The following is a 1,027,712-nucleotide window of genomic DNA, read 5'->3' as shown; positions in this document are numbered from 1 at the left end:
TATTACGTACTCTCCTAGGCACCCTCTTAAGATAGTATTAATTTATTATTAGAATACTACTAGGGCGTTAGTAAGCCTAAAGGGCATAACTTTATATTTAAAGAGTCCTAGCTTAGTTTAGAAGGCTATTTTCTATTCCTTACCTTTCTTTATCCTAATTTAGTAGTATGTATTTTTAATATCTAAGTGTATAAAGATCTTTATATCTTATAACTAATCTTATAGGTCTAAGATTAGTAGTAATAGGTATTAATCCTTCTTAGTTATAGTATTAGTTTTCCTAAAATCTATATAAAACTATAGTTTAGGGTTATCTTTCTTCTCTGCAAACGTAACTCCATAAGCTATAGAAGATTTAGAAGGTTAAATATATCCTTATTTAAGATTATTTTTAATATATTATTTAGTAACCTTAAATTCCTTTTCTATAGTCTTATAAACTAGTCCCTATATAGATTATTTTCCTTCTTCTAGCTTAATTTTATAATCCTAGTCTATATATTCTAGTAAGTAACCTTCTAGTTTATTAAAGATGTCTGTAAATTCCTAGTACTATTCTAGGATACCTAGAATTTATTCCTTACTAGCGGCCAGCTAATAGGGGTACTTAATTCTTCTAGTTTCCTAATAGATAATTAGATTAACTTACCTTAACTATAGTATTCTAAGGATTATATCCTGTTAGTTATCTATTTTAGCCAAATCTATAATAAAATTATTAATTATTAATCTATCTAATAGGAAAGTACCTAGTGTAGTTTCTATATTAATTTACTTCTAGAATAGTAGCCCCTTAATATTATATAGGGTCTATTATTCTCTTTTATTTATATAGTAGAGCCCTTCTTCTTCTATAAAATTCTTTAATATAAAGTTTTAGGTAGCTCTACTATTAATTATAGCTTAGATAGATCTCCCTTAGTATTCTCTATTAAGTATTATATATAGCCTAAGTATCCCTCTAAGGGCTTCCTTACCCTTTAGCTAATGCTTAGTCTAGATTTTTATCGCCACGTGCTTTAGGCACTTATTTTCTAGGTATTTATACTATAGTTATCCCTTAATACACTTATATAGTAGGAGGGGTCCTAGAGCTAGTACTAGGTATCTACTAACCTTTTTTTTTAGATGCTATCCGTATACTTTATCCCTTTAGATAAGGTTATTATATAGTTTATCTATTATTTAGATTAGGAAGGCGTAGTATTTCTTCTTTAGTACTAGGTATATTAGATAGTTATCTACTATATATAATGTCTATAAGAGTTTATAATGCGCTAGATATTTAGTTAGTATTTAGGGGTTATCCCCTTCTATAGGTTTAATTTTATTCTCTAAACGTTCTTCTTTAATTAGAATCTAGTATTTTATTATAATTTAGGGTGTGTGTGCTTTATCTACCTATCTAATTTTATTAGCTATTTAAGTCTAGGTTTGGCTATCTAGTATCTCTACTACTAGAATTATATTTCTTTTAACCTACTTATTAAAGCTAGTAAACTTAGTATTCCTTAGGAACTAGATCTTCTAGTTCTTATAAACTTTATAGATTATTTCTCTATATAAGTTTCTATAGTAAAAGTATATTCCCTTAATTTATTATCTAAAATTAGCTAACCTAATTATCTTAGCCACTTTAAGGGCTAGTCCTTCTAGCTAGAAGTACTCTATTTCTTTAATATAGACGTTCTTTCTAGGAGATATAGGTGCTTCTTATATAGGTAATAAGGAGAAAGGTTCTTCTCCTTAGAGAGTTAACTAGGATAAGGTATTAATTAATTTATCTAAACTACTCTCCTATTCCTTATCCTCTAACTTACTATTTAAGTTGCTTATATTAAAGAATTCTAAGATTTAGGCATTTTATTCCTTAAGCTATAGAGTTATTTATCCTTTTTAGGTTACTACTAACTTTTTACCTATTAGCTAGTATCCTATATCTTTCTTTATTTTTATATGCGATGTGTACATATCCTAGGAGCACTTAGCCTAATAAGTAGCCTTATATTCCTTACTACTAGCTAGTTTCTCCTTAGTGTCCCTTAAAATTTCCTATTTCCTTAGTTCCTCTTTAGTACCCTTTATAGACTTATCCTAGCTTTTACTTAGGTAGTTTCTAGCTATATAACCCTTCTTACTATAGCTAAAGTAGGCGCCTTCTTTATATTACTTTTCCTTTATTATATCCTAACTTAATCCCTTTTCTTTATTAGTATCTAAGACTATTAGGTCCCCTTTATTATAGGTTTTATAGTTTTAGCTATTTACGCCGTATCTACTCCCTCCCTTATTATCTTATTTCTATAGGAATAACTTATTATCTACTTAGATAGCTTATTTAATTATTATAGGTAGAGTTATTAGCTTCTCTATTCTAATTATTTTGTACCTAATATCTAACTTTAATCCTTTATAGAACTTTTATATTAGGGCCCTTTCTCTATAGTCTAAGACCTTATTAGCTAGCTACTTAAATGCTAATACGTAAGCTGCCACTATCTTAGTTTATTAGAGTTTTAAAAGTTTTTATTTAGCTATACGTTCCGCATTAATATTACTAAAGGTTAGCCGTAGTTTTTCCTTAAAGTAAGCATAGCTTATAAAGATAAGGTTAGTTTCTATTTTTTAGTTATTAACTTAGCTCGTCCTCTAATCTATAAGGTAACTATTAAACTAGTCTATTACTTTTCTAGTAAAGTAGGTTACTATATAGGCTACCTTCTAGTCTTCTTCCCTAAGATATTCTTAATTTAGATCTAGGTAAAGAGATATTAAGGCTAGGAATCCCCTAAGTTTAGTTTAAGTACTATTAAACTTTTCTAGATCTATAAGTTTTAGTAGTCTATTCCTTATTTAGAGTTCTATCTGCTAGATCTATTCCTTTATAGTATTATTAGCTCCTCCCGCCATTCCTTCTAACATAACTCTTACTTACTTAACTAATTACTTATAAGCTTCCTTAGCCCTAGTATTCTCTTTATTAAGGTAGTTAAGTTATTCCTTTATCTAGACTAGGTCTATTAGGTCTAATAATATTAGTTAGTTTACTATAGGAGCCATTATTAATACTAGTAATCTGGGTACGTACCTGTAGAGACTCTTAAGATATAATTATTAAAGTGTAATAGGGCCTCTAGGACTCTATTACTAGACGTGGCCCTATTAGGATTCTAGTAAGAGATAAGTAGCGTGTAGGGTAGTATAGATTATGTAGGGTATAAATATTAATTAATTACTACTATAAGAGTGTATTACTAAAGACTTAAGAGTAATCTTCTATAAGGAAACTAGATATAGAGAACTATATTATAGATTAATAATAAAGGCTTACCTAGTAGTAATCTATTATCTCTATATACTACTATCTAATAGTGGCTCTATAGGCTCTATCTATAGATTCTATAGATCTAGGCTCTATGGCTCTATTCCACAGATCTATAGATCTAATTACGTGACTTTCTTATGTGCCTATATTATGCTTAGCATCTAACCCATAATTATATTCTTCTCCTATATAATCTAATTGGTTGCTACTATTATTAACGTAAGTCCCGTAATTCTATTGCAGCGTAGTAGCCGTAATACCCTTACTTATTAGTTTAGAAACGTTATACTTATACACTAAAAGTTAAATTCTAAAGCCTTAAGATATTACTTAGTTATAAGCGTTATTAGAAGTTAAAACTCTACTATTTTATAGATGCAACCTTAGGTTAATATACTAGTTATATCTTAGCTTATGCTAATTATAGCTTATAGGTCCCTAAAGACGATTAGACCTTAGTTTATAAAGAGAAGAAGTAGAAGTAGTTAGCTCTTCTTTAGGTATATACTAAAACTACCTACCTTAAACTAGAATTAGCTAAGGTTAAGATAAAGGAATATTCCTTTACTTATTATAATCTCTAGGTTACTAACGCAATAGATTAGTTATAAGAAAAGGGCTTAGTAGAGGGTAGAGCTTCTAGTAGTACTTATATACTATTACTATTTTTACCTTTATTTACTAATCCTATCTAGCTATAGGCTAACCCTTCTTTTAATCTTTTAGCTTTTACTACTACTTTTTCTAACCTAGTTCCTACTATACTAGTGTATAATCTTTCTAAGGGTGTCCCCTTTCTTAGTAGAAGTCCTCTAGTAATTTCTTATAATTTATAAGGTTTCTTATTAGCTCCTATATATTATACTATTCTAGCTATCCTTTCTATTTAACTAGGTATCTCTACTAACCTTTAACTATTTTTAGGTCCTTAATATTCTTAACTTTATACTTATTATCTTCTAGTTCTAGCTAGGTCTTAATTAGAGCATCCAGCGGTACTAATTCTAGGAGGTTTTTATAGAAGGTATTATATACTTTAGTATCTATAGGTAGAAGTAATTTGTTTATAACTAGTTCTCTAACTTCTTATATTTTAAAGGGGCCTACCTATAGGTAATCTAGTTTTTTACTTTACCTTTTAGTTTTTAGATTTTTTTATAATAGGAAAACTTTATCCCCCTTCTTAAAGGTTAGTCCCTTAATCCTTTATTTATTTACGTTTTTAGATATTAAGAGGGATTTTTATATAATTCTTTTACGTAGGATTTTATAAAGTTCCTTTATTTTCTAAGCTTTATTATAAGCTCCTATAGAAAGACTTTCCACATCTCTAGGATTCTAATAAATAATTAGTTTATATCTATAGTTAGTATAGTGTAGAGAGTACCCTATTAAGCCTAACCTAGAGCTATTATACGCTAATTACGCTATAGGTAAGAGTTCTACCTAATTATCTTACTATTTATTTATGTAAAACTAAAGGTACTATTTTAGTATCTAGTTTATTTATTCTATTTATCTATCTATTTAAGGGTAAAAACTTATTAAGAGTTTTCTATATATTCCTAACATTGCGGTAAACGTATTCTAGTATTTAGACATAAAGAGTTTATTATAGTCTATAATAAATTCTTTAGGTAGGCTATATTCTATAAATAGCACGTTATCTACCTTATATGCTAGTTCTTCTACTAATATAGACTCTTTTATAGGTCTAAACTTAGTGGCTTTTATAAGTTAATCTACTATAACCATAATAGTATTACATATACGTTTTATTCCTAGTTATGGTAATTTTAGGAGCTTTACTATAAAGTTTATTATTATGCTTTACTATAGCCTCTTTACGGATAGTAGTGGTTATAGGAGTCTATAAGGCTTATATCTTTTAGGCTTATTTTTATAATATGCTAAATAGTTACTTATTTCCTTTATAACTTTTTGCTTAAGTTTTAGGATAGTATATTTATTTATAATGTAATGCATTATTTCTTTAATACCTAGGTGCCCCTATTCCCTAGATTTATATAGCTTCCTAATTAAGATAGGTGCATATTAGTCTCTAATAATTACCCTTTATTAGTGGTCCCTCTAGATTTTATTAAAACTATTCTAGAATAGATTATACTCTTCTCTTTATTCCCTAGAGAGTTAGGAGTAGTTTTATAAGTTATATACCTCTAGTCCTATATACTAGAAAGAGGCTGCTTAAGCTTTAATTTTTAGTTAGTTATATTCTAACGTTCTATCCTTATGCGCTTATAATATAGTATTATAGAGGTTAGCCTTATCCTCTATTAGGTCTAATCTTTGGCTTAAGGCGTCTATAGCGCTATTAAGCGTTCCTAGTTAATAGTAAATAGTAAAATTAAAGTTTACTAAGAACTCTACCTATTATACTTATTATTAGTTAAGCTTCTTAGTTAATATAAAGCTAGTAAGGTTTTAGTAGTTTATCTATACCTTAGTTTTAAAGCGCACTCCTATAAGTTAAGCTTTCTATTATTTAAAGGCATCTACTACCCCTAGTAGTTTCTTATTATAAATATTATAATTAAGTTCTACTCTTAAGAACTTTTATAAATAGTAGAATACTAGTCTCTACTTCTTATCTCTATTTGGCTATAAGAGAATTACTCCTATTATATAGTTAGATATATCTATTTCTACTCTTATAGGTTTTCTTAGGTTAAATATCTAGAGTAAGGGTACTATAAGGAATATTTCTTTTAGCCTCTTAAACGCCTCTAGAGGCCTTCTAGTAATTAGCTAAATAGCCTTATTATTCTTTTTCTTAGTAAGGTCTATTAATAGTACTATTATTTTAGAATAATCCTTAATAAACTTCTAGTAGAAGTTAGTAAACCCTAGAAAGGACTAGATGTCCTTTACTAACTTAGGAACTAGCTATTCTTATATAGTAGCTATCTTCTTAGGGTCTATAGACACTTCTTCCCTTAAAATAATAAATTCTAGATATTTTATTTTTATAACATAAAACTTATATTTATCTAGGTATAGGAGTAACTTATACTTCTTTATTTTCTTAAGTACCTTCTTTATATATTCTATATATTCTTCTAGCGTTCTACTAGAATAAATAAGTACGTTATTAAAGTAGGCTATATAGAATACGTCTAAGTATTTATATAGTGCCTTATTTACTACGGCCTAAAACGTTATAGGCGCGTTTATTAGTCTAAAAGGTATAACTATATATTTATAAAGACTAAACTAGGTCCTAAACGTAGTCTTTTACTTATGGCCTTTAGCTATTTATATACGATAATAACTATCGCGTATATTAAATTTAGTAAACTATTTAGTTCTATAGAGCCTATCCATTAGCTTTATTATTAGTAGTAGAGGGTACTAGTTCTTAATAGTAGTATTATTTAGCTATCTATAATCTATATAGAGCTGTAGCTTACCGTTTTTCTTAGGTACCTATAGGATAGGGAATACTATAGGGCTCTAACTATCTTAGATATAACCTCTTACTAGGTTTTTCCTTAAGTATTCTCTTAGTTTCTATTCCTAATCTATAGATATCGGCCTTAGCCATTTTAGTTATAGTTTTATACCTTCTTCTAGTAGTATCTTATAATTCTACTTTTAGTAGTTAGGGAGTTCTTCTCCCTTAATTTCTTTAAAGAGTTCTATATACTCTTTATATTCTAGTAGAATAGTTATCTCTCTTATTCTTTCTTAGAGATCTAAGTGTTATATCTAGATAATTCTTACTTACCCTAGGTTTTCTTTTAGAATTTTAGCTATCTAGATAGCTAAGATCCCCCTAGTCTATCTTTTAACCTACTTATTTAGAGTTTCTAGGGTTATAGGTTATACCTACTTAGTATATTAGGTACTAGTAACCCTTAAGGTTACTCCTTAACTCCTTATAGTCTATTTTACCTAATCTATATTAGGGTTATATGTAACTAGCTAGTTATATTCTATAATAGCTTCTAGGCTTCCTAAGTCTATTATTATAAAGCTGTGTTAGCTTTTAAATCCCTTAATTCTAATAGGTAGTGGCGTTATTTCTAGGCGTAACTAGCCTCTACTATAGCCTTAGGAGAGCGTACTATCTACTATTTCTAACTAGGCTAGTACCTCTTTATTTTTATATAGTAGATTATATTTTTCTACTATTTCTAGTAATATTAGACATTCTATTATGCTAGGGTTTATTAAAGCTTTTACTTAGAATTCTCTAATTATAATCTACTTTATTATTTATAGTTTTATAGTGCCTTTAGCTTCTACCCTATAAGCCTTTAGAATACCTATACTAGCTTAGCTCCCTACCTAGTAGTATACTAGTTTTTTAATTACTTTTATTCTTAGTTATACGTGCCTTTATAGTGGTATTATTTATATAGTAGGTAGTTAGTCCTTAGTTATTAGAGTACTATCCTAAAGGGGTTTAATACCTTTCCCCTTAGGTATTATACTTTAGACCTTACTTCTAGGGCGTCCCTTAGGTATTCTATTATTACTCTCCTCTATTATTAGCTTACTATAAGTATACGTAGGCATTCTAATTTCTTACCTATTTCTTTATACTACTAATAGCCTATTATCTTACACTTCTAGTGTAGTATAAACTTATAATTTAGATCTAATAGATCTATTACTATAGATTCTTTTTTACTAAGGTATCTAAGGTATTCTTACCTTCTATAGTCTATCTATTCTTAAGTTCCTACGTAGTCTATATCTTTTTACTTAGGATACATGTCTGTGTATTTATATTATAGGGTTTTATTATGTTAATTAGGGCCCTTAGGCTAATTACCTATTAAGTATTTCTAGTTCTAATAGATAGGGTAGCTATCTATATAGTATACCTCCTATACTAGGGGCCTATAGTCCCTTTTCTAGACGTTAAATTAGTATATATAATAGTTCCTATCTTTACACTTATTTTTTTCTAACCTATAGTGTTCCCTATCCCCTTAGTTTTCTTATACCTAGCTCCTTCTATCCTAGTAGTAGAAGTAGTCTATTATATAATATTACTAGAACTCTTTCTATATATATATATTAACTATTTTAAGTTACTAGGTAGGGTTCTATAGCTTCCCTTAATAGGTTACTACCTATTTATATATTTAGTGTATATTTAGTTCTATAATCTTTATTTTTATATAGTATTACCTAGCTTAGTGCCTAAGTTCTCTATAGACCTAGTATTACTACTTAATTACCCTATATACTACTATACCTCCCTTAGTAACTTAGTAGCCGTCTTTATCTAAATACCCCTTAGGATTAGTTAGTTAGGTTTCCTAAGATTTCTCCTTAGAATCTAGTATTATAGTATTATTAGGGACTTTGCCTAATTCTAGTATCTTTAGTTATAGCGTTACTATAGCTACCCTAATTATATTAGCTCTTTTACCTTATTCCTTATAGTTAGGGTAGTTAGCTTTAAAATAGCCTTACTTTCTATAACTTAGGTAAGCCTTATCCTTAAAGTATTATTAGTAAATCTTATCCTACTTCTTTTACTATAGGGTATATTCCCTCTTAGTTTACGCTTTATCCCCTATTATTATATTACTATTCTTATCCTATTTATCCCTATAGTTATACCTTTTTTAAGTATTAGCTCTCTAGTAATATATAGGCTTAGTTACTTCCCGCTTTTCCTAGTTTCGCTTATATAGGTAATTATCCACGCGTATAGCTAGTTCTATTAGTACTTCTAGGTTATTAGGTTCTATATAGTGTATAAGGCTATCCTTTACTAACTCTTTTAGACCGTTATAGAATACTAATTAGAGTGGCGTATTATCCTAGTCTATTTTAGCTTAAAGTTATTTAAATATTAAGGTATACTTACCTATTAATATAGTTTATTTTAGCCTTTAGATCTGTTACTTAGCCTACTTTACTTTATTAACTTTACTAAATATAATAGTTATCTATTCTTAGAATAACTTCTAATCTTTAAAGACTAGTTTAGTGTCCTCCTAATATTCCTTAATATTATCCTTATTTTCTATATAGTTATCCGCTAGGGGTTATATTTATCTAGCGGCCTATCCTACCATGTGTATCCTAGTAGCTAGTATTTAGTCTTATTTTTTACCTATAGTGGTTTTATAAGAGCGATTATATAGCTCTATATTAGTAAGGAATAGTTTTAACTTTTCTTAGTCTCTATTAAAGAGTTCTAGGACTTTAAACGTTCCCTTAATTAGGGTAGTAACTATTACCTATCCCTAGAACTATTCTATTAATTATGCTAGTTACTCTTAGAGTTATTAAATCTAATTAGCTTAGTTAGCTATAACTATAGCTGCACTAGTCGTAGGCCTAGAAGTAGAACTTCTAGCCACTACCCTTAATGCTTATAAGCTAGTTAGTGTTACTATTATATCTTATACCTTTAGGTAGTTAAAGTGTTATAAGGGGTTTCTACGTACCTAACCTAGGTTATACCTTATAGGTATTTAGTGGACGAGAGTGGATAAATAATAATAAGGGAGTAAAAGAATATCCTAACCTTACTATAGAAGGCAAGGTAATAATTATATAAGAAGACTAATAGATCTTAATATAGAAGAGGTACTCTAATTTTAACTATAGAATTTTAACTATAAAGAATAGGAAAGATTCTAAAGTCCCTTTAGACTATATACTATTCTTTATTATCTAGAAGATCCTACCTAGACTCTAAGGTCCTAGGACCTCCTAAGGTCCCTAGGGTCTCTAAGGTCTCTAGGGTCTCCTACTTATACTAGACCTTATTACGTAATAAATAATATAAGCTACCTATCTAGCTAGCCTATAGGGCTTAATCCAGCTTACCTCTATTACTAATATCCTAAGTATAATCCTCCCTACTCGCCTTACTTAGTCTTGCCGTAATTATAATATATAAAGCGTGCTAGTTACTATATTTTATATATTATTTATACTTAGGAAGTATAACCTTTCTCGCTTATCCTATAGATATTTATTATATTTATTAATTAGGTAATTATACTATTCCTAGTAGCATTATTATTTATTTAGTAGTTATTTACCTCTATATAGCTCCTTAGCTCTATAGTAGGTTAGGCACTAGTTATGTCTATATTTAATCTATTAGATATTTAAGTGCCACGGGTTTTAGTGGTCTAGGTAGTACTTTTATAAATAGTCTAGGTTTTTATTATAGAAGTGTTTACTAGGGTTTTATTATATATATCTATAATCTGCCTATTATCTATCTTTCTTTATAATAATTTCTAGTCGACGTTTATTATAAGCTTCTGGTGGTATAGAGAATAATAGTAAGATTATTATAGGTAATAATAATATATCTCTATCTTATAGCTAGATTAGTGGTTTATCTAAGTATTCCTATATATTTACTCTATTAGTAAAGATTACTTCTTTACCTTTAAACTATAGGTAAGGTATTAGTGTTTACTTAACTTCCTTATCTACTATTTTAGATTATTCTTCTTCTGTGTCCTTATAAAGTTATGAATTAGTTAATAACTCTAATCTAGATTTATTATTAAGTGTAAGGTTATTAATAGCGTTTATAATAGTCTATTCTTTATCCTTAATTTCTTTTATTAGAATAGTAAGTATATTTAACTGCCTAATAACCTTATTCTTAGATCTATAGTTCCTAGTAATATGGCCTAGTTTACTATATATAAAATATATATAAGTCTTAGTCCCCTAGTATTAGGTTCTATCTAAGATACGCGTGTTAGGCTTATAAAAGCCTAGTTCTTTTCCTTTTCCTTTACCTAAGTAGTTAAACTAGATATCTTCTATTAGCTAGTATCTATAGGAGTCTTATAATATGCGTTAAGGTCCTTTTAGTGGCACCCTATAGACTATAGGTACTAGTTATCTAAAACTAATATTCCTTAGGTTACGTTAAAATTCCTATTATAGTATAAACTATTCTCTATTAATCCTAATTAATTTATTATATAATTTATTAAGGGTTCTAATAATTCCTTTACTACGTAGAAGTTCCTCTTATAGGGGTTTTTTAAGGCCTTATTTATATATTATTATTAGTGACTTATTATCCTAGTTAAGTTATATAGCGTTCTTACAGAACTCTACTATATACTTAGCTACTAATTATTATTATATTATGGTTTAAATATTTTATGCTATAATAGGTACCTTATTAGTAATTCTAAATATCTATTTAAGGTATTTCTTAAAATTAGTATAGTCTTTAATAATATTAACTATATCTACATAGTTATCTATATATTCCTTATTTTTGTTATTATAGTCTATTTCTAGATACTTAGTTATATAGGGTTAAATCTATTCTCTAGCATTACCTTATATATAAGTGGCTATAAAGATAACCTTTTATTTATCTTTAGGTTATTTATTAAGTTTAAAGAAGTAGAGGTCTAACTAAAGAAGCTAGATATTAGTATACTTTCTATTACTATAATATAAATTAGGTTTATATACTTTACTCTTAGAGTTACCTATTAGAGTAATAGTATTATTATCTAAAGCTATAGAAGAAGTAGGAGTCCTTATAGTTATATTAAGGGTGTTTAAGATATTAAATCTAGAAAGGGTAGCTAGTCCTAAATAGGTTAAGGTTAGTTCTTAGGTGTTAAATCTAGAAAGGGTAGCTAGTCCTAAATAGGTTAAGGTTAGTTCTTAGGCAAGATTTACTAAGGGGAGGAAGAAGGGGTTCTTATTAATATAGAAGTATCTTATAAAGTATAATAAGTTAATAAGGGAGGCCTAAGTAAATCTAAATAATAGATTAAAACTTAGGTTAAATATAAGAATTAATAGTAATTCTTCTATTCCTATATACATAACTAATCCTATAATATCCTATAGTTTTATAAAATCCTAAATATAGAATCTATAGAATCCTATAGTATATTATATAACCTTCCTATTACATAGTCCTAGTGTCCTAAGGCTTAGCGTATAAAACACTATAGGATATTACCTAATCCTTTAGTAGGGCCGTGGCCACCTTTTATTATAAGTAGCTTTCTTCCTATATTAGATCCTAGATTCTAATATTACCCCCTTTCTCCCTTTTACATGCCCTTATATAATAATTAATATCCTCCTATAGTACTATCTATTATTATACTATTAGTAATTAAATAAACGCTATTAGGTGGATTGCTATAGTATCTTATAAATATTACGTTAAGAAGGGTTTGGCATATAGGATGTTATTATTAAAGGTATAGTATAGGAATTACTATAAAAATAGTATTTCTAAATATAAGCCGTCTAAGCTAGTAGTTCTAAATTTCTCTTAGATTAATTCTAAAATTAATTATTTTAAAAAATTAGAGGAGGCTATAGCCGTAGAAGAGAAAGTAGTAATTACTACTCTATAAGCTATATAAGTAAAGTATAATTATCTATTAAAATAGAAGCATCTACTTAAGGAGTAAGAAAATAAGTTACTAGAGAATTTAATAAAGTTTATAGAAGAGATTAAGCACCTAGAGGGGCTTAAGGCCCTAGGGTAGAACGTTATTTAGTTAGAGAATAGTCTAATACTAGGTATTTTTATATTAGACTAGTCTACTTATCCTCTGCCTATAGATTCTAATACTCCTAAGGTTGCCTCTTAGGTGTGTTTTTTATAGTACTATTTAATTTTCTATTAATAGTTATTTAGATTATTAATTAGTTCCTATATATCCTTACTATGTGGGTATCCTTTCTACTTTATAAGATATAACTATTATTATTAATTATAGTCTAGAATTATTTTAACTTCGAATTTAGTTTCTTCCTCTAGCTAGTAGTAGAAAGTAGTTTTAACTAGTATCTTAGGGTCTACTAGTTCTAATAGTAATATATAGAATATAGGGTATATTCTTATATCTAGTGGTAATTCTAATCTATAGTTTACTAGTAATATTTATTTAGAAATATAAAATAGTCTAACCTTAATATAATCTAGTTTCTTATACTTTTCTTTTAAGTTTAAAGGTTCTTTATAAATAGATATACTTTATCCCCTTCTTTAGCTAAGGTGCTATTTTTCGTTTCTAATTTATATAGGAAATAGTTTACTATTAAGCTTTCTTAAGGTTTTCTTAGAGTTTATTATGTATATTTTTTATGTTATCTACCATATCTATAGCTTCTTTTGTGTTAATATTCGTTGGTAGTCGTTAGTTAAAGAGATTTAGATATTTTCTATATATAGTATAGTAAGGTGTTTACTTTGTTACTATTAATACCTTATTATTATATGCCAGTTATGCCATAGGTAGTAGTAAAACCTAGTTATTTTTCTATTTATTATAGTATATTTATAGATATATTTCTATAATTTAATTTATTCTTTCTATTTTTCTATCCGTCTGTAGATAATATGCCGTGGATAGTTTTTATTTTATTCTAATAAGTGCTATAAATGTTATCTAGAAGTTTAATATAAAGAGTTTGTCCCTATTACTAATAATTATCTTTAGAATACTATAGTGTCTAACCTACTTATCTTAAAAGAGATAAGCCAGCTCTTTAGCTATTATATTCTTTAGACATAGAATTAATTTAATATAGCTTATAAATTAATATATAATTACTAAAATGCTATTATATAAGGTTTTTATGGCTAGTTTAATTAAGTCTAGTATTCCTATAATAAAATCTATAGTAATATCTTTAAAAGGTATTATTAGTATCTTAATTAGTTGCATTTCTCTATACTTAAGATATATACTATATTTGTTTTTCTAGTAGTCTACACATTTATAGATATACACTATTATAGTTTCCTTAATTCCTCTAAACGTATAGTTCCTCTAAATTAATTCTAATATTTTTATAATGCCTAGGTGTCCGTACGTTAGGTTATCGTGGTATTATCTAATAATCTTAGTTTATAGTTACTTTAGTACTTCTTAGTTTATAACTAAAAGTTAGTTAAGTTCTACTATTAGTTTAAGAGATCTATTTTTATTTTTATAAAGAATTACTAAGTAGGTTTTAACCTTTTCTCCTACTAGATTACTTCGTCTACTAAGTGCGTTTACTTATCTATTTTCTTTTCCTACTATAGAGATAATTTTAAACTTATACTATCTAGTGGTCTATAACTATCTTTATTATTATAGTGTTAGTTCCTTTATTATTATAAACCTAAGTAGGTTTTTATAATCTATGTAGATTTCTAGCGTTAAATAGCTAAGAGTATAGATTCTCTAGTGTTTTAAGGCTTTAATAATAGCGTAGAGTTCTTTATTATATATATTATACTATATTTCTATATTATTAAATTTGCATGAGTAGTAGGCTATTAGATACTATTTACTATTTTATTCTTATTTTATGCATGCTTCTAGTATAAGATTACTTACGTTAGTTTTAAATTATAGTAGTTTATTGCTCCTAAAATAAACGAGAACTAGTTCTATTATATATACTATTTTAAGGAGTTAGAATAACATTCCACACTTATTTATCTATTTAAAAGGCATGTCCTTTCTAGTAAGGTTTATTAATAGTATTATAACCTTTACGTAATCTTTAATAAACTATTAATTAAATCCACAGAATCCTAAGAATTCTTAGATATTTTTTATAGTTTTTAGTATAGGCTAGTTCCTAATACTCTCTATCTTACTTAGTACTATCTTAATTCCTTCTATAGTAATAACGTGTCTAAGGAATTTAAGTTATTTAACGTTAAATTAGTATTTCTTAAGTTTAATCCTTAAGTATACCTTATCTAGTGCTTTTAGTACTATCTATACGTGCTTAGTATAGTTAGATTTATTCTTAGAGAAGATAAGAATGTTATCTATATATATAATAATAAATATATCTAAATATTTATATAGTACATTATTAATAAGTACTTAAAAGGTTACTAGTGCGTTAGTAAGTTTAAAAGGTATTACTAGGTACTTAAAGAGTCTATAGCATAATTAAAATACTATTTTCTATTCTTTACCTTTTCTTATTCTAATTAGGTGGTATCTATCTCTTAAGTCTATTATTATAAAGACTTTTATTCTTAAGAGTCTATCTCTAAGCTCTAAGATATTAGGTAATAGGTATCTATTTTTAATTATTATATTATTAATTACTTAGTAGTTAATATATAGTCTATCTAATCTATCCTTCTTTTTAATAAACATAAAGGGACTTACTACTAGTAACTTTAATAGTCTAATATATCCTTTTACTAGGTTTATTTTAATAAATTTATATTCTTTCTAGAGTTCTTCTCCTATCTTACTATATAGTAGTCTAAAGGGTGGCGTCTTCCCTTCTTTTAGGTTAATTATATAATCCTAGGGTTAATATTCTAGTAGGTTTACTTTTTCTTTCTTCTCTATAAATATATATATCTATACTTTATACTCTCTAGGTACTTCTAAGGGTATACTTTCTTTCTTCTTCTTATACTTTATAACCTAGTAGTTCCTACTAGTGTCTACTAAGGGTAATTTCTATTTTTTAACTTTCTATTATAAGTTTATATTATTAATAACACTCTTATCTACCTTTAATCTCTATTATCGCGTAGGCTTAGCTTATAATACATATTTATAGCGTTCTAAGGATAGCGTTCTTAAACCCTAATTAATATATAGGTTATGCTTCCTTAACTAGGGTAATCCTAATATAATATTATGCCTAGATCTATTTAGTACGTTAAGTGTGATTATCTCCCTATATCTATAGATCTAAAGTATAGTAGTAACTTTATAAGTAATATATAGTATATTTAGCATTTAACTTCTATTTATAATATAGATAGAATAAGCTTCGTCCTTAAGTATTAGCTAGAGTCCTACTTATAGTGCTACTTCTTAGGATATAAAGTTTTCTAATATATCTAAATCTAATAGTGCCTTAATCTATATTTCGTTAAGCTAAACTAGTAGCTTAATTAATGCCTTACTATTAATAGTATTTAATTCTCTAATAGCGTCTTCCTGCCTATCTATTAGTTTTTAAGGGTTTCTTAGGCCTTATAGGCTAGGATTTAGTCTAAAAAAGAACTATTTCTCTTAGGAGCTAAATAGTCTATATTCCCTTATTATTATTCTTTCTATTCCTACCCTTCTTTTCTTCTACTATAGTTATTCTTCTACTATAGTTTCTTTTTAGAAGCTTTACCTTTCTATACTATACTTATTTCTATATAAATGTTAATAATTATTCTTAGTTAGTTAGGGTTCTTACTAAATCTATAGATATATTTATTATCCTAGTATCTACTATAATTAATATTTAAGTAAGTTTACTATCCATCTTAAGTGTATATCCTATTATAGAGTGTACTAGTTACTATATTTTATACGTTATTTATGCTTAGGAAGTATAGCCTTTCTTACTTATCCTATAGATATTTGTTATATTTATTAATTAGGTAATTATACTATTCCTAATAGTATTACTATTTATTTAGTAGTTAATTACCTCTATATAGCTCCTTAGCTCTATAGTAGGTTAGGCACTAGTTATATCTATATTTAATCTATTAGATATTTAAGTGCTATAGGTTTTAGTAGTCTAGGTAGTACTTTTATAAATAATCTAGGTTCTTATTATAGAAGTTTTTACTAGGGTCTTATTATATATATCTATAATCTACCTATTATCTGTCTTCCTTTATAACGATTTCTAGTCGGCGTTTATTATAAGCTTCTAGTGGTATAGAGAATAATAGTAAGATTATTATAGGTAATAATAATATATCTTTATTTTATAGTTAAATTAGTAGTTTATCTAAGTATTTCTATATATTTACTTTATTAGTAAAGATTACTTCTTTACCTTTAAACTATAGGTAAGGTATTAGTATCTACTTAACTTCCTTATCTACTATTTTAGATTATTCTTCTTCCATATCCTTATAAAGCCGTGAATTAGTTAATAACTCTAATCTAGATTTATTATTAAGTATAAGGTTATTAATAGCGTTTATAATAGTCTATTCTTTATCCTTAATTTCCTTTATTAGGATAGTAAGTATATTTAACTACCTAATAACCTTATTTTTAGATCTATAGTTCCTAGTAATGTGGCCTAGTTTACTATATATAAAATATATATAAGTCTTAGTCCCTAGGTGTTAGGTTCTATCTAAAATACGTATATTAGGCTTATAAAAGCCTAGTCCTTTTCCTTTTCCTTTACCTAAGTAGTTAAACTAGATATCTTCTATTAGCTAGTATCTATAGAAGTCTTATAATGCGCGTTAAGGTCCTTTTAGTAGTACCCTATAGACTATAGGTACTAGTTGTCTAAAACTAATATTCCTTAGGTTACGTTAAAATTCCTATTATAGTGTAAACTATTCTCTATTAATCCTAATTAATTTATTATATAATTTATTAAGGGTCCTAATAATTCCTCTACTATATAGAAGTTCTTCTTATAGAGGTTTCTTAAGACCTTATTTATATATTATTATTAGTAACTTATTATTCTAGTTAAGTTATACAGCATTCTTACAGAACTTAGCTATATATTTGGCTACTAATCGTTATTATATTATAGTTTAAATATTTCGTGCTATAATAGGTACCTTATTAGTAATTCTAAATATCTATTTAAGGTATTTCTTAAAATTAGCATAGTCTTTAATAATATTAACTGCGTCTATATAGTTATCTATATATTCCTTATCTTTATTATTATAGTCTATTTCTAGATACTTAGTTATATAGGGTTAAATCTATTCTCTAGTATTACCTTATATATAGGTAGCTATAAAGATAACCTTTTGTTTATCTTTAGGTTATTTATTAAGTTTAAAGAAGTAGAGGTCTAACTAAAGAAGCTAGATATTAGTATACTTTCTATTACTATAATATAAATTAGGTTTATATGCTTTACTCTTAGAGTTACCTATTAGAGTAATAGTATTATTATCTAAAGCTATAGAAGAAGTAGGAGTCCTTATAGTTATATTAAGGGTGTTTAAGATATTAAATCTAGAAAGGATAGCTAGTCCTAAATAGGTTAAGGTTAGTTCTTAGGCAAGACTTACTAAGGGGAGGAAGAAGGGGTTCTTATTAATATAGAAGTATCTTATAAAGTATAATAAATTAATAAGGGAGGCCTAAGTAAATCTAAATAATAGATTAAAACTTAGGTTAAATATAAAAATTAATAGTAATTCTTCTATTCCTATATACATAACTAATCCCATAATATCCTATAGTTTTATAAAATCCTAAATATAGGATCTATAGAATCCTATAGTATATTATATAACCTTCCTATTACGTAGTCCTAGTATCCTAAGGCTTAGCGTATAGAACACTATAGGACATTACCTAATCCTTTAGTAGGGCTGTAGCTGCCTTTTATTATAAGTAGCTTTCTTCCCATATTGGATCCTAGATCCTAATATTAGGTAAGACTTACTAAGGGGAGGAAGAAGGGGTTCTTATTAATATAGAAGTATCTTACGAAGTGTAATAAGTTAATAAGGGAGGCCTAAGTAAATCTAAATAATAGATTAAAACTTAGGTTAAATATAAGAATTAATAGTAATTCTTCTATTCCTATATACTTAATTATATATAGCTACTTACTAGAGAGCGCTCTCTAGAGAGTACTCTCTAGAGAGTAGTTACGTAACCTCCTAAAGCGCCCTAATTCTTAAATAGGTATTACCTATAGTTAACACGTACTTATCTAGAGGCTCTACTATATAATAGGCTATTCTACTACCTATTAGGTTCTAGATCCTAATAGTTTCCTTTTTTATTACGTCCTAGCTATTTAATTATATAGTAGTTCTAACTATTTACTAGTTAGTATTTATTAATACTTACTACTTCCTACTCTTTTTACTATTCCCTATATATATCTATTTTATAAACTATAGGTTCTACGTTCTATAGTGCCTTTTCTAGTAAGGCTATATAGAACACTAGGTGTATTTTTATATTACTTAGGAGTTATAGTTTAAATAAAACTAGGGTAATCTATTTAAGGATCTTATATAGTTTAATTTTTAGGTAGTCTAGTTTATTTAATAGTTATTTACTAGTAATATTTTTTTATAGTAGCTAGACTTTCTCTCCCTTCTCTAGCGTAGGCGTAGGCTTATACTTAAAATTATAATATTTACCTATTTTCCTTTATAGAAATATAGTATCCTATTAGAGTTAGGTATAGATTTATATAATTTTCTTTACCTAGTCTTCTCCGTCTATACTCTAAGACCTTATTATTCTAGGTACTTAGTATACTACTAGATTAAATCTATAATTTATAAAGAATAGTAAGACTCTAGTAGCACTATATTATAAGCTATTATAGGCTAACTATACTATAGAGAGTAACCCTACCTAGTTATTCTATTAGTAGTTTAGGTAATACCTAAGAAACTATTCTACTATCTAGTTTATTCTTTTAGTCTAGCTATCTATTTATAGATAGTATACTGTAGATATACTATATTTAATACCTATAAGGGTAAATACTATTTACTAGAATTTAGATATAAAGTGTATATCTCTATTAGTAATAATCTTATTAGGGGTACTATGCTATACTATTCCTATAGAGGTAAACTAGAATACTATATATTCTACTTTACTAACTTCCTTATATAGTAAGAAGTAAGCGTATTTAGTTATTTTATTAATAATAACTATTACTCTATTATATTTAACTTTATTATCTAGATTCTTAGACTTTAGTAATCCTATTATAAAGTTTATTATAATAACTCCCTATAGTCTACTTAGTACTTCTATAGGTTATAGTTACCTATATAGTGCGTACCTATTTAGTTTATTTCTATAGTAGTCTATATAATCCCTAAGGACTTCTATAACTATCTGCTAGGCTTAAGGGAAGTAGTAGTTCCTTATTAGTTATTCTAGTATTTACTTAATCCCTTAATAGCCGTATACTAGCACCTTATAGAATTATTATATAAATTCTCTCTAGATTTTTACTAGAATAAAGATTCTATTAAAGACCTTATATATATTATCTTTATACTTTATTTCTACTAGTAAGTAGCTTATACTTTCCTTATTAATTATAGTTTTATAATGGGGCCTCTAGGACTCTGTTGCTAGCCATGGCCCTGTTAGGGTTCTTGTGAGAGATAAGTAGCGTGTAGGGTAGTATAGATTATATAAGGTATAAACGTTAATTAATTACTACTATAAGAATATGTTACTAAAGACTTAATAGTAATCTTCTATAAGGAAACTAGATATAGAGAACTATATTATAGATTAATAATAAAGGCTTACCTAGTGGTAATCTATTATCTCTATATACTACTATCTAATAATGGCTCTATAGGCTCTACCTATAGATCCTATAGATCTAGGCTCTATAGCTCTATTCTATAGATCTATAGATCTAATTACGTAACTTCCTTATATACCTATATTATACTTAGTATCTAACCTATAATTATATTCTTCTTCTATATAATCTAATTAGTTACTACTATTATTATTATAAGTCCTATAATTCTATTATAGTATAGTAGCTATAATACTATCTCCCCTTTCTAAGTCTTTAGCCTAAAGATTAATCTATTATAGGGGTAGTGCTATATTAGTAAGGTAAGCCCTATTATAAGTTAGGTTATTATTACCCTCTATACCTTCTTATAAAACTAATAAACAACTTACACTTACTAATAAAATTAGTTATTATAGATTCCTTACTATACCTTACTCTTACTATAATTAGTTAAAAATTCTATATAAGCTTTCTCTATATAATACGCCTAGGCGTTCTACCTATAAAGCTTATATTTATTTAAATATCTATAGTTCTTATAATATTAATAGTATCTTAGTGGCTAAGAGTATATTATCTACTACTATTATTTTATCTATACTAATTATTTATAGTATATAACACTAGTCGCTCCTAAGCTAAAATTTAAGCTAAACTTATTAAGGCTAAGAAAGCTTAGAAGGAGATTCTAGATACCCTTACTACTACCTAAGCAAAGGTATTATAGTTATAGAAATAGAAGGAGCTTCTTAATAAGTAGGAGGATTATTAGTTAGCGTTCCTAGAGGCTAAGCTAAATTAGGAAGAAGTAGAGCTAAAGACTACTAGTCTATAGAATAGTTCTAAGGAGGGTAAAGTAGTTTTTTAAGATATTACTTATACCTTCTCTAATAGTAGTATTCTTTATAATTTACTATAAGGTAGTTTAACTCTTAGTTTAATATCTCTAGGCTTTCTTTAAGAGATTAGTTTAACTAAAATTCTTTTAACTTCTTAGGGTAGTTAAGATTACTTTCTAGCTCCTAGGTATTATCCTATAGGTTTCCCTTTCTATTATATCCTAGCTATTTAACTTTATAGTAGTTCTAACTATTTACTAGTTAGTGTCTATTAATACTTACTACTTCCTATTCTTCTTACTATTCTCTATATATATCTACTTTATAAACTATAGGTTCTATGTCTTATAGTGCTTTTTCTAATAAGGCTACGTAGAATACTAGGTGTATTTTTATATTATTTAGGAGGCATAGTTTTAATAAAACTAGGGTAATCTATTTAAGGACTTTATATAGTCTAATTTTTAGATAGTCTAGTTTATTTAATAGTTATTTACTAGTAATATTTTTTTATAGTAGCTAGACTTTCTCTCCCTTCTCTAGCGTAGGCGTAGGCTTATACTTATAATTATAGTATTTACCTATCTTTCCTTATAGGAATATAGCATCTTACTAGAGTTAGGTGTAAATTTATATAATTTTTTTTACTTAATCTTCTCTATTTACGCTCTAGGATCTTATTATCCTAGGCACTTAATAGGCTACTAGGTTAAATCTATAGTTTATAAAGAATAGTAAGACTCTAGTAGCGCTATATTATAAGCTATTATAGGCTAACTATGCTATAGGGAGTAACCCTACCTAGTTATTTTATTAGTAGTTTAGGTAATACCTAAGAAACTATTCTACTATCTAGTTTATTCTTTTAGTCTAACTATCTATTTATAGATAGTATACTATAGATATACTATACTTAATACCTATAAGGGCGAATGCTGTCTACTAGAACTTAGATATAAAGCGTATATCTCTATTAGTAATAATCTTATTAGGGGTACTATACTGTGCTATTACTATAGAGGTAAACTAGAATACTATATATTCTACCTTACTAACTTCCTTATATAGTAGGAAGTATGTGTACTTAGTTATTTTATTAATAACTACTATTATACTATTATATTTAACCTTATTATCTAGGTCCTTAAACTTTGGTAATCCTATTATAAAGTCTATTATAATAACTTCCTATAGTCTATTTAGTACTTCTATAGGTTATAATTGCCTATATAGTATATACTAATTTAGTTTATTTCTATAGTAGTTTACGTAATCCCTAAGGACTTCTATAACTATTTACTAGGCTTAAGGGAAGTAGTAGTCCCTTATTAGTTATTCTAGTATTTATTTAATCCCTTAATAGCTATGTGCTAGCACCTTATAGAATTATTATATAAATTCTCTCTAGATTTTTACTAGAATAAAGATTCTATTAAAGACCTTATATATATTATCTTTATACCTTATTCCTACTAGTAAGTAGCTTATACTTTCCTTATTAATTACGGTTTCCTTCTAGATCTAATTAAGCTATATACTAGCTTATGTTTCTATTATTACTATAAGCTTAGATACGTTATATATAATAGTACTATTAGTGTTAAACTTAAGTAAGGCCCCTAATACTTCTACCTTTCCTTAGAGGTTTAGTTATCTACTTAGGGTATTAGCTCTAAGGTTTTCTATTTCTCTAGTATATATAATCTTAAAGTTATATATTAATAAGGTCTATGCCTATTTTACTTATCTAGGGGTAAGGGCTTTATTAGTTATAAATCCTATTAGGTTCTTATAATCTAAGAATATAGGTATCTAATATTTAGCTCCTTAGAGATACGTTCTCTATTCCTTAAAGGCTTTAACTATTACTAACATTTCCTTATTATAGATATTATAGTTAAGTTCTATAGCCTTTATTTTTTAGGAATAATAGCTATATAGGTGTTTTTTATCTATTTTTAGGTCTTACTAGAGTAAGTATGCTCCTATAGTAAAATTTAATATATTAGTTTTAAGTATTACTAGGTAGCGTAGGTTAAAGATCTATAGAATAGGTTCCTTTATAAACTCTTCTTTTAGCTAATCTATTACTTATTAGTACTTATCTATCTACTTAAAAGGGACTTTCTTTTTAGTTAACCTTATAAGTAGTTCTATAATCCTAGTCTACCCTAGGATAAACTTCCTATAATAATTATAAAATCCTAGGAAGAACTAAATATTTTTAATATATTTAGGGGTTCCCTACTTAGAGACCTCCTATAGTTTAGTCTATTTAATTTTAAGTTTCCCTAGTTTAACTATAAACCCTAGGAAAATGGTTTAGGTTATATAGAACTTATATTTCTTAAGCTTAAGGTAGAGCTTAGCCTTACTTATTTATTTAAGCACTTTTTTAACATGCCCTTTATATTATTATTTATTTATTAAATAGATTAGTATATTATCTAGGTATACTATTATATATTCTCCTAGGCACCCTCTTAAGATAGTATTAATTTATTATTAGAATACTACTAGGGCGTTAGTAAGCCTAAAGGGTATAACCTTATACTTAAAGAGTCCTAGCTTAGTTTAGAAGGCTATCTTCTACTCCTTACCTTCCTTTATTCTAATTTAGTAGTATGTATTTTTAATATCTAAGCGTATAAAAATCTTTATATCTTATAACTAATCTTATAGGTCTAAGATTAGTGGTAATAGGTATTAATCTTTCTTAGTTATAGTATTAGTTTTTCTAAAATCTATATAAAACTATAGTTTAGGGTTATCTTTCTTCTCTACGAACGTGACTCTATAAGCTATAGAAGATTTAGAAGGTTAAATATATCCTTATTTAAGGTTATTTTTAATATATTATTTAGTGACCTTAAATTCCTTTTCTATAGTTTTATAAACTAGTCCCTATATAGGTTATTCTTCTTCTTTTAGCTTAATTTTATAATCCTAGTCTATATGTTCTAGTAAGTAACCTTCTAGTTTATTAAAGATGTCTGCGAACTTCTAGTATTATTCTAGAATACCTAGAATTTATTCTTTACTAGTGGCTAGCTAATAGGGGTACTTAATTCCTTTAGTTCCCTAATAGATAATTAGATTAACTTACCTTAGCTATAGTATTCTAAGGATTATATCCTATTAGTTATCTATTTTAGCTAAATCTATAGTAAAATTATTAATTACTAATCTATCTAATAGGAAGGTTCCTAGTATAGTTTCTATATTAATTTACTTCTAAAATAGTAGCCCCTTAATATTATATAGGGTCTATTATTCTCTTTTATTTATATAGTAGAGCCCTTCTTCCTCTATAAAGTCCTTTAATATAAAGTTCTAGGTAGCTCTACTATTAATTATAGCTTAGATAGGTCTCCCTTAGTATTCTCCCTTAAGTATTATATATAGCCTAAATATTCCTCTAAGGTCTTCCTTACCCTTTAGCTAATACTTAGTCTAGATTTTTATTACTATATACTTTAGGCACTTATTTTCTAGGCATTTATACTATAGTTATCCCTTAATATACTTATATAGTAGAAGGGATTCTAGAGCTAGTACTAGATACCTACTAACCTTCTTTTCTAGATACTATCTATATACTTTATTCCTTTAGATAAGATTATTATAAGGATTATCTATTATTTAGATTAGGAAGGCGTAGTATTTCCTTTTTAGTACTAGGTATATTAGATAGTTATCTACTATATATAATATCTATAAAAGTTTATAATACGCTAGATATTTAGTTAGTATTTAGGGGTTATCTCTCTCTATAGGTTTAATTTTATCCTCTAAACGTTCTTCCTTAATTAGAATCTAGTATTTTATTATAATTTAGGGTATATATACTTTATCTATCTACCTAATTTTATTAGCTATTTAAGCCTAGATTTAACTATCTAGTATCTCTACTACTAGAATTATATTTCTTTTAACCTACTTATTAAAGCTAGTAAACTTAGTATTTCTTAGAAACTAGATCTTTTAGCCCTTATAAACTTTATAGATTATTTCCCTATATAAGTTTCTATAGAAAAAGCGTATTCCCTTAATTTACTATCTAAAGTTAGCTAACCTAATTATCTTAGCTACCTTAAGGGCTAGTCCCTCTAGCTAGAAGTACTCTATTCCCCTAATATAGATATTCTTTCTAAAAGATATAGGTGCTTCTTATATAAGTAATAAGGAGAAGGGTTCCTCCCCTTAGAGGGTTAACTAAAATAGGGTATTAACTAGTTTATCTAAACTACTCTTCTATTCCTTATTATCTAACTTACTATTTAAGTCGCTTATATTAAAGAATTCTAGGATTTAGGTATTTTATTTCTTAAGCTATAGAATTATTTATCCTTTTTAGGTTACTACTAACTTTTTACCTATTAGCTAGTATCCTATATCCTTTTTATCTTTATATATAATATATATATATCTTAGAAATACTTAGCCTAGTAAGTAGCCTTATATTTCTTACTACTAGCTAGTTTCTTTTTAGTATCCCTTAAGGTTTCTTATTTCCTTAGTTTCTCTCTAGTACCTTTTATAGACTTATTCTAGCTTTTACTTAGGTAGTTTCTAGCTATATAACCTTTTTTATTATAGCTAAAGTAGGTACCTTCTTTATATTACTTTTTTTTTATTATATTCTAACTTAATCCCTTTTCTTTATTAGTATCTAAGACTATTAGGTCCCCTTAATTATAGGTCTTATAGTTTTAGCTATTTATACTATATCTACTTTCTCCCTTATTATTTTATTTCTATAGGAATAATTCGTCGTCTACTTAGATAGCTTATTTAATTATTATAGATAGAGTTATTAGTTTCTCTATTCTAATTATTTTATACCTAATATCTAATTTTAGTCCCTTATAGAATCTTTATATTAGGGCCCTTTCTCTATAGTCTAAGACCTTATTAGCTAGCTACTTAAATACTAATATATAAGCTACTACTATTTTAGTTTATTAGAGTTTTAAAAGTTTCTATTTAGCTATATATTCTATATTAATATTACTAAAGATTAACTATAGTTTTTCCTTAAAGTAAGTATAGCTTATAAAAATAAGATTAGTTTCTATTTTCTAGTTATTAACTTAGCTTATCCTCTAATTTATAAGGTAACTATTAAACTAGTCTATTACTTTTCTAGTAAAGTAGGTAGCTATATAGGCTACCTTCTAGTCTTTATCCTTAAGATATTCTTAATTTAGGTCTAGGTAAAGAAATATTAAGACTAGGAATCCCCTAAGTTTAGTTTAAGTACTATTAAACTTCTCTAGATCTATAAGTTTTAGTAGTCTATTCCTTATTTAGAGTTCTATCTACTAGATCTATTTCTTTATTATATTATTAGCTTCTCCCCCTATTCCTTCTAATATAACTCTAACTTATTTAACTAATTACTTATAGGCTTCCTTAGCCCTAGTATTTTCTTTATTAAGGTAGTTAAGTTATTTCTTTATTTAGACTAGGTCTATTAGGTCTAATAATATTAGTTAGTTTACTATAGGAGCTATTATTAATACTAGTAATCTAGGTATATACCTATAGAGACTCTTAAAACATAATTATTAAAATATAATAGGGCCTCTAGGACTCTATTACTAGCTATAGCCCTATTAGGGTTCTAGTAAGAGATAAGTAGTGTATAGGGTTATATAGATTATATAGGGTATAAATATTAATTAATTACTACTATAAGAATATATTACTAAAGACTTAATAGTAATCTTCTATAAGAAAACTAGATATAGAGAACTATATTATAGATTAATAATAAAGGCTTACCCTATAGTAATCTATTATCTCTATATACTACTATCTAATAGTAGCTCTATAGGCTCTACCTATAGATTTTATAGATCTAGGCTCTATAGCTCTATTCTATAGATTTATAGATCTAATTACGTAACTTCCTTATATACCTATATTATACTTAGTATCTAACCTATAATTATATTCTTCTTCTATATAATCTAATTAGTTACTACTATTATTAATATAAGTCCTATAATTCCGTTATAGTATAGTAGCCGTAATAGTAGGGAAGTTTAGGTGCTTATAAAGATAGAAGATATAAAGACTAGGGTTATAATAAGATAAAGATATACTAAGTTACTTAGATAGTAGTTACGTAACTTATTTAGCTACTTAGGGTTTCTAAATAACTAAATAGCTAAGAACTATTACGTAACCTACTTAGTTATTTAGGGCCCCTAAGTAACTAAGTAAAATCCCTATATAGAAATATAAGGATAAACCTTTATACTTATATTTAACCTAAGTTTTAATCTATTATTTAGATTTACTTAGGCCTCCTTATTAATTTATTATACTTTATAAAATACCTTTATATTAATAGGAACCCCTTTCTTCCTCCCCTTAGTAAGTCTTACCTAAGAACTAACCTTAACCTATTTAGGACTAGCTATCCTTTCTAGATTTAATAGAGCTATACCTTTAAATCTATAATTTTACTTTTTATAAATATCTTATAGTAAGCTAGAAATAATTAAGTTCTTTTTAATTAATTCTAAATCGATTCTAACTTAATTTTTAGATTTTCCTAATATTATACGCTAGTAAGAAGGCTGTGTACGCACTAGCTCTGCGCTAGTTGCTTAGGGTGGCATGAAAACTTCTCGAATCCTTGCTGTAATTACTATTACTAGTTAGGCCATGCCACCTCTTGGCACGCCCTTGGTCAGATTACCTGCCACCACGTGATGCAAGCACGCAAACACCCCTACGTCATCTCCTTCCTGAAGGTCAACAAGATAGCCCGTTTGCAACATCGACACTCTCACACCTCAAATCACATATCACTGTCACGATGTCTACCATTCTAATTGTCGGCGCCACTCGCGGTTTGGGTGCAAGTCTAGCAAACCTCTACAAGTCAGATCCGAATAACCACGTCCTAGCAACCGCACGAACAACGGATCCTCCGCCTAGCAGTATGCAATTTCGTCTCCTTGATTGTATTGTTGATCTGCACTTTCCTTTCTCTCATTTTGCTAATCACTAACGACTTCATCTTGTAGCAAAGAATCTTACCTACGTTCCTGATATCGACGTCGCTTCTCCAGATGCTGGCAAGAAGCTACTCAACTTCTTGCACGAAAAATCTATTTCTCATATCGACATTGTGATCGTTACCGCGGGATACTTTGCCACCGAGTCCTTGAAGGAGCCGTCATTTGAAGCAGAGGAGAAGATGTACCGCACCTGCGTCATTGGTCCTACCATCCTCATCACCACTCTCGCCAATGATTTCGACATGCTACTGAACAAAGGATCTAAAGTTATTTTCGTTTCATCTGAGAGTGGAAGCATTACCCTGCGACACGAAAAGGAGGGCGGCGGCAATTACGGGTAAGCCATACCTACCTTTCTTGAACAGCTGCTCACTGTGTCGAGGCACCATGCTAGCAAGACCGCATTGAACATGTCCGCAAAACTACTCAGCCTAGATCTCAAAGATAGGAGTGTCGCGATAGCTGTCGTTCATCCAGGGTTCATGCGAACAGAGATGACGCGTGGCGTGGGGTTCGACAAATTCTGGGATGAAGGTGGAGGTAGGTTGCGCACAAGAACATGACGACTGAGAAAGCTAATATAGCTCAGCTGTGACACCGGATGTTGCTGCAGAATCACTCCTCGAATGGATCGAAGCCTTCGACATTTCGAAAACCGGGCAGTATTGGGCGCCTCGGGGGCCGGCGTAAGCATTATTGCGTAAACACTCTGACGCCGCTAATATGTAAATCAGGGATATCGGCACCGCGGACGTAATTCTTGGGCCCAAGGACCAGCTTCCCACTCCCCTTCAACTTCCCTGGTAGAATAGGCGCGCTATATCATGCGCTTGCGAGCCTTACGTTTGTCCTTGTAAAACAAGAATGGAAGATCGTAGTTCATGTTCATTGATGCAAAGCGTACAACAAAGACCTATGTGAGGCCATAAACAATGCGCCTTCAAATGCAAGCAGTCAAACGCCTGGCCATGTGACAAAACGCGAAATCCAGATCGACTTCATCCAGACGTTGGTAACTCAATCTTAGGTGGCTGATCGTCATTACCAGCGACCATACTATCGCTCCTCTTTCTCGCCTGCGGCATCCAGGTTTCGGCATCGCCCAACCGGTCCGCAGTCAATCCTTCAGAACCAGGCTTCCTCATACCGGCCTCGAGCTGACGTTGGTAGCTGACGTTCCTCAAGCGCTCGGCCTCCTTTGGTGTGAGGTGCAACTGGTAACAAATCAGCCTCTGGTCTATGCTCAAGCACTGCATGATCGAACTTACATAAACTTCAACGCCGATAGCGTGCATGGCCAATGCCACCCAAAGAGCCATTCCGAAGCACATATTCAAGCCCGCGCCAATCTCAGTGGAATGCCCACTGTTAAAGCTGGCGTGGACAACGGCTTGTTGATGCGGATTTGTTCCATTGACAAAGGATGCACACTCCGGGTATAGTGCCAATGTGGCATTATCCGAACGCATTGTGAAAGCAATCTTTGCGCACGGCCATGCAGTATAGTAAGAGTCGATGGACGATATGACGCTCGTAGCGATGATGAGGATGAAGCGGTTGGTGACGATGGACCCAGCCTACTTCGCGTCAGTGACCATCTTGCACAACCCATGATCGGAGGACCACTCACATAGAACCAGCCTCTCAGCATCCATGCCCTATGCTGCTCGATCTGCAACCTCTTCACGTTCCAAATAGACAATACGAAGCAGATAGTACTGCCGAAACCCACAAGTCCAACCCAAGCCTGCGTATCAAGGGTGCCATTGAACGCGCGTCTTGCGATCATCAAAGCGCCGACTACGCTCACCGTCCATAGCAGCATGGCGAACCAACCACTGACACGGTGGATGATGATAGCTTTGTGGCGTATGATGGGCGTAAACTGGACGACTACCAAGATGCAGGCGGGAAGAATGCCAGCTAGGTGCAATATGATGCCTGCCTTGTACCAATCGTAGGTACGATACCAGTAACACTCACCAGGAGCGGCGGCGTTGGGGCCCCTGGAGCCAGAACTGGGGCAGAAGATGCCATCAAAATTGAGATACGTGAAACGGGCTAGAGTGACTGTACGCTTTGTCAGAGATGCAGCAAAGATAGGGATTGGGACCGGGGAGACATACAACCGAACAGGGCACCAGCGAAGATGAACCATAGGATGAAGTTGTAAGCTTTTGAAAAACCAAGGGGGTTGTAAATTTTGCGAGCGAAGGCGTTGAAGCCGTTCCTTGGGGGGCGAGTTGGCTGCACCATGGTGAGTATGTTTTGCGCTTTGTCGAGCTGCTGGGTAGGACGGATGCAAATAATAGAGATGCCGAAGCCTGGATATAGGGGAAGACTCTTTGGTTGTGTGTATTGGCTGGTATACAGACCATCTACTCAACGAATGCAAAGCTTTATATCATCTCAGCCTTCGCACGGCTTCGAGATCAATCACCCCGACTCGTTCACATGATCGCCCATGCAGCCCTTCGCCATGGCTGCTGCTCGAGACACAGCCCTACCAGTCATGGTGTACGCGCGAAGAAAACGCACACAAAGCACAGCGCTACGGTCATACCAAGCTGTCCAAGGCGCCGGTTGATGCTCGCTACAGCGCGCAACCAGCCTTTCACGGTTCCAGAGTTCGCCCGTGCCGTTAGTACCAAAATCACCCTCGCTAACAGCCGTGGAGGCGGATCAAAGCGAAGGATGCGGAGCGTTGTTGCGCCGGGGTCGATGCGCCGGGGTCGATGCGAGATCGACGCCTGCGTCATAGACTTCGGACAGACCAGTTAACACTGAGGTCATGAAATAATTCGTGCACGCTGAGGTAAGCGAACATGAAACCTGGATTATGGGCATGTCCGAGCTTGAACTTCATATTGAGCAAGGCTGGGGATAGGAGCGAACCGGGAAATAGACTTTGCATAGAGAAAATTGGTGTTAGAAGTCTTGTTGAGACTCCGGATACACATTGACGCGCTCACTAGCGCTCTCACAATACCGGGGTGTCGGCTTACCTCAGCGCGCACGAATTATCTCCTTCCCTGTTGCAGATTAGCCAAGCGACGATGCGGGGAGTAGGGAGCTCTTACAACTGAAAGGCTTGGCCGTATGACGAGCTTGGCAAGATGGTCGGGGTACCAGGCAGGAGCAAAGGCTGCGTAACGTGCCGCAAGCGAAAGAAAGGCGTAAGTCTTCGAGCCGATGCTTACAGACGGGAGTGTGGCAGTGCTGATTTGCACAGTGCGATCTCAAGTGGCCTTCCTGCGGGCAGTGCGAGGCTCGTGGTGTTGTGTGTGATGGTTATGACCTGGATAGAGTTTTTGTTCACACCATCGCAAACTCCACCTCTGCATTAATTGCAACAGTACCACCCAGCAGGGGACATCCAGGTTCTATCAATACATCGACGCAACTTGACCGCGTCGAAATAAGGACATTCAACCCATTGCAGTTCAATATCTGCTTACCGCATGGCCTCGCCAATTCAGCATACCGAGAAAAGACACTGGAACTGTTCTTCTCCATGTACTTGCCGCAATGCAGTCATGACAACCGCGACCACTTCGTACGGCCAAACAACTTTACCTCTGTCATCTCACGCGCATACGCGCGCGACGAAGCCCTCAAGTTGGCAGTCATAGCGCTGGGCACTGCCATGTTGGGGAAAGTACAGGGAGAGGAAGAATGGATGCGACAAGGTAGAAAACTGTACGGACAGGCACTACAAGAGACGCGCAAGGCATTGCTGGACGCGAATAGGGTGAATTCTGAAGCCTTGCTCCTCGTCCCGAGGATCGGAGCATTATTCGAGATACTTTTCGGCGCCGACATGGACCCCATCATGCAAGCACAGAGCTGGCGCAGCCACGCAGAGGGCGAACTTGCGATAATCAAAGCAAGGACACCATATGGGTTTCAGGATGATCTCTCGCACCAGATCTATGTGGACGGTCGACTCCCGCCAATCATTGCGGCTATACGGATACGCAAGGCCTCCGTACTTGATAGTGTCGAGTGGAAGACCATACCCTGGGATATATACCCCAAGACGCCCAAAGATAGCCTGATGGACATCCTCGTTGGTATTCCGGAGGTTCTCGAAGACATCGACAGTCTGCATCCCAAGTTTAGTGATGCGATTGAGGCTGCTGCTCGCGCAAGCATCGCAATCAAGTGCAAAAAGCTGGAAACGCAACTTCAGTATTGGGCTACAGTACATGAATGGACCTTGCTTCATCCAGACACAGAAGAGCCTGCTGAAATAGCATTCAGCGACATCTTAACTGCGTATCTCACGCTTTACTACTGGACTGCATCCCTGTTCGTCTACGGCGCGCTGGCGGTTGTCTCGCCACCAAAGGCAGTAGCGTCTCCTCAGGCATTATTAACCACGTCAACCGATGCGCTTCTGTACGCACGCCGTATTGCTCGAAGTGTCCCGTACTTTCTCAACCCCTCTTGCGGCATTTGGGGCGCCACAACGATTTCGTTTCCGATGGGCGCGGCATTGCTATGCCTGATACACAATGGCAAGGAGGAGAACAAAGCGTATCTAGGATTGGCGCTCGCAGCTTGGCACAACCCTGCCTTGCCGTGTGCAATTCGGGATTTCTTGAACAGTATGCGGCGCGATGCGGCTGGCGAGTTAAAATATGGGCGGCCGAGGTTTGGTGGAGAGTTGGGGATATTCTGAGATCCCACTTTGTCATTGTAATGATGGAGAACGCTGTCCTAATGTCTCACGGGAAGACGAGCCGGTGCTTATTCGAGGGCTCCAGCTCCAGCTGTACCAAACTCACGTGACTGTGAGTATGCCCAGGTGTATCAGCCTACGGACCACCCGTCTCACTCGACGTGTACTCATCATTTTGGGGAATACATTCAGAGACAGCAACAATGATTCTGCTTTAGTACGTTACAAAAAAAATCATTTTGAGCGCGCGAAGCGTTCTATGTCGTCAGCGGCAACTCCTTGGGCCCGTGCCTGAAGTTCTGGCTGGCGACAATGAAACGAAACAGCAGTACATTCCTCCCGGTAGTCGGCAGCAACTACTCCGCTTTTTGGTAGTCTTACAACAGCGGCCCGCCGTATTTGCCTCCCGTTACTCGTCCACGGTTATGTCCCGCAAGGCGAGCTATCCGCCGCGTGGCAATTTTGGTACGCTTTCATGTTGAGTGCGACTAGTAATTCAGGCATCAGTTATAATAAATACTGGTCACGAATGACCCATGACACGAGTCGCGTACACTTCGCTATGGTACCTGCGTCCTTCCCTTGTTTCCGGCGGCCTGGTTTGTTGAGGCTCAAGATGGTGAGGGAAAGGCGCCCAGCAACACCCTGGCTAAGCATCGTTCTTTGAGATGGACCGCAAACGGCTACTCAGAACAATTCGTTGCGTGAACCCTGCGCCACCCACATCAGGCCGACAGAACGTTCCTAATCGCGCCTAAACACCCGCCGCTGAGCCGTTTCAACAGTCTCGATAAGCACACATTTCTCGAACAAGCCGCTTCGTGGCCACTAAAAGCTTTTGACTACGAGAGCTTACAAAATGGTACGCCAATGAGGAGTAGCGTTGAGGCTATTCTCGGAGCGGACCTATCCCTCTTTAGGTTTCAAAGGCTCCCATAGTCATCACCCAAATCTAGCGCCCCCTCTTGCATCAGCACCAGCACGACATTTCTGATGAAACCATTCGGTTACCATTTTCTCCGAAGACTCTGTGGCGCAGACTTGTAAGAACTGCTTACTCTTAGAGTCAGCGGATCACGATGGAACACAGCGACCCTTTCTGACCTCCAGGATTACAAGGCAATGCAACGCTTTTGTTCGTTTGCGGATGCTCAATCTAGGTCCGGCTCACTTGTCCAGCCTTCTATATAATACTGTAGATCTCTTTGTTGAGTGAAGTATCATTGCAGCACTCGCTTCACATTAAGCACTACACATCATCATTATACACTCACTATTTTTTTTATACACCTTCACATTAGCCACTATGCGTTCCGCTTTCCTTTTCGGCACAGCAGCCCTTACAGCTTCTGCTTTCGCTAGCCCGATCATCAAGCGAGACAACGACCCCAGTGGCCCAGGAGGATCCGGTCACGGTGCAGGCGACCACGGGAACCATGGAGGTCACGGAGGCAATGATTTCCAAGACTTCTCGCCGTCCCTCCCGGACGACTTCCCAAACCCGAGCCAAGACCAGATCGACGATATCCAGGACCGAGCTCACGGCACACTCCCCAACAGCCCTCTTCCGACGGGTTTGAGTGACGACGGTATCACCAACTTCAAGCTTATCGCCTTTAACGAGATATTCGAAGTCGCGTTTTTCTTCGAGCTCGTGCAGAACATTACCCACAACGTCGAAGGCTACCAATTCGGTGAGGATAAGGACCAGGTCCTCGAGAACCTCAATGTCATTCTTGCCGTAGAGGAGCTTCACGCTCTTGGTGCAAACGCTATCCTCCAGGCCAACCACGTCGATGCTATAAAGCCCTGCAAGTACAACTTCCCGGTCTCCGACTTTGAGAGTGCGATCGCCCTTGCTGCCACCTTCACCGATGTCGTCCTCGGCACGCTCCAGGATGTGAACGACATCTTCGCGCAGAACACCGAGAACGGCCCCGTCCGTCTAATTTCCTCGGTTATCGGCAACGAAGGCCAGCAAGAGGGTCTATTCCGCATCATCCAGAAGAAGACCACGCCCGCACAACCCTTCCTCACCACCTCTACGCGCGACTTTGCCTTCACCGCCATTCAGGGCTTCGTCGTTCCCGACAGCTGCCCGAACATCGACACCATCCCACTCAACACCTTCAAGCCCCTCAACGTCCTTACCCAAAACATTGAGCCCAAAGACCAGAAAATTGAGTTCAGCTTCAATCTCTCGGAAGTCGATGTCGATGTCGAATCCCTCTCATTAGTCTTGATCAATGCGCAGAACAAGCCTATTGTTGAGAAGCTTGAGGATATTGAGGTCAAGGATGGCATTGTTACTTTTCAGGCTGATTTCCCTTTCGAGGATTTCCTCCTCTACGGTTTGACTATCGCGGCTGTCACGCACAGCGCGGAATCCTTTGACAGTGCGGACGATGTAGCTAAGCAGACCGTCTTCGGTCCTGGTCTTATCGAGGTCAGTTAGATGGCTGGAAGATTGAAGACCAACAAAATGGTGCTATGAGTACTAGAACTTCTCATGTTCTTTTCTTCTGATTTGCTCTTCTCACCATGTTCAGTTAACCGCTAGACCTAGTCAATTATTGCCACGTCTATTTGATCGTTCAAATACCCAATCTTATGACGAATATAGTCACACTACCTGTACATGCAAACTCTATTTCACTTCACATCACTTCACCCATCTTCTGCCCCGGCAACTCATCCAACCACCCATCAACATCCTCCGTCACCTCTCTTACCGCCTGACACTTATTCATCTCCTCCACCGTTTGAGTCTTGAGTATCCCCTGAACCCCCGGGCTTCCACACCCGTGAAACATACACGTATCATTCATCGCTCTTTGCAGGCTGTCCCCCTTCCATCCAAACACGTAGTCCGCGTGCGTCCCGTAACCATTCCCCAAGAACGACCACACGAAGGGCTGCGACCCATCCTTGGGCCACATGTCTTTAAACACGGTGGTGTTCCACATGGTTTCGTAGGCGACTTGTGGGACGCGGACGGGGTGCGAGGCTGGGCAGCTTCCGGCTTCGAGGAAATGGCCGCGCTCGGTGGAGAACATGTGGGATTGGTGGTCTAGAAGACGATCAGCTATGAAAAAGAGCGGAACACTAATACGCACCTGGCGAGTCGAGGTTCTTTCCGTCCCAACAGGCGGGGAAGTGCTGGATTGCCTGGGGGTGTACTTGGTAAGCTGGAATGTAGAATACGCGGGTGTAAAGTAAATCTTACCATGATACCCGCTGGACATGGTTCTTTAGGGAAGTCTGGAGTTTCAGAGCCGCGCGTCAAGATCGACTGCAAGCATGTGTACGCCAGTCCAGGATTTGTCCCATTAGTCTTGTTGTTAATCGTAGGACTACCAACAGTCATGCGGAAACCCTGTATCACACCAATGTTAGCTTCGATTCCGCTGTATTGTTTGATGGTTTCGGTGCGTTACCGGGGCAAATGCGGTGATGTACTGGTCTCCGTCACTAACGAAGTCCTTCTCAGTATAATAGATCGTCATGCCGCCTTTGATATCGGTAGCGTTCTGCCTACCCAAGAGTTAGTGCTGTAAAGCTTAACAAAATACGCTGAAGACTCGCACCCTTCATATCCGAGTTGCGCATTCGGATACTGCGGCACGCGCTTGTAGCTACCATTCTCGTGCCGGAAGTACATCACTGCAGTCCAGTAGTTACTAGGTCAACTTAGCTGATTGTACCAGTGGTTCAATCTTCGACGGTTCATTACCTGAAGTCCTCTGAATATGCGCAGGTCGTGCAGTTCGCTTGCTCGCCAATGTCGCCCTTCATTGTTGGCGCGAAGGCATTGCCTCCCACGATCTGCTTTGGTGTTAAGACTAGTTGTGAGGGTACCATGAAGGACTGACTTGGTGAACATGAGACGATGGATTTGCTCCAGGCTCTACAAGTGGGTCGAGACGTTGGACAGAGACCGTGGAGCAGCCGAAGCGCAGTGCGGCGTGTGCAAAGCTCGCCTGCAAGAGAACGGTCTTGTACTTCATGTTGTAAGAGTAGCAGCTGACAATTGCGAGTCAACGTGAAAAGAAGATTGCTGGAAATCCAGAAACCAACCGTAAGCTACCGCAAGTTACGACAGGTACAAAGGTATTCCAGGCCGGTGCGATATGTACGCCTCAAGGACCAAGCCCGCAACTCTACGCCCCAATACCGCAATTCAACTTATTGCGTTCATATGTTAGGGTCTGATAGTGTAGCGAGCGTTCCAGATGGTGTTCATTTCCATATTGATTAATTTACCCTTTCATACCCGGTACTCCGGTACAGCGTCCTCGATAGAAACGAGATCCCGTTGCCGACGACTTGAATCATCCTGTAAGAGGACTCCGAAGCGGCCAAGAAGCACATCCACTCCTTGGCTCGACCATCTGCATCTCGCGTGGTCTTGGTGATGGAGTGGGGGCTCGCGGCGCAGAGGGCAGAGGTGGGGCGTTTTGTATGCCCCACGCATATCTACAGAAGCCGCGAGATATTTTGCTGGGCTACTAATCATGGATACTGAGATATCGCGATTTAATGCTGCGTGCTCAACTCCTGGCAAATCTTTCGCACTTACGCATCTCTTGCACACTCCCTTCTCTCGGTCGGAGCACATCTCCTTGATCTCCTGCGCCACTTCGGTGCCATTAGTAGTATCAGTAGTCTCATACGACTTGGCCCTTCGCAAATGTATGCGCTCTACTGCATCAGTGTCTCATCAGTCCAACCAAGCCCTGGGCATACCCAAATGCCGCCATCAGGCGCCACCAGGCGCGCGCAAACTCATCAAATAGTTCCATGAGCCAAATGTACATCCTTGATCGCGAGCAAAAAATATCAGGTCCACACTCGATAGTCGTCGGGAAGACCGATATGGAGTTCGGCCGTTTGAAGTGACTTTGGTAGGCTGACATCAGGCAATCGCAGTCGCATCTACAGAGCTTGAGATTAAACGCGGCTATCAAAACTGTACTTTGAGATGAGATTGGGAAGCTCGATGAACCATAGCGAATGGTATGGACGACAAAAGTTCAGCTTATGCAACCTATACCGCAGCCACTTAGTATTCCTTCATCTTCGGCGCAGACTACCTAATCATTGGCAATGCTTGGTGAGCAAAGTGCGAAGAAGAGGAGGAAAGAGGTCACTGATCTTACGTGAGGTACTGGTGATGTATTGTCTGCGGCGGAAACGTACAATCGATCACTCGCGGTTGCTAAGTCGTACGCTTCGCACGGCCCTCTTACAACTTTGCGGCCGCATTCACATATAAAGTCGCGTTGTTCAGCGCAACGACAGTCTCGTGCACAATCTCATGCACAATCTCACTGGCAGACTGTCCAGGCTTGTTCACAGACCCTCCAACTACGCCAATCGGCCTACAGACAAAACGTCAGCAACAACACCGGTTCATCAGATACACCGCAACCACTTGCCTCAACGCCGCAGCGTCCTCAATCTCCTCCGTCAACTTTCCTTCTTTATGCAACCTGTCCAACTCAAATTCCAGCGGTACAATTCCCTTGTCTGAAAGCTCTTTGATTTCTTGTTGGCGGTTAACCTCCCAGTCCGTAAGCCATGGATTCCTCAGTGCCCTTAGCGGCCTTCCGCTCCAAACGGTCAACTTGACCCAACTATCGTAATCCGCAGCGATGACCTGATCTTTGAAGGTTTGCGGTGCCTTGCTTTCATTAGAGACGATGAAGCGTGTGCCGATCCATACACCACTTGCACCGAGCATGAGGGCCGAAGCGACGCTGCGTCCGTCATTGACTCCACCTGCTGCGACGAGGATTACGGGTTTGGAGGTCAGCGGAGAGGCGTATTGTTTGCAGATGTCAGCGCAGGCGGGAATCAGCACACTGGTTGCAATATCGCCGGTATGTCCGCCTGCTTCGCCGCCCTGCGCAATGATAATGTCTGCGCCTGCGCGGCAGGCTTTGTGGACGTGCTGTGGCCGTAAGTACAGATTTAACAATTGGTTCCGTGTGGGGGATCATCTTGGATACCTTTGGATGGCCGATCATGTTGCCGCTTAAAACTTTCAGAATGTTATCGATGGGAAACCAGGACTTGCTTACTATAACACTCCCCCCTTGTGTAATCTCTTTATTGCCCATGGTGGTGGCACGCCCACGGCCGACACGAAGAGCTTCGCACCACTTTCAATTACGATGTCTAGCAGCTCATTCAAATTCCCCTTCGTATAGTCATACTGTCGTTGCACATCAGCACATCCTCATTGTTTCCAGCACCCCCATCCCGTTTCTTTGAATGATCAGTGAAATGTACTCACATTCGTCTTCCGCGCACTTCCACCGACCTGCGGCAACAACAGATCCACGCCAAACGGCGCGTTCTTATCCTTGAGCAAGTCTTTCATCTCTGTGATCATTTCCCGCAGCATTTTCGGCGTGTACCGTGCTCCACCTAAAGTACCAAATCCGCCAGCGTTTGTTACAGCGGCTGCGAGTTCAGGACCAGCCACTTGGTCCATGCCTGCCAGCATGATTGGGTGCTGGATGTTGACGAGAGTGGTTAGAGGAGTGGACAGGGGTGAGGGCGCCATGGTGTGCTGTCAATTTGCGGTGTATTGGGGAGAGATGAGAAGGAAGATCTCAGTTTTAGCTATCGGGAAGTGAGCATTGGAAAGAGTTGATGATAGTTGTGCCGCGTGTTGCCTCGAACGGTTAGCGCGACGCGTGATACCGCGGCTGGGGTTTAGTGCTGACTCGAGGGGTGGGGTTCGGGGATGCGGGAAGGAACATTGAAGCGCTCAGGGAAGGCTGCAGGTTATGCAGGGTCGATCGGAGAATACAGTAATAAGACCAAGTTTTGAGCCTTATTTGCAGTGTAGGCTTTGTTTAACTGCTCTACTTTGCGCAATGTTTGCGATACTGGCGTTTCTGATACCACGATTGTAATTTTACCGTGTTAAACTCTCTTTCCCTATAGCAAGCATTGACAAGTACGTCTACAGGATTGATTGCCCTTGTCATCGCCGTCGTCTCTCATCTAATTTCCATTCCCTCAGATGTCGCCCATCGTCGACTTAGAGGTGTGCATCCCACTAAATAACCCAGCGCATCCAACACATTCTATATATCACTGTCAATTTGAGAGCGTCGTGGGGTCAACCTGTCCAGTGATGCTACGCCGGCTACCAAACTTCCGAAGCAAAGCTCGCTAGACGTCGATTGTCTCTGGGGCGGCAGGTGTTGGGTCTATGTAAACGCTTTTCCGTTTGTGGAGGCGGCAAAACTACCTACCGTAAAGGCTAACAGAAAAAAGTATCATGACATAGCAGACGGGTAGAACTGCAAAAATCCGGACCCGACCCTTGGTCATGCTTAATATGTCATTTTTTTGTGTGTTGGTCATCGTTAAAATCTGCCTCCGTTATTCTTGGGAACCTGAGTGCGATGGGTGGGTCAATTGACCTTTCCATGGTTCGGGCCAGGCAGCAACCCGTACGTATTAACAAACAGTATAAAGCTGCTTTGAGACTCCTTCTTCGCACTAAGTATAACATCAGCTTTGGCAGACAAATAAGACACTTTACTACCCAATCTCAGTAGAAGTGCCACGGCTAGTATCACAGGATGCCTGTCACAATCAAGCCCTCGCCCGAGAAGGTCGGAGTCAACACCGATACAATCGCGACAAATAGAATCGACCTGCTTGAGCAACTTGAGCGGATGAAGCATCCCCACGCTAGCTATGCCAAGCCAGTATACTCCAATATTTCGTGTAAGCCGATCATGCACAGTTCATTTGAAGACATTGGGAAGGGCACTTCACCCAACCTTATCCCGTATGCCAACGGCTTCTTCGAAGGAATCGTTCGCGCCTACCAGCAAGACCTGCACCTTGTGCTGCGCCCAGACGATGTCTGGCAGGCGGTCATCACCCAGTTCAGCTTCTACGTTGTTGGTCATGCTGAAGAGCTACGCGATAAATTTGTCGCTCACCAGGGCAAGAAAGAGATCGTGCTGAAGCACGCGGGTGGAAGCCCATATGCGATGCAAGTCGATATCGTCGCAAGAAAGCTCACTTGCCTCATCGAAGAGCAGCTGGTCAACAAACAGATCCGGAACTGGATCATTCCTGACTTCAGCACGACAACTGACAATGACATCGCCGTTGCAAGCATGACCATGATGGCAACGATGAAGGAGTACTTCAACTACAGAGGGAATACGGGGTGCGGGTTCCCGTCTGTCACTCTGCTGGGAGAGAGGAACGACTGGGCCAATATGCGGAAGCGTCTAGATCAGCTGCCAGGCTATGGCGAACAGCCTGCAGAATGGGCCAAGTTACTTGTACCTGTTTTCGATCGGTTTGTCGCGACCTTTGATCGACCCAACGACGAAGCCCTTAAAACATTCTGGTTAACTATTTGTCACGCCGAACGTAATGGAAGTGGCTCGCCTGACACGTTCTCCGGCTGGATGACAGCTTTTGTTTTCTGGAAAACCGATGGTTCTCGCAATCTTCTCAGTGGCTGGCGACCGCCGAAGCATCAAATGGTAGCACCTCAACTGTCACTAGATGGCCAAGTGTATCCGAGGACCCTACAGGAGAGCATTCCACAAGGCGTTGTCGAGGTTCCACTTGTCGTTCGGGACATGGCGAGCAGGGTGGACCTCTATACGCAATTGGTCGCTGGTAGCGCTGGTATGAGTATAGTCGCCGAAGACGAAAACTCGACGACCGTACAGCCGAGAAGCGGTTGGTGGATGCTGTTCCTTCGACAGAAGGCTTTTGATCGGGGCGACATGGAGTGCGACCATAACCAGCCTCAATAAGATCACCAAACTCCAAACTCGACAGCAGGCCGCCGGACTCCCGGGCTTACCAGCTATCCTGTCCTTACCAGATTGCACTTTCGACTCATCTCAGCATCTTGTCAAGCACTGTAGAATTTTGCCCTTTGAATTGAATCAGTCTCACTTGCTCGCGTTCTGCTTGTAGACTATGTGTTTAAGCGTTGATAGGATACGAACAGAAATTGCTTGAGCCCCCACAGAATTGACTGGTTGTCACACAAGTTGTGCAAACGGAATGCCCAACTACTCTCCTTAGTATGTTTGCCAGATGCCCAGCTGTATTCCCCGTACGCACTTGGGTCCGCAATCCGACCAAGCGCTAATGGGTTTGCTAACACAACGGAAACAGATGCATATAGGCAGAGATACGGGAGAGTGGCAGTGCAAGCCCGACCAGACCACGAGCGAAGAATGTGGAAAGTACAGTGGCGAGATCCGCACCGAATATCGAGACGAGAACGGCGCGGTCGAGTCTCAACACCTTCCGTAGGTTCACGAACAAGACGTGAATGAGGACGCATAAGTCGAGAAGACGTAGTATTCGCTCCGGAAGGGATGGAAGCCTATCGGCTGGTGGTAAGTGAAGGGAGACGGACGTAAATAGCTTTCGTTCTATTTGGGGAATATGTTACCGTCTATACTTACTGCATGCCTTTTTGTATTAGTAGCTCTTTCCACTACAGATTCTATTTAATGCGTAAACAATGTCTCAGGTGCTTTGTAGTCTTCAAACACAGCCCCACTCATTTCATACTCGTAATCCAAGTCCGGCTGCAACTCCCAATACAGCGCCTCCGGGTCACTCCCCATTTTAAACGTGTACGCTGCTGCCTCGTCATCTACGATGATCTTGGGAATGCCGTTGGCGGCAGCGGCTTCAACGCGGAGTTGCACATCACAGGACTTTTCCATGAGGGTGTAGAGGTAGGCTGCTTCGTCGACAGTGGAGCCTACGGTCTGGGTTTGTTAGCACATCAACGTTCTGAGAATTAGCAGGAAAGGGAATGGGAGCGGCGTACCAATAACCCGTGATTTCTTAGGATGAGGCCTTTTCCTTTCGGCCCGAGGGCGGCAGCGAGTTTTTTGCCTTCTTCTTCGCTTAAGACCACGCCACCGAAGTCCTCATAGACTGCTTGAGCTTCGCCATAGAAGTATGTGACGTCTTGATTGATCATCTCGAGTCTTTTGCCGAAGGCGCTCCACGCTTTGCCTGCAACGCCGTGGCAGTGGCTAGAAACGAATTAGCTGGCATCTGAGTAGCGGAGATTGGTAGCTGTTCATGCCCTCCTGGATATCGGGGGTATTTCCTTCCCGTGATGAGCTTGAACCTCCACAGCCACCTGTACTCACCATGCAGCATCCACATCCGGCCTCGCCTTGTGCACCGCACTATGAATCAAAAATCCCGCCGCATTCGCCGGCCTGCTTTGGTTCCCACCGACAACCTTTCCATCATAATCTACCAACACCATATCACTCGCCTTCAGCAGGCCAAAGTGCCGGCCTAGAGGGTTCGTCCAGAATGTATGCGGGTACTCAGGGTCGCGCACGCTAATGTGGCCCGACATGCCCTCCGTGAAACCCTTGCGCGCGAACACGCGGAAGGCGCCCGCCATGTGTGCGAGAATCCATGCGCGGTGTTTGTCGTAGGAGGAGAAGAGCGGAATGCCGGGAAGACAGACACCTTGTGAGATGGCTTGGAGGGCGGTTTTCTCCTTAGTGGGGTCGTCTTTGGACTTTGGTATCACCTGTTTGGTCTTTGGTGTAGGGACGATCTCGCTGGTAGTGATTGCGGATGGGGCCATTGTGTGAACTAGATTACTGAATCTTATAGAACGCACAGTTGTAATGAGAGTTTAGGTTGCGGTGAGGTCGGTTATTACGGTTGCCAGATCTAGTGTCGCCCGTCGGGAAAGATAAGCAACGCCCTTTAGTCGACAATTGTGGGCCGTGAGGATGCCCTAAAGATGGTCATCTCCGCGTTTAGCACCATAGCGTGGGGTGGCTTTCAAAAGTGGTGTCGTCGAGAGGTTGGAATAACCTGCCACGGTTAGTGCGGGGCAAGAACGCAGGCAAAGGATCTGAACGACTGGTTGTCTAGTGGCGTGCGCGAAACAATTGCATGTATGTAAGGTTGAACGCTGTGGTCAAGAGATGTTAGAAGCCCGTGCAACGTGGACAAGTTCATAGTAAGTGGGTTATTGTTATGTGAAACAGTGGCCCTTAGGAATTCAGTGCGTGGGGTATCTTGGTGTGAAGTTCGTCCCAGAGCCGATACGTTGGAAGTCAATTAAACCGGTAAACATAAGCCATGCCCGAAAATCTTTGCGCTGAATTAACAATGGCGGGCTAGTCATCGCGATGCAAGAGCTGGGTTCCCGTGACCTGAATTTTTTAATGTCTATCTTTCTTCTTAGCATAAACGGGCTAATAAAGATTCGGAGATCAGACATGGAGCACATTCAACTCGACAAAAGCGCCACACAACATCGCCTTACGGTTTATTCTCATTCGTGAGCAGCCTTTGGATCTTCCTATCCCGGTCTGCCTCCGATGTTGATGCGCCCAGCTCTCCTCGCTCATATTCTGTAGCCAACTCTTGCGGACATTCAGCATCCAGTTCCATATGTCGGTATGATTCCTTCTCGTAGGCCATGGGTGCTCCAGAGACCTCAGTTGCTTGGTTCTCTGCAGATGCAGGGAGTTCACCTGGATTATGAGGGTTTCGTGTCCGACGATGGAGGTATAGCAAGAAGCCCACCAAGCCTAGTGCAATGGCGACGACAGGAACGACAACGCCAGCGGCGATGGCAGCGGTGTTGTCTTGCCCCTCGGGCTCGGGAAACTCACTTGTCTGCGAGCTGGGATTGCCAGTTGGTGAGGCGGTTGACGAGGCGGTCGTTGTTGCGGGAGTTGATGCTGGAGAAGCGAAAATGCTTTGCATTGATGATGCTGAAGAAGTAGGCTCAAATGTTTCGGATTCTGCTATCCACTATGAGTTGGTATTGATATCTCCGGTCTCAACGCAACACCCACCTGTTGTGGTGACCTTCTCAAGATCTGCCAACTGACAATATTTGCTGAAAACTTCAAGAGCGCTGTTCTCTTGGCCGCGGGTTTTAGAGCAGGCCGAAGTTACCTTTGTGCTTATCATGCGACTGTAGTATGCGGAGGACTGGATGCAGAAACAGGCATATGAGGTCAACTTCGAATCGTCGCCGCAGCCGTACTGGCTAGGAGTCAATAATATAGTACCGACAAGCAGACGTAGAGACTTGCCTCCATGCTCCTCACGATCAAGGAAACTTGATGCTCTGCGCAAGACTGTAGAAGGTCATATTCCGGCACCGAATCGATGTAAACTTTGGTCGGGCCAGAAGCTGCCGCAAAGACGGCCAGGAACCAAACAATCAGACACGGAACTGGCGCGACATGCATCTTCAGGTCGCGAGGGAGGAGAAAATGGTATATCATGGTGAAGACAAAAAGCTGCGACCTGGTGAGGCAGGCTGAAGAGTTTGTTTGAAAAGCTTCTACGACCCCTGATGCATGGTAGGTGCTGCTGCAGACGGATTACGGAGTGCGCCTTTTGACCTGGGTCCGCTTCACAGTGGGACTAAGAAAGACAGATCCTCAGCCTGGTCTATCAGAATGCTTCTGAAGTCTGATATCGCGAAGAGAGCAGTGATCGCATCCGTATTGGCGGATGCCATGGTTGAGGTAAATGAGTCAAAGTCATATCAGGCTTCAAGTAGCGGTTTCATTTGTTGGTGTGCAAGATCACAACTGAGACATGGTATGTAAGGCTGAAGTTCTCGCAACGTGGAATTGCCTGATCCGGGGCTGAAGGGGCGAAGGCGGGAAGGCGCGGCTTCACAGTCGCGAACTTGGGCGAGCACCTTATCCGTCTTTTATGATTGGATCAAAGACTATAAAAACAGCTATTGGCAGTGCGTACCCTGAACGTGCGTTCGTATCGTCAAGGAAGGACAAAGTATGCGGAATTGAGATGGGTGTCAGGTATCACAGCTGGAAGACAGTCCGGAAGAGTGCAAAGAGCCCTTACGAGGACATGAGAATTGCGTGCACGTTACCAATGTGTTGTCTAAGGTATTTCGTGATACCTAGTTGGAGAGCATGACTTTGAGGGTTTCTCCGACCCTAGCGGCTTGGCAATGAGTGAACGATGATCCTATGCGCGCTGTATCGCGTCGAACACTCAGCATTGCCGGAGGCCCAATTGCCAATCATGCGGCGTTCATACACCTGCCACAGGTGTCTTTCGCTCATACAAGCCTCGCGGCCGCAATTGCGACCCTCGTCCGTACTGCGCCTCGCCCCCCAAAGTTTCTCGCAGCGAAATCACTCCACCTGCAAAGCTCCCGCACAACCCAAGCTCTCTCTACCAAAACGAAGCATCTCCACGACCCCGACTCGCAATTTCCAGGGCGCCTTCGAGCCTTACGAGTATGTCGACCCGGAAGGAATCCAACGAAAGCTCGTCCTCACCGAGGACAACCTCTTCCACTCATTTACACACTCGCCCATTCCCGAAATTCGAAAGCGCGCAGCTTTCATGCGACAACATGCATACTGTCCGCATCCAGACCACAAGCCTACAAGAGCTCCGAACAATCCCAATGATCTCGAGGCGCGCAAGGATTCTGAGTCTGGCACGCCGCCCGCTCACGTAAACTTCGAATGTCCCGATTGCGGAGTCCCGGTATACTGCTGTGAGGAGCACTGGGCAGACGATTACGAGGCACATTTGGAGGTGTGCGATGTCTTGCGACAGGCTAACGAGGATGACCACGACCTGCGAAGTGGTCGATTCTTCAAGGAGTTCCAGTTTGCAGAGCCGCAGATCGAGGAGATCTTGACCAACATGAGCAGCTGGGACACATACCTATACACACGAGACTATGATGCCCTGAACAAGGACCGGGAGATGCGCCAGGCTACGAAGCTCCTGACGTACCCAATGACCATCGCCAGTGTCATCAACGAGCTGAGCCCGTACAACATTCGAAAAGGTGGACGCATGACGCCTGAAGGCCTCAAGAGCTTTGGCGGTATGTATTGAACTTCCTCCGCGCTATTCGGTCTAACAGTGATAGCTCTGCGCCACACTCTCCATCCGCCTAGAACCGGTGGAGGCGACACCTGGAAGAACGCCCGTCTCGCGCCGCCTTCAGTCCGGCTCTTCATCCTCGGCGCACGAGCCGAATCCTCCCTTCCGCGAGACACATGGATGCAACTAGCATACCTCTTCCACCGCGTACAGTTCTCGCTCCACTTCATTGGCCCGGAGAGCATGGCAAACCGCGAAAACGAGTTTCCGCTTCCCGAGCGCACGCCCATGAACCCCTTCGGCGCCGTAGTAGAAGACCGCATCTCCAACGCTATGAAGATCAGCACCTTCGTAGATTACTACCACAACATGCACAAGACTGGCCACTTCTACCCTTACGACCCGTACTTTGACTGCTTCGTATGCTTCCACCCGGGCTTCGGCAACCCGGCCTCGATGCATGAATGGGAGGAGACAATTCCGCTACTCTTAGAGACCAAGGTACCCATTATCGCTACAGCCTACTCGCCAAACGACCTGCAACAGGACGTCGAGTATCTTGACAAACGTTATGGCAGCGAGATGGACGTTTTGCTTCACCCTGGCGAGAACATCTTCAGGAGCTTGAGATGGGATCTCAACGATATGGATCCGCATGACGTAACGTGCAGCAACTGGGGCCTATATGCGTTCAGAGGAAAGCGGTACGAAGCGACGAAGAAGGAAAAGGAAGAGGAGGTACACAGCGAGCGCACTGAGTAGATCCCTCTACGTGTACAAAGTCTTGTAAATATGCTTGTAGAATGTACAGTATTGTAACTGTAGGGACTTGTTTCCGAAATGATGTTGGTGAGTTGATGCTGTTTGGAGACACCTGCCGTGGACTGTGGCACGAAAGAATTGAAGAGCAGTCACCGCATGACGCATCGACACCCTGCCTGCCTCATTCCTCCTCTTGTGGCCAACTTTGTGTATTCTCAGCGGATACGTCGATGCATAAATTCAACCCTACATCGCTCAGTGGTCGCGGGGACAGTTCCAGCATCGTGCCACGACGGCTGTATACCTTGAACAAACGAACGGCAGCTGGGGTTGAATTGACTTTGATTCAGTGCGGTATGCTCACTGAAACCAAGGTTTCGCGCGTCAAGGCAATGTCGATTGCAATTGCTGTTCTCAGCATCACCATTCGCCGAAGCTTCCTTCAGCGTCACTAGAAATCTACCAGCGAATGGATTCACTTTCAAACGAAGCTAGAAGTTAGAGCTGCTTCGCAATCAATAAGGCCGTTGACTTTATTGCGCAAACCCAAAATCAGGTTGTGTTCGTATGAGGTTATCTTACTTTACTGTTGAACAGGGATTAGAGGTATAATCGACCGCGCAGTTTTCACGATTCTGCGGAAAGTGACACATAATTTGATATGTTATTCGGTGAATGTACGACAGCTTCAGAAGGCGAAGCTTCTTTCTCGTAGCTTTAGTCTGATCAGCTGGTCCATAGGGGAGTTTCAACTCATAACCCCTTTCGCCCACCGTTTGTGCACTCATGCCGTCTTCTGCTCTGCCTTCGCCTTCTCCTCCATCTTCCGCCTCGCCGCAAGGATCATCTCTTCCCTTCTCCTCTGTAAATTTACTTGCCGCTCGTTCTTATCCTGAGACCACGCCTTGGATTTCGGCTGTTCTACCGCAGTCGACTCGGCTGATGGACCGACCTTAGATGCGAGATTGTACCGTGTTATCAGGTCCGGCTGCGCAGGCTTCGCTGGCTGTCGGTTTGCTGTCTGTCGCTGTGCGCCGGATGGTGTACCTGTTCGCGAGGGCGGGAGTTGGAATGACGTCGGAGGCTACCCATGATCAGCATAATATCCTTCACAATTTAACCCTCCTCCGAGATTCCCTCTATTGCCCCCAGAAGTTGATGATCTTACCTGCTCCAGCGCTCTTCCCCCAAGCACCGTCTCGGTAATCGCCTGCGCATTGCCCCCGTTCCTACTCAAGTTCCAGGCAACTGTCCGCCGGTCCAGCTGTGGGAACATCTGCACCAGATGGTCTATTTGCGCGGGGTTTATTCTGGTGGCGCGGTTTCCGGCAGACGTAGGGGTGCCGGCGGGGGCAGGCTTGAGGAACCATCGTACGACGAGGACGGTTACGGCAAGGAATACGATAATTTGTGGTATGTTTAGAGTCTGCTCGGCCATGGTGGTGGTACGGTTGGATGTGTCCAGTTGTGTAGTGGCAACGGTGGGAGCCACCAGCAGGTGGGATTTACAGCGGCGAGGATGATTTGCGGCTGTGCCGGGGGATTTTCCTATGGCGATTCGGGGCGTTTATCCAAGGTCGCGTGAGGATGTTGAGTTTGGCTTGCGTAAGTGGTGAGTGATCATGTTGCACACAAACAGGCGGGAGCTGCGATTATCTCGGAACGCCTCGGTCAACAAACCGAACCATCGCCGTGAACGCACGCCCCTTTCCCTGACCTTGAACCTCCATGACCCGCATGCTCCTCCGACGCTCTCCTCACGTCGCGTACGCACCGCAGTTGCTCACGCCGAAGTATTGCTTGAGGCTTCCGCTCCTTACACCATGCTATAGATTGTAATTCTTGTGATACCCTAAGTTTTGTTCGTAATATTCGGCTATACATATACACAATTCACCGTAGCGCGCGCGACTCACTGCGCGATACACGCGCCGCAATGGTCACCAATCTGGAGGAATCGAAAGTGCCGGGGCCTGCGCATGGAGCGCAAGACAGTGCATATAACGCGCCAGACTGGGAAGTGCCGGAAGCAAGTACAACGAGGAGGAAGGGACTCCGCCTTGGATCGACATCCAGGCGCTGGGCCGTTGCCGACCGCTTCGACAGAGTACTGCCTCCATACAAGCGCTACATAGGCCTCAAACGACGCGCATTCCTTCTCGCCGTTGCAGCTGTATTACTCGCAATCATTGCGCTCGCCGTAGGCCTCGGAGTTGGCCTGGGCAAGAAGCACAAGTGAGCCAATACTCAATCCGAATACTCTTCCCAGTCGCTGACTCGAGTGTTTGAAGGGACCAGAATCTCCCGCTACCTAATAATTCGCAAACCTTCACCGGTGACTTGACATACTACAGCCCCGCGCTAGGCGCATGCGGCGTCGAAAGCAACGACGACTCCCCCATCGTCTCTATATCACATTTCACCTTTGACGCAGTACAGACTGGCAGCGACCCGAATCAGAACCCGCTTTGTGGGAAGAAGATTAGGGCTAAGCGGACAAGGGAGGATGGGAAGACGGTTAGCATTGATGTGACTGTTGTGGATCGCTGTGAGTCTTTCTTTGTGATTAAGATCGACTTGAGGGCATTTGACTAACAAGAGATAGGTACTGGGTGTCAACCCACTGATATTGATGTTAGTCCTGCTATGTTTGATAAGTTGGCGGATCATGGATTGGGAAGGGTGGATGTGACGTGGGCGTGGTTGCCCTAGCTGCGCTGTTGCGCTGAGTCACTGTGGCATCCTAGCCTTGCTGAGTTCGATATTTTCCCAGTCCTTCATCATGAAATTTTGGTCCATTGAGTCTTACATTTGGCGAAGAGATTGTTCAGTATCACTTCATAGACTACAGCACTCACAGCAACACTGGAATCTATAAATGTCTCCTCGTGGCCTTTACATGGAGCCTTCGTGGAAACTTCAAGGAGACCGTTAGCTACATCGAAAGAACCGCACGACGCATGAACCACATAGATTGTCCAGAGCCAAACACGATCAAATCCGCCGGCGGGTCCGTCAACAAACAGAACATAGGTTTCAACAAGATGACCCAGGGAAGCACGATAACTCCATTGCAGGACATTTCGCCAAAGTTCAAAGAAGCAGAGCTGAAACGAGCTGCTCGGCAACAGGAACGACACACTCCGGACTACCTCAAGGAACATACCCAAAATCGCTCGCGCAGGCGCAGTGAAGCGCTGTGTTCGAGTCCTCCGATGTCACCTATGGTTGATGATCCTTCACTATCTGGGAAACAGCGCTTCGGTCGGGCCTCAAATCCAGGAGAGTATGGACCCCGCTTCAATGAGTACTCTGATCGAAGTCACGCCGCTGGAGTCTATGAGAACCATCCGACAGAAGTCCATGAGGTCCCTGATCACATGGCTTCCTTCGGCACACTTCACCACAGAAGGTTCATCGACGTCGGCCTGAGCGACGAGAAAACCGCGCCCGCGCCTGGAGAGCATCTCGACCATCATAATGACCGGAACTTGCCGCCAATACCGCCACCTGTTTTACCCGAGCCTCGCACAACTTGGACCCCTCAAGCACAACACCATCCATACCTACACGACACGCCCTACCGAGCCTCCAAACCCAACCTCAGCCCCTCTTTTCTGCACAACACCTTCTCCAAAATCCGAGGAGACCCCAAGACTACCTTTCTGTATCTTGTTCTCGTTATCCTTTCCACCTTCCTCATCTACGCAATCGTCTACGCAATTATAAGACTCCTCCCACTTTACGACAACCTGCGCGACTTGAAGGACAAACTAGCCTCAATCGACGCCTTCAAAGACAAGGTTGCCGCCAAGTTAGGAGCTTGGTTAGACGACGGAAAAGACTTGGCCAAGAACGTAAAGGACCAGGCGAAAATATATGCCGATACAGTGGTGGATGAGGCGAATAAAGTGCTGGGCAAGTTCGGAAAAAAGCTGGACCATGTTGGTGTTGAGAAGAGGAACAGTGTGGCGAGTTCGGTAGGAGCGACGACGACAGCGGTGCTGTCTCGGTCTTCAACCGCGTTACCGAGCACCTTATTACCGAGCTCATTAAAGACACGCGAGGCGTTGAGGTCTGAGCTGCATGAAAATAAGGTTACGACGAGATCCAAGAAACAAGAGCTAGAAGCAGGCGGCTGCGGAGGGCGGAATTGTACAAGCTTTGCGCTTGGGCGGAGGAACTATCTGCCTTGGCCAATTGTCATGGTCGGAAGCCTGGTCGGACTTGTGTGCGGCAGCCCGATCGGGTGCTCGACGTCGACAGTGACCACGACATACACCCTCTATCCCACACCTTCGATCCACCCCCGAACGTTTGACTTCCAAGACTTCGATTCCATAAGCAACGTAGCCGAGCTGTCAGCCTGTCTAACCGATGAGAGCGCCAAAATTGATTCGACGCTCAGTGAAGATTCTAAGGCGAGTGGGACTTCCGCAGTTGGGGCGACACCTTCTGCCGAGACAATAGAGGCGCGTGATGACGGGTCCCTGTGTAGTCTTGAGCTGTCGGTGATTGGTGAGTGTTGTGATGATTTACCAACTTTCTTTGAGCAGGTAGTGTGCTACGATCACTTCCGCGAGACAATGCAATTGTCAGGACCGGAAGCTGTCTGAGATATTCAGACAGCGAATCGTCTATCCAATTAACTATTACTTGCTCCATACCTTGCCAATATCTACGTTGCTACGTGACAAGAAACCTAACAGCAATAGTGTTAAAAACATTTCCTACCGTGCAATGCTGAACTTGACCGGCACGATTACGCTGGTGTACTTCACATGCGTGATGGCAGCAATGTCTTCGTGATACCGTATGTGCCCTCATCATTGAATTATTGATTATAAGCCATGCGTTTTACGGTCCTCTCTATCCATGAGATCCGCGAGCCCTCCTCCCACGACTATTTCCAACAGTGGACTGCGATAGCCGCGTCCCATTCTGAGAGCGAACAATCGCACAGCCCAGATGCCAAGGCCAACAGCTGATCCGATTGCTATGTGCTGACGGACTTCCGTTTCACCTCGTCTCCTTTCTCGATCGTGACTCCAGCGGGGAATGAAATTGCGGTATTCGAGCCCCGCGGCCTGACAGGCAAGGACTGTTGCCGGTAACAGGAATGCAGTATATTGTAGGGCTGATAATGTCCTCGCGTTGCGAAAGATGGATGCCGGAACAGTCCAGCCCAGATTGTGCAACTGACTTAGATGCGCCACACCGCCAGCTCCACAGACAAAAGGCACCGCGTCCACGATTGCAGCGGCAAGATCTAGCCCAGGCCGTTGCGGAATGACGATATCGGACTTTGCGCTGTCGTATCCAGGTCTTGGACGCCAGTCATTGTCTGATGGTGTCTTCGTTTTCCAGAATAGGACATGTTCGAGATTCATCTCGGACTCAATGGCAATATCGGGTATCTTGACTCCTGTAACGTAAGAGAAGATACGTTTTAACAAGTCTGCATAGGTAATTCTTTCAGTCGTATATGTCAAGACAGAATATGCAGGCTTCCGTGAAAGGTTGAAACTGTTGTAAGCAGAGTCGTGAGTTCCTAAAGTCAACGGGTCACTGTTGCCAACCTGGGCCTAGCGTAAAATTGGCGGCTTGCGTTCACACTGCGCTAAATAGTACAGTAGCTAAGTGTTAAGCCAGCCAGCACATTGCCGAAATCGAAGTTGTCTACTTCTACTAAATACTACCATACGGGTCCCTCTCCAGACTCCCAGCCAAAATCCCCTCCTATTTTAATCCTCACAAATCTTCCCAGTTCACTCCACAAAAATCGCTCGGTTTCACGTTCCTGTATCCTCAGCATTCTTCCGCAATTTGTTCTATGACTTTCGACTTGGGAGGAAAAGACCTAAATACAGATAGAATACCCGAGTTGCTACGTAAGGTCAATACTAGCGGAGTGATTTTTGATGTTACCGCCGTTGGAAAGAGACTTCTCAGCTGTCCCTAAGAAAACCATGCTTCGAAGCTGTGTGATCTCAAAGTGCTATATGAATGTAAGTACTTAAGTCCTTCGAAGTGCAATGCATCGATTTTTCGTAAAGATGGGGGAGATCGATCTCCTCACGGATCGATGATTGTAGTATGCTGCAAGATCCTAGATAAAATCGTACCTATGGTAGTAAACCCTCGGTGTCCGCCTGCCTTCCAACCTTGTAGAACTGCTAGTAACGTACTGGTAGCCAGCTCGACCGTCCTAACCTTCTGCAAAATCCATACGCTCCCGTGCCGTGCTACGTTCAAGGACACAACAATCAACGTCGTACATACTCAATCGGATCGGACCGACAAAGGCCATAGTTCACGCCAAAGTAAGCCCTAACCAATCAACTCCCACTCGCATACCCCCGCCTCGAAGCAGCATACACACGCGACTCAACCGTGCCGCTACCTTCCCGCGGCACCACTTTTAGCTTCCCGCGGGATCATTTCTCCTCACCTTTCGCATATGCCATCCTCTCTGACTACAATACCAGGCCAATGGTTTTCACATAATCCTACCCATCAGACATGCCTAGACAAGGAAGCAGAAGCCTGGCGAATGGCATTAGGACGGTAAAGCAACTGTCAGCTGAGAACAGTCCGTGGCTGCGCAGATACGCTTGGTATGCGGAGACCCGCGGGGATGGGGACAGGCCGTTGTGCGATAATAAGAAGCAGAGCTCTGCTTCAGCGCTGCCCTTTCATACAACAATCTTCTGATCTTGAACACTCAATTTTGATCACAATACTACTACGCGCTCAACAGCCCCAGCGCCACAACTGAATACACGTGACTGCTTTCATTCATAGTACATCACACCACACCGATCCAACCTCCACATCTCCACCATAAAGCCTATTTACCCACCATGTCTGCCACAACACGCACTCTCGAAACCATGATCCTACAAGCCCACCGTGCAAAAGGCATCCGCTACCCGACCTCGTCTCAAAAGCAGTCCTTCAAGACATGGTACGCGTACGCTCTACGTAGAGGCGGGGCTGAGAAGGTCGAGCCGCAGGGTCTACTGGCATATAGCCGAAAGGCAAGGGATCTCACGCCCGCAGGCAGGACGTATCTATAGGTAAGTGTAATGTGAACGCTGAGTTGCAGATGGATGCTTATGTCACCAGTGAAGGTTGAAAGTGGTAAACTTCGAGGGGATTCGACGGCCACGTATGGGCAAGGTCAAAGTTTTGTAATTGGGTTATGCATATGTAGGACTACGATGTGGTATTGTATTGGTGTAGGCGTTTGGGCACGTAATTGGTCTGCTTCACTTCGTGGCCACAGAATGTACCTATATTTGCGAAGATCAAGGCAAGTGCAGCTGTCTGTTTCATATTCTTTAGTAGTAAACATACTCCTAATTAAGCTGCAATTGCCAGGCACCACGCTATCATCCCGCACCTACCTACACGTCTACATCATACCTCAGATTGTTTATTTGAGGTGTAGAGTAATATCATCATTCACACCTTCTACTTTGGTGTTTACTTTTTAAATTCCTGATTTTTGAGAACATTCGTTGAATCTCCATCCCCCTGGCGATGTTCCCAAGGGCAAGCCATCTGTACGCCTTCCGTCGCACCCTCCGTCTCTATCTAGGACGGTTTCACGGGGTCATTACCTTGTGTAGCAAACTGAGCTTCTTTTGCGATGTCAACCGCAACGACCTCGACTCATTTCATGCGAATTTTCAGAGGAGGGAAGAGTTGATACTTGCAGCGAGGTAGAAATTGGAGGAGAAGGCAAAGGCAGGATAGAACGCGGCGTGATCGTGCGGCTGGTGGGTAAAGGGGTTAAAATTCAGGTTAGGGCAAAACTATGCTCTGCGACGACGCCTATGGTAGAGTGAAAACCTTCGCTATTCTCGACTGTACATGCTACAACATCTATATTGTCTACGGTGTAAGAACGCCGCTACGTCTCCGTCAGCCTACTCGGGTCCGCTGGGCTCATCATTCTACCGTTCACATAGCAACGTGGTAAGCGAGGAGTGTCCGCTGCATGGCCCCTACTGCACTAGAGTACTTCATATAGGTCTTATGTTGAAGAGACCATTGGTCGCTGGCCTTCCCCTCCAAAGAGTGCGCTTCTCTGATCCTTGTCATGGTCGCACTGCGGCGCTTTTGGGCCTACTCTTGATTCCAGTCTCAAACCTCGTTCCGATCGTGCGAGTATGTCTGTCGTCTTGCGAGTCGGCCAACAATAAGCTAGCTTTTTCATGAGTTTTCTTTTTGCAGGACTACTGTCCGCATCAAGCTTCGCGATCTCATCCCGGGTCGCGAGCCTGATACTTCTCGAGCAGGTTACGTATATCTCTCGATGCAGACCGCGGCACATCGTCCATGTTGATCCTGGCACCCAACTTCAACAGCGTCTTGACGAAGGTGTACTTGTCTTCGTTGACCGCAATCCAAAGCGGCGTCCGCCCTGGCCCACTCTTATCCTTGATGTTCCAGTCCGCTCCTGCACGGATAAGTCTTTTGGCGCAACCAAGGTTGTTTTGCTTGACGCAGTGATGCAGAGCGGTTAAACCGGAAGCATTCGTCGCGTCGATGTGTACACCATTAACATCGAGGAGACGTTGAACAATGTGTTCGTTGCGTGTTCCCGTTGCCATGTGCAGGGCCGTCAGGCCCCTTTCACCTACGACGTTAACGTCCGCGTGCTCAACGAGCAAGAAGTTTACCACCGCTGCGCTGTCGATCTTGACGGCATGCATGAGTGGCGTGAAGTGGTTTGGATCAAGCCAATCAATGTTGGCGCCATGGTCTAGCATCAATCTACAGTAGTCAAGCCTCTGTTTCTTGACGGCGTACACGAGAAGCGCGTCTCTGCTGACCTCGAGTCGAAGCAGTTTGTCGACAATGAGGCCGCACCTCTCTCCTTGCTTGCAATGCTTGCAGTCCATCGCGAGCATTGTCACGGATTTCCCGCCACTAGTTTCTTCCAGCTCTTTCAAGCTCATTCTACCCATTATAGCGACCACATCGTCGAAATGAGTGTTGTGGTCTCGAACGGCATCGGCCAGACTTGAATGGACGCTGGGAACTAGGGAGCGAGACATAGACGAGTTGCTTGTTGAAGGAATTGTGAGCAATGGATTTTGGCGGTGTCCGTGGTCCAACAGGTATAGATCCCTGTAAGTCTCAGCGTAGATAGACTTATCTCGGAATCTATTATAGACACCGAAAAGAAGAGATGCGGTCTGCTTGCAACTGTCATCATGCATGCCGTATAGCTCTCGTCTGATTCGGAAGGCACGTTTGGCATGCTTCTCGGCTTCTCGGAGGCGGTTCCAATAGACATTTTGGCCGTCTGACGATGTATCCGGTGGGATTTTACTGTCGTCAAATTGCTTCAGTAGAAGCTCTGCCATCTCATGACTGAAGTCGGCTTCGTGAACCATGTCCTCCCCACCCTCTAATACAACGCTCTGTCTGACAAGGCCAGGTTCATACGCGAGGGGTGCTCTCCGCGAATAATTCTCTTCCAGAACCTGTCTTGCATCTTCGTACCGACCCAGCTCCTGGTAGATCTTTTTCAACTTCATCCGCATCTCATGGTATGTTTCGAAAGGAACGTTATAAACGTCATGAAGTTCCTTGAAGCATTTGATCGACTCGAGTTGATAGCATCGGGCGTCTTTGTAGTTTTCATGCTCAAGGTCGAGTTCAGCTTGTATTTTGAAACGCTGAGCAAGCTCTTGGAGCGGCTCAATATGCGTAATGTCTTGAACCGAGCCATCGGGAGAATGTTCTGTGTCGAGGTCTGGGTGTGTCGGCGAAGGCTCACTTTGCAGATGTTCATGGGCTAGAGAGCGAGCCGAGTACTTTTGAGGGTTCGAAAAGGAAGCCTGAACATCTATAACTATGCTGTTCAAGTGGGTGCTGAGAGTATCGAGCTTATCGTCGCTGTCGATAAGAGTCTCTTGCGACGGTACAGATGCTGTGTGACCGAAACGTGCCTGCTGTTGCTGCGTGAATCGATCGTTGATTTCTTTGATGTTTTGAAGAATGGCATTGATCTTGTCCTCTTGAGAGTCTCTCATGCCACGAAGATCCGCATGCATGGAGTTCTGTGACACAGCCAACTGTCGTTGAGAAATGCTAATATTGTTGTCAGACTAGGTTGAAACGCTTTATAGACTGCCGTCCTACTCACAGGATGAAAAGCAGCTTGAGCCTGTCCAAAGCCTGGATGTACGTCCTCATGTCTTCGGCCCGCCGTGTAATATCCGCTGGGATGGCTGTAAGGGCCTTAGACCTCTTATGAAGTATCTCCTCGAGTCGGCTATCGAGCTTGACCAAGTTTTTGTGGTAAATCTTCAAGACCGATTCCATGTGTTGCCATAGAGCTGTTTCGGCGGTGGTTGGGGCGTGTTCATGGTACTGTTTACGGATATCCTCAAGGACGTCGGAAACACTGTTAATGGTTTCAGTGAGCACATCGACTCTTCTCTGTAGAGCGGCGAGGTCATGGTATGTCCTGCGGCCTTTTTCCAAGCGAGCTGAGCATTTCTTGGCCAGCTCGATGAGACTTGCGGCTACACCGACGGCTCCGAATATCTCGAGCCCCGACATGAAGAGCAGCAATCGGAGCGTCGGAATGCATATGGAAGACTGAGCACCGGTGGAGGATGAGAATGGGCGAGGCTAGCATCACTGAAGTTAAAGGTGGGCTGGTGTGGCGGCCGGAGGATGACGAGCAGACTCGAGACCACGCTGCGGAGGGGCGGGCTGAAGGGCTATGCATCGTATCTTGATGTGCGCACAGAATGAGGCAGACAGCACGGCTCAATGTTGGGTTGCATAACGACAGGTGTGGGTGAACAATGGGGCACCAATAGGGCTAGCTCATAATACCCGCACGTAACGCATTCAGGGAAAGTGACGGAGGCGGCGCGCTAACGGGCCCACAATTCGCCAAACGATGCTGGTCCCAGTGCACTCGGCACCTTCACCTCACCGATCATGTAATGTACGCAGCTTTGACCGGTGCTTTGTGATACCGTCCGTTATCACACAGTCACACACAGACCATGGTCTTGCATATCCGACCCCGCAATATGCTGTTGCCTTCTGATCACTTCACCCATGCCGATCCCGCCTCTCAGCCTGGTCCGGATACGGACGGGCACTTCTCTTATATCGCGCCGAAATCTTGTGCATCTGGGCTAGAGTTGCATCCTCTGATGATCTGTTTCCTTCAATATGGCGCCGCATCTGAATTACGAAACCAAAAATGAAGTGCCAGTGGCAGGGTCGGCACCGACTCACAACATACAAACGCCCACCCACCGTCGTCGCTCTACGTACGTAGACATTGACAATCCTCTACGTAATGTCGAAATAGCGCCTGCTGTCAAGCGTTTCGTGGCCATGACTAAACTCAACGACATCGCTGACCTCCTTCTTCGCGGTGCTTATCTTGCTGAGGATCCTGACGATTATGTCAACGTCGATGGGCTTTCTGAAACGGATCGAGCAGCCCTGAAATGGGAGTATGAGGAAAACAGGGCCTGGAAGATAATTGTCAGAGTACCAAATGCTCTCCGCACTATCATCATATCCTGCAGTTTAGCTGCCATCACTCAGTCCGTGGCTCCTTCTTGTTGCATGTCCAGCTACTAACCTGTGGTTATTGTAGAGGGTGGGATCAAGTATCCATGAGTGCAGCCAATCAATTCTGGCCGCCTGAACTTGGCCTTGATCTTGAAAGAAATCGCGACCTATGGCTTTTTGGCTTCATCAACGCTTGTTCTTTCCTCTTTGCAGGCCTTGTGTAAGGGATCCGCCCTCATATTCAACTTTTATCCGCCGCTGACTAGTGACACCAGAGGAACGTGGCTTAGCGATCCACTCAACGAGCACCTTATGGGACGACGCTCGGTGATATTCTTCTCCGGAATATTTTCTCTCCTCCCTATGGTCGGCGCTGCTGTGAGCCAGAACTGGTCTCAGATGTTAGCCTGCAGACTCTTACTCGGAATCGGCATGGGCTGTAAAGCTGCTGTTGGTGAGCTTTTCCTGGTATACGTAGGGAATTTCGGGCTGATTGGTTCGCAGTGCCTATATACGCGGCCGAGACTGCCCCAACGAACATTCGAGGTACGTTTTCCAACGATATCGAGGAACGTTTCGGGAACATACTTTGCTGTTCTAGTAAATCAGGTATGAGTTAACATATGGCAGGGGGTGTCGTTATGAATTGGCAGTTATCCGTTGCCATCGGCGGCGTCCTGTGAGTGACAAGATTCCTCGTTGTTTCGAGTGCTTGGCCCGTACTCACCTACTTGCAGGGGAAGCTCATTTAATCTGGCACTTTTTGATATCGAAAAACTGAATTGGAGACTACAACTAGCCGTTGCGGCAATTCCAGCGATCCCATTGCTCTTTATGATTTACATTTGCCCCGGTTCGAATGCCCGTCCACGCCAATGGCGCCTCAGTTTTACTGCCACTAACTAGTACGCAGAATCACCAAGGTTCCTCATAAAGCGAAGAAAGTGGAAAAGAGCATTTGAATCATTAAGACGCCTCAATCATACTGATGTTCAGGCAGCACGAGAGCTGTTCATTATCCACGTTCAGAATGAGCTTACGAAGATCAGATGGTATGGTGGTGAGAGAGCCGATGAGCTGATCAACGAGCTCTTTCCATCTTCCGCTGATGCTGAGCTCTCTTCAACCACGCAAAATCTGAGCAAAGCGCCACTGTCACGCAAGTCCATGGTGAACGAGCATGTCAGCACTTATTTTAAACGACTTGCGAACCTCTTTAAAGTACCACGCATACGGAGGGCGACTACGGCAGCTGCGGTCGTCATGATCAGCCAACAGTTGTGTGGGATCAATGTGATTGGCTTTTACTCGGGGACTATACTTCCAGCTCCCGATTCAAGCAACCCTGAATCAGTCAAGAACAGTAACAGGAACGGGCTCTGGTTGGGATGGGGATCGTGGATGATTGGCATGCTGTATGACTTGCCAACCTCGCAATTGCCGTTTGACCCGAGCTGATATACTATAGCATGGCCGTTCCTGCATTCATGACGATCGATCGGTGGGGTCGCCGGACCTTATGTCTCTTCTCCACTCCCGTTCTGGGTCTATGTCTTTTTGCCGGAGGATTCTGCTTTTGGCTTAAGCCCGAGACGCCAGCTTACCTTGGAAGCTTGTTTTCCCTCATTTTCTTGTTCACGGCCTTCTATCCACCAGGTAAGATGAAGTCATGACAGTCCTCATCTGCATTGTGCAGTTGGCTAATGTGATTGCAGGTTTAGGCGTAGTGCCTTTCACTTACTCTGCGGAGGTATTTCCCACAGTCAATCGAGGCAAGGAAATCCTGTTATTCATTGCTTCAGGAACCTATCAGCTAACCAATTCATAGAAGCCGGCATGTCATTGGCAGTCTTCATCAACCTCTTCGGTGCCGGCATCCTCAGTTTGTTCATCCCTTTTCTCCAAGACAGTCTTGGACCTTTGGGATTGTTTGAGTTGTTTGCGTTCGTGGCTTCACTCTATCTCTATAGACGAATGATAGCTGACCTGTTTAGTGGTCTCAATGTAATAGCGTACATTCTGATCTTCGTTTTCGTCTATGAGACGAAGCAGGAGCGATTGGAAAAGCTCGACAGTATTTGTAAGTCAAAGTACTACAATGATGTACTACTCTTACTGATAGCCCTGTAGTCGACATTCCTGTTGCAGTACACTTGAAGTACCAGTTTACGGCCGTGATCCCATGGTGCATTAAAAACATGTTAAAGAAGCGACAGGAGCGGAGTACGTTGGACTCGCTGGTACTTTGGAACACAAAACGGCTGCATCATGTCTCATCTGATGATGAGAGCTCTATCACGTCTCGAGAGAGCGAGTGACTTTTAGCAAGGCAAGACTAGTTCGAAGCGAGGTCCTTCACGCTGTCTGTAGGAGTAAGTCAGCCACGTCCAGATTTCGGACCTTTGCCGCTCTTCTTCGTGAGAGTGCTCGAAATTTACGGCTGTATTCTGGGTTCTCCTATCGTTGACGCTTATGTATTATAATCTTGACGTGTTTCGGTAGTATAAGAGTTTTGGATAGGAGCTACTTGGTGGGATACACACCCAAGGGGAGAAAAAGTCTAGCGTCGCAATCAAATGATGTAAAATTGCCCGGCATATTGTTGGATTGATTTGACAAAAAGTTCCGGTTTTAGGAACCCGCACGGTACGAACCTACAGATTGTGCCAATATCTAGCTCGTCAGTCCACCTTTAGGCTCAGCTTTGGTCGTGATAAATATCCGAATATGGTCCCACACCATTTGAATGCATCAAACGCACCGTACCGGCCTGTTCAAGCTCAGTACCATTCTAAGTCTCTTCATCAGGTATTCACTTGATTATCAATAGCCACCCTATCTGCAAGGTCGCAGATAGAATACTATGTAAGAGGCGAGTTTGTATATATCACATCTATGCGGCATCTACGATGGCGGCGGGTTCAGATCCAAGCCATCCACCGCCAAGTGGAAACTATCCAATCTTCCATAACTTCCTGCCACATCTAGGTCTAAGCGCCCTCTTTCACAGTCTTCGAAATCAACTTCCTGGATGAGCATCTCATCTTCGGTCTCCCACAATGGCCCCGAAAGGATCTCGCCGAACGGTGAGATGATGCAGGAGCCACCACGAGACACGAAGTCGTCGACATTCGGGTCTGCCTGAGCCTGAGCTGTGGAATATGTTGTAGACTGCGAAAATTTACTTTTGGGCATTGCAGTCCGGATAGCTGTTTGAGGTTCATCTTCAATGGCTGAGCTATCGCCGTTTGGCAGGGACTTGCCACCGTTTGACTTCTCTTCGGCAATGGGCCAGCATATCTCATGCTTGTCTTCGGTGACTGTGATGGTGCTTCTTCTCCGGGATCTGTTGTGACCAGGCTCTGCTGTTGCAAGTTCGGCATCGCTGACCTGGCCCTCCGTTGCCTTGGTCGCGGTCTCTCCAATAATCCACTCCGGCAGCTGACTCTTCTTAACGCATTGATTCGCACTAACAACCACGCACCTCCCCTCGATCCCAATCGTCCTCATCAAGCTCGCCCAGCTATCCCTCGCATCCGCCGTCGGTGCGAACCACAAATTCACATTCTGACTATACAGACTCTGTCTCAGAAGCGGCATGTAGTTTTCCCAGCAGATTGCAGCCGCCATGGTTAGCTTTACGCCCTTTATTTCCGTCGTAACAGCTCTCAGCGTACTCGGACTCCCCTGTCCCCAAATCATCCGCTCACTTCCCGTAGGCATGACCTTCCTCCTCTTGCCCAACGCACCCGCCTTAGGACACACATACAGCGCACCACAATACAGCGTTCCAGCACAGCGCTCAACAAGTCCCGTGACGATGAACACACCCGTCTCACTTGCGATGCGCTCGAGCTCTTCTCGAGTGCCATCACCGCGGTACTTCTTGCCCTTTGGCAGCTCAAGACGTCGCTCTAACCAGTCGTATCCGGCACCGGAGGGGGTGTCGCCTAGATCGACGGCGGCGTGGAAATAATTGAGGAATTGGTCGCGGCCTTGAGATGTGCGGCCGCCTACGGCGTTTCCGAAGGTGCAGGTGCGTGGATAGCCGCCTAGGTAGGCTTCCGGGAAGAGAATGATGTCAACGCCCTTCTCTGCGGCCTGTCTAGTCGTTCTTTCAAGGGCCTGAAGCGTTTCTGATGTGGTTGAGAGGGTCCGGCTTTGTGCGGATGCGAGTTTCAATATTTGTGGCATGGTGGGAGGCCAGTAGATTTTGTTGGCTGAATTGGTTTACCAGATGGAAGGACGATGACTCGCTGGGTATAATGCAGTGCTCACTGTGTGTGCATACGCAGTCTTTTGAACAGAGGGATCATTGGAGCCTCTAGAGCCGCAAGATCCGCCACTTCCACGGTCATGTCTAGATGCGGGGAAACAGCCGCGGTCAACCAAAAGAGGCAAGTCTGATTACGTGTTGACGGTTCATCCATTGGGAACTACACCTACGCTAGAAAGACACCTTGATTCATAGCTCTTGCGCTACTAGCCGTGACTATTCAGCTTCGGTACGACGGGCCGCGATGTCTACAGAATCTGGTGGTGATTAATGAGAAGCCGAGAGGGGTATGGTCACTCGTGGGCGGAGCTGTTGTCAACTTACGATACAGCTTGCCAAAAGATGACTTGGCTGGGAATCCTGATATTTTACAACTGCTCTCTAGGGCATAGGAGTGACATCTGAACTGAATCTGAAGCAGTGGCGCTGCTAAGAGAGCACAAGTGTACACATGCCCAGCACTAGGCGTACCTCTGCGCCACATTCGCTACACCGGAGACGAGGCTGCGCCCTTTGCGCAACTAGTTAAATATCGCCAACGCCCTGCGGACCGCAGTGCATATCTCGTTATCAAGAGTCTACTAGTTTCTGCATACTATCACATTTTCGTTTTCACACGCCAACATCTCAAGTACCTCGCGACCTCAAATAACCACCATGGCCCTGTCCAAAGAGCAAGAAGCCCGAGCCGAAAGCTCCACGTATGCCGAGGCAGAGTAAGTCATCCGAGCCCGGGTCGGCCCCAATGACTCTCTAAACACTGGTGCTAACCGAGCGTCAGCGCCCCACCGCCTCTCTACACCGGCCCGCCCACTGCAAACCAGCGTTCCCTGGTCGAAAACGTCACCGCAGACATGGCGAGTCTCAGCACCGGTGATCCTCAAGAGACCATCTCCGTACCAATGGTCCACAGCGCCGAAAACATCAACTGGAAGAAACTGTGGTCGAAAGATCGCAAAGTCGTAACGCATTCCGTCATCGTGCGCAAGATGCCACGAGAGTGGTATCTGAAGCATTATGCGAAAGATGCGGAGGGGAAGTACGTTGGGACAGAGAAGCCCGCCGTTGATGCAGGTCTTGTTTTCGTACCATCAAAAAGCACCCCAGAAGACCTGCTGCAGCAGGTGGAAAAGGTTGCGTTCGGAAAGGAACATTACGCCGGCGACTTCTCTGCTGGAACCGGACTCATGTTTGGGCTGGGTGATGGTCTTGCGTTATCGAGTGGTCCGAGGAAGTAGTTCGATCGATCTTGATACCATCGTGCATTCTTCTTGTAAATTATTTCATGTATGAGTAGCTCCAGCCTATTCAAGCATCGTGCGCATGCTTCTCGATATCAAGTTCTTTGTCGTGCCGATAGGCTGTGATGACTGTGCGATTTCCGTTCCAGATCGAGGGATTTGATAATCTCTCGTCGTTGTGTACAGGTAAGGGTAATGCAGTCGACGGAAGCGCCGTCAAATTCTTTGTGCTCGAATTGCTCCCTATGCTTACTCTTTCGTCCCTGTCTTCTACGATATTCGTGGTTGTGCTGACTTTGATGCGATTCATGGGGACAAGGACCGGCTCCCATTTGCTTCCTTCGACGTTGGAGGTGACGAGCGAGTTCTCAGGACTAAACTTGCCGTATCCAGGTATCCTACCTCCGCTTGACTTTGGGTGCCGTGTACCATAACCGTATGCGCCACTGCGGGTACTGTTGAGGCTGAAGTATTTCTTGAAGAAACCCTTGAGAGCAGGCGCACAAGCACACATGACGCCAAGCTGTGCCTCGAGAGCTGTCCAAATCCAACCGTACCATGCGTACCAGGTGATGTCGTATGTGTAATAGTAAACGTAAACAGCGTAGTAGGCTCGCATGACACCACATACACAAGTCCTAGTATGGGTTAGGAAAAACGCAGTACACTGTTTGCAAGATCACGTCGAAAGGGTACTTACAAAAGACCCAAGCCGAAGATTCCGCAAAGTCCAGCCTTTTGTCTCTTCGAAATCTGAAGGTTCCAGATAAGCACGATTGGCAGTGTGCATAGGAAGAAGTCTTGCAATGTGCTGATGACAACTACAGTGACAATCTGAGCGCCTTCGTTATGGCACTTGAGTTCATGCGTGAGTCTCCAGGAGATGTCGAAGTAGTGCCAGTATCCCTCGACAGGCGAGCACGAGAAGATGACTACGAATGTGAAAGTAAAGAAGTATGCGATAACGAAAACGATCGAGCACCAGACCCAGTATACGAAAGTCTTGGATATCGACCCGTTCGTCATCCGTTTATAAAAGCAGAGGATGGATATTTTGATCAGACTTGTAGTCAACAGATACAAGACCTCGATGACCAAGATGCTCTAGTCAAGTCAGCGGTTGTATATTCTGTTTCGAAAAGTGCATACTCGCCTTCCTGGAAGATACTAGTGTTTCCGAGGTCTGATCCCATGCATGCCATTGGAAACCATATGTCCGACATCCTATAGAAACGTAAGTCAGACCGAACCCCAGCCAAGACGAGCCACTGACCAAGTATCACTGCGATAGCTGCTCCGATCAATGGCATGATTGCGGCCGTCATGATCCAATCGTCAAGGCCCGCGTTCTTCGACACTACCACCCTTGCCCACATCCGCGCGAGGTACGTTAAAATGGACAGCGCCAGGAATAAGATCACAAAGATAGGCCCAGCATCACCATGTGTTTCCGGATCGATGTAGTTTGGTGCCGGCCAAGACAAAACAACATCTGACGGCGGTGCGAGTCCTCCACCCCGGCGGAAGAGGTGGGCATGCGTCTTCAGGCCAACGACGTCGGCCATACTGCACGGTCGTTGCTGCCTGGCAAACACTCTTGGAAACGATGAAGGGTGATGGAGGAAGGACGAGCACGGCCAAGCTGCATCTAGAAGGGACGGGAATACCTTAAAATCCGCATTGCTGATTGACCTGGGAATGGCTTGTGTCACGCATGTGCCTGTGGGTCAAACTTTCTTTTTCCATGCAAATCCAAAAAAATGATCCTAGCGCTTTTGAGACGAGACCATGACTTCGTGGGGAGGATGATCAATGAACAGGGGAAGCGTGCGATTTGCTCGGGACATTCAGTAAAAGACGGGTCGCCGAACCTGACACGCAGGCGGCGGTATTCAAGCGCCCGAGGTGGGGATGCTAGGAACAATCTTTCGTGCATCACAACCATTTCTCGGTTGCTCCTTGTCGATAAAGAGTGGTTGAACCAATTGAGATTTAGTCGCAAAGCGATTAAAGTTTGGTGGGGGAAAGGCCCGCTGTTGCCCAACGTTGTAGGCAGGATGTCCGAGGTAATGCCAGACTCAGCTTCGATAGGGCTGCCGCTCATGTACCACGCTCTGGGCAACGCGTGAGTGAAAGCCGTCCGCAAACGCACTCGCTACCTTTTTAGTTTGCCGATTCTGGTCTGGATGCCGATCAAGCCCTGATACGGTATTCTTGGCCGGTCGTTTCTAGATGACCTTTTCTACAATTTCAAAAGACTACGATCATCAGCGCACTCATCTCGCAAAGTCTGGTTCACTAGTCAAGTGTCCTTTGCGGCCATTTCCCTTCGGATCGGTTCCTTTCTAGAATGATTCTTTTCGTGGTGCCAAATATGGACGAGATGGAATGATCATTTGCCAGTGACAACGATGCCGCGAAGCAAGCCCTGGCTGTTGAAACCCTGGTGTACACAGTAAGTCCCGAGGTCCACGTGGACGCACGTGCGCGGTCGGAGCTTTCTGTCACACGCGGGGATAGGAGTGTACGCCATGACAATAGCGTCCAAGTCAAGCGGCTTGTCCACCCGCCGATTCTCGAATCGTTACAAGCTTGTGAGCCAGGGGGTTTGACGGGAGGATTCACTATCACCTCTCGTTCGGCATGTGGGAACCCGGCACATGCCAAGGTGGATCTTCTTTGCGCATACAATTCTCCTTAAGATCGAATGGGAATCTGCGGTACCGTTGCGTCCTTGAGCCAAGCCACGATCGATTGAAATTACGAATACGGATGCGATGAAAATGCTTGCGGAGTAGAGTGACAGAGGAAAGACCTCGGGATGTTGCCGTGAACGTGGTCTGTTTGAGGAAGCGAGCGAAGGGGGCAGTCGCGAACCCACACCGTGCACGGACTTTAACGGCTCAATCGGCCACGCACGTCCCTAAGAACATTGAGTTCGTCTAACAAGGGAACGTTTGAAACTCGCAACACCTGCATATCAGATGATCAGTCTTTCGAGAAGGATTGTACTCGCCCACTGGTGTGGCCTCAACCATCGGCGACGTTTCCCCTCCCATTGCATGGCAACGATGAGCTTGCGCCAAATTATCTATCACTTCCAACGCTGTGTCTGGAGATTCAAGCTCTAGGTTAGCCAAATGGTGATCGACCTTTGCGGCAGGACATCTAGACTAAGCGACCTAAAGGACCCACAACTAAGATCCAGACATTGATCAATGCACTTATATCACGAACGATATGCGCAGAGCCTCCTCCTCAAACCTGGGGTATAGGACCTTGCGTTATAGCACGAACGTGAAAGCGACGCTTCAAGAGCAAGCCATGCCAAAAACGACATCACGCAAAAGTTCCACCCTATTCATCGTAGCATATAGGACTTCGCCATATAGCCTTAGACTTCTTTGGAATAATGTGGTCGAATCGACAGCTGCGTGCTTTGGTTGATAGAAGTAATCTGCCCGAGCGAAGCAACCACCTTCAACATGGGTACAACGTTGACTTTGACCGCAATACGGAAAGTACACATAACCTTCTGAGCGAGGCTCAAACTCTTTGGCGCTTTACAAGCCTAAATCGTAGCGTAATACACAGACGCGAAATGCTTTGAGTGATCGCAACACGCGGGTAGCAATTTCTTCAACAGACTTCTACCATCGCCCCTCAGCCTTCAACTGCCCTCTTTCCCTTCTGTGGTTTAGATACCGCTCAGCCTCAGCACCTTCAGTAAGAAAGCCACCTCCCCAAGTCCCATGATAGAACGACGTGTTCAAAGCCAGCTATATCCTCCTTCCTCTTCTCCTCTTTCTGTGGCCTTATCGAAGATACCCTGGCACGAGTGACTCTAGCGCCGGCGGTCTGAACGATGCTGGTTTTGTCCTAAGCGGCTTTGGCATCTCCGGCTTCGCCTTGGGTGCTTTTGCTGTTAAGGCTTTGGCGACTGGTGGAGGTTCCTGCAAGTCGAAGCTTTTATCCGCGTCAGGGACCGAGGATCTCTGGGGGCGGTACAGGCACTCCTCATGTTGTCGTGGTCATTCATGAAGCCGCTGGAAGGGACCAAATTTATGAAACAAATTGATGCGTTCTAGGTATGTCTTTCCACGCACCAAATCCTTTAGAACACAGCGTCTAAATGTCTATATGATCGCCTGGAGTCCTGATAATCAACAGTCGGCAAGTCGACGACCCATACACGTTCTGAGTTGTGCGGTCATCGCGTTGACTCGAGATATCTAGGGTCTCACGGAAGCGATGGTAGATAGTCGGTCTGAATCGCGGTAAAGATTTCGTGACTTGGATAGCATTATCATGTTGGAGAGCGCTTTCTAAGGTTCATGGATGCTTCAATTTCGGTAGGGCAGCGCGTTGCCCACTAGCGCTGTTGATGTGCTGGCGCTCGTCCAATGCGTTCCTGACAAGGGAAGCGGCTTTCTGAGCATGGCTAGTTCACATATGATGTCTCGCGACGTTTCGTTCGTCCTTCAGTGTGTCCACCAGGTCACCATGGCTATCCTCCGTTCTGCATGCTTTGTGCACATGGAGCATAATAGTTGCTCAAAGTTGGATAAAGTATGCACGGCATTCAAGACGGCTTTCGGCACGGAAGCACTGACGTCCAAGCCAGGAGCAGGGGCAGCCCACGCCGAGCAGCTGTTGACGTGCCACAGCGATGCGCCACGAAAACGTCTCACCCCGCTCAATCAATTGTACGTCTGGAATGTGTTGTCCACCTCCTCGCAGCATCTATCAGTCGATCTTCGCGCCCTTCTCCTCTGTCCGAAAACAACGAATCACATGCTGGAGCAAGCCCGCAGACGCGGGTGATCAGCAAGCGGAGCACCAATCGCAAGGCTAGCATCGTCCTGCACCGGTGACGTCTAGATCGGGATCCACTTAAAAACAGCCGCTCATTTGTCACACCCCGTCCGCCTTGCTTCCTCGACACCTTGCTTGCGACTGCGACTGCGACTACTCTCTAGCCTTTATCTCTTCTTGTTCTGCGCTGCGCAGGCAACCGCGCAATCATGGCTCAACGAGGCGAGGCCGCCGACTACTACAATGGCGCGTCCCAGCAAAACAACAACTATCAGATGCAACAACCGGCGAACTACCCACAACAGCCGCCGCAGTACGGTGACAATGCAAAGTATGGGCCGCCTTCCGGACCCCCACCACCGAATGGACAGCAATGGGGAGGAGAGAAGCCAAATTTCGATCAGGCGTTCAAGGTTGAAAAGCCCAAGTTCAATGACATCTGGGCTGGCCTTTTGGTATGTGCGCGTACTCTTTTTCATGGGTGTCACTAACGTGCGCAGCTCATCGCTGTCTTTCTAGGGTACGCGGCGGTCTCGGGCATCGTGCTTCACGGGTATTCGGAGACAATTGACTTCAATGGAGGAATCTACGGGAGCAAGAATACGTTTGGGTTGGACAGCAACACGATCATCCTGTTTGCGTTCGTTCTGGTCATGGTGAGCCTATCTGGAGCGCGCAGTTTTGGCGCCTATACTTATGCGATCGGCAGGCCATGATACTCAGCTATGCCTATATGTGGTGCGCGCGCGCGTTTACCAAACAATTCATCTGTAAGGCGCAACCAGGGCTATATGAGATCCATGCACTGATGTGAGGCAGGGATTACGGGCATCCTAAACATCGTCTTCGGTTTCGTCACCGCCATCTATATGCTCTCGCGCAAGTACTGGTCCGGCGGTATCGTCTTTCTTCTCTTCTCCGTTTTTTACGTCTTCTGCTTCATCAGCTGGATTCCGCGCATACCTTTCTCGGTCCTAATGCTCCAAACGACCATCGATGTGTCCAAGAAATTCGGACATGTCTATATCGTGTCCCTAATCGGAGGGATCCTCGCCGCCGCGTTTGGCGCGTGGTATTCGGTGACCTTGGTCGCTGTCTATGTGAAATATGAACCTGGCAGGAACCCAGCGTGCAACACGGGCGCTGGAGGCTGCAGCTCGGCCAAGGTGATCGGCCTGGTCGTCTTCGTCACGTTTGCGATGTACTGGATATCAGAGTAGGTGATCATCTATGTAAGGTGGGAAATGATTTGACTAATCGCACTTAGGTGGCTCAAAAACACTATTCACGTCACGATATCAGGTGTCTATGGCTCTTGGTACTTCATGGGAAACAACAACTTTCCCAAGGGAGCTACCCGCGGCGCGCTCAAACGGTCCCTTACATACAGCTTCGGCAGCATCAGTCTGGGAAGTCTTATTGTGGCTATTATACAACTCCTCAGGCAAATTTGCTCGGCTGCACAACAGAGCGCATCGCAGGACGGTAACATTGTCGGTACCATTGTGTTCTGCTGCTTGCAGTGCTTGATCGGCCTTCTGGACTGGGCCGTGCAGTTCTTGAACCGCTACGCATTCTCGTACATTGCATTGTATGGCAAGTCCTATGTCGCAGCAGCGAAGGATACTTGGAAGTAAGTGTACTCCTGTCTCCTCAAAGTTCCTCGGTTGACATGGCGCAGAATGATCAAGGACCGCGGAATCGACGCGCTCGTGAACGAATGCCTCATCGGACCGGTCCTGAGCATGGGTGCCTTCTTTGTCGCCTACTCGTGTGCGCTGCTTGCGTATCTATATCTGCTCTTCACGTCCCCAGCCTACAACAGTACGGGCACATACACGCCGGTCGTTGTTGCATTTGCGTTTGTCATCGGACTGCAAATCTGTCAGATCTTCACGACGCCGCTAAGCAGCGGCCTGGACACAATCTTTGTTGCGATGGCTTGGGACCCGGAGGTACTGATGAGGGATCACCCAGATCTGTACCACCAGATGGTCGCTGTATATCCGCATGTTCAGCAGGCGATTCATGCGTAGATGGAGTCGGTGGGGGGGTAGGAGGAAATTTTTCAAGGACAAGACATTGAAGCAGCAATAACAATCGGATATTATTCAACAAATCGGAGAACAGAGTCCGGATTGTCTTGCGATCTGGACGCGCCATCGACGTTCTGCCAAGCATTGGGCGAGGATACCCCCTTGTAGCACGTCTTCGCAGGCCAGTCCGGTGCGTTTGGTGGGGTCTAGCCTACGGCTGCGGAAGCTATTGGGGACCTAAGGTTCCAGTGACGTCGTCGTACATGACTTCCGCGACATCATGGTAAAGAGACATGCAGATGGTACCATTCTGGCCTGAGCGGGCGCGCGCGGCCGTGCGGACGTGTTCACGGCCGAGTAATGGGCATTGTTGGGCTGCACGCATGAGGCATTAATCAACGCAGCGGCAGCGGGTGGTGGGGGGATGGAAGGCTCTGTTTGTATCCAAACAGACCCACGCGCGTTGCTAGACGGAGCACAAAAGCTGTCACGTTTCCGTAGCGCGCTGCCCAGGTGTCCTCGCACGCCAGCCCTCGCACCAGGCACTGCTATTGCTTTTGCTAGAGTCACACGGCCTGCGACTGCCTCCCTTATTACACAAGGAAGCGGCGCCCAATCGCGCCCCTGCTCACCACCTGCAACGTCACCGCTTAGCGGGGCCCTCGCCTTTTGTTGTCGACAGCTCACCATCGTGCCCCCAACATTGGCCATTCCCCTCTCATCTACGCTCTCCTGCACCCCATAGCACACCGCCCCTCTTTCTCCAGGAACAGACGCTCCGTGAGGTAAGTGAGTCCCAAGATACCCGGCCCGTGCCTTCACTTCAGCCCCGCGCCGCGTCGCTCCTGCCCGCTCCAAATACCCCACCAACGCCTTCCAACGCCTTCCAACGCCTGTTCCTCCACACCAAGCCTTCACCCGTGCCTTACCTATAAATCTCACCCTCCCCCCTTCTTTCTCTACCTTCCTTACCCTCAATTAACCTTCGACCACCAGTCAACCACCTTGCCCGCAACAATAACAACAACCTCACATACACAAGGTGCGTACTAGCCGAGGGCATCCACCACAGGGCCCAAGCCATGGTGCGTAGCCGATCGACTGACACACGGACAGACATCACAATGGCCCCTACCAAGAAGGCAGTTCATTTCGGTGGCGGCAACATCGGCCGTGGCTTCGTCGCCGAGTTCCTCCACAACTCTGGCTACGAGGTCGTCTTCGTCGATGTCATGGACTCCATCATCAACTCCCTCAACGACGCGAAGTCGTACGTCGTCACCGAGATTGGCGCCGACGGTGAGCGACAATTCACCATCGACAACTACCGCGCCATCAACTCCAAGTACAACATGCCCGAGGTCGTCAACGAGATTGCCACCGCCGAGGTCGTCACCTGCGCCGTCGGCCCCAACATCCTCAAGTTTGTCGCCGAGCCCGTGGCCAAGGCCCTCGAGGCTCGCTCCTCCGACCTTCCGCCGCTTTCCGTCATTGCTTGCGAGAACATGATCAACGCCACGACCGCATGGAAGGGCCACATTGAGAGCTACATCAAGGACAAGCTCAACGCGGAGACACTGAATGGCATGGAAAAGCGTGCCCGGTACGCCAATTCGGCTATTGACCGAATTGTGCCCCACCAGGACGAGGGTGCCGGTCTCAACGTCAAGATCGAGAAGTTCTACGAGTGGTGCGTTGAGCAGAAGCCGTTCGAGAATGGCGGCAACAAGCCCGCTATCGAAGGCATCCACTACGTCGACGACCTCGAGCCGTACATTGAGCGCAAGCTCTTCACCGTCAACACCTCACACGCTACGGCCGCCTATTACGGTTACCAAAACAAGATTCCCTACATCCACGAGGTCCTCCAGGACAAGAAGCTCCACGACACTGTTCGTGCTGCAGTCAAGGAGACTGCCGCTCTCATCGTGACCAAGCATGGAATCTCCCAGGAAGACCAGGACAAGTACGTCGAGACCATCATCTCGCGTATCTCCAACCCTACACTCAAGGACAAGGTCGAGCGTGTCGGCCGCGCCCCGCTCCGCAAGCTCTCTCGGAAGGAGCGCTTCATTGGACCCGCTTCCCAGCTGGCCGAGAACAACCTCCCGGTCGACGCTCTCCTCGGTGCTGCTGAGCAAGCTTTCCGGTTCCAGAACGTCGAGGGTGACGAGGAGTCCGTCGAGCTCGCCAAGATCCTCAAGGAGAAGTCCGCTGAGGAGGCCACATCCCACATCACCGGTCTCGAGAAGGATCACCCGCTGTACGAGCGCGTCGTGGCCGTCGTGAAGAAGGTGCAGGGCGCATGAAGGCCCCGCTTGTGAGGTGATTGCTAGCCTCGAGGGAAGCGGCTCGGTTACTTTCAAAATTTGAAACTTTCAAGAGTATGGATTGGGGAGATATAATAAACGGCGGCAGGTGGGGACGCCGGCCCGATGGCCACATGATGGAATAGTTGACAGCACAGACGGTGTCTTTGCCATGTCCACTTCACGAATAAAATGAGATACGATCAATGAACGATTACACGAACGTTTTCTCTGACTGCTTGTGATGTGCTAACAACTGCACTTAGTTGCCGTCTTGGATGAGTGTCGCATGCACGGCCGCCTTTGGGGTCAATTTCATTCAATTGGGTTGACTATCGGGCCAACCCTTCGTCGACTTGGCCTACTTCTATGACCTCTTGCAAGAACATCACACATACCTATGATGATCTTTCTCAACGAAAAAAAAAAGAACTCTATAATGCCTCATAGCTAAACACCGCCAGTCGTCGCATTCAGTCTTCTATCCCGTCCCGTTCCTCGACCGCCCAATCCCATCTCATACAATTAGTTTACCAGCCACCACCGCCGCCGCTATCCCCTCCTCCTCCGCCGCCACCACCGCTATCACCTCCTCCAGAGTATCCCCTCCTCCACCGCTATCTCCGCCTCCGCCTCCGCTAGACGAATATCCGCCACCTCCGACATGGCTATGCCCACCTCCGCTCGAAGAATGATGGGCCCCTCCGCTGGGTGTATCGTGCGAACGCGAGTGGTGCGACGTTTTATCCGCACTCGGTTGATCATACATATATGTGTTCATCATGTAACTTGTGGTGTCCACTGCCGGCGTGGTTGTTGACGCGGCGTGTGAGGTACCACCGGCTGCACCTCCGCCTCCACCGCCTCTGGTCTTAGCAGAAGGAGGGGTTTTGTTAGATGTGGCAGGAGGTGGTTTCGGGTAAGGTTGGGGTTCTGGAGGTGGGCTGGAGAGGGAGGTGTGTTCGATTTTGCCCGGGTTGGTGGGCTTCTTGCGGCGGAAAAGAGAGGGAAGGCAGCCCATGCTTGCGGATGACGATGATGAAGCGATTATGCTGAGTGTGCTGTATGATGTACCGCACTGAGGGGAAAACATGTAGGGAAATATATACGGTTGATTCTCTCGTACAGAGTGGAGCGTAGGTGCCTTGTTTGCACGTGCTTCACCTGCTCTGCGGCTATGGCTATGCTACAGGGGCAAGCGAAGACTCTAAGGCATGCTACTTACTGTTCTCGCAACCGTATTTGGTGTGCCTGCGAAGGACGAAGAGAGGCAGCGTAGGCGATGCTCGATGCTGTGGCTGTGCTTCCCTTCGGCGAATTCGACACGAGGTGTGGAGTTCGCGGCTGTGCTGACCATCCCGCAAACGACAAGTGCAAGCGACGGTGAATCTTTGGGGAAAAGGTGGATGCCATAGCGCAGGTTGCGACATCACGCCGTAGGGAAATTCTTCGCACAAAGTGCCTCGGTCAACTTGTTTGAGCTAGATGGGGGCCGGAATGTCGAATGCGCTAGTCAGGTAGACGGACGCTAGATGGGTTAGAAGGATGGCAACGAGCAAGGCAGATATCAGGGTGGAGTGAAGCGAGTGACATTGACGTGGGCGGAAGAATGCGGTGTCCTACGGGCGTGATCATGCCGTTGCTGCGAGCGAGGCAGCCTTCACCGGATTTCGCCTTACCACATGCCGTGGATAAACGTACACTGATGTTGCGCTTGGGATGGGAATTGTTTTCACATCCCGACGAAGTATTAGGTGCCGCTGCGAACTCGGACGAGATAGATTAAAGCCGCCCGTGATGTGGCAGAAACTGTGTTATCAACCGCCTCCTCCGCCTCCTCCGCCTCCACCGTCACCTCCAAAGCCGCCTCCTCCATCGCCGGCATAGGTATGATGTCCGCCGTGCACGCCACCTGCCGTGGCATGATGTCCATGACTTCCTCCACCATAATCAACAGCGACCGTACCGCCTGGATAATACCCAGCCCGACCACCAGGGTCATCTCCTGTTTTACTATTGAAACAGCCCATAGCTCTGTTGAGGCTGGCTTCGGCGAGGTAGTTTTGTCGATGATCGTCGTGGGCACAACTTTGGAGCATCAGTGAGTATGCGCGCATACAGCGGGTGAGCGGGGGAACACATGAATTACCAGGTGGTAATGCTGGTAGAATAGCAAGTAAAGCTGATTCCGATCGGTCTCCGCTGGTATGTTGTAATGTTGGTGCAGAGGTGGTCAAGTTATGTGTTGGCCGAAGAAACCTCGAATAGCGGAGGGCTGTGCATGGTCACACGGGCAAGTGTTAGCGAGACAGCAGTTCAGTCTCGCATTCGTATCCAAGACACCGAACAAATCGTATTCTGGAGTCTGTAGTTTCGCGAATTGGTGGTGCTTGCAGAACAGGAATATACGCGCAGAACAAAGAACATTTTGCTTGTCCTTTCTGCGGGGTAGTAGAACAGGACGTCCCGAGCGGACTTAGAATGTTCTTCGCAAGTGAAACATTACAGAAAAGGAACTAGCCAATACAAGATTTTCGAAAACAAAGAGGGTATACGATGCAACGTAATTCGTGATGTAAATGGGAAAGAAAATAGCGAACACAGGCTGCATAGTTGAAAACATGAGGTAAAATGGCAGATTAGGAAAAGCGCACTGTTCTAGTGCACGCAATATTGAACCAAACTGTCCTCACGATCGTTGTGTAAACTGGACGGTGTTTGTCCGGAACAGGTACCCAGGGCTCAGACACGGTACCCATCTGACTTCGTGATGCAACCCAGCCAGATCTGGCGAGCTAGATGCCAATGCCATGTCACCCAGGGTTAGGAATGAGAGGAGTCCAACCACGTAAAGTCAATTTGGCTAGGCAACGTGCAGACGCTGTGCTCGGTGACAAAATGTTGCCGAAGGATGCCGTCGGTTGCCGAGGCGAAGCCATCGTCGTCGAAATGGGTGTGTACGTACGAGCAAGAGTGACATTGTGATTTTGTGATCGAAAACTCAAAGAGCTCCCAGGAGAAATTTCCAAAGGAATTCCTGGCTGCTGATATCAAATTGTGGGCTCACTTTCCAAGGTACGGGCAGGGGATCCGAACCGTTGACTACACCATTAGGCTTTAAGGGGGGCAACTCTTGCAGGAGAGAAACTGTCCTACCGGAACCAGTCGCCAACTCGAACGTAGATCCGTTGGGGCTGTTTCTTCCAGGTGCTGTTTTGACTGCCACCTTCATTATCGCCGTGATGCGTCTGAAGCGCTCGAAAAGGTCCTCGCTGTGATCTTGCGAGTCGTGTGGTCGTGGCATCTGAGCGGACAGCTGATCGCGGAAATACTCAAAGCTTTTAAAGATCTGTAATTCTACGGGATCCCAACCTGGCATTGGCGAGGAGTAAAGAGCGAGCTTGGCCAGCATGGTCAGACCAGCAACGAGTGCGAGCCAGTCGGTTAACGACAGCAACTCATACTCGGTACTGGAAAACTGGAGACTGTAGTCCAAGAATTGTTCGACGCACCGTAGGCATGTAATGCGTTGCGACAGTTGGAATCCCGACACCCATGGCATGCTGTCTCGATCATATATGTCGAGGGATGACGTTGCTTTGTACAGATGTACTCGGGCTACAAGCTGAATCCACCGCAGTGTGCCTGATATGATGTCAGCCTATTACGCAATTGCGATGATTGTACTCACGATAATCGTTTGCCTGCGCCTTGGTTGCCGCCTGCATGTGGTCCCATTTTTCGCTAAGGCGTTTTAACTGAGCCTTCGCGACTAGTGCAGGCTCAGATTGGCTTCCAAACGTTTCTTCGACATCTTCCATAAACTGGCATGTGTCGATGAGAATCGGCACAATGGCGTCAGAACGATGCTCCCAAGCTTTAGCGATGTCTCTCGCAAACACTTGCAAGGTACTTGAATATGACATGCTTCGCGCTCTGCCCGAGTCTAGTAAGCTCAAGCTTGACGCGAGAAAGTAGCACCCTAGGTAGGCTCTCTTCGCCTCTCTGTGCCAAGCATCATCTTTCTGCATTGGACTTCGCGATGGAGATGGGATGTTGTCGAGACCAAGATCGCCTGCAATACCAACGCACATCTGAAGGAGTAGGTGCACTGAAGCAGCATGGGGATCCATATAGTGGTGATGCCACGCTATGAAAACAAGAAGTCCCTGCAACAGATCCAGGCTCTTCTCACCATTCATCAGTTTGACCATGACTACTTTGCGAAATTCTTTGCTCAGGGAGGTCTGTAGATGATACGAGTCAAACGACGCTGCAGTAAGCACTGCGAACAAGAACATCGGCCTCTGCTGAATCAGATCGCCGCAGAAACATTCTCTAGGCAACAAGACGAACGGGAAGAAGTCAATCATTGTCCGGTAAGTCTCCAGTAGTGACTGCATGTGGACGATGCCAATGGACCGGATGACAGGGTCAAGACGCTCGAGGCCGGACACAGCATCATTCATTGACTCCCAAAATGACAGTGCAGATTCGGGCGTGGAGCCAGGGTTTGGGAGAATTGGAGTCTTGACAACTGGTAAAGGGCGTGCAGATGGCACGACGGGCGCTGGGGTTGAGGTCCGTCGTGATATCTCAGCGGTTTGAGAAGGGATGGTTGCTACAGGTGGTAGAGCAGCTTGCGGAGTAGAGTTCGGCACGCTTGGTGCCGTGGTAGAGGTGACGATGGCGTGTAGCTTCTCGATTCTCTTCTCCATCTCAGCGACCTTGTTTGTTGGTTGTACCACCGCCCTTGGTTTTGCTGGTCTCCGTCGAGCAACATGTTCGATGCACTCGACGCGAGCCTTCTGGCATCTGTAGCACGTGTCAGGCCGAGCCTGTATGAGCTACTAGTGATACATACCTCTGGCAGATGCCTGCAGCTTCGGAAGGTACGCATCTGACCTTGTGTTTTCGACACCGTTCACAGGCAAATGCGTTCCCTATCCTTCCCTCTCTTGCCTCCATTGTGATGGAGTGGGAAGGCGTGGAATCGCCCGCCGCGGACTGGTGGGGAAGTCCGATCATGCCAAGACGGAGTCAGATTTGTGAGGGCAACGCGTGATGAGTGGCCGCGAATGCTAGAGACGCGCAGGCGTACCAGCTAGCACACAGAAACACTACCTAAGCAGCCTGAAAGCTTCCATGCAGTGTCAGAAAGGCGCATACGACAAGCAGGATCTTGATGGGGAGTCCGGTTCCCGAGGGTCGGGACAAATCGATCCGACTCGAATAACAAGTATTCGGCAGCGTGATTCCGTACAAAAAGAAGTTTAGCGTACTGAGGCGTCGATGTCAGTGTGTAAACATGGAGTGTCCGGCAGATGCACAATCGGCGGCCGATATATAGTCGGGGGCCCTAGCGAGCGCTATAATATGGGGTGGTCCGAAGTCGTGAGACGGCGATTGCTTGCAACTGACCAGCTTGGGCAACGATGGGCGGCAAGGTCCGATGGAGAACAGGCGTATTGCACAAGCTGTAGGGTGTGCAACCTGGCGTGGGCAGAAAAGGTCAGATGCAGCAGGAGACGGGGCTGTTTCTTCATCGTCATCTGCGCCGCGCACCGACAGAGCAGGTTCGCCGGAAGGACGCGTTAATCCCCGCCTCCGTCCGGGGCAGGCTGATCACTGGTCGGAGATTGACGTGCTGCCGCGATGGGGCAGTACATAGCCGCGAGCGCAGGTCGTGCGGTTGCGGTTCGACCGTGGTACATAACGGTCCACAGATAAGCCATACGGCACGTCCTGTGATGGCACTCATAGAGCACGCAAAGGGAGGTGGCACGCACACACAAACGTGGGCATGGCTGCCGCAAACTGGTCAGAGGGCGATTATCCGCGGGCCGAGGAGCGTCCTGTGTCTCCGATCCAGGGCTTGGGCGAGAACCGCGGGCATGTCGCGATTTGGAGCATTACGCGGGTCTGGCGCCGCGCATCTCGGGGTTCAAGATCTGGGCTAGCCAATGGCATCGTTCCTGGCCGACGTGACTGGCACGCGAGGCATGGCTCTTCGCACTGCAGAGAAAAGCGAGCGGCCAAAGATTGCAGTGAAGACGAAAGGGCATGGAGGAGGGAGTGCGCGAGCGAAGGCTAAGAGGCCAACAGCGCAGGTGTAGCTGTTGGGTGTCGGCTAACAGCGACCCGCTGGACGGAAGGCGCGCAGGGGTTGCGCTTTCCGCGTGGGATGACGCAGCGATCCCATCTAACAATGAGCATCGTGTATATCCCAGCTGTGCATGAACTGCTCATGAACTGCTCTCGAAGATTGGAACAGTGTATCGCGACAGATGCCTACCTGACGTCGGTAATTCTTCCCTGCAAGTCTGGGGTTTAGGCGGCTCCGCGCTTCCGGAACACACGAGTCACGACCCACGACCAACTCAGCGGAGTTAATGATCGGAGGCTTCTCTACTGTATGTCACGACTTCCTCATCCAGTCTTTGATCAACGAGGTTCGTAAGGAGAGACGAGTATCTCGACCCGCTGTGTTGCCACTGCTTCAGCTCGCCACACTGTGGTAGGCGCGCTTTCCATGGGCTTGATTCGAAAACGCTCTTTGAATTGCAAGATTCCTGATAACACCTGTACCTCCTTTGCAATTCTTCCTTCGCAGCGCAAGTATCAAACATTTCCCAAGACTCGTCGTTTTGGCATTACTTGGAGTTCATCGAACCCAGTGAGCAGCATATTTTTGCAAAGAGTGCGACACTTCCTATCACGATGCCGGAGAGAAGAGGCGCGAGACGGGGTTCCGCACTGGAGCTACGCAGACCGGCCGCTCCTCAGAAGAGACGTGGCATGGCAGCTGCAGAACTCGAGCCTCTCGAAGACGAAATGTTCCAGCTCTGGCTGCGCGAACAACATGGGGGAGTTCTGCCACGAGAGTGGTTGATAGTATATCTCTAGGAAACAAAAAATTCCAGGCATATGATAGACAAGGAGATAGAGGAGGGCCGGCAGCGTGAAGAGCTAGAGGATCCACCGAAAGACCAGCCCCAGATCGTTGAGCGAGATGAAGAGGACGCCCGGCGTGAGGAAAGGTGTTTCAAATACGAACGTAGCAGAGAGATAGATCGTAGGAAAGAAACATGTGTTGACGATGGATCGAAAGCAGAGGCAGCCCAGGTCTCTGCTGATCTCCCAAAATGGTCGGAAGCGGCGGCACAGAGGCAAGAGTGAGCACAAGCAGAGAGCAACGAGCAAAGATGAGGAAGAAAGCCTGCGTCCCTTAATCCAGCCACGACTTGTGGAGTACGTCTCGAGACTGCTCGACAATACCTCCGAGGAGCTATACATCTAGTAAGGCGGCGTAGGGCGCAAGAGTCAGATGGCATGTTCAAACCCATGTTTGGATGGGAATAGGTAAAGCACCGCGATATTTTGGCATATGGTCGACAATGAAAGGTGTTCAGCACCTGGGCATCCACTAGACTCTATTATCTGGCGCAACTGGATAGGATGTAACAACATGCTAGTATCGTCATCAAGTATACGAAAGACGGCAAACCAAGAAAAAGCAATATTCCACCATCACACGGCCCGACGATGTACGTACTGAGAGAAGACTATCCCATCGATGCAAAAAGGAAGCCCGACGTGGGGGTCGAACCCACAACCTTGAGATACCGAGTAATCGAGTTGTTAGACCGTGAATGCTTAAGAGTCTCACGCTCTACCGATTGAGCTAGCCGGGCTAGTCAGTGATTTGATGAATCACCTCCACTCGTCGACCAGTCTTATAGTTGGTACTTTGCATCACGAGATATGGCCTCTACGAGTTCGAAGTTTTTCAATGAGATTGGTTTGGGCAAAACTTTTCATGGTAAGTGTAGTAGTAGGGCTGGATGCAGAATTTTACGCGCGAAGCTTCTACGTGTTATCCACAGTTGGCCGGTCGCCCATACGAGAAATTGAACTTGTACGCTAGATCATAGGACAGATCGGCCTGTAATGCGTGCACGAGACTCTCCTCATGTGGTCTATGGCTCATAATCACACTGGTGCAAGAGCTTACTACATGAAGTCCGATTTTCAGTATCAGCCACTATAGTTCCTGAACTACGTATCTTATTGCGAGGTAAACTTTCCGAAGCTATTACCTGGCCTCCAGAATGTTCATTAAACATACAATGGAGCTTTGGGTACAAGGTAAGGCTTCGCTTGAGTCGACATGACTCGTGTAGCCCCCACATCGTGCGTGAATAGAATTTGCACCTTTACCCACCATCCTAAGGAATTTTACGTTGCAAGCGAACCGAGGCCTCTTGTTGATGCGTCATATGCGATGTCTATGCTGTCTCTGAGCCTTCATTCTTGGGTATATTATAGTCAGAAATTCCAGGGCAGCCATCTAACCAATCAGCTCTTCTGATCTTTCATCGATTGAGCAACGGTCTTATGGTCTAGTGGTATGATTCTCGCTTAGGGATCAAGTGATCAACACCTGAGCACATTTGCGAGAGGCCCCGCGTTCGAATCGCGGTAAGACCCGTCTTTTTGGCCCAATGAGGGCCGGTTTTGGGGCACTGTGAGCTCCGAGGCGCTCCTAGCATGCTTTTTGGACATACCTGGCCAATACTAGCGAGCTTTGTATGTAGGATAACCTGCCAATAACCGAATCGAGGTATGATTCGGCTACTTGGTGACGTTGGGTGAATTGGCGGTTGAAGAGCACAGTGAGCTCCTACGCGACCCCATGCCACCAAGTACCAGTATTCAGTCGTATCATTGAATTGCGCGTGCGACATGATATCGTGCACTAGGAAATAGCCTTGAGGCGACATCTAATCAACCTTGCCAAAACGGGGGTGAGACTCCCTTTTGTCTGCACCAATGTGTACTTGATATGATTGAGACTCACTATGTAGATTACTTGCAAAAGCCAGCATTTCTTCTCACTTGGCTTATGTTCTGAAACTCCAATGAGGCTCGAGCATCGTGTGGTGCTGTAGCTTACTCGGGAGAGGTTTGTAAGTAGTGAATGCATAATGGTATGCAAGCGAGCAAACGATCTTAGAATATGAGGGAGCACGATCGACATTAGCCTTACTTCCATCGCGAGCGTACACATAGCACTTCATCGACGTGTCGCTTTCTCTGCAACTCCATTACCTAGGAGTTTAGTTTACTGTCGACCACTATGCTCCCTAAAGATCCCCGAGAATCGCCGAATCTCACTCGCGCAAGCACCTCTCACCACACCTTCCCTTTTCATTTCCCCAACTTCACCATAACAACCTCAGAATGACTCACATCCTCCCAAATGTGCACAAACCGCCCTTTTCCATCAACGCGAGGCGTCGTGCTCGGTGTTTCGGAAATGACGTATGATTTCAAAGCAGCGATGGATTACAAGCCAATAGCCAAAACGTCCGTGCGCAGCGGTTTTGCAGCCCGTCAGGGTTAGTGTAAGCAGATGTTGTGCAATATTTCGAGGTGACTTTGTAAGTTTGATGAGAAAATAGCATGTAGAGTCTTGGAGGAATTATTGATGGGGGAATATAAGAGGGACGGACGTGGTGGTGTGACGGGAAAGCATATTTGAACGTACAAGCTATTACTGTCCACTATCGCCTAGATTCCAGCGAGATATTCCACAGAGAGTACAACCTTGTTTAAAAAGTACAAAGAAAGAACTGCAAAATGTCGGTAGCTGTCGTTCGACCTGTCACCACATTGCCTTCGAGACCACGCCGAAAACCCCAAGCCAAATCACCTCGGGATCTCCAACGGCTTCTGGTCCAACTCTCCGACGCCCAAGCCACATATAGCACCTCTGCCTTCGCACACAACATCGAGAAGCAACTTCTCGGCCTCACAAAGTCCTCCACCATACCAATAACCCGCATCGTCTCCCTCGGTCTCGGCTCCCTCTCCAACACTGAGAAAGGTCAGACGCGGCGAATAAAGCAACTTGCCATTCTCCTTACCATACGCGAAAGCCTGCAAAAGCACATGAAAGCAGGAGTGGTGGAAGTCTACGCGCAAGACCCGACTTTCACCCGCCAAGACGAAGCACTTCTTTCGAGCTTCGACATCCGGATACTGCGGACGGCGTCTGGGGCTAGCTTGGGTGAAGCGGCGGATGTTATCGATGAGTCTACGTTGGTTTACTCGCCGTTCTTGACACTGGAAGCGTACGAGCAACTCCTCGTGGGATCGAGGCAACTAGTGCAGTATCTTATTGGTGACGACTTCAATGCTTTACTGGAGAAGTGGCCGAAGTATAGTGCCGAGCGGATGCAGGTGCAGAAGGTGACAAAGGCGGCACTGGGACGGTATAGGCGGAAGGCTATCTCGGGGTCTGGATTTTGGGAGGAAGCCGATGGCGCATATCCGATGGCCGTTTATGCGGCGCAAAAGAAGGTGAAGGAGAAGGCGAGGATATAGACGCTCTGTGCCGTAATATAGATCTGAGATACCCAATAGACCAGCATTTGCATTCACAGTGGCCAAAGGTATGATTCGGACTTCTTGCTGCAGCTCTTCTTTCTTATGAGCACTGTCCATGCAGTATATAGTCGTAAAATCAGATATCGTTATAGAGTGAGTTACTCTAAGGTACGATCTTCCGCGGTTTATGCTGATATTTGTTTGCTGGTAGCCACTTTTGATCTCTTGCGAGAGGGGATTTACTAAAAGGGCGGGATTCTCATCGACTTTTGTGATCGTTAGATTCGTGCATCCAGAATGGCATCGTGCCGAGCCACTATCCAAGCATCTTGCTAAAGCTCCCAGCGATGCCTGCTGCACTAACGCTCAAACTGAGGCTTAATCGCAAGCCCTTCGACTGCGCGCGGACTTCTTGCTTTCTTTCACCCCAATCCCTTCGCAAAGTCGCTTGGTGTTGCATGTTAGGTCTTCTCGGTACACTCTCGATCCTCCTTTGCGACTCTTGCGCCTTCTTCTCCATCTCTTTCGTATCCTTTAATATCGCAGCTCTGATTCTTTCAACCCCAGCCGCCTCATGAGGTGGAACGTTCTCACTAATCAAAGTTCCGTTCATCGACAGTGCAACAAAGCATTGGTACCGATAAGGATGCAGCGTTACGTTCCGCACATCGGCGATTCCCCTAGTCTGCGTGCGCGAGTACTCCAACATCCGTGAGATAGTGTTGTAGAAGCCTAGATCCCATACTGCAGCATGTTTCTCTGTTATTAGTAGGAAGTTCGAGTCAGCGCCCAGAGCAACAATTCGCGGTCGATCTATCCAATTTCCATCCTTGATCCGGGCTTGGAGTGCTGTTAGGAGTTCAGATGGGAGGTTCATCCAGATGTAGGAGGCTGAGTCGTGGACGAAGAAGGAAGAGTTGTGGGGGCCCAGCGTAAGGCGAATGGCGGGGACGTTCCTTAGAAGGCGGCCTTGAGCATTTGTCGCGTACAAGAAGTTGGTGAGCTCAGTAGGCAGGCCTTGGGATTCTGATTGATGTTAGCCATGCACATTGCTTAGCGTGGAGGTGTAATGGAAAGTACCGATGTGATCGCGGCCATGCTTGTCCCGCCACGTCAGCAAGAAGCTATCTTCGAAACCGAGGGCTAGATGATGTACTTCCTGGGACTGCGCAGATGTGAGGAGGAATGTGAGTTTCTTCGGCAGACGAGTACTACTTCAAGTCAGTCTGTGCATTGTTTTGGGAGGACAACAAACATACTAATCTCGCCGAGACGAACTCTGGAAGTAGTGGTTTCCTCTCTGACCGAACGTAAAATTCGTATCGCACATGATAGCGCGATACTGTTATGCATTAACCTTCTCTTTTAGCTTTTTTCGATGTGTGAAGTGTAAGTGCGCGATCTCACACAATCAGACGTTCACCACCAGCGTGGCCGCCAAGCGATCGGCATCCAGGTTCGTACCAAGGAAATTACCATATCATGCACCAACCACCGTAAACAACATGTGCTTCACGCCCATTATGCGCCGCACTGTTTTCAGCCTCTTCTCAGCCACACCGTCTTTCTCTTTTCAATCTCATTGACTTTCTTTCGTGCGTTGGGCCGGCGTTCTCGAGGTGTTCATCGAATGACGTCATTGCATCACCGGTCCAATAACAAACAAGCATGAATGGTACATCGAGCCCTACGTGCTTCTTCTCCTTCGGGCCAGAGGACAGCTTTATATCTAAAAGCTACGAGGGACTACGATAGTAAATTGCACTTCAAGTTCTTGCATGACCTTGCACTAACATCCATAGTCATGCCCTCCCGCCTGCCCTTCTCGCCCTCATGACGGGCGGCAGCGTCCTGGACGTTCACTGGGCCTCCCTAGGCACCATAACCGATTCCTGGATCCTCTCCTTCAAAGATTCGTCCGGGACGCAAAATCTCGCCTGGGGAGCATCAATACCCAGCCGACTAGAAAAAGTCCTCTCCAAACTCTCCCCCTCTCAGCACCTCCGCGTCTTCTTAGGCCCATCCTCCTCCTACATAGCATGGGATCCCACCTTAATTCGCTGGTCCTCCCTCCCCGCCTCGCTAGAAGACACCCTGCAATCCTGGCTCACGCCGTCCGGGTGGCGCGCCGGGGCCCCACGGATGGTGACATGGGGCCCGGACGATGCGTTCTTCGCGATGAGCGAGTATGGGGATGTAGCGTATCGTCTCGGGGATAAGAAAAGAGAGGATTGGGCAACATGGAGGGAAACGGTAGAAGATTGGAAAGCTGAAAGGGGGTTCAGGTGGAGCGAAGTAGCGTATATTGCGCTAGACCCCACGACGCCCGACCAGTTCGTCGCGATACGCAACGACGGTACATGGTCCGGTTCTATATCAGACGAAAACTCGACTGCGCTGGAGGCGTTCGCGCATAATGTCTTCCGCCTCGCCAAACCAAAGTCGAAAACGAAATCTCCGCCGCCTCGAGCACACCAGCAGACCAATGGTCACACGAACGGCGCTATAGCACCGGAGGACGACAGACCAGATCCAGCGACCAAAGCAGCATATGCACAATGGTCCAATTCCACAAACCTCCTCTTCGCCTCCGCCCTCGCAGCCACAACGCCAAAGCGTGCCCCGAAGAAACTCCAAATCCGCTCCCAGTCCTCCACGGCCTCTATACCCAAGTCCTCGACTGCCTCCCCCTCTCAACCACGACCCACACCACACTCTAACCCCTCCACGTCTGTTCCCCACGCCAATCTCCTAACCTCCTTCCCTATCTTCCCCATCCGCCACGCTATGCCCTCTCCCAATCTGCGCCCTCCAAAAGGCGACCCCGCCGGTCTGCGCGCCTGCAAACACGACATGGAGCGCTTACTCCGCGCAAGCGGAATTACGGGTACGAGTGGCTGAAGAAAGAGCGGTTGCGGTGGCATCCTGATCGATTTGGGCGGCTGTGCGAGGAGGGGTGGAGGGAGGAAGGAACGAGGCTGGGTGGGGAGATGTTTAAGATGATAGATATACTTCTGGGGATTTGGGGCTGTGAAGGGTGGGTAAGGGAGGATTCAGATTTAGATGGAGATAGGAAAGGTTAGTGGATGGGCGAGGAGGGCTTTATGCCGGGGTATCAAGGCTGTTTGTGCTGCTAAGAGAAAATCAAAGGGTGAATGAGTTGCGGGTTGATAGGTCAATTTTACCTGATCATCCTGAAGGGATGACCTTCGGTGCTGAAGACCCACCGATCCAAGCTCGCGATATTCGCATCGCTGAAAGTAAGCCAGAGATACTTCAGCGTCTCGGCTGCCCAGAAGCTCTCCTGCATATCAATCCACCTCCCTTCGCCCTCGCCACTCCATTGTCCAAGTTCCACTTTGTACACGTCTGCCAGCTGCGCATATCCGTATGGCGCCTTGCAATGCTTCTCCATCGCCGTAAACGCATCCCATGCCCATTCGCGGAAGCGTGCCTCGCCCGTAATACGATGAGCGTAAAAGAGGGATTCGATATACTCAGGACGTCCTTTGTACCGGGCGTCTGTACTCCAGAAACCGCTCGCGCGCCACTCTTCTTTTTCGCGATGGGTGGTTGGCGAGTAGATGGGCTCGTCATAGCCGAATTTGGGTATCCAAGACCAAGCTTCCGGGCCAATCTTCGAAGGCGTCGAGTCATACGTATGCCGACAGCCTTCCAGGAGCGCGAGGGCAAAGATGCCGAGGTTCTCTTGAGCGTAGGCTTTAGAGGCTAGGAGAAGGGTGCCGGGCGCGAAGCAGGCGAGGTGGCTTTGCTTGTTGAGGAACCATTGATCATCATCACGAGCAAGGAAGAGATGCTGCATGGTGTGGTCCGGAGCAGAGGCAGAGCGCGAAGCGTAGTGATTACGTAGCGAGCCCGCAGCCAGGCTGAATTTCTCCCGGTACCTGGAGAGGTACGGGTCGAACGTTGGAGCGAGAAGCGTTATCTTCATGAGGTACTCGTAGTACGAGTCGTGCCCTCCATCCCAGTGCCTCTGGCGGCCCACAGGTGCACCGGTGATGATATCGATGGGAGCCTCGATCATGCCATTGTATTTCCGATACCATTTTGACCAGACTAACGGAGCCCATGCAAGCGTCGCATTCTGAGCATATATTGGATCGCCGGTAAGTCGCGTCAACACGCGATTCTCAAGGATAGAGGAGCCAGCGCGGGCAGGTCCAATAACAGGATTCTCGTATTTCGCATACTGAGAAGAGACACTTGGCAGATCAGCAATACCCTTCGACTGGGCGAAATCAACACGAGGCCACGGCATGCCGGTCGGTGTGTCATAAGCCGGTCCTAACGCATTCGCAAGGGCGACAGCTTGTTGGAGTATGGCGTCGCGTGCATCTTTCGAGACGGCATTGTCCGGTATAACACCCGCATCGTACAGATCCACCAGCGACACCAACCCTCCCAGGTATCTGATAGTCGTTTCAAAGGGATCCACCAGATCGTCGGTCTTGGTAAAGTCAACTGTGACAATATGCTCCACCGAAAGTGCTAGCTCGTCCCAGAGGCCCATCAGCACCAGCGTAGTCGCGGAATCCACGATGAAAGCGCCCCAGCCATTGCGCGACGAAGAACTACCTCCAGATACGGGCAATATATCGTCGCTACCCCAAGCATTCTCGCGGTACTTCCAAAAGGTGTATTTCATGGCCTCGCGCACCTTGTCTGCCTTCTCTTCATCTGCCCTCCCCGTGCCGTTCGTCCAATGTTCACATTGTATTTTCGCGCCATACTTGGGGACGCTGCCATTGAATCTGACAGTCGGGTCCTCAAACTCCTTTATGATTAGGTAGAAGGTGATCACGAGGACGGCAGCGAGGAGCTTGAAGGTCCCAGTGGGGTTCTTATCGAACTTGGATTTGCTCCAGCGACGGAAGCCGGGCATGGCTAGCGGTGAGGTATGCGAGAAAGACGAACGGGTGGTAGCTGTAGAGAAACCATGAGGGCTCTTCGAAGTCTGGCGCTCAAGTTACGGCTCTCTTGAGGTAAAGCGGACTTCGAGTGACGAGGCGCTGTACGTGGAAAGCAGGAGTGCGGACAGCTATGGGCTAGCACAGCATAGCGATGAGAGTGGGCGGTCGCAATATGTCGCAAGGGGCTTGGAGAGATTCACATGTGCTAGTGTGTCAACAGTACTCGTTTCAAACAATTCAAAACAGCAGGTGCAGCTTGGTGGTGCTGTCGTGGCCTCATCTGCCTGAATCGAAGTCGCTTTGACGCGGGCTTGGCACCTCCGCTCGCCGCTTCCTTGTCGCGCGAGCTTTCTGGAAAGCAAGCTTGCACCCTCCTACATATCACTGTTGCGCCCACAATGTCTCTCTGGCAGTACGATTCTGATCAATTGATTCTTTGCGATACTTTGCTAACGCTGAACTAGGTGGTACAGGAGCATCCCGCCCAGGACGCGCATGCTTGTAGGCGTTGGCGTCATGAGTTACGCCGCTGCGGCCATGTTCATTACCGACAGAGTCGAAGAAAAACTCGGTTTCGTACCTACCGAGAAGGACAAAGAAGATCTTCAAAAAGCGATACCCAAGATTACGGTGGTGGATAGACCGAACAAGGATTTGTAGAGGGTAGAGCGTCTGCAAATACAGGAACGTCTGCGGCCGATGGGGTTCGAGTACGTCTGCTTTTCCCGGTACATTTGGTTTTCTGACATGTATAGGGAATCACTTTCTGCTAGAACGAAACAATATCAAGCACACGTCGCACCGTAGTTACCGTCGAAACGCTTCGCAATCCGTATGTCATACAAAAGTCGCGGCACTACTTCTGTCCACGAGTTGATATTCGTTATTCGGTTCATCATGGACTGATGTAATCTATTCAAGAGTCGAGTTCATCTGGTAGTCGCAGATCAACATCAAAATGCTAGCTCGAATCATTCGCGAGCAACACAAAGCGACACAACCTCTATCCTCGCAATCGACCCAGACTTTTTACAGCTCCTAATTGGCCCTCTCCATATATACTCCACTCGTCGCCGTCTCATACGAGAAATTCGTTGGCGGATCGCTTCCAACTCCCACCACCTCAAAGGCCACACTCCCCACGCCTGCCGGAAGCTGATAGGCCTGCCACGTACTCGGTCCTTCCCCTGGCTTCACAGTAGCATCCCCGAAGTTCTGCACATAAAACCTGGCAAGATGTTGGTCGCGATTGTTGGACCCAATTCCATCATTTGGCGGCGTCCTCGACGAGCTGTAGATATCGACAGCGGTGTTTTTGGCTACGCCCCCGTCGTTGTACCAGAAACCCACTCTCACCTCCTTCCCAATCCAATCTGTGGGGAGGTTGAAAACATGAACCTCGGACGTGGACGTGGCGAAGTTGACCAGACCCTGGATCTTGGGGATGTAGTCGGGTGGTGGGTGAGTAGAGGTTTGGTGGTAGATGTAGGAATTGGACGGGGTGAGCACGGAACCTGAGGGCCAGCGTTTTTCGACTGGGGTGGGAGCAGCAGCCACAAGGCTGGTTAGACCGATGAAGAAGGCCGAGGTGAAGAACTTCATTCTTATGGTAGAGAGTCCACTTGTCTCGCAAGTAAGTCAATGTAGAATAAAGGCGAATTCTGCGTTGCTAAATACATCTGTCTCGCTCGCATTCGTCTCTCATTCGAATCACACCGATCATCACTCTGCATATACGATACACCCGAATACGATTTTGCTCAGCTGCACCATCACTTCAATCGCATCTCCAATCAGGCTCCTTGCAAATCGTGTCATCTTCAAAGAATGGAAATACTGCCAATACTCTCTTCGTGACAAAGAATCGATGGCGCTGGTAATATATCGTTTTTCGATTGTTATGTTTGTGGGATGATGAACACATGATCTGATCACTGTGCTGCCTTTATCCTAATTTACCCTCCAGTCAAACCAATTCTATATCATCTATTGTTAGAACTAGTGCAACCACTTAGCACTCATGTTCTTATTGAGGATGGTACTGAGACACATTGATTAACGCGGCACTGAAGTAAATGTGCGATTATGTATTAATCCAAATCAAGCAACGCTTAAGGAGAGACAGCTTGCCAGTGACAATGACTTGGAGAGCTAGGACTCTCCCCAAAATGTCTGTGATAAGAGGACATGGCAAGAAACGACAATAGACCACACTCATCGCTCTCCAGACCCGGCTCACCATTACCATTTTCTTAAACCTGCTTGAGATACAACCCCTCGGTCCTTGTGTCCCATGTCACATCTGTTGGATTCTGTACATAGGTTCCCACAATGTTGAAAGCATACTTCCCAGGGTTATTGAAGGTCACCGTCTTCCATAATTGCGACTCGCTAGGTGAGATCTCGACAGCATCACCAGTGTTCTGTGCAAGGAACGATCCAAGGAATGCGTCACGGCCGTTCGACGTTTTAGGAGGCACCCGGTCAGCAGTCTGCGGGACATTGTTGTTGGTGAAGATTTGGATGGCTTGCTTGGGCGGACTGGTGACGTGGTTGGACCAGAAGTGGATCTCGAAGGTCTTGCTTACGTCGACGGCGGTGATGTCGAAGGTAGAGATGGTTTCGAGAGCCGCTGCTTGGGACGGCGCGGCCGACGTTGTCGATGGCGGGCATCCAAACGTTGTTCTGCCAGCGGTGGGAGAAGATGGGAACTTTGGTGGCGCTGCTGGGGAAGCGCTTTTCGATGTCGAGAGCGGGAACTGGGGCGGCGGTTGCGGTGCCAATGAGGGTAGTGAGGAGGGCGGCGGTGAACTTCATATTGTTGGAGGTGTTGGAGGTGTAGTGGGTATCAAGAAGGGAATATCGCATATGACGAAGAAGAGATAGCTGGGAGATGCTTCTAACGTCTCTTTGTCTTCGGTTATATAGCCCTTTTGCGCTCTTCAGCCTTCCTCTCCATCACTCAGCTTGATATCCCAAGACTCACCACCAATATGCCCAATCTGGTTGCCTTCGCACTCACTGCAACCTCGTCCAGCTCTGTCTCATCAGCCCAAGTCCCCCACCGTGCGCAATTTACTGCCTCTGTTATCCTATTTGCCCAGCGAGAGAGTCAACCCTTCAATACGTGAGGCGGATGATGCGTATTCTAAGACCGTCAGATCTGGGCAATGGCGCCCAAACGCCATTCTGTGACGAATACTTCTGATGAATGAGCGTGGTGCGTTGCCGAGTACAGGCTTGAGTAAGCCATGCATAAAGTAGAGACACAGCTAGTGGCCCTCGTGACTGAAGTCACGACGCCTGCGGGTAGGTCAAAAGTCTCGCCCAAGTTTGGGCAAAGAGATGTTTGGTTCGGCAGATTCCATGTCTATCGGCCAATCCTCCATGAACCGGTAGACTGCTGGATGTTGATACAATGCCATATATCCATCAAGTTTGGAGCTGCGGGCGATAAGCTCGTGTTCGGATGTAGCCGGGGTGTCGAAACGGCGTGAAAGTTGGCGGCTGTGGTTGGCTATGCATGTGCTTGGATTTGTCTTTGCTAATGTACCCCACTTGGTCAACGGGTTGGGGGGAAGCCGATACATGCAGAGTATAATTCACTGAGGTATTGTATCATGTGTTGAACTAGCAGCTGTGGGTACTGTGATGCACATGTTCATGTTAAATGTTGATGTTCTTTTCCTTGTAACCTAAGGCAGCTTGCCATGTACTCTTCGTGCTACAAAGAGCATACATGTTATGCCGGTACCGCGTAGGATGATGCGATCTCGTGTTCAATATTTAGAAAGATGCAAGTTGTGCACGTGCGGCAGGTAAGCTCGGCAGCTGGGGGTTGGTGGTACTGAGTTTGTGGTATGCGGCTGAAGACACTAGAGGCGTCGAACACGAAGCGGCCTTTTCTACTCGTGAGTGTGAGCTCCTGCATTTCTTTGAATGGGAGAGTTCTCGCATCTGAAGCTGTGTCTTGAGTTTCCAGCTGGTGATGACACTTATTCAACAGCAGACTCCGTGCGCTCGCGTTATTGTATGCCCCTACTGAGGTCCACGCGTCAGCACAGTCCAAAACGTACAATAGAGTAAGCAGGCTCTTCACCTGAGATTTGAGCAAATTGGAGTGGGAATGCAAGTGCCATTCCGTGCTCATAAGGTAAGGAGGTACGGAAGGGCGTTTAGAATCATGATCGGTCGTAATTGATACCTGGGTAAAGATTGTCCGTTGTGTATGCAAGTGCCCATGCATAAAAGTCAGATCACCGCCGTATCCTTTGATCTACCCTTTTGCCATGACCCAAGTTATGCAGTATGGAAAGTAGCGAGCGTGTTCAATAAGAATCTCCCCCCTTCCGGAGTACCCTAAGCATCGACTCATGTCATCCTCACCATTTTGCTTATTCCCATCAAAGCAAGTGTGGGTCAACTTCCACCACAGGTCCATTGTAGCTCTTTTTCGCGAACAACAAGTAGTATCCAACACTAAAAGATGCTACGCCAGCTGTCACTACAATAGCCCAGTTCATTTGCGAGGGGTTTGCGATCTTGAAGTTGCTCGGCCAGAAACTGAAGAAAATCAGCAAGAGAAGGTAGCAACATGCAACAATGTTGTTCACGACCCCTAATGGGCCTTTCAGCCTCCATGGGCCCCAGCCCAAGCTCCTATCGTGTAGCTCGTCGGCCTGCGCGTTGGAGCTGAAAGCGGTAAGACCGGAGTTGGGGTCGTCCATGTCACCGCGCAGGCGTCGCCACAAGAGAAGGCCGATCGCTAAGAGGTACGAGATGTAGAAACCTTCGAGAACAAGGGAGATGGTGCCATTGAAGGCGGCGTTGTTGCCGATGTTGATGAGGGCGAGGAGGGCGGAAAGCGTGGTTACAACGAGGATGGCGACTACAGGAATAGTTGTGCGTTTATCGATCTATGCTACGTTAGCCAAGTCTCTAATGTATGGGATTATGCTCACCATGCTAAGAGCCCGCGAAAACGGCAATCCATGGTCTCTTGCAAACGACCATGTCATACGCGATGCTGCTGCCAAGCAACCCATTGCACTGCAGAACTCGAGGGAGATGATGATGACTGTCATGATAGTCGCTCCAACAACGGATCCGGTGCCATACTCAAATATACGCATAAAGATCGGAGTGGTCGAAGACGCGTCATTTACCAACCCCATGATATCGGGAGCACTGAATAATACCGATATGAGCATGCCAAGAGCGAGACAGCCATTGATACCAAGACTGAGAAGCATCGAGCGTGCAACGTCCGTACTGGCGTTCCTGACCTCCTCTGACATCTAATTCTGTTAGCAGCTATTGTACGTGTTCAATTTGTTCACTTACATGCACCGCAGAATCGGTTCCAACAAACGCAAGAGCATTTCCTTGTAGGCCGATGAAGAAAGCCAGTGCGTTCGTTCTCCAACCTCCGTGATTATTGAACGTGGTGAAGATTTCCTTCGCCGAGTGGTGTGAAGCTGTCAGGTAGACCAGTGGTATGAGAATACCAAAGAAACCGAGAACATGGATGACAAGCACAATCACTTCAATGGTGGGCAGTGCTCCGCTGACGAATACGTTGATGAAGACGCATAGTAAAAGGACCGCCCACAAGAGCAGTGTACCGTGCCACAGTTGCCGGGTGTACTCGGGATGACCGAGGGAAACAAGACCCAATGTCAGGTCCGCAACGAAGAAGCATACAGATGTCAACGCAGCAATCCACCCAATGACAGTGAGCCATCCTGGAAACGTGATTTAGCTTCTCGGTTAATCGTCAGTAGCAGGGGTAAGCTAAAGCTTACCGGTGATGTAGCTGAAGAATCGTTTACTTGAGCGCGGTGCGAGCAACGAAACCCAGTGATATTGCCCCCCCGCAGTGGGAATCGCGCTCGAAAGCTCACCTATGGCGATGAAGACCGAAATGTTTCCGAGCCATACAAGAAGAAAACCGTATATTAGGCCGGCAGGGCCGCCACTGATGCTATCAGCGTTATGATCCACACCATAGCGCGCAAACTCACTTCTGGAAACCTATTGAAAATACCCTGGCATGAATTTAGTCTATCGCCTAACAATTTGCTATGCAAGGTCATACACTAATATGCTCTCCCATGTGCACATGAGACCGCAGGACAGTCCTGTCATGCTCACCAATCCGAAGCGGCGCTGAAGTTGTTAGTTCCTTCCGTTTCTATGAGTAATACTACTGACTGACCTTCAAGACTTGCTGTTTTCCCACTCGAGCGAGCTCATATCTGTCCCGGTCAAAGCTGACGGGCTTCATCTCTGAGATAGAGCCGCCACCTCTTTGACGGACTCCATCATCGTCCAATGTCTGGAATTCCAATGCCTTCTCCATGATGAAAAAGGTACGCAGCTCACTGTGAGCCTCGTAGACTGAACTTCAGCGGCCCCGAGGTGGAGGATATATCGGCGACCAGGCACTAATGTTCGCCTCGTGGACCCTATCAATGACGAAGGGGTGAAGTTGCAAGGAAAATACGAGTGTTATGTCGTACAGAGCACATGCAATGCAAGTCAATCTGGAGTCGACGGGATCTATCCTGTCAGTTCAGAGGTAACGTCAACCATGTGCGCCGTCAGCTCATTTAAACTGCGAAAGAAGCCCATGACACCGCTCGGCAGGAAAAAGGGCACGTACTCCACGGACTTTTGCTAAGCCGGATACCCACTCAGCTGCGTAAAAGCGTGGAAGCGTGGGAAAGCCGCAGACGACAGGTAACAGGCCTGACATATCGTACTGCGTCTTGAGACCTGTATCGTTACGCCATAACAGAAGCTGATTTGCTGATCGCGTTGCACCACTAGGCGCATCGACAAGAGCACTTTGCGATGGCATGCATCGGAGGATATCCCTTGCTCATCTCGAAGCCGGTCAGTCTCATCCTGCGAATCATGTAATTTCCCGACTGCGTTAGTGAGTACAAGACATGCTTGATGACCCCAAGCAGCACTAGATCGCGCTTCTGCACCATTGCACTGCGGAACTGAGGGGTTGAGGCACAGGTCTAGCTCATCGCGAATAGCTACCGATGACAAAGGGCAAATTCTACTCCATCTCTGTCGCACACTTCTGGGCCTGTGGCATGTTGAGCCGTTGCTAGGCACTCGGCGCGTCTGAAAACAGTAGGAAAGATACAAAAGACCCACAGATAGAAGTGGTACAAGAGAGGACAGATTCTTGGGTCCAGGAGGTGGTTGGAATGAGGATGCGGAGAATTAGGAGTGATCGGCTGCAGGCGTTGTGGAATAGGACTGGCTAGCATTCGATCGCGTTTAGCGTGCCACGTGGGAGACACCTTCACAATCTGGGCCAAAGCGCCACCACATGCGCAACCCCAGTGTCCTTCATCGCCAGGCCATTAGAAACGGGACCAGTCTTGTCGTCTGCATTCACGGCTAGCTCGGCCGATGACTGCAGTACGAGTAGCTACATGAGAGACCGTTGAGTGAGACTGCTACACATGGGGATGACGAGCGCTTCCTCACAAGGCAACGTTGGGGTAGGTTTCATCTGTTCTGATTTGTCAAGGGCGTCGTTCCATCAGGAAACACATCAAGCCATACCGTCAAGTTGCAACAATCAGCTTCAGGTACACGCCACTGGCTGAAAACGCCCAGGTACCAAGGGCTTCATGTCTTCGGCTACTTCGACGCCGAGGCTGCTGCAGCAGAGTGAGAATCGCTCAGTCAATACAGGACCCCTTGTTGGTGCATTGTCTAGCTTGCAGTGCCTCTAACAATAGACTTCGCGTTCGAGAATGGAAGCCTCGGATAAGCCCGGCGTTTCTTACCTTGCCATCAAGCGAGTTCGTTAGTACATCGTAGAACAATTGCTGTTCATTTCCTTGTACGTGAAAGAGGCGCGCCGAAAAAATTAAACCGAGAGATGAATTTGGCAAGAGCAAGAGCAAGAGCAAGGGCAAGCGGCTACGGGACAGTGTACAAGTAAAATTCGTCTATTCAGGCGAATAACACCGCGCGCGACTGAAAGGCATTGAGAAGGAGGTGGAAATCGCTGAAGTCCTTCGGGAGATATCTGTTAGCAGAGCGTTGGACAGCAGGCGAAACTCCTCTCCCAAGGGAGCCTAGCTGGGACCCGTCCTCGCCCAACACTGGCCCGCCAGCAGATACCCGTGGTATCCATGACTTGCAGACAGGTGCATAGTCCAAGCAGAACCAGATGCGGAAGTTGGGAGCGGACTCAACATTCAACATTAGCACAAGCCACACATACTGCTACAATGCGCTACTAGACACTATATTTTCACACCAAAATCATGTTTCCTCAGCACTCCAATGTCGTCACTCCCACTCTCTCTTCTCTCGCTTCTCCTGTCCTCCCACTCCGCACAGACAACCGTAGTCTTCACAATCTTCGCCTGGCTTCCCGTACTCTCTACATCCCACCTTCCCTCCCCGCCATTTACTTCAGCACTTATCTCCACATCTACATTACCATCAGTCCGCTTCGGTCCACCAGGCAGCCCACTTGCTGAATTCGCATGGCTTGTGTTTTCGCTCAGCATCGGCAGGAACCTTCGTATCGCACTCTCAGCTTGGCTGGGCCGATGTCTCTTCTCCGGGGAATGTGCGCTCATGGAGTGACCGGAACTAAGCTTGAACGATGATGCTTTACTGCGGTTGCGCGAGTAGCCTAGCTCGGAGGGTGTACCGCGACGACGTAGCTCGTCCGCGCCGTACATGCCTGATGGGAGTGATTCAAGAAGCGGGCGCAGGTAGGGGACGCATGATGTGAGGATTGTGACGCATTCGATGACTTGAGCCGTAAGTGTCCACTTCCATAGCGCGCGGGTGGTATTAGGGTCATCGAAAGCTGGCGCGTAAGCTAGTTGGATGGCAGTGGCTACGATGTCACTGTCTCATGTCAGTACACACACTATGCTCCTACGGTGATCGCCTAGTGAGGAAGACATACAGCGATCGCGCGCCGAAGAAACCCAAGATTGTAATTTTCGTCCTGGCACTCATCTGTAGTGTAAAGATAACATGGACCGGAAAGAATATCAGACACAAGTCGGTGATGATGTTGAGAGCTCCGAAAGAACGCCAGAAACTTGCCTGAGTTCTGTCAATTGGTGATTCAGGCACACTTGGGTCTTTGGAAAATATACCATGTCAAGACAGTGAGCTTCTTCACCCAAAAACTGCCATGGCTTCTGCGTGCCACACTGAAACGCAGCGATGAATTCGGTGATCAAGCCCCACAGAGCGATGAGCATCGTGAGCGCCCATCCAAACTTACGGTGCAAATTCGAAGCTGTGAGTATCATGAGAAGTGAAATAATTGACAGCTTCGCCAAGGTAAGTGTCGCGATGTAGAGTAGTTTGTTCGCATATTCGGCCTGCGGACATGAGCGTTGGGTTCAAAAGCGGACATGCTGTCGGGGACGGAACGAAGTTCGGTTGATATTATGCAAGACTGGAGGCTGAATACGAGGCCGTAAGCAAACATACCTTTTGGTACGCCACAAGCCCCTCATCCGACAGCCATGATATGTTTCTTCCAAGCCCATATTGTGTTTGCATGCAGACTGCCACTCCAGAGCCGACACTTGCCATCTACACACACACATCAGTACACACAGAGTCACTAATTTATTTTTTGAAGCTCGGCGATCAATGTCCCGATTGACCCGATCGTCATAAGAGAATCATTCAACGTACCAGCGCACCAACGACCAAATAATCATCAACATCTATTCTCCTTCTCAACGCTCTCTTAGTCCCGAGCCTTGTCGCGACCGCCAAAAAGCTCGTCACAAGCAGCACCCACGTAACAACATCAAGGAAAGGGCCCAAGTCTCTTTGGGAGCCGGGATGTCGCGCCACGAACGTCTTCACCTCGGCGGGAAAAGCAATCATAATCGCATCCTCAACGCGATGTGAATCATGCCAAAGCGCAGCCAGCTCACCTCAAGCTGAGGTCAGATCGGAGGAGATATTCTGGGATATGGGTATTGTGCTGAGCGGATGGGGTACTGGAGGCGCTGGAATGCGAACGGGAGCTGAGTGGCAGGTATGGGCGAGGCGTACACTAGCAGGCATGGCAAGGGGAAGGGCATTTCACGGCGGCAAAGTACACGCCGACCTGTGTTTTGAGCAGTCAATTCAGATTGTGCTGGGTGACTTGTTTGAGTGACGATGGCTGGAAAGGAAAGGGATGGAGCATCGCACGGGAATACTAGCGAGGCGTCATGGAGAGACGGCGACGTCGAGGGGTGAGCGTTGTACGGCGGGTGTTGTCGATAGTTGGCATGCAAGGACGGCGCAAGGTCCGGAGGTGCGATGGAGAATGTCGTTGTCACTGGGTTAGGCTTGTGCGACCGGCGACGATCTCCCAAAAGTCCCCTCGAGAGTCGTAAACTTATCGGCATTCCATGCTTGCAGCCGAAACCTTCAGCTTCCACTAGCTATCTCGGCTGGTACCAGACTCCCGTATTCAAGCGCTGTGTAGCCAGTGATGTATCACCGCATCTGTATTGCGAGATTGGAGGGATAGGAGTGGGTCCCAGCTTGAAGGTCGTGGAACATACCAATGCAAGTACAAGCTAACGTGGGTGCTCTAGCGATAGAGTGTCACTTGACGTCCGATCACATGGCTCTGCGGTCCAGAACGGTGGCAGAGTGTCAGCTCATCAAGGACGCGGGACTTTGACGAAGTCGCATCTGATGTCTGCCGAAGTCAATGGCAAGCAAAGTAACCTCCCTACGCTCGTAGAGTATCCCAAAAGAAGTGATTGTGATTTCATCGGTAGCGACAGATAACAGCCATCCAATACCACAACATATCCCGCCGCTTATACATCACCTCATAGGGAATCATCGCCGAAGTTGTGACAGGACGCACAATTTCTCCTCCGTGTCTAGTAGTATCTGTCAGCTCGGTCTGTAGGTTTCCCCGACTAACACTCACTTAGTCGCGTCCCTCAACGGGACTATTCATTCCGACTCCACAGCAGGAGCATGGCGGCGATCGACATTCTATGAGCTAATTAGTTGTGCGTCTATAGTGGAAGACCCGCTCTATCCACGTGATGAGAGCCCTCGAGCTCTGCAAGAAGTATGCTTCTCGAATTCACGGGATGCAGACTCACAACGACAGCTTCGGCAGAGGGAACATCGCGTCCGTTGACATGACCCGGCGGTTCGATCTCATGATGCCAGTCTGGAGGTGCGCGACGGTTATTGTTGGGGACAGGAGCAGCAAAGCTGTTCACGAAGAGAGCGCCAAGTGACAGCAAGATGGCGATGGAGCGCATGGTGACTGGTTGACAATATCGTTTCTTTGAGATTCAAGGTCTGTCGAACGCTGGAATACGTCTGATGCACTGGCTTTTGAAGACAATGCTCAAACCTTCTGCCGTCTAGCAATGATCTTTCAGCTGAAGCCTAATTTTTCAGATAAATCGAGGAGTGCAAGGCTGCAAGTCCTGCCGGTATCTCACAGCCACCGAGAATAGACCCGGCTCCATTTAGCTCGCGAATCAGGCGATATATCGGAATCCAGTTGTCGCACAACGATATCCCACCCCACGGTACAACCGAAAGTCCAGATGTGAGCTATTTTCTAATTGGTGAAGGCGAAAGTAAGATACCGAACATAGAAACCGGGGGCGGAAAGCTTCTTCTTCAATGCCGGCAACGCTTGGAGTCGGTGACGCTGGTATCCAACGTTGCCAGTTTCAGTGCGGTACGGGGAACGATGCGTGGAGCATACGTCTGGGGGCCAGTCATTGGAAAGCACTGCCTCAATGATATACGAGTTCACTCCAGCCTTCACTCTATACGAAACCAACGGATGACCTCTCTCGAGCCCCCAACAGCTACGGCATCACTGCTTTTTCGTCTTGTCACCTTGCCGCGTTGCACCATTGTATCCACATCGGAATGAAAACCAGGCGTACTATCTCGACGAGAATATCGACGAATGAGTGCATCACAACTCAGAAAACGACCCTGTCTCCGGAGTCCTTCGGCTCGTAAGGATCTTTGTGACCGTGATACTGGAAGTAGGCCTCCATCACCGGGCGGTAAGGCGAGTCTTGTGGGCAGTGCCCAAATACTTCGAGGGTATTGGTAACCTCACGGTAGTCGTCGAAGTCATGGCAAGCATGCTGATCGGGCTGTGTCGCCCAAGCCCTCAGCTTGCCCCAATCGCGGCACTGCCTCATCTGCCCGTCACCAACATGATGCTCGACCAGAGCGGGCATGGGTGTATCGTCGGCTGTGCACATGACATCTTGTCGCAGTCCATCTAGACAGTGAAATAGATGGCTTAGGGTGAACGTCTGGTTGGATTGGTTGTGCTTGGAGACGATAGCTTTTCTGATGAGCTTTAAGCAGTGTAGATCGTGAAAGCCTTTGATGTAGTAGATGCTGCGCTCAGTGTCCCAGGGAAAGCGCGTAGAAGGCCCAAGACCGACTTGACTTGCGAAGTCGTCGTGTAGGGAGATGGCCATTGGGTTTGTGTCAATCGTGTCCCAGGCGGCATCCGTATCTTCGTCACTGATATTTGGGTTCCAGTACTTTGAGTAGGAGTGAAAAGGGACCATGCTATCGAATGTGATGCCACCTATGATGATTAGAAGGAATCAATAGATACGACTGTAATACACACTGTACTTTGTCTTCCCGCGGTCTTGGGTCGTAGTGCGAAGCCGTGTATTGTCAATCGTCAATAGAACGTTGACCACAAGAGATATTAGCAAAGCTGTCGCGAACACGGTAATAGCCGACCGAGAATTTGAAGATTGTGGAACAAGTTCGCCTGGGAAGGAGATCTTGGTCTGCCCATGGGTTTCCTCGTCCCCTCTCAGAGGCTGATATTGCTGGTGCATCGCTGTGGACAGTCCTTGTCTGGTGACGATGCACCCGCCGGGGGAAATTCAGCTCAAAGCCATGCTCTTGCGCCACACTTCCATCCGCGCCACAGAGCACTGAGGTCAGGTGTGGCTCATTAACCCTAATCGATGATCAAGCTTTTGCAACCTCCGAGCTCGGACCACAGATGAATAGCTTACGCGCCGGTATCGGCTCTCGCTCATCGCGTCGTCCCCTCGCACTCGCCAAACTTACGATCAAAACGCAAGGGCCCGTAAGTACTCCCATTGCCCCTCACGCTGTGCTACGTGCGTAACCAACGGTCCAGACTGTTGTAGTGTGAGGGGGTCGAACGCGCGCGGGCGTAGTCGTGAAACGGTGTTCTCGTCTGTGTGCAACAGCGCTAGCCTCAATATAGCAGCTGCCTTTTTGAGCTTGTGCACCAGGCGTGCAACCTTGCTATCTACACACTTGTACTCCGCGTGAGCTTCGCCTGGGCTTCGCGCGAGAGCTGTGCCTCAATTCGGCAGTAAAAAGGTCCGAATGACCGGGTTGCCAACGTCGTTTACGTCAAACCGATACATGGTGAAGGCCTGTTATCGCGAGAGGTCATTGCAAACCAGTTTACTCTTGTCTGCCTGCTGTTTTGAGTGCGTCTTGTGCGTGTGTCCGACTGAGAGTCAATTTGGAAGTACTCAAGTTATTCCGCGGAGAAAATAGGACGTGAAGGTTGACGATACATTCATAAGCCTACTCAACGCTGCAGGATGGGATTGATACTGGAGCACGACATGGCGGCCAAATACGTCGTAAAAGAAATGAAGAGCAAGGTCGAAATGGACGCCATCATGGACGTTATCTGGGCCGCGAACTATGACCCGTACGATACATACGCTCAGCTGTTCTTCCCTGTTCTAGGGTATACGCCTACCGCCCGCGAGGATGCGATCACTGAGTCGAAGAATCGTTTTTGGGGCAACCACAACAGCACGCCTACAAGCAACTGGTACTATGTGGAGGACGTCACGAATGGGAAAGTAGTTGGATGCGCGCAGTGGGAGGTTTACACGCAGAATCCGTTCAAGAATGGACCACCCACCTTGAGAGCACCATGGTGGCCAGAGGGTGAATACCAAGAGTTCTGCGAGGAAATCATCAGGCAGGTCTATACGCCGAGGACAAACTGGATGCGGAGGCCACACTTAGGTGAGTATCTTAGTCAGATTGTTGGACCCTTCTAACGACCTGTAGCGCTCAATTGGATGGCGGTGATACCAACATACCGTGGAAAGGGTATCGGATCGCTTCTCATGAGTATTGGGACGTCTCAAGCGGATGAGCTTGGCGTTGAGTGCTGGATGGAAGCTTCGTCCATGGGAAAGAAATTATACGAGAAGCACGGCTTTCGTTCGCTTTTTAAGATGCAATTCGACATGGACAGGAAGAACGCGAGCGATGTGTGGAGGAAATGTGTGCATGAGCTAACCCCGACTACAGTCTACCCTATGTGGAGACCTACGCACGGAATTTGGGAACTGGAAGGAGATTCTATCAAATTTCCTTGGGAGCGTGGTGCTGCCTGAGAAATAGACGGTCTGCAAACAGGAGTCTGGCGTTCAATCGTGTTTCATAGTTTGCCTTACTTCAGCTCTGAATACACCACTTTTAAGTTTCGAACTCACCGTCTTCCCTTGAAATCCCCTAGTACCTCCCATACCATCTCTAAGCAGAAGTACGGAGATTTTACTACCTAAGCAACCCCTGTCACCGCAATGAAACATCATGCACAGGCGTTTTATCTCATAATCTGTCTCATCGCATCGTTGCTGTGCTTGCCATCGAACGTAGTAGTAACTTGCAGGACTCAATCTCATTCGCATGACTGTACGTGAGTATAGCAGGGGTCGAATCTTAATATACGAATATAACACTGGACAAATTTGGAGAGGGAGAGGTGGTGTGGTACGTGTATCTTAGATGTACGCATGCACTGGAGCGATGTAAGAGGGCAACGAATGATCTGGATGACGGTGAAGCGAGCAATAGGCTATCGTGTCAGGGCATCGCGTATAATTGAGTGCAGAGAGACATCGTGAGTATTTATCCATTGAAGTCGCTTTACCTACGTAGGGTATCATCAACGCACCAAAGTGCAGCGCTCACTTGACGCTGATGTAACCCATAGCGGGAAAAGTATATCGTGAATCCCTTGACTCTTGCATACTAATGACGGTGGAGAACCGTCTATCATGCACTGGCCCAACCATGACGGCTGCCAATGCCATCTGGAAAACTCGATCGTGATGTGTAAACTTGATCAACGGAGCAGAAGCCGTATTGCTGGACCTGTGTCAATGAAGGAGAGGAGCTTTGTGCTGGCTTGGCCGTCTAACACAATTTGGCCGTCGGAAAGTTCTCAAACACAAGTCCCAACGCTGCAAGACTAGAAGGTCTCGCAGCCATTATCGATAATGGCCTTGAACTCCAGACGCTGCTTGCCAGCGCGGCTCTTCGCACGAGGCTTCGCATCTGGCGCAATGTAGTGGTCTTCAGTGTCCACTGCAGCCTTGAGGTTCAAGATGAACGGCTCAAGAGTGTCGGCGCGCAGTTGCATGGCTCCGTCGTCTTGCGCAGAGTCGTACCAGTGGATCTTGACCTTCTTGAGCTCGGGAGCTCGGAGTAAAATTTCCAGGATGAAGTCGACGCGGTCCTTCAGAAAGACGGGAAAGACTGCGCCAGCGAAGCCGCCAGATTCAGACCGTATCCAGGTAGTATCCCAAACAAAAGTGATCTCGGCGTTTTTGATGTTCTCCATGGGGGAGAAAGGCGCTTCGGCTAGCTTGTTCAGAGCAAGTTCAAAGAAGGTAAAGTGCAGGAATGAAGCGGTGGCGTCGATCTTCAATGTCGCCACATCGTAGAACCACTGCTTGGCTTCGATGTTGAGCTGCTTTGAGATAAGAAACAGGTTGGCCAGCGGCGGGCACTGCGTGAGGCGCATGAACTTCGAGACATGGCGCCACTTGCTGTTGGGCTTGACCACGATAATCTTAGGCTCAGGGGGCTCCGGGGAAGCGGTCGCAGCAACAACGTTCTCCCCAGCAGCAGTATCTGCCCCAGCAGCGAGACCATTCCCAACAGTGGTGTAGTTTCCGCCCGCGTCAGCCATATTTGCATCGTGGACGGCCTGTGCTGCCTCTGGATCTTCTACAGCATTCTCGCTCCCGTCCTGAGCATCTGCTGCCTCGGCCATGGCGATATTGGCGGCATTGATGGCATTCTGGACGTCATGATCGAGTGGATTATACTCTGTCTCGGTGTCCTCTGTAACGCGCTGATTGAGATTGGTGGTCAGGATCGTATCCGTGAAGGTAGTGCCGTCTTGCGCAATATTAGCCGCGGCTGTAGCTCCGTCAGCAGTCGCATCCTGCTGGCCAGATATGTCCTCGTCTTCGTTGTCGATGTTGTCCTCGTCCTCGTCCGCAGCATCAACATCGTGTCCGTCTTGCTCGTCCTCATCCTGCCCATCTTCGTTCTGCTCCTGGTTGCCATCGTCCTCGTCCTCATCCTGCCCTTCGTCACTATATATTACATTAGCTGGAGCTCAAGAACTTGAACAGTTATAGCCCAGCGGGTCCCATGCAATGTGTACGGACCATTGACCCGCGGCTGTATCGCACAGTTCGGAACTATTCTAGACATTATGACTCACTCTTCATTCTCTGCATTATCGTCTACAGCCGCATCATCCTGCACCTCGGGCTCCTCCTCCTCGTCGTCGTCGTACCGACTATTATAGCCGGCCGCATACGTGACGTTCGCGTCCGGGTCGTTCTTGAGGTGATCCGCAATCTGCTCGTGGATGTCGGCCTTCTCGAACCAGTAACGCAGCGTGTAGCGCGGCTTAATATCACGAGCGGCAGCGACATGGCTGAAGATGTGATGGCGAAGTTCGAGCGGGATGTCCAGCAAGGGTGAGGGGCCGCTGTTGGCGCGCGAATGGGCGGATGACGACATGTTCGCGGTTTGAAATATGCTGAGGATATGATTGTTAGCCTGGTTATTCTAATATAGAAGAATTGACAAGTTGCTGGGTGCAGGGCTGCTCACCTGGTGGTGAGGTTGAGAGTGAGTAATTGTCGGCGGGCGCTCCTCAAAGCGGACAATGAAGCGTTATATAGCGACCGTCACAGCACTTCTGAGTGAAAGCAGAGGCTCGAGCGCGCAGCGGGCAGGCAAAGTTGGCGTGTGAAGCCCGTAGCACGAGGCTGGCTGGCCTGTTGCCTGGTCGGAAGGAGCCCTACGCGGGGTGCTGGTCACGCGTTTGCCAGGCGGGGTGGTGGGAAAAGACGCGAAGGCGTGATTGCGCGCAGGAGCACAATGGAAGCTTTTCGACGTGTATTTGCATGGCGGCGGTTGTTGGGCGCGGCCTCGTCGCATGCGTGTCTACCGTGGACGTAAGTGGGATTTGTGGCTCTTTCCTTCCAGCATCCGCGGTTCGTTGCGCTTTCCTTCGCGCGAGTGTCGCCGGGTTTGGAAATTCAACCTAAACGCTCTCCAGATGTAGTTTTTGTATCCTCTTCATGAAGACACAGACGGAAGGTACATATGCATCGAGACTGCATGTGAGATCATCGTGACTTCCCTGAACAGCTGGTGGCCCAAGCTCCTCTTAGCGCGCGTCGCGTTCAGGCGCGTCTTCTCTCAACCACCTTGATTGTCGTCAACTCCTAGACGGTCGGACTTGCATCTATCGCACGACATCCTCATGATCTCTGACCGCATATCCGGCATTGTGCCCATCGCAACGGCCGTAATGGTAAGAGGCCTTAGCTGCGTGAGTCAGTGCCATCATCATGTACGAGCATCCGGACATCATCGTACCAGAGAGGAAACCCGCCTGTATAAAGCATACTTGAAGAAACACCAAATATTATCATTTCATAGTACAGACCTTGCCTCCTACTCCTCCATCTCATTCTTCAATCTCATTGTTACTCTGCTGTGATTCATTGGTCAAATCATAAAGCCTATTATTCACTCAAATCTCTAAGCATCCATCCAAGCTATGGCATCCAAGTCTTCACCCGCCATTACCCTTTACCGCGGCTGGAACACACCGAATCAATACGTCTGGTCTCCCTTCGTCACGAAGGTCGAGTTCCGCCTGCGCACTTCCAACATGTCCTACACCTGCGGCGTAGGAGGGCCGCGCTCCGGGCCCAGAGGAAAGATTCCCTACCTGGAAATCACACGTCCTGGGTCCGCTTCTGAACTCCTCTCCGACTCCACACTCATTCTGAAGACCTTGTGCGAGCGCGCTATTGTAAGAGACGTCAATGCAGGTTTGGAAGGGATAAAGACAGGCCAGGATCTCGCCGTACGAGCCCTACTAGAGGATAGATTGTACTTCCTCCAAGGGCGCGAACGCTGGGTGCAGAACTACTACACCATGCGCGACCACGCGCTGTGGTCAATCCCCTATCCCATGCGTGTCCTCATCGGCCTGCTCGCCTTCCGCGCCAACGTCAACAAATTCTACGAGCAAGGCGCCGGCCGTTTCTCTGACGCCGAGACGCGCGCCCTGATCAAGGATGTGTGGGCTGGGGTGAGCGGTTTGCTGGAGGAAAGTAGGAGGAAGGCGCATGGTGGGGAGTGCTTCTGGGTGCTGGGAGGGAAGGAGCCGACGGAGGCGGACGCGACGGTGTTTGGGTTTGTGGTCAGTAATCTTGTGTGCGATGCGGCGCCGGAGACGAGGGGATTGTTGAAGGAGGACTTTGGGGTGTGCGTGGAGTATGCGGAGAGGGTGCATAGAGCGTGGTTTCCGGATTATGAGATGTGGAGGTGAGACGCTGAGGACCGGTAGAGATAACAATGGTGCAATTCGTGGTTGTAGCGAACAAATCTCTCGAAAGTAAAGAACCGTACATCCTAAATCTCGCGGATCCCGAATTGTTCTGTCGCGAGGTCTGAAGTGAAAGACGCATCACATCGCTCTTCTGACGCTCGCGCGCCTTCCCTATTCAACCTTCCTTTCGTCCTCGATTCTCACCCACTCCCTCCCCTCGCGCGCAATCCAGACCATCACACACCCGCCGGCCCTCCACCCGGTTCCTCACCACCACCATGAAGCTTCCGCTCACCCTGCTCGCTATCGTCTCCTTGAGCGCCTCCACGCTCGTCCCCGTCGCCGAGGTCGAAACCGATACGGGCCCCAACGTCGCCCACCTTGCCAAACGCAACTGGCCCAAGTTCGTGGAGCACCTCCGCGGTATGTTCTCTAGACCCTGCCACCCGTCCTTGAGCCACCTGGCGAGCATTCATCTCGATCAGTCTCCCTCAGACTGCGCGTACGGCGGTGGGGAAACACAAAGGCAAGACACTAATTCATACTAGGCCCTTGTAATAAAGACTGCGCTGGCCATTACGTCGATTGCAAGAAGGTGCGTATATTGGCTAGAAAGCTCAGTCGGGAAAGGGAAGGAGGGAGCTGACATGCGTGTAGTGGCATTGCATGGTCAATGAGTGGGGCTGCTCCCAGTTGTGCTACATGGAGATCTGTCACGCAAATGAGAGTGTAAGTGTTGTATTGAGAGAGCGGTAAGATAAGACAATGCTGATATGGAGTAGCAATGCAAGGGCTGCCACTACTGCTGAGCATGCGGTGCGGTGGTGCGCAGCGGCCGCAGTGGAGAGCAGGGGTAGAACCGTATGCTTATGGGCCATCGTATTCGGGAATACGTAGCGATGATTCCAGAGCTCCGTGGACTTCTCTCAATGATGGACGGTTGATGGCAGGTGGATAACGTCCTGAACCTTCCCGGTTGTGGATCAGCATCATCGCACTAGTGTGCTGATACTGATTCTCTATTTCGACCTTCAATGGGAACAATGAGGTGCAAGTATAATCCACATTGAGCCACACGAAGTCGCTTCCCTGATGTAGTAGACTCTCCGTATCAGAATGACATCATCGGCCCCTCAGGTACACTGTCCAATCTACACACATGTCCCGTACATCCCAATTCACTCCAAACAATACCTTCCAAACCCAACGTCGTGTAGTGTATATCTAAACATGCCATCCCAGCGCAAAGCCATACATGCCCTGGATGCCCCAAAGCCCAATGGCAATTACTCCCACGTTGTCCGCGAAGGCAACACACTGCACATTGCAGGCTGGATGGGCGATGATCCCACGACAGGCACCATTGTCGAAGGAGGCATAGAAGGGCAAACAGTCTGTCTCCCGTTCCATCTTCTACGACTACAGCTTTGCCTTCACCGCCATAACTGCTCTCAAATCTACCAACCCTGATTCTTCGATCACGCAATGCTGCGCACTAACGAATAGGACAGGTCCAAGCAATCAAAAACATCCAAACATGTCTCGAAGCTGCAGGAAGTAGTCTGGATAAAGTGGTCCGGAGGAGGATATATATCATGGATATGAAGGAGTTTCGAAAGGTGGATAAGATTTGGGGGGAGTGGTTTGCGGAGCCGTGGCCGGTTAGTACATGCGTGCAGGTGAGTTGCATCAGTTGAGAAAGAGAAAGGGACGGGGAATAGAGGAAGAGGGAGGGAAGGGACGGTGCTAATGTGCGGTAGATAAGTGGGCTGGCGAAAGAGGGTGCACTGGTGGAGTTGGAGGTTGTTGCTGAGGTATAATGAAGTTTTGGCTTGGGTTCTGTACGGATCAGCCATCAGGGTCTGGCGTGGGTGAAAAAATGAGATGGGTTGGGTCTGAGAAGAATGGTAATGGTGGCTGGATAGATCGAGAAACGAAAATTAATTAGAATGAGCATGAAGAGGTTGTTGCAAGTGCTGATTTAGTCCATTCATGCAGTCATAATGTCTCGCCGCAATGTCGCGGACGTCCCAGACGAGCCAGACCAACAGTTCTGTAAGCTCTCATTGTTTCCATTCTTTTGTAACTACCTGACCACCATGAATATTATCTACATACTGTTCAATCAACCGTCAGCACACCTGTAGCACAGAGCAGTAAAAAATATATTGTACATCATACCAGAAGAACAGTCTGTGATCTCGCGAAAGCGCAACCCCTTGAAGGATCACCACCTGCAAAGCAAGCTAAACTGAACCTCAAATAGCCCTTCACCTTGGAACGCTGGGAAAAGTCATTAATAGAGTCCTATGAGAACAGTGAAAAAGAACTAAGGCTCGCATTTCCAAACCTGTGGATCACCTTTGCGATTGCGAAGACAACGAAAAAGAATCACCTCTTAGAGAACCATGTTCTCCGCTCCCAGAATCGAACTAGGGACCTTTCGATTACAATTGATATTACAGTCGAACGTGATAAACCAACTACACCAAGCGGAGGAGTACGCTTACTAAGCGTGCTTGATGGAGGAGAAGTCAATTGTACAATATATATCGCTAGCCGAAAACGACGCAAAAGAAGAACATTCGGCAATGCGGCGGCTGAAATCGTTTATTCGAGGTAGATTCTGCTAGTGCATATCCTGTTAGCGGACTTTCTCCACATTTTCTCCACAGATGAGGTCGGATACGCGAACTGTTAGCGCAACAGAACACTGGAGCGCTATGGGGGAAGGGTCGCTCAGAAACTCCATTTCTGATGTCAAGCGATGTCAAGTGGTGTGTAATACTTTGATGTCTTATTTGGTGATGCTAGTATGCTATGCTTCATAATTCTAGTGCCGCTTGAGGATATGCTCTGAACAGTCCCAATAGTCCGAAAAAGAACTGAATATCCATCATGCGCTCTCACAACCCTTCATGGACTAGGCTATCATGGAGCATCTCGTTTTGGACCATTCTAGACGCGGTTAAACGAGTAGCGAACCATTGCCCACGCATGTAAAATTCTCTAGGTGGAGACTAGCGCGAAGTCAAACGAGCATCCCACCTCCACCATCGCATCTGCTTTTGCCCCAAGATGCCTTCATTATATACTGATAATGTGTTGCGATTAGTCATCGAATTAAGCTCGGGCTTGTGGTTTAGGGGTATAATGTAAGCGCTATTCTTCCCCCAACCCTCTCACACATAACTAACAGTCAATAGGTTCGCTTCGCATTATCCAAATGTGTCTGCGAAAGGTCCTGGGTTCGATTCCCAGCAAGTCCAATCCATTTTGCGTGCGCGTTGTAGTGGTGGCCACGTTTTTACAGCTCCAGTGCTGGGGTTGCATCGATTTTTGAGACATGTCAGCTATCACGCACGTGTCATTGAAAGATTGACTTCATCCAAAGCACATGGCATCTATAGTGTCTTATTACCCCTCAGCTACCCTGGCTAAACCGTCATGTTGCCGTCAGCACTCCTCTGAGGATATCTCGGACCTGTACTAGCTCACTGTGATCTTCCCCGGTCTACTACTATGTTTCTATCCAAGACACTGGTCAATTCCGTTCCTAAACTCATAATAATGTCAGCGACCTATAGCCAGAGAGAATAGTACATAGCAGGTCCATCTCTTCGTGGGCATTTCGTGGCGTAGATTGAGATTCCAACTCCTTCGCCCTTGTGCACCATATCGTTCGGCAAGATCCATCTTTCGGTCAGTCTCAATCACTGCATCGCACATGGCATCTTGCGTTCTCTTCTAACTCAAGTACATTGGGGTCGGACATTGCGTTAGGGTGTTTAGAAGCTGGGCGAAATATAGTAGTAGCTCAGATATATGCCTTAATCACCTCTTGGTTGCGTGTGCGTAGATGGTATGACGACTATCCTCCAACTGCCTAATAGCGTACGGGTAGATATTGCTAAACTCCCGGGTGCTAATTTTGACGCGAAGTAGTGCTGAAGCGCGTAGTAAACACTATCAAATAAAACCGCACCTTGTGCACGGAATCCTATGATCGCTTTATCGGCCAAAAGGTAGAAATTTCCTTGACTATATTCGGGGAAACAGCTGCTTAAATCTTTTGACCCTCAAAGTTTGAGGCTTAAGGTAGGGCAAAAGAGCGGACTGTCCTCCTTGTAGAACGGTGAAGTTTCGTATGCGGGCAAATCTTCAGCGGATGAGGCAGATCTTTCGGATGTTGGGCTTGAAAGCGGCGAGGTGGGTGAGGGTTCACATATTCGTCCTGGTTGCAGTGGAAGCTTTGTCGTCCCTATGCTGACATCCTTTCTTCAATATCAGAAGAGTAGTAAAGTACAGCCGGTCGAATGTCAGAACTGTGGCAGCCGTGTCCTTGAGGTTTATGTGAAGTCAAAAGCCTGATCAATACCTTCGACCAATGTGTATACATTCTTTTGATCGTTATTTGGAGTACATAGTCTATACCTAGGTAGAATGACCACAGTCTTCGCATCACGTTGTGCCAGATACCTGGATGGCAAACCCCCACCATACCGGCGAGATAGTAGACGGACCGATAATCTCCGTCGAGTTAGCTGCTGCTATTTTAGCTCCGCGGAGCCTCGAACACGGGAGAGTGAACAGACCATAGGCTCTTGTCCGATTGCAGGGCTGTCCGGTTCGGGAGCAAAGATGCTCCGAGCTCGACTGCAAGGCGAATGATACGAAGACCTTGTGGTCTAACAAATATCTTATGTAGATACGACAGAACTAATGTGTTCGCGTGCGGGAGGCTTCCACGACGAACGGGTGGCCCGACGATGGCGCTTTGCGCACTAGATCTACACAGGCGACCGAAAGCGATACCGAAACTGCGACAAGGGCTTGGATACAGGGAACCCACACTTGAGCCGCGAAAAGTTACATGTACTACCTCAGTATTGTCCATTCCACCACATGCATAAAGTCGCAAGAGCCTCCTCATCAAAGATCTGTTTGAATAGTGCCACTATTATGACGATCCTGCCGGGTTCGTGGTTTGTGGAGGTGTCAATGGCTGAGGAGGCTGGCGGACCGTACCCTGACATCGCTTACCCTTGGAGATACGGAAACCCATGACCAAACACATTTAAACTCTTGACCTTCCCCTCTGAGGAGGCACTGCGAAAGCCCAGAGCTAGCAATGTAAGTACAATCGCTTTGCGTCTAGGTCAGAAACATGACTATCTAGGTATGTAGCTGCCCTCATGACCTGTTAACCCTGCCTGGTTGCGATAAGAGGCATGCATTACCTTTGAAGCCAACACGCTGAGTACCGACAACTACCTCAGCTTCATAATCAGCGCTTTTATGTAGCTGGATAGAGTTCTGATGTTCTCCCTTCATATAGTTCGGACCAGGAACCCTTCGCCAACATTTATCCGCCCAAGCAGCCCAGACCTGCTCATCAATGGTTGTGCAGGATCGATTGAGACGGCCAATCATTCGATATCTCGCACGCACTCCCTGCTCGTGCCCAGAACCGGGGCTTAACTCTCCTTCCCGTTCCGGCGCCGTAGCATTGGTACGGCACTTGCTGGAGCCGGGCCGGACAAAGGGCTCTGAGAGGAAGGAAAAATACAATCAGGATCACTCTCGCGTGGCATGCTTGAGGTGAGTGAAGCTGCGCCAAACTTGCTGGTGGACCTTGTGGGGCTTGGTGGGTGCGGGGAATTGCGTGCTAGCTACCCGGCGTGTGGTTCCCGCGTGGTAATCCGTCGTATACTGTAGGCATATTCTGTGGAGCAAATCCAGTGCGATAAGACGGTCAAGTAGCTGGAGAAATCGGAGCCTTTCTTGATGCTCGGATCGACGTCGAGGGTCATTTCGGCATTCGCGTTCTCAGACAGTGATTTAGATGCAGATTCTGGCCCCATGCAGCGCCTGTCTCTTGCCCCGTTCGCACCAGCCCGCACAGACACTTGCCTGATCTTCAGTGGTCGCCGTCCATCCTCCAGATTCGCTCGCCTAGCCAAAGTGCCCCTGTCCAACCCATCCTGACGGGATTGGTACCCTGTTCCTGAACCAACCGACTTCCGTTTTCGACGCCGTGGCTGCATGCTCAGCTCGTATCCCTTGAACTCGGCCACTGTCGCCCGCTGGCTATGGCGTTCGTACTTGAGGGCTTGAGATCGCTCTGGAGGCGTTCAGGTGTGGCTCTCTCCTCCTCGGACCCTGCTTCCTGGCGTAGGAGGCTGTTCGACGACCTCAACGCTAGAAACAAACGATTGAACGGCCGATCCACTTACTCCGCAATATCGACATTGCCGTAAACGACGAATGTATTCCGCACATCGGTGACCAGCGCTCGACCGTGATACCGTTCCACGACAGCGACCATGGCACCGCGCCCACTGGATCAGAATGGGGCTCCGCAGCAGCCTACGCAGCCGGACCACGCTGCACCCTCGCATACGGCATCGAGCAATCCTATGTCTTCGCCTTCGGTGGTTCAAGCTGGTGAGATGATGCTCATCATCTCGCTTGTCCTAATTCTCTTCGTCGTCTGCGCGGTATCAGTACATTTCTACTTGAAGCGACAAAAAAGGCGACGTCGGAAGAAATCCCCGAAAAAGAAAGCAGGAAAGGATGTAGAGGGGCCAGACGAGTTGCAGTCGAAGGAAAAGAAAATGTCTGAGCTGGTGGGAACGCCGCTTTGCGAGTTGGGCGATTCAGAGCCGAGGCATGAGATGGAAGACGCGGAAGTGCTCGAGAGGTATGCCATGACCGAGCCGGAGCATCCGCAAGAGCACCCAGTGCACCTCGTCAGCCCACTCACACCTAATTACGATGCTGGTCGGATGTTCGGGGATATGTCTACTCGGTCCGCTGCGCAACCAGAAGCAGGCGTATACGCAGCCTACATGATAGGTCTGGCCCGATGAACAGGGAAAGGAAGGAGGATTATAATCATCTTTGCGATGCGGATACCAGGCTAGGAGGCTGTTCCAGATGGCACCTTTGCAAACACGTGCTGAGGTATCTGGACATCTAAGTCAGCAGTAAGTATTCGCCATGGCCCTTACAATCCCAAACTGACCCATAGCAGTGATGCGTTCAACACTTGATCGTTGCTGTTCGCCACAAGCTGTCCATAGTCGCAGTGCTCAGATGTCTTCGTGGATGAGGCCAACGCACGCAGTTCACATTCGATATAGAGGCAATCTAAAGGCCAGTCGAGCAGTGGTAGGAAATACTTTCCGAGGCATAGTGCACGCTGTCCACGACTGAGGAACGAATGAGGCCAGACATCGTAAGTTCGTAAGGAGTAGACTAGGAGGCACACCCGCCAGCAGTAATACTCTGGAAGGGTTGGCAGTGAAGAAGGAGCTGTATGGTGTCCGTGCGACGATGCCGTTATCAAAGTCAAACAGTTGCTATGTTACCACGACTGACTGTTTATGCCATGATGGTCAGGGGTCAGGTTGTGCATCTGGGAACGTCTACAGAACAACAAGAGACCAAGAAACAACTTGGCTAAGATCCTAGTGTGCTAGTTCACGACATCACGGATTCCACCCTAGCAATAGATACCAAAGCATCCGACGTGCGCATCAAGTTCAAAATTTTAGGCGAACGTCAATGAAGTACCGACAACTGGACTTATGTGTCCACCCGAATCTGTCCACATTACCACCACATCACACATGCACCACTCACATTTGATCATGTCATGCCCATCAAGTATGCTAGAAGAGCAGCAACCACCTAAGCTCAGAAGAGCTCTTGTTGAAAGAAAATAAAATCTTAAATGATTAACAAATCCTATACACCAGAACACCAATATCGCAGAACTAAACGAAGGGGAACGTTCCCTCTTTTCGCACACGTCTAATGCTCCATTTCACACAAGCTGTACAATTTTGCCCATACATCAAACCACAGCAAGGTACCACAACATTCCACCCACGCTCATTTCATCGCACATCCTTCTTTCCCTAAGAGCTGACCTAGACAAAAGTCTTGATCGCATCGGCCATGACTTGCAACTGCAAAATGTCAGATAAGATTCTTCATGACCGTGAGAAGGGGTGCAACATACCTGGTCCTTAGCCTTCATAAGCGTAAAGTGGTTCCCGTCGACCTTCTCGAAAGTGAAAGCGCTGTCGGCCAACAATCTATCCCACCCATTCGGCCCAAAGTCCGTCCTGTTGTTCAACAACCACTTCATGCTCTTGCTCTCGTCGCCCCTGACCTCCGGGCGCGGAGAGTCAGGATACCTACACACCCCGTGCCTCGCCCAGATTGCCAATACCTTCGGGGCGCGGGCCGCCGCAGAAGCGGGGACGGGCTGAGGCTTGTACTCATCGAGTGCTTTGATGCTCGAGCTGAAGTGCGGAAGCAGCCAGTCAGGGATCTTGGCGCCGTCGTCGCTGCCAATCAGCCCAATTTCGGCGAAGAAGTCATGGAGGCGGGCGGGGAGTGGCTCAATATCGATGGGGCATGGGGAGTCAAGGAGGACAAGGGAGGAGACTTTTTCGCCAGCAGCGAGGAGTTGGAGCGTCATTTCGTAGGCGATGACGCCACCTGCGGACCAACCTCCAAGGTGGTAAGGGCCCTGGGGCTGGCGGCGGCGGACTTCTTCGAGATACATGCCGGCGACGCCGGAGATGCCGTTGGTCCACTCGGTGGGAGAAGTCATGTAGGGGCAGTTGAGGCCGAAGACGGCGACGGAGGAGTCGATGGCGGGGATGCTGGCGTAGGATGTAGCGGAGCCGGAACCATCGGGGAGAAGAAAGAGGGTCTTGGTAGCAGTGCGTGGCTTTCCTTGCATGAGAATAGACACAGCACGGCGGGCGGGGCCGGAAGAAGCAGTTTTGGAGCTTGTCTTGCTTGATGACTTCTTAGGTGCGTCTTTAGCAGTTTTCGGGGCTTCTTTCTTGGGATTGAGGAACTCGGCGATAGCGTCGACGGAAGGGTGAGTCAGGAAGAAGTCAGCGTCAAGCTCGATCTCAGTCTTCTCTCTAAGGACACCGCAAAGGGTCAGATTCATGAGCGAGTCGATACCAAGGGACAAGAGGTCGTTCGAGCCGACGACCTCCTCAAGAGGAACACCCATTTGTTCGGAGATGGTCTCACGGAAGAGCTGCAGCAAATCACCCTCAGCGGAGGGCGCGTTGACTAGTTCGAAGTCGGCTGGGGTAGCAACAGAGGCAGGTGTAGCTTCACCTGGGGACGAGTCATTATCACTGACTAGTACAGGCTCTTCGTCGGAGGCAGCGCCTTCGGTGGCATATGTCTTGTTCAGGTAGGCCTTGAGCTCTCCGATGGTTTCGCAGTCCGTAAACACGTGGGCGGGAAGGTCAAGGTCAGCAGCCTCGCGAAGCTTACCAAGAATCTGGAGAGAGAGCAGTGAGTCAATTCCCAAGCTTGCGAACTCGCAGTCGTCGCCGAGTTCCTCCTGAGGAAGCTCAGACTCAGCTGAGATGACATCCATAACCTTAGAGATAATGTCAGAAGCAGAGGCGGACGGGGCAGCGGGTTTGACAAGCTTGGCTGTGATGGCCTTGTTCAATTTGCCAGCATCAACGGCGGTTGGGGTTGGCTTGGTAGTCACAGCGACCGGGGCCGCGATGACTGGCCTGGGAGCAGCAACGACCGACCGAGGCGCAGTGACAGGCTTAGGAGCAGCGGCAGCGACAGGCTTGGTGGCGGTGGCAGATACACCTTGAGGCGGTAGGAAGGTGTTGAGCACGGTACGAGGGATACGCTGGAATTTGAGACCAGCACACACACCGATGATCTTCCCGCTCTCGAAGAAGTAAACATCACCAGCGATGACGTTCGCCTCACCAGTCTGCTGCATCTTTACATAGGCGTTGTAAGTCTTGTCCTTGGAGAGCGGCTCTGCGAACTTGATGGCCTTCCAGCCGTGAGAGATGTGCACAAACTTGCTGGTGTCAATCGCGGTAGTGCCGTTCAGGATGAAACCACCCAAGTGCGCAAGACTGTCGATCCAGAACGGGCTGACGTGGTAGTTGCCATCCTTCTCGGTGGTCTGAAATTTGACGGTCGAGGTACCTTCAAAGTTGGCTCCGTCGATGATGACCTCTTCCATACCCTGGAAAGGAGCCTTGTAGTCGACGAAGGTGGAGAACAGCCTGTAGGCAAGGCCACGAGACATCTTGTCTGCCTGATTCTTGGCCAACCTCTCCTTGAGAGTGTCAATGCGGCCCTCGAGGAGGTAAGAGATCGAGTTCCAGTTGTTGGTCCATGCTGCGGGATCCTCGTAAGTGACGACACAGTTGGCATGTAGGGTAACTTGGTTGTTGGCGTTGGTGTCAATGCTCTGGAATCGGAGCTTGGCCTCGCCCTTGGTCAGGTCTACATTGGCAGTGACCTCTAGAATGCGACCTTCTGCCTGGTTCTTGAGAATGAGAGGCTTGAAGACCTCCATGTCATTGCAGCTGACGCCAGGAACAGCGGTTCCAGGATTAATCTCCTTCCAGGCATAGTCACCAAGCGTGAGTGCCATATCAGCGTAGATGGAAGAAGGGCAAAGGCTTGTATTGTTGACCTGGTGACCAGAGAGAGCAGCACGGAATACTGGGTCGCTAACGTCGCTTTCGGTTACGATCTTGCCGGTGGGTCCGTCGTAGCTCTCAGAAACGATTCTGTGGACTGAGCTGGTCGAAAGCTTGGATCGAGCAGGAGCAGCGGGCTGCGCGCTTTCGATCTGCTGGACAGTGGTGCGTGGCTCAACCTTGTGCAAGCACCAGTCGTTCACGTACTGGATCCAGTAATTCTTGTTGTCGAAGCTGTACGTCGGCAAGCTAAGTAGCTGGTGAGCGGCGTCAAAGTCGCGGTGGAACTCGCCGAAGTCGACGGGCACACCCGCAGTGTGAAGAGAGACGAGAGACTTTGAGAGGCTCTTCCAAGAATCCTCGCTCTTGTTGAGCGAGCCAACGGTGCTGATGGATGGGGAGAAGGTGTTCTTGACCATGCCAGAGCAGATAGGGTGAGGTCCAACTTCAACAAAGATGGTCTTTTCGCCAACAAAGCCTTCATGTTTGGCAGTTTCAAGAGCTTCGACAAAGTTGACAGTCTCCCTTGCGTGACGGCAAAGATAAGACGCATTGAAGACGCCCTGGTCCTCAACGACCTCACCGAGTAGCGGCGAGATGACAGGGATGGTAGGAGCACTGAACACAACACCGCTGGCGAGATCTTCGAAGGCGTCGAGGATAGGCTCAACCTGAGCAGAGTGGAACGCGTACGGAAGGTTGAGACGAGTGGTCTTGATTCCATTCTTGGTCAAAGTCGCGATAGCAGAGTCGATCTGCTTCACGGCGCCGGCAACCACCGTCTCGCTGGGCGAGTTCAAGCAAGCAATCTCGTACTGGGATCCTTGCAGAGTAGCCTCAACATCCGATTGTGACCCCTTAACAACCAGCATAGCGTGGGTGTTCTCAGTGCACTGCTCCAGTAGAAGGCGGGCTCGGGCTCCGACGAGGTAGATGGTATCCTCCATCGTCAAAACACCTGCAGCATAGAGAGCGGCATACTCTCCGAGGCTATGACCGGTGACAGCGGAAGGTTTGACGCCCCAGGAAGTCCACAACTTCAGCAAGGCAATCTGCACAGACACCAAAGCAAGCTGAGTCTCGAGGGCAGTCAACTGCTCTGTAGGAGTGCCGTTGAGCGCAGGAAGGAAAGAACCAAAGCCTTGGCCCTGTGCGAGCTGGTCAAGGTGGAGGATCGTGGACCGGAAGATCTTGGATTGTTCAAGGAGAGTTTTGCCGAGACCAGCATAGTATGCTCCTTGACCGGTGAAGACAAAAGCCGTCTTGGGAGTAGCCGAGGGCACGGGCGAAAAGTTGCCTTCGTCCGCCTTCGCCAACAGAAGCATCTTCAACTCATCCAGGTTAGACGCAGTGACGCCAATACGGTAGTTGTGGTGCATGCGGCGCGCGGTCAAGGTGTAGGACAAGCTCGCGAAGTCGTCGGCCGAGGCATTAGCAGCAACAGCAGCGAGAGTCTTAGCCTGTCGTGCGAGCGAGGAGAGCGACTTGGCGGAGGTGACGAAAGGCAAAGACGTGCGTGGGTCCGTACCTAGAGGTTTAGTCTGGGCAGGTCCGTCTCGGATGAGCATAGCAGTGTTACCACCAGCGGCACTGAAGTTGTTCAGGAACACAGTTCGGCCCTTGCCCTCAGGCCTGGGGTAAGGAGTGTTCTCGAAGGGCACCTTGATGTTGCGGACGACTAGGTCGGGGAAACCAGGGTTAATGTCGTGCTTGATGCCAACGTGCTTGGGAATAGTGTTCTTCTGCAACATGAGAAGCACTTTGATGAGTGCTCCAATACCAGCAGCAGCTTCACCGTGACCGATGTTTGATTTGACGGCTCCGATATGCAGAACATTCTCAGGACCAGTGCCACGAGCATGTTCGGGCGCGAAGACGGTCGTGACTGAGCCAATTTCAGCCATATCTCCGGCCTGAGTTCCGGTACCGTGCATCTCAACGTAGCTGACGTCCAGGGGGTTGACGCCCGCCTCATGGAGGACGCTCTGGTAGAGATAGGCCTGGTTTCCAGCGTGAGGGTGGGTGATAGAAATGGCATCGGCGGAGTGATTAGTGGCAGTACCTAGAATAACACCAAGAATATTGTTCTTGTCGTTAATAGCGTCGTCCAATCGTTTTAATACGACCGACCCAACGCCATCAGCTCGGCAGTAACCATCTGCCTTGCTGTCCCAGGTCTTGCACGAGCCTGTCTTAGAAAGAAACTGACCGCGACTGAGACCCGCAAAGATATCAGGCGCAGTGAGGACGTTGGCTCCGCCCGCAATTGCAGTATCACACTCACCGGACCTCAAAGATGAGCATGCGATCTGAATGGCCGCCATACTAGAGGAGCAAGCTGTATCGACACTGTAGCTAGGACCACGGAAATTAAAGTAGTAGTTGATACGCCCAGGAGCAAATGCTCGCACACCTCCGGGGATAAAATATGTCCCGATGTTTTGCGCTGCGTTGACCTCACGCCAATCGTCGGATGTTTGACCATAGAAAGTACCGACACGATCTTGCTGCGATGACGGAGTCGAGTTGAGTACGAAACCGGATTGTTCAAGCGCCTCGTACGCGGTAACAAGGGCCAAACGGTGCATCGGATCGGTCTGAGTAGCTTCCGTTGGAGACATGTGGAAAAAGCGAGCATCGAATAGACCAGGCTCCTCGATGAATGCACCGAACGGTGTGTGACTGGTGTTGTTGACCTTTCCGTTCGGGTCATGGTGGGTCTCGGGGTCAAAGCGGTCCTTGGGGATTCTCTTGTGCATATCCTTGCCCTGCACCAAAACTTCCCAGAGCGCTTCAACGTCAGCCGCACCGGGGAAGCGACCGGACATTCCAACGATGGCAATGTTTGAGGTATTCTGGACAGGCTTTGAGCCAGTGTCGGCCGTTGACCACCGCTCCAAATCCTGGACTGCAATTGACTTGCCTTCAGACTGGATCGCAGCCTGCAGGCTCCTGGATGCTTGTGACGTCTCGAATCCGGCCAGTGTTGCACCTTGCGAGAGAAGCGAGTCGCTCGCTACAGTCTTCGTGATGGATGACCATTGTACGGGTTTTCGAAGGATGTCTGTGACTGCTTCTGTGAAAAGGGCGCTTGCGGTTGTGGCTTCTGAGTGCTTTCCAGAGCTGGCGGATATGGTTGTTCTCCTAGGGGCAGGAATCTGCTTCAAGGCCTCAGACCGTGACTGTGTGACTTCGGATACCTGCTCCTCGCTGTAGATGTCGGCCGAGTGCCATACGCCCACGCTTTCCAGCTCTTGTATACCTGAAGCTTGGAAAATCTTGGAGCTTCGCTTGAGCCAGTCAAGGCGTGCAGGGCTTCCATTGATTGTGCTTGCAAATTCGCTAATAGTCGAGATAAACGCACGGCTGGTGACCGGTAGATTCTAATTGCGTCAGTATTGATTTATTGCACTGTTTGTTTGGAACTCACAGCTGCTTCTTGCAGACTATGGACCTCCGTCTGAATTTCTTCGGCAGAGCCTGGAACAACGAGGCTCCAGCTGGCATCCGACTCTCCAGCACGTCGAGCTGGAATTGAGAAGTTCTCTACTACTGCTCCCGTGCGAAACGCCAGTCGCACTGATTCTACGGCAATGTCTGGTAAATCAATGATGTTCGCCGCGCAAGCAACGGCGGCGGCAGCCAGCTGGCCCAGACCAGTGCCGACCAGGAGGTCATCTGTTGTATCGAGACTGCGGTTGTCCTGCTCATGGTGGCTGCGATTCCAACAATTAGCTTACACCACCGCCTGTGCTTGGTCGTTGTTTGTACATACCCGATAAAGTTGGCTAGCTCAGCAATTACTAAAAGTGCGCTGGAGACTTCCACGCGCTGGATCTTAGAGGCCGCATGCCTCTCACTCAGATCATATACGCTGTTGAACGGCGGTATTTGATCTCTAACATTCCTGGGGAGATTCCATACCTCCGCCCGGAGCGCGGAATATGCCTTCTCAAAGAAGGACTTGACAAGTACTGTCCTCTTCTTCGCTTCGTGCGCTCGTCGAATGAGGCTTCGGGTATCTGGGAGCTGGTCTGGAAACAAAGAAACAGACATGCTTAGAAAAGAACGACGAGATGCAGAAGCGAGAAGCCAGAGAATGTAGGAGATGAGTACTGTGACAGGGTGGCGTGTGAGAAGTAGACGAGCAACAGAGTAGCCAGACGGGATATATGGCATGGTCTGCGCTGGGAGATTTCTTGCGTCGGGTTTGGGATTACAGCATGTTGTGGGGTTGGTCCCGGTACGCTTCCGAGATACAATGTCCGTCAACCACAATCTGACCGTTGCCACGCGAGTTTTGCGGCTCTATGCCAAACTCGCACGAGCATGAGCCTCAAGTGTTGTGGTAGATAAGCTTGGACACGAAGTCACGTTGCTGGCCATGCTGATTGTGGGGAGCCTCGCACGCATTGGGGTCCTCTGTTTCGCTAAGCCCTTGACCCGCCTGTGCGACTGGAGATGGTCTTTCTGACGATTGTATCAATTGTCACTCTTCGGGTCATTAAAGGCGTAACAACTTGCCAAGCAGCGTGGTGTCAGAAGCCTACGCTAGCCGAATGTGGCATGTGCAGACTGTGTGGGTCTCTATGAATAGTCGGATTCCGAAGTAAGCGAAAATCGTAGAGCGCAGAGAGCTTCGGGATACCCGTGCACCCGGTCAAAAAGTGAGATAGCGAATCAAGATGACATGTCATGCCATGGTGTAGGTCTGTTCATGTACCGAGCGTACCTCCTAGTCTGGGGGCAAAGCTACTAAGCCCATCAAGGCATTTAGTATGCTTGATGGAACAACGCAGGTCTAAAGTCGAGGATCTCATAGTATCGAATGCTACGTAGAGATGCGCAACATACCAAAAAGTGTGATATGTTCCAGTGATCATGGATCATTATGTCGTAACGTGTATTGAACGCGCGATGGCGGTGCCGTTGCGATCGCGATCTACGGTTATTTCGAAGTTGATCGGTCGATGCGACTGCTGCGAAGGATACATTACTAAAGATTCTCACACCGTGAATTGCACCCTCTGTAAGATACATCCGTGAAGGGTGGCAATGCTCGGCTTTCGGTGAAGCTTGGGTTCTGACAGGGGGTTTACCGACCGTAGACAATTGAAACCAACAACAACGCACGAAGGCATTACAGCCTATGGTACGATGATCAGGAGACACAACTAGTCTAGGTCAACATATCAACGTGGTCCGTCTCGGTGCATCCTGTATACTTCCATCAACATACCGTACCTGAGCATTCAACATCAGTGCTTCTTCAAGCCACACCAGAATCAACAAAATGGCTACACCTAACGTGACTGCTCTTGCCGCGCAGTTGCGGAGCACTTTGAAGAACTCAACCGTACTGACGCCCGACTCCGAAGGTTATGCCCAGGCCATCATAAGATGGAGTGACGAGATGGAGAAGAGGGCCGTAAGTGACACTTGCCTTACCGTTGCGATGGTACGGCATTCTGTGTTCTCGCTGTATTTGCTAATGGTCGATGTCAGGGTATCGTCCTGTACCCAGAGACAGCAGAGGATATCTCGACGGCGGTCCTGTTGTCGAAAGAGTTCTCTGTCCCGCTTGCGGTATGTGGCGGCAAGCATGGTTCAAGTGGTGCAGCTTCCATTGAGGGTGGACTCCAAATTGACATGGGACACATGCGGAACGTGTCTGTAGACTTAAGCAACAACACCGCCAAGGTACAGGGTGGCTGCATATGGAAAGATGTTGACGAAGCTGCTGCACCTCACAAGCTTGCCATGATAGGAGGTACCATCAACCACACTGGTGTCGCTGGATTGTAAGTGCGACGATACCAATATTGCATTATTGCATATCCCTGATGGTTTATAGGACTCTTGGTGGTGGCTACGGGTGGTTGACTGGCCGTCACGGTCTCACCATCGATGAAGTTCGTGCGGTGACCATGGTTCTCGCCGACGGCCGCATCGTTACTGCCTCGAGCGACGAGAACCAGGACCTTTTCTGGGCGGTTCGTGGAGCTGGGCACTGCTTCGGTATTGCCGTCGACTTCACCTTCCAACTGCACCCTCAGGAAAACCCCGTATGGAGCGGACAGATGCTCTTCCCGGCATCCAAGGACCTGACTACCGTCGTAAACTTCGCCAACAACCTCGTCGCGACCACCGACGGCGCCTCTGCCATGGTCATGGGTATCACTCAGCCTCCATTCATGCAAGAGCCTGCCGTTGTCACGACGGTATTCCACGACGGCCCAGAGGATGAAGCCAGGGAGATCTTCAAGCCCCTGTTGGAGCTAAACCCCAAGATCAACACCACCAAGGTGCGCCCTTACGTTGAGCAGAACAGCCTCATGAACGGACCCGTCGACTACGGCAACCGTAAGCTGTCCAAGGGTGTGCCATTCACGCTGCCCCTTGACCCCAACTTTGTTCATTCGCTGGTTGGCGAGCTGAAGAAGCTCCACTCGCAGGTTGAAGGCTCCACCAAATCCATTATGCTGTTCGAATTCTTCCACATGGGCAAGGTCTTGAACCCATGGCAAGATATGGCACACGCCATCCGCGGCGAGCATGGCCAGGTCATGATTGGCCCATTTTGGTTGAAGGCAGAGGATGACGCGACGGTTCGATCGTGGGCGGCTGATGCTGCTGTCGTGGTTCGCGGCGAGCTTGAGCGTGTGAACGGCAAGGAGGTCGCCGACTCAATAGGCGAGTACGGAAACTACGATGGTAAGTCGTCTACAACGCGTGCAGAGAATGAATCTATGACTAATGGCTCGCCACAGCGTTCTTGGTCGACCCTCGACGAATCTTTGGCAAGAACCTGCCGCGTCTCGCAGAGCTTAAGCTGAAGTTCGACCCAGAAAACGTGTTCAACAGGTCGTACCCGCTTGTGGCCTCGCCGTAATAGAAGAAAAGTTCTGGCTTCGTGTAGATAGAATGATAGACTGAACGCTCATGCGAAATGAATCATGACATATATGACTTGCTCCTTGTTATTGTACATCTGCAGTGGTGAAAAGAAAGACGCGTCCACAAGTATTAGCGCGTCACGTCAATTAGTCAGCCCCCACTCGCGGCTTCGCCTAAGCTACCCCGTCACCCCGCCTGCCCTCCGCCTCTACATGGAAGCTCACCCCAGCAGCCACAATCTGTCCAACTTCTAAAGAGTTACTTTTTAAGACTGCACATGTGGCTACTGGATCAGAATGGTGCTGATCCTTCCGTCGTAAAAAGGGAAGTCAAGGTCTGTAAGAAACTGCTGCAAATGTCCGTTCATCTGAATATTTACACCTGCTACGAAGCGTATCTTTGAAATCTAAATCTACCACCTTAAAAAATATCTAGCGTTATCCTGGTCTCGTCTTCATCGGGTCGCGTGGGGGATCTTATCGCGCTGCTTCGCCTAACTCGCTTTCGCAGTGAGAGCCTGGAAGCTCTCGAAAGCACTGAACGGGTACAGTGGCTCGCCATCGTGCCTCATGTTCTGGTAACTCCACGACGGTGTTGTCCACGACATCCAGCCCAGGACCCAAACAAAGCCAATGATTTTCTTCCACAAAGCAGAGGACTTGCCGTTGCTAGGCCCTGCGACTCTGCGGTAGGCGCTTTCGACGAAGTCTTCTACGGTGATACCAATCGCCGACGTCACAAACAGTTTCCACGCCGTGTTCTTCGCGAGCGGAATACCCGCCGTATTGTCCATCAATGTGTGGACCAACCCGGATAGCGCAAACGTCAAGTAAGCACTGGTGTAGCGGCCGAATAAGGACCCCTTCTGCAGGCGAAACACATCGTAGGCGAAGAAGTTGGCGGTGCTGCTGAGCGGGTTCCGCAGACCGGTGTGCCAAAATACCCTACAGTCTGGTCAGCCAATTTTTGGGTGGATGTTGTCTCAAACTTACGACCAGAACCTCCGCAGGTTGTACGAATCGAACACGCTGCCAAAGTAGGGCGGCCAGTCGGCGGGCGATGTGAGGAACGTCGCTACACCAAACCAGCTGAAGAGGTTGTAAAACAACCCAATGTTGAGGCGCAGAATCGTCCACCAGAGCACGGTGCTGAAGACGCGCGCGCCAATGGTCGCGCTATCGAGTGCATGCGCAGGTGGGAACAGCAAAGCTTTCTCTGCTGAGAAGACCTCAGGATCAGGCTTAGGTTGATGGCCGAGGAAGTCAATGACCAAAAATGCGCCCACGACAGCAAGACCTCGCTTGACGAGGAAAGCTGTTCTAGAAGGCACGTAGCTGGGGTCTTTGTTGGACCACTTTGGAATATTGGGCGTCTGCTTCGGCAAGCCGATAGCACGGTAACTGAACACAACTTTATGCGCCCATCCAATTGCTCTCCAAGACAGGATCCCGCTCGTGTCTTGCGCATTGGCTTTGGTCTTGCTGTCTCCCCGACTTACGAGACGCTCGGACTTTTCCTTGCCATCCTGGCCGAGGTAGATGCGGCGCAGTACCAGCGCATCGATCGCCGTGAGAAACAGAAGATAGAATGGGCCTTCCGGGAAACTGGCTCGTGACCTGTTCTCGATGAAGCGAGGCACCGCGGTGCGGTACGCGAAGTAGCCCAGGGCAACGATCGGAATGATGGCCAATCGCAGGGGCGAGCGGGGATGCAAGTACATTATGCCCAGCATGGGTAGACAGAAAGTGCCCGCAATAAGCTCCAGTGGATGCGCGGCATAGAAGCTCGCGACGGATTCTGGAAGGCGGCCATAGAGGCAGAGAAGAAGGGCGGGGACGTATGCACCGAGCACAATGGTCAGCGCTTCGCCCTTTGGAATTGGCACATACGGCGCTTTGGAAGCCTTGGAAGCCATCGCGAGACACCTGCAGAAGCCACTTCACGTGACTTTGAGATGCGTAATGCGGCAGAAATGAAGACAAACAAAGAGATGCAAGGGCGCGTCCCCAGACCGTGGATCACGCAGCTCTTTTACCAGCCATGGCGACATTCTGCTCCAGCCGCTCGCGGTCAGGGTGGAGCGTGGACTTCGGGCGTCGCAAGACGCTGCGATGTCATGTTTTGGCGGGATGCCAGCGACGGAAGAAGGCTCACATATTGCAAGACACAGGATGCATGACGGAGGTGGGGATGGTGGGTGGGCGCCCGCTAGCTCCGTCGATGGGTAAGCGCTTCGGTGTGTCGCGCTTTGTGCCTTACACAGTACACTGTGCCCCTGCATGGCTCCACCAACGAACATGCTTGCCATCGATCAGCCGCGTCGGTGTAGACTGAATCTTGATCCCCGAAGCCGTCGTTGCCAAGTCAGCCAGATTACGGCACGGGCATGAAGAAGCGTGGTTTACCTCAGTGCTGGATGCGTGCTTCCCTGCTAAGGCAAACGCCTACCCAATCCGGTCGCGGAGTGTAGCCTATTGTCGGCGTTGAGCAAGACGCGAGTGTCCCACGCATTCGTAACTACGCCTCACGCACGACTCAAAGAAGTTCAAAGAACGTCGCGGCTGCATATCCGCTCCACCACGCTGAAAAATCCTCTCGCGCTCGCCCCAAATGAAAGCCTTCAAAAAGCTGCTCGGTCGCTCCTCCAAGACCTCCAAATCAAGCCCTCAATCCACAGCAACGCCTTCCAAAGCACCAACGACAACAACAACATCTCGACCTACTCCCGCCACAACAACTCCACCTACAACCACCACCATGGCTAAGCAGACCATCGTCGTCTTCGGTGCCACTGGCAAGCAGGGAGGCTCCGTCGTCAAGACCATCCTCGCCGACCCCAAGACCGCTGCCAAGTACCACGTCAAGGCTGTCACCCGTGACACCACCAAGGAGGCTGCACAGAAGCTCAAGGAGCTCGGTGCTGAAGTCGTCTCCGTACGTAAACTTCACAAGCGCTTGGAAGTCCCTCAGTACTAACAAAGCCTAGGCCGACTTGAACGCTCCCGAAACCATTGCCCCCGTCCTCAAGGGTGCCTATGGCGTTTTCTCCGTCACCAACTTCCTCGAGAAGATGGATGCCGCGCCTGAAATTACCCAGGGCAAGGCTGTCGCCGATGCCGCTAAGGCTGAGGGCGTTCAGCACCTTGTCTGGTCTTCCCTCCTGAACACTACCAAGCGTACGTCTACCTAACCACTCCCCCAATAACTCTCATTAACACCATGACCAGTCACCAATGGCAAGCTCACAAACATCCACCACTTCGACAGCAAAGCCCAGGTCGAAGAGTACATCCGCGAGCTCGGAATCCCCGCCACCTTCTTCCTCGCTGGTTACTTTATGTCCAACCTCCCCGGCATGTCTATCTCAGAGCAGACTGGCTGGACACTGAACCTCCCCACCTCCAAGAACGCCCCCATGCCCCTCTTCGATGCCGAGGACGACACCGGCAAGTTCGTGAAGGGCATCTTCGAGAACCGCGACAAGCTCCTTGGCCAACGCGTCCTCGGCGCCACCGCCTACTACACCCCCACCCAGATCGTCGAAGAGCTCAAGGAAGTCTACCCCAAGACTTCCGCCTCAGCCGCCTACAACGAGCTCCCCGGTGACGTCTACAAGGGCATCCTCGGCAGCTTCGGCCTCCCCGAGTCTTTCCAGCAGGAGATGCTTGAGAACCACCAGCTCTTCGATGTATCGGGATACTTCGGCGGAGAGAAGCTGGATGCCAGCCACTCTATCGTTGATGAGCCCCTCACTACCTGGAAGGAGTACATTGGCAAGAGCCCTGTTTTCACTGCTGTCAAGAACTAGAGTGTGCCAGCTTTTGAATGATATAGATATCCCAAATGGGCTGCTGTTAGGGTAGCTTAGCGCTAGAATAATGACAATGTGTTGAATCGTATTCCCAGTGTGTCATTTTGCGTGACTCGTGGCGCTGTGTGATAATTCGTAGTACTTCAAGATAACTGTTCATGCGGCTACTCGGTTCGCGTATAGTGACACGAGTCATGATAGGATACCCAATACCATGACCAACAAATCACAGATCTATCCTCTTCGTACACATGTGTCGATTTTTCAAGACTTGGTACTGCTCTAGAAGAAGGGTCTTACGGCGAGAGGTATCCATCACCGACGAGGGTTTGAGCCAGTCCTTCTGCGCAACTCCAATCTGGCATAACTTGATACTTGACATACCGCAAATGTCCATTCAACTCAAGTTCGTAAATATATAATATTGACTACCAAATAAATTTGAATATTGCAATCTTGCGCCTCTTTCTGGCACGCAATAGTGGTATGGTGAAGTCGATGCTCAGAGTGACCATTTACCGACTTGACTCCATGTGCCATAGATCAAGTTGCACAAGGACACCCCTGTCTGGTCGTGAGGGCATCGCTCGAAGCGAACACTGTGTAAAGCGCCGATCCGATCATGCGCTAAGCCCCTACGGGCTACCTTTCCACGTTAATGCCCGTACCTCGCCCCGAGACTTTACAACATCAATATCAAGCTTGTACGCCATCTCGTCATGGAGGCACTCTAAGCTGCATATGGTGGTTTGTGATCGCATTTCAGGCCAACCGCGCCTCCCAGAAGCCTTCGGTGCGTCCTTCCATGCATGTGTGCGCCTAACCCGAAGAAAGTTCACGAGCGTTGGTTAATTCCCGAGCACCGCTACCGCTTCCTACTTCCGCCGGCCTCAAGCAGGGATAACAATGGCCGACATTGGTAGACCAAGTTGGTTCCTAATGGAATGAGTCTTACAACTTCGGCTGACGCCTGACACCCAACAATGCCACCAACAGCGAAAGTATCGCCCGCATCTCATCGATTTCGGTTTTCCGGGCCCCCGGCTCAATCCAGAACGCCTACGATATCGACAACCGAGTGACGCCAGGCCTTATCTCGTAAGTCCTTTGGGTACAGTGTGTTACTCCGAGGTCTACTGGACAGAAGTAGAGTTCATGGAAGCCGACGCCATGTTATGCACATGCAGCGGAGTGCGAAGATCTGACGAACAATGGGAAACGCGTGTAGACGCCGCCGTGGGACTACCGAAGATGGCAGATGCGAACGGCAATCTGCGTACAATAAAACGACTTCGCCAGACAGTCGACTGATCTTGTTCATTGATTAGGCAGTGGGATTCGCTTCTCTCATCTCGAAACACCCTATCCAGTCCGGCATTTTCTGAGTTTTCTATTTCTTCATCTAAGTACTTGTTTTATACCCATAGACAAAATGTCTGCTCTTACCGAGCTCGCGGCTATCGCCTCTACTGAGGCTCAAAAGCTCACCAACTACATCAAGAGCAACAACCTGCCCCTGCCCAGTTTCGAGGTCGACGCCCCTGGCGAGCTCCCGATTCCCTCAACGGATGAGGACCTCCAGGCTTCCAAGATCAGACTGCTTAAGGCTGCACAAGATCTCCAGGCTCTTGCTCTAGGTCCCGCTGAAGATCTGAGGTGGAAGGCATGGAACCAGTACAATGACAACATCTCTCTTCATGCCATCATGCACTTCCGTCTGCCGGAAGCTGTGCCTGTCAACGGCACTGCAACTTTCGCCGAAATCTCCCAGAAGACTGGTCTCAAGGAGCCGCTCGTCATGCGATTCGTCCGCCACGCTGCCATCTACCACGTCTTCAAGGAGGTCTCCTCCGGCGTTGTTGCCCACACTGCTGGTTCCGTCGCTCTGCTCGATGGCTCTAGCGTCCGTGATTGGCTCGACATGACCTTCGAGGAGTGGGCCCCCGCCTCTGTCTACGCTGTCAAGCAGCTCATCCAGTCTCCCGACAGCGGCGAGCAGAGCGATGCCGGTTTCGGAATTGCTTTCGGCGGCCAGACCATCTTCGAATTCCTTGCACAGAACCCTGACCGCGCTAGAGTGTTCGGCCTGTCTATGAGCAACTTCTCCAAGGGTGCTAGCCACAAAGTCGAGCACCTCATCACTAACTACGACTGGCCGTCTCTGGGCGAGAGCACCGTTGTTGATGTGAGTCTCTTCGCTATCTAAGTCAAACACGAGAATGAACAAGCTGACAATAGTAGCTCGGCGGTTCCCACGGTCACATCTCCCTCGCCATCGCTAAGGCTCACCCCAAGTTGAAGTTCGTCGTCGAGGATCTCCCCGGCACCACCGCCCAAGGCGAGGAAATGCTTCCCGCCGAATTCAAGGACCGCATCTCCTTCATCGGCCATGACCTGAACCAACTCCAACCCTACAAGGGCGCCGACGTCTACATGTTCCGTTCCGTGCTCCTCAACTGGCCCGACAAATACGTCGTCAAGTTCATCAAGAACCTCGTGCCCGCGCTGAAGCCCGGCTCCAAGGTGCTCATCAACGAGGGTGTGCTACCCCGGCCCGGAGAGGTCTCTGACTGGGACTACAAGGTTCTCACTTCGCTCGACTTGTGCATGTTGGCCATGTTCAACAGCAAGGAGAGGACCGTTGAGGAGTGGGAGGGCCTTTTCAAGGAGGCTGACCCTAGGTTTGCGTTCCAGTATGCGAGGAAGCCCGAGGGTTCGCTGCTGTGGATCATCGAGGCTGTGTGGCAACCTACTGAGAGCCCGTAAATGTACCATAATGGCTTGAAGATTACGAGAGTATGACCTTAAAATACGAACTATTACTAGAGTGCATGCGTGTCTTGTAGCTCATTCTCTGTTCACGGAAACGAATGCAAACATTGCTAGCACTCAATCAGAAGGACCTGAAATGCAAAGGATCTGTTCGGCTCCCACGAGGTCTGTTATCCTGACGCTGTCACGTTCAATTCGTACACGGAGTAGCAATTTTCTGACTTGCCCGAGGTAAGCTTGCAGTCTTTCGAAGCAAGTTATATGACCCCCTCAAGATATTCTCGGTGAGCCTGGCTTTGGCTTACAGTGTTTGAATCGCAAAAGCAATGTAACTCTCACTAGTCTCGCCTGCTTTTGTGACCATGTCAAGAAGGTGAAGAAACTTTGTTTGCTGTAATGCTTGAACTCCTTATACTGTACCAAAAAAAAGAGTTTCGAACATGCTGCTACAGTCTGTATTCTGCACTTTCAACGTGAACACCATATCAGTGTGTGAGCCAAGAAAGTTGACGAAATAACAAGAGCTCGTTGCACTGGACCCTGTTGAAGATGCATGACGAGATTTAGAGTTCATGTTCCCTAATGACCAGACTCTCCAAGACCTGCCCCCAAGCTCAGACTGCGCACGATACATATGTAGAAACGCTCGAATAAAGAACATCAACGATAAAAACAAGGGGTATATTTTACGGTATATCAATACAATTCGCCCTTCCCAGGCCTCTACTACAAACGGTAGCCAGCCTCTTCAGCGCTTCATAATTCGCACCCAAGCCCTGCTTTAGGTACGACACAAGATCATGATGTAGCTTTGTCTGACAGAGCCTCGCTTCAAAGGCCTCAATCAAGGCAGTGATCTTGCTCAACTCGATCTTGAGTAGGCTAGTCTGAAGGATGAATTCATCACGCTCATCAAGCTCGTACGTGCCGAGGCTGAGACGGACAGAATGTGTGGTGCCTTTCTCGATGGTAGGGCTGAAGGAGTGTACTACGCTGCCGTTGCGAGGGGTGTTGAGGCCACTGGATGCGGTGGTTCCGGGTCTGCTGCCCTGTCTATGAAGATAAAGTTAGTCTGGTCCATACTGAGAGGGTTCTGTACCCGGGCTTCACTTACACACTCGCCGGAGGTGTCATCAATTCCAACCCATTGAACATGTTGAAATTCGTGTCCGTGCTTCGTCCTGCTGATCCTACGCTAATGCTCTCGGGAGGGCTTCCGATGGGGCCGCCTTCGCGCGGTTGCAGCGCCTCACGGCGATTGCGGAACAACAACTCAAACACTTGCAGAACGTGCGCAAGCAGCGCTGAAAGAGTGAGAATGAGCATGACGTCGTCGCTTCGCGCGCAGGTCGCGCAGTCGAGCGTGCTGGTGCAGAGAGCAACGATGGCCTACGTGTTGTTAGCCTCAATTCACCGTCGCTAGCTTTGTCTGGCACTTGTATTGTGGCCAGAGTGAGTCCAGAATGGATGATGTAATGGCCAAAAATATCGTGTCCGGGACCAACGAAGCTCATGATGGAAGGATGACAAGAAATGAAGCACTCACTCGATTTTCTGACAGTGCACGGTCGAACGGCACTGACGTATTGCTGCCCGAGGACGAAAGAGATAGTTCTGAAAGTTTCGAAAGAATATGCTGTTGACAACCGCATAGCTGTGCTGTTGGTCCAGAAAGTGATGGTGCAAGACGTGGTGCTGGGGGTGTACTTGCTGTAGTGTTGGCGTAGGCAGTGAAGTTTGTGGGTGGCAGGTATGTGTCGGATACAAAGTAGTCGTCGAGATTATGAAGGTCAAAATTGACTTCCGACAGTGCTGATAAGGAGTCAAAGTCGTAGAGACTTGTGGAGATGGCGGAGTCTAGAGTGGCATCCAACCCTCCTTCCAAGCCAGTACTAAGCGGCAGCCTGGCTATATTGGTATCGATACTGACAGAACCTGTTGGCTGAGTATTGGTCGTTGAGCTGACACCGGATGGTCTCTTAACTGTGGGCGCTGTGCGACCGTCGACGGGCCGTTTTGAGCAACGCAACGAAACGCTGTAGACACAAAATAATTCTTTCCTTTGGCATCGGCGGCAGCAAGGGTGCTCTTTGGAACATTTAACTTTGGCGGTGTTGCAAGAGTCGCAAGAATTGCGGAGGCGTGCTTGCGTCGTTGGCAGCGTAGACTTCGTTGGGACGACCGCCTGATGATGTGCTTGGGTGGTGGTGGGCATTCTGGATCTCAATTACCTTCCAAAAGGCTTGGCTTTGGTTCGTGGGGGAGTGGCTCGTTTGTGCAGGTACAACACCCGAAGAGACGGAAGAGTTTGTATCTCCTGTGGGGACAATGTGATATTGAGAGCTCGAAGATACAAAAGGTGACGAGACATTTTAGCTCCAAGTGAGATGGTGACAAGCAGTGTTCGCCTACTATCTCTTGTGGTATGTATCCGGTATCCGGACTTTTACTGGAGTTTAGCATTACCAGAACATAATCACGTTGTGGAAGCAAGGGCTCAGCATGGCTCGGACTCCTTATCGTGCAGTTCGAGCAACTCCGTACATGCATCAACTACCTGTTGGAGCTAGACGAGGAACAGGATCCAACCATTTGGAGTAGCTTAACGAGGAGTGAGACCCTGTGTGGAGCACGCAATCAGAATGAGCGTTGAATGGTCTGGAAGCCACATCTGTATGTTCAGACCTCATTGCGTTTCCGGGGCCAACCTTTGCCTTTTTTAGCTACCAGATGTCATGTTAAGATCCATCAGGCCCAAAGGATTGCGCCTTCTAATGTACCCCAGTGGTATACTATCCCAAATTACACCTCGACATTAGTGTCTGAGCTTGATGTTCCTCCGGCGACTCAACAATTTGACTTCCATGTGGTACCCAATAGTCTGCAATCAGTTAGCCAGCCAGCGTTCTGACATGACAAGGTGCTTATGCCTGACAACTTAAATCGATATAAGGCGTTTCAGCCACTGCAAGCTCCCCACTCATGGAGATGGTCCCGGTCCACCCGGGGACTATCTGCCCTGCATTAGCGCCACAGCCAACTCCGACCCCAACACTATATGTATGAGACGATCGTATCGTGATTTTCTGACCGGTCCTCGGCTCCAGCGGTATCAGCACCACGCTTGATCGCATCGCAGAGCTGTCCGCCTAGCCCGTGGCTTCGTAGCTTCACCGTGAGTACGTGTTGAAGATGGCACATCATAAAGACCACCCTACGCGCAACGATGTGAGCGTTCGAAATCTGACCGATTTTCTGACAAAAGAGCACAGCCTCCCAGGCGTCCGCCATGACCGCTGACGTAGCTTCCTCCAAGCCCGCCGTTGTCCTCGGCACCGCCTCCTTTGGAACAGGCACGCCACAGGCGAAGTTCAACTCCCGCGACACTGCAGGCCCGTTGCTCGAAGTATGCCAGAACCGTGGGGTGCTGCAACTCGATTCTGCGCGCGCGTATCCCGTTGGTAACCCAGGATCTGCGGAGAAATTATTAGGCGAACTGAGCGCCGGATCGTGGGCAACTATTTCGACAAAGGTCACTTCATGGGCCCCTGGATCGCATTCTGCTGAGAAGATCGCAGAGTCAGTGCCTCTGAGCTTGGACGCCCTGGGTGTTGATCATGTGGATATCATGTACCTGCACTCGCCGGATCGCACCACACCTTGGGAAGTGACCGCTAAGGCAATGGATGAGCAATATAGATCCGGAAAGTTCAAGCGCTTTGGATTGAGTAACTACACAGCAGAAGAGGTAGAAGAGATCTGCCAAGTTTGCGATAAGAATGGCTGGAATAAGCCAAGTGTGTACCAGGGACGGTACAACGCCATCATAAGAAGCGGCGAGGAGCAACTATGGCCAACATTGAGAAAATGGGGGATTTCGTTCTACGCTTACAGGTAAGTGACGGTTTTTCGGGCTCGCCGATATACTTCTGACTTGGATAGTCCTTCTGCCGCCGGAATGTTCAGTGGCAACATCAATGCAAACAGTGTAGACGTTGCAGGTTCAAGATGGGACAAGAACGTAAGACTTCATATCGAATATTTCTTCTGATGCTCATATTGTCACAGACTCGCCTAGGCCAAGCTTACGAGGAGGCATACCTCAAACCTGAGCTTATTGAGGCTGCTGGCCGCGTAGCTGACATGGCTAAAGCTGCAGGCATTGGTGGCCACGATGTCGCATTGAGGTGGGTCATGTACCACTCCATATTGAGTGGCCAACACGGAGACGCTGTCATTCTTGGCTGCTCGAGCGTGAGGCAAATGGAGGCAAACCTGAATGCGATCGATGCGGGTCCGCTGAGCAAAGATTTGGTGGACGTTATCAACGGCGTGTGGGACGTAGTTAAGGATCATGCTGCATCGTACCACTTGTAGAATATATTACAGTATGCATTTAGCAAGGTCCATGAACTCGATCAAAATTGCAACAAAAAGCAAAGAATACTTCTTCATATTGCACTAAGTAGTCTAAACAAGAGTTAAGATTTTTACTATCGAGCGTGGGATGGATGACACCTTCAACAACATCAGACGAAGTCCGCATGATGCAGTGTGTTCGCCACACATTTTCTAGATCTGACCATAGGGTAAGAAGCCTGTGAATTGGCGTTATGCATCCTGCCGGAAATGTTGTATGCGCTTAGTTCGCCACTGAGTTCGCCTCCTCACCAACACCCTGCGTGATGACAAGCCCGTGAGTGTGCAATCACGTGTTAAGTGATTCCACACCATCCGTGAAAGGTGGGTCCTGGAATAACTCAATGAAGAGTTCACGCATTGATTGTCCGGCTGTTTGTCACGCCTGATATATCGCCCACCATCTGTGCTTCATGGGTTATACTGCGATATTTGAATTGTATCAACCCAGAAGTCAGGTAAAAACATAACATAACAACGGGTGAGAAATATCAAGAGAGTGCCGCGAAACAAGATGTATGTATTGTAACCCAATGGTTGTGATGAATGTTCTAAAGTACATTTTCCACAGCTTCCACCCTACGAATTAGGAGAGTATGTACATGAACGGTCTAAGGGAGATTCTATGAGTTTCCACAGGTCTTGACCTAGCATCCCCATGAGGCCTTGGCTTTCGGGGGCACAGCTCCCGGGTTGTAGAAGACGAAGTTGGGGTCGAACTTCTGGCGAGCCTTGACAAGACGGCAGACATTGGGACCGTAGTTGGCAGTGATGATGTCACCAGTGATCTTCGAATCGACGTATCCAGAGTATGTGTAAGGACTGTGTATAACATTAGCGCTGTTTTTGTGAGGTTGCACGTTCAGTTTGATACTTACCCAACACGAGGACGGAACTCCTTCTCAAACAGCTCAGAAATAGCCTTAGACTGCGCCTTTACTGGGTCCTCGTTCTCGACCTGCATGCGCCACAGGGTCTTGGCCTTGTCTGACCACGGGAATGCAGAGTTAGAGGCTGGGGTAGAGACGTTGAAGGTGGTAACCTCGATCCAGAAACCCATCTCCGTGGGAAGGTTCTTGGTGTTGTCGACCAACCACTGGAGATCATCATCACCGAGAAGGTTGTCCTTGGTCTCAACGAAGGTCTTCGTGTAGATGTTACCACGCTGCCATAGAGCGCCACGAGCAATATCAGGACGAGCCGGTTGGGAACTGATAGCAGAGACGGCTACCTGTCCGGGCAAAGGGGTAAGGGCGTCAGGGGCGACATTGTACTGCCCGTAGAAGGCGGCGCTGGCGGTAGCATCGTCAGTGCACTCGTCTTGGGTGTAGGTCCAGAAATTACGAGAGTTGGCCGTGCTGCAGTTGCCGGAAACCTTGATCTGGGCGTTGGGAACAGAAGCGAGGCCGGAAGTAGCGAGGATAGCCTCAAGCTCGGCCTTGCTTTTACCGAGGTACCAGCCGAGAATTTGAGTGCGGTCCGAGTAGAAGTTGAATTGCGACTCGAAGTAGGGGTCTTGCTTGGGAGCCCAAGCGTTGTACTTCTTCAGGGCTTCGAAGCGAGTGGTAGCGTTGTTGAAGTTGGCGACGAACATGGCAGAGCGAGGGAGAACAGCGGTCTCTAGAACAGCCTCAACAACGATACCGAAGGTTCCACCACCGCGGGCAGCCCACCAGAGCTCTGGGTTGGATGTCGGGGAGATGGTGACAAGATCGCCAGCAGCAGTGACAACCTTGGCAGACTTCAAGTGGTCGACAGCGAAGCCCTGGGTACGCATCTGCATGTTGTAGCCACCAACTCCAAGATATCCACCGACACCGACGGAAGAGCAGATACCAGCAGTGAAAGTAACGCCATAGCCCTCGAGAACGGAGTAGAGAGCACCAAGGCGGGCACCGCCACCAACAGTAGCGGTCTTCAAGTCCTTCGCTGGGAGAACATAAGAAAAATTCTCAATGTCGATAACAAGGGAACTGTTCAGGGAAGACCAGTTCTCGAAGTGATGTTGTCCAGTGCGGGGCGAGACCTTGAAGCCATACTTGACGGCGCACTTGACAAGAGGGCCAACCTGGCTTTGCTCCTTGGGGTAAGTAACCAGAGCAGGGTATTGGCTGTCGTTAAGCAAAATAACACCGGTACGGGCAGTAGTGTAGGACGGGTCCGAAGGAGTGACGATTTGAGAAGCAGGCAGAACCTTCTTGGCGCAAGCAAGAAGATCCGCAGCAACGTCCCTGTGGTGCTTGGGAGCTGCGACGACCGAGGTCGTGAAGAAGGGAAGAAGAGTGAGAAGTGCCTTTGCGTACATGTTGAACGACGACTTTGGTGATCCCACTGTGTGTTGCTGAGGACACAAGAGCCAGTGAGTGACGAAACGAACGGAACGCGAGATGTCGAAACAATTATACTCCCACTCTCCAGCCCTACTAGTCATGCGTATGCCATCTCCAGTGCTCACATTTTCGCATAGGTCGAATCTTCTTGGCCTGGTCGTGGCGCACCGATACCAACCCGACCAAGGATTGGTAGGATCCTTCCCGCCCCCACCATAATTGGCCCAGAATCTTACTCCGAGCTGGACGCGTCAGATTCACCGTGCGCCTTCCTGTCTTTGCTCTGGTAGCTCAATACATTGAGGCTGCGATGGTCATAAAATGCCGTCAGTACCATACGTAGTCGAGGTTTGGGTCAGCTAGCTGCTTATGGTGCTTACTTTCTCGCTTGGTTCCTGCGCCGTTCCTGCATGGCACCGTACCCACAAATGTCTTCCACGTGCTGTGAATTACACACCTCCACAAAATGTAACCAACAACCGTAGTTCTGGGTCTATTATTGTCTAACTGAGACACCTAACCCTATACAGCCAACTGACACACGTGAATGTCAGGCGACGAAGAACACTTTCCCGAGCTGGCGGTCACCTTGGCGGGTTTCAACGTGGCGTGCCGAACACTTCATGCCGACTTCCAGGGGGGAGCCGGCGTACAATTTCCAAGATTGCGGTTTGACAGCCTTGGAAGATCCATGCACCAAAGAATTGAACCCTTGGAGGCTCTATCAATTTCGGTACACGAGGAAATTGAGCTATGAATAGATCATGATCATGTGATGTCCTCCTCAGTTAGGTGATCAGAATGGCACAAATGGGTACGATAACGTGGATTTGCCCTGCTACGTGTGATACTGAATTCATTCTTGCGGCTCTTAAGGCGCAGCCTCAATGGTATTTCCATCCTGGTCAAACTTTCCTGCGGATCCAACGAAAACCCTCTCAAATTCATGCTCATTGAAGTCAACCTTGGTTTGGATTCCAGCCCACTTCCACTCTCCATCAACTTTCTTGTAGAAAGTGGTAACGAGGCCATGGCCATGCCCCTTGGCAGCAATATCTCCTCGTCCTTCCTCCCATCTCTGGTGAGCAGCCCGAGACTGGTGCTGGCTCTTGATCTCAGTGTCGGAGAGCTTCTCCCACTTTGAGAGGCCAAGGAGATGCTGGGATTCAATGTTCTTGTCGCCCAAGAAAAGCGGGTTCTGCATCATTTTGACGAACTCTGCAGCTGGCATGGCGTCTGCCTGTGCGTTGTTGACTCCACCGTAGTTGACCTAATCGCAGGGTTCGACAACAGATCTGTGAATAGATATCCAACTTACAGTGACGTTAGGTGCGAGCATGTTCCCCAGTCTTTCCCAGTCCTACAGAATGTTGTCAGGCTATGAGTGAGCATGTTGTTCTAGTCTGGAAATCTACCTTCTCATCGTAGCTCCTAGCCCACTCGAAAGCTAGTTCACTACAGTCCTGCCATTCTGTGGCAAAGTCAGACTTGGTCGTGAGATTCCACTATCGACCAATTTTACCTTCAAAAGTCGGCTTGTTCGCTTTGGTAGCGCCCATATTTGGTCAATAAAGAAAGTTAGATCACGAATAGGCGGACAGAAGAAAGCAGGCAGAAACGAAGACAAACTACTATCGCAACTTGGTGCGGGGTTCGTACGCGGCACTTCTCTAGTATCCCGAACGTGTGATGCAACACGGGTACTTTCGTTGTTGGAAACGCGGTCTACAGGTCAGCCGGTCATCTCATGCCAGGTTGCACGGGTACGTCGACGATCTAAATCGTTGGGCAGGCCCGAGAAGCCCGAGATTGAAGGCGATAACCCCCCAGACAATACTTAAGGTCATCAAGCGTATCCGGATTGTCCGTAATCTCAAACGAGCAGCACATCTACCGCCGATACTTACAACCATGGGGGCCCACAACGCTACAAGCAATGGGACCACGGCATCACCGCCAAAGACGCTCGAAGGCAAGGTGGCACTCATTACCGGATCCGGCCGCGGTATCGGCGCTGGCGTAGCTCGTGAGCTGGGTGCGCGAGGAGCATCGGTCGTCGTCAACTACCGAGGCAGCGCTGAGGCCGCTGAGACCCTGGCCAAAGAGATCGAGGCTGCCGGCAGCAAATCGATTGCCGTACAGGGTGATATCGCCAACGTGGAGGATATCAAGACACTTTTCGAGAAGGCGAAGGCACACTTCGGCAAGATCGACATCGTGGTGTCCAACTCTGGCGTCGAGCACTTCGGCAAACTGGACGAAGTAACACCCGAAGAATTCGACAAAGTGTTCGCCGTGAACACTCGTGGTCAGTTCTTCGTCGCCCAGCAGGCGTACAAGCACCTAGAGGACGGCGGTCGATTGGTCCTAATGTCGTCGATCTCGGCGCACAATTCGATCAAGGAGCACGCCCTGTATGCCGGCAGCAAGAACGCCGTCGAGGCTTTCGCCAAAAACTTTGCAAAGGACTTCGGCCCAAGGCGCATCACCGTAAACACCATCGCTCCCGGGGGTGTGAAGACCGACATGGCCAACGATGTGGGGTGGAAGTACCTGCCCAACGCCGATGAGACATGGACATGGGAACAGGTAGAGACAGTGGTCTCCAAATGGACGCCGCTCGGTCGCATAGGCCTGCCACAGGATATTGCCCGCGTAGTGGCTTTCCTCGTCGGACCTGACGGCTACTGGATCAATGGTAAGTAGCGCCGGGCTGTATTCATCGAGATGCAAAGCTGACACTTTCTCGCAGGTCAGAATATCACGATCTCTGGCGGTGCCGGTGGTTAGGTTACGGAATCCGACTTTCGGTGCGAGAGTGCGAGATGGACGGGTGACAGGGCTTGGTGTTGGGTCCCGCTTGACCAACGGTTGGAGATGTGGGAACACCGACGCCCATTGAGTTCACCCTCGGTCCCCGCATTGTAGCGCCGATAAGTGAGCTTTCTTGGCATCGGAGGGATGCGTAAATGCGAAGCGCCGACGCCGAAGTGCTTAACAATTGGCGTCGTCGCTTCGTCTCGTCTCGCTTAAGACGGCGTCCAATGACAGCGTCGACCTCAACAAGGGCTACGGGAAACAACAATGCATTCACCATATCAAACGAGCTTCGGGTCTCGCGCTGTACTTCGTGACTAAAACCACTATGCTTACAACACACCGGCTTGCGTGCTCAGTGAGGGCGGGTCCGTCCATCTCGCCCCATAATCTGTCCTGCAAGCAGGAGGCGTAGTGTTGTAACACGTTTTGTAGGTATCCAACCTCATGAATATAAACAGCACCCAACGCCTGTCCTCAGTGCTCAGTCACTTACGAACTACAACATCGCAAGCAGCCTCTAAACACATACACACCGCAATCATGGCTAACCAGGCTTCTTGGATTCCCGCACCCACCAAGCAGGTGTCTGTTGGTCCTGCCGAGACTTACACTCCTGGCCCCAACGAGCTGCTCGTCAAGATCAACAGTGTCGCCTTCACTCCCATCGAGGCCAAGATTCAGAAATTTGGCACCCACCCCATCCCTTACCCCAACATTCTCGGTACCTCATACTCTGGTACTGTCGAGACTGTCGGTGAGGGTGTCACTGGCTTCGCGAAGGGCGACCATGTCGCAGCCATCCGATCTGGAAAGACACTCGCAGACCCCCGCTTCGGTGGCTACCAGAAATTTGCCCTTGCGCCTCTCAACTCCACCGCCAAGATCCCCAAGTCCGTCCCCTTCAACGGCTCCTCTTCCACCATCATCAACCTTGCCGCCATCACCTCAGCCCTCAGCATCCACCTGGGCCTTGAGCGTCCCCCTCTATCCGGCACCGCCTCTCCCAAGAACAAAAAAGTCTTGATCTACGGCGGCTCCAGCTCCTGCGGTGGTCTCGCCGTCAAGTATGCTTCCACTGCCGGCTACGAAGTCATCACCACCTCCTCCAGCCGCAACAAGGACTTCGTGCAGTCCCTGGGCCCAGCCACCATCATCGACCACGAGCAGGATCCCGCCTCCGTCGTTGCCGACCTCAAGAAGTACGGCCCGTACGATGCCGTCCTTGATACCATCGGTCTCCCAGGGCCCACTGCCATCCTTGTTGAGTATTTCGAGTCCCTTGGCGGTGGCGCCTACAACACTATGATTCCCCCGATCCCAGGAACCCGCGCCATTCCCGACAATGTCAAGAGGATATTCGCGCCCTACAGCTTTGCCTTCGACGAGCCTGAGCACAAGCCCCTTGCTCAATGGTTGTACGAGGAGTACCTCCCCAAGGGTTTGGAGAGCGGTCTTATCGTGCCGACTAGACAGCACGTCGTCACTGGCGGTTTGGAGAAGGCACAGGAGGTTCTTGACTTGATGAACGAGGGTGGTGTCAGCGGAAAGAAGCTGGTCTTGGACCCTTGGGAGACCAGCGCCCCGTAAGGGAGCGAAAAGGTTGCTTAATGAAAGTGCCGTATGAGCACGAAGAAATATAGACATTAGAGAGAAAAAAAACATCGCGTTCGTAAATCACAGATATCTCACACTGAAACTGCATTCTTGCTTGAGTCAAGTGCTGTGCCATACCAGGAAGTTCACTCGCCCACTCGTTAAGCCTCTCCTCGCCCTTAGTGTAGTAACACAGGTTCATGTTTTTTTGGGAAACACGGTGACGTCTCGTACCTTCCTCAAACTAAGGCAGGAACAACAATCCATCGACAGAAATGAATTCCTTGGCAATATGGCAGCAGTGAGGAAATGGATCATGAGACAAAAATCGCGCAAAACACTCCCGCACATTGCACACTATTTGGCCGTAAATGCACAGGTCTAATCTTATAACTCATGAACTCATGAAGTGGGTATCTCAGCAACCGTCTCCTCGCTATCAAATGCCCAAGCACCCAAGACGCCGTTCTATGCAATGCTCCCTTCTCATCTCGCAACAAATCTACAAGTCAATCAAATCCGGCTCTCCCGAGCCAACACCGCGCAGCAAGACAATCATATTGCCTGTCTGACATGGCTCTCCGATCTTTTCGCTGAACTTGAGCAGCCTGCCTCCTTCCACATGGAACACCCTCAGCTTCTCCTCCTCGCCGCCACCGTGATTATTTACGTTCTGCACCTGCAGCGACTTGGCCGCCATATCCAGCACCCGACCCACAGTCCACTCCTTGTTGTAGTAAAACTTGCCCGTTGGGTACTTCGCTTTCGTAGTATCGGCTGAGGCTTCAACATGGAGGTAAATGCGCTTGTCCTGCGGCACCGATGCATCGCCCTTCGCGGTCCGCTTCAGCTCGTTCGCAGCGGCCAGCGCTTCCCGTGCGCCTGAGGAGCTCTTAGATCCTAGGCCGAGGAACCCCGACTTCTTTGTGCTCTTCGCTGCGTCTTTTGCCCGTTTCTCCTCGGCCCATACCTTGAGCTTGGCTAGAGTGGATAGACCGCGGTCGCGCTGTTGTTGAAAAGCGCCTAATCGCGCGCCTGCGGGTTTTACGTTCTTGCAGTCGTGGTCTTCGGGGAAGCGGTGTGGTAGGCAGTACGATCGGTTACAGGTCGAACACTGGTTCGCGGGCATGCGGCTCGTGTTGATGAGCGTCTTGCAGGACTTCTCGTAGCATTGTTGGTCGTGCGAGTAGAGCGACGGTTTCCCATTGACTGAACTAAGTGTTGTGGTGCCGTCACGGCCTGCTTTCCGGCGTGCCCAATCGCCTTCTTTAGGGCACTTGTGTGCGTGTTCGGATCGGTGATCGAGACAGTAGGTTCCTTTACAGCTCTCGCAGCGGAAGGGGAGGAAGTCGAGGACATGGCAGTAGGGCATTTGGCAGTGAGCCCCGATATCCTCAACATCGCGCTTCATCTCGGTGTAGCTTGTAGCGCTCGGCGGCGTGATTTTAGGTGGTGTGGAAGCCATGTTAGGCGATGTGGGACGTTATAGAGAGGGTGTCTGCGGTAGTGAATGTCGCTGAGAAATGCTCAGTAGCAACTTAAGAAAGTACCAGAAGGCGGCGAGGCTCAGGCAGCCAAAGCTGACGCCGCAACTGTGAAGCTCAATCAGAATGTTCCAGATGACGCCGCGGCCAAGCCCCGACACGGAACAGCGGCTTCTTACTAAGCGACACGGGACCGTCTCTCCCAAGACCCCGGGTCCAGGGTCATGGATCGTGCTTTCAACTGTACGTCTTGGTATGGAGATCATGTTTGTACTTTGTACGATAGTGTTGTTCCTTATGACTAACTCCTGGGGTATATAGCTCTCGAAACTCTGCAGATCACCGTTGGTTCGTCCATTCATCAAGCCTCACGCTGTTTGGTCTTCTTCTGGCAGCCTCGCCCTATTGCATTGACCTTCCCGCTGTGCACACATTAAGTGTTCATCGCATTGTGTTCCTTCAGCATCCTCTCCTTCATCTCATTTCACTTTTACCGTGCCGCCCCAGCACCATGCCATTTGTCTCGAGTAGTCTTCGTCCATCTCGGAGGTTCAATCATTCCATCGGGGTGTGAAGCTGAGATGGAGCATCCAACAAAAGCTTTAGCCTAGCAAGTGGACGGACTGCTGTCGTCCTTCCCTCTCGAACGGAAGCTGCGAGCACGTGGCTGATCCCGATAGTGGAGGACATCGTCTCGACTGGAAAAAGCGATGGGGCGATTGGAAGGTGCGCCCGCGTTGGGTGCCCGTCTGGCGGGCCACTCCGTCGGTCGAGCTGATCGTTGATTTATCGTCGGCAATATCGGGTCTCATTTTGTACCATTTTGTTTTGTTTCATGCTTCAGTCGTCGTTGATGCACCGGATACCATGGACCCTTTGTGCCCATCCAACTGTTCCAAGATTGTTGGTTCCACCAGCGACTGTTATCATCGCGTCTTCCGAGCCTGTGCAGTCGAAGTTACTGCGCATTCCATCAGCATATCTCTTCACAGACGCCGAAAAAGACCTACTCGTAAAGTATGCAGTACCACTCATCGTCCCTCTTATAGACGTCCCAAATGTCGTGTCCACCAACAAGTACACTGTGCACCTTGCCATCTATCATGTTGTTGTCCAGACTCAGGCATGTATTGTTGTGCAGATCGACTGCAACCTCGGAGAAGTATGCTGTTTGGCCGAAGAGGAACACGCGAATGTGGTCCGTCGCGACGTACTGTGCCTCCACCCAGGCACCGAGTAACAAAGCGAGAGATACAAGAGTCGCGATCCCGAGGTTCATCGTTACGGTCAGAACATTACATCAACACAGGCACGCGAATACGTGGATACCGGGTAGGGAAGTCAATGCAAGCAAAGCAGTAGGTATGTGGTGCCGAGAAATAGAAGAGAGGAGCCTGATGAGGCTGCAGAGGAAACGAAAGCCCGGGCCGGTGAATGATGTCGTGGGGTGGGCGCTGATTTGCTGGGTGCCGACATAGCCCCAGTGTAAGCCCCAGTGTACGCGTGGAACGTGGCTGCGCTAACGCAGAGAGGGCATCGCGCACAACCGAGCCTCAGGCGATCAGGATGGTGAGTGGGCGATGGCTTGCTCACGGATGACGTTTCCGTTTCGTTTCGAAACACTTGCGATGGAGCGGTGTGCGAGTGCGAGTGCGAGGGTGGAGGCTTGCGAAACGAAGCGTTCGCAAAGCGTCACTAAAGATAACCTATCCCAGGGTGACTCTAGCTGTGACGAATGTTCAGTATCCAATGCCGTGTCGCGGGTGTTCACTGGTACGCAAGGTGTAGTACACAGTTGGAGCGACGCCGGTCGTGGTCACGTCGGAGCGTTGGCACATGAACATTCATGTTGGCAATCTGCTACTGTTATATTACTCCAGCATCGCATGCTTTCCGGGCTGGAACATTTGTACGATCGAAGCCCGATGTATCCGAAAACTGCATGGGGCGTGGTTCTGCCTCTTCGATTGAAACTAACTGCGGGCCGACTCAGCAGTGCTTTATGCACGCTGCAAAACAATGGGCACGGGACATGCATCCAAAAATGACGCCCTTCCACAGCTTCGCGTCTGCCATCATGACTTGCATAGACAATTGTCTCGTACCTGAAGGTCCAGGCGACATTTCATGAATAGAATTCTTGAAAATTTGCTAGCTGCTAACCTGTTGCTCTTATGCGTGCTGGGGGGTCCCTCAGGATCGCGAAGAATCATTTAAATTTTGCAGTAAGACAGAGTTGTATCAAACGAAGGAAACCATTTCTCGGGAATGCAAACTTCTGAAGGCCATTCCACGAGAATCAGAGTTACATGCTGTGTCTTTGTATAAATTCGCCTAGATGATTGAGCGATCGCCTCTTCTTCCCTTGCCATGACGCTATTCTGAATCAATCGCTGTAGATATCTCGCGACATCGTCTTTCAAGTCTTCATCTTCGTTTATGACATCCAAATCATCGACATGCTTTTGAGTTGAGTTGCTAAAGAAGCTGGTCGCTGTCTTTGTGTTGATGCAGAGCAGCTTTGGGCGCTGGAATCCATGTGCTGGCAATGCCCGCTGGTCACCCGACCAGATAAGGAAGGCAGGCTGTCCCTGTGGGAATGAGCGAGGGCTCCAATATCTGCTGTTCCGGATATAACACGAATAACAACGCAAGGTGCTTCGTAGGAAGCTCTACACTTCGTACTGGTACCGCTAAGTTCGGGCTGACGGTAACGAGAGCGTTCCCTCAGGCGCAGCAGCACCAGCCGGGAACGAACCAGGTCGTCCCAGGAGAATGTCAAATCTTTTTTTGTTCCAGAAAGTCCGAGCCAGGAAAAAGGCTTTTTGTCTGATCATTTTCAATGTCCGAGTCCTCGAGGTCCCAATCCATTCACAAGGCATCCACCAGTGAATCGACGTCGTGTACATCGTAATTTCTCACTACATCTTTGAAGATCGCCAGGAAAACTCTGCTGTTTAGATTTAAGCATAGCGAAACATACCTGTAGTGAAATTGAGAAGCTGCAATAATGTTCACTCGCGTTTTCCCTAATATGGCAAGTCCACATGAAAGATGTGGAGCAAGTTGCAAAGCTTTCCAATTCCTCATGCAACCATGCAGCTTTGCTGAGTACCATGGTATTGAAAGAAATTCAGAGGGATTGCCGTATCAAGTGTGCATAGACATAGAAGCATCCCTTCACATGGTTCATCGAACAAATCAGACAGGTGGCTCGCTTTTTTGCGTTCTTTTGCTTACCCTTGGCTCGTTTTGGAGGTGCGAACGGTGTAATGCAACTTCCAAATGCTTTTTTTGAAACATGTCTCGTGATACTCCGGTCTTTCTTTGCATGCTATTCAAGAAGCAAGTCTCGTGCTTTGCAAATGCTCGATCGATGGCGAACCTGTTGTTAGACACTCGTTGCCCTGCGACGTAAATTCGAGCCGTCTATACTAAACTCCTCGCTCGGCTTCGCTAAACCTTATACATACGATCGAGATTATATGCTAGACCGTGCGGAAAGGTAGTGAGGATGTTTGTGAAGCGCAGTACGCGGTGTTGGCACGCTGCTTTCAGCATGCCACGATACTACTTCATTAGAAGTAGACTGCATGTCTAAGTACACAATTTAGGTAGAGGTGTGAGTGATATTCGGCTTGCGACTGACACTGTCAGTAGTAGATAAGCTTGGGTTGTATAGTTGAACATCGGAGCCTGGAGAGCCCTGCATCATGCCGATTGAGTTCTGTGGAAGTGGGTCCACAGAAATTTCAATGTGTTATCTGGCTGCGACTCTTCTATGTTCTGGACCAGCTGGAATGGGCGCTCATGAAAGCCGACATGAGACGAATCGAAATTGTGAATCAACTTAAACCTATCATTAGGAGCTAACGACCTCGCCACTTGTGGTTCCGCACAGTGAGGCAACGGCTGAATGAGCCGGTCGACATACAAGTTATGATTGACATGGGCGGTAGATCGTTGGTCTCGAAGAAGCTGATCATGGAGCAGCTGCATATAGCTCTTGGGGTTCCAGTCCCAGGTGTCAGAACGTGAGATTGCAGATGAAGCCCTTGATGAATTTTGCGACTATCATGGCATGACTTGACCCCCTTCGCAAAGTCAGGGTATCTGTCTATCTCAACGTCCTTCGCACCTGTATACCGCTCAGGAAACGTTGCTCGAAAGCTGGGCAATATTTTGAACATACCACTTATAGTTCCCCGCAAGTCTTCCAGTCCAGCTCGTGATGTCTCTGGTTGAGAGGTTCGCGAACGCTGGCAGTGAGCTGCACTGCATTCTGTGGATTGTGGGGCCGCAACGTGGTCTTCGAGCTACAGAGATGGCACCTCGCCACTAGGCAAATTGAGCGGTTGCGGTGAGTTTGCCTTGATTGATCGTGGTGACTAGATTATAGCTATTAACGATCTCCCAATCACAAGCGTGGAGGTAGAGGCACCGGTACGCTAACGATTCTGCCGATTAAGCAGACCCCGCGAAACAAAAGACCTGTATAGTCATACTAGAACATGTCGGCATTTGAGACCTAGGTAGTAGGATGTTCTTATAATGTGGTGGAAAATGCAATCGAGTCTCTTGACAGCACCATCCTTTAACGCAGTGACATTCAATCGCGCACAGTGCCATTGCCATCAACGATGAAAGTTCTCGTTGCAATTGCAGCCTTAGTAACAGCTGCTTCGGCGGACTGTACCCGTGAATCCCTCCTCGCCTCCGCTCAAACCTACATTGATGCTCAGAAGGCGGGCAGTACCACCGGGCTCAAATTGTCATCCAGCTTCAAGTACCAACAGAATAACAAAGAACGCGCCATATCAGCAGGTCTTCTCGCTACGCCCTACAAGCTTGATCTGGTGCGTTCGACAGCTGACACTGTCGCATGTGCCTCGTACACAATGTGGATCTCTGCCTCTGGCAGCAAGCCTTACGTTGTCGGCACACAAATCCGTCACGACGGGAACGACACATCTACCATTAGCCTCATTGATACGGTTGCGGCTACGACGGGCGATTTGTTCTTCAACGCGAGCAAGACTCTGGGATATATTCAGAAGGAAGATTGGACGCCCATCAATAAAACGGAGTCGATGCCCTCGCGGGAGCTGCTCAAGAAAGTAGGCGACGCGTACCTGGACATGTGGACGGATTCCAAGGCTGCAGATAGCATCCCATGGGGCACTGAGTGCGAGAGGGTGGAGGGCAGTCAATATACGAGTCCATGCGGACAGAGCTTGCCTCACGGGGGGAGCTCGAAGCCGAATGGAATGAGGCGGTAAGTACGAAAAGGGGCAGGGTGGGGAGAAAGGCTAAATTTGAGACAGATATGTTATTGATGAGGTAACGGGTAGCGTCGATGTTCTGTGCCAGTTTGATAGCTTGGGAACGATGCCGGATTCGCATGAGATTCGGGTTATTGATGGGAAGGTCAAGTATGTGCATACCATAACCGCGCTGAAAGTCGGTTGAAGGAGCGAAAGCCCCTAACGCTTCCTTCGCGATCCTGGATATTCCTATGTTTCAACGATGAATCCTATGATCATTTGCGCAAAGCTTACTTATTTGATATCCGCGCTCTTCACTACGGTGCCAAAAACATCTGCCAGCTCCGCAAGCGCAACCCTCGTTACCTCATCGCCCTTCACACCCGGGATATCGCGGTCCCCAATGCCATCTTCGACGAGAACGACATCGTATCCACTCTGGTAAGCTTCACGCGCAGTGGTTGACACACAGACATGTGCCATGTAGCCCGTCAGAACAACCTTCTTGACGCCCCATCCCTGCAGGGTCTCGTGCAAGTTCGTCTGCTCAAAAGATCCGGGGAACTGCTTCCAGATTGTTGTCTCACCGTCCTGTTCTCGTTAGTTCATCTTTTCCAAGCAACTTGAACGGGAAAGCACACCTTTGCTTTCAAGGCCTTGAATTCTTCCGCCAATTCCGTGCCAGGCGTGAAGATGGGCGCCCCTTCAGGCGTCTTGTGTAGCACATGGATCACCTTGCCTCCCGCCTTGCGGTACTTCTCAAGCAAGTCCGCGATGACCTTCCCACTAGCTTCTGCATTGGTCACAGTCAGTGCGCCGCTGGCATATTCATTCTGCGCGTCGATGATGAGCAGCGCGGAGTCGGAGGTGGAGGCGGTGCTGGGCGGTATGCCAAGGAGTTCGCGGAAGGAAGTGGTGGCCATTTCGAAGGTTACAGAGTGATTATGATTGGAACGAAGAGGTGAAATGTCTGAGGATATGTAGTTGTTACAGGCCGATTAGTGAACGACTGAAAAGCATAGCCGGAAGCCATTAGTCACAATTGCAATGGGAGTAGCAGGCGGAATAACCCCGCTCGGCATTAGGTCGGCATCTATGACGCTGGGTCGGCATCTAAGATGTGCTTTCGCGAAGTGCAGCTGAACAAGCATAGCAAATTCTACAAAATTCTAAGATGTCAGTCTCAGGGCGTGATATGATGCACAGGAGTTCATAGCCATGCTCCAGCCAATGTCAGATGCTGATGCAGGCGGGGCTCCTTCGTTTCTTGGGCTAGTCCCCTGAAAGGCTAGCGTTGCCGGTAATGTAAGTCGTTCACAGTGTTATTAGTGAGAACCACATCAATTGCATTGTGTAGATTACGCGGCAAGACGCAAACATTCACGGCTCAATATCCACTGTTTCAACACGAGAAGGAATTTCTTCGCATACAGATCACCATTTCCAAGCGAGCCAAATGACACCAAAACACCAATTCCAACGAATCGATCCTCTAATAACGAGTTCAAGTAACCCCCAGGCTCAAGTGCTCCCATCACAAGGAAAGCAACAATCCATATTCTTAACAGCAGTCTGACTCCCAAACCTTCCACAGCTACTCCCCTGTCTCGGATCCCACCCACCAACACTGCACTCTCCTCCCCCATTTGGAGCATTACTCGCCCAACTCAAGCCCCCAATCGTGAACTGCACATAATCATGTTGATGCTCGCCCGTGATTACCAGCTCGTTGATCAGCTTCGACTTGAAGTGGTACGAGTTCCCGTCATCCATGCGTTCGCCAACCCCGCCATTGCTGGTATCCGTTTCGCCGATAACCTCCTTTTTGTCATCAAGGAGACGGATGATGCCGCGGAGATTGTTGTCATTGTTTACACAGGGTATTTCGGTCTCGGTGAGGTGGAAGCAGCATGTTCCGGGGTTGTATGGTGGTGGCGGTGGGGGCGTAGGTGTGGGTTCGGGTTCGGGTGACGGAGAAGGGGTGGGTGTGGGTTCATCTTCGACTTCGTCGTCGGTATCTTCTGTGCCGGCTGTGCCGGGAGGTGGGTCAGTGAAAGTGCATTGCTTGCGCAGCATGTATGCTTCCTGTTGATTGTGATCAGATTTCGGTCAGGCCGAGGAGAAGCGAAAAACTTACGGCGCCTAGGTAGGCGTAGTTCTGCGCGTTGAGTAATTTGTCTGATCCTTGCAAGTTGAAGCAGTCGTAGGCGCCATTGGCGGTATCCTTGATGTGGTTACCTAATGCGGCGTCTCCGACTTCTTTCCAATGCCTACAAGACGTAATAGTCAGCGCTTATGGTGACCATGACTTAGTGAGAAATCTGTGGACGTACGTAGCCTCGTGGAGCATCGTGAAGGCAACGCTCTTCATCTTCTGAGAAGCAAAGCCGTCGATATCAGTGCACTTCAAGTCCCGCATGTTCGGCTGCGCGATACCCTTCGGACAGATATGGAAGAACCCCCTCTCCCATGCCGAATACGCATTTCGAGAATTAGTGCCGCACCTATTGTAATCGTCGTTCCTCAAGAGAATCCAGTCCTTCATCAGCTCCGTGGCCTGACCCACGCCGGATGGATTGAACATTCTCTCCAGGACCTTGACAACATTTCCGGAATCACCCTCATCGAACCAACGCTTGAAGGTATCGCTCTTTGCGTTGGCTTCTTGCCAGGCGAAGTAAACCATGTTGAGCATGTCGTCGTAGGCGTTATGGATTTTGACACCTTCATCCTTTTGCGTGCCTGTGTCATTTGGATCCCACCCCGACCAGCTGAATTCATTGGTTATGGCTGTGCCGTACGGGTAGGCGGAAGGGTCTGCATCGACACGCTTGACGAGATCTGGAGCAGGAATTGTGGTGAGGAAGGGATGACTGAGCTCCTTTTAGCACTTGTTGTCTCTTTAAGGCTGAGTGAACCTACAATGCCGCTGGGCTAGCGACTGTAAACACCGCAAATGCTAGTTGACAATATATGAGGCTCGATCTCAAGCAAGGCATGATAATCAGGCTTAAAATCCCTCTGACGGGGAGAGTTTGGAGAAGACGAGTTTCTTTATTGCTGTGGGTAGCGAGCTCGATGCGTTGTCCTGTGGTCTGGATATATGTTTCTCGGTGGGCCGACTATTGATCTTATACAACCCTGTGGTCAAAGGATAGTAGCAAAACCTCAGGCTTACGAAAACATAGCCTCCACGGGAATTCCCTTGCAGGCATGTGTCGTTTCAAGATACATGATCGTTACTCATGACCCAGCCGCCACAGACTATTACTTCGCCAGGCTAAAGTGTTTATTTTAACACTGGGCTACCAAAAGTCGCATCCAGATGAAGTATTCCGTTTGAGCTGACCTTGTTTCAGCAGCATACATGTTGGCTGATGTTGGATAGATTTGGGGCGGTCTTACGCTTGGATGGGGAACTCGGTGCGCCCGGGGCCAAAGCATGGCGTTCCGAGCGATAGATGGAAATGTGGAAATTGCCCATGGTACACGTGTGCTGATCAGGAGTGGCAGAGGTACGATGCCTGGCCCAGAACACTAACACAATATTACGTACTGAGGCGTTCCCTTCGTTACCTTACTGTGAGCGACTAACTTACCATGTCGCCTCAATCTGGGAAAATCGATCGTGCAAGCGCTTAAATCTGAGATCCGTTCCATCCTTCTTATTCACGACTCAGTCGGAAACGCTCCCTGAGACTAGGGGGCTATGGTCTAGGTCAAGGGGTCGGACAATTCGCATCCTGAAGCCACATGTTAATGGCTGGCTCTTGATAGCGTATGACAAGGCAAATTGATCAAGAATAGTTTACGCTGCGGTTTTCAGACCCCAAACTTGGCCCGCGGGCTGAAACAATTGTCGCGATTACGCGCCTAAGCCTTGTGGCTGGTAAAGTCATACACACCTACGTCATCGGTCGGCACATAGCTACCAATTACTAACATCACAACCTGATAGTAGAATCAACTCAGAGTGGTCGGAGGGGTAATTTGAACTTCTTTGGCGGCACCACCTCTTGCATATGAACATTGGCAACACGTTATTACGTCGCGACGTTACATACTTATTACAGAGTGAGTTGCCCTAGGGTCCATATCTCTAGAAGCTGCTTGCTAACCTTTCCTCGCTGTATAGCCGACCTACGAGACATAGCGCCGGCCATAAAAGCTCTCGTTCTTCCTTCGGCTTCTGTGACTCGGTCTCTTCGAGAACTTCCAGTAACTTTGTGGGGAAATTAACAAGCACCACACAAGAGTCAGAATGGCTCCTCCCGGACCACGAGTCGAGGTCACCCTGAGAGCAACTCGAATCTGCTTCCTCTCCAATTCGCCAACCTTCAATTTTGTCCTCCTACTCACTCTCCATAATAGTCCCTTACCAGTGACATTTCTCAAGGACGGAGCGGAAGGTCTTGAAAAGTTTCAACCGGTCAACTCGGACCAGATCGTTCAGTGCTTCGACAGCGACACCGGAGAGCAAGTGCACATCATCCGTTCAAGCAAAGAGTATTCATTCCTGCGACTTGAACCCAATCGCGGAAACTATGTTACTTTTACGACGTCCAAGAGTCGCAAAGATTACGAGATGCCGTTTGTACTCCACGAGCTGCGTCCGGATAAGAAATACAGGCTGTGCTTTAGACCGACATCATCTATCACACACTGGTCGTTTGACGATGAAAACACTCTAAATACCACGACAGCCTCCGAAGACAGTGCGACTCCGCTCCCCGACCCCTCACCCACACTCATCCCATGGACCATCGTCTCCAGTCCTTCTAGCCTTATCTTCTCGACCCGCTCCGCACCCCTCCCGACCCCAACCGCCTCCGTCTCCCTGTCCGCGCCTTCAACATTCTCGCTTTCGCAAAACCCACCATTCAGATACACACTTACCTTCTCCACCAGCGCGCCAAATCCCATCAACGTCCTTGCAATGCGCGAGGCAGTGAGATCAAGCGACGCCGACATCGAGCTCAGGGACCCATTATCAGGCGCACGTCTCGGACCCGAGATGCTCGACGACGGGAACGAAGATGGACCTTACCATCCCCGTGATTTCCTTAGACTCGACGGCGCGTATACGGAGCACAGGGAGTTGGATCTTACTTCACCTCACTGGCAGGACGTTAAAGGAAAGCTAAGCGTTGGAGAAGAGTATGTGCTCCGGTATGTGGGAGGGAAGTGGGAGTGGTGGACGGAGGATACAATTGAGGAGGTGATGATGTATGCTGGTGAGAGGGGGGGTATGGGGCTGACAGAGAGCGGAGGTATTGAAATTGAGGGAAGGGAGTGTCGATTTAGGGTGGTGGAGTAGAATTTATGGGAAGCGGAGTTGGAGGGACACGAGTTTGTAAGAAGTCATGAACAAGTCAGATAATAATGAATCTGCTGCATGTGCTGCATCCTGAGGGTATCAAGTCCCCACACATATTGTACATGTGTTGTCAAACGCCATATGCATACCCGTTCTGCGCCGTCTCTCCCAGCACACCCTTCAAACATGCCTTTGCAAGAACCCTTCTATCGCACGGCCACGCCCACGAGCACCGCCTAGCCTTCAGTCGCTCCACCCACCAGACACCTTCTTCCTTAACTCTATCACGGGCTTCCCCTTTCCCCCATCTTCCCTTCGCCAGCCTGCCATTGCCCAGAGCCCAGTGACCACACCCTTCTCCTCCTCATGTCCCCGCAAGCTAATCCGCTTCTCGTCTAGCTGGTGCCGCCGCAACTCGTCGTACACACCGACTACGCTCTCCTTAAACGCCTCCGATGGTTGGCCGGCCCAGCCGCCGCCGATCTTGTTGCAGCAGCGGTCTAGGATCTGGGTCCGAGTCGGACCCGCGTGCGTGGGTCGGGAGTGCACGATGTTCTGGCTCAGAAGAACCGTATACAGATGCAGTAATGGGAAATATCGGGGGTTGGTGAGGTGTGCGGCCTCGCGAAGATGCGCCCAGGAGATGTCGAGCGAGGTTGTGCCTAGGCAGGTGTTCGCGCGCCAGAAGAGCAGCGAGGTGCGCTGAACGGTGGTGATCCACTTTGGCAGGATGCCTGAGGTCTGCGTCATCATGCGCGCGAGGCGGACAAGCGGGATAGCGAGGCCGGACGCGGTGTTTGGGCGGCCGAGAGAGTTCCAGCTTGAGAGAATGAGGGCGTGGCAGTCGTGAAATGCGCCGCGGGCACCTGCGATTTTTGATAGAGCGGGGATGACAGCTTGTCCAAGAAGGTCGCAAATAGTGAAGTTGCCGGTGGGATCATCCGCGAAGAGCGCTGTGACGCAAGACCACAGCGCGATCATAAAGGCGTGGATGCGGTTGGGAGACGAAGCACAAAGCGCGGTCCAGATGGAGGCGGAGGTGAAGGCTTGGGAGTCGGAGGGAGCGTAGACCTCGCGGCGACAGACAGGACAGCTGTTGTTGGCGCCGCGGCCGCTGTGCAGCCATTTCTTGATGCAATTATGGCCAAAAATGTGGTGACACTGAAGTGCGACGGGTTGGTGGTCTGCGCTGAAAGGGTCGGTGCAAATGATGCAGCTGCCGCTTGGTTGCAGCTTGCTCCGGATGAAGTCCTCCATGGTAGTGGGGGAGCTGGACATCGGAATTGAGGTAGAGGAGGTGCGCCTGATCTTTGGAAGAGTGTGGCGGCGTACCTGCTTTGAAGCGTTGGCGGGTTTTGAGGAAGAGTCCACCCGCCGTGGAGACGACACTGCATCGTCAGTGGTGTTTGCGTCTGTGACGTTAGCGCAGACGATTGAGTACAGCACATTCACTGTCTGTGTAGACATTCAACGTAAAGCAAATAAGGTAAGCAGTCCTCACATGCAGAGCGTGACCGTACTTGCTTGAGGTCAAGGGCATTATTGTATAGGTGGAGTCTAAATTTCCACCAAAGACAGCTCTAGCCGAGTATCGGTGGCATCGTATGTCTAGACCACAGATTTTTGGCGCTATCTGGCCATTTTAAGACGTTGTTTGCACATTGAGGTGTAGAGGTCAAGATCGGCGCTACTGGCGGCAACTTGAGCCTCTAGCGAAGAAAGAGCGTGGCGGTCGGTCGCGTGTACTGTCACCTGATGGGTATGTCGCCCGGACGGCAAGGCTGTTGTCAATGCGTTGTCGGGGTGTAAGATAGGGAGAAGAGAGTGATTGCTACGTGGGCTGCGGCCGTCCTATGAGAAGGGTGGAGCTAGATGATATTACATAAGCTACTCTGTGCTATTCTTCAGGGGCGTGACTCGGAATATCCACGATAACTTCTGTTTGTTTGTCTTAACCTCCTGAGATGCAGCCATTCGGATGTACTTTAGTCGCGAAGTGAATTTAGAACATCAGATCACAGAGTGTGCAACTTCCATGAAAGGAACGGCATGAATTCAGTGACCAGGCCTCCATCCCAGACGCCTATAACCCGCCCTAGAGTACATAACGAACGAGGAGTGAGTCTACCTCCAAACCCCCAACCCACGTGCAATCAATCGAGCATTTCGCTCTACCAAATAATACATCGAAATAAACGAGGTCCACGGAAAGAAGCATAAAGGTGTACATAAGAAGTATAAGACATTAGATGCTCTTAGTGCGAGCTTTCGACGCCCAAAACATTCGCTCTCTTCCCATGCAGACTCTCGTTGACCTTATTTCGCAGGCCCTTGAAGTTGTCGGCAGGTGACTGCGAAATGCTAGATGCTTTCCGTCGCGTACTGCGCGGTGCAGAGATTTGTTGCGGTCGCGCGTTCTCGTCTGTCTCAAGCGCAGACGTTACTGCCGGCCCAGGTCCTGCCGGCGATGCTTTCAGTTTGTTCTCCTCCTCTTGAGCAACCTTCTGTTCGGCAGTGCGACGCGCGCGCTCGTACTTCTCCTTGACATCGCCCTTGTACATGGTACCGCCGATCCTGTCCCAGTGGGTGAAGAAGGGTTGCGAAAAGTTGGTTTTGATTCCCCAACTTTGGTGGTGGATATCGTGATAGGCGGCATTATTCGGGAAGATCCAGTGGAGCGGGTCATATGGGAATGCATAGCCGCTGTGGTCCAGTACGGTTTTGATGGTCGATCCCGAAAAGAAGAACCAGGATTGTCGGACAGTCATACCAGTGATGAGGTAGGCAAGACCGGCGCCGAGCGTGTCAAGGAGGAAACCCTCGAAGGGGTGGTTGTAGAGAGCACCGTAGGCGTAGGGTACGTACAATCGGTGGTGGCGGGAGTGAAAGGTAACTGCGACACAATTAGGGGAAGCAAATGGGCAAGACAAGGCGAATACATACCATAGAGCCACTTGTTCATGTGCATTGCGCGGTGAAGCATGTACTCCCACGAGTCGATGATGATGATGCCAGCCGCGAACTGCAGCGCCGGAATGGCATACCAGTAAAGAGCACTCGCGACGGCCAATTCCCAAGATGCGAAAGCCGGCGCAATTGACTCGCTTGCGTAAGGGCCACCCCGAAGGATGCTTGCTAGAGCTGGTTGCGATGCTGCCACCTTCGATGCCAATGCAGCCGAGTTGAAGCCCACACCCGACAGAATCACAGGAACAGCCCGCTGAGCGAGTCGCAGCTTTTGGGCATACCAGGCGATGTCGTAGTCAGCTTTTCCGATTTGCGCCACCTCATCCCACCATGACAAGGCCAGTGCAGCGATTGTCTGAATGACTTGTTGTATTATGACGTCTCGGAAGACTTCGTATCGTGTGACATGATTGCGCTTGAGCACTTCAGCGGGCGTGTGCAGTCGGTATCTGGCGAACAGGTCGTAGACATCAATAAGGTGGTATATCAGGGACACGGCCCAATATGCGACAACAGGGAGTGCGGCTGCCAGTGCTTCGTCGGAAATCCAGGAGAAGAGTGGCGGTAGCGGTTTGAGCGTGTATTCAGGGAGCGGCGGAAGCTCGTATGACGTGTTTGCGGCCGCCATTGTGCGGCACCGATGTGCAAGAACTGTTTAGAAGAAAAAACGCAGTTATTCCGGCGGTTTCAGGAGGGATAGTCGTGAGGAGTGAAGGTCAAGTCCAAAGGCTGAGAAAGAGGCAGCTGGCGCTCGGGTTCGGAAGCCGCGGGTCAGGAGAAATTACAAATAGAAGTGCGATGCAGACGCGTTGGATGGGCGGTCTCGCGGTATACAAGTGCCAGGTGCAAAGGAGAGACTCGAGTGGGCAGAGTGCGCGGCGGAGATGGTGTGAGAGTGGTGCAGCTCTCCTCCCAGGCGCATGTCCGTCACCATTTCATGCCGGGCCCTGCCGCTCTTCAAATGTTCGCCTCCCGCCTCCTTGGCCCATGCTTTCAGCCTTGAAGGCTTAGCGTTCGAGATCCCAGCGCCGCCCGATGCGGCTTAGGGCGCGCCTGCCAAATTTGACCCCGCCAAAATTCCTACCCTCTCTTCTGTCCGTCCGCCCCACGTCCAACCTTCTCTCCAGTCCTCTCTCCTCCCCTTGACACTCTTTCCAGGTTATTTTTTGATAAGCCGATACCATGATCATCTACAAGGTGCGTCAAAGAAACGCTGGCTGGCTGCGCCTTTCTCTACCCCGCCTACCCCTCGGCGCCGTCCGCAGTCCCAATTTGGACCACTTTCTTAAGTGGCCGCATGACTGACGATCCCGCAGGACTCCATCACCGGCGACGAGATCATCTCCGACTCGTACCCTCTCAAGGAGATCGATGGCATCGCCTACGAGGCCGACTGCGCCAAGATCACTATCGGCCAGGACAACATTGGTGCGTCTTCTACGCTCGCGGACTGTGCTTCAGGAACGTACTTATATTAACGTGCGGCAGACATCGGTGCAAACGCCTCTGCTGAAGGTGGAGATGACGATGGTGCCGACGACACTGCCCAGACTGTTATCGACGTTGTTCACTCCTTCCGTCTGAACGAGACCTCTTTCGACAAGAAGTCGTATCTCACTCATCTTAAGGGTGTGTACGCCCTGAACATATGCTAGTGCGCTCAATTGACCAGTTCCAGGCTACATGAAGGCTGTCAAGGCCAAGCTCCAGGAGAAGGGTGCCAGCGCTGACGAGGTCGCCACTTTCGAGAAGGGTGCGCAGGGCTTCGCCAAGAAGATTGTTGCCAACTTCAAGGACTACGAGTTCCTGATCGGCGAGTCCATGGACCCCGATGGCATGGTCGTCCTTCTTAACTACCGCGAGGACGGTGTCACCCCTTTCATCACCGTCTGGAAGCATGGTCTCGATGAGATGAAGGTCTAGGCTCAATACGAGCGGGGAGTTGTGGGTGACGAAGCATGACCTCGGAATTGGATTTTACGACTACCTATTGCATCAAGGATATCCGCCATCGTGCCAAAAGCGATCATGAATCTACATGAATCTAACCTTTTCATCTAGTGTGCAGTTGAGTGACTTTCGCGTTGTTTTGGTGATGACGAGGAAGCCTTTTGACATCTAGAGCCTCTTTCCCTTGAACAATGCTTTCAACTTTCACCGTCCGTTACTTTAAAAATGCACCCAACACTCAAAGGCTGAGCTATGCACACACCACTGTACAGACATCGTTGCCTAGATGCGATCTGTTGCTCCTATTCTTCCATGATCAGATTGCCTAGAAGTAGGCCAGCCGGTAGCTGCTCTGGTAGCTGCTGAAGTCTACAATTATACAAGAGAGACATGAGGAGGGAGAAGGCCTACTTATCAATTCGTCAACGGTTGGCCTCAGAATCTTTGTGCTGGTTCCGATGACTATGATACCGGTCTAGCAGTGTACTTTGCCGCGCTTCGCAGTGAGATTCCGTTCGTCAAATTGCTACATACCTTTGGCATCCCGCTTGACGATGAGTACGACGATATTGGCCGGTATCGTCTTGAGGGCGCCGCCTGGGTGAGAAACGTGAACTCCTCGAATGGCAATGGCATCGCAGGAAGAAAGAGTATCTCTGTCCATTAGCCATCACTGCTGCGGTCCCTGGCGATTATGTCGAGGCATTGCACTTCTTGCAAGCAAGGATCACTCGGAATTAAACCGATTATAGGTGGGCAGGTTGGGCATTGGAAAGCGTCAGGCTAGTAAGCTACCTCGCAATGAAGTACATATCTCGAAGAAGCTAAGCTAATCGACATGGCAGCCTGCCTTCGTGCAGAGCGCACGCGCATATACGGATATCTTCTCTACGTCGCTGCCTTCAAAGTGATGAAGATGCTTATCGGCCTGGGTATGCCATTGGACCAGCCAGTAAGTGGATCTAGGGTGGCGGCCAAGGACCGGGATATTAGTAGACTTCTATGACATGGGTGCACGCCTCGAAGGCGTAGAGAGGTGTAGCAGCTGCCGTATGAGCGGGGGACCGATCCAGTCGATGTGAAGGTATTGGGAGTTAGCAGCGAGCGATTTGAGAAGGGGAGCTTCTGGAGGCGGACTCCGTCTGGAAGTTGATGTTCCGACCTGGAGTGGGATTTCCGATATGACCTCTAAGTAAGCTGAGTATGTCAGCATAGCCGGTAAAATTTGTGCAAATAATGCACCTGGACGATGGGTGTGATGTGCTAGCCGGTAATACGGCGGCAGGCATTGCAACTGTAGACCTGGAGAGGTAGGACGCTGAGTGGATAGAGCGTTGAGAGACTTTTGTCTGTAAGGGGAGCAAGTGGAGCATGATTCCTTTGAGCGGTTCAGGGTAGTTAACAAGATTCCAAGGTTAGGCGTAAGGCATGTGATGGAGCTGTCAGGCAGGTGGGTGCCCTATGAAGGCTTGGCGCAAGGCTCTTGGTAGATTCCACGTCAGTCAAGAGGCGCATGCGACGCAGGATACGACATCTTCTCGTATAGGAAGCGAGGTCTTGAACAGGCACACCGACTTAGAACGTTGGGATCCATACTCGAGAGCGCGCTATTGCGATTTTCAAAAAAGTTGACATATCTATAAATCCCCTTGCACTGATACTGTTCACTCCGAAAGTCTGCTCTGACTGTTTAAAACTGTGTAGGAGGATCGAGCAAGAGGGATCGACGCCAGACCTCGTGATCACGCGTACTCGCGTAACGCACTGACCATTTTCCGTCCCGGTACCTGCGACACCCTGCAGCCTCAGGCACCATGTCTCAGCTCACAGCCCCTCCGCTCGACAGAATATACGTTCAGATCTTTGGACTTCATGTCTGCCATTTATCACATTCTTCCCACCAGTTCTGCCGGCCTATAGCCGCTTCTGTGTCATAAGCGGCGCACAATGGCCAATCCCCGCCCGCCGCCGCAAGGCAACCGCGGACAGAGCGCGGGTCTAGCCCATCCCAGCACTCCACGAAAGAACGGCGCAGAGCTAAGTGCTCTAATCCACTCGCTCGGCCAACAATGGCAATTGGGACTTCCCGTTCGCGACAAGAATTGGTCTCCGTTGAAGAGCAACAAGGAACTGCCGGATAAAGTGTACGGGCAGTTAAAACGGCTGTACTGGCAAGGCGACTTCCATGAGGCCATTGGACGTTTCGTGCTGCAGGCGAAGCTTCCCTCGCTGTCGGATACGCAGTCTGCGAGGACTGCACGCTTGACGCTGCTGCATGAGATTATTAGGGATATTGATGAGGCGCAGGGTCGGGATCCTGGTTCGCGGGCTGGTACGCCTGCAGGCGGGAGAAGAGGGTTGAGATCGGACCAATCTTGTGAGTCTAAATCCTATTTACAGAAATCTAGGGCTACCCGAAAGCAACGATCCACATGTATTGCCAGCCTGTTTTGCTCATGACCACTTCCATTTGCTCTCCTTGATATTGCTTACAGCATTTGGTCAAAACTTTGGGTACTACAGTGCTCAGCCTTGGATAGCACTAAGAAATGAAGCTTCTAACGAGGTCCTGTACCTCGACGTTCCGACAGTAATATCTCACACGATCTCGGATATACTGGCACTTTAAATGGCTACCTATTTACCACGCTGTCTTACTTTCCTTCCCATTCGCTTTGTTTCTCAAGAGCTTGGCGAGCCGCCATAGCTGGTTTACGAACCGCACCAGGTCGGCCCTACGCTATTATGGTTTTCATAGTCAATACTCTGTCACTCATCTCTCGTTAGACTTGTTGTTTCCATTCTCATTCTAGCGAAACCTTACTCACCAATGTTGCAGCCATCTCACGGTTACGCCCAACCACACCTTCTTCAGGGCTGTATCATACCTCCCATAACGATAATGGCGATACTCATGCAATCGCTCCGGACCCTGGATCCCCCACGGATGAAGATGAACCTCCTCCGTCACCCATCACATCGTCGAAAGCCGCACAACGACGCGTACAGGCAAGTCCCCGATTCCAAATGGGAGCTATAGCCAGGAAGCGCCCTTCAGACAGCTCCGACTCTGGCAACTCTCCGAAGCTTACAAGAACATCCAAGGGGAAACAGCCGTCCGATAGACCGCCAGAACCGATACCTACCCCAATATTCAAGAAGCCTTCGCTTCCTGAGTTCCGCTCGCACCAAGGGAACAAGTCGTTCCCTACAACCGCCAAAACGGCACCTTTGGAACAGACCGATTCATTCCAAGCTTCCAGTGTGAACACGTCGTTCAATACAATTTCTTCTTCGCAAAGGACGCTAGTTGATACTGCCAATACGTCGTTTGCGTCTGATGTGTACGATTCTGATATCAAGTATCCTAAGTTGACTCGGACCAGTTCCACAACATTGGGCTCGCTTGACGATCAGGACCTGCTAGATATTGAAGACCCGGTTGAAGCTCAACTGAGGAGAGAGCTGGCGAGAATGGAGGAGCTCAACCACGGCTCACAAGATCCTCCACCTCGGAGCTCGTCGGCCTATGGATCTGTCGACGAAGACGTCATGCTGGAGAGATCATTCACAGTCGAGGTTGAAGAAGATTACGACTTGTCAGCCCAACAGAGTTTAACAAGATTACCCAGACCCTCCGGCCAAGGCCCAAACCTGGGCAGTCCTGTCAGAAGGGCACATTATTTGCAAAGTCCTACCGCTGAACGTTCGCCTTTCAATAACCCACCCCAAAGGACTACCAACGGTGAAAAAGTTGCGCAGTCCGGCCGTACGACGTCTGGTACCTCGCCTGCCAGAGCACCGTCACAGTCCCCATCGAAGTCCGCCAACGACTCGCCTTCTAAGCTCCCGCACTATATACGAAACATTCCTGAGCAGAAACTCTTTACTGCGTTACTTGCTGAAGACCTGAAGGAATTTCCGTACTTTGTACTTTTTGTCTGTTCGGGACTAGCAAGCGAGCATAAAATACCATTATCCATGTTGCTGCATGGCATACATGCAAGCTATGCTCTTAGCGATCCATCCAACTTTTTGGAGCAGATCTGCGTTAATCTTGACATTTCGTTTGGTACGTTGAGAGACCAACAAAAGTATTGGTCAGCCTTCAAGCGTGGCTTTGAAGGGTACACGTTCAAGGCCCGGATCGAATATAACAACCCAGATTCACGTAAGTCTGGCTTACCCCTAAGTTGAGCTTGCGCGTTCGTCGGTGCATTGACACAGTCCCTTGACACAAGTTTCTGTACTCTGTATGACCCCAACCTGGGCAATGTAGCACCCAAGCTTTTGACCTAGTACTGTAGAGATGCATTGTGTAGCTGGCGAACCCTAGCAACATTTTACACACGCTAATTCATATCACAGAGAGTTCATCAAGTCCAGTCTTTAAGTTGAATGTGCTTCCGATCCAAGTGGACAGGTCTTGTCGTTTTCAGCGCAAGTTTGGCTCAGATCGATTTCTCTATGTGAATGTGCCGTCATTTGATCCGAGCGAGAACAAGCCGTCGCGATTCAACAATGAAGACTTGAAGAACATTGAAGAGCAATTCAAATTATGGTGCGCACGCGAGCACTCCTTTCTAGGTCGAACATGGAAAGCATTCCATGTCGAGCCTGTCAAGAAGAAGAAGAAGAACGGTCGCACCACGGACGATCTGTCAGACAAACGTATCGTATTGTTCGCTATCGACGGACTCGGTATTGGCAAGCCAATGCTCATCGGGGAAACCATCAATTGGTTCCTCCCTTTCGAGAAAAACATGCATCAAGCCTACACCAAAGCGAATGCGCGTTTGGATCTGGGTCTGTCGCGGACTATTCCCACAGTCACATTCAAGCCTTCTCAAATAATTTATGTCAAAGACATGACCGCCGATAAGACACCCGAGGATACGCATTTCAACGATGAGACAATTGACTCATGGCCACAAACTTATCCAAGAGGCACCGTGATGAATGATGGATGTTCCCTGATATCAGTGGGCGCAGCGCTGCTCATCTGGCAGAAGGTCAGAAAAATCACGAATTCCGACGAGCCGATGCCGAGTGCCTTTCAAGCTCGGATCGGGGGCGCAAAAGGTGTCTGGATGATCAGCGGAGAACCGTACTCTGCGAGTGCTGATGATCACAAAATCTGGATCCAGATCTCTGAAAGCCAATTGAAGTTCAAGCCCCCTCGGGAAGACCGGTCAGACGGGCTAGCGTCTGATCCTCACCGCTTGACATTTGAGTACGTCAATCACAGTCGTCCACCCGTTCCGTCGGAGCTACACATATCGTTCATTCCGATTTTGGTAGACCGTGGAGTCCCGAAGGACCATATTGCCGACTTGATGGTGGAACAACTTGACGCCAAGAGGAACGAGTTAATCCAACTGCTGCCTACTACAGAACGGTTGTACCACTGGATTCATCAAGAAGGGCCTTCTAGCTCAGGATTTGAGAGTCCTCGATGGCAGGCTGGAATGTACCAATCGCTGCCGGATCAGATTAAGCACTTGTTCGAAAGCGGGTTTGTACCTGAGCAAGAGCCCTACCTTGCCGATTGCCTTTATCGCTTCATAAAGCGACGTCAGCTATGGATGGAGTCAAAACTCCGCGTACCTCTTTACCAATCTACTTTCGTGGTGGGAGTAGCTGATCCTTTCGGCATCTTGGAGCCTGGGGAACTGCACATGGAATTCTCAACGCCTTTCACCGACGAGCTGACCGGCAGCCGACTACGATCGTTAGACAACATGGATATACTTGTCTCTCGGCAACCAGCTTGTCGGCGTTCTGACATACAGAAAGTTCGTGCTGTCAAGCGTCCGGAATTATCTCATCTTATCGATGTGGTCGTGTTCCCCACAAAAGGTCAATATCCCCTTGCCGGAAAGCTCCAAGGAGGCGATTACGACGGCGACATCTTCTGGCTTTGCTGGGATCAAGCTATGGTGAAGCCTTTCAAGAATGCTCCAGCACCTGTTGAATCACCGGACCCCGCACAGTATGGGATCGAACAGGATACCCGAAAGTTATCTGAAGTCATGGACTCTAGAGACCTATCGACGGTAAACAACCTCCTAAAAGAAGCGCTCGAATTCCGCTTAACACCATCTCTTCTGGGTATCGTAACGAGCCATCTGGAGAAACAAGCCTATTACGAGAACCAAGTCTTTTCTGATCGCTTGGATGCTTTGTGCGATATGCATGACCTTCTTGTCGACGCCCCGAAACAGGGCTACAAGTTTACGAACAGAGACTTTAAGCACTATATTGTCAACGTCCTACGCTGCGGAAACCCCAAGGAACCTGCCTACAAAGAAGCCATGAAAGACTGCGAAAAGAAAGAGACGGATGAAGGAGACAAAAAGCGAAAACAGAATTACAAGCACAAGAAGGAAAACATTTTAGACTATTTGTACTTCGAAATCGTACGCAAGCACGACGTCGCAACACTTAAGCAGGTAAAAGACTTCTTCTCGAAAGATCTTGGCCAAGATCCGGATCCCGTCTTACAATACCCTTACCTCAACCACCGCGAACATGGCAGCCCCTTGGTGCAGAGGGAATTAGACGCCCTCGTGAAAGGACTCAAACAGGTGGAAAGGAAATGGCTGGACATAACCATGGCCGAAGACAAAGACAAGAAGACGGATTGGTACAGCCAAGCGGTCGACACGTGCTACGCCAAATACCGCTCTATCTTACCTGCGGAAGTCGACCATCCCGACATCAAACCCTGGATCTATCCCTTCCTGCGGCCGCAGTACAGTTACTGGGAGGAGATACGTGCTTCGACGTTCTACGCGGTGTTTACAAGACGACACAAGCTTGTCTGGGCTGTGGCTGGGAAGCAATTGGCCGAGCTCAAGGCGGCATCGTATGCGGACTCGACGGCGGTTGTGCCTAGGATCAAGACGATCATGAAGCCTAAGGCTCCCAAGGCGCCGAGGCTAGAGGAAGATGAGAGTGAGGACGAGTTCGAGGACGCACTCGAGGAACTGAACACATAGGACGTTGTGTGAGGTGTACCAGGGTGCAATTTTCCTGTCTCAATTTCTAGACAGGTTTTATCTCTTGCCATTCTCTATTCGGAAAGCCAACTGTTGTTAGAGATGCGAAGGTCTCGTCTGATTTCTTTCCGACGAATATCATCTTTCCAAGGACCCCGATACATTTCGAAAACCCGTTGTCGTTGTTTGTTCGACTCCTTTTTCTTTTATGAGCACCTTTTACCGTCAGCAAGCGGTTTGCTCGATACCCGCCTGACGAGCATACTTAAAGTCAGAATTTTGACTTCACTACAATTAAGTCCTAGCGTTACGTCTCTTGTCTCCTTCTCTGGCTAAATGTTAGATTAACAATGCTACACTGTTACGCGCGGCTTGCGACATTCATATGCATGCATATACCCGCAGGGCACGTCAGGACCTGTATGCTACCTTCGACTGGAACGATCCAGGAGGATTTTCGATTGACAAAGTCGCGAAGTCGCAGACACGAACAGTTTTCAGTTGAATTTCGCGCGTTGTTGCGTAGCGGCGGCGTGTTCCGCTTTCAACTCGGCTCGGAGCGACGTGTAGACGATCTTGAGCGGGGTAGCAAACAACTTACCCACTTTCTATGTACATGGCGACGTTACATAGGGAACGCATCCCGATGCTACACTATACGACTTTCCACTCACTGATAAAGTCAGCGCATCCAATGCATAGCCTCCAGAAAATCACCATCCATCCTCAATCCCCAGACTAGCTCCAGCTCACAATGGCAACCGCGACCGAGACCTCCACTGCACCCCCAACCTTCGCCGAAAACCACATGAACGACGTGCCTTCCTCTCTACCTAGCACTTCGAATCCATACCAAGCAGCTCGGGAAGCCCTCGACCGCGACGGCTTCGTCGTCCTCCCTGCCTCCCTCTTCCCCACCTTCGACCTTGCCAGCCTCCGCGACGCAGCCTCCACCCTTACCGCGTCTGCGCGCTCAGGGAAATGGCCCTACATCCGCACCTTACCAAAGCAGTTCCCACCCTGGCCCTCAAAACCTGGTGAACATGGCATCTGGGGTGTCCAGCACCTGATGCACCCACTCAACCCATCTCACGCCACATTCGCGCGGTCCTACTTCGACGCCGAGCTCTTAAAATACGTCTCTGTGCTGATAGGCTGCAGCGAGGAGGACTTGACGATGGAGTTGTATAACATGCTTGTGCGGCCGGATGGCGAGTTTGCGTTGCGCTGGCATAGAGACGATATACCACCCGAAGCTTCAGATGTAGAGGAATTGGAAAGGCTGGGGAAACCTGGCTTCCACGCGCAATGGAATCTCGCTCTATACGACGACGCCTCGCTCGTCGTAGTCCCTGGTAGCCACAAGCGTGCGCGCACGTCATTCGAGCGCTCGGCAGACCCCTACGAACCCAATATGCCGGGCCAACTCGTCGTCAAACTTCAAGCTGGGGAGGTGGCGTTCTACAACAACAATATTCTGCACCGTGGGGTGTACGACCCTACTAAGGAGCGTATGACCTTGCACGGGAGCATCGGGACGACACTGGGGAGTAGCGAAAGGGCGCGCAATGTGCTGCAGCATGGGGTCGGGGCGTGGGCGAAGGAGTATGATTTTGAGGATTTTGAGCCCGCGATGAGGGAGAGGGCAAGAGCGATGAGGGAAGCGCTAGTAGAGATGGGGAAGAGCAGTGGGGAGGTGGGTTTTTATTCGAAGGATGAATAGGGTTCTACTGAAGGATCCCTGCAGTCTAGCAAGTGCAGCTAAATGATGCGTCCTCGTAGGGTTGCGTTGTGCTGAAGTAAAACAGCCTCTGATTTCTAGTGATCTTGAGTTTCGCCGAGCATGTATTTGCCCAGATATTCGCCAGTGAATCCACGTTTGGCCAGTTTTGGTGCGTGTATTACTTTCAAACCCCGATCATTCTCGAGGCGGCTGTCTGTTTTGTATTTTCCAAGCAGCTCTGTGTAAGATATCCTGACCTTTATTTGTCGCCCACTTTAACCAGCTCTATCTCGTCATCTTCAGGCTGCTTGTTGCGTGCAACAGCCACCCTCTCCCCGGACTTCAAGTCGCTTTCCGCATCTATGATGATATCTATAAACTCAACATGTGGGCTGCTCTCGCCTCCAGTACCTTTGCGAGGGACATGCTGCTGTGGATAACGGTTCGAGGAGTCGGCTGTAGGACCGAACATCTTCGGTAGACATCGCGCCAGCAGCACACGGAGCGTTGGCATACACGCACAGGTGATCCCTACATTGATCTCGATGACCGACCATCGTGTAACATCCCACTGATCCCATGTAGGATTCGTCGAGTTTGCGAAGGCGACCAGAGACTGCAGTCGGAGGATCGACACTACGGTGACACTAGACTCTCGTCAGTCTTGCATGGGGCGTTGGCTGCTGCCAGGAACTGCCAAAGCTTACAATGTACCGACAAGGAACATGGAAGTCACCGCAATCTTCTTCCTTGCCGCCATCTTGAGGTGGACAATCTGCGAAAGTGGAATCGCCAACATCCAAAAGTCGACCGCTATACTAATCGCAGCGTTCGCCCATGCCAAGGCGTTGAAATTCAAGCACTTCCCGCTCTTTTGCTCTCCATCCCATTTCGTCCAATAGTACCGTATAGGCTGGCATTGGAAGATACTCGCCGTAGTAAATGCTACGCCGAACATGATATTAAACGCGATAGTGCCCCACAATAGCTTCTGAACCCCCGCATACGGAAAGATCTTCTTGTAAAAGAAGAGCAACGACAGCTTCAGGAACGTGAGCTCCACGAAATATACAATCTCCATGATGTAGAAGTATTTCCCAAAGTTTGTAATGCTGGAGAAATCCAGTGTCCAGATGTCGCGTCCCAGACCAGAAGGTATGGCCCCGCGATCAATCACAATCGCACACGCGAGACCGACGTAGCTCGATACCATCAACGACAAGTCGTCTGGATCGAGACTCTGACCAGGTGTGATGATTTTGTAGGCGTAGCGCGTGGTGCCGGGGATGATGGAGAGGATGGCCATCAGAATGTTGATAGCTTTCAAGCTACCACTTTCATCTCGGATTGGTGCGTCGCAAAGCGAGGTTGTGATGTTCTTGGTAATGAGGCCTTCTTTCATGGTGCAGGATCCAAGGACACATATCTCCACCGAGGATTCGAGCGCGGCGTTGGTGCAGACGCACGCTTGGTCTGTGGGGGCGCAGGGAGATTGGGATATTCCGGTCGTAAGGCATTCGAGCTAGATTGTGCTGTCAGCTCCATGAATTGCAACGTTGTAGCTGTCAATCGACGCATAGGTATGCCTGCACCGAATATGAACTTGGGTGAACGTACTGCGCAAGGCGGCAGAAGTGCCATGGCAGATAGCAGGGCAGCATTCTGAGCGAGCGTATTGGAAGCAAGTAATAAAGGTATAAGTATACCGAATGCCTTCATCGTGGCTTTCCCGGACTTGGAAGTTGCCAACGATACGCCTTGCACACTGATCGGAAGGAGTGTGGAGCATCTAGCAGTACTTCATGATTACCTCGGTCCATGTGTTGGAGATAAATAGGAAAGCTCGATACGAACATGGTGTACCAGATCTGCAAGGGGCAAATCTTTTACGGCCTGACAATCACTACGGGTTGCGACCAAATATTTAGCAAAAAGCCATTCTGGTGAGCAGTACCAATTAGGCTGTCAGTCTAATGACAGTGCTAATCGTTATGGCTGTTGGCTCGGCGATAAAGTTTGAGCGAGTGCCGCGGAGACGCCTCATCAAATCAGATCTCTACGCTTTCCTTTCCGCGAACGCTAAGTAACGCGACAAACTTGCCATAACGGAGTTTGAGTTCTTACCAAGTCCTGTTGTCGTCCGCAGTAGATGCAGGGTAAACTTGATGCGGTTGGGGAACATGACTTGCGGATCACATTACAAGACGCAGAACCTACCAGGCGTTTTGGCACTTCGTATAAATGTACGTATCTAGGGGTATATAGCGTTACTTTGAACCATGACCAGATGTATGCCTGAAGGGCAGATAGTCCTCGTATGCATCACCTTCGACGGTTCCTTCATCCAGCTCAGGACGTAGACTTGGTGAGCACGAAACCAACCCTCGAATCTTTCTCCTTGAGCAGATTTAGGAACACATCATCATCCACAGCCAACGCCATCGCATCAGCATCTACGGAACTCTCTCTAGCTTCTTCTCCATTCAGCGGATCAACGTCCTTGGCGTTCTCTTCATGCAGGTGCTTTGTGTCGATGTGTCGATACTCCATCAACATTTTCAATTTTGGCTGCTTGGCTTTGCGTCGGCTCTTGATCCGCTCTTCCTGGTCGTTCATGTCCACCTGGCTAGCCGATCCGAAACCACGAAGAGAACTGTCATCTTCCTCTTCCTCGTCCTTGACCTCAATTGGAGGTTCGATCTTGGTTTCCGGCGAACCTTTGCAGTCACACTCGCAACCCAAGAGGTCATGCGTCTGACAAGTCTCCCTTTCATCGAGCCGAAACAGATCCTTTAGTTCCTCACGTGAGAAAGACGAAGCACTTGCTTTATTGTCCACCACCGCGTTGGCGAGACCCATCTTCATGATTTGCCTTTGGTAGATCTTCTCATCGAGCCCGCCTTGAATCATGAACCTGTAGATCTTGCAAGGCAGCTTCTGTCCGTCGCGGTGGATACGCGCCATAGCTTGCAAATCCGTGGCGGGGTTCCAGTCAATGTCAAACAGCACGATACGCGACGCGCCTATCAGATTGAGTCCAACACCACCAGACTTGGCAGATAGGAGGAAGGCAAAATGATTCTTCTGTGAGGACCTGTTGAACTTTTCGACGAGCGGCTGGCGATTCTTTGCGGGCGTACTGCCATCGAGACGACAGTAGGTGTACGACAGAGAGACTAAGAGGCGCTCGATCATATCAAGTGTCTGCGTATAGTTCGAAACGATGACAATCTTTTCTTGTGTTGTAGTGTAGATGCGATGGACTAGGCTGTCCAGCACGCGCAGCTTCGCGCTCGAAGCATTTGAGTTTAAAACGTTGGGTGGTATCAAAGGTAACAATGACTGAAGCATCTCAGAAGGAGTGTCGCCGGCATCCTTCTTCGACTTCAGTAGGGCAGGACTGTTGCAAATCTTCTTCAACACATTGATGAGCTGCAGAGCCATGTCCGTATTACCTAAAGCAACCGCGAAGATAGGAGACGTCAGGATAGCTCGATATGCAGCAGCTTGTGCAGCTGTAGGCTTGCAAAATACGATGTGTTCGGTCTTCGGTGGCAGGTACTTTGTTAGAACTTCTGCAGTTCTTCGGATCATGAAGCGACTGGTCAGAGACACAAGCTCTTTCCATCGAGCTTCTCCCTTCTCAAGCTCGGATTCGCTTGCGTCAGGTTGTCGACTGCGTACAATGGGGCCTTCGAAGGTACGCTTAAACGCTGAGCGTTGTCCAAGAAGGCCTGGGTTGACGAAGTCAATGGCTGTGAAGAACTCACCCAGGTCATTTTGTAGTGGAGTACCCGAAAGAATGACACGCCTCTCGGTGTTCAACGACTGGATAGCTTGCATGGCCTTGTTATTGGCAGTCTTCAACCGGTGGCCTTCGTCTGCGATGACGATATCAATGGTGCCTTTCTGCATCTCTTCTTGGACAGTCCGAAGCATCTCATAGCCGATGATCATGACGTTGTAAGCCTTTCCCATCGTGAAGTTCGTGATCTTCTTGTTTTTGGAATCAGCAACGAACACTCCGATGCGCTCATTACCCAGCCACTTTCGGAACTCGCGACGCCAATTATCGACTAAACCGGCAGGACATACGACCAGAGCCTTCTTCACAACAGGCGGGTTCTCGTAGATAGGGTTTTGCTTCATAAGCGTCCATAGCAAAGTTATCGTCTGCAGAGTCTTGCCCAGTCCCATCTCATCTGCCATGATGGCTCCCTCGCCCTCGCATCGCATGCCCATGACGCATTCGTATAAGAACTGTACGCCTTCTCGTTGGTGATCGCGAAGATGCTTGCTTAGGACAGGGTCGACAACCACGTCCACTATATGTTTGCCTTTTGGAGCAGAAGCTGGTCGCTTCATAATGAGAGCCTTGGGTTGAGTGGGGTCATGTCGCGGCTGTGGTACTGAGAAGTTGGTCTTAGGAAGAACCGTACTCGAGAGCAGTGGTGTCTTGAAGGTCTTGCCTGGAGCTGCAGGTTTTCGGTCTTTGAGCGGGCTGTCATCACTCTCGCTAGGGACTCTAGTGGGCTTGTTGCGGCCAATGGACGGTCCTTTCACGGCCACCAATGGCTTGTAGCTGGGTTCTGCGCTCTTCATCTGTTCCGTAGGTGTATTTCCAGCTGTTCCGAGGAACACACGGCCCGACATGTAGTCCTCCTTCTTAATGACACCATCGATCTCAACCTCCTTACCGCAAAGCGAGAGCGCAGAGCCAGCTAAAAGGGGCCGAGTGCATGCTCCTTTTCCTAGCTCTTTCCCTGTGTCACTATCGGTTAAGGTACCGTAGCCTCCCTTAACAGCAAGCAAGCCATCGCCGTCCCAATTCTTGTGTTTCTTGTTCGTGTATTTGCGCCACAAGACCGTATAGTACCGTTCATTCGGGTCGTCAGAGTGCGGTTGCGGCGCACGCGCGGGAGCGGGGTTTTGAAGCGTAATGAGGGGGTTTGCGGTCGCCCGACGCGTGCTTTACGGGCGCATTTACAGACGGCTCGAATGAGATCCGCCGCTTTTTGGCAGGCGGCTCGTCGCTAGGTGGATTCGGCCGAACAAATGACGGAGGTCGAAATGGTTTGCTAATCATAATAGGCGATTGGGGAGCGACATTGAAATCAACATGCCATACGATGTTGGCTTTCGTGAAGGTTGAGGCGGCGTTAACAGAGTTGAGATGGCAGTCGCGGTTTGGAAATGCGCGCTAAGAAAACGCGCTATCACGTGCATTAAGCCGCACGGGCATCTGCCATAGGGATCGTCAGGCACCACCCACCGACGTCATGACTTTGTGTTATCCATCTCTCACCGACGCTCCTCCTCGATGTCTATCGAAACATTATCACTGCGAATAGGTACTGTCGCATTTTGAGGATACGTTACCAAAGACAATCTCGAGGAAGACACTTTTGCTTAGGGGGGCGAACAAGTCTTCTATAGTATTAGGCCAAAAGCTTGAGGACTGCATTGCTCATCCTCGATAACGCAGAGTTACTAAACCTCTAACCAAGCTCTCTATACGGTTAGAGCCACTATGGCAAGAGGAAAAGCAGTACGCTCAAGTGGCTCCAAGACAACTTCAAAAGCATCGAACAGAAGCAGATCATCGACAACTGTGAAGGCAGAACAGTCGCCCACCAAGATCAAGCAGGAAAACAGTTCTCCCACGAAGCCAATTGACACAGGCTCAAAGCGTTCTGCTCCTTCTAGCTCTCCGCGACGAAGTAAACGTATAAAGACCGAGGACGATCAGCAAACAGGGCTGCCGTCGCCATCTGGGTCCGGAGATTCATATCCAGGTTCAGAAGTGGATTTAAAGCCCAATACGAAGGCCAAGGGTCAAAAGAAAAGTGGAGAAAAAGAAGAGATCAAAGGCCTTTCATCGAAGAAGTTGGACGCATACTTCAAGAACGCAAATCAATCGCCATTCTCGACATTCAAGCATCCCACCAAAGACGAAGCCAAACTCGCTCATCGGATCCTGGCCTCCCTGCACGGTGATCGCACACGTCCAAAAGAAGTCGTCGCGAGCAAGGACCGCGCCGGATGCGGGGACTCGCCATCCGTTCTGGACGCATTGGTACGCACCATTCTCTCGCAAAACACAAGCGACAAGAACTCGACGCGGGCCAAGCGAAACATGGATGAAGTCTACGGCGGCTCCGATGAATGGGATGCTATCGTGTCCGGTGGCGAGGTCAAACTACAAGAGGCCATCAAAAGCGGTGGCCTGAGCGTAGTCAAGTCCAAAGTCATCATCTCGATCCTGAAACAAGCCAAAGAGAAGTATGGCGAGTACAGCCTGGACCATCTGCACCAGGCCAGCAACGAGGACGCCATGCGCGAGATGTTAGGTTTCCAGGGCGTGGGTCCCAAAACAGCAAGTTGCGTTCTGTTGTTTTGTCTGCAGCGCGAGAGTTTTGCTGTAGACACCCATGTTCATCGCATCACGGGATTGCTTGGTTGGCGGCCCAAGAACGCAAGCCGCGATGAAACGCATACTCATTTAGACGCCATGATCCCTGACGAAGATAAGTATGGCTTGCACATCCTTCTTGTTCATCACGGCAAAGTGTGCGGCGAGTGTAAAGCGGGAGGCAAGAATTTGGGGCAATGTGAGTTGCGCAAGGCGTTTCGGCAGAGTAAAATCAAAGGTGAAGCTGGGGAGGACATCAAAGAGGAAGAACTTGAGCAGGTGAAGAAGGAAGATCTATGACATTACACGCAAACAAGGCATACTCTGCTTTAACCAACGACTTCCTAAACCCTCTTTGATCGCGACCGCTCACTCCGGTGCTACATTCATGTGGTCTTCTACCCCCGACGCCTACAAAGTCCCCTCACCCAAGCATCTCGGCAAAGGAAACGCATCTCCAACACAAAGACTGATCACCCCATCCACCCACTGCATCTGCCCAAAAGCCTTGTCATCAAAGCTATCTGCCTGGTAGCTCGTCAACGTCCCCTCGCTCCCGACCCTTCCCTCAAATACATTTCCGCTCTTCCTGTTCGTCCAAGGATTGCTTACGAACGCGCCGTACTTGCCCGCTGGCACCTCACCAGAGAATTGCTGCGACTGCGACGACGTCCAAGACTGGCTGTAGTCGATGGAGTACGAGGCAGAAAGGAAGTCTTCGACGATGGTGAGGGAGGCGGATGTGCCGACCGAGATGCTGTTGGAGATGTCGTAGCCGGTTGAGACGGTTACCCTGGTAGGTGCGCCTTTGGTGACTTGGGACATCTGGACGTCCCACCCAAGGAAGCGCGAGTCGGGGTTGGGGATGACGATGGTTGAGCCTGCCCGCTTCTGGACGGAGCGGCTTTCTTTCTGCGTGTTGTTGGTCGCATTGGGACCTGAGGTAGTGACGAGGTTTGAGTCCAGGTACCCGGGCATGGGTGGGACGGTGGCGTTCTTGCGGAAGGCCTCGAGTTCGTCGAGGTCAGTGCGCTTCATGATCTGGTAGCGGCCGTTGCCGTAGAGTACCACATCATCGGCGCGAAGAGTGATGGTCGAAGGGGCTGCCAGGGCTGTGGTGCTCATGGCAACCATGGTGAGAAGCTGGGAGGTGCGCATCTTGAATAAAGAGTGACTATGAAGAACCGAAGTAGCGAGCGACTGTGATATCTCGAATGAGTGGATGAAGATAATGAGATTTTCTTGCTGACATTGGGCCAACTTATATCAACTCCTCCCGCCTCTACCTCGTATCAAAAGTAGCCATTCCATTCCCTCAGAACATCATGCAGCATCCTCTTGGCAGGACTGCCAGTGGAGCAAACAAGGTACATTCATCGGTCCGAACTAGTCTCATGAAGCTACACTCTTGGTTTCCCGCTGGTAGACCCCTTTCCGCTTGGCACGTGTAAGCACGTTAACCGTTGTCCGGCCGAACGATACCATATGCGTCTCCTTCCGAATTTCCCTGATTTAGGATAACCATACGCGTAGTCACTGATCGTAGGCTTCTGATTCGCCGCCTGTGTCTACAATTCCCACGTTGGTGGGTTGAAACGTGCGGCCCGATTCGACGGTCCGACTCCGCATAAACCGCATGACAACCACGTCTCATCTGTTCTGTTCAGTAAGGAGCCCACTATTACTTTGAAGATGGGGGCGCATGATTTCTTATCTCGGTCTTTCTTTTTGTCTTGGACATTCTAAATCTAGGCGGGCTGAGCAAACGATTGTCAAAGCGCATCAATACTCGGTGTCTACACGTACCATTTGCGAGTAATCGCTGTTTCGAAATGATGAGAATCGCCACCATACCACCGAGATACACCCGCAAAACAACTTCTCCTCGCTGAATGTGGGCTGAACGTATTCCTGCACGTCTTGGCAGGACATGATGGTGCCTTGGTGTGCCGAGTGCCTCCTGAGCGAGCAGTACAAGTACAACGTCACCGCACAACGTTCTTCTCTCACTACAGCTCTCCAGCTCTCAACCCACATTCTTTACCAGTGCTGCCCACACTCGCTTTTCAATCTCGTCATTCGTTTGTCGATTATATTCACAATAACCTTTTGAATCCACCAATCAACATGCATTTCACATCCACCATTTTCTTCGCCGCGACGTTGCTCGCACCTCTCGTAACAGCCGATCTTCATTGGAGCGGTCTCTGCACCGACACCGTCGGCGGCCAAAGCGTCTACAACGACGCTGCGACCAAAGCTGCATGCACGGCCTATGCGGGGCGGAACACTGGGTCCGAGCAGTGGGATACTTGCCCGGATTGTGCGATGGTGAGTGACCCATAATTTTCGGTTGTCAAAGAGAGGAGATAGAACAAAAGAGAAACACGAGCTGACGCTGAGAAGCAAACGGTCGGAGGACTTCCTTCTTGCAATTCACCCGCGAAGCATATTGGTGGCGATGAGTTGAACTATTACTGTAAGAAGAACGGTGCCGGAGGATCTATTGCGGACTAGACGGTGTAGAAAATATGATCTGGTTCGAAAATCATAAGATTGTAGCGATAATGATGGCTTACGGTGCGCGCGACTTTTCAACTCAGATATGGTTTATTTCTTCACACCATAAAATTGGTTATAGACAAATTTAAGAAAATCGAAGTGTACCTTGCGCGTTCGCTATACCGTTTCAACTCAGCTACGCTAGTTTCTCTGTTCCTTTTTTGCACGTTTCATCGGCCTGGGTAAGCGAGAGCCATGCTCTCGGGTCAAGATGAAGGTCGGCTATGATTTTGCCAGCTAAGAATCTTTTGTAAAATCAACTTTTTTACGTATCTTAGGGTACCTCGCCCTATTGCGTGTTCAGTGTTATCACCCTGTCGATTATATATGCCCAGATTTCGCATAGTAATATAGCAGCCGCGCACTGCCCGAGACCCACTACATCTTCCCCCAACAATTATCCTCGAAGACGCTGAGCCAGACCAATGAGGGGCCCGCGGAGGTACGATGCACCTCAATACTTGTCTGCTGCAGGCCAAGCAACAGATCCGGGATCTCATTTGTCGGGCAGCCGACATCCCGTCCCTGTACTACCATAGGTATGGTACCTATGATACCGTGTTGCACTCGACCTCGTATGAAGACTTTTTCACCAATCTATACGTTCACAAGAGTAGGCACAAATGCAACGAGAGTTGGTGTTGGCGCTGTGGTCTCTTCGCCGGCCACAATATCTGAACAGGATTTCCTGGCTTACATACCAGCAGCAGATCCGCTACGTCTCAATCAAAGAATCGGGCAAGAAGGGGACGAAACCATCTCATCTAAAAGCCCAGTCTCAACCTCCAAGAGCTCAGGCATCCGCCAGAGCCGCCCCGAAATTGTTCCAACGAAGTCGAACTCCACCTAGACCTCGGCCTCGTGAGGATCTGGCTCATCAGAAGAAAAGAGCGCCCGCTACAATCACCGAAAGCCGAGGTGTCAACGGAGAACGCATCACGCATCTACCGCATGTCATCTATCCAAGGGACACGAATGTTATAGAGCTTCTGGATGGAAGAAGAATGAGCTTCGCGATGTTTGGACGGCTAGATCCTAAGCGCGAACTCATCCCACTTGTCTTAGAACCTGGTACTCCTGGTACTCGTCTGGATGGCCATGGCCTTCATCATACATGGGGCTGGGATAAGTTTGTTCTCATCATTTGCCCTGACAGACCTGGCATGGGCTGGGCTACTCTTACGTCAGGGATTACTTTGTGGTTAGCCATGCTCATGACTTGAGATTCTTGGTAAGTCCTTCTTTGCTACCAAGGTGCATATAAAATGTACTAATGTGATAGATACGTGCTCTAGGCTACAAAAAGTATCGAATCCTAGGTGTCAGTGGCGGCGGACCTTTTGCCTTGGCCGTAGCCGCTCTTGCACCCAGAGGCGAAGTTCTTGTCACAGGTATCATGGCCGGTGCAGCTCCCTTGGAGGCGTCTCGACGGGGCGGGCGGATGCAGAAATTAATTGCTGAGATCTCCATCAGATTAGCCCCATGGTTCGCAGAGATGGTACAAAAAGCAACGGCGGCACGTGTTGCACCTCACTTGCAGCGCGAGGCCGCTCAGCTTCAAGGCGATGCGCAGAGAGTCAAGTTGGCCCAGTTGGAGACACACCTTCATGATGGTTCGAAGGGCTACGTGCAATATTGGAACGCCAAGAACAAACACTGGGGTTTTGATCTTGAGGCGCTTGGAAGAAAGAACCCGATACACATGGTTTATGGCACCCGAGATCGGAACACACCTTTAGCTGGAGGTCGCTATATGCAACATCGCATAGGCGCTAATTGCACTATGAAGGAGATCGCTGGGGCAGACCATTTTACGGCACAACGAAGCGGAAATACACTGGGACTGCTTGAGAAGCTCAGAAAGTATGTCTAGAAGACTAAGCAGTAAGCTCAATCGCAATACCTACTACATTAGCTCGACTAGAAGAGATCATCACTATCGTGGTGTCGTGAAAACCATCGTATCCTTAGTATAGGCTCATTAGCCAATCACCTCTTTTGCGAGCTCCCAATCTGTACATCTGAACCCACACCAGTCCCTCAGCACCGTTCAAACTCACATATTCTCTTTCCACTAGATCCTTCTCCTATCCTCAATCGACCGCCCTGTCGACGTCCTAGCCGCGACGGTTACACAACGCGCTCCTCGCGTCCCTCCACCTACCAAGGGATAGACACCCATGATGCGCACAAAACTCCCTCACCATCCCACACGAAAAAATACCTCACTCCGCTCTCACATTTAACCCATCATGAAGCTCCTCTTCCTCGCCACCTTCTACGCCACCGCTCTCGCCCTACCCATTCTCAACTTCCGGTTCACCACCACATACCCAATCACACCCACATTCCTCACTAACAAACGCGTAGAGACGATCCACCGCCCGCGCCCGCACCCGCGTCAAAGAACACCCATCTGTACATCTGTCCGGACGCAGGTTTCAAAGGCGCCTGCGAAAACCTGCAGGCCGATTTGGGCAAATGCTGTACTCTTCCCTACCTTTTGATGCTCCTTTGGGGGTAATTGACAGTGGAGTAGATAACTTGGGCGACAACTGGAACGATAAGATCTCGTCGGCCGGGCCGGACAAGGGTTACTTCTGCACTGCGTATCCGTATGCAATACTTGTGAAATGGTAAAGCGAGGTTTGCTAACGGGGTGAAGGGACTTTGATTGCAGCGGAAAGGCGTTCCCGTTTGTCAATCCGGGAATATGGGATATGGCGAATTATGGGTTTGGGGATATGATCAGTTCGTATCGGTGTGATGAGTTGGGTGGGTTGGATGAGTGAAGCACAGGGAAAGGATGAACGCCGGTGCCGACTGTTCGCAATAGAGGCAATCGAAACGTACAGTCGATCACTGAAGATATGGTATTGAACTTCAAATCTTTTGGTATGCAGCCAACTAGAGAACCTGTACCCGTGCAACGCCCGTAAAACGCCGGCCTATCCGAGCTGTCGGTACATAATGCAGCCCACCTGTCTCGTAAAGCATGAAACCCGCACTTCAACCTCTCACTTCTATGACGATCGGTGGTAGATACCGGCCACGAGGGCGTGGTCACGCTCAAAAGGCTCGAGCGTCAGCTGCTCCTTAGGTTTGATGCCCATTTCCCTCATCTTGTTTACCTCGGAAGCGAATACGGCTTCTGGCGCAGCAGTGGAGTCGATGCAGTTGGCCTTGATGGAAATAAGAACACCGCCACCGACCTTTAGGAAGAGACTGGCGTTGAGTCCAACAATACGCGCTTGATCTGGGAAATATTAGAAAAAGTTCTTCAATGTGGAAAAAAGATGTACATACCGGGCTGGGCAACGTCTGCGAAGATGCAGTCGACCATGGGCAACAGCATACGGTATTTCAGCGGGTGACGGGCGTCTTCGACGATGGGGATCACGTTCGTGCGGTGTGTAGCCATGTTGATCAGATCACGGCCAGATCGGTGTGAGAACTCGACAGCGTATACAGTGCCCTCTGGGCCGACAATGTCGGCAACGTGCGAAACACTGGTTCCAGAAGCGGCACCCAGATACAGGACTTTAGAGCCAGGCTTCATGTAGATATCGTCGACACCACCCAAGATACCTAGACAGGTCAGTATAAGTCGGAAGTGAGATAAGATACGTGTTATGTGTCTGAGACATATCCGGTTCGTACTCGGACGTTACTTACCAGCAGCAAGCTTAGATCGGAAAGGGTTCCACACGCGGTATTCGGTCGACGTTGCGGGAGCGTCTTCGCCGTTGGTAGGGTTCGCGCTGTTCGCAACGCTGATGCGCTTCTCTCCGTATACGCTTTCTCCCGGAGTCAGGTTCTTGGTGAGCAGAAGATCTTCCTTGCCACGTCCCACGAACACGCCGGCGTGGCGATGCGGCTCAACAATGACCTTGCTATGCACTCTTTAGCCCAAATTCAAAAGAACTGTTCACTGTTACTTACGCGCCACCACGGGCACCTCCAGCACCTCCCCGTCCGCCAGGGCCTCCACGCCCGCGAGGTGCACCTCTTCCCCTTGCGCCGCCTCCCCTACCTCCACCACGTCCACCACGGTCACCAAAGCCACCGCGCCCTCCTCTTCCGCCTCCGCGGCCACCACGATCTCCTCCAAAGCCGCCGCGACCACGCGGGGCGCCGCCACGACCGCCTCTAGGTGTGAAAGCCATGGGCAATGTTGGTAGAGCTATAGCTCTTCGTTGCGATTGTACGTACGTTTGTTATGAGCACGTTGCTACCAACGATTGCAAATGCAGTGGAAGCAGCAAGAAGCTACTTGCCAGAAAATTACTTCGGTGGGCGCACTGCTGTCGGCGGTTGCTGTTGCGGTGGAGCTCTAGAGCTATGGACGAGAACTTGAAGTTCAGAATATTTTTTCGGCAGCACTAGCGCGCGATGCTCAAAGCAGACTAGCCGCCAAGAGTCTGCGCTAATCGCCCACACAGGCTTCGAATTTGCTTCACGAACATCGACCTCAACTAACCACACAGGACACCCGCCGCACATCACGATGGTACGTCGCCCGCAGCCTCTGGAATTGCGCACAGTCTCTCGATCATATTCCGCGCACACAAATCATTGCGACACCAGCTAATTGGTATCGCAGGTCCGCTACGCAGCCACCTCGATCGACAACGCAAAGTCCGCCAGGGCTCGCGGCAGCTACCTCCGCACCTCGTTCAAGAACACCCGCGAGACTGCCCAGTCTATCAACGGATGGCGCCTTGAGCGTGCCCTTACCTTCCTCGGCAATGTCATCGAGCACAAGGAGGCCGTTCCCATGAGGCGGTACGCTGGCAGCACCGGCCGCACTGCGCAGGGTGAGTGGCTGGCGCTTTTTTTTCTCTTATAGAAGGATGCGAAAACTTTGAGATGCGACTGGAACGATTCTCCAGGCGTCGAATCTGGGATTCAGTTATGCGAGGAGCGGGGCTGACATGCACACAGGCAAGGCTTTCGGCGTCTCCAAGGCCCGCTGGCCCGTCAAGAGCGCCGAGTTCGTTCTTGGTCTGCTCAAGAACGCTGAGGCCAACGCCGACACCAAGGGTCTCGACACCAGCAACTTGATCGTCAAGCACATCCAGGTCAACCAGGCCCCCAAGCAGCGAAGGCGCACATACCGCGCTCACGGTCGTGTATGTCACAAATGAACCTAAACACACTTGTACCATCTCTAATAACACGTGCAGATCAACCCCTACATGTCGAACCCTTGCCACATCGAGCTCATCCTTACCGAGGCCAACGAGACTGTTCAGAAGTCCGAGCAGGTCGCTCACCGCCTAAACACCAGGCAGCAGGGTCGTGCGACCCGCCGGGCCATCACCGCCGCGTAGAGGAGATTAATCGGGGTCGGCATGATGTCTAGCGGGAAGGAAACGGAGACGGCATGGGCACGGTCTAGGCGTCAATGAGCGATGATCATAGGGAATTTCATACCTTCACGTGTACTCCAGCTGATTGGAGGGTCATTATACCGGTGTCTGCGATAAAAATTCGAGGCCACGGCCTGTTCCCAATCTCTGATGAAGAGACGACAACCTGTTGGAAGTAACAATCCAACACAACCTCAACTACCTTACCAAATAACGTCAAGCATGCATTTGAGAACTACCAGTAATTGCTGAACCACAGTGCAGTCAGTGACAACAGCAGCATCAGCTGCCATTCCACCTGCAATTGGTTCCCCGCGCCTTGACCCTCGCCCTTTTGTCCCTGGATGAACCCCTGCTGCTCTCCGCCCATATACAAAGCCCCCAACTCCGTCAACCCCCCATCATCACCGAACAAAGCAACCCCATCGCCCGTCCACTCATTCGCATCCCCCTCTCTGAAAGCCCCAAACCACGCATACCGCTCCACATACTCAAGTCCATCTAAATACGGCAAAGTCAAATTCATCATCTGCACCGTCGCCTCCGCATCCGCCTGAGGTAGCGCTAACTCCGTGACCCAAATCTTCAACCTCTCTTCTCCCTCCCTCGAACCATTTGTGTTGTAGAACTCATCCAACGTTCCTAACCACGAAGCGAGCCCGTCAAATGCCCCATACCAATGCGCAGCTACGAAGTCCGTCGGACACCCATTTTTCTCGTCTATATCGTAACACGACTCGTTGAACTTCCTCAACCACTCCAGTCCGTTCTCCGACCCCGTCACGCTTGGGTGGCTTATCTTCCACTTCCTGTTTTCTGAGCGAAACGGCGCAATGTGATCGATGTAAGATTTGGCAGCATCTTCAGGAGAAATACTGCTCCCACCGCTCTCGGTAGTTCCGTCTGGTTCGTTAAAAGCCAGCAGATGTGTAGAGGAGTCGGGCAGGTTGGAGAGTTGCTGGGATATCGAGTCTGAAGAAGCCTCATCCAATCCATGGATCAGTGGAGCGAACTCGAGATTGGTGGAGGGGACCTGGGATGGTGGAGATGGCGCCCAGTTGTAATACCATTTTAGGGGGGTTTTGGAGGAGGTGAGGAGGTTGTTGTCGGCTTCGTGGGCATCGCCGACGTAGGCGAATCCTCTTTTGCTGTCTTGTGCTAAGGTCTGCAATATGACTGTGCTGAAAGCGATTGCAGTGAAGGCTTTGCATGTCACCCGATTTCGTCCGGGTCGACTGTGGTTTTTCATGGTTACGAGTGGTGTACAGTTGACGCTTGATGACTATTCCTTTTTGAGAGGTGTACAAGTGGGCTACCAAAGATCGGGTCCTGGGATTTCATGGCCATCATACGGGCATGTATGTAATTATGTATACTGTAATTTGAAACTGATAAGGCTATTGAAGTGGCGGTGCCATGCTGTTTCCTCAAGTGCTGCTAGGCCTACGTCATGACTAGGATAACTTGGCAAGAACCATGCTCGCATGGAGATGTTGTTGATGGAAAACAATTCACGATGTTAGACATGAGTTCCGATTGATCAGCAAGGTCCAAGATTGTGAAAAAGCATCGCGGAGCTTGCGTGGTGTTGAGTTGGAACCGTCGATGCGCGGTTCAATGGTGGGTAAATGGAACAGAGTCTAGCGGTAACCTGTTTGGGTTCGCGCCACGCAGGCGCACTTCTTCTTTAGCTGTTGTCACTCGCACAAGAGTACGCCTGTCCTGTAAACATCAGATGCGTATTTGTCGCGGTAGATCATTGATCCCAGAGTCCCAAGCCTCTTGGAAATGTGTCGCCCCGCATTCACCGCGCTTGTTGGAGGTAAGTCTTGCCGCTAACCCCGCAGGGTGAACGCCCGTAGTACTCGTACTCAGCTTGGACGTAGTGTACTACTCATAACGCTATTTTTTGTGCTCTTTCAGGATTAGAGATGCTCTCGAAAGCCTACAATCTCACCCGCAATGCACTCATACCAGCAACTTGCTACTCGCCTGTGAACTGTTGAAGGGTTCGCAGGATTCGCAAAACGGCCCGCATTTCCTGAGCATCTCCAGATCAATACCCCGCCAAACCCAATGCAACCCACTTTACCCGCTCTGGGGCTCAACGCCGTAGACCTTGTGACACCACAACATCAGCGACCGCTCAACTGACTAGCTTTTTGGGCATCTCCATCGCGGCAACAAATCACGGAACAATCTCGAACCCAAGGCCGAAGACGTCCCGCATTCCCAACACAATGAGCAGGCCATCGTCCCGGGAGAGGGTAGCAATCCTGGCTAACAGCACATGTAAGTGATCTCGTTTGGTAATTAAAGCATGTCAACAGCACCCTCGTCATACTCAGGCCGGTGCTCACTAAGCTTCGTATAAGTACTCCTTCGCACCTCTTATGGCTTCCTTCCGCCGCCACTTTCCTTGTTGTTCTATATTGCACCGACCTCTGATCGTGCACAGCCAATAGACCAAACTACGGTGCCATCACATCGGCCTCCAGCAGCACAATGGCCGCCGAAATTGACAATAAGCCTGCGGTCGACGAAACATTAGACGATGTCGTGCCGACGACGGAACCCGGGCATGGTCCTGCGCATGGTAAGTTGCAACCGCCACCGCTTGTCGCGGCGATGTCGCAGGAGTATCGCGCCGAGGCAGAAGCCAAGCTGCGGAGAAAGATCGACACGAGGCTGCTGCCGATGATTATTCTCATGTACATCATGAATTATCTGGATCGCAACAACATTGCGGCTGTGCGATTAGCAGGCTTGCAAGATGAGCTCAATTTATCGAGTACGCAGTATCAGGTTAGTCCGCAGTCATTATCCTTCCAAGTCGTCGCATCAAAAAGGTTTGGGAAGAAGTTCACTTCGTCATCGCGTATTTCCGATATGCCGGTTCGCGCCCGATCAGCATCTGTCACTGGCTCAGTACTCTGTACTGATTTATGATATAGACAACCGTCTCGATTCTGTTTGTTGGGTACATCCTCATGCAGGTACCTAGTAACCTACTTCTGAATAAGACTGGAAAACCAGCGCTTTTTCTTCCTATCTGCATGATCATCTGGGGAATCATCTCGGGTGCGACGGGCGCTTGCCAGAACTTTGCAGGCCTCGTGGCGTGTCGATTTTCCCTCGGTTTCATCGAAGCCGTATACTTTCCGGGTTGTCTATTCTACCTCTCGTCATGGTACACCCGAAAAGAACTCGGCTTCAGGACTGCGGTGTTGTACTCTGGCTCTCTCATCTCTGGCGCTTTTGGTGGACTCGTCACCGCCGGCATTACGAGCAACATGGACAACACAAAAGGACTCCGCGCCTGGCGCTGGGTCTTTATAATTGAAGGCGCGATTACCGTCGTCATCGCCTTCGGAGCCTTTTTTGTGTTGCCAAACATGCCTCGGACCACGGCGTGGTTGACCGAGGAAGAACGCCAGTTAGCATCTTTTCGTCTAGTAGAGGACGTCGGTGAAGAAGACTGGACATCTTCAGAATCACAGACTCTGTTTCATGGGTTCAAGCTCGCGATGGCTGACATCAAGACTTGGATTCTTACGGTTCTCCTCCTGGCAATCGTCTCGTCGGCGTCTGTCACAAACTTCTTCCCCACAATCGTGAAGACGTTGGGATACGACAATGTGAAGACTTTGCTGCTCACTGCACCGCCCTACGTTCTCGCGGTGATTACAACGTACCTCAACGCATGGCACGCCGACCGAACCGGCGAACGATTCTTCCACATCGTACTCCCTCTTTGCGTCGGAGTCGTGGCATTCATTCTCTGCGCCGCCACGCACTCGACCGCACCACGCTACGTGGCTATGATGTTGATGGTACCCGGCGTGTACACCGGCTACGTCGTCGCGCTCGCCTGGATCTCGAACTCCCTACCTCGTCCGGCATCGAAGCGCGCAGCTGCTCTCGCTTTCATCAACGCTATCTCCAACGTTAGTTCCATCTACGCGAGCTACATGTATCCGCAGCCGAAAGGCGGGCAGCAGCCGAATTTGACGGTGCCGCTGAGCGTCGATTGTGCGACGGCGGCACTGGCAATCATTATGGCAGCTGTAATGAGGCTGAATTTGGGGAGGCTGAATAAAAAGTTGGATAGGGGGGAGCATGTGGAAGGAGCAATCAATGCCGTGCCAGGGGTAGCGCAGGAGAACGGGTTTAGATTCTTAGTGTGAGTACGTCTAGCTTAGGTAGTTGTTGAATATGTGTGAAAGACATAAGGATACCCTGAGTACAACCAGCACATCAGTAGATTTCTTGCCGCAAGCATACCGTCCCACGATACTAAGCTTAGGCTATGGGCATTTGCCAACGGGCGTCGACCACGGTGGCAAGTACTTCGTATACGACTCTCGCGCTCGAGGCCCCCCTGGTGTGATTGTGTGCAACAAAATCATCTCGTGTTAGAAGGTCAAGGCAAAGGATTCTGTAGCGCATGGATCGCGTCAATGTACTGTTAGCAGTGAATATTCGGGTAGGGGCGTGCCCGCGGGCGCGTGAAGGGCACGTGTTCAGACTAGCGCCGGGCGCTCGCGCTATTTTGAGCCCCACAGTTGCGGATCTTGAAACTGCAGGTGCGTCCCATCCGCGTTTACGTCAACGGTCAACCCTCACCCACATGCACCACCGCCCCGTACCCTGGCTTGTCCGCGTCTCCACATATACGCGCCCGGCTTCACTACGCGCGATCCCTTTGTCTATCGCTATCGAACAAACATACCTTTCTCAGCTGCTGAATGTATGGTAGCCGCGGTGCTGCTGTCGATATTCACTTAGCCAGACCTGCTGTGGGCGCATCATGCATTCACGGAACCAAGACTAAAAACTCGGACACCGATCTTTCCACTGAATTGTTCTATCAGTCTATTCTATCAACTCGACCACAGGGCAAGCGCCTAGGTCGATCCACGCAGCAGGCAGCAACTCCGCTGGTCAGCTGACGCCACCCAAATAACTCCACCATTACCGCGTTCTCGAGATCCTCATGGACTTCTCAACCAACGCCTTCAGGCCGAAAAAGGTCTCTTCAACACTTTCCACAGACACCATGGGCCACGCGCAAGCAGTGGAAGCCTGCCGTTGGGGCTGGGCGGTCGATCCGCAGGTTACAGGGACGCCGACGCCACACGCGTCTGCACCGCCAGTGCAAGCGCGCCCAACCACAACTTCTGGTGTCACGCGTCCAAATCGCCTAACACCCTGCCGCGGCCGCCTGTACCATCAACTATCCTGTTCCCATAGGATTCGAACCGACCTAGTCGAGGACTGTGGTTCAAATTGTCTGGAGCCCAACGGCCTTGTGTCAGACATCCCATTCCTCTGCCAAGAATGCGTCGAACTGGAAGCAAAGACCATCTGGGCGACTCGGGAAGCAGAGCACAATGCCTTGTACCCGCCTCTAGCTGAGATGACCAAAGAGCAGTCCGACATCTGGTACGATGAGCGCCGCAAGCTCGAAGCTTCGTTCACACGGGACCGCAGAATTTACGAGATGGAGCTCCGCTCGACTACGCGTCCCAGCAACGTATGCTCAGCGCTGCAGTACAGTGAGGAAGAAAAAGCGTTCGCAGCCGAGCTGGATTCGCTCTCCCTCGCAATGATGTCTTCGAACACTGGCACGATTACCGAAACGTATTCCCCCACCCGCAAGCGAATCGGCCTGCCAAGCGACGCGTCCGAGCAGATTCACTGGGGACTAAACTCGCTGAACATCGACCGTGGATCGTGTGGTCCGCAGTTCACCGCTGCTCAGCCCTCAAACCGCATCCCGCCGATGCAAGCCATGAGCGAAGAGGAGCTTTGGGGACGCCCTCGAGACCGCAAGTGAGATGGCGTGTAGATCTGGCTGTACGATTCTGAATGGGGAGTTTGACTTCACGGGATCAACTTGTATTTAGCGACATTAGCATTGGTATCGGAGTTTGAAGAACATGAGACGAACAACGGAACACGAGATGTACTATAAATATGGCGCAAGGGTGAGCTTGTATGTCTCAGGACTGGATGGACAGCGTGAACGCAAATATCATGACTCATTTATCTAATCTGCCCAACTCGTCATCTTGACTCTGCGTTCAAATCGTCAAAATGACTGCCAAATTACCTTTTATGCGTTTCCTTTCAGTGTTTGAGAGCTACGTATGCGCAGCTTGGAACTCGGTCCTTTAAGCAAAGCAAAACATATTAAACCATGGGAATCCCCGGCCGACACTGGCCCGGCTTCGTTCTCGCAATCTGCAAAAGTCAATGAGATTCTTCGCTGGGGCCTCTGCGGCAGCCGATATCGTTTCCGAAGACGCAAGGCTCATCTGCTCCAAATTCTGATCGTAAATTGAAATCAGTCATCTCATAGAACTTTCAGCTCGACAAGCTCTATGGTCGTTGTAACAATGTTGACCTACTGCGCAGAAACGGAGTTGATGCTAAGGAGATAGAAGTCCCAGGAGACTTTGCGAGGGGTTTTGTTACAATTGACAGTGAATAGGCTTTTGAGCTTGGTCATTGCGCCATGGGAAGGATAGCGCAATATACGATAGTTGGGTGTCTTTGGAGGGCAGATCATAACCGAAGCTCTCCTATCTATGCTAACATAAGGAGGATAACCATTCTAGATAGTTAGTAATTGCGCGGCGCAGTGAAGTGGTTGGATGTCTTATCGTATGATACTCATGAGAAACAAGCTCCTCATAAGCATAAGGCAGGGTATCCTAAAAACCTAAATTATTAGTAAGTATGAAAATAATATGTCATCTATTCGGTAGATGCTTGAGAGAAGATTGGCTAAGCAAATGTTCGTAGAATTTCGAAGATGCCGCTCAGTTTCTCAGCAAAATGTGCGACTTGATTGGATGCAAATTATATGGCTGCTTAACCACCATTTGATCAATTGTCCCAACGTCTGGCGGCTTCAAAAGGCTCTGAACCATCATGACATGTATGAACCATTATTTCCCAAGAGCAAGCCGCAACCTTCCATGCTTGCGGTCTTAATTGTGGTGATCTATCGATCATTTGAGGCAGCATATCAAGCAACGCATCGGGGACGCTTTCGAGTGAAGAACCAGCTTGAGCGGCACAATTCTCGAACCAGTGTTGGACCTGAGAAATGTTGGCTTCATAGGAAGTTTGTTGCCTATCACTACCGTTTCTGAATAGGATACTCTGCAGTTCTCGACGTTTGTTCAGGTTTGAGTGGTTTCCTCGACGCTTGTTCAGGGTTGCGTGGTTTCCTGAGGCTAACGTAGCCACCATCTCCATATATACACAGCCGAGAGAAAATATGTCTGCGCTGAGGCCCCGCTTTTCCTGGGTTACGACCTCCGGTGCAGCGTACGTTCGGGTGAACGCAGTGGGTGATTCGGTATCAGCCTCGGCAGCTGTCTGGTAGGCGCGAGCTATACCAAAATCCGCAAGGTAGACCTGATGAACGCTTTTGTTAGTTGGTTGTATCAAGGAAGGGAATCCCTTCGAAAGCACCGATCTTGGTCATGTACCTTGTATTTCGGAATAGTGGAGCCTAAGTGTCTGACTAATACGTTCGCTGGTTTTATGTCCATGTGCTTTACATTCTTGTCGTGAATGAACTTGACTGTCTGAGCAAGGCAGCCAATCGCGACACTGAGACAGTCGCATCGCGAAGTCCGTTCGTCTGACTGTTTAGACTCGACTATCTCATCCATGTACTGCTCAAGGTTCCATTCAGCGGCCGGATAAAGCAATATCGCCAGATCTTTCTTCAATGTATAGGTCCCCACAACCCTCACGATATGGGAGTGAGCAAGTCGCTGAAGATGTTCCACTTCGTTGATAGCATCTTCTCGGGTCAATCTTCTGCTGCAACGGACAGTCTTCCTGGCTAAGCGAATTCGGCGACACATGACGCTTTCGACGAGTGCGGTTCCGCTGTGACCTAGAACCTTCTCTGTTCGAAGTGGTATCTCACTTGTCTCACCAGCCGCATACTCAACGTGTTGCCCCCGACTAGACCAATTGAGTTCGTCTTCCGGATCTGAAAGGATGCCTCTTACACGGAGATGCTCTAACCAGTCGCTGCTGAAGACTTGCGGTTGTCGTACAATCTGGTTATTTCTGTACGCTGCCACATGTACGCCTATCACCCACTTAACATAACGTTTTATTTTGTCTGTTTCGTACTTCTCATCTGTAGACATCATTCGCTTTATTTCAACAACAATCCTCTCAGATACCGTGTCCAAAGACTCAGGCTGTCGTTGTCCCTTTAGAGTATCCATGTACGTCACAATGCTAGACACAATGGGCGTCCAATTTGTATCCAACATATAGTTGGTGTTGATACGATGCCCGGAGCCAGCGAGAGTATATGCTTTGGAGACGATGAGTTTCGCTAATTCCTGAGCATCAAGTGTTACTTTACTGATCACTTGATGCGAACTCTCCGCGCCGTTTTTTGCTTTCCTACTGGAGTCGTGTGGAGAATGTTCAATACCAATACCGGTGAACGTTGAAGGTGCAGTCCTGTAGCTAGAAAAGACAGATCGAGCAGACTTATAGCTTGTGGGGCTGGCAACTTCCAGTATACCGGGCCTTGAGGATTCGGATTTATCGAAGGAGCCGTCAAATTTCCTAGATTTTGGAAAATGCGAAGCCATATCAAATTGCATCTTCCGCCATTCAGCTACGCTCGTAGGGGGTCGGGACGAGTAAGCGGAGGAGTACAAAGAGTCGGACCAGGTGTCGAGATGCCATTGGCCGATTGGATGATCGAAGTCCTGCGGGCTGCAGGGATACTCATGGGTGTTCTTCAGACCGTCGTTGCCATCGATAGATTTGCCGTCATCGGAATCAATTGCGTCATCGGAATCAGATGCTTCATACTCATCACCACTTCCACAATCGCTCGAAGCTCTTCGCAAGGGTTTGGGGTTCCCTAGTCTCCTAATAGGAACTGGCAGGGCGCCTGCGCTGTCCTTTTGGTCACCGGTTGCAGTAGGATGCAATGGGGCTTCACTCCAAGTATCGCCGCTTTCTGTAGGATATAATGCGTACTCTACAATGTCACTGCTTGGAGTGACGTCTGGTATTCTCGCGATGTGTGAGCTGAATATTTCAGACGCCTCTGGGCGAGATTGCTGGAGGTTTCTTAAGTCGACAGCTATGCGCTCCGCAAGGGACCCAGGGATGGTCGGACGGGACATTTTTGGGATCGATGATGCATGTAAAGATGGCTGAATACATGGATGAAAACAAGGCTGAGGCTACTAAGAAGATGAGAGCCTCAGCTCTAAGTTGAGAGAAAACCCAGAACGCCTTCACGAGGATTAGTCGCAAGTACGGCTGAGGTCGATTAGCATTGCGTCCAGACGATTTGTCTATGATTTGAGGAAAGAAAGTAACGTGGGATTAGGTGATGGACAAAAGTGTAGCCTTGTTGCGCTCTTTCCAAACGACGCCTGCGCATTGGGGCTGGGCATGCAAGTCGGTCAGGGATATGGTGGCAGAGCAGCGGCACCGAATGGGGCCAGAAGTCCAATAACAGCAAAACCCTGATGTTGATGTTTTGGGATCAAGAAAGCAATCAAAGAATGTCTATGCGACATATTGTATATGGTACATCATTAGGCACGTAGATGCGGTTCGTCTGTGTCTAGATGTCGGTAGCGGTTGGCACGGATAAAGCAACGCAAAGATGCCTAGGATATGGAACTTTAGGGTTGTGAGCGAGCGACTTAGTGCTGTGGGTTCTAGATCTTTCTCGATAGCAGCCTTGAGAACGATGCGATGAAGAAATGGGTTGACGCTTGTCAGGTTTGTTGGATGATTTCGAACTAAATGCTGCGTTCGACGCTAGCAGCAGGAGCCCCTCTTTCCAGCGCACGTGTGCAATCTCCTGGCACCATTCCCAACGCAAATGTATTTCATTCATCCGACTCATAGACACCGAGGCTACGTGTTCTGTCACGACGTGCAAAGCCGGAAGCTCCCCGCCTGTGGATGCGCTCTCAGCTGGCGTAGATAACTTCTTTCGCTTCCGGGGACTCTAAGCGGAAACATGCAACCTGAATGGAGGAAAGCGTGAACAACTCGACGCGCCAAAATAAGCCACCTCGCGACGGGCCGCGCTCTGGAACTCGAACCATGCATACTTCTGGTACAGACTTTGCTGGGCCGGTGCTAAATTGGACAGACTTACCTATCGGAGCAAGACCCTTCACACGCCTAGCTAGAAGGGAAATCCCCCAGCTTCGGAAAGACCGATTATACGAGCGAATTATCCATTTCTACTCCAAGTATGGGCATTCCACCTTTCAGCTTGCGTGTGGGCGCTGTTTCGTTAGTTTGGCTGGCTGAAACACACGCCATCCTAGACAGCCAACGCAGATGTCGAGTTATAAAATATAGCTAGACGTCTTCAATCAAACCGTCACCTTCATTGAGTGCGATCTGTACTCATCAAATCCCAAATATGACCGAATCACAATCTAACAGCTTTTCCCAAACCGGTTTCCAGCCTGAGCCCAATACCTTCTCACAAGGTGGCTTCCAACCTATACCGAACAGCATCTTTCGGAGTGGCTCTCAGCAGCAGGATGGTTTCTCACAGAGCGGATTTAGAGACGAAGACGGCAATTTGCTCAATATTCCGGAAGTCGAGGCCTTCAAGATGCCGCCCTCAGCATCAAGGGAGAAGCGTCCAGCGCCTCTGCAGCCAAAAAAGCGCATTATCATCTGCTGCGATGGAACATGGCAAAGCTCCTCTCATGGCACGCAGACCATTCCCTCCAATGTGGCGAAGATGAGTCGCTCTATTGCCTCTTGGTACGTGGATGAGAATGGATTGAAGGCCCCGCAGCTCGTGTATTACGACGCTGGTGTCGGCACTGCCATGGGCTGGCTTGAAGCCAAGTGGACTGGTAGGTTCGACTCTCAAAATAGCGTGGCATAAGTTGACAGCTTTTAGGAGCATTTGGTGGCGGCCTGGATGAGAATGTCTGCGAGGCATACAACTTCCTCGTCAATAACTACAATCCTGGTGACGAGTTGTTCTTCTTCGGCTTCTCCCGAGGAGCATACACTGTTCGTGCTTGTGCGGGCCTTGTGTGCCGAGCCGGTATCTGCAAACCACGAGCAATGGGACAATTCTGGGAGATGTACGCCAACTACAAAGCCATCGATTCGACAACACCCCTTGAAAGCAGTGCCTGGGGTAAGCGATGGGACGGCGAAGGCCCACCACCAAAATTCACCATCAAAGTCAAGGACGAGGAATGGGAGTTCAAGACGGGTTCTGGAGCCGACTGGCTTGATAGTGTTGTGAAGGATATCAAGATCAAGGTTGTGGGTGTATGGGACACTGTTGGAAGTTTGGGATATCCTGACAATGTATGGATCGACACTAAGGCGAAAAACAAACCCTACGGCTTTCATAACACGGACATTCATCCACGTAAGTGACACCGTGACCCCTCAATCAATGCCGCTTACGCTACACAGAAATTGAGAATGCATTTCATGCCTTGGCTTTAGAGGAGCATCGGAAAGCTTTCGGACCGACGCTATGGTCACTCCCGGAAGGTAGCAACACCAAGCTTATACAATGCTGGTTCCCAGGTGTAAGTGTTACATCGGTCACCTGTTCATCTAGCGACTCATCAAGTCTTTAGGTCCACATTAACGTTGGAGGCGGCAGCGGCGATGGCATGAAAGACATCAAGCAGGGAAGTGACAATCCCGATGGTCCCAAGAGTGTGGCAAAATCCGGTTGGTTTGGCTCGAAAGCGCCTGAGAACAGCAAAGGCGACTTAGAGATCATGAGCATCACCACGTTCTTCTGGATGGTAGACCGTTGTGTTCCTTTCCTGCGCTTTCAAATCGAGGACCATATAATGAGCGACTACGCCAAAGCTCTCGATAAGATCATGCAACGATCGAAGGAAAATCATGAAACTCATGGTCACTACGGCGGGTGGGGTATTGCACCCATTGTGGACTCATACGAGGGCATCATGACGGCCGCTGGCTCGGAACCTCGCACACCTGGCCATTATTTCTCACATAACCCTGAGCCCAAGGACAACCCTGAGCACAAGCACAACCCTGAGCACAAGCACAAGCACATCCACAAGCAGACAAATGAGTGCTTTCACCCTGTGGTCTATCACACGTATCAACAAGTGTGGAAAACGGACGACAAGGTACCTGAAGCGCTGAAGGGCTTCAAGCGCGAGCCGCTGGGCCCTGGCCTAGGCCATCACTGGGTTAAGACATACAAGAATCAGCCCGGAATGCTCCAACGCGGATGGTCCTACGTCTTCGGTAAGGCCACGCCATCAGACAGCGAGGATGACTTTGTCAAAATCCCTGAGTTTGTGATTCCTGAGCAAGGCTGGCACAAGGAGGGGTTTTACTGGATGCCTTATGAGCGCGAATTGATCCAAGCGGCACAGAACCGTAGCATGAGAAGAGGTGGCTACATGCCGCCCGAAGAAAGGGAAAAATTGATGGAAGAGAAGGCGGGCGAGCTTAAGGTCGATGGTGAGGGCGCCGAGTTCCTACGACAACTGGATGAGGATAACAAGCACATGAAGGAGTTCCGCGAGTGGAAACAAAGGGAGGACTTCATTCCGACGAATCCAGACTATCAAGAATGGTAGTCCTTTCCAAATGTATTCCCTGTTGATCGTGTGTCTACGATCATTGACATTGACAAGTCATGAAAATGCACTACTGTACCGCCACCTGACTCGACATGACCAAGCGCAACCATGATTGCAGACTGTCTGGTACATCAGCCGAGAATCGATACGAATCAGTTCGTTCTTTCAGGCTGTAGACGGTTCGGAAGCTTTCCTGTACGCTGGTGAGGCTATAACGCTTCGCTTGCAAGTGAAATAATCCCACATCGGTCCAGAAAGCTGACTAGTACCCTGCATTCACGCTTTCTTAGCGCCTTATTCCAATGTCCCGAGATCGGGCATCGAATTTTCAAAAGGCGATGAGCCGGGAACAGAATTTTGCCCTTCATTTGGGAGTTTGCGCTCCATGCTTTTGCTCCATAATTCACGTCGCTTAGAGAACTCTCGCTAACCGAGCTTCAATTTGGATCTAGTATAATTGACAGCGAATTCTTCCGAACCTCGGTTCCGGCTTTGCTAATGCGATGTTTCAGGATGTCGCTACATTACCTGAAAAGATGGAGAAGTCATTCGACCCATATGGACTGTGGACGCATGAACTAGGAAGCCTCATTAGTATTCAGGGCGAGTATGTTACCGTCAGCCCCGGGGGCGCAGTCCATGTCGCAAAGCATGTTGTTCCTGCCGCAGCTGCAGATGGGATGAAAAGGTATGCTTGGACTTGGCGAGAGCACCGATTACGTCCACGACGTAGAAGCCCCGAGACGTGCGACATTATCGTGTGCCAGAAAGCTTCACGATGAATTAGAAATATGTACATGAATTATGGGAGCTGGCGCTCGCTAAACATTAGAAATCCTGAAACCTCCTGGAAGCAACCTCTGGTAGATGCCTAGAGGGTCGTACTTCTTTGCGACCTTCTTCATGAACGCCACCTTATCAGCTCCATAGGCGGAAAGAGGATCTTGGTCCTTATCGGCATAGTTGAGGTAAAGGTATTCCACTGCAGTGTCATGCTCCTCCGTAAACTTCTGAATGCCGTTGGTCAATGCGAGACCTTGGTTGATGAAGAGCTCATCATCCTTGGCTTCAGACCAAGAGAGATACGACTGATACATGTCGAAGTTCTCGGTATACCGCTCCATACCAAGCACGTTGCCTCCCCTGGCTGTGCTGTTCGCGGTGTAAAGCGTGGACCATACTTGATGTAGGCAAGAGATACGCCACGAGCCGGATGCCTTCGCCTGAATTTCTGCAAGCATGATTTCATAGAGACGGGCTGTCTCTTGAAGAGTAGCGAGGTCGAGTTTGAAAGACAGAGTGCGGAATTGGACCCTGAAAATTACGAAAGTGAGTGATAGGCAATGCGAGGAAGATAGAAAAGCTTACCTGCTAGTGGTAGTGCTGCCGAACTCTGCAGCGACCGCGCTCATGGGTTGGATTTTGGTGGTATCGCTGATGTTGTTGGTGATGGCATAGAACTCCTTGTAGGCATCTGGGCGAGCAACAGGCTTCGTATAATCGAAAGCAGCTCGCACAACATTCGTAGGGCTCGCAGTCGAATAGCCTTGGAAGACAATCAACGCGGCATTGGGGTCGCGGTTTGGGTCCAAGCCGAAATCAACAAAAGATTTGAAATGCTGATCGGCTGTCGACGCTGGATAAGTGACGATGCCTCCCCATAGATTCTCGTTTTCGAAAGTCTCCATATCGTATCGCGTCACGATGCCGAAATTGCTGGTTCCGCCCTTGATGAGATGTAAGTTACATTTACTTTTTTAACTTCAAGAATATAGTTTACCTTGAGGGCAGTAAAGAGATCGGCATTGGTGTTCTTGTTGGCATTCACAATGCGTCCACTAGCGAGGACGACCTGGAAGTTGACGACGTTGTCACACGACAATCCAACACGAGGGGCAAAGTGAGATATTCCACCACCTATGAGATAGCCGCCAACACCAACGGTAGAGCCACGACCGCCAGCGACCATTCGTCCTAGCGGCTCAAGGGTCGAGTATACGCCGGCCCATCGTCCACCTGGCCCAATACTTGCTACTTGCGTGTGGGCATTGTACGTAGTACTGTTCATGTGCTGCAGGTCGATGGTCACACCGTCCTCGATGTCGTTAGAGCCCGGGATCGGAGTGTGACCACCGGATCGTACGGCGAATTTGCAAGGCTTTAGAAGGCTGGCAGCTGTGAGGACCTTCACTGTTGTAGCAACTTCTTCTGCGCTAGTCGGTTGCACAATACAATTGGGCGTCAATTTACTCTTGACATCGAAATACGAGTCAACACTAGTATTGTATAAACTTTGTCCAGGAAAAGCGACATGCTTGGCTACGGGGCTGAGGGTTAACACAGTGCACTGAAAAAGTTAGAAGAGCAGAGTGAAGCGGTAAGCGACTTACGCAGTAACTATCTGGAAATAGAAACCGGACTGCAGATTCGATCTCGGACTCGTTCTGGGCTTGTGAAAAATTGACGAGAGCTGCAGCAAGCAGTGCGAAGCTCAGACGAAACATGACGGACCGTGTGGTACCCAGAGGGACGGTACGTAAATGTCGCCGCAGAAGGTCGATTAAGTTCAGACCCGTGAAAGCAACCTCCGTCTTTTAACACCAGCCGTGAAGGACGGATACCGACTTCCTTGCGAACGAATCAGCGAAAGTAGCGCGAACGACTTGTGGATTGCTCAATCTCTGGGCTTCTCACGACTAGTCCGGCATAGGTTTCTGCACCGGCTGCACAGACAGAAATGCAGGTGATTCTAGATCTTGCCACGAACGTGATGGTGATAATCATTCTTGAAGGAGCATAATCGCCTTGACCGTCTCATTAAGCTAGTTGTCTTGGCTTATTCCCGCGGCGAATTGTTGTGCCCGTTGACGCGGCTGCAATCACCCTTGCCCCACAATCTGGTCGCCTCGCTTCCTTCGCGCTTCCCTCGCTTGCTCCCCAAACCGTGTAGGCCGGAAGATTATGCTCCACGTACGGGACGTACCGCGAGGAACTGACATCAATGTTACACATCAGGGTATCGTTGGTACCCGGATGTGCCGGCTCATGACCAGGGGGAGAACCTGGCTCTCCAGAAAGAGACTTGGATCTAAAGGTGGATATCCGTCACGTGTGGGTATCGTGACTGGTCCTTGCTTGTCCACAGCATGTCCGATCCCCACAAGTTCTTGCGGCGATCTTGTGACGGTTCCTTGTGACTTCGGACGAAGAAAGCTTCAGGCGTACAATCCACAGAGATTGATGTGCGAACCAGCATATCTGGGAATCTCGTGTATGTGCGTGGGCGGGCAAGCAACCCGCGAGATTGGGATGAAAGATGCCTCGTTGCCCAATCCTCAGGGATGTGGCTCACGGGCTGGGAATTGATCAACATGCATCGCTTAAGCGGAATACCACCTGTTCGGAGCTTCCCTTCCCAGCAGTCAGTTTCGAATCCTATGACCTGAAGCACAATAGTCAAAATGATGTAGTGTCCCTGTCCCCCGATCGTTGCGCTTTGAAATGTTCCTGCCTTGAAGGCGACCTGTACTTACACCTTCTCGTGCAACGATGGATCTCAACAAGCCCATCGTTCCCCCGCCGGCCGGCTATGTTGTCGATCTGGATAATCCGCAGCGACGCGGCGAGGCTGTCATTACATGGGTCGGAATCGTGGGAATGATCATTGCGACGACACTTCTATTCATTCGAGCGTACACCAAGATGGTGGTCGTGAAAAAGCTGGCTTCTGACGATTGTGAGTTCTGGCCCTAAGAACCTGCGGTGAAGGAATCTAACAGATCTAACAGGGTGTCTCTTCCTCGCATGGGTAGGTGCTCAGAAGAGTTGTGATCACCGTCGTCCTCTTGACTGATATGTTGCGATCGGCGTGGTATAGATCACCTCCATACCTGTGCAAGCCTTGATTGTTTGTAAGTTATCGTGAGCGCAGCATTGAAGTTGCAGGAGCGACCGTAAGCTAACGGCTGCGCTACAGATCGAGCTCCGGCGGGCTTGATTGGTATACATGCTTGGGAACTTACTGGTCATCAACTCAACAAGATCGCGAGAGTGGGTTTTTCGCAATTTATGAGTGTAATAAATACTGCTTGCTGACCGCCGGTGTAGATAACTTTGACAACAACAGTGTTATATTCGCCAGCCCTCGCCTTCGCAAAGATGTCTTTCCTTTGCTTCTATCTGAACGTGAACCCCGATCAGACGTTCCGCGTTGGCGTATTCATTACCATGTTCGTTGTGGTCGGGTCCTGCGTCGGCGTAGTCGTCTCTCTACTTGCAGCCTGCTCACCATTCGCGAAGAACACCGATGTCACAGTTAGCGGAGGGGCGTGTATAAACAAAGCATCGTTATACATCGCTACAGGGGTGCTCAACATCGTTACAGACATAATGGTTTTGGTCCTACCCATTCCCATGGTTCTGGGACTACAGATGGTCCGGTCGCGGAAGATCATGTTGATCTTACTGTTCAGCGCCGGCTCTATGTAAGACATCACCATGAGCTATGACGCGCATAAACTGATTCATGAATTAGTACATGCATTACGAGCGCCGTGCGCGTCGCACTGCTCCCTCCTATGCTTACGTCGAAAGATTCCTCATGGGACACTCTGTATCCCAGTCTTTGGATGTAAGCTTCCGCCTTCTTACCCCTACCCAATCTCCACTTCTGAGGAGACCCCACCGGCCCTTCCTCGGAGGACTTTCTAACGTCTTCTCCTAGCCTGATCGAAGCCAGTCTCATCATCATCACTGGTACACTTCCGACAATGCGCCTATTCTTGCGGCATGTGGCGCCTAACTGGATTGGCGAATCGGAAGTTACTCAAACATTGACATCCCACACACCGCGTACACCGCGTCGTGAGCCCGGATGGGAACTCCAACATAACGGGAAGCATGATCCCTACGACGTTGGGGATGAAGGCTCCGAAAGGGAGATATTCGCCAGCAGGAGCCATGGATCTTAGGAAAATGTGAATATTTACAAAAGAACAATCTTGGCCAGTGGGTTAACGACGCACGGGCAGTGGATGTTGCCAGGGCCAACTTCCTCGATGAAGACCTAATAAGTATCAGGAGCAACATTTTCGATCATCGGTCATCGGCTACAGCGCAAAATATGCACACGAGGCCACGAAACATTCGACGAATTGATGAGTAACGAAAATAACCAGAACGAAATCATGATGTTGGACATTACTGCTGTGCTACCCCGTGGGGATTCGTGAGCATCGGCCATAGCTGCGCTACTACGAATGCGAAACGCAATCAATCTCAAAGCTAGCGAAAGCCCACAGCCACACCTCTCTCCTGAGAGTTCGACGATGAGTGTGTTTGCTTCGCTAGGACAGGGGCCAATATCCCTGGTCGAACGACGAATGGCAATTCGTCTAAGTGTAGTCCTGAGAAATCATGTCCCGGTCTCGCGACATTTTCGATCCTGAGTTAATCTACCTTTTTGTGCGTGGAAAAATCATATTGCCGAAGATCGGTTGCATGGACAAAGTGGGTATCAACACAGAGATCTATGGAAACATCAATGGCGAACAGAGTCTGAAATGATTCTCTTTACGACCGCCGTTGCACCTCATGTACCTGATCAACGACGATGCCTGCGACATAGGCGGCGGCCCGTTCAGCTTGGAAATAGAAAACAAATTTGCTCCACGCACAATCTTAACAACGAAGCTCGCCCCAGCATCTATTCCTTCTTCAATCTCAGCCGCCAATACCCATCGTAAATAAAAGTTGCGTTTCATCGCTATAGCTCTTGTAAACCAACTCATTATCTCTCGCTTTTCTCCACACATTTACCTTGCACGTAATCAGTCCCCCAATCGCAGTTCACCATGTACTGAAGCTAATTTGCGCACGTCGGACTACAATGTGAGGTTTGTGGTCGTGGAAAGGCACGTTGCATTAGCCATGTTGTCCGTGTTGTTCTAGTCTACTTGTCCATATGAGCTCAGGTCTTTCCAACACGCGGCTCAGAGGGAAGAGGCCTGGAACCGCTTCTTGCTGGCCTATGTCCGAGTGCACATCTTGTCCGCGATTTAAGGTATTGTTTAGAACAAGCGATATGTTTGGGGAAATAGGCTGGTCGTTGTTCGCATATCGTGTTATTTCATACAAGCTATGTCAATAGATGAGCCGAGGAGGCTTCGGTGGATTGATTAGTTGCTGATGCACATGCAGTGGTGACCATTATGGGCTAACGGCATGTGAATACAAGATAAACATAGTTCCTGTAGGGAGTAGGGAGTAGAACATCTTCAAGTACAGTTGAGAGGGTGCGTCAACCTTCTCCGCGTCAATACAAAATGGGACAGTAATATTGTTGGCCTCTTGTAGGCAATTATACAAATGTTACAATATGTCTGCTTATTTAGCCTTCCCCAAGTAGCCCCAGCCTACATCTTGTCGGTCACAACCCAAGATCACGCGGTCAGAATAAGCCCTTCACAATGGGCTCCACCTTCCCATACAACTCCCCGCCCTCCTCCTGTCCAGTAGCTCTCTTGGTGATCACCGGAATCTGATCCTTGTCGACCGAATAATTTCTGAGATCGTGATCAAGCCCTAGCTCCTTCACCAACCCAAGTATACGATCCCCAACTTTTTCAGCGTCCTTTTTATCATCTCCCGTCCTTGTCTCGCCAATGAAAGGCAGAAGTCTCGCTACCTGTGTTGCAGCGCTTGGGTCTTCAGCCTTAAGCCTAACGACATGCCCCAACGTCAAACAACTCGTAATTCCATGCGGAATACTGTAGGGACTTCCCAGCGCATATCCCAGCGCGTGCGAGAGCCCGAGACCGCCTTTAAGATTTGTCCCCAGAAACCCAAGACTGGCGAATGCCGCTAATTGCAACTTCGTCAAGTTATCCTGGTCCTTAGGATCCATCTTATACTTCACCAGACCTTCGAAGAACGACCCTGCGGCTTGAAGACATGTCCATCTCGCAGGCATCTCGGAGGCCGTGGGGTGGTATAGCATCTCGACTGCGTGGTCTAGCGCGCGTAGACCGGTGCTGAGCCAGAGTCTTTCTGGAGTGTAGGCCGCGAAGGCGGCGTCATACAGCACGACATTCGGCACAAGTTCTGGCGCCCTCACGCCCGTCTTCACGCCGTCGGACTGCGTGAAGCCAGCCATCATCGTACACTCGCTCGCGCTCAGCGTTGTCGGAATTGCCACATGCCACAGCCACTTCCCCTTTTTCTCGTGCAATCTATAGCTTATCGCCTTCGCAGAGTCGATAGGCGAGCCCCCGCCGATACTGACTACCGTATCGATGGTGCTGTCTTTCTCCACCAGCCCCGTAGCCTCGTCTAATTGGGCAATCGGGGCGTGTTCTCCGATGTTAGAGAATGTGCCTACGTGCTGCTTTCCCAATAATTCTTCGACTTGCTTGACCAAGGGCGTCTTACTAGCCAGACTCTTCCCCGTAATAATGAATGCTTTGCTACTCTTGCTCGGCAGACAGTCCAGGAGATATGTTTTCACGGTGTTAGGCCCGTAGAAGAGTTTGGAAAGCTGTGTGGGCTGCCAGAGGCCGCTCATAGGATTGTACGTGGCGTCTGTCATTTTCTTCTTCTCTTCTCTTAACCTGGCTGTAGAAGTGCTGAAGGACGTGTATCTTGACCGTGGACGAGCCTGGGAGGATGGAATGTGGGGCCTTGATCTCTGGCTCAAGCCCAACGAAGCAGTGAAGCTGTATGCTCTCGGGACGACGCGGATAGATGAGATAGGTATGCGAGATAGTGGGAGTAACACCAAACGCATTGGACATGTGCTCAGACCGTATTGCTTCTTTACAATGGGTAGAGCCCACATACCCCAGTATCAGAAGTGGAAGTGCCGGCACCAGATGTGGAGAAGTCTTGATGACGTAAAGGGCGCCATTCCTAATCTTTATCTCCGAACCGAGGTGGGTGGAGTAGCTTCAAATCGGCACTTGTCTATCTCACAATACGATAAACACGGCGCCAGATATAAACAGTCTGGTGCCCCAGTCCAAACAAATATTTGCGTTTTATTAATCTGAGACTATCGTAGATGTGACGCAGCGCCGTTGAGGGGCTGGTCGGGTATCTTTACGTACTTTTAGTGCTTTCCCAAGCCCTTGCAATGCCCTTCGTTATCTCATCAGGGTCGTCAGGTTGAAGCGACGCCGTGTATATGCATATACAAGACTCTAATATGCAGCCTTTCGCCGATAATCAGAACGCCGAGCTAGGTCAAAGAAGAATCCCAACATAAGAAAGAGATAGTTGCCGGCCGCGAGTTGAAGCGGAGTTGTGTGCGCATGCGGTCGGGCTGGCTTGTTGAATGCAAGATATCAAGATGGAGCGTCAAGATTCGTGTCGAGATGAGGGGTTTAGGCTGTAATGCCGTTGGTAACGGTGGACGCGGCCGACTTCGCTGCCTCGACAAGGTCATTCAAAGTCGACTTCCCACCATTGGTAGGTCTGCTACTAGCAGCTGAGTCGCCATCTGTCGTCTCGCCGTTGGTAATACCTGTCGAGTGGAGTTCCTTCTCCATGTCAGTCACCTCGAGGCCGTCGAAGAGAGGGAAGATGCCGTTGTCCTCCTGGAAGTTGTTGTGGACAATGTTTATCAGGTACCAGGTGTCCATAATGTCCTCAATCACGTAGCGCGAGGGGCTTATAGAAGCGTGGCAGTTCGCCCATTGCTGACCCAACCGGTAGAACTCGTCCTTCCAGGCCAGGAAGCTGACAGCTTCGACGATAGTCGGCTGCACGATTTCCTTACCCGGGAAGACACCCCAGGTGACGGCATTAGGTCCTTCCGGAGAGTTGGTCTTCAGGTCTCCATCCTTGTTCACGGCGTAGTACGTAATTTCGGGATCGCGCTCAATACGAGTGATCAACTCTGCGATGTATTCAGGCGAGACCAGAACCTCTAGGTACGCCTTCTGGTAGACGTAGCCGTGTGCTGGACCCCATCCGTACACTGGATGGTTTGACTTGGCGCCATTCACAGGAGGCTGGGAGTTGATCGTGAAGAAACCACGACGGTTCAGGTCAATGAGATTTTGCTGCAAGGTATCGGCTTCCTTGGAGATGGCCGACTCGCTCCAGGGCAGAGATTCGAGATCGCCGGACATGTACTTGACGAAGAGATCGGAGAGGTCCTTAACGGACGTCGGCTTCCCCCAGAGCTTGATGTTCTGCTCGTTGCTGCCCTTCAGGCCGATACCGTACGCGTCGAATTCGCCAAAAGCGGGAGATCGAGCATCACCCCAGCGACCGTTAGGGAACTCGTCCCAATCCTGCGTCCTGGCAATGTACGAACGGTTGCGGTTGCGCCAGAAGATGGGTCGGACGTTTTCTTCGCGACGCTTGAGGCCAAGAGACGGCCGCCACGGAAGGGGTTTCTGCAGTGGGCTTTCGACGTCGGGAAGAAGGTCTAGCTCCTCAAGAACCATGCGGCTGGACTGGGCCAGGTTCATCGTGTAGCTTCAAAGGTTAGCCTGAATGTTAAAAGAGAGGTGCAGGCCTGACTTACAAGTGCAAGTGCAGAATACCGGCATCGATCAGCTTGCGGCACATATCGGCTATCAGTCCCTTTCCTACCTCGCGGACTTCCGAATCGTCGTTCTTGATGGGATCCAGAGCTTTGGTCCAGGGTTCGGGGATCTTGATTTTGGACCATTTCGCCCGACGGAGAAAAGCAGCGTGCGTAGAAATAGGCATGATGCCAGGAATGATGGGGACGTCAATACCCTTTGCACGGACCTTGTGTACCCAGTCGATGAAGATATCTGTGTCGTAGAACATCTGCGTCACGACGAAGGTACCTCCGGCATCCACCTTCTCCTTGAGATGGTCGATGAGTTCATCGACGTTATCGTTGTCATCGCTGCCTTCCGGAGTACCCCGCCACACCGATGTCAAAGTGGTCCCCATACTTCTCGCGGATATATTTGACCAAGTCCTTGGCATATCTGAATCCACCCTGGACCGCCTGCCACTTCTCAGACTCCCTCGGCGGGTCGCCGCGCAGCGCGAGGATATTTGTGCACCCCGCTTCGTAGGCCGTCTGCAGCGCTTCGTCAATCTTAGACCGCTCCATGTCGGTGCATGTAAGGTGCATGCATGTCTCGAGGCCGTAGACGCTCTGGGCGACCTTGACCATCTCGCAGGTCAGGTGGGAGAGACTGCCGCCCGCGCCCCAGGTAACATCGATGAATTTGGGACCCAGACCGTGCATGCGGTCCATGCGATCGTAGAGATTCTGAACACCCTGCGAGAAATCAGCTCCATGTCGGAGGGTTGCAGCTTCATGGCGTTGTGATTACCTGAGCGGTTTTCGGCGGAAAGAATTCGAAGGAGAAGGTGGGCTTTCCCTCCTCCTTCGACTGCGCGAGCATCTTGGAGATATGCATGATGGTGGCGCGGTAGTAAAGGAAATGCTCGAAGGAGAAGTGAATTGGACACTTCGTATGGTCCTCTCTGTTGTCTATGCAGTGCCCAGGTCAGCGCAACCCCACAGCAGTATATGATTGTCACCCGGAGGTTTTATGACATACACCGGAAGCCGAGCAGGCAGACTTCGGAACAGGAGATGCAATCAATAGCTATACTAGCTATCCAATGTAGCGAACGCGGGCCCAACGATCCGCGAGCTGGCGATGCATGAACCACGAGTGGTATATAAGAACGTGATTAGCGTGCGTCTGCGAGTGGGAGGTGCAGTAGAGGGGAAACAATGGCTAGCGGCGGCGGTTTGAAGAATCCACTGTCGGCGAGATCGGCGCCAAGATCTGACCCCTTCGAGCGGTCATGCTCCCGATTTCGTTTGCATTGTCTTCACTTCCCTCTGCATTATGTTACACGATTCCATTCAAATGTCCACCGCTCGATCTCACACTATGCGGGGGAAGCAATTGGTGTCGGCGAGATACCCCGCTGCCACGCGACCCCTGCCTCGTGGGGTGCATCAGAGTGCGCGCGGCGAGTTCATCCCTCTAAAATACCTCATTAAGTGTCCGGGTGATCATTCTGCAAGTCTCACAGGGCAATATTCTGGATTGGTATGAGATATTCGTGTCCGGAGACATTGCCGTTCCTGTTCCTGTTCCTGAACACCCCGCCGCCGTGACCGATCTCGGGCTTGCCCCTTGCAGTAACCCTTGAGCCCCTCACGACGTCAGTAAACATGTTAATGTGTTGCTGCTGCTACGACACCATGTCTCTGCATACCGATACTCCAACGACAGCAGCTACCTCTCGCAGACCGCAGCAATGCCGCCCGTCAGCCGCCCCCGCCGCATCGTCGGCGTTTCCTTGAAGATGTACTTCGACCTCCCCTCCACTCTCTCTTACATCCGCGGCATGCTCCAGCTTGACGGGCTTGCCTGGAACGCGCGCATCGACCTCTTCGTCATTCCCGACTTCGTCTCCCTCGTCTCCGCCGCCGACATCCTGCAACCCTCCTCGATACTCCTCGGAGCGCAAGACACTCACTGGGAAGACAAAGGCGCGTACACGGGCGAAGTTTCACCCGTTGTCCTGCAACAAGCAGGCGCCAAGATCGTAGAGATAGGGCATGCAGAGCGGCGTAAGCTATTCGGCGAGACGGATGAAACCGTCGCGAAGAAGGCGGGAGCTGCGGCGCGGAATGGGTTGATCCCTCTCGTGTGCATCGGCGAGCGCACGCACAACACCACGTCGCCTTCAGCAGCGGTCGGCGCTGCTATACAAGAATGCACGCCTCAGGTTACATCTGTGCTTGCTGCAATGCCCGACGACAGCGAGGTGATACTGGCGTATGAGCCTGTGTGGGCGATTGGCGCCAAAGAGCCTGCGGATGCGGATCATGTTGTCAACGTGACAAAGGAGCTGAGGCGGTTGGCTGGCAGCCGGAAAGGCGTCACGAGGATATTGTACGGAGGCAGCGCGGGACCGGGCACTTTCGCGAAGATCTCGGAAGGCGTGGATGGGCTGTTCCTGGGGCGGTTCGCGCATGATATGCAAAACCTTAAAAAAGTCGTTGAGGAAGTGGGTGGAGCATGATGGACAATAACTGGTATGGGTAGGTAGAAAATCGAGATCGACGGCTGGAGAAGACGGAATCGAAACGTCTTACGATTTAATGAGGAAGGAACAATACCAGTGAGAAAACAAACAGCATGACAAAAACCAGATAGGACTGTTATACAACGACCAAATATATTAAGTACTGCTCGGCAACTGCATCTATCCGTCCCCAAAGTCGATATCGTAAGGCCCTGCTATCTCCGCACTCGCAAGGAACGTCAAGGTTAACAACCCGCCCTTCAGCAGGAACCTCATCAAATATTGAACAAATTGCCCAAGCGTCATCCTCCTCCACCATACCTTCTCCGCTTTCCCATCAGCGTATTCCCCTGTCCCGTTCAGCCAGTTCCCCGCGCCGTCAATGTGTTGTACCACACTAGCAGCAAGGAACCAGACTGCAAGGTGAGTCACATTCGATAGGGGTATGAACCCGAACACCCAGATGAGAAACAGCCGGCTGCGGAGGAAGTACGAGATGCCGAGGACTGATACGATTTCACTCTGGATCCACAGGATCACGCAGCCAAGCATGAGGCACTGACATACGAGGAGGTAGACGTGAATCCGGTACCAGTGGTAACGAAAGAAGGAATGGAAAGGGTACTGAGGCAAAGGAGCGAGGAGTTTACTGGTTGGGAGATCGGGGAGGTATGGTCCTGGGATAGAGGGCACAGGGGTTGGCGATGTCGTCTTCTGAACGGAAGAGGTGTCATTTTCATCCAGGCTGGTATTAGCAAGGCGCGGCGGGCTTGTGCATGGTTCGTTGTTGCAGCGCCTTATACTAAATAAAGTGGAATCGCGTGCCCCAGGTGTCTGTTCGTCCTCTGTTCTCGTACCAGTGCCCACGGTAGCAAGCCCGACCGTATGCACATGCTTACTGTCCTGTGTGGTCGAAGGTGTGTGAGTGGTACGGACTACATCTTGCGCTTTTGCATCATTGTCCACTATATCTGTTAGCGTTCAGTCTGCGCTTTCCTGTAGTGGCGATCACTGACGATAAGATTGGAACATGGAAAGAATGGGTAACAGCAAGAGAACCATAGGCAATATCTGGCCAAATGACCATGAATCGTCACCGGTGGCAGTATTCTTGAACCCTATAGTTCCGTCATCGAGTTGCGTGGCCCATGCCAGTGCTCGAGTATCCCATACTTTAAGTGTACCCCATGCCTAGAAGCAGCAGTTGATTAATATGTATCTCTGATGGAACAGAGTGGAATTGCCTACTATTGCGAACGAAAGCCATATGATCTCGCCGAGCATGGACTCAGCTATATCGTACATTGCACGAATTGACGCAAATCCGATGAAGACGGCCAAGTATGGTATCGTCCAAATGGTAGCCCGGATACCTTGGCGCATAGCTTTACGTTCCAGAAAATAGAGCAGCCTCTTGACGCGCGATCCTGGAATGGCGCGGAAATGCTTTCGACTGAATTCAGCAGTAGGATCGAACAGTCTGATGCCAGTGTGCAGGTAGGAGAGACCGACGACAAGCACGGAGAAGACCATCGACCACATTCTGGGACCTCCTCTGCTGTAGCTGGACAAGGATAGCCTAGACATCGAACGAAAGATCAGCGCTGAGTGGGAGTCAATGTTTCCATTGACTTACTGTCTATAAAAGCACTCCGTGTCGAGACCAGGATAGAGAGGACCGGCTTCTCTAGCTGCATCCAACCAGTTGCGACTCCCTGTGGGCAAAAGCGCAGCTATTTGGAGCCCGCCCAGAATGCACATGAAGAAGACTCGGATCAGACGAAGGTTGTTGTTCGCCAGGAAGAATCCCTCCAGAAAAGCCATTGCCGATAGAAAAGTGAATGAAGAGAACCAGGCGACGTAGACCATGATCTGCCAATGGTAAGAGCTGATCCCACATGACAACTGCGAATATCCGGCTATCAGTATGGCGAGACCAGTTACTAGCTGCGTGTCGCTGAGAATGAGAACCGACTTCTCCATGGCATATTCGAAACGCCGCTGAGGTGGGGAAAATCAGTAAAAGATGTTAAAATCCTAGCCCCAACTACTCACGCTTGGTGTCCATGAGATTATTTTCCCATGGACAAAATTGAGAAGGCCATTATCGACCGGATTCGTATGTTTCCTGCCCACCTGGCCACTTCGGTGAGGGTCATAGACGGTCAGGTAGTGGAAAATCAGAAGAGCAACGGTCAAGTAGGCAGTGATGGAGAAACCCAGAATTACCTGATACACGTAGTTAGCGATGATAGGGATGTAAGTAGGGGACTCTCACTCCTATACCTGAGAGCTCAGGATTCGGTTCTAAGGCAGGTGGTTCTTTCAAGTCGCGCAACGATGGCAGTGATAACCAGGAGCAGTTGGGCTTGTGGCATGTATCGCCCATTGTCGCAACACATGGCCAATCGAGGTGCTCCCAGGATCAAGTATGTGTTAGGAGGAACAAGGAAGCGAACAGTGTTTGACTTGAGTCGTCCCTACTATGGTGAATTGAAATGGTCAATGATGGGTGCACGCGGGGAAAGGGCTAGAACAAAGCAACGTTGGTACCTAATGGTACGAGCGAACCGCGTTGGGAAAGAACAGGCTGCTTGCAAAGACTTTGCACAGTTCGTTTCCCAGCCAAGCCTCACAATCAATGGGTGCGCTATACAAAGTTCGGGCGGTAGAAGGTCCTCGTTCGGCGGATTGGATGAGAAATAACATGCTTGCAAGAGCGGTGCAACATGAGACGACAAGTGCAACTCAGGTACAGTCTTGTCTCTAGAGATTCCTCGGAGGCAAGCGGCATGTACGAGAGCAGAAATATTTTGAACGCATTATCGCAACGCGCAGCGAAGCGCAGTTTGGCACCTTGGACTGAAGAATCACATGACGCTGGAGTGTGAGACGGGTTAGAAAGGTATACAGGCTGTGCAAGTTGATCCTGGCAAAATGCCATAGCTACGATTCAGAAAGGTGCATGGATCTTGAGTCTGAGAGGGATGCAGACGCAGTGATGGCCCGGAGTGGTGTTGAACCACATGGTAATGGAGGAAAGCGGGGCGCTGCTGCCCTGAATGGACGGCGCTCGGTTAGTGGGCCCCTTGCTAGCGCAGAATTTTGGCAAGACAAAATTTCTGGTATCGATACGCCGCCTCAGACCGCTTCTGTACACCAGCACAACACAACAACTGTGTCGCTGCAAGCATGTCGAAAACACAGTGGAAAGATATCCCCGTCGTGCCGACGTCGCAGGAATTCCTCGACATTGTGCTCTCCCGAACGTACGAGTCCCGCCCCAGCAGCAAGTTGCGCCCCGCTAATTGTGCGCAGACAGAGGCGACTTCCCACACAGATCCGCTCTGGCTTCAAGATTAGCAGAATCAGAGCCTTCTACACCCGCAAAGTCAAGTACACGTCCGAGACCTTCACCGAGCGTTTGACCGCCACCATCAACGGTTTCCCGCGCCTCGCAGACATTCACCCGTTCCACCGCGATCTTTTGAACACTTTGTACGACGCCGACCACTTCAGAATTGCGCTGGGACAGCTGAGTACGGCCAAGTCGCTTATTGAGGCCGTCGCTCGTGACTATGTCCGGCTCATCAAATATGGGTACGTGGAATACAGTGGTAATAGCGTTGGCCTGTGCTAACCTTCCCACAGCCAGAGTTTGTTTCAGTGCAAGAACCTCAAGCGCGCCGCCCTCGGTCGCATGGCCACAATCTGCAAGCGCCTCAAAGACCCGCTTGTGTACCTTGAGCAAGTGCGACAGCATTTGGGCCGTCTACCCTCGATCGACCCGAACACCCGCACGCTCGTCATTTGCGGTTACCCCAATGTCGGTAAATCGTCTTTTCTGAAGGGTATCTCTAGGGCCGATGTTGACATCCAGCCCTATGCCTTCACAACCAAGAGTCTGTTCGTTGGACACTTCGACTACAAGATGCTGCGGTTCCAGGCGATCGATACCCCCGGTATTCTCGATCATCCGCTCGAAGAGATGAACACCATTGAGCACCAGTCTATCTGCGCAATTGCTCATTTGCGTGCCGCTGTCCTCTACTTCATGGATTTGTCCGAGCAGTGCGGTTATTCTGTCTCTGCCCAGGTCTCACTGTTCAACTCTATCAAGCCCTTGTTCGCCAACAAGCTGGTGTTCGTGGTCATTAACAAGATCGATGTTACTAGACCGGAAGACCTGGATCCCGAGAGCCAGGAGCTGATCCAGGGTATGCTCAAGTCGGGTGAGGTCGAGTTGCTCCAGCTCTCCTGCACTACGACCGAGGGGTTGATGAACGTCCGTAATGAGGCCTGTGACCGCTTGTTGGCCTCGCGTAACGCCGAGAAGCTCAAGGCAGGCACCAACAGCTCGGGTGAGCCAACTGGCAGGCTTGGTGACCTTCTTCGCCGCATTCACGTCGCTCAGCCAATGGGTGGAGTCACCCGCGAGACATCGATCCCAGATGCTGTCAAGAACAGGAAAAAGTATGACTCTGCTGATCCAGAGCGGATCAGGCTGGAGCGCGACATCGAAGAGGAGGAAGGCGGTGCTGGTGTCTACAACTTCAACATGCGGAAAAACTACCTTCTCGAAAACCCAGAGTGGAAGGAAGACAGGATACCCGAAGTCTACGATGGTAAGAACGTCTACGACTTCATTGACCCCGAAATCGAGGCCAAGCTCGCAGCGTTGGAAGAAGAGGAGGAGAAGCTTGAAGCCGAGGGCTTCTACGAGTCTGACGATGATGTTGAAGATGCCGAGGAGGCGGACATTCGATACAAGGCAGAGCTCATCCGTGAGAAGAGACAGCTCATCCGCAACGAGGCGAAGATGCGGAAGAGTCTCAAGAACCGGGCTGTCATACCTCGTTCTGCTAAAGCGGTCAAGATGTCCAAGATGGAATCTCATCTTGAAAGTCTTGGCTACGACACTTCCAAGGTTGCTGAGCGCGCTCGAAGCCAGAGTCGCGGCCGTAGCTTGGCTCGTGGACGCTCAGAAGGCGTTGACGGCGATGCTATGGAAGTTGATACCCCCAAGGCTGCTCTTGAACGGGCCAAGAGCCGTGCTAGGAGCCAGAGCACCAACCGCAGGACAGATGGTGTCACAGACGAGGCATCTCGTACAAAGGCTGAGCGCCTGGCTAAGCTGTCCCAGAAGAAGATGAACAGGATGGCCAGACAAGGTGAAGCCGATAGGCACCAGACTGGATCGCTGGTCAAGCATTTGGTGAGTGATGTTCCCTCCCTCGACACGTTTTACGACACTAACAGCAGCACAGGTTGTCGGCAAGCGTGGCATGGGAAAGACAAACAGGCGGTAAAAGCATTCATTGGTTCTGTTGTGTGCGAACTCGGGCGTTTAATGATGCAACGATTTTGTGGTGCATGGGCATTAGATCATCTAGCGGCGTTAAGGGTCGTCTATCTTCGATACCAAGCTTCTGTCAGATCGGGAAAATGCTCCACGGCGAGAATTTCCCGGTCATCTATTTTGCACAAGAATTTAGTCCGACCATGTGTCTTTCGGCTACTCATTTGCTACTCCTCATTTATTTGCAACCCACAATGGCTTTCCGCAGTGAGCGAGTGTCTAGCCGTGTTGGGTAAAGGTAATTTCCCGGCGCTTGCCGTCCCCTAGCTCAAGATCCTTCTCCTCGCATGTCGTTCGTTCGGAACTCCAACACAGCTTGTGTCGCACAGCAAAAGGAACAGCAGAAATCGTATGACAAGTCTGGGGCCGTTCACGTGGAGGATAGGAATCGCCTTGGAGACGGACAGCTTGAGCAGTGTGCGAAATGGGCGATTCGCAGTGCTTTTAAACACGCTTTATCCCAATCTTGCTGGAGAGGTAAGAGTTCAGCGAACTTAGGGCCCACTGTCAGCACGACTGCACGAGCAAGAGCTCGTTTGTCGCCGTCTCAGCGCAAAAATAGGAATCGTGCCTTAACTCCAGGGCGCCAAGCCAGATCGGAATGGGGAGAAACGAGCATGCTCCGGGGATCCCTGGCGCGCATTTGTCATGCAAGCTGCAGCGCGAACCACATCAGGTGAGGCTTGTCGAGCGAAGCTTTTAACGCTCTGCCCTAATTGTGGCCCCCAACGCTGCCGCTCCATCGCAGCATGCGTAGAAAAGCGGTCAGTTGCGAGAAAGAAGGGCGTGATGGTGGACGACGCCCCGCATGTATGCTCTGACAGCTTCGTGGCGAGAGTACGGAGGTAAGGGAGAGAAGGGGTACGACGTTATTCACCCGCCATCCTTCCACTTGAGACGCAGTCTCACGGGAGGCCTCACGCTAATCTGCAGCCGCAGCCACGAGCCTATGCAGCCTCAGCCTTACCGGTCTTTGCAAACCACTCACACGGGACGCTCGCCCCCTGCAGACCATGTTAGCCCGAAGGCTGGGGAGCGCACTTGGCTTGTAGGGGCATGTATCGACGCTCCAGTGTGCAGAATGTGTTGGTGCGAGCTCCAAGCCCAGCGGCTCCAAGAGCCCGTCGGACTTGGACTTAACCCTCGGTGATCCCTGGCAGCGGCGTGTCTCTGTGCTGTCTCGTGTTTCTGTTGCGTCCTTGTCCGTGTCCGACAGGATACCTGAAGGTCACTGTCGACTTCAATTCAACTGCTTCGTAGATCAACCCAGGGTCCTGGTGTGGTTTGGATATGATGGGGTTTCCAAACAATGGGAGTCTGCTCGCTCTTCTGTTGGCGAGCAGGACCTTGGCCACACCACGTAAGTCGTTGCGATGCGCTGGACGATGGAGACATGGAGGACTGACACGCTGCAGTCATGGAATCATTATTCGGTCGCGATATCTCGTTATCCCCTCGCGCTGATTCAACATGTGTCACGTCGTTTACATCTGGCAACGGCCTGAACTTCACAAACATACAATGCAACCAGAACAACCCGTTCAATGGTGAGTCGCATCGCCACACTCATAGCAGGTCCCATCTAATTATGAAGTAGATGCACTCGCTCCATTCACAGTCGATACCATGTCAGGATGCATGGAATTCTGCTCGCGATTTTGGGGCTCAGGCGAGGGCTGCTTCGGCGTCGTCTTCAGAAGTAGCGACAACCAATGCTGGATGCGCAATTCAACGACTTCTCGGCTCTCTTCCAACAAAACCGTATACACCACGCTTCCCCTCGCCGACGAAGATGGCACCCACTCCGCCCTCGTCGACCTGAACCAAATGAAGCCCCTCGACACCGATTGCCCGGCCGCCGATAAATCGCATCACAGCCTCGACGGCTACGACGGCATCTCATACACAGTACAGTGCAACAAGGACATCCCCGGCACCTACGACGCCCATTGGACCTACGAATTCCACGACAACCCCTTCCAAGCCTACTACCACGCCACCTCCCTCGAAGACTGCCTGAAGGATTGCGTGAACGAACACCCCCTCTGCCGCGGCGTCGTCTATGTTCCCGGCCTGCAGGGCGGCTACGCGAACTGCTGGCCCAAGACTGGATTCCCTTCGACTCTTAGCGCGTCAAATACGCAGCTCAAAATCACGCACAGCGCTACTATCGACTCGATTACGACGCCTGATACGGACTGTAATAAGAACGAAACGTACACGAGCACACAAGATGATTCCAAAGCCTTCGCCGTGCACTGCGGGCAAACGAACCAGGGGACGAACATGACCTTCTTACACAGACTGAATTTCACGAGCTGCATGGAAGAATGCGCGTCTAATAAGAACGGCTGCGTCGGTGTAGTCTACGACAGCACGCTCCAGCACGGCTTCAACAACTGCTACCTCCAGAACACGTCGAGCGTGTTCGACGACGTGTCGACTAGCATGTACGCCGCGCTTTCTGCCGCGAAGCCAAAGTCATCTGACTCCGCCTCCTCCGGTGGCTCCAACGGTGGTTCAAACAACGACGACGGTTCTTCCAAAGGCGGCAGCAAAGCATGGATCGCCGGCGCAGTCATCGGCCCCATATTAGGCATCGCACTCATCGGCGCCGCGGGATTCTTCCTCCGCCGACGCAGGGCCAATGCCGCTCCTGCTGCGCACGTTACCGAAGCCGACGACGGCGCCGTGAAGCACAATCCGTACATCAACAATGGGCCTGCGCCTGCGTATGCGCAGATCCCGCAGTATAGTCCAGGGGCTACGCCGAGCGAGCTGGGAAGCGGCCAGGGCCATCAGATGGTAGAGATGAGCGGGCAGAGTGCAGCAAAGTATGCGCACAAGAGCGGCGGACAGCCAGGGGGAGATGTCCACGAGATGGGCTAAGCACATGTCCCAACACGGTAGAAAATGCGGCGGTGGTTCAAATCTTATTCTTGTGCGTTGTAGCTTAGCGATTAGCATTCTGGCATCGCATCGCGGGCGGCTTGTCGGCGAGCCGCATTCTTCGCTTCGCTGTGTGATTTTTTGTCTATGTGGGATGGAAGGATGTAAAATGTTTGGACGATGGTTTTGGACGCTTCGATATCCCCTTGCTGTACTTCAACCGCTTTATTCTATTCATAGATAATATACTTTTACGATAGCATAACGCTTTACGGGTTGGTGATACAGTGTGGAGCGTCGACGGTTGAATCTGTAAATTCGAAGCTTGCACCTCTCAATCACATGTGCTGCTGAGAAGGGACCGAACACAAGGTCGATTTAAGCTCGTGTGGCGTACGGGCATATATTTACGAGGCGGGACCTGCTGGCGTCAGCTCCGTAAACCTGGAGTTGGCTGTCTGATGCCTGCAAATGCATACCCCGTTACTGGTCTACCCGACCGTAAGATCTTGTCAGAGGCCTTGTCAATGCAAACTGAATGCCATCAACATCGCTCTGAGCTTGTAGATCTGGATGTGAAACACCTGGTAAGCCACGACATCGTGCGGAGAAGTTCACGATTAAACATATTTGTGATATTTTGATAGCTTTTATCGTTATTCTCACAGCTCATGGTCTTACATGCCGAATGCACACCGTCGCCAAATGCTTCCGTATCCCATACATGGATATCACGCGTCCTGTCCGGCCCATGTCTTGAAGCCGTCTAATTTACAATATGGGACAACCCATAAGAGTGGTGAGCAAGAAAGAGTAAAAGGTAGTAGATGCAATAAAGTGTCAAGTTTTGAAGAGAAGAACGCGACGAGCCCTGCCGCTATTGTAAACTCGTATTCGGTTTTGTTTCGGCTTTTGCATGTTCGCTCGTACGGTCTCGTGCGGTCGTGGACGTAATTATAACGAATGGGATGGTTTATTCGCTCTCGAAGTACACCTTGCGGAAGAGCTGAATGTCATTAGTCTAATCCTCCAGAAACGAACAAGATGTTGACTTACCGCCCACGATCCCGCAACACTGGCAACGATACCCGAACTAATGGCCATTGGCCTCACGCCCCGTGTGCTCTTAAAAATCGCGCCGCTCAAAGCTCCTGCCACAACGCTGTTCGTCGTGTCATGCTTTCCCCGGTAGTATCCAATAGTGCTGTTGATACCATTATACACCATGGCCACTACACCCGCCGAGTTACCCAGGAATGGTCCCCTTCGCGTAACTGCGTTGAGCACACCGTTGAGCCGTAACCGCGCCGGCATCGACGAGGGGTTCTTCTGCAAACCCTCGGCCAAGCCCCATGCGCCGCCCACTGTCAGAGCGGAGAGGTAGGATATGCCGGTTCCGTAGCATAGATCATCGGACCAGCCTCGGGAAGGGAGTGCAGATTGTGAGCCGGGGAGATCAGAGAGGACTGAGTCCTCGAGCTGCAGGTAGTCGAGCGTATCCTGGTTCAGGCCGGCGAGCGGGTGTAGTTGTGTGGGGTCGAGGATGAAATCTGAGGGTTGTTGTATGGCTGTAGACGGGTCGAACGGCGCGGGTGAGAAGTTATCGTGTGGTTCCGATGCAGGCGTCGCTGTCTGCGTTGAGGACTTGCGCCCGGTTAATGTGTCCCAGCTAAGATAGGGCTATTAGCATGGCTTTGGAGTAATGCCGATGCAGATTGGAGGCGTACATGGTCATGATGGAGGTGTAGTGTGGAAGGCGCGAGGCAGGTTCGCTCTTGGAGGTGAGGTATTGCTTAGTTCCCAAACGCCCAGAATGCGAGAAGAAACAGAATGCAAGGAGAAAAGATGATTAGGCCTTGCTCGGTGGATGCGCAGGCGATGGCGACTGGTCGGGGTCTGTAAGGGTGTCGCGATAAAAGTTTCTAGCCAGGAGTGACGACTAGAAGGCGCTCGGGCCATGTGCGCCGGTCCTTCCTCACCTGGTTCCGAGCTCGGAAAAGAAATCCTCAAAACTTTCCGCAACAACTGTCAACAATACGTTTACGCACAACGAATCAAGATGTCGCTCCCGGAATACAAACAAGCCTTTCTCAAGGACTGCGTTGAGGCAGGCGCCCTCAAGTTCGGCACGTTCACCCTCAAGTCCAAGCGCATCTCGCCCTACTTCTTCAACGCGGGCCTGTTCCACCGTGCCGACCTCCTACGCTCCATTTCCTCGGCATACGCCCACACGCTAGCATCGCACTCCAAATCAGATCCGTCCTTCCAGTTCGATGTTCTCTTCGGCCCGGCCTACAAGGGCATCCCTCTTGCCGCTGCCGCCGTCGACAAGCTCGCCGACCTAGATATATCCAAGTACGGCAAGAAGAGCTACAGCTTCAACCGCAAGGAAGCAAAAGACCACGGCGAAGGCGGCAACATTGTCGGCGCATCGCTCAAGGGCCAGAAGATAGTCATTGTCGACGATGTCATCACCGCTGGCACCGCCATCCGCGAGGCCATTGACATTATCAAAAGGGAAGGCGGCGAGCTCGTCGGTATCATCGTTGCGTTTGATCGCTTGGAGAAGACGCCGAGTGCGACTGACGACGACGGACAGCCAAGACCGAGTGCCATTGGCGAGGTCAGGAAACAGTACGGCATTCCCGTGCTCGCTATTCTGACGTTGGACGACGTTGTGGAGTACTTGCGGGGCTTGGGCAGTGCTGAAGACTTGAAGCGGCTAGATGAGTACAGGGAAAAGTACCGGGCAAGTGATTAGATAGGCAACGGTAACGATTTCACGATGTTTGATGATCGAACGGGCCAGAGAGTCTCTATAAGACTCCTGTGGTAGAAAGGCCCAATACTAGGGAAAGTATGGAGCCGAATATGTCTTTCAACTTGCTTCTAGTACCTGAATAACTTCAAGAAGGTGAGCAAGCAGCGTGGGTCAAGGTGTGAGGTACTGGTACATGAGCGGATCAAAACGCACTCAACAAGACCCTGTTTCACCCACCATGGTGTGACGACTCAGATCTCATCTCGCACAAAGCAGCCTAAGTAGTACGGACTGTTTGCTTGCAGCGTGGTGCACGCTGGCTGATCGACTCGACACTGTGGAGGTAAGCTCAAGCGGCGACACTTGCCGAGCGATCAATAAAGTGCCATCTAAAGGGCGGCATGCTAGTGGTCCCTGGCACGCGCAATGCAACACAGTCTCGTCCAGCGTCTCCGCATACCGTAAAGTACCCATTTCTATTAACTAATCGTTCCGCTCAAGACACTCAAAGAGTCATGCTCCTGCCTTCTCCGGCAATGGCTACTCAGGCTACTCAGCCCTGCGCGCGCGCACCGCTCTGTTCATCTTGGCAGCTTAGACGAACAAAACCTCCATTGGACTTCCGACGCCAATGTGTCCTCTTCTCTCCTTTACTGCCCCAGTGACTCGCTCTTTGACTAACACTTAGGTGTGCTTGCGTCTGCAGCTCCTATGCCGCATCTTGCATTCGTTGGCGTTGCGTACACCGCTGTCACCGTCGACTCGAGTGACTACGGGCGTGAAGGTGCCCCTAGCAACTGTGCAGAGCAATAACGAAGACCAATCCGCATTCGAGCCTTTCAATTACTACAGGAGCAGTCGTTCCTTCCTCTCCTTATCTCCACCATGCGCCCCAGGATAAAGATGCCGCGCCGGACGGCAACGAACCAGCCATTGTCGCGCCGGCACAAGCGAAACCTCTCGTACGCCTTCGTCGTCGCATTCATCTTCGCGATTATATACGTTTTCAATGGGCCTGGCGACCCCATGGCCGTTCCCTTCGGCCAACACGAGGCATACATGAACGAGCGCGCAAACGTGAACGGCTTCGTGGTAGGAGATTCGTACGACTGGCGGACCGCGCCCTTTGTGCATACGATCTCTGAATACATACAACTGCCTATTGGCACCCCGAAGGATCTGCCGAAAGTACAATACGACTTCCCACCGGAAACATCATCGCAGAGGGCAAGGCGAGAGGAGCGACGGGTCGCTGTTAGGGAAGAGTTTCAGCGCAGTTGGGAGAACTATCGAACCTTTGCATGGGGTCAGGATGAGCTTGCACCAATTACCGGCAAGGGCGCCGAGTCGTTCGGAGGCTGGGGCGCGACGCTCGTGGACGCGTTGGACACGCTGTGGATCATGGGTCTCAAGAACGAGTTCTACGAGGCTGTGGGGGCTGTGGCTGCCATTGACTTTGGCGTGTCTGAGTCCATTACAATCAGCGTGTTCGAGACCACGATTCGTTACTTGGGCGGGTTGCTCTCGGCATACGATCTCAGCCACGAAAAGGTGCTGCTGGAAAAGGCCATACAATTGGGGGAGATGCTGTATCGCGCATTTGACACGAAGCCCAACAACTTCCCTCTGGACCGTCTCATGCTGGAGAACGCGAAGAACAAGGGTGGTTTCAATGCGGACAGTAGCATCTGTTTTGCGGCCCTGGGTTCTCTGACCATGGAGTTCACGCGGCTGGCTCAAATTACACAGAAGAACAAGTACTATGATGTTGTCGCGAAAGTCACTAATTTCTTGGATCATGCCCAGAATAAGACGAACATTCCGGGGTTATTTCCAATCTGGATCAACGCATACAAGGAGGAGATTGTCGGCTCGTCCTTCACGGTCGGTGCAATGGCGGACAGCTCGTACGAGTATTTCCCAAAGATGCATGCTTTGCTCGGAGGTCTCGAGCCGGTATACGAGAAGTTATGGAAGGACTCTAGTGCGATGATCGACAAGCACATGCTCTTCCGGCCCATGCTTCCTGACACCGAGCCAGGCAAGGACCTCCTCTTCAGCGGCGACGTGACAATCTCTGGCGAAAACATCAAGCTAGACTCGGAGATGCAGCATCTGACCTGCTTCATTGGCGGCATGTTCGCACTTGGTGGGCGCCTCATGCCCGACCAACACCACGTCGACCTTGGCGCGAAGCTCACCGAAGGCTGCATCTACGCCTACCATGCGATGCCCAGTGGCATTATGCCTGAGATATTCGACGCCGCGCCCTGCGCTTCACGCACGAATTGCCCCTGGAACGCCTCCTTCTGGGAAGAAGAAGTGCTCCGCCGGAGCTACAACAAGGACCATGCCGACTTCGAGCGCGTCGTGGCGAAGGATAAGCTGCCACCGGGCTTCACGTCTATGCGCGACAAGCGCTATCTTCTACGTCCCGAAGCCATTGAATCCGTCATGATCATGTACCGCATCACTGGCCACGAGGAGTATCTCGATCACGCATGGAATATGTTTACCTCTGTCGTCAGAGCGACCCGGACGCCCTTCGCGAATGGCCAGGTTTTCGATGTAACTGCCGATCCACCAGCTGAACCGGAGAATAAGATGGAGAGCTTTTGGTTTGGGGAGACACTGAAGTACTTTTATTTGATCTTTAGTCCGCCGGATATGATTAACTTGGATGATTGGGTGTTCAATACTGAGGCGCATCCATTCCGTAGGCCGGTCCTTCAGAAAACAGGGACTCGAATAGAATAAGCGATGTAGGTGGTGGTATGGATGGGGGCGAGAGGAAGGGGTAGCTTTGGTGGTAAGTTTTCTGCTTGATACCCATTCGGAGGCAATACTTCTGAAATTGTCGTTCTTGCATAAGGAGATGTAACTGTACATTATAGCGGCATTAGCATGGCGAAGGCGTTTTGACGGGGACTCTTGTTTTATATATTGGTTCCAGGGGCATATCGGACGGACATAGCTTACGGGCGTACTGCCTCTGTACATGTATATTCGGTTTTACACAGGTTGGGTGGCGCACCCTGCACAGCCACATCGATGACGTTGCTCCGGTGAAGAACCTCATAGAACGCCCCAACATTTCGCGCGTGCTATTGGACCAAGCTGTCCACGCGGAAGGTATATCACGAGGTGGCGTGGCGCGCAACAACCTCGTCAAAGCGCACGGCTGCGTCAAACAGTCCTCCAACAGTCCCCAGGCAGCAGCTTTTCTGATCTCCTCCCGCTCGCCACGCTTAGTTTCGGTTCGCTGTGCATATCGCTCTGACACCCACTCGGCGCGGTTGGGGCTACTCAACTCAGAACTTCTGGATCCGTGAGAAAGAAATCCCAGGCCAGGAACTAAAATGGACATGCCCCGGGGCCCGCTTCCCCTCAACGAAGCCGACTTTCTCGACTTCATCTACAATTACTTCAAAGCCGAATACGCCCCTATCCGATGGATCTTCGCCTCCACCGCCGAAGCTGTCCCCCTTCAGCCAAAGCGCTGGCTAGCAATGGGCGACCAACTCTCTCCTACATCGTTCCGACCCGCTGACCCAAGGGCCCATGCCGACCTTCAATCCCTCGAGTACTGCATTAGAAAGTGGAATCTGGACCCTGTGTTTGTGAAGGGTATCGTGGTGAGATATAGTAAATATCGGGTTCATGAACGCCTAGAAAAGAAGTTGTATGAGCATTACAGAGGGGATCTGATTGTGCGCAAAGCGCTGAAGGAGAAAGCGATGATTGACTGTCTTTGGCCGTCCCCAGCGCCGGCTAATCTTCCCAAGGAGCTGCTACAGCAGGGCGTTCAGGTACGGCAGTGGTACGGGTTCATGTTTATGAAATACTTTTCCAAGCTGAGAGCAGAGGATGACTTCACGTTTAGACCTGAAGTCGCCCACACGCTAAAGACTGCTGGGACACTTATGTTGGTTCCATACGCGGACCACATCACTGCTGGGCCGGTGGAACCTATAAAGGCGATTGTGAGCAGTGGTGCGGGGTTTGTGAATGCACCCGCAAGTAGGAGGAATAAAGAGAATGTGGCGAAAGGGTTCGGGGAGCCAGATCGCTTCGAGATCCGTTTTGATTCTCCAGGGGAGGTGCAGAGTACCGTGGCGAGGAGCGTGATGCGGCAGTGTCGGTGCTTGAAGTGCGGAACCTTCAGAGACGTGCAGGTCGCTGTGTTGATCGATCCGACGCCAGGAGGCGTGGCACCACAGAGCGCGGAGAGGCCGAGTAATCCGAATACGTTGGCACCGAGACGGGGTCATACGAGCAAGGTCAGTCAGAGGTATACGCCCGGTTACGACATGCCCGGCGCCCACGATGCAGCGAGACAAGCAGTCCCCCCACAGATGGAAGCGCACAATGCCACTGCAGGCGTCCGGTCGCCATCACCGGTTCAGAAGAAGCAGTGCCCCGCGTGCACGTTTTTGAACCATCCTGAACTCACGGCTTGCGAGATGTGTCAAAACGAGCTCCCAGAGACCTTGACTACGAAACCGCCTAGTCCTGTGCAGCAGAAGACTGCGAAGCCAGCCCATGCGCACTCGGCGTCTCTGCCAGCAAATTCCGGAACGGAGGAGAGACCGGGACTGTTGAACAAGGTGAATAGGTATAGTCTCGGCCTGGGCTCGACACTTTACTCTATCTCGCCGTTCGCTGCACAGCAGCAGCAGCCACCAACTCGTATCATTTCCCGGCCACAGCAGCCGATGGAACAGATTTCCAAGCTCCCGGTCAACGAACCACGCGTCAACGGTCCTCTACCAGGCGAACCACACACATCACAGGCACCGCAGGCCTCGAACAAGGAATTAGCTGCCAATCAGGTACCGGCGTCCAAACATCGCCGTCGCGAACACCCCAAACCACAAGCACCACCACCGCCTAAGCAAGAGCCTCCCATACCCCCAATCTCATCGCCCATCGCGCCTGATCCCGCCCCTCGCACTCCTCCCGAGAACGACCCGCCGCTCCACAACCACCCCGAACTCAACCTTCTCCCGCTAAGTCCTCCTCCGACTTTTGACCTCCGTCCCACGCCCCTAGGTCTCCCGCAGAACCTGATGGACGACTATGTCCCCATTTCCCCGCCTTTGGCGCATGATGGGGAGGTGGAAGATGCAGGGTGGGGAGAGGTTAGTAAGGCAGAAGCGAAGGGAGATGAGAGTGAGGACGAGGAAGATGGTTATAGTGGGGCGATGGTGGATCTAGATGAGGTGGCGAGGGAGGAGATGGGCGTTTGGGGAGAGCGGGAGGACGATGATTAATAGGTAACACCTGCCCTGTGCATCGTGGCAGGCTGCACAAGACGCTTGACCCGCCACCGCAAACTCAGCGTTCTGCATATGTTAATACTTTGTGGTATTTGGAGTGCTGTGTTGCATATGAGCGATGAAGAAGCGAACCAGTCTTATCCGGCGAGGGGTTCATTGGCATTTTTGCTGATTCTTGTAGCAATCTTTGCATTCGCATCCCTTCTCATGGCTCACTCTTTCCACGTATTTGTATAAACATGATCAAGTGAAGGTTACGAAACGGAAGAGACAAAATCAGTTTTTGTGCTGTTCTCGTGTGGTCAGGCGTTTAACCTTCGCACTGTCATTTATAGTGATTAGCATTTGCATCGGGTGTCGCAATGCGCTCAAATCAGCATTGTCATCAATGATTTAAAGCACCCTTCCGTCCACGCCTCATAGCGCTAGAATTAGTGGGGGGTATTGGTAAGGACTAAGCAAGGCAACTAGGGCTGAAATCTTAGATAGATATATCTACGTATTAACTATTTAGCCCTTGGTAAAAGAATATAGCACAAGAAAGTGACAAGTCGAAAAAGTAGTGCCTCCAAGATGTCGCGGCTTCTCGCACATAGGCCGCTTATGCGAGCTGACCACGAACGGCACCAGGGACGAACTGGCGGGTGTGAGTGTCGGTGAAGAAGGCACCGGGGTTAGCGACGATCTGGCGAACGTGGAAGCCAGTGCCGGTGTCATTGCCATCAGTGCCGTTGATGCCAGTCTTGAAGGGTCCGGTAATGCAGCCAGTAGAGATGCGGCGGTCATCAGGTCCAGCAGGGTTAGGGAAGGCAATACGAGGAGGCCCTGCGCGGCCCTTGGCAGCTTCGTGGATGTGCGTGGATGTGAGGGCTGCAGATTGGTACTCGCCGGTGACGCCGGAAAGGGTGATGTTCTGGTGATTGTTAGTTGGATTGGCAGGCAAAGAGAGCCAAAGCGATCACTTACGTAGCAGATAGTGTTGTCAGCGATGTTGATGCCGTACTTGAAGAGGCCCTTGGCGCCGGGCTGGCCAGGGGCAGGAACTTGTTCGGGGTTGATGACCTGATCAGGAGTCGCCTTCACGACGTACTGGGCATCGAAGTAGAAGAGCTTCTCGTGCTTTTTCCAGTCATTGGTCTTCTTGTTCCACTTGTTCTCAAGATCCTTCTTGCAGTCTTTGATGTATGCCTTCTTGTCATCGTACTTTTGGTTGGTAGGGGCAGCGACAGCAAGGGTTGCCGCCAGGAGGGTAATGAAAGCGGGTGCGGAGAAGTGCATTTTGAATGTAATTGATGGATCAGCGAAGAATTGTTGTAGTGATTGATTGTGGGTGATCGAAGTGGCTGGTGGTTTAATTTTTGAAGGTACTTTAGTCCTTCTTTATACGATTATGAAGCCCCTTTGCATTATCGATATGATCCCAAGGCACTCAAGTTGTATGGGTGCCATTACGTCGGTGTACCACAGGAGGGCTTGGGTGGAAATCGTAGGGTCTTGGTTGTGATGGCAAGTGCCTTGGTGTATTCCGAACGGCCATGAAGCCAAGGCTACTACCATCATATGGCTTGAGGCTGATAGTCATGAATTGTAGTGAGCAGCAGCAGCACGATGAGTAGAAGTCCAATGAGCGTGAAGCATTATTTGGGAGACGTCTCGCCGTCAAGTGCCCTAATAGACCACCGCGAGATTTTTATGTGTAGCCAACGGGAGCACTTCAATGACCATTCCTTTGTGCTTCGGCGAATAAATGCGAAGGAGTATGAGCCAAACATACGGCGGCTTGGCCTTGGATGCAGATGAATCTTTCCTGCGAAGTACAAGGCCTGGTAAGCTTGTTTGTCTAAGAGCCGTGATCGCCTCCCAAGATATCGCCTAGATGCCTTGGTACGGAAGGCCCTCCTTCCGTAGCGTCTGCATTCCAGAAGCGCATTGTCTTAGCTTACATCGAGTCTCAATCGAGGCAAGCACAGATCTTAGATTACCGCATTCGGTCGCGATGTGAATGTCAAAGTGGCTGTGTCGGCGGAAGTTGGGTTGAAAGCCAATAGCTTGGCTCAGATCTCCTTGGCTGGGCTTGCGCAGATACTGTGGGTAACCTGTGCTGGGCTGCTGTCACGAAGTGGACGTCAAAGCCACAAGCGCGGGGCTAGGCCGGGTTCTGCCGATGGCACTGGAAGCCCACGCCGCATCTCTGTAGTGCTACTCCTAGGGTTTTTCTCTTTCTTTGTGGTCTCCGATATGGGAATCAACCCGATACTTTTCGCACAGACGTCATCGCACCGCGACTTCTCCGGAATAGCGCGGAGCTCAAACCTACGTGCCTACCTACCCAGGTCACCCTGCAGGCCAGCAAGCACTTATGATTAATTGACGATACGATGTACCTGTGACTCGTAAGCAGCGCGAGGGGACGGCGCGATGCGTTTGAGCCTGCGCTTGCTGTTAATCATTGAGTATGCCTAGGTACCATAGGTACCGTGAAAGAAGCGAGATGCAGCTTGCATGTGTCGACAGCTAGCATGTTCTATCCAGGTCGACTTCATGGGTCCACAAGGAACGGATCTGGCATTTTTCCGAATGTGTTCAGCGGCAAGATCTAAGGTTCGGTAATTGATCTGCCCTGGTCATGTTGATATTTGGACGGTCGTACCTTACAATTTCGAAAGGGATATATGTATGCTTCTACGCAAGTTATCTAAATGGACAAAAATTGAGCTGTAGGTCGTAACTCTAGTCCGTTGTTGTTGGAACGTGGCTTTTGCCATTGCCGTGGTGAGAGACCTACCCAGGTAGGCGGCAGCAAACGTGATCGACTTCCGCATTGCTCGCAAATGGTTCCACACCACCTAAAAACAGTAGTCTATGCATTGGGGTACTGCTTTTGGATGACTGATACAGGGGCTAGTCAATACCATGTATAGGTGGACTTGTTGAAAACCTTTCTAAGTTGTGGGCATGGGCAGGTAATGCAGCTATTCTTTCAGAGCACCAGTATTGATAGACCAACAACTATTTTCTTTTTCTGTGGATATGGGGTGATCGGACCTGGTTCTCGGTTGGCGAGCGGGAGTGTGGGCCGGTGGGCATGTGGATTCGGTTGACGTGGGTACGGGTTGATAAAGTGGGCGGATGCGCGCTGATGGTGGGTGGTGCCCGTGGCGCCGGGACAAGGGAAGTTCAGGAACATCTATGGTATCCGTATCGCGAAGAACCAGTGGACTGGACAAATAAATCTGGGCTGGGGAGGTATGCTCGTGGAGGGTGCACATTGCTGGGCGTAGTGACGGGGATAGGCTGTCGAACGGGGTGTAGATTGGGCGAAAGCCGGTGTTGGAGTTAAGACTCATGAGTATTATGCAGGGAGGGAGGGAAGGGGAGGATAGCAAACAGCATTCACGCTTGTTCCTTTTCCTAGGTGACTGCAAGTTACGATCGATCAGTCAATCTTGTAGAAGAGCTGGGCTGGAAAATACACGAGCGCTCGGCGAAGAAGATCTCCATTTCTTCAATCTGAAGGATCAAATCCGCATGATTCTTGAAGGGCCCTCAGTCAGAAGACTCAGTTCGATAGTCGTACCTTTACACACCTCGTTCTGCACATGTATGCTTTTTGATATTGCCCATGCGTACTCATATGCTTTTGTGGCGACGGCAAATTCGTTTAGTTAAGCACATATCGGCCAAAACTAGGCTTCCACTTCTACTTCTAAGAGTTCATGCAAGTAAATATGTGACTTTCACGTCTCTTCTTGACTGCAATGTTTCGTTCTTTCGCTTAGCCGAAAGCCATCCTTATCTACTAGTGAAACTGGCGAGGCCAAAGCCCCATGTCAGCAGCGACAGAAGGTACTGTTGCCCTAGAGCGTACAATAATGATTCGACATTGTCAAAAGACAGTAGCAGTATGAGATAGGTGGGAACTCCGGCTCCGGTAAGTACCACCACCCTAGAAGAATTGCTACTGGATGGTTATAGCGGAGTTGGGTCTGCCTGTCGAACCTCTTGCGTAAAGCCCTTCGTGGGAGATCCTGATCTAAGTCGCTCCACCACACTGTCAGGTTCATGACGGCGTTTCACACATTCTTATCAAAGAGAAATCGGGCATGCAAGAATGTTTAGCCCTTATTGTGTCAAAACCTCATTATACCAAATTGAGATGACATGAATGGATATGGCGATAAAACTAGTAGGGCTTGAGATCATCGCTCAAAAATGTGGAGGTGATTCTGGGATGTCTGCGCTAGATGGTGTCCTGGTCGCTGGGTTTGATTCAGCGGATATCTGGTCATTCCCTCCTCGTCCCTGTACACCTATACGGTCCCATGTTTGGCGCATTTTCGTCCAATTATGCGATTAGAGATCACGACAGGTAGCTTCAAGATTTGGACGCCAGGCGCATTTTGTTCCGGGTGACATTGATGACTGAGTCTCTTAGGACCGATGGCCATCTGATCATGTCCTCTCGGGCTTCGCCTTACGGTGATACGATGTCTCTTATATCCGCCATGTAGGACAGGAATTGAGACAGCCCCTCCTTGATCGACAATGCTTGAGCAGGTAGTTGAAGCGCAGCTCTGGAAAATCCTATAGTCGCCCAACCAGGCCGCGCTAGCTTAGGCGCCCGCGGAAGACGCACCTTCGGATGACCGCGACGCAACGACTCGCCAGCTCACCATCACACCACCCAACCTCCCGGAATCACCGTTTGCCCGAGTCCAGCACGGTCGCCCGCCGACGCAGCGCCGCAAGAGCGAGCGTTATCGCTTACAAGGTTTGCCGCTAGCCCAGATGAGAATCTTCGAGGAGGTTGCTTCCGAAGGTAATGGACAACAATAATACACCACAACGTTTAGAAATCTCAGGGACACAAGTTCTGTATTGTTCAAGGATTGGCAACAACGTGCGGAGTAACGCTTGCACAGCTTCCAGTTTAGTTGGTTACAGCCACATCATCTTCCCCGCAAACCTCCCCGGACCAAACAAGGATAGAAGGATCCTAGTCACCTAGTCTACATTCTTCCTGCGGCCAGCGGATCTGGCCATCGCCCGTGCTATCCCCAGACTTCCAAGGTTCTCCGCGTGCTCGCGACTCCACTCACACATCTCCGCACCGCCGGCTCTAATGCCCACATTACCGATCGAGGTTTAGCCTTGTTGTCATCCGCATCACCCAGTTCGAAGATGCATGGTAGTTTCCAAAACACTATGCACAGGGTTTCGGGCGGAGTCTCTGCACGCTCCGTCTATCGACTTTTGAATACTCATCACCAGTTGCAATAAGTAATCTGGCAATGCTGGGTATAAGTAACACCATCCGGCCTCGACCTGCACCATAGAAGTTGGTCCACGAGGTCAAAAGGAGGTGAACCTTCAAACGCTAATGCCATGTCGGACCATGACCATGCCATCTTTGCCGAAGACGCGTAGCCACTCACAGCCAAGATAAGGCCTGGAGTATACTAGATCAAAGGTCAGCCCCTCCGCCTAGTCTCGCCGTTGGTCCAGGACAAGAGAAATCTGGGCTGATCGCCGCCATAAGGGGACAATATGCACACCTTGGACGGCTCCGCTCCTTGCCGTTGCGGCACCGCTTTCGAAGTATTTGAGTATGGGGCAGAACGGACTTTGTTGGACTTCACCATTGGCAGTCTGATTTCACTCCGGCTTTTGTACAACTTGTTGTGGTGTTTATTGATATATCGAACTCCCTTTGGCTCCCCCTTGGATTACGCCGTTAACGATTTGAACGTGTCTGCTGTCATCTCAACATGGCCAATCAACATGAGAACCTGCGCGAGAGGACGCTCAACAACGAGAACCTTGCCGGCCCCGAGGTCAATCGAGGCGGTGTCGGGGGGAACCACGCGAATCTCATGGATCGGACGCACAACAATGAGAATCTCACTGCGCCCACGCCAGACTTGAGCGCTCCCTTGGAGAAGGACTTTAGCAATGGTAGTAAAACTTCCGGCCACCTTCCTCCCTTCGACGTTAATAGCCAGGCAGGCGCGTACAGCAACGGGTATCATCAACATCTGGATGCCAGCCATGACTCCGAGACTGCACTCAGGAAGATACAGACGGCCGGCAGCATATCGATCACACCTGAACTCTTCGAGAAGCTCTATCTCTCGCCGCAGACCCGCGTCCATGGTGATCTGCGGAGAACCGTCGGCAACCCAACGCCTCTGTAAGCCCGTTTTTGGTCCCAATTGATATCACTGCTAATCTTTCAGGGCTCTTCTCGGCTTTTTGCTCTCGCTCATGCCGCTGAGCATGGATCTGATGGGCTGGAGGGGCGCGGGTGGTAATGGTGAGTCAATGCGAAAGATTTGAGATGGAAGCAAGCTCTACTGACCGCACGCTTCCGCAGGCGCCGCCGGAACTGGCACATACTACTTCTTTGGTGGCCTTCTGATGATCCTTGGATCTCTCGGCGAGGTACACCCTCACCATCATCATGCTGCGTGTCATCTTATACTAACTTTTGCAGTTCCTCATTGGCAACACGTTCCCTTTCGTCGTGTTTGGTTCCTTCGGCGCCTTTTGGCTCGGCTGGGCAGCTACCCTCCAGCCCTTCTACAATGCCTATGGCGCGTACTCGACTACCGACAATCCCGCAGACGGACTCGCAACCGTTGGCTTCCGCTCCAGTTACGGTGAGTCATCAAGTCTCCTCTCACATGTATGCTTACGCATACTAACCTACTCGACTAGCATTTTTCTTTCTCGCCATGGCTCTGCTCTGCTTCATCTACCTTATCTGCTCCCTCCGAACCAACATGTGCTTTTTCATGATCTTCTTCTCGCTAGTCATGACCTTCTGCCTGCTCGCTGGATCGTTCTGGGAAGCGAATAATGGGAACGTCGCTCTGTCTGGAAGACTGCAAAAGGCAGGCGGGGCGTTCGGTTTCGTGACCACTCTGTTCGGGTGGTGGATCTTCATTGCTATCATGCTGGCTAGCTTGGACTTCCCGTTCGAGATTCCAGGTAAGTGAATGTGGGTCTAGAAGAAGACAGGGTTGCATGCTGACGTGGATACAGTCGGTGATCTTTCAGGGTTTATCAAGGGTGCTACAGAGAGGAAGTCGAAGGAGAGCGTGTAGAGGGTACGATGCTAAATCGAAGGAAGGACGAGGGTGGAGCGACGAGGGGTGTACAAACAACGACGTATACGCAAGTCATTTTGATGGACTGCATCCCTGTTCCAAAACGAAGATTGGGTTTATCAGATAGGGCGCTGCTGCTGCTTCGATTTCGATACCCGCGTATGTCTGCGCGCACGGTCTCTTACCACCTGCTCAAAACTAATCTCACTGCATCTACAAACCTTGCAATCCTCAGCCAAGTGACAAGAAGCAATGACAGCTCTACATGATCCCCCCTACACCTGACCATCTCCACTCTGATTCCCATAAACGAGCCTCTCGGCCCTGCATCGGCGCAGCCTCGAGTACGCGCGCCTCCGGGCATGCTCGGGAAAAAGCACAACTGCCATCAAACAAGCGGCCAATGCATCGGTTGTTCGCAAAGTTAATGTTGCTGTACAACACATTCACCGCCCACAGCAGGGTAAACAACGCAAAAGCAGTGAGCAAGGAGCAGTAAGCGGACACGCAGTCATCTTTTCGGGACAATGACGCCAGACGCACGCGCAGGTCCGGCGGTCCCGCCTCGTCGCGTGACAAAGCCAGTGAGGTCCGATGCTCGCAACTCCGGATTCCTCTCTTATACACCAGATGGATGCCTCCTAGAGCACTTCTGCTTCACCTTTTGAAATTGACTTTTGCCGTCTTTTGAAGCGTCCTGGTCTTACGTTGTCTGTCTGTGCAAACGGGAAATAGACGGGTTTAAGAACCGAGGTCCAACTGGGGTTCAGGCGAAACTCGCCTCTGACGACGCGTGCAGCTGAAACGCATACGACTGTTGACGACGAATGCAAGGCTGCAGAGTCTGAGGCAGCAAGAGTATCTGTGGAGAGTCCGAGTTCCAGAAAGCGACCTCGCATTGAGGTGCAGGTACAAAGTCGGCAGGGTGTACACTGGATGACACCGGGAGAGGCGTGACGCCTTTCCTATTCCGGATCTACTATTCCGCGACTCGACTCGACTTTCTACGACGACCACATATCCACAAGAATAGAAGATCAAAATGGCGCAATTTTGGGATCTCCCCCGCGAACTCCGCGACATGATTTACACCGAGGTCCTCCTCTCCCAGCGCACCCGGCCCTCGCTCTCCGGCGAGAAGTTCATGACGTACGATCCCAGCATTAACCAGCGCTTCAAGAAGATCTACGAGCCGCAGAGCACGCTGCGTGGCGAATTCGGGTGTGCATACGCGCGCGAAGCAATTCCTCCTACCAGTGCATCCTTTCTGTGCTGCAATCGCCAGGTCAACGCCGAGATGACGGAGACATTGGCGCGGCTGAAGAAGAAGGCGTTGGTGAGCGTTAAGCTGGATTGCATTGCCGAAGATGAAAGCTTCCACTACTTCACCTGGCTGGGGATTCCGCTTGTCTCCACTTCGTGGACTATGCAGTCGCAGAGCGCAAGAGGCATGCTGCCAACTTGGCTGGGACGACTGCTTACGTCCTCAAACGCTGGACCCATGAAGCCCACCTCAACGACGCGAATTCCGCGTCTCTGGATCGACGTGCGCATCATGGGCGACAGGATGAGCAAGTGGCGCCGGAACAGCAGTCCCGCAGACCGTACAGGCTGGGCCATCTGCGCAGCGCTCAAGCGCCTCTTCGATAGGGGCCCGTATCTCGCTGCGGAGCGGGATCAGCCTGCCTCTCGTGTGCTCAGTGTAGACGAACTAGTACTGAACGTCATCCCTCCGCCGCCGACGGCATCGTTGTATTCCCCTACTGGCATGGCGCCTGCGAAGCTGCTAGACGAAGACTTCCCGCTTGATGGTGTCAAAGAGGGGACTGTGCATCCGAGGACGGTGGCGAAGGAACTGGTGAATGTGTGGGGGAAGATCTGGGCGGGGGATGAATTCAAGGGGATCTTTTATGGTGGTCTGTTGGAGAAGATCGGATGGGTAAGGATTTGTGTCGGTGGGGAGACGTTCAGGGTGAGGGAGCTGAGAGGGGTATTGGAGAGAGGGCAGAAGGAGAGGAGGAGGATTGCGGAGAGGGTGGGGTGGTGAATCGTAGAGTAAGCTGTAGAGGATTGTGGGGGCGCATCGCCGTCTGCTTTGATAATGTAGAGGCTTGTGCACGTATTGATAGTAGACGCAGCATATAGACAACCAAAGATTCAGACATGACAAGAAAACCAGGGTCCTGCTTGGTGGGGTGGTCGCACCGAGGCGTGGCCGTGGCTTCTGTCTGGTAACCGTTGGGAACGGTTTTGTGGGGTGGTTAGCATGTCGCACCGACTCATGAGGGTGCCATGTGGAAAGCCATCCGGATACACGAAGTTGCCATGGATGTGGTGAAGGTTAGCAGCGTGTTCTCGCTCTAGCCAGTGGGAACGTATACGCAACCAACTTCGTCTTACGTCTAAATGCTTGTATCCCGCACAGCCTCTGAACATCTTCGCCGGCGCCATGCAGTGAGCAACCAAAAGGCAGCTGTCCTCTCGTCAGGCAAGCCCATAGAACAGAACGGGAAAAAGACGGTGTCCCGAGCTCACGGACTCGGCTAGCGAACACGTATAGTCAGCACCTTGGTCCCCGAATCGGTCGGGGTGGCCCACGCCGATGCTGTAGGCGTCCACTGCCTTCGCACAAGTCGTTCTAGAGACGCATTCTAGAAATCCGCGAATCCAGGCTGCTGAGTGTGGCCAGCCGATCGGCGCAGGCTCGACCGCGTCTCGATCCGATGGAGTTGCTGTCAGAGGAAGTGTCCGATCAAGACCCACAGGCGGAGGGCTTGGCCCTTTTGATGAAGGAGGTTGGCGGGCGCCATTCGCTGCGGCGCTCAGGGGTGTCGTCGCTGCCGTGGCGGGCCGACGCGCACAAGTCGTCCTGTCGCTCCTGCAGCTCTCCATTCTCCTGCCCACAGTTGTCCAGACCGTGAGATGGTCTGGCGGGTCCACTGCAACGTCTGCCTCTGCCACATTCTTGCGCGGCCTCTCGATGCTTCCAACATGCAGCAACAGCGTCTGCAGAGTCTTCATGCCAGCTCCCACGGATCACGCTCTTGCACCGAACGAGGCAATGGGCGTAGCCTTTCGGGGCTAAAAAAAGCGCCTCTCGCAGCGAGGCTTACGGCACGCCAACGGTGCCTGCGCTCTCGTGCATGCGGCAGGGCTTGGCCGTCCGGATTTGTTTGATGAAACATGTCTCCGCGTCACAGCCCCTTGCCTATTCACGGCGAGTGGCCGCCCGCCATTGGCCCTCGTTCACTGTGCGCTCCAGGGGTGCAGCGACGCGGCGACGCAGGGGCCGCTTGGGGACATTGTGCACGTCTGACACCACGGGGTCGCACCAGAGAATACGCGCAGCAGGGGGCCAATCTTTTTCCCATTGAGAAAACCCTCGTCGCTATATATTCCTTCAATCCCCATTCTTTCCTGTCAATCGCTCTTTTGCCGTGCCATCCGCTGTCCCCTCCTTCCTGTCCACTTTTTTTTGCTCCGCATCCCACGCGCTGAGCGAGCACGTCCACACGCGTACCTTCTTTCTTTGTTACATACACCTCGACTGCTGGACGGTTTTTCGCCTCTTTGAGCAGCAAAACTGCCAACATGGCATCCACCTCGACTGATGGCAGCAAGACGCTGAGGCCGGGAACAATTGAGATCCCCACCTCTCGTGGCAGCGCAGACGCTCCCATGTCGCCGCGCTCGTGGAGGCACAGGACCACAACCTACCACCCTCCTTCAAGGCAGCACACCGCTGCCTCATTAGATGCCGAAGACTACTTTGTGCGTCAATTTGATCCTCTAAATGCAGCATTGACTGACTGATCCAGGTTGGTCCCCGTGACATGTCCAAGCACTCCAAATGGCCTTTCTTCATGCGCATGCACGGCTCGGTGCTTCCCAAGATGATTCTTCCCTTGACCGTCGTCACTCTCTGGTCCACGCTCATCACCTGCATCTGCGAGTTCGTTTACGAGCTCAAAGTCAGCAACTTGTTGCTTACTGTCCTCGGTTTCGTCGTCGGTCTTGCCATTTCTTTCCGGACTTCATCTGCCTACGAGCGATATACCGAAGGTCGCAAGTACTGGTCGCAACTCCTCCTCGTTGGTCAGAATTTCTCGAGGACCGTCTGGGTACATGTCGCCGAGCGAGAAGGTGAACTCGGAAAGGAGGATTTGCTCGCTAAAGTGTAGGTGGCTTCAAATTACCAAGGATAATTGGAACTGACAAAGTCGCAGTTCGGCTCTTAACCTCGTCACTGCCTTCTCTCGCTCCCTCTTGCACAAGCTCCGATTCGAGCCCGGCATTGACTATCCCGACCTCAGACCGCGCGTCGAGTACCTCGAGACCTTCGCCAAGGTTGCCGAAGCCGAAATTCCCAAGCCCAAGAAGCCGGGCAAGATGAAGGCTGCAGGAGAGTCCCTGGGTGTCACTTTCGCCGAATCCAACCCTCGCAAGAGGATCAAGCGCTCCAAGAAGCCGCTCGGAAACCTGCCTCTCGAGATTCTCAGTCACATGTCCTCCTACGTCGAATACGTCAACCAGAACGAAACTCTGAAGAACGGTCTCTATCACAACCAGTTGAGTATGTTCGTCCGCATCGCAGTCTGAAGGCCAATAGCTAATTAGCAACAGTCACTTCTGTAGTAGCATTCAATGATGTTCTCGTCGGTGTCGACCGTGTCCTCAATACCCCGCTCCCCATCGCCTACTCTATTGCCATCTCCCAGATTACCTGGGTCTACGTCATGATGCTTCCTTTCCAGATGTGGGACGACCTTCGCTGGGTGACCATCCCCGGTAGCATCTTCGCCGCCTACATCATCCTTGGTATCGCCGCTATTGGACGTGAAATTGAGAACCCCTTCGGTGAAGATGTCAACGATCTCCCGCTTGACTCCTTCTGCGAGGAACTCGAGGCTGATATCGACTACATCATGAGCAACCCGCGCCCGCAGGTTGCAGAATTCTTCCGCAGCCCTTTCAACAAGCCGCTCAACCCGCTCAGCGAGAAGAGCTTCGACGGCTGGATGGGTCGCAGCAAGCAGGATATCCGCGATGCGCTCATGACCAAGACCAAGTCAGATATGCGCATCCGCAACAGCTTTGCTGTGGGCCGGAATCAGGAGGAGAACGAGAAGCATCCTGGCCAGTCGCAGCCCAGTCAGCAACAGCAGCAGCAACAAGAGGCACAACACTAGTCCATTTGCGTGTTCGAAGCTTTATACCCCGTGAACGTCGTCACGACATTCCCAGATTGAGCGATATCGTTGCCTCGAAAGGCGTTGCTATTTTACACTGCATAGCGTGGGATCATCTTTCCTTACTGTCCAATTTCCATCATCTGTTCCATTCAGCGGCCCGGAACGGCGTTTCTCGTTTACAAAGTAGTATACTCGTATTGCACATAGTGTCCCGTCATCATATCAAAAGTTCAAGTTCGTTATACATTGCTTTATTTTATCTGAGCAAATCGTCCAACACATGCCTCCAGTCCTAGCTTCACAACCAGAATCTATGTCATTCTCACCATTTCCTCAGATCTAAACGTCGTTTACAACGTAGTATACTCCTGTTGCACATAGTGTTCCATTATCATATCAAAAGTTCAGCTTCGTTATACATCGCTTGCATTTGCGCAAGTCGTTTCTTTTGATTCCAAGGTTTTGCACATGCCTCTGCCTCCAGTCCCAGCTTCACGACTAGCAATTTTATCTTTCTCGCCGTCTCCTCACGCCCAAACGCCTCGGCAGCAACAATCGGCACCGCACATCCTGCCTTCGCATAGAACTCTTGGTCATCCACTGGGACCCCGAACCGCGCGAGCGCTTCCAGCAACGCGAAGTTGCCTCGTTGGGCAGCGACCATCATGCAGTGTGCGACCCCGAAACCGGTGTGCTCTTCCACGGTCAACAGTTCTCCACGATGAACCGCTTTACGCTGCAGTAGGTAGCACGTCCGCTGTAGCACGCCGCACTTCGCTTCGTCCATGGGCGGCCAGGGTGCAATCGATGCGAGGAGCTGCATTGCTGCGACGGCGGAGAGTGTAGCCCCGGCATCGAGGAGGACACACAGCGTGTCCATGGTGCCTGTTCTTACGCAAGGTAGCAAGAAGTCATCTACTGGAACCGCATTCTTCAGCTGCTTGGTCTTCTCGAGGAGGATCCCGAGGGTGGAAGCTTGGCCTGCGGCGCATGTTGCGGTTACGAGCTTGCGGAGGGGCGGACCCGTCCAGCGATGTCCCTTCGCGTACGCTGCGGCTTCGATGAGTCGAGGTACCAGCTGCACCATGCCGCGTTCGCAGGCTGAGAGAAAGGGGTTGCGCAGGTAGTATGCCAGGCTGCCGTGGCCGAAGGCCTCGCGCTGGGTGTCCAAGAGGTGCATGGCTACGTCTTCTTTGCCGAGTTCTGCGGCGTCGCCGATGGCGTTCGTGACGTCTCTAATGGAGGTCCGTAGGATAGATTGGCATTCCTGGTGCGTCGCGAACACGGCGAGTAGGCGCGGCGCGTTCGGCGCCCGCACGACGTCCTTCAGCCATCCTGGGTACTCGAACTTCGCTCCGTGCAGCAGGAAGCGGCGCACGAGATTTGCGTCGTTGGTGGCGATGGCGGCCTGGACGGGAGTGCCGAAGTAGTCACTGTGGGTTTGCGAGAGGTCGGTTTGCAAGCAGAGCAATTCCGCCAGCACGGAGAGCTGCTTCAGATGCGTTGCAGCAACAAGCAGATGCTCTTTGAAGTCTCTTCTTGAGGCATCTCCGATGGGTTTCCTGACAAGAAGATGAAGCGAGGACCTGTGGCATAGTGTCGTTATCATTTGCGTTCGGAGTGCGGCGGTCTGTGGCCTGAGTCTGATGATGGTGTCCACAACCTCGTTAATGAGTGCAGGAAAGTTGTCGTTCCAACGGGCATCCTCCTGGTATGGTCTAAGGAGAACATAGCGCGCGATGAAAGCTGCGTATTCGGGATGGAGATCGAACGATGAGGATGGGCGCGAGTCGTTGGCGATGAGGAAGTTGTCCTGCTCCAGGATGAGGAAGACTTCCCACTCGAACACGGCTATATATTTAGTGGTGTTCGTAGTAAAGAGTCGGAGGTCTTACTATTGACACGAGCGAGGCTAATGACGTCGCTGTTTGTCCATTTGTGGCATGCTGAGTAGCATGTTGTTGCGTTGTTGCAGTTGGATGGTTGGGAAACGACGTCTCGAATGATGGGGCGGAGGAGTTCGATGGGGAGTTCCAAGAGGCCCATGTCATTCGTTGGTGCCTAATATTTTTGAGCTAAATTTTTCTCATTGCTGTTGAGTTGTGTCGAGCTAGGTGCGAGTGATATGTCCGTGGTTGCCTTGTTCGTGTCCACCAGGCACACCACATTTGTACCGACACGTAAGGCGCAACGTCACCACAGCAGAGCAAGTGCATCATTTTTCCACGAGATCAATCTTGTTGTACCCGTCGATGTGCTAGTCTAGGAAATATACATGCTCCCGTTGATGTGTCAAAATTTTAGAGCGTGACCGAGTGTACTTCGACATCCTTGAAACAAATTGCTACCTCCGATGTTTTTTCTACAATTCTTTCCTCTTATCAAACTCTCCCCGGATACTCATCGAACTCCAAAGCTTGCCAAGAGTAGTGTCGACTTCGAGCTTCCACTAGCTTCATTGGGATATGTCTCTTGGGTCATTTGTCGGCCGGCTGGCCTTCACGAGCAACAGCATTGGAATCTCCATTCTCATTTCCGGCTGCGAGAATTGTGCGTAGCACATGACAGGACTGACTCGTTAGTCTGCTGCTGAGGTGTACCGTTCTATGGCCACTGCATGCTCGAATCCTACAGTTTTCCTCCATGAGCGTTAGCCGAATCAGGGCAGCCAGCAGATCGCACCTTTAGAACCAATATGAACGTTGCTATTCGCCGGGTATATTGGCGTATCCTGCACTAGACTATCGAGTCAATAAATTGTCACCCTGTCTTAGCTGAAACAGCAGGGCTGTCGTATTTGTACCCCGCATTTTGTTGTGTGGTGGAGAGTCTTCAGGTACCACGCTTGGGCCGAGGCACTACACTCCACACTACTCAATCTGGATAGCTCTCAACGGCAGACTTAGTAAGGTTTGGTTTTCGGCGAAGTGACTTGGCATATGAAAGCTCGGTAGCATGCAAACTTACAATTGATTCATGATGCTTGGCTGTAAACGTACAAACGGATGGCGTGGATGTACGTCGCCATGAAGGTTTACGAGGTTTAAAGATGGCATTCCCACATCGCGCTCACTGTAGACATTGAGTCACCGCCACCATGACTTTCTCTCGTACTTTTGCTTGCCTGTTTCTGTTTACTACCCTGTCCACCTTCTCTGTCTCTGTCTCGGCTGTTCCTCTCTCCAATCACGAGAAGAGACAGGATGCGACATTCGACTACGTGATCATAGGTGGCGGCACTGCGGGACTCACCATCGCAAATCGCCTTTCTGAAGATCCGAATGTCCAGATTGCTGTCATTGAAGCTGGTACTTTCTATCAGGCAGGAAATCCGCTGCTCTCGTCTACACCAGCGGGAGATGTCATTTGGGCAGGTGCAAGTCCATTAGATACAAATCCTCTAGTTGACTGGAACTTTGTGACGGCTCCACAAGCGGGTGCAAATGGAAGAGAATTGCATTATGCGAGGGGAAAATGTTTGGGTGGAAGGTATGTTCGATATGGACGCACCCCTCGGATAGTAAGCTAACAAGGGTGCAGTTCTGCGCGAAACTTCATGATCTACCAACGTGGTGACCGCGGATCTTATCAACGCTGGGCCGATCTCGTTGGAGATGATTCCTACACCTTCGATAACTGGCTACCTTACTTCAAGAAGTCGACTCAATTCACGCCTCCTATAACCCCACCTCGCGCGGCTAATGCATCCGCCGAGTACGCTGCCTCCGCTTTCTCATCATCCGGCAGTCCACTCCAGATCTCGTACGCGAACTACGCTGGTCCCTTTTCCAGCTGGATGGAAGCTGGTTTGAACGCCATTGGACTGCCGCAGGCCACGGATTTCAACTCGGGAACCTTGAATGGCAGTCAGTATTGCAGTTCAACAATAAATCCAAAATCTCAGGAACGAGACAGTAGCCAGACAGCGTACTATGGAGCAGATACGCAGAAAAGAGCGAACTTAAAAGTGTACACCGTCACGTTGGCCAAACAGATTCTCTTTGACTCGAGTAAAAAGGCTACTGGTGTTCGCATAGGCTCTGGCGCAATTCTCTCCGCACGAAATGAAGTTATTGTGTCCGCCGGCGCATTTCAGTCCCCCCAGCTCCTCATGGTCTCTGGCATTGGGCCCGCCGCCACTCTCCAACAATACAACATCCCTATAGTCGCCGACCGTCCTGGCGTCGGCCAAGGCATGCAGGACCATATCTTCTTCGGTCCCACGTACCGCGTCAAAGTCCAAACCCTCACTAGACTTGCCAATGATCTTCTCTATGTCGCCGATCAATTCGCAACCGATTACGCCCTTCTCAAACAAGGCCCCCTCACCAACCCTGTCTGCGATTACCTAGGCTGGGAGAACGCACCCCGAGACCTCATCACACCTGCCGCCGCCGCCGTACTTGACTCTTATCCACAATCCTGGCCAGACATCGAATACCTCAGCGGACCTGGCTACATCGGGAATTTTCAGGACCTTTTACTCCAGCAGCCCAAGGATGGCTTCCAGTATGCGACCATTCTCGGTGCTCTCGTCAAGCCTATCAGCAGAGGAAATGTCACCATCACCAGTGCAGACACCAGCGACCTTCCTCTGATCAACCCAAACTGGCTCACTGACCCTACGGACGTCGCAGTTGCACTGGCAACCTACAAGCGTGCGCGTCAAGCCTTTCAGTCGTCAGCTATGCAGCCGGGTCTTGCAGACCCAGTGGAGTACTTCCCGGGTCCTGAGGTACAGACTGATGCGCAAATCTTGAGTACGATTAGGGATACGCTGCAGACAGTCTGGCATGCTAGTTGTACGTGTCGTATGGGGAAAGAGAGCGATGTAAACGCTGTGGTAGATAGCAAGGCTCGAGTGTTCGGGGTCAGTGGATTGAGGGTTGTAGATGCGAGTTCTTTTGCTGTTCTGCCGCCGGGGCACCCGCAAAGTACGGTCTATGCGCTCGCCGAGAAGATTGCAGATGACATCAAGGCAGGTCGTTGAGTCTAATTTCGTTGTACGTGTGCAAGGATACATACGACGCCGTGGGTGGCTATGTACGTAATGTAGTGCAATCACCGAGCCGCGCGAATGAGTCATGTACGAGCTATTTCATGACCTATCAACAAGAACAACTCCTTGGGAATTTACCACGCACTGTTCAGAACATTGCCGCCTCCTGTTGCTTTACTTCCACTTCACTCTCTTTATCACTGCGACTCGCAACCCGACGTACTTCGAGTATTACCGGCTCGTCATCGGTCAAAAGCGGGGAGTTACTACTCCGGTAATCCTTAATTGAGGTCCACCATGTACTGATTAAAGCCCGACATGTCTCAATAAATGGTTTCAAACCGACCATAGAGGTACATATAACACCGACGTTGAGCTCAGCTGTAGAGTATAGGGCGGCGGCCGCTTGGTAATAGGCGACGTCAAACTCGCCGACGTATTTATATACGTAGATGATGCGTACGATGGATATGATGATCACACTAGATACGCTGTGAGCTTCTGAGATGCATTCGATGTAGAGACTGACTGACCCTGATCCAACGGAAAAGATGATGCCGATAAGGATCTTTTGCTTCAGATCAATCTGTAGCCTAAGAAGTATATTGATGGGCATGGCGATGATGCACACGTCCGTAATGATATTCACTGTGCATAGTCAGTTGCATGAAGTCATTTCCCCTTCGAAAAACATACATATGGCCATCGCTAAGTTGGCATCCTTCAAGCAGGTAGGGTCGCTGTGTTTGAGTAGGTTGCAAGGTCCCACAATCGTAATTGTGATCCCAAGATTATATCCAAGGATAATAGCACATAGTATCCAAACTCCCGTTCGATTCCATCTATCGGATAATATGCGATAGTACAGTGCGAGTAGTGATAACTTCGACAGCGCGGGCGTCCAGACGTACACGATGCTAATGCCGGTGAGGATTTCAAGGTACTTTGTAAATTGTGTTGTTGTGATGTTCCACATATGTTCACCGAAGCCGTATTGCATTGCTGCAATTGATCAGCACTCATCTGGTAGAAGAGATGTAAGCGAACCTACCGCTCATGCATATAAAAATCCATGCGATGCATCCAAGCCAGCCCAGGAAAACCAACACATCATCCCACCCCAGATTTTTCGTCAAAGATAGGCGTGTATATAGCCTCAGGAACACGAAAATCGTGGAAACCGCTGTCAGTGCCGGATATACCATGACGGTCCTAAGAGCAGTGTCACAAGGTCAGCATATTCGACTGCGTGTAATATCTGATTTGAACGATCGTGACGTCGATTGGTGACCATGAAAAAATACATCACTTACAGTTCTTGTATCTTGGTTCTCTCACCACCGAACTCCGGCGTTACGCCTAGAGGTGGAGGCACAACACCCTGCATCGCGAAGCTCCTCCACTGTGATGTTCGACATCCAGGCATCGTGGCACTCGCGCTTAAAGCGTAAAATAAGTGTCGAGAGATTAAGCGCCGCAATAGATCTAGGATATTAGGATAGAAAGAAATGACTCCCTCGCACAGTCATGGTGCCAAGGTGTGCACGAGGAGAGGTTGTCGTAATGCGGGTAGCGGTGAGACCTCCCACTGGCTGTTCGCTCATGTAGTACGAACTGTGCCACCTACATGCTGAAGGAGTTGCAGCGGAGGATTGCGAGTTTCGGCGCTAGCAACTCGGCACGATGCGCCAAACCAGGTCCGCTGTGCAGGGAAGCCTGATACCTACCACTTTAGTACATGGCAGCGCGGAAACTGCGGCTCGCGGCGCGGATGCATATTACTAGCTACCGATGCGTGGGTCGTTGCATCTGTACAGCGGTGACATGGCCTGATCAAGGCAAGCGATAAACACCACCTCGCCATGGGTTCCGATATGTATTTAGCGATCCCGTCTGATATCGGAGCTTCTCAGCGCTATCATGACTTCTCTCTCCATTTCTGTTCTACTACAACCGCTGCTGTTGGCTATTGCGCTACACGAGTTTGTTCTGCGTCGTGTAGAAGTCGATCATCTCGTCCTCCATGGCATTGCAACCTCCGCAGCTGGATTTTGGATCCTCGTCTACTGTATCGGACTCGGTGATGCATTCTCTCTAGCGACGATATTTTGGGGTTCTCTTTCGATCTGGACGCTGTTATATCGTGCTTTTTGGCATCCACTCAACCGGTTTCCCGGGCCGTTTGGGGCAAAGTTATCGAAGTGGTGGACGACGCGAAAAACATGGGAAACGCAGTGGCACATGCATCGCGTGCATCAGGCTCTACATGCCAATTATGGGGACTATGTAAGGACAGGTATGTTATTTCAGTCTATGATGAAGCTGCAGACCACGATGGTAAAAGAAAAATACTGGAAAGATGCTGACTTGGATCAGGACCACGAGAAATCTCTATATACGACCCAGCGGCGATAGTACCAATCCTTGGACTTTCGTCGAAGTCCCTCAAAGGCCCGTTCTACGATATAATGGAGGATACTCTACACATGACTCGCAATCAAGCATTCCACAAGCAGCGTCGCCGTATCTGGGATAATGCAATGAAGAGCTGTGCGTACACTACTGGTCCTGGACTTCTCTCGTCGTTCCGGGAATGCTCATATCCTTAGCGCTGTCTGATTATGCCACACGCATCGAAGAGTTTACCGATCAGCTGCTCACTCGGCTGCGCGACGCAAACGGGGAACCGGTCCCACTACTCAAGTGCTGCGCTCACTACAGTTACGATGTCATGAGTGATTTAGCATTTGGGAAGCCGATGGGATTTATTAAGGGTGAGCAGAGCGATAAAGCCGAGAGTATATTGAAGACATTGTCTGATGGCTTGGATGCTATGGGATTAATATACCACGTGCCTTGGTGAGTAAACGGATGCCCCGGATCAATTGATTAAATCAGAGACATTGCAATCCTTTGCCGTATCACTATTACAACTTACTATTACCTCTAGGTTCATGAATGCAATTAGTGTTCTCACATCGGTTGCTGGACCTTTGAAAGCATGGAGAGAATGGAGCGTGCTTAACATGAGCGAGCGCATGACTGTAAGCCTTGTGCCTTTCCTTCCCCAATCACTCTGAGACTAACAGCCTGTAGCTTAGCAAGCAGGAGAAGCCCGATCTTGTTGAGCATCTCATTAATTACACGCCAAAGAATCCCGAAGGTGACGAGCTTCTATATGGAGAGTCGCGTCTAATTATCAGTGCTGGCAGTGAAACGACTGCCACAGCCCTGACATTCATACTCATGCAGCTTGCCACGCATCCTGCTATCATGCGTGCAGTGCGTCAAGAATACCGTGATAGGGAGGCTACATATCACTGTCAGCGACCACTTTCTCTACTCGACGCCGTAATTTCTGAATCATTACGTATGTGGCCATCACTGTTTTTCTTAGGCCAGCGCGTAACCCCGACCGACGGCTTGCAAATAGGTTCCCAATTCATCCCTGGCAACACAATCGTTCAGATACAGCCGTTCGTGATGAATCGGGATCCCCGGAACTTTTCGTGCCCGGATGAATTCATACCTGAGCGGTGGACGACACGCCCCGAATTAGTGATAAACAAAGAAGCCTTTATTCCCTTCAGCACGGGGCCGTATGATTGCGTTGGTAAAAGGCTGGCATACATGGAGATGAGGAGCGTTATTGCCAAAGTGGTAGGCGAGTTTGATGTATGTCTTCCGGAGGGGTTTAAGGAAGAGGTATACTGGGGTGGGGTTAGGGATCACATCACTGCAGCCGCGCCGCCGAACCAGGAAGTGATGTTCTGTAAACCGAGCACCCTGGGTTCGGCCGCCCTCTGAGTACTCCCCACGTTGTCACGACGTTATACGCACGGCACGCAGAGTCTTCCATGACTTCAAAAGCTTCATAAAGGGTCTAGAGGGGTATGATACAAATATTAGTTGCAAAAGGAGTCGACCCCAGCCACATGTCTCGCTCAGTCAAGTCGCACGCGATTGAAATGACCATTACGCTGGGTACGATCCAGCGGCGCAATCCGCCTTGCATCCGAGGTGAAGCTCGTCGGCCTTCTCGCTAACGTCCCAGTCTTTGCTCCAAACAGTCTGATCGCCCTTGCCATCGTGGAAATCACAGCGGCGACGTATATAACCGTGATCAACCTTGACCGTCTGACTGCTCCAGATTGCATGGCATGCGGTGTCCTGCCATACACAGGTGCTCTTGGTGGTGACCGACTCACACTTAGACTCCCCATAGCTATTCGTAATACTGGACGAGACCGAAAAGATGTCCTTGAGGATGCCGACCTCGGCTCCGACTTCGATAGAAATGCTCCAATCGTTGCACGTCTCTACGCCTTGATCGATTCCTGCTTCACACTGGGATGTTGTCCCGCAGTCAATGGAACCCTCGCGCTTCCAGTCCGTTTGCTTGTAGGAGGACGATACGTAGAAAAGGTCGGTCCAGCATTTGTCGCCACCCAGGCCGCCATATCTGAACTCATCGTCTGAGCGGACATAAGAACCAGAGTCGTCCGGGTAACTGCTCCATTGCCCTGTGTAGTCGCCGTATGTGTCCGTGGGACCACGCTTTTTGATGGTTCTTAGATTGCGTTTGGCCGCTGGAGTGGCCTCGCCTTGGTCGGTCGTCCCAGGTAGGACGATAAGATCACGCCGTGAGAGTTCTTGCGGGGCAGTGTTGACTGCAGGTGCGGCGGCGGCGGTCGAAGCCAGAGCAACAACAACTGCAACGGTCTGGACTGTGATCTGCATCTTGACTATGCAATTTGCTTCAGGATTAGGTTTGTATTGATGAATCAAACGAAAGACTTTTGCGAAGATTAGAAGCTATGTTGAAAGAAGTGAGAATGATGTGCTTCTGCTGTGTAAGAAAGCAAGTATTAGGGTGTGTTGTCCCCTTTATGTACTCTAGCACCATAACTTGCAATTGATCTTAGAAACTTATCTGCAACGCTAACTCTAATATTGGAGCATCTCGTAACATCTGCTCTCATGTTCCACCTAGTATGCGCTGTTGTCTACCCAACTCCGTAGCTTTCAAAGCTTCTCAGGTCGACTTGAGCCTCAATCTCCGATATAACAGCATTGCATCTGCACATCACCCTTGGCATGCTCAATAAGCCACACCATTGACGTAATTTTGGATAGAACAGATGTGAATACGAGGTGGCGACCAATCAAAGTACTAAGCACGCATGGCGGCGGTTACAACAAGCGAGTCCGGTTCGCTTGGCCTTGTACTATGTAGGGCACGGTACTTGGGTTGAGTATTGGAGAACACTTCTATTGCGACGTGCTAATTCTAGTTGTAGATTTGCCATGGGTCCTTGAGCTTCGTACGGCGGACATCCTTGTGCTCACTGATTTCGAAGACCAGAGGGTTGCGAACCACGAGGATCTGGGACTACTACATCGACAATGCGTGGTCACGTAAGCACTTCCGAAAGACAAAGTTAGCATCACAGAAAGAGGGTGAAATTGGTGAAAGGAAAGGTCCCAGTAATACTTTTGTTTTCATTCAAGGACGTTTTGGGTGTGCTTTCGTGGCGCATCCCCTACAATGATCCCTTCTTCGAATTCTAGACAAATTGTCTAACTCCTAGACTACGGTCGTCCAACACGAGCCAATACACCTTAGTAGTCCTCAATTCGGGGTTCCTGCACGAGGGAAATCCGAGTAAGGTCTAGCGCAGAGCAATTCGGGAAAACTCCGTGATCTGCCAGCGTTATAATCCCAGTAGCCCACTTGGTACAACACTAGGAGAATCGCTTGAATTCGCCACGAAAACATGAAAGAACGTAGGCACAAAGTCCGAAATAACGATAAATTATCAATCATGAACTCTTCAAGAGGCTCATTGAGATTCTGGGATGTGTTGTAGATTGTTTGGACGTGACTAGAGAACTGGATTCCCACTATGGGAAAAATTTCGGACACAACGAGGTTATTCGTCGTGTGCCCATATATGATATATCATTCAGTTGTCTGGATAACGCATGGCAGTCACGAGGGTGGGATCGAAAATCTAATCCTGGTCAGCTGGATAAAATCTTACGGACATGGCGTCTTAGAGCTATCCGGCAGGCATCCTGACTTAGTAGATGTAAGCTACCTTAGTGATAGATCTGCGCGCAGATCAGAATAGAGGCTGAGCTGTGCTGAAGGCACACTTCTATAGTCGTTTGAAACTTGTATACCAACTGAGTACCCTTAGTATACTTATCTTGATGGTTTAGCGCATTCTTTTCGTAGACTTGATTAGATTTCACTATTTGCGATGAGAGGAATTTTATTATATATGGCTTTAATGACGAAAACAAGGTACATAGAGCTATGGGAAGGTGAGGGGGAACTCTTAAAGAGCACTAATATCCAGTTCAGCTACATACCAATCGCGTGCGCGACAGGAACGAACGATACATAACGCAAAAAAAACAACTGAATTTGATATATACCCTCTAAAGTTTATTTATGGTAATGGGAAGCTTGGAATTCTTTACGCGATCGTCCGAAATTAGTATTTGCGCAGGAAACCACTCCTCCAGTGACCTTAAATCTTCCACACTTTTCCCATCCTCGCCGCGTATCAGAATAGCCAACGCCTTTCCACACAGCCATGCATGGACCATACCCTCTCCCGAGTACCCCACAGCCGCCCACTCACAGCCTCCAACTTTGCTGGTACACGCAGACTCCCGATGCGTGAGGCTCGCGGGCAGCTTGCCGACCCAAGGGAACCCATCGGCGCTGAAGCCCATGATGCCAGTCCACATATACTTGACGCTGTTACCTTGCGTGGGGCCCCAGTTCCCGTGGCCAAAGACTGCGCTCAGCGCGCCCGAAAGATGTACGTCGATATCCGCGCTCAACGCAGAGTCGTCTGCTACTCCGATTTCTGCGAGACCCTGCCTGCTCGCGGGCGCAATGCCGCCGCCTAGCATCATCTCGCCGTGCGAGGCAGGCGGCGCCACAGGAAGCTGGGTGAGGTAGTCGAACTTGTCGCCGTAGTTGATGAGCCAGGAGTGCTTAGTGCCCTGGAAGCCGAAGGTTTGACCGGGTGCTTGCGCGCTCATTTGGCCTCGCAGCGGGAATACCCGACCACGGAAGCCGGGTACTAGATGTCCTACGTACCCATTTGTTGCGTGGACAATGTGTTTCGCACGGAGGGGGCCTCGGTTTGTCTGCAGTACGTGCGGGTACGCTGCGTCTGTGTTGCTGTCGATGCTGATGGTTTGCACACTGGTGCCGGTTTCTAGTCGGAAGTGCTTTGGATATTTCGTGCAGATGTCGGAGAGGATGGCAGTTGTGAACTTGTAAGGCCAAAGGGCGCCTGCGGGCCCAGTGATGGCGCCTGTAGCGTACGCTAGCCCGAATTCCTTCTTCGCAGCTTCAGCTTCATACGCCTTGAAAGACTTTGTTTCCTCGGGAAGATCTTTTTTCATCTCTTTCAGGCTGGCGCAGGCGTCATGGAACTCATGCTCATCGTGGTACACACTGACAAATTGCACGGCCCTGGCTTGCGACGCTTCCGCGACACCGAGACGATCTGCAAGATCGAGAAGCGTCTGCACATGTGCAAATCGAAATTTCAGTAGTTTTACAGCGGCTCCCTTGCCAAGCAGGCCTTTCATGGCGGAGTACTCTTCGCCAGTGGGCAGGATGTGGCCGCCATTGCGACCTGTCGCTCCGCTACTCGTACTTCTCGCTTCCAGCATAACGATGGAGAAGTCTGGCACCTCGCCATGGCTCTGACGGGAATGCAGATCCAGAAGATGGTATAGAATTGAGACTGCCGTGATTCCAGAGCCGATAATGGCAATGTCTGCCTTTTCTGGCAGAGTTGACGACTGCGCCTTGTCGATTGTGGGATGCGGGTCTTTCAACCAGAATGATTTTGACGTGTTGACCGCGCTCGGAATGCCTGGATCACTATGGATGCGGTTGAGCACCGCTTGTTGTGCGGGTATGATTGAGGAAGGGGATAAGAGAATGTCAATAACGGGAGTCGCCATTGTAGAGATGCAGAGCTCTACTCGGTGAGGATTTCTAGCAATGTTTGTAAGGAACGCAGGGCAAGCGTTCAATTAGCAGCCCTCTAGTAATATTATGATTCTATGTTTCCACTTCCTCGTGCTACCGGGTTGACATGCCGGGGCCGACTAGAAAGGTACCATAGAAGAGTAGGCCAAGCGCGCCGAATCCGTACAATGGACGCGCCGCTAGCAAACTTCTAGATACACTTACGCGCATAGATACCACTCTAGATGCGATAGACTACACGCAAAGTTACATAAAAGGTCGCAATCACTGCAACCCGGACCTATACTAACAGTATTTCGGACCAATTCCTATGGCATCTCCCGGCAACGACCTGTTCCCCGCCTTCACGGCCATGCGCCAGCCCCAATTCCGCTTCCTCTATCGCATGCAATGTCAAGTCGCAAAAGAAGAATTCGACGTCGGCGCTCCACACAAAACAGGCTGGATCCGCAGCATTGTTAACATCCTGTCAGGCCAAATCCGCGGGCCAAATATCGAGGCTGAAATCCTACCGGGCGGCGCTGATTGGGCCCAGGTGGTCGAGGGTACACATGTAGGCCGCTCCAGCGCAGATTCCCGCCTTCCTTTTTCTAAAGACAAACTGTACAGTCCATGAAACTTGATGCCCGCTACGTTGCCAAGACTAATGACGGCCACTATCTTTACATCGAAAGTGCGGGATTGTACCGCCCCGGCCCCGGCACGGCGTACGCTCAGTCGGATCAGACTCAAGCTCCGCCACGTACAGTGACACAGGACGATGTAGAGTTTTTCACACGTGTGCGCATTGAGGCTGGTCAAGGCCCTTACAATTGGCTCAATGGGCTTGTCTCCTTTGGGGTGTTGGTCTGCGAGGGCGAGACGATCGTGCTGGATGCGTATCACTTGACGAATTTTGCTGATAAGAGCCCGGAGGATGTTGTGGCAAAAGCCTCTCGATAAGGTCTTTACCATTATCCTGATTGTATGAATGAGCAATGATGTCTTTCCTCCGAATAGGCTGAGTGCTGTACACATTAGAAGTCACAATTGACCTATCTGATACCATGAAACACGCACTATCATGCATGATGGTCTTTGGTCTACTTAAGCCTTAGCCTTCGATACTCCCGTCCTCATCCTCTTGTTTACGATATCATCTACACCCCGTAATAACTTCAGCCACGTATGTCCGTCCCCAAGGCTCAAGATTGCTTTGAATCGCGAATAGCGCCTAATTTGTTCGTCTTCTTCCTCTGTTTGAACTCCAAAGTTGCTGTTTTGGCCCCAGACCATCCAGTCTGTGGCGCCAGTTGGCCAGGGCGATTCTCCGTTTGCGAATTTGATCCATGCTTCCGCAAAGGCATATGCCATTACTTTCTCCGCGGAATCCAGCTGGTTGTTGAGATTGAGAAAGAGGTATAATAGTTCGTGGGCATGGTAAGCCGTGTTTTTCAAATAGTTGTCAAGGCGTGAGCGTTGATCGAAGTGGTACTTGAACAGCTGGCCTTGCTCCTGAAGAACTTTGGAAGAGGCAGCAGTGGCGTAATTTGGAATCTTGAAGACGAGATCGCCAGCCAAATGCTCTAAGCGAGATACGAGAGTATCATCAGAAAGATTGGGAAAGATGTCGTAAAGCGTGAGAACGTGCTCAGCCTGCTCTGCGCTTTCCAGGTGTTGAGCCAAAGTAGAGCAAATGAAACTATAGTCATCGTCAAGGATGCTCTCATGGAAAATGATGCCCTCATGATACGTGTCGCCGAGCATGTAGCCGCGAAGCCAGGTGGGTGCGCCATGCAGGACTCTTGGGTCGACCGCGTGGAACCAGCCATCATAACAAGGGTTGCCGGTACCTGATCCCAGTGGCAAACCGAAAATAGCCGCACTGGCATCCGCGACATCCTGCTCGGAAACTCCGCGAAGGGACTCGAGGGCATTTACTTGCGTAGAATCTATTCCAAAATGGGCACATGTTGCTTGGAATTGTTTCTCGTGCTCTTCGAGCGTCCACGCCGGGATGGAACACGCCAGACCGGACATGCAGATAGCGCGGTGGAAGACAGGAGGCCGAGCAGACAGTAGTTGATGGCTGACAGAAATACCACCGGCGGATTCTCCTACGGCCGTCACATTGTCTGGATCACCCCCGAAAAACGAAATGTATCGTTGGATCCAGTCAAAGGCTACCTGCTGGTCCGTAAGACCAAAATTGCCGCAGCCCGCGTAACCGTCGGCTGCGAGCTCGTCTTTGATGCACTTGCTAGCAAGAAAGCCCCCCAGACCGACGCGGTAGTTGATGGTGACGGCGACCATGGGCTTTCCGAGAGCCATGCTGTGGGTGACGAGGTTGACGCAGTCAAAAATGGGAAGATGAGAGCCCCCGAAGAGAAGAGAGCCGCCGTGGATGTAGACAAAAACAGGAAGGGGCTTGTCCGTCGTTGGAGGTGCAGTGATGTTCAGGACAAGGGCGTGTCTTTCATCAGTGAGGGGCCAGGTATGATGGGCGGCTGCCGGGACAGGAACCATAGGATCAGGGTCGCTCGGGTCCATGTCAAAGGATGGGTTGGGGCATGATGGCCTGGCCAGCGTGGTCAGAAACTTCGGCAGTTGTGTGCGTGTGGGTTGGACATGATTACCCGTATTGAGTCGCGTCTAAGACGCCCGGCTCCCACGTCGTCTTCAGGCATGAACGAGTCCAGCGTTTGGACAAGGTGGCATACGGGATGCCTCGAAATTGACGGACACGGTTGGGATATTGGCGACCCTGGACGCGGCCGAGGCCCGTGATGTCGGCGGTGCAGTAGCCGTTGGGGTTTTGGAAAGACATTGGGCGGCGACGCTGTCGCGGCGCAGACGGGTGTTGCTGGTACTTAGCATGGCGGCGTGTATGCGATGACGGAGCATGGTGACGGCTGGAGATGAAGCCTTGACCAAAACGACGACCGATTGTGGCAGGTCGACGCACTGGAGGCGGCTGCAAGCCAGGGTCCATAGCGCGAGATAAGCGGCACCGTTACCCCGCATAAGATACGCGGGCGGGACCTGCGTCTGGGGTTAGGCGCGTCGAGCTGCTGCATTAAGAGCGCGATTCCGCTCAACACCATACACGTCCATCTCCATGGAGCTCGATGGCCTCCCCTGAGGCCCCCGCGACTCGCTCTCGCGGCGCCTGCGCGACCTGCAAGCGCATCAGGCGCAAGTGCGATGAGGCCCGGCCGGCCTGCGGGCGATGCGTGACGCGCGGCGTGCCCTGCGCAGGCTACACGACAACACTGCAGTGGGATGTAGGCGTTGCTTCGCGCGGCCGCTTCCGTCATGCAACCGCCCTCGCAGCGCCCGCCGTGCGTGTCCAGCCCAAGGGCCGCCAGCGCGATGTTGCCCAGCAGCTGCTTGCACAGTGTCAGCACCCCTCAACTGCCGTCCGAGCCCTTTCGTCTCTCGCTCACCCTGCTTCGCAGTCCTGGCATCTGGCCACCGCTTTCTGTTTAGTACCAAGCTCGACGAAGCTCCGCTTGCGCCTTTCGTCGCAGATCTTTCGCGCCTGTCGCGCGCCTTCTATCATCTGTGTGTTGCCTGCCAGGCTATGCTCGACGACCTGGGTAGCGTCTTCCACCATTTCTACGACATCGGGCTGACAGCTTTCCGCGCCGAGCTGGCAGAGAGTGCAGGTAGCTTCAATGAAGGCACGCTCGCTGCAGGGCTTCTGCTCTGTACTGTCGGCATCGTACAAGGCACCCCGTGGACCATTCACATCGACCACTTAGACGATCTGTTTATTGCCCCTCAGGAGACTATTGGCTTTCGCAATCTGTCCGCCTACACCTCTCATGCCATCGAGGTGGCCGGTGTCATGGACCTTCCCACCTATCAATTGGGCCGGCCTTTGCCATGTCGGCATATCTGGCGAAGGTTCAGAGCCTATCAGGCCAACACAAACAGCCTCAAACCTGGAGTCGAGCCCGTGTCTGGGCTCCCACGATCTCTTCTCGACTGTTTCGCTCGCATTGAGGACCCAGATAGCATCGATAGCTTCTGGCTCTGGCCCGGGGAACTGGGAGAGTCTGCGCAGTGCCTACTGTGGGAAGCCTATCGATTGGCTGGCGTGCTCGTGGCCCTTCGTCTCCATCGGACACTCAACCCCACAACTGCTCCCGTGACTAAGTTGTGGAGTGTACCGGATCGCACGATTCTTGTGAATCGACTGATTGCAAACATTGACTCTGTGCAGCGGAGCGTGTCCACTCCTGCAGAAAGCCAACTGCTCGTTACGAATGCCCTTGTATACCCAGTGTTTGTTGCAGGCATGCACGTAACGTACATGCACAGGTGGCCCAACTGGAAACAGGTTGTCCTGGATTTCTTCACTATCTCCATGGCGAACGACAAAATCAATAACACAAAACACGTCTTGGAGATCCTTCAAGATGCCTGGGCACATGATAATCATGATTTTGACTTTGATGATGCCGCAAAACGCAAGGGCCTCGAGATAGCTTTACTCTAGTATTCCTACCTATCATCTTCATTTTCGGAGCATCAGCCAAATCGTAACAGCTTCTGTTTTCTCTGACTCGCTAATCGCGAGTTCTGTCTGCTTGACCACAGAGAAGCCGAACCTCTCGTAGAACTTGATATTGCTCTCATCTGTACATTCCAAGAAAACTGGCATCGACCCAATGTCCGATAGAATATGTCTCATCATTCTTCCTCCCAGACCTTGACCTTGATGATCAGGTCTTACCGCCACGACCTCAATATAGTGCGCCGGGCCTCCTACTTCGATAAGGGATCTTCCTGCCGCATGATTGTCTAGCATCATCGTCACTCGCTACCATGTAAAGGTTAGGTCGGGCTATTATATCGACTATCTCACATACCTGCATATCTGAAGCCCCATCAAGGGCAGGTCGAAAGAAGTCCAGCAATGATAACCACAAACGTAATATTGGTCGTTGAAAGCTGCAAAACCTTGGCTCTGGTGGGTGGACAATTGCGACCGCCGCGTAGGTTGTATTTCGATGTGTTGATATGTGTTCAGCGTTTCGTGTTTGAATGTCTCCTTCGTGCATTGCATTGGCTCCAATCTGCGGTGTTGCAACTATCGCGTATACCGTCGATTCGGCAACAGCCCTGAGGACTCGTCTTTGCTGCCACCTAACGGACGGCGTGTCAAGATCTGCCCATGATGGGCCGGCTGGACGAAGCCAAGAGATAAGGGGATCAGAAGCAAATGCAAGGCTTATCGTTTCCGCCACAGACGAAACTGCCTTAGAATCTGGACAGGTTAGAGGTTGTGTCTCGCGCATCGTTCCGTGCTGTGTTGGCTTACCCCAGCAAATCTTCAGCGCCATCTTCCAACGTTCATCAAAAAGACTATTTGACTTCAAAAGAGAGTGTGGGTAACTTAGAAACAAGGAGTGTCGGATCTCAATTGATAAATTCGTCGGTAGACTTGCACCCGATGTTTTGGTCACAGCTTTGACCCTGCTCCAGGCTATCCCAATCGAGCAGGCCGACGCACCCCTAGACCCCTCACACTAGCCCATACGCACTTGTACGATAAGACTTGTATGAATATAGAAGATTGTACGTCGCCGTCCCAGTCCTTGACACAGCATACTGCCTTTCCTTCTGTGGGGTTCTCGCCATAGCCATTTTATGTGGCATTAAAATCTAACATTTCTCTCCCATCATCAATATCGTTGTCCAACATGAGCCATCACATCGAAGCGCGGCTCGATGAACATGGCAATCGTCTGCCTCCTGGAACTTTCCTACTCATCAAACGTATGGAACACAGTCATACTGAGTCGTTGAGGCATTAGAGCTGACGAAGCGATACCAGCCGGAGAGGTTTCCCAGCGAAACCAAAAAATCATACTCGAGCCACAACCAGACTCCAATCCCAATAACCCCTTGGTACGCGTTTGTGGATCTCGGCCCTGGTGGTGCGAGCAAACTGACAAGCATTCATCAGAACTGGACTCCATGGCGTAAAGCGTACAATTATGGGCTTGTTCTGGCGAACACGGTCATTATTTTCACCACGTACGCTTCTTTGTGGTCCCTTCTGCGCGCACATGCTTACCCAGTGGAAGGCTATCGACCCAGATCAACTTTTGGCAGCTGATGGGTCCTGACATGAATGTGACCCTTGCAGAACTCAACAATGCGGTCTCAGTCAATTTCGTGGGACTGGCCTTGGGCTGCGTCTTCTGCATTCCCTTCACTAAAAAGTACGGGAGCAGGTCCACCTATGTGCTTTCCACAGCCGTCATGGCTATCTCGTCGTGGTGGTCGGCAAAGATGAACACAGCGGCTGAACTCTATCTCACCAATCTCATTTCCGGCTTAGCGGGGGCAACCAACGAGACTATAGCTCTGATGACAGTACGTGTGCCTGCGTCACTGGGATTGTAAATCACTAATTTAAAGCCAGGTTGCTGACCTATTTTTTGTTCACCAACGCGGAACCATGAACGCCTTCTACCTTACAGCCGTAATGATTGGAGTAAGTGTTGGCACGCATTATCATTTTTTATACGGTAGCTGACATTCATTGACAGTCGTTTCTCACAGTGATACCTGCTGGCGTACAGGCAGTCAACCAGGGATGGCGAGTGTCATATCTGACTCTTGCCGCTTTCAACACCCTACTGTTCGTTCTATTTCTAGTCTCTTACGAAGAAACCAAGTATACGGCTTGTGTCGAGGGGCTGTCACGCCAAACCTCTACGAACAACGACGATGTCGTACCACACCCAAAGCAGGATCTTGATAAAGTCGCCACCAATGAGGCCGCCATGGAACTGGCCACCGAAGTAACCACTTCAGAACCGCTACTCTTCACTGCTGGGGAGAAGTACGTCGACAGAACCATCCCCATGCGCTCCAAACGCCAGCGTCTTCAATGGATTACCCCCACCGACGAGTCCCTCTGGAGACTCTTCTACACACCGGCCCTCGTTCTCATAATGCTTCCGCACGTCATCTTTACGGGCTTCCAGTGGGCACAAGGAGTCGTCTGGCTCACTCTTCTCGCCACCATCATCTCCATCGTCTTCTCGGCCCCTCCTTACAATATGAATGCTGCCGGGCTTGGCTACCTGGGCATCGGCCCCATGATTGGCAACCTTATCGGCTCCATCTACAGCGGCGTGTTGGGCGATCGTGCCGTCGTCTGGCTCGCAAAGCGCAACAAGGGCTATTTCGAGCCCGAGTTCCGCTTGTACACGCTCATTCCGTCCATTATCGCGCAGGCTGTTGGCCTTGTCCTCTTCGGTTACTTTATACAACGGGTATGTAACCTCGAGCCATGCTCTCAATCTCGTGAGTGCTAAGTAGTGTCCAGGGCGCCCACTGGGTCTACCCCTCTATCGGCGGTCTTCTCTTTGGCTTCGGCCTCGGGTCTATTAGCGACGCTTCGCTGACTATGGTCATCGACTGCTATATCGAGGTACTGCATTCGCTCTCCCTTAGACCACACATACTGACATGACACACCTAGCTGACCGGCCCATCCTTCGTCGCGATAACCTTCATTCGGAACGCCGTCAGCATCGCACTACCGTTCAGCGTCACGCCGTGGATGACTGCGATGAATCTACAAAACATGTTCATCCTTAGTGGGGTTATTTCATTCGTCGTCAGTAGCACAGCAGGCTTGTTGGTTGTATTTGGGGAGAGAATCCGCATGAGGCTTGCGCCGCGGTATTATACATTGGTTGAGCGCCAAGCTCGACTGTAGTAGATACAAAAGGAGACCAGCTCAACATACATTATCTCTGGTGTAGGCAGTCTATCATACAAAACGGTTCTTGTGGTAAAAGTGCATGAGTAGATACAAGACCAGCTTGCGTCGCTCCCGAACCTCACGCCCGCATGAGGTTCTCCATCCAGTGCTCGATGAGTGGTTGCGTCAAGCCAGTCCAGAGGCCGTCGTCCACGTCCATGTTGAGTGGAAGGTTTTCTTGATGCTTCTTCGCGGAGATCGTGGACTTCTTGATGTTGGACCATCGGCTCGATGCCGTCAGCGTCGTACGATTTGCGCTTCTTTCCTTGAGCTGAAGGTAGCCGAAGGGGGTCTGGTCCCAAAACCCGGATGCGGATGTGGTGTGGATGGAAATTTCCAAGCGCGATCAGCGCTTTCTCGCACTCCTTTGTGTATTCACGCTCAGTCATGAGCGAGGGGCGCAGGCGGGCCTGACCGAAGAAAGTGGTTTGGATTGTGGTATGCATCTTGGGTAACTTGATTTTTGATGTAGAAGTGAAGCTTGGAGCAATAAGCTGGGAAAGGTTTTGAGAGTAGGAAAGGATGAAACTGTCTGGAAGTAGAAGAAAAGCAGAATTCGCAGTATTTGTAGGCTGCGCGCAATCATGGCTTCACGTTAGTCACTTTGGAGAATTCGAGGAACAATAAGAAGAGCGTATTGTGTTATGAAGGTGAATAAGGCGGGAAAGCGGGAGGCTGGGTGTGAGCGATAGAAGTGAGTGAAGCCGGGAACGTAATTAGAGAACAGGTGAACATAGTGAGCGACATAAAAAACCGAACATGAATAGTGCCAGACTCTCAGCTCCCTATGTCGGGACATTAGATAGTCGGCTGCAGGCTGAGTAGCTATAGTATAGCCTAGGGTAACTCATCCTACAATACGTGTTCAAAGTTATAACCTGATGTGATATGGCCGTATCCCACGGTAGCGTAAGAGCTGGTTCAAATGTTATTGTATTTCCAATCCTAGCATAAGACAGAATACTCGACTTCCATCCAGAACCATATCATCTCCACGGCGTTGCCATTCATCGCGTTCGACCAGACCAAGATACCAGATAATTTAATAAGAACGTGGGTATAACCTCCGAACGAAAGATAGATATCCCTACTAACTCCTGCGTTTCTCACGAGACTAGATGTACTCGTCCCGCATGATCTCACAATATCTCGAATTGACCATGAAAGCCCTACACGGGTTGAGGAACGTATTACAACGGATTAGTATAGGGACGGAAAGGAAAGGCAGCGAGCCAAGAAGATCAGACTTAAAAGGCATCATCTTTGACCAGCGAATTTGTTTCGTAAGAATTCCCGTTACCTCCAGTGGCAGGGGATTGAACACGCTGTTGGGCGACTGGGGCATTGTCTTGTGCTTGCGCTTGAGCTTTTGCTGCTTCATTGGCGGCCGCAATGGCGGCGGAGACATCGTTGTCGAATTTTGATGGAGTCGAGGCAGATATCGCATTGCCGCTGCTCGCTGGACGAGCATCGGCACCCTCACGCTCGCCCACCGCGGCCGCGGCGAGATGTTGAAGACCAGCCAGATGTTGGGAAGGGCTTGTCTGTTCGGGAGCGCTGTGTGAGGGATTGGGGCCCTTCTTTTGATGCAAGAGGTCCCGTATTGCCGCATCCCAACCAAGATTGTCGCTGCTCGCGTTGATAATGTGTTCGTTTGCTAGTCCGTCGGCCATTTCTTTCATAGCGGCATGGGCCTCAATTTGGGTTTCCAATCGATCCGAGAGATCGCCGAGAGTGGTGGCGACCAAACTGGCGAAGATGTGGTGGAGCGGTGTGACTCGCGGATTCGCAAGGTTTCGAAGAAGGTCCTTCGTGAGAGAAAACAACTCTACAGAAGAACTGTAGTTGGATAATCGTGTAACAAACACACGGAGATACTGATAAGCTAGGTATGGGGAGGCATTGCTAGGGAGGTTGCTGATTTCGATTGACTCTCGGAAGCGCGAGAGTTGGCCATTCAAATACTTGGTTGCAGGTGATGTTACACTTAGCGCTGCGAACGCAAATGGTGAGGCAGGGTCGAGCTCAGGAACATTGCCAGCCCTTGAGATAGAAGCCACTTGACCGGCGATATCTGCTGCGCCTACACGGTGAGGTTAGCATAAACCTAGAAACATGATTAAAGACGCATGAAATACGCGTGCCGTTCAGACTGGCGGTCTGACACCATGGTGACTGAGCAGGAAAGCATGTCTACTTACGAACAAGATGATAAGCCTCCTCGCCGAGCAGCTTGTGATCCTCTCGGGATGGCGAGCCTTCATGTATAGGTAGCATGAGATTCTTGGACCTGCTGGAAGCGTGAAATCTATCCAATGTAAAAGCCACCCAAAACGTTTGGCGAGCGGCTTGGTATAGCTCTAGATCTTGCTCGCGGAGGGATGCGAGGGTTTTTGCGTCATCGAGTCCGATCTCAGTAACAACGCCAGCGATTCTGCCGAGCAGTTCGGCAGAATTACCGACAGTTCCTGGTTTGGGACGATCTGAAGCGATGAAAAGTAAGACGAGGGACTGGCAGTACACCAGGTTATTGAAGAATTGGCGAGCGTGGTCTGAATCGTCCAGAGTATACTTCGCTGCATCCACAACGTCGAAGCAATGGTGCAGCATTTCATTGACGCTGGTTTCGGAGGGTGGCAACGATCTTGGTGCGGACGAGCGGATGCTGCACTCTAGTGCCAGGAAGAGTGCTTCTCTCAATTTGGATGGACAGTGCGTAAGGCGGTTCAATGCGGATGATTCCGAGGAGAGAAGAGGCAAAGTCGAATGCATGGTATTGTAGTATCTGTTGAACAGTCAGTAAAGGTCAGACTAGCTATCACGCTGAGAATATTGCGTTACCCGACGAGTAACTGGCAAATCAACAAGACTCAGACTTACGCTTTGATGATGGCCTCATTGGACCCCGTGATGAGGCTCCCAACTAATGTCCACTCTGTAAAGGAAACGCGTCGATTGTTGTTGTTACTGTCGTTGGCGCCGTTCAAGGGTTGTTCTTCACGAGTCAGTAAAGGGAGGGCTGAGGGATCTTCGGTGATGTATGTACCGCGGTCTTGTCCAGACCAGCTTGGACGGCTATACGGTTCTCCGAAGTTCTCAGACATTGAGTAGGTGCGTTTTCTTGAAAATTGGGATGGAGCATCCAAGCCCTGGTCGATAGGGACAAAGTCATAATTTGCAGGTTGGGCTTGCGGCTGCTGGATTTGATTTTCGAGCGAATTCAACCGATCAGCTAGCTCCTTGATATAGCTTCGCGACGTGTCAGTTGTGTATACTTGGATCTTGCCCTTCTGCTCGATCGGAACAACTCGACGGAACGGAGCGGATTAACACTCACCCTTTGCTCGGCCCGCGCTTCATCGGCTGTCTACTAAACTGACACCGCGCGCCAGTGCGCTTACAACTCGAACATGATTCCGGACCGTTTTCGCTGGTCGCATCGCATCGAATCTACGCCGGGTCAGATGCGCGACCGTGGGCGACACAGACAGCACACGTACCTTCTTGCGCCGGCACTCGTCGCACGCCCGCGAGACTTTTGAGCGCTTTCGCGTTGCGCCGTCGTGATCGACAAACGCGTTGTGGTCGTCGATGCCCATGACCGACTGCGCAGACTGCGCCATGTGTTGCGGCGAGTGTACCGGGCGCGGCGGCGTCTGGAAGTGGTGGTGCATCGCGTTCGTGGCGCCCATCTGCTGCAAGTGGGGAGCCTGGTGCATCATGTCGTTGCCCTGATGCATCTGCAGCTGTTCGCGCAATTGGAGCTCGGGATCGGTGGGTATGTGCTGCGGTTGCTGCTGCTGAGGTGGCGTGCCTCCATTCTGGTTCACGAACATGTTGGAGCTTCCGCCCTGCTTCTCCTCCGCGTCGCCGTACGGAGCCGTCGAGGCCATTGTGGGAGGAGTCGCGCGGTCGGCAGTGGGCGATGCGAAGCTGCGCGGCCTTCACTCGAGCGGCAGCGGGGGAGCTGGAGACGGCGCGACGCGGGTGGTGTTGCGAACGAGGACGTGCAGCAGAGGCCGAGGGTTTTGAGCCGCTTTACGTTCTTCGGCACTAGCGTCGCAGGCACAGGAAGAACATCCAGAAGCAGTGGGCAAGCGGGCGACAGCATGGTCATTGCTACGAGCCGTGAAAGCTTCCATACTGTTCCGTTAGGCTGGTTTGCATGCAGATCTGAGATTCATGAAGTTCCATGTGGTCGCAGTTCGGACAAACCTGAGCTTCCGAGAAGCCCCCAGTGCGCTTGCACCCTGCGGACGAGAAGATCAACACACCAGATGCACCCGCTCCGCAAGACAGACGCCGGCTGTGATGGATTGCCAGAAGGCGGTGGTGGATGCGTGCCTGGCGCCCACACACACGCTGCTGCTGCACCGACAATGCGCCTCTGTCCGCTCCTCGGTGGGTGAAGTGGTAATAACACACCGTGGCTTCTGGCGACTCTGAGAACATCTGCTCTGTAGCCAAAGTTCGCATGAGAGTGTTGGACGCGTTCGAAGCCTTATCCGCAGCTGCAATAATATGAGTATGGCATGCTCGGTCGAAGGGCGATGGGGCCGGTGCTGCTGCATCACACATGCTTCCGACGAGATCTGCCATCGCACTCGATTATTGGAAGAATGCAGTACGGGTTGCAGAGGCGAGTGCATGCCCAGCCGCCTCACATGTCGATATGTAGTCTACCAAAAGGGCCCTGGATGTTGAAGCTTTCACGAGTCGGCCATCCGATCATTCGTGCCACTGTTGGCGTTCTCCCACCAGAGTCCAGCCTACCCCACGGAAACATGCAGCAGATGCCAAACGCAACGCCCGGCCGTCTCGAATGCCACGACAACGAAGCCGCCCCGAGACTGCGAAGAAGCACCGTGGCATGCTCAACTGGGCGCGAGCGCCGCGGCAGGTGACTGAGCGGGCGTTTCGAGCTGGAAGCTGCACACAGTGGCACTTGTCGATCAAAATCACAACTGCAAATGTCCGATGCGGCAGCTGCTCGAGCAGGCCCGACTGCGATGCGATTGCGCAAGCAGCAGACAGCTGGCAATGTACCTGAAAGTGAGGGTCGTGCTCAGGCGGCTCATGTCCCGCTGGGCACTATAGCTGCACACAATACGATCATCGACTTGGCAACGGGCCAGGGCCGTCGGCAGCCAGAGTGAGACGAGGCGACAGCGAGTTGCGCCGTAACAAGTCGCGGAGAGACGCACCGCGTGCCTGGAGGGCAGAGGGCGATGTGGCGGCCAGCGCCAGCGCCAGTCGTCGTCGCCGTGGCATCGCATCGCATCGGCGTCGGCAGGCGACCAGCGCGAGGGCAGCGCAGCGGTGAAGGCGCCCGCACCAGGGCGACCGTCGAGTCCCACGCCGGCTTCGTGCGCAGCTAGCCAAAACAGCCCGCAGATGCAGCAGCAGGGTTCGATGCTCATCATCGTAGAGCAAAAGCATCGGTGGGCCCGTGCGCATGCGAGAGCGAGTCTTCTTCCCCCATGCAGCATCGCTCCAGCGCAACGAGCGGGTCGTCGCGTAAGTGTCTACTTAGGCCTTTCCTCGCCGCACTCGATCCTGTTCTCCAGACACTTCCCCAACGTTAACCACACAAATCTGCCGTTTTGGCCTCCCCACGCCCAGAAAGAACTCGCGTTTTACGGCCAGCGCCTCACGGCTCTGTGCTCGGTCTCTTCTTCCTCTAACTCTCGCCCCCAACCTCTCCACTCCACCCTCGTCGGCGTCTTTGCGGTGTTCACGGTGTCGTCCAACCAGCCCACCATTTCTACCATTGGGAGATACCCCTTCGAAATACTGTATTGCTATATTCTTTCTGCGCTTTCTTCTGTTTCCTTCTTCGCACGGCTTCCCGCAGCTTGCTGTAGGCTGCCGTCTGCCTACCTTCTCTTGTGCGGCTCCATTTGCAGTAGTTCGCGCCACCACACCGCTCGGCTGTCCCCAGCCTGGTGCGACGACCGCAATCGGCCGTAGTTTCTCAAAGGCATGCCGATCATTGATGGTGAGAAGTATGCTTGCCAGTCCTGCATCAAGGGCCACCGCGTGAGCGGCTGCAACCACACTGGTACGTTGCCCAACAAGTCCCAACCCTACGCACATGTGCTAAGGCCTCGCACAGATCGCGAATTACACCACATCAACCCCAAGGGTCGCCCAGTCAAGCAATGCGAGCACTGTCGTGGCGCCCGCAAGTCCAAATCCCACCACGCCAAATGTGAATGCGGCGACCGCAAAGACAAGCACAAAGACAAGGGCGATTCGAAGGGTGAGCAGCCAGTTGACGAGGGCACCGGCGAGATTTCTAATCCTGCCACAGTCCACGACAACCACTGCGGCTGCCACTCTGGAGCTAAATGCATATGCGGCATCAAGAAAGAGCCGGCTGACCTGAGACTCGACACCAGCAAGCAGACCCTGCACGATGTGCGAGCGAGGCCCAAGGTCACCGCAACCCACTCCGAGAGCAACCTGACTGTTTTTGCGAACGGCCATCACCGACCATGCCACCGCAATAACAACACGGCCCATATCTCAGGAGCGCCTTATAAGATTCCGCGCCCACATACCCTCCATGGCTCGGCCTTCGAGCAGTACATGAAGACGTCATCTTATAGCCAGCCAGAAGCTCCTGCTCAGCGTTCTGCGGACACTTTCTCACTATCAAATCGCGACTTCTATACCATGTTGGGCGCCGCTCCACAAATCGACGCTCTGCCGTTGACACCCATCAGTGGCAGTCTCGACACAAGCAATTATCAGGAGTCCATTTTTGCCAACCGAAGCGCAGCTTTCCCACAAGAGAATTGTTCTCCGACAGAGACGCACTTGACGGATGCAATCGGGGCACCGCAATGGCCTTGGTCGAACAGCCTTGCTTCTGTCACTCCTAACTTCGGCTACGGAAGCCTATCGACCTCACCTTCGCAAGACTGTCTCTCTAATCTCGATACCGAGTGGCCCATTCCCTCTGCTGGCTTGACTCATCCTACGTGGTCCGCTGGAGACCTACCTTTGGATACTAGCAACCTTGCCGACTCTGTAGTGCAACCCATCTCTCACAGCGGTGAATCCAAGCACAGCGCCCCTGAGCTTTCAACCTCATCATCCCCATCCGAGATTGGAGAGCAGAGCTTGTTCTCTGATATTGGACCTGCCTCCGCTGTAAGTGAGACGCTGTTCTGGGAAGACAAGATGCCCGTCTATCGTCCGACGCTGCCCAACGAGGTTCGCCCGCCGACCTCAGCTCCTCAGTACTCTGCTTCCGAAACTCAAGGACTAGAGCTCGATTTGTCAAAAGCTTTAAGCTCTGTAGCGCCCATGCCAACATCCACCGTTGGCGACGTGTATGCTGAGACACCAGCCATTGCTATGCCCAATCCCATTGATGAAGTCGCCTCTAATGACCCTTGGGCGTTCGATCAAACCAACTTGGCCTTTACTGGGTTCGATACCTTTGACATACCTTCTACATTTCCAAACTGGATCTAGTCTTCCCAAGACTGGCACCAAAGCATGTATTTTCACGACGCCATGACTCATGACGCCTTGTGGCACCTTCCACGTATTGGAGTCAATCCTTAATTTAGTTCAAGTTGTCTGCCAGCGCCAGCGGGCGACATACCACTTCCGACCGTTGGTCGCCTGTGTATAGTTCAAACCAGCCTGAACGTTTCTCTACCCGCGTTCAAGGCTTTGTTTCATAGATACTCGCGTTGGCTATGGGTGGTTTAGCGAGCGAGCGTTTCGTACATAACGTTTCTTCAAGATTGGGCGGTTGTTTGGTATGCATGGTGGGGGTGCTCAAAAATCCTAGACTGGGCATCGGCGTTTGTCCCTCGAATAGACCACATCGGTTTTTGTCATACCGTCTTCTGTCGTGCCTTGACTTGCACAGTATTGATGCTTCACCCCATGGAGAGCACCGCATCTCGGGAGTTTTCGTTGACGCTATTGACGCCGGGGTTTCGCCCACAGCTGCAGGGCTGACGCGAAGTCACCGGCCGAGCGATGGTCACCCGCACATGGCCAACGCAAGCGCAGGCAGAGATTTCGCGAACCCTGATTGACTGCGATCGGCCGAGGGTCCTTCGCCGGCCTTGAACCGCTGCATCATGGTCATCGGAAGGCTGGCACTGGCTAGAAACCTCTGTCCGTTGCTTTTTGAGGCGACGCCCGCTCGCCAGCTACGGCAGATGCGCGGACGTGACGATTGCAGACTTTATTCCCAAGCCGTACGCAATGAGAGAGTCTGGGCACCATTGCGACTTGCTCTACCGTCACTCCCAGCATGGCTGTCAGAAAAGCCCATTCGGAAGGCATCTGACCTTGCGTCTACAGCTTCAGTGTCTGCACTTTACCGCTTTCCACATCCTCAATTCCCATCACCATTCCTCCATCGCCTCTGCAGCGAGGCACAGCCTTTCTCAATTGCTGGAGCCGATGCATCACCCAATCAGAAGCGTGCTATTCTGCCCAGTCCGCAGAGTGGAGATGCTTGGATGCGGTATGGGCAGCGCGCAGCATCTCCAATGGCGAAAATCTCTCACTCGCATAAGGCTCTAACGACGGATGCTACGCCCCATGCGAGCGCGATACGCTCGTGTATTTCGTCACGCAGGACCGCAGATATCACGAGGAGGAATAAGTAGCTTCGTCAGGTTGTGCTGGCTGCGACGTGAGAATTAAGCTACCGCCCACGCCGCCGTAGCCTTTGCTCAAGGTCGAAAGGGTCTGAATGAGCCACAGAGCCGATGTCATCGCAGCTCGGATTGGTGGTAATACTGCGAGCTTAAGCCACTGCGAAGCTACGGCAGGGCTTCCTCCGTATCGTCTGAATGGTTGCATGTGGGATTCGTATCGGTGATTTCGTAACAGAATAGTCCCGTCGTATCTAGCACGCATAGAGGCTGCTTGAAGCAATCCGGTATTTCTATTCGAAGATGTTGTGAACATTGTGCATGAGTGCAGGGGCGTGTGGGTTTCTCCACGCTGTGCATCCCACATTTGCCCACCTCCAGTGTCACCCCACAGGGCTAACCCCAACAACAACACCGAACCGTGCACTGGGAGCAGGGCAGTGAAGGCCTCGTCACCATTGCCACTACCAGGATTCGACCATGAACGCTAAATGATCACCAGCCTTGGAATGGTATCTGGCTATGGTTATCATGAACGAACGCGGACCGTGAGAGTGCGCAGAGTTGGGCGAGGCGGACTTTTGCCTGCCTGATGTCGCACGGCAGTCGTTCACCGGCCTATGTCCAACCTTCCGGTCCTCGCTTCGAATACCACTTCGAGAGATGCTGTCGATGCTCCTGTTTTGAAGCTTGTAACTGTTGCATAGTTCTGTACCTTTCGCCACAATCACCATCGCAAGGCTGTCTCTTCGGAGCCATTGTTCCGTTCATTGGCCGAGAGGCTGCTGAGTGAGACAGATGCGAGCGCACCCCGTGGACTCCACCGGTGAAATAAGCGATGGCCACTTCTGTTCCGAATCCTACGAACGGTCTTCTAGAAGGCGACGAAGCTTCTGTTGCAGATTTACTGCAGCCTCCATGATTGCGGCGCACCCGTATCTCAGACTGGCTGGCGAGTCCACCAACGCATGGGAGGCGCCGCAGCGTGCAGGCCATCGACGATCGCTGGGGTTGATGAGGTTTGCTCATGAAAGCTCACTTTACTATCAAGGATAGATATCAGATCAGCTTGACAGAACGATTGATGCGGACCAACTAGCAAATCCTTCGTTCAGCCTATCAGTCTAACGTATTGTATGGCGGCGTACATTCTGGATACTATTGCATATGTAAAGATATACGCGGACAAGGCTAATAAGAACGTCTACGCCAATCTCGAGAATCCCACACCGGGCATCTGCAAACGAGACCCTGGATGTCTTCGCATACACGGCCGCCTACCCGCATCCCCGTCAACGCACAGATCTCAGGGCAGCAAATGACAGTACATGAAGTGTCCAACACCGCTAATGCAGCTGTATCCTACTTGCTGGGTCATAATCTCAAGACCTTTTATCATCAAGAGCCATGGTGGAAGCATGTCACTCGTATCGTCGTGGTGATCCAGATTATCCAACACTGCCGCCTATATATGTGTTGAATTAGGACTTACGGTTGGGTCGAGATATGGTGGTGATCGAAGCTCTGCCCTTGGATTGCATGGGACACAACCTGACGATTAGCAGGATCGGAACATATATGACAGAGTCCGGAGAGCATCTGGATACGAAAGGCAAGCTGACGGGTTGGTAAACGGTGCTCAGTGGCTGCGTACGTTGCGTTTTCTTGGAGCTGAAGTGATTGTGATGTTGATGAGTAGTTAGTCCACAAGAATAATGTTCGAATTATGGTGTAATTTTGGCTGTCACGTAGCTCGTGATATAATCCTGAGCACAACCAAGTTCAGCTTGTTGCTAGCAGGCACTATTGGAATTACAATATATCCCTTCTGCCGCCGCTTACCGAGTCAACCGTACGCACGTGCAGCCCTGAATAGTGTCAGAATAGGCACTGTGCGTTATTAAGATTCTTTTTAGAGACGGTGGTCGCCCAGCGTTGATGTAAATAATGACTTGTTTTCTATTTTCTGGCACTCGAATGAGTGCGCTGCTAGGTATCCTCGTTCCTCGTTCTATCATCATGTAAAAACGCCAGTCATGCTGTATCCATAAGTCATAGACTGCACAAGCTGTGCAGTGCAACCGCAAACGAAACGCAACAAAGAAAACCGGAGAAGCAGAGTTTACTGCAGCAAGTGGTCGCGGAAATGCTTCTGGAAGTTGGCACGCCTCTCGTTGCCAGCCTGGTACTTTGTCCTTGCACGCAGCTCCCGCTTCTGCTCCCGCTTCTCGACAGCGCGGATCTCAGCCTTCTTCGAATCGCTCACGCCAACCATACCAAGGCCGCCATTTGCGCGGGTGATGAGTTGCTGTCGGCCACGTCCGCCATCTTCCATGTCGACGTCTCCGTCTCCGTCTCCGTCAGAGTCGGATGAAGCCGCACCTGCGATGGCGCGTCGTTGGGCAGCCTCCATGCGCTCAGCGACACCGGGATAGTTGCGTAGGTTCTGACGATAGTATTTGTTGAGCGACCTGTGGCCTGCAGTGCGACCCGTCGGCAAGTGGAGCTCGTAGTCGTCGTGGTATACAGCCACTGGTGTAGCATGCGCATGCGAGTGGAAACCGTCGGCACTCTTGTGCGGCCGAGGGTCGCCATGGGCATGGTGTCTTGACTTGTTGAGATCCTTATGGCGGTGAGTACGGTCGATCGGGACAGCGGTGATCTCGTCTGTGGGCACACTCGATACGGTGCTGTCCGTCTCCCAGCCCTCGTCTTCCTCTTCTCCCGAAATGACAGCATCGTCATCTTCGGTTCTGGTGACCGTCTTCCGTGCTGCGCCCAGCTTAACACCGCCGCCCGCCGTAGACGTAGAGTCATCCGAATCCATATCTTGCTCCATCTGCTGGAACCGGTCCGCGTCCGGATACGAGCTTCGGAAGTCGTAGAACTCGCCAATCTCCACCAGCTCTTCGTCGGTCTCGAACCCGATCATGCAATGGCCTCGGTCGCGCATGTGAGTCTGAATGCCATGTGCAGAGTGTGCGTGCTTATGGCATTTCAGACATTCATTTTGTTCGTAGATCTTGGCGTGCAGGTGCTTGATGAGGCTCTCGGGCTCGACGAGGAACTCTTTCTCCGGGATGAACATGCCGTGGTGGCGGCCCATGTGGTGCAGATTGAGCGAGAAATTGGGGGAGCGGTAGTTGCAGAACAAACAATCCTGAACAGGGTCTGTTTGTATCTTGTTGCTAGATGCGACTGAAGACGTGTCTTCCTCTTTTGCGCTTCCGTTGGTGGCTGTCGGGGACAATGGGTGGTCGGGCTTATCCGTAGCTCGTGACTGGTGGGGTCGTGTAGGGCGACGCGAAACGGGCTCGGCGGCGTCGAGGTTTGTGTTCTTGATGCCGTCGACCACCTCAGAGAAGTCCCTCTCCGCCTCCGGATCTAGCTCGGTAGCCTCAGAATCTGCGGTCGACGCCATAGATTCGCCCAAGCTGAAGGCGGAGCTCATGACGGAGCCGGTGACTGAGGCAGTGTCATCGAGACCGGCCTTTGCGACATTTGCCCTGTGTTTCTGGCTGTTGAGGTGGTTGTTGTAGGCGTTCTCGCTGTAGTACGTCTTCTGGCAGGCGGCACAGGATTTCTCAAACGAGGCTTTGGCGGCGGTGGCGGCGGCCGATGCCTTGTTGGCGAGGACCTTGTCGGTGAAGACTTCGGAGGAGAGCGGTGGGAGGGAGGCAACGCGGCGCTTGAGGTTGTAGCGGCTGTCGTGGTCAGTATCTATGTATGCGTTGATTCAGCGTTGGCGGGGCACTTACTGCCAGTCGGTCTGCATGTGCGCCCGCTGCAGCTCACTGGACCTGAAGGCGACCTGGCAGGTGTTGCATGTGAAGGGGTGCGTGGACTGCACCGAGGGAGCTGCCTGAGTCGCCATGGTGCCGGGGTATGCGCAGGTGTATGTGAGGTGTGGTGGTGCAGGCGCGCAGAAAGAAGGGTATTATGGAAATTCTAAGTGGGGTCGGTGGGCAAAATTCGGGTTGCAACAAGCACAGGGCCAAGATTTTTTCTAATAAGCAAGCCTCGCCGTGTAATCGCGGTCACTGTGCGCTTACCAAACGGGACAGAGGCGTCTGGAATTGCTGTTGGCTGCGTGAGTTGCCCCGGGACGACTGTTTGGAGGGCAGGTTGGTGACGTTTTTCGCCTCAATTCGGCCAAGAGGCCAAACCACAACAAGATTGACAAGCGAAGAGCTAGGGTAAAATGGGTGAACCTTACTGCCTGCCCTCAGCCCTACCGCCCCGGCGGCCAACACGGCCCACGTCGATACGCAGCGCGTCAACGTTCGCATGGGCTGGTCACTGCGCGCAGAATAATGGAGACACGACCACGCCATGTTTACACACACATCAACTCTCCCACCGCGACCGCATAGCCCCTCGTTGCCGTGCAACAGGACACCGCCAATGAGATGACGGCGTCAGATGGCGGCGTCCCTCCTCGCCCTCGCACCCACGCCAATGTCATAGACGTCTCGGATGCGAGCCGCATCTTGGAGTGCTCGCAAATCGCCCGCCAGCGATCGTTTCAATGGCTCCTCCGACGGTGAGCCTGTGACGATGCCACTACTCGAGCTGCATGTATTGACTGCTATAGCTTCATGTCGCAGATACTGTACGGCTGCACGAGCACCTACTGCACAACGCCAACATGCCTCTCCTGCAACAAGCGCCTCGTTTCTAGGCCCTTTCGACCCCCCACCCAGCTCACCGCTCGCGCTCTAGCATTCTACCTTGCGAGCCAGCATGATCCGCACCGTCGTTTATGCCCCCACCAATTGAACGTCGATCCCGACACATTAGAGATAGAAGGCGCGCATGGAGTGTACATACGCAGAGACGATGGGAGCCATGATCCAACGTGCCATGTCTATCCACGTATACCCTCGCGCCCCCCTGCGAGCTGCAACACCATGCATCAAACTAGCGCAGGGCGTGGTGAGATGGAAGATGCTGCCCACGTGGAGCATATAGCAGATGCTGTTGAGCTTCGCCATCAGTCACGAAAAGATCCAAAGTCACTTGGGCAGAATCTTTACGATACCGTCACTATCATCTTCGCTTATTCAAAGCATATACCCAACCCATTGTCCATTGTCCCATCACTTGCTTCGCCTTCTGATGGAGAGCGCCAACTTGACGGTAGCTCTCCGCCCCATGGGTCAATGCCAGTGCTCGAAAACAAACGGCAGCATGACTCAAAGCAGACACCATTCACAGCTTCCACTAGCGCAAATGCAACATCACCCAACGTGAATGGTAGACGTCTTTCTGAGCCCAGAACGCCCCAAACACCAAAACGCTTAAACAGGAGGTCGTCCAAAACGGGCGCTATGAAGAACACTGCCGAAGTCCTCAGCAATGGCCTGCGCGTACATAAGATCCGACATCTGCCCAACGGCTATGGCAACGACCTGCAGCCGCACAAACCCTCCGACGCTCCCCTTCACGAAATGCTTGACGGTGCACGCGACGGTGCTGTCGCCGAGAAACTTAACATGGTGGCTAACCTTCCGTTCACCAACATGCCTCCAAGGTTGACAACAAGTGCTCCGCATTTCGAACAATTGATGGACGACAAGAGCAGCACATTTACTGAAATCTCTCGCGAGGAAAATCCCTCGGCAATGCCGGTTATTCCTCATCTCACCTGTGAAATCATGGATCAACTGAAAGAGGAGGTTCATCATGATCGGAGGGACCAGCCCCAAGACTCTAACTTTGTCGTCGATTACGATGCCAACAGACGATTCCGACCCGCCAAAGCCTTTGTAAATCGGTCTTTATACTACACTCTGAGTGATTCAGAGATATTGTTAAAGTCATTCCGAGACCAGCTCGCAGATGACTACAGTTATTCTCCGCTGCCTCATCTCGATGCCCATTGTTTGTCGCACGCTTTCAGAGATTGGAACCAAAGGAACGGCGCCTTGGTGTTTGATAGCTTATACGAAGCCCTGGAAGCACTATTCAGACCACCCCCAGAGCTTGATTCGCAAAAGAGTCCGCACCTGAAACCTTCCCGTAAACATGCCGCTACGCCACAGTCTACTTCTTCGAAAGATGTGCCTGGGAGATATTTATCTGACATCGAGGCCGCTCACTTAGTCATGATCTGTATCCACGCACTGACGTCTTTAATCCCCATCGGCTGGCCGCACACATGGGTCCAGGTGCGTAACCTCCGAGGCTGGGGAGTGGTCATTCCTGGAGCACCTTCCAAGACAACTCAGAACGATGATTTTGCGCATCCTTGGCTCGATATCGTCGATCAATTGGAATATGAGCCGGCTATTCGCTTAGCAACCCGACTACTCCAAGCCATCGGAACAAGAAGGTGCTATGAGCATATGCTTGCAACATTACACGCTCGAGACGAAGGCCAGGGACCGACAGAATCGTTTATGAGTGTGGAACGCTTGCTTCCGATTTTGCTAGGGCATCTTACCCAAGTTGAGAAAGCTGCCCTACAAAGGAAAGGGAAGATGAGATCGAATCAGAACATGGATGAAGATCCTGGCTGGACTGTTACCGCAACATTCATGGAGTGGCTTCGTACCGTCATTGTGAAACAATGGGATGGCAATGTTGACATTAATAAATGGGGCAGCGTTGGTACTGCAGTGACAATCATGACGCACTTTCGTGGGTTTTTCCCCTACCGCACTTCTATTTACGCCTGCTAACAACTTCAGATACCAACATGGTTACCCTAAATCTACGCCCTGATATGTTTCTCATCCCTCATTTTAATGAGGAGATTGACTGCATACAAGCGCCGCTGGATTTTCTCAAGTACAAAGACCGACCAAATTCGTTCCACATCCTGCAACACCACATGTTCTTCACGCAAGATGCCCTTGTGGGATACTTCCGTGCCATCAACTTCAATCGCATGTTCAAGCAATTCCAAAAGTCAGCTCGCATTACCAACTTTCAGTCACGGTGGGACCAGATCATTAGCAGCCCTCGACATTGGAACGTTGCAATGGATCACCTGGAAGTGGCTCTTGCGGAATACCTTGTTTTGGACGTAACTCGACAAGATCCGCTCGAGGAGACTTTAGACCAATTGTGGGGACAGGAGAAACGGAAGCTCATGAAGCCACTCAAGGTCAGGATAGGTGTTTTGGAAGGGGAGGTCGGATTGGATCAAGGTGGTGTGACGTATGAATACTTTAGGCTTATACTCGCTGATGCATTCGGCCCCGAGACTGGTAAGCTGCCGAGCCTTCAAAGGTCGCTTTCTCACTGACTTTCTGTAGGTATGTTCACAGTTGATGCGCAGACTGGCATGACGTGGTTCCAGCCGGCATCTCTCGAACCTCTCTGGAAGTTCGAAATGATCGGCGTCCTCCTTTCGCTCGCCATCTACAATGGAATCACCCTTCCCGTAACCTTTCCACTTGCCTTATACGATTATGTTCTGTCGGAGGAACACAATAGCGAAGACATAAGCGCCGTTGACTACATTGCCGACGGCTGGCCCACTCTAGCGAGATCTTTCCACGAGTTCCTCGACTATTCTGGCGACGTTGCAAATGTTTTCGTGCGCGATTATACATTCAGCTTCTCGGCTTTCGGTCAAAATATTGACGTTGACATGCACGCCTTTCGCGACCGCATATGGCCAGACTGCAGTTCGGATCCCGAGAGCCGATCGCCTAGCCCCAACCTGCCGCTATCTCCAAGCCTTCATGATGCCTCATGGCGACGGCCAAGGGACGTGCATGCGGACCCACCGACAGTTACAAACGAAGACAGAGAACAATATGTTGATGACTACGTCGAGTGGCTCACATACAGGTCCGTTGAGCGGCAGCTCAAGGCCTTTACCCGGGGTTTCCACACGTGCCTCAACCGCACGTCCCTCTCCTTCTTCACGCCCTCCACACTGCGTTCCCTTGTAGAAGGTTCGTCCAATATTTCGATATCCCTTCTCCGCACGCAGGCTGTACGCTACGAGCTGCCGTACCATGCTACACACCCCACAATTCAGGATTTCTGGGCTGTAGTCGAAGGATACGACGAAGAGGAGACGAAGAGGCTCCTCGAGTTCGTAACGGCAAATGAGCGGATTCCAATCACCGGATATGACAGTGTCAAATTTGAGATCGTCAGGATTGGGAGTGATACGGAAAGTTTACCCACGAGTAGTACGTGTTTCGGAAAGCTGTGGTTACCGGAGTACAGGAGTCGGGACAAATTAAGAAGGAAGCTGGCAATCGCTATACGGAATAGTGAGGGGTTCGGAATCGTTTAGCATTGGTGTCGTATGCAAGATGGTGTACAATGATTGGATAAACGCTTTACATGGGGCTCGGTGTATTGCATGGCAAAGGGCTGGCGCGTAAGCATATTGGTAGTTGTGAGCTGCATTTGGTTGTGGAGCATGAGTGCAATGGCGTCTTGGTGTTCAGCACGACAAGCCTAGCATGGCAGCTATCATAACTTTTGGGTTGGTTCTCATCAGCATTCCTGTTCTTCAACTGTATGATGCTCGAATGAAGAAATAGCACGTATATGATTCGATATCGTCGTCACAGCTATGCAGTAGACCTGCACACTCTATGCTCACAGCTATCAGAATGATGCATACAGCGAGACTCTTCCAGCAGTAACGCGTACAACCTGATTTTCGTTGTGTTCATCACACAGCGCAGAACAAGACAAAGGCTATGAGGGTATCCGCAGAATTCAAGCCACCCTGTCATGCTCTTCGTGGGCCAGAAGCCCAGTGCTTTCCTCGTGCCGATGACGAACCGACCTCCAAAAGGGTCTACCATCGCGACGATCCTGCCACTCTCCCACTCTTCCAGCAGCCTTGAATCCCAAGTGCCACACCAGTCCGGCAACGAAACCCACAGCATCGTTCTTGAAGGCTAACAGCGTCGCTACCGTGACTAGCATCACCATGAATCTCTCCTTCCTCTCGGTCTCTCCGAGCTCTTTCAACCTCTTGCCGTCCCACGAGTTGTTCACGTCCAACACGCGCAGATCCCGAGCATCCGTATTCACGCTCTCACCGACTTTCGCCAGCTCGAGTCCAGCCGCGAGGATGAGCACACCGAGAAGCGAGCTGGGGATGCCAGAGAGGACACTGACGATGGGGCCGGGCTGGAAGAACGCGATGATGCCGAGGACGAACTTCAGAGCGCCGAGAAGAACGATGCTGGCGCCGCTGCGCGCACCGAAGCGATATTGGCCGGCGAGACCACCTGAGCCGTGGCAAGTCGGCATGCCTCCAAACCAACATGCTACAAGGTTGATTGCAGCCACGGAGATACCCAGTTCGGTTACCGTTGGAGCAGCTGGATAAGGCGGCGAGGGCAAAAGATCGGAGGCTAGTGCCGCGGCCGCGATGACGGAGTTGAGCAACGTGAGAGGGAGTTGGCCTAGAGAAGCCGTCGTGGTAGCTTTCCAGAAGTCCTTACCTGATGGATGGAGGACTGGAATGTCGATTATAGCTGGAGTTGACGTGTTGCTCGCCGGAGATAAAATGGAGAGGATAATGCCGACTGCAAAGATGATCAAGGTGTATGGTAATCTAGGGTATGGGAATGTCAAGAGCAAGAGAATTACTGCTGCAATGGCCCATAGGAGATTGTCGCCCCACCAGGGACCTGTCCAGCTGAGCGGTACAAGCATCTTAGTCCCTGCGCTGATACACAGGGACAGACCGGCACCAACTTGGATTCCTTTGACCACCGGAGTAGGAGTGAGTTTGTTGACGTAGTTGATCAGGCCGGTAATACTTAGTACGCCGACTAAAGAGGCGACCTGTTTAATTAGTACGTAGGTAGTGGGCACATGGTACAATTGTCTCCGCTTACCACTATGCCAGCTGCGGCGTTCTCTTCCAGCGTGAACTTCCTCGCAATGGCTACCGCCGCTATCGCCTTCATGGGCTGCACCGGTAGCGGGATCCCGAATGCGACTCCTGTCAATATATTGGCAGCTCCTGTGAAGAGGAGCGTCGCAGGTAGGGAAATCGATCTGGTGATGACAAGGGCCGTCATGAGCGGTAAGAGTGTCCCAAGATCGCCCAGCGATCCTGAGAGCTCTGAAAGAGGTGCTGAAGTAAAGGTTTCGACATTGTGCCTGTGGACCTTGCGAAGGCGGGGAAAAGGATTCTCGATTGACACCATGATATTGATAGCCGAGCAAGGCTGTACTGTGCGAACCCCAAACCAAGGAAAGAATGTGCAGTTGACGGAAGCAAAGGGGACAACTTAGTGGCAGGCCGTCATGTTAATGGTAGCTGTAGGGACATGAAGGTGGGATGAGGTCGGACGCCGGCAATGACTGACAGGTAAGCTTTCTCGGGCCAGCCACGCGTGCACGTCACGAGCTAACGCCCACGTGTCTACGTCCGATAAGCAATGCGAACTGTGATAGGCATAGTGCGTGTACTATGGTGGTGACGGGCGGGCAGACGTGAGGGGTGAACGTTAGCGCTGTGATCGATGAGGACAGTATGGCTGCCTGTTAAGGTAGGTTCGTCGCACAGGGGCAACGCGAGCGTTGCCACAGCCCACGGCTGTCTTCGATGGGGAGCATAAGTTGCTGTATGGGGAAGTTTCGCTTAGAGGGCGCCATGAGTGCCCCTCACCTACCAACACGTAATCTCAGTCTTTGCAGGCGTGTACAGCGCATGAAATCGGGTCTCCATCTTCATGACATGTATGCCCTTCAGACGACAGCGAAACGATCATAATAAGCGATCCATATAGCCGTGCTATACAGACGTTCCACAATTTCATCCATTGTACGGACATACACCTCCAGCGACTCGGGGCCAACTCGTGAGGTCGTATTTTCCTGTTCCAGCAGACTCACTCCTTGCCGGAGCTGGCTCTAGGAGATGGGCAATTGATCTTGAAGATGGTTCAAATAGCTCGATGGGACTCGAGATCGTACGAGATCGTAGACAATTCGCTGAAATTGCTCGTCCGACGAGTAGTTTCCCCTCTTTTTTTTCGATTTCAGAAGTTCTTGCTCCCACTTGCCTAAGGTCGAGGAAACTTGAGAGACTGATTTCATACCTATTGATATTGTCTGCCTACTTTGTTACTGGCTGCAAGGGGCGGGGCGAAGGATATCTTGGTGTGTGTTAGGCACTTAAAAAGGACTGGGCTGTTGAAAGAAGAGGGCCATTGTTAATATACTAGTAAGGAGGTGGGTAGAAGATTTTGAGAGGTTCAAATCCATCAACACTGATTCTTGACCATGGGCAGTCGGTGCAGGAACTTTTGAAATAATTACGGGTATTTTTCGGACTTGCGTCGTAAACTAAGGACGATGCTCGCACAAAGATGCGCGGGCCTGAAGAAGCAAATGATCGTTGCTCTAGGTTAAGCCTATTGATTCCGAATCATGCAGCGCGCCACTGCTCCGTGACCACGGACCAGTGCCCACGCAAGTGCCAGATGCCTGCTCAGATCATATGTTGGCACCGTGCCGCGACCCAGGATTTGCGAAACCCTCAGCCAACCTCGCTGGTAGCGGTCTACTACTGGTCAACTTTAGCCAAAGCCACCGAAGAACGAGACATGCAAAAAAAAGTGGGAATGCTCGGTGCCAAATGTGACTGCGACGTAAGCTCAACGATTTGCTGGAGTAAAGCGGAAATATGCCACCGAACAAAACGATCCACACATTTGGAAGTCTAGTCCCCGGAAGGAGCAGCGTTGTGTTCGACGTGATGACGCAAAATGAAGTTACAATCCTGCAAAGTAGTCGAGTGCGCTCGTGTCTCAGGTTTTCTTTATGGCATCATTCATGGAGGTAGCCTTCCAAGGCCTTTCTCAAAGCACAAAGACGGTATTACGGTAGGCATACATCCGAGCACAATTCATCGAGGAGTTAATTATGGACACAGAGGTATGGAACGGATGTCTGCTGTGCATGAGAACCGAGTGTATTGCGCGGTCTGCCAAGACGCGCAACGCGAATGGAGGTTAGCTTAGGGTCCACAAACAGGCTAATGGCGGGAAGGATACCAAGCTCAACGGCTGCCGGGGTTCAGTGGCCCGGAACGTCTTCACGTTTCGGAGTGATAATCTATCCGTGTTACTTACACGCGTATCGGACGTCATGCATATCGATGGGGGCGCAACAGTTGCCAAGGTAGGTATGGTAGTCACAGCCGTCGGCTTGTTGTGGCATGTACTGCGGCACACGTGACTACCCAGCCATACCTATGGTCAGTTTGTGCGAAGTTTACGCTAGTAGTGTTGGGCCCTGACGATCAGGTGTAGTATGAAATGGCCGTATGAAAGCATGCGCTTAAACGTTTATTTGCGACTGCTAAAGGGCAAATCGTCCGGCTTAGTCGAATTCGTCCGGCACGTAGGTAGCTCTCATACACGAACATTGACAACGACTGAGATTTGAGCAGTTGAAACACTTCATTGCTGTGCTTGCCACCGTAATCATGGGCAATCATTGATGCTTCTGACATAGACGAGTCCATCGCTGGGCACAGCGACATTACAAGGCCGTTTAAGTCCGCGATGCACAACACGCGGTCTATGCTTCAACTCGAGTGCAGGCTAGCTTTTCCGATCTCATGCGGAAAACCGGCGCCGGTCTATGGGGGCCAATGTCTCTACCGGCCAGTCTCCGCCGACCCACTTCCTAGGGTCAAGTGTACGCCAGCACACGGGAAACGCCCGAGAACGTTGCGGGACAGGGTTCAGATCATGCATTGGCGTCCAAATGTAGCTTTGGCCCTCTTCAACGCTAGAAATCCTGGAGTCTTTTTGCTTTTGAGTACCATGGCTGCATCGTATGGGCATCGCAGTTCACGTTTACTATCCACGAATCTGTACAAAACTTGCAACTATAGGTCCGCAGGTACTAAGTTAGAACACTTGCAGTGAGTGGAGTACGCACATCACAAAGCGTGCTCCACCGTAGGTGTCAAGAGGTGGACCATATGGAATGTTTAATGGCAATCGCCGCCTCATGGCTAGGTGGGCGGAGATTGCGTTGCGCCGACGTAGGGGGAGCCGTACCCGACCAGCCCGAAATGGTAAAAGGTTACTAAGTTTGCGCTTAAAGGCCAACGTCACAGGGATAGGGCCACTATGTCCACCCTCCGAATGGGTCCGAAACTAGGCCCGCGCTCGATCATGCTGCCGCTTCGTCAATGCAACCAGTCGCCGCAGACCATTTGCAAGGTGATGCGTGATACACGAAAGGATCCTGCCAATCACCAGCTCGCCTCGCCGATAGCCTACTAGACCCTGAGGAGTAAGTCTAGACGAGTTGTAAAAGACTGCAAGGTTAGCTAGGTGGATTAACCTCGCTGCGGTTTTCGGCGAAGCGCCATGGATGACCCGGTCTACACACTCCATGTCATAACGGGTTGTTCGACGAGATTGTACTGTAGTATCTTCGAGTCAGTTAGGTAGTGGGTAGCGTGGCTGTTCTCGAGTAAGGCTGTAAGGGATCTTCGTTCGCTCAGGAGCCCTGTTGTTCTGGAACAGTAGCAGAAGGATCCTGCCCAAAGGGAAGGGCCCAGAGTAGTGTGGTTTCTTGGATAGGCCGGAAGTATGGCTTAATGGAGTTGGCCATCCTTCATACAATTGCCCATCTGCTGAGCCCATCGCCGCTGTTTGAGGAGATTGATTATCCCATCAGGTCCCAAGTGGTCGAGTATCGCAACTGGGTTTCGCAACTGACCTATTAGCCAAGAGTTTCCACCGCCCCTCTGTCTGCCAACACAGCCATCTCGGTTCTTCCAGCAGACACCAGCGCCCACGAAACAACTTAGATCGCCCTGTCAACATTAGCATCTGGAAACAGCAATTTGGATCTATTTGGTCAAAGGGCTGTGGCCATGACTCCACGTTCTCAGAGCCCCGCCACGACGCATTACGAGTTCATCGCGCATACAGGCATCGAAGATGCGTCGGCGAAGCAGAAACTGAAAACAGTCCGGAGCCATGTGATGAGAAATTACCTTCATCAGCAGCAACGCCAATCTGGTCAGTCGTCACGAGTCGCGGTGAGCGAGCGGCGACAGAGCAAGCAGCGCGCCCGGTCGTCGCGGTCTGCTTCCCACGATACAGACGCGTCAACGAGCCCTGGCACGACTAAAGACCTGCGACATCAATTACTTCCAGGTCAGATTGGACCCTTTGACACAGACTCGGGTGCGTCTCCCCCTGGTAAGTCACGCAGTCCTCCACGCAGTCTGTTCTGTGTCAGCGTGATAGATAACCTGAGCTGAAAGCCACTGACATGATGCATCAATGCAGGAATAGAAGGAGATCCAGTCTTAGGATATAGCCCGCAGCCCGATGTTGTGTCCTGTCTCGCCAACCTGTATGCTACCTGTGTGATGAGAGATAAACAAGCTGGTTTCTTGCAACCAAGTTTCGATACGCTGAACGCGAAAGGGGAAACGATGAGAGTCGTCCAGGAAACCTTGGAGATGTGCGGTAACGATGTCCCGGATACTATTCTGTTCGCTATCAACACATTAGCTTATGGATGCGTAAGTCGACGCCACATTGCTTGCATCTAAAACTTACCCCCCAACAGGGCGCAAATTACGAGTGGAATGAGGCTCTAGGACATGTTGAAGCGCTACAGAGGCTTGTAGAGACAAGAGGCGGGATGCACCACGTGGCTTTCGATTTACGAAGGATATTGACCTGGTAAGTTAGCTCTTGCTGCAGGCAACACACCTACGACTTACATCGTTTGCAGCTCATCGTACTTTATCGGCGCTGAGCTATTACTGCCACCTCAATTCCCGCTTCCTTTGTCTCACAATCCAGTACCGTTCAGTCTCGCTTTTCAGGACGACGCTCAGATACGCGCATGGCGTACGGTCAAACGATTTCCGAAGAACACTTCATTCGTGTTCGATGTAGTAATGCGACAACACCAACTCGGCATCGCCATGTCTTCAGATTGGACCGACAAGGTAGACAAAAGTGCTCTCAGTAACCTTTACTTCGAGGTTATGCATTCAGCAATGCTTTTACAACTAGAAGAGCCGTGGCAGGGACAGCTACCAAGTGGAATACAAGGCCAAGAAGCCAATACAATGTTCAAGATATGGGCCGCTGGCATGCCCATATTTGTAAGCGCTGCGCTTCGTCAACTAAGGTCTCGCCAAGGCATCAACATGATGCGCTACTACCATGGTCCAATTTTCGGACGGATACAGGCGGTGTTGGACGAACATGGCGGCTACCACGCATGGCCACGGGGAAGAAACTTGGAGCCAATACTCGCGACGCTTTTCTATGCCCTAGAAGCTTGTACATGGGACGATCCATGGCGGACGTGGTGTTTGGATACCATGGGAAAGACCGTGAACATTTTGAAGCTCAAAAACGCGAAAGAGTTCAAGAAGGTTCTGGACTTTTTCCCCACAACGGACCGGTATCAAGACTTGATCGAAGATGTGTGGGCGCAGATAAGACACGCAAGTGTACCAAGTACACCATCATGTGTGTTACAGGTGTTTCGTCAGCATTGATAGCCTGTTTCATAGTCAGTCATTTTCTGCACATGGTTCAAGGGTAGCATACACAATTGCAAGAGTGGTTCCGCCTTTGAGTTAGGCTTCTCGCAGTATCAACTACTGACCATGTCCGAGAGGCTGTTTACTGCCTTGTCGACGAGGGTTTGCAGCGAAAGCATACAAACATGTGAATGATAACCCAGGAACAAAGAGACGTCTCTTCAGGACACCCTTTCTGGCAACGTGATCAGATTAGTGATACCATCATCAGAACCTGCTCCCATGTATATTTGTATTCTTGCGCCGAGGCCAAGTTCTCCGTTGGCTCTCGACGTTGCGCGATGCGATGGAACAAATGTCGATTACGCGATTGAATCCACCCGTTTTGGAGTATTTTTGATGATCGAATGCATTCTAAAATCTCCGAGAGTCGATTATTGAAAGATGTCAATTTATTTCTTGGCATATCGCATCGGGATTGATGGTGTGGTATGATGTTTTCCATTCAAGATGCTCTTTTGTAGCGGAGGACTGGTTGGACGATGGGGCCAGATTGAGTCTGAATAATAGCGATCTTTGTGAGCCTAAAAGAAGCAACAAATAAAGGGAGGGTCAACAGCTTTTGAACCTCGCAGACCATTTACCAGAAGGCTCTGATGACTCGATTACTTACTATTTTAGGCAGTGCAAGCCTAGTGCGGGCGCGAAAAGAATTATGATTGGTTTTGCTTACGGCGGAGGATTATATGGGGAAAGAGGAGGAGTGCCGGTGATGACTTAAGCCGTTCAATAAGGCTAGTCGTCTCCACCGGCGAAACGCGGCAACCAGCTATCTAAATACATCTCACCATGTCTGCATATGCACTCTTGCCAGCTACGACCAACCATGCCGAAGCCATTGCTAGTCTCTTGGCCTTGTCATGGCAGTCACCTTTTACCCAGCTGCAGTTCGGCAGCATGAGCGCCGAATCGCTTGCGACTCCATGGCCCCTCGCATCGTCGAGTCAATGTCATCGCCACAGAACGAGTATGTGTTGATGCGGGCAGAAGACGGGACCGTGGCTGCAGTCGCGCAATGGACTGTGTCCTTGCAAGGTGCCAAGAATGAGAAAGAGGGAGAAACCCCCGATGAGAAGGCCGAGAGGCTAAAACTTTGGGATCAAGGATACCGGAGCAGGCTGCCGGAGAACAGTAACAAAGATCTTATTATAGATTTCACCATCGGCTTGCGAGAACTGAGAGAAAGTGTTCTGCGAGGGAGAGAGCACTTCCTACTTGAGAACATAGCTACGCATCCAAACCACCGCGGCAACGGCCTCGCATCTCAGCTCATTCGGTGGGTATTCCCGCAGGCAGATAAGCAAGGCGCTCTTGTCTATTTGGATACTGCAAGTGACAATGCAGCTTTGCGGCTTTATAAGAAACTTGGGTTCCAGGAGGAAGGAAGTGATACCATCAAGGATTTGACCAAGTACGGCGGCGAAGGCGAGCATACGCACGTTGCACTTTTGAGACTGCCTTATTCTTAAATGTCTTACATCCGCTCTTATATCTTATTTTGCTGGTGGCCAAACAAAGCCAAGTAGCAAAGCAGCCATTAGCATAATATCTAGCAGCATAACCAAGCACTTCGATCTCGTTAGAATCATGCTTTCATTGTGTAAACCCGCCGCCGACAACCCATTTCGTTGCAATACAAACGAGTATGGGTCTACCCAGGGCCACTTAAAGCAGTTGACTGCTGTCACCTTCGAGATATGCGATACCAATCTGGATGTTTGAAGAGTTTGCAAACCCTTTCCAGGCCTCGCGTGAGCCTCACCACAATGAAGCGTACGACGACAGGGATTTTGTTGCAGCCTCAAGTTTCTTGATCCATAACGACTTTGGAACACGCTTCACTCGGTCCAGCGAATAGCTCACTATCCTTCTTCTCAGAAACAAATTCGAGAAATGCCTCCATTTCACTAATACAACATCGAAGCCTCGCTGCATATCAAGCGTCGCAATAAGATTTTCAAGCTTCTCCATGACCGGTCACCCGTCGAGCCACGCAAGTAGAGACACTTCACTGAATGTCGCTTAGATGAACAAGGATGGATAAATAACCTGGTCTCGGCATGGTACTTGCAGTATTCCAGGCACACTCAGGTCCGCAACTCCCACCTGCCCTGCAACCAGCGTCCAAACCTCACACTGGGACCATCCACAGTCCGCATTACCAGATCCGCAAGCCACACGACGACAACCGCTTCAGTGCAGAAGGCGAGGAAGACGCCCGTTTCATAACCAGCAAACGTCTCCGACCCCGTGATCTTGAAGTACGCCTCCACGAGCCAAAAGCCCAGCGTGTGGTTCAGGGGGCCATGGACAATGTACAGCGGAAACGATATTTTCCCCAGGTAAATGGCAAGCCGAGTCTGAAAGGGGAAGCGTAGGAGTGCAGAACCGGCCAGGGCGAAGACGAAAACGGCAGCACCGATGCGCTGCCAGAAATACTCTTTGAGCTGGGTCCAAGGTGTCATTCTGGACAAAGTTCTGTAACCTGGTGTGCGATCGGCGTACCATGGCGGCCACGAGAGGAGGTGCAGACCGAAAATGCCCACAGCGAACCAGCACGCGCATTGTACGTGGGAAGGCATGCTCCGCCGCTTGGTCGAAATACCTGTTAGAGGCGATTGCTTTCCGCACTCTTCCTGGATGAGGATAAATTCTGCGATGGCCATACCGGCTATGAACAGTGCCGTCTCGCTCTCAATGAGTCCGAGGCTCATGCAATATACCCACAATAGCACAGTGAGACTGATGCGGATCCTAGCCTTGAGCTTGGAAAGGCCGACGAGCGTAACGAACAAAATGACCGAATTGCGGAACTCAATGGGAATAGTCCACAGGTGGACGTCGTACAATGGTCGATCCGGAAGGAACGGATTCGCAAAGTTCCACATCGCACGTAGCCAGTCCTCTGTTTGGGCCCATTTCGAATCGAAGACATTGTGCATGAACTCGTTGGTACCGCCATACGGCCAGTTTTTGGAAAGCGCGAATCCATGGTCATACAGGCCAAGCAGCGTCGCGATGAATACTCCGGTCTGTACAGCGAATATTGGAAGGTACAGTCGCAGAGCGCGTCGAAATACCGATGAGAACATCGTCTCATGGAATTTGTCGAATGCGTGACTGCGGGCGAGTCTGAGCGGCTTCAAAGATAGTGAGACCCCCGATAAGACGTAGAACGTTGCCACTTGGACCTGGCCATTGACGATGAGGCGGACGATTGAGAGCTGAATCAGCCAGTGGTCATTGTTACCATTATTACTCGCATAGCCAAGGTTAAATGACTCGTGAAACATATGTTGGTAGTGATATATGTAGACGAGGAAAGCAGCAACGCCTCGAAGGCCATCAAGCCATGCGGTGGGATGGGGACGTTGAGGGACATTTGAGCTCGCATGTCGTTGCCAAAAGGAAGGTGTCAGTATATTTGCAATGGATCGGGAATTCAGCCCGTGCCAAATGGCTCTGCGTTCAACGTGTTTCTCGTTTGTATCAATCCCAATCTCATTTTCGGGTTCGAAATGTTCCAGAAGAGGTACGCCATCGCTGCTGGTTCGATCAGGAGAATGCATGGTGGTGGACGAGTCGAATGCATGTGGGCAGGCCACCCAGCGATTGATGGTATTTCTAAAACATTCCGACCTTGGAGTGTTGGAATGTTGCCTGCCCTGAGTACGAAGCAAGGACGCTTACCCTTACCGCAGCTATGAGTGTATCATTCGTGATCTTCTTCGCGGTTTTTATATATTCTGAAGAGATCAGCTCTTCGCTAGAACAGTCGATGTGCGCTTTGGATGCAAATCTGGGATATTGGAGTCCCTGGGTGACGCTTTTGTTTTGTACTATGGTATGAGCTCAAGCATGTCAACGGCGGTAGTGACTGCCCGCACCACAGACTCGCGAATCGGCGAGATGCAATCGGACCTTCCTACATGACCTTTGTCATCGTCGCTCCGTGGATGTGCAGCCATGTTCTTCATCATAAGGATGGTGTTGAGCAAACCGTCGCTATTCGCGCTACGCCCTTGTAGCTCCCGGCGCAGCCCTGCAACCTCGGCTGATGTCACACACAACCACCTCAAACCGATCTCTCCCGATCGATCAAGGCCAACCCGACCCTTACCCTTTGCGCCGTCATGGTGAAGTGGCATATATAACAAGGCATATGCCCATACTCTCTTTGGTCTCCACTACCGCGACCCTGCCTAGCCGCAAAAGTTCGCCGAGATAGGACTCGCCGAGGATAGCAATTTCGCCGGCATAGATACAGAGGGGCATCGCCGCCATCAATGCCTACTCCACCATTCTCTCGAGACCGCCGAGATTGGCTCGACGAAGTGCTTGGTTTGATTGCGCGGAAACGAAAAGACTCAACGGTCAGATTTACGGTTCCAATTCCCAGTGTCCTAATCGATGATGGTACCTCCGCAAAGAATAAGGCAGTGGTCAACAGGCCAGGACGGGCTGGATAAGCTGAGACTGGACGAGACTGACTGTCCCACACCGGGGCAAGATGAGGTCCTCGTCGAGGTCCATGCTGTTAGTTTGAACTATAGAGACACAGAGGGTATGTTGATCTTCTCAAGCCAAGCGCTCTAGTCCAGCTATACAAGCTCTTCAATCTGGATGAGGATGGCTAATTGATGTGAAAGTCGCAATGGGCCTTTACAATCACCACAAATCCGTCGACCATCCACCAGCACTGGTCCCTTGCAGCGACATGTGCGGGGTGGTCGTTGCTGTCGGCCCGTATTCCAAGAACACCTCGGATCCTTACAAGAATCCTGCGTTCCAACTCAAGGAAGGTGATCGGGTAATCAGCACCTTTGCTGCCACTCACTTGACGGGTCAGGTGCAAGCTTCAGATGTTGCAAACGGCCTCGGAGGTCCTGCGCCGGGCGTCTTGACTCAGTACCGCGTCTTTCCCACGTACAACGTCGTCAAGGTCCCCAACTACCTGTCTGCCCAGGAAGCGAGCTGCTTGCCTATCGCCGCAATGACTGCCTGGATGAGCTTGAACTGCATGCGCGCGCAGGGCGAGATCATCGGGCCGAACGAGACCGTGCTCTGCCAAGGGACCGGAGGTGTCAGCATAGCAGCTCTTCAGATTGCTGCCGCCGCAGGCGCTTCTGTCGTCATCACCAGCTCGTCCGACTCGAAGCTCGAGCGCGCACGAAAGCTCGGTGCGAAAACGCTTGTCAATTACAATTCGACGCCGGACTGGGAGGCGTTTGTGCTCAAAGCGACTGCCGATGCCGGCGCCGATGTTGTCCTTGAGGTGGGCGGCGCCAAGACGCTGCGCAAGTCTTTCGACTGCGTCAAGTTCGGCGGCCTGATCGCGTGTATAGGTTACCTCAGCGGAAAGGTAGACGATGACACGGACCGGACCAACACGAACCTCTTATGCCTGAAAAGGAATGTTACGCTCAAAGGTATCTTGAATGGGCCAAGGGACAGGCTCGAGGAGATGCTGCGGTTCTACAAAGAAAAGGGCATCAAGCCCGTGGTAGACCGAGTGTTCAAATTTGAGGAGGGTAATGAAGCACTGAAATACTTATACAGTGGCGGTCATTTCGGCAAAGTGGTCGTTCAAGTCAAAGAGTAGATTGATAGGGCCACATCTTGAATGACTGTTCCAGCTGCTGACCGACTCGACACGCTCCTGTCCAGTGATTGACATGGAAAGATGGGTGAAGTCTTGCTGTTCAAAGGTGCGGCTCTTGTGAGGGGCGCTAGCCTTTTCATGTAGGTACAGAACAAGCCCGAGATTCGCGGCGACGGGCGGAAGACGATTCCAGCCGTGTGGTGGTTGTTATCTTTGATTGGCAAAATGGACGAAGAAACCTGTTGCAATGGTGCTGGGGCGGATGCAGACACAAAAGATGTACGCATCGCGACGATGACGATGACGCTGAACCGGACTCCCGAAAGCTTCATAACTAAATCCCTCAGGACCAAGCACGAAACTCCCAAAGCAGATACGACGGCATTGAAGAGCACGAACCGCTCCTATCGAGGCCGGGACCAGTAGCGTTGGTTACATTTGACGGAGCTCAGCTGTTGATATCAGCTGTCCTCTCAACAGTAGGACAAGCGTTGCCTGCGCGCTTTCACCCGGCTCCTGGGTATCGATCTACAGCTCATGACCAGCACTACTTCTACTCTGACACGCTGCTGGAGAGCTCCAACAGGTCGCGTGCTGCGGAAAGGGCCGCTCCACGCTCACAATGGAGAGGCTGGGGCCGCACCAGTGTTCCCCACAGATGCCCTCCTAACGCTTCCGAGACGGATGCTAAGGCCCCCGTCGACGTGGGTAGCAAGGCGGCTATCTCGCATTGCCGATCCCTCTTCGCACCACTCACGCCGCGCAGACATGGGCACCGCTGACGCATCCCGCACGATGACCTGATGGTGGTCACTGGTCAGCACCCGGATGCAACGGCTTGCTTCGGCCAACGCGTCACTAACCCCATGCTCGGATCCTATTCGGGCAATTTGGACAAGGCGACGCCAACGCCGCCACCCGCCGGTCTTGCCGGAAGCTTGAGCTTGAATGCACAACACCAGTCCGCTGCCTCTGCTCTGGATGCAACGCTGACAAGCCTCCCCGCCACTTTGGGCGCTGCAAACGCGCGACAATTGCCCTCGGCGTCGACTCGTTCCAACACCCGGCAATGCTTCCCCGCATTGACTGGGTGCAGGTCAGAGCGCAACTTGCCTCTCCTACGTAAAATTTTCAACCATTTACGTCAAAGATTGTACCAAGTGGATACCCTCTTTCAGTACCTGACCGCTGTGCTCGCCCCGACAGATGATCCGTTCAATCTCCGAAAGATACTGCCCGGATTCAATGACGGCGCCGCGTTTGTAATGTGACGGTGCCAGATAAGGTGCAGGCATAAAACAGCCCATCATGCCCGTCAGTGCGGTCCATTGCTCTCTACCCTGGGACCTCCTGTTACCCCGCGGCTTCCTGCTCAGCCCCAGAAGACCCCAGTGGTCCCTCCTCCGAGCAGAGTCAGCCTGAAAACCGCCCTTGTCGCACTGCCCATCTCCAGTGCCGCAAACATGTCTGGACCACATGATTATGGCAACACGCTTGTTCCTCCCATGTACGAGAAGGATGACACCAGCTCGGCCGGGAAGAAGAGCGATCCAGAGAACAACCGACTCGACGAAGCTCCTACCATTCATGAAGGCCAGGAAAGATTTAGGAGGTTGGGATGGAAGCGGCTGACCATCTGTCTGATTGTCGAGGCCATCGCTCTGGGATCATTGAGCGTGCCGAGTGCCTTCGCAACCGTTGGCATGGTTGCCGGTGTGATTTTGACCGTCGGACTGGGACTCATCGCAATCTACACCAGTTACGTCGTTGGCCAAGTGAAGATGCGATATCCACAAGTTGACCATTATTCGGATGCCGTACGACTGATCTGGGGGAGGTTCGGATACGAGCTGACGGGAGCCATGTTTGCCATCTTCCTGGTCCTCCTAGTCGGCTCGCACGCTCTTACCGGAACCATTGCCTTCATCAACATAGTAGACAAGGAGAACGTTTGTGCGCTTGTTTGGGGCATCGTCTCGGCCATTATCCTGCTTCTTCTCGCACTGCCGCCGACCTTTGCCGAGTTCGCCATATTGGGATACATCGACTTTGTCAGCATCATCATCGCGATTGGTGTCACCATTATATCCACTGGAGTACAGGCGCACAACGCCCCAGGAGGTCTTTCGGCAGTCAACTGGTCAGCATGGCCACCGCCAGAGACGACCTTCTACCAGGCCTTTCTTTCGACGACAAACATCATCTTCGCGTATTCTTTCGCCATCTGCCAGTTCAGCTTCATGTCTGAGATGCACACTCCGAAGGATTACGTCAAGTCTATCTGGGCGTTGGGCCTGATTGAGATCTTCATCTACACTGTGACTGGAGCTCTCATCTATGCGTTTGTCGGTGCCGACGTAAAGAGTCCTGCGCTTTTGTCCGCCGGGACCACGGTCTCGCGTATTGCATTTGGAATCGCCCTGCCTGTCATTTTCATCTCCGGTAGCATCAACGGCACCGTGGTCGGACGCTACATCATGGACCGCGCGTTCCCAACATCTTCGATCCGGTACATCAAAGGCGTCCGAGGCTGGGTTGTCTGGATCTGCCTGCTCTCCTGCCTTACGCTTCTTGCGTGGGTAATCGCAGAAGCTATCCCTTTCTTCAACGCGCTGCTTGGTATCATGTCCGCGCTGTTCATCTCCGGCTTCACCTTCTACTTCCCCGCGCTCTTCTGGTTCCAGCTCATCAAGGAGGGCAAGTGGTACCAGGGCTGGAAGAACATCTCGCTATCCATCTTGAACGCGTGCGTGTTCGTTATCGGAATTGCCATCCTGGGATGCGGCACGTACGCGAGTGTGCAGGATATAGTCACTCAGTACCAGGGAAACAGCGTGAGAGGTGCGTTTACCTGCAACTCGAACTCGTACACGTAGTCGTGGCTCCCGGTGAGCAGCGCGGGATCGTCCCTTGACTCTAGAATCAATCAATACGCATTATGAATTCTACGTTTTTCCTACTCACGCGGCGAGTGACGCTCTATGCCATGTGCTCAGCAAGATACGTCCCTCATTTGGGGTGAGCACTTGGCTCGGCTCGACACTAGGCAATGGCGGGTAACAGGATGGTATCACGGCTCGAGTCTTGTTAACAGTGTTGAGAGCCTGAGGCGTGGGCTTCGGCTCTCGTGGCCTACACTATAAGTGCCAGAGGGAGCAGTCTCTGAGCCAGCGGTCGCTAATAGAGACAGAGCCCAGGTGCCGCTGGCATTTGCTTGTGTTGCCTTGCCTGTCCTAGTCGGTTCATTGCTGCGTAGGCGCGTCGTAATGCTCCAGAAGGTTCTTCAAACTCACATCTGGCGGGTCCGGAAGCCTATTGCCAGGATGAACAAAAGATCGGGTAGTGTTGGAGGTTACTTGAAGTGCCGGCCATTGCGGCAGGGCAAAGAAGAGGGGACACAGCAAACCGGCCCTGGAACAGGATACAAAGCAAGTATACCATGTTCACCGACCCGCTGGAGTGGGTGAGCATGTTGTGTTCGAGGGAGCTGTGTAGATGGAAGTAGTTTGCTCCTGCAGTCGCACCTGCTATCTCACTCACCCTTGGTTAGCAGCTGCCAAAGGCGGCCCGCCATGGCATACGCCCGAGGTCTTCCGAGGTCCACCATCTTGCGAACCAGGGGCAAGAGTAGAATGTTTTGACAGCGTGTTTGGACGGTCGCCGGCTGTAAACAACACGCGCGGTTCGAGGGTGGGAGCCCAGCGCCCCCCAACCATGGTCGCCCCACTCGAGGATCCGTTTGGCAGCTCTATTCTCTGAAGTGGCCCACACGACACAAACACCACCCGTCGAACAACCGCTCAACGCCACTTTGCCAAGCAAGCAGCTCAGCACCGGGGTGCCGTCGCAGCCAACGACAGGCGAGCAAACGGGTACGCAAAATCTAGCGGTGTTCTTATACACCGCTCATATCGCACGGCCATAAAGCCAGCAATTGACAGTACCCTAGCCGCCTCGCGTTCTCGGACCAACACTATGTCTTACAATGAGAACGATCTCCAAGCTGCGGCTCAGTCTAAGCCATCCTCTGTCCCTATAAGCGACGCCATCTCCGAGGCTGTAGAAGCCTTCGCTGTGGCCGAACGACGCCGCAACTTCCACTTCCTGGCGCGCACCAGCCACCACTCCATGAATGGGGAAGACTTCTCCGTCTACCGCGCGGACCCAGAGAGCATCGAGAAAGGCTTGTGCAGGTGGAAAGTGGACCCTTCTCGATTTGCCGGAAGTACTTGGTACACCTTCTTCCAACCACTTTCTCGCGGCCTCAAAGATACTGTTCCCCTGCGCTACAAGATGGATGGGCAGGTGATGGCAATCGTTTCCGAGATCGCGCCGACTCCCGTTGCGAGGGCTTCGTCTGCTTCCCGGAACAGTCATGAGGTTGGGCAGCATAACGATGAGGCTACCCCGGTCTCTGTCCTTGACGCAGGAATCGATATCCAGTGCGATAGCATCGAGGTCTTCGATGTGGAGGATACTCAGTGTTGGATGCCTCTGTGCGTCTGGATGAGGAAGAAGTACGAGTGGCACGATGACAGGGACTGGACGCAGCAAGGAGGTCGTCAACTCCAGCACGAGAACCAGGTCATTTGGTGGAAACACAACGGCAAGCACTTCAAGTTCTTGGATCTCCCTAGGGAGGTTAGAGATTTGGTATATTTGGAGAGCCTTGGACCCATCATCCTACCCACAATCAGCATTCGCGCATTTGCCGATTTCATTGTCACATTTGGACATGGTGTCACTTATGGCCCCAAGAACCGTCCCGGCGCGAAACTCGATCCAGATGTCGACCATCCGAACACACCACTGTTATTGGTGAACCGACAGGTTCACGACGAGGCTGTGAGCACAGTCTTATCGATGTCAACCAAACGCTTTCGCTCCTGCTCTAGTTTTGCCAGCTTCGGCATACGTAGCCGAGTCAGCGCTCCAAAGTTACCATTGAGACGCGTTCAGCTAGAGCTGTCCGCAGCTGGCTACTTCGCACTAATTGGTATACGCCCTCGACCAGGTGTGCCATGGGCAGATAGCTCCGCTGAGATGTCCCTAAACTGGTTGAAGATGCTTCCAGATATGGCACACCTTGACCTCCGTTTCATCAGCCCAAACCACCCGGACGCACGGTGTCCTTGGGGTGCCCTCGCCTTGGCGCATGGCACCTCTGCCGACCATTCGTGCCAGAAGATATGGATTGATTACTTCTTCACCTTTGCACTGGAGCACATTATTGGATGGAAGGTCCGCATTACAATGAGTGGCTGCATTAAGGATTCCACGCGTGCTAAGTGGGAGCCAATCCTCAAGCAAGCGCGGGACAATGAAGTCAAAGATATGGTGGCTGAAAAGGCGGTTATCCGGCTGGGCAAGCCCATCGCGTGCTCCTGCACTGTCCCGTGCTATAGTCGGAATCCACAGAATGAGCGAGATTATTTCAGCTTCTCAGACTAGCCGCCGTGATCTGCAGGTCGTCATCTCACACTGGAAAAGATCTGGGCAGTCTTTGCCATGCATTGCGTACGTGAAGGTGTCTTCGGAGTAGACAGATGCGGGACTGTTGTTGTCTACATGTGAGACGATATGTCTGTCGAACGTGGTATATATGATGGAAGGAGAAAAACCTCTGGCACTTGTTCGCACATACACAGATGGATTGAATGACCGATGGGAAGAGCCTTGGATGCATGGATTCAAATAACGAAGATCAAATTCTGATTGAATGCACACTCATTACACTGTGATCCCACCGAATCTAGCCGTCACACTAGAACTTTCAATGAGCAGGGATGCTCAGGACCGTCACAGCTTGGAGTTGCTGAGCTGACTTGTTTCATGCCTATCTAGTACGGTACATATCCCTTCATCCGAACTAACAGGCAACAAGGGAAAACCTCTTCGCGGCCCCAAACCCTTGCTCAGTCAGCATACCGACCACAACTAAGCCCTACGCGTCGCCGTGACTGTCCTCACGCTCGTTACAGTCCTCGTCGTCGCTGCCCTCGTGGAAATCCTCGTGATAGTCATGCTTCGAGTCGACGTCTTGTTCACTGTCGCCGTGACCGTTCTGGTGGCGCCTACCGATGTCCTTGTGATAGTAGTAGGAACAATGATTGTTGAAGTGCGGGTGGCATTGACGGTCTGGGTTGTGCTTCGCGTCACGGTCGCGCTTTGCGTTGTTGTAGTAGGAATGCGCTGAGTTTGAATCTGGGTTTGGGTTTCCGTGACAGTTACCTGGCATGGGTCGGTATCAAGGTCAGTTGTGAGATGGAGGGTAGCTTACGGCAGCTGGTACAGAGGTCGTGGTAACGGTGACAGTAATTGTGCTTGGGGGACCAAAAGGATCGCTTGATTGTCCACTGGCGCCTCCATTTGGCTGCCCAGGGCCGGCCTCAGGAGCTCCAGAATTATCTCCAGGCTGTAGATCTATGTCGCGCGCATTAGCATCGTACCACGCATCCTGAGATGTTGAACCTACTAATTAGCACCTTCACAGCACAGAAGACAAACCCTAACTCGTGTTAGATGTTGTTGTAATGCATTGAGCAATCACGTATTCAAGGGAGGACGAGGAACGACTGGTGACTGCTTTGCCAGTCAAGCCCCCGTAATCATGATCTGGAACTTGACTTACGGGAGCAGAAGCATCAGAAGTGGTTCTCGAACGACGAGCTTTTCATGATCGAAGGTGAAAAGAGACAGTCCTTTGCCTCTAAGGGGGTAGTGGCGATAATACAAAAGTCGCGCTTTGGGTCCGTTTAAGCTGCACTTACCTGGCCATTTGGATCCTGGGAACGTTAGCAGGAAGCAAGAAAGAATTAAATGCCTGTGTGCATGTGCATGTGCAGTGCAATCTATGGAAAGTTTGCTGAGACCTAAACAAAAAGCTGTTCCCAAGTCTTGAAGATTCTAAAGCAATTTAGCAATCACTTGCAAAGCCTAGGCTGGCAGGTGGTGAATTGAATCTACTCAATGTTCATAGATCAAAAGTCAATGCTATTCCTTAGTGTCGTGAGACGCGAAGAAGAAAGCGAGGCCCAGGATGTTTATGAAGTGGCAAATGCGTCGCGTATGCGAATTTTCCTTGTAGGTGGTCCGGTTTCATCTTTTGACAGCAGGGGGTTGGCAACAGCTTGTGGCTGGAAGAAGGGATACGATGCGTGTACAGCATTCCCAAGGTCGTCCTTCACGAAGGTGTCCCCACTGCGCATGCAGGAATGATTTTGGCGAGGGACGATGCTCTAGGCCAATGAATGAAGTCTTAAAGGCGGCATTGAGTTGTGAGCGGGTAATTGTCATCCAATCTAAGTGGTTGCTGATAGGGCAAGCTATGCCTGGTGTTCACGCGATATGCGGTTTTCCAGAGAGAGGAAAGGCATTTCAGAAAATGAGATATGGGCCAACGTGATAGTTTCTTGGATCCAGTGCCGACGCTATAGACAGTGATAGAACGTTGACCCCCTCGCTTGGATCATAGGTAAGCAGAAGGCAGACCCGGCACATTGCGAGACTTACAACGCCTGGCTGGCGGAGTAATGAATACATTATCTGATGCAAGTAGAGACAAATGATGACGATGCTCTGCTGTCAAAGATTTGCGACTTGCGGTGCGAGGACCGAAATATTGGCGTGTCGCCCTATCGGCATGCTCCTAGAGGGGAATAGCTCACACGCCATCCAAAAGCCCCCACATGCACTTCAACTGCGCCCAGCCCTACACGATTATCTTCATTTGACAGAATGAGCCCCCCGATCGACGGCATGGGTGATATTGTTCGTTGAAAACCGCACCGCCTATCACAACGTTCTATCGACGACTCGGCGGCTAGCCCTACGATGTTGTGCTGACATCAGAACTAAATACAGATCTGAACCCTGCTCTAGGAACCAAGCAGAAACAACGACTGTACCTGAGGCTTACTCGTCTGTGTGTCTATACGAGATGACAGGACCTCGCCGAGAGGACGCAATTTTCTCGAAAAGCCCAAAGCCGAGTATGGCCAGCTTCGCTCCTCCTCTAGCGCTGACAAGCACAAAGCTTCTTTCGGGCTACGCAACCTTCAAAATTTCTAGGCAAAGATTAGACTGTCTTTCAATGCCTACTTTGTTTGTTCTATGGCCCCGCCAACATGTTCGCTTATGCTTCGCTCAGAGCGACTGTTGTCCTAAGCCTTGACCAGCTCCAACATGCGGCCATCAGCCTCACAAGGCAACATCATGGGGCTACAATTTCTTCGAGGGGAGCTGGGCATTTCGCCTGCAGAGTATGTGTCTATGATAAGAATCTTTGTGTCTCCGGTCTGAAGAGATGTATTACTTCCAAGGTCTTCCTTCAGTCATTCTTTGTTCAAAACTTCTGTTGAGCTACGTTTCACATAGATATTGCTATTCCGAGCGTCTAGAGGAAGGATGTTGCTGAGCCTGGTCTCGTCGTTGTTTCTTGTGGCCCACGCAGTTGCAGACTCAAGGTACACGCTTGAGTTAACCTGGGCCAAAGGCTCACCAGATGGCTTCGAGAGGGATATGATCTTCATCAACGGACAATTTCCTGGTCCTCATATCGAGCTGGAGGAGGGCGACTGGGCGGAAATTATCGTTGTTAACAAGCTTCCCTTCAATACAACAATACACGCTCACGGTATGCCCATTGCTGCCTTTGTCTAAACAATCTGACTTCTTGTAGGAATCCATCAGACCAACACTCCTTGGGCGGATGGCGTTCCGGGCCTTTCGCAGCGTCCCATCCAACCAAACGATACCTTCACATACAGATGGAATGCAGACACCTACGGTAGCTACTTCTATCACGCACATACCCGGGGACAGATCGATGACGGATGTTATGGCCCCATAATTATCAAACCGAAAGCTGGGATCGCCAAACCTTTCGATAAGATTGCTCCAGAAGATGTGAAATTGCTCGAAGCCGCGGAGGCACGTGTCACACCTTTGATCATCTCTGATTGGCGTCACAAGACCTCCTCTGAGACATGGGACCTTGAGGTGGCAGCGGGACTAGAAAGTGCCGTCTGTGTAGATTCGCTTCTTGTGAATGGGAAAGGCGCGGTGGACTGTTGGTCGCGTGAGGAACTCACTAAATACACCAATCCTGCCGTTGCTCCAGTATTGCAGCAAGCTAACCTCTCGATGACCGACAAGGGGTGAGTAAATATCTCTCTATAACCCAGCCATTTACAATAATTAACTTCGTTGCAGATGTCTACCAGCAGAGGTGCTCGCAACCTTGTTTCCAAGCCCAGATACTAATCTCACGGCACTTCCTTCTTCTGTCTTTGACGTTTGCACCCCCACTCAGGGTTCCCGTGAGGTTATCAAGGCGCCGTGCTCCGATAAGTGGATGGCGCTCGACATAATATCATCCGCAGGCATAGCAACATTCGCGGTCAGTATCGACGAACATCCCTTGTGGGTGTACGCCGTTGACGGCCATTACATCGAGCCTCTAAAAGTCGACGCACTGACTCTCGCCAACGGAGAACGTTACTCGGTCTTCGTGCAACTAGACAAGACTGCTAAGAACTATGGCATCCGGATTGCTTCGTTGGCTCTGGCTCAGCTCATCGATACAACTGCTGTCTTCTCATATGATGATGCAGAGCAGTCGTATGGGAACGGCTCTACTACAATCGAGTCGGAGCCGTCCATCAACCGCGCAGGTGACAATGTGACTGCCGATGTGATCTTTTTCGACCAAGCGGAGATGGTCTCGTTTCCACCTCAGTTTCCCCAGCCTGCACCAGCCGCTGATCAGACGTTCCTATTCAGTTTAGTCACGGCCGGAAGTTCCTACCGTTGGGCTATGAACGGCACCACTTACGACCATGCTATCGACAATTCCAATCCGTAAGGGTGCCAATAACTGTAACCAACGTTGAGTATAAGCTGACCAGAACAGACCGTTCTTATACCAAGACCCACATGCAATTACCACTGCTGGCAACCTTACACTCACAACCAAAAACAATACCTGGGTCGATCTGGTCTTCCACGTCGCCACCACCGGCCAACCTCCTCATCCGATTCACAAGCACAGCAACAAGGGCTTCATCATCGGTCAGGGCGAGGGGAACTTTACCTGGAATTCTGTAGCTCAAGCTGCCGCAGAGAAGCCGGAGAACTTCAATCTTGTTTCTCCACCGTTTCGAGATGGATTTGTTACGCCGGCCAGTGCGACTGGTCCAACATGGCTCGCCGTGCGTTACCAAGTTGTGAACCCGGGCGCTTTCATGTTGCATTGCCATATTCAGAGCCATATGGATGGTGGTATGTCGATGGTCATCTTGGATGGCGTTGACGAGTGGCCTGAAGTACCGAAGGGGTACATGAATTAGAGTCTGATTTGGAAGGAGTTTGGAAGGCGCTGGGAGAATTTTAATTTTGTGACATATGTGTTCGTTGATTAGGAGTACTTGTATACCTAGAGTCGAACGCTATATTAAGACCTGTATCACGTTCAACGTTTCTGCCTGTCGCGTTCTGGGTCGGGTGTCGTAACGCGGTTTAACGGAGAGTGAACAGAGCCAAGGCAGCTCTTGTCGTTCTGTTTTGCAACAATATTGTGCTGGTATATGCGTCGCACTGATGTTTGTTCTGGCATCAGTTCTTCTTGGATGAATAGCTATTCAAAACGTAAGAGGCTGTCAGCAAACTGTCGAGTTACCCCTACTCCGCGTTATGGTAGTGATGCTTATACTAAGCATGCGATCTCGCAGTAACACAGGCCTGAGGACCTTCACAACACAACTACTGCATGCCCAGGTGGTTTCCTTCTAGCGACCCGCCAAGCATCCTCATCACCCGCGCTCGACCCAAAACATACGTGTTTCCACGCGCCTGGCCGGCGTCGCAGAGCGTCTGCGCATCCTCGGCGTCAAAATTGATGTCCTACAGCAAGACTACGTTGGGACCGTGGAAGCGCTCGACATTGCGTCTGCGGAGCTTGATAGCACCAACTTTGAAGGGATCGCGGCGACGGCAGTAACTGCTACGGCTACGGCGCGCAATGTGAAAGTTCCGAAGTGAGGCTTTTGGGTGGATACGAAGCAAGAAAACGCGGCGTTTGCGTTTGTGCTCCTAGAACCGGAGCACCATACGAGTCTAGTGCACTATAACGCTTTTCTGGTGGAGGAGGGGGACCAGCATCCGGTTTGTAGGGTTCTCTAGCTCTCGTGCCTAGGTAAAGGTAGTTAGTAAGCATTGGTAGGTCAGTTAAAGGAATCTGCATTTTAGGGTGACTCGCTGGACAAGTCGGGTTCAACGACTTCCGTCTTAACACCGGCGTTTTGATAGCATAGAACCAACTGTCACATCTGCATGTCGATTATAGCACTCTCGGCGAGTATGTCCGCATCTAGACGCTGTATGTGTGCATGAACGTGAAAGGAACGTGATTGAAAAAAAGTGGTTGAAATCCGTGTTGATTCCGGGTATATCATGCCTCATCTACTCATCCATGGGCTTAAGACTTTTCGCTGTACTAAATGCGACATGCAATATGCATGCGTGCTCTCCATGGCTATCCAGTATCTCAAAGCCATTTAAGCTACAAATACCCCCCCCGCGAACCATACTTCGATTGGCACTTTACTCCGGCGGCTGATACGGCTTAACCAGCATCTCGCTGAAACTACACAACGTTAGCACACACTTTAGATGCAGCGCTAGGTAATTATCACTTACGTTTCCAGCTTGTCCTTGCCCCGCACCTCCTCGGTGAGCAACGGCATTTTTATGACATTGAAGTCCTCGTACAACTCCCCTATCTGATCCAAGTACTTCTTCTGCATCTTCCGCCTTGAATTGCACTGTTCACACGGGTTGTCCTTCTTTGGGAACAGCAGCTGGTTCACCACGATGGCATGTGTGTCGATCTCGTAGCTGTTCAGCTCCTGGATCATGCGCTCCGTCTCGTACAAACTGAGGAACTCGCTGATGCAGACACACACGAAGGTGGTCATATCCGGATTTTTGAATTGCTCATTGACCTCGCTGATAGTGGAGCGGAGGGTTTCCATCTTCTCGATCAGCTCGTCCATGTTCTGGCCGTTAGGTAGGCGGCCGCCGGCGCCGAGGAAGCCGTTGAGCATGGGCCCGAACTGGCGAGAGAGCTGAGAAATCTTGGAGAGGGCTTTCTCCATGACGGTAGGAAATTGTAGGAAGCGGAGGGTGTGGCCGGTGGGCGCGGTATCGAAGATGATGACTTCGTAGGAGAGTGATTTGACCTGCTTGAGGACTTCGGCAAAGGACATGGCTTCATCGACACCAGGTATCTACATGCATTAGCGATATAGACTCATGCGTAGATGCTTAGGAAGCTCAATACCGAGAAGGCCAGATCCTGCATCATGTTACCCATGCCTCCCAAAGCCGCCATAGATTCCTCTGCGCTCTCACCACCCTGTGCCAGCAGGTCCTGAATGCTGCCATTGGGGTCGATCTCCATGGCGCTTAGGTTGTCAAAGCCCTCGACCAGGCGCGCGTCCTTGCCGAACTTTTGGTTGAAGGCATCGCTCAGATTGTGTGCGGGGTCGGTCGAGATGAGGAGGACGGATTTGCGGTGCTTGGCGAGCTGAATGGCGAGCGAGCAAGATGTGGTAGTCTTGCCTACACCGCCTTTGCCGCCGACAAATATCCAGCGCAGCGTCTTCTGGTCGAGAATAGACTGGAGTGTGGGCTCCATGACCTCGTCGTCGTTGAGCACTGCGGCGTTTGCCATTGCGGATGAGTGTCGAGCGAGTATTCGGTACGGCAGTGGAGTGTAGAGACGCGAGAGACGTGTACGTGGACGTGTCCAAAGTCTAGATGCGACCACTACGGCGTCACTGTGGACGGTTCGAGAATCTTCCGAGAGCTAAACGGCGGGTGGGCGCAGCGAGATGCTCGGGAAACAGATGAGAGTGCCTGATCGTCGAATTAAAACGGGAAAAAGCCAAATATGGCTTGAGAATGGTGAATTGAGTTGTGTGTTTAAGGCGCTGTTGCGTTTATCGTCGTGCGCGAAGCTGTAGCAAACCAAAAGCTACTACGTCAGTGCGTTCGTCACCCCGCCCGCCGACCGCCTCTGGCCTTCAGCGCAACGCCACAATTGTGGCGCTTGCATTGTATGTCGCGTATGTGAAATGCACTTCGTCCTGTGACCATATGATGTTATACTATAGTACGCTGACTAGCATACCTTAACAAGCTTTCGAGAGCTTGCGCCTTTGACGTAGTAATCTCTATACCCCAAAACACGACTCCCTTTCCATGCCAACCAATGCCGTGAATGAAAGCCTTGGTAGTCCTACCCATTTGTCGCACAACACCAAAACGCCCAGAACACTGAGACACTCCACGATGTACGAAAACGCACAACACCATACCCGCAAAGTAGCCTAGACCGAGCAATCTATTTCTTCTTTCCCCGTCCCTTACCCTTGGCTGGTGTTGAGCCGTTCGAGACCACACTAGTGGCCCGAGAGGTTGACGCTGAAGCAGGGGAACCCTTGGCCTTCACAGAGTCCAGCTGTTTGTTCTACGAACCATTAGCTTTGTGAGTTACGAGTTGATGAGTGTACGAACCTTGACGCCGTTCTTCACCTTCTTCTTAACAGGAACCTCTTCCTCTTCCTCCGTCTCCTCTTCATCGAGCGTACGCTTGCCTTTGCCGTTCTTCATATCAGGGTCTTGAAGCTCACGCTGGACCGAGTCTACAAGCGTTTTGCATCGTCGGCCAATTTCCTGAGCTGTCCGGCTAAGGAAGAACCAGTCGAAGCGGAAGAGGGGCGACTCTCGGATATCCTCCCGGATCTTTTCGAAAATGGTGTCGCCCTCCACACCATGCTTGTGGAGCATGACGAGTAGGAAGCGATCTTCCTCCTCAGTATACACCTTCTTGTTCGTCGTAGATACCGTGTACTTGATGACCATCTGTTGTAGAGGCATACGGTACATGTTGACCTTCTTAGCCACAAACGCTTTTCTCTCTTCTTGCGACCGCACCCTTGCTTCACCCTCTTCGATAACTCCGAGATGCTTTTGCCAGTTGTTGAGGTCCTTGTACTTCTTCCAGAATACTTTGGCGTACTCTGCAATCTCGTCTGCCGTCTTTCCGTCGACTTCTTCCGAGATGCCATCATAATTCGTCCGGCCATACTTGGCTGAACCGTTCAAAAACTGTTGGAAATCACGCTTGTTCCACTCGGGGAAACCCTTATTGATCAAGCGCTCCTTCTCGGCCAGCTCCTCTTCGGTCAGAGGCTCAGCGTTGTCGATTTCTGCTTGCGCAAGCTGTTGATCGGCCTCTCGTGTCTCGAGATCCTCATCGGGCCCTTCAGGAAGCGGTGCTTTGATGTTATTCTCCTTCCGGAACCAGGCTGTCTCTTTATCTTGAATCTCCGCGAGCTTAGCCGGAAAGAATTGGTAGTCATGAATGACAACCTGCTTCGGTGCGCGAGGGATCCTAGGACCCTTGGCTTCAGTCCGCCCACCTGTCATGAGCGCCTGCCGATAGTATTTATCCATGGAGTATGACTGCTCTTTACGTTCACGTTTCGAAGGATTGATCCAGTTCAGACCAATATCTTTCTTGCGTGGCTCAAACTTCTCGCCGTTCCACTCGTAGGCTGAATCCGATGTGAACTTCTGCAGATCGTCGAGACCTAGCTTCTCATACTTGTTGTTGAGTTGCTGTGTCCGCTCCTCGCCTCGCTTCATGATCGCGTCGAAATCATCCTCAGTGAATTCGTCTGACCCAGGGACGGGACCAATAGCACCCTGCGATTTGAACACCTTTTCGGCACCATGCTGAATCATAGTGAGTAGCTCATCCTTGCCGGCGGCATTCTTAACTGGCTGTTGTGTGCGACCTTGTTGGATAACGAGTTGGTCGAGACGAAGCTTCTGTGCTGCACGCTCCAAAACCTTCTCTTCAATAGCGTTCTCGGTGACGAATCGGTAGACATACACCTGCTTGGTTTGACCGATACGGTGAGCACGATCCATAGCCTGCAAGTCAGCCTGGGGGTTCCAGTCGCTGTCGAAAAGTACAACAATGTCGGCGGACGTCAAGTTAATACCCAAACCACCGGCGCGTGTTGTCAGGAGGAAAAGGAATTTCTCCGAACCCTCTTTATTGTACTCGTCAATGGCTGCAATACGATCCTCGTGGGCAGTCGAGCCATCAATGCGGCAGTAAGCGTAGTCGCGGAAGACAGCATAGTCCTCAAGGATATCCAGCAAGCGGCTCATCTGAGAGAAGATAAGCACGCGACTGCCCTGGGCCTTCATGCGTTTCAACAGCTTGTCCAGCATCACCATTTTAGCTGCGTTATTGACCAAGTGCTCGTCGGTGGTATACGGAGGCCCAGGCTCAGCACCTTCAAATAGGTAAGGATGGTTGCAACATTTCCGCAGTTGCATGACAATGTTGAGCAACCGAGTCTTGGACTCTTTGTTGCCAGCAGCACCGTTAACAGCGTCAATGTCCTTTTCGAGGATCTTCTTGTACCAATTCACCTGCATATCAGACATGCCAATGTACAGGTTGACCTCTTTCTTTGGCAGCAGCGACTTCTCCACGTCGGCCTTGACGCGACGCAGAAGGAAGGGTCGGAGGACTTTGTGTAGTTGCTGGACAACAGTGTCGGAGTCCGATTCTTGGTTTGAGAACCAGTCGTCGAATGCGGCAGCGTCACCGAAAACATCCGGAAGCAGGAAATTGAGAAGTGCCCACAGCTCGTGAAGGTTGTTCTGAAGCGGGGTACCTGTGATGAGCAGGCGATTGCGCGAGTTGAATACACGAATGATCTGTGCGAGCGACGACTCCTCATTCTTGATGCGATGTGCTTCATCAATAATGATGTACTGCCATGCAAACTTCTTCAAATGTGACTTCTCGCGAAGAATCATCTCATAACTCGTGATGCACACGTCGAACTTTTCATCTTCGAGCCGATCCCGGATGAGCTCCGCACGTTCTTCTTTGGCGCCCTGCAATACCAGCACGTCAATCTCCGGTACCCACTTGGCGAACTCGCGCTTCCAGTTATCCAAGGTCGACTTCGGGACAACGACGAGATGCGGGCCATGTATGCCGCGTATGAAGCGTAGGTAACCAAGGAAGGAGATAGTTTGCAACGTTTTGCCAAGACCCATCTCGTCGGCCAAAATGCCAGAGATACCGTTCTCGTGGAGAGAAATTAACCAGTTGAGACCTGCAACCTGATAGTCGCGCATCGTTCCTCCTTTGACATATCCAGGTGACTCCCGGAACACAGTCTCATGGTGGCCACCATGCTTCTCCTCGCGCACTAATTCGGCATCTTCTTCTTGCTCGGTCTTACGGCGACGTTCCACAGCCGCGCCGCCCTTGCGCAACTTGCTAGCCTTTGCCTTCTTTTCCTCCTCGGCATCTTCGCGATCGATCTCAGCGAGGATCTCCTTGATGCGCGGATTAGGGTTTGTGTCAATGAAATGGCGGAACAGATCCGTCAGGCCGAGCAGATATCGGAATCTTCGAATAGTGTCATCTTCCTGTATGCGCCGTGCACATTAGCTACTGTCGCGTATGTGAAAAGTTCTCTTCCAGTTGCCGACGTACCTTCGACGCGCCCAATCGATCATGTTTCTTCCCGTATATACTCTTGCGCATATTATAGGCATCGGTTCTCCGCTTTCGTCCGTCGGTTGGCGCGTCCCCCGCCACGCTACTAGCAGTAGTATTTGGGTTTGTGTCCGAATCCTAGATGGTGGTGAGTTCCCCTGACGCGTTACAAGCGGTCGCGTTTAAGCTTACTGTATAGTCGGGCGTGTCTTGGTAGTACTACAAACAAAAGTCAGCGCGTTGTCCAGATATGCGTCGCCGCGCATTGCTCTTCGTCGGAGATAACACGCCGTAGTGAATGAAGGACAGGCACCTACGCCGAATTTGTTAAATCCATCGACGCGCTCGTCGACGTCCTTCATCTCCACATCATCGTTGGCAGAGACATCAGCCGTAGAGGGCTCATCCGAATCGACATTGCGGGTTCGAGAGGGAGCCATGTTGCCCGTTTGGGCCGGACGCGGCGTGCGGTTGTGCGGTCGAACGCTTGATTCGGTCCGAGGATGTGAACGATGGTTGAATTGTCGATACGTTCGCAGGATGCCGACGATGGTTGATCGAGCGCGTCGCAGAGAGAGCGTGGGTAAGCAGACGAGCAATCGCAGTGGAGCAGAATAATGTGAGAAGGCACGACTGGACTTGGCGCGTCAACGCACGCACGGACTCATCCACGTTCGCGTCAAACCATCCCTCTTCGCCTCACCCGCGTCTAATTTGTTTGAGCGCGAACTGTGACAACGCATTGTCGCTCGCAACGCCTACAAAAATACAGATTCGCTTGTATCATTGAATTGACTTTTGATGTACTTGACGCAGTTAACGAGTGCAACAAGTTATGACGTCACCGCATGTTTCTGTGAATGATGTCCGTCGACCCTTTGTCGACCCCATCGTGCGTTGGGACCTTCGACGAGACTACAATCGAAAACCCCGACCGCGCCTACAGCAACGAACTATTGTTCCAATCTTGGTTCCATACCACTGTTCTGCCTCCCTCACCACTTACGTATTCTGAGTCCCGGCTCATCTACCAGGACAAACAGGTGGGCGGTGCCCAATACTCGCCATAGGTGGCTCCGCCATTACTTTTGAGATTGCTGGGTTTGCTGAGGCGCCGGACTTATAGTACCGAATGGGGAGGCGCCATTTGTGAGTACGGTTATGGACATGAGGAGCAGCTATCATCAGTGTCGGTGAACTCCATGGTTGCGAAGAGCGTGTTATGGGATCTCTTGCGCTTATTGGTGACTTGTACAAAGATATTCTGCTCAAGGAAGTCAAGGCGGGAAGGAGTGCGGTTGAGGTTGGTGGCAGCTGGTGACATCTGAATGAAGAGGGCCGAGGATTGATCATGAGAAGATAAATTTTAACATAATCTGGGCATTGGCCTCAATGACGAATGTATTATCGCTATCTGTGAGCCACATGGTTGACAGCACATTGAGAAGTTTTGTAAATGCCACGGCTCCAAAGCGTACCCTGTCAGCCTTGTGTTTTTGCCATCTCATCGACCTGCTTGTCTTTTACTTCACTACTGCGCTTTCTTTGCATTGCTGCCGCTACCCCGTCCGACACCCATGCCATACTGATAGACGAGCTGTCCACCGAGGTATGCCGCAAAGAAGCTTGCGGGTACCGCTAGTGCAGCACTGATGGCAACATTGGTCGTATCAGGTACGAAGCCTGTGGTAGTCCTCCTCACCCACCAGTTGTATGCCGCGCCAAACACGGTGATGTCGTTTATCAAAGCATGTAGGACACCCGTCTGGGCTTTCTTGGAACCGAAACCGTCGCGTGCGATAACAGGTTGGAGTTCGAGGGCACCGGAGATGACGGCAGGTATAGCAGTGATGAGCGTTAGGATCGTGGAATAGTAGGAGAGCGTGGGGAGAAGAGAAGTCGGAATCGCAATGTCGAGGGTTTTGAACGCTGTTGTCACAAAACCAGCAGTTGCAGGTGTCACTGAGGCTAAGTAGAGTGCATCGAGAGCTCCCGTCAGGAAGGTGAACGTCAGTGGGAAGTGAACGGTGGCGGGATGTTTGGGGTGCCTGTTTCTGTTAGTACTCACAGTACAGGCTCATAAGGAAGGCATATACTCACTTTCCAGCCATTGTTCTTTCTAGAATGTTTGAGGCTTCTTTTTTATTATGCGCCGATGGTCTCGCAGTGAGGATGTCTGCCTCGAGAAGAGTCTATGGCTGACTTGATATACAATTCCGATGGGTGTTGAGCTGCGGAGAGCCGAGTGTCCTCCAAGCACAACAGCATGGCTAAAGGCCAATCACATGGCGGCTTATGGTCAGACTCGGACGTCATCGACGTTCAGGATTCCGCGCAAGCAGCTCTGTCCCAAAGAAGTTAAGCGTTCATGCTCGTCTTAGCCCCCTAACGTGTGGGTCCCAGCTGAAACGCGAATCTCGGACATCGTCTACACTTGAGAAATGGATCTTCCTCATTGTGAACGATGATCGAAATGTTCGCAGACTTACCCAAGGGCTCCACACCGGTGCAGGTGGACTGGCAGTCTGACCAATACTGGAGGAAGCGGAGGCTAAGCCCTGCGCAGCTGCAAGTGCACGACATCCGCCTTGAAGATACCGGATGGAGGACCGATTCTGACGGAATGCTGGAGATGCGAGAGGTTATGAGTTCGACGCTGTTTCCAGCATTGGAAAACAGAGATCGTTTGGCGGACACTATCCCTTACGAAAAACTCACCAAGAACAGAAGCGAACAGATGAATATGCGCAACTTGGCGAACGAGTATGGTTGGATGAATTGCCTGCGAAGTAAAGACGTGCAGCAGGGCGTATCAGATCCTGCGGAGTTGAGGAAGCTGCGTTGGATACACATATCTAGCAAGTTCTCTGATTACTTATCTGGATGTCTCCTTGCTTTGTCCGATTGGAATGAAAAGCCCTCCCACATTGTAACAGCGTTGCAGCAGCTCGAGCATTGCGTGTACCAGCAAGAAAGATTCTCGAAACATGGCCGCTACTTTGCACCCTTTTTCCAGTACTTACTCGACGGCGTTGTTGACGATAAAGACTTCTCCAATGAGCCGATGGTTCTAAGCGTTCCGTTCTTGGATTGGACAGTAGAGGGTGAGCCACCACCTCTGAGGTTTCAGGTCGACCCAAGAGAAGGATATCAATCCTCCAGAAGCTCGTCGCATCTTCTCAGATCTATTCTACAGCACTTCTATCGCCTTGAAGACACTGCAGATCGCGAGTCACAACAAGTGTTTACAAAGCACAAACCATGGTTGACGGACCGCAGCCTGGACTTGAAAGTCAGACGCTGGTCAGTTTGCCCACTGCCCTGATTTGTGAACATTAGAATTGACTCTGTACCCCCACCTTCAGGTATGGGCACTATCCAAAAAGCCTCAATGTCGATGAGCTATGGATCTTGGTCATCGACGCACGCCACATTGTAACCTTTTCTAGCAATCAATCATGGAAGTCGCGGTGGCCACCACTCCAGCTGTCAGCGCGTATCATGGAGATATCTTTCAGAGGCATACGCAATGCATTCGTCAATACATCCACTGAGCAAGACTACACTGCTACCACTCATGTGATCACCTCTCTGAGTGGAGCACTCGGCATGCTTCATCGAAGCTTCTGGTCGGACATTCCCCTATGTCTATCGGATCGGTACGCAAGCTATCTTGGTCACCTGCAATATCGTTTACACCGAAGCCCTTCCACGTCTCTCGTCATGCATCTTCTACAAGTCCAAGAAGAGCTCAACATCATCATTCAGATTATGGAGCAGCAGATAGAACTCGTCAAGAAATTTCAAGGTGCTTTAAAGTCGGGCAGGAACCGAGCTTACTCACACAATTCGGCAAGAGAATTTCACCATCAGAATGCCGGATACACAATACCTCCCTCGGACATCGCCACCTACCGCCAGATGTCGTTCAGCCACCTCGCGGATCCAGGTGCGCAACTTCTTGAGAACTTGCAGCGCGAGTACGTCGATCTGTGTGATCTGCGAGACAACAGCAATACATTAATCAATCGAACGATTCAACTAGTCAACATTCGTCTCGAGGATCACGGTAAGGCGATTTTAGTCTTCACCATTATCACCATAATCTTTCTTCCGCTTAGCTTCGTTTCATCCTTCTTTGGCATGAACTTTGCAGATATTCGAGACATGGACCGGACTCAGGGCCTCTTCTGGATCATTGCTGGTAGCCTGACAGCAGGCACAGTTGCCTTCGCAATATTCTTAGCGTTCTATGGCAGTTCAATAGTAGACTGGTTCGTTGCATGGAAGGAGAACAAAAAGAGAAGGAGAATGTCAAAAAAACCCGCTTTGAGGGAAACAGCAAGGGGGATCAAACCTAGCGGGTTCATGAATTTTGATATCCTGGACACCACAAGACCGAGACAATCGAGCGTATTCTGATCACCCACCGCACCACGTTACAATGAGCAACTACGTGTGCAGAACTTCACACAGGCACGTTTTAGGCATACAGACGCTTCCTCCTGGTATTGTGTGCAATCACAAGCACCTTCATTGGCAGTCGATGTCTCCTCGCTGATCTGACGGCTAATTAGCGCATCGGACGGGAGGTCCAAACATAAGCGAGAGAGCTACGACAACAACCCGTCCCGGAAGCAACGGACCGAAGATCGTTACAGGCACCAGACTCAACTAGCAATGTGGCAAGGATGGCCTCTGCGGCATACTTCACCACAATCATGACTGCCGATTACATATAAATCTCGTTTTGCTTCTTCCCATGAAGTCTCTACAATCTGTAAGCCGCCTTCATTTACGCCATCAAGATCTACCAGACATGTCCCCTCGTATTTCATTTAATTGCTACCAACCCTGGACATTGCCAACTTGCGTACATCCGAATTGAGTGTGCTAAGAGCAATCCACCAATGCAATGCCGCGCATCTCTGCTGACCTGTCTATGCTCATTATCACAATCACGCAAGAGCGTCACAGCGAAGAGATGGGTGTTCGCCAGTGCGTAGCATGGGTGAATGCAATTTGTTCATGCGACTTATCGGTCCAACCGAGAGGGCTGGGACGAAAGGGTGGGCAAGTCGTTCTGCAAACCTCGCCCTGCCCTGAGAAATCAGGGGCATATAACTTTTGGGAACGGCCGCGAAATATACAATCCAAGACCTTCGCTCGATATAACGGACACAACTCTTCGACATACATTCCACTGCCATGAAGCTCTCGACGCTACTTCTGGGCGGCATCGCCACACTCGTTGGCGCACAAACAGCCGCCCCATACACGGATGCCAAGTCTGGCATCACCTTCCAGGCTTACCAACACACGACCGGATACTTCCTAGGGATCGCTTTACCAGATGATCCTACGGGCAACACCGATTTCATTGCTACAATTGGTGGCAAGGGGACAGGTTGGAGTGGCGCTAGCCTGGCGGGACCCATGAAGAACGCATTATTGGTACTGGCATGGCCCAATAGCAACGCCGTTGTCAGTTCGTTCAGGAAAACAGCGTCAGTATACCCTCTCGATACCCATTGCAGCCCATCATGCTCTTATATACCGGCGCCGCTAACACCTCATCCAGCCAATACGGCTCTCCTCCCGTCGCAAGCGGCACCTTCACGCAGTTACCCATCGCCAACGGCACCTACGTCAATGGCACGCATTGGACCTATACGTTCGTTTGCTCGAAGTGTATCCAAACCGACGGAACTACCTTTACCGCCAACGCTAATTCGACCATTTTGGGCTACGCACTCAATGCTGCCGCACCTTCCAACAAATCCAATGCAACCAGTTCTGTTTCGAAGCATACGTCACAAGGGCAGGTCACCTTCGACCTGGTCAAAGCCCGAAGCAAAGACTTCACTACGTGGAAAGGTTGGGCCGCTGCGCCAAAAGTCCAATAGACATTCCAGAGATGATTCCACGGCAACAGGAAGAACGTGAGGTAGCAAAGTCAGGATCCACGATATGCATATGCATGCCCTTTCACGGCGAAGGGCGGATGTGACCGCGAGAATTTGTTACAGTTTTTCTTGTTAAAGTTGATAGCAACAACCACCTACGTCTCTTCTCGGTAAGGGCATCTATGCACCTATTGTTTCAGACCCGTTCGTAAGCTGTCTGGTGTAACCTGAAATTCGTCTTTGGCACTCATAGAAGATGTGCATTTCAGGCTAAACCAATGTAGCGCCCCCCCCGGAACACGGCAATGCACATCCTTTCCCAAACCAGAGCCATTCTCGTATAATATATTCAATCAGTATAAGGCGCAGCCCGTTATTGGCTGCTCGTGCATCATGATTCTCTCAGTGCGGAAGCGTTACCACATCTATTAGAAAGCTCAGAATTGGCTCTCCGTTCAACAGCTTACCTTGGAATCAAACGCGAGTACGGGGAGTGCTAGTTGCCTGGAGCTTCAACCTGAGCATTAAGTCTCGTAAATGAGTGCGTCAACAAACGTGCCGCGAGCTGATATATTCTTAGCCTCATCTTTCCTACGAGCACCTAGGAGACCTATATAGCTGTGCATACCAGCTTCCATCAGCCCGACGATCACTCTCTCTACCCCGGAAAGTCTGGCTCAGCCGCCCCGGTGTGGGGCCCTCAGTTCTCTTGTCGCGGTGCTTCGATCTCGCGCATTTTCAGCAACCGTACACTAAACCTCACCTATACCAAAATTCTTACAGATACTCCCGAAACAACACAGGCTGACAGCCTGTCATGGGACTACAGCTCCTGCTACGGGCCCTGCCGCTCTTACTCGTTCTGGGCAGGGCGGCAGGAGACACGACCGCCGCTACCATCGAAACGTTTGCGGATTTCAACACAGAATGCAAGACTTGCCCTCACTCCCTATGCCCAAATGCTCTTTACTACTCCGGAGGAGACATTGTCAACGCAACATGCTGGACGCGCGGCACCCGCATAATCGACACCACACTCTGGCTGCGCTCCACTTCTAACTGCTACGTCACTGAATACGACCTCAGTGATAACACAACGGACTACACTTCCGCGCTTCCCTACTGCGGCCGCGGCTCAGAAGACGAGGACCTCACGCTGGAGGACGCGACATTAAGATACAAGACCGAGTGCAGGATCTGTCCTACAATCAGCTGTGACACAGTGGCTTATCTAATGGAAGAAACAGACGTGGAGTTAACGTGCTGGACGCCGGACGGGCAGACGATCATCGACGATCCGTACTGGATGAAGACGACGAACAACTGCTACGTTGCGCAGAAGAACCTCTACTCCAAGCCAGACATAACATACCTCGATCCCTGCGGGCCAATACCCCTGCTAGAAATCGAGAAACATTTCAACGAGAACGGGACCAGCGAAGTGGATAAGAGAGCTGCCGCGCCTGAGCCGGAAGGCTTTGCTCCAAGCTATTTGATCAATGTTACCGTGGGTGAGGACTACGCGCTCTGTTATAGTTGCGCAGAGGAGACTTGCGACGTTGAAATGAGATACGTGTTCAACCAGGAGGTCTGGCTGCAATGCTTAGTAGACACGAACGGGACGTGGTGGAGTGAGACTACAGATTTCTGCTATGTGAAAAATTTGGACTTTTGGGAAAGTCCGGAGGGCGATTGTGAGTTGATCTATTGTTGAAAGTTGTGTTCCGGAAGAGTTTGTAAGGAGGTGTTGAGGAAGAACTGTGCTAACGCGCAACAGATTATCGGAATCCGCTTTGTTCGTACTTTGAGGAGCCGGGAACTGGACCGGGGGATGGAGATGACTAGGAAATGTTGGCAACCGAGGTTAGCAGATAAACAATAGATGAAAGAGCAATGCGGGTGGGCAACTGTAATCCGTCATCGGGCGTAAGCAAGTAGCCCTTGGGTTGCATGCTGGAGGTACTCAGGTTCGAAATTGCCACATGCACGAGGCAATTACATACTGGAGACGAAGGATTTGTCAATATTAGGAAAACAATGAAAACCACGTGTATAGTACTGATAAAAACTACAGCCTAGCGACCTGGCTATCATGATGACAGTATAGTAGTGTACATCATAGCCGCGATATAAGCCCACAACAGTTCTCCACGATACCACACTGTTGAGTGAAATCTCGACGAGTCGGTAAAGAAACCCGGTAAATGCGCACTAAGATCAAAAGTCGGAAGTCTATAACAAATGAATGAATTGAAATGAAGAAGGTCGGGATGATAGATGTGCATCGCCCGTAACCGTACATGTGACTGTCGTGCTCCACAGTTACTATTGAGTCCGTGTTATATAGCTGCAATATCGTGTCTCACAGATGTACCGCTTTGTACAAGTAAGGGAACAATGTCAAAGTGTGCCTGCATGCTACAGCGGTCGTAGGATATTCGTCTCTTTAAAGGAGAGACAGCTCCATCGTGCCATGCCCTCTGTGCGCCATCGTAATATCATCCTCACTGGTGGAGCTCTCATTCTGGCGAGAAATCTGAGCCCCAACAGGAGCGCGACGAGCCTTGACGACCAAGATCTTATGTTCGGTAGGTGCATATTTGGATGCGGAGAGGCCCCTTTTAGGCTTCGGAGCTGGCCCTAGTTTAGCCTTCTTAGAGGGAGACTTTGGCTTAGAAGGTTGCTTTACAGGCAGGGCGCTGTCGGTAGTGTTAGATGACCAAGAGATCTGTGAATGACGACGAAGGGTAGTCGAGGCGCGTTTCTTGTTTTCAGAAGGTGTGGCGATTGGGGGAAGGACTTGAGCCACGTCCGAAGCCGGCTGGGCGGAATTGATGGGGTTAACAGGTATGGTAGGCGGATCGACGTCGATCAACAGTAAATCCGGGGAGCGCTCCTGGACGACTCTCTGAGGGTGCACATCCTGCTTCGCAACGCTGCCGCTCTCTCGTTGCAGACGCTTCAAGAGGGACGGGTCCGGAAAATCACGTGGGCTAGGCGCCTCCATGCCATCGCCGTGGCTGGCGCCCTCCTTTTGTGCCTCCATTCGCCTCTCTATCCAGGTTGGACCCCGGCCTTGGATTGCCATCTTCTCTTTGTACCATCGCGGCACTGCATGGAAGCCAGTTTCTTTCTTCAGAACGTCAAGAGAAGGCATTTCATGCTTGTACCTGCATCGAAAACCCCAAGAGCACTCACCAGTGGAAATCCAATGAGTGCAGAAGATTTTAGGTTGGCAATGTGAGCGTGTGGAGGTTGTGCGTAGATCGAGAAGCTTGGTTTTATTATCGTTGCTGATATTTGTCGTGAGCTGATCCTTCTCGATCCTTGAGCACAACGTGCGAGGGGTCTCGATGTGGGAATCGCGAGCGATGTCGTTGCCTGCATCTCTCATGACCACATCCCTTCCCATATCAGGCAGTGGAGCACTTCGTAGAGCTATTTTGTAATCGTTGACATGGGTCCTTATCGGAGGCTGTCTCTCGGTAGCCCCTTGCGCTTTCACGGGTCCAGTCGAAGATCCTTGTTTGACGTCAAGGTTGGCAGTCGCCATAGCAAGCTTTCGTTGAACAATTGGAGGCTGATGGATGCTCTTAGATAAGGGAACTGAATCGACATGCTTGTCTTTCTCTTTCTCAATGTAGCGCGGTTGGTGCTTGGACTCGTGCTGCTCGACGCTAGGGGTTAGACGGATGGAAGCAGCACAAGGCTCGGGTCCGCTATCCTGCTCTACCACTTTGACAGCTGCATCTACTATTACATTGTAGTCCGGTGCTCGGTACGTTGGAGTCACAGGAGAACGGGGCAAACCCGGAAGCACGACCGCAGCTTCTGTTGCTCCAGTAACACGCTGCCACTTTTCTTCGGAGATCTGTTGGATACTGAGTTGAGTGGGGACTCCTTGGGGTTGGTACAGTAGCTGGTCAACGGGTATAAGTGGGACCAGTATGTTCCCCGGGTTCCTCTCGATGTAGTAGCGCACCGTCTCCGGCAAAGCTGAAGGCGAGGACACGGCCTGGGCATGAATGGACATGGCGATGCAATTGAGGAAGTACAAAAGTGGGATTCAAGCAGTTTCTATAAGGAAGACCAAAGGATGACCAACACCAAAGGGAAAGCACAGAAGCGGAAAAGAGATGGCCAGTCGCGTATGTCCCGAGCGTTCGAACTTGGTGTTGGAGGTCCGCAACAGGGCGCGTTATATGGTCCAAGGGGTTTTGCATAAGAACTTTGCGGCGGGGCGCTTGCTTAGATGATTCGCAAATAAGGCAAACAACAAGAGACATGGAGTGGTAGATTGCAATGAGCCCATCTAGTTCTTCGTCTGCCGGTGCGCAGTGCTTCATGGTGACGACCGATGCGTGACTTGTTATGGCGATGTGATGAGCACGATCCTGGTTGAATTGGACGGGAAAGAGCTGACTGTGCAACCCAAAGAAAGGGCTAATGGGCGACACACATGGTCCGAGCCGAGTATTTGCGACAGATGGCACCCAATGTCTGTTTGTATCATCGTACAATGAGTCTGGGGCTTACGGGTCCGGGAGGCACTTGACAATCATTAAGCAACAAAATTTGTTCTTCAGAAGCAGGCTTCCAGATTGCCTACGAACAAGAGTAGTGGAAGAAAGGCCGATTTGTCGCTACGCGCAAAAGCAGGCCGATGCAAGCTTCAGAGGTGCTGTCCATATTTGCGAGACATGTTGTTCTGACTCTCCAAAAAGGAGAGCCCACCTGCGGCATGTTTCGCGGCGATGAGACGACTTCATGTTCTGGGGTAGATTCTCGTACAAACACCTGCACAACGCAATGTGAGGACAGCACACCTACGGCGGAAGCGCTCTGACATGGTGCAGGTGGCGAATGATGGGACGGGGCGGACCGCGAATTCGCAGTGCATGGAGGGGATTCCTGGTGTCACGCTACCTCGGGTCCGGGAGTTGAGGGCTGGGCGCGCATCTGCACGACACACACGGAACATTCTCCCGGGGATGCGCTAGCCTACTTTAGGCCCTTGGAACGCACCCGAACTTTCCCCTGGGATCATGTCCAGAACCTTTCAACATCACCGGAGTCGTAGTGTACCAAAGCCTACGAAAAAGTCCAGACCCAAGGCCGAAACCGTGACAGCAGCGCGCCCACTCCGACACTTGCTCCACATGCTGATGCCCAACATGTGCCAATTGTGGTGGCGGCACTCCATGGGGCACAATCCACCATCAGTCAGTCCAGCTTCGTAGACTGATCATCGCTGTTGTCATTAGATACTGCCGCTCTTAACTGTACTTTCCTTCGGCCCCTAACCAGTCGATCCCTCTTCTGGATGTCGCCGGGGACATGTATTCGCGGCTCTTGGATAAACTTTCGAGCGGGCGGCGCCGGTCGCAACTAGCGGCAGCCTGATGTACGATGATTAGCACTGTCATTACAATTACCGACGGGAGTAGAGATCCGCCCATCATTCGGGGAGCGCTACTTCCATACGAAACGAATCATTCGCAACGGAACAATGCATGAATCAGGGCACAGCTTCCGAACCCTGGACCCACACTGAATAACGCATTTGCGTGGTAGCCGACTTTTTAGAGTTCGGATGCCACTTTCATTCGCGGCGACACGCTCTGTTATCCTCGTCTTGTAGCTACGTTCTTGTCTTCGCTTCTGTATTGCTGCCCCCGTGGCAGCGACGCATTCATGACTCCCACTGGCAGATTCGCAAATCCACTGTGCACGTTCGGCACACCGACGGAGCCTTGGGCTCGAAGGCAGAGCTGTAGCTGATCACCATCATGGAAGGACGCGGCAAAGAAGTGCTTGCAGTAGCAGTCTTCTTTTTCATCATGACATGGCTGACTGTCAGTCTGCGCATTTACGTTCGCGGCTTCATGCTAAGAACGTGGGGAAACGATGACTGGGCCATGCTCACAACAGTGGTAATTTGCCCCAACGTCCTTCGACCAGTACTTTTGCTTATCATGCCAGCTCATCTTCACTGTCTATCTGGGGTTTCAGATGGTTGCGGCGGTTCATGGTACGGGTCAGCATCGACAAGACCTCAGCGACCACGACGCAAAGATCGCCCTCTTGGTACGAACCAAGGCTACTTGCGGATGCATGAAGCTAAAACCATTAGTTCTGGTATCTTTGTGAGGTGCTTTATGTGCTAAGCAGTTGCACTCTCAAGATCGCTCTCGGCATCTTCTATCTTCGCGTCGCTATGCAGCGCTGGCACGTCCTTTGCATTAAGCTTCTCATGGCAGGCACCGTTCTTTTCGGCTTCGTTTACTTCTTCTTGGTTATCTTTCAGTGCATGCCAGGTCAACTTTCCTTTCCCCTGTGCTCTGACCCATCTGACAAGATGCAGTGTCCGAATTCTGGAATGTCCATCCAGCGACAGAGCGCTGCATTGCCACGTCTCCTACACTGGGAATTACCTATGCTTTAGCTGCCGCCAATGCCGCAGCAGATTGGGCTTTCGGAATTCTGCCGATCTTCATTGTATGGAGTTTGCAGATGGATCTACGAATGAAGGCTTTGACCGCAGGCATTCTAGCCTTCGCTGCAATGCATGTATACCAACGCTCTTATGGGAAGATTAGTCTGACATTGTCAACAGCGGTAGTATTGCAACGATGGTCAGGATGCGGTATATCTATACTCTCACCAACGGCGAGGACTTTCTTTGTACGTTCGTTGCGGTCCAATCACAGTATTCCAGGGAAAGGCTGACTTTCTATAGACGCTACAGTAGATGTGGCTATCTGGAGTACGGTCGAACCAGGGATAGGAATGACAGCTGGAAGTATGGCAACGCTTAGACCGCTGCTACACACCATCCTTTGGCGACTTGGACTCGCATCCGTTCCGTCTTCCACAAGAGGAAGAGCGAGAAGGTGGGGCACAATAAGTGACGAGAGCGCGCGCAATCGCAATCGCCGTGGGTTCCGCAGGAGTCTCGAAGTTTCTGACCTCACACCCAACGAAGGCAGCACATCTACTACGATTACAGGACCAGAGCCGCCACCGCGAAAATTGAGCTGGCCACACTTGAATCGGCCACCTACTCTACCTACAATCGAACTGGAGAAGATAGCAGGCGGGATACAGCAGTCTACTGTCGTAGAGCAAGAGATTGAGGGACCGCCCCGATTGGACTTGCGTGACAGTCTACGGCATAGCTTCACACGCGGGAGCGTCTTGGGCAATAAAGCTTCAGCGGGAGAGTCTAGCAGCAATCTGTGTCCGAAAAAAAGAGACTCTACCTGATTGCAGGCACGTAACGACCCAAGGAAGAAGAGCGCCATGTCACATACCAACCTTTCACGGCGGTCAAAATGCCGGTAATACACCTGGCCTATATCAAGATCACGATATCGCGTATCACCGATCGTATCGCACAAGACGTGTACATAAGAGATCGACAGGTGCGTTTGCAGCGCGTATCTGCCAAGAGCTGCGCCACGATAGCTGTGTGGCGTGAGCGCACATCTTGAGGTTCCCCGTGCAACAAGGTCACGAGACTGGATACTTCCAGAAGATCTGCTTTCCAACTTCGTGAAAACATAGTCAAGTGACCATTCACTGCGGATTTTCTCGGGTTTTAGTCGATTATAAAATCAACCAGCGTACGCCCTACAAACACTGGTGATAACGCTCAACTTCACGACTGTCGCCCATACCACCGGTCCTGAAAGAAGATCAAGCCTATCCTAGACCTGCTCCATTTTCTGCCCAAATGTCATCCTCACAATTAGACGCTGTTGTGGATGCAATTCCGCTTGACACGTTTTCCAGGTTTATCGGTTTGTTTGACCACGTCAAATCACTCATCGGATTGCATGGGGAGTACACTACTCTCCGCGACCCGATCATATTCGCACGAGCCCAGCGAGCACCGCCCACCCGGGGACCGCCAATGGAGGAAGAGGTCGCTCATTCACTGTCCGCCGCGCAAGATGCGATCAACACCACACAGCCAGTAGGGCCTGCCCAAGAAGACCTCCAGCTTTTCAAGTTGCTCTGGGACGCGGCCATAGATGCGATGGAGAAGGCGCTCGATGATGGCCACCTCCATCTCGAGGTCCGCGCTTGGGGTATCATTGGTCTCGCCGCGGGCTATATGGATCCGCAGACAACTTCGGTTGCTGACAAGGAGGATTTCGCGGCGTATAGGGACCGTCTCCGGGCGGCGTTGGTGTCCTTGCCATCTCTGACATCGCCTCATAACGCCCAGGCATCTGGAGTGTCGCCGGACCAGCGTGTCTATTTGCTCACGAAGGCCAAGCGCGAGGTGCATACTTGCAGCAATTTGCTCCTACAGCAGTTCAGGAAAGATAAATGGACGAGTGTGAGGTGGTATCATGGGCTTGCTGTCGCGAAGAGGTGGGTGGGAAACCTAGCATCAGAACAGACTGTGGCGGCGGATGAGGATGTCCAAGAGGTACTAGAAGGAATTGCTTGAAGGTAAGACCTCGCATAGAGAGAGCGACGTTGGGTGACCACTACGATTGCAGCCATAAGTAAAGCCAGTAGGTCCATTTCTGTCGGAGGGTCTAAAGCTCCTTAGCCGAGCCTGCTAGAATTTTCTATTTACGATCTACGTAAAAGATGCCTTATGAAGTAAGTTCAAGCTCATCTATACCTAAAGTATCCATCGGATTACTACCTCCTTATTTTACGTTATACATGCTCCGGATGACCCACTTGGTTTACCCACTATAGTACCATAGTATATGGTACTTATGGCTGCAACCATAGTATGGCACGTGACGCTTGCAAAATCATCCATCACATCATCTTGCAGACATGAACACGCACACCATGCAAAGGACAGGCTCAAGCCTTGACAGCAGACTATGAGTGGGGGCATGCAGTTAGAGTTACTTCGATGTGTATTAGAGAGCAATATCACGACATCACTCCGACCATCGCGGCTTCCCTATGTGACTACTTCTTTGGCAGGCGCGCGCGCACGCCGCGCAGCTGCTATTCCCAGCAGACAACGCGTCTTCACTTCACTCAGTTCCTCACGCTCACCCACACCTAGGCACTATACGCAGCACAAGACGCGCCGCCTAATGCCCATCTCACCCCTCTGAGCGCGACGCTTGCAAAACCTCAACTCAATAATGGACGCGCAACGACACGATCGTCGAGTGCACAACGCACTGCTATCTGCACTCTCCAGTGTCCAAGCTAAGGCTTTCGCTACGCGCGGTACTTTTTCAGCGAAGGATTCAAGCCTCGACCTCGGCTTCACGGTCAGAGATATTGGCGAGATCAAGCTACCTCTCGAGCCTGACGACGCGGCCTGGGACAAGCTGAAGGAGAAAGGCCAGAGCACAATCCACGCGACATGGGAGATCGATGCCGCTGAGGTGTCGTTTGTGAAGCAGCCGCTATGGAATGCTTGGCTGGACAGGATGATGTCGACTGTAAAGAAGAGCTTTGGCGTCGCAGATGATGACGTGGTCATCGCTGAGCCGTACAAGTTGCTGGTGTACGAGAAAGACTCCCAGGTTGAACCAGGTCAGGGGTGAGTCAACAGGAACCTTTGCCCTCAGCTTTACGTCTTTTCTCATATATATGATGCTTCCCGTGCAACTCTCGGTCTAAGACATGGGCTCTACTAACTATATCAACAGCTTTGCAAAGCCCACAGGTTCCTTCGCAACACTGACAGTCTCCCTACGCTCCTATTACCAAGGTGCCAATGTCCACATATCGCATATCGACCACAAGAAGACTTTCAGTACAGATAAATATTCTTGGGACCGGTACCAATGGCTCGCCTGGTATGCAGATGCGGTTCAGGAGATGAAACCTGTGGTCTTCGGTGTCCGGCTAGTACTGACATACATCCTACGTTTCACAAACTTGCCCCCAACACATCTTGTCTATGATGAGAGAGACGAGAAGATTGTGCAGGAGAGAGTCAAGCGTGTGCTGGAGCGGTGGACCGGAAAGCCGACTATGCTGTGGTACGTGCTTAAACAGAAGTACCCCAATCACTTCGTGAGCCAAGCCTCACTCCAGGACGATGACGTCCTTCATTTCCAAATATTGAAGGCTGCTTGCCAGTCACTCGGATACACGATTTTGCTAGGTCAGTTGGTAAGAGACTACTGGGAAGACTCAGATGATGAGGAGTGGAATAGTCATGAAGACGAGCAGTGGGTAAAGCATATTGTTGATGCAAACGACATCCCGTACTGTTCCAAATTGGAACTTGTTCAAAGTGAGATCGTACAGAAGTATCCACTATGTACGGAACCGAATGAAGACTCATGGACAGATATTTCCCCTGGATTATATGAGGAGTAAGTCTCTGCTCGGATGTTTCATACTCGTCTAACGTAAAACAGATATATCTCTACAACGGTTCTGATTCTGCCTCCGCAGAGCATTCCGGCAATGAGGGTACGCCAGTGGGCATCTTCGAGGGACAATTTCCCCGCGCTGGTCAGGATGCAAAGCAGCGAACGACACCCTGCAATCACATTCCTGAAGCAGCAAGCACTCCAATCGAGGAAACATGGCGTACAAGCGCTTGATCCAGACCTTCAATCAGTCATACAGGCTCTACTAGATGACTTCAACGAATACGGGCGTGCCAACCACGTCTTTCCAATACCCAAAAGCATGTTTCTCACTGACGAAGAACTGGAGACCATCGCGTTGTTCGTTCTCAAGGTTGGTTGGAATGAACTTTTCCGGGACGCGTGTAGGATTATCCTCAATCGGTCCGGCTTCAATGCAGCACGGACACCCAAACTGACTGATAAATTGGGACTTCGGATGTATGTACTCGCCGATGTCGACCACGCGAATTGCTTGCTGGGCATGTGTACCAAGTACACCGACATCATCGAAATATGCGAGAAGTTGATGCATAGCTACCACGCAGCAGAGGCAGATCTAAAAACATTTCCAGCTCCGGTTTCTGTAGACTGTGAGTATTGGCGTCAACTGTGGTACCGTGTAACTATCTCCAAATGGTCCTGGCCACTTTGGGAAGAAGATTTCCAGGCCATGAAACACTTCCCCAGGCTTCTGAATGCTGGTCAAGTCGTTGGTGACCCTTCTGTTACATCTGAAGCATATTCTTCGATGCAAAGATACCTCAAATCGAAGCATGGTATACCGGGTTCCGAAATCTTGCAGATATGGAAAAGTTTCAGCCGTTTGCACAAGCAAATGCCTATCGACCAGGCACAAAATCATTATTTTGCGTTTCTGGACGCCGTACACGAAGCCAGCAAAGGACGCTTTGGGATTGTTATCGGCATGGACGATATCGAAAAGTTGATACAACTGGGTTCAGAGCTGGGAACCCACGCAGTCACAAAACTCAAAACCTTGGTGCATCCGGAGTGTTACAACCGGAGTTTACACCGTACCCTGGCATTCGTACGTGCGGCAAGGGACCACGAATGTTGGCACCACTACCTGGCCGATATGCTCTGTTCCACTGTCGATCATCTGTTCTACTATAAAAAGACAAGCCGGTGGAATCCAGTCTCCGAGACTGATGTCCGTTGCGTCCCTCCGTTCAAACGAATCTCTTTCTTCCAACCGAGCCCCACGATCGCTGAAATAAAGTTTCTCGTTCGCACTGTGCAAGAACTCCGGCTGGATACAATCTGGTCTAGGCTACAGTGCAAGCTATCTTTCCTTGCAGAACTTGATCTGGAAGAGTTCGCAGATATAACGACGGAGGAGGAATTGACACAGATGAAAGAGGACCGAAAGGATGAAGTAAAGCGAAGCTCTTTCGGATTCACAACCCCGACCATTACTGATGTGACCCTATCGATAATTTAATGGCGTGCATTCTGTGGGATCATCTGCCGAAAGGCTAGGGGCTAATCTTAGTGGACTAGGTATTCCGTGGAAATATACGATAATGCAACATCTCATTTCAGGGGCGAGAGTTAACAATTTACGCCACGAACGCCACCTTCAGCCGTCCACTTACAGCTGGCTGACCCCGTACTTGTCATGTTTGAGCTCGTGTACAACGTGTAGTTTTTGTAGTCGATGTTGTAGCACGGTTGCCTTGTCGAGCAGCTTACGCTCGCCGTCGTACTCCTGCCGTCCAGGTAGCCAGTGAAGTTGACGAAAGCGACGTTGTTGACAAGCATGTTAGACCTAGACTGGGTCAGTATCTTCTTTGATATACGGGACGGATTGTGTATGACTGACGTTCCCGCAAAAGACCCATTGTCTCCGCTGTTCTGCGTGATTACACCTCCACTCTTTGCGCCTCGCACCACGAAGTTGCTGAACAGCATATTCCTCACACCGCCCCACCCTGCGCCCCTCGGCTGATAGTCACTTTCGTAATCTCTGTCACCGCCCTGGACGAGCTCACCCACCCAGGTTTTGATGTATACAGCGTTTCCGATCGAATTCTGGGCGCCGCCCTTGATCAGCGTTGCCTGATCGATATGTACGTTCTCGACGGAAGAGTCCTCAAGGTATTGTCCGAGCGAACCGATAGCGATGCCGTTACCGGAATGACATGTTACATTACGAATGTAGATGTTGTAAGACCGTGGCTTAATAGCAATACAGTCATCACCACCTTGATAGACGAAATTCGTGAGCACAATGTTTTTGGAGTCCATTGTGTTGAAGCCGTCCGTATTCTGGACCCAATTCCACCCGGTCGGCGCCTCAGGGCTAGTCGCATTGGTGTAGATGTTGTCGAAAACCATGTCGGTGCCGTTCTGGATGTTGATACTCCAGAGCTGCGGCTGGATCACGTAGAAGTTCTTAACCGTCACGTCGGATACGTTCCAGAACATGAAGGGCATGGGGCGTCCTGGGCGGGTAGCTCCTGGGGTTACGGGAGGGTCGCCTCGCTCGTCGTAATACCAGATTTGGCCGTTGCCGTTGATACCTCCGCTGCCGTAACCGTCGATTCGGATGCGATCCCCAGTTATGACGAAACCTGCTGCGTGGTTCTGAAATGCAATGTGGTAGGAGTTGTTTCTCCAGTAGTCGAGATCGTGACTAAACTCCCATTCGCCGTGCCAGTCGACTGTTACATCATTGAGCACAGGGTTGAGCCGAGAATTGATGTGGTATGTGTTGCCAGCGGGAAAGACGACGTTTCCGCCGTTATTGCAGTCCTTAAACGCTTTCAAGATGGTAGGCACATCGTCTGTTGCGTTGGACTTTCCAGGATATACGGTACATGTGGGCCGTCCGTCACGGCTACTGTGGGAAATCCTTTGCGCGCCAGCAAGACCCAGAATGGCCAGCAATGATAGCAACGATCGAGCCATCTTCATTGTTGACCGTATCTTGTCAATCGCAGTTCGCGTGCAAGTCAACGAGGGGAACACAGTTCAGCGACGATAAGCGCAATGGAGAATCAGTGTACCATAGGTATTTATCCATTCTGATGAGATCATCAGTAGTTCGAGCCGAGGACCTGGCTAATGATGTTATAGCCTCAAGCTTTCCCTTAAATTCTTAGTTCTCCAGGTTTTGGGCGATCCTTTGCGGAGAATGCGGAGGCTAAGACGGAAAAACAGGCTGCGAAGCGGGTTCGGGAGAAATTAGCCCGAGCCTCTGGGTCAGCGCGCGTACTATCATCATGTTCTTGCTAGTGATTAACTCAAAGTCACGACCTTCAATAGAAGAGTATCTATGAAGTCGGCAATTGTAATGGCAAATATTCGAACTGCTTGAGATTCTATGATTTTGGGTAGGCGGTGTTGCATATTTAGCCCATGGTCGACACAGCCAAGTCACTAACTACTAAAGCACTAGCCTAAATGGTACAGGATAGCTAAGCAGAGCCAACAATTTGCAGAGTACACGGTAATGTGCGGCTCCAGCTAGGCGCTCGCTTGAAGCTGGTGTGGCATGAGAGACTCATTGGGCAAAGTTAGGTTTCAGTTGACGCACTTCTTGGAGGCTAAGAGCGACTTTTATGTGTGTTCTCGATATATTTCTTCTGACACGCAAAGGGCCCGGAGATGGTGTGATCATTGCTTGCGGCCAAATGAAGGAAATGCAATCAGTAATTCGGTAGTGTAATTGTTCGTTCTTGTGGATTGGCGTGGGCTTTCTTCCGAATCTGGTAGCGTTTGTTGCAAGACACGGACCGTCCGCCTAGTGATGTGCCTCGCATACGTAGGCTATGACTAGCTCTCTACAACTCTTCCCTCTAAATCACGGCAAGGACAACTCCATGACTAATCAAATTCGGTCTTCCAAAAAGGTTTGACTTTTGGCAAATTGGAACATAGAGTCCAAGTGCAAACAATGTTTGTTCCGGTTTAGGATCGAAGAAAATGGTTCGGCTTCACATGACTACATGGTGACCGTTCATAGAAACCTCTGTTCTCTGATACAGGTGAAATTATGCTGCATCGATAAGAATGTCCCGTTTCTACCCAATCGCCGACTAGCCAAAGTAGGCTTTTACATATCAAGAAGTGGTTTATACGTGCTAGGCCAGGGCCGTAACTTAGCTTAAGCGCCAGTAGGAGCAGCAGCGCCAGACGAGATACCAGAAGAAGACGGGCCTCCACCCATACCGCCACCCGAGCCGCTCTCAGTTGCAGTCATGTTGACACCAAAGGTGATGTAACCCACCATACCGTTTGATTCATCCACACCATCCAAAGGCTCGATCTGAACCTCGTAAGACCAACCAGAGGAAGTTTCTCCGGTGAAGATGCTGTCTACCTCGTTCGTCGTCCTGTTGATCTCCGTGTGCTGCGAGTAGGGGGGAAGTGCCATGATCTTCTCATTCATCTCCTCACTGAAGCCGATCTGTCCAGTAGCCCTTGTGTTGGAGGTAACGATGGTACCATTGCTCCGCACAGTCCATTCCGTGTGAGCTTGAACGTGAATGTGGATAGCACGTTCGACGTAAAAGCCAGGGTAAATGGTCTGCATCTCCATCACACCGTTGTCATCGGTAGGCCACATACCACGCAGGAAGGTGGTGGCATCCGTATGAAGATCAAGTTCTCCTTCGCCGATGGTGACGTTAAGTTGATCGAGGAGTTCCTCGAAAGGAGTGTTGGGATCGAGCCCGGTGAAGGAAGAGTAGCTGCCGGTTGCGTTGCCTATCGGTTGTTAGCATCTGTGACCCTATATCAGACTGGCACCTGCAGGAACATACAGTGCCACATGTCAATTAGGACGTTGGGTGCAGGCTCGCAAGTGTTGACGTCCAATACACCGATATCTAGGTACAGAGGGATACCAGCCTGGTCTTCAGCCATGTTCTGCCTAAGGGTCTCACTCCTCGGCCAGACATAGGGTCCTGCGGTGACTTCAGGCACGAGAAGGCAGGTATCATTCTGAATAGTAGCGTAATGCGGCGATTCGGTCGTTATGTTCACGGATGTGTCGCGAGGGATGATGCTGGTGCCGAGAGAACGCTTCTTGAGCGAACGCTTCTTGCGCTCCTGGGTGAAAGCTCCTGCCTTTGCAGCGCAGCGCTTGTTGATGGCAGAACGTTGCGCAATTTCGCGGACCGAAAGCTCATGATGAGGGTGCGCGGCCGCGAAGAGCGCGAGAGATAGCGCGATGAAGGAGGAGGTAGCACGCATAGTGGAGCGAATGCTGATTTGACAAGGACAATCTCGAAAGTGAATAGAGGCTGCTATTTGTGCAGATAGCGAAACGAAGAGAAACGAAACAATGATCTACTTATACAAACATCCCTCCGTTATCTTCGTCGCCATGTAAACCTTGTAGGAAGGAAGAAACATGGGTCCACGTCACTACCGTACCCAGCAGTCTGTTTCGCCTTCGGACAGTGAATGACGACGTCGGTCATTGCATTGAAACTTCGCCTCAGGCAACAAAACCTTGTCCGGGGCTTTTGTGGATAACAACACAGTCCAATGATAGAGCCTCATTTTGTAATGTGAAGACTGTGCTCAGATAGTCGAGCGTTGATTGGGTGTATGCGGACGCGTAAGGCTGTGGGGTCGAGACGACCCGCCAGGCTTCTCTAGGCTTGTTTCCGACATAGCCATTGTTGTGCCAAGAGCATTTAATTGATTCCTTGCCAGAATTCGTACTCCCTGTTCAGATTATGGTGGCTCTGCGTTCTTGTTTGAGAAAGATCAGCTACCCGGTTCCGCGGAGAGTTACTACGTTCACAATGAACGGGTTCCAACTCTTCCAAAAAAAAAATTACTACCGACAAACTGTGCGAGCTCGATACTGGTAGATGCGTCAAGTTTCACGGTTTGTAGCTAAGGCTTGTGGGTCCCATATCTGCACTATGAGAGTAACGATCGAAATCTCAGATACTCATGCGAAGCCTCCAAACTGGACGATACCTAATGATCGGTATTCGAGAGATTGTAAGAGGAGGCCATTGAAGAACGGCGAAGTTGCGACGTAACGATTGACCGATGGACGTATTTGATCTTTATGGCCTCGAGCAAGGGCTGTACATATATAACGGCCTGAGTCTATTTCTACCATCGTTAATGGTTTATGCAGAAAAGTCAAGTAGCGACTGCTGACTATGCCGCGATATAATGGTGGTTGGGAAAGCAACGTACACGCGGTACATCATTCAGCATTCCTGGTCGTTGTTGCGCGTCATGGTGCTTTGGCGGAACATAATTTGTTAAGAAGATTGTATGTATCATGAAAGCTTTCCTGAATAGGAGGACGTGTAGAATGGCAATGTCGGAGGAAGGCATCGCAACGGTGGGTTTGAAGCTCTGGAGCTGCCAACTGCTGAACACCAAAATGGCAATCTGCTAGCCTCATTCACACTTACCTCGGTACAGCGGCTCCGCCAAACGACTCTCGCGGTCAGATGCGACCAAAACCGACAACATCACATAACATACCTTTTTTACCTTCGGTTTTTTTCTGTGGACATTCCCAAGCCACCAAAGCGAGTCTAAGACGAGAAAGAGATATATCACATACGCAGCAAGGGCACCATGGCAGAGAAATATGAATACGAGTACTTTAACGTCACCTTTCCAGTGGAATATGTCGCGCATATTGAGATCAGTCGACCGGAAAAGTTGAACGCTTTCATCGAAAAGTAAGTTTGAACCGCAGTTGTACTACATGGTCGCGGGACTTCCCTCGCAGTTCATCTTTCATCGTTACTAGCATCCGGAAACTGTGTTCGAACATCTAATCACATGCTTCCAATCTCCGCACGCTACGTACCAGGACTGAAGGCAAAGCACGAATATCATAACACCCTCTTGGTCGATCCGTTGCATTCACTGTTGGACGGTATACATATTGTGTGCGTGTATGCAATTTCGCACTAGGTCATTCTCAAAGAACGACGCCATGTCAATGCAATGATTTCGACCTAGATGTAGATTTAGTACATACGATGACGATAGCCCTGTAGCCTTTCCGCATTCTCGCATACATGCGCTCCAATATATCAACTAACAGACCCTTAGGATGTGGCTCAACCTGTCTGTCATCGTCAAACGCCTTTCGCACGACCCAAATGTCCGTTCTATAATCCTTACTGGTGCCGGCGACCGCGCATTCACAGCAGGCCTTGATGTGCAAGTATGTTATTGCTCCTGGCCTTCCACAAAACTTATCAATAATGACTGAATGTTGTAGGCAGCCTCTCAGGGTACCCTCTCACAAGGCAGCTCCGACACTGCTCGCACAGCAACTGCCCTACGCAGACACATCTTCGAGTTCCAAGACTGTATAACAGCGCTCGAGAAGTGTGAGAAGCCCATCATAGCTGTCCTTCATGGAGTCTCCTACGGTCTAGCCCTCGACCTCTCTCTCTCCTGCGACATACGGTTGTGCGCTGCAGACACGCGCTTCTCCGTCAAGGAAGTCGACATCGGAATCGCCGCTGACATCGGTACGCTTTCCCGCCTACCCAAGGCAGTTGGCAATTTCAGTTGGGTGAAGGACGTGGCCCTTTCAGCTCGCATCTTTGGTAGTGCTGAAGCAGAAAAGGTGGGACTTGTTAGTGGGGTTTATGGCGGGAAGGCAGAAGCAGTATCAGAGGCACTGAAGTTAGCGACCTTGATAGCGAGCAAGAGCCCTGTTGCTGTACAGGGAACGAAAGAGTTACTGAACTACTCGCGCGACCGGAGTGTGGAGGAGGGCTTGAGGTATACGGCCATTTGGAATCAGGCAATGTTACAGACCAAAGACATGAAGGATGCTATGTTGAGTGGGTTGCAGAAGAAGACGCCTAAGTTCAGTAAGCTCTAGACGTGGGGACCATACTTCAAATGCTTTGCTAAGTGGAAGTTGGAGGCTACTATGCAAAGAATCGGATGGCATGAATGTGATTGCTATTCCAAGAACAGCAGGTGAATTGGGTAGCAAGTATAGTAAGATTGCTCTCATCAGTGCAGGCCAGATCGGCAGATTCCCAGTTGACTGTATGTTGTGAGGGCGTAACCCGATAACCATGTACAAGCATGGGATCGAGTCAACCATGAATGCCAAGACCACGGTGAAAAGTGGCACCGGGCGCCGGTCGCCGGTCACTCTTGTCCCAGAGCTTCTGAAGGTCGTCGACCTTGACGTGCTTCAACTCCCACGCACCTCAGCAGTCCGTTGTCGCTCACTTCTGAATCTGAGGGAAACGCCAAAATGCCGAAGTTCTTCTGTGCGTATCCCGGATCCTCAGCAGAGCACCACGTTCGCGCCCCAGACTAACTGTGAAAGGCGATTATTGCGATGTATATCTTACCCACGACTCGATGAGCGTTCGCAAGGCGCATAACGCCGGTCGAAACCATCTGCGCAACGTCCAGGCCTACTACGAACGTATGCGCCCCTTTGTCCCAGCTCAGGCATCGCGATGCTAATGTTGCGACAGAGATATCCAGCGAACAGACCCAGCTTGTTATTAACAGCATCACGGATGCGTACAATGCGGAAGGCCAGGCAAACCCGATGACCCAAAACCCAATGGGCGGTTTCCCTCCACCTGGAGGCCCAGGATTCCCACCACACGGTTTCCCGCCGCCAGGTACGACTTGCGCGCTTTCGATCTGCTCGCAACGCTAATATACATAGGGATGCCTGGCATGCCGCCGCCGCCATTCATGGGTCGCGGAGGGCCTGGCCCCAATATGCCTCCGATGCCATTTCCACCGCCGAACATGCCTCCGGGCGGACCGCCAGGACCTGGAGGACCGATGCCGCCGGGAGGCATGCCTTTCCCTCCTCCGAACATGGCAGGTGGACCGCCCCCAAACATGCCGTTCCCCTTCCCACCACCTGGTCAAGCTGGATCTCCACCAGGTGGCATGCCTTTCCCTCCTCCAGGAGGAATGCCACCCCGCGGATTTCCTCCGTTCCCTCCACCGAATGCAGGGCCACCCGGTCGCTAGATGAATTAATCAACGGGTCTGAGATGTATTGCGTCTTCCTGAGATGCATGAAATGAACAACTTTTGCCTTATAGCTATAGAGCAGAATACAAAAGAGGGCAGTACTGAAGGAGCTGGAAAGTCGATGGCGGATGAAAAGGTGCTTGTAGAAAGCAGTCAAAATGCGATACCCCAGTTAGCAAAGCACATGATGTGCAACATTTGCGTTCATAGACATCATCTGTACGTCTTTTCCAAACCTAAACATGCTGAAACTTACGGTGCCAGCTGAGCATCAGGAGCATGAAAATGACGTTGTCTTTCATTTCGCCCAGAGAGCGCACAAACTCCAAATAGACGCTTCCAGCGTACCCTCGTTGTGTTTATCTAGGCTATACGACCGTGACGTCGATTAGGAACCGTATCAATTAGTGAGCAATATCACGAAAGGTTACGCTCTTCTATCATCGCTACGCTGTTTATGTTGTAAATAACTTCTTTGCGTACTTCTCCACGTCGATGACCGGCATGCCAAGTTTATGGTTTACCGTTCGCTCTTTGTCCCACCAAACACCATCTCTTGCGAATACTAAGCGATACCTCTTGATAGGATCGTTCGGATCCTTCGCAAGCTCGGCTTCTAATTGTGGAATGCTCCAAGTCTCCCGCTTGACCTCCTTCCCTGCGGCGACACGCTCCACGATACCAGCCAGCTCCTCGTACGTAACTGTATCCCCAGCGACGTACACAACAGTGTTTTCCGCGTCAACGTCGCCTGATACGATTCGAGCCAGGATCCTTCCGATGTCTGAAACGTCCGTTACAGTGATTTTGTGCTCCCAGTTTCTCAACGCTCGCACAGTAACGCTTCCTCTTTCCCTTTCAACGATCCCCCAGAACCGCTCAAACAAGAAGCTCATGAATATACCTGTCGACACAATCGTCCACTTCACATTGTTTCCATCGGCCTCGGCTCTTAACAGGTTACGTACGGCGGCCTGCTCGCCAAAGAGGGGCATCAAGCCTTGCCCGTCACCTGTAATGTCGTAGTCGACGCCCCATTGCCAGGGGAAAAACCAAAGCCTGGATTGACTCGACTTCTTTCGCAGCAGTCCAGCGTCAAGGATTTCCTTCGCAAGCTTGAGAAGAGTGCCAGTCGACTGGCCAAAACCAGTTGCCGAGATGACTATGTCATAATTGGCGAAGGTCTGGGAGAGGACTTCGGAGGGACCGGTTATGTCGAGAGGGAGAAGTGAGACGGTGAGTGACGATAGATGGCTGTACTTCTCCGGTGTACGTACCCCAACAGTAACGTGTGTATGTGGTAAAGCGGATAAGTGGGGTAAGAAGGCAGTTCCTAGTTCGCCGGCGCCGATGAGGAGGATTTGGGTTGTGGAAGCCATGGTGAATACCCGATAGACTATGCAATAGTTGCAGTAGCTACGCGAGTGATGACATGTGCTTCTAGGTGAGGCTCTTATACTGACGCGAGATGTGCAAATCTAGGGGTTGTTCGGAGTTAAGACCCAAGTATGATTCCGAAGATGCTCGGTATCTTAGAGGCTGCACGAATGGCGTCAGATCTCACCTGACACCCTTCTCCATTGTCACACAATTCCCGAAAAGAAGTCACTAGAGATCATAAGCTGTAGACACTTCGTGCGTTGCCCCAGGGTAGCCTCGGCCACAGCTTCGTTTGGAAAAGGTGTTTTGAGCGTCTTTATAACAGATAATAGATCACCAACCTACACATTACACGTCCTGGAGCAACGCAGGGGGGTGCAGCTGGAATGGGTGTCTAAAAGCATGGCAGTCTAACATCGTCTTTCAATTATCGATATCCTCACTTGGCAGACGCAGGATGCTGTTCATGAATATCTAGCGGAGTTCAAGCTTGCTTAAGGATCTCGGGGATGAATCAAATTCGTATAACACAGAGTGATGAACGTCACTCAAAATCATTTTCTGTTTGTTCATTGCTTGTCAAGTGCTTGTAAAGAGCAAGAGAGCGAGGTGCTCACGGACTGGCATGGTCCAAGCGCGCTTAACCCCATTCGGCTATCCAAGCGAACAATTTTGGCTCGCGCACTTCGCGGCTCTCAAAGAGTCTCCGCCAGACTTCTGCAAAACCACCACCACCGAGTGCGCCCACCGATCATCCCCAAGGTCAACACTCTACCGCACACTATGGCTGAGCAGTTGGTTCTCCGTGGCACCCTCGAGGGCCACACTGGCTGGGTTACATCCCTCGCTACCTCCCTCGAGAAGTACGTATACACAACACGGAGTTGAGATTGCAGCTTTGCGCTGCGCAGAGATTGTCGAGTATGGTTGCGCTGACTGTTTGCTTGCAGCCCCAACATGCTCTTGTCCGCTTCCCGCGACAAGACCTTGATCATCTGGAATCTCACTCGCGACGAGACCTCGTACGGATACCCTAAGAGGAGTCTGCACGGCCACTCCCACATCGTCTCCGACTGCGTACGTTATAATCATGAATGCGAGCAATTGGCTGGCTAGGACGTCAAACGGCAGGCTGAGCTGACAATTGCATAACAGGTTATCTCCTCTGACGGTGCCTACGCTCTTTCCTCTTCCTGGGACAAGACCCTGCGCCTCTGGGAGCTCTCCACTGGCAACACCACCCGCCGCTTCGTTGGCCACACCAACGATGTCCTCTCCGTCTCCTTCTCCGCCGACAACCGCCAGATCGTCTCCGGCTCCCGTGACCGAACGATCAAGCTTTGGAACACCCTCGGTGACTGCAAGTACACCATCACCGACAAGGGTCACACCGAGTGGGTGTCTTGCGTGCGCTTCTCGCCCAACCCCCAGAACCCCGTCATCGTCTCCGCTGGTTGGGATAAGCTCGTCAAGGTGGGTCCATCCATCTTTCATTCCCGGTCTCGGGGGCAGTTCCTGCACACAATTATCGTGATGATCAAAATGATTTACTTGTATTTGCTACTTCAGAGCCGCAAGGTTATGAGAACAACAATCACCTTTTACTGACATATAGCTTCCTCAAACGGCTGTTCAAGGAACAAGACAACAGCAGAAGCTAACAGTGCATAGGTTTGGGAACTCGCCTCGTGCCGCATCCAGACCGACCACATCGGCCATACCGGCTACATCAACACCGTCACCATCTCTCCCGATGGTTCGCTCTGCGCTTCAGGTGGCAAGGACGGAACCACCATGCTTTGGGACTTGAACGAGTCTAAGCACCTCTACTCGCTCACCGCCGGTGACGAGATCCACGCGCTTGTCTTCTCGCCCAACCGCTACTGGCTGTGCGCCGCCACCGCTTCGTCCATCATCATCTTCGACCTTGAGAAGAAGAGCAAGGTTGACGAGCTCAAGCCCGAATACATGGAGGTTGGCAAGAAGAGCCGAGAGCCGGAGTGTGTGTCACTTGCCTGGTCGGCGGATGGCCAGACCCTGTTCGCTGGTTACACCGACAACCGCATTCGCTGCTGGGGTGTCATGGCGAGGGCATAGAGTGATGTAGATGAAGGTGCAGCGGTGTTGGGGATGAAATCATGATTCCGGTTCATCTGTATGCCATGGGAAATGAGATATGCTATGCTCATGCGGGCGGGGTTTGGAACTGGGGCTGGTCAATTCCTTCCTATTAGCACTTCCAGGCGCTCAGAGTCAATGAAAAATTCATTCAGTCCAGCCATCGTTCTTGCATGCTACCCGGGTTTTTAAATCTCTAATCCCATCCGGATATTCTAACGCCAAAGATCCATTCAATTGGCATTGCACAGTCGATCATGAGAGCCAAGACTGCATTGCATATTCAAAAATGTGTATAAGCTTGCATAATCCATCAGTGTTGGAGACGTTGACTCCTAGTGTCTTCACAGACATCCACTCCATCAAAACAATAATCTACCGCTGTCCAAATGGTCTCGGTCCTAGTATCTGCCTCCTCCCTCCGAAGCTAATCCCCCCCTTGTTTTGGCTATCCCCACCAATATATCCGTACTGGTTCACATCCCAGCTCTGGCCCTCGCCAGTACCGGCATTGGGATCTGTGGGAGCACTCTGCAACGCGCGCTGAGCATCTTCCCATTCCTGCTGTCGTTCGCGCTCCCGCTCCATTTCACGCTCAAGCAATGACCTTGAAGCCCATCCGCCTGCTTTCGTTTTGGTCTGCGATGCAGTGCGTCTGGCATCTTCTTCAGCGCGCTCGGATGTCGACGTCAACTCTGGTGGAATGTGTTTTGCCGGCTTGGGAGCGATAGGGGGAGGATTCGATGCTAAATATCTGTCTGTGCGACTTTGTTTAGCATAGGCCGCGGGATCCGGCAATGGCCGCGGCGAGGTGGCAGGTTCTGGTAGAGGCCGAGTGGATGGTGCGGCCGCGGTGGGTTCGGGAAGTGGTCTCGGCGGTTGCCGTTGAGTGTCCTGCCATTGTTTACGTAGGTAGTCGCGATCATCAGCTTGTGCCCACGATGCCGTGCTGTCTTGGGGAGAGGGGGCACGTGGCGGAGGCTGAGGACGAGGGCGGCTTTGTGACCGGTTGCGCGTACGACTCTTCGATCGTGCGCGCTCTCTCCGACGCTCAGAGCGCTCCTCGCGTTCTTGCTGGTACTGTCGCTCACGCTCTTTTGCCTCTTCAAGTTGGCGTTCAAGCTCCCTTATCCTGTCTTGTTCGCCATTTGACTCTGGCTCGTATTGGCTGTTCCGGCGACTTCGCGGCTTACTGCTGGCCTGTTCTGCCTGGTATTGGCTGAGGTACTGGCCTCTCAACCTGGCATCACTGCCCGCGCGTTTGCGACGGCTCTCTTTGTCCACTCTCTCTTGCTCTTGCTCTTCTTGCTCTTCCCGTTGCCGCAATTCTTCCTCTAGTTTCCACTGTCGCTCCTGCTCTTCCCATTCCTGTTTCTGTTTCTCGAGCTGGAGTTGCTTTGCCTCCTTTTGTTTGCGCGTCTCCTCCTCCCATTGCCGCTCTTCTTCGGCTTGTCGCTCGACTCGTCGCTTGTGCTCAGCCTCTTCTGCCAGGGTTCGCAAGCGTTCGTCCTCTGCTTCCTGTTCTCTCCGCTTTCGCTCCTTCTCGGCCAGACTGGGGACTTTCGGTGCTGCAGAGGTAATCTGTCGTCGCGCGCCGAAAGCGATGCCTTGGTTGCCTTGGCTTGCGCCGCCCATGTAGCCATATTGATGGATGTTCCATGCTGGTGATGTTACACCTTCGTCAGTCTTCCTGCTCCAGCTGCTTATGCCGCCAGGAGGCGACTTAGGTATACCATTGGAAGTCTTTGACGAGTTTGAACCACCCGTAAAGCTAGGGCTGAGCGCTCTTTCAGCTTGCGGTCGGGCGAGTGGGTTAAACGTGTTCGAGCCACTCGTGTTGCTGGTAGTGCTGGGCCCCCTGCTTCGTCCAAAGCCAGTTGAGCTCAGGGAGCTGCCGCTTTGAAAGGCCCCTACCCCGCCAGTTGCTGTGGGGCTCAGCGGGCCTCCGCCACCACGTCTGGGCCCAATTGTGGTCGGGAAATTGAAGGGATTCACTGAATTGGCGACTCGACTAAACGCGCTCAAACACTGCAGGACTTGCGCGGGATCTTTCGCCTCGTACAGGTCAACGGTTAGGAAGCGGTCGTGTGAGGGCATGTTGAGCGGAGCGTTCTCGCATGCGCGGAGGAAATGGGAGATGTTCTCCATCTGGATGAACGGCATGGGCGATTTCTTGAACTTTACGCCAGGACTTGGTATGGCGAGATTGACCAGCCTGCGTTGCTATTAGTACGCGCGTTGCAAACCCAAACAGCGCCATGTTTACGCACCTGCACAGGACGGTCCCATCCTTGAGCGCATCCAATAGGTCTCCGGGAGGCAGTCGCTCGCCCAGGATATCTTCTATCCAGCTCCGCGCTTCGTTCGCGGCCTGCGGTGTGTATCTGCCCAGTCGCAGCTTCTTCATGTCCTGGTCCAGCGACGTTACCGACGCCATGGTGGAGGAGGGGTGGTGGAATGCGGGCTTCTGGAAAGGTCAAGCAGTGCGATTTCCGCGGTATTCGATGCGTTTATATATTTTATTCGTGAGATATGGGTGGGTATGCGTGCACGACGACGGCAGAGGGCGGATCGGGGCGCAACAAGAGAGTTCGGGTGAGATATCTTTGCATGCCAGCCAGCGTGGGGTCGTGGGAAATGCAAGTGGCTGCACCAGCCACCCAATGCTGCGTCATTGGCCAACGCGTGCACCTTGCCGTCGCGAAGCTCCCAAAACTTCATAGACACTTCACACGCAATGACGAGGCAACCCGGCCTAGTAAAGAGATTATGGTGGAACTGGAAGATGCTGCCGCTGCCCTGGCGGCGGCGGAAACTGGCCGGTGAGTGGATTGACACGGATAGCCTTGCACGAAGCAAACTGACACTGGCAGGATTTGACCTCGAAGGCAACACCTACTGGGAGTGGAAGATTGTGAAGCATGCAGCACGCACTCGCCGAATAGTCGAATACCCGGGAGGCGTATACCATAGCGACGTTCAGGTACCTCGTATGTTCCCTCTACACTTGGTGGCGGAAATCCCATTCACTGACACGCTGCAGCGCAGTGGGCACAATGGCTCCGCCAGACCCGCTTCGAAGCGCCTACAATGGCTGAACAGCAGGCTGAAGCCTTGCGACAGGAACGCATAAAGATGCTGGCGGCACAAGCAGATGCACGGTGGGCGGCGAAACCTTCTGCTGTCGATGCGCCCGACAAGCAGCAACCAGTGCAGATGCTGGAATCGAGAGACCCCAACACGGGCATCCGACAGACGAACGCCGATCAGGAGATAAGGGGTAGAGTAGACCCACAGCCGGCAGTGACTGAAGAGGATATTGAAGCAGAAGCCCGGCAAACCGATGCAGCCCCGACATTGAAGAAGAGGAAGCCAATGCGAAAAGAGCCCAAAGACTCTCCTTGGAAGCAGGCGGCGGCAAAAGGCAATCCCGGCGAGGAGTGGCAGCCTGCGTCTTGGTCGCCAGCCCCCGCAAGAAGAAGATCGTGATGCGCCAGTCTAGATCGCGACTGTAAGATTATGTACCATAGATGCCGCTGGGTGGCACTTCCGAATTCTGGGTCAACCGCCACGGTACCGTGGCCACGCCTGCCTCGGTATCTAGCACAGTGACTGCTATGCACACATCTATATTCAATGACTCAGCCAAGTAAAATGTATGATATTTATTTCTCAAAGCGACTGCCATCGTCCTCGCGACACAACCGCTTCATTGTGTATTCAGCATAGCTTCCAGCACCATCACCTTACATTCACTCATTATTCTCTTTATCACCATTCATACCTCAACGACTCCTAATAACTACTAGAAAACTGCCTCCGCAGCTCTTCGAATCTTGCACTCCAGATCAGCAAAGAGGTGTCACGACCAATTGACTTCTTCATTCTATCCCAACTTAACCTCAAGTACTAAGACTCTGATTCAAAATTGCATTCGCCTACCCACCAAAACTCATGTCAAGTTATAACGATAGTCTTTTCAATCGCGATGCTCTTTTAGAAAGAGTCACATGCTTGACTCCGGAACTATTCTCTCTTGTTGTTGGATGGGTGAGTCCGTCTAGCAGACAATCGAAGTACAAGCTACTCATGCTTCCCATAGTGTGTTGGAACGCCTACCTTGATCGCTTCTGAGGAAGATACTCTTCCGCTCATATACGAACCGGACATGCGGGTGTCTGACCTTCCACAACACTTTCGAGTAGAATATAAACGACTTGTCCGTCAGAAATGGCTTCGGTCTCAAAAGACCTTCTACGACGCAACCACGTTTATCATGACGCATCTTGCCTGCCTGAGGCACCACGGCACTTTCGATATTGTACCCGTAAGTCACATACCGTTGGTTACTGACGCAGCACATCTGCTTATGATTTTTCACATAGGCACTTCACGCTTGCGCACAACAAGCTTCCGGCCTACCTCGACACATGCGACCGTGTCTCACACTCAATCTGACCGGTCTCGAGAATATCGAGCTCGACTTACCAATGGATGTGTTCTTCCACGTGTTCAAGGTCGCTGTGCCGCCATTCCCTACACCGGTATGTTGCCTCAACGGTTTAGGTTTTTGTCAAACACATGTTACAGCTCAAGATCATTGACCTGAACCACTTTACAGGACCATTTCTATTATGATGACACTTTTCTCGGTGCCGGCACTTACCTCGCGCACACCCGAAAGTTGACTTTGAGCTTCACTGCTTCCAACCCTTGGTACGAGTTGCACTTCGGCCCGTGGGCTGAGGAGGATGCCGAAGGTGTACAACACAGGGAGAGGGGCGATATATGCACTTCAGGCTTGATCATTGACTGGATTCTGACTTATGTAAGTAACCTTTTCTGGCACTACCTTACACACTTTCGCTTTCACTGTCTGCCGAAACGGCCGGTCTTGCGAACCACTTGCAGACACAAATGCTGATGTCTAGAGCGACGCTTCCAGGCTTGGCACCACTACTATCTACAGCACATCCAGAGCATAGAGCTCCAGGGTGACATCCAGGAATGGGTCAAGAAGAAGTGGTACCAGGTCTTTGCGGGAACACATCCGGAGCAAAATGATATTGCAAGCCAGCAGCGCATCTATGATATTCAACATCACGGTGAACAGCAGAAGATGGCGGCTGGTAATGCTTGGGTTCCTACCGAACACTATCCGCCAACGTGTGTGTGCGAAGTACCGTGTCGCAGATTGCGGCATGGCATTGTAGACTCGGAGGTATGTTTCAGCTCTCCCCATAAAAGAGGTGTTAAGGTTGCATGATTTGGCGCGTCCAAGGGGATCACAGGTTTCATTGAATGTAAGGCTAGGGATAACGCAAATGATGTTTGTCAGACGACTTCCGCTGAAGAACTGTGCATGACACATTGGGAATACTCTGTACAAGACGATTCGCCGCCCGCGGAGACGCAACCTTGGTACGTGCCGTACATGATGTATGATTAACAAACAGCCTTACTCATCACGCTCTAGGTACTACAAAACAGACTGGTAGAAGCTCTGTGGTGATGCACAAGCACTAGAGGTGTACTGCCATTCCTATGTCCTTCTTAGATTCCAACACCTTTCGTATTCTTAGTCTTCCACAACCTCTATCCCATCCAGCACAATACCCTCACCTCCATTTGTGCCGAAGGATATCGTGTTCTCGCTCCCCTCAATGAGGTCCAACTGAACGGGCACCACACTATGATACCCGGCCCTGTGATTCAACGACGAGATATTGACAGCAGGCCCATCATTGACAGATACCCAGGCCTCAGCATCACTCGACGGTGGCACACGGTAATGGAACTGCACCCACTGCGGACCACCAAGGCCCGTCACATTCGCAAAGCTCACCACGCCCTCATGAAGCTTCTGCACACCTCGCTTGTTGAGACAGTGCTCACACCGCGCGACCGCTGCCCGTCCTTCCAGCGTGGCATGCTCAGCCTCGTACCGCCGCTTCACACTGGGGACCTGCACCTCGCCTGTCGCGACGTCGATCTTCCACTGCGCGTGGTACTCAAGCGTCAACTTCTTCCCACTCGTGTCGACGGTGATAGGGAGCCAGACGTAGTTGCTGTCGGGCCCGCCTTTGGAGTCCCAGCTGTCACCCATGTAGATATAGGTCGTTTTCTTGCTGCCGGTCACGGTGAGCTCGAATGTGTTCTGGCTGTTGTAGGTTTTTTCGGCTTCGGGTGCGATACCTGTTCGGGAGCTGTCAGCTGCAGAAGGTGCAGAAAGTGTGGTTGAGGATATACTTACCAACAGGGCCGTTCCACGAGCCGCCGACGAGTTTGTCCGTCCAGAAAACTTGGTTAGGGTTTGAGCGCCAGCCCGTTTTGCCCGAGACAATGAGGTAGTAGATGCCGTTTACTTTCAACATGCCGGGGGCTTCGTAAGCACCTTTAGCAAGGTAGTTCACGCGGTCGCCTACGGTGCCGTCGGCGTTGATACGGTTGATCTGCACGGTATTGTGGTCGGCAGACGTGAGGAGATACCACGTTTGGTCTGCGTCGTCGCGGAACATACCTGTTCAGATATATGTCGTCAGCGACAGATTTTCTCGGAAATATGGGGGTTCATACCAGTGTCGCTGTAAGTGTACCCACTCGGCGGCAGCGTTACCTTCCCGCCTGAAAGCACATAACTCCCATCAATGGTCGTGGCTTTCATAGCCTGGACGTTGCGGTCTACTTGTCCGTAGATCCACCAGCTACCATTTGGTTTGGCTACCTTAGGCCTCCACATATACTGGATGCTGTTCTTCGGGTTGGATGCGGGCGTCCAGTCGAGCAGGTTGGTGGAGGTGTACATGTAGGCTTGTTCATCTAAAAGGATGTCAGTCACTGTTGTTAGTGTAGAGTGAGAGTGATCAGAACGCAATTTAATGTGAGTCAATGTCTGGAATGGCATACATACTGTGCGATGCAGACTGGCCAACCCAGTAGAATGTGTCGCCCTGCTCATACACCATACCACCGTGCGCATCGATCTTCGTGTTCGAAGTGGACATCCATGCCGCACCCGGTACAATCCAGCTGTTCGCAGCTTGCCCTACGCTGGCGGCGCCGAGCGCGAGTACAACTGTTTGAAGAAGCATTACTTGGACAATGCGAAGCTCTACGTGAAGAAGTCTTACATGCCATCCGATGCTTGACACCTTCTTTTTATGTGTACGGAGGATCTAGGTTATTGTTTGAGTATTGACAGGGTTCTGCACATAGATTAAGAAAACGGAGCGCTTTACCCCGGGTCGAGCGCCCACACGCGGTGTTGTGTTGTCCGATGAGCATGGTTGTAATCTGGATAATGACCCCGTGAACATCTTCCGGGTATGAAAGCTCATGAACTTTCCGCCAATACTGTTGGCGTAGGAACACAATGCCCACAGCCAAGCGCTCCATTTCAGAGAAGCCATGAAGCAGGAAGTGTTGGTCAGCTGCCTTTCTTGTTGTGACTGATATGAATGATGCGAGAGTGCAGGTGAGATGGATACCACGTGCATACGTATGTACCTAGGTAGTGTGAAGACATGACTAATAAGAATAACTTTTGCATCCGTAAACACCACGAGATCTACACATTTACGTGCCCTCCTTCATATGCTAAAACTACCAATCCAATCCTTGAGTATGCAAGTCTTCCCACTCGTCTCAACTCCTCATGGATTCCTGTCAACTCGCAAAATAGATTAGGTGGAGGATATCTCGAATTAACGTAGCCACAAGGCTCATATATGGAGCAGGTCGTAAAAGGGTATTATGGCGTCGTGAATCGCGTGGAGGAAAAAAAAAGCAATCAGACATCGGCTCGGCTTATTCCTCAACTCTCTCCTTCCCCTTGGTGGCTTTGAGTTTCTTGATACTAGGCAATTCCGCCCGGACCAGCTGTACACTCTTCTTCTTCTTCCAAAGCATCCGATAATACTCCGTCAGGTTCGGGAAGTCTTCCTCTGACCATCCGTCCCAATTCCTGATAAGCTCATCCAATGCAACCCACGCAATGCAATCCGCATGAGCAAACCGTCGCCCAGCGATGAACGCCCCTGGAGTAAATGCAAAGCGTTCTTCCAGTACTTCTAATGTGTCGACGAAACTATGAGGGTATGTGGACACATGGCGGTTGTACCAGTGCTTGAGGAGGCCTGTGATCATAATTTGGATATCGAAGCTGTTGACCGTACAAGGGCGTGTTCTGTCATCGCTATCAAGGGGCCGGTACCGCTCGAGATAAGCGATGATCAAGACGGGCATGGAAACCTCGGTGCGAAGGGTGTCCGTGTCGCGGAAGCCAACCTGTCGGTCTACCTCGCAACCCTTTTCTAGTTTGGGAGCCTCGATGAGCGAGTACTCGATGTTTCGTTCTGCAAGATAGACTCTAACCATGTCAACGTCCACTTGGTTGTTGGATGCAAATAGGATGGGTAGGTCCTTGGGCGAGCCCTTAAAGTGCAGGACGTCGAAGCCATCGCCGTACCAGTGATCCCAATCAAAGTCTGGAGCGTGGTTTTCGCGACTGAAAGCGCGGACAAGACTTTCGTTCTCTTCTTCATCGTCGTTGATCACGTCACCTGCATCGCGCTGGTCCTTCATGGTGGCCCCTTGGCCCCAAATTGTGCGGCATTTTGCGTCTAAGTAGGTGGCTATGTGCCGGAAAGTTAGGGAGATTCGCATACCCTCGTAAGCGTTCTCGGCCTCGCTGCGTTCGGAGGCTATACGTTTGTCGGCCATGATCCCATGTAACCATTTTGCATTAGACTTGAGACCGAATACGAACATGGAGTTGTGTGGCATGGCAACGCGTTGGGTTTCGCGTTGGGAGTCGTCCGCTTTCTCAGATTTCTTTGCGCGAAGACGCATAGTCCTTTGTGCACCGAAGCTTACATTGACTATTGACGATCCTCTAGCAATATCAAGAGTTTTATCCGAATGTTCGGAAATGTAGTCCGTGCCCGAGCGATAAAGCTGTATGAGAACATGGTTGAGTGGGTGCCCAACTAGTTTTTCAGCCCGCTTCCGAATCAACTGCACCTTGGGCGAAAAATGCAGTAAAGGCAATGTTTGATCGGCTGGGTGTCGGTAGATAGGCATGGAGCCATCTGCGCTGAATTCACCTTGAGCGCACAACAAACGCGGTACTTCACCCTGCTGGTGGAGCATCTTCTGCCACCGCACCTCATTGTAGACTTGAGTGAAGATCAATTCTCGCAAAGGTTTTGAGCGATCAGAGGGATGGTAAAGCTTCTGCGGGAAGAAGTCGTAGACTATGCGGGAATCGCCTTCAGCAATGCGGTCATCTGGACCAAGTACAGGAAAGGTTGCAAGAGACTGAAGTTTGCTGGCTCTAGGTGTGGTCATTTCACTTGGCGTTGGGGACGGCGCCACAGCGGGTGCACCTTTGGTAGGAGACGCCCTTAGTTGGGCAGGGGGCTCCTCATGCGAGTCTGACTTGGGCGCCCTGGTCAGAGCCATTCTAACACGAGATGCGATGTCTTTGTCAGGGTTAGCAGAAGACAGAGCAGGTTGGGAGGCAGATGGTTTGAGCGAACGATCGCTTCGCGAAAGGTTGTCGCGCAACTTGTCACTGCTCTCCGCCTTTGCGATGGCCGCAGGGCGTGACTCGTTTACTGATGGGGCTGTCTGGGGTTTCTTGGCATGTTTATCCGGTTCCGATTCGGCAGCGTGTGGCGAGCTGGCTTCAGTTTTTGTGTCACTTTTCTCGCTACTCTTGCTCGAATCGTCCCTGGTTTTCTTCCCTTCTGATTTTTTGTGATTGTGCTTGTCTTTTTCCTTGGAGGTTCGTGGCCTCATTCGAATCTTGGACTTGACCAGGCTTTGCTTCTCAGACTGTCTTTCAGGCTTCGGTACCTTTGCGCCTTGCATCAATCGCTCCGTGAACTGTTCATCACTTAGTTTCGTGTCGGACGTGGCGCGACTTTCGGCTAAAGAGGTGGTATCGGACGGCTTTCGCGTCCGGCCGTTGGCTAATGAGGTTCGCTCACGTTCGTCTCTAGAGTCTTCAACGGCTATGGTGGGGGTTGTTCCACGCGGGATTTGTGTCGCATTGGGTTGGTCCGTGGGCCGCGGGTCCGACACCCGCAAACTCTTAGCCATGTCTTCCAGCTCCTGCTCATCCTTCGAATCCTTCTGCGGGGTGGATGACAGCGTAGCTCCCGGCATATTCCGTTCGATAACGTCTTGGCTTGTGACAATGTTGGCATCGAAAAATTCGATCATTCTTTTCAGAGCAATCTTATGGCGAGACTGCTTGCGGAAGCCAAGGCAGTCTCCCACGACGTTGATCTTGATGCCATGGCGAGCTGCATCAATGACTGTGGCCAGCACGTTTACGTTTGTGATGCAGCCACAGATGTAAACTTCCGTGACTAGCCGTGCTCGTAGAATGAGGAGAAGCGAAGTTCCCTGAAACGCGGAGTAGTTTGTCGTCTGCACCACTGTGTCTGAAGGTTCGATCTTTGATTTCACGGTGTCTGCGAATTCTGCACCTGATGTATCGGGCAGGCAAGCTGGTCCATTCTTTCCTGATTGCCGGAGGAATAGCTCTTCATCTTCTTCGACGACTGCCTGGAGCTCTTCTCGCGGGGAGGCCGAGGTGGTCTTACGGGCGGATACCCGCTTCAGCAAATTCAGCGCACGCAGTCTGTGTTTTGACGTTGACGATCGTGACTGGGTTGGCCGGATAAGATCCTTCGGAAGATCGTCGTCCTCGTCCGTGCTGCTTTCGACTCCGTCGACTAAGCCGCCAACCACTACTGCGTCTCCCTCGCCTGTAGTGGGGTCGCTTGCAAGACGATCAGTCTCATAGAGAGTCTTGGTCCAGATGATGTTGGAAGACTGCTTCCGAAAGGTAGGAATGAGGGCGTGAATGCGGTCCAGGAAACCAGATCGGGTATTGACAGGTAGCTTTCCGTCGGGCAGGATGAAGTCATTTTGGAGCCCGAGGACCAGCAGGGCTTGATGAGTCTGGAAGTGGGGTTGATTCTGGGTGACGAGCTCCAGCAGAGAAAGCATGGTGAGAGAGATGCGCCGAAAGGGCCGGATGGAGGAGGGCGTCGGACATGCGCACAGTCACGGGGGAGATTTCGAGGGAGGGCTATCAGGAACGGCGGTGAGAGGCAGACTGGAGCGACATGTGGTGGGAAACAGTGGCGAAGCTGCAAAGAAGCAACGAGCGAGGCATGGAGCCGGGACGAGGGCGGATGCGTGGTCGCATTACCAGAAGGCAATGTTGCACTTGCAGTTGAGCAGAGACGCGCGGGAGATGTAAATGGCGATGCGGGCCACAGCGCGCTCCAAGCGGGATAGCGAGTGCGCAGCGGTAACGATGCAGAGGAGCAAGCTGCGAGGCCGGCTAGATGCACGCATGTGCAGCAGGACGATGCAGCATGCTGAATGAGCGGCGGACCAGGCGGCGTGTGTCTGCGAGTGCCATGGCCGATGGAGACGGAGCAGCCCGTTCGCGTCTCCCTTTCGATGCCGCCTTCGTCGGTTAGCGACCACGGCTAGTGCCCAGCGCCAAACAGACACCGGCAAGACGTCCCAATAATGCACGCTGCCATTGCTGATGCCCTCGAAACATGTGTTCCATTGTGCGTCACCGTCCACGGGCGCTGTGTCTATTTAGGAACCGCATGGCTGTCTGTGCCTCAGGCGCTGCATTCGCTGCAGGGCACCCACGCGAAAACGGCAGCGCGCCTACCAACGCCTGCGCTGCATCTCGGAGCGCCGTGGCCTGCTGCATGGCAATGCACCGCTTGCTGCGGCAGAATTGCCTGTTGTCCATGACACGCATCAGCGAGCAGTCACGCCGCTGCCTGCCCTGCGAATGACAGCCGCGCTCCAATATGCCGCCGGCGATCCCGTAGGCCTGCGCCTATACCAACATCACATCCCCCTCTCACCGCCACCGTGGAGCATCTAGTCCTTCGCGAAGACAGCATGTAATGCACGACTGCACGACACGCCCTCGTCGCTAACGCCGTACCCGGGAATGCCGTCGGTGCAGGCGGCCTCACTTCGCGAAGAACGACTCAATCCGCCTTTGGTTGGACGGCCTCGCCTTCGCTGCACTACCGTTACTCGTGGCGCTCCTTGTGCCCTTCTTTGCAGGTGCTTTTGCACCACTCTTTTGCGGGGACTGGCTACATCCTGGGGCAGGCGTGGCGGGGGTCCTACGCTTCTGTTGGGGCGTACCAGATGCTGTGTCACCATCATCCTCTGCTTCACTGCGCTCCCGTTTGATGCCTCTCACACCCTCGCCACGTGATGGTGATATTGGTACGGGAACAGGCAACGGTGCGTTGTCTTCGCTACCTTGGATCTGGTTCGTCGTCTCACGAGGTTCATTGGCATCCTTCTCGATTTTGATCTCGCTCTTGTTGGTGGCCTTGCCGTCGTCATGCTCTAGTTTCCCGACTATACCCTCGTCCTTCTTCGCCTTGGCCATCTTCTGTTGGTTACCGAAGAAATTGGCAATGTTGCTCTTGTTGGCGGCGCTGTTGACAGGCACGACAAACTGCGGTGAATTATTCCCGACCTTGCCCACGTCTTTGCTCACGGGATAGCATTCCAATTCACCGTCGTATGGTTTCAGAAGCGTCTGCAGATCGGTGCTCCACTCTGTCCGATCCGGGTCCAGCCATGTTTTGATAGCTTCGGAGCCGTTGTCCAGGATAACCGGCATCCTCGACGCACGTCAGTAATTGCACTCATGCGATGCGACTTTAGTTTCGAAGTGACATCATACACTGAGTCATGAAAGGATACTCGGGTCGACGTACCGGTCATGGAGGAACTTGAGCTGCTTGTTCGAGTCCGTGGTAATCACGGCATACGTGTACAGCTTCTCTTCGGTGTCTAGGCTAATGTCAGTGAACGCTAATGCTGTGCTTCAGGCAAGCAGAACGTGGCACGTTAGAACAGGACCTGGAGAGGTCCATCTGTGCGAGTTTCCTGCTTCGTAAAACGCCTGTTGTCGTGGCTATGCCATCGCAACACAACAGATAGTTGTAGGCTAATCGTGCTAGGGTAGACCATGTGGTGGACATACCACTACCATTCGTGTACGTCCAGAGCCTTGAAGACGAAAATGAGACTTACCGTCGAACTGGACACAATCATATAAACCCGCGAAACACATCAGCTGGCCATCCTTGCGCTTGGTGAAGTGTGGTATCTTCTCTCTCCCGTTGTTCTTCTTCAGCCATTCATAGAAGCCCTGTGCGACCACGATACACCGTTTCTTCTTCTTCATACTTGTCCACATGCCGCGATCTTCATAGAGTGAGTCGTCACGGCAGTTGATGGTCTTCATCATGGAACCATAGTCGGGATTGCGCTTGGTCCAGAACGGGACAAGACCTGAGAGAATCGTTCAGCTATCAGCGCGTCAAATCCACACGGGCTGTATCCTAGTCAACTCACCCCATTTCATGGCCTGAAGCTTGTATTTGGTGTCGTCTGCATTACCTGCCGCTGGAGCGGAAGTGCTGTCCTCGTGCTTGCACTCTTCTTGATCATGTTGATCATTTGACGTACTCGTCCCGAAGTCGGGACCATCAGCTCGGTAGACCAATCCATGATAGCCCGGCGCAAAATTGTAGCTTTGACGGACGTCTTCGTCGTCGGGAGCATCGTCTACTGGCATCTGCGATCGTTCGAGCTGCTGTCGCACCTCCGAAGGCCGCTACGTGCAAATTAGATTGACGTTGGAGATTTGTAACAGTACTCACCAGTGCCAGTGCATATCGACCGCACATGATGGAAGTGATCTGCGCATGTTTGTTGGGTGAGGATGCGGGCGGAGGTGTAGTAGTCAGTGATTGGACGACGTCATCCATGTCTGCAGCCGCGCTTTCAGCCCTACCTACCAGTGCCGCTAACTTTTCGCCGCGACATCACCGCGCAACCGCGCCCCACGCCTCTGCTCTTGCCCGTCTCCATTGATGGTCATTTTACATGCTCACCATGTTTTCTAGAGCTGCGCCGCGAGTTGCGTCTCGAGCGACCAACCTCGTGCAATGCGAAAACCCACAGCTAACTGCCAGATTGCCCACGCAGACATGGCGCCTCCACCAGCAACCACTCTCCCGGCGGTACAGGTCGACGATGCGTGAACAGTTCCGCGAGCAATTCCGAAGAAGCCCAATTTCTTTCCCATTTGCACTTATATCGTATGTACCCTTGAATATGTATGAAATGAAAGCTCACCACCACAGCATCTTTGCCCTCGCCGGCTGGGGTGCATACTACATCCCTTGGTATTATCACAATGTCATCCAGAAGCCCTACCACAATTTCCCCGAACCCGTCGCAAAGAAACTCCGCCGAGCGATATTCTACAGCAGAGGGCAACACCTAGACATCAGAGAGGCGAACAAGTACTTTCGCCAAGCGCTGCAACTGGCCACCGAAATGGGCATGGATCCGTTCAGCGACGAGATTATGGGCGTCAAGTATGCCATCGCGGCTCTTTTTGAAGAACAAGGCTATCATGCCATGGCATGCGACGTGTTGGAGATCATGCGTGCCGACACCCAACGCTGGATTGACGAGTTCAGCGACAAGCATGTTGAAGATGGCGACCGGTCACGCGTCAAGAAGAACATGGTGCAGATCAATCTCAAGCTTGGGCAACTATACGACTGCCCATATGTAAACGAACCGAAGGATGCCGAAAAGCGCCTAATAGATGCTGTAGAACGCACATTGGGGGAGCTGCAGCGACGTGAGAAAGAAGGCGTCAAGCAAGGAGAAGGCGATTGGATGACCAACGAGGAGATAGGTGCTACGCTAGAAGGTATGTTGTTTCGGGCGTTCACCGTCTATCTGTGTGCAACGTCGAGATCTCCATGTGCGACTGCTAACCTGGCACAGCACTCGGCCAGCATTACGAACAGAACGACTCGCACTACCTCGCCTTACCGCTCTTCCTGCGAGCGCTTGAGCTCTGTCCACCCACGTCATGTCACGGCGTCGTGCTAAGTGAGTTATGAGACCACGCGCATGGATCATCGCTGACGCAAGTGCTATAAGTGAACAACATCTCCACATGTCTCGCCCAGCAGACACCGCCACCCGCTTCGCTGACTTCGTCGTCACTGTCCTCCTTCCCAAGCACACCGGCGCCCCCGCGCACCGCACTTGTAGACCAAGCACGCCAATGGGCAGACAAAGCGCTTCAACGAGCGGGCTCGATTACGGACCCAGATGAGGAGTGTAACATTGGATGCGCTGTGGCTACACATAATCTTGGAGAATTTTACGAGATGGAAGGCAAGATACAGGACGCGCGACGGAAATACAAGGACGCTGAGCAACTTGCAAAGAAGATCAGCTTCCGGGAGGGACAGGCCAATGCTAAAGCAGGCATCGAAAGGTTAAAAGAGCTAGAGAAGGCTCAACAATAAGGCGCGAACATCGATTTACAATTGAATGAGAGCGTGTAGATATGTACGTTGCGCAAGACAGCGTTCAGATTATCATGTAAGAATAACTGTACATTCTTCGACTGGCACCGCTTTGAAAGCCACATAGATCACTATTCAAGCACAATATTTGTCAAATGATCAGACTGCTCTGACTTGTTTATAACATTATCCGGTCCATGCTTACATCGTTTCACAACGCACAGTAGTGTAGACATTATCCTTAGTCGCCCTAGAGTAAGGGCATACCTGCCGTGCCTTGTGCACAACCTTCTCAAGCTCTTCCTTCTCCAATCCTCTGACCTTTACGAGCATCTCCACTCGAAGCCCCATGTCCAAATCCTTCATGCTGCCCACCAGATGTACGGTCGTTTCAACGATCGAGTCTTCGGTCTTTGTCGGCATTTTCACACCGACGCTTGGGGCAACCGCATTCATTGCACTTTGGAAACAAGCACCGTAGCCTGCGGCGAAAAGCTCCTCTGGGTTTGTTTTGCCTTGGATCTGCATCAGTATTGCTCTCGACTATACGTGATATGACCTACCCGCATCTCCCTTTCCTCCAAGAGCCTTCGCCATGGTGAGATCGACCTGGAGATTTTCGCCCTCGACATGGCTTGATCGGTTAGCTGTACTCGTGTTTGGTGGGAGGGTGCATGATTACCCAACACGTGCTCCTACTACTTTTGCATGGGCTGAGTAGAGAGTGGGGGCTGATTCTGTGTTCAAGAAGCGTCGTGGGACGGATAAGGAAGTTCGTGAGGGAATGCGCGTTGCGTTGCGCATAAGAGGTACAAAGGTTCGGGAAGCCATTGTGAACTGTAGGATTCCTTGATGGGTAATCTTCAGACAACAGAATTAAAGAGATTGATAGGTTTTGCTGGGCAATCAATTGAGAGGAGGTACAGATTGCAATCATGTCTTCGAATTTTTGTCGCGTCCCTTTGTTCCAGCTTGTGACGTTTACTCAAGTCAATGACGTTTGTACCTGGCCTTAAACTTCAAGCGGTTGGGTCGAAGCGTGGGCCGCGACATGACCTTCAGTTCACGATCAGAACTTATCGGTAGCGTGCAACTTCATTAAGAAGTGACGAGTTGAATGTCAAGTCCAATTGAGTTTTTGCGATAGTATCATGCGCTTTGTCTGATGCAGTCCTGGAGGATTGAACGTAAGGTAAATTTGAGCCAACAACATTGGTGAAAGCTCATGATCTTACAAAATATGTCTCTATATTGACCAATTGCAGATACTCGCTGCAGAAGTCTGCTTGAGGTGAGTACCCAGATGTTTTGTAGTTCGTCTCATTTTCCTGTTCTGCCACTACTTGTACCCCTGCTTCTCCACACCCTACTCAGCCTCGGCTACTCAAGCCTCGCTTTCCCACTCGCGTGACCCACTGCACGACCCCATGATCCGTCTCATCTATAATAAGAAGACCCCACACTTTCTTCGTCTTCACTCCACACAAGCGATGCAATGGCAATAGCATCGGTCCTGTCCTGTCCTTACCCCATAGACCTGCAGGCTAAGGGCTACATAGAAGGCTTGACATACGTCGATGAGAAGACATGCACCCCGCTTGCACACTTTGTTGGAGGGATTCCGTACGCCCTACCTCCACTTGGCCCATATCGATTCCAAAGACCACGAGAGCTGCCGCCATGTTATCGTTACGGCACAGCTTCTAATCCTGGACGTTTTACTGGCGGTGTTGGCGTATGTCCGCAACCTGGAGATGCTGAGAACAAAAGAATGTGGGACGAGGATTGTTTGCAAATAAACATATGGATCCCGACAGGTAGAGGCCCTGGTACAGGATGGCCAGTACTGGTCTGGTACCATGGAGGCTTTTTGCAGTGGGGGAACCCAGGGGACTATGATCTCTCCAACATGCTGTCTGAAACCGCGGCAAAGGCTATCATAGTCATACCGGGATATCGTTTGAACCTGTTCGGCTTCCTTGCTGGCGCAAAGTTGACCGAAGAGGGAGCGGATTACACAGCGAATAATGGTTTCTGGGACCAGAGGCTTGCGCTCGAATGGACGTGGAAGAATATCAGCTACTTCGGGGGTGATGCGGGGAACATCACCATTGGAGGATATTCGGCCGGCTCGCATTCAACTTTCCAGCAATTAGCCTACGATTTGAACCTTCCAGATTCAAAGGCAATCGTACGGCGGGCTCTGATGCTATCCAATGGACCCGGAATGCAGCCAAAGTCTACAGTAGACGCACAAGCTCAGTTCGATGAGCTTTGTAACGCTCTCGGTTTGTCCGTCAAGATGAGTGCAACAGAGAAATTGGCTGTTCTTCGCGTCCTGGACCCCCATACGTTGCTCGATGCTGCTTCGAAGATAAAACACCACCAATTCCGCGGGGTAACAGACGGCACATTCATACGAGAAGGTCTGGTGGAAGAGCTTGACTCAGGTCTTTTCGCTTCTCGCATGAAGAAGCGTAGCGTAAAGCTGATCATGGGCGAATGCAGGGACGAGCATTTCGCCTATGGCCAATGGCTTCCACCGCAGAATACATACGAAGGTGTTTTGGAGCGCCTCCAAGCGGACTATCCCCTCAACGCTTGCGAGGCTCTTATGAACCACTACTTTCCCGAACGGAGTTTACCAACTGCGTACAACAGCTGGCAAGATGCCTTCGGACATATTTACGCCGACATCCAGGTCCATCATCTCGAAAGAGGCATGGCCAATGCTCTAGTTGCCCATGGTGCGGGTGACCTTCTCTACCGGTATCGCATAGAGTGGCGCGCACAGTGTTGCGATAGAAAATACCCGCGCGAATGGGGCGTGACCCACGGCACTGATTTAGCAATCTGGTTCTGGGGCAACAACGAGAGGCTGAGCAACAACGAGAAGACCCTCGTGAAGAAAGCGTTCCACGACCAATTCGCACAGTTCCTGAAAGACGGAAAGCCACAGTGGAACACAGAGAACTCACTGCAGCTGCGCACCCTCAAGCCCGACGGCACTGTAGCGATTGAGGACGATGCGTGGCTTGCAAACAGCTTGAAAGTCTGGGACCTATTGAAGAATGTTGGTGCAATTGATACGAGGCCGCCATCGCGGGATTCCAAGCTCTAAAGACAACGCCAACGCCAGCCCATATTTCGAAGGGTATCTCCGTGAAAGCGCTTTTTCGCGCATCATAAACGCCGCAATCCGTAACGCCATGCAGTCCTCAAGAAACGAGAACTCCCTTTTACTCTTGGGTTTCTCTTTCGCTCTTCAGATTCCAGGGCAACCTCCCAACGTCCAAATCCCTTCCTCCAAACACCAGGTACTCAACATCTCTGCTGCATCTCTTCTCCAGCTTTTGTCTTTCCTGCTCCTGCTGCCTTTCCGACCCTTCACATTCCAGCCCGATCATCTCGCGATGCGCCATTCCCAGCGCACTCTCCACCAGCCTCATCAAAATTCCAATCTCAAGTACATATCCATACGTCCCGTCTTGTACAAAGTCATGTTTTTGATACTTCTGCAAGAACCTGTTGACGCGCGCATGCAAACTGAGGTAATGCGCAGTCGGCGTTCCGATGCCAAAAGTCGAGTGTCGCGTAAAAGAGCTGCGTGCTAGTTTTACGCTGGAGAGTAGGAGTTTTTCGAGAGTCTTGTAGTTTGGTTGCGGGGGCTGATGGTGCGCCTTTTGGCAACCGTAGGATTGTGACTCAGGCGGGCTGTTAGGCGGAGAACTGGGCGCCGTGGAGACGCTGCCTGATGAGTCGATTGAAGAGCTCGAAACATCTGAGGAGAACGACATTGTCGCTTTGGTTGTGTGTGGTGTCAATTGTCCCCGCGCGCGCAATTTTCGATGTTTTCTGAGTGTTGATCGGCGCCGTGGGGCTCCAATGGTTCGGCCTTAGCGTGGTGTAGCGCGTGTCCGGCACTTTTTGGCTTCGCTGTATTTGGCAAACGTAGTGAATTTGCTGTTCGCGTAATGTGTACGGTGTGATGGGCCAGTCGCTTGCACTGTGATGTGTTTGTATTGTGATGTTTCGTGAATAGAGGAAGATGACGGAGTACATATTTGAGGTAGGGTAATTTATTAAAAGGGAGTGAAGAGTCACACCATGGGCCCGAGCACATCAGCTGACTGCGCAGCCTAACCTGGCTCCGCGGTATCAAATCCCCAACACAACCACACATCTCGAGAAGTTAGAAACATGGACTTGAAGAACTATTGCTCTAAGCCCCGCAATGCGAGACCCACGGCTTTTCTTCCCGCTAGTAAGATCATGTGGGTTACACGGTCACACATTGCGACGTCATCTCTCCTGCTTGTCCCCGAGATGGGAAGCCCCGGAGCCGCTTCCTCTTGGGTACGGCGTCGGATGCTATGACATGTGAGACTTTATGTCAAGTATCGAAAGAGTCTGTGACAACTTCGGCTTACTTGACTTCTTTCAATTGCCTCGTCGCACCGTTAAGATTGTACCCGACGATAGGGATACCCTTCCGTACATGAGGTGAATCCTTGGGAGTAGACACGCCAAAGCGGACGTTTGCTTCAACGTCGTTCGGAGACCATCGGCACCTTGGACCAGGTCAAGTTACCAGTTGCAGAAGTACTTGAGCTTACCAAAGGATCGGTAGAGGGTTCCTTTCGTATCGAACATTCCGCTCAGTATTGAAGTTCCAACACACCAATCTATGAGAAATCTTGACGACTCGAGTATTACCACCGGCAGCAAGATTGATGAACCTCGAGGGGTCGATACGTGCGTCAGGCTCGTTGCATGCAACTACTTGCATCAGTTACTGATCGAGGACTCCTTCACCATCCCAGTCAGGCCAGAGTAAGAGCTACTGATGACTAGGGTACCCGAAGGCATAAAGAGCTCTGCATTTGGGTGCGCCTGGATGAAAGGAGTACCTATTATGTGCTTCAACGCAAAAATGCAACCATCGAAGACGTAGACTCTGATCTTAATCCAGACATCGCATGCTTCAAGCCCTAGCTCTTAGGAATACCGTTATTGCTTTCCCCCACGGCCAGCGTCCATCCAAGCAGCGGATACACACTGCGGCAGTCATTCTTTCAAATACTATAACGCCTTGCAGCAACATTCTCCTCGGACACGCGGGGACGGAATAGACTGGAACGGGGATCCCTTGCTATCTCGAAGTGAACGGATTTAGCTTTCGATTATATCGTATTTGAGCACTGTAGGCCCACACTCATGATTCGTTAGTCTTTCAAATAGCGAGGGACGGTAGCTCAGGACCATTCCATCGTTGAGAATGACTGCTTGTCCTTCATGGATAGTACACAGGGCATATGCACACAACCAATGGGTATGGGTCGTATAGTTTCAAGTCGATAGTGTGCACGAGAACGAAAAGAATTTAGAGCTGAAGATGGGTTGGAGAGAGGGAACAATTTCTTGTTTAACATCGATATCTAAGTGTAATAGAAGCTTGAGTCTTGTCCGAGTCTCCATGAGATGTGCAGACGTAACATGCGATGCGTTCCGTCTACGGCACGCCCGCTGGCAAAATAGGAAAGGTATCGCGTAAGACGTAGTCATAAGATTGTACATGAAGTAGCGTAGATGTACACTAACATCAAGGCTTCCGCGCTGTTCCTCGTCCATCGTGATCTTGTATGAGATTTCTGATCGACGATCTGGGTGGAGAGTCGGTTGTACCAGGCCGATTGATGCGCGAGTCAGCCGTATCCGGCCGTATCGTGTCATCGCCATCCCCACTGGCGGTCTCGCGATATTCAGGCGGATGTCCGGCATCCACTTGTTCCCTTGAAAGCGTGTGCAACGGTATCGATAGTCCAGTCAAAGGGTCTTGGGTGACCGTCACATCGCCTTTCGGCCGATACGGTGGCGGAGCTTCCCCATGCTCGTTGAGCCCCTCTTCCGTCCGTATGAAAGCTCGTGTTTGATTCGGTCTCCAAGCGCCTTGGTACCATCTTCGTGTATTGATCCATCCCTCCATATCCCGCGCAAGCGCATTTTGTCCGCTTACTCGCATCCGCTCTTTGCGTTTTATGCGCCGCCGGTTGATCCACCAGAGAAATAGGACCACGCCTACACCGAAGAGGGCAAGTATGAGCCAGTAGTACTTGAAAGCGCCTGCATTGGCGTCTTCGACATGGGTGGTTTCAGGAAAGATGTTTGAGATCGGGGTGCTGGTGCTCGTAGCCGCAGCGGTAGTGTTATTCGATACGGCGGATGATATAGAGGATGTTGTCGTCAATCGTGTATGTTCGGTTCGGGAGTGTAACATCGGTATGGAAAGGGTCGCTTCGGGCGTCACACTGGGAGTCGCGGTCGTGCTCTGTCCGGCGGCACCTACGGGTAGGACGGCGATGAGCGATAGCAACGAAGACGGAAGAGAGAGCAAGCTGGCAATCGAGCTAGATAATGTGTTGGAGCGCGCATATTGTACGTTCGTCATATCAAGTGCAGCTCCTGCGTGTATGTTCGTAACGCCGACGATGTGAGCGGAAGCGATAGGAGCAAGGGGATTGCAGCACGCAGATCGCCACGATCAAGGAGCCATTCAATCAAACATAAGTCATAAAATCAATAGTATCATTCATAGAGAAGGAAAGTAGCAAGATGGCAGAGCCCGCGAGGTGAGCGTCTTGCATGAACGCGGCGGAACCCACGGAAGCTTAATTGCGGTTGCCGTAACACCGAAACGGAAAGGGCGATTGTGTCATGGCGATCAGGGTCCACGCGAGCTGGGATTTGACCGTGCACCTGCGAACGTGAACACCTTCATGGGCCGCTAGACACACCCCTCAACAGCTCTGTTTCGACCTCATCTCATCACTCTCTCACCATGGTAAAAGCAGTTCCGGGTACGATTTCCACTATCGCGCTGCTTAGCAAACCAGATCGCTTACAAATCAGGCACGCTCGTGAAATGCGATCCATCCATCAAAGCTTTGATCCTGAATATCGACAAAGACACCGGCAACAGATACGTTATCGAAGACCTCGGCGATGAAGAGCACCTGCTGGTCAAGAACGACCAGATACACGACTTGAAGAAGAGAGTACAGGAGGTAGGTATTCTCATTCGCATTCTGGACCTGGTTGCTAATGCATCACAGGAAATCTCAAAGCGCATCGAAACCCGAAAGGATGAAGAAGAGGAGTAGATTTTCTGTTGGCTATATCGAACTCCAGTCGAAGTCCGTCCACCACCTATCTTCCGTCGTACCGTCCATCTAAGTTCCGGGAACTCTACTGCGAATACCAAATCGCGCTTACATGGTGTCCTTCTGCTGAGCGCCGGCAACAGCCTGGACCCAAGGAATACGAGTCGGAGCGAAGAGCTCGATGGCGGGCTTCAAGTCAGATAACGCGTTAGCATCGTCCAAGGTACCGATCTGGTCACAATTAGTCTCGTCCGTCGGCTTGCAGCGAGCAGCATATATACCTTGACGATCTTGGCGCCCTCGAACGAGCCAGTCTCCCTGAAAAGGGTAGAGCCGCAGTCTCCACTAGCATTTGGTTAGCTTTAATACATGGATCGGTTTGGAAACATACCAGAAATGGCTGGTAATCGTCTTGCCGCTGTCCGCCGTCTTGGAATGTTGCTTGGGAGTGCCTTGAGTGAGCTTGAATTGGTTGCTGGGGAAGATGGCATTCGTGGAGTAAGTCGAGCCGGTGATCTTTCGGCAGTCGGCGCAGTGGCAGAGTGCCTATGGGGTCAGCGGAAGTCGACATTGATATTGCAAGCTGGACTACCTTGCCTGCAGGCTCGCCTTCGACGCTGTAACGGACATTACCGCACATGCATCCTCCTTGGTGGGCCATTGTGGATAGCGATTGCAAGAGCTGACTCGATAATGGAATTAGAGCTGGTGTTGGGTCGCGAAGCTGGCGGATTGACGTGTGGAAGTAGAGGCGACCTCCAGCAGCTTTATAGGCGATAGCTACCCCACCACGCTGATCGTCCAGAGTCAATGAACCTTGGGAACGGAATACGTATGTGCCGCAGGCCCTGTGGGTTAGCGTCTGGCCCACCGCACAGTCCCCATCCGACGGAAACGTGTCAGTGCTGGATGGCAAGCAACAACACGATTATCAGCTCATTGTTGTACATGCATTGCAACGGCCGTAGACCATTTGCCGACCACAAAGGCCTAGAAATGCCCAAGATTCCAATAGAAGTGCTGTTGTTGCTCGTCCGTCATGAGTTAATCGGCTATTTGTGTTTTCTTGGTAGCCGATCCATTGGAAGAGCGAAGATTCAATGTTCGAAAAACTCAAATACTACAACACTGAACCCTGCATCATTGGTTGTAGATACTCTAACATTGGAAAAGCTCCGGCCCTGTGATAGCCGAAGCTTTGCGTAGGAGTATACCGTGACGTCTGCAGTGAAGCGGGGTACCTAGACCCTGGACTTTTGAGTATCACGTGCCCTCGCGTTCAAATCTTGAACGCGTCGAATCGCCCCGCGTTCACTGTCTCGTACCATTTCGTTCTCGCGACTGCCACCGTGGATCGTCGATGCGCCTATAAGCCTGGATCGTACGATGCGTTCCTTTCACCTGAGCTCAACCTCCCGCCGCAAGTAACGCCAGCCAGATCCTCCCTTATTGTTCACAACGCCCGCAATGTCTGCACCAACCGTGTGGGCGAACTACGTTCCGCCGCGGGGCCAATGTAATTACAAGCCATCCATCATGTCGGCAAAGTGCCCTTGCCTACGTTTCATGCTACATCCCCTCAAGGTGAATACGCCCTTCACTTCTCACCGCTAGTCGCGGATTACTCATTATCGATCAATTAAAGCTGACCCCGCACAGAGCACGTCCAGTTTCGAGTGTGACGGCTGCGCGCACCATGCATCCTTCCACAGCATGGAGAACAAGGAGGAGGACGAAGTCCGTAAGCGATGGGAGCAGGAGGCTCGGGACAAGGCGCTACGTGAGCAGCAGGACCCTCTCGACCGGCCGCGCAAGAGACTGAGGGAGATAGGGTATGGCGGCGGAGTTACAGCGGGCTCACAAGTCCGGGCCGTCGAAGGTGGCATGATGACTCCGGACGAGGAGATGGCGAGCGAGACTGGCACTGCGAGGATTGTCGCGAAGGCGAAGGGGAAGAGCCGAAAGGCCGCTGTCCAAGCCTCAGCGCGAGGCTCGCGCGCGAAAGGCAAGATCACCGAGATCACTGAGGATGACGAGGAATACATTGAGCTGGATTAGGTTTTGGTTTGACGAGCTCGACATTGAATTGAGCTTCTGGCGCAGCTCTGGCGTTTAGACTTGGACATGGTTTGGATAAGAAAATCGGTAGGATGATACCCCTCAGCGACACGCGAACTTGCTTGACAATCTTATGAATATCAATGTACGCAAAATCGCCGTCTTTACGTCCGAATTCTAATCGTAGCGCATATGCACTGGGTAACGCATGTGCCAAGACATGACTCGTCTGAGCTTCAAGCTGCTCGCGGCAGATGCTCGTCCTCCAATACAACAACCGCGCTGCGCGACGTTATGGTCAACCCTTTGCAGCAACAGCGACCCAATAAACTCAGTTTGTGAAGCGGAGCTCGCTCCGCTCGCAACAATGGCGACGCCGACGCCTTCCACAAACACGCCGCAGAAGCAGCACCTGCACAACCTCCCAGGTTCCTCCCCCGCACCTCGCAGCGTTCCACCCATGAATTTCGACTCACCCGCGGTACTTAACATGCTTGGCGAGGGAGGCGTCGGAATGGGCATCTCCATGAGCGGCATGGGCATGTCTTCGCTAGGTCTCACCGCCAGCCAGCTCGGGCGCGCCGATGAAGAAGAGCGCCGACGGCGCCTCGAAAGCATAATCGCATTGATTAACAAGCGCAAAGGCAGGGTGAGCGAGGAGGGTATAGCAGCGCTGTGCAAGCAAGAACACCTTGAGTTGTTGAGGGATGTGCAGGGCGACGGGACTGTGGTGCTGGTCCTTGGTCTAGGAGACCTCGCTGTGTGCGAGATCAGTCTGCTGAACGAGGACGTGACAAAAGTGAATCTTGATTTAGCAAGCGATGACGACGACGTGTATAAGACGTCCGGTTCGCGGATATTGAAGAACAGCCTCATCCCGCAGCCAGGTGTTCGCAAGATCAATACCACGCTGGATCGGTTTGCGCTCAATTTGGAAAAGCTGATGAATATGGACAAGTTGAGTAAGACAAATGCGGGAATAGACTGTTACAAGGCAATCTTCAGTGTACATGCCAGTTTGAAGAAGCTATTTGAGCATGAGAAGAAGCTGGCACTGGAGCTTCTAGGCTCGAATACGCCAAACGCAAGCTACAAGGCTGAGAGAGAGGTGCTATGCAAAAAGAGTGGAAGGCCGCGGATGAACGCAGGACACTGTCTCGGGCTGAGTCTGGAGTATTGGATGGACCGGCGGCATCTGATAGCGAAGAAACCGTCAAAGACCGTGTCTTTCAAAGGAAAGGAGGACGAGACGGACTCCAAGACCCTAGAGGCTTACCCAGAAGAAGCAGATCCAGCCAACAACAAGATCTACTCGCTCACCATCGAGTGCGAGTCGTCACCTTCATCCATGTACACACCAATACGTATACCGGACTCATGGATAGGAGGTAATATCGAGAAGGCATCAGACGCACAACCCGAGGCAGACATCAACAATCTTCTCCTCCATAATCCGCAAAGCAAGATAGACTGGCTGGAGCCAAAACCAACATATCTCGATACCGCATCTCAGGCAGGCGACCACGACGCTATGAACATCGACAACGCACCAGGTCGACTACCAAACATCCGTTTCGTCGCCAAATTCAACCCACCTCTTGTGGTTCCGCTATCCCTCTACGTCACTGTAATGCAGTCAGTGGGCTTGGAATACAATCCGCAAGACCTCCGCGCAACGACTTTTGTCGGCCTTGCACTTAGGCCAGAAGAAACAGACCCCGGTATGTCGACAACAGCAGGCGGCCACACGCCCGAGGTACGCAGCACAACCAAGGTCCTTACGATCGACCATGCTGGAAAAGAAGATCACAATACACACACAAACACGCTCTATGTTCCTAGACTAGAGTACGCCCGGACTCTCGACTCCTTACCCTTCCAGCACCCACGCCAACTCGTCGCGCTGCTCCCTACGTTTCGACAGTACGCCTTAACCACCTCGCTGGTACAGGACGTCTTCGGTGCCCACGCACCTCCCAAGGCAACACCTCAACAGAATCCGCTGTCTCCGCCGATCACCCCTAAGGACGACAAGGAGCGAGGCCTACAATTTGACCTCACACTGGCATATACGACGCCGGCTCCAAAGCTCGCACTGCACATCCCGCATCCCCTTTCCTCCACTTCCGAGACGCCCCTCCCCAATGACGCATCCGACTTTCTTAGCCAGTTGCTCTCACAGAACGGCCTCTCGTCCTCTGCCACAGCACCGCATCCGCCCTTGAGGGTAGTTGTCGACGTTGGCGAGAACGCGGAGATCTATATCAGCGAACAGAACGTCGTGGACGCTGACGCTGGAGCGAGCAAGACGGGTGAGGCAGGGGAAGTGGACATGGAAAACGCTGAGAAAGCGCGAGAAAAGGTCAAGCGGGTAGAGAAGGCGCTGGATGTGTGTGGGGACTTGGGAATCTGGGCGGAGTGGATTAGGAGAGAGGCTGTGAAGGATGCTTGAATGAGGAGAGGAAAGATTGGTACAGTGGAAGGATGGAAAACTGCAATATACCCATAGACCAGCAAGTTACCGACGGTCGCCCAGTGTAAAGTATCACAGCAAGAAATGGCCATGGAGCGTCTTGACATGAACTTATTATCCTTATCTACTGTCTGTGGAGAGATCTTAGTTCCACATATAGATGCGGTCTTCATCTCTGCCTGCGAAGTCGGATGTGTCATTAATCTTGCTAGTGAGACCGGATGTATATCCGAGTGACCCTACTATAGTCGGGATATATCCCGTAGTCGAACTCTATTCCACATTGAAGTCTAGAGATGACATTATGCAACGGAACGTCGTTCAACCTTCACGCTGAGGTTGAGCACATAATCATGACAAAGACATGAGAGGGATGACTCATACTGCGCATTTTCACAGGCAGAGAGGAAGACAGCGTTTGTTGAACATGAACCAAGATCTCTTCATTATCGTCTTGCTCAGTGTATCGTCACTGGCTATGGTATACTACATTCAACCAATCCATTCCACGGCACCACTCAAGCGGCACCTTCCATAACATGACCATGATGTTCAAGGCGGGAATCGTTAAAATCCAACACAACGCCAAAAATCTAATGAGGTGAAGAAGAAGTTAAGCAAAATGCAGCCGCAGAGAAACGAAGCGTCTCTACGGTTTCGCGACGGGGACAACGAGCTCTTGCTCAACGTCGGTCGTGCCCTCAGCGAAGGCAGCGACATCGGCACCCTCAACCTTGCCGAACAAAGTCTCGGTAATTATACCAGTGAGCTGGTATGGGTCACCGTTGGAGGCGGGACGGCGGTCCTCGAAGTAGCCCTTGCCCTCGGCGGCTACTGAGCGGGGAATGCGGACGGAGGAGCCACGGTTGGCAACGCCCCAGGTGAATTTGTCGTAACTTGAAGTCTCGTGCTTGCCGCTCATGCGGAGCTGGTTGTCCTCGCCGTAGACAGCCATGTGTTCGGCCTGACGCTTGGCGAGCTTCTCCATGGCAGCCTCGATGTGCTTCATGCCGCCTTCCTCACGCATCTCCTTGGTGGAGACATTGGTGTGGAGACCGGCGCCGTTCCAGTCGCCGGGGATGGGCTTGGGCGCGAAGGTCACCTTGACGCCGAACTCCTCAGCGACGCGGTGGAGGATAAATCGGGACATCCAGAGCTGGTCGCCCACTAGTTACGTAATTAGCATGCGAGGCTCCACTATTCTGGAGGGTTTCAGTGAAGACGTACTGGAGATGCCGTCGACGGGGCCGACTTGGTATTCCCACTGGGCAGGCATGACCTCAGCGTTGGTGCCAGAGATGTTGATCTCGGCGTACATGCAGGCGCGGTAGTGAGCCTCCACGATGTCACGGCAGTAAACCTTGCCGGTACCGACACCGCAGTAGTAGGGGCCCTGGGGAGCAGGGAAACCGTTCTTGGGCCAGCCATACGGCCAGCCGTTGATGTCGAGAAGGGTGTATTCTTGCTCGAGACCAAACCAGATGTCGTGCTGCTTGTTGTGGTTGAGCACGATGGCGGCATCGTGACGGTAGTTGTACTTGTTGGGCTTGCCATCGGGACCGTACGTCTCGGTCATGACAAGGATGTTGTCGCCCAGCCGGAAGGGGTCAGGGTAGAAGGCAACGGGCCTGAGGTAAACATCGGAGTTCTCGCCAGGAGCCTGGCCCGTTGACGAGCCGTCGAAGTTCCATTCAGGCAGGTCCTCGACCTTTTCGGGCTTCTTGGTGAGGGTCTAGAGCAAAAATTAGGAACAAGTTCATGATGAGTGTGGACTACGACGTCAGGTCGAGCGTGCCTGCCACGCGAAAGAATCATGCAGGGGTGCGACTGCCCCTCCAACATTCTTATCGCGGGGCACACGATAACAGGCCAAAAGCAAACACGGCCCGCGCGCCCCATGAGGTCACCGCACGTCGCTGGCTCTGCATACCCGCCGCGTTCCCAATGCAACCGTTTGGTGTGCATTTGGTTACTGCTTTCGAGGTAACACACAGTATGTATGCAGCATGGAGCCAATGCGGTATTCGAGGCCAGAATGCGCGGCTAGGGGCCAGTGTAGGAGGGAATAACAGGAAATGCTCACCCTGCTTTTTGAACGGACACCATTGGAGCCGTCTATCCACACATACTCGGCGGTGATCTTGCCCTTCTGCGGGAGGGCGAGGTATTTCTGAAGCTGCGAACCAATTAGCAGGCGTACAGAGGTAGCACGCGACATGTGACTCACGTTGGCGGTATTGGAGACAATTGTTGATTCAGCCATGACTGCGGTGATGTAGTTTGCAACAGAGAAAAGCAATAGACCAAGGTGTGGAAGGGAGGAGGAGGTGTTGAGGAGGTACTGGAGTACACGAGTACAGGAATAGGTGGAAGTGTGGTATATGCGCGATTAACAGAACTGGGGGTCAGACCCTTAAGTAGGTTTCGATTAGATGCTCGGGCAATGGCGGGGCGGCAGCGATGGTAGATAAAATGTTAGGCTGGCACTGGCCAAGAATTAAAAGAGGCGTCGCCGAACTGTTTCCGTGGGATGGAGAAGCAACGAGACGGTGAATGTGCTGGGGGCCCCTGCTTCACCCCAAGGATGCGCCTATCTGGTTCCGCGACTGCACCTCAACCGCCGCCATGTCCCACCGGCCGCCCAATCTGCGCGCGGCCATGTCTCGTCGCCGCGGTGATTCAATTCATTGAATCTTTGTTCGCAGCAGACCTGGAGCACGGCCCCAGCGGCGCGCTGACAGGCGCACAAGCGTCGGTTGGGCGCGGTGGCTCCGCCTCTGCGTTCCGCTTTTGGCCGCTTTGTCCTGCTCTGGGGAAGCTAAATATATCCACCGAGATAACGACGCTGCTCGAGGCTGTTCGTCGCAGGCTCACCGCAACTCAGTCAGTCGCACGATGCGTGTCCCTCCGCCCAGCTTCCTCTTCCACGCGCTGCCGTCACCGAACAGCCAGGTCGCGATGCGCGCGCAAGTTCCTGCATGCACGCCTATCAGCAGCTCTGGTGCGCTTGACGCAGGTGCTGTGGCGATAAGGATAAGACCGGCCAACCATAGCCCTGCGCACGGCCGCAGCGCCGTCATGGCCGCATCACTCGACGTCGTCCAAACCGTTTCTCTTAGTGAAGAGTTGCCCCCTTCCGATGCAGTAACCTGTCGAGGAACTATTGACTCGTTTTTTGCGTGCCGCATCAGCTGTACTGTTGTCATGCCGAGATGCATCCATGGCTGGTTCCAGCTTTGCACCGCCGCGTGGGGACAGTTACACGATCCTCACACGAGCATCTTCAAATGTGCCACAGACCTATCTAAACCATGCATCCATCCCGCAACGGCCCAGCCGGCTATTGATAGTGGCCTTGACACTGCTCAACGTTGGCAATAGTGCGGTATATACTCTTGTATACGTACGCCTCCACTTGGTCTATCCCGCAATGTTCCCATTCTGCTTCTAGCGCGTCTAGAGCATCGTGAACTCCAGTCTGATGTCGCAGCAATAGCCGTTCTCCCGGCCCTGTTGCACATCGCATTACCTGGCCCCAGCCTTTCTCCGTCCAACCCCACCATGTTAATATGTAATGCGTGAATTCTCGTTCCCATAATCCATGAAAAAGCCGCACGTTAACCGACGAGCCCGACGATCTGTCGTAGCGATGTCGGCAACCGGGACGTTCGAGGCGTTCGGTTCGTGGTCATCCCCGCGACGCTGGCGCAGCTGCCCCACACTGGGCCGCAAGCCATAGATAAGGGCTCTCCTCGCCTGTGATTGGCCAGCGATGATTGATGTTCAAACGTAATGCGCCCGCGCCTTTTGCGCTGTTCGTGAAGGACGGCAGTCGTAGCACAATTGACTGATACGAAATATGTGACTTCGATTCCATGTATGTGTGCCAGGCTTTCGTCGGGGCAGGAGAGTGAATGTTGCGGGCTGCACATAAGCCAACGAAAATCCGGGGATGTCCTCTACCAGATACGGTATAGTCGCAGCTTCCACGTGTGTATGGGTTTTCGAGATAGTGTATGCTTGCAGTCCTGCTCATACGAGCTCGGTTGATCCCGGAGCCAGGCGCTCCCGGTTCGCAGCGGCGACAGTGTGCCTTCAGGCCTGCGTCTTCCCGCTATCTTCCCGATAGGTACAACACCATGACGCCCTTGAGCGCATTGAGAGATGATCTATTACCTGCCAACCATACGTGTCCCAAATATTGAGGCTGGCGTTGGTCCTGTACCCGCTGTCGAGGATGGACCCAACGCTCCCTTTCAGGAGGATCAGCCATGCGTTAGAGAGCACGGGGGTGCTGTCTGTCCACACCCCGAAGCTCTCGTGTACATGATCCAAGCAACTCTCCCATAGCCCAGAATTCGTGGGGTTGTTCAGCGGCACCTGCATGAACGCAAGGCTTATGCAACAGCCAGACCGCCGATGCGGAGGCAAAATGTAACCGTGACGGACCGCCGGGAACTAAACGCAAGGCCAGGCATTGTACCGATAGACTGGAAATCTGGGGGAGGCGTTGCCCAGAGGCTGGTGGAGGACTGACGTGCACGCTCACTCATCCCAGTCCTCCTGTCCCAGGAGGCCCTGTTTGTCATCAGTATTGCCAACCACACTGAAAGGCTGCACCTGGCGCCGGACGCGAGTCACGTCCCAAACCTCTTCATCATCGACGACTTCCTCTCTGTAACCGCTTTGCCAGTCATGTTCAGTCGGTGTAGTGGCTTCGCTGCCCATGTGTACTCACTGTCGCCAACACAATAGACAGCTTCCCCAAGCCATGAGTGCTACCTTCGATCTCCTATTGGGACCACCTCCGAGCGGGTAGTGACGTACGATGCGACTGCGCCGTGGTGGGCTGTTCTGTGTCTGTTGAGGGGCTCCAATCTGTTCCGGTTTGTCTACTGAGTCGAGCCCACTGACCTCAAATTGGCACCTGGGCGTCGTGACGATCACGTGACGGCTCTTCATCCAAGCTCCTGATCGCTCGTAGCATGGCTGCGCTGTGTGCCTCCCAAGCGCACGGTCGTCTTTGGAGTGCTAGAAGCTTTCTTTCCCAGGTAATATATTGAATCTGACATGTCCTGCTGCATGCCCTGTCAACAATCGACTTCTCCTTTCACCCATCGGATACCGCCTTTCAGCAGCGCCTCCGGACACTAAACCATGCATGGCCGAGAACATCACAACGGTCATGTAGACGATATGCGGCGTCCAAGTTGATGCGAGGTGCTCCGTCTTGCGATGCCATCTTGCTCAATGACCTCGCATGTTCCCTCATGCTCCCGAGGTCCTAGCTCGATCCCGTGACCAAAGGAAACCGGATACCGAAGTTCGAAGTCGATACAAGTTTCTCGGCGAATTTCCCGGCACTCAAGAAAGGTGAAAGGCGGTCGGTTTATGCCTTGGCCCTGAGTCTTCAAACAATATTTTTTATCCCGCCTTCTTTGTTGCGTTACACAATGTTAAGCATTGTTGGAGGCATACCTAGGTATGTACGCTCGTTCAGCCTACTGCTGGTTATCCATGAGCAGACACTCTGCATGGTAATTCGGCTTTCTCGCTTGGGTGTACCAGGTCTACAGCGAGCTCGGATCCCCAGCACGTGCAATCATCAGCACGTCCTTCATCGGCAGCGCTGACACTAGGAAAAGGAGTGACTGGATCCGTGCATTTGATCTCGTGTCGTAGACGGACACCACTGGTTGTGGATATCTCAAAAGCCTTGGGACTGTCGACACTAACGATCATTGTTACCAATGCCAGCGTCGAACAGTGATAGGCGATGCTTCAGAACCATCCAAACGTAAGGTTTTGAGCCTGAACGTTAGGAATGTTCAAGCCTACAAAGCTAGCTCTTGCTCGGTCTCCTCAAGTAACAGGGTAGACAGTTCTGGTGAAGGCGACATCGGATTCACTTAGGAGTGATGATAGGCTAAGGGCTAAAGGTAGTTATAAACGTACCAGCGACATTATAAAACGTTATTAGAGGACGACAATATCGCCTTGCCTCTAGCTGAGATGCAATGCGTTTCTCCATGCCGGTTTACACAGATCACTAGCGTCGAGTTAGTGAGGCGCACCTGCAGGGTCCGTAGCTCACCACGACCGCCACAGAGCCAATGCCAGTCACCGCAGTCTCCATCGGATGAGGCGTGTCTCAATGAGCATATAGATGAATGTAGTCGAAGAGGACAGAGGTATGAAGTTCACCACGAGGAAGAGGTAGGTCATGCGGGGAGGGGGCGCGAGCGGAGCTTTCAGCCAATCAGAAACGTTCCAATGACTAACGGGAACAAACCACCGCCGGAAGCCTCCTTGTCTCCAAGTACGTATTCTTCTAACATGGTCACAATGCTTTACCACTTTGCCGAGGCAACTGCCTTTATGTTCACGTTTTACTCTAGTTCTTGCTATCAAAATCACAAAAGTTGTGAGGGTGTTATGTTAAAGACAACACTTGGAGACGGCATCGTTTGCGGGAAGGTGTTGCAATCTCGTGCATTAACACATCATGGGACAACTACCTGTTATTGAAATCTGAACCAGCACTGAAAACCGCTCCAAGACCTCCAGATGTCCATACCACATATCTCGGCCTATCATGTAGGAACGCGGTCGGAAATCCACGGCAGTAGCACGTTCGGGACCTCGCGAGCCATGACAGTAACCGCCTAAACAGTCCTTATCCTTCTTGACGAGTAAGGCAATTTTCAGATCGCTTACAACCCTTTGTATGGTATGTCCATATTCTCGGTTTGATTTGCGCGACTTACTTCCGCATCGAAGGACTGCAGTCTCCCGTTGGCACCTATATGACGGCGACTTAAGTCATGGGTAGATGACCCTCTATCCGTGAGAGGGTCGCACATTGCTAGCAATTGGACTGACCATGTTCTTAAAAAGCGGGCACCTTGGTCAATACTGCGGCATTTGGATACTCCATTGTGTAGTAAGATCCACTACCGACAGGGGTGTAGAGAAGACAGGCTGTTCGAGAAAGGATGCAAGAATATTGGTGATAGCCTAACAGAAAATCGACTACCTGGGTAGAACCATTCATACATGCGTGGACGTTGCTTATAAGTTGGAGAATTAGAAATATAACAGACGTCGCGGTCTGATAATATACATAGACCCGGGCCTTCAAACCACAGATAACTTAGATATACAACGATCGACTTTCAGGTCTGTGCATGTCCCAGGGATGCCTGATCTCGCCCTGATCTCGACGGTCAAAAGAGAAGCCGGGCTTGTCCGCTCGATCGAAGTGGACGGTACAATGGGCATCTTCTTCCCAGCTTCCTCCTAGATTTTGAAAGAAGGCGAGGTATGTAAAAAACTTGGAAGCAGAGTAATTGAAAACAGTGTACCGATATCAATCAGAGAGTGGAATTCAGATTCCTCACTAGTACGCATTCAGTGGTGAAAACAGATTACTAGCATCCATGCGTTCCATACGAGTTGTATCACCCAGAAACGGGGGGAGGATTCCACCCAGGGGGATATCACCTAAGGCCGACCAAGCCGTACGAAGACGTACTTCTCAAATTTCCGCGTATCATGTCGCTAAAAGCTCGTAGATTGCAAGGTGGCGGCTGGCAGTCAACAGCGACGAGCTAACCGCCTTCTACGACGCAACTGCGAAGTCTTACGATACAAACATGGTTAGCATGATTAGAAGGGTACAGCGATCATTTCCAGTATCTCCTTCCTCATGTGTTGCCTTGAAAAATCTCGCAGATGTTGACCAGGTCAACGAACAGGCGAACTCGTTTAAGCTGCTACAATCGTGGGAGTACTTAATGGAGAAGAGCAGAACATTACCTATATAATAACCTCTGTGGTGGAAATTGCTTCGTGTGTCGTGGTCGTTCTAGTGATGCTTCTCTTGATCTAGCGTTTATTGAGGTACATCTGCTCCTGCGGTGCAATAAGCATGGTGAAGAAGACTAGGACGAAGATGAGTGTGCTTTTTGGGACGAACTCTTTATGCATTAGGGACGTCATATTGTTTGTCTTTATGTAATAGACGATAGACATCATGATGTTCCTAACAGAAACAGCTCGCGGTCCACGGAATATTTCCAGGGTGCAAGCGATCCGTTCCCGAATTCTAGGTTTGAAACGTTGCTGTGTCCACCATAATCGCTCTGTAATGCTTCGGCCCGCGAGAACCTTACAGGCATCTGAATGTGTCGTCCCCATACTCTCGATATTCCCCTCATCATACAAAGAACGGTGATCCGAGCGGGTAGCCACAGCGTGCAACGTCGCGCACCGTTTCCACCACACAGTTCTTAACGCCCATCCAATCACGTACCACTATCTAATCCAGCTGATGGAAACGTTCATATGTTTGTTCCACCTTGTGTAACACTTCATTGGTATACGTAGCCAGCCTCACTGCACACGAACATGCATACGTGGATGCGCAGTGCTGACTTCTGCGGTCGTGGGTCAGCGAGGCTACTGTTTGCTTACTATAGTATGTCGCGTGAGGTTGTTGAAGGTGCAGTGGGTTTGGAGACGGTACAAAGGGAGCGCAGAGCTCGAACGCTTCCTTCATTATTACGAGAGACATCATCGCTCTTTCTCATTATGATGAGTAAGTCCGCCCGTCTGATGCTATACTGGGTTTTCCTCAATGAAGAGTGTTAGGACTAGGGGTAGCACTTTTGCTCTCCGCTTTTCTCGCTCGTCACGTCGACGCAAACGAGTATAAGATGACCGTCGGTATGCCACTCCACCACTTTGGTGAAAACGGTATCATCGAGACAGCAGCAGTTGGCGACGTGTGACACCTCCCGCTCCTTCTATCGCTCGATTACTAATACTTGCCTAGACCGTCACGTTCGAGTTCTATCCACCGAGACATTCAGTCGTACAGGCAGCTGAGGGGGACCCATGCATACCGTATGAGAACTCCAATTCGGGAAAGCAAGGCTTCTCTTCCGGTTTAATGGAAGTAGGAACAAATGACGAAGTATATTAAAATACCCCATCAATACTTAGCGCTGACTTGCTGTAGCATGCCCAGTACAAGATACGAATCAATGACACCAAGCCGATATTCTTCTACTGCTCTGCGCCTGGATCATGCGTGGACTGGAAGATGGTAGGAGGTGTTAACATAGTACGCACGTCACGACTGACCAGAAGCTATGTGAGAAACTAACGATTGGACGTACAGAACCGAAGCACGCTCAACCGTCAAATAGCTCTTGTTAACAAGAATACGATAATGCTCCAACCTGGCGAAGCCACTCCGTCCGAGGCAACGGCCACTGCAGAGCCTCATGCTCATGTTGTGTTGTCTACCGGTGCTATAGTCGGTATTGCAGTTGGTGGAACCGCTGTGCTTGCGCTTGCAGCAGCGCTGTTCTTCTTTGTCGGCCGTACCAAAACGTTACAAGAGTTTGTTGTAAGTCGAGGAACGGCACGCCAGTCAGACATGACGCATAACCCGGGGTTTGGAGGGTGCATGCCCATCAAAGGAGACGATAGGACGCTACCGCAACCGGGTAGCCCGCTAGCATATAATTATGAGTATGGCATTCATCCAGCTCATCGATCTGTGGCCAGCGAACCCTATATGAGAGACTCAACGATGGATCCCAGGGCAGATACATGGAGGTTGAGTGCGTATCAAGGGCCGCCGCAGGAGATGGAAGGCGAGGGCAATGGAGGGCACGGGCGATGAACAGCAGAAGGTATCGCGAGGTGACTTGATTCAGTATGCGCCACCGGAAAGCGACCGCGTATTGTATGGCGCTCGGTTGTTGAATGGATTAACTTTGCCAAGTTTGAGTAGCGGACTTGTGTCGTTCCTCAATTCAACGTTAACGATGGCCGGGGATGTCTATTCGGGTGCGTGGTGGTGATCTCATAGCTCCCTTGCTTCATCCATTTGCGAAACGTTGGTGCCTTCCAAAGCCCTGTTGCCTCAACCTCCATACGCGCCATCACTTCGTGCGCCGCGCAACGCCATTGCGCTTCCTCTAAGATACCAATACATGTCACCTGAATCGGCCAGGGGTCTGGTCGCGTCGACGAGACTAGCGGCACTGTGCCTGAGATAGGCGAAAAGCGCCACGAAATTGCAGCGGATACGGACCACTACAAAGCCAGCCAGGCGCCGAGGACCCTTTACCACTTGCGAGTCAAGTGCATCACGCAGCGCCGAACAAACTGCAGTGGGAACATTTGGAAGACGCCATTGGAGACTGACGTTTCGACGGATTACACAGGTCGGGAAAACAACGTGGTATCGGCTGCTGGAGACCATGGTACGACCACGGTTGGGTGTCGCCTCGGGCGATGAGGAACATCTCCCAGGCCGAGCACGTTCGCAACAAAGCTCGCCGAGGATCAGTTCATAACGGCGGGAGAGTGGAGACGCTCGCCGCGCCGCTGTTTCTGGCGTGGAGGGATCGTGCTGGGGGATGGCTGGCCTTCTCTGTGCTCGACGACCGCCGCTAAAGCGTGTTACAGCCTACAGGCGGGCTGCAGGCTGACGGTTGCACATATCCAAAACTTCCCGACGTCTCTCAGCTGCGCCGTGCAGCCTCTACATCAGCGGGCGCTGCCCATTCTGCATACACCGTTTCAAGTCATCTTTTTGGGCGGTTCTTTGAAGCCTGGCTGCGAACAGTCTCAAAGCGGGCGGACGGAGTTCCATCGAAAGATCCTTGTTGTCGATCCTCAAGTACATCCCCGACCCTTCACTCCCGTCTCCTATCCACCAGCAGGTCCTGAAGGCGTCTCACCTCACCGCTCGTCCCTCCTCCTCCGCCCGACGATCGCGTGGCCCGCCATGGCCTACTGAGGAGAATATACATTTCCCACGGCGCCCAGCACCCAGAGCTTGCGCATCCTTCCCCAGATATTGCTTGTTCGACAGCTGGCGCCATCCAGCGTCCAATCATTTCACCGCGCCGTTCAAGGCCAGCCGCCGACGTGCTCCGCCGGTTCGCAGCACGCTGCTATAATTAAAATCTCACATACAATAACGACTGTCCGTCACACGAGCTCTGTGCGGGAAATTTGGGGAGCCCGCTGCCATGACGCATCAGCGCAGCCGCAGCGATGCGGGCGACATCTCGTCGCCGCGCTCCAGCAGAGCCCCGAGTTTTAGCAGCGACAGACCCTCGGTCGCTGGCTCAGTAACCTTCCAGATGCCCTCGAGCGTGCGTCCCGCGCCCGCCTACATCGCTGCCTCGGTCGCCTCGCAAACAGTCACCGACAATCACAATGCGCAGCTCCGCGAGGACGCTGCCGCCTCCGACGAAGACCCCAGCGCTGAGTTGTCCAACGCACTCTTCAGTGAACAGGCCCTATCTCTACTCAATGCCTTCCTCGATCACTTGCTATTCGCCTTCCTGTCCACGGCGCGCTCGCCGTCGCTGACTGCGATCCGGCCCGCGATAATCGAGGTCCTGAAGCCGCGCCTGGCACGGGAGGCCATGGCGACGGCCGACGAAGAGCTCGAGGGCCTGCTTGCTGGCGAGGATGACGAGGAGTTTCCGGCGCATCAAGGGAAGAAGAATGAGCCCTGGGATGTGGAAAAGTTCTGGAAGCGCACTCGTTTGCGGATCATGGTATACACGCGCCTGGGCGAGCTGGAAGATGAGGACGAGGAGCGATATGTCCAGCAGGAGCGCGGCCTCAGCATGGATGAAAGTGACGATGAGGAAGCTGGGCTTGTGTCGTGGGCGTCTGCTATTTTCTTGACCTCTATCATCGAGCATGTCGCTGAGCAGACACTGCTCGTTTCTGGTCAAGCCGCTTTCACTCGGCTGTCGGTGAGAGCGCGGAAGATGGCACAACAATCGCCCCACAGTGAAGAACAACTGTTGGAGCGAATCATTGTGGAAGACTTCGATGTGGAAAAGGTTGCCCTGAACTCTGCCCTGGGCAGGCTCTGGAGAACCTGGAGAAAGCTCGTGCGATCTCCTATTACACCACTTTCGCCGCGCGGAATACGCAACATGAGCAGCTACACGAGCCTTCATCGACGGCACTTGAGCTACGATACCGACCGCGGATCAATGATTGACGGTGTTCCTGAAGTTCCCGAGTACAAACCCACGGAGACGGAGATCGCTGCCAACATCCCCCTCCCCATGGGCGACAACGATGTCACTGAAATAGAGGTCCCTGGTCTCGCGCGTACTTTTGAGGAAGACGAGAGCAGTGGCATGCAGACACCTGTTACACACCCGCAGCGCCCGACCAGCGTCATTATGCTCGCACCTGCCGAGGTTCTGAGGAACAGAGCTGCCAAGGAGCGTCCAGTGTCTGTTCCTCCTCCGGAAAGGAAGTCACTTGTTATACCTGCGTTTTCTGAACAGGATCATGTCGAGCAGGATCTTGAGGAAGACGCAGACGATCTGCCATTCGAGACTCCCATGGAGGCCATGGAGCCAGCGTCCGATGATGACTCTTACATCCACGACGAGCGCCAGGAAGGCATGCACCACGACAATGAAGAGAACGGCGAGCATGAAGCGGATGCTGACATGGTAGCATTCGCAGCTTCCACTGGTATGGGCTTTGGCATGACTTCTCCTGAGGGTCCGATCAGTACAGAAACGAAGAGCCCTCTCGGCAAAGACGAAGACGATGCAGACACCCCTACACAGGCGAATTACGATGGCGACTCTCGTGTTTTCGTGTCGAAACGCATGTCTCTCGAGAAAACGGGCCCGCCTGGTATTGTCCGTACCTACTCAACTCGAAGCTCAAGCTTGAGGAGTCAAAGCAGGAGCCAGCCAAACTCCCCAGGCATGACTCCCAATATGGAGGCAAGATCGTTCCTCGAAGACGGTAACTCTGATGACGACGCGCCTGGACCGGAAGCCATTGGAGTGGCACACACCTCGAACATCCCGATACCCTCGCCCTCTCCACCGACTGAAAATAATGCTACCGACAAGGCTCTCGGGCATGCAAAACACCCTTCACACGGAGGATACGTTGAGGTTCCTCCGCGCCAGACTGCTCCTACTGCTATCCATGTTCGCAGCACCCCTACACCAGATGGTTCTCGGGCACCAGCAGAGGTTCCAGTTGCCCGTAAAGAAGTCCGACAGAGGGATGTGCCACAACCTCAAGTTCATGTGCCCCAATCACGACCGCGCGAAGTCACTCCCCCAAGAACGCGATTATCGTCCCTGCAGGAAGCAGAGCCTTGGCAATCGAAGCAGCAGAAGCAACCAAGCATACCCGAGAGATCCGCACGCAGAGGAAGTTCAACCGAGAGCAGCACTCGGTATGCTTCGCCACATCGTGCTCGCGAGTCTCCTGCGGCTGCCGCTGAACGGCCCGCGCACCTGAAATCGATTGAAGGCTCGCCACACTCTCGATCCGGAACCACTGATGGACCTACTGATGCCAGATCCTCGCTCAAGCGCGTTTCCTCTTCCTCTTCCTCGACCGCTGGACGATCTGTTGGGACGTCAATACTCCACAGCGGACGCGATTCGGGTACCAGTCTCGATGGTCGTCCGCGCGGTCTCAGCGGCCGCATGTCAGAGGAGGACCGACAACGAGAGTTCGATTCGCTTGTTAGAAGTGACGAGACTGTCAAGGTCACTCTCACTCCTCAAAACATGCGTGATATGGACGTAAGATCATGCTATCTTTAAGCAAGTACAACATACTAACTGGCACAGGAACCGGCTGTCGTAAAGCGCGATTCGCCCAAACCTTCTCCCCAGCCTAAATCTTCGGTGACTGTGTACCCGCGCGTCAATGCAGATAAGGATAGCCAATTTGGCTCACAACACTTGCCAGCTCGGACAGCGCCACGAAGCAATGGACCTATTCCTTCGTCAAGCAATAGGGGTTCAATGAAGAAGCCATTGGCGAGGGAACCACAGGTTAAGGGAGATTCGATGCGTGATTTTGCGGACTTTATTCGATCCACTGGACCAGCGCCTGGTGATGAGAAGCCTGTACAACGTTTCGCGCTCGGTAGAGGAAGCGGTGCGAAGCCGACCAGTGGCTCTTCTTCCTCCATCGGTGGGCTTGGCAGGAGACTGTCAACGCGACAGACTTCTTCACATTCTCATTCCAGCTCCCTCGCTGGTGACGGCCCGTCAGCGAAGCCTCGAATTCACATGGAACCTCGTAGTCCCGCTGGCCAACGCAGCGGTAACGATGATCTTATAGACTTTATCCGTCAAGGGCCGCCCAACTCGAACAATGGACAACCTAGAATACCTCGATCTGTTGCCCCATTCCGCACGACTGTAGATTCGGACCAGTTTGACCATATGTTGGATAACGGCAACATCGAGTCAGCCTATGGCTCGCAAGTCTCTACTGCCTCCAAGCAGTCCACACAGACTTCCAATTCTAGAACAGGCCTGATACCGAAGCAGAACGTCACCCAGCCTGCATATTCCAATACCCCGCAACAATTATCAGGCAGCATGAATGCTGAACCCCAAATCACGCGGACTCGCCGGCGCATCAAGGATCCCTATGCCATTGACTCTGATGACGAAGATGAAGACCTTCTGACGGCGCTCCCCACGTCCAACAAGCCCACTCAAAGGGAGGAGAGCATGATGGACTTCCTCAACAGCATGGAGCCTCCATCCAACAGCCCACCCCAGGCCTTCAAGCTTAGTCCGGAAACAATAGCCGCAGCAAAGGCCCGCGCGGCCACTCAGAAAGGCGGTGCTAATGGTCACTCGCACACCAACAGCTTGACATCATCGAATTCCGCATCCAGGAATGGTATGAACGGTCGAACGGGCGCTCCACAGGCTAACACTCCTACTTCCGTTACCTCGAATCCTCCTCGCGGCGGCTACAAGCCGAAACTTCAAGCCCGCGGTGCGACCAGTGATCCTCACGCTGGCAGGTCCTCCACCAATGATCTGGCTGACTTCCTCCGCAACTCAGGACCACCTGAGTCTCCAGCACCGGCACCAGGCGCGACCATACGGAGGGAAGAGAGTAAGCCCAGCAAAGCCAAATTCTGGCGTAAGAAGACTTACCCTGATATGCCTTGATATCGATACCGGATTTCAACGCCCCATTTGATCGATGCCTCCTCCGCCCAATTTATTATCTATGTGTTATACTTCTCGGACACCTTCTTAATGGATTGGGGTATTATTTTTATGTTTGGCCTTCGCGCCTCGATCTGTCTATGAACTATGCCACTGCGATTTTGCGATACACACCTGACCTACGGGTCCCATTTATATTCTTAATCTCAGCGTCTTTGGGAGGACTTCATTTTGGAGATTTATCGTACAATTACGTGCGGTTGAAATGATCTCGAGATGAGCTAGAAACCTTCTCACTCAATGCTGTATGTAGATGAATGAACAATTGAATCTAGACCGGAAATATTTCATGTTGCCCAAGAACATGAGTGAGCGAACAGAAGCCACGGAACGTCGACGCCCCTAGAGGATGCTCAAGCATCCTGGCATCGGACGATGGCCAATGTGGTTAGCCCATCGTGCATCTAGCCTCGGCCCGGTAAGCTCACCTCACGACATTGTGTACAGATGCCTCAGTCAGCTTACGTTCACTTTGGACCTTTGCAAACAGTACAACTGGATCACCAGAACATCAGCCATGGCATCACAAGACCCCTCAACGCTCTCCATTGAAGATTTCCCGCCTCTGACCTACAACCACACGCAAGACAACATCACCAGTCTTATCCAAGACATCACGCGCACTTCATCGTCCATAACATACAGCACCATTCCCGCAGACCTCGCTCCCACATCCTCAACATCCCATTCCTACGCGCCACCGGAGCAGGTCTCAAAAGCCGTGTTCTACCCTAGAACCACAGAAGATACGTCCAGTATCTTGAAAGCATGTCACAAGAGGAGAGTAGCTGTTACAGCGTACTCGGGCGGGACGAGTCTGCCGGGTGCGCTGACGAATAGTCGGGGCGGGGTATGCGTCCATTTTGGGAGGATGGAAGGGGTGTTGAGTGTCAATGAGGGGGACCTTGATGTTAAGGTGCAGCCAGGGGTGGGATGGGTGGAGCTGAATGAGTGAGTTTTCATATTAGCTCTGATTAGATTGAGGATGGGAAGTTGCATGCTAATCAATAAGGTATCTCGCGCCTATGGGTCTGTTCTTCCCCGTGGATCCGGCGCCTGGTGCGAAGATTGGCGGGATGGTAAGCCTCGCAGCGCACCAAAGAAGTGATTAAGAGATGGAGGTGGCTAATGAGGTGATAGATTGCAATGTCCTGCTCAGGCACCAACGCATACCGCTACGGCACTATGAAGGAATGGGTTATCTCCCTGACTGCTGTCCTTGCTGACGGCACTGTCATCACAACCCGTAAACGCCCTCGTAAATCCTCTGCTGGATACGACCTCACGCACCTTATCATCGGCTCCGAAGGCACACTGGCCCTGGTTACGGAAGCGGTATTGAAAGTCACGCCCCTGCCAACAAATCTGCACGTCGGCAAAGCGACTTTCCCTTCCTTACAAGCAGGCGTCGACACCGCGATCGCTATACTCAAAAGCGGACATTTACTTGAAGCTATTGAACTCGCCGACAAACCCTCCATTGCATCCATCAACCACTCCAAACTCGCAAAAGAGCACTTTGAAGAAACCCCTACGATGTTCGTCAAGTTTGCTGGTTCCCAAGAGACAGTGTCCTCACAGATCTCTTTCGTCAAGAACACATGTAAAGACAACAAGGGACTGGAGTTCGAAGCATCAAGCGACAAGCGGAGGATAGACGTCATATGGGGTGCTCGCAAATGCATCGGCAATGCCCTAGTCACGATGAAGAAAGCTCCTACTGACATATTCATCAGCACAGACGCTGCGGTGCCGATCAGTGCTATGGCGGAGCTTATCAAGGAGACGAATAATATCATCGAGTCGCAACCTTTTGACACATCGACTTGGTTCTGCGCTAATGTCGGGCACGTAGGAGATGGGAATGTGCATACTGCTATTGTGTGTCCGGTCGAGGACAAGGAGAAGGCAGAGCAGGTGCTTGTGGAGGTACAGAGGCTGGCGTTGAGGTTGGAGGGCACGATTACGGGGGAGCATGGAGTGGGGCTGAAGTTGAGGGATATGCTGGTTGAGGAGGTGGGTGAGGCTGGTGTTGGGGTTATGCGAGCGTTGAAGAAGACGTTGGATCCGAGGGGGATTCTGAATCCTGATAAGGTGTTTAGATTAGAAGGGGAGAAGGGCGCGAGGACGGGGAGGCTAGAGAAGTTGTAGATGGGTTCTAAAATGCTGATGGTCCGAAGAATAATGTGACGAGCAGGGAACATATAGGCCCTCTTCACGTGGGAACCGGAACACTGATCCACTACAAGCTGCGCAATACTTAAAGCGCAACCCAAGAGGTCCCATGTCTTGTGTTGGCGTTTCGTACCGCTCTCAAATGAGACCATTCACGTCTTTTCCCGCAAGTTTGATTCGAGTGCATGACATAAGTTTATGAATGTGCAACTCTTTCCTGATCGATTTGCCTGCTTCTTCGCCAAACACCAGCCCCCGGTCAACGACAATTGACATCGCTGCTCGTCAAAGATATAACCAAGTTTACTCAGCATTCCCATGTGGAGCATATCTTGTTGAATTCAACCTCTTATACGACATCTCAGCCTATGATCTCGCAGTAGATGGCCATGCATACGTCTTGGCACGACTGTTTACGCAGTACGAAAACCAAGACAGAGTAAGAACATGTGTATTCCAGTTGATCTTCAAGAGGACCATCGCCTTAGCTATTGTTACCAGTCCTCCTGATCACCCAAACAGAAGCCCTCTGGCCCTTCACGTGACAAAGCTGCATGGATATGAAGCCGTCCAGCGTTTCGATCGAGCTTTCTTTGCACACGACTGTCAGAGCCGCGAAGACTCACTGAAAGCTAGCCCGACATATCTGTATGGCCTAGCATCCACGTCTCCAGCAATATCTGGAGCATTCTCATGTGGTGGGGGAGGAATTCTTGGAGGGCACCGATAGGTATATTGCCGCAGGATTATGGTTGCCTAGCCCGGGAACACAAGCGATCCTTCGAGCGCATGGGTGACATCAGTCCATCTTGGTATACCTCCCATTTCCAATTTCAAACAAACTCGCGTTATTTAAGTTGCTCGCAAAATTCGAGAGCTCTTTTGCTGCGTTCGTGGGCATCGAAAATGTCGTTGCAGCTCTACTTCGTGCGCTTTGTTCTCATCACATCGCTGCTTTTATTGACAGCCACCACGCTCATACTGCCGCCTTTGCACCGGAGTCCAATACACCAACAGCTATTGGAGAGAAGACATAGACCAGGCCTAGTTCGACACGAGGACTATGGCTTTCTGCACCAAGAAACGCCGCAGGCGCCTCTCACAGAAGAGACCTTCACGAGGCCAGTGGTTTCCGGCGCTAAGGGCACTGCAGTCCTCGAGGTTGCACGTATCGATTTCTTGGGCCGTGCCTTCTTTTTCACGTATATTGCCTTCGGCAATCCACCTCAGCCATTTGCTCTCTTCATAGACCTAGCCTATGGAGGCGCAGTGGTGCGATCCGTCGATTGCCCAGACCGTGAACCTTACAACAGTTGCGGTCAGAGGGTGTTCACATACAATCACTCAGCTTCGTCTACGTCGCACGATCCTGGCTTAAGGTTTGCCGTGAGTTTGCCGGGTCACACTGCTAGAGGTAGTTTGTTCGACGATACCATGAGCATCGTCTCGCTCCAGCTGCAGAATGCCACTGTAGGAGCCATAGATATCTTCTACGGTGAGAACCTACTGCTGGGAATCCTATCGGATCTTTGTGATGGGTAAGTTGTGCTAGTCTTTGTACAATTGACGCGCTTTGGCCTGGCTTGTTAGCTGAAGATGTATCCTAGGGCACTCGGCCTTGCTCCACCGAATCGAACTTCTCTGTCATATTCTGGCGGCTGGGGCGGCGGCGTCAAGTCACACCCAAATTTTCTTTACGAGTTGACAGCCAATGGCACGCTGGCTCGCAATATTATGACATTGAGTCTGCCAAAAAGCAAGAATGACAAAGGGAGGCTCGTTCTCGGCGAAGAATCACCGCCAGCCAGATATCGTATTCCGCTGAGCCACAAGCCTGTCACAGACGGGCTGGAGGAGGGCTGGATAGTCGACCTCGACCGAATCCAATTCGTTGGTAACGCCATCCCTTTGGACATATCATTGAGCGCTGTCGCTGCCTTCTCCCTCGAGCCGGATTTCACCATTGCTTTACCCGGTGACTTAGTCGACGCGATCTACGACTACCTCGGAGCGCGCTCAGGAGAGCAATTTGACGGTGGACTTATCGATTGTGAGGTACGTGCGAGGTTGCCGAATTTGACACTGACCTTGGGCGGTCAGCCGATAACATTGGAATGGTGGGAATACACCGGTGTGTGGCGTGATCTTTTTGGTGGATCAAGATATTGCCTGGTGGAGATACAGCGTACACATTATTTCGACAAGGAAAGCGCAATGCTTGGATTGTCGTTACTGAAGAAGTTTGATATATCCTTCGATATGGAGCGCAACGAGATTGGACGTGAGTTCATTCTGATAAACCCAAACAGCGATGAGACTGACAGTCAGGAAGTGATTGAGCCATAACGCTGCCACGCTCTTCTATCGGTACCTACACGAGAAGCGGCCGAATTGTGCAGCCGGAGGTAATGCCGTCTTTCGCTGAGTAACTAGTTCGTTGTAGAGATGTTATTCGTGAATTAGTAAACGACTGGGATTGTACTAGTATACCGGATATAGTAAAACTGTACGCATTGAGACCTAGCTTTCTAGCGTAGGTAGAGCTATGAATGACCTCGTGCAGAATATTGTATGGCCACATATATGTCTTTCAGATGTGGTATTTCAGCAGAGGCCATTACCAAACATCTATGAGATGCGGGGCTGCCCTATATAAATTTACTTAAGGTGTCATTCTCCGTCTGCAGTCGGTAGCACTGTCACTCCTTCGATCCGGCGGTCCATTTGCTTAGCATCTCAGCAGTAATATTGCTGCCGCCACACACGACGACGACCACCTTGCTGCTTTTGGTCAGATCAGGAAGATATCTCTTCAATCTGTCGCCGTAACACAGAGCCATGCTTACACCACAAGCTGCCTCGACCATGATCCGCTCATCGTCGGCAAACCTTACGCAACCCTCCATCGCAGCGTGATCCGGCAGGACAACACTCGTGACATTCGGCCGTTGACCGTATTCAAAGGCTTGCGGTGCAACCGTCCTCGCCCCCAATGTCGTCGCGATACTCGTGATTGCTGGCAAGGTCGATAGCTCGCCCTTCTCGAGCGATAAAGCAAGGGAGTGTGCACCTTCGGTCTCAACAGCCAGGACAGATGTACCCTCCAGCCCAGCCTTTTCGAGGCCCCGTACGATACCGCAGAAGAGTCCACCACCACCCACACTGCACACAATCGCATCCGGTGTTCCATCTGACTTCATCTGCGCGAGTGTTTCCTCCACCAAAGTGGCGTGTCCGTCCCAGATGTCCGGCGCGTCAAAGGGTGGAACATAAACCGGAATGTCTCCTGCTTCTTTCGCCAGCGGAATAACTGTTTCCCTGAGATACTGATCGCATTCATACCACGAAGCGCCCTCCTGCAGGACCTCTGTGGCGCCTGCAGCGCGCATCTTATTCATGGTGTACTCCGACGTAGTCATTGGTACAACAATAGTCGCGGGGGTGCCCAAAGTAACGGCGGCATGTACGCATGCCAAACCAGCATTGCCTCCAGAGGAACTGTAGAAATGCGTTTTGTGCCGGTCTTCAGCATTGGCAGATTTTAAATGGCTGAGGAGGAAGTTTCCTATGCCGCGCGATTTGAATGATCCGGATGGTTGTAGATTTTCAAGTTTGAGATATATTCGACATCCCGCATGCTTCGACAGCAGGGTCGAGTGGATCAATGGTGTTCCTCTCCAAGGTGTAGGAAGTTCTGGTGGTTGCTGCGATGTAGTCATGATTCCGGGGGTTTATTGACTGATGGAGTACAACAGAGAAGAGAAGAAAATTCAAGTGTGTGAGACTTGACACTGTGTCCAACGGTGTTCGCTAGGCCGAATGCGTGGTCCAAGACGCTAGTTGCTGGCAATTGCTACGCGACTTATAACTTACATACGGCCGTGTACTCTCATCGCCTTGCCTTTACTGTGGAGGACTAGGCGTGTTGATTGAGCAGGCCGGTAGTGGCGGCTGTGGCGGATAGTGCGGGTGTAGGCCAAAGGTATTTGGCTTAGTAAGCTCGCAGAGAACACCTACATGACTTCGAAGTAGAAAGTCATTGGTATACATTGTCACTATTCATTATAAGGTAAGAAGCGAGTGTATAGAGGCAAGATCATACCGTTTGGAAATAGCATTGGAGTACTCGAAGACCGCTGTTCCGGTACAACAAATGATCTTATTCTACGAACGCAAGCAAGCGACCGACTCGAAACGGGAAGACCATCCGAAGCGAGAAAGGCAAGGAGGTGGCTGCACGACAAACTATGTGAAGTGGAGAGATCAGCGGTCGAGCTTGCACGCAAGTCAATCCACCGCGCCACACGACACACTGCAAAGAATACAAAGGACTGGATTGAGAAACGTGAATTTGCAAAGCCAGGAACAATGCAATTAGGATGCACCTGCTTTTAAAATATCAGCTACCACGACTCCTGGGTTCACTATGACCTTTTGACAGAGGCAGGCCCAGGTTGACCGAAATGAGTGCTGTCATTCTCGTCCTACAAACGCAAGATGAAAACCCGCTTAACAAACTACCGTTGCTACCTTACCAACAGTATATAGTTCCATTCCTCCGGACCGATCGCCCACCAATCCTCTCCCCGACCGGCCACCCCGACTGTTGATTCACCATTCCCGGCGCCAGCATCCAGGCCAGCGCCATAGTTCCCTTACCCGAGAACCTTAACCTACCATACACATGCAGACCAGCGCGTTTGCATGACTCGCTCGCCCGCGTCTGCACGCGGAAGGTGAACCGACTAACATGCATTTCGACTTCCGCATCCGTACCTAGCCTAGAGCTACTCGAAGATATTGCGAAGTTAGTTTTACAGCGGCGACTGTAGCGGACGATCCGAGAATCTGATGTCGTCGAAGACGAACTGATTTCGCGAACGCAACCGCGATCTGTCGCGTTGATGGGAACATAATCTGCTGGAGTGCGTGACGATGGGGGAAATCGGCATCACGGGGTGCATGACGAGCGTCGGAGGATGCCGTATGGGACTTGACTGAAGAATTTGTGTCGAAACGATTGGTCAAGGACTTCAAGATGTCAGACAGTATTTAATGGTGTGTACGCCGATGTGAGTACCATTTGCATGTGAGCTCACAGATTGACAGCACCTGACTTGATGGTATTCTGGCACATGGAGGACGGTAATCCAGAATGTTCATGCCAGCGTCACACGCATGCCGCAACAAAGACGTTCTAGATCTTCTCATTCGGTGATCCGATCTCCATAGAACCTCAGATGTTTGAAACTTTCAGGCGGTCTCCATGCAAAATCACGGACAATGAACCTTTCCGAGTGTTCAGGGTACTCGCCCAACAGCGCGCACCCCGCGTGTTTGAAGCTGTCTTGATGTTCAACCCAGGTGGATTGTGCGTTGCAGACCAGGTGTTGCCTGTCGGGTATTGTTGGACCTGAGCTCGGTAAGGGTCAAAGCTGAAGTCGTGTTTGGCGCTCGCAACGGTACCCCTGACGAAGCAAGGCAACTGTGAAGCGGTGTGTTTGTTCTCGCGAGTCCGCGTGGCCCGCTTGATGCCGATCCTGAAAGACTGACGCGCAAAGCGCACTGTCGTTCAATTTGCTAAATCGCAATTTTCGCCACTATGTACAATGTCAGTCCTCTTACGAGCCCGTCTTCATATTGCACCATGGGATATATGTGATGAACAATTGAATATTGATGGGTATTTCAGAATTGCGATATCCTTAAGAAAGATAGGTCCTCTCTTCTTGCACGCGGCGCGTCCGCGACTTCAGCATTGGCATTCATCTCATAGCTTTCTTCCTTTGTCCAAATATACAGCCCCCAAAAATAGAGTGGAATCCATGTCTTTATCCTGGCCCAGAAAACAGGCCTATATGTCTCCAAAATGATAGCGTACAGCGACGCCGAGTCTGTAACCCCAAGTATGCAAGATGTCTGGGACAGACAAGGTTCGTACCAAAAACACAACGCCGGTACCACAAGCGGTACAGGAAGATGCAAAGGGTTTCATGCAAAACAGGATAGTCGAAAATGAATGGCGGTAGGTACGCTGCTGAAGGGCGTCGGGTCCCGAAACACCGGGACTCTGCGCAGGTATATTTGCGTCGATAATGGGATATAATGAAAATCGTCATGGCGTCGAAAGGATAGAATGGGAGATTCAGGTGTTGCTGATAATGACGCGTGCGCCTTCTTTCCCGAGCACACCCCTCTCTTTCGCCTTAGGGCTCCTGTCACGGCCCTTTTTGCGGCTGAGGAAGCCAAGCATGCCTGATGGCCTCTCAGCGTTAGGATTCTGTATGAGCGAAGAGCTCTGATTAGCCATATCGGACCACGAGCCGGTCTCGTTGAGAACTACCTGTACGCCGCCGCCCATACTGGTACTACGCTGAGGTCCTCCTCGGCGATTGTTCATCGGACGCGAGTAGGAGACTGGTTGTCCATCTGTCGGGAAATAATCGGCTCCCTCTCCGCGCTGAGAAGTCGGTGAATCCGAAGGCTGTTGACTAAGGGCCGCCGCTACAAGAGGAGGACTGCCATTGGGCGAGTGTGTGGTCGAACGTGTGTTGATAGATCGAGTGGGTCGCAAATCTCTGTCCCCATCCTGGTCTCGGCGGTTCCAGTGATCTTGATGCGATGTCGACGAAGTCGGGGTATGTTCACTATTGCTGTTGTTGCTGATGCGGGAGACGTTGAGGGGATCGACAGGATCTGCAACCGCAATGGCAGCAGGGCGCTGGTCTGGCACCGTCGTGTAGTTGAAAGGCTCAAAGAGTGTTTCAATCATCTTATGCAATTCTTCAGCTCGAATCTCGGCATCCGTCGCATCATCTTTGAGGGCCTCGCGAGGTTTTTGTCTCCGAGCTCTTGCTTCCAGGGGCGCTTCCTCTAGGAGCAATTCTTCCAGATCATAGGTGGCGTCGAAGTTGGTCTTATCGCTTGACGGGATGAACACTGGATCAATTTCCTTCCTCTCCAGAGCTCCGAAATCGAGCGGACGGAAGAATGGACTGTCCGTGAATGTTTCAAATCCGATTGCGCCAATGCGCTTTGAGCGGTCTTTCTCCAATAGCGAACTTATAGCGTGCAGACAAGGCATCGATACGGGTGGATTCGTAACGGGGTAGGTAGGCTCTCCCTTCGAGATCTTCTGAGCGAGCGAGTCATGACTACTTGCTTCGAATGGACGCTGTCATGGTTAGAGATGCCCTAGAGAATGTACATATTGACACACCTTGTTGTAGATGCACTCGTAGAATAGCACGCCTAGTGACCACCAGTCCACCTCGCACGAGTATCCCTTGCCTTCGTAGACCTCCGGCGCCAGGTAGGCGAGAGTACCGGATTTGCTCGTCAGGGGCTTGTGAGGTGTGAAATCCGACGCAACGTTCTAGGGACATTAGCTTCAGCCGACCTCGACGGTGATGCGCGGTGACCCACAAAATCAGCGAGATGCACATGGCCATCGGAATCTAGCAGCACGTTGTCGGGTTTGATATCCCTGTGCACGATGCCTTGAGTATGTATGTATCGAACAGCGCAGCCGAGCTCGGATATCCAGAACCGCACAGCGTCTTCTGTGAATGTCTTTCGCGAGATATGGAAGCGAAGATCACCGCCGTTCATCAAATCAACGACAATGTATCTGCCAATTGTCAGCCGAATGGCTCTCTAAACGCATAGGTGCCAACGTACAGGTATTCGATATCCTGGAAACTGTATCGCAAATTGCAGAGGAAGGGGTGGTTGAGATGCTCGAGCATACGTCGTTCGCGAATAATATTGCGTACGCTCTCGGACCGTACAACTGTGACACAGCGTCAACGTCGAGTTCCCCGTCGGGTCACGGTGCCGCGATGCGCGGGCGTTGGAGCACTCACTCTCATCTTTCCTGATGTATTTGAGAGCAAAGGTTAGACCAGTGTCTTTCCGCTCGACGATGCGGACCTTGCCAAAGGCTCCCTTGCCGACGACGCGTAGTAGACGGAAGTGGTTGAGGTTGACTGGGGCAGACTGTCAGTGTTCTGGAGCTTGAGCATTGTCTGGAGGCAGTGGCAGCGAGGCAGGTGCCCTTTACCAGCGCGACGCACCTTGGTCGGTGAAGACGACGGGCTTTCCGTTGCTCTGACCCATCACGAGCTACAAAGGTGGTGGCCTCCCAATTATTTTGGCAGCAGTAGAGGCATCAGCGGGGGGTGGTCGTAGGTGACAGGGCGTGGGCGGGCTAGCGAGCGATGCGGGGACAAAAGTGCTCGAAAGGCAGGCTGGCGGGCAGTGGACCAGAATGGGCAGCGGGCAGCGTGAGTAAGTATATTGCAGCGTAGAGACAGGCTCTTGGCCGGTGGAGTCGCACGGAGAGCGCTGAAAGGAGAGGCCAGGAGTTTTGACGGCCGTCGTGGTCGGGGCGCTGCAGGGAGGTTAGCTCGAACGACGGGCGCTGGACGTCGGTTCGCTGGCTGGCACGCCAGGAAAAATGCACGATAGGCGGCGCACCAAGGCTGCTAAAGCAAAGCCGGCAAGGATGGCCACGTTTTGCTGGAGCAGAGAGTCAAGCTCGTAGCCGCTGCGCGCTGCCAAATGGGCGAACGCCTCCAACCTGCAACTTTTGGCGGGCATGGCTGGCCACTCTGCGCGCTGCTGCTCTCATGCGCGTGCCGGGCCTGCTGAGGCACGCTTGTGCTGCTCTCCTTCATCTGCCCCAGCGCTGCGTCAGAGGTCGCTGCATGGCTGCAGCTGGCGCATCCTGCTGGTAGATTGTCGCGACCGACAGTCCAGTCCAGGAGCCGGGGCTGACTACTCCTTGCGATCCTTCACCACGCTAGGGAGGGTCCGCACGTGTGTGCGTCGCACACCGAAGACACAGTCAGCGGCCTTTGCATGGGATACGAGCCTCTTCTAGCTGCTCTGGGTCTGGCCGCCGGGCACCCTGTCGTCACGAGACGCCGGCGACACCACGGATCAGGCCTCGCTGCCCTCCCGTCTGATCTGCAGGCCTTGCTTGCTGCTTTCGAAACGCCAAAGCCGAGGACAGGCCACGAGGAGCCCAGAGCGTCGTCATGGACCAGACCGCCAGAGTCCACGACATCTCCATCTCGCCTCGTCACGATAACTGACGATGCCAACTCTGCTGCTCTCGACACCGTGCAAATCCGTTGAACAAGTGTTGAGTTTGCACGCACGCTATCGACCCGTCTCGACTCTCGGCGTACAGTGATTTCTCCGGGGGTGCCACGTGAAGATCAAGCGCAGCGATCCTGTGGCGCTCCAGTCGCTCGTGTGCTGCTGTGCTTTCGCGTCTCATCCCGCTCCGTGGCTGCAGCGCCTCACATCGATAATGGGGAATTTTAATGGGTCTTTCCGGAGGATTCGCTAAAGCGGTCAGCTCGAGAAAGGGGCTATCTCTTGGCCATACAGATCGATCTTGTACCCATGCTCCAGATGTTGTCGTATGCGTGCTGGGGATCCAAGAAAGCACATGTCTGAGCGGGCTTGCAGTGTATTGCATGATGGGATCAAAACGAGGGTAGGAGTGCATGGAGAAACGCGTGGCTTTGCAGAAGTGGTGGCCGTTGAGAGGTGCGACAAAATCTACGTTGGAAAGAAGCGTTGACGACATGGGCGAGGACGAGGCAAGAGCGACCTCTTTTCATACGGTATATTGTGGTCAGGCACCGGGCGTACCCCGAGACCACCAACCTATCTGATCGCTTCACATTCGCTTCTCACTCCCGTCTATCAACTCGCTGTCGTTTGCGGAAGAGGTGGGTGCTACCTCGTTGTTTCCATTTCGTTGTACGCACTTCCTAGAATACGTCCACGATGTATCGATTCACAACCCCATCTTCCCTAACAGGCTTCAACTTGGCATACCGGCTACAACGGAACTGAATGCTTCGCCTAACACCTCCCTCTGCAGTAATTCGCTAACAGAGTCCTTCTGGACGTACTTCGGCTGTCTTCCAACAATGAACTTTGCTTCATAGCTCCTTTTACGCTACACTTTCTGTTCGACTGCATACGTGGCGGCACCATCACGTTGGGAACAGATCGTCGTCAACAATCCCCTCTCATCTTGATTCTGCAGTCGGTGGTGCGGCACGCTTTACCAACCCTGTCGACTTTTGACGTGGACGAAGCTCGAACCGCCGGACGAGCCCATCGCCCTCCGCAGATTGTGAATGGTGCGAGTTGTCTGTTGGACATGTATTTTCTTCTCGCCAACTACGCGGTTTTGCTCAGATAATTGAAGGAAGCTCGCTTCCGCTTCCGCTCCGCGAGCCTCACAGTCGGTGTTGTATCATATCGCAGGTCAACGTCCGATATGTATGGGATGTTGATCCTCCTGCCCGCGCTGCTGGGTCGAAAATTACGTTCCAGTCAGCAAACACTGATCCAGGAGGTTTGCGTCTTTCTGTCCTCGCCAATCCACACGACAAACCCATCCAACCACGCTAACCGATACTTCTCCCATGAGTGTCGTCCATTTTGCAGTACCTAGTAGAGATCAGGCTTTGACTCTACTTGTTTGAGTGATCAGCGAAAATATTGTACTCACCATTTCGTGCATTGCACTCGCCATCTCCTGCTTCAACTAATCGATCCATACCAAATAGTCCACACGACGAGCTTTGACTCTTAGCCGAACTTTCAGCCCCGGCCTCTTGTGGCGGACTTCGGCACCTCATCGTCACCATTGCTAGGATAAATATCCGTCAGTCCAAGACTCCTTTCAACACCATGGTCTGTAAGCTTGGACAACCGCTTGGGCTTCTGGAGCCTCATTGTAGCCCAGGCAAGCCACATGCATGTGCTCAAATTAGCTCCTGTGGCATCTGAGACATGCACGACGTGTGCAAAAACAAGCGTGGAGATACATGGACTAGAGATCTAGCCGGCGCCACAGTGAGGATTGAACGCAAGGCTGCATACATGGATGCTGGTTGGGTAGATAGGCTCGTGGTTCGGCGTTGGCATCGGTGACCAAAAGCGGTAGCAACGAAGTGCGACCAATTACCCCCTACACAACTTCGCTTAGCGCCTACTTTCGAACGCCCGTCAGCCTCTACGGACAGCCCTATTGCCGGTGCATAACTTTCCTGGTTGCACCACAGAAGCGGTCCGAATTCACAGCGGCCGCTCCGTGGGAAATGGAGAAGCTCAGATCGTCTGCACGTTTCTGTAATCCGGTCCGGCGCGCTTGGGGAACCGTTCACGCTGCAGGGCGATACCGAACTCTACTAGAAGCGTGTCACACAACGGAGAATCAATGAAGGAAGCTTCCTCCATGGGTTTCATACCTTCTAGTGTCGTCGTACGAAACTTGGACCTTTGCGTTAGATGTCCGATGCTCAGGGAGTGGTGAAGAGGGCAAATATTAGACATTGTCTGGTAAACTCATGCGCGCAAACTCCCCTTTCCTTCAGAGGGGGTTACTATACCAAGAGTAGCCACGTAGGAAGCCTGCCGCACGCGACGAACCCTCCCTTCCACCACATCCGTATTTCCACGTGGTTGTCTGAGCACAGTCAGAACCTACTATAGCTCTGAACCAGGTGGGTAGACATCGGGAGCATCAGCGCCACGCTTGGGGAACGTGCGGGACCGAGATGCATTGCGTCTTTTAAGTAGTAGGTCTTGTGCGACCTCTTCCCGTCGACCAACTGGATGAGCTCCACCAATGGTACCTGCCCTCCCATGTTACGTGGTCCAGGCTGTCTTCGGACAATATCTACACCCCCGAAACTTAGGTTAGGCATCTATACGAGTTCAGAAATTAAGCGATACGTTACAGCCTTGCTCTCCTGCACCAGGGCACTGGCTCAATACCTAAGATCTTTCAGACGGGAGAACGTCCTACCTATTCAATTGCAAATAGGGCCCCATTTCTTTTTCCAAGTCTTGGTACTTGGCTTCTACATCTTGCGTGACGCAATATAGAGGCGGCACCGAGCCAGTCGTTCCGAACGACCAGCTTCCTAAATCAGCGAAACCCGCATGTCGGATAGGGAGAGCGCGCTTCTCAGCATATGCGCGGCATTAGAACTCGTACAAGTGGAGATACGCCGTTGCACTACTGCACGAAAGCCAGGTTCAGGGCCATGTGTAGCGATGAAAGGATTGTCATTTTTTTCTAGAAGCCTGCCTTTTGTAGCTAGGTTAATGTGGACCGTGATTGCTTCGATGATGTTTGGACTTCACCTCCTACTCTGCGAGGAACTAAGTCCGTTGGCTACGCCGCACGTGTGCATCGGCGATCGCAAGACATGATGTTGAGGACCCAGAACCTGGGAACAAATCGTGATGAACTCGCTGCAGCGTCCACTACATCATCGTACCGGTAAGCGTAGATACTTTGATACTTTCACGTGTGTATCCTACAGCCCGGGAGAAGTCTGCCTGCAGCAGCTACGAAACCTTCTTCCCATCATGCGACTAACCTAATAACTGTTCTAACCAAGATGCACCTGGACCCACCCTTGCCCATCTTTGCCAATAATAGCCCATCTCAACCGCTGCGTCGGGTCCGTCATCGGCCTCGCTTGTGAAAGTGCAACAAAGGTCGGACCTTCCGTTTTAGCACCATCGCTGCTTTGAACATTGTCTGCCTTTGGAATTTCTATGACGAAGATGAAAAAGGATAGTGTTGGAGGCATGTTGGGTAACAGTTAGGAGGCGGTTGTTGGATGGGTTAATGGAAAGGGGTAAGGGCTGTAACGAGATGAACCCTGGATGTTGATGGAGGTCGGGTCATGTCGTTGGACGGGAGGATTGCATGACGCCGTAGGTGGCGTTGGAATGCTTATCTTTGCGGTGTCAAAAAATTCGAGGGCTCTGGACATGCGAAACCACATTGATTACATTGGCATGATAGGATACGATTGAGGTGGAATCACACTCTGTTCTCTACATACTTTACCGATTTGTGAAGCTTTTCGTGGACCTGACTCATATTTGCCTACGAAACCCGCCCTGATAAATGGACGTTTCTGGACATGCCCTTCCTTTATTTCAATGCTTTTGTCCGCCTCGCTTTCCAGCAAATGTAAGACAGATATTACTGGCATATCCGACCTAACTCTCATCCACTCTTCCTTACGCCATTTGCACGCTCATCAACGAGACCAGGATCTAGTCACTGAAATCAATGAGAAGATCATCGACGCTAGAGACCGAATCATCTTCCACTAGGTTGCTGTTTGCACTCGGTTTAACCCAATTAGAAACCCGCAGATCGGATTTGTGCATATCCTTCTTCATTCTGCACTCAGTGGAGCGACCACAGCAACCTTCCTTCTGGCAAACGTGACCCTTGACACAATCGAGCCGTCGACAACTGCTTCCTTCCTTACATGGGGAGCTCTTCAACATGAATTGGACACAGTACACTGCACCTGAATCCAGAGGGCTGTGGTCGTACTCGCAAGGCGTATTCTTGCATGTATGACCCAATTGGTAATAACCACAGGGCTTCTTCAACTGAGTCCGAGCAGTAAAAGCTGCCCACTCCTGTGGGGTGGGCACCCTCATGTAGGTGTCAAGCCGCTCGTTGCTGGCATTGACAGATATGAGACCAGGAAGGCTAAAGTCTGGCAGCTCTGATTTCTGGGTGACGTTCGCGCCGGCTTTCTCCTGAAGCTTGTTGGGGTCATGCTCCTACGTTCGGTATCAGCTAAACAAGCCTGAGATCATCACTCCTGTGAATCTGGTACCTTTTGAGTCTCTTCAAGGGAGGTAATGCCTTGTGCTACCCGTCCGCAATCTTTCTCATGGGTTCGGAAGACTTGGGGAAATGACACACTAGGTAATCTCGACTTCTGCTGCGCTTTGTCCAGGAAGAGCGTCCTGACAAGAGTAATCCGTCCGTCGTATTTGGAAAGATTCTCAATGGATTCGGTATATTGGTCGCATCCTGCAGCAGCTAGGAACACCTGCACGCACCTCGGATCCTCAAGACAGTCCCAGAGGCGCTCTACCGAAGACCGTTAGCAGGAATTGCTATTCAAAATATGCAAAGACTCTACCCACTCTGGACCTTTTGTGGTATGTTCGACTTATCTTGGACGTCGATGAAGTCGCAATCGACCCGATTGGAAAATCCGGAAGTAAATGTTGCGAGGGAAAGTGGCCGATAGTCGACCAAGCCTTTCTTAGCAGCATCCATAGATAGCTGCTTGAGGTTTGTGTAAGCCTGCAGCATAATGCGGCATTGGCTCTTGTCTCGTAAGTATCTCAATAAGTACTCCCCCACGGAGTCGCGGAGTCGCCTCGCTGTGAGAGGACCGCCTTTGCTCCTGTCAGCAAGTAGTTCGTCTTTGAACTTTGGCTTGGTCAGTGACTGGCTTACAAGCACATGTAGCTGGAAGACATACCTTGTGGCTGTGCGCATCGATGAGCACAATTACATAAGACTGGCCGGGCGCGACATTCTCGCCGCTCGGTTGTCCGATGCTCAAGGCGTCGTAATTGTTTTGAAGTCTCGTGAACTTCGCAAGGAGCTCACTATGCTCTGCAGCATACTCCTTCAGAGACTGCGCGCACATCTCCATTGCTAGCTATCGGGGCATCATTAGCTGTCCTCTGAAGCACAAACAATCTGTATGTGACTCACCATCAAGTGCTGAAACTGGCCCGCTCCGTGCAGCTGAAGCGACTGCAGCTGATCACTCAGCTTTGCAAGCTCCTCCTGGTCCTGCATGACTGTACACATTTCTTGGTCCATGGTACGGGCAGCGGATACAAGAACGTGCGCGAGAGAGTTAGAACGAACCGGATATTGCGTACTGATGAATGGTGAGATGCTGTAAAAGGATGATGAGAACAGAGGATAACTTACCTAACGCGAGCTGGATCTCGGACCAGTACCTGCGCCGCGACTTCTTTATGCGGAAGGCTCTGACTGAACGCCCAACCGCGAAAGTTGAATGTGGAAAGGCACCGACAAACGAGAACGAAGAGTCCTAGAGAACGAGTGCACCAATGTATGCGTGTTGATGGCTTGCGCAAATCTGGAAGTCGCGGCTCACGACATGAGCGTTTACCCTCATCTGCATGAACGGCGTTTGCCGGGCGCTGGTGAATGACTTCGAAAGCTTCCAGCTTGAAGCTTGAGGTACCCGTGGACACTGGCTTGTCACCTGAGCACAAGAGGGGCGGCTAATGTTTTCTACCTTCAGACGAGCCAGTGCATTAGACCGTGTGGACCATGATTGAAAACTTCCAATGATGGCATCAAGCAGTGAGCTCACTGCCTCCTATCGCCTGGTCTTGGAACTCTCCTTGTGTGCGATAATGAACCGAGCGGCTGCCATCTCTTGAAAGCTTCCATGACCATGATTTGGATCGCGGAAAGCTAGTTGCAGTCAAAGGTCGCACCTAGGACGGGAAGGCTTTGAGGTAATTAACCTACTGTTGGAAGCGCTGGGTGTCATCGACGTTCTGACAGAATATAAGAAGCCAACTGCCCTCCTCATTGTTTATACTACCTCTCTGGCCAGCTTTGACACTTAGCACACGCTCTGTACACATTTTTGCCCACATAACGACGATGAGGTCGTGCCTCGTCTCCTGCTGCGAACTACTACTGACACACAACGAACCCCGCACGGCTGTCACGCATTTCTTCGATGTCCTCATTGTCTCACGTCTTTCGCACCCATCGTTGGCTTGCAAGTGGATACAGAGCTACATTTTACAAGTGTGTCCAGAAAAGGTAGACTTGGTCTGAGATTGTGGTGCTATGCTGACTCGTTGATAGAGATGTGAATTGCATAAAGCCAGTCCAGAAGACGGATGGAGTTAGCGACCATGTGTTAAAGCCAACAACCTACATCGCAGAGAAAATCTGATCAGATGGACGGCCGAAGGGCAGACGTAAAGAAATGCAGATCGCTCAGCTTTATCGTTACTACCATTGCGCACAACGGCCTTTGATCATTGGAAGACAGCTCGTGTATGGAAAATACCGAATACGTACCATCCGAACCATTAAAACCACATCCAGAAACACACTGACCGAATAGAAACAGCGGAGGCACTCTGAACAGCCGAAGCACTGCCAGCGCGCTCGTTGGCTACTCTGTCTAAATGCCGATGCTGACTGCTTCATACCCGAGTACGCACCAACAATATCCAAACAGAACACGACCGACTGAGGTGATTAGTCCGCATCGTCGGGCAGCTCTTCGATGCGCCCGGAGCGGAACGCTTCTTCGACGGGATTCTTCACGTCTACCACGCCCGTAGCTTTGAGTCTGTCGCATTTGTTAGGATGGTTGAATTGTGCGACGTTCCCCGTTCTCGACGTACCTTTCAAATAGCACGAATAGCCTCTCGGCTTCCCGCTCCTTCTCTTCTTCCGTCATGGGCTCCTGGGAACTCGGCACCTCGGCATCTAGCCTCTGCCCCGTAATCGGGTTCACCGGTATCGCCCTGTCCGGATCGGCGGTTGCCGATGCTTCGATCGCACTCTCGGGCATCTGAATGTTGTTACTCAGTAGGAAGCCTGACGCGAAGCCGTAGCCGACATTCTGGACGAATTTACTAGCATCCTTCCCTGACAGCTCGAACATCATGGCGGATATGGAACTTCGTAGCGAAGGTGTCATAGCGGAGGTCGATAGCCGGAGGAGCCGTGCTGAAAGGGTGTCCGACTGGCCCAGAGGGCGCGATCGTTCCTCGTCTGTGGGAAGGAGGAGCCATTCCATGTACTTCTGTACGCTCTCCGGTGCAATTTCATAGATGCGACGTATAAGCGTTAGAACAGGTGCCACCGTCTCGTCTAGCTCCTTCTCCGAATAGGCGACGATAGCATTGTCCAGAATGTCGATCAGAAACTCAGCATTACACTTTTGGTCAAACTTCGGGAAGACGGCGTTCATGCCCAGGAACTCCAATTGTTGACCCTTCTTGTCTTCCAAATCCAGATTTAGAAGAGAATTGATGAGGTAGTTGACAGGCGCTTTAAGGGGCGGGCTAGGTATGTTTCGACGCGTGAGTATCTTGAAGATGTGTGGTATTGACTTGGAGAAGTGTTCGGCTAGGTCTGGGTAAAAATGGGTAATGTTAAACATGAGTTTCAGCGTCTCGGATAGCGCCGTGAGATCCATGGGCGACGCTTGCATCTGCGAGTGGCGCCGTGCGTGTTTGGAGTATATCTTAGCATGCCGTGCCATGGCATTGTTGATATGTTCGGCGAGTTCGTGGAGCTCAACCAGATTGTCGAAGTCAACATTCGTATCGTAAGTCATGAGGAAAAGGATACGAGAGCATAGGAATTCGTCGTCGACGTTCTCGTGCTGCGCACAGTCAGCAGCGTGTCCTTCAGATTGCTTGAACCCATACCTTCAATCTATCCGCTGCCTTTGGCGCGTAGCCAAGATCGACCACCACCTGGCGCATCTTAGGCTCGAGCAGCAGGGCGTTTGCGATGCACCTGAGCGCTTCTTGCGAAGTCTGGACGTCGGCGTCTTCGAAGGCATATTGACAAAGAGTATGAAGACCCTGCAACCGTACTATCAGCTATGGGCTGTGGCCGGCTTGTTGTTGCAACATACTTCTTTTGTGAATATAGGATCTGCGTCTTCGATAGCCCGGCCATGAACCTTGAGCTGTTCCAGCAAGCTCTTCCGCCCTGGTATCTCGTGAGAATCGCTCTCTGCGTCATCTTTGCGAGCGCATACGTTTCGGGGCGAGCTTCTTCGCGGTGAGGTCCGTCGTCAATTCGTGCAGGATGTTGGTTACATCTTCGAGCTTCGCTGCGACGGTGTTAGTAGCGCTCAAAGAGGACATACAAAACGCGCGCACCTTTGCCGCCGCGCGGCTTAGATTCTTGTCTGCTCAGCATGCTGGAAAGGACATAAGCCGAGGCGGGCTTTGCACTGCTGCAGAAGTAGAGAGGTGCGAGGTGATGTCGCAAGGCGTGCGATTGCGGCGGAGGACCCCGCGCCGAAGCTTTGAATGGGGCAGAGATGAGACGACTCGTTCAGCATGGCCAGATGACGTTCACGGTGGGACCAAGGGATAATTCATGCTTCCACCTGCAGGCCACAAGGCACATGATCTACAACCCGCAAACCTTGGAATGTAGCCCTGCACGTGAGGCTATTCCTGTAGATGTTCGCGACTTCCTCGAGCGGATGTCCTGAGTGTGGGGTAGCTAGCGCCCTGATTGTATAGGTAGCGGAGCCGCGGACAAAGGCGCAGACAGACAAGGTGCATTAAAAAAAGGCAACAGCAGAAGCATGGGCGACTGATAGTATCCGATATTCTGGCTTCAAAGTTGCGCGTCCGCTTTGGCGCAGACGCGTGGTGCTCTAGGAAATGTGAGGAAGACCCTCACAACTATACAGTGCTTTGCATGCTACTCATTACCGGAGGACACAACATATTGGAAGGATATGTGCGAACACGACCGAGATACGGCTGTGCTTTCCAAAGAGCAGGCCTGTGAGCCACATCTTCCGGCAATGCAAGTCATTTCACGAAACATTTCGGGAGGGTAACAAATTATGTTCACCCGCTATAGAGTTTGGATTCTGGCCAAGCGCTGCAAATGCAAGCCACCAGGGTCGATAATTAAGCCCGGTTGGGCAGGGCACGTGATGGCGGTGCTTCCAAGGTTCGAGGACGCGCGAGACGCGACTGAACGTGCCAGAGTCGCGCATGAGCCAGCCATTTCAGCACGGCAGCCCTACCACCGCCCATCTGCTTTTCTCCACACGCTCGTTGTGCGCAATGCCAGCGCTCAACTTGTTTTCTGTTTTTGCCTTTGCATGATTGTTCTTCAGCATAGCCATGGTGTTTTCTAGTTCCAAGTTTGAGTCCCTTTCAGTACGACCGCCAACACCGCCCAGGGAAATCGACTACGCCGACCCAAACGCCGACGAAGTCCTGGATTTCCTCAAAGACCCTTTTGGCACGAAAGAGCCCGTTGCCAAAGTAATTGCGGCCAAAACACTCTTGAATACGCCCCAGACCTCGCCGTCTTCCGAGAGCGGTATCCCATCGAGCTCCGCACGATCCTCTAGTAGGAAGAAGAAGGTCAATTTTGAGGCACAGCTAGGCACGACAAATGGCAACGCCATATCCTCACAGTCTTTCATACCGCTCCAAAGCTCGCCCCTGCGACCTTTGCCCCAGACACGCGTTTCGAAGCCGCTCAAATCTATCCTCAAGCCGTCCGACGCCGTCTCCACACCACCGCCCGCAGACCAAGACACACCAACACACAATAAGTCGTTCGCCGAGATGCTTGAATCTGTCATGAAGCAACTGGCTTCGCAGACTCGATCCAATCGTTTCGACGGCTATCACTCGCTCCAGCGCACCATGCAAGCATACGAGAAGGTGCCAGACCCACAGGCCCTGGTTGACAAGATGGGCCTTATGACACAGTTTATAAAGAGGGACATGTATGCCACTGGCGTCAATGGCACCGGTCTGGATTCACAGCTCCTCCAACAGGCCTTGAAGTTTCTCATGGCTTTGATTCGTATACAAGAGGCCAGGCCTGCTATGCCAGATGAGTTCTGCAACTTCGTTGTTGACCGGATCATTCAAGTGGCTGCGGATGGCACCCTGCCCAAAATGGTAATCAACACGCACTTGGCGGTGCTAATGCAGCAGAACTTCCGCCCCAGGACCATGACACCCGCACGAGTAGAGCGGATCTTGGACGTGTTAGATACGATAGAAGACCGTGTTTCTGGACTGTCCGTCTTAGCATACCGTGTCCGAATTTTCAGGAAATTGATCCAGCAACGACCGGAAGTAATGTCAAAGCATACCGAGCGATGGTTCAAGCACACCGTGAAAGCCTTGCTTTCAACCCAGAAAGATATCAATCAAAGCGCTCTTGACACTATCATCTCAGCTGCCAAAGCTTTTGGCAACGATCGGCAAGTCACCAAATCCGTTCTTACCGTGATGAACAAGGTCAGAAACGATGGAGGAACTTATGGGATGGTCAAGGAATTGCAAAGGATGCTAGGCTCTGATAATGCTGCAATGGCGCCCCAGGTCTGGTCGGCTGTGACGTCGTTGCTCCCCGGCTGTCTCGATGGAGGCCAGTTCTCCGCCATAGGTGAATGGCTGAAAGTGTTTCAGATGTTCTTCAACTCTGCTAAGGAGGATGTTAAGATACACGCCAATGTTGCTCTGGGCTTTCTTGCATATGCAGTACAATTGACGGAGAACACGACACCTGCATTTTCAAAGATACTCGTCAGGGTTCCTCACTCTCAACTTGAGAACCAGCGCGGCAAGAAACCGGAACGGGACGCAGCGACGTCTGCCTACTTTGCTTTATTATATCATGCCTTTGGACCTGCCGCGACACATAAGCAACTAGATCGATACTGGTTGGAATTTGTTGCCGATTTCTGGGGACCGCTTTTGCATCCATCGTCGACTGGTCACTCGTCCCCAAAGCACGCATTTGCTGCCTGTCGGGTCGCGTCAGCTTTGTTTAACGGCAACCGAAAGTCATGCGACCCACAGCGGACCCTAGACTTACGACCACAGGCCATGCTGCAGCTCCAAGATCTACCGACCCTAGATCCTAAATGGGTACGAAAGTCACTTCCTTCAATTCTGGAATTTGTGGAGACACTCTTGGATGCGACCCCCTGGACCGCCGACGATTGCAAAGATGAGCCAGCGAAGACAATGTGGCTCTCCCTATTGCATTCGTTGAACATTGCAAGCAGCCAAGAGGTCATGGTCTCCAATGATTCCAAAGATGCAATGGCATACATGGTCAACTTTCTCCGCCGTGTCTGGGACGGTCATGCTGCGCAGCTGGCTCTATCGCAACAAAAAGAAGACAGCTGGGCCGACAAGTACTGCTTCTTGTTGGAAATGGTCCTCGAGAAGCTCGGTGCGGTGCGGTTCTCCGACAAGTGCCTTACACGTAACGGACAAGACGACTTTGAAGCTGCTGCGACACCCTCCCAACGTTCTCGACAACATGGTCCTCGAACATCACCACTTCTCTACTTCGTCGATCTATTGATCAACCAGTCTGAGGGCAAGCTATCCGACTCTTTGAGGCTGCGAGCATTGAAGGTACTGATCAAACCATGTTTCGATGCCCAAAACACTCGCTTGAGCGGGCTGGAGTTACTTCGCGACTGCTCCACTCTTGTCGATGCATCCACACGAACCCCTCTTTCTGACAGCTTCTGGTCGGAAGCCTGTGTTTTATTGACGGCTTGCCTCGAAAAGAACTCATCGGATGTGAAGGAGCAAAGTTCTCGACAACTAGGTAAAGAGTACGATGTCGTTGTCGAAATCCTCTCCTTAGGTTTCCCGTATCTGTCGAAAGAACCTTCGGGGGAGCAGCTTCTTAGATCTTTTGCGGACACGGTCCGACGAGAAGCTGGCGACGGTGCTGTGGTCCTTGTTGTTGTCGAAAAGGTTTCCGAGAGTGTCTTGAAGCGCACTGGTGCAGAACTCCAGGACATTTGCATGCCATTTCTCAGCGTCATACTCCGCAATCTCCCCGTATCAATTGCCCGTAGGATCGTTGAACAGGGCCGCCAAAATCTTTGGCCGTCGTCTGCCACCTCGGGAAGAACCGCTGATTTCGATCCATACAATCACCTATACGATGTAATAGTGTCTGTCGGGTCTACGGCATATCAAAAAATCAACGCGAGCGATGCGCCTATGACCGGCAATTTCCTGGAAGCGTTGGCGACCTCAGTGCGACAGTGCCCACCATCCTTAATCGCAGTTTATCTGCGGAAGACTCAGGAGACCATACGTTGGTGGGTTGAAGACCCTGAGAAGAAATTACAGTTGAAAACAGCATGGAGCAAGGCTCTATATACCTCGGTAAGTAATCGCGAAACTTTAATACTACCTGTTCTGACAGTGGGCAGGTGTTGCATCTGTGGGAAGAGGTTTGTGCTGCTATGCATAAATTGCCACGAAACAACGGTCAGGTTCTCCTACACCTAGATCCCCTGATTACCAGTGGCTTCGTTAGTCGGAGGCGTGAGATAGTCGACTCATCGATCGCCGCATGGAATGCGACATTTGGAAGAGAAAAGTCACTGCGCTACCCATTGCGTCTTGAAGAAGCGTTGCGTCGACTGCGCAGTACAGTTGAACTATCTTTGCCCGGTCTTGAAATACGGGACGGCGACGACGTAAGTTTGACCAGTAAACCTTATCTATCCAGGACGCTGCTCACGTAACTAGGATATTGCACCTTCGTTCTATGATTCCGACGGCAACACCAATGCATCCGAGCCCAAGAGGCGGACACCCCGGGTAAAAGAAACTCCCTTCAAGATTGTGAAATCATCCCGGAAATCTCGATCCAAGTCTCGGTCTCCTATGGTTCCGAGCACTGCTAAGAAGGTCTCCACTGGACGCACACTCAAAGGTCGTCTTCGTCATGAAAATTCGCAAGTCCAATTCGAACCTATCGTTTCTTCTCCCTCAAATCCGTACAACCAGGAATCTCAAATCCTGACAGAGCGCCAGCGGGAAGTGTACGAACGACAGATGCGCTCCTCAAATGTATATGAGGATATGCGTTCCGTGTCACCTCCACCAGAGCAAATCGCGCTCGCGCGTTCACCACTTGAATTCCATTCCGATGCCATGAGTGCTGACGGTCTGCCGATAGAGGCATCACGGACTCCCCTAAGGAATGTACGAGCTTTGGGGGAGATGGAGGTCTTTGTGGGTTCATCGCCGACTCCACAAGCGCGTACCCGTTCTCAGGAGGTAGTGAGCGAGCGCACTAGTATGGCTACACCCATCGCTATACGCACAGTTCAGTCTGCCCATGCTATCGACGAATTAGGCTCGTCACCGCCACGGTTCGAGAAGGATAATCGACCTATTGTCCATGGATCCCAACTTCGAGATGATGTGGAGGGCTTCGGTGGCAACTTAGACGAGGACGGTCGATATGGAGCACAGTCCATGTCTTTCGACGATGGAACGACCATCGATGAGGACGCTTTCCTGACAGGGACCCCCGATGAGGATCCTGACCAGGTAGAGGAGCAGGCGACCGAGATCGACGCAACCGATATGCCTAGCTCAACCCTGGATCTGCAATTGACTGCGCAGCTGGACGCTGAGATACAAGCACAGAAGGATGCTGCTGCCATCAAAACGTCATCCCAACTACTCCCTCGAAAAGATGAAGACACCGATGTTGACCTACCAGTAACTGATAGTCTACAATCCAACACGGATACGACTAGTACTAGCCGAGTGGAAGACTCTTTCTCTAGCCTGGCAGCAGAACCCGAAAGCTCGCAAATACGGAATCTTCGCCGTTCTCAGCGCCATCCATCAGCATCGAGTCCCCAGTCAGCCAATTCGAAGAAGCGCAAATCATCTTCAGCCAGGGGTCCCGGCAGGCCTAGGAAGAATCAGACCGAAGAAACCAAAGACAACGATGTGACCACAACGCGCCAAGAAGGGATGACCTCAGGGATCAAGTCTACACCATCTGCGACGCCTGCCGGCTACACTCTCGTTGTTCCTGACACGACACGTAACCGAAGTGTCCGCCGCTCAGCTTCATTGCTCAGTCAGGTCGAAAATCAACCCGAGGACGTGGTCGTGGAGGACACCCCAGCGACCAAACGAGCACGTCGAAGCATCGACAAGGACGTGAGCGAAGCTAAGCAGAGTACACCTTCTGCTTCTCAACAGTTGAAGACGAAGCGCCTCAGTCATGTCCAAGTCACACCTCGACATTTTGATGCTCCATCTCCGGGTCGTAGCTCGTCTGCTGCGTTGGAAGACGTCGATATGCAACAACCGGCGAATGAACCGGCTCCTACTTCAGAAGCATCGCTCGAGGTGGGCGAGCAGAATGCAAACGTTACACCACAGCTAGCAAACGCAACACCTGCCGCTAGTCGAATGCGAGATAGCCAGCCAAAACTAGCGTCCAACAGCGTGGCTACACCTAGCCGTTCCTTCGCGGAGCGCGTCATTCTTACCCCGCGAAGCATTATTGACAGACTCAAAGCATTCAAGGATGCGCTATTTGGGGCGCCTCAGTTAGCGCTCAACAGACAGGAGCACCGAGAAGTCGACGATCTGATGTTCGACATCAGGATGGCCGTCCACGATGCCGGGAAACGGGGGGACGAACCAAGCCAGTAGCACATGGTGTTGTTAGATAGTATTGCCAACGTGCGGAACATGATGGGCCTTTAGGACAACGGGAGGATGCATGATACCTGTTGGAATACAGCCGGTGGAACTGGCTGGCTTTAGAGTAGATAGTGATTAGTATCACCAAGGACTTGCGCCCGCCAGAAGCAACGCAGCAGGTATATGTGCCCTTTGCTAGGCTGTTTGCGTGTCACCAGTGGTGGTGAAGTGTGGTGAGCACGCTGCAGGTGATGGATCGCGGGTGTATGTGGGCCGAGTAGTTGCAGCTCTCGATCCAATGGCAAAGCATGGGCGCGCTCAAGCGAGCTGTATATCCCTGAGGCGCTATCGTTTCAGGTGAAGCAGCACGTCGCCTTGGTGGGGCAGCTCCCAAACTACCCCTCCTTCTCTCAGACTGCGGCCACATCTCTCTCACAGCTCATTGTTGTCTATATAAATTGCGAGTGCTGGACCCTGGCATCTTTCACCTAAGAATAGCACCTTCCCTTCTTCTAGAACCCTTAATCCTTCCTCGACTCGGCGTGCAGCTCCTGCCTTCCCCAACAGTAAACCTGCCCCGCCTCCGTTCTAGCTCCCGTCCAACTCCAACCTCGATTCTTGGACTACAACAACTTCTGGCACTTCACGGTTTCCTGAATACTCCACAAGATGGTCGACCGCACCAACCGCCCCTCGGCACTCAAGGCCACCGACGCCGCAGGCCCTGAAGCTCAGGTTGATATTGTAGGCTCGGGCTCAAGCTCCAAGGTCATTGCGACGCTGCCTTCTGGCGAGAGCGTGGAGGTGCTGTTGTTTGGTGCGACGGTGACGAGCTGGAAGAGCAATGGCGGCAAGACGGAGAACCTGTGGTTGAGCGAGAAGGCAGCTTTGGATGGCAGCAAGGCAGTACGAGGAGGCGTTCCCGTAGTGTTCCCGGTAAGTGCCTGCATTCAGAGTCGTCCACGAGCTTTACTGACATTGATCAAGGTTTTCGGACCCCCTCCCAAGTCTGGCCACCCCACATCGACCTTGCCACAGCACGGCTTCGCACGAACATCGCGATGGGAGTTCCTCGGCAAGTCTTCCGCCGAAGACGCCCTCGGTTCCAACTCGGTCAAGCTCGACTTCGGTCTGTATAGATCCGGCCTCAGTGAAGACGCACGCGAGGCATGGCCGCTCGACTTCGGCCTGGTATACAGTGTGACGCTGTCAAAGGACAGCTTGCAAACAATAATCAATGTGCGCAATGAGGGCCAGCAGAGCTTCGAATTCCAGTTCCTGCTGCATACGTACTTCAAGATCCAGGTGCGTTGGCTACTCATTAGCATAAATGGGCTTCACAGTACTGATGCACTTCTCATAGGACATCTCTAAAGTCGCAGTCAACGGATTGCTTGGCGTCACATACGTTGACAAGGTGCTCAATGCTACCGAGCATAAGCAGTCCGACAACTCTATCAAGATCACAGGCGAAGTCGACCGAGTGGTAAGTCTAGTCAGTCCAAGCGATAGACAGCCAGAGGCTTACATGAGTATAGTACACCAGCATTCCCCAGGATACCACCTCCATTGTTGAAGATGGCAAACCTCGCTTCGACGTCGTGCGCGACAATCTTCAGGATACCGTTGTCTGGAATCCTTGGATTGAGAAGGCGAAGTCAATGGGCGACTTCTCACCCGATGATGACTACAAGCACATGATATGCGTCGAAGTTGGTACGGTTCAAGGCTGGCAGAAGTTGGAGAAGGGTGAGGTGTTCGAGGGTGGCCAGACGATCAAGAGCTTGCTTTGAGCGGTCGTGAAATGGGATGACAGGCGAGGAAATTAACACGGAATAGACACGAGACTGGTATGATATGGATTGGAGGAATGTGTGTGATGAACTTATGATCATAACTTGCTGGCAAATGTAGAGATCAAGACGTGATCGTCCTATTCTCAGCTATGTAAAGACTTGCCTTCGTTTCTTGTTTTAGAGACAGCAATTCGGATAAATGACATTCATAGAGGATTCTTGGCATATAAGACACCAAGAATCCGCACACAATTGCAGTTTGACTTGAGCACGCTCCTTCAACTGTTGCAGTACATGGTTAGCTGACTAATAGCCCGTCAGCCTCACACAGATCCCGCCCCCACAACTAGCTTGAAAGTCATCTGGACTTTTCTGCACCACGATCACATCTCCAAAGATGCCCGCTAGAACTAACGCCTGTGCGATATGCCGCAAAAAGCGCATAAAATGCGACGCCACACTTCCGCATTGTCTCATGTGCATCAAGTTCGGCCGCAACTGCCCCGGACCTAGCAATGGGCCTATTATTGTGGATATGACCAATTCGACCATCACCGGACAGAAGAAGAAAAAGAAGGCGGAAAAAGATATCTTACAAGTCACATGGGAAGCGCTTCCGGAAGAGGTGGTCTCGACAATCTCAACTATGACGATTCAAATGTCCCAACGACATGCGCTGAACGAGAGCTTTTACGGAAACTTCCTGATTTATTTCACCACTACCGGCGAGGCAGGCGATATAAAGAATCGCCAGACGTGGTTACACCGTCTTCCGGATTTCGCGGCTGACGGGAGCAACTGCGCGCTTGAACTCGCAGTACGGGCTACAGCCTCGGCTTTCTCCTTCGCAAAGACGAGACATCCGCCGCTGATGCAGGATGCGCTCAAGCTCTATGGGCGATCATTAAATCAGCATTTCCACATCTTGAGGACGAAGAAGAAAGTTACCATGCATACGGTTTCCACGTCCGTGCTGCTAAGCATATTCGAGGCGATGAATGCCACCACCGCGAGCGCGTACCGGCAGCATATCAGCGGTGCTGCAGAGCTGGTCAAACTGGCCGGTCCGGAAGAGTGCTGGATGGGTGTGCTATGCCAGTTGTTCTTCCATATCAGGATACAAATGGCGTTTGTGTACCTCACTACTCGCCAGGAAGACAAGAACAGCATCTGCGCAGAGGAGGTCCTACGCGAGACTCTGATTTACGACAGATTGCCAGTGTTTCAGAGACTGATTAATCACATCGTGAGGCTGACAGCGCTGTATTTGCAGCTAGAGGATACTGAAGACGGACGGATGCCATATGTTATGGATTTGGAAGAGTATATGAGGATCAAAGGCGACGTCGACGCCCTTTGGCTCGAATACGAACTCTCAGCCGAAGAGCAAGGCCAGTCTCTCTTCTGGACCACTCCGTCAGGCGCCACCGAGTACCGCGACGCGTACACAGCGCTCTGCGTCGCGTATTTCGCGTCTACACGTGCGCTGTTCTCTATCCTAGCTCCACGTCTTGTGGCGAGTTATCTGGATTTCACGGATCACTATCAACAGATGTTGGACATAGCGGAGTATTTGGGTGGGTTCAAGATTGGGTGCGCGTTTATGAGAATGGCGACGCCATTGTATCTTGTGGCGATGCATGCGAAAAGAAAAGAGCAAAGGGCTCTAGCGATAGGGATCTTCGAGGAATGGAGGGTGATAGGATTGGGAGGTATTAGTGCATTGGCTTTGGAAAGTATATATCGGAGACAGGGGTTGGGGAAGGGGGTGATGGCGATTTCGTTGCGGTAATGGTTAGGTTTGCATCGACTGAGTAGAGCTTCCAAGTATCGTGTTGCACGAAATGATGTTTGTGTTGCCCAGGTGGTATGGTCAAAGCGTGACAAGTCGATCGTGGACGCTGTAAGGAATCTGTACGAGGAGCTCGTTTTTTATGAGGAATAGCCGAACAAGCCCCGACTTGACACTGCGACACCACAACCACAATACCTAATATTAATACTTTTTATTAGCAGGAGCTAATAGAGGAGCGCCAGCTCTATCGCCTCCCCTAATTAAAAAGATTTATTATTTGTTGTGGAGGGTGGTTGTTGTAGTGTCCCAGAGCGAAATTTCTGGAGCTAGTCCTCATAAAAAACGAGCTCCTCGTAGCACGGTTGTCTGCGTAACAGCCGTGGACCTTTGTGAAAGGAGAACCCCGTGAATGGTCCCGGATTCATGTGACAAGCTTGATGTAACGGGAACGATTGGTACGTACTATCAATAACAAAATATCGCATTTGGCGCACTGGCGTTCTTCGCGATTTTCTGGAAGGCATCCCCCTGCTCTGACGTCGGACATTCGCTCCGCAACTCCCCACCACGACAAATCACCATAACAAACATCAGGCCATGCGCATCATTGCCTTGGATGAGGTCAGCGCAAAGTATCCTCGCTGGCAGCACTGCCCTTGCGTGAGATTGACAGCTTTGCCCGACAGCTGATCGCAATACTCAAACGCCCCGCGTCCCCGCACAGCTGTCGCCATTATCATGGATGACCGCGAACACCACATGCAGCGCCAGATGTCGCTGGTACCGTATGTGCCAGCCGAATCGCGGGAGATTGTTCTGTGAGTGCCTACCCTCCGCGCCCCGCTGACAGCTTCGTGGATTATGCGCTCATTATCGTCACAGACGCCATGGCTCCGCTGTTGTGGTATACGACCAGCTCTCCCGGCAGCTCTCCCTCCGTGACGCCTCGCACGCCGCCGATATGGACAACTCCTCATGCCCTTACTGTCACCGTCCATATCGCGAAGACCTTCAGACCGATAGCGACGACAGCGACGAGCACGAACATGGGCAATACCAAGATGCGCAGGCCGGCTTCGTCAACCCTGGGTACTTCCAGATGCTGCGTCGCAGCCAACCCAGCTCCGCAGAGGTCTCGCGGCCGTCCTCGCCGCATAAACAGCTAGCACCAGCGCCTATCAGAGGTGTCGGCGGCGAACTACATGCGCCCGCGGGCGCGGAATTTGTGGGTAGCACACCATCACCGCAGAGACAACACACAATTTCGAAGCACGCGTTCAGCCCGAACTACTTCAAAACCTTCTTTGTGGAAGAGCGCGAATTAGGAAGAGGCGGAAAGGGCGTGGTCTTGCTGGTGCGCCACGTCTTGGATCAAGTCGACCTTGGTGTATTCGCATGTAAGCGGGTGCCAGTAGGCGATGACCACGAATGGCTAGAAAAGGTCTTGATCGAGGTGCAGCTTTTGCAAAATCTCTCGCATCAGAACCTAGTTTCTTATCGGCACGTTTGGCTTGAGGACTACAAGATCAACACGTTTGGACCAAGCGTCCCTTGCGCGTTCATACTGCAGCAGTACTGTAACGGAGGTGATCTGCAGAGTTACGTTCTATGTGGGATGAACAAGACGATGAGTACCGAACAGCTCAAAGAACGGCTGAGAAGGCGGTCAAAAGGACAGATGGAGGATCCGCAGAACCTGAACGGGCCGCGGAGAATGCATTTCGAGGAGATCATTTCGTTCTTCAAAGACATCACGTCTGGGCTAAACCACCTACATGCGAATGGATATATACATCGTGACCTCAAGCCAAGCAACTGCTTGCTGCACAACACTGGGCGAAAAATTCGCGTCTTGGTCAGCGATTTCGGAGAAGTACAGGCAGCAAATGTTACAAGGAAGAGTACTGGTGCTACAGGAACGATATCGTATTGTGCGCCTGAAGTGCTACGGCACGTGTTGCCAAACGGACCGCTGGGCAACTTTACCACCAAATCGGACATTTTCTCACTGGGTATGATCGTCTATTTTATGTGCTTCGCGCGGCTACCATACCAAGAGGCGGACGGTATCGACGAGGATAACGAGGACTTGGATAAGCTCCGAGCCGAGATTTCCGAATGGGTCGGTTTCGACGATGAACGCAGGGTACGTAGCGACCTACCCGAGAAGCTATATCGTTCCCTCAAACACCTGCTCGCATTGAGTCCGGATGAGCGACCCACAACAGAGGAAATTCTACGAGCTTTAAAGACACCCTCCCTTCTCGACGAGTTCAGCGGCTTCGCTGGCCCTTCCAGCTTAGATGACGTGGGAAGTAGAATATCGCGAGCAGACACACCAACGCCGGCTCCTTCACCCCCTCATCGGAAACGAAGCTCAGTGAATTATCCTCGTACTGGCCGCTCGAAGTTGAACCTCAATGCCACTGTTGCAGGTCACACTTCGCCCAGTCCACCACCCTCGAAACTTGACAAAGAGCGGGCCACTACACCTCCCGATTCAGCGGGTTCTGTCATCTTGCGCCCGCGCAAAGTCGACCTTCCGCCACCATCATCCTCTCACCGCAGCCCTTCCCCGGAGATGTCGCCGCGCCTCATGCTCCCACCCCCACCACCTCCACGCACCCTTACTCACCTCTTCACACTTCTTCATAATCCAACTTTTGTCAGTGTTGCTAAGATATCCCTATTCGTTGCAAAAGCGTTTTCGTTGTTCAGCCCTTGCCAGCCTTTTGCAGCGGATCCGTGGGCCGCGTATCCATTGCTTTGCTTTGCTTCGCTGGATTTCTTGTTCTTGGGCTTTGGGTTTAGGTTTAGGGAAGGTATAGGGGATGGGGGTTTGGTGGGGTCATTAGTACTGTTTGGGCTGCATGCGGCGGTTGTGGGAATGCTGATGAAGTGGGATAGGCTATGTCTGAGGAGAGTTGCTTGGGAGGGTATGTGAGACTCTTGGATGAGAGGGGAAACCTTATCCGTGAGGGGCGTTTATGATAGATGAGGGATGAAACGTCTGATATCTGATCAATGAGATACTGCGTTGTATTATCAACATGATGATAGTGACCGAGTGTACCAATGTCGTCCGCTTTCGAGTATGTGCCTTTTTGATGGCTTGTAATCACGCCATAACATGGCACGTTCCCAAGCTGATCGCTTCAGGCGGGAGCCATCCTAATTGAGGGATGACTTCCACGTTCCAAGAGGATATCAGTCCCGATTTGTGTGTTCATATCGTGGTCTCGGAAGCACGAGCGTGGTTATTTTTAACGCTACATTTCAATACATCTATATCCAACAATGCGAAAGTCGGTACTATACATTCCGCAAATTCTTCTCTGTCAAATTATCTGTTGGCATCGATCGCGTCTCACTGGTACTGGTGCTCGTTGATCTGAAAGAGACGTGGATAACTATGGGAAGGCGGGAGAGCGAAGGCAGACACATAGTTAGTCTGGATTCCGAACGCTGGCTTGCATGGCGCCTGGGTGGAATAACATGAGGACGTTGACATACCTAGGTATTGCTCAATCAGGGAAGTCAAGTCTGTGCAGTCGATATATTCCAAATTTTGGCCTACAGCCAGTCAACTCTTCCATGTTGATGCCTCTCTCAGCTTTATCGTTATCTCAATAAAGTTGACTGCACTGTGGAATTACGTTTACAGAAGAAGGTGAGGTGGGGATGCATAGATGCTGCACGTGAGAGCGCTCCATTTGGGCGTAGTGTCGGCACTTTGGCGTGTTTACTTCCGATGTTGTCATCCTCGTCAACACGTCCCCAGCCGTTTTAATTCCCACATCGCACTTTCCATAGAGCGCGCCAGGTCGCTCTTCTTGTCCTTGCTTACAACTGCTGCTTGGACAACATTTCTGCCTCATTATCACAAGAAGCATCTCTTTCCCATATCTTAGATACTCCATCTACTACGCGACGCGCCCGAATCTGGCTGCCCGCAGCCGCACAATGCAGTCCTCTCCACCCTATAGTGAGGGTAAAGCAAGAGCGATACGGGAGCTCTCTCAGAGCCTGAACCACAGCCAGCGATCGATCTCGTCTGCCCATACAGCACCAAGCGACTCGAACCCGACTAAGCGCTCTGGTTTTGGCGACACAACAGACGACTTCTTCAATAACCCCGATGTACTGATGTCAACACAACACAACATTGACGACGAAACGAACACACTCCCAAAGTACCCGCGCATACGCTCTACAGCAAAAAAGGCCACCGCTTGGCGCATGCCTCAATCCGAGGCTAACCCTGATACCTCGATGGTAAACAAGCAATTTGGCGACTTCGACCACAGTGTCTCCGACGACGAAGTTGAATCCATAGAACAGGCGCGGGGTGATCACCGCAGCAACCGCGGCACACCAGCTAAAATGAGCTCACGCGGGTTCGACAGCCTTTACGACATTACACCTCCCACTAATCGGTCACGCAAATCATACGCAGCTGAAACCGGTAGCCTTCGCCGCGACGCCCAACTTCGACGAGCCTCGCGCAACGACATGGACAACGGTGCATCCCCGCGTCCCGGCAGTACGCGCAACTCGCCTGCGCTTTCGTCCAAACATGATCGCAAGCGGGCGTCTCTTGCTCAGCTTCACGCCAAGTTGTCTGAGGATGAGTCTTCATTCATGCAGGAGCGCCCGCCCACCGCTACATTCCAGCACAGCACAAGCACGCGATGGGGCAACCCACGAAGCCGGCAGAGCTCACTCCAGAATGACGGTAACGTGGACGCGTCACAACACCTTAGTGCAACACCACGATCACGGCCGGCTACAGCACAGAACCCTACCGCACAATCCTTCATTCTTCCTGATCTTCCTAACCTCACCGAGCTGGTCTCCGGCGTGTTCGAGGACGGTACACCGGTATTCTCCAAAAATGCGCCGATGCGGTCACGATTTGCGGCGCCCGGGAAAGGCGGCAATGGTGGTCGACAGCCCTCCCATATCCCGGTGGATAGCGTGCCGATTCCGAAGGACGAGAAGGCTATATTTGCGGCTCTCCAGCTTTTGCAAGACAAGGTCGCGCAAATGGAACACGAGCGCGCCGAACAAGAGAAGAAAATTGAGGAACAGGATTTGGAGATCATCGAGCTGAAGGCTTCGGCACAAGCCCAAGCTCAATACAGGCGAAGCGACAGCGCATTGGGTTCCACAGATGGAGAAGGTTCTGGCAAGGCCTCTTGGAAGGTCGAAAAGACGCGTATGTACAATCATTCTCTATTGACACGTTCAAGCTAACCATTATTCTATAGGGCTCGATGCTACAGTACAGACTCTGCGTACGAAGCTAGATCGTACAGAACGCAAAATTGCCGTCGTGGAGATCGAGAAGAAACGCCTCAGCGCAGAACGAGATAATATGGCGAGCCAACTGGGCGTGGCATTCCAGACCTGCGAAGAATTGAAGGCCGACAAGCAGGCTTTGAATGCCGAGAACGATGCTCTCCGCGAGCAAACCGACATGCTTAGAGCTGAAATCGAGCATCTTCGAGACGAGCTGGAGCACGAACAAGCCCAATATCGCGAAGAAACCGTCAATCTCCGACGTCAATTGGAGCAGACTGAAGATCAGACACAGCGCCAAAACATTACTCTCCAAGCTGAGTTGCGCACCGCTCGTGCACAGCAGGATGAGCAGACACAGCAGCTGGCAAGAAAAGAAGCCGAGCTTCGCAAGGCTCGTCAAGAACAAGCCGAGTACGCCAGGCTCCAGGCTGATCACGAAACTCTGAGGGCACAGCTGGCTAGCTTGAAAGCGAAGCGGGAGGCTGATCTACTTCGCTGGTCGGAACACGAATCTTCGTTGAAAAAGAAAGTAGAGAGAAGGGACGAGACGATTCGTCATTTTCAAGACAATACGCAGGAACAGACAAACGAGGTGATGCGGCTGGAGAATCAGCGACTCCGCGAGGAGCTTGCTCAAGAGGCTGCGCAACACGAAGAAGACAACCAACGTTGGGCTGAGAAAGAGCAGGATCTTAAGCGCAAGATCTCTAAGCGTACATCGACGGCTCGACAAACCCTAGATATGACCCGCGAGATACTGTCGCTGCGTCAGGCAAACGGCCAGCCCACGAACCAATGTCGAACCGCTACAGCCGACCAGGAAAACATCTTCGATGAGCCCATCCAGCGGAAGCCTAGTCATCGTCGCGAGGAAAACACCCACTCTCGAATCAGGAACCGTGTCCAAGAAGAATCACGCGCTAGCCGAGCAAACGCTTCATTTCAGTCCGGCCAGATCGAAGAGAGCCCACGCAAGTCGTATGTCAAGATCAGCAAGTCTTCGCAAGGCACGTCCTTCCCAACTGAGACTGTTCGCAGCGTCTCCGCTCCCTTAACCCAGCATAAGAAGTTTGTGCAAGAGATCGACAGTGATGCAGACTCTACGACTGACATTTCCCTTGCACCACGTGTAACTCTCCACCAGAAGCGGAGTGAATCTTCAGCACGGCGGCCTTCAAGTACCGTTCAAGCGCCTCCTGATCTGGAATATACCGAGTTGAGCTTCATTTCCGCTGCGGCCGTCGCGGAGTTGCGCCGCCAGCTTGAAGAAGAGCAAGCCGCAATGCGTGGTAGACCATCATCAGTTCCCTTAGTCAATCGCGAAGATACGATTCGCTCTCAGAAGACCAATCGTGATGAGACTATCCGCTCTGAGAGGATGGCTCGTGAGGATACAGGGCGCTCTGTCGTCTCCGAGAGGAGTGCTCGCCAGCCTTCTCTTCCTCGTAAGTCCTCGATGAAGGATGTCACAAGGACCAATATCACCCAGTTCGAAGAGGACGTGACCGGCAATGTGTCTAACATTGACAATGCCAATGGCGAGACAACTCAGACTCAACAATCCGCGATCGATGCCTCTATGCTCAGCAACACAAGCCGCCGTCGCCGCAGCGCTCCTACGGAAATGACTTCCGCCTTCATCATACCCGACCTTACGCTTGGTATCCGTAAGCAAGCAGCGACCAAGATTGATATCACGCAGAAGCTCAACATGAAGCACCACGACAATGAGAACTGCACCGTTTGCCGCCGCGATGAGGCAAATGCAACCTCACACAGCGAATCTCTCCGCGTCCCGAAGCTCATCCCCGTCTCCTCGCGCATGCCTGACGATGCAGACGCTACCATGCGCCCCGCCCGCTCACCGACGGAAGCCCTCGCCCTCGTCGTCAAGGAACTCCGCGATGAGCGCATCCACCTACACGCCGAGCTCGCCGTTGCCCGGGCTATGCTCGAATCGCATGACCCGAGCCTTGGCCGCAAGAAGCGCGCAGCGCTGGAGAATGAAATAGTGGAGTTGCTCGCTCGCATTAAGGTCAAGGATGATCAGATCTACAACCTCTACGACGTTCTGGAGGGCCAGCAAGATGGTGATATCACTGAGCAGTTTGTTGAGGGCGTGACGGAAGAAATTAGGGCGCAGGACGAGGAGATTGAGAAAGAGGTTGAGAACAGGAAGAAGGAGAAGAAGGTCACCATTCAGAGCTTTCATGAGGACGAGGAGAGCGTGAGGGATGAGGACGAAGAAGAGCTGCCGTGGGAAGGGTTCGAGAGTACAGGAGAGCTTACGGGTCGGGTTGGTATTTACTAGACGGTCAATCGTCTAGGAAGCTGGAAATTTGCGTTCGTGTCGAGGGTTTGCATTGAGCGTTCAACGTTGGGGAGTAATGGCTTTGGACGGCGTTTTTGGTTTCAAGGATAAGGTATGGCGTTTTCCTTCAAAGGCGGGCATTGTTACGGTGCATTAGGTATGGGGAGGTTCTGTCCTCAGATTTCCTCGTTTCAATTCTTTTCTTTACGTCCTCTCTCATCTGGTGACGCTTGTTCTGGGAAAGACGGTTGACTCTGTTGGACGAAGTTTCTTGTATCTAGTCCGCTATCTTCTACTTAGCGGCATCCTGTGGCTCTGGACCGCGCGCTTTGACTCGCCCTTGCAGGTTTGAGTTGGCGCGCAGGAAGGAGTGATGGTCTGAAGTCGCTGAGTGGAGAAGATAGAAAAAAGAAGAATGGCTTATGCGGACTTCACCTGATCTCTTTCCAACTTACAGTGCCTTGTGAAGAATCTTACTGTCTTGTGTTCGCCCATGATGAGCAATGCAGTACCTACACCCTCCATCTAGGTACATATTTGATGATCTGGCTTGCACGTTCGACCCTGTATAGGTTCGCTCATAGTTGCCTTCAATACTTAACATGGAGGTAGATCATGCTCGTTCAGAACTGCGGAAGCTGTTATTCAAGCAGCGGAACGATTTATGCATACATAACGACTAACCGCACTGCGGGAATCTCAGATGCCGATTTGGTCAGATCTTCCACCAAACAGGTAACAAAGGCAGTGCGATCGCACAGCACAAAGGGATGCGTGATACGGCTGGAAGAACTGCATAAGGGGATTCGGCTCGTCGAGGCTTCTGGTAGTGTACAATTGGTCCCTTCGGAGAAAACCATCTTCTTGAGAAAAGCTTTCTAGAAAGGCGCCGACAGTGGGGTGGGTGATTGGTTTCGAATCACTAGGCACTGATGATGGACATGTAGCATTTCAACGTGAGCAACTTTGAACAACCGCAAGGCTGAAGACTCCACAAAGTGTAGGTCTTTTGCGTTTCATACCACATTCGTAGACTGATATTAGGTGTCATAAAAACGGTATGGTGAGGAGAGATAGTTGGGTGATTTTCAGTGATAGATTCACACGAGTATCGATATGAAAGATAAGCTTGACAATGAATATCATCCAGGTGTTATATACCCAGGAACTCAGCATCAAATCGGTCATCTACTGCCACAAGATCTTTCAACGGAAGGTCAAGGTACCCTGCCTGAGCTTACCTTCTTCTACGAGAGACAAAGCAGGTTGTTTCAAAAGACAAAGAGGCCACGGAGCGGGAAACATAAGACATCACCTAATTAATCGTCTCCAGGGAAACACGTCCATTAAGACACTTGCACATATCCCCACTCCAGGCCACCCACTATCTTGATGTTTCCTTTCCAAAAACATTAGCAAAGCCACACAGACCCTCTCCCCACAAAGAACTAGCCGCCGCACCACCAACCAGGCGTGCGGTTCCTGCAGGATACCTGACAGTGGGGCAGAGGAAGAGTCTGCCTCAAAGCTGAGGTCAAGCGTATAATCCTTCCGGTTTGTGGTCACGCGAACAACACGGCTGGTTGTGAGTGGATCACTTCAATGCTTCTTGCTGAGTGCAAGCTACTAAAGGTAATCAACTCAGGCTATGAGGTTATGACTGAGTCGTGGTGTGTGAGAGTCCGGATTATGTGAGGATCACTCGCGTGATAGAGAGACAACAAAAGCCTCAGGCATCTCACGAGGCGCCTCTCGCGGCAAGCCTTGGGCGCTAAGAGCGTGAATGCGGGTTGAGTGGTTTTAGAATGGAAGCGAGTCGTGTTTCTCGGACGTAGTGGTGATAAAGTTTGTGGGATTGCTTGGTGTGGTGGGTCTGGAAAAAGTAAGATCCTACCATGTCGTGATATCTACTTTTCCCGCATGTAAGCACCAATTGCGCACGGATATCGGCCGAGAGACACAAACAGATTGTGTCGTGTGACAAGATGCTTCACTGCCGATGCCAATGGTGATAGTATGCAGTCATCAGCTATTATCGATACGAAGGGATGCCTGATGATCCCCCACACTGGAAGTGGTCCACTGAAAGTGAGACAGTAATTTCGAGGCTCCGAGTGCTCGACTTACTCGGACGTGCCGTCAATACATCCTGCAGGTGAGGCTGTGATAGTAAGTTTAAATCTGCCAGAATCGTAAGAGGCTGTGGACGGAGGCTCCGCTCTCAATGTCTCACGCTCATCTCCTTGGTCCATAAAAATCATTCGCTTATCCTAATACGGACTCTTTGGGGCCGCAAAGGGACGACTCAGGCTCTTCAAGGCAATGCAGTAATACATGACGGCAGGTGTGTTCAGTCAGATGCTTAAAAGAACGTTCGCAGCAGAGAAAGACGTTGGTGAGCATGCTCGTGATTGGCTGTAGCGTTGAAATCTAGCCTGTTCAGGCGTAGCGTTCAGGCGTAGCTTGTGCATGAAGTCCGTCTTATGAAGTTGTGCCTCTTCAAACGACATACAACAAGCGGTGAGAAATCTGCAAGACAGAAAGTTTCGTACATGGACGCCTCTTTGTAGAGATCCACTGCCCCGTAATGTTGGTCAAGCTATGCCACACTGGCTCTTGTGTGACCGTTTTGAAGCCTAAACATCGTGAAGCACGGCGCCCTAGTATGCGGCCTTCGCAATCTCCGATGCTCCCAAAGAAAGCGAAGAGCGACCGGAGGCCATCGAAAATCGTCGGAGTGAATACATCATAGCGACTTCGGAGACGTGGGTTCGTGTTGCAGCTGACCGAAAGGCATTCGGAGCGCACGAGTTCCTAGATTGTGATGCTGCACGCTGTTCGGACTGGGCGCTCGTACTGCATACGGATCCTCGAGGGACCAAGGCGATCCGACATGATGGGTCAAACGGTTTCGCTAAGGGTCCCAGGGGAATCCAAAGGATGCGTGGCGTATTTTTTGCGGAAGTAGAGCAGCTTTCCGTAGCGGACTACTCCAAGCACCGCACGTGATGCAACACAGCCCACTAATTCACATCCACCATTATTATTGAGCGAATTTTGGATGATTTTCAATGCCGGCGTTGGTTATCGTGTCTCCTGCAGCCTATGATCTCAACGGAGACCCCGGTCAAAGAGCGTGATTGGCGCCTCGCGGCTGTGAAGGTATCCGAGATAATGTTGGAAGACACGAATGCCGCTAGGAGTTCGAACATCGCTTGAACCATATGACGAATGCAGTTCGGTACTCAGTGCTAAACATGATTCTGTTTACTCAGCTTCGACCACATCTTGAACAGCAATTGGAGTAGGATATCTTCTCCACAATGCTTTGTACACTAGTAGTGAATAAATTCGCCTACGGCCTAAGGACAGTGCGTAGTGCGTCGGAGGATTGACTCAAGGGTCCCGAAGCGAAGTCCTTCCCAATCCGGCACTTGTTGTAGATATCGGAAATTTCGTTTTTGAAGAGTTTCAGAACGTTTTCTCCGTGATGAGAGGTAGACAGAATGGGTATATGGCTCGAGCGGTGGAGATGGAGGACGGCTGACGAAGCAATCTGCGCAGTAGGGCTTCCGTAAACACTGAGTCAGTCTGAATGAGATGCCTTCGTGTTGTCTTATTAGGCACCAGATACTAATTGTAGCCCCGTACGAGCCAACGTCATGATTCAAGGGCAATACTTGGACGACTAGCGTTGGGTGAGGATGAGGGCGCGGGGGCCGATGCTGCGTTCTGTGGTTGGCACACGATGTTTTGTGAAACGTCGAGGGCGATGGCTTATGCCATTTACGGCAGGCACACAACCATGCTCTAGAACAGGCTGGTAGACAGTAATAGAACTGAAGACCATGTTTGACTTGCATTGTGGACAATCTTACACGCCCAAAATGGCCTCTCCAGAGACAAATTTGGAGAGTAACACCAGCGCTTGATGGGCGGCTGCAGCTAAATTAGGATAGCGCAAGCCGTGCGTGCCGCATGGGAACGAGGGCACGGAGCCGCATCGAGCGCTTCGCTTGAGGGTCCTTTTTGACAGCGCGCATAATATTCGTAGCACGGAGATGAAGATCCGAGCGCTGACGGGCGCTTGTGACCTTTGTAACCCCACGATTGCCGTGCCGCCATGATGGACGCCGCACGAGCGCGTCCATGGTCGAGCAGATGGGGCAAGGCTGCCGAGGCGCCCGTTGGCAGCTGTTGCTCTCTGACAATGCGGCCTTCGTTGTGACTGTTGGGTGTCTTGGATGCCATGGCTTCTAGAAGGTGGCCTGGAGGCAACGCCGTCGATTGGTGCTGTCTGGAGAGGCAGTGTATGCCAGCGCTTGATGAAGAGAAGCAGAAACTAGCAGGGCCCGGACCGTGGTGGGAGGGTCATGGAGCATGAAGACCGGATGCTGCTAGAGCGCTAGGCATGCGGTTTGCCATGTGGTGCTGCTATGCTACTGCAGTCTGGCAGCTGAGATGGCGCAACCTGGTGGTGTGGATAGCCCTCGACCCACACAAGGGGGTCAGATGGCATCTGTCAAGACGCGTCGAAACGAGGTTTCGCCGTTGCGCCAATGAAGAGGTTTGTCATGGGTCGATCGGCCGGCTCGTCATCAGATGGTGGCTCTGCTGCGCCGCATAACAGCCGCAGCCACAACCGCTGGGGCGTTGCCAGCCTCTGGATTGCAGGTCAGCTATGCCGTGTCGCACACACGCGTCCGCGATGGCGAGCAGAGATGCGTCCTTCCCTATCCGGGCGACGACAGTCCGATGGTTCCTCGGCAGCTGGACGCTAGGAGGCTGGGGTTGAATGGCAAATTTGCGGTTAGGGAGGCCCTTTGAGCATTGGGCCACACCGTCGTCACCGTGAGCTGGCGAAGTCCGGCATGAGGTATACTGTGTACGTGCCTGGGGTCCGGTGGCAGGAGATGCCTGTGGACAATATAGGGCAGCGTGCTGGCTGCATCGTGGTCGACTGTCATCCATCCAACTACTGGGTCCAGAGGCAGAACGTCTCCACGCATACCACACTCACCGCCTCACACCGACTATCATCGTGACCAAGTCCAGACCACCAGACGGCATCGACCACCCACCGCTCCCGCTGGTTATCAGTAGCACTGCTGCACGCCCGCTGCCGGACGCAGACTGCCCTCGTCCACCCACCTCGCCCTCGACACTGCTCGCCTGCAGTGAGCGGCGTCTTCCCAAACAATTCACTGCTGGCTTTGAAACGCAGACGGCCCCGGACGCGCAAGATTGGCTGACAGGCGCCGTTTCTGAAATAGCGTACAGGCCTGGTAAACAACTGGCCGCGAGCGAATCGTCTTGGGTCCATCTTGAAACACGCCTCTTCTGTCGAGCCTGCAACGCACCTCTCACCTCGCATACAGGCCAGTTAACCGCCTGGCCCGAGTGTTTGCTGGCGCGCACCAGCCGAAACACGCTCGGCACCGCCCATCCATTGGCCGGCGCCTGCAGCTCCACCGCGCTCTCTACCCGCACCAGCATTCCTCCCAGCAGCACGCTCAAAGCAGCATCGCGCTGCCTGCCGCTCAAGGGGCGCGAATAAGTATCACGTCTCGCCGCGAGAGTCTTTCGGTCAGTGCAGTTCGCTTCTCAGCTCATCCCTCCTCCCTTCCCTTCTGTGCTCGGCAGGCTCGACCCGGTCGCTGGCCAATCACGACCATCCCTCCCTTCCTACCCTTTCCACCCTTCCCTTTGGCAGCGCCATCACCACACGACTCCTTGCAGTCCGCCCACTCGTTCTTCCATTCTTCTTCTTCTGCCTACCGTTGCGCCTTCCGCCGGCCGGAACTGGATCTCTTAATCATTCTGCCTTCCTGCTTTTCCACGTCGTCGTCGTATACACGCTCGCCAGCCACCGTACAGCCCTGGGCTTAGCTTACACAGCTCAAACAGACAGCCGACACCGGTCCTCAGCCTATCTCCGCCTTGCACGGCTCACTCGATTGGGAAGGCTGTATACCTAGCTTCACCCAATTGCTATTCGACTTCACTCCAAGGTCGGCCATTGTTTAAGAGAGCCAGCTTCTCACCTTCCACATCATCACCACATCGCCACCATGCCTTACTCACCAAACCTCGCTGCCGAGAACAAGGCCGCACTGGACCACTTCATCCAGCTGCCTGTTTCTCCAGACATGATCTCCTACCTCGCTTCAAAGGCCGCACAAGTCATCCGTTGCGAACCATCACATCTCAACAAGAACCTGCCACCAACACCACCAGCATCGCCACCCCAGCATGCCGCCAACCCCTACGGCGAACCTGCCCTGCCATCTCTCGAAGAGTTCATCACGTCTCTCGTCGAGAGGTCACATGTCCAGGTCCCCACCCTCATGTCTTCACTCATCTACCTTAGCCGGCTCAAGTCTCGCCTCCCTCCCGTTGCCAAGGGCATGAGGTGTACTGTTCACCGGATCTTTTTGGCCGCCCTCATTCTCGCGGCCAAGAACCTCAACGACTCGTCTCCCAAGAACAAGCACTGGGCCAGGTACAGCGCTGTTCGCGGCTACGAGAACTTTGGCTTCTCCATCACCGAAGTCAACCTGATGGAGAAGCAGCTCCTCTTCCTTCTGGACTGGGACCTTCGCATCAACCCCGATGACCTCTACTACCACCTCGAGCCGTTCCTGGCCCCCATCCGCATCTGGCAGGCACGCCAGGCCGAGAAGGCCAGGGCTGCAGAGCGCGAGAAGGAGCTCGCTCGCCAGCAGTACACCTTCACTCCGGAGCACCAACGGTCTCGTTCAGACTTTTCCACACACAGCGCTTCCAGCTACTCTTCATACACTCACCTTCCCGCATATTCTACTCCATCATCTAGGGGTGCGTCGAGGATGCCTTCGCTGTCGCCCCCAACCCGCAGTTCATCAGTTTCCACTTCATCGGATTCTCCCGTGAGCTTCACAGAAGAGCATGCCGAAGCGGGCATTGTTCAGCGCTACGATGCCGACAGCGGCGCCACAATTGTACATATCAACGCGCCCGTCGCGCACTCGAAGCTCCAACATTCCCTTCCATTATACGACGACAAGGCCACCAAGAAGACAAAGACGTCGGGTGGTTTCTTCAATAGGATGTTTGCTGGCGCCTACACTGGCCGCCAAGCAGCATATTAGTAGAATCGCATTTTCTTTTGTCATATTACGAAAAGCTAGCGGGGACATTGTTGATGTGGTGCCTACTGGATGGGAACCCCCTTGAGTATATCTTGGAATATGATTGACACCATCACTGGCATTTGCATAGCATTGCGACGGCGTAGGGATTTAATTTTAGCATTTTTACGGGTGCACAATGGCCGGCGCGCCATGGAGATATCCATAGCACAGATAGCATACGTCTCGCATCATGCGCTGACGATAATGAAAGATGACTCTGAACTATCGATACCACCGGCTCTTTGATGTCCCTTGCTTGATGCCCTTGCAATCTCCGTCCTCGCATGGTAAGCGTCGTTCCTTCCAGCCGCCACTTTATTTGATCCGTGTGAAGTGCATGCTAGTCCGTGAAGCGCTGCTAAGCAGATGCGGCGTTCTTGCGCTGGTGTGCTACGTCCCTTGCGCACATCAGTGGCACCAAAATTGCCAAGGGTGCCTCTGACCCTCATTGCGGCCCTGAGTACGATTACACCGGTCGTCAGCCGACTGAGCATCTTTTGCCGGACCCACATGATGGTTTTGCCTGCACACCACTTCGGCACCCACCAATAAGCACCTCGGCACCTTTTGCGATGGCGATGCTCGTTCTGCCTCGTAGCAAGCTTGGCACCACTTTCGCAGCCACACTTTGTGGCGGTGGTTGGGGGCTGAGCCCTGCGCGGCTGCATACGACGACCTCAACAGCACAGACCGGTGAGTGGCGTCCCAGCAGTGCTGCGCAACTCTGGTGCCGTGCATCGCCGTATGCCAAGTGTTGCCCTACGTGTCGTTCCGCGGCAGACACCCTCCTCCATATCCTGCATTGCATCAACTCGAAGATCAAACGTGGGCGATGGAATACCGTTTCACATTGAGCCTGCCAAGACTTGGGTGACGTTTGGATAAGCGCCTGTCTCATTCGCGGATATTTACACGCCTGTGGGTACTCGCCCCACCATTCTTCCAGAGACGTCGTGAGTAAGGCGGCATGCCTTCGTTTATGGGATCTACGATTAGTTTATATTGGAGAGCCTCCTCGAATTTCGGGTCAAGGCCTGCTATCAGTGCGACTTATCGGTGCGAACTGGTGGGCTTGCACTAGCTACTCAGTCGCCGCTCTTGCCGCGTGGTAATTGCTTTCGAGAACGAACGATGGAAGACACCATGGGATCTTAGAACCCCCTGGCCGAGATTTTGACATCTCGGTTCGAGCCGGGTGCGATGCTAGAGTCAGTGAGATCGGATCCGTGACCTTGCGTTATCGAATCTGAGTGCATGGGACATTGGTTTGATCCAAGAGCATCGTTCCATTTCGCCTTGCAGATGCGCCGAGTCAAAGGTTCACGAAGGATCAACGGCAGTTGACAATTTCTTCGTTGACTCGGGTTCCTGACTCTTGCGAGGTATGACGCCAGGCTGTTTACCATGACCAGGCAAATGTCTTTGTTTCGAGCCTGCTTGGCATTTGCGAGTTCAAACGAATGCTGGCTGAAAGGTCACCGGAGCGAGTGCTTTGACTCTCAGCTACAGCATTGCCAGAAGGCCTTCTGTCTCTCGATGCAATGCTCGTAGCAGAATTTGAGTTGAACTAACCCAGGTATAAAAGTCTCGTACGGGTCTTGGTACGGTGCAGAGACGCTCTCAGCCGCATGCGCCCCATGAGGAACACCGGTTCATGCGGATAAGTGCATATCGCCTCAACTCACATCCGGATTTTCAGCAATCCAGCGTAAGTGCAAGCTAGAATAGCATCGCAAGTAAGTCGGACTCGTGAACGGTTCACGAAAGGTCAAGCTTCTTGTTTCCTTCTTCAGTCAGTCTACTCTGATCTACTGCGTTCATTTGTCTCTTCTCATTGATGGCGCTCCGTTCCCAAATGCGATTTTGCCGCCTTTAATGGCTCGCCAGCCAACTATTGAGCGCAATGGGTCCGCTCGACGAAGCGGCAGGTCCGCCCATTTCAGTCACTGGATGCTACACAACACATTTTACGGATTGGTGATTACGACGGCGCTTTCCACTAGCTTGCTTGCAGCGGACAGATACAAATGGCGCGCCACCGGAATGGTATTCCAACTTGCGAACCGGTACCCAGCCTCAGTGGCTTTCACAGTTCAGCTCCTTGCAGCTCTCTTCGGCGTCATACACGTTGCTGTCATTTGCAAGCTGATCAACTACGCTCTACGATTACGACTCAGGAGTGCCAGCGTGTCGCTCGATGTCTTGCGGACATGGGTTGATATGACGATACCTCGCATTGACTGGGACTTGCCCCTTCGGTTCTTCTTTCCTGTAACGCTCATGGTATTCTTCAGTCTCGTGCCTGCAGCGCTTTGGGCCGGTTCTTTCGCGCCCCTGGTCAGCTCTACAAGCACATCGATGGTTCTCCGATGCCCCGACTACACGAGAAATATCTCGCTGATCAAAGAGTATCCAATGGAGATAGGGAAAGCTGGGCCTTCATACCGCAATTCTCAAGGGCTCTTCACGTTCTCTGTTGGACAGCAGCTCATTGGGCCTTTGCTGTCAGCCGCAGCGGGAGCATCGTCCAACGATTCTCTTGCGAAGATTACTCATCCGAAAATTGATAACACTCAATTCAGCTACACTGGGCGATCATATGGTGTTGGTTCGTCGGCAGGACTGACCGACTTGGATTTCCCACAGGCCAACGCGGCTGGTTACAAGTACAATGAGTATGGCTACCTTACGACTGCCCAGTGCATATACAACCAGTCATCGAACTTCACGCTTTCCGGTCCCGTGAACGAGTGGATCTACGCAGCTGCCGGTACTCTCCCTGACAGCGTCGAAGGGCCGGAGTACTCGAACTACATCGGACACAATGCGAAAGCCATAGTCGCCATGGGTGTAGCGTACAGCGAGCTCTCCCCGCGCCGTTACGTCGCCATCACTGCAGGCGAATTCTACGCTCATCTCAACAACACACAGTGCGAGTTCGACTTCGCACCGACAATGTTCGAAGTCACCGTAGACCTGGCGAACCTCAACATCACCGTCAAACCTACCTCCGCGATCCCGGAAACTTACATACACGAGTCCGATGCCCGCAACATCACTCGCACCGTCGTCCGGCAGTTCGAACTTCTATCCAACGACCTCACGAACCTCTATGACTCGCTTCTCGGCCAGGCGCTCAATTCGAGCATCGCCGCGTACAGCATGTCCATGGGTGGCAGCTGGCCTCCTCTCACCCAAGAAGAGCGCACCTTAGGCGGCCTCGCGAACGCCATGATCGCCATGGCCGACGACATGCTCGTTGCGTACGGCTCAGCACAGCTCATGGTGGGCACCAGAATCAACAGCACCACGTCCGTCCCCCGCGTAGCCGACGTGTACCTCTACGCTTTGCAGTTCGGCCAGCCCGCCTACATCTACGCTGTGTTCGCTCTCAACACGGTCATCGTGCTTGCGGTGCTCGTGGAGAGGTACCGGACGCGCGTCTGGGCTGATCTCACGCGCTTCAATTATCTCGATCCGCGTGATCTCATTGTTGCTGCTTCGCGAGGGGGTGAGCAGCTCGCGCATGCAGCGGACGATATGGTCGGCCAGGACGGGAGGAAAGTGCCCAGGCATGTGTGGCTGCTTAGTGATCCAGATGAGGGCAACGGCCGGTTAGTGGTGAGGCTGAGGGCGGATGAAGGTGGTCATGCGGCGATTGAGGTGGACGAGGCGAGGAGCGAGGCGCTGATGGGTGAAGGGTGGGTGAGCTATGAGGATGTGGGTGTAGATGAAGAGAAAGCGGTGGCGAAAGAGGCGTGGGAAAGGAGGGAGAAGGGACGTGTAGGGGTGTTTGGGTCTGCAAGATGAATGAGCACGGGGTAAAGACCGAATGTTGGTGCCTTGAGGATGTAGACTTGGAAGATGTATGAGGGACGCGGTCGCAGGCGTATAATAGCTAATGAAGAGACATGACACTCTCCAACTGAACTCCAAGCGGTTGCACCTGCAGGCGAGACTGCTGGAAAACTGCTCTCAGTGCTGAGTGGACAGCTTTTGTAATGGCTGTAGACACTGCCCATATGCGTCCTTGATCTCGTTCAAGTGTAACGTCCACGTCATACTGCGTATGCATCTCCCACACACAATACTAAAACTTGCGCCGTAGTCGCCGATCCTGAACATAAGCCTGTGCGATACATGCTTAGCCACGATCTGTGAGACAGAGGCTGGTAGTATTCTGATTGTCCTCCCGGGGCCGCACTACCGCCCACCTGGTACTTCGCCGAGGCACAAAAGAAGGCCTTTGGTGTTCGAGTCTTCATGGATTCGAGCTTATCAGTGGGGTTCTAGAGCATGGGGAATGTTTTGGATTTGCGCAGCGTAGTTAAGGCTTTGACGTTGGAAGTGTTTTGACACCGAGATGTCCTTACATCCAAACTTCGTTTCGACGCATCTCGAAACGATCTACCCATCGAGTTCCTAAAAGGAGCACGTTCACAGATTGCGGGAGAAGACGATTCGAGTGATTCTTCAGTATTCGACTTCGTGATAACTTCATTCTTCTTCCTCATAGCCTAGTGTCTTATGATCAAACCATGGCTCACGCTTCGTGATCTTGATACATCCAGCCATTGACACCTCCATCGTCAGACCCAATCTGCAAATACATATAGATCCTCTGCACTTCCTCGCCCTGCACCTCCTCCACCAAAGGAAACGCAAATTTATCCACAACCTCATCAGCCCACGTGTACGCCCTCTCCGCTTCCGCCTCGGACCCTGTCAGTCCCAATACAAAATCTTGCAAAGCTTCTGCATCCATGTCTGTAACGTTGGTAGGCAGTGGTGTCTGCGAAAGGAGGTATTCTACCCAACCAAAAATTGCCTGGCGGAAGCCATCGTATTCGCGCGTAGTCCCAGAGTTATCCTTCTGATAAAGCACAAGAAACAAGCAAAGGAGCAGGTTCCAGACCGACAGCTCGGCAGGTTGCTCTCCGGCTTCCAGGACAGCTATATCTGCGCTATATCGTGACCAGTTGGAAACATCGACGCCGTACTGTCCCTCAAGGCCGGCTTTGAAATGTGCTGCATAGGAGGGAAATTCGGCGGTTAAGCGGGCTAGTGCTTCGGTAGTTGAGATGATGACGGGTCGTTGGGGCACGCCGTCATGGATCCTGAGGGTGTTGAACACGGCTTTGAGTTCGTCGCGGATGGCGTGGAGGATTTTGGCTTGGCCGTCGCGGTAGATGATTGCGTATTTTTGCTTGTTGTTGGAGAAGGGAGAGGAGCGGTTGAGTGAGAGGCGCAGGGTCTGGCTCCGTTTGTCGATTGCTTCGTATGTCAGGAGTAGAGTTTCGAAGATGACTCTGGGTGGTATAGAATCGGGTTGATTGTCTGCGGGATTTAAATTGAGGTTCGTCAAGGCCTGGATGAAGAACGTGTGCACAATCCGAGGTGGGATGGCACGAAAGAATGGCAGGCGGTTCTCATACCGCCCGAATGGATGGCCTTTCGGACGCAGGTACTCCGGCTCCTCGTTTAGTTCCGCAGTGACAAACGACGTGTCCATCCCAAAGGGGATGTTGCTTGGTTCGAACATCTTCATGCTTCGCGCAGCCTGTTCAATTTGCGGGGGCAGGCGCATCTTGATGGCGAACTGTTCCACGGGGTTGTCCGGGATGCAGAAACCATAACCAAGAAGCAGCTCGTCGTTCTGCTTAGGGGCATAGTTATTGTAGACCTCGTCGCCAGGTCGTACCTCATCGTGGCTCAGTATCTTCAATGTGAAGTCTTCGAATGGATGGAAGTCCCATTCAACCTTGGCGGTCGGGGAGTGATTGAGGATGTCTACTACAGGGAAAAGAATCGGAAATGTTTCCTGGCCTGGTATTATGTGTGTGGAGATGAAGGCTCGCGAGGAGATGATCGTCGCCGCCCAGCGGAACCATTCACTGCTGTGTGTTAGTCCGAAACTTTTCACTTTGAGAAATCGCAAGGAACAATCGAGCCTAGTGCACTATCTCAAACCAGGTAACCGATGGACCGGCACGTCCGATTTCATGCAGCGCAGTACGGCACTTCGCGAATTAACCCAACGCGGCATAACTGACAAGCACCGTGGTCACGACGAGGTTCCTTTTGAGGCAGCTCGCAAAAATACAGACAACAAGTTCCCAGCCAGCCGGTTGGGCTAGAGCGCGGTGCTTGAGTCTACTGAGTGGTACTTGGTACCGCTGCAGACTATCGGGTACCTGCCGCTCACATGCATTCTAATAGGACTTACAAGCTAAAGATGGTTATATCAATGTCCAGGCTTTCCATGACCTCTTTGGCTTGGTTCCACTCTTCGCTGAGCTTGTCAAGCTTCACGCTGGTCTCTCGCGCGAGATTGGTGCCCGCAAGGCACTGCATGTCTTCCTTGTCAAACCAGAGCGGGGTCATCATGAGACTTGGCTCTGGTAGGCAGTCAATATACGGCTGCCATTTTAGGCAACTTGGATCGGTATGCAGACGCTGCTCGACCAGTAAGAGATACACCAATACGTTGTTCGGTATACGACCCATACACTTTGCCAGTGGGCTCTCGACATGAGGCACCAATGACTGTGTATGGTCGAGATTGAGGTGCGAGACCGTCAGGCTGAGCGGACACTTGGCGACCACCGGTGAGGTCAAGTTTCTGACTGCACGGCAGTGATAGCCGCTCGAGGCGTCGAAGGCGATGTCGACATCAGGACTCAGCTCGCCTCCATTTGTCTTGAACCAGCCAACAAGGCGTTCGACCAGAGACATATCGCCGGACTTTTCCCTTTGAGGATTCTCTTGCGAGTGTTGGTGGTCAAGGCTAGGCATACTAGACCGATGGTAATTGATGTCACGGCTGGCTGACGAGAGCGCTGATGAAGAGAGCGATCCGAGCTTGGTCAGACGCTTACCAGCGCGTCTCTGGCGCGTGTGTAAGCTGGCGGCGGAGGGACGGTGTTGAAGAGGGATTCTTAGCCGCCAACAGGGGCAGTGGGGGTTGCAGATAGTGATGCAGAATTTGGTGATGGTGCGGTTGGTGGCATGGTAGTGGAGTTGTGTGGCGGTGGGATGCGGCGTAAGGCTCGCATCATTGGTGAGCTACTCTAGCGCCCGTCGCCGTCTTTGAGCTACTACTTGCGCAGATGCTGACATTGTCAGTCCGTGGGCGGACATTGGGGAAATCTGACAGCGCAGCTCGTTGTTGTAGCAAGAGGCGTCAGAGTGTATTGATGTAGGTGGCTTCGATCCAAGTCCGCACGGGCGCCTGAGTGAAACGAACTCTAATTGCGTTTGGGAAAGGGCACGGCTGAAATTTACTCCGCATAGACGAGATGGCGGTAAACGGGCTCGCACGAATACGAGTGGAGACGAAGACGCTCCGAAGCCCGCCCCTTTGGCTTTTTCATCGAGCCATGCAGCTGGAGCAGAGTCAGCAGACGGCCCATTTGCTGCAAGCACCGCCGGAATCCGCGGAAGACAGCCAAGGCCTCCGTCCAAACCCTCTTGACGGCCGTCGACGTGCTCGCAGTCTTAGGCCAATCTCCACGTTGCGCCAGAGTAGCAGCGGGAACCATGGCAAGCGCGGAGGTTAAGGATCTGAGTACGCACGCGCGGTGTCGACGGAGCACATGGGAGGATCGATAGGATCGCTCCGCAACGGGCATGGCATGCGAAGGCCTGTCAAACAAACAACGCGGGGCCAATCAGCCGCGGCGCTGCGAAGGGTTGCCGAATGCGGGTCGCGACTCGGCTGCGACGGTCTGATCAACGGAGGGTTTAGGAACCGGGGGCCGGAGGCGCGTGGAAGACGGTCGACAGAGGCGGCGGACAAAGACGTCTCACGAGCCGGACTCATGTCACCAAAGCCAGGCCTCGCTGATGGGCTGCGTGAAGCCCACCGTTCATTTCCAGACTGCTGATAACCACCCTCTGCCCGCTGGAGCTGCACAAAAGGACCTCTTGATGATACGCTCTAACACACGCTGGCGTGGTCCCTGCATCGAACTGCAATTATAGAAGTGTGGCTTGTGAGTGATTCAGCCCTGTGCACCCCATGCTGTTACCCACAGTAATGCGCTTCGACCCCAACCCACTGACAGCCGCTCCTCAAAAGGCCTGGCCGCCCCTCTTCGGCCGTCGTCTTGGCCTGGTGGCACACTGCACAATGCTACCTTCGCTTGCTGACCCAATTCACAGCTGGTTAAGCTACACCCTGTAGCCATGCATCTGGATATGCTGACCGCCGACCACCTGCACTCTCCCTCGCGCTCTCCAAAGAACGCTGCCGATGGCCATTGCCCGGCTCTACAGATGCCTCTTTCCGTGCTTGGCTCGCTCTTGCGCAAACAGAGCCTCTCGCCCTTTGCTCCCAAGGGCGAGAAGACGGAGCGTCTCCAAGATGGCTCCCAAGATGGCTCCGACTCCACCACTACCCCTAAGACGAACCCTCTTATGAAAGCCGATTCTGCCGTCCAAGGCTCCCCTGCTCCCTCGCGGCGCACCTCCATTAGCAGCGGAACCTCCACAGAGAAAGCGAAGAAGCAAAAGCGGCCCAAGACCATCTACAAGCTCGCCCAGCCGCCGCACCCTCGAGGGAAGCTGCACATCCGCCCCAAAGTCGTCCTACAGCTCCACCAGGTGGTGGCTGCGCGCCGTCCGAAACCCGCCTTCGAGGTCATTCCCTATACCATCTGCATCCCTTTCTCCTCTCGCTTCAAAGTCCGAACATTCCGTGGTCGCTCACTTACTGCCGCCGACCTTCTAATCCTGAAAGCCGAGGAGTACCAGCATAATGAAGAGGAGAAATCCGACGAAGAGCGTTTTGGCTCGAGGGAGGTCGTGGGCGTCATATGTCCTGGAAAGGAAGACAAAAGCGGGGTTACCAAAACCGAGGTCCTTATGGAGAACGGGCAGTCGTGGGAAGTCACGAGAACACCGAACGGCGGATACGAGTTCGTGTATGTGGACGACCATGGCCTCACTCTGAGATCACGCTGGGTAGCGAAGCCGCCCCATCTCCGCCGTCAGTCTTCCACGACCAGCGCCTCGCAAGGCTCGCCTACAGAAGACCGCAAGTTCACCTTCAGTACCATCAGCCAGAACTCCAGGCGTCATCCCATCATTGCCACGATGACCCGTGACCGCATTGAAGTCAGCGATTCGTACATGATGCCTTCTGCGACTTCTCCATCCACACCAAACGCGCCTTGTTCAGCCTTCCCCACGCCTGCAGCGACGCCGTCTAGTATTGATATGAACTCTTTTCTGGAACCTGATCGTCTTCCTATCGAGACTGGTGATGCGCTCAAGTCTTTCATTGTTGCATCAGGCATATGGGTGGCCTTTCAGGAGAATTGGTCTTCGTCCAACTCAAAAGGGGGTCCGCCTCCTCTAGTTACCTCGAACACCTTCAGGACGACTCCTAACCGCACCGTGTCTATGACTTATATTGATACTCCCCGCTCCGCATCTCCCACTTCATTGGACGAGAACAAACGCACCATTCCTCGCATCATCCGCACGCACACCCAATTCTTGCACAGCAAGACGTCCGAACCAGGCTCTCCCGTCTCGCCTATCAAGACGCGTTCTCGTCGATCCAACTCCACCGGCAACACCGATCTCTTCAGGAATGGTAGCCTACGAAAGCGCTTTGGTCTTGCCCTGGAGGACCAACCAGTGCCGGAGACTGAAGAGGAGCGCCACGAGAAAAGTATGGAGCTCCTACGCGTGAAGGAGCTTGTTCTTCAGCCTCCGCCTACACTTTTTCGGGACAACAGCCCACTCTCGCCGATTCCTTCGATCGAGCCTCCAACATCTCCAACTGACCCTGAGCCCTCTCCAACGTTGCCTGATACCAGAACCAGGAAGACCCGATCAGCATACGATCCCGTACCTACCGCTGGTCTGTGGGACTCTGGCATCGTAGAGGGTAAAGGCACCCTGAGGACACGTCCAACCAGCTTAGTCGTTATGAACGACAAGAAGATGAAGGCCAAGCGCAAAGAGCAGCGATCGAAGAGCGGGGACAAACCCAAGGAGAAGAAAGAGAAGAAGGAGAAGAAGGAGAAGGACGGACGACGCAAAAGCGAAGGCCTGCGTCATCTCTTTGCGGGCATGTTCCGCAAAGAAAAGCACACTGCTTGAAAGACATTCATTGAGATCACATTTTGTTTGATTAGGTTTTGAAATGGTGTTTGGGCTTGCTTTTTGGCTAGCAACTGGGTGGCATTTCTGGGTGTTCACGGATGATACTTCACAGGCTGGTCCTACGCCTGTACGGCAGCCGCTCTCAGCTCTCTACCACATGTTCGTTTTTCCTTGCACCATTTTGTTCCTCTTTCAATGATTCTTACTTCAAGATCATCGTTAAGCTTCTTGTGCATATTGAACTATACCCCTCCCAGACGTAGCTATTCCTTAAATCAACTTCTTTACTTCCGAAACCCCCTGTCCTACATGGACCGAGTCCACCGGCACCCATCCCTGCTTGGCTATCCTCGTACCATGGTTCGCACATGCTTCGTACAAAATTTTCATCTTCTCGACCGAGAGAAAAAAATTGGCTTTGGCTCACCGCTTTGGCGGGCTTTTCTAACGGCCGTACCGCACCGTCCGAACGTCCGCTCGTTGTCCGTCGGAACCTCGCGCTTTCCGGCGGCCGACCCAATGGCTTCTACACACATGCCACCACCACCGCTCTGACCTCTTCGATCACACGACAGCATCAGATCTCCTTCTATTGTCGATGCGCCGTGCGCGAATCGAGAATTTCAGCTCGCATCGCGCGGCTGCTGGCGGCGGCGCCGAGCCACGGACTTTTACTGCACTGCACTTCACTTCACTCTCTACACGATTGAGTCGCGTCTTTCCGTAGCGGCCGCTGCATCGGAGAAGGAGGCGCGTATTGTTCCGCTCTGCAGTCTACAGGGGACGGACGGCCGCTTGTGCCTTGCGTCTACTGTCTATATCTCCGTAGCGCGGGCGGGTTGGCGAGTCGTGCTTGTCTAGTCATGCCTTCACTGCACTACAGCACTACTATTCGTCGTCACTTCCGTAGGACTACTTCACAGTCCGTGGATGGACGATAGGTGTCCGTGTTTTTACCTATGTAGATCTTGCCTGCCTTAGCACTGCAAGCAAAGACTGAAAAGCGTGACTTCACCACCATAACGTGAATTCCTTCCGTCTGCTTGGAACGTTGTGAAGTCGACCTCCATCGATCGTAGCTGAAGACCTTGCATGGTGTTTCCTAGGACCTCCCGCACTAATGTATCAGTCTGCATAGTGGAAAGGGGATTTTCTGACAAGCACGTATGAGACGCGCTTGATGCAGAGTCAGCTTTTCGCGGCACGCAAGGGGAATACGTCAAATGGAACAAAGTTGGATACTCGTCATGACAAGCCACCTTTACGCTAGTTTATGGAGTTCGTGTTACCTGTCGATGCAAAGAGCTCTTGCAAATATGTGCCATGTGAAGGCAAAAGGTGGTCCTGGGAGCTGGGCGGCGACAGCTATCCACCACGACGGCAATGCTCAAAATCATCATGCCACATCGTCGGCTAAAGGACCTCGAACGAAAGATGAACGGCAAATGCAACGACTGACAGGCATGAAGAGGAGGTAGACTATCGAATGGAAATCAATTTATGTTACCAGGCACCGCGCGCCCATGCCATTGCATCTCAGCCGCTTCCTCATTGTGCGGTCTGCACGATCTTCAACAACGGCCTTCGAAGAAAACCCTAAAGAAGCACTAGGAAACGCCCACAGCTGACAGTCTGCCCGTCGTTGCTCGAATTAAGTCCACCATCTCGCCCCACAGAAATGTCAAAACAGCAACTAGAAGTTCAGAGCATCGCCACGCTCTTGAAGGCCGGGGCAGATGCGCTCAAGTATAGAAGGGGTGCTGTTGGATTCAGATCTTGGAGCAGCCTCTGGTACTGGAGCGGCTTCTGAAGTCTTGTCTTCTGATGTGAGAGATGATTATCGTTGAACTGGCGCATGGTGCTCTGACTCCAGCTCAGATGCCTTCGCTTTGGGTTCACGGCTTGCCTGGCTCTGGTGACGGTTGCCGCAGTGTCGTTGGCTCAGCAGTGGGCTCATGAGTCTTAGGGGGCCCCGGTACAGGGGCACCAGAAGAGGCAGGGCCGGATGGATGTGCGTTACGCTGAATGACAGGCGTCGGCTCAAACGGATGCTCACTCACGAGACGCTCCGGTATATCTCCGCTTGGACGAGGAGAGTGTGCTTCGGGTATAGGCTCCATTGGCGCACTGAGACGGCGATTTAGTAGGCGGTCCAATACTGGCGGTTCCTCGGGTTTGTCGATGTCATATCGAGCCGGCGTTGGTTTGGGCTCCTTAATGTGTCGCCGAGCAAATCGCTGCACAATATTTGGCTTGGTCGCAGGCTGCTCTGCACCTCGTGCTGCCAGTTCCGATACTGGGAGCGGCGAGGGTGTACGCCTTGGACCACCCATGAATTTGCGATCAAACCTCCGAGATCGATGGCGGCGCCAACAGAGGCAGCAGGTCGCTAGGGTCGTAAGTCTGTAGAGGGTGGTTTAGTAAGATCGTATTGTTTTGAATGGTCGATCGAGTAAAGAAACATCAAATCAGGTATCATCGAGGCTTTCTCAGTGAGCATAAGCTAAACTCACAATAACAGAAGCCCGCCAACAGCAGCGATCCCTCCAATGAGCCCTCTCTTAACGCCGGAGGCTACCGTGCCCGTTCTGGTGAGACGTCCTGGAGGTAGTAGCACAGGCGGAAGTTGACGGCGGTGCCTGGATTGCACGCGGAACATCACTCGAGAGGCGCCCGATGTAGACTTTGGGATTGCGGCAGCGGTAAAGACGCCGGTCAGAGGAATGCTGGATGTCGTTGTTGGCCTTACGCCATGCGCAATATCATCCGGAGATGGACTTCCAGCTCTGCTGTCGAAGGTTTGTGGGCGAGATGGAGGAGTACGATCTTGGGAACCCGCAGACCATTTTCCGTTCTCTACCACACCAAGCCCTTGGTAAATCTGATCCTTTTCGTCTTCGGAGCATGTATCGGCAATAGCGCGGATCCAGCAAGTATTCTGTGGCTGCGGAGGAAGCTTGTTCTTGTGTAAAGACTTGTCAGGCCCTTCGGTACCGAAAGTGGAGAGGTCAACATTGCGACCCATGCTGATATCGTCACCTTGGATAATCCGCGAGAACACAACGAAAGAAGTTTCTGCTTGATACGAAGGTGTCGTGTGTCCGGCATCGAATATTCGAGAGAAAGACAAATTGCCGTATTGGCGGACGTGGCCACCAACATATGAGTCGTTAGAGACGATGTCAGCATACCCGGCTGCGGCAAATGTAGAGCTATAAGGCGACTCGTGGGCGAGTGCGAGGGAGACGGCTTCGCCTCCTACCCAGTTGCAGATGATGTCCCTGTAACGAGGTGAGTAACAATGACGGCCGCAGCAGGAACCACACGTACGCGTCACCGTAGATTAAAGCTACTCGGATACCCCGGGCAAGAAGGTCGGCCAGTTTCTTGATTTGAGTTCCGCGAACATCGTCACCAGCTAGTGGGGATCAGCCTCAACGAGCAACAAAGTCTGGCACAGGCTTACTCTGGTGGAAGACTGCGTTAACCATGGTGGTAGATTCGGTGAAGTTGACCTTCGCCCCAATGGACCGCAAGATGTTGGCCTGATTCAGGTACTCGAGGTATGCGTAACTCGGGAAAGAATTGGGCGAGGTGAACCGGATGTCGTAAGGATTGCGTCCAGAAAGCTGCAAAGCCTGGCTCTGGACACCCCAACATGAAATGCTGGCCAGTTCGCATATGGAGGTTGTCTCCTCATCAAGATTTTCGCCCTCGTAATCGACGGCAGTAGCTTGTGTATGGCATTGGGAGGCCATCTCGAGACATCCACGAGGCTTTCTGTAGTCGCTGAGGAGATTTAAGTACTGTGTCTGTGACATGCCTTGCAGGTCGTACGTGTTGTTGTACACAAAAGCGGCCATGGCAGGAGTCTGAACGATTGTATCCACGAGACCATTGATGATGCCGAGCGAATCGAGTTTGATCTCCAGCGTACTGTTGGCAGGAATCACGCCAGCTCGACGTCGGTCATTCTGGTCTTCAAAGAAGTCTGCGAAGACAGGACCATATTGGCCGCCGTAGCTCTCAGCGAAGAGATTTACACCAGTCGGCTCGATGGTGGTTTGGTTGGGTCGCTGACCAGGGTTGTACTGAGGAAAAGCTGAGAGGAAGCCTTGCAAAAAGTGCCAGGCCGCTCTTGCTGCAATGACCGTTGAGTTCTCAACGTTGGCCCTGTTCCCAGTGGCAAGAGTCCCGTTGATGAAGGACCACGAAGGTACATTCGTAGGTAGAGACGTCGGAGGTTCGAGGACATGTTCCTTGATGAAGTCCCAAGACACGTTGACAGGGTGGTCGTACGAGAAGCCGACCTGGGTGGGCTGGTCGATGAAGAGCAGGTTGGAGCTACGATCCCAGCCCCACACATTCGGCTGTGTGCCGTAAGAACCGTCTTCAAGTTGCACGACCTCGCAAGGGCCCATCTCACGAAAGAGGCCAATCATGCTACTGGAACCGGGTCCACCGTTGAGCCAGATGGTGAGGGGCGCCGTATCGGAGTTGTTGCGGGCTTCGAAGAACCAGAAGAATGTGTTGATCGGGTATTCTTGCTGGTATGGTACCAAAGTAAAGGGCGGCAGGTTGACATAGCCGGAATACTGCTTCTGAGAGGAGAACGCAGTGGTGCAGGTGCCGGGCTCCGGCACCTTGTATGATATAGTGATGTTAGGGTCGATGGGTGACTTGAGGACGGCATCATAGGATACAGGCGGAGGGAATTGCTGAGCCAATGAGCACCCGGTGAGGCCCAGGATGGAGGCATAAAAGATGGGCGATAGTTGGAACTGCGCTGGTCAGTATAGGCATTGAGTCAGCATAGGCACACGCACCATGATGACTGAAGTGTAGCAGGCGGCTACAGCATGTGATGAGGATAGCAAACTCGATAGCGAAGCCTCGATAAAGAGCGGAGGCACCTGGGCCACGGATCAAACAGCTGGGCTTGGTCGCGAAACTCCGCGTACTGTGGGTAACTTTGGGAGTGAAGGAGGAGAGAAGCGGCCCAGGCCGGTTGAGATATTAGCGGGTCCATGGTAAAGCGCTCCTGCCTTTGGCTGTACGCAAATAAACATGACCGACGGCCGCAAGTGCCGTATAAGATTGCACAAGACAGTGTTGCGGAAGTAGCGTTGTACCACTGCGCCGCCCCACCATGTCCACGCAGCGCTGCAAGGGACCGACTTGACATGCACACATGTGAAAGTGCTTTTTAACAGCTATTCGATCGAGCTATACACCTTCATGCATGCCCCGCGTGGTCGCTGCACGTCATGAGATGCAGTGCGCTTTAGGCACAAGCGGACAACGTGGAGTTACACAGTGTTGGGCGTCTGTTCGCTTGCCGTAGGTATAGTGTCCAACCCAGCTCTCTGGATGCGTTTCCAGGACCCTGGGAACCGTAAGACACAATTCCCTGATTGGGTATATAGTTCCTTTTTTTGCTACATCATCTCGGACTATGTACCTGCCGATAGCCGCTCCTCCTTCCCCCTGTTATGACGAGCTTCATCGAACTAAGCGTGCGGGATGTTGGCCATTGGACCAAAGCTCGAAGTGAATTTTCGTATCCGCCGTCCGAATATATACATCACAAGGGAAAGCGACAAGATTGCATATGCCACCCCAACTAGTTCGCCGTACGCGTTCCGCAGTCCCTGGCTCTGGAACCACTTTGTAATGTACGTCGAGATCAAGCAAGCGATGACGTTTCGAATAACGAAGACTATGCTGATTGTCTCTCCAGCAATCTGGAACATTAGGTAACTAGTTTCTCGGTGGGGAGATGGCGCCGAAGCCAACTTACAGGTCGGTATGCATCTACAGCATAAGTGACTACGATATTGGAAGCAGCCGTGGCACCAAAGCCTTCCATACCGTAGCCCACCGCAGCTCCTGCCCAGCTCTTACCATAAGATATAACCAGCCCGAATGTAAGAACACCCATGGGACCGATAACAGCCGGTATGATCATCGCAGGTAGACGATATTCAGGTTCGACGTGTTCAGCATTGCGAGCTGTAAGTCTGGTTGCGATGAAATCGATAAGCCAACCACCGAAGACGAACGATACGATAGCACCGACGAGACCTGAGAGAGAAAGCAGACCAAGAGAATGTACTTTCCAGTGATAGGGAGCGGCGGTGAATGTCTGGGTCGAAGTGATCTGGAGGGCGATGTTGCTGCGAAACGTCAGCTTCGGACAAATCAGACCAACAGTGGAAATGCGATCAGCTTACCACCCGATGAACAATCCTACAGTGAGCCCGACTATCCATACAGGTGGGTACAATATGAGGCTGACGGTCCTGAGTAACCAACCAAGGAACGATTCATTTCGGTTGAAACCTCTCGTAAGGGACAGCTCCGCGATCCACGACCTCTTTGTCGCGTACTCATCCTCAGGCTTGAGCAGATCCCGGTGACCATTTTCCGCATAATGAGTCTCGCGGATGGTCACAAAGCCTATAAGGAAGGTCGCCCCTCCGGCGATAGCCATGGCACCACACATCCAGCGCCATCCCGCATATTGTGCGATGTACGCATTGATGAAAGGTCCTCCAAATGCACCGATACTAATAGCCGTGTGGAAGATCATCAAAGCCCGTCCGCGCTCATGGAAGTAGAAGAGATCTGCGACAAGACTGGGCACGACTGCATCGGCTGCAGCGGTCATTAAGCCTCCGATGATGCGCGAAGCTAACAATGACCTATAGCTGTGGCTGAAGTACGACCAGATGTTGGTGACGCAGAGGAAGAGGATCGACACAAGGTAGACAGGACGTTTGCCAAAGAGTCGAGCTGAAGGCATCTGCAAGCTATTAGTCCGTACCAAGAAACTTCCTCGTATCGCACAGCTGTTTACTCACCAAAATAAGCGCGCCGAACCCCATTCCCAAGACCTGCAAGGAGGCTAGAGTTCGTCAGTGATGGTCCCTCGAATAAATGAACACAGCTTACTCAGATAGCTCGCCTCTGTAGATGTCTTGTGGAACTCCTTAATGATGGGTTGGATAGCCACTGTGAATGCAGACGAGTTCATGAAGGCGAGGAAGGTAAAGAAGCAGCACACTACGTATGTCGAGTATTTCTGCCCCTGCGCCCAATTCTGCATCCAGTCGTCAGCTACTTGTGCACCTTGTTATGAGACAGCGAGCCACATGTCGTACCAGTGGCTCATTTGGATCATTTGTCGGCTGCGGTCGAAGCACGATGCCACTCTTCGACACCTTTCCATGGGTGATGTTGTATTCATTGAGTTCACCTTGCGCCACCTCAGCTTTAAGATCGACAGACATGTTCGGCCGGCTGGTCTTTCTGGAAACCATAGAAGAGGAATTCCTGGCCAGGCCCAAATGTGCCTGCAGCGATCCTTGCTTATAGGATCACGGTGCTCATTGCTAAGGAGCCTCTGAGAGCGAGACCCCTGCACGATAGAATCAGTGACATTCACAACAACCGATCAATTCCCTCCAGTAGGATCTCCTGGCCGGATGCGATCAATGCCATATCGAACTGCCGGTGTTCCATCATTGGTTCTGGACGTGAACCCTGACTTGTTTGGGGTAGGGATGAGCGAGCGGGGTCCCCAGACCATCCTCCTCCGCGGGGACTAAGCACACAGTTGCAAGCTTGTTCGACAAAAGCTTTCGGTTGAGAATACGCGTCCACCAAATTCCCGGATATAAAGGCGCCTTAGCTTGTCAGAACCACCCCGCAGGGTTGCGCAGAGCCCCAGATGCTCTCCACCTGATATGTATCCTCGGACATCTTCCACGGACATTCGCCGGACATCACTCTGACTTTCAAGAAACAATTTCAACATAAAACCTCGAATCGTGAATGCTTCGCTTGCTTCAAGAACAGCACATCCACAATGACGAATCGAATACCACTCTCTTTCGCAAGTATTCTGTATGACCGGATGCAGCCCCTCCAATCGGGCGAAATTCGACCAGATGGCATCGATCTTAATTTTCTCACGATGAATCATCCGCGAGATATATTCGACCGAATGGCGGGCGGCAAAGAATTCGACGCCTCAGAGCTATCCCTTAGCGAATACGTATGTCGTTATGCTGCCGGTCATAGAGATCTCGTTGCCATACCAGTATTCCCGTCTCGAGCCTTCCGCCATGGTTTCATTGCTGTAAATAGCCGGACCGTTAAAGAACCGCGCGACCTCAATGGGAAAAAAATCGGTGTCCAGCTCTACACGATGACCGCCGCAGTCTGGGTTCGCTCAGTGCTCCAGCAACACGGCGTTGACCTTTCCACCATCCAGTGGGTGCAGGGAAGCATGGAGAGTGGTGACTCCCATGGAAAGCCGAGCGCAATGCCCCTCACAAAGCCTGTCGATATCGTGCAGAACAGCAGCGGCAAGTCGTTGAGTCAATTACTCGAAGAAGGCTTTATCGATGCAACTATAGGTGCTGATTTGCCGCATTGCTTGGGGAAGGCGCCTCACGTCAAGCGGCTCTTTCCAAATTTCAAAGAAGTTGAAAAGAGCTATTACAAAGAAACAGGCATCTTCCCTATCATGCATACAGTTGTTGTCCGGCGGGAGCTCTGCGATCAGCATCCATGGCTAGCGACTAGCTTGTACAACGCCTTAAATGATTCCAAGGAGGTAGCAAGGATTCGGATGCGGTTCCTGGACTGCTTGCGGTATATGCTTCCGTGGCTGGCGCAGGAACTAGATGAGATCGATGAAGTGTTTGGAGGCGATCCTTTTGTGTATGGTGTTGAGCCAAATCGTAAGACTCTGGAGGCCTTGATCGATGCTTTAGACGAGCAGGCGATGATAGCTGAAAAACCAAAAATTGAAGAACTTTTCGCATCGATACGGGGTCAGAACTGGAAGGTTGGATGGGGCACGACGAAAATAACGAGATAGCGTCAGATCATGAAGTCATGCTGCCTAAAGTAGCTCGGTCAATCACTCCACTGCTCAAACAACGTATCACTCCCCTCCGCGAAACCCTCCAAATTCGCCCTCACGCTCCTGATAACATAGCGACTCCCCGCCTCTGGCCTTCCTCCGATCCCCAAACCCATGATGTCACTTTTACCCCTTTCATTCCAATGATGGCTGAAGAGCGGCGGCTGTACAGTCACACAATTCAACTTCCTTTCTACGCTTCTCCATTGGGCTTCGTCGCCCTTGACCAACCCTCCGCAATAATCCGACAGTGCGAAATCGAAGCCTTTGGAAAGAGCCCGAACTCCAAGCTCGAATAGGATCTTGCGGGCGCCGCCCTGCGTAACGGCGTAGGCTAGCGTGCAAAATGTGCTGTTGGAAGTCTGGTGGTAGACCCGCGTGTGTGGTGGATAAAGCGTTGCAATGGGGTCGGGTGAGGAGGATTCGCGGAGGCGGAGGTGTTTTGGTGCGGGCACGGTCACGTCGTTCAATAAGATGAGGCGATTCCGATGGGCTGGAGAAGGTGGAGGCAGGTTGGCACCGCAATGGCCGAGCCAGAGAACGTCCCAATCGCGCCCGTACGCGTCTTTTGGTGTAACCGTGGACATGAGGGGGAGGGAAGAGCGTTTCGCGAGCTCGACTGGATTTTGGGACTTGGTTTCGAAGGCAGGAGGAATATCCTGTTCATGCCCCAGCTCTTGCGCGAGTGATGAGAGTTTGCGTGTGGCTTGACTGAAGGAGAGGAGCTGTGTGCGGATGCGAACGTCCCAATCGACATCATCTTCGAGAACCAATGCGGTGGAAAGATTCTGAACGACAATCCTGTTGGAAGATTAGTACCAGGTTTCAGATTCGTGAAGTTCCAGGTCATGAGCTGTTAGTGAAGTTGTGATTAGGGCTTGCGGCTTGCGGCTTGCGGCAGAAGGACATCATCATAAGACCTAATGCGTGTGGACGTGCAAACCTTCGCGAACTTACTCTCGTATTATATCCATATGTGCTCGCCAACTCCCCAAGTTACCAGAGCTCATGCTCCGGTGATTTCCCGGTGGATACGCCTTCTCTTGCATAGTGTCCGCCTGCACTCCTTCCACCCAATCGAGCTTGAGCTTACTATACGCAGCAGCTAGGGACTGGGCATCTTTCCGATCTGTCCGCCATGGCAAATTCACCACGAAGATCTTTTCGAACTGCCAGCTGTTAGTGAACCGGTCCTGAAATGGGGCGTGCATTCATCGGGTATTGTTGCTTACACCAAGTGTCTCATTGGCGATGCTATTGGGTGATCTATCTTCCGAGGGAAAACTTGCGCCCACGCCGTCTCCAAGCCTCAGGAATAAAAGAGTGAGAGCCAGAAAGGAGATAAATGCAAACAAGATACGCTTGTAACGGCCGTGGCTCGGTGACGGCATTCCTGCTATTGCTTGGTAGCCCAGCCACCAAGTGGAGCATTGGAACCTTTAAAAATGGGAAACAGTTGTTGACATCTGGACTGATGACATCTGCACCCGAACTCCCGGAATCCTACACGTGAAGATCATCCTCGTGTCGATTGTCCCCAGATTTCCTACTCTGCGGCTATTGTGCAAGATGCAGGGGTTGGTGTGGGATATATACCCGGCTGTTGGAGACCGAGACATATTTCCGAAACGGCACCGTGCGTGAAGTGTCGGGAGCTGCGGCGCAACCTCCCAAGAGCCGTATATGAAGATGCATGACAGGTAATTGCGACGTATTCGAGGATTAATAGTTGAGTGCTGCATTCGCGAGCTGCATGCGACGTCCCCAGCCACCATATATCCATCCGATGGCATCGGCCATGTCATTATAGTAAGGTGTCCAGTCTGGAGTTGATGAGTACATGTGCGTCACAATGTCAAGAATTTGCCACCACTGACCTTCTTGTGCGAAGCCACCTTCCTTTGCTTTGAGCTCCTTCCAAGTCTTGTTCTGAGACAGACCCATCTGAATGTACGGTGCCCGCCTCCCTCTGCGAGCAACGATCTGGACCTCACCTCGAAGATCTTGGTCGGGGGCGGCCAGGCTCATATCCTCAATCACTACGTGGCCTGGCTGTGCGGCCCAGGGCCGGGTTGCACCCTCTTGCGCGGAGCCATTGCCGCTATCCGGGGTGATCCACATCTGGACTTCGGCACCAGATTTCTCGCCGTCCTGCTCTTTCAGCAGAGCATCCCAGTTTTCCGGCTGTGCGACTCTTTTCCTGCGATGGTCGTAACCGGAAGCAAGGAAATCAGTGTTGGGCGTAATGTAGACGAGCTCCTTCCACGCATCGCACTTGATAAGGCTTTCGATGTCGAAGTACGTGACAACATCTCTCCAGGTATCGACGAGCCCGAAGCCATGAAAGCAATCCTCAACAACAAGTTGCTCAAGATGCAGACCAGGAAGAAGAGACAAGGCATTGCAGAAGTTGTACGTGGGGTAGTAATCCGGTCTTCCACTATTGTGTAGTGGAAACGGGAACGATTTGATGCGAATGTGACGAAGCCGTGTGATCACGGCCTGATCGACACTCAGAAGCGTCTCCAACATTGTCTCGGTGCCCCGAAAGTGGAAGCGTACATTGAGAGGGAGATGTCGCCATGCCTCTTGGTGTACTTGTTTGCAAGTTTGAAGAAGAGCCGTGCGATTAGACGAGCTGGTGCGAAACCCGTGGCGAATGGTGATTGAGCTGAAGACCTCTTCACAGATAAGCTCTCGGAGTTCCAGTGGTAGAGTGAGAAACGTAGTCGGCATGATTGTTGACCAGTGCAATTGGTGGGTTGGCAATAGGTTTCAACAGTTTTGAATGCCTCATGCAGCTGAGGTAAATGTGGTTACGAGTTTATCTCCGCCTATTCACTCACTGGTCTCGAGCTTGATATGACGGTTCAATGTACTCTGATGGCGAAGACAAAGGAGGGGTGGAAGCAAGTAACAAAGCCGAAAAGCGGATGCGATAGGCGTTTTGTGATTTTGAATCAGAGCAGACTAAGATGACGTTCGGGGACCTGGAAAGTCGAGCGTCCAAGGTAGACCAGGTTGCGCCAGACCCGCTAGCTGAACCAACTGACCCGTTTCGGTTACGGCGCGATTGCAGCCAAAAGACGTACGGACGCCACCGACCATCAGTCAACCACCAGCCGCGAGCGCATTCGCTCACCTCACCGCTGATCGCGGTCTAATCGCACTGGTACAGCTATACGAAGAGCCTTGGCTTGCTCACGCGCGCGAAGCAACATGCGCTTATGCATTGGAAAGAGGCTTTACGGGCTCCGATTTCAGTGTGATTGCATGTCATTGGGTATCAATAGGAACTAACCACCCGCCCGGCTCCCTTCCTGCTTCCTCTGGTAGCGTCACGACCAGCCGCAACCGATTCACTCTGCTTTCGAACGCGCACGGGATTTCTGCTGCTCTTGTAGCTTCTTCTGCTGCCATTGCCATTCCACCAAGACCGGGAGGAACTGCCACAAATCGAACTCTGGCCACAAACACTTCAGGAAAACGATCGAAGTGTTTTCATGGCATTGCCATAACATGAAGTCGCTCAGGCGTTCCACTCCCGAGGTTCGAATCAACAAATCTAGAGGCGGCGCGCCGGCAGTCAGCATGTGCTCGTTTAGCGTTTCCGCTGTAATGGTCTCGGGATCCGGGAAATTCGGTGCTGTTATATGGCAATCATCCTTGTCCGATGAGTTTATCGCCGTTGTAGTGGATGATGAACGGCCTCCTTCCACTGACTTGGCTTCCTTGAGAGAAGAAGGCGATGTGGATCGCGACTCCTGTGGTGCGGATCTGCCATCTGTGTCCTCCTCCAGCATTTGCTTCCGGATCTGCTGGGTAATGTGCGATTCAGAAAAGGTGCGTTTCGAGGGTGTTTGGAGACTATCTAGGGGTGTGCTATATTGTTCCACGGTCGACTTAATAGCCGTTGTGATTTCGTCTCGCGAGGTATACGGAAAGCAAACGTTCAGGATCGCTCTGCCAGCAAGTCAGTCAAGGCAGCGATGGTATGTATGCATCCAGAACATACCTCTTGTTGTGTGCGGTGATGGAAACCGCTTTGTCAATCGCTTCTATTACATCAGGCTTCACCAGCTCGCGATTTCCCAGGATGCGAATTGAAGCACCGTAACGGTCCAGCAGGGCTCCGTGCTCTGCTAGCTGCCCGAGTTTAAGCTTCGCCAGTTCCATAAGGGCGTCTACTTCATGTTTCGAGCGCTTGAAGTTCTCAATGCTAAAGGCGTAGATGGTAACCACTTTGACACCGGCCTTGTAGCAAACTTCCAGGATCTGGTGGGATGCGATTAGCTTTGACTGAACAGAGCTTCTTGATCTGTTATATCATACACGTGCGAGGGCTTCGAATCCCATGTTGTGTCCCTCCACCGTCTCAATGTGCTGTTCGCGAGCGAAGCGTCTGTTTCCGTCCATCACGAACGCTACATGCTGAGGTATCGGGCCCTGTCTAAGAGCGCCGATGAGCAGCTCTCGCAGCTGACGGACCGTCCAGGCGACTGGTGGCGAGTATGCGAACCATCTGGATATCCCATGTTTGTGGAGCGAAGCCATTGTGGGCTTTTTGCTGAGGTGTCTAAGGTGGAATATTCAGGTATTTCTAGAGTTGCAATAGCGAGCGACAGGCGGAAATGCGATCAAGAACGCTCAAGTGCAGAGGCGAAAGTGAGGCAATCATGGAATGGGCGGCATGCTGTATAAGAATACGCTTCAATGGCAAGTTTACGTGTCTCTGGGCGCTGCACAGAGGCGGAGTACAGGCTGTGACGCGACTTCCCAGAACTCACAAGAAACCGCGGCGAAACGTCGGGGCGATCTTTCCAGAAACCCTGCAGCTGCGGCTACCGGCTGCGACGGCTCACGTGCAGCTTGGCACGCTCCAGGGCTCGGCTCGGATTTTGGCTCTTTTTCCGATCCTTGCTTGCCCAACAACTCATCCAGCTTCGTCAGCGGTCGTGTGTCAAGCCAGGTAGCTCTTGTGCGTCTATGGAGCTGGCCTCTCCCTACTAACCTGCGCCTCTTGTTTCGTGCATCCCTTCATCGCCTTTTGTTGTGTTCGCGATGCCCTCCCGGCCACAAGCCGCTGTTCAACAACTAGCGGAGCAGCTCTCTGAAGGGTTCGATGCGTTAAGCGGGGAATATCAGGTATTGCTCGCACAGCAGCGACAGCTCGAGAGCAAGCTGTCCTGGGCTAAGCAGCAGGTATGTCACAGTCTTCGTTTCATTTTCGTCTCCCTTTTCATGATGAAAAATCTTTAGCTCTAGACCTGCAGTCGCTTGCGACCTTGACAGACAACCTTATACCATTTACTGATCCACGCCTATCTCTGCTCAATGTAGTTATTTCTTCTTTAGCGGACCAGCGCTGACTTTCCCAAGTATCTAGATTTACTGAAACGTTTCACCCCCGATACTCTCGCACAAGACCACCTCGTTTTCCTCCAAGACCTCGAGCATGTAGCATTAGATTTGCAGCGACCACCTGTGTCGTGGATCGATCAGATAGCCCAGAGTGACGATGCCGAACGGAGAAATCACGCCGTCATCATTAAGCAAGCCGAGTCAGCCGTAGCAGATTTGCGCGATCCTGTCGTTGATTCTGGCGTGAAGATCTGGGGTGGGCCCTCGGCAGACCGGCGGCCGACGCCTCTTCGAATACAGACAAATGCAGACATGGCCTCCTCGATAGAGAAAGACTTCACTACGAGCGGGACACCTAGCAAGCTCGGTTGTCCATTTGCTGCGAATAGTGGTAGGCAGAGCCCACTAGCTACTCCTCGCAGCTCCATCTCCCGCATGAGCCAAAAAGGGCGCAGGTCGAAGCGACCTTCATTCACCGACCCCATTAGGGCGGAAATATGTGGTATCGATGACCCTGCCTCTGCTGCCTCTGCCTCTGTTTCTGTAGAAGGCTCAGCTGGCGTATGCCCGATTCGTTTCCTCGACCAACATGACCCACAAGACGTTGCAAAGTATTTTCAGAAGCACAAGCACGAGTTACCACGAAGCCATGAAGTGTGCATTAATCGCTTCCAGAGCAATACAAACAGCATACAGGAGCTTGATCGCAAATATGGCGACCTCGTCAGTATGATACAGGGACTGGGCCAGAAGCATCAGGCATGGCTGCCAGAAGAACCGGAGGATGTTGATGAGGCTCCAGTCGCACCCGAAGATGAGACGAAGACCGACGTCAAAGTGGAGAAATGGGCTACGGCAGTGACAGCGAGTCTTGAGAACAGCACCCAAGGGAAAGAAGAAGTAGAAGAACCCGAACTGACACCGGATGAAACGAGATCGCCTCGCTTTGATCGTCCTCTTAAAGACATTCGGGTTGGCGAGTCGCCCAGTCGACCATGGGGCATCCACGTTCCCGCCAAGTACACTGATGCGGAAAGTTCGTCATCAGTGGGCTCAGCCGCAACTGCTTCGCCTCAGCTTCCACTTGATACGACCCGGCCTATCGGTGAGACGCCACCGAAGAAGACAGGAGGTTGCCCGTTTGGCCACATGGTCAAAGGCGACGGGTCCAAAGTACAGGAACGAGATTTCGTCGCGGAGACAGTGCATGCCGCTATCACAGATGCGCCTGCATCGTTTCTTGCGCAGCCAATGGATCCGAGGACTACAGAACAGCCTCAGCCTGAACCGGACCCTTCCCCTAATCCGAAGCCTGAACCCAACCATACCTCTTCGCCGATGACACCGACTGTGATCCCTCAGATGGTGTTCAACGGACCCGTCTTCTTGGGATATCCGCCAGAGCAGCTGGCCATACTTTTGCAGAACAGCAACCTCGGCGCCGCTATGCGATAAATGCGATGAGCAGCCTTGAGTGCGATAATTTGACAGCGTTCTTGAGCGAAAGTTATATACCAGGTAATTGCATTGTAATCTTAAGGTAGGCCTTTGATAGCTACCTCGTGCACATACTTTAGTGGTCTTGTTTCACTGCCCGTGATTGAATGCAGATTGCAAGAGACCGACATAACAGCTGTGATAACCGGATTTGCTCTCAGCTATGGTCTGACAGCGGTCATACTCGGCCTCTGACAACAAGATCTACTCGCCATGCAACTCCTGCGACTAGATAGTCTGTTCATTCTAGCCAGTCTACCTACACGTTACTATTAGGCTGCCCGGTCTTCCATCGCAGTGGAAGTGACCATCAACTTCGCAGCTGGAACTGAGGAACGAAGAGGGCTGTAGTATGCGCCTAGTCATTCACAGTCTGTAGCTCTGTTGGATAATCAGTAGCTTGGAACGCAGGGAGTGTCAGTGCTCCTCCAATCTCAGACATAAATTCCGTGGTACTACAAAGGATATGAAGATGCCTTGTCTTGAGTAGTATTAATACTTCTGGATGTTGACCATCTACGCTTTCTCCTTTGCTCTGACTCCCCTGGCTTCTTGAGGTCCTTTTTGTCACAATTGTCAAATGCGTGAACGAAAATTATGCTGGAAAGTAATAGATATTTCGGGGTGCATGAAATCCCGTCTGCCTGCACCTGTCTGTGCTATCGCTGGTGGTCTACCGTTACGTTCATCGACTTTTCGCGGATGCCTGTCCACTTTCGTATCACAGGGGAAATGAACTATGGGAATGATCGCCGGTGATGCATGTTCCCTCTGACTGGCTTTCTACTCCTCCACATCTCCAAGTACTGCTGGGGACTCCTTAGTCTATCACGCACTTGCTGACTTAGATGCTTCTGCTGCTGGCACACAAGCGACCTTCACGTCTTGATATCAGTCATCCACGTCCGCACGGCCTTTGCGCTATCGTGCGAAGCTCTGAACACTATGACGATTAGCTACTTTGAGTGAAAAGTTAAGACCAACTCACGCTGTCTCTCATTTTCATCTAGACCTCGCATGAAGTCAGCGCCTTCTCCAAGAGCCCCTCGCGGATTATGAGCCTGATCAGCTATTACGGCGGCCCTGGCTTTGAAGGAATCGCTGAGCACCTCGATCATCTCTTCCTCTTCAAACAATTCAAGAACGCGTGCACCGAGGTTGTAGAAATGAGGCACCAGAGCCCTCAGATCGACAGTCCGCGCATCAGCCTTGAGAGCGTTGAGGACGCGGGGGCTGAGGGCCGGCGGGTGGTCGAGGGAGACGAGGGGTGTACCAGTGCTAAGGCTTTGACTGTTGATCAAGAATCAGTGTTCCTGCTTTTCCGAGGTCTTAAGATGAAGGCAGTGGGGCCGTACGAAAGAGCAAGCATCTCTCCTAGCCAGAGGGGTAGCTCAACTTTGGACCCATGCTTTATGTCGCCGCTCATGTTGCCTTCTAGGAAGCCCAGTCCAGGGACGGTCAGCTCGAAGGTGCATGGTACTTTCTAGATCGGATATGTAAGCAGCAGATAGGCGAATGAGAGCGTAGCACATAATCACCTGAGCATCTGTGAGGATAGCATCGACATCGTAGTAGGTCATGCTTGCTGCGCGTTTGATTAGATGTTGGGGCGGCTCCGGTGTTGAGGTTCTAGAGGAGAAGGAAGGCTCGGAAATGCGCGGTGCTAAGTGCAATCAGCATGTAGCGGGTCGCCATTTGTGCGACGTCGGAAGGGTTTTATGCAGCGAGGTTCAAAAGCAGTGCGAAGATCATGCTGGTCGAAGGAGGAAGGCGCAAGACAAATGGGAAGGAGCGAGTGGTGGAGCAAATAATGTAGTCGAGTGGTAATACGGGCAAGATGCGTGTTTGCGGCATAGCAGAAGACGTGTACGCTTTTGCCTACCTGTGTCGCCCCAGCGTCGAGTATTGCGCGTCGGTGAATGCCTACGGGCCCGGTTATAAAGCGCGCGGAAGGTGCCCAGGTAGAAGTCGATGATCGCTACTGTAGCCCCAGGCTTTTGCTCGTCCCGTCTCTTCCAAAACACTGCAAGTCAAGTCTCGGCCCTCTGTTTGGTGAATCCCGCGTTTGGGCGCGACAAGGCTGTTCGCGCGTACCTAGCTCGTGCTAGTTCACTCCGGTCAAGCGCAGGCGCACGCATCCTCCACTGTCATAGCTCCATCTGGGGACTGCGGCGTCGGATACCTACATGAACTGCTGAAGAAGCACCTCCCGCTTCCAAACAACTGTCAAACACCATACGCACCCTCGACGAACTGCTGCTGCTACCCTTTACCGTACGTCATCAGCACCACCCTGACCCACCGCTGTGGTCTCGTGTCGGCACGGCCTCGCCTCACGCAGCCTGCAACCTCCGCAACTGCTTGTCTGCTGCTAACATTGCCTTCAGCGGGAGGATTGGCATTGCATACGACCGCATTTCGACCTCGTTTCTTGAATGAGTAGCCGTTCCCAGGACTCTCCTCCTTGCACGGTTTACCCGTGCACCTCACGCCCGGCACCATGGCTGTCAGCGAACGGATATCGCAGCTAATGGGGGCCCTCGATTCTGCCTCTGGGGTAGATTCGTCGCGTGCGACCTCCCCCGGCGGCGACTGGCGCCAGACCAACGGCGATGCAAATGGCACGGACGAGGAGAAGCAGAACCGCAGCCGACCGCGGACGTTCCCATACTTCGAATATCTTCCCTACAAGGCAGAGGATCCGAGCGAACGTGTGGAAAACCTGGACACATGTCTCAAGCATCTGTACATTGCCGTGTCGGCTGGCGATTTTGCACCAGGCGCTGTGCATTGGACGCGGGAGCTGCGAGGGTGGATTCAGCTCAAATTCGAGATCCCACGAGACACGCGGATAAAGATGGTCAATCTATACTACGAGCTAGCATTGGCTCCTGGGCTGGATTACCTGGTTGCGGAGCGCTTTGCGAGCATGTTCATGACTCTGACAAAGTGAGTCGTCCAAGAATCTTAGGAACCGCAATCCATAGAGTAGTACAGCTGACACGTGGACAGGCGGAAACACTACCTTCGCCCTGGCAAAGACCTGACGCTCGACTGGCGCCCGCTCTTCCGCGAACTGAAGACATTCGTTCTCCCTTCCGAGTCGGGAGGCTCCTCGCCCCCGAGCATCAAGCGAAACATTCGGACATTGACGAAGCTATGCACGTTTGCTCAATATTACTTTGACCCGCAAGAGATACCGGCTATTCTGGAGGAGGTTCTTCCCTTCTTCAGCACATCCTACTCTGAGGGGGCATTCGTCGTCATCGGTTTGCTCAACCTGCTGATGCCCACGAGCATACCATCAGAGGATAGGGAGGACCTACAGCCGCAAGAGTACCTACCTCTGTTTTTCCACCTGTGGTCACTGGTGAACCGGTCTAAACTGGCCGATGCGCACTTCATGGACGTCATGTCACGAATGGCACGGGAATTGCTTCCCGCGAGCCATGTTCCATTCTCGCAGTATGGCCTTTTCACCAGCGAGCAGTGCTCTCTGGTCTTTACGTCCATTCTGCGTCTGCTCGAGATCCCCGTTGGGCAAGCGACCTCTCCATACAGCACCACTGTCGACCTGGGCGCTGGCCTCGCAGTCATGCTTGACCGAGATCAGCGCAAACATCCCTCTACCCACCATATCGCGCGTATTATAGTGATGTCTTTCTCTCCCGCTTGTATGGAGCACGAGGATTCCGTTTTCAGTAAGCTTGAGGGTCTCATCCAGGCTATTGAGACGTTTTACCACCCTTCGAACTCCGGCAATTGGACGCGATCGCTCGCGCAGCTCGTGTTCTACCTGACCGATTTCTTCCTTCTGCGATGGAATAGGGAACACAATGGAGAGATGAATGTCCCCGAAAATCGCAAATTGAACGATGCGCTCAAGCGTCGGTTCGTGCTATGCTTGCGAGAGGTCACTTTCATGGGTATCTTCTCAAAGAGCGAGCGAGCTGTGCTATACTCACAGAGCGCTTTACAAGGCCTTGCGTACCTAGAACCGACTCTCATATTGCCAGGTGCATTGCAGCGGATTTACCCGGCCATGCAAGGCTTGGTTGAGGTTCATCGTACCATTTCCTCCATCAAGGCGTTGCAAATGCTCTCTAAGATCATGGCACGCACGAAGGGCTACCGGTGCCACGTGACGACCTTACTGGGACTTGCCATTCCGGGGATTGACCCCAATGATCTGGACAAGACAGTGCAGACTCTCAGTTACATCCAAGGCGTTTGTTACACAGTGCCGTTCCATGATCTTACACAAGAAAAGAAGGGCGCAAACGGCACAGCGTCAGCTTCGGGGACAGCGACACCGATGGAAGGCGTCGATGTGGGCACAGGGCTTGCTGTGGAGTGGATCACTCAACAGGTGGAACGGTTAGAGAACGCCAAAGGTTTCGCCGAGATCGATTACGACCAGGAGCTCAGTGATCACGAGGAACAAATGATCTTGCGGTCATCGACCACAGGGCTTGCTGAGTTCTTATTGTCCTTCCTTGGTCGGGTCTTCACCCTCTTGGAGAACCTGCCGGATGCTGCAAGGGTACGCAGCGGCTCGCCAGAAGAGAACGTGGCAAATTACCTGCCTGCAGCATTTACGCCACTGCTTGCGGCGCTTTCCCCACAGCTATTCGATATTGCTCTGGACAAGGTTGCCAACTTCATTACCAACCATGTTATCCATCAGGCTCGTGATGCGATATCATTCATCTGCAACAGCTTTGTCAAGGTGAATCCAGAGAAGTCGCTGAAGAGGCTGCTACCCCATCTCTTTGCTGGTATTCGCACGGAGATTGAGGATAATGGAGCTGGTTCAACACGAACCACAGGCGCCGAAGTCCTTCCACGAGATCGTGGACTTGTCTGGTATCTCTGCATCTTGGGCATGTGCGTTGTCCATGTGGGTGATGCCGTCATGGAGTGGAAAGATGAGCTCTTCGAACTTGCAGAGTACATGCAGAAGAACGTTCGGGGTGCTGCTACGATCCATGTTTCCAACTTCATACATCACCTTCTCCTCAACATTACATGCACTTACACCAACGATTACTCCATCTACGAAGATGACGAGCTTGAGACAGGTCTCACAGCAAGCTCGTGGGGTCGTCAGGTAGATGTAAAGCAATTGAACATCAAGTGGCACAAGCCTAGTGCTGAGGAGATTGACTTCGCAGTCAAGTTGTTTGAGTCACAAGTCACTACCTCTATCAATACTCTGACTGCTTTGATTTCTGCTGAGCCACCGGTCAAGCGAGAGGGTACGGGCAAGGACTGGTCGGATGAGCTCTCTCGGAACATCACCCTGCTGCGACTCGTTATATCTGGTATCTCTGTACTGTTCGATATCCGGTACGACCAGCATCAAGAAGCGGCCGATGAAGACGAAGACGGCGATGCCATGGAGACTGAAGGCATAGAGGACGATGCTGGACTGGGCGAGGCAGAAGACGAGGACGTCAAGCCTACCTTCCAGTACGAGACAGGATACCCTCTGAAACGTGGCGATAAAAATTACAAGCTTCTTCATGACCTCCGTCATAAAGTTGGCCTGACCCTACACGAAGTTCACTGCTTCCTGAACGAGAAACAGGAAGATGACGTTATCTGCTTCAATCAATTGTACAACGCATATCGGTCATGGTTCATCGACGTAGGAATCGAACGGTCTGCCCACATTCTGGAACGTGTGACCCGTCTTCTTGAATCGGACGAAGTTGCGTTCAAATTCCAAGGCTTGAGGAAAGAATATCCGCGACCTCTACTTGTCAGACGCGCATATGTCTACCACCTCCAGCGTTTACGCCACAATGCGAGCACTCGGCCGAAGACAGAACTCGACAAGACACTTCTGTTGGATCTTGCGCAATCGAGTATCTCCCTGTATACTGATATTCGCCGCACCGCGCAGACCGCTAGTGAGTCGGCCATCAAATGCGTGTTGGGCGCCAAACCGCTCATTGTACCGCCGCTTCTTGATGCTCTGGTAAAGGCTGTCGGCGAAAACGATTATCCTCGTATCAAGGGTGCAATGTTCACACTTCTCTTCGGCAGCTTAGCGAAGACGATCAGCCGCGATTGGCGGTTCACGCCCACGCTCATCAAAGCCTTCATCGAAGTTACCGGTGCCGACAAGCCCTCCGTTCAGAAGCTCGCAGCAAACGCGACCTTCCAAGTCATGGATATGGGCAAAGCAATGGAGCGAATGGTGATTCTCGACAAAGCGGTCGTCGAAGCAATTGCTTTTGTCATAGACCCTAGTGAAGACGATATTGTACAACAAAAGGTCGTGAAGCGGCGAAACTTCATCAAGCAAAAGCGAGCACGTATCGAAGGCAAGAAGGCGAGCCTTTCCAAGGAGCTGATTGATATGACGAAGACATCCCACTGGAAGAAAGTCAGCAGAACGGCGGCCATCATCGTGAATCTCACTATGCGCTTTGACACCATTGCGTCCGACGAGATGATCACGCTTGTAGCTAAGGGCGCAATTGACCAGCATCCCAGCCTTCGTGGCTTGTATGCTGGTGCGTTGGTAGGTTTGTTCGGCGTTATCCAGACCCGTGCCCTTGCCGATCACAGCTACGAGAAATATCTCCTTATGGAAGAGGAGGTGCCCGATAAGATCTCAGTACCTACGAAAGCGGATGATCCTAATTGGACGGAAGAGCATCTGAGCATATTCACCAAGGCAGAAGCCAAATACTACGTTGACGCCGATTATCCAGGTTGGTTGGTGTGGACAAAGACTATGCCAGCGTTCTTACCCAACCCTCCGGAAATGGCGTATGACGAGGTGGAAACACATGTTCGCAAGAAGCTTGCAGTCATTCTTGATCGCTCGTGGTTTTCGAACTACTTCGCTTTTATGAAGCAGGAACCGCGCGATTCTGGCGCTGATCGCTTCCGCATGTCGAGCGCTATGCTGCTAACGCACGCTTTCGACCTTGTGTTTGCGGGCCTGACCACTACTACCTTCGAAGATATCAAGGACCTCACCCAAGCAGTGTATGGCGACGGAAGCGACAAGCACCAGCACCGCGCCACATCTGAGATTATGGGCGCTTTGCTCACTTGTGCACCTGACCTCCAGCCTGAGCAACGGCAGGAAACCTGGGAGTATGTTTTCCCTATCATTCGTGGCATCTTTCAAGACGGCTTGAATCCGGACAACTCAGGTTACTGGACCACCTTTTTACACGTTGTACTTCAGGCAAAGGACCCTAGGCGAGGATGGCCTCTTGTCGACTGGCTGTCAAGTTTCCGCCTGGACATGGACTCAAATGCAGCATTTAAGGAGAGCTCTAAGATCTATCTGCTACAACAGTGTATCGCTGACGCTGGTTGGCACTTCCGCCTAGAAAAGCCGATCTTGGAGAACTTCATGCAGCATCTTGATCATCCTTACAAGGGTGTACGTGAAGCTATGGGCCAAACCATCGCCGCCATTTATCGAACACGGTATCACGAATCGTACAAGAACGTTGCCGCACTCATCAAGGCGCAGAAGGAAGCCTCGTCAATCGGTGTTCGGCCATATGAGCCAACAGCTGAATTCTCCAAGATGATCACAGAAGTCTTCGAGCGCCTAGAAGTATGGCGAGGCGAGCGTCCCGCAGGTCAACAAACGCCCTCACCCTATACAAACGGAGGCAAGACAGTCCTCCTCTGGCTAGACTCCACTCTCTCCTCCTACGAGTGCACACAGCTCATCCAGTTCTTCCCTAACGTCTTCACCGAGCAGTTGCTCCATATGATGGACATTAAGGAAGACCCCGAGCTCCAATCTCTCGCCTACCACGTCTTCCGCCACCTGCCCAATATCCCGCACCGCCAGGGCGAGGACGCAGAATTTATTGCGTCGCTTATCCGCATTGGCCGCACAGCATCGAGCTGGCACCAGCGCCTCCGCATCCTGATCAACATACAGGTCATTTACTTCCGCCGCCTCTTCTTGATGAGCGAGCAGCAACAACTCGACATGTACGACTGCGTCTCCGCTATGCTGCAAGATACGCAGCTCGAAGTGCGCATGGGGGCCGCTACCACGCTCTCTGGTATGGTCCGTTGCTCGCCTGTTGCGCTGCGTGACCGCATGGTTGTGAAACTCAAAGAGCGATTCAGCACCACCTTGACCAAGAATCCGCTACCGAAGCGTAAGCTGCCGGGTACCCCGACACCCGAGCAGAGCAAGTTGGTCCTCACTAGGCATGCGGCTGTGCTGGGGCTGGGCGCGCTCATCCAGGCATTCCCGTACACAAGTCCGCCGCCGGCGTGGTACACCGATGTGCTTGCCAGTCTGGCGAGGAAGGCGGCAGCGGATCCGGGTATGGTGGGCAAGAGTGTGAAGAGCATTCTGGCTGATTTCAAGAAGACAAGGCAAGATACTTGGCATGTGGACGTCAAGGTAATGCTCCTTCCGGATCTTTGGACTTTGCTAACTTTACAAACAGGCTTTCGAACAGGAACAGCTAGAGGACTTGGAGGGCGTGTTGTGGAAGAGCTACTTCGCGTAGGCGAACATGAATCAAGCTTAGATTTAGGATGGAATGGAATGGAACGGGACGAGGGAACGACACGATCAACGCGATGTAATATACAGATGCCAAACGTACACGTGGATGAAATCAGGGTTGGAAAAGGAAGAGGGTACCGCATGGTGCTAGGCGTATGTGAACTGCATGGTTGGCGCTGAAAAGAAGACTAGGCATGTGTAAACCTTATCATAGACTGAAAGAACTGAATCGAAACGTTGCGATCGACATGGTCGACCTCCCTGACCCACGTGAGGTCGTCTAGGTATCATCTAGCAAGGTATAACTCAGATAATCTCCCTATGACTAAGTGCCATGGCGTAGATGTACTACGTAGGTGGCAGACAGCGCCGTGAATTCCCAAGCGCCGATCAAAAGTTGACAATCCTCGTCCCTATACCGCGATTATCTGCCAACGCCACAAGCTCGCTCCCGACAACGACATCCATCAGTCCCAGCCCCACGCTTTTATATATCACGTTCCCCTTCTGCAACCAATCCATCAAGCCCCTGTCTCCGTTGTGATCGTCCTGCTCCTTCTTGCCCTTCCTCTTCTTCTTCCTTTCATCACATTCACCAATCTCAACCCCAGTGTCGTCGAGTCCCTCCATGCTCTTCCTCGCCAGACATTCATGCCTCTTCCTCTCCGCATCTCTCCTCAACATGATAAGCTCCCCGATTTCGACGACCTCGTTCCCGGTGAGGCCGGCTTGTATGACCTCTCCAGCTTCTTTCAGGCATGCCTCCACGCTGTCGACGATGACTGCGCCGCCTTGTAGTGCATGCTTGTGGTGGTGACGGTGATGATCGGGCGTTACGTTCTGCTTGAGGATATCAGGGTGTAATTCAAGCATGTGTGGCTTGTATGACCCTATCGCAGCGACGTATCTTCCCTTCTTCCTGCCTTCCGGGTTTGTCAAATGGCCCGCCGGGAACAGTGGCGCGAGGGACGGTGTGGTACAGAAGATGACACTGCTTGCGCGGATTGTAGCTTTGAGCAATCTCTCGTATTCCTGAGCGGCAGGTGTGATGATCTGTACCTTCGGCATTGGGAGATCGGTAGCCGTGCCATCTGTTCCTTTGAACAAGCGCTGCATCAGATTCGTCGCCCGCTCGAAACTCCTATTGATGACATTCAAGTGGTGTATCTCGGGGCCCCGCAACAGCAGCGCGAGTCGTATATGCCAGTACGCCTGCTTCCCTGCACCAAAGACAAGCACATCGTGTACGTTTGCTCGTTTCTTAAAGAGCATAGTACTTGCGAGTGCGGTGCGGAAGGCTGTTAATTCTTCGGCGTTTATGAGCGCTCGGGGGCTGCCGGAGCGGTCGAGCAGGGTGAGGAGGCCTTTGGGCGTGGTGCTGTCTTTGCTTGCGATACTATCGGGAGGCACGGAGACAGCGGTTGCGGAGCTAGAGGTGCTGGCGGAGGAGAGGGAGAGGGAGTCGAAGGAGGCGAGGGAGCCGCGCGCTGAGGAGGTGCTGCCGTTCGAAGAACAGGAATTCTTGGTAGAAGCTGAGTCTGGTTCTGAGAGCGTCACGATCTACAGTGTACGACAAGGTCAGTACTGTAAGGATGGTAGCGTGTAGCATGAGAGTTCATACTTTCAAACCCAGTCCATCGTTGCTTGAAGCGGGCATGAATAGAGTCGTCTGTCCATCGCTGCGCTTCAGCGATGTGCGAAGTGGTTGGTAGGAGGAAGAGCAGCCGTTGTGGTCTTGGTCCGTGGAGGTAGAGTAGTAGTGTAGCGCATCAGCCAAACTCTGCTGCAGGTCGAGGATGTCTGGATAGGTGCGATCAGCGAAATTCGTAAGCGTAACGTTGACCGTCGAAAGCGTACCTTGTTTCTTGAGGCCAAGGAGGAGTGTTCGGACCTCCGAATCTGTGAGGACCGTCAAAGGCATTGCATCTGTCGCAGCCAGCCGCAGTTCGAGGCGAAGAGGCGTCGCACACTCTGACAGAAGTGGTGAAAGCTTGAGGAAGGCAGGGTAAGGCGACAGGTAAACAATGGTGTTGTGTTAGCAGTTGCGATCGTGGTACCTGACATGATGTAGTGGGGGCGGGGCTCTGTCAGCTTCGAAGATCGTCTTCCCTGCTAGAGGCTTATTCATCACAGCAATTTGGCGCCAATATTTTGAGAAATCGTTCCAATGCATGGTATTCATGAAATTGTTCAGTCGAAGCTGACTGCTTTTGGCCGTCCTAAACTCCGTGGTATTCGAAGCCCGCTACATGCAGATGATAGACACACCAAATTCCCTACCGTCCCAAACACAACCATCAGGACCTGCTTAGATCTTGATAGCGCTCTCGAGAGCCTTCCTCCGCTTGTCCATGCGAGCGTTGGCCTTAGCACCCATGATACCACCACCCCAGTGACGGTTGGCATCCTTGTGCTTCTCAAGGTAGCCGTCCTGGATAGCAGAGCTAAGCTTGGAAAGCTCGCTCTTGTCCTCGGAGCGGACCTCAGTAAGGGCGAGGACGGCGGCGGTCTTCTGGTGGACGACGGTACCGAGCCTGGCCTTGCCCTTGACGATGGCGTATGGGACGCCCATCTTGCGGCAGAGAGCGGGAAGGAAGACAACCAACTCAATGGGGTCAACGTCGTTGGCAATGAGCACGAGCGACGCCTTCTTGTTCTCGATGAGACCGACGACGTGGTTCAGACCGAACTTGGCGGCGTAAGGCTTCTTCGAGACATCCTCCTTCTTCTTGCCCTCAGAGACAGCAGTGGCCTCCTTAGTCAAACGCTCCTTCTTCTCGGCCTTGGTCTCGGGTCGGTACTTGTTGAGGAGCTTGAAAGCCTGGGTGGCGGCTGTATCATATTAGCTCACGCTTCACCTAGTGTATCCGGTATGCCTTACTGTTGCGGTCGAGAACGTGCTGGAACTGAGCAATGGAAGGAGGGACCTTCAACCGGAGGTTGAGGATCTTCCTCTGGCGCTGGAGGCGGACGTACGCGGGCCATCGCACCATGCGCGAGAGGTTGCGCTGGGGCTGGATGTCCTGGCCGATACCGAAGTTCTTGGGGCGCTTCTCCAGGAGGGGGTTCTGTACCCATCAGAGCCTGCAGCAATGCGATTGACAGCTTTGACAACGTACCTTGGCGGGCTTCTTGGAGCCGGCCTTGCCCTGAGGGAAGGGCGCGGGTGCCGCTTTCTTGGCCTTGGGTGCCATCTTATCGTCGAGGCTGTCATTGAGAGAGAAACCATTAGCGAATGCTCATTCACTAAATAGCTCCTGCTGCTCTAAGAGTGAGAGGGCATTGCTGCCACTCTGCACTCTAGCCATCTTCAATATCGCTGCCTTCCATGACGGAAGCATGCGATGAATCTGCTGGAGCGTCGATTGGGGGGTTGCGCTTACCGAATTACCTGTGTTAGTGGAGGGGTCGACGGGTTGGTGATGGAGTTTCGAAGTCGCAGAAAAGCAGAAGTGTGCCCATCGTTCGCTTAATTTTCCGCGTCGGATCGGTGCGCTAGTGGTGCGCTAGTTCTCTTGCCAAGCGCGGAACGGCGAAACTAGCTCCGAATGATCCTCAAACACCACGGGTATCATACTTCAGCCTCATACAGCAAGTGGAATGGCGACGCGGGATCCATTAACGCGGCTAGTGCAGGCTTTTTTCGCTTGGAAAGCTGTGCTTTTCGTTGTGGCAGCTTTGTCTCCGGGCCCAGGTTATGACACATCCGCTCTGATCGCCACGAATCCAAGCAGCTCTCGACACATTGACTTCCAAAACTTGTCTACGGCAAGTCATATTTCGCTCAATTTCTTCAGATGGGACGCATTTTACTTTGTCAAGTCTTCCCAGAGAGGGTACATCTATGAGCAGGAATGGGCCTTCAGCTGGGCATACTCACTAGTGCTCAGAACTCTGGTTCAACGTACGAATAATCCCAAAAATGGACTGTGAGACATTGACTCTGGCAGTTGCATCTGGAAATGACTCTGCTTCATTGGGAGTTCACGTGTGGACGGGGATCATCGTCTCTAACACCTGCCACCTTGGTTCTGTGCTGGCTCTGTACCACCTGTCAGACATACTGCTAGGTCGGCAGCAGAACGGCCGTATCCCATTCGTCGCTTCTATGTTACATATCGTATCCCCAGCCGGCATGTTTCTCAGCTCGCCTTATGCGGAATCTCTTTTTGCTGCACTAAACTTCACTGGAATGCTTTTGTACGCCCAGGCCAGGATAACGGATCCACTTGTTAAGAAGCAAACAATTCGCGAAGATTCTTTGATCCTAGGAGCAGGCGCTTTGTTCATGTTGGCAACGTGGATCAGAAGCAACGGCTTGTTGAGTGGGTTGCTGTTCTTGTTCGATGCTATCGGCTGCGTCCCTGGGCTACTGAGGATGCAGCTGAGTCTGAACGACATCAGAAGACTCATGATCACATGTTTATCTGGCGCTCTTCTGGCCCTCGGCTCCATGGCTCCGCAGTACGTGGCGTATCAGCAGTACTGCGGCTCTGAGGCCAGTGCAAGCGCGAGACCATGGTGCTCCAAAACAGTACCCAGCATCTACACCTGGGTTCAAAGCCATTACTGGTAGGTCACGTCCCCTGATTTTTCTGGGCTAGGCTAATGAAATTTGCTAGGAACGTTGGATTCTTACGATACTGGACGTTCTCAAACCTGCCCCTCTTTCTGCTGGCCGGACCTATGTTGTGGCTTATGATTCATACCAGCGTTGAGTACCTGCGTTACTCCACCCAGCAGCCTCTCAAGCCACATAATCCCCAGCGGCGGGGCGAGATGAAGGACATCGTTGATCCAAGCAAGATTGCGATGAGATTACCACAATTAGCATTGCCCCAACTTGTCTTGGCTATCACTGCAGGCACTAATTTCCATGTCCAAGTAATCAACCGCCTATCTTCCGGCTATCCGGTCTGGTACCTTGAAATTGCTAGATGGTTGACGCTGCAAACAAACACAGCTCAAAGAAACAAGGTGTCGAAAGGCTCGCAGTGGATATACCGAGGATTAATCATGTACGCTCTTGTCCAAGGAGCTCTTTTTGCGAACTTTCTGCCTCCGGCCTAGGCGTATTTCCCCTGCACATATCCATAATCATTCCCTCAATATAATAACTTCGCTCGAAACATTCGTGTTTCTTCGCTCGGCTTATAATTAACAATGAGTCTCTCTTCGAAGTACCTCTATCAGATCGATGTTGCCACTCAGCCGTTGGTGTTTGATACCAAGTCCCCTGAGGATTTCCCACGCTTTGCACGAAGTCCAATTTCTCTTCTACAAGCATAGTAGAGCGGGGGAAGTCAGCTGGGTCACCATTTCAAGTCGTCAACATCGTCAACTACCCAGCAACTACAGCTTCGCCTGCGACCCGAGTTCTCCACATCCGCCTGATCCTACGCTATCATATGATGACCTCGTGTTGAGAAGCTCTCAGAGTCTTTCGGTCATACATCGCATCATACCATGCTCGGCAGTGACCGTGTCACCTGTGGCTGATTTTTGTGTCTCGACGCTACAGTGGCTAAACGGAACCAACAGTTCAATTCCGCTTAGTAGCCTTCCGTGCCCAGTAAGATGGTAAGCTATGTTGACCTAAGAACTTTGGAAAGTGATATTACTACTGACGCTTTAGTGGGCGCATCAAACGAGGACTTATGAAGCAGGCCCCAATCGCAACCATAAGACGCGCCTATAATAGAGTATAAGTCACGCTGTGCTAGCACTGGTCCATTCGGCTAACCGCGGGGTGTTTCATTGTATCAGAATATTTCGTTGGAATTTTGCCATCGTTATACATCTTGACCAAAAGGAACCATTCGATACCACTTTGGAGTTCCTTGCCCCGGTATCAAATGCTATATAATTGGAGACCAAGCGCAGCCTTCAATATCGGGTCTGCAGCTGCTTCTATACAGCAGCTAGTGGCATTGTCTCAGCCTTGCCATTTACCTAGGGGCGCTAGAGTCGAATTTGTACACGGACAACGGTCGCAAACGAACCTTTGCCGTTAGTGCCCCTCTTCAGGTCCATTGGTGTAACAGGGGCGGGCGCGTGCTCATAAACTCCATGTTTTGAACAAGCACCATAGTCTCCGAGTTCTGCCCAGAGGCGTTGTTTGCAACAGGTGGGCGTTGGTAACTATTATCTAGACTGACAGCCCTAATCTACTGCTGGCAAAGGGTTCCTTGAACTATCACCCTCCTAGAACTTGGATGCCACCGTTCGCAATTTGTACCTCTGTGTGGAGCTGTTGCCTCGCTGCCGGGCCATCATCTGCTCGTATAGCCGGAGTCCGACTGATCGACTTGTTACCAAGGAGCATTCTCGAGCGCAACATTACCACAGGGTCGTGCAGATGCGCCATAGGCTCTGCGTCGACCCTCTTGTCGGAGAAACATACGTCTGGAGCCTCTCACGGAGATGGAAGACCATCTGATGGTCTGCTGATAAGCTATCGTACACTACATAAGAGCATGCAACCACCTTGAATCCATACATCCTATTGTCAGGATCTTGGGTTGTTAGCACACCGCTCCAAGATGCGCCTTCTCTCTGTTCTTGCCTGTCTGTTTGCCTCTACCTCCATTGCAGCGGTCTTACAAGGAAGACAGGAACAATGCAATCCGGCCGGGGTTGGAGGTGCATGCGTTGTAGCTGTTCAGAATCGTGCACAGGATATGGCATTGAGCGACTGTCAATCGTTCATGACCAGATCGCTCATCTTTGATGCAGTGTACGAGTTCCTCTTCCGATCCTGAACACTCACTAATTTTCTTGATGAAGCTATATCACAGCGCCTGCAAGTAAGGTCTTTGTTACTACTACTGTCTTATATGATTGTCCATCAGCGGATGCTGCACCTGGGCTTCAAAACGCAAATCACGCACGCCAAGCTGCTGTAACCGTGATTACCGGCACCATACCTCCATATGCGCGTACATCTGGTGCTTGTGGTAGCAGCGAATACAGTTCGGTATGCCGAAACTGCCTGGCAGCTAGCATCTATCCTCCTAGTGGAGTGTATCAGGACTTTATATCTGTCACTGGATTTGTGAGTGAAAGCAAGGTCCTTCTCGCTCATCGCTAACTTTTCAAAGACTCTCACGACAACGGGAGGCGTCACTACTATAACTGAAAGAGATCTCTCATGCACCGGAAGGCTCTTAACGCCAATCGTTATCTCTCCCACGACAGGCTCATCGTCCTCTACGACGTCTTCCGAGACCTCCTCTACGACATCATCTTCGTCCTCATCGACAGCCTCATCAACGTCTTCAGAAACCACATCCTCCAGTACGTCTGTCGATTCATCATCTATAACGTCGTCTACCTTGATTTCTTCGACGAGCTTCTCAACAACTTCTGCTACGCCTACGAGCACCACAGATACCACGTGCACTACCACATCTTCTACCTCGTCGTCGAGTTCTTCAACAGGCGAATCTTCCACAACCTCAAGCTCCGAAAGTTCGTCATCTACATTTTCAACGACTAGTATCAGTACGTCCTCATCGTCGACCTCGTCCACAAGCAGCAGTAGTAGCAGTGATCCACCGTCAACAACGTCTTCTAGCAGTAGTGAGATTTCGCCTTCGTCATCATCCACTTCTACTAGCAGCGAGACGTCGTCGTCAACTTCGAGTGCCACCAGCAGTGAGACATCGAGTTCTAGTTCTAGCAGCAGCAGCAGTACCGGCGACACGACTTCAACCCCGACATCGACCAGCAGTAGCTCGTCGATTTCTTCTGGATCAACCTCTACTTCTGCCATCAGCAGTACTGAAACTTCTTCAACGCTTTCTACCACGACCACAACATCACAGTCATCAAGCACGAGCTCGACGACAAGTGCCAGCCCCACTGCAGCTTGCGGACTACCAACACAGACTCTGTGCAACGGTCAGTATGCTTCTCGTCGCCACCTCGCATTTACTGATACAACCAATATATCTAGGCGTTTGCACAAACCTGCTTGAAGATGTCAACAACTGCGGTGCATGCGGGACCAATTGCAATGACCAGCTCCAGAACCCTGGATTGACGAGAGCCTCCTGTGACAACGGTGTGTGCACCCGCGACCCCTGCAATGGCCAATGCAATACAACGGTGAGTTGCGGACTCAGCGATAGTCATGTGAATTGTGGATGCGCACAGACTTCCGAGGGGCGAGGTTTGTGCTTCAATAAAGTCGCAGCGGGTTTATGCGAAGACGAAGACCTGTACCCGAGATGCAGCACCAGCATAGGAGACTGTCCCCCGTTTACGGTGTGTGTGCCAACGGCTTGCTGCAAAGAGAACTCCACGGAGCAAGAGGATTTCGGAAGATGCGTGAATAGGGCGGGGTGTGAACGGACGACCGGAAGCCGCCTGGGCCCTACGCTGCTTTTCGAGCGCGTTGGTGATCGTATGGTGGAAATGGGAAACCTGTAAGTCGTGAGCCTGTAGTCGCTAGGCGATGATGTGGGAATACGCGTGAACTTTGTTGGAATGAAGAAGGCCTGATCTGGAATTGAGAGGCTCGCAGGTTGCATGCGAAGGATATTATGTGGGAAGTAAAGGGAAGAATTAAATTGGCCAGGGCTTGATACATGTCCTACACTGCATAGTTTACGCTTTCGCTTTTCCAATGGAAACTACAATGAGGGTTGTCATTCCTCCAAATGAGTTGCACAAACTCGGTAGCTGTGACTCGAAAATGTACATGTATCTGGTCCGATGGTTCACGCTTTTCATAATCTGTATGCATGCACATCGTCCCCGTGTATGTCTTCGAATCGGCAAGGGATTCAAGGGTCCACTGGGGTAGGCCGAGGTGCCTCAAGCTGGGCAGACTACCTGGGCACTAAGTGGGCATGGTCACTGTCGGACAGCAAGACTTACTGCGACGGTCTCATCAGTAGAGACGAAAGGCAGAAAAATATACGTCCGAGATTACCGCCCCTTGTTATAGCGTAGGTGGAGTGCAGAGCCCGCGTGCCCCCGCGTACCGTGATGCTGGCTTAGTAAGGCGTTGCTGCCGGTTGCTCTGGAGATGGCCGGCGTGTTTACTTGGCTCGGCGGCACGAGCAACCCACCAGCAAGTACCTCGTCCCGGCCACCTTCTTCTATAATGTTTCGCAGCATCCCATAGTTGTCAGATCGTGATTTCTGTTTGTTACAGAAGGGACAAGTCCCCGGGGTTACCTTCCCTGCCGCACACCATCAATACACTTTTGCGCTGCGCCCGTCATGACGATGCCGGCGCCCACGGAGCATCGCCGCAACAAGTCTGCGATGCTCAAATCTATTGTTCTACCGGGCCACAGGCGGACGCCATCCGATGGCACTGCATTGAAGAAAGAGCCGCACGCCGTCCAACCGTACGCTCCGCAAGGCTTCGTCCACGGCGCACCGCTGCTGCCGCCCGATCATCCGCACAGCCAGCAAAGAGCTGCCAATCACAATCTGAATATTCCCATCGACCCGCCGGTCTCACCTCATAAGTCACAGGACACGAGAGAAGGTCGGCCCAAGGGCTTGCATAAGAAGACGCTCAGCTCAGTTTCGCTGCGAACGCTGGGCAAGGATAAGGAGAAGGAGAAGACCAAGGAGAGCAGGTCGAGGGAGCCAAGCCGGACGCGTCAAGAGGACCTGGCTAAGAGTCATAAGAAGACGAAGTCGAGGACTAACCTTCGCACTCTGTTTGGCAAGGATAAACAGGCACAAGATGTGAAGGAGACGCGCGACAAAGAGAATACTACGCCGCCGGGAACCTCAGACGCAGGTGCGCCCTTGCACACTCCCATCTGGGCTGAGTTTAGCTCGCGGCCCCTGCAAGAGGTCACGACCACGAGCAAGGTGCCACTGAACGACCAGCGTCGTAGCATTGAGGAGGAGATTGCACTGTACACTCCCAGCAACTATTCTCCATCCAAGGGCCGTAATTTCTTCGACAATGGTCTACCTTCGCTTCAGAAGAAGTCACCAGTCAAGGAGCGCCCAAAGTCCTTCTTGGGCAGCGGCTCCACTCCCTCACTGTTCGAGACATTTACTCGTAAGAAGAGTGACGATCGAGTCCCACTAGGAGACACGAAGGGCAACGAAGGAAGAACCAAGGATAGCCCTTCCAAGAGCCTCACTCCGAGACCCCCGTTGGTGCGGGCCAACACGGACAACAGCCGGGAAAGCATCCCTCAAGAGTCCACCAGCCCTAAGAAGACATCGAATGCAGAAAAGAGACAGAGCCGTGTTATGGCTGCCGTAGCTGCTTTTAACGGCAAATCAAAGCAGACCGAGAAGGGCACTCCTGCGACGTCACCCATCAAGCTTGATCCGAAGATGGTCGACGCTGAATTCGAAGAAGTTTTGGTACGTTCACGCTCAGCTCTTGAATAACTTACTAATCGTACATAGGAGTCCCGACAAATCCCTAATCATCAGCGCGCCGCGATGAGAACGCTGAAGCTTGAGGTGAAGGCCGACTTCGTCCGAACACACAAGTTGGATACACCTTCAGTATCTCGTACGACCTCGGCCAACTCTGGGGTCGCTGGACGGTTGTCTGCTAAAACCTCTCTGTCACGGTCGACCAAATCGCGAGCTGGTTCTACAGAAGAGGAGAAGGTGCCGCTGGAAGACAATGCAGGAGGCACCTCGAAGCGAGAGCGACCCAGGAGCAGGACCTTCGGTTTTACCAGAAGTGACTCTCCCACCAAGAAACAGAAGGGTGAGAAGGAACAAAAGTCTACGGCTATCCCGAAATCACCCTCTATGAGATCACTAGCATCAGTGTCCTCTCAGCGATCAGTTTCCAAAGGCTCCAAGACCGTGTCGCCGGATGAGTTCATCAACTACCTAAAGAAGACACCGAAGCCGCAGGCAGTCGAAGTAGGAAAGCTGCATAAGCTTCGCCTGCTGCTGCGAAATGAGCCGGTGGAATGGGTTCACCAATTCATCGTCGAAGGTGGGATGACTGAACTCGTTGGCCTCCTGCATCGCATCATGGAGGTCGAATGGAGGGAGGATCACGAGGATACGCTGTTGCATGAGCTATTGCGTTGTCTCAAGGGTTTGTGCACGGCAGACATTGCTTTAAAGCAATTCGCTGAGATATCTTCAACCTTGTTCCCAGCTCTACTAGGGATGCTGTTCGACGAAGAACACAAGGGTCCGAGCGAGTTCACTACGAGGGAATTCATCATCCAGATTATCTTCGCCCATCTGTCTATGGCATCTGAGTCAGAGTTGCATACTCGCGCGACAGGGCTCATGGAACACCTCAAAGATCCTGTCAAGGAGAAGCAGGCATCTACCGTCCCGTTTGTCCTGCAGATGCGCCAGCCTCGACCATACCAGGTATGGTGCAAAGAGATCACGAACGTCACTAAGGAGGTTTTCTGGATTTTCATCCACCATCTCAACGTCGTTCCTATCTCGCCTTCATCGGACGAGCCGCCCATGTCTTACGCGAAGACTCACTTCCCTGGACAGCGCGCTATCGTGCCAGCTGCACCCTACGTCGGCGGCGTAGAATGGGATGCGACCAACTACATTGCCACGCATCTCGACCTCCTCAACGGTATCCTCGCAAGCCTCCCTACCCGCGAAGCGCGCAACACCTTCCGGTCTGAACTCAAAGTTTCTGGCTTCGAAAAGGTCATGGGTCACTTGCGGACTTGCAATCCCAAGTACTATGGCGCTGTTCATGACGCTGTCAAAGTATGGGTCGGTGCGGCATTGGAAGATGACTGGCCAGTCCGCGATGTCAGGATGGGTCCGCCTGATGGCAAGCCTGGCGTTGGGAGTCCGATAAAGCAGAGCCCCAAGAAGAAGGCGGAGAAGCCGCCGCAGATCCAGGCACCTAAGGTTGAGATCGGAGGTGGCCTGGGACTGGGCTTCGAGAAAGAGATCGCTATTGGAGGGAACCACAAGATTGACGACGATTGGATTTGAGCTTGCGACTCGGATCAGTACGAATACCTCCGGGTGTTGCATCGAATGTGTGGCATTCCTCGCCTTCTTCATTTCGAGCTCCAGACTTGGATAACGCGTCTAGGAGGGCGCTTTTGGAGAATTCTCAACCTTTGGATAACGTCATATCCTGCACATCTTCACTCTCCGTCTCAACACTTGCGTACACGTAGACGCATACTTGGTTCTCCGGCGCTTGGATAATGACTTGGTTAAATGCTGCTCCTTTCCGAATTTCTAGTCGGCGTTTGGATTTCACACGGCATGTCTCTCGTCAACTTTATTTCATCATCTCCTTCTCCCTCCTTCAGCATTACCTCACGTTGGCCTTCCGGCATGGCTGGGGCTGTAACGACACGACTTTTATGACCGTTGACGGACACTTTGCATGTTGAAGCCTCCCGCCACTTGTTGGTCTGGCTACGAATATGGCGGGTTACGACTTTCTATTCAGTTTTACATTGTTGTATCGCAACAAAGCACATTTATAGGCGTACTGGTGGGACATGGGCTTGGGCTTCAATTTATTCGCATTCTCATTGTTATGATATGTGCTGTGCGTGATATAGGACACGGAGTAAAGTAAAGTGAAAATGCAATAACAAGGTCGTGTGCGATGTGGAGCATTGGAAACTCATAATGACACACCGCGAAGGCCGACGGAAGAACTTGGACTTCTTTATTTCGGACACTCCCGCGCCAGGACGAAGGTCAACCAATCTTGGCGAGTGATGTGTAGGATTGCGTACCCTAGGGCAACTCACCATACAATGAGTGTCTAGGACTTTGGCTTGATATTATATGGCTGCCATCCAGGTCAACGCAATGGAGTTGCCGCCAGGAAGACCAACTTATACTTTCGGTCACTATTTACTATGCATTTCACTAAAATTGGGTGTAAAAGTCGTATAGAGAGAAAGGAGTCCAACAGGGACTGCACTGTCTAATGCAATGGGTATCACAAACCATAAATGCCGAACCCTATATCCATGCGCCAGAAATGCAAACACCATCCCATGCATCTTCCACTTGTCTATCCTCAAGAAGACACTCATGTCTTCCTCCCCTTCCCCTTCCGCCTTCCCTTCGACGAGTTATTTCCGACCTCCACATACCCACTCTGCACCTCGCCCTCCTCCAGCCCCATGACCTCATTCCCCTGCATCTCCTTGAGCTTCTCTTGTCCGCTGATGAAAAAGCTCAAGTCGCGGTTCTGCTCCTCCAGATCCGCTTTTTGGGCCTCCACTTCCTTAACCTTGGTCTCAGCTTCCTCGGCTTTCTTTTCCAAGTGCTGGATACGCGTCATGAGGCTCTCGTTGATGGTCTGTTCTTCTCTATATTGTTTGGTAAGCTTCCTCGCGAGTTCGGAAGCGGAGGATGCTTTCGCCGCGTTGCGCGCGGCGTCTTTCTCGAGGGCAGAGATCGTGGATAGCGCGTCGTCGTACTGGGCTTGTAGCTTGGAGAAGTCGGATGTCAGGGCGGCGACGTTGCGGCTGGCTTCGTCGGCTGTTGAGGACGCCTTCGCGGCTTTGTCGACCGCCCGCTCGACTTGTTCTTCGAAGTAGGCGCGCTGAGACTCGAGCTGTGAGGTCAAAAGGTAGGCGTACTCCATGCCCATATTATCGAGCTTCTCACGGGGGACGGTGTCGTTCGCGTAGCCTGTCATGCCTGCGTTTTTCAAGCCGCTTGCGTGCGCGGACGCAGGCAGGTCGACTAGTTTCCCGTCGGATTTGTTCTGAATGAGGCGGTGCACGTAACCGTCTCCCGCATAGTCCCACACATGCTGGGATACGACGTCCATAGCGTAGGTGTGGTTTGTAGTCTCGTAGTGCGCGAAGGCGTGCGCGCTGTCGTAGCGGCCGCAACCGATGTTGCCGCAGATGAGGCAGATCCAGAGGTTCTGAGTGGAGCCACAGACGGAGCACTCGTTGTCTGGGGCATCACCATCGAGGGCGCGGTTGTGAGAGGTAAAGGCGTCGTTTTGTGTATATCGGCATACGGGGCAGCCTGAGCCACGCCATTTCTCGAGACAGGCGCAGTGGAAGACGTGCTGGCAGAGGATGGTGAGAAGTCCTGTTGTTTCGTCCATGCGCTCGAGGCAGACTGGGCATGTCGGGAGCTCGACGAGGGAGGGTGTAGGAGGGGCCATCGGTTTGGCTGTCAAGGACGACGCAAGAGAAGGGGCTTCGACAGGAGAGGAGACGTTCGAAGTTGCTGGTAACGGAGCGGTGGGCTGCTCTGTGGCTGCTGGGGTGAATGGATCGTTGGTGAGGTCGGGATAGGAAGAGGGGTCGCGGTTCGCTGCATCCGACTGGAAGGTGATGGACTTGATGAAGACGACGTGACAGTATTCTGGCTTCACAACAGTCAGTAACAGTCCCATTCTTGGGGGAGTTGGCCAGGCATACCTCCATGCTATTGAACGGTTTTCCGTTCCACTCTTTCCTCCACTCTCTCGCTTTCTCTGCCTTCCAGAATTTCATCAACACCATGTACTTGTTTGCCCTCGCGGTCCTGATCAATCTGAAATGGCTGACATGCTCCCGTGTCTGCTCGCCGACGAAGCCTAGCAGGTCCGACGGTGTCATATACGACGGTACGGCCAGTATACATAGCGTAGTGCAGTTCCCCTCTTCGAACTCAGTCGCCGCACCCTCATCATAAAGGCCTGGTGTTTCCTGCCCGTCACGGTATAGATGCACCACACCCCAGCCAAGCTCGGTATCCTTCGGACTCGAGGGTATGAATTTGCCCTTCGTAGCCAGTCCACCTGCGTTCGCGGCAGGATGCTTGAGCGATTTGGTGTGGGGTCGTGTAGTTCCGTCGGCTCCGTCGGCAGCCTTCATATCGATGCTCAGGATAGATATAGCGTCGAAGCGCCAGTCTTTATGTGCAAAGCTCTTAGTGCGCCTATGTGCAGGGCGAGTGGGCGGCTTGACCAGCGGGACAGGACTGTCGTGGTGCTCCGAGAATGAGGGGCGCGTGCGATGGCTGTATCGGCGGGGATTTGGTAGGGCTGGCGCTTCGCTGCTCGAGGCAATGGGTTTGAGGGCACTGCTATAGCTTTTGTGGGGAGGCGCAGGTGCTGACCATGAGCTCGAGCTCCAGCTATGAGCAGGGAGCTCCGAAGCGAAGATGTCGGTGTTTGGAGGCGGCGTGTATGTTGTCTCAGGCGACGAGCGTGATGTGTAAAGCTCAAAGGCAAGATGGAAGAAATAGGCCGGCATTACGGACAGTCGTACCGGGCAAACATCTTCAAGTGAGCGCGTGCAACGGTGGTGGTTGTGGAGAGCGAGCTGTGAAGGTCAACTGCCTGCTAAATGTTGGAGCTCTGAGCTTGGAGTGGCGTGTGTGGCGCGGGGTCAAAGGGTCGAGGGTAAACTAAGAGGCCCGTTCACCTTTTTATGCTTACCAACGCAAACAAACGCAATGAATACCACCAGCCCGAACGAAGTGAGTAGTAAGATAAGATATGTATTCATCTATGGTCTCGTATAGACCCGTTACGTACTAGAAATCCGCCGAGGACGGTCAACTCCGTCCCTCAAACAAATACAGTCCCAAACACCCTGATTATGCAATGTAACCTCCATTTGACGCCTCATCGCATCCATATGCCATGTGAAGAAGTCCTAAATGCAGGACGAATGCTAGAAATGAAAGGGTATTGATAGCTGCTCGTGGTAAAACGCGAAAGGAAATACAAGATAATGGAGAGCGCGAGCTGATGTTGCTTGCGAAAATACAAGTCAAAGGCTGATGGGGTATTTGCTTTTGAAACGTGTCCAGAATATGCAGTCGTGTCAATCGATTCATGAGTGCAGGCCTCTAAACAAGGTCTGCGTCGATAAGGTCATCAATGTCTTCGGTCTCTTGCCCTTTTGCGTTAACGACGATGCGGCGTCCTCGTTGCTCGAGAGGTACGCCGTCACGCGAAGCGCCAAAATCGAGAACCTTTGGTATCGTTAGCACCCATTCCGACGCTTCGCGACAATGGAGCGGAGAAGGTCAAGAACGTTCTCCCACTGTGGATATGCTTACCTCGATGTACGTCATACTATTCCGATGCACCGCTGCGACACATCGCCGCTCATTGAACTTGACTTGCCACACCCCACTAAGGTCCGTCAAAAGATCTTTCACGAATTCGCCAGTCTTCACATTCCACATTTTTAAAGTCTTGTCGGAGCCGGAGATAACCTTCTGACCGTCGTGCTGGAAGCACGTAATGGCTCCAGTGTGAGCGCAGAGCCTACTTCTACACTGGCCATTCTCAGGATCCCAAATTCGGAGAGTCGAGTCAGCGGCAGCTGAGACCAGGCGCTCATGACTTAGATCCAGTAGACCGACTAGTGATGTGTGCCCCTCAAGAGTGAAAAGACACGCCCCAGTGTCGAGTGACCAGACTTTGACCATGTTATCCATGGAACCACTGATACAACGATTGCGTTCAGTATCCAAGACCACACTGTAAACTTTCTGGGAATGGCCCTGCAGTCGATGCAGTACTTCGCCGGTTGAGATCTTCCATACGCGTACAGTGCAGTCGTAGCTTCCACTGACAAGAGTATCGCCGTGGGCAGCGATAGCACGGACCGAATGGTGGTGTCCGGTGAGCGCGCGAATGAAGTAAGGGTTGTCCGAATCGTTTGCTGGGGGACCGGTCTGGATGATGCTCCTATCACCCGGCTTGGGCAACTTCCACACCCTCAACGAAGAGTCTCGGGATCCGGTAATGATAAGTTCCTCTTTTGGCATCATGATAGGTTGACCATCATGAGTCTCGCCAATCTTCGTAGGCTTGAGAATGACAAGACATCGAACGGTAGATGTGTGGCCCTGAAAGACTTGCGTACACTTGCCCTTTTCAATGTCCCAAACGCGGACAGATCGGTCGGTCGACCCTGATACTAGAGTATTACCTTCATACTGCAACGCCCAAACACCGCCTTCGTGGCCTTCGAGACGGTTACGCAATGCTCCGGTCTTGGTATCATATACGTTGATGTTGGTGTCGTCGCTGCCAGTGAGTATCTTATCAGTATCGAACTGAAGACAGGTAACGACGTGGCGTTGGTGGGCGCGGAACGCAATGTGCTTCGGTTTTGTTTCCACATCCATCCAGCTCTTGCGGATAAGGTGGTGACGCTGGTACAACGATTTATAGAGATGCATTTTACTTAAGGTGTGCAGGCCAACGCCGGGATCTGGGAGGACGTTTTTAGCTCTGAATGCGCACTCGAAAGGTCCCTGCTGCTGAGAAGCGTCCGATAGCAGTGAGAATGCGATATGCTGTCTAGAACTGAAAGGGCTCTTCTTCTGAGTGCGGGCCTTCTTGACACTAAAGTGCTTAGTAGTGGTAGGTGTCTTCCTCTTCGATCGACTGGAAGAAGACCTTGTTACTGCGCCTTCAGTATCCGGACTGCCAAGCGCAAGCGGTTCAGATGATTCTGAACCATAAGACGAAGTGCTGATACTGCGAAGGTCCCGTTCGTAGCTCTCGCGTGAAACTGGGTATTGCCAGCCCCATCCCTCGGTAATGGCACGCTCCAGTTCGTTCTCAGGCAGACTGTAGCCATCTCTGTCTAAGAGTGACTTCCAAGCTAACTCGTTGGTATCGACCAGCTCCCGCCACTTCCGCGAGACTTGAGCCGCGTTGCACATGCTCTTGACGTCGAGGAAGTTGATGATATGAAGACTGAGTTCCGTAGGGAGTAGTGCAATGAAATCGCATTTCAAAGCCGGGTTGACGACGTCTGCAACGAAATGGAGTGTCGGTTTAGTGCATCTTCGGAGGAGTTGATACATGACGTAAGTTTTCATTTTCTCCGGAAGGGCGTCGAAGGAGTCTAGCATAGTCGGAACGTCCATAAGAGAAGGGGTCAGTAACTGAGGGTTTGTGCTAAGTTGGCTCGCATCAGGTAGCTTGATTCTCCGTGATTTGGGCGACAAAAGCTGGAACGATGCCATATCGCTCTCACCTAGAGTCGTTTGAGAAATGTCAAGGCTGGACACGTCGTTAGAATCATCTTCGCCCCCATCACCCATGTACAAGTTTCCTAACGGGTGCTGCTGGGCAAGATTGGCTGCCGCTGTGATAGGCGATAAGCTCGGGCTGGGTAAACTGGCGTCCTGCGCCGCCAGTGTGTTCAAAGGTGCTGGACGTCCCGCTTGCGCGTACGGGGCATCGTTGGTCGGGAAAGGTCCAACTGGTTCTAAATCGGTATCCGCGATCGGGGGTGTGGCAGCGATTCCAGGACCATCCACAACAGAGGCGGGAAGTGCGTGCGTGTCGGGGATTGGGTCATCTACCGCAGCATCTTTGTCTTGCTGGCCAGGGAACGACTCCTGGAGGTGCCAGGAAGGAGGTGCAGTCTGCCGGCGGACGTGTTGCGATGACGACCTCAGCGCCGCCCGTCTTGCATTCAAAGCAGGTCTGGGTACTTTGGAAGAGCTCGACGCGCCCACATCTGTGTCGGGTGTTGCAGGTGCCGTTTCTTCGTTCTCATCGGGTGTCAGATTCGAGCTGAGCTTTGTCGTATTTCTACTCTTATAGTCTTGAATCGATGTGCGTGGTTTCTTGCTGCGACGTTGCAGACTTGCGATCTCGGCGGCTTCAGCAATAGAGGGCGGTGACGAGGATCGCTTCCGGCGTCCAGATACGGAGCGCACATCGTGATTAGGGGCCGCCATAGTGTTCGATCGTACGGCGCGGCTCGGAGTGGCGAAGGCAGGCTGACCTGTAAAAGTTTCTACCGTCTGAAGTTTCCCATTGTTGCTTGCAATGTCTCCATGGAGGGTTTTGTGCTGTTCATGTATGTCAGCTTGTATACACGTCTTACGGTGTTGGTGCATCGTAGCCTCGGCCGGTCAAGCGTACCTCTGCTATAGTGTCTGCCACATCCTTGGCCTCTTGGAAACAAGCTTGTTCGCCTCCTACATCGAAGCAGAATTTACGCAATGACTCGGGCGCGTGGGCGTGGGCGAGGGGGTATTCCTTCGGGTCTCGTTCGCTCAGACTACGCGGCGGTTTGAACAACAAGGGTGGAAACTGCGTGGTAGTAGTGGTGGTTGTAGTTACGACGGTCGTCGTGGTCGCTGGCGCTATGGACAGATGCGCCATGGTATAAGGCTCTATTGCCTGCTTTTGCACTATTGTAGTACCGGCAGCCTCGGGGTTACGATCGGAGGCGGCCATGATGCCAGACTTCCCGCGAGACGTCGAGTGACGCTCGAACTGCTGTAGATGGCCTTTCGGGAGCTGATCCGTACTAAGGTGAGAATCGCCCGTGTCGACACGTTCTTGGCTATACAAAGGTGTGTGTGATACACGGTCGGGGCTCGAGGCGCGGGGGCGAGCCGACGGGTTGCGGACAGGACGAGGCTCGTTCAATCAAACATGAGTGCAATAGAAACCCGGTGTCTGGCGAGGCGAGGAGGAAATACTTCGCGGTCGCAGGAGGTTGCCGGCGGGTGCTCGTGTCCTTCGGGCAATCGCTGACAGCGGCGACTTGAGGGGGTGAAACGGCGTCGTCTAAAACGCCGCGTTTAGGCGACCGCGACAACGAGAGAGCACCACGGAACGAATGGTCTGGTAAGGGAGTCAGTCGTGCAGGGAGGATTCGGGGTGGTCGAGGAGGTGGGTAGTGTGGTGGTAGTGGGGGGTTAGCTGGAGAGATGCACTGGGAGAGGCGCTCGGCAAGCAGTAGGCTGGTCTGCCATCACGGGGCGTAGCCGGCCACCCATTTTACGGTACACGTTATATGCCATGCCTGTCAACCAGCGCGCGTCATGTCAGGACTTTCATGACAGGGAAAACTCGTCGCTACGCGCGTTTGATCTCATCCTGGCAATTCGCATGCTGTCTTCACGCATTTTGCGTTCTTCGCTCTGTTATATTGCGCCTTCCTGATGTTGACATTTCTAAAACATAACACACTTCCCATGCCAATAGCATTGTAGAGCGTGGGTTCTAATTGCACGGCTTGCCGACCGAGGCAGCTTCTGTTCCTAACATCGACTGCCTCGTGTCTCCGAAGCTCTTGTCTCTAAAATGCTTCGGAATGATGCACGGCCTTGGAGTGCGTGGCGAACTGCATCCCCGTTTCTGGTTTGTCTTTGTGCTTTTGCCTCCATCACCGGAAGGTCCGGAACTACTCACATGGTAGACGACCACCAGCCGAGTAACGTCGACAGACAAAGAGGTGTAAAGTGCTGGCGGGACATCTATGCGTCAAACCTATGTCGAAGGTGCAGCAGTAAATTGTCATGCGCGATCCACCAATCAGCACCGCTTCCCGAAAAGCTACTTCTTGCACCATCTATCTACTTTTGTATCTGGTACATTGGCAACTCTGGACCACGGCTCTCGCAATAACGAAACGTCGCATCTAGAGATTGCTCAAGCTTGGAGCTAAATGACCTCAACCGTCCGCGGGTCTTCTACAGCATCCGAGACTAGCCATTGCTCTCGCAGATAAAAAGTCGGGCAACGGTCAGACGACTACAACGTACAAGCTCACCAGAAACAAGTATCCTCAAGTGTGTGCATTGCCAATGACACCAGAGAAGCCATTCATCGTCGCATGGCTTTAGGACATCGTAGACCGGAAAGCCAACACGGGGAGTTGTACAGCAAGTCAAATTCGCCCAGTGCACCGGATGTCTAAGACTACTCACGAAGCCCCTTGAATATCTGTATCTCGTGCTGAATTTAGCAATCGCTCCTTCCTTGTAGGTACTGACCGCCCTGGCAGTTGCCGTCCAGGCCTGCCGCATCTTTCCTCCTCCTCTCCTCTTCTCTTCCCGAATTTCATCTCTCTGGAGAATATCGTTCTAAGCTTTACGTCGTTTTTCTGTTTCTATCAATCAACCGCCAGCGTTGCTACGCATCCAACGCCTTCTGGAGGCACGATGGCCCCAGCTCGCAAGCGCACCCAAACCAAAGGGAAGGGGCAGCCAACAGCAACCTCAACGGAAGTCAAAGCGTCGACTCTGGCTCCAGCTCATCATACATCAAATATCCAAGTGACGCAGAAAAGTATCAGCCACGCTTCCCAAGACGCGTCGCAGGCACAGACGGCCGTCACCGCTCAGCAGTCCTCAGATGTCGTCCAGACGTTTCTGTTCAGCGCCGCCAGTACCATCCTTTGGATGAGAGATCTATTGCCAGACGAATACTTTCGGACAGCATTCTATGCATCTATCAACAAGCACTGCTCTTATCATGATTTCACGCGAGACATTGATGGAGCTACCGTTGTACCAGGGGACCGCTCACGGCCAAAAGGTTATCACCTTCGCGTGCTAAAGAGGAGCGTTTCCACTCGCGGCGACCAGATCATCAAGTGGTTGGTAAGCTGCCATGTTCGACGCCCACCACTGTAGCTCTCTGCTAAAGCACTGTAGGAAACGGGCGTTTTCGAGGCTATCAAGCGAGGCTATCTAGACCAGCTTCAAATCTGCATCTTTGCAGACGAATATCAGCCCACGAAAGTGATAGAGCTTTATTGCTTCCATTTCCATTATTCGGAACCTTTGCAAGATGGAAGCATTGCCGTGGATCTGGAGGTACAAGACGTTCACACCAAGAAGATAATCTCGCTCAAGAATACGCGTGAGGCCCTTAACACTGTGATCAAGAACATGGTTGGCCTGAATGGAACCATGCCGCATCTTCCGGAGCGTTGCTTCATGAGCCCGTACCTTGTGTGGTAAGTGCTTTCGTAGAATCGTCATATTCGCTAACAATATTTCCTACAGGAACGAGCGAAGGCCTTCGGGCTATCAGCCTCCAGGGTTTCTTTCATCTAACGATGTGAACATTAGTTTTCCCGTAAACGAAGGGTGGATGATGGAGACCAGCACTTGCGGTCAAGTCAAGACAGGCCATCGCACGGTCGATCTCGGCATCGCGTACACCAAAGGGGTGGAGTTCACCCTTGACGACGATGGCGAAGCAATTGTAATGCCAGACTTCACATATGGAGGAGAGTTCAGCCGCCTTGAATCATTCATCAACCAAGCTGGCAACCCACAACACCAAGGAAAGACCCCGGGCAGCGTTGTCCAAGAGCTACCCACACCCCGTCCAAGCTCAGTCACGGGAGATGATATGGACCTTTCGAGGCCTACAGCGCAGAAGCGGCACTTGTCTGCGTGGCTTCCTGACAACGAGATACATATTTCACGACATGGAACTATCGACGATGGTGCTGACACGCAGGATAGGGAGGACCTTTCCCGATTGAAGGCTTTGGTGAGCTTCAGACACTCGTCCGTTCTACTATGCCCTACTAATGTCGTCACAGCGACCAATTGAGCAACACCAGATGCATGATACTCAGCTAGTTCTTCGGACAACTGCTACGCCCTCGCAGCTGGATCTATCCGCAGTCACAACTCGGAATCTGCAGGGAGAAAGGCATGACTCCGAGCGCCCGCGAGTGACAAGATCACAGGGCTCCAAGATGTCTGAGTCGATGACCATTAGCTGCGAGTGTGGCACGAAGGAGACGGAGAATGTGGTTCAATGCCGTGGTTGCAACGGCTGGCAGCACGCCCAGTGTTACGCATACAATGGACCTGATGATATCAGCATGCCAGCAGAGCGTATGTGTTACACTTGTCTGTTGAGCAATGCAAGTGGCGATCATCTCGACAAAGCCAAGGAACTCACGCGCATCCGACAAGTGATTCACTGCATCCAAGCGCGAGGTCTGACTTCACTAACTCAGATTTCGAAGACTCTGGGTGAGTAGAATGACTGAATGTAATAGCGATAACTGACGGAATAGGACACACGCGGTCTGACCTAGCGAAACTGCTAGAACGACTGAAGCAGAACGACATCGTCCTCCTCAAGAATCCGAGGAGAAACTCGGAGCATGTATCACTCATTCCCACTGAAGCCGCCAAGCGAGCGTTGACGGATACCTACCTTGACCCTTCGAAGAACATTGAGAACTTGGTGAGTTTGATCATTAACTTGTTGCTTAAACGTCCATGTTGCTGACCAACCTATCATAGGTAGCCGACAGTGCTGCGGGACGAACGATCCAGAGCACTCCACGAAAGCGAAAGGATCATGATTCGCCTGACCGGGGTCTTCTGCCAAAGACTCCTCGACTTTCACGCCCGTATTCAAACCTTGTATTCGACAGCAATGACCCATTTACACCAGCTAGTGAGAGTTTCGCCGGTCAAGGCGTTGTCTGAAGATGGATCAAGCGAGACACCAATGTAGGTATCGTGATCACTAATCTAGCGACCGAATGTATGTATTCCAGGTGCATGTGGAGGATCTACAGATACCATCGTCAGAGAGCCCTGTCCGAGGCTCGTGCTTGCGGCAACTCGTGACCAGGAGCTGTCCGAGCTCACTAGGTTCTTTCAATCATAGATGGGCATAATCTTATTCGCGGTTACACAGGCAATCTGCCCCTATGCGGCAGCACAGTGAGTGACGTCTGCGCCTTGTGGTGCCTCATCGGAACAGAAACTCGCAGGGAATGGGCGACGCACGGCGCGAAGATGCATCTTGTACGACATCCGACCACGGTCGGAAGGGTACAGAAGATATAAATAAAGGAACGCAAGGTTGCGATAACGACGAGCACCGGTCTGCCAGGGGTCCTGCAACTGCAAGTCATGGCGCAAGCAGCGCGATTGTCCCAACCTTGGGTCGTTAGTTAAAATAGCGGGCTGCCTGTGGGAAGACTAGGAGGGCCACTACTGTCATCGCGATGTTGGAGGTCGACTTCGCCGGCAGTAGAGCCGAAAGATGGAAAATCGAAAATGGTTCCATCGCCACTCAAATCACTTGCAATTCCTGCTACGCTCATGCAGAGGACTGATCGATATGCATCGCGAAGGAGCATCGACGCGCCGATCCGGTATATTTGCGGCGAGCATGAACGTACGGTATATTGTGACCTGCTAGACATGGCGACACAGCGACCGGTCATGCGGGACACGGCAGGCTGCTGCCGCGTCTTGAAATTTACCACAGCTACCGCAGGACTGCGGCGCGTACGTGCAGTCGAAACGCTGCTGTGTGACATCTCAAAGGGAATTTGTTCTTTAGCCTCGCTTTCACAAAGTGTTGCTGATTGCGAATCAATGTCCCTGCGATCCAATTCTGAACGCCGACGAGCATATAGTCCCAGCACAGGGTTAGGAAACTTTCGATAGTGGCCGCTGTTGCATGCGGAGGGGAGTGTCAAGGATACTATGGCAAGGATGCTTGCGAAGCGCCAGTCCTGGAGAGTCCCACACGACATGTGAGCGCCACCAATGGCGCGCTGCACCGGATGCTAGCGCCTGCACCGTCCCCTGGATCCGCTCCAGGTAAGTTGGCCGTAGCCGTCTGGGCACAATCTGACGAGCCGAGGGCACGATACCATGAGGGTTAGAGCAAACATCCATCCTGGCCTCCTGATGGCTTCAGCGGCCCTGGTCCACTTTCCTTTCTTAACCATCCCGCTCGTGTGTCCCTGCTGTCACGTCCCTCAATCTTCTCTTCTAGAATCACGAACTTCTCCCGTACGCTCGTTTCCAGGTATCGTCGGCCAAAGTGAGCCCTGAGCCCTGAGCAAAGCCCGTGCCTGAACCGCTTTTGGGTCGCTCGAGGCCCCTCTCGCCCGTTTCTGGTTCCACCGCATCGCCCCTCTCCAAGAAGCTCTATCCCAGAAGAACCTGTTCTCATATGGTCCCGACAACGACCGAACCGGTGGCAACGCAATTGGGGCTTGCCGCCGCGTTCCTTTAGAGCCCCATGCTGTTCTTTAGATAGACCATCCGAGACGCCCGAAAGGTACCACGACTCAGTTGCTCCTTTCTGCCCCCCACTAACTCACATAGTTCTCGAACAAGCCACAAATTCTTGTCAGGCGACAGCCCAGCATCAATCCATCATGGGTCGGCATCGAGGACCCAAGTTCTCTTTCCCTATTCCGGGACGCAAGTCAAAGGTCGACAAGAGCGGCGATGACCTCACCAAGACATCCTCCTTTCCCTCCTTCACATCAGTTCCTTCTGCATCTGAAAGACCCCTCCGCTACGACGAGTCCGCTGGCGTATCCAGCAAGGCCCAACGCTTGCTCGGAACCGCTCCTCCTCCCTTTCGCACCATGGCCGGCCAATCGTCAGTGCCTCCTAGCCCTGGATACATGAGCATCACTGTTTCCGATACTGGATCAGATTATGACGACAAGGCAGCTTCGATTGCTGGGGAGCATGGCGGTTATAGGCTTCCGATACGGCCAGCCTTGTCAAACCGCGCATCCTCCAATCTCATGCCTCCGAACGCGGCGTACGAGGACGAAACGAACTACAGCTATACAAGCCGGCATCTGCACCCTACCACGTCGAATTCGACATTGCGCTCGCATTATGACGCGAAGAACTCCCCTCTATCAATTTCCCAGCAGACGTCCGACTCCGCAGTCCGCGATATGGCTTTGCGCAAGGGATACCCTCAAATCAGCGCCCACGATCGTAATCATATACATAGTCCACTGGCCCAGGAGATGGCGGATGATGACAGGAGAGACTACCGAAAGAGTAAGCCACCGCGGCTTGACTTGTCCAAACTTTTCCCCAAACCAAAAGGCCACGGAGGTCAAGAATTCGGAGCGGCTCTCCTTTCGCCGAACAAGCTGGTAAACTCTCCCACAGCAATGTCGACGGTCTCAGATTACTTCCCCCGACCCATGACCCGCGAACCTACTCCAACCCCGAGAACCCCTGCAAAGTTGACCAAACCACAGCCGAAACAGCCACCTCCTGCACCCCCAGTAGTGAGGCCGACGTCTCCTGTCCGGTTGCACAAGCGCGATACGTACGACAGTGCCAAGATTAATGTCCGACGTCCTCCGCGAGGAACACAGCACTGGTTCGACGCTCTGAGCGATGACAGCGACGAACTAGACGAGGAAGTGGAGGACACAGCGGCGCATGCATCGGCGCCAGCCAATCGCACCAGACAATACCCAGCAGTAAAGAAGCCGTCACAGCATTCACTCCGCCAGGAAACTACAGTACCAAGACATCAACCATCACGTGCTTCTCAATACCTGGCGGACCCAAGGCGATCTCAGCATTCCAATACCAATCAAAATTTCCATGGCAATCAGTATCACCAAGGCAACACCCCAGCCCACCGCCTCAACTCGCCAAGTGGGTATTCATTACACAGTCAATCATCACTCGGCACCGCGAGGACGAAGGGGTCGGCATTTTCTAAAAGCAATTTGCAGGATTCCAGCGTTCTATCGTTCTCCTCATCTGAGGACGAAGGGGAAAGCACTCGTCCTTCTAGACGCAAAGTCTCGGTACGAGATAGCATCGATATGACGGAAGATTCTGGCGACATCGTTATTGGCCAAGCTCAAGCTTTTGAAGTGCGACCCCAATCGCATTCTAGAAGACCCTCAGCGGGCAAACTAAGCTTAATGTCTACGTCAACCAACGCCGCCACGATAGAAGTGATGTACACGCCAGAGCCTCCATATACACCATTGCCGCCATTTCCGACAGTCCACCGGACCTCAGCCAACGGCAGGCGGGCCAGCCACACGAGACAACCATCTGTCATTCACGAAGTCGAAGACAGGCGACCGCAGACAGCACGCCTTCGTTCGCAGTCTCCTTCCGCACGAAGTACCCGAACTTCTAAAAGCGAGCCAAAGTCTCAGGAGGAAATGCGGAAGTTTATGGCTGTCACGCCTGAGGAAGAGGCGCTCCTTGAAGCCTTACGGAAGAAGCGGCTTGCAATGGCGCAACAAAATCGGGCACAAGGATATGAAAATGCTGCTAAGCAGGAGGACGTCCGTCAGCAAACGCCGCCAGAGCGGAACAACAAGAAGGCCGGCCCACCAGCAGCATTATTCTCGACCGAATCTCCTTCATCCAGCCCAGTCCGCATCGTGGAGACAAAAAAGAAGGCAAGCAGGAAGCCTCATGCTCCAGAACCGTTGTCACTGCTTGCTCCGCCCCGAGGACGCAAGATCGCCAACCACGACCTGAATATGGGCACCAGCATCCTTCGCGATAGTTCTTCTTGTGATCCTCGCTCTGGGCGAGAGGCACGTGTATCCATCCGTCGTGATTCGAGGCCACTGCTATCTCCACCCGAATTCTCCCCGCTCGATCTCTTTCCTTCACCAACCCCTACCGCAAGTGCAGCCTCACCTACCACCACCGATCATCCGTCACCTCTGCCCTCTCCTGTCACTCCTCGTATGCGCCATGGCGAGGATGATGTAGACGTAAAAGTTGCAAGCAGCGAACCGTCTTGGAATGGAGATAACGACGAAGTTGCCGTAATCGAGACCGGCATTATTGACCCACCAGCTGGCAGCATCAAGCCCGAAGAAGCACAAGCACAGCATCAGCGTCGTCGCACCGCATCCAGTGGCGCCGAAGTTCCTTTCTCGCTCCCCACCAAGATGCCCTCGACCGAGTTCCGCAACCTCACTCCGGTCACCGAGACCTCAACTCGCCTGCCAAGCCCGGGCGAGCCTCCTTTGGATCCTCTGCCGAAACTACCGAAGAAGAGCTCATTCCGCAATCCCTCTCTTACTATCACCACTACAGGCCTGCCGAAGAGCAGACACAACAGCATCGTCTCCGACCGCACTGCCTCCCCCAACCGCTCCGGCTACCCCGACCGTCGCACAAGTAGACAAGTAAGCCGAACAGGCAGTTTGGCTAGCATGAACAGCACGGCCAGCATCAAGCGAGACAGCGTGGCCGTGGGCACAGCGAACACACGCTGCAGCATCAGTGAAGACGTGCTCGCAGCATGGGGCAGCTTGGGCGGTATGCGCGACTACGACACTGCGCGGTACTAGACACTCCGCCATATCCATCGTACCTCACCACACACGACGCTCTATCGATCTCCTATCATCCATATACGCTAGTGATTTTCCGAATCACGTCTCAACATCCTTACGACACAGCATTTCCTATCTCGGCATCTTTTCTAGCGGTTTGATACCCCAATACGGCGGCCTGGTCCGCCTTGTAGTTGTCTACTTCTAGACGTTGTAATTGCTCTCTCTGTAAGGTGCGACGAGTTTCTTTGGTCAGCATGGTGTTGGTATTGGTATTGGTATTGCATCATCGGGAGCGAGCGTCAAGCGACGTACTTATGAGAGAGCGGAAAACAGGTCGAAGATATGAAAGAGGACTACAATAGTTCGCACGTAGAAGTGCGCAGAGGCGAGTAATGCTAGTCAAGTTCTGCGGATGCGTTTGATGTGCGTTTGTGCTGTGATGTCTGCGAAGAATTCACAGGTGTTTGGGCTGCGTTTGCGTGACCGGTGAATCTTCGTGACAAATGGTGAGATTGGGTCCAAGGATGCCTTACTTAATGACAACAGCGACGGCGGATCATCCAGCCTTACTACACAATCGCACACTGACAAACACTTTATGAATACATATATGCTGCTTTCCTGTCATTGAGCCCTCGCGGATGATACAACTAATGCCGAAAACTCAGTTGAAGAATATCTACTCACTACCTACTATAGGATAGATTTTGTATTCGCGATCATTCATTCTTCTTCGCCCGCTAATTCTGCAATCACCTTTGCTTCTCTCCTAGCTTCAATCTCCTGCAACGCATGTTAGCAACCTCTCTTGTCTTCAGAATCACGTATCTACCGGGACTCACATCAATCAATGGCGCAGCAGTCTCATACGCACCAACGAGCATGCTCTTGTACATGATCTCGTTCACCAGCCTGGATCTAAATCTCGCAACTTCCTCGGGAGAATCCAATTTGACGCGCTCAAGTCCCATGAGTCGAAAGCTCCGTATCATATGCATCAGCATGAGCTTGGGATAGTTGTCGAAGGCGATCAACGAATGTGCCACAGAGGTACGCCAGCCATATATCGCGGCAGCAATCCAGCCAACCGAAGAGCCTATGGCGAAGGCGATGCTGCCAATGGGGCCGTATGCAACTGACGATATGAATGCTGCTGAGACACCGCAGACGCCCTGTACCATGGTTGGTCACAAGTTCGGGTGTATGGTCAAGGCGATCTTGCTAATACTTACTGCACAGGATGCACCGAATGTCATCATACGAAACATGCTATTCCAAACGAATGTGTCAGTGTTCGTCTGCCGAATTGTTCCACTATGAAACTGTAGCGCGCTTAGGCCTTTGTCATGGTACTCACAACAATCCTTTACCACTTGGTGTGGTCCAACCACCAACAGCTCGAAGAAGCTGGCCGACTAGCGAAGGTGTGTGCTCCTGTTCGCTATCAGTCCGGTGGTATGCTAATACTGTCTTTCTTGCTTACATCAGCCATGGTAGATGGCATTCCTCAAGGTACAGGGAATACTCGATGTCATGGCCGAGAAGCAGCACCCTTGAAAGGGTGCGACGCTGGTTAGCGCAAGCGCTAGCACTCGGAACAGCCAGATTGATAGTGGATCCCAGACTCAGATCTCCCGTTCCATCTACAAACATTAGGTCCGTCGCGTTGTACAATGCATCCTTTTCTTTGCATGAAAGACATCAAAAACATGAGCCGCACCGATTTCCGGGGCATTTGGGGGTTTCAAGGCGTCTGCAGTGCATCTACCAGTGTTCAATACCCGCGACTACCAGCTCTCTCACCCATCGCCTATATTTTCTCCAAAAGCTCGTCTTGCCTTGGGCATTGCTATTGGTTTCTACCAGCTATTGATAAAGAGTTGTTGAAGGCGTGCTGACCCAAGTCTAGCTAGTTATCGATATCCAGCGAGCATGCCTTACATCCGTCAATGACAAGCGGGAAAATGCAGGTACTTTGGAGTTCACGATATGTTCCAGACTTTCGGTCCAGTTTTCTTTTTATTGGAACCTGGAGATGCACGCGTCGTTGCATCCGGATGGGGCCGGTGTTGCCTCCGTTTCTTTGACGGCGTGCGCTATGTGCGTCATTGCGCCTACCCAACGCTGTCGTCACCTAGTTTCGATCTACGCGGATACATCTCACAAAATGCCGCGCCGACGCCCCAAAAGCCTCAAGTTTCCTCGTGAAACGTCGTTACCAGGGTCGCTAAGCCCTGACTGAACGTGATGTCTGTCATTCGTTTGCTAAATCCTTTCGCAATGTCTCCTTCGATCGTATCCCTACTATCAATATTCCTCGCTGCGCAACCTATATTCGCGCAGGATTCATCAGCCTCCGGAGACCTAGCTTCGCCGACACCAGTATCGAGGACAGGGTCAACTTCGTCGTCGATCAGCACAGCATCCGTTTCTCTTGTGTCCTCTACAGGTCCACAGACCGTTGTACTTGATTATGGAAGCGTGTTGGTAACGAGCGTGGTCGGAGAGACAGTCATTGGCGGAACTCCAAACAATGCGACCGCTTCTTCGTCTTCGTCTTCGTCCTCGCAAACTACATCTACCGGTTCTCTCATTGGCATTACGGGTGCCAATCCGACTGGTAACTCGAGCGGAACCGCAACTGCGTCCTCAAGTCCACGGCCGTCGAACACACGCCCTTGCAATGGCCATGTCGAATTGTGCAATCGCAAGCTCAGTAACGTCTCCATGGTAGTTGCGCACAATAGTCCCTTCGTCGTTCCTCGCAATGCGGCCAGCAATCAGGTCTACCCAGTGCTTAATCAGCTCGAGGACGGCATTCGTGGCTGTAAGTCTTTCACCCTGTGCGTGCGCACTGGTAGCTAAAGGATTTTACAGTGCAATTCGAAACTCATTACCCCAATGCCACTGCTGGCTTGCACCTCTGCCATACATCTTGCAACCTGCTCGACGTGGGAACCCTCGAATCGTACCTCACCACAGTTCGAGGTTGGCTCGAAACCCATCCATACGAAGTCATAGCGATCATGATGGGCAACGACAACCGTGTGCCTCCGACCACCTACATAGAACCGTTCCAGAACGCCGGGATGCTTTCGTATCTATATACTCCACCCAAGCCCAATGCAACTCTGGACGACTGGCCCACTCTCGCGCAAATGATCCTCCTCAACAAGCGGGTGGTAGTCATGCTTGACTACCTTGCAAACCAAACGGAAGTGCCTTGGCTCCTCGATGAGTTCAGCTACCAATGGCAAACGCCCTTCTCTCCGACCGACCCTGCCTTCCCTTGCACCGAGCAGCGCCCGACGAATCAGCCTGACGATGTTTCGAGGAACAAAATGTACATGGTCAATCATAATCTGAACATCGACGTGCAGCTTCTTGGGCAAAGCATCCTCATCCCGGCTTATACCCTCCTAGGTGAGGTCAACGCCGTGTCTGGGAATAGTAGCCTGGGTCGAAATGTGGAAAACTGTACCGCTATGTGGGGTCGCCCTCCCAACTGGCTGCTCGTCGATTACTACAATTTCGGGAACTTCAACGGTTCCGTATTCCAGGTCGCTGCGGATGCGAACGGCGTGTCTTATGACAGGCAAGATTGCTGTGGCTCCCCCGTTACCAGCGCGGCCCCTACCGATACCCAAGTTCATAAGCTAGCCATTTATGTCTTTGCGGCGATTCTTTCGGGGTGCACGTTGATGCTGTAAGCTCTGCGGAAGTGATTGCACGGGCCTTTCCATTAGGACTGTTGTTCTGTGCCCGTACACACCGAGAGCCATGGCGGCTTGTTTCAATTCTTCAGTTTTGGTTGCATCGTTGGTTTTCAAGCGTTCTAGCATTGTATGGTCTTTGTGTTTCTGTTTTCCTAGAACGGCATGCATTGGGCCTTTGGCCACGAGCGCAAAACAAAACGGCTCTAGACAGCCTGTATCCCCTAATAGCATATTGTCGGATTGTCACAACTTGAACAACACAGATTAACATGCATAGGTGATAACACAATGCACCAGCCACATAGCACTGCCCTGCCTAAACTCAGAGCACCCCAAGAAGTTCGATTCTTCACGGAACCTCCGTCCACACCCTGTCTCCCTCCCTCGGCAGCTCCAAAAAATCCACCGGCGTATCCTTCGCAGGGGGTAGCTGGTGCCTCTCCGCCCACCCCCTCACATCTTCGAAGTTCCTACACTTGTGCACCGTGTTGAAATCTACGAAAGGCTCTGGCGCTTTACCCTCTGGCTGGTACCACACCTGTCCTAGTACCCCAATGTCGACCGTGCACATGAGTTGTTGGCGGAGGATGTCGAGACAGTGTGCTTTGCAATGGCGTTAGACTTGGCTACGAGGTGGAAGGGGGATGTAATGCATAGGATACCGAGTACGTACTGACGTGGTACTTCAAGATGTCAGGGTCGTTGGAGAACGGGCCTCGGCCTTGGGCTTGGTAGTATGCGAAGTTCCATGCCAATGACTTTCGTAGGAGGTTCTGCAGTGTCAATATGGAGCCAGTCGATATCGCGAGAAAGGACTTACGAGGCAGTGGAGGTGGTGCATGCCCTCGACGTGTGCGGGGTAGCCGCCACCGTACTTCTCTTTAATCTTGACTTGGTCGGGCGCGAGACCGGCTCTTGAGGCTCTGTGGGCGGGAATTCGCGCAGCTGAATCTGGATCGATGGGTTAGAATGTGGGACGTGGAGGGTAAGGGAGGGCTTGCAGTCTGCGCCGAGGGACTTCCACGCTGCGTCTACTTCGGGACCGGCATCTTGACGAAAGATGGTTGGCTTTAGGAGTGAGCCGTTGAAGCGAACTTGGGTGTAGTGTATGGCTATATCATCCAGCATGGGTGCTGTGAGGGATCAGTAAAGCTTCTCATATGATATCCGAAGTCGAATTGCATCAAACAGTGGCTGTTCTTGATTGCTGCTAGAGGTTAGAGAACATACAATACTGCGATGTATGCTGTATACTGAACGCATCCGCATCCAGACGCATAGCCTTGTTGATCCAAGCCCCGAGAAAAGCTGACAAGATAAACGTCATCGCGAGACATGATACAAACGAGCACCACGAAGGACCTCGTTGGTGAAACGGTCGGGATTGAGAAGGAAGGAGATGTTCTGTATCTGCATCTTCGGAAGCGAGAGGATCAAAAGCCGACTCTTTCTTCGACTTCCAAATCCACATTGTAGGTGCGAGAGATGGAAAGTATGAACAGCAATACAAGATACGAGACGCATGCTGATAGATTCAACGAAGGTTGCTTTTACCAATGCCAATGCTACTTCGCCGATACCCCTCAGCTCAGCTCAGCTCAACTATCACGTATTCATCATAAACACTAATCTGAAGACGTCTGCTCAGCTAAACGGCACCGTCGTTCGGGTCTTTTCTTTTGCTGGCGTTCGACCATTCAGAGCTGGCGGTGGCGTATAGGGCTGAACTTAGGCTAGAGCAACGCAAGAACGGCGCATAGGTTCTCGGTTTGCCATGCTCTGACTAAAAAGAAGCGGGAATATTGAGCGGGGTTTCTTGAAGACGTGGATCTGGGCATTTTCAGCACAGTCGAAGTGATCCACCAGATATCCATACATTTTCAAGCATGCCCACCGCAAAACCCTAGGTGCGTCCAGATCTGCATGATATGGAGTGTTCCTAGAACCTTTCTTCCTGCTCTTTTTGACTCAAAATTACAATAATAAAAGACAGGGCATGAGTGCGAACAAGCAAGCCTTGTAAAGCAGTTCAAACTCCTCGATCGTGGTAGACATCCAGCTCCAAGCCACCTACATGCCTCATCGGTAGCATATAACTCAAGTACGCCTTCGCCCAATCATTGTCCAATACCATTGCTAGCACATCGTATACGATGAATAAGAAGTTCAGCTGCCTCTCGGAAGAAGCCGAGAGCTTCTTGGTAGTCCTTGAATGAACTTGGATGTCGGCGAGTAGGCACCACAGACTTCGCTCCCCGTTGCCATTTTCTATCTGGAGGCTGGGCAACAGTATATACGACGTCAAAACCAACGGTTCTGTGTGGAGGCTGACCCGTAGCTGTCTGCTCGCTCACCTCATACGCTCGGGTGTTCGCTACCGCCTTCTGGATCTGGAGTTGGGCAAAAATGAGGCCAATGTCAAAGCGATGTGATCTGTGGAGGCTGGCTGAGATGAAGTCCCTATGCACTGTCAATGCTATAAGAGCTTGACCATATCAGTCCTGTGTCTATACCTTGCATCAAACGTATCTTTCCTATAGTAATCTTCATAAATAAGACGAATTCTGGATCTTCCCTGCTTACGTTTGATATCAACACAACCCAAGATGAAGTACACCATCACCCTCTTCACTCTCGCGGCATCTGTTCTCTCTGCACCTGTGGCTCAGTCTTCCTACGACGACTACGGTATGTCCCCCTCTTCTTACACTTCGCCCATTCTTTGAGCGTACTAACTATATCCAGGCTCCTACAACAACATCCCCGCTCCCGCCGTTGAGAATCCTCCCGCTCCGGCTGCTGGATACGGTTCTTATGGTGACTACAACAACGTTCCGGCACCGGCGGGTGGATATGCTACTTATGGGGCGTATAAGCGAGATGTGGAGAAGGAGGTTAAGGCTTGAGTGTTAGGTATGGAGTAAAGCAGAGTGGTGCAAAGGGGGTGATGGAATGGAAGCGCAGATTGTTCGTGTACTAGTTGAAAGTGGGGTGAGCGTATTGACACAAGAGTCTGTGGTGTTAATTTTGGCTTAGTGTTAGGAGGACGGAACGTGCTTCGTAGCTTTTTCTGCTTCCTCTGTTGATCCATCTTCGGTCGCATCGTAGAATAGGCCCGGGGTCAGACTGATACGCAAACATCTCTTTATCTTCGTTATTCTCGCTGCACCCCCACAGCCAACAGCTTATCCCCTCCCCCGAAACTGCTCAGCAACCATATCCCCCAACGTCCGCCTCTGCCTCGCCTGCCCACCCTGTGTTTCGCCGGCCAGTATCCCTGTCGCCAGCCCACCGCCAGCACCTTCCCTCTCCCGCTCGGCATCCAGTCTCGCCCTCAGCCCCTCAAAGCCCCTCTTCTTCTCCTCGCCTACCATCCATCCCGGAACGCGCCAGCTACTCGCATACGGCAAGATGTCCCGCCTGTACGCCGTGCCTATCGCCCATCCAATTGCAGCGCCCAGCAATGATCCCGGAAGCTGCGAGAGCGCGAGCTGGAGTGGTGGGAGGTACGTTGTCGCCTTGGAGGTGAACGTGATAGACTTAGCCCATATGCTTGTAGCTGTCTGCGCGGCGTTCGGCGACGACGACGACGTAGCGGGTGGTGTGGATGAAAACGGCGAGATCTTGTAGCGGTAGGTGTAGGGTATTGCGGCGTAATAGTTCGCAAGGAGAGCGAAGATGATGGGTGTGGGGCCTGCGGGAAGGAAGTTGAGGTGGCCGAAGGTAAGCGGGCGGAGTATGAAAATGAGTATCAGCGGCGGAAGGAGGGTGGTATACGGTAAGGTCGCGAGGAGGAAGGACTGCGGGCGGATGGTCAGTATGTGGTACCTTCGGGTTGGGAAGATGAGAGGGTACGTACGGCAAACTTCCGGCTACCCCATAATCGCTCGATGATTCGGAGGTTGTACAGACTGACTGCTGCGAACAGCACCTCGGTAGAGTTCGTGAAGCATATCTGTAGCTGCTGTTAGCTCTCTAATCCTCAAAAAGTAGTCCCGATGGTCAAGCGCCTCTCGGACAACCACGAGCTACCTCAAACCTCTATAATAACGTACCTGCCAGGTCAAGAGTCTCCAGAACTGCCCATACTCCCAGATATGCGGGACCACCTGTATGTGTACATAGTACCGCGTGTCCGTCAAGCTCGCAACCAGCGCGGCGATGATAATGCCGAAGACGAGGAATTGCGACACCGGCGCATTCGTAAAGCCAGACGTAATCATCGTGATCGCAGGTCAGCTTTCATGACTTGGCGCAGTGGAGGAAAACGTAGCGAGATCCTTGGAGAGTGAATCGCAGGTTGACGTGGGGGGATATGCAGCGTCGGAGGTGCCTCGGAGGTGCCACAGCGTGAAATGTGGCATGGACTTGCTGGAAGCACGTGCGATGTCATCCGGGTCGATTTGAAGTGGGGCGCAACACCAGGTCACAACTCCTTCTATCATTCTCGAAATATCTTGGTGGCAATTGTAAATCTGAAAGCCGGTATGCGCAGTAAGTGTGCATTCAGCGGGACTAAAATGTCCTTGCTTATCCCAGTGGTATCCCATTCCCTATGTCCTTGCAGACTGCATCTTCTTACTATAACACCGTATCCAAAACCCACGCAACCATGTGAGACGCCAAAAAAAAACATTGAGGATATAAAGAATCAAGGGAAAGCCGCCATACGCACGCAATTTTTCACCGACGCCGGCCGAATGACCGCGTCTTTTCAACAAACTCGTCCTCGTTCTCAGCAGGGTTGAAAAGGAAGTTCGCTTCCGTATATGATGTTGACCGATGAACGTTCCTAGCATCGGCACCTGTTATATTTGGATTGTTTGTGCCCCAAGAGCTTATTTGGTTGTACCAAGGGCCGCGGTAATTCGCATCCATTTCTGTGGTCTGCGCCTCAGATACAACGGAAGGAGGGACCTCCCAAGTCATTTCCTTCCCTGCGTCCGATTGCTCTTCAGGCTTGTATTCCGACCTCAGCTGTTCGGCGGAATACGAGGTGTGCGCGGCACGGCTGCTGTGACGTGCAGGAGCAACTGGCGCGTCACGGCCTCGCGTTGACTGCTTGCTCTTGTTGGATAGAGGGCTATTTGTAGCGCTTGACCTCTGCGAGGTTGGCCGAGAGGACCGTGACGATGTGTCCAAAGTCAAGCCATTCTGGAAGTGTGCTCGTAGACCACCGGTAGGCGTTTGAGGCGCGCTTCCAGTCTGATTGGTGCCATATGGATCGTAAGCCAAAGCGGGAGATAATGTTGTTCGCAGAGATCCTACTCGCCGAGGTGCACGGTTTGGTCCTGGAGTAATCGGTTGTTGTCGATAAGCTTCTGGAATCTGAGGGACTTGCGGCATAGGTTCTTTCTTCTTCTTTTGTTGCTTCAAGGACGCGTCTGATAACCGTCTGGAAAGATCCTTAGTCGATCGCTGGGTCTCTTTCTTCATATCGATAAACTTCTTCGCCCGATCGGAGACGAAAATCATTGACTCCTGGCTTGGTTTGCCGTGCGGTGAAGCAGGCATACTGTAGTAATCGGAGTCGTTGTAGCTCGTTGAAGGGCGAGACTCGTCGATCGAGTGCACGCGTGTAGGATATTCCGGTTGCTCGTTCGCGGTCACACAAGCATCTGTGTTATACCTGACATCGGTTTGGGCCTTGGTTGCCTGTGCCTTTAACTGTTCAATCTCCTCCAATAGGTCACCTTTGCCCATTTCCAACCCGAGAATGAGCTCTGCGGCTTCCTCCAAGGCTTCGTTTCTCTGTCCTAATTCTGCCACAGTTTCTTCCGATATCTGCAGGATCAACTTGTTCTGGTCACGAAGGTCGGACATTTCGTCTTCCATGTCTTGCGCTTTAAGTGTGAGCTGATTGTTTGCATGCCGCAAGTCATCGACTTGCACTGCATATGGCTCTAGCTCCTTGATCCGCTCCACATACTGCTCGTTTTGATCCCGGAGCTTGTTATGCTGATCACTCAAAGCCTCGAGCCGTAACTTCAAATCCATCTGAGCCTTTCTCAGAGACTCGTTTTCCGCCTGTAATTCGCGTTGCGTGCGCATCCGCGGCAAGGCTCCTTCGCTCGGCCGCCCAGGGCGGCGCACTGGGGTGGTCTTCATGGTGTCTTCCTCATTCTTCGCATTGTCTAACCACGGATCGGATACCGCGCTCTTGAGCGTCTCCGCGTGGGCAAGCCTAGTGTCCGGAGGCGTGGGAGTAGGTGTTATGTGCGCTTGCCTTTTCGCGTCCAGCGCATTACGAAGAAGTTCAGACTTGGGCTCGGCGAAAGAATCGGTGCGGTTGCGTGAAAAAGGTGTCGAGACAGGCGTGTGTGGTAGGCTTGCGCGCCCAGGTAGGCGATTTGGTGTACTCATATTGCGCAATGTCTTGATGATAGTTTGTGGTATTGTACGGCGCCCTGGTGAAACAGTTTTATAACTTGTCTGTAGGAGGCGGGCTTTGTGCTGAACGATGTCTTTGTCCCAGATAGTAGGATTTGACGTCACTTGAGCTGATCTGGCGTGTGTACAATGTGAGATGGATGTCGGCGCGCAGAAGGAGTGGGTAATGGTAAGGGCAAGCAGCCTAGAGTATGTCACGAAATGCGACGGGTGAAAGGAGTGACGGGGTAAACGATCTATGGGCGGGGAAAGTGAGGTTCTCCCGAGCAGCGCGCCGTGGTTCGAGTGTTGGTAGTGGAGTCGCGTGCGAAGTGAGGCGGAAAGTCGCTGGACAGAGGCTCGGAAGAGTCGTCCTTCGGTTCCATATCGTGCTTTATGTGGCGGGCGCAGTGGAAGGTAGGCGCAAAAAAGTCCAGATGTGAGGAGGTGGTGAAAGTCAATGGCAGCGCTCTCATTCCATGTTCCTGCAGCAATAGTGGTAGCAACGCCTCAACAACGATGGCCACACAAAGAATGCTTTGCGACGGCTCACAATGCAGCAACAAAGAATGCGACGGTACGGCGTGGAGGATGGGTCTCACAAGGGAACTGGAGGGCGCGAGATCCTGGGGTGCGCGCTCTCGGTCGAGTGCTCACTGGGCGCAGGCTGGCCATGATTTTGGGCGGCTGGTGGAGCTAGCGGACGCGAACGATGAAGCCGCGACCCGCGACGCTGGTTCCTCAGGGCCCGCAACCCCTTTTGTGGAGGCGAGGAGACGCCATTGGTCCCGATGGCGTGAATTGGCTGGGATTGTCGCATCATACCCCGGGCAGTTGTGCTCATCACCTTCGTCACGCCTCGCCCCAAGCCACGACGAGTGTGAGGACCAAGGCGACGACCATGAGCCCCTGGGAACGTTGATGCCCGTTCGTTGTGAGGTTGGGTGTCAATTCCATCAAGAAAGCAAACATGAGACGTAGGCTTATGCGCCGTCAACCATGGTGCCCGGCGGGCCGATACGCTGCTTCTTCGTGCCGTTTCCTGCAAGGCTAGCCCAAAGCCGATCACGTCTAGCTTGCGAAGTCGCGCGGAAGAGGAGTTAGCCAGAAACTCAATTTCGAGAAGATTGAGGGAGCGATGGGGCATCAATGGGAGCAGTGCCGTCAAGCCTGAAGCAATCAACGGTTTATCTCAATGCCGCGTAAGAGGAATCATCGCCAGCATCAAACCGAGCATGCATGTCTACCTATGCCGGTACGCAGAGGCCTCCAGCTAGCCATAACACTCATACCAGGCTCCTCGCTCCGCTGGTCTACTAAACGTTTCGATAGACCGGAGTAAGCTCTATTAGCACCGGTATCAATTTAGCAGTACGCCTTTTCCATGACGAGAAAATTGTTTGTCGTTCTCGTGGTGACGCTGCAGCACGACAATCACTTCCTCTGAATCCACAGCTGAACAAATGCAAGCACTGAGTCTGTTACCGTGATATATCTTGCAATCGTATCAGTAGTGAACTCGTGTGCCCTCTGCAAAGCACAAGCAGAGCCTGGGCAAGGCCGTTTTCAAACCGCATACTGGGCGACACATGTTGTTACCAATGTACGTACTCTCTATCTATGCCACTGTCTCTTCGTCACGCTCCAGCGAGCGGAAGGATACGCAAAGCAGCGAATGTAGTAGTTGCAGGATGTCATATGTTGACCTAAGCCTGGTCCTGTGGCATACAGTACGAGAGAGCTAAAACTGGAATGAGAGTTCCCCAGTGTACAGTGCGTCGGTGCGAAAGTCCAAGATCAAAGCAGAAGTGTGAGCAGTCTATACATGCATATGGTGACAGCTCTATCTCCCCTTGCGTCACATTTTGAATAGTCTTATGACTGCCGTGTCAATTCGATGTAGCGTCCGTAGATAAGATCAAGTCAGCCGACGGCCGCAAGGTTTACCGAAGGGTACACAAGGTGGCGTCTAATTCAGTGCCACCATACCAGCAACTACCTGAAACATGATAAAAGCGTAAAAGCCTCTGTACGACGTTGGACATAGCGGTGCCTCCCGACTGCACATACCCGCAGCGGTGAAGGTGTCATTACAAGCACTAAATCTGCTACAGACCCAGCGCTCGGGAGTGCGGTACGATGGGCTTCGCTGCCGTACCATTCCCTTGCCCGGTTCTCGGTCGCCACAATGACCACCTGTAGAACGTAGAATCCCGCGCCAGTTGTCGCTGGTGACACGCAAATCCTCCCTACTCCATGCTTACCCCCACACCCGCCTCATCCAATCTTTTTTCCCAATCTAACCTCATCTTCTCCAGCTCAGCCCAGCATTGCTCGCCTTCCCTGACAAAGTTCTCTTTCGACTGCGGTGTCAAGGTCTTTGCATACGGGCTGCGCCCATACTTCCGCGGCCTCTCCCCGATCTCGCCGCCCCATCCCCAACCCTCAACCTCCGTCCTTTCCACCCGCTCATTGCCCCGCACATCGATGGCACTGCCCCACTTGCCCACTCCCTCCCGCTGCTCCATCGTGTCCAATGTGCTTTGCTTCGCCAGCGCCAGCCAGACCGCTGCCACGGCGCCCTTGTCCACAGTCACAACGTGCCATTGGCTACCTAGCCAGCGGCTGATGTAACACACCAACATCCACGCGTAGTCAAGAACGAGAATCAGCGGCATGATCGGTGTATGCGTGATGCCCGGGTGAGAGAGGTATATGCGGGGCTTAGTGATCTTCTCGGAGGGCTGTTCGCAGTCGAGGTATTTGTTTACGTGGGGCTCGGTGGCGGGGAGGACGGATGTTATCGCCATGAGGTCGGTAAGTCGCTTTGACGACTCGTATGCCTCGGTTGATTCTAGGCATTGTATATCCTGTATATCGAAAGTGTGCTCGTACGCCTCGAGACTGCTTGTCCAGATCAGCCTGCCCAACGCCTGTTTGGTTTGTGATCGTCTAGCCAGGAGCGGCGCAAGGTAGTGTCCCAACAGGTAGTGTCCGAAGAAGTTGGCGCAGAAAACCTCACCCAGAGGTGGCTCCTCCCTCTCGCTGCCATCCGCTGCTGGCGGGAGCTGTGGCTTCGTAGTCCATCCCACACCAGAGAGCTTGAAAGTCGGCCACGTCGTACTTGTTTTCCAACTTGTGAGGATTGTCCGGAATGCCAGCAGCCAGTTTATGCCTGTCCAGCCGCCGATCCCCGCATTGCATATGACTACGTCAAGCTTCGGTACTGTGTCGCGTAATTTCTTGCTCAGCTTCTGGACGGAGACTAAGCTCAGGAGATCAAGCCTCTCCTGCCGCAACTGAACGCGTCGTTGCAGTACCTGCGACACGCCCGGAAGCTTCTTCTCTGCCTTGCGACATACTTTGCGCAACTGTTCTCCTAGAGCTGCGATTGCTGCGTCGCCTTTGCGTTGGTCGCGCGTTGTTATGATGAGTACGAGGGATTCGTCTTGCGGGCGTGTTTGCAGAAATTCGTCGATCAGGCGGGCGCCAATTCCAAGGCCGAGACCGCTGCTACAATGTCAATTTATAATTCCCAAATTATCGCTACAAGTAGCCCACCTATTTGCACCCGTGACCAGGACGTAGAATGCATCGTCGAGCGTTGAGGCTTTCGACATGTTGGCCGGGCTGAAAGTGGAAGAAGGTCGTTCGTTCCTTGGCCCACTTGCCGAACACGCTCCCGCATGCGCGTGACCACGTGCAGTTGCTCTTGCGCGACACTACCACTGAATTTCCCTCCTGTGAGCCAAGCAGCGACTCAATCGTCTGTATACTACACAGATGAATATAGGAGTACAGTTTTCAACCTCCATGTTGTGCTTATCTTAGCCCTCAGATTCATGCTAGAAACGCGGGCGATCTTGAGTCTCTTTGGGAAATTAAATTTTGTGTCACGCAGTTGTAGTCTGCGATATTGCTTTGGTACAAATCCACGTTTGGGATGGAATAATCATGTTGTGACGATTGAGAAGACGTGTGTAGGGGAAATCGTTCTACCTGTCGAATCGGAAAGATTTAATATCTTGATTTCATAATATCATAATATTCATCTGATGGCCTGCATCTTGCTGAGAGGCCCAGATGCGTATTTCCAATCAGTTGCTAAGTAGCTGATGGATCGGGTGCCTCTCCATGTAAGTCTTCACAACACTCTCAGGATGTCTATGCCGATTACCAAATCTTTGATTCTGGACCGCTCAGAAAGTTTCAAGCGCAAGCGGCTGGCCCGGCTCTCCCATTGTCCAGGGGGTCCATGAAGCATGTTGATTTATAAGGATCTCGTCAGCCATCATCGGTATATTGCCTCCGATTCTACAGACACTTCAAACACCCGCATCCGCGAAACATTACCTCATCAGGTTGGTTGCACAACTGAGGCACTTCTGACTCGTATAAACTTCCCTATAGCTTACCAACCCTACGAGCAGCTAATGCAGATGCAAAGTGGACACTACTGCGCGACACCAGATAGCGGATCTGCAAAGCGTAGAAATTCGGGCACATGCTTGTCAATTTGCTCCGATAGGTATAATTGGACCAGGTTTATGTGCCGACCGAGTGGGATACCAGCTTAAGCGTTTCGGGGTAGGTGGGAGCATATTTGCTTGACTTGTTGACGGAAGAACCGACATGATTTGATATTGAAAAGGGCCGAATGTAAATGCCAGGCACGAGTTATCGTTCAGACGAACCGCAATAGGGAGATCTGTACGTCAGTATGGTACGAGATCCTGGGGTCAAGGTATAGCTGCACGTCAATCCAGGTCAGCCGTTGAGCTAAGATATGTAAACAGGGCTGACAACGTTCGGCCGTTGAACTTTGCGGATCTCGGGTTGTTTCAAGTAATCTGTCGGAGTATTCTCCGTAGCTTATGATGGGTAGCCTTCCGCTTGATGGTGTGGTGAAGCAGTATCAATGGTCTCGCTCGATATCGTGCATTGCCTTTCACCTGCTTGACGTCCGTAAGCGTACGTCTGAATGCAACTGAGTGAAACGAGCGTCACCAAGACTTTCGCTTAGGACCATACCTAAGCAACCTCCGAACAGTCTGAGATAGGCAAGAAAGCGTAGAAGCTTGCTAACAATTGATTTGAACGGAAGACACGCATAGAGAGACAAACGAACGCCGCCGTGGTGGTTTCTATTGGCCGACTTCAGATCGCTCGGCATGAGGTTGACCGTTGGCAAGTTCCGGGCCGGTGAACTGACAGCTCCCGGGCCGAGCCGTGACCGTTATGACAGATTCACAACCGTCAAGCTCCCACCTATCAGACTATCCCTACGCTTTGCTTTCCCAAGTCTAAACGTCGATAACGCAAACCTTACCTACTCGCCAACCAACAGTCGTCAAACCGGATAAAGGTCGTAAGGGGTATATCGGTTCCAGCTATGCCGACGCATGCGAGATATAATTACCGGCGTGATCGAGCAGTAGTATGTGCGGAAGAAGCCTGGGACCGGTTTGAAAACGTGTCTCCTTCAACGTGAGTGGGTAGTCGGATCTGCGTGTGATCCTTGTTGCAGCTCGACACGGCCAATTGACCCTTGCAGCTGATAACCGAGAACTCGAGTCTGGTCGATCCTGAATAGCGGCCTAAGATGTTTTTGCTGCAAGCGCGTGCTGCGCACGTTGCTAGACCAGATTTCGTACGCGGGTCTATCCTCCGCAGCCCAGGAGGCGGTTCCATTGCTCAGTGTTGTTCCTTGTCGTGGAGAACGCCATGCCCAGGCACCTTGGCAAGTAAAAAGTATAAGCCCGAACATTGCAGTTGATGATTAGCTTGCCAGCTCTGTGGAGCTAGGTAGCAGACTTCTAACGGTACTTGACTACGCGGCCATTGCTGATGGTGTGCCGGAACTGGGCATCGTTGCTGCCGTGATCGCGCACGGTTCGACTAAGTGGCAGGGACTTTGACCGGATGACTTTGGAGCTGACGTCGTGCGGGTAAACGGGCTGCTCGCTTGATGTGTACTGACGCAGCCACTGGATGAGATTACTAGTCCCCGGATCCCACGGCGATCAATTCACTTGCATGAAACATCTAGGCTTCGCGTAATCGGGTTGACAGTCGGGTCTTGAGCGGACAGTCGGGTAATGAGCGGACGGGTGAGAGTCTCCAAGGTTTACAGATGGCGCTGGGGCACTATACATTTTACCAAGGACTGGGACACCTCGTACGCTGCCTCCGAAGGTGTGGCTAACCCTGTCGGCAAGCTAAAAGATATCGTCTCGCAGTCTTCCCTTGGTCTGAGCGGTGTGACTGACATGCAGATGTTAACTCCAAGTCGACGATGACGGTAAGCTGCAAAGGAGTACCCACGATAGTCAGCTGGTGGTGCAGTGATCGAAAGTGGGTCAAGAGGAAGATTCCGGCAATTTTCACTTGCCGAACCCAAGGGGAGGGACGACTCGCAACGCTCCTTACCAACTTGTCCCGCTACCAGCCACGATCCTTCGCTGTGCAACACTTAGCCAAAGCTCTATACTGTCGTGTACTGTAACAATTAGGTCCGTTTCGAGGTCTCGCCCATGTCCGTCCCACAGCAAGTGGAACCGGACCCTACAACGTGGTAGCTGCAGCTATGATCGATTGCGTTAGCCGAGTGGGGTTGGTCTCCCTTGTAGTGCTTGAAACCTAGGGACGTGTGTAGGGATTCCAGAAAATTTCCACAGGGTGGACCAGCTTCGATTCGTGGCTGGCGACGATGCCTTGAATCGCTGACGAAGGATTCGCATAGATCTCTGTTCGCGGGTTTCAGGCATTGAACGGTGAGCTGCCTGCACGCAACACCAAGCCACGGATTGGCCCTGCCCCTCAAAGTGGCCCATGGTATGACATGAACGGTCTCTGCTTGCTGGCCGTGCTGTTGCCAATTGGAGGAGCACTGCGTCGCTAATAGCGCAGCGCATTTCAATCGCTGGTCATGCGCGACCTTAAGAGTCGTGACAGACTGGACATGATGTTGTGACTGACTCCTCTGCCCTGCCGTCCGTCATGGCTTGACTGTCGATGCGGTGAGCTTCGGAAGGATCAGGCGTCCGAGTTGATGATTAGAGATTGTTCCTATTGGCTGCGTGCCTAGATTTTCGCGCGCATGGAAGCTTCTGTGACAAGCAGCGATTCTGGTTGGCGAGCAGGTGCGAAAGTTGAATTGCATGATTGCGTGACCCCTAAGACCCGAGTAATATTACTCGTCTCTGAACTCGTGTAACGTGTTGGAAACTGACCAAGGCGTCCTGCCAGCATTATGGAAACACATTGGGTGGAGAATTGTACTTTGTGTATGATATCATGCCGTTCGGACCTTCCCACCATTGCGTTGCTCTTGTATGGTCATGCGAAAAGCCGAGGACGACGTTCCGTTGGGTCCCACCACAGACGGGAACAACATCGTGACGAGCTGTGACAAACCACAGTCTGGAGTACGCGGGAAGATTCCTAGAAGCTGGACCATCGACGTCGTGCGTTAAAGTTGGCGGGCGGAGTTGATGCCGTAGCGTGGAGACCGATCAGTGAGTGGGTAGCCGGTGACGTACAATCGTCGTGTTACCGTGCTACGAGGACCGTCCCGCCCTCACAGGCACACAAGGTCAGATTGCTGACTGACGAGCGGGTACGACCGCGTGGCATCCGGCGTACCGCCTCTCTGTGGTTGTCGTGTGCTGGGAGCAGCCGAGAGATGAGGTTGTACCTTAAAGCTGCAGGAACCATGCGTCGTGCAGCAGCATTGACCAGTGACAACACGCCCCGAAGAGCGCCGCACATTAGCGACTCGACGATGGCGTCAACGGTAACGCATGCCAGATGTAGGACGGCGCAAGATGCATGTTACAGAACGTCAATGTGAGTCCGAAACGACAACGAAACATTGTGGTACATTTGACTACGATGACAAGATCAAGATTCTTGCCAGAGGGGTATTGTGCTCATTTCCGTGCCGTATCCTGTGCGCCTTGCTGAAAAACCAAATATGGGTATCGAAAAACAGTTTGAAGAAGAGGAGCGCATGTCATCGGCGCCTGCCCGCAGAGCCTTTGCAATCGCCTTCTGTCTGTCAGCTGACGGAATACGCTGAGGGATGGCTATCAAGAAACGGACCACAGTTCTCGTCGAGTCTATATTCACTAATGTACAAATTAGTCCTCGGAGCCAACAATGTATAGGCTGTCTTACACTGCAACAACATTGGGTTGACATCGTCTCTGCGTCTCTTGATATTTGGTACACCAAGCGCGGACGGTATAGCGAAGGTGAGAGCACTTATAGTGTACTTGGGTATAATCGCACATGCCGAAGGGGGAAGATGCAGAAGGCGTTGGTTGCAGGATGGACCGGAGCGAATGGCTAGTTTGGGTTCAAAGGTGTGAATTGGTAGTCTTCCAAACCGTTGAAATGATAGACATGAAAGCGCGTCGGACCGTCCCATGTTATAGTCACAAGCCCATCAGACGGGCGAAACGGTGTCGCAATGCAAGATGGACCGTGTTATTGGGTCCCTCGAGCGGTCCGTCACGATGCGGACGGATGCTTAGCCCTGGTATTGCGGAGGCGTCTGTCCGACTGGTCCAAGCCTGGCAGCCGGAAAGGATCCTTCTGATTTTGGCGGCATGATGGAATGGCAAACTCACATGCTGCAGGGGACACAGCACTAATAAGGTGCTTGCGTGTAAGATAAGAGGGTGAAGTAACGGCCAGGTACATCTGACAGGGTTCGAGTCGTCGCGGAGAGCGGTTAGGGAAGCGGATGGAGCAAGAAGCTCGCCTCGCTACTAGCTCCCCAACAAGCCTACAGTACCCGCCTCACAAGGCGAGCGGATCTGCGGCCACGGTTCCACGTTGGATGCAGAACAGCGCGTGTGGGATCAAATCGCCGGTGTGGTCGTAGTGGGGTGAGGCTCGTGTCGTCTAGCATGTCTTGACTGACTCGCTCAGTAGTGGCATCGCATCTTAAGACGCGTGCTAATTCCATCAAGTGTGAGCAGTTGTCATGCTCGAGTCACCTCAGCGACCTCGGGATGCTCTCTGAAACGTGAGTCTGCTTACGCCGAATCTGGTGTGTGCCGTCCCGCGTCCGGCTCGGTCACAGAAGTATCTGCGAATCAACAGGCTACGCCTTTGCCGAGTGTGACGGGTTCGGATGCGCAACATTACATGCTTACCCGTGCGTTGTTGGTCGGTATGAAAGGCAAGTGATGCTCGCATAGCCGTCTCTGCGGCTACGCACATCTCTCCTGAGGACCTGGAATGCTCTACTCACCATTTTGCCCGCTTGGATTAGCTTATTGTTGGGGTGTGTATATCTGACTCTTGGTGCTAGAAACTTCAAATAGGCGTACGGGCGATATGGTCTACGAGGCGCCATATGCATGCGCAGGGTAATAAGTAAGACTAGCCCTAGTTCGGATAGCACCAGTTCAGGTGTGGCTACCCAGGCTTACGCCGGCCCTACGGTGGCCCTTCGCTGTAGCCGCCAGACGTACCGATTGATGCCAGAGGCGGACGGCATCAACGCCGGAAAACCATACTTTGTAACAGCAAGCCTTGACCTGGCGAGTTACCGCTGTATCATGAACGAGCATCCACCTCTCATCCAGGCAATGCCCAAGGGAAAATTCGATTCTATTTCCAAGGTTTGACCAAGACGAGGGTGGTTGGCGAACGGTAAAGCGCGATCCTTTCCAATTCGTCGCAGAAAACAGCCGGCAAAGGTGCGCTTGCTTTGAGAATTGCGTCAACGTAGGAGCCTCCCGGCTAGCATTGGGTTCTCATCGGTTGTCGCTGAAACAATGGCCTATAGGATGACCACCACCAAGGCACTCCTTGCTCTGGCCCCTGGTACCTTTGCGCTTTCTTGTGCCCGTTCGATGCTGGGAACTTCAGGCCACGTCTATGAGAAGCCAGCGAAGTGGATCGAAACTTCAGGCTGAGAGGATATACGATATTACAGCAAGGATACCTACCCGACAGGGTCGTTAGATCATCCTTCAGGTCACCGCACTAGGAAGTCGTTGCCAACGTCCGCAACCTTGACAAGATGGTAGATTTCGCAGACCATAGTGAAGGATCGTTATCTGGAAGCGAATATGGTGATGGGTAAGTTGTCGTGTCTCAAACAGCTTACGCAAGTCTACGACGGCTCGTCGGATCATTTGCTGCCAACTACGGACTGAGGTGCCTGCCCTCCGTCACTTCTCAATCACGTCAGAAAACCCTTCAAAACGCCGCAGTGCTCTGAGAAGGCTTGGAGGGTGGGCAAAGGAACAGTGCAAATGCAAGATGCCAATTGAGGGTATAACAAACATTCATTATGCGGTAAATCAGTATTCCTCTTTCGCCTCGTCAGCGTCCAGCCAACCGCGACACATCTCGACTGCTCGTCCCCATTTCTTGAACATCTTCGCGCTATCTTCTTTGGAGATGTTCGGTTCGAAGATCATACGATCTTTCTGGTTAATCTCTTTCAGCTCCGAGAACTCCTTCCAGATGTCTACAGCAAAGCCTGCAGCAATGGCAGCTCCGAGGGAGGTGGTTTCTCGCATAGCCGGCCGATCAACCGGGATGCCGATGATGTTTGCCTGCGTCTGTGGTTGACAGGGTCAGTAAATGGATCTGACACCAAAATAGTGCCGTTACTCACCTGCATACATAGGTTGGAATTACTCATACCACCATCCACAGAAAGTTCAGTGAGCTTATGGCCACTGTCCTTTTCCATAGCATCGAGGATGGCTTTGGTCTGGAAACAAGTCGCTTCCAGTGTGGCGCGGGCAATGTGTCCACGCTCAGTATGTTGTGTGATGCCAAAGATCGTTCCCTTCGCATCATCGATCCAGTACGGTGCGAATAAACCACTGAAAGCCGTGACAAAGACGCATCCGCCATTATCTTCCACACTTGCTGCCAAGTCACTAATCTTATGTGAATGGGTGATGAAACCCAAATTACTCATCAAGAACTTTACACCACTGCCTGCGACAGCTACGCTACCTTCTAGCGCGTACACAGGTTTACGCTGACGTCCAAAATCGTATGCAACGGTTGCTAGTAGCCCATGCTTGGAAATGACGGGCTGTTCACCAACGTTGTACAACAGGAAACATCCTGTGCCGTACGTATTCTTAGCGGACCCCGGCGTGAAGCCCTGCTGACCGACTAGAGCTGCAGACTGGTCACCTAGGCACCCGGCGATTCGAACACCCTTCAATGGACCCTCCGCTATCGATCCGTAAGAATCTGGGCAAGAAGACGGGACGATCTTGGGTAGCTTGATCTTGTTCCGGTCAATCTTAAAGAACTCTAGAAGCTCGTCGTCGTATTTAACAGTGTGCAGATTCATGAACATGGTTCTCGAGGCGTTGGTAGTATCAGTGACGTGTATGCCTTTGTCTTTCCCGTTCAAATGATAGAGTATCCACGTGTCGATTGTTCCGAATGCCAGTCGACCTTCGTCGTAAGCTTTGCGAACCTCCTCGACATGATCGAGGAGCCACACAAGTTTTACGGAGGACGGGTAGGTCGAAAGAGGAAGACCGGTCTTGCCCTTCAATTCGTCTGCACCCTCGCGTGCCTTTAGTTCACGGACCAGACCCTTGGTTCTGGTATCCGGCCATGCAATGGCATTGTGCAATGGCTCACCCGTATTGCTGTCCCAGACCAGTGTCGTTTCGCGCTGATTGGTAAGGCCGACGGCTTTGATATCTTTGATATTGTAGCCCTTGTGAATAAAGGCCTGTAAGGCCTGTTCTATGCATAGCTCGACCGTGTCTAGGATTTCTTGAGGGTCATGCTCATGCCACCTGCATTACTGCTTGTGAGCTTCCATGCCGTACCCGTACATTTTCAAGTAGAACTCACCCAGAATGGGGGTATATTTGCGTAAACTCGATCTGGTGCTGCGCGACCGGCTGCCCCGTGCCGTCAAAGATAATGAAGCGCGTGCTCGTCGTTCCCTGATCTATAGAGCCGATGAAGAACTGCTTCAGCTTTGTCTCGTCAAGCTGCTTCTCCTCGTCATCGTTTATGGGCGCATCGTCGAAGTAGTCACTCTTTGACTTGGGCACTGGCTGCGGTTCTGCGCCCTTTGCTGATGTCTTCTCGATCACCATGACTGTGCAGGTTGCCGTTGGTGGTTTAATGTGCGCGGAAAATCTAGAAGGCCAGTGCAAGCAGAAGTTCCGGAAACTGGGGGGTTGTGTTCGCAGTGGTGTTGTGTGGAGTCGCGCGTGCCGTACTGCTGGGGGCGGGTGTTTGGGGAGTACGGGGAGATGGTGGCAGCGAGGTAGTGACGCGAACAGAGACAGGGCTACGAGCTACGGAAAAGACCTGAGGCGACTGTGGGGCATGCAGCAGAGACTGGATGAAATCATAACTGGAGGGCAGGGATACGGAGCCTACGATCGAAAGATGTGCAGGCGCAGAGGTGCGCGTTGCAGCATGCGCTTAAAAAGCTATGGCTCGCAACATGTCAAAAAAGCGGGGGAGGGGCCACCGAAACCGCACACTGACGCATGTCTTGGCCAGACATTGTTCATGTGCGAACCGCCAATTTTCGTGTTAAGAGCCTCCGGTGCACGCTAAACGCGAGGGCAGCCCCATCTTTCCGCTCAGCCATGGGAAAGTTCAGGCGCAGCTCCACGCAAACCCACCGTCCTCGGCATCGATCGAGCCGATTCTCCCGGCCATTGTCGGCCCACACAACGATAACGGCGCCGTGCTACTCACAACAATGACTATCAGTTGAGCCGCATCTTTGCGGGGTAGCACGCTTGGAGTCATTAATTGCAGATTTATTGGACGTTACAGCCTTTAAGAGCAGTAAAAAGCTGAACGATGGGCATCCAGGCGGACACACCGCTACCCGTAAAACATGCAATGCTACAAAAAGAAAATAAGACAACTCAGAATGATTCGTGGAGTCGTGGGGGTTCCATTCCACCGAGCTCCGACACATCCCTTCCCCAGACTACAGCCGCACGGCTTTAGTCACTGTCTTCGGACTCGTCGTCCTTGGACTTGCTGCCCCCCTCCCCAGCCAGCGCTTGCTGAGCGCGGATGCCTTCCTCTTCCCGGGCCATTGCTTCTTGCGCGTCGGTACCACCGAGTGCCTTCATCCTGTCAACAGCGCCAGGCATCCTTCCAACGTCATCGGAGACCTCTCCACGCCCGATGAGACTGAGTACGATACTTCCACCCACGATGAACGTCAGGACGAATCGGTAGATGGCGTACCATGGCGGAGTCCACCCTCGGTACGTCGCGCGCGTATCAACGTAGTATAACAATGTGAAGGCCATGAACTGGGTGATCAGAGCATATTCCACAGGCATTAACACGGTTGGCCATGCGATTGCTGGCGCCACGACTCCTATGGCGTAGCGACTATATCCATGGCGACCGCCGTAGCCCGCAAATTCCAAACCCCAATGGATCGCGCCCAGGAAGGATAGTATCTGCGCACGTTAGTGGTTGCCCATGATCACATCACCATCGTACTTACAACAGCACCATACCCAACTTGTAGGGGCTCAAGTAGGTGGAGAAGGGTGGTTGCCGTGTTTGCTGACATGAGGTATCCGTAGCCGGCTACAGCATGGTTGATCTCATAGGCGCAAGCGACAGTGGAGAGAGAAGTTGCGAGGTATGGCAGAACTCCAGCGAGTCCAATGTAGTATGCCTGACGTGGGACTTCAGACAGGTTGAATGTGTCTTTGATTGTATTCTGGGGTTGTTAGTACACGAGCTGATCTAGGAGAGCGAACTTGCTAGCTTACAAGGTCTGCCTTGATACCGGCGCTCATGTCGACATCCTGATGTACGGGTTCACCACCCACTTCTCCAGTGAAAGGATGGATACTAGAAGTCGTCGAAACCGTCTCCGGCGTAGGCTTAATCTCTTCTTTAGCGTATTTGGCCTCTGCCTGTTTCCGCTCTTCAGACAACGCACGACGGAGCACGGCAGCTTGTGTTGGCTTCAGCTGAGCCAATTGAGATATTTGCGGGCGTTTTGAGGCCACTGAACTGAATTGAGTGGTCCAATGTGCTGCTGGGCTTCTGGTGCGGAGACTCGGAGCTGCGCGAATAGCTGGCGCCGGGCATGTCCTCAGCGCCAGACGTGACGCGCCTGTCCGCAACATGATCGCACAGGCTGGAGCTCAAGAAAATAACACAGTACAAGAAAGATGAAATCGCGTGAGCAAGAGAGAGGAGAGCTGGAGGAAGGAGGTCGGGAGGACCTAGAGTTGAGTCGACGACTATGATTCCGTAGCTCCCAGCTGCCATGCGGAGAGGTAGCTCCAGCTCCAAGCAGCTCGGAAACGTTAGAATGACGTCACACACGTGCACTTCAGCCACCCGTGGACCTCGATCCAGCTGTGACAACAAAGCTCCACTTGCAGGATAGCGCTGTGTCGATTTCCATGGCGAGCTTCAACAGAGAGGTAGCGATTCTGGCATCCTAGTGAAGTGGAGGAAATGTGAACATGTGAACGGATGGTCCAAGAGCTTTGGTAGGGACAGGGAAGGCTGCGCAGACGATCAAGCAGGCATGAAGCCTAACGAACAAAACAATTGCACACAGCCGTCAAGCAGGATAACACCATGGGCGAAACCCAGCGTCACGTTGATATGATTGTGGTGTTTGAATGATGTCACAAACGCATCGATAGCTGCAAACAGCGGTACGTGCCCACTGGCAAACTGCGCAGCCGAGTCGCAATACTCCCTCTCGATCGAGGAGAAGGTGCTCATGCGATCTGGAAGCTGCCTGAAGTTGCTGGATGCGCAGAAAAGTCTCTAGGAGCGGCGCCCTTGGTGCAGTGCAGGGCTGTTCGAGGGCGGGGACTCGCTTAGCTACCCGCATCCGGAAGGCGGGGCTGACTTCGTCATAGCAGTGGGCGGCGATACAGAGAAATTTCGAGCACCAGCATGGAATTGCGCGCGATGGGTCGGCTGTAGGTCAATGTAGCTTGCAATCGCACGTCTGCAGCCTAGCCACAAGCTACGCTGCCCCAGCCGCAGGCCCGCGCAGTCTTTGAGTGGGCCGTAGAGGCCTCTCGAAGTGCGTAGAAGCTCCTGGTTGGCCGGTGAGCCAGATCGAAACTTCCAGAAGAGCATTTGAAAAACTGCCCACCACCCGCTACAAAAGGCCCTCCGCCGCACGCAACAAGCTTCTTCTCACACACATCACACACACCAAATCAACTGTCACGCGTATTAGTCGAATAGACTCCGCGAACTCTCGACTACATCTCTTTTTCTTCTTGTGATACCCCGCGCTTCCTTTCATACAACACAATTATGGCTCCCGCTGTAGGTATCGATCTCGGAACCACGTACTCGTGCGTTGGTATCTTCCGTAAGTTGCCTCGACTGCTTTCTCTTTCAGAAGTATTTGCTAACAGTCCCAGGTGATGACCGCATCGAGATTATCGCCAACGACCAGGGTAACCGAACAACCCCGTCGTTCGTTGCCTTCACCGACACTGAGCGTCTCATTGGTGACTCCGCAAAGAACCAGGTCGCCATGAACCCCGCCAACACCGTCTTCGACGCTAAGCGCCTCATTGGCCGCAAGTTCGCCGATGCTGAGGTTCAGGCCGACATGAAGCACTTCCCCTTCAAGGTCATCGAGAAGGCTGGCAAGCCCGTCGTCGAGGTCGAGTTCAAGGGCGAGAAGAAGAACTTCACACCCGAGGAGATCTCCTCGATGATCCTCACCAAGATGCGTGAGACCGCTGAGTCCTATCTTGGTGGCACCGTCAACAACGCTGTCGTCACTGTTCCAGCATACTTCAACGACTCTCAGCGTCAGGCGACCAAGGATGCCGGTCTCATTGCTGGCCTCAACGTCCTCCGTATCATCAACGAGCCTACCGCTGCCGCCATCGCCTACGGTCTTGACAAGAAGACCGAGGGTGAGCGCAACGTCCTCATCTTTGACTTGGGTGGTGGTACCTTCGATGTCTCCCTCTTGACCATTGAGGAGGGTATCTTCGAGGTCAAGTCCACTGCTGGTGACACTCACCTCGGTGGTGAGGACTTCGACAACCGGTTGGTCAACCACTTTGTGAACGAGTTCAAGCGCAAGGTTAGTATCTTCCCCCTCCGAAAGTATCTACACATGCTAACGCAGAATCCAGCACAAGAAAGACTTAACCTCTAACGCTCGTGCTCTCCGCCGTCTCCGAACTGCTTGCGAGCGTGCCAAGCGCACTCTCTCTTCTTCCGCCCAGACTTCCATCGAAATCGACTCTCTGTTCGAGGGTGTTGACTTCTACACCTCGATCACCCGTGCCCGTTTCGAGGAGCTGTGCCAGGACCTCTTCCGCTCCACCATGGAGCCTGTCGAGCGTGTCCTCCGCGACGCCAAGTGCGACAAGTCCTCCGTCCACGAGATCGTTTTGGTCGGTGGTTCCACCCGTATCCCCAAGATCCAGAAGATGGTTTCCGACTTCTTCAACGGCAAGGAGCCCAACAAGTCCATCAACCCCGACGAGGCTGTCGCCTACGGTGCCGCCGTCCAGGCTGCTATCTTGTCCGGTGACACTTCCTCTAAGTCCACCAACGAGATTCTGCTCTTGGATGTCACTCCTCTGTCTGTTGGTATCGAGACCGCTGGAGGTGTCATGACCCCGCTCATCAAGCGCAACACCACCATCCCCACCAAGAAGTCTGAGGTCTTCTCCACCTTCAGCGACAACCAGCCCGGTGTGCTCATCCAGGTGTATGAGGGCGAACGGGCGAGGACGAAAGACAACAACTTGCTCGGCAAGTTCGAGCTCACTGGTATCCCGCCTGCGCCCCGCGGTGTTCCTCAGATCGAGGTCACTTTCGACATGGACGCCAACGGTATCATGAACGTCTCTGCTCTCGAGAAGGGCACCGGTAAGACCAACAAGATTGTCATCACCAACGACAAGGGCCGTCTTTCCAAGGACGAGATCGAGCGCATGCTTGCCGAGGCGGAGAAGTACAAGGCTGAAGATGAGGCTGAGGCTGCCCGTATCTCCGCCAAGAACGCTCTTGAGTCCTACGCCTACTCGCTCCGCAACACTCTCTCCGACTCCAAGGTCGACGAGAAGCTTGAGGCTGGCGACAAGGAGAAGCTCAAGGCCGAGATCGACAAGGTTGTCCAGTGGCTCGATGACAGCCAACAGGCGACCAAGGAGGAGTATGAATCTCAGCAGAAGGAGCTTGAGGCCGTTGCCAACCCGATCATGATGAAGTTCTACGGCGCTGGCGGCGAGGGTGGCATGCCTGGCGGCATGCCCGGAGGTGCTGGTGGCTTCCCTGGCGGTGCTCCCGGCGGCGGCGCTGGCCACAGCGACGACGGCCCCACCGTTGAGGAGGTTGACTAAGTGTCTCGCCTGAACCCTGACCCTGGGTTGCCTTGTCTCTTTTTTCTTCCGCATAGATGGTCGTTTTCTGGGCGGTTGTCCTCGGAGTTCTTTGTGGGCTATTGAGCCATTTTCACGGTTTCCTACTAATTGCATCGGATGAATTACGATCATGATTGGGGGTTAGGAAAAGTCTTCGGATAGGAGGATGTCATTACATGTATCCTAATTCTACGGGCTCTGCTGATCAGAGCTGAATTGAGAGAAATAACTTCAAAGTCACCGCAAAATTGAGTGATGTTCTTTTACGTTTGCGAGTTGAGATGTATGTTCTACTAAAGCACAGGGTCTATAGCTGCCTATGATAGATAGGTCTCTAAAGCGATGCTCAAGAAAATAGCGAGGAAGCGCACTTCCTGAAGAGTAGTGTCTGAGTCGACCCTTCTTGCCTTGCGAAATCAGGCGCGGCGCTACTGCTGATTTAGAACGCTTGAGTACACCTACGGTCAGACAAAGACGTCATTCTCAAACCTGTGTATCAGCAATGTCTTCCAGTCAGAATGCGCATGTTCCAGACCAGAACCATGGCAAACCAGCGCACCACCAACATGCTCCTTGCCCAAGCGTTCCAAATATGGCCCAAATCAAGCCACAGTGTCTTCCATCCTACGCCTTCTCCACTCTCAGGCTCTCTTCCTCCGCAAACCTAAACGGCCTTTCAATCATCTCCCCCGGTCCCCTCCGCTTCCATACATCTTCACTGTTCGGCGCTTTCTTGACTTTCGCGTCCTTTTCCCTATATCGCTCTCGTATCGCGTTCGCGCGGCCCTCGCTAGATGCTCCCGTCAAACTCATGCAGAACCTCCAATCGGCCCAGTGCTCACTGCACGAGCGCAGGTGGCCGTAGCGGTAGATGTCGTTGAAGTGGCCACCCAAGGACGAGCAGTAGAAGGCGGCGTCGAAGGCGGCGCGGCAGGACATTGTTGTAGGGAGCGAGGGGTCGTTGTCGGTTTCAGTGGAAGCAGAAGTGTTTGGTGATTGGGAGGGCTGCGAGGGCGTAGGTGCTAAGTGTGGGAACGCCTCATTGAAGGATGCTTCGTTGGTGTTTGCAGGTGGTGAGGGCGCGGGCTCGGAGCGTATGGGTATTGAGCTTGGGGTGGGTTGTTGCGGCTCAGCTTTGCTGGATGAGGATGTCCATAGCCAGCCCATCGTGTCTGCCAATTATATGATCCCTTCGGTCTGCTACAGTGTCGCGCAATGGGATCGGTAGTATGTGTCGGACGGGGTTCTATAACTCTGTGCGGCGCTGTTTGAGGAAGCTGCGATGGGTGGTACAGCTAAGGTGTGGTCAACAACCTCTGAAAGTGGGCGATTCGGTACGATTGGATACGCCTGGGTACCGAAATATCAACTCTATGCGATGGGAACGATGTTTCTCACGGATCGTGATTGAACTGAACGGCTGTCAAAACTTTGGACGAATCGCGCGCACCCAGCGCGTCGGTACACGGGCCAAACGCCCATTTGTTTTTCCAGGCTAGCTGCCCCCCCAATACGTCATGCATGGGCCTGCATCTGACTTGCGGGCGATCAATCCTACGCACCACTGTTGCCTTTACCGCGCATCATTCTTTCCCTCCGTGTCGTTGCTAGTCCTGTACGACTATACCTGAGATTAATCTACGCCCCAGTCCTCAGACTTCCAAGAGACTGGCTGGCCTTATTCCAAGCACACCGCCACAAACACCCCTCGTGGCCCCTCCTTCACTCCGCGCACTGTGTCCATAGCTTACGATACCCACGTTCGCGCTGTTATGCTTGACTGCAACAATTACCTATGACTTCACGAAATCGCACGACCTAACGAATCACCTCTCGAACCTCGCGATACCTCCAACCCATCTCTCGAGCCCCGCCCCGACCTGGGTAACGGTCGCCCGTCGCTGCCATGCTTGAGGGGCTCGTTTCGAACCTGCTCAATAGGTTTCTGGGCATGTATGTCCAGAATTTCGACCCAAAACAGCTCAACGTCGGTATCTGGTCCGGTGATGTGAAGCTGCGCAATCTCGAACTTCGCCGCGAAGCGCTCGATCAACTACATTTACCCCCTCAACGTCGTCGCAGGCCATCTGGGGTCACTTACACTTTCGATACCCTGGTCAAATCTGCGAGGGAAGCCGTTGAAGGTCAACATCGAGGATGTCTACCTGTTGGCAGCACCTAAGGAGGATGCAGATTACGATGCCGATGAAGAAGAGCGGAGAGCGCATGCTGTGAAGATGGAGAAGCTTGATAGTGCTGAGCTGCTGAAAGAGCGGAACACTGAAGGTATGAGCGCCGAAGAGCAACAGAAGAACCAGAGCTTCACGGCAAGCCTGGTCACGGCGATAGTGGACAATGTACAGGTCACTGTCAAGAACATCCATATCCGATACGAAGACTCGATAGCCGATCCTGGCCACCCGTTCGCGCTGGGTCTTACGCTCGCCGACTTCAGCGCCATCAGCACTGATGAGAACTGGAAGCCGACCTTCATCCAAGGCACCGCAAGCTCAACTCACAAGCTGGCGACGCTCGGCTCGCTTGCAATATACTGGGATACCGACGCGAAGTTGATTGGGACTGGCAAAGGAAACCAGAGCAAAGATGAGCAGGATATTGACCACGATGACTTCATCGAGAAGGTCCGAGGGATGATTGTAAGGGGTGAGAACCCCGAGCTAGGCGACCACCAATTCATCCTCAAGCCCATAAGCGGTCGTATGGGTCTTGAAATGGACAAGACAGGCAAGATAGACAAACCCAAGATGAAGGCTCGACTACTCTTCGACGAGCTTGGATTCATCATTGATGAAGATCAATATCGTGACGCACTCATGCTCGTCGATCTTTTCCACTACTTCATCCGACACCAGGAGTACAAAAAGTTCCAGCCCCAATCATCACCGAAAGAAGACCCTGCGGGGTGGCTGCGGTTTGCAGGTCAAGCTGTCCTCGACAAGATTCATGAACGAAACCGGCAGTGGAGCTGGGATTACTTCAAGGAGAGGCGAGACGATCGCATACGCTACATTGAACTTTTCAAGAAGAAAAAGAGGGAAGAGAAGCTCAATGCGGAGGAGAACGAAGACCTTGATAAGCTCGAGCGAAAGTTGAAGTACGAAGATCTCCGGTTCTGGCGCTCTTTAGCCCGCAATCAACTGCGCAAGGAAAACATCGGTGTGAAGAAACCACCTCCGAAGCAGGGCTGGGGCTCGTGGATCTGGGGCTCCAAGCAAGAAGAGAACAAGGATGATAATACTCAAATGACAGACGAGCAGCGCAAGGAGTTGTATGATGCCATCGACTGGGACGAGAAAAATGCAATCACCGAATCCGTAGACATGCCTCGGGAGTACGTCAAGATGGAAGTCAATATGAGCCTGCGGACGGGTAGCTTCACACTGAAGCGAGACCCTCACGGTCAGGCGAATGACATATTGCGACTTCTTTTCGATTCATTTAGTACGCAATTCCTCCAACGGACAGATTCTATGTTCGTCAAGGTCGCTCTAGAAGGCATGCGCTTGTATGACGGTACTACCGAAGGCAGCCTGTTTCCTCAACTCATCACAATCAAGGATGCACCACCTGTGCCGGATGACAAGCGCATTGAAGAGCTCAATGATGACGAGACATCTAAGAATGGTGATGACGACGAAGAAGAGGAGCAAGAAGATCCTTTCTTCCAGCTGGCTTTCGAGAAGAACCCGCTTGATGAAAGCGCCGACACAGCTCTTACCATGAAGCTGAAAGGTATGGAGTTTGTGTACAACCCAAAGTTTGTCGTGGAAGTGGCCAAGTTCTTTAAGCCCCCAGAGCGGCACATGGAATCCATTGGTGCTCTTATGGAAACAGCTGGAGCTACGGTCGAAGGCATCCGCCAACAGACCCGCGCTGGTCTAGAGTTCGCTCTCACAGAACACAAAACCATCAATGCCCAGCTTGATCTGCAAGCGCCTCTGATCATCATTCCTGACTCTGTCACGAAGAAATCTAGCAACTGCCTCATCGTCGATGCAGGTCACATCAGCGTCACAAGCGAGCTGGTGGACAAAGCCACTATAAATGACATTCAGTCGAAGCAGAAACATCAGTACACCGAAGACGACTTCAAGAAGTTGGAAGCATTGATGTACGACAAGTTCCTTCTCAAGCTCCACTCAACGCAGGTTCTCATCGGCCCCTCGATCGAGGAGACACGCGCGCAGCTCGAAGAAAACGCCACTTCGAAGAGTTTGCACATTGTTGACCGAATAAACATGGACTTCAAGATTGAGATATGTATTGTTCCTAAAGCATCCGATTTGACCAAGTTCCGCGTCGGTGGTAACCTCCCTATTCTCCATGCGTCGATATCCGACTTAAAATACAAGAACTTGATGAAGCTCATTGACGTCGCGATACCGAAGTTCGAGAACGACCAGCCAAGCAAACAGGTTACTGAGGGCGCGAAGGGCCCTTCAAACCTCAAGCCTACTAGCGAAGCAAAGCCGAATGAAGACCCTCTCGGTCGGCCTAGATCAAAGTCGTTCCAATTCGCCGCACAAGAACACGAGCTTGTGCTGGAAGAAGACAACGACAGTGTCAAAAACGAGAAGTTCGAAGATGCTCCACAAGCAAAATCCAAATCCGACATCAACATCCACCAGCGGAATTTCGAGTTCAACTTCACTGTGGACAAGCTCCAAGGTTCGCTCTATCGATCAGATCCTGAAGGCAGGAAGGCCGACCAGCTGTTGGTCGAACTTGTCGCCGAGCACTTTGATCTTAGCTTCTACCAAGAGCCATTTGACATGGTTGCTGAAGTCAGCCTGAAGTCCTTGGCTGTGGAAGACCATGTGGAACAGGACCCGTTGCCTGAATTTCGGAACATCATTTCATCGGAAGATGCCTCAGCCAAGGAGCAGAAGGACCTGTTTTCTCTGAAATTCGTCAAAGTAAACAAGGAGTCGCCAGAGTTCCAGAACAAGTATGAAGGCATTGCAATGAATCTGGATGTCGCGGTGTCCACCATCAACCTCATCGTCACGCGCAAAACTTTGCTGACGCTCCTGGACTTCGTCTTGATCACATTTACAAATCCTGGTCAAGCCCAGGACCAACAAGCACAGATTGCTGACAAGGCTGGGGAGCAGCAAGAGGTTGCGCAAGCTCCACAGCAAGATCAAGACAAGATCCGCATCCGAGCTGAATTAAAGCGGATAGAGGTAATACTCAACAACGATGGCATACGATTGGCCACACTAAGTCTCAACTCTGGCGAAGTAGGTATCTTCCTACATGGCAAAACTATGCGCATTGGCGGGCAACTGGGTAACTTGTCATTGATCGATGATGTGAACCAAGGCGTACCCGAGGACTCGCCCTTGCGCCAATTGGTCACCATTGAGGGCAAGAATTTAGCGGACTTCAGCTACGAGACGTTCGACAGCGAGCTAGACAGCTACCCTGGATATGATGCATCTGTTGCCCTGAAGACTGGATCGATCAAGATCAACTTCCTTACGGAGCCGTTCCGTAAGATTATGGAATTTGCGGTCAAGTTTGGTAAAATGCAAGCCATCTTCAACGCCGCACGGCAAGCTGCGGCCAACCAAGCAACACAAATTCAGCAGCGGGCCACGAAATTCCACTTCGACATCACTATCAGCACCCCCATTGTTGTTTTCCCCAGGATGGTCATCTCGGACAAGCCAGAGCGGGATACCTTGACCGCCAACCTAGGAGAGATATACGCCAAGAATAAGTTCGATCCTTTAGATGACTCCGAAGGTTCTGATACAGCGAACAAGATCACGGCTGGCATTCGCAACATCAAGCTGACATCGAAGTTTCATTACGAAGATGACAGATCAGAGGAATTGGAGCTCATTGACAAGGTCGATTTGGACTTCAATATCACCATGGTAGAGCATAAGCATGGGCAGCAGCGCCCTGACCTGGAGATTGACGGTGGCATGTCGGACATCAACCTCAAGATCACCCCCGAGCAGATGAAGTTCGCATTGGAGCTTTCACGATCTATCCCGCAGGCTTTTGCGACTGACGCGGACGGCCTGGAAGAGGACATCCACCAAGAACTTCCTGCTTCGACCACTGAACCAGCCGGAAGACTTACAGACAAGGAGTCGCCTCCACAAGAATCTTCGCAAGACCTTGTGGCAAGTCAGGGCCCCGAGCTCCAGACTGACGACGATAAATGGACGAAGCTTGACTTCGTTTTCAAGGTCGGCGCTATCGGCTTGGAGCTCATCAAGTCACAGGACGGTGAGCCGGTCGGCGATGTCGAAGCTGCTAGCTTGTCCAAGTTCTCGCTCAATGAGACAAATGTGAAGCTTCGCATGATCAGCGACGGTGCCATGGAAGCAGAATTGGTAGTTCAGTCGTTTACGATTCGCGACAGTCGCACTCAAGGCACCAACAAGTTTAGGAAGATCATGTCCTTGATCAACACCGACGTCAAGCAGCAGTTCATGGCGAGTGTGTCAATCTCCGGCGGCCAAGAGAAGAACTTGATCGCGCTTCTCACCATCGACAGCCCAAGGATGATATTGGCTTTGGACTACCTCTTCGCACTACAAGCCTTCGTAAATGCTGGATTAGCTACAGATGAGCCTCTCGCGATTGAAGACGATGTCGATGAAGATGATGCGGATAGCGATACTGATGTTATGTCACCGGATGGCTCGCGCTCGCCAGTCAAACCTGGGGCTGATCCTGACCAAGTAGACAATGGTATGAACATCTCTTTCCGTGTCAATCTTGTGGATGCGCAGGTTGTCCTCATTGCCAATCCCGCGATCTCGCATTCGGAAGCCATCGTCCTCGGCACGAAACAAGTCCTTGTATCGAAACAGCAAGCCATCACCTTACAAGTCGACAAAGTCGGCATGTTCCTCTGTCGCATGGATCGCTTCGAGACGAGCAGGATGCGCATCCTGGATGACTTCAGCATCCAGACTGCCCTGGACATGCGGAATCAAGGCAAAAATTCGTCATTAATCAGCATTCATGTCGATATCGAGCCTCTTGTGCTGCGCTTGTCGTTACGCGATATCCTGCTCGCCATGCAGATCGTGAACCGCGCTTCAGCTATGTCGGGAGCCAACGATGACAAGAAGCTGGCTGAAGAGAGCCCCAAGGCAATTAAGCAGGGCACGCCATCGAAGAAGGCCAAGTCTACAGTGGGCAAGGCGGCGTCCTCCAAGCCAGCGGCCAGGTCTATCGCAACAACAAAACGTTCAAGCCAGCACGGTGCCCCACCACAACCACCCAGGCCCGCTCAAGGCTCTGCTGTCCTCAAGCGCGAGGAGATGAACGTCAACATCGAGGGTATACGTGTTGTGCTCATCGGTGATGTACACGAAATGCCGTTCCTCGACTGGCGAGTGAAGAAATTTGGCATTGACGTGCGTGACTGGTCTGGTGCTATGACTGCCGACACTTCTGTTGACACACTCATTAACGTCTACAACTTCTCAAAATCCGCGTGGGAGCCGTTGATTGAGCCGTGGCAGCTCGGCTTCCATATGTCCAAGGACCAGAATCCTGACAGACTTGGAGTAGAACTGTACTCGCGCAAAGCTATGGAGCTCACGATAACGGCTGCCACAATCGCCCTGGCCTCCAAGTCATTTGATTTCCTTACCACGGAAGAGGACATACTGTCGAAGCCTCGCAGTGACGATGCTCCTTACCGCATTCGTAATTACACAGGCTTCAACCTCGACGTATGGGCCGAAGGCAAGGACACAAGCGAAGGGTATGCCACCAAGCTCGAAGACGGGAACGAGCAGCCATGGCGCTTTGAGGATGCTTTGTCTACCCGTGAATCACTTTCTACTGAAGCAGCGACCGGAGTATTAGGTATCAGATTGGAAGGCAGTGGGTTTGATCCCATTCAGCGGATACCGGTTCATCGAGAGGGCGAGTTCCTGTATAATCTCAAGCCGAAGCAAGACCGAGTACAGCATCGCATCTTGGTCGATGTGGAGCTTGGTGCCGACAATGTCAAGAACATCACCTTCAGGTCCCCGCTCCTTGTAGAAAACAACACTCAGATTCCCATCGAGCTCGGAATCTACAGCCCAGAGGAGGGCCATCTCTTGAAGATTGAGAAGGTGGCGCCGGGTGATGCAAGACCTGCGCCTGTTGGTGCAGCCTTCATGCACTCCATCGTTGTCCGTCCCGATCAAGGCTTCGGCTATGAGTGGTCAAATGAGCGCTTGTATTGGAAGGAGTTACTCAAGCGTCCCACGCGAACAATCACCTGCCGCGGCGAGCAGGACGATCAATCGCCTCCTTTCTACTTCCAATTGCATGCGGCGTTCGACAAAAAGGACCCTCTTACGAGCGTATACCCGTACATGCGCTTGCGCTTGGCTGCACCGGTTGAAGTACAGAATCTGTTGCCCTTCGATTTCAAGTACAGGATCTACGACAGTAACACTAAGAAAGATTGGACCAATTTCCTCAGGAAGGGTGGCGTGAGCCCTGTTCATGTTGTTGAGTTGTCTCATTTGCTGCTCATTAGCGTCGATTTGCAAGATACCCCCTTCAAAGCCAGCAAGTTCGGCATTATCAATTCCACGGATCGAGAAAGCTTTAGGAGAGAAAAGACGCTGGAATTGAAAGATGACAATGATCTGTCACTTCATCTCAACATGCATTTCTAGTAGGTCCCGTCCGCTCAGTTCCTGGATTACCTGCTAACTTCACCAGCAACTACCCTGACGGAGGTGGGTCGTTCAAGGTGACGATCTACAGCCCGTACATCATTCTGAACCGCACCGGCTTGGAACTGGACGTGCGAGCGAAGCAGTTCATGGGACAGGCTCGAGCGGCTGCCGGACAGGGCATCTTTGCTAATGACCAGAGCGACTCAACCAAGCCATTGCCTCTGATGTTCTCCTACCCTACGCAGGATAAGAAGAACCGTGCGCTTCTTAAGGTCGGAGACGCGAACTGGAGTAAGCCGCAGAGTTTGGATGCGATTGGAAGCAACTATGCCGTTGCTCTTCCATCCACTAAAGCCCGATCTGACATGCACCTTGGTGTCAGCGTCGGTGAGGGTGAAGGAAAGTTCAACTTGACGAAGGTTGTGACTGTTGCCCCTCGCTTCATCATCAAGAATAAGATGAGAGAGGAGGTGAACATTCGTGAGCCGGGCTCATCTGACTGGACGTCCGTCAAGGATGGAGAGTTGCTACCTTTGCGATGGCTTCGACAAGGTGGAGCACCTCAGATCTCGTTGTGCTACCCTGGCGTTAACAATCAGTGGTCCTCACCATTCAACATCTCCAATGTTGGCAATGTTCACGTCAAGCTGTCGAAGGCTGGGCAGCGCCAGAAATTGGTCCGAGTCGACATTCTCATGGAAGGAGCGACAATCTTTATCCACATCAGCGTCGAGACTAAGCACTGGCCGTTCTCTTTCAAGAATATGAGCGACCAAGAGTTTCTCTACTGGCAAGCCAACCCCAATCTGGATGAGGATGAAGATGACCGAGGAACTGGCTTCCGCCCCATTCGATACCGCCTTCCTCCTAGGAGCATCATGCCATATGCATGGGACTTCCCAGCTGGGAAAAATAAGGAGATAGTACTGAGCGCCAACGGAAGAGAGCGAAACGTCAAGCTTGCAGAGATTGGCAACCTTATTCCCTTCAAGCTGCCACCCGCTCAAGGCCAGCGCCAGAAGATCATCGATCTGAACGTGGTTGCCACTGGGCCTACACAAACACTGGAGCTTTCGAACTACAAGCCGTCCAAGAGTCTGTACAAGCAGAAATCCGCAGGCTCCTCATCAACAGCTGGAGGATTCGAAGTCAAGGATATGGATACCAATGTCACATTCAAAGCGCAACTACGCCTCGCTGGTATCGGCATCTCGCTTGTCAATCGTCACCTAAAAGAGCTCGTGTATCTGACGCTGCGCGACATTGAACTTAAGTATTCAGACTCGCCACTTTACCAGATGGTCAATCTGCATGTCAAGTGGATCCAGATCGATAACCAACTGTATGGAGGAATTTTCCCTATCATCTTTTACCCAAGTGTGGTCCCAAAGACTGGCAAGGAGATGGAAGCGCATCCCATCTTCCAAACGAGCATCACCCGAGTTAAGGATGACTCTTATGGCGTGTTGTACATCAAGTACTTCACCATTCTCCTTCAGCAGATGACTCTGGAGATTGATGAGGACTTTATCTTCGCGATGCTTGACTTTGCAAAGATCCCTGGTGCATCATGGTCAGAAGAGAAAGAAGGCAAGCTGTGGGACGAATCCCTCGACATCCCAGAGCCCCAACAGGAACAGTCGGGACAGGATGTCTACTTTGAACTACTTCACTTGCAGCCTATGCAGATTGATCTTTCTTTTGTTCGAACGGAACGCATCAACGCCGAGGACACCATGGCCTCAGCGAATCCGTTCATGTTCGCTGTCAATGTCCTAACCATGTCGATCGGCAATGTCAACGACGCACCTGTACGATACAATGCATTGATGCTCGAGAACGTACGCGTCTCGACAGATGCGCTCGTTGCCAACATCAAGAACCACTACGTGCAAGAGTCCCTACGCCAGGTGCACGTCGTTATCGGATCTGCTGATTTCCTCGGTAACCCCGTTGGTCTCTTCACAAACGTTAGCTCTGGTGTCGCCGACATCTTTTACGAGCCGTACCAGGGTCTGGTCAAGTCCGACCGTCCAGAGGAGCTCGGTATCGGTATCGCAAAGGGTGCATCAAGCTTCGTCAAGAAGTCGGTGTTCGGCTTCTCCGACAGTATGGCTAAGTTCACTGGAAGTATGTCGAAGGGTCTCTCTGCCGCAACGCTAGATAAGGAGTTCCAAGACCAGCGCCGCATGTCCCGTTCACGCAACCGGCCGAAGCACGCCCTGTATGGCATCACAGCTGGCGGCAACGCCTTCGCCAACAGTCTTGCAAGTGGTCTGGGTGGCCTCGCTCGTCACCCCATCCAAGGCGCAGAGAAAGAAGGCGCTCTTGGCTTCGTTAAAGGTGTTGGCAAAGGCCTCCTTGGTGTCCCCACCAAAGCTGCTATTGGCGCGTTCGATCTCGCCTCTAACATGGCCGAAGGCGTGCGCAACACAACAACAGTTTTCGATCAAGAAGGCCTCGACCGCGTGCGCCTCACGCGCTTCATCGGAACGGACGGCATCGTACGTCCTTACTCCCAGCGCGAATCTCTGGGCCAGTTCTGGCTCAAGACTCTCGATAATGGAAAGTACTTCAATGAGGACTACATTGCCCACCTGGAGCTTCAAGGCAAGGACATGCTTGTCATGCTGACGTACAATGGGATCTTGATGATTAAAGCGAAGGCGCTCCGGACAGAATGGGATGTCCCGCTAAAGGATATTCAGACCATTAGCAAGGAGAGGACGGGCATGAGTATCACGCTGAAGGGTGGAACGAATGGCCCATATATCCCGGTTGCGGATGAAGGGAGCAGAAATTGGTTCTACAGGCAGGTTGCTGTGGCGGTTAATGCTTATAATGATCGTTGGAATGCGAAGGGTTAGATGATTGGCATAGGCATCAGTAAGGTTATGCATAGTACAATGGGCGTGGCATAGCGATAGGCTGGTTTTGAGTTTTGTTTCTTCCCTGTTGTTATTTTTAATGAGCAATATCATCTTCCTGTTCTAATGTCGCTCTCCCGACTTTTATGAGGTCGAGAATGATGTGGAATTCATGGCAAATGCGAATGCAGCACTCAGCTATTCCACTACGTAACGTGTCCGACAAGTACTCTTGCCTACCGACTTTCTTCTCGCCTGTCTGCCATGAGACGCATCCATGGTCCTGCAGTGTGGATAAAGTCGTATAGGCGGCTCAGTCAGTCTCGCTTCTAGCTTACACCGCCTGATAACAGCAGGGATCAATTCCTCCACCTACCGTTTCGCATCAGCACTATCATCAGCATGCCCATGTTGGGAACACTTGCGACGACAGCAGTGGTCCTCAACAGTCTGATAGGATTGCAGATACTCCGGCGTTCACTATACATACACGAAAACTCTCCCTCAGCTTCCAAGCACTTGGCGAAGAAATTACAGTATTTATATCATCACTAACTCCTCATTGATACTCCTCAGCCTACCTCACTCAGCACCTGATCATTATGCGTTCCTTCTCCCTCGCTCTTCCAGCCCTCCTCCCCTTCGTCCTTGCCCAAGGCCCAAATGACCCAGACTTCTACAACACAGTCGCAGAAATCTACTCCGGTCCCGGCTGCGATGCATCGTCCTTCGTCTGGGCGGATCCGATCTTCGGGCGCGGAGGCGTATGCCAGTTGCTTGATCGCAATGACAACACGCCGGATATTATCAGCTACAAGGTTACGGCGCAATATCCGGGGTGCTCTGGTGAGTATCGAGATCTGTATGAAGGCAAAGGGGGAGGAGAGATGGATGCTGATATAGTTGTCATAGCGACGTTGTACACAGACGATGGGTGTTTGAGCACGGCATATCCAGCGCCAGTGGGGCAGTGTGTTGAGGCGGCGGATGGGAAGCCGTTTGTGAAGGCTTTTGTGGAGTGTCCTTTTTCGTGAGTGGGTAATGGAACGTGGTAACGGCATCACGATACTTGAATACAATAGCATATACATGAAAGGAAATACAGAGCCGGCGGATGTTGAGCAACGTAGCGATCCTTCCTATGTAGAATGTAGACTTTCTCACTACATCATTGTTATTTGGACTGAATCTACTGATGTGATTTGCTATAGAATGCACCAAACGGATGATGGGTTCATAGGTAGTCCTGCTGCCGGATGCGCATGTCATACACACTGCTGCGGTAGCGACGATTACTCGCTCTCCTAAACCCTAGCACCAGCTTTACACCATAGGAACAGGATTGTAATATCCGAATCTGTTTTCCGGATCGTACATCTTCTTCAGTGCCTTCAATCTCTGCACCCTGGCCGTGTCATATCCATACAGTTGGTTGAAGTTCTCCGTACCCACTGCGTAGTTCACGTACGTGTGTTTATTCGCTCCTTCCGGCAGCCCTGAGAAGAGCGCCTGCCTGATCTGCTCTCCATACGCCTCCGCATCCGCTTGACCTAGAGCAGCCGATCCGTTCCACCAGATCGTCGGATTCGCTACCACAGGGTACTGTCGCTCCTCTAGACTCAAAGATGTTGATCCAGGGTCGACAGCTTGGACTCCTTGGATACCGTAATTCTCGAGCAGGAAGACAGACTGGGAAAAGCGTGGGTCGGCGGTCATCTTGGTGAAGATGTTGAAAGCTGCGCGGGCTGCAGTCGTGTTCCAGTCAGGCAACGAGGTGCCGCTACCCATTGAGCTTTTATTACGTGTACAAGCAACGCTGTCAAGGTTGTTTTGAGTCAATTTGTATATATCGACATTGTTGACATTGGTGGCGGGCTTGACTGTGAGGGGTCCGACAGCTTGAAATCTGGAAAAGTAGGGAGCGGCTTCGGCTTCTGAGCCTTGATATGAGATACTGTAAAGGATCAAGGGCTAAACGTAGTCAGTTGACGGATTGAAAGATCAGACAAGGTGCATTTACATTGTGAGGATCCATGGGAGGAATGCGTGTGCCAACGCCGGAAATTACGAGGTTGGCAGAACGGTTTGCATCGCCGTCAATTTTATTGACTAGGTCCAGAACGGCCTCGAGTTTGTCGCTACTGTATATAAAGGTAGAGAGGGTCCAGTTGCTTGAGATATCGTACACTTTTAATTGCACACTCGTTACAATGCCGAAATTGTGGCCGGCACCTCTGAGGGCCCCTGAGATGAGGGTATCAAGTCAGTATGAGTCAAAACAGGATGGGCCGGTACCTTGTGCATGTCTCAAGTGAGCGTAAAAAGTTCCTTCGAAAAGAAAAACATATTCAATTAAAACTCATTTGGTTGCTTACAGAATAGGTCTGGATTGCTGGAGCTAGATGCAGTGACTGCAGTTCCATTCGCGAGGATCACCCGCGCGGAAGCAAGGTTGTCGAGAGTGTAACCATGTTGAGCTTGCAGCATGCTGTGTCCACCAGCTAACAAAGGGCCGACAACCGAGACACACTCACAGAGACTGGTCACTGATATAGTAAAGTTAGAATTCAGGTATCGGAAACCGTAGTGATTGGCTCTCGCGTGTTTCTGAAGAGGGAATTACCTGCTTGTTTGTTCCCAGCGTAGAGCGCCCTGTTTAATTCCCATTGGAGCGTGCCTCCACCGACAGTTGCTGTTTTACCACCCAAATCCAGGGTTATGCTGTTCAGCTTACGCATGTTGATTTGAACGCCATATGGCATGTTGTTGAGCGTCTTCGTCCAGCCATGACTACCAGAAACAGCTAGGAAGGGTGTTCCTGATGTGGATGCATACTGTACCGTTTTCTGCACGTCTTCTTCAGTAGCGGGCTCAATGACGACGACGAAGTTCGGGTGTATGCGCGGAGAGGTTCCGCGTATTTGCAGTGCATCCCAGTTATTGTCATTGGGAAGCGTTACGGAAGCGTTCTCGGACAGCAACGGCTTCAACAAAGTAGTCACAAGCTTGAGATGATTCGTGCGCGCAGCAATTGGTTTTTCGACTGGACCCAGAGTGTATGCTCGAGCGCCTAAGGACAGCCAAGCTGCTAGGACCACGGAAAGACGCATGCTGTGCGAGTGCAGGTTCCATAGAACGGGTATCTGGTGTTGGACAAGCTCTGTGATTTGCCACTGTGGGAGGACAAACAGAGCTTGGAGTCCCTTGGTATATGAGGGAAGTAGGGAGGCAAGGGATTATCATCGTAGATAGGAAAGGGAGGAACTGACAGGGACTGCTGCCCAACATGGCGGGGCAGAGTCGTACAATGACAATCGACTCGTCACACAAGCGAGGAAACAGTCCAGAACTTCTGTAGGCATGGGTAGTCATGCGCATGCAGGCTTTGTGGGCCCCTGAATGCAAACATTCGCAAAAGATGAAAGAATGTCCATGGACTACATTCAGGAGAATCACTGAGGGACAACAGCGGGGTCTGTAACCATGTGGCGCACGTATGGATTTAAGGCCAATATTGGCTGGGAACGGAAGATATGAAAACCACTGCTTAGTCTCGTCTGATTCTTAGACTTTGTAATGTGTCTACAAGCATGCGTTCCGGCTGCGTGCAGGGACTCGCGGAACAAATGTCAGATCTACCCTATCAACTACCGTGCCAGGGTCATCGTACTTCTGCAAAGCTAGCGTTCCGAACTCGAACGTGTGGTCAGATTACGCCCTGCAGAAGCTCCTCGGGAAATCGAGTGATTGTGCACATGCTGCGTCCTGTTTGGACGATCAGAAAATTATCTGACGCGAAAATCGTAACCATACTACCAGAGGAACTTATCGTCCCAACAGCTTCCATTCGCCTCTCTGTGTCCTGGAGCATGAGGGCTCCGCTACCTTTTAGTATCTCCTACTTCAGTGTCTAGTATCATTCATGTACCTAATCACGCACTCAGACATAAAAAAGCCTTTTCTAATCCTATTGCAAACACGTCCAGCGGTGTATTGGGTAAGCTACAGGAATACGCGCGAATGTTTGAAGGAAATCATACTTAGTTCATGGAAAGACGAGCTTATACGGGTATGATCACCGGAAAACCCCACGTCTTGATATTTGATACAGATTGTATACTACAACACAAAAATAAGTGCTATAACCACCAATAACGGCATTCCAATAAACAGACTAACCCCACCAACGCCAGCAGCCGAAGTCGCCGCCACAGCCTTCACCTCAACCTGACTTATATTGACAAACCTGCTCGCGAAACCCTCAGCCCAGGTCCCATCTCTCTTAACAACGTAAAAGAAGACCATCGCCGCGCTGTCGAGAAATGGATCATTCGGAGCATCCTTCACCTCCCACAAGTATCCAGTCATGTTCTGCTGGGAACCTAAGGGACCTTTCTAAAGTCAGCGATCACCACAACTGCTGAAAGGCAGGAAACTTACGGAATATCAGACGCTTCTCGTAGTGTTCATTCACCAGGTACACATCCCACGATATGCTCTTATTTAGATTAGTCCACGTCCATTGGAGAGGATAGGTAGAGTTGATGACGAGGCGTTCGTTGCGATCGAAGTCTGTACTGTTGCAGTTCGCTGCGGGAGGATGCGTGAAATTGCCGGGCAGGCTCCAGCCATTATGTGGTGCTATTACCTGTGCATTGTAGCGGTCGTGCTGCAATGCGGAGGAACATAGTCAGTGTGATAGTTATAAAATAGGATAAGTAGGTTTAAGTAAGTGTCTTAGCTCGCTGTTAAAGATTGATAATCTCAGACTTCGAAGAGAAATCCGAATGTTTCAAACAACAGCAATAGCATAAAATAGTCACTTTGTACGAGGGCATTGCTTACCCACAACGGAGCGAAAACCGGATTAGAGAAAACATTTGGGTCGATGAAAAACTGGGTTGCCGTAGCGTGGGACGACAGTAAGAGAGCGAAGAAGAGGAGGGGCTTCATCGATGGAACAACGGTGGAACTTCGTCTGCATATGAGGAGGGAACAAAGTGAGAAAAGGGCTGAAGCTCGAGGTAGGCTGACGACATGTGATTTCTGAGGATATTGATCGTGCATCCAGTTGATGCTGTGCTTGGGTGCTGTCGTGCTGTGCGCTCTTGGGTGGGACCATGTGAGCTCTATACGAACGCGCGTGGCAGAACATGGCCTGTATTTGGGCACCGGCGTCAGCATAACATCTCGTGATGCCAATCAAGGTGCGGTCGAGCGACCTGTTGAGCGACGCCTTAGCGTAGGACTCGGTATGGTTCGCTACCTAACCAGAGTGTTGGTCACACTTAATTTCCCTGATTGAGCGCGCACCTGCGCATTTGGAGTACAAAGTTTCTGTCAGAATAGGAGTCCCAAAGCAGGGCGTAGAGAGCAAAAACATCAGGGTCCTGTCGGAATTTCCAGCTACGCACTGGCGACGAAGTGTTCCCTACATTGTGCCCGTAGAGATTAACCGTTTCCCCATTTTTTTCTGTTACACAGATCGCTCTCAAAATCCTGGGATATACCGATGCTTGTCCGTGACCTTCAGGATCTCCATCTTCATCCCTACTTCCAACATACCTCCCTCACCCCTCGGTACACACAGCATCCCAAAGCAAGGCTTATACTTGATGCCCTCGTCGATTCTTCGATACTTCATCAAGGTATCCCAAGGCTGTCTCTTGTGCTTCTCCGCAGACTCCGGATCGACGTTGGGAACCTGGCACCGTGCGCACCTTTGGGTGACGTCCAGGACGAAGCTTTGCGTCGCGCTCTTAGAACCTGGTTTCGGCAAGATGCGCAGCGTCTTCCATCGATCTTCATCCCATGGTTTGTTACCCTTTACGACGATGTTTGGCCGGAATCGATGTATGTCAATGGTGATGTCGTCGTTGGCACGAACGCGTGAGTTGAGCTCATCGATGCTGGATTCGCATCCAACGAGGATGGGCATAAGGTCCGGGAAACACGTCGATGCTGGCCTTCCTAGTATTTTCTCCGCCCCATTTGAAGGCAGTTTCCGCGGTGCGTCGAAGAAAGGGGACTTGTATACCAACCTGACTTCCTTGCCGAAAAATTCGTTGAAAGGGCCTGTCAGCTCGGGAGAATACGCATGAGCGGGGGTTTCTTTGCCCCAGATGTTTGCTTCGACGAACTCGGTATTCTTCTCCAACCATTCCTGCGAGGGATGTGCCGGGACGGAGAACTGGAGCTTTTGATCAATGGAGTTTGGGGCTGGGGCCACAACGGTAAGCGTATCTGATTTGGCGTCATAGCTTGGGCGAATGAGGGTCATTCTCGAGTTTTGACGGACTGATGGAGCGTCAGCACATGGACATCGTAACCTCCAGGTGTTTGGAACACATACTGGTCTGAAATTCGAGTTTAGGGTAGCTAACCCACATCCAGTGCCGATCTAGATCCAGTCCAGTGGGCAATAACTTTGCAGATTTGACAGTTAAGTAATGACATGATTTGATGGGATGTATGAAAATATCGGTAATCTCTGTCGGCGGCGGTAATGGCCCAGCGGAGCTCTCCTTAGGCCTGTGGTTAAAGTATAGGTATGTGAGGATCGGAAGAAGAAAAGTGAGGAAGATGACAGCAAGCTGGCTAGCGTTGGAAAGTGCCATCGTTCTAATTTGCCCGTTGATGGTTTCTTCTATCGGAACAGCTGTTGCGAATCTTCAGTATACCTTCTTAAACGTCGAATATGGGGGAAGCCGGTATATGCTAGTGCGTATCTTGGCGAGATTAGCAACACGATTGATCCAGATGCCGCGGTGTCGGCACGCGGCATTTATAATCTTCCCCGCCGGTGTAGAGGCCGCATTTGCGTTATGACGATGATGGTTTGGTGTGAAGAAGACCCTGGCGCGAACCCAAACGGGATTAAACGCCGCAAACGCCAGCCAGCATTTGATTTGATTTGATGTCGCCTTCGGCGTGTACATGTATTCATCTGAGCTCTGACAGTCGAAGGCACATAAGCTCCGTCTTCCCCAGTATGCCAGAATTTGTCGCATGCAAATCGGGTGTAGATGAAAGCATGCCGAAATGGTCACGTCTCAACCGGAAGCGATACGTCACTAGACCCTTCACTCATTGCAGGACAACTTCTAAAGTCGCATTCGATCAATTGACCCATGCAGGTATACCTACTCCCTCATTACAACCATCTTGACAACATTACTCAGACAAGAAACGCTTACAAGATAATCGGGGGTGTTATTATAATCAAAAACACTACAATAGTAGTCCTTTGGGGCGTAGCCGAAGCTGGGGGAATCTGACGTAGCAAACATTCAATCGAATACATTATGGGTATACCCTACAGTCCGCCTTTTGCTAAGTCAAGATAAACAGACATGAACGTTGGTGTATCAAAAAGGAAATAATTGGAGACAACCGTGGAGGTGACACTGTGCTCGTCTGACGCGCCGGGATGGACGATCGTTACATTCGTTCGTCGGCCTGGTTTCGTGAAAGGCGAGGTTCGGAATCACTTTCTCAGTGAGTTTTGTTTATTGTATTTGTAAAGGAGGGTGGTGTGCGGATGCCGGAACCAGCCGGCGATGAGTAGTGAGCTCGTCCGACACAAGATTGGGTTGCAATTAGCCCCAGTTCAGCTCATCATTCCACCCAATGTCTCTTTGCGAGACAACAGTATGTTGTGAGATGTTGCTGGGCCGCCGTCTCATGATCATCCTGGAGAAGCGGTTGGTGTGCTCATCCTTTGGCGGCGGTGGTGGAGGCTGGTCAGACATATGGGAACTCGACGGACGACTCGCGATGTTGATCAGCTTGGGAATGTAACGACGAGAGGCTGATGGGGTGCTAGTGTGATGCATGAAATTCGGAGGCACACTCTGCCGAGGATACTGGCCGAAGTTGGCATATTGAGATGTCGGAACCTGCACAACCTCTTTCGGGGCGTTGTAGTTCATGTAAGAGTTCTGTTGCTGGAAAGCGACTAGGTCTGGCGTCGATACAAAGCCCGCATTTGACCAAGAAGGTTGGAAACCTTGAGTGACAGGCTGGGAGAAATCCGTAGACATGTGCGCCATATGGCTAGGCGTAAAGCCTCCGAAAGCGCCCATACCAGGGTCGGTAGCCATGGTGGTCTGCGTTATGTCGGTAGTGACGGGCCATTGAGCTGATTGCAAGTCGTGGTGCATAGCCTGTGGAGTGTCCACGGGGTCGAGATCCATCATGTGCTCGGTCGGGATGCCATGGGACGAGTGGAGTCGCTGATCGTTCCCGAAATCCATCTCCAGCTTGCAGCTAATGGTCTCTGTCGGCTCTGGAGCTTCTTGCACTTCGGCCGCTGTCTCAGCTGCAGGTTCGGCAATATCCGCGGGTTCGATCTCTGCCAAATCGTACGTCTCTTGCACAACCTTGTCGACATCGAAAACCCGTGTATCCCATTTGGTCTCGAGCTTGTATCGTAGACGGTTACATTTCTTCGACTCCCAGGTGAAACGAGGATAGTCCTGTACGTCGCCGTGCCGTTGCGTCATCAACCGAGTCCATGATTCCGACACCTCAGGCTGCTTTAGAAGGCCCAGAATCACATTGGTAAAGTTCCACTTCGACTTCTTCTCTTCAAAGTGCATGGCAATGTGCTCGCATCGCTCTTCCCAGGTAGTCAACAGGCAGGCGCAGAATCCACACCCCCACGCGTCTTTGTCATGCATGACAATCTCGTACTTCTTCACACACGGCGATGCCTTCCGGCTGGTTGGTTGTCCGCTTTCTCTGGGCTGCTTGCAGTTCTCGCATCCCTACCATCGTTAGTGCTGCAAAAAAAGTTGAGCGACGCGACCTTACATGAAGTTTCGTGTGATGCTCACGGAACCGCTTGCCAGCATGGAATATCTGTTCGCAGTCCGGACATCGCCAGGTGAGCCGCTGCTCATGGAACTCCTCCTCATGTGACTTCCAGTATGGCTTTGACTTTAATGCCTTGTCGCAAAACGTGCATGCAAAGTTCTTGGGCGCGGAGGTATTGGAGATGGTAGATAAACGGGATGAGGCGGTCGAGAGGCGCGAGGAGACGGCGCTGTAGTGTGTGAAGGAAGAATCCGTGGAGGCAATCGAAGACCTGGGATCGGACATCATGCTTGTAACTCTGCTCGAAGGTACGCTAAGGAACGAATTGCGGCTGCCGAGGCTGGCCATTGACGACCTGTCAGGGCCCGACATACTGGAGAGGCTGCGCATGGAGTCTAGACGAACGTGAGCGACACCCCTACGCGTTGTTATCATGATACTGACCTCCATTGCTTCGTGCAGCTTGTAGCAATAGTAGAATTTGCTTGTCGTCGAGATGCTTCAATGCATTAATGTGATCGATAACCTCGGGTGTGAGCGACAGCTGGCCAGACAGTCGTGGTGAGGGCGACGCGCTCTCCGTCACGCTGCTAAGGGGCGTGGAACTCTGTAGGCTACGACGCGGTCGCTTGAAGCTATTGTTTGCCTGGGGAGTGCCATATTGGTACAGTTGATGTTCGTCGGTATCCATGTTTTCTATAAGGCGCGTAAAGACTCCAATTTCATCCCGGAAATTGACTGCGGAGAGGCCAGGTTCGGCGGGTGTTATATTGGAGTCGCAAGAAAGGAGAGTCGTGTGCCCAGATTCGATGGGTTCGAGAAGGAGCGGCGCTTTTGTCGATGGTTGCAGAGGTCTGCGCTTGGATCTTAGCCCGTCAGAAAGTCATTGATCGTCCAATCTCCCGGGCGGAGCGGATGGCTCTTGTTTTGAGGATAACCCGTTTCATCGGGATGCCCATGAAACCCGCTTGGCATGCGCGCTGTCATCCCTCCCCGTGCGCAGGGCTATGTATATTTAGCACAGGGATGCGACGACTAAGCGTTGTGTCTCTCCCGACACCGCGCGAGATCCTTTGCTCTTCCAAAGTCCGCGTTTGATTGCGCCTTGCCGGGCGCACAGCAAGTCCCTGATCGCGCAATGAGTTTCGTTGTAGATCTTCGTCCCATAATGGCTGCGATGGCGTCGACGGCCTCGAGAACCGTCGACGGCTGCCGGTTGCTCAACTCAGGGGTAGAACTATGAAACCGCGCTAGTCCGGACGTGGAGCCGCTTCTACTCGCCCACAGTCGGCGACAAGAAAACACCATCGTGCACTTCCTCAGCTTCTCAGCACAGCCTTAAGAGGACCGCAACAGGTTTCTCGTTGCCTGAGGATTCGTCGCAAACAGCATCTCGAGCCTTCGCTTGCTTGTGCCCCACGACTTGGTGAAGCTGGTTTTGCTTCACTTAACAAACCTTTAATTCTATATCAGCGAATCCATTGAGGTGATTGGTCGTATTCTGTCGCAGTCTTCATCGCTACGCTCGGTACCAGTTGGGTGTCTCTTGAGGTTACAAGACATACTGTATGGTGACTACGACTCATAAGCTACGTCTCGCATTTAGTAGATTCGTCAATGGAAAGGTCACTGGTTCTGTTATCCTCCATAACATTTCCTGGGTCGTGCATACGATCTCAAAGACTTAATGCTCGTTATGCATCCCTATAAGACATCGCGTGTGGAGCTTGCTGCGCTGTCTGACGCGTAAGTGATCGCCATACCCTCACGTGTGTTCGTGATCGCGTCCACGGTAACCCTGCGGGTGCGCCTTTCCGCGGCAGATCCCCCATGAAAGCGAGATAAGGAAGGAATTGTGCATGGCGTCAACGATAGCTTGATGGTTCTCTAGGATATGCTCCTATCGACAAGCCAGTTCAATTGGTCCTGGCTTGCGGCTTGGCGCTCGCCCTTCATCTGGGGTACGAGGTTTCAACTGCACGTAAGCGGAACAGTAATACTATTTTCAGCATACCCTTAGGAGATGGCCAGAACAGGAAGGAAATTCTACTTCCGACCTGGTGAACGCCCACAGTGCAGGGGTTGGCGTTGCCGGTAGATGCAGTCGTATGATGAAAACGAAACATCCGGCAAAAGAAAAAGATGAAAGTGCCCCGTTGGCGCTGATCTCCTAGTTCCCGGGATGTTACAGCATCGGACTGAACCACAGACGTGCAGTGGTCTTGCGGTTTCGGTAACATCAATCCGTAAGTAGGCAGACCGGAACTAACGCCACTGCGGAGAGGAGCCCGCGTAGGAAATAAAAGAGAGGCGAAGTGCTGGATGGATACCCTGCATTTCTCCGAAATACTGACCGGGCCGTACATGGGCCAGATTCATTGAGGCGGCCGGGCACCGAGACTCTATTACCTCAGCTGGCAATGCTTTCCTCCAGATACGAGGACAACGGCCAAATGCTCAGCTATGTTCGTGTAGAGAAATAGCTTACCACAGCCCGTTCGGGTGGTGTTTGCGGTGCTGGCTAGTCGAATTACACGAATTGAGCTGTTGAGTGCATTCTCAGGGAACCTGTTTGCTGCACATAAGGAACCTGATCCTTCGTTACAGCAGTAGGATGCGGAGGTTAAAGTCATCCTACGGAGTGAGGAGAGTCCGCTTCGGGCTGGACTAGGTCAGTCTCGACAACGATAAGATTAGCAAAGTCGAATACGTTTGTAGGGCAAGCTCTGTTCTCCCAAGATGGCTTCGGTGAATTGAACCGCACAACGTTCACTTGGCCATAAACAGAAACGAGCGCATGAAAAACGAACGATTTGGCGTCCTATAATAAAATTAACGAACGTCATTGGAACACCTCTAGATGTTTCAAGAAACACGCGCGGATCAACGTAGCACCCAACCCGATCTCACCACCATGAAGTCCGAGCTTCCACAATCGCAGTCGGCCCAATGTGCCAATGTGGAATCGTCACTATCGTAGAGGCATTGTTGGGCATGATACGAGCATGCTTGATCTGAGCCATGACAACGCGTCCAGGAGGCTCGCATATGAGACTTTATGCGAGGATTGTGGGTAGTGTCACGTGTCAAACGGAGATCGAGTACCACTGTTGGGTATTCGTGGACATCGTAGAAGTACGTCTCGTTGCTCTTGGGCGTGTCATGCACGTTCCGAAGTCTGACGAAGCGTGTTGATGGTCCACTGTCTTCAGCGTACGAAGTCAAAGATCTTGGCTCACACCATCGCATGTCTTGCCTAAGACACGTTATCGCGCCGCTGAATATAGGACACTGATACCTAACATCTGATGTAGATCTTGTCATAAGAATGTGCAGTAGGGGAGTGATGGTGGTGATGACGAAATAGTTGAGCCACTTGTGGCTGGTGCACCTGGGTCAACGCGTCGCGAAAACGCCGCGACGCGTTTTCGCGACCGTAGTGTTAGCTCCCATCAGCCAAAGCCGATCCCCGCCTTCTCCAATTGCTATGCCAGATTTCCACTGACAGATTCAAACATTACCTCTTCTATCATCAATTGAGATTTTGCCGCATGTATGCTATATCGGAATTGCATACCATTGTCCTTCCACGCAGCATAACGTACAGCGCCCAAACAGTTGCTTCACGATAGTAACGCGCGTAACAAACATTATGGCGGCAACTATGAGCTCCACCGAAGCTCGTCGAAGCACCTCACCCAATACCGCGCATTCAATACAACCTCCACTTGCTACCAACGCGCTCTCCAAGCTCGCAGAGAGTGAATCTGAATCAGATAAAGACGAAGCACTCGTTCGGAGGACGACCGGTAGACTGCTGTCACGGTTGCAGCAAAACACCACGGAAAACTCATCAGAGGAGGAACAGGGCGACAGTGATGAGGATGCCTATGAGCGCACGAAGCGACGTCTGGCTGCTGTGAAACCAGTTGCTGCCAGCAGTGGTGAGGAGGAAGAAGACAATGGCCAAGGAGCGTACGAGCGTATCAAGCAACGACTGCTTGCTAGTACGGGCTTGGAGCGCCGACGCGCAACGCCCACTCAAGAAGCTCAGAAACGAGTTGTTACCACTGCTGCACTCAGCAGCGAGGACGAAGATGACGCGCCTGTACGCGCGAATCGCGTTCGCAAGCTCCAGACACGACCGGAAAGGACGGGCTCACCCGCTGTATCATCCCCTCCTCGTGCAAGGTCACGTCAGCCCTCTCTCGGACTATTTGTCACACCGGAATCGTCGCCCGTCAAAAGACCAACGCGTGACGCAAATCTATCTGACGATGCTTTAGAGCGAACAACACCTAGACGCAGCAACGACTTCCGAGAACGAGTCGAACGAATACGCGCCGAAAGGTTGGCCAAACGATCGGAAGAAAAGCAGCGACGCACAAAGACCTCTCCACAGGGAGGAGATCAAGAGCCCGGCAGTAATTCAGATGGAGAAGGCAGCAGACGACTTACACAACTTGCTAAACCCACTCGCAAAGCTGGCAAGAAAGCCTTGGAAGCCATGGCTCGAGATCAACAACGCATTGTCCGGAACATGCAGCTCACCCATCAGGCCAAGACGAAGAAGAGATATGGCACCAAAGATCTATTTGCGAAATTCGGGTTCAATCAGAGTCTTGAGGAGTCTGACCCGACAGGTCTTCCGACACCGGAGACCAGCTCCGTGCCTGCAACTTCCGACGTTGAGGCTGCTCAAGCTCGCGACACACCACCCACAAGCCCACCAAGCTTTGAAGATGGGCCAAAGAAAGATGAGACTTTGACAGGACCAGAACCAATGTTTGCAGTGCCGACGAAAACCGACAAAGGCAAAGGCCGTGCCCCAGAATTTGAGCACCTCCCACCAAATCAGATGATGGAAATGTCACAATCAGTGACTGCGCAGAACACCCACGTAGTGCCAAACAAGTCCACTTCGGAGATCATGGTGGATCTTGACGATTCAGATGATGAGCTTCAGGTGGTAAAACCGAAGAGTCGATTTCCTGTCTTCGACAGGCTCCCAGCGAAGAAGGAACGAGAGAGCTCGTCCCTACTACACCTTCGGCATCTTGCTCAGCTTACCTCGCCTGGTAAGAAGGGTTCCAAAGGAAAGAAGACTATGAACATGGTTCAACTTCAAAGTACCCTCTTTCAGAAGGCTCGCCAGCAAGCTCAAAAGGAGAGGCAGGAGAAGATCGAGATGCTCCGTGCAAAGGGCATCATTGTCGAGACTGAAGAGGAGAAGGAGAAACGTCAAACGGCTATCGAAGATCTCGTGGCGCAGTTTGAGAAGGAGAAAGAAAAGGATCTTAAGCTGGCTAAGCGGGAGCGGGAGCTTGCGAAGAAGAATGGTGAAGTCGGAGATGGCCTTGCTTCAAGCGATGAGGAAGAAGACGAGGACTACGTAGCGAGTGGAGACGAAGAAGATGCTGCCGAGGACCTGAAGAGTGCCGATGAGGTCGAGCTCGAGCTTTCTGGCTCCGAGGACGAAGAAGCAGACGACGAACAGGAGCTTGACGACGACGCTGAAAACGAGGAAGACCATCCCGAAGGATCAGAAGCTGATGCTGCGAATGCTTTGATTGACGCGATGGCCGACGAAGATGACGAGGAAGAGCCACATCAAGCCAATAAAAAACCACAGGATCGCGAAGATGATGATTTGCTGGATGCGAAGCCTCAAGCTGCTGTGCGTAAGGGCCCTGCAAAACGCACTCGCAAGGTCGTTGTCGACGATGATGACGAGGATGAGGGAAGCACGATGCAGCTTCATGGCTCTCCCACACAAGTGGCTACCCAGGACGATACCATGGCTGCGTTCGGCTTCGGCAATGTAGCACCAGCAATAGGTCTCACTCAAGCCTTCGCAGGCACAATGGCCATTCTGGATGTAGATTCCCAAGCCGATCAGCCACTCCCTGAAGAGCCCGAACAGGACTCTATCGATTTCCTTCGCAGTCTACCTGACAGCCAGCCCAACTTCAGCCAAAACAACGACGTTGTCGTGCCCAACAGCCAGGCCGCAGCCTCTCAACAGGAGTTCACTCAGGATGGCTCTCTTCCTATGAGCCTAGGCATCAGCCAGTTGATGGAAGAGACCACCATTTTCTCCCACACACAGGCCTCGGAAGTACCAGAACCCACTCAAGACGCTGGCTTCCTGCTTTCTCGCTCACCTGCCGGGCTTGTGGCGCCACAGTCCACTATAGATACTGTCATGCTACCTGTGGCAGAATCTCCCATCGCACAACGCAAGGGCAAGCTCAGTAGGAGACGCAAAGAGGCTCCGGTCGTACTGTCGGATGTTGACGATGAAAACGTTTTCTCGGCGTCCGAGGCTGAAGCTAAGATCGGTAGGCCGGCGACGGAGGATGCCTTTAGCTTCCTCAAGAAAGCAGCCAAGAAACAAAACAAGATCGACACCTTCAACAAGAAGACGAGCGCAGCGAGAGAACATCTCGACGAACAGGCCTATGAATCCGACGATGAATATAAGGGCATCGGAGGCGCAAGTGACGAAGATAGCGGAGAAGAGGATGCAGATCTCGCTGAGATGATCGATACGAGCGATGTAAAGGTCGACGAGCGGAAGATTGCCGCCTTGTTTGCGTAAGTTAAACACAGCACAGAAGTTAGGTCTTCACTGACACAGTATAGTGATAAAGCGCGTAAGGAGCACGACGCGAGCGTGGCAAAAATCTATAAGGACCTCCAGACTGGTGCCTTTCGCAAACGAGGTGCAGGGGATGCCTTCGATATGTCCGACTCTGAAGACGAGCTGGAGATGCGCAAGCGGAAGAAGCAGCGGGAATTTGACCAGATGTTCCGCGCACTTAAGCAGGACCAAGCGATCGGCAAGATGGCTGAGAACCCCAAGCGCAAAGCTTTCTTCGCCACTATCATGGACCACTCCGATGACTTTGATCTCGAATTTCTAGATCATCCTGAAGAGCCAACAGCCAATTCAGCTTCTCAATCTGACGACGAGAAGCAAGATATGGAAGAGGCATCCATTGTTCCAGACTCGCAAACCGCCGGTGCACCTATTGACCAGCTCAAGCGCAGGTCAGCAGATTCTCAAGAGAAGGAAAATCGCCCGCCACCGCATCTGCGAAGGACGGCCGCAGCAGACGCCATGACACGACGTCCCATCTCCGCAGCTGATATCAAAGACTCTGTCGCCGAACTCCTCGAAGACCCACGCGACGTTGTCCCAGACTCACAATACATCTCCCTCTCTGACTCAGAAGACGAGTCCTCCACCACCGTCACTCGCACGGAGCGCATCGTCACAAACCGCCTATCGCGGACCCCATCCCTAGCCACCGAATCCTCCACCACTTCAAATATGGCATTTCAGACGCCCTCCGCCGGGAGCGTTGGAGGATTCCGCGTGCCGTCTCTGATCCGTCGGGCGACTAGTAATCTCTCTGCGGCCTCTGAGCGGTCGACAACGTCGATGGGGAAGAGCAGCGAAGGGGGCGTGAGAAGAGGTGGCACGGGAAAGAGCAACATTCATGCTCAGGCTAGGGAGGCAGAGAGGAGGGCTGTTCTGGAGAAGGTGGAAGGGAGGAGGAAGGAGGCGTTGAAGAAGAAGGTGGGGATGGCGAGGGGGAAGAGGAGTGTGCTTAGTAGGTTAAGTGGTGGGTTTGAGTAAGATCTTGTCAGTTTGGCATTGGAGTGAGGGAGCATGGAAACGGGGTAACGAGGCGTTTGTTGAGCGTTCAGTACTGTCATATACGAGAATGCGATTATCTCTCTGGCCAGTTCTGACAGGAAAAGAATGTGGTGCGTCGTGCCAAAGTGAAGAATGAGCAGATACAAAGGTACAGGATGTACAAAATCTCGCATTCTAAGATGTACAGATACGGTATTTACGGTATATTTACGAAATTTACAGATACGGGATATCCAAGATCCACAAGTAGCGGGTCAGCAGCACCCTATGAGTACAATTTCTACACAACACGTGGAGCGGATGTACAGGACGTACAGATACGAGATACATCAAATATACTAATAGATACAAAAGCAAACGCAGTAATCACATAGTTACAGAGATACCGTATATGTACCGTATATATACAGGATACGGTAAATGTACAGAATACGGCCTATACGAGCTATACGGTCGCTGCCTTCCATGACCGTGTTCTTAGAAACTATACTATTTATAAATCCAATACATGTTCATTCGTCACATACTAAATTCTTTCGTTGTTCATCGCTATATAGACTCATATAGAATTGTGTGGTTCGTATCAGGTATCGTACAACATATCGCGCTACAATACATAACTATAATACAACATATCGCGATACAAATACAGAATCATAATCTTACACTTTCTCGCTAATCCAAATCGCGGTCCGACAGCCTCCTCTTATGACATTCGTCAACAGTTCATAGGGCTTCGCCTCCTTGCTATCGTTCTCGACCGCATGATCCAAATGCTCCAACTCCTCATCTCGTATCCGCCTCAACTCCTTGATCAGTACCGTCAACTCCTCACCCAGTGTCTCTCCCCGTGCTTCCAGCTTATCCGCCCAGTCCAGCAGCACGCGCACTTGCTCGTTGTAATGCGTCCCAATTTCCGTCTCCACTGCCTCGGTACACGCCATGGCGGCTTCCCTTCCCATGACTGCGGTGCCCCACCCAAGGACTGTGGCAGCAGCATGCCAAACGGGGTACATGGCTGTGGGGCGGATGCGGTGCTTTGCGAGTATTGAGTTGAAGTAATGGAAGTGGCCGACTTCTTGGTCGTGCATGTGCTTCATGAGTCCTTTCAAGTGTGGATGCGCGCGGAGCAAGGGCGGTGTTTGCGCGGTGTATATCAAGACTGCAGCGAGTTCGCCGGCTTGATTTACGCGCAGCGCAGAGTCGAGGAAGTCGCGCTGTTCTTGGGAGAGCGGTTTTATGGGTGTGGCGGCGGCATTGTCATTGGGTGTGGTAAGATCGGAGGGTTCGGTATGGTCATGTGGTATTGCTGCTGCTACGGAGCGTTTCGTTGGGGAGTACTGGACTGGATTCGAGGGTGTGGAGTGAATGCGCCTTCGTGTGCGAGCGACGGTACAGGGGACGGTAAATTCGGAGACGGAATGCTGGGTGCTGCGAACGGCAGTGCGAGCCAATGATCGTGTGGGAAGGAGCGCGGACGACATAGTGTCCAGAAAACTCAATTGCGGAACGAAAGATGGTCACTGTGAGGAGTGAATAATGTACAGGTGGGTGAAAGTGAATCGATGAGGCGACGACCAAAAAGTGACCCACGCCCACCCGTGGACCGCAAGTCACGTCACCCGAATCGCGGCGCGCTACTCAAGGGGTCCGTGCAAACCCCAGCACTTTGGGGCTGGGCCACCGCGTTTCTCTTTAAAGTAACACCCACTCCCCTTCCCCAAGCCGACAGCCTTCTTTCTCCTCCCACACCCGCTTTATCTGTCGCCCGCCCGACTCCCGGAACGCGCATCTTCGGCGCACTTCTATACTCACCACTTCACGTTTCCTCTGTGAACGTCGGCACTACAGTCACTATGTCTGACGATTTCGACGACGAGCTCCTCGCCCTCGCTGGCGGTGACGAGGAGGTCGACATCGAGGAAGGCGAAGCGTGAGTCTCCCTTTCACTTCCGCCAGCTGATAAGTCTTTTGGCTTGCTTCTCGTCTCTTTGCCTTTCGTTGCGTCGCAGTCAACTGCAAACCCTCGCGCCCCTCTCCTTTCTCTTTGGACCCGCCAACATGTCGTTAACGCCACCCAGTTCATCAGTCGCCGCCTCATCACCCAACTCACTCGGCTCTGGCGACATGGACGAGTCGGACTCGGACCGCGAGGACGAACCCCCAGCGCGCGATGCCGGCGTGCTGTACCCCCTCGAAGGTCAATTCATCGACCAAAGAGATAAGCAGAGAATCATGAATATGTCACAACTCGAGCGCGAGGAGATACTGGGTCAGCGAGCGGAAGAGATCAGCAGGACCAACTTCCAAGCTGAGCTGCAGAAGCGCGCGGCCATGAACAACCGAAAGAGGAAGGCTGACTCTGAAGAGCCGGAGGACTCCCGCAAGAGCAGCAGGCAGGTGAAGCCGAAGAGGAATGCCGCACTCGACGCATATACGGCCGCCCGCGAGCAGAAAGGCCAGCAGCGCCAGCGCGACTCTGATCGCCGCAATGACCGCCGGCGGTCAGATTCTCCTGGCAGAGATGGCGGCTCAGATGTTGACGCTGAGGGCGAGGAAGATGTCGACTGGGACACTGAGCACAAGCCTGCCGTCCGCGAAGACTTGCCTGTCACCTTGCGGGACGTCGAGTCTATCCGCATCGGACGAGGCTTCTTCTCGAAGGTCTGCTTCTGGCCCGGTTTTGAGGAGGCTATGCACGGCGCTTTTGGCCGCGTGGGTTTCGGACAAGCCCAGGGCAGGACCATTTACAAGATGGCGCAGATCAAGGGTATGCTCTGCCAACTCTATCGCTCAAATGCTGGCTAACCCACCACAGGATTTCAAGCAGGTAAACCATACGTCTTCGAAGGCAAGGACGGTCAGCGCATCGCAACAGACCAATATGTGGTCTGTAAGCACGGCTCCACCCAGAAGGAATATCAGTTTCAATACCTTTCCAATCAACGCTTCACCGACGCCGACTTTGACGCATACCGGCAAGCACTCTCGGAAGCTAGTGCCAAACTGCCCACGCAGTCCCACGTAACGAGGAAGATCGAAGAGATCAAGGCCTTCGAGAACCGCTTCTGGACCGACGATGACATCAATGCGCGCATCCAGAAATCCAACAAATACGCACACCTCTTGCATCGCGACCGGGGAGAGGAAGCTGCGCCCCGTATCCCCACACAATCTGAAGCAGCCGCAAACCGCCTCGCCGAACTCAACCGCAAGAATCGCGAAGCCGAGCGTGAACGCATTCGCATACTGCAGCTCGAGGAGCGCAAGGAGAAGATGAAGGCCCGAAAACGCGCTGAGGATGAGGTCAGGCGGAAGAAGGCTGAGGAGGAGAAGCGGATGGCCGAAGAAGCGAAGAAAGACTTACTGTCGGTCGATGACCTCTTCGATGGCGGCAGCTCAAGGGCCAGCAGTGTGCCGAAAGAGGGGACACCGAAGCCAGAGGGTGAGGTGAAGAAGAAGGAGAAGACGGAGCGGAAGGGATTGCCGACGTTCAGGAAGCCGAAGATGGACGACGATATCATCGCATCCATGGACATCGGGCTTGACATCGAGATCTGAGGGAAACGGTCCGCTTCTAAAGCACGTTGACCGCTCTTGGTCGTTGTCTCCCTTTATCGGCATCTCGGCGAAATTGGTGCCTTGGGCTCTGTATCTGAATGGTATCTAGGCCTCAGAAGATTGACTGTACCGTTCCCTGGCGTTCCAGACTTGCAGCATATAGCAAGGCGTTATGGGAAGAAACGTTGGATATCAAGTATTCTGTGAGCGTAGGAGTTTGCGCAACACTCCGCCTGCATCACAGAACAATTCACATCTCGCTGAACAAGGATAACCCTTATTTATACCCCTACGCGAGTGGGGCGTTCGAACCTGAATAGAACCAACATTATGAATCACCCATATCTCTCATCACGTAGTATGAAGCGAGGGCAACCAGAAGTTTTATCACCGCCATCCCCATATTTGGAAATTCAAAAACACTTCCCTATACACCTCAGCCGCTCTGGTGCTTTCCAAAGTATGTGACCCCCTTTCCTAGCTAAATCTCGGGCAGACCCACAGACACACTACACCTGAAAGACATCCGTGACGCCCTCCCAATCGCCCCTCTCACGAGACTCCCAGTACCCTTCCTTCCCAGCCTTGAGCCGCCACACCTCCTCGCCGCCCAACGCGCTCTCCACCTCCGGCCCGCCCTTGACGAACCATTTTGGCGTCCACTCTTGCCCGTGCTCTTCCATTACCCGCCTTCTTTGACGCTGCCGCTCTTCCAGGCGCGCCTTGAGTGCCTCGGCGGTATCCATATCCTGGTTCTCCGCCGCTCGCTGATCAGGCCTTAGACGCGAGTCCGTGGGCGGGATATGGTCTTTCTCCAGCGGCGTAATCTCATTCAGACTCGCCGCCCATGTAGTAAAACCATAATGCTTCTCAGGCTTATCGACGAGCGCGCCGACCTTCCACACCGTCTTGCCCGTGGGTGTGAGCACGAGGTCGCTCGTCCACTTCCCCTGCGCGCCGGCGGTAAGCGGGTTTCCCGCGTTGTCGAAAGTCTGGACGTTGACGTCTTCGGAGCGGCCCGCGAACATGCCGCCTGCTTTGAAGGTGCAGACTGCCTTTGCGCCTGTAGTTTCGCAGAGCACGGTCATGGTGCCGGTGGGCTCGATGTATTTCTCGCCTGCGATGACGTTGCGGAGGAAGCTGCTTGCGACGGTCCAGCTGTAGTGCTCACCCGCGTCGTGCAGGAAGACTCGAGCCTTCCCGTCCGTGTTGATCTCGAAGCTTTTACCCCAGAACTTCTGCACCGGGGTGGGAGCTTGCATGAACGTCCAATTTGTTGATTCGGCGTGACAGGCCATGCGTACAGGGCGGTGCACGACTTTCTCGGCGACGAAACGGAAGCCTTTGTCTTCGCGGACAAGCTCGAAGGTCTCTCCTAGCATAGGGTTAAAAGGCTTGCGTGTGGCGCGTTCCTTGACACGGGCATTGCTGAAGGCAGAGATGGCAAAAGCGGCCATGTATACTAGTCGCTCTCCAGTCTCAGCCGGGACCTGGGTCGCTGCGTCAAGGAGCTCGGTGTATTCTAGCTGTTCGGCAAGACGTTGCAGAGCAGAAGTGGGTTCGTTGGACGTGACAGGCATAGCAATAGTAGAGAGATCTTTGCCCACGTTCTTTCGAAGGAAAGCGATAAGGCTAGGAGGCGTTGTCTTTGATATCGGAACATCCTTACGACGGGGCACGGGGTCCAGCGGGAGTGGAGTCAAGGACTTAGGCTTCTTGGGGAAGATGGAGGGTTGGACCTCGAGGGAGGCGCGGTTGTCGAAGAAGCCGCCCCCTTCATTGTCAGAGGATGATATAGACTCTCCATCGGAGACCTCGTCATGTGAGTGTGCTCCTGAGCTGTCGCGACGGATTTTTAGAAGTTGCGAGTGCGCAGTTCCGCCGTCGTTGGCATCAAAGAATTCGTCTGCAGATTCCTGCGAGTCTATACTTCGCCTAGAAGATACAGTAGAGAGTGGTGCGGGGGTACGTCTTTGCCGGCTTTCTGCTATCAACAACGAAAATTCTTTTACTACTGTGTCGAGGTCATGTAGCAGTTCCATGCAATGATCGTGAAGTCCCTCATTCTGTGTTGAGTGTGCCACGCTAAGGCGATTGTTTCGTTTTGGGACCGACAAATTTCCATTAGCAGGAAGAGGAGGGACAGGGGGAATGGCACTCGGCGACGCAACCCCAGTCTGGGCAGAAACACTTCTTCTGAATAGGCTCGCAGGGCTATGACCCCCTGAGTTGCTTGCTTTTCGTTTCCAAAATGCCTTCTTATCGAAGCCCTTGTCGTCTAGGAAGTAATCGCTGCTCTCTTCTGAGGGGCTTGGCGACAAGCTGTCCTGCGGCTGTTTGGCTGGGACAGGTGCTGCTGCCTGCTGGTATTTCGGGTCCGTATCCTGAGCGAGCCTTCGCACCGCATCTCTTGTACCTGCGATTTTGCTTACTAGGGTTTCAACTCTAGCCCAGTCGTTTTCTTCTGCCGCATTTGCAATACGTGATCCACCCTTAGAGGAGCTGTCTAGTATCTGTAATGTCGGCGAGGCGAGACCTGCATTGCGAGAAGCTCGATCGAGAGCGTCCCTCCATGTATCGAAGTCCTTCGCATTGTTGGCTCGTAGATGCCATATTTCTGCTCCTGAGTCTACAGATATTTCCCGCGTCTCTCCATTTGCCCCAATGGCAGCCAAAGAAAGGGGTATGGCGCCGCGCAATGCCGAAGAGTGATCATTTCGATAATAGGATAGTGTTGAAGACGTGAAGTCGAGCGAGAAGAACCGCCTGGCATATCCCTGGTTCCTCTTCCTCCGCTTCTTTTGCAGGACTCCAGTGAGGAACGAAGAGCTTAGCGAGGGTGCAGCTGTTGGCGCATACGAGGACTTGGGCCGGTCTGCGAGCGGTGGGTGCGGTAGTGATTCCGAAGACTGTGCAGCAGTTGGTCCCAATGCTGGACTGGATCCTAGGCTTGTTGAACTCTGCCCTCCCATAGCCTGAGCATAGTGCATGTGGTGACCCGACTTTGGCGGTGCATTGGTCGGATATGTCATCAGCACGAATGTAACTGTCTTGGACACCGTCTTGGAGAACGTATTGTCGAACACCAGGCCATACATGCCACCTTCATTGTCGGGCACATCCCACGTTCCTATGGACACCTTTTCAGCCTCGCATTTTCCAACCCAGTGTACCTGCTTCAGTCCAATCTTCTCCAACTTCTCGAATACGACCGTTCTGTCATTGCGCGAGGTAGACTGGCCACGTCCACGGCCGGTGGGCACGTCAAGGCCGGGCGTCGGAGGAGGTTCGAAGGTGGAGAGGGACGTTACGGTGGTTGTATTTCCGGTCGCCGCGCCAGGGTGCTTATAGAGACCGAAGTTGATCGACTTCTTGTGAGGTTGTATGCTCCATGAAATAGTGTGTCCAGCAGACACGTTTACCCAGCGAACAAGATACGACTAGGCCGGCAATCAGCAGCGGTTCTATGCATCGTGGCGGTCGGGAAACTTGCCTTGCTGTGGATTTCGAGCTGCTCCATGCCAGCCATGGCTATAAATTGCAGCAATTGCCTGTCCTAGACGTGGGTGTGGCTCTTTGAGGTTATTCCCCGCGGCGGTTGGAGCCTGAGAATGCGGGCAGCTGAATAGCAACAAATAATCGGTACCAAGGGTCCACGTCACGGGCTTTCAGCGAACGCGCATCGCAGTGCGACAGTAACAATAGCGATTAGTACATGTAACGCGACTGGACTCTGTGCTCTTTACAGCCGTCGCGGTGATATAGGGTTGGATTGCTAGATCTCTTGGAAGTCGCTGTCCAAAGGGAAGGGACCCTGCCTCGGCGGTCGTTACGGCCGACGTGTACGAAATGTCAAAGCGATTGGGGGCCACCGGGCGAATTGCGGTCACCGTCTCTTCAGTTCTTCAGTGCGCGATTACTTGACTGAGCCTGCAGTTAACAGCAGCCTGGAATGCTGACGACCTGGTCTTTCATATCCTGGCCATCCGGCATGTCATGAGGCGCCGTGCCACTGGGGTCGCTGTCGCTCGCATCCCGGTCGATCACCGGCCAGCCACACTTTGTTCTCAGCCTGTCTGCTTGGGAGCAACAGTCTCAGCTCTCGTCCCGTAGCCGTCAGGCGTCTCTCAAGTGCTGATGTAAAGGCCCGAAAGCCACGTGCGGTCCCTTTCACGCGGACACCCTCCGCCCGTCTGGGCCCACTCCAGCGTGTTCAGGTGCAAACATGTCGATGACGTCCAACGGCTTCTCTCGTGGAGGGCGACCTTGCCTCGGCAGCGGCTTAACAGGAGCCTCCGCTCCGTTGCTCGAGGCATTTGTCTGCTCCGCCACATCCGGTGAAGGACAGCGACGCCGATAGGACTCACCGAACACGCGATGCGAGAGATGGTCGCGTCCTCTCTTCGCTTCAACGGTCTCCTACTATGGTACCTAGTTACTTATCGGTCCGTGCGGCAGTCTGAAGGTGTCGCACCTATGATGAGTGGAGTACAACTTACACAGGAATTCCTATTGAAGAAACGGACAAATCTGTAGACTATGCTCGTCTACTGATTGTGTCAAATGGCGACTAATAGCTCTAGGCAAAAGTTTTGAGGAGACACCTGACAAATGTCCCACCAGACTCATCCTTATGCCCGAGTCAAACGAACCACGAATGGTGGCTTCAGACAACGTGCCTCCTCCGACAACAGTACACACCAATTGCGACATAGGTACAGACTACCCAAGTTTCCGCACGGAATAATTCATCCATGTCTCCACGGCATACCATCTCCAGATTTACACCGCGCCTTCCCACTCCCGACACGGAGTATTTGCTCCATGCTAGAGCCGCATCCTCCCCGCAGGCGATCAAGCGTACACAAGCTTTTCGGAGATCGTTCTCTGGCCGTTCCACGCGGCTTCTCTAGCCCCCTTCAATCATTCATTCGCTTCGTTAATACTATGTCCTAAAGAGCCTTTCATATGCGTTAATCTAATTTACCTGGTTCCACCCGGCATGGATGGTCCATCTCCGCAACCCTAGCACCTGGATAGTCTGGTACTTCATCTGTTCACATTTTGTACTTAACTTCATTTCTGCCCTGTTAATTGTTTTTGTTGCTCTTTCAGGTTCAAGGTTTCGGCGTCAAGATGAAGTCGTTCGCTCTTACCCTCTCGCTTGCAACATCTGCCTTGGCATCACCATTGACAGAGCGCGCATCTACGTGGTCGGGATGGAAAGGCGTGAAATATTTCTTCGTATTGTAAGCTCGCACATCACTTCTCACGGCCAAATTGCTGAACCGTTCTTCAGCGGTGACTCTTACACCCAAACCGGTTTTGACCCCAAGAGCACGCAACCATCCGCAACAAACCCTTTTGGTAACCCACCGTGGCCAGGATGGACTTCTTCTAACGGCCCCAACTGGGTTGGTTTCTTGACTGCGACATACAACACTACTAAGATCCAGACATACAACCTGGCTTATGGCGGTGCTACTGTCGACTCCGCCCTCGTCGCACCCTACACCCCAACTGTACTGAGTCTGAAGAACCAGGTACAGGATCAATTCCTCCCAATCTACGGCTCTCACCCCTCTTCCGCACCATGGAAGGACAGCGATTCGCTATTCGCTTTCTGGATCGGCATCAATGATGTAGGCAACTCGTGGTGGCTGAGCAACGCCACTGCATTGTACGACCAAATCTTCACCGTCTATGACGGACTACTAGAGTCCGTCTATGCTACCGGCGCAAGGAACTTCTTGTTCCTTTCGGTGCCACCAGTAAACCTTGCGCCGCTCACTCTTGCTAATGGAGACTACGCGATCGAGAATGAGGGCAAGATGATCGAGACTTGGAACGCGAAGCTGAAGAACCTTACAACAACCTTCTCCAAACGCCACAACAACACTCTCAAGATCTTCGTTCACGACACGCACACGCTCTTTACGAACGTGATCAACGACCCCAAGTCATACGAGCAAACAGCTGGTTTGAAGAACACCACGGGATACTGCACCGCGTACGAAAAGTATGTTCCTCTCGCTTCTGCGTTACAAATGGTCTTCAACGCATGATCCTGTCATCTTATTTGTGAGGAGTTTGTACTGACGAAGTGACAGTGGCACGCCTACTTGGTACACATCTGACCCCAGCTGTTTGTACCCCGTCAACCAGTATTTATGGCTCAACGAACTTCACCCTACGTTCCCCATGCACAATGCTACAGCTGCTTCGGTGGTTAAGACACTCAATGGTAGTGGCAAGACTCTCTGAGCATGAAAGCTCTACGCATTCTTCTTGTATATATATCAAATGCTACTAAAGCAATTCGTCGATATATTCTCCTATGACTAAAACTCGTGGATGAAGATTTCAATGTCTGCGCTTCGTTCCTCGCCTTCCTTTTCGACACCACTTGTATAAGTGGGACTAAGGCGATCTTATGTTTCTCTCCTGCGTTGGACGCGATGCGGCCAATATTGACCAGGACTCTGGTCCATCTCAGAGGACCCTCAATTGGACCCGCGCTTGACGACTCCTCAGCTCGCTAGAATACAGCAGGGCCAGAAGAGATGGGACAGCACCCTCTCGAAGAAAACCCCTATGCGGACCGTTCGTCTAGGTGCCTGGTCTATAAGTCCCCGCCACCGGTTTCTATGGCTTTGACTACTCCTGCAACGCATCAATGTTTGGGACGCTGGCACTAAGATTCACCTGGCGGCGATCCTATGTTCCCTCTCTTCCCCCGGAACGATATATATCTTCTCCCATCCGAGCAAAAAGTAATCGACCTTCTCCGTATGTTGGACCCTGGACACCCTGGCCAATAGGGCCACCCACACTACGAGCCCACCCACGCTGGCCCTTCCTCGGGTGACGTAGAATGCGCTGCTGTTTTCGCACAGTACCGGCTCCCAACCTTGCTGAAGTCCCAGCCATTCAGCCATATGAGCTCATGACCGAGGACCCCTGTCTATGGTTGTGGGCGCGCAGGTTGGCTGGACGCATGCATCTACGGATTTTTGGGGCTAAAGCACTCCCTGCAACTGGTAGAAAGGCCACTCCATGCTCTATAAGAATTCCTTGGTCTACAGCATGCTCTACAAATGTCCTTAAGATCAATTCATGCTCTACGAGCATGCTTGGAACTATGGCATGCTTGCCCGAGGCTCTTCTGCGTAAACTAAGCATTGGAATATTTCTAATCGTCTAATGAAAGACTGAAAAGAGCGGACTAGCCTGGCTGTGCTTTGAATCTTATATGCGAGCTGGTTTTAGATCTGCGCGAAGTACACTAGGCTCGACTTGATGTCTGTTCTGTCGGCCAACCAGAAGGACGTACAAGATTATTACATGGCAGCTTGCTCTTGTGTCCCGTTCCTTTTCATTTCAGGCCACTATTGGGGAGCTCTGTGGAAGGGACGTCTAGAGCCAAAAGCGAAGCCATATGTCGATTATGTCCGTGGCGAGTGAGTCAGCCTCTCTCGACTTCCAAAACCCCAGAATCTCAAGAAAAATGGAACCGGATCCGTCGAGAAAGTTACACGAGAGAAACTCAATGCCGCCACAATCACCCACAAGCTGAAGCCATGTTTCGCACTCTGGCACAGGGGGCACATCGATAATGCTATGGCTCGGTAGGACTAGAAGGTCGACTCTATACATGGTTGATATGCGTTGTTCGGGCTAAAAGCACACGAAGCAAGATCCATGCGGCTTGGAGAGTGGCTTCCAAAGCGGCAGCAAACGCCGCCTTATGTAAGGTTGTTCCTCTTGATCGGATGGGACACATTTCGCTACTCACTTTCGACACTCCTTACGAGAGCACATTTTCTGGGATCCGCCGTATCTTGCCTCCATGGGTCTGCTGAGGTTTTGCCACTACAAATGACCGCCGATGCGAAGCATGCTTTGGCTGGTTCCGCTCTGCCCAGTCCTGCTGCGTATCAGTGGAAAGGGCGGCGAAAACTTCTACGATTCGCACTGCAGCGACTGAATCTTAACGCCCTAACTCAGATGAGAGGAAATTCATGGGTGAATCGGCAGCCTGCACGGTTGTTCAGTGTAAGCAAAAAGGGAAGTGCAAGAACGCTTGGAATAAGAAAGGCAACAATGACAATGGCTTATCGTCCGTCAAGTCATGCTTCACGATAACGTTTGATTTGAACTGATTCGAGAAACAGAGCTCCGCAATTTAGCCATAGATAATGAATGAGACAATGAAAGCACTCCGGGACATTCTAGCAGATTCATGATGTGATGGTAGACATTGAGAGGTTCGATGTATGCACATATGGAACTTGGTAGACCTTGACTTCAGGGTAAAACACTTGCCGGTGAGTTATTAGTAGAAGGTACTAAGAAGAAGTCTTGTGGATGTAGACAGCAAACTTACATATATCGAGTAAACATTTGCGGTGGAAAGAAAATCATCCACCTATTTTCCCTAGATCGTATTGGAGACATCTAACAGATGAGCCATGGTTCTTTGACCACCCACCATGGCATTGCCCGCTGTGGTGATCGACGTTTGTAATCATGTTTCGCATGTACCAACTCGGGACAGAGGCTCTCGCAAGTGGGTCTTTCGGGAATGTCCGCCAATTCTCGTCGGAAGCTTGATCGCGTTTGGCGCGGGTTTACTAGCGGCAAACCCGGCTGGGTTCTCTCCGCGGTTCCTCCACCAGGGTCCGTTTGATAGGTCTATCTCCTGTTCGTCAACCTGCGGTTTGCCCCGTAGACCTAGAACCAGACGCGTTCGTCTCTCTGCGCGATATTATTCCCTGTGCCTTTACCTTAGACCGGAAATACATGATGACAACTTCACTAGCAGGGCCTAAGCGACTACTGGCGCGCATACGAAAAGTCTCTGAATCCAACGTCTTCTTTAAATCCTCGTTCCTGCCGTGATCCGTCTTTAATTATCCTTTTCGTGTTGCTCCTCAATGGCCGCGAACGACCCCGGCCTTGCGCCGCTGAACGCGCCAGCAGAAGACCCTATCAAAGGCGCCATCGGCGTCCCCATCGACAACGAAACGCCAGTTGCGCCTGATCAGTTCGATCCGAAATACGAAACTACGAAGAAAGAGATTTGGGCGTACTACACGTACTATATTGGTGACAATGGTCTGACGCTGTTCAACTTCGGCCCCACTGCATTCCAGAACCTGATGTACCAAGCCGCTGGAGACTCCGAGATTCTCCACTTTGCAGGCCGTGACCGAACCATCAACAGCATTGTCCTCCTCTGCAATGGTATCAGCTTCGCCATCCAAATCGTGGTATTCTTGATCCTGGGCTCTTTCGCGGATTTCGGAACATGGCGCCCCAACATCTTGATCGTGCTTTCCTTCATTGCCTTTGGAATCGGATTCGGCTGGTTGGGCGTGCACACCGCAGAAGACTGGCACATTGGTGTGGGTCTTTACATTGTTGGCCTGATCGCCTACCAGACAACCATAACATTTTGGACCGCTGCATTTCCAGGACTCGCAAGAAATACCAGGGATCTACGTGAGAAAGCCGAAGACTTTGCCGAAGGACGGATTTCCCGCGCCGAGTACGATTTCGCCGACATGATGAAGAGGAATGAGCTGTCCAACACGGCTTTTTACACGCAGTCTGTATTCGAAATCGCCATTCTAGCTGTAATCGTTGGGATCATGTTTGGCCTGCACGTCAATGACAGCGACGCAAACAACAACTGGGGTCTCTCCGTTCTCATTGCATTCGCAACCGGTGTATGGATCTTATGTGCCATTCCGTGGTTCGTGATGGAGAAAAGGAGGCCTGGGCAGGACCCAGGACAATCGAATATTATCATTGCTGGTTTCAAGCAGCTTGGGTACGCTGTGAGCCAAATCTGGCAGCTCCGTCAGAGTCTGGCATACCTCGTTGGCAAGTCTCCCGGGTACAAAGTGAATGCGTGTCTTCTGCCAAGCAAAAGAAAGACCATCTTTATCTAATTACGACATGAAAAAGACCCTCTCCTTTGCTAAGCTAAGACACGAGCCAATGTACCATCCCCACTTCTTTGAAACATAAACTGACTTTGTATTTTCGGGTTTGACAGGCTATTTTTTACTCGGTGATAGCCTCAACACAACGGTGACAGTTATAGGGACACTCCAGAACGAGATCGTAGCATACAACAGCTTGCAACTCACGTATCTCCTAATCGTCGGTATCGCCGCGCAAGCCGTCGGCATTGGTGCATTCTGGCAGATCCAGAAGCGCTGGGGACTATCAACGAAGACCATGTTCACAGTCGTTGCCTGCGCCATTGTTATATTAGATGGCTGGGGCATGATTGGTATCTGGACTCAAGCATTCGGCTTTCACAAGGCCTGGGAGGTGTGGGTATACCAGGCCTTCTACGGGCTGTTCGTTTGCCCATGGTACAGCTACTCGCAGACTATGATCAGTGAGGTCACTCCGCGCGGCAGAGAATTCCTGTTCTTCAGTCTATTCTCTATTGTCGGCAAGACTAGCGCCTTCATTGGGCCGCTGGTCAGCAGCGCTATCATCGACGATACCGGGAACAACAGCAGCCCGTTTTACTTTTTGTTTGCGCTGAGTCTGGTCAGCTGTGTGTTCTTGTACTTCTTCGTCGATGTGGAGAAGAGTAGGATTGAGCAGCAAGATTTTTTGGACAAGGCGGAATCGATGGCGCCGTCTCGAATTTCTGATGTAGAAAGTTGACATTGATACGAGGATTGCAAGCGGCGACAAAAAAAAGTTGTAGCGATAGCGGATTATACTGGATGATGAAAGAATAGGAGATCTACCTCTTGTACATGACCCAAAATTCTTCGAACTCCAAACTCCAAGCTCCAAACCTCCACATCAACTCATATTGTGTGTTCCCCTACAAGCCTTTCAACCCCCACAAGTCAAACGCTATGCATGTAAGTGCTCCTCCGGCGAGCAGTCCTCCAGGGAACCGTCCAACCGTCCCCATTGCCACCTGTCACTCGATTAGCACTTTACCGCACCAACTATAAATCTTGACAACTTACTCCATACCCCACACTAGCGAGATCTAATGCATCAACTACAGTGTTCAGCCTCATCGCAGTCTTCAAGCCCTTCCTCTGCACATCCTCGGCATCGTCCTTGGCCATCCACGTCCATTCACCGATCACAAGCTCTCGTCCGCCGAACATGCGCGGGATTAGCGTCATGTTAGCTGGGATGGGAAGCTTGAATAGGGCCAAGGTCAGAGTCGGGGCGACAAGTGAGGCAACGCCCAAGCCGATACGGCCCAGAGCGAGGGCATTTATGGCGAAGGCTGAGCCGGACGGGATGGGTTTGACGGATTCGGTGGAAGTGGATTTGGTGAGAAGAGGGTCGGTGGAGGAGGACATGGAGGTTTTGGCAGCTGATTGGGACATATTCTTGGCGAGTGTTTTGTTCAGGTATAAAAGATTCGTGCAAGTACTTGGTCGGTAATTGGAAGACTTAGGAAGTAATCGGTAATCGGTGTGGTTGAATATGAAGTGCTTGTGGTGGATTTACATGACTTTCCAGCAGTCTCTTATATATGTCAAATATAATACCTTTCGCGAGAACGTTATGCTCTGCCTTACACTTTTAGTGGAGATACAGCAGCCTGAGGCATCGAGCTGCCCCACACTGGCGAACGAGTCATTAGCTCAAGACTTGACGATGATGCACGATTCAATTAGGGATTTGGGGGGGCTATCCCTGTCGCACGTAATGTTCAACGCATGGAAAGCCATCAAACCCTTCGTACACCTGCTTAACTAAGATCGTAAAGAAGATGTTGACGCATTCGTCGTGTTTCGGTCCCTTCGGACAGGATCTGCGTCGCTTATTAATAGCGCCATCAGCCTCACACTCCTCAGCTAGCCGTGAAAAGCCTAGCACCGTCAGCCGGAGTGGGGAACATAACGTTGTGCTTGGCAGCAGGATAACTCCTGTATAGAAGCTGTCTCTTTTCTGCGCTTCCAATAGTTCTAAGATATTTCGAAAGTGGGCTGATCTCTTGCATAACATGCCGGCAGATCGGGTAGAGCGGAAGAAAAAGACCAAGACACCAAAAAGTCTGCCGGAACCAGGAGATCCGGACCGGAAAAGGGTCCTCAATGTCCTGGCACAGAGAAGATACCGTAGGTAATCAGAACTGTAGCTGTTGGTCGTCTGCTAATTGAGCGTAGGGGAGAGGAGAAAAGCGAAATATGCGGCGTAAGTATTCCTTTGATAACCTGGAGGCTAGTGTGGAGTGGTCGTCTGTCCTATTGTTAGCTTTTGAGAATTTCTTGTGGCTCGAAATGGAGAGTCTAAGCAGTGATATCTTTTGTACTAACACGTATCCGCTGCCCAGATTGGAAGCACAGGCCCAAGGCGTGACCACATCCGCGATTGCGTCTTCAAGTACCCCAGACGTAGTCACTGAAATCCAGCATGCCAGTGCGCAGGACCAATCGGAGAGCACAATGAGCATGCCCCAGACGATACCCACAGTATCGGGCGCTTCGGCAGACGATAATGAATTGATCGAAGAGATCATTAGGGACACTATGCCGCAAGAGGAAGGTTTTCCGCTAATGGATGGCTTTGACCAGGAGTTCTTCGACGCGCAATTGCTTGAAGATATCTGTGAGCGCATCATCCTGCCTACACGTATCACAGATACTTACACAATTCAGCCTTTGGTCTTTCGACCTCATCTCGTGCCTCGAGAAGCAGAGGGGATACGCCAGGACAGACTTCATCATCTTCACCGTCATCGTCATCAAGCGTCTGTCCACTGAGTCCTGATGGCAGTATACTGGAAATACCCGTTTTGGCAACCATTCGCGCCTTCACCACCATAGCTACTATGCTGGATATCATGAACAAGGTAAGTCAGATTGTCTCTCCTAATTGCGTAAGACCTGTGCTTAATCACCTGTCAGGTTTGGGATCCATTGTACGTCCACGTCCTTCCACCCGTCACACCACCCGGTCTTCCTCCCAACCTCCACCCCACAACCGCTCAGATGACCATCCCACATCATCCCTTCCTCGACGCGCTGCCCTGGCCTTCAGTCCGTGAGAAGCTGATCTGTATATTCTCTCTTCCATCTTTCGCTCGGCCTCCCATCGCGCAGGACGACGGTGAAGAAGGGCCAACCAAAGCCATCATGAGGCTAGTGACGGATCTCGATGACTATCGGGATGGTGTGAGGATACATGGGAATTTGGTCGGGTGGGAGGCGAGCAGCGAGCTGGCTGAGGAGGCATGGGAGATTGGAGAGGTGTTTTATAAGAATTGGTGGTGGTGTCTTGATGGGAAGATTATTGGAATCACGAATAAGAGGAGAAGGGAGAGGGGTCTGGAGCCGTTGATAACGATGTACTGAAGATGGCTTCGTGGGATCGCCGATTCGACATTGGCTGATGTGCTTGTATCATGTAGACATTGTACGACTTGATGACTTCCGCTACTTTCGCAGTGCGACCGTTTGTCAGATCAAAACGCTATTTCACATATTGTGATGACGGGAATGAAAGTCTTTGTAAAGTCCCAAGGTAGGACTTAGTTATAGCAACTCCCCGCACTTCCCGACTGTGATGACCAGAGACCCAAGGTGACCTTTTTGACTTGAGACTACGCACGAACAGATGTAGAGTGTCAACACGGGCCGATGAGAATGAGATGAAAGCAAGCGACTCGTGACAGCGCGCGTCCGCAATTTCGCGACGCGTCGTGCGGTAAGCGCGGTTGCGAGGGGTGACGAATGCCAAGCCATGCCTAAAGTACCAACAAACAGCACAACGGGTCCCTCCGGTACAGCAAAATAGGCCCGTAAGAAAGTCCTGCCCGTACTCAGGTCGCATACCGCTGACATCTCTACGGACAATAGCTCATGAGCAACAGCTCTCGGAAACAGCACGCACCTTTTCGTCCCGTCGACACTCTGTTGTCGCCACAGAAGCCGAGCTTCAGAGAAGGCAGGAGCAAGCCTGCAAGGGAACCGTCCGAAAGCGACGAGGAAAACTCGTATCTGCCAGAAAGTGAACGCGACGTTACCGAATACTCTTCTATCGACCAGTCTGAGCTTTCTCACCTGGGAAATTCCAGCTCCCTCTTCGACGAACAACGCACCCCGCCCGCTTCGAGCCCAATACATCCATCGGCACGCAGAACACATACAACAAAGGCAACAGGAAGCATGGCGCGAGATCGTGAGGCACCAGGCGGTCAGCCTCGTGCGCCTGCGAATCCAGCTGCACATGCACCAGCAGCAAGGCCTCTTCACGAGCGCCTGACCGTGAATGAACCTATCGACCTGAGCACGCCTCCGAAAGCGGCGGCAGAGTTTGGGAAGGCCAGCACTATGCAGAGCCCTCTGAAGAGCTTGGCACAGAGGACCCAGAGTTCGCATGTCTTCAATCAACCCATGCCAGGTCATTCCAGGCCAGAGCATCACCGCGATCACAAGCCGATAGCGATCCATCGACCCAACGCCCCTTCGAAAACCACGAATCCTGCACCTCCTAAAGGAATTTCACGGTATAGTGGTGCTTCGTCTGACAATTCGGACATCTTTGAAATACAGCCATCGCATTTTCAAGCACGGCCATCTTACCCAGGCGCTCCCGTTCCACAACCTACAAACACGCAGCACCGGACCATACACGCGCCTCCTCGTCCTGTTTACTCGTCTGTGGGACATACTAATGGTTTCCAGCCTGTAAACAGGAACCAAGGCATCTTCTCGCTTGAATCAAGGAAGACGGTCATATTGGACGACGTGGCGCCCAAGCGGACCGGAAGCGACGAGGAGGATGACTTTGATCCAGATACCGCCATTAATGCGGAGCGAGGGCAGTTTGGCGCGCCGGATGTCTACGGGTACGTAGACTCCAACCAGGCGAACGAGAACATCAAAGCGCTACTCGAGGGCGCACTAGACGAGGAGAACATTCCTCGAACGCGAGGACGAAAGAAAAAGAAGCAAGCAGAGGATGATGCTGCGATGTCCTTAGCAGACCGTCTTGCAGCTCTGGACGTTAAGGAGTCAGATGCGAATAAGGCTGCAGAGAACGAGGAAGAAGAGGAGGATGAGGAAGATGATGGCACCGTCGATGGCATGAAGGTCAAGCTACTGCCACATCAAGTCGAAGGTGTCGCTTGGATGATCGAGAAAGAGACGGGCGCGCACAACAAGCGGGCGAAACTACCAAAGGGCGGTATACTTGCAGATGATATGGGTCTCGGCAAGACCGTGCAATCTATTGCCGTGATACTCTCCAATCCTCGGCCAGAGAAGGGCGTTGAACCCGAAAACAAGAAGAACAAGATCCTTCCGGTCGTTGGTAAGGGCACGCTTATTATCGCACCTCTCGCCCTTATAAAGCAGTGGGAGGCTGAAATCAACGACAAGGTCTCCAAATCCAACAGCCTCAAAGTACTTGTACACCACGGCCCTAGCCGCACCAAGTCTATTGACAAGCTAAAATCTTACGACGTTGTGATCACCACATATCAGGTCCTCGCTTCGGAGCACGCAAGCTGTGGCGAAGGTACAAATGGTCTTAAGAAGGGTTGTTTCGGTGTGCATTGGTACCGCGTGATGCTGGACGAGGCGCATACCATCAAGAACCGCAACGCTAAGATGACGAAAGCTTGCTACGAGGTGCAATCACACTACCGATGGTGTCTGACGGGAACGCCCATGCAAAACAACCTAGACGAGCTCCAGAGCCTTATCCGATTCCTCCGCATTCAACCTTATTGCGATATGCCCAACTGGAAAGACGCAATCACAGGTCCAATGAAGAATGGCCGGGGTAATCTCGCCATGAGGCGGTTGCAAATCTTCCTCAAGGCCTTCATGAAGCGCCGAACGAAAGATGTGTTGAAGAAGGAAGGTGCCCTCAACTTTGGCGGTAAACAAAAGGAAGGAGAAGAGAAGAAGGGCGGCTTCCAGATCGTTGGCCGTAACATTGAGACTGTTATTGGAGAATTCACAGCCAAAGAGCGATCCTTCTATGACCGTCTCAACGACCGTGCCGAGTCTCGCCTGAAAGAGATGATGGGCGGCGAGAAGCGGGATTACATTGGGGCATTGGTTCTGCTCCTGCGGCTCCGACAGGCTTGCAATCACCCAAGCCTGACCAAGAGCAACATGAAGGAGGACAAGGATGCTTTGACGACGGGACAGAAGCCAGGCCCTCAGTCGGGTCTCCAAACGCCACGAAAAACATCTAAAGATACAGATGCTGACGATCTCGCGGATCTTCTTGGTGGTCTCACTGTTGAGACGAAGCGTTGCGACATCTGCCAGATCAAGCTGAATAGCGACAACACTACTTCTGGTTCTATTCGATGCGCCGAGTGCGAGACTGATCTGAACGCGTCGGTGAAGAAGTCGAAGAAACACAAGAAGAGCCGTAAGCATAAGCACAAGGATCGGAAGGAAAAGCACCGACCAGCAAATTCCGCAGACGCAGAGGCACCGACGCTTCCAAAAGCTCCTCGTCAGCGTCGCGTCGTCGTCGACAGTGATGATGAAGATGACGCAGGCGGCGAATGGCTGGTAGGCGAAGATGAACAAGGCCCGACGAATCTGGGGAAGGCTGGTGGAACCGATGATGAGAACGCTGAGGGCGGCGGTGATACACTTGCTTCTGTTGACTCACATGATAGTGGTTCTGGTGATGAGGATGAGGCATCTGTAGGGTCTTTCATTGTTCACGACACAGACAGCGAGGAAGACGGCCCCATTGTTCGCAAGCCGACATCCAAGAAATCCTCTAAGCCTGCAAAGGTCGTTAGTCTGAATTCCGATGATGAAGACTCGTCAGAAGCAGACTCCAGCTCAGAGGACTCCGACTCAGAAGCCGACTCGGAAGAGGACACGGAAGAGTCTGACATTGAGTACAATGCTTCCGACCTAACGCCCTCGACCAAGATCCGACAACTCCTCACGATCTTGGAGAAAGAAACTCCCGACCACAAGGTCATTGTTTTCTCCCAATTCACATCTATGTTGGACCTCATAGAGCCCTTCCTTCGCCGTGGGGGCTACAATTTCACGCGCTACGACGGGAAGATGCGTAACGATCTCCGCGAGGCCAGTCTAGCCAAGCTGCGCAATGACAAGCGCTGTCGCGTTCTTATCTGTAGCTTGAAGTGTGGTAGTTTGGGTCTAAACCTTACAGCCGCCAGCCGCGTTGTTATCATGGAGCCTTTTTGGAATCCGGTATGTACCATATGTGCATCTGCTGTTAAATTACACACTACTAACAAAGCCTCAGTTCGTCGAAGAGCAAGCCATCGACCGTGTTCATCGCCTTAACCAGACTGTCGACGTTACCGTCTACCGGCTTTCAATTCATAACTCGGTTGAAGAGCGTATCCTCGCGCTCCAAGAGGCAAAGCGCAAACTCGCACAGGCTGCGCTTGAGGGTGGCAAGGCTGTTGGCAAGCTTAGTATGCACGACATCCTCGCCTTGTTCAAGCGTGACGCGGAATATGATCATCGCCACGTTGATGATGGCAACGACCACGATCTCTTCGCTCGTACGAGGGTGCTAGAGGAGAGGGGCGATAGCCAAAATATCGGTGAAAGCACGGCAGAGAGGAGGAAGAAGGGAAGCCTCGGGTTTAAGAAGCCAGAGCATAGTGTCTATGGTAGACGTTGAGGCGTCGAGTGATGTGCTATGAGGTTACGAGACAATGTCAGCGGTCAGGAGGAGTTCGTGGAGTTTGGATAGATGTATTCTTGGAACGTGTATCGGCTCTGTACAAATGTCCGCGTGCAGTATATCCTCTATCGGTTTCCATCGGACATCGTCTCTTGTTTCCAAGGTTACGCCTGTGTCACCCCCGATCACGCACACCCTAACGCCGATCTACGTGATCTGTTCATACAGACCCTATTCCACAGCGCTGCAAACCCCCCTCCTTCCAATTTCGCGACCCAACTTACTTTCTTAGACCTCTTCTCAGCGTTTCGACACCACTTCCCCACCCAATTACAATACCCAGAGCATCCTCTTCTCCTCAGCATCCTCTACGAAAATATATCCAGTTTATCCAGTCTCTCTGACACCATCCGCAGCCGCTGTTGTGCCACCAGCAATACCGCCGCGAAGAGTCGAAATACGCGGATGTGTCTTGTTTCGTTTGAGGAATAGCCGCATGGGGACGGATGGCTTCCTCATGGCTACTTTAAATTATGTCTCGGCTTGAGAAACATCAATATAGGATACCCTAGTACAACGCCTTTCCCAGAGCGAGCCAAATACTTCACTCAATCTTGAACCTGCGACCAGTACTCTTCACTATTTCCATGCATTCGATTTGCTTCAGTACACGTTCGGGTAATGTGAGGACAAGTATTGTGCCAATGCGAAGGACCAGCTAACAAATCGTAATGGCGGCACAATAAACAGGCAAACTCGGAAACTCATTGCGCATGCACACGGGTAGCATTCGTGAACCGTATTCATTGATTGAAGGCCATAACTAACCCGAAGGTAGTACTAAAAGACCGAAGTCTCGGTATAATTGCTTCGAAAAGCAAAGGGCAGGAGGAACATAACTCCAAAACCATGCCATATGTAGGGCCTCATCCAACGCCATCTGCCCATCCGTGAATCTTAGTCGTCCTTATCGTCATAAACGTCATGTCCATATCGTGGACATGTTCAAGTCACTGCAGTGGTATCAGTCAACCGAGCCGATACGATACTTACGCGACCATGACGTGTGAGCCAGGCTGTAACACTTGAACGTACACAGTAAAACCCAAAAGCGCCCTCGGTTTCCACATTACCTATCCTTCGGACCAGAGATTGCTGGACAGAAAAATGCGCAAGCGAAACCTAGGGATGACGAAGCATGCGTGCGATACGACACTTCGTCCGCCTCCAGACATTTGACTACATCACGCCGCCAAGGCCGGAGGCAGCTACAACTCATCATCATCGCCATTGTCGTGCGTTGGAGAAGAGCTAGTGAGCTCATGGCCCTGAATGCCGTGGGCCATGTTGCCCATGCGAAGGAGCATGCCGGGGGCTTTCTTGGGCTCACGAATCTTCTTGCCGCGGAGCACAGCACGCAACTTAGCGTTTTGAAAGATGTCGACTGCGTTCTTGACTACGCGAGTCGGCTTGTGCTGGTTGCTGACGCGATTGACAGGAACTGGAGGCACTCGCTGGGGGGCGCTCACAGGGGCGCGAGCTTGAGGCGCAGAAGGTCCGGGTAGCTCATCGAAGAGCGGGTCGAATGGAAAGGTTGGCTCTTGAGCGCCGCCCTCGAGAGAATCTTGAGGTTGCTGAGACGTGACGTTGTGGCTAGTCTCTTGGGTCTCGGGGGCGATGCTGAAGCCGTTGTGGTCAACGGTAGTGTTGATTTGAACGTGATTAGCAGCTTGAGCGGCTACCCTGCCGTTACCCATGCCATTGCCACCAGTGATGCGATCGGTGAGAGGACGAGCATTACCAGCTTGGCCACGACCGCCACGGTGAGTAGCACCTTGAGCAGGGCGTTGACCGCGTCCACGTCCTCCACCACTCGGTCCACCATGAGTGTAGGTGATGCGGTCAACGAGGGAGCGAGCAACTTGCGGACCGCGGTGTCCCCCCACATTGTTGTGGTTCTCACGGCGGCGACGAACTTCTTGTGCACGGCTGCCGGACATGATGCTGCCGCGACCCGGATCAGGACGAGCACCTGGAGTGCCAGCGCGGTTGCCGGAAGGGCCAGCTCTACCAACGTAGTTGTTGTTGTGGCCTCGATGGTACATCTTGTCAATGTTGTAATCAAGGGTAGTTTTGCTGCAATTTTAATCGAGTTTCTCTACGTCAGTATAGTTGAGCTTACTTGTGGGTGCGGGTGGTTTGACATGAAAACAGACGGGAGCGCGGTGTTTATATACACGCCGTCGTAGTGTGTTATGGCTTGGCAAGTTTAGTGAAAGCTGATATTCACGAGTGGAACTCTGAAAAGTGGCAGGAGCCGTTGCCATGCCAATGTTTGTCTCGGGTTGTGTATGCGGACATGTAATTTACTACCCGTCCGTGGCGCGTGAGTGGATACTTCAGACCGACAACTCGACTGTTCAGTTCGAAACATAGAAATCGAGACAAGTTCGTGAATTTTCCATGTGTCGCAGTTCGGCCAGGACGGATAGTTTGCCCGATAACCGTAGGTAACTGTAACGGTCGATCCGGGTCTCTATAAGATCAGATCCAGAAGTTACTGTGACTTAGAGAAGTCAACGTTGATCAAGGGTAGATGAACTGCCGTAATACTTACAGGAGATTCATTCGACTTGAACGGTGCATCAGGATTGGTTTCATCTGAATTTCGCATCCTCCTCTGGCGGCACAATACGTTCGCGATGACATTCATGTGTAGTAGATCTTTCATTCTTTGGTAGAATGACGTAGCGAGATAGTTCTATCCGTCACTTTGACGGGTAAAAAGTGTTCGAGGGCATTGTTGCGATGCCTGAGGCGTATGGTACGTAACCCCTATATGTTGTTGTAGCCTGCCTTCTTCCGCGTACTCCGAGGGCCATGTCGCTTCGTTCGATACGCGTGGAGATCACTATTCAAGCATCTCATGTCCAGTCGTCGCCTTCGCCATCTCGAATAAGGTTCGTGATGGTACTTGCTTGCTTTGGCTTCGCAACAGTCACAAGAGGACTGCTTAGAGCCATGGCGAATCGTTCATAGTGATCTTGCCATGCGGTTGAACAAGAGCTCGGAATTAGCATCTACCGAAGTAAGCGAATGTCGAAATCATCTTCCAGCTTTACCCTTCCATTATTACGACGATGTGAAGGGAAAAAAGAGTATAAACTATACCTCTAGATAGAAGAAGTCTTTCTCTCTATCCTAAGGTAAGAAAAGAGATCTATATCACCTAGTGATTGCATGCTATTGCGCTGAACAGGGTGTGTTTTAGTGACTACGAGCTAATTTTTCAGCCGCGTGCTTGCTTCTCTTGAGCAAGCGATTCACACTTATAAAAAGCTGGCGCCTCTGTGTGAACGGCCAAAGCATGCGACCCAAAGCATGACGAGCAGCGACGCGTAGAAAAGACTGATGAGCTTCGAATCGAAATACACTGGCGGCGGTTTGTGACGGTATTATATCCGGCTGTTGATCGTAGAATAGGCTTACGGTGCTTTATGTATCAACAACTGCCGGTGAGAGACTGGTCACCTCTTATGTGTCTAGCACCAGTTGTTTTCAGGTGAGAGAACAAGCAAGACTGTTTTTCAAGCTGCATTGTATGCAAAGCCAGAAGCTGTTGGAGATTGGGAAGCAAGTGCGGCCTTGCGGTGGGTCGGATGACGTACCGTCCCAGAATCCCAGAATCTGAGAATAGACAGTCTCGCCAGCTTCGGTGCTTCCAACCTTCGCAAATATAAGCCATGAGACTATAGACTCCATCTCTTCAAATGTATCGTTCTCCGTTGACCCGTTGTCGATGTGATCTTGTAAAGCAATGAGAATCATAAAGTGCATCAAACGCAGCGACAAGCTGATGTAGCCATAGCTAATCGCAATTGTGCGCGAGCAACCTTCCCTAGATTTCTTGGAAGATTCATAACTATGAGGCCGTTGGTTCAAGAGCTCTTCTTTCCCCACTGACCCCCACACAGTCTCAAGGTAGCGCACCCTCTCCGTTATGCCCAAGGGCTGCTCAGTTTAAGATGCGAGCCATAGAAGCACTCCTACTGGATTGCCCATGCACGTTTGCTTATGATCTCTCGGCATCATCGGATCCATAATGCCTACGTCAGGCGATGCAGCGGGTGGTCTCTCGAAAACGTCCTGGACTAACCGCAGTGATTCGCCGAATAATTTGCAGAAGTTTGGGAATCTCAAATTTCAGGTTATCGCGGCACTTGTGCCGACCAATCGTATTCAATGGTTTCATGTCAAGTTATGGGAGGATATTTGCCGACATTCATACAATCTTTCGGAGTAGCACCTGCAACGTTGATATAAAGTTGTGGGCATGCCGCACCCTGCAGATAATTTACCCCAGATTATCGGATATGAACCACGAGTGGCGACCAGGAGCTCATTCGCAGTAGATCCTGCCTATCGATCGTTCTCTGCACCTCCAAGGTTGCGACTACATGGCATCCATGTGTTGTAATTAGGCAATGCCCAGGTGAACTGACAAGGATGAAGCACGTTGTTCATTGCTCCAGGTTATAAACGTACGTTGGGAATCCGGGTCGCCTTTTGTCGTACTACAGTACGTCGTCAAGCAGATCCATAATTCATCGAAACCCACGATGAAGTCTTTCGCAGCAGCAGCGCTTGCGCTCATCGCGCCGGCGCAGGCCGGCCTACGCTTTCCATGCTCGACCCTCACTGTCCAGCGTCTCGATCCTGTTGTGCAGCCCGGCTCGAACCCATCTGCTCACGTGCACCACATTGTTGGTGGTAACGCTTTCAATGCTACTATGACTGGCGATGTTGGTGCGAGGGCCACTTGCACCACTTGCCAGATGGCCGAGGACTTCAGGTACGGAGAAGGAATCCAGAAGATGGAAGTGAATCATGCTCATCTGTATAGCAACTATTGGACCGCACAGCTTTATTTCAAGCATCCCACAAACGGCTCCTTCAAGCGCGTTCCTGTACTTCCCGTCCAGCCTCTGCTTGGTGGATCCAATGGCGCTTCAGGAGGTCTTACGGTGTATTACACCCAGTTCGATCTAAACAAGGACAATCTAAATCAGCAGAAGATCACAGCTTTCCAACCGGTGAGGTCGTCTATCACTATCTGCACCTTCAGACTATCTAACAACACAGGGTTTCCGCATGACCGTCGGCATCCCGACCGAAACCAACAAGCCCCATGTCGGACTCCGCTATCAATGTCTGAGCGGAAACAACAGAGGCGCAGAGATGCCTGACTTTCCTACAAAGCCATGCACTGGCGGAATCTTCACTAGGTACCACTTCCTAATGGCTAGAGGCAATCGTCTGAACCATCATTGATCAAGTATAGCCACCATTTCCCCGCGTGCTGGGACGGCAAAAACCTCGACAGTAAGTCATGTTGTAACGCACGTCAACACAAGGCGCACACTTACATTCATAGGCCCTGACCACCAATCTCACATGTTTAACACCATAAGATCCGACGGTTTTACAAACGCCCCGGCGTGCCCTTCCACTCACCCAATCCGCGTACCCCAAGTAACCTATGAGACCACCTGGGATACCACGCAATTTAACAGTCTCTGGAAGTCCGGCGACCCAAATCCGTTTGTGTGGAGTTTTGAGGGTACAAGTGGCTACGGAACGCACGCCGATTACATGTTTGGCTGGAAGGGCGATGCACTACAAAAGGCGATGGACAAGAGTGAATGCTTTTATGATGGATGCGGGAGTATCAAGAAACAGGCTATGAGTGAGGCGAATAAGTGTACGGTGAAGGATCAGGTGGGCGAGAAGGTTGAGGGGTGGCTGGACAAGTTACCTGGGATGTAGGTGGGATTCAAGACTGGGTCGCCAGCGGTAAACTCTTGCGAGCGTCGTAGTATAGTTCGAAATGCAGCCTTCTGATTGGAACGAGCTCAGTGTGGATCCTGCCGGGATCATTTGCATTGTACCTATACGGCCTGTGTGATACTGATCGAAAACCTGTGTCATGGAAGGTCTCGAGTTCAGGGTGCAAAAGATATCAAAGGAACCTACATTCTCTATCCAACATTACTTGGGATACACTCTCTCTTAGTCTGACAGCTTCTTCGAATAATCCAAAAGCTCTACTTCTACCCCTTTTGCAAACTCAGCCGTCAATTCCTCATCTCCCAACTCCTTGTTCGGGCGCGCAACCGCGCCGCCAACACCAATCTTCCAACCCTCTTCGTCCAGCGCGAAAATCCAATTAACCTCTCTCAACGGTCGACTTTCAATCTCCTCCCCATTCTCATCCTCAATGATCTGATACACCCACAGACTCTTCCCAAGCTGATCATTCTCTCTCCTAACTTCAAGCGTTGCACTCGGTCTGCTGTCGTTCCCCGCAAAGTCCTGGAGAGGCGTGATACTCCAGTCGGCCCAATTGTCGCAGCCAACAGTGGAGAGATACGGCTTCTCGTAGTACCATTCAATGCCGGTTTTGAGCCACTTGTCTTTGCCGGAGCCGAGTGGTGCGTCGTCCCGAGTGAAAGAGAGTAGCAAGCCGGCTTGGTCGTACTGGCGGAGGTCTTTGCCCGGTGGGAGGGCGAAGGTGAGACGAGCTTTTTGGAAGGACTTCAAGTCGTATTGGGGGAGTGGTGAAGGGTATGTGGGCGCGTCGATGACATTGTGCGAGGGGGGCTTGCGCCAGATGTCTTTCCCTGCGGGAGAAGAAAGGTTGAAGGGCTCGACTTTGTCGATCTTGGTTGCGTAAGTGGGAGGAGGCATTGTTGCTACTAGGAGTGAAGCTGTGGTGAAGATGGAATGGAATAACATGATGAAGGCTATGCTACCAGTACTTATATAGGGCCGAGTGAACAGCACGTGCAAGATGCTTATCAATTGAAGCTACGATGACATGAAAAGTAGGGACACCAACCTTGGAAGGACTAGACTCAACGGACATGGTGAATTTATAGCAGTGAGGCACGGTGGGGAGGAGTGAGAGGGGTATGTGTAGCCAATCTACCTTGCACGACGTAGACGCGGACGGAAGCTATGAGCTGGATTGGGAAAGCGGGGTGACGTGCTTGGCGACAAGGAGGCTATGAAAGGTGGTTCCTGGATGTATCTCTAGCGTAACGAAATGAAAGCATGATGCGATGATGCAGGTCTGTATGGGTAGCATCCGTGTCTGCATGCATGTCTGGTGGAGCGAATTACCGTTTCGGGTGACCTTGGCAGCTCGTAACTTGCGCCTAGAGGAGCGCTAGTATGAACTGCGGCCGTAGGCATTGGACAAGAGTCGGCGCGGTGAAATTGCGGTACCTGAAGAGATGACCGACCGTACACAATGCTGCTGGTGACTAAAGTGATTCGAATTCATGAATATATACACATTGTACATTTCTAGCACATCTATTTCTTTTGCTCTCCCTCTTTCGGGGGCTCTGGCTTCGGTGTCGGCAGCTTGAACTAGAGTCGCACAGTTAGCATGATCGGTGATTGAAAACAGATCATCATAATATAAGAAACGTACGTTTTCTGGGGTCTTGTTGTCACCAGGACCAACGGGCTCCCAAGCAGTCGACCCGCCGCGGAAGTTCCTAAATGCCTGAGTCATCTCGAGCGGCTCAACCACGATTCTTTTCTTCTCCTCATCGTAGCGAATTTCAGTGTATCCCGTCATCGGGAAGTCCTTGCGCAATGGGTGACCATCGAAACCATAGTCGGTCATGATACGTCTCAAATCGGGGTGTCCTACGAAGAAGACACCGAACAGATCGTAAACCTCTCGCTCGTACCAGTTGGCTCCATCGTAGAGATCGCAAAGACTAGGCACGGGCGTAGCCTCGTCCGCATAGGTCTTGACTCGCAGGCGCGAGTTGTGCCGGATGCTCAGCATGTTGTACACCACCTCAAACCGCTGGTCCTTGGTGGGGTAATCGACGGCGGTAATATCTGAGATCTGAGTGTATTCGGCAGCAGTGTGATGCTTGAGGAAAGTGAAGACAGGGAGGACGCCGGCGGGCGGGATGTAGATGGTCAATTCATCCTTCCAGACCGAGAACCTGCAATGCATCAAATTTCGATCGTTTAGGAGGTGGTGAATTCGCGTACTGCTGAATGTATTTGGGCAGACACGACATGAGGTACTGGCCATATTTGTGGAGCGCCTCGCCCTTCTCTTTATATCTGTCGGTCGGGTTCACGATGGCGGCTTTGAGCTTGGAAGGCGCAGGCTCGCGGGGGGCGTGCTGGAGTACATGTCAGCACCTACAACATACCCTGCAAGACCAAGGACAACATACACGCAGGTTCGCCGCGTCCGAGCTGTCGCCGGCAACCTCCTTCGCGCGCAGCGCGGTGACTGCAAAGGTGCGCACAGCGGGTCGCGAGCAGCTCGCAGAGCGCACAGCTTGGCCCAATGGCCGTCCGACGGCCTGGCGCAGGGCCATTGTATATGTGTCTTGGGTGTTGAGGCTGCGTGCAGCTATTCGGCGGCGAGGGTGAATGTCGTCGTAGCTTCTTCCAAGCGGGTCGCTGCTGCTGTTTCTGGAGCTAGGGCAACCACGTGATGCCTGCCGAGCGCGCCTTCCAGATCTGCTTTGCATCCCGCGCTCACGCCCCCATCACCACCGCCTGCATCTTTTCTTGCTTCCTCATATTCACGGTCGGCGTTCGTCCTTTAGTCGCGGCTGCCCTCTTCTGCATCTCGGCGCCCACTGCACCTCGAGTCGCTTTTTCCCTCGACGCCTCTCGCTCGACGCCACCCTCACGGCTCGCCAGCGCATAGCAAACCTCACATCATGTCCCGCATACAACAGGACCAGTTCGTCGACGATGACGAAGAGGAGTGCTGCCCTCTTTGCGTTGAGGAGTTCGATCTGTCCGACAGGAATTTCCGACCATGCCCTTGCGGCTACCAGGTGCGCGCCTCTCGAAAACTCGGCGAGGCCGCTCCATCGTCAGCTAACGCGCCCTGCTAGATCTGCCAATTCTGCTACAACAACATCAAGACTAACATGAATGGTCTGTGTCCCGCATGCCGTCGCGTCTACGATGACTCCACGATCGAGTTCAAAACTATCACCCCCGAAGAGTGCGTGTCCTCGGTACCGTACATGTTCGTTGCTAACTAGGCTAGGATGGCCAAGCACAAACAACAGATAGCGCAAAAGGCAAAGAAGAATGCGCAGCAGCGGCAGAAGGAGGCTCAGAAAGCGGAAGCCGATTCTCTTAGTCGCAAACATCTCGCCGGGCTCAGGGTTGTTCAGAAGAACCTCGTATACGTGACCGGTCTTACTCCCACGATTCGCGAAGACCGCCTGCTAGATACATTACGCGGTCCAGATTACTTTGGCCAGTATGGCAAAATCATCAAAATAGTGGTGAGCAAAGCAAGGGAGAACGCACAGCATCAACAATCCGTCGGGGTTTACGTGACCTTTGCTCGCAAAGAAGATGCGGCCGCTTGCATAGCAGCCGTCGACGGCTCACAGAACGGCGATCGGACACTAAGGTGAGTTTGTGTATTAACGTTTCCTCTGCAGTACGCTCATGAGCCTATAGGGCGCAATACGGCACAACTAAGTATTGTTCGGCATATCTCCGCGGGGAGCAATGCAATAACCGCAACTGCATGTTCCTCCACGAGCCCGGCGAAGACAACGACAGCTTCACTCGACAGGACCTGTCGATGATGAACTCGATACAGACGCAACAACCCGCGCAGTCGTCCACTAGCCGATCAGCTCCTCCAGCCCATCCAGGCCCGCCTGTAGCTGCCGCATCAGCCCCAATGAATCGTCAAGATAGCAACGAAGCCGGAAGCTCGGACGATGCGCCAGGATTACCCGCAACAGCAAATTGGGGAAGCAAAGCTGCTCAAGAGCGTCGCGCTAGCCGCTCGACGAATGCCTCGAATCCAAGCCCGATGACGGTAAACGCTGTGCCTGCGCCTCCAGTAGTCAAGCCAGCCAAAGCGGAGGAGCCACTAAAGAAAAAGATTAAAGAGAAGGAGAAGTCTGCGCCGGTCTCGAAACCAACTACACCCCAACCGCAACACCAGCCGCAGTCACAACCGGAACCAAAACCTGCTCCTCGGGCTCAGAACCCCCGCATCCCCGGTCTCGATGGCCTGCTTAAGGCCGTAACTGCGGCTGACTTCAAATTTGTATTCTCTAGCGCTGTGCTCTCCGAAGAGGAGTTCAAGGCTATCGCCGAGTTTCCCCAGCTTCTCGATCCTCAGGGTGGTGCAAAAAGGCGTGCTATGCGGGAAAAGGAGAAGGAACTGGTCGCTCAACGCGAAGCTGAAGCTCAAGCACAGGCTGCTGCATCGCAACAACCCCAACAGCAACAGCAGGTCCCAACCGAGAGCGAGGAGCACGAAACAACGGCCGGAGGTAGCTTGCAACTTGGTGGCGAACCAGAAGAAACTCACCAACCTGGTGCGAGTCACCAAAATCAACACGCTATTGCACCGCCAGGCCAACAAACTCTGGGCGGCAATCTCTTTGGACAGAACAATTCCCTGGCTGAGGACTTCAGTAACCTTGGCTTGAATACCACTCGCCAGTTGACGCAACAGCAACAGCAGCAACTGCTCTTATCGAACTTCAAGTCGGGTCCTCAATCCGCAAGTCTCCTTTCTCAGTTTCAGAACAGCCAACCGCAACAATCACACGCGCCCACTGGAAACGCTTCCGGTCATACGAGGCATACATCTCGCTTCAGTTTCGCCAATGACAGCGCATCCGCTTCAGCTTCTGTCCAGCCAGTCGCAAACCAGAAGCTGATGAGCCAACAGTCCTCAATGATGCCGAAAAATCCGAGTCATTTCAATCAAATGTCCCAGCATCAGCCATTGAGTGGGCAATACTATACCAGCAGCGCCCAAGGTCCCCCGCCAGGGCTGAAGGCCACACCAACACCACCAGTTGGTGGAGGTGGTATGTTCGGCCAAGGTCATGGCTTCGCCACCGGTGGCCTCGGATACGGCGCGAATGCTTCCGGCAGAAACAACGATGCACTCTATCAAGACTTGCTCCGAGGCAGGAACTTGGACAATGGTGCGAGAGTAGGTGATGCTGGTAAGCGTGAGTCAATGTTTCCTTCTTTTCTTAACCAACACCCCACGACCTCTACGCCGGGTCCTGCCCCTGGCCTTCTAAGCTTTCCTTATGGACCTTCGCCTGGCGCCTACCAGGAGACTGGTTCGCAGAAATCTAAGAAAAAGGGAAAGAAGCACAGACATGCTAACACTTCCTCCTCTGGAGGTGGTGTAGTAGATGTTCAAGACCCGAGTATCTTACAGGCAAGGCTACATCAAGGAGGCGGAATGGTCGGGCAGGGTCTCTATGGCCAAGGGCAAGGTGGGTTCTCTTCCCTCAATACCTACAACAACTACGGCGGTGCCGGACGATGGTAGATCTTTCGCTTCTTTCACATATTTTCGACCTGTGGTCAAGCACGATGTTTGTTTACTTTTCCTTGTTCGATGGATACATGGCGTTACAAGGGCTTCGAGCGAAAGCATTGGCGCTCGGGCTTACAAACAATGCCTTTGAGTTGCTCGGCGTTATGACTGGGATGGTCATTGTCATATTACTGGCTTTGGCTCAAGCATGGCTTCACGGAACTACAATACCTTGATATTCTCTTCCCGAGTTCTTTTCGTTTTGGCAAATCATGCTGCTTCCACCCAGGGTTTTGCTTCACCTTCTCTCGTCGTCTTCGTCATGGCCATCGGATGTACGTAAATCCCCTCCTACAGCTGCCAAGTCGGCATGCTTACTCTTAATTAGAGATGGCTTCCTTCAACTTTTCATGCTTGGCCCCTAGTGACGAAGATGTTCGAGAGAACCTGATGTAGCCCCTGATGTATTTGTCTTTTTGACTGGCAGCCCCGCTGTTGTCCGGCCACATACCGTAGTTGATTTCCCCAACACACTCGCATCGCTGATATTGTCACAGCATTGAATGACCTTGCTAACGGTACGCGCGCAGAAGACGAGATCTTGAGTCCAGAAGAAGAGGCATCAGTCAATGTGGATGCCTTGGTCAGCGATGCGGTAGACGAACATCAGGGACAGAGCACGCCCCTGATGAGCCACGCCTTAAATCAACCCCGACGTGCAACGCCAACTATTCCCCCGGGATTCACAGCTCCCGTGGTATCCAGAACTAGTTTACTGGACCAGCCCAGTCGCCCAGCTTCGCGGAACGCTGTCCCAGTGGCTCCCGCTGTCCCAATCATCCCGATCACTCCAGCTCGGGCTGGAACACCAATAGGCAAGAAACCGAAGAAAGAGTCCGAAGGAGTGACCCCTGATGCTGTCGAACCCATGACTGGAGTGGCATCGATACCTGCGCCCGTACCGGCAACGCCAGTCAAAGCCAGCCGAAAGGCGAGCCCATCCAAAGCGAAGATACAACCTCTAGAAACGCCAAAGAAATCTGCAGAAGAACAAACTAACACAGCGCAAAAGGAGAGCAACTCAGTCCCTGCATCACCAGCTAAAGCGACCTCCAAGAGCAAAGCATCCAGCAAGAAGGCGTTTAGCGTAAATGAGGTGATGCCTCAGAAGAATATAGCTCCTACATCTGCAACTATGCCCTCGTCAAAACGTCAGCCTCCTGGAAAGCTTGACATTTCCGCTGCTACCAAGGCACCCGAGAATGAGGCGCCGTCAGCTGCAAGTTCAGCCAAGCAAGATGTCCTAGGAAAGCCGATCCGTACCGTATCGGCAACAGCGCCTAATTCTGTCCCTGCGAGTCCTGCTGCGACCTCCACTAGTTCACCCATCAAAAAGCCCATTGGAGCCAAAACTCTTCGTGTGGTAGCCACACCCAAAACCGAGAGCCCCCCTCAATTGCCCCCACTCCCGTCGCTACCTCAAGTTCCAACTGTGGAGAAGCTGCGCTCTAGGCAGGCCAGCATTGTTTCCATCAACCAACCAGGCACTCCAGCGAGTGATTTGATTTCTGACACTGCCTCCTTTACTTCCACATCAATCTCGCGTGCAAACTCTCCTCCTCTGTTAGGTGGCAAAATTGGAAGCGCTCCCGTCAGGAAGAAGACCAAGTCACAGGCAAAGAAAGACCGCCAAGAGCGGGCTCGGCAAGCAGAGGAAGAACGCGCAATGGAAGAGAATACACCTGAACCGGAAGTGGTCCAAGCACCCATCGTTGGACGCAAGAAAAAGACTAAGAAGCCCGCCACCAATTCCAAAGCGCCTGCAGCATCGACAAAAAGCCAATCTGAACCCAGCAAGACTTTATCGAAAGAGGAGGACGAAGAGTTGGAGGAATTATATCAAGCCAGTATCGCCGCAAAGAAAGCTGCTGCTGCTGCGGCAGCGGCGCAAGCTTCCACTCCGTCGCCCCGCGCTGAACCGGACGCTGAACCAGAACCAGACCTAGCGAAAGAGAAGCGTGAACCCGCTGCTCAGTCCATCCTTGCCGATCTCCAGAGGACTGGCGAATTGGTTGCTTCGGCTTTAGAGTTCTTCAAGCCACTCTCATCGTCCCTCGCTCATGCACCCAAAGCAACACCCATGAGCGGTGGGCCTGTCGGTCCACCCGACCTCAAGATCCATTTCACTGAGGGCGACTTGGAAGCACTCACAAAGAAGCAACCGGTCCATCTCCGTGGTCACGACGGCAATTCAGAGTCCCGAACATTAATTACGCCTCAGGGCAAGTTCTTCTGGGGTCTAACTCAGGAACTAGAAGAGAAGGCTTTGGAGCTAGAGAAGCACATTGAAGAGCTTAAAGGCGCTGCTCGCTTCCATCCAAAGAAGCATACCGCACAGAAAACCGGCTTTCGGGGACAACCGAACCTCCCAGCCCTCGCCACAGCGTTAAAGGAGGCAGGTGCGAAGTTGAGCAAGAGTACCGGTCAAGATATGCCGAGGCTCGATTCTCCCTCTGCCTACCAAGGCGATCCGTCACAGCGTTCACAACTTCCTCCTGTGCAAGCAAACGATGATTTGCTTCCTCCCAATCAAGCTCAGCAGCCCCAGACACCTGCGGACGCAGGTGTTTACCTGAATCAGTTCGTCCTTCCCAACACCGACAACCCACCGCCGAACGCCCCACGCCCGGAAATGGCAGCTGTTGGTGGCCTTCCTGGTGCCGGTACAGCGAATATGTCCGTCAATGCGAACAAGCTCGCCAAAGCGGCCAAAGCGGTTGCTGAGGGCGGAGCAGTCGGCTCCGAACTCGAGGGCATCGGCGCCATAACTGCTGATCTGCTTGGAGGCGTGTTCGTCCAGAATTTGGAGGCACTTGTGGGTGCGGATCTGGGTTTCTCCTGCTTCTCCGGCACTAACGATATTGGTATCGATGGGAGCGGACTGGATGTACAGGGCTTGGTCAGCGCGTTTGAAGCTGGGGTTGGCGCAGGTGCAGGTGCGTTTGGAGGTGGAAGGAGGAGAGGTAGCAGAAGTGTATTGAATGTGGAGGAGGCCGAACGAGCAATGTTGGCGGCGAAGAAGGATCATGAGGCGCTGGAAAAGAAGCTGAGCGCGCTCATCAAGAGGAATAGGAAGATGATGAGCGCGGGGAAGGTGTGAGGTACTGGTGTAAGACGCAACAGAGTGGAACTATCTTAGGGATGAAAGCTGTAGATTACGCTGCAAATCTTGCTCTATGATATGAGCCGTAGGTTCCGCATTGATAGCGTTGAAAGCGTAACAACTCATTAACGCGTGTCCACGTACGAGTCGTACACCATCACCATCTCCTTCTCTGTGTGTGCACTCTGGCAGAGGCATATTGCTCCAACGCCCCTACTCATAATGGTCTCTGAAATTGCGAAACATCTACTCGTATCCCGAGGTCACTTTTCCCCCACGTGATCCTTCGCACAGACCCCTAACTCGGAAGGGCATCAACCACTAACCGAGCTTAAACCCCTTCATCAAACAATGCATCATCTACCATTCGATAGGTAGACAATGAGCGATCGAATCACAAATGCGCCTGAAATGGTAAATTGCGCTACCGTTTGTGTTCACTAACCTGATCGAGGAGGGTAACTAGCCCAAGGCTCCGCATTTCTATCTAGGTCGCGCACCACCCACCTAATACAACCTGTTAGTCCAAAGATCGTCAGCCACCAATATGCTCGGCGACGCGAAGCTGAACTCTCTAGACACGCGTCTAGAGCAGTTCAAGCTCAGCAATGCCAATAGTCAGCAGGAACTCCAGGTGCGTCCTTTCCCTACTGTCACGATAACCCGCAGGTGGTCGAATCTTATTCCTGCTAAGAACTTCTAGACACTTCTCAAAGAATACAGCCAACTACTAGAAGACTATAAAGCGCTGAAGAGTTATAAACTTCCTGAGCAACCAAAGGCAAATAGCGTATCGAGCGCTTCCACACCGGTAATCGAGAAACCCCGCAATCCTTACGTTCTTGTCCTTGTTGACGGCAATGGATACGTCGTAAGTGCCCCTGATCCCCATTTCACGTCTATCGGCCTAATTGATCTGCAGTTCAACGATGAGCTTGTCAAGGATAAGGAGGAGGGTGGGATGCGTGCAGCACGCATGCTGAACGAGGTCGTCGAAAAGTTTCTCCGGGAGCATCCGCAGGCCAAAGATTCGCGTGTAGTGGTTCGCATTTATGCTGATGTCACGAATTTGTCGAAGCAGCTTGCGAAAACGAAGTTGATTGGGCTGGAGAAGAGGAGTATAATGCCCTTCGCAGCTGGTTTCACGAGGGCGATGGGCCATTTTGACTTCGTGGATGCACTCGATGAGGAGGGTACGAGATTTAAGATCAGAGAAACTTTCAAAGCAGCCGCAGAGGACACCGCTTGCAATCATATACTCTTCGCGGCTTGCCATGGTAAGTCATACTTGGGAGACGTCTCAGTCTGCCGTTCTGTTCCTGGCACTGATTCCTTCGTCTTGCCGAGTCATTCTTAGGGTATGCACTAACTGTTCGTGCACTTAGACACCAGCTATCTACCCCAACTGGTACCATACAATAGCCTTCAGAACAAGATTACACTCGTGCAAGGAGCAGGGTTTCATACAGACTTCTATCAATTGGGTCTAACCATCGCCCAATTTCCTACCATCTTCCGATGGTCCGAGCTGGCTCAAGCTCCTTCCACGACCAAGGGATCATCAACTGCGCGAACGATTTCTTCGACTAAAGCTATAACACCTGCAATTTCAAGGCCAGCGGCCTTGGATCGAGACGACTGGCGCCACAATTCTGTCAGCGCGGATGGTGCCTCCTATGACTCGAATGGTGTTATCTTCGGGATTCCAGACTTCACCTCTGATACCTTTCTCGCATCAAAGGATGCGAAGAACACTAAAACCAAACCCTGCAGGTATTTCCAGAAGGTATGTCACTGGGAATCTACTCAGACTACGAAATTGATACAATCAGGGCTTCTGCCGCTGGGGCAACAAGTGTAACTTCGTCCATACTCCCGATCACGTAGTTTCCAGCTCCCAAACACTCTCTTCCACGACCACGACCTCCGGCGCTGATCGCAAGAATATCTCGTCCTACCTGCCAACCAGCATTCCACCAGGCTTTATCGCCCTCAATAAAGACAGCCACCGCCTCGACGCCTACATTCGCCCTCCCACGGCTGACGAGTGGCTCACCTACAACTCGCGCTTTCACAAACAAAAGCCTTGCAACGCACACCACCTCTCTGGCACCTGCAATAACTTCAATTGTCCGTTCGATCACCACCCTCTAGAAGTTGAGACACAGCATTGTCTGGAGTACGTGCTGAAGTGCACTCCGTGCCCACATAAGGGTGCGTGCAGGGATAAAGATTGCTTTCAAGGGCATGTTTGCCAGAAGGACGGGTGCGTGGGTTACTATAAAGGCTGCAAATTGAAGGCAGATGCACATAATGCGGACCCGAAACTGTCAAATATGGTTCCTGCTGTTGCAGGCGAAGATGCTCTTGTGAACCTTCTCGGGGTGGTCGCTGATGGGGCGTTCGAGGGAGCGTGGTAGACGAGTCGAAGAGTGTGTTCTCGCGACGGAAGGTCCGATAGTAAGAGGGGAGCCGCTGTAAAAAGAAGACGGAGGTAGTAGGACTTCGTTTGGACTGTCAAAGTCTTGCAAAGCTTACAAATTTGCACAACATTAATAGGTGGCGAATCTATCTAAACGAGGGCAAGAAAAGGAGAGATTAAGGAGGCTAGAATTAACGGACAAACAACAAATGGAAGGCAAAGCCGCAGAAAGAACAACCCTCGAGAGGCGATGATTTCGAATATTCAGTTTCAGTGACCAGAATATGACGTACACGTGCGTGCAAGTTACTGAAACGTAGGTAGACGGGTATTATGAATTTTATGCTGCTTGGTTGAAGCCGCTAAAGAATCAAGTGGGAAATTGAGACATGAAGGAATCGATTGAATGTTGTTTTAGCTTAGCGGAGCTTCTGCTAGCGTTCACTCTCAACGCTCGACCCAGGTTCTGCTAGTCTGTTTAGTCCTGCTTCTCAACGTACATTTACAGAACTCAGCGATGCCAACATAACTCCCAACAGAAAGAGGGTGGACTAGGTGAATTCTTAGCCATAAACGGAGAGGGGGAGATGATGGTTTGAACCCTGACGATTTGGTGCAGTGTCCGATTGATTGGTTTGGAGTCTCTATTCCGAACGGGCGTTGGTTACAAGCAGAAACAGTCTTTTGCCACGTGCCTCGTTTCAACCAAAGACTACTGTGAAAGCCAAAATGGCCACAGCAAATTCCTATGTTTAATGACTACCTCATCTTCTTAGCCTACCATCCCGTTTCTCCGCCTGTCTATCTCCACTCTCAGTCACCCTGCCTAATAAAAGTTGCCGAAAACCTTCCCCAGCAAATGTTCCCCATATGTGCTGCCCTCATGTATCGGCTCCCTTCCACTTTTCCTCACACAATGCTCAAGTGGCCTCACCACGCTCTCGAAGTTCGGTTCAAAAAAGAACGGCACACTCACCCTATATCCTTCCCCACGGTGAATTACCCTATGCCTCGTGCTCTTCCACAGCCCATTGGTCCACCGCTCAATCATATCTCCGATATTGACCACGAAAGCGCCCGGGATAGGATCGGCGTTGAGCCATGTCTTTCCGTCTTTGAGCAGGACTTGGAGCGCACCGGGTGTGGGGTCCGCGAGAAGGAGCGTCACGCAGCCGTAATCTGTATGCTCACCGCAGGAGAGGGATGTGATGTCTGCGTCGGGAGAGATTGGGGCAGCGAGTTTGGGGTACCCGATTAGACGCATGACCCAGAAGCTTTGGGCGGTGTTGCGGACGAAGATTTCTGAATCCTCCGTCACGGAGGTTGCAGTGGACTTGAGATCTGGGGATGGGAGATCGAGCGCTTGGCCCATTGCGTGCACAAGTGCTGTTCCGACGGACTGCAGCTGATCGATATACTCCAGATACGTAGATTTCAGCTCTTTGGGCTCTCCAGGCCATAGATTGGTTCCTTGGAGTGTACTTCGTGTTCCTGGTCCGCCTGTTCCTTCGGCTTTTGGGGTATGGTCCCATTCTCGATAGAGGTCTATCGCTTCGTGCATGTCTTTCTTGCCTTGCGTGACGTTTTCTCCCATACCTTGGTAGCCTCTTGCACCGTCACCACCCTCAGGGCTGCCCGCATCGTGCCTTTTGATTTTGTTCTTCTCTTCTAGAGGCGAAGCGAAGAATTGCCGCGCTAGGGATATGACTTCCTCGAGCTTTGCTTGCGGAATTCCGTGGCCTGTGAGGTAGAAGAAGCCGAATTCTGTGCAGGCATCATTGATGGAACGCGCCACTTTTGCGCGGTCCTCCGAGGTGGACGAAGCATCTAAGAAAGGGGATAAGTCGATCACGGGAAGTGACATAATGGGTCGTAGAGCGCTACCAGCGGATTGGTGTAGAGCTGTTGAGATATCACCGTAACACGCTAAACACGAGTAGGCAAAAACACCTTTCCTGGGCCTTTCAGGTATGTAGACCTCCTTGTTGCTTATTCTTAAATTACCTGAGTCACCCTGGCCTAGCTTTTGAAGCTGAGAAATTTTTGGGGCGGTGTATTGATAATGATGTCCGTGTCGAGGGGTCTGCAAGCAGATGTAAGCATGGATCAAATGGCTAGAGGTATGAGGCCAAGGAGTTCGTATGTTTCAACAGCGTGAGTTCAGACACTTTTGCCTGCCCACCCTGGATACTTGTAGGATCATTCGGGGTTACTCACGCACTCTGAGGCAAAACGCTACAAACGAACTTCCCTCATATAGCCGTTCATTGGTGTGTGGTTTTAGAGAGGATGGCTGAGAGTGTGGCGTATGCTGTGAAGGTTGTCATGGATAGCGCTGCCTAGAGAGGCTAAGTTCCAGATGTCTACACCCCGCATCTAACCGTTAATAGGCATTCCCACTACCACTTGTAAACATAAAACCTTCTATATGTTAACTTGACCGAAAGATGGTTGTTGCTTGTTTAATCTCTCAATTGCTATAGTTAAGCTATCTCTGCACTTAAGTCGCTTAGAGATCCGGTTTTCTTCTCGAAACCTGTGGTATCACCTTACGCAAAGGCTCCCGTGCTCACGGCATCTCTATACTCACCCAAAATGGGCCTCCAACTACGAATACCACATACGCTTTGACAAATCGCCATGTTCGCCACCATAGGAGTGGAGAAGCGTGACAGGATGGCCACGGACAGGTAAAGATTGGGAGATCAAAGAATTCACTAGTGGTGCGTTGAACACATCGAGGTAGGGTTGGCGAACTGTTTTCAGTATTTCAATTCAGAATTTACATCTGCAGAACCGGCTTCTTGGAGCTACTCCTTCTAACTAATCGGCAAATGTCAACGTAGGCCAACGCTATCGTGGTATCATGCATTCTGTCACTTTCCTTACATAATGACCTCGTTCGAGACATCCTGCATCCCGTGTCAGCATTGTCAATGAAGGTGGATAGGGGGAGACTTGCCCTCTTCAATTCCTTGTTGGGCAGGCAGACACAGTTCTGCACGCGCACCTCGTCACCTACACCACACTCCTTACCCAGGATAGTGATGCTTTGCACCTTAACACCGTTCTTGACGATGCTCGTGCTGTGGCTAGTAATGGGTGTAGGTGTGCCCTCAACACGTGCCCAAGCACCAATCTTGCTGTGCCATCCCACGATGGAGTACATCACGCACGCATCGTGCTTGATCTCAGAGTCTTCGAGCACGATCGTCTCCTTGACACGCGCACCGGCGCCGATAATGGAACGAGCGCCAATGGAGACATTGGGGCCGATCTTGGCCGTAGGGTCGACCTTTGCAGAGGGATGGATGTAAACGGGTGGGAGGATGTTGGCAGAGGGCTTGGCAAGTTCTTCCGAGCCCAACTGGAAAGCCTTGGTGAGGTAAAGGGCGTTGGCTGGGACGGCGGAGCCAGCAGTCTTGATCTGGCGCCAGAAGTCCTTGGTCTCGAGAACGAAGAACTGCCTGCTGTCTGCAATGTCGGAGAGGACATCCTGCTCTAGCCGGACGACGGTGTTCTCCTTGTCCTCGTCATCGTCGTCCTGACCCGGGTAGTAGGATGACTCGAGGTTCTCGGAGGAGGGGTATGAGAGGAGGCGGGGTCGCTCGCTGCGGCGCTTGATGGCGCTGCGGATGGCGGGGAAAATACATTCGGTCGCGAAGAGGTAAATACCGCAGTTGATCAGGTTGGAAATCTGGCCTTCGGGCTTCTCAACGTAATGGAGAACACGCTTCGTGTGGGTGTCCGAAACAATGCAACCAAAGTTGTTGGCCGCTTCGCTCGCAACGCGCGTACCTAGCATGACCGCCTCAGCATCCTTGTCCTCGAAAAGCTTGAGCATGTCGTTAAGCGGGAACGACGAGCACACATCGGCGTTCAAGACGAAGAATCTGTCCGGCTTGCCCTTCAGAATCACATCGCGGAAGTGGTAAAGACCACCTGCGGTGCCCAATGCCTGGTATTCTCGGAGGTACTTGACGGTGAGCTGCGGAAAGCTGGTGGAGACTGTGTTGATGAAGGGCTGGAAGACGGACTCCTCGTAGTAGCCAACAATGAAGACTTCCTTAATCTCGGGGACGCTCGCAATAGCGCGGAAGCAGTGCTCGATGATTGGGTGGCCAGCGACGGGGAAGAGGGGCTGATGGTGGGTTAGCGATGTTGACAGCTCAGGTCATGCCGAATGAACAGCTCCTTGAAGTCGCCATGGTGAGGACGATGTTCAATGCTCCTGCTTTCGTATGCACAGAGGCCCAATTGCCCCTCATCTTTGATCTAACCCCAACCTTTTCGAAAGACGATCACCCCACCATGAATTTGACTTTGGATCCCTCTGATTTTGCACGGCTGAAAAGGCGATTGGCACTCACCTTGGGTAGCTCCATAGACAGAGGCCTGAACCTAGTGCCGCGGGAAGGTCCTCCGACCAAAATGACAGCTTTAGTCGTCTTCGCAGCGCCCCCTTTGGGCCTGCTCGCGAGCGATGGTGGCTGGAGGCTCATTCTGACGATATGTGCGGGTTCTTCGTTCGGTTTTGAGGTTGTAGCGAGGATCGAAGTCGAAGGAGAAAAGGACACGGTGAGGTTGCAATGGTTCTGGACACAACACACAGTCGTCGGACCCTTGAAATTCAATAGCGCTGGACCAGTCCCACGTACGCGTGGGGCGGTGAGCAGTCTTGGCACCACCGTCATGAGCCGCTTCCCCACGAAGCTCGGTACCAGGTTAGCGTACCCTTGCTTCAATGTCGCACTGCGATACGATATCATATTCTGCTTGGAAGGGACGGAATGGCTGAAATGATAGATAAGATCCCGTACGATATTCTATTATCCCTACAATGTAATGCACATGAAAACTTACAGTTGTTTACATATATACACAGAGCCGATACACGATTATGCCGGCTTCACGCCCTTGTGTATTGCTGCAATACCACCAGTCAAATCTTCCCAACCTTGTCCAGGCACCAAGAAGCCCGCGTCCTTGATCATATCTCTGAACTCTGTCTGGCTGGGGAACCTCTCAATACTCTCCACGAGGTACTGGTAGCTGTCCCTGTCACCAGCGACTAATTGCCCGATTAGAGGAATCGCGCTGAAACTCCAGCGCTTGTACACGGCATCGAATAGACCATTGTTCACCTTGGAGAACTCAAGCACAGCAAAGACACCACCGGGCTTCAACACCCGATACGCTTCCCGAATCGCTGCCTCCTTGTGTGTGAAGTTCCTGATACCGAATGCCACAGTGTAGAGATCGATGCTGCTGTCCGGTATCATGTCCAGCTTCTCCGCATTCGCTTCGATGAAGTTGAGGCGCGATGACCGGGCATATGGTGTCTCAAGCGCGCGTTTTCTGCCCTCCGCCAACATTTCTGGGTTTATATCGGCGACCGTGACTTTCGTATGTGCGTCGTGGTTGATGGTTGAGGCATGGTCGAGCATGCGAAACGCAATGTCGCCAGTGCCACCAGCAATGTCGAGGATGTTCCAGCCCTTCTGTTCCGATGGCCCGGATGTGAGGGGATTGCGGCCGGGATTGAGGTTTCGTACGAAGTGGTCTTTCCAGAGACGGTGGATGCCGAGAGACATGAGATCGTTCATGGTGTCGTAGGAGGAGGCGACAGAGGAGAAGACGCCGCGCACTACAATAATCAGCTGCAGTCCAGCTCAATTGATACCAATACGTACCCTTCTGCTCCTTGAGCGCCTCTGCCACCGTTTCGAACCCAAAGTGCGTAGTTCCATCTTTATTCTGCGCAGTTTTCGGTGGCGTTTGCTGCTGCTGTGCCTGCCTCACCGTACACGAAAAGCACCTGTACTGCTCCCTCTCCACAGATCCCACTGCCCGTCTACCGCCTGCAAGCAATTGCCCCCTGATTAACGCTCTGGCCGAATGCGCGTTCATGTTTGCTGATAGTTTGATCACACGGTTGCTTGGCGCGAACTTTCCTAGACCACGCTGGCACGTGCGACACTACAAGCGGAAATGACTAAGCTGACGTTTAACAAGGATCTGGCTGTATGATTGCTGAAATGGCGGCTGAGCCGACGCTGACCGAACCGAGCTCCAACATCCTCCCCAGACTGTTCCCCGGCACTAAATCCCCGCTGCTGCCGGAGACCACAATGTAGATTCACCACAATGTCTCTTCGTTCTGTGACGCGAAGATTGGACATAAGGGCCCTGAGAAGGCCCTCGTCATGTCCCAATGCCTCATTATCACTTCCAAGAATCATACCTGTATGGCAGGCATGCCGGAATGTTGCTTCGACACCGACTGCGGAAAAGTGAGCCTCTCAATGATCATGCACAGAGTTTGAGGGGAAATGCTAATGTCCATAACAGAGTTCTGTTCCCCGGCGCACTGAACAGCGAGTTCACGAACAACCTAGAGTTCATGCGACCGTCTAAGAATAAAGCCATATCCACCTTCCGGATACTAGATCAGTATGGGCAGGTTTTAGACAAGGAGAGAGGCGTAGACACGACTGATGAAGAGGCTCTGGGGTTATACCAGAATATGGTACGCTGTATGGCATCACTCTGAGCACCATTGGCGTTGGCAGGAGCACTAATCATTCTAGTGAACATAATGGACTTGATCATGTTCGAGGCACAACGGCAAGGACGACTGAGTTTCTACATGGTACGACACAACTTTGCACCATTATCACAGCTTACTCACCAGTCTCAGGTTTCTACCGGCGAAGAAGGCATATCAGTCGGCTCCGCCAGCGCGCTCAACCCTACTGACCCCGTCTTCTGCCAATACCGCGAAGCCGGCGTCTTCATGCAACGCGGCTTCAGCCTCGACCAGTTCATGGCCCAGCTTTTCTCGAACACTGATGACACCGGTCGCGGCAGAAACATGCCCGTCCACTACGGCAGCCGCGAACTCCACATCCGCACCGTCTCCTCTACCCTTGCCACCCAACTTCCCCACGCAGCCGGCGCTGCCTACGCCCTGAAACTACAGAACCAGCAAAACCCCGACGTCGAGCCCCGTGTAGCCGTCACCTACTTCGGCGAAGGCGCCGCGAGCGAAGGCGACTTCCACGCTGCGTTGAACATCGCTGCGACAAGACAGGCGCCATGTATCTTCATATGCAGGAACAACGGTTACGCTATCTCCACGCCTACAAGCGATCAGTATAGGGGAGATGGTATCGCAAGTCGAGGCGCAGGATACGGCATCGACACGCTGCGCGTCGACGGCAATGATATCTTCGCTGTGCGCACCGCCACCAGAGAAGCGCGTCGTCTCGCTCTTACCGATGGCGGCAAACCCGTCCTCATTGAGATGATGGCGTACCGTGTAGGTCACCACTCCACGTCCGACGACTCGTATGCGTACCGCCAGAAAGTCGAAGTTGAGGACTGGAAGCGCCGCGACAATCCCATCACCCGGTTGCGGAAATGGCTGGAAGAGCGGGATCTATGGAATGAAGATGAGGAGAGGGAGACGAGGAGTCAACTGAGGAAGGACATACTCGCGGCGTTCGACAGAGGTGAAAAGAAAAAGAAACCGAAGATCAGACACGCGTTTGATGATGTGTGGGAGAACATCACGGATGAACAGAGGGCACACGTTGAGGAACTGAAGGACATCCTGACGCGGTATCCCAAGGAGTATGACGTTAGTCAGTATGAAGGTGGCCTAGATTCATTGGATGAGCTGTTGGAAAAGAAGAGGTAGATGTAGAAAAAAATCCCAAAATATAATAACAAATTTACTGTTCAGCGCGATCTTCACGTTCACCAAGGTATGCATTTGAGTAAAGATTATCACAACATAATGCCTATTCCGGAGCGATGTTTGATCGAGGACATATGCCTATTTCAATAGTATATTATCAACAGCAAGATCAACAATACCGCTAGCACCAAGCTCATACCCATCCCCTCGTAAGAAAGCCCAAACCTCGAGAAGACCCTTCTCCATGCGGAACGTTTCCAACCCCTTACGAAGTTACTCAACCTTCCCTTTGTATTTCCTCCCATACCCCCGGCACCTCATGGAAAACGCCACACCAACGACTGGTAAAACACTCACCAGCTCCCCCAACCCCGCGTACTTAGGCTCAATCCTCCACACCCTAAAGGCGCCCGCCGCCAACAGCACCGCCATACTATTATACACAAAGCTCCACACGAAGTTGAGTATAATGCGGCGGTACGCGGCCCGTGAGATGTCGAGCAGCACGCAGACGTCCAGCAGGTGCGGATTCATGAGCACGATGTCAGCGGCGGATTTGGCCACGTCAGAGCCCCGGTTGAGATGCACGCCGATGGCGGAGGCTTTGAGGGCGACGGCGTCATTGGTGCCGTCGCCGACAAACATGACGGTTTTATCGTCAGCTTGGAGGGCGTTGACGTACTCCTTCTTGTCTGCAGGCTTGAGCCGAGCTTCGACTAGGGAGGTTGGGATGGAAAGCGCTTCAGCAACGCCGGCGGCAGCGCCTTCGTGGTCTCCGGTGATCATGTGGACGCGAATACCGCGCCTATGAAGGTTTTCGATGGTGGCTTTAGCGCTGCTACGGATGTTCGATCTAAGGAAGAGGTCCGCTTTGCGGACGCCATCGACAGTAAGGCAAAGGATGGTATGGTCGCGTTCCTCAGGGTTATGCCGCATTGTAAGTCGGTCGATACCGAGCCAGGCCGGGTTGCCAGCTCGTACAAGGTGAATACCATCTCCGAAGTCCCTTGTTCTGCCTAGTATGCCATCTCCAGGGAATGTCTGGATGAGGGTCATGAGTACCGGGAGCGCGTAATCGTGCATACCTTGGTCTACAAGTAAGATTGATAAGCAAGAGTTCCGTATGCCATGTACTTTCAAAAGAGATAATGCCAAGCTAACTCACTGCGTGCCCAGGCCCATGCGGCAACGGAGACTGGATGCTTGATGCCGTCAAGAAGCCCCAAGAGTAAGCCTCTCACCTCTTTGTTCGAAGCATCACCATGAAGGACTACTCTCCTATAACAAACCAATGTCAGTTCAAGGTTTACAATGTACCCTGCATGACCTACTCTACGGTGAGAACACCATCTGTCAGTGTGCCAGTCTTGTCGAAGACGACATCGGTAACACTACGAGCAGTCTCTAGCTTCTGCGGATCTCTGAAGATGATGCCCGAACGGGCCGCGACGCCACTGGCGATGAGTACCACCATTGGTACGGCGAGGCCGATCGCGCATGGGCAAGATACAACGAAAGTAGCTATAGCGTAGGTGAAGGCTCTAATTGCAGCCGAGCTGGTGCTGCGGTGATAGTGAAATCTAGAATGAAAGTACGGGTCAGTATGCCGACCACAATGTTGTAGAGCTCATCCTGGAGCCACGCGCAGCATCCGAGAGCAAGGCCGTATCCCTCGTTGTGATGATTTTTAGGGAGGCACAAGGACTCACTTGTCAACGAGGATCCATATGGTGAACACCAAAAGCGCTATGAGGATGATTGCTGGCACAAACCACGAAGCAACGCGGTCAGCAATTGCCTGGGCCTTCGGCTTGGTGAGCCCCGCGCTCTCAACCAGAGTCGCGATCTTGCTGACAGAATTTTCGTGTGGCAGCTTCTTTAGAGCTACAATAAGATTGCCGCTCCCATTGACCGTTCCCGCATGCACGGGTGACTCGCGGCCCTTGGCAACTGGTAGAGCTTCTCCCGTAATCATTGATTCGTCCACTTCCGAGCCGCCATGTATGACGATGCCGTCGGTAACAATTCTGGATTCAGGGACAACTTTAAATTGATCACCGTATTGCAGTAGCCGAGAGTCAATAAGACAGGTTTTCGGGTCGCTAGGCGATGACGATGGCAGTATGAGGAGAGCCTCGTCCACTTGGAGGGAACGGAATGATACCTGAAGCGGGTCAATAAAGTTCCTATGCAATGTTGTAGCCCGACAACAGGTACATCAGGCCACATGTTGACAACATCCAAGAATGCACTTCTGCGTGAAGCTGCAATACTTGATCCCACTTTCTGGAATAAGAACACTTACCGACTTTGTTGCCCTAGAGCGGGCAAATTCGCTGATGACTCGCCCCAGAAGGATCAGAGTAACCAGTAGAGTAGATGTTTCGAAGAACGATCCTGTCTCGAGAGGCTTTCCTTTGACCTCCCTTGTGTATGAGATGACACTGTAGACGTAGGCCACAGAAGTACTGAGCGCAATCAGAGAATCCATGTCGAATCTCCCACCGTGTATCAGTGTTCGGCAAGCACCTGCGCAATTCTTAGCCTATGGGGCATTCGAGACACACGATACGGAGGCCGGCTCACCAGGGACGAATTCCCATATTGCGATGGCCTGGACGACGCTTGCAAACACTAGGGAAAGGTGCGCGTAGATGAGATTTCCGTGGTCGACTGGGCTCCACGCGAAAACGACCACTGCAATAGAGAAAACTGCAGCAATTAAGAATATCAAGCAGGCGCGCTGTGTCTGTCTCGACCCAACTGCAAGACTAGGATGCGGTGCAGGTGGGGCGAGGCAGATTTTCTTCTGTGCGTATTGCTCGTAGTAATGTAAAACGTCCCGCGCCCCGATTTTTCTTGAGTTGTAGTGAACACGTACCGTATGCTGTGACTGCAACAGTCCTGTCTTTCGTTTAATTGTTGGTGATACTCCGGCTTCGTTAAAAGTCGGTCCTTTTTGAGATGGCGATGGCGAGGGTATTCGACTGTTTGGAGGTACTGCACTATTGCGTCCACTGAAAACGCGAGGAGTCCAGGTTGATTTGCCGTTTCGTTCTACAAAGTCTACGCCGTAAGGTCTTCCTGCCTATGAAAACGAATGAAGTCAGTGAAAGCGCGCAGATACAGTTTTCGGAACAGTAGACTGGATCCCCATCGCCGATTCAACATCGATTCGGTATTTCTTCAGAGCGAGCAGTGCATGACCCGTGGTACTCTGACGTACCTGAATTATTTCGCTTGGATCATCAACAACAAATTCAAGGACCTGCCCATCCGGCTGAAAGTACTGCTTGAAAGTGTATCCCGTGGCCGCGGTAAGCTTCCTCCTAACCAGTCCGACAGTCGTCGTCCGAACATCTAGATCGAATTCGGCCCTGGCAAGAACAACATTGACTTGGTGGTTCTCCACACCAGGAATTTGATCGAGTGCACGCGAGATCCCGCTGTCACCGCAACATCCACACTTGAGACCTTCGATGGTAAGGATGATGCGCTTGGTATCGCCAGGACGCTTTGATTGCGTGGGCTGCGCTTGGTCCTCATTGATGCTCTCATCGTCTTCCGGCTCAGTATTGGAACGACGAGAGAAACCACAACAGCTCATTTTCTGCGAAAAAGTCAGCTCACGCGTCACCATAATCTACACCACCTATCGACGCATGTACGTACCTCGAGCATGTCGCTAGCAAATTCTTCTGTAAGGATGGTCGAATCTAAAGATGTGTGTGGAGAAGTTGTCGCAGCTTGTTGATGTTGTTCGATCGGAGGCGGTCCATTTTCCTGTTTAGAGGTACCATTACACTTGCCCGAAGAGCAGCAACCGCTAGCCATAGCGAAGGCAGGAAGCATTTAGGGGAGGAGCGTGTCCGACTACACACGCGTGCCGCGCGAGAATCCGAGAGCCCTGTGCTACCCACAATCGGTCAATGCAAGAACATGGAATGGAAGATTTCTTGATTGAATAACCTTGCCCTGTCAGTTCTCCCAATATGTTTTTGCTTCCAGGCAGCGTGGGACTAACGAGCTTAAAATTGTAGACTACGTGTGATGCACATTATATCCTAGGCTGGTGCTAGAGTAACATCCGTCTGAAGCCTTGCGGATGCAATGTAAGGAGTTTTCCACACTGACAACGATTGGGCGGAAGACTGGACGACGCACTTTCGGGCATTCCGAGCGGTGACATACCGAAAGCCATATCTCGAATCGGCAGCGACATCGTAATTCAAGTTACCCCATAATCTATAATGTTCAATAAGCTGCAGAAGAAGACTGGGGCGATCCGCGGTTAGTGGAACGCTATAACGCGTGAAACCCAGCATATGGTCTATTGCTTTGTCCGGTCAATGTGATAAACCAGAGACGAGACGTGATGTGAGTAACGCAACACATGTGTCGCTGTATTGTCAAACATAAGACAGGTGGCACTTGTGTCTAGCACTTGAAGGGAGTCAGAGACCGAAGATTGATTGACGGATATGGATTGAGGGTATCATGGAAAACATAAGATGCGGAAAGGGCGGCCAAGAGGACCGTGGGAAGGAAGGGCGTCGCGCTAAGTACAAACCACGTGACCACGTGGCTCTTGCGTCATAGCTGGCGCAGGCCCGCTTTCCCCCTCTGCATTCACACCTTGTCTTCGTATCGCGGCGTTTCTGGGCAACTGAGGCATGGAAATGAGATGCTCAAGTCCTTAGGACTCATGGACCCACGCTATACTCCTCAAAAGCGCCCCACCTTCACTATCCTGCTTCGCCTGTCAAACCACGATACCGCTCGGTGATTATGGCGCGTGCGCGTGGAGGACTGCACAAGGTACCAGCCGCTTCCACACCACGACGGTCCACCCGCCGTACAAGCGCATTGAAGGATGGCGAGGATGTCCCTAGTGTCTATCAAGAATTGCTGGCAGAAGCCGCAGCGGATGAGGCCCGCCCGCTCAAGAAGCGCAAGACACGGCATGATGTTGGGACGGTACCCGCGCCCGTTGCTGTACCACCGCAAAGAGAGCCGTCCACACCAGAGCCTAAAGCCCCATCGCAAGCGCAGTCACAGAAGCTGTCACCTCTGCGCCCTGCACCTCTAGTCAGATCACCACCGCCAAGCGCACGCGATGAGCGTAACGACGTGCAAAGTCCGCCTCGTAGTCGGCAAACAATCGTTGACTCCGATGAATCGGACGGCAGTGATATGGAATGGGAGGATGCTCTGGTAGATGGCGTGGACTCTGATGCTCATGATGAGCCCGTCATAGGCGACATCTCGATAACTATCGGAGGCCAAGACGATTATCAAGAAAGCAAGACCAAGCGACAGGTACGAAGAAGAGCGATAACAGCTGTGGACAAGAAGAAAAGGCTGGACATACACAAATGGCACATCATGTGTCTACTGTACCATGTTCACCGTCGAAACGCTTGGTGCAACGACCGCATCGTCCAAGCAACCGTGCGAAACATTCTGCCTGCTAAGGTACTTGCGAATCTCGTACCGGACCCTAATTTATCGCAGTTTCAAGCGTCGAAACAGTTCTTAGCAGGTATCGGTGACCTGAAGATGTTGTGGTCGAAGCGCTTCACGGCGACCGCACAGGGCATGTGCAAACCACGGTGGGCGGATACGGACGCTGAGATCCGCCCTTCATCTGATTTCGACGAGCTTGACGATCCCATGGACCTCGAAGATTTCCGTGCCGCTGCGTCGAAACTCGAAGGGTCTCAAGACGTTGGCGCACAACTCTTTTGCGCTCTGATACGTGGTGTTGGACTTGAAGCTCGGCTCGTTTGCTCGTTGCAGTGTCTTCCCTTTGCTTCGGCAGCGCAACCTTCTACTCCGCAAAAGCCAGACACGAAGAAGACCACCATCACGTTGGACCCGTACAACACGCAAAGTCCAAGTCCACCAAAGCCAAAGGCCACAGCTTCTTCGCGCAAACCGAAGTCGCGGCTCGAAAGAGCTCTTGGTGAGCGACATCCTGCACTCAGCGGCGGTGTTGCTCCTAAGCAGAGGAAGAAGTACCACACGGCATACCCTGTCTACTGGGTAGAGGTCTTCAACAGCATACATCAGAAATGGGTTCCCGTTGATCCTCTGTCAACGTTCACGATCAATCAGCCTGAAAAACTAGAGCCTCCACTAAATTCAGCGCAGAACACCTTGACCTATGCCATCGCGTTTGAAGATGATTACACTGCCAAAGACGTGACGAGGCGATATGCCAAAGCGTACAATGCAAAAACACGAAAGTTCAGGGTAGAAAATACTCCTCGTGGCGAAAGCTGGTGGGGTCAAGTAATTAGCTTCTGGAAGCGTAAGCATGATCTGGATCGAGATCAAGTTGAAGATGCGGCACTTGCTCGGAAAGTAGCTGGTGAAGGTATCCCCAAGAACGTGCAAGACTTCAAGGATCATCCAGTGTATGTGCTTGAGCGACATCTGCGGCATAATGAGGTGATCTACCCGCTCAATCAAGCTGGCAAAGTCAACGTGGGCTCATCTTTTCATCCGAAAATGGAGCCAATCTACCGTCGCAAGGACGTCCATCTTGTACGAAGCGCCGACAAATGGTACCGCCTGGGAAGAGATGTGCAAGACGGTGAACAACCGTTGAAGCATGCGAAGCCGAAGAAAGGCAGACGTCTATCGATTGGACCAGATATGGACATGCAAGACCATGAAGACGAGATCGGCGTTGGACTCTATGCAGAGTATCAGACAACGCTTTATATCCCGCCTCCTGTGGTTCGTGGACGCGTTCCCAGGAATGCGTATGGCAACCTGGACCTCTATGTGCCCTCCATGTGTCCTCCTGGTGGTCGACATATTCGCCATAAATTGGCTTCGAAAGCTGCTCGCATTGTTGGCGTAGACTACGCTGAAGCAGTTACTGGATTCAAATTCAAAGGGCGTCATGGTACAGCTGTCGTACAGGGTATAGTGGTTGCTCAGGAGTATGCAGAAGCAGTCGAAGCAGCCATTGATGGCATGGAGTACTCCGTTAAGTTAGCCGAAGAGCAGAACCGAACAGCCGAAGCCTTGCGTCTGTGGAGGCGCTTCTTCCTTGGCCTCAAGATTGTACAGAGAATAAACCGCGATTATGGCGGAGAAAATCCGAATGTCGACATCAATGACGTAGTACAGCAGCAAGACAGACAACTGCAGGAAGAGGCATTTGCTGGCGGCTTCTTTCCGGACGAAGGTAACTCTATGGACCCTCCTGCACGAAACTACGAGCCTTCACCTCAGCCTAAGGAATACGCTGGTGGCTTTGATGGTGGTTTTGATCGCGAGGATGACGAAGACACGAGTGGTGGCTTCGTTCCAGACGGTGCCGAAAACAGCAACCGAGGGCTTCAAAGGGAGGAGTCGGAGAACTTCGGCAGTGTTATCCTTTCACAGCAGCAGCTTCTACCTAGACGGCAGAGCAGCTACCTGGTGCTAGAGGATGAGGACGATGACAGCGGTGGATTCCTGCGCGAATCACCCCCACCGAGAGGACACAAATCGACGCGCAACGCAGATCACGGAGTTGGGGTCTTTGAACCAGACGATCCCGTTAATTTGGATGGGGGCTTCTTGCCTGATGTACACGTCGAAAGACCTGAGGTGGAGCTCCCTTCTCGACAAGTCGAGCCACAGCCAGTTGAGCCAGATGTACACACAGAGCCGGAAAGGCCTGAGCTGACTGTGATTGAGGCGAGTGGCACACAGTCTGTCGTTGACGAGACTGGAACTGTGGTGAAGCTCGCAGATCCGGTATTGCCGTCGTCTTCGCCGTCAGATGTGGGATCATTACCGCTGGAAGATCCGGAGGATGAAGATGCTGAGCCGGATTGGTTGATGGACGCTACGTGATTCCAAACTTGGGTATATAGTTGTCACGAGATGTACATTTACGATTTTCCAATTTAAATACCAAGTTACTTTCTACTAAAGCATAGTGCTTTTACACGTCTTTGGAGTTTAGTTCGAATTGCGGCCCAGAGAACTGTATACATGATTGCGAATACGAGCATGTGATCTTTCTTAAAATCAAGTTATATATTCAATCGCTGCACATGTGGTATGTGCTCTGAAACGTTTTGTTGCCTAATCGAGTCCCAAAGTGGTCATCGTGATGACGCACTAGCCCCAAAACCCGACGCGTCCATTACGCGACGCGCATCCACTCTCAACTTCGTAGACTACGGCTACGGCTACGTTCGATTCAACCATAATGCCAAACACGCGCTCCGGCAACAAGACCTCCAATTGCAAAGCCTACTACTCGAAAAAAGCAGCACCACACCAACAATACTTCCCGCACCGGCGGAAGACTGTGCGCCGCCCGGATCCGCACGATGACAGTGGCAAGAAGCAGATGAAGTTCTTGCCCGAGATGATGCGAAGGCGGGGTACGGTGCAAGACTCGGATGATGAGGGTGGGGAGAGTGTTGAGGATGTGGAGGTGCAGGAGCAGGAATCACGGATCAGGAGGAGGGGCAGGAAGCGGAATAGTGATGTTATGCGCGAGCCGGTCAAGGAAGAGGAGGGCGAAGAGCCGGTGCGACCGAAATTGAAGCGGAGGAGGCAAGATGCGCCGCTCGATACGCCGCAGCGATCTATAAGGCGTAGACGAGCTGCTGCCCCGGTGACAAATGATACTGAAGACGAGGATGTGGGGCTTAGCGATAATATCGAGCAGGAAGAGGTGCCTAAGCCGAGTCTCCGCAGGCAGTCTACAATGACACAGATTGTGGATGGGCGACCACCGCTACCAGGCTCAATGGAACCAGAGTTTAAGCCAGTAAAACGTACTCCACGGACAAGCTGGGGCAATGGTAGTAACAAAAATGCGAAAAAGGATGCGAAGCAGCGGACTCTAACACAGATGGTTCATAATATGACTCCACTAGTGTTGGGCTCTGATGAGGACATTGGAGCAAGTGAGACTGATGAAGAGATAGACGCTGCTCACCACAGCTTCATCTTTGGGAATGATGAAGACACTACTCCTATGCAACACGCGCCGGCCGAAAATGTCGAAGAGGAGATTCTACCAACGGCCGAGGGACCACACCAACCTGCAGTTGACAATAACGACAGCGGTGAAGATGAATACCATCCCACCCAATTCATCGAGTCACCTTCTAGGAGAACGAGACGCACACCACTACGATCCTCGACTCGCCGCCGAGGAACTCCAGCTGGGAAACCTCCGACCAAGACATCGCCTAAAACTCGATTTGGGCTTCTATCTACGCCTGAGAAACGCGGCGTATTTGAAATACCATCCTCACAGTCACCACCTGAAACACTGCTTTCCACTCAGATTACCCCGCAAAGATCTGGTCGCAAACCGTTGAGGCTGCGTTCTGCGAATGCACCCAAGACAGCGGAGACATCTTCCAAGCAAAGAGCAGAGTCGCCTTCAAAGCGCAAGCAAGTCACTTTTCAAGTAGGCCCGCAAGAGCACATACCACCCCCTGCACTGAAGAACTTTGCAAGCACGATACCAGACTCGGAAGATGAGCTTGGAGACCTTGACGATAGTGATGGGCAGTCTGATGCTGATTATGGTGTCGGCGAAAAGACGCAAGCGCTTCTACGCAACGCTGATGACCCCATTATTGGTGGAGTCAGCGTTGGAGCAGAGACACAAGCTATACTTCTCGAAATCGACCGAGCATGTGCAAACGCAGAGGAAGACGCCGAGTGGACAGCTAGAGATGGGTCTGAAGAATTGGGGGACCCTATAGCCCGCCACGACGCCGAGGAATCGCAGGAACTTGGTCAGCAGTCTGAGCCTCGCACAGCATCTATCAGCACCGATGATCGATCTTCAGATGTCGCGGAGCTACCTCCCCTCCCTTTCTCCTCTCCGAAGCCTCGGGATACCTTAATCGCGAACGATGATACTAGTGCTGTTACCAACACCCTTACTAGGCTGCCCACTGTTCAGCAGCTTCCGTCATCGCCACCAGTCGAGGATTTCAGGGCACAGCCACCCACTCCAATGTTCGCTGACGACGAGACTCCAGAAGAGGTAGAAGAACCCGCCACCACCACCACCACCACCACCACCGTCCAGCAACCTTCGACACCAACAAAGCAGCCCAGATTATCACTAGTCGAGGATTTCAGAACCCAACCCACGATCCCCCTGTTCAACGACGACGAACCATCCGAAGACCTAGATGTGCCAGCCGCAACTCCCATCGCACCTTGTCAGTCCGCCATCCAGGTCCGTCGCTCACCCCCAACCCGCCTCCACCACTCGCCCTCCCACTCCAGCCAAGCAGAACAGCAGCTCCAATCCGAATACCAGACCTATTCGCAATACCGCCGCCCCGGTCCCTTTCCCTCAAGCATGCACGTAGCCCATGACTCAAATTACAGCTACCAAGCTACACCGCACGCCTTCCACTCACACCAACCTACCCAGCTGCAGCCGCAGACGCAGGCGAATCACATAAGCCAGGCTACGACCGTGGACCCTACGCAGATATCGCCAAAAGTCACGCCAAGGAAGCCAAGGGTCAAGAAAGAGCCTATGTTCACGAGGAGTGCGATGAAGACGCCGAAGAGTCAGAGGCGGGTTAAGAGTGCGACTGCAACACCCAAAACGCAGAGGCGGAACAGGAGTGCAACCACGACGCCAACGTCGCTAAGGCAAATGGTGATGAGTAGTCCGGAGGCGAGCAAGCCGCCACCTCTATTCATCCCGAGCAGCTTTCCGAGTCCGGCTAGGGTGACGATGGAGGGATGGAGTAGTCCGGTGCCTGGGAAGGACGTGGGTGAGACTCAGTGGGGGCAGGGGAGTTTGGAGGAGTTTAGTATTCCGGCGCCGCCGCCTGGGGAGTGGGTTGATGATGACGACGAGGAATTGTAGTCTCATATACGGTAAATCCTATGACAAATTAGATGAATCGTGGTGAAAATTTTCGTGGTCTGTTCACTATAACTACTATTTGTAAGTGTGATATCTGATATGTGTTCTATCGTACATGAATGCTGATGCTAAAATCAATGTCTTCATCGTCTCAAACATGGTCATTGATGTGGCCTTGCATTGCCACTCAAATGACAGATATTCTCAGAGCGCGTTTCACTTCGCCATATAGTGTACGCTAATGCGAGATCTGCCCGCTAATAAGGACACATGAAAAGAAGGAAGCAGGAGCGTGATTGCTGGAAATCATGACGTCGTAGAGATATGCTGTCTTCGCAACAAATATTAATTTCGAAGGTGGTGGTCTGCCATGCTACTCGAGCCCTGTCCCAATCCGCGCCCAGGTCATCTGCATATCGTCAACCAGTGTAAGAAAATTATCGTCCTGTAGGTGCTGGAAGATGAAGTTGTTGAGCTCACTCAGGCGGGCGTCGTTCGACTGTTGTGCATACGTCGCGAGCTCTTCTGCGTGCTGCTCATTATTACCCTTAGTCTGCGGAGGGCTCGAGCCAAGCATGTTTATGTCAGATCCAGGAGGCGTGGCAAGGGCGACAGACGTCTCAGCCTGACTATGGCTATTGGTGACGGCATTGAGTAGATGCGTAGTTGCAGTGTTGTAGCTGCTTGCTGGTCTTGGGGTGGTCGGTATCAGGACCGGAGCGGAGCTCATCATGTGCTGCATAGCAGTGTACGTGTTCTGAGTAATTGCAGACTGCGGACGCATTGTGTCTCTAGCATTCAATTTAGAGCCCGCTTCAGCCCGTAGCCCAGCCGCTTGGCCCGTGAGGGTTTTGCTGATGTATGTCGGCTTCCGCAGAGGAGCAAGCTCCGCACCGTGGCTGCTCCCTGTTTTCGAATTCGGCCTCTTGATACCTGCAAACTTCGATGCAGGCATCCCAGGTGGTCCCATCATTGCGCTGAGTGGTCGGCTTCCAGGCCTGGTGCCGGTTGAGTCTGCCGTATCTAGTCGCTCGAAAGGAAGCTCACGGCGAGGGGGGAGGTCGCTCGAAAGGATGGAATTTGCAGTATCTGGGCGAATTGAAAGTGGGAGGCGGCTACTCGGCTCATGAGTCGACAAGGATGCAGCTGAATCAGGTCGTCGAGAGCTTGCTGTGGAGCTAGGGTCGAAGAATGAAGCAGTCGACGGGCGTAGTCCTACATCTTTCAGGTTCTGACTCGGTGCCGAAGAATATGGCACAGCGGTACCAGGTCGTTCACTAACCTCCGATAATTGAGAAGGTGGGCAAGCTGGACCACTGCGCTGCGTTGAGGTAGGAGGCACTGCGGACCGTGACTTCTGTGTTGGGGTGAACCATAAACCCAGTTCACGAACATGGTCATAGGCAACATCGAAGTCCTCCGACGATGCGAACCTGAGCTGAATGCGGCAAACCTGAATCATCTGGTCAGATAAGCTCCTAGCCATTGCATGCGTCAATGTCACCTTGTTGGCTTCCGGCAAGTTGTATCTGAACGCTAGAGACGGGGTGCTGGCCATGCCAGAGATGGGTAGTTGGGCCGCCTCGTTCGACACATCGATACCTTGGCGATGCAGCTTCTCCACGACGGGCCTTCCGCGTTCGATCAAGTCCTGAAACGGTACATCATACTGGTCCGCTCAATTAGCATAGGTAGGTTGCAATATGCCGGAGACACTCTGTTTCCGACATTGCTTACCAACACTTGCGATGCTTGCAAGATCTTCATAATCACGGAAGGCTCCCCACGGGAGCGAAATGTATCAAACACGACCACGAGCGCATTCGTCAGCTTCGACCAGCCTCCTGATGGCGGGGGCGCTCCCGCCAATGCATCCTGAGTGTGTAGAGCTGCTAAATTGAAGGTGAGCATATTGGAGGTAAGTCGTCGGGTTAGTATGCGATCAAATGATGCCACTCTTCTGAGAGTCCTATCTCATCTCGGATGTGTGAGAGTGAGGTGAGCGAAGGTCGTTGCGAGAAAAGGAAGCAATGCACAATTCACAGTAGGAAGGAGCTAGTCACGTGAATTATGGCCCGTGCACACCCAGGCTAGGCGCGGTGGGAACTTTGGAGCTCGCATTCTGATGTTCATCACCATCGCGAACGCGCCGCGCGCAATCACCCGCGAGCTTCCCGCACGAGCAATTGCGCTTACAGCCCCTATCGCGACACGTTAATGCCTCAGCGAGTGCAAGGTGCAAGCCCCTAGGAAGGCGTACCCTACATGGCGCCCAAGGACAAACAGCCGCGCGAAGAATCCGTTGAGCGCACCACTGAATATGAAGAGTTCCTGGACAAATTAGCAGTATACCACGAGAAAAGAGGGTTCGTGCCCCGTTTGCGCATCGTTCCAGAGCGCAGCCGTGCTGATCTGATCGCGTAGGACCATCCTCGACCGCGAACCCAAGATCGGCAGTCGCCATATCGACCTGTTGCGCCTGTACAAGCGCGTCAACGACGAGGGTGGCTACGACAAGGTTTCGGATACCAAGGGCAATAAGCTTGCCTGGCGACGCCTGGCGGGCGAGTTCCTCCCTGGCAGCGCGAACCTAACCACACAAGCGTTCCTAATCAAGACAGCTTACTACAAGAATCTCGCGTACGCTACACTTCACCTACTACTGCGCGCAAGCGCCTGACATATTCTACAGTGCCTACGAGATATCGACTATTCACAAGCGCGACCCGCCGCCCAAAGAGATTCTAGAGGACGTGTCTGCAAAAGGCGGCGATCTGTTGACCCGTACCACTGAGAACTACTTCCGTCCTCTTAGCAGGGAAACAGAACGATTGCGCGGCGACGACGAGTCGGAAGATTCGGAAGGCGACGGTGAAACGAAGACCCCGCGCGAAAACAAGATGGACGTGGACGATCCAGGTAGCCAGGGGCGACGCTGTACGTGACCTTTGTCAAGTTCAATGTCCTTCACTAACTGTGCGCTAGCTCTTCGCCATGCTCCGCCGCAGCGTGTCCTCTTCCAACCAGAGGTCTCGCGACGAGAGACCCGCCAATCCACTGGCAATATCAACTCGCCTCAGCCCAATGGCGTCTACGGGAGCAGCGGAGCTGCCATGACTATCGCCAACTACGAGCCGCGGACGAATGTCCCTTCGAATATGAAACCCGTGAACACACCGTCGAACAATCCTGAATACTTTAATCAACTGAAGAGAAAGTACATCGTCAACAGGAAGAACAGGCCCGTGCCGCTTAAGGGCATGATGCTCCCTGGTACGGGGTTTCCTGGCCCAAACATATATATTAGGGCCCTGCATGCGCTACAGTCAAAGGAGCCTGAAGAGGAGGCTTACGCTTTGCACCATCTGGTCAAAATTTCGCACGAACGTGGTGACAAGTATCGCTTTGACCAATTCCCTGGTTTGGCTGAGGCACTCATTGAAAAGATTATACAAGCTGCGTCTTTGTACTACGACGTCCAATGGGAGATATCGTATGTTGAGGAAGATCTTGACAACCCAAGCGTCTTGGACGGCCTTAGCGGGACCAAGGATCTCTTGCGACGGATACAATCGCTGCGGACCTTGGACAGGCGAGACGATCTATTGCCGGATGAAGAGGCGAAGTCTCTCAATATGATCAACGAAGCAGCTCTCATCTTACGAAATATGGTTATGCTCCAGGAAAACGCCTTCCTTGTTTCAACGATACCATTGACGAAAGATTTGCTTGTGATCCTGCTTAATCTGCCAAACCATCCCACAGCGAACGAATTGCAGCATTATGCGCTGGAGATCGCGGAGCAAACAACAAAATTTTGGGATCTGGAAGCCCAGAGTCCCTTGTACCAATCATTACTTGCTCAAGTTGATTGTGATGATCGTGGAAAGATCATAACATCATTAAGAGCGCTAGGCCGGATCGCGATGAACCTCGAGGCTACCAACAAGCTCACTGGTGCCCCCACAAAAATCCTCAAGTCCATCTGTGACTGGCTACTAGTCGAAGATGAGGAGCTTCGGATTGCTTGCCTGGATTTCCTTTACATTTTCACTGGCTTCGCCGATAACGTCCAGATACTGGTCGATGAGATAGACGTCGAAGTCCTCGTGAGCCAACTGGTTCGACTGCTTCAATTTGGCGCTCAAGCTTTTGAAGAGCGCCGGAATACCCCAAAGGCTTCAAAATCTTTATCGCATGCGGATGATGCACCCAAGCTATCTTCTGCCATAATAGAACAGCTGGTCGCTCTTGATGAGCCCGAACGCAGTTCGCAGTGGCTACGAACGTGCTACGAGGAAGACTCCACAGGCGAGATCACCCAGATACAGCTGTGGACTGCGTACAACGCAGCCTTCTCAGAGATGATGCCGAACAACCCATCTTACAAACAGCTCATGCCGGCGAAGGACTTCATTACGAATGTGTCCACAACCTTTGTGGGTGCTCAAGCGCAAGTGATCACAACAACCAGTCCACCAAAGTACACGATCAAGGGCATTCGCCCTCGCTCGGTTCCGGTGGACCCTGCAACCAAGAAACCCTATCTGCGCTGCTGCTGGCATCCGCCAAGCCTACTGAATGGCGTCTCAGACAGCAAGCATTCGACAGCGAAGATCGAATGCGGTGAGTTCACATCTGGAGTCAAAGCCATGTGGGAGCATGTAGTGTCTTCGCATTTCAAAGTACCGCGCGACGAGTCCGGAAAGTGGCTGTTAGAGCAAAAGCCGGACATCAACATGGAGAACGGTGATGCGATCAGCACTTCCAAAACAACCAAATACTTCTGCCATTGGGGTGGATGCACACATTTCAACCCTGACGGCACAGAGTCCGCTTATGACGCGGGCCAGCATATCAAGACGCATCTCCCTGATACTGGCCTCTTACACGCCATCCATGCCAAGCATAACCGTACGCCATCAAACTCAGCACCGCTCACAACGTCCGCACAAGTCCGCCATGAGAACTTTCAGCCGCAGTTCAGCCAGCCTGTGGGCCTAGGCAGCTTAGGCATGGGGGCAAGGCATAACGACAAATTCGGACATAGCGACCGGCCTGTTCCGACAGCTCAGATGCCCGCTCAAACGCCCGCACCCAATTTTAGGTATTACAACACAGTGACCGATGAGACGAGTGATGCTGCAGGTCTCCCACTGTCATCCATTTTAGTCCTTCGAAACCTTGCACGCCAACTTGGAAAGCTCCCACCGCCCTCGTCTGTACACGAGATTCCCGATTCGCCTGCGCACAAACGCACGTTCAGCGAATCGAGTCCAGATCACCGACGAACCACTGGCGGGAAGAAGCCAAGGCTGAGCGACGCCGCGAGGGAGAATAGAGATCGAGATATTCTGAGGGACGAACAAGACGAGCAGGAAGCAAGAGCTGCTGGCTGGGTTCCCAGAGTCTTCACACCTGTGAAGGAACAGCTTGGATTCGTAATGGCGCACAATTTGACACTGAGGAACTACATGGGGCCGCTTTTCAGAGCCATTGCTGAAGGCGGGGTAACAAAAGTCACTAGCAATGCGTAGCAGGTACGATATATGTATGTTGGCGTTCCGGAACTCGAATTTCTGAGTCGAGCGGCATAGTCAGGTTGGCGTTGTCGGTGTATGCAGCGCGAGTTATGGTGGATTCTCTTTTTGCCTCAGGCCTTGCGTCCAGAACCGACATGGTTGCAATACCTGCGACCGTATCGAGACTTCCCCGTTCTCTGATAGATTAAGCATCCAAATATAGTTGATGTTGAAGTGTCTATTTTTAGTGTCTTTCTTGTATTTTCGCAGTTTCTACCAAACCCAATCTTGTGAAACCCTCGCGATACACATTCTCGCATAAAGCCGCGACCCACTTCTTCCCCTCACAGGCATGTCAACACCACATAATCTTACCTAAATCCAACAGTAACTCTACCTACAGGGCACTGTCCAACCTCCGCTTACTGTAATTGGAATGGGTGGCCAGACTAGCTCGCGCGAGATCGTTCATGCTGTTCGAGAAGCTTTCAATCGGGAACTTGTTTATCATGGTTTGGGACTCGGGAGCAGACATCCGCACGCCATCACGGCACGCCAAACGGCATATGTCGCGATCAGAATTATAGTGTAGCCTTACGATGAAGGGAAACGCGGGCTAAGGCAAAGAATACAAAAGCTTCAACGCACCATCATTCATCTTGACAGGGCAGCTCGTTGGCTATCAGTCAATTTACCATACTTCGATACGTTTCTTTATTTAGAAGCTGGTCTTCCGCTCCTTGCAACCTTTTCAAGCATCGGTTTCACTTCATCTTCTTTATTTACGCTGTACAAGATGAAGGTCGTTCTTACGCTCCTTGCTGCCTCAGCGCTTGCGCAGGGCTTTGTTATCGACTTCGAGGCTCCGAATGGTAACGCGAAGCGTCAGGCTTCTACGGTAGTTGTGTCGGCTGCTCCTACTGGAGCGTTGCCGATGCCGCCATCTGGAGCACCTTCTCCTCCGTACGTGATCCATGATCCATGGGTCATGCCAGGCGTGGCTCTCCTGAAGAAGGTAACTAACTGTTGACAGCTCCGGAGATCCTACACCTCCTGCACCGCCTCCAGCTCCCGTAGGCAAGGCGAACGACCCGGCTCCGCCAGCTCCTGGAAACGAGACTGCTCCGCCGCCGCCACCTCCGTCCGGTGCTCCAGTCCGTACTCATTGGTCCGATAAGAGACCTTGGACAGAAGACTGACATTGTCTCCAGCCGCCACCTCCTGGCAACGGCACCGCTCTCCCATCGCCTCCCTCGGCTGCGTCTGGTGCTCCGGTATGTTGCTACAGAGACAGCTTAGGAAATTAGAGTGAACACTAACACTAGTTCTAGCCACCACCACCCGCTGACCCCGCCGCTCTAGCAGCCAACGGCACAGCTCCTCCACCTCCTCCACCCCCACCGGCCGTGTCTGGTGCTCCGGTACGTTCTCACTGGGTCCATGGAATCATTTCCATGGAGAAGACTAACGTTTCTTCTCAGCCACCACCTCCTAGCAACGGCACCGCTCCCCTTCCCCCTCCAGATGCCAAGGGAAAGGGTAAAGGCCTTGCAACAGCTGCAATGGCCGCTGCGGCTACGCCTCTGGCGCCACCTATGGCGTAAGTACAGTTGAAGACCTACGATGTCATGAATAATGCTGACGACTTTGCTCCAGGCCTTCTGGTACTCCGCCCCCACCTCCTGCTAATGGTACGGCACCTGATGTGAAGGGCAAGGGTAAGGGCAAGGATGACGTTGCTGCTCAAGGTGTGGGTGTGAAGGCAAAGGCTCCTACTAGGCGTAGCATTCTTAAACTGTTCTAGACGGAATATTCAGAGTTTGATATCCCGCGGTATCACAAGCCCAGGCCGTATTGTTTTGCTTCTCTTTGATATTTTTGGGCGAATGTACGGATAGAAGAAGGGTCACCGCTGTATTGGGAGCTAAAGTTTTGAAAAACCTCGAAGGGACATATCCCAATTGTTTCCTACTGTCGATATGGCGGAGCCATCTATACATCGCAGTTCACATGCGGCATTTCGGAGCCAATGGATAATTCAAAAAATGAAGTCGCAATGTCGTTTGACTCCGTTGTAGTCCTTTTTTGCTGACTAACGCCCCTCACCTCAGTCGAATGACATTTTGCCCCACCACTAGGTACCGGTACGCGCGACCAAAAAGTTTCGACCCCGCCAAACACCGAATTTCCAATAACCAGTTTTTTACAACAAACAATGGCCGCGCACGCCCCCGAAACCGCGCCCGTCCTCTCCACCCCTGATACACACGTCTTCGAAGATCCTACGCCTACGGTTGATATCTCGAGTTTACCAAGGCTGAACAACGAGCAAATCGCGCTCACATATGAGATTGAGCGCACGGTGAAGGACATCAGAGAGGGAAGATGGAAGAGGATCGCACTCCAGTTTCCGGATCGGATGTTAGTGGATGCGCCGAGGGTGTACGAGTCACTGGCGAAGGAATTGAGGGGTGCGCGTGAGAGAAAGGATGAGGGCGCGACCGGCTCAGGTGTCGATGCGAAGGCTACGACAGGAAGCAACGAGGTCGCAGAGAAGCTGGAAAATCTGGGAATAAACGAAAAGACGGATGGCGAAGAGGAAGAGAGGTTGTTCATACTAGCTGACACGTCGTACGGGGCATGCTGTGTTGACGAGGTCGCGGCAGAACATGTCGATGCGGACGTTGTCGTGCACTACGGACGATCCTGCCTTTCGCCACCTTCAAGATTACCGGTAATATATGTCTTTACGGAGCGGGAACTGGATCTGGAACCCGTGATATCGACTCTCAAGCAAACGCATCCGAGTAAGGACAAGAAACTCATTCTTATGGCGGATATTCCTTACTCGCACCACATACCCACGCTCCACGCTCGCCTCCGTGACGACGGCTACACAAATGTGTTCGCGACCGAAATCATACACAATCCAGGCAGTCTCTTACCAAACCGCACGATCCCTGCGGAAGCGGAAGACTCAAAAGACGCCCTTCGCGGCTACGACCTCTTCCACATCTCCGATCCACCGCCATCCCTCCTCCTCACCCTCTCCTCCCGCGTCGCATCAACATACATCTACCCCACCGACACCCCCACACCATCCGCAACCCTAGCCTCAACATCACTCGCTCTCCGCCGCCGCTATGCCCTCCTCACCTCCCTCTCCTCCGCCTCCGTCTTCGGCATCCTCATCAACACCCTCAGTGTAAAGAACTACATGCACATTCTCTCACACGTGCAGAAGCAGATCGCTGCCGCGGGAAAGAAAGCATACACCTTTGTCGTTGGCAAGGTCAATGCTGCAAAGGTTGCAAACTTCAGCGAGGTGGGTGGCTGGGTGGTTATCGGGTGTTGGGAGAGCAGTCTGATCGAGAGCAAGGAGTTTTGGAAGCCATTAATAACGCCCTTTGAGCTGGGGATTGCGCTGCAGAGTGATGACAGTAGGGTGTGGACGGGGAGTGGGAGGCCGATTTCCAGAATGTTTTGGATGGGGAGAAGGGGAGGCCGGAGGGGGCCAGAAATGAAGACAGTGAGAAGCGTAGGGGTGAAGAGGAAGTGACAAACGGCGATGATGGTGCGGATGGGGAGTATGACTCTGAAGAGGAGTCCGCGCCGCCGGAATTTGATCTAAGGACTGGTCGCTATGTGTCACACTCACGGCCGATGCGTACTACCACACCCAAGATCAATGGTCAGTCCAAGGCTCAGATACAAGATGGTAAGGCGACGCCCGCCAGTACCGCGTTGACAAAGCGTGCGAACGGCCATTTGGCACAGATTGGTGGAGTAGTATCACCAGGTGCCGAGTTCTTGCGTGAGAAGAGGACGTGGCAAGGCTTGGGAAGCGACTACAGGGATGAAGAGGAGAACGAGGCAGTGAACGGGAATGCAGCGAAGATGGAGGAAGGCAGGAGTGGGATTGCGAGGGGGTATGTCGTTGGTAAGGAGGATAGGGTGCATTAACCAAGTACGATGGATACATTGGAAGGCCTTTTCAAGAAGAGCCGTGCAATTAGATTACTTCTAGTCCATACCGCATCCTCAACCTCCGACTGGCGCTGGCTTTACATAACTGTCCTGAGGGCGAACTTCCGCAGTACAGTGCTCTGTCCTGGGCATGGTGAACCGGCTGGATAAAGATGCCTTTGACTGGAATCAAGCTCACCAGAGACCTTATCGAATGCCTCTGATATCTGCCTAAGTTGAGAGATACATGGTGTTGCATCGACGCTTTTTATATAAACCAGCACATTTCAAAGACTCCGGGAATTCGCAAACTCCAACCGCTTCCGCCAGCAACACTACATTGGCGCCTCTCTAGAGAACTGAAGACGAATGCACCCCTGGGATAGTCCCCACCACTGTCGCCATGTACATTACCCACGCCCGCTCAAGGTCCTCCAGTTGCATCTTCTTCTCATCGAGCGAATTTTGCATCTCTCGGTACTTATTCTTGGCCCTCTCAGTAATTCGTTTCCTTTGAGCCTCCACATCCTGGACCTGCTGCTTCAACGCCATCACCTGCCGCTCAAGCTCCGCATTCCTCTGCTGCTTGTCGGAGTTCTGCTGCTTGAGCTCAGAGTGCTGCACTCTGAGCCTAATGTTTTGCTGTTCGTGCTGCTCCAGTTGCTGGTGTCTAGCTTTCAAGCTGTCCATGGTATCAGCCAACCTGTTCAGGAGCTGCGCGTTCCCCTGATCTTTCCAGGCGCGCTGCCGTTGGCTGTCTGCCGCTTGTTGGTCCAGTCGCGGTGTTTGAAGAGCACGGAGGCTCGCGGCCCGAGCCGCATCGAAGTATGCTTGGGCTGAGATGCGTATGTTATTGGACGAGAGCGTGTCTAAAGCGTCGAGAGGTAGGCGTGTGCCATTCTGATGACATTGATGATATTCGTTGTAGAAAGTGCGACAGTTTGTGCATGCTTCAGGCCTGGGTACAATTTGGGGTAATGGATTGGGTAGTCCATGGGTGGAAGGTAAAGGTCGGCTCGGCCTGTTGACATAAGAAGCTGCATTCGCGTTCATGTTGAGGCACTTCGTTGAAACAGAGGGCAACCGGCTGTGAGTCAAGGGATTGTCTGGTGGTAGCTGATGAGGCACATGAAGCAAGTTGAAAGCGCATCCCCGCTTCTATGTCCACCAACGCAAGCTTCGACGTATGTAATCTCCAATCATCCTTGGCTACCTAGTCAAATCGAGGCCATGCTTTCTCTGATGGTTGTCATCGTGAGGTACGGTCGGCTCCACTCTCCGTTCGAGGTGCCGTTATTTCTCTTATCGCGTTGGCAGACTCCATACTGCAACTCGACGAACCTTTGCCCAATTAGCTCGTCCACAGCCATGATTTGATAAGTGCAATGCTTGTGGAATTCAGAATCTGCTCTAAGCCCACTGTACCCTTTGCCTACTATTTGAGCAGTCCCAATCTCCTGAAAGTGGAGGCTCTCATCCTTGCCTATCCCAGTAGCCATATCTTTATTCTTAACACATCCCCCTAGAACACCATCGCTCCACCATCAACAATGATGTCGGTCCCATTAATATACCTCCCCGCTTCACTGACCAACATAACTAACGGCCCCGTCAATTCCCAGGGATGCCCCATCCTCCCAAACGGATTCCTACTGTTCCAACTATCCCTTGCTCTCTTCAATCCATCGCCCTCATTTAATATCGTATCCATGTACCCAGGACTCAACGAATTGACCCTAATACCCAATCCACTCCATTCTGCCGCCAGGCTCTTCGTTAGGCTCAGTATAGCCGTCTTAGAGGAGTTATACGCGGCCTGCGGCTGTGGATAGTTCGTGTGGTGCGCAGAGATAGAGGCGGTGAAGACTACACTCCCACCCGTCCCTTGTTCCCTGACTTGTCTCGCAAAAGCCTGCGCGCAAAGAAAACCCCCTGTAAGATTAATATCGTGGGTCCGCCGCCATTCAGCGGCGCTCATGTCGATGGCGTGCGTGCAGCCGACCACGCCGGCGAAGCAGCAAAGGATGTCTACGCTGCCGAGCAGCTTGACGGTGTCTGCGAGGGCGGAGGCGATTTGCGCGTCGTCGCGCACGTCGACGGCTTCGGTGATTATCTTGACGGAGGGGAATTTCTTGTGCAGGGCAGTGATGGCGGGAAGGGCTTGGTCGGGTTTGAGGTCCCAGAGTGCGAGGCCTGAGACGCCGTGTTCAAGGAGGGCAGTGGCGGCTTCGAGGGCGAGGGTACCAGCGCCGCCAGTAACTGTGTTCGTGGTTTAGCTCTCATTCTCCTGCGTATCCAGAAGAGATAGTTGAGGATGAGATTGAGGGTGTGATCTGCGATGAATGGAATGGAAGGCATACCAATGGCATTTCCCTTGACCGAGAACCTGTGCTGTGCTCTCTGTGCCGTGGTTAAACCATCTGGTGGTAACCGCGGTGCCGTAAGAGGGTTGTCTGCGGTTGACAGCTGCATCTCTGGCAGCTGTCTCGTAGTGAGCGAATCTCTGCTTTCGGGGTTGTCTGGCATTATGGAGGTCTTGGATAGTAATTGCAGCCTTGGAAACGTAAATTATTTCGAAAAATACGAAGCAAGGATTGGGAAGCCATTGTTTTGTGAGATTCGTCGCAAGTTCTTATAGCAACAGCTGCTGCTCGGAGGTTGACCCGGCCCCCACTACACGTAACGCGTGTGCTGTGAGAGGAAGGTCTTCCGAGTAAAAAAGAGAGAAGGTGTGCCGAGTGGGTCGCGGCTGCTGTCATAGGCTCGGAGGGGGTCACCCTCGTCGGTGCGCACAGCTCCGAGTGTCGAGTGTCAGTCTTGCACTGTTGTGAATAAGTTGAGAAGATGGTCAAAAGCTGTTCAGTTGCGTAGAACACTCTTCTGGAAGCAGGAAGGAATCTAGTGACGTCACTGTCGACTGATTGAGGAAAGGAACGGTGCAGACGTTCTGGCAAAGCGCCTTCCGGATCCTTTTCGAATACAATCCAATCCAGCCGCAATCACTTTTAGATTTTCAGGTCAAGGTTGAATGAGCTATATTCATCTCTTCTCAGCTACCTAGCACCCGCCTTCGCCACGAGCGGCAAGGCAAGCTCGATGTCAAAGCCACTACTCCATATCCCAGACCCAAACCAGCTATGAGTCTATAGACAGCTCTCACACGATATACACGAATACCTGGGTATCCTTTCCAGGTAACGGTGCTCCCAGCTTTGCAAAGCACAAAACGCCGGCTTCCTAACCAGCGCCATTCAAAAAACCAGATACGCAATTTGAAAAGATGGCGAACAGATGTAGCAAAGACATGCGCACAAATCGCCCGCTCGCGATGGTGTGTGTATAGAACGGAAAGAGGAAGGCTCAGCGCAGCAAAGAACGAACAATAAACAATAGAGTATAAGGTAGGTGGGAAAGGGAGCCCCGACTACCCGCGCAACGGCAAGTGCTGAATAAAATACGACACGGCGAATACGATGTGATGATGTGATGTTACTTTTCTTTAGGACGAGACAGGGTCAACGGAGCCATGGTGAGCCGCGCCGGCCTCCGCTACCACCTGACCCGCCTCTTGCTTCTTCGAGACTCCGCCTAGAGCCAGCACCAATTTCGCTCATTTGGAACAGCAACGGCTCATCATCGTCGTTGGAGACGTTGCGGCTGGCGAAATTGTATCGACTTTGTCGTTCGGTGGAGCTCGTCCCTCCTGTGGTCAGACTGGTCGAAGATAGGTGAGAAGCATAGCCACCGCGACTTCTACTACCTCCAGAGAAGGAGCCACGCTTTGCAGGCAGGTTGGATGTTGACACAGGGCGCGGTAGCTCGTCCTGTGCGCCTGCAGTAGGCGGGTCGTGACTTTCGCTTGCCAGAAGCTCAGTCTGTGCAAAGAGCTCGCTCGGTGTAAGATCGGGTGCAAGCGCGCGGTCTAAGTCACGTTCGCGATCGGATTCGTCAACTGGGACGCTGGCTGATCGCAGGCCGAAAAAGTCAGGTTCGTCTTCCATGGCACGCTGCTGTTGTGCAGCAGAGCTAGATCTGCGAGGATGGTTCCAAGGTCGAGGCGAGGTGGGAATATCTATAGCGTTTGTCCCCTCGTCGCTTTCACTCCGCTCTTGCACATCGGCAACATCTTGACCGCGCGACGTGTGTCCAGGTCGACTGCGGCTCCGGCGTGGCTCGTATTCGATGATGCTGTTTGCGCTTAGTCGGGAAGGAATTGCAGGGGTGTGAGGCGTATGTGGTGAGATGGGCTTTCCTGGGGACGACGCAGTAGAGAAGGATGTGCCTGCAATCATAGGGGGAATGCTGGAGAGCTGACGGCTCGAGGACGAGGAGGATCGGTGCAGCATCATGGACGAGGAGACAGAGTCCGACAGAGTATTGTATGGCTCGCGCATCCGCTGATATTTCGAAAGTTGGGCGGTGGTTTTGCGCATAGATGCATCTCGCGAAGCAGTATCAGGTTTGCTGAAGCTTTTGAGGTCCTTCTTCTGCTCTAAAAGCTTTAAGAAGTCGGAGATATTCTCGTCGTCTGTCTTAACAGATCCTGAGCTAGCTCCCTCGCCCTCATTCAAATCACCAGAGCCACGCTGCTGTGATGAAGCCACACTTCCTCTCCCGCTGCTGAGATTATCGTCCTCAACTTTACTGCCCCCTCCAGATGAAAACCGGCTCCTGCGATGGCCAAAGCTGCTACTGTAACGTGCAATTGGCGCCGGTTTCGGTGAGCTGGATGCCGACGATGCAATCGCGGTCTCATTCGGCAGTGATGGTTGCCTGAGCGCAGTTTGGGGAAGAGCAGTCAACGAGGTGCGGTTGCGAGGCTGATTCAAAGGATTAGGATTGGGAGCAGTTGCTCGAGCCAGAGAACTGCTTGGTCTGCTGCCAGCGGAGCTTCCGGGGGACGGAGGTATGTACGAAGTAGGAGCGGGCGAAGATGATAGTGAACCAGCCTTGAAAGGTTGGAATGACACAGACGTACGTCTTTGATAAGATGGTGCCTCGGTAGAACGAAGGGACGACCTTGACCCTTGCGCCATGCGGTGATTAGGAGGCAGTTTTGAGGGCGGCGATTCGGTCGGTGACGACGAAGGCATGTCTCGAACAGCACGTAGAGCCGACATCGGGCTCGTACCAGTCGGAGGGCCGACCTGGTGGAATGTCGACATGCTACCATATGCCTGTCCCACGTCTGGAGTGTCCTGGGAATGTAGCTTGTTGACGGGGAGAGAGCCTGGTATGGTTTGGGCTTCCTGGTTCGATCGCTCGAGGTATGTGTTGTCCAGGCCCAGAAAATGCGAGCTTAGTAACGATTCTGAATCTTCGACACTAAACTCGCAGTTTGTGCGGTACTCGACAGAGATGCACAAGGGCCCGACGGGCGAGTTTGACGGCGCGAATACTTGCGCTTCGGTAACGCTTTCCGTCGATGGATACAGTGGAACACTTAGGGTATCCGGACGCGGACTCTTGAAGTCGCCGTTCGTTATTCGAAAGTTCAATTTCAGTGATGGATGATTAGCTGGTTGTTTGGCGATGCTCTTGTAGTATTTGAAGGCAGGGATGAAGCGGAGATAGGCGTAGAGGGACCGGAATAAGACGACGGCTTTCTTGTACACGTTCGGCAGTGGATCACTCAAGTCGGAAGGATGCACTGCGTGCTTATCACCAATATGGACCTTCCAGCGTTCCAGTATAAGCTGCGTGGATTTGCCCGCCCGGCTCGGAGGCCTTGACGGCTCGGAAGGCACGTTCATTGCCTCAGCAACATCCCATCTCTTACCCTGCTCGTCGTGGACGACAAGCGATTGCTTGTGGCCCAGGCTTTGAGTGTCCAAGTATATCTCGATGCAAAGCGAAGGGTGTTGACCGGCCACTGCATCCATCGTTTTCCACTCTTGGAGATGTGGGGTGAGGCGATCGGACTCATCGAGGACGACGTTGAACTACATTCGCGTTAGAGCCAGTCTTGTCTAAGTAAGGCTGCCATCACATACCCATTTATTTTGTCTGAGGTTCCCATCTTTGTTGAAGCTCTGGGGCAGTATTGTTCGGGATGAAATGATGGTGAGGGCTGTTTTGGTAAAGAAGTTCTAGACTTTGGTCAACACTAAGTTTCACAGCCTTGTGTAACGGGTCGTACCTGTATAACCTGGTTTACCTTCTGGTTATGTCTCTGATCTGCCTCCGACACTTGATCGGCGCGGCCTACCATCTCGCCGCTGTCGTCGGTTCCGCGATCGCTATAGGGGGCATAATCTGAATGTGGTGACGAGCGTTCGGACATGGGATCCCGCTGGTTGTTGGTTCGTGTAGGGTTGGTCTGGAGGTTGTTCGCCGCCGAGGCGGTCCGCGGCGAAGGGCGTGGGTGCTGGTACATGGTGAGGGAGGCCTCTAAAAGACCAGGGCGTGTAAGGCGGGAGGAAGTGTGGGCTAAGATGCAGCGCGGGGAATTATCGTCGGATTGAGTACAGGCGGGTACTGATGGGAGCCATCACGAGCGTGGCAGACAGCGTGCGGCTATGCAGTCGGACAGGTACAGTCAGTCGCAGATATCTTTCAGCAGACTGGTTCACGCGGTCGGTTTGGAACTATCGGCCGGGGAGAGCTCAGGCAACAGCCATAGTGTGCGCTGTTCTACAAGGTTTGGCGTCTAGGTATATGCGTACGGTGCCTGGCGCGGCGATAAGGTTGAGCACCCTACTAGCGGGGCTGGAGAGCGGTTGCAGGGCAGCAGGGTATGCAAACGATGTAGGAGGCCGCAGAGGGAGCAGCTTGGAGTAGGGCGCGATGGCACTGGGCCGGCAAAGATGGTGAGGATGGCGATGTGGGAGTCAGGCCGTTGGGGCTCGTGACATGAGCGTATGACGGAGCACTGATAGCAATATGCCCTTGTCTAAGCTCGCGCCGAAGCTGGCAAAGGGATGCAGGACGAGGTGCCGCGCAGAGGAGATGCGAACGGCGATGCAGAGGCAGGCTTTCGGGAGCAGACCTGCAGCAAGGTGTAGGGCGTTTCGTCCTGACTTGTCAACCGCCGGTGACGAGGATCGAGAGCTCGCCCTGTAGCTGGAGGTGCGAGGAGAGCAGCCGTTAAGTGATCCGAGCATCCGAGCTAATGCGACAAGGATATGGGGGAGCAAGACAGCCGACGCCCGCCCCAAACCCGCACCTCGACTTGCGTGCTGCTTCTGCTTGCGTGTGCACACAACTCATCCGAGAGCTGTCGCGCAGAGCGTCGTCTCAGCCTGATCGCTTGCCAGGTGCGTGCGGAGAATGGCCGGAGCGCTGACCGGTTCCTCGCGGCCTACCTGCCCTGGACCTTGGTACGCCGCAACGGCCGGTGAAAACGACCTGGTGGACGTTGCTGGCGGCTCTGCCAGCAGCGCCGTTTCCGCGCGCCAATCCCTGCACAGCATAAAGGCGCCTTTGCTGGCGAGCAAGGTCATGGTCTCATGCTCACCGGCATTGCATCATCTTTCACCATCTTCTGGAATCCTGGATAAGACAATTGACATCGTACTATGGCCAATTCTGAATGTCTCTGTGGACATTCTGGACATCCTTTCGACTAGAATGCATCTGCCTCAGGAATCGCGGCATAGCGATATCGCACCCATTGCTGCCTACTCGTGTCACAGTGGAACTCCAGACCGCACGATTGGACATGTCTTCGCCACCTTCTGCGGACCTTCTCTAAGAGCTTAGCAGCATGCAGGACACCGGGAGTATCCGCCAAGTGTTGCTGACCTTCTCCAGGGCTGCCGTTGGGCTGGTGTAATGGGAGCCTAAAGTTTACCTCTCCTTTGGTAGACGAGCATGAACTCAATGAGTCTTTGATTCTGCTGCCTTCTCGAATTCGACTCTCCGAACGGCAAGAACACGATTGTGGGATAGTGCTCAAACCCTTCTTGTCGGGCATCGTTCTCACAGCTTGTCTCCGCAGTGGCTTGCAGTCCGGACCTCAACTAGCCGATTTACCTGGGGCTGGTCATACGTCGTGCAAGACCTTTCTGCCTGCCTCTTCTATAGCTCGCGATCTCGGCCTAGTATTGCTAAGCTACAAATACTTTCCACTTTAAGCAAAAGCTCACCGTAGGGCATGACGTACGATGCTGCTAGAAGTCTCTCCGCATCCACTATATCTTGACTCTGCCCACCCGACAATGTCTGATCGATTCATTGTCTTGCGACTGGGCCTTCAAGAGACTAGCACCCTCGGCAGGTATAATTATGACCAGCTCACCAATTCCCGTGGACAAGACCACCGGGACCTACCTACCAATATTTCGCGCGAGCAGTGGTAGATAAAATGCATCGCAGCAGGTACCCAGATGCCTTCAGATCCTCAGCTCAGCGTGAATGTCGATCATCGAATTACGCCTTGGTATAGACATATCAACTGGAGGATCAGTCCAACTCCAACACGCTTAGCCGCCAAGCTGCATACAGACGTGTTCTGGATGTTTTCTTCACCGCTAATCCATGCCTGTGGAGACGAACGTGCGCATCTTTATATACTCGGCAACCGCCCGAAACAACGTCTTCTCGCAATTCTCTCACATGAGACTGCCCCTCGCGCCAGTTGACCTTCAACTTTGGTCCATAGTAGCTCCAGAGTGTTGAAGTTGCACTCCCTCCAGAAGATGCAGCTCGTGGTGGGCTGTAGCTTCCCTGATTGGTTGGCGCGGGACAAGTCGCCAGTCCATCCCACTCGCACATTCGCCGGAATGTAGCCCTCGATCTTCCGAACGTTGTGACTGTCGTATACATACTTATTACCCCTCGCCCGCGCGTCTCTAAACCTGTAGGAGTCATTTGCGATTCATTCTGACTCACAAAGCTTAGCTGTAGTACGCGAACTTCGCCTGTGCTCGCTATCTGTCCCATCCCGGTTTCGTCATCATAGACTCCACGACCGTTCGTCCGCCGACCATACCCCTCGCAACAAACACCGCGCACGCCGACTGAAAACCCGAAGCTACTTCCGAGGTTTTCTTCGCCTAGGTTCCACCGCTGTAAAACGCCCTCTCCCGAAGTACTTGCACGAAGCTTCCAGTCCATCGCGCACTCACGGGTTGCCACATTGCGCCAAATATCGCCGCCACTTCACGACAGCCCCCCGACGCGCTTCCTGCCCTACACGGCCTTACCTCTACATATCCCGCAAAGCATATCATCGTATACTACACCATCGGTCGTTGTCGCGTCCGGTGTTTCTCAGGAGTCTTTCCTCAGCTTCGCGACCAGCACCTTTAAACAAGCTTTGGTCCTAGAGATCATAGCGAGGGGCTACTTGTCGAAGCAAAAGGATTGCTCCTCGTTCTCCTTGGCACATGAGTGGATATCTCTGGAAGCATTACTTTGAAGATGATGTCGATAGCTTTCGACATGTCTTGGAATCTGCCGCCCATACTTCACGTACAGGAGCACCGAAAGGTCCTGCTGGCCGACAGGGTGGAGTTCATGGTGCCGGGTTGAACAACAGTCCTGCGAGCTACGGAGCCTCGCCACTTCTAGGCGCCAAAGGGAGGAAGATACCCGGTGGCGCTGGTTTGACGTTGACCCGTTCGGATATCAACAGTCGCGATGGCATGGGCATGACGATACTACATCACGCTGCATCCACTACCACCGAGAATGCCATTGGTTTTGCACAGGCTCTGCTTGAGCACCCGCTGGTCGACTTATACATTCAGGATGTGGAGAATGGTTGGACTCCACTGCATCGAGCTTTCTACTTTGGAAACATTGCGATTGCACGTCTAATCCTCAATCGCGATACTCAAGACATCCTAGGCTACGGTTCTATAGGGTTCAATCAACATGCTCGAGGTCTCGTTAAGATCAAGGATAAGGAAGGTTACGGACCATTGGATTTATTCTCCCTGACCATCAAGGATCGCACCCTGAGGCCAGAAGTTGGATCTACCCCCGAGGACGATTCCGACGACGAGTTTGCGCAGGGTGACAGTGGTGATGGGGTCGACGATTCGCGAAGACGCGTCCTCGCACCGTCAGTTCTTCTCAATGGCGACGAGGTGTATACGTTTGGCAGCAACAAGAACGTGACCTTAGGATTTGGCGACCAAGATGATCGTCAGTTTCCTGAGCGTGTCGTCCTACGACGCCCTGATCATTTGCTGCAGAGATTCTATCGGGAGCATCGGGAAATCGAGGCTCAGAAACTCGCTGCAATAAACATGAGTCTTCAAGATTCTGGCTTCCTTCAGCCCTTGGCAGTTACTGACCTCCCAACGCACATTCGAAATACACCGCTTGTCATTCAAGATGTGCAGATGTCGAAGCTCCATACGGCGGTTCTCACGACTGACCCTATTTCGAACCTCTATGTGTGTGGACATGGTCCTGGTGGCCGACTAGGCACCGGAACAGAAACTACACGATATCAGTTCACTTGTATTGAGAGTGGTGGCTTGGGAAAAAAGAAGATTGCGGCAGTAGCTTTGGGGCAGAACCATACTCTAGCGATCACGGATGAGGGAGAAATCTACTCGTGGGGCAACAACGCCTATGGCCAGCTAGGATATTCTCTGCCGAAGCCTACTGTTAAAGACGATGATCCGATTTCAACAATACCTAGGCAGATATTCGGTCCTCTGAAACGAGACGCAATTACAGGTATCGGAGCCTCCCGAATTCATTCGGTTGCACATACATCTACATCTTTGTACACCTTTGGCAAGAATGAGGGTCAGCTAGGAATTGTTGATTCCGATGCGCGCTCATTGGAGATGCAGATCGTACCACGGAAGATCGCTGCATCTTTGTTTTCTTCGCCAATCAGCTCCGCATCAGCCATAGATGGTGCTACGATATGCCTTCTAGAGAACCGTGAAGTATGGGTATTTGCTAATTACGGCTACGCACGATTGAACTTCCCTCTGGATGGTTTCACCAACAATTTCTTGAAAGAAAGTTGGCTCACTACCAAGTACGATACCACGCCGAACAAAGTCAAAAAGATAACGTCTGGCGGAGATACAATATGTGCCCTATCGAGTTCCGGCGAGGTGTTCACAGTTGCAGTAAGCCGCCGCTCCGAAGGCGGCCAAGATGCCAGTACGTCTACAACTAACCCGAAGCAAATACGCGATGCTCTGTCGACACCGAACCGCATTTGGTCGGCGAAGCAAGGTCACATGGCTGCTCGAGACGTGGATGTGGATCAGGACGGTTCAATCATCTTGACTACCGAAGCCGGAAGCGTTTGGAGACGTACGAAGCGAGCAACTATCAAGAATACGGCTGCCACTGCTGCGGCTAAGCAGAAGCCCAAAGACTACAAGTTCCAGCGAGTGCCGGGGTTGACGCGGGTTACGGCTGTGCGAGCATCTGCTTTTGGCGCTTACGCTGCGATTCGCAGGGATTGTGATGTCACCAGGTCCCAGATTATGACGGACGAGCCTACACTCTGGAAGGACGTCGCGCCTTTGCTCCCGTTCTATGATTTGTCGAACTATGAGGAGGACTCGAACGACGAGAACCCTCTTCCAAGATTTTGGCAGCGTCCTTCCGAAGCGCAATCTCTACGAAAGCGAGTACTAGAGTCGAAAGATCTGGAAAAGGAAGTGATGGAGATGTTGGAACGAACACTACCCTCCTCAGAGAACACTTACGATATTCAACTCGGCACGACACTTTCCGACGTTCGCATACCTGTTCACGAGTTCATCGTGTCCAGTCGAAGTCGCGTCTTCCGGGATGCAATGGCCACTTTCCGTGCCCAGGATGACGGTCAACTAGACATTAGCGAGTTGTTAGAGATCCGAGAGATCGATGGCCGTGTAACAGTGATCTTCCATGGTTTGGATTTCCTCACTGTCTTCGATCTAGTCCTCTATTCGTACACCGACACTCTTGTTGATTTCTGGAACGTCACGCGATATTACCCTCAGATGGCATATAGGTACCGCACTGTGCGCACTGAACTTATGAGGTTAGCAACACGACTGGAGCTCCGCCAACTTGAGCCAGCTGTCCGCCAGATGATAACTCCAAGAAAGAGTTTGAACCTTGACATGACAGTGGCTATCAAAGAAACATCCTTTTTCGACAGCGGTGATATGATTGTTGAGCTAGAGGATGGGGAGATGACGCTCCACTCTGACATCCTCTGCCAGCGATGTCCGTTCTTTGAAGGTCTTTTCAGAGGTCGCGCTGGGGGCCAATGGTTGGCTGGCAGACGCACAGAAGAATCGCAATTGGTGCGAATTGACCTCACCCACGTTGATTCGCATGTATTCGAATTGGTTGTGCGCCATCTATATACCGATGCCGGCGAAGAAATTTTCAACGATGTCACAAGCGAAGATCTGAACGATCTTCTCGCCTTGGATGAATTGTTGGACCACGTTATGGATGTCATGTCAGTTGCGAACGAGTTAATGTTAGATCGGCTATCGCAGATCTGTCAGAAGCTCATCGGACGCTATGGTAAGCTCGTAACCTGGTAATGAAGCATTCGAACTAATAGAATCACAGTCAATGCACGGAACGTTTGCTCACTCCTCGCGGCCGTTGCACCTAGTTTAGTTGCAGAATTCAAGGATGCTGCACTTGAGTATGTGTGCCTGAGCATGGAAGCTGTCATGCAGAACGGGTCAGTGTCATCATCCTTTCGTATCAGTTCACACGCTGATACACTTCAGATCTTTGGACGAGCTCGATGAAGACCTTTTATCAGAACTGGACCATGTCGTCCGCGAAAATCAATTAGCATACCTTCCCTTTGCGAGAAGCGGGCGGGCGGAAGCACTTCTATTCGACAAGTATTCGGAGCTTGCTGAGAGGATTGAGCGAGGAAAGCGTGCCAAAGTGGACGCCATCGTCCTCTCCAATAAGTTCTCTGAAGCCGATGGACTCATTTCATCGTCTTTCCGGGCGCAAAGCCTAGAAGAGCTCTCTGTGTCCCCCCTTAGACAACGCACCCGCCGGAGAGCATCCCGAGAAGGGAAGCTAGAAGCTGAGAGCCCCGTTTCGACACCAGCCTTGAAAGCGAAGAGCTCCGTAGCTGATCTCATGTTTGAAATGTCAGATGGTGACGACGATGAAGACATAGATACCGCCCTTCGCCAACCACAATTTACGCCAGCAGCGGCGAAGCAGTCGTTCCCTGACCAAATTGGATCACCACCAGTACCATGGTCTAGCGCAAGGGTGGACGATGGCCAGTCGTCGCTTGCGGCATCTGACCACATGTACCCCAGCCTTGGGTCTCAGAGGTCGAAGCCTTCGCGAAACGTTCCTGGAAGGACACCAGAGCGGCCATGGGGTCCTGCACCCTTGGCGGCAACCAAGCTTGATCTGAAAGATATCATGTCGCAGACTGCGGTCGGTACCCCTTCAAATTTGACGCTTGGCCTTTCCCAGCAAGAGAAAGAAAGGAAGGCTTCCGGATCAGTCCACGCGAAAATGTCACAAAAGGAGCGAAAACGTGTACAGCAAGCGCATCAATTTGGACAGGCGGCGACACCTGAAAGAGCACAGCCTGATCCGCCCACGGTATCGCCATGGCAAGCGAAGTCTCACCGGAAAGTTACTGAAAGCCCTGTCACTACTTCCGCACCACCACCTCTTCAGCCTCCTAGGACTTCGAGCACACCTCAGTTGACAATGCGTCAAACTGTTGCCAATCGCGGAGCAAATTCCAAGCAGAAAGAACAGGACAAGGGCCGTCAACCATCGCAATCAACTCCCGGAAACACACCGTCATCCCAGAAGCTCACCTATGTTGCCGCTGATCCAACGAACGCGGACCGGGGCATGTCAGTCTCGACAACGCCGATCCCCACGCCTCAGTCTGTTCGTCACATTCCTCTTCCATCTCACTCACCAACCTCGCCAAGTCAACACATGAGTATGCACGAGATCCTTTCCCTGCAGCAAGCCGAGAAGGATTATGTCCGTGAGGCTGCAGCCAAACGAAGTCTGCAGGAGATCCAACAAGAGCAGGAATTCCAGCAGTGGTGGGATCAGGAGAGCAGGAGAGTCATCCAGGAGGAGGAGCATAGAAAGCGCGCCCAAGAGAGGGCAGCTAAAGCTAGCAGGGGCCGAGGAATGGGTAGGGGTGGGAAGCCCAAAAGTAAAGGCAAGGATAAGAAGGAGGGTGACGAGCAGGATCCAGGGAAAGCAAACAGGGATGTCAAGCAAACACCATCTGCCCCTGAGACCTCCAAGTCTACACCCACGCCGAAGCAGGATGGAGCAGACAAGGGAAAGTCGAGAGGGAGAGGAGGTCAGCGGGGTGGCCGTGGTGGTGGACGAGGAGGTCGTCCTTATGGCCATCCAAGAGAGGCATCCACGCCGATTGTCTCCGCCTCTTCGAAACAATGAGACATTGCGTTTGAATGGATTTATTGAGCCCTTGGCTTCTTGTAAACTTTTTGTGCATTAGACGTATATATCCCTGCACTATAGCAGCGTATTGAACAACTCACCCCTTGCCTTCTGGATATACACCATGTTGTGTCGATGTTGCATAATGAGCCGTCTGGAGGAAGGCACGTCGCTCCTCCTGCCCGTGAACGTGGAGCCTGGAACTCAATTTCGCGCCACACGCCAACTGTATGCAACGACCAAATCTTACACATCTAGCATGCTCGATCGATCCCTTCAGTATGTTTCCAAATCTACAGAACCGCTTCAATATTACTCCGGTAGCACAAGGCTGTTTTGAAACCGGTCCGAGCTTGCCGCTTGTACGATGTGCGAGTTTGCCTGTCATGCAGTTCGCCCGTCAGACCAAGCCACTCCCATACGAGAGCAATATACAGACAGGAGATTATTTGTGATAGCCACGGTACTGCTCTGCTTGAAGATGTACGAAGTTTCAAACAGCCGTCAGCGTTGAGCTTGACACAGCGCTTGTCATACGGAACCATCTCCGCAGGCCGAGAATTCACGGGACGGGAGCAGATAGTAGCCGATTGAGGCTCTCCCTCACGATCACGCTAAGATGACAAGTTGGTTCTCGACGAGTACTGCAAGCTAGGACTGCTAGTGCATGAGTGCATGAGGAGTCTTCGCCGCCCTCTTCCTACATTGTCAATGTGTTGACTATCGAGGCTCTGTCAACTATGCCGCTACTACGCCGCTGCAGCATCTCAGCCTCATGTCTCAGTTCAACAAAACACTCACTTGACAAACTGCGCTTCACGAAGATTTTCTACGTTTTCACGACGTCGGTTTAGAGTGGAATGGCATCGGGTTCCTGGCAGCGACGCGACGCTAGCGCGCATTGATGGCAACCTTGAACCACGACGTCATACGTCCTCTTTGCGCGGAACCCTCGGAATCCAGCGAGTTCCTCTCCTCCACGATTGCGCGTATCCTCAACAGATGAAGTTTTGAACGTGGCAATGCTCACTCGACCGAATACGCGGAAACGGCACGTACGAGGTCCAATATTACGGGTGATCTACAACGGCATTGGATGACCGACCGTCCGGGAACACAACGGCGTCTGCCATGTTCATTGACTCTTTGCCTTCACTTTTGTGGGGGCTCGCCTGCATGCCGTTCGTTTCGAACAAAAGTCCGGGAAGGGAGATCGACGGCCTAATCAGGCGAGCTACATACCGTTCAGCCCGAGTCGTTCAATCTTCCTGCGTAGTTGTGATTTGCGCCTGGCTGACAGTCCAATCTTCGAGGGCTGGGGTGTACAGAGGTGCAGTCTATACAGCAGCGACCATTGCCAGAATGGCGGTGACTTTTACAGCTGAGGAGCCATCGTACGACTACTATGGTATCATCAGCACAACTCTGCGATGTTATTCATCGACAACAACAAGGCCACGCGACACCACGGCGTCCAATGGGGCGAAACCCACTAAAAATAAGGCAAAGCGCTGACGGCTGCAGGGGATGAGCCACGCCCAAGCCCACTTCGCCTAGCCTGGAATGAGGTCACTGGTTGGTTTAGTCCGCGCCGCGCGAAACACAGCCGCATGTTGACCCTTCCGGCCTTCCGACAAAACTAGGAAATGATTTAACAACACCGAATCTCCGCAATTTTGGTTTGACATCCTTACCATAATCCTACCTTTCTATTACTTTGCGAGCTTCTTTCCATACCAGACATCGTCTAGGTTTGGCAGATGAAGTACTCATTGTTCGCCGCGTCCGTCCTCGCGTCACTGGGGAGTGGTAAGCCAACGTTACCCACCCTTGCCCCTGATCCGTGCTCACAGTTGGAAATAGCATCCTCGGTTGGCCGAAGAGAAGTTGAGCAAATTGAAGCGAACGCAGCATCCAGTGCAGTCGAAGTTTACAAAAGAGCTACGAATCAAGCGCCAAATGGCTACGCACCAGGAGAGGTCGACTGCCCGTCGACTCGGCCCAGCATTCGGAAGGCGGATGCACTATCAAAAAGTGAATCAGATTGGTTGAATACAAGGCGACCTAAGACTGTGGATCCCATGCGCGAATTGTTGACCAGAATTAACATCGATGGTTTCGATGCTGGAAAGTACATCGACGACAATCGCGACAACACTACGAATCTGCCCAACATTGGTATTGCTTTCTCTGGAGGTGGTTACCGTGCTATGTTAAACGGTGCTGGTGCACTTGCAGCATTCGACAACCGGACCCCTAATGCAACAAATAGCGCAAGCCAGCTCGGTGGACTGCTGCAGGCATCCACCTACATTGCCGGCCTTTCGGGTGGTGGTTGGCTTGTAGGAAGTATTTACATGAACAACTTCACCTCTGTACAAAACATCATCGACCAAAACGAGGATGGTGATATATGGCAGTTAGGAAACTCAATTTTGGAAGGTGCGTGGAAGCGATCAATGGTTACGAATACCTGGAACTTATGATGAACAGGTCCGAAAGAAGGAGGCATTCAGATATTGAACAGCGCTCAATACTACAGCAACCTTGTAGATACAGTCACCGACAAGGCGGATGCCGCTGGAGGCTTCGATACTTCGCTCACTGACTACTGGGCTCGAGCTCTATCGTTTCAGTTCGTCAATGCCAGCGATGGAGGTCCCGGATACACGTGGTCATCAATTCAGGACGACCCTGACTTCAAGAATGCGGACGCGCCATTTCCCATCCTCATTGCGCTCGAGCGCGCCCCCGGACAAGCCGTGATCTCGCTAAACTCCACGAACATTGAGTTCAACCCCTTCGAGATGGGCAGCTTCGATCCGACTCTATATGGCTTTGCTCCCCTAAAGTACATTGGTTCTAACTTCACCAATGGTGAGGTTCCAGAAAATCAAAAGTGTATCCGGGGATTTGACAATGGTGGTTTCGTCATGGGTACTAGCTCATCGCTTTTTAATCAAATCATCTTACAATTCAACGATGATAGCGGAGCCCCGGACCTAATCAAGAGCGCCTTGAAGAGCATTCTAGGCTCACTCGGCGACAACGACAATGATATTGCGGACTACACTCCCAACCCCTTCCAAGGCTACAATAACCGTACCAACCCCAGCGCAGACACCAACAGACTTACACTCGTCGACGGCGGTGAGGATCTGCAGAACATCCCGCTGAACCCGCTCATTCAGCCGCACCGCGATGTAGACGTTATTTTCGCTATCGACTCATCCGCCGATACCGTCGACCCCACGGACTCCGCGCAGAACTGGCCCAACGGCACGTCTCTCGTCGCAACATACGAGCGTACCAGCAACGCTAGCATCCAGAACAGCACCGCCTTCCCCTACATCCCCGATCAAAACACCTTCGTCAATCTCGGCCTAAATAACCGCCCAACCTTCTTCGGTTGCGATTCCGGAAACCTAACCGGCCGCGGCGTATCCCCCCTCATCGTATACCTCCCCAACTCCCCCTACGTGTTCTTGTCCAACGTGTCCACCTTCGCAAAGCTCTCCTTCAACAACAGCGAGCGCGACGCCATGATTCAGAACGGATATGATGTCGCTACCATGGGCAACAACACCCGCTCAGGATACGAAGACTGGACTACCTGCGTTGGCTGCGCAATCATCTCGCGGTCGCTGAACCGCACAAACACTGACGTGCCTCAAGCGTGCCAGCAGTGCTTCGACAAATACTGTTGGAACGGCACGCGCGCGGAGAACACGCCTGCGCCGTACTGGCCTGACATGGTCTTCCAGGAGGTTAATGTGAAGAGCGGTGTTGGCAAGTTCCTGCCCAACGTTGTTGGTGTGGCTGTTGCGGCGGCGGTTTCGGGATTGCTTATGATGTAATGTGTTCTTGATTTTTTCGGATTGCATAAGGTTTGGATATCGTAACTTAAGATACCCTCTCTTGGAGATTGGGTCTGCTTTGGGGATTTGAATGGGCATGGATAAGCATTTTATGGTTGGGTATGCGATTGCATTTCGCTGTGCATATAGCGGCATTTGGATATATTTCTTGGGTAATTGAGGAAGTCAAATACCCTTTTCTCAAAAATTTGTATTGATCCGTTGGCTTCTGCTGGTATGTGATTCTTAGAGCTGCCCAATCATGCAGCGACATCTGCATTCAGCCGCGCTAGAACGCGTCTCCACATGACTGTTCATCTTACATCGAGGCTAGTCCACTCCACCGTCCACGAATGCCGTCAAAACGGAAACGTCAGGAAGAGACAGACTTCGGCTCATTATGGCTGCACACTATCACGAACACGCCGCCCCGAAGGAAAGCGTGTCTGCAATGTTCTGAGGCCAAGGTTCGATGTGACCACAAGAGACCGGTGTGTTCGCGATGCGTACGTATAGCCTATTCTTGCAACAAAACCCTACACTACAGTGAAATGATGAGGAACTGCCTTATCGCAATCAAATCACTGCCACCACCTGTTTATCGACCATCGAATAAGTCGTCTAGGAGGTCATTGCTAACCTTTTTCATGTTGAGCAGGCACGAAGGTTGCTGCGATGCGACTTCTCCGGCGCAGCAAGCGAAGAGCCGCATCCGCAACCAAGAGTCACTCCTGTTTCTGCTTTCAACATCGATACAGGTCCATCATATAACGCGGTTGCATCGTCTACGACACCACACACCTCGGACCCCACTGCCGTCTTCTCAAACCCTACTAATCTCTTCACAACACCGCAACCCACGCCTCAACCCGCACCAACCAATCCACCCCTTTCTACCCAATGCGATGACAACATTCATCTTTTGTGTACTGTCGATGCCTCCCGCGTCCGCGACCGCTGGCTCGAAGGCTGGGTCCCGCGCCCTAACCAACAGTCCAAAGACCTGCCTCGCGGTACTGCAGTCTTTATTCACAGCATCTTGAAAGCGTATCCGCAATCGTTATGCAAGGGCGATTTGCCTCCCATTATCCACGACCTGCAGTTGGTAGACGGAAAGCTGCCCTCAGCGCTTGCGAACTGTGTCAGCATCGCTCGAATGTGGGAGGGGCAGAGAGAAGGTGGAGGAGCCTTGGTGAAAGACACGTCGCTCAGAGAGATGGAGAGGTTGTTCGCAGAGAAAGAGAAGTATGGGCAGTGGGAACTGCTAGCAGCTTTCCAGGCGTACATCATGTACGTCACGCTTCTGCTCGATCCGGCGGGTGAGCCCGTGGTCCCTCAGGATGTTATGCTCAACCTGCAAGACTTTGCGCACACCATCGCCGTCACTGGTCTTGTTGACCCTTCCGATCATCCATCCTGGGCTGCTTGGGCCCTTGCCGAAGCTAAACGCCGTGCTCTCTTCGCGATGTACATGCTCGACGACATTGTGAATTTCTTCTCGCACGTTCCTTGTATCATGGGCGATGAATTAGCGGACCTTCCGGCGCCATGCAGCGAGAAGCTGTGGCGTACGGATGAGGAGGGGAAGTGGCGGAGGTTGTACGGTGAGTCTTTCTTGTACACAGCATTGCTTCTATCTTGGCGAAGGTTTCTATTCTTCGTGGTGGAGACATGGGCGAAGTACTATATTCCTACGTACGAGACAGATACTGACCTGGGAGCAAGATGTGCATGTTGCGGAGTGGGAGGGAGGCGGGCTGAGGCTGAACGAGCTCTGGCCGAGGACGGGGGAGAAAGATGGAGCGAGAGTTCAGAAATGGGTGGGCGAGATGGATGCGTTGGGGATGACGATATTTGCAGTTACAACGGCGACGCAGTATCCGTGATGAGCGAGTTCTAAGAGTTGAGGATGAGCTGCCCAGGTGAGTTATATCTTGACATGGGATTGCGGAAGTTCAACATGAAATGCGCCCGACATATCGAAAGCTTGACACAGCTGAGGAGAGATGAATCGCATCATGTATTGCTTGAAGGCTCGAAACGTGAACGCTTTACACCAAGAACACGCAGCGCGAAAAGCAGGATCCCAACCACCTGGGTAGAGGGGTATCTTCGCAAAATAGCAATGCAAAGAGTAATGCCCAACGCAAAAACCATTAGGAAACAGTAACTCCAAGCACACCGGAAAATGCTCGGCCCAGCCACGCAACCTGCTCGTCGTAATACCGCACTATCGGTTTCAAATTACCTCGCAATCCTACAATTCGCGTAAATCGCTGAATTTCAAGGTAGTTTAGAATCGATGACGTGATACTTCAACGAGCGGGTTACGCGGCCGTAGCTGCGCCAGCAACCCATTATATTCCATATCAGCCCCTCATTCGTCGTATCATCATCTATCGTCCTCAGTCTACCGCGCTTCCGATCGAACCGACTGCGAACGTATAGAGCCCGTATCATGGTACTGCTGGTATCCCTCGCCACTGTTGCGGTGGAATCCGTCGTTCCACGCGCCAATGCGATTGTACAGTCTACGCTCCATTAAACGGACATTCAAAAGAAGATAGGGAGCTGGCTCGCCTACTGGTCGTCTTGAACGATTTCGAGGTTTTCGTCGGGAATCAGCTCGTAGTCGCCTTCGGGTGGGAGGTACAGCGCCGAGGCTACCACGCCCAGACTGGTCAGGAAGAGTGTCACCCACGAGGCGGTGCAGAGAGACCAGGATGCGTCAAGGTAGTGGCCTGGGAGGGAGAAGCGATCGTGGTGGTCGAAGATGTAGGCCTGTATGTGTTAGCGTGTGTCTTGTGGTCTGTTTTTGTAGGGTGGAGGAGGTGAATTGCGAGGCGACAGCGAGAGGTAGACATACCACAATAGACATGCCGACGCACTGTACAAAAGCACAGAACAGTAGCAGTGCGCTGACAATCTGCCATCCAGCGGCCCTTCGCTGCACTCCGCCCGCTATAATCACGACGAAGGAGACTAGCGTGCACAGCTCGACGGCTACGTCGAAAGAAATGAAGAAGCCAACAGTTCTCCACATGTTACAGAAAGTCTCGTCCGTCCTGCAGTATTGTCTGCTAGGAAATTGTTCGTATTCGGGCTCGTTGGGGACGTTCGAGTAGCGGCTGTGGAGACCGTAGGACATTTTGCGCCCGTCATTATTCTGGCGGCGGTTATGAAAATCCTTGAGACTGCGACAACGGGGCAGTGATACTCACCGGATCGAAGCTGATCCATCGCGGCATGTAGATGCTGGCGATGGTCATTGCCGTACCTGCGCGTCTCAGTGATTGCCACCATGAATAGCAAAGCTCTCACTTACTGGCAAGCGTGAGCCAAAGGCCGACGCTGTAGACTATTCTTCGCGTCATGATGAAGATGCGCACAGAGTAACACGCGCAGTGAAGCGGTGGTGATGCAGGAGGTTTCGAAGCTAGGTTGTTGCCGCCGGAAAGATCGGACGACCGTGGTGGTGTGAAGGCAGAGCCTAGGCGTGTGAAAGCCTCGCAGATCTGTTGCTATGGCCGCGGGATGTGTGCTTGGCCTTTGACCAGGGTAGTGGAGAAGCGCGCGTTGAGGAGATGCAGCTAGGTATATGCGCGTTTATCTCTGGCGAAGGTGGTCGCAGGGCATGTCGGGATGGAGGGAAGGCACCGACAAAGGCTGGCAGGCTTGCGTGACCGTTGTGGCCGCACCTTGTTGCTTTCCTCGCTTGCAACATGAGGATCAGACGATGACGATCGTGGATTGACCCACCCACACTTTGGTGGCGTCCGAGCGCTACACTAAACCGAGTTCGATCCGTACACCGCTCACTGCCTACACCCTCCTCCGCATCGATAGCGGGTATCGCGCAGAATTCCCTCACGTCGAAGCTTGACCCAAAGCTGAGATGCTAGCCAGCCTCGTCTCTACAGCCTCATCTTGCGACTCGAGGTTTTGATGAAGATGTCGAGTCTCGATGTCAAGTCTTGTCAAGTCTCGATGTTAAGGCAGATGCTGATGCAAGTATTACCATTGTTAGCGCCCTTCTCCGACGCACCCAGCATCAACCCAGCGGCACAGGCCCAACACATAGAACAGCTCAGACGCGATCGAATGATCACTCAAAGCAGAGGGAGTACAAGAAGCGGGGTGTCGCGGGCGTGCGTCGAGTTATTGGCACTTTCCGCCAGCATCGGCTTTCACGTTTCCCATGGCGGCATCAGACGCCAGCCACACCTGGCCTGCGACCTTCCCACCAAGCCTCCGAACACGTGGGGGCGATCCATAATTCTCCTGCCATCGGCCGACGCCGTCGTAATTGTCGCGCGTGACGTGCCTTTTCTGAGGCGGATCATGGCGATCTATCAAATGTCCATCTGGCGGTGTGCACTGATGTAAGGAACTGCCATCGGACCGCAAAGGCATCTGTGCTCGCCCCCGCATGTTGTACGCAAGAGCCTTCGGAGCGTAATGCAGGCGAAGGGCGGGGGACGCACGATAAATCGATGTGCAGCAGGCAAATTGTATGGTTGGTGTCACGCGAGTGTTTGTGGTTGGACGTTGGGTCGGCGATAGATTGGCAGAGGATGATGTGCTTGGATACGAGATGCGGAGGTAGATAAGGATCGACCAATCCCGGCCTGCACAGCAGACAAGGGAGAAACTTCATTATCCTGCAGATTCTATTTCCGCAGGGTCTAACTGGGGGTATATGCCGTGTTGCCGTGATTCAGTCTTCAGGAATATCGTACAAGAGGTTCTACGTGGAGTACAGTACATATGGTACAAGGCAAGCGCCTCGTCTAGAAGAGCACGTTGTCGCGCGTCCGTGGTTTCGGTCTTTGCAACATCTCGTAACAAAGTAGAGACGCTGCTACGCTGACGTTGAGACTGTCGACGCCTATCTCGTCAACATCTCGTCCGTGCCGAATGCCAACTTTGAAATGCGCCAAGTTTAGCAGACTCGTCCGCAGCCCCGTTCCTTCAGCGCCCATCATCAGGATTGTGGGATGACTCTCGACGGGGCAATGCTCCACGGGCAAACGTTTCGCACTCCGAGCTTGTGTAATTATCACTTCGCTGGTAGGAGGAGTATATTGTTTGCCGGATGATGCTCCTTGAAGAGCTGGAAGTTGCGCAGGAGGAACGGCGTCACTGGCATATATCCTCCATCCGGCACGCGCACTCTGCCCGAGGAAGTCGGTAGCCTGATTGACCTTGAAGATGGGTATAGCTTCAGCTGCGCCAGCCGAGGCTTTGAGCGCGATGTGGCTCCATGGTGCGCTCTGGCGCGTAGGAGTGACGATGGCGTCGACACCGAGGAAATATGCTGAGCGAGCGATGGCGCCGAGGTTGCCTTCGTCGAGCACGCCGTCCACGTATAGGACTAGAGGGTGTCTCCATCCGGCGGATTTATACGCGTACACTGATTGTATGCCGTTAACCTCGAGATCCTCTTTACTTTGGCTGTCTAGTGTTACTTCGAATCGCCCATTCCTGATATCTGGCGACAGTAGTGCTTTCAGAGGCGGTACGGGAAGAGGCGATGCCTCGAGAATGAAGCCCTGAGCAATTAGTACATGCGGCTTGTAATCTTGGAATGCATAGATTGCCTACATTGTGTGGTCTGCCACTGCTCGCTTTGTCGAACGCTTGCAAGTATTCGTCGTCGACTTCTATTACCCTGACCTTAGTAACTTTTGCTCTTGCCACAAGCGCATCTATTCCTGCATGTAAGACGCCTCGTCTATGTATGTATAGCTTGTGGAGTCTCCGCCGGTTTGTCTTGATGGCAGCCAACACACTTGAATATCCGTATATGAACTCAGATGCCGCTGTGCTGTAAGGAAGCGATTCAATACGAGCCGATCTACTTCCTTGGTTTATCTGGTCATATCCTCTTTGGTAGTCCTTAGGGAAGGCCGACTCGAATGGGCGCAGGCTGTTCGTCGAATGCCGGTACGGGGCTCTTTCTGCTCTTGCGGAGTGAGGCGCACGTACTCTCAAGTGCCTCTCCCCTCCACGCAGGGGTGGCCTGGCTCCCTGTCTCTCACTTCGTCCAACGTAATCAAGCTCTCGGTCGCCGGAAGTCCTGCCTCGCTCGATAGCGGCGGTAATCGACTTGTTCCTTCCCTCACTGCGCGTTCCGCGGCACGCAATTCGCGGTATTCGGAGGATCGTGGGGCGGAGGAAGCCGGACTGCAGCATGACAAGATGAATGTGAGGTCTCAATTGTGACGTTTGTATATCCTAGCGTGCGACTGGTAATTATCGCGAACTTTTTGGTGCACGGACCGTTCAGGGCACGCGTCGCGCGTTCATGCTTCACGCCGATTGGAGGCGACCTCGGCCCTCCAGCTTTCAACTTCCTACGAATCACTCTCGTAGCGGAGCAGGGGAACACACGCGCAGAGGACATCCGCCCCACTGTCTGTCCATAGAACTATTTCCTACGATTCCAAGGTTCCGACAAACTTGCATTAACCCACCGCCGACCATACCGCCGTTGAGACCACCGCAACAACTCTTGAACCTCACCCTACATCTTGCCCGCGCGCAAAGGCGCTCCATGGACCCAATATGGCCGACATAGCATCGATAGCAAGCGACGAGGACGGTCTTGAGCTGATGGCGTCTTTCAAGAAAGGCGCAAACGGTGAAGCTCGCGGGCGGAAGGCGCGCTCGCAGATAAATGATCGCGACTTTCCAGATGAAGAGGTGGTCAGCCAGCGCGCGGAAGGAGCACCGCAGAGGCTCCTAGCTGTTCGGGTGCCACCAGTGCACGACCGCGACGAATATATCTATTATGACGGTGAAGCAGCCGTCGAGCGCGTTCAACGGGAATTCGAAAAGAGGGGAGAACTCATGTACGATGTGGAATTCATAGATGGTAGACACAAGCAGGTGAGTCGAGTCCGACTCTTGTTACCAAATTGCAGCTGCCAGCTAGGTAAAGGTGCTTGCGCCTTTACTAGTTCCAACAAATCGTTCTTTTACCTCAATGACTGAGCTAACAGCATACTCTTAGGTCACTTTCGACGAACTACTAGCCCTCGACAACGGTGCGGAAGCTTTCCAGACCTTTCAACAAAACGACGACGGAGTCGCGAGTTCGGAAAGCGCAAACGAGGACATGCGCGACACACGGTTGCGTAGCAAGGTCACGAAGACTAAGAACGAAGGCTTCATTAGTGTTGAAGGCCTCGATTTATCTTCTGATGAAGAGGTCTCCTCGCGGAAACCCCGCCAGAAGCGACTCAGTGGTTTGAGGGGTAACGGCAGGAGTAGCAGGGCCACACGCCGAAGCACCACCCGCGACTCTTCGAGTGAGAGCGATGCAACTACCACGAAGCGTCGCCGTAGGCGAAAATTGGTCTCAGGACCGACACGCCGCTCTAGTCGGGGCCATGCGCCTGCGCGAGTATACAGCGAGGACGAGGACGAGGACGATGACGACGAAGACGAAGATGACGACGACTCCAGCATCGATATCTTACTATCAGATCTCGCATCACAAAAGCGAAAACGTGGACGCCCTTCCAAGGCACCAAAACCGGAGAAGATTCCTCGGACTGGTATACGACAGTCTGGTCGAGCTACTCGCGCGCAGAACAACATGGAAGAAGCGGATATCAACGACATCTATAGATCAGATTCTGACGAGCCCAAGGCGGCGACAGTGAAGATCGTAAACGCGAAGGAAACATTCGAGACTCTCCCTCGCAACAATCTGTTTAGGTCTCGTCACGTAGAAGGATGCGAAGTCTGCTCCAACGGGCCCAATGTTGCGCCGCTCATTTACTGTCAAGGTTGCTCTCTAGCTTACCACAAGAATTGCGTTGGGAACCGCGCTACTCGTGAGCATCTCGTCACAAAAGTGGATGACGATAAGTACGTACTACAATGCCGACGGTGCATCAACGTATACAAGAAGAAAGACCCCACAGCTCCGGATCTTTCCATGTGTCAAGATTGTCGCCATCCTGGTTCAGCCTGTAAGCCCTTCCGCCGTCGCAAACCCACGGTGCAGGAACAGAAAGACCGAGACGAGAATGACGGAGTTGATCCCGTTACTGACGTTCCTTCTAACCTCATCAACAATGCTTCCAATGTCATGTTTCGCTGTACACGCTGCTCGCGCTCGTGGCATTACCACCACTTACCACCGCTTTCGCCTTATGTTATGGATCTTACACACGACGAAGAGGAGACTGCCGACGAACGCTTCCTTGAGTACTCCAAGTCTTGGATGTGCAAAGAGTGCGACGACACTATCGAGCAGAAAGTCGGAGGTCTCATTGCTTGGCGACCATCAGACGTGGAAACCTATAATCCAGGCACTCCTTGCTACGAAGTGAACGAGGACGATAAACAGTACCTGGTCAAGTGGGATAGCCAGTCATATTTCCGCGCAACATGGTTCTCCGGCGCTTGGACTTGGGGTGTCACAGCCGCCGCTATGCGAAAGGCGTTCTTCAAGCGGGAGGAGGGGCCCAAGATGCGGACAGAGGATGCCATCCCAGAAGAATACCTCCGTATCGATATCGTTCTCGATATCAAATACACCAGCTATGTTGAAGTCCGAAGCGAGGAAATCGATAAGGCGCGGATAAAAGAAGTAGACAAGGCTCTCATCAAGTACAAGGGTCTCGGATACGAGGACGCTGTGTGGGAGAAAGTCCCAAACTCGAATGACGGCGATCGATGGCTAGACTTCGTGACAGCCTACAACGATTGGGTCGCTGGTCGATACATTCGCTATCCGAAGCAAGGTCCACTCAAAGCCCGCCTAGAGAAGGCCCGTGTCGGAGCACCCGACTCATTTGCCAAATTGGAGAAACAAAAGCAACCGGAAAGCCTTGTTGGCGGAGAACTCATGAAGTATCAGCTACAAGGGCTAAACTGGCTTTATTACCAGTGGTTCATGCAGAAGAATGGTATACTTGCAGACGAAATGGGTCTCGGCAAGACGATCCAAGTCATTGCGTTTATGGCTACGCTCATAGAAGAGCACAGCTGCTTCCCGTTCCTGGTTGTCGTTCCCAATTCTACTTGTGCCAATTGGCGTCGAGAAATCAAGCAGTGGGTTCCGTCCTTACGTGTCGTCACCTACTTTGGCTCTTCCGCTGCCCGCGACATGGCAAAGAAGTACGAGATGTTTCCTGAGGGCTCCAAAGAACTTAGGGCACACATTGTCGTAACGTCCTATGAAACGGCCACCGATGACAGCTCTAGACGGATTTTCAAAAGCGTTAGCTGGGCGGGTCTCATCATTGATGAAGGGCAGCGGCTCAAGAACGACAAGAGCCAGCTCTACGGGGCTCTTACCACAATTAGATCACCATTTCGACTGCTCCTGACCGGTACACCTCTTCAGAACAACGCCAGGGAATTGTTCAACCTCCTTCAATTCCTCGACGATAGTGTCAATGCAGCGGAGCTCGAGGAGAAGTATGAAGAGATGACTGCGGAGGCTGTCCGAGAATTGCACGAGCTGATCCGGCCGTACATCCTTCGCCGAACGAAAGCGCAGGTCCTTACGTTCCTACCTCCACTGGGCCAAGTCATCGTGCCTATATCCATGAGTGTCCTGCAAAAGAATGTTTACAAATCAATCCTCGCAAGAAACCCAGAACTTTTGAAGGCTCTATTTACTACTGGCAACTTGAAGACCCAGGAACGAGCGAATCTCAGCAACATCCTCATGCAGCTTCGAAAGTGTCTCTGTCATCCATTTGTATATAGCCGCGATATAGAGGAACGTACTGACATTGCTGCAATGTCGCACCGCAATCTGGTCGAGGCGTCCGCCAAACTTCAGCTTCTTGAGCTCCTTCTACCGAAACTCAAGGAACGCGGCCATCGGGTTCTTATCTTTAGTCAATTTCTGGACATGCTGAGCATCATCGAAGACTTCATGGACGGGATGCAGATGGCTTATCAACGTCTCGATGGCACAATGGGCTCCCTAGAGAAGCAGAAACGCATCGATCAGTTCAATGCTCCTGACTCGTCCCTCTTCGCTTTCCTATTGTCGACACGAGCTGGTGGTGTCGGTATCAATCTTGCAACAGCGGACACCGTCATTATCCTTGATCCCGATTTTAACCCTCATCAAGATCTCCAGGCTATCTCCCGAGCGCACCGAATCGGCCAAAAAAACAAAGTGCTTTGTTTCCAGCTCATGACACGAACTAGTGTCGAAGAGAAGATCGTGCAAATGGGCCGGAAGAAGATGGCTCTCGACCACGTGGTAGTTGAGCAGCTGGGCGAGGAAGAAATTGACGACAAGGATGTAGAGTCCATCTTGAAATTTGGAGCAGCAGAGCTGTTCAAAGATGACAATGCTGACCACGACATCCGTTACGACGACGCGTCTATCGACAAACTTCTGGATCGAAGTCAAATCGAGAATACCAAGACAAGCAGTGACGATTCAGCTGAGTCTCAATTCAGCTTTGCTCGCGTTTGGGCAAACGATCGAGGTACTCTCCAAGAAAATCTAGATACAGCAGACGACGAGGTCGCTCCTCCGGACGCTGGTGTGTGGGACAAGATTCTCAAAGAGCGTCGAGAACTTGCGGCCGCTGAAGCGCTTGCACGTGCTGAGGCTTTGGGCCGAGGCAAGCGCGCTAGAATGGTAAGTCACGTTGAGACTTCGACAAGGATTTCGGCTGACCAAATTCAGGCCGTGAATTATGAAAATGAACAGGCAAAGAAAGCGGCCGAAGGCAGTGACAACGAGAGCCTTCTTGATTCGCCTGTCAAGCCTCTCAAGCCTGTCAAGTTGGACAAGCGGTTGAAGAAGAAGAAAGATCGCTCTGACGAAGATACCGATTTCCAGGCTGATACCGAAGACGAACAGTCCGATGATCAACTTAGTGGCGCCGAGGAAGCTCAAGCTGAAGCGGCAAATCTGGGAGATGATACCGCTCGCCGACAAAGTACAGGCAGCGCTGCGGTCAACAAGTCGCTGTACAAGCAGAACAGCGCAGGTGCGTCCCGAATTTCTTTGAAGTCTACCCCAAGATCTACTCCCAAGTCCAAGAGCAAGTCCAGAGATCAGAAGTCTTTCCCTGCTATCACGCTGTCTCCGATCTCTCCTGGCAAAGTTGTGAAAGGCAAAACCGGTGCGCGCCGAATGCCAAAGCTCAACCCTCTTCGTGATGAGAAGAAATACGGAACAATTACCGTCACTAAAGCCCCTCCACCACGCCGTTCAGAAGTTGTGGATCTCACGCAAGACGTGCCGGAGTCAAGATCAGAGCTGAAGCAAGCTAATGCATTCCTTTCAGTCAAACCTTTCGCACGTGTCCAGATGCCCATCCGCTCACCGCACGAGGCGGGCTACAGTCAGTATTCTCTCATTACCTGTCCCGCCTGCCACAAACAACATCCGCGGGGTGCTTGCGAGCTCAAAGTCGCCGGCGTCGAGCATTGTGGTCTTTGTGGCCTCGCACACTACGGCATCGCCCGCACTTGTCCTCATATCAAGTCCGAAACCCAGGTCCGCGAGATGCTGTTTGCGCTCAAAAGCTCACCCGAGAAGAAAGAGCTGGTTGATCTAGCGATGAAGTACCTGCGTGGCGTGAAGGGTACGCTGGTTCAACAGAAGAAGAAGGATAAGGAGAAGGCGATGATGCAGGCTGGCGGTATGCCCCCTTCGAACATGGGGCCTACAAACCTGGGGCGACCACCACTGGCGGGGTACAATCCGAGCCAGGGACAGCACGTCCCGGGTACTCGTACGCCTGGAGGAGGATACCAGCTCACGAGCGGGTCGCCTCAGCAGTATCCTTCATCTAGGCCTGTGTATGGCAGTGCGGGTAGTCAAATCTCGGGCCAAGCAGCACGTCAAAACGGTCATTTTGAGCCGCCCAGGGGTGGTGCTCAGCAGGGTCGATGGGGGCAGCAAGTCCAACCTCAGAATGCCACGCCAATTGACGATCATCAGGTCGAGAGTGCGCTGCGTGGTTTCTTGAACCCGAACAACTAATTGTGGCGCCCTCCCACGAATGATTAATTTCATTTAACAGGCAAAGGCCCATGCGGTTTGACGTTCCAAAGTAGACAACACTTGACCATTTTGCATGACGTTTTCGGGGGGCATTATGGTTATTGGTTAGCTTTGGTTTGATTTGGTGTTATAGCGAATTTCATGAAGCGAGGCGCATGATCGAGGCACGGTTATTGATATTCGGGACTGTCTCCATGGAAGCGCTCCGTAGTGGACAGACAGATGTACGAGCGAGTTGAGCCTTTGAGCCGAACTATGGAACAAGATTACCTTACGTTGATGTGCAGCTGACTTGCTCAGCTCACGCCTGTATTTTGTACTTCACATTATCCCTTTGCTACCCTCAGTCTCTTTCTCCACGTAATCCTCGCCCCTCTCTTCCGCATCATCTCTCTCATCGTCCTTCATCCCATCCACTTTCCCATCCATCGCCTCCCTTAACATCTCTACCCAAGCCTCATAATTCCCATCATCCCCATCATCCATCAAGAAGTTGTGGTGGGCGTCAACCGAGCGTGTTGATATCGATGTGATGAGTGGAATGGCGAAGGCCAAAACGCTCGCTAAGAAATATGGCATGTAGAGCGGTTCTACCTATGGTGGCGTTCAGTACGGGGTTGGGGACACCATATCGTACGAGTAAAGGCAGCCGTGCCCGCGTGAGGCCCATCCAAATGCGGTTAGCTCGTTTCGTTCATTGGGGCTTCGTGTACCGCCGCGGAGGACATCATCTACCTACTCACGAATGAGCAACCATTTGATGATTGCTTGACTCTGGAGATTCGTGGAACCTCGTCCTCAACATTCAAAACAAAACAACAATGTCCCTCGACTTTGGTCTGAAAGGAGCCCATGTGCTCATCACAGGCGCCGCCGGTGGGATCGGTCTCGAGACAGTCCGAGTCTTCTGCCAGCTCGGCGCGAGGGTCACAGCTCACTACAACTCTCGCATCGGAGCACTATCCGAGATACCGGATATTGTGTCACTACAAGCGGACGTGCGCGATGAGACTTCGGTTGAGCGCTTGCTTGCTGAAGCTACGGAGAAGAATGGTGGGCCGGTGAACGTGCTTATTGTTAATCATGGGATTTGGCCAGCGGAGGCCAAGAGTATTGCTGATATGGACTTGAAGCAGTGGGAGAATACGTTGGCCGTTGACCTTACGGGACCATTCCTGTTGTGTCGGGCTTATTTGCGTGCTTTGAAGGGTGCGAGTGAGGAGGTGAAGAAAGCGGCTAGCATTGTTTTCATTGGCTCGACTGCTGGGAGGTATGGTGAAGCGGGTATGAAAATCTCTCTGACATCTTTGGGATGTCTTTGCAAAATGAATGGATGGCTAACAAATTGTAGGACACGGCGACTACGCATCTGCCAAGTCTGCTCTCCAAGGGGGCTTTATGCTAACTCTCAAAAACGAAATTGTGCATATCGCTCCTCAAGGACGTGTGAACAGCGTCAACCCAGGATGGGTAGTGACGCCACTGGCTGAGGATACCCTGGAAGATACGGCTTTCGTTGAGCGGGTTTTGGCGACAACGCCGCTGAGGAAAGTTGGCCGGCCGGAAGACGTTGCCCGGCAGGTTGCGGTTCTGGCGAGTCCGGTGTTGAGTGGGCATGTTAGTGGGATGGGGATTATGGTTGAGGGTGGGATGGAGGGGCGGCTGTTGTGGCCGCCGAAGTCATCGTAAAGCTTGATCACATATCAGGCAGTGATTGAGGCGCCACGATCCTTCAGTCACACTGTGGACGTGCTTGGAACTCAGCACAGCACGTCAGAAGCTTTAGGTGCTGTTCGTGTCCAGGCAGGCCTTCAATACGGGCACTATTACGTATCGAAGACTCTCTGCATTCAATGGACGATTGGCAAGCAATAAGCATTTGGGCGACAAGTGTCACGGTGAGCCGTCAAGCCGTTAAGATCAAACATAAGATGCACCATCAGAACGGCATGTCATGGAGCAATCAACGAGCAAAGGTATGTGCACTCGACTGCCGGTGGAACAAGCCAGCTTCCCCGCAGCGGCTGCTCTCGAGTTGGGCATCATAGCGGCGCTAAGGATGCTGTCATTTGAGCATGTAGCAGGTGTAGGTAGCACAATGAGCCATTTGCTGGACTGAGCTCCAAAGCTTCACGGCAAACTCCAGGCTTGGCGGCACGGGCAGCGAATCTGGGCTTCTCGTCATGTTCCCATGGGCCTCAAGACACCCAATCGGTGAAAAGGCGCAGGCAGCTACAGATCCACGCCAGTCTCAACCAGTCCGGGCCACCGTCATTTGACGTGACGTGGAGAGAAGCGGTCCTGTGCACACTCCGCTCTTCACCTCAACCGCAAGTCGGTCAGACGCCCTACAAACGGCCAGCACTCACCGGCCCAGAGCGCACCTGCCAACGAAGGCGCGGTGAATCACGAATTAGCGCCATCTGGAGGCTCTGCTGCAGCGGTAGCCTAGATATAAAGAGTTCGTTGGCCCACCTGCCTCGAGATTCCCTCATATTTCTGCTGTACATAACACAAGTTGACCTCTGCCTTCGGCTTTCCCCCGACATCTCATACTTAGTCTCACCCGTCTCCCTTTACCTAGCGAGCTCGCACGATGTCTGCCGAAGTTGCAGCCAACGCCCCTTTTGCGGCCGCCCCGGCTCTCGTGATTGAGGATTCGACTACGGACAGTCTGCAGCAGCCCACAGCTCCCATGAGCGTCACATATATCCTGAACTCGCCAGATTCTCCTGAAGGTAAGAGCCAACAGGATCTGCCATCTATCCCCACTGCCTCCATTCCGTACACCCCCACCATCGCGCCTGCCGCTCCGGGCGGTCTTACCGACGACACGATGGCCTCGGATATTCCATTGAAGGAGGCACTTGAGGAGAAGGCTCCGACCGGTTTAGCCTCGCCGGTGCCATCTACGGGAAATGCGCCCGCGAACGGTGACGGAGATGTGGTCGCGAACGGAGCTTCCAAGACTACAGATGTCGATACGAAGACGAAAGATGGTACGGGTACAAATGGCACGGCTGCAGGAACTTTCAGGTGCATGAACGACGAGTTCGAGGAGTGCCGCACCGGCCAGACCACGATTGACCTGTCGCGAAAGGTGATCTCTGATCACTTCGGTAGGAACAAAGCCTGCACACGTTTGATTGCTGACTGGCCTCTCTTCTGCCGCAAGCACTACCAGCGAGCTACCTACAACCAGAAGTTGTGGCAGTCGCGCAAGATCACCCTCATTCTGCGCCAATTCAACATCGTCGAGGCGCAATTTCCTGGTACGAAGTACACCGTCGCACTCAAGAAGTCCGAGGAACAACGCTTGAACACCTTCTCCCGGAAGCTTGCTGCGGGCAAGACAGAGCGCGAGGCTGCGGCCATGGTGGCGCCGACCGAGAAGGGCAAACACTTCGAAGCTCCGGTTAATGTCCTCCGTGAGATTGAACAACTCAACTATCTTGGCGAAGATAAGACCAAGGCCGAAGCCGAAGCGGCTGTCAGCACTATCCGCGACATGCTGGAGAGTGAAGATACAACCCAAGTCCCCTCCATTGAGTTCCTGCCGCAGTTGGACGCTGCCGGTAACCCTTACGACGCTAGCAACCGCCGAAAGTCTCCTAAGAAGTCTTCTGTGCGCGTTTCTAAGAAGGGAGCTATCACCAAGCCGTCTTCCACAACGAAGACGCCCAAGAAGAGCGCTTCCAGGGCCGAAATCGAAGCGGCCGTCAACACTATCGACGACATGTTGGAGAGCGAAGACAAGACCCAAGCTCCCCCCTTGGACTTCCTGCCGCAGCTGGAGGCCGACGCTAACCCATATGACGCTGGCAACCATAACCCGTATGACGCTGGCAGTCACGGCAAGTCTCCGAAGAAGACTTCTGCGCGCGTCTCCAAGAAAGGAGCCATCACCAAGCCGTCTTCCACCAACAAGGCGCCTAAGCACAGCGCTTCCAAGGCCTAGGTACGTTCAACCTTATTTCGCTTTTTGCTTTTACTGATGCTCTATGCCACAGAAAACATCGATCAGCGCGACCTGTTAATATAACACCCGTGTCGACCTTAGCTTCGATCTTTTTGATCTATATCGTTCCGACGAACAAACTGGCTCCTTGTCTTGAGACTCTTTTCTTTATCATCCGCCCGCATTGCTCGATGATGTCGTACCACTATCCGACGTAGAAAGTACGTTGCTTGGTGCACTACTCAAGACTCGTTCAGCAGTTCACCAGGATATCCTGTCTTGATATCACTATGTCACCAGCAAGACAGGCATTGGTGGACCTTTTACATGTTTGCGTATTTCGATCGGACAGTGGCTACATTTGCGATACAGGGCGCTTGGTTTCCTTCTTTGATACCCCGGTGGGCGGTTGTGCGTCTCTTTGGAGTTATTTTGTTTATCGGTCATTGCATGCCGGTGGTGAGCTAGTTCTCGCACACCGTGAGCGATGAAGTCGCGACCGGCGTCACGTTTGCTAGCTCGATGATGAAGTGAGCTGAATAGCAATGAATTGTCAAATCATGTTTCGTCGCTCTGCATCGGCATCCGACATGCCTGTGAGGTTACTCTGTGCATGCTGAGGATGCGAAGCGATCCTATTTCCTGCGCCCCCGCTCGTGCCTGTAGATCTTGAGATGATGTGCAGTAGCTTGCCAGCAGACTCCTGGACCACAAACCAGGACCGGGAATCATTCTGTCACTGAGCAGTGTCTCTCGATCTCACCGCCTTGCCTCTGCCCAACCCCGTTCCTTTCGCGATGCGGGTCGCCGCCGTGGCCACGTTCTGCTCGGCTGCGCGTGCTTCTAGGCATCTAAACGTCGCCTTTCCGGTTTCGACGGCGGTGAGGCTGCAAGCAGGCAGCTGGGGACAAACGTATGCACGGTCCCGGAGGATGGTACGTGTGCTTTCGCGACGCAGTATCGATACCCTCTACTCTGGCTCTTGCATTCGTGCGCAGGCCAGATTGTGGAGTGGAAAAAGCATGTACCGACCAATGATTACCGGTAGGGTGACAGTGTCTTGAAGCAAGAGGAGAATCACGCATCAGCAATAACAACCCACCGCATGCATCCACTGTCCCTCTTGTGGCGTCTTGCAGAATGCGTCGCACAAGCTCATCAGTGCGCCCCACGATGAGATGTCGCTAGCCGACAGAGCGAAGGGGCCATCTTTAGAGCCATGAGCTGGAGGTGCTGGAACGCATCTGCAGACACCGTACCCACTAAGCACACTCACAAGATTGGTCCCCTGGAGACGCGCGATGAGACAACAGGGCCGACACGACTGCACGGCCCGTCGCTTGCTTCAAAGGCGGACAGATGCTGTCAACATCGAGCCTGATTTCCGCTGTTTGTTTGAAAGCAAATGGTAAGAGTATCTCCCACAACCACTATGCGACCATCTGCAGAAGGGACATATCGGCACAACCGGTTTGATGAGAGGCGTCCCTCGCGAAATTTTGGTTCCCGCAGGTCCAAGAAGCGACGCGTGAAGAAGATGGCACCACCCGGACAATCTCGTGTCCTGCGTCTGAGTGACTTGAGACCGTTCACAGGAACCTTCTCTTGGAATCCAAAGGCTCTAGAGGCGAGTCTTCGTCATACTCACCGAAACTACCGCGTGGAAGATCCAGGAACTTGGCCCCGAACCTCAGCCCAAGACCTGGCATTCGTTGATGGTAAATCCTATGATGGAGTTAGACCCCTGCCTGGTGGAGTCGCTGCGTTTGACGACAATCTTATGCAGCTGATGATCCGCGAAAAGAACGTGCTCATCGACTACATAGACGCTTTAGATGGCGGTCGCCGTCAGTCGATGCATCTAGCTTTTTATCGGTATCCCTTCTACTTCAACGAAGCTGTCAGGTAGTAAGCGTCTCGACTCGGAAATTACGCAGAATCAGCTGCAGACCTACAAAGAAAAGAGGAGACATGTGGCGACAGAGTCAGAATCTGTGCCAACTTCGTCGCTTCCACAAGTCGGTCCTTGTGTATCACCACCCTTTGGTTCGGCCCCTCCATGTTCTCAACCCATCGAATCTGGTGGTATGCCAACGCCACATGACTCTGCCGTTGCGACTCCTGGAGTCCTTCTACCTGAAATGCAACGCCTTCGCCAACCGTCGAATGCATCTTTTGGAGGCGTTCCGCCGCCGCCTCCTGGACCTGCGCCTGAAACACCACCACCACCACCTCCGCGTCCACCTATCTCGCCTCTCACCACTCTAGAGTCAGAGTCTAGAAGTTTTCATTCTAGGCCAGCGTATACTTCCGAAGAGCATCCGCTGCACTCATCGTCCACCACTGCGCCACCACAGGAGCCACAGGAGCCACAGAGACTGGGCCCTGCATATGAGAGTCGTGCAAAAGAAGGGAGTAAGCTCGCAGAGAAAGCACAATTGGCAAGTCAAGGCATCTTGGAATGTACGAAGGCACTAGCTAGCGCACATCGTCACACTCGGGAATTGCGAGATGCACAATACGAGGCGCATCAAGAAACTCTTAAGACGCTACACAAGGAAATCGATGAGGAGAAGCAACGGACCGCCTCAGCAGAAGCGAGAGCAGACGAAGCGGAAGCGAAGATCGAAGAGTTTCAAAAGCAACTGGACGCACAGTCTAACGAAAATATTCAACTGACGTATCACTTCCAAAAAAAGATGGAACGGAAGGCGGAGGAAGCCATCCGCGTTCAAAATGATATGAGGAATCAACACTGGGGAAGAATCAAGGAACTGTCGGAGCAGAACGAGACCCAGCCGGCAACGATTGAGAAGCTGGAACGAGAAAAAGCCGCTTTGCAGGACAGGCTCAACTACGCTTTGAATGAGCGTGATCAATCATACAAAGAAATCTTAGCGCTGTGGACCGGAGTTAGAGACATAGCGTTGGCCGACGGAGTGAATGTGACAGCGTTGACCGAACCGGTTTCCGATCGTGTCCAGCACAGTTCCGAACTCGAAGCAGAAGGAAAGAAGCGGAAGGCGGAGAATGATACATGTATAGAAGAAAATGTTTCGACGGATTCGAGGAGAGTTCGTGAGGACTTCCGCTCTGGACAAGCTGAAGCCTAGATCTTTAGTCGCATCAAAGCCCATGTACACTTGAGCAGCGTATGCTCGGAAATAGACGATAGCAGAGGCTACGTTATTAGCCTCGGGGAGCACGAGGGTTTTCTTTGGCGTGGGAACGATAATACAGATTGTTTGAGACTACATGTATTTGTATGCAACGATGTGGACGGATAATAACGGGCGTTACATAGAGATTGTTGAGAGTAAGAGATATTGTTGTTTGGCATTCGGACCTACCCTTATGATCGTACGCACTGTTTGATTGTCAATGTCAACGTACCCCATGCGAAGGCACTGTATTTCTCAGGGTGATGAGCCCTACCCAAAGCTTTCAGATCGGCTTTGGGAAGAGTCAAGCTGAAGGTACAGCCAACGGTGATGCCACGCAGATAGAGGCGGCTACACCTAGATTACGCCGAGATTGGCGTATTCGCGTGCTCCGTTGTAACGCAATGTGGGACCATGAATGTACCAGTTTTGATATCGTTTGATGCTTTGAGGGCTTCGAAGGCATTCCTTCCTGCAGCCCAGTCCTGTCTGACTGCACTGTTTCAGCACAAATATGGATTCAACGGTGGGTGAAAGAGGAAGTCGCGAGATCGCGAGCGGTGAGTTTAGCGGGAAGGAGCGTTTGCACGCTTGCGCGTTGTTCTCTCTTCCACTCCGCTCTGGACCACGACTCCTCCCTTTCCCTCCGTTCGCTTTCTGAAAGACTATTTGTGAAGGACAGGTACGTTATACAACCTCGCAGTGCGCCATACAGAAGTTATACTGATAGTTCCCTAGTAACGGAATTATTGACAGGGCCCAGCGGTGGAAGCTGCATCGCGCAATGGCTCCTCCAGCTAATGCCGTTCTTCTTCAGGAGCTGAAAGTCTTTACTGGCACTTTCTCTTGGAGCCCTAATATCCTGCGACACAATATCGAACTTGCCCTTCCTGGCTACAAATCCTACGATCCAGCGACATGGCCACGCATTTCTGGGGATATCATACGTCGATTTGATGGCAGCCCGTATGACGGCTCCAGGGCTCTGCCTGCAGCAGGTGCAGCGTTCGACGAGGATGTCATGGAACTTTTCCTCGGCAATGTCGCCAAGGATTGGGCATTCGATACTTCGGAGCTCACCAGGAATCAACGTAAACCCGATTCTACCATACGCAAAGGCTTCAAAGACTTCCCATTCATATTTACATATGATGGTAACCGTAAGCGGAGAGCGAGATGGTGCTGGATGCCCCCTTGTGTACGTAGCGCTTATGTCAAGCTACTGGGTCCAGGCGCATCTGCTTCTACAAACCAGATCCAACCATCTCGAGTGGCCCATTCAGCTGCGTCAAGCGACCGACAACCACAGCCACCTCTTGTCAACCCATTGTTCGCCGGATCTGGCCCGTCACGTCCTGCATCTCTAGCACCAAAGCCACAGGTTAGAGACACAGAGCAAACGCTTATCGGGTCGGGCTCACACGAGCTTCCGAAATCATCTGAAGCAGCATACCAGGAGATGCTTGGAATGCTTGAGGATCAACACCTAGAGATCAAGGAGCCTCACAACATGCAAGCAGCAGTGGCTCAAGAAATCCCAAGAGCAGAAGAAGCAGAAGCAGTGTCGAAAGCAGCATATCAGCAATGTGAAAGTGCAGTGAAAGAGCTTACCGAACTGGCTGGTTTAGGGTTCCTTGCCTTGCGTACCGAGCTCGATGGGAAGGTGAAAGGATTTGACGACAAAGCGAGGAAGTTAGAGCAACGTGCTATTACCGCCGAGAAGAGGAACGATGTCCTAGAGCAGAACTTGGAGTCATGCAAGCGTAGAGTGCAGGATCTGGAGCTGCAGCTCAATTCCCGAGACGCTGAGCTTGCAGCTGCTAAGGCAGAAGCTACCCAAGCGGACGAGCGACTTATGAAACTATGGGCTGCAATGGAGAAGAGTAGGGACTCGATATCAAGGAAGAGGAAAGAAGTGAATGAGCCTCCAGCATTGATGGAAGCGGGTGAATCTAGGAATACCAAGCGGGCTCGTAAGGTTCAGCAACCCTCTGTGGAGTCGGATCATGACGACGATGAGAGTGATGAGCTGGAAGATGGTGAAATCCGCCAAGTCTCTCCTCCTATAGTGAAGACGGAACTGCTGGTACGTCATGCCATCCTAGAACAGGCAGTTGAGGGGTTATTGAACTAATACATATCCAGTGAGTGGTCTCCTTGCGGATCATCCATGTGTGGCGTACAACGTGCAGACGGCGGTGCATAAGTTTCATCACATCTCGATTAAGCTCGTAAGGCATGAGGCTTTAGATTTGATGAGAAGTCTTGTCTACGTAGGCTCTGCCATGTCCTCATGGGATCACTCTGTCCGTAAACTGTGTCATTAGCTGCTAGTTACTCAGAGGTTCAATGGGGAGACCTACAAAATGACCATGGCACATTTTCCGTAATGAAGCTAAGGTTTTCTTTCCAGATCCTTCTGCGTGCCTCCATATCGTTTGGTCTCAACTTTCTTCAGGAATTATACGCCATCTATAGTTAGTACGGCATGACTTGGGTACGTCAGGTGTAAAGTGGGCAACAATCCGCCTCGTTCTGGTTTCTCAACCTGCTCGAGCCACAGTGCTTGCCTTAGCTGTAAGTGGAAATGTTTGCTTTGACAAATTGGGAATCGCGGGCCGCGACTTTCACTTCAACTCGCACTAGCGAGAGAACGCGCCCGAGTGCCGCATATAAAAGTCCTCACGCGACGCCGAATACAGAAAGACACCACGAAACAACCTTCCGCCCACATAAGCACAACCAAAGACAATTCAGTATGCCTTCCCTTGAGGTGCTTCGTTCAATCGCTGTTTGGTCTATCAAGCACCTACGCCCTTCACTCGAAAGCGATCCTGCACTCGACGACCCAATCTGCGGCATATGCCACGAGCTGTTCGACAACGACCAACACATTGCGGTCCGTATCACTGATGTTCCGGGTTGCGCGGGCCATATCTTCGGCGCCACATGCTTGACCGAATGGATGACAAGCGACAGCTTCGCGACTTGTCCCCTATGTCGTACCCCCCTCTTCGCGGACGATGACTTAGGTGAACAAGTACCCGAATTCGCTCAGATCGCCAACGCCTTCCGGACTAACGATGGTGAACATGATCTTTGGATCGACTCGATGAGGCGCATCACGTTGGCTATTGAGGGTGAACTAAGAAGCTTTGAAAGTATTGCGACCAATGTTATTGATGATCCTACCTCCACTCGAACGGCTAGAGCGGGGCAGATAATCGAAGACCACGGAGTGGATCCATCTGTCCTTTTTGAGGTATTCTGGGAGCTGCACCAACGATTCGGACAACTGAGTTCCGCTCAAGGACTGGCGAGGCTCCAAGAATGGGCAATGGGTCGCCTCGTCATACCCATGCTGGGCCCTCAAAGACATCACGCGGACCAGGCAGCTGCTATACGGAGCTACATTTTCGGCGTCACCGTGATACCCATGGAGTACGATCCGGTCTCTCCACGCCCTTTCGCATCCATCAGCGCGGCACAACGCGCGGCTCTTCGGCTCGACCTTCAGCGGCCAGATCTTAATAGGGTACATTATGCCTTCAGCCAAGCTTTCACGACCAACTATGCTGGATGGCCGCTCGCGGACCGCAACATCGCGCGTGTGCTGATTGCGAACGAATCTCTCCGCCGGATTTCAAAGAACGTCCAGGATAGGATCCTCCAGCGCGCCACCGAGATGGTAGCGGACGACCTCCAGGGGCTTTTCGCGGCCGAAGAACGAACCGGAAATGACGCCGCGCCGGAGGACAACACGGAGCCATCCATCAAGGACGCAGTGCGTGGAGTAGGTGATGCGTTGCTGGTTTTATCCGCGAGAGTTAGGGCAAAGTTCTTCTCCTGGTGGCATATTAATTGAATTGCCTTGTCTGCTGGCGCATTCTGCTCCCAATGCATCATTTCGTGTTGGTCATGGTATGGTTGTAACGAATCTTCAAGCCTTTCACATTGAGCCTAAGAGAGGGCAAACGACTGCACACTAGCTTTCTTAGACAGTGTGTCAGTGTTTAAGGGAAAGTGGGGCTCGGAGGACATATTCGACAGTGGTATGCCTTCGAAACGAAAGAACCTGCTTGAGGGAAATTGGATTGTAATGCTCTCACATTGGCGTCGATAGCGTATCTTGAATCTCGATCTGACAGTATATCATCCGCATACAGATTAATTGCTTGGTCAGCGGTGTTCGTGCTGTCAAACCATGCACAGTGTGCCAACAAAGCTGTAGAAATCCTGATAGCCAAAACAAGCTTCACTTACTTAGTATCCACGCTCTATTCTGAAATTATGCCCGAGAATTTATCAAGGCCAATTCCAAATTGGATTGCCTCGTAGATAAGCAGTTGGGACTTTCGCCATCGGCTCGACTATTCGCAGGCTTGAGGCATTCAAAATCATCAGGGTCCGCAAGTAATCATTGAATGACTCAACAGCGATTGAGGTTCTGAGATCCTTGATCGAACTGAACGTAGCTATTGACGGGAGTCTATTATAAGTAAAGATAACTCATGATATAGCACTTGCGGCGATGTATCCACAATCGAATGGGTGCAATACTATAGGTTTTCCAGCTATTCCCACCAGGGAAGTAGCGCTTTGATTTCAGGCTCGATTACTCTGCCCAGAAAGGTATTATACGCAGCAGTCCAACCAGGGTTCTCTAAGTCTTGAGCACTTCGAAAGATTGCTTGTTTTGATTCGGTTGGTCTGACTTGGGTATTGATGTTTTCCTCAAGTTGTTCTAACAATTGTTTGATTTCGTCGACTGCATTTGTTGAAACTTCCAAGGGCTCATGTCGCTCGAAGTTGCGATCAGGTCCAACGATGTCCGGAAGATAAACTTTGTGATCTTGTAATAATACCTTTTCGATAAGTTCGAATTGTTCGACCATGAACGGAAAGTTGCAGCAAGCTTCAAACTGTGGCTTCCCTTTGAGAAACCGGTGAAGCAAAGTAAGATCAATCGGGCGTAACCCCTTATCTACAGCCCTTACAAAAGGATCCAGCTCCTGGTCATTAAGATGACGGCATAAGTACAATAGACGGTCGCAAGTAAGCCACGGAAAGGTTCGTACTGGAGCTTTTTTCCCTTCTTCCAGATGTGGCATGCTACATCGTTGCAAAATGCGATGAAGTTGCGTGACCTTCCCAGAAGGAACCTCGAAGTGTCTCATAAAGAGATTCATCAAAAACCATTCGAGAGTGAATCGAACGAACCGACACCCAATAGGTTCTGTTTGACCGATCAGATATCTTGTAATCTCTGGCTGTCTGAATTTGAGCGACAATATTATCGGGTGCCGAAAGTCTCGAAAATGGGACATATTCAGGCCATCTTGAAGCAGTCCCGCGAGGAATGGCAAATTCCCTGCTTTCAGGAGTTCTTCAAATAGCTCCGAACCCCTTCTAGTCTTTTCGATGGACACACGTATGTGGTGAATCATGATTTGCGGAAGGTATCCCCACCCTCGACTTATAGCAATTTCGAAGGCTTTGAGTGTGTGTTGGCTAGAGAAACTTGACTCGTCGTTCAGAAACGAGCTGATCATGTCGCCTGCAAGTTTCGTATCCCTACCGGCATGAAGGATCTGCTCCAGAAGATTCGCAAGCCAGTCTTTGGCCAATTCGCCTTCTCGCGCGAAGGCAGCATGCATGAGTAGCTTTATGCAGTCTTCATGCCGCGGAAGACTTGACAATGCGAATTTGACCGGAGTGAGTTTAGTACGAAAACGCACATCCACCCGAAGTCCCTTATCCAACATGAAGCGGAGAATCGAAGTAGCACCATGTATGGCAACAGCAGCCCCTGCGAAACCTAGTGGTATGTTGGATGAAGGACCGAGTTGCTCGTGTAACGCAACATCAAGCCAGTTCCTGCCTAGGTGCGGGCGGGTTTCATTGATTAACAACTCGACCAAATCCCATCGGAGTACATCTCCCGCGGCCTCTGCATGTGCTGGCCAAAATGGAGCCGCGTACGCCAAAAACGGATATAGACTGCGTGAAACCTTGGTCCTTTGTCGAAAGTCCCTGAGACAGAGGTAGGAGAGACTAGTGTTTGCAATATCCGCACGGATTTCAATGGTGGCAGACAAGTTACAGTTGTCTAAATATTCTTGTATCGTATAGTGGACAAAGCCTACAGACTCTTCGTGTGTGAAAGCACCGTGCAAGGATCTCAATTCGAACGAGGCAGGTTGAAGTTGGACAAGTCCGCCGCAAGTCTCAAATACGAACTGTATGTCGATGATGCTACTACTGTCCACGTGGTCGTCATCTTGCTCTAGCGATATTGCATGCACGAACTCCGACATCGTCAAAGGCCGCTTAACATTTGCAATCCACGATATTGCACGAAGGCCGAGTTTGGCCTCGATGCTGGATTGGCTTCTGATGCGGTCGATCGTCTTCTGATACATTTCGGATAGATGGCCTGACAGGCTCTCAAGCACTGTACGCACTTGACGAACTGACAAGGCAGTCTTAACCTCTTCGATCTGCAGTTGAGCCAGAAGGAACATTCCGGAGGCTTTGCTTGTGATTTTTTGTGGATGATCTGATTCTCCAGATATCTGTCTTTCGCCAATATCCTTGATAATCGATGAGATGCGGACATTCTCGCTTTCAAGAAGGTGCGTAGATCTTGATCTTTCGCCGCAATATCAAGTTGCAAGACATTCGAAGAAAACGACGCTGCCTCAATATGAGGGCGTGTGGTGAAAAGCTTAGTGACATTGTGTAGCTGCGCTAAAGCGTTTAGTAGCTCGGCTCTGCCGCCTGAACCGCGGACTTCGTCTGTACTGGGCAGCTCGTCAACAGCGTCTACAACCATGAAGAGGTGATCTGAATCTTTTGAGAGTTCCTGAAGCATCTCTAAATGTTCCTTGAACGTGAGCGGGTCAGCATCGTCGGTTGACGATTGCTCTAGTCGCTGCGTGTACCTTGAGTATACGGCGTCTATGTTCCTTTGGTTTTGTGAAGCTAATTGGCGCGTCAATGAAGAGATCAAGTTTACTTTCGTGTTGATTCTGTGCTCTTTGTAGTCGGCGAAGATGAAGGCAACAGAGCAACCTGATTGTCGAAGCGTCTCGATGATAAGAGAAGCTATGAATGTCTTCCCTGCCTCGGGTATGCCTGCACACCATAAGGTAGACCCTTTCTCAGATTTCCATTGGATGAAGGTGTCATGACTTAGGAGCCATGCTCCTGTACCTGGTTCATGGCGCTCTTGTAACTGTCTTTGCTTTGCTTCAAATGTAGCAGGTGATAACCAGGAGAGCATTTTGCTGCGTTGCGATTCGTCAATCTGCTGTTGTTGCCTGGTAGCAGTACTTCTGAGATACCGAATATCGTGCGAGATTACTGAAAGCTTCTGAGAATGATCGGGTAGCGCCTGTACCAAAGACTGGATGGAAGAGATCTGAGCCAAAGACTGTTCAATCTGGGCAATTAAACTTGGGATCGAGCCGCAAAGCTTCTTTGTTTCCTCCAACTTCTCCTTTTGTTGCTGAAGTGCGATTGTCACCTCTTTCGCAGACTGTGATAATAAGGAACATCCCCTCAACCGTTAAAGCGAAGGTAAAGATTTGAGTGTATCGATGAATCTTTTCCAGACATTGCCGATGCTCTTTCTCGTTAAAAGGCCACAAGACCCGGTCGACAGCTTTCTTGACCTTGTTCGGCTCATGTATCGTTATTTGAAGCTTGGCGAGCAGCTCTTGGAGCAATAGCTTGCATCTCGTATTGGTCGAAACGAATACAGAGATACGATTGAACGTCGGATCAGTGCTGGGGTCGTCCAAAAATTCCTTTAATCGCTTAAGAACATCTGATAAGGCATTAAGCTCAAATACTAATTCGTAAAGTTGCGCCTTCAAGAACTGCGAGCTGCACTTGGTGCCTAGTTCCACGAGTTGCAGGGTCAGGCTCAACAAGCCTGCAACGCTCGCTGCGATGCTAAGAGGATCCATGGTAAGACATCAAAGATTGGTGAATGCCATGTGATACTTCAGTGATATGCGCTTTCTTGTCTTGAGGTAGTAGCATGGTCGATACAGTGTGTTGTCGCCAGGCTGAGTGTGCGTGGGATGGGGCTGAGCACGCTAAACTTGTTGCAGCCCATGCATATGCATAGTGTATATGGGCTTGTCAATCTTCTAGCGATACGGATCCCCATAGTTTTAGCCTGCTCTTGAAGAGTGCTCATCCAAAACTTTGTCATGTAAGCTTGTATGATGGATGTTTTGCCCAAAGTTGTTCACCCTTGGGAGAAGATTCGACGACCGAGAGTGTACCAAGTCAGCCGACTTGTGCATGCAAATTCGCAAAAGTATCCTAAAGAGCACTTTGCAGGCCAACCAGGGGAACAGAATGGGGTTACAGATGTCCCAGACTTTGGTGATTGGTTGTCCGCTTACGATGCTATTGAAGATATGAAGGCCAATAAATCACATAGTTACTTCCTTTCAGAGCTAGCTCCTGTCATATCATACAGCGTATGATATCAGAACCCTCCCCGGCCAGGTAGAGGGTCATTCTGCTCTATAGGTGGACAATCTGCATCATACACAACCGGATACGCCAGATCAAGTCCAGGAGTGTTGTTGTACGACAGCCTGACAAGACTTTCGCTGCTTGAATTATACTCTGGCCAACCAAATCCTGTCAGTCCTCGCTCAGGATCCCTACCGAAGGCTGCCCAAGCCTGTCGAATGTATTTGGCGGCAGCCTGTTGCTCTGGTGGGCTGTCAGAACCAGTAACGTCGTACGTAGTGCCAAAGAGCAGCGTCAGCTCTGATCCATGGTACGCTCCACTGTCAGGATAGCCATCAAATGGCTCGAACAAGCGCAGGTTTGGATAGTCGCCCATATATCGATATCGCCACGTTGGAACGTCGAATTGCTTGCGAAGATCTGTCGAGTACTTAGCTGGACATGTGAAGCCTCGCTCTGTGAAGAGCACCCATGACTCTGGACTGAGTGTTTTGTTCACTGCAAATGCAGACACCCTATAGAAGCCGGATTCGTAGTCGTTATTGCCAGTCAAGTATGGTACCCGAGCAAACTTTCCAGCTCTCGAGCGTTCCAACCAGTCCGCCCAGACAGTTTTGTTGTCCACAGTTGGGTGGAATGCCGACTGCGCTAGAGCTTGTGATGGAAGTGCAGGCACTATGCGAGCAGCGTTCAAGATCTGTGAGACGTTCTTGGAGCGCAAGCAAGCCAGAGTGTCAACCTCAGGTGTGGATGCATTGCCGCAGCCAAGTGTGCCCGAGACATTGTAGTATAAGCTGCGAGAATACTCTGGCGTGTTCGGCAAGAAGCTGAAGACGGTTCCAGATTGAGCGATAGCGCCTGCCACAATAGGATCCTCTGGATATGCATAGAGGTAGGCATCAGTAGAGAAGCCACTAACGCTCTGGCCTTGAATGATGATCCGTCCTGAGTCTCCACCAAAACCGGCGATATTGCCTTGCACCCACTCAACTGCTAATCGTTGATCCCTGAGTGCCGCGTTTTGCTCAACGCCTGGCGCACCACTGAAGCCGAACATGCCCAGGCGATAGCTGATCTTGTCAGCATGGGTTACTGATCGTTTGGAGAAGATACTTACGAAACCGTCACCACAACCACGTCCTGGTCTCCAGCAAAGTATTTACCGACATAGAACGGGCTATGTGGCCCTGGGATCTGGAAACGTCCTCCATGGAAGAAGATGAAGACAGGTCGATCGCCACGTTCCTCTCCAGGCTCGGCTTTCGTCCACACGTTAAGTGCCAGGCAATCTTCTGCCTGGTCTGCTTGCCATGGACTGTGTGCTGTGAAAGTGTTATAGACTTCGAAGCCGTTGGGGTCGAAACGGTTGAACTGTGTCACAGGCGGCAAATTGAAAGGACAATGTGGAAACCAGGATGTTGCATTGAGCGTGCTGTTGGGGGCAACATATGGCTCTGGCGCTGCAAATCGTAGATCGCCAACAGGTGCCTTCGCATATCTTATGCCGAGATACTCGTAGACGATGTCTGTTGTATTAGATGCAAGGTGGCCAGTCACATTGCCGCTGCTCGTCGTAATGTGGTCATAGCGACTAGAGTTACGATGCTGGAGGAGATGGGATGAATGCGCGTGTGACGTCGCCACGGCGAACAGAGACAAAACAACAGCGGTCCTCATCTTGAACAGCTGCTTTCTTCGACGGAAAGTGGGAAGAACCACTTCACGATATGTAAAGAGTATATCGATAGCATCTCAACATTGGGCGCAGTCTACCAGTGGCATAACGAAGCAACTGGGCGTGCGCTGCAGGACGGTTCTCATCATGAATGTAGCTAGAGTCTCCGGCCACTCTGCGAGACGGCTGAGAGCACACGGCAAGTGGCAGAGATCGACAATGCATTGCTGCATCATTGCTGGTGTGTACGCGTTGCATATAAACCCAGCTGTACTCGCCGAGCCTGACACTGGATGAAAGTTGAGCTAGCCGTGACTTGTAAGTTTGATGCGGTGAGCATATCTCCATACGATGGAATGGTCAATAGCGAATGGTTGAGTCCGCTTCCTTATCGATACGGACTTAAGTGGGCTTCATCCGAGGCCTTGGCGAAGTCCAAGCGTAATGATACACGTTGCGAACAGCACAAAGCAGTCGTCAACACCATGACAGGCTCTCCCGCGCAGCCACCCGTACGAAATGAATGGGACAGACACCAAGACGAACACTGAAGTCCATGTAGTTGAGCAACTTCCCACGCCGACCCTGTCTCCGGAGCCGGAAGATGAGGCCCCGCCGATCTTGCAGACCGCCCAATCGCTGTCGGACGGACTCTGTGATATCAAGACGAATGGAAACGGCGCCTTGAGCCCCAGCGATCACAGCCGGAGAACGAGCAACTATGACGAAGCAATCTTGTCGGATACAAGCGAGAAAGGCAGACGAGTACCGCCAATCCGAAGACCCGGCGATGGAAGGCGGAGGAGCAGCGTCTCTGAGCAGGAGAAGCTCCTGAGGCTTAGTCCCAAGCAAATTCATGAATTGACAAGCGAGCCCGCGAGTATACCCGTGCGGGCAGCGACGCCCATACAAGAGGATGCACAGGAAGAGCAGGCGCCAGATGAAGAGAGACCTGGGCGGGAAGCCAGCCGAGGACTGGGGGTTCAATTAGAACCGCTTCGAGAGACCCATGGCACACAGAGCAGAAGGAAGAGTCGCTCAAGGAGCAGGGAAACAAGACTTGATAGGGAACTGGTGATGGTCAAGGGCCAACAGCGACCTGCTTTGAGGGAAAGGTCTATCACCACACCGACCGTTATGCGGAGGAAGGAGTTAAGCCAAAAGATACAGGGACAGGCGCATGCGAACGAGGAAGACAAGCGGTCCTCAAGACATGTCCCTCCACCGCTCAACTTGGACACTAGGGACACCAGGCAGAATTTGAAGGCTCCGCCGCAGGAGAGACATCGGGATGTGCCGTCGCCCATGCCTCAAGTTATTCCACTCCCGCCCATGTCTATACCGACTTTCCTATCGTTAGAACTGTCCGCCGACCGACCCTCTCCGCTGTACATATACCGACCTTCAACAGCCGACTTTCCTTACGAGTCTTCGAAAATCAAGTATGACCGCTTAGTCAACTTTCTACTTCTTCCGCCCAAGCTAGAAGCCATACTGGCCTTCGGAACTTTGGCATGTTTAGACGCCTGGATGCATACTCTTACCATTCTTCCGCTCCGGTTTTTCCTCGCTGTAGGCATTTTAATGAAGTGGTGGAGTTCTGTAATGGTCAAAGAGGTCAAGTTTGTATACAAGGGTCTGCCTAGATTATGGAAACGAAGAAGACAGACAGAAGCATCTACACCGACATTGAACCCATCTGCGGAGGAAGAGCCGCCATCTCGGTCGCAAGGACCATCAGCTTCAGCCTCCGCTTCCACGTCACCCATTCCCATCAGTGCAACTACAGCCAGGGAGAATGACCGCACTGGAATGAACTTCAGATTTCCGGATTCCAAGGATGCTCCTCCACCCAAACGCACGCGTACGCGGTATCGGCATCGTCGCACAATGTCAACGCCTTCCGCGCTATTACCGAGTCACAAGGCTGATATGCTCAAAGGTGCCTTGGTCGTTGTCAGCTGTGTAGTTTTGATGCGCTTTGATGCCAGCAGAATGTATCACGGCATACGAGGGCAATCTGCTATCAAGTTGTATGTCATATACAACGTCCTCGAAGTCTGCGATCGCCTCCTCTCTGCACTAGGGCAAGATGTTTTGGAATGTCTGTTCTCGCGTGAGACACTTGACCGCAACCCTGATGGCCGAAGTAAGCTACTTCGACCTTTGTGGATATTTGTGCTCGCTCTGGTGTACAATGTAGCTCATGCGACTGCATTATTCTATCAGGTCATCACACTGAACGTTGCCGTCAACTCGTATTCCAATGCGCTCCTAACGCTACTCATGTCGAACCAATTTGTAGAGATCAAATCCACCGTCTTCAAGAGGTTTGAGAAGGAGAACTTGTTTCAGATTACATGCGCAGATATCGTTGAGCGCTTCCAGCTATGGCTCATGTTGCTCATCATCGCGATGCGCAACATTGTTGAAGTAGGAGGGCTCAGCATTGGCGCACCTTCTTTCAGTAGCGTTTTCACGGGCGGGAACACGACGACTTCAGCTCCCTTGTCGGCCGCCAGCATACTTCCGATGAGTTTCACCATCTTCCCAAAATGGATGGCCCAGGTATTAAGTCCTTTCTTGTTGGTTCTGGGCAGTGAGATGGTTGTGGACTGGTTGAAGCATGCGTACATTACGAAGTTCAACCAGACGAAGCCAGAGGTGTACGAGAAGTTCCTCGATGTTCTGGCCAAGGACTACTACTCCGACGTAAGCATCGCTTCTATCCCACTCTCCATTGTACACTAACACAAGCGTAGGCCTTCGTAGACCAAAACCTTACACGCCGCCTTGGCTTACCAGTCATTCCTCTCAGCTGCCTCTTTGTTCGCGCTGCAATTCAAACATACCATATGTTTATCGCGACCCACATGCCTGCCCCCTTTCCCAGCACGTCCACCTCGCTTGCTCCGAATGAACCGCCTACATCCTCACCAGCCACAACCGCGGCCCTCGCACACATAGACCAGATATTCCGTCGCGCCCTCGGTCGCTCCAGCTTTGGCACTGGATCCTTGAACTCCACCGCCCTACCCTGGTATAGCTCCACCTGGACGCTCGACGACCTAATTGCTGGCTCCACGATGCTCATCGTGTTCCTCATCGCCTACCTGTTTTTCCTCGCTTTCAAGCTCCTGCTCGGGATGTGTTTGCTCCGTGTCGCGCGTAACAGATATAGAGGCATGAAGGAAAGGGAGCGCATGAATGTTGAGACGGGTGGGAAGAGGATCGGTGGCTGGGGCGTGGTAGATGTGGATGAGGAGAAGCGGAGATGGATTTACAATGACGATCCGGATGCATTGAGGCGGCTGAGGGAGAGGGATGAGAAAGGGAGACAGCAGGAAGAGAAAGAGAGGAAGGAGGGAACTACGTATGGGCATGTGTCGAGGTATGCGATGGTTGCGAAGAGGATATGGTAGAGGGTTTGAGTATAGACGTTGGCTAGTAGAGTAGAAACGAAGGCATGACCTCTTGAAGGTGTGCATATCAAGTATATTTGTGGCTTCCTAGTACTGGTCGTACAGATTTAACGACGGTCTTTGCGGCCTTTGCGGGTGGTCATAAATCGTTTCAGGTTAGCGTGTTGCGGTCGCTCTTGCTCACACTATGCAGTGCAATTCATAAGATTTGTTCAAAACATAGATGGTTCGACTTATCGACGTGATTTATTTCCTGTGACTACTGAGCTGTGCGGGAACTTGCTTTTGACCATTTCTCCGAAACAGCAGACGCTTCGACTCATCAATAAATAGCACGCTCAACACACATCCTACAGTATTGTGTACACACAGAAGGATACGCCCTACAGTTCGGACCCTAGAATTGTACCTCGTACATGGGTCGTCTGCCCGAAACGTCCAGACTAACGCATCGAGCTATCACTGTCTTGGCGATATTGCAGATCGATCGGATGTTCACGAGGCTCGGTGTTCCTAGGACGCCGACGCGAGGCTATTTCTGACCATTTTCGACCTCACATGGCGTCACGTATCCACCACGCGCGTTGGCGACAAAGCTTGAGCTAGGCTCGTCCCGCGGACTGCCCCATACAGCTTGTACGAAAGCGCATGGTTGCAGGCATTTGAAACTAATAACCACAGTAACGCGATTATACATGACATCAGCACTTTTTCATCGCCAAGCCTTCCCATAGATGGAGATGGCAAGAATATGGAAACGTCAGGGCAGTTGCGGGTTCCCTCAGGAAGTGACAGCCCTACGCTTTCATTTTCTCAAGCAATTGCTTTCGACCTTTGGCCGAGGCATCGTTCGTCCCTGGTACCGCGGAGATAGTAGAGAGCCACATTGACGGCGCATTCAACGCGAAACGGCGCATTCAACGCGAAACGGCGCATATCATTCCTCAATCTAAGACGCTGCATAGGTAGGTAAAGTGCTATGTCTAAGCCTTGAATTGATTTGCGCATTCTGGGGCAACAGCAAACCGGAGGGTTGACCACCACGCTGGGATTATCCTCGTAGCTCAACAGTGGATGCTAACAGACGTACAGTGGCAGTTTAACATATTATTATGGAACACCCAACCCCGCATACAGACGAGCTCCCGGGCGGGTGGATAGAAACGCCTGCAAATCCTGATCGCGCACAGTCTTATATAGGTTCCCAAGGAAACGAGAATGCGCGGTCGAACCCGACAGCGAGCGCCCAAATTACTCCTCTCTCGCGCCCAGGTGGCACATATCTCAGCTACTCTGGGGTTGTAGGAAACACCTCAGCTGGGAATGCCCCAACGAGTCCAAGTCACCTCTCATCTTCAAGTCTGAACACTGCCGTTCCATCCACGAATGAGAAGGCGACATCGGAGGATGCAAAACACAAAGACCCTGAAAAAACGCGCCGCGAGTCCGTCGAATCACTCAGCTTAGCGTCTGTGTCGTCTTCGGAGGAGGAGGAGGAAGACGGATTCGTTGCCGTGAAGACAACATCGTCGACTCCGAAAAGACCGCGTCTACAAGGCAATGGTTCGAAACAGATGACCGAGGAAGACCTCTTCCGCTCGCTATCGAAACGCAGAACGAACACGCTCCGCCGTTCTGGGACCGACGGGACAGCATCCAGCAGCGATGATGAGCAGGAAGAGATTAATAAACTCATGTCTCGTATGTTCGGTCGCACAAGACAAGAGTCCTCAGAGGAAGAGAAAACCAGACATGCCGGAGTCGTTTTCAAGAATTTGACGGTAAAAGGAATGGGCGTTGGTGCGGCGCTACAGCCATCTGTTGGTGACATCTTTCTTGGCCTTCCTCGCTTCCTGAAGAACTTGGTTACTCGAGGGCCTAGGAAAGCCGCAGGGAAGCCTCCTGTGCGCACCATCATTGACGACTTTTCGGGTTGTATCAAGCCTGGAGAGATGCTCTTAGTTCTAGGACGACCGGGCGCTGGCTGTTCCACCTTTTTGAAGATATTGGGAAACCAAAGATTTGGATATGAGGACATCGCCGGCGATGTCACGTATGGTGGGACCGAGGCGGAGGAAATGAGGAAGAAATACCGCAGCGAAGTCTTGTATAATCCTGAGGATGACCTGCACTACGCAACTCTCAAAGTCAAAGATACCCTCAGGTTCGCGCTGAAGACGAAAACGCCTGGAAAGGCGTCACGTAAAGACGGTGAGACACGTAAAGATTATGTAAACGAGTTCCTACGGGTGGTATCGAAGCTATTCTGGATCGAGCACACAATGGACACTAAGGTCGGAAATGAGTTGATACGAGGTGTGTCTGGGGGAGAGAAGAAGCGAGTTAGCATCGCTGAGGCTATGATCACCAAGGTACGTACATTAGCTGGTTTCGTACGACGCACGGGTCAGTATCCGATGCGCTGTTTCCTTGGTGCTATGTCCGGACATTCACCGTCTAGAGAGATACTGATGCGGGTTTTAGGCGTCCGTACAAGCTTGGGACAATTCCACGCGTGGATTGGATGCCAGCACTGCGTTAGAATACGCCTCAAGTTTACGATCGCTCACGAATATGGCTCATATTTCGACTGCAGTCGCTTTGTATCAGGCTGGCGAATCACTGTACGGCCTATTCGACAAGGTGCTACTCATTCATGAAGGACACTGCTGTTACTATGGCCCTGCAGACAACGCAGTGAAATACTTCAAACGCCTTGGGTTCGTACAACCAGACCGCTGGACTTCGGCAGATTTCATTACATCCGTCACAGACGACAACGAACGACACATCAATGAAGGCTGGGAAGATCGCATCCCAAGGTCGGGTGCTCAGTTCGCAAAACTGTTTGCAGAGAGCCAGCAGCATCAGAACAATCTCGCCGAGATCGAAGAGTTCGAGAGAGAAACAAAGCGCTTAAAGGAAGAGCGACAAGCGGCAATGTCAAAGGCGACAAAGAAGAAGAACTTTACGCTCCCTTTCCATAAGCAGGTTATCGCATGTACATCCCGCCAGGCGAAGGTTATGCTTGGTGACCCGCAATCACTATTTGGCAAGTGGGGCGGCGTCCTCTTCCAAGCCCTCATCATCGGTTCACTGTTCTACGACTTGCCCAAAACCGCAGCTGGAGTGTTTCCTCGCGGTGGTGTTCTGTTTTACATGTTACTATTGAACGCTCTCCTTGCGCTTGCCGAGCTGACTGCCGCCTTCGAATCACGACCAGTCCTCCTCAAACACAAAAGCTTTTCGTTCTACCGGCCAGCAGCATACGCTATTGCTCAAACATTGATCGACATCCCGCAGGTACTGGTCCAGGTGTTTATCTTTGATATCGTCGTATATTTTATGTCGAATCTACAACGCACCGCTTCCCAGTTCTTCATCTCGTTGCTATTCTTATGGATCATCACTATGACAATGTACTCGTTCTTCCGAGCTATAGGCTCTCTGGTGGGTTCGCTTGACGTTGCGACAAGAATCACAGGTGTGGCGATTCAAGCTCTCGTGGTATACACCGGATACTTGATACCGCCGAGCAAGATGCATCCATGGTTCTCGTGGATACGCTGGGTCAACCCTGTTCAATATGGCTTTGAAGCACTTCTGGCTAACGAGTACTACAACCTGGAGGTGGAATGCGTACCTCCATACATAGTGCCTCAGGTCCCTGGTGCGCAGAGTCAGTATCAATCTTGCGCGATCCAGGGCAGTACTCCAGGTTCTTTGACTGTCAATGGCGCGAACTATATTTCCGTCGCTTATCAGTACTCAAGAAGTCATCTCTGGCGTACGTACTATGGGAAAACTCACCCAGTTCTTCTTACTGATGCATTGACAGGCAACTTCGGCTTCATCTCCGCTTTCTTAATATTTTTCGTCGCACTCACGGCCATAGGCATGGAATTACAGAAACCGAACAAAGGCGGAAGCTCCGTAACAATCTACAAGCGAGGACAAGTTCCGAAGACGGTCGAGAAGGCTATGGAGGTCAAGGCACAGCCGGGAGACATCGAAAATGGCAAATCGGAAGCCGTGCCCAACGAAGGGGAGAAGAGTGGCAACAACGACTCTGTTGAAGGCGTCGCTAAGAACGAGACCGTCTGTAAGTGACATCCCTACGTGCTCATCCACTGCACAGGAAGACTGATTTGATGCTTTTAGTCACATGGCAGAATGTTACCTATACTATTCCCTACGAAAAGAACGAACGGAAGCTGCTCCAGGATGTTCAAGGCTATGTGAAACCCGGCAAATTGACTGCTCTCATGGGTGCATCAGGCGCAGGCAAGACTACATTGCTCAACACCTTAGCCCAGCGAATTAACTTTGGAGTTGTTCATGGCGACTTCTTGGTCGACGGTCGGCCGCTTCCATCATCGTTCCAACGGTCCACTGGTTTCGCGGAGCAGATGGATGTACATGAATCGACGGCCACAGTTCGTGAAGCGCTCAGGTTTTCGGCCAAATTGCGACAACCCAAGGAAGTCCCTTTGCAAGAGAAGTACGAATATGTGGAGAAGATTATTGAATTGCTCGAGATGCAGGATATCGCCGGCGCAGCCATCGGCATGCCTGGATCCGGGCTGAACCAAGAGCAACGCAAGCGTGTCACGATCGGTGTTGAACTCGCTAGCAAGCCTGAGTTATTGATGTTCTTGGATGAGCCGACGTCAGGTCTCGATTCGGGCGCTGCTTTCAACATTGTACGGTTTTTGCGGAAGCTGGCCGACGCTGGACAAGCGATCCTGTGTACGATCCATCAGCCGTCGTCAGTCTTGTTCGAGCATTTCGATCAATTGCTCCTACTTAAATCTGGTGAGTCTGTGCAAGATAGCTGAACGCGTAGATGGATGCGCTAACTTGAACTTCAGGCGGAAGAACAGTGTACTTCGGAGAACTTGGCCACGACAGCCGCACGCTGCTTAACTATCTTGAACGGAACGGAGCCAAGAAGTGTCCGACAAAAGCGAACCCGGCAGAGTTCATGCTTGAAGTCATTGGTGCTGGCGACCCCAACTACAAGGGCAAAGACTGGGGTGATGTCTGGGAATCATCCACGGAGAATGAAAAGCTTACCCAGGAGATTCAAGAGATCATTTCAAACCGTCGAGACGCCGCAAAAGAGGAAGCGCGCGATGACAGGCAGTACGCCATGCCTTTGGCGACTCAGCTCGTCACCGTGATCCACCGCAACTTTATCCAGATGTGGAGAGATCCACCTTATGTTGTCGGCATGACTATGCTGCACATCATTACTGGCCTTTTCAACGGCTTTACCTTCTGGCATCTTGGAAACAGCCAGATTGATATGCAATCCCGTCTCTTCTCGACGTTCATCACGCTAACGATCTCACCCCCACTCATCCAGCAGCTACAGCCTCGCTTCATACGGCTGCGAGGGATCTACTCTTCCCGCGAGGGCAACGCAAAGATCTACTCGTGGACGGCCTTCGTTTGGGGGGCCATCCTCAGCGAGCTTCCTTACCGAGTAGTCGCCGGCACGATCTACTGGTGCTGCTGGTATTGGACGACTTGGTTCCCGCGCGATACCTACACGTCTGTCAGTGTGTGGCTCTTCGTCATGGTGTTCGAGGTATACTACCTGGGCTTTGGACAGGCGATAGCGGCGTTCGCACCGAACGAGCTCCTAGCCTCGCTGTTGGTACCGCTTTTCTTTACCTTCATAGCCGGTTTCTGCGGTGTCGTTGTTCCTTATGTTGGATTGCCAACCTTCTGGCAGAGCTGGATGTACTGGTTGACACCGTTCCACTACCTCCTCGAAGGGTTCTTGGCTTTGCTCGTGCGAGGCCAGCCCATTGTATGCGACACTAACGAGTTGGCGATGTTCCCGCCCCCACCGGGCCAAGACTGTCAAACGTACGCTGGTGGGTTTGCCCAGCAAAGCGGCGGATATGTGCAGACGCAGCCAAATGGGGACTGCGGTTACTGTCAGTACGCAACGGGTGACGCTTTCGCAGCTTCTTTCAACGTGTATGAGAAGAACATCTGGTAAGTGGCTCGGGCGTAATGCTCTGTTGATTATGGCTGACCGGGACATAGGCGTGATTTTGGCATTATGTGGATCTTCATCTGCTTCAACTTTGTAGTGGTGTTTTTCGGTACATGGCTCTACTTGGGCGGTGCACGCAAAATCAAGTCGCTGTTCAGCCCAAAGGCTCGAAAGGACAAGAAAGAGACGAACAGAAGACGGACGGGGGACGCAGCTTAGACAAAGGATAGTATGGCAGGATGCTGTGTGTCAATTTTGTTAGTCGAAGAAAGTCCGCGGCCGGCCGGGGCGAATCCACCCGAGCTGAAGGAGGCTCCAACTCCATGCTCCCCACAGTGCAGTTTAGGTAATTTTTAAATGTGGAGCCTAATTCTGGAGCGCGTCTTTTTGTTACCTGTGACTTGTTACTTGAAGACGCGATTGGAAGAGACTTTTTCCCAATTGTCACGATGGCGTGGTCAGTGGTCAGTGGTCAGTGGTCGTGTTTGTGCACGCAGTGGAGCGGTAGTGCCTGCTAAGCTTCTCATGCCGCACTGAGCAATCAACTTGTGCAAACGCTCGGCTGGGCGTTTCCCGACTCCACGTTTGACATGCGCACGCTGCGTACGGCCGCGCGACTTTCCAGCATGATCCCTCACGTCGGGAACCCTATCTGAGAAAATGACTCTCCCCTGAGTCGGCAGCTCGCCGTGTAACGTGAAGCTCCCGAGGTCAATCAACGGGCGGCCTCACTCGGCTCTGGCAGCGTCTCAGGTGGCGGCCACTCCGCCTGCCCGAGGCGTTCAGCATCGTGGACTGCCTAGATCGAGATGGAGTTCGATGGCGACGCAGGGGTGTTGCTTGGCGCCGGCGAAGAGTAACCGGAACGTCTTTGGGCACGACTGTTCGCTGCACCGCCTCATGTTGGTTATCCGCGTGTCGCTCGGGTGCCAGCGTCGGCAACGTGGTGCTTCTCGGGAGGGCAGCCGGGACGCGCCAGCCGTGCATAGCCAGCGCCTGCATTCCTGCGCGTTGAGGGTGATTGTAAACTGTCATGCTCCCTCGCGTTGAGGGTGTTTGGAAACTGTCATGCTCCCTCACGAGCTGCCAAATACAGAGCCTCTGTGTGGCCGATCCAGAGGTGCCTTATTATTAGTTTGTGTGGGGTTGGCGTGTGCGTGCGTGCTGCTTCCGGCGCAACGTCATTCACCACGTCTGCCTCTTCCCCACACGACACCGCAATCGCCAGCCAGACCCGCCCCCAGCAGAACCACGCACCGGGCAGCCTAGCCGCAAGCACTCGCCCGCAGCAGCAGCGGTAAAGAGGCCCTGGGCGTGGCGGCCCTGTGCGGTTGCTTGCGTTTCTCAGCGTGGCCACGCGCGGTACCTGGGTTGGTGTTCGCTGCTCATCATGTGAAGGCGTCGCATCAACAATGACAAATGACATCGTTGTGACCCGCGTCCGCAACGCTGATCGCCACGGCCATGGTGCTTCTTTCATGTCTCCAACGCACCATCATAAACGCGCTGGGCATGACTTGCCGGGCGTGCTCCCAGTCGCTCCTGACTTTTCCGAGATCCCGTAACTTCCCGCCAGATACTCTTCTCGGCACCCACATTTCAGCTAAATCGTACTATACCCTCCTCCAGTCCAATCACATCCATCCGCCTACCAGCCTAGTCCCCGGCCTCAGACATTGGAACTTGGGCTACGTCGTCACGATGGAATATAAAGACCACCACAAACCCCTCATCCGCACAGCAAGCCCCGCCCCTTTGGCCCAAGACTTTGTCCGTCAGCAGGTGTCCAAGCAGCAGCGTTCCAACTACCACTCCTCATCCATCTCCACTCAAGTCACTCGCACCATGGTCTCCCAAAGCGTCAACAAGACGGGCCTGCACCCGGCCGGTGTCCAGTGAGTCCCTACCGTCACTGCCTGGCCAATTGCGCCGTTATCATCGCCGTCCCTGTGAACTAACATGTCTAACTAGGCCTTCCAAAGAGCACACTGAGATTGAAGAAGAGCTCCATGACCGAGCACACATCGACTACGACCGCGTTGCCATTGTACGTTCGGATGCTGCTTCCGACTCACGCCTTCCATTTACTAACAATTCTTCAGGTTGCCAACCCTTCAGTAGCAGCTCTCTACGAAGATGCTCTCGTATACGAATCAGGTTCTGCCATCACATCGACCGGTGCGCTCTCTGCGTACTCGGGAGCCAAGACTGGACGTTCTCCTTCGGACAAGCGAATCGTAGAAGAGGAGTCGTCGAAAAAAGACGTCTGGTGGGGCCCTGTGAACAAGCCCATGACGACTGATGTAAGATGATCCCTTTGCCGTTCCGTTCCTCGCCGGCCGTTCTGCTGCGGCTGCTCGTGAAAATTGCCAGACGTAATCCAGACGGTGCCCTAGCCGACTGTAGTCGAGCGTTGCCGAGCATCCCTGCAAGCCTCCTGCAAGCGCCGCTGCCCCGCATCGCCGCTCATGCACACTCCGCCCTTGGGGAAATCCCTCACGTGTGGCCTTCGCTAATCGACATCCAGGTCTGGCGCATCAACCGCGAACGTGCCATCGACTACCTCAACACCAGGAATCGCATCTACGTCGTCGATGGTTTTGCAGGATGGGACGAGCGCTACCGGATACGCGTGCGCGTCGTCTGCGCCCGCGCCTACCATGCTCTTTTCATGCGCAACATGTTGATCCGTCCCTCCAAGGAGGAGCTTGAGCACTTCCACCCCGACTACGTCATCTACAATGCTGGCGCATTCCCTGCGAACAGATACACCGCAGGCATGACTTCGTCGACTTCCGTTGCCATCAACTTTGCCGAGAAGGAGATGGTCATTCTCGGTACTGAGTATGCAGGTGAGATAAACTCTACTACTTCACTAAGAATGATACTGATATCTTGCTTTCTATAGGGGAAATGAAGAAGGGAATCTTTACCGTGCTCTACTTCGAGATGCCCGTCAAGCACAACGTCCTCACCCTGCACTCGTCAGCGAACGAAGGCCAGGACGGAGACGTCACTGTCTTCTTCGGTTTGTCTGGTACCGGAAAGACCACACTCTCTGCCGACCCCAAGCGCGCTCTCATCGGTGATGACGAGCACTGCTGGAGTGACAAGGGTGTCTTCAACATTGAGGGCGGCTGCTATGCTAAGACCATTGGTCTCTCTGCTGAGAAGGAGCCCGATATTTTCGGTGCCATCCGCTTCGGTGCTATCTTGGAGAACGTTGTCTTCGACCCTACAACACGTGTTGTCGACTACGATGATGATACTTTGACTGAGAACACCCGCTGCGCATACCCCATCGAGTACATCGAGAACACCAAGATTCCCTGCATCTCCAGCCAGCACCCCAAGAACATTATCCTACTTACCTGCGACGCTCGCGGTGTACTGCCGCCGATCTCCAAGCTCAGCAAGGAGCAGACCATGTACCACTTCATCTCTGGCTACACCTCCAAGATGGCGGGTACTGAGCAGGGCGTAACGGAACCCCAGGCTACCTTCTCCTCTTGCTTCGCTCAGCCCTTCTTGGCTCTGCACCCCATGCGCTATGCTAAGATGCTTGCGGAGAAGATTGAGGAGCACAGCGCGAACGCTTGGTTGCTCAACACCGGCTGGGTCGGCGCCGGAGCCACCACTGGTGGAAAGGTAAGATATAATCTATCTACTGAACCATTCCTTTTATTAACGAATATTCCAGCGTTGCCCTCTCAAGTACACGCGTGCCATCCTGGACGCCATCCACTCGGGCGAGCTCGCAAAGGTTGAATACGAGACCTACGACACCTTCGGCCTCTCCGTACCCAAGACCTGCCCCAACGTCCCTGATGAGCTCCTCAACCCTGCCAAGTCATGGAACGGCACCGCCGACTTCAAGGGCGAAGTCGAGAAGCTCGGCAAGCTCTTCATGGAGAACTTCACGAAATACGAGGACGAAGCCACCAACGAAGTCCTCAAGGCCGGTCCTCACGTATGCTGCTGCCCCAAGCACTAAATCCTTTGTCGATGCCGCGTTCCGCGTATCACACAAGGTTTTTACTTACATTTCGATTCTGCAGATTGCATCTTGAGCCCAAAATGTTTCCCGTTTCTTGAACCTGCCTCGGTCGATCCGCGCATCGACGGCGTCGATGCTTGACGATTTTCCTTTTCCCGATAACCATGGATTTCTTTGACATCTAGTTGTTTGGACGATTTATCATTCGGGTTGTATATTTTCATTGAGGCATTGAGGCCTGTCATGGTCTTGTATTACCGAGCGATCGAGGGCGAAGCGGGCGGAAGCCATCAGTAGCCTGTCGGTTGCAGATGTGGTTGGATAGCGGACTGCATCATGAGTTTGTTGCGAGATGATATATCTGCGCGTGATGACATTGCATTGGCACAAAAGACGGAGTATATAGGTTGAGAGTAATTGGATGATCTATTTTCAAACGCTGTGCCCATCATCCTACACAACTGTGACCTTTCAAGTGTTTTTGCACAAATTCTTGCGTCTACATGAACGTTGGCCATACACCATCACGTCACAAATTCGGACAAATACTTTAATTTAAGTTATCCCGTAAAAAAGATAAATAGTCCACCCACAGAGAAGCGCGTGCCTTGTTACCTACCGAACTTAGAGTCCACCTTTCGCTTGGTGCGAGAGACTCACGCCGTTGAACGTTGAATTCCGACGTTCCCCTCAGAGCCAACCTAATCCATTAGGTCAAAGACGTCAGTTGTCGATCGTTTTCGGACGGCGCTAGCGATGCTCTTAGCAGGTCACATCACCATGGCCACCATCATTGGTTCCGATTCGTACGACCATGTACGCGTACACAGTGATGCAGGATGGTAATTATCTCCGGGACACTCCCCCGGACCCTGGGAATTGCTATGACGAACGTCAACAAGCGCAGTTTTATATGAAAGGGCTTTGTGAATAAATTACCATGATACCCAAGGACTCATCGCTTGGACTCGCTACAAAATGGCAGCCAGGATTCTGATCTCGTTGCTGACTGCATCGTTGGTGACCAGTCAAGTAACTTTCCAAAACAGCACTGGCACAAAGTTAAGAGTGGACAATGGAACATACGGACCACCCATCGAAGAAGTGCACTACTGTACGCAACTCAGTTGATTTCAGACACGCTGTGAACTAACGAGCATCAAGACTACGACCAATGGCCAATTGGAATTGCCGTCGCCTCAGACGGCCGCATCTTCACGACCTATACCCGCGGATCCTACGACTACACTCTCGGCGTCGTAGTCAACGAAACAGCCGAAACCCCCTACCCCTCCGCTGAACTCAACCTGCCTCCAGACCAACTAAATACCTCCTGGAACGGGATCCCTTTCGGCTCCGGCAACGCCTCAGCCTTCATCAGCGTCCAAGCAGTCTACATCACGTCCAACACTTCCTCGCGCCCAGAAACCCTCTGGGCAATCGACACCGGCCGGCCCACAGTGCACAATGCGCAAGGCGACCCATCAATGCCCTACGCTCAGCCAGGCGGCCCAAAACTCGTCGCCATTTCCCTGGCAAACAACTCCATCTACCAGACGTACACATTCCCAGCGAGCGTGCACTATCCAGATAGTTACCTAAACGACCTGCGCTTCGACTTCAACCCCAACTTGACCGATACCTCCGGCGCAGGCGTAGCCTACCTCGTGGACTCCTCCAACGAAGGGCGCCCCGGCTTCATCATGGTCGACCTCGGCACCGGCGACTCCTGGCGCCGCCTCACGCAAGACGCGTCCGTCCTGCGCGGCGAAAACGACGTCCCCTCCTACCAAGGACACCCCTTCTACCTCCGCCAATCCGGCATGCCCATCACCTGGCAGCAGGAAGGCCTCGACGGCATCCAACTGACCCCAGATGGCGAAACAATGTACTACTCCCCGCTCTCCCAACGCACGCTCTACTCCATCCCCACGCGCAACCTCCGCACAAGAGACACCGACCCCCTCGCCGAACTCAACGCCCACGCAAACGTAAGTTCCCACGGCCAGCGCGGCGGCGACGCAAACGGCTTCGAAGGCGACTCCAACGGCCTGATCTACCAGCTCATGCCCGAGCACAACGCGATTTACTACTACGACCCGCGAGACGGGCAGACGCACGGGTTTGTGCGGGATCCGAGGATTATCTGGCCGGATGGGGCGAGCGTGGGGGCGGATGGGTATATTTATATGAACATTAATCAGCTGCCGTATCAGCCGGATTGGAATGATGGGGTGGATGGGAGGACGTATCCAGGGGCGGTGTTGAGGTGTAAGTTACCCGAGAATAGGACGAAGATCCGGAGTTTGTATGAGTGAGGCGTGGGGATTGGGAAGGAAGGGGTCGGTGTGGACTACGTGGTGTTGGTACTTGATAGAACGAACTTGGGTATCAATTCTTAGACTATGTATTACACCTCCTGTCATGTTGCTAATTGCACTCCAGTGCACCTTGCCGCAAACGTTTAGGAAATATTCAATTCGGCGGATTGCTGAATTCGCGTTGAAGCGGTGTGTGCGTCCTACTCCTTCTCCGCAACACTCCTCGCGCTCTTCGTGCTTTTGACACTCTTTGTGCTCTTCAGGCTTTTCTTCGAGGCCGTCCTCTTGAGTTTCGCTTTGAGCTTCTTCCACTTGGAATTGAGGTCCTCATCCTTATCCTCCTTTGTCGGGTCGCGAATATCGCTATCAGTGCTGCCTCGCGGATACGTGAATTCGCTTCCTAAATCCACGCTCTCGATGTTCCTGGCATGCGTGGGCTCCTGATCCTTCCTCTTCTCCCTCCTCGTACCTAGCAACATGAACTCTTGAGTCTGCCAACCAGCCATATTCGCTATTGGGCCATCGGTAGGGTTGTGCTGGGTTTCAGGGTTCTTCCAAGGGCAGTGCTCCCGATGTGATTCGACCAAGTTGAGGCGCAGTGTTTCGATGGGCACGTCGAGCTTCTTGCTCATCTCTTTGAGACGATCATCCTTCACGAGCCACAAGCCGACGCGTTGGTGGCAGTGGCCGCATACTGCCATTGAGATCTTCGTTTCGGATACGCCCTTCCAGCCAAAGATAGCAAACAAGAATGAGACTATATCTGTAGGGGTCGTAGGTGGACTCTCGGATATATCTGACCCAGGAGGGTTGTAGAAGGAGGCAGGTACACGTTTGAGGATGTCCTCTATTCGAGGGTCTGGATATATGAGGTTCTCCAATATGGGCAGGTCGTTGACGATGGTCCCGAACGATCGATAGCGAGTGAGGAGATCGGCTGTGCTTTGTGCGCGGCTCGGTATTGGTATGTGATAGATGTCGTCTGGAAGGATTAGTTTTGGCTCGAAAATATATGTATCTTGAGCATACCTTGACAGCCACGCTTCTTCCACAAACAGTCCTCGTGATGTGCATCTATGATGAACTCCTGGTACTTCTCTATCAATGCAGGATCGACCTCGATTGTGAGATCCTCGCTCATGTCAAGCTCCTTGCCATCCTGGTCCTTCCTCTTGGGCCGCAACCTCACGACAAGCCTTTTCTCACAGCCTCCTTTGCAAGCCACAGTATTCCAAGAGTCGCATGACCAGCCGCGCTTCGCCCACTCGACCTCCCCAAGCGCATCCGGCTTGTTGGTCCACTTCTTCACATCGGCGAAAGTTTTTAGTCGTGCGAGAAATTGCTCCTGGCTGTATGGTTGATAGTTTGCGGGTTTTCGAGGCGTGGTAGACTGTCCTACTACACGGACTCCACCTGGGCTGGGACTGCCGGCTTTCTCGACGCCATCTTTGCGCGGCGTCAAGAGTTGTGATTTCAGCTGCTGTATCCGCTCACTGCCAGATACCTGCCGTGAGGTATTCATGCCAATATCCGAGAGCCGGTATCGCTTCGAGGCGGGTTCGGGTGTGAAGGGCTGGTTGAGAGAAGTCGTGGAGCCGTTCGATTCGTGGAGGGTATTTGCAAGGGAGGTGGTCGAAGCGCTCGCATTTTGCAGCCTATCTAGCAGCGTATCGAATTTGCGTTTCGTTGTCGCAAGCGCAGGCTCTTTCGTCGGCTGCGTTGGGGAAGCCATGTTGCTGTTGAGGTTGCGCGGTGCGCGTGGCTCACTGCACAAGGTAGAAGGCTACAAACCTTTGTTTACTCTCGAAGGCTAGGGGTGAAGGGCAAATCACAGGGCTCTCGTAGGGGCAGGAACGGGTCGAAGTGTATTAGTCCAGCTCCAGTAGCAAGATCAAAGCAGACTGCAGGCAAGAGCGCAAATGCATATATCTCAGCGCAATGGCTCGTGCCGTTGTCGTGGAAAGCGCGTCCAAACCTCCGAGACACGCCGCTTTGCCAAGGTCGCCTTACGTAGTAGGCACTTTCACAGCTCTAACCACCCCCACTACGCCATCCCATTGCGTACATGCTACCACGCTTTGCGCCATACAAGTACTTTTTCTTCGCCCTAGTCATTCTGGCGGTCTCACTCATACCATTTTCTTCTTTGCTTTCCCGCAGTGGCCTTCGACTAGCTCAATTGAAGCAGCATTTGTACCCCTCCCCCGCAGTTGCTCTACCAAAGACTTCAAGCTCCATCCATACTTTCAACAAATCCATTGCGACCATGGCATACGAAAAGGAGCTCGAAACAGCTCTTCTAGCCGTTCAGCGCGCCGCACTTCTTACCAAATCCGTCTTCTCGTCCCACTCGAAGGGCACCCTCACCAAGTCGGATGCTTCTCCCGTCACAATTGGCGATTTCGGCGCCCAAGCCCTTATCATCGCATCGATAAAACACGTGTTTCCCGAAGACGAGGTTGTTGGTGAGGAGGACGCAGACGATCTCCGCGCGAACGACTCTCTGCGCGACCTAGTTTGGGACCTGGTCACGGCAGCCAAGCTGGAAGACAGTGCGGCAGAGGACAAAATTGGGGGACCAATCAAGAGCAAGGATGCAATGCTAGAGGCCTTGGATAGCGGCAGGAGCGCTGGAGGGAGGAAGGGCAGGATCTGGGCGCTAGATCCTATCGACGGGACGAAGGGTTTCTTGCGTGGTGGACAATACGCTGTGTGCCTTGCTCTTATGGTAGACGGTGTACCAACCGTTGGTGTGCTTGGATGCCCCAATCTCCCCGTTGACGACAAAGCAGCCCTCGATTCTTCGATAGGTACCGACGCAGATTCTGGAGAGGGCAAGGGCGTTCTGTTCAGCGCTGTGAAGGGCGGGGGAGCATCGAGCCGGCCACTAGGTAAGGCGGGACTACAAGAGGCGAAGAAGATTTCGATGAAGCCTATCACCGATATCAGCGAAGCCACTTTCTGTGAAAGTGTAGAGGCCGGTCATTCGAGCCACGGCGACCAGGCAAGCATCGCATCCAAGCTCGGCATCACCAAGGCCAGCGTTCGGATGGACTCGCAAGCCAAGTACGCTTCCATTGCGAGAGGAGCAGGTGACTTATACCTCCGACTACCGGTCAGCAAGTCGTACGAGGAGAAAATCTGGGACCACGCCGCTGGTGTTGTCATCGTACAAGAGGCCGGAGGCGAAGTCACTGATGCACATGGCAAGCCGTTGGACTTTGGCATCGGCAGGACACTGAAGGAGAACAAGGGTGTCGTAGCCGCACCTAAAGCGGTCTTCCCCAAGGTCATCGAGGTAGTGAAGGAAGTTCTCAGCGCAAAGCAATAGACCTGAATCGACGCGATCGTGTTCTTCAAAAAGGGAAAATTCGACCGGCAAAGTGTTCGGTTTGAACGCTTGATGTGTACCAATATGACCAGCACCAAAATTTGCATTTTCTCATGTGCGAGAGTTACCTTGGTGTATCACAAAATCGTTGTATATGCTGACACAAAAGTCTTGATAGGCTATCTCAGCCTCTCCTTGCACAGCTCAATCGCCACATCGGCCGTCGCTCCATCAAAGAAGTCGTTCAGCAACACCACAACACTCTCCTCCCTCGTCAAACACTTCCCACACTCCCCCTTTAACAACGGCAAAATCTTCGCATCGCACACCGGCTTCGTCGCCAATATTGGGCTCGTACTAACATCTGCATCGAGCACCGACGCAATGATGACATCTCGAATATTTGTTGCTGTAGCCTGACACTGCAGAAGCGTAATCGGGTGTCCTTTCGGTGGGTTCTTCGACATGTCATTGAGTTTACTAACCATGGAGTCTCCGTTCAACGTAGCATTGGCATTGTCATCATAGTTAGAAACCTGATTGACGTTCTGCAAAATGATGATGCGCTTTTTCTCGTTGCGCAGGTCGCGAATGCTCTTCCCCATCATATCATCTTGAGTCCCGACTTGCAAGTCCTTGCCTTGCAGCGCATCTTTTAGAACGTTACTCAGGTCGTCGCCGCTCGGTCGCGGGCAATCACCAGGTACGCCATCCCACCTGTTCTGCACCACTACTATTTCCTCCTTGTGCTCATCTAGAAATTTGACGATCGTTTGCAGCAAGTCGGTATACTTCATGCCTGGGATCGCCCCGTGCTGGAAATACCACGTGTCCTCCAGGGGACTCACCTTCTGCAATTGTCGATGACATTTCGCAGGCCTGAACTCAAAGTACCGCGCCCCAATCTTGAGGATGCTTTCGAGGCTGTCTTTTTGCGTGATGGCCAGCGCGCGGATGATGTCAGGTGCGATACGTTTCACCGCCCCGTCACCGACTTTATTCAGAATGTCGAGGACATGCGGGAGGTTGCGGCCCAGGACTTCTTTTATGACGCCTGTCCCCGCATGCTCAAGCAAAGCCATAGGCGTCGCCATGTTATTCATCCCGATATCGTGCGCAGCAGGCAGAACCACGCGATTGAACTTCTTTGTAGAGATGTCCTGCCCTTGGGAAAGCACATCTCTCATCCAGTTCTCCAAGTTCCTCGTCACAGTAACGTAGCATAGATGCTGTTTAGGCAGCCCGGCCACTCCCGGACCCGCGTCGTAGAACCCGTAACAAATGACCAAGTCCTCTACAAATACGGAAGTTGTCTGGTCCATGGTCATGAGCGTACCGTCGCCGAGCTTGCCCGTCGCGCTGTTGATGTCGACCCATTGGGTGTTCAGGTCCTGGCCGTCGCGTTTCACAGTGAATTGGAAACGGCCTGTGAACTTGAAGTGTGGGAGATTGGAGGATTCGACTTCAAGGTGGGTGGTTTCATAGTTATGGAGAGAGGAGTTTGTGGTGGAGTTTTTGGGGACGCTGAATTCGATGGAGGTGCCGGGGACGGCAAGGTAGGAGAAGCAGAGGACGCCTTTAGATGGCATGGTGGCTATGTCGTTGGACGAGTTCCTATGTTTGAGGAAGGGTTTGGTGGTATTGCGCTGCTGCTCTCCCGTCCTTCTATGTCCAATTTACACCCAGCTCTTTCTTCAATGATTGTAAGAGGTACTACAGCTGCGATGGTGATGAAACGGTATCAGTGCGGTACTATTAACGTCGGATCATGCATAAGGGGAGGAGGGTGTAGGAAAGAGTCCCAACGAGAGCAGGCTTGGTAAAAGGACGTGCCGTGTTTACAACTTTCAGCTGGACATGCGTCTGTCTGAAGCTACGGCATCCCTCGAAGACGTAAGCTATCCGAACTGCCGACTTGGCCAGACCAATTGGAGCTCCAAAGTGAAGTCCGATCGGGTCCACTTGTTCAGGAACATCAATTGGCATCTTCGCTAGTTTAGTGCACCATGTTCATAATGAGGGGTACAACAGCGCGTGGAATCTCAAACGATCTAAACTAATACTTTTGTATCAAGCTTCTTTGGGGTCCGCTATGCACGGAGCGATTTGGCTAGTGTAGGCCCGTACCTCTGGTGTGAAAGGTGTATAGATCAAGCCCTATGCTTGTCCGTTGCCAGGCTCCGTTTCCCTTTTATATGTGAACCGCTTGGTCGTTGGATCTGTTTACTCACATTATGTGAGCAGTCAAGCTCGCCTGTATGGGCCTAGAGGTCTTTACATAGAAAGAGTTCGGCACCGGTCACCTCAGGGTGAGCTGTATCAAGAGTTTATGTCGAGCTTATTGGACCGAGAGAGCCTTGCACTATGTTGAGAGCACAACCGTCAATAGTGCAGCGTCGCTCTTGCCTGCATGCCTAAAGATCAAAGTGTCGGCCTCAGAGCGAATGATGTTCCAAGAATAGCCGTCTGGGCCACCCGGGCCAAGAAAGTCGGTGTAAGCTGGGTCCTTACTATTCAACACCAAAGCTGCGCCTATCCTCCTATAGAAGCCATGAGCGACGAAAGCCTCGTCTATGTCCACAGATCTGAAGAAATGGCGCAAAGAGGGGAGCATGCTTTCTCCCACATGGTATCTACGAACGAGTGAGACCTGCCGCAACTTGGCCTGGTAGCAACTGGCTACACCCACCTAGGAAAATCGTCGCCTTCAATAAGAACAATGTCGCTCCGCTCTCGGACCAAAGCTGAGGCTGCGTGCGAGCCGGCTGGGCCACCACCAATAACAAGAACTTGAGTGTACTCTGGAATAGACATTTCACCCTGTTGTGGCGATGGGAGCTGGAGGTCGATTGCGCCGGAGGTTCGACTCAGCAGACTACCTGTGTCACAATAGAATCAGCTCACCTGTACTGTAGAGCTTGGCTTTTACCTGTCGGTAGGGGATGCAGGTAAGCGCTAGCCTGTCAAAGTAACACAAACTGCTACGAAAGCAGGTGGAAATGAATACAAGATATCTGAGACGTTCATTTTGAGTTATTAGAGTTCCATGTATGGATGAAGTATGTTGTACCGACTCCATGGAGTTTGCGACATGTACAAACATTGTCTAATACCTACCTATGGTATGAGGTATGCTGATGCTGGGGCAAGATTCAGCACTTCAGCTTGACTCAGCTGGAGCCAGCCACGTCCAGCCATTCGAACCATCCATCCAATCACATTGATATCATTGCTGATCCGCACAGCCCGCCATAGAATGGCTGATACGACAGACAGCAGGTGACAGGAAGTTGCCTGAAGCTTAGATATTCCGTCTAGCCTGGCATTGGTTCTCTCGCTACATTTGCTGGACAGCACGCATCATGAAGTGGCCCTCCAAGCAACACAACATCTTGCGCCATGTATCTATCTCTCAGCAACATTCTTGCAGCTCCCTTCCGGAAGACGCCAGCAACCGAATCTCGGGTGAACATCGTCGATGAGGTAGACTATACATACATCAAAGGCAACATCGAGAGCCGAGGACCATGTCCAGGCCTAAATGCCCTAGCAAATCATGGCTACATGTAAGTCGAGCACATGGAAAAACTTGACAAAAACATTTCTGACCCCACAATAGAGCTAGAGATGGAAAGAACATCACCGTAGCTCAAGTCGATGCAGCACTCAAGACAGCCTTACACATGAGCCCGTTGGCTGCTAAGTCTCTGACAGGTGCTCTCAAGGGGCTCTTGCGAAAGGACGGCACGTTTGACCTGGTAGACACACGGCGTCACAACGTCATCGAACATGACTCATCATTCACCCGTCTTGACTTCCACCAAGGCGACAACTACACTTTCCAGCCACAGATGCTGGAGGACATGATCAAGGACGCCAACGGCGGTGATGTGACGTTGAGGTCCATGGCTAAGACCTTCATTCGACGAGGAAAGGAGAGTCGAGAGGCCGGCGCACCGAAGCTGCCGCTAAATTTGTGGTTTGTGCGTGTTTTGCAGTACGTCGGTCTTATCAACTCAGCACAGACCGGTGGAAAGCTGAACCGGGAAATCTTGGAGGCCGTGTTCGTAGAGGAGAGGTTCCCGGATGTGATTCTCGACAATCCAAAGCCACGGACGGTTCTTACTTTACTGAGCAATGCTCTGGGAATGATGTATTGGGTTGTTGTTGGGCCATAACGGCGAAGAGGACGCTTTCAAGGATGGAGTGGAAACACAAACTTCGTTTCTACATACACGTTGCAGGAATTAGCTCTTCTATCTCACCTATTGAGAATCCTTCCATCCATACAACCATCCAGAAACTATGTTGCCAAGAATAGAACACCATGAACAGAATCCAAAACCCGCAAATACGTGGAACCGATGAACTGGGGAATATGATGCAGCCGGTATGAGTAAAATGAGCGCCAAGATGCGCCTTGAAGGTCCGTCTGTGACCCAATGTAAAAACAAACGAAGAAATAGCTATGTGTGCAGTTTGCGTGAAGTCAACGCCTAGATGTCCTCCATGTTGCCTGCCGCCTCATCTTCGTCGCCCGACTCGTAGCTGCCGACGGAGCTCATCTCGTCATCGTCATCGTTGTCCTTGTCCGAGTCTTCAGACGCGTCTTTTGAAGCGTACTTTTGAACGTATTCTGTGTATATCAGATTTGTGTCCTACGCTTATTGAAGTGCCCTACATACCCTTGACCTTTGCGTCATAGCTCTTCGGTTCCCTCATCAGTAAGGCGGCGGCTTCTCCGTTTAGAGGGTCGGTCGGATTGGGGTATCGCAGTAGTTGGGGAAGGAAGACTTCGAAGATGTTGATCATATCGTACATCGGTGACCATGTCTGGTTGATGACGTCCAAGCAGACTGACCCTGAGCTGCGCAATCATCAGCCGTTGCTATGGCAAACCAAAAATACAGTATGATCTGACTCACAGCTCGTCGATGTTGGGATGGAATATCCGGTTTACAAAGCCGATGCTTGGGCTCTTGTAGGGGTACTGATCGGGTAGCTCCACATGGATCTTCCAGAGACCACCCTGGAAAGGTGCTGCATCCGTTAGTCTCTCTATTCTGCCTCAGACAAACGTTGTGACGTACTCTCTTCCGGACCCTTGAACCTTACGTAGAACTCCTGCCTGTTGTTTGTCAGTGATCATGCGAAGCATCGGATTTGGTACGGCAAGCGGCGGAACGAACACTTGAAAAGCGATTAGCTGAGTCTGCGAGGTTTGAAAAGGAGGGTAGCCTACTATTGTCATTGACCAGCGTGACCTCGTAGTCGCTCATCAACCTGTTTAGTATCAGTTACTATTCGAGAGTGTGGCGTAAACAGTGATCGGCCTACATCCTAGTTGTACGTTAGCATCCGCATCCGTAGATCTTCAGAGCCAGAATAACATACTTCATGACCTGTACACAGGGGAAGACCATTCGTCAGCACTCTGAACATCTTGACCAAAGCAGGCCACGTCTGGGGTGACCTACATCCGTCTCGATTCTTCGCTTAGGGCTACTCATTGTTGGCAACTTTTGACGGCGCGCCTTTATGTGAGGTATGTATCGTCCGGGTGTCGTCACGGTGGTTGAAGGACGCCCCGGTCGTGCTGGGTCGTGGGCTCGGGCGGCGAGCGGAGGTGGAGGAAGAGCTGCCTGCGGGGCAATCGATAACGACGAGGGGCCGGTTTGCTGCGTCTGCAGTTGGTCTGTAGGCGGGGTTCCTCAGCGGCGCTGCTTGCGGTTGTAGGGAGTGTTGCGGGGTGTGGAAACGGGCGGAGATTGTGAGTACTGTGGTAACAATGAAGCGGACAAAGCTGCAGGTGATGTAGGAGACTGGGATGGCCAGGAACGACGCTGTCAAGTGTGCAGGGTAGTCACGCTCCGGCGCCGGCTATTGCCGACTTGTCGATTCAGCGCCACTGCAGAGGCCGCCGTGTCACGCGTCCCGCATTTGGGTCTAAGTCGATTGCAACCCGTGGTAACAATCGCAAGACGTCATCTTGGGTGCATGTAATACAGAGAGGTGATTGCCTCATTTGGATGCTGAAGCACGTGTGATCTATGACACCTGGACTTGGGAGTGCACCATTTTTTTTTTATCTTCCCAACTCCCACTTCGAAAGAAAGCAGCTCTTTAGTTTCTTGCGAATTGGGCTCCTTGTTCCCATGGTCGTCAATATGTCATTCTTTGGGAAGTGACCACCTTTGTCCGTTGGAGTCGTTCAACAAGCCGGCGCCGGTCGCTCACCGTAGTGCATATGCGGCCAATACCCTTGACCAAGGGCGAAGTACCTTTAAATGGTATCTGGGTTTGAAAAGCGTCCTTGTTATCAAAAGAATAGAAATGAACACACCAATATCTCTCTACCAGATTGACTGCTCTGGTTGATAGCAGGGTTGATGAGGCTTACCAGAGCCGAACATGGATAGCGCGTCAGCAGGGGTGTCAGGCTGAGGCCGAGGTCTCGCTTCGCTTGGAACATCCGCTCCACCAGGAAGCTCGAGTATACTGATGTCTACTGCGCAAAAACCATCACAGCTTGAATAAAAGCGCCGCCCTCGGCCCAAGCCATGGCTTTTCCCCCTTGCCGCCTTTCTCTCCCTCGGAGTCTCACCATAATTCCCGACTAGGAAAATACCGACCCCTCCACGACCACACCCCGCTGTCGCGTGCCAACATGAACATACACACAAGCACGAGCATGGCTTTGAGGAGAGCGGTTCGCCCCGCTGCCTTGTCGCCGTCGATGTCGCGACCCATACTGCCTACCATCACGGTCCGATTCAGCTCACACTCGCCCTTGGGCGCACCGCCCGCCAATGCCCGCAAGCCCGTCACCATCAATACGCTCCAGAGCCTCTATCGGAAGAACGAACCGATCACCATGATCACCGCCCACGACTTTCCGAGTGCCCATGTCGCCGATCATGCCGGTATGGATATGATATTAGTTGGGGATAGCTTGGCCATGGTCGCGCTGGGCATGGAGGATACTAGTGAAGTCTTGATGGAGGAGATGATACTGCACTGTCGGTCTGTGGCTCGCGCGACCAAGGGTGCTTTTACAGTATGTCTCGTTAGAGTCTACCACATCGGTCAACATGCTCACATAGCAAAAGGTTGGTGACCTACCAATGGGCACCTACGAGATCAGCCCCGAGCAAGCCCTCGCCTCTGCCATCCGCATGATCAAAGAAGGCCGCGTCAAGTCCGTCAAACTCGAAGGCGGAAAGGAAATGGCACCCACCATATCCAAGATCACCTCAGCCGGGATACCCGTCCTTGCCCACGTCGGCCTCACCCCTCAACGCCAGAATGCCCTGGGTGGCTTCCGCGTCCAGGGAAAGAGCACCGCCTCAGCGCTCAACCTGCTTGAAGACGCGAAGGCTGTGCAGGAAGCTGGCGCATATGCCGTTGTTCTCGAAGCGGTCCCAGCTGAGGTCGCTGCCCTAGTGACCAAGAAGCTCAGCATCCCGACCATTGGTATCGGTGCTGGAAATGGTTGCTCAGGCCAGGTGCTAGTGCAGGTAGATATGATGGGTAACTTCCCGCCTGGGCGCTTCCTGCCCAAGTTCGTTAAGCAGTACGGTAATATTTGGGCGGAGGCGATGAGAGCTATACAGGAGTACAAGGCGGAAGTCAAGAGCAGAGCGTACCCAGCTGCTGAGCACACTTACCCCATGTCCCAGGAGGTATTCTCTGATTTCGAGCGTCAGGTCGAGGGAAAGCGAAAAGAGCACAAAGCTGAAGCGGAAGAGGGGAAGGCCAGATCAAAAGAGGGGAAACCCGAAGTACCCGAAGTATTCGACAAGCTGCCGAACGTCCCCTCGTAGGGTCCTGTGGTCTTGGGAATGTATACGTTTGGAGTTTGTTGTTAAGCGTTTGAATACCCGCACTTTTCAGCAGCGCAAGTTGCTATTTTTACGTTTCGCCAGTTAGCCTTGACCAGTGTCAGTTGAAGTAGAAGTATAACGTACACACCAGTCTCACGACAAAGATGGAATGTAATTGAAACATTTATTCGTTACGTACTTATGCGACGTCTGCTCATCACCCCGATCGGAACCTCTGCAGTGACATCATGGCAGGGTCGCTGCGGCCCCTTATGCGTCACGACTGAAGGTATCGTTCCCCAGTCATCTTTCTACACCTGAAGTGTAGCTATAGCTCCTTCATGAACGCCGCGCTTTCTCCATGATCTTCAAGTGCAACAATCCTCTTTTCCTCCCCCGTCATCCAAATGCCGGGCTAAGCGCATACCCCACGTACAGTTCCTCCTTCGTTCCCTGCTTAAAGCACTGTCTCTTGTTAGCCTCACCCACTTCTCACACCATCCAAATTCATCTTCTAATTAGAAAAGACTTCGCGTGCTTCCACAAACCACATTACAACACAACACAGTAATCATAGACGAGCACTTACCCTCCAAAGATTCTCCACGCTCTCATCCAACGCCGGCGAAAAGACGTTTCCAATATAGCAAAACACACTCTCATGCGGCTGCAGCTTGAGCTTATTCCGGATTTGCCTGACAACCACTTCGAAGCGGTTCGCCGCCGTCATCATGAAGACCATGGTGGGCATGCGCGGCGCGGAGCCGATGGCGAGGAGATGAATGCGCACTGCACATCAATGTCAGTGTGCATTAGTCTGCTTAGATTCTAGAAAGAAGAGCGAAGAGTAAAGAGTTGAAGATTCAATGATTTAAGACACGTGCAAGGCTGTTAGTGTGCCCATGGTGTGAAACTCGCCTTTCTGTACGCTTATTTGTCCGTCAGTTGCTAACGCCTGCTTTGCATCCACCGGCAGAGTCGTCAGCATGGTGGATGCTGCCATGGTAAGGGGTGCTTCGGTTGGGCCATCATCTGATAGTGCAGGTGAGACCCTTTGAGCGGGTGAAGGTGGTTGGGACATAGTGGTTGCTGAGGTTGATGAGGTGACGTCGTTGCGTGGGTAAATCGGATGGGTGTTGGATCCGTCGCTTCGAAGTATTTCTTACATAAAGGCACAAGAAATTGCGTATATGCGGAGCTCAAAGAGTGTTAAAGTCGTGACTCGGAGTAGGACAATCCAAAGGGTAAGAGAAGTTGCGGACTAGAGGTCAGTGCCTGACCAACCAGAGCCCCGCACTCTACCCGCACCGCGAACGCAACTACATACGATCACTGACGTCTGCACAGTAAGACAATCAATGATATCCACTCTCGCATTGATATGTATCTATATCTAATACGATAGCGATAAATGAACTAGCCTCCAGCACGCGTCGACAACCATCGTCTCCAAGGATATATCCACAATTCAGACAACGCCTAACGCTCTACAGACGCTCGCGGTGAGCACCACCGCCAGACCAGCCGATACAAAGGGAAGTGGGATGCAGTAGGTATATACAACGATCCATGCATCGTAGCCACCGTACGGGACTTCGGACTATGCCGCTTAGGAAACAACAAACAAGCCATGCCCCGATGTAGGAAAGAAAAATGCGCCCCAGAAATGCTGCAGGTCGCCGGAATGCTGAGTAACGGGTATTCGCAAAATAAAATGATCCTTGCGCCCGAAGGCTGCGAGAAGTGAATAAAGGGTAGGACGAAATTATGTCGTGCGTATGCCGTGTCGTGGTTTGGATGCCTTGGGCAATGTAGGTCTTCGTGTACGTTCGTCGTTTTTGAAACTTTTGAATCATTCACGGGTAAGCTGGGCGAGAAGCTGATCAAGCTCCATCCAGTTATCGGCCGTTACTGCGAACTTGCGATGCTTGCGTGATACAACATGCTGTACAACGGGTTAGCAAACCGGTGAAGGTGCTGTTCAAGGTGTACGTACCTCATCAAAATCATTGAACTTCTCTCTGCAATTTTCGCAATAGCCAGGCTTGAGCTCCTTCTCGACGGGCTTTTTGCGACGCAATGCTACAGCTTTCCTGACTTTCCTCTCCTCATCGGTATCCTCGCGGACTTGTCCGAGAGTTTCTTGAGCTTTGCGTTTGGCAGCACGCGTGGGCTGGGGGTGGTCTTGGTTCAATGCCGCCCGTAAAGAAGCATCGCCCATAGTAGATGAATGACCGCTGTTCACAGATGGTGCGCTGTTCCTCTCCAGAACCTTTCTCTTCAACTGATTGACCTCTTTGCTATTGCCAGCGCGGGCACCGGGTGCTGCAGCTGTAGACGAAATCATCTGAGATTGGATAGCGGACGTGATGTTCGATTGGTGTAGGCCAGAGGCCACAGGTTCGCCGCCAATGAATCGTGGCATAGTACGCAGGCTAGCCTGAGCACTGCCGAACATAGGAGGGATGCCATCTCGCGTGGTCTGAAGAGCCTTTGGAACCCCGGCACACTCAGTGTTTTCTTCCTTTATAGGAACGGCAGTGGTGGTGTTGCTACGCCGGGCGAGGTTAGGATTGTCTCCCAGAGCACGTTTCTCGTCCAGAGCGGCCGTGACAGCCCTTGTGCGCGGAGCAGCGTTCGCCATCCTCCGTGCGTGTCGTGCGTCCTGCTCTTCGATTTGCTGTCTACGAACGGCTTCGCGGTCCTCGATAAAAGGGCACTTATAGTTTCCAGAAACGCGGAATTGTGGCCATTTGCCATCTTCTTTCTTCTGAACCTTGGAGTACTCCCGGACCATGACAGGGCGCGTCAACTCATCCATATCGTGGATGTAGATGTAGAAGCCGCGAAGGGGAATCATGTCCTGCGCGGCCACAGAGTAATCGCGGTCCATCGGCCGACTAAGCTTCTCTTGCTCCAACAGCTTCTGTAGGTCACGACGAGCTGTCGGTTGCAGCGCTGTGGCCCCATTACGTGCAATGTATTGTGTCACATCCTCCCCAGTAGCAGTGTTGAACATAGTATCAAGCATACGCTGAAGCTTGTCAAGAGCCCAGATTTTCATTCCCAGGTCCTTGGCCTTATGCAGTATGTCTCCACCACCAGTCTTTTGGATTTCGAGAGCATTGTCGAAAACAGATCTCTTCGATTCGAGCTGAGCTGGGTTTACGGTGCCCTTAGCAGCGATCGACGAGCTGGACGAATCGAATTCGGGTCCAATGGGACGAGCGGTGATGACATGGGTGACTTCACGAGAGAAGAACTTGGCTTCACGCTGGGGTAATGTTAGCGACATACGGCACGGAGAGGGATCGTGAGCGTACGGAGCCTAGGATCTGCGCCTGTCTGGAGACTTTGGATTTGATGTCATCAGGAACGCTCTCGAACCAAAAGACGAACTGCGGGAAGAGTTTTCGATAGTGTCGTTGCCAATTGCGGATCGTCTCGAGGTTGCTAGCATTAACCTCGGGGCCTCGTGTGTTGGGTCGAGTGGTCCTGGATGCCACCTTCTGCTCGCGTGCCGCTTCCAGCTTCTTCGTAAGCGCAGTCGGTGGAGCAGCACTCCGGCGAACGAGCCCAGAGCGACGTGCGTCTGCATCATCCTCTACCATAAGCTTCTTGGCGGGTGGCTGACCATAGGTGAGGTCGCGTTGCTCGCTGGCGTGGGAGCGTTGACGCTTGCCGCCAATGGCAGTCGCGCGCATGGGCGAGTTTGTGGCATTGTGGAGGTTTGCGAGGGGGACGCGACGGTTGGCCATGACGTCTACGACCTGGGGCGAGGGAGGCACAGCTACTGCTGCCATGCGTAGCTGAACACCTGGGTGTGAGGGCGCGTGGGAGGCTGGGGGTGGAGGGGCAGGTCAGAGTTTCCTAGCTCTTGACGCGACGTAAAGGGCACTTCTGTTCTGCTTAGCAACGCGCAGCAGCCATGCCGGCTTCGAGAAGCTTGTGAAGGTTGTGCGAGGGGCCGTCGAGGCACGATTGAGTGAGCGGAGGGCGAATGGCAGGGCTGGGGTAGCTCTGTCTTGGACCGGATGAGAGCGAGTTTGTTGTGGCTGGCAATGCACTCGACCCAGGACGCGAAGAGCTACGGGACCGTGCTCGAGCTAGTGCGCGATGCCTGCCCCAGCAACGGATCCTTGCCGAAGAATAATAACAAGGTGGGGTCCCTCCTGTTGTTTATTCTGGTGCGAGTGCGTGCGTTCCTGGGTGATTGATGATCTTTCTTCTGGAACATGGTCGCGAGCCTCCGCTCCAGAAAAGCTATCGCGTAGTGCCGCATGCGAACCGTGGGAGGGACGCAGCTAGTAGAGCGCGCCATGCTTCCAGAAACGCGTGCTACCGACGCATCTCAGACACTCCACATGTCGTCACCCAAGACATTCACCAAAACAAATGTGTGTTGTCTATGTTTGTCTACAGCCCTACAGCTCTGCAGGAAGTCACAACCTTTGTCCAGGAACCGCGCCTTCCCCAGCAGTAGACCCAGACTGTCGATGTTTTGTTGTGCTGGCGTGAGGTGGGGGTAGGTAAACATGGCTTCCAACAATTCGAAGAAGCTACAACGAGTAGTTGAATACACATATCAAGTGTCTATGTACCATTTAGCACCTTGGCCTCACCATGGCCATTGCTGTTGCAAGAGCTGTGTCCATTTGTTGTGTCAGTATAGTCTTGATGGTGAGTTAGAGATAGTTCGAGAAGTAGGTGAAACCTCGCATCTAATCTCCATACACTGGAAGAAGCTTCAACCGCTCGACCAGCTTTCACTCGAACATACTCCTATGCCCTTATAAACACGCAGAGTTTTTTTGCGAACGCCTCATCACCACCCAGACACACTGCCCTCGCCTTCAACTTCCAAACCACGGCGCAAACATGGCAGATCGGAACTACAAATCCTACCAACTCTTCGGCCCGACCAACCGCCTGGAAAGCAACTTGCGGAAGGGTGACTACTGGACTCCAAATTCAGAGCGTGTGCCTCGCCAAGGCAACACAAGCAGCGTCCCTGCAGCCCCGTCGAACGCGCACGACAACCCCTACATCGACCAAAGCACAGAGGAACATGGAGAAGGTGGCCACAGACTCCCTATCGTATACGACCGCGAAATTGAAAGCCTGATAGGACGGACTATCCGCGCCTACCGTCTCGTAGTAGATTATGAGCGGGCTTGTCCAATCGGCCGCCGCTGGATACCCGAGCACATCAGGATGATCCAAGAAGCGGGCAAGTATCTTGAATCTGACCGTGTCGTCCTAAACAGTTTGCGCGCGACGCTGGCTCGCGGCGGTGATGCTGTTCCTGTTGGCAAGATTCGCGCAAATGCACACGATCTTCGCGACTATTGCCGGGAGATCTTGGAATTGATCAAGGCTCATGAGCAATTCCCCTTGATTGATGGTCGTGCTGTAGGTGTACAGTTTCGAGACCATTTTGCAGAGGCTGAAGGTGTTAAGAGTATTCAGCATGACGCTAGTCGTGAGCGGAGCGAAACACCTGTTAGGCTTCGTGATCGGAGTTCTCTTGCGCAGCCTGACAAGTACATCGGTAGCGGACGACGTGGAGATGGACGGGGCTTTGGTGGCGGATACGATTCATGGCGACCGACATGAGATCGCTCTCTGCGTCTGGGTGCTAGCGCGCAACCCACAGTTTGCGTGCCAATTCGTTCCTTTTAAACGTTGGGATCGGCGATGTTCGCGGTACACTGGGAACTCCTTTTCGGGCTCGGCTTGTCAAGGGGCTTGCGGAATGTTGATAAGGCATTGGTGCTCAGCGAATGTGTCAGCAGCTGCTGGACGTGGCAGCATGGTCAACGATTGCTGAAGTGTTAGTCTTGAGCGGCTAGTTAGGCGCATAGAGAGTCACTATAAGTGTGAATGCAAGGCGTGGTGTCACCAACTATGGTTTAACAAATGGGACTCTGTAGGAACAATCATGGTTCAGTCAAAACAAAGAGTGCCCATGCATGCATTCGATACTAAGGAGAAAGTACAACCCACAGTACACAGCGGCCGAAGGTAAGTCGGACTTCTGGCGGCAACACCTCCTGTGATTGATCACCGACGATACAGTATTATACTAGAACTTTAGCCATTCATTGTAGAGCGAATTACCCTAAGTTAGATGATCCTATATATTACTTGTGGACCATCTTGACGACTAGCTGGTTTGCAATTCAGAGAGAGAGTCTGAGTTTTCCCTTCGGCGTCTGCGGTAGTAGGCCCCAGATTCCCGAACTCGCTCTTCCCTGCGCTCTTCGCTCCTTCCTCGTTCACCCGCATACAAGGAACGAGCGTCCCTCCACCCCATAATGCAACACTTTGCGATAAGCGCAAGGCAATATCCGTACGTGTTTTGGTACCAAAGGATCTCTTTCAAAATTGCTGTGGCCGGTGAGCAACCAAAGTTGGCATCAGCGTTCAGCGTGGCAGGGTAGGGCTGAGCAGGGCGCCTCCGCTAAGTATTATACGAATGAGGGGGCGCGAGGCCACGGGTCGCACAAACGGGTGCGGGATGCGAGACTGTGGTGTTGTGGTGCTTTATAGCGAGGCAGATTTGGGTAAGAAGGCTGTGTCGTGAGGGGTATTCTGCGATGGACAAGGGACAGCACGAGCGATGGATTTTGCGCAGCATACACTAGGTGCGTGTTTGATGGGGTTTGCATTGTGATGCAGCATTTCAAATGATAAGAGACTATCTTACATGCTCTAGCTATGTAGTCCTCCGCGTGGGTATGCCTAGTGGATTACGTGTTGAGACCGAACGCCCTGTGTCCTGATGCATGCCTGTTTGACCGAACGCCGTAGATCTCGGACCCTTGACGGCCCTCCGTCATTTCATCGAATCGTTGAATAAGTGAAAACCATACAAAGTATGAATACATTTTTACAGACAAAGGAAGCAACAACAAAGAAAAGAAACCCAAGCAAGAAATATGTCGATGGGCTGGAGAATAGTGTAAGCATACTGGCGCACAAGCTTGCGCCCACCACGATAGCAGACAATGTGCTGCTGATCGTCCTATCGAAGGACGATCTTCGAGAATTTGTGCGGAACGTCCTTGATCGCTTCGTTCCAGGCATCCTCGTGAATACGTCCAACAGCCACTCTCCTTGCAAATGCTTCTTGAACGGTACCGTTGTCTAGCGTCTTTGCTTCAAACTCTTGAATCAGCATGACGTTGTACATCTTCCATTCGCCTTCGTTGTTGTAGTCCTCAGGGTCGCCAATTTCTTCCTCCTTCAAAAACTGACCGTCCTTCCAGATGGGGATTCCAGAGGGGTGAGAAATATTGCTCGGATCCTTGCTGAACGTTGACTGGACGCGACGATTGACGGAGAGCAAGACGTAGTGCAGCTTTCCTTCCTGCTGGTATGAGGCGATTTTCTTTTTATAGTCCATGAGAACACCACATGGGCGATCTTGAGAATCAATGAGCCCAGTACAGAGCAGGGGTAGCTTGTCCTCGTCATAAATCTGTTCCATCTTGAATGCGGATGCATCAATCTTCTGTGCAGTGAAACGTAAAGTATCGCACTGAGTTTTCGGTTGCTCGGGAGCCAAGAGATGCAGACCACCTGTAGGGTACTCAATCCGAGGGTGCTGCTTTGAGTCCAGGCCAACCTTGAGCGGCATAGCCCGATTCAAGATCCTGTATCGCTCTGGTCCAGACTCGGGTCCAAGCTCGAACGAGGTGATCTTCGACTTGAAGAACACTTCTGCCTGTCCCCGCCTCCGGACGTCAGGACAACTAGAAGGATCGAATGGGAAGTTTACAGCGCCATTCCATCCTTTCCAACTCCAAGACGGCTCTGACGACTCCCCGACAGACTTTCTGGTCATATCCCCGGCTGGGCACCATAACAAAGCAATGTCGAACAGCGCTTCCGGAAGGTCACTGACAAAGCGGCCACCTTCCACGTCGCAAATTGTTTTTTGAATCTTGGAAAGTTCCTCTGCTGAAAAGTTGGAATTTCCCGATACTTGGTTGGTAATGAGTCTGTTGTATTTTTGGAAAGCATCGAACCAGCCTTCTACTTGTTTGAAATTCTCTTTCCTTAATATTTTGTTTTCTTCCTCGACCACTGAGATGATGGAAGCTGACCTCGATCTCGTGAGGTGTCTGATCCATTTGCCAGGGGATTTCGAGGACATGGAGCGAAGGGAGCGGGAAGTTGAACTACTTCGCGATCTTGTCGGCTCCATGGGGGAAAGCCATCCACCAGAATTACCGGTAGAAGGGCGTTGATCAGGCTGGGGAGTTTTGCTATTTCTTCGAGGGAACATACTCGAGACTGTAGACAGACTTAAGCGCGGCCGGAGATATGGAGAAGAACCCCGCGAGGGTGGGGGATCGGTAGCCATGACAAGTAGCGACATAAGTGTACTGGATCGAAGAGAATATCTGCAGGTGGCCCGTTGCAGTTGTTCGTGATGATGTGGTAATGTGTCCAGTACTTAGCGGCAGATTTCAGGGTATGGTGAGACAGCAAGAGGCCCGGTGAGTCTGGGGGTGATGCGTAGAAGTGCGAGGTGCGCGGTGACTGTAAAATAGCAGTCACCGCCTCGCCGCCCAATGTGACTGCGCCTCGCTGTTGAAATGCCTCGAACACTGCCGAAGATTCAGGAGAGACGACGCTGATGGGGCAGCGCAGGAGGGACTTTGACGCGGAGGTTCGAAGGTGGCTGAGCACAGGTCACAGTCTGTCAGGCAAGCCTGGCCCACGAGCAAGCCCCTGCATCGCTAGAGCCACCAAAGTCATCCTTAACATTCTCGTACACAGTAATATCTCAATTCGGGCATGCCTTGCGTACGAAGCTTCGTAAGTCCGCAACTTTCGGTCTTCGGGCGACGACTCGGAGCGATGACACAGGTTTTGCTGTAATGGTACTATGAAAGACAGTGTCACAAAGGCGATGCATCATATCCATGCACAAGATAATGAAGCTTCCGATGATGCGAGTCTCAGAACAGAACCCGGCCCGCTGTTTCGCGGACGAGGTGTCGATGATCGATTCGACGTGGGGCAAAGCATCGTTGCGCGCTTGCCAACGCGCGCGCCAGCAAATGTTCAACGGTCGGCCAGTGATGGCATACCTCGGCCAGAGAAGACTCAAATGAAGGTGGCTGAGGACTTCCGAATCTTCATCGATTGCGATAGGGCACACGAAGAAAGTTTGCCCGAGACGTGTGATGCGTGATCAAGGCACTCGCCACCGCTCAGCCACAGGTGTGGCGCATGCTAGCAGAGTCGACCAATGACACGAACGCGGGGTCACCGTACGCGAAGTGGGAGGCAGCACTGGCGACGCGTCGAGCCAGCTGCAGCTTCAAAACCCACTGCTTCCAGACTTTTGTTCGTCAAAGTCTGCGCGCACGCAAGCCGATCAATACACCATGTCTGGCTACGAAGGCAAGTAGCACTGCCCTCGGCTTAGGAATCTCCGACCTTGAACTGACGATGCCACAGTCGAACACAACATCCCCACCAAGGAGGACAACCCCGAGCAGCCCGCGCGCCGACCTGATCTCAGCACCTTCTTCTCCACGCTTGAGTAAGCAATGTCGGGGCACAAAGTGGGTGTTCATGCGCGGCGATTGTCTCAGACTCCAGGCCTTACATCTCTAAGTCTGAGATCTTCTGAGATCGGTAGTTGGCTAGAACACCTACTTCACCCCCTTCTCTGATTTGTGAACATTACACTGACTTTGTACCCCCACCTCTAGGCTGGTCGATACCTCTGACGCGCAAGCACACCACAATGCCCACGCGGTACCCCAGCCTGAGAATGTAGCGGCTGCATTCCGGTTGCTCGCCAACGCTTTTGACATGATGCGCGGACGGCCTGCGGACGAACAGGGCGACCACACCACCGGCGGCGATGATCTGCTAGCGAGCATGATTGAGCAGCTGCGGCAACATGCGGATGATCCACCGACCGAGTTAAAAGGCGTCCCAGACAGCTTCTTGGACGAGCTGGACCGTGTGCCGAAAAAGTCGCTGAAGCCAACTGATACTTGTCCCATTTGTGTGAATCCTTTCCTAGAGGGTATGTGGGCATATGCGTAAGTATGTGCTTATTGCATGGCTGACATACTTTTTGACAGACCAGTATCCGTTGGTTGTAGAGCTTCCGTGTCACCCAGATCATCGCTTCGATCTCGATTGCATCAAGCCGTGGCTCAAGCTCAACTCAACATGTCCCCTTGATCGTAAGGACCTTCTGAAAAAGAAGAAGCCACTACCGCCTCCAGCGGACGACGACGAGGAAGAATACGATGACATGTACGCTTGAGGAGCTAGGGTCAAGTAAGGTCGAATTTGCATCGGAGCCTGAGGTGCCAATCTCCTTACGAGCATGTTGGGTTCGATTTATGTGCACTCATCGCGGAACATGCATGCGTCTCTTTTGACGAAAGTTCCCAATCCTAAACCTTGGGTATGCATCAACCTTGAAACGCTCCAGGCACTGATGCTGCAGTGCGTAAGCAGTGGATGCGATTAGGAACCTGGCCGACTAGTATCCTACGTAACATACGCCGTAAAGACGTTCCTCGTGTTAAACTTAGCGAATCGCGTATGACGAGTCACCCGAGTGACCGGCAGCAGCTTGTCCGCATTAGTCCATCCATACAATTCAACACCCTTCACCATTCCGCCCGCCAGTAGCTTGGCAGGCGAGGATAATGTTCCATGTCTCTAAGTAGGCCCAATCTGCGTAGACCTGGCCCAAATCAATGCTGAAGGCGCATCAATACAATCGGCACTTGCTACATTGGCGCACGCTAATCGTGGTCCATTGTGAATGTCAGAAAAGGACGACTAAGTCCGATCGGACGATTCAGTGCTATCGTGGGATTACATGCGACCAGAACTTGACAAAGTGTTTGTCGTAAGCAACATCCTTCATAATCGCGGGTAAGAGCGCGATTACTTAGGTCCGCTTCCGCTGCTCGGAGGCGGAACGACCATGACCACATGGCCACTGCACGATAGCGGCGATTCTGCAGCGAAGTCTAGGAAAGTAATCTTCCCTAGGCGTGACTACTGGAGGAAGTTGACTACGAGCTGGGACACACCCGGCAAATTCCATTAGGGTTAGTTAGTGATGAATCTTGGTGATTACGGACACTGGAAACTGGCTTGGGGTCACGCAGTGCTGGCGCTCGGCACCGGATGCAAAGTCAGGTTCACGTCAAATGAGTTTAAGTAAGCTATTCATAATTGTGGGCGAAAGTCCGTAATCTCGATCGCCTCTTGGATGCGCAGCCTCCACGGAGTTGTCGAACGATCGTACAACCGAGGCAGCGTCTGCTTACGAAGCGACCGCGCAAAAGGGTCGTCGCCCTTGTTGTCGCGATGCGGACATAGAAAGCAAGCAGCCTCGCGCTTCGCAGCTCCTTTAAATGCGAAGTCGGGCAAAGGAACATCTTGACGACGGCGAAGCTCGTAGTGAGGTGCGGCCTTTGCAGTCAGAAGCCCGTCGCAGGCGGTCCAAAAATCTCGGCCGAAAGTTACCGGGGAGGCGCTTACCTCCAGCCATTGCCGCCAACTGCATCCCCACACTATGAAAGTAGTCCTTGTCCCATTATGCTTCGGACAACACCTGCTTGACGCTGAAAGCAGATAGATGAGTGTGCTGGTTGTCTTTGGTCCAGTCGACATGGACTATGGTAGCACGACCAGTACCGAGACGAGCAGAAAGAGGCCGTCCAGTCGCCTGCGCGCCTGTTGGGAGTGTAAGATACAACTTCCGGTCCCAATACTGTTGTTGGTCGTTGCTTGACACTAATTTGGTTTCGGCAGGCAAGAAGAGAAAATTGCAGACCGCTTGCGAAAGGAGCGAGTCGCCTACTACTTTAGCTGTTGGCGTTCTGGACGGCTTCGCCCCGGATGGCGAAGATCACGCCTGTCAACTTCACATAGGTGAGCGGCTTGGCAAGCTGGAACAGCTCTTCGAGAAGTTTGTGTGCCGCAAAGCTCCCAACATCACATCAAATATCGCTTCATCGCAAGACTCTTCGCAAACACTATCGGTGCAGTCGAACGAGAAGCCTTTCAAGTTCACTGGGCTTCCCCCTCTTCCACATAGCGACGGGCAAAGTCTCGCAGATGGCATAGTCAGTATTCTGTTAGCAGTCATATTCACACCTTACTCATCTGCTTTCAGCTTGGATCCCGCACTTGGACGTCGGCGCCTAGTATCAGGACTTTGGTTGACAAAGAAGATGGACCACCATCATCCGATCCTGTCCACCGGGCATTGGTGGCTCTGCTTCCATCACAACATGATGCCGACGTCATCTTTGAGTCCTCAAATGGGTGGATGATCCTGAATGGCATGTACCGACCCTCAAAAGAACTCTTCGTTGGTCAAGATACGGAATCGTATGCCTTGGACATTGGTTCCATCGCAAAGGAGCGTGCTATTATTGTAGCGCGGACACTGCTACATTTAGCAGCTTGCATCTGCGCGTTACCGCCCGACTTCGACACTTCACGGTTGCGAAACATTTGGAATCTTGAAGCTACGATGGAGAATTATGTTACTACCGTGACTTCTCTTGTCACTTCATCGGATGAGCTGCTACTCACCTTACCGGGGCTTGAGACCTTGCTTCTGCTATCGGTGTATCATATGAACGTCGCTAATCTTAGACAAGCCTGGCTCATTGTCAGGAGAACTATGAACTTAGCACATCTGATGGGGTTCCATCGCATCGTTCAATCCAAGCAAATCCCCCCAATCGAATCGATACAGTCGTCAGCATCGATATGGTGCTGTTTAGTCGACCTTGACAGAATACTCGGCTTACACCTCCGCCTCCCGTTCGCCTCCGATGATTACCCTGTCGCTGAAGACGGCGAATTGCACCGTGTTCACCGCGCTCGGCTCGCGACCATATGTCGACAGGTCGGCGAGCTCGATCACAAAGTCACATCTCAATCCTACGTGCAGGCACTAGCTCTCGATGAGAAGTTAGAGTCTATGATGAAAGAGCAGCCTAAAGATTTCTGGGACGTACCCAACGTGCCACCGACAGCACGAACAGCCGAATCCTACGACGTGCTCGAACGCCTGATGGTCCAAATGTGGCACTTCGAGTTGAAGATCTTCATTCATCTCCCGTTCCTCCTCCGCGCACCATATGAAAGCCGCTTCGAATACTCCAAAGTCGCAGCACTACAAGCGAGCCGCAACGTCGTCATGAGATGGTTCGCACTCCGCAACGCAGGTATAACGCAAGCATGCTGTCGCTTCGCCGAACTCAGCGTCTTCATTGCTTCCATGACGCTCACGCTCGATATCCTCATCGACATGGCCACTAAAGAAAAAGCAGATGTACAAAAGGCAAAAGGCAGCGACTTTGCGATGATATGTCGTGTCATCTCCGAGCTGGAGAAGCTGGGCAAAGCCAGCGCACGAGAACGCATCGCAACGCGCAGTGCAGTTGTGCTCAAGAAGATCCTATCCTCGCTGGATCCGAGCAAACAGACGCTAGGGAAGGCCAGGCTGACGGTACCCTACTTTGGCACCATCGAGCTGGACTACAAGAAATTGCCTGTACGGCCGGCGTTCGACCTGGACTCGGGCACGGCGAAGAAATTGAGCTCGAATGGAACAGCTGAGCACATTCCGGTGTTTTCTTTTGTCACGAATGCGCTGTGGCCTACAACCAATGAGTTCGACGATCCTGAGATGGACTTTGACATTACTCTGTTCGATGGGCTTCGGGATCTCGATGTGGATGGGAATTGGGTGTTTTGATCAGCCTGATCACAGTTTCGTATGTTAAGGTGTGGTTGAAAGGCGTTTTCATTTGTTGTCAAAATTAGCATCATAGCGTTGCTTTGGGTTTGATACCTGGTTCTTGGGTTTGGATCTGGTTTCATGTCCTATGATTTGGGACAGGTGTTCGGCGCATTGTTTCGGTCATCTGACAGGACGTTCGTACTAGATGATGGTGTTTCGTTGAAATTGCGCTTGTATATAGGATATCCTTTTTGATAATGATAGGGTGAGGCGCGTGCAGTGACATTCGCTCGTTGCACCATTCAATGCGCTTAAACCACAAGTGAATCTACCTGATAATTCCGCAAATAATCTGACAACTCATCGTCGCGATTTCGATGAGGAAATAAGGAAGCGCCCGTCTTCCAGGTCGTGAGCCCTTGTCCTTGATTGCGTCTATGGACGAACGGTGGGATGCTACTTTGTTGTGCGTTTTCTGCAGAAAATTATGTACATAGATAGATTGATCCGAATAGACAGTCCCGCAATAGAGATGATATTTCGAAGTTGTATGCAGAGTTCGGTGTGACAGGTTCCAGGGGCTGCTCGTGCTGTAAGAAGCTGAGGCGCGCCGTCGCTTCCCAAAGCGGCGCGCGGCGCGTCTCCGGCAGAGAGTATGGCGATCGCAGCCGCTTGCAACAACCCCGGCGACAAGTGCGGCCACAGGGCTAGGCCTTCCTCGCAGGCACACGACACGCTTGCTCCCAGGCCGTCGCGGCAAACTTCTCGACTCTTCAGCGCTGCGGCCGTCCTCCCCTCTATTGCGCGCTCCCCTTTTCATGCGTTCGACCCTGCGACGTCAAGACTGCCTCGTAGGAAGCGAGCTGGCCGATTACCTCGACCTGGAGCCGGAGGGCAACATGGAGGCCAGGGGCCACGAACACGACCGCGAGCGCGACCACTCCGGCGAGACCGAGCAGAGGTGGATGCCAGTGTTGGGAAGGGGCGACGATGCGATCATGCGGGAGAAGGAAGGGGCGGTTGAGGTCATGAAGGAGGAGGGTCCGTTGCTGAGCCTGTTTGAGTCCGTTATCACCAGCTACCCGCCCGTCCTAGAGTCGCTTCTCGCCCAGATATCAACGGCTTCGCTCCTCGATCTCTATCACACGTCCAAATACCTCCGCGAATTTCTCAAAATGTACCCTCTCGCATGGAAGACGCTATCATTCCGGCTGCCGCAGCCCGCTGTGGCTATGGGATCGCCTGGGAACGAGACACCAGACGGTAGGGAGCGCCAGTCGAAGCCATACGCCTTCGATGCGCTGTTGAAGCAAATCATAGGCCCACATGGGTCGCGGTTGACCAGCCTTGATCTCTGTAACACCGCGGTCTCGGGGACGGCGCTGAGTATGCAAGTCCTGGGACCGCGAAGTAATACTCTCAGGTGAGTGGTTCGGCATCATTTCGAGCCTTTTTCTCTGTTTCCTGGGGTATCAAGTTTTCAAATCCATCCCCAACTTTGGGACTTGATATGCGGCAGCCCTCACAAAGAACGCCTGCTGACCCGGTCTGCGTGTAGACACTTATCGGTGCGGGGCTGTAAGAACGTCTCCATCAAATACCACATCGTCCCCTTTCTGGAACCATACACTATGGATTACATGCCGGATTTAGCAATAGACCTCGCCTTGAAGAGCCTCTATACATACCGCTGCCGACACCATCGTAGACGACCATATCTTCCTCAATCCCTTACGCGACGAGACTCCGACTCCGACCCGACGCATCAGTTAATCGAGATATGCCATAAGCTAGGGATATGGACAGACACTGCATGGTGTCCAACCCCAGGAGGGCGCTGCTATCGAAGGAAAGATTACCATGCAGGAAGAGCAGGCCCGCAGAATGGGGAAGTATGGGTGCCATATGACCGACTCTGGCGGTCAAGTAACCGTATTGGGCCTGCGGGTGGAGTTGGAGAAAAACTTGGAGAATCAGACGGGAGGCTGTGGGAGATCTCTGAGACTGGCGAAGATGGCGAACCGTTGGGAACTGAGAGTGCTGTATCCAAAGGCGAAGGCAAGCACGTGCCGGCACACCTGCGAAAGAGCCACAAAACTTTTGTCGAGAACGTCTACTGCGCGCAATGCAACGAACAGATTCTGGAGCGATGCGAATCATGTAGCGTTCGGATGCACTGCATGGGATGCCGTAAGACGCTTTGCGCCAGCTGCGCATTCAACAAGCCCATACCCAGGAAGCGGGCGAAAACGCGGCAGTTCACAAATCTGGCTTTCGGTCCTGGCTCCACAGTAGGAACCACTATCAACCAGGCGTCAACTGGGTCTAACATTTCACTCCAATTTCACAACAGCTCTGCGCAACTCCTGCAGGACAATCGATTCTGGTGGGCTCCTGGGGCTACCCGCTCTCCGAATTTAATGATTGAGTCTTCTCAGGATGATGACGATTCAGATTCCGAGGATGGCGGTAACCTCAACCACGGTCTGCCTGTGCCGCCTCCAAACCGTGATCCACCAAAACTCAACATGCATTGGTGTTGCTTGGAGCCTATCTTCTCGGGCGGCGGCGGCATTGCCGTACTTGGGACTGGGCTGGGTGGGAGAGGAGCCGACAAGATACGGGCAGCACCGCTTCCACGCACCAAACAGTTCGAGGACCCAGATTTTTCGAGCCAGCTTCGACCCGTCGATTACATCCGAGAGCTGAAAAACAATGGACTCTATGAATATGTCCTTGGCGAGGATGTTGATGTTTTGAGCTACTTGAAGCAACCCAGCCTGGAATTGCAGGCCCAGACTTGTCCGCGAGGTCTTTGTCAAGACTGTTACAGAAGCTTTCGATGGAAAGTCACATGCCGGACATGCAAAACCCCAATTTGCAAAGAACATGACTTCAGGGGCTTAAAGTTCCGAAAATGCGGCTATCGAGACATGCTCACCGAGCGCGAACACGTTAGAGCGCATACCGATCCGCCTCGATTGACAATACCCGAGTTCAACCCCAATAGGAACGCTCAACGGCCACCTCCCGGTCCTCTACTATTTAGTCAATCCTCATCATCTTTGAGTACCGAACTTGACATCGGCGACCAAGCACCTATGTCACAGTCTCAGATTCTAGTCCCACCCATTCCGCCGTCTTCTGTCGATATGTCTGCCCAGAATTCAGTCGCATCGCATACGTCCAATTTCGACCCGTTCACGAACGCTACACCTCTGCCTTTCGTCCCAGTCAGCTCCTCAAGACCACGATCTCTCAGCGCGTCAGGTGTCCGCAGCCGAAACCTAATGCTTGCGGCGAACTCACCGCGAGTTGGCGCACCTAATTCTATAGCCAACCCTCTCCCACTGCCTTGTCATCCTCGCCATCCTGTGCAATGGGAGGGCTGCGGAGCGTACTTCTGTCAGTATCCCAGGCCAGTGGGTGACAATAGGCCACAATGTCCGACCATTCTCAAAGAGTGCACTGAGTGTGCCGTGCTTGTGTGTGACGTAAGTCGATCTCATTCCTAATTGACGAGCGTTGGGACAGGGCTAATAACTTCTAGCAATGTAACCATGCCAACCCCACCTGTACGTGCACATACTGCACAGTAAACTTTCACTGCCCAACGTGCTCTCGCAAACCAGAAGTCAAGGCAAAATGTCGATTTGACGTGGAGACTCAAGCAAGACTTGCAGAGGAAAGACGTGCGCGCGAGAGAATGGAGAAGGAAAAGAGGGGACGAAACCAAGCTGATGAATTAGCTGGAGCTGTCTTCGAATTCTTCAAGTCTCTCTACACCGACGACAATGTTGACGATGATGGGCCCAGTATCACCCATCAAGAGAATGTTGACCTTGTTAACCAGAACACCGTCATCGCCGCATCTGGCAACCAGCTACCCAGCCCAGACTCAATCACAGTCACCACCGTGTTCGGCGTCCACGAGGAGCCAAGCAACTTCACTGTCATCTCTGGGCCATCTGCACTGCCGTACCATCAAGTACATGCAGTCGAAGAGGCTGGAACCTCTGGCCTTGATCCTCTGGATGAAATTATGCAAGGAGCCGACATCTCACTTTTGAGCGAGGCCGACTTGGATTTATTCCTATCTGGCGGAATTACCGCCCCTGTCAACGCCCCTGACATCGACTCACTGTTGGGCATTGACACGGATAGTAACATGAATGACGATGGCGACGATGGGGATATCGATACGGACGACTTTGATGCCGAGAGTGCGGTAATTGACGAATTTGTTGATGACGGCGGAATTACGCCAACCATGACCACCCACGCGTCGAACTTGCAAGGTTCGTAAACCTAGCCTGCCGCAAACCCAACATTTCGCGATGCGAGTAGGCAACGAAAAGACATTGCACGTACCAAACATACCCAGATGTGGTCGTTTCGGCCGATATCAATGAGATAGCCTCGCGAAACGGCTCGGGACGGCTTCTCGGGATGCAACATGCGCAGGATGACAGACATTTTGTCTGCAATTATGCAGGAGAGCAAGAGAGATAGTCGAGTTACGAGATTAGAAGCCTGAAGATACCCCAGCAGCCACGAAAGCAGAGAGGAGAGGACCGAGAAGGCGAGTATGTATACGTATATAGCACCACCCCAGCACGATTTATCCCCTTTACTATCAAGATTTTTTGAAGCATGGATTCTGCATAATCACCCTTTATCATTCAGCGTCATTCAATAAGCATAGCCGATTTCTTCTGGCCGAAAGTATAGCATAGCATAGCATTGGGAAATTGTGAACAAAGGCTTATGGGGGCTGGGTAGATCTGTCGTGCCTGGCGAGGATAGCGAATTGATTTGATATTGCATCTTCGACTGGCGTCGACATCATCCGCTCCTTGCAGAGTAGAACCAACGAGTCACTTTACTATTTCAACAAGTTTCAATCGTCCCGTCGCTTTACCAACCCCTTGATATGCCCCGCCGGAGTTGTCACGAAACAATCATGCCACTCCATATCCGCTTCGGTTGTAAACCCCTCCGTTTGCACGTCGAACCGTCGGAACAGGTGCGCCACTGTCAGGTGCAACGTTACATAGGCCAGATTAATGCCTATACAGCCCCGTGACCCCCGGCTGAAAGACTGCATCTGCCTGTCTCGCTGCTTGTACGTCTCCGCGTCGCAGAGCCAGCGCTCGGGGTCGAAGGTAAACGGCGAAGGAAAGGTGGCGGGATCGGTGTTCTGAAGGTAGATGCCTGAGGTTACGGATGTGCCGCTGGGGACGAAGTAGCCGTTGAAGGTTGCGCCTTCGGGGGGTGTACGGCGGATTATGCGGCCGGGGACGCCGTAGGAGAGGCGTAGACCTAAGGGGTGGGGAAGGAGTCAGTGCGAGTAAATAGACTGTGGCGGGGATACTTCTCGCATTGCGTGTCCCTGGTCTGGCGAGAAAAGGGGGTTCCTTTGTGAGAGAGAGCCATATATGTTGTAGGGGGGTGGGGAGTGGTTTGGTTACCTTCTTTCACAATAGCACGTGTGTAGGTGAAGGCAGAGCCATCAAGGGTTGCGGAGTCGACCACGGAATTTCGGTCCGGGATGGCGGTCTTCAGTTCTGAGAGGAGTCTGGAGGAGATGGAGGGGGATTGTGTTACGTGGAAGAGGATGGTGCCGAGGGTGTTGGCAGTGGTGTCGGTGCCCTAGACGCGGGTACAGTCAGTGTAAGTTATGACGGTGGGTATGTATATCGAGCGCATGTCTCAACCGAGTGGGAAAGATATCCTTTTGATGGGAAGACATGTACTTAGCACTCAAGCTAAACTCACAGCAACAATCATGAGTGTCCCGTCAGCGACCATTTCCGCCTTTGGTGGCGTAACCTGGCCTTTCTCCGTGTTTGGATTTAGCATGAGATCGAACATGGTCGGGATCTTAGAGTTGGTCTTCTCAGGATTATTCATCAGGTATTCGATGCGCTTGCGTGCAACGTTCTGCATCGTTCTGAAGCCGTGGATGGCTCGGAACTTCTCCTCCTGCATCTTGACCGGCAAGAGCGAAACAAGCTTGTTGACAAAACTGAAGAAATTAGGAAAATGTGTTCCGACAAGCGCCATGTCTGGACCCTCGCCGAATTTCTCGATCGTCTCGCTCCGAAATCCGGGTTCGTCGAGGGCATTAATATCCTGTTGGAAACAGTAATCCATGATCAGATCGGCCGTCAGGCATCTGAATGCCAAAAAGAAGTCGACCACGGTGCCGCTTGCTTTGTCCAGGGTGGTCAAGAATTTGGTCATTTTCTGGCGATGTAGGAAGGGCTCCGAGCGCAGAATTGCAGCTTTGCTAAAGAAGGGGGAGAGGAATTCGCGGCGGGCTCTGGTTTCGGGGAGTGTCTCCTTAGACTGGAGTGACCCATTCAAGAATTCCATGTCAAGCCATGTGCGCTTGAAGGGGGTACCGACGCGAAAGATCTGGTTGTAGCCTCCTAGATCAGCTACATGCAGCTCGTTGGGCTGGATGCGGATCAGAGGTCCATATTGTTTGTGCATCTCTGGGAGACGTTTGATGAGGCCTGGTGTGCAGAGGTCATAGTAGGCGCTATAGAGGTGGGTTGCGGCAGCAAGTTTGGGCCCCGGGAACTTGCGGAGGGGGTGGAAGAAGAGGCGATAGATGATCTTGAGAAAGACGTATGCAATGCTTGCCGCGATAGCGTAAAGGACGCTTTGTAGGGATATGGGCGCCATTGTGACCCTATATCTAGGATCAAGATGCTGGGATAGAGGGAAGGCAATATGATACCGGACGTCGTGATATCGTAAAGAAGGACGGACTGAGTGAGACACTTATACGTAGTCTCACCGCCGTATTGAGGCCAAATGTGTCCAAATCATGCAAGCTCCAGGTGGGGTACGGTGTACGAGCCATGTACAAGCCATGTACAAGCCATGTACGCGCCAGGGTTACCACTTTTGTCGGAGCAACCTTTTGCGATCGGCGTATCACAGTTCCTCAGTTGCACATGGCCGATAGGGATACATACTTAATAAGATTAAGGCTTCTTAGAGAACTTAGCAACGCAGTTTCGATTTCCCTCAAAGCATAAGAAACCAGTGTTGTTCCTAAGATGTAGGGTAAATTTTTATCCGAGTACGTTCAGCGCTATAAGTTGAGCACGTATATTGCCTTAGATAGCTAGCGCTGTCGTTATATGCAACAGTCTACAGTACCACTTTCCTGCAAGCAACAAGTAATCATCTTGCGATCGGCATACCTTCGGCCGACGGGAGATTTTCAGTCGGCCGACGAAAGCCCTGGAGGCTTTTCAGTCACATGGAGGCTCGGCCAATGGTGAGCTGTCATTCCCACTCCACAATGATCTCTAACTGGCTTAGCTAACAAGTGACTGAACCTCCTGCAGGTCGATGGTATATCAGTTACTCAGTTGTAAATGGCTAGCGGGGATACACACGCTGCAGGGAGAGCCAGCGCTAATGGTTAAGCTTTCAACGGGCCGTACGCATGTCATTTAGCCCGCTCATGGTGCTCATCTCACTAGAAAATCTACGGACAGGGGCCACATTCTTTGACTGAAAGAGGAGGAGCTGAAAGATCCGTATACTTGAGAGATCTGAGTTACTCAGATAAAACCTCGACATGAGCCAACACGTTCATAGTCCGCGACATAACAATGTCGAGTAATCATCACGTAATGATGTCTCGCACCGAGCTCTACATGCATCAGTGGAACTACCGTAGATTTGCACCGTGGACGTGCTCATAGAGCCTCCAGCTCCGAGGGGTACCCCACCAAACTGTTCATAAGAAGCCACAACTCTGCAAGCTTAGACGGATGTTTATTGAATGAAGTTGAGTATAAACGTATCGGCCAAGAGAGATGCTCGGACGTGATTATTGCGTTTTTGTCCCATATGCTACACCCAGCCATGGAAGACAAAGCCAAAGAAAGAAACCACCAGCTGTCAATGTTGTGAACAAGTAGAGAGAAGATGAGATAAAAGATGGCGAACGCCGGCCAATGCTGATCTATGATAATGTCGGTGATAGTGGCACGGAATGTAGATGCTCACTCAAGTGCGCTGATGCACCAGGATATAGAAAGGTACAGTTGCAGAAAGGGGACGTATCGGCGGTAACACTTCGTCAAAGAAAAGTAGGGTAAGATTCCATAAGACAAATGTGGGAAGGAAGCAAATCAAAGGCTTGATGCCGAGAGGCCATGTTCGAGAATAAAAGGATGGGACGGTCTACCCTGTAAAAGAATTCGTCCTCGGGGCACCTGTGGCATATTTTGGTTTTGACCTTATCGGAATACACAGACACAAGATGATTATGTCTTATATACTCGTATCAGAAATCTCTCTCAAAGCAATGCAACGGATGGTGTCATGAAGTTTCTAGCAAGGCGCGGTGCAGGCTCGTTGAAAGTTCTTAATCCGATCGCGCATTTCGTCGTCTTGTTGGTTTTCTTGTGACGACAAGCTCCTCACGATTTCTGTCTCGCTCGAACAATCCTGAGCAAATGATTGATGGACGGCAAAGCGAGATGGGGACGGGGTCGTTCGGAGAGGCCGTCTCGTTGGCAGGAGTTGTGTCTGCGGAGTCACTCGCCCACGAGATAGTCTATTGTAGATTTGAAGCGTAATAGACAAGCTGCGCGTGAATCTGAACGCATACTTGCACAAGAGAAGGAATGTGCAGCCGAGAAAAATGTCACACACAGGGTTCTTGATCCGACTGAAACATGTCAGCAGATACTATACAGATGTGGCTATGGACTCACGAAAAAGTTTGCTCTGCTGCAGAATGCGCTTCCGTAATTTTGTGCAATTCGAAGGGTCCAGGGAGCGACCACAAAATAGTGTAAAAAGACACGCCACAGATGAGCAATGCCAGCGCAAACATTGTAAGTTGGCGGAAAGCGTTTCCGAGGATGGGGATGCCAGAAACGCAGCTGGCGAACAGGACAAGCCCCACCATAACGCCTCCGATACCGACGTAAGCAGCGAACGTCTCGAATCTGCCTAGAAAACGCCCTGCGGTCTGTGCCATGGAGGCAAGGCTACCTAGGCCTTCATTGACGGTCTGGACTTGCGCAATGGAGCCTTCCAATTCGTCCTTCAGTGTGCCGATCTTATCGTTAAGACTATCAACATCCGAGCTAGCACCGGAGAGCCCTAATCTCAGGATGTCAAAGCTCCGCACAGTCGTTTCGTGGTGTTGCTGTAGTGCTAACATGTTTTTCGTATGATACTCTTGCAGCTCGTCTTTGTGCGTCATGGATTGTTTAGAAAGCTCCAGGGCTTGTGCTTGCATAAAGTTATCGATAGCTGTGGCAAGTTGAGCCAGAGAATCGTCCTGATGCTTTGCCATCACTTCCTTGTTCTTCGCACGTGAGGTCTCAAAGTGATCGGCTAGCCTGGATTGGAGGGTGGAATAGTGCTCATCGATCTGTTGCTGTGAAGCTGCGAGCCCCGACTGCATGTCTCGAAGGCCCTCTTTCGTCTCTTCTAATCTGTCATAGTAATTCTTATGGGCGTCTTTAGCAAACGTTGTGAACTCATCCGCTGCCTGTTGTGATTGTTCAAAAGAGCGTTGAACGTCACCAGAGAATTGGTGTAGCTGATCGTTCATCGACTGCATCTTCGACTCCAAAGGCTGGACTGAATCGTGCATCTTGGCCACCACTAGAGTGAGGTTTTTGTGGACCTGGATAGCCCGTTCTGTCTCGATGTGTTTTCGGGTGAGATGGCATATGTGCATAGCACGACTTCTTGCGTTACTGTAGGACGTCCACGTTTGAGGTGATGCTTGCATTGTCGTGAGGCATTGCTGGAGATCTGCTTTGACTGCCTTCGGATAGCAAAGCTCATCTGTGACGACTTTATCGTTGCCCCACCACGAGCGTTTTGCACATGCTTCATGGGACGGAAGAAATGCGTGACATTTAGCAGGAGCCTTGGGATGAGCATTCTGAGCACCGACAAACTCGCAAATAGCCAGCTTCAGAGCGTATTCGTTCTGTACATCTTCAAGGACTTGATCTGGGTAGGTTCTGGCGAAGTCTGATGGGTTATCGAGGAGTTGACATTCGGCCGTAAGCTTTGATGTGGCGAGCTGGGTGCATGCTGGTTTCGAACTCAGATGTTCGAGCCAAGCCCAAGTGTCTTTGAGTTCAGTGTTGCGGCTGATCTGAGCGTTCGCTCGCATGACCAGGGAGAGCTGCGGGTCAATTACATGGCCGTGATTTGCACGAGGCGATGGAAACTGTGCTTCAGTCGTCAAAATAGCCACAGCGAGCATGACGCTGCAGATTCTTGTTAGTCGACGCAGGGGGTCCATCTTTAAGGTCGCCTTGACCACGTTTCGAGATACTCGGCGGTAAGCAGCGACGGTAGCTGATACTTTGAGATCGAGTAGACTTCGAAGAGCTCTAGATTGATGTAAAACAGGAGGAAGGAGCACTGGGGTAGATATACCCGCTCGTGACAACGGCAGTCACGCCAGCAGCAGGATGGGTAAGAGAAAAGTAAAGGACCATGTATCACTTTCTGAGAAGCTGAGAGACTAATGAGGGCTGGTAGCAGAATTAGGAAACGTTGGCGAAGTTCTTGTCATGCAGTGAGTGTACTGTGTTGATGGCTGCGAAGTGAGTTAGCAGTCAGATAGCTCTGGGAGCCTCAGTTGCGCCGTTCGTAGAGTAAGAAAACCAGAGTGCACATAACGTCAACGGAAGATGAAGGCGTTGAGGTTGACATTTCTATTTTGTCTGGGAGGGTTGGACGACTGCAGAGAGGGTTGCTGTTGCCTTTTCTGAGTTGTACAGACACGCTAGCATATAAGGCAACTGCGGAACTGCCTATCAGGCAACCTTGGAAGGAGAACTATCACATGGAGTTTTGAAGAGTCGATGGGAGTTCGCATGAATGACATTGCGTGATAGACCAGTAGATGTAAGGCTGTGGTGTGGCCCGCCGCGCTGTAACACGTGACTTTTCGCCGGCGGACTCCCGTCATTGGCCAATGCCTTTCTTGGCGGGCGCGCATCTGCAACGCTCCAGAAAAGTTACGCCAACAGCATCGTCGTCAACCACACCATGTTCTCAACAGCTCGCCGGCGCTGCGCCCGCAGCTTGCTGACACCCTCGCCGGCGAAGACCGATTCGCTCCCTCTGTTCCTCCTGCCGGCCTTCCAGACGCCCGCCGCTGCGCGCGGCTTCGCATCGACTTCACCATGCCAGTCTAAGATCGGCTCTTCGCCATTGTCTATTCCGCCAGGCGTCACATTCAAGGTCATCGCGCCATCTGCTAGAGGAAGAGGAGCGCGCGCGCAGGCGATGTCGACGGTGCAGATCAAGGGGCCGCTTGGCGAGCTCTCGATGGATGTCCCGGCCTATGTGAACATCAACCAAGATCCTGCTCTGTCAGGCCCCACGCTCACTGTGGAGGACGCTACAGACAAGAAGCAGAAGGCTATGTGGGGTACGCGCTCAGCTTCCCGACCGGAGAGATCCATTGCGGCTAACATACAGTAGGAACAACCCGCGCCTACCTCCAAAACCACATCCTCGGCGTGAGCGAAGGTCATTCCGCAATCCTCCGCTTTAACGGTGTCGGTTATCGTTCAACGATCGAAAAGACTGCTACGACCGTTGAATCAGAATACCCCGGCCAAGAGTTCGTGAACTTGAAGGTGGGATACTCTCACCCGATTGAATTGGGTATTCCCAAGGGCATGAAGGCAAGCACGCCGCAACCAACACGGTTACTATTAGAAGGTCCTGAGAAAGAGGTTGTCATGCAATTTGCAGCAAAGATAAGGATGTGGAGAGTACCGGAGCCGTACAAGGGCAAGGGTATCTTCGTGAACGGAGAGACAATCAAGCTGAAGAACAAGAGGACGAAATAGACGGCCGCTGGTATTTGATTCATGTACTATATGTGTGGTTGTTGTATTATATCAAGAGATGGATGCCATGGCGATTCCGGTCGATCGAATATGAATCGTCGACAGCTTTGCGCAGGATGAAGGTCGGTTTAACTTCTAGATATCCATAGAAGCGCGTAAGAACACTATTTGAGAGCCCCTTTCTTCAGTCGTAGCGGAAACCCTTCACGTCGGCCACTCCCTCTGGTTTTACTTGCTATACGAAAGACGATGTGTCAGGACATAACGTAACTCACGTCAAGCTCATCTTACAGTTCGCAAAGTATTCCAGCGAAATGGCGAAGAAATGTCAATAGCTGCCCAGTGCAGGTGAGTCAAGCCCTTTCTGTATGCTTTCTTCGCCCTTATGCCGGAGCTTATCCCTGAAGCAGTAGAAGGGCGCAATTGGACGTATGTGGGGTATCCCCACGCTAATGCAACTTCACAACATCTTAAACTAACTTATCAGCTCGAACTCAAGTGTGACTCGACAACAACAATAACAGGGCAAACGTACAACGACTCTCTTCGGTGGAAGGACTAGCTTTCTCAAACCTGTCACAATGACAGAACCCACCACTATTCCCGAGGACCTGAAAGACCGCATGAAGAACTCCTACGATGCCATAGCACATACCTACAACGCCAAGCTCGGCACTGTCCTCGACAACATCCGCCTCGATTACGTCAACCGCCTGCTCGACCTCCTCAAAGACACAGGGCGAGAAGAAGTTACAATCCTGGAACTAGGCTGCGGCGCCGGCATTCCAAGCACAAAAACCTTCTTAGACAACCCCAAGCCCTCCATACACGTCACCGCAAACGACCTCTCAACTGTGCAACTCGACCTCGCGCGCCAGCACCTTTCGGACCATGTAAAGTCCGGGAAGGTCAAGCTTATTCAGGGAGATATGCTCGCCCTCGACTTCCCTGCCCGCTCCTTCGACGCCGTAACAGGCTTCTACTCTGTCATTCACCTCCCCCGCGACGAGCAGGTTCTCCTCATGCAAAAAATAGCCACTTGGCTGAAGCCGGGTGGGTACTTCCTTGCAAATTTTGCGGAGGAAGAGAAGGAGATCAATGTGATGGAGAACTGGCTAGGGGAGGACAAGGGGTGGACATTTTGGAGTGCGTGGGGTGCGGAGGGGAGTGTGAAGATGGTTGAGGAAGTTGGGTTGGAGGTGTTGGTGAGGGACACGAGGGAGAGTAACGTTGATGCGACGTTTTTGTGGGTTATTGGTAGGAAAGGGGCTTGAGAGGAGGTGCAAGTCTGAGGGTATTTTTTCGTGTTGTTATTGTTAGATGAGTGGGATAGAATGAGGTTTTCTTTAGAGAGAACGTCTTGAGAATCCGTTGTGCTTACCTTTGTCATTAGATAACTTCTCGGGCGCTTTCGGAGTAGTGCTAGCCCAGCCCCGAATAATGGATCTGGGGTGCTCTAAGCATTCATGTCGGTGATCTGGAGCTCACTTATCGTCATTTTCGTCCCCCATCATACAGATTCTCGGAGAGGAAGTCTTTGTTTTGACTAAAGAAAGTCGATGAGATAGGCAACTGTACGACTCTCCAAGATGGACTTGATTGCTATAATATATAAACAGATCACTGCTACTCACATGAGGAGAACAGCCAATGTTCCAAATGCGGCGAACACACCTCCACACGTGAGTCCCGAACGGCACTCTGCTTTTCGATATCCTTCCCGCAGCCGAATAGTGTACTTGTCGCCTTGTACTATGCAAGATCATTAATTACATACAATGCTTGCAGCAGCCTCAGAATTAATCAAGTTCACAATATGGTGACTAGGACGTGGACTCGTAGTGTTTTGTGTCAGTTTCTGTCCTTCACGAGATGTATCATACTATGTCGAAAGCTTGGTCACGCTGCACGACTCGAGGATGGCGAACGCACCTAGGTTGGGTTAAAAATACTCACATTCATCGCCTCTTACTGTAAGCATACGGATGAGCTCACGTAGTCCTTGATTCTTCTGGCTTGTTGTCACGTACTCGAAGCTTTCGATCGCTCACACTGGCCAGCGCCGGCGCGCTCTCCCGACCTTTTAACCTGGTGACGCACCTTCACCTGGCAACGTGAGCAGCACAAACAGAGTCCCAGCTCGCAATGGGTCTGGTCCTACCTATATAAGTTTCCACGACCATACCTACCTTGACCGCAACTACAACTCACACCATGGCCCAACCCACAAGTCACCGCGCCATGCGGCACATCTCACGAGCCGACAGCATTGCCGCAGACACACCGGCAGCAACTCCTGAGCGCGCCCTTCTCGAGAAGCAGGACCTCGAGCAATTGCACATTCCGCCCCACTACCTCCTGCCTCCCACTTACCCCTCACCATTCAAAGGCACACTGGAAGCCTCACTTGATGCTCTCCTCGAGTTTGGCGCCAAATATACCTCCTCCATATCCATCATGGACGTGCTCCGCAAGCCCGTGTGCACGAAGACGAACTGGTATAACCTGCTAGTCGCGACGCTGAACCTCGAGGAGAAAAAGGTGGTGGGCAGCAGCCGCCTTCTGCTGGAGGAAATACTTTTCCTGGCCACACGAACACTGCTCCCGGAGCAGATTGCGCAGAACAGGGCGTGTATGTATAAGATGTACGATTCCCGGAAGACGACATCGATGAGGATGAGTTTGCGTTACGATATGTTACGCGAGTGGACAAAGCGGGGCAACAACCACTTCATCGTCGTGGAGTCGCGTCCTCCGCTTCGCATCTTGGGTGCGTCTGTATCGCAAGACGACGAGCTTCACCCCGGACGGAAGCTGTTGCTGCCGAATGTGTGGGCGACGTTGATCCAGGCACCGCCGCAGGGGTATCACTCACACAAGGTGAAGGAAGCGATGAGGCATCATGTCACTGGCATTGATAAGTGGCTGATGTTTGAGGATGAAGAAGTCGGAGGTTGGAGTGCCAATGTTCTTTTCCAGATGACAATGCAGGTGCTGTTGCAGTGGCAGTGGTTGAGGGATAATACGGAGCGCATGGAGGGTATGGAGGTGAGGAACTGGGAAGACCTGGAGGGGCCAGCGAACGAATGCGAGTGGGTGCGAGACGACAAAAAGGCCAAGGCTTAGATAATCTCGCGAGGGGAAGGAGCGAATTGGTGGAATCAGAGAAGGAACGACCTTGGTCGGGAAAGCGAAGGAACGATATCTTTGGGAAGGGCGGGCATGGAAATAGCTTGGTTATGGAGTTGGTGGTCAGCAGCGCTTCCCATCTCCGGTTGTGATTTTGGTGCTGATATTCGCGGATGGCGTGGCTCACTTCAGTGTCGCACTCAAGCAGACCCATGCTATCTCTTTCCTGGTTTGTGAGTTTTTGCGTAGATGAAATGAGCTAAACATGGCTTCTTTACTATGACAGATGCGCTGTTTTATCCATTTTGGACCAGGAAGTCTGTGTGGTGAAGAGATGCTCTTCTGGAGGGTTGTCGGAGCGGCCCCCTGCCCAGGTCCGTAGCGATAGATGCAGGCCCGCAAGGCTGAGTGAGACGGAAATCGGACAAGGCGCACCACATGTTCGCGCTAAACACGCGAACCACATTGAAGAAGGCTGTTTCATATTTGTACTCTAAGTCTGAAGTTGCTAGGGCATGCCCGGGCTGTACGATGCGGCCGTAGCAGTGTCACTTGCGCGCTGCTGTGTTGATGATTGATACAAGAAATATGCATAAGCATGAGGGTGATCATATGTTTGCAGCGCGTGAGAAGATGGCATCATCTAAGTGGTGGTGTGGTAACGGTTGGCAGACCGACGTCGTCGTTTCGTATAGCGGGGCGCTTTGTGTGAAGCTAGCACGCGACTCGACGCAGCCGTGCAGAGCCATTGGTTCTCGACATGGTGGTGCCCTAGTTTTACGTGTGGCCCTCGCGTGGGAATGGTGTGCATGTTTAAGGCGCGTCAACAAATCATGGCGCGCAGCAGGCATTTCTGTGCAACCAGGCAAGGACACCGCACGAAAGCTCATAATCCGTGGCTCAACGGTGCATGCCGACAGGCCGTTGGGAAGGTCGCCTGTGCTTTGGAGCACCGACGCAGAGTGGTCCGTTTGTCGACGGGATTATAATGCAAGCGGCCAAGAGCGGAGACCAATTCAGATAAGCCAGGACCCTAGCACTACCCCATGCCAATGGCCTCCTTTACGGACTCCACTCTATCCAGTCGCCTCCCCTCCTGAGCGGTGCTCATCTGCATCTGCTTTGCTTTGCACACTGTGTACTTCGCTCATTAGTAGCACTCTGCATTTGCTGCGGCGTTGCAAATCCACTCGTTCGGTACATGTTTTTCCCCCGTTGAACATCCCAACGCGAACGCCGCCATTCGAAACGCACCCGCTGCAAGCACCGTCTGCAACCTCTGACAGCCAACCCGCGCGCCAATTCCTGCACTAGACAGCTACCGAAAACACTGCGACGTACCACGAAGTACCAAAACATAGCTGCGGCCCGATCTCTCTCCCAGCCAACACCTGCACCCTAGACGGTCCCTGCAGATGTCACCAAACTGAAAGCGACGGGAAAATAATCATGGACGTTGCGCAGGAGACGAGCGCCCCGAAAGGCCAGGAGACCGCCGGGCGTGCCCCCAGAATCCACATCGACAGCGAGCGACTGCCAACTGACTCGATGGTCACCGTTCCGCTATCTGAGACCGATGGTGCACCCGCCGTCGAGGACGAAGCTGTTTCGCCAGCGCTGCAGCACCCCGAGATCACCATCCAAGAGCACAAGAGGACCTCTTCGCGTCCGAGCTCCGCTGAGATCATGAGTGCGTTCGGTCGACGCGGTAGTCACGAACGGGGAAGGAGCTTGGCACTTGCCAGTCCTACCATCTCCCTTTCCGACGAAGACCCCCCCAAGACTCCCACGTCTGCCGAGCGCTCGAGGAGCAACAGCAACGGTTCCGAACACAGTGCACAAGTCGACTGGGCCGAGCTGGAGAAGAAGGAGGAACAGGAGCCGCAGGAGGAGGGCCAGGATGAGGTGAGTTTTCGGACTCGTGGGGTCAAAGTTGGTTGAGTCTAACGTGTACAGTCAATGGCGCTCCTCCTCGCGCGTCTGGAGCAGGAGAACAATGCCCTCATGGCTGATTCGAAAGCTACTAACATGAAAGCTTCCCGCGCCCGATCCCAATCACGCCCACCCTCGATGCACCAGTTGAAAAAGTTGGTTGAAGACGGTGCTGCAGACATGCGCGCTTCTCAACTCCCTTCACCACCACCTATGACCGAGCTCGAATTCTGGGCCGCCCTCGTGCGAGACTACCCACAAACAGTGCAACGCCTGCCTACACTCACTCTCAACAAGATTCGTAGTGGCATCCCAGCGCCGCTGCGTGGAGTCGTGTGGCAGAGTGCTTCAGGAGCAAGGGCAAAATTGATTGAAGATCAATATGACCAGCTGTGCGGGGAGTCAAGTCCATATGAGAACATCATCAACAAGGATCTGGGTAGGAGCTTTCCTGGGGTGGAAATGTTCAAGGATCCTGATGGTGAAGGTCAGAAGATGCTCGGGCGTGTGCTCAAGTGCTTCAGTCTCTACGATGACAAGATTGGGTACTGTCAGGGTTTGGGCTTCCTAGTCGGCCCGCTCTTGATGCAGATGGGCGATAAGGAAGCCTTCTGCGTGCTTGTGCGGTACGTACACGCTCTTTGATAAAGACTCCAACGTCGTGCTAACGATCATCAGGCTCATGGAAGATTACGACCTAAGAGCGTGCTTTCTCCCCGACCTATCTGGACTACATCTCCGCATCTTCCAGTTCCAGCGTCTTTTGCAACAGCATATGCCCAAACTCGCAGCACATCTCGAGGAGCTCGGAGTAGAAACGGCTTATGCGTCGTCGTGGTTTTTGTCCTTCTTCGCAACGACATGTCCGCTTCCAATGCTCTTCCGCATCTACGATGTACTGTTCGCCGAAGGCGCTTCGGAAACCATCATGCGCGTGGCTCTTGCGCTCATGAGGAGGAATGAGAAAAGACTCTTGGCTCTGACTGAGTTCGAAGATGTTATGCAACTACTCCTGAGCAGGGCAATGTGGGATCCGTACGGGCGTAATGCACGGTCTGCCAATGACCTTGTCAAAGACTTCGTCAGCTTCACGGAAGCCGTCACACGGGAGAAGCTGCAGGGCTTGGAGGCAATCTATAAGGAAGAGCAGGATGCTGTGGAGAAGACCAAAGTGCAAAATTCCGCTACTTCCTTCCTCGGCCGATTGTGGGGCGGATCGAACTCGACTAAATCGGTTGCTCTCAGCCCCGGCTTGACTGCCCCGTCACGGCCATTGAGTTTCTTACGAAGAACGCCCTCTACACAAAGCCTTGCATCTACCCTTAAATCCGCGGATGGATCAGAGTCATCTACCAACACGCAAAGCACGGCGCTGACGGACATCTCGCGAGCTTCGGAGGCTCCATCTATCAAGATTGGCCATGAGTCGAGAGCTCTGTCTATCAAGACGGGTCATTCGTCGAACGATAGAGACTTGCACTACCAGATCGAGCAGTTGTTGATGTCCGTCAGTCAGTTACAACGTTCGAACAGCGAGCTTGAGGCTGCTCTCCAGAAGCAGCGAGAAGAGCGAAAGGAGGATCACCGCATCGTACGTGCGGTCCTTGACAAGATGCGATCAAAGCCATCTTCTCTTGCTACACCATCGGATCGAGCATCTCGCCGCAGAACTACCATCACAGCTGCCACGCTTGTTCAAGCGACTGATGAGGGGCATAACGCATCTCTGCCTCAAGAGTTGGAGGGTGCTGCCAAGACTCTGGATGAACGGTTCCCGACGCATCAGACCCACCACCGCGCGTCTTCGATGTTTGAAACAAAACAGGTTTTGCGCGATAATCTTGCTCGTGCAAAAGACCAGTTGACTTCGGAGTCATTACGCGCCCAGGCTGTGACGAGGGAGCTGAACGATGTACAGGCTGACCTAAACATATCACGAGAGGCTCTCAAGGAGACTCGACATCGTCTGCAGGATTCCTACAACCAGAACCAGAAGCTGGAGAAGACGATTCAGGAACTACGGCAAAACGTCCGCAAGGGTTCAGTACCTTTTTCGGAAGGGACCCCAGATTCAACACCGTCTCTATCAAGATCGAACACGACAGAAAGCATGGCGTCTACAAGAGGGGGTCTCCGCGAGTTCAAACTCGGTCGATCGGACTCTACAAAGTCTATGAAAGCGCCGATAACTTTCGCAAAGCGGGCTTCATCGCTTGCTACGCAGCAGGTGCTCACCATTACAGACAACCAGGCTCCCGCGGACAACGAGGCACTACTTCTCGAGCTTGTGAACGCGAAGACGGCAGAGGCTGTCGCCAAACAGGAGCTCGAAGAGATAAAGAATAGGTTCGAGAACATGAAGAAGGCAATGAACGCGCAAACACCACCGGCAGCGAAAGCCACGCCTGCTGCACCCGCAGCGACACCAGCGCCGACAGCTGCAGCGCCGACACCGGCCGCGAGCGCTGGAGGCGGATGGGGCTGGGGCGGATGGAAGAGGACCCCCAGCACGACCAATGCTACGATTCCGAAATAGAGCAGAGCATCGGCGTCGAACTTTGGAAGTTGACCATGCATGGGATAGGGTGTATATACTGGCCCACGCGCGATGGATGGGAAGTTATTGAATTGTACATGACGCAGAGAAAGCGCGTGGCATATGAGATGAGTTTTTTTTGGAGCGAAATGATGCTGCTTCATGTTTTGGACTGTGTTTACAGGATGATACCTCCTGCCGAGAGCAGGCTTCGATGACCACTTGTTTAATTGTAGCGTAGCAGTTTTGAAGTAAGAGTCTTCGGACGCTATTGCATTCTCATCACAATCGTGTTCTCAGATGTCGATGCCTTTTGACCATACTTGTCACTTCCTGCCCAACGTGAGAACATTTCAGTGTTGATTGTTGTCCTGCCGATTCTCGATAATGGCTGCTACATTAGCTTGAGTGAGCAAAGGGAATATCTGAGCTTGGTTCGACATTGAGTTAAGGCGCCAAGATGTGACTTCGACTGTGGAGCGAGCTGCAAGAGGTCCACAGTCGAGTTAGTGTAAAGCGAGCTAGCTCGATTCCCACCTCACGAAGTCTTAACCGAGCATCCCGAGGTCACAAAGGCTTTGAAACTGGTTAAGCGAGGTAAAATCACGGGATCATTAGGTTAACGATCGATCTTGAGCGACTTGGGACCGTGGACTTTGTGATAAGGAAGAGAAGCCGCGATGATCACCCGCTCCATTTTCCCCGCGTTCTGGGCCGGCTGCGCCCTTGCACATCCCCGCATTACCCCCTAATGCGCTACGCTGACCTACGCCACGCCCCGGCCCAGCGTCATTCGTTAGCCAGCCACAAGTCATCGCCTGGCCGCATGAGCTTCATGCGGGGTGCGCGTGGGTGACCGTGGCGGCGCTGCGCGTCAAGAGCTTTTCGTATTAGTGTACCAAGATGGGGAGGTGGCAGGTACGGCAGTTGGCTGGGCATCAAACTGACGGTATCAGGGCGTAACCAGCACGGGATCGAGGACGGTTGCGATAGAGCAAGGGGACGATCCTCCTACCCGGTTAAGGCCTTTCCCACCAGGATGTCTATCTGCAACACAGCGCAATTGGGCGTCATGTCCGGCGATGACGCTCCTTTGCAGGTAGAATGCGCACCCATCTAAGACAAGCCTAAGGGTGGGATGCTTTGCAAACGTAGTGTTCTCGACTCACATGATTCAACATCAATAGTCTACCGCTCTGCCTTGAAACACGTGTAGGCGTCGCAAATCGGGCCTATCTTACATACGCTGCTGTGTATCGCAACTGCCGTTCTGAAGCTCGGATGCTGTCCAGACCTTCCCTGGGGATAGCCCTTCTTCGATTTAGCGTAAGCCGCTGCCATCCCAATCGTGATTGGCACAAGCCGGCCTAGTCGCATCAACAGACTTGTGCGCTTGTTCGAAGAGAGGAATAATCCCGTTCCCGTCTCTACTTGCACCAAGTACCGGTGATCGGCGGAACTGGCCCGTGTATGCGTTGAGAGGTATATCACAACCCCAGAGTCGCGTTGATTACCCCGGACGCGTCGTGACCTTCACTCTTCCCATCTGAACTCTTATTTGGATTCTGGCTCACGAGGAGCGACGCATCGACCAAGATGTCGGTCACACACGATCAAAATGTATTTCCCCTTCTAGCTTGTCTCCATCACCTCCTTCCTTTCATACTAACAATGTCTTCAGGAACTGCGCCAGATCGAGGCCGAACTCCACACGGAGATCCTGCCCGGCACCGAGATCATGGCAGACGTCGGCGCCCACCACTTCGTCAAAGGCGCTCACCGCACTGTTCTCGTCCCGCAGCCCTCGGACTCACCAAATGATCCGCTTAACTGGAGCACGGCGTGGAAGATCGCCTGTATTACGAGCGCGAGCGTGGTGACGTTTACGCAAGGGTTTGGACCACTGGCGTTGGCGCCTGCGTTTCCGGCGTTGATGGAGGCGTTCAGTTGTAGTTTGGCGGATGCTGTCCAGTTTACAGGAGTGTGTATTCTGGTGCTGGGGTTTAGTAACTTTGTCTGGTAAGTCAAGCTCTTTTGTTCATGTTACAACGATGAGGAAAGGAGGCGGGGCTTGTTATGGGAACTTGGCTTATTACACAATATTTGGAAGTGGCCAAAAACAAAGAGCTGACGGTAAATCCTAGGGTCCCGATCAGCACATCCTTCGGTCGTCGTCCCGTTTATCTTATTTCTCAACTCATCAACTTCGGAACTTCCATATGGCGTGCCAAGGCCAACTCTTACGGTTCCTTCATGGGTGCCTGTGTTGTGAACGGACTTGGGGCCGGACCAGCTGAGACTATCATGCCTGCAGTCATCGCGGACATCTTCTTCTTGCACGACAGAGGCAAATGGAACACGCTTTACTGGGTCGTCTACATGGGCTCTCTGATGGTCGGACCCATCATCAACGGCGCCATGGTCGAGACTGTTGGCTGGAGGAGCTTCTGGTGGTTCAACACCGGTATTCTTGGACTGAGCTTTCTCATGGTCGTTTTCATGTTCCCGGAGACAAGATTTCCTCGAGAACATCCCGAAGCTACGCAAGTTGCTCCTGCGAAGACGAGTCCTGCGGCATCTTCTACGGAAAAGGGGCACACGGCGCACAACGACGACGTCGATGTAGAACAAGAGAAGATCCAACACGTACCTACAGCGAGTTCAGCACTTCCGAACACGGAGGAAGGTCTTACACGCGAGGAAACGGCCGCGCGCGATCCGTACCTGGGCAAGGGCAAGCCCAGTAAAGGGCAGTGGGGTCTTTTCCAGAAGAACGCTCATCCATTCAAGAGCATTCTGTTGGACCTGTGGATTCCCTGGAAGCTTTTCGCTTTCCCAATTGTCGAGTTCGCAAGTTTTGTGGTATCATGGAGTTGCAGTTCGTTTTTGACGCTGAACTTGACGCAAAGTCAGGCTTTTGCGGCACCGCCGTACAACTTCAAGCCTCTATCTATCGGTGAGTCACATTGCACACATCTCAGTAGAGACCACGTACTAATGGGACATAGGCTTCATGAACTTCGCAGTACTAGTAGGCGCCTTCATCGGACTGTTCACCGCCGGTCCTCTTTCCGACTGGCTCTCCGCACGCTCTACACGCCGCAACAATGGCATCCGTGAGCCCGAGATGCGTCTCCCAGCCATGATACCCTATATCATCATCATGTATCTCGGCAACATCATCGTGTCAGTCGGATACGACAATCATTGGCCCTGGGAAGCTATCGTCATCATCGGCTACACCTGCGCAGGCATCCAAGTACGTCACCCACCCCTCAGCCAACCTTGCCATACTGACTCTCTGCCACAGGTTGCCGCCATCCCCGGCATCGTTAGTACCTACGCGGTCGACAGCTACAAACCCGTCGCAGGCAGCTTGTTCGTCAGCATCACAGTGAACAAGAACGTTTGGGGTTACGGGTTCAGCAAGTTTATCACGCCTTGGGCGGAGGAGGCGGGCTTTGTGCCGCCGATTATGACGAATGCGAGTTTGATCTTGCTGTGGTGTTTGTTTACGGGGTTGTTTTGGTGGAAGGGGAAGACGTTTAGGAGGTGGAGCAGGAATAGTAAGGTGCATAGGATGTAAAGAGACGGCAGGAAAGAAAGTGTGGATTATCTACACTTATGGTGCATGAGCTGGAAGAGTTGTCTAATCCGAATGTAGGAAGGCCAATCTAATAAAGAGGTATTTTGGCACTCCCATCTGAAATAAAACGGACAAGGTCATGCAATTCAAGCCATAACGGCTTTTGAGTCAAACATCGTCCAGATTCGAATCGCCATTTCGATGAGTATAACCTCACGTCCTCTTTGGTCCCCTCCCACACTGCTTAAGCATAGCACTCCTGCTCAATGCCAACCCACCCCGCCGCCATGTACCGCTTCAAGCAAGCGTTCTGCGCCGAGATCCACCAGAATAAGTTCAGTACCTTGCCCGTACGCTGGAGCAGCGCCTCAGGCTTGATACGACGAACGGATCCCTCGTCCTCGTTCAAGTAGCCGTCCAGAGCACAGGGGCGGTGCATAAGTTGGCCAGGGCAGGGCTGCTTGTGAACGGGCGTGTTCAAGGGTTGGGCAAGCCACTGCTTGAAGTTCTGGCCGGAGGGCGTTGGGACCGAGCGCAGGACGGGGCGGTTGGGACGGGTCTGGAAGGCGTTTAGGGGTTCGGCGGAGGGAGGGGCGTAGGTGGCGTCGTGGGTGTGCCAGTAGTCGTACCTGGGTAACAAGGAGGTTAGTAAATGTTGAAGTAAACAAGTTTGAAATTGCTCACCGAAAGCGCACGTTTGCCGATAGCGTCCGCTTCGCCATGTAGAGCTCATGGAGCAGGCGTCGGTTCTCGATGATAACGTTTGGGATGACGATCCGCGTCACGAAGACGTAGCTAGTAGTGATGTTGAGTCAGTAAAGGTATCACCGTCTTCCAGATCTGTGAGACCGTTACTTACAGGTCCTGGCAGTTCCCCGGGCCATCAAGGCACCTGTCCTGCCTGAAGTGATCCATCAACTGCACCCAATCAGGTTCAGGGCCCTGGGTCTGCGGGACGGACAGGTAAGCGATCACGATCGAGGGGACGTCTCGCTTGGGTGGCTGCAGCAAGTAGTTAGCGGAGGCAAAAGAGTTCCTAGGGGTGTACATATGTATTACCTGCGCGAAAGGGACGCTCTGGAAGTCCGAGAATGCCGACTCCTGGAAGGGGATGTCGCGAATCAGGTCGTCAGGGTCGGGCTGGCCGGGCGGAGGTGGGTAGACGGCGCGCGTGGGCCTGAACAGAGATGTCTGGAATGCATTGGCAGCCGGATCCAGAACGGCGTCAGAATTGGGGTTGAGGCCGACGCCGCCACCAAGAGCTCTGCCGGACATGCTGGCTGATCGTTCCTGTTTTAGGCGGAGTGTGGTTTGGGTATACGGTATGTCTGTGAGAGATGTAATCTGAGCAAGCATTAGCAGGGCCTGATTAAAATGTCCATTATTACAGATACTGCTTACCTTGCTCTTGAGGACTTCCGGGTGGTAGACAAGGTGGGTCGTGTGTAGAGGTATATAAGTAATGAGTTTGAAAAGAAAGAGCAAAAGCTGGGGGCGGGCGGCTCTTTATACACACAAACGGTGCTCTAGAAATTTCTGCGAAACGCGCTTGCCCCTGTTTACGAGGTCGAAACAATCAACCTTTCGGTGACCACAATGACTACTAGCAATTGGCCAAGGCTACTCCATACTCACTGATTTGCTAGTTTGGTGAAAACCAATCCTATGACTCCGCCTCCCGAATCGTAGCCTCGCTGAGCTCTTCCAATCTAATTTCTGTCCACCGACTCATCATTCTCAGCACTGCAAGGCCACAACCTACAACCCGCAACACGGTGCCACACAGCCAAACTCCTGACTCTGTCGAAGTCCTTGATTTTGCCAGCTTGGTGAAGATCAATCCCATGACTCCGCCTCCTGAACTGTAGCCACACAATAATCTCCTATTGCCAAATCACCTTTGTTTCACAATATACCACCAATAGTTTTTATAGACGACCTCGTTCGGCTTGTTCCCACACAGTACAAGCGAAGGAGACATCCCCTTCCACCTATTTACTTCAGCGTTCTTCACAAATTCAGCCCCCAGATTCTTCCAAATTTCCATCTCTCCCTGAATCTCAAAGTACCTGACCGCAGTAAAGAGTGTTGGATGGGGAGCATGTGCAAGATACTTGACGGTTGGGTACCAGTCCGCTTGCTCGTCTACCGAAAATCCCGAATGGAAGGCTGCTGCTAGATCTGGCGTCTTGTAGAAGTCGGTATCGACGTATGCGTGATATGGACCTCTCCAGACGGTAGTGGAAATCGTCCGTCCCATATTGGTACACGCAGTGCAGCACTGAACTGTGTGTGGCTCCTGGGCTGCATGCAGACCTACGAATGATAGTTGAAGTGTTCTTAGCGACGGTAAAAGGTGCAATAGCTCCTCAAATGCAGGAACAGAGTTAAATTCAGCTCCAGTTGCACCTATAATGTGGAGGTTGATCGAGCCCCGAGTGCCGATATTGGGTATTAACGCCTCCAAGGCAGAGATCAAGGTGAGTTGAATAGTGGTCGTGTTGGTACCGTATCTCAGATATTCGACGAATTCTCGTTCTTTTGGGTCGTTTGCTTGGTACTTCAGATCTCGATTCATTTTTGAACTGCAGGCACCCTTGTCTGAGAGCCTTGTGTAGTAGTCATACCAGTCCGTTGCAGAAGAGAGAGGACAATATTGTTTTCTGGGAAATCTGGTGAAAGAAATAGTCGAGGTCTTTCCCGTTCGCCGGTGGAGATCTACCAAGATCTTATCATCTGCTGCAATATCTTGCAAGGTCGCGCACTCCGCTAATGGATGTGTTTGCTGGCAAGAGGCGCAGAACGAGGTAAGAAGGCAGTATCGGCACACGTTCAACTTCGCCCGATCTTCAAGTTGGGACTCTCTTCTATAACAGTGATAGCAATATGGTTCGAAACTAACCGTAAGTGTCAGCTGTATAATGTATATAAATGTATATAGTTTGTTGGCAGTTGGTTTTTGGACATACCCAACCAATTCCCCAAGTTCACTAGGGATCTGAGCACCAGATCTTGAGATATCCAGCACCTATGAAGTGTGTCAGAACCGGCTCGCTCGTCTTGCCGAATGCGCCGAATAATATACCTGCTCGCTGTAGTAATTATCCCAATGCCTGCCAACCGAGGGTACATATCCCTTCTGCTTGTTTAAAACAACAAGTTTCTTGCAGATTTTCTTGTGATTTCTGTTCCAGTCTTTCTTCTGGCACTTTACTGAGCAGTACGAGGCCCGTTTGCAAGCGGTGCATCGCCGTAGATTGGACGATATGTCCCAGCAGGAGAAGCATAAAGTTTGTTTGAATGCTAAAGTTGGGGTTTGATACGAATATGAGCCCGAACCAGAGTTAGGATCTTGGGATGCCATTGCTGAGTTGCGTGGTTTATTGGATGTCTGGGTATATTGGCAGATGTTCAATCTTATTAGCCTGTGCAGAAACGACCCCGCACCCTGCGCGTCTTATCCTAAGCCAATATTACATCACTCCTTGGCCTGTACTACCATACTTCACTGCGAGCATGCATCATTTCCTTGGTTTGGTAAGCCTTAGGTTACACTGGAAAGCTCGTGCACCCACTCTAACGCTTTCGAGGTCGGATAGACACGAGAAAATTGCATTCCAAGCGAGGTGCTAAATTATTCAAGTTATTTTGCATACTGACGTGAGTAATTGCATGATAAAATAGCAGAGAAGAGCCCCCAATTGCTCACTGTTAGGAAATTCATAAGCAGGACATTGATTTGCTTCTCAGAGTATAGTGTGATTGTTCGGGTTGAGAGCTGAATTCGCAGGACTCCCAGCACTAGATGGGACGAAATTCGAAAGATATGCTCTCAACCCGGGATCGCATGCATAAACGTATGTGCCCCGAATCCCTCGTGTCAACAGTACTGCATAGATCTGGGTTATGAACCGCAGCAAGTCGTCATCCGAGTAGGTCCTACCGAGCGCCCGATTGTTTTCCTTACCCTTTTTATCAAAGTACGAGTCGCGATCGATATAAAGCCGCCTTCGAAGCGGATCGAAGCGCAAATCCAGACCAATAATGACGCCAACGTAGTTCAAATCGTAACCCTGAACCGTGTGAATCGAACCAACTTCCTGCAGCGCGTTGTCGGAAGAAACCCAATCCGTTGGCGTACTGTTCCAGCGAAGTCTCGTTTCGCCAATCTCAATATCAAAAGCCGTCTTGTCCTTCTGAGTCTTCCACTCCCAAGCGTAGCCCGCAACTATGCGTGAAAGTCCCGCTTCAGCGTTGCGTTGGAAAATCTCATCTCTCATTTCTTCAACAGTGTCGAAGGCCCGAAAATCATATTCTCCAAAACTCAGTCGCGCTCGCGGAACGGAAAGAGGGCTAGGATCAAGGATCCAGCGAATATAAGCCACAAAATCTGAGCCCGCTTGTACGCGCATTTGAGTGCGGAGCTGGAAATGCCGGCCTGTTGCACGACTGTCGGCAACGAGACCTGAAAGCAGCTCTTGTGGAAGATCAGCTGGCCGAACGCTCTGCATTGCGTCCAAAAGGAAAATCTGCTGCCGACTCTTCGCCAGTATCCAATCGAGCTGGGTCTTGCTGAAGTCATCATTGCCGAATAGCTGCCTTGTAATAGTATTGAACTTCCCATTAAGCACTCCTGATGGTTGATTAGCTCGTTGATTGAGCCGATGAGTCTCGTCAACTATCAGCATGTCGAAAATGTCCTCTGATTCTCCTACTTGGAATGGTGTCATAACCATGTCCGGGTGGAGTCCGCGCGTCTTCCGAAAAACATCTTTGATGGTGCTCCGCAACGACTGCTGCGGTACAACCAGGCCGATTCTGCAATTTTGAAGGAGACTTTGGTTGCTTGCAGTAAAGAATTCGGAAAATCGCGAGTCGCTGTTGAGATCTTCGAGCGAGTTGAGTGTTGCAATGTCGACAAGGAGCTTGATCAAGTATATCGCAACCACTGTCTTTCCGGTGCCAGGGTCGCCCTGGATCACAATTGCGTTTCTCCCGCCGGTCGAGAGATCGCTGAAGAACCTTGTGAGAATCTCTTCCACGGAATTTGCTTGATCTTCCGTAAGCGCTTTGTAAGGCGATAGCTTGAAGAGACTGCTGTTTTCGATTTCCGGAATACTTCGCGTAAAGACCCCATCAGATCTGAGTTGGTCGAACACAGCTCGAAACCCCGCGCGATACGCCTCCCTCTGGTAGTATTGTGCGTCGGTGATGCCGTTGTTTCTATTAAGCACTTGATTGGCGCCATCACCAGCCATCATTCTGATAAGATATGACTCCAGGTCCAGACACACCGATTTGTTGAATTTTTCGTGCAGGATGACCCGTATGTTCGTCAGATGTTGTTTGGCTGGTGATTCCAAGTGTTGGCGCATTCGACCCACCGCGTTGAGCGATTCTCCGACGTAGATATCTCTCAGTACATTATGTGAGTTCCTCCCGCCCGGGCGACCATCGTTGTCTAGTACATACACGACAGGCCAATTTCCATGTCTCTCATCCTCGGACTTCCATGTAGCAACGGCAGGTCTAGAGAACTCAACTCGAGCTATCTTGAAGCTTGTCATACTTGGTACTGACGCCTCGGGCCTTCTCCACGGGATACTTCTTCCGCGTGACTTCAAGTTTTTCTAGCACGATCTGATCCGGGTCGGCTCCAATGCGAATAGCGAGAAGATGACAATACGTCAGGACGTCGGCAAGTTCTTCGCGCACACGCTTCGGCTCCGCGTCTGCGCTCCACTGAAAACACTCGAGCAACTCGGCCGCTTCAATGGATATACTCTTGGCGAGGTTTTCTGGAGTGTGGAATTGCTCCCAATCGCGCTCCGCAGCAAATGCCACGAGTGCGTCGCGGACTGATGTCTCAACCATGGGATGCGGCAATTACTGTGACAGCGTCGTCTGAGTCTATGCAATCATATAAGTACATGCGTTAGACATATTGTTTCAGAGGAGTTTGGCTCACAATATGACAGCTAGGCGGTTGCTTGATGGTAAACTCAAGGATAGGAACAAAAGAGAACTGATATGGATGTATATATACCTCCATATACGAGTCCGCTTAGAGATACGAGCCATTGCAGCGCTAACATGCCCAATTAGATTGAGCCAAGTGGGCAACTCTGCAGCCACATCACAAAAATAGGTTGCTACCTGATTCAAACTCCACCCGAGTACGAGGAGCTCGGGATTTCTAAGCAATACACGCTAACATTTTCGCCCTAACGCAATGCAACAGCACAACTATAACACTTTATGTTAATATTTTGGAAAAAGTAGCCAATACAGCTCGCGCGCTGCTATTTGTCGCATCAAGGAAAAGTATTAATATCAACTGTTGTGATTGTGGTGTTGCAGTATCAAGTCGTGGCTATGCATTGAAAACCGAGCTCCTCGTATAGAACTTGCCTAATGAAATAATCAAAGAGGGTGATAGAAGCAACAGCAAATCGGGAAGTTTGTAAATTTCCTCGTTGGCTCATCTTCGCTTCCATACGTTAGAATCCCACCATACATTGTTAAGTCAGGATTTAGGCTCATCTCTTCTGCAGTATTGCATAGGACTTCTTTCCAGAGACTTTCCATCTTCAAATCAAGAAGTATTCCCTTTCTGATCTAAAGCCGTGGACGATGCGATGAAGCCTTGCAGTTGATATATAGTTGCAACCGCTCCTATCAGCCACAGAGCCGTGCCACCTAGTCCGCTTGGTACTGATTGTGGTAATTAACACACTTCACGATGATCTTGACTCGCACGAATAAGGTGTAGAATAAAACTCTTGTACGTCTACTATCTGAATAACAGGAAAATAGCCACTTGTAGCAGAGAAAGAAGAACGAACTAATCAGAAGTACCTACCACTACACGAATCCGTGCTAAATCTGTCCTAGGACTGCACTTCATCGAGACCTCCATTGACGTCCCCACCCAAATATTAATATCTCAAGATCTCTTCTCACATGACCATTTCGTCACTTTACTCCTCAAAAGAAGCATCAGTTTGCTCGTCCTCTGTCTCTGCCTCTGCCTCTGCCTCTGTCTCTGTCTCGCCATCGACCTCAAAATCGTCGTCGACCTCAACCTGCTCGCGTTTTTGCCCCAGGCCCTCAGGAAATGCCTTCTCCACATCCCCGGGAACATTGCTGCTTTGGTTCCTGAGGGAGGCCTTCCGGGGAGAAATGGGTGACGAAGACGTAATATCTGAGTGACGCTTCGAGGAAGACGACGTAGCTGAATTACGCTTCGGGGATGACGGCTGAATGATCGCCTCCTCAGCTATCCTCCACCTCTCCATCCTGATGTTCGCCAGCTCTAAAGAGCTGACCGATGTCCTCTTCTTACTGGATGTTGATATGTTCGCCTCCTCGTCCTCCTCTCCTCCTGCTTCCGCGTCGGCAGACGGCTTTGTCTTCTGCTTCTTAGCCACTGACGTAGAAGAGCTGGATGACTTTCTCTTCTTGCTGGATGATGTCTTCGACGCGGATTTAGAACTCTTCTTCTTCTTCTTGTTGGTCGATGGCTTCTTTTGTTTGTACCTGCCTACTGCCTCGTCATCATCTTCTAGTACTTTGATGTAATCCTGCTTGTTCGGTGTGACTAAGTGTGCGCCACGGCCAAACCCGGCGGGCAATTGAAGGCCTCGGTTGGTAAGCAGCTGTTGGATCGATGCGCTCTTCATGCTCCCGTAGTATGGCTGGCCTATCTTCGAGCCGCCGCGATATTTAGGCACCTCGACGCCATCATTGGCGGTAAGCTCGGCTTCAGTCGGACCTTCATCGTCATCTTTATCATCTTTTTCTTCGCCTTCAGCTGCATTGCCATTCTCTACAGCTGTCTCATTGTCGTTGCCCGGATGGTCATTCTTGAATTTGGCAACCATCTCGCCTTTTTTGGTGAGCCCCTTCAGGAAACCTTTTGGCTTTGTGTCCTCTGCCAGCTGCTTTAGCTGTTTGATTGTGTTTCCATCATAGGCATCATCAGTTTCGGGCAATACCATTTTTTCTTTGACTTGACCCTCGCCATCGCTGCCGTTTTTGCTTTTCACCTTCACCGCATTTGCGCCGGCATAATTATATGTCTCCATGTAATCGAGCATCATCTCCTCGAAGGTCTTTCCGTTCGCCAGCACCCACTTCTTGTCTCGTATTTCACTCTTCTTTGGGGCTTCGCCACGATCGTACTGCTGCTTGTGGAGAAGATATTCACCCCTAAAGAATTAGTCATGCAGTGTGTCACTGACAGAAAGATCGTAAACTTACCTTATACTTTCAGTAGTACGCCCCTTGTGAACTTCATCCCAAGGGAAAGTCTCCTTGTAAGGGATTTGGTCCTGCATGAATCTATTGTTAAATTGATAAGCTAGTTCCTTGATGGAGATGTCTTCATCATCGGTAAATCGGCTGGCAATAAAATCAGCTTCGCCTTGCGACCAAGTTGGTTCATTGCATATTGTCCTGATGTTGTCACGGTGACTCCCATTGAGCTGCTTGATCATGTAGGTATCGTCCCAGTCTTTAGGAATACCGTTTTTGTTTCCCCAGTACGTCGGCTGTCGTCTGGGTGTTGGGTCCTCCTTGGACTTGGGTCTCATGTCGATCAATTTGAGGACCAGATACTCATCTTGATCGATCCGGTTGTCGTCGGCGTCCTTTATATATCGTCCCTTCTGAAAAGTGATTCCGCGATCCTCCCAGAGAGATGGCACTATCTGCCCATTGCTCGTTCGTGCTGGGGGCTGATCGGAAAGATCGGGCAATGGAAATTCATTACCACGATTGTCTGTCCCAGTAGAAAGAATCCGGAGCCATGCGTCGTCAAAAGGTGGCTCTCTGAAAGGTTCACCACGGGGTACGGGCTTCCATGGGTTGAACCTGCTTGCCAAAGTTTGATTGTTCTGTCCGTCGTCCCTGTCCTCTTCATCTTCGTCGTCGTTATCTTCTGCGTCGACATCATCGTCCTTTTTGGTCTTCTTCACTTTACTAGCGGCCTTCTCAGGCTTGCTTTTCTTCTCCTCTTCCTTGTCAGGAGAAGGATCGCTAGGTGCCGAGCCATCCTGAGCTGATAGCGCACTGACAGTCTCACCTTCATCAGAAGAGACCCCGTTAGTTAATTGAGGCTGTTTAGCCTTCGGCGCAGGCTCTTTGTCTTTGTTTTTGGAGGAAGATGAGTTTCGGCTCGATCTGCGCCGCTCCGGTGATCCAGCGCCGCCAACAGGATCGCTCTTGCGACGATTTGGACTGGTTGGACTGGATGATGACATCTTTGTTGTTCTTAGAAGCGATTATATTCGTTAAATGAGAAATTGTTGTAGATGATTCGTAGAAAAGCGTGGTATTGGACGCGAAGAGTTTCACAAGGACGGCAACTATTCATATAGGCTCGGACACGGGGGCTCCATCATGGCCAGGACGGCGGATACCATGGCGAGAAAGCTTTGTCGACGCTTGCTCGTCTTTCCTGGAACAAAGCTTGCCGTCTCAGGGACGCCATGCGCGTGAATGAGTGGATGAGCCCGTAGGTCGAAACAAAGCGACAAACCACATCTTGACAAAGCATCTGTATCTTCTCGACGTAGGCTCCAATATGGCAATGGTGATGTCCGTCCAGTGGCCTCTTGATGGTTTTGCATGATGCTGGCAGTCTCAAGCCTGCGACATCTACAGTAGGGGCCTATATCTATATCCCCACCAACAACCATGCATGAGCGTGCTTGTCTCTGTCGACCAGCATCTAGCACGGCTAACCAAAGGCTGCGTTGTATTGTGGAAGGCACGCGGGACGCCCGCTGCGCCTTCCTGTCACGAGAAGGATAATCATCAACGACCAAACAAAGGCGAATATTTTAAGACAACACTTGTACCATTATCTAGTTTTGGTGGCTAACGCCGTGTGCGCCAACATGAAAGGATTCCAAGCTCCATTCTTTGTATATCGCAAGCGATCCCTGCCCGATGACGTGCACCACTCATTGGTCAGTTCTTCGATCTTTGTGTTATAATGCTTTTCATTATACCGGAATTTCAAGGGTGTAGAGAAAGTGACAGAATCGCTCTGCGATGATGTGGTCCCTTGGAGCTGCCTCCGATCCTCATCACGGACTTCGCCCTGTAGGGATCCCGTAGATGAAGTCAATTCTCCTGCATCCACTGCTCACGCGCCAACTTTCACGCCAGACTACATCAAGATGGGAGAAAGTTTACATCGTAACGGAGGGTGTATTAACTTTTACAAATCATCTACGTGAAACTAGCGTCGCCGGTAATATGGCCTTTACGTATTAACACAACCAATGAACGAAGAGAAAATTATGTAGGGAAATTTTATGTAAAGATCGTTAATGCCCCCAATTGTATGCTGTAAGATGCTAGGAAAGATGCTTATATGAACTTGGCATGCTTCGTCGAGTTCGTGAAGAGGACTGCATGATTGTCGGTCTCGTTGTCATGCTGATGCTTGTGGATGTTGCCGGTGTGGTGCCAGACGAAGCTGGGTTGCCAAAGCGCAAGCGGTCCAGCAACGGTTGTTGTGTTGTCGGCTGTGACGGCAGAGTCGCGCCTGACCTTCGAGGTGCTGTTGCTGCCGAAGTAGGCGCAGTTAAGAGCATACGTGGCAGTTGCGTCGCTGAACGATTCCAGGACAACGGCAGTAATTGCCTTGAGGTTCAGTGCGCTGGTCGTCGCAGTGAACGCTGAAAGCGGGATGCTGAGAAGAACCGGGCTACCCGTCATGGCACCATAGGCGCTGCTCGAAAGGCTGCTGCGCTGACCGCTGCTCTGCAACTGGACATTGAAAGACGAACCCGCCTTCGCGGAGACGTTCAGGGTAAGAGCGGTGTTCGACGAGACGTCGACGTTGCTCAACAACGAGTACCAGTATGATCCTGATGCAGCGGGCTTCAATTGAAGGGCACCGTTGACGAGAGCAGGCGTGCTGCTCATCGTTCCGTCATCACTCTGCGCACCGCCGTTCGCGTTCTTGTTCGCGGCGCCAGAGCCGCTGCAGTAGTTGAGCCAGGCGCTGGTGGGGCAAGAGCACGTTTGCGGGACAGTCGCAGCAGTAGTGGACACCAAGCTAATGCAGCCAACCTTGACGTTGACAGTTGTAGGGTTGAAGCCGGAGAGAGCGATGCTGTCAAGCCTGCTGGCGTTGATGCCAGGGAAGTCAGAGAATGGAATCTTAGCGATTTGGTAGCTTGAGTTGCCAGCAAAGGTGACATAGTTGGTGATCGGGACGGAGGCTGGCGAGGAGACGGTAGAGCACCCAGTGTTTGTCTTCCAACGCATTGCAACGTTGAATGTAGTACCGGCGGCGGCGGCGACAGAGAGCTGCAAGCCTGTGGCGTTGTTCTGGGTAGAGTCGTAGCAAGCGTTGGCGCCAAACTGAGAGTACCAGTAGGCGTCTGCCTTGCTTCCCAGGTTGAGCGAGCCGTCAGTGTCAACAGTGTAAGAGCTCAGGGTTGACTCATCAGTGACCAGGCCACTGAGCGAGTTTTGACGCGGCACTGAGGTGAATGAGCAGGTGTCGACCAATGTGCCCTCGCAAAGTGCGCAACCCTTGCTGTTGGAGTTTCCTACGAAGGACAAAGAGTGGATTTGGTACGTCGCACCTGCAACGCTGAAACCGGTCATAACAAAGGACTGGAGGTAGTTCTGGTTGAAGCCACTTGGGAACTTCGAGAATGGAATAGACACCTCGGTGACAGCCGTGTTGAAGGTAACAGGGACGTAGTCGGTGACCACATTGGTGTTGCAGCTGTTGCCACCGTGCCTGAAACCAACGTTGGCAGTTGCTCCTTGTGGGCCTGATACTGTGAGTGTAACAGCATTGTAGGTGCTGTTTACAGTCGCGCAGCTGCCGGATGATGGTGCAAGTAGCGAGTAGAAGTACGAGTCCGAATCACGAGGCGCAAGGTTGATGTATCCACTCTCGGTCTGATTATAAGAGCTCATCGTATTATCGTCAGAGAAAGGAGTACCCAGAGCGCTGGTCTGCTTCGTGAACTCGTTCAGGTCACAGAAGTCCAGCACCACAAGGCCAGCAGGAGTGTTGCAGGTCGAAGGAGTCGTAGTGTTGGTACCATTTCCAAGGAGGGAGATCCATCGCACGGTGAAGTTACCAGCAGAAGAGCCAGAGATCGGGTTGAAGTTGCGCAATGTAATCTGGCTGATGGAGGTGGTGTCGAGACCAGAAAACTTCGAAAGAGGGATGGTGACGTTCGAATAGCTGTTCTGGCTCAAGGTTGCGTATGTACCGGTGTTGACAGTGGAATTGCTGTTGCCAGTACCGGACGTCACAACCACGTCGAACGAGCCCCCAGCAGGACCACGAACGTTGAGCGAAAGATCGGTGTAGCCCTTGGCGTTGAGATTGGTTCCACCCACAGCAGTGCGGCTGTAGATGTAAGAGTTGGCGTTGGCGGGCAACAGCTGCATCTTACCCAGCTCTGCGAGCTTGGCGTATTTCATGGTACCATCATCATCAGTCTTACCGAAGATGTTGTTGATGCCAGTGATCCATCGGTCGACGTTCTGGAAGGATTCAATGGCGAGACCTGGCGTCTTGTCCTCTCCAGGCGCTGTCACACATCGCTTCTGGATCTTGATGTTATCGATGTAGATGGGTACCTGGACAGGTGCGATGTTCACGAGGCGGACACCACGAACGTTGTTGAAGTTCTCCCCAGCAAAGTCCGTGAGAGGAATCGAGACAGTGTGGTTGTTACCATCAGCAGCAGCGTAGTCGCGGATGTCCAGGAATGTCGTGCTTGTCCTCTCGTTATTGCAGCCGGAATCGTATGATACAAGCTGGACAGAGAAGGTAGTACCCTTAGGGATGATCGTGTCGAAAAACAAGTGGGTGTAAACTGTGGCGTCAAAGCAGAAACGCGAGATCTCAGTGTAGTAGGAGTTGACGCTCGTGGTCGAAGTGATTTGCAATGCGCCGTTGACCTGGTTGGTGCCCAGACCCGTTTCGACAGTCTTCAAGAGGAGCAGATTAATGCCGTTGTTGTAGAAGAATGTCTCGAGGAAATCATCGACCGCAACATCCCACGCCACACACTCTGTAGCCGGTTGGGTAGTGAAGTCAGGGCATGTAGAAGCAGTGGAGGCACCCGTGCCGACGGAGAAAGTAAGAGTGTACTCTCCCTTTGCGGTGTTGCGAAGGACCACAGCGTTGGTGAACGTGTCGTAAGAAACCTGCTGGCAGGCTGAGAGCGAACCGGAGGCCGACTGCAAAGTGTACGTCTTTGGCACCTGCAGCGTGAGTCCTTCAACAGCACCTTCCAGATGAACGCTCATTGTGACCGAGGTGCTGCTTGCGGCGGTGATGTCTACGGCAGCACGGTCCCGGATAGTCCACCAGTTGGCAATACCTGTCTGGTTGAAGAAGACACCGAAAGGACGAACAGCATCGTGGAGGGCACGCTGGATCTGAATCTTATCCAAAACTGCATCCGAAGGATGGAGGAGGATGTTGTAGTGACCGCCATATCGTGCCATGTTCTTGATATCATTGACTTGCTTCCTGAAGTCAGAGCCAGGGAAATCGGCGCTGCTCATGTTGCCGTCGCCATCAGACCATTGGAGAGGGAACTCGTAATACGGAATCTCCTGGTACGATTCGCGGTTGTGTGTGACCTGGAACGGAAGATGCGTGAGATGGGAGTTACCTGAGCATGAGGATCCGCCGATGTATCCATTCGCGACGCAGTGGTTGGCTTGATACTTGTTCCATGCAAGGTTACCCGGTCGGTAGGTGGTCAGATTGTAGTTCGTGCCGAAGAGATCGTTCATGACGTGACGGATGAGGTACCCGGAAACACGTACTTCACCTGACGCAGTACCGTCCTCAGTCCAGAAAGAGAGACCACTGGTTCCACCCTGGACGCACTCCTCGCCATTGTTCGGTGTACCATCCGAGGTGGTTGAGGAACATTCGTGAATGAATGGCCAGTAACCCGAATTGGTGCCTTGAAGGTAACGCTCTGCGGCGGTACCGGATGGAAAGTCTACAGCGTTGGGTGAATGACTGACAGAGTGACTGCCGAAATCAATGTGAGGGTATCCATCAGACGCAAGTCGGAACCCGGTGATCTGGTAGATGTATGGTATGCCGTACTGGAAGTATGCCGCCTCATAAGCGTCGGTAACGTACTTGGTGTGGAGGTTCAGGTTGCCGTATGCGCCCCGTTCCATGGCAGCAGCGGCCATACCTTGACCGTGCGGGTACGATACGTAGGTGTCGATATCCCAGGTAGTGGTGAAAGCCAAACCCATGTTGTACGGAACAGTCCAGAGGCTGACATAGTGAGCACTGGAAAGGACGATGTTCTTCATGATGCGGGTTCCGATGTCGTAGCCAGGGTAATAGTAGCCATCGTAGTTCTCAGAGTAGCCACCGCTCTCGTCGAGTGCACGAACGTAGAGGTATCCAAGGTCCATTCCAAAGCTGTACACCTGACCCTTTGCACCAGACGGCTGGTTCCTGACAAAGGCAGTGTGGGTAGCGGACGTGTCGGCACTGTCAACTCCGTTGGTTCGCACAATCCAATTGCCCAATGCAACTGATCCATTCGCAAGTGTGTAACCAACGTTGACTAGACCCTGTGCAGTGTAGTTCTCGTAGATAGGCATGCTAATGTCGTAGTAATCGGCGAAATTGAATCCTTGGAGAGCTGCAGCTTTGGAATCTGCCGCATTGGACAATTGAAGAATGGATCTCTTGTGCGTGTTGTCAATCGTCGACGCGGAAACACCTGCAAGCGAGCGGAGAGCAGTAGGGACTTGGTTCATGAAGACGAGGTTGCCGCCGTTGGCCACGAAGTTCGTCAGCGTGGTCACATCCGCGGTAGTCGGGCTGTAAGTCACGCTGGGAGACGTGTAGACCACAAGGGTCCTGGTCTGGCTGGTGATGTTGAGAGCCTCATTGACCTTGACCTGTAGACCCACGGTCTTGAGCGAGAGCACGAAAGGAAGCCTACCATTCGTTACTCGACGCACTTCTCAAGACTTTCGCAGGGCATCTTACCAATTAGGGTCGGACTTGTAGTTCGGTAGGAAAACGTTTATGCCGGAAGCTGGACCTGAACCGTGCCTTGACGCAGATGGCACAGCAGGGCTGAGGGAAGCATCCCCAAGGCCTGGAGTGGCGACATCGGGCTGCGTGAAAGAGTAGATGTCAGGTGATGTGATGGCCTGGACAAGGCGAAGAATGGCAAAGAAGAACAGATAAACGAGTGACTGCATGTTTGCGGCTCCTTTCAAACGACGGGAGGAGGTAGCATCGAGAAATTCCGAGGACAGGACCTTTTCTTTAAAACCGATGGTAGCGCTGTTGTCCGAATCGTTCGTGCTGAAGCTACGAAGGTATTCTGACACGCGAAACTTTTAGTTAGCGACCGAAATAAGACTTGTGGAGTGCGCCTCCGGCTATTGAGCGGCGTCTACGGCTTTGACCCCTTGCCCCTTTCTGGAAGGATGCTTACAGTATACGCGAAAATTCAGGCTGGGCACGGATTCACGGTCGGGTTGTAGCGAGCACATTCAAGGCTTCCACAGGGGTCGTCTTAAGAGTTACGATTTTTCACAAAGATGACTGTCAACGATAGTGCTTGATTGCACCGGAGAGTTTTGCGTGGATTGACGAGAACCAGTCAGTTACCGCGTGTCCTGGTGCGAGGATGGCAACAACGCGCTTCTGCGAAGTTACGAAGGTACGAATGCATTGTTTATCTAGCGGTGGCTGCGATGCAAGCCACGGGAGCCTGACTGCTCTCGATGCGGGCAGGTCTGTTCACTCCTTTTATCGATTGCGATCTAGATACGGCGGAATAGGAGTTATAGCGCATGAGCTGTTACGTAGCTTACATGGTACCTTGCGCAAGTTCTTCACTACTGCAGGGGTAGGCGACTCCACGAGCTTGCGTTCGGTTTGTGAATGGCCGGACATCAGCCCATTCAGTCTTTTCTGTCGCTTGCTGGCTAGGGCTGGCTGGAGCAGCCTTTGAAACGTCCGCGCGTAGTGGAGAAAACTTTTGGTCAGCGGAGCGCGATCGCATTCGTACCGAGCCGACTTGGCGTTGAGCCGAGTCGTCGGTAATTGGAGAGAGTGAACGAGCAGTTCAGCACGCCATAGTGGGTGCGGTGGATTGGGTTCGCCCGAGAAGCAATATTTCGGTCACAAGCTAGAGCGATTCGCGATCTTAGCCGAAGCTTCGTTTTCTTCTGGGTCCTCGTGGTGGACTTCGTGGCATGGCTGAACGAGAGCGGCTGAAGACTGCCGGCGCGAGATGTCGCTGCGTGCATCGGCATGTTGCTGCATTGCCGATCAATTGATTGCTTGCTGCACGCAATGGAGTTGCGCGGGATCGCCCGACGGCGTGTTTATTGATTAATATGCGTGAAGCGCTAAATATAGCTCTTTTTGGGATGCATTGGCAGGAATCTCACAAACACCGCGTACATCCCTATTGCTGCCCCCACCTACACGGTGTGTTCCCTACTGCACATAAGCACTTCGTCTTTGCTTGTTTCTCAATGCGAGTAGCAAAGATTCTGTCATACTTTCAACTACTTCCACCAACCAGACAAGGCGCACGGTAATCCAAGCGTGCCGGGCGTAGCTGACGGTATGATGGAGCGTTCAAAATGTTGTCGCATTCCGGTGAGAGAAGTCCAAGGTGGTAGATGTCTAATCTTTCGGAAGAATACGCGCACATCGAATTCGAACCCGTCTCGTCAGTGGTAGGCGAATTGCCGCGAGGCCTCGTAAGGACGTCATTGTAGAGGGCTTCGCGTCGATCTGCTGAGGAGCCGGTGCTGCCTGCCTCAGATCTAACGCGTCAACCAAAGACAACAAAAAGGCATGCCTGAGAAGGTTCAGTGATCAAATGTTGACCAAGACTGACACATGACATGTCAGTGTCAGCGGACCCTTCTTCCCCGTGGCATGTGAAGCGTGAGCCGCATGTGAAAAGCTGGGGTGAAGTATCCGCTAAACTACAAATCGACGTACACGTGATGCTTTAAACTCCAAACGGAAACTACCTCGGCGCAGCGAGACGATGATGTCGCCAGGTCGTCGGACCTCATCAGAAAGCAACGTTCTTTCGCCGAGGCAAACAGCGTGAATACCTCCCTTATCTTCTGCCATATTGTTCCTTTCTTCTTCACAAAATATTCTACTTCACAAAATGGCCAACCAGACGGGACGTAACTCAGGCGGTGTGTGGAGATGACCATCGAGGTAGAAGTATGCGTGCTGACGACGAGACAGCGCAAGACCGCCTTTCGCAGGTCGCGGATCACTTAAGCGGTGCAAAGCAGGCTGGAAAGTCGGCACTGCTTCAGAAGCATCCTGATGATGTACGTCAATCCCCCTCGACCAAGCACATCATCCTTCCGACGCTTGTGCAGTACATGAAGTGGCAAATCGTTCGGCCTCGATGCAAACGGAGAGCGTTCTACATACATTCATGCCTGGATGACATTGTATCCTAACATCATCCTCCAGATCGTCGTCACAGCCGCACTCCGCACACCCATCACCAAAGGCGGCAAAGGCGGCTTCAAAGACACTGCCGCCGCCGACCTACTTCACGGCGCCTTCAAAGCGCTCATCCAACGCTCCGGTATCGACCCCTCCCTCGTCGAAGACATCGCCGTCGGCGCCGTCCTCGCTCCCGGCGGCGGCGCCACAGAATTCCGCGCCGCGGCCCTCGCCGCCGGCTTCCCCTGTCACAACCTCCGTCAAGTCGCTGAACAGACAATGCTCCAGCGGTCTCCAAGCCTGCGTGGACATTGCCAATGCAATCAAGAGCGGCATGATCGAGGTTGGCATTGGTGCGGGCGCCGAGAGTATGAGCACGCAATACGGTCCTCAGGCTGTTACTGAATTCAGCGAGTTGCTTGAGGAGCACAAGACCGCTGCTGAGTGCAAGGTGCCCATGGGCGTGCTGAGCGAGAAAATGGCGAAGGAGAAGGGCATTCCCAGGTCAGCTCAGGATGCATTTGCCGCAGCTTCTTTCCAGAAGGCGGTGGAAGCGCAGAAGAAGGGCTTGTTTGACGAGGAAATCGCGCCTTTGACGGTCAAGTGGACGGACCCCAAGACGGACGAGGAGAAGACCATCACAGTGAGCAAAGATGATGGCGTACGACAGGGTATCACGGCGGAGAGTTTGGGCAAGATCAAGCCTGCTTTCTCCAAAGACGGGTCGATCCACGCGGGCAACGCATCGCAGATTTCGGACGGCGCAGCAGCTGTTCTGCTCATGAAGCGCAGCACTGCGCAACGCCTTGGACAGAAAGTCATCGGCAAGTTCGTTCAGGCGTCCGTCGTCGGCGTGCCGCCGCTACTCATGGGTATCGGCCCAGCCGCTGCTATCCCCGTCGTTCTCCAGAAGACTGGCTTGAACAAGGATGAGGTAGACATCTATGAGATCAACGAGGCGTTCGCGAGCCAATGCCTATACTGCATTAACGAGCTCGGCTTGGACCAGGCGAAGATCAACCCCAAGGGTGGAGCTATTGCTTTTGGACATCCACTCGGTGTCACTGGTGCGAGGCAGGTTAGCACTTTGTTCACGGAGTTGAAGCGGACCGGCAAGCAGATTGGTGTCACGAGCATGTGCATAGGGACTGGTATGGGTATGGCTGCTGTGTGGGTCGCGGAATAAGCTATGTACAATCATAACATCATGTACGACTACGAACCTGTGTCTCAGTCCACAGCGCGTTTCCCATGTTTTTGGTAAATTTCTGACATGCTGTTCGTCTGTTCCTGACAGCACGCCGGTCCAGCGCCGAGGCGGCTTTCGAGCCGCCGCAAATTGGTGGCGGCGCCCTCGCTACCGGAACCTTATGTGCAGGCCACGCGGCATTGCCGTCTCAGCTCAGCCAAATTGTCGGATCACACATGGCTTCGCTTCGGTGCAAGCCATATGCGACCAGTCCTACGCATAGTGCCTTTTGTTCTGCCCCTTTTCTTATGGTGAGGGCGTACCGTACGCCAGGCACAGCTCATATAAGACCATTCAAAAGCATACAAGCCATCGATAAACGTGTGTGCAATGATGTGACCGTCCGTTCTCTCGAAGTCATGTTTAGGCGCGTTGAATTTGTCATTCAAACGCCAGAGGCAGTCAGGCAAAGCCTGTCTGTTGAAGCACGGATGTGAAGGCTGATTGAAAAGCACATTTGAGGTGCAACCCAATGCCTCGACACCGCCTCCCGGAACTTTCTCATTGTTACACGAGAACATCCGGTGGAAGCTACCCAGTCCATGGCTCATTCGCATCGTCATTCACAAGCATAATCTCCATCTTCATCATCCGCCACCTCAATCGCATCACCCTTACTTACAATATCCTCTCTCATCAAGCACCTTAGTTTAATGAGCCCGGTGACTCCACACCGCCTGTTTCCAGACCCGCAACGAACAAAAAAAAAGCTATGCAAAAACATACAACAGCGGGTATTCGCTGATGGTCATCCATGCAACTACTATCGGTGCTATACAAAAGTTCCTCTGCCACCTTTCCATGGAAAAATACCTTCTCGTGAATCTTCAGCCAATCTATACAATGCAATGAAAGAAGAGGACTGACAGAACAGCCTATCAACCGGCACCCGTAACCTGCGCTCTGACGTATATGTGCAATCAAAGGCGCGGCATCTTCAGTGTGCTTACCTTTCTCTCAAAGTTGAGCAACTGTGCCTGGTCTTTCTTCAAGTTTGTGATGATCATCTTGACCGAATACGAGTAGAGCTCGTGAATCGCCCTCTGCGTAAGCCCATATGCCCTTTCTGCCCCCTTGATATCCACCTTCTCGTTGTCGATCTTGATCTGGTGCGCCTCTCTCTGAGTCTTGTTCCACTTCCTCGTGCTAGCCTTCTGCGTTGCCTTCAGCGTGCGTAGCTCCGCTCTGTGTGCGCGCAGCTCTTTACCCTGTTGAGCTAGCTTCGTGGACAATGTCTTCTGCTTCTTTTTCTGCTCGTCGGCATACGAGGCGGGTGCCTTGCCCTTGCCTTTGGATCCCTTGCCTGCCTTGGCTCCTTTCTGCGCTTGTTGCTCTGCGTTCTTGCGCTCGCGGAACATCTTTTCGTAATTCGCGAGAGCGGACTTGACCTCCTTGTGTGCTAGGTCGATGCTGTCCTTAGTCCATTTTTTGGCCCATTCATCTATTTCGGCAAATCGGTCTTCAAGGAAAGTGTCCCACATCGACGCCAGATTCTGGACATTTGGAGCGCCAGTGATCTGTGCCGCGTTGCTGAGTTCTTTCTTCACGTTCTTGTTGATTGATATCATCTTCCTGTGAACTGTTGGTGAGCTTAGGTAGCTAAATACCCCGAAAGCCTGTGTAAATCAGCGGGCGTGCACAATGAAGGAGTAGGCTCGACGTACCGTCCGGATTGCGCTGAGATATTCGCTAGAAGGTCGTGCACCCTTCGAGGCATCTAGGTATGCGTCCTCGAACTTCTTAGCCGCCATAGGATGATGGATAGTCCAGAGCTGCTTTTTGTATCCATTAATCTCGTTTTCGAGCAGTACGAAGTCTGAGGGATTCACTGTGCTTCCGAGGGCTTCGAAAACTAAATCGTTGAGGGTCAGGCGCTCCTGAGCGCCTTTTTTCTTAATTTGCTCGGCATAGTAATGCGGCTTATTGGTCCTGCCTTGAATTATGGCCGTCGTACTTTTTTTGTCCCACTCCTTGTAGAAGAAGGTCTCCAGCTTTGGATCTCGCTTTATCGCCCAATCGCGAAAAAGACCTATAGTTTGGAGCTTTTAGAGTTAGCTAGGCGATTACAACTTGGGATCTTCCTTACCTCGATTATGTGTTCGGTTGCATAGTTACCTCCGTACGTCTCGGTCGACAGAATAGACGGGAAACTCTTCACTACCGTGCTTCCGACCTTAGTATTCTGGAAGCGGAGTATCTCCTTCGTGTTCGAGGCGCGGGACGCAGAGTAAAAATCTGAGCTTTCGGGGTACGGCAATGCTTTCAAGCCCTTTGGTGTGCGAACTCGCTTCGTGAGAGTGTGCTTTCGTAAACTGGATGCGGGTTGCTCGACGGTGACGATGAAATGATTCGGTTTTCCGGCGTCTTTGTCGACACAGTCAATGTAAATGCCACATAGATCAGTTGCTGTGTCTAGATAAGGGACTTCGAGCTTCGGAAAGATGACGGCAGAGGGCTTGGGCTTTGGTTTCGTTCCTGGCTTAGGTTTCGTTCCTGACTTAGGCTTCGTTCCTGACTTAGGCTTCGTTCCTGACTTAGGCTTCGTTCCTGACTTAGGCTTCGTTCCTGACTTAGGCTTCGTTCCTGACTTAGATTTTGGTAAAGGACGTCGCGATCCGCCTCTAGATCCGCCTCTAGATCCCCTGGGAACGCGGGCCTCGAGGATGAATTCAGCCTCTCCATCCTGGGAGCCACTCAGTCCGACAGCACCGTTGATCCCCGCACTTGGGCATATTTAGCATTATTTGTATACTTGACATTGTCTGTACGTACTGTTGCACCGCAACACTCAAGGCCTGCGTAAGAACGAATAAGATTCCAAAGAAGAGAAAAGACTTGCGCAGCAAGTATAAATGCATGGTGCCTAGATGAAGGACCAGTGACGACTGAGGGTTCAATGATAGTGAGGAAGGCTCGAAAGTAAAAATGAATGACTAGAGAAGAAAGCGATGTAGCATGAGGAAACACGGTTGGGCGGAACACATAACTTATAAGGACGTGGTATACTCATTCATTTCGTTCACTGTTGTCAGACGGACGACAGCTGCATCATGGTCTTCACAGCGTGCTCCGACCTTTTCCTACGCCTATTGGCGTTATTTTCATCTGCATGTCTGTCATCGATCTTTTGACATTTGGCTTTCATCATATCCATCTCATAGTTCACTCCAAGCAATGTGCGGACAGAATTCAATACATCTAGAAAAGACGCTTGGAAAATGATTCATTTCACAGATCACAATGAATTACAAGTTCACGGAGTGCGATTTCGATCGAACGGCTGCAGGCGTACGGCATGTCCGGTGGCAATGCAACGTCCAACTGTGAGAGGCACACTCGCGAACACTTACGAGCACTTTGGCGCAGAATGCTTCGGGTTTCCTGCCAGCGGGCGGCACAGTTACGAATCACCAGATCGTGTCCGTTGGCCTTTTCACCCCTGGCCTTGGCGACGCTGTGGGGGCTACAATCACGGAAGGCACTCCCCTAGACTGAGTGGGGTCAAGTCTTGTCATAAATTCTATGCATGCTCGTAGCCTTTGATTGATAAGTTATCCAAGTATATGTCGCTGCGGAGGTGCATTCTCCGTCCATCTGAGCGCTTTTCGCTAGTCGGGCTGACGTGACACGTTGAGACCCGTGCCGTCGGGTATATTAAACCAAGCTGACCCCAACGTCTGAACAGAACTACGCCACATACTCTTCACCCTCTTCATTAAATCTCCTGGGAACGAGAGACTACGCCTGGCCATTAGCGCATTGTAGTTCCCAAAGTTCGTACCGAAATGCTTGGAAATAAAAGGCATACTCATAATGATATAGGTACAATGCCCGACCAAGATTGCGTCTTTCTTCGAGAGCAGCTATCGCGCTTCCCCGGAAGCAAGCTTGGTTTCATGATATACCGCCTGACCTACAAAGATGATGAGGAATGGACACGCTTCATGGCATACTTTAAGAGTCGCACGCACAAGAACCTTGAGGAATCTGGCGACGAAGATCTCATACCACACATCTCTTGGGATGTCCATGAGGACCCAGCAATGGAAGGCGCGCCGTCATCGCAAGTTCGCGCGTAAGCACTCTTTCGACTATCTGAGTGCATGCTAATGCTGACGATTAGGCACTTTCGCGAGCGGGTGGAGAGCCTTACAACTGTAAGACGTTTCGGAGACCAGTTACGTGAGATCAAAGGTCTTAATCAGTGGAGCTGGGGAATTCCACGGAACATTGCTTGTTTAGCAATTGGCCAGAATTGCGTTGACAGGAGTATCCAAGATGCGGAGTCAGATGACGCAACAGCTTGGGAGAAGGCGTTTATGATGTTGGTGTCTATCGAAGAAGAAGAGGATTGGACACATGTCGCATTGTCTTCGGTTTTTCCACGAGTGTACTCTTTGCTTGAGGGGCCGGGCTGGGATGTGATCGGTAGGGAGGGTGTTTTCAATAGCTAGTTGCTATGAATTCTAGAGATTTTTAACGCTCTTGCTGTTTGGCATCGATGATCTTTTCTACGTGCGGCAGTGCCTTCCCCGAGGGCGGCGGCGTGTGTTCAGAACGACATACGAGGGGCTGCGACCCAGGGACTCAAGAGCTTCGTCGAATATATATGTCCGTATACCTTTCAAACAAGGACACAAAAGCGACTCATAACGACAAACCTCAATCTTGGATTCTTGCTCGTGAACATCCAGTAAACTCGCAAGGTCTAAGCAGAGCGAAATATCTAGTGCAATGAGCTGTAAACCCGTACGTTTAAGTTTCGAGCCCATGAAATGGCAGGCTCTAAGCAAGTAGCAAGCCCAACGTATGATTTGATATAACTTCGCGCAAATGGAGCATGAAACCTAATTGTACACAGAGCTCTTTGAACGCGCACAGAGATCAAGGGAAAAACTCTGCCTTTATTGGTAGGGTCTCTCGCGCGTTGAGAACAAGGTTGGCTATCAGCTTGCTAGCATATAAACGTTAGTAAGTACCGTATGACTATGTACCTTTGGTAACTTACTCCATGACGAATGTCTAAACATCATTTCGATAATGTATAGCCGATGTCCAAGCTAACCACAAATAGAGGATTCCACCAACGGTTCCGATTTAGAGCCTCAGTCACTATGGGGAAAGCAGAAACATAAAGCTATGCTAACTTTGTCACCCTACAAAGCATCGAGTGGGCAGGGTAACAAAGCGAATGTAGTGAGATGGAAACTAGAATAAGTTCAAGTCATTCCATCGTGATCAATACATTGCTCAAGAAACATCTCTTTAAAAAAGTCGTCAATGATCTCAATTTCTCGAATGTTTGAATCGTTTCGTTAACTCAATCTGATCCTGTGTGCAAATACAGCTCAGCCTTCAGTGGGATATCCAGGGTCGTGAATCCGCCCGTACCAATTCATTTACCGCATCGCGTTTACTTGTTGAGTCAGCTAAAGCATGAAGCCCTTGATACAACCCGCCCGCAAGGGCCAATCGAAATGTGTCTCGATGGCTTATTTAAACATCACCAGTCGAGAGCCAACGAACCCGATCTGTAAACATGTTAGTGCGTTGTACGGAAGGGCTCAATAGAAGCCCTCACCCCTCGGAAGGACGACAGGGCGTGGAATTGGTTTTGCTCCTCGCGTTTGACGGCCTAATCGTCCGGAGTAGCAAAGTTTACGTTCTAGTAGCACGATTCAGGACACTTGCGGGTAGCTGGCTTAACACATGTATTAGTGAAAGAGGCATTTCCATGCTCAACGGTGGGTTATTCACATGACGACCGCAGGCCGAATTAAAATATTATACAAAGCTTGGTCGTAATCGAAGCCGTGACCTGTATCATCTGTCACAATTACCTTCTTGAACTCACGAGTAAGAACAGTGTTCCACTTCCATTTATTAACAGATTCGATAGCTTCGCGGAGACGCACATACTACATGCCACGGACGTAAAGAAACGCTGCAGTAAGAAATCAGTCGATTAGTGTCTAATAGCAGTGCTAATCATCGCGCGATTCGATAATGCAGATCCTCCCCATTCAGGCTACGATAACAAATGATCCTCCGACCGGAGCATCTTTGTAGACTTGCCCAGGCGACGCACCGACCACATACATACCAGGCGACGTTATCTGTCGGCCATCGCACAGTCCCTTCGTCACAAAGGATGGACAGCTAAGCGAATAGCCAAGACAGCCCTAGAAACTGTGCAATCTGGCCGAAGGATCACTCGTTGTAATGATAAGGGATTGGGAAACACCTAGGCCCAGGCCGTTATAGATCGAGCTGGTTCCATAAGCACAGTTTGACGTAGTGGGCGAGCAAGAATCTCAGCGTGATATTAATCCACCCGTCCGTCGTGGGGATGTTTGGACAATAAAGCACCTCCTCGAGCCACAAGACTTCCTCGCTGCCGGCCGATCCCGAGGTCAAGCGCTCCTCAAGAGTCTGCGTGTTGATCAAGATTCAGCTGAACGTAGGATGCGGAAGTTCATTGAGTGCTTTCCTATCGATGATGCAACGATACGCGAGTGATATTCGATCCCGTCGTGCATCTTCTGGTAGTCCGGATGGTTCTTCAGAGAGCCTAACACTACGGCCGTGAATGTCGCAAGCACCGAGCAAACATCCAAGACAGAGTGTGCTATGTTTTCGCTTCGAGAGAGAAGGCAGAGGGTCAGACTTCTTAGACAAATAGATTGAGAAAGAGCAAGCGCCCTAGCATGAGGCCCTCGCAGGTACACACAGAAGGGGATGGATCGTCCCGTCAACGAGTCAACAGTCAAGAACATCGCTAGACTGAAAAAAAGACGATATCGTCAATCAGACATAGAATCTAATATTAACAAGTAGGGGGAATCTATACAACCTCCAGTCGTCAAGCGCCCGACTCGCACAGCGAGACCATCTATGCACGAGCAAAGGCTAAGCCGCATACATCCACTATTCCGCCCAAGCTCTTTTCTACTCTCATATGTACGAAGGAAACAGGCATCGAAGTCGTCAGACCTCCTACCCATTCCCCGGTCCGCCTCCAAAGAAAAACCCGTCAAAAAGATCCAACCCATTCCCATCACTCCAATCATGCGTCCCATCTCCGAATCCCATCCCGAATCCCAGATCCTGCAGCGGCCCCGCCGCATCGGTGACATTAGGGTTGCTGCTCGACCCCTGCACCGGGAACGAATCGAGGAAGTCGAGATCGTTGAAGGTGCCCAGATCTGGATACGTGGACGTAATGTTCTGCGCGAACGCATTGTACGGAAGTTGATTCGTAAGTTGGTAGGGCGAGGTCATGTTGGGGTTGGGTGCGTGAGACATCAGTGGGGAGATTGTGGTTGTTGTAGATGTGGGTGTGTAGGATTGTTGGTGTTGGTTTTGGGGAGAGGCGAGGTTTTGGTGGGGAAAAGAGTATGCTTCTTGCTGTTGCTGCTGGTGATGATGCGAGCGCATCTGTGGGGATATCTTGAGGTCGGTGGTGAACGATTGCATTTGCTGATGTTCCTGTTTCACGTGTTGAGGTGGCGGTGGGGGGCGCATACTACCCACTTGGTTTGATATGCGGCTGAAAGAACGTTTATCCGTTTCGTCTTCCGAGAATAGGTCTTTGAGATTCATGTCGAAGCGGGGTATGGGCCGGCGCGCTTGCTGGAAGTACCCTGTTGATTGATAGCCTGGGATTTCAGTGTCTGTATCCGACGCAGGTGGATATGCTGTGCCCGGCGATTGAGACGATCGTTTGTGATGCGGTGGTCGCAGTGCTTGCGGCCCAAAACCTGTGGTCGACATGCACATCTGGATAGTCGCTTTACTCATGCGGTCGAAAGCGTCACGGCATGCTTCTGCAGGTGGGCACTTTTCGATCAGGTCGCCAAGCACGGATGTCGCGGCTAGAACGGTAAAGTCGACATCATCAAGAGACTGTTGAGTGTAGATCATCAGTACAAGTTGTGATGCAAGCAGGTGCCACAGCATCGGGGCGCAGACTTACTAAGAGACTGCGTACAGCAGGTGAGTGCCAAACAGCGTACAGGAATGATATCCCTGAACAAGTTAGCTCCTGTAATGCAAGGGTAGTGATAAGACTTGCCGGCCATGAATAGGTGATGTGTGGCCAGAAACGTGTAGTTGACTAAGCGCACGCGATGTAACTGTCGATACAGCTTGAGCACCTTCTGTCCGGCTTCCGCGACCTTCAAGAAGACAAGTTCTTCGTCTTCTCTCTCGTCGAGACTGATTACCGACGGGCTTCCCACCTCACTGTTGGCGCTGCCAAGCTCACCTGCGAGCCCCATTGGAACCACTAGACTTTGCCGATACAGCATAATGATCGCCTGCCAGTAGTTGAGTTCCAAGAAGAGCGGAGAAAACTGCACGCCAGCGTCCTGTTGGGTTGGCGCCGAGTCTTTCCATTCTAGGAGGCGCCTATCGATATCCACACGCCACCTTCGAAACGAATTAAAGTTGGCCAAGAATGGCGATGGGAGCTTCGTGTGCATGTATTGATTGCCCTCGTTCGTCCCGTTCGCCCTTGCTTGTTGGGCCTGTCGATGTTGTAACACTTGGAGTATCTCTGACTGGAGCAACCTGAGCCGGAAATAGTGATACGCCACGACTTTGTAGCTGGGCCTTCGCATATGCTCGGGTGGATCTAAGAAACCCTCCTTGGTGATGTAGCGATCATCGAGCATCGATGGGAATTCCGTTGTAACAACCTGGTCGGTAATCCCGAAGGGTCGTCCAACGCATGTACTGACCAGTCTGTCGAAAGAATATACACACCACCAGAGTCTTCGTCGGAGATCACGAACCCACTCTCTGCGGCCACGCTCCCTGGCATCAATCTTTCCAGCTGTTGCACCCGCGGTCGCATCCTCTTCCTCTTTCACTTCCGGTTTCCCGGGGGCTTGGTCTTCCGACCCAAAACCGTCAATCCCTACCCCGTCTTCGTAATGTAACCCAAGATCGACACCCAACCGAACGGCAACTCCGACGATATACCATAGACCTGGGGCAACAGGGCGCAACAGCGCGAACCCCGCAAGAAGTAATACGGCCTGCAATTCTTCCAAGCCTCCACCAAAGCCATCGGGTCGGTCTGCGGCCGGTGTACTGCCAAGGAAATTTTCCAAGTGCGTTATTGCTGAGGCGTGGTACTCCTCGGGTTGGTGCTGGTAGCCTGCAAGTCGCCGCTTCTTGTTTGACGAAGGCGACATCGGTTTAGATTTGGTCGGTGCACCGTCGGATACGGGTGAATCGCCAGAGTCCGAACTGCCCATAATAATGCCGGCTCCGATGGCAAACACAATATTGAGCATGTATGACTCGCGTGATGTCCTTTGCCCCCCGCCAGATGAGTACACTCGCTCAAAAAGTTCCATGAATTCGCCTCGGTGCAAGATCGGAATCTGCGGGTTTGCATGTTCAAAGTAGAGATCCACCAAACGAGCACCGAGTTCGCGTTCGGGGAAGGGAGCTTGCTGGAATGTCGGTTTGGTGTGCAGACCAAAGAAGCTGTCTCGCATGGAGGTACCGCCATCTGCTACGTTCGTGGTCAATTGTTTACTGCCTCTTTGACTTCCTCGCTCAGATGACGATCCCGAAACCGAGCTTTTCACGGCCGCGAACACGACCCTGGCAAAGGATATGCCGGATGTTGATCCCAAGAAGCGGGGATCGCTTGCGCCCTGCACCGACACCATGCCAATATTTGACACCAGCTTGGTGAGCTTCTCGCGATCATTGCGATCCTGTTCCTCCTTGGTGAGACCAGTTGGTGTGATTGGTACTCCATTGTGTTGTTGCGGTGGGCCGGTGGCCGATGGTGGTCTCGACGCAGAGCCATCGGCGGGCTGGAAGCTCGGATTGAACTGTTCAGCGGCAGCGAATGCGACGGAGTTGTCCTGCAGTAGTGATTCCAGGTACGCGACTCGTGTCTCCAGGTAGTAGACATAACTGGGACAAATTAGCCTGTGGGGGCTGGAGATGGCATGGCAGCGTGTTGGCCCGCGGAAAGGCATGTGGCCAATTCCAGCGCAAATACCAAGTGAGGCTTGCGACGCACCTTCGAGGGATCTCGCGTTTGGTGATGGGATCGTAGCCCACGCATTTCTGGCTTGCCTTGTCGCAAGAGGCACAGGACGGCAGGCGCTGGTCGCAGCGGTTCTTCCTCAGGCGACACCTGCACACGGCCCACGTAAGCGGAACGTTCTATATCACACATTGTCACAGACCGAGAGCCGGCGCATTTGAGGATGTGAGGGCACAGACCTGTTGCAGGCAGAGACGTTCCGGAAGGACGAAGCTGACGACGCGGCCTGGGCAGGCGAGGGCGGCTTCACGGTCGCAGCTGCTTCGTGGGGAGAGGCGGCGTCGGCATCATGAGAAGACTCATCGTGCGCGCGCTTGAGGCCCGTCATCAGGGCGCATCGCAGGGCTCGCGGGCGCTACTCCAAAGATCGCGGTCGGCGGGAGCTCAGGTAGTCCAGCCCCGCACCGGACATGCGCTCTCAAGGCTGGAGGAGTAAGCGACGATGACGGGGGTGCGAACGCGCGGCGTGGAGGAGCAGGACGCGGGATGATTCCATCTGCGCAGCGACGAGGAGAAGGCAGTGTGGGGAGGAGGCTAGTGGATGGCTGCATCTCTTATCAGCGACTGTGCTTGTCCACGGCGGAGGGGCGGAAACCAACCGAGGCACCCCATCTACTCGTACATCCACTCAGCGCTCGACGCTGGCCATGTGACCTCGAGCGCCGTGTCCTCTCCAAAAGCAAAGACACGGCTTGTTCGACGCAGCCGTGCCCAGCCCGCCCCAAAGTCGAGTCTGTCTGCCTCCATCGCATGCTCAAGTGACACCGTCCATGTACGAATGCACAACTTAGCTACCTGTTCGCCCTATGTCTCGTGCGCGAACCGGACGATGACATCCCTGACTCGGACCGTGGCTCCCTGCAACCCAGCACACCGATCAGACAGGAGCCGAAACTATGGAACGGCACTTTGGCCCTCTCTACTCGCGAAATAAGCGAAGACATGCTCCAAACGGCTGCGGGATTTACCCATCCTGGACCAGCCTACATCCTACATCGCCTCGAAAGCCTCACTTCGCGTTTTTGACCTGTCCGTGGCCCTTCGTCTCACCGCGACTTTCTGTCAGAAACGGCTGCGAGTCAGTTGCTCTCCGCGGCACTGTTTCCCCAGCCTGTCACAGGACCCTGAAGTGAGTTCGAGAGGAAGCTCGGATGAGATAATAATATAAAGGAGGTAATGCATTGCGCTGAAGTTATCTAAAAACAGAACTGGACTGAACCAAACTGCCCTGGGTATTGTGAGATCCTTCTATTGCATGCCAACGCCGAGCTTGCTTCGAGGAGCAGCCGATTTTTGTGTATCTTCGCCTGAAAACCCTCTAGTAAATGCTGTCCCGCAGATTTCCGCCCTGGTCCATTCCCTGTGCTACAAAATTGCCGCCTGTAAGAAAACGCCGGGCCTAGAGGCCTATTCCTTCTAGATAAAAGTGAACTATGTGTCTATGGTGCTGGTATTAATATTCGGTACTTGATAATGGAAAGCAGTAAACGCCGATGCTAAAAGCGCGGGATGTGAATAGTTGTCGTCATGTGTAGTCGTGTGTGGTTACTTGGGAAGCCGTACGCCAGCCTCTCCGTCCAGTGCGAGGGTGAGAACGGAATCGGTGTCTGAACCAGCTTCTTCGTCTTCGGTGATCTTGCGCTTCTCTTGCATTGCAAATCCAGGTGCCCAGCCGATGATGGCAACACCTGCGATGGTCCACCATGCCAAACCCGACATGCCGATCTGCACACCGACCGAGTCGACGGCGCCTGAGACCGTAGGACCAAAGCCCCTCATGACGCTTGCAGAAGCAGCTGCAGCACCGTTCAGGGTACCGAGCACCTTCCTGGATGGGGATGCGTTGGCCAGCATGATGGCCAGGGACGGGTAGGAGAGTGCTTGAGCCGTCACTTTCCACACAAGGAGCAACACGATGCCGGGAATGCGCAAACTCTTCGGTAAGAGCGCGAGGTAGGGTGCCATGATGTAGAGAAATGGGTAAAGTGCGATGGTCAGCCAGAATGTCCGTAGGTTCCCAAGCTTCTTGCTAATCCAAGGGAAAATGACGAGCTGGGCGAACATCTGCAGGACACCTTGGATACTGAGAATAAGGCCATTTGTCTGAGTCGACAAGTGGAAACCACCAGTGAAGTAGAACGGTAGGTTGCGGTCCTCTCCTCTTGATTCGTCTCTGGACATGAGGATCGGGAGGAGCTGCTCCAACGATATCGTGTGACTTCAGAAGCTGTCAGTCGACGTTTCCGCCAATCGGAGAATCACTTACAATGCGAGTATGCCGTAGCACACAATGTTCAAGCATGTTTGCATCGTAAACGCATCGCGGACAGTTGGCGCTCGTACAACTTCCTTCTCCAACGAAAATAGGGGCGGCTCAGAAATGGATGATCGCGAGCTGCACAAGGTCGGTGAGGTGGTATTGCTCCTGTACGCCGCTGCGTCGTCACCTCCCAACATGGCGCTCATCTCGTCCAAAGGTGCATCCTTGTCGCTCAAGGGCTCGTATGCGGGTTGTCCCCACACTTTGCGGAGAATCCACTGGCCAAGTTCGGTACCGCGGTCATGGTCGTATTTGCGATCCTCGTGTGTTTCCTCAAGAAAAAGGAAACCCACGCTAAGTCCAAACGCAACTACTGCTGTGCAAACAAGGTTCGGAAGCAGATACGGAAACGTCTCGAAAACGGTGCCCTGGAACCAGGCAGGGAGAGACAGCGCGGGGCGGGCGAGAATTCCGCCGAGCGACGCGCCGACGATGGTGCTACAAAAGAGCGGTCAGTGTTGGGTTCACATTTCATCCAGGGGAACAATTACCCAAGGCACCAAACAGAGGGCATGATCGAATACGCGCGCGCTGTGCAAAGGAGTCAGCGCACCATCTCAGATCGCCGAGGCAATAAACTTACGCTGGTGCTTCTCCACAGTTACCAATTCCGCAACGGTAGTCTGAAGAACGCCGATGTTCCTGCGTCCGCGTTAGCGAGCGCTACTGCATTTCGGTCCCACGAATGACCTCACCCATTGAGCGCTCCACCCAGTGCGCGCGCAAACAGAGCAACGGGCAGCGATTGTGCGAAGCCGAACAGCAGCATGCTCAGGCCGGTTCCGAACAGCCCGCCGAGGAGAACCTTTTTGCGCCCGATCCGATCGCTGAGCCGTCCCCAGAAAATGCCACTCATGCACTCCATGAATGCGAAGGCCGAAGTGATCATGCCGACATACATCGAAACCTTGCTCTCATCGTCCGTAATCTTGAAGTCTTTGACCATGTAGTACGCATACGGGAAGATTGACATGAATGCAATTGGTTCGCATATCCGGCAAAGTGCTATCGTCTGTTAGAATTGAGAGTAGCTGCACAAGTTACTCTGGACTTGCCGAGTATGGCCAATTGTCTGTAGGGAAATGGTGTCTTGTCTGATGGGTAGGTAGAGACCCCGCCATGGCGAGCCATTGTGCCTGTGTAGACGCTGTGCGGCGAGGGAGGAGGTGAGGTGGTAGCGTGACGGTAGGGCTAAGGGTAGATGTCAAGCTGTTGCAGAGGCCAGCAATACATATGCAATGTGTCAGGCGACAACACTAGTGCTTTGGGTGTTAAGAAGGGGGTCAGTGTGTTATAGAGGTGGGCGTCAGAAGTTATATACGAGAAGTGGAAGATTTCAGTGGCGCCCTGTGAGCGGGTAGACCGCTGCTAAAGACAAGGATGATAGCGGCGGGGAGGAAACGGGGAAGCAGGCGGTGATTGTTGTGGAAGTGGATACGTCGTAATGGGCGGATAGAGACAGCGGGAGGACCAGCACATATAATCCAGGGCGGAGCCACGTCTTGGACAAAGCATGGTCATAATCGTGTCGGTACGGCGCCAGGAAAGCTGTGCTGGCGCTCGACCAGTGTCCAATACCCTCGTACATCACTTTGTGCCTCCAAGCCAACGGAATGCGCGCCTGTGTGCCCGAGATGAGGGCAAGACTGGGCTTGCTGCCCCTGAACGTGGGCCAGGGCCATGGAAGCTTCTCAGCACACAGGACCACAGCCGGCATGAGCGGAACCAAGGCTTTGGAGGTGCTAGAGGCAACCGAGTAAGGTGGACCAGGGTAGCAAGTGTATGAGCGTTGAGCGACGAGGAGTGGCATGACAGAATTTCGCGAAGAGAAGATCACCACGCACGTCCCGGCAAAGCATGTGGGCTTGGACTAGCCAAAACCCGCGGAAGCGGACAGATTCCTAGGCTGCAGCAGGCCCATCAGCGCACCACGCATCATGCAAGGGTACCCTGCCGCTACCTGACAAAGACTGAACGTCGTGCCGACCGCCTCTGGCCGCTCTGAAGCCGCAACCGGAGACGGAAGCTATTTCAGCTTCCCCGGGGGCAAACATGGAATTCCCACGGTCCGACGCCCTTTATTCGCTCCTCGACTAGACAGTCGGCGGCGTTGCAGCTTGTTCAGGGGCAACAAGCTCTGCGCAGGATCATAGAAATCTTTGACAGCGAGCGAGTCAGAGCGCGGAGCATCGGCTTATTGTTTTAAAAACATGCCCCGCGAATCAGTGCTGGTTCATGCTGCCTCCTTGGGTGGTGACTGAAGTGGGAGCGTGGCAGCATACCGTACAAAATGGCGGTGTATCGTGACAGGTCGACTCGACGACTGTGCCCGACGACGGCTGGCGGCAAGAGAACAGCGGATTATGCATCGTGATGCGACAGATGACGATGGAGAATAGCATCGCCGGTCTGCGACGCGAGTCGCGCTCCTGTCAGCCAACGTGGGAGGATTCAGAACCTCTCGTGTCGTCTCCGCACCCAGCTTCGCGCCGTAATTTGCTGGTTCTGGGTCTACCATCTTATCCACGCACGCGGTCAGCTTCATCCGCAGCGACTCTGGCCTGTCGCGTTGTTGTCATGGTCACCAAGGCGAACAAGGCTACGGCTATGGCCATGCCCGCTGTGCCGTCATCTTTCACCACGACTCCTTGATACGGCCCACGATAGCATCAGCTGACGGCTGCGTGTTGGCCTGGTCCGGGGCTGCTCGACGGCGAGACTGAAAGCTTGCTGCTCGTCATCGTGGGGCTCGGAAGTTGTTCCGTCGCGTGTCGCAAGACAGTCGCAAGCAGCTCTCGAGGAGAGTTTGCGCGGCGAGGCGGCTAGAAGGGGTAAGCATAACGGCTGTTTCGCTGCGAGTGGAGCCGGCAGTGCGGCGGTGTGGACGTAAGGCTGGCTCTTGCAAGGCAGGGCCGGGGTTGCTTGCAGGGCCACGCGAGATTGACACGATGTACAGGGGTAGCGGCTTAGCGTCGAAGAATGTGAGACGGCCAGTGTTCTTAGCGGCTTCTGGGCTCGAAACCGCGACGCCAGGCTGGTGGTCCTCGCGGTGTGATTGCTGCCAGAATCCTCCGATGGGCGCAGCGCTAATAATGACGCTGCCTCGACTGTTGGTCGCGCCTCGTGGAAGGGCAAACACGGCCGACGCCTGGCAGGAAACGGACGCTGGCCAGGCGTTTCACCGCCCTCTGCAGCGCTTGCGACACGCCGAAGCAGACTGCCGCCGCGTCCCGAGGTTTCGACGGTGGCAGGTGACCTCCCACAGACCCGAGTCGGCGGGCCCCATTCCGAGTCAACGGCTCTGTGTGGATTCTGTGAACGTCACCCCCAGGAGGTCCAGGGCTCCAGGGCTCTCCATACGCCACGTGACTCACACCCTGCCACTGCCCAGACGTCGCAAGACCATCCAAAATTTTAAGCGCTGGCGGTCAGGTTGGATCTTGCTGCTCCGGTGTGCGTTTCATCTTGACCATTCGCACCCGCGCACGTCGAGCCCGCGCAGTTACACGGCGTGTGTTGCGCGCAAGCGGACCATTTCAACTGGCGCTGCGACCAATTTCGAGCGGCCCATCCGCCCGGCTCGCTGTTGCAAGTCTCAATAGTGCTCTCAACCGGGGCGCAGAACCTCGCCTGCATGCCTGCATCTCTCAGATGCACCGCCTTTTTTTTCTGCGCTGCAGCGATTCGCGCCCGACATGGCACAGCAGATCTTCGAGCATGTTGGCAGATTGCCTCATCTAGTTCCTGCAGCCACGGCGCAGGGAGCCTGCTGCGACGGGAGCCCAACATGGAAGCGGCCGGTAAACGGGCGTCGTCCCTGGTATCGGGCGCTGCGCATTGATTCGATTATCGTGACATAGCTGGCAGAGGCATTCTGCAAGTGACCAAGTGACCAGAAACCAGGCTGCGACGACAGGGCGCCTTCTTCATCGCACCGGTGAGACGGCCATCTTCTCCACGGGCGCGCTGCCACGTCGTCGAGCTAGCGAGGCGGCCTGTACGGGGGCAGACGCCCGGGAACGGATGCCCGACAATGGTGAGCGCGTGAGCCCTGAATAGATCTCACGTACGGGGAGATTTCGACAAGTCGGCAGCGACATGGAGATGCGGGTGGATTACGAGTGGCCGAAGCAAGCGCCAAGCGACGATCTGCAGCTAATGCGCTCGGGGATAGGCGCACCTCATCCCACACCTCTCTCACCGCTAGCATCTCTCGACATCTCGCTGGCAACATGCCTCTACCCGCATCGTCACCAGCGCTCATCTCCTTCCGGCGGCAGCACCTGCTTGTCGAGTTGTGAGTCGTAACGTTGGCTCTCTGCACTGGCGCCTAACAGTGCACAGCTCCAGTCTGCGACATGCCCAACTCGACGGCGTCTTCGTGAGCATCACGCCAGGTGACCCCTCCTTGTGGGTTGGCGTCATCTTTGTGCGAAAAGGTACTTGATATCTGCCGAAACAGTCATCACCATTGTCGCTGTCTTCGCCATCCAACCTGCCGGCAAATGTTCACCATGCACAGGGCCCTATGCTCCCGCAGTGCTGCGTTTCCAGATCTCATTCCCACCCAACTATCCGTCTTTGCCTCCCCTCGTGACCTTCTCAACCGATGTCTTCCACCCGCTGCTCACGCCACTCACCACGTACACGTACACCACGGGATCTTCGGACACGGATACCGTGAGTGCAACCGATGAAGAACGACTGCCTCCGGGTGGCTTCAGTCTCCGACACGGCTTCCCGCAGTGGTTCGGACGGGCACGGCGGTCCGCAGCAAGCTCCCGCAATGTAAGCGGGTCGGGCCTAGGTACACCCGTCCAGAGTTACACGCCTGTACAGTCAGACGGTAGAGACGGTACACCAGCCCCGCTGGATCTGACTGGTATTGCTTCGAAACCTGTGTCTATTGTTGGCGTACTAGACTACATTCGTAGCACGTTCAGTGATGAGCACGTACTTGACTCCGTCGCCTTAGAAGCAGCAGCAAACCCCAGCGCGTACCATGCTTGGCGCGCGTATCGCGCATCTGCGCTGCAGACTCAGCAATCGTCGCCTACGTCAACAACGGCAGAGTCTCAAGCAAGCTTTCAAGGTCGGGCAACGGAAGGTTCTACCCTTGTCAGGAATCGCCGCCCAGGAGAGTGGAATTGGGAGGGCGTATGGGAGGAACGTGTGAGGAAAGCCGTCAAAGCCAGCCTTTCGGAGCCGGTCCTCTTTGGTGGATCAGCAGGCGAAGATATTGTACGTTAATCTTTCCCCCGCATGACGGGAAAACAGCACTGACTTGTTGGCAGATCCGCTTCCGCAACGGTGAGGAAGAGTCTGCGGCAAGGATGCAGAAGGAGCTAGAGATATTCGTCTCAAGAACTGCGGAGATATAGGGTACTGTGAAAGGTGTTTTGATTGTCAATTGCAGCATGATACCCCCAAAAGGCACGCGGTATGAGTGCAGGCACAAGTACCATTTGCAAGAGACCGAGGGCATGAGTGGGTTGGTCATGTTAGAACGGGCAGGCACGTTGGGTTCCAAGTAACTGCCCACTTTCGATCTCTCCGTCGTAGTTCCCTCATGAACGTCGGCACACGTTGATAATCTCACTTGGTCTCCTCATCATGCCTTTCTTTGCTGTCTAACATGTTCAATACTCCATTGCTGCTCAACATTGTCATCTCTATTCCGGCGGCGTGTTTTTCTAGACAGCGGTACCTGCAGATATTACGACACGGTGTTTTCAACGACTACAAAGAACATCAATAGGTCGACGAGCCCAGGCTCACTCCGACCGCACAGCTGCGGGGTGTCCCGCTCGATATCCTAGCAGCCTGGCATGGGCGCGAGTGAAGCAGTCTTATAGTTAGTTGTTTGTTCGAATCCGCCAGGCAACGTGTGAAGGCATGGCGTCAACACAACCAGTTGTTGTTCTGCCACCAGCCGCCAATCCCAACCTTTTTCCCTCTCCACTACACATCCGAAAGAAACCGCGCAGAGTATCGCGCAGAGCGACCTTGTATCGACGCATCATTCGTAAGTCACCCCAGCAGCTGCGGCACGAAGACACGTACGGTCCCCTAGACGACATCATCACCGAGATCTCGACCGATATCTAGGCGTTACCGTCCGAATGGAACCTTGGACCTGCGCTCCACAAGTTGGTGAAGCCACTCGAAGATTTTCTCGACGGGCAGAACACACTGAAAGCAGCGTCAACTTGTACCGTCAGTACCGTCACGCCGCTTCCCGTCAGCCGCATCCCCAGCCATCAACCTCTGACAATACGGAAAAACAGGAGCAGCAGATCGACAGCATCGGAAACGAGCGCCTCTCACTCTATCATGGCTTTCTCGCGAAGTAGCAGTGGCAAGGAATCTGCCGAATCGAGCAAGGTACGTGATAGCTCGAACGCGCCGCCCACATCGTGGCCACAGGTCGATACGCTTTCGCAGCCTGGGTCGGAGCCGTCTTCATCCAACAACACGATCTGTTCAGCTCACAGTCCCGCGCAGCAGGCCCTTGAGGAAGTGCAGCACGCTGGAGAGCCAAAATCGGCGAAGCGACGCTCCTCGCGTGCTCGCCTCTTTTCTAACGGCTTCACGCGGCTTCTGCGGTCCAGTAGTGACGCGAAAGGAAATGAACTAGCTACTCATACTGAGAATAGCGGTGACGATGGCCGTGATACCACTGAGCTTCCAAGGACCGGAGCAGTGGAGTAAGTGCTCCATCACGACGACCGGGTCAGTTTCAAAACTAATTTCAAGCAGCGATACCAGAATTGTTTCGATGACCAAGCAGGTGGCACGCGGTCTCCCATCACCGCTAGGAAATCGTCATGACACGGACGCAATCGAAGGATCTGAAGCCCCTTCGATGCCAACGACCCTGAAGACAATGGTCACCATTTTGTCGGAAATCAAAGTCCTTAAGGCAGACCAGAACCAAGAATTCTGGGCTATCGTTGAGATTGAGGGCGTACTACACAATCGCCGTGAGCTTGCGGATTCGAACATTGATGTGGTATTCATCGTCGACAACGGGTACTATGTCAGCAAGGACGGCCTCATGCGTGCTCTCGAAGCAGCCACTGGAGGGCTTCATCAACTTGATCGGGGTGACCGTGTCGCTCTCTATACGACTCACTGTACGCATGGCTCTGTAGCTAGCACGGTCCCAGATAGGCTGCTCCCGTTGCGTTCTGTATGTTCGGACACTGAGGAGGTTTTCCGAAATTTGACTTTGGACATCGCGAAGTATGGCACTCAAGAGTGGAACCCGCCACGCCCAACTCCGCCCATGAGCAACGTCATCCTGGCTATTGCCAAATCGTTGGAAATGGGATCGCCAAAGCACCAACGCTGCCACATGATACTTCTATCTCCCGTCTTCAATGTGCTCCATTCCGTGTCCGATACATTTCCGAACCTCCATGTCCACCAGATCAATTCTGCTGTGCTACCATTCGTTCCGAATGAGGAGCATAGGGAGATGGTCTGCCATGAGACATGCTGCAAGAACGTTACTGCCAGTAACTGGACTCACTATCAATCAGTTCCTGGTCGCATCAAGCAGATTATCCTCCAGGCACGTTCAACGGGTCCGGTTGGCAGTATCACAGACATACACGTGGACCTTCGGCCGAAAAGTGGGTGTGAGGTACTTGAGATCGATGGCTCTACCACATTGAATGCTCTTCGACCTGGGCAATCTTTTTGCTTTCTCGTCCGTCTGCGTGTCTCGTCAGCAAAGACGCACGAGCTTTGTGAGTCATCTCTGGATCCACTGTTAGAACATAGCTTGGAGGCCACCACCATACGACAAGAATTGTACTTGGCCGACAAGCTCAACGCCAAACTCGCCCACCTGCTCTCGGTCCAGGTCTTTCACAAGAATACCTTGAACGCTCCGGGCACTTGGTGCTACACCGAAGTTCCGTTGGTCGCGATCACAAGGCTCGGTAGGCTAGCGCCTCCACGCGATTTTAGTGTTGAAGTCCAAAGACGCCGCATCTTCTATAGGCTCAACAAACTCGATAATGAGGCGACGAAGAGGGAGATGAAGAAGTTGGCCATCGCCGTCTCTGATGAAAGCGAAGACTTGAAGCAGATCGTTCAGCGCATGGCGAAAGAGATCCATTGGCACCACGCAGTCCTTGAGTATGAGGCTTCATCCCGGCAAAAGCTACCTTTGTGTAGCGGTCCGATTGGTAAGGCAATGGTACACCATATGTATCAACACGAGACTGATTCACTGATTACAGAGATGGCGTCGGCGGAGCATCACGAACACATTCAGGCAATGCTCGACGCGAAGATGAATAAACGCAAAGGCATGGCTATTATGTAGTAGGCAGAAGCATTCGATTCTCCCCTTGAATAATTGCTTTGGCTTTGCTCTGTTTTGGAAAAACGTATGTTCTGCAAGTCCTTTCAGGATACCCTTTAGAAAAGGCGCAAGTTTTGCAGTCACAACGGGCCTTCATATAATGATACTGCGTGCTGGACTGCCTCATGGAGCTTTATACGATCCGCCTTTGCGTCACTTGGACAAAGGTGGCAACATTCCCAATTCTGCAAATTCACTTAAAACTTCCCTCATACTCTCACTCGTATCCACAAACCCATGCCACCCCATCTTCCTCGCCTTGTTCATACTCAGATCCAACGTCCCTCCTATCATACTCCCATCCGCAAACGCAAAAATCCGATCAATATCCATATCCTCCAGCTTCTGCGCATTCTTCAAGCCATGTTTCTCGATAATCTCCGCCCACGCCTTCTGCACATGCGGCTGCTTCGCCCAGCTCGTTAGCGTAAAGCGTATATGGTACGTAGCCGGGGGGCCGAATCCCCTGGGCGGCGGCTCATGCGGGGTCGTTATCGCCGTGTAGTCCTCCTTCCTAAATGAGGGCCGCCCGCACTCAACGCCGTACCATCCCGCCATCTTCTGCCAGAAGCTTCCCCACGTGAAGGGCGAGGAGTCCGCGGCGTTGAATCTCTGGTTCGACGCTTGTGAAGACAGGACGGCCCATTCTTCGAGGTACGCATTCAGCATGCTAGAGCTGCCGACGTGCGTGGCTTCCCAAGCTTTCAAGTCGCTCGGGAATTCCAGTGTAGCCTTGAGATGTGCGGTGACGGAGGCATAGATGCCGAGGGGGTAGACGAGGTTCATAGCCGCATCGGGTACGGCGCCCATGATGAAAGACGGCATAGCTACGTTCCACTCTATGCCCTGCGCGCGGCAAAATTCCCAGAGGAAGTCTTCCTGCGCATAGTAAAAGTTTGGCTCTAGCGTTACGCGCGGGTGGTGTTCTTCCTGGGGAGTAGCCGCGGGACCGAGGTGCACGCCGTAATTCTTTGCGCCGGTCTGCAGCATGATGCGCTTGGGCTTTATGCTTGCCAAGGGTAAGGCTTCGAGGAAATTCTGGAGGAGTGCCACTGACGCGGATTAGCTCCCCTCTTCTTTCGGCGAGATCAAGACATGGAAAGGAGGAGAGACGTACCGTTCACCCTGCACATCTCTTCGGCATCACTCCATAGCCCACCACCCTCTTTCGGCTTGACCTGCACATAGCTATAAAAGAACACGTAATCTGCCTTAACCCCTTTCTCCCTCAGCACGTTGGCAATCTCCTCTTTATCCTTTAAAAAGTCCAAGGGGATGTGCTCCGCATTACTCGGTAGGCCGTCCGGAATCGCAGGCGGTCTCCGACTCAGACAATATATCTTGCTCCAGCGCTCCGGATCCTGCGCTAGCACACGCAGCATGTAGTTTCCCGAGATGCCGTTTGCGCCGGTTATTATGGCGGTGAGGCCTTTGAGGGAGGCATCGTGGACGGGGAGGCCGTGGTAAATGCCGCGAGATTGGACGAGCTGCTGGTTGGGAGGCATTGGGAGGTAGGCTATGAAGCGGTGATAGCCTTGCGTTCTTGGGGATATTACATGTCTGCTGTGATATCCGCATGGTGTGAAGGCAACCGAGGTTCGTCATGACGTATTGCGGGGTTGTGTGCTGACAAGAGGATTCTGAGGTGGACGAAGTAGAGGTGCGGGGATATGCAGGGACGAGTACTAGACTAGGGTCGGGTATGAGAATAACACTTTGCTTCCCTTGGTGGAGTATGCTTTGAATGCATCTTTTGGTTTGAGTCGTTAAGTAACTACTTGAGACGTCCAGAAGACTTGATGTATATGAAAATAGCCTCAGTGCGAACTTGTATTCACAGTTCGAATTTGGTTGCAAATCTTGAATCTCCGCATGCGATCTCGAACAAAAAGGTCGCGAGACCCATGGGCGGCGAGGCGTGGAAATGATCTATGTAGAAAGTTGCAGCAGTTGATAGAAGTGGGATGCACGCTGGAGACACAGAGTGCGCAGCACTTTATCTACTCAAGCTCTCAAGCTCTCAAGCTCTACAACCCTGCAAAATCGCCCAGTAGTTACTATCGGCCCATTCAGTAGTTCAATTGGAGAATGGTATGTAATTTAGTTATCAGATGCTCCGAAAGTTATCGGTTACTTCTAGGTATGCCCTTATCAATCTATTGTGCTTTTAATCTTTTTTTGGAGTTGTCCGCGATATCATAACTTGTGACCCAGCACTGCATGCGACATCTTTTGCCCGACCCTCTTTATACCTCTTTCGCAGACTTCGTCGGCTGATCGACATAGCGTTCCATCGGTTCGTCATATTCAGTATCTAGCGGCTTCGATTCCCCAAGATCACCTCCATGATACATCGGCTTACGGTGCTGCTTGTCGTTCCGATCGAACGTCGATTCTGAGCACCGCACTTCCGCGACGGCAGCCGTCTCGATATTATTTGCCGACGCGTAGTGGCCTCGCTTGCCAATCCTGCGTAGCTTCATGTGACCACGTAGAGCATAGATGAAGAGGCCGAGGTATAAGAGGCTATATTTGTTATATGTTAGCAGGGTTGATCCAATCTCGAATGGCCTTATTGAAGGGAGAGACACGTACAACACAACAACAACCAGCCCCACTGCTTGAGGGCTTTGCTCTTTCTTCGCGATCAAAATTATATCCATGAGCAATACGAGGCCCCAGAAGGCCGCTTGGAAAACAGTCAAACCGGTAAAGTAAGCAGGATAAAGCGTGTCCCGGGCCCACAAGAGGATTTGTACCACATCCAGTAATAGAACGAGGACGGTGAGGAAAAGAAAGGTTACTGCAGCGCTGTGAAGAGTTAGCAACTCAAGATCGATCCGCAAATGGAGAAACGACGGAAAACGTACGGGTACCTGAAGATGCGCCGGGCATTATCGTGATTCAAGCCCATCGCTACAGAGAAGCCGATGATTATGACAAGCATCAGACATATTCGGATGATCCAGAAGGGGAGTAGAACGCGCTTTTTCCAATCAACTGTAGGTTTTGCCATGTTGCGCAGCGATGGGAAGGTGTGTGATGTGGTGCAGAGCTTGTGACGCGGTCGTCGAATATACCGAACGCCCAGCTGCAGGCGCGAGCAATTGATCGCAACTCGTGACTCTTGCGAGGAGCCTTGTAGTTTGTTGAACCCGAGCGATGTTGGGCGTCTCGCGAAGATGCCTGCCGCGCATTTCAGAAACGAGGTGCGAAGAGTGGGTTTAGCTGCAGATCAAGAGTTTCGCGATTATGAGAGAGGAACGAGGAATGTCGATCGGTCGCAATGGTACAGAGTGTAATAGGAAGCGACGTGGGGTGATGTGCAGGTCATGGTTGGTATGATTGTTTATGTTGATGACGTCGTTTGGACCCTGACAACGGTCGCTGCGACACACGATCGCGATTGACCGGTTTTCAGGCTGGCAGGACACGCGACGACCACGCGCTGCTTTGAGTGACTCGTACAAAGGCAATAGCTGAATAAAAAGCAACTCCTCCGTAGGCGCACCCAAAAAACCGCTGATTGTGAGAGTCAGAGGTTGAGTTCCATACCGATTCGAAGGTGTAAAGCTGCTTTGTATTGGCTCGTTGTCCTAAGTACTCACAGAGCTTCCAAAGCACACCCCGACGCCAGGTGCCCATATGCTATGAATAAAGAACCGGACTACTTGCAAATGTATCATCAGGAAGCAGTATACAGATATATCGGAATTGCCCCAGATACTCGCAATGCTGATGGCCTCATGTGCTGCGCTCGTAGCAAGCAGTAGCGCTTTACATGCGCCCAACGCGCGGTGCTCAACATGCTCAAAGCGTGCCACGGAGACACGCGAGCGAGCTGAAACAGTCTGAAAGGACACCTCAGCTGACCTCCATAGCATCCTCCAAATTCACACCTCCCTCCTCTTCGATCTCCATGGTCGCCTTGGCCTCAGCCTCTGCTGGGTCCTTGCTCTCCTCTTCTTCAGCCTCCTTAGCTTCTAACGCGGCTGCTGCAGCTGCCTTCTCCGCGACGTGATTTTTGATCTGAGGGTCTTTCTCGTTGAACAAGCGGAGAAGCATCGCTTTCCGATCGTCCTTGTCGACCATCAAATTCGCGCTGCCAGGGTGTCGCCACAGCGGTAGGACCATGCGAAATGGGAATCCATCTTCACCCTCGCTCTGCTCGACGCGCACAAAGCAACATCCAATGTCCATATCCTTCAACTGGTCGCCTACCTCACCGATCTCATGGCTTCCGTCCCTAGGCATTTTGGGAAACATCTCAATGAGAAGCTTGTATAGCGTGTTCTTGTTCGTAAGCTTGACAATACGTTGCTCCGCCCAGGGCTCAAGAATGCGGATTCCTTCATTCTGTAACCGCCAGGGTGCTTTCATGAGCTCGGCATCCTTGATCTTGTGGCTGACGAACATGACAACACCGCAGTGAATGAACTTCATGCCGCGGTATTTGTTCTGGTTGATGATTGTTTTCGCAAGCGCAGACGTGTAATAGACCTTGTTGAGAAGAAGGCCTTCCTTGTTCTTGACCATGAAGCGGTCACGCGGGAAGCGCGAGGAGATGCCAAAGAAGTTGAGAATTTGGGCTATCGAAGGGTCGTCTGCGGGAACGTACTCGAAATACTCTTTGTTGCTTTGCTGGCCACCCTTGGGCTTGGAGGGCTCGTCGACAGGGGCTTTGGTAACGGCGCCATTGGGAGCCTTGGCAGGTGTTTCTACTTTAGACTTGGAGTCTGAGTCGTTCACTGGTTGTTCTAAAGGAGCTTCTTCAGTCTTTACCTTTTTAATTACCTCGGGCTTCTGCACATCTGCATCGTCCAGCTTACGTTTTGACGGAGAAGTGCTCCCATTGGGCTGTTCAGTTGCATCGGAAAGCTCCACGGTCGTGGCTGCTGGGGTCGTAGCTTCTGACTCCTGCATCGCCTTACGGAGGAGCTCCGTATTGTCTGACGCGCTTATCTGTGCGATTTTGATATCGTCGATCTTCTCCAAAATAGCGATGAAGAAACCTCCCGTGTCCTGCAAGTGAGGATAAACCCTGACGCAACGCTCAAGGGGTATGCGCTCCTCTTCGGGTTTTTCGATAGGAGGGAAACATCCTGGGGAAATCTTGCTGGAGAACTGTCGCTCGGGCTCCTCCTTATCGTAGTTCTGCTTAGCCTTTACGAATGCATCCCAGCTGTTGAAAAGATGCGCAGTCTTTTCTCCACCGGGAACTGCAGAGGTGTCATAAACTTTCCACTTGTTCAGTCCAGGCTTCCTCTTCAGATTTGGCAGATGGCCGGAGCCGTCAACAAGCTGGACCTTGGAGATACCACCACACGCTTCAATCGCGGCAGCAACTACGGCTTCATTCTCAACGGGGTTCATGCTGCAGGTCGAATAGACGAGGCGACCGCCCTTCTTGAGCATTTGCAGACCGCGGAAAAGAATGCGTAGCTGTAGGTTGTGGAGACCAAGACCATCTTTGGGGGTCCACTTGCTCCACACATTGGGGTTTTTGCGCGCTGTGCCATCTCCTGAGCAAGGAACGTCCGCTAGGATGCGGTCGTATTTAAGATACTGTTTCTTTCCACCCTGGGAGGGTAGCTCGACAGAGGGGAAAATTGAGGCGTCGTGATTCGTCACAATCAGATTCGGGAAATTGAGCCGCTTGACTTGATGCGTTAACATGCCAGCGCGCTTGTAGTCGGTGTCGTTCGCGATCAGCAGACCGGTAGATCTTCCATCGTCACTGTAGTCACCCTCGCCGTCGACATTAGGGTTCTCGTCACGAGCGGCTCTTGCGACCCGCTCTTCCTCATCGCCATGGATCATCTCAGCCAGCTGTGCAGTTTTGCTGCCCGGCGCAGCGCACATGTCCAAGACGACCATGCCAGGCTTGACATCCAAGAAGTGCGGCGGGATCATGCTCACAACTTCCTGTCTGCTAATATTGCCGGAAGTGGTCTCGGCGACGAGGAACTTCTGGAATTCGGCGAAGGGCGCATATCGTCGGATGACCTTCTTGTGCGTCTTCATGTCCCATACTAACTCATCGGGGAAAGCTGCGACGGGTCTTGGGGGCTCGACGGGTTCGCCTTCAAAGTCCATAGACTGAATCGCAGGTATGTAGCGCTTCTTGAAGATCTCGCGCACGGCGAGCGCATCGGATTTGGTGCCTGTGAATCGGAAACTGTTGGGCAGGTCCGTGGCTAGTGTCTTCCACATCTCTTCAAATTCAGCTTCCTCCAGAAATCCGCCCCTGCGATAGTAGCTCTCGAACAGCTCATTCTTGCGCTGGATATCGTTCCATGACTCGGTCCTTGTATCTCTGCCACCGCCGCCGCCGCCACGACCTTTATTCTTACCGCGAAAGCGTCCGCGTCCGCCGCCCTGTAACGGTCAGAATAATGTTGCAAGTGTTGGAAGGTGTACTTACACGTCCTCCGCGACCCATTGTAGCGATTGGAGGAATATGGAAGGGAAGTTGGTGTGCAGTACGAGTTGCAACAGCTGCAGACTCGAACTCCAGAAAAGTTCAGTAGCTTGCGCGAACGATGGGGCGGGCTGATTGGTGGGGCATCATCACGTGGTGATAGGTGGGAGAAACTCTTGGCGGTTACCTAAGCAGCACTTTGAATTTTGCGTTTTCGCTTCCTGAACTTCAGACCTCTAGCCTCGACACTCGTCAATCTCATACTAACAACCAGCACAATGGCCGGCAGCACGTAGGTCAATTACTTTCTGATTGCTGTATATTGCTAACAAAAGCACCAGTGTTCCCTCCAAATCCTCGATCGAGGTCCCCGAGTCGGTGCTCAAGAAGCAGAAGGCCAACTCCAAGGCTACCGAGCAGAAGGCCGCCGACCTGAAGAAGAAGCGTGAGGTGCGATAAATAACAATCTCCCATGATCTGCATCGCAGTTAGGAGTATCAACGTTGGCTAAGACTGTCTTAGGCCAACAAGAAGAAGCGCTCTGTCATCTTCGAGCGCGCCCAGAAGTACCAGCAGGAGTACGTCAAGGCCGAGCGCGACATCATCGAGGCCAAGCGCAAGGCGAAGCAGGAAGACTCTTTCTTCGTCCCCGCCGAGTCTAAGCTCGCTTTCGTCGTCCGCATCAAGGGGTACGTTCATATACACATCCTGCGCCACAGCGGAGACTAACAATTTCGCAGTATCAACAAGATCGACCCTAAGAAGCGCAAGACCCTCCAGCTTCTTCGTCTCCTCCAGATCAACAATGGTATCTTCGTCAAGCTGACCAAGGCCACCATCGAGATGCTCAAGATCGTCGAGCCCTTCGTTACCTACGGATACCCCAACCTTAAGACCGTCCGTGAGCTCGTCTACAAGCGCGGCTACGGCAAGGTCAACAAGCAGCGCCTCCCGCTCTCTGATAACCAGATCATCGAGGAGAACCTCGGCCAGTACGGCATCGTCTGCATCGAGGACCTCATCCACGAGATCTACACCGTTGGCCCCAACTTCAAGCAGGCCTCCAACTTCCTCTGGCCCTTCAAGCTCTCCTCCCCCACTGGTGGCTTCCGTCCCCGCAAGTTCAAGCACTTCATTGAGGGCGGTGACCTTGGTAACCGGGAGGCCTTCATCAACGACCTCGTCCGCCAGATGAACTAGGTTGATTGTATGAGATGGCGTTAGGCTTGTGTAGAGGAACATTATCTGGGTCATAACATGGTGTCAATTACCTGGGTTCAAAAGTTAGCTTAGGTTCGAGGTCATGCCGGGCTCAGCCTGCAGGCCAGAGTGAGCCAATCCGCCTGAACAAGGACGATGATTGGCCGCTCTTTCATGAATGAAGATGTTACAATGATACCCTGTTCCTTCCCAGCTTCTCAAATTCATCCCTGTTGCTTGATTTTGATGCGATCATTGAGATCCCATTGCGTATTCTTCCTTATGCCGTTCTTACACTACGCGCTAAGCATCCTGTTCCCCCGCATTCCTGCTCACTATGGCAATGTATCTTGTGCTTGAAGGCAATTATTTGCTACGTGCGTATCACAAAACGCGCACCATTGATGAGCCTGCGCTGTGTGAACATCATCTGAAGAGTAGGGCGTCGCGTTCTCACTCTGTTAACCCTGCTAGTCTCCATGCCTTCCCCAGCCGCACTTTATCTCTCAACTCTTATAATCCTTACTCGCGCACTTACCACGTCGTACTGCACTAAATCTTGCAAGGCATAAGTAACCATACAGCCTTGCAGCGCCGACTGCGCTGCGATGCTGTAAAACCTTGCCACCTTTTAGCTTGTACCATAAACTCCATACTACTTTTTGTTGGTCCTTTACATACAACATCCAGTATTGAGACTTACATGTATGGTTATTGAGACGTGGCAACTATGTCTAAGCATGGTGCTGAGTTTGTGTTCTCGATTTAAGTAGCTACGAGGACACGAGGAATGCTTTGGTGTGCGCTCTATTGCACTATGCTTCGCTGTTTTTTTTTGCTGATTTGTCCTCTCTAAGATGAAATTTCCTTCCTTTTCGCTCTCAAGACCTACCGTTGCGTTCGTTCGATGGTGACCTACTGCAACATGTCCTACTGCAACATGTATTGCAATAACGGAAGTATGAGCGTGGCCCGAAATTATTGTTGACACCAGTGTACACATGTTTCTATTTAGAACCCCTTAGTATGTGCTGCCTCCACTACTACTCTATCTACACACCATCACATCCACGAAAAGCGCGAACCAACCTCCAGACATCCATACCAAATCTCGAAGCGCCCGTGCACACTCCACGACTCCTCTCCACTCGTCTCGTTTAGCCATCGTTCCATGGCGCCATGCTGTTTTGCCTTCTTTTGGCCTCGACCCTTCTGAACCAAGAATTTTTGCTGTTGGCACGTTAGTACTGTGGTTTCATGGATATCTTCAGATAAGTATCCGCACCGACATGAACTCCTCAGTAGTTGGTTGTTGGGCCGTCAAAGTTGAACATCTTGACTCCATCTTTATGATGGCTCATCTCTGAAATCTTTGAACCCTACTCTGATAGCTTGTCTGGTTTGAGACCACAGTATTCATTCAGACGAGAGATTGGAGATGGTCAATGGCCGCAAGGTAGTTAGCCTTGATTGGTGGCCGCAGTGCTCTTGTAGTAGGATTGTCATTGGTACTTGTAAAGGGCCGCAGGGCGGATGGAAGTCTTCACTTCCCGTCTCGGAAAACAATTGATCGCATGCTCATCGTAGGACGTAGGGCTGATGGGAGCAAGTCTAATACCCACTGAAACCATGCTAGGTCTCGATACAACGCAAAAGCTTGGTCACACTAACCCCAGGATGTCAGAAATCACTTGCTCGTACCATCGGCGCACCTTTTGTGCGATCTGTGCTCCAGATCCTTATACACCATCAACAAACATCGAAGCTGCGCCCATGTTGTGAAGTACACGCTGTAGCTTTCGCGCTCGATGGTTCTCCAGTCTACCATCCCAGAGACCCTCTGAATTTAGCGTGAGCGGAGTCCTGGACGCGCCACATCGGTTTTTGGGCCAAGTAAAGACTCTGAGTCGAGTTGATCGAGGACACTAACATGTGATTAAGCCAATAAGTTCTCATGGCCACAAGATGAGACGGCTTTATATACCTTTGCCACTGACTGTTAGCTAGTGCTTGGACCCCAATATGTCGTGGTCTTCTAATATATCTCGCAATTATTGCCCACAGAGGCTTCAGTGTGTTGCTTCGAGCGAAAGGCGCATTCGTAGTCATCTAGTAGGCGATGAAGGCCTCAAGGCAGTATCCTTCGACGAAATAGGGTTCTGACAAGTCCAACAGGCGAAGGAGAAGATGAATCTCGAGAAAATGACGTTCGGCATTTTCCGTATGTTGAGGGTAAACCCAGGATATAATATAGCAGTCGAGAAACTCCGCCCAAGAACATTCTACCACCGTTAGCAATGAGCGGAGGGAAAATCCTGTGTACGTACAATATTCACAAAAACTGATTGTTTCTATGACTTGTAATCAGGCATTCAGAATACCTGGAATCAGTGAAGATGGTCCGCTGTCCTTGCGATACTTTATCCACTGCTATCCTGGCCCCGAGGTCTTCCTCTGAAAATGAGAGAGCTATCATCTGGGCCAATAGTGGAGTGAACGTGTCCCAAGGTGGTGGAAGAATGGGTTCCGGTTCCCGTGGACGGAGACCAAGGAAATAATTTGCAATCCAAAAGCCGGAAGAGTCGATATTTTGGTCCCTTCCGTCGGCTATTCTTATTGTGGCGTCCTGAGATTGCGTCTAGGAGAGCATCGAGCGGGTGGTTATCCAGCTGTAAAAACGATATGGAATCAGTCCAGACAATTAGAAGTTGTAAATATCTTGCGATGAGTGGCAGGGTTTCCGGATTCGGATGTTAAAGCGCAACGTTTATGAGCTGTACAGGACAGAAAGTGGCAGCGCCTGCCGCTGTCTGAAGTCGAAAGTCGAAGCAAATCCTTCATGGCTCTCGATTCCAAGGGAAATTGAGGAAACAAATCTGAGCGAAAGATACGCAGCTGCCCCGGATATAGGCCCTGGAAGGAAGGAGACGATCACGGCAAGCTCCAGGATGTCACTGCACAAGTATCCAACAGCCTCCCACATGTGCAGATGTCCAGCAAATACCAAGCAATGAGGAAAGAAGCCGCAAAGTGTATCGCTTGTGCCTGAGCCTTTTCGCCAATCTGCACACATTCATCGTCCAAGCATATTTTTAGCACGTGCTCTCCAAAGGCCTTCGCAAGGCATTCCTGCGTAAAAATCGAGATCTGGCCGTGGAAGCACATACAGAACCATATTACAATTGTGTACGTTCGCCACATCCGTGTCTCATCAGAAAAGGTCCCGCGCCTATGGATAAGCCGGTCGATGCGACGGTACACAAAGGCTGCAAAGAATGGATTGAGCGACCAAAATAGCACAGACCATGGACCGGGCGAATCGTATAAGGAAAAGGTCTGCCAGGCAGCTACCGAGGCGAGTGACATGAGGCTGTAAAAGATACTCCGCGACCATGTGAGTCTCGGAAATTTGCGAAGCATATTAATGCTGCTGGAGATCCGATGGATGTGAATATGCGGAATTTTGAAGGGCAACAAGTGAATCGAAAGAGAGGATTTATTATCTTGTTGAGACCATCGCAGGACGTTGAGTTGCTGCAGTGGGTCGCCGGGCCCAACAACCAGGGGAAATCGAAGCTGATAACGACTTCTATAGTACCATAGGTAGTTGAGGATCGTTAGAGCTATGTCGGAGGCAAGTTACGCATGCAACGATGACGGATACCGAGGCAGTGCAGTGGCCAGGGTAACCCTCTGACCAATCCCGATCGGAAGTTGTTGTCACAGTATCGAAACTGATGCTGGTTCTTGGCGGATTTTGCGATCAAAGGACTGCTCTGGTAATTCAGCAAGCACCTGTCATCGTCGCCCGCACAGCCTTCGTCTGGCGCTAGACGTAACGAAAGAGGCAATGTTTCCATCTGTTTGTCTTCCTGCTCGATCAAGAAGCCATTTGGAAGGCGCAGCGGCAGGGGAGTGATTTGCATCTTCGAACGAGACGTTTCCTTGCACCTCATCAGAGCACAGGACGAGTGGGCGATAAAGTTGTCGACAACAATTAATCATGTGCACTTGAAGAGCTGGAAGGCCACAAGATACCGGAAGCGCCCAGACTGGCTTCAATACCGTCGAGCTGTAACACCAACCTAGCTGCGAAAGGGGAAATGCAGTGGACTCTCAACTGTGAGAATGCGTCTGTCTTCGCTTCTTGGAAGATCGAATGGTGTTCAACGAGGGTACGGCTTCGTCCTATGACTTCGGCGATATTGCTAAGCTCGCACGGGAGCACGGCGGTGAATCGGGAAACGGGAGACCCTTGCTCAAAACGGGATCCAGCTACGTCAAGTCGCCGGCGATTGATACGCGTGCTTGTACGGGTGATGGCAACATCTTCCAAGGAGACAGTAATGATAGAGACCCGTGCGGAGCTTCCAGCAACAACGTATAGTGCGAAGCGGTGACCCTAGCGTACCTAATTAGCAAGTGTCTACGAAAGAATACAGACGGTGACCCACCATCAGCGAAGCGAGCCAACGCGACGATGCGGTCGAGAAGCGAAGACCAATGTATTAAGCCGGACATGGGGCCGCTCCATCCCCGACGCCCCCGAGGGGTGCCGTCGGTGCCAGCCAGGGACCTAACCCCCCATCAACCACTCTTATTGTCCCCAGCACCAACAATTTGACCACGCTGATGGAGTTGATCTAGGTGTCCCCTACGGGAGCACCCATGGATTGTACTCGAGATCGAACATGTCGGGCAGCGGCGGGAAGTTGAGAGGCTGAGCCTCGACGTCAACTTCGATTTGACTTGCACCGCTGTGTTGGATTTGGGTTGCTTGCGAATGAAGCGAATAGAACCAGGGCCCATAGACATGGCGCAGTAAAAGATTGATGGCGAACACCAGGATCGGGATCGAGATCCAAAGCGGAAGCCAGTACTGCGAATTGAAAGTGCCGACTATGGTCCAGGCAACGCCTCCAAACACAAAGAGATTTAGGTTTCTGAGGTCGTTCGGGTGTGTATACCGGACGCAGAGCAAGAGGATGTGGTAGAAATAATTAGCGAAAGACATCTTTAACGATAGCTTACTCTGATTAGGTATGGCAAAGAAGAGAAAAGAATGTTAAGCGGCAATCGCCCTTGTTTTGGTCGTGAACCTGCTAATCATCGCTCTTTCTGCTACTGAGGTATGTGAACATGCCATACTGGCGGCGGCGGCAGCAGCTGCCGCTGCAGAGAGAAGTCGTGATATGATCACAGAAAGTAGGACCATAGACCTTCGACAGCCACCGTTCGGGTCGAACTTTCGAAACACTTCAAGAACGCTTTTGAAGGAGAAAGTTATTTATCTTGAAGTTTGGAGGAAAGTCTATCAACGTCTGCCGGTTCATCACAACCATCACCGGCAACTTCCAATTCGCAGACCCTCCCCCCACCACTCCCATGACAATATACCCCTACGTCCTCCGTGCAAAACCCCAAAATGAAAAAAAAAAGGTTCTTTGAAATGGAGCAAAGCAATGACCTCTTGATCTCTGTGGACGCTCCTTACAAAGGCTGGATCGTCGATCAAAGTCTCAAATCTGAACATGAATGTCGTCGTAGTGTACACTGAGAGCAATCTCTGAAACAATCTCAATTTGCGGGGAAATTCAGCGCATGTGTGTCGGCTTCAGGAAGCGAGGGTCATGAATTCATCTCGACCTGGTGGTAGACGACTGGATGCAGAGAGGAAAGGGGGAAGGTGCGATCAGTGAGGAGGTAACCAAGAAAAGGGAAATGGGCATTTTAATTAATACCGCTGGCTGCTGGGAGGTATGTTATTTGGGCATTTTAAAATAGAGTGGAATGTGAGGTTGAGCATCGGAGGGTTATGGCGGATAAGTAATACGCAGGGTAAGAATCGAGCAGCACTCGGAAGGGGCATTTGGTGCGGCATCAGCTGCGCAGTAACACGCAGCCAGGTACAATCAATGGTAGAGGTAGTCTTCCATCTATATACAAATCCTTACTACATTGCAAATCTCTCAGCAGATCCGCCCTTTATATCATTGCACCCCGCGACACCACACCCCATGGCTTCCCCTCGCTAGCTCTTCCCACCCTCCTTCGCCCTCTTCTCCAGCAACTCCACCCGCTGGTCAATCATCTTAAAAGAATAAGACTCCCAGAACGACGGGTACAGAAAAGGTCTCAGATCAAACCGATTGTCATCGGGACTATACGCCTCCGCATGATAACTCGGCGTCATAGTCGTCATCTTATGCCGGTTGATGGCGTAAAAGTGGTGGAACCTCTTCACCTTGTCCGCGACCTCTCTCGGACTCGCGCGGTCCTTCCAGTCGTGCACAAGCCGGCAGAACATCGTGTACGGGCCTGCCTTTTTCTCTTTGCGCAGGCGGCCGAAGTCGGAGAGTTCCGCGTACGTCATGCCCATATCTGCTTCGTCGGATTGCACGTAGTCTGCGGTGATGGGCTCGAGCTCGGCGGTGGGGGTGGCATCGACGAACTCGTCGAGGATGGGGAGGGAGAAGGACTTGGCGGCCCAGCGGACGAAGCGCTTGAGGTCGGTTTTGGAAATTGAGCCGATGGGGTTGATGTCTGCGGAGGAGCAGTCGTACTTGGTGAGGTAGCCGCGGAGACATTCGTCGACGTTGCCGCTGCCGAGGACGAGGAGGCCACCGCCATTATCGCGCTGGCGGACGGTGGGGAGCAGTTGAGCGAGCATGTAGGCGGTTACCATGCGCTGGCGGGCTTGAATGTTCTGCAATGCGAGGTTCTCGGTTTGGGTGCCGCCGTAGACTTTGAACTTGGGGTCAAAACCTGTAGCTTGGGTGAAGATTTGGCGCTGCGCGTCAAAGGCTAGGTCGATGTTTAGGTCTGTGTGGTATGCGCCAATGTCTTTGGCCATACGCTCGGCGCGAGATCGGGTCTCATTGGAGGACTGGCTGGCCATTCCCATGTAAGCCGTGTGGAGAATTGAGTTGCAGAGGTCTTGTGGAGAGCTGGGAAGCCAGTTGTTGTCGTGGTGATAAGGGCCGCAGATGCGCTTGACGTCTGCAATGACCTGTTCATTGCCGTCCTTGACTGAAGCATAGACTATGCGGCACATAGAAAAGACGAGTGTTGCCGTGGAGCAGCTGTCGATGCCACCAGACAGAGGAATGAAGAAGCCTGCGGATTTGGACCGACGGAGGTAGTCCCACAACCAGCACGCTGGACCGAGGGCGATTTCTTCCTCGGGAGCGTGGACACGCAGAGATTGGGCCTTGTTTGGGAACACGTCGAGGTCGAGATCGGTTTCGCCCTGTCCGAGAGAGAAGTCGACGTCGATGCGTGTGTATTCTGGAGCAGACTGGGTCTGTGCGCCTCTCGCAGGGCTGGTTCGGAACGAATTGACTTCCTCGATGTCCACGATAGCAGTGACAACCTCTACATCGGTCGTGCTGAACTGACTTCCCTGATTGACGATCTGGCCGTTAACGATAACCATAGCACACCCATCATAGTAAAGGCGGTCGCCGTCACAGCCTTTCTGGTTGCTGTACAAGTAAACTCCGCCGTTCTTGCGTGTGGCTTCTAGAATCAACGCTATGCGGGTCTCAAGTTTGCGCAGCTCATGATGGGAGCCCGACGAGTTGGTGATGATGTCGACGCCATTCAGGCCCATATTGATATGCGGACTCTCCGGCACGAATAGCTCCTCGCAGCTCTCGACACCAATGCAAGCATCGTTCGTGCTCAGCACTGCATCTCCAATAGGCACCTTCCTCGAGCCCTGAATCTTAGCGATTTCATCTGGTAGAACGAACTCCTCAACCTTTAGAGGCTTTTTCCAGGGAATGAAGTAGCGCATCTCGCGGTAGTTGCCGTCGTTGGCAAGATGCATCTTGGGACGAATCATGAGGATCTTGGAGTTAAGGATGACGACACGGCAGTTGTAGCGATTCCCGCGGTGGAGAACGGGCATTCCAAGGTCGATAATGATGTCGTGGAGGGACTTGTCTTCGAGGATCTGTTGGAGCATGGCCATGGAATTCTCGTAGATCTCCCCTTCGAGGAAGTGGTCGAGGCAGCCATACCCACTGACTTCCAACTCAGGCCCCACGCGAAGCTTTGCTCCTTTACTCTTGGCGATTCGGATGGATTCTACTATGCGGTCCTTGTTTCCATTGAAGTCCAGAGCCCACTGATCTTAATAGACGGTCAGAAAACGAGGTATTTATAGGGTTCATCACTATAGATACGTACTGAGAGCGCATGTCGCAACATGCATTAACCTCCCCATTTTGGAAGGCCGTGATGAGGAGCTGTCCTTGTATCAAAGCAAGCAGTGTTGAGCGTAAACTGCGTATGAGTCCAAGCTCAGTAGTGGTCGCGATGCCGGGCGCTATGATTCTTTTCGGTCACAGCCGCGGCACTAGCCACAGACATCACGTGCAGTTCAGCCCCATCTCCGCTCCGGCATTCCGCCGCAGTGCCACGATGCCGACGATGCCGCCGACGATTGGCTCGGCCATCTGTGCAGTCCTGGAAACGCGCAATGCCCATCGCGAGCCGCAGAGGGCCACAAAAACGCGGGCCGCTGGATACTGCGTCGCCAACGTAATTCGGGTCTCCAACCGTGCAACCGCACTGCGATGTTGCCTGCATGCGCTGCAATTGCCATAGCCCATGCCTAGCAAGAAATCGAACTCTGGTAATGCAACAATTCGAGCCTCCCCGCGTGTTCCAGGTCGTGGACCCTGCTTTTAGTAAAGGCCAGGGGGAGCCGGTGACAGCGGCGACAAATCAGAGCGGGGCGAGGGTTTGCGCGGTCCGGTTCCAGCGCGAGAAATCTGCCACATGTTCCAACGTGAATCCCTACACGCTGGTCATTTCTGGAGAGCAGACAGCAGAGCTGTCGCTGTGCCTTCAGTTGCAGCTCACGGACTGCGCCTTCCTCCTTTCCCCAGCCGCGTGACATCATACCCATCACTGCCGCGGATCTGTCACCACCGCCGGCGCCTGGATCGTTGCCAATTGCCCGCCAGCGACTTCTAGACCGACACAGCCAAAAGCTTTCTGCGCTGATCGCTTGAGACCGCTACCACTGGTCAGCCCGTCCTCTAGTCTGTCGTAGCATGCCCGATTCTTTTTGCCAGGCCGTGCGCTATCTTTAAGTCATGGTCAACCGCGACCCTGCGCCTGCGCGCTCCAGGAAACCCTGCGACGACATGGAGGAGGCGGATAGGATCAAGGAACGCGAGTTCTACAGGTAAGCCTGTCTTAACTCTGCTGCCACAGGACGAGGATAGGTACAGTTGTCACCCTATATTGCTTATCCTGCGGTAGTACCCAGCACCCACTCTTATCTTAGCACCGCACAAGTTGCGCCTCCGCTGAACACATCGCAGATACTACCACAACGTCCAACGTCCCCAAGATCGTGGCCAACCCAAGGAACTTCCTGTCCTTACGCCCCTCCAGACGCAGACTTCTTCGCCAGCCCAAGTCAAGCCCTCTGACGACAAGGCATTGGCCGCTTTCGCCCAACTGGGTGCCCTCCGCCTGAACTGCCGCCGCTGCTTGATTTCCTTCTTCGACCGACGGAATTGCTTCATCCTCGCCGAAGCTACGCGTACGGCATGCCTTATCACAGGACAACCGGAATCCGAACAGGACGACTTGGCATTTGGTACTTCCATATTCCCCAAGAACAAGAGCATTTGCTATTATACGGTCAAACTGCCTTGGGGGCATCCTGTTCAGCCCTTCGATGAATATTCTCGCCATCCCTCTTTGGTTGTAAACGATCTCGCTGTGGACGAGCGCTTCAAGAATTATCCCTTCGTGACCGGCCCGCCTTATTCACGATTTTACGCCGGCGTTCCAATCCGCAGTCCTAGCGGCCACAGCATCGGGACTTACTGCGTGCTGGACGATAAACCACGCAATGGCCTCTCCGACTTCGAATTAAACTTTTTAAAGGACATGGCAGGCACTGTCATGCGCCATCTGGAGACCTCTAGGGCTGCTGAAGATCACAAGAGAGGCGGAGTCATGGTGAAGAGCTTGGGCTCTTTTGCCGATGGCAAATCATCTATCGACGATTGGTGGGAAGAGGCAGAAGGCCTGTCGTCGACCGTGTCCCCGTCCGAAAACACACCTGTTCAACGGCAACGCCGCCCGACAGTAGGCGCCGTGTCGCCAACAACTATCATCCAGCCCACACTGTTGGCGAGGAACAACAGCGCCGAATCTAGTGTTCAAAGTGTGACTAGCTCGGGCCCGACGCCTTCATCCAGCGTAGCTGCCGGGAGCGCTGTCGTTACGCCTGCCTCGGAAATCTTGGACCCTGTCAAGTCCATGGAACCTGTTAAGCCCGCAGTCGCGCCGAAAAAGGCGTCGCCTACTGGTGAGGGGAAACTTGATGCAGTGGCACCCGATACCAAGGTTGTTTTTGAAAGAGCTGCCCAAATGATCGTGGAGGCTGTCGAAGCTGAAGGCGCTGTATTCTTTGATGCGAAGGTCAGTACCTTCGGTGGACTTGTTGATGACGATTTCGCCTCCGAGCTGCCACCCGAACCAGACAAACCATGCGTAATACTGGGCGCAGCGCGATTTAAGAGTTCTCAGAATCCTTCGTCGCCATCCAACCAAATCTTCATGACCGAAAGCGTTCTTAAACATCTTCTTCGCAATTACGCTCATGGCCAAATTTTCAACTTTGACGACGAGTATTCTCCGGAAGCGCAGGCAGACTTCTTAGCAGGAGACGACACAGACCTGGGGGTTTCCCGGAGATCCGATTCGGTCAGGTCCGCCGATGACGAACAGGTGCTGAGAGAGGTCTTTCCACGAGCTCGAAGCCTGATCATATACCCGCTGTGGGACGCGCACCGCGACAGGTGGTTTTCGTCTCTAATCATATGGAGTTCGGATCCTATGCGCGTCTTCACCAACGAGCAAGAGCTTAGTTATCTTTCTGCATTCAGTAACAGCGTCATGGCCGAGGTGGCCCGGATGGATACCAAGCTTGCGGATTCCGCAAAGGCAGACTTCATCTCTTCAATCAGCCACGAGCTACGCTCACCATTGCATGGTATCCTCGGCATGACCGATTTAATGAAGGACACCCCGATGGATACTCAGCAACAGTCACACATTCAGACTATCGAAAATTGTGGCAAGACCCTGCTGGAGACGATAAATCATGTAAGAGCAGATGGTGGCGGATTCAGTATCAATTTGCTAACAGGTGTAAAGGTCCTTGACTATGCGAAGATCAACAACCTCACACGGGGAGAGTCCAAAAGGCGTCCTAAGCGTCGAGCGAAGAGTACAAAGCACATGATTAAACCAAGCCAAGGGCATACGAACGACATCATGACTATCATCTCCGACTTCGATCTCAGCGTGCTGATTGAAGAAGTTCTCGAGTCCGTCTTCGCCGGTTTCAACTTCAGCAAAAATAACTTCGAGAGCCTCGATCAACGACCAAAGAAATACGAACCGCCGCCTGTTTCTGTGATTGTTGATGTTAATAAGTGGGATAGCTACATTTTCCGCACTCAACCGGGAGCTTGGCGACGCATCCTAATGAATTTGTTTGGTAACGCGCTCAAGTATACACCTGCTGGGTTTATTAAGGTAAAACTCCAGGTAATACCGAGCACTGATCAAACCGACGATAGCGTAGAGCTCAGGCTCACCGTTACTGATTCTGGAATTGGCATGTCAGAAGACTATATCAACAGCAGGCTGTTTCATTCGTTCGCGCAGGAGAACCCTCTCAGCCAAGGAACTGGACTTGGACTCAGCATCGTCAAGCAGCTAGTGGAACTACTGGGCGGAGATGTCGAGGTGTTTAGCAAGAAAGGTAGAGGAACCAAGTTTACCGTCAGTTGCCCACTGAAACCGTCATCCCTATCTCCCACGGTATCCGCTTTGAACCCGACTCAGGAGATTCCCAATGTGTTCAAGCGCACAGAAGGCAAATTTGTACAGTTTGTGGGTTTCGACGATGATGATCAGGTGGAAGTCAAGAGCCTGAAGAACAAGAACTCTTCAAAGATTGGGGAGAAGGCACTGAAAGAAATGAGCAAAGACTGGTTCGGCATGGATGTGTGGGAGTCTGACATCGGCAATGCACCGGCGCCTGACCTGATCATGACGACCGAAGCTGGAGCGCGTGACTTAAGAGCACAATTCAGCAAGGCTCCGCACGACGTCCCTCCCGCACCAGTGATTGTTCTGTGCCGGGCTGCAGCCCTGGCTCAATCGACGACTGCAATCACCGTGCCCGGTTTGATCTTCGAATGCATCGCGCAACCTTGTGGTCCGCATAAACTTGCGAAAGCACTTGCATCTTGTCTTGACCGGCAGGCAAACCGTGTTATGGCGCAGTCAACGGAAAGCGATGACACCTCATTATCCGGGCTGTCGCAGCTCACGCTCAAGGAAAACATGACATCCAAAGGTCCAACAGCGTCTATACCATCATCACATCTCAGCATTCCACGTCCACACGTCAAGTCGACCATTAGTGCTCCTGAGATTCGGTCCGTCAATCACAGCCCAGTCAACGCCACGACCGCTCCTTTCAATGCGCTCAACTGTCTCGCGGTCGACGATAACCCAATCAACCTGCGTCTGCTACGTAGTTTTGTGGAAAAGCTCGGCCATCGCCACGTGCTTGCTAAGAATGGGCTCGAGGCCCTAGAAGCCTACAAGACTGCCACTCTCGAGAACGCGTCACCCACGACAGGCCGGGTGGACGTCATCCTCATGGATATCAACATGCCTGAAATGGATGGCCTTGAAGCCACCCGCCAGATCCGCGCCCATGAGCGAGATAACTCGCTCTCACCGGTCACCATCATCGCACTGACAGGGTTGGCGAGCTCAGAGGCACAGCAGGAAGCTCACGCGAGTGGGGTCAATTTGTTCTTGATCAAGCCGGTCAGATTGGCGGATCTGGAGGTCGTGCTCAAAGGTGTGGTTACGAGCGAGGAAGGTGCGAAGTTAAAAGACAACGGGAAGGGCGAGAAGAGCGAGGACAGCACTGAGAGCTCGGTAGCTGAGGTCAACGCTAAGGAGAAGGAATTCTTCAACGCCATCAAGGGCGAGGGAGATGCTCACAAGCGGAGTAAGAGTACGGTCTGAACGGACGACGTGGGTGCAAGGCGTCATACTGCTCCTTCTCGAAGTGGGTGCATGCAAGAAGTCCTTTTCTGGGGTCATGTTCGATGCAGCTGGCGTTTCAAGACGGTTTGTACCTTTTCTCTCGGTGTTTATACCCACTATGACAAGGCCTGGAATACTCACGGCTCAAACGAGGCATTCTGGCTTTCGTCTGGTAACATAGCGTGCATAGCGCGGCGTTCTCGCGTGTACTCGATAGTATCATTACGAATGATTTACGATACATCCATCACTTTCCATCAACATCAATGGCGCATGCAGTGTGAAGTTGATTTGCTTTGCTTTGCTGTGCTTTACTTTTCCCGTCGTCCTACATTACATAAACCTACAAATTTTGCCCGCCCTAAATCTATCTGTACGCCCCCGAGCTGTGATTGGAGATAGAAAGCGCAGATTGTAACGCCCTCCCCTATGCAAAAACCGCCCTCCGTTGTCCGAGCCTCCCAACAGGCGGCGTAGGCGAGCGAGGGTATACCGATACAGTACAAAAATGTTACAAGAATGTACAATGTCCGAAGTGAAATGAAAAGTCGAGAGCCGAGTGCAGTCATACAAGGTGCGAAGATGTCGAGAAAATAGCGCCGGTCGTCAGTCTAGTAGGAGAAGTTGGACTCCCTCCTGGGACGGTCCGAGCCTCTGTTTCCTCCTCGTCCACCGCCGAAGCTGTCGCGACCGCCTGATCTGCCGCCGAAGCCACCACCACCTTCGCGGCGGTCTGGCCTGCCACCGAAGCCGCCGTCACGTCCGCCGTCACGACCACCGAAGCCGCCATCGCGACCGCCGAAGCCGCCATCACGACCACCTGACCTGCCGCCGAAGCCGCCGCCACGACCGCCGAATCCGCCGTCTCGTCGACCACCGTCACGGAAGCCGCCGCCGCCTCCTCCGAAGCTGCCTCCACCTCCACCTTGCCTCCTGCGTCCTCCGCTGAAGAGCGAAGAAGGTGGTGGTGGCGGCCTCTCCATGCCCCAGCCAAACTCAGCAAGCCTGTTCGCGCCTTCGAGAAGACCTTGCTTGTCGCCGTACCACTGGAAGCTACCGAAGAGACCTCGGAAAGCATCAGCTAATTGATCGGGGTACACCTTTGCATGTGCTTCGACGGTTTCCTGGATCAGATCCGCCACCTTTCCAGGCATCTCTGACTGCACAGTCATGTCGGCTTGGGCGGTTTCGAGAGAGTTGTCAGGTTCGAGGTTGAGGCCACGGAGACGCTTGCGGTACTCGTTTTGCTCGAATGGAGTGACGAAGAGCCATCCTTCACCTTCCTTGCCGGCACGAGCAGTACGTCCGATACGGTGGATGTATGACTCGCGGTCGCGAGGCAGACCGATCTGGATGACGTGGGTCACGTTGGGAAAATCCATGCCACGGGCGGTGACATCCGAGGAGAGGAGAACACCGGACTTGCAGAAGCGGAAGTCGTCGGCGGCGCGTGTACGCGCGCCCTGAGAAAGCTTAGAGTGGATCTCGTAAGCGCGCATGCCGTGGAGCGGCTTATCACGCTTGAAACCACCCGAGAGCTTGTAGAAGACGGAGGCAGCGAGCGTTACTTCAGCTGTAGAATTGAAATAAACAATCGCTTTGAACGGACGAGCATCGCCAGACTGTCCCCTTTGAAACTCTCGCTGAACAAGTTCATAAAGAGCAGGCGTAATGTTTTCGAAGCCTTGGAGTCGAACCAGCTTCTGCTGGACTTTCTCATGGGTGGGCGTTTCATTCTCGTCGACGCACTTGGCGAAATGGAAACCGGGCCTCATTGTGCTCCTGACCAAGTCTACGACTTCACGGGACAGGGTCGCGGAGAACATGAGGTTCTGTCGTTCAACTTCCTCAGGGTTTGGTAGGTGTGTTTTGATTTGATCAATCTCGGCCGTGAAACCCTGGTCGAGAAGACGATCCGCTTCGTCCATGACAAGCGCATTTAGCTTGGGTGCCTTGACGCCAGAGTATGGGTCCGATAGAATGTCGTTCAGACGACCCGGTGTACCGACCATGATGTGGCACCCTTCACGCTGGGTCTTCATGAGCATAGCCTTCTTCTGTGTTCCACCCACAGCGGTCTGGACGATCAAGCTGGTACCAGATACGAGCTTCTTGGCCTCGACAGCGATCTGCTCGGCCAACTCTCGCGTAGGTGAGATGATGATGGCCCTGATGTCGTCCGGTTTCGCACGCTTGTAGCCACGGGAGCGTTCGGCGAGTGTGGGGTCGTTTTGTAGGATTCTCTGGACAACGGGGATCAGGAAACCTAGGGTTTTACCGGTACCGGTCTTGGCTTGGGCAATACTGCGCAATGTTAGCGATATCATTATGCCAAATAGTATAGACATACACGTCGACCCCGCTCAGCGCCTCGTTGATGGTCCGCGTCTGCACGTCCGTCATGGTCTCCAGCTTCATCTGCCGTGTGAGCATGTTGACAAGGTTTGGGTGCACCAGCCCTCGTGTGGCAAGGTCCGCGAATTGTGTGACGGGTCCATTCTGCGTCGACTGCTCCTCGGCTGCTTCGGCCGCAACCTCTTGCCATCTCGCGCTTTGGTGGAATGCCGCCGTCCTAATTGCAGGTATCCGGAGTGTCGCTATCCGTACTGGGCCGGTAGAAAGTGGGAGAGAGGCTCGCAATACTCTGGATGGAAGCGCGGTCGTGGGAATGCTCCTCGCAAGTGATGCGGGACATCTTCGCAGTGCGCTGAACATGGTGAAAGGCGAGGGTTCCTTCGCTCAATTACAATGGGTATCTAGGGACAAGGAGGATTAAAGTAACACAACGGTAGAAGAGTTGTTGGAGAAGAGTGCCGCACGCAGGCTGGCGATTGGCGATGAAAGAATGATAGATGGTCGATAGGAGGCGACACGACTTTTTGGCGGAAGGAACTTTTTGGAGGGCCGTGCCTTCCCGGCGTGACACGCTAGCGCACCGTCACGTGCAGTTGGGGTCGCTCGGGCGCTACGCTAGACTCCTTTCCAGCTCACCTACGATGGCCATACCCGCATGTGCATATTCTTTTGATTGGGTTCCCTTCTCATACTGTCCTCGGATACAGGCGCATGCAAACGCCACAGCCAAACTTCCTATCAGGGTAATTCCACTTTCGCTGCACCAGCCGTCGACCACGGCGCCATCTCATGGTAATACAGCATGACGCTAACACTAAATGCCAAGACATCATTGCCAGACATAGACCACTGCCCTGTAATGACGCTGTCCATCTACACCACTTCATTTTGAAATTCCTAGTCGTGTAATCCATGGGTATCTGCTGTACACATGCTCCCCAAACTCATCACAAACACGACTATTGGTACAAGATCACCTTGCCTATACTTTCAGCAGTTTAAACAAGGAAGAACAAGCGTACGCGTCCCTGCAATGTCAAATATCATCTCAGTTAGCCGGGACTATTCAAGAGTGCCAACCAAATGGCTTGTCCGATGTCTTGTGCGAGACCATGCAGCACGCTTAAGTCCCACATATAGGACGCGGCTCGCTGCTAACAGCAGGGAACTCCGGCAGGGCAATAATAGTTACGAGGTTGTCATCATTCAATTCCTCAATCTACTGGACGTATTCTATCATTTCATAAATCATTAACTCATCACACTCCCCATCTCATCACCTCTTACACTTCGCGCTCCCCCTCGCACTCCCCGGTCTCGCAGGCGTCCTCGGCCTCTCCTCCTCCATCGCCTGCCCTTGTCCCAGCAACCCGACCCCCTCCTGGAGTCCCTGCTGCAGGCCCCCTGTAATCCCTCTCACACACCAAAATGTCAGATCATTCAGCGCCAGCCCCACCTTCCCGTCGTTCATTTGACATATAGTGTGCGTCAGGTGCAACCCCGTTCTGCGTACCGCATCCGCGCCCATGATTCCCGTGTTCACCAAGCGCTGCGCTACATTGTGTTTTCTCTCGAAGCGGTATGCGTGGCCGAGGAAAAGCTTGATGTAAGGTAGGAGGAACTGGAGGAGGACGAATGTTTCGAAGACGAGGGTGGCGATTGTGCGGTGAAGAAAGGAGGGATCGGAGGGTGGGGAGCTGGAGTCGTCCGGGTGGGGGAATGAAAGGTCGTGGTCGCAGGGCGCGGAGATGAAGAGGTTGGGTGGGAGAGCGGCTTGTAGGGAGATTGTCTCTTCGGGGGAGAGGGTCGAAGGCAGGCCCCGGAGGAGGTAGGTCAGGCTGTGGATGTACATCTGGCGGGTGAGGATGGTGGATGTGTCGTCGACGCGAGGGCATTGCGATTCGGCGTATGCTTGTGCGGAGAGGGAGACGCCTGCGAGTGTCAGTGGTTTCTCTTCGTGGGTAATGGGAGAGGTTTGGGGCTCGCACCTTGATTGGCATACTTCCACTTTATGCCTGTCCGTACTTCTGACACTGTAAATGGCGGCGGCGTGCTCATAGGTGATGCCAGATTCTCTGAGAGTACCTCCTGGAACAGATCCTCGTCTTCCACTGCAGTGTCGAGTGAGCTACGATTCGAACTATGTTGTGACAACGCGGCGCTTATGGGCCGTGACGTGTAGCCCGGCGGTGGACTTCGCGGCAGTGATACTTCGGAAGCGTTTCTCGACATATTGAAAGACTTCGAGGAACTCCGCATATCGCCGAGAGCTCGTCGGATGGACGGGAGCGTAGGGATGCGGTCCTGCACCATGGCAGGCAGAACCGAGTAAAACATCGAGGGCCTCTTCTCTTCTACTTCAATCGTCGTCGCCGCATCGAAGAATTCTTGGGCTGAACCCTGCTCTGCGTTCATCTCGACGGCTTAAAACAGTCGGGCTTGTACGTTCACGAGGTTTGGAGGTGTTATCGTAAGGTCACGCCGCATGCGGAAGCGGAGAGTAAGTGGTCACGTAGGAAATGATGAAGAGTGTTTCAGACAAAGGAACATGACTAAATTTGGCCTGGACACCATGACGGGCGGTTTCGAGCGGGTTACCGTATCTCAGACATTGGGCGGGCATGTGAAAGCGGTTTGTTGAGAAACGTGCACTCGCTTCTGCGAACGAGACCCTGGATCCCCGTCGCCGTTAGGGCCCACGTGCGGACCTCCGGGGCCCTCGCTCAATCACATGCAAATCCACAACCTCAGACCTTGATTTCTACCCAAACTTCCTCGCCTGAACGAATATTCGCTAAGTAGGCTCCATTGTGAAGATTTTCGAGAAGTCGAAGTTGTTGTGTAACATAGCGTAGTGAGGGCCACGACAAGCCAAGCGCGTGAGGCGCTGGAATGCAATGCTGCTGCACGCGGATATGGCAAATCAATCCTTATCAGCCTTGTCTTATCGCTACTGTAGATCCGCGGTGCCATACCAGCTCCGACACCGCCACCGAAGTCCAAACTACCTCAATACTATTGAAATGGGTGTACTGGAAGAAGTGAAGTGGAGAACGTTCGAGGTTAGAAAGTGTCGGAAGGAGATACTGATGACTGAGTGACTACCATATGTTCGATTATGTACGTACAAAAAGAGCACGAGGTCCTTCCAACAACTTGACGTATGTTGCACGGTTTATCGAACCTTCGGCCCCGATAGAAAATGTATCTCTGAGGTAACCCACTCAGATATCCCGTATTGGGTCGTATGGGCGTGCTAACGCCGAAACCACACTTGAAGTGCCTAGGAACGTTTCTGAATCATTATAATGCCAGTCTGGATCATTGGTGCGCCTATCGCCTGGCTCCACGTCTTCAGCTCGAGCCTCAGATGCAGTAGATGATGGTGAGGTCGTTTCAAGGTGAACATCTGGGATTTCATGGTCTTCCGCGCGGTCGTGAGTGCGCCCTTGTGCCACGGGAGATACAATACACTTGCTCGCTTACATTTGTTAGTGTAGGCCTGTCTTAGTAGCCACATGGCTTGTGTACCTCGGATTGACCGTCCCCTAATGTCACGAACGCATATCATCATGCGCCAATGTAAGACCTCCATGGAAACCGCAGGAACCTCTTCTGTCACCAATTCGATATTGACGCGGCGCCAGATTTGTTCTTTGTAGTTGGCTGGCACTTGTTTCCAGGTCCATTCTGGGTGAGCTTTGTGTAAGGTATGTCCTTCTCGATTGGTAATGAACTAATACTGTTAATGAAGGGGGTTTTATCGCTGGACTAAGCTTACGTAGAACCTATCCCATTGTGTGAAGTTGTGACCAGCTGCGGCCCGCGCCTCGACGGCAGTTCTTAGACCTTTAGTCATGTGTCGCTCAGCACGGCCGAATGCTGGTCACAAGAAGTCGAAGATCAGAATACGCGGTACGCAAGGAGCTTGAAGATTGTGGAGTAGTGTGATCGCTCAAGCGTTTTGTCGCCTGTGGAGAGTGGCGTTGTCGCACAATCGCACAGACCTGTTGAGCCGGGCTTGTCTGATTCCATTGTACATGCTCCTTCGATTCTCATTTTCAGTGGCATTTACAATACCTCGCAAAGGCATAGCGATCAAGAGGACAGAAGCCTTGAGAGGTTATTTAGACCAAGCCTACTATCGACGCTGTTGTAGTGGTGTCTTAACATGGACAATGAGGTAATTCATTTGCCTTGCGTACAAGTTCAGAGTATTGCGAGCGTAGATAGGCGCGGCCGTGACACGGTCCTCTAAATGCTCCAAAGAGCTCAACGTTGCTGCTGTAGAAGAGTTGAGCCAGATGCAATCGGTTTCTGTTCAAAAGGTCCAGCAACGTTCAAAACTACTACATGAATTTATCCAATCAAACGCGAGGATGAATGTCCTTCGGAGCCTAGACTTTCAGCCTCATGGCTTACACCGCATTACCCCTCATGTCATAGTGCGCGCTCAGTTTCTTCTTCGCCTTGTAGTAGGGTTTGCCTGGTTTCGATAAATAGGAACATGATAGTTTTCAAATGAAGCAATTTTTCTCCTGACATTAATTGTCACACCGCAAAAGGATCCGACTTCGATCTACCGTCGACTGTAGCACTTGGCAGGATGGGCAGCCCGGACGCACTTCCATAGAATACGGTACTGATTCATCAACAGAGAGAACTGTATTAGCCTGATTAGTATCCTTCCTCCTGTTCGAACGATATAGTATCCTGCACATTTCAATAGACCGATACTGAGAAACATGCGTTATAGACTGCCGTATCTTACACATAGGGTATATATCGCACGAACAGGTCATTCTTCTGGTCGGCATACCAGTATACATACGATCAAATCTATGGCTCGTCTTACAAAAAATGAGACCTGATCCTGAACTTGCGATGCTGTGGTTCGACGCTCTATGCATCGATTAGTCCAACACCGCAGGACGCAACTATCAGGTCTCATTGATCGGAGAAGTATTTCCAGAGCTGCGCGACTATGCGCGTTATCGAGCACTAACAGTTGTGTCTCTATAGCCGACAGTGCAGCAGAGGAATATTTTGGCGCTCTGGAGACGTGAGTACGGGTAGCTCGCGTGTATTCTGCGAGAGTTCGTGCTCGCAAAGACCTTGCGGATACAATTCGACGTACTGAGACTGAACACTAAAGCGCTCGCTCGGATTTTCGTCAAGCGAGATGCTTTGCCTCCAAATATGGGGCCTCAAGAAAGACCGAGACTCAAAGCAATTGTTCAATCCAAGGAAATTGGGGATCTGTGGGCTGCTGGGGCTCAATTGCTGTTTGACCGAAGAGCGAGATGGCATTGGGGATTGAAGACAACGCGGTATGTCAATCTTAGAGATTTGTTTCCGAATCAACACGGCACCGAGCCATATACACGGGGAATTGTGTCTACGCGCTGCTGTCCTTGATAAATCCGGCTGAGATGGAGCTGCTCAACTTCACAGTGGACTACTCTCAACGGCACATAACGTGGAGCGGACGAGGAAGCAAAACATTGTATCCGCAGTTTTGTGCGAAACCTGCGTTATCATTTCAATGTAGAGCTGGAAATTGAGAAAGAGGTTTTATATAGATTATCATGAGAGTCGTAATAGGCAATATCTTCCTCGCGTCCATCCCACGACGTAAGTTTCTGGTGGTCTACACAAGGTCGAGCGATCGACACGCTAGTCTGCGTGGCGCTTATGTACCTCAGTAATGGTAGGCTGCAGTCACAGCTCAAGTATTCAGGTAACGTCTTGTGGTTAGTTGGAAGAAGGGATCGGGAGCGGATGCAACTACAAGTTCGGTAGTATATGTTCGTGCTTGAGAGTCATGTGCACGACCTCGAGATCTGCATGTTGCAGCAAGGCAGAATTTTATTTTTTGGTTACATCGAGATTCCGACGCGGCCGCGAGAGTCCAGGCTTCCATGTCCGGACATGCCGCCTCCGAGGAGCGTAAGAGATGTTGTTGTTGCTGCTCTAGCGTATGTGGGGAAAACCGCGTGGCGAAGTTCGTGGTTTCGTCAATTTTCTTTCTACCTTTGTCAAAGGCTACAACCATGGAAATCGATGCAAGTCGAACTCCCTTACTAATCGTGGTAAGTCTCTGATGAGTTCCAAAGTTGGCCTGTCTTTGTTTCTTTCGAACCTCCGGCGATGAATTTCAAGACTGAGCCTGGCAGTTTCATAACTTCTTTTACAGCTGCCTAGCGCTTGTGCAACGCTTGGCTTCCCGAAGCCGGATTGATCAGAAGACGTAGTGTCTAGCGTATGTGGAGTCTGAATAATGGAGCTGACGTTTCTGTAAGATTCTGATCAAGTGCAGCCAGAGTACGATGGGAGGCGCTCCTAGCGTATGTGGGGGTCCTCGATATCTTGAGCTCGGCGTGGACGCAATTTCCTGAGAAAGGCAAAAAACCCGTGGCGACTGCTGTCATTGTTTCACTGGAACTTTCTAATTGTTGGGAGACAAGGGTCAGGAAATTTTCGCATTCTAAGGCGATTGCTGTGAATGTTGTATGCTTTCAATATCTCTTGGCACAGAGCAGAAGGGTCTACAACACACTCCTGAGCACAACTCCAGTGCGAAGACATTGAGTATTAGCCGTATTGCCACTCTGCACAGGGATCCTAACGCTCGTGTTCTCTTCGCGGTTCTCCGTGTACAACAGCCTCCGATGCAAAGCGGCAGTGCGATATGTGTCACTTCGCGACGAGCCGACAAGCCCGACGAGCCGTGATGTGTTGGCGCCACGGGAGTGGTCTCAAGTCAAGGATACACTTGACGTGTTTCCTGATCGATATACAGCCTGATAGCGGTTGACTGTTTGCTGGTCGAGACGGCTTGTGACCGGCAAAATTTTGATAAGTGGCTTAAGAGCACCCTTGTCGAACGATAGCGAGACGAGACAACCCGTGCGACTAGTGAGCCAAGGCTACGGTGTACTGTCGGATGTCCAACTCTTGCGATCGCCTTGTCTGCATGAACGGGTATGCCGATGGGAGGGTATCTGTGTGGCGTCCTGACTTCCTTCCGGGAGGCAGGAAGTGCATCTTTATATACTTTCCACAGGCACAAGCTTGCGGTACAGGTAGCGCTTTGAGACGTTTCTGACAGCCCACAAGGTCTTTCGCTGGGAGGAGTCGGTGTATGGAAGTTCTTCCATGAGCCGCGCTAGGACGACCTGCAGGCGAAGAATAGTCTTGATTTGCAGAGACAGAATCAAATTGCCTCTTCAGGTCTAGCTCGGAACCCTGCATGCATGTAGGTCACGAGGTCCGGTCCGGAAGTTTTTGGATGACCCGAAAAGTCCATTATGTCTTCACGACATCTGATGACAGAAGTATTGGGCAGGCGAAGGACATGGGCCTGTGTAGCTGCCACGATGTCGGAAGCCCTGGGTGATGCCTGAAGGAGGCAAGACGGGCATGTGTGGTTGAGCAATCGCAAGGAGCGCGGCGAATGGGATCGCTAGGCGGCTGTTAGCGGATGCCCAGCCTTCTTACCTCACTCCGTGTTCAGACTTTGACCAGCGACCGCTTCAGGCTTCATTTGCTCCGTTGCGACGACAGCACTGACCAATACCGAGATAAGTGCCCAACGCTAATGTGCTGTAATCATATCTCTTGCAGGACCTTGTAATGCTACTCAGGCACTCGACCGGGCTTTCATGGCCGCACGAGTCAATCACAAGATTAGGAGCAATTTGGCTGTGTGCTCGAGAGACTGGAAGGCACAATGCGTCAAGTAGTGTACGAAACCTGCTGACAGAAGAGTGTGTGACTGGTCTGTTGCTCGCGTTGACTTTGCGATGGTCGGCGTCGAGCGGCCACAGTCTTCGGTCATCGGTCACGAGAGCAGCTGATTGACAGAGGATCGTGCAGGTGGGCCAGCACAGCGGCCACTTGACGTTCCAACGAGGTAATCAGACGCCTTTATGCAGAGCGTAGCATGTGGGGAGGCGACGCTGTGGGGGAGAGAGGATGCGTGTTAGCGCGGATTAGCTCCCAATGACTGTGAATTGCGTGCTAGGGCGATGGCGCAATCGCCCCTTCCGAAAGGAGGGCACGCACAAGGTCGCTTCCATAAGTAATCCCACAGAACCCCTAAAAGACGTGTCTGCACGCGACTCCAGCACTCTTCCACAATCTTTCACCTGTGAACTCCCTCAGCCCTCTTGCATTCCAACTCACTGCGGATCTTTCGACCGAGCTTCTGGACCACGCGAACCGTGGTTCTCATTCCCAACCTCTTTGCCGCCACTCTTCTTTATCTTGCCAACGAACACCTGGCCGCTCACGGCTGCAGGCTCACGACAATGGCTCCGAGTCTTCTACTGCCCATGGAGGATTCGCAGCTATTCTCGCCTCAAGTGCTGAAACAGGCGCCGAGGTCAGGCCTTGAGGGTGCAGTGTCGCTGGAGGCTCAAGCGCCTGCTGGTTCCAACCTTTCTTTCACTTCTTCATTCTCTTCTTCGTCACCTTCTGCCAATGGCAATGGTCACTCTGGTCATGAGTCTGCGAATGGCAACGGCATCTCTGCAGGTCAACGTCGGGAACATTTCGTTACTTCTCAAACGCTCCTAGAGCAATCAAAGAATTTTGCCTCCTCCAATGCAGGCGCAAATGGCACTACCAAGAAGCCGAACATTCTGTACATCATGGCTGACCAAATGGCTGCCCCTTTACTCAAGATGAACAACCCTGATTCGGTCATCAAGACTCCGAACCTCGACAAGCTCGCTGAGACTGGTGTCGTCTTTGGTTCTGCGTACTGCAACTCGCCGCTGTGCGCTCCGTCCAGATTTACCATGTGCTCTGGACAGTTGCCATCCAAAATCGGTGGTTACGACAACGCTTCCGTCCTCAACCCTGACGTTCCTACTTACGCTCATTACCTTCGCCGCGAGGGCTATGAGACCGTTCTTGCAGGCAAGATGCACTTTATCGGCCCTGATCAGCTTCACGGGTTTGAGCACAGGTATGTGACGACAATGGAAGCCATTGCACAGGCACTGACATGTCGAACAGGTTGACCTCCGACATCTACCCCGGTGATTTGGGTTGGACGGTCAACTGGGACAAACCCGAGGAGCGCCAAGAGTGGTATCACAATATGTCTTCGGTCATGCAGGCCGGTCCATGTGTCAGATCTAACCAGTTGGATTATGATGAGGACGTGATGTACAAGGTAAGACCACCGCCGAAGAGCTTTGCTTCATAAAGCAGCCTGCTAACGGCCCTCTGCTAGTCTACTCAATACCTTTACGATTGGGCTCGTGAAGATCCTAACACTCGCCGTCCATTTGCCCTGACGGTGTCTCTCACACATCCCCATGACCCTTACACCATGACTCGAGATTACTGGGACCGATACGAAGGCGTCGACATTCCTCTACCAAAGGTTCGCATGGATCGTGAAGATCAAGATCCTCATTCACAGCGCTTGATGAAGACAGTGGATCTCTGGGACAATCCGATCCCAGAGGAAGCCGCGATCCGCGCTCGACGAGCGTACTTTGGTGCGTGTTCGTTTGTCGATGATCAAATCGGAAAGCTTGTCCAAATTCTGAAGAACTGCCACCTGGATGAGAACACTATTATCGTGTTCTCGGGAGACCATGGTGATATGCTCGGAGAGCGCAATCTTTGGTACAAGATGTCCTGGTTCGAGAACAGCGCTCGAGTGCCAATGATCATTAACTACCCGTCCCAGTTCGAACCCAAGCGGGTCACTGAATCGGTGTCGACTATGGATCTGCTCCCTACGTTCGTGGATCTAGCAGGTGGCGATGCTTCCGCTGTGCTGCCTGTGGACGGGAAAAGTCTGTACAACTACCTCGTTTCGGACGAGCCTGGGAAAGACGAAGTCTTTGGCGAATATATGGGCGAAGGCACTGTTACGCCGGTCTACATGATTCGACGTGGCCCTTGGAAGTACACCACATCCCTTGTTGACCCTCCCCAACTCTTCAACCTAGTAGAAGATCCTCAAGAGCTGGTCAACCTGGCTACCTCATCGAAGCACGCGCAGACGTTTGCAGCATTCAACACTGAAGCGAGGAAGAAGTGGGATTTCGCTGCAATTCATCAGGATGTGCTCGCCGCCCAACGCAGGCGCCGACTCTGCTGGAGCGCATTGCAAATTGGCCGGAAGGAGACGTGGGACTACCAGCCTCCTGGCGTGGAGAAGGACCGGTACATCCGTTCTCACATTCCCCTCGATGACCTTGAGCGCCGTGCGCGGTTCCCTGTCGTCGACTACCTTGGTCGCGAGAAGTCAGCAGCCGCAACTCACCACGGCATTGCTGGTGCAGCTGGAGAGTAAAATGCAGCTTGTCCCGTTCTTGTATTCATTCATCATCATCATATCTCTTACGAGTCACGTTGTTGTGGTTGGCGTTTGGCATTCGCACAGTGGGACAGATGCTCGGCATAATTTGCATTTGCTGTTTCTATGAGTATGCAATTATTCAGGCTTGTAGCGTTCAAGCGGTTCTCTGAGAAAGATGCTAGGGGGAGACAAAGTTCGATATGTACATGTTTACAGATCATTAAATAGTCCCCAGTAAACCGCATACTGTTTGTACTCAGTCGTTCCTTGTGCGAGAATAATAATTTGAAATTGACATTCGCACCACTTCGCATTGGCTCCAGCCGTTAAGTGCTCACGCTAGTGTCACAATCGGCGCACGTGACGTGGCGCTCATCCCGCCGCGCCTTCGAAGTCAAGGGTGCCACACCAGCGCATAACTTCCACGCATCTCGTACAACCCGCACCGACTCGAGGGACCGTTTAGACTAACTCGCACTCTTACAGTTTCTTCCCGACGACTAGAACAAGAACATGTCTACCGCTGCTCGTCGTCGTTTGATGCGAGACTTCAAGGTGCGCCACCCGAGCGTCGCAGTCCCGCCCGCAGCAAACGGCCGTCGCAAACGTGCAGCTCTGAAGCAAGACTAACATGACACTACAGCGCATGCAAACCGATCCACCCGCCGGCGTCTCTGCATCCCCCATAGCGGACAATGTCATGACATGGTAGACGGCCCCGCACGCGACACCACCTCCGGATAACGACGCTCACACTGTCACAGGAACGCTGTTATCATCGGACCCGCGGACACACCCTTCGAAGACGGGGACCTTTCGGCTTGTCATGCACTTTGAAGAGGCATACCCGAACAAGCCGCCTGGCGTCAAGTTCATTAGCCAGATGTTCCACCCCAATGTATACGGCACAGGCGAGCTTTGCTTGGACATTCTGCAGAATAGATGGAGTCCCACCTACGACGTGGCGGCTATCTTGACGAGTATACAGAGGTAGGATAGTCTGTGTTGTCGCGGAACACTGCTCATACTGATGGCGGACAGTTTGCTTAACGACCCCAATACCTCGTCTCCAGCCAACGTGGAAGCATCGAACCTCTACAAAGACAACCGTAGGGAGTACACGAAGCGCGTGCGCGAGACAGTAGAGAAGAGCTGGGACGACTAGCGCGTAGGCGCGCAGTGCAGGGCACTACTTGATGGGCATACGATGACAAGACATTGGCACGATGCATAGAGGAGTTTATCTGGTATCGGAGCAGAAGCAACATTTGACTTGGCTGGGCTGTTCGGGGTCTTCTTTTCACATAGCGAAGGCGTTAAGGTCTTGTTCGAGTCGATACATGGCGAACTGGCGTCATCTGCGCGTTGTGCCTCATTGATGTGCATGGAAATACGTTTACTTTGAAGCTGTCGTTGTGTATTTGTGCTGTGTGACGTACCATACCGTCAGGCTTGGACTGCCAGCGAGGCGTGGCCCATTAGCTGGTGAACCCTGGGATGTCACGTTGGGCGCGGCGGGGATGCAATCGCGCTAAGAGCATCAACACACGCACGCTGTTGACTCGTCTTCCTTGACCACCTTGCACACGCCCTCTCTTACTGCATGTTCTGCGCTTAAATCATCCCTCTACCGTCATTTCGCAGGGCTGCGCTATCCTGAAACAGGCAGCGGCTGTTTTTCCCCTAATAGCGAGCGGGGCCTCCAATCTCCTGCTGTACCGCGACCGCGCCGAGGCCTTCGAATCCAACCGCCGCCTTTACGTACCACAGCAGCAGCCCGCAGCGACGCACGCACGCACAACGCCTGCAGCTAGGAGCGCAACGAACGCCTAAGGAGTGGCCGCTGGGCCGAAAGCAAAACTGTGCTGCCCATCATGTCGTAAGTGTACTCGGCGGTGAGGTGATTCCGAGGGCCATGTTTGCTAACAAACGACCGCAGGAGCTCCAACACCATAAAGGGTGCGCTTTGCTCTATTTCCCCCAGAAGCAACCCCGATCATATAGAGTACTAATGGAGTGGTGCAGTGGTGGCGCGTTTCCGCCCTCAGAACAAGATCGAAATCGCCAGCGGTGGAGAGCCCATCGTCGAATTCAAGGATGAGGACACATGCTCAATCTCGGTACGCCTCTGATAGCTGCAACTGACTCCCAGGAACTCTCTACTAACAGTCATGGGAACTAGTCGAAAGAGGCCTCCGGGTCCTTCACGTTCGACCGAGTCTTTGATATGGCCTCGAGGCAGAACGACGTGTTCGACTACTCGATCCGACCCACGGTAGACGATATTCTCAACGGGTACAACGGTACCGTGTTCGCGTACGGTCAGACGGGTGCCGGCAAATCGTATACGATGATGGGTACCGGTATCGAGGACGAGGTGGGCAAAGGTATCATCCCGCGCATCGTCGAGCAAATCTTCGCCAGCATATTGTCCTCCGCAAGCGACATCGAATATACCGTCAGAGTCTCATATATGGAAATCTACATGGAACGGATTCGAGATCTTTTGGTGCCACAGAATGACAATTTACCGGTTCACGAAGAGAAGAACAGGGGTGTATATGTCAAGGGTTTATTGGAAGTCTACGTTTCGAGTGTGGAGGAGGTCTACGAAGTCATGCGAAGAGGTGGAGATGCTCGAGCCGTCTCCGCAACCAACATGAACGCTGAGTCTTCGCGATCGCACTCTATCTTCGTCATCACGGTCTCGCAGAAGAATGTTAGCACTGGATCGATGAAAAGTGGTCAGCTCTTCCTGGTCGATCTTGCGGGTTCCGAGAAAGTAGGCAAGACTGGCGCAAGTGGACAGACATTGGAAGAGGCAAAGAAGATCAACAAGAGTTTAAGTGCTCTCGGCATGGTCATCAATTCGCTGACGGACGGAAAATCTTCGCACGTTCCCTACAGAGATTCCAAGCTCACCCGTATCTTGCAAGAATCGCTCGGTGGTAACTCGCGGACCACTTTAATAATCAACTGCTCACCGAGTAGCTACAACGACTCTGAGACGCTCAGTACGCTACGGTTCGGTATGCGAGCGAAGTCGATCAAGAACAAGGCCAAGGTCAATGCGGAGCTCAGTCCCGCAGAGCTTAAAGCAATGCTCAAGAAAGCGCAAGGCCAAATTACGACGTTCGAAGGCTACATCTCATCGCTTGAAGGCGAGGTTCAGCTTTGGCGAGGGGGTGAATCGGTTCCTAAAGAGCGGTGGATACCAGCACTTGAAACCGGTGCAACAGGCAGGAAACCACCCACCACACCACGCGCACAAACGCCTTCGAGGTTAGATGCCACAAAGAACTCAGAGACACCATCAAGACCGGACTCAAGGTTGGATATTGAGCGAGCTGGTACACCTAGTATTCCCCTCGACAAAGACGAGAAAGACGAATTTCTGAGAAGAGAAAACGAGCTTCAGGACCAGGTCGCGGAGAAGGAAAGTCTGCTTGAAAAGGCCAATGAAATGCTGAAGGCTGCGAGAGAGGAGCTTTCCTACTTCAAAGAGCGTGATTCCAAATCGAACAAGGATACCGAGCGCATGGCAACAGAATTGAACGAGCTCAAGATGCAGATCGAGAAGCTCAACTTCGAAGGAAAGGAAGGACAGATCACGATGGACGGTCTCAAGGACGCAAACGCAGAACTCACAGCTGAGCTTGATGACGTAAAACAACAGCTTCTGGATGCGCGTATGAATGCAAAAGAGACCACTGCCGCAATGGATGAAAAGAAGAAGAAGAAGGCCGAGGCCATGGCACAAATGATGGCAGGGTTCGATCTTGGCGGTGAAGTCTTCAGCGATAACGAACGGACCCTCGCAGATATCATCAAGCAGCTAGATTCCCTAAAGGAGCTAAGCTCGTCCGGCGAGGCTATCGCACCTGATGCGATCCAGGAACTGCGCGAGAAGCTCGTCGAAACACAGGGTATTGTGCGACAAGCAGAGCTGTCTCTTAACAACCGAAACGATCAAGACGACGTGCACAACAAGCGACGTGAAGCGCTTGAACAACGCCTTGCGAACCTGCAACAATCCTACGAAGAGCTATGCGAGAAGAATCTTTCCGAAGCGGACAAGGAAGAGATCAAGAGCCGACTTGCTGAAGCTTACGAGTCCCGTCAAGAAGGCAACATTGAACTTGTCCAGGAGCTCAAGGAGGACCTACTCCACAAGTCCGAGAAGAACTCAGAGTTGGTGGCTGAAATTGAAGCTCTGCAACAGCGCATCAAGAGTGGTGCCATTGCTAATGGCGTAGCAAACGGCATCAACGGCAAATCTGTTCAGCAGCAAATTGCCGAGTTCGACAACATGAAGAAGAACCTGATGCGGGATCTGCAGAATAGGTGTGAACGGGTAAGTTTTCCTTCTGCGTTGATGAAAGATCCGGTGATTAACCATTTTGGATAAACAGGTCGTGGAGCTCGAGATCTCGCTAGACGAAACGCGCGAGCAGTACAACAATGTCCTGCGGACATCGAACAACCGCGCCCAGCAAAAGAAGATGATGTTCCTGGAGCGCAACTTGGAGCAGCTCACCGTCGTCCAACGTCAGCTCGTCGAGCAGAATTCAAGCCTCAAGAAGGAAGTTGCTATCGCGGAGCGCAAGCTCATCGCTCGCAACGAGCGGATACAAAGCTTGGAGCAGCTCCTGCAAGACAGCCAGGAGAAGCTTACCGCTGCAAACCATCGGTATGTGGACAAGGTTTCTTATGTCCTCTCTTTCCTTCCGTCAAGTCCCAAGAAGAAAAGATTCGAAGACCCCATCCCCTTATCTCCTTATCCTACAACTCTTGAAGACCCGGAGGAAATCTGTCCGACTCATCTCGGCGATCCCTTTGACTCTATATCTACCACCTCCTCTCCTACAATGAAAGGCTGGACAGAAATTAATAAGAAGCCCAGGTTCGAAGCGCAGCTCACCGCCGTCAAAGAGCGTCTCGAAGCCGCCAAGCAAGGCTCCACTCGCGGACTTGGATCGCCCACGGCCGGCGCCTCCTTCGCGTTCGGTGGCGCCGTCGGCTCGCGCGTTGCCAAACCCATTCGCGGCGGCGGTCCCATCCAAGACGGCCCCGTCCTTCCTGTACTCAGCAACCTGCAAGCACAAGAAGCTGGTGCCCAGCAGAGTGGCAAGCGGACAAGCTGGTTCTTCAAGGGGTAGGCAGCCCTTACACATAGCGATTTGATCAGCATCTTGGAAATCTGTCCTTATCTCAACTTTGGGCGAAGGCGTTCGGAGCGAGCAAGAAGTGGAATTGTTGGTTGGTCGTCTGTCTCGTAATGAGGAGATGACTGAGTACCTTCGGTACGGGAATGCGTTCATGAAGACTATCACGCTGTGCGATGCGACGCGATTAGATGCATACTTGGAGTTTGGGTGGATTGATGGATTGCCAGGTAGCTTTTATATCCCAAGACTAGTGTTATTTGCTTTGTCATAGCCATCTTCCATTATCATTATCGAAGTTTTTGGAATCGTGAACGTGGTTGCAGTTGTTTACAAGTTTAGGCCTGCACGTTGGCAAATGGTCAGGTCCTTGTGTAAGTGGAGATGGGACCTGCGTAACTACCTGTTTACTCACCGCTTGTGTAGACTACCTCTTTCGCTCCATATTTATGCAGGGGCCCATGCATTTCTTGCGGGGAAGCTTACTACGCAACGAAACCATACTCTGCCGATCCCATAATCTATAAAAGTGAGTGCCCTACGCAGCCACAGTTTCACTAAAGTCTTGATGTACGATCAGTGGGGAGGTGACGGTTGAAGAGGGATTGAGCGACCATGGGACGGGGAAGTTGTGTAGGGTGGCGTATAGGGTCTATGATTGTGGTCGGGTAAGGGAGTTGACTCGAAGGTATGACTGCCTTCCAAGACAACATGAGAACGTAATGATGAGCGCAGTATTTAGTGCTAAATAAGGTGAGTATGCGATTATAGTACAAACATCTCTAACTTGGACCGGCATGACGGAGCGACACTCTGTCGGTTACGTCCACCAGATCCAAGGAAACAGCTCAAACGCCATCGTTGAAGCACATTCGGGAGCTACTGAGCTTTTCGGAGTATACCGACCCGCCTTCACCTTCACTGAGATCCGGCGTTGGCGTTTGCTTTGAGTCCTCGCGCGTATGAGTCAGTTTTTGTCGCGCTCTGAGTCCACCCCTCCTGCCTCTTCTACTTCCACTCTATTTAATAACATCCACAATTGCGCCTCGACTCGGACCCACCACACTACATCACGATGGCGAGTGACGCCGCCGTGTACGCGTTCGAACCACTGCCTCTTTCGCTTGCCGGTTACTTTGCCACGGTCGCGCAAGCCAAGCGGTGCCTTCAAGAACTATGTGCCCAGTATCACAAGGACATCTGCGAAGATGCGCATCTCCGCTGTTCGCGGCACTTTAAGAAACTCGGTTTTCAGCAACACTTCCCGTATTTTCGATCCACAACTAAGAACTGGTTTCCCCATGGGCAGGAAAACTACAGATTGAAGAATTCGTACGTACGGCTCGTCGGCTTGCGAGGCGGCAAGATCGGTGAGGGCGCTTGGGGTGATGATGTGGATTTCAACGTCGCGTAAGTACGCATGGAAGACACTTGAAAGAGATTCAGTTTTCATGGTTACTCGTGATCATACTAGGTAGTCGGGTGAGTGCTGACGTTGTATTTGATAGACTCACAACAGGCAACGGAAGCGAGATGTTGCCCATTCGCATGAACTCTCAGAGTGCCTACAACGATGACGACAACGTGCTTGCGGAGATAGAAGTGTACGTCGGATACCAATGGGTCTGTTTCTCGCAATGGCTGCAATCTACCTTCATGCCTCGGTTCAATTACTACTCAACAGAACTCACGCAGCAACAAACACAAGCCTGGTCACGCAACGGAAAGACGTTTCGGCTCCTCGATCTGCCCAGGGAAATCAGGGACATGATATATCTGTACGCTATGGGAAAGACAGGTTCATTTAAGCTGTTCATGATGGACACTGTGTCTAAAGACCTGACTCATTGTCTTCCAACGAGCAAGAAAATAGGGTGGCTTGGCGGCTCCACGGCTGCCACAGACAGGAACACCGACGTAAAAGATTCTTTATCGGTACTCATTGCTCCTTCAAACTCCGGCCGATTGCTTCAGGAGCGAGATCAGATCTGTGAAGGAGACAATCGTTTGGCTCTGGTGTTCAGAAACAAGGAGATGTGTGGCAATAGATCGTCATACCCTCATCTTGTACCCCTACTCGTCAACAAACAGGTACACGAAGAGGTCATCTGTGCCCAATGGAAGCTCACCACTAAACGCGTCGATGTTTTCAACTGGCAACACCCATGGAAGACGAAAGGGTGCTTGGATCTGATCAAAACTTATCAAGCACATTATTCATTGGGAGCACTAGGCCGTGTTCAGTTGTACCTGGACCATTACACCTATGCACGAATCTTTCCCTCGAAAGGCCTGGCTTACGATAAGGCCGCTGATATGATAGTGGATTTCCTTGCCGCTCTACCCCCAATTCAAATCCTAGAGTTTCACTTCGCGGGATGGGACGACGAAGTTCATGAGGAAAGACATTCTTTTCTAATGTGCTACAAAGTTTCAATTGACTGGTACTTAAGGACACTACTCGGGCAAATCCGGCACCTAATCCAAAGGGGTCGCTTCAATCGGATTGTCGTCTCAGGGCATGTAAAGCACAGTACGCGTGCGATGTGGGAAACGATCTTTGCCGATGAGAAGCAAGGGGTCGTGCACGATATGGCCGAAGAGATGCAATTGATACGCAAAGCCGTTATGGGCGAAGCCGCTCATATGGTTGATTCCCTATATGAGACGACGTGAGTATATGACTAGCCCCGAATGCCCCCTGGTCTATTCTGAGGCATAGCTCGCGTGTAGAATATCTACTTTGTGATGTATGCTTACAAAAACCCTAGGGTTAATTCTTGTCATTGCTCGACTCCCTGCATCTTCGACAACTGGGATTGGTGGCGTGACCATCGTCCGATTGATGCGCAAGACGGTCTATCTTCCAATGGATCAGGCGATAATTACCTCGGAGACCCGTACATACTGGACTTCAATTACGACGACTAGACGTCGTCTTATGTCGGAAGCTCAGTCCCACACCCAATGGGAAGTGCACACTCTCCCAGCGGAGTATATGCTAGAATCGACGACAAGCTCGACATAACAACTCTGCGTCTAGAGTTGGTCCAATACAGCGTGTGGAACGATTGCTTGACATGTATCATTAGCCTCGCGGAATGGCTTCATATTGCTCCTTCCCACGACATACTTCTTTGCACCGGAGATTGTTATGAGGGGGATGTAATGGTTTAAGAAGCATAGGATGCAACGTTAAGGAAATTTTGCAGTCGAGATACTCGGTCAGCATATCAGTGGATGAGTGACATGCTGACGACGAAACTGCTGCACGATAACCTTTTTGCAATGAAATACCATTTACGCTCAGTCCAGCTTCTCTTCTTCGACAGTAAGACAATTTGGAAATGAAGGTGGCCGGCAAAAAGTATCTTCTTACAGGTGACAACACAACGTGACCCCCACGCTCAGTCAAAGTGGGCTATCCTACATACTGCGCAGCACCCGCCGCCTTAACCCATCTCACTATAGCCATATTCAGAACACCATTCCTCGTTCGTCGTGCCGGCAAAATTACCAGTGCGACAAGCGATTCGCGCGGCAGGGGTCCTCGCACGCTTCCCGTTTCAGTCAGGTTCAGGCATGATCAGGCACGAACTTTTGCATCTGCATAGCAGCACCACTTCATAATCTCAGTGACGCGGCGACTGCTGATCGAAATGGTGTCATGATGCATTGGACATTGTATATAAGCGCTGTGTGGTACGCGGCTAGAGGAGACAGTCCATCTTTCACTACCACTTTCGAGTCTACATTCATTTTCTAATCGCTCTTTACGAACGCCGGTCGTTAGCTTTACATTCTATAACCCAAAAGTTCAAGTTTTCAGCGTTAGATCTTTCCATCCATCAAAATGAAGTTCACCGCTGCTCTCGCTCTTTTCAGCGCCGTTGCGCTCACGAACGCCCTTGCTATCCGCCAGAGCAACGCGCAGACCTTCACTGGAGCCCTGGGTGGCGTCGCCGCGACGCCTATCGAGGACTCTGGCGATGCGAAGCGCCCCTTCTCTGTAGCAGGTGCTACTTTCGTTAACCTCGCCGCGGCGGTGCAGCGTTCTTGCGATCAGCAATTCAGTATGTTACCCGCCAGCACGAAGTCCAATCCGTGGGGACTAGACTGACTTTCTTTCCTTGCAGACGCGTGCGCCAACCTCGCGAATGGCGGTAGTCAGGATGTTGCGTTTGCGGATTGCACTTCGCAGAAAGGTATGTCACGATTCGCGGCTGCAGTATCCGTAGAGAACTGGGACTGACCATCTCACAGACCAATGCGATGCCGCCGGTGCAGGAGCCGCATAAGGAAACTTGCAATGCTCGAGTCCAGGTGGACGTGCAGCTGACGGACATGGTGGACATCTAAAAGAGGCTGGACCTTCGCAATGACGAATTACGACTCTGGGCTCTGCTGGATGGACCTGCTATGAATGTTTAAGATCAGATTATATGCTCGATACCAATTTGACGTGGGGACCTGCCCACTTACCTCGCGAACTTACCTCACGAAATACTCGTCCCCAAAACTGTGAAGAACTAGCCCGACATCAACACCGATCGGAAACGTGAATTCCCACCACCTCAGCTTCAATATGAGATAATGCTGTGTAGTCTATGGGCGTGATGCAAAACAAGTCCGGGTCTTCTATAGATTCCAGTTCATTGAGCAGGTGCCCTCAACCCTCTTCTAACGAGAACCAAGCGATATAGATGGTTAATTGAGAGATAATGGATGCAACGCGTACGTGAAAGCTAATCTCTTCTCAAGCGAATGGGAGACACGCCTCATCGTTTCGCACGCCGCTGGAGGCATGTCGAAGACACGAGCACCTCTACATGTGATTAGTCACTTGGATGTCTTCGGATGCTGACCGTCCCACGAGCTGATGAAATCCGATGGGCGTACTGAAAGTGAACGAAGTTGAGTGAGAGCGATCGATGGATTGATGAGGCGTGGCGGAGCTGCTACATAGGGCTAGTGTCGGCGGCTCCTACCGCGTACATGGAGTGCTCCTTCCGAACAGGGCATGAAGAGGTTCCCAGTGCTATCAAGCCCCTTTCGCGTCCACGACTCCGTCCCAGGCATCACCACTCAACATCCTCGTCATGTCAAATCACAGGTTTTTTCCAAGACCATTGTTTTCCAGCACATGATGAAAGTGCTGAAAGAGAACGATCTGATGTACGATGTACGGTGCCTCGGGCGTTAAGGCAAGCGATCGGCGCGCCGCGGTTTTCCCGTTGGTCCAGATGAGACACCAGATTGCATCGGACATAGCGTCTCACGTGCAGCAGCGATCAATGTCTCGTGCACAGACCGGCTGTCCAAACTTCAGCTTCCAGTCGGCATCCGATTGCGCGACATCTCGCATGTCCTCGCATTCCTCCATTGTCGTTTTGGACACTTTCGCTCCTATCATGTCGCGGTGATTCTCCGCGCTTCGAAGGGCCCAGAGTGCGTCTACAGCGGTTCTTTGCCGCCAACCGCTCCCTACCGATAACCCTGCGTCCGATCAAGCCACTTGACCCGATCCCTGCCGTCACGGCATCGATTCCTTACCTGTTGTGGTGTTACCATGACTGGTTTCTTGGACTTGCCTTTGGAAATTCGCAATGTTGTGTATGATATCCTCCTCCGCGAGGAGCTCGAACCCCACTTCCGAGCCGTGATGGCCGTTTCCGAAATATATGTTAAAGAGCGTCTGCCGCTTCGGAGCTACCGTGGCCTCTTGCAGACATGTCGAAAGACATACTTCGAATTCAAACAAGCAATACAACATCTGGCGGCGTCCAAGCAACTAGACTACGAACTGGACATGACATTCTCGCACGGCCGGCCGTACTTCGCCTTGACGTGGGTATGGTTTCCTGGACTATCTGCCACCATTAACTCGCTCGTTGTCAATGTGGACCTGCGCATCCGGGAGCCCTTTTACTACGAAGGACACTTCCAGTCTCCGCACGATCACGAACTGACTCACTTGATTGAAGACGTACCCGAAAGCTTCGCGGTGCAACTGTTCGACTATATTGCCATTTTGCTCAAGACGCTAGCGAATCTTCTTTCTTACGGCGATCCAAGATTCAATCTTTTGTATACCGAGAATCTAGTCCTGAACTTCCGCACACCGACGACGATGGTGCCGGGCCTGGAGGTACCGCGGGCGGAACAGCGTCGTGTGAACGTGGACGCGGAAGAAGCAGAGGACCTGCTTGAAACGATGCAGACTACGCTCAAGGCGAATGCGAAAGCTTTCGGGGCATTTGCTGCTACCCAGTGTGGGCTTCTATCGCCATTGATCCAGATTGGGTCGCTCCAATTCGCGATAGAAGGCGTGGTGTGGGGCGAAGGACATAACATGATTCTTGCACATAACGACTTTCAGTGGCTGCAGTATTGATGATTTGACTGATGCTGCATTTCAGCGTAACGGCGGCTTTGAGATATAACGACTTTACGACCTTGGAGTTGATCATTCGTTGGCGTTGATATTGATAAGGCGGCTTGACTCGGCGTTTGAGCTTCCACCTGGGCGGTTCCATGTCTCTTTATACAACGAAACGAGCGGAAATGCATAGTAAGACGGCGCTTCAATATCTGTATATACATAGATTACACGAAAAACATATATCTGGGTATCGCATAACTCCAGCCCGACAACCGAAACCCACAGCCCTACACGTAAAACCTCTTCCTATTTAGTCGTGCAACCCTGCCTTCATCCGCCTTTGCAAAGGCCACCGCACCTACAGGTTCATTGGCACACACGTCTCCTATCATGACCCGCATATGCTGCAGCATATGTGCTCTCTCCAATCCGTGCAACGTCGTACCCCCAGTCGGCGTGGGCACATACGGGTTCAAAAGCGTCATACTGCTCGCATACCCGATAATGTCCGGCACACACGTGTAGTACTTGAAGAACAGCGCCATGTACGCTGCGATCTGGAGGATAATCGACGACACGAGAAGGGCGGTGAACCACTTCCAGTTCGTATGCCAGACGCTAGGCATGGGCGTCGAGACCGCGGATGCGGTGCCGTTGAAGAGCTGGGAGTCTGCGGACTGAGTGATGTTGTCGAAAGTTTGGTCGAGGTTACCGCCTAGCGTATTCATTGCGTACGTGGACTGGAAGAAGGAGTTCCAGAGGATAGTGAGGCGGTTGGAAAGCACGTCTGGGCTGAGTTCGTAGAGCTGGACGTATGTCTTTAGGCCGACGAAGTTTGTGGGATCAGCCATCCACTTCTCGGCGTTCGTGCTGCCGCGGAAGGCCACGGAGCCTACGCCGAGGTTGTCGACTCGAGGGAGATTCAACATGATGTTTTGGGAAGGCGTGTTGCGGAAAAAGGAGTCGGAACCCTTGGTGTAGTTCACACCGGTGTGCAGGTCGATCTTCCTCATTGCGGTCGGGGTGCAAGATCGGCCCTTGCAGCCTACTTTTGTTTCGTACATGTCGTATGAAAGTTTGCAGCTCGCAACCGTGTAGTTGTAGTAATCCTCGTCTTCGGCGTCGTTGTTGGCCATGGACTTGAAGCTGATGGAGCATGGCCAGTTATCACATGTGCTGTTGACGGGAGTGTAAGCGACCTTCCAAGTCGAGACGTCCATGCCGCCAAAATCCGCCTGTTTTCCTCCTTGCATTTCGTTCTTGTCGCAGGCTACATCCCATTGTCGTGCTTTGACCGAGAAGTTGCTCGCTCCGATTTTGTCCAGCTGAGCGACAGGGATGCCGATGAGCGATGCATATGTGATGTTCGTGTTGTTACTTTCTTGAACGGTCTTCCACTCATCGGAAGTACTATTCTCGATGGTTGAGAAGCGTGGCAGCTTAACGTTACCCCAAAGGTCCATCGAAGTATCTTGATACTTCGAGCTGGAAAGCAACGAAGCAAGAAATATTGGTGCAAATACGCTTCTGGCACTGTTGATAGCGCTTGCCGCGCCCATGGCAGTGTCCATGATGGTATCCGGGTTTAAATACTGAACGGTGCCGTTCGAGAGGGCGCTATTGGTTTCTTCTCCCATCAAGCGCAGCGCAGATTGGCCTCCAAGCGGGGAGAGGAGCCAAAGTATCATTAGGATGTAGCCGACCACTGAAAAGCCACGTAACGATATCTGACGCTCAAGCGCAGAAAAGAGCGATGTTGAACCGACAAGCTGCTCAAGGCGGCCGAGGGTCGTGCCGCGTTCGGCAAGGAATAGGCCTAGGTATTTGAAGCACCTTCCCATTAGTGCAGCAAATATTACAGGAAATATAGTCGGCGAGAGGAGGAGCGCTTGTTGGAGATGTTCTCCATATTGAGACACCTCTTTGCCATCAATCCGCGCGGCGATCGAAGCGAGTGCTTCGGAGAGTGTTAGCTTCGCAGGCAGTATGTAATAGGCCAGAACGTACCAATGAACATCAAAGGCGATGAGTGGAAAACAATGTCGAATACAAGAATGAACGATCTCAATCTATTCATTGCCCATACTTTCGCTGAAGGGAGTTGTCGATGGTATTCCTGGATTTCTCTGGGCTGGCCCTTCTTTGGGCTTCCAGGCGGAGGACCCGTGGGTGGCGCGTAGGATTGGGTGTTCATCGGGTCATATCCCGTATATTGCTGAAAGTCGTCTCCGTACCCCTGTGGTATACTCTCGAAATTCGCACGCGAATCTGAATAGCTCTTCATCTGGTGCAGCCCCCGCTCCTGTGGCAGCTGCTGAATATTTTCATCAAGCCGCGTGTAGCCCATCTTGTCGAGCGGCAGGTTAAATATGGCCAAACCTCAGGGTAAGATATGGAACGGAAGCGCGAGGGGCGTTAGCAGTTTTGGGAGGCTTCATGTCAGCATAATCGTTTAGCCTAGCGGGTGGGGATCTTAGGTGGAACACAAGGCAACCAATCCATGCTCGATGCGGCTTAGATGAGGTCGCAGAGCGCGCAGCCCCCACGAATAATGTCCCACCGGACGCGAATCAAGAAGGGATTGTGTTGTAGCGACGTTTATTTTAAGAGCAGATGTGGCTGGTGAACGAGGAACGAAAGAAATCGCATATGTCATGTCAGAACAGGCAGGAACATTCTCAAAATGTGAGCTTCAGGGTACGTCTTCGGACATTAAATGTTGGCTGAGACTTTCGACTGTAGGATTTCTGTGGCTCAGTGCTTCTGTGGAACTGTTGCGCGGCCCACTCAATACAGTATAAGCTGGCAGCATGCGGCATGACAGCTCATCTGTCGCCGTAGCGATGCACCACAAGCAGTCCTGATGACCGCCTTGCCCTACCAAAACTTATGCGATACCAACCTCAGGTTACCATCTGAGAATTCTTTCACCCCTCGATCCTCCACTCGTGTCCTCGTCCGTATCGCAACTGCCTTCTCACCAGTCTTTGGGTTCACGCCTTCATGCTCAAATTGCTCCCACTTGACCAGGCTCCCCTCAACCGCCCAGCGCGGGACCGCGTCCTCATACTCGATGCCCTTCTCTTCTCGCAGCATATCTAATACCTCTTTGACCGTCTTTTTGTGCAACTCTTTGTCCGAATACAGCGATCTCGCGAATGCGTTAACCGAGTTCCTCATTGCGTCTCCGCGGCATCGCCAGAGCAAGCAATTCAGCGCTTCCTCAACCGACGGTACCGTGAAGAATCGCGCGTCAAAGTGCGCAGTACCAAGCGCATCGTAAGCAGCGCCCTTGACCTTCGGTTCTGGATTTGCAGCCAGCAATGCAGCGAGGTGCGCATTGAACCTCACAGAGCAGTAGCTCGCCGCGAGGCTACTCAGCTTCTGCACTCTCTCATTGAAGCTCTGTACGCCTGAGGGGAACACGAGTGTTATTTCATCTGACTGCGTGTATGCTACTGTTGCCTGGTTGAAGTATTTGAGAAGGTCGACGCACGTGGATATCATCGCATCATGTATGCGCTGGTCGAACGGCTTGTGAAAATTCGCCGTGAACCGCGAGAACGTGTGCCCATCGAGTCGTAAGATGGTAGGCACTGCGAGTGGAAGAGTGAAGTCGAAAGAAGCTTCGTATTCCTTCATACGGTCGGCAAGGGTAGGTTGTGCCTGCTGATTGGCGGCAGGTACCGCAGACTGGGTCGCCGCTTGCGGCATTGGGTGTGTTGTTGACTCGGGTCCGGACATTAGGGCTCAATCGCGCCACGAGGTGTAGCAATGACGGGAATCGTGGTGGTTGACGGTTTGAGATTGATTTTCGAAGACACGGGTGAGAGATGATTGCAGATGAGGGCGGGTGAGTGGATGTTTGAAGAGTTGAGTCACCCTTGGGTAGTTTCACGTGTTCTGGCTTCGAGCATGCCCTGCCACGACACTACAAGCAAGACTGGATTCTCGATTTTAGACTTTTCATGAATGTCTTACTATGACGGATCCTTACCAGCGGAGGTTCTCCTCGTCTCGTCGTAAAGCGTCACAAGCCGCCAGCAGCCGTATCAATATGGATCACAAGGCATCTCACCGACAGCTTCCAGAGCTCTATATACAGCCGTCCCATTGCTTGCAATCAGACTTCTTCTCCTCCTTGCGGTGCACTTTGCCTTCTCTCTGACGTAACATGGACTTCCCGCACGACTCGTATGATCGATTCTCTGTCGTCAAGCTGGTTCAGATCGAACATATCTTCTGACTTGACCGTCGAGACGTTTGTGCTTGCTTCTCCAGTACGTTTGCTGAATGTATTTCGTGATCCTCGACGTGTTTCTTTGGATGCACCACTCTGCCCGGAGCGATTGGACGCGGTCGAGAACACGCCAGGCAGGTAGCGAGTCGCGAGGGGACGCAGGCAGGGTAGACAGGAGCATATGATACCGATATTTGTCTCGATCGAGGACCAGGTAGCGGCTGGCGGGTTGTCGTAGGTGGGATCGGTTGAGTTCGATATTGCGACGAGCGATTGAAGGCGGAGTATAGACACTAAGCATACACTAAAACAGGTGACTGTTAGCTGAAGATGTTAAAGATGATTTGTGAGCCAGCCAAGATGGATTTGCGGGGATACACCGCGCTATTGGTGTTGTGTACCGTATGACAGTCGCAGCTTAATGGCCTAGACTGTAACAGCGGGTCACGCCACATGTACGATCGGAAACGTATGGGAAAAGCATTGGGTCCACTTACAAGCCACCGATAGCAAAGATTCCGATGAGCGCCTGTTTCTGTCTCCGGGGCAGATTGAGTTTCCGAATAACCGGCATCGGAAGCACGATGATAGCGAGGTCTGTCAAGATGTTCATGGCGCCGTTGGCGAACCATACCGCATATTGATTCAGGCACTCGAACGGTTGCTTCAGCGTCCAGAAGGCTTGAATCGGCTTGCATCCAAATATACTGCTCAACACAGTCCAGAAAGCATACACGATGACGACCGCCACGATAGTCCAGCAAGCGATTTGGAACTTCCTTGTTGTGAACACGCGTTGATACTGTAGTAGGATCGAGACCTTTGTAAAGCCGAGCGAAAGGTAGTAAACGATGAGGCTGGCGTAGAACGCCTGGAAATATGTCAGCTGTTGACATCCGGCTGAGGAAAGTGGACGTACCTTCAGTGAGTGAAGCGAATCTACGGGCTGCAGCTCCCATATATGTAACCCCATTCCATGTTTGGCTTCTGTCAAAGATGAGTTCCCCTCCTGTGTTGAAGTAGCAGAGGTACTTACGAATGCCGATGCAGATGTTCAATCCGATGGAACACACCTAGATAGGGTTAGCTATGCGGTTTGCCTGAGCATGATCTTACCAGAGCGATTGTAATGAAGTAGTCTTCAACTCCGGGGCAACGAATGACGACCAAGCGTGTATATAATCGTAATACAACTGTGGAAACAGCAAAGGCACTGAACACACTTGAGAGGATTACGGCCTGCCGACCCCTTGTGTTGTCATCTAATGACATGGTTTTTGGAGTGTTCGAAAGATTCTGAAATGGCCTCGTCACTGAGTGATAAGGAACATCGGTACTTGGCTATACAAAGTGGCCGTAGGCTCTGTTGCATGTATTCGGTAAGTGGAATACTATGGCTGAAACGACGAGCACTTCAGTATGTTAGGAACGATCGCAGCAGGCATCCGTTAGTTGAAAGTAATTTCCCATTCAGAAGCTCCTCATTGCAGCGTAGTATCAGCGCACGTTAGTGGCGTTCAAGAACCCTGGTCCTGAGCGGGTCCCCGCCGCATCCGTCCACACTCTGAACGTGTACAACAGTCTGAAGCTGTGGTCTCCTCACAATTTCTAGGCTGACCATGCGGACGACAGTTCGATCCGATATTGTACCACCCCAATAACGTTTGATAGGCGGTAAACGTCGCACAAGGCTGTGACGTAAGTACCACAACGGATTTTTGAGGCATGAGGAAAGTCCCATAGGCCTTTCTTGGGATCGGGTGGAAGCGTGGTTGGGATTGTAACAAAGAATTAACGAGAAGTCGTTCCCGGTGCACTGCTTCGCGGTAGCTGGAACACTTGCTGGACGTGGACACTCTAGATGTCAACATGCATTTGGAGATGGCGTCATTTATCGCTCAACGCTGGCCGGTGTCGGGCAACGCTGTGATATACTGCGCCTATGATAGGGGAGATGGCAGGCTTTTGCATATATAATAGACGACGAATCCTCGTCAATGGATATGTCGATGGAGGTGCATGAGCGCAGGGAAGCGCGCGTCTAGAAAAACGCGCCGAGGCCCTACGTTAACCCGTCTCTTCACATGTGCAACCAAAAGGGAACGAAGAGAGCACCTGCACCTCAACAACAACGATGAACCCAGTGAAGATTCAATATATATCAAACATAGCCCTATCAGCGTGTAACTATTTGCAACCATCAATCCTCAAGCGTCAATGAAGATATGCTTCTTCTCTGCACCTCTGGATCACGACAACTCGAATAGAATCGATCGACGTACTCTAAAAGCACGTGAAAATGACATCGTCGGAGATGACGATGTTTTTCTACCTCCCAATGTAGATTCCACATTGCCTTCTAGTGGCACACTTTCGTTAGTCATTTCGTTATCGAAAAGCCGTCTAGGTGGCCATTCTTGCAACTCTTCTCTGCACCAGCATTGCTGCACCGTCTCCTACACAGCATGCTTCAACTCTTAGAACAGTCCAATTCAATGACGACCGTTGGACACAATATCACCTCTCAGTGCTAGCACTGGAACGTTCCGGCTCTGGTTCGTACCCATCGAATCTCTGCGTGCATGGATAGTTTTAGTGTGGGGAAGGCATATGTTAATGTAGGGAAGGAGGAGCGGAACATTGTTCCGCAGACGTAGAAGTCTGTGCTCACATGTCTAGAGGAGTGCGGGAGATATGAGTTGGAACTCAGCAAGAATGGGAGGGTTCTATCTTGTTCTTGGAATGGAAGGATCGCTTGATCTATATGTCTAATGCTTAATTATTCGTTTGAAGGGAATCGAGAACTGAATCGATGTTTCACCGTCGCTGTTCGCTTCATCGCTCCGTCAGCTTTCTCGTGTAGGGGTTCTATGCAACGACAGCGTTAGCCTCCTTCTCCCTGTTCTCTTCTTCGTTCGCTCCCAACTTTCCAGACTTCTTGAAGATGTTCTGCAAAACTACCTTGATCTCCTGCAAGAAGCGATCAACCTCCTTTTCGGAACCGACCGTAATCCTCAAGCAGCCCAAGCATCCATATTCTTTTCCTCTAAACCGCACGACCACACCTTTTTCTTCGGCCAGCCCTTCGTAGACAGCCAATGCTGTCTCATTAGATGGTTTCCCACCCTGATCAGCCGGCGCATCCAGCATCTCGAAGAGCAAGAAATTTGACTCCTCGCCTCCAATGGACTTTCCAACACCGGGTACCTTGGGCAGCTCTGCCAACATCCTCTCCCTCTGCTTTAAAATCAGGTCCTTGTTCTTGTGCATGACCTCCAAGTGTTTCGGGTCTAGCGCAGCGCGCGCAAGCTGGCTCGTCGGGTTCGAGATGTTGTACGGTGCCTTCAGCGAGTTCAATATACGTGCAATTGCCGGGTCTGTAAATACTGCGCCCAACCTTATGCCCGCAAGGCCAAATCCCTTCGAAAGTGTCTGCATGACGACCAAGTTCGGCCACTCCGTGACCCACTCTGCCAGACTAGCATTGTCAGGCGCAAAGTCAATGTACGCCTCGTCCAGGACCACAACACCGTTCCAGCTCTCATGCTCTAGTATCTGCTTAACATCCTCCTTCTTCAGCAACGCGCCGGTCGGGTTACCCGGCGAGCAGAAGTACGCTAGTTTTATGCTCGGGTCTTTTGATAGCGCATCCTTTATCGCAGGCACGTCGAGCTGAAAGCCTGGTATTTGTAGAGGTACTTTCACGAGCGCCACGTCGTTGACTTGCGCAGAGACACTGTACATGCCGTATGTGGGCGGGCATACGAGGATCTTGTCTTTGCCTGGGACGCAGAAGGCACGGAGGAGGGCATCGATGGCCTCATCGGAGCCGACGCCAACGAAGAGAGAGGCGGGCGTGAGGGTTTTGGAGGTGTGAGCCTTGAAGTTGCGGAGGCTGCAGAGATCTTGTTTGAGGTCTATTTGGTGGCTTGTGGAATGATATCAGCTTTGATTGCCGTGCGCGACAGCTGGAGTGGCTTACGGGTCGGGGTAGCGGTTGAGACCGAGTAGGTCAATGTCAATCGCTGGTCCTGAGCCATTTGACGCGTCGTTCGTAAGCTTCCCGTCTTTATTAAGCGCCAGACCCGGCCCTATCGCGTTCTCATTCGCGTCAAGGAGGATATTCGTGCCATCGTCCTTGTAGTCACTGCGCGATGTAAGCTGGTACTCGACATGGATAATGGTCACCGTACTCGCGTGCGCAGCGATAGGGCTCCAATGCAAGAATGTTTGGTCGGGCGCATTTGGACAGATCGAATGCGGACTGCCTTGAAGCCATGGTGATTGTGTATTTTGCTGGAGGCGAAAGTTGGTGTTGCGCCAGAATGGAGCGGGGCAACTTTTTGTAGCACGTCGCGGGGCCTCGTAGCGGCTTCGGGGGAAGAGTCACACCTCCGCGCTTTACCTCTTCATAACTATCTCTTTGACTCACGCCAAAAAAAGTTCGTGATCCTTGGTTCAATTTCGAGATAACACGCTCGGAGTATTTGCGCCAAATTTCAAATTGTCAGAGTAGATGTGCGGACATGTTTGATCATCGTACCAGGCGGCTCACATGCATAGTATGCGTCGTACGTAAAATCAAGTATCAAAGGTCTTTTGGCAAGACCTTAATGCTCATCTTATCTTCTGAAGCTCGTGATTGGTCTAGCTGTTGTTGTCAACTATTGTCAAGTTCGCAGATTATCAGTGTCTGGCGAGCGTCTGCGATGTCACAGTCTAGCCAGACCAACAATGCAACACCTATTAATAGCCCCACATTCTTCCTCAGCCCCACTCTGGATCAGAAACTCTTTCTCTTGTTCCCATATCTCCCTTTACTCATATCCACGTTTAGTGCTATATATTTGAGCCTTTTTGACGAAACATCAACGATTCGAAAGAACAACATCCGATATGGTCTAGTGGCTAGGATACATCGCTCTCATTCAGAGGATCCCGATGTGGCCCGGGTTCGATTCCCGGTGTCGGAATACGTTTCTTTTGCTTGTTGAAGTTTTGTTTTATGGTCTATTTTGCATATGTAGACGTTGGTTTGGTTTTGGCTGGTCTAGAACGTATTTCCGCCTCGCATTCTGGCCGTTCTCGTTTATTAATGAGCAGAAGAACGAAATGCGCACGTTCGTCAAGAAATTCCTTGACGGCCATCCGGAAATGCGGGACGAGTCCCGAAGCCGCGAAGATCTCGTTAGCGATGTCGAAGAGATGAGGGCGTCTGACGACTTCAATGGCTTCCCCATACAGAGCGCTAGATCAGCCTCGATTTTACAACAAGTATTCAAGGACATTCGGAATACAAAACACAGGATCGACTCCAGGAGCCGCTCTCGCAGCCAACGTGGCTGTGTTTCGTCCACCAACACTGATGAGGGAATCCCTGGCATGACAAGCACAAAGCGCCGGCGTGAGACGGAGAGTGAGGATAGCGAAGGTTCCCAGAGCAAGCGGGTGAGGTCAGAGCCTACTCGAGGGCATGCAAGGACGAGACAAGGCTCGCCGCTAGAGAGAGTGAGGAAGATAGTCACAGAAGTTGAGGATATAGAAAGTCAAGGGGCAGTGGCGGGATAGCGACGATGCCAATATCACCTATGTTAGGGGCTCTAATGACGACGATGAATAGCAGATAACAGAAAGTGCAGTGAATAATCTGCAGATATTTCCAAGTATTCGCCAGAAGCCTTAGGGCTCAGTGATCAAGCAGATGGTGCTTTTCCCGTAAATGACCAAAAAATTCCACTCCTTCAGGTCCTAGGCCTTCCAAATTAAAGCAATCCAAATCCCAGCTTCCAAGTTGACGCATTGCAATTCTCAACCTCTAATTCCAAGACGTTTGATTCCAAAATTCTCGTTCGAAATTCCCATTCCAGGACTGCGATTCCAAAATTAGCCATTCCAATCAGCCTTTCACGTCGAGATCTTCGAATTCCAGATGTCCAAGTTCTAAAGGCTTCATTTCTTCTTCCCATCATACTGCGAGTATTAGCTTATATAACTATTCAGCGTTCCATAATCGTTCTTAGGCTTACCCAGCAACTCGCTCATAGTAGACTATCGTCGTCTTCAATATCGCGCTCGATCTCGTCCTCGGGCAACTAATAACTTTCATATAAGCCTCATCTAAGAAAATACGCAGGATTGTCAATTCCCATTTCACGCTCTTCGTTGTCCTCCTTTCCTGATTCCTCAAGCTTAACGTCCCTGCCTTACCTAACCCTCTTCTTTGGGCGCTGCTCCTCTTCATCGGATCCTTCGTGATCTGATGTGTTCTTGTTCTTCTTCTGCTTCGAACTGCGTTTCCTACTCTTCGGCACTTCAACTCCAATATCGCTGTAGAAGCGGTCGAGGCTATGTTCATGGTTTACCCAGTCTTCCACGTCTTGCGGGAGGAACCAATCTGTTGTTATATCGAAGCTGGTGTTTCCTGCGCTCAGTTTCCGATTGATAGCCTGGCACATGCCCTGCAGGGCCACATTCACAAGCGCCTCACCGCCCATCTCAGCGACCCACTCCACAGCTCTGTTCGTGAATCGACGGCTGTGGAAAGTCGCCAACGAGCTGAAATTGTCCCATACCCCCTTGTATGCTCTGCCAGTCTTCGTCGTCGCATGTCGAGATCCAGCAGTAAAAGTTGGGAATTGATCGTGCACGGGTTCTGGTTTCGAAGTTCTTGCTGTCATTTAGCTGTGTGTTGTTGTCCACGGGAGCCTTTGTCCAAGAGCTGCCTAACTTCCAGCCGTTGCCCGACTTCCAGGCATCTTTGCCTTCATCGACATACACGAGGACGTTATTGTTACCCTCGTCAATAAGTACACCTTCTTCGTTTACCACGTCTCCTTCGGCGTCTATACCCCAACCGAGGCGAAGCTGGTACACAAACTTGCCGGGTGGCAGCCAAAACGAAGTTGTTTCTCTCATAACCTTTCGACACTCGGGGCAGTATAGATCTTTAGTCTTCGCACCGGCGTTCCCTTTCTTGGATCCGTAGAGGTCCCAGCCGGACCCGTGCGCAGTTGTGCATTTCAACGCGGCCTCCCCTCGGTGTTTCGCCATGTTCGGGTCTGCAAAAGATGGCAAGACGTGAGCGTAGCTTTCCCACATTACAGCAGTTGCGGAAACCCTCAGATATGGACCTTCCTTCACTGAGAAAATCTCAGAAACCCGCAGCTAGCACAACGCACGCCACATTAAGAAGATTTCAATCTAGTACCGCATAAATCATTGAGTTTACCCAAGCTACAACATTCTAGCAACTGACCGGGATCTCATCACACTGCTACTTTAAACTATTCGTATCATGCTTCTCAGCTTGTTGACAGGGTCGAGTCTCGTACCACCAACCTGCTTCGTACGTCAGCCCCGCGTCAAACCCTCCCATATGTGATCTCTTATTATTCAAATCTTCCAGGCCAGCACAATAAGCTCAGCAGGCGGAGATTCGCTGCAGGTACGCGCTCGCGATACCCTGCGCTGCCAAGCGATCTCACTACATCATGTCCGTCGGCCAGACCGGGGTGCAACCCCGGCACGCGCATATGGTCTGGGGTAGGCTGAGGGCTTGTCTAGGAGTGAGACATGCGACGGGCACAAAGTCATATGCACAATTGTCAGTGCACAGCCACTTGGGTATAATCTTTAGACGTCCATATTCTTGTGCAGATTGTTGAAGTATGATACAAACAGTTGATTGATAGTTAAATTGAGGATTGTATTGAGAGGGGTATCTTTACTCTTCTAGAAGATCCATCACCAACTGGGGTATAACCTCCACACCTTCAGCTTTGATGGCACTCACAGGAACCGCCTGGACGCCGTTCTTCCACGCGTTCTTCCGACCACTGGGATGTGGCTCTGCATCCTCGTTCATACCGGCCAGATACTTGTGCAACTGCTGGTAATTGTCCTGAGTATCCGGCAAGTCAGCCTTCGTCGCGATTACGAACCACGGCTTCGCTGAAATGGGGGTGGTAGGGATGAACTCCAGGGGCTCGAGGGTCGTGTCGAATTCTGACGAGTCGATCATATCCGACGGGTCGCTGGGTGGAGAGCTGCTGCCCGGCGGCGTGTAGGTGACCGTGCGACGCTCTGTCATGCGACGCTCCGTCTCGGCGTTCAGCTCTTTGCCTCGCATACTCTCATACTCAGATACTTCGCGCCAGAGTAGCTTCAAAGCTTGGACGGCGTCACCGGCGGATAGGTCGATGACGAATGCAAGAACTGCAGCTCTTTCCACATGACGGAGGAAACCGAGGCCTAGGCCTTTGTCAAGGTGCGCATCCTCAATGAGCCCAGGTACATCGGCAATTGTGAAGTTGTCGCGCAGCAAGCCATCTCTGCCCCGTTTCACAACCTTGGGTCGTCCCTTGTGGTCGTCTAAGACTACGGTGCCTACGTTCGGCTGCAAGGTCGTAAAGGCCCAATTGCCCACGCGGGCTCGACTGTTGCTCAGTGCTCGCAGCAATGTGCTCTTGCCCGCGTTGGGAAGGCCAACAAGCCCAAGATCTGCCAATATCTTTAGTTCGAGCTGCAGCGACAATTTCATGCCTGTATCGCCTCTAGTCGCCATCATTGGACGGTACTGATTGGGCGTAACAAAGTGAGGATTGCCTAGACCACCCATCGCACCTGCAGCGAGCAACATAGGCGTCTCCATATGTTTATCCAGATCAAGCCACATGGGGGCTTGCGGCTGGAGTGCTGCCAGATGCGACTTCCTAGGCGGCGGCAGAGGCGGGAAGGCCAGCCTGTTGAGTTCCGAGGGAACCATCCCAGGGAACACCAGCCATTTGTCTTTCCTGTAGGCGCCTTGCTCTACCTCGTCTCCCAATTCCGCCCTCTTCTCCTCAGACTTTGGTTTGCGCCGACGTGTGCGGCCGCGTGAGCGTTCGAGTAGCTCCTGCTCTTCAATCTCATCTGCTATCGGATCGTGCCGTTGGATCTCGCGCACGATAGTGCCCACCGGCACCGTGATCAAAACATCTGCGCCTCGCTCCCCACCCTTCACCTTTCCTTGACCGTTCCTACCCCTTCCAGCTTTCATGAGCCGGCGTCTGGCAAGCTTGTGTAGCGAAGTCTCGCCGCGCACTGCCTGAATATACACGTTCCCACCGCTGCCGCCATCTCCGCCATTCGCAGGCCCTTCCTCAATGTACTTTTCTCGCAAGAAAGATACACAGCCGTGGCCACCAGAGCCGGCTTCTACTGTCAGGATACATCGGTCGGCGAAAGGTGTCAATGCATAGTTGTCCGGTGTGGGATTGAGATGGGACGGTTGTTCGTAGTATGATTCGGATTGAGAGACTGCGCTCTCGGTCGTGGAAGAACTACATCGTGCGAGTGGTGCTCGTCTGCCGACAAAACATCGGCGCGCGATGGAAAGCGCGCAGGCTTCGGACAAGGAGGGATATAGGAACGGCGTCAAGGTGCTGCCGAGGCAGAAATGCCGGATCGAGGGTCTGGCCAGCGGCATGCAGCGGGATGGTCCAGACAATTGCTTGAAGGCTCTGAAACGCGCCTTGAGTTTGCTGGGTGGGAGGGTGGCGTAGGACAATGTCCGAAGATTTCGACGGTGCTGATTCGCGATGCCAAGCATCACGCGTCGGACTTCGTGTGGAAGGAGCTATGGGCAGCGCGTTCCTGACTAGACACTTCGTACTCGTGTGCAAGTCCGCCCAGTGCTCCATCATCGCCCTCAGCCAGGCCCGGCAGCGCTTGGTTTTCCGTCTCACGCTGCCTGCTGGTACCTGCGTCACCCACTGTCTGCTTCCATCGCCCAATCTCCGGCTGCTCTCCACCGCGCACGCGTGAACAGAAGCATTCTCAGGCCTCCTTGGCTCCACATTCACCGCAAGGCGTATCTTGGCACGAAACTCACGTGCGATACTCAAGCTTTTGGCGATTCGGGATTGTTACTCGACAGTCTACTGCCCAGCGGCGTCACCATGGGAGCGATCCGGGGTTTGGTGCTTGCTGGTGCCTACGTCGCGCTTTGGATAGCCGCTTCCCATTACAGCTTGCAGACCTTATTGCCCCTCTCGGGAGAACAGTCTTCGCTTCTCGCCCGTATGTTGAAATGGATCTTGGCGGCATGCCTCGTTCTCGAGATTAACAGCTTTCTCAACTCATGGGCCGAGAATCGCTGGATGTTTACCAGCGACAAGAGTTCGTGGCAGTGGAACAAAGAATCTGCTGTTGTCACTGGAGGCTCAAATGGCATCGGTGCTGCTGTGGTGAAGCAACTGATATCCCATGGTGTAAGGGTCGCCGTTCTTGACATTGAGCCGTTGTCCGAAGCTTTCCAGAACGGTGCGCGCCATGTTTTCATCTTGACCCACACCTGGGCTCGCAGTCGCGGCTAACCTTGCTCGTAGATGATCACAGCCTAGTCTCTTTCTACCAATGCGATCTCACTTCGCGTGACGATGTCCAGAGGGCCGCTGCTGTATTACGCTCGGACCATGGTTCTCCTTCCATTCTGATCAACAATGCCGGGATAGGTAACTCGAGCAGCATTCTCGATCTCTCGCCAAAGCTTCTGCAGACCCTGGTCAACCTCAATCTGGTCAGTCACTGGTACACGGTGCAAGAGTTCCTCCCAGACATGATTGCCAAAAAGAAAGGACACATAATGGCAACCGCCAGCATGGCCGCCTTCGTCGCCATGGCAAACTCTGGGGACTACGCTGCCACCAAAGCTGGTCTGATAGCTTTTCATGAGACCTTGACACAAGAATTGAAGCATCGATATAAATGCCCTCAGATCAAGACTTCGATCGTCTATCCCATGTGGACTAGGACTCGCTTGATTGCCACGATACAGGAACAGTTCGGCAGCACATTGAAAGAACCTGAGGACATCGCAAAGATCATGGTAGGCCAGATCATTTCAGCCAAAAGTGGGCAATTAGTCTTAGGACCAAAGCTTGCACCACTCGTACGCGCAATGCCTATGTGGCTACAGGAACTCATACGCGACGGTCAAGCTCACGTCGTCACTGGAAATGCAACAAGCGCTGTCGATTAGAGTCTTGATTGAAGGCAAGGCAGCCAGAAAGCGAACCTTGAAACCAAATTGTGGAGGAGGACCCTTGTCACAGACGAAATGGTCTAGTACGTGGTCTGCTGCTTGATGATCCCGCAAACGAAGCGCATTCTCTGTTTGGTCAAGCAGCAGCTCAGTCCGATGGGAGCTGCGGTTCATTAGCAATAGGCGGAATAACTCGAGATGATGACATAAGGCGCAGCAAATTCTAGAATTGACAAGATCAAGCAGGACGTCGTTTCAGGTAACGCCTCGTACATTCGGCTTGTTCAGCTGTAAAACCCGCAGATACTCACCTTTGGCCGGACGCATTTGGTGGTGAGGAACGAATCCGGTTGGCTGCTATCGTATTGAAACGACAGTCAAGCTTCTTACTTACCGGTGTACTGCCAGATTCGGTCCGTCGCGAGTCCGCTAGGAAGTCGCGAGCGGAATTATGCGTTTGCGGTATACCGTCTATTGTTAGCTGACGTGGTTGTCCTCTCGGACTGGGGCGTTGGTAGGTGCGCGCTAAGCCTCAACCCCGACAGCACCCTGGTCGGATCTCAGCAGGGATGCAGGCCCCAAAGCATGGCCCCCGATGTAATGGAATCCAGCCTGCGGCAAAGTGATATACCGTCGGCCTTCGCCACGTCGCGCCTTCCTTAAGGACATAGTACCTTTCCTTTCGTTTCACATTTTCTGTCGCTCCCTTTCTCATTGTGTTGTTCATTGAAGTCACTCCTTTCTTCGACAATGCCATGTGGTTCAAGGGTGTTTTGGTCCTTTCCTATACGGCGTTGCTCGTAACTCCAACTAATGCAGCTTTTCAGCATAGAGGTGGGTGGTACCTTCAGTACATCTTCATGCATGGCTGACCATTGCGATAGACGAAGTCTTGGGTAAGAGGGATAGCCTTACCGCTCGACGATACAATCGATTAAACAGACGACAACAACCATGGTCGAATCAGACTACCGTACCAGAGGTACCAGTAACACAAGAGCCGGAATCAGTGGTGCCTGAGACCCCAACTCCCGTTGTTGTTGTGCCAACATCGGACAATCTTCAATCTACTTCAGCACCACAGGAAGAGATTCCATCCACGTCCGAGTTGCTCACGACGTCGGAAGTACCAACGACATCTGAAGCACCAACGACATCTGAAGCACCAACGACATCTGAAGCACCAACGACATCTGAAGTACCAACGACGTCCGACGTACCAGCAACAACCGACGCCCCTCTTACCGAGACTCAACAACAGACTACTGCTATTCCGACAACTTCAGCAAGAGTTCACACGCCCGCGCCGAAGCAGCCTGAAATCACCCCCATTGAGAATGACGGTGCGGAAACCACTACTGCCGAAGAGGAGCTTCCTACTTCGGAGCCCACCTTGACTATCTCTAGCACTGAGGCTATCACCACAGATTCTAGCTCCGTTCTCGTCTCTGAATCTACCGAAGCTGCGACTTCCGCAGTCACTCCGAGCGCAGAGCCATCTGCAACTGAGGCTACGCCATCGTCGCAGTTGAGCTCAAGCATTGACCCGTCGACAGCGGCGGGCCCAACCTCTGAGCCGGTATCACGCCCAATCGAATCGACTACCGAGGCACAAACATCGGAAGCCACTTCAGCGCCAGCACCGTCAACTATTTCAACTGAAGTATCAGGAACCAGCTCGAGCATCGTACCGGAGACCACCGAAGACATCACCTCTGTTAGCCCAAGCGTGAAGCCTTCGACGTCTGACGTGAGCTCAGAAGTGCCGCAGACTACCAGTGATGAACCAGTACTGTCTGAGCCTACCGAGACACCAACCCCATCGCACACTCGCAGCCGACACAGCGAATCTACAGCTACTCCCGAACCAACTGTGACGGATGTGCCGACCTCAAGCGATGAATCAAGCCTCATCGCTAGCGACATTGGCACTGAAACTGAAGAGACTACCACTCCATCTGCTACTCCTGCTGGAGAGACAACCATATCAGAAGTCGAACAATCAACAATATCGCGCATTCACTCGGAAGCCACAGTTACCCCGCACTCCAAGACCAGTACCGATGTTTCTGAGACGACTGCGGCGCCTTCTTTGTCCAACCTTCTGCCCATCTCGTCTATCATCTCCGACGTCGAAAATGTTCCTTCAGCGATTGAGAGCGTGGTGTCCTCTGTAAAGTCCGATATCGACAACGTGCCGTCGGCCATCAGCAGCGTTGTCTCCTCGGTGAAGTCAGATGTCGATGCTATCCCTACTGAGGTTAACAGTATTGTCTCAAGCATTGCGTCTTCCGTTAAGTCTGACGTTGATGCGCTTCCAACAGAAGTTAGCTCCATCATCTCCTCGGTTAAGTCAGATGTTGATGCTCTTCCCACCGATCTCAGTAGCATTGTCTCCTCTATCAAGTCCGACGTTGATACGCTTCCTACCGATGTCAGCAGCATTATCTCTTCAGTCAAGTCCGACGTTGATACGCTTCCTACCGATGTCAGCAGCATTATCTCTTCAGTCAAGTCCGACGTTGAAGCAATTCCCACAGATGTTAGCTCCATCATCTCCTCGGTCAAGTCAGACGTCGATGCCCTTCCTACCGATGTTAGCTCCATCATCTCCTCGGTCAAATCAGATGTCGATGCCCTTCCCACCGAAATCAGCAGCATTATCTCTTCAGTTAAATCCGACGTTGAAGCACTTCCTACCGATATCAGCTCCATCATCTCCTCGGCCAAGTCAGATATCGATGCCCTTCCCACTGAAGTGAGCAGCGCGATTAGCTCGATCATTTCTGGGGTCTTGACTTCGGCTAAAGCCGTTGAGCCGACTGTTCCTGCGTCGGAGACCGCGTCTGATGTCCCTACATCTTCTGCGGATGCGCCTATCACTACCTCGACAGGCGATGGTATCTCTCTTCCCGGCGCATCTGATACGGGAGCTACGCCAGTGCCTTCAGCGACAGCGACAGATGCTCCTGAACCTTCAACCGACGGCTCAGTATCTAGTGCCACACCCACGGCGGATCCTACATCCGTGAAGATATCTGATGCGACGACAACAGCTTCAGTTCCTTCGGACAGCGATTTGCCATCGTTGTCGCTTTTCGATCCTTCTGCTCCGACCTCAGCCTCGTCCGAGCCTTCGGACTTGGCATCCACGGAGGTACCCGCAAGCGAGACTCAAGTAAGCCCGACTCCGACGGATGCCCCTACAACATCCGTTGGTGAGACTTCCGCAAGTGAGACATCGGTACCAGCCACCGAGACATCCGTGACAGACTTGCCATCCGGCACAGTCGACCCTACCCCTGCGCCAACTAGCGAGCTGTCTGCCATAGACTTGACAACCGCAACGGATGCGACTATCCCTACGCTCGTTCCAACGAGCGAGGCATCTGCGGTAGACCCTAGTGGTACATCTGGTCGAGTGACCCTGGTGCCAACGAGCGAAACATCTGCGGTAGTCCCTAGCGGTACATCTGATCAGGCGACCCTGGTGCCATCCTCTGGCCTGGGCGTGTCGATGACCTCTGGAGCAGCTCTCCCCACTGGACTTACAACCTCTGGCTCCATTGCTCATCCCACCGACCCAGCCGTCACTGCCAGTACCGTGAGCAGTGCTGTGAAAGTAGATACATTGGAGTCACAGGTTCCCATTGATGCACCTATTCCCACCTCTGAGAGCATCACAAACCCTGAGACTAGTGCAGGCAATGGCGATCAGACTCCGACCCCCAGCGCTACTGAGGCCGTACCCACTGCTACCGATGATGCCACTTCCCAAGCCAGCAGCGACCCAGCTTCCGAGACTGCGGCACCTTCTGATGACCCAACCGACAGCCCTGCCGATGAAGTCCCTTCTGAGACGTCAGCACAGCTTGGTCCTCCTCCCACTACCCCCACCGGTTTCGACTCTGACCCAGCTGCTAAGCCTTCAGCGTCATCTACTGATGCACCTCTGGGAGGCGCAGGTGGCGACGAGAAACCACCACCACTGTCGAAGTCGCAGACAGCCGGAATCGCTGTTGGAGGTACAACATGTTTGCTCGTTGCCCTTGTCGCTGCCCTCTTCCTTGCTCGTCGCTACCATTCAAACACGAGCAACAAGCGCCACAGTACCGGAGAAGTTTACCCCGAGATGGCTTACATTTACGATCCTCCTGCTGGAGGCAACGGCAATCATGACGCTGAAGCTGGAGGTGCTGTTTCCGCGGCCCCTGCCATGTCCGGCGCCGCTGGAGGTGCGCTTAGCCGGTCACTCTCCAGCGCATCCGCACGTGGTCCTGCTGCACAAGGTGCTGCAGCTGGTGGACTTACTCGTTCTGTGTCGAAGGCTTCCTCATATCGCCACTCTATCGGCCCTGTGTATGGTGCCCGCGAACAGACTCCATCACCTGCGCCTCTTCCTCGTGAATCTCGCTACAGCACTGGGTCTTACTTGTCCACCGGCCCATGGGATCCTTCATTGGCGCTCAACGCCGCTGCTGCAGCGTCCAGCGTCAGTCTCAATCAGTACCAGGATGAGGCTGCTCAGAACCCTTTCCGTGACCCCGAGGAGCCAAAGCCCGTAGCGAACCGGCCTGTGATGGGTGGAACCGTGAAAGGTCCACTTACGATCAACCCATATGCCTTCAACAACAATCCCGCCGCACGAGACTATCCTCAGATGTCTCCTTACGGTCCAGCACGAGCACTAAACCGTAGCTCAAGCCCTGTCAGAGCCCGCGCCTCCGAGAGGCACAGTGACCCATTCGCTGATCCCTTCGAGCACGACCTCATCCTGAATGTGGACATGCGTACTGCAACGGAAAGCTCGATCACTGTCTTAGCACCGCCGCCTACGCCTCGCTCTGGTGGTACATCGCCTGCACGTGGTCCATCGCCCAACCCTTACGAGTTCCGCCCGCCGCCCGGCCCGTTCGCGTCGCACTTCCCTGGGCGCGACTCAGACAGTGAGTCTCTGATCCCGGAACCCCTCACAATATCTGGCCGCAACACCCCCGAGGGGCGTCGCTCGCCCATGCCGCGCGAGTCCCCCGACAGTCAGCGCACCTTAGTCCAGCCACCTCCAGCGCACGTTGGTCCCAAGCCCCAAGACAACACCAACTGGGACAACAACAGGGTCGACCACCCAGGCGACGTTCCCGCGCCTCTCTTCCCCAAGAAGCCGCTTCCCTTGCGCCGCCAGCCCACACTTGCAGGTCCTGGGCAGACTCTCCTCGCCTCGACCGGTCTCCCCCTGACCATCAAGCGCAAGCCCATGGGCAATGACAGCGTCAGCGGCGTGCTCGACGTCCCCCGTAATCAGCACCTCAGCCCTAGCCCCTCGCCCTCTCAGGCGGACTTCAGCGACGATCCTACTGTGCAGCGGAAGAGGAGCGGTGAGATGATGTTTGCAGATCCGGCGCTCCTCGGGCGCCAGTTCTAGACAGTGAACCAAAGACCGCTAATCGGTCATGATGGCTTAATGGTTGATATTTTGTACATACGGATGGATGGAAACATGGATTGGCTACACGATGGCACTGGGATAGACTTCGCTTCGACCTTCCCCTTCACCGTCAACGGTTGAGCGGGGCTAATTACCTTACACCTTTCGCTTCTTTGCCACGCGCGCATGCTGGCTCTTCTTACACATTCGCTTCGACACTTTCATTGGCTTTTTTATACCCTTTTTCGTTGCGAGGCAACGTAGTTTAGCATGTACACCAGATCAGAGTTGAGTTTGTATCATTAGTGGGATAATCAATAAAAAATAGAAAAGGCGTTAAGATTGGCATTCTCATGTGCGGCGTGAGCGTGAGCGTGAATGTGAGGAAGCGGTAGCATTGCGGCGGCGTAGGAAGATTGGAGGACAGGTGTGGTTTCGGGGTTGGGGATTACTTGGAACTTGTGCGGCGCGTTGTCAGCGCGGCACGGATGTGAGACTACGCGCAGTTTAGAATTGTGGAGGTCAGCACGGTTCAAGAATTTCGCGTGCTTGAGTCTCTCTTCCAGGGGGGCCTATCAGTGCAAGGTGAGCGTGCGTGCAGAGTAGACCCAGCTTTCAATGTCGCAGTATCCATACTTGCTTCCATCGGGATCACTTCAGTCAAAGTCTAAAGATACAGGAATGAACAGGACCGAAGCTAGGTGATAATCTTGATCTTCATATCACCTTGTATAGATGGTGCACCTGTCTATCTAAGGACAAGTGTTGAAAGCCATCACATCAGACCGACCCGCAATGGGCCCCCCGCTTTACCAGATGCCTCGAGACAGCCACGCTCGCCAGTCCCACGTCCCACCATCGCTCACTGCACAGTCTCCTCCCGCGCTGCAAGTACTTGAATCTCGTCGCGCTGCCTAGAGCCATCCTGCCTGCACCAGACCTCCCTCGCCTCCTTGATGAGATTTCCTTGTGTTGGCCCTTTGATTGTTTCGCTTGGATGATCGTCATGGTAAGGTATGAAATCGCATTTACATTGGCCGGAGATGATGTAGCTCTTGAAGATGTTGTCACGCACCACCGCATCGGCTGCAAGATCGTACTTCTCTCCTCGTAAATTGGGCGCAGTATAGGCGTATCCACAGTAGATGGTGTCGTCGCTTCTCGGGGCTGGTGCTGGCGCCAATGTTGATGCCCCGAGATCTTTGGCCTGTTCCCCCTTCTTGAAGCCATCCTGTACGCAATAGGCGCGAAAGGATTCCAACTGGAGGTCACCTTGAACCGGCCCTTTGATTTTTTGGAGTGGGCCTTCAGCTCCATCTTTTCCAGTGTGGAAGGTGCATAAACACTCGCCAGATATAATGACGCTCTTGAAGTTTTTGTCTTTCTGCAACACCATGTCCGTTTGAAGTGCGATGTTCTCACCTCGTAGACCTTTTTCGGTATAGGCGTAGCCACAATAGATAGTTTCATCATGGTCCGGGGACGCTGGCGACGCTACTACTGCGGAATCTTCAACCTGGTCTCGCTTTGTGTGGCCAACGAGTTTGCAGAAGAAGAACCACGCATCCCACGGGAGCTCTCCTTGACCCGGTCCCTTGATGTGAAGGAAATTTTCCTGATTCCCAACGCCCTTGCCTCGGAACTCACAGTCACAATTGCCAGATATGATGTAGCTTCTAAAATGTCCGTCGGTGTGAGTATCCCAATCGACTACAAGGGCCACATTGTAGCCTCGTAGACCATGCTCGGAGTAGGCGTAGCCGCAATAGTGAGTATCCGGAGAGGCCTCATCGGGAGAGACACCTGCGATGCCGTCGGGGACCTTGGATGAACGTTTGGCAATGGCCGCCTCAGTGGCAACCAGTCCAGACGTGACTTCAGATGAGACCACTGCTGCGACCCCGGCTTCTGGTAGCGCGCGGGCCGCGACTGGGACAGCGAGAGCGGCTACAGCGCCGATGAAAGCCACGAAAATACGCATGTTGTGGAGCGAGTCGAGTCCACGTGGTGGAGACGGATCGAGTAGTAGTTGAGGGGACAAAGGAAGGGGGTATGGGCTGAGTAAGGAAGCTCTTCAGCAGGTGTTTTATAGAGAGGGCAAGGGCAAACGTACAGCGCACGGACAGCACCAGGTGAAGGAAAGAAGCGGCTTGGGGCTACCTTTCAATGTGAAAGCTGCGAACGCTAAGAGGGCCGTGATGTAATTCAACCACCAAGAACGTGGGATTGCAGCATCAAGGTACCCGCAAAACCAAGGTCCAGACAGGGGAGCATAGCTGAGAATCTAGTCGAGGTAGGAACCTGCCTTGAGACAAACGAGGAGTGTTGTCGCACGTCCCGAGGATCGTATCGCTGTTTGCTTGTCGTTTGCGCACTGCTCGAGATCATCGAAGGCAAGTGTGCGTGGAGATGTGGTGGTTTAGGCAATACATGATATCCATTTGCAAAAAAAAACGACATCGCGGAGTTGTGGCCAGACTCGCGGTCTAATTTCTGTCTATATTGTATCGTTAATCTCATCTTGATAGCTCCAACCTGGATGTGAACCCGTGGACGTACGTGATGCACATTCACTCATCACTTCGCCCTTTCCCCCAGCCGCGACGAAGCCGGTGACTATCTTCCCGTCCTCAGCCGCAACTCCATTGATGCGCAATCGCAACCGATATGTATATCCTATTCAAATTGGCACCTTATTGTGCCTCTTCCTCCAATTCCTCACACCCGCATCAATCTCATTTATCGTGACCCCGTCTCTTACAAGCTTCATTACCACCCCGAGCTTCTCCACATTCTTATTTCTGCTCTCATCATCAAAGAACAGCATATCTTCGAACTCAATCCCCGTATCCCTATGTATCCGCTCAAAATGTGTGGTTTTGTCCCCCGGGTATATCTGTAAATGGTCGAAATAGTCTATTGCGCGCTGTGATGAGGACGAAGAAGAACTGGGTATCTTGAGAAGGCTGAGCATTTCGCGACCGAGGTCAGGCGCGTGCGTGCGCGATGCGGCGCCGATGAGTATGCCTTTTTGCTTGAGCTAAACAATATCAGTCCGTTGACGTTCTCGTAGAGAGGGGAAAAAAGCGTACCGCATCGAATATGCCTCCGACGTCAGAATAGAAGCCGTAACCCTCGCCGTATCGGTCCTTGACCTTGAGTCCACCTTCCTGCGCCTTGAGCGGCCCTGTGACGTGCGTGTCCACCCAGAAAGGCCAGAGCGTGTAGTCCAGGTCGAAGACGACGATCTTGGGTAGTGGGAGGCCATCTGTGAAGGTCGCGGGCCATGCGGTTTTCTGGGGAAGCGCGGTTGTCGTCGTCGTGGCGTCGCTGCCGAACGAGCTGTTTGCCCCACGACGGGGCATTGTAGACTGTCGGACGAAAGAGAACGGTATGACAGCGAGTAGCGACAAAGAGAGAACGACTGCGGGTGTGCGCAACGGGATGTGCGTTAGTATCATGCAAAACGGTGTATTGGTCGCGTTTGGGAAGTCGCGACGAAAATGTGGCGCCGTGGCGCGCCTACGTCATTGTACATCTCGTGGAACCGCGTTGATGCACGCTGAACTGGGACTATTAGATTCATGCTTTCAATCCCCAGGTACCATTCACGCACTGCATTTGGGAGTTTGGTATTTTCTTGTATACTGTGCTTGCTAGCCGTAAGTAAGGTCAATCCGACGTGATTAGACCCACTGACCTTACTTACAGCTGCAACCACAGTATCTACATGACTTGAATGTGGTAGCTATGTTTACAATTATTTCCCTAGTTTCACTCGTCAGCCATAAGTGCATCCATGTTGGTTCTGACGACTACCGTAGCGCTTACCCTCCCCTGTCCACCTTTTCCCCAATTCGTCTTTGATAGTTTCAAAGTATCCATATGGAACACCAGCATCTACTAGCAGGCAAAAAATCGCCGCGAAGGATCCATCATCAAGCGGCAGGATGATAGGGCTGATGTAAGCGTTTTGCGGCACAGCATCTCTGAATATATAATTGCAAATGGTTGCATTGATGGGCAGCGGCCCCCTTCGGTCCGCTTGTCCTACCGAAAGACCTCGCCATGGGTATCGACGCGCTGCATAGCCCAACAGCGGTTGCGGGCTTGATATTCACCGCATTCGTCTTCGCCGCTTTCTTCGTGCGAAATAAGCAACTCGAATCCCATGCCCGCAAGAATGGATTTGCCCCGCCAGCCAGATATCGCGCCCTCGATCCGTTTATGGGCCTGGACTATGTCGTGAAGTTATTCGGCGACATCTCCGTCATGCAGCGCAACCGCCTTCAGTACGGGAAAACGTTCATGATCAAACCCATCATCTCAGGACCATCTATCGTCACTGCGGAACCAGATAACATCCAGCGGGTCTTCAGCAGCGTAGATGGTGAGTACAGTGTCTTCTGGCGGAGAGATCCCTTCCAGCCATTCACCGGTCGTGGTATATTGACCGAGGATGGTGACGGTTGGCGGCTCCCGAGAAAATTATACAGGCCTTCTTTTGCGAAGACGAACATTGCCAATTTCGATTTCTACAGTAAGATGGTAGATGATTTGATGGAAAAGATTCCTGGCGAAGGCAAGACTGTGGATCTGCATCCGCTGCTGATGGGATCCGTAAGTTATATGATAACGGAGACAGATCTAGACATAAGTACTGATCCCACCAATGCAGTTCATGAACAATGCCCTGCATTTTGGCCTTGGCTACGACACGATGAACCCACATCCAGACGCTCCGCTGTCACGCGACATGTTTAACAGCATTTGGGCCGACGGCATGCATGGCATTGCCTTCCGCGTTTTGACCGGCCGCCTCAGCTTCCTCTTCCCAATGACGAAGTTCAAGCAAGCATGTACTAAGGTCCATGATTTCGTCGAGTTCCATGTACAGCAAGCCGCCAAAACCACTGGTGAGAAGAACAAGAGTCAAGTCGTCGCGGAATCCCTTCTCGCGCAAACGGAAGATCGGACGCTGGTGCGCAATATGCTGGTCCAGGGTATCATCGGGGCTCAGGACACGACTTCTGTGCTTACGAGCAACACTATTCATCTGCTTGCGCGACATCCGGCCTTGTGGAAGGAGCTTCGAGGAGAAACGTTGAAGCGCGGTGATGACTTGTTCACGTTCGATGCTCTGCGTAGCAACGAGGTCATCCAGAATATGCTCTCTGAATGTAAGCTCTACCTCATGCATCGCTTTTCAGCACTTCTGACTCGCACCTAGCGCTCCGCCTCCGCCCCGTCTTCCCCGCCATCGACCGCGTCGCCATCCGCGACACCACGCTCCCAACGGGCGGCGGCGCAGACGGCACCTCTCCCATCTTGGTGAAAGCAGGAACGCGTGTACAGCCATCATTTTACGCTCTTCATCGTGATCCGTCCATCTACGGACCCAACGTTGAGGAGTTTGACCCGCACCGCTGGAAGAACATCAAGCCTTCGCAGTGGGAGTTTATGGCGTTTGGCGGCGGTCCTCGTAACTGCATGGGGCGGGAGAAGAGTCTTGTCGAGGCAGCGTATCTGCTAGCGAAGCTTGCGGGCAAGTACGAGAAGTTGGAAGCTAGGGATGACAGACCTTGGACTGGGACGATGGCGTTTACGTGCGCGAACAAGTATGGTTGTTTGGTTGCTTTCGAGTAGACGGATGGTGGGAAAGCAAGTGGGGGAATCATAGCAAGTGGAGCACAGCGCTCCAGGGCTGTTTCCAGGTCACGTGGAGCAATGATTTCGAGCCTTGGACAGACATTTGGTTTGCCCATACATGACTGCAATCCTATGCATACGGTCCATCCGAACGAGTTTTTGCCACCAGAATACATGCATTCGTACAGCTCCACGGTATCATTGCAATATCGAGCATCACTACCTCTAAGGGCATTAGTCAATGCTTGACCCAGATGCCGTTGAGACCCGCGTGCAGCGTAACGTCGCGCTGCTTCTACTGCAACCTTCGGAGCGTGATGCGCTATCACACCATCGTCTGGTCGAATCAAGGAGCGTGTTTACGTTCCACACCAGGAAGATGCTTTGAAGGTACCTGTCTTACAGCCAATCAACAGTCAGCCGCGGATGCATCTAGCGGAGCGCTAAATGCACATGGTCCACGGGAGCTACCCCGGAGCACACTTGCCTCGTCTGCTGATACCCTACAACATCACCAGCTCGCCATCTTGGGAGCACCGGTTACTCACGTCGGGATGCCTTCTTGGTCGGTACACAGCCAGTTTCCTGTAGTGGCCTCATATGCCATAGCCCCCTCTTCCCCTTTCTTAGCATGTCCTTCTCGCACGAGTCCGTCGTCATGGCCTTCACACAAGCAGAAGGTCGGAACATGGCATTCTCTTACGCCCAGAGCCCACTGCGATGCCCCAGGACACATTCCACAGAATCTACTGGAGCCGGTTCTGCTGCGCGCGTAGAATGTATAGTAGCTGAAGCAATGCCAATGGGGCGTTCATTTGGCGCAGGAATCTCGCATTCGCGCGAGTTACTCTCGAAATGAGTGAGGCTATGTACGGGTACAACGGTTCGCGTCAGTGGGATGCTCACCCTTGTTCACGATCGCCCGCATGTGCGCCGAACTGGTAGACATGCATGCCCCCGCACCTTCGACCAGGAACAGTGGCTGCACATTGACGCCGCTGGCAAACAACACCACTAGCTCCCACGATGCAGAAGGTGGGAATACGCATAATCCGGGGTCAAGCCACCAGCCGACTAGATGATCTGCCTCTTCGTCCGCACGAGGTCAGCGGGGCGTAAGGTGGGCTGCAGTGAAAGCGCATCCCTGTCACTGGCCGCCTGCGCTTCGACCTCGTCTTCACCTCTCAATTCTACGCCCGACGTCGTCCCGCCCGCACATTGATATAAAAGGCCCATTGCCCACGGCCTTGCCTCGCCCCCACGGGATCGTCAATTTCCTCCCTATCCCACCGGCAAGATGCGCATCCAGCAGCTTGTCCTTGGACCGGTAGCCTTTGCGAGCCTTGCCATTGCGGCTCCTGCCCCTCTCGGCCTTGTTGTGCGCGACGGCGCGACTGTGGACGACTGCCCCGGTTACGAGGCGTCAAATGTGAAGAAGACCGATTCTTCACTCACCGCTGACCTTACTCTCGCTGGAGACGCGTGCAATGTCTACACCGACGACGTCAAGGACTTAAAACTTCTCGTCGAGTTCCAGTCAAGTAAGTCGAAGCCAATCAAACCACTGTAACAGGTCCGTGGATATCATTGTGTACCCTATGTCAGACCACGTAGCAACCAATATCCAAGATTTCTACATGTCTTACACATTGTGATACGGCGCATATTCAACGCGTACTTTGTCTCACCGAACATCATATTAACACATCTACAGAGCACCGCCTGCATGTCAAAATCTTCGACGCGGACGAGCAAGTCTACCAAGTGCAAGAGGAGCTTGTGCCGCGTCCCGAGAATGGCGAGACACCCTCCGGTGACGCTGACCTCGCATTCGACCTGGTTGAGAAGCCCTTCTCTTTCAAGGTAACGCGCAAGGAGAACGACGAGGTACTGTTCGACACCTCTGGCGCGCAATTGATCTTCGAGGCGCAGTACGTCCGTCTGCGCACTAGCCTGCCCAAGGACCCGAACATCTACGGTCTCGGTGAACATAGCGATCCCTTCCGCCTGCCCAACGTCAACTACCATCGGACTATGTGGAATTCAGAGTCGCCGTTCCTTCCTACCAACGCAAATCTCTACGGCTCGCACCCGGTCTACTTTGATCACCGCGGCGATAAGGGAACTCATGGTGTCTTTTTGCTGAACGCCAATGGTATGAAAATCGATCTCAACCTGACTGATTCTGGGGATCAGTATCTGCAGTACAATACCATCGGTGGTGTCCTCGACTTCTACTTCCTGGCTGGCAAGCAACCTGCAGAAGTGTCTAAGCAGTATGCCGACACCGTTGGCTACTCTGCCATGTTTCCGTACTGGACCTTCGGCTTCCACCAGTGCAAGTATGGCTACTGGGACGTCAACATGGTTGCAGAAGTCGTTGGCAACTACTCCACGGCAGGCATTCCTTTGGAAGTCATGTGGACGGACATTGACTACATGGACCTGCGCCAGGACTTCACAACCGACCCAGAGCGCTTCCCTCTCGGTAAGATGCGCGAACTTGTTAGCACCCTTCATTCCCGTGGCCAACGTTACGTCCTCATTCTCGACCCCGGTGTTCACTTTAAGGAAGGCTATGCTCCCTATGAAAAGGGCCACGAAATGGGCGTCTTCTACAAGGACGCCGATGGATCTGACAACTTTGGCGTCCAATGGCCTGGCACTGTTGCATGGCCTGACTGGCTCGCGCCCAACACATCAGAGTGGTGGGCTGACCAAATCGCGACGACATTCAGCGCTGACGAGGGCATCGATCTGGATGGTATCTGGGTCGATATGAACGAAGCGTCGAACTTCTGCCAAAATCAGGCCTGCAACCCTCTGGACGATCAAGGCAACCCTCCCGCGCCTGGAAACGCCCCTCGCCCCAACACTGGCCGACCAATCCCAGGCTTCCCAGCAGACTTTCAGCCAAGCGGATCGAAGTTGAGGGCCCGTCAAGACAGTGATGGCAAGCACAAAGGTCTTCCTGGTCGTGACTTGTTCGTGTCTAAGTATGACCCCGTGAACCATCGTGGCGGCCTCCCCGACTACACGCTTTGGACGAACAATACCAATGCCGACGGAACCAAAGTATACGATACGCACAACCTCTATGGCCACGCAATGTCGCATGTTACCTACGACGCTATGCTCGCTCGCCGTCCTGGTCTCCGACCCATGGTCCTCACGCGCTCGACCTTCGCCGGTAACGGTCGCAAGTCTACGCACTGGTTCGGTGACAACGAGTCGAGCTGGGAACACTACCGCCTCTCCATCCGTCAGATGCTCGCCTGGGTGTCAATGCACCAGATGCCCATGGTTGGCTCCGACGTCTGCGGCTTCAATGGCAATGCGGATGAGCTTATGTGCGCTCGCTGGGCACTGCTGGGCGCCTTCCAACCCTTTTATCGCAACCACGCCGAGATCTCCGCTATCCACCAGGAGTTCTACCAGTGGCCGCTTACCATCGAGGCCGGCAAGAAAGCTATAGACACGCGGTACAAGCTGATCGACTACGCTTATACCGCGCTGTACTATCAGACGACCGAGGGCACGCCAATGATCAACCCGCTATTCTTCTTGTACCCTGAGGACGAAAACACGTTCGGTATCCAGCACCAGTGGTTCTACGGCGATGCGCTTCTCATCTCGCCTGTGACCACCGACTATTCCGACAGTGTCACGTTCTACCTGCCCGAAGACATCTTCTACGACTACTGGACAGGCGAGCGCGAAGACGGCAAGGGCGCAAATGTAACCCGCAACGGCGTCTCCTGGACCGACATCCCCGTCCACATCCGCGGCGGCACCATCATCCCGCAGCGCGCCAACAGCACCAACACCACCGCCGAGCTGCGCAAGCAGGACTTCGTGTTCCTCGTTGCCCCCGACGCAGACGGCAAGGCGAAGGGCCGTCTGTACATCGACGAGGGTGAGATGATCGAGCAGACGGACGTCACTGAGCTTGACATCACCTACGATAACGGCGAAATCACTGTCGGTGGCACCTGGGGGTATAAGGGGCTGAAGGGTGAGAGCATCACGCTCAAGAGCTTTAAGATTCTGGGACAGAATGGCATTGCTATGGGATCGCTGGGGGAGAATTCAAAACTCGATGAGGATTCTGGCGCGGTGACGGTGGAGGGGACGTGGAGTCTGGATGGAGACTTTTCGACGCATATCTAGTGTGGGAGCGAGCATGTCTAGAGCGGCCAATACACTGACGACTTTATGAGACTTTTAATAGCATTCGCATTTGCATCGGCTGGCGCAGCATAGGTGTTGGAATATCACATGAAAGGTTGTTAGCACATCGTTTCGTGTATTGATAGACCAGAACGTTTCAAGACTTGGTCTTCACTTTTGGGTCCCCCTTTTATCACTGTGGAATCTGTAACTGTGTAGATGCCTGCCCGTCACCTTGAACACACTAGATCCAATGTTACAGGTAGGTGTACACAAGTGTATGTATTGGCTGAGTTACTGGGTACGATGGTGCCCGACCGTCGTACGTCGTCACGCAGTCTACCTAAAGACCCAACGCAAGTCTAATGCGGGACCTAGTTGCGGACTGCTATGATAATGTCCACAGATGAGTGGTACAATGAGCGCGCGTCCCCCGACGTTGCCGCAGGAGGGCCGGGTAAACAAGCGCAGCGACAAAGCCGGGTGAATCTTGCATCTGCACATGCCAGATCTCATCTCGCGGATAGCCATCTTGCAGTAGTCGATGCGCTGCAGGGTCGGGCGATGTCGATCGTGTCCCGCAGGAGGTACTATGTCGTGCGCGCGCATCCTGGCGAATCTTGCAGGTGCTAAGTGGACTCATCATAGAGCACACACGCTCACATGAGCTCCACCCATATCCTGTTCTCCGTCTTCGTACGCGCCCTTGCGTTGGCTTGTTCTTCGTGCCTTCCGACTCCCCTCATCCGGCGCCAATATCCAACTCCTTGACCGCTTCCGCCACGCCGTCAATCTCCTTCTCTTGCTCATACCCAACCTCAATATGATTCTTCGGCCTGTTCTTATTCAAACCCTCCAGTAGCACGCACGCCTTACAGATCTCTTGACTAGACAGATACCCACACTTCTTACACTGGCCCATGACCTGCTTCTTTGGCTCTCTCCGCGACGCGTGTCCCGCCTTTGGTACTTTCCGACTCTTACCCACCGTAAGAGGCAGCGGTGCGGCAGTCTTCTTGATCTTGGAGGATGTGGACGGAGTGATCTCGACTTCGAGCCCGTTCTCCGCGGCGGTCTCGTTTTGCGATAGTTGCTGCTCCATACTCGCCATCTCGCCGCCTGCACTCCGCCCATTTGCGCTGCCGCAACCACCTTCTTCTTCTTCGCCTGCGGGGACGGAGCTGGAGCATACCCCCCCGCAGCCTTCGTCGCTGCCGGGGACTAGCTTCGCCATGTCCTCGCCGCTGCGGACGACGTCTAGGATGGCGCTTGGTCGGACGCGCTCGAGGTTCTTTATCAGAGCGCGGGCGCTGCCGCGGAAGGCTTCGGGCGAGTAGATGCATTCCGTGCTGAAGTAGTCGAGGTTCTTGTGGTGCGCGTAGAGCACGATTTCCTTTTCGTAGGCGTACTTGAGGGGCTTGGAGCGCTTGATGTTTGTGTTTGAGGCGGGACCGGCGGTTAGACTTGGTGTGCTCGTCACGATGCTCGTCGTCCTGCTTAAGCGTGGTAGATCGCCTCGGAGTACTATGCTTGTTAGTATGCACACAACTCCCTCTAGAGATAGGGTCGAACATACAGTTCATCAACACCGTCTCCGCCACATCATCCGCATTGTGCCCCGTCACGACATGCTTCACACCGAGACGAGCAGCCCCCCGATCCAGCGCCTGCCGTCTGAAGACCCCGCAATACGTGCAATTCCCCTTCTTTCCCACCTGATCTACCACCTGGTCCATCGTCCACCCATACAACTCATCGTATCCCAATATACACAGGTCCATTCCGTATTGCTCCGCATTCCGCTTCACCGTCTCCAGACTGTCATCTCTGTAACCCTTGATACCCTCGTCGATCGAAAGTAGGATCAGGTCGAGACCATAGTCGTAGCGCTCATTCAGCGTCTTCAGCACGGATGCGAGGACGGTAGAGTCTTTGCCGCCGGAGGCGCCGATGGCAATGCGCTCGCCGCGGGTGAAGAGGGAAGTCGCTGTAATGGTGTGGTGGATTTCGGTTTCGAAGGTGGTGAGAAAACAGGCTCGGCAGAGTTTTGTGTGGTCTTTGGGCCGGAGTATCAGGGCGCGGTTGGTCTTGCACTGGGCACATAAGGAGGGCGCCATGTTGCGCGTGTGTGGTTGAGAGTGATGCGTGGTGGAGGGGAAATAATTTAGGATCGGCGAGTCAGGGAGGAGTGGCGGGGGCGCAGAGGTGAGTCATGCGCGAAACGCATAGGGGTCTACTCCTCGTATAGCCCTATCAATGTTCGCTTTGTCATGTTGCACAGGATCCAACAAGTACCGCAATCAAAACGTTCACAGCGATAGTAATGCTTATGCATCAGGTTGTTGCGTCTTGTTCACTGCCCTGTATCTTGACATAATCTGTGCTCGCTTCGCCTTGTTCAGCGCGGCGCATTTGCGCAATGTTCATAATTTCCGCAATACCCCGGCAGCCGATCTCCATCACATCCCCTGTGAACATAGCTTGGGCATCATCTGAACAGTGAACGTGACGACGCTGGCGGCGCCGTCATACGTTTGTCGGTCGACAGACAGCATCACGAGGGTTCCGCCGCCATGGACTCCGCAACGGCTACAGCCGCCGGCGCCGTCGCCGCGACTCCATCCAATGGGCGCAAACATCACAAGCCTAGCTCCTCACTGGGGTCTCTGTACGAGGCGCTGGCCGATCTGGACGAGAATCAACTGGAATATCTCCTGCAGGAGATGAATCATACTGGCGAATCGAATGTTCCAGTATCCCAGGCAGTGTCGGCATTCGACTCGCAGAGCCCGTCCGAGTCTCTGAACACCGTAAGAATGAGCATGCTACCACCCATGCCAGCACCTGAACCAGGCCTCCAAAGGCAGCTTTCCAAGTCGCAACAGGGCAAGCTTCGTTTGCAAACAGCTTTCCAGAGGACGCCTTCGCTACGACAGAGGCAGCAGCCGGAAACCCGCATGTCTCGTCAACTATCCAACAGCAAGCCTGCCCAAGATACTGCAATAGAGGTCTCGAAACGCGGATCAGTCCGGAGACCACCTGAACGACAATCCAGCCCTCTTAGCCCTTTATCTCAAAAACCTGGTATCATCGCAAATCCCACACCAGAGCCTGAAATCCAGCTGCCGAAACGGGGGAGCGTCGCCAGCACCGTGAGATCCAGAGCCCCAACCACCAGCCGGAACCCATCGGCAGCCTACAAGCGTATCCCACGGCCCGACTTCAGTCTCCCGGATGGCATCACAATCCCGGACCTTCTCCAGCTCCTCGAAGTCGAATTCCTATCGTCAAGCGCACAAGACGTCCCTTCGCCCATTTCCCTTTCCTCTCCTGCATCCGCAATAGTTGGACACCGCTCTTCGTCCCCCTTTCTGTCACCGTCTCCATCCACCTCCATGTCCCACTCGCCGGTGTCACCAGGAGGCCGCACTTTGCGCAAGCACTCCTCGAGGCTGGACATGGCGCTCGCGGCAGAAAGAGACGCTTCTGGCATCGAGGAGATTGGCCTGGGGATGCTCGAGCCAAGGGGTCGGGCGACATCTTCCGCGGGAATATCCGCTCCCATAACGCCGACGGAACCTTTTTCGAGGGGTTTTGGGGGCGACACTCCATCGCCGGTTGTGTTGGAGGGGATTTTTGATGTGCTGGAGAATCGGTAGAGGTTGGTTCGCGGCAAGAGTAAGCAAATGGAGTGAGAAGAGTGTTGCAGTTAGTGTCGTGAAAGCGTGATTGGGGCAGCGAATCGAAGCTTTTTGTAAATCTGATTGGGAGATGGTCTCATATTACAACGGTTTTCTTGTATATACTGTTCCGACGTACATATTGACATCTTAGCGAACGTTGACATTGCATCCTACAGATTTCGATGAGAATATTTAATCCGATGGGTGGTGGCAGTGCTCAACGCGTCCGCTGCCGGAATACAGAGCCTGCTTCTGCAGCGTCGCTGTTGGCTTCATTGGCGCATCAGCCGTCACGAGAATGCCTCAGAGGTCACTAGATAAGCGCATGCACAAGCCTCGGCTACTTCGCTGCATCGTTTGATCTCCCATCGCCTCGTTCTTGTGTATATAAGGCCTCTCCCGACCCTCCCTTTATCTTCTCTACCCTACTTTCGCTTCACGAACCGACTAAAAACATGGAAAACGCGGCTACATGTGGACTCCTGCCTGTTTCAAAATGGAGGACAATACTGACTTATGGGAAGCTGGCCGCCCAGCCTTCCGGTCATGGGCACATCACCGCATGTACGGAGTCAAAACCCCATCCAGACGTTCCATGTGGTATCGCTCCTAAGCCTTACCCCCAACAACCCGCCAGTCCGAGTCCGGTTTCACATCGCTTTATACTTGTGTATATAAGCCTTTCTACGACGTCCTTGTTCCTTCTTGTCTACACTACAGTGGATCTCCGTCCTTCTAAAAGTGGAACGAATCACGCTCATGTGGAACTTTTGCCTGTTCTGAAAGAACGCAAAGCTACAAGCGATGCGGACACTGGCTGGCCGGTCTTGTTGTCTAAAAATTCGTTCCCAAACTGTACATGGAGACTATTGTGCATCGACATCAGTTGTTGTCTGCTTGTAACAAAATGTGAGCTGTACCAGAAAATTTACCTACCTACCGCCGGCTCATGTCAAATCGCTTGGCCTCGACACATATGAACCTTCCTTGGGGCTCGAATCTTCTCTTTCTTTACAATACCGCTCTTCACAGTCTCTTCAAAACCCGAGGATGTGACTTACATGTGGAGCTTGCCTTTTTCGAAAATGGCATGGTGATCCAACATATGGGAGCTGGCTTACCGGTGGTTTGTGGACGAAAAGTCGGTGTCGGAAAGACACATGGAGACTACCAAAGAATCCGAGATCGACAATTCCACACACAATCAACAACAATTGAATCCGTCGTGAAACGTTTCCATGGCCGAGTGCTCGGCCAATCTCTAAACGACTCAACCCTGTGTATATGAACCTTCCTCAAGTTTCAATGCCACTTCTTTTCTAAACCACAGCATTCCGCATTGCTCTCAAAAATTGCTGAACCCCAGTCCATGTGGACTTCTGCTTGTTCCAAAAGCACCTTGTTGAAGATGCTACGTGGAAAGTTGACGGTTCTCGTGGTCTAGAAGTGGTTTTCAAGCAATTATATGGAGACTATCAAAGATGACGACATCTTTGCCAAATGTCCGTGAGAGAGATCTCGCTCGCATCAAAAGATGTCCTATCTGTTACCAAACATTTCCGACCGCAGATGTTCTGAAATGACGGTTCTTAATGGGGCATGTGGACTCCAGCTGTTTCCCAGAACCAAAAACGACTTTGAAACCACACATGTGTGGAAAGCTGCCTGGTCTAACCAGAGAAAAAAGATATGGTCGGAACCAGTCAAGAAGACGATCAAAATCTTTGCACATGGTGGTGTATGTCTGGATCCGAATCAGATTTCTCGACTATTTATGTTGTGCAAATCTTGTAGGTCTTGAAACATCGCGTTGAGCCGACCTATGGCGGCCGCGTTGGCCGCAACCAAAAATGGCCAAGCACAGGGGAATGTGGTCTGTTCCTCGAAATTTCGATAGAATCGGACCCGTGTCTGGGCCAGAATCGGTAAGCCAGCTAGATCATGTGGTGCGTCTTCGAAGTCAAAGATTTAACGAATACCGTCTGGAAGACAGGAGCATGCCCACCTTCCTCCTGTGGTGTGTTTCTCAAAAGATGGATAGCAAAACCCGATGTCCGGACGAGTATCCCGCCAGCAAGGCTTTCATGGGGTGCGTACACTGAAGCACAATCAATCAGTGGCAATGTGTAGATTAAAAGCGATCCCTCCCGAGCCATGTGTGCTGTTCGCTCGAAGATACCAAAGCAAGTTCTCATGCTTGCGGCTTGAGTTCAATGGAAGAACTTTCCATGTGACGCATGTCTAAAAGTCATCGGGAAAAGATATCCTGTCCGGGACGCGGCTACCAAGATATCGAAGCCATGCCTGATGGTCAAGAAGACATCATACCGGCGCCCATGTGTGGTTCAAAATTGGGAGGTATGCAAAGCATGTGGCCGTGGATTCGAAATACTTGACAGAACAAAACATGTGTGCCTGAGTCTGGTGGGATAACAAAACCCTTCGCTATCCCAATGATGGGTACCAGAGACATGCCTGGTTTCGAAAGTGCGGACTTCGTGTCACATATGGTGTTTGTCGCGAAACACAAGTCGATGAAAATGATGTCTGGGTCGAACCTCCTGTAAAAGAGATCTGGGCCAATCTTAATGTCCAACTCACATCTTGTCCAGTTCATGAATGCAGCCGAATATTGCTCTACAAGGATTACTTGTGCTGTGCGTCGAAAACTCAATGGACACAAGTTCTATGTCTGGAAGCAGACTCCTGGCATCCAAGAGCAGCTATGTTACCTTTCCCATCGCAGGTTCCTGCAACCCATGCCTGGGTCGAAAGTGCACGAGCTCACTGGACATGCGGTGCTTCTCTCAAAACTAGGAAAGCGAATGCCATGTTTGGAATGGAGATCATTAATCGGCCTGTGTGCACTCAAAGACTTGGATTCAAGGCTGAGCTTAGGCAATCTATTCGACTATAAGGCATGCGCTGTGCTGGGCCTCGGAAGGAGCTTAATTCAAAACGACCACGGAACTCTCTAAGAAGAAGAGGCAAGCTCGCGCTCGCCTTAGCAATAGGCAAAGACACCATCGCTCCCAGATATGCCATCTCTTCCTATAACCCCCTCCCTTGGTATATACTTGCGAGGGACTTCCTTTCTACAGTCTCAGAAGTGGGTCGGAAATTCAACATGTCTGCTGAGCACTGAAAGCAAATCAATCAAAAAGTATGGGTGGAATCGAAAAAGCAACTCGTAATCACTCATCTCGGAAAGACCAAAAAACGATGGTTAACACTCGATGTGTTTGGGGGAGAAGATTGCCCCATAATGTAAAATCCATTCGAAGAACCACCATGAGAATTCGGGACGAGACGCTACCACAAGAACATTGTCAAAGTGACACTATCATCATGTCTATGTCTTTCTGTTGCTGTCCACAAACAGTTCAAAAAATGATCAAGCCACGACATGCTGTTTTGTGGAGCGGTTCAGTGTCACTCAAACATGGAGGAGGCATTATCATGATGCTTTCTGTCTTGAACGCGGTGAAGTGTTTTGTGAAGTGTCAGCGGGGTGGACTGAAGGGTGTTGATGGTGTTCTCATGTCCCCGTCTTGCCGCCAGAACATCACTTGCTGGGCTCAAGAATCATCTTCCTCTCAGGCATGGGGCTTTCTAGCACCACGGATCAAGTGCTGACAGCAGCGATTAAAGGAGAAGCGCATAGAAGATATGTGCTCTTCTCCGGGGCTGGAGCTTCGGCTATAAAAATTGGCAACGACGAAATGTCATGGTGTTTGGCGGAGAAAGCCGAAAATCGATGGGTCGCGGCACCTCGCGCCGACACCTCATTGGGGTAGCTTTTGATGGTGATGAGTATCATCAAGACGGACTACTGACCGAGACCAAGTTCATATACCCATCTGTATACGTCTAGATGCATCGGTGATTCCCAGCTGAAACTGGCAGCAAGACATATAGTAATGAATGATCGAAGTAGTCGTGCATTAATTCCGATACAGTTATCATAACATCTAGTTTCTAAATTTCTCGGCACAGCATCCTGCCAGCGTCCAGATGAATATTCGCAATCAATTCATTTCTCCATCTCCTCGTCTTTATCCAGATCATGTGTCTCTGCAATTGTCGACGCCACATCGGTCCACGAATCAGTGCTCCATCTAGACATATAACTAGGCGGGCGATCTCTCGGGGTAGAAGCGCCACTCCTATAGCTGACCAGGTCCCAGTCTTCTGTCAGCGTCCTAATGTCATCGGCAGAGCTTCGTCCCGCAATCTCCGGACTTGTGTGATCGTCCAACTCTTTTTCAAATGCGTCAATACCAGCTACTGTACTGAGGTTGCGCAAGATTGTGGAATCGGAAGCACCAGGTTCACAGTAAGAATGAAGTGCCGTGGTAGGGTCTTGTGGTTGGCGTTGTTCAGCTGGATCATCCACCTCTTTCTTTCCCTCATCATCTTTTTTACCACTTTCTTCACGTTTCTCGGCCGCAACATCCGCAGCAGCCTTTGCCGCAGCCTCAACCCTACGTAAAGCAGCCTTATGCTCTAGATTCACCTGGGCATGTTTCAGCACCTCTTCCATCCCCGCGTCATTATTTGGCCCAAATATCTTTCTCGCCTTGATTTTGCACAACGGAAATAGTATCGAGCGCTTGATCTTCTCATTGAGAGATCCGGTCTCGGTCCAGAGTCCTTCTATCTCTAAATCTTTGAGTTGCCCATCGAGCTTTGCGATCTGTGCGCAGGTGATGGCCCAATGAAAGAGCGGGACCGCGGGGTCGCCAAAGAGGTCAACGTCGTAGATTTGTCGAGGGACATGGAGCTTGATGCGTCGAATAAGTGATCGCGGAAACTGTGAAAGGGAGTCCAGGAATAGTGGAAAGATGCCTTGGTGATCTGCAGGAGCGAACTTGACGGATTGGTAAAGACAGGGGAGTGCTTCTTCGTAGATGAATCGATTTGTGCGCAGTAAGCTCAAACCGATGGGACTGTTGCGACCAGGTTGCAGCCACGTCGTCACGCGCGGTATTACTGCTCCCGCAGCCGAGTATCCATAGGCTTCTTTCTTGTCTCTTCCAATGTTTACGACCAAGTCGGGGACCGAAGGATCAGTCAAAGTCCACTTCCAGATTTCTAACCTCAATTCCTTTGGCAGAGACAGCAAGTGGCTCTTCTTCCATGTCGGAACACCCATGGTCTTGTGCTCGAAATTCGTATCAGGCAGATATGCCCAGCGAGAAGGGTCGTTGTCTGGGAAGTCAAATCGGCCTCGGATCACGACTCGTTTGCTGTAATTGTCTTGTCGGTCGTTTACATGCCACCAGCCGCAGGATGGCGACATTTGGAGAGCTAGCCGCGAAGGTGTTTGCCCGTAGCTGAGGCTCTCCCACTCATCTGCTGTGACGTTCAGGTGGATGCGCGATCCGTTGCAGCAGCCGAAAATTGGAATGTAGGGTCCGGAGCTGAACTCAGGTATATGTACTGGGAAGTGGTCGAAGTGGTAAGGCCCCATAGAATATTGCTAATTGTGAGTTATAAAGATTGCGTGGAGTTGCGCTTAGCCTGGTTCCACGGGGGATTTGATGATAGCGTCAAATTGCAAGCCAGGATCTCGGGGCCACAAAGTATGATTATCGGGTATTGATGAGCCCTCAGTCTCTTGGACTGGAGCTGGCAAATGTATGCGTCCGACGAAAAGGTGCTGCCTGAAGTTCACCGGGACGCCTCAACCCCACTTCGCTAGCCCCCATTTAGACAGTGGTACATGCCTTAACTCCGCTCCAGCAGCGCTGCTAACGATCAAACGCCTTGTACATCATTCGGTGTTTGCTCATACTAGCGATTGGGTCCTTGTATTGCGCATCTGGGCACCGCATTCTTTGGGCAAATCATGATCTCCAATAGGCACGTGAAGTGGCGCTTCAATCCGATAAGTCGAGGTTGCGGTTGTTGCGGTCGCACAAGAGGATGACGCAACAGCCAAGTCTCTCTTCGTAACAAGGGTACGTAATCTGAGACAGAGCCAATCCCTTACTCGGATAGACGTACTGTTACATCGTGAAGTGCTAGCACCCGTAGAGGTCCTGATGTTGGGCATGATATTAGTAGCGACACTAGGAGATCGTTGCCCACAGCGCCTTAAGGTACACATGCTCAATTGAGCAATTCCCCGAGTGTTACGAGATATCTTCTCTTTCTGTTGTTAGGCTTCTACTGATGCATCAATGTTTGCGTGTCGCTTTGATAGCTTTTTCCAGCGCCTCAATGCTCTTTGGATACTACCTTTGTCCGAGAGTTGCTGCTTGGTCATGATTCTCTTTGAATTCTCCAGACCTTTCTCGAGATATCTGGTTCTCATCTTCGAGCCCAGCTCCACACCTTAAAATGATGATGCTCGCTAGACCGATGTCAGAGCACCATGCTGCAAGCTTGTCATCAAGTAGAAAAAGGGCAGAATCTACCTACAATCTGATGATTAAGCCGTTAGAGTACGCTGCAGCAAACATGAATAATGAGTGGGCTTCTTGTACATTATGTTCCCACGGGAGACCTGGGGTGGTCGAAGGGGGCCTTGGAGTCTGCGACCACTTCTGACCAATCATAGAGCACGGATGCGATTGAGAATCACGGTCAATCGACTATGTTCCGGAGGCATCGTAAGGACATTGAATCGTGCGAGGCGTTGAGCGAGGTCGGTGTGTAAGGGCAGACGAGGAAAGGGAAGAACGCAAAAGGCTTCTGGGTAGCGTGAACACGACTTGATCACGCTAGAACGCGCGATCACATGTCCTCTATTTCGACTCTTTACGTGCCTGGACCATCGCGTTGTTGACAATGATACTACATAAAACATGGGCAATTACTAGCTTTGCGTTTCCCTCGTGCTCAATTACATTACTCATGAAGGTCTTCAATGAATACTACTACTACTTAGGAATATCCATATTTTCAACCGTTGGTGGTGTCACGGTCGCCATCAGTCGAGACGCAGTTGATGTCCAATAGACTCTCGTCAATGTTCGCGCATTCCCACTCAGTGGTGCTGCCGCTGGGCACGTCGATGGTGATGTTGTGGGCTTGGATGTTGCTGCACCGCTATCATGCTATTAGTATCCTATTTCGTCATACATTTGATATTCAGATAGAATATGAACTTACGTCCGGCGCACTGCAAATCAAAGTCCCCGCCTCGGGATCAGCGGACACGCTCGTCGTGCCCCACACATTCTTGATCGTGACATCCTCAATCGTCAAGTTGGCAGGGTGTTCCTGGCAAAGGGTCTGGTTTTTCTGGCCGTAGCACTGGGTGATAGTGATGGCGCGGTCGTTGTTGATGCTGTGGAGGGTGTCATACGTGACGTTGCGGACGTAGCCGAGACCGCCTCCGCCGTTGAGGAGCTCCTGAAAGCTGGATTGGACACCAGGCCAGACTTTGATGCGGGCGAAGTCGCTGGCGTTGGTCATGGTGATGTTGTAGACGTACAGGTTCTCGACGATGTCGGTTAGGTTGGCGTACTGGCCGAGAGAACCGACGGAGATGCCATGAGAGCCGATGCAGTTCAGGTTCTGGATGATGACATTGGTGCTGTTTGGTTTGAACGATACACAGTCTAGCGATGATGTTAGACTCTAAGAGTTGGCAAAAGCGCAAGGGATTATAGCACATACCGTCAGTGTTATCGACAAAAGAATTCTGGATTACGATGTTGTCCGATCGGTAGGTGTCCCAGCCGTCTGAGTTTGCAATTTTCACGCCGTCGGTGCTCTGTCCGAGTTTAGTTTCCCTCCTTAAACTTTGACAAATTCGGGAGTCTACCTTGGCTTGGATATCCAAGTCGCTGACGATAATGTCGCTAGAATTGGCGATGATGTTGAACCACTACCGAGTATCTTAGTGAATGTAACAATGGAAAAGATTGGTATGCTCACATTGGGAGAGTTACGCATTCGCAGGTTGGACATGCTGCCACCCTTTAAACCATCGATAGAGAATAGGATTGGTCGGAGCAACTAGAACTCAGGTGTCAGCGTCGGAGTTTAGTCAGCTGATCACTGTGAAGATTTACAGTCTTGTTGGTCACAATCTCCTCCCAATAGGCTTGACCATGGCCATCGATGACTGATTTGCCATTGGTCAAGTCGCCATAGATGTTCACATCCTTGCCACCCCACTTCCAGAACGTGCTCATGTTTTGGAAGTCATACTTGAAGCTGTTCGAAGCCCAGTAGTAAACATCCTTGGCGTTGAAGTGAATTTCTCCTGTGATAACAACGTCGATGTGCTTGAGGAACGTGAGATCCAACGGTGAGCTGACAAGATAGGACTTGTCGAGGACGACCGTACCGCCATTATTGCATTTCTTGAGTGCGGCCTTGATGCTGGCTGCATCGTCGCGGTCGTCACCCTTTCCAGGCTTGACGAAACATTTCTTGTGTTTGTTTCGTGGTGCTGAGCGTGGGAAATCCTTGCCTGAATTGTATGGAGCGGGCGTCAGCACTGGACGAGCGGGAATATTAGGCTCGCCGTATCCCGGTGATGCTGCAGCCAAAGAGGCGCAGAGTGAAAGCACACTGCATACGCTGCTGAAACGCATGTTAATGAGTATGCGGACCTTGACCTGGATCTAATCAATTCTCAACGGCGAGTCCAAGCATGGTTCATTAGCAATGTCCATCATTTATACACGGTCATGAAATTAACCAGCCGAGAATGCGGATCTCCTCGATACAACTCCAGGGCTCCCAGGCTCACCTGCGATACGTGGATGAATTACCACGCCGAACGCAGACATTGCGCCAGTACTGATCTGGTTAATCGGTTCAAGTTCTCGCGAATACCAAGACCATCGCGCCCAGACACGCGCGGGTCGTCGGCAAACAGTAGGAGTAGAGAGAGCAAAGCTTGGGGAACGAAGAGTGCGGAGCGCGGGGACAAGAGTCTTGGCCCTGGGGCGGAAAGCCACTGGCGCCGGGAAAATAATCCTCCTCCTCACCCGTCAACAATGCCAAGGACATTTCTGTGGTGACCAAAGCTCGTTCTATAGATGTATTGGATGTTGCTCATAGAGATATAGGTACACACCCTTCCGGAAAAGTCTCATAACAGCCTTTGACCACTCACTGTCCTTCGAGCGCCAAGACTCCCTTGCTACATGTACTATATTTATGGTTGCGACATCGCGCCTCGCAGCATGAACAAGTTGCTTTTCTTCAAAGCATTGACTCATCCTTATTCTTCTAGCTACCATTAGATTTTGCGCAGATCATCGGCTTGAAATATCCTGCAACTTACATGTCTGAATCATTTGCGAGCTGCTTGTTGTTCTTCTCGAGAACTAGGATTTATTAACTATATAAGAGTCTAATCTATAGACCAATGATGCAGACACTGGGTTTCACGCCCTAGTCGCTACAACTTTCTAAATCTAGTGTCATACACGCACCATGTGATTCTTCGATTCTGACTCTGCCCATGCTCTTCCCACCATTTCCCGCCATCCTCACGTTCCCCTAAGCAGCGCATGCCTCCTCGCCCCTTCTTCTTCATCATCTTCCTCGTTTTCCTCTCGCCTCTCCTCATCGTCCTCATCAAAAACCATCCCATGGAGCCCCTCCGTTTCCGCCCCAAGCAACGGCGCCCTCTCCCCCTGCTTCCTCGCGAAGTGCCCTCCCACACTAATAACCAACGTACTGAGCCCATGCACGAGTACACTACCTAGCACCACAAAGCAGATAATCGGCCACACCAATGTGACCGTCCTCTGCATCTCGGGGGGCAAATGATCCGGCGGGTTGGGGAGAGGTAAGGAAGTATCTGTTTCCAACTGCGCACGGGCTTCGATTGCCAAGAAGAGCGCGCCGACGCCTATGGGGCCGAAGTGGCCTGCAAAAAGGGCTTCGGTGGAGGTACGGATGTGCGGGAGGAGGCGGAGTTTGTAGGCTGCGAAGACGACGGGTATACGTCTGAACGCCAGTATCAGCGCCAGCAATCCAAACAACCGGCCTGGTGTGATAGAATCCAGCGCGTTGAAAGATGCCCAGGGTATCATCGCTCCGAAGAATACGAACATAGTAGAGTTGAGTACGAGGTCGATTATTATGGGTAACCGTGCATCAGCAGTAGGAAAGTTCCCTCCATGCGAGAACCCCAGCCCCGCGAAGAACGTGACTAGGAAGTCGTCTACACCTAGCGTGCTCGCGAGACCAAGCGCGAAGACAGCGAGCAGGAGGTAGAAAGACAGGTACGACGCTGAACCCATGAATTCGCGCTTGTAGCTGTATGTGAACACTTTGTTGAAAGTAAATCCGATGGCGAGACCTAGAATAGTGCCGAACGCGCACTGGTACAGGATGGTGATCAAAACCCATTTCTTGAGGATGCCGGAGACCGTGGTGCGCGCAATAATGGACAGACCGAGGTAAAGGAAGGGGAAGGACACGCCGTCGTTGACGCCAGACTCAGCGGAGAGCAGATCCCTCACACGCTTCGGGACGCGCGTGCTGAATTGGGAGTTTGAAAGGACGGAGGCCGCGAGTACGGGATCCGTGGGCGTAAGACATGCGGATATAACAAGTCCCGTCGCGATATCAGTCTCGAAGAGGATGACGATGAAAGCGGCACAAACGATCCAGCCGAATGTCATCACCGGACCCAACAGAACAGCAATATCCTTCCACTTCCCTCCTTTCGTAAAATAGTACTCCGGGAGTTCCAGACCGACGGCAAAACATTGTATGCCAGCGATGAGCCGCGTAAATTCTTGGACAACATCATCACCAAAGCCCCAGTCGTAGGGTCTGAGGAAGGCGAGCCCTTTTGGCCCCACGATGATGCCGAAGATGGTTGCAAGAGGTGGTTCGGAAAGATGAAGGCGATTGCGGATGAAGAGGGAGAAGATGGCGTAGGTGAGTAGGAAGAATGTTATAGTCCCGTAGGTGACGTGCGGGGCAGTCGGCTCCAGTTGTTTCCACGCCATGTCTAAATATCTCTTTGATGCCTGATGATGCGAAATTCGGGTATTGCTCGATTCGTGTAAATAGGCCCCAGGGAATGATATGATGATATGCACAGGCTGGCTGTTTCTTTGAGCTTAGTTGGTAGTCATGGTGCTGTGCAACGGTAACTACTGGCAGATTTTAGAAAAAATGGAATCCTGACAGTCAGCATAGACTGCCGTGCAGGTTAAGACAAGCATCGCGACAGGAAAGACGAGAAACATGAGAAATGGACGATGACGAAATGCATAATGGGATTCTAGCACGTGTAGCGTGAACGGGCTTACTAGGGGCCGAAGCCGGTTTTCATTCGGTAAAGTCCGGGAATAATCTGCCAGCCGGAAATCTGCCATTGGTCAACTGACCAGAATTCTTGTATGTATTTCCAAAGTCTACCTAGGTATGGGCCTGTCACTTGGAGGCGTTTCAGGGATTGCGTTTCGTGTATAGCTGGGAATGCTTACTAATTTGAGCCGCATTTTGACGTTGGTGAAATTGCAAAACTCAAGCGAGCAGACCTGCGTAAGACGTGATCAAGGGGGAGGAGATTCAGATAAGCAGTAGGAATAGATTCATCCTGTACGCTACAGAGCACCGTCTCTTTCATGTTTTCCAACCGAAACGCCTTCCCGCTCCATGCAACTCAATCTCGGGCTCGCTTTTGGCGGAATCTAAAAGTACATGCACAATTACAGGTGGAATCAATAATAATTATCCCAGTCGATATCTCAACAGCCAATCTATGCATCGTCCGGCGGAGGCGAGAAAAATGAAATGCGAAGCCTGTGTGCCTGCTCACGATCAGTACAGATAGAATTCGAGTGAACATTGAGTTACTCACCGCTGGCAGCTTCGGAATGACTACAGCTAGTGTGGCCAGTGTGTTGATGATAAAGTATGTGAGGTCATAGCGGGTGTAATGGGTGCTGAGCAAAAATAGTCCAATGGGGACCATAAGTAGGAATTTCTTGGCAGGTGTGTACTGGTCCCCGTTATCGATCTGCTCCCACATGTTGAGGTTGTCGTAGGCACCCGAGTTGAAGTCGAATGGTACACCGCGGACGTAGTGGAACATGAGGTATGACCCGGCCACATATGAGATATTGGTTAGGGTCCATGATGTCTCCTGCGAGACACCCGGAATTATGTCAAATAATATTTTGCCGAGTGCAATGAGGACGAAGTGTATTACCCACGCGCCTGTACGTTGTTTTGTCAGCCAAGCTACTCCCGAAAGGCCACGGATCCCCAAGTGGATGAACTATTCCACAACTCGCATAACTCGAAATTGTGGATATGGAACTGCTGACCTTTTGCATTCACCCATTGCGCATTCAGATTGGGTAGGGCAGCCTGATCGCTAAGCTGCTCGAGAGACTCGGGGGGTTCGGTGTAGACAAGACTACTACTACGCCGTCTCCGGACCTCTTTCGCATCTAAAGGCATCTTGCCTGGCGAAGCACTCGGTCGGCGGGGTCGCGGGTCGCCGGCGAAGCTCAGGCGGGAGGTGCGGTTGAGGAGTATGGGTGACAGCTTGGCGGTATTGGAGCTTCTTCGCGGGAGGCGTGGGTGGGGGGAGCTGCTGGATATGGAGCAGCGGGGAGGCGGATCTAGGTCCCAGTCAGGGCAGGAGTTCCAATGTGATAAGCTTCTGCACTGCCACTATTGGGAAGAGACGGCGTACTCAGAATACCGTCCTAAGACTGCAGGCAAGCAAGTCAGTACTCGGAAAGAGGTGGCGTGTGGTTGGATAGAGGCTTACTGCGTACGCACCACCTTTCCGGCTTGTCCGAGCTTCGACGCGGCGAGCGAATGGCGAGGGCGGATGTGAGAGGTGCTGTTGGACGTGGAAGCGCTGACAATGGGAATACAGTGAGTAAAAACAGGCAGCAGTTCTCCTGACGCGGCGAGGACTGAGGAGGAAGGAGGGCAGGTGACTTCTTTGGATATGATGGCTAGCCCAAAACTACACCTGCATCCGTGACGCTCGGACCGCTTAAACGTGCTTCTCGACCGCGCCGTCCTTGCACAGCTGCCAGCTCCACAATACCTCCACACTTGCATCTTCCTCTTGTCCGGCAACTTTCACCGCACAATGGCCTCCCCCGGAGACGCGCCCGCCGACGCCCCGCCGCAGCCCGATGCACGCGCAGAGCAACAGCATGAAAGCGCAGAGAAGCCGCCCGTGAAGCGGTCATGGAGGTAGGGTCGCGCCCGCCAACTCTGGAGACAATCCGCTGACAACGCGATACAGGCGCAAGTATAGGAAGATGCGCATCCGCTTTGACGAGACCATGACGACTAGCAACGACCTCATTCTTTCGGAATGGAGGTCTAACGCAGTTGCGCGTAGACTGCGCGAGCAAAACGAGTGCGTCTCGTAGTAGCTTAGATAATGGGATGGTGTAGCTGACTTGGTATAGCCAAATTCTCGATATCCTCCTCAACATGAACGATAGCGCACGGCTGCCTGCGAATCTGCGTGTAGACCTGCGAGAACAAGCCGAGATCGATGCCAAACCTACCATCGAAGACCCCGAACTAATACATCAGCGATTGAACAGCCTCCGGACAGAGCTCGCCAATGGCATCATCACAGCAGATGAATACACGCGCCGTGCCGAGGACCTCCACAACTCCCAGACCATACAGCTATCGCGCTCGCTCGCTGGCATGGAAGCCAATATACCGCACACCACAGAAGCTCCTGAACCGCCAGTAGAAGGTATAGATCTCTCAGAAACAGCGCCTGGTTATATGTCCCCCGCGCATGAAGAAGAATACCTCGCTCTCCTGGACCAAGCCTTCGCCGATCCCAACGCGTTTGATGCCCGCCCTATCCGCATACCCTCTAGCCATCCTCCGCCCACCGATAAAGATCTATCGGTACGAAATCCAGATAGTGTCTACAACTGGCTTCGAAAGCACCAACCGCAAGTGTTTCTGCAGGACAAGGACCCCACACACCCAGAAAATATGTCTGAGAAGGCCGCCCCAAGGGCAAATGCAGGGGCTCGTGGAAAACGCCAGTCGGCTGCGGCAGGCACGCCAGGTCCGAAAACAGATCACGAGGAAGATGACGGATTTGATCCCGAGTCAGGTGCGGCAGGGAAAGGAGGGCGGAAGAGCAAGGGCGGTGAAAACGACTCAGCTTACAGGCCTAAGGGGGGAAGCAGTCGTGCACCCAAGCGGAAGAGGGAGGACGGAGAACCTACAGGGAAGGGCAGTAAGAGGAAACGCCAAAGCGCAGCGGGGGTCGCTGCGTGAGCTTTTAGCTGTGGTGAAAAGAATAATCTTGAAACCTGAGAGCTGCCGGGTCATTCCATGACTGGGCACGTTCTTTTTACTTCCTTCGCGAAACATAACACCTTGTTTGACAATTGGCGGAATGGGAAACACTGCATGGTATAGGCGCATTGAAAGCAACGGTGTTTGGTTTTGATAACATACCAATGTGGGACTAGCAGGCATTCAGGCAGGAGGCGGACTGATATATTTCTACCAGGAACGTACTCCTACATGACCTCCATCTTCTTTGTATTCCTACATGTTTAGTGCTGCGCCGGCACCGACAGGAACACGAATATGTTACAGTGTACAACATGATATACAACACCTGCTGCTTCCACCTTCCCCTCGGTTCCTTGACCTTTGAAAATGCAAGTCAAAACAGTCCTGTAATGCTCTTCAAGCCCCTCAAGCTCTTCATCGAAGTGCCCTGCCTCGGGGCCCACCTGCCATCACCGGCACAGGCTCCGCCATCGCCGCAGGCAAACTGTTAGCCACGATGTTCTTCCCATCGACTATTTCTCCGTTACCCGCCTTCTGGTCATCCAACTGCAGCATCTGCTTCCTCTTGTTCTCGAGATATTGCTTCTTCTCCGGCGTCAATATCCACTCCTTGGGAAATTGATGCCTGACCTTCGGCTTATGGTGTCTGAAATCAAAGGGCACGTCTGCGAACGTGTCTTTCCCATCCTTCGCCTCCTTGATTAAGTTCGTAATTGATTCGCCGAGGAAGCGCTTGTTCTGGGCTTGCGTGTCAAAGGACTCGCAGGACATTTTGATGATGTCGGTGGAGGGGTTGTAGCGTACGCCGGCGAGCTTTATGAGCTTGTCGCGCTGGGTGGAGTTGAGGGAGAGGTCGGAGGAGGAGAACTCGACGACGACTTTGTTGGTGGCGGGGTGCGATTCGCCGAGGTAAGAAGTGTAGCGGAAGCGGAAGGGGTTGCGGCGGTGGGTGGCTCGAAGGGGCGGGCGAGTTCTGAGCATCATTTAGTGTCTATCCCACACGATCTTATGATATGTGATGAGGAAAGGTGAAAGACGTACGGTTCAACAACGGCAACTCCCACGCAATCAATCTCGCATACTCCCTCAACTCCCTATGCTGCTCCAACTCTCCATGGCCCAAACTCGTCACATCATCCCCATAGTAATCCTCGTCTTTCCCCAGAGTCGGTTCTCCCTCACCCCAGAACCCAACCTTCCGCGTGTCTTCCTCTGGGATGACCCAGTCGTCATCAATCATCTCTTTGGTTTCCTCGTTGTTCAGCCACGATACGCCTTCCTTCCCCTTGCGGATCGCATCTTCAATGATCTCCGGGTCCAGTGCCTTCAAGTCCTCCACGAGCTGCCGAAGCGCTTCTCCACCGGTCGACTTCTGGGGCGTTACATCAGGGTTGATCGCTTCTTCGATTGGGTCCGAAGCGGGTGCGCCGGGGATGGCGGCTTCTTTGGGAGGACCTGGGTTGTTTTTATCTGCGCGGCGAGCGGGCGTGGTGGAGAGCGGCCGTATTTGCCATTGGGTTGTGCATTTAGGTGCTACGTATGGTGAGGGTGCTCTCGACGGACAGCGCCGCGATAATAGCACGAGTCGCCGTGATATCGAAGCCATTGCGGGAATGGATTGGCGATGCGCAGGGCGTCAACTTTTCGCGATGGGCGGACCCCCGAGTGCCAAGCTTTTGTGGAAGAAAGTGCGGCCGGGGCCGAGCTCATACCCGGTACACCTTTTATCTCATGAACTTCAACCCGTATAATGATTCCCCAGAACGCTAGAAACGATTGAAACGAACGCTGGATCCTGGGTTTGGATGAGCCTCTTACACCGGTGTACATTCTGGATACATCATTGGGATTAATTATGTCGAAGCTGTGCTTCGTTACAACCGGCGCAACAGCACCTTTCACCAAACTTATCGTGTCGGTCTTGTCTACACCGTCTCTGGATGCTTTCCTGCAATGCGAAGTCACCCACATATTCATCCAGTATGGGACCGCCAAAGATGTTTATGAGACTAGCGCCCAAGCCGCCCGTGCGTATCTGAAGCAGAAGGGAGCTGAGGAAAAGCTGGAGATCGATGGCATGGACTTCGACTCAAGCGGACTGAGCAAGCAATTTAAGCTGGTCCAAGAAACCCAGGGCCTCGCTATCTCTCATGCCGGTTCTGGGTCCATACTCGTAGCTTTGCGGTTTCAGGTCCCGCTCATCGTGGTGCCCAATACTGCGCTCTTGGACAACCATCAAGAAGAGTTGGCGGTCGCGATGGATAGGGCAAATTATGTTATTCACGGCAATGTTGACAACCTTGCGCCCGCGATTAAGGCCTTCGAGGATTTCCGGGCGAAGATGGCCCAGTTTCCGCCTATCACGGCCGGGAAACAGCGCCAGAGCAAGAGTTTTGCAGATGTTATGGATGAGACTGTGGGCTTTACGGACTTCAACAATGAGTGATTGCGCTTTTCCGGACGAGGAAGGTTTCCTCAAGCTCGATGTCATTACCCTAAACATTCAAGTATATGTGCAGAGTTCGCTCAAACCACAGAGATGCCATCCCGACTCTCGGAACCCTTCTCTGGACAGCTGAAGTGGAACATCGACGACTGTACATGGCTGAATGGTCTGTTGGACGATGCTACGTCGTACCCAATCATTGCGCCTATACCACAATGGGATCAAACTTAATCCTCCGACCTACTCCCCTATGAAAACGACTAACCTTCTGAAACTCTGAATAGCGGGGTTTCAGAAGGCACGAGTTCGGACCCTTCCGACCTGGCGGCGGCGGCGGCGTAGTACATCACAAGTCATGCACCCTCTGACGAAGGAAGCGGGAGTCATTTCATTCACTGCACCGCCGCATAGCAGAGAGCAGACGCCGTCCAAATGTTTTATATATCGCGTTAGAGAACGCCCACTTTGACTTTCATTCACAGTGTTACGGGAACGGGACTTGATGCATAGTCAAGAGGTTGCGACTGCTTGACTACCATAGATCGCAACGTAATTCAAGATTGCCATAATGTTTGTTGTAATCCTTGTTTTGATACGTGTACTCTTCTTTCCTTTCCTAACCTTCACGCACATTTCCCTTCCATTCTTTCGTGATGAACCTGACAGAGGTATGTATTGGATCGCCGAGCACACGTCGCAGCAGGTGAGAGAGCAATGGTGTCGCAGTATTGTCTTTCACCTTCACCTGTTGAGGAGGCTGCGCAATTACTTTTGCGCTCCTGCTTGCAACTACTTGTATCCCCGCTGCCACCCGCTTTGTGGTCGGCTTCTTCTTGTACAATCCCCAAAGACATGCCAGTCTAACCCTTCAACTCATCAGTAGCTGCCAAAGCTCCGAGGGTTGCGATGTTTAACACGCAGAGAAACGCCCAAATGATTCCACCAAAGCGGGAAGGTGGGTCCAACACTTCCTGCCACTGAGGTAAACCAACTGACACGCCTAGGATCGCCGCTTGCTTCCGATCGTGCACAGCCTCCAATGTCAGCAAAGCCTACACGAGGAACGAGACCCCATTCTTCGCATGCTTTCAGTCAGAAGCCAGCAATCGATGCTCAACGCCTGGCCAGGTTGGCGACCGAAGAAGCATATCAGTTTATTCGGAACCTTCCCTACGAGGGCGAAGAGAAGCAGTATTTACTCAATCTGTTGCACACCCGATTAGAGCCTCCTTGGGACACAGCTAATCACTGTACTGTCGTCTTGGGGAGGACAGGACAAGGGAAAACGTCCACGATTAATTCCGTTACCGGCCACGACCTCGGAAATGCCGTAAGTCTAGCATACCGATGAAGCAAAATCAATTGCTAATATTACCTAGATAGGCGGAACCAGCAGTGTGACAAATATCGTAATGGAGTTCCGTCAGTGCTACAACGGCCAGAAAACACCATTCCTGGTTCAGATATTCCTCTACAGCAAGCCATATGTCATCAAGATGTTTGAAGAAGGTCTCCTTGAATACCGCCAGTGGCGGTCCACCCAACCTGAAACCAATGACGGAGACGACTCCGATGACGAGGACATCGAAACTGCAGAAGCTCCTACTCGGCTAACAACCATGATCCTCGATTTGAAATTCTTGCGGCAGGAACAAGGTTTCTCTGATCATGACGCAGCAGAGCAATTTCTTGAGAGGTTCGAAGACGTTGAGATCTTGCGTCTCTTCAAGAAATGGATTGACCATCTTTACCGTGCTATCCAGGGAGGCGATGCTATTTCAAGTAAAATAGAAAAGGGTTACGCTACAGTGGATGCTGTAAAAAGGTTCATCGCTCCCTTCGTCCGGAAAGCATCAGAACCTTTCGCAGAAGGAACTGACGCAGAGTGCTGTCCGTATCCACTCGTTGAGAAGGTAGTTATAGCTTCACGTTCGGAGGTCCTAGACAAAGGAAACATAATCAAGGATGCACCTGGGGTCGGTGACACGAACAAAGCATATGTCGATCGAGCTTACAAGGCCCTGAGAGATGCTGACAAGATCATGATCGTCTCTGAGATGAAAAGGTGTCTCGCGAAGAACGAGGTCCTTGCGACAATCAAGACCGCGCTCAAGAGAAGAGGGCCGGGCAATGTCCTCCTGGTATTTACGCATTCTGCGGCAAGTTTTCCGACTCCACCAAACCGCTTGATCATCTCAGATTGAGCTAACGTAGCCTTTAGGAGATCGAAGAGAAGATCAAGACTGAAACCCGCAGGCGTTTCACAAGGGAAGAACGTCAAACCTACGCTTCCCTCGAACGACAGATCGCACAGATAAATAAGGAGCTTCAGCGGCTGAAAGAACAAGAAGAATATGCGGACGAATTGACAACTAAGCGAGAGCTAGAGCGCCAGATATGGGGGAAGAAGTATGTCTTATACGTAACCAAAAAGTGGACTGGCTAACCAATGATAGAAAAAAGCGGAATGAGCTTGGGAATGCGTAAGTAACTCAAATGACATGCAATGGACAGTGAAAAGTACTGCCTTGCTCTAGAGAGACCTCCTACTGACAATGTACAAGTGAATTCGAACTCCACGTCGTTGCACGGAACCAACAAACGATAGTAGACTTCCGTGGAAAGCTATTGTCCAAGAAAATCTGGAAGAAGAATTACCCGAAGCTCGTCATAATCTGCATAGACAATGAAGAGCACAACAAGTATGCCCAAGGTTTCCTTCCGTGGACCCCTGATGAAAGAGATGAAGCTCCACGACTGTCCCAAGAAGCTACTGGCATTCCGGCCTTGAGAAGAATCATTGAAGACTTCCCTGCCGACGGTAGATGGGCGATCTTGAAGCATCACATCTACGAAACGTGGGATTGTACAATGAATTCGCTCGAAATGTCCGGTACTGTCAGTATGGCGCAGAGAAAAGCTGAAGTTGACGAGCAATTCGCTGGAAGCTGTCAGGTTTGTGGAGGTCTTCGTTATCTTTCTATTACGCTGACACTGTACAGAGTATCGTAACGGACATTGTAGAGCAATTCCAGGGCCTCATGGACGGATACGTAGAGTGTGCAAAGGATCATATGGGTACGTCCTTTTGTGCTTTGTTTCTTCTTTGACAACATTAACAACGTATCAGTGCAAAAGGAGACATCATGGACTGAAGGAGGCGTCAGAAATCATGCAGATTTTCAGAAGTCGATGAAACCTGCTACACATCAAAGCCTCATGAAGAAGCATGGTACTTTCGCCCTCCCTCATCCATATGTATAGTCGCTAACAGCATGATGCAGGCCTAACCACTACTGCGATGGGCGAGTTCGACCTCAATGAGAAGCTCTACGAGGAGCCACGAAAGGTTATTTTAACCAGCTTGGATGATCTGAGCAAGGAAAGGATTCCGCAATTCTTCACTGAGCTGATCCAAGGTATTCGTGGCACTGTTGAGGGGCTGTTCAACGAATTTGAGCGTGAGTCGATCTTGCAAACAGCACACTTCACCGCTTACAAGGCCTTTCATTTCCTTTTTACTGACAAGCGACTCATAGATGGTCCACAATATGACTCCGTAGGCCTCAGTGCGAAGGTACAGGCAGGCATGCGCGTTCGCCAAAGGAGGCTTGAAACCACTTGTATTGCAGCGCAGAGAGACGCGACTAGAATCATCAGGTACGTCCCATCTATTACACAGATTCGACCGAACTAATCCCCTTTAGGGACATACATGATCGCGCCTTTGAGACACACGGCAAATACACGTACTTCTACACAGCCTTCAAGCCTGCCTACGACGCAGCAAATGGGGCCCAGAAGATAAAGAGTAAGTTTTTGTGTATCTGAAGCCTGAAAGTTGCTTTGCTAAAGTGTATACAGAGAAGACCCTCCACTATGCCCGGTGCAAAGCCTTTGAGCAAGCTCTCACAGTCCCCGACGGGCCGTACTACCAGCTCCACACCACGATATTCGAAGAGCTGATCGAACATCTCGAGAATCTGAGAGAAAAGCTCATTCACGACATCAAGAGTGTACTTGGGGAGATCCAGCATGAGATCAACATGGCCTGCTCAAGAAAGGATGATAACTCGCCCGAAGCGAAGGCGTTCCGACGGGAAGTCATGGGACAGAATGACAAACTCAGGGAACTCTTTGCCAACCGCATTCGGCCATGTTTGGACGAAGCGGTGAAGATGTCTAGGGAGCAACGAGCACAAGAGAGGGCCAATGAGCGGACACTGATGGTGTAAGCGCTGGTCCAAGCGAGGGGTCTTTCCTTGCCTTTACCCCTTTGATTTGGATACATTTGAGATCGGTTTCTGCTACCCCAAAGCAGTCTCGCTTGGAGTGGAAGATATTTGGGTATACCGAAAGGGATTGTACCCTTTTACGGCAATGGACTACAGGCAGCATCTGGAAGAAGGGTTCGGTACGACTGAATCAATGAGCACAAGAGATGCGTCATTTTGAAGATACTCTCAAATCCGACTTTGCAGAACTAGTTTCGCAACCAGACGAGCATCCCAACTTATGACTAAGTAAATCTGCCGTAGGATTTCCATATAAAGTTTCATCAGATTCCATTCCAATTTTGAAGTCCTGATGTGTATAATGCAATAGGCACTCTTTTCGAGCATGAATTGCAACAGACTAAGAGTGTACTATTCCTACAAAACGAGTAACATGTGTAGGTATCTTCCGTTAGCAAACGACGCCAACCCAAGTGCCGATACACCAATCCCCTACCAATACTCAGTACAGATCCTTCCGACTTGTCACTATGCCCCAACTCCTAGTAACCCCTCCCATTCGCCCTCTCCCATTCCGTCAACTCCCCTTCTCCTTCGTCCTCAATCATTGGCTCCATCGCATAATATCCTCCGAACAGACTCGCCCCCAGCTGATACCCGGGCTTGCTGTAATAATCCATCATGCGCCCCATAGTCACCGGGGGTGGCTCGTAGTAACCCTGCTCGTAGTATTCCTCGCCCCGCGGATAATCCTGCGGCGTCTCTATATCCAGCGCGGATGACGACGTGCTGAAGCTGTAGGAGTGTTGGGGGAACGATGGCGCTGCGACACCGGTGTCGATGCGGAGGGGCCCGAGGGCAGTACGGAGAGGAGAGGGCAGGGGCGAGGTTTGGGTGGACGTTGAGGAAGTTGATATCGACACTGGGATAGCCGCTGTATCTGCTCCTAAGGCTGGTGGCGGTGAAGGTTCGATTGGCGTTGTTGATATGGCGGAGAAGTGCATGGAGAGGGCTGGTGGAAGGGTGTATGCGGCGGTCGAGACGACGGGCGTTGAAGTGGGTGAAATTGGTGATGTTTGTACAGTGGTGCTGATGATTTGTATAGATAATGCTGGAGGTGGAGAGTTTTCGATGACTGGTGCTGCGACTTGTGAGATCGGTGTTGTGGTTACGCTTGACTTGGTGATGTGAAGAGATAATGGTGCAGACCTATCTGAGATAGGGGACATTCGAGCGGCAGCCTTGGCTTCTTGCAGAGACAGCAACGGGTGCGGCTCCTCAGTCGCCATCGGTGACTCAGTCTGATCTGGTAGTTGGAACGGTGGCGAAATCGAACGTGTAGCAAGCGGCTGCTCGGCTGTTCGTTGTTTAAGTTGGAGAGCTCGTACTTGGGGTGATGATGAGGATGTCGTCTCTGATCTTGACGTCCACAGCCTTGCCGCTGACCACAGCTTTGCAGGTGTCGAAGTTGGGAACGTAGGTACAGATGGTACGAGTGGTAAGGGAGGTGGTGGTGATGGAGATTGTTGTGGAACTTGCTTTCCCTCCGGTATTCGTGGAATAAGTCCACCTTTGAAGGACATACTCAAGGGTCGTAGTCTTTTCGTAGATTGAGCAGACGGAGGGATCGGCGGAAGAGCGATTGGGGTGTCTTCTTCGACCAACTCGTTTGTCGCATCGTCGTTTTTGCTTTCTGAGAATGAGGATGGCCTGGATGGGATTGTAGTCTGGGTACTTGAAGGCCGCGACGACAGCTGTGGGCTTGTCGAGGAATCGGAGCCCAGACTTGCGTGCGATACGCTTGATGCCCGAGATTCTGGTTGCGGATTTAGTGAGTGCAACGAAGCGTCTGAGTTTGATCGAATCGAGCGCGATAGACTAGGTGGTCGTCCATTGATGAAGGATGATCTCCTACTTGACGCGGGTGACTGTGACTCAAGATCAGGGAAATTCTGTCTGTTGCTCTCGTCGGATCGCGGTCGCATGAAAGATATGGTCCTTGATCTTCGAAGAACACGCTTCTCTACCAGCTCTTCAGGCGTAGGTTCCTTCTTCTCCGGCTCCGGCTCCTTGTATTCTAGCTTGCCATTGCTATCCGACGCAAAGAACTCGCTTCCGCGGCCGAATACCACTTGCAAGCTTGCAAAGTCTCGTTCATCAGCCTTTTCGAAGAGGAACTCTTTCAGATTTAACGGTAAATCGTAGCCGTCTCGGAGAAAGTTAGCGTTGCGTTTGAGCTTGATAATAGTTGTGGACTACTTACCTTGCCGATATGCGCCTCCTCTAGTCTTCCAACAAACATAGTAGCGCTCGAAAGCTCCAAATGCGCACACAATAACATCCTCCAAGCTCTCCGGGTCTTCAGGGTCGTCCGGTATCTGAGCGAGGCGTTCGTAAAGACGGGCTGAAGAGCTCATCCTGGTGGAGTCTTCTGTTTACTGAGTGGTAACAAGATCCAGATATTCATATACACATTAAGTCGTAAGATATTGTGATTCGTCGTCCTGCGGTAATTGCCCTAGCGAAGCGCAGCTTCTCTCAAGAAAATCGCGGCGTCGTCGCCCAGGTTCCCAAAGGTGAAGCAGAATCGAAGTAACCAGCCACCAGCAATCCGTTCTTAGAGCCAACACATCGCAAACTGTCGAAGGCGTCCCTAGGTACAACGCTCAAATCGGCATCTCGCCCCGCTGATTCATCATTATGCACGCTCTACTCACTAGAGCACCCAAACACGAACGCTTCAGAATGCACATAAGTCGCGTGAGCGCTCACGCCGGGGATTTCCAGACGCCAGTGAAGCGGTTACAGAGCTCTAGCGGGACTCGGTGGTTCGAGTTTCAGATACGTGAGGGCACGTGCGCATGGGGAGATCCGCCAAAAGCCACATGCTGAGACAGAGACAGGGGCTCTGGTGCCGACGTGGAGGATCGAATGGAGGGATATGGGTTCATGGAATTTGAGATGGAAGATAGAATGCACAGGGACGATGCATAGAGGCAAGACGCTAGCGTGGATTATATGACTTCAACACCAAGTGCATCTTCACATGTTCGCTCTAGACAGCGTCCGGGGAATATGGTCTGAATTGACCAGATTGTCATGAATACCTCATTAAAATATGTGTCGGCCAAACGCAAGCTTCTGCCAACAGATCTCTTGAATATTCGAACGCGAACTTATGGTTTGCTCTCGATCAATCAAGGAGCCCACGATGGATAGTGGATATCACAACCATCAAAGTATATTTTAGGTTTTCTCTCAACAGTCAAGAGTCCATAATTGGTATTGGACATTACAACTACCAAACACCAAAACAAGCCAAAAGTACAACGTCAAATCCTTCTCTCCGCCTCCCTCTCCCCCCTCCTAGCAAAATCTCTAGTCCCTTCCCTCGTCCTCTCGCTCGTCGACCTACCGCTCTCATTGCGCCGTCCGCTAGGCATTTCTCGAGCGGTCACCGTCCGTCTCAGCGGTGGCTCTCTGCCTTCATTCCTCGATCCATTCATCCTAGTACTACTCGTATTACTTGTGCTCGCGTTGCTCGCCGTGCTGTCACTCCTATCTCTACCCGTACTGACCATGTCATCAATCTCGCGATATAGGCTCGAGGTTGTTCTACTGCGGTCCACGCCGTTGCGGACTGGTGCTGTGTTTGTGCGAGCTAAAGGTCTAGGAGAGGGTCGCTCGCCGCGTTGCAATGGAGGGTCTGCTCTTTGTCGTAGGATGGGTGATGATCTGGGGGTTTCGCCGCGCTGTGATTGTGAGGATGTTGAGTCGTTTCGGTCGCGTGGTACAGGTGAATCTCTTGGACCGGGAGGTCTGGTGGTTCTGGTACTTCTCGGTGAGTCTCGCGACGTGGTGGCACTTGGTCGTCGCTGTTGATCTGGAGATGTATCTCGAGTGCGCGAAAACGTCAAGCCTTGCTTACGATTCAGTGGTTCTGATCCGGACCGTTCTCGATCGGGTGAATTGCGCCGCTGACTATTCCCTCTAAACAGTCCCACTGGTAACGGAGGTAAAGTATCGTTAGGCACAGTTGTCGACGGTCCCTTCAAGGATTTCTTCCGCTGCAGAAGGTTTTGTTCATCAGGCCCATCCTTGACCACCGCCGGATCAGAAGTCGTGGACGACCCCGAAGAAAGCCTTGCAAACACAGCGGGGTCAGAAGCAACGAGCGGGGCACTTGGCTGCAATTGCGTCTTTTCAAGTTGCGGCGGCGTGGACACCAATGGCGATGAAGCCTTGAGTTCTCCGTACATTTGCAAGATCTCATCCTCGTCAATCTTAGGTGAATCCGAGTAGTCTGAAGCAGGATCAGAGAGGGATGGCACGTTACTTGTTGGACGAAATTCAGCTTTTGCGAATGTGGTCTCGTTCTTCGGAGGCTGTCCCATAGCCCAGGATTCAAACATTTGCGCTTGGGACATTGCTCGTGTACCGCTCATTCGGTTGAGCTTGGGCGTGGGACGCTTGTCTGTTGGTGGGGACACCTTCAGAGGAGCTGGAGCAACGGGTGTTGTTTCCTGAGCTGCGCGAACAGGGGGAACTGGGGCTTGCCGTGGTGTTTCGAACGCACTTTCTCTATACGTTCTTTCCGGAGGTGAAGCTTTCTGCGGCGGCTGTGGTGGCGTTTCCGGACGCCGGATAACAGGCTTTGGTGTAGCTAGAGGAGGGGGTCTCTCAGGCTCAGGCTCAGGCTTCGATGTAGCTAGAGGCGGAGAGGGTGTCCCAGGCTCCGGTGCAGGAGCAGGAGGCAACACAATGTTCTCCACCGGAGGAGGCATCGCCGGATCCTCTCGATTATATGCTGGCGGCGGCGACCTCGGCGGCAACATCTCCTGTTCAAAGAACAATGGTCTGGGCGGATCACTAAAGATACTCTTCGGCAGTTTAAACGGCTTCAACGGCTCCGGCGCCTTTTCCTCGCTCGGCACGCCTACACCCGGCGGGCTCAACTCGGGCTGCGCTGTAATCGGATTATCAACAGGCGCATCCTCCTTTGTTTCCACAGCGCGCTTCGTAGTCTGGTCTTGTTGTCTCTCTTCGCCGTCTTTCTTCCATCTCTTTTCTTTCCTGGCAAGTTCGATCTCGAGCACGCGCGTCCCCTCTGCGACTTTCGATTTGAGGCCGTCGTCGTCTTTGTCGAAGTAGAGCGCCCATCGAGTGGGGAACTCTTCGACCGCGCACCATCCTTCCCAGCCATCGAAGGTGAGCCGTCGGTCTTGTCTTGTGCAGTCAAAAGGGCCTGTGAGATTGGGTTGCGCGTCAAGGCGGACGCCGTATTTGACTTCGTACGTGTCTTTGTCGACATAGATCCAGTTCATGATTGGCGCTTCGTCGGTGATCGTAGTCACGAGCCCCTCATATTTTGAGTCGGGGTAGGGCAAATAGTACCCAGCGTAAGGATGTCCAAAGGCGCCTCCGTCGCTGGTCCCGGTATCAATCCACAACTTCCCGTCTTTGAGAACAATAGGGCGACCATTGATCTCTCGGCTCCGCAAGGAGGACTTGACACATGATGCTATGAGGTTGCATCGACGTGCGCGGTGCTCTTCCCTTTTTTCCTTGGACTGCGATTGTCGGATAGCTTCCTGGGTACCAAGTAAAGCTGGTGCAGCAACGATGGCGACGAGGATGGATAAAACCATCGTAGGGACGATATCAAATGAAAAGAGCTGGGAAGATGTCGTGGCAGGGATTCTTCATATCGGATTGGCAATGCGCATACAAGTCGGTCCAGCGCGCTCAAACGCTCCCACAAGTGGATGAAAGTTGATACCTTCCATCAGTCGGCTGGAAGTGCGACGCTGCCTGTCGAACTGATCAGCATCCAGAGAACAGTGTTTCGATGGCCCTCGCCCACCTCGATTGAGCACTGCGACTGGAAGCTCCATGGCTTGCCGCCGATGGTCTGACATGTACCTTCGAAACTCCTTGCCATAGCCGTGCTCCCATTGCCAAAATGTCGATATGTGAATTCACACACAGCACATGCAGTAGTCAACGTGCGCATATACCCCATTGACCATCTTGCGGCGCGTCCTCCACGAATTCACCAAGAACGCAAATCGCAAGGTTCCAGACTGCACACAGATGAGCTGATAATGGTACGAGAGCACCCCAAACACTGCGTGCCCCTGTCAGTCTTGTCCGTTTCAGCACGCGTCGCAACACGTGAGCAGCGTTATTCCCCAACAATGTCGCCAAAGACGAACCATCTCTGCTTGCCGAAACCCGCAAGTGCCACAAGTGCTGTTTCGAGCACATGCATAGCGCATTTGGCGATAATCCACCTCGCCAGTACGACCGCTTCGGTAGGAGCATTTGTCTGTGCAGCATGCCGCTAACACCATGCGGGACGTACAGTGTAGACAACCTTATGGCTGAAGCAAATACTTAAGGCATCCATCCAGCGCAGCAGAATAAAACTCCAGACCAGTTGATCTGCTTCTCACCACATCACCAACCAGCAAAAACAATAAAAAGCGGCCAGGACGCCTTTCACTTCGACAATCCACTCACTGCCATTATCTCGCACACCTTGTCGGTTTTAATCTACCTCTAATCTACATTCACAATGTCGTAAGTAACCTTGCGGGCTTCTCGATGGAGTAGATGTTGACAGCAACAGTGACACCGCAACCCGTCCCGCTGGCTACATGAGCGACTCCGATGACGGCCAGGCTTCCGGCGGCCGCAAGGTCTCCGCTAACGTCGGTGCCATGCCACAGGCACCTTCATCCTCGAGCCTCAACCGCCCCGCAGGATCCATTGTCAAGGGTCCCGTTGACGACAATGGCAAGCTGAAGGACGCTGCTTTGCTCCTCGGTATCAAGCTCGACTTGGAGGCGGAGATTCACTTGACGGCACGGATACGTGGAGATATTACGATTGGATTGTACTGAGCTATGCTATGGTTGATATGTTGGAAGAGCAGGGCCACTTCGCATGACCAGAGGAACAACGACGTGTTCGTCTGATGACAGCAACGAGGTTTCGCGGAGTCATGGTATGACTGAGTTTAGCTATGAGGATGGACACCGAGAGTTCATAGACAGTGGAGTACATGATATCCTGAGCTGGCAATGAATGTTGTTTTTGTTGGTTGAATTGGCAGCTTCTTCATCATGATATTTGTAGTCTTCAACGCGCTAAGACAGGTAAGAACATTCTCGCAAGAGTCTGCAGGTGATCACAGGAGATGAGACGTCTGGGTCATATCAAGTTCTCCAGAAAGTCAAATACATGGTTCTGCAAAGACAGCATTAGCGCGTGACTTTGTGAAATGCAAGCAAAGCGAAGGCTATAAGAAGTTTTTCAGACTCATGCCCTGTCACAGGCGATTATCACCATTGCCGTAGCTCGGTAGACCGTCGTGATAAATTGAAAACTCATCTTCTAACGTAGGAAATAAAGACAGCAAGATGAACTTACACAAAGGATGCACAGTCAGTCAGCTGTGGCCAGAGGGAATCTATACGTTGTATTAGTTAGCGTCTCGTGAAGTTGCAAGAGCGCATGGATCGTGTCGCAGATCAGAGGTGACAGTCTCGTCTTCGCCGAGGCTTGGACATATGCTTGTCATTGTTTGCGTCGATTCATCATAGTGCAGGGAAGCAAGGGAGATGGGTGAGTCGTACAATATGCAGGGCATGATGATCTGTATTCAAGTCAGCTGGGGCCTTGCCACAGTGGTTTAACATGACAAGATACAGTTGAAGCTCAGTTATGCATGAATGGTATTAAAAAGATGGTGTCTTCAGTGGGAATCCCGTCAGACTCGTCATCTAAAGAGGTCTCCTCATAAGATAGGAAGGGGAAGAGCGAAGGGAACCTTACCACACATATGTTGCTGTCACACTGGCATGTGTAAATGTTCTGTCCAGCTTCACGCCTTGTCAGCGCAGCTCACACTGTTGTTCTAACGTGTAATGTGTGTTGGCAAGATCAGTGGGCGAGGTTTTCTAGGCCTGCCACAAAAAGAGCTTATCCGTCAAGAATTGTCGGTGCCCAGTGCCGATATTTCATCAAGGTGCGAGGTCGTAGGGAGGGATGAGCGAGGTGATGCGTACCGACAGAGCAAGGTGCTCAGACTAAATCTGTACGAAGACGTATTAGCAAGGTGTAACCCAAGTATTGCAGACGAGTTCGTAGAGATGGAAGCAGATCAGATAACAGCCTAGATTTCTCGGCATCGACATAAGTCTAAGCCAGTAATTCCAGCTGTGCCGAAGCACAGATTGCTCATCATGGAAAGCGCGAAGGAAGATAGGAAGGGCGACGTACCGAGGACGACAAAGCTCCAGCGCCGTATCACTAGGCGGCTAGGCTGGAGCAGACGCCTGATTACCATCGCAGGCCTTGGAGGTCATCATCACAAGAAGATTTAATGCGTCTGCTTCTGGTCAGCGCGATTCTCGTGAGAAGGTTGCAACAAATAGCGGCTGGACCAATCTTTTCAGACTGACGTGCAAAGCTTGAGTTTCATTTCCCGAAGGATCAAAGACTCTAGTTTGTAAATGGCTATTCGTATCATCATGTAGATGTCGCGGTTGGAAAAAAGAAGAAAACTCACCAATTAGTGCAAGACCCCGCCACGCGTGCCTTCCGAAGTGCAATATTCGGCGCCTGAAGGAGGCATCGCGTCGCGAGGTATCAAGAAGCTCTCATGGTAGCATGCTTTGTGTTGAAAGCAAGCGCAGCGCTGTGGTGTTGTGAGAGAGAAAGTTCGAAGCTCAACTTCGATTTTCTTGCGGTCCACAGTGGCCCGTGCGGTAATGTGGGTCATTACTTGGCGCTGATGATCACGTGCTGTCTCTCCAGCCCCGGAGTTCCACGCTTCAACTCAGTCTCCCAGGCCACGCGCCAACGGTCGTCGAAACGTATATCTTTAACCTTCCTTATCTCTATCAATATAGACTCTATCAATACAGAGAAGTAGCTCTTCCAGATGACGCAGAAAGATAGCTAGAGATTTCCTTTATTACGAGGCTCAAGGAGAGAAAACTTTCCCGTAATTATCAGGTTCTTTAGGATAAATAAGATCAACTTTTGTGAGTGCGTGCTTTTAGCGTGAGCGCGTGTGTGTGTGTAAAGTCAATAGAAAATCCAAACGTCTCCACGACCTCAAATCTGCGCCACAAATGATTCAGTAAGACGAATCAAGCTCACCACACATCACGGGAAAAGAATCAGCCTATCACTCAAGCATGCATTCAGCTAACGATGCCTATGCCTGCGTACCCAACTCCAGACCTGCTATAGGGGTATCTATCATCACCAGTCTATTCTCAGTCTCCCATCTCCTCCATTTCGTTCCGACCAAACAGTAAAAATCGAAATCGCTAAAAACGCCCTAAAATGCAATGGCCACAGCCACCTCCCAATCCAACCCTCTCCATATCAAGTACCAAGATAATAATGAAAACTCCACAGGATATGCTCAAATCCTCCCCCCTTCAACAATCTCCCTTCCAATCAACTCCAACTCGCCACTCTCGGCCGTCCGCCTCCTTTCCAGCACCCATCTTCCCTCTCCACACTCGTCATGCTCGCGCACATAGGCCACGCTATCCGCAGCCGAGCCCTTCCTGCTGTGGCCCGCTCGCCAGCCTCCGCCGCTCGGCGTCGCAGGACTGGTTGTGCTGATTGGTGAGATCAGCCCGAGAGACTGGCGGCGTGGCGCAGAGCAGTTCGTTGCGGTGGCCGAGGAGAGGGGTGGTGAGGTTGTGGAGGGTGGAGGGTGGAAAGACGTGTGCAGAGTCAATGGCGGTGGAGGCTGGAAGTGGTGGCTCACTGCGGGCGGGGACGTCGGTAGGGGAAGATTTGGCGGGGATTGAAGAGGCATGACAGAGGGCGAATGGAGAGGGTAGTTAGCGGGCGACACTGGAAGCGGGATGGCGGCGGGTGGTATAGCAGGCGGAGAATGCAGCGGCATGAGCGGGATAGGTTGAGGTTGGAGATGCGTCTGCGACATTGGACTGGATAGCGAATTGTAATCGCTTGCCGTCAATGTTGGGCTGTCGGGGCGCTCCTCGTAGGCCTCGTCATCGTCGAAGGCATCGCCGCCAAAGTCCTCGTGGACAGAGTCCATGAGCGCTTGGTCGTCTTCTTCGGACTCATTCAGGCTCTCCAGTATAGCAGCAGAACCATCGCTCTCTAAAGAGTATTCGTTCTGCTCCCGCATGCGATTTCCAGCCGGGCTTGCCGCGCGCGGGACGAACTGCATGCCCATGGGTGACGAGTTTCTCGGGCTCCCACCTGGACTGCCCGCAGGCAGACTGGCTGTACTGCCAAATGCACCCTTTCGTAATCTCATCAGTGCGTCAAGACTCATGTCTTCTTCGTCACGCCACCCATAGGGGCTGATTCGAGCGAGCTGTGCTAGAGCCGGGCTGGTAAGAGATTGACCCATAAAGCCGGGGCTGGTGATTGAGTTCGTGCCGTCGCCAAGGTTCCTAACGCTGATGAAAGAGTTGCGGGTGCTGTATTCGCTGCGTTCGGTGATGGGCGTCAAGTTGGGCTCGCGCATCGCATTGCGGCCGCTGACACTTCGACCTACTCCAGAGGGACCGAAGTATCCACCGTACGCGTTGAGGGCTTCACCTTGTGGACCAGCGTAGAATCCAAACTCTTGCCCGTAAAACCCATCATCGTCATTCGCTAAGGCCTCCGAGTTGGCCTCTGCAATCATCATCTCGTCATCCATCAAATCGTCATATTCGCTGTAGTCGTAGTCATCGAAACTTGAACTCATACCGAGACCGTCGTCCTCAGGTGGAAAGCCGGTGGTTTCCTGACTGAATCGACCGTCATCGGGGATAAGACTGGGTCGCGAATTGCTGATCGAAGAAGAATCGTCGGCATCGGAGCTTGACCGTCCGATATCGACGCTCGCCTTCCTCGCGAAACGTCCTTCCGCTTCCGCACGATTCGCAGCTTCTGCGAGCGCACTGTGGTAAGCGTTTAGATTCCGATCAGATCTTGGCTGGGCCGTTGATGTCTTGTGTATCAAAGAAGGCGCGGATATCTCGAGATGCTTTGATAGGGTGTCATCGTCCGCTTCGTATCCTGTTTCTGAAGCAAGTTTTTCGAGCGGATGTGATAACAGAGTATTGCGCAACTCCTCCGCTGGCGGAGACTTTACTTTGCGATCAAAGAGTGGTCCTTGGGGGTCGTCGAAGACCTCCTCGTCAAAATCGGCAGCATCCACATCACCCTGTTCTTCAATCAAACCATCATCGAAATACAGATCATCATCTAAGCCCGCTTGAGTGAACGTCACTGATTTGGTAGGTTTGATCGAGTTGTCTACTGGCGACTCCTCTGGCGAGAAGTTGGCTGTAGGGACTTGCGCTTGCCGGAGGTTCATCAAGCCAAGGCCATGACCGTTGTCCGTGTAGAGCTCTTGAAGCCTTGGTAAAGACCCAACCGCAGAGGGCTTCATTGACTGCAATGTGTCTTCAGACATCGCAAATCCTATCCGCTGTCCATTGGCATCTATTGGTGTGTTTAGCTCGCCGTTCATGCCAAGTGGGCTCATTGCATTCATATGCGGCTGTATCGATAACGATGAGAAGTCGAAGGCTGCCATACCCGGTGACAACATCTGGTCTCCTAGTCCGCCGCCGTACTCGTCTTCTTCACCAAGCATAGGGATCTCTTCCTCATAGCCACCGTCCATGTCAAAGTCATCATCCATACCATACTCGTCGTAATCGTCTCCCACGCTATTGGTAGACATACGAGCTTCCGACTTCGATGCTTTTTCTGCCGCCTTTTGTATGTGTCGCTCTTCCATCATCTTCTCTTGCGCGGCGGATTCACCGCCGCCTATCTGGAAGCTAAACCTGGAAGCCCTACTTGTCAAGTGTTTAGGAAGGCCGGCGGGTACGAAGGACGGGTCCGTCACCGAAGTAGCTCGTGATCGTGACGAAGGCGGTGTCTTCGTAGATTTTCGTTTTCGGGGCGTGACTTCGGCGGACACATCGGTGGGACTCGATGGACTCGACGCTTCCTGCACAGGTGACAAAACAAACGACGCATAGTCCTGATTGCCCTCCGTGTGTGATGGCTGCGACAGAGCAGGTTGAGGCGGCCGTGGCGCAGGCAAATCCTTCGGTACTGGCGGAGGCGGTGGAGGGGATCGAGTGGGAGGTTCCGCGAGGTACGAACTCCTCTTCGCAAACTCTTGAGATGGTGGAGGTGGTGGAGAGTGCCCAGGAGGCTCAGGTACATACGAATTCCTTTTCAAAAAGTCTTTGTTGGCCAGTTGCTCGGCTCTTATCGCAGCCTGGCTCTGTTCATAGCTCGTGTCATCATCGAAGTGCTCCGTAAACACTGGTGTATGCTCTCTTTCTATCTTGGGCGGGCTCGGTTCTGCTTTTGACTGTTCGTTTCCGTATGCATTGTTGTACGAGAAGTTCCTATTGGGCCTCGGCGCGCTGAAGTCGTGGACGATGCGACCGCGGATACTCGGATCGTAGTTGTCGGGAATGGGAGGAACGATGGACGGTAATCGCTGGGTCACGAGGGCTTCATCGTGCAGAGCTTCTAGTGCCTGTCCGGATCTCCGACGCAGCAGCAGCGACATAGGGTTCCGCAGTCTCGATTTGGAGGCTTTGGGTGGTTGCCCAGTGGGTGTGGAGGGCTTCGAAGTGTTGGACAGCTTCTCACTGAGGCCGCTCATGAGGGACGTCTGTGACTTGGAGAAGCTGGAGTAGCTGGAGGATATGAATGAGGGTGCCAGCTGCTGAGTCGACGAGTGGGCGGTCGGCGGTGTTTCCGACTGCATCGCCATGTCCACCACCTGGGCGATGCGCTGTCCCTGCGGTCGCGGGCCCGTAGGCTGGCTCCCTGTTGGCGGTGGTCGTGCAGGTGGGTGTCTGGCATCGTGGTCGGGTGAGACCTGGTTGTGCATAGCGGGTAAGGGTGAGCGCAACGCCGTGTCGATGTGAGCGTGCACACTCCCCGCGGCGAAGCCCTGTCCTTGATTTGCGGCATGCTGTGGGCTCAGCAGCGAACTACTCCCGCCCTTGTTTAGCTTCGATGCGACGCGTGGAATCGGTGGCAGCTGTGGGGGGAACGGAGACACGGGCGAGCTTGACGCGTAGCCCGCCGTGTCGGCCAGGCGCGGGCTCGTGAGGTAGTCGGTGCCTGGATGCGCAGGGCTTGATAGCGAATAGGCGGGAGGGCTCGACACTGGCTCGGACGACGCGAGGCTCGAGGCATTGCGCTTTGCAGCATTGCGCTTTGTGGAAAAAAAGGGCGCCATTCTGGGTGTCGCGCCGAGGATGCGTCTGGGAGGCTATCTTTCTGGGACGAGCTGCTACCAGAGCTAGCTGGTAGACAAAGTGCTTCTTGCGCCTCTCACAGAGGCCATAGGCGCTCGACAGTCATGCTTCGGCGAGGATAGGATGCGGGCTGGACGTGGAGATGCAACACGCAGAAGCAGTTCCGATGTTGCACAGCGCTCGGAAGGCTAGCGCAAACTGCTGGCTGGATGGCAGGCGCAATGATTCGGCGACGCGTGGAGGCGGGACGTTGTGGAGCAGTAAGACGGTGCGAGGCTGCTGGCTGCTAGGGTTGCTGTTGTTGAGTCCTTCCTGCTCCCACCAGTGCAGGGATCCTGGGCAACGTTCTATAATCTCACTCTCTGCTGCGGATGAGCTTTCACGCTCTCTTAGTGATTCTGGACACGTATTGCTGCTACATTATCTTAATAGCAAAGATTCCGCCTGCCGAATCTTCTACACTCTTCCCAGAAATGTGAGGACTGGACCCTGAGCCATGTGAAACCGAGCGGGTATGACGTTTAGACCCGTGCTCGACCCTCATGCACCATGCCACGCACGCTGACTAACAGGATAGACCCGAAGAGCCAGCCGCAGGACGACCAAGTACAAGACTTACGCATCTTCCAGTCGCGCCAGTGCAGTAGTATCTCATCCCTCACAAAACCATTCATCGTGCCATGGCAAGAAGCGAACATTTCTAGACATCAACAGTTGCTTCGAACTCCCAATTGCAGGCTCGATCATGGCTTGCTTTTTTTCTAGAATACACGCGGACAACAGGACATCTCGGAGGTGTTTCCTGCTGCATCTTCTCCTCCTCGCCCACCCACTGCGCTCCTGGATCAAACCAGCAACACCGTGTGCGCCGGTCTGTAAGCCTCGATGATCTGGAACGCACCCACACCGTGAATATAGCACTCTCCAACCAGCTGGAAGCTGGGCTCCTTCTGGGGACCAGGCAGATTTGGAGCAATATACGGTCGCATGACATATGGTACTGCTCCTCCTTCCAGTAAGCAGATATGATCGCCAGGCTTAGTTCCCGGGGGCACCAAGCCTATCCTCCCATCGTTTGTCAAACAGAATGAGCGCCCATATGTTGTGATGCGCATCGTGTCGATCCAGTCTTTCTCCAACACCGCCAAATCTTCCGGCGGGACTGGATACCGGAGTGCCTCTTCGTCGGCATTTGTGAACGGAGTAGTTACAGGCCTCCCCCCGCACGCCTTCGATAGTCCATTTTTGTACCCTAAATACGCATGCAATACAAAAGGAGGGGGCTGAAACCATCTGATGCTCCTATTCGCCACCAGGGTACGCCAGAAAGCTTCGAAGACCGACATACTGCCTTTCAAAGGGGGAATCGGAGTATAAGGGTCTCTCGCACCTTGGGTACGAACCGAACCGTACTTGGTCATACGTTCTACCTCAGTCAACCAGGCCAAGCACTTTTCGTTGTCTTGTGCCCCCTTCATGCCGGTCAGAGGCTCGCTGCTGACCTCCGCAACATTTTCTAGGAAGTATACCGACACCTGCAGTTGGCCGGAGGAATGGAGCCTGACTCCTTTCTCTTGGAGGGTCAGTGTCTGACGACCCTCATCGAAGAGGTAATACAGCGGCTTTGCTGCAATATTTATGTTGGACCAGTCAGGAACATAAGATGGTAAACCTTTGAGAGTCCGTGGAAAACCAACACCCGCGTTGCTGAACAATTCCAAAGTGCCGTGTTTTAGTAAGACCTCGTTCACAGCGCCGGTGAGTACCTCCGCTACAGCAGCATTATAGTTGATTTCCAGATCCAGGACCCCAGCGTCAATGTCCGAGGAAAGTGCAAAGAGGCCGTAGATGCAGTCGCGGGTATCTGTTGCTTTCCGCTCCCAACAATGTAGAAGCAGGTCCAGAAGTGAGAGTTCCTTGCCTGATCTCAGTAGACCCCGCATCCACTCGATTTCTGATATTGCGAAGCGTCCACGCGGTTGACTGTCGTGGGGGCGTGGGAAGTATCTGCCATTTGGCAAACTTTTTCTCTCACATCCCAGAACGACTATCGATTCCTAAGAAATAGTACGTGTTCCGAGTTGCAAGACGATCTCCCGCGCCAGGACAACCTCTTGTAGCGTCCATACTCGCGACCACCACGGATGGGCAAGGAAATCTCGAAGGGCGATCCAATCGGCGGCCTTCAGCCTGTGCCATTCCTTATCTTCTATGATGCTCTTCGCCGTTTCCCAACCCCAAAGATGCAGTTCTCTGATCAGCCCGATAATTTGATCTGTGGTACCTCGCGGTGGTGGAAACCAAACGACGACCCTCTCGGCTTTGCTGTAGATGCTCTTCATGAGCCGGACCTGGCGCTTTTTCTCATACTCATCCTGTTGGTCGACGCAGATTGCATCGATCCAGAATGTGCGGTACGCCTTGGGTTTTCGCAGCTCGAGGAGAGCTTGATATACATTTCCGTGGACGATAAAGCGATCCCCGTCGATGTCGATTGGATTTTGTGCATTGTTGTAGCCCCGTGTGTATGACAGTGCTTCGAAGCTGGGTAGGAAGTCAACCTGATGGATTTTCAGTTTGCAGGCGACCGGGTCTTGAGTGCTGCCCGGGACGATCGTGAGGAGCCTGATTTCGGAGACCGCATCGAAGGACGGGTCGAACTTGTATGTTGACATTAAAAAAATATCTCGCGCGTTCGGCGTTCGTGTGATGGTTCAAACGATAATTTGCTCTAAGTATTCTGGTTCTGTACGTAAAATGATGCTGTTATTGAAGTGAGGGCGAAGTCATGTTGATCGTTCGAGGCTACAACAACTTTTCGAGCAGGCGCCAGGCCGTGATGCCTTCCAAAAGTTCTAACGCTTCTGCCTTCGCACATTCTGGCATTCACGATGTCGCAAATGCATCTTGGAGGAAAGAGCGATATGCACACAATCTTCCTTTCCGCTCGAGCATATCCGACATGGTATGCCTTTCGCACTTGCAAGCGGCCTAACATTACCAGCGTCGCTCCTCTGGAGGGCCATCTCCGTGCACCCGTCTTGGTTGCCTCGACATTTCCCACGATTCCTTCGCACATAACAACATTGCGCTAGGGCACAGCGATATGGCTTACCAGATTTCCAATGCGAACGGCTCGAGCTCTCATGACGACCTTCCTGAACGGGTGTTAGCACCCATGTCTATCGATAACCGATGTCAAGCTCCACCAAGCTTCCGAAGCTTGAGCTTGCACCCAATTCGAGCCGGCCAGCTGAGCATCGACGACAACAAGCCAACGTAACATTCGGTAGCTGAGAGTTATTCAACAGTGCAACGTGTACGTCCAAGCAACAATTGCAGGACATGCGATCGACCGCAGAAAACATGTTGCATCGGAACCAGCTGCGAAGCCCACGTCATCGATGCAAAGATGCATGTCAATTTCTCGACCAGGGTAGTGCGTACCCGAAGATATGCACGGCCATTTAACCGTTACCGGCAGGTGGGATAGTTATCGCGTTCTCGGGTCCAGGGCCGGATTGGCCCCATGGCGCGAAGAATGAGCTTGCTGCAGGAAGCTCAAAGCTTATCCCGGTCCCTGGCAGGAAATGCGGGTGCTTAAGAGCTGGGTTCGTCCCGCTGAAAGGGTGACGAGCGTGCACACGGATTCTTGTCTTGCTCGTGGTTGTCTTGCAAGAGCTGGAACGCTAATTGAACAAGCCATTGGAGCAATTGACACAGGTAAGCCGTTATTCCGGCTTAGCAGAAGACCAAAGGCTAATCAGCTTCATGATGCAGCTTCAACGAGCTATACTCCATCATGAAGGCGTCTCTCAGATTCAGCGCAGCGGCATTGCTGGCTAACAGCGTCTGCGCGCAATTCGTTCCCGCTCCAGCAGACCTCATTCAGAAGCTCGGCTTTGCGAACATTAGCGTGCGATACAAGGAAGTTCCAGCAGGCATTTGCGAGCTCGACCCCAACGTCAAGAGTTATTCGGGCTACGCCGACATCGCAGAGGATCAGCACATCTTCTGGTGGTTCTTCGAAGCGCGGAATCAAGACCCGACCGAGGCACCTCTGACCGTGTGGATCAATGGCGGGCCCGGTTCATCTTCGATGATTGGACTTTTCCAGGAATTGGGACCTTGCGGTGTAGGACCCGACCTCAAGCCCTTCAATAATCCTTACTCCTGGAGCAATGCAAGCAACATGCTGTTCATCGATGAACCTTCTACTGTTGGCCTCTCGTACAGCATCCCAATTCCAGCTTTCCAAGATGATGATGGAAACATCGTTCAATTGCCGAACGCGACATGTCCAGAGTATGCAGAGGCATATGGCACATGTGGAACGTACTCGAAGCCATTGATCCAGTCGGTTCCGAACAAGACTGAGGATGCGGCATCAGGGATGTGGAAGACCTTGCAAGGCTTCATGGGGGCATTCCCGCAATACTCCAGGAAAGGTTTCAGCTTCACTACTGAGAGCTATGGCGGACATTACGGACCTGTTTTCAACGGTATGCCCAAGTTGCGATTTTCCTCCGCATCGACGGTTCACTGACAATGCCATTAGCCTACATCCTCGACCAGAATGCTAAGAACATCTCTGGTACCCATCACATAAACCTCGAAAACGTCCTCATCGGAAACGGCTGGTTCGATCCCTTGATCCAATACGAAGCCTATTATAAGTTCGCCATGGGTGGTAACACATACGACTACATGCCCTACAACGCCTCAGTTATCGCTGAATGGACAAACAATCTCTATGGCGAAGGTAATTGTCTCGACCGCACCCGCGACTGCCGTGCCACTGGATCGAACGCTGTCTGCTCCGCCGCAGACGACTTTTGCTACAACAAGGTCGAGTATCCTTACGACTTGTACTCGGGCCGCGATGAATACGACATGCGCGAACTGACCCCAGACCCATTCCCCTACAGCTACTACGTCGAATACCTCAACACAGCCGAGGTGCAAAAAGCCATTGGCGCGTTCCAGAACTTCAGCGAGAGCTCGAGGACAGTGAGCACAGCATTCGGAAACACGGGAGATGACGACCGCGAATCCGGCACCATTGAAGACTGCCGTAAGCTTCTCGATGCTGGTGTTCAGGTAATGCTGTACTACGGCGATGCAGACTACAACTGCAATTGGCTTGGCGGTCAAGAGGTCGCGAAAATGATCAATGCAACTGGCTATACCGAGGCCGGCTTCGTCAATATCTCGACATCGGACGGCAAAGTGCACGGGCAGGTCCGACAATCCGGCCTTTTCTCCTTCATCCGTATCTATGAATCTGGACACGAAGGTACGTACCTATCAGGGCTCCAGGTTACCTCTGCTAACAATCTCCAGTACCCTTCTACCAGCCATTAGCCGCGCTTGAGATCTTCCAACGCGCGATGAACCAGAGTGACATCGAGACAGGCCAGATCTGTGTGAAGGATGAAGCCGGATACAAGACAGTCGGCACGCCCACAAGCGACTTCAGAGAAGGAAACGCGACAATCCAGTTCGAGGTTACGCCGAGCAATGCGACGTATAACGTGGAGTTGGACGCGCCGGATGCGGTACCTACATGGGCTGCTGGCGTTGGTAAGAGAGGTTTGAACGCGAAGCGAGAGATGAAGCAGGCGAGGAGTTTCTTGGGTAGGCCGAGGAAGTCGAAGGGTGGGAAGAGGCCCGCTTGAGTATCTTACATATCTGTATAGACGCATGTAAAGATGTTTGCTGAAGATGTTTGCTTATGGACGACTCTCACCGTGAAGACACAACCGAGAGACACGAGTCTATCACTTGGGGACTTTCTCTCACTTCTATGAGAGCTTTCGCCGTACTTTATATGGATCGTCTTACCCCGCCTGACTTGTAATCAACCACCTTCTCCTTGCTCTCGATAACGTCCGCTGCCATCGCGTACGAGTCGCAATGGACTCCCCTCTATTTGAGCCAGAGGAGCGAAATGGTTTCGACGAGGAAGAAGATGCCCTGCTCCCAGTACCCGCAATGTTGTCTCTTGTCGCACCCGTGGCTCCTCCCATGCACCTCAGTGCCTGTACAAATGCGCCGCAGCCCAAGAAACGAAAAGGTAAGACTATGATCCGCTTGCTTGCACTCCACTAACCTTCCCCCAGCGGCCAACATCGACGCCGAGACAGCCGCCTACTTCTCAAGAGTCGAAGAGAGCTACGCCACACTGGATCCGGACGCTACCATCAAACATGACCCGCATTCCGAGCCGTTGCCCGACCTACCCATGTTCAACCCATCTTTCGCAGCAGCGGAGAAGACTGCGACAGAAATCGTCTGTAGTCTGCGGCAAACAATCATTGACAGCGATGACAAAGGTTCTGAGGCGAAGTTCATGCTAGAGCGTCTTGATTGTATTAGGACGCCTAAGTATCCGGCGCCTAGGATGGTTTGTTTCTATGGGAATTGTGCTGTGGGCAAAAGTTCGCTTTTGAATGCGTGCCTTGGGGTTGATGGGCTGTCGTTGAAGGTATGTGGTTTTTAGTAGGACAATCTGTGATATTTGCTTGTGGGCAAGGCTCTGGAGAATAGAATGTTACTGATCAGCATCTAGACTGGAGATGGAGGAGTCGGGACGCTCGTCCCACTCGAGTTTGTTAATGCTTCTCACACGCAAGAAATGCCCTTCATGGTAAGCAACCCGCCCGGTACGAAGTGGATGTGTTTTTGGACATGCTCCAGCTGTTCATCCACCCTGTCTTATGTCACACTGAGTTTATACCCGCGCATTAGGCACGCATCTTCTGGCATCCCCGGTCAGTGTGCGAAGACATCATTCGATCCGCCGTTGCAGACTACTGGTCGTCGCGGCTTGACGAAGACGCAGAGGCCACGAAAGAAGCAGCGACAGATCTCGGAAAGCCAGCGCTGAAGATCTTATCTGCTCTCTTCTGCGACAAGGAAGAATTTGAAGACGAAGAGTGCGCAAACCAGTTCTTGAGTCAACTAAAATCTGGAGAAGACCCCAAGATTGTCGACAAACTTCTACGATGGGCCAGAGAGATCTTTGCCGAGCTTTGCAAGTTGGGTAGTGTCGCTACTATAACTGCTCACACCGCAGATCAATTGAATGCTCAACTCGAGCCGTTCATTCAACAGTGCGATGACCCGCAAATCGGAGATACCTCCTTGGAATGCTCCGTCTGGCCATTTGTCAAGTATGCAAGGTAAGGCATGCCTTTTCCATGTCTTAGTATCCTTTTGATCAAAATATGTCTATAGGAAGTACTTGGCCAGCCCGATACTCTCGAAGGGAGTTGTCTTAGTAGATCTACCGGGCGTCACGGACGGTAATTCCTTGCGAGTGAACTGCGCCAATCGCTACCTACGACAGTGTGATCACGTAATTGTCGTTGCAAACTTAGACAGGGCAACGGACGATTCTGGTCTCGAGAAGTACGCCTTGGATGTTACCCGGCGGAAGCGTTATGGCAAGCTCACCTTGGCACTTACGCGCTCAGATGTATGTCTCGTATTGACGAAACCTCTAAAAACATAATAACAACGTCACAGGTGATCGACGAAGATGAGTGCAGGCGTTTGAAGCTTGGCCCCAGGCAGAAAGAGCATCTCCAGTCGCTCGATTGTTTCGAGCAAGAATTGAAGAGCGAAGTACGGAAAACTAAAAGCCTTAAATACTCTGCTCATACGCCCATCGCTTATGAAGAGTTTGAAAAGAAACGAGCCCTTCATGAGTACGTTGCAGCTGACTCCACTAACGAGTATCACTGACCAATCTCAGATACCTCAAGAAGCACATCCAGTCCAGGTCAGTGGAACTGAAGATACCGAGAGTAAAAGCACTAACACATCAACAGCCGGGTCGAAATCTTCGCAACCGCACGCAACACACACGTGCGCACAACGCTACAAGCCTGGTATCGCAGCAGCACGAAAGATCCAAATACACTTCCCATCTTCTGTGTAAGCAGCAAGGTCAACATGGAACATGTCAGGGGCTACACCGTCTCCGAATTCCCCAGGATGTCTGTTGAAATGTCAGAGATCCCAGCCCTCCGAAGCCACATCCTCTCCCTTGCTGCCAAAGCCGGCAAGGTCGAACAATTCCAGCGGCACTGTGTTTTCATCCGCGTGCTCTTGAACGAGATGGAGCTTTCTTGCATTGGCTCGAGGCCCATGATGAAGAGGGATCACTTGCTTACGATACTGCTGGAAGTCCAGATGAATCAGAACCACTTCCAGGCGCTTACGGCGGATCTTATGAAGACTTCTGTGACACCAGTGGTCGCGAAATTTGACGCCGCCATAGACGCTTGGGTCGACGTCGCTAAAGGCTTGTGCGAGAAGTGGTCCAAAGTAAGTCAGGTGTCATATTGTCTTTCAGCAGCGCTAATGGTTTACAGTACACGGCTCAGGGTTGGGCAGCATTTCTCAGACACCAAGGCAAATGGAAAACGCCCAGATGCGGCAAAGCAGACTGGAACCAAGAGCTGATGGGGTCAATCCGGCAGGAACTGCAGCCAACCTTTGATGCCTTTTGTGGAGAAGGATGTTTCGCCTTCCAGACTGAAGCTATCTTTCAGGTGAACGAACTTCTAGAGACTCTGGAGGAGAAGATGAAGAGTAGGTGTTTGTGCTCACATTATTGACCAGTGTTTGGTCGCCGAGCCTGAGAGGGCATAGAAATACATACTGACCGCGAAATCAGATGATCTGGACATATCTCAAAGCGCGGCTTTCAGACCCTTTTTTGCGAGCTTCCGCGATCGAAAACAGGAGATGACCCATATTGTCAATGAAGTAGTGAACGATATGCATGCTTCCTTACTGTATGATACTATTTCCACCCTGGAACTCAATGACTTGAGTTGACAGTGTCTAGCACAATCAATAACGACGCGTTCAATATCGGGCAAACAAGCTCTTTCACCCGCAGGATGATCAAAATCTATGAGAAAGCGAACGCAGAGAAGCCACGCAAAGGTACAGGCTAGCGCTCAAACCAAACCAAAGCGAGCAAGCAAGCTAATTCGAAACATCAGGATGTGCTATCCACCTAGCGAAAAAAGCATGCTTCTCTACCTTGGTCTGCCATCGCACCGAAGGGCCCTACCCGGCAGTCAAGAAATACGTCGAGGACGCTCTCGTGAAGACAATCAACAGCGTCGAGAAAAAATTGGCTACAAGGTGCGGTTCGGTTCTCGATGCGATTCTTAGCGATTTCGACAAAGTGTGTCCGGAAAGCGAGGACAAGAGCGTTTTGACGCTCCAGCGGCGAGAAATATTGGGGCGGAAGGTGCGGGAGTCAAAGCTGAGGATGGAGGGGGAACTTAAGGAGCATTTGGCGCGGTGTGGGATTGGGCTTGACTGAGCTTGGTTGAACCTATCGTTCGCTGAACACGCTTGACTACAAAGGCTAGGGAGCGATAGAGATCATGCGCGTGGCTTTCCAAGCGGAGGATAATCGGCAGGAGTGTGCGAGGTAGTTGTCAACCTTGGGCACGACGCTCAAAAGCCCTCCGCATCGACGTTTCCAAAACTTTCGTCATATAGACACCACACAAAAGCCAGGGTCTTCGCGCCGTGTACACCAAGTCAAGATGAGTAGATTAGGATGCATTCTAAAAGATTTCTATCCTGCCAGTATGTATTACGAAACGAGCACTAACCGACCCCAGCCATCAGGCGATCGGTGGCTAAGCGAAGGGCAGACTCGAGCAGGACTGACCGGTCGCCTCACTCGCAACCCAACCATCATTAACATCCGTGCAGGCGGCGTCTGCCTATAGTTCATTGAAAAGACGCACGGTAGCTCATTGACGCTCGAATGCTCCGTTCTGCAGAGCCTCATGCTTGAGTTGGAGCCCTGAGTCAGCGGTGTTGGTGACGAAGCACGCGTTCATCAGCACCTGTACTCATTGTCATTTTGCAGCTCCGCAGAGCGGCGAATGTTGTTCAGAGCTCCTCGTTCACTTGAATAGGTCTCCGTATCCTCTTGACTCATGCAGAGTTCACGCAGCGAAAGGCCCACAAAACCTAGGTAGTTTACAAGCATAGGCACCGACGCGATCTTGCAGGTGCTGATGAACGATCGTACGTGCGTCCGCACTGTACACACAGAGGTGTTACGCATCCGCTGAACGCGGAATAGCCTCATGGAGGAGACCAATCGCTACTAAGATCTTTAGCTGATGAGGGGAAGGCAACAGGATTCTGCGTTGGGGAAGGCTGAGGCCCCAGAGTTCAGCCACGCTATGACCACCTGCGATACGGATCTGCGCCTCGATGTGCTGTTCTAATAGTCGCTAGGCCCATGACGATGCAGGTATCTACACTTCTCGAGTCCTCTCCTCTTCTTGTGCAAACTTCCTTCGACCCACTTGTACTCGCAAGTGGAGTGTTAATTTCGTCTATCTTTTACATCTTGTACCAGAGGCAGTCGTCGCTACATAATTTTTAATATCTTGAGAACAACAGCATTCTATCGCCATTGTGCCAGACCATCTTTGGATGACGATCAGTGCACCTCGATCCGGAAGCCATGGATGCGGAACGTGGATATGACGAGGAGTCGCTCCAGCACATCTATGCACTTCTGCAGAAACATAGATCAACCGATGTAATCAGGATGGTTTTGGATGTCGCACAATCACGTACGCCGCTTCCTCCTATACATGGAACATTGATCCTAACCTTTGACAGGTCCGACTTCCGTAGTAACTTCACCTTCGCGCTTCTCCCACGCGTCTTCTGAGTCACGTTATTCTGGCCTCAGTACAGACTATGCGCCATCCTTGCTATCGTCTGCTTCATCGCGCTCGCGACCTCAACGTGAGGCACCACTCTACCGTTCCGGTCTAAATCCTACGAAGCCTGCTATGACGTCCGCCTCCCCTATCTCGGAAGTATTCAGCCCGGCCGACACGCTGTCAATATCTTCGCCACAACCTGCAGATATTGACTCCATGACTGTCAATTCCACTACAGCGAAACCCAGCGTAACGTCCTCAAGTGGAGGTCCCTGGTTCTGCACGTTCTGCAGCGAACACACCTCGTTTGCTGCGAAAGCCGATTGGAAGAAGCACGAAACCAAACACCACGAAACAGGCGAAGATTGGCCTTGTCCCATCCGTAATTGCTTGGAAGTGCTCGACCGGAAGCTGGACTTCGAAGCGCACTTCAAACGTCACCACCCAGATGTATTCTGCCCAACAGACGTTCGTGTACGCCTCCTACCACGGCTGGTCTATGGTTGCGGCTTCGACGGCTGCAAAGCTGTCCTCACGGGGTGGAAAGAACGATGCGATCATGTTGCGCTGCATATGAAGCCGAAGGGAACAGAGAAACGAAAGGGACGAACAGAGTGGAAGTACTCAAACACTATTCATAATCTTCTCCGCCAGGACGCAACACGCAGTGCTTGGAAGTCGCTATTCGCAGAATTCGAGTCCAAGCAGCCACGATATCAAATTACGTGGAGCCCGGAGAACACACGGACACTGAAGCAGAAGCTGGAGTGCTGTGATATGCGCCCCAACGTCCTTGAGGTCGTTCACACAGCACTCAGTTTACGCGAAGGACGCCCGTTCAACGACGCAGCAGAGTTAGACGCTGAATTTAGAACGCCTAGTCAAGATTCTGTACCACGCTTCGAGGTTCTTACAGAAGAACAATTGACCCAAATTCTGAGCGGTCGCACCACACAACCCATTTCCATCATGCGCCCGGCGTCGACCGCTCAATCGCTCGATCCCAAGCTTTCCTTTACCGAACCGCATCCTGGCGACCTTGTGGCCTTCGACATCCCATCTCCTACCATCAGTGGACGGCGTATCAGCTACATGGATGTAGATACTGAAGACTTCGGGCTATCTGACGAAGGACCCGATCCGCAGATTCCGCCAGGGCTTGAGCTCGATCCTTCCCAGATGAACTACGGGGGATCGCCAAAAGCATTCCAGCTTTACTATCCTCATTCGCCGACAGTGGAGGAGATGCCTCAGCAGAGACGATCATCAAGAGGGCATATTCTGACGAGGCATTTTAAGGGTCGGAAGGGGTAGCATGCACTTCGCGAAAATTTGTATTTACATCACTTCGAATTTTTCTTATGTTTTCTTCGCTTTATACCCCGTCACTGTATTAAACAGCAACTTTTCGTCGCGTGCCTCACAGTACAACTTGGTAGTACTCCAGCTAGTAATACACCAAGATCTTGTTGACTTTCCTTTTCAAGCAATGATAACTTTCGCCGCGCGCGTGATAGCCAGTCCTGGTATTACTCAGTCTATATTACAACACCTTGACCACGTTAACTCTGGTCCGAACAATAATGCCACCAATCATAACAATCGCAGACATGTAACTTTCTATCCTGTACACGATGGGCAATTCCGGTAGTACTCCGACCAGAAGGCAAATAAGCCTTTAAAAGGCGCATTGCTTACAAGAACACTAACAACTGTAGCAACCACTGCAACAAAGAAAACCAATATTAAACTCCTCCCAATTCTTCCAATTCTTTCTCTCACCCTAGCAGGCGCATTATGTACATTACGCTCCATGTCCAGTCAGACGGACCTACTTTACGTATCTTAACATCGATGTTCGAGGGCTATCTGAAGCAGAATCCCCGAATTGTTGGCCTATATTGATATTATATGTAATAGAACATTCTCTCATTCTCTGAAGTCAAGACGAAGTAAATTGGTCGATGAAGCGTCGAATCAGCATTTTCCTGACTAGTTGGCGATACAGTGGGTAGGGGATGACATGTGCAGGCTCCTTCTTGATTCAGCTGCAGATACTACGGACAGGAGATGTCGTGAGTGATCGAGACCTTGTGTTCGCACGCTTCAAATGTTTTTCTTTTTTCTCTTTTTGAAGTTAGTGTTCTGTGTGCCTCCATGCCGGTGTTTGAGTGCTTGACCTTAATAAGAGTGCAGGCGGTTCGTGGGATCTTTTTCGTAGGGCACTTGATGTGTGCGCACTACAATTGAACAAATTATCAGAAGGAAAAAGAGTATCGTAGTGTTGAGGGTTGGGCCCATGTAATGTGTTTGGTACAGGAACCAACAACCATGGGAACGTTACAAGAGATCTCGAATGATTGATTAAGTCAATGACGACACATGCGCGTAGATATGGGGCTATCTATGCGCACCGATTAGGATAATGGCAGAGTATCTCTACATAAAACGATGCAAACGCGAAAGGGAAGGCGTTCTACCACCTTGCATGTTTTAGGAAAGAGCATATGCACGTGCCTGTTGATCTACAAGATGGTTTCACGCTATGGATTAAGTCCGGCTGCTATAGTCTCACCTCAGCTGATAGTTTGTACCCCGCATGTTTTCTTTCAAGCACTTTTCATCACGTGCTGTTACCGTATGAAACGGACTTCTTTCTTTAGACTCCTATGAACAATCGACTGTTCATAACGACGCAAGCGCTTGACTGCGATGGTGCGGCGAAGTAAGCGCCTGGCTGCAATCTAGTGCGGCAAAGCAAGCGCCTGGTTGCACCAATGCGGCGAAGCACTAGGTATACAATCACGCACAATGTTTAAAAGCAACTGCCCTACCTGTGGAGTACTCCTCGTTCCTTACCTCATTTTCGACCAGGCTCATTGATCCGCTTTCACTCACCCGCCAACTTAGCGCATAGCTGACATTATGAGCGATATTCGAGCCGCTGAAAGCGATGATGTCCGCTCGCTAGTTTCGAAGCTTCAAGCAATCGACAGTTCGAAGGTTTTGGAAGATGAGGCAGTCAAGAACGAAACTCTCACATTAGCTAGAAAGCTTGTGGCCGCCCTTGAAGGTCCCGTAAATCGAGCAACGGATCTCGTCTTTAGAGTGAGCGTCTCAATTGTTCCAGTGATTTTGCCCTGCTGACGATGATTGAAGCCTTACATCTCGATTGCAGCTCGAATAGCCGTGGACCTTGACTTGTTTAAGTTCATTGCAGCAAGTAACAGTGTCATTACCTCGGAACAGCTGGCACTTGCTTCTGGAGGAGATAAAGTGCTCATTTGTGAGTGGCAACTGTGAGACCTTTCAAAATATCGACAGGGTAACCTTTACTACAGCCAGGGTTCTGCGACTACTAGCTGCTGTGGACTTCGTAGAGCAGCCAAGTCAAGAGACGTGGAGGGCCAATGAGACATCTATAGCTATGGCTTCTGCACCAATAGCCGCGGGCCATAGATTCGTGTAAGCTTTCCACTCCCACTTCAAGCTCCTAGGACATTCTTTCACACTCTCCAGCTTTGATGTCCTCATCAACTCCGCCATCAAGGCACCGAAGTTCTTGCGCGAGACCGGGTACAAAGCACCAAGCGAGCCTACCGATGGCTTCGTTCAATACGCAAACCAGACCAAACTTAACATTTTCGACTTCCTTCAGGCCAACCCTTCCCTGTTTCAGGACTTCAAATTGTTCATGGGTAACACCATGGGCGCTAGAGAATATTGGCACGAATGGTATGATGTTCGCGGACACCTTACCACTGGTTTCGATTCTTCGAAGAGCTCAACCTTGCTCGTCGACATTGGGGGAGGTAAAGGACATGACCTGCTGGCTTTCGATTCGACATTCGGCTCGTCTCCTAAGCACTACGAGGGCAAGCTAGTACTCCAAGACCTACCTCAAGTCCTGGATGGTATCGCCGAAAATGAACTCAGTGCGAACATTATGAAGATGTCGCACAACTTCTTCAAGGAACAGCCCGTAAGCGGTGAGTAAAAGTAAAATCGATGTCTGATTCTCATGTTAACCGGCGTTAGGCGCAAGAGGGTACTTTCTCCATCATATCCTCCATGATTGGTCTGACAAGTATTGTCACCTTATCCTGAAGAGCATCCGTGACGCAATGATTCCTGGCTATTCCAAGCTTCTGATTCATGAATTGATCTTGCCCGATACAGGCGCCGCTGAAATACAGGCGAGATTCGACTTGGTCATGATGACCTTCAACGGGGGAATGGAACGTTCGAGGGCACAGTGGAAGAAGCTCCTTGAAGACGCAGGCTTCATTAATATCAAGCTCTGGGAGCACTTCGACCACGACGGTATCATCGAAGCTGAGATAGGTCCTGATACGGAGCTATGATAGAGAATGTGCCTCTCTTAACGTGGGTGGCGCTCGAAATACAATGTCACTCATCACAATCTCTGCTCAGCTGTCTAACTAAAGGGGACTTACACATAATGTCATTTTGTTGCTCTCCATCACACTGCGTTGGAAAACCTCCAGACTACTTTGCAACTCTTACCGCCGCGACAATCCAGGATATCTCTGACGCCGAAACCCCATGTAGGCGATGGGGTGACTGCTATGTTCTGTACACGCCGTAGCTTTCTGGTAGGCCCCTGCCGTAATCCGTATGCCTAACCTAACATTGCAAGTGTCTTATCATCTAGCAGATGTTGACATTCAAGCAGAAGGCTCCCGGCACCTCAAGCCAAGAAGTACGGCTTATGTGTTGGCTTTCCTCTTTGGGCATGGTAAGGGCGAGATGCAAGGTTTTGGAAACCGCTAAAGTAGGCCGGAGGGTCGAAGAGAGAAGATGTGTGGAGAGCGCAGCGGCACAGTAGGTTGGGTTCATTTCATGTAACCAATAACTCGCGTACTGCGCCGCATTGGCGACGGTCCTGTTGAAGCGCTGCGCTTGCCCTGCCTGCGTGGATCTACCGTCGGATGGTAACCAGGTGACGGCGTAGTTGACGACTGACACAATTTATTGAAGTATATTGCGGCGTAGTCGTGAAGGGGGATGTTCTAGCGGAAAGTGCGCTCAATATGTGTTTTGGTCAGATCCGAAGCCGTGGCACTGGAATCAGACCAGACTTACGAACATCATGATTGCCGCGATGGATGGAATTTTCAGTCATCGTATTCACACCAATTTCAGCCGAAAAGCTATAGCCCATACTCAATATTTCACTGCATTGATTGACTAGCTAGGCGCACTTGGGACTGGTTCTTCTTCTACGCCTTTCCATACATTTAGACGGGTTGTACTATTCTGAGATCGGACTCCTAGCCCTCTGAACAGGTGTCTGAGAAGATGACATTGCAAAGTGTGTGTTACATGCAACGAAGCCTCCAGTTGAGATCGAATGAGAACAGCTAGTTTTGGAAGCAACGGGAAAGCCAGTCCGGCGAAGTGAGCCCGGCATAACTTGCATCACACAAGATCATGATCCAAGTCACTAGCGGGCATTCATTTGAGCGGTTCATGAATTTAGGTCGTAGCAAGTCGACAGCAGAGAGGCGCTGCCAACTGAGCGTACATACCTTAAATCTATAGTAGTGTCGACGCTTGACACTAAGGCGCTAATAGAGCAAGTCTTGCCAAAAGGGTTTTCTCTCAAGAAATTGATGTTTCCATTGTGGAAAATCAGAAACTAAGAATCGAGACTGTAAAACACTCGACTGGGAATCATCAGCACTTCGGAACCAGGTGACCAAGCACGAAAACGTTTACATCACCTCACTGAATTGAGTCAGATACCCAGTCGAAGTATCTGTCAATACACGACTTTCATACATTGCTGTTCTTGGCCACAATCCTGCGATTCTTGTGATATTTTCGAATGTGAGCTTCTTGAGGTGCTGGGGATGTTGGGTGATGGGAGTGTATACCTTGGTTCGAGATGTTGTGCGCAATACGTGGTCCTCAACGGATCGATGATCCCAAGGTATACGACAACGCGGAATGCTTTTTTACGGTGTCTCCAGTTCAAATTGTCGTTCTTTGCAGTGAAGCGAAAATATCACAGCGACTTTATTTTCATCTTACTACCTATCGCTTAGTTCAGAAGCCCGCTTTCGGAACACGCTCAAACCCTCAACTACAAGATCTCACAACCACTAAGACAAGAAAGGACGAAATTTAGACTTTGCTCCTCAGCTTTTATGATGTCTTCTACACATCGTAATACAATAGACCTTACCCACGCTCTCATCACCACCACTCCAAACCAGGAAGACTCTCCACCATCATATACCGACCTGTTCCCGCGGTCCAGTCTTGAAGACCAAACCCCTCCTCCCTACAGGGCCGAACCGCCCTACCAACACGCCTCAATACACCTCGAAGACGAAGAGTCATCAGAGTATTATGAGCAACAAAGTCCTTTCACAAATGACGAAAATTATGTGATGAGGCAGCTTTCTGGGCCAAACTGGCTAGGGGAAATGGACTTTGTTGATTTGGAGTTGGGTGGTGAGGAATTGACGCAATATGAAAGGCAGGAAGAAGGCTCGGAGCTGGAGAGGGTAACGAGAGCGGTGGTGGGTACGATTTTCGTGGTTTGCATTTTGGGTGTGTGGTGTTTCGGTTTTTTCATTATCGTGAAGGTGCTATCTTGAGCTGGTTCCAGAGTTCAGCCATGAGAGGGCATCGCATCGGCCTTCACTTTCGTAATACGGCGAGCGTTGGACATAGAGTATTGACATGATATCCTGGAGGCTCACAGGTGCTCAAGTTACTTCATGATAGACTATAATCGTCCGGGAACCTGTTGCTCTCGATAGCAGGATTGGAAGGTTGACAATTAACTTCGCACGAAAGTATGTGAGCCGAAGAAACATAATATATGTGATCGAAATTGTACATCAACGTGACCGAAAGGTGTCGCAAGCTAGGATCGTGATTCCATGAACAAGATGAGGCTGACCTATGCCAAGCTCTGCCACGTGCAGGCCGGGCCGTGCGTAGGGCTCGGAATTAGCAGGTGCGGCGGGCCGATGATGACCACGGCTGCCCGCCGCGCATCGATAGCTGTGGGCGGAGCTTCTAGAAGCCTGCCGAAGGTTTGATACAATATACTCTTTTGACGTTTGGCTTGCTCGCCACCTGAGGCGGTTTCCAGATTGTCCGCTCGGGGACGCATCGCTCTACTAATGGTGTAGTGACGTGCACCGTTGTTGCTGTCGCTACTCACACTCAACTTCGCCCCAGCTTCCCTACGTATCACCGGCGGCGCTTTCCCACCAGTAAGGACCGATGATACATTCGCCTATTTACGAAACTTCATATACCTTACTTGAACAACAGCCGAACTCGTCGCCCGTTATTTATGCTGGCCTCGAACCACCGCAGCCGTCACTTCGCATAATCACCGACATTGGGCAGGCGTCCGCCTGAGCTCCACACCATGTTCACAAGCTTCACAGGAAACACTCGACGGCCTCGCCAGGTCAACCTCAGCGGCCGCAAGACGCACGCGTTTGGCAGCACTGGGTCCGGAAGCGGCTCACAGGCAGCCCTCGACCGCGCCCAACAGGATCGAGCACAACGTCAACGCGAGCGGGAGACACAGCAAGCGGCCAAGACAATACAGAGAGTATGGCGCGGTCATCTCAGTAGAGGGGAGGTCAGTGGTCTGTTGCGGCGGCAGTGGGATGCTGTGGAGGGGCAAACTACTGCCTCGTCTACACCAACACCTTACAGCTCGGAAGAGGAGGCTTTCTCACAGCTACAGCGACTTCTGCGATTCGCGAACATGCGGAAGGAAGATGACCTCGACCGCATACGTCAGTTCTACAAGCGGCAGCTGGAGACGGTGCGAGCTCTCAACCTTGAGGCAAGCGGTGCCTGGCCATCCGCATACCTCAAGTTACAGCAAATAGTTTTAAGAATTTTGGGCCGCCTGACAACCGACTCAATCTCACATGACCGACTTCGGGACTTTCTAAGCATAGCCCGATTTCTGGCAGAGCAAATACCCGCCGAGACGGCTAAGAATAGCCCGCAATACTTCCACACACTCGCCCGTGTCGTTGCAATAATTTTGTCGAGCCCTGAAGCAACGGACGCAGCAAAGGCAGCCGAAACTCTCGAATTTATCTTTCCAGCCATTGTTGCACCGTTGATGAAGGTGACTGGCTACACCTTGAACGCATACGAGGCTTTTGGTTTTGAGTTCTTGACACTTACCAAAATGGGCGCAGATACGGGTTCACCATTAGCGACAAAATTTCGGGATTCATTGGCAAATGCGATCAATTATAAGCTGCTAGCGAGTGCGTTAGCGACATATCTGAAGGTGAACGGGTTGCAGTCCCGGCAAGAGCTGGGGAATGTAGAAGCCCGGATGTGCTTTCTAGGCATGTTCATATACTTCCATCGATACGCACACAACTTCCAGTCATCGGAGGCTTACGCCGTCCACAAGGATTTCGTAACCGTGGTTTCACTACTCCTGAATTCGTTACCTACGAACATCATTGAAGGGTCGGGCTCGGATGGCGACAAGTCAGAGTTGGAGGAGATTGTCGTAAACGAATTTTTGAAGGAACAAATCTTGTCACTCGTGAACCAGGAAGGTATCGGCAACCTCTTGGCTGGGTCCTCTCAATCGTCAGATGCGACAGAGGATGAGAAAGTAGAAGAGGCGCGCCAGTTGGCCAACTATGCACTCGCTCTTCTGCGTTTCTTTCCACGAAGGGGTGACGAGATTCGCATGTGGTTGTACATTGGCCCGCCTAACGCGCAATCCGGCAAGGGCAGGAAACTTCCCGCTATCAAGTATTTCTGGCAGGCATCAAAGCGCTCCTCTGTTTTCAGTACGATTACGCGTGACTCAAGAGCTGCTGTTGACCTATTGCGACCGAGAGCGACTCAATCTAATGGTGTCGCTCCATCTGCAAGCTTGTCAACGAACTCCTTCTGGCAAGCGCCCAGACAAGAGGTTGATCTTGCCGCTGTAAGAGCTGACGAATGGCGAGTAATACTCGTCTTTCTTGAGCTTTACACCTTCGTGCTCAAAGTTACCGACGATGAAGAATTCTTTTCAGGTGGTTCCTTGCCATTAGGCGATGTTAAAGATTTGACGACTTTCTTGAAGAACCTTGGCTTCACTCTGTATTTCAATGCTTCCGATATCAACGAATCTGATGAACGGGATTCTACTAGCAGCGGAATCAGCTTCTTCAACCCGCAAGCTGCCGAAGCTCAGCAACAAAAACAAGCCGCAGAACCTTCTTTGGGAGGTGTTGCAGGCTTGACTCTCGACTACGTGAAAGGCCTTGTCACTGGATTGGTCCGCATGGTCTACGAACGCGACTCCCGACGGAAGTTCTTGCCTGACGATCATTGGTTAATGACTTCGAGATTTGATATGACTGGATTCATCCCGGCAGTCGTTGAAGAGGAAGAGAGCCGACACAGGATACAAGAGGAAGATGCTGAGGACATGGGGGACGAAGAGGATGACTTTGACGATACACCACAGCTCATCGGTACCGGCAGAACACAACAACAGCGGCGATTGGAGAGGCTGCAACGCCAGCAGCGGAAAGCGTCGCGCAGAAGGTATTTGCAGGCCGTTGCGCCACGCTTGGAGATTCTGCAGAATATGCCCTTCTTCATACCATTCACCACCCGTGTGCAGATTTTCCGCGAGTTCGTGACTCTCGACATGGTAAGTATTCTGTAACACGATGAACCCCAAGTAACACAACGCTAACTCATAATAGACAAAGCGAAGAGGCAGTTCGGACCCTGAATCGTGGCGTTTACGCGTCATGCAGCGACCCGATGCACCGCACCAATTCGACAAGCATGCTGCACGTGTCCGTCGTGGTGCAGAGTTTGACGATGCTTTCGCACAGTTTTACGATCTCGGCGAGGGGTTGAAGGAGCCCATCCAGATCACTTTTGTGGATCAATTCGATCAGGCAGAAGCTGGTATTGATGGCGGAGGTGTCACGAAAGAGTTTCTCACCAGCGTCACGAATACAGCTTTTACACCTACCGAAAATGGGATCGACATGTTCATTGAGAACGACCAACATCTGTTATACCCAAACCCTTCGGCTGTAGAAGAACTGAAGGAAGTCTTGAGGACCAAGATAGGTTTACGCGATGGCTCTGCGGAATTCCGGCAGCAGGTGTCTGAGTCTCTCCAGCGGTACGAATTCTTGGGGCGCATCATCGGTAAATGCATGTACGAAGGTGAGTATTCTTGTGACCAATCACAACAGAATTATTCTGACTGAACCCAGGTATCTTAGTCGATGTCAACTTTGCACCATTCTTCTTGCGCAAATGGGCATTGACAGGCGGCACGGGCTCCGCGCCGAACGAGACAGGTTACCGTCCGACGCTAAATGATCTCCGCGATCTGGACGAGGAGCTCTACCAAGGCCTACACAAGCTCAAAACTTATGATGGTAAGTCGTACCAACCTTGGGCATTGCTTCGTGATGTATGCTCACACGTTCCCAGGCGATGTGGAAGACTTCGGTCTCAACTTCACAATCACGGACACCGTCGTCGTCGACCATAACACCAAGAAAACCAAAGCCGTTACGAAAGAGCTCCGTCCTGACGGCGCCAACATTGCCGTCACTAACCAAAACCGCCTCGTCTATATCAGCTACGTCGCCCGACACCGCTTGCAAAACCAACCTTACCTTCAAACCTCTGCCTTCCTCCGCGGCCTTTCCGCCATGATCCAGCCCTCGTGGCTCTCCATGTTCAACGCGCCTGAACTTCAGACCCTAATCGGCGGGACATCATCCTCCATCGACGTCGACGACCTGCGCCGCAACACCATGTACGGCGGCACCTACGTGATAGGGGACGACGGGCTGGAGCATCCGACGGTCCAGCTCTTCTGGAAGATTATGAAGGAACTGAGTGATGGGGAGCGCCGCGCGGTGCTGAAGTTCGTGACGAGTACGCCGAGGGCACCGCTATTGGGGTTCCGGACGCTGAATCCGAGATTTAGCATAAGGGATGCCGGGAGCGATCAGGAGAGGTTGCCTAGCACGAGTACGTGTGTCAATCTGCTGAAGCTGCCTATGTACAAGGATGAAGCGTTGCTAAAGGAGAAGTTACTGTATAGCGTTTTCTCGGGGGCTGGGTTCGATTTGAGCTAGGGGAATGCGGTTGTAGAACTGGAAAAGAAGTACTTTAAGCATGTCTCTGAAAATAGTTGGGTAATGGTGAACAGCTACGGTTGTCACGTCGTTGCAATTGCATTGATGCGATTGCTTGCATCGTGCGTCTAAACTACGATCACATGGCCCAGAAAACTCTTTCAAAGCGAATTTCGAGGCGAAGTTTAAGGTGAAGTACACTGGATGTTTGAACCAGAACAGTAAAGAATTGAGAACGTATTCATGTGAGGATGGAGAGCTGGGAAGCGAATCGACGATTAGTCATTAGCGTTGGCTCGGCCCGAATTCTTGCCGACAGGCAGCTTCAACTTCTCGAAAGTTCTGTCGCTCATCTCCTCCACTATTTCAGCTTCGCTCAACATCACACATTCGCATCTTTCATTGTCGCTGCTTGAAGGAGTATTCTGCGTCTCTGGCGATTCGCACACTAGATACTTGGTACGTATAGCAGCTTTTTTACCTGTTCGTTTGTATGATGAAACCACAGCTGGCACCAGTCCTAGAAGACTTGTACTCTTTTGCTGCGGATAAAGCTTTGCGGGAGCATCGCTCCTAGTCCTGATAATATATTACTCACTTTTCAATGCATGTCCTTCTTTTAGGGGCACGGAGGCTAATTCATGGATTTTAGATTTGCGCACGAGCTCTGAGACCCCGCGCGCGACACAATGGTTCTCCACAATCCAAACAACTGGCACTGGGTAAACAAGGATGTCAGCCCATGGGCGAAGGACTACCTCACCAAGGAGGTGCTCGAGATCACCGCTGAGGAAGATGGCGTCAGCGCGAAGGTGGACAGCCTCATGAGCATGGATGGCGACGTGGATGTGAGCCAGCGCAAGGGCAAGGTTATAACAATATTCGATGTCAAGTTGAAGCTTGAATACAAAGGTATGTTCACCTTTGCACAGCGGGCAGGTTCGGTGGTTGACCTGGTCGGCAGGCAAGAACAAGGAAGGCGAAGAGGCCAGCGGCACCATTACTGTCCCCGAAGTGGCACACGACACGGAGGAAGACGAGTATGTCGTATGTTCCCTTCGCTCCCAGCTGTTGTTACATTCGTTCCTGTACACGACCACAAACTAACAGTTACCAGTTTGAGATAGACATCTATTCGGAAGACAAGAGCAAGCAGCCTGTCAAAGACCTCGTTCGATCAAAGATCGTGCCACAACTGCGAAAGAGCTTTGCCAAGCTCGGACCAGCCCTCATTGAAGAGCACGGCAAGGATATCCAGCACGCACCTGGATCCAACCCGGCGAGCGGATTCTCAACGCCCAAGACCTACTCCAACTCCGGCATCAACAAGTCAGAATCGAAGTCTGCAACGTCTGCCACATCAAAGAGTGGCGGATCATTGGTTAACACCACAACGATCAATGACAGCACCGAATTCCGCACCACAGCTGAGGAGCTTTACAAAACTTTCACTGAGCCTGATAGAATAGCTGCCTTCACCCGGTCACCACCCAAGAACTGGTCTGGCGCTCAGCCGGGCGGCACTTTCGAGTTGTTTGGCGGAAACGTCTCAGGAGAGTTCACGGAGCTCGAGAAGCCCACGCACATCGTCCAGAAATGGCGTCTTGCGCAGTGGCCTGCCGGTCACTATTCCACCCTGTCCATCTGGTTCGACCAGAACGATGTTGACGCGGTCACCGTGATGCGAGTGGAATGGAAGGGCGTGCCTGTCGGTCAAGAGGAGCCGACGAAAGGCAACTGGGGCGAGTACTACGTCCGGAGCATCAAGACCACGTTTGGTTTCGGTACCGTGCTATAGCCGGGCGGTGATAGCTTTCGGCGATGGCAGGAGTCAACGGCGTTTTGGAAAGCCCAGGATTGAATGCGACATGATGAATGAAGTGATGGATTTTCGATACAGAGGCTTCGTAGCGAAGCCAACAAATCAATACTTTTCTATGATCAGTTTCTCCTCTTTGCAGACATTGTATCCCTATGTTTACACCCCTGGTCATTGTTGATTCAATGTCGTAGGTTGGCCAGCTGACCTGCGTAGCGAACTACTCACGCACTTCTGTCTACAAGACGATTTATATACATATCCGATGTCTTAAGGTTCTGTGGGTCACCCACCACATGGAGCGGTTGTCAACAGCGACGACGAATATAGTTCGCTCCTCCACTGGCACTGAGCTCGTCATAGGATCTGCCTACAACATTGGAGATGTAAGTCAAAGTAAGATGAGCGTGGTTGATATTCCCATTGGTGCTGCTCATATCAAGCCTACTCTTCCTGATTGACACCATGACGAAGACGTCGAAGGGTGCGGACGTAGGAATGCGAGCTTGGAAGACGTTCGCGATGCCGACTTTGATCTACGGCTTGGCAGGACTGAGGCAGAAGCAATTTACTTCGTCGATCAAAGGCACGAGGCTTAGGTTATAACCACAAAAAGGGGTGGGGGTTTCAGGGCATCCTTGGTGCGGTCCTGGTCCGGTAGTTGTAGCACGGGATTCAGCGAATGGTCCTTCCAACAGGTAGTCTTGCGCCGATGCAGATTCGGTAAATTTCAGGAAATTTGGAGATCAGAAGATGGTGCTCTATTTACAGCAGCGAACGTGGTGTCAACGGGTCATGACGATGTCAACCATCGCACGAGCCTGCCTCTCTGTGATAGTGATAGAGGTATCACTGTCGTCAGTGCAAGGTGTATCATCAAAACCTGTCAAAAAGAAAGGATGCAATGTATGCAAAAAGGCTGATACTGAAAGTTCTTTTCGGGCATTGTGTCTCAGAGCAAGGCTACTGGCGCTTCTGCTATGGAAGTGCAGGCCCCTAATCGATAAGGGCTATATTTAGGGTTAGTGCGCCGCCAGGCAAACGGGCTTGGCAAACGGGTCGAAACGTCAACACCTCGCACTCTACCTGCGCCTCCTCTGTGCTATCACAGAGCCAGACAGCGCAGGATTGCGCGTCGTTCGTCAATGGCGTTCAGCATTCGGAAGACTCCGAAGCCGTCCACCTAAAATCGCGAAGTCTTACAGCAGCCCGCCGGGCCGTGCCGTAGGAGTAGTTCATGCTCCGATGCAGTCATGGGGCCGAAGGACTAAGCTTACATTTTCAGCTATTTCAAAGGCAAGAGTCGGTGGCTGTGCTTATTCTACGCCGATTAACATACCAATCAGCGCTTACTACCCTCTACTGTACGGATATAGGCCTCGGGCAGAAGACTTCCGGCAGCTATGACCGCACCGCCGCGACCGCATTTGTAGACTGAGATCTTGAGCCTCCTTTCTTGGCAGATCGTCCTTGTTACAGAGTCGATGCCGCGCTTAGTACATGCTGTGAGTGGGCGAACGAACCGGTCAGGGCTCTTTTCCAGAACACGGCCGCGCAATACCCGGAAACCATCAGCACATGCTGTTTCGAACGCTTCCAATCTTGGTTCGTACGACTTACTATGCATCAGACCTTCGAGGTATTACTATGCCACGATGTCAGTACAATCGTATCCCAGGCGTTCGCTTCTATCCCTTCTTTGGTGCGATCTTTTTCTTTCCTTGGTGCTTTTGAAGGTTGTATCAATACCGTACTAATTACTTGTTTGCTATTTCCTTGTATTCCTAGCATCCGGGAAGATGGCGGGCACATCAAACTTCCGACGCTGGCCGTCCTACCCTCACATGCCTATTTACCTCGAATCCAGCGAGGGCACAGAAACAATGCGAGCTTACAACCCCATTCTACCAGTTTCACCTCTCCCAGAACATCTCTCTTCAGAGCGTGGAAACCGCTTTTTAATTGTCCCATCGACGCAATTCGCGGAATGCTCCCGAGCATCTGTAGCGACACAATTCACGAACCTTTCGCCAATATGGCCAATTCCACCGCCAGCTTCATTGCAAACGTTGATACCGCCACCGCCACCGCCAAAAGATTTACCAAATCCCCCAAAGACAGGGAATTTACGGCTGCATCCAAGGTCGAACGAAACATCTCGGAGAAATGCTATCTACCATGAATCAGGCCCTCATACACTGCATCCGCTACACGCGCCTGGCTCGTACAACGAGTTCGGTCTCGGGATACATTTGGAACAACCCGCTGCGCGGACTACAAGCGCAGCCTCAGCAGATGCGGAGAAAAGCACGCGATCATCGAACATTGCGCAGCGAATTGAGGAAGGCCTGTGGCGTTATAGTCTCTCCGGCAATGTTATCAAGAGGTGGCTGATTGAGATTATCAGCTGGTGGCTGAGCGCCATTTGTATGGGCACAATCGTTGGTATCTTGATTTACTATCGAGATGGAAGGATTCCCAATTGGCCTGGAGTTCTTACGTTGAACGCACTTATTGCTGTGTTGTCCAAGATTGCTGGGGCAGCCTTGATAATTCCAGTGTCTGAAGCCCTTGGACAACTCAAATGGAGCTGGTTCCAAGGTAATCCGAAGACGATGTGGGATTTCGAGATATTTGACAACGCTTCTAGAGGCCCATGGGGATCTATCTTACTGCTGATCCGAACGAAAGGCCGCGCTTTGGCGGCTCTTGGCGCTGGTATTACCCTATTCTCATTGGTCCTTGATCCTTTCTTTCAACAGGTTGTGGATTTCCCATCTCGATGGGCGCTACAGGGCACGAGCTCCATTCCACGCACCATCTGGTATGAACCACGCTATATCCCCGAGTTTAGAGCGGGCAAAGAAGTGTACCAATTAGATAACGACATTTCCATGGCCACCAAAAAATTCTTCTACGACAATGGCACTCAACCTGTAAAGTTCGGCAATGGTACGCGCCCCGAAATGCCAATCTCTTGTCCAACAAGTAATTGCACCTGGCCGGCTTATCAAACATTAGGTGTGTGCAGCAGATGCACAGAAGTCTCTCAACTACTCGATTTTGCTTGCTTGAAGACGACTGCCGACTGGGTAGCAAATTTGACGGGCGGATACCAGGCGAGCAGATTGTACCCAAATGCCACGATGTGCGGTTGGTATATCAATGCGACAGACCACTCCGAACAGCCTATTTTAATGTCAGGGTATCTTACAGAAGCTGTTGATTCCTCTGTCGGTACAGCGTCGAAGAATGAGGTCCTTCTCACCCGGTTGCTTCCTCTGGTCACCAATCCCGAAAGAGCCCCGCTCTTCGGTGGTTCCGTGAACTTCAACGATATCAGAAATAGACTTCTCGATGTGCTGATCGTGTCAGCCGCAAATGGAACCGCAGGCGTCCTACGGAACGAAACCCCCGTCGCTCACGAGTGTGCAATATCCTGGTGTGTCAAGACCATCGAATCAGCATACTTTATGGGTACCTACAAAGAGCGTGTGATTGGCACTATTGAGAACACCACCTCAGGCGAGTTTCCCTGGCAAACCAAATTCATCATTAGCCCAAGTGGCAATGGCACGAAGATTTCGTATCGAGAAAACATTACGATCGGGGTACAGACGGATGCCAATGGTAGTGATGTTGTACGATATGGTATGGATAATAACACATTCGTCAGAGTGACGGCGGTATTCGATGACATCTTCCCTTCTTTCTACACGGCTACGAATATGTCTTCGGTGCCGAAACTAAGGTATAAGACAAACATCATTGGCGCACCCTTTCAGCGAGCACTGGATTTCAACCCCTGGTCAGCGGAGAACAACATCACTCGCCACTTAGAAAGAATGACGGATGCGATCACGAACGTGGTGAGGTCTTACCCAAACGCATCGTATACCGACGGTTCAGCGTTTTCCCAAGAGACCTACGTGGCCGTACGTTGGCAGTGGCTAGCGCTGCCGCTTGCGTTACTAATTCTCAGCGCTATCTTCCTTATTGCAACAATCAAGAAGACCGCTGATGAAGGAGTCTGGAAGTCATCAGCGATTGCGACACTTCTTTATGGATTACCAGACCACGTACAAAAACAAATCACAACTGCAGTGCAAGGGGACCTACCGCGTGTGAAGGCAAAAAAGCTGAAGGTTCGGTTGCACGCTACGAAGGGATGGCGATTATCTGGGAACTCCTCTCCGCCCGTGGTATCGAAGCCAAAACAATATCAACCACCGCCTGGGTGGATATGAGGAGGTACGCAAGTCATTGTAGTAGTTGTCGAGATCTGGAATGCCTCGGATGTTACGCTACCAGCTGTCAAAACTATCAGGAAGAACAAGACGGAAGTGCAATTGAAAGGGCAATTATAGAATATACAACATTCCAACACTAAACCTCAACTGTGCATTGCTTTGTGTGATGAGCTATCCAAGGGAAGGTGGCAGTCTTCAAGGTGTGTATTACAACTTCCCACAAATTGCCGTTTTGACCTGAAGGCTGCAACGTCCTCCAGCACGCTCCGTGGCTCGATTGTATATCTCTTCGCAGAACAAAGCTTGTGCAAGACTCATTCCTAACGTCGACCAGATGATGCTCCAATATCCTCGAACTCGGTCACGCCACGTCGTCCAGATGATGCTCCAGTATCCTCAGAATCGACCACGTCACGCCTTCCGGAAGATGCTCCAATATCCTCGAACCCGGTTACATCACGTCGTCCAGATGATGCTCCAGTGTCCTCGGAATCGAACACGTCGCGTTGGCGGAATGGCGACACACCGTCTCCAAGCAGTGTTGCTCGGTCGTCGAGACTAATCTTCTGAAGGTATCAATTCCGTGCCATTCACATTTTCTGCCAGTGCTCACCTTGGCCGTTGGCAACGGAGCAGTCAAGATGGGAAGCACAAGAGTTGCGATGATAGAGATCTGGCGCGTATACATCTTGTCTTTGAGATCGAAGCGGAGACAATCAGTCGTATGAATGGGTTGTACGGCAAGGCTCGACCAAAAGTTATATTCAGAGTTATACTGGGGCCTAACGCTGCCGGGCAGATCAAGCCTAGAGGAACACCCTTACCTTTTATGTCTCCTTCTCTACGCCGCAACGCCATTGTACGATGCAACGAAACAGCAGCCTATAGATGTGCGCCTTCCAGCTGGCGCCAATTACCACATTGGTATACACACAAAACAAACGCGAATGATGCGCTACGCTCCGCTGGGTCGGCTCATTATAGGGTTAAACGATGATTGCACCGTGGATGCCACAGGCAAGTCGGCATGAATCTTGAGGGACGCATCAGGCGCGCTGAAACTGAAGTGTAAGGGGGGACTGCAACGCGAAACGTCAGAACGGAGTTACTGAATGACTGGTACTACTTCAGCTTGCGGCGTAACTATGGAACGCAATATCTTGATGTCCAAGTAGTCGTGTGGCACAGTAGACTTTCTGAACAGATTGAATGTCGTCGTGCAGCATCCCGTCCGCTCCTGTAATTTCCCTTCACTAGAAGAAGCTCAAAGATTAAAGCTGACCAATCGTAGGTCTGACATGCAGGAGACGGGTCTTGGCGGCGGCTTATCCGTGTGGTCGGGACGAGACGATTGGTTCAGGCTAATGACCACTTGTGCGAACCTGTGAGGATCAACCATTCCTGCATCGCACATCTGCTCTTGTTGTGAGCGCTACGCCTACATCATCTGCACATGTCAAGGTGGCAGCAGCCAACATTCGTCGACTCCAGCTTGTCATTAGGCATGCCCTTGATGCTATGGCCACACACAAATCGAACTTTAGGCATGAACTTTATAAACAACCACTGCGTTTGATCGTTTAACGATGTCAGGAATGGGAGCCTCGTGCGGCACGTCGGAGGGCTGGTGGTCACGGCCACTTAATTTGGTAGTTTGAAGCAGATGCTATTCAGCTAGATGCGCCTTCGCGGCGTAGTTCAAGCGTGAGCCAAACGGCATAATTCATGGACTTCCTTGGGTTCAACGAAACCCGGAATGTCAAGCAACAGCGTGTCAAGTCGACTTTTCAAGAGCTGCGTCGGCAATAATTGTTGTTATTCATGAAATTTAGAATCTCTATGAGGCGAGGCGCAATGCCTTTGTACCAGAGCGACTGAAGGGCACCTCGGCTAGCCGCCATGTAGAAACCTAAGCATCCAGCACTTCGAGAACCTTTGAGTGGAATCAACATAGATATGTGGATATTGCCCTGAGTGTTGATCTTGAGGAGCTTTACTTTTTGTTATGACCCTTCATGTGAGCGTAGAATAAAGGTACGCCGATGAGCATGAAGAACCGGAAATCTCCGATCTTTTAGCGCGTGACCCGTTCGGCTCATTCCACTACCTCCACCTTCTATTCGACGCTGCTTCCCGAAGCCATCACGATTACGATGAACGCGCGGCGGTTCATGAGTTGCATTTCTCAGCCAGCTGCAGATACCTTCAGTTTGACTGCGCTGCGACATGGAGTCCGCGTGCTCGGGGCTGTGCGCCCACACCGGGCGCTAACTTGCAGGCCGCCGCTCCACCAAGACGCCTGCAGACAGAGCGCAGCTATGACAGCGCCTATTGCTGGCTGCTGAGTCGTGCATACTCAACATACACATCACTATGCCTTAGGCTCAAACGAATGAGGCTGGCAGGATAGAGAAAGCCTTTCAGGATAGCCGCATCGCTGAGTAGATAGACAACTGCGCGTTTGGGCGGATGCGCAGCAGAGTAGGTATCCTGCTCCCCTATCCTAGCTCCTCGCAGACTTTTACAATACTTTTCAGTCCTCACTGAAGCATAGAAGAAGATATCTTGCAATTCAACGGCATTAGACCTCCCGATCCACCGCAGAATTTGGACGGATGGAACGCACGTTGCGTGAGCAAGCACCGCGCTGTACTCTTCCTACTACTATATACACCCCAGAATCGCCCTCTACGCCAACAACCAGAAAAATGGGTCTTGACATCCCACAAAAGATCGAAAGAAAACTTGCACGCCTCAATGACTCCAAAAATCCGCTCCGCCGCTGGTCATTCGAACTTGCCAGCTGGACGGCCAGTACCATATGCATGGGTTCTATAATAGCCATACTTATCTATATGAGAAATCAACCGCTATCACGATGGCCATTCGGCTTGACAGTCATCACTGTCTTGGCCAAGATCGCCGCAGCCACCCTGATAATCCCAACCTCGGAAGCTATCGGCCAGTTGAAATGGAACTGGTTTCAAGGAACTGCGTCAAGAGAGATGGTGGACTTTGAGATCTTCGACAAGGCATCTCGCGGAGGCCCTTGGGGCTCTGTAATGTTGTTGTTACGCACCAAAGGCAAATCATTAGCAGCGGTGGGAGCGATTCTTACCATCCTAATGCTTGCGATTGATACCTTCTTCCAGCAGGTGATCGAGTTACCCGAGATCTGGAGCCTTCAAGGTAAAGGCTATGTACCTATGGTAACTCAACTTGAGCATCAGGCCCCACTTTATTACAGTAACGGAGTCGAAAGAAAAGAGACTGACAAAGAACTGGCCACATTGATAAACGAATTCTTTATCGATAATAGCTCGCGCCCGATACCAGCAGGAGACGGATTCCAGGCCGAAATACCAGTAACATGCTCCACCGGCAACTGTGCCTGGCCCTTATACCGCACCCTGGGCGTTTGTAGCGCATGTCAAGATGTTTCCTCCCTTCTCGGCTACGCATGTATTTCATCAAAGCTGGATTGGGTACGCAACATAAGCCGCGATCCCACTGAATCTTCATACCTTCGTGGAAACATGTGCGGATACTTCATCAATGCGACAGGCGAATCTCCAGTCATGATGACAGGCTATGCTATAGGTCCGAACATTACCTATACGGGGCAAGCACTCGTGGCCCGTGGTCTACCTCTTGTCGATAGTATCACTAGGACCACACTATTTGGTGGTACTGTCCATTTTGGTCATATACGAAACCCCATAGAAGACTTCATAGTCGCTGGACTCCAGGACACCGAAGCCGTCTATGCCAATCGCACGCCATTTGCCCAGGAATGCGTCCTTTATTGGTGTGTCAAAGCAATCAACTCAACTTATTCTTTGGGCGCTTATAAGGAGGAGGTGGTTGAGACGTTTATCAATTCCACGACAGGTCCGCAGCCTTGGAACACTGCACTGATGGAAGACACAGACGAAGGCCCCATCTATAATTACAATTACGCCGAAAACGTCTCTATCCGTGTACCCTTCGATCCAGAGGAAATCAATTATGGGATGACCAATGAAACCATGGTTCTCACCGCTTTGGCTTTTGACGATGTGCTACCGTTCTTCTCGACGATGGTCAACTCCTCGAACACACCTTCCATAAGATTACGTTACTGGAACTCGGGCAATATAGAGATGATTCCCGAAATAAACCCGTGGGTACCTACCAACAATATCACGCAGCACGTTGAACGGTTGGCTACTGCAGTGACTAACTTGATTCGATCATCTTCAAGGACCAAGTCAGTCTCCGGTGACGCCTTTGCAAAGGAGGTCTACGTCAATGTTCAATGGGCGTGGCTTACATTCCCGCTTCTACTCCTCATCTTAAGCCTGTTATTCCTTGTTTCCACTATTGTACGAGTATCCAGAGCAGACGGCGAAGCAGGCATTTGGAAGAATTCAGCAATGCCGATTCTAATCTACAGCCTTCCCAAAGACGCACAGCAGGCACTGGTATCAAGTGGCGCCTTAGACGCAGGATCGAAAACGAAGGCAAAGAATACAAGAATAAGGCTGGGAAAAAAGACCGGTTGGAGAGTTTCAGGCTACACATCCGCCCCTGCAACACCAGTCTCACAAGGTTATCCTCCGCCAGGATGGATATAGGAGCTAGCCTAGGAAAGATTCTTGCATAGCCTGGGAATGATAGTAACTCAAACATGATGTAATCTATCTTACATTTTCGCCAATATGTCTTTTCTGCCTCTTCGGTCCCACTCCAATTTCAACCCATTCGCCCCAACATGCACTCCAAGCAAGGGGCTCTACTTCAGGTTCGCACATCTAGAAGCTGCTCAGTTTTTTTCGGTGGCAAGGAACGGAAATAGAGTGACATTCGAAATGTAGGCATCTCCACCGAGAGTTGACATGCTGCAACGAGACTTGATGGCAGCTCGACACTATCTAGGGATCCAGAATAATTTTTTTTAGCCATACTGCTGCCCATATTCTCCCAGTCCAAGTATAGCCAACTCTCACAGCTTCGCCTTGTCTTCCAGATCCGCAACCTTGACCACAACCTTCCCATATACTTTCCTTGCTGCCAGGTCTCCCAATGCCTTACCAATATTCTCCAGTCCCTCATACTTCCCGTACAGCATTGCCTTCAACTTCCCACTTTCCATCATTTCCAAATACCCTTTCCAGATCTCTTCTAACACCTCCGGATCTCGCCGTCCGCCTTCTCCGAACCTATACCCAGTGACCGTAGCAGATTTCAAGAGCAGCTTATTCATCTTCACACTCTCCATGACCCCCTTTCTGGCCGCAAAACCCAGAACAACAATCCGTCCCACGTACGCCAAACATCGAATAGCATCATTAACCATACCCGTATTATCTAGCACCACATCCACGCCCCTCCCTTTCGTTAACCCCATAACCTCATCAACCAACTTTCCACCCTCGTCCACCACAACAACTGCATTAACCCCCATATCCCTCCGCATCATCTTCGCCTTACCTTCGTCCCCCGCAAGCGCAATGACTTTAGCCCCAAGGGCTTTCGCAACCGTACAACACGCGCTCCCCAGGCCTCCACTCGCTCCACTAACAAGCACAGTATCTCCTGGTAGAACCTTCGCCACCTTCACAACGGCCGCGTACGATACCGCCTGTCCCTCCATCGCACACGCAGCCTCACTGCTCAGTCTCGGGGGTACCTTCCGCACAGCCTCAGCCTTCACAGCGACATACTCTGCGAACGCGCCGATACTTGCGCCGAAGACGCGATCGCCGATTCGAAGGTTTCCGGTGTAGGAAGGTGAGATGGAGTCGACGACGCCTGCGAAGTCATATCCAAGGATGAAAGGCGGGTGGCACCATCCGCGCTTGGGGTTATTGTTCTGGTGTTTGCCCTGCGCGTGGAGGATGTCGGCGTGTTGGGGGCTGCAGTGGGATATGCGGACTAGAAGTGGGCGGTCTGCGTGGGGGCGGGGAGTGGGTACTTCCGAAGGAATTAGACTTGAGGGGTCTGCGACGTAGTCTTGTATGAGGATGGCTTTCATTGTGGATGGAAGGGTTGATTTGTGACGAGAGAATGGAATCGTATGGTAAATGATAAGGACTGAATGGGTGGCTACATGTTGGTTGTATGAGGATGAGATGATGGAGAACTTTAGGAACGGACTTAGTTACTGTGACCTCGGGACGACGATTTGAAAGAGGGGCGTCGGAGGGATTTCGGCCAATGACTAGCTCTAAGCCTAATCCTAACCCCACCATCCTGCGGTACCGTCACGCAATGGCAGTTTGTCAAACCGTCTATGCTTGGACATCGCAATACGTTGTTCCACCGTCGTACTCTCTCGTCCTCGCCAAGCGTCGTTGTCGGCCTACCAGAACATGATGATTTTCATCCGTTGACCTGTGCCGGAAAATAGACTTCCGAACTTCTATACCTAGCCAGATAGGTATAATCTCAATCGTACTTCGCGCACTCATAGGCAACAGCAGAGTTTGCTCGTATATCGACTGGCTAAGGCCACGCAGGGCCCAGCAAGGACATCACAAAGCGAAGTACGAACAGGTCAGGAAGGAGCAGAGATACCCATGGCGGGCATAATTCCGCGCAGATGTGTTATATCATATTTACATACTCGTGATCGTCTGATCGTGCCTTTTATATTTTTGTGTTGTAGTGTGAAGATGCTTTTGTCCAGCAAAAAGCAAGAACAGGTGAAAAGGCAGCCTTTTCCTTTTGCGCCCAGCCAAGTCCCTCCAAAGTCGTGCAAACATCAAAGAACGAAACTCCGAATTGAGCAGACAACATCCCGCTCGCAGAGCGAGTGTCAAGCCGCAGGGGCACGGTGAGCGCTTCAAGCAGTCGGCGCCGGCAAGAAGACTGTGACCTCCTCAACAACCGTGACGACCTTCGTCACTACCTCACCATTAGGTAGGGTAGTAACCTGGACGGCCTCGCCGGGCCCAGGTGTCACGCTACCGACCGGAGTTGTGACAGGCGTCGCGCTGTCCGCCTTGGTCAAGCTGGCAGAGCTCGTTTCAACTGGCTCAGCGCCCTCCGTGACCGTGACAACGACCGTGACGACGTTCGTCACCACCTGGCCGTTAGGCAGAGTCGTTACCTCGACGGTCTCACCGGGACCGGCCGTGACGCTGCTCGCTGGAGCAGCAGATGTCGCGGTCTGTGATTCTTGGCTCACAGCGCTGGAAACAGCTGCCTCATCGGCGTCGCTCCAGTGCCAAGTACCACTGGTGGCGTTCCAGCCATCAGAGTTGCCAGCAAGCGGGGCACCAGTCGCGCTCTTCGGCGGGTTTCCATGAATCTCAGGCCTGAAGTCCTTGGAGCCAGTCCACTTCGGTACGTCTGTGTCGTTTTTGGGCAATGAAATGGGAATATTGAATACGGTAACGTTCAAGCCTTGAGGCGGCGAAGACCGCGGGATCTCGGTGTAGTCAAGTGCTTGGATACGCCAGTGGAAGTTCTTCTCGAGGAAGGCTGAGACGGCTTCATCGGTCAAGCTTGTCAGCTCGCCAGTCTGAAATTTCTTGTACAATTTGTCGGTTAGGGATACAGTAGAAGTAAACGTTACGTCAGAGCTCATGCGTGGAGAGGATGTCGATGCCACCTGGCCGAGGTAGTTCGGATCGGTAGCCCATTGTGTCGGATCAGAACTCGGCTCGCCCAAAAAGCAGCGTACGGAGTATGATACTTGGATATCGGCAGGCATCTTGACCTGGGCATTCCACTCCGTCGCTTTCGCGCTGCTGTTGCTAGCGGGACCCGATGAACCTTCAGTAGAGTTGCTGGAGTTGCTGCTGTCAAGACCCAGGGTTTGTGGCTTGTATAGCTTGTTAATGGTGCCGGTGAGGGAAGTGTTGGAAGGGTTGTCAGCCAGTTCAGGGTACGTGTAGCCGAAGGATGTCCAGTTGCGAATGAGGTTGGACGTCCACATGTCACCATTGGCATTCATGTGGAACGGTTCGAGCGGAGAATTAGCATCCTGAATGCTGTTGACGTCATAGTAGTACGTTCCTTTGTACTGAGATGCTGCCTCCACCCAGGTATCCGGATACCGGTATTGGTAGATGGCCATGAGACGGTCCATTTGGCTGAAGTCGGTCAGTGAGGCCTTTCTCCACGGGAGTTTGATGATCGCAGGACATAACGGCACATACCAATGATGGAACCAGAACACGGGGTCATAAGCTGATGCCTCCACAATCCCCATATTGCCCATACCAAACATATTGTGAAAACTGTTATGCAGTACCTCCACGCTACCAATATCACTACCGCTTGCCGCGCTACTCCACTGGTTGAACGTTTGATACGTAGTCAAGAGCTTATAGAGCGAATCACGGTTGTCAGGCTGAGCCGTGGTGGCACGCTCATTCGCAACATCGTTGCGGCTTGTAGCAGTGGGTGAAGTGCCATTCTCAGGGAGGCGGATCGTCGTATTCCAGTCCTTAAACTCATACTCGGCCTATAACAGTCAGAAATCGTTATCAAATGTGTTACCCATTCGAAGTAGAGCCGACTCACAAGCGCAGAGAAATCGTCGTACTTCAAGGGATGGAAACTGTATGCGTAGAGCGGATTCGGGATTTCTCCCGAGGTGCCATTCGGGAAGGTGATGGTGGCTGATTGGCTTCGAAGAGACGTAGGCATCACACCTTCGGTGCTATTATCTGGGTTGAGGGCCCAGTCCCAGTATGGCAGACGAACGCGGTTTGCAACCGAGAGAGCATTCCTTTGAGCATCGCCCGCTGAGTACTCGTTGGCGATCTCCACAGCCTTCCTTTGAAGAACCTGTTCGAAGAGCGCAAGATATGGGCGGTGCCAAGTCAGGAAAACGTTGCTCGTGTGAGGGCAGTAGCCCATCAAACCGTCGCCCGCTACTCCGTCCCACTCCCCAAATGGAGCTCCGTGTATGGCTGCTTGCATTAGCAGTGTGCTGATGTTGATTCAAAGAGCCTTACCTGCGACCTGGAAGTACGACACTTTGTCACTTTGATCCATTGCTTGAAATCGCGCAAAGGCTTGCAAGAAAAGGTTCCACGTTTCCGCATCCTGTTCAAGCTCGCGAAGCTCCTGTCGGGGGTATACTCCTGTTCCTTGCACTCCAACAACGGAGTAGTAGGACGATTCATCGGTCTTCTGCACGGCGGAGCAGCTTCCGCCTACAGTGCTGTTGCTGGCGGTTCCGTTGCTGAAGGGGGCAGCGTGTGTGCTGGTGAATAAAGAGAGTGAGGCCGTGAGCGCAGTGAGAGCAAAAGTGGAAGACTTCATTGTGACCAGCCAGCCGGTAAGGAATGAACGGAATCAATATAGATTCCAAAGAAGCGAATGTGAAAGGAGTGGAAAGAAAGAGCGGTAGTCGTAAAGACTGAACGAAAGGAAGGACGAGGCTGGGCCGTGAAGACTACATGATGCGAGGACCAAGATCCTTATAACAAGGAAAATACGAGTAATTGATTGGCATACGCATGCGCGCACCGCCTCGCTGTGGGTGTTTGAAGACCTGGGCAGTCCCGCAGGCATGATCATGCAGCGGGTTCAAACGGCTGACATCGCAAAATGAGAGTGTGTTTAGTTACGTTCTAGCATGGGTTTACACCTCGAAACATGTTTAGTTTCTTCGAATATATTGGGAGGAGGGTAAATGGACCAATCATGGCGGCCGTTTCAGATTATTTGTTCATGCTTGGCTTGGGCGGGACCAACCGAGGAGTAACCGCCTTGCAGTTCAACAATCGCTAAATGCTCAGGATGTTGTCGTTCGGTGAATGAGTGGGTATCGTACGAAGCTATGGCTATTGTAGAGATGGTGCTCAGTGGTGTTGTCGCCGCTACCGGACTTGGACGTGACCGAATTGAGCTGACCGGCTTGTCTGGAAAACATAAATTTCGCAAGAGCACTTCAAGAGCCAGGCCAATATTTTCAACAAGATCTTGTGCTTAACTTGCTCGCGAAGTGCCACGATTGTAGTGATATCGATAGAGTAGAGATAGAAGGGTGATAGCACGGACCACTGTCAGCGGCAGGGGTGTCGCGAGCCTTTCATTCCCAGTGCAGGCCACTGAAATTTCCGGTGATGTCACGAGACCCTTGCGCACCACGAGTGAGTACACTGTGGGGCCGCGGCGATGGTCTATAGCACGTGCTGATTGCTAGCCGTGAAACAAAACGGCATGCGTGTTCCGAGCGAGAGTGAGCGTGGTCCTCTGACAGAATGGGAAATAACATCGAGAGACACCTAAGCATGCCCAATGTGCCTTCAAATAGGCTCCATCGTGTCTGGCGGTAACGTCTCGTCGTGCGCGTTAGATCTTCTGAAGGACCGCTTAGCAGATCTGCTGGATCGTTGCGATTCGTCTTTCCGTCTCTTGTGGCCAGGCATATCAGATGCAACATGTGCAGTGGCCCATTTCTTCACTCTCATGAAGGCCGTAACTACAGGTGCAGGAAGAGCGCCCAGTTGACGACTAGAGATGCCACCTCCACTCATGAGAATCTCAATCGACGTTTGAACGCGGGCAATAGAAGGGTTCAGCGATTGACCGTAAACGTCGTCGCGAAAGGCGTTGAGGGCTATGTTTCGTAGCAGAAGAATGTCTCCAGCTTTCACACGCTGTAGAATATGACCGAGCGTATGTTGAAAGTTGCCACCTTTCGAAGGCTTCTGCCAAATGGTGACTTTGAACCCGCTTCTGGTATCGTCGGCAACAATGAGTTCGCGGAGTTGCATTCTGTAACCACCTTTCTTGACAAATACCTCTCTGTCCTCTGGTGGCGCAGCGAGGACACACAGGATATTAGGAGTAGGTGTCTGTGGATATATACGCCGCAGATGTGCCGCACTGGGCAAAGCACCCAATGCAGTGAGCCTCAGCGTGATGGGAACTTGCAAAATTCGTCCTTCCGTGTTCGACTGTTGCAAGCTGTCCATGTCGGTGCTCGTGCTACTGTCAAATGAAGTACCTACGAACGACTGGGAGGTTGTTGTGCCATCTGCGAGACCTCCTGGAGCAATCTGCGAAGACAGAAGCGTATCATGGAAAATCAGCGATTGGTGTACAAAGTCGCTGTCATCGATAGGCGCCTCGTCGACAGTCACGATCGTGTCCAGGTTTGTCGTATCTTCTGGAATCGCATCAAATGAGGCTCCGACGCCCGGCACCAAGAAAGAAAGCGTTGTATCGTCCCCATGAAGGGCACCATTCGGTAGGTACGGATGCGACCAATCCGACTGCAGTCGCAGCTCCTTGGGCACCACGTACCGCCACTTGAGGGGTGCATCTTGGACTAGTCTTGGACATAGAGCATCGTGATGGATGAGTTTTATTGCTGCTTCAGGGTCAAGCAGCGCTTGAGGGCTGAAGTCAAGGTTTGCGCGCAAAGGCGCGCCATTGAGTGTTTTCAGCCTCATCGGCCCATCGCATGCGGCGACGCGTTGTACTGGTGGCGGTGTAGATATGGCGTCTCCCTGGCGGGACTCGATAAGCCCTGAACAAGCACTTCACGTCTCCAAGCGTAATAGATAGGCCAGCCCAATAAGCTCAGGGTTAAATGGCGAGTGTGAAGGATGCGTTACGTGGAGCCGCTCGGAGAAAACGTCGGAGCCGAGCACAGTCGTGCCTTCCTCAGCCCGCAGCCTGCGACTTAAAGCTGGCAGGTGCCAGCGTATTGAGATGTTTGACTGGAAAGCCCAAAGTATCTGATTTAAAGATATACTACAACCATCCATCTTTCCCGAAGCTCTTGAGAAGCCTCCGAAATCGAACCTCATAAAAGTGTCGTAGTACGACGCGTACCCAGTACTCGCGTAATCCAGCGCGCTAATTCCGCGGTTAGCGGCTCGGACTTAATCTTATCTGATCGATCGCTATAAATTTGGAGGTCTTTATGGGCAAAGACTCTACCCACAAGCCCATAAATCCGTATAAGATGACTGCGGCGCTCAAGAACATCTATTACAGGCTGACGCCCACATCCTCGTCTTTTTCGCTGCCGACACAGAAGAATCCAGGCGAATTTACGAAAGCGCGGACCACCGACGCGCTGTTCCCCACCACAGACCCCGCTGTCGACGGTGACGAATGCCTACATGACTGCGCGAGTTGCACCATCAAGTACCCCAGGAAGTTCACAATCGACGAGGATGAGGAGCTCTATGGCCATGTAAAAGGATGGAGTACGCACTTGATTGTTGCGACCGGCAAGACGGACTGGGTGCGCGATGTCGCAGATGAGAAGGGCAGCATCATGGAGGCGGTGGACAAGGGCGACGTGAAGCCCAGCAATGGTGTCAGTAACAGCTCTCCATTTAACCAATTCCATAGCTAACATTTGCAGAAACTCATGCTCTCCGCGTCCGACATCCCCGTTCCTGAACACTCCGACCACAGCACCACGGTGCTCCTCTTACCCAAGTTCCAGTTCATCGACAACGTCACGCCAGCAAACACACCAGACCTTATAAAAGACTTTGTAAATAAAGGCCCCACCAACACATCGCCTCTCCATCACGCGTCACAACCTGCGCTGCCGCCTTCACCGTCGCCGCTTTCCACGGAGGCCTCCACCCCCGAGTCGGACCCTACCACCACATCCACTATTCCGCCCGCAATAACGTCGCCTGGTCTCAAGGCTCGACCGTGCCCGCACAAATACCTGATATTGCTATGCAGCCAGAAAACGCGCGACGCACGCTGTGGCCAGTCCGCACCGTTGCTCCGAAAAGAATTCGAGCGACATCTTGCACCGCTAGGTCTCTACCGCGACCTGCACGATGAACGGCCGGGTGGCGTCGGAATATACTTCATAAGTCATGTTGGTGGACACAAGTTCTCCGCAAATGTCATGATATACCGCTCATCCTCGGCCATTGAACGACCGAACCAGCTCAACGGCCACGCCAACGGCGTCGAAGAGTCGCTCGAGAAACTGAAGGTGGAAGACGACAAGGGGCAGGAAGTCGTGTTGGACGTGAACAAGGCCCAAGAGGCAGAGGGCAACGCTGAGGCGGCACAGTGTATCTGGCTTGCCAGGGTGCGGCCGGAGGACTGCGAAAATATTATCAGGTATACGGTGCTGCAGGGTAAGCTTGTCAAGCCACAGAGTCAGTTAAGAGGAGGCTTCGATCGGAATAAGCAGCTTGTTAGTTGGTGATACCCCTTTGGTGATCCGAGAAACTTGAAGCAACTTTATAGGAGGGAAGATCTCGTTCAACGCCAGCTGTCCGAGGATGTTTGATCACAATGGTCGAGTAGCTGCCTATGGCGCACGTATATAATTGCCAGGGGCAGAGGGCGGCGTCCAGATAATATAGACTAGTAAATATGGTGGTAAGAGAGGGAACTCAATAAGACGCCCGCCGTGCATAGGGAAAGCGCTTAATCGGTCTTCTTGTCTTAGATTGCTAATTCGTATGCGACCCTTTCAAAACGTTTCGGTAAGAGGGCACCTTCCATGCTCCTGCCTGAGTGCAGGAAAGAGCTCTCTCGATGGGGCAACTGCGCGCTAGGCCGATGTGCGTAGCTGTGCCTCCATCTCCTCGACCTCTCCAGCACACAAACGGTGTGACATGTTTCCACATTGTGTTCAACATATACAAAGGACATAATCGCGGAGAAGGACGATAGCACCCTACAGTATGCGGGGATTGGGCAAGGCTCGCTCGCATCCGTAATCACCCCGGCAGCAGAGCGCTATCAGCACGACTTTCACACCTTTCACTGGATGCCAACACATGCATATGCATTGGATCGCGCGAGAGATGATAGGCCAGGCACCATTCTCTGGAAGTATTAGTCGGCTAAAAAGTGGCTGAGCTGCATGCGTTGCTTTCACAGTCAGGCTGAGAAAGGCTGGCCCCTCATCTCACAACCTTGGAAGTCACATCGTCAGCGCAAGATTTTCCTCGCTCACTCGACCCACAGATACAAGCAATACTGATTCCTCCGAAAAGAACATTCATTCAGCTGGTTCATCGACATCGTCAATGGCATCGATCGGACGAGTGGTCATCTCGGCGCTCTCGGGAACACAAGAGATCACTGCTGGTCTCGCGAATTTCAACTTCGACTTTTCTCTTGTGAAGGTGGCGGCACCTAATGAATACCAGAGTATCGGACAACATTTATCGAAGAAGAGAAAGCTAAGCGCCGAAGATGGGTCCATTCACCGTACGGCACGCAAACTCGGTGCGCTGTTCGAAGCGAGTCTACCTGACATTCCCAGCCTAATCCGCGCATACGGCCTGCGCGCGTCTGAGGTAACCGAAAACCCTGAACACAAATTATCGGAAGAACGTAGACGCGGACCTTTGGACGAACATGTCGGCCTTGATGGCAGAGCACATTGGGCGGCGGCGACTTCTGGGCCTAGCGCACTCGCTGTGCTGCTGCTTGCTTGCATGATCGCGAGATCGTTTACGAAAAGTACTGAAGCAGTGGCCCTCTGGAGCGAAATCGTAGCTACGCGCAAAATACTCCTCCAAGAGCAGTTGAGTGGACCCAGTATTCACATTAATTCTTTGACTGCATCGCAAGTGGAGATCACACGCGAAGCATTGGCTGAGTGGGATGCAAGCGCTAGATCAGTGAGGCATACTACGTATCCCAATTATAAGCATCCTTACTAACGTATACCGCTCAGTGGCTCAGTATGGCTGATAAATCCATGTCTCGGCAGCAATTCAAGCTCATGGTCATCATCGATAATCTTGATTTGACTGTACGTTCGTCTCTCACCGCTTACGAGAATGTCATGGAGGTTTGGGTAGATGCTATGACGACTGTTGACAAGCTCATTTCGGGTGTACCTCTTCGCATGCAAAAGCCTGGTGTTCTCATCGGTTTGTCCTCATGGCATCTTTATCCTGATATATCCGTCCTGGACTATGAGCAAAAACTCTTAAAACTCGATGATCATCTCATCCGGGCTGGCGGTTTACTGACTATCGGAATGCGATCAATCAGTCCCAAGATAACCGAAGGCATCAACTGGACAATGCCCTTGAAAGACCTTCGTTATTACGGAAAGGCACCTCTCACCAAGGGTGTGGTCAACACATCTTCAAGCTACGTTACTTTCGATGTGTTTATCAGAGTAGCGATTGGGAGCATGATCAGTCAGTGGAGCAAAAATTCAAGTGGTCTCGAGTCGATATTCGCCTTTCTCGCCGCTTTTGGAAAGGCCGTCACTGCGCCTAAAGTTGCTACTGCCAAACAGACGATGGATCAAGAAGTCATGGATGGGCTTGCATTTAACATCAAGAGCTTAGAAGACAAAGAGCTGGACGGTTCGGACAACAAGGAGCTGAATGGCAACATGGACACGGACCTTAGCGACAAAGTCTTTTGGTCAAAAACAATAACCGATGTAGCAGACTCATATCCTCGAGGTAATGACTACTACAAAAAGGAAGTTGAGCAAAGCGTTGAGTTAGGGATACGGAGATTCTCAAATTTCTTTGCTCCGAAGCGAGAGCACTCACATCCAGGCTTTGGACTGTGTACCATTCAGACACTGCTCGATATGATGAGTCCTGAAGGTACAATTCCAGCCTTGCGAGCGTTGACGGCAAGCAATTATCCCACCTTGGATCTGAAGCGCGCTGTTCTGCTTCACAAAGGCGATGACTGGTCTGAGATCATCGATCTATCTTCCTTCAAGAACCCCCGCAAACCTGAGCTTTCTTACCGTAGATGGGTCATACTACACGACAGCGAGACAGATAAATCGACTGAGAATAAGCTCCCCTGGCAACTCAGAATGACACATTACCGGAATAAAGACTCAAACTCGCCATATGATCATGGAACGGCCGACATCTCACGTGCGGTCCATATCTTGAAGGATTTGAAAGAGTCATGCGGATTCGTAACGTCTTCACAAACTGTCAGTGTACAGCCGACACGTTGGAATGCGTACGACTTGTTCTCTTGGGCCAAGGAAACAGAGGAGGAGTTAGAGAATATAGGTCGCGGCTTACTCGTCGAGAAACACACCCCATTCTGGCTCAGATCGGATTACAATCGAGTCTGGAATTCCCCATCGCAATCTCTGTTCCTGTTTCTACCTGTCATTGCGGCGGGAACCTTTTCAGCAGCCATAGATGTTCCTCTTGATTTCCTTACTGGTATCCTAGATCAGGGACTTCTTCCTGGTTCTGCCCTTCGGCGTTACATGATGCATCTCCCCTGGCACGAAAGCAATAAGCAGACTTTCACTTACTTTCGATCACTGACCGTCCTGAATAGCGTGTCGACTCTTTACGAAACTCTCCAGGGCGCTCTTGTGAATCTCTCGGTGCTCTCGATGCCGCTCCGGGACATGAAATGGCGGACTGAACGCTTCGAATCATTGGACCCGCCACAAGCGCTTTCCTGTATTTCCACATTTGCTACCGGGTACCATAATCTTGATCCATCTATATTCTCCGGAATTATTGGTCTTTCCTATAACAATGCGTTATACATGAGAGAATTTCTTCTCAATGACCCTTGGCAAAACTTTCGCCCCGGAAAATCGGAGCAAACCCTTTGTTGTTTGGTCGGGACGATAGATCACCCTGGACTGTCACTACTTGTGCCCGTCGCAGAGACTATGCGGAGCGAGCCTGATCTGGAATCTTGGAAATTGATCAACCATCATGACTTCGATGGCAGAGTCGAGGACAATTTCTCAGGTACAGCCCTGCAACTGTGCCTGACCGGATACGTACAGCCGATTGATACGGGTGAGCACGGAACACGCGATAAAGACACCTTCTTTGTAGAGACCGTGATATCCGTTCACGAACGAGGGAGTTGGATTGCGGACATCAATGTTCTTTCACTGTCCCCACAGGATGGAGACCAAGACGCGGATGATGACGAGAATGATGAGCGAACTTTGAATATCAGCCTTCCAGAATCATGCACGCATTCTGCAATAGAACGCAGTCTGAGGGAACTTTCGTGCCGCCTTCGATCTGTAGACAATTGGACCGAATTCTTGGACCTACCTTCAGACCTGTGCATCGTCCGTGCAGCCAACAACTGGACGGCAAGAATGGCAATCTGTTGCATGGCGCTCGGCCGACGGAAGCTGGTACTACTCGGACTCTCACATATTTGTTGGTCATGCGTTTGGCATGTTTGGTCCGTGGATTCAGAAGGTTATCCGCCTCATGAGGTTATGATTGTACTGTAGAGCAAGGGAAAGCAACGACTACATGTACGGGAATGTGTGCTGGTTACCTAGGCACCACGTCATCAGCCTTTTCTAGAATGTCTTCTATTCTACCCAGTCGAAGGGCAGTTACTTTGAAAGGCTTAGTCCTAAAATAGTAGCCCCCTAGCGGGATTTAACCATATTGAGTAGTACCGCGGCCCCGGCCTTCAGTAACGTGGGAAACTCCCGATCCATGACACGCGGGTTTTAGTCGATTATTTAGGGTTATATCACGGAAACCTAATTTTATATCTAGTAAACGCCAATGAATCGTTTGAAGATTTCTCAGTGCGTAATACCAAAGTTTGACCTCTCAAGCTCAGACTGGTACGGTTAGTGCGTCTTGGCGGATTATATGCCCTGATCTGGCCTTGTTCTAACCCAAAGCAGCGTGACTGCGGTTCAACGTCACGGCTTAGTGTTCGCAATGGCGTGCGAACGACGCACCTCATGTCTTTACCAACCTGATCATCCTCGATTCTGCCAGAGAGACCGTCGCATACATGAGAATTCGATCTAGGAACGTTTGCAACCCTTGTAGAGACCGTAAACTAGGCGTGAGTAAAATATCCTTCACGCTTGCACTCCAAGGCCCGTTACAGATGAGTAATAATCTGAATCTGACTTTCGCTGTCTACAGTGCGATGGAAAAAGGCCCACATGTTCGCAATGCCATCAAGGCCGGCACTTATGCATCGGGTACGACACTGGTTTGACCTTTACTGGTCTTTGGGTGCCTAGCACTGAAGGTGTGACCAACAAAGCATCGCGCAGTGTGGCAAGACCTAAGAAAGTCTACGCGAAGCGCACCTCAGGACCTGTGGCTCAATCTAGCCTCTCATGGTCCCGGCCGTCGGACCTTTACGCCGTGCCACGCTCTCTCAAATGGCCCATTTCGGATATAATTTCTCTTTGCGTTCAAAACTTTGTCCCTCCCGCGGAGGTGCGATCATCAGCGTCTTCCCCTTCCCGTATCTGTGGACAATGGATCGAAGCCTTACCTTCACTTGTCGCCGAAAAAGAGGATGAAGATCTGCTATACCCCGCTATCAAATCGCTTGCCATGGCGATCCTTGCCAGGGGCTCTCAGGGCAGGGCACCTATCGCAGGTGCTATCGAGGCTCATGGCGTTGCTATACGTGCTGTTCGTTCGTGCATCAGCCGTTACGATTCTACCGCATTTTCATCTCTTGCAGCTTCCATCATGTGTTTGTATCTTGCCCAGGTAAGGATCTCTCTGATATCCTCTGAATTGTGGACTGCCCACAGTGTATCGCTTTGTGCACAACGCCCACCGCTTACGTTGATTAGAAATTGCTTCCGCAGAAACTGCTTCCATCGGCCAACTCCCACTCAGTCATCCATAACAAAGGTCTCGGAGATCTAGTCCAAAGTCAGAGTCCTACTTTCTTTGCTATGGGGACATGCCATCGACTTCTCGTTGGCTTCACGCCTATGCTGGTACGATGTACTCACTACAATATACTTCGAGTGCTCAATTAACTTAGCGGATAGGTCCTCGATGCGATCTATACGCATACATCTACTTTCATGTCGCGGACGGAGTGGAGAGAGGGGCCCCTTTCCCAACTTGAACCCACGTATCTGCAAGATCTCTTATATCGCGCAAGTCCGATATCGACAATCCTTGAGCAACTTGATACCACTCAAGTCAATGCTAAGAACGCTGCACTCGTCATCGTGGAGAGGGCGCTCGCACAGCTTGCGACGGTCATCGAATCCCTGGACGACTGGTATGTCAAAGTGCGCTCCGAGAACTTTGATTTCTCAGCCTTCCAGAGCTCTGATGAAGTTTGTGATCCGCGAATGCGGTTTCCTAACCTCACTACCGCCAACTGCATGTCACATTTCTGGGCCTTCAAAATCCTTTGTATTTCCGAAATAGCCTATCTCAAATGGCAATATCCTGGACTAGCTGCCAAGGTTGTCGACTTTGGAAGCGACACCCTGGACAGCGAGTCATATCCCAACGAGGTCAAATGCATGTCGAACTGGATCATGGGGAGCACGGAGTACTTGACTCAGGATTACATGAAGCTGTTTGGTGTCCTCTCTACCTACTTCCCGGTACATACGGTGTTCGCAACGCTTCTACGCTATGAGCGCATTACAAAGAACCCTTCATTGTTGAACGCGTTTGCCGGTCAGCACAGATCACTCATCAAGACGCTTATGGAGCTTGGCTGTATCTCTCCGTTGGTATCCCATCTCTCGGATTATGATGGCCCACAAGTCTCGCTAGTCTAAGCCGTCGAACCTTATGTCGCCCATGGACATCGAACTCTCACTTCGACATGTGGTTCAATCTCAATCTGCTGAAACTTGGTAGTCTCCATGGGGCTTCTCTGGCGGATCTTGTGGCCATAGTAGTATAACACCACTGCCACAGAGGTGCAGATTGTTTCTACAACAACCGAGAGTGCTCCCGCCCAATTCCTGGCTAAGGTTTTGTACATTGATGGTCCAGTCAGCGGCGGCCACGCGCCGATTATGCTCGTGAGCACCATATTTCCTGCCAGTACAGAGGATGCATAGATGAAATAGGGCTGTACCAAATGGCTGCTTGAGCGGATGAAGGGACAAGCGTTGCCCCCAACGTAAGGAATGCAGCAAAAATGGGAATGATCCAGTGGACGCCTGGTCGACATCTCCAAGCAAGCAAGAGTTGAACAAAGTCTAGCAGGATGGCGCCTATGCATACGAAGATGGCCATAACACTAGGCTTCACATTGTCTGTGGCCGGTCTGTTTCACGAGCTTCACGAGCAGCGTTGTTTCTGTTTGGTGCAGGCAACATGGTGGTTGGGACTTCGTCGACGTGATGAATAAATGTCGTCTGTTGATGTCATTGTAGACTCTAAATTGAAATAAGGCCAACAAAAGTTTTGGAAGATAGACAGAAAGCTTACAGAAAAAGAAGAGAATCGGGAACCATGAGAGAATTGGAGGTGTGAAAGATACCTTAAGTAGTAGTGGGATAAGGTTTGGAGATGAACAGGTGTGAAGCCCACACAAGTAGAGACTTCTATGTGATTAGTAGATACTAGAGATAATACTGGATGTGTGATCTGCCCCGAACCGTCTACGATCGTGGTGTCTTGGCGGTGTATACTGCCTCATTTGGTCTAGTGCCAAGTTCGGGCATGATCTTACAAACTTCGCTCTGCGAATGCAATACTCTTTTGTCAAGCTGAGTAATTCTCAAATGGTTGATCTGAGTAATTCAACCATGGGCAGGGATTTTAGTCGCTCTATCTCCGAACAGTGGCTATATAAGCCAACCTACATCCTGCGTTCCTTACCATCATATTATCAACGAAACTCGTCGAGTGCACCCATATACATTAGCACTACTTGTACTCTGTTTTATTAAATCGTCAACGAAATGGCTCCTAGTCTGAGCATGACGCACATTGGCACAGCCACAGCCATCCTCCATCTCAACGGCGTCAACTTCATCACGGATCCATTTTTCTCACCTGCTGGTTCCTCTATGGCTATTACATCAAAGCTATCATTGACCGTCTCTGATGATCCTGGACTGCGACTTGACCAACTTCCTATCATCGACGCGGTACTACTCAGTCACGAGGACCATTGGGACAATCTCGACGATCTTGGTCGACGCCTCTTGGATGGTCGTCGTGTCTTCACCACTGTAGACGGTGCAAATAATCTTGCCCCTCGGCCATCTGTCCATGGTATGAAGCCGTGGGAAGAAATCCAAAGCACGATCGCTGGCCAGAAGTTCCGAATCATAGCAACTCCAACTCAGCACGCCCGCGGTCAGGAATGCACTGGTTTCATTGTCACTTCAGAGACGATGGGGCAGCACAAAGATGGCCTACCCAATGCAATCTACTTCTCGGGAGATACCGTCTACTTGAAAGAATTGAAGCAGATTGGAGATCGATTCCACATCTGCGCGGCTATCCTGAACTTGGGCAATGCTCACGTGCCCGAGAATTACGAAGAGCCGGAGTCTGGTGGTGCCTACCAGGTTACGATGGATGGGAAGCAAGCCGCGCTCCTGAGTCGAGATATCAAGGCTGATGTTATTGTACCTATGCACTATGAGTCGTGGGGGCATTTTACGCAGTTTGGAGATGAGCTCCGTCAAGCTTTTGAGGCCGAGGGCGTTAGTGATAAGGTCTGCTGGCTTAAGCTAGGAAAGGAGGTTCAAGTACTTTGAGTAACATTATAGTCATTGTAGACAACCTGAGGGAAATCTTGAAGTTTACTCCTCTCTTGATCCTATGTTGCAAGATTCGTTCGTAAATCTTTCCATGATATGATTCAGGGAAAGGGAAGCACGTATGCCAGCCTCGTGTGCCAGCCTCGTGCAGATCCCAGAAGCGCGGATCCCGAACTGGCGGCACGCTAATGCAGGTTAGCCAAAGCGGGAATGACCCTCGTCAACTCCTCCCGCAATCCTCCTCTCGTACAACAGAATCTCTGACATCGCGATGCTTTGCATAATATCTTATCCCATGATAAACTTTCCGACATGGCTCGCTCCGATCCAGCCCTTGCCTCTGTGGGATTGCTGAGGACGGTTATCCTGGGAGAACCAACCAGATTATGCTGCAAGTACCACTGCTTGCGCAAGCCTCAGGCGTTCAGCCCCCATTCGTTGCACGTTCCAGCCGCCAGCCATGGGGCTGTAAAATGACGTCGAAAGGCTAACACGGTGTTATAATTATGATGGACGCTAACATTCTTCACTTTGTCCACTTGTTCTTGCACCCTCATTATGTCCATGCAAAGCCGCCATGGCTCAACCTCTATTCTGCGATAATATCGGAAACAACACGAATGACGCAACATGTTGCGTTGTTGATAAGCAAAATTCGACTATCTGTCAAGAGAACTTCAACCGCGCTATCCTCCCATTCAGCGGAGGCTGTCCTACCGGCGACTGTCTCAAGGACTGCTCAAATACTACCCTTATCTACCAGTCTCTCCTCCAGGATGACCCGTCCGGGCCAGGTAACGGTCAAGGACCGATACGACGCTACCAGACCTGCGCAAACGTCCCAAACGTCGCGAGCTACCTTTCACAAGGCGTGCTGAGCGAGAACATCACCACGTACATTGGCAAAAATGTCTCGGCGAACGCAACGCCTGATCAGTTGCAGGGAGTCACAAAAGCGGTTACTGAGTGTCTCACCGCTACGTGCAGCAATGCGCGAAATCCCACAGACTGTCAGGGGAAATGCGCACCAGTGAAGTTGCTCGTCAACGGCACCATACCGAATGTGCAGGGCCTCAGCGAATGCCTGGACTCGCTTTGCTTAAAAAGATGGGAGAATCTACCGTTTGCTGATCCAGACATAGTTGGAATTGGGGTAAGAACTCTACAACCCTAAAGGTCTATATTCCACGCTGGGCCTTTGACACTGATCTCTTCAGGTCTTTTCGTCCTACATCGCGCAGTGCATGCTTGTAGTGTTACTATGGTTTGGCATGTGGGCCTTCCATCACTTCAAGCCGCGAATACAGAAGAGGAAGGAGAAAAGGAACAAGAGGAAAGCCCAACAACTTGAAGGCAGGCCAGATGACCCAAGCAAACAAGACGAACGTGACAATCGAGACCTAAAATACTCAGACTCAAAACTTCCTCGGAACGAGAAAGAGCCACCGAGCCATCAAGAGCTCTTCGAGAAGTGCATCGTCGACTTCCATAAAACGCAATGCTACTTCAGCGCCACCATACAGGTCGCCGCGCTGACCTACGGCATCTTCGGCGACACAAACTTCCTCATCACCTTCATGCTGTTGCCCCTTGCTACGAACGGCGTTCTCCCAGTCGTCTTCACGTACTACCTCATGGTCTACCGAACCGGCAAAGCTACCCTAGACACAACGCTCCTCACGACAATATGCTGGCTTCTCTCCTCCGTCGTGTACTGGGTCCTCTACAGCAGTATCATACATATCAACAACAACATCACGAGCGATGAGAAGAGGTATCGCGCGTACCAGCAGTTCATATACAAATTGTCAGCTTTGGATGAGTGCGGTGGATATTCCGCGCTGGCGGTTTGTCCGGTCAACGATCGCACGGGGTTGTTCGAGGATGAGCTAGTCAAGGCTTCGAACAGGCTGAGAGCCTTGACGCCTATCATCTGGAGTTTTGCGACACTCTGCTTGCTTTATACGCTTGCCGTCAAGACAGCAGCATGGCTTACACATCGCGATGAAGCAAAGGATGCAGAAAATGGGGACGCTCCATCTGATCGGGCAAAGGAAGATGATGGGGCGGTTATGGGACGTGCCGGCAGAATTGTCGACCACATCCTACATGGGAAGAGTAAGACACTTATAATACCTTACTACGTCTCTACGCTGTGTTTCCTTGCCGGTATCGGCATGCAGCTATCGCTACTTTCTATCGGTACGTCATTGAGAATGATGGATAGGAAAGACTGGGGTTTTGGACAAATCATTGCGGTGACAATATGGGTGCCGCCACTTGTCGATTGGATTTACAACGCGTTGAAAAGGACGGTAACAGGGAAGAGGAAAAGAAGAAAGCATGAAGCGACCAGAACACCAGCTCGATAGGGATTATATTGGATATCTAAAAGCGCTATTAGGGGGGACTTTATCGTTTCGATAGATGCATATTTATTCGGGGCTGCTACAGTATGTGGGCCTCAGCGCATTTGGTGCACAGGTCTGCAGTGGTGCAGGCACCGTTGCCCGAGAGTCTAGTGACTGCTCATGTGCAGTAACCGAAAATGAGGATATGCAATTATATGAGGTTCGATGGCCACCCCCCCCATATGAGGCCGCGAAGCTTTCGAGGCAGCCGAGGAAGATGGCCATGCTGCTGGATCTTCTCCGTAATCCTTGGTGAATGAAATTGTAAAAATAAGAATAATTAAGTTTCGCCCGCTAGCATCGATAATTAACCGTCTAGTGTGGCGATGTTGACTTCAGGTTGGAAAAACCAAATGGGGCAGAGGGTGGGGGCCAGAAACATTGAGGCGTTAGAACAACTTTGTCTCGTCTTGGCCTCACGGATAATGAGAAAGACTGAGAAATGGATGTTGTTGATCACGAAGTGCTCGTGGAAGCCCAAGCGGGGCTGCTGGTGATAGATGATTCGTAGATGTTAGGTCTAGCAATATGCGGCTCTGCGGCACAGCACGGGCTACGCGGCACTTTCCCTGAAAGTCTCAGTTCAATGCTGACCTCAGCCGGAAGACCTGCCGCTTCTGGGAAGCATATGCTTTGTATTCTAGCCTAATATAACAGTGGCAGATTGCGACCTGAAGAACATTTGGATTATGGGAACCGAAGAACGCTGATGCTGATACTGATCCCGGTCCTCTAGTTCATCTGCCATCCATACCTAGAGTACATACGTTATGTGTGAGTTCGTCACAGCCAATACAAGCTGTAGTACAACCAATCGGAAGGCCAGTATCAGGATCATATCCCTCCGCAATTATGCGCTTTCTGCGCTCCTTCTCAACCATCTCATCTAATTCAGCTCCCCTCATCATTGTGCCATCGTTCGGATCAATGAACCAAACATTTTCACCACCGCACGGCCAATAGTAGTCTTCGAGCGCACCCCACCAGGGGGTCAAACCATATTTGCAGACGACATAGATCTCCTTCGCATTGCTGAATATCTTAGCACGCTCCATACCAAAATCGAAAACCGGATCATAGTGGTTCTCAGCTTCGAACCTCAGCCTCTGTACCATCGACGCCACCTTCTCGTAGACATCGAAATGCGAATATCGACCAACGTCGATAATGTCCATATCGAAATTTACCCAAACATACTGCTGAGGCTCCAACACGTGAGGAGGGTCATCAATTCCGGTGAATCCTCGCTCGTAGTGTCTCTGCAGCTCGCGTCTGGACTCTTGACAGGTCTGTAGCGGAGCTGGCACAGGCGTAGACGTCACCGGAAGAGGTGCCCCTCGCCATAGATAGGTTTGGGAGACAGAAACGTCTACGATGCGAGGCTCGATGGTGAGCTCCCATATTCGTGCGCGGATCTCGAACGGCAGCCGTGGGAAAAAGTGGAAGGTATCCATGAGGGGGGGAATCTTGCGGAGGTGTATTGCGCAGAGTCTTTGCGCGTGATCAAGTTCTCGCTGTGTCTTGTTGTATATCGAAGGCCTGATGTCCGCATCCGCACGTATTTCTTGCATCCGTACTTGGGTGAAGCAGCGGCGACAATCTTGGGTCGGAAGTCATCTAGATCCAAAGTGGGGGCTGACAACATCGAGCAAATCTCGCTTCCCACGCGAACAAGAGCTGGTTATTTCCTGACTTGGCAACAGCGGCGAAGTGTCAGAAATTGCCCGCAGCATGGTGCGAGGGACAGATTTTTTCATCGATTGTGAGAGTAATGAGTTGGTGCTTAACCACATGCAGCTCGGCGGCACGGCACGTTGGCACTAACCTACGTTTCTCCAAGGCCTGAGCTTTCGAAAATTGCCTGCCTTTTTGGTGTCAGCTCCACTCCCACACGGACTGCCTTTGCACTATCCGAATATTCATTGTATTGGAAATTTAGGTGACTCTTGGATCGTACGATACCTATGATATCAGAGCCTGTCCCCATAACGCCCCGTCTCTTGGAATCATCATTCCAACTCGATGTGGACGCTCACGAACGGATCTGGCAAAGATATTGGTCAAACATGAGACGATGGATCTTCTTCGAAAAGCTCAAAATTCCTCTTCCCCCATTCAATGTCATCATTGCTCTTCCTCTTGCAGTTCCTTAGCAATCCTATCAAGCCCTTACGGACCTCTAAGCACTCGTTCAACATGATTAGAATCAATAAAAAAAACGTTCTCCTCTTCACAAGGCCAGTGTTGCTCTTCGAGGGCCCCAAAAGCTTCATATAGTCCCCATGCGCACAAGACGAAGATTTTCCTGTAAGTCGGTAAAATTGCGCAGCGAGTCGATTTCCCAGCGGTAGAAGGCCTCTGATTGCAGATCGCTTTCAAATCACCGTCGACGCATTGTGAGTTATGACTTCACCATGCCGGACAAGTGAAGATCTCTGAGTCTACGATGTCTACGTCTACGATGTCGATGTTGTTTACCCAAACATATCTAGTGTTAGCGTGGACATCAGCATGAGGATTCGCGGATTGAGGCGAAAGCTTACTGTGGCCCTTTGCCTGGAGTAGCTTTCTCAGAGAAGGCCTTGGAATAAAGTCCGTAATTCCGTGATTCTTGGCAGACTTGGAGGACTGCGGGAACGGGTGTCGGTGAAGTAAGGAATGTGGCCCATGGGTCACGACCTCCTAGATATTGGGTTTTGACAGCCACAGTGCGGGGCTCAACTGTCATTTCCCAGATTTGAGCGCGAAGCTCGTATGGTAGACGAGGGAATGGGTGGAACGTTGCCATTGGAAAGGCTTCAAGCTGGATGGTGCAAGCTAAGTCCGTTGCAGCGTACTGTAGCGATGAAAGGACGCCTGGCGAACGGTCGGACCAATAATCATGCGAGTGTATACGGCCACAGTTCCGCACAAGTAGTGCCACGATGAAGTTGATAATGACAGATGTGTCAGATTGTGTGAAGTTGGAAGGTAGTATTCAAGAGGGTATCTGTAAGTTATGGTTGCCGCTAAGATGGCGCTAGATTTTCCACGCCAATCAGGCAGCCGCCCGACGTCCGCTCTCCGCCGCCACTTTGGGACAGTGAAGAGAACACCTGAAAATGCAAGGACAAATGCGAGAACAAGATATGTGAATGGAAGCCAAGCAACATGAAGTGAAAAGGGACTAGCCAAGTCCTTGAAAGCCAATCGAATGCCGTGAGAAGATGCTGGAGATACCTTCGTCAACCGGCAGCCTCCTTGACCTTGCCGTGCTCGGGTGGCTCGTCGATGAACTGCGGCGGCGCAGCGTCGTCCATCATGAAGGCAGGCATGCCACTCGACTCGCCGATGCCCTCCATCTCCACCTCCTCACCCAACGCCTCCAACTCAGCGTCCAGCTCGGCCTCATCCACATCTTCAGGAACATCATAGCTCCTACTTATGCTCTCTTGTATATCATTCCCCATATCCATCAAGTCCGCCATTTCATCCTGCAGTTTTTCAATCTTATCGATGTTGATCTTGCCATACTGCTTCTTGAGCTCCTTGGTGGTGGTCTTCATGGCGTCAACGGTCGTCATGGTGTTCTTGAGGTTGTCCTGCATCATGCCTGCCTGCTCCATGTTCCAGGACTGCTGCTGCAGCTGATCGCGCTGGGCGTCGTACATTTTGCGCTGCTGAAGGACTTTGAGGGCTTTCTGCTTGAGGGCCGTCTTGCCGGGGCCGTCGCGCATTTTCGCGATTTTCTGCTGGTAGGCGGTGAGTTCGGCGTTGAGTTTGGCGAGCTTGACGTCGATGGATTCTAGGCGTGTGTCGACCTGGAGACTGTTAAATAGTGCTACAGGAGGAGGAGGAGCAAGGTGCTTGCCGTGGATATGGCCTGGTTGAGCGTCGGCTTGGGAGCCGTGCTCTTCGCTCCGAACAGGCGATTCATGTTGGTGAGGCTCTGATACTACTGCTGAGAGCTTTTCGGTGTAGTGCTGTACCTGAAAGTGCAGCCTAGACGTGCAGGGGTGATTTACTATAGTATGTCGTCGCGGGGCAATTCATGCGCGGTGAATCTACAAGCTCGGGCCGCCCTAGCAGCGTCATCGGGCCGTCACGTGCGGCAGCCCACCGCGCACCAGCTGAGATGGTAGTGTGATGCTGCATGGTGGTACGCTTGCATGGAGCGCGTGATTTCAAAGTGCGGCACTCGCGGCGATTATTCTGAGATCCCAAGATAGGCGTGAGGGTTGCGTCGTGCCTCCAACAGCGCCTTTTGCTCGCCGTCCCCGGCCTAGCGCTGGCCCCAGTCCCAGTTCCCACGGCCTTGTGTGTGTGTGCTGTCACCGCTGCTCTGATATACCCCCACAACCGCCTACTCTGCGCCTTGCCGCTGCATTTTGTACTTGTAACGACTACTTACGACGTTTCTGTTGCCTGTGTGCTCCCATTGTGCGATCGCTCGCTTGCCCGCGCCCTCCTCGGAGGTTTCTTCGCAAGGTACCGCACCGTCCCACACTGCCCGCCGCCCACCTTGACCCTCGCGCACGCGCCCCACTGCTATTCACCCTCCCCGCGCTCTGCTTTCCTCTGCTGACTTACCAACTGTCGTTCCAGCCGCACATCCTCCGACCGTCACTCCCCATGAGTTGTCTGTTGCCATAGCTTCACCCCGCGCATGAGACCCGCTCGGCTGCGGCTACCCTCGAGTCCCTCCTTTTCGCTGCCCCGCCTGACACCTATCCACCATGTTTTGGCGCTTCGGCGGGTACGCGCAGCTGTCGTCGCTGGACAGCATCCTCGACAAGCCCGACGTGACGGTTGAGGAGCTGCTGGACGAGTCAGACCTCATCCAAGAGCTCAAGCAGCAGAATTCGAAGCTAATTGAATATCTCCGCGACGAAAAGGTCTTGGAACGGCTGCTGCGCTACGTAATCGCCCCTCCGCCTCCGATTTCGCCCAAAGATGAAGCTCAGTCGGAATCGTTAAAAAGTGAAGGCTTCTTTGGACGCGTTCGGGCGCGCTCAACGTCGGTCAAATCCGATCCGGGTGATGGCGAAGAGAGCAAGGAGGAGAAGCAGCGCATGAAGTATGCATATGTGGCATGCGAGATCCTGTCTTCTGAGGTCTGGTCCATATCTGAGGCTGTGCTGGAGAACCAGGACAGTTTGCGACAGTTCTGGAACTACATCAAGCAGCCCGCGCCGCTCGATCCCGTGCAAGCTGGCTACTTCAGCAAAGTCAACGAATCGCTACTGGATCGCAAGATGGAGGAGATGCTCGAATTCTTCAAGTCCATCGACAACGTCGTAACCGATATGCTGCAACATGTTGACTGTCCCATGATTATGGACCTGCTGCTGAAGATGATCAGCTTGGAAAAGAGCGAAGGAGGTCAAGGCATCGTAGACTGGCTACAGTCGCAAAATCTCGTTTCGCAACTTGTTTCGTATCTGGCGCCCGACCAGCCTTCCAACTGCCAGACGTCAGCCGGAGACTTCCTTAAAGCCATCATTACCATCTCTGCAAATGCCACGACCCAGGACACACAAGTAATAGGACCCAACGAACTCACGCGCCAACTCGTTTCGGAGCCATGCATCAAGCAGATGATTGGGTATATGCTCCACGGCGGCAACCCGCTCACTGTTAGTGTCGGAATTATCATTGAGGTCATCCGAAAGAACAACTCTGATTATGATTTGGAGAACCAGATTGGCCCTGTACCCAAGACTTCTGATCCTATCTACCTGGGGACCCTTCTTCGGCAATTCGCGAACCACATTCCCCAGTTTATGGAGCTGGTGCACACCACTAGGCAGACTATATCTAACAAGGACGGCTCGACTACCTCTAGGAAAAGGGAGCTCAAGACCGCTTTTGGCGAGAAGATAGAACCGCTCGGCTTTGATCGCTTCAAGACCTGCGAACTCATGGCAGAGCTTCTGCACTGCAGTAACATGGCTCTTTTGAACGAGCGCGGTAGCGAAGCTGAGGTCAAGAGAAGAGATGCTGAGCGGGAACGGCTAAAGGCCGAAGGGAAATTGACGGCGCGAGACCCTAATGCCGGCGACTTTTCAACAAGCGTTGACAGCCATGGTTTCCATCACGCCCGGGCGCCGTCCAGTGAATCGCCTGAGGAGATCAAGCGACTCGAAGTGCAGAATAACTCCGAGGATGATTTTGAGAAGGTTATTGCGCCCGAAGCACCATCGGAGGAGAAAGCTAATATCGACAAGGAACACGTTGGCGAGCCGCTGGAGAGATCACCGAAAACCGTCCCCAAGGAATCTGGTGTTGGTAAGCCTGAAGAGGGAGAAGGAGAGTTTGTTGACGAACCTCTTTCACCGGCCAAAGAAGCAGCGTCGCCTGCGAAGGACACAGCTTCGCCCGCAGAAGCCACGCCTGGTAAAGTTCCAGACGATGCAGAGTCGCCTACCTCAGCTGGCCTTTCCGCTAAGGTGGGCGGTTTGGGGCTTGATAACGATACCGTTATGGGCGACACCGAAGAGAGCCAGAAATCAGAGGCGACAAAGGAGGAAAAGCCACAGCCACCTTCGCTTTTGACCCAGCAACTCACCAAGGCAGAGACGAGCGAGGCGGAAGAGAAGGACCTCTCGCCACATCCGGAAGATAAACCTGCGCCGTTGTTCTCTGGTAAGACCAAGGACACGGAAGCCGCTGAGACTCCCAAACCAGATGCTGCCCGTTTTACGACAGGCGCAGCTGAAAGTGAGGGATCAGAGATCACGCCTATTGATGAGAGTAGTGAAACTCGATCTGTACTATTTGGTGGCGTGGAAGCTCAATACGCACCTCAATATGAGATCGATGTAGATGGCTCACCTGTGGTGGGTGACTTGCTCAAGATTCAATTCGTCGAGGACAAGGTCGTACCGACCATCTTTGTAAGTCGTCTGGGCTATCCTGCTTGGAATCTTGCTCACAAATTTTGAAGGACTTCTTCTTCCGCTTCCCGTGGAACAACTTCCTCCACAATGTTGTATACGATGTTGTACAGCAGGTATTCAACGGACAGATGGAGCGCGGCTACAATCGCAGCCTCGCCATAGACCTGTTCGAAACCGGTCGCATCACCGAGCGGATAATCGAAGGCCAGCAGGCGAGCGACAAAGCTCAAGCAGAAACACATATGCGCCTCGGCTACATGGGCCATCTCACCCTCATAGCGGAGGAGGTCCTGAAGTTTACCGAACGCCACCCTGCAGAACTTCTCTCGCAGTCGGTTCTCGAGAAGGTCATGAGCCAAGCATGGATAGATTACGTCGAACAGACTCTGGCAGAAACAAGAGAACGCGACAACGCAATCCTCGGCGGCGTCCGTCCTGACATGAGCGTCGGCCCTCGGCAAGCCGTCCTCAACGCGGTAAATGCCCAATCAGGCTTCGGTAACGACGGAGGCTCTTCACTTGCCAACGCAAATAGCGGAAACATCGGCCTGGACAGTATGGAGCTTACCAACCCCGACAACGGCGGCGGATACACATTCAGCGGCGGCTCATTACTCAGTGGCTTCACCAACTCGAGCGACGAGGAGGACGAGGAGATGGACGAAGGGGGCGAAGAAAGGGAGCGCGAGCAACGGCAGCCTCCTGTGAGTGACTCGGAACAAGTGGGTGAACTCTCATTTGAAGATGTCGAGATGGACTACCGATAATCGCATCGCGCGAGTCCCAGCACGACACTTGCATTGTCCGCGCGTTGGTGCGTTTTCTTCTCTCATTGCTCAGTACTACTGTTCTGTGTTGGGGAAGTTGTTGTGTGTTGTGTCGTGTTCGCTTAGCGGTGGTTGTTGGGGGAAGCAGCCACTGGGCATCCGGGACCTTTCATCCGCAAACTTTCGAATGTAAATACACCGCGTGTTAGCGAGGTTGTATCTGGCAAGAGCATGCATCTGTAGGAATACGCTATTGTGGACGACAGGACAAACATGCTTTCGCTCTTTCCTATGTGTGCGGATGAAAGGGTCTCGGTTGTCTTGCGACTCCCCACTTCCTACCCTATCCTTGTGCCGATCTCTCACCGTCATTTCCTAGCGTTCATCTTGTTCACCGAAACCCCGTTATACGCGCGCGACATCTGTTCTCTTTCTCCTGTCAAAGACACCGCTAATTTCCTTTCCCAATAGAAGTCAGCTGTCCCGCCTCCGCTGCAACCGTCGCGTGCGCGCCGTCAGTTCGCGATGCGCCTTGCTCAACGCAAGGCAGAACTTAAAACCACAAGGGATCAGGAGGATGACCCGGATGATGTGCAAGAAAGCCAGGAGCGGGAGGTGAGGGAAGGGCATGAACGATTTAAGAGACTATTCGAGGGAATGGATAGCTCGGACGAAGAGGGGGAGGGTGGAGATGATGAGGGCAGTCCAGAGAGGGAGAAAGAGAAGAGTGGGAAGGGGGATGAGGAGGGTGTTGTTGTGTAGGATGGAAAGGAAGGGCGAGGGCAGTACACACAAGAGAAAGGGAAAGGGGGAAGCGATACCTAATGCGCATGAAATGAGATGAGATGATATTCATTCCTTGCCCTTTCAACTCCTTGCTCCGTCAATACTCGAGTATCGTTCTCGTGTGTCATCGATGCTCTGCAGAAGCTCAAACTCGGTAATTCGGCTATCTCCATCTCTTCGAAGCTCGCGTAAATGGAAACGTTGACTGCGATAACAATGGCAATTTCGATTTTGCCATCGAAGTTCGAAACCGTCGGAGCCCAATCAATCTAGCTGAAGGCTACACCCTAAAGAGGACTAAAGAAGCTTCGTGACGTTTTTGGGATCGTCTCTCCAGCACTCAAGCTCTGCGATCGATGTACTGCATCTCGGTTGCTTCTCTGATCAAAAAAGGTGGGCGGTGCCCGGATCTGGTATTATGGTTGCGCCAGGTGCGAAGGGGGTGACGGGTCGAAACTGTGTCAAAGCTGTTGCTGGTAAGCCTTTCGTCTAGGTTCAGCACAATGCGTTGACGTAGCTCGCTGGGAATTATCTTGCGACGTTTGGAAATATAGTGCGTTCTCATTCGAAGTTTCAGTCGAGTTATGGTATGATCGAGGATTGTGCGTCTACGAAATACGCTTATTGGGTAGCCATGTTGTCTTTTACCAACATGCTACTTGGAGTGGTGTTGAGAAGCCCGCAGAACGACATCTGATTGGTCCGGTAACTTTCTTACCGGATTGCCGTGAACGCTTCGTAAGCATGGCTCTAAGAATCACGGAACGGGATTCATTGTCATCACAAAAGGTCGATTTCGAAGCGGTTACTAAGTCGATGTTAGACATCATGAGCATATCTGAGCTGTCGAGGGTTAGTTCGACAGCTACAAGTCCACGATCTAGCGGAGAGGTGCAGCGTATAAGTATCGACAATACTCGTGACTGAGAAAGTTATCTTCGTATGCTTCATCAACACGGTTTGTCCATTGTGCACTCAACATACGCACTGCTGCACCACGGTAGCCTTCTCGACCTCATCAAACCACGAAGCAGAGATTTCGGTCACAGTACATTTTAGCTTATCTGCCTAGAACGATCCTTTGACGCCTCTTGGGAGTTATTTAATATGCCAATCCCGAGCTCTTCAGAGGGCAGCGAAGAGCTTCTGCACCACCATCTCGATATGCTTCATCCACGCAAAGCTCACAAGATTATTCCTGCCGTTGAGACTCTTGAGGGAGCAGGAGTCCTTGTCCGCCGCACCATTGGGACACAGTCTCTTCGCCACTTCTCCCCTTTCCTTATGCTCGACCACGCCTCCGTCTCACCCGATAGCTCGGGTTTCCCCGATCATCCCCATCGTGGCCAGGAGACAATCTCTTACATTCTGTCGGGTAAACTGAAACATGAGGATTTTGCGGGGAACAGCGGCATACTTACAGCGGGAAGTTTGCAGTTCATGACTGCAGGCCGAGGGATCATGCATAGCGAGATGTCTCTCCCGGCGGATGACGGAACTGCAAGTGAAGGATTGCAACTATGGGTAGATCTACCCAAAGAGAAGAAGATGTGTGAGCCGCGTTATCGAGACTTGACTTCGTCCGAAATCCAAGAAGTGAGCGCAGATGCAGGCCGGGTCAAAGTACGAGTTATCAGTGGCGTGAGTAACGGCGTGCAAAGCCGACAGGACCTTACCTATACGCCTATCTGGTATCTTGACTTTACCGTCAAACCCGGTGGAACCGTCAAACAATTGCTGCCGCAGGGTTGGAATGCATTTGCATATGTTATGGCTGGTGAGGTGCTTATATCCGGCTCGCAGCATGCGGTCAAGCAATTTGACCTTGTCACGCTAGAGGAGGATGGTGACGGATTTGAAGCAAGCGTGCTAGCACACTATGGTACAGAGGCGCGATTCATCCTCGTAGCAGGACAACCGCTCGATCAGCCGGTGGTACAACATGGTCCATTTGTGATGACAAGTAGGGCTGAAATAGTGCAAGCAGTGTCGGACTTTCGCATGAGGGAGAATGGCTTCGAGCGCGCTGCGACTTGGACATCGAGAGCTATGAAGGGGAGATAGGACTTGTGTTGGCCCTCACCCGCTTCGACATCCCTGGGGCCTTTCTGTATCGGCTAGTGCCCAGCAAATTTAGTGGTGGGATTGCGCAACATGTCCGTGTCTCTGAATCGAACCTCCATGACATCGTAGCGCTGATGAGAAAAGTTCCATAATCTGTGGGGCACAATATATCCGCACATTGGTCAGATGACATCCATTCACAGCCATTTGGGTTATCGAAAATAAAGTATCATCCGCCTGTTTATTGTATGTCTGTCGCCCATCTCAAGTAGACATAGGTGCCCGGATATTGGCGAGAGAGTGAGTAGCGTGTCTAAAGTAAAGTATAGACATCGAGAACACTAATCCCTACCCACTACCTCTAGAAGATTTCCCAACTCCCTTACAATTCTAGTATTCCTCAGCCCATCTAAATCTAAAGCGGATATACAAACTTGAGGTTCTTGCGATCTGTCTGATCCAAGTCCTCGTCTTCGATAGCAAAGGTTTGTGATCCGGTATCAAGAACCTCATCCTTATGGTCGGATCTATCCTGCTCCACTATTTGTCGTCGCCTCGAGTTCTCTCGTACAAGATACCATCGAATAAGGAGGCACATGCCAGGAGAGATGAACCAGAAGGCTGTCATGAAAGCCCATGGTAACCGGTAGCGAGGCTTGTATTTGTCCTCCCAGAATCTGGTAGACTTTTGTCAGCGACGAGTTACCAGGGATAAGAGACTCGCATACTCAGGAGATATCATGTTAGCCACTGACGCAGCCACGATGCAGCTTGCCATTACGAAAAGCTTCTTTGTGTAGCCGGTTACGGTAGTCCCTGCCCAAGAGAGCCCGAGCAAGTAGGAAGGCTTGAATGTCGAAATCTGAGTGCCGACAACGAGCGCGATCTTGTTATCCCAAGGAGCGGCAAGCTTGGAACTGGTAAGCAGTGGAATAGAACTTGTATACTTCAAGAGCGTACCTCGATAATACCTCCAACAAAGCACGGAATGTACGAGATCGCGCATGTGTACCCAGTACCCAAATCCGTAGTATAAAGCATCCAGGCAGAGATGAGGATGAATGCACTTCCGATTAAGGGCTTCGCGATGTTGAAAAGAGCACTCTCTGCTGCAGTAAAGCCAAAGCCGACTACAATAAGCGGTAGCTGCTGCGAAGTGTTGTTCGGCAGCTCGTTAAAGAACATATGAATGCTGGATGCAAGGTCAGCAAGCAGGTCCACTTTCTATCGGCAAATACTCACATGAACAACCAGCTCTTGACATCAGTGAAAGCCTCTCTCACTTGTTCCCACTTGAAAGTTGAGTTTGAGATGCCTGCTTTTTCCCTCCGAATCATGCTGATGGTGTGAACCTTCTCCTCAGTAGTCAACCATTTCGCGTCTACCGGAGAGTTTGGCAGCCAAATGAGCAAGGGGACGAATATGGTAAATGTTATAATGACACAGACGATATGAAGCCATTTCCATGACGAGATGCCGCCAACGAGCGCACCGCTGGTGTCGCTGACGATCAGTTTGTAGGCGACCATGGTGAGTAGTACGTTGGCGAAACTGCCCGAGGCCCACCAAAGTAGCTGGACCCAGGGACTCTTGCGCGGAGGAAAGAAGGCCTGATGAACGACAGTCGTGCTCGGTACGATTTGAGACTCAGTCTGTTGCCACGCGCCCAATTAGTCGATTGTCGAATGTGTTTCGTCCTCGTGACACTTACCATTCCCAGCAGGAAGCGCAGTCCCATCATTTGCTCTCCCGTCTTGACGAGCGGATGCATGCCCAGTAACAAAGCCCACAGAAATAACGACCCGGTGATGAAATACTTCTGGCCAACCCTTTGCGAAAGCCAAGCCCCGGGCCACAAGGCCACTAGATAACCAGTATAGAACACAACAAAAAGGTCGTTGTACTGCTTTTTGGTCATGTTGACGTCTTTGAAAATCCCCATGGTACTCGCTTGTGAAAGGGTGGATTTGTCGAGATGAATGCAGAATGCGATCCATCATGTCTGACAGAGTAAGAACCAAAAGTTCTTCCGTGTCACCTTTATTTCAATCTCCGGAGTGAGCGGTCCAAACTTGCTAGCATTCAGCGCGTAGAATACGGCAGTGTCGTCCACATCCTTCTCTGTTACTGTGTGCTCGACATGTTGCTCGCCAGGAATTATACCGGCATTTACATCCGCTTTCGCATCGTTGTGTGGCTGCCGAATACTGCCTCCGGCGGAATGATCAACGGAGAACTCGGGTCCTTTTTTCATTGTAGAAGTCGGTACGTTTCTTCAGCTTGCAAAACAATATTGTGGTAGCGTTCAACGAAAAGGATTGGTGATCAATTGGATGGAGGACTGTCGCTGGCTTATAAGCCTGCGGTGAAGTACCTATGGTATGTGGGCATCGACGTCGACAAGCATTTGAGCGCCCGGAAATGCTGAGGCATTCCTCAGCCCACACGGAGACGGCAACCCCGACCAGGGCGAACTTCCGAGCTACAGACCACTTGAGAGCTCAAAGTTCTAGCGCGTCCCATATGTAGGGCCTCTGCCTATCAGGCTTCTAGGTACAGGCTGAGGAGTTGCCGTGCGAGCTCGATCTCGAGGCTTTTCCGCGCGATTTTCGGGTGAGACCGAGCTGAAGGATCTGATAATGCTTGTGGAGGCTTTCCGCGCCAATCAAATTCCCGTTTGAGCGTTCAGCTGAGATTACTTTGAAGCGATCTCCAATCTGCTCATGTTTCCGCGCCACATCCACTGCTTGGCATTGCTCCGTTCGCATCTTGGCAGGCAAGGATTGGCACGGTACATATGTCAAGCACCAGCAAGGTGCTCTTGGAATATGCTTAGCGGAATGGCTTCCCTTTGTAAATGCTTGAAGATGGGACCCACAACAGTGGATCCCGACAATACGTGATGGCGAAGCTTTTGCTATTCACAACAGCGCCGAGGAGGAAGCATACAATATAGGAGTAATCTATCAAGCCTAGAACATCTCGTTATGCTTTTTTCCAGAGTCTTGAGAGGTCTCTTTTCCCATTTGGACCTTCCTCCAAGCCATTGCGACGAGGGAGCTGGTCGCGCCACTGCCAATGCTCCCGCATATAGGATGAACTCCGATCACCATATTGCAGGATATCGGCCGCATGCTTTGAAACGTCAAACCTAGTCATTTCGGAATATCGAGGAGTACTGACTTGTCCAAGCACGGGAAGGAACTTCGCCCCATGACCACTGCCGCCTGTACAGACGAACACTGAGTTGCTGGCGTATGTTGGTACGTAGTCAATCTTCCAGATCTGCCTTAGTGTCTGTTACAGCGTGGGGGTTGTTCCCGCGCTTACCACGAAAGAATTGTCAATGGTGTCTGTGTACCAGCATAATTTCGTCGAATAGAACGGCACATCTTTCAAGTCTGGAAGAAAAATGGAGACGAATTGGCGAATTGCCTCTTCTGCTACTTCAGGAATGCGCTGAATCTGATCTGCCGGAAGAGGTACCGACCACTTTCCATCTTGCGTGAAGTGGCTGCCTTGCGGGGCCGGCTCGAAGTTTGTGAACTACAGATTGGTTATGTTCTTAGCATCACAGCACTTTCGTGCTTTTGGGCAGAATATTAACGTGGATTGATAGATGTTACCTTGATCCCGCGATAGCCGATCTTGATCACGCCGTCAGGGGTACGGGGAAACGCGTACACACTTCCCACATCCTTACCCTGATGATCACGTTTAGCACTTTTCCATGTGATGACAGGGAAATTTTCCGATGCGTATTTGTTCCACAGCTCGGCCTGGCTGTCATCAACCTTAAATTTGGCGATGCTCCCGGCCGAAGATTCTAGGTGGTAGGACAGGGCGGGTAAGACTTGCGTCGAAAAGGATCCGGCTGTGTACAGTCTGTCAGATGGGTACCCTGTGGTCGAGTAGAAGATTGGGTGGTAGTCTCACCGGCTATGACGACAATGTCTGCGTTGTGGACCTTGCCATCCTTTGTTTTCAGACCTACCGCTCGCTTGTGTGGAGATTGGAAAAAGTCCTTCTCAGCCAAGGATTCAAAGGCACCTTGCTGGGCACCGAATACGACGTTCACACCTAAAGCAATCGCTTTCTGAAGGAAGTGCGCGCAGGCTTTACTGCAATAGGTGAGTCCTGCGGTGGAGTCTAGGACAGCTTCGAAGGATTTGGTCGGAGAGGAACGGGGCATGTCAAAGTCCAAGAGTTTTGGCGCCCAACCCAGCTCCTCAGCGCGTTCTCGGTCAATGAGGTCGCTTTTCACGAACTGTGCCCCACGGAGATTGGCTCTTTCCATGTTGGCCAAGGTCTCCTTTTCCAGGGCGCCCAGCTCATCATTCGGCTGCACGCGAAGCATGCCACAGCCAACGAACAGCTCTTCCGCAACTTCTTCGTTGATTTGTTGCCACGCCTCTCGACTCTCCATGGCAAGCTTTTGATAGTGTATTTTTTTACCGTACGATGCACGAAACTAAGAGGCATTCATAATGTGATCGCCAAAGTCTTTGCGATGACTCACAATTTTATTTTCGTCTACTGAGGCCGCTTGGGCCTGATCGGCGTTAACTTCTGTTTGGTACCAGCTCTTATCATATTCGTGTTTGTCGAAGATGGTGACCGTGAAATCTGCAGTATTAAGCCCTCATGCCGTGTACAAAAGAGTAAAAGTCACACCTCTCTCCTTGAGGGCTACTGCTAGTGAAAGGCCGAATATGCCAGCTGGCCGAAAAGTTAGTTCTAGCCCGACGATATGTGTGGTGGGTCTATACCGCCAACGATGGCTACAGATTTTCTATCCATCATTACAAGTATTGCTTCTTTTTCTAAAGACTTATGTCAGGTATGTTTCGAGAGTTGCTAACAAATTGACACATAAGTAGGGTTTGCAAGATCAAAAAGGTCTTAGGCTCGCGTGACGGTTATATATTAGTGAATGTCTTCACGCCCTGACTAATCCAGACAGAGCAAGCCTAACCCTATTGAACCAAATCGTGGAACTGTCGTATAGGAACATGCCCACGCAACTACATAGCGGCAATACCTCTGATCCTGGATCATGAACTGTCATTTAACCGGAACTATCGTAGCTGTGGGCCATGCTTAATGCTTGCTTCACTTCCGGAGAGATCTGATTACATCGGCCTCCGGTATCGGCATCGACTTGCGCGATTGACTAAGCACGACTCTTAGGACACGGAGCTTATAGACTATTACCAGACTCAGTTATAAAGGCGATTGATAGCGGTCGAACGCCTTCATATAATAAGCTTTACGGTTGGACACTGGTATTATCTTGGATTGGGCAAGGTGAGTTGTTTCCGAGTATAAACGTGCGAGCGACGACTAGTAACGTATTCTGTTCTACATTCAACTAATGGAACAGTGTGTAACACGTGCCTCGCCGAATGGTTAAATGCTATAGCAGTGTAACAGGACCGACGAAGTCTTCTGTGAATATCTAAATAGGCATCAATGCCGCTACAACGTTCGAAGCCAGCTTCCCTGCAAAGGGCAGGGTAAGATCAACACCCATGCCTTGGCCTGCATGATGGTAAACTTTGCAGGGCGGCCCTACCCATTAGTACTCATCTTAATCCCAAATAGGTATAGGCCTCTGTCTCTTTGTGGGATGCCGGTGGAAAACGCAGCTCCAACTCAACCCTTTGACATCATTGGTTATGCAGGCCCTGGCTCATCCAAATCTACTGAGATCTATGAGTATATAAACTCGAAGTGGTCTGCGATCGTCTGTTCATTTTTGTAGACTTTTTTGGCAAAGTTCCTTCTTCATCGAATATGACATTCCCTCCGACTAGTAATGTCTTCAGCGGCCAAAACGCCCTGAGAGACTACTACGACCCCGATAAGAACCCGCCACTACCTCTCGTGGAGATTCCTCGGCAGCTGAACCCTTTCTACGATGATGGGGTTCACATATATGCTAAGATGATGACTTTTCTCCCGGCCCACAACGTTAAGGAGCTTCCGGCCCTGGCTATGTTATCGTCCTCGCAAATTTCTCCTCAGACCAAATCTCTTGTTGAATACTCTTCTGGCTCCACAGTCATCTCGATGGGCATCATTGCTCGTGTCTTACATGGCATTGTCGACACCCGGGCTTATATCAGCAACAAAACCAGCGAGAGCAAGCTCAAACTTTTACAGTTCTTTGGCCTGGACCTACGACTCTTTGGCGGCCCATCGCAGCCAGAACCGACGGATGAGCGAGGAGGGATCCAGCGAGCACGTCGCGATGCGGAAGCCGACGACACCATGGCGAATCTAAATCAATACGAAAACGACCTAAATTGGGGCTCCCACATGCGGTGGACCGGCCCACAGATTCTGGCCCAGCTGCCCTCAATTTCCGTACTTTGTGCAGGCATGGGTACGGCTGGGACACTGACAGGTACCGCGACCTACCTCAAGCGTGCCAAACCCTCAGTGGCAACAGTCGGGGTGTGTACATCTCCCGGAGACCGCGTTCCAGGTCCGCGTAGCCATGCTCTCCTTGCTCCCGTCAAGTTCCCGTACAAGGCCTGCGTAGATGAGATTGTCGAATGCGGGTCCGAGGATGCATTCAAGACGTCCCTTTACCTGACACGTAATGGTCTGATCTGTGGGCCATCGTCTGGATTCAACCTTGTCGGCCTTATTCGATACCTCGAAAAGCGAAAGGTGGAAGGAACCTTAGAGCAACTGCGTGGAGACACGGGACGAATCGAATGTGTGTTTCTGTGTTGCGACCTTCCGTATCAGTACCTTGATGAATATTTTGAAAAGGTTCCCAAGGCTGACTTTCCGCCAATCCGAGGTGCAAATCTGGCCAAGGTAGATATGTACCGATATGAGGAAGGTTGGGAGCTCAAGCCGCAGAGTGCTGCCCTTGTCAACGCATGCTCTAGGGACGATTCGATCCTGGTTGACCTTCGCGCTACAAGCGATATCGGTCCTTTATCGTATCCAAAGACTGGGCACACACTTCGGATACCCATGAGAACGCTTCAACGAGATCAAACTAGTCCGTTCCACGATAGCCAAATCCTCGAACAGCAGTGGAAGGAGCTAGCGGACTGTTTTGATCGCAAAACCTCCCCATATGCGGAACACTTGGATGTCTTGCAGGGAAAGACCGCCGTCATCATCTGCTACAACGGAGACACTGCATGGATGGCGACTAGTATTCTCCGTGCAAATGGCGTGATAGCTTGGTCTATCAAAGGCGGTGCTCATGCATGGGCAGATCAGCAGAATATACCATCTCCGGTAGACAGTCCACAGAGACCCTAGTGGTATCAAGGAGGGTTGATGAACAGGTGTCTCAATAGGAAAGAGCCGCAAAGATGTCAGGAGATGAAGCAATGGGAAAATTGTTATAGGCAGGTGAATACAGCCTTAATCTTATGAACAAGCTACAGCGCTTATTGAATTCAAATGTTTCTCGATGTTCTGATTGTTGTTCTTAAGCCACCGCTGACGGCTCCCGAAAACAATTTCCTGAGGGTCAGTCTCCTAGCCTGGACAGGCAGGAATCTGCCTACTCGTCATCTTCCCCGCGGATTGCCTCTGCAAGTATCTGAATTCGAGCCCTAGAAACGACTCACTCGGACTCAGTTTCCTAAATATTGGGTCTTCTCATGCATGCCCTAGCTGGAGAGGACATCATGGTGGCCTTGTGACAGCAACAAGAGGGAATTTCGTCGATCATCTGCGGTCAGCTCACTTGGCCTCCGTTAGCGAGACTGAGACTAACGAGAAGCTGAAGAAACACGCTCTTGCGTGTTGGTGTCAAGAACTGCCTTGATGGACGCACCGCCGATCGCCACTTGTATTGGCGATCTGGACCCATGCTTGAACATTAAAAGGAAGTTTCTTCTAGTCACGGATGCTTGGTTTTTACTCGAACGAAGCAGATAGACAGTTGCGTCGCTAGCGTCGGGCCGTTAGCTCAAAAGCTCTAGAGGATAAGGCTGACTCTCAATTTCCAGTCGTAGTTTGACATGCTTCTGCAGTAGCTGCGGCAGCGACTTTGATGCAGGTGTTCATGCAGGTCGCCGACCAATGGTTTTCCATAGGGACAAGCATAGGCAGGGTTGGTACAAGGAGTACCTTGCTGGTCCTAGACTCTTGGAGCCAAGAGTTGGATTGAGAACATTTGCTGTACAAACATCCTTGATGGATCTATAGAGTACCCAGTCATAGAAGAATTATCTTGCTCATATTCACTTACAACGTTACGGCCGAGCCGTCCGGCTACATCTTCCCAGCCTGGGGAGTCCGCGCTAAAGAATAGGTGACTTTGAAATGATCAGTGGGGTTTTTATAAAAACGTTACAAAAGGCAAAAGCAAATCCTGAGCTCCGCCCAGCGTGATCAGCCATACTGAAGCTTTCTCTTGGTAGTAGTATCAGGATATAGGTACCGTAGACTTCTGTACATCACGACAGCGCTAAATTAGCGTTGAGCATATTTCGTCACGATGCACAGCATTAAAGATGGGACTCCCAGCCTCTCATTGGCCCATGTTAATTTAGCGCTGTCGTTACATGCATACGGTATGACTACTCCTCACGCAGTTTCTCTACGTGTGTACGTATCACATACCATTGCGCCGCCTCGTCTGTCCATCTAGTCTTGAGAGCTGATCCACCTCCCCATCCATTTCTGATTTAGTGCCTTGGCCTCCTCCGCCATTCCAATCTCCAACAACAACTGGATCGCACCCCTGACAGAAGAGTGAAGCGATGAGCTTACCCATGCATGCGTCGGAGCTGTGTGCTCGCCGATGAAAATGGTATTGTGCTCAGTCACATGGTATGCAGGGATGTACAGCGCATGCTGCTCCACATCTGGCCTACACCATGCAGTCGCGGTGTGCTCATCCTGCAGCCAGCAAAGACGCTCATACTGGCCGGTGTAAAGCTCTCGTGCTTGTTCGCCATGCAGGCTGACGATTGCGTCAAGGACCAACTCCACATGCTGCTCATCTGAAAAACTTGCAAAACGGTCGCTCCAGTCTCCTCCGCGGTAGTGGATGATTGCCCCAGGCCGGCCAGTCTCATTCAGGCCATATACAGGATAGTACAAGGCCCCGACAGCTGCGCTGCGCGGCTGAGAATAACCCCCAAAGATAGGTCTTTCATCCTGCTCCCAAAAGCGCTCACGAAAGAGCAGGGCAACCTTGCAGGCACTCTTGAATCGAAGGCCAGGTTCACTGATGGCACGTCCCAGAACGGAGGAGAAAGTGGGCAAGTCCATGAACCGGGTCATAGTGAATGGTACAGCTATGATGGTATAGTCGTAATCTTTATGGTGCGACGTCCGGTTCATCCCAATTCCAGAATTCCAGAAGAGGCGAGTCTTCGGCTCACCGCCAGCATCCTTGATCGACTCAAGTCTTGTGATTTTGCGTTCGAGCTCCAGTCGGTCGCTAACGTGTGGAAAGAAGGCATCAGACAGCTTGTTGAATCCCTGGTCAACACACCTCCACTCTGTTTCTCCTAAAGCGGACGAACTACCGTCCTGCGCCAAGTTGGAATTGTGAACCATCTCATCCCAGAAGATATCGTAGTCCGACGCAGTCCAAATGGCGTCGGTGGTATTCTCACTCGCCATGAACACGTTGCGCATCATGGCCTGTTCACTCATATCGTCGAGCCCCTGGTCCATCGCCTTCCGGTGTGCGCGCCAAATGTCCTTCTGAATAGCTCGAAGAGTCTTCTCATCCTTCATGATACCGTCCATCTTCTGCTTGGTACTCTTGTACTCAAGCGAAGTCGATGGAGGCGCCGATCCGAGTTCTGGATTTGCTGCTATGTCCGCTCGAGTGGGCACCCGGCCATCCGCAGTTGGTTTGGTGCCACGCGCAAGCAGCTCATTGGGGTGGTGCTGGATCCAAGGAATGAAATTCACCTCCAATTCTGGGTTGTGCTGGTTGATCTCATTTAACCAGTCTGCCAACTGGAAGACCATGCGATGGTCTGTGTACTCGTGCGTCGAATTGTCGCTCTTGTACTGGACGCTGTAAGGCAGCCGCATGGGCCCCATCTCTACCCACTCTTGCGTGCCCTCGAAAAATTTGGTCCTGAACCGACCACCAATCCGACTGCTGGCTTCGATAATCTCCCAATTGTGCACACCAACACTTTCGAGCATGAGTGCCGTTGCTAGACCGGAGATCCCGGCCCCGACAATGGCAATGGTCGCATTGGATCTGGAAGGGGCGGAGGTCTTCTCTATAGCTGCAACGCCCTCGAACCACGCGCCTAGGGCATCAAAGTCTCGCAGTAGTGGCCAAGGGTTCTGTGTCCCGTTGGCTTGACGAGGAGGAATCAGATGTGCAAGCGATGCCGCTGCCAGCGCCAAAAGGAAAAGTAATCGGGGCGCCATTATCCTTTCTTGGAGAGCAACGATCACAAAGCTTGGTATACTGCGGGTGCTGAAGATATTACGATTTTTAAACCGTACTTCGCCCAAGCACTTAACGGTAATGTTTTAGCGCCCTACATCGGGCCGCCTCCACAAGCCCCTACAACTGCGCCTAATCGATCAGTATTGATCAACATGGTACATGGTTGAATAACGCTAGTAATGTACGCCAAGTAGGTCATGGCTCTGAATCCACCGGTATGATGCAACCTTGATTGATTTTGACTTGACTGACATAGCGTGCTTGCCATCAGGGTGCTTACGATCTCTGCATCGTTTCCCTGACCGTACGCACGCTTTGGTAGGTTTTCCCTACCAGTGTTTCGTCATGCATTTTTTCCAACCTTACAGCCTTTTTCGCACTGCTGTGTAGGTCAGTTGCTCACGCGAACGCCTTGGTCTCAACTGGCCATACCTTGACTCTGAATAAAATTCCCTACTTTGTCCCTCCCGAGCCTGTTGGAAAGATCCCAGGGCAGTACGTTCGCTCATTGCCCGCGTATGTGTCTGGGTTTGCACCTGTCACGGTTATTGCAGTACCGTCTGGGCAATTGCGGCGCAGTGATTTCGATTCTTTAAGGAGCAGCTTCCTACGAAGTGACGATGTGTTTCAGGTCGGATTTCTGGAATGTGAGTTGGCGTGCAGGGTTCTACCCACATTGCTGACAAAAACAAAGCACTGTATATTCAATACACTGGTCCGTGGAATGGCAACGCGTCTGCGATTGACTCCTTCGACAATTGTACCATATTGAAATTTCGCCAAGAAGACCACGATTCCGTCATACCGACGGGACCATATTTTATGTCGCCAACCGGTTCTTTGCATCAAGCATATCGCCTCTATGCAGATACACAGGGAACATTCACCGAAGCAGCCATAGAATACCTGGAAGGTAACTTCTCAGTTCTCCCAGCCACTATTCCGGGGCAGTTTTCCACTGTGGCAGTCCCATCGCGATTGTACTTTACTAAGACAACGCGCGAGCCTCTCGCAGGTGTAAGAGTTGGTGTCAAGGATATTTACAACATCAAAGGCCTCAAGACGGGGAATGGAAACCGGGCCTGGTACGACCTGTATCCTGCAGCTAACGTTACGGCTCCAGCAATTCAAAACCTTATCGATGCAGGAGCTGTTGTAGTCGGGAAAATGAAGACCAGCCAGTTTGCCATCGGGGAAACAGCCACCGCAGATTGGGTCGACGTTCATGCGCCGTTCAATCCTAGGGGAGATGGTTATCAGGACCCATCATCTTCATCTGCCGGTCCTGCCTCCGGAGTAGGTCAGTAGCGCTGGGATACCCAAACATGTGTTAGAAGCTCACGCATCCTTCTCCATAGCCTCGTATCCCTGGCTCGATCTATCAGTTGGTACGGATACAGGAGGTAGTATACGCAGTCCCAGTCAGATAAATGGTATATTCGGAAATCGGCCCAGTGAGTGGACGCACACGCCACGCCAACAATAGTACCGAACACTGACACAAATCAGGTCATGGTCTAATATCACTGGACGAAGTTATGCCCATCGCTCCAGAGCTAGATACGGCTGGTTTGCTCGCACGAGACCCATCGCTTCTCAAACAAGCAGCCCAAGCGTTGTATAAGAAAACCATGACTGCGACGAACTCGTTTCCTTCTAATATTCTCACAGTGGGGTTTCCCGGAAATGCTACATCGGAATTGGATAACATCCTAATGGGCTTCTTGACGAAACTTACAGGTTTCTTATCAGCCAACACAACCATTTTCGACATCGACAACGCCTGGGCGGCAACAAATCCCAAAAAGGCCGTGCTAAAAACATTTCTCAACAACACATACGATGTCATCACTTCTCGGCGACAAGTAGCGCTGGTGAGAGACCCCTTCTTCGCCAAATTTGCAGCCGAATTCGACGGAAGAACCCCACCTGTGAATCCGAGCCCCTTAGCTCGCTGGGCGGTTGCAGATGCAACCCAAGTAACACTTCAAGAGGCTATAGAGACAAAATCAGAGTTCCAGAACTGGTTCAACGAAGGAATCCTCCCCTCGGACCCCAAGACCTGCTCAAAATCCCTGTTCATCTACGTTCCGCGAAAACCCTCCCCAAAGTACCGTAACACGTATCTCTCAGGCGTCACTCCCCCAGCTGCGTTCTCGACAAGCCGAATCTCTCCGCTTGCGGAAACGCCCGAGATAGTCATTCCAATTGGAGAGATTGCGTATTTTTCATCGGTCTCAAATCATACGGAATATCTCCCGGTGACGGTGGATCTGATGGCGGCAAAAGGGTGCGATGGTATGTTGTTTTCACTTGTCGAGGAGCTTTACCTCAGAGGAATTGTCAATAAGAGCGAGGCTGGGAGAAGCAATACTCGAGGCGGACGTATCTTACTGTAGAATAGTGGGGGCTCAATGTTTAGAATCGTTATTCGCAACCGGTACAGTTAGTTTGCAGATCAAGAGGATGAGTAGGTATCACCGAGTGTATAGAACATCTGAGGGAAAATGTAAGTAGTGCTCCGTAGCCAATGTCCGTTAGGTTTCGGAAAGTACCTTGCAACAAATTGTCAATATTTTGTGATGGTCACCTGCCTGTTGGGCCATGAGTCAACATCCTTGCATTATATTCTCAAATCAGCTCACGATTAGAATCCGCCTACTGCAGGGGTCTAGCGCCGCGAAACGCAGTCTGATCTTCAAACGTCGCCGAGCATTGTGGTCATTTTGCACCCCAATCCACCCAGGGTATACGTGTCCATCCGCATGCATATGCACGTATACGTGCTCGCTTAGATGACGCCATTTCTACTAGATTTCCGATATTCGGCCGACTATGAGTACCTGACTGGGGTCGATCAAAGGCTTGGAACCGACTTACAAGTTCTGGCAGGCAGATTGTGTGCTGGAAAGTGGCTGCCACCCTCCACTAATCTAACAACGCGATGCCTCCGACTACAGGCAACGGCAATGGAGCTTTACAGTCTCCAGAGCCCACGTCTTCACTCGATGGCGTGGCTGCTGAGGGGATCTTAACACCCAGTCCCAGCAATGGCACTGGCGAGCCCGCGGCAAATGAGCCAACAGTGCTTACAGATCAAGCAAGATACGTCAAGAAATCAAAAATAATCATGGTGAGAGCATTTCCGCTCTTTGATATGGATGCAGCTAACAAACAGTAAGATCTTCCTCACCTGCGCCAGTGTAGACCTAGTCGCCCTTATGGACCAAACTACCTTAGCTGCCAGTCTATACACTGTATCTCGCGCCTTGGGTTCGCAAGGGAATAGTGCCTGGATTGCTGGTGCCTATTTTTTGTAAGTCCAGTAATTTTCGACTCGGTTAGTATGAGCACTTACTCCTGCCGTAAAGAACCTCGACAAGCTTTCAGCTTCTCTATGGTCGACTATCTGATATTTGGTCACGAAAGACCGTATTACTCGTCTGCATGTTTCTGTTTTTCGTCGGCTCTCTAGCCGCCTCTCTTGCCCAAAGTGCAACGCAGCTCATCGCTTTCCGGGCGATTACCGGTGTAGGGGGCGGCGGATTGATGACGTTGGCTCAGACGATTGTATCCGACGTGGTCTCTCTCCGGGATCGAGGAAAGTACCAGGGGATTTTGGTATGGGGTGCACTCCATCCATTGCAAGGTATGCTGACATTGCTTTAGGGCGCAGTAGTGGCTTTAGCGAACGGCATTGGGCCCATCATAGGTGCATCGCTTAGTTCAATTAGCCATGATTCTTGGTCAGTTTGACAGGGGAATGAGCTAGATGTCAGATTTCCTAACATTAGCACCAGGAGATGGATATTTCGATTGAACCTTCCCCTTACGGCCATTGCAACGGTTGCAGTTGTATACATGATGCCATTGAAACCAGTGGAAGGGTCTTGGATCTTCAAGCTGAAAGCTATCGATTTCACTGGCGCATTCCTCACACTGGCGGCTTCGACTTGCCTTGTGGTTCGTATACATGAGACTCATTCTATCACAAACGACATCTGACAAGATTTTGTGTAGTTGGCGCTTACCTGGGCTGGAGCCAGCTATCCATGGGCGTCCGTGGCAGTCCTTGTACCTTTCCTTCTTGGCCTCGTGCTTTTGGCCATGTTCGTCTTCTGGGAAGGTAAAGGCCCAAAGTATCCTTTGATGCCATGTGAGTCGTACCTTTCTCAAGCTCTAACGACCCAATATTGGTAGCTGATCCCCCAGCAAGTGCACATTTTCCGCAATGGCCTTGTCATCGGCGCATGCTCGACCATGTTCATCAACGGCTGGCTATTTGTCACACAAGTCTACTACATCCCCGCCTTCTTCCAGTTAGCATACGGCCTCTCGCCCGTCAAGTCTGGCGCCCTTCTCCTCCCTATAACCCTGACTCAGACCATTTCCAGCACCTTCTCAGGGCTAATAGTGCATTGGATGGGGCGATATCGAGAAAGCATTATCATCGGCTGGATCACCTGGACAGTCGGCCTCGGTCTTTACTCTACCCTGGACACCGCCCACTTTGATCTGGGCAAAGCCATCGGTTACGGCCTGCTTACTGGATTTGGCGTCGGCCAGACGCTGCAACCGTCGCTAATCGCCATACAAGCAGGAGTCGCCCGGCACGACATGGCCGTGGTGACCTGCACGCGCAACTTCGTGCGCAATCTCGGGTCTACGCTAGGTCTAGCTGTAGCTGCAACCGTCATCAACTCGTCGCTCCAATCTGTGGTAACGGGGCACTCTGCCGCCCAGGTTCTCGATGACCCGGACGCATATCTCGCTACGGTTGCCGAAGGAAACCGCCAGGCGGCAAGAGATGTGATCTTGTCTGGGTATTCTCGAGGTTTTCGGCACGTCTTTTACATCAATGCCTCGTTGAGCGCTTTGGGTGCTGTGATTGCGTATTTCATGATACCTCAGATTACTCTTGATCGGCCAGATGATGCTGCGCTGAACCAGCAACGGGATCTCGATTCGAAACCGAAGGATGAAAAGTCTGCTGCTCAAGCTTGATCCGGATTGGAAATTATGGTCCTCACACCATCAGACACTGGAGTCCTTTCGTGGATTGGAGTACCTGGCCCGGTGACAAAGGCACATATTGCATATGTGCAGTTTTGTGATTACGTGCTTTGAGTTCTGCATAGCGATGGCAGTTCAGTTATATTACACACGCATAACTCGTATGGTTACTCTTTCTCCTTTATTTTCCGCACAGTGAGCTTGTATCGTCATTCGAAGGTGATGAACAAGATAGCAATGACTCGGTGTTACACATCCGGATAGCAGGTGGTGATAGGACGTATCAGAATGCATTAAAAAGTCTAACTCATCGCGCTCATGACGAACCTAGAAAAAACTATCCCTCATCATCATCTTCAACCCCGAGTCCGTCTTCGGGTATTTCATCGTCTTCTGATACTCCGTCCACTTGCTACATCCACTCTGCCATGCTCCATCACCCAACGGCGCCTGATCCTTCGCCTCGAGGAACTGCACCGCCAGACCGTCCGACACATGCCACGCGATATGGCAATGCATCAGCCATGCTCCAGGGTTGTCGGTGGGGAACGCAAGAGCGAGCCAGCCGCCGCCTGGTAAGAGGGCGACGTCACGACGGGTGGGATTCTGCCATGTCAAGGTGGAGGGCGAGCTCTTAGGGTCGAAGACGCCTTGTCCGCGACCTAGCACGTAGAAGTCGTGGCCGTGGAGGTGGATGGGGTGCGGGATGGGGACGCGGGTGTCGGCGGGCTCTTGGATGACCCAGTATGTCCACTGCAACTATTGTCAGGGGCATCACAATACTTGAAGGGCACACGACTTACGATTCCCTCCGTTGGCAGCTCTAGCACGTTGTACGCTGTAGGATAGCTGGTGTTCTTCACTGCCACATACTCGAGGGTGGGATCCTGCCACTGGACGTCAATGGCCGTCAGGTTGATGCTCCACACAACGATGTTTTGTCCGTTGGTGGTAACTGTTTGCGATATATCGACGTTTAGATCCTGAACCTGGTTCATAAAGGCGGTCTGATCGACTGTGTTCTTCACCCACGGTACGAGATTCGTGTTATCAGGCTCGTTGCAGTCCTGGGGCAGAGAGCCGGCGCTAGAGCTGGGCGTGGCGTTCTGGTCAGGTGCGTCCTTGTACGAGAATATAGAGAGTGCGTTGGGGTTGTTGTTTGCGGATGCACAAGCTCCGACCGCGGATGCGCGGAACCAGTATGTGGCGGCAGTCTGGTCCGCGGTGAAGATGACATCGTAGCGTTGTCCGATAGAGATCAGGATTGAGTCAGTCACCCAGGGCTTGACCGGGACGAGATCGCTTGTGATCACCTTAAGAACTTGTCAGCACGCATTTACCAATTCATAGGCATACAGCTCACAGTGAATTTATGGTTGTCGAGAGAGACACGGAGGGTATTGTCGGCTGAAGTATTAACGATACGCAAGCGATACTTCTTTCCCTTGATCAGATTTTGCGTCTTGGCATAGCTACCCGTGGAGCCCTTGACGTTGGTTCCGTTGATCAGAATGGTGTCGGCACTTGGACCTGGCCCACCCGCTTGAAGGGCAGCGTGAGACAGGAGATTTTGCTGCCACGACGTCCTGTAGTACCAGTCGGTGACGATGTAGGGTCCCAAGTCGTAATCATAGTTTGACGAGGCTGGACCATTGATCACTATGGCACCGAATGCACCGTCGCCGTATTGTGAGCTGAAATGGGAATGGTACCAGGTCGTGCCGAACTGGGTCGCCTTGAAAGTGTAAGTTTTGGTGTCTCCGGGAGCGAGTGGGCACTCTGTAATTCCAGGCACGCCGTCTTGGGGGCAAGTGCCTAGTTGTCGAATGCCGTGCCAGTGTATTCCAGTGCCATTGTTCTGCACCGAGTTCTTAAGTGTGACCGAAATCATATCGCCCCAGTCTGCTTTTGCATTAGTATTGAGCAACATGAGAAGCCCCAAGGTAACCCATGTTGATGTGGCTTACTGGCATATACAGTAGGCCCGGGAAATTGACCATTGATCTTTACACAAGGTCTTGAGTCTGAACCATCCGGGCTACACGTGCTATCCTTGATCTCCCAATTATAAGAGACGGTATTGCCCGTCGTAGGCCACTTGGCGTCAAAGTCGGTTGCTGCACTGTAGCCATTCGACCAACACGTTCTTGTGAATGGCCCATTTGTGCAGGCTGAATCGGCCACTCTGGTGGAAGTTGGGGTAGCTGAAGCTTGGCGTTTATCAAGTGTGGTAGGTCGGCCTCCTTCTCCCCACAGGATGTGATCAGGTGGTATGGTCTCTGCAAGAGACGTTGAAGCCCATGCAATCAAGCAAGTGTTGGTAAGCGTTGGGAAGCGCATATTGGAGGAACACCAGGAATGAGCAAGGAGCGCGACGACCAACAGACCGCAAGGATAACACTGAAAGAGAGTGAGAGCAGAGGCGACACTAAATACCAGTCACAATTGAGGCAAATCGACTACACAACCAACATAGAGACTAAGTGGGAAGATCATCCTCGCGAGATGCTATTCCTGGATTAATCCAGTTTGAGGCCTAAAGGCCGCGGCTGTCCTTGATCTTTAGTTGCCAGAGTAGCTCAGCGAGAGAACCGCGTCATTCTGTACATGGCTCCCGCCGCTCCTGATGCCTTGAATGGTCACGGCTTGTAGGGCTGTGTATAGCGAATGCACAGAGCCGTCTGGGACCGAAGGCAGGTACGAGGTGTTGGCGAACCAAGGCGAGATGGCGTGTCTGTAGTGGCTTAGTGCCGCATTGGGTTCCGGATCCCCAATGACTGGGCCTTGTCGATCAAGAAAGGTCTACAGTACTTGCTGTGGGGCGTTTAGCTGAAGCTGACATAGACTATCGACTACTTGCAGTAGACGCGCACCAGACAATCCGAACGTCGCGCGACCGAGCACCATGCACACCAAATCAGCCTACGTTTGTGTAACTTACCTAAGCTGGAAGACCTATAGTCTGACTAGGTTTTCGAGTGATGGGGCATAGCCTCGCTAGCACTGACAGGTAACTTCACGACGTCACCGCGTGCTGAACCATCTCCTGTGCCCTGAATATCTCTCGGTGAAAGTACGCCCTGGACCCACTTGCTGAGAAGCAATTCCGCGCAACCTTTACGAGTCTTCGCCACACCCGTTCGGATGGTGGTGGGTCATATTTCGGGGAAGATGCTACGCGGTGCAACGACTAGAGCCGGTATGCCGGATGCTCAGGGTCTAAGGCTCTGCTTCTGGGTTGCATAGCCTTTTGCAGGTCGTGTGTCACAAGAATTGCCTTGCCATCATGTATAGCATTGCTCCTAATTTTTACGAAAAGCCAGGATGTCTTTGCCGGCATGGCATCAAGTCGCTAGGGGAGGCTGCGGGGACCGCTGTGGCAACGTGTGTTGTGCATCTCTCTTCCGAATTTGGATGGATGCCATTTGGTCGTCGCGAAGATTCCGGATTAGCCACGCCACCGGATGATGGAGTACCACGACAAGCACAAGAAACACTCGAGGCTTTTGCAATACGACAGGGGGCGGCAGATAAGCGAGGCCCGATAAGCAATACCCGTAGCGCATCGCTTGATTTGGACAAAGAGGCACGTGCTAGGGTCGGACCCGACTTGCGGTCTCCACCGTCAACATCATCTCCTACAGGCACAGCCTTTGAATTGATCAGTCTCCACGTCTTTGACCTTTTTGGATTTGCTTGGCAAGGCTTCTCATACTGTGCTATAGTATTTCATTCGCAAAGATATGGACCTGTACCTACCGCTCTTCTGCTCATCACGCAGAATCACGTTCCAGTATTTGAGTTCTCAATCGCCGATGATATGTATGCCTCAGCCACATCGGCGAGCTTGCTGGAGCCCCGAGGTAGCGTTGTACTACCCGGATCGACATGCAATTCACGTTGCTGATGGCGTTCGGGTGCTTCGAGCTATGGCTCCCCACTAGCGTTTCCCGGCGCCATGGACCACGGCTTGCAGTAGCGTCCGACTGACGTGGAACAGTCGGCATCTGAGGCTGCCCACCCTCAGGCTCGTCTAGTCGAAGAGGCTGCCTGTGTGACAGAAAGGAATCTGCTTGATGAGGTTCGCTAGATCACAGTTCCATTTCTCGTACACTTCCGATATCAGGCGATGCGTCGAACGAAACCTCCATCCATACCTTGTTAAATGCTCGTGAACGAAGCGTGCTATTCATGACACACTGGTCAGCGTTCAATAGTCCCTCATGCATGATCCTTCAGAATTCTTATTCACTCTTTCCTCTAAAGGACATCGGAGATCGGACAATGTGCGGCGGCCAAGACCAATCTGCAATGTCTCCCTGCAGAAATACGACCGCATGATAATATGGCAACGCTCGAGCTGCGCCTTGGGATCTGCAGCGTTGTGCAACTTGCCCTCCATGTGAGTTCCGATACACCGACTTTCATAAGGAACAGCTGACCCACATAGGGTCTCGTGTTTCCTACCCGACCAGTCAATCATGATGCATGGTACTGGAGCTTTGTCTACTCTGTAAACGCTGTTGCGTGCCGGATGCCGCGAAGACTCGGGGCCTCTTTTCGCCTCGCAGGTGTCATCTCACATGTGCAAATGCTCCACCCCAACAGTTCGTTTATGCACCTCGCAAGGGACAAACTGGGACACGATCACTTTTCATGGACTGTAGTTGTCCTCAACAACAAGGCCTCATTGGATCCACCCACGGTATGTTCACTGTCCGTCCCTAGGGGTGGATCCTCCAGGCGTCTGAGCGCGGAACCCTTTCGTGGATACAATCACCAGGGGTACGGCACGCAACATGTAGACCGATGGATTTCATAAGTATTGAATAGCTGCACAGCGAGAAGGGTGAAGCGCACTTTCTGTACCATCGGGATCGTCGTGGTTGTCTTCCTTTCCTCTCGTTTTACACACATTTCCTATCTGATTCATGACTCGTATATCAAAATTTGCGACGGCCTTCGGTCTCGCAGCTCTCAAGACTCGTCAGGATGCCGAGCCTGACCCTGCAGTATGCCACGCTTATGGCATGGATTTTCAGAGCAATGGACAATACTTCCAGAACTCGCTGTCGAACGATAATTTCACATTCGTTGAACAATTTGAGGGTCTGTCGCCAATGCTTGCCGGGTGCAATAGCAGCTCTAATAAATCACAGGGTGTAATCCGGATGTCGCGTACAACATTATCGTTGATCCGCAGGGCGAGCAGAACCTGTGCACCGAGACGAACCTCACGCCAGATGATGCAGACATGCTTTCTACTTGCCCGCTGCGAAAGAATCAGCTTGTATCGGGTGATTGGTCGATCATTGTGATCAGCAACAACGGCGACGGTGTCCCTCTTGCTGCGCAGCGAGACTTTCTTCTTTCGGTCGGCCCTCAAAGCACATCAACAGTAAGCCACGATGTTACTTCTCGCATAACTTCAGCTGATCTTATTCTAGGTAACTCCTACAATCACCGCTACCCGTGTCATCAACCCTATCGTTAGTAAGTTCAGGACCTCGTTGCGATCGCGTCAAACATACTGACTATATTAGATCAAACCATTACAACAACCACCACCGGAACAACATTTTTGAACCCCAGCACATTAACGGTTCCTTCTGCGACCATTGTCAGTTCCGATCATTACATTCTGTCAACTGCTGCTAACGCACGCCTCAGACTCCCACAACCACCGTGATTCCTAGTAGAGTAACTTCATCCTCGACCAAAGCATTCTTGACCATCAAGGTTACAGTACGTCTGGCTACATCCTATTCCCTGCCTCAGCTCACGATCTTCAACCCAGGCCTACACCTTCGACATCACCAAAGTCACCTCCACAAAGACCGCCAGTTGCAAGCTGCCCACCCGCTCCGCCGCCTTCGACCCCCGCGCCGTCATCATCCCAACCGTCGGCCCAGTAGCCGTAGCCAACATCATCGCCTCACTCGGCCTTTTCCGCCGCGAAGCAGACAAAGCGCGCTTCCTACAGGACCGCGCCTCGCGCCTCGCCCTGGCCGCCCGCGCACCCGACCCCCAGCCCTTGCTCGTCACCGAAACGAACACCAACAAGTGGACTACTTCAACCGTGACGTCCACCGGCTCTCCGATCGTCGCGACCATCACCAGCGAAGTAACCAGCCTGGCCACGCTCACACCGCCAGCAGTCACGGTGTTGTCGGGAGAGCAGACTGCACTCCAGGTCACTATTACTGCGCCGACGCCTACGTTAACGAAGACAGTTTATGTCGTTGCTACGGTGGGCACGACGACGAAGACGGTAGATTATATGTTTACAATTCGTGTGACTACGACGCCGTCTGCTGTTGCGGAGGCGTGCACTTCTGCTGGGGGGATATTGGGCTAGATGGAGTGTTTGGGTACGTGGGGAAAGAGGCAGCGTTCGACTATGGGTATACATTGCCGTTTCTATAGCGTATTTAGCGTGTTTGGGCATTATTTCCATGTATGAGAGAGATAATTGCTTGCTACGAGCGTCGTCGGAGTATACACAGCGCCTGGGACGCCGCGTCTCAATAATGTTTATATTGTAATCGTGTACCCTTCGTCATTGTGAGATAGGATCCTCGTCATGCAGCCTGTAGCTAAAAGGCAACAAGCTTGATACGATACCTGAACTAGTCGATGTTGACTGTCAGCTCAAACGAAGCACCAACATAACCCGCAGCAACAATAGTCTGCCGCCTATCAACGTTGAATTCTTGTTCCTGCAGTAGTGCTGGTAGCCTCCCTGAAGCTTGCGTAATCGTCCTGTCCTTCGGACACAAGGCTAGTCTACGCGCAACGGACGGCTCTCTCTCCGGCGCTCAGACGGTTCCACCCGCCGCTCATGTCAGGTACCACTACCTTTCCATGGTACGCAGATGCAGCGATCAGTGGCCGGTAAGGATGGCCACGCGTTTCATCTGCACGTTGGGCGATCCACTTCACGCTCCCGAAACAGACTATGGTTTTTACGAATGCCAACTTCGACGTGCAAGCTTCGAGACGTTACTGCAGGGACAGGAACACTAATGCTCGATAAGTTGGAAGTTGTCGCCGCGCATGAGATTAGTGCATGTTGTCGTTAGCATAGTATTGTCTGAGGGGAACAAATGCAAAACGTTTTCACGTCTATGTCTGGCACATGGGATATGCTGACTGGGCGCTTTGAACTTGGGGCAGCGAGGAGACAACTCATTCTTGTTCAACAAGATCAGATCTTAGGTCAGGTATCAATCTTGTCGTCTATAAGATTGATAATAATATCACCCCGCTATTGTCCACGTTGAATTTCACTGTAAGATGTACCAGAAAGTTTCGTCAAGCGCGACAAACTCAATAGTAATACACTGAAATCAATTAAATATGTACGTACTAATGCAATGGGGTATACAGCCGCCATGCCAATATGTATGCCATCCCAAAGATCAACCTGTATTAAACGCCTCGCTGTGCAATGCCTTTCCCACTTAGCTTTCAATGATCACCCTTGGCCTTCGGCTTGTCTCCCTTGTCATCGTCGTCGTCCTTATCCTTGCTCTTCTGTCTCTTGCGCTCATCCCTGAGTGCCTCGGCGACCTTCTCGTCCTTCTCCTCCTTTAGCTCGTCCCACTCAACGTCGTATTCGTCGGCGACGGCCTTGATCTCCTTGCGTAGAGCGTTACCTTCTTCGATGAGAGTCTCCCACTTGCGCAGATCGAAGCCACGCTGAGTGTACAGTTTCTGCTGTCGGCGGGAGATGGTGAAGTTCATCGCGGAGCGGTACGAGACTTCGCGATTGTGATATAGGAACCACATATAACCGCCGATTAGGGTGCTAAGACCGACGAGATACTACTTTCGTTAGCGACTTGTTCATATCGATATAGTAAGAGATCTTGGGAATGCTTGTAGTCGACTTCAGCGTTTGGTGTCCGGTGTGGTCCCAGGTCACCCGGATGGATACAGCGCTGTGCAGAGTTCGCGTTGGAGGGAAGGCATATGGAAGGACATCAGCTTACTGTGACAGGCTCCATGACGTCCCAGCCAAGCTCAGTCTGAAAGGTAAGATGGTACACGACGAGCCACCATCCTATTATACCAGCGAAGCCCGCCTGGGCAACGCGCTGCGCGCTCTTGTGTGCGAGATGGTCGCACTCCTTTTTCAACTCGGCCATGCCAGCAATATTCTTTGAGAGCTTCCGCAGACGCATGCGCAGGTAGTACGTCCTGTCGTTGAATGAGGGCACGCCAACGCGGACATGTTCCGGTGCGCCTTCAATTTCGACGGCGAATTCCTGGCCTCTTGCAGCGTCACGGATGAAGTCTCCAATCTCGGTACTACTAGACCAACGCACGAACTTCCGCTCTTCTTCCTTGGTCGCTGGTGCCTCGTGTCCGAGACCAGAGTACGATTCTACGCCGCCCTTGCCGGGACCGCCTCGCAGCTGCGCAGCTTCGTCAGGTGTCTTCCTATCCGTTGCTGAATTCAATTTGCCCGTCTTCTCGGTCTTGCCCTGGATGCGAATCTCATCAACCTTCTCGAAGTCCTCTTCTCCTTCCTGCTCATCCAATGTCTCGTTGGCTTCACTCACGGGCGTCTTTTCCGCTTCCGAGGGTTGTATAGAGTCTTGCATAGAGTCTTCGGCGCGGAAATACACGTTCGGTATGCGCTCATGGCCATTCTCGTCCTTCAATTTGGGAAGCTCTGCCTGAATGAGTCGCTCCAAGTAGGAGAGTGGCTGTTGCGGGTGGACAAGAAGGGCGAGGGGTTCGACATCTTTGCGGTCGCTGTTCGTGTCTTTGGTTGTCAATGGCAGGATAAGCTTGAGCATGCGGGAGGGTGTCGTCAATAGTTTTCCTGGATGCAATTGTCAGGACCTGCGTTGTGCAATTGGCACGTAGACTTTACCCTTGGTCATGGCGCCAGCACTCCTTTGTCGTGCTACTGGCGGCACGTCGCTACCTTCTCTGTTCCATGGCGAGCGTATTTGCTTGTCCTTCATTTCTCTCTCGACCTTCTGGTCGTAGTCTTCTTGTTCTGCCTTTGTGACATGGTGATCGAGCTCGATTGCTGGTCTGGCATTGGGGCTTGAATAGTCGTATTGCTTCTTGTCTTCGAGCTTCGAACGAGCCGAAAAAGCGAAATTTCGGAGCTGCAAGCTTTGGAACGTCTTCCGCGGAGGGTAGCGAAAGGCTGGGATTTGCCTGGTGATGGATGGTGTAGGGAAGGGTCGCGAGATGCGCGTGAGGTTCTGCAAGGATTGTATCCGCGGCTTCATGATTTCGTATATTGCACCGACCAAAATGTCGCGTGCTATGTAGGAGAAAGAGGAAGGTAGCAGAAGCTCTCCACAATGTCTGTACAAAAGCTACAACCTTGGAAGCGCGACAAGACGTGTTTGTCTCCGACGTCATCAAGTGGCTGATGTGGAAGCCACATGTGGCGTTGACCCTTCCAAATCTCCGGGAATCACGATCAAATTGACACCATCATCATCATCATCATCTACATCTTTGGATGTGCAGTATGTAAACTCATACAATGTAACTATATACAGGTAAAAGCGATGGTCCACATTTCGGTATCCCTTTTAGGTAACAATTGGTCGCTACCCCGGCACGCCTGCGCAACTCGGCACCCAGCATCCGCTTAGCATCCGCTTGTCTTTACGCTGCTGGTCGCGCAGACCTTGCCATCAGGAGCCGATGCTGTCTTGGAAGGTTCGCCAGAAGTAACGCCCTTGTAAAGCCAGCAGACGTGGCTGGCGCCATCCAGCACGCACGAGTTCTTGATCGAAGTGGTGTCTCCGAGGTTGCCGTTGACGCCTGCAACAACGCTGCCACCGCTCATCTTGATGTTGTCGAAAGTCGATTTCCTTGCGTACTGAGTTCCACAGTTTCCGCACGATCGGTAGACCTACTAGATGTCAGCTCCGACAGTATACACTTATGTTCAGCTAGACTTACCTTCCCAACATCCTCCGCCCAGAAGTTCTTAACAGCAACAGTTCCACCACCATTGTGTTGCAGTACCTTGTCGTCTGCCTTGCGAGCACCACCACCGTTGACATAAGAAGTGCCAGACGACTGCTTGAATGTCGCAGCGTCCTCACACACGTCCGTCCACCAAACATTGTTCAGCGTGCACGTACCTAGGCAGTGCACACCCTCGCCGTTGTTGGGACCGATGATGACGTTGGACAGAACGGCGCCGTCTTGGAGGAGGAAGACTGCGTCCGAGTCGCCGCCTTCCGCTTGTTCGTTGCAGGTGGATGCTGACTCCATGTTAGACTTTCGACCGAAATAACCCGTGGTTAGAAGGAAATTGCGTACGGCTACGGTCCCACTGTTTCATGCCTCCATCGAGGGTTTCTCCAGCTGCAAGAGTGCGTACAGCAGCGAGGTTGGTAGTCCCACTCGAGGCAGGGAAGGCAGTCTGGAGGTTCGTATTGGTGGTCGCACGGGCGGCAATATGGGCAGAGGAAGCGATACCGGTGAGGGCCGCGAGCAGGAGTGCTTGGGAGTGCATGATGAGTATTCTTCTTTTGCTTCAGACGGATTGATTGATGTCTCTTGAGCACAACAAAGCATTCGCAATTCCAAACCCCCAGCTTTATACCTCATCGTCATGCTGTCGCCGGTCCACATCTTCACACCTGGTTTGTGCAACTCCATTTCCATCTTCCGTCCGGCTCCCACCCTCATTGTTCCACCTCTATCTCCAAGCTTTGCCCGCCGACATGCTCGCTTCCCACGAGGTACGCACTATTTTCGAAACGGCGACTCAATGTTAGTCCGGGGTAATGCACACCGCTGGGCGACCTGCATGCAGCGCAATACCGGAATGCATAGAATCTGGGGAAGCGAGTACCCTTTACGGCTAATTCATGGGGTAATTGGATGGAAAATTAGTGTCACAGCCGACCCCTGTCGCAGCTCAGCAAGGATACGGAGATAGCTCGATCGTGTAAAATCCTGGAATTCGAAAGTGAAAGCGTCACGTGTAGAAGGAGGTGTGACAACCTGCAGTGGAGATCTTGGCATTGGGCTTGGCGACGGAGAATCTTATGCTTCGAGAAGCTTGATTGTCGTGTGGGGGCGGTGGACGTCGTAGTGGTGATCGTAGAGCGAGGCTGTGTGGTGGAAAATTGCAAACCTGGAGAGTCAGGTAGGAGTAGTTTGCTAATGCTAGCCCACCTCAGCTTTCTTGCCTCATGTTGAGGTCGGAGGAGAACACAACCCGGAAGGAGTATATGCCCACTGATAATGCAGATACTGGGCGTTCTCAATAGAAGAGGCAGGTACGAAGTGCTTGGATTGGATCAGAAGTAAGCAAAAGCATCCAGAACTGTTGACCTGAGTACTACCCAGGCAAGACCTTTCTAGCGTCGAGGTCAGATTGGTCGATCACGGAACTAAATTCAGGTACAGATCAACGTAGCGGCATATAGCAGTAGGTTACAGGTGATTGCACAGGCTATCCTTGCAATCTACCGGTAATCCTACATACAATTAGCACTATTATGTACAACATCGCCGTTGGATATGTGTCAGTGAAGTGGTCCCTGGATATTGATTTGCGCGACTTTGACAATTTACATGCTACGGCCAGGACGTGGGCAAGCTCATTTCTTCCGTCCACCCACGGTTGTTGAAAACAGTAAGTACTTCTGTCATATACTTCGCAGCGCCAGATCAAATCTCTATCAAATGAAAGGATCAAAGAGTGGTTACCTAATCATATAGAAAAGTCCCTACCGTCGCCATCCTTCCAAGGCATCGTGCGACATCTGCACCCTTGTGCACTACTCTACAGCTCTACTACTAACGTTACTTATTTTTTCTAGATAAATTGACACACCTTACAGAAATCAGCCTTGCAAGTCATCTCATCTAAGACGTATTAAATCCTATGGTATTGTTGTTGAGTAACAGCTGGCGGTAATCAACTGAGGATGTTTCTAGCTTCTACATGCAGCTAGCAACCAGTTAAATCGCTATCAACAAAAGTCTGCGGTATCTTCCTTTCTTCACTCTCTCCCATCCTGCGCCTGTTCTTCTTACTCTTCACATCCATCATTCTACAAAAAGTCACTATCGGAGCTTGAGCTTGAGCTCTCACTCCGCTCAATCGACGACGTCGGCGTCGCAGGCGGCGTATCCCCATGCTCCCTATCAATCCTATCCGCTATCTCATCACAGTGATCCACCACGCGCTGAGCCCTCTGCGCCCTCGTCAGCGTATTAGTAGTCGATGGCCTTACCAAGCCCTTCCCCACCCAATACTGATTCTGCTTCACCCACAGAATCCTATCCGCCCGCGGACAACTAACCTCAATCTTGACGCCCCTGCGGCGCAGCGCTCGAAGGTCGTCGAGGTGCTCCCAGTCTAGATATGTGGGGTCTTTTAAGGTCAGGGAGTCTTCGTTCAGGGGGAGGAAGAGTTTGAGCTTTTTGAGGTGAGGGAGGGTCTGGAGTTGCTGCATGACGAGGCCGATGACTGTTGTGGCGGGGATGGGTGCGTCGCTGTATTGGTAGCACCAGATGCCGATTGACTCGAGGGAAGAGCGTTGTACGTGGCCGATGGCTGCGTAGAAGGCAAGGAACTGGGTGGGTGCGTAGAAGATGAAGTCGTTGTGTGAGTAGTAAATCTTGGAGGCTTCTGCGTAAATTTGTTTGTTGAACCGAAGGAACGCGAGGACAGAAGGGATTGGAGGAGGTACGTGAAGCCTCTTGTGGCGGTAATACCTGTGGGAGCTGGGGATGCGTAGTGAGGGGTTGACCGCTCCTTTCTGTACGAGAAGTTGTTCGTAAACGCGATTCCGCAACTCCGGGGGGAAGTCTAGGATCTTGAGATACTTTTTCGGGTTGGGGGGCGTTTTCTCTTCTCGTTTGCGCTTGCGAGAGGGTTTCCGCGACTGCATCATTTCTGGCGCGATGAGGGTTTCTAGCACTCCACCCGGTATAGGACCGCGGGGAACCTTGTATTTATCCGGCCAGCTATCTTTATATTTCCACACGATGTGTTCATGGGTATCAGAGAAGACAACCTTTGGAATGCGCAGCTGGCGAAGTTCGTGCACCGCAGGCAGTATGATCAGGTTGAGCTGGAAGCCTATATCTTGTGGTCGCATAACAATCTCTTGTTGTCCGTTGCGTTCTCGAGACCAGTCGCGGACCAAGCCCACCTCATCGATACCGATTGTGACCTCTTGAAGGTTTGGCAACCTTTTGAGAACGCTCGCCAACCTACTACAAGTATGGAACAAGTTGTCAAGATAAGCCATAGAATCATCGATGATGATCTTACGCAAGAGTAACTCATTATGGGGGTATAAATCCAAAAATGCATTAAGATCCTCCGGGTCTTTAAATAGATGGTATTCCCAGACAGGTGAACTCTTTCCGCGAATTCTGTAATGCCCGCCGGCGACCAGTATTCATCGTTTATCATGGCGATTTGATCTTCGGATTCTTCTTCACATATGGGGTCCTTCTTGATGTATTTCCTCCATATTCTCCTGCGTATGTGCTTATTAGGGAAAGGCACCATTTCGGTTGCGTAGTAATTCTGAGCGGTGGTGATACACTATAGTGCTGGGAAGTATGTGGCGAAAATCAATAGTCGAGTAAGACGTCAACGTAAGATTCGATACATTGTGACGGATATGTAGATTTCCTGAGAGCTGCTTTTAAACGATGTCTCCAAAGGCGCTTCCTGTTCTGTTCATGCGTACGAGAAAGCATGAACGAGAAAAGTGGCGCAAACGACACTAGAAATTTGCTTCCATTTCGAAGAATAGATGAAAGATAGCAAAGAATAAATAGCTATATCTGAGCTATGGCGCACTGTCAAACAAGAAACATATTGAGCACTTCATCCATCGAACAAAGAAGTCTTCTTCTTTCATTGTTTGGCGGTAGTTATCTATGTGAACATTGGCGTCGTGAGCTATCGAGGCGCCAGCGCGACTGCTGGATGGACTAGAGCTTGCCGCTTGACGGGAAGAAGAAATCGCTTGGTGTGGGCCGTCCTCAAATGTCCAGTATAGGCTCATTGAAGTGCACCGCCGCAATGCACGGTCCGCTGCCGAAGAAACATAAGGTTGCCCTTCCGATCGTTGAAGCTCTATAGAAACTGTTAGTGGTGCCTGTCGCTTATGTGTTCCCAACTGAGGCTGCCAGCGCATACCAATTAGCAGGCAGCAAATATAGCTTGTTCGTCTACCTTATGGTGACTTACCATATCATGTGTGTTTCAAAATGCAATTTAGGAACATATGCTGTAGCCCGCTCTAGTCATCAATAGAAATCCTGACTTTACTCTCCCTTTTCTGAGGAGCACCATTACTCTCTCACCCGCATAACAATGCTAGACATACGAGTAAATCAAGCACGCACCTTCGAGCGCACGGAGGTGCTTCGACGGAATTGATAGGCGAGCAGTAGCCAAAGAACTATATACAAGGCATGCTTTCACACATACAAAGTAGAAATGCCGTGAGATCGGAGTGGGACTAACACAAGGAAAGGAATCTAATGCAGCGACTTTCGCGAATGCTCCGCGAGGAGACAGCTCTTTGATGCATGCTTGTGGACGGGTTCCGTAGTCGCAGGAAGGCAATCGACCCCATCCTCACCAGCATCCCCAGTATTCCAACCTCCCTCTTCCACCCCTCAATAATCCCTCCCTCCACCGCCAACTTCCCTCATTCTCCTCAATATACGTCACCAAATCCTCAATCGTACACACCTTAATCCCCCACTCCTTGCCGAACTTCAAGCAGTCGTCTCTCCTCATCATGCCCCCTCCTACAAGCTCCGTCTTTCCCTCGACCTTCTCCCCGTCCGTGATCAACTCGCAGATGACGCCAACGTCTCCCTTCCCAGCTAATCGGCAAAGATCGACTGCTGCCTCGGTGTGCCCCCGGCGTACGCGGACGCCGCCCTCTCGCGCTTGCAAAGGGAGTATGTGCCCCGGCCGCCTGAAGTGGCTCGCCTTCGCCGCGGGATCAGCGAGCATATTGCACGTGCGCGCTCGATCCGTGGCTGATATCCCCGTTGTCGCGTCGGGGTGTGCGGCGTCAATGGTGACAGCGTATGCCGTCTGGTTCGGGTCCGCGTTCTCGGTGACCATCTGGGGGAGGTGTAGCGCCGCGGCGCGCGCAACGGGGAGAGGCGCGCAGATGTAGCCGGAGGAGTAGCGGATCATGAAGGAGGCTTTTGCGGGGGTGAGGGCGGAGGCGGCGATGATGAGGTCGCCTTCGTTTTCGCGCGAGGGGGAGTCGAGGACGATGACGAACTCATCGTTTGCTGTGGGCGGTGGTTGTTAGCAGGATGGACGTGGGGGAAAGTGGGTGGGTGAACGTACCGACGGCCTGGATAACGTCTGGTATTGAGGCGAAGGCGGAGTGTGCGGGTGTGTGGTCTACCAGGTCTCCGGTTTTGCCATTTACGTGACCGTTTGCCGTGACGGCTTCGACTTCTACGACGGCGGGCATGGCTCGCTGCTGTGGTATCGGTTTTACCCTATGTGACTGTTCTTGGTGGGGTCTTGCTTCAGTCACTCCAAACGTCGCAGGTGCTCTAGAAAAATCGCTATTGGGTTGGCAGAGTAGGCAGTGCTCGCCAATGCCCAGGTATGTCCTCTGCTCTTGGCTTCAAATTGTTGCTTTCCAATGCCTCTGTAAGCGTGGGCTGCCGGGAGTACCCGTATCCGTATCCGCCGTGCTGCGTAATCGTATTGTCCAATTCTCGTCAAGTACCTCGAGGGCGCCGCGATCGTTCGCAAGAGTCGATATTATAGGATCGTCGGGCGAAATCAACGAGAACGCAGCCGACGGCAGACACGGAACGGTTATGGTAACCTCCCACGATTTTATTGCTGGCTAGCCCTATGCACCTGCATGTGCCTCGATGTTGGCGAGCCAAGCGGAGGGGTAGGCCGAGAACCGGGGCTTCACAATCGCCGCTCCGATTCGCCGTCTCTCCGACCATTGCTTTTCGGGGAGCGAAACGGCGATGTCACGCCGTGATTACTCGTTTTCGTACAAACGATGCTTGTGGTTGGGGAACTGTACGAAGCAGTGGGTCACTCCCTCGGCGGTAGAAAGAGTTCGTGACTCAAGAGGACTCGAGTCGCGTGACACAAGCTAGATATCGAGTGAATCTTGTGGTCTCTCATTGTCAAACATAATCATTTTGAAGCGAGGGTATCTCATCGATCTTCCCGTCCTGCTGAGCAGTTCAGCCAACCGTCTATCATGCCGATACCGGATGTTCATACAACGTGAAAATACAAGGCCGTCATCCAACACGTTGGCCTGCCATGCTAGCTATCCTGAAATGCAAAATCGCCGCCCCCATGTCCACTTTTAAGCCACCTTCGGGCCCTTCTCGTTGTCCACGGGAACATCACTAGTCTCACTCTTGCGCTCACTGACCACGCCAGTGCCAGTAGGCACACCGGCCGTCTCGTCATCGCTCCTCCAGAAGTCCTTCTTTCCGCTACGGATACGGTTGACCCACGGCGGTAGGAAGCCGCCAGGGATCTTGTAAGTCCATGCGTCCTTCTCCTCCTTGTGCTCGGGGACGATGCGGCCACCAGAGGCCTTCTCGATGACCCACACAAGGCCGTTGATGATGGTATATGAGAGGATACCCGCAATCATACCGTAAGCGATCGAGTAGGTGAAAGGCATGATGGTGATGGTGAGGAATGCCGGAATGGCATCGCCCATGTAGCGCCAGTTGATGTCCTTTGCGGCGGAGGCCATGAGGCATCCGACAATGACCAGCGTGCAACCAGTTGCCCATGGAGGGATGGAAGCGAAGATGGGCGCAAAAAAGACGGAGATGAAGAAGCAGAATCCGGTCATCATGGCAGTCAGCCCTGTCTTACCTCCCTCAGAGATACCAGCACCACTTTCAATGAAAGCGGTCACTGGAGGAGAGCCGAACAGACTGCCAATCGAGATGCCGAGCGCGTCAACCGTGTACGCAATAGAACTGCCTTCGAAATCCTGCGTGCGCTCATCGATCAAGCCGGCGAATCGGGCCATGGAGTACAGAGTACCAGTGCAGTCCAGAATGTCAACGTAGAGGAAGGAGATGAAAGCCAGGGCGAACTGTCCGCCGTGCCCGGAAATATCCCATTGTTGAGCACCTAGGATGTGTTTGATGGGACGGAAGGTGACAACTTGCTTGAAGAAGTCGAAGGAAGAGTCTCCAAGCGTGGTATGCGGGAAGTAAGTAACCGAAGTCGAGCGGGGCCAGGAGATGATCGAGACGAGCAGGATACCGGCAATGATGGCACCCTTGACGCGATACATCATCAGCATGACGGTTACAAAGCCACCGCAGAAAATTCCAATCCACATTGCCGGGTTGCGCATCTTGTAGGAACCGAGGCAGGCAATACCGTCAGCATCGAACTGGTCAGGCGTGTTGACGCACCCAGCGAGTTCGAGGGGCGTCGATTTGGCGCCAGTGATGACTCCAATACCGGCAGAGTAGCTCAAACCAATGATCGTAAGGTATAGGCCGATGCCCACACCAGTCGCGAGTTTGATCGAAGCTGGAATCGCCCTGAGAGATAGGTCAGCAACAGTTCTTTTTGCACGTGGCGCAAAGCGGTGAATCTCGGGTCGGAAGCGCGGAGTGAGCTGTAATCTCTTCCTCCAACCACGATGTTGGAAGTTGCGAACTCACCTTGCAAGCCACTGTCGGATACCCAAAAGGGTCAGACCGACAAAAATGAAGCCTTCCATGAAAACAGCGGTAAGTGCAACCTGATACGGCACCATGCCTATAAGAGTAATTAGTACTACTTTCCAAAAGAATCTTGTACTACCACCACAAGCCACCGAGTTGGTTGCGGCTACAGTAGCACCCTGGCTAGGAGCACCAAAACGGGCAGTGGCGCTGAAAGTGACGCACCTGATCCGTGGTAGCCAACGACGGTATACGTAAAGTACGCATTCAAGCCCATTCCGGGGGCTAGACCGATTGGCATATTGGCAAAGAGACCCATGCAGAAGGAGGTCAGAGCTGAGATGGCGGCAGTCGCAGTAACCAGGTCGCGGTTGATTTCCTGAACACAAAGGAGGTACGGTTCGTAGCTATCGCACAGGTCGGTCATCTGATCAGCAGGGCATTCACAAGTTCCGCCGGTTTGCGAAGTGATGGATGCTAGGTGCGCACATTAGCATGGAAAGCAAGATCAAATCCATAGTCACATACAGTTGACTGCAATGATATACGCCATGGCGAAGAAGGTCGCTAATCCAGCCCTCATCTCAGTGAAGAAGTAGCTTCCGGTGCGGGTTTTGGGCTAAGGAATCGTCAATACATGCTGCATCTAATGCACATAGGATGAACTGACATGTCCGGAGCCATCGAGACGGAACCACCGACCAACGGGAGATTTTGCGACCGAGTGATTGAAATTTTGAACCCAGCCCATCTTGAATGTGCTCTCCACGCCGCGACCAGTATTGAAGGTTGAAATGGTACGAAGTTGAAGGGTGATCTGCGCCGGGCTTCGGACTGGCAGGGAGCGAAGCTTTATTTAAACCGGCCTGTGCTCGTAAAATGTCATCTCTGTGGCATCCCGCACCAGGAGATAAGGGTTTGCTCGGTGTGGCTTGGCATCTACAAGAAAATTGGTCTCGCCGTTTGGGATTGTCCAATCCTAGCCAACTTTTGTTCAAGCTCCATGGGAAGGGTCAGCCTAGCCGGGGTCCACTCGCTCGGATGAGGGCCGGCCACGGCAGGGTGCTGATGAACAGGTCGTCGCGCACAACACGCTGCAGTGCGGGGCCCTCACCACGCCGTGGAGAGGGGTCTGCAACCCGCCTCGGATCGCCAGACTGGCGTCTTGGTTGCTCGTGTGCTGCTGTCACGTGAGGATCATCGCACCTGGGCAGCGGCCATGTCCTGGTGGCGCTCGAACAGGCAGGCGGAGGCTGCCGACATGCGACTCGCATCACAGTAAGGGAGACAGGACGGAGGTCGGAGACGGGAGATGTCCTCTTTTGCATCTGGTGTTATCTCCCGTCTTTGCTATCGTGACCCGTGGCTATCTATCTACAGTCGTCTTGGCGGATGCGCACAGGTACCGGGGCGTGCTATTGCAAATTCCATCTCGTCAGGCCTTCCAGAAGGGGCCGGCGTGGCATCCACACGGACGCGATGGGTAAAAGCGGAGCACAAAGACGGCGACGATGAGACCACGCGATCCAAGGGCAAGAGACCTGCCGGCTGCGTCTCTCCCCGATGCAGGAAATGGTCGTGGTTGCGGTCGTGAAGTTGCGACATGTCATCGCGAGACGTGCAGGGCGGCTTCCGACATCGCGGTCTTGACGTGCGGTGAGAGAACACAGCATCAGACAGCTCAACGCGTTCACTGCAGGGCGCATAACGCGTCGCAAATGACGGCGGCTGTTTCACGGAACAGTATGGTGTGGTCGTACAAACATAATCGCCCTGTTCCCGGTCTGCGGATGCGCACGTGAGGCTAAATTCGGCTGGGAAGTCGCAATATGTACGATGCGCATTCGACTGGCAGGTGGGTCCTCATCTTCACCAATCTGCTAAGCCTACCATCTCCAAACTAAAGTCTACAATGCGGCCTAGGACATACCCGCACGGTGACTTCTCCTGCAGCTAGTTATTTGTGTACTTATGGGCTGTTTGAGCTATTATCTAGCCACTTTTCGCAGTTCCACCCACACCGGTCTAGCAGCGCACCGAGACACTGCACGAATCGCTTTGCTATGCAGTATCGAATTTGAATTCGATCCAGTAGACAGATAAGGTTTCCTTTGCGGTGGTGATAATCTCCAGCTACCTCAACAATCGCATTGGCCAATGTCGGTCGGGACTAGGATCGAACAGACGCACTTTGACAAAAATATAACTCAAGGTTAGGAACTCCTGATTTCTCTGCAGACCTTTTCGGAACTCCTGATTGCTCTGCAGACCGACTCCACTAGACCAAGCCAGTGGGTGTACTTGAGTTATATGATTAGGGTGGAGAGACAAATTATATATAGTATCAAAAGTTGTGGATGTTAGTTAGTGAATGACCAGCTTGAGTGTCAATCAGTGAATGACCAGCTTGAGTACCAATGGTACCGGGGAGTGCGTCCTGCTTTCACCTCTTCACCCGCCCGGCAGGAAACCCTCTCGACAGAGCAAGAATACTACTCTACCAACCGTCTCCTACGTAATCCTCGCATCGGCCGGCTTCACTCCGGCTTCTTACAAAACCATGCAAATGCACGTAGCCTCTCATATCTTCGAATGTCTCACTCTCAAGTTCTTCACAGAGCGTCGGTCAAGGTCTCCATATGCTATGTATCAGCGTGGAATGAACAAGACTGCAGTAAGCGCCATGTTTCCTCTCACCAACGCGTAGGCGCGCCCATTCACTCAAGAACACTCTTACCCAGAACGTCACAAAAGGCACAAGCAGTTCTCGTTTCCGGTGTGTACCATCGCGGCGAAGCATCGATGTACCATATCGCCCGAGCGTGATCATGTACATAATTTATTCCCCGCGCGAGGCTCGACATCCTTATCAAATGATCAGCGAATCATCCCAGTCACTTCCCCACAACACCGTGAGTACGCCAATCCAAAGTTGTGGTAGAGATACTTAGGTTGCCGTTATTTCCGGACGGGTGCCGCCAGCCGGAACGGATGTAGGCGCAGCTACTGATAGAGGCCTCGGAGAAGGCCTGAATGGGGAGTGCTGATATACAATTGATGTCTTGTAGTCTGGTTGTGGTGTGCGCCCAGCCTCGTCTGATCTTCTATTCGCAAGTGCTCAAAGTTACCTCGAAATGGAGGCGAAGGACACGCAGATTTCGACTGCGCCGGCAGACACAGAATCACCAGTTGATAAAGACGGTAGAGCTTCGGACGAAGCAGATGCGGTGGCTTTGGAAAAGGTGCATATGAGAACAGCTTCAAAAGGCGCGGACAAGATGGCTGCGTATGCGAATGCGACTGCCACGCCCATAGACGACGAGACGAATAAACAACTGTTGCGGAAGATTGACTTGAACATTCTACCATGGCTATGCGTGTTGTATATATTGCAGTATCCGGACAAGGGCGTGTAAGCAAATTTGACTTTCTTTCGCGAACGCTCGACTAAACATCCCACGTAGCCTCTCATATGCGGGTGTAATGGGCATCCAAGCCGACGCAGGCCTATCAGCCAGCCAATTCACCTGGCTTGGATCCATCTACTACGCCGGCTACATTGTCGCAGCGCCCATCCATAACCGCTTCTTCCAGGCGTACTCGCCGTCCAAGTGGATCGCCGGCTGTGTCATCGCTTGGGGAATCGTTTTAGCATGCATGGCTGCCTGTCAGAACTTCGCCGGTCTGATGGTAGACAGAACCATTCTTGGAGCACTAGAAGCATCGATTAACACTGGCTTCAGCTTGATCACTGCGGCGTGGTACCGCAAGTACGAGCATGGATCCCGCACCGGCATCTGGTCGTCCTGCATTGGTCTGGCGAACGTCATCGGCGGACTGATCGCATTCGGTTGTGTCGATGGACAGTCGAAGCATCACTCTGCGCTTTCGAGCTGGAGGATTCTCTCTTTGGCTACCGGGCTAGTGTCTGTGATTTTCGGAGTGTGCATGTGGTTCTACATGGCGCCTTCGGTCGTGGAGGCGCGCTTCTTCAACGAAGAAGAGAAAACGCAAGCAGTCGAGCGTCTGCGCGAGAACCATCAGGGCGCAGGCTCAACGCAGTACAAGCGGTACCAAGCGAAGGAAGCCTTCCTAGACGTGCGCGTGAGTCATCTCCTCTCACGTCCTCTTCTTCAATCATCTGCAGTCCAGCTAATCCACCCCCCAGACATGGCTATACGTCGTCTTCGTCCTCTCCTCCCAGATGCCCACCGCAGGCCTCATCCTCCTCCAATCCATCCTCATCAAATCCCTCGGCTTCACCACCAAGGAAACCCTCCTCCTCAACATCCCGCAAGGCGCCATAAACATCCTATGCAACCTCGCCTTCGGATACCTCGCCGACATGACCAAGCAGCGCTCTCTCGCCGCCCTAGCCGCAGCCCTCTGGTCCCTCTTCTGGGCCTCCCTTTACATCGGCCTCGGCTACCACGACCCGTACTACAAGAAGTACGGCCAGCTCGTCGCGTACTTCTTCACCTCGGGCTCGGCCACCGCCGCGTGGTTCATCGTCATCAGCATGCTGAGCAGCAATGTTACGGGCTACACGAAGAAGAACACGACGAATTCTATCATCTTCCTTTTCCTGGGTGTTGCGTACTTGGCGGGGCCGCAGACGTTCCGCGATGGGCCGTTCTACAGGCATGCGAAGATCTCGCTGCTTTGCTTGTGGGGGCTGTCGGTGTTGGTGCTGGGGGCGTTTTATGCGATGAATAGGATGGAGAATAAGAGGAGGGATGGGGAGGAGGCGCAGGATGGGGAGGGTGGAGAGGGCGGCAATGAGAATGCTTTTTTGGATCTGACGGATAGGGAGAATAAGCAGTTTCGGTATGTGCTGTGAGATTTGGAGGGTGCGGATAGGGAGTTCGGGGTGGTTTGAGAGACATTGGAGAACTGGAGAATGTGTGAACAGAGACTCGGCTGGGTTCAGTACTCGGATTCAAGGACTTCAGTCGAGTGCGTCAACGCTGGTGAAAATGCCTCGAAGATACTGACGACGGCTCGGTGAATGTCACCCACTAACTATAGCAAGGCCGCTCCAAAGACTGAGTGTATATGCACAGACGAGGTCGGCGTAAGTGCGGAGATAGCAGACCCACTTTGAGTGTGGAGCCGGCTGGCGTGCGGTCATGTCCACGACAACTAAGACATGTAAGTCAACGTTCAGTGGTCTTGCAGACGAATGTATCCAGCGTACGACGGCTTGCAAGCCCGAGGGCGAGGGTTTTCGCTTTTCCATGGGGACAGTTCAAGGCTGCATGTTGAGACGTCAATACAATGCACCAACGACGCGATCTTCAGCACGGTCTCAAACAGCATGGTCGTGCCTTAGCTACGCCGTTACGCCGATGGCTCACCTAGCCTACAAGAGTGTATGCCTGTGTAGCAACGATGCGGCGCGCCTGCTTGTCTCTGGTCCCGCCTGCCTTGATTACCCTTTCCTCTTTCCTTACTGGCTGTCGCCTCCTCCGAGCCTCACTACTCACACTATCGCCTTGAAATGCATTGACCTGAGAAGGCTATATTTGCATCGGTACAAGAAGATGGTTCCTTTCTTCGATCAACAAAGACAAGGCGCCCACGACTCGTTTACACCGCAACTGTGCCGCCAACAACCGCGACGGCACAGTCCACCATACCAGCTCCACGGTCGACAATGCGGAGTCTACACGACCTCGCTCTTTAAAAAGAACAGTGTCTGAGCGCCATACCTATGGTATTCGGCAATCGTGGGGCCAAGATGGCTACATGAACGGCCGACAAGTACCACGGCCCAGGTATGACCAGCGAATCCTGCAGCTGTCTACCGGCAGCTCAATCTGGACCCCCGTACATATTCCAGAAAAAACTCTCGGACACAGACCGGAAATGCGCGGCTGCGGCAACGTTGCGGCGTAGCCATATTGCGCGCATGTTCACCGATATTGGGCGTGTCATGCACAGTATGCACGGTCATCTTTCACACGCGATTGACACGCCATTTCGTGGCCTCCGTACACTTCGAATGCGCTGCCTCACCGCGCCTCCAATGTGTTTCTCGACCGGGCACCCAGCGGACAAAGAGGAAGAATAGTCCAGCTTAAGCGCCGGCGCTTGTGGTGGGCTGCTTCTGCTCGCTAAAAGACGTTCGTGCCGCTTGTGCGCGACAAGCTCATTCTCGTGTGGGCATCGTACTCGCATGCTATTTTTACGCCTGGGGTCGGCGGATCATCGCCAGACCGTCGTAAAGGTAGCCCCCCACTCGAAGCGTCCAGTTTAGAAGCACGGAGCGTACGAGTGTGGAAAGTCGAGAGATTCTCCGGCTTTGAGGACGAGTCACAGGCGTGGCCATTGACGAGGCGCGTCGGAGTTTTGGGATCCCATAGTGTTCGCATGCTGTGCGACAGAAGAGGCACAGTCCGCCGTGTGCAGAGAGGCTGGTGGGCAGCGGCCCTGTATTCTTAGCCGCCGAGGCTCCAGATGGTGCAGGGATGCTGCAGCGAGTCCCTGCGCGTTGCAGGCTCTGGCGCCCGTTATTCGCTGCATGTCGCAGCACCCCTCCAAATCACCGCCCATGCAGTTAGCCCGCCTAGAGCAGAGTCTCGCCGCCAACCCTCAACATCGTGCGCTGGGCCGGCAGGACGAATTGCGAGACCTCTCCGAAGATGCACGGGGAACCGCTGCATCTGTACGCCCCGGCCCCAGAAGATCCTATTGTGGGTCTTGCAGTCCCGTCCCAGCTACTGCACATCGTCCCCGACCATCTTCGAATCGCAGTCCTGGATTCGCCTGTCGTGTGAAAGAGCCGCTGAGGCTTCGGCGTCGAGCCCACTGCTCCACTGCATCGTCTGCAGCGACCACAGACGCACGCAGCCATGTCATTCGCACAAGAGCGCTCCTCTCCCCTCCCTCCTCCGCCGCCGTCGCCGCGCGTAGGGTCCTATCCCCACCAGACACACGCACAGCAGACGTCTCCCCTAAGACGGATAGCTGTGCAACCGCCGATAATCAATACCCAGCTCGCGCCCCCGCCAGGTCAATACTCGCATGGCCACACGCCTGCGAGCGCGACGCCCTTGAACGTGTCCTTCTCCCCCTACGCGCCCACACCTTCGTCCTATGCCGCGTCGCCAATAGTGCCGCCATCGCCCATGGCAATGAGGAACCCAGGCTACAATCCCCAGCAATGGGCACGCAGTGGGGGCACCGTAGGCGGCCAGTATGTACCGCACTCGGCGACCCAGACTCCTGTCGCGACGAGTCGGTCTCAGGATGTCACGGGCATGGAAGGTATGTTCGTCTTGCAGGCGGCCTCGTCAGTCCTGTGTAGTGGAGCAATGTCTCGGTATCCAGATCATGTCGGGTGCAACGCGTCAACACACGCGCTGAGATGGCTTGAAGACGGTGCAGTAGACTAACGGTCGATAGCGTCAATGCCCTCCCCACCTCCGCCGTACTCTCCAGGTCAGAATCCAAGCCGACCAGCGAATGCAAACCCAGGCTCGTCACCGCACATGTCGGCTGCTGCATTCGCTGCGAGTCACCCACCTCCACCACCGCCGCCGTCCGACTACACATCGTCACCCGTGTCTCGACCGACATCAGGCTTCTTTCACAGCAGACCCGGGTCCATAGTGGTACCTCAAAGCGCGACAAGTGTGGTGTCACTTTCACAATTCCCTCCTCCACCGCCTGCAACTGGTTCGAAAAGATCGGCCTCTCGAGAAAAACTCACCTCCAAGTTCGGCCTATCCAAATTTCGCGATAGAGGATCAGGGAGTCCCGGTCCAAGTAATATCGATGCACTTCGGATCAGTACAAGTGAAGCTCTGCAGCGGCCTCCAGCGTCACCAGGTATTCCTCCACCTCGACCTTCCCATCATGTTCTCCAAAGCGCTTTCCCTACGGACCACCGATGGAGTCCAGACACGCAGTCGCCCGTCAGAGCACCCGGCGCACGAAGGGCTGCTTCGACCGGCGTGCTTGCCTCAGAGTCAAGGACTCCTAGTGATGAGACCCCAACACTACCTCAAGGTAGTTGGGGACATGGAGCGATATTACCACCCCCGCCTCCTGGTCCTCCGCCCCCTGGCTCCAGATCACAAAGTTTGGGACGTGGACTTGATTCGACTGTCGGTCGCCAGTCTGTACTTGCGCCAGCACCTCCGACACGAAGACCTGGACAAAGCACTCTGACGCCCATTCCACCAACGCCAGTGGGCTGGCAAGATGAACCTGTGAGGCAGCGGTCACGTTCGCCTGCTGCCCAAGGACTGCAAATAGACACAAGCCCACGTGCACTTGAAACACCAGAGCACCCATCACAGCCTGTCGAAAGCGAATCTGGCTCCATTACGTCTGGACCGACAACTTCAACCTCGAACTCAAGCAGTACGCTCTATCGCGACCCCAGCGGTAGTCAAACGTCGCGAGGTATTCGCGAACGTCGCAGCGAAAGCCGAGCTGCACGAGAACGAGTCGAGCCGAACAATAATCCTTGGGCACAGGACATGGAAGCTGCGAAACCGGCCGACCTGGTCCTGGGCAGTCCTGAGGGTGGACTCAAACGGCGTGATGCAGTCACGAAGAACACCCCACGAAGTGGTGGCCTTCGTTCGCCGAGAAGCTCACATTCGGTTGGAGAGCCTGGCTCATCGAACTCTACACCCCGCCTCAGCTTGCTGACTGGGCCTCAAGCGACGCCTCCTTTCTCGCCAGGTACGGAACGTTTAGATAATTCTCGCACTCAGAAGCAGCCTGTATTATTTCCATCGAAGGCTCTTCCTACCCCGCCCATCCGTCATTATGGAAACGATGTTGAAACAGGCCTGACTGACAGTCCAGGGGCCCGAATTCGATCGACATCAAACGCATCTCAAAATTCGGGCGCAAAGGTCGAAACATCTCTGTCCAGCACGCCACGACCTGTGGGTGGTGATGCTTTTATGGAAGCAGCCGTCGAACGACATCGTCAATTTATTGATAAAGAGATGGCAGCTCAGTCAGACCAGGCTAGGTTGGAGGCGTTCGCAGACTACATCGTCAACGAGTCGCGACTTCGGCGAGATATGTATTCCGCAGCTTTCGATGCCATGGCGGGAGATATTGTGGACCTGACAAGGGATCTGTGGCGCTCTTCCAACCCCTCAGGTCGCAGGTCCACAACACCGAGTGCCCAGAGTGCATCTATCGCTCCTAGCGGCAGAAGATCGCAGGCGTCTACCAGCGGCGAGTCACTAGACACAAGGCCACCCATTTCCATTCCCACAACAGCTGCAAGTCCCGCTTCATCTGTTCAAAACTTCACGCCTCATACCGAGCCAGCGTCGCCATCGAGTGCGACTAGTCAACGTGCGCGTGATGCGTCGTGGAACTACAAGCCGGTCCTGTCTCCGATTCCAAGCATGGCCATGAGCACTGTGCCAGATGAGGAAGATTCGCGGGGACGATCCGCGAGTCGGTGGTGGGAAGCGAGCAATGATGGTGCTTCGTCTGGCAATGGGGGTCGCAAATTGGAAAGAAGCAAACGCGAATCAAAGTATATGGGATTACCAAAGGAGGCTCGCGAAAGCCTGCAGTGGGTTGGAGAGGATGACGCTTCACCTGCGAATCGCGGAGAGTCAAGTAGCCGGCAGCCGTACGGATCGAGTGAATACCCGCCTGAGAAGGTTGGTCTTCATGAGGGGGCGCCAGGTAAACAAGCTGTTGGGTAAGTGAACATTCATATTTTGTTAGATGTATTGCTAACGGTCATTTTCAGATACTTTCCCAGATCTGCGCCAACGACCCCTGATCCGCGAAAACTGGACGTCTCTCGACTAGTGACACTACCGCCGGCTTATCCGCGACACCACCCTGCCGTCAACAACAGCCACCCCGAGCTAACTTCGATTCGCATCAATCTGAGAAATTTTTCGGATCTTCAAGAAGTGAAAACGACTAAGGAGGTTTTCCACACGAAGATTAAAACGCAAAAGGAGCAGGAGAACGCATCGCTCAATGACCGGAGGGCACAGCTTCGTTACAATATACAGGAAAATATTCGGAACGGAGTGATGAGCTACGGTGACGCTGCCAAAGCTGAGAAAGACTTTGAGACCCGAGAGCACCAGCGGGCGCAAGATTCTGTTCAAAAGACATTTGACATGTTCCAATCCGAAGTTGCCAACCCATTGCATGCGTTGTTCTGCGAACGGATCAACAAAGCTTCGGCTTCTCTTGAGCACCTTAAAGGTCGCTTGAACAGCGCTGCGTCGGAGTTGAACCCTAACCAAACGCAAGAGGAAGGTGACGAGCAACCGGAATTGCTGGAGATGCTCACCCTGCTGAAATGGCTTTTCGAGGCACGTGAGCAGCTGCACAAAGAAATGTTCGAGCTCGAAGACGAGCGCAACGAACTTTACAAGGACATCATCGTCCTGCCGTATGCCCAATCCGCAAACGAGCAGAAAGTTAGGGAAGCAACAGCATTCTTCCAGCGCGATGCTCAGGACCGAAAAGTCACCTGGGAAAAGGATATCCTGAAACGTTACGAAGAATTCATGAACACAATCGAGGTAAACGTCACACGCGGTGTCGAAGCACAACTCTCGGCATTCTGGGATATCGCGCCGGGGCTGCTTGCAATCGTGCAAAAGGTTCCCAAGCGGCTGAGTGGCTTCGAGATCCTGATTCCGCCCTCGGAATATGAGGAGAATCCTTCTTTCTACGATTTCCCGCTGCAGTACCTGTACACGCTCCTTGCCCACGCCGGTCGCTCCGCGTACCAGTTCATCGAGTCACAAACGAACTTGCTATGCCTCCTTCACGAGGTCAAGACTGGTGTCATGATCGCTGGCTCCAGGTTGCTGGAGACCCAAAGGATTATGGAGGGTGAAGACTTGGAGCGTGTGACCCAGGAGATGAAGGCTATCAAGGAAGACGAAGAGCGGCGACTGACGGACGATTTAAAAGAAAAGGTTGGACTGGTGGAGAGCCAGTGGGACGAGGCACTTGGGGCCGGGTTGGCAGACTGCAGATTGCGAGTCGAGACCTTCCTTGCGCAACAGGGCGGATGGGAGGACTGCTTGAAGGATTGATGATGACGACATTTAGAGAGCGTTTGTGTTTCTTGCTATGCTTTTCATAAGATGGAGTGGCATTTGCATGGCATGCGTCTTGCGTTTGAGCACAGATACCCATTTTTAATTTCTTTTGGACGAGCGTTGGCATGGCTATGGGGCAATGACAGCAAGCGCACGGCTGCCGGGTTGGCGGTGAGTGCCGGAGATGAGTTCCCCAGCTCCAGTATGACGTGGAGCCATAGGTCTCTGGAGTGATTGTGAACGTGATGGTGCATGCGCTATCCTATTGTCAAGTGTAGTCGTTGTATGTGGATAGGCATGTGAGTGCAGCTGGAAGACATTGCGCCTGCCGCATTGTCTTATTGTAACTGCAGCCGGGTCAAGCCGGCAAGGGCGCTGGTCACACATACAATAAACTTCTGTTACCACTTCCACCCAGGCGATGGCAGCTCGTCGCCACTGCATGCCTTTGGACCCGGCGCAGAAAGAATTCATTCACCAGCGATGGTACTGTCCTCGTTAGCGTCTTGGCGGCAAGCGCGCACCACCTTTTCATAAAGGCAACGCCTGCCCTCTCGTAGACCCAAACGCTCTCAACACCCGCACTCGACAGCTCTTCGCCCACGTTGTTCCTCTGCGGAACATCTCATAACACAGAAAAGCCACAAAAAAATCCAGAAAACCACAAAAAAATCAGTCTTGACGACCTCCGCCAACCCATCCCCCTCGTCAGTCGGTCGCTTGCCCCCACCGCCTTTCTCTCCTTCAACCCTACACCCCTCCGAGTAGAAGGACACCTAGCACGCCTGCCTGCTCGTTCTCCTGTAGAGTTACGAGTATTTCATACACAAAAGTATCTTCGCAGCAGCTTTCGTTAGCTTTCCTTCGAGGTGAGTACTCGCGCCAAAACTTTTTTTTCTAGCGAGCGCGCTCCACGCCGCACCCTGCGCCTGCACGCAAAAATTCGAACCGCCCACTGACAACCGCGCCAGATAGCCAATATGTCTGCTGAAGCCGCCCCCTCTACCTCGCCCGTCCAGGACGGCGCCCCGGACGCTGCCAACGGCACCTCGGTCAACACCAACGTTGCTGCCGCCAACGATGCCGTCGCGACCCCCGCCTCTGCCACCACGGCCCACCCCAACTCCGCCTCGCTCTACGTGGGAGAGCTTGACCCTGCTGTCACCGAGGCCATGCTGTTCGAGCTGTTCTCGTCCATCGGCCAGGTTGCGTCCATCCGTGTCTGCCGTGACGCCGTCACCCGCCGCTCGCTCGGATACGCCTATGTTAACTACAACAGCTCGGAGGACGGCGAGAAGGCTCTCGAGGAGCTGAACTACACCGTCATCAAGGGCAAGCCATGCCGCATCATGTGGTCGCAGCGCGACCCCGCTCTGCGCAAGACCGGCCAGGGCAACGTCTTCATCAAGAACCTCGACCACGCCATCGACAACAAGGCTTTGCACGACACCTTCGCCGCCTTCGGCAACATCCTGAGCTGCAAAGTCGCGCAGGATGAGATGGGCAACTCCAAGGGCTATGGTTTCGTCCACTACGAGACCGCCGAGGCTGCCAACAACGCCATCAAGCACGTCAACGGCATGTTGCTGAACGAGAAGAAGGTGTTCGTCGGCCACCACATCCCCAAGAAGGAGCGCATGAGCAAGTTCGAGGAGATGAAGGCCAACTTCACCAACGTCTACGTCAAGAACGTCGACCTCGACGTCACCGACGAGCAGTTCCGCGAGTTGTTCGAGAAGCACGGCGACATCACATCCGCTTCCCTTGCGCGCGACGACCAGGGCAAAAGCCGCGGCTTTGGCTTTGTCAACTTCGTGAAGCACGAGGCTGCTGCCACCGCCGTTGATGCGTTGAACGATACTGAGTTTCACGGTCAGAAGCTGTACGTTGGACGCGCTCAGAAGAAGCACGAGCGTGAGGAAGAGCTCCGCAAGCAGTACGAGGCCGCTCGTCTCGAGAAGCAGTCCAAGTACCAGGGCGTCAACCTGTATATCAAGAACCTCGACGACGATGTTGATGACGAGAAGCTCCGTGATATGTTCTCTCCCTTCGGTACCATCACCTCCGCGAAGGTTATGCGCGACACCCTTCCTGCTGATGGCTCCGAGGAGACTCCCGCTGATGAGGACAAGGAGGAGAACAAGGAAGCTGAAGAGGAGAAGAAGGAGGCCTCTGGCGACGAGGAGTCCAAGGAGACCAAGGAGAACGACAAGGTCACCATCAAGGGCGAGAAGAAGATTCTTGGCAAGAGCAAGGGCTTCGGTTTCGTCTGCTTCAGCAACCCCGATGAGGCCACCAAGGCTGTCTCCGACATGAACCAGAAGATGATTGGCGGCAAGCCTCTCTACGTCGCTCTCGCTCAGCGCAAGGATGTCCGCAAGAACCAGCTTGAGGCCACTATCCAGGCCCGCAATCAGCTCCGCATGCAGCAACAGCAGCAGCAGCAGTTCGGTGGCATGCAGCCCATGTTCATGGCTCCTGGTCAGCAGCCGATGATGTTCCCTCCTGGCCGTGGACAGCCCTTCCCTGGTGGCATCCCCGCGCAGCAGGGCGGCCGTGGTGCTGGTTTCCCTGGCGGTATCCCCGGCCAGCAGGGTGGACGTGGTGGACCTAACGTTCCCCAGATGCCGCCCATGTATATGCCCCCTGGCATGGCTCCCGGCGCCTTCCCGGCTCCCTACATGAACCCTCAGTACATCCAGCTCGCTCAGGCTGCCCAGCAGGCTGCTATGGGCGGAGGCCGTGGTGCCGGTGCCCGTGGTCCTATGGCTCCCATCCCCGGCATGCCCGGCCAGGTTCCTGGCATCCGCGGCGGCAACGCTTTCCCTCCCCAAGGTGGAGCTGGCCGTGGCGGACCAGGAGGTCGTCCCGCTCAGCCGCCCGCCAACTTCCCTCAGGGCGGTCGCGCCCCTGGTGTCGACCTTGCCGCTCTGAACGCTGCTCCTGCAGGTCAGCAGAAGCAGATGCTCGGTGAGGCTCTTTACCCCAAGATCCACGAGATGCAGCCCGACCTGGCCGGCAAGATCACCGGTATGCTTCTCGAGATGGACAACTCTGAGTTGATCAACCTGTAAGTGATACCTTCGTCACACCAGATCCATTACAATCATGCTAACGACACTAGTACCTCCGACGAGGGTGCTCTCAGGGCCAAGGTAGACGAGGCGATGAACGTTTACGATGAATATGTCAAGAACAAAGAGGGTGAGGGAGAGAAGGAAGCCCCCAAGGAGGAGGCCAAAGAAGACAAAGCTTAGATAGCTAAAGTCTTCTAGGCGCTGAGTAGGACTCTCGACCCGAGAATCGCTTTCTCGGCACCCTGATGATGACGGTTCGATGACTCTTCGGCGAACGGCGCACGGCTTACGATTCTCCCTCTTGCACGGCGGCTCGGTTATGACTCCAAAAGTTTCTCTACGACTCGACTTGCGTTCGGTCTTTTCCTTTCTTGGGAGCTCCCGTCGTCGCCTGTTCATTTGCTAGACTGCTTAGTCTGCTACGGCTGACGGTGTTCCTTTTTCTTTTTCTATACGACTGCCCTCCCGTTCGTTGGGCGGTGGGTGCTCGCCTTCTTTACATTACATGGTACATGTACTATAGACTCTTCAGTCTGCGACGACAATCACGAGTGGAATGGATGTGGGTGGTGGATCAATGCGGATTTTTCTCAGCTGCAGACTTGATACTTCAGTGGCCTGACGTGTTATCTGGCCCCTCGTATGCGAGCAAAGAGTATAATGGCGGATCGGGACTGTGTTATGGTGGATAAAGACGGATATGGATTTGAAAGGGGATGTGGTGGGTAGTGTTTGGATGGATGAGAGCGATGGATAGCAAGGAGGCGGCGATCGCGATCTCCGCTGAGCGTGGTGTGCTATGAGGGATTCATGAGGCTTTTTTTCCCGACATGTAGATGGTTAGTCAGTCTGAACAGATGTTTATGATTTCATGGTGTGCTTTGCTTGTTTGTTTGTGCTGTTCCCCCCGGCTGCGTGATGGAAAACACGATGTGTCGGGATGGTTTTAGGGTTAGGTATCATGACTCCGTTCTCCGCGATTTTTTTTTCTGGATATTTCTCCCTGGGAATCAGTGTAAAGTTCAATTTGTAGCGTCTGGTCGGTGGAGAATCATGAAGGCATGCTCAGCTTAGCTATTTATAGGCCAGGGAAAGGTGTTTTTCTGGATTGCTGATGGCTGGGGATCAGGCTATATGACGAGAATACTACGCTCTTGCTCTTGGGCATACTGTTGGTTGATCTTTTTAGAGCGTTTCGAAATCGCGGAAGGTTTGCACTGCTCGCTGCTGGAGTGGAGGACAATTATCTGTGAGATTTCAGATTTCGGAGTAGTTGAGCTGATGGGGTATATCAGTGCTTTGCGAAAAGAAAGCCCCCACCCTACCATACATAGTACAGCTCCCTATTTTGATTGATTGTATTACCTGTAGTATATATCTACTTGACTGTTAGTTAAAATGCGGTAGTACACGTATTTTGATGGCTTGGTGGTCTGTTTCGACGTCTGCTATAAGTAGATCTAGCTAGTTAATAAGATCTAGGTAGTATTCAACAAGATCTAGGTAGTATTCAACAAGATCTAGGTAGTATTCAACAAGATCTAGCCAGTAGTAAAGCGAATGTATCATACAACTGATAAAAGTTGAGGATCTGTACTATAGTCGGGTGGGGGCATTCTTTTCGCAAACGACTATAAATGAAATAAAAAGTAACTTTATACTGTCAAGATGCTTGCTGCCTTCAAGTACGCACTCCGGATACCACATGACTGTTCGGAACAAGACCTCAAGGTCTTCTCTTCTTCCTTCTCGCTCCCTTATCGGCGTCAGTGGATGTCATTCGAGCAGCTTGTGCCTTGGGCGTAGACTCCATGAATCTTTTCACTAGATCGGGAGCTGACTTGAGCAAGTTCTCCATTTGGACGCGCATGTCCTGTATTGGCGTGCATTCCCGCCGGTAAACCTGGAGGATCTGAATGAGTTGCTTGTAGATGGTTGGTTGGGCTGAGAATCGGCACTCGACCTTGTCCGCGTAGCTGTGTACACAGTCGACAACTATGGTTCTAGATCCCGAATTTTCAGCAATATCTGGTTCCGGGGATCGAATCGTGGCCTCTTTAGGGCGGGGTTCGGGGAGCTGCTGGGGTGTGGATTGCGGTTGCGGTGTACTCGTGTGCGATCAGGGAAGTCTGGCCACGGGGGGTAGAAATCTCTAGAGAATCGGGCCCGTCCGTCGGCTCGTCATCAGACGATCTTCCATTCCTGAACATACCCACGTCTTCCTCGACAGGCGCAAGTTCAGCTCGTTTGTTAGCTTTCCTAGTGTCTGCAGGCCGATCTGCGTTTGCCGGTTCTGATAGCGTGGATACTGTGAATAGGAGATCGTCGAGAGATCTTCGTTTCTTGGTAGTTGGTGTGAAGCACACATTGCATTTACAGCTTGGTATAGTCAAATAAACCCATGGATAATGTGGACAGCACGTACCAAGTTCTACCACCACCAAGAGACCCGGCAGTCTTCGTGGAGCCGCACCCCGGTATAGGGCAGGCCTCGTCTGTCAATGTTGGATGAACTCAATGATAGCCATTTAATGGCTGTTCCTGGGAGCAACAGGGAAGTCGTCGAGAGTACAGTATTGCTGTCCTTCGTCATGAAGTACTGTAGTTGCCGGCCTAAACGTCTAAAGAACCAGGCCCAGTTTTAAATTTATGCTTGATGACCGCGTCCAGAAGATCGAAGTCGTACTCGGACGGTACTGGGAACTTGGTACCTAGCATCTTCCATAGCTAACGGAACCTGGAAGAATGACCACCGTGTGTCGCGTCCTGTGGGAGCTCTTAATCTCAAGTATGAAAGCGTACGTTTGCAGGTAGACACTCTGGATCCTTGTCAACACGTCAAGTACAGACCGCTGGATTAGGCACCTACGATACGTGGGCAACCATCTCCGAGAGACCTCCATGGGTCCTGAACTCCCCACTTCATTTCAAACAGCCGCGCAAGCATATCCTGGGTGTTTGCTACGACCGAGGCTTGCACCGTCAAGCTGCCGCTGATCTTCTCGCTCACCCCGCGAGTATCCTCCAACCTTTCTCGAAGATGAAGCTGGTGCGCGGCAGCCTTGTCCGACGCAAGGTCCATACTCGATAAGCCATGCTCCGCTAACAGGATGGTAATCGTCCCGAAGTGAATGTGCAGGTAGCACTGGAGCATGCGATCTCTCTTTGGACCAAAGCCCCATTTCAACTTATGCGGTACTCTTTATACGCCATGCCAAACTGTGGTTGGTAGACGTCGCACTGCTCCCTGGAGCGCACGAGAGCACTAGATGACATAGGTAAATTACAAGGTGATGATCACGCAGGACGTGAGAGGTCGTTTCCCACCAAGCCAGGCTTGGAAACTGCTTCGATTTGAAGTATCAGCCGGGCGGCGACCATGCATGAATATGTGCGCGACAGCAGACACAAGGCCATCATGATCATGCTGCACTGTAGGAGCCGTACAACTATACATGATTGTCAGCTGCACCAGTCTCGAATAAGGTGGTGTAAACGCCGTCTCAATTTCCCTGGCAATACAGGTCTTGTTTATATACTAGTCATGCGTGGTTATCTTCGTGTCACATCGTGTGGAGGTTTGGCTCCCCGCCGCCTGCTAACGCCTGTCCGCCGTTTGCGCTGCCTGCTAAATGAACATTTTCCTTCCGAATACTCTACTTCTGCTTCTGGTGCTTCTGGTGCACGTCAATGACGCGCTGGACCTCCTGCTCGCTGCCCATGAAAATACCGCTCCGGTCGTGGATGTGCTCTGGGATAACCTCCATCATGCGCTCCATCTTGCTGTTGACTGCGAGACCACCGGCTGTGTTTCATTAGCTTTCACCCTGCTTTGGGAACTAAAATGACTTACCATTCTCGAAAACCATAGCCATGGGTGCGCACTCGTACAGAATTCTTAGCTTTCCCTTGGGCGACTTCTTATCCGAGGGGTATGCGAAGATACCGCCGTAAAGCAGCGTTCGGTACGCATCAGCCACCATGGACCCGATGTACCTCGCGCTGTACGGCTTTCCGCCCTCCTCAGTCGGGAACTTGAGCCCATTGATGTACTCCTTTACCGGCTCCTCCCAGTACAGCGAATTACCCTCGTTGACGGAGTAAATAGCGCGCTTCTTAGGAATCCGCATGTTCGGGTGTGTGAGGATGAACTCGCCGAAGTTGTTGTCGAGCGTGAAGCCATTGACGCCGCCGCCCTTCATGGTAATGACGAGCTGCGCGGAGGCGCCGTACATGGTAAAGCCTGAGGCGACCATCTCGGTGCCGGGGAGGAGGAGGTCCTCTTTCGTGCCTTTTGAGCCCTCCTCGAGCTTGTAAACGGAGAAGATGGTGCCGACGGAGACGCCGGCGTCGAGGTTAGAGGATCCGTCGATGGGGTCGCACGCGACGGCGTAGCGGGCGGTGGGGAACTCGTCGAAGGTGATGCATTCTTCCTCTTCTTCCGAGACGAGGAGGCGCACGCGACCGCATGAGCGCATTGCAGAGATGAACAGGTCATTGCCAATTACGTCGAGCTTCTTCTGGTCGTCGCCAGTGGCGTTGGAGGCACCAGCGAGACCGGTGAGCTGGGAAGGAAAATGTCAGCCATTTGCTACTATCATGATCTGAAAGCTTCGGCCTACGTTGATCAAGGTGGAGCGTCGGATGTAGTATGATATGCTCTTAAATGCGAACTGCAGGGCGTGGCAGAGTAATCTATTCGCAGGTTAGCGACCGCGATCCCTCCTACGTTGGAAGCGCCTACGTGAAGTCTCCCGTCGCCTCCTTGTGCTTCGTCTGCTCTTCGGTCAAAAACCGCGTCAGGGTGATGATATCAGTATTAATCGCTTCTCCCACGGCACCGCCATTCTGCTTCTCCTGTCCGCTCATTGTGAAGATGGTATCAGTCGCGTGTCAAGCGTGTCAATCAATACAAAAGTCCAGAGGATGTCGTAAAGGTCGTGAAGTAGCAAGGCAAAAGTGCAATGGGAAAGTGAAGAGAATTCAGTGCGTGAAAGAAAGATCGTGATCACAGCAGATCGACGTGGAAGTCACAGAGGGCCCCTAAAGCTAAATTCTGGGCCCAAAGGTGGGTAGTTACGGCATGCGTGTCGGTCGGGTGGAGGCGCTGTTTGTCGCGACAAGTGGTTCCGCTGCCCTCGGCTCGCGGTTTGGGCGTCACGCGCACCTTTTCCGGTTTCACTGCCGATGTATATAACTCGCATGAGATTGGTTTGTATGAGTTTGAGCTGAAATGGGACGGCAAAAGGCTCATTGCGGGCGTGGGAGCTGCCGGCAGCCTTTGTTGTGCTCGTCAAGACGTCCCCACGATGACGATGGAGGGGCATCACACGAAAGCGGGGCGCCTTTTCCTGGAGGCAGGGGCACCCGCATTCCGACATGTTCCGACCCGCGGATTTGATGCTCTACTTGCATATTCCACGGCTGCGTTCGCGATACTCTCGGCACCTCGTCCCGGGGATGGCTAAGAATTCAACAGCTTCCTATGACTTGTATTCGTCTTCTCTGCTGCTCTTCCTAGCTTCTGAACGCCCATTCGTGCTGGCTTTGGTATAGTGAGCGAGCCTAAACCATCAGGCAGCGCATCGCACGATACGGCGTCGGACCGGAATAATTATTTGCGCAAATGGTTCATCCGACTGCATGACCAAAGCCCTGGGAGGCTGAAAACTATACCTAGGGCGAGAACATGCTCGGCATACCTTCACCCGAGCAACGACGTTGCTATCTGATATCGAACGAACAAAAAGCCCCAGCATGTTGTAGGAGAATTATGCTTACGCTCCAGACTTGCATAATGCCGAATACAGTGCGTATGATTCGACGACACCCAACACACGATCCCTCTACATGCAAGAAGACTACAAAAAAGCAACTTTTATACCAAACTATACTATATTGTAGTACAAACTGAAACACCCATCCCAATCCCATCCTATACATACACACTCCAGCCCATGCAAATGTACAACTGAAGAAACCTTGATGTACCCCTGATTACGGAGCTCGCGCGTCCTCCAAAAGACCACGGGGAATACGGCGACACTAATGCAAACAGAAAAATAAGATGAAAATCGTACATCAAGCTCTCCGCCCAACAGCCGTAGCGCATCTCATCCTATATACCACCGACGCTTACTCGCCCTTGAGCTTGTCCTGCTTGACCGTGAAAGCCTGCTCAAGCAGATCTTGCTCCTCCTTCTTGTGGCTGGCCTTCAGACCAGTAGCCACCGACGCGCTCGGGTTGCGACCGGCATACATGACGTGCCTGCGGTTGTGGTGCTCCGTCTGGTTGAGCAGCGTCTCGATGCGGGGCTGCGTGAAGCTCCATGCACCTGCGTTCAGCGGCTCTTCCTGGCAGTAGATGATGTTCTGCGCGTTGGGGTACGAGTCGAGATTCTCCTTGAGTTGTTGCCAAGGGAAGGGGTTGAGCTGCTCAATGCGCGTGATAGCGACATCCTTGAGACCACGGGCCTCACGCTCCTTGACGAGCGCAGCGTAGACCTGACCCGTGCACAGGATGACACGCTTGATCTCCTCGGCGGAATCGATGTCGCCGCTCTCGTGGGCGGGGTCGCGGATGATCCATTCGAAGTGAGAGTCACCAGTGAACTCCTCAATCGATGAGCGGGCAAGCGGGTGGCGGAGGAGAGATTTTGAGAAGAACAAAATGAGAGGCTTGCGGAACTGGCGGTTCATCTGTCGTCGGAGGATGTGGAACATGTTAGATGGCTTGGTCAAGTAAGCAATCTGCATGTTGCAGTCTTGGTGCTGGCGTTCAAGCTTCTCGGGAGACGGGAAGATGCGCGGGTCCTCGTTGACAAGAAGGAGGTAACGTTCCATGCGTCCAGAAGAGTGCTCAGGGCCCTGTCCATCATAGCCGTGAGGCAAGCTAAGAACGAGACCGGAACGTTGAAGCCACTTCACTTCGCCAGACGCAATGAACTGATCGATGATGACCTGAGCGGTGTTGGCGAAGTCACCGAACTGGGCTTCCCACATAACAAGCGCGTTGGGCGATGATAGTGAGTAACCATATTCAAACCCGAGGCTGGAAAACGTTAGCGTTCGACGATATGGCTTTAGGGCACTGAACTTACACTCCGTACTCGCTCAATGAAGAGTTCGAGATGGTGAAGGTGGCTTGATCTTCGCTCACATGCTGCAGTGGTGTGTAGGTCTTCTCAGTCTCCTGGTCGTGAAGAACTGCGTGACGCTGCGAGAAAGTACCACGCTCGACATCTTGTCCAGAGACACGGACGTGGTGGCCCTCCTGGCAGAGAGTGCCGAAAGCCAAAGCTTCGGCAGTTGCCATGTCAATGTTCTTGCCTTCGGTGACGGTCTTGGTGCGGCCAGCAAGGATACGCTTCAGGTTGCGGTGCACCGTGAAGTCCTCCGGAGCATTACCAATCACCTCGGCAACGTGCTTCAGCTTGGATTCTTCAAGAGCGGTGGGAAGATGCGGTAGGACTTCGGTCGCGAGCTCCTTGGGCGACTTGAAACCGTTCCAGGCGGAAGTCAGCCACTCTTTGGAGTTTGGCTGGTAGTCCTTGCTGCGGTTGAAGCTCTCCTCGAGCATACCCCAGACCCAGGCCTTGTGCTCATCAATGTCCTCCTTAGTGAAGGTCTTTTCCTCCAACAACTTCTTGGTGTAGATGTCGAGCGTGGGAGCCTGCTCGGAGATCTTCTTGTACATGAGCGGCTGGGTGAAGAACGGCTGGTCAGTCTCATTGTGACCCTGCTTTCGGTAGCAGACCATGTCAATGACAACATCCTTCTTGAACTCGGCACGGAAGTCAGCTGCAAGCTGGCAAACAAAATTGAACGCCTCTACATCGTCGCCATTAACGTGGAATACAGGGGCGTCAATTGCCTTGGCAATGTCGGAGCAGTACGGGGTCGATCGAGAGAAACGGGGGTCAGTGGTGAAACCGATCTGGTTGTTCACGATCAGGTGGATAGTTCCTCCGGTGTGATAGCTTGGCAACGAGTGGAAACCCATGGTCTCGTACACTATACCCTGACCGGCAAAGGCAGCGTCTCCGTGGAGGAGGACACCCATAGCCGTGCGTGCGTCCTTCTCGTCATTGTTGTAGTGCAGGATAGCACGAGTCTTTCCGAGCACGACAGGGTCCTCGGCTTCCAAATGCGACGGGTTGGCGACGAGGGAAAGCTGTACGCGCTTGCCGGAGGGTGTAGGACGCTCGAAGTTCATACCCAAGTGGTACTTGACGTCGCCAGAACCCTCGTCGCTCGGCTCCGTGGTACCGGCGAACTCGCTGAAGATGGACTCGTTGGGCTTCCTGACGACGTTGCTGAGCACGTTAAGACGTCCGCGATGCGGCATACCAATCACAATGTCCTTCACACCGTAATCGACACTGCGGTCAATGAGAGCCTTCATTCCGGGAATCAAGCTCTCTCCACCCTCCAGACCAAATCGCTTGTCGTTAGGGTACTTTGTGGCGAGGAAGGCCTCGAAGTTGGTGCCCCAGATGAGGCGGTCCAGGATGCGGCGCTTCTCGTCGACGGAGTACTTGTAGGGCTGGGGGATCTCGATGCGTTCACGGAGCCAGTCGCACTGTTCCCTGTCCGGGATGTGAATGTACTCGACACCGTACGAGCCGCAGTACAGGCGCTCGCAAGCGTCGATGATTTCCCTAAGCTTCATCTTCTTCCGGCTCTCCGACTTGAAACGAGGCAAGATACCTGGACCAAGCTCGAATTCCTGGTCCAGGTCCTTCTCAGAGAAGTTGTAATGCGACAGCTCAAGCTCGCGGGGCTTTGCGTAGCCAAAGGCGTGTGCTTCGGAGCGGATGCCCAGCGGATCAATCTTCGCCTTGTGGTGGCCACGGGCCTGGTATGCGCGGACAAGCAGCTGCACTTTCAAGTGGTTCATGACGTCGGAGCCTTCGCCCACGGTCATGCCCAATCCTGGTCTTCCTCCCCCCAGATCAGGTCCCAGGCCGCCGTGCATGGAGGGCGTCGCCATGATGGTCGGCGGCGGCTGGAAGGCTTGAGAGACGGGCATTTCGCCAGATTCCATGTTGCGGAAGTAGACCTGCCATGAGTAGTGCACCGACGACGGATCACGTTTCCACTGCATGTACATCTCGTCGACATAGTTGGCAGTGTTTCCCTGGAGGAACGAGTCGTTGGGGTCCTGCAGCAAGCTTTGTTAGCAGTGTCCTCGAAGAGTTTGCCACGACGGATAGAAACATAGAAACACGCACAACGCCCTTGTTAGTGTCCTCTACAGAGACGGCATATCTCCGCTTCTGCTGGGAGAGCGCAAGCGGCCTGCGACTTGCGGCAATAGCTGTTCTCGCCGGCGATGCGGAAGCTGTGTAGAGGCTTGCTCGCGGCGCACAGCTCTGGAGCTGGCGGGTACACCGCAACGATGTGCGCAGCATTGTGGAGTATTAGGAGAGATAAGAAGGCGCAGAAATGGAGGACATCCAAACGGCGGATGGGGAAGGACTGGGGAGTCTTGTGGTGAAAGCTGTGCAAAAGGCCAGGAGGACACAGGCATGCGCTCACAGCCGGACGATTCGGGCCTAGTGCCCTGTGGCTAGTTTGAGCCTCGAAAGCTGACTCGCCCAGCAAATGCCTCAGAATTCACGCTGGGCGGCCGTTCCGGATGCCGTTTGAGATGTCTTGTCCTCATTTGCGATAGACGAGTCAATTGCCGGCGGCTGCGCATCCTTTGTTCGACAGCGCCGCCGACTGAAGCCAGGTGAACACTGTCTGGCATGCGGGCATACATCACTGCTGCAAAGGAGTCGCCGGAGTGGTCCGCCCAATCACCACGTGCATCATGGAAAGCGGTGCGCCACAGCAACGGAAAAGATGCGGGTGACGACGTTGTTGCAAAACATGTCGTGCGGATGCTTCCGCGGCCGCTCCGAGACATGCCCATCGCTTGGCCTCGGTTAGTCCACGTTTGCCAGCGGACCATTCCCGCGGCAACACCAGAAGAGTTGTATACCATTACACATGATGTCGCTGCCGTGGAATTCAGCTTCTAGATGCACGGAAAAGCGAGTTTCGACTCATATTTTCTTCTATTTGATCACCTGTACGCAAAATCCTGTGCAGGGGGACGCGGCAATGTAATAGTTCACCATTGACGGTCTGAAGCATGGCTTTCTATAGGCAAGATCTTGACCACGGTATCTAGCACCTTCTCATCTACATATTCGAGGTCACGAAATTGTCATGTTGACCGAAGATGAAAACCTTAAGGCTAGCCGGATTGCCTTAGTAGGACATATCGTATCCTCCCCCAGTGTTCCCCCTGCATCTGTTCCCAATTTCAGCCTCCAACGCAAAAGTCTACTGCAATCTCGTCAGCAAAATGATTCTAAGTAAAGGTCGACTCTTACACCATCCTCTCTGCCGACGTTACGGCGACGGCTACAGAGGAATGTAACCAGGATGATCAGCTGAAGAATGGCCTGCATGACGCTGGAAACAAGGGAAATAGCGGTCGTGGATTCTGCGCATCAGATATCAGTCAGAGGTTATCGTTGAACGTGTCGAGAGGTTGTACCAGTATTCTCGCTCATTGTATGTGCTAGTTATCGATCTCGATGCTTGATCTGTTTAAGAGTGGCATCATAAGGCATTATAAGCAAGACCACAAAGATACATTTTACCTACAATGTGACAACAATTCTTGCGTTCGCACTTATTCTGTGAACCACGCTCCATCACCGGTGAGTTCTCTATCTGCCTCTGTACATGCACTGAACCTGAAATTGCTTGAGAGCGCAGCGCTCATTACTTATTCGGTGCGTAGCCGCTTCCCCGCTTGATCTTATAGGCTTACAGTTATTTCGTTTCTGCCCGTTCCATGTCGATGCTGCTCGTCCGCCCCCAATTCCTGCAGAGATGAAACGCCACCGCAAAAAGTCCAGCCAATGCCAACCCGTTATTTTTTGCGCCGACTGACCTACGCGAAATCAGCTTGTGGTCCCTGCGCTGTCCATGCACAGAACAACTCCGACGTGAGTGGTATAAGAACATGGTCAAAGATAATTCCCATCATCAATCACGATGCCATCCCCGTTCAGAGTGGAGAAGAGGACGGTGCAAAATGGACAACTTATCAAGAGACGGAAAGGGAGGCCTGCAGCATGGTCGAATCCATGGCAGAAGCGGCTTACTGTTCTTCGCCTATGTGGTTTACGCGTCGAGACAATCGTAGAGCTATTGAATGTTCTCAATCAGGGCAGCTTCTGTGCAAGGTCAGTAGAGTACGCACATCGTGGCTAATCGGTTGTCTAACCCAGTCAGGCCACGACGAGCACAACAAATCTTGACTGACACTCTGTCCGATTCGTATCGCCAGTAAGTCGGCAATGGAAGTTGTTTAGGAGAGGTTTTTGCATATCTGTGATTTCGGAACGCGCAGAACGCTATCAGGCAGTGCTAAACTCTCAGCTCTCAATTATGACTCAATTTCGAAGAACTTTGCTGACACATGATAGTGAGTGTCCTCGTACCCAGTCGCAAACACGAAGCCGTCTCGCATTCTTCAGGTCTACCAGACGGAAAACCCGCGCATCAAAACCTCGGAGATCTGAACAAGCCTTTCGTCCAGAAACGGCTTCATTCGGGAAGCCAGCAACTGGCTCGTCCCTAGAGTATCATCCTCCTGAGCTGGCTTGGGATGCTTCCACTTTACGGACCCTCCAATCCACAACACCTATATGCCTGACGAACGAAGATGAAGGTGCATCGAATGCCTACCCGACCACCTTAGATGAAGGCAATGCTAGCGAGCCATCTATGCCATGTCCGGATATCTGTACACAGGTCACAGTCTCGGATGATGAAAAGCATGCCTGCTCGACGAGCAATCCTGCATGTGGCCGCAGCGAGGACGATCTGTCCATCATGTCGCGATCTAGTGTGAGATCGCGGCTGAAAAGCATACTGAGGAAGAACAGCTATAGCTCTTCACTAGCATCAGACGTGATGAGTATGTTGCGAAGGAAATATTCCACGAGTACCCTTTCCACGATGAGTCACGACTCAGTTCCCTTCATCCCGCAAATTTCCAAGCAATGTTATCCACCGGACTATACAGCTCGAGCGCGGCTGACGATAGACGAACATGACGATAAACTCGCCGTGATCAATAATGCATTGATCAATCGATGCTGCTCGATAAATTCGACTTGCATGCACCGACAAATACGCGACCTAGTGCTGGAACGGAAGCACCCTCAATCCCTCGAACTGGCTCAAATCGACTCTCAGGTCATTGACCATGAGACCTTGTGTTTCATTGCTTATTCAGGCGCTTGTGCAGGTCTAGTCCGCACTCTTGCTGAACTCTCGGCTACCACAATCCACCAAATCGATAGGGACGGCCAGAACTTCATGTTTCACCTCTATCCTTCAGGGTTTGAAGGAATGTCCTGCGCATGTACGCACTCAACACGCCCGCCGGCGCACGTGTGTACCTGTCGTCTTGGGCAATTGAGCGGTGCACCTCATCTGTCCAGCCTGGACTGTCTTTTTGCGTATTTGGAGGGGGAGAATTTCAATTTCGAACATATCGATCATGAAGGGCGAAGCTTTCTTACTTACATCTGCGCTTGTCCTGCCTTCAACATCAACTGGTTGCTGGCGAGCATCGTGAGAAGTGAAGCGTGGGCGCATCGGATACAGAGTCTTTCTAGGTTGAGAGATGCTTCAGGTTGTTTTCTCATAGACTATCTATCTCTTCACCCAGATTTCGAACACTTCGACGAAGCGACATTGCAATACTTCCAGCCACCATTCAAAAGCGGGCTGTGGAACTCTCTACCTTCCAGGCCATCGTCATCTGGCATCGAAAAGCATAGGCTGCTCGTGGGCGAGAACCAAGATGGAGCAAATCCATTCCACTATAACCACACCGGTTGGATGATGCCGTTTGTTTATCAGACTCAACTTGGCCCCGGAAGTCACCGGAATGACTGGAATGCTTATGACTGCTTTGGCCTGACTCCACTGACGGGCTACCTGGATCGCGCATTCAGAGAGGGGACAAGAGACTCGATCGTGGTCTCCAATGTCAGCCAGCTTGTTGCCATGGGCGCAAATATACATGCTCGCACACGGACTGGTGAAACTATCCTCCACTTGGTTACAAAAAGAGCCAGGCCAGAATTAGTCTCCTTGGCGATCTCGCTAGGTGTGGAGATTGGTATCGTTGACAGGCAAGGATTCAGTGCCCTCGACTATGCCGCCAGGATCTTCAATTATTCTCTAGGCAAGCGCAAACCTCCACAGGCGACCGGTCTGGCCGCGAAGTCTGTGACTCGATTACTTGACAAAGTTTATCCAAGCACTAATCCGGAGATTAGAACATATGAATTTCTTCCGCGCGAATGGATCGTGGTCACCACGAGAACTCGCTAGATTTGCATGGTCGACATCCGTGCCCTCTCACAAGTCTGCAGTAATGCTACTTGCCCACGGTGCCCGCCAGTCAGGTGTTTCCGATCACAGCGTACGCCGCACCATCACACAATTTCAAAAAGTACCTCTAGCTCTGCCATTACACTTCGAAGTTTCAAGGGCTGCTATCTTGAGAGAGGAGGAACATACAGGACCAGTTGCACTTGAAGAAGAACACTGAGCAAGTGCAACGGCGCTCATCACAGACAGAGATGAATAGAGGCATAGGCACCCGATATACCTATCAATGAATCTTTCTAATGAATCACCAGTGATGCCCGCACGAACTAGAGCATAAAAAGTCCCTGTGGATGTCGCCCCAAATGTGAGCCTTGCTTGCCTATGCCTTTGCATTAGACCTGTACATTAAGAGTCCGATTTCGCTATCCCACAATGTTCCTTGCTTGCATAAAGGGCCCTAGCTCTACATAATTAGGTATATAGGCATGGGAATGAACACCAGAAATACTTGCAGGAACTTACCTAGGGTGTGTGTCAAGCTTTAGTACACTTTCAAGGTCACGAACCGTTGGTCTCACCTCTATTCTGGGCCAACAATCTACCATCCCCTCGAGTTAACAGGAGATAGTCATACCGGTTATAATTCTTCCAGCTCTACTACCCCCCAGACACTCCTTCCACCCATAGGATCGAAATACAGGATCATCCCATCTGAATGGATTGATTTTTCTGATTCGCACAGTGTCCTTGTGCCTTGCCGCGCTCAGAGTGATCTTGGAACTGGTTTTGTACCTATGTTAGTATTCTCTCAAGTTTGAACATTAAATCGACCCGATGAGGCGCTATGCTGCCAGATTTCTGAAATATGAATTTGTAGCAGGTCTTCAAGCCTTGCGTGATTAACACGCGACAGCTATATTCACAGCTATCCTATAATACAATGCCTTCTATATATTGGTAGGGTGGTTAACCTTGTTCTACTTAACTCCATATTAAGATCAAGGGCCTAGTAAATCATGGACGTCCATGTAAGAGATTTCCTGGTACATCATCCGTACTCCCAGAATGTACGACCGGCATGCTCAACCTTGCAATTGCCCTCTCGTATATGTTCAAAAGCTTCTGGTCTTTCTGCAAATTGTCGACGATCTGCTGGACACTGTTGCTGTACAGCTCGTCACGTTCCCGCGTGACCTTTCCGAGCGCTTTCTTCAAGCGCACCAACTTGGTTTTCTCGCGTAACAGCTCGTTGCGCTTTCGTTGGCGATCCGCCTTCAGCTGCTTTTCTCGCGTGCCGGTTGCCGGCCGGATCTGCGCGGTGAGCGCTGCGACTTGGCCGCGGACGGTCACGATGTGCCCTTCTTGGCGGGTCACATCGCTTTGTGCTTGGGCAATCTCACGAGTCAGACGGGTTTTTTCCTGGTTTTGCTGTGCGGCGTAGCGATTGATCTGTGCCTGTGTACCTGTGGTCTCTTTGTGCTTCAGATTCTTGAGCATCCCTTGGTATTTTGTTAAAGTGGCAACGACCTGAGGCCTGGTGTGATCGATGCGTGCTTGGAGCCATTTCTTGCCGTCTGTTCCGATATCAGCAACTCGATCGCGCATGTAAGTGCGCCAGGCTTTAGCGAGATTGGTCTGTAGGTTTGTGCCCGTAAGATGTTGAACGTTCTGAAGCTCGATTTCGACATTTGTAATGGCCTCATTCATGCGGGACTTGACTTGAGGATCGGACATGTAGCGATAGACTGCCACGACCTGTAGGAAGGGTACGTTAGCTTGTTTGTTGGAGTTGTGTGTGGTTAAAGAGGGAGATATGAGGTATAGGGATGAGCACGTACTCCCCTAAGTGCACTCATGTAGGCTGATGATGGTAGTTGACCCTTCATAGCGGCTGTTACCGCGTCGTTGTATGTCGTCAGCGCCATAGGGGCTTCGCCCTTCCACATACGCATTTTGAAGCTGTTGATGGAGTCCTCGCACATGACGAAGTCGTGGAGATTATTATCGGAACCTAGAGCTTCGAAAATTCTACAAAGTGTGGGCATAAAGTTAGTGTATTTCCTATACATGGGAGAGGCATCTTAATCAGATCTCTCAGGCAGATAGTGAATACGAAAGGCTGAACCATTTCGACAAAAGAAGCGCCTAATTCGTATCCTGTGCTCACTTACAGATCGTTCAAGGAATTCCGAGTTGTCATTCCTTCCGTATAGTAGTGCGGTTTGTGCGGCCGCGAAGTGACTGTGTTTGCGGGTAATGCCTTGTGCCAACGGTTCTTGAAAAATGTAACAAGAGACTTGTCTTTGCTCGTAACATCTTTTATGAACAACGCAATCGATTGTAGCTATTTCATCTTGTCAGCTCCGTATATCTGCCTCCATCTTCCCAACGCAGTCTTCAAAAGTCGAACCGGACTCACCTCAACAATATGCTCGGTAACATAATCGACCATTTCCTGCGCAGTGGGTATGCGTTTGATGTTCTTCACCGCTGCATCTTCCATTTTATTTGACTTGTAAGTGAAGACATTCCTGTCTACAGCTGGAGAGTTAAACAGTTGTGGTGCAGAAGGATAATCGAGGTTCGTCATGGTGAAGACATTCCCTTTCGCAAATGTTACTGGATACGTGCGGATATCTCGCTTTTCATTCTGGTGCTCGTGACCATTGGGATCGCTTGGTGACGCTGTTGGGGTTGCCATTGGGGCTTCTGTTATCATAGCCATGGCTTCTACGTTGACATCGCGAACTGCGAGTGCCTCATTTTCTTCTCCACATTCCACGAAGAGACCACAGACATCGAATGCCGTTGTCTGGTATGGGACCCGTATCATTGGCCATTTGTTTTTGGCTTGAGTTGGCGTTGCAGTGTGCTTTGACGCCGACTTGCTAACTGTAGGTTCTGGTTTCGGCTTCGATGGAGTTGGTTTGGGCTTCGGCTTCAATGTTGGTCTGGGCTTCGGTCTTGCAGGCATGGGCTTGGGCTTGGGCTTAGGCTTAGGCTTAGGCCTGGATTTTGGCCTCTTCTGAACTGAAGCTGGCCTTGGTCCCGTTCTTGATCTTCCGGGCTGGCGATTTTCAAGGGATACATATTCACCTACGTGGACGGTGGAAGCGGGATCATCCAAGGAAAGACTTTCGGGACTGGATCATTGGTCAGCGTATAAATGCAGAAGAAGACACGAATTAACATACGCCACACGCGGAAGAACAACAGCATGCACAAGGGCTGAAGCAAAGCCCAAAAGAAACAAAAAGTCACGAAAGGATAAAGTGTGCATGGCTCTGGATCAGGATGTAGCAGCAACGACGAATAACCTGCGTAGTTGCGAGAAGTTACACCAAAGAATCGGTAGGAGCGAAAGGTAAAAGTAAAGGAGTGATTAAAGCTGATGTTTAAACCGAATAAAATCAGATGGTTTCTGCCGTTTACGATTCATAGATTCTTATAAGATACGTATGGTCCATGTTTGCGGACACGAAGACATCTGAGGATGCACATGTGAGCTGAGTGTTGGCATTATTGTCGGTGTTCCGAAAATGAACTCTACTTCCAACGGAGGGAAGTGTTTTGATCTTGATGTCCGTCGGCAATACGCCTTCGCAAAGCTGTTGGTACATGATACTCTACTTGGAGAAGGATAAGTAAAACATTTGCCTTTTTTTGCGAACATATTGAGCATTGCTAAGACAGTATTCCACATCTCCGGTAGCACAGCTCTTTCAGATATTACCGCACTTACCCGCTCCCATCTTGCGGCTGAAACCCTGAAGATACTATGCGAAAATCCGAGATCAGCTTGCAAGCATTGCATCAGCAACAACGTACGACTTGCGGACAGCCCCGCAGCTGCACTGTGATGAGTGCCAATTCTAGTGTAAGACGGATGCACAAAGGAGGCGTAAACACAGCTCCCGGAAAAGAAACTCATTGAGATCCGCTCGGGGATGACTTTTGTGGTACGGTAGTGCTTTTATAGGCTAGCGCTATACTGGTACTCTTTCAGCCCCGCTGCCTTGTATTCCGCCCCATGGGAAACCACAATTGGCCGCCGAACACCGTCGTCATCAATAAGGAACCTACACCCTCGAAAAATAGATCAGTCAACGGCGAGTCAGCGAACATTTCTGAACGTACCACCCTTTTTTCTCGCAATACTCGTTGCCCTATAACCACCCAACATGGCGCCCCTAGATGGCCTCGACAACGTCCGTCGAACCCTCGCAGGAGACCTAAGCCGAAAATGGGGTTTCGTTATTTATCGCTGCACTTACGAAGATGATGCGGCATGGGAGAGGTTCATGGTCCATATGAACAAACGCGTGCGGCTCAACCTCGAAGAAGAAGGCAACGGCGAATTGTTCGATCGCTTGGATTGGAGTGTACAAGAAGATCCAACGTTGGAGGGAGCACTGGAGGAGGATGTACGAGCGTAAGCAACTGAAATCGTTTCGCAACATTGCTGGCAGACTGGATCTAGGGAGCTGATCATGTGCACCTTTTAGCCGATTTCTTGAATGGACTACAGCCCACGCCTCAGAAGATGATTGGATGGGCACACCACGATTCCACGCCTGCGTTATGGTTGAGAAAATTCATGTTGATGGTGTGCTGGAGGGGCCGCCTGCTGAAGAATTTGACTCGTGGGGCGAGGGTTTTCTGATGCTGGTGTCTAAGAACGAAGATGAGGACATGACGTTTGTAGGGGCGTCGCTGTTGGTTCCGCGTATTTACACTTTGTTGGAGAACGATGGATGGGACAGCTTTGCTGTAGATCCAGATGAAGGGGAAACAGCTGAATGCCTAACGATGCCGTAGGAAGCATACGAACTTATGAGTTTGACTATCCGTTACTGAAGCTGTCGGTGCATATGGGACTCCTAATTATGATTACGAAAGGATAACTTTCAAAGATTGGGACCGCGCAAGTACAGAACCAAAAACACCATACCGATTAGATGATACTACGCCAGCAAGGCGTCAAGGGGAATCTCATACTCATGCAGACACAGCGAAAACGCAATGCAGACCCGAACAATCCTAAACCAGCATTTATGACCGACCCTGTCCTACCGATACCTCATTACCTACCCCCAACCCTATCCGAACAGAGCCAAAGCTCCGCAAGCCCAGTCAGGAGCCACTAACGCCATAAAATGCACATTAAACGATGCAGAAAGAGCCTTGGTCGTAACCAGAAGGAAGCAAACAAATCGCGTATACAGAAAGTGATGTGATGTTGAAAACGCATCACTGTGGCGGTCTCCCAATGCCTTGTTTAGCCTGACAAACTTGTTAGTAACAGTTCTGAATCGCTGAGGAGCAGCGTCTATCTCACCTTCATCATCTCAATCCTCTGCTTCAAATTCTGCGTCACCTCCGCAGCACGCTTCCAGCTCTCCGCACCAGCAGCTCCTCCACCTCCTATGCGACTAGTGGGTGCATCCGCAGGACTAATGCGACCTCCGCCGCGCGAAGATAGCGATGACTTTCCTGACCGTACGTCTGATTCTGCACGGATGGGACTCAGCTTATCGCTCAGACCACTGCCAGGACGGTCAGAATTTTCCTTACCGTCGCCTGGACTTGCTGGCCCGTTCGCAAAGCGATCTCTCCTGCCGTAAAGACCTTGGCTACCGTATCCAGAGTCGCCGAATCGACCGACACCGACACCGCCACCGTTGGTGTCGGTGTATATTTGATCGGAGAGGTCTCTCGGAGGTGGTGATGTTGCGCGTACTTGTCTACTAAGCTCACGCTTCAGGCGGTCGATTTCTCGGAGTTGGTTCTGTGCAGTTTGCTGCTCGGTGTCTAGGTCCGCACGGGCGCGGACAAGCTGCGTTTCTTTTGCTTTGATGGAAAGTACGTCTCGGGTGTGGTCTTCGATCAGCTGAGCGTTCTGATTTTGCAATTCGTGGACCTGAGAAGTGAGCTTCGTCCTATCACTGCGTAGATCTTCATTCTGCCGCCTGAGCCTCTCAACCTCTGCTCGAAGTTCGTCAAGCTCGGCACGTTCTACGAGACTGACACCAGCTGGAGCTGGAGCAGCTACAGGAGCAGGCTCTGCCTGTGGTTTTCCTAATGGTCGACCAGCTAGTCCTCGTCCGGCGCCGAGACCAAACTTAGGCTGCGCAGGTGGTGGTGCTTCTTCTTCCGGAGGTGGCGATGCCACTTTCCGTGGAGAAGCTGCAGCGGCAGCACCAGGCTTCTTCAATCCACCCAGACGTGAAGGGGCTGCAAGTCCAGACTTAGGCGCTCCAAGCTTTGAAGCACCAGGTCGGGAGGTGGGCTTAGGTGCCAGGGGTGCTGTTGGCTCCTCGGCAGGTGGTGGAGGGGCGGCAGCAGCCGCTGGTGCAGGTTTCTTGACACCGCCTGGTCGCTTTCCTAGAGGCTTTTTACCAGCGGGGGCTGCAGCAGGCTTCGGAGGGGGCGCTGCTTTCGGCTTGTATTTCGCTTTAACTTCGGCTGCATCGTGAAACTCCTTGATCTTAGCCTTTCGTATGTCGTCAAGGCCATCGAGATGAGCATTCATCATGCGATCGCCCATGATCTTCCACAAAGTACCGAAAACCTCGGCTCCAGCATCTCTTTGAACAGCTTGCGATTCAGTCAGTAGTTTTGTTGCTGCTTCTGCAATGGTCTTGACCTCGGCTTGTGAAGGGGCCTCCCTAATGCTCTTCAGGCATCGTACCAGGAATCGTGTCGACTCGAGCTTGACCTGAGGGTTCTTGTGCTTCAGAAATTCCACAACTTCCTCCAGACATTCCGACAAGGAAGAAGAGGCGAACACTGCATCCAAGGCGTTTCCAAGGGCATCGGCAACAGTTTGTTTCTTCTCTTTTAAACGCTCCATCATTGGGTTCATGATTGTAGATCGATATTTGGCAAAACCCCTCTTCAAGCCCTTAGCTAAAAGTTCAGCGCAGTTGGCGGCTGTGATCACGACCATGATGTTGGCATCTTTCATAGATTTCGCGAATGTGCGGACGAGCTCGTCAAATGGTCCGTCAGCAATCCTAGGAACGTCAAGAACTTTGTGCAAGTCATCGAGAGCCTCTTTCCTATCTTTCCATTTGGATGAAGCCATTCGTTCACTGTAGTCCGCTGGGATCTTTGCGATGACGTTGACAGCCTCATACTCTGGTTCCAAATCAATGGCTGCTTCTTCCTCTTCCTCGACTTCCTCCTCGCCACCACCCGGCGCGGCTGCCGCTGCTTCCTTCGCGGCTTGTTGTGAACGCAGTAGTCGCTCCTGCTTTGGCGGCGGCTCATCTTTCACTTTCTCGAACAATTTGTCTAGATCTTGTTGCTGTACAGGCTTCAGATCACCCCAGAACAGGGGCTTCATAGCATCTTTTAGCCATCGGTAGAATTCGACAGTCAGCTCTTGCGCCTTAGCTCGGACGTTCTTGTCTGCATGTCCGTAGATCTTAGGGAGTAACTTCAGGACTGGCTTCGGCTCGACAGTTTTGCAGCCGTATGCGTGGTATATCTGTGTGAGGGCGTCTAGCGTTGCCACAATGGTTTTCGGCACCTTGTGGGATAGTATAGGAAGCAATTCTTCGATGACCGGGTCCGGCTTGTCCGTTTCAATGTACAGCATCAGCGCTTCGAGCGCATTTTGTTTCGCGGCGGGTCTTGTCGAGGGTAGCCCCTTTTCAGCGATTGTCGCAACGGTGATTTGCCGTGTCCTGCGACAATGTGTTAATGCATGGCAAGCCGGATCGCGCAACAGAACGTTTACCTCTGACAACCGGCAGCGCCTGATATTTGGAGGAAGGAGCATAGCGCTTTGAGACCTTCCTGTTGTGCGGCCACGTTTGAGTCGCCAACTACTCCCTTCCAAATGCTTGCATCTTGTATGAACTGACGAACGACAGGGTCTGATTCGCTGGCGGCGAGGTCGAACTCTTTAGTCGCGGCTTCGTAGCCTTCTTTTCTGACTTTCCAGTTCTTATGTACGAAGCGATCGGGAAGCGGAAGCTTGCTGAAATCCTCCTCGGCCTCTGCCATGGCGATGCGTGGATGGTCTCAAGGTGGGGTGTTTGTGCGCTGTCAGGCGGACGAATCAGTTGTGTGGCCCGAGCAAGATGAGGTTTGTTTGTCTGAGGAGTGCAAGACACGATCGCGAGCAACGTGAGGCTCTACGCGATGCCGTGCGATTGCGCAGCCTAGATAGACTTGGAGTAGCGCGTGTAGCGTGTCTGGGAAAAACAAGACCGCGGGGAAAAGGGCAGGCGCAACGGTGGCTTACTGTATAGTGGGGCTGGTTGCACTTGATAAACAATGGCGGTGCGCGTTAGATGCGGTATTGAACGCGGCTAAAATAGCGAGCTCGTGGTGGTGAGGTCTGTAGTGTGTAGTGCGAGTGTAGTGGCTGGTGAAGCAAAAGTTCGTTGTCCCAATGTTGGGCTGCGGCGTCGCCCAGCAACCGAATAGGTGCGCATCATCGCCCACCACCGCCTAAGACACCACATCCATGCTCCACGGTTATCAAAAGCTCCACACACCCGTCGCGCCACCATAAGGGCAACCTACTTACTGTTACACCAGTTACGCCTTCCGCTCGCTTCGAAGCCCGCCGCCTGCGCTCCACCGTCGCTGCATGCTCTCACCGCACTTCTCCCCCGCCAAGACTTCATAAAGCTCCAAAACACCACAGATAACGCTCTCGTCGTCGGGCCCGCCTTTATAGTGTATGGTCGCCGTTAGCGGCGATCCGCCCTGAGCGCCCGATTGCGTCCGCCATGAGTGCGATATTGACAGATCGGCAAGCCGAGGAACTGTGAGTGCACAGCCAACTGAGATTGCGGGCATGTCACTCACATGATGCGCGCAGGAACAAGGCCATAGTGGCATACTTGGGCGTGATAGGCGCCTCCAAAACAGCGGAAGCGTTTCGGGCGGAGGCGAACATATCAGCTAGCTTCGACGATGCCACCCGGAAGAAGTACGAGGGGCTGCTGGAGAAGAAATGGACCAGCGTAGTGCGGCTGCAGAAGAAGGTCGGTAGCCCTTTTCACTAAACACAGGATCCATTGCTGAAACAAATAGGTGCTGGAGCTTGAACAGCGAAATACCAGCCTCCAGGGCGAACTAGACTCCACAACGCCCACCTCGCTCCTCCGCAAGAACCAAGATCCAACGAGCTGGCTACCTCGGGCGCCGGCGCGCCATACTCTTCAGTCACATCGCTCGCCGATAACCTGTGTTGCCTTCCACCCTATCTTCTCTTCTCTCGCTTCTGGCTCGGAGGACACCACTATCAAGATATGGGACTGGGAAATGGGCGAGCTCGAACGGACGGTAAAGGGACATACGAAAGGCGTGCTAGATGTAGATTTCGGCGGGCCGAGGGGAGGAACGCTGCTTGCGTCTTGCTCCAGCGACCTGACCATAAAACTCTGGGATCCGTCCGACGAATACAAGAACATTCGCACACTTCCGGGACACGATCACTCTGTTTCCGCCATCCGATTCATTCCTAGCGGGGCCGCAGGCTCACCTTCGTCCGGCAACCTGCTCGTTTCGGCATCACGAGACAAGACCTTAAGAATATGGGATGTCACAACAGGATACTGTGTCAAGACCATACGAGGGCACGCAGACTGGGTGCGAGATGTCGCTCCAAGTTTCGATGGGCGATGGCTACTCTCCGCGGGTACTGATCAAACCGCGCGTCTGTGGGATGCCAGCTCTGGCGAAGCGAAATGCACATTTCTGGGCCACGAACACGTTATCGAATGCGTTGCGATAGCACCACCGGTCTCGTACGCGAATCTCACCTCGCTCGCAGGTATAAAGAAGCCACCGCCAATCAGCAGCTCCGCCGAATTCGTTGCCACTGGCTCACGAGACAAGACGATAAAAATCTGGGACGGGCGAGGAACACTCATCAAGACGCTTGCCGGTCACGATAATTGGGTTCGCGGACTTGTCTTTCACCCCGGTGGGCAATATCTGCTTTCCGTGAGCGACGACAAGACGATACGCTGCTGGGACCTCAAGCAAGAAGGTCGTTGCGTGAAGACGGTTTCGGACGCACATTCGCACTTTGTCAGCTGCATCCGATGGGCGCCAAACGTCGTCAAGGACGTACCCACAAATGGAGACGCAGCGAACGGAGCCGCAGTGAACGGGATAAACAAGAAGAAAGAGGAAGAAGCTGCTAAAGCCGGGATAAGATGCGTTATAGCGACCGGGAGCGTGGATCTCAATGTTCGAATATTCGCTTCCTGATTTGGGGTCGGCATACAGTCACCCGCCGCGCCGTCCCCTCGATGAGCTTTGTACTTGCGGTACGTCATCTGGTCAGACACTCGATTCTTTGATGCATACTTCTTCACTTGCAACGAAGATATTTTTTTGAACTCTTGGAGACCCCCTAATCTTCTCTTGGTGGACATCTCCGGCCTTTTTCCACGTTGATGACTCTTCACGGATTCATGTATGCATACCCAGTTCGCATTGATTTGCGGCGTCTTCCGTGGAAATGGCGAGCATAGCAGGGCGTTAAAGGGTGGTGGACGGATGATTTATGGGCTTGGCGCATGGAGGATGCTGTGGGTAGAGAGATATCAACGGCTTGATAGATGCAGTCGTTAAATATTCACTTCAGACCAAGTTCATGTTTCTGTGATAAGTAATTGCATCACAGCGCACTGCAGGCAGGCGCGTACTACATAATCCGCACTAAACTGTTCTAAGCTAGTCTCATGAACCCCGGCCTTTGAAGTTGCGCAGCGCGTCACTCGACGTAGCCACTTGCTCTCGTCCACCATGTCAGAAGCCGCCGCGCAGTACAAGAAGAAGGATGGCAAGATTACCATATCAGCAGACAGTCGCACCGTGTCTTGGAAGGCAAACGGTGGAGACCTGGCCGTGGATGTAGAGATTGCAGCCATCACGAGTACGTCGTTACGCATCAAAGAATGGTGTGAGCTGTGCCGTTAACAACCTGCTGTCTAGATCTCCAGCAGACACCAGCGACATCCGCAAAAGCCTCCATAAAGATTGTCGTCCAGCAGCCCGACCAGACGGATAACCATACCTTCACCTTCACATCCGCCGCCGCTCGCGACAACCAACAATCGATAACTGCAGTCTTGCGCAAATGTATAGAAGACGCCAAGGCCAAGGCGGCTGCTCCCATCGCGGCACCGGCTGCTGCGACGCCTACGCCTGTACCGGACAATGGCGGTGCTTCAGCTGCTATGACAATTGCGCAAACGTTAGTAGGCACGCCCAAAGAGGAGGATTCATATGATAATGCGAAGTTATTGGGGGACATTGCGTTACAGCGATCACTCCTGAACTCGAACCCTGCGCTCCGTCATCGTTTCGACCAGGCCCTTCGCGATAAACCCGATACCATATCTATCATACAGTTCTCTAATCAGTTTTGGGCCACAAGGGTGCATTTGTTAAGATCCCATGCCGTTGAGAATACCCAGGGTGCAGGCACATACAACGTCTTGTCCGTAGTGAAGCCCTATCTGGACAAGGAGGGCAAAGTAAAGCTAGACGTGAGCAAAGAACAGATTGTGCTCATTTTCGCCCAACACCCGCTGGTCAAGAAGGTCTACAATGAGAATGTGCCACCATTGTCGGAAGGCGACTTCTGGTCACGGTTCTTCCACAGCCGGCTCCTAAAGAAGTTACGAGGGGAGCGTATCAAAGAAAACATTGATACTGTAGACCCGAAACTGGACAAATATCTCAATTTCAATGAGTCCGCCAACGATGCTCCCCAGCTGCTCGTTCCTTCAGTCCCCCGTTTCCTTGACGTCGAAGGAAATGAACAAAATCATAGCCAACGTCTTGGCAATCGACCGGATCTGAGTATGCGGCCAGCCACAAACGAGAAGGTGCCGATCCTTCGGGTACTGAATCGAATGAGTGAAAAGATGATGGCTGAAGTGCCACCTTCCGATGGTGCTGGTCGTCACGGGCCCGCGGGAATGGATGAAGAGACGTACAACCAACTGCAGCTTCGCGATCTACAGCGCGCAGCCGATGATAATCGCATTGTACTCAAACTTCAGGATCAGAGTCGGTTCTTCTCTGCCGGACAAGGTGTGCACACATCAAGTAGTGCCGCAACATACGCGAAACGCACCCCCGCTCAAGCTTTATCTGTCGTGCAACAAGAGATTCGGAGTATAGGTGCAAGCCAGGCACAGAACGGTGGCATAAACCTACAATTCCTTGCCGGCGTGGAAGACGAGAGCAGCAGTGATGATGAGCCGGACGTCAAAAAGAAGCCCAAGGTTGGGAGTAGATCCTCGCGGGCGGATGCCACTTCCCAGATCGTCAAAGCAATACGGCAACGCCAGCGACACGGAGACGATTATCTCTCTTCCCAAGCTGCCGTGTCTAGCGAACAGGCACGCCAACTCGGTATCTCCGAGTCAGTCCTCGACAACCTAGCCATGGCGCACAACACCACTGTTGAGTTCCTGCACTACTTCTGGGCAGTGTACTACTCGGGCGACGCGGAGCGCGCCAACGAAGTAGCTAAGCTCATCGAGACTCTAGACAAGTCACTCGACAGGATCAAAGCCGTCGCTGACACCGCCGAGGCCGATCGAGCAGCGCAGATCCAGCGGAGACAACGGGACAACGACGAATATACACAACGCACAGGCCGAAAGCGCAAATTCGATCCCAACAGCATTAAAGGTGGATCCAAAGCAGTGCACGGACTGGTGGAACCGCTTGTACGGGCTATCAATGCCGCAAGACAGCAATATCAGACGGTGCTGCAGGAACAGCTAGCCCAGACTCAGAGGCTAAGTGCGTCGTGATGTGCACCAAGCAGCCTCTCAATACTTCAGTTCGGTTGCTTCACTCTACTCGCGACCTTAGTTGGAGTGCGGAGAAGACTCCGGGAGCGTTATTGGGCTAGAACATCTAATCGGTGGGGCGTCCAGTTGGCCATAGCTGAGGAGGAGTCGAGCGTTGTGTCCTGCCCGGGGAGAACATTCTATATTTGCATAGCGAAGGCGTCCGGTTGGCTCTCCTCTTGTAGATACCACATACCACACTGTCATCAATTCTATTTACCCAAAACTTACTGACTCGAGCATCTCGGGAGTGGCTTGGAATTTCCCCCATATTTGGGAAGTGTACAGTATGGAATAAATGGACCCCCCTGCCACAACGTCGGACAGGGTCCGACAAGGTCCCAAGCGAACGCTAGCCTTACACTGTAAGCTGCGTCGACGTCACCGGAAAGGTACCTTGATTAGTACTGCTGACCCTACATAATTGATGTTATTCGTCGGAGGCGGCTCCCGACCCGCGGGCTAGATCCTATATTATGTAGGCTCTGCGGTTCCATGCAGCCGATGATGGGATTCTGCGAAGCGCATGGAAGCACTGGGTCAATGGTGGGCTCAGTGGGGAGGGTGGGCGTCGTTTCGATACGTTTTCGTTTGATTCCCCGAGATGGGGTCATGCGGGTACGGATACTGGGAAGAGAACTTGACTGATGTGGCCCTTGCCGGCTGAGCCGATCTTGGGGGTTTGCGAAGCCATTGGAGGTGTTGGGTTGGATCAGCGGATGTTGCATGGCGTGCTCGTAACTCGCATCGAGGGCCAGCGGCGTCACGATGCATTTGCTCGTTTTCGTTACTCGCGCATAGACGGGGCTAGATGGAGCTGACGTTGACGGGTAGCATCTACTTGGTGTAGTCCCTGCAGTTCCCTGCAGCGGGATGCCGGGAATTTAGAAGCGCATAGGAGGTCATGTTGGGTTAGACTAGTGCTGAGGGCGAGCGAGCTTCGTTGTTTCGATTCATGTTCCCTTTCGTTAGACGGATAAAGTTTGAAGTATGTTCATCGCTGAGGATGTGGCCGCATCGCGTTACGTAAGGTTCACGTATGAACAGTCCGTTAACTTGTGACAGATAAGTACACAGTTCCTATACCACTCAGCATCAAGTAGCGGCCTGTAGGGATAGTACCTACAAGCTAGCACACGAGTTACAGCTTCTGAGTAGTATTTTAGCTTAGAGTATCGCCCGAACTCCTCCACAACCTGCTGAAAAACTGGCTTACTCTATACATTTAATACCATAGTTAGAGCATAATCGAGCTTCGGTACCGTACTTTTCAGCTACAAATTAGCTGTATTGAAGGTACCAAAGTGAGCGAGTCATTCGGTCGGAAACGCGTGTCATTAGTCCTTAATTGGCTAGAATCCAGCGATGAAGGGCGGACTCTTGATTGACCTAGCCCCTGCGGCCTAGGATATTGCGTAGGTGTTTAGGGAGTGTGAACTGCGTTAGTGCTCAGGTATTGACGGACAGGCGGCTCCTTGGCACCAAGCCGACGTCTTTTATGCATTTGTTCGGCCCCGTCATACGGTATCCGGTCATGATCTGCCTACGGCTGCAGTACGGCACATGGCTGGGGTAGCTGGTGGCTGGGGTGATGGGCGTTGTGTTCGAGTGGTACGGGACGGAGAAGCGCACTGCTCCCAGAAATCCCCTCCAATGGGTGCCTGAAAGAACATAGAGGTTGCATTGGGGGGAAGCCCTGGGGACGGATTGAGGAAGAATATGTTCTGGCTTATTGTAATGATCGAATCATAATCCCGCGTGAAACGGGAATGGGCGTACGCGGGCCCAAGTTTCCTGTATCTCGACTCGACTTTCCCTGGTCAGGGAATGGAGCATCTAGGCCAGGTGGAACGAGCGCATGTCCTATGAGCGGACGTCGGATAATGATGCTGCTAGACTATATAAGTTCTCCACTTCATTGCATACATGTCGACTCAGGTCGCCAGGATTAGTTGTGGTGAATGGACGATCTAACATATGTAGCACGCCGACCTGTCCGGGCGTACGGATATAAGTGTCATTGTATGCTCGGTCGGTCACCTCTCCTCGCTTCAGCTTTATGTTCCGGTTCTTTCTTTGCTACCTTTATTGTCGTTGCGACGAACTAAGGTTACGGTTGCTCCCGCAACTACTGTGATCGGCCGGCCCCACTTGCCTCGGCGCCCCTGTCCATGGAACCGGACCTCACTTCATCTCATCTCATCGCAAGCTCATCTATCAGAAATTCAAAGAGGATCTCAAGTACCTCACTTACACCAAATGGCCATTCATTGTCGCTATGAAAGGTTGGCCTTGAGCATTGGCTGCACAGTCGCATGTCCTCGCAAGTAACGATCACAGAACGTCCCTCTCAGAACCAGACAATGCCACAGGAGAATCTTTCTTAGATATATTGGGTATAGAGCTCAGCCAACGGTTGTGTCGCAATCAAAGAAATATATGAAGGCGGCGGAAGTTTTCATCTAAGCGGACGACCTTCTACCGAACCAGGTATGTTTTTCTTTTTCTTTTCCTTCCAAAGTTCAACGGACCGAAAGGTATTGATTACAGGATGTCTTCTATAGACTGTGGCAGCCGAAGTATTCGATCAGAGGAAAGAGACTGCTACCGAAATCGTTCCGAGGAAGCGGGGGACTTGTAGGGGTGAAGCCTTCCGTCGTCTACATGCGCTTCTATCCGTACTGTTTGGTTTACATCTACATATGACGATCTCGCCGGAAGTCGGGGTGTATCCAAGTCGTCGGATATTCGAGCATCCAGTGAAGCAGCTTGCGTTAGGCACCCATCTCTGCGGTATCATTGGAGCACTGTACCCCAGTACTGGCCGTTCGAGGCACCTGGGAAAGAGTTAGCGGTACTTTGTTCCCGATAGGTTTCTCTAATAGCGACTCGCCTCCCTGACCTGGACCACCACCGGCGGTTGCATGACCACCGGTCGAATTCTGTGGAGCAGCTTGATTGTTTCGATTATCTCGGAAGCGAAAGCTATGCCACAGGAACCACTCTGCTACCCAATTCTCGTCCTCAGCGGTCCTCCAGCGACCCATCTGGTAATACGGTCTCGTATAGGTGCTGGCGGTTCTGACAATGTTCATCACCTCCCTATGTCTCGCGGTCTCCTGGAGGTCGTCCCACTTGTAAGGAGCCCGGACATTCTTTTGCCGAGAATAGTTGGTCAAGCTATTGTAGTCATGGCTCAGCCTGTCTCTTCCGACTGACGCTTCGTTCTACATGAAGCAGTTGTGAGTATCATTCAATTTCGGAAATGAGACTGTACTGACATATAATAATGTATAGATCTGCTCGCCTTGGGCACCGGTCAACCCGAGTCGCTGCATCAGTGCTGTTTTAGGATTACTCTTCGCAAACGGAGTCTTAGTCATCTTCACTGCGGGGATATCTGCAGGGTCGGAATTCAATATTCGTTGCGAGAACGCACAAAACTTTCAGTGCATGAGCGATTTCCTGCCGGCCGTTCCTTTTATAGCTTCTCTCCAGACTGCCCAGAGCTGAAGAAGCATCCACCCGAGGTCAATCTTTCTTTCGTCGAATGCTACCTGCATCTTGCGCAATCGTTATTCGCACATTGGACAACCATTCGGCGCAAGTCCTCCGCGGAAGGCCACAGCCGGGACGGACAAAATGAAGCACAGCTGGTCCCGAGAATATTAACATACCTAGGCCGGTCCGGCGCCGCTATCTCGCATTGAGATGCCCTTCAAGAGGCCAGCACGGGGCGAAACCTCCACAATGTGGTCCGGAGAACCGTCTCTCAGTACTGTCGATCACCCATGTCGTGTTAGGGGTACGCCATGCGTGCTCATGCTCGGCAGTTGCGGTTAAGGCGCACAATTCGGTCGGTTCCATTCGATTAAGCAGCGGCTCCTGATCCTCAGCAGCTGCGAGCAACTACTTCTCTGGTCGATTGGTCCCACGCCAAATATTGGAGCACCAATAGCCAGACTGTATCCCAATGATCTGTTCCAAAAGCACATGCAGCTTGGGAGTGGTCTGACAGGCCGTGTGGCGGATATTGGCGCCGCTACTATGTTCTCAGAAACATTAGCAAACACAGCACACTACGAAGTTGCTAGGGCGGGATCCACAGGGCCCAATCGTACGGGAAGATCAACAACAATGCAGCTCCTGTCTCCTATGTTCTCATTCGTTCCTGGAAAAATGGCGCTACGTTTGATCATGAGGCGTAAATTATTGCCATCTAAATCTGTCCCCTCTGCGAGCTGCTTCGCTCAAGGAGGGCAAACATCACCTGATTTTCCGATCAACAGGCCGAGTATTGCATCGCCTGAGCATCGGCCTATCACTTACAGTCAGTCATAGGGTTGTATCCAGAAGGGAGTACGAGGCTTGCGAGCATGTCTATGTTCTAGGGTCTGAACTGACTGGCGCACAACCAATTGCAAAGCTTTGTCTATGATCCTCCTCCAAGGCAAATTGCTAAATTCAGCTATCCTCGGGCATCGGGCCTCCACCCCAGTAAGTTAGAGTGGCCAGGATTCGAAGATGTCGGGGCCAGTGTTGTCGCCGTGAATGTGTGGCAGCCATGACACCACGTCGTCAAGAGAGCGGAAGTCGATCATTTCCAACACAAATCACTATCCGGTGACTCAAAGCATCGGTTGTGCACAGGCCAACATACGGCACTCGCATGTGGTCCTGGACTTATACTGAAATTACTAAAGCGAGGGCCCAAGGTGCTGGTTCCAGTGGTTGCGGTCTGCACATGCTTGCGGCACGATGACGGGGCGAAGCAACTTTTCCCGCAAGCGCCTTGAATTTCCTGGTATGCTGTTCCTAGTACGGAGAACATGAAATCCTTGAGTGACCTTCAAAGTGAATCGACTGTTCCTTGCGTAGTACTAATCCACGGGCCGTCCTTGTTCCTGTCAGATGGCATCTTGTACGGCCCTTCCAGTCTCCAAATCTTCTCGGGGATCACCATCTATTGTCCGTGCATCAGCGGAAAACTACATTATACATAGCCTATACATCTCGCATATTGCGAGGCGCGGTAAAGAGTTAGCACGACTTTTACACCATAACGGGATTGATATGCGTCGCTAGAGTACGAGGCTGCTCTGGATGGGCTTAGCTCCATCGGCGTCATAGCGAATCGAAAAAGCAAGCAGTACAGGGCAAGCTACGCTTCTCCGGACGAGGGTTCCTGGTGCCACGCATACATCTCAGTAGTTCATCGATCAGACTACCGGGGTTGTGGGCAGCAGCCGTTGCCGGTATTGATCTGCGCCTTGGGGCCTAGCTGACGACCTGCAGGAGCCGACTGCCTGGGCAACAGAAGCGACTGACAGGATGCTGATGTTTCCCTGATTACTTTTTCCCACGACAGTCTCCACTGGAAGAATTCCTCCCATTGGTGGGTAGGTCTCGACGCCGCTTATCCATTGCTATTCGCTGAAAGGCAATTGCGCGGTCCTCGCAGATACTGCGACAGATGTGCCAATGTAGCCATCGTTCGTATTGTCAAGGTCCCTTGTGCTTGGCTATTGGGAATGTGGAGGCGGTGAGAGCGAGCTTTGGTTGCTCGTTCCTACCTTTCCTACATCGACGCGCTGCTTCTCTGAGCGCCAACTGCGCAAGCGGTAGCCGTGTCAGCCAGTAGGCACCTTCTCCAACCAGCTCGGATATTGCGGCTTCAGTTCGACCAGTTCGACAAGGCCTAGTGTCTTTCAACTACATCATAACCAGCGCCATACTCCCGTTGACCTGCGGCATCGGCACTAACAGAACGATGTCGTCCACCCCCAGGGCCCAGTGGTATCGACCTCCTAATTGCACCAATAGCCAGCGGCAGGCTCGTGTCTTTGGTCAGGCGCAGGACCTAATCGACCCAGTGGACTCCACTTTGGCACATCAGACGGTCAGCCACTCCCCCCATGGCGGTGTGCCGTGCGAGGATCCCTTCACCTACTACAAGGCTTTTCTCGTTACGGACTCGCCGTCTACATCGATCTCGGATGGTGGAGATCAGCATAACAATGGTGGCACAAGGAGCGAGTTTCGATCCGATGACCAACCAACACATGGGCAAGCGGAACAGCAACAGAACAAGTCACGCCCCGTCCCTTCCAGTGTAGCAGTCCGGTTTGCAAAACGATCCAACGGAGTGCCGCTTGCCACTATTATTGAGCGAGGTTCAGTGTCAACCCTCAACTCACACTGTTCTCTACTTAGTGTTGGCCGTATCCCATCGATTCGTACCGTTGAGAATGCTTCACCAGGACGCGCCTCAGAGAGGCCACTGCGAAGTTCAGAACACAATGCGCTCAATAGAATTCAAGAAGAAGATCTAGATGAACACACATCCTGTGATGGTACAGCCTTTGACACACCGCCGGGAAAGAAGGGCATGTCAACATCAGGTCATGCAAAAGCCACGGCAGCTGTCTCGGTCTGTCCGCATGGTCAAGAATCTCTTGTTCCCCGCCTACCTGAAATTGTCCTAGATACCGAGACTAAGGGGTTGAAAGGTTTGTTTCGCGGAGTCTTGACCACTTTACGCAGCAGCACACAAAGCAGAGCTCGTTCCTTCTCAAGCGCGAGGTCACCTATGTTACCCACGCCAGACAGATGTCTTGATGTCAGCCAATCCGCGCACACAGATCAAGAGACGGTCGTAAGAAATGACTCCCAAAGGCCGCTGTACTTCAGTTCTTCAGCTTCCACAACGCAATCGTGGTCGACGCCATTTTCACCACACCACGTTTCAGAGAAACATGCCACAAACGGTTCCAGCCCTAAACTGAAAACCAAGCCTTCAGCTGATGTCTCTGCATCCATATCGTACGTTTCGCCTTCGACGTCTGAGCCAGAAACGGCGCCAACTCTGCCTCGACTTCCACCTATACCTGACCTATCGCTCCCTAGAAAAGGCAAGGAAGTGGTGCCATCAGTGTGTTCTGTATCCCCGCAACCACGCGATGCGGCTCTAGACCACGTTCGCCATGCAGCCACAACGGTTCTCAGTCGTAGCAGAGACGAGCTCGCTACTCGCTACACACCAGACGGCGCTTTCGCGCATCGCAATGGTCAGTGGTCGCTCGATGATTTTGCGCGCAATACCAGCCTCAACGCCAGCTTCTGTAGCACCATGTCTACATCGTATTCTGGAACGGTTTTGGGAATTGACTCCGACCTTCAGCATGACTTTTCGCATGCGACACTGCGCTCCGTCACTCCAGTGTGGTTCGGTTCGAAGGAAAGTGTTACTAAAACTCATGAACCAACAAAGCGCGAATTGCAGCTTGGGGAGGCCAAGCCACTTTGCCCTCGTTCCATAACCTCTTCTGCACTAACATCTCTTCTACCGATTGCAGCTGCAGAAGGAATCGTGCAGCAGAACCTTACTACGCCGCAATTGACGTTCTATTCACCTTCGGGAAACTTGATCCAGGCACAGAACACACCACTAACACCTACTCCTGCATCAAGCTTGCGCTCGCGTCAGGACTCGTACTTTCCAGGTACACCAGCAACGTCAACATCGTATTACAATAGTGATACTTTGCCTTCTGCACACGCGGCATTGTCTGCCGCTGTTACAATTCCCCCAACGCGTCCAGCGCTCGTTCCATTGACCACAACACCTCAGCTAACTGCTCCACTCCCGGAGCATCTACGCCATCATAATCATCATAGGGTGGAGAAGTCGCATATTGGCTCGATGTGCGACTCTGGATTAATGTCACCTTCTCAAGTAGTCTTGATCTCAGATTCGCAAGTGCGCGGTTGCGGCGGAATGATTCGACCAGCCAGTCTCGAGCCGCACAGCGGTGTCCCACAGTCTCCACAGAAACATTCAAGGATCGGGCAATCAATGTCTTGTCTTCGCATCGGTGAAGCGAACAGATCACCACTTTCGTCTTTGTCTTTGTTAGCGTCGAAATCTTCGTGTAAGCCAAAAAGAAGTGCTACATCAATCCAAAAGCCTCGAAAGAAAGGCAAAACATTGAAGAAGCGACGACCGCATCATGCTGGCACGGTACCTGAGTACAGCGCCATCGGGCCTGCGGCTGGACATACCCTTCGCGTCTGTTTCTGCCAACCGTACGATGGAGTGGGCAGGCAAACCAGTGAGATGGATTGCGGCGGTGCAGTCACGACCCAATTGGGTGAGAACCGAATCAGAGCGTGTACATCCCCAACAGACCAACCCGAGTCATCAACTCCTAATGCCAGGATCGCGGTTAACGGCAAAATCAGGGACAAGGGGAGAGCGAGGAGGGACAGTGTCGTCAGTGTTGGGGCTGTGGGAGGTTAACGAAACGGTGGATCTACCATCAGGCAGGACTTGGGATGCATTGATTTCTGTGAATTGTCAGGCGAGAGAGATTAGGAGATTAGGTGTGTTACTGAGGATCTACATACTTGCATGGTGGCGTGGGCCAGACTCTACCCTGAAATGGTGGGCGGAAGAATCATTACCCCCGTCGTTTCCAGTGCAATGGTAGCCTGGGGCTTAGCGTATCGTGGGCTTGATTGGATGGTGTTTGGAGGCTTGAGTAAGAGGGAGATCGACAAAGGTACAGGAGGGTGTTTTAAGTGATTGACATTCTTGCAGCTGTATTTGTAAGAGCCGCGTGTGCTCTAGCCAGAGCATCGCTCGATCAAGTAGACGTCTATCTCAGTCTCAATATCATGCAGAGCCTTAGAAGATGTGCCCATTAGTATATTTGAATAATTGAGTAGTCCATCACAAGGTTACCATAGCTCGCCGACGTCATGAACGAAAAGCCTCTCACCGCATACCCCACCACATACGCAACATTTATGGTATTTAACGCCGTTCTTGCGTCCTACCCATAGCCAGGGCCTGGCCAAAGGTCGATCACGGAGAGCCGCCCACCCCTTGCCATTTGCCCAGCCAAGCAGGGGCGCACATGTACTTCGAGCTTACTTCTGCATGTTCCAGATTATATTTGCATGCCAGCCCCCCCGTCGCACTTACATGAGCCTGGCGTTCTGCGGGCCCCACTCTAGGGCCCAGACATGAGAATGCCATATGTTCTTTTTCGGGCAGCTCGGTAGCTAAGCGGAACGCGCGGCAAAAGCAAACAACAGTGGACGGGGACCTGGCGGCGGGTAGGGATGCGGTGCGATCGGCTCAGTGGAGAACCATCCGATCTAGAGCACTGCGTGGTTGGACTAGGTGAGTGGACTGATGTACAGATGCGGCGTGTAGTGATGTCGATCGATCCTTTGTAGGATTTGTGTGCGGCGTAAGCATACGAGTGGATCCGGCGGTACGGGCGTTTAGGCATTCGCGCGTTGAAGCGGGACCTCCCCTGCCTTACAGGAGGAATGGGCCATACGAACCCAGGTTCATGCATACATATGTATATGTATACATGTGCAGAATGTACTGGGTTAATGTCCGGGTATGCGGAAAAGACGAGGTTCTACCTCGACTCGAGCTCCGCGAAGTAGGGTGCCACGTCTTGAGGGCGGCACAGCGGGAGCGGTCGGAGAAACGTGTTCTGGGATGGACATGTAGATCGATGTGCTGCACATGCAGGAGCGCCCGGAGTCGTGTCCAGAGGTAGATACAGGTGCCACGTCTTTGAGAACCGAGAAGCCGAAAGGTCGCTCGGAGCCATGGCCGTGTCGAATCATAGATAAGGATACAGTAGGATGCATGAATGCCCTATATGCACGTAGACGTAGATGTAGACCATCGCCGATGCGCGCGGATATGCACATGTGAGAGGACAATCACACATTGACACACACACTAACTCATCGCTTCGTACTCGAATTCGACTGCAGTTGCGGCAGAGCAGTATCCAATGGTCGCTTTGTTCCTACGCTTCCTTCGCTCCCCACACTTCCTTCCAGAATTGCCTGAATCCGTATTGCTTCTCTGACCTCTCGTCCCTCACCTTGACCTTCTGACCGACCAAGCTGTGCATGACACCTCCACCACCAGCAAGACTCTGACCAAAGCCTTCGGTCTTGCGTATAGGTTTGATAGCGCGCTCGCGAATGGCAGAGGCTAGCTGGGGAGCGACATCGGCGTAGCAGGCGTTAAGCTCGCGCGAGAGGTTGAAGTATGGCTTTTTGGCCAGGTCCGGCGCTTGGAGATTATACGAGCGGGTCTTGGAGTTCAGGTCCTCGATGGCGAGCTTATGATAAGCGTGCTCTATGGACTCCCATGTAGGGTCACGGAAGGGGTGAGTGGCCGGAGGTGTGGAAGGCGTAGGGGTGGGAACAGGCATGTCCACAGTCTGGGAGGTCTGCACCTCTTCAGTGATAGGTGTTGTCTGTGAGTCCGCATCGAGTGTGACCTTCTCAGCTACTATCTTTTCGAACAGAGCGGCATCTGGAGACCCTGGCGAAGGCAGTTTCAACTCGCCTGACAGAGAGATCTGCGAAACATGACCATCGTTGTCGACCGTACTGAGAACTTCCTTCTTTTTCTGGGGATTCGCGTTCAGCTCCGCTTTGGCGTAAGCTTCTGCTTTCTTTATTTGCTCCTGCAGTGTGCCTCCTTTACTCGCGATTATTCTAGCCGCATGTCTTTTCCACTCAGCGCGTAACCTACTGCGGAACTTGTTCGCTGTTGCGACCAACTCCTGCTGTTTCTCGATCCACGGCGGCACAATCTCTTGCTTCTGGATCATCTTGTTCAAGAAGTACTCCGTGGTGTCTATGAACGGACTCGAAGCATTGTGGTCGCGCTCCACCTGCTTTCCACGATTGGGCAGGTTCTTGAATTGGCCTCGCGCAATTGCATCTTCAATACGCTCGTTTGCAAGAGCGGCAAGTCCTTGGATAGTGCCTGGTACAACGGCGCGTGCGTGGGGCGAGAAACGATCTTTCAGCTCCTGAAAGCGCTTCTGCCGCTCTTGCTCATCGATTTCAGAGTCCTTCAAGCTTGAATATAGACCACTCCTATCCCGCGCATTCGCTAGCCTCACGCCCTGGCCTGCATTACTCTTTCGTCCCGTGTCTACGGTCCGCGGTAATTGTACCACCGTGCCAGTCTTCCCTGATCCCTTGAGCTTGAGCGGCTTGTGGGCGTCATTGAGCATGCGCAAGCTCGCATCGTGTATACTTTCGGTCCCAGACCATGGATCTGCGGTCGCGATGTCGCGCGTGTGTCGACCGGCGGTAGATGGAAGCTCTGCTTCGGCGAAGGCATTGCGGTGTTCGGCACGGAAACTTGCGGAAGATATGCGCTCCTCCAGCTGTCTTTTGAGGCCTTCGCTGAATCCAGCTTCGGAGACTGTCTTTTGTGCGCTGCGACCACCTGTTTCCAGAGCTTCGTCGCTCATGTCTCGTAGCCTTCGCGTCATGGCGCCTTCATCCTTGGCTTGTGAATCTGAAGCTTCTCCATTGTGATCAAGCGTCCCATTATCAATCGCTTGGTACTCTTCTCCATCCTCCTTCCGTTGCGCAGCTGATTCTGCATATCGTCGTACAGTTGCAGGAGCGATGCGGCGAATTGGGATCGAAGCTTGAGCGGCAAATCCCCAGCGCTTCGCCCGCACACAGCGAGCACATATATAAGGCGACAATGACGCGGTCGAGGGCATCTAGGACCGTACTTGTAACCAGCACTGGATTATAACAGAGGAAGTTTGGTGTAGTCCACAGCAGGGTGAGGTAGAAATTCCTCATGGACGTCATCACGGTGGCGGAGATATCGGGGAAGGATGCAGTGCCAAGCACGGAGACCTTTCGGAATCGTTCCGAACATTGAATGATACATCTTCCTTCCTCCTGCCTACATCGTGGACCTTCGCATTGATTATTCGAACTTAGTTATGTTTGGTTGCAATCATCCGGAATCCACACATCTGCCTCAGTCCCAATTCTGCCATGTCTGTCAAGCCCTACGTAGGACAGTGTAACCTGCCAGCCAGCCCAGTACACCGCCCACAACACCGTTCACATTCCATGTTTCACATCTCTCGAAAGCGAGGATATGTTTTCCCAAGACGGCATTTCAAGCAACGGGGGCCAAGCTTTCTGTCAATGTAGACAACACGTGCTGCATGCTACCTGGAAAATGCCGCATGCCTGATGTGGCGGTCAATAAGTAAGACAGTGGAAGGACCCGGAGCATGATCTCTGCGTGCAGTTACATGCATTATCGTGTACGACTTTGCCGTCGAGGTCTGGCTAAGACCCGGACTGAGACATCGGCATGGACCAAAGAAACCGAACCGAACGGGACGGCGGGTTAATAGCGTCAGGTAGGGCATGGAGTCTGTCGACCCTTCGTTCGGTGTATCTCAAAGTGTGATAAAACAAATTGGACGATCTCAATTGAAGCTGCCGCACGCAAGCCCATTTCCCTCATCCTACATTGATAGGTCTCTCATTGATATTGGGCTGAAGCTACAGCTTGGAGTGATTTTTCTTTCAGGTAATTTCGAGATTCATCGCCCACAAGAAGATCGTCGAAGAGTCACTTGACCTGTAGATGACAGTAGGCCAATCACCGTGATCGATTTCTAGCCGGGTCCGCCATGCCTTCTCATCTAGCAGACCATCAACACCAGCTACTAAACATCTCCTTCCAGTCCCTTAGCACATGCACTCATGTTCCATCAGAAAACATGCTAGATTATGGCTTGTTTTGACACGTGAACGTCCGCCGCAATGTGATTGGCGCAGAGCGCAAGGCTGACACAATGAATACGAGCAATGCGAGATGATTATGGAGGCTTAGAGGGCTTGACTGTCTAACGACTACAATATATACCTCTAAAAAGCAACGAACAAAGAAGATTTTCACTGCTGGTTGATTGTTGAAAGCCTGCTTTTGGCAGTTGGTACGAATCATCATGTTGTAGCTCGATGCGAGCCCACAAGTTGTCGTGGAGGAAACAAGGCTGGCAAAGGTAGGGCTGGTAAGATTCAGATGATTTATGCTTGATATAAATACAGAACTGATACTGATTCAGACAACGGTAAATGCCGAAATGCAAGAGGATCCCGAATTGCAAATTACTCGTTTACAAACTGGGGATGAAATATATGAAAGGAGGGAGCCTTGTACGACGTACCATATTTACCCTGTGAAAGACAAATGCCACAAACGCATCACCGCCGCTGTAGATATCAAAAGAGAAAGCCCTCTAAGTCGCGAAGGACGCACAGCGCGCAAGGAGAGAAAGGCTCGTAGAGCGAATGAGCAGCATGATGCCGGCACGGACGAAGCATATAAAATAGAGAAAGACCAAGACGACAAGGAACAGGACGCTTTCTACCTCCACTCACCGTACCTCTCCTTCGCCAGTCCCCCGCAAGTCTTATACATCGGCAGCACCAACCACACGCCCTTCACTCCCGCCGTTCTGATACATCCCAGCTTCCTCTGGAAGAGGTATAAACTGCAGTACGGCGAATCCCTCGCTAAGACAGGCGTTCTCGACCCTCGCGGCGTGGTATCCTGGACGCATAACGGAGGCTCCAAATCTGACCTCAAGCGCGTCCCCACAACTCTAAAGGGCTACAAAGTGCGCACGTGGCGGCTCTGGGGCGAGTGCGGAAAGAACTACGTTCATGAGGTGAACTCGAAGCGCAAGTGTAGAACAGAAGACTGGCCGGATCCGGACGTACTCGAGATTGGGCCTGGAGCGACGGAGAAGCCGGTGCGGCCAGTGCAAGCAGAAGGTGTGCTGTACCTGGAGTGGGACAAGCCCTTCTCGAAGAGGACGCGGGAGTATCGGTGGAGATATGGTGGGCTCGAGTTCCGCTGGAAAGGGACCGGTAGAACGGAGAAGACGGGGTTCTGGGGGTGGTTTGTGAAGATTAATCACTTGAAGCTAGTCGCAATGATACCAGAGAAAGGTATGGAGGAAGACGCGCAGACGGAAGTGTGTCTTGCTAGATACACATGCTCTGTCTCGAAGAAAAAGAATGGGCGGCTCGAGATTCATGACGAGCGCCTTCTGCGGTTGTACGAAGAACATGTGCGAGATCAGAAGAGGGTGTACCCTATCGAGAGTGAGGAAACGAGGGTCAAGGCACTGAAGATCACGATGTTTTATGCGCTGGTGATTGCTACTGCGGTGTGCATGGTCTCTTCTGAGAAGGCAAAGCGTGAGGCTGTCGGAAAGTGGATAAAAGAAGCTGCTGAAAACGCAGGAGGTTGATATCCTTCCCGTGCAATTCAGTGAAGGCTCGTTTGGTTTAGGTTTATTCACTACTTTCTTGGCTTGCCACCTTTTCGCGGTCCATCTTTATCTATTTTCAAGTAGCTAATAAATATACTGATATCATGTACAGATTTGAGGGACCGTATCTACTAATCCTATATTCTGCTTGATATAATATGGTCTTTGCCTACTATCCGCTATCTCTATGTGATATGAAAGACGCCAAGCTGGATTTGCGACTCAAACGGAGTGAAGTCACATACCCGCGTCATCCGCCATCGATGCGTATCGTAAGGCACCTTCGGCACAGGACCAAACGCCTCAAGTGGTATCGACCAGAAGCCTATGGCATTTTGCTTCTTCGAGAACTCAAGGCTCTCCTCAGTATCCGGATTCTGGAGCTCTGGAAAATGTAGATCGAAGAATCCCCACTTTCTCCACATGTGGCTCGCTAGTATCTCCTCTTGCTGTCGAAACCAACGTGCTTGGGAGGTAGTCGCAATCTCAAGGCTCTCCTCGTCATCAGTCGTCGCGATAAGCACGCGCATCTTCTCTGGTGAGGTCGGCGGGACATCATAAGCTTCTTCGAGCATGCGCCAGGCGCGTATGAGGCTCTGTGGGTCCCATCCGCAGTCGACCAGATCCAAATAACGAGATACAGGACGGGGATCGGCCGGTAAAGTCGAATAAGAGGCAGTGCTCGACCACAAAGGGTAGGCTCTGTTGAAGCGGACCATCTCTGTCTGATGAATGTCATTGGAGAGGAAATGTGACTGCAAGCTAGAGTACATTTGGCGGTACTTCGCGCGGAAAAGATGAATGAGGCTCACGCTCTCTAGGCTCCTAAGAGTGGAAGTCAAAGCACCTCGGGCGCGACTATGGAGATTAGACAGCCCTAGATTACACGCATTAGCAAGATTAATGTGGAGTACCAATCAATAGCTGAAACACAATTGGAGGCAATGAAGTCAGATGAACTCACGTATAGGCAAACGCGTACACGACGGCGAGTCGTCGCTCATGATAGCCATGTGGAGGATCCCTTTGTCGTTCGGATCGTACGCCAGCGCATCATGTACGAAGTGGACAAAGCAGGGTTCATCCTCGTTGCGCTCGATAGTGATGAGGACAGTATCTCGTTCCGGGCAAAATCGTAAGCATGGCGAGGCGGATTTTGCGACGTGCAGCGCTGTGTTTCTTCCGCGTGCTTTTCGGCAGCGTCCGTGGAACACGGGGACACCCACACGGTATACTCGATTAGCGACTTTGTTTGCCTCACGGTTTGTATATAGTAGTGGTGAATTGCTGCTCGTCGAGCGTAAACGCAAATGGTAGCTGGCATCGCTGACAATGCTGCCTAAATAATTTTCTCTGTTGTATCGCGGGTATGATGGGTCCTTGGTCTCATCTTTCTCAGAGGGAAGTGCAGATATCTCAGCCAGATTTTGTCCAACCACCGTCACCTTGAGGATGCGTTGCTGGGGAAGGCTGAATTCCCAGATGTACTCTCGCAGTTCAAGCGGCAGCTCTTGAAATTGGGGGAATGATGCCGGTGCCGCACTGGCTCGCGCGAATGAATCATTCAAGAACTCAAAATCTGTCGAAATGTCGGATGCGTGTGTTCCGCTTGATTCATCAGCCGTTGGTGCATTGCTTTGTTTCTCCCAGGGTGGTCGCGAACGTATGGCCATGGCTAATGTGAAGACAATAGTGGTAATCGATTTTGGTCGAAGCGGTTTCCTGGCTTGAAGCTGAGCTTTCGGTGTCGAACTTGCCTGCTGGAGCACGCAAGTTGAAAATAACCTCTATGGATGATTAAAAGTTGAGTCGGGTTTCTACATCGTGGTATGCGCACAACTAGGCAAACATACGCACGTGATACGCCTGCAGGGGTGCGCCATGCGCTTGCCAATCAGCGGGTGCAGCGCACAGTACCTAACCTGAAATAGCCTCGCCTAACAGGTCAATCATCCGGCTTTCGAGACCGTATGACTGCGGAGCGGATTCAATGAGACTTGGAATCTGCTGGTGGAAAATGACTAGTTCTGATATCAGCCACCCGGAGAGGCGCATATGAAAAGCGTAAGCTTATCCGCGGCGGATCGCCGTAAAGCTTGTTGTGGAAAAGAGTCAGGCGTGCATCACGAACTTGTCAATCAAGCACCACCCAGAGTGCTAAGGAGTCTGTTGGTGAGTTCATGGAGGCTACCGTACTTACCCGATTTGCAAAGTTCCGATGATTCTCACAGGGATCCTGTACGAGAAGAGAATCGAGTGAAATGGGTTCTCGAAGGACTGCTATGGGCGCGCTGAGAGCTCATGAGGTGTAACTGTAAGTGGAGGTGTCTTAGAGCTTCATAATATATGCGTATCGCACAGTATCGAATCAAATCCTTACTCGACCGTAAAGTTTTATCCCGTTTGGTCGCGTGGAGTCGCGTGGCTGCTCCAGTACGGCTTTCGATCTGGACGACTCAGCCCCACAGGCACCCCAGGGGTTCCTCACCGTGAACACCTCGCAGAGTATTGCAGCGCCGGAGAGGTTGGCCTATCTTTGAGGGACTCCGAGTCAGAGGTCAGCACCGAGAAAGGAATATGTGAAGTAGGAGGTAGATTTGGAGAACGTATAAAGCTGTCTGAGCCCATTGCATAACACAATTACGCCCCACACTCTTTACACAACACAGACTTTCCTTTCACACCTTCATTACCATCAGATCGAGATTTTCTTCCCTGCGGCCTGGAGCTGTCAAATCCACAGAATCTACAATTTTATCCAACAAATCCTTCTTGTTGGTCGTTCTTTTCTGATTTACCATTTTCTTTGGCGACGATCAAGCCAACATGAAGATGCAACTGCGAAACCTTGCTGCCTATGTCGTTGCAGCAGGGCTGCTTACAACAGGCTTCTCTGCACCTGTAGCAGACAATGAGTGAGCGGTATTATGATCGTTTACAATAAGGTTGACTCTAATCCTATATTACCAGTGTTGCGACATCTCAATCGGACGATAAGAGGTCCGTCGAAGAAGGCGTATCCTTCCTCCAGCGGCCCGGGCCTTTGGCTGCGAGGGAGTTGCACCACACGAACCTCGGCGCTATCGAAGTGAAGCCTACGTCGCCGAATCCTGCACCCGCGTTATCCAAGCGAAGAGGCTCTAGGGGTTCTTCAAGGGGTTCTTCCAGACGGGTCAAGTCCGTGCCTTCTCGTCCTAAGAAGACGACCCCGAAGAAGACTCCTAAGAAGAAGACACCCACGCACAAAACTCCGACGAAGAAAAAGCCCGCAAAGGGAACGACCAAGAAGAACAAAAAGTGCTCCGCGAAGGCTCCAAAGACATGTGCTAAGAACCAGAAAGATGCAAAGGGCTGCTGCAAGGTGTCACAGTGCCCAAAGAATGCTCCTAAGAAATGCACGAAGAAAGAGAAGGACCCAAAGACCGGTTGTTGCAAGGTGTCAGAGAAGCTTGAGTTCACCAAGTACCCGAAGGGCAAGCAGCACTGGACTCCACCGAAGGTGAAGACGCCCGCTGCCGGACGTCGATCGGTGGTTGGCTCCGGTGAGCCGACAGTCATCAAACCCGAGGCCAGGGCTCTTGATCTAGCGAAACGTGTCTCCCACTCAGTCGCAGAAGGCAGTAAGTTGGAAGCAGGAGCCGCAGACTCCTTAAAGACGTGGCATGTGATCAACTGCATCGCCATCTCCGGCTACGACACTGCAACAGGCAAGAAGGCTATGGCGCACATCAATGCCATATCTCGTACAGGAGTGGAGTACCAAAATCAGTTCAGAGACTTCGCCGATATTGTGTACGCTTGGAAAGGACCGATAGAGGTCTGGGTGAGGTGGCCCCATAGTACTGCTATTCCGGAGGACAGGAAAGATTTGAAGAAGGAACAGAAGGAGTTTGAGAAGGACATCAAGCAATGGGTGGGCTGGATGGAGAGTTCTCCAGGTCCAAAGATCAAGGTCATCGAACGGTCAGCATCAAAAAGAGAGGGAGACATGGTAATGTATGAAGAAGGAGATGTTTCAGTCGATTAGACTGAGAATCAAACATGAATCGTTGATGCGGTCGCGCTGTATTATATCTTGTCTCTCGTTAGATACTAGAGCGAGTCTTTTGGTTTTCCGGCATTGGTATTTTTCTTCTGCACATACAATGTTAGATTTTTCTCCTGTAGTAACTATAGTTATCCTCTGCGGGACAGATACCATTTGATGATCTATTATTCCAGTTCTGTTCTTTTTGTGTTACCGGTCTGAGTTTCTTTCGTCGACTGTATAAATTTCCACACTAGGTAACAGATTGGATCGTCGAGACCAAGATACAGTTCTGTCCCATGCAAAAAACGCCCAATGCAATTTATACAAGAGCTCATGGACTCACTTCAGCACGCATAAACGCTATATCACAATATATTATATTTGCGTCTAACTCTGTTGCTGGGCCAACTCTGCTCTCAACACATTACGCGAGCTATACAACGCCCAACCCATGAGAGTCATGGTTGAAAGTACTTGAATTTCTTCCAACATACACGATAGAAGCTTTGTCTCCAGTCTTCCGAGAGTAGGCCAAGATAAGCAAATATGCAATGCACCACACTCGTCCTTCACGCCAGTCGAAATGCGTCCCCAGCCCACCCGTACACCCTCGCTAATCGCCTCCCAAATTGCCTAGCAACAAAGAAAGGTATCTTACTGACTGGATGTGGTTCATGAAATTGTATACTACGCTCAACGCCGACGCTCGATACTTTTGGCGTGAAGCTCCACGCTGAGCCGTAAAGTTTCTCAGCCGAGAATCCTGCAGCCACCATGGCGTGAAGGAAGTCGGTCCAAGGGATCTCTCCAGGTGTGTCCGGGTTGTTTGGTGAGTGGAAGATGGTTCTAAAGACCTTGTAAGCGCGCTTGTCCACTGAAATGATTGTGGGCTCTGGGGCCTCAAGTGGAGTTTCCGGCGGGTGAGCGTCAGCGTTGGGTGCCGCGATACCCTTGGTCTTCGGTTTCGCTGCCTTATCGGAGGATGAAGTGCGGTCGAAAGTACCGGTAATCTGTTTGCTGCGGTCGTGTAAAAGTCTAGAGAAAGGCTGATACACATATTCGTCCTGCTGGATTGGCTTTCTGATGTTCTCGGTTTCGAGCCATTCCGGAGTCCGCTGAATTGCACGATCCTTACTGAGTAGATGGGCAACTAGGTCAAGCTGAGACTTTCTACCACCGTCCGACTGATATCGCTGGTCGACTGCTGCCCAAAAAGCGTCCAAATTCGCTTCGGCCTTGCGCAAGAGTGCGACATTGTGCTTATTGCGACGTCGATGAATTGGATAGTCGAACTTGCCGTCAGTAGGGTCGGCAAGCCGATAGACCTCAGTGCCGTCGAATTTGATTGTCGAGTTATTCCAAGACTTGAAGGATTCCACGTAGTTCTTGTCCAGTTCCTCCCGCCTGAGCTCCATGTCGTCCTCGATTTTGCGGGACCAGGGTTTGAACAAATGCAGCTGATGCAGACATTCGGACACTACGGCTAAAGTTGAGAGTCTTTGTGCGACCCAGGGCGTGATGAGAGCGTAAATCTCGCCGTCACTTTGCAATAGACGCCCAATCTCATCTATCAACGTATGTAAGCTGAATAAGGACAATTTCCGTTCATCGAAAAGAATTTCAAAGAAGGGCATCAGTCTTGTGACTGCATGGTCCCGCGGGGCCCCATTATATCCGGTCCCCATGATAGTGGTGTGTGGGTCCTGAGGATAGCGGAAGCAGAACTGGCGTAGCGGTGGCGAAGCAAACAAACCCAGCTTCAAGTCTGTGATATCCTGGAACACGGTCTCGTCCAGAAGGAAGCGGAGATTTTGAAAGGCCAGTACAACCGGCGATGGAAGAGGCTGGTCAGGCTCAACTCTCGCACTGTGTTCTTTGAGCAAGTCTGCCAACCCGTTGATTTGCTTCACGATCTCGGCGAAAATGGCAAATCCGAAGTGAGCGTCCATAGACACGTATCTCAGGACACGATTCCAGAACAAGGGCTTCCCGGGTTCCTTCATGGTCGGGTGCTCGTGACCCTTAGTGTCTAACAACTGCTCTCCGCGATGAGCTGCTGCATCTCGCATCGCGCCAGCAAAATAACCAGGATCTTCGCGGAGAGCCCATAGGTGATCTTCCCTGGCCTATGTACAGAATTGTAATGTCAGTCAGATTCATATATTGTTGGGAATGCATCGAAGTGTAGGTCTTTTGTGGGATGCCTCAAAGGGCAGCATGGAGCTCAAAGCATGATGACGATGCCATGTGTTACCACATACTTACATTACGCTCAGCAGATGCTATAGCCTCCAAACGTGCGAGATCGAGATGAGCCGGTATTCGATAAGAAGCCCCAAGAGCAGTAATCTGTAGTGACGTGATATCTGCCATGCTTGCCGGTGGTCCAGGATTATGAGAGAGGTCCGTCGTGGTAGGAGATTCTATGTCATGGAGCAGAGACAGAGACCAAGCGACGAGAAACGCCCAAAGGCGCTGCTGAATCTCCAACGCCTTTAGACCATGTCCTGGATGCATGCCCACTCCGTTGATCATGTTCTCGAACGCATCTTTGTCGTCGTCCCAAGAGACAAGCTGGCCATAGTTGTCGACACTGCCCTTCTTGTGGAAGTACATTGTGTGTTCGTTCAGGAAAGCCGGCATAATGATGGCACTGGTCTCGGCTAATGCCGCTTGCTCCACGTCTGAATGGGCAAACTCTCCGGGATGATGTCGCCCGCGGAAGTGCAGCAGCAGGAACATGGTCTTGGGTTTAGTAAGATCTTCGAGATTGATGTACGGCCAGAAATAGGGCTCTTTCGAGTTCGAATGCTGACGCCATGCCTCCACATCCGGTCTATGTTGCGCTGGCATATTGGGCCAGGCCTAAAGGTGGAGGTGTTGAGTCAGTAAAAGTTCGATAGCTGGGTTTTCGAATATAAGACTCTGGGATGAGGGTGTTCAAGGGATGCTAGCGGAAGAGTATCGAGAAGCACGCGATTCCCGGATGAACTCGATGGCTAAATCAATCATCCATCTGTGAGGACGTCACTTACCTGTAGCAGTAACTTCTTCTTCTGCTGGTAAGACTTTTTAGTCCATCGGGCTCGAATCCGCTCTTCGTGGCGATCGACGATTGTCCGTAAGGTTTCGCAGTCTCTGAAGAGCTTGGTAGCATTTTGACGAGCCTCTACCCGTACCTGCTGAGCAGAGGGGAAAGCCCCAGGCTGCATACCTGATGGAAGACTGGCGAAGAAATTCGACATATCCATATTGTATCGTTTGTGTCCAATACCTCTGAAGTTAGAAGCTTACGTCGTCCGGAGGATCAAACGCGGGTGCATTCGGGTGCGCAGCTTGGCCGACCGCGTTGAACGTGTTCGATACCTACCAAGGTATGGTAGACGACTGAGCTAGACTAGGCACTGATTCTTCATTGACGACACAGAAAGCAGGTCGGGAGACTGGTACGTGTCCGTTGACTTACGATAACGGAGAATCCGAGTGCAAGCGAGTCGTTCAATGGTGCATTTATGACCTGGTTGTTGTGCGGGAATGTTTGCTTTAGTAGACCCCACACTGCAGTGAAAACCCGCCAAGCTTCCAGGGCCGACGCGAGAGCACGTGATCGGACGTTTCTCGAATAGACACAGTCACGGGTTGAAGGGCAGGGTGTAAGCATCACCTCGAGGGAATTGATGAGTCTAAGCCCTTGGAATCGGCGTTTACTTACACTCGAAGCTAACAAATTGGGCCAGCCTGTGATGAAAGGCCAATCAATGCGGAGAGCATTTCACTGCGAGTACCGCTTTAGAGGCTGGTTCAGACGCTGATAAAGCTCGTTGAGTATCTGGCTGCTGTCAATTGTTTGTATCCTTGCACGCATCTTGATCGTGAGTAGCCCGTCAAGCACACTCAGCTCTGGGACCTTAGGATTCTCAGACATAGTCCACGAAGCGATGATCGACTAGATAAGATGATGCTGTGGCTGTGACTGATGTGTTAAATTGTGGCTGAAAGCTTAGCTTCCAAGGTGTAGCGGCACACCGGCACTCGGTGCCAAGTGCCATGGGCTTGGTATCATTAGCGTTCCTATATGTGGAGTAGCGTGGGGTCTCATCCAGAACAACTTCAGACGATCCATACAATCATGACTTCATAACGAACCACTACACGACGACGAAGCCGTCACAATGCGCTTCCACTCACTTCCAGCATCTATCGCAACGCTCACTCTATCCTTTCTTGCATTAACACCATGCACCACCGCCCAGTTCACGTTCCCTCCCCCACTGAACGGATCCATATCGGACTACACCTCGGGTAAAGCAACGCCTACGATGAACTTCTCGGCCGGCGATAATATGTTTGGAGGTTGGAGTACACCGGGACAGCTCATGTCGTTTCTTGTGTATCGTTGCACCGGCTCCACGAAGGCAGGCGCATCCATCAAGCCATCGAACAGCGAGTTCAACTCGACTGAGGGTCACCTTGCGCCCGACAAGACATGGGAGCAGATGCCGCTATACAGTAGCGCGGCTGAAATGTTTGGAAACGGGTTCAACCCAGGGAAAAATCCGATATGGTTGCACGGGGATTTCTACGCAAACAACAAAACGACCGGAGACTTGTGCTGGTTTGAGCTGTACGTTCTCGGTCTGGATGCATGGACTTGCTTGGATACACTGCTGACGAATGGCTTGCAGATACCCCGGAAGCGACACGTATGCCACTTCACCCGAAGGCGGGCAAGAACGCGTAGCCACGGTTAACGGCGATGGCGATTGGTACTTCGCAACCGAGCCCTTCACCGTGCATCCTGCACGGCCGAACAACCTCACTGTTACATGGAAGTCCAGTGGGCCTAAGCCGGATCTCTTCAAGAATCACACGGAGGCGTACTGGGCGGACTTCTACAGTCAATTTCCCAGTTTGAAGCAATCCGCAAGTTCGGGCCCTGGCAAAGAAAGTGGAGCATACAGCGCATTCCTTGAGGGACCTGGCTGGATAGGCTGTTTCGCAGCGGTACTAGCAATAGCGCTGTGAAGGGCAATGTGATGGCTTTCGGGTGCCTCGGAAAAGGCCGCGAACTGGCCGCAGCCGATGTTGACATGGCACTATGTTTTGATGCTTTATACCCCAGTACGCAAGAATCTACATTTCCCTTAGCGGCAAACAGTTCATACGCTCTCCCATGTGGAGAGATTTTTCTAGCAATTCGCAATCTGTTCGCTTTCAAGAATGAGAAACATATCTTGCTGCCCTATATTGTCGAGCTCGAAAATGGAGGGCTTCGTGTTAGTGGAAATATTACCAGTGCTCCATCCTGGCAGATGGTTACTCGCAGGTAATGCGACAAAGGTCAGAGTCAACATGTTGAGATGACCATCTAAAATAGATTGTTTTCACGACAGAACAAGGGAGAGTAGGTTATGTGAAGTCATGGCAGTCCAACAGATAGTCATTTTCACCTGACGCGCTGCCTTGCAGCCTCTGCCTGGTTCTGCCTAACGATATGTGGCAGTCCGCGATTCGTAGAACGCCACTTCATACTACGCCCCATCGCCTTCTTTCTGCAGTTTTGATCTTTATCGACAGCATCCCGAGTTCATTCTTACTCTAAACATCGTGAAGAAATATCACGTCGCTTGAAAGATCTGATCCGACAACAACCTATGCCGGCGATCGAGATGGACCAATCACACCCCAGCACCTGGCCAAACAACGCTGCGCGACCGGAAGCAGCCTCTCGGAAAAGCGCACACTCAAGGGAACAAACTCCAGCCGCAGTGCCCAAAACTAGACGCCATAGGCATACTGAACAGGAATGGAACCAGCTGCGCGACTTTATCACGCATGTTTACGTAGAAGAGGACAAAAAAGCTGAAGAAGTTCTCGATATCTTGAGCACACAGCACAATTTCAAAGTTGGGTTTGGGCACCTCCACTTTTCATGTATCTCTTCATACTTACGCTTGTAGCCTTCGCAAGTTAAAGGATTGGCTCAAGAACAATGGCATATCCAAGAACGTTCATAAGTCCGACATGCTTATTCTGTACGCGAAGCGTCAAGCCAGGTTGATCGCTGGTGGCAAGAAGACAATCGTATACAAAGACGGACGGGCTATGGACGATAGCCGGCTTGATCGCTTTGGCGAACGACACTGTCTTGACATAGAAAGCTCGGCGTATGTGGAAGCGGGTGAGTCCTCACAAGTTGTGATCAAGCTCAAATTTAAATGATTTTGTCCAGAAACACCGCATGGCTACACTTACGCAACCCCGGGACCTATAATTACAGAAGAAGGCTGTAGCCACAGCTCCAGCACTTCGCTACTAAGGCTTTTCAGTACCGGGAGAAATGTGCAGGCTGTCTTCGGC

At 51.6% G+C, this 1,027,712-nt stretch overlaps 347 protein-coding genes and 4 non-coding genes across 351 annotated transcripts; 182 read left to right on the top strand and 169 right to left on the bottom strand.

The window, feature by feature from the left end:
• Positions 1–28,225: 28,225 nt before the first annotated feature.
• On the top strand, positions 28,226–29,237 carry N0V89_000492 (uncharacterized protein; the record flags this gene model as incomplete). The annotated part of the gene is made up of 5 exons (XM_056209313.1): positions 28,226–28,349; positions 28,437–28,767; positions 28,813–28,970; positions 29,020–29,116; positions 29,165–29,237. The coding sequence occupies 5 exons, from the start codon at positions 28,226–28,228 to the stop codon at positions 29,235–29,237; spliced, it is 783 nt and encodes a 260-aa protein (XP_056076135.1).
• Positions 29,238–29,428: 191 nt separating this feature from the next.
• On the bottom strand, positions 29,429–30,686 carry N0V89_000491 (uncharacterized protein; the record flags this gene model as incomplete). Its single annotated transcript, XM_056209312.1, has 4 exons — positions 29,429–29,644; positions 29,699–30,007; positions 30,061–30,500; positions 30,557–30,686. 4 exons carry the CDS (start codon positions 30,684–30,686, stop codon positions 29,429–29,431), a joined length of 1,095 nt encoding a protein of 364 aa, XP_056076134.1.
• Positions 30,687–31,944: 1,258 nt separating this feature from the next.
• N0V89_000490 (uncharacterized protein) lies at positions 31,945–33,114 on the top strand (the record flags this gene model as incomplete). Its single annotated transcript, XM_056209311.1, has 1 exon — positions 31,945–33,114. The coding sequence occupies one exon, from the start codon at positions 31,945–31,947 to the stop codon at positions 33,112–33,114; it is 1,170 nt and encodes a 389-aa protein (XP_056076133.1).
• Positions 33,115–34,420: 1,306 nt separating this feature from the next.
• Positions 34,421–35,569, top strand: N0V89_000489 (uncharacterized protein; the record flags this gene model as incomplete). The annotated part of the gene is made up of 1 exon (XM_056209310.1): positions 34,421–35,569. One exon carries the CDS (start codon positions 34,421–34,423, stop codon positions 35,567–35,569), a length of 1,149 nt encoding a protein of 382 aa, XP_056076132.1.
• Positions 35,570–35,771: 202 nt separating this feature from the next.
• N0V89_000488 (uncharacterized protein) lies at positions 35,772–36,359 on the bottom strand (the record flags this gene model as incomplete). Its single annotated transcript, XM_056209309.1, has 2 exons — positions 35,772–36,184; positions 36,341–36,359. The coding sequence occupies 2 exons, from the start codon at positions 36,357–36,359 to the stop codon at positions 35,772–35,774; spliced, it is 432 nt and encodes a 143-aa protein (XP_056076131.1).
• Positions 36,360–38,359: 2,000 nt separating this feature from the next.
• Positions 38,360–39,685, bottom strand: N0V89_000487 (uncharacterized protein; the record flags this gene model as incomplete). Its single annotated transcript, XM_056209308.1, has 3 exons — positions 38,360–38,495; positions 38,538–39,067; positions 39,413–39,685. 3 exons carry the CDS (start codon positions 39,683–39,685, stop codon positions 38,360–38,362), a joined length of 939 nt encoding a protein of 312 aa, XP_056076130.1.
• Positions 39,686–40,718: 1,033 nt separating this feature from the next.
• Positions 40,719–41,924, top strand: N0V89_000486 (uncharacterized protein; the record flags this gene model as incomplete). The annotated part of the gene is made up of 1 exon (XM_056209307.1): positions 40,719–41,924. One exon carries the CDS (start codon positions 40,719–40,721, stop codon positions 41,922–41,924), a length of 1,206 nt encoding a protein of 401 aa, XP_056076129.1.
• A 711-nt stretch (positions 41,925–42,635) lies between these two features.
• On the bottom strand, positions 42,636–43,750 carry N0V89_000485 (uncharacterized protein; the record flags this gene model as incomplete). The annotated part of the gene is made up of 3 exons (XM_056209306.1): positions 42,636–42,902; positions 42,965–43,175; positions 43,296–43,750. 3 exons carry the CDS (start codon positions 43,748–43,750, stop codon positions 42,636–42,638), a joined length of 933 nt encoding a protein of 310 aa, XP_056076128.1.
• A 689-nt stretch (positions 43,751–44,439) lies between these two features.
• On the bottom strand, positions 44,440–45,099 carry N0V89_000484 (uncharacterized protein; the record flags this gene model as incomplete). Its single annotated transcript, XM_056209305.1, has 2 exons — positions 44,440–44,927; positions 44,982–45,099. The coding sequence occupies 2 exons, from the start codon at positions 45,097–45,099 to the stop codon at positions 44,440–44,442; spliced, it is 606 nt and encodes a 201-aa protein (XP_056076127.1).
• Positions 45,100–46,194: 1,095 nt separating this feature from the next.
• MSS51 (translational activator for mitochondrial COX1) lies at positions 46,195–47,778 on the top strand (the record flags this gene model as incomplete). The annotated part of the gene is made up of 2 exons (XM_056209304.1): positions 46,195–47,017; positions 47,063–47,778. The coding sequence occupies 2 exons, from the start codon at positions 46,195–46,197 to the stop codon at positions 47,776–47,778; spliced, it is 1,539 nt and encodes a 512-aa protein (XP_056076126.1).
• Positions 47,779–48,562: 784 nt separating this feature from the next.
• N0V89_000482 (uncharacterized protein) lies at positions 48,563–49,216 on the bottom strand (the record flags this gene model as incomplete). The annotated part of the gene is made up of 2 exons (XM_056209303.1): positions 48,563–48,862; positions 48,947–49,216. The coding sequence occupies 2 exons, from the start codon at positions 49,214–49,216 to the stop codon at positions 48,563–48,565; spliced, it is 570 nt and encodes a 189-aa protein (XP_056076125.1).
• A 498-nt stretch (positions 49,217–49,714) lies between these two features.
• On the top strand, positions 49,715–51,859 carry N0V89_000481 (uncharacterized protein; the record flags this gene model as incomplete). The annotated part of the gene is made up of 3 exons (XM_056209302.1): positions 49,715–50,013; positions 50,639–51,722; positions 51,746–51,859. The coding sequence occupies 3 exons, from the start codon at positions 49,715–49,717 to the stop codon at positions 51,857–51,859; spliced, it is 1,497 nt and encodes a 498-aa protein (XP_056076124.1).
• A 4,189-nt stretch (positions 51,860–56,048) lies between these two features.
• BCL3 (B-cell lymphoma 3 protein) lies at positions 56,049–58,362 on the bottom strand (the record flags this gene model as incomplete). The annotated part of the gene is made up of 2 exons (XM_056209301.1): positions 56,049–57,888; positions 57,944–58,362. The coding sequence occupies 2 exons, from the start codon at positions 58,360–58,362 to the stop codon at positions 56,049–56,051; spliced, it is 2,259 nt and encodes a 752-aa protein (XP_056076123.1).
• Positions 58,363–59,775: 1,413 nt separating this feature from the next.
• On the top strand, positions 59,776–61,661 carry N0V89_000479 (uncharacterized protein; the record flags this gene model as incomplete). The annotated part of the gene is made up of 8 exons (XM_056209300.1): positions 59,776–59,797; positions 59,848–59,889; positions 59,945–59,952; positions 60,340–60,758; positions 60,812–60,999; positions 61,172–61,286; positions 61,338–61,423; positions 61,474–61,661. 8 exons carry the CDS (start codon positions 59,776–59,778, stop codon positions 61,659–61,661), a joined length of 1,068 nt encoding a protein of 355 aa, XP_056076122.1.
• Positions 61,662–62,247: 586 nt separating this feature from the next.
• Positions 62,248–63,537, bottom strand: N0V89_000478 (uncharacterized protein; the record flags this gene model as incomplete). The annotated part of the gene is made up of 1 exon (XM_056209299.1): positions 62,248–63,537. The coding sequence occupies one exon, from the start codon at positions 63,535–63,537 to the stop codon at positions 62,248–62,250; it is 1,290 nt and encodes a 429-aa protein (XP_056076121.1).
• A 739-nt stretch (positions 63,538–64,276) lies between these two features.
• On the top strand, positions 64,277–64,857 carry N0V89_000477 (uncharacterized protein; the record flags this gene model as incomplete). The annotated part of the gene is made up of 2 exons (XM_056209298.1): positions 64,277–64,335; positions 64,401–64,857. The coding sequence occupies 2 exons, from the start codon at positions 64,277–64,279 to the stop codon at positions 64,855–64,857; spliced, it is 516 nt and encodes a 171-aa protein (XP_056076120.1).
• A 70-nt stretch (positions 64,858–64,927) lies between these two features.
• Positions 64,928–66,425, bottom strand: N0V89_000476 (uncharacterized protein; the record flags this gene model as incomplete). The annotated part of the gene is made up of 3 exons (XM_056209297.1): positions 64,928–65,498; positions 65,561–65,792; positions 66,134–66,425. The coding sequence occupies 3 exons, from the start codon at positions 66,423–66,425 to the stop codon at positions 64,928–64,930; spliced, it is 1,095 nt and encodes a 364-aa protein (XP_056076119.1).
• Positions 66,426–69,884: 3,459 nt separating this feature from the next.
• Positions 69,885–71,711, top strand: PNS1 (pH nine-sensitive protein 1; the record flags this gene model as incomplete). The annotated part of the gene is made up of 6 exons (XM_056209296.1): positions 69,885–70,130; positions 70,176–70,331; positions 70,385–70,445; positions 70,495–70,891; positions 70,943–71,308; positions 71,357–71,711. The coding sequence occupies 6 exons, from the start codon at positions 69,885–69,887 to the stop codon at positions 71,709–71,711; spliced, it is 1,581 nt and encodes a 526-aa protein (XP_056076118.1).
• A 1,082-nt stretch (positions 71,712–72,793) lies between these two features.
• Positions 72,794–74,020, top strand: N0V89_000474 (Mannitol-1-phosphate 5-dehydrogenase; the record flags this gene model as incomplete). The annotated part of the gene is made up of 1 exon (XM_056209295.1): positions 72,794–74,020. The coding sequence occupies one exon, from the start codon at positions 72,794–72,796 to the stop codon at positions 74,018–74,020; it is 1,227 nt and encodes a 408-aa protein (XP_056076117.1).
• Positions 74,021–77,021: 3,001 nt separating this feature from the next.
• N0V89_000473 (uncharacterized protein) lies at positions 77,022–78,988 on the bottom strand (the record flags this gene model as incomplete). Its single annotated transcript, XM_056209294.1, has 3 exons — positions 77,022–77,665; positions 77,712–78,835; positions 78,885–78,988. The coding sequence occupies 3 exons, from the start codon at positions 78,986–78,988 to the stop codon at positions 77,022–77,024; spliced, it is 1,872 nt and encodes a 623-aa protein (XP_056076116.1).
• A 2,620-nt stretch (positions 78,989–81,608) lies between these two features.
• On the bottom strand, positions 81,609–81,714 carry N0V89_000472. The gene has a single exon. It is a non-coding gene; the product is annotated as a tRNA-Lys (tRNA).
• A 697-nt stretch (positions 81,715–82,411) lies between these two features.
• N0V89_000471 lies at positions 82,412–82,510 on the top strand. Its single transcript has one exon. It is a non-coding gene; the product is annotated as a tRNA-Pro (tRNA).
• A 1,152-nt stretch (positions 82,511–83,662) lies between these two features.
• Positions 83,663–84,409, top strand: N0V89_000470 (uncharacterized protein; the record flags this gene model as incomplete). Its single annotated transcript, XM_056209293.1, has 1 exon — positions 83,663–84,409. The coding sequence occupies one exon, from the start codon at positions 83,663–83,665 to the stop codon at positions 84,407–84,409; it is 747 nt and encodes a 248-aa protein (XP_056076115.1).
• Positions 84,410–84,728: 319 nt separating this feature from the next.
• N0V89_000469 (uncharacterized protein) lies at positions 84,729–85,742 on the bottom strand (the record flags this gene model as incomplete). Its single annotated transcript, XM_056209292.1, has 3 exons — positions 84,729–85,438; positions 85,493–85,623; positions 85,672–85,742. 3 exons carry the CDS (start codon positions 85,740–85,742, stop codon positions 84,729–84,731), a joined length of 912 nt encoding a protein of 303 aa, XP_056076114.1.
• A 338-nt stretch (positions 85,743–86,080) lies between these two features.
• Positions 86,081–87,313, top strand: NPC2_1 (Phosphatidylglycerol/phosphatidylinositol transfer protein; the record flags this gene model as incomplete). The annotated part of the gene is made up of 2 exons (XM_056209291.1): positions 86,081–86,166; positions 86,215–87,313. The coding sequence occupies 2 exons, from the start codon at positions 86,081–86,083 to the stop codon at positions 87,311–87,313; spliced, it is 1,185 nt and encodes a 394-aa protein (XP_056076113.1).
• Positions 87,314–87,593: 280 nt separating this feature from the next.
• Positions 87,594–89,315, bottom strand: N0V89_000467 (uncharacterized protein; the record flags this gene model as incomplete). Its single annotated transcript, XM_056209290.1, has 1 exon — positions 87,594–89,315. The coding sequence occupies one exon, from the start codon at positions 89,313–89,315 to the stop codon at positions 87,594–87,596; it is 1,722 nt and encodes a 573-aa protein (XP_056076112.1).
• Positions 89,316–89,741: 426 nt separating this feature from the next.
• N0V89_000466 (uncharacterized protein) lies at positions 89,742–90,003 on the top strand (the record flags this gene model as incomplete). Its single annotated transcript, XM_056209289.1, has 2 exons — positions 89,742–89,755; positions 89,808–90,003. 2 exons carry the CDS (start codon positions 89,742–89,744, stop codon positions 90,001–90,003), a joined length of 210 nt encoding a protein of 69 aa, XP_056076111.1.
• Positions 90,004–91,595: 1,592 nt separating this feature from the next.
• Positions 91,596–92,160, bottom strand: N0V89_000465 (uncharacterized protein; the record flags this gene model as incomplete). Its single annotated transcript, XM_056209288.1, has 2 exons — positions 91,596–91,922; positions 91,987–92,160. The coding sequence occupies 2 exons, from the start codon at positions 92,158–92,160 to the stop codon at positions 91,596–91,598; spliced, it is 501 nt and encodes a 166-aa protein (XP_056076110.1).
• Positions 92,161–93,746: 1,586 nt separating this feature from the next.
• On the bottom strand, positions 93,747–95,704 carry N0V89_000464 (uncharacterized protein; the record flags this gene model as incomplete). Its single annotated transcript, XM_056209287.1, has 6 exons — positions 93,747–94,259; positions 94,305–94,640; positions 94,687–95,087; positions 95,148–95,326; positions 95,426–95,511; positions 95,561–95,704. 6 exons carry the CDS (start codon positions 95,702–95,704, stop codon positions 93,747–93,749), a joined length of 1,659 nt encoding a protein of 552 aa, XP_056076109.1.
• A 5,629-nt stretch (positions 95,705–101,333) lies between these two features.
• Positions 101,334–101,849, bottom strand: N0V89_000463 (uncharacterized protein; the record flags this gene model as incomplete). Its single annotated transcript, XM_056209286.1, has 1 exon — positions 101,334–101,849. The coding sequence occupies one exon, from the start codon at positions 101,847–101,849 to the stop codon at positions 101,334–101,336; it is 516 nt and encodes a 171-aa protein (XP_056076108.1).
• Positions 101,850–103,001: 1,152 nt separating this feature from the next.
• N0V89_000462 (uncharacterized protein) lies at positions 103,002–103,793 on the top strand (the record flags this gene model as incomplete). Its single annotated transcript, XM_056209285.1, has 2 exons — positions 103,002–103,416; positions 103,462–103,793. The coding sequence occupies 2 exons, from the start codon at positions 103,002–103,004 to the stop codon at positions 103,791–103,793; spliced, it is 747 nt and encodes a 248-aa protein (XP_056076107.1).
• An 860-nt stretch (positions 103,794–104,653) lies between these two features.
• On the bottom strand, positions 104,654–106,224 carry N0V89_000461 (uncharacterized protein; the record flags this gene model as incomplete). Its single annotated transcript, XM_056209284.1, has 2 exons — positions 104,654–105,788; positions 105,920–106,224. The coding sequence occupies 2 exons, from the start codon at positions 106,222–106,224 to the stop codon at positions 104,654–104,656; spliced, it is 1,440 nt and encodes a 479-aa protein (XP_056076106.1).
• A 1,051-nt stretch (positions 106,225–107,275) lies between these two features.
• On the top strand, positions 107,276–108,055 carry N0V89_000460 (uncharacterized protein; the record flags this gene model as incomplete). The annotated part of the gene is made up of 1 exon (XM_056209283.1): positions 107,276–108,055. The coding sequence occupies one exon, from the start codon at positions 107,276–107,278 to the stop codon at positions 108,053–108,055; it is 780 nt and encodes a 259-aa protein (XP_056076105.1).
• A 278-nt stretch (positions 108,056–108,333) lies between these two features.
• On the top strand, positions 108,334–109,875 carry N0V89_000459 (uncharacterized protein; the record flags this gene model as incomplete). The annotated part of the gene is made up of 4 exons (XM_056209282.1): positions 108,334–108,557; positions 109,273–109,447; positions 109,567–109,734; positions 109,816–109,875. 4 exons carry the CDS (start codon positions 108,334–108,336, stop codon positions 109,873–109,875), a joined length of 627 nt encoding a protein of 208 aa, XP_056076104.1.
• A 592-nt stretch (positions 109,876–110,467) lies between these two features.
• Positions 110,468–110,553, bottom strand: N0V89_000458. Its single transcript has one exon. It is a non-coding gene; the product is annotated as a tRNA-Tyr (tRNA).
• A 3,828-nt stretch (positions 110,554–114,381) lies between these two features.
• N0V89_000457 (uncharacterized protein) lies at positions 114,382–114,927 on the top strand (the record flags this gene model as incomplete). The annotated part of the gene is made up of 1 exon (XM_056209281.1): positions 114,382–114,927. The coding sequence occupies one exon, from the start codon at positions 114,382–114,384 to the stop codon at positions 114,925–114,927; it is 546 nt and encodes a 181-aa protein (XP_056076103.1).
• A 1,065-nt stretch (positions 114,928–115,992) lies between these two features.
• Positions 115,993–122,622, bottom strand: N0V89_000456 (uncharacterized protein; the record flags this gene model as incomplete). Its single annotated transcript, XM_056209280.1, has 4 exons — positions 115,993–116,031; positions 116,085–121,949; positions 121,997–122,282; positions 122,342–122,622. The coding sequence occupies 4 exons, from the start codon at positions 122,620–122,622 to the stop codon at positions 115,993–115,995; spliced, it is 6,471 nt and encodes a 2,156-aa protein (XP_056076102.1).
• A 1,237-nt stretch (positions 122,623–123,859) lies between these two features.
• On the top strand, positions 123,860–125,458 carry N0V89_000455 (uncharacterized protein; the record flags this gene model as incomplete). Its single annotated transcript, XM_056209279.1, has 4 exons — positions 123,860–123,994; positions 124,072–124,367; positions 124,421–125,280; positions 125,337–125,458. 4 exons carry the CDS (start codon positions 123,860–123,862, stop codon positions 125,456–125,458), a joined length of 1,413 nt encoding a protein of 470 aa, XP_056076101.1.
• A 498-nt stretch (positions 125,459–125,956) lies between these two features.
• On the bottom strand, positions 125,957–127,378 carry N0V89_000454 (uncharacterized protein; the record flags this gene model as incomplete). Its single annotated transcript, XM_056209278.1, has 2 exons — positions 125,957–126,407; positions 126,456–127,378. 2 exons carry the CDS (start codon positions 127,376–127,378, stop codon positions 125,957–125,959), a joined length of 1,374 nt encoding a protein of 457 aa, XP_056076100.1.
• A 695-nt stretch (positions 127,379–128,073) lies between these two features.
• N0V89_000453 (uncharacterized protein) lies at positions 128,074–129,271 on the top strand (the record flags this gene model as incomplete). The annotated part of the gene is made up of 3 exons (XM_056209277.1): positions 128,074–128,397; positions 128,450–128,639; positions 128,691–129,271. The coding sequence occupies 3 exons, from the start codon at positions 128,074–128,076 to the stop codon at positions 129,269–129,271; spliced, it is 1,095 nt and encodes a 364-aa protein (XP_056076099.1).
• A 1,435-nt stretch (positions 129,272–130,706) lies between these two features.
• On the top strand, positions 130,707–132,040 carry N0V89_000452 (uncharacterized protein; the record flags this gene model as incomplete). The annotated part of the gene is made up of 2 exons (XM_056209276.1): positions 130,707–131,459; positions 131,516–132,040. 2 exons carry the CDS (start codon positions 130,707–130,709, stop codon positions 132,038–132,040), a joined length of 1,278 nt encoding a protein of 425 aa, XP_056076098.1.
• A 692-nt stretch (positions 132,041–132,732) lies between these two features.
• On the bottom strand, positions 132,733–133,372 carry N0V89_000451 (uncharacterized protein; the record flags this gene model as incomplete). Its single annotated transcript, XM_056209275.1, has 2 exons — positions 132,733–133,099; positions 133,161–133,372. The coding sequence occupies 2 exons, from the start codon at positions 133,370–133,372 to the stop codon at positions 132,733–132,735; spliced, it is 579 nt and encodes a 192-aa protein (XP_056076097.1).
• Positions 133,373–135,335: 1,963 nt separating this feature from the next.
• On the top strand, positions 135,336–136,423 carry N0V89_000450 (uncharacterized protein; the record flags this gene model as incomplete). Its single annotated transcript, XM_056209274.1, has 3 exons — positions 135,336–135,940; positions 135,989–136,067; positions 136,115–136,423. 3 exons carry the CDS (start codon positions 135,336–135,338, stop codon positions 136,421–136,423), a joined length of 993 nt encoding a protein of 330 aa, XP_056076096.1.
• A 689-nt stretch (positions 136,424–137,112) lies between these two features.
• N0V89_000449 (uncharacterized protein) lies at positions 137,113–138,770 on the bottom strand (the record flags this gene model as incomplete). Its single annotated transcript, XM_056209273.1, has 2 exons — positions 137,113–137,287; positions 137,344–138,770. The coding sequence occupies 2 exons, from the start codon at positions 138,768–138,770 to the stop codon at positions 137,113–137,115; spliced, it is 1,602 nt and encodes a 533-aa protein (XP_056076095.1).
• An 896-nt stretch (positions 138,771–139,666) lies between these two features.
• On the bottom strand, positions 139,667–140,354 carry arp1 (Pituitary homeobox 2; the record flags this gene model as incomplete). Its single annotated transcript, XM_056209272.1, has 3 exons — positions 139,667–140,065; positions 140,211–140,266; positions 140,318–140,354. 3 exons carry the CDS (start codon positions 140,352–140,354, stop codon positions 139,667–139,669), a joined length of 492 nt encoding a protein of 163 aa, XP_056076094.1.
• A 352-nt stretch (positions 140,355–140,706) lies between these two features.
• N0V89_000447 (uncharacterized protein) lies at positions 140,707–141,585 on the top strand (the record flags this gene model as incomplete). The annotated part of the gene is made up of 2 exons (XM_056209271.1): positions 140,707–141,493; positions 141,548–141,585. The coding sequence occupies 2 exons, from the start codon at positions 140,707–140,709 to the stop codon at positions 141,583–141,585; spliced, it is 825 nt and encodes a 274-aa protein (XP_056076093.1).
• Positions 141,586–142,155: 570 nt separating this feature from the next.
• On the top strand, positions 142,156–143,202 carry N0V89_000446 (uncharacterized protein; the record flags this gene model as incomplete). The annotated part of the gene is made up of 1 exon (XM_056209270.1): positions 142,156–143,202. The coding sequence occupies one exon, from the start codon at positions 142,156–142,158 to the stop codon at positions 143,200–143,202; it is 1,047 nt and encodes a 348-aa protein (XP_056076092.1).
• A 508-nt stretch (positions 143,203–143,710) lies between these two features.
• Positions 143,711–144,673, bottom strand: N0V89_000445 (uncharacterized protein; the record flags this gene model as incomplete). Its single annotated transcript, XM_056209269.1, has 1 exon — positions 143,711–144,673. The coding sequence occupies one exon, from the start codon at positions 144,671–144,673 to the stop codon at positions 143,711–143,713; it is 963 nt and encodes a 320-aa protein (XP_056076091.1).
• Positions 144,674–145,532: 859 nt separating this feature from the next.
• N0V89_000444 (uncharacterized protein) lies at positions 145,533–145,971 on the bottom strand (the record flags this gene model as incomplete). Its single annotated transcript, XM_056209268.1, has 2 exons — positions 145,533–145,653; positions 145,703–145,971. The coding sequence occupies 2 exons, from the start codon at positions 145,969–145,971 to the stop codon at positions 145,533–145,535; spliced, it is 390 nt and encodes a 129-aa protein (XP_056076090.1).
• A 3,361-nt stretch (positions 145,972–149,332) lies between these two features.
• GAR1_1 (H/ACA snoRNP pseudouridylase subunit) lies at positions 149,333–150,161 on the top strand (the record flags this gene model as incomplete). Its single annotated transcript, XM_056209267.1, has 2 exons — positions 149,333–149,967; positions 150,017–150,161. The coding sequence occupies 2 exons, from the start codon at positions 149,333–149,335 to the stop codon at positions 150,159–150,161; spliced, it is 780 nt and encodes a 259-aa protein (XP_056076089.1).
• Positions 150,162–150,250: 89 nt separating this feature from the next.
• On the bottom strand, positions 150,251–150,879 carry ISC1_1 (phospholipase C type enzyme; the record flags this gene model as incomplete). Its single annotated transcript, XM_056209266.1, has 2 exons — positions 150,251–150,547; positions 150,598–150,879. 2 exons carry the CDS (start codon positions 150,877–150,879, stop codon positions 150,251–150,253), a joined length of 579 nt encoding a protein of 192 aa, XP_056076088.1.
• Positions 150,880–151,477: 598 nt separating this feature from the next.
• Positions 151,478–153,325, bottom strand: N0V89_000441 (uncharacterized protein; the record flags this gene model as incomplete). The annotated part of the gene is made up of 4 exons (XM_056209265.1): positions 151,478–152,041; positions 152,094–152,226; positions 152,290–152,837; positions 153,266–153,325. 4 exons carry the CDS (start codon positions 153,323–153,325, stop codon positions 151,478–151,480), a joined length of 1,305 nt encoding a protein of 434 aa, XP_056076087.1.
• An 892-nt stretch (positions 153,326–154,217) lies between these two features.
• Positions 154,218–155,273, top strand: N0V89_000440 (uncharacterized protein; the record flags this gene model as incomplete). The annotated part of the gene is made up of 1 exon (XM_056209264.1): positions 154,218–155,273. One exon carries the CDS (start codon positions 154,218–154,220, stop codon positions 155,271–155,273), a length of 1,056 nt encoding a protein of 351 aa, XP_056076086.1.
• Positions 155,274–155,516: 243 nt separating this feature from the next.
• Positions 155,517–156,551, bottom strand: N0V89_000439 (uncharacterized protein; the record flags this gene model as incomplete). Its single annotated transcript, XM_056209263.1, has 1 exon — positions 155,517–156,551. One exon carries the CDS (start codon positions 156,549–156,551, stop codon positions 155,517–155,519), a length of 1,035 nt encoding a protein of 344 aa, XP_056076085.1.
• Positions 156,552–157,528: 977 nt separating this feature from the next.
• On the bottom strand, positions 157,529–158,868 carry SUR2 (Sphingolipid C4-hydroxylase sur2; the record flags this gene model as incomplete). The annotated part of the gene is made up of 2 exons (XM_056209262.1): positions 157,529–158,166; positions 158,217–158,868. The coding sequence occupies 2 exons, from the start codon at positions 158,866–158,868 to the stop codon at positions 157,529–157,531; spliced, it is 1,290 nt and encodes a 429-aa protein (XP_056076084.1).
• Positions 158,869–159,422: 554 nt separating this feature from the next.
• On the top strand, positions 159,423–160,163 carry N0V89_000437 (uncharacterized protein; the record flags this gene model as incomplete). Its single annotated transcript, XM_056209261.1, has 4 exons — positions 159,423–159,437; positions 159,557–159,668; positions 159,729–159,869; positions 159,919–160,163. 4 exons carry the CDS (start codon positions 159,423–159,425, stop codon positions 160,161–160,163), a joined length of 513 nt encoding a protein of 170 aa, XP_056076083.1.
• Positions 160,164–162,137: 1,974 nt separating this feature from the next.
• Positions 162,138–167,191, top strand: N0V89_000436 (uncharacterized protein; the record flags this gene model as incomplete). Its single annotated transcript, XM_056209260.1, has 5 exons — positions 162,138–162,522; positions 163,030–163,769; positions 164,001–164,113; positions 164,210–164,361; positions 164,559–167,191. 5 exons carry the CDS (start codon positions 162,138–162,140, stop codon positions 167,189–167,191), a joined length of 4,023 nt encoding a protein of 1,340 aa, XP_056076082.1.
• Positions 167,192–167,945: 754 nt separating this feature from the next.
• Positions 167,946–168,914, top strand: N0V89_000435 (uncharacterized protein; the record flags this gene model as incomplete). The annotated part of the gene is made up of 1 exon (XM_056209259.1): positions 167,946–168,914. The coding sequence occupies one exon, from the start codon at positions 167,946–167,948 to the stop codon at positions 168,912–168,914; it is 969 nt and encodes a 322-aa protein (XP_056076081.1).
• A 259-nt stretch (positions 168,915–169,173) lies between these two features.
• On the bottom strand, positions 169,174–170,316 carry N0V89_000434 (uncharacterized protein; the record flags this gene model as incomplete). The annotated part of the gene is made up of 2 exons (XM_056209258.1): positions 169,174–169,561; positions 169,622–170,316. The coding sequence occupies 2 exons, from the start codon at positions 170,314–170,316 to the stop codon at positions 169,174–169,176; spliced, it is 1,083 nt and encodes a 360-aa protein (XP_056076080.1).
• Positions 170,317–171,263: 947 nt separating this feature from the next.
• Positions 171,264–174,000, bottom strand: RDH54 (helicase; the record flags this gene model as incomplete). Its single annotated transcript, XM_056209257.1, has 2 exons — positions 171,264–173,883; positions 173,906–174,000. The coding sequence occupies 2 exons, from the start codon at positions 173,998–174,000 to the stop codon at positions 171,264–171,266; spliced, it is 2,715 nt and encodes a 904-aa protein (XP_056076079.1).
• A 444-nt stretch (positions 174,001–174,444) lies between these two features.
• N0V89_000432 (uncharacterized protein) lies at positions 174,445–175,626 on the top strand (the record flags this gene model as incomplete). The annotated part of the gene is made up of 1 exon (XM_056209256.1): positions 174,445–175,626. The coding sequence occupies one exon, from the start codon at positions 174,445–174,447 to the stop codon at positions 175,624–175,626; it is 1,182 nt and encodes a 393-aa protein (XP_056076078.1).
• A 111-nt stretch (positions 175,627–175,737) lies between these two features.
• On the bottom strand, positions 175,738–176,460 carry N0V89_000431 (uncharacterized protein; the record flags this gene model as incomplete). The annotated part of the gene is made up of 1 exon (XM_056209255.1): positions 175,738–176,460. One exon carries the CDS (start codon positions 176,458–176,460, stop codon positions 175,738–175,740), a length of 723 nt encoding a protein of 240 aa, XP_056076077.1.
• A 4,451-nt stretch (positions 176,461–180,911) lies between these two features.
• Positions 180,912–182,054, bottom strand: NOP1 (Small subunit processome complex component; the record flags this gene model as incomplete). The annotated part of the gene is made up of 4 exons (XM_056209254.1): positions 180,912–181,144; positions 181,195–181,476; positions 181,564–181,781; positions 181,831–182,054. The coding sequence occupies 4 exons, from the start codon at positions 182,052–182,054 to the stop codon at positions 180,912–180,914; spliced, it is 957 nt and encodes a 318-aa protein (XP_056076076.1).
• Positions 182,055–182,395: 341 nt separating this feature from the next.
• On the top strand, positions 182,396–183,221 carry RPL17B (60S ribosomal protein L17B; the record flags this gene model as incomplete). Its single annotated transcript, XM_056209253.1, has 4 exons — positions 182,396–182,398; positions 182,492–182,705; positions 182,833–183,020; positions 183,075–183,221. The coding sequence occupies 4 exons, from the start codon at positions 182,396–182,398 to the stop codon at positions 183,219–183,221; spliced, it is 552 nt and encodes a 183-aa protein (XP_056076075.1).
• Positions 183,222–183,495: 274 nt separating this feature from the next.
• Positions 183,496–184,509, bottom strand: N0V89_000428 (uncharacterized protein; the record flags this gene model as incomplete). Its single annotated transcript, XM_056209252.1, has 1 exon — positions 183,496–184,509. The coding sequence occupies one exon, from the start codon at positions 184,507–184,509 to the stop codon at positions 183,496–183,498; it is 1,014 nt and encodes a 337-aa protein (XP_056076074.1).
• Positions 184,510–185,765: 1,256 nt separating this feature from the next.
• N0V89_000427 (uncharacterized protein) lies at positions 185,766–187,447 on the top strand (the record flags this gene model as incomplete). Its single annotated transcript, XM_056209251.1, has 2 exons — positions 185,766–186,065; positions 186,215–187,447. The coding sequence occupies 2 exons, from the start codon at positions 185,766–185,768 to the stop codon at positions 187,445–187,447; spliced, it is 1,533 nt and encodes a 510-aa protein (XP_056076073.1).
• An 809-nt stretch (positions 187,448–188,256) lies between these two features.
• On the top strand, positions 188,257–189,099 carry N0V89_000426 (uncharacterized protein; the record flags this gene model as incomplete). Its single annotated transcript, XM_056209250.1, has 1 exon — positions 188,257–189,099. One exon carries the CDS (start codon positions 188,257–188,259, stop codon positions 189,097–189,099), a length of 843 nt encoding a protein of 280 aa, XP_056076072.1.
• Positions 189,100–190,154: 1,055 nt separating this feature from the next.
• N0V89_000425 (uncharacterized protein) lies at positions 190,155–192,448 on the bottom strand (the record flags this gene model as incomplete). The annotated part of the gene is made up of 2 exons (XM_056209249.1): positions 190,155–190,691; positions 190,766–192,448. 2 exons carry the CDS (start codon positions 192,446–192,448, stop codon positions 190,155–190,157), a joined length of 2,220 nt encoding a protein of 739 aa, XP_056076071.1.
• A 1,268-nt stretch (positions 192,449–193,716) lies between these two features.
• N0V89_000424 (uncharacterized protein) lies at positions 193,717–194,705 on the top strand (the record flags this gene model as incomplete). The annotated part of the gene is made up of 2 exons (XM_056209248.1): positions 193,717–194,164; positions 194,212–194,705. 2 exons carry the CDS (start codon positions 193,717–193,719, stop codon positions 194,703–194,705), a joined length of 942 nt encoding a protein of 313 aa, XP_056076070.1.
• A 142-nt stretch (positions 194,706–194,847) lies between these two features.
• Positions 194,848–195,904, top strand: N0V89_000423 (uncharacterized protein; the record flags this gene model as incomplete). Its single annotated transcript, XM_056209247.1, has 2 exons — positions 194,848–194,853; positions 194,915–195,904. The coding sequence occupies 2 exons, from the start codon at positions 194,848–194,850 to the stop codon at positions 195,902–195,904; spliced, it is 996 nt and encodes a 331-aa protein (XP_056076069.1).
• Positions 195,905–196,728: 824 nt separating this feature from the next.
• On the bottom strand, positions 196,729–198,411 carry N0V89_000422 (uncharacterized protein; the record flags this gene model as incomplete). The annotated part of the gene is made up of 4 exons (XM_056209246.1): positions 196,729–197,221; positions 197,276–197,589; positions 197,661–198,254; positions 198,298–198,411. The coding sequence occupies 4 exons, from the start codon at positions 198,409–198,411 to the stop codon at positions 196,729–196,731; spliced, it is 1,515 nt and encodes a 504-aa protein (XP_056076068.1).
• Positions 198,412–202,355: 3,944 nt separating this feature from the next.
• On the bottom strand, positions 202,356–203,468 carry N0V89_000421 (uncharacterized protein; the record flags this gene model as incomplete). The annotated part of the gene is made up of 1 exon (XM_056209245.1): positions 202,356–203,468. One exon carries the CDS (start codon positions 203,466–203,468, stop codon positions 202,356–202,358), a length of 1,113 nt encoding a protein of 370 aa, XP_056076067.1.
• An 817-nt stretch (positions 203,469–204,285) lies between these two features.
• On the bottom strand, positions 204,286–206,301 carry MET13_1 (methylenetetrahydrofolate reductase (NAD(P)H) met13; the record flags this gene model as incomplete). Its single annotated transcript, XM_056209244.1, has 4 exons — positions 204,286–205,387; positions 205,437–205,790; positions 205,840–206,174; positions 206,230–206,301. The coding sequence occupies 4 exons, from the start codon at positions 206,299–206,301 to the stop codon at positions 204,286–204,288; spliced, it is 1,863 nt and encodes a 620-aa protein (XP_056076066.1).
• An 874-nt stretch (positions 206,302–207,175) lies between these two features.
• On the top strand, positions 207,176–207,946 carry N0V89_000419 (uncharacterized protein; the record flags this gene model as incomplete). The annotated part of the gene is made up of 1 exon (XM_056209243.1): positions 207,176–207,946. The coding sequence occupies one exon, from the start codon at positions 207,176–207,178 to the stop codon at positions 207,944–207,946; it is 771 nt and encodes a 256-aa protein (XP_056076065.1).
• Positions 207,947–211,141: 3,195 nt separating this feature from the next.
• NOG1 (Nucleolar GTP-binding protein 1) lies at positions 211,142–213,258 on the top strand (the record flags this gene model as incomplete). Its single annotated transcript, XM_056209242.1, has 4 exons — positions 211,142–211,218; positions 211,268–211,549; positions 211,601–213,164; positions 213,217–213,258. 4 exons carry the CDS (start codon positions 211,142–211,144, stop codon positions 213,256–213,258), a joined length of 1,965 nt encoding a protein of 654 aa, XP_056076064.1.
• Positions 213,259–214,725: 1,467 nt separating this feature from the next.
• On the top strand, positions 214,726–216,197 carry N0V89_000417 (uncharacterized protein; the record flags this gene model as incomplete). The annotated part of the gene is made up of 2 exons (XM_056209241.1): positions 214,726–214,855; positions 214,906–216,197. 2 exons carry the CDS (start codon positions 214,726–214,728, stop codon positions 216,195–216,197), a joined length of 1,422 nt encoding a protein of 473 aa, XP_056076063.1.
• Positions 216,198–217,170: 973 nt separating this feature from the next.
• TIM23 (Mitochondrial import inner membrane translocase subunit tim23) lies at positions 217,171–217,932 on the bottom strand (the record flags this gene model as incomplete). The annotated part of the gene is made up of 3 exons (XM_056209240.1): positions 217,171–217,203; positions 217,254–217,866; positions 217,925–217,932. The coding sequence occupies 3 exons, from the start codon at positions 217,930–217,932 to the stop codon at positions 217,171–217,173; spliced, it is 654 nt and encodes a 217-aa protein (XP_056076062.1).
• A 222-nt stretch (positions 217,933–218,154) lies between these two features.
• Positions 218,155–218,958, top strand: URA5 (orotate phosphoribosyltransferase; the record flags this gene model as incomplete). Its single annotated transcript, XM_056209239.1, has 1 exon — positions 218,155–218,958. One exon carries the CDS (start codon positions 218,155–218,157, stop codon positions 218,956–218,958), a length of 804 nt encoding a protein of 267 aa, XP_056076061.1.
• Positions 218,959–219,843: 885 nt separating this feature from the next.
• Positions 219,844–221,715, top strand: N0V89_000414 (uncharacterized protein; the record flags this gene model as incomplete). Its single annotated transcript, XM_056209238.1, has 1 exon — positions 219,844–221,715. One exon carries the CDS (start codon positions 219,844–219,846, stop codon positions 221,713–221,715), a length of 1,872 nt encoding a protein of 623 aa, XP_056076060.1.
• Positions 221,716–222,317: 602 nt separating this feature from the next.
• N0V89_000413 (uncharacterized protein) lies at positions 222,318–224,231 on the top strand (the record flags this gene model as incomplete). The annotated part of the gene is made up of 1 exon (XM_056209237.1): positions 222,318–224,231. The coding sequence occupies one exon, from the start codon at positions 222,318–222,320 to the stop codon at positions 224,229–224,231; it is 1,914 nt and encodes a 637-aa protein (XP_056076059.1).
• A 607-nt stretch (positions 224,232–224,838) lies between these two features.
• N0V89_000412 (uncharacterized protein) lies at positions 224,839–225,515 on the bottom strand (the record flags this gene model as incomplete). Its single annotated transcript, XM_056209236.1, has 2 exons — positions 224,839–225,150; positions 225,204–225,515. The coding sequence occupies 2 exons, from the start codon at positions 225,513–225,515 to the stop codon at positions 224,839–224,841; spliced, it is 624 nt and encodes a 207-aa protein (XP_056076058.1).
• Positions 225,516–230,005: 4,490 nt separating this feature from the next.
• N0V89_000411 (uncharacterized protein) lies at positions 230,006–231,343 on the top strand (the record flags this gene model as incomplete). The annotated part of the gene is made up of 6 exons (XM_056209235.1): positions 230,006–230,427; positions 230,474–230,550; positions 230,611–230,678; positions 230,731–230,896; positions 230,955–231,227; positions 231,282–231,343. The coding sequence occupies 6 exons, from the start codon at positions 230,006–230,008 to the stop codon at positions 231,341–231,343; spliced, it is 1,068 nt and encodes a 355-aa protein (XP_056076057.1).
• A 1,084-nt stretch (positions 231,344–232,427) lies between these two features.
• Positions 232,428–233,393, top strand: N0V89_000410 (uncharacterized protein; the record flags this gene model as incomplete). The annotated part of the gene is made up of 1 exon (XM_056209234.1): positions 232,428–233,393. The coding sequence occupies one exon, from the start codon at positions 232,428–232,430 to the stop codon at positions 233,391–233,393; it is 966 nt and encodes a 321-aa protein (XP_056076056.1).
• Positions 233,394–234,937: 1,544 nt separating this feature from the next.
• N0V89_000409 (uncharacterized protein) lies at positions 234,938–236,535 on the top strand (the record flags this gene model as incomplete). Its single annotated transcript, XM_056209233.1, has 4 exons — positions 234,938–235,117; positions 235,165–235,523; positions 235,573–235,919; positions 235,970–236,535. 4 exons carry the CDS (start codon positions 234,938–234,940, stop codon positions 236,533–236,535), a joined length of 1,452 nt encoding a protein of 483 aa, XP_056076055.1.
• Positions 236,536–236,929: 394 nt separating this feature from the next.
• N0V89_000408 (uncharacterized protein) lies at positions 236,930–238,495 on the bottom strand (the record flags this gene model as incomplete). Its single annotated transcript, XM_056209232.1, has 2 exons — positions 236,930–238,389; positions 238,459–238,495. 2 exons carry the CDS (start codon positions 238,493–238,495, stop codon positions 236,930–236,932), a joined length of 1,497 nt encoding a protein of 498 aa, XP_056076054.1.
• Positions 238,496–239,635: 1,140 nt separating this feature from the next.
• On the top strand, positions 239,636–241,528 carry N0V89_000407 (uncharacterized protein; the record flags this gene model as incomplete). Its single annotated transcript, XM_056209231.1, has 2 exons — positions 239,636–240,027; positions 240,079–241,528. The coding sequence occupies 2 exons, from the start codon at positions 239,636–239,638 to the stop codon at positions 241,526–241,528; spliced, it is 1,842 nt and encodes a 613-aa protein (XP_056076053.1).
• A 2,963-nt stretch (positions 241,529–244,491) lies between these two features.
• On the top strand, positions 244,492–245,344 carry N0V89_000406 (uncharacterized protein; the record flags this gene model as incomplete). Its single annotated transcript, XM_056209230.1, has 3 exons — positions 244,492–244,581; positions 244,634–244,700; positions 244,935–245,344. 3 exons carry the CDS (start codon positions 244,492–244,494, stop codon positions 245,342–245,344), a joined length of 567 nt encoding a protein of 188 aa, XP_056076052.1.
• Positions 245,345–245,512: 168 nt separating this feature from the next.
• On the bottom strand, positions 245,513–246,277 carry N0V89_000405 (uncharacterized protein; the record flags this gene model as incomplete). The annotated part of the gene is made up of 1 exon (XM_056209229.1): positions 245,513–246,277. The coding sequence occupies one exon, from the start codon at positions 246,275–246,277 to the stop codon at positions 245,513–245,515; it is 765 nt and encodes a 254-aa protein (XP_056076051.1).
• A 1,707-nt stretch (positions 246,278–247,984) lies between these two features.
• On the bottom strand, positions 247,985–249,538 carry N0V89_000404 (uncharacterized protein; the record flags this gene model as incomplete). Its single annotated transcript, XM_056209228.1, has 1 exon — positions 247,985–249,538. The coding sequence occupies one exon, from the start codon at positions 249,536–249,538 to the stop codon at positions 247,985–247,987; it is 1,554 nt and encodes a 517-aa protein (XP_056076050.1).
• A 380-nt stretch (positions 249,539–249,918) lies between these two features.
• On the top strand, positions 249,919–250,508 carry N0V89_000403 (uncharacterized protein; the record flags this gene model as incomplete). Its single annotated transcript, XM_056209227.1, has 2 exons — positions 249,919–250,119; positions 250,176–250,508. The coding sequence occupies 2 exons, from the start codon at positions 249,919–249,921 to the stop codon at positions 250,506–250,508; spliced, it is 534 nt and encodes a 177-aa protein (XP_056076049.1).
• Positions 250,509–250,652: 144 nt separating this feature from the next.
• N0V89_000402 (uncharacterized protein) lies at positions 250,653–252,372 on the bottom strand (the record flags this gene model as incomplete). The annotated part of the gene is made up of 2 exons (XM_056209226.1): positions 250,653–252,123; positions 252,182–252,372. The coding sequence occupies 2 exons, from the start codon at positions 252,370–252,372 to the stop codon at positions 250,653–250,655; spliced, it is 1,662 nt and encodes a 553-aa protein (XP_056076048.1).
• A 756-nt stretch (positions 252,373–253,128) lies between these two features.
• Positions 253,129–254,049, top strand: N0V89_000401 (uncharacterized protein; the record flags this gene model as incomplete). Its single annotated transcript, XM_056209225.1, has 1 exon — positions 253,129–254,049. The coding sequence occupies one exon, from the start codon at positions 253,129–253,131 to the stop codon at positions 254,047–254,049; it is 921 nt and encodes a 306-aa protein (XP_056076047.1).
• Positions 254,050–256,020: 1,971 nt separating this feature from the next.
• On the top strand, positions 256,021–257,292 carry N0V89_000400 (uncharacterized protein; the record flags this gene model as incomplete). Its single annotated transcript, XM_056209224.1, has 4 exons — positions 256,021–256,056; positions 256,112–256,843; positions 256,897–257,001; positions 257,053–257,292. The coding sequence occupies 4 exons, from the start codon at positions 256,021–256,023 to the stop codon at positions 257,290–257,292; spliced, it is 1,113 nt and encodes a 370-aa protein (XP_056076046.1).
• A 1,292-nt stretch (positions 257,293–258,584) lies between these two features.
• N0V89_000399 (uncharacterized protein) lies at positions 258,585–261,230 on the bottom strand (the record flags this gene model as incomplete). The annotated part of the gene is made up of 5 exons (XM_056209223.1): positions 258,585–259,420; positions 259,539–259,981; positions 260,218–260,586; positions 260,675–260,787; positions 260,838–261,230. 5 exons carry the CDS (start codon positions 261,228–261,230, stop codon positions 258,585–258,587), a joined length of 2,154 nt encoding a protein of 717 aa, XP_056076045.1.
• A 2,089-nt stretch (positions 261,231–263,319) lies between these two features.
• On the top strand, positions 263,320–264,822 carry HAA1 (transcriptional activator haa1; the record flags this gene model as incomplete). The annotated part of the gene is made up of 2 exons (XM_056209222.1): positions 263,320–263,398; positions 263,453–264,822. The coding sequence occupies 2 exons, from the start codon at positions 263,320–263,322 to the stop codon at positions 264,820–264,822; spliced, it is 1,449 nt and encodes a 482-aa protein (XP_056076044.1).
• A 3,270-nt stretch (positions 264,823–268,092) lies between these two features.
• On the bottom strand, positions 268,093–269,844 carry REI1 (pre-60S factor rei1; the record flags this gene model as incomplete). The annotated part of the gene is made up of 2 exons (XM_056209221.1): positions 268,093–269,674; positions 269,729–269,844. The coding sequence occupies 2 exons, from the start codon at positions 269,842–269,844 to the stop codon at positions 268,093–268,095; spliced, it is 1,698 nt and encodes a 565-aa protein (XP_056076043.1).
• A 1,288-nt stretch (positions 269,845–271,132) lies between these two features.
• Positions 271,133–274,230, top strand: N0V89_000396 (uncharacterized protein; the record flags this gene model as incomplete). The annotated part of the gene is made up of 3 exons (XM_056209220.1): positions 271,133–272,582; positions 272,663–273,184; positions 273,233–274,230. 3 exons carry the CDS (start codon positions 271,133–271,135, stop codon positions 274,228–274,230), a joined length of 2,970 nt encoding a protein of 989 aa, XP_056076042.1.
• Positions 274,231–274,664: 434 nt separating this feature from the next.
• On the bottom strand, positions 274,665–276,115 carry N0V89_000395 (uncharacterized protein; the record flags this gene model as incomplete). The annotated part of the gene is made up of 2 exons (XM_056209219.1): positions 274,665–275,747; positions 275,801–276,115. The coding sequence occupies 2 exons, from the start codon at positions 276,113–276,115 to the stop codon at positions 274,665–274,667; spliced, it is 1,398 nt and encodes a 465-aa protein (XP_056076041.1).
• Positions 276,116–280,884: 4,769 nt separating this feature from the next.
• On the top strand, positions 280,885–281,469 carry N0V89_000394 (uncharacterized protein; the record flags this gene model as incomplete). Its single annotated transcript, XM_056209218.1, has 1 exon — positions 280,885–281,469. One exon carries the CDS (start codon positions 280,885–280,887, stop codon positions 281,467–281,469), a length of 585 nt encoding a protein of 194 aa, XP_056076040.1.
• Positions 281,470–282,374: 905 nt separating this feature from the next.
• Positions 282,375–282,983, top strand: N0V89_000393 (uncharacterized protein; the record flags this gene model as incomplete). Its single annotated transcript, XM_056209217.1, has 2 exons — positions 282,375–282,380; positions 282,411–282,983. The coding sequence occupies 2 exons, from the start codon at positions 282,375–282,377 to the stop codon at positions 282,981–282,983; spliced, it is 579 nt and encodes a 192-aa protein (XP_056076039.1).
• A 618-nt stretch (positions 282,984–283,601) lies between these two features.
• N0V89_000392 (uncharacterized protein) lies at positions 283,602–284,807 on the bottom strand (the record flags this gene model as incomplete). Its single annotated transcript, XM_056209216.1, has 1 exon — positions 283,602–284,807. One exon carries the CDS (start codon positions 284,805–284,807, stop codon positions 283,602–283,604), a length of 1,206 nt encoding a protein of 401 aa, XP_056076038.1.
• A 1,117-nt stretch (positions 284,808–285,924) lies between these two features.
• Positions 285,925–287,116, top strand: N0V89_000391 (uncharacterized protein; the record flags this gene model as incomplete). Its single annotated transcript, XM_056209215.1, has 2 exons — positions 285,925–286,078; positions 286,164–287,116. 2 exons carry the CDS (start codon positions 285,925–285,927, stop codon positions 287,114–287,116), a joined length of 1,107 nt encoding a protein of 368 aa, XP_056076037.1.
• Positions 287,117–288,579: 1,463 nt separating this feature from the next.
• N0V89_000390 (uncharacterized protein) lies at positions 288,580–289,992 on the top strand (the record flags this gene model as incomplete). The annotated part of the gene is made up of 1 exon (XM_056209214.1): positions 288,580–289,992. The coding sequence occupies one exon, from the start codon at positions 288,580–288,582 to the stop codon at positions 289,990–289,992; it is 1,413 nt and encodes a 470-aa protein (XP_056076036.1).
• A 1,099-nt stretch (positions 289,993–291,091) lies between these two features.
• On the top strand, positions 291,092–292,567 carry N0V89_000389 (uncharacterized protein; the record flags this gene model as incomplete). Its single annotated transcript, XM_056209213.1, has 1 exon — positions 291,092–292,567. One exon carries the CDS (start codon positions 291,092–291,094, stop codon positions 292,565–292,567), a length of 1,476 nt encoding a protein of 491 aa, XP_056076035.1.
• A 493-nt stretch (positions 292,568–293,060) lies between these two features.
• On the bottom strand, positions 293,061–293,354 carry N0V89_000388 (uncharacterized protein; the record flags this gene model as incomplete). Its single annotated transcript, XM_056209212.1, has 2 exons — positions 293,061–293,320; positions 293,348–293,354. 2 exons carry the CDS (start codon positions 293,352–293,354, stop codon positions 293,061–293,063), a joined length of 267 nt encoding a protein of 88 aa, XP_056076034.1.
• A 2,168-nt stretch (positions 293,355–295,522) lies between these two features.
• Positions 295,523–297,465, top strand: N0V89_000387 (uncharacterized protein; the record flags this gene model as incomplete). Its single annotated transcript, XM_056209211.1, has 4 exons — positions 295,523–295,751; positions 295,797–296,274; positions 296,330–296,977; positions 297,030–297,465. The coding sequence occupies 4 exons, from the start codon at positions 295,523–295,525 to the stop codon at positions 297,463–297,465; spliced, it is 1,791 nt and encodes a 596-aa protein (XP_056076033.1).
• Positions 297,466–298,717: 1,252 nt separating this feature from the next.
• Positions 298,718–299,849, bottom strand: GET3 (Golgi to ER traffic- protein; the record flags this gene model as incomplete). The annotated part of the gene is made up of 3 exons (XM_056209210.1): positions 298,718–298,760; positions 298,814–299,403; positions 299,457–299,849. The coding sequence occupies 3 exons, from the start codon at positions 299,847–299,849 to the stop codon at positions 298,718–298,720; spliced, it is 1,026 nt and encodes a 341-aa protein (XP_056076032.1).
• Positions 299,850–300,521: 672 nt separating this feature from the next.
• ISW2 (chromatin remodeling complex Adenosinetriphosphatase) lies at positions 300,522–304,156 on the bottom strand (the record flags this gene model as incomplete). Its single annotated transcript, XM_056209209.1, has 5 exons — positions 300,522–300,647; positions 300,695–303,646; positions 303,714–303,854; positions 303,909–303,935; positions 304,034–304,156. 5 exons carry the CDS (start codon positions 304,154–304,156, stop codon positions 300,522–300,524), a joined length of 3,369 nt encoding a protein of 1,122 aa, XP_056076031.1.
• A 1,091-nt stretch (positions 304,157–305,247) lies between these two features.
• N0V89_000384 (uncharacterized protein) lies at positions 305,248–305,827 on the bottom strand (the record flags this gene model as incomplete). The annotated part of the gene is made up of 2 exons (XM_056209208.1): positions 305,248–305,764; positions 305,817–305,827. The coding sequence occupies 2 exons, from the start codon at positions 305,825–305,827 to the stop codon at positions 305,248–305,250; spliced, it is 528 nt and encodes a 175-aa protein (XP_056076030.1).
• Positions 305,828–306,180: 353 nt separating this feature from the next.
• Positions 306,181–308,138, top strand: N0V89_000383 (uncharacterized protein; the record flags this gene model as incomplete). Its single annotated transcript, XM_056209207.1, has 2 exons — positions 306,181–307,019; positions 307,103–308,138. The coding sequence occupies 2 exons, from the start codon at positions 306,181–306,183 to the stop codon at positions 308,136–308,138; spliced, it is 1,875 nt and encodes a 624-aa protein (XP_056076029.1).
• A 786-nt stretch (positions 308,139–308,924) lies between these two features.
• Positions 308,925–309,622, top strand: N0V89_000382 (uncharacterized protein; the record flags this gene model as incomplete). The annotated part of the gene is made up of 2 exons (XM_056209206.1): positions 308,925–309,223; positions 309,298–309,622. The coding sequence occupies 2 exons, from the start codon at positions 308,925–308,927 to the stop codon at positions 309,620–309,622; spliced, it is 624 nt and encodes a 207-aa protein (XP_056076028.1).
• An 817-nt stretch (positions 309,623–310,439) lies between these two features.
• Positions 310,440–311,336, top strand: N0V89_000381 (uncharacterized protein; the record flags this gene model as incomplete). The annotated part of the gene is made up of 1 exon (XM_056209205.1): positions 310,440–311,336. One exon carries the CDS (start codon positions 310,440–310,442, stop codon positions 311,334–311,336), a length of 897 nt encoding a protein of 298 aa, XP_056076027.1.
• Positions 311,337–312,068: 732 nt separating this feature from the next.
• On the bottom strand, positions 312,069–313,655 carry N0V89_000380 (uncharacterized protein; the record flags this gene model as incomplete). Its single annotated transcript, XM_056209204.1, has 1 exon — positions 312,069–313,655. One exon carries the CDS (start codon positions 313,653–313,655, stop codon positions 312,069–312,071), a length of 1,587 nt encoding a protein of 528 aa, XP_056076026.1.
• Positions 313,656–317,357: 3,702 nt separating this feature from the next.
• Positions 317,358–318,083, top strand: N0V89_000379 (uncharacterized protein; the record flags this gene model as incomplete). Its single annotated transcript, XM_056209203.1, has 1 exon — positions 317,358–318,083. One exon carries the CDS (start codon positions 317,358–317,360, stop codon positions 318,081–318,083), a length of 726 nt encoding a protein of 241 aa, XP_056076025.1.
• A 667-nt stretch (positions 318,084–318,750) lies between these two features.
• Positions 318,751–321,445, top strand: N0V89_000378 (uncharacterized protein; the record flags this gene model as incomplete). The annotated part of the gene is made up of 3 exons (XM_056209202.1): positions 318,751–319,157; positions 319,267–319,941; positions 320,089–321,445. The coding sequence occupies 3 exons, from the start codon at positions 318,751–318,753 to the stop codon at positions 321,443–321,445; spliced, it is 2,439 nt and encodes an 812-aa protein (XP_056076024.1).
• Positions 321,446–321,563: 118 nt separating this feature from the next.
• On the bottom strand, positions 321,564–322,920 carry N0V89_000377 (uncharacterized protein; the record flags this gene model as incomplete). The annotated part of the gene is made up of 3 exons (XM_056209201.1): positions 321,564–321,601; positions 321,711–321,772; positions 321,827–322,920. The coding sequence occupies 3 exons, from the start codon at positions 322,918–322,920 to the stop codon at positions 321,564–321,566; spliced, it is 1,194 nt and encodes a 397-aa protein (XP_056076023.1).
• Positions 322,921–324,112: 1,192 nt separating this feature from the next.
• Positions 324,113–325,203, bottom strand: N0V89_000376 (uncharacterized protein; the record flags this gene model as incomplete). Its single annotated transcript, XM_056209200.1, has 2 exons — positions 324,113–324,714; positions 324,771–325,203. The coding sequence occupies 2 exons, from the start codon at positions 325,201–325,203 to the stop codon at positions 324,113–324,115; spliced, it is 1,035 nt and encodes a 344-aa protein (XP_056076022.1).
• A 1,362-nt stretch (positions 325,204–326,565) lies between these two features.
• N0V89_000375 (uncharacterized protein) lies at positions 326,566–327,838 on the top strand (the record flags this gene model as incomplete). The annotated part of the gene is made up of 3 exons (XM_056209199.1): positions 326,566–326,672; positions 327,052–327,166; positions 327,224–327,838. 3 exons carry the CDS (start codon positions 326,566–326,568, stop codon positions 327,836–327,838), a joined length of 837 nt encoding a protein of 278 aa, XP_056076021.1.
• A 553-nt stretch (positions 327,839–328,391) lies between these two features.
• Positions 328,392–328,814, bottom strand: N0V89_000374 (uncharacterized protein; the record flags this gene model as incomplete). The annotated part of the gene is made up of 2 exons (XM_056209198.1): positions 328,392–328,394; positions 328,566–328,814. 2 exons carry the CDS (start codon positions 328,812–328,814, stop codon positions 328,392–328,394), a joined length of 252 nt encoding a protein of 83 aa, XP_056076020.1.
• A 615-nt stretch (positions 328,815–329,429) lies between these two features.
• Positions 329,430–330,353, bottom strand: N0V89_000373 (uncharacterized protein; the record flags this gene model as incomplete). The annotated part of the gene is made up of 1 exon (XM_056209197.1): positions 329,430–330,353. One exon carries the CDS (start codon positions 330,351–330,353, stop codon positions 329,430–329,432), a length of 924 nt encoding a protein of 307 aa, XP_056076019.1.
• A 784-nt stretch (positions 330,354–331,137) lies between these two features.
• cpc2 (cross-pathway control WD-repeat protein cpc2) lies at positions 331,138–332,451 on the top strand (the record flags this gene model as incomplete). Its single annotated transcript, XM_056209196.1, has 4 exons — positions 331,138–331,217; positions 331,305–331,431; positions 331,510–331,827; positions 332,026–332,451. 4 exons carry the CDS (start codon positions 331,138–331,140, stop codon positions 332,449–332,451), a joined length of 951 nt encoding a protein of 316 aa, XP_056076018.1.
• A 396-nt stretch (positions 332,452–332,847) lies between these two features.
• On the bottom strand, positions 332,848–334,909 carry SCP1 (calponin; the record flags this gene model as incomplete). Its single annotated transcript, XM_056209195.1, has 2 exons — positions 332,848–334,687; positions 334,743–334,909. The coding sequence occupies 2 exons, from the start codon at positions 334,907–334,909 to the stop codon at positions 332,848–332,850; spliced, it is 2,007 nt and encodes a 668-aa protein (XP_056076017.1).
• Positions 334,910–335,209: 300 nt separating this feature from the next.
• N0V89_000370 (uncharacterized protein) lies at positions 335,210–335,961 on the top strand (the record flags this gene model as incomplete). The annotated part of the gene is made up of 3 exons (XM_056209194.1): positions 335,210–335,294; positions 335,346–335,462; positions 335,516–335,961. 3 exons carry the CDS (start codon positions 335,210–335,212, stop codon positions 335,959–335,961), a joined length of 648 nt encoding a protein of 215 aa, XP_056076016.1.
• Positions 335,962–336,962: 1,001 nt separating this feature from the next.
• Positions 336,963–337,738, top strand: N0V89_000369 (uncharacterized protein; the record flags this gene model as incomplete). Its single annotated transcript, XM_056209193.1, has 3 exons — positions 336,963–337,016; positions 337,094–337,300; positions 337,442–337,738. The coding sequence occupies 3 exons, from the start codon at positions 336,963–336,965 to the stop codon at positions 337,736–337,738; spliced, it is 558 nt and encodes a 185-aa protein (XP_056076015.1).
• A 312-nt stretch (positions 337,739–338,050) lies between these two features.
• Positions 338,051–339,563, bottom strand: N0V89_000368 (uncharacterized protein; the record flags this gene model as incomplete). Its single annotated transcript, XM_056209192.1, has 4 exons — positions 338,051–338,667; positions 338,726–338,992; positions 339,049–339,291; positions 339,383–339,563. 4 exons carry the CDS (start codon positions 339,561–339,563, stop codon positions 338,051–338,053), a joined length of 1,308 nt encoding a protein of 435 aa, XP_056076014.1.
• Positions 339,564–340,278: 715 nt separating this feature from the next.
• Positions 340,279–343,494, bottom strand: N0V89_000367 (uncharacterized protein; the record flags this gene model as incomplete). Its single annotated transcript, XM_056209191.1, has 1 exon — positions 340,279–343,494. The coding sequence occupies one exon, from the start codon at positions 343,492–343,494 to the stop codon at positions 340,279–340,281; it is 3,216 nt and encodes a 1,071-aa protein (XP_056076013.1).
• Positions 343,495–344,494: 1,000 nt separating this feature from the next.
• On the bottom strand, positions 344,495–346,322 carry N0V89_000366 (uncharacterized protein; the record flags this gene model as incomplete). Its single annotated transcript, XM_056209190.1, has 5 exons — positions 344,495–345,167; positions 345,264–345,339; positions 345,583–345,843; positions 345,907–346,168; positions 346,215–346,322. 5 exons carry the CDS (start codon positions 346,320–346,322, stop codon positions 344,495–344,497), a joined length of 1,380 nt encoding a protein of 459 aa, XP_056076012.1.
• A 358-nt stretch (positions 346,323–346,680) lies between these two features.
• On the top strand, positions 346,681–347,891 carry N0V89_000365 (uncharacterized protein; the record flags this gene model as incomplete). Its single annotated transcript, XM_056209189.1, has 3 exons — positions 346,681–347,281; positions 347,359–347,466; positions 347,518–347,891. The coding sequence occupies 3 exons, from the start codon at positions 346,681–346,683 to the stop codon at positions 347,889–347,891; spliced, it is 1,083 nt and encodes a 360-aa protein (XP_056076011.1).
• Positions 347,892–348,092: 201 nt separating this feature from the next.
• Positions 348,093–348,488, bottom strand: N0V89_000364 (uncharacterized protein; the record flags this gene model as incomplete). The annotated part of the gene is made up of 2 exons (XM_056209188.1): positions 348,093–348,406; positions 348,455–348,488. 2 exons carry the CDS (start codon positions 348,486–348,488, stop codon positions 348,093–348,095), a joined length of 348 nt encoding a protein of 115 aa, XP_056076010.1.
• An 898-nt stretch (positions 348,489–349,386) lies between these two features.
• Positions 349,387–351,012, top strand: N0V89_000363 (uncharacterized protein; the record flags this gene model as incomplete). Its single annotated transcript, XM_056209187.1, has 1 exon — positions 349,387–351,012. One exon carries the CDS (start codon positions 349,387–349,389, stop codon positions 351,010–351,012), a length of 1,626 nt encoding a protein of 541 aa, XP_056076009.1.
• A 3,717-nt stretch (positions 351,013–354,729) lies between these two features.
• Positions 354,730–355,051, top strand: TFB5 (TFIIH complex subunit tfb5; the record flags this gene model as incomplete). Its single annotated transcript, XM_056209186.1, has 2 exons — positions 354,730–354,748; positions 354,777–355,051. The coding sequence occupies 2 exons, from the start codon at positions 354,730–354,732 to the stop codon at positions 355,049–355,051; spliced, it is 294 nt and encodes a 97-aa protein (XP_056076008.1).
• A 108-nt stretch (positions 355,052–355,159) lies between these two features.
• N0V89_000361 (uncharacterized protein) lies at positions 355,160–355,712 on the bottom strand (the record flags this gene model as incomplete). Its single annotated transcript, XM_056209185.1, has 4 exons — positions 355,160–355,282; positions 355,333–355,396; positions 355,443–355,567; positions 355,644–355,712. 4 exons carry the CDS (start codon positions 355,710–355,712, stop codon positions 355,160–355,162), a joined length of 381 nt encoding a protein of 126 aa, XP_056076007.1.
• A 1,052-nt stretch (positions 355,713–356,764) lies between these two features.
• N0V89_000360 (uncharacterized protein) lies at positions 356,765–357,109 on the top strand (the record flags this gene model as incomplete). Its single annotated transcript, XM_056209184.1, has 1 exon — positions 356,765–357,109. The coding sequence occupies one exon, from the start codon at positions 356,765–356,767 to the stop codon at positions 357,107–357,109; it is 345 nt and encodes a 114-aa protein (XP_056076006.1).
• A 367-nt stretch (positions 357,110–357,476) lies between these two features.
• N0V89_000359 (uncharacterized protein) lies at positions 357,477–359,561 on the top strand (the record flags this gene model as incomplete). Its single annotated transcript, XM_056209183.1, has 1 exon — positions 357,477–359,561. One exon carries the CDS (start codon positions 357,477–357,479, stop codon positions 359,559–359,561), a length of 2,085 nt encoding a protein of 694 aa, XP_056076005.1.
• A 670-nt stretch (positions 359,562–360,231) lies between these two features.
• GLN1 (glutamate--ammonia ligase) lies at positions 360,232–361,845 on the bottom strand (the record flags this gene model as incomplete). Its single annotated transcript, XM_056209182.1, has 4 exons — positions 360,232–360,749; positions 360,810–361,314; positions 361,666–361,758; positions 361,810–361,845. The coding sequence occupies 4 exons, from the start codon at positions 361,843–361,845 to the stop codon at positions 360,232–360,234; spliced, it is 1,152 nt and encodes a 383-aa protein (XP_056076004.1).
• An 8,905-nt stretch (positions 361,846–370,750) lies between these two features.
• Positions 370,751–374,599, top strand: N0V89_000357 (uncharacterized protein; the record flags this gene model as incomplete). The annotated part of the gene is made up of 2 exons (XM_056209181.1): positions 370,751–373,201; positions 373,250–374,599. The coding sequence occupies 2 exons, from the start codon at positions 370,751–370,753 to the stop codon at positions 374,597–374,599; spliced, it is 3,801 nt and encodes a 1,266-aa protein (XP_056076003.1).
• A 1,085-nt stretch (positions 374,600–375,684) lies between these two features.
• N0V89_000356 (uncharacterized protein) lies at positions 375,685–376,810 on the top strand (the record flags this gene model as incomplete). Its single annotated transcript, XM_056209180.1, has 2 exons — positions 375,685–375,738; positions 375,800–376,810. The coding sequence occupies 2 exons, from the start codon at positions 375,685–375,687 to the stop codon at positions 376,808–376,810; spliced, it is 1,065 nt and encodes a 354-aa protein (XP_056076002.1).
• A 1,458-nt stretch (positions 376,811–378,268) lies between these two features.
• Positions 378,269–379,180, top strand: N0V89_000355 (uncharacterized protein; the record flags this gene model as incomplete). The annotated part of the gene is made up of 2 exons (XM_056209179.1): positions 378,269–378,372; positions 378,442–379,180. The coding sequence occupies 2 exons, from the start codon at positions 378,269–378,271 to the stop codon at positions 379,178–379,180; spliced, it is 843 nt and encodes a 280-aa protein (XP_056076001.1).
• Positions 379,181–379,533: 353 nt separating this feature from the next.
• CHA1_1 (catabolic L-serine/threonine dehydratase) lies at positions 379,534–380,553 on the bottom strand (the record flags this gene model as incomplete). Its single annotated transcript, XM_056209178.1, has 1 exon — positions 379,534–380,553. The coding sequence occupies one exon, from the start codon at positions 380,551–380,553 to the stop codon at positions 379,534–379,536; it is 1,020 nt and encodes a 339-aa protein (XP_056076000.1).
• Positions 380,554–382,979: 2,426 nt separating this feature from the next.
• Positions 382,980–384,952, bottom strand: PKC1_1 (Serine/threonine kinase; the record flags this gene model as incomplete). Its single annotated transcript, XM_056209177.1, has 6 exons — positions 382,980–384,008; positions 384,054–384,209; positions 384,260–384,464; positions 384,515–384,626; positions 384,700–384,822; positions 384,910–384,952. The coding sequence occupies 6 exons, from the start codon at positions 384,950–384,952 to the stop codon at positions 382,980–382,982; spliced, it is 1,668 nt and encodes a 555-aa protein (XP_056075999.1).
• Positions 384,953–390,507: 5,555 nt separating this feature from the next.
• On the bottom strand, positions 390,508–391,538 carry N0V89_000352 (uncharacterized protein; the record flags this gene model as incomplete). Its single annotated transcript, XM_056209176.1, has 4 exons — positions 390,508–390,788; positions 390,845–391,136; positions 391,189–391,371; positions 391,428–391,538. 4 exons carry the CDS (start codon positions 391,536–391,538, stop codon positions 390,508–390,510), a joined length of 867 nt encoding a protein of 288 aa, XP_056075998.1.
• Positions 391,539–392,975: 1,437 nt separating this feature from the next.
• Positions 392,976–394,661, bottom strand: N0V89_000351 (uncharacterized protein; the record flags this gene model as incomplete). The annotated part of the gene is made up of 6 exons (XM_056209175.1): positions 392,976–393,069; positions 393,125–394,113; positions 394,160–394,318; positions 394,372–394,448; positions 394,498–394,572; positions 394,622–394,661. The coding sequence occupies 6 exons, from the start codon at positions 394,659–394,661 to the stop codon at positions 392,976–392,978; spliced, it is 1,434 nt and encodes a 477-aa protein (XP_056075997.1).
• A 950-nt stretch (positions 394,662–395,611) lies between these two features.
• On the top strand, positions 395,612–400,960 carry N0V89_000350 (uncharacterized protein; the record flags this gene model as incomplete). Its single annotated transcript, XM_056209174.1, has 3 exons — positions 395,612–398,653; positions 398,701–398,970; positions 399,023–400,960. The coding sequence occupies 3 exons, from the start codon at positions 395,612–395,614 to the stop codon at positions 400,958–400,960; spliced, it is 5,250 nt and encodes a 1,749-aa protein (XP_056075996.1).
• Positions 400,961–401,620: 660 nt separating this feature from the next.
• Positions 401,621–402,744, top strand: N0V89_000349 (uncharacterized protein; the record flags this gene model as incomplete). Its single annotated transcript, XM_056209173.1, has 4 exons — positions 401,621–401,887; positions 401,939–402,256; positions 402,315–402,437; positions 402,490–402,744. 4 exons carry the CDS (start codon positions 401,621–401,623, stop codon positions 402,742–402,744), a joined length of 963 nt encoding a protein of 320 aa, XP_056075995.1.
• Positions 402,745–403,222: 478 nt separating this feature from the next.
• Positions 403,223–404,539, top strand: N0V89_000348 (uncharacterized protein; the record flags this gene model as incomplete). The annotated part of the gene is made up of 1 exon (XM_056209172.1): positions 403,223–404,539. One exon carries the CDS (start codon positions 403,223–403,225, stop codon positions 404,537–404,539), a length of 1,317 nt encoding a protein of 438 aa, XP_056075994.1.
• Positions 404,540–405,158: 619 nt separating this feature from the next.
• N0V89_000347 (uncharacterized protein) lies at positions 405,159–412,157 on the top strand (the record flags this gene model as incomplete). Its single annotated transcript, XM_056209171.1, has 5 exons — positions 405,159–405,163; positions 405,425–407,207; positions 407,450–407,478; positions 408,454–409,760; positions 409,813–412,157. The coding sequence occupies 5 exons, from the start codon at positions 405,159–405,161 to the stop codon at positions 412,155–412,157; spliced, it is 5,469 nt and encodes a 1,822-aa protein (XP_056075993.1).
• Positions 412,158–418,228: 6,071 nt separating this feature from the next.
• PCL1 (PHO85 cyclin-1) lies at positions 418,229–419,287 on the top strand (the record flags this gene model as incomplete). Its single annotated transcript, XM_056209170.1, has 1 exon — positions 418,229–419,287. The coding sequence occupies one exon, from the start codon at positions 418,229–418,231 to the stop codon at positions 419,285–419,287; it is 1,059 nt and encodes a 352-aa protein (XP_056075992.1).
• A 2,085-nt stretch (positions 419,288–421,372) lies between these two features.
• N0V89_000345 (uncharacterized protein) lies at positions 421,373–423,139 on the top strand (the record flags this gene model as incomplete). Its single annotated transcript, XM_056209169.1, has 1 exon — positions 421,373–423,139. The coding sequence occupies one exon, from the start codon at positions 421,373–421,375 to the stop codon at positions 423,137–423,139; it is 1,767 nt and encodes a 588-aa protein (XP_056075991.1).
• Positions 423,140–423,872: 733 nt separating this feature from the next.
• N0V89_000344 (uncharacterized protein) lies at positions 423,873–426,124 on the bottom strand (the record flags this gene model as incomplete). Its single annotated transcript, XM_056209168.1, has 2 exons — positions 423,873–425,223; positions 425,556–426,124. The coding sequence occupies 2 exons, from the start codon at positions 426,122–426,124 to the stop codon at positions 423,873–423,875; spliced, it is 1,920 nt and encodes a 639-aa protein (XP_056075990.1).
• A 1,392-nt stretch (positions 426,125–427,516) lies between these two features.
• On the top strand, positions 427,517–429,442 carry N0V89_000343 (uncharacterized protein; the record flags this gene model as incomplete). The annotated part of the gene is made up of 1 exon (XM_056209167.1): positions 427,517–429,442. The coding sequence occupies one exon, from the start codon at positions 427,517–427,519 to the stop codon at positions 429,440–429,442; it is 1,926 nt and encodes a 641-aa protein (XP_056075989.1).
• Positions 429,443–431,340: 1,898 nt separating this feature from the next.
• N0V89_000342 (uncharacterized protein) lies at positions 431,341–436,737 on the bottom strand (the record flags this gene model as incomplete). The annotated part of the gene is made up of 10 exons (XM_056209166.1): positions 431,341–431,714; positions 432,281–432,726; positions 432,776–432,863; positions 432,912–434,226; positions 434,272–434,358; positions 435,246–435,621; positions 435,679–436,250; positions 436,309–436,352; positions 436,400–436,547; positions 436,609–436,737. The coding sequence occupies 10 exons, from the start codon at positions 436,735–436,737 to the stop codon at positions 431,341–431,343; spliced, it is 3,579 nt and encodes a 1,192-aa protein (XP_056075988.1).
• Positions 436,738–437,315: 578 nt separating this feature from the next.
• Positions 437,316–438,335, top strand: N0V89_000341 (uncharacterized protein; the record flags this gene model as incomplete). The annotated part of the gene is made up of 1 exon (XM_056209165.1): positions 437,316–438,335. One exon carries the CDS (start codon positions 437,316–437,318, stop codon positions 438,333–438,335), a length of 1,020 nt encoding a protein of 339 aa, XP_056075987.1.
• A 38-nt stretch (positions 438,336–438,373) lies between these two features.
• N0V89_000340 (uncharacterized protein) lies at positions 438,374–439,429 on the bottom strand (the record flags this gene model as incomplete). Its single annotated transcript, XM_056209164.1, has 2 exons — positions 438,374–439,181; positions 439,338–439,429. The coding sequence occupies 2 exons, from the start codon at positions 439,427–439,429 to the stop codon at positions 438,374–438,376; spliced, it is 900 nt and encodes a 299-aa protein (XP_056075986.1).
• Positions 439,430–440,102: 673 nt separating this feature from the next.
• N0V89_000339 (uncharacterized protein) lies at positions 440,103–440,912 on the bottom strand (the record flags this gene model as incomplete). The annotated part of the gene is made up of 2 exons (XM_056209163.1): positions 440,103–440,203; positions 440,258–440,912. The coding sequence occupies 2 exons, from the start codon at positions 440,910–440,912 to the stop codon at positions 440,103–440,105; spliced, it is 756 nt and encodes a 251-aa protein (XP_056075985.1).
• Positions 440,913–441,739: 827 nt separating this feature from the next.
• RER2 (cis-prenyltransferase) lies at positions 441,740–442,934 on the bottom strand (the record flags this gene model as incomplete). The annotated part of the gene is made up of 3 exons (XM_056209162.1): positions 441,740–442,343; positions 442,396–442,655; positions 442,713–442,934. The coding sequence occupies 3 exons, from the start codon at positions 442,932–442,934 to the stop codon at positions 441,740–441,742; spliced, it is 1,086 nt and encodes a 361-aa protein (XP_056075984.1).
• Positions 442,935–443,441: 507 nt separating this feature from the next.
• N0V89_000337 (uncharacterized protein) lies at positions 443,442–445,196 on the top strand (the record flags this gene model as incomplete). Its single annotated transcript, XM_056209161.1, has 2 exons — positions 443,442–443,582; positions 443,760–445,196. The coding sequence occupies 2 exons, from the start codon at positions 443,442–443,444 to the stop codon at positions 445,194–445,196; spliced, it is 1,578 nt and encodes a 525-aa protein (XP_056075983.1).
• Positions 445,197–446,116: 920 nt separating this feature from the next.
• On the bottom strand, positions 446,117–446,818 carry PSF3 (DNA replication protein; the record flags this gene model as incomplete). Its single annotated transcript, XM_056209160.1, has 4 exons — positions 446,117–446,181; positions 446,227–446,528; positions 446,594–446,721; positions 446,777–446,818. 4 exons carry the CDS (start codon positions 446,816–446,818, stop codon positions 446,117–446,119), a joined length of 537 nt encoding a protein of 178 aa, XP_056075982.1.
• Positions 446,819–447,738: 920 nt separating this feature from the next.
• Positions 447,739–453,751, top strand: BLM3 (Proteasome activator BLM10; the record flags this gene model as incomplete). The annotated part of the gene is made up of 3 exons (XM_056209159.1): positions 447,739–448,187; positions 448,251–453,642; positions 453,689–453,751. 3 exons carry the CDS (start codon positions 447,739–447,741, stop codon positions 453,749–453,751), a joined length of 5,904 nt encoding a protein of 1,967 aa, XP_056075981.1.
• Positions 453,752–454,140: 389 nt separating this feature from the next.
• N0V89_000334 (uncharacterized protein) lies at positions 454,141–455,671 on the bottom strand (the record flags this gene model as incomplete). The annotated part of the gene is made up of 2 exons (XM_056209158.1): positions 454,141–455,310; positions 455,372–455,671. 2 exons carry the CDS (start codon positions 455,669–455,671, stop codon positions 454,141–454,143), a joined length of 1,470 nt encoding a protein of 489 aa, XP_056075980.1.
• A 387-nt stretch (positions 455,672–456,058) lies between these two features.
• Positions 456,059–456,944, bottom strand: rpl8 (60S ribosomal protein L8; the record flags this gene model as incomplete). The annotated part of the gene is made up of 3 exons (XM_056209157.1): positions 456,059–456,582; positions 456,632–456,818; positions 456,870–456,944. The coding sequence occupies 3 exons, from the start codon at positions 456,942–456,944 to the stop codon at positions 456,059–456,061; spliced, it is 786 nt and encodes a 261-aa protein (XP_056075979.1).
• Positions 456,945–460,597: 3,653 nt separating this feature from the next.
• On the bottom strand, positions 460,598–461,682 carry N0V89_000332 (uncharacterized protein; the record flags this gene model as incomplete). Its single annotated transcript, XM_056209156.1, has 2 exons — positions 460,598–461,613; positions 461,676–461,682. The coding sequence occupies 2 exons, from the start codon at positions 461,680–461,682 to the stop codon at positions 460,598–460,600; spliced, it is 1,023 nt and encodes a 340-aa protein (XP_056075978.1).
• Positions 461,683–462,987: 1,305 nt separating this feature from the next.
• N0V89_000331 (uncharacterized protein) lies at positions 462,988–465,684 on the top strand (the record flags this gene model as incomplete). The annotated part of the gene is made up of 2 exons (XM_056209155.1): positions 462,988–464,100; positions 464,146–465,684. The coding sequence occupies 2 exons, from the start codon at positions 462,988–462,990 to the stop codon at positions 465,682–465,684; spliced, it is 2,652 nt and encodes an 883-aa protein (XP_056075977.1).
• A 1,069-nt stretch (positions 465,685–466,753) lies between these two features.
• Positions 466,754–468,929, bottom strand: N0V89_000330 (uncharacterized protein; the record flags this gene model as incomplete). The annotated part of the gene is made up of 2 exons (XM_056209154.1): positions 466,754–468,058; positions 468,111–468,929. 2 exons carry the CDS (start codon positions 468,927–468,929, stop codon positions 466,754–466,756), a joined length of 2,124 nt encoding a protein of 707 aa, XP_056075976.1.
• Positions 468,930–469,530: 601 nt separating this feature from the next.
• On the bottom strand, positions 469,531–472,900 carry CDC4_1 (SCF ubiquitin ligase complex subunit cdc4; the record flags this gene model as incomplete). The annotated part of the gene is made up of 3 exons (XM_056209153.1): positions 469,531–469,656; positions 469,744–472,509; positions 472,583–472,900. The coding sequence occupies 3 exons, from the start codon at positions 472,898–472,900 to the stop codon at positions 469,531–469,533; spliced, it is 3,210 nt and encodes a 1,069-aa protein (XP_056075975.1).
• A 1,955-nt stretch (positions 472,901–474,855) lies between these two features.
• On the top strand, positions 474,856–476,462 carry N0V89_000328 (uncharacterized protein; the record flags this gene model as incomplete). The annotated part of the gene is made up of 4 exons (XM_056209152.1): positions 474,856–475,056; positions 475,111–475,415; positions 475,465–475,960; positions 476,013–476,462. 4 exons carry the CDS (start codon positions 474,856–474,858, stop codon positions 476,460–476,462), a joined length of 1,452 nt encoding a protein of 483 aa, XP_056075974.1.
• A 2,154-nt stretch (positions 476,463–478,616) lies between these two features.
• On the top strand, positions 478,617–481,556 carry N0V89_000327 (uncharacterized protein; the record flags this gene model as incomplete). Its single annotated transcript, XM_056209151.1, has 1 exon — positions 478,617–481,556. One exon carries the CDS (start codon positions 478,617–478,619, stop codon positions 481,554–481,556), a length of 2,940 nt encoding a protein of 979 aa, XP_056075973.1.
• A 711-nt stretch (positions 481,557–482,267) lies between these two features.
• Positions 482,268–482,725, bottom strand: N0V89_000326 (uncharacterized protein; the record flags this gene model as incomplete). Its single annotated transcript, XM_056209150.1, has 2 exons — positions 482,268–482,327; positions 482,387–482,725. The coding sequence occupies 2 exons, from the start codon at positions 482,723–482,725 to the stop codon at positions 482,268–482,270; spliced, it is 399 nt and encodes a 132-aa protein (XP_056075972.1).
• A 1,546-nt stretch (positions 482,726–484,271) lies between these two features.
• Positions 484,272–485,254, top strand: N0V89_000325 (uncharacterized protein; the record flags this gene model as incomplete). The annotated part of the gene is made up of 2 exons (XM_056209149.1): positions 484,272–484,371; positions 484,422–485,254. The coding sequence occupies 2 exons, from the start codon at positions 484,272–484,274 to the stop codon at positions 485,252–485,254; spliced, it is 933 nt and encodes a 310-aa protein (XP_056075971.1).
• A 355-nt stretch (positions 485,255–485,609) lies between these two features.
• On the bottom strand, positions 485,610–486,676 carry N0V89_000324 (uncharacterized protein; the record flags this gene model as incomplete). Its single annotated transcript, XM_056209148.1, has 4 exons — positions 485,610–485,863; positions 485,934–486,033; positions 486,081–486,211; positions 486,607–486,676. 4 exons carry the CDS (start codon positions 486,674–486,676, stop codon positions 485,610–485,612), a joined length of 555 nt encoding a protein of 184 aa, XP_056075970.1.
• A 1,190-nt stretch (positions 486,677–487,866) lies between these two features.
• Positions 487,867–488,166, top strand: N0V89_000323 (uncharacterized protein; the record flags this gene model as incomplete). Its single annotated transcript, XM_056209147.1, has 2 exons — positions 487,867–487,948; positions 488,006–488,166. The coding sequence occupies 2 exons, from the start codon at positions 487,867–487,869 to the stop codon at positions 488,164–488,166; spliced, it is 243 nt and encodes an 80-aa protein (XP_056075969.1).
• A 279-nt stretch (positions 488,167–488,445) lies between these two features.
• Positions 488,446–489,483, bottom strand: N0V89_000322 (uncharacterized protein; the record flags this gene model as incomplete). Its single annotated transcript, XM_056209146.1, has 3 exons — positions 488,446–489,060; positions 489,120–489,215; positions 489,316–489,483. The coding sequence occupies 3 exons, from the start codon at positions 489,481–489,483 to the stop codon at positions 488,446–488,448; spliced, it is 879 nt and encodes a 292-aa protein (XP_056075968.1).
• A 460-nt stretch (positions 489,484–489,943) lies between these two features.
• On the bottom strand, positions 489,944–491,623 carry N0V89_000321 (uncharacterized protein; the record flags this gene model as incomplete). Its single annotated transcript, XM_056209145.1, has 1 exon — positions 489,944–491,623. The coding sequence occupies one exon, from the start codon at positions 491,621–491,623 to the stop codon at positions 489,944–489,946; it is 1,680 nt and encodes a 559-aa protein (XP_056075967.1).
• A 2,255-nt stretch (positions 491,624–493,878) lies between these two features.
• ERG27 (3-keto-steroid reductase) lies at positions 493,879–495,249 on the bottom strand (the record flags this gene model as incomplete). Its single annotated transcript, XM_056209144.1, has 2 exons — positions 493,879–495,139; positions 495,191–495,249. 2 exons carry the CDS (start codon positions 495,247–495,249, stop codon positions 493,879–493,881), a joined length of 1,320 nt encoding a protein of 439 aa, XP_056075966.1.
• Positions 495,250–501,951: 6,702 nt separating this feature from the next.
• Positions 501,952–503,739, bottom strand: GUT1 (Glycerol kinase; the record flags this gene model as incomplete). Its single annotated transcript, XM_056209143.1, has 3 exons — positions 501,952–502,215; positions 502,272–503,430; positions 503,489–503,739. The coding sequence occupies 3 exons, from the start codon at positions 503,737–503,739 to the stop codon at positions 501,952–501,954; spliced, it is 1,674 nt and encodes a 557-aa protein (XP_056075965.1).
• Positions 503,740–504,612: 873 nt separating this feature from the next.
• On the bottom strand, positions 504,613–505,767 carry N0V89_000318 (uncharacterized protein; the record flags this gene model as incomplete). The annotated part of the gene is made up of 3 exons (XM_056209142.1): positions 504,613–505,083; positions 505,131–505,352; positions 505,405–505,767. The coding sequence occupies 3 exons, from the start codon at positions 505,765–505,767 to the stop codon at positions 504,613–504,615; spliced, it is 1,056 nt and encodes a 351-aa protein (XP_056075964.1).
• Positions 505,768–506,929: 1,162 nt separating this feature from the next.
• On the top strand, positions 506,930–508,989 carry SSA2 (Hsp70 chaperone; the record flags this gene model as incomplete). The annotated part of the gene is made up of 3 exons (XM_056209141.1): positions 506,930–506,987; positions 507,040–507,719; positions 507,772–508,989. 3 exons carry the CDS (start codon positions 506,930–506,932, stop codon positions 508,987–508,989), a joined length of 1,956 nt encoding a protein of 651 aa, XP_056075963.1.
• Positions 508,990–509,634: 645 nt separating this feature from the next.
• On the bottom strand, positions 509,635–510,177 carry N0V89_000316 (uncharacterized protein; the record flags this gene model as incomplete). Its single annotated transcript, XM_056209140.1, has 1 exon — positions 509,635–510,177. One exon carries the CDS (start codon positions 510,175–510,177, stop codon positions 509,635–509,637), a length of 543 nt encoding a protein of 180 aa, XP_056075962.1.
• Positions 510,178–510,916: 739 nt separating this feature from the next.
• On the top strand, positions 510,917–520,555 carry VPS13 (Vacuolar protein sorting-associated protein 13; the record flags this gene model as incomplete). The annotated part of the gene is made up of 3 exons (XM_056209139.1): positions 510,917–510,963; positions 511,025–517,684; positions 517,732–520,555. The coding sequence occupies 3 exons, from the start codon at positions 510,917–510,919 to the stop codon at positions 520,553–520,555; spliced, it is 9,531 nt and encodes a 3,176-aa protein (XP_056075961.1).
• A 1,323-nt stretch (positions 520,556–521,878) lies between these two features.
• Positions 521,879–522,343, bottom strand: N0V89_000314 (uncharacterized protein; the record flags this gene model as incomplete). Its single annotated transcript, XM_056209138.1, has 1 exon — positions 521,879–522,343. One exon carries the CDS (start codon positions 522,341–522,343, stop codon positions 521,879–521,881), a length of 465 nt encoding a protein of 154 aa, XP_056075960.1.
• A 779-nt stretch (positions 522,344–523,122) lies between these two features.
• On the bottom strand, positions 523,123–523,665 carry N0V89_000313 (uncharacterized protein; the record flags this gene model as incomplete). The annotated part of the gene is made up of 2 exons (XM_056209137.1): positions 523,123–523,640; positions 523,662–523,665. The coding sequence occupies 2 exons, from the start codon at positions 523,663–523,665 to the stop codon at positions 523,123–523,125; spliced, it is 522 nt and encodes a 173-aa protein (XP_056075959.1).
• A 2,381-nt stretch (positions 523,666–526,046) lies between these two features.
• On the bottom strand, positions 526,047–527,172 carry N0V89_000312 (uncharacterized protein; the record flags this gene model as incomplete). Its single annotated transcript, XM_056209136.1, has 2 exons — positions 526,047–526,852; positions 526,908–527,172. 2 exons carry the CDS (start codon positions 527,170–527,172, stop codon positions 526,047–526,049), a joined length of 1,071 nt encoding a protein of 356 aa, XP_056075958.1.
• A 981-nt stretch (positions 527,173–528,153) lies between these two features.
• Positions 528,154–530,063, bottom strand: N0V89_000311 (uncharacterized protein; the record flags this gene model as incomplete). The annotated part of the gene is made up of 3 exons (XM_056209135.1): positions 528,154–529,323; positions 529,370–529,767; positions 529,817–530,063. 3 exons carry the CDS (start codon positions 530,061–530,063, stop codon positions 528,154–528,156), a joined length of 1,815 nt encoding a protein of 604 aa, XP_056075957.1.
• Positions 530,064–533,024: 2,961 nt separating this feature from the next.
• On the top strand, positions 533,025–537,017 carry N0V89_000310 (uncharacterized protein; the record flags this gene model as incomplete). Its single annotated transcript, XM_056209134.1, has 2 exons — positions 533,025–535,969; positions 536,018–537,017. The coding sequence occupies 2 exons, from the start codon at positions 533,025–533,027 to the stop codon at positions 537,015–537,017; spliced, it is 3,945 nt and encodes a 1,314-aa protein (XP_056075956.1).
• Positions 537,018–537,700: 683 nt separating this feature from the next.
• Positions 537,701–538,522, bottom strand: COQ7_1 (ubiquinone biosynthesis monooxygenase Coq7; the record flags this gene model as incomplete). The annotated part of the gene is made up of 1 exon (XM_056209133.1): positions 537,701–538,522. One exon carries the CDS (start codon positions 538,520–538,522, stop codon positions 537,701–537,703), a length of 822 nt encoding a protein of 273 aa, XP_056075955.1.
• Positions 538,523–538,894: 372 nt separating this feature from the next.
• Positions 538,895–540,599, top strand: RTF1 (RNA polymerase-associated protein rtf1; the record flags this gene model as incomplete). The annotated part of the gene is made up of 3 exons (XM_056209132.1): positions 538,895–538,971; positions 539,051–539,808; positions 539,857–540,599. The coding sequence occupies 3 exons, from the start codon at positions 538,895–538,897 to the stop codon at positions 540,597–540,599; spliced, it is 1,578 nt and encodes a 525-aa protein (XP_056075954.1).
• A 509-nt stretch (positions 540,600–541,108) lies between these two features.
• OSH3 (Oxysterol-binding protein 3) lies at positions 541,109–544,128 on the bottom strand (the record flags this gene model as incomplete). Its single annotated transcript, XM_056209131.1, has 2 exons — positions 541,109–544,039; positions 544,093–544,128. 2 exons carry the CDS (start codon positions 544,126–544,128, stop codon positions 541,109–541,111), a joined length of 2,967 nt encoding a protein of 988 aa, XP_056075953.1.
• A 1,607-nt stretch (positions 544,129–545,735) lies between these two features.
• On the top strand, positions 545,736–546,863 carry N0V89_000306 (uncharacterized protein; the record flags this gene model as incomplete). The annotated part of the gene is made up of 3 exons (XM_056209130.1): positions 545,736–545,848; positions 545,899–546,618; positions 546,710–546,863. The coding sequence occupies 3 exons, from the start codon at positions 545,736–545,738 to the stop codon at positions 546,861–546,863; spliced, it is 987 nt and encodes a 328-aa protein (XP_056075952.1).
• Positions 546,864–549,535: 2,672 nt separating this feature from the next.
• Positions 549,536–551,291, top strand: N0V89_000305 (uncharacterized protein; the record flags this gene model as incomplete). The annotated part of the gene is made up of 2 exons (XM_056209129.1): positions 549,536–550,487; positions 550,663–551,291. 2 exons carry the CDS (start codon positions 549,536–549,538, stop codon positions 551,289–551,291), a joined length of 1,581 nt encoding a protein of 526 aa, XP_056075951.1.
• Positions 551,292–551,604: 313 nt separating this feature from the next.
• N0V89_000304 (uncharacterized protein) lies at positions 551,605–551,956 on the bottom strand (the record flags this gene model as incomplete). Its single annotated transcript, XM_056209128.1, is given in 2 exon segments — positions 551,605–551,631; positions 551,648–551,956. 2 exon segments carry the CDS (start codon positions 551,954–551,956, stop codon positions 551,605–551,607), a joined length of 336 nt encoding a protein of 111 aa, XP_056075950.1.
• A 650-nt stretch (positions 551,957–552,606) lies between these two features.
• N0V89_000303 (uncharacterized protein) lies at positions 552,607–553,957 on the top strand (the record flags this gene model as incomplete). The annotated part of the gene is made up of 5 exons (XM_056209127.1): positions 552,607–552,721; positions 552,770–552,797; positions 552,937–553,211; positions 553,430–553,455; positions 553,511–553,957. 5 exons carry the CDS (start codon positions 552,607–552,609, stop codon positions 553,955–553,957), a joined length of 891 nt encoding a protein of 296 aa, XP_056075949.1.
• A 388-nt stretch (positions 553,958–554,345) lies between these two features.
• On the top strand, positions 554,346–558,248 carry N0V89_000302 (uncharacterized protein; the record flags this gene model as incomplete). The annotated part of the gene is made up of 3 exons (XM_056209126.1): positions 554,346–554,354; positions 554,462–557,806; positions 557,862–558,248. 3 exons carry the CDS (start codon positions 554,346–554,348, stop codon positions 558,246–558,248), a joined length of 3,741 nt encoding a protein of 1,246 aa, XP_056075948.1.
• A 1,271-nt stretch (positions 558,249–559,519) lies between these two features.
• On the bottom strand, positions 559,520–560,356 carry N0V89_000301 (uncharacterized protein; the record flags this gene model as incomplete). The annotated part of the gene is made up of 1 exon (XM_056209125.1): positions 559,520–560,356. One exon carries the CDS (start codon positions 560,354–560,356, stop codon positions 559,520–559,522), a length of 837 nt encoding a protein of 278 aa, XP_056075947.1.
• A 2,514-nt stretch (positions 560,357–562,870) lies between these two features.
• On the top strand, positions 562,871–564,077 carry N0V89_000300 (uncharacterized protein; the record flags this gene model as incomplete). Its single annotated transcript, XM_056209124.1, has 5 exons — positions 562,871–563,103; positions 563,155–563,344; positions 563,394–563,536; positions 563,593–563,633; positions 563,686–564,077. The coding sequence occupies 5 exons, from the start codon at positions 562,871–562,873 to the stop codon at positions 564,075–564,077; spliced, it is 999 nt and encodes a 332-aa protein (XP_056075946.1).
• A 243-nt stretch (positions 564,078–564,320) lies between these two features.
• On the bottom strand, positions 564,321–564,998 carry N0V89_000299 (uncharacterized protein; the record flags this gene model as incomplete). The annotated part of the gene is made up of 1 exon (XM_056209123.1): positions 564,321–564,998. One exon carries the CDS (start codon positions 564,996–564,998, stop codon positions 564,321–564,323), a length of 678 nt encoding a protein of 225 aa, XP_056075945.1.
• Positions 564,999–565,628: 630 nt separating this feature from the next.
• Positions 565,629–566,668, bottom strand: ALI1 (putative NADH-ubiquinone oxidoreductase 30.4 kDa subunit, mitochondrial; the record flags this gene model as incomplete). The annotated part of the gene is made up of 4 exons (XM_056209122.1): positions 565,629–565,685; positions 565,750–566,281; positions 566,331–566,467; positions 566,522–566,668. 4 exons carry the CDS (start codon positions 566,666–566,668, stop codon positions 565,629–565,631), a joined length of 873 nt encoding a protein of 290 aa, XP_056075944.1.
• Positions 566,669–567,019: 351 nt separating this feature from the next.
• On the top strand, positions 567,020–569,640 carry NOT4 (transcriptional repressor general negative regulator of transcription subunit 4; the record flags this gene model as incomplete). Its single annotated transcript, XM_056209121.1, has 4 exons — positions 567,020–567,139; positions 567,200–567,312; positions 567,358–567,732; positions 567,783–569,640. 4 exons carry the CDS (start codon positions 567,020–567,022, stop codon positions 569,638–569,640), a joined length of 2,466 nt encoding a protein of 821 aa, XP_056075943.1.
• A 310-nt stretch (positions 569,641–569,950) lies between these two features.
• Positions 569,951–572,788, top strand: N0V89_000296 (uncharacterized protein; the record flags this gene model as incomplete). The annotated part of the gene is made up of 2 exons (XM_056209120.1): positions 569,951–569,963; positions 570,186–572,788. The coding sequence occupies 2 exons, from the start codon at positions 569,951–569,953 to the stop codon at positions 572,786–572,788; spliced, it is 2,616 nt and encodes an 871-aa protein (XP_056075942.1).
• A 550-nt stretch (positions 572,789–573,338) lies between these two features.
• Positions 573,339–574,148, top strand: N0V89_000295 (uncharacterized protein; the record flags this gene model as incomplete). The annotated part of the gene is made up of 2 exons (XM_056209119.1): positions 573,339–573,425; positions 573,495–574,148. The coding sequence occupies 2 exons, from the start codon at positions 573,339–573,341 to the stop codon at positions 574,146–574,148; spliced, it is 741 nt and encodes a 246-aa protein (XP_056075941.1).
• A 1,891-nt stretch (positions 574,149–576,039) lies between these two features.
• N0V89_000294 (uncharacterized protein) lies at positions 576,040–577,077 on the bottom strand (the record flags this gene model as incomplete). Its single annotated transcript, XM_056209118.1, has 1 exon — positions 576,040–577,077. The coding sequence occupies one exon, from the start codon at positions 577,075–577,077 to the stop codon at positions 576,040–576,042; it is 1,038 nt and encodes a 345-aa protein (XP_056075940.1).
• Positions 577,078–577,995: 918 nt separating this feature from the next.
• Positions 577,996–579,715, bottom strand: N0V89_000293 (uncharacterized protein; the record flags this gene model as incomplete). The annotated part of the gene is made up of 2 exons (XM_056209117.1): positions 577,996–579,354; positions 579,584–579,715. 2 exons carry the CDS (start codon positions 579,713–579,715, stop codon positions 577,996–577,998), a joined length of 1,491 nt encoding a protein of 496 aa, XP_056075939.1.
• Positions 579,716–580,111: 396 nt separating this feature from the next.
• Positions 580,112–581,123, bottom strand: COQ5 (2-hexaprenyl-6-methoxy-1,4-benzoquinone methyltransferase; the record flags this gene model as incomplete). The annotated part of the gene is made up of 2 exons (XM_056209116.1): positions 580,112–580,860; positions 580,907–581,123. The coding sequence occupies 2 exons, from the start codon at positions 581,121–581,123 to the stop codon at positions 580,112–580,114; spliced, it is 966 nt and encodes a 321-aa protein (XP_056075938.1).
• A 237-nt stretch (positions 581,124–581,360) lies between these two features.
• Positions 581,361–582,915, top strand: N0V89_000291 (uncharacterized protein; the record flags this gene model as incomplete). The annotated part of the gene is made up of 4 exons (XM_056209115.1): positions 581,361–581,506; positions 581,565–581,749; positions 581,804–581,865; positions 581,914–582,915. 4 exons carry the CDS (start codon positions 581,361–581,363, stop codon positions 582,913–582,915), a joined length of 1,395 nt encoding a protein of 464 aa, XP_056075937.1.
• A 273-nt stretch (positions 582,916–583,188) lies between these two features.
• On the bottom strand, positions 583,189–584,389 carry N0V89_000290 (uncharacterized protein; the record flags this gene model as incomplete). The annotated part of the gene is made up of 2 exons (XM_056209114.1): positions 583,189–584,006; positions 584,263–584,389. The coding sequence occupies 2 exons, from the start codon at positions 584,387–584,389 to the stop codon at positions 583,189–583,191; spliced, it is 945 nt and encodes a 314-aa protein (XP_056075936.1).
• A 231-nt stretch (positions 584,390–584,620) lies between these two features.
• On the bottom strand, positions 584,621–585,406 carry N0V89_000289 (uncharacterized protein; the record flags this gene model as incomplete). The annotated part of the gene is made up of 2 exons (XM_056209113.1): positions 584,621–585,079; positions 585,221–585,406. The coding sequence occupies 2 exons, from the start codon at positions 585,404–585,406 to the stop codon at positions 584,621–584,623; spliced, it is 645 nt and encodes a 214-aa protein (XP_056075935.1).
• A 54-nt stretch (positions 585,407–585,460) lies between these two features.
• On the bottom strand, positions 585,461–586,522 carry N0V89_000288 (uncharacterized protein; the record flags this gene model as incomplete). Its single annotated transcript, XM_056209112.1, has 2 exons — positions 585,461–586,003; positions 586,043–586,522. The coding sequence occupies 2 exons, from the start codon at positions 586,520–586,522 to the stop codon at positions 585,461–585,463; spliced, it is 1,023 nt and encodes a 340-aa protein (XP_056075934.1).
• Positions 586,523–587,703: 1,181 nt separating this feature from the next.
• On the top strand, positions 587,704–590,772 carry N0V89_000287 (uncharacterized protein; the record flags this gene model as incomplete). Its single annotated transcript, XM_056209111.1, has 1 exon — positions 587,704–590,772. One exon carries the CDS (start codon positions 587,704–587,706, stop codon positions 590,770–590,772), a length of 3,069 nt encoding a protein of 1,022 aa, XP_056075933.1.
• Positions 590,773–591,133: 361 nt separating this feature from the next.
• Positions 591,134–593,788, top strand: N0V89_000286 (uncharacterized protein; the record flags this gene model as incomplete). The annotated part of the gene is made up of 1 exon (XM_056209110.1): positions 591,134–593,788. One exon carries the CDS (start codon positions 591,134–591,136, stop codon positions 593,786–593,788), a length of 2,655 nt encoding a protein of 884 aa, XP_056075932.1.
• A 373-nt stretch (positions 593,789–594,161) lies between these two features.
• N0V89_000285 (uncharacterized protein) lies at positions 594,162–595,274 on the bottom strand (the record flags this gene model as incomplete). Its single annotated transcript, XM_056209109.1, has 1 exon — positions 594,162–595,274. The coding sequence occupies one exon, from the start codon at positions 595,272–595,274 to the stop codon at positions 594,162–594,164; it is 1,113 nt and encodes a 370-aa protein (XP_056075931.1).
• Positions 595,275–596,053: 779 nt separating this feature from the next.
• Positions 596,054–599,325, top strand: RSC9 (Chromatin structure-remodeling complex protein rsc9; the record flags this gene model as incomplete). The annotated part of the gene is made up of 4 exons (XM_056209108.1): positions 596,054–596,154; positions 596,213–596,428; positions 596,481–596,725; positions 596,774–599,325. 4 exons carry the CDS (start codon positions 596,054–596,056, stop codon positions 599,323–599,325), a joined length of 3,114 nt encoding a protein of 1,037 aa, XP_056075930.1.
• Positions 599,326–600,106: 781 nt separating this feature from the next.
• N0V89_000283 (uncharacterized protein) lies at positions 600,107–601,114 on the top strand (the record flags this gene model as incomplete). Its single annotated transcript, XM_056209107.1, has 5 exons — positions 600,107–600,273; positions 600,344–600,464; positions 600,522–600,584; positions 600,642–600,910; positions 600,967–601,114. The coding sequence occupies 5 exons, from the start codon at positions 600,107–600,109 to the stop codon at positions 601,112–601,114; spliced, it is 768 nt and encodes a 255-aa protein (XP_056075929.1).
• Positions 601,115–601,366: 252 nt separating this feature from the next.
• Positions 601,367–602,869, top strand: DPH2_2 (Diphthamide biosynthesis protein 2; the record flags this gene model as incomplete). The annotated part of the gene is made up of 2 exons (XM_056209106.1): positions 601,367–601,371; positions 601,510–602,869. 2 exons carry the CDS (start codon positions 601,367–601,369, stop codon positions 602,867–602,869), a joined length of 1,365 nt encoding a protein of 454 aa, XP_056075928.1.
• A 9-nt stretch (positions 602,870–602,878) lies between these two features.
• Positions 602,879–603,273, top strand: DPH2_1 (Diphthamide biosynthesis protein 2; the record flags this gene model as incomplete). The annotated part of the gene is given in 2 exon segments (XM_056209105.1): positions 602,879–602,884; positions 602,899–603,273. The coding sequence occupies 2 exon segments, from the start codon at positions 602,879–602,881 to the stop codon at positions 603,271–603,273; spliced, it is 381 nt and encodes a 126-aa protein (XP_056075927.1).
• A 354-nt stretch (positions 603,274–603,627) lies between these two features.
• N0V89_000280 (uncharacterized protein) lies at positions 603,628–604,646 on the bottom strand (the record flags this gene model as incomplete). The annotated part of the gene is made up of 2 exons (XM_056209104.1): positions 603,628–604,176; positions 604,641–604,646. The coding sequence occupies 2 exons, from the start codon at positions 604,644–604,646 to the stop codon at positions 603,628–603,630; spliced, it is 555 nt and encodes a 184-aa protein (XP_056075926.1).
• A 152-nt stretch (positions 604,647–604,798) lies between these two features.
• On the bottom strand, positions 604,799–605,802 carry N0V89_000279 (uncharacterized protein; the record flags this gene model as incomplete). The annotated part of the gene is made up of 2 exons (XM_056209103.1): positions 604,799–605,535; positions 605,637–605,802. The coding sequence occupies 2 exons, from the start codon at positions 605,800–605,802 to the stop codon at positions 604,799–604,801; spliced, it is 903 nt and encodes a 300-aa protein (XP_056075925.1).
• Positions 605,803–606,791: 989 nt separating this feature from the next.
• Positions 606,792–609,652, bottom strand: ATG13 (autophagy protein 13; the record flags this gene model as incomplete). The annotated part of the gene is made up of 3 exons (XM_056209102.1): positions 606,792–609,218; positions 609,270–609,365; positions 609,416–609,652. 3 exons carry the CDS (start codon positions 609,650–609,652, stop codon positions 606,792–606,794), a joined length of 2,760 nt encoding a protein of 919 aa, XP_056075924.1.
• Positions 609,653–612,605: 2,953 nt separating this feature from the next.
• N0V89_000277 (uncharacterized protein) lies at positions 612,606–617,625 on the top strand (the record flags this gene model as incomplete). Its single annotated transcript, XM_056209101.1, has 3 exons — positions 612,606–615,726; positions 615,775–615,892; positions 615,942–617,625. 3 exons carry the CDS (start codon positions 612,606–612,608, stop codon positions 617,623–617,625), a joined length of 4,923 nt encoding a protein of 1,640 aa, XP_056075923.1.
• Positions 617,626–619,388: 1,763 nt separating this feature from the next.
• On the top strand, positions 619,389–621,485 carry PLB1 (Lysophospholipase 1; the record flags this gene model as incomplete). The annotated part of the gene is made up of 3 exons (XM_056209100.1): positions 619,389–619,437; positions 619,492–620,070; positions 620,122–621,485. 3 exons carry the CDS (start codon positions 619,389–619,391, stop codon positions 621,483–621,485), a joined length of 1,992 nt encoding a protein of 663 aa, XP_056075922.1.
• A 502-nt stretch (positions 621,486–621,987) lies between these two features.
• N0V89_000275 (uncharacterized protein) lies at positions 621,988–623,385 on the top strand (the record flags this gene model as incomplete). The annotated part of the gene is made up of 2 exons (XM_056209099.1): positions 621,988–621,991; positions 622,181–623,385. The coding sequence occupies 2 exons, from the start codon at positions 621,988–621,990 to the stop codon at positions 623,383–623,385; spliced, it is 1,209 nt and encodes a 402-aa protein (XP_056075921.1).
• A 680-nt stretch (positions 623,386–624,065) lies between these two features.
• N0V89_000274 (uncharacterized protein) lies at positions 624,066–624,754 on the bottom strand (the record flags this gene model as incomplete). Its single annotated transcript, XM_056209098.1, has 3 exons — positions 624,066–624,266; positions 624,352–624,372; positions 624,707–624,754. The coding sequence occupies 3 exons, from the start codon at positions 624,752–624,754 to the stop codon at positions 624,066–624,068; spliced, it is 270 nt and encodes an 89-aa protein (XP_056075920.1).
• Positions 624,755–626,275: 1,521 nt separating this feature from the next.
• On the bottom strand, positions 626,276–626,967 carry N0V89_000273 (uncharacterized protein; the record flags this gene model as incomplete). Its single annotated transcript, XM_056209097.1, has 2 exons — positions 626,276–626,933; positions 626,954–626,967. 2 exons carry the CDS (start codon positions 626,965–626,967, stop codon positions 626,276–626,278), a joined length of 672 nt encoding a protein of 223 aa, XP_056075919.1.
• Positions 626,968–628,052: 1,085 nt separating this feature from the next.
• N0V89_000272 (uncharacterized protein) lies at positions 628,053–633,468 on the top strand (the record flags this gene model as incomplete). Its single annotated transcript, XM_056209096.1, has 2 exons — positions 628,053–628,376; positions 628,501–633,468. 2 exons carry the CDS (start codon positions 628,053–628,055, stop codon positions 633,466–633,468), a joined length of 5,292 nt encoding a protein of 1,763 aa, XP_056075918.1.
• An 842-nt stretch (positions 633,469–634,310) lies between these two features.
• Positions 634,311–635,178, top strand: N0V89_000271 (uncharacterized protein; the record flags this gene model as incomplete). Its single annotated transcript, XM_056209095.1, has 2 exons — positions 634,311–634,773; positions 634,841–635,178. The coding sequence occupies 2 exons, from the start codon at positions 634,311–634,313 to the stop codon at positions 635,176–635,178; spliced, it is 801 nt and encodes a 266-aa protein (XP_056075917.1).
• A 907-nt stretch (positions 635,179–636,085) lies between these two features.
• On the top strand, positions 636,086–637,447 carry N0V89_000270 (uncharacterized protein; the record flags this gene model as incomplete). The annotated part of the gene is made up of 1 exon (XM_056209094.1): positions 636,086–637,447. One exon carries the CDS (start codon positions 636,086–636,088, stop codon positions 637,445–637,447), a length of 1,362 nt encoding a protein of 453 aa, XP_056075916.1.
• A 1,835-nt stretch (positions 637,448–639,282) lies between these two features.
• On the top strand, positions 639,283–640,560 carry N0V89_000269 (uncharacterized protein; the record flags this gene model as incomplete). The annotated part of the gene is made up of 2 exons (XM_056209093.1): positions 639,283–639,288; positions 639,313–640,560. 2 exons carry the CDS (start codon positions 639,283–639,285, stop codon positions 640,558–640,560), a joined length of 1,254 nt encoding a protein of 417 aa, XP_056075915.1.
• Positions 640,561–641,392: 832 nt separating this feature from the next.
• N0V89_000268 (uncharacterized protein) lies at positions 641,393–642,742 on the top strand (the record flags this gene model as incomplete). The annotated part of the gene is made up of 1 exon (XM_056209092.1): positions 641,393–642,742. One exon carries the CDS (start codon positions 641,393–641,395, stop codon positions 642,740–642,742), a length of 1,350 nt encoding a protein of 449 aa, XP_056075914.1.
• Positions 642,743–643,096: 354 nt separating this feature from the next.
• Positions 643,097–644,473, top strand: N0V89_000267 (uncharacterized protein; the record flags this gene model as incomplete). Its single annotated transcript, XM_056209091.1, has 2 exons — positions 643,097–643,105; positions 643,415–644,473. 2 exons carry the CDS (start codon positions 643,097–643,099, stop codon positions 644,471–644,473), a joined length of 1,068 nt encoding a protein of 355 aa, XP_056075913.1.
• A 4,641-nt stretch (positions 644,474–649,114) lies between these two features.
• N0V89_000266 (uncharacterized protein) lies at positions 649,115–650,781 on the bottom strand (the record flags this gene model as incomplete). The annotated part of the gene is made up of 2 exons (XM_056209090.1): positions 649,115–650,174; positions 650,222–650,781. The coding sequence occupies 2 exons, from the start codon at positions 650,779–650,781 to the stop codon at positions 649,115–649,117; spliced, it is 1,620 nt and encodes a 539-aa protein (XP_056075912.1).
• Positions 650,782–651,298: 517 nt separating this feature from the next.
• N0V89_000265 (uncharacterized protein) lies at positions 651,299–654,201 on the top strand (the record flags this gene model as incomplete). The annotated part of the gene is made up of 2 exons (XM_056209089.1): positions 651,299–653,491; positions 653,542–654,201. The coding sequence occupies 2 exons, from the start codon at positions 651,299–651,301 to the stop codon at positions 654,199–654,201; spliced, it is 2,853 nt and encodes a 950-aa protein (XP_056075911.1).
• A 1,112-nt stretch (positions 654,202–655,313) lies between these two features.
• Positions 655,314–660,430, top strand: SNQ2_1 (ATP-binding cassette transporter snq2; the record flags this gene model as incomplete). Its single annotated transcript, XM_056209088.1, has 6 exons — positions 655,314–656,573; positions 656,686–657,988; positions 658,040–658,303; positions 658,363–659,016; positions 659,073–660,210; positions 660,262–660,430. The coding sequence occupies 6 exons, from the start codon at positions 655,314–655,316 to the stop codon at positions 660,428–660,430; spliced, it is 4,788 nt and encodes a 1,595-aa protein (XP_056075910.1).
• A 1,482-nt stretch (positions 660,431–661,912) lies between these two features.
• Positions 661,913–664,205, top strand: PCK1 (Protein kinase C-like 1; the record flags this gene model as incomplete). The annotated part of the gene is made up of 6 exons (XM_056209087.1): positions 661,913–662,106; positions 662,183–662,258; positions 662,314–662,514; positions 662,739–663,063; positions 663,120–663,859; positions 663,912–664,205. 6 exons carry the CDS (start codon positions 661,913–661,915, stop codon positions 664,203–664,205), a joined length of 1,830 nt encoding a protein of 609 aa, XP_056075909.1.
• A 981-nt stretch (positions 664,206–665,186) lies between these two features.
• Positions 665,187–666,526, top strand: N0V89_000262 (uncharacterized protein; the record flags this gene model as incomplete). Its single annotated transcript, XM_056209086.1, has 2 exons — positions 665,187–665,322; positions 665,412–666,526. 2 exons carry the CDS (start codon positions 665,187–665,189, stop codon positions 666,524–666,526), a joined length of 1,251 nt encoding a protein of 416 aa, XP_056075908.1.
• A 203-nt stretch (positions 666,527–666,729) lies between these two features.
• N0V89_000261 (uncharacterized protein) lies at positions 666,730–668,261 on the bottom strand (the record flags this gene model as incomplete). Its single annotated transcript, XM_056209085.1, has 2 exons — positions 666,730–667,511; positions 667,559–668,261. The coding sequence occupies 2 exons, from the start codon at positions 668,259–668,261 to the stop codon at positions 666,730–666,732; spliced, it is 1,485 nt and encodes a 494-aa protein (XP_056075907.1).
• A 333-nt stretch (positions 668,262–668,594) lies between these two features.
• Positions 668,595–669,860, top strand: MET22 (3'(2'),5'-bisphosphate nucleotidase; the record flags this gene model as incomplete). The annotated part of the gene is made up of 1 exon (XM_056209084.1): positions 668,595–669,860. The coding sequence occupies one exon, from the start codon at positions 668,595–668,597 to the stop codon at positions 669,858–669,860; it is 1,266 nt and encodes a 421-aa protein (XP_056075906.1).
• Positions 669,861–670,039: 179 nt separating this feature from the next.
• On the bottom strand, positions 670,040–671,449 carry N0V89_000259 (uncharacterized protein; the record flags this gene model as incomplete). The annotated part of the gene is made up of 1 exon (XM_056209083.1): positions 670,040–671,449. One exon carries the CDS (start codon positions 671,447–671,449, stop codon positions 670,040–670,042), a length of 1,410 nt encoding a protein of 469 aa, XP_056075905.1.
• Positions 671,450–673,259: 1,810 nt separating this feature from the next.
• On the top strand, positions 673,260–674,038 carry N0V89_000258 (uncharacterized protein; the record flags this gene model as incomplete). The annotated part of the gene is made up of 2 exons (XM_056209082.1): positions 673,260–673,426; positions 673,480–674,038. 2 exons carry the CDS (start codon positions 673,260–673,262, stop codon positions 674,036–674,038), a joined length of 726 nt encoding a protein of 241 aa, XP_056075904.1.
• A 318-nt stretch (positions 674,039–674,356) lies between these two features.
• Positions 674,357–675,283, bottom strand: ubc8 (ubiquitin-conjugating enzyme E2 H; the record flags this gene model as incomplete). The annotated part of the gene is made up of 7 exons (XM_056209081.1): positions 674,357–674,496; positions 674,546–674,727; positions 674,786–674,900; positions 674,951–674,984; positions 675,031–675,050; positions 675,103–675,143; positions 675,255–675,283. The coding sequence occupies 7 exons, from the start codon at positions 675,281–675,283 to the stop codon at positions 674,357–674,359; spliced, it is 561 nt and encodes a 186-aa protein (XP_056075903.1).
• Positions 675,284–676,596: 1,313 nt separating this feature from the next.
• On the top strand, positions 676,597–677,683 carry ECM31 (cell wall biogenesis and architecture protein; the record flags this gene model as incomplete). Its single annotated transcript, XM_056209080.1, has 2 exons — positions 676,597–676,917; positions 676,970–677,683. 2 exons carry the CDS (start codon positions 676,597–676,599, stop codon positions 677,681–677,683), a joined length of 1,035 nt encoding a protein of 344 aa, XP_056075902.1.
• A 399-nt stretch (positions 677,684–678,082) lies between these two features.
• atg12 (Ubiquitin-like protein) lies at positions 678,083–678,425 on the bottom strand (the record flags this gene model as incomplete). The annotated part of the gene is made up of 2 exons (XM_056209079.1): positions 678,083–678,148; positions 678,273–678,425. The coding sequence occupies 2 exons, from the start codon at positions 678,423–678,425 to the stop codon at positions 678,083–678,085; spliced, it is 219 nt and encodes a 72-aa protein (XP_056075901.1).
• Positions 678,426–679,535: 1,110 nt separating this feature from the next.
• On the bottom strand, positions 679,536–681,486 carry DBF4 (Cdc7p-Dbf4p kinase complex regulatory subunit; the record flags this gene model as incomplete). Its single annotated transcript, XM_056209078.1, has 3 exons — positions 679,536–679,628; positions 679,680–680,957; positions 681,007–681,486. 3 exons carry the CDS (start codon positions 681,484–681,486, stop codon positions 679,536–679,538), a joined length of 1,851 nt encoding a protein of 616 aa, XP_056075900.1.
• Positions 681,487–682,561: 1,075 nt separating this feature from the next.
• Positions 682,562–683,299, top strand: N0V89_000253 (uncharacterized protein; the record flags this gene model as incomplete). Its single annotated transcript, XM_056209077.1, has 1 exon — positions 682,562–683,299. The coding sequence occupies one exon, from the start codon at positions 682,562–682,564 to the stop codon at positions 683,297–683,299; it is 738 nt and encodes a 245-aa protein (XP_056075899.1).
• Positions 683,300–684,710: 1,411 nt separating this feature from the next.
• On the bottom strand, positions 684,711–685,844 carry N0V89_000252 (uncharacterized protein; the record flags this gene model as incomplete). Its single annotated transcript, XM_056209076.1, has 1 exon — positions 684,711–685,844. One exon carries the CDS (start codon positions 685,842–685,844, stop codon positions 684,711–684,713), a length of 1,134 nt encoding a protein of 377 aa, XP_056075898.1.
• A 1,104-nt stretch (positions 685,845–686,948) lies between these two features.
• Positions 686,949–687,986, top strand: N0V89_000251 (uncharacterized protein; the record flags this gene model as incomplete). Its single annotated transcript, XM_056209075.1, has 4 exons — positions 686,949–686,970; positions 687,161–687,245; positions 687,418–687,740; positions 687,799–687,986. The coding sequence occupies 4 exons, from the start codon at positions 686,949–686,951 to the stop codon at positions 687,984–687,986; spliced, it is 618 nt and encodes a 205-aa protein (XP_056075897.1).
• Positions 687,987–689,354: 1,368 nt separating this feature from the next.
• On the top strand, positions 689,355–691,460 carry N0V89_000250 (uncharacterized protein; the record flags this gene model as incomplete). Its single annotated transcript, XM_056209074.1, has 3 exons — positions 689,355–689,364; positions 689,618–689,811; positions 689,862–691,460. 3 exons carry the CDS (start codon positions 689,355–689,357, stop codon positions 691,458–691,460), a joined length of 1,803 nt encoding a protein of 600 aa, XP_056075896.1.
• Positions 691,461–692,263: 803 nt separating this feature from the next.
• On the top strand, positions 692,264–695,751 carry N0V89_000249 (uncharacterized protein; the record flags this gene model as incomplete). The annotated part of the gene is made up of 3 exons (XM_056209073.1): positions 692,264–692,868; positions 693,154–694,715; positions 695,078–695,751. The coding sequence occupies 3 exons, from the start codon at positions 692,264–692,266 to the stop codon at positions 695,749–695,751; spliced, it is 2,841 nt and encodes a 946-aa protein (XP_056075895.1).
• Positions 695,752–696,345: 594 nt separating this feature from the next.
• On the bottom strand, positions 696,346–698,138 carry N0V89_000248 (uncharacterized protein; the record flags this gene model as incomplete). The annotated part of the gene is made up of 3 exons (XM_056209072.1): positions 696,346–696,767; positions 696,917–697,097; positions 697,224–698,138. The coding sequence occupies 3 exons, from the start codon at positions 698,136–698,138 to the stop codon at positions 696,346–696,348; spliced, it is 1,518 nt and encodes a 505-aa protein (XP_056075894.1).
• Positions 698,139–700,191: 2,053 nt separating this feature from the next.
• N0V89_000247 (uncharacterized protein) lies at positions 700,192–701,715 on the bottom strand (the record flags this gene model as incomplete). The annotated part of the gene is made up of 2 exons (XM_056209071.1): positions 700,192–701,634; positions 701,707–701,715. 2 exons carry the CDS (start codon positions 701,713–701,715, stop codon positions 700,192–700,194), a joined length of 1,452 nt encoding a protein of 483 aa, XP_056075893.1.
• A 794-nt stretch (positions 701,716–702,509) lies between these two features.
• MRPL6 (54S ribosomal protein L6 mitochondrial) lies at positions 702,510–703,321 on the top strand (the record flags this gene model as incomplete). Its single annotated transcript, XM_056209070.1, has 2 exons — positions 702,510–702,894; positions 702,948–703,321. 2 exons carry the CDS (start codon positions 702,510–702,512, stop codon positions 703,319–703,321), a joined length of 759 nt encoding a protein of 252 aa, XP_056075892.1.
• Positions 703,322–703,902: 581 nt separating this feature from the next.
• On the top strand, positions 703,903–704,595 carry N0V89_000245 (uncharacterized protein; the record flags this gene model as incomplete). Its single annotated transcript, XM_056209069.1, has 1 exon — positions 703,903–704,595. The coding sequence occupies one exon, from the start codon at positions 703,903–703,905 to the stop codon at positions 704,593–704,595; it is 693 nt and encodes a 230-aa protein (XP_056075891.1).
• A 940-nt stretch (positions 704,596–705,535) lies between these two features.
• Positions 705,536–706,447, top strand: N0V89_000244 (uncharacterized protein; the record flags this gene model as incomplete). Its single annotated transcript, XM_056209068.1, has 1 exon — positions 705,536–706,447. The coding sequence occupies one exon, from the start codon at positions 705,536–705,538 to the stop codon at positions 706,445–706,447; it is 912 nt and encodes a 303-aa protein (XP_056075890.1).
• A 1,452-nt stretch (positions 706,448–707,899) lies between these two features.
• On the top strand, positions 707,900–710,918 carry N0V89_000243 (uncharacterized protein; the record flags this gene model as incomplete). The annotated part of the gene is made up of 3 exons (XM_056209067.1): positions 707,900–708,355; positions 708,407–709,008; positions 709,061–710,918. The coding sequence occupies 3 exons, from the start codon at positions 707,900–707,902 to the stop codon at positions 710,916–710,918; spliced, it is 2,916 nt and encodes a 971-aa protein (XP_056075889.1).
• Positions 710,919–712,514: 1,596 nt separating this feature from the next.
• Positions 712,515–714,504, top strand: N0V89_000242 (uncharacterized protein; the record flags this gene model as incomplete). Its single annotated transcript, XM_056209066.1, has 5 exons — positions 712,515–712,538; positions 712,600–712,838; positions 713,063–713,874; positions 713,927–714,177; positions 714,229–714,504. The coding sequence occupies 5 exons, from the start codon at positions 712,515–712,517 to the stop codon at positions 714,502–714,504; spliced, it is 1,602 nt and encodes a 533-aa protein (XP_056075888.1).
• Positions 714,505–714,748: 244 nt separating this feature from the next.
• On the bottom strand, positions 714,749–715,779 carry N0V89_000241 (uncharacterized protein; the record flags this gene model as incomplete). Its single annotated transcript, XM_056209065.1, has 3 exons — positions 714,749–715,133; positions 715,189–715,299; positions 715,364–715,779. 3 exons carry the CDS (start codon positions 715,777–715,779, stop codon positions 714,749–714,751), a joined length of 912 nt encoding a protein of 303 aa, XP_056075887.1.
• A 2,471-nt stretch (positions 715,780–718,250) lies between these two features.
• N0V89_000240 (uncharacterized protein) lies at positions 718,251–720,378 on the bottom strand (the record flags this gene model as incomplete). Its single annotated transcript, XM_056209064.1, has 2 exons — positions 718,251–720,041; positions 720,085–720,378. 2 exons carry the CDS (start codon positions 720,376–720,378, stop codon positions 718,251–718,253), a joined length of 2,085 nt encoding a protein of 694 aa, XP_056075886.1.
• Positions 720,379–721,484: 1,106 nt separating this feature from the next.
• Positions 721,485–723,767, bottom strand: N0V89_000239 (uncharacterized protein; the record flags this gene model as incomplete). The annotated part of the gene is made up of 2 exons (XM_056209063.1): positions 721,485–722,715; positions 722,767–723,767. 2 exons carry the CDS (start codon positions 723,765–723,767, stop codon positions 721,485–721,487), a joined length of 2,232 nt encoding a protein of 743 aa, XP_056075885.1.
• A 1,117-nt stretch (positions 723,768–724,884) lies between these two features.
• On the bottom strand, positions 724,885–729,753 carry N0V89_000238 (uncharacterized protein; the record flags this gene model as incomplete). Its single annotated transcript, XM_056209062.1, has 2 exons — positions 724,885–729,484; positions 729,536–729,753. 2 exons carry the CDS (start codon positions 729,751–729,753, stop codon positions 724,885–724,887), a joined length of 4,818 nt encoding a protein of 1,605 aa, XP_056075884.1.
• Positions 729,754–731,699: 1,946 nt separating this feature from the next.
• Positions 731,700–733,181, top strand: POT1 (3-ketoacyl-CoA thiolase with broad chain length specificity; the record flags this gene model as incomplete). The annotated part of the gene is made up of 4 exons (XM_056209061.1): positions 731,700–731,730; positions 731,783–731,871; positions 732,020–732,285; positions 732,326–733,181. The coding sequence occupies 4 exons, from the start codon at positions 731,700–731,702 to the stop codon at positions 733,179–733,181; spliced, it is 1,242 nt and encodes a 413-aa protein (XP_056075883.1).
• A 941-nt stretch (positions 733,182–734,122) lies between these two features.
• Positions 734,123–735,926, bottom strand: N0V89_000236 (uncharacterized protein; the record flags this gene model as incomplete). The annotated part of the gene is made up of 5 exons (XM_056209060.1): positions 734,123–734,140; positions 734,195–734,860; positions 734,909–735,286; positions 735,331–735,831; positions 735,852–735,926. The coding sequence occupies 5 exons, from the start codon at positions 735,924–735,926 to the stop codon at positions 734,123–734,125; spliced, it is 1,638 nt and encodes a 545-aa protein (XP_056075882.1).
• Positions 735,927–737,071: 1,145 nt separating this feature from the next.
• On the top strand, positions 737,072–737,698 carry N0V89_000235 (uncharacterized protein; the record flags this gene model as incomplete). The annotated part of the gene is made up of 3 exons (XM_056209059.1): positions 737,072–737,319; positions 737,368–737,401; positions 737,498–737,698. 3 exons carry the CDS (start codon positions 737,072–737,074, stop codon positions 737,696–737,698), a joined length of 483 nt encoding a protein of 160 aa, XP_056075881.1.
• Positions 737,699–740,240: 2,542 nt separating this feature from the next.
• On the bottom strand, positions 740,241–743,647 carry N0V89_000234 (uncharacterized protein; the record flags this gene model as incomplete). Its single annotated transcript, XM_056209058.1, has 5 exons — positions 740,241–741,149; positions 741,220–741,272; positions 741,319–743,183; positions 743,293–743,409; positions 743,499–743,647. The coding sequence occupies 5 exons, from the start codon at positions 743,645–743,647 to the stop codon at positions 740,241–740,243; spliced, it is 3,093 nt and encodes a 1,030-aa protein (XP_056075880.1).
• Positions 743,648–744,864: 1,217 nt separating this feature from the next.
• N0V89_000233 (uncharacterized protein) lies at positions 744,865–746,612 on the bottom strand (the record flags this gene model as incomplete). Its single annotated transcript, XM_056209057.1, has 5 exons — positions 744,865–745,537; positions 745,586–746,077; positions 746,131–746,170; positions 746,223–746,281; positions 746,335–746,612. 5 exons carry the CDS (start codon positions 746,610–746,612, stop codon positions 744,865–744,867), a joined length of 1,542 nt encoding a protein of 513 aa, XP_056075879.1.
• A 3,259-nt stretch (positions 746,613–749,871) lies between these two features.
• Positions 749,872–751,020, top strand: N0V89_000232 (uncharacterized protein; the record flags this gene model as incomplete). Its single annotated transcript, XM_056209056.1, has 4 exons — positions 749,872–749,936; positions 749,984–750,078; positions 750,162–750,880; positions 750,934–751,020. The coding sequence occupies 4 exons, from the start codon at positions 749,872–749,874 to the stop codon at positions 751,018–751,020; spliced, it is 966 nt and encodes a 321-aa protein (XP_056075878.1).
• A 952-nt stretch (positions 751,021–751,972) lies between these two features.
• Positions 751,973–753,977, top strand: N0V89_000231 (uncharacterized protein; the record flags this gene model as incomplete). Its single annotated transcript, XM_056209055.1, has 3 exons — positions 751,973–752,023; positions 752,066–752,346; positions 752,399–753,977. 3 exons carry the CDS (start codon positions 751,973–751,975, stop codon positions 753,975–753,977), a joined length of 1,911 nt encoding a protein of 636 aa, XP_056075877.1.
• A 192-nt stretch (positions 753,978–754,169) lies between these two features.
• Positions 754,170–755,521, bottom strand: N0V89_000230 (uncharacterized protein; the record flags this gene model as incomplete). The annotated part of the gene is made up of 2 exons (XM_056209054.1): positions 754,170–755,068; positions 755,134–755,521. The coding sequence occupies 2 exons, from the start codon at positions 755,519–755,521 to the stop codon at positions 754,170–754,172; spliced, it is 1,287 nt and encodes a 428-aa protein (XP_056075876.1).
• A 741-nt stretch (positions 755,522–756,262) lies between these two features.
• On the bottom strand, positions 756,263–757,032 carry N0V89_000229 (uncharacterized protein; the record flags this gene model as incomplete). Its single annotated transcript, XM_056209053.1, has 3 exons — positions 756,263–756,542; positions 756,612–756,827; positions 756,887–757,032. The coding sequence occupies 3 exons, from the start codon at positions 757,030–757,032 to the stop codon at positions 756,263–756,265; spliced, it is 642 nt and encodes a 213-aa protein (XP_056075875.1).
• Positions 757,033–757,880: 848 nt separating this feature from the next.
• NCL1 (tRNA (cytosine-5-)-methyltransferase ncl1) lies at positions 757,881–760,458 on the bottom strand (the record flags this gene model as incomplete). The annotated part of the gene is made up of 2 exons (XM_056209052.1): positions 757,881–760,394; positions 760,441–760,458. The coding sequence occupies 2 exons, from the start codon at positions 760,456–760,458 to the stop codon at positions 757,881–757,883; spliced, it is 2,532 nt and encodes an 843-aa protein (XP_056075874.1).
• A 257-nt stretch (positions 760,459–760,715) lies between these two features.
• On the top strand, positions 760,716–761,637 carry RPL7_1 (60S ribosomal protein L7; the record flags this gene model as incomplete). The annotated part of the gene is made up of 4 exons (XM_056209051.1): positions 760,716–760,729; positions 760,779–760,887; positions 760,960–761,126; positions 761,178–761,637. The coding sequence occupies 4 exons, from the start codon at positions 760,716–760,718 to the stop codon at positions 761,635–761,637; spliced, it is 750 nt and encodes a 249-aa protein (XP_056075873.1).
• A 6,031-nt stretch (positions 761,638–767,668) lies between these two features.
• Positions 767,669–769,867, bottom strand: QNS1 (glutamine-dependent NAD(+) synthetase; the record flags this gene model as incomplete). The annotated part of the gene is made up of 2 exons (XM_056209050.1): positions 767,669–769,773; positions 769,831–769,867. 2 exons carry the CDS (start codon positions 769,865–769,867, stop codon positions 767,669–767,671), a joined length of 2,142 nt encoding a protein of 713 aa, XP_056075872.1.
• Positions 769,868–770,744: 877 nt separating this feature from the next.
• N0V89_000225 (uncharacterized protein) lies at positions 770,745–774,726 on the top strand (the record flags this gene model as incomplete). Its single annotated transcript, XM_056209049.1, has 2 exons — positions 770,745–770,836; positions 770,976–774,726. The coding sequence occupies 2 exons, from the start codon at positions 770,745–770,747 to the stop codon at positions 774,724–774,726; spliced, it is 3,843 nt and encodes a 1,280-aa protein (XP_056075871.1).
• Positions 774,727–775,358: 632 nt separating this feature from the next.
• On the bottom strand, positions 775,359–777,462 carry N0V89_000224 (uncharacterized protein; the record flags this gene model as incomplete). Its single annotated transcript, XM_056209048.1, has 2 exons — positions 775,359–777,051; positions 777,098–777,462. 2 exons carry the CDS (start codon positions 777,460–777,462, stop codon positions 775,359–775,361), a joined length of 2,058 nt encoding a protein of 685 aa, XP_056075870.1.
• Positions 777,463–778,225: 763 nt separating this feature from the next.
• N0V89_000223 (uncharacterized protein) lies at positions 778,226–779,517 on the bottom strand (the record flags this gene model as incomplete). The annotated part of the gene is made up of 3 exons (XM_056209047.1): positions 778,226–778,321; positions 778,616–779,034; positions 779,091–779,517. The coding sequence occupies 3 exons, from the start codon at positions 779,515–779,517 to the stop codon at positions 778,226–778,228; spliced, it is 942 nt and encodes a 313-aa protein (XP_056075869.1).
• A 5,897-nt stretch (positions 779,518–785,414) lies between these two features.
• On the top strand, positions 785,415–787,423 carry N0V89_000222 (uncharacterized protein; the record flags this gene model as incomplete). The annotated part of the gene is made up of 3 exons (XM_056209046.1): positions 785,415–786,076; positions 786,127–786,286; positions 786,347–787,423. The coding sequence occupies 3 exons, from the start codon at positions 785,415–785,417 to the stop codon at positions 787,421–787,423; spliced, it is 1,899 nt and encodes a 632-aa protein (XP_056075868.1).
• Positions 787,424–788,255: 832 nt separating this feature from the next.
• UBC2 (Ubiquitin-conjugating enzyme E2 2) lies at positions 788,256–788,594 on the top strand (the record flags this gene model as incomplete). The annotated part of the gene is made up of 2 exons (XM_056209045.1): positions 788,256–788,419; positions 788,471–788,594. 2 exons carry the CDS (start codon positions 788,256–788,258, stop codon positions 788,592–788,594), a joined length of 288 nt encoding a protein of 95 aa, XP_056075867.1.
• A 709-nt stretch (positions 788,595–789,303) lies between these two features.
• On the top strand, positions 789,304–792,588 carry KLP1 (Kinesin heavy chain; the record flags this gene model as incomplete). The annotated part of the gene is made up of 4 exons (XM_056209044.1): positions 789,304–789,308; positions 789,447–789,549; positions 789,612–791,783; positions 791,842–792,588. 4 exons carry the CDS (start codon positions 789,304–789,306, stop codon positions 792,586–792,588), a joined length of 3,027 nt encoding a protein of 1,008 aa, XP_056075866.1.
• Positions 792,589–793,669: 1,081 nt separating this feature from the next.
• N0V89_000219 (uncharacterized protein) lies at positions 793,670–795,270 on the top strand (the record flags this gene model as incomplete). The annotated part of the gene is made up of 2 exons (XM_056209043.1): positions 793,670–794,004; positions 794,103–795,270. 2 exons carry the CDS (start codon positions 793,670–793,672, stop codon positions 795,268–795,270), a joined length of 1,503 nt encoding a protein of 500 aa, XP_056075865.1.
• A 1,177-nt stretch (positions 795,271–796,447) lies between these two features.
• Positions 796,448–796,846, top strand: N0V89_000218 (uncharacterized protein; the record flags this gene model as incomplete). The annotated part of the gene is made up of 2 exons (XM_056209042.1): positions 796,448–796,667; positions 796,731–796,846. 2 exons carry the CDS (start codon positions 796,448–796,450, stop codon positions 796,844–796,846), a joined length of 336 nt encoding a protein of 111 aa, XP_056075864.1.
• Positions 796,847–798,256: 1,410 nt separating this feature from the next.
• N0V89_000217 (uncharacterized protein) lies at positions 798,257–798,988 on the top strand (the record flags this gene model as incomplete). The annotated part of the gene is made up of 1 exon (XM_056209041.1): positions 798,257–798,988. One exon carries the CDS (start codon positions 798,257–798,259, stop codon positions 798,986–798,988), a length of 732 nt encoding a protein of 243 aa, XP_056075863.1.
• Positions 798,989–799,263: 275 nt separating this feature from the next.
• On the bottom strand, positions 799,264–802,690 carry N0V89_000216 (uncharacterized protein; the record flags this gene model as incomplete). Its single annotated transcript, XM_056209040.1, has 4 exons — positions 799,264–800,933; positions 800,984–801,355; positions 801,714–801,739; positions 801,879–802,690. 4 exons carry the CDS (start codon positions 802,688–802,690, stop codon positions 799,264–799,266), a joined length of 2,880 nt encoding a protein of 959 aa, XP_056075862.1.
• A 1,019-nt stretch (positions 802,691–803,709) lies between these two features.
• N0V89_000215 (uncharacterized protein) lies at positions 803,710–804,488 on the bottom strand (the record flags this gene model as incomplete). Its single annotated transcript, XM_056209039.1, has 3 exons — positions 803,710–804,087; positions 804,136–804,155; positions 804,431–804,488. 3 exons carry the CDS (start codon positions 804,486–804,488, stop codon positions 803,710–803,712), a joined length of 456 nt encoding a protein of 151 aa, XP_056075861.1.
• Positions 804,489–806,084: 1,596 nt separating this feature from the next.
• Positions 806,085–807,495, bottom strand: HIS5 (histidinol-phosphate transaminase; the record flags this gene model as incomplete). The annotated part of the gene is made up of 3 exons (XM_056209038.1): positions 806,085–807,144; positions 807,199–807,363; positions 807,410–807,495. The coding sequence occupies 3 exons, from the start codon at positions 807,493–807,495 to the stop codon at positions 806,085–806,087; spliced, it is 1,311 nt and encodes a 436-aa protein (XP_056075860.1).
• A 611-nt stretch (positions 807,496–808,106) lies between these two features.
• Positions 808,107–808,189, top strand: N0V89_000213. Its single transcript has one exon. It is a non-coding gene; the product is annotated as a tRNA-Glu (tRNA).
• A 1,230-nt stretch (positions 808,190–809,419) lies between these two features.
• N0V89_000212 (uncharacterized protein) lies at positions 809,420–810,314 on the bottom strand (the record flags this gene model as incomplete). Its single annotated transcript, XM_056209037.1, has 2 exons — positions 809,420–809,882; positions 809,944–810,314. 2 exons carry the CDS (start codon positions 810,312–810,314, stop codon positions 809,420–809,422), a joined length of 834 nt encoding a protein of 277 aa, XP_056075859.1.
• A 625-nt stretch (positions 810,315–810,939) lies between these two features.
• On the bottom strand, positions 810,940–812,682 carry MTG2 (GTPase of the mitochondrial inner membrane that associates with the large ribosomal subunit; the record flags this gene model as incomplete). Its single annotated transcript, XM_056209036.1, has 1 exon — positions 810,940–812,682. One exon carries the CDS (start codon positions 812,680–812,682, stop codon positions 810,940–810,942), a length of 1,743 nt encoding a protein of 580 aa, XP_056075858.1.
• Positions 812,683–813,277: 595 nt separating this feature from the next.
• On the top strand, positions 813,278–814,236 carry N0V89_000210 (uncharacterized protein; the record flags this gene model as incomplete). Its single annotated transcript, XM_056209035.1, has 2 exons — positions 813,278–813,518; positions 813,710–814,236. The coding sequence occupies 2 exons, from the start codon at positions 813,278–813,280 to the stop codon at positions 814,234–814,236; spliced, it is 768 nt and encodes a 255-aa protein (XP_056075857.1).
• A 588-nt stretch (positions 814,237–814,824) lies between these two features.
• Positions 814,825–819,661, top strand: N0V89_000209 (uncharacterized protein; the record flags this gene model as incomplete). Its single annotated transcript, XM_056209034.1, has 2 exons — positions 814,825–814,861; positions 815,124–819,661. 2 exons carry the CDS (start codon positions 814,825–814,827, stop codon positions 819,659–819,661), a joined length of 4,575 nt encoding a protein of 1,524 aa, XP_056075856.1.
• An 865-nt stretch (positions 819,662–820,526) lies between these two features.
• On the bottom strand, positions 820,527–821,645 carry N0V89_000208 (uncharacterized protein; the record flags this gene model as incomplete). Its single annotated transcript, XM_056209033.1, has 1 exon — positions 820,527–821,645. One exon carries the CDS (start codon positions 821,643–821,645, stop codon positions 820,527–820,529), a length of 1,119 nt encoding a protein of 372 aa, XP_056075855.1.
• Positions 821,646–822,344: 699 nt separating this feature from the next.
• N0V89_000207 (uncharacterized protein) lies at positions 822,345–823,029 on the bottom strand (the record flags this gene model as incomplete). The annotated part of the gene is made up of 2 exons (XM_056209032.1): positions 822,345–822,704; positions 822,757–823,029. The coding sequence occupies 2 exons, from the start codon at positions 823,027–823,029 to the stop codon at positions 822,345–822,347; spliced, it is 633 nt and encodes a 210-aa protein (XP_056075854.1).
• Positions 823,030–823,732: 703 nt separating this feature from the next.
• Positions 823,733–825,310, top strand: N0V89_000206 (uncharacterized protein; the record flags this gene model as incomplete). Its single annotated transcript, XM_056209031.1, has 3 exons — positions 823,733–824,284; positions 824,343–824,844; positions 824,895–825,310. The coding sequence occupies 3 exons, from the start codon at positions 823,733–823,735 to the stop codon at positions 825,308–825,310; spliced, it is 1,470 nt and encodes a 489-aa protein (XP_056075853.1).
• A 1,300-nt stretch (positions 825,311–826,610) lies between these two features.
• On the top strand, positions 826,611–829,483 carry N0V89_000205 (uncharacterized protein; the record flags this gene model as incomplete). The annotated part of the gene is made up of 2 exons (XM_056209030.1): positions 826,611–826,854; positions 827,028–829,483. The coding sequence occupies 2 exons, from the start codon at positions 826,611–826,613 to the stop codon at positions 829,481–829,483; spliced, it is 2,700 nt and encodes an 899-aa protein (XP_056075852.1).
• A 742-nt stretch (positions 829,484–830,225) lies between these two features.
• On the bottom strand, positions 830,226–831,600 carry CTU1 (cytosolic thiouridylase subunit Ctu1; the record flags this gene model as incomplete). The annotated part of the gene is made up of 2 exons (XM_056209029.1): positions 830,226–831,007; positions 831,060–831,600. 2 exons carry the CDS (start codon positions 831,598–831,600, stop codon positions 830,226–830,228), a joined length of 1,323 nt encoding a protein of 440 aa, XP_056075851.1.
• A 456-nt stretch (positions 831,601–832,056) lies between these two features.
• N0V89_000203 (uncharacterized protein) lies at positions 832,057–833,142 on the top strand (the record flags this gene model as incomplete). The annotated part of the gene is made up of 1 exon (XM_056209028.1): positions 832,057–833,142. One exon carries the CDS (start codon positions 832,057–832,059, stop codon positions 833,140–833,142), a length of 1,086 nt encoding a protein of 361 aa, XP_056075850.1.
• A 4,057-nt stretch (positions 833,143–837,199) lies between these two features.
• Positions 837,200–838,521, bottom strand: N0V89_000202 (uncharacterized protein; the record flags this gene model as incomplete). The annotated part of the gene is made up of 2 exons (XM_056209027.1): positions 837,200–838,476; positions 838,518–838,521. The coding sequence occupies 2 exons, from the start codon at positions 838,519–838,521 to the stop codon at positions 837,200–837,202; spliced, it is 1,281 nt and encodes a 426-aa protein (XP_056075849.1).
• A 1,554-nt stretch (positions 838,522–840,075) lies between these two features.
• On the bottom strand, positions 840,076–841,721 carry N0V89_000201 (uncharacterized protein; the record flags this gene model as incomplete). The annotated part of the gene is made up of 5 exons (XM_056209026.1): positions 840,076–840,222; positions 840,286–840,737; positions 840,796–841,006; positions 841,057–841,137; positions 841,194–841,721. 5 exons carry the CDS (start codon positions 841,719–841,721, stop codon positions 840,076–840,078), a joined length of 1,419 nt encoding a protein of 472 aa, XP_056075848.1.
• A 906-nt stretch (positions 841,722–842,627) lies between these two features.
• Positions 842,628–844,322, bottom strand: N0V89_000200 (uncharacterized protein; the record flags this gene model as incomplete). Its single annotated transcript, XM_056209025.1, has 2 exons — positions 842,628–844,124; positions 844,317–844,322. 2 exons carry the CDS (start codon positions 844,320–844,322, stop codon positions 842,628–842,630), a joined length of 1,503 nt encoding a protein of 500 aa, XP_056075847.1.
• Positions 844,323–844,862: 540 nt separating this feature from the next.
• ORM1 (sphingolipid homeostasis protein orm1) lies at positions 844,863–845,568 on the bottom strand (the record flags this gene model as incomplete). Its single annotated transcript, XM_056209024.1, has 3 exons — positions 844,863–844,913; positions 844,964–845,322; positions 845,433–845,568. The coding sequence occupies 3 exons, from the start codon at positions 845,566–845,568 to the stop codon at positions 844,863–844,865; spliced, it is 546 nt and encodes a 181-aa protein (XP_056075846.1).
• Positions 845,569–846,217: 649 nt separating this feature from the next.
• On the top strand, positions 846,218–847,389 carry N0V89_000198 (uncharacterized protein; the record flags this gene model as incomplete). Its single annotated transcript, XM_056209023.1, has 3 exons — positions 846,218–846,324; positions 846,377–846,493; positions 846,546–847,389. 3 exons carry the CDS (start codon positions 846,218–846,220, stop codon positions 847,387–847,389), a joined length of 1,068 nt encoding a protein of 355 aa, XP_056075845.1.
• A 438-nt stretch (positions 847,390–847,827) lies between these two features.
• Positions 847,828–849,019, bottom strand: RSM24 (37S ribosomal protein S24, mitochondrial; the record flags this gene model as incomplete). Its single annotated transcript, XM_056209022.1, has 3 exons — positions 847,828–848,366; positions 848,455–848,868; positions 848,977–849,019. The coding sequence occupies 3 exons, from the start codon at positions 849,017–849,019 to the stop codon at positions 847,828–847,830; spliced, it is 996 nt and encodes a 331-aa protein (XP_056075844.1).
• A 249-nt stretch (positions 849,020–849,268) lies between these two features.
• ALG13 (N-acetylglucosaminyldiphosphodolichol N-acetylglucosaminyltransferase catalytic subunit alg13) lies at positions 849,269–849,859 on the top strand (the record flags this gene model as incomplete). Its single annotated transcript, XM_056209021.1, has 1 exon — positions 849,269–849,859. The coding sequence occupies one exon, from the start codon at positions 849,269–849,271 to the stop codon at positions 849,857–849,859; it is 591 nt and encodes a 196-aa protein (XP_056075843.1).
• Positions 849,860–850,898: 1,039 nt separating this feature from the next.
• Positions 850,899–854,094, top strand: N0V89_000195 (uncharacterized protein; the record flags this gene model as incomplete). The annotated part of the gene is made up of 10 exons (XM_056209020.1): positions 850,899–851,189; positions 851,239–852,000; positions 852,081–852,268; positions 852,316–852,342; positions 852,424–852,814; positions 852,862–852,937; positions 852,990–853,091; positions 853,144–853,519; positions 853,567–853,670; positions 853,724–854,094. The coding sequence occupies 10 exons, from the start codon at positions 850,899–850,901 to the stop codon at positions 854,092–854,094; spliced, it is 2,688 nt and encodes an 895-aa protein (XP_056075842.1).
• Positions 854,095–854,636: 542 nt separating this feature from the next.
• Positions 854,637–856,511, bottom strand: N0V89_000194 (uncharacterized protein; the record flags this gene model as incomplete). Its single annotated transcript, XM_056209019.1, has 4 exons — positions 854,637–855,451; positions 855,483–855,910; positions 856,015–856,303; positions 856,358–856,511. 4 exons carry the CDS (start codon positions 856,509–856,511, stop codon positions 854,637–854,639), a joined length of 1,686 nt encoding a protein of 561 aa, XP_056075841.1.
• A 915-nt stretch (positions 856,512–857,426) lies between these two features.
• N0V89_000193 (uncharacterized protein) lies at positions 857,427–859,742 on the bottom strand (the record flags this gene model as incomplete). Its single annotated transcript, XM_056209018.1, has 1 exon — positions 857,427–859,742. One exon carries the CDS (start codon positions 859,740–859,742, stop codon positions 857,427–857,429), a length of 2,316 nt encoding a protein of 771 aa, XP_056075840.1.
• A 929-nt stretch (positions 859,743–860,671) lies between these two features.
• On the top strand, positions 860,672–860,999 carry N0V89_000192 (uncharacterized protein; the record flags this gene model as incomplete). Its single annotated transcript, XM_056209017.1, has 2 exons — positions 860,672–860,676; positions 860,726–860,999. 2 exons carry the CDS (start codon positions 860,672–860,674, stop codon positions 860,997–860,999), a joined length of 279 nt encoding a protein of 92 aa, XP_056075839.1.
• Positions 861,000–863,536: 2,537 nt separating this feature from the next.
• Positions 863,537–867,367, bottom strand: N0V89_000191 (uncharacterized protein; the record flags this gene model as incomplete). Its single annotated transcript, XM_056209016.1, has 1 exon — positions 863,537–867,367. The coding sequence occupies one exon, from the start codon at positions 867,365–867,367 to the stop codon at positions 863,537–863,539; it is 3,831 nt and encodes a 1,276-aa protein (XP_056075838.1).
• Positions 867,368–868,231: 864 nt separating this feature from the next.
• On the bottom strand, positions 868,232–870,061 carry N0V89_000190 (uncharacterized protein; the record flags this gene model as incomplete). The annotated part of the gene is made up of 2 exons (XM_056209015.1): positions 868,232–869,340; positions 869,458–870,061. 2 exons carry the CDS (start codon positions 870,059–870,061, stop codon positions 868,232–868,234), a joined length of 1,713 nt encoding a protein of 570 aa, XP_056075837.1.
• Positions 870,062–871,188: 1,127 nt separating this feature from the next.
• On the top strand, positions 871,189–873,064 carry N0V89_000189 (uncharacterized protein; the record flags this gene model as incomplete). Its single annotated transcript, XM_056209014.1, has 3 exons — positions 871,189–871,888; positions 871,945–872,682; positions 872,730–873,064. 3 exons carry the CDS (start codon positions 871,189–871,191, stop codon positions 873,062–873,064), a joined length of 1,773 nt encoding a protein of 590 aa, XP_056075836.1.
• A 238-nt stretch (positions 873,065–873,302) lies between these two features.
• On the top strand, positions 873,303–876,735 carry N0V89_000188 (uncharacterized protein; the record flags this gene model as incomplete). The annotated part of the gene is made up of 10 exons (XM_056209013.1): positions 873,303–873,462; positions 873,509–873,792; positions 873,958–874,035; positions 874,137–874,570; positions 874,626–874,866; positions 874,917–875,098; positions 875,146–875,172; positions 875,222–875,720; positions 875,768–875,987; positions 876,425–876,735. 10 exons carry the CDS (start codon positions 873,303–873,305, stop codon positions 876,733–876,735), a joined length of 2,436 nt encoding a protein of 811 aa, XP_056075835.1.
• A 1,170-nt stretch (positions 876,736–877,905) lies between these two features.
• On the top strand, positions 877,906–879,427 carry N0V89_000187 (uncharacterized protein; the record flags this gene model as incomplete). The annotated part of the gene is made up of 2 exons (XM_056209012.1): positions 877,906–878,017; positions 878,067–879,427. 2 exons carry the CDS (start codon positions 877,906–877,908, stop codon positions 879,425–879,427), a joined length of 1,473 nt encoding a protein of 490 aa, XP_056075834.1.
• Positions 879,428–881,038: 1,611 nt separating this feature from the next.
• On the top strand, positions 881,039–882,110 carry N0V89_000186 (uncharacterized protein; the record flags this gene model as incomplete). The annotated part of the gene is made up of 4 exons (XM_056209011.1): positions 881,039–881,221; positions 881,273–881,399; positions 881,455–881,578; positions 881,633–882,110. 4 exons carry the CDS (start codon positions 881,039–881,041, stop codon positions 882,108–882,110), a joined length of 912 nt encoding a protein of 303 aa, XP_056075833.1.
• A 74-nt stretch (positions 882,111–882,184) lies between these two features.
• N0V89_000185 (uncharacterized protein) lies at positions 882,185–882,477 on the top strand (the record flags this gene model as incomplete). The annotated part of the gene is made up of 2 exons (XM_056209010.1): positions 882,185–882,191; positions 882,293–882,477. The coding sequence occupies 2 exons, from the start codon at positions 882,185–882,187 to the stop codon at positions 882,475–882,477; spliced, it is 192 nt and encodes a 63-aa protein (XP_056075832.1).
• A 3,053-nt stretch (positions 882,478–885,530) lies between these two features.
• HUL5 (ubiquitin-protein ligase (E3)) lies at positions 885,531–889,260 on the top strand (the record flags this gene model as incomplete). The annotated part of the gene is made up of 4 exons (XM_056209009.1): positions 885,531–887,798; positions 887,854–888,331; positions 888,382–888,549; positions 888,605–889,260. The coding sequence occupies 4 exons, from the start codon at positions 885,531–885,533 to the stop codon at positions 889,258–889,260; spliced, it is 3,570 nt and encodes a 1,189-aa protein (XP_056075831.1).
• A 689-nt stretch (positions 889,261–889,949) lies between these two features.
• On the top strand, positions 889,950–891,058 carry AHA1 (Co-chaperone; the record flags this gene model as incomplete). Its single annotated transcript, XM_056209008.1, has 3 exons — positions 889,950–890,172; positions 890,225–890,307; positions 890,378–891,058. The coding sequence occupies 3 exons, from the start codon at positions 889,950–889,952 to the stop codon at positions 891,056–891,058; spliced, it is 987 nt and encodes a 328-aa protein (XP_056075830.1).
• A 2,636-nt stretch (positions 891,059–893,694) lies between these two features.
• On the top strand, positions 893,695–895,326 carry N0V89_000182 (uncharacterized protein; the record flags this gene model as incomplete). Its single annotated transcript, XM_056209007.1, has 2 exons — positions 893,695–894,031; positions 894,284–895,326. The coding sequence occupies 2 exons, from the start codon at positions 893,695–893,697 to the stop codon at positions 895,324–895,326; spliced, it is 1,380 nt and encodes a 459-aa protein (XP_056075829.1).
• A 2,711-nt stretch (positions 895,327–898,037) lies between these two features.
• N0V89_000181 (uncharacterized protein) lies at positions 898,038–899,945 on the top strand (the record flags this gene model as incomplete). The annotated part of the gene is made up of 1 exon (XM_056209006.1): positions 898,038–899,945. The coding sequence occupies one exon, from the start codon at positions 898,038–898,040 to the stop codon at positions 899,943–899,945; it is 1,908 nt and encodes a 635-aa protein (XP_056075828.1).
• Positions 899,946–900,313: 368 nt separating this feature from the next.
• On the bottom strand, positions 900,314–901,345 carry N0V89_000180 (uncharacterized protein; the record flags this gene model as incomplete). Its single annotated transcript, XM_056209005.1, has 1 exon — positions 900,314–901,345. One exon carries the CDS (start codon positions 901,343–901,345, stop codon positions 900,314–900,316), a length of 1,032 nt encoding a protein of 343 aa, XP_056075827.1.
• An 810-nt stretch (positions 901,346–902,155) lies between these two features.
• Positions 902,156–904,590, bottom strand: N0V89_000179 (uncharacterized protein; the record flags this gene model as incomplete). Its single annotated transcript, XM_056209004.1, has 3 exons — positions 902,156–903,784; positions 903,820–904,235; positions 904,281–904,590. 3 exons carry the CDS (start codon positions 904,588–904,590, stop codon positions 902,156–902,158), a joined length of 2,355 nt encoding a protein of 784 aa, XP_056075826.1.
• A 989-nt stretch (positions 904,591–905,579) lies between these two features.
• Positions 905,580–906,731, bottom strand: N0V89_000178 (uncharacterized protein; the record flags this gene model as incomplete). Its single annotated transcript, XM_056209003.1, has 1 exon — positions 905,580–906,731. One exon carries the CDS (start codon positions 906,729–906,731, stop codon positions 905,580–905,582), a length of 1,152 nt encoding a protein of 383 aa, XP_056075825.1.
• A 476-nt stretch (positions 906,732–907,207) lies between these two features.
• N0V89_000177 (uncharacterized protein) lies at positions 907,208–908,473 on the top strand (the record flags this gene model as incomplete). Its single annotated transcript, XM_056209002.1, has 2 exons — positions 907,208–907,609; positions 907,658–908,473. The coding sequence occupies 2 exons, from the start codon at positions 907,208–907,210 to the stop codon at positions 908,471–908,473; spliced, it is 1,218 nt and encodes a 405-aa protein (XP_056075824.1).
• An 832-nt stretch (positions 908,474–909,305) lies between these two features.
• Positions 909,306–914,791, top strand: N0V89_000176 (uncharacterized protein; the record flags this gene model as incomplete). Its single annotated transcript, XM_056209001.1, has 3 exons — positions 909,306–909,905; positions 909,962–912,331; positions 914,039–914,791. The coding sequence occupies 3 exons, from the start codon at positions 909,306–909,308 to the stop codon at positions 914,789–914,791; spliced, it is 3,723 nt and encodes a 1,240-aa protein (XP_056075823.1).
• A 1,137-nt stretch (positions 914,792–915,928) lies between these two features.
• N0V89_000175 (uncharacterized protein) lies at positions 915,929–916,735 on the top strand (the record flags this gene model as incomplete). Its single annotated transcript, XM_056209000.1, has 1 exon — positions 915,929–916,735. The coding sequence occupies one exon, from the start codon at positions 915,929–915,931 to the stop codon at positions 916,733–916,735; it is 807 nt and encodes a 268-aa protein (XP_056075822.1).
• A 580-nt stretch (positions 916,736–917,315) lies between these two features.
• N0V89_000174 (uncharacterized protein) lies at positions 917,316–919,405 on the top strand (the record flags this gene model as incomplete). The annotated part of the gene is made up of 3 exons (XM_056208999.1): positions 917,316–917,801; positions 918,046–918,940; positions 919,278–919,405. 3 exons carry the CDS (start codon positions 917,316–917,318, stop codon positions 919,403–919,405), a joined length of 1,509 nt encoding a protein of 502 aa, XP_056075821.1.
• Positions 919,406–919,727: 322 nt separating this feature from the next.
• Positions 919,728–920,603, bottom strand: N0V89_000173 (uncharacterized protein; the record flags this gene model as incomplete). Its single annotated transcript, XM_056208998.1, has 2 exons — positions 919,728–919,789; positions 919,961–920,603. 2 exons carry the CDS (start codon positions 920,601–920,603, stop codon positions 919,728–919,730), a joined length of 705 nt encoding a protein of 234 aa, XP_056075820.1.
• A 1,770-nt stretch (positions 920,604–922,373) lies between these two features.
• On the bottom strand, positions 922,374–923,283 carry VPS60 (Vacuolar protein-sorting-associated protein 60; the record flags this gene model as incomplete). Its single annotated transcript, XM_056208997.1, has 2 exons — positions 922,374–923,111; positions 923,197–923,283. The coding sequence occupies 2 exons, from the start codon at positions 923,281–923,283 to the stop codon at positions 922,374–922,376; spliced, it is 825 nt and encodes a 274-aa protein (XP_056075819.1).
• A 581-nt stretch (positions 923,284–923,864) lies between these two features.
• SIT4_1 (sporulation-induced protein) lies at positions 923,865–926,794 on the top strand (the record flags this gene model as incomplete). The annotated part of the gene is made up of 2 exons (XM_056208996.1): positions 923,865–926,024; positions 926,075–926,794. The coding sequence occupies 2 exons, from the start codon at positions 923,865–923,867 to the stop codon at positions 926,792–926,794; spliced, it is 2,880 nt and encodes a 959-aa protein (XP_056075818.1).
• Positions 926,795–928,864: 2,070 nt separating this feature from the next.
• Positions 928,865–929,644, top strand: PRN1_1 (RNA pol II transcription cofactor; the record flags this gene model as incomplete). Its single annotated transcript, XM_056208995.1, has 1 exon — positions 928,865–929,644. One exon carries the CDS (start codon positions 928,865–928,867, stop codon positions 929,642–929,644), a length of 780 nt encoding a protein of 259 aa, XP_056075817.1.
• A 415-nt stretch (positions 929,645–930,059) lies between these two features.
• N0V89_000169 (uncharacterized protein) lies at positions 930,060–931,898 on the bottom strand (the record flags this gene model as incomplete). Its single annotated transcript, XM_056208994.1, has 4 exons — positions 930,060–930,311; positions 930,605–930,836; positions 930,887–931,296; positions 931,683–931,898. The coding sequence occupies 4 exons, from the start codon at positions 931,896–931,898 to the stop codon at positions 930,060–930,062; spliced, it is 1,110 nt and encodes a 369-aa protein (XP_056075816.1).
• A 546-nt stretch (positions 931,899–932,444) lies between these two features.
• N0V89_000168 (uncharacterized protein) lies at positions 932,445–934,070 on the bottom strand (the record flags this gene model as incomplete). Its single annotated transcript, XM_056208993.1, has 4 exons — positions 932,445–932,561; positions 932,975–933,190; positions 933,271–933,470; positions 933,581–934,070. The coding sequence occupies 4 exons, from the start codon at positions 934,068–934,070 to the stop codon at positions 932,445–932,447; spliced, it is 1,023 nt and encodes a 340-aa protein (XP_056075815.1).
• Positions 934,071–935,440: 1,370 nt separating this feature from the next.
• N0V89_000167 (uncharacterized protein) lies at positions 935,441–936,934 on the top strand (the record flags this gene model as incomplete). Its single annotated transcript, XM_056208992.1, has 1 exon — positions 935,441–936,934. The coding sequence occupies one exon, from the start codon at positions 935,441–935,443 to the stop codon at positions 936,932–936,934; it is 1,494 nt and encodes a 497-aa protein (XP_056075814.1).
• Positions 936,935–938,272: 1,338 nt separating this feature from the next.
• On the bottom strand, positions 938,273–940,033 carry N0V89_000166 (uncharacterized protein; the record flags this gene model as incomplete). The annotated part of the gene is made up of 1 exon (XM_056208991.1): positions 938,273–940,033. The coding sequence occupies one exon, from the start codon at positions 940,031–940,033 to the stop codon at positions 938,273–938,275; it is 1,761 nt and encodes a 586-aa protein (XP_056075813.1).
• Positions 940,034–940,877: 844 nt separating this feature from the next.
• On the top strand, positions 940,878–942,454 carry N0V89_000165 (uncharacterized protein; the record flags this gene model as incomplete). Its single annotated transcript, XM_056208990.1, has 2 exons — positions 940,878–941,355; positions 941,565–942,454. 2 exons carry the CDS (start codon positions 940,878–940,880, stop codon positions 942,452–942,454), a joined length of 1,368 nt encoding a protein of 455 aa, XP_056075812.1.
• Positions 942,455–944,107: 1,653 nt separating this feature from the next.
• N0V89_000164 (uncharacterized protein) lies at positions 944,108–945,059 on the top strand (the record flags this gene model as incomplete). Its single annotated transcript, XM_056208989.1, has 2 exons — positions 944,108–944,113; positions 944,256–945,059. The coding sequence occupies 2 exons, from the start codon at positions 944,108–944,110 to the stop codon at positions 945,057–945,059; spliced, it is 810 nt and encodes a 269-aa protein (XP_056075811.1).
• Positions 945,060–945,395: 336 nt separating this feature from the next.
• lcc1_1 (laccase, multicopper oxidase, benzenediol:oxygen oxidorectuctase) lies at positions 945,396–947,020 on the bottom strand (the record flags this gene model as incomplete). Its single annotated transcript, XM_056208988.1, has 4 exons — positions 945,396–945,821; positions 945,872–946,381; positions 946,432–946,970; positions 947,017–947,020. 4 exons carry the CDS (start codon positions 947,018–947,020, stop codon positions 945,396–945,398), a joined length of 1,479 nt encoding a protein of 492 aa, XP_056075810.1.
• A 2,979-nt stretch (positions 947,021–949,999) lies between these two features.
• On the top strand, positions 950,000–951,426 carry N0V89_000162 (uncharacterized protein; the record flags this gene model as incomplete). The annotated part of the gene is made up of 6 exons (XM_056208987.1): positions 950,000–950,177; positions 950,228–950,466; positions 950,516–950,561; positions 950,612–950,688; positions 950,739–950,813; positions 950,866–951,426. The coding sequence occupies 6 exons, from the start codon at positions 950,000–950,002 to the stop codon at positions 951,424–951,426; spliced, it is 1,176 nt and encodes a 391-aa protein (XP_056075809.1).
• A 1,112-nt stretch (positions 951,427–952,538) lies between these two features.
• On the bottom strand, positions 952,539–954,322 carry N0V89_000161 (uncharacterized protein; the record flags this gene model as incomplete). Its single annotated transcript, XM_056208986.1, has 3 exons — positions 952,539–952,895; positions 953,063–953,901; positions 953,953–954,322. The coding sequence occupies 3 exons, from the start codon at positions 954,320–954,322 to the stop codon at positions 952,539–952,541; spliced, it is 1,566 nt and encodes a 521-aa protein (XP_056075808.1).
• Positions 954,323–954,693: 371 nt separating this feature from the next.
• N0V89_000160 (uncharacterized protein) lies at positions 954,694–955,572 on the bottom strand (the record flags this gene model as incomplete). Its single annotated transcript, XM_056208985.1, has 3 exons — positions 954,694–954,960; positions 955,011–955,318; positions 955,377–955,572. 3 exons carry the CDS (start codon positions 955,570–955,572, stop codon positions 954,694–954,696), a joined length of 771 nt encoding a protein of 256 aa, XP_056075807.1.
• Positions 955,573–957,124: 1,552 nt separating this feature from the next.
• On the bottom strand, positions 957,125–958,596 carry N0V89_000159 (uncharacterized protein; the record flags this gene model as incomplete). The annotated part of the gene is made up of 2 exons (XM_056208984.1): positions 957,125–958,292; positions 958,436–958,596. The coding sequence occupies 2 exons, from the start codon at positions 958,594–958,596 to the stop codon at positions 957,125–957,127; spliced, it is 1,329 nt and encodes a 442-aa protein (XP_056075806.1).
• A 1,083-nt stretch (positions 958,597–959,679) lies between these two features.
• Positions 959,680–960,544, bottom strand: RIB3 (3,4-dihydroxy 2-butanone 4-phosphate synthase; the record flags this gene model as incomplete). The annotated part of the gene is made up of 2 exons (XM_056208983.1): positions 959,680–960,356; positions 960,415–960,544. The coding sequence occupies 2 exons, from the start codon at positions 960,542–960,544 to the stop codon at positions 959,680–959,682; spliced, it is 807 nt and encodes a 268-aa protein (XP_056075805.1).
• Positions 960,545–961,417: 873 nt separating this feature from the next.
• On the bottom strand, positions 961,418–963,507 carry N0V89_000157 (uncharacterized protein; the record flags this gene model as incomplete). Its single annotated transcript, XM_056208982.1, has 5 exons — positions 961,418–962,630; positions 962,754–962,850; positions 962,982–963,233; positions 963,285–963,375; positions 963,427–963,507. The coding sequence occupies 5 exons, from the start codon at positions 963,505–963,507 to the stop codon at positions 961,418–961,420; spliced, it is 1,734 nt and encodes a 577-aa protein (XP_056075804.1).
• A 2,383-nt stretch (positions 963,508–965,890) lies between these two features.
• Positions 965,891–967,596, top strand: N0V89_000156 (uncharacterized protein; the record flags this gene model as incomplete). The annotated part of the gene is made up of 3 exons (XM_056208981.1): positions 965,891–966,168; positions 966,221–966,860; positions 966,925–967,596. 3 exons carry the CDS (start codon positions 965,891–965,893, stop codon positions 967,594–967,596), a joined length of 1,590 nt encoding a protein of 529 aa, XP_056075803.1.
• A 2,014-nt stretch (positions 967,597–969,610) lies between these two features.
• Positions 969,611–973,813, top strand: N0V89_000155 (uncharacterized protein; the record flags this gene model as incomplete). Its single annotated transcript, XM_056208980.1, has 3 exons — positions 969,611–970,025; positions 970,164–972,444; positions 972,496–973,813. The coding sequence occupies 3 exons, from the start codon at positions 969,611–969,613 to the stop codon at positions 973,811–973,813; spliced, it is 4,014 nt and encodes a 1,337-aa protein (XP_056075802.1).
• Positions 973,814–974,799: 986 nt separating this feature from the next.
• PAB1 (Protein phosphatase PP2A regulatory subunit B) lies at positions 974,800–977,076 on the top strand (the record flags this gene model as incomplete). Its single annotated transcript, XM_056208979.1, has 2 exons — positions 974,800–976,889; positions 976,944–977,076. The coding sequence occupies 2 exons, from the start codon at positions 974,800–974,802 to the stop codon at positions 977,074–977,076; spliced, it is 2,223 nt and encodes a 740-aa protein (XP_056075801.1).
• Positions 977,077–980,552: 3,476 nt separating this feature from the next.
• On the bottom strand, positions 980,553–981,765 carry FBP1 (Fructose-1,6-bisphosphatase; the record flags this gene model as incomplete). Its single annotated transcript, XM_056208978.1, has 4 exons — positions 980,553–980,701; positions 980,750–981,461; positions 981,519–981,591; positions 981,641–981,765. 4 exons carry the CDS (start codon positions 981,763–981,765, stop codon positions 980,553–980,555), a joined length of 1,059 nt encoding a protein of 352 aa, XP_056075800.1.
• Positions 981,766–983,031: 1,266 nt separating this feature from the next.
• Positions 983,032–986,309, bottom strand: KGD1 (2-oxoglutarate dehydrogenase E1 component; the record flags this gene model as incomplete). Its single annotated transcript, XM_056208977.1, has 3 exons — positions 983,032–983,947; positions 983,997–986,059; positions 986,130–986,309. 3 exons carry the CDS (start codon positions 986,307–986,309, stop codon positions 983,032–983,034), a joined length of 3,159 nt encoding a protein of 1,052 aa, XP_056075799.1.
• Positions 986,310–991,326: 5,017 nt separating this feature from the next.
• On the bottom strand, positions 991,327–993,286 carry N0V89_000151 (uncharacterized protein; the record flags this gene model as incomplete). The annotated part of the gene is made up of 4 exons (XM_056208976.1): positions 991,327–992,067; positions 992,151–992,340; positions 992,484–992,656; positions 992,732–993,286. 4 exons carry the CDS (start codon positions 993,284–993,286, stop codon positions 991,327–991,329), a joined length of 1,659 nt encoding a protein of 552 aa, XP_056075798.1.
• A 2,276-nt stretch (positions 993,287–995,562) lies between these two features.
• N0V89_000150 (uncharacterized protein) lies at positions 995,563–998,325 on the bottom strand (the record flags this gene model as incomplete). The annotated part of the gene is made up of 3 exons (XM_056208975.1): positions 995,563–995,595; positions 995,651–998,003; positions 998,057–998,325. The coding sequence occupies 3 exons, from the start codon at positions 998,323–998,325 to the stop codon at positions 995,563–995,565; spliced, it is 2,655 nt and encodes an 884-aa protein (XP_056075797.1).
• A 734-nt stretch (positions 998,326–999,059) lies between these two features.
• Positions 999,060–1,000,551, top strand: LIS1 (Lissencephaly-1; the record flags this gene model as incomplete). Its single annotated transcript, XM_056208974.1, has 3 exons — positions 999,060–999,097; positions 999,152–999,317; positions 999,367–1,000,551. 3 exons carry the CDS (start codon positions 999,060–999,062, stop codon positions 1,000,549–1,000,551), a joined length of 1,389 nt encoding a protein of 462 aa, XP_056075796.1.
• Positions 1,000,552–1,001,091: 540 nt separating this feature from the next.
• TFB1 (RNA polymerase II transcription factor B subunit 1) lies at positions 1,001,092–1,003,118 on the top strand (the record flags this gene model as incomplete). Its single annotated transcript, XM_056208973.1, has 2 exons — positions 1,001,092–1,001,221; positions 1,001,281–1,003,118. 2 exons carry the CDS (start codon positions 1,001,092–1,001,094, stop codon positions 1,003,116–1,003,118), a joined length of 1,968 nt encoding a protein of 655 aa, XP_056075795.1.
• A 9,878-nt stretch (positions 1,003,119–1,012,996) lies between these two features.
• N0V89_000147 (uncharacterized protein) lies at positions 1,012,997–1,014,730 on the bottom strand (the record flags this gene model as incomplete). Its single annotated transcript, XM_056208972.1, has 1 exon — positions 1,012,997–1,014,730. The coding sequence occupies one exon, from the start codon at positions 1,014,728–1,014,730 to the stop codon at positions 1,012,997–1,012,999; it is 1,734 nt and encodes a 577-aa protein (XP_056075794.1).
• A 1,395-nt stretch (positions 1,014,731–1,016,125) lies between these two features.
• N0V89_000146 (uncharacterized protein) lies at positions 1,016,126–1,017,301 on the top strand (the record flags this gene model as incomplete). The annotated part of the gene is made up of 1 exon (XM_056208971.1): positions 1,016,126–1,017,301. One exon carries the CDS (start codon positions 1,016,126–1,016,128, stop codon positions 1,017,299–1,017,301), a length of 1,176 nt encoding a protein of 391 aa, XP_056075793.1.
• A 206-nt stretch (positions 1,017,302–1,017,507) lies between these two features.
• Positions 1,017,508–1,018,995, bottom strand: N0V89_000145 (uncharacterized protein; the record flags this gene model as incomplete). The annotated part of the gene is made up of 2 exons (XM_056208970.1): positions 1,017,508–1,018,199; positions 1,018,287–1,018,995. 2 exons carry the CDS (start codon positions 1,018,993–1,018,995, stop codon positions 1,017,508–1,017,510), a joined length of 1,401 nt encoding a protein of 466 aa, XP_056075792.1.
• A 1,238-nt stretch (positions 1,018,996–1,020,233) lies between these two features.
• Positions 1,020,234–1,021,349, top strand: N0V89_000144 (uncharacterized protein; the record flags this gene model as incomplete). The annotated part of the gene is made up of 2 exons (XM_056208969.1): positions 1,020,234–1,020,244; positions 1,020,293–1,021,349. The coding sequence occupies 2 exons, from the start codon at positions 1,020,234–1,020,236 to the stop codon at positions 1,021,347–1,021,349; spliced, it is 1,068 nt and encodes a 355-aa protein (XP_056075791.1).
• A 572-nt stretch (positions 1,021,350–1,021,921) lies between these two features.
• On the bottom strand, positions 1,021,922–1,024,205 carry N0V89_000143 (uncharacterized protein; the record flags this gene model as incomplete). The annotated part of the gene is made up of 2 exons (XM_056208968.1): positions 1,021,922–1,023,478; positions 1,023,618–1,024,205. 2 exons carry the CDS (start codon positions 1,024,203–1,024,205, stop codon positions 1,021,922–1,021,924), a joined length of 2,145 nt encoding a protein of 714 aa, XP_056075790.1.
• Positions 1,024,206–1,025,671: 1,466 nt separating this feature from the next.
• On the top strand, positions 1,025,672–1,026,377 carry N0V89_000142 (uncharacterized protein; the record flags this gene model as incomplete). Its single annotated transcript, XM_056208967.1, has 2 exons — positions 1,025,672–1,025,976; positions 1,026,038–1,026,377. The coding sequence occupies 2 exons, from the start codon at positions 1,025,672–1,025,674 to the stop codon at positions 1,026,375–1,026,377; spliced, it is 645 nt and encodes a 214-aa protein (XP_056075789.1).
• Between the last annotated feature and the right edge of the window lie 1,335 nt (positions 1,026,378–1,027,712).

This window comes from Didymosphaeria variabile, assembly GCF_027946475.1.
Source record: "Didymosphaeria variabile strain IMI 356815 chromosome Unknown scaffold_1, whole genome shotgun sequence".
Classification (NCBI taxonomy): Eukaryota; Fungi; Ascomycota; class Dothideomycetes; order Pleosporales; family Didymosphaeriaceae; genus Didymosphaeria; species Didymosphaeria variabile.
This window is presented reverse-complemented; position numbering and strand designations above follow the sequence as displayed.